We start from the raw sequence: 1,153,433 nt of genomic DNA, 5'->3' as shown, positions 1-1,153,433 counted from the left end.
ACATGCCGAAGGTGGAAGAGCAAGAGAGAGAGAACCCACTCCCTCCCTTTTTATAGTGGCATTAATCTATTCACGGGGGCTCAGCCCTCATGACCTAAACACCTCCCCAAAAGCCTCAAAAACCAATGCTGTTGAATTAGGGATTAAGATTAACTTTCCAACACAGGAATACTGGGGGACACATTCAGACCGTAACATCTATGGATTCAAAACAATTCTAATACCAATTGTTTAGATGATGAAACTGAGGCTTCCATACGTTAAATAACTCCCCCTGGAACACACACAGCTGGTAAGCAGCCCCTCAGGAACTCACTCCAATGCCCACACTTCAAACTGCACTCCCATGTTGCCAGGAATCTGAAGTTTGATGAAAACATATACTTAGTTGCTGCTAGGATGCATTTGGCTGCAAGTAATAGATTACTTGACTGACAGCCTAAAGTGTAATAGTTACTGTTTACTTAATGAAATCACACCCCATAGATACAAGGTCCCTGTCCAAAGTCTCCGAAGGTTGCTCGGCCTCTCTACTGTTATTGAAAAAAAAGGGCCACACTGCAAGTATAACATTCTCACTTAACAGCTCCCATCCCATTTCTCTGTTCCCCTTTACAGCAAGACTCTAAAATAATTTCCCATACCCTCTGTCTCTCCTTCACCTCCTGCCATTTCCCTGGAACCCAATCCAATAAGGCCATTTCCTGCACCACCCCAATGAAATGCTTCTTTGAAAGTCACCAGTGACCTCCACATTGCCTAGTTCAACAGTCAGTTCTCAGCCCTTACTCAACCCATCAACAGCACCTCATAAACAGGATGACCCATCCTTTGAGAAACACCTTCTGACTTTGCTTCCAGGACTCCACTAACTCTTGGTCCCCCTTTCACCTTTATGGTCACTCCATCTCTGTCCTCTCTTCTGGTTTCTCCTCGCTTGTCAACATCCAAATTTTATGTGCCTCATGGCTCAAGATTTAAGCATCATTTTACTGTATTTGCTCCACAACCCCTAGGTAATATTATCCAGGAGAGCTTTAAACACCGTTTATAAACCTATCAAAATGTATTTCTCCAGCATTAAATTTCAAACCTGAATATAAAACTGACTTTTTGACATCTACACTTAGATGTCTCCAAAGTTCACATGTCCCAAACTGAACTTCAAGTTTCACTCCCTTTCCCAAGCCTAATTTGTCCTCAGTCTGACTCTTCTCATTAAACAGCAGCTCTGTTCTTCCAGTTGCTCTGGTCTAAAACACTGGAGTCATCCTTTTTCTTTACCTTTATCAGCCTACATCCATAACATCAGAAAATCCTGTTGGATCTTTGAGATAAATCTAGTATCAGGCCACTTCTTAGTATCTCTCATCCTACTCCTTTAAGATGATGGTCTAAGCCCCCATCATCTCTCACATGAGCTATCAAAATAGCATCTTACTGTTCTCTGTATTTCCACCTTTGCTCCTCGGAGCATATTATTCCCAGAGAATATTACATTCTCTGAATGTTCCTGGAGAATATTACATTCTCTGAAGAGCAATCAGAGTCATTTTTTTAAAATGCAAATCGCTCCTTAACTCTAAATGTTCTAATAGCAATCCTACTTACTCAGCTTGCTTGCAGAATCCAAGAAGCCTGTTCTCTGGCCTCCCATTACCTCTTTGATCTTAATTCCTATCACTCTCACCCAAGCTCGGTATAACTGTGGGATCTGACCTACTAGAATGTTATATAGTCAATTTAGATAGTAATGACCAGGACATTTTAATGAAATAGAATAAAATATAAGAGACACTATCACAGTGCATTACACATAGTAAAGGTGGGTTCTTTTGTGAAACTTTGAATTCAGTGTGTGTGAGGGCATGTGTGTGTGTACTGGGTTAGAATATAAGATTTATTTCTCACTGTGGGTCATGGTCCAAAAGTTTGGCACTAGCTCACCCTGCTCCAGTCACTCAGATACCTTTTTAATTTCTCCAACATGCCAATCATTCTACTGCCTGAAGGACTTTGCCCTTATTACTCTCTCACCTGGAATTTTCTTACACAAGATATCTGCTCCCTCACTTCTTTTCACTCTTTACTCAAGGTTAACCCGATTAAAGAGGTCTTCTCTGATCACATTGTATAGAACAGCACCTCATCGCTATCTCCCCATTCTGCTTAACTTTTCTTCATATTGCTTCTCACCACAACACGTTAATTTTTGAAACTAGATTATCATCTACCTTCCTCCATTATAAGTTCCATTAGGGTAGGGATTTTGTCTGTTCTGTTTACTACTTTTCTAGAGATCCTATTTTAGTTTCTGGCACACAGTGGGAACTCAGTAAGTATTTTTCAAATACATTAATGACACAACCCAATCAAGAAGGAAGGAGGGCAGCTGCAGAAATAATTCTCTAGCCACTGTTTGTTGTCTTTTAACAGGGTAGTCTCCGGCAACTTTCCTCTTTCATCTCGTTGTTCAGAAGTTTATCATATGACTACCCCCAAAGCAGTATCAATCAAAGAGGAAGTCAGTTTCCACTTTTGGCTTAGACCAACCATGACTCATTCTGAGGAGATGGTGGTGAAGCTTCCTACCTGGTGCCTGCACAAAATTGGATTCTATTAGTCAAGGACGACTTGGAGTACAGGAGGAATGGACATTCTAGGTAACTAGTAGGATTTGTCACAAAGACCTCAGAATGTTCAGGCATGCTCAGCAGTGAGGTATAAGACCTATGCCTTCAAAGGCATGCAGTATGCAGGAAGAAGACTCTAGGATGGGCCAAGTGAATTGTCCAAACCCACACAGCCCATAAGTGGTGAAGCTGTAATTCAAACTTGGGTTGTTTTGGCCCAATCTCTACTCTTCTAAGCTTTGAACCTCAATTACTTTGTGTCTGAATTTCAGCTTCCTGAATGTGTAAAAGGGAATGTCATTAGCCACTCAGGAAAATAAGATAACTTCATAGCAGAAAGGACAGACACAATTTATAAATCTTAGAACTATTTTGGTTGTGAGTTATTGAACACAGAATTTTGTCAGGCAGGGCTTTCTCATTCTTTGAAGGGAGAAACTGACCCCCTCCACATATGAGCCATTTGTCTTTCTTGAAACATCTATGAAGTATGTAAAATTATAAAATTCCTGGAATTGGAGCCTAGGCATTTTAGTTTGAATCCTAACTCTAGCTAGACAGCTTTGGGTAAATCACTTAAACTTTCTGAACCTAAGTGCTTTTTTCTGAAAATGGTTATATGTACACTTTTTTCATGAGATTGTTGCAATTACTAAGAAACATATATATGTATAGTGTGTGTTGTAAAATAGGTGAGCAATAGTTGTAATAATATAGCAATTAATCTTCAATGCCCACAATATCCTATCATAATTTTTGGAGGAAAGAAGGGGCTAATTAACTTCTAGTTTCTCTTAACCATGTTATATTCTCTGCAATGAGGAGTCAAATCTCACCAAATGCTCTTCTTTCTAGAGATGAGAATAAGGCATTTCTCCAGGAGAATTGATCTCTCTCATTAGAAGGGGTAGGAGAAGCCTCATTCAAAACGCTGAGTGTACTTCAAGTAGGGAAGGAAGAAGCTAGGGCAGAAACATGAGCTGAAAGCTCCCAGCTTCCCTAAATAAACTGAATTCCTCGCCCAGCAGTCACGAATCCATATTGGGCCCTGTGTGTGGGCATCAGGTTGGAGGCCTCCTTATCTGCCTTCCCCAGCTCCTGGCACAGAGTCAGGACAGGCCCCAACTCCATTTTAAATAGCAGGGAGAGTTTAGTTGCTCCATCTCAGGGGATATCAACAAATTCATATCCAAAAATGTTTAGTGAACATTTTTGTGTGAGGCACTCTTCTAAGCTCTGGGGATAAAACCATGAAAAAGATAGACAAAATATCTGTTTTGATGGAGCTTATGTGGTAATAAATTTCAGAACAATTAAACTAATAAAATAGCTTCAGCTAGATGTGAGTGCTGTGAGGAAAATGAAATAGGGTAATGTGAGAGGGTGGCAGGGCATGAGGACAGAACTCTATTAAATAAGGCAGTTGTGGGAAAACCTTTCTAAGAAGGCATGTTTGAACAGAGACAGGAGAAATTATGGGGTAGGTCTTATTCCTGTTCTGAATACAGGCCGTCCTCATTATACACAGTAATGCAGGGCCATGACCACACACGCTGAAGAAAGCAGTCTTAACCCTGGAAAAAGATATGATTTTATGACCTTTAAAAATGTTTGTCGAAGCATTTCTGTCATTCATAAATGTAAAGAGAGATAAACTAAAACTAATAGTCCAATTTCCCTCCTATGTATATCCTCTCTGTGTGACAGAATTCTGTTTCTGTCCCATTCACATTAGATTTGCTGAAGACAATTGAATATGAGCAGAAATGATGATGTAACCTCTCAGCCAAGTTTTAAGAACTAGCCCTGGGTTTGCCATGTCTTTATTTTCTGTCCTAATTAGGGGCTGCTCCATATGCTGGTAAAGTAAGGATAATGTAGACCACCACATAGTGCTCTTGAAAGGTGAATGAGAAATGCACCTTTACCATCCTAGGTGATGAAATTAGTGCATATCAAAAACACCCAGAAGGCTTGGTAAAGCAGAGATTGATGGGCCCCATCCTTAGAGTTCCTCATCAGTAAGTCTGGGGTGGAGACCAAGACCCTGCATTTCTGACAAGTTCCCAGGTGACACTGTTGCTGCTGTAAGAATTGCTGTTGTAAGCCATGAAAATCTGGGGATTTGATTGTTAGCGCAGTGTAACTTAGCTACACTGACTGCTACAGAGGGGAATAAAGCAGTTATGCACAGATTAAAAAAAAAAAAAAAAAAGAGTAATTCAGGCAGAAGGTACTTCAGGGTTTTGGAATCAGATTTAAGTTAAAATCCCTCCAACTACTTACTGTGTGCCAGGCAGTACGCCAAGATACATGACGCTGAATGAGAATTCCTGCCCTCAGGAAGCTTATACCTTTTGGAATATTTATTCAAGTTAAAAAATGACACCTTAACTACTTCTGTCGCCCAAGAGAGTGACACTTTTGATTCTGCTAAATTACTTTACATTGAATCAAGATGAGTTAATTTGAGTATTTCTTCCAGAGATTTTAAATTTGGTTAAAGATATTCTGGTTACACCTGATCTATTATTGCAGAAAATGTTAACTGAAGATTCTATTGGACGGACATCAACAGCTTCGAATGTGTAATGAGTAGCAAGAAGAAAATAGCCTTCAGTAGAATAGGGAGGAATTCTTCAAAGAAAACTAACATATGAGCTAGGGAGATTGTCCTGATGTCTTTCCAGATCCTGGTTCCAATTCTATCCTAAGGCCCAGCTGTTTTCTTCTTCTTGGGTGGCTTACATGAGATACTTACGTATTTTTATAATGAAATCCCCCAATCCCTGTATCTTTTTTTGCTTTAGCAGACCCCAGTGGATATTTATAACTTACATCCAAAGAATCATAAGAATGAAATTTTAAAACAAATAAATGCAATACACTGTGATAAGCATAGTGCTACTGGTCTATTGAATGCACTGTGAATGACTGACGAGCTGATCATGCTAACAACTCGAGCACATTGTCCTTATGCTCTAAGATTGCAAGATAGATGTAATGACATACTTCTTTGGCAGCACTTAAATATATAATAACTCACTAAGATATTATTTTCAACTGACCAGACACTGCTTTTAGACAGGATATCCTACAGGGAATTGTAGGAGGTGGAGTATTCTGTTTGTACTCAGAGCCAATGACGGCGAAGACTTGAAAGGAAGAGGATTTATGTTAAGGCTTTACTAGGTTTTATTCATTGTCTAGCCCAATGCTAACCCTAGGTCTCAGAAGAGCCCCCTGCTTGGTTCCAGAAACCAACTTCAGCCCTGCTTCCTGCACCAAAGCACTCAAATTCTCATCTTGATCACTGATGTGTGACATTACCTGCTGATGGAAATGTTTCTCATTTTTTGTTTTTTCCTTGAGACGGAGTCTCACTCTGTCACCCAGGCTGGAGTGCAGTGGCATGATCTTGGCTCATTCCAACTTCTGCCTCCTGGGTTCAAGCGAGTCTCCTGCCTCAGCCTCTTGAGAACCTGGGACTACAGGCACCTGCCACCATGTCCGGCTAATTTTTATTTTTTTAGTAGAGATGGGGTTTCACCATGTTGGCCAGGCTGGTCTCGAACTCCTGACCTCATGATCCACCCACCCCAGCCTCCCAAAGTGCCGGGATTACAGGCGTGAGCCACTGCGCCCGGCCTATTCTCATTTTCTAACTGAGGTCTGTTCAGTGCACACACAAGGGGGATGATGAGGCATAACTGCCTCTTAAGGTGCATTCATTCCTTCATTTATTCATCCACCCATCCAATCATGCATTTACTTATTCTTTTTAAATGTAATCATCAGCCATGTATCATGAGTCAGACCTCATGCTGTAGATATACAAATGCAATAGATATAAACAAAAGTAAAATATTATTTCTACCTTCCAAGAATCTGCAGTCTTATCTAGTAGATAAGAGCACTGACTTTGAAGTTTCTTCATCTTTAAAATGACTTGTTTATTATAAATTGGTTTAAATATTCACTGAGATATCACATGTAACTAAAGGATAAAGAACGCTCTGGTACTCCGATAAGTGTTCTGATAGTATGTATTCTTCTATCCTTTTACTTTTAGCTTACCTGCATCTTTATATCTAAGGGATTTATTACAAAAAACAGGTCTTGCTTTTTCATCCAATCTGACCATCTCTGGAGTGTTATACCATTTTGATATAATGTAATTATCAATGTGGTTGGGATTTAAACCACTATATTGAATATTTGTTTTCTTTTTATTCTATCTTTTTATTACTTTTTCCTCTTTTACTACCTTCTTTTGAATTAAGTATATTTTAGCATTTCATTTTGTTTCCAATATTGGCTTAATCATTATACTTTTGTTTTTGTTTTGTTTCTTTTTAGCTGTGGCTCTCAAGTTTACAATGCACAACTTTAATCACAGTCTTCCTTCAAACAACATTATACAACTTCATGAATAGCATAAGCATTATATATCACTGCAATTTCTTTTCCCTCTTCCCATCCCTTGTCCTATTATTGTTTTATAATTTTCTTCTAATGTAATAAACCCCATAATATGTTGTAAACATCTTTGCTTGAAACAGCCAATTAATTTTTAAAGTGATTACAAATCAGGAAAAAAGTATTTCACATTTATTCCAATAGTTACCACTTCTGGTGGTATTTATTCCTTTTTGTAGATTGCAAATCCTATCTGATATCATTTTTCTTATGCCTAAAGAGCCTAAAGTTTCTTGTAATGCAACTTTTTGTAAATTGTCCCAGCTTGTACTTTTCCAAACAGTTTTCTTTTTAATTTTTGAAAAATATTTTCACTGTAGAAACCATATTTTCTGTTCAATCCTTTAAGTATATCACCTCCATATCCTCTAGTCTGCATACACTTTGAGAAGAAGTCTGCTGGGATTGTTAAATTTGTTCCCCTGTATGCGATGTGTCACCTCCCCAGCTGCTTTCATTTTGTCTTTATCTTCAGATCAGTGTTTTCAGATATTTAACTCTGATGTGTATTTACATGATTTTCTTCAAATTTCTCCACTCGCTACTCATGATTCATTGAGTTTTTTGATTCTGTATCATTCTCATCAAATGTGAAAAATTTTTAACCATGACTCCTTCAAATGCTTTTCTAGTTTCCCTCCTTCTGAAATTCTACACATACATCATTTAGACTGTTTTACGCTGTCTCACAGAAGATTTTCTTGCACATGTTATAAAAGATTTGAGTTCCTCAAGCTTGCAGTTCCTAAACCGTGACCCCTCCATGCTGCCCCTGTGCAACTGTGGAGGCAGGGGTAGCTAATGCAGACCTGCAGCTCAGGCTGCCCGCTGCACTGGGAGCAATCAGGTCGCTTTGTCTCTGATTCAGGAGGCTCATGTCACCTGCCAGAATCTGGGAAACTGTAGCAGTAAGGTGAAATCTCAGATACTTCACGGTTCTCAACAGTGGACACCACATCATCCTTCACACCACACAGCATAGGCCAATCGTGATAATTCTATCCCCCCTTAACAGAGATCCACTAGGGTATGAACATTAGCTCTGATTCTAGCCAATGGTATAAGACAGGAAGCTAATATTGTGGTGCTTCTGGACAAACTTTCTGTTTTCTAAGATAGAGAAGAAAGGGCAGAAAGAAGAGGAAGAGGAGGAAGGCAGGGACAGAGGCAGGAGCAGGAGGTGGAGAAGAAAATGGCAGCACAGGCTCTAGCCCTGTTTTTCTCCTGAGTGGCTATTTTTAATCAGTCCAAATCAGTCAAAAGATCCTGAAAATAGAAGAGCACAAAAGAACCTGGGTCCTAGATCATATGGTTGACTTAACAAATCAACTAACCCCGGAAGCTTCCTATATGTGAACTTTTCTTTGCCTGAAATAAATTTTCTTATTGTTTGTACAGTTTGAGTCAGAGTCTCTGTTATTTTAAGCCATTATAACAGATAGAGACAGAGACAGAGAGACACAGAAACCATGAGAGAAACAGGAAAAAAAGAGAGAGAGAAGAAAAAAGGAGAGAGAATAAGAAAGAAAGATATATTCAGAAGATCAATCCTGAGAGCCTGATATAGGCCAAAAAGTTCTTCCACACTCAAAGGCAGTAAAAACCAACCAGACAGAGAAGGAGACACCCCTTGAGATGGAGGACTGGGGACAAGGAGAAAACTGGTCATCAAAAGACAGTTTTGGGGAGGTATTTTCTTTGGAGACAGGGGCCTGCTCTGTCACCCAGGCTAAAGCTCAGTGGCACAATCACTGCTCACTACAGCCTTGATCTCCCGGCCTCAAGTGATCCTCCTACCTCAGCCTCCAGTGTAGCTAAGACCACAAGCATGCACCACCATGCCCAGAGAAAAATTTATTTTTTATGTTTTGTAGAGACAAATTCTGTGTTGCCCAGGTTGGTCTTGAACCCTTGGACTCAAGCAATCCACTTGCCTCAGCCTCCCAAACTGATAGCATTATAGGCATGAGCCACTGAGTTTGGAAAAAGACATGAGTTTTGTGGGGAGCTGGAATACCTTACCCTATATCTGCAGCCTCTTAGAGTCCTTTTGCTTACAGTTATACAGTCCATTCATGATTATTAATTTTACTGTTGTTGTTGTTACTGTAACAAAAGAGCATGAGGGAGAGAGACAAAAGGTGAGAGAACATTGGTCCCACATCAAATAGAGCATGTTCTCAGTTCCAGTCTTCTAAGGGATCCATGAAGGCTGCTGATGAAGATCTCCGGAGAGCACAAAGAGGGGACCAGCAACACCTATGGCCTTCCTCTCCATTTACCGTCTTCTTAGCCCTCTACCACTGTTCACTCATCACCCCATCCCAATCTTAGTCCCCATTCTCCCAGGGCTGGCTCTGGATGTAACTATCTCTGTGATGTTTCAGGGAATATAGGTTAGGCCTTCTGATTCTCAGTTATCATGGGTGTCACAGTGCTTGGCATGTACAGAACTCTCTATTGGATGGATGGATGGATGGATGGATAAATGGGTAAGTGGATGGATGGTAGAATAATAATTAAATATCTGAGTTTCAGAATCAGGCAGAATTGGTTTACAATCCAGTGTCCTTTACTTACTACCTCAGTAATCATGGACAGATGATAGTTTTTCCACAGTACGATTTTCTCATTGGAAAAATATTACCTAAATCATGGAGTAGAATATTCAGTAAATATTAGCTTTTCAGAAGTCATGAGGGAGGAGCCAAGATGGCCGAATAGGAACAGCTCCGGTCTACAGCTCCCAGCGTGAGCAACGCAGAAGACGGGTGATTTCTGCATTTCCATCTGAGGTACTGTGTTCATCTCACTAGGGAGTGCCAGACAGTGGGCGCAGGTCAGTGGGTGAGTGCACCGTGCGCCAGCCGAAGCAGGGGCGAGGCATTGCCTCACTCGGGAAGCGCAAGGGGTCAGGGAGGGAAAACCGGGCCACTCCCACTCGAATACTGTGCTTTTCCGACGGGCTTAGGAAACAGTGCCCCAGGAGAGTATAGCCCGCACCTGGCTCAGAGGGTCCTACGCCCACGGAGTCTCGCTGATCGCTAGCACAGCAGTCTGAGATCAAACAGCAAGTCGGCAGCGAGGCTGGGGGAGGGGCGCCCACCATTGCCGAGGGTCCCTTAGGTAAACAAAGCAGCCAGGAAGCTTGAACTGGGTGGAGCCCACCACAGCTCAAGGAGGCCTGCCTGCCTCTTTAGGCTCCACCTCTAGGGGCAGGGCACAGACAAACAAAAGGACAGCAGTAACCTCTGCAGACTTAAATGTCCCTGTCTGACAGCTTTGAGGAGAGCAGTGGTTCTCCCAGCACGCAGCTGGAGATCTGAGAACTGGCAGACTGCCTCCTCAAGTGGGTCCCTAACCCCTGACCCCCGAGCAGCCTAACTGGGAGGCATCCCCCAGCAGGGGCAGACTGACACCTCACACGGCCGGCCAGGTACTCCAACAGACCTGCAGCTGAGGGTCCTGTCTGTTAGAAGGAAAACTAACAGAAAGGACATCCACACCAAAAACCCATCTGTACATCACCATCATCAAAGACCAAAAGTAGATAAAACCACAAAGATGGGGAAAAAACAGAGCAGAAAAACTGGAAACTCTAAAAACCAGAGTACCTCTCTTCCTCCAAAGGAACGCAGTTCCTCACCAGCAACAGAACAAAGCTGGACGGAGAATGACTTTGATGAGCTGAGAGAAGAAGGCTTCAGACTATCAAATTACTCCGAGCTACGGGAGGATATTCAAACCAAAGGCAAAGAAGTTGAAAACTTTGAAAAAAATTTAGAAGAATATATAACTAGAATAACCAATACAGAGAAGTGCTTAAAGGAGCTGATGGAGCTGAAAACCAAGGCTCGAGAACTATCTGAAGAATGCAGAAGCCTCAGGAGCCGATGCGATCAAATGGAAGAAAGGGTGTCAGCCCTGGAAGATGAAATGAATGAAATGAAGCGAGAAGGGAAGCTTAGAGAAAAAAGAATAAAAAGAAACGAGCAAAGCCTCCAAGAAATGTGGGACTATGTGAAAAGACCAAATCTACGTCTGATTGGTGTACCTGAAAGTGACGGGGAGAATGGAACCAAGTTGGAAAACACTCTGCAAGATATTATCCAGGAGAACTTCCCCAATCTAGCAAGGCAGGCCAACATTCAGATTCAGGAAATACAGAGAACGCCACAAAGATACTCCTCGAGAAGAGCAACTCCAAGACACATAATTGTCAGATTCACCAAAGTTGAAATGAAGGAAAAAATGTTAAGGGCAGCCAGAGAGAAAGGTCGGGTTACCCTCAAAGGGAAGCCCATCAGACTAACAGCTGATCTCTCGGCAGAAACCCTACAAGCCAGAAGAGAGTGGGGGCCAATATTCAACATTCTTAAAGAAAATAATTTTCAACCCAGAATTTCATATCCAGCCAAACTAAGCTTCATAAGTGAAGGAGAAATAAAATACTTTACAGACAAGTAAATGCTGAGAGATTGTGTCACCACCAGGCCTGCCCTAAAAGAGCTCCTGAAGGAAGTGCTAAACATGGAAAGGAACAACCGGTACCAGCCACTGCAATATCATGCCAAAATGTAAAGACCATCGAGACTAGGAAGAGACTGCATCAACTAACGAGCAAAATAACCAGCTAACATCATAATGACAGGATCAAATTCACACATAACAATATTAACTTTAAATGTAAATGGACTAAATGCTCCAATTAAAAGACATAGACTGGCAAATTGGATAAAGACTCAAGACCTATCAGTGTGCTGTATTCAGGAAACCCATCTCACATGCAGAGACACACATAGGCTCAAAATAAAAGGATGGAGGAAGATCTACCAAGCAAATGGAAAACAAAAAAAGGCAGGGGTTGCAATCCTAGTCTCTGATAAAACAGACTTTAAACCAACAAAGATCAAAAGAGACAAAGAAGGCCATTACATAATGGTAAAGGGATTAATTCAACAAGAAGAGCTAACTATCCTAAATATATATGCACCCAATACAGGAGCACCCAGATTCATAAAGCAAGTCCTGAGTGACCTACAAAGAGACTTAGACTCCCACACATTAATAATGGGAGACTTCAACACCCCACTGTCAACATTAGACAGATCAACGAGACAGAAAGTCAACAAGGATACCCAGGAATTGAACTCAGCTCTGCACCAAGCGGACCTAATAGACATCTACAGAACTCTCCACCCCAAATCAACAGAATATACATTTTTTTCAGCACCACACCACACCTATTCCAAAATTGACCACATACTTGGAAGTAAACCTCTCCTCAATAAATGTAAAAGAACAGAAATTATAACAAACTATCTCTCAGATCACAGTGCAATCAAGCTAGAACTCAGGATTAAGAATCTCACTCAAAACCGCTCAACTACATGGAAACTGAACAACCTGCTCCTGAATGACTACTGGGTACATAACGAAATGAAGGCAGAAATAAAGATGTTCTTTGAAACCAACGAGAACCAAGACACAACATACCAGAATCTCTGGAATGCATTCAAAGCAGTGTGTAGAGGGAAATTTATAGCACTAAATGCCCACAAGAGAAAGCAGGAAAGATCCAAAATTGACACCCTAACATCACAATTAAAAGAACTAGAAAAGCAAGAGCAAACACATTCAAAAGCTAGCAGAAGGCAAGAAATAACTAAAATCAGAGCAGAACTGAAGGAAATAGAGACACAAAAAACCCTTCAAAAAATAAATGAATCCAGGAGCTGGTTTTTTGAAAGGATCAACAAAATTGATAGACCGCTAGCAAGATTAATAAAGAAAAAAAGAGAGGAGAATCAAATAGATGCAATAAAAAATGATAAAGGGGATATCACCACCGATCCCACAGAAATACAAACTACCATCAGAGAATATTACAAACACCTCTACGCAAATAAACTAGAAAATCTAGAAGAAATGGATAAATTCCTCAACACATACACCCTCCCAAGACTAAACCAGGAAGAAGTTGAATCTCTGCATAGACCAATAACAGCAGCTGAAATTGTGGCAATAATCAATAGCTTACCAACCAAAAAAAGTCCAGGACCAGATGGGTTCACAGTCGAATTCTACCAGAGGTACAAGGAGGAGCTGGTACCATTCCTTCTGAAACTATTCCAAATCAATAGAAAAAGAGGGAATCCTCCCTAACTCATTTTACGAGGCCAGCATCATCCTGATACCAAAGCCTGGCAGAGACACAACAAAAAAAGAGAATTTTAGACCAATATCCTTGATGAACATTGATGCAAAAATCCTCAATAAAATACTGGCAAACAGAATCCAGCAGCACATCAAAAAGCTTATCCACCATGATCAAGTGGGCTTCATCCCTGGGATGCAAGGCTGGTTCAATATATGCAAATCAATAAATGTAATCCAGCATATAAACAGAACCAAAGACAAAAACCACACGATTATCTCAATAGATGCAGAAAAGGCCTTTGACAAAATTCAACAACCCTTCATGCTAAAAACTCTCAAGAAATTAGGTATTGATGGGATGTATCTCAAAATAATAAGAGCTATCTATGACAAACCCACAGCCAATATCATACTGAATGGGCAAAAACTGGAAGCATTCCCTTTGAAAACTGGCACAAGACAGGGATGCCCTCTCTCACCACTTCTATTCAACATAGTGTTGGAAGTTCTGGCCAGGGCAATTAGGCAGGAGAAGGAAATCAAGGGTATTCAATTAGGAAAAGAGGAAGTCAAATTGTCCCTGTTTGCAGATGACATGATTGTATATCTAGAAAACCCCATTGTCTCAGCCCAAAATCTCCTTAAGCTGATAAGCAATTTCAGCAAAGTCTCAGAATACAAAATCAATGTACAAAAATCACAAGCATTCTTATACATCAATAACAGACAAACAGAGAGCCAAATCATGAGTGAACTCCCATTCACAATTGCTTCAAAGAGAATAAAATACCTAGGAATCCAACTTACAAGGGCTGTGAAGGACCTCTTCAAGGAGAACTACAAACCACTGCTCAAGGAAATAAAAGAGGATACAAACAAATGGAAGAACATTCCATGCTCATGGGTAGGAAGAATCAATATCGTGAAAATGGCCATCCTTCCCAAGGTAATTTACAGATTCAATGCCATCCCCATCAAGCTACCAATGACTTTCTTCACAGAATTGGAAAAAACTACTTTAAAGTTCATATGGAACCAAAAAAGAGCCCGCATCGCCAAGTCAATCCTAAGCCAAAAGAACAAAGCTGGAGGCATCACACTACCTGACTTCAAACTATACTACAAGGCTACAGTAACCAAAACAGCATGGTACTGGTACCAAAACGGAGATATAGATCAATGGAACAGAACAGAGCCGTCAGAAATAATTCCACATATCTACAACTATCTGATCTTTGACAAACCTGAGAAAAACAAGAAATGGGGAAAGGATTCCCTGTTTAATAAATGGTGCTGGGAAAACTGGCTAGCCATATGGAGAAAGCTGAAACTGGATCCCTTCCTTACACCTTATACAAAAATCAATTCAAGATAGATTAAAGACTTAAATGTTAGACCTAAAACCATAAAAACCCTAGAAGAAAACCTAGGTATTACCATTCAGGACATAGGCATGGGCAAGGACTTCATGTCTAAAACACCAAAAGCAATGGCAACAAAAGCCAAAATTGACAAATGGGATCTAATTAAACTAAAGAGCTTCTGCACAGCAAAGGAAACTACCATCAGAGTGAACAGGCAACCTACAAAATGGGAGAAAATTTTCACAACCTACTCATCTGACAAAGGGCTAATATCCAGAATCTACAATGAACTCCAACAAATTTACAAGAAAAAAACAAACAACCCCATCAAAAAGTGGGCGAAGGACATGAACAGACACTTCTCAAAAGAAGACATTTATGCAGCCAAAAAACACATGAAAAAATGCTCACCATCACTGGCCATCAGAGAAATGCAAATCAAAACCACAATGAGATACCATCTCACACCAGTTAGAATGGCAATCATTAAAAAGTCAGGAAACAACAGGTGCTGGAGAGGATGTGGAGAAATAGGAACACTTTTACACTGTTGGTGGGACTGTAAACTAGTTCAACCATTGTGGAAGTCAGTGTGGCGATTCCTCAGGGATCTAGAACTAGAAATTCCATTCGACCCAGCCATCCCATTACTGGGTATATACCCAAAGGACTATAAATCATGCTGCTATAAAGACACATGCACACGTATGTTTATTGTGGCATTATTCACAATAGCAAAGACTTGGAACCAACCCAAATGTTCAACAATGATAGACTGGATTAAGAAAATGTGGCACATATACACCATGGAATACTATGCAGCCATAAAAAATGATGAGTTCATGTCCTTTGTAGGGACCTGGATGAAATTGGAAATCATCATTCTCAGTAAACTATCGCAAGAACAGAAAACCAAACACCGCATATTCTCACTTATAGGTGGGAATTGAACAATGAGAACACATGGACACAGGAAGGGGAACATCACACTTCAGGGACTGTTGTGGGGTGAGGGGAGGGGGGAGGGATAGCATTGGGAGATATACCTAATGCTAGATGACGAGTTAGTGGGTGCAGTGCACCAGCATGGCACATGTATACATATGTAACTTACCTGCACATTGCACACATGTACCATAAAACCTAAAGTACAATAATAATAGTAATAATAAAGAAGTCATTATAGGAGCTAGCTTATTGGATGCTGAAGAACCTTCCTTCAAGATTATTTTGATAATGATGAACAGGATGAGGTAGATGTTGAGGTAGGGAAAGAGAAGGAAAAGTATAAAAGATCAGGTATAAAAGATCATGTAAAATTCAAGAATGAATTAAATGATTCTTGGCATCTGAAGACCAACGCTGAGATAAGTAGATTAAGCAACCAGCTACAGGGATCTCAATGTACATCCAAAAGTAATTTAGAGAGAAGGAAAAGGAAGAGGTATATACTCCACTTTCTCCTTCTGTAAACTTGAGAAAGTGAGTTTGGAAGTGGTTTCAGTTTTCATTGCTGATGTTCTAACTTGGAAAGCCATTGGAAAGTAGTTAACCTTAAAGGCTCTGATGCAAAATTCTTTGTAATTTCTCTCCCCATGGCCGTAACAGGTAGGAGTCACTGCCTTTAGGAGTCTGTCCAGGCCGGGTGTGGTGGCTGAGGCCTGTAATCCCAGCACTTTGGTAGGCCAAGGCAGGCGGATCATGAGGTCAAGAGTTCAAGACCAGCCTGACCAATATCGTGAAACCCTGCCTCTATAAGAATATAAAAATTAGCTGAGCTGAGCCTGTAATCCTAGCTACTCAGGAGGCTGAGGCAGGAGAATCACTTGAACCTGGGGTGCAGAGGTTGCAGTGAGCCAAAATCATGCCACTGCACTCTAGCCTGGGTGACAGGGCAAGGCTCCGTTTTGGAAAAAAAAGAAAAAAAGAAAAAAAAAGAGTCAGTGTCCATACAGGAAGTCAGGAGCCATATTAGGTATTTCAAAAAGAAAAGAGGAAGTATAAAAACTAGTTTTCAACATGCTGCCAAGTCCTGAATACAAAAAGAAGGTGTGATAACATAGTAACACAGAGATGATTAACTGCAGGGAGTAGCGACCACCCCAGGGCTGGAGGAACATGGGATGAGAAATGGCATTAGCAGAGCCCAAAAGTGTACCTGCTACAGCAGGGCTGGGATGCTGCGGGTCAGAGCTGGAGCTGCCCAGGAGAGATGGTCCTAGTCAGTGCTAGAGCCACGCAAGAGGGTGCTACTGGAAGAACTGAAGAGGGGCCACCCTGCTGAGGCTATGTCACCAAAAAGAGAGCAGCTGTGGCTAAAGCTTAGATTATGTAAAAGGGTGCAACCCTTTCTGAAGACACAGCCAAAAGCAGGAAAATGGAACAAATTCAAGACTTTCCTCCCCCTAACAGTGTCTCCTTGTTGGTAAAAGCAAAAAAGAAGCCAGATGGTAGGAGAATTCAGGAAGTGTAATTCACACCGGCTCCCAGCTTTGACATTATAGGAAAAGGTACAGGAAGATCACCTCTACTGGAGAAAAGAGAATAAGCTGCGAGGAAGGAGATGATTACACTGATGATGGCATGACAACGATGATGACTACTACAAAAAAAAATAACAACAGCAACAAATAGCATTTACGACTAGGCACTGTTCTCTAAGCACTTTCCATGTATCGGGAGAGAGAAAGAGGAAAAAGGAGAGGAAACCAGAGGTAAAGAGAGTGAAGGAGGAGGAAACCACAGTGCCAAGAGATTTAGCATTTCATCCCTGAGAAATTTCATTTTGTCCTTCCTCTCAATCACATCCCTCCTTTGTACAGACAAAGGAGGAAAAATTAACATTTATTGGATGACAGCTAGGGGCTAGGCACTGTGCTGAGAAATTTTACTACATTACCATATTCAATTTTCACAAGAATCCTGTTGAAAGGAAAACAGGCTAGAGAGGTTAAATAACTTGCTCACAACCTATGAATAGTTCACAGACAGTAAAATTTAGTTCTGATTCTATCTGTCTGAAGCTCATGTTGCTACAAATTAAATGGAAATAGTAAAAGCGTTCTCACTCAGACACCCAACCAACGCTCATCCCTACTTCTTCTCAGAATACTACTTGAATCTACCAGGAGGCTCTGTGGCCCTGGTGCTGCCTTTTAACTAGGAATGTATGTAGTGAGTTGGAAGCCTCTAGCCTGGAGCAAGCCACTCTGCCCTAAATGGGATGTGCTTTGAGAAAGGGGTTTTGAAGTTGATAATGAAAGTAATTCTTCCCCTAATGGAGCTGAAATAGCAGACCTTGAAAGCCTGTCAAGCAAAGAATAGTTTAAAAGAAAACGAAAAAAGACAGAAAAATTAGAAGTGCCACCATAATCCACTCCCTAAAAAGAGGAATATAATTCAAGAAACAGTAAGCTATCTAAACTGAATAGTAGGAAGAGACCCATCAACTTTCTTGCAAGGAGCTGCAGCCGTGAAGGCTCCCTGGTGTACAGGTGCCTCTGTTGGGAGAGTAGCAACCTGAACTGTAGTCAGTCAAGTACATGTCAAGGTGAACAGGTTTAGTGTCCTTCACTGGGGAGACCACCTTGATAATGGAAGGAGATAGAAGCATTCAGGCCCTAGGGCTCAAAGCAGGAAGGAAAAGGGACCACTGTATTAGTTTTCTATCATTGTTGGTTTATATCACTACAGAACAAATTATGACACACTTAGTGGCTTAGAACAACCCACTTATTATCTCACGGTTTCTGTGCATCAGGAGTCTAGGCATGGCTTAGGGTACTCTGATCAGAGTCTCAAAAGGTGGCTATCAAGTTTTCGGTCAGAGCTGGGTTCTTGTACGAGATCTCCTTTCAACCTCATGTGGCTGTCGGACAACACTCAATTCCTTGTAGCTGCAGGATTTGTGGACCTGCTTCTTCAAAGCCAGCCACAGAGAAAGAACAGGGAAGATTGAGAAAGTCTCAGGTGAGCACACCAGCAAAACATGCCCTTATGCAACATAACGTATCACAGGAGTGATGTCCGTTCACCTTTGATATACTTATTGGTTAGAAGCAATTGATAAGTCCCATTCATAGTGACAGAGAGGGAATACTAGAAGGGCATGAACCCCAAAAGCCCCAGAGGCAGGAGTCAGAGTCTGTCTTCCACAATCACTGAGGCTGCAGACCAGAGTAGTGATAAGATGCTGATAAGAACCTCCCTGGCTTTCTTACCTTCTCTCTCTCTCTCCATCTTATCCTATACACCCACTCTTTTCTCACCTTGCACTCCCACCAACCCCATAGACCATGCAGCAGCTTCTGATCTTTCCACATTTCCCAGGGATCCATTTGCCAGGAAAAAACACCAGAAGACTTTGCTGTTCAGGGCTTTCCTGAGAAGTCCGGGAGAAGGAAAGGCGGCCTTTGGAGGGCTCTGTGTGCATCAGCAGATACATTTCTAGGGCCTCTGCCCCAGGGCGTAGTGTGGGAATGGATTAGCAGGTGATGAGAAGAGGCATGGCTATGTTTAAACCTTCTCACCTATCTAATCTCTTATTGACTGAGAAACATTACAGGGAGGTGTCTGGTAGGAATTAACACTAATTCCTTCCCAACTCTTCAGTGTCTTGGCTCACCCACGGCCTCCTCTGCTGGATGCTCCACATGAGGTATGTCAGTGAGAAAGGATCCTGGGTAACTAACAGACTAACACCCCCCTTTGGAAATACATTATTCCTGATCCCACCAATGCTTCCTTAAATAAAACACAGTAAAAGTAAGATCTGGGGCATCCCAAATGAATTAAGAAAGAAAAATGAAAGTGGGGGTAAACACAGAAACAGCATGGGTTTTATTTAAAGAGGAAAGGAGAAGAGATCAAAGAAAAGAAAAATGAAAGAAAAGGAAAGAAGAGAAAAATAAAAGGACTAATTTTTCTCTTAAAGCTTAATTGTGCTGCTAACGGGATCAGACGAGGCCCCCAGGAAACTGTTCATTCACAGTGCATAGTTAGGCTTGCTAAAGGGTGGGATTCAAGGTAGTGAGGCTGCCAACAGGAGCCACATGGTCAGGGACAGGGTCCTGCTGATTACGAAGGTCCTGGCTCTTGTCTCCCAGGTCCAGATTTCCCAGTACACAGCCTGAGACAGAGGAGATATTCTGGAAATGTTTGTCAAATACATCACTATTTTGTTGTTTATGCCAATCTTGATTAAGTCATTTTCCTCCAAGGCTATGGTTACCCCGTTTTTATGCACATATTATCTATTCATCCATTTATCAGGTATTTATTAAGCGCTATGCTGCTACCTACTCAATGTCAGTCACTGTGATGATAAATAGTGCTCTAATAGTGAATCAGCTGACATGGTTACTTTCCTAATGAGCCCCTGCTGTTGGGCAGAAATCCATACAACCTAAACAGTGTTAAAAGTAATATGTTTTAAGTTAGGCACTTAACCCCAATTTTATGGGATATAGAAAACATTTTGGAGCAAGTTACATCTAAGACCTAGTTGGTGAAAACAGGCAAGATGGCTTGGCACAGGTGTATTTCATTTAAAGGGAAGAGCATGGTCAAATGCCCGGACATCAGAGCAGCTCAGTAGAGAAGGTGAACATTATTTAGAATGACGAGAGCAGGGACAAGTGCAAGCTTCCAAGTACAGGAAGGTGATATAGTTTGGCTGTGTCCCCACCTAAATCTCATCTTGAATTGTCGTTCCCATAATCCCCATGTGTCGTGGGAGGTAATTGAATCATGGGGACAGTTACCTCCATGCTGCTCTCATGATAGTCAGTGAGTTCTCCTGATGGTTTTATAAGGCACTTTTTCCCCTTTTGCTGGGCACTTCTGCTTGCTGCTGCCATGTGAAGAAGGACATGTTTACTTTCCTTTCTGCCATGATTGAAAGTTTCCTGAAGCCTTCCCAGCCCTGTGGAACTGTGAGTCAATTAAACCTCTTTCCTTTATAAATTATCCAGTCTTGGGTATGTCTTTATTAGCAGTGTGAGAACAGTCTAATACAGAAGGTCAGGGGTCCTGAGACACAAGCCTAGAGGAATGAGCAGCGTTAGTCTATGTTTGGTATTTTCTTCTGAGAGAAATGGAGAACCTCCAGAGGACTTTAAGCAGAAAGAACTACATGATCAGACTTGTGTTTAAAAAGCTTTACCCATGGCATGGAGAATAGGTTAAAGGAGATAAAACTGAAAGTAGTCAAACTAGTTAGGAGGCTAAAAGACAACAGTCCAGATCGAGATAAAAGTGACCTGAATATAGGTAGAAGTGGAGGAGATGGGGAGAAATGAAGAGATTTGGTGGGGGTAGCGGGGGGGGGGGAACTGCTAGAATTGAATGGCTAATTGGACTTAGGGGAAGTGTCAGGAATGACTTTCCTCCTGGTATTGGTCTTGTGTAACCGGGTGGAGGGTGGTGCCATTTATTGGAGGCAAGACAGATCATGGGCTCGAATATAGAGGAGCTCAGTTATCTATGGAACTTCCAAGTGGAGACACCCAGTAGGTTTCAGGAGGGAAGCCTGGACTAGAGACCAATATTTGGGCAGCATCAGCATGGGGTGGTAATGAAGGCCACAGCCCAAGTGAGTCTGGGCCAGGAGACATGGATCCTGCAGCCATGCCCCCACCTCTCTACTCATGCATCCTCCCCGGGTCAGATTATTGACTCCCAGCCCACACAAGAAGTGCAGATATGGCTGAGCTCCATTAAAACGAATCTTGCAGCAGTGTTTTGGTCGGGGGACTTCCTTAGCATCAGGTTTGGGCAACAGAAAAGCTTTCTGCTGTTTCTACTGTGATTCCTAGAGCCAGAAATGTGTATTTGGAAAGCCGGCTATTTTTATACTGCCTATATTTGCTGCAATTATTTCCTTTCAGTTTCCCTTAGTGTTTAGTAAAAATCTTTCCAAAAATATCAGCCTGTCTCAGTTGTGTGAAAGGCATAGAAGTAAAGAAAATTTTGTCAAGCTTGGAGCCAACTATTTAAAAGGTGGCTGTGGCTTTAGGTGGCTTGACTTGGTGTCACAGGAGGAACAAGCTGGAAAGAGACCCACAAGGAAAGTAAAACCCTGGAGAACAGAGTTGGGGGTCACTTGTGCAGCCACCCCTTGCCACCTGAAGATAATCTTCCAATCTGGTTCTCTACTACCACTTGTAGTGGAGTGTTGTGGAAAGATAAAAGACACTGGTGTCAGAAATGAATTTGAACCCTAACACAACCACTTAGCAAACTGAGAAACTTTGGGCAAATTACTTAATTATTCTGGGCCTCCATCTTCTCATAGGCAAAATAAAAATAATAATGAACCTTGTGGTGTTTTTAGAATAATGCCTGCAAAACTCAAGGCTTAGAGCAAGAGCTCAGTATACGGTACCTGTTACAATTATTACCCTGTGGGTGGCCATAAGTAATGAAAGCAGCCAAGGACTAGAATTCAGAAATCAAAGATGGCCCTTAAGGAACAGAATCAAGTGGACCAAATGGCAAACATAATGTGGGTTAGCATCTGGTCAAAGCCAGGCAATGTGTTCAAACCCAAGAGGTCTGCAGGAAGCAGAAGGACAGAATAAAGTACATAAGCGCCCCCAACCTTTAAAAGATGGCAGCCTGAGACCATGTCCTGCTCTAGCTTCTTGCATTTCTCTTGCTGGAACAGAGGTCTACTCCTGGGCTCGGTTTCCCTGTGATCTGAGGCTGGTCCAGTAGCCAGAGAGAGCAGATGGCTGGAACATCATGGTTTTTCTGATATGCTGAGGTGCTCTCTCAAATCATTCATGCTGAGTCCTTGCTGCTTGCCAGTGGCTCTGAGTATAGCCCATAAGCTCTATCTTTCCTATCCCCTCTTTCCCACAATCCCTAAGAAATTGAGCAGGATAAAACCTCAACTGCATTTCCACCTGAGCACCTTCCAAAGACTGGGTGAGTGACTACAGAGAGAGCAACTCATGGCCTCCAGCCCATTTCCTCCCCCTTGCCAGTTGTCTCTGTTCCTCTTCCCACCTGCCTCCAGTGGGGGTGGATGGATTATAGTCACTTCCTAGGAATTAGAGCTGGAAAGATGACAAAATTGCTAGGTAGCAGGTGTATCTGGCATGGATTCACTCTTTTTGGTGGGGGGGTAGATATTTACAACACTGGAGCTGAAAGAAATCATGAAAATTACAGAATCCAGGGGCTGCAAACTCAAATGTAGTCGCCTCAATTCCTCACTCCTTTGTCCTTGGGTCAGAAAAGTGCCCTTCCTGAGAGGCCAGCACATGGTGCTCTCCTGGGGGCACAGGTCTTAAGTTGTCAAAAGAGAATGAGCTTCAAGACTTTTATTCAGAGGAAGGGGATGGAAAGTCATGCCCCTGCTCCTGAATGTGAACGGAACCAAGTGGCCCCAGGAGCTGTCAGCATCTAGGATCATTAACACAAGAAGTCAGCCTGAGATCAAAGGAAACCACAAAGCAGGGTAGAACCAAGCGAGCTGGGGGCAAAGCACAGGAGAACAGGGTAGATTGGAGTTGAAGCCACAGATGTATTGTGAGCCCCTAAATGAAGGAAACTCTGAAACCTGCAGTGCTTTGGGAGTTCCTAGCTGGTGTGCCAGTAAGCCAGTGTGAGTCAGATTTTCCATTCCTTGAAATGTCGGAGCTTCTTCCTGATTTACTGAGGAATCCCTACCCTACTCTTCTCCTCCCACTTTAGATCAACATGGGCCCAGTCAAGGAAGCCCTTCTTGCCTTACTTCTTTCTGCACTCTATTTGGAATGCTGGCTGCCCCCTTTGACTCTGGGAAAATTACTTAACCTTTCAGGGTTTCAGGTTTTTTATCAGTGAGGTGGGACAGTAATAGGCCCACCTCATATAATGTACTTAGCCCAGTACATAAGTGCTCAATGGACATTGGTAGTGGTGGTCGTCATTGTAAATAGTAGTAGTAGTAACAGTATTGGTGTTGATATTAGTGATGCTTAATTTCACGTGGTAACTTGACTGGCCACAGGGTGCCTCGATTTAACACTGTTTCTGGGGGTGTCTGTAAAGGCATCGCTACATAAAATTGGCGTTTGAATCAGGATTTGGGCTCAGAAAAGCAGATGGCCCTCCCCAGAGTGGGTGGGCATCACCCAATTCACTGAGGGCCTGGATAGAACAAAAAGGTAGAGGAAGGAGGAATTTGCCTCCCTTTTTTTTTCTCGTGCCTCATTGCTTGAGCTGGGACATGTCATCTCATCTTCTCCAGCAATCATGCTGGAATTTACACTGTCATTTCTTCTGGTTCTCAGGCCTTCAGACCCAGACTGAATTATACCACTGACTTTCCTGGGACTCCAGCCTACAGAGAGCAAGCAGGCTGCAGACTGGGGGACTTCTCAGCACTCATAAACATGTAACACTATATATATATATATATATATATATTTATATGTGTATCTCAACACAGAAATAGAATATACTTATTTCATCCCTTTCCATTAAATATATACATACATTTTATATCTATTTTATATATAGAGAATACATATATGTAGGTATAAGGAGAGAACAAGGGTATATAGTATATAAATTAATCTGTAAATATACGTTTTATAAATGTATATCTATATGTTCATATATACATATATAAACCCTCTCTCTCCATATACCTACATATATATGTATGTGTATATATATTCAATGGAAAAGGATGAAATAGTATATATATATTCTATTGGTTCTGTTTCTTTGAGGAACCCTAATACAGTATTATTACCCAAACCCTAATCCTGAGAAAGTTCTTCCAAATCTGCCATGTGCCCTCCCCCGACCTCCCATCCAATACAGGTCTATTATCTTCGCTGCTCTACAGTCTGGGGTAAGTTACTGGGGTAAGATCAGTTAACTTCATACCTGTTCTTGCACAATCTAGGGAAAAGCACAAGGTTTAAGAAGGCCTGGAAGGGGAGACCTAGCCAGTTGCCAGTTAAGAAGGGTGATGATGTGACCTGGGTGACAGCCAGATCAAGTTGTCTTATCAGAGCAGCTGACAAAGAAAACAGCTGAACAGACTAATCCAAAGCAAAGCCCTTACTGTTACACTGCTAGCCAACCCAGGCATACCCCAAGTCAATTAATAAGCCTAAAGATAAGGAGCAGGGTAAAAATTTGGGTGCAAATTGGAAGACAACTGGAGCAGGGCAGGAGGAAGAACAGATTCCATAGTGATGGTTATTCTGCCCTGTGATCTTTGTTGAACTGAACTACTTTCTCTAGACACTATTGTTACCAAAGGAAATAACATTCTCAGTCTACCTTACTACTCATTGGTTGTGTGGGTCACAGGAATGGGGGTGAGGGACTGGTTTAAAGGATCAGGATCAGGGTGAACAAAAACTACTGAGGCTTCAGTGTCAGTTATCCCAAAGCCCACATGGATTGTGTGATTCTGTAAATCCTAAACTAAATAGGGGCAACCATCTCTGATATTTATTTTGTGCAACTGTCAACCTCAAATGCCATCCTGAATTCTGTATATGACAGTCACCAGCCTGCCTGATACCTCGTTGATCAACTTTTCCCCATGCTACCAAGCCATGCCAGGTGGACAGAACAATTCTCCAGGGAAACCAAAAGCTATCACTTCCTTTTTCTACCTAATACATTTTGTCCCTGATAATCCATTTGTCATATCTGACTTTCTCCTTCCTGCTGGCAGCCAACCAGAGCCTCTCTCATTACACGACTGCCAGGCTTGCTTCAGCCTGAACTGCTACAGAATTAACTTGTCATGTCCGCTCCACCATGGGAACCTGTGGGGAGTCAGAGCCTCAAACAGCTGAAACACTGGAGAGAAAGATGATTTCCTGCCTGTGTCATTTCCATCTACAGCACCATGGTGCACTCATTAAGGCGTGGGTTGGAAGGTGCTATGGACAGATACATGCACTCGGAGGATGGAACCTGCTTTTGAACTTAAAACCATAAAGAAATGTGTTTGTAAGACATTTTGCACCTTTCAAAAACATATTCTCAGATGTGAACAGGCCATGTTCACATGTTCACATGTTGCCATGTTGCAGAGAAATCTCTGAACTCTAAATCAGGAGCATCATTTTAAGTAATGTCTCTGCTACTAACCAATTTATGAATCTATGCAAAGTCACTTAACTTTTCCAATCCGCAGCTTTTCCACCTCCAAAATGAAGGTAATAAAACCAACATTAAAGGCATTTGATTAAATGAAGATAATTTTTAAATGCTTTATAAATTTTGAAGTACTACACACATTGATCCATTACAATGATTATACTATGAAACCACAGCTCAAGCTGCAATGAAGCATCAGAGAAGGTAGGTAGGGCAGTGGGTGCCCAGGAGTTCTGGTCTCTACTCCCTTTTTCTCACTCTGTGGCCTGGGGTGAGTTATTTAACTTTCTTGTGGATCCATTATTTCATTTGTAAAATGGAAAATAATAAAAACTATTTTGAGATTAATTTTGAGAATTACATTAGATAGTGCAGGTAAAGTATTCTAGCACACAGGCTAACATACCATAAACCTTCAATGAACAGTTGGCATCATCATCAGTATTAACTTCTGGTTAACTAAACATCTGGACCAGAATCCATGATTTCTGGTTTAGTGCTGCAGAAGTTTCTGTTAAATTTGATGAACCTGACCTCAAACCACAGAATGTTAGAACTAGGAGCACACGACACCATAGTTACCTTTCTGTTACTACAGACAAGCGATCTGGAGCTTACATAAGAAAGCGAACTGTTCAAGGTCATAGATGGAATAGGAAAAGAGCTCAGACTTCAGCCCAGTTCTGGGCTCTCAGTCCAGTATGCCTTCCACCATCCCATGGAGACAGAGACTCACAGATCTTGGAACCGCAAAGACTGTGAGAGATCACCTAGCTCATTCCATCACCCATGGTGGAAAGAAGTCACAATGCAGAGAAAGAAAATGGCACGGCATGGCATGGTTACACAGGGGCTGGAAGTCATTTCAGTGTATACATATCTTAACACACCATACTGTACACCATGAATATACCCAATTTTTATATGTCAATTATGCTTTAAGCTGGAAGAAAAAGAAAGAATGGAGAAAAAAATATATGATACACTTTGTCCATCTGATTCCAGAGCTTAAGCACATATTTACTCAGTTTCTATTTTTCTCGCTTGTGGAAACTCAGGCTGAGAGAGTGATTTTCCCATGGTTTAACAGTGATGGAGAGAAGAGCTGGCAGGACTGCCTAGTCCTCCCACTCCAAGTTCTCAGAAATTTCCATCAGGTAGTATTTCTCTTATGCAACCTTCATGTGTATACTTTCTGGCCAAGTCTTCCTTGGATTTAACATTCTGGGATTCACATACAAAGGTGTTTGGAACACTGGGACCAGGTCATGGTGGACACGGATTATGCTATTCTGCCTACAAGAGAAGTAAGAGAAGTGTGGAATAGGATTTGGCAGGTGTCAGGCAACTAGACTGTCAAGGGAATGAAAACTACTTCCTTTAAAACTGGTGTAAGGGACTAGCTATGCTTAGCTTGAAGAGTAGAGTCCTACCTTCATGTGGCAAGCCATGAAACTTCTTTACAAATTTTCTGAAAAATGCCAGGTAGAAGAGGAAAGATTAACAAACATGTGTTATTTGGATTCTGGAGTCAGAGAGCCCTGGTTTTGAATTCTGATTTTACTGCTTCATAACCATGAAAGCTTCCTCAAGTGAGTTGGCCTTATGGACCTCAGATTACCTACATCTGCCACACATAATCCAGTATGAATAATGATGCCCTTGTCCAACTGACTCCAGAGTCCACTTGACTGCACTGAGGATTAAAATGACCTAAATCCCAATCCAACGTTCTTTCCACCTCAATGTTCAAAGACCTTACAAGGTCCTAGTCAATTTCCAAAGTAGGAGGTAGGATTACAAAGAATTTCCAAAGCCCTAAATTGTGTGATTATATGTGCCACTTCAATAGACTCAGATATAGAAATAATTTATGTCACATGTCTGTAATATTTGAGGGGGGAATTATGTCATTTAATGTGTATCAGCATCTGTAAATGATACAGGTGCATTTAATTATGTGGGTTCTCCGTAGAATTACTTTGCCCAAGAAGGTCGTCAGCAGTAGTTTTCATGAAACTACTCTATAGTCCCTTTGAGACTTCCTGGTATGCGGAAATAAAAAGAAAAGGCTAACTTCATTATTTTTCAAAAGGAAAGAAAAAAAAAATCCTTACTCAGTAGAGGGAGATTTCCCAGTATTCACAACCTGGTATGCCAATCTAAAACAGGCTCCATTCAGTCAGGTGCAGTGGCTCACGTCTTTAATCCCAGCACTTTGGGAAGCTGAGGTGGGCAGATCACCTGAGGTCAGGAGTTCGATACCAGCCTGGCCAACATGATGAGACCTCCACCTCTACTAAAAATATAAAAATTAGCTGGGTGTGGTGATGCGTACCTGTAGTCTCAACTAGTTTGAGGCTGAGGCAGAAGAATTGCTTGCAGCCAAGAGATGAAGGTTGCAGTGAGCCGAGATCATGCCACTGCACTCCAGCCTGGGTAACAGAGTGAGACTCCATCTCAAAAATTAAAAAAATAAAAAGGCCCCATTCCTTTCTTGGATTCCCCATTCCTTTGCTTCTGGTTTCTTCTCTGGGCTGGCCTATTCAGATTGATGTTTGGGTTAGTTGAACTTCATGATTAGTTTTCAATTTATTCTTTCTTCCTTGATCTGGCTCACTCCTGTGCCAAGCTCAGGTTTTCCCAAATCATCTTCTTCTTGCTGCTGCTGCTACTACTATTACTATCACTCATTCATAGAGAAGTTGCAACTCATTGAGATGGAAATAAAAAATGATTGTATTTTTTCAGGACCTCTCCCCAAACTCTGTTATATATATTTTACTGAAATTGTATGGAAATACATATATACAGAAGCATGCACAAATTACAATAAATTCCACAAAGCGAAAAACATTTGTAACTACGGCACAGGTCAAAAAATAGAGCATTACCAGAAAAACAGGAGCTCCTTTTGAGCTCTCTCATGGGCACTATTTCCTCCTCTTCTCCAAAGCTAACTATTATTTTTACTTCTAACATCAGAAACTATTTCTATATTTTATGAAGATTACTATAATGGAGTATGCATTATTTTGTGTCAAACATTGTTTACTCAACATTACCTAATATCCACTCACATTGTGAATAGCAGTATTTTGCTCATTTTCATGGCTTAATAATACTCTTTTTATGCATATGCCATAAGAGATCAAATCAGTCTTCTGCTGGACATTTAGGTTTCCAGTTTAGAGCTATTATAAATAATGTTGCTATAAAACATCTCCATATTTAATTTGGTGCACATATGTATACTTTTCTGTAAGATATATATCTAGGGGTAGCATCACAGGGTCATAATATCTGCATATATTCTGTTTCAGGAGTTATTGCTAAATAGTTCACCAAATTGGTTGTACTAATTTACACTCCCACCAGCAATGTCTGAGAATATCAATTTCTCCAATTCCATGCTAAAATTTAGTATTGTCAGTCTCTTTAAGTCATGCTGGTGGCTGTGCAGGATTATCTTATTTATCTCATTTTATTTAATTTACATTTTCCCAATGAATAAGGAGACCAAGCACATTTTCATATGCTTCTTGGAATAGTTAAATGTCTTAATTTTTGAGGTCTTTTGAAGTTGGTTTATTGAAATACAGTGACATACAGAAGCATTCGCTTATTTTTCTATTGGTTGTTTTTTTTTTAATTGACTGATAGGAATATACATATATAACATATATATTCTTTTTTGGTTTTTTGAGACAAAGTTTCACTCTTGTTGCCCAGGCCGGAGTGCAATGGCTAAATCTCGGCTCACTGCAACCTCCACCTCCTGGTTCAAGCGAGTCTTCTGCCTCAGCCTCTCAAGTAGCTGGGATTGCAGGTGCCTGCCACCACGCGCAGCTAATTTTTTGTATTTTTAGTAGAGTCAAGGTTTCACCATGTTGGCCAGGCTGGTCTTGAACTTCTAACCTCAGGTGATCCACCCACCTTGACCTCCCAAAATGCGGGGATTACAGGTGTCAGCCACCGCACCCAACCTACATGTATTTTATATATAGATATTCTGAATTAGAATTTTTATGTATACAATATACATATAGCAAATATCTTCATCCACATAATTCTGTCAATGAATATAAATTTCTCAATTTAACATAATCTGATCTAGCAAAATATTGGTGCATTTTGTGTCCTAAGTCTTTGCCTATCTTTCACATTTAAATCTAAAATCTCATCACTGATTCTTGTGAACAGTGTGGCATATGCCATTAACTTTTTAAAATTTAGAAATTCAGTAGAGTCAGAACCAATTATTAAACAGCCTTTTCTATGTTGTAGGCCAGCTTTATCAATACCACACAGTGGCCCTTTAAAATCCCCAGTCATGAGGCTAACACTAACCCTAACTCCTCCTACTCCCTAATCCTTCCCCTTCCTGTTACATCACTGCCTAGAGCTTTACCTCTTTCACTTTGTCCTGCTAAAATTCAATCTCCCCATCTCCTCCCAACATCTCACTCCTGTAGCTTATGTTGGAGGAATAGGAGAAAACAGTTTTCAAAGAATTCTGATATCTGGTGTATTAATCCAGTTGGGCTACAATAACAAAATACAGTAGTTTCCCCTCATCAGCAGGAAATGTTCCAAGACCCCCAGTGGATACCCTGAAACCTTGGACACTACAGAACCGTATATATACTATATATTTTCCTATGCATACATACCTAGGATTGGGTTACATTTATAAATTAGGCATGATACTCTGTTTTGTGGCTATTGAGTAAAATAACGGTTACTTGAATTCAAGCACCACAATACTGTGACAGTCAATCTGGTAATGGATTTGGTTGCAAAGTGACTAACTCAGGTAGCATATACACCATGGATCTACTGGACAAACGGGATGATCCACATTCCAGGGTGGACAGAGTGGGATAGTGCAAGATTTCATTATGCTGCTCAGAACAGCACATAGTCTAAAACTTATGAATTGTTTATTTCTAGATTTTCCCTTTTAATCTTTTCAGACCCCAGTTGACTAAGGATAACTGAAACCATAGAACGCAAAACCTGAAATAAGGGGTGACCACTGTACCATGGGGCGTGGCTTAAACAACAAAAATTTATTCTCTCATAGTTCTGAAGTCTGGGAGGTCCAAGAGCAAGCTGCCACCTGATTTGGTTTCTGGTGAAGAATATATATGCATATTCCTTGTAGATGGCTGCCTTTTCCTTGTATTCTCCCATGGTAGAGAGAAAAAGAGAGCGAGCTTTCTAGTGTCTCTTCTTATAAAGATACTAATCCTACTGTATCACCCACCAATTATGATCACAATTAACCTTAATTACCTCCTTATAGACCCTACTTTCAAGCACAGTCACATTGGCAGTTAGGGATTTAACATACAAATTTAGGGGAAAGACACAGTTTAGTCCATAATATTCTGCCCCAAACCCCTCAAATTCACGTCCTCATCACATGCAAAATACATTCCTTCTATCCCAACTGCCACAAACATCTTAACTCATTCCAGCATCAACTCTGAAGTCTGAAGTCCAAAGTCTCATCTAAATATCATCTAAATCAGATATTAATGACACTTAAGGTATGGTTAATCCTGAGACAAAATTCTTTAGTTTTGAAACTGTGAAACCAGACAAGTGATGTCTTCTGAAGTACAATAGTGGGACAAGTGTTAAGATGACATACCCATTCCAAAAAAACAGAAATAGGAAAGAAGGAAGGGGCGATGGGTCCCTGATATGGTTTGGCTGTGACCTCACCCAAATCTCATCTTGAATTCCTATGTGTTGTGGGAGGGATGCAGTGGGATCTAATTGAATCATGGGGCAAGTCTTTCCCATGCTGTTCTTTTGATAGTGAATAAGTCTCATGAGATCTGGTGGTTTTAAAAAGAGGAATTCACCTGCGAAACTCGCTCTCTTTGCCTGCTACCATCCATGTAAGATCAGAATTGCTCTTCCTTGCCTTCTGCCATGATTGTGAGGCTTCCCCAGCTACCTGGAACTCCAAGTCCAATTAAACCACCTTTTGTAAATTGCCCAGTCTCTGGAATGTCTATCAGCAGCATGAAAATGGACTAATACAGTACATTGGTACAAGTAGAGTGGGGCATTGCTGAAAAGATACCTGAAAATGTGGAAGCAACTTTGGGACTCGGTAACAGTAAGAGGTTGGAACAGTTTGGAAGGCTCAGAAGATGACAGGAAAATGTGGAAAAGTTTGGAACTTCCTAGAGACTTGTTGAATGTCTTTGACAAAAATGCTGATGGTGATATGAACAATAAGGTCCAGGCTGAGGTGGTCTCAGATGGAGATGAGAAACCTTTTGGGAACTGGAGCAAATGTGATTCTTGTTATGTTTTAGTAAAGAGACTGGCAGCATTTTGCCCCTGCCCTAGAGATCTGTGGAACTTTAAACTTGAGAGAGTTGATTTAGAGTATCTGATGGAAGAAATTTCTAAGCAGCAAAGTATTCAAGAGGTAATTTGGGTGCTGTTAAAAGCATTCAGTTTCATAAGGAAAGCAGAGTATAAAAGTTTGGGAAATTTGCAGCCTGACAATGCAATAGAAAAGAAAAATCCCATTTTCTAAGTAGAAATTAAAGCCAGTTGTAGAAATCTGCATAAGTAACAAGGAGCCAAATGTTAATCCCCAAGACAATGGGGAAAATGTCTCCAGGGCATGTCAGAGGTCTTCATGGCAGCCCCTCCCATCACAGGCCCAGAGGCCTAGGAGGAAAAAGTGGTTTTGTGGGCCCAGTCCAGGGTCCCACTGCTGTGTGCAGCCTAGGGATTTGCTGCCCTGCATCCCAGCTGCTCCACATGTGGCTGAAAGGGTCCACTGTAATGCTCAGGCCATGACTTCAGAGGATGCAAGCCTCAAGCCATGGCAACTTCCATGTGGTGTTGAGCCTGTGAGGGCACAGAAGTCAAGAACTAAGGTTTGGGAACCTCTCCCTAGATTTCAGAAGATGTATGGAAACACCTGGATGTCCAGGCAGAAGTTTGCTGCAGGGGTAGGGCTCTCATGAAGAAGCTCTGCTAGGGCAGTGTGGAAGGGAAATGGGTCAGAGACCCCACACAGAGCCCCTACTGGGGCAATGCCTAGTGCAGCTGTGAGAAGAGTGCCACCGTCCTCCAGACCTCAGAACGGTGGATCCACCAACAGCTTGTATCATGCACCTGGAAAAGCTGCAGACACTCTACACCAGCCAGTGAAAGCAACTGCGAGGAAGTCTGTACCCCGCAAAGCCACGGGGGCAGAGCTACCCAAGATCATAGGAACCCACTTCTTGCATCAGCATGACCTGGATGTGAGACATGGAGTCAAAGGAGATCATTTTGGAGCTTTAAGATTAGACTGCCTCGCTGGATTTTGGACTTGCATGGGGCCTGTAGCCCCTTTGTTTTGTTCTGTTTTAGCCAATTCCTCCCTTTTGGAATGGCTGTATTTACCCAATGCCTGTACCCCCACTGTATCTAGGAAGTAATTAACCTGGTTTTGATTTTACAGGCTCATAGGTGGAAGAGACTTGCCTTGTCTCAGATGAGACTTTAGAGTGTGGACTTTTGAGTTAATGCTGAAATGAGTTAAGACTTTGGGGGACTGCTTGGTAGGTATGATTAGTTTTGAAATGTGAGGTTTGGGAGAGGCCAAGGGTGGAATGATATGGGTTGGCTGTGTCCCCACCCAAATCTCATTTTGAATTTCTGTGTGTGTCATGGGAAGGGCCTGGTGGGAGGTAATTGAATCACAGGGCAAGTCTTCCCCATGCTGTTCTCATGATAGTGAATAAGTCTCACAAGATCTGATGGTTTCAAAAAGAGGAGTTCCCCTGCAAAAGCTCTCTTTGTCTGCTGCCATCCATGTAAGACGTGACTTGTTCTTCCTTTCTGCCATGATTGTGACGCATCCCCAGCCATGTAAGTCCAATTAAACCTGTTTTGTAAATTGCCCAGTCTCAGGTATGTCTTTATCAGCAATATGAAAATGGATTAATACAGTCCCAAACAAATCCAAAACCTAGCAAGGCAAATTCCATTAGATATTAAGCCTCACGAATAATACTTGGTTGGCTTGATGTCCCACCTTCCAAACTCACTGGACTGGCAGTATCACCCTCCTGGCTCTGCTGGGCAGCCCTTGTCCTTCTGCTGGGTGCAGCAATCCCCCTGCCCCTTTGTCTTGGCAAGATTTGTCTCTCAGAAGTCACCATCCATAAGGGTTTCTTCAAGGGCTCCCCTCCCAAAACTGAGGAGGAAACATCCTTGTCTCCTGGGCCTGTGTGGGAGTGGCAGCTCTGAAGACCTCTGAATCTCTTTCAGAGTGATTTTCTCTTTTCTTGAATAATAGTGTATGTTTGCAGTCAGATACCTCTATGGTCTAACCTTGTAGATTCCAGGAAGTCCAACAGCTGTCCTTCACTCCATTCCACTTTCTCCTGCCTGCTTTAGTTCAAACTGGCAGTGTCTGCTGGTATCATCCCATCTCTATTCCTGACTTCTATTGAGATGACTGATTAGGTCTACAAGTCATATTCATGATCTCCTTATCAAATGGTTGTTTAGTCTTATATTTAGTGTTCTCTTCAGAACAAGGTTTCTTGTTTTTGTTTTTTTACAATATGGATACTCTGAGAATTTTTCAAGTCTTCAAGTTCTGACTTGGCTTTGCTTAACAATTTCTTATTTAATCCATCCCTCTTCTTTCACAATTTACTATAAGCATTCAGGAGAAAGCAAGCCTCTCCTTCAACACTTAGCTTAGGAAACTCCTCAGACTGAGTCATACAGAAATGAATCCCATGTTGTTGCCCAAAAGTTCCACCTTCTGCAAAACACTAGAACACATTTCAGTCAGGTTCTTTGCCATATTATAACAAGGGTTTTTTCCATTTACAATAACAAATTCCTTATTGCCACCTGAGACCTTACCAGTACCTCCCTTAACATCCACACTTTTACAGTATGCATCTCAGAAACCTTCCAGCCTGTACGTCTGAGTTCCAAAGCCACTTTCACATTTTTTAGGCATTTATTACAGCAGCACCACAGTTCTTAATACCAAAATATGTATTAGACTGCTTGGGCTGCTATAACAAATTATAGATTGGGTAGCTTAAATAACAGAAGATTCCGGCTGATTTAATTTCCATTCAGAGCTCTCTTCCTGGCTTGTAGATGGCCACCTTCTTGCTGTGTCCTCACATGGTGGGGAGGACAAGCTCTCTGGTATCTCTTTCTATAAGGACACTAATCCTTAGTATCAGGGCCCCACCCTTATGACCTCATTTAACTTTAGTTACCTCCTTGTAGGCCTATCTCACACTAGGGGCTAGGGCTTCAACATATGAATTTTGAGAACACAGTTCAGTTCATAGCATCTGTTAATACAAGTCTTACCATTTTATTCTGTTTTATCAAGATTGTCTGGGTGATTCTTGGTCTTTTCAATTATTATATAAAATTTTAGAATCAACTTTTTGATTTTCACAAAAATATTCTAGTAGTATTATTATAATTAACCTGTAGATCAGATTGAAGAGCAGTGATATCTCAAAAATATTTAGTCTTCCAATTTATAAATATGGTCTATCCTTCCATTTATGTTTGGTACTTTTTATTTGTGAATTTCTGTTTATACATTTTGATGTTGCATTGTCTGATACATATTCACAATTGTTGTATCCTATAGGTGTATTAACCTTTTATCATATTTATCTCAAATAATTTTCTATTATAAATTCAACATTCTCTTATATTAATATAGCTTTGATAGACTGTTTCCACTCCTCTAAATACTTTTATTTAAGGAATATCTCAAACGCAGTTGTGGCACTTAATTCAATTTTAAAATCCTAGTCTTTAATTTGAATATTTAATCCATTTACATTTAATGTAACTATTAAATATAAGCCCAAATTTGAGATTATAACTAAAATCTTACTATTTGGTTCTTTTTTTCCTCTATTTTCTTTTTCTCTGATCTCTTGACTTTGAATTTAAAAAAAAAAATCATGTCTCCTACTAGCCTGCCAATTGTATTTTTTTGCTAGTCTTTTAATGGATACAAAAGACATGAAAAATTTATCATTTACTTATCAGAATCTAATAGAAATTATTTTTATGTGACTTCCCAGACAATGCAAAGGTAGAAGTATTTTATATCTATGTAACTCACTTGCATTTTGTATTATTGTTGTCACATATTCTACATAGAGCTTAAGCCCTAAGTATCATTCTATTATTTAATATTATTTTATTGATTTATATGTTTAAATCTTCATTTTTTAATTTACACACATATTTACTTTTTCTGTTGCTTTTCATTTCTTCTTTAATTCTGTGCTATTCTGAAAATATTTTCTCCTACATGAAGATCTTTGGTAATTTCATTTAACATGGGTAAGATGGTAATAAATTCAGCTTTGTTTAATTGAAAATGTCTATTTCACTTTCATTTTTGCTCTGAGCAGAATGTTAAGTTGGCAGTTATTTTAGCACTTTGAAATTTGTCTTCTGAACTCTGTCATTTCTATTGAGACACAAGTTTTCTTACTGATGCTCTTTTGAATGTAATGTCTCTCTTTGCTCTGGCTACCTTAGAAGTTTTCTGTTTGTCTTTGGTTTTCAACTAACTTACTATAATGTACCTACATGTGTTTTCTTTATATTTATTAATCTAGAGATCTGTTAAACACCTATAATCTGTGACTTAAGTTTGTCATTCATCAGTTTAGAGAAATTCTCAGCTTATATATATATATATTTTTTTTTTTTTTTTTTTTTTGAGACAGAGTCTTGCTCTGTCACCCAGGCTGGAGTGCAGTGACGCGATCTGGGCTCTCTACAAGCTCCGCCTCCTGGGTTCATGCCATTCTCCTGCCTCAGCCTCCTGAGTAGCTGGGACTACAGGCGCCCGCTACCACACCTGGCTAATTTTTTTTGTATTTTTAGTAGAGACAGGGTTTCACCATGTTAACCAGGATGGTCTCGATCTCCTGACCTCGTGATCCTCCCGCCTTGGCCTCCCAAAGTGCTGGGATTACAGGCATGAGCCACCACGCCCGGCTGCTAATATCTCTTCAAATATTGTTTCTGCTTTATTCTTTCTCACCTCTATTCTGTGATTTCCCTCATACATGTTAGTCTTTTTTACTCCAGTATTGTATATTTTGCATTTTTTTCTGCATACCCCCATTAATTTTTCTCTTCATGCTCAAGTCTGGATTTTTTTCAAATAGATCATCATTATAGTCTTTCTTTGCTCCCATCTAATCTACAGTTAAACCAAGTAATCAAATTCTAAACTTTAGTTACTGCATTTGTGTATTCCAAAATTTTAATTTGTTATTTGTCTGGTTCCCAGGTCTATGATGAAAATTTCCAATTTATCTAAATCTTTGAGCATGTTAATATTCATAAAGTCCATTTTTAATAACTTTAGTATCTATATCTCCTGTGCGTATCTTTTCATTATTGGTTTTTCTCTTGTTTTGTCTTCCAGTACACTTTGTAATATTTTATCAAATGCTATTTTCCATAATTTTAATGGCAGCTCTGAAAAATATTTATTCTAAAGAGAGGATGTTATTTTATTTGTAACTGGCATCAAGGGTAAAGACAGATCATCTCTGTTCTTATTTTATAAAGGATTTTGTAAAGGCTAGTTTATTTCCAGTTTTCTTTCTAGTAGAAGGCAGCCCCCTTCAGGATTTTTTTTTTTTAAGTCTCACTCTGTCATGTAGGCTAGAGTGCAGTGGCACGATCTTGGCTCACTGCAACCTCTGCCTCCTGGGTTCAAGCAATTCTCCTGCCTCAGCCTCCTGAGTAGCTGGGATTACAGGCACACACCACCACGCCTGGCTAATTTTTTGGCATTTTTAGTAGAGACGGGGTTTCACCATGTTGACCAGGATGGTCTTGATCTCCTGACCTCATGATCCACCCACCTCAGCCTCCCAAAGTGCTGGGATTAGAGGCATGAGCTACCACGCCTGGCCAGGATTCTTGATTAAAATTTATTTGTCTGGTTTCCAGTTCTATGGTGAAAATTTTCAATTCATCTACATTTTTGAGCATGTTAATATTTTTTAAGTCCATTTTTAATAACTGTAGTCTCTTTTTTAAATTAAAAATCCTGAATGGCTGCCTACTACTAGTGTGGTTTCTCCTCAATTAACCCTGAAGTCTAATTATTTTCCCCCTGTATGCCCGTGAGATGGGTGGAAGCTTTGCCTGTCTATGCAGACTTCTAACCACCACTTTTTGCTCAGCCTCTCAAGTCCCTCTTTTGAATCAGCAAATGTTACAGGGAAAAGTAGCACCCAAAGTCAGGTTGACTTCTCTCTGGAATCTTGACCCCTCAAGTCTTAGCTGTCTTGATAGCTCTCCAGTTCCTTCTTATTTTTGTCCAGTTTTTCCTCTTGTTCTTGGAGGGTTCATCTGAACAAGCTAATTCATCTTTGCCAAAAGTAGAAATTTCAACTGTATCACAGGAAGTCCCCTCTCCCCTTAATAGTGTGTTTCTTAATGGCATATTGGCACCAACCCACCACTATTTCACCATTTTAACGTCTAACACTTTGTCTCGTTCAAAGCTCTTCCCTGTTTCAGAGCAGCCTAAGCTACAAGTGGGGTGGTGGGGAGAAATTTTCTATTTTACCTTGCTTCTTCCCCGAGTGTCCTCTGGTGTTAAGCTAGCAGGAGAAACAAGGAGACAGAAGTGTCATTACATGAAGGCATATACCATAGTGAGTTGGCAGGTCTTTTCCTGTCAATAGCCTCTGCTCCTTGACATTGATGGGCTTAAGGATTCTTTGTGTAACAGTCATCAAAATGCTGACTCTTTCATGAAAAACACTTGTTGGTTAATCATGAGCCCTGTGGGTCTCCAAACCCTAAATATATACACCATCTTGGAGAATGAAAGACCTAGATCAAGTTTGTGCTTTCCACCTTCCCAATCCCTAATACCGTTGATATACTACATAAACTTTTTGTTTGTTTGTTTTTTTGAGATAGAGTCTTGCTCTGTCACCCAGGCTGGAGTGCAGTGGTGTAATCTCGGCTCACCGCAACTTCCACATCCCAGGTTTAAGCAATTCTCCTGCCTCAGCCTCCCCAGTAGCTGGGACTACAGTCTGGATTCCCTTCATCTAGACCTCAGTTTTATTGAGCACGAATTTAGCAAAACAGCTCAAGCCCAGTTGTCTTCTGGGATTTCTTTTCAATCCATATGAAACTTATAGACCTTATCCATGCCAAATAGTAGACTATGGAACTGCCTTGTTGGAGGAGAGGATAAGGCTGATTTTAATCAGCTCTGCCATCTCTCTCCTATTTCTTTCTCTTAATCCCAACATTATTAAACATTCTACAGATCCAGCAGCACTATAAAATTTCTAGGAGAGTTGTACAAGACCCCAGGGCAGGGGACAGAGGTGTCAGTATGGATATATCAACACTTTCCTTTGTCCCTCTGGTTTGAGTGGAGAAGTGAAGTAATGAGCAATGGGAAAAAGCCTCTCTTCATAAGCAGTTTTCTCCCAGAGCAGTTTGTCTCATTTGCAGCCCTCATCTAGTATTGACTGTCTGAGGACTCTAGTGGGTGAGAGCTACGGACAGTGTCTAAACTGGTGCCTTGTAGTTAGTCCTCTGAGATGGGGGCTGATATCAACTGACGGCAGTTTTGTTAAGTTGCAATATGTGATACTTATCTTTACTCAGTTTTGGACCTTAGCCAAAATTCTAGAAGAACAGGAAAAACCCTGCTTGACACCCTTAGAATAACAACTGTTATTAATAACACATAGGAAAATACAATACATATTATATTAAGCATGCTTCAAATACTTTGCAGTTCATCCTCTACCTTAATTTAATCTTTATAACCACCCTATGAGGAAGATACTAGAGTAGTCCTCCCTTATCCACAGTTTTACTTTCCATGGTTTACCACCTCTGGTCAACCATACTCCAAAAATATTAAATGGAAAATTCCAGAAATAAACAATTCTTAAGTTTTAAATTGCATGCTGTTCTGGTAGTGTAATGAAATCATAGGCCATCCTGCTTGAGTCATGAATTATCTCAGTTTACAGCATATCTGTGTTGTATACACTACTTGAATTAGCCACTTAATAGCCATCTCAGTTATCAGATTGACTGCCAGGGTATCACACTGTTTGTACTTACATAACCCTTATTTTACTTAATAATGGATATAAAATGCAAGAGTATTCTGCTTAATTTATAATTTAAACTTTATCATGGATATGTATACACAAGAAAAAACAGTAAATATAGGGTTCTAGACTATCCACCTTCAGTCATCCACTGGGAGTCATGGAACCTATTCCCTGCTGATAAGGCTATCCCCAAGTTACTGGTAAGGAAACAACAGGATAGAGAAGAAATTATCCCCAAGATCAACACCATTTGTAAAAATTAGGCTGTGTTCAAATGCAGTCACCCAAGATCTTCAACTCAATGCAGGAAGTTTCCACAGTCTGAAAGAAGTAACAACCTCCCATGCCCAACGAGGTCACCAGCAAGTTGACCAGAGCAGGTGGGGAACGCAGGTGCTATGAACAAATACATCCAGCTCCTCCGAGGACAGTTCCCCTTTCCCTCCACTCCCTATGCCCACAGAGGACAGAAATACATAATGCAAGCTGAAAAACTACTTTTCAAACACCTTAAACTCAACTGATAATCATGAATTATCCGAGGTTCTGTCACTCAACTGCAGGAGCACATTCTTCCCTTCTTCTTGAAAACATTTCTTTAAAAAATCCTGCTACCCATAGATGTTTCAACTCCACCTACTGCAGGTTTCATTTGCATCTCAAAAAGGCAAGGAACCAAATATCCTGTCACCTCCTGAGCACAGAGAAGAAAAATATCCCTCTGCTTCCCTCAGGGAAGCCCACTGTGACCTCAACAGCCCCCTCCCCATGAGGGGCAGAGGATATTGCCTAGAGACAGCCAGAGGCTGGAGCTGGGGACAGAGCCTGTGGAGAGTCTTGATGTAGTCTTGTCCTTGAAATACATTCACGGCTCTGCTGAGATCTCGGGAAAGAGTCTCTTTATAAACATGGGGTTTTGTTTTTTCAAATTTTGGAAAAGTCACCTCTGGTTTTATGATTACTTTCTGCCCCAAACAGATTAGTCACTTTCCAAGAACCATGCTTCTCTCTTTTTCTTCTCCTGTCAGAGTCACCTGGACTCAGATCCCAAAGGATGCTTCTCAGGAGAGGCACACAACAGAGAAGTCAAATTGTTCCCCTAAGGACAAAAGATGTTACAGCTTTATTTCTGTGAAAGTATCTACAAAATCTTAAATTGCAATACACGTATTCTTTGACTGTGTTATTCTACTCTCTTTTAAATAAGAAATATATGAAATGATCTTCATTGCAATACTGTTTATAATAGCAAACAAAGCTATGATCAACCAAATAATGTAGTGATTAAATCCTCTATGATAAACCTAACATATGTAATAAAATATTGTGTAGTCATTAAAGACAATGATATGCAGTAATATAGAAAATGCTCCATGATATAATTTTGGAGGGAAAACAATATACATAACACTATGTAGGTCTTTCAGTTCTGGTACAATGTTGAATTGAGATAATGCAACCATTCCATCTACATTTCTACCACACTTCAGTAAAAGCCATTACAATTTTGAGTAAACTGTAACCCGCCTTTCCCTCATGCCCTCACAAAAATTAATAGCTAAGTTCAAAAGAAGAGATAGTCAGGTACCAAACACGAAGAAATTAGAGACAGTGAGTTAGGTTTCATGCTGTATGAAGGCAGCCTGAAAAGGAAATCAGATTCAGACATATGTCATGACAGCTGGGGGCTGGAATCTTCACGTGCATGCAGAGAGATTTAAGCTGGGACTGAGAACCACACATCTTGAAGAGCTAACCCTCAAAGAACTTAAAAATGGTGCCAATGAAAATAAGAAAATGAATCTTATTTCTGCTTTGATGCTAGAATGGAAAAAGAAAATTTCCTATGAGAACATAAATTCCCAAATCTGAGCTACACATAAATATGAAACCTGAATATATGCCTTTCCAATGGTATAAGGATCTTCAGTTCAAGAAACTGATCTGCAATTGGCCCTATGCTTGTAAATATTTTTGGAGATCACAGAAGAAATTAATGTAAACCCATACTCAGGAGAAACTTCTATAACCCAGGTGTCATCAGACTATCCAAAAAAATTAAAAAATCCCCAAAGATGATGAGCTCACAGAAAAATAACTACAAACCCCTTCAGGTAATAATCCACCATGGAGGTGATTCAGAAGACATAACAAACAGCTTTAGCACCTACAAGAACTTGAGTTAAGAGAACAATCTGTATGAGACCCTAAAACAGTTATGTTTAAAATGACTAGAGAGGTAAAAGTATAGAAACCATATGAAAAGACAGAGCTCTATGAGAAAAAAAAATAAAATGTTTAAATGTACAAAATAAGACTTTCAGAAATTAGGACTCTAGTAATTAAAATTCAAATTACTCTAGTAATTAAGAATTTTAAGTAGCCTTCAGTTTAAATATAGTCCATCTCTATTCCTAAACTTTACCACAGCAATAGTAATTGTCAGGCCTCTGAGCCCAAGCCAAGCCATCGCATCCCCTGTGACTTGCACGTATATACGCCCAGATGGCCTGAAGTAACTGAAGAATCACAAAAGAAGTAAAAAGGCCCTGCCCCGCCTTAACTGATGACATTCCACCACAAAAGAAGTGTAAATGGCCGGTCCTTGCCTTAAGTGATGACATTACCTTGTGAAAGTTCTTTTCCTAGCTCATCCTGGCTCAAAAAGCACCCCCACTGAGCACCTTGTAACTCCTGCTCCTGCCCGCCAGAGAACAAACCCCCTTTGACTGTAATTTTCCTTTACTTACCCAAATCCTATAAAACGACCCCACCCTTATCTCCCTTCGCTGACTCTCTTTTCAGACTCAGCCCACCAGCACCCAGGTGAAATAAACAGCCATGTTGCTCACACAAAGCCTGTTTGGTGGTCTCTTCACAGGGACGCACATGAAAGTAATGTCAGAGGCATTTGAACCAGAGCAACTCCACCTTGAATAAGGGCTGGGTAAAATGAGGCTGAGACCTACTGGGCTGCATTCCCAGGAAGGTTAGGCATTCTAAGTCACAGGATGAGATAGGAGGTCAGCACAAGACAAAGGTCATAAAGACCTTGCTGATAGACTGTGGTAAAGAAGCCGGCCAAAACTAAGATGGTGACCAAAATGACCTCTGGTCATCCTCAATGCTCATTATAATGCATTAGCATGCTAAAAGACACTACCACAGCACCATGACAGTTTACAAATGCCATGGCAACATCAGGAAGTTACCCTATATGGTCGGTCTAAAAAGGGGAGGAACCCTTAATTCCAGGAATTGCCCACCTCTTTCCCAGAAAACTAATGAATAACCCACCCCGTGTTTAGCATATAATCAAGTAATAACTATAAGTTATTATCCTTAGTCCAGCAGCCCACGCTGCTGCTCTACTTATGGAGTAGCCATTCTTTATTTCTTTACTTTCTTTAAAAACTTGCTTTCACTTTACTCTGTGGATTCACCTAGAATTCTTTCTTGTGCAAGATCCAAGAACTCTTTCTTAGGGTCTGGATTGGGACTACTTTCCAGTGTTAGTAAAACATAAAAATGTACACACTCAGAAGGTAAAAAGATCAAGAGAAAAGATAACTTCAGAGGAAAAATGACAGCACAATTTTTCAAAATGGAATCAACTTAACGAACTAAAGAAAGCTGAGACCCAAGATCCTGTAGGAAGGAAAGCCAAATAGAAACAAAAAGCAAACCAAAAACACCACTATGCATTTGCATAACCCCAGGAGAGCTTTAAAAATTGAGGTCCCTGATACCTGGGAAGGTGGGTGGGAACAAAACCAGAATTCCTTGAAACTCTATCTCAAGAGCTTTTGACCCCCAAATTCCTCATTAACTTTACGTAGCCAAGTGACTCCCTCTCCTCCATTTAAGCAGGAGAATGTACGACCTATAAAATTGAAGTAGAGATTCTACCCTGTGACACAGGGCGCAGCAAAAGAGTAATACAAGTGTTGAAACAGGGAAGGTTAAAATATAGATAGATTGGATGGATGGATCAATGGATGGATGGATAGATATATACATACATACATAGAGATAGATAATGATCATGATAAGGTACCCCACTTGGCTCCCAAATGGTATTAGGAAATTAGAGAATTCCTGTCTGGAGAAAGAATTGGCAAACCCAAGAAAAGAGACCTACAAATACTGACATTTGAAAGCAGTCCACTGAATTGTATGGTTCCCTACACAAACACTGTCTGGCAAAGCTCATCAGTCAACAAGTATCACCCAGGAGAGAGCAAGCTCAATGTTAATCAATATTAATTACTTCACACTATTAAAGTGGTAACAGACAGCGAAGAATAATCAGAATCAAACAGACACTCAAGACCTGCACAAAACAAAATCTGCAATTCAGAACTAATTGGATGAGTATAACAGCAGACACAGCATGAGTAAACTCAAAGGCAAATCAATAGGAAATATCTAAATCAAACCACAAAGAGATTAGAAAATAATGCAAAACACAAAGCAGAGCATAAAAGAGCTTTAAGATGTGGTCAAAATGCCTAACATCAATGGAGCTGAAGAACCAGAAGGAAACAAGAGCATTGGGTAGAAGAAATATTGTAAGGAATGATTTCTTAAAGCTTTCCAAATCTGATAAAAGACATCAATACACATAGTCAAGAAAAACAAAACTCAAAAATAATGTCACAGCCAAACTAAACACTAATGAACAGAAAATCTTTAAAAATCCACCTCCCCACCACAAAAAAGAAATTGCCTTTAGAGAAACAAAAATGAGAAATATAACTCAACAGATACTGTGTGTCTTAATCAATTTTCTATTGCTTACATCTGACACTGGGTACTTTTTAGGGAACAGGAATTTATTTCTTATAGTTATGGAGGCTGATAAGTCCAAGGTCAAGGGATTACATCTGGTGAGAGCCTTCTTACAGAAGAGACTCCACAGAGTCCCAGGGCAGTGCAGAGTATCACATGGTTGGGGACTCAGCATGCTAACATGCTATCTCAGGTCTGCCTTCCCCTTCCTATAAAACCATCAGCTCACCTCCCATATAACTCATTTGTCCACAAAAGGATCAATCCATTCATGAGGGCAGAGCCCACATGTTCCAATCACCTTCTAAAGGCCCTACCTCTCAACACTGGCACATTGGGGATTAAGTTTCAACATGAGTTTTGGAGGGGACAAATATTCAAAGCATAGCATTGCAAAAGTCAGAAAACAAAGAAATTGCCTCTTTAAAACTGTGAAGGAAAATGATTGCCAGCCTGGAATTCCATTCCCATAAAAATATTCTTCAAATATGAAGGTAAAATAAAGACCTTCCTGGACAAACAGAAATTGAGAGAATTTGTGACCTGCAGACACACTACAGTAGATGAAGCTTTTCAAAATAAAGTTATTCCAGATGGATTCATGAAAGTACAAGAGGAATTAAAAAGCACTGGATGGGGTAAATATATGGATCACTTTTTAAAATGTATTGACTGCTGAAGGCAAAAACAATGGCAATACCTTGTGAAAACTATACAGTATGTTGAGAGAAATGTGTGGTAATAATAGCAAAAAAAAAAAAAAGAGGGGGGGGAGGGAAGATGTGAGTGGAAATACTGAACAATATGACTACAAAAATCTAGAGGAGATAAAGCAGACTAATAAAAATACATAATAAATACCCAAAAAGTGGTAAAAGGGAGTGATTGAACAAAGAACAGAAAACACAAATAGTGAGATGACACATTTGGTAAACTTAACCAATTATAGTAGTTAAGTACAGTAAATGAAAATAAACACTCCAATTAAAAGATTATCAGCCTGGAGAAAACAAGATCTACCTATGTGCTGATTATAAGAAATGCGTTTTAAACATAAAAGATTAAAAGTGAAATGATGGAAAATATCTATCCTCCAATATACAAACACTAGCAAAAAAAGCATATATGGCTAATATCAGAGAAAGGTGATTTTAAGAAGAGTTGAGAGAAAAGCGTGACATATAACAAAAGAGTCAATTCAACAGGAAGATATACCCACCCTGAAGTTGAAAGTGCTTAATAATATAGCTTTAAAATATGTAGATTTTAAGTAGACAAATGATGAAAGAGCTAGACAAAACTACAGGTGTTGGAACTCTTAACACACATTTCTTGGTGATAGAAAAAATTTAATCAGAAGAAGTTACATGGCCATAGAAGATTTCAGCAATATGATTAACCAATCTAACCAAACTGAATACATCCAACAATGCAAAATGCACATCTAATACAAGTACTCGTGGAACATGTACCAAAACTGACAATACCATAAGCTAAAATTCAAGTCTCAAAAAATGTCCAAAGAAGGAAATAATTTAAAGTGCATACTCTAATAACTGGGAGATTAAATAAGAACTCAGTAACAGAAAGATAACTAGAAAATTTCCAGATGATTGAAAATTAAATAGCACACCTCTAACCCATATATCAAAGTGTAAATCAAAATGAATTTTAGAAAATTTTAGCTGACCATTTCAAATACTAAATGTCTAAATTTATGAGATGAAGCTAAAACAGGTCCGGGAGGGAAAGTAAATATGTGCATCTATCAGAAAAAGAAGAAAAGTTGAAAATTAATAAGTAGGTTACCAATTCATATACTTGAAAAAAAAAACCCACCAAATTAAGCCCAAAGTTAAAGGAAACAAAAATAAAAGCAAAAAAAATTACAAGAGAAAATAGACACACAAGAGGAATTCAATAGAATGAAAAGTTGATTATTTGAAAATATTAATAGATAAAAATATAACAAGACAGAGTAAATACAAATTACAAATATCAGGAGAAAAAAGGACATTGTTACAGAAGTTGCTGACATTTAAAGGATAAGAGCATACTATGAACATCTTTATGCCAATAAAGTTTAAGTACATGAAGTAGACAAATTCTTTGAAAACACAATTTATCAAAACTCATACTAGAAGAAATAGAAAATATGAATAGTCCTGTAACAAAATGGCTTCTCTGGTAGATTTTATTAGACATTCAGGGAATAAATACAAATCTTTTTGAAATTCTCCCAGACAACAGAAAAACAGGAAACACTACCTTCTACTATGAGTTTGCCAAAACCTTATCCTAAAATCTGATAAGAACATTATAACAAAAATAAGGTCAATATCCTTCATGAATACAGAAGCAACAATCCAAAACAAAATCTTAGCAAGTCTAATTCAGTAGCTGATTTTCTTTATTCCAAGAATGCATTAAACAAATAAACAGTACAAGAAACATTATAAATAATTGAAGCCAATCTGTTGTGAAATAATAATAGAAGTTGCGGCAGGGCCAAGAGTGCCAACTAGAAGCAGCAGTGCTCTTGGAGGCTCCTATCGAAGAAAACCATAATAAGTGTGTGAATCCTTCACTGGTAACCAAGGTATCCAGGTTCTCTCATCAAAATTGACTAGAAGGCTGGCATGACCCATGGAGAGAAGGAAGAGCAGTGTGGTGCAACAGCCCACCTGAGAGCCACACAGGGAAGGGGTACACCCTATCCCCAGCCAAGGGAGGCAGTGAGTGAGCACGCTACCCAGCTGGGGAAACCATGCTTTTTCCACAGAACTGTGAAACCCACAGATAGGAAGATCCCACTTGCGAACCCCTGCCACCAGGGCCTTGCATCCCAATCCTGGAAAGTACAGATACTTACAGCCTCTCAGCTGGAATCTGCGTAAACCTACCAAATTCTCAGAAGGGGTGGGGCAGGGGGTGTCCAGCATCCAGCACTGGCCTGCTGTCTAAGCCATTTGAGTTCCTTGTGGGAGGAATAGCAACTAGCACTGTGACTCGCAACTGCCTAACACACTAAGCTCCCTGGGTGAGGGAAGGGCAGCACCCATTTCTACAGCTGCAGGCTGCACTTTTCCCCTGCTGGAGCTAGGGAGACTGGATGGCTTGGTCCCAAGACTTGTCCCCATGGCCCAACACACCAGCTGTGGCAGTCTGCCACCAGAGTGCCTCTTCAGGTCTAACCCTGACCCATATTTCCTCAGTGAGCAGGGTTTCCCTGCAGGATCTCCAATAACTCCAGTCAGAGGCTCAGGGACAGAATTCTGATCTCCCTAGGCCTGATCCCCTAGGTGGAGGTATACCCACAGTCTCTGCAGACTAGCAGACTTAGCCTCTCCTCCCAGTAGTTCTGAGGAATCCAGGCAGCCCAGATGAGTGGGTTTCTCCCCAGCAAAACATACCCTCTCCACCAAGGGACAAAGTGCTTCGTTAAATGGGTCCCGCTCCCCATGCCACCCAACTGGGTGAGATCCTCCAACAGGGGTTGTCAGACACCCAATACAGGAACAATCCTACTAGCATCATGTTGGTGCTCCTTGAGGTCAGAGATCCCAGAAGAAGCAGGCACCCATCTTTGCTGCTCTCTAGCCTCCTTGAGTGACATCTCCAGGCACAGGAGCAAATCAGATGACTAAGGCCTGAAGTGAAGCCCCAGCAAACTGCAGCAGCCCTGAAGAAGAGAGACCTGACTATTGAAAGAAAAACAAGCAGAAAGTGACAAGAACAGCGTCAACAACAACAAGAAAAAGGCCCCCCACAAACACCCCATCTAAGGATCAGCAGCCTCAAAGACAAACTCACAAAGATGAGAAAGAATCAATGAAAAAATGCTGAAAACCCAAAATGTCAGAGTGTCTCTTCTCCTGCAAATGATCACAATATCTCTCCATCAGGGGCACAGAACTGGACACAGGATCAGATGGACAAATTGATAAAAGTAGGCTTCAGAAGATGGGTAATAAAAAACTATGATGAGCTAAAGGAGCATGTTCTAACCCAATGCAAAGAAGGTAAGAACCTTGATAAAAGGTTAAAGGAATTGCTAACTAGAATAACCAGTTTGGAGAGGAACATAAACGACCTGATGGAGCTGAAAAACACAGCATGAGAACTTCGTGAAGCATTCACAAGTATCAACAGCCAAATCGACCAAGTGGAAGAAAGGATATCAGAGTTTGAAGTCCACTTACTGAAATAAGACATGCAGATGACAATGGAGAATAAACAATGAAAAGGAATGAACAAAGCCTTTAAGAAATATGGGACTTCATACAAAGACCAAACCTACGATTCACTGGAGTACCAAAAGGAGATGGGGAGAATGGAAAAAAGCTGGAAAACGCTTCAGGATATTATCCAGGAGAACTTCCCCAACCTAGCAAGACAGGCCAACATGCAAATTCAGGAAATACAGAGGACACGATTAAGATACTCCATGAGAAGATCAACCCCAAGACACAAAATCAGATTCTCCAAGGTCAAAATGAAGGAAAATATGTTAAGGGCAGCCAGAGAGAAAGGCAAGGTCACCTACAAAGGGAATCCCATCAGACTAACAGCGGATCTCTCAACAGAAACTCTACAAGCCAGAAAAGACTGTGGGCTGAAATTTAATATTCTTAAAGAAAATAATTTTTAACTCAGAATTTCATATCCAGCCAAACTAAGCTTCATAAACGAAGGAGAAATAAAATCCTTTCCAGACAAGCAAATGCTGAGGGACTTTGTTACCAGGCCTGCCCTGCAAGAGCTCCTGAAAGAATACATATGGAAAGGAAAAACTGATACCAGTCACTGCAAAAACACACCAAAATATAACGATCAATGACACTACAAAGAAACTGCATCAACTAGTGTGCAAAAAACCCAAATAGCATCATGATGACAGGATCAGATCCACAGGTATTGATACTAACCTTAAATGTAAATGGGCTAAATCCCTCAATTAAAAGATATAGACTGGCAAATTGGATAAGGAGTCAGGACCCACTGGTGTGCTATATTCAGAAGACCCATCTTATTTATGTGCAAAGACACACACAGGCTCAAAATAAAAGGAGGGAGGGAAATTTACAAAGCAAATGGAAAGCAAAAAAAAAAAAAAAAAAAAAAAAAAGGCAGGGGTTGCAAAATCCTAGCCTCTGACAAAACAGACTTTAAACCAACAAAGATCATAAAAGACAAAGAAAGGCATTACATAATGGTAAAGGGAACACTTCAACAAGAAGCACTAACTATCCTGAATATATACGTACCCAATACAGGAGCACCCAGATTCATAAAACAAGTTCTTAGACAACTATAAAGAGACTTAGGCTCCAACTGTCAGTATTAGACAGCTCAACAAGACAGAAAATTAACAAGGATATTCAGGACTTGAACTCAGCTCTGGATCAAGTGGACCTAGGAGACATCTACAGAACTCTCCACCCCAAATCAACAGAATATAAATTCTTCTCAGTACCACATGGCACTTATTCTAAAATCGGCCACATAATTGGAAGCGCTACTCAGCAAATGCAATAGAACTGAAACCATAAACAGTATCTCAGACCACAGTGCAATCAAATTGGAACTCAGGATTAAGAAACTCACTCAAAGCCATACAATTTCATGGAAATTGAACAACCTGCTCCTGAATGACTCCTGGGTAAATAATGAAATTAAGACCGAAATCAAGGAGTTCTTTGAAACCAATGAGAACAAAGACAATGCACTGGAATCTTTGGGATGAAGCTAAAGCAATGTTAAGAGGGAAATTTATAGCACTAAATGCCCACATCAGAAAGCTAGAAAGATCTCAAACTGACACCCTAACATCACAATTAAAAGAGCTAGAGACACAAGAGCAAATGAATCCAAAAGCTAGCAGAAGACTATACATAACTAAGGTCAGAGAAGAGCTGAAGGAAACAGAGACACGAAAAACCCTCCAAAAAAATAAAAAATCAGTGAAGCCAGGAGTTGGTTTTTTGAAAAAATTAACAAAATGGATAGACTGCTAGCTAAACTAATAAAGAAGAGAGCAAAGAATGAAATAGACACAATAAAAAATGATAAGGGATGGATATCACCACTGACCCCACAAAAATACAAACTACCATCAGAGAATAGTACAAACACTTCTACACAAATAAACTAGAAAATCTAGAAGAAATGGATAAATTCCTGGATGCATACGCCCTCCCAGGACTAAACCAGGAAGAAGCTGAATCTGTGAATAGACCAATAACAAGCTCTGAAATTGAGGCAGTAATTAATAGCCTACCAACCAAAAAAAAGCCCAGGACCAGATGGATTCACAGCTGAATTCTACCAGAAATACAAAGAGGAGCTCATACCATTCCTTCCGAAGCTATTCCAAACAATTGAAAAGGAGGGACTCCTTCCTAACTTATTTTATGAAGCCAGTATCATCCTGATATCAACACTGGGAAGAGGCAAACAACAACAAAAACCTTCAGGCCAATATCGCTGATGAACATTGATGTGAAAATCCTCAATAAAATACTGGCAAACTGAATCCAGCAGTACATCAAAAAGTTTATCCACCACAATTAAGTCGGCTTCATCCCTGGGATGCAAGGTTGGTTCAACACACACAAATCAATAAACGTAATACATCACACAAACAGAACCAAAGACAAAAAACACATTATTATCTCAATCGATGCAGAAAAGGCCTTTCATAAAATTCAACATCTCTTCATGTTAAAAACTCTCAATAGACTAGGTGTTGAGGACCATATTTCAAAATAAGAGCTATTTATGACAAACCCACAGCCAATATCATATTCAATGGGCAAAAGATGGAAGCATTCCCTTTGAAAACTGGTACAAGACAAGGATGTCCTCTCTCACCACTTCTATTCAACACAGTATTGGAAGTTCTGGCCAGGTCAATCAGGCAAGAGAAAGAAATAAAAAGTGTTCAAATAGGAAGAGGGGAAGTCAAGTTGTCTGTTTGCAGATGACATGATTTTATATTTAGAACACCCCATCATCTCAGCCCCAAAACTTCTTGACTGATAAGCAACTTCAATAAAGTCTCAGGATACAAAATCAATGTGTAAAAATCACAATCATTCCTTTACACTAACAATAGGCAAGCAGAGTGAGTGTGTGTAAATTGACAAGGTAATTCTAAAATTTATATAAAAGTAGAAAGAACCTCAAGTAGTTAAAAACATCTTTAACAAAATTGAAGCATTTTGACTATCATATTCCTATAATACCTATGAAGTTACAGTAAACATGAGGGTGTGATATTGGTTCAATAGAGAAATAGAACAATGGAAGACAACAGTGATTCAGAAATAGAGACTCACATACACTGTTATTTGATTGATTGCTTGGGCAACTCTGGGGGAAGAATGGTATTTTTTAAATGTGATCTTTAATTTTTTTACATTTTGTTTTTAACTGACAAACAATAATTGTATATATAAAGTACAATGTGATGTTAGGATGTATGTATACACTGTAGAATGATTAAATTAGGCTAATTAACCTATACATCACCTCACATATTTAACATTTCTTTATGGTGTAAATATTCAGAATCTACTCTTTTAGTGATTTAGAAATACACATTATTGAGTGGTGTTTTCAGTATATGATTCTGAAGCATGTGATTTACTCATATGAAAAAATAATGGTATCTTGGCTTCTGTCTCACATCAAAGATTAACTTGAGGTGGAATGAACATGTACCTAAATATAAAACAGAAAAATATAAAGTTTCTGGAAGAGAACATAGGATATCTTTATAAACTTGGGGAATAAAAAAAATTCTTAAGTAGGACACAAAACACTATAAATAAGAAAGATAATTTGCATTTCATTAAAATTAAGAAGTACTTATCAAAAGGAATGATAAGAAAGTGAATAGGGAAGTCTCACACTAGATGAAATTCTCCATGCACGTATTTGACAGGAACTCACATCCAGATCACTTTTTTTTTAAACTTCAACAACCCAATTTTAAAAAAGTAGAGCACTTCACACAAGAGGATATCTAATATATCTGCAAATGGCCAATCAGCACATGTAAAGTTGCTCAATGTTGGGAAACGCAAATTAAAATCACAAAAGAATACTACCACATAATCACCAGAATAGCTAAAACTAATAAGACAATGCCAAATTTTGGCAAGGATATGGAGCTACTGGGTCATAAAGGTCCAAGCAACTCCACTTCTGTGTATGTATGTGTTAGGCTGTTCTTGCACCTCTATAAAGAAATACCTGAGACTGGGTAATTTATAAAGAACAGAGGATTAATTGGCTCACGTTCTGCAGGCTGTACAGAAAGCATGGTGCTGCCATCTGCTCAGCTTTTAGGGAGGCCTCAGGAAGCTCTTACTCATGGCAAAAGGGAAAGTGGGAACAGGCGCTTCACGTGGCAAAAGCAGGAGCAAGAGAGAGGGAGATACCACACACTTATAAACAGCCAGATTTCATAAGAACTCATTATTGTGAGGATAGCACCAAGAGGATGGTGCTAAACCATTCATGAGAAATACACCCCCATGATCCAGTCGCCTCCTACAAAGCCCCACCTCCAATACTGGGGATTACAATGCAACATCAGATTTGGGCAGGGACAAATACATATATCAGTATATACAAGAAATGAATGCACATGTCCAACAAAAGGTGGGATTATCATGGTAATTTATTCATAACAGCCAAATCCTAGAAATGACTCCAATGTCCAACAGAAAAAGAGAAGAAATGTGTATATTTCATATGGAAGACAGCACAGAAATAAAAAAGAATGAACCACCAAAACGTACAACACAAATGAATCTCACGGATATTAGGTTGAATGACAGAAGCCAGTAGTTTTCATCTTCTGTTTGGACCCTGATTGATACAAGTACATACTATATGATAGAAGTTCAAAAATAGACAAATTAACCTATGGTGATAGAAGTCAGAACAGAAATTACCTCTGGGGTTGTGATATTGACTAGAAAAGGATAGGAGGGAGTCTTTTGAGGTGCTGGTGGTATTCTACACATCGGTCAGCTACACAGTTGTACACATATATAAACACTCATTGACCTCTTCACTGTATCCAAGTTAGACTTCAGTAAAAAAGAGAGAAGTTTGAACTGCCCTTTCAAATCTATTTTCCTATTATCTTTTCCTTGTCAAACCATAAGTATATTTTAATGTTATGGTGTATTATTCTGTTTTCACGATGCTAATAAAGACATACCAGAGACGGGGCAATTTACAAAAGAAAAAGGTTTAATCGGACTTACAGTTCCACATGGCCGCGGAGGCCTCAGAATCATGGCGGAAGGCAAGGAGGAGCAAGTCACATCTTACGTGGATGGCAGCAGACAAAAAAGACTTGTGCAGGGCAACTCTCATTTTTAAAACCATCATACCTCGTGAGACCCACTATCACGAGAACAGCACAGGAAAGACCCATCCCCCCACAATTCAATCATCTCCCACCAGGTCCCTCCCACAACATGTGGGAATTATGGGAGCCACAGATGAGATTTGGGTGGGAACACAGAGCCAAACCGTATCATATAGATATTATTTCTTGATCTATTAGAAGTATTACATTTTTCACATCTATTATTTATTAATTTGGTCCATTGGTTATGTTTATGATTTTTTGTCATAGACAGTTGTTAAATTTTATACATACAAATGTGCCTGTATTTTCTTTTATAGCTTCTAGGAAGTAACTACATATACATGAAAGATTTAGATATATAAAAATTAGTGAATAAAAATCTTACAAATGTCCAGGAAATTACACATACAGTCTGTGAGACCTTGTGACCGTGTTAACCATAGCTAACCAAAAGCTATAACAGAAAAGATAATATAATAGGAAAATGGCTTTGAACAGGCAGTTTAAACTTCCCTCTATAGAAATGAAAGCATGAGTACATAAGGATGTGAGTACTAGGGTATTTATTTCAGTATCATTTTAAGTGGCAATGAACTGGAAATAACGTTAATATCCATCAATAAAGAAATGGCTGAGTAAACTGTGAAGCATTTGCACCATGGAATATTATGTAGCCTATTATAGAAAATAAATTAGAGCTATCTGAGGATTTGGAAGAATTTCCAAAAAGGCATCACTGGGTGAGAAAAGTAAGACAGTTGAAAGGTTGTATATTTTAACTCCATTTGTCTAAGTCAAACAGCAACAAACTTTTGATATGTATATGTACATAAATGTCTATATATGATCATATGGATACTAAGAGAAATTTGGAAAAATTCAACCTACATTACTAATATAAGAATACAGTGAGAGCAAGTAGAGAAAAAGAGATTACGTGTTTGTGGGAAAAAAGACAAGCCTAAGAAAAAGGAGGTATAGGGCTGGGCACGTGGCTCACACCTGTAATCCCAGCACTTTGGGAAGCCGATGCAGGCAGATCACTTTAGGTCACGAGTTTGAGACCAGCCTGGCCAACATGGTGAAACCCTGTCTCTACTAAAAGTACAAAAATTAGCCAGGCATGGTGGCAGGCCTGTGATCCCAGCTACTCGGGAGGCTGAGGCAGTAGAATAGTTTGAACCCTGGAGGCAGAGGTTGCAAGGAGCTGAGATCGTGCTACTGCATGTGTAAAATCATGTGTATACAAATTTTTTAAAGTATTTTGACATAAAAGGAGAAATATTAAAAAATTAGTAAACTGAAGTTAAGCACAAGAATTTACAGTAAAAATCTTAGAAAGGATGGAACAATAGATAAAACATCAGAGATTAAAGAAATAGGAAAAAGGGCCAGGTGCGGTGGCTCATGCCTGTAATCCTAGCACTTTGGGAGGCCAAGGAGGGTGGACCATGAGGTCAAGTGTTCGAGACCTGCCTGATCAACATGGTGAAACCCCATCTCTACTAAAAACACAAAGATTAGCCAGGTGTGGTGGTGGGTGCCTGTAATCCCAGCTACTCAGGAAGCTGAGGCAGGAGAATTGCTTGAATCCGAGAGGTGGAGGTTGCAGTGAGCCAAGATTGTGTCACTGTACTCCAGCCTGGGCGACAGAGTAAGACTCTGTCTCAAAAAAAAAAAAAAAAAAAAAAAAGAAAGAAAGAAAAGAAAGAAATAGGTAAAAGAAAGATAAACATGAGTAATAAAATCAAAAAGCTAACTATTTTAAAAGACTATGCTCTGTCTTTAATAAATTCACCAAACCTCTGGGAAGACTGATCAAGGAGAAAGGAAGAGTGACTGCACACACCAGGACAAAGAAACAAAGACACATCTGCCAAATGATGTAACAGATTGTCCTAGGAATCTAAGCTTGGAAGAAGAATTAAACATCACTTGCTGCAACAATTTACACAGTCACTAAAGTCTTGCTCTTCTTAAGAGTATCTATAATCAGACATGTACCTACGTAACTATTGCAACACCACAGTGGTCTTGCAGTCAGAAGATCTGGATTAAAGCAGACATCTGCCACAGCAGGACAAGGAAAAACAAAATCCACTCTCCTAACATTTATTGAAGGTTTACTGTCTGCCAAGCCTTATACTAAAAGCTTTAGATGCATGCTCATTTAATCCTCACAACAACTCTATAAAGTAAGAACTATCATCATTACCATTTTACCCATTTTTGCAGATGAGGAAATTTCAACACGAAGAAGTTAAATTATTTGTTGAGGGTCATGTGGCTAATAAGTCAAAGAGCTGGAATCATCCCAGGTCCTCTGGGCCTTGGTTTCCCATTTATAGAAGGTGGCTGTATCTCAGAGAGGAGGACCTCAAAACAAAGACATAAGGAAGCTGAACGTAAATTGAAGACTATAAAGGGTAGATAAATATTACTTATAGCATAGTAGCATAGTAGCTAAGAATGTGATTTTCAGAGTCAAGCAGACCTGGGTTCAAGTCAGTCTTTGCAGTTAAAAAGTATCCTTGAGAAAGTGATTCTCTCAACCTAAGTTTAAGGGTTGCCAGGGTTAGCAAAATACAAATACAGGAAGATGAGTTAAATTTGAATTTCAGATAAACAATGAATTTTTAGCATAAGTATGTTCCATATAATATCTGGAACGTAATTATACTAAAAAAAACCTGTTCCTCTGCAATTTAAATTTAACTGGGCAGCTTCTATTTTATCTAGCAACCCCTAACCTTAGTTTTCTCATCTGAAAAGATAAGATAAAAATAAATAACTGGTAACATCTCAGTGTCACCAAGTCTTCTACTTTTCTTTAAATATCCATCCTTGTCTTCTCCCTTAGTAACAGAACACTAAATTTTTAGCTGGGCTTGAAGCTACCCAACTAAATGATCACATTTCCTAGCCTCCCTTGCAGAAAGAAATGGCCATGTGACTGAGTTCTGCTCAAAGATGTGATGGAGAATATAGAGTAGAGAGAGAGATTTCTAGAAACTTGCCTTGAAAATAAAAGATTACATCCAGTTTTTGACTTCTTTTCCTTACATGGATATAATGGCTGAAATTCTAACAAATTCTGTTCTAGACCATAAGGATTTGCTGCATGCCCTGAGGGTTGGCAGACACAAGAGCTGAAAAGATTAAGCAGTAATGACCATTGGCCACAGTCCTTACCTTGGCTGCATGTTGGAAATTTCTGGGCACTGTTGAAAACTCCCCATGCCCCAAACAATTAAATGAAAACTTCTGTGGACATCTCTACTTTTTAAATTTTAAAATTAATTGTTTCATTGACATAATTGTACGTATTTACGCGGTACAATCTGATGTTTTGAGACTTATCTATTTTGGATAATGATCTAGTCAAGGTAGTTGGTGTATCCATCGCCCAATGCATTTATTATTTCTTTGTAGTGAGAACATTCAAAAGCCTCTCTTCTAGCTATTTTGTAATATAGAATATCTTATTGTTAAATATTTAAAGCTTCCTAGGGTCACACTGTATGGCAAAGGAGAAAACAACTGCTTTAAATTTTCTTCACTGATTTCCAAATAATACCCTATGAATAACAAGAATTGCTATGGCCATCCAATGGACATTACAACAGGGTAGTTTTCGACTGGGGTCCAGGATTCATGGACTGTTTTTTTAACCAAGCACTCCAGGTGGTGCTTATCTTCAGTCAGGTTTGGGAAGCGCTGTGTCAAGATCAATGAGCATCAGAATCAGAGTCACTTGGAGAGCTCATTTTTTTTAATGAGATATAGTATACATATCACAGAATTCACCAATTTCAAGTGTGTACTTAAAATTCAATGACTTTTAGTAAACGTACTGAGTGGCACCATAAATCACTTTATTTTTATATTTTGTAGCAACAGGCTCTCACTATGTTGCCCAGGTTGGTCTCGAACTCCTGGGCTCAAATGCTCCTCCCACCTCAGCCTCTCAAAGGGCTGGGATTACAGGCCCAAGCCTTTGCACTCGCCCTATAAATCAGTTTCAGAATATTTTCATCCCCCCAGTAAGATCCCTCATGCCCATTTACAGTGAATTCTCATTCCCGCCTCTAGCCCCGGGCAACCACTAATCTATGTTCTGTCATTATAAATTTGCCTTTTCTGGACATTGCATACAAATGGAATCGTATAACATGTGGTCTCATGCCTGGCTTCTTTCACTTAGTGTAATGTTTTTGAAGTTCATTCATGACACAGCATGTGCCAGGAATTTGTTCTTTTTTTGCTAAGTGGTATTTGATAATACCACGCAGCAAAAGTTTGCTGAAACCCAGACCCAGTCCTGGACTCCACCCACTTAGATATTCTTTTTCAGTAGAATTTGCATTTCTAACAAGCTCTCAGCTGGTGCTGATCCACAGACCACACCTTGAGTTGCACTGGTCCAGAAAATGTCAAACCGCAACTGACTCATTTAACACAGTCTACTAAGTACAATTTCCCAACTAGTGACAGAACTTCATCATGAAGTTCATATGAGTTCATCCTAAAGAGACTTATCGCCAGACTTTGCCTTTTATTTTTACATTGTCATCTACTGACAAAGGTGTCACTACACACAGATCCCTGCCAAAAGTTCAAAAGCCATTTAGAAAATTGAAGGAAAATAAGGTCATCAACACTCAGAATCATTACATTTGCCCAACAAATGCAAAGAAAATGTTTTGCTTCATTAACAGTTAGTGAAGTAAAGATAATTTGAAAAGACAAAAATTAAAATTATGCTAATACAGCAAATTGTCAATCATATACTTAAATATCAAATACTGATTGTTAATGAGAGTGCAGTAAAATAAGTGTTCCCATTTACAGCTGGTAGAAGATTAATTGGTAAAACTATCTTGGAGGATAACATCACAGTATTGTCCATACCAAGGTCTTTAAAATGCTCGTGCCTCTTTCTCAGAGTCACAGAACTTATGGTTGTAGCAATGATAGTTGAACCCAGATAGTCTCCAACGTCTGAGTTATTAACCACTACAGGACATTTCCTCTTAAAGGAGTTCAGTCTACTTAGAGAACAGAGATTTCCACAGAGTAAATACAGGAGCAAACTTTTATTTTTATGGAGGAGGGGCATGATAAAAATATAGTATGAATGGCTGGGCACAGTGGCTCATGCCTGTAATCCCAGCATGTTGGGAGGCCAAGGCAAGTGGATCACCTGAGGTCAGGAGTTCGAGACCAGCCTGGCCAACATAGTGAAACCCCGTTTCTACTAAAAATACAAAAATTAGCCAAATGTGGTGGTACACACCTGTAATCCCAGCTACTCAGGAGGCTCAGATGGGAGAATTGCTTAAACCTCGGAGGTGGAGGTTGCAGTGAGCCAAGATTGTGCCACTGTACTCCAATCCGAGTGACAGAGACTCCTTCTCAAAAATAAAAAAATTTAAAAATATAGTATGAATGGAACATGTAACTAACAAGTCTTAAAATTTTCATATTAGAAAATGGATACTTGATTCCAATGGCTTTATGTTACCTGTCTGATAAGGTGGTTAATAGATCACAGATATTTAGAGTTGTATTAGGGAGTTTTCACTCCCCTTTCTAATGGGTAGATCTTCTGGACTGGCTGGACTCAGTGCCTCTCAGCTAGGCTTGCTTGTGTGTTTGTGTTCTGTTCTAAGGTTGTTGAGCACTGGTAGCTTGGCTGGACAGTAGCTAGTGTCAGCTGCCCTCATTCACATGTCTGGAGTTTGCTGGCTAGGAACAATAGGAGTGCCACATGTCTGTCACCATCCAGCAGGCTGCCTCAGGCTTCTTCACAAGGCAGGCTAGCCCAGGCTTATTCAAACAGTGGCAGGTTTCAAGAGAAGCAAGAAAAGGCAAACCCCAGTGTGCAAGTCTTTTGAAGAAGAATCTGTGGCCACCTTTGTAATCTACCACAGTCCACCCTCTGCAAAATTTACATTCCACTCACAGACAAAATATGCTTGTCCCATCTCCAGACCCTCCAAAATATCATCCAATTATAGCATCAGGATTAAGCTCTAGGATTCTATTTTTAAAGATTTCTCCTAATGAAATAATTAAAAATGCACATACATATACAACACTGTTTGAAACAGTGCTGTTGTTCATGTAGAAAAGCCAACTGAAACTTAAATGTTCAACACAGTAGAAAAGGGGCTACACATACTTTAATATTTTCAATATGTTACAGAGGCCAAGAGCCCTGATATTTGGTAAAAGTGATGAGTTCAAATCCCAGTTTTGCCAATTGTGGGCTGCACAACTCTTAATCTTCAAGAGATTAAGGAAATCACTTAATCTCTCTCTGCCTCAGTTTCCTTATATGTAAAATGGAAATAACAACACAACCTATCTCACAATATGGTGATTGCTAAAAATATTAACATAGAATTACCACATGGTTCGGCACATTTCTGAAAGCAAGAACTCAAACAGATATTTGTACACCCATCTTCATAGCAGCATTATTCACGATAGCCAAAAGGTCGAAGTAACCCAAGTGTCCAAGCATAAACAAAATATGGTTTATTTATACAATGCAATATTATTCAGCCTTGAAAAGGGAGGAAATCCCACATGTTACAACATGGATGAGCCCTGAAGACATTATGCTAAGTAAAATGAGCCAGTCACAAACATTGTATCATTCCATTTCATGAGGCACCAAGAGAGCCAAATTCATAGAGACAGAGAGTAGATTGGCAGTTTCCAGGGGCTGGGGGATAGGGAATGGGGACTTGTTTAATGGGTACAGAGTTGCAGTTCAAGATGAAGAACTTCTGGAGATGTATGGTGGTGACTGTTGCACAACACTGTAACTGTACTTAACGCCGCTGTATTGTACACTCAAAAAATAGTTAAATGGTAAATTTTATGTTATGCATATTTTACCACAATAAAAAATGGAAACATAACTGCCTCAGAGTCTGTGTAAGAAATAAATGAGTTAATATATGCAAGCCATTAAAATAGTAGCTGGCACACAGTAAGCATATGAGTGATACATGACAAATGAGATGCAATATACTTTCAAGTATTAACATGTAAAAATACAAGAGAAGGTTAAATAGAAATGCAGAATACATTTTCAGATCATGCAGTGTCAGTAAAAATCCAATTTTGCTTCGAATATATATATATTTTTTATTTTTTATGTTTTTCTGAGATGGAGTTTCACTCTTGTTGCACAGGCTGGAGTACAATGGTACTATCTCGGCTCACTGCAACCTCTGCTTCCCAGGTTCTAAGCGATTCTCCTGCCTCAGACTCCCAAGTAGCTGGGATTATAGGCATGAGTCACCACACCTGGATCATTTTTGTATTTTTAGTAGAGATGCGGTTTCACCACGTTGGCCAGGCTGGCCTCGAACTCCTGACCTCAAGTGATCCACCCACCTCGGCCTCCCAAAGTGCTGGGATCACAGGTGTGAGCCACTGCACCTGGCCTGCTTCAAATATTTTAAAGATCTATGTATATCTACACATAGGAAAGAAAGGATGCAAAATCAAGTGCAACAAAATGTTATCCTGGTTAGTTTTGGGTGATGAGATTATAAGTGATGTTTGTCTTGATATATTTCTGATTTTTTCTCCTTTGAGCAAGAATGTGTGTTATTTTTATAAGCACCACCCCTAATCATACTTTTAGGAGTTTAAGGGAGCTTTTCTGGCCCAATATCCTGTTTATATGTCCTCAATAACTAGAATGTCTTTCCTTTTCCAGAAAAAGACACCAATCACATGCCCTCTCCATGTACTGTCTGTATTCCCTCAAACTTCACCCATGTGCCCAAAACAGATCAGGGGTCCCTCTAATAAAGGCAGTTCTCAGAACATTCATTTCACGTCCTGTACTCAGAGGAATTCTGAGAGGCACCAGAGACAAGGAGACTAGAACTTCAAGGAGACTTTCTTGCCTGACTTTCCTGCCATGGATGCTGTGAACTTTTCACAGCTCATGCTTTTATCTCTGCCTAGAGTTATTCTCCCTATTCCACCTTTGTCAAAATACTTTCCATTTTTCAAGGTCCAAGTGGATTTCCTATCTTTGTGCAGGCTTTCCCAATTCTCCAGGCCGAGAGGAGCTCCCCATCCTGAGTTGCAAAGGCAGTTAGCAAGTACCCAATCAGTTCTCTTGATGTATCTTCCTACACAACTAAAACTATGAGTTTCCTGAGAGCAGGGATGGTACTCACTCAGGTCTGCAGCAGGGACTCAATTAATACATATTAGATACAAGAAGTATTTTGTTTGGTTTTACCTTGGCGATTCCATATACCTAATGGTATCCACAAACTCATATGTTAAATGACAGACTATTCTTGTCAGGTTTGCATGATAAGAGAATGTAAAGATCCAGTAAATTATCTGAGGTGGCGGGGGTCAGACAACAATAAAACGTCTTACTCTAGAAGTGTCACAATTATCCCAAAGAATCATAATAATAAGAATGAGTCTGCCTGAATCCATCTTAGCAAGCTGAGCCCAAAACATTGTCCTGGTCAAGCTTTAATTTATACTGCGAGAAATGGAATTTTTCAATGATATTCACCTGAATAATTGAATGGTTTATTGCTTTGGAGAGGAACAATTGAGTAGTGTACTTCATTGTTTGGAAGAGGACTGACTGAATGTTCCATAACTTGAGAGGGGAACAATGGAGCATGAAACAATTTGGAAGAGAAACAATTAGCATTCCATTGTTTAGGAGAGGAACGATATCCCATTCCTTAAGATAGGAACACTTAAGGATAGACTTCTACCAATTTAGGACACTATTCGACCTAAAAGTTATTTTTCAAGCCACTTATTTATTTGGAACAGACAATATATTTACCTAAAGGAATCATGCTTGTAATTATTTGTGGGATCCAGAGTAGTACCTTCATCACCTCCAAAATCTATTAAGTTTCCATTATACTTGAAGTAGAGCGCCAGTTTCAATTTCATTTACATTATACCACCAATTCTAATGTTGTACCAACAAACAAGTGTATTCCCAAATCTAGCTATGGCTACCAAGAGGTTGCTTTACTGCCTTCACTGCAAACACATGTCCTCTTTCTCCACTGTCCCTGCTGGAAGTGCTTCCCAGGTGGACAGATTAGATACTTAAGTCATTGTAACTCTCAAATATTCTGCATAAAGTAAAACTGACTTGTGTGTATTGGCATAAGAGAAAGTAACTCTCCATGCTAGTCATTCCTTAGGGTGTCCTGAATGGAGCATTGACTCAAATGTTCTATATCCAAAAGTCAGTGAGAAATTTAAGGCTAAATCTCAACATTCTATCACTTTATCTTGTCTCCCAAGAGTACCATCTGCTCAGCCAATGGAACAAGATTTCAAAGCTCTCATTGTCTTCAAGTTTTTGCCACCATTTAGGAACTGAGATGAATTTCTGAAAGTGACAATGTCTTTTGGATAGATTTCAAATAAACCCTTCCACTCTCTTCTATTTTAATGTCTGTGATAGACTGTTTGCAAAACTGGCCACCATAGTTTCCCTCCCCTTAATCACACCCTTGCATAGCCCCCGCATAGCCCCCTACCCCACTGACTCTGAACTTGCCCATATAGCTTCATTAACTGATGGGACAGCAGAAAAGGCAATGCAAACAGAGACTTAAAAAGTGCTTATGCATTGTGGCTTGCTCTATTTTTTGTTGCTTTTTTTCAACTTTTATTTTAAAATCAGAGGATACATGTGCAGGTTACAAAGGTATATTGCATGATGCCGAGGTTTGGAGTATGAATGAATCCATCACTCAGGTAGTACCCAGTAGTTTTTTTCAACACTTACTTTTCTTCTTCCCCCTCTTCTCTTGTATTCCCATGTCTATTGTTTCCATTTTTATGACCATGTGTACTCAATGTTTAGCTCCCACATATAAGTGAGAACATCCAGTATTTTGTTTTCTGTTTCTGCATTTGTTTTCTTGGGATAATGGTTTCCGGCTGCATCCATGTTGCTGCAAAGAACATATTTTTTTCTTTTTAATGGCTACATAGTATTCCACAGTGTATTTATAGCACATTGTCTTTATACAGTCCACCATTGATGGGCACCTGAGTGATTCCATGGTTTTGCTATTTTGAATAACACTGCAATGAACATATGGGTGCATATGTCCTTTTTGGTAGAACAAATTGTTTTCCTTTGGGTATACACCCAGTAGTGGGATTGCTGAGTCAATGGTAGTTAACTCTCAGCTCTTTGAGAATCTCCAAATTGCTCTCCAGAGTGGCTGAACTAATTTACATTTCCACCAACCGTGTTTAACTGTTCCCTTTTCTCCACATCCTATCCAACATCTGTTTTTTATTTTTTCATTTTTTTAACAAAAGCCAGCCTAACTGGTGTGAGATTGTATCTCATTGTGGTTTTGATTTGCATTTCTCTGATGATTAGTGATATAGTTTGGATATGTGTCTCTTCCAAATCTCATGGTGAAATGTGATCTCCGATGCTGGAGGTGGGGCCTAGCAGCAGGTGTTTGGGTCATGAGGCCAGATCCCTCATGAATGGCTTGGTGCTGTCCTCTTGGTTATGAGTGACCCCTCACTCTGAGTTCATGTGAAATCTGCTTATTTAAGAAGAGACTGGCACCTCTTCCCTCCTTCTCTTACTCTTGTCATGTGATACACCTGCCCCCTTTTTGCCTTCTGTCATGATTGTGAGCTTCCTGAGGCCCTCACCAGAAGCCAAGCAGACACTGGTGCCAAGCCTGTATAGTCTGCAGAACTGTGAACCAAAATAAACATTTTCCTTATAGATTACCCTGTCTCCTTTATATTCATGCAAAATTGACTAACATAATGATGGTGAGCATTTTTTCATGTTTGTTGGCCACCTGTGTCTTCTTTTGAAAAATGTCTGATCATGTCCTTTGTCCATTTTTTAATGGGGTTGTTTATTTTTTGCTTAAGTTGTTTAAGTTACTTATGGACTCCGGATGTTAGAATCTTTGTCAGATGCATAGCTTGCAAATATCTTCTCCCGTTCTGTAGGGTGTCTGTTTACTGTGTTGATAGATTTTGTTTTTGGTTTTCACTGTGTAGAAGCTCTTTTTAGGTCTCACTTGTCAATTTTAGTTTTTGTTGCAATTGCTTTTGAGGACTTAGTCACAAATTATTTCCCAAGGCCAATATCCAGAATGGTTTTTATGGTTTTCTTCTAGGATTCTTATAGTTCCAAGTCTTACATTTAAATCTTTAATCCATCTGTAGTTAATTTTTGTATATGGTGCAAGACAGAAGTCCAGTTTCATTTTTCTACATATAGCTTACCAGCTATCCTGTCACTGTTTATTGAATAGGGAGTCCTTTCCCATTGCTTATTTTTGTTGACTTTGTCGAAGATAAGATGGTTGTATGCATGTGGCTTTATTTCTGGATTCTCTATTTTGTTCCACTGGTCTATGTGTCTGTTTTTGTACCAGTACCATGCTGTTTTGGTTACTGTACCCTTGCAGTATAGTTTGGAGTCAGATAATGTGATGCCTACAGTTTTGTTCTTTTTGCTTAGGATTGCTTTGGCTATCCAGGCTCTTGTTTGGTTCCATATGAATTTTAGAATAGTTTTTTTTTTCTAATTCTGTGAAAAATGGTGTTGGTAGTCTGACAGGCATAGCACTGAATCTGTACATTTCTTTGGGCATTATGGCCATTTTAATGATGTTGATTCTTCCAATCCATGAAAACAAGATTTTTTCCATTTATTTATGTCATCTCTGATTTCTTTCAGAAGTGGTTTTGCAATTCTCCTAATAGAGATCATTCACCTCTTGATTAGCAGTATTCCTAAGTATTTTACTCTTTTTGTGACTATTGTAAATATGATTCTGTTCTTGATTTGGCTCTCAAACATTATTGGTGTATATAAGTGCTGCTAATTTTATATATTAATTTTGTATTCTGTAACATTGCTGAAGTTGTTTATCAGCTCTAAGAGCCTTTTGGTGGCATCTTTGGGGTTTTCCAAATACGATTATGATGATATAAATCATATCATCAGTGAAGAGAGATGACTCAACTTCTTGTTTTCCTATTTGGATGCCTTTTATTTCCTTCTCTTGCTTGGTTGCCCTGGCTAGGACTTCCCATGTCTATTTTCAAAACTTTACTATCATGTGAGGAAGCCTGGTCTAGCTTGCTGGATGAGAAACACAGTTGCCCCAACTGACAGTCTGCCAACTGCCAGGTGTATGAGTGAGGTCATGACTATTCAGTCACTGGTTGGTCTGCCAGATGACAGCAGATTCACGTGCAAGCCCAGCAGAGGTCAGCCAAGCTGACTCAAACCAGAGGAACAAGCTGATCACAGAATGAGGAGCAGAATGAACGTCAGTATATTTTGCAGTGGATCATTACACAGCAAAATCTAACTGGTACAGAAACTGCTACCTAAAATTGGGGTGCTACCACAACCAAAATCTAAAACATGTGCATTGTCTTTGGGACCAGCTGATGGAGCTTTGAAAAGAGGCAAGGAAAATGTTAGTGAAGACTAGACAAATGGTGAGCAAGCTGTTAGCAGAAATAGGAAAGTAGTGAGAAAACAGCAATGGAAATATGAAAATGTATTGACATGTGATATATAGGATGGAACAATTAGCAATGCTGCCATCTTCAGCAACTGGGGTGACAGCAAAGGTACTTAAACTTTTAGACATTGGCAAAATTATTTCCATGTATAATGAGGAAAGAGTTGACTGGCTTATTTAGGTGTCTATGATTAGATACAGGAAAAGAAAGAGTAGGTGAAGGAAGAATTGTTCAGTTGTAAGCAGAATTTAGAAGAAATAGAGGAGTCAGGATTTGGTGGATGGTAACATAAGTCTGTTGTTCAATTCCAGGTTTTTGAACCAGTCAAAGATTCTCAGAGCAAGCAATGACCACCAGGAAAAGAAATCAAGGATGTGACTCTAAGACACTTTGTGAAGGCCTCTGAAAGATTTAATGAGCTGCCTATCAGACATTGTTGGCTAGATAAAAGGGTATATAAGAACTTTAGGGTAATTTTCCCAGAGTAGAGACAGGCTTACATGGAGTAGGGTATACTCATAATGGGATACATAAACCCACAAAGTGTTAAGAGACTTGTACCAATAAAATAGCCATGAGTTTTAACTGGATGAGAGTGATATGTGCCTTTATATAGGCACAAATGGGCAAAAAAAGCTAGTCAACTACCAACATGTGTCATTTCCAACAAAAAAAGGATGGGCTGGGTGCAGTGGCTCATGCCTGTAATCTCAGCACTTTGGGAGGCCAAGGCAAGCAGACTGCTTGACATCAGGAGTTTGAGACCAGCCTGGCCAAGATGGCAAAACACTGTCTCTACTTAAAAAATACAAAAATTAGCCAAGTGTGGTGGTGTGTGCCTGTGGTCCCAACTAATTGGGAGGCTGAGGCATGAGAATTGCTTGAACCAGGAGGCAGAGGTTGCAGTGAGCTGAGATCACACCACTACACTCCAGCCTGGGCAACAGAGTGAGATTCTGTCTCAAAAAAAAAAAAAAGTCTCAAGAGGTAGGATCAAAAATCAAGATAATAGACCATTGAAACCAACAGACTTGGAGTCTCTCTCAAAGAATTAAACTGGGTCTTGATCAAGAAAAATTTCCTATCTCCAGAGTACAAGACAGAGCAATATTTGTCTGGCGAGATTTCAGAATTGCTATGGACCACAACTGCTATAAGCCTCCCATCATTTTCATTTTTATGGTTGTCCTTTCCTGTCTTACCATAGTCTGTTGGGTGTGTGGGGGTCAGATATTTCTTTTAGTTTAAGGTCTCCAGATTACTGATACCCACATTCAAAGAACCATACCTAAGAAGCCTCATCTATATCTGGATGTGATGTAGATCAGGAAGTCCTAGATAATCTTAAAATTAATACATAATATAGATGTACATATTTTAGAAATACATGAGATATTTTCATATATTCATATAATGGATAAAGATTAAATAAAGGTAATTGGGATATCCATCATCTTGAATATTTATCTTCTCCCTATGCTAGGAACATTCAAATTATTCTAGCTATTTTGAACTGTACAACAGATTGTTAACTATAGTCATCCTACTGCTCTACTGAACACTAGGTCTTAATTCTTCTATCTAACTGCATATTTGTTAGATATGCATTGATCAACCTCTCTTCATTCCCTCACCCACTTCTACCTTTCCCAGGCTCTGGTAATCACCAATCTACTATCTTCAACAGATCCACTTTTTCAGCTCGCACATATGAATGAGAACACGCAGTATTTGTTTCTCTGTCTTTGGCTTATTTCACTTAACATAATGACCTCCAGCATGTTGCTGCAAATGACAGGATTTCATTCTGTTTTGTGGCTAAACTATATTCCATTTTGTATATATGCCATATTTTTCTTTCTCCATTCATCCATTGAGGGGCACTAAGGTTGAGTTCATATTTTGGTTATTGTGAATAGTGCTTCAATAAACACAGGAGTACAGCTATCCCTTTAATACACCGATTTGCTTTCTTTTGGATATAAACCCAGTGGTGGAATTGTTGGATCATATGGTGGTTCTATTTTTAGGTTTTTGAGGAAACTAGATAGAGTTAGAGTTTTCTGTAGCGGCTGTACTAATTTACATTCTCACCAACAGTGTACAAGAGCTCTCTTTCTCCACATTTTTGCCAGCATCCATTATTCCCTTTTTAATAAAAGCCATTTTCACTGGGATGAGATGATATCTCATTGTAGTTTTGGTTTACAGTTCCCTGATGAATGATGTTGAGCATTTTTTTCATATAACTATTTGCCATTTGTATGTCTTCTTTTGAGAAATGTCTATTCAGATATCTTGCCCACATTTTAACCAGATGCTTTGCTTTTTGTTATTGAGTTGTTTGAGCTTCTTATATACTCTGGTTATTAATCCCTTGTCAGATGGGTAATTTGCAAATATTTTCTCTCATTCTGTGGGTTGTCCTTTCACTTTGTTGATTGTTTCCTTTGCTGTACAGAAGCTTTTTAGCTTAGTGTAATCTGATTTGTCTTTCTGCTGTCATGTGCCAGGGGTACATGTGCAGGTTTGTTACATAAATTGCATGTTGCTACAGCTTGATGTACAAATAATCTCTTCACCCAGGTAGTGAGCATAGCCTTCCAATCCACATCCCCCTCTGCCCCTGCCCCTCAAGCAGTCCCCGGTGTCTGTTGTTTCCATCTTTGTGTCCATTATTTTTCCATGTTTAGCTTCCACTTATAAGTGAGAACAAGCAGTATTTGATTTTCTGTTCCTATGTTAGTTCACTTCGGAACAGCTATTATTAAAAAGTTAAAAAACAGATGCTGGCAAGATTGTAAAGAAAAGAACACTAATACACTGCTGGTGGGAATGTAAATTAATTCAACCACTGTGCATAGAAGTTTGGCGATTTCTCAAAGGACTTAAAATAGAACTACCATTTGACCAGCAATCCCACTACTGGATATATACCCAAAAGAAAATAAATCATTCTACCAAAAAGACACATTCACTTGTGTGTTCATTGAAGCACTATTCACAACAGCAAAGACACGGAATCAACCTAGGTGCCCCAACAGTGGTGGATTGGATAAAGTAACTTTGGTACATGTACATCATGGAATACTATGCAGCCTTATAAATAATGAAATCATATTCTTTGCAGCAACATGGATACAGAACTAGAGGCCATTATCCTAAGGGTTCTTTGCACTCTTTGCTTAAATTCTTTGTAGCTATTATAAATGGATTTCTTGACATCTTTTTCAGATTGCTCACTGTTGGTGTATATAAATGCTACTAAGTTTTGTGTGTTGGGTTTTTTTTTTTTTTACTGGGCAACTTTACTGAATTTATCAGTTCTAAGAGTTATTTGTAGAGTCTTAACAGTTTTCTTAATATAAGATCATGTCATCTGCAAACAGGGATAGTTTGACTTTTTTCTTTTCTAATTTGGATGACCTTTCTTTCTCTTGTGTGATTTATTGCTCTGACCAGGATTTTCAGCATTATGCTCAATAAGAGTAGTAAAAGTGCATGTCCTTATCTTGTTTTAGATCTTAGAGGAAAGTTTTCCCTGGTCAGTACAATGTTAGCTGTGGATTTGTCAGATATTGCCTTTATTATTTTGAGGTATGCTACTTTTATACTCAGTTTGATGAGGTTTTTATCATAAAGGACTGTTGAATTTTATCACGTTTTGTCACCATCTATTCAAATGATCACATGGTTATTTTTCTTGGTTCTGTTGATGTATTTTATGTTGAATCATCCTTGTATCCCTGAGGTAAATTCCACTTGATCATGGTGAATGATCTTTTTAATGTGCTGTTGGTTTGCTAGACTTACGATTTTATGTTTTACAGTGATACTGGCCTGTAGTTTTGTTGTTGTTGTTGTTTTGCTGTGTTCTTCTCTGGTTTTGGTAGTGATGCTGGCCTCATAGAATGAGTTTGGAAGTATTCCCTTCTCTCCAGTTGGTTTGAAGAGATTGAGTAGAATTGGAATCCATCAGGTCATGGACTTTTCTTTGATGGGAGACATTTTACTACAGCTTTGACTATTGGTTTCTTGAGGTTTTCTATTTCTTTGCAGTTTAGCCTTTGTAGGTTGTATGTGTCCAGGAATTTATCCAATATGTTGGCATATAGTTGTTTATAATAGTCCCTAATAATTCTTTGTATTTCTGTGGTCTCAGTTATGTCTCATTTTCATTTATGATTTTTATATTTGGTTCTTTTCTTAGTCTAGCCAAAGGTTTGCCAATTTATCTTTAAAAAAAATTTGTTTCATTGATCTTCTCTATTTTTTAGTCTCAATTTTATTTCTTCTCTGATCTTTGTTTCTTTCCTAATTTTGTTTTTGCTTTGTTTTTCTAGTTCTTTGATGTGCAATATCAGATTATTTGAAGTCTCTCATTTTTTGATGTAGGCATTTATTGCTACAAACCTCCCTCTTAGCACTGCTTGTGCTGCATCCCATAGATTTTGGCACACTATATTTTCATGTTCATTTGTTTCAACATATGTTTCAATTTTATTCTTAATTTCTTCACTGACCCATTGGTTGTTTGGAAACAGGTTGTTTAATTTTCATGTGTTTGTGTAGTTTCCAAGGTTCTTTTTAATATTGATTTCTAGTTTTATTACATTGTGCTCAGAAAATATTTAACATTATTATATATAATATTTTATATAATTTCTATCTTTTTGAGTTTGTTGAGACTTGTTTTCTGGTCTAAGAAATGGTCTATTCTGGAGAATGTTCCATGTGGTGAAGAAAATGTATATTCTGCAGCAGTTGGGTGAGATATTCTGCAAATGTCAGGTCTGTTGGCCTAGTGTGTAGTACAACTCCAATGTTTGCCTATTTTCTGTCTGGATGATCTGTCCATTACTGAGACTGGGATGTTGAAGTCTCCTACTATCATTGTATTTCCGTCTATCTTTCCCTTTAAATCTATTAGTGTTTGCTTTATATTTTTAAATGCTCTAGTGTTGGGTGCATCATAGACTTTAATCTTGATGCTATAATTGGATAATATTTTGGAGAGTTTGGAGATGGGACAAGAATATTTTGCATGTGGGTGAAACGTAAACAATTTTGCAAAGGGAAACCTGTGGCAGATCACAAAGGTGGCCACAGATTCTTCTTCAAAAGACTTGTACACTGGGGTTTGCCCTTTCTCACTTCTCTTGAAAACTGCCACCATTTGAATAAGCCTGGGCTAGCCTGCCATGTAAAGAAGTCTGAGCTGGCCTGCTGGATGATGGCAGACATGTGGCACAGTCACCTTTATTGCTCCTAGCCAGCAAACTACCAGATATATGAAGCCAGCTGGCACTAGCCACCCTCCAGCCAACCTACCAATAACCAACAACCCTACAACTGAATGCAAACACATGAGCAAGCCCAGCTGAGATTCACTGAGTCCAACTAGTTCATATCCACCCAGCAGAAATGGGAGCAAAACTCCCTGATACATTCTAAATATCTACGATCTACTATTAACCGTCTTGTCAGAAAGGTAACAATCCACTGGAATCAATTATACATGTTCTAATATAAAAACTTTAACACTGGTTAGGTACATGCTCCATTAATACTTTATTTTTATGACTCCCTCTCATACATGAAAAAAAAAAAAGTTTGCTCCTTTGTTTACCCTGCATAAAAAGTCTGTCCTCTTCTCTAACTAGACAGTAAACTCCATTAAGAGGAAATGTGTGTAGTGGTTGATAGCTCAGACTTTGGAATAAGACTATTTGGGTTCAAGTATCAATGCCACAAGTTCTATAAATTGGAGCAATTTACTTACCTCACTATGTTTAATTTCCTCAGCACTGAAACAGGTTTAATAATGGTAATCACCTCTAGTACTGTGGAGGATTACAAGAGTCAATACATGTCATCTGCTTACATTGTGTCTAGCATTATTTTAATAGAGAGTGATGTATATTACCATTATTTGATATCAAGATGAGTCTTAGCCAATGCTGGGCACTCCTCACTGTGCTTTGAATGGTAACATATATCTATAAATAAGTAATCAATAGAAGAGTTTGGGAATTCTAGGGTATTAATTAGACCATGAAGCATTGAAGCAGATGTAATATATTCATAAAGTTACCAGTATAAGGTATTTATGTAATACTTTTGAGGATCTGAAGTATGCTCAGTCATTATCTTAACCAGTCCTGCCATCTGCCCTGCAAAGTTTTAAGCCTAAAATGGGTAGATAACTTTTTTCCAACATTGGTGCTTTGCTTTGATACGAGAATCTAATTCTCTGTGCAGGGGGAAAAAAAAACACAGGAAAACAAATGCCCAAGGCTGACAAGAGCACCCCCACTAATGTTTACATCCCATCTTCCTCATAGAATCTGCCATGTGGTCTGTGGCTCTGCTTTTCACAAGACTTTTATCAAATCCTCAATCATTGGACAATCACGCAGTGCAAAATCTTTGAAGGCAGAGCCACAATGGTGTTATTATGGAACAAAACTTGGGAATAAGTTCTTTATAAGCCAGTGCAAGTAAAATTTTCCTAATGAAAGAGGAAGAAATAACGAATTAGCAATTCCATGAAGAAAAGGAAGCTGCCTCAATGCAAAAAGTCATCTTCATCTCCTCAGATGTGAAGTTTGTCAATCTCAAGTCACGTATGGATCCCAGTAGGAACGGGTAACACTGGAAAGTCAGGCATACCCATATAAATACCCATATTGATTTCATCGTTTCCTCTTGCAACCAGATATTTATAAAACGTGATTCTTGACTCTGCATCAGAATCTCCATGGAGTCAACTAAAAATTCTTATGCTGAGCCTCAAGGCAGCCCTACCAAGTCAGTGTACCTAAGGTGGAGATGGCCTGGGAAGTGTCTCTCAACAATCTCCCCAGATGTACCTTGTGCACACTGATATGCAAGGTCAGGTGCTGGCTTGTGCTAGAATGGCAAGGAGCACCATTAAGAGACTTAAGTGAGGAGTCAGAGTGCCCCAAGTGTCCATTCTAAACAATGGCTTGCTGTGTTTCAGATGAGGGAGCTGGAAAAGGGAGAAGAGTGAGACAGAGAAACAGAGAGAGTCAGGGAGACAGAATGTCTATCTAGAACAGTTTTTTTATTTCAAGACATAACACACCACATACTCAAACACATGCACTTACCTGAAACAAAAGTTTCAGGAAAGAATACTTACTGAAACTACCTGACACAATTTGAGTATCTTCTATCCTTTATTATATATTTTAAGAATCCTAGTAACATTCAAGTAAATTGTTTTTTCCACCCACTAATGGATTTCAGAAAGCACTGGTGCAGAGAAATCAAGGGTGGTGGTGGTGGAAATAAAGACAGACAAGAGTTACAAAAGCCTGAGCTTTTTCTACCACAAGAGCCAGTGATAGTTATGAATCAGAAAGAGGATATAACGGTATCTTTGCTCCTCCTGCCTCAGCAGTGACTGCTCCGTCCCTTTCATGAAATGGAAGAATCCCCTAAGATAACTAACAGTCTTGGAGAAAACGAATTAAGAACAGGAATAGTAAGTAGTTAGGTAGACACAAAACACACTAACCTAGGAGCAAATAGTAAAATAAAGATAATTGTAGTTATTTGTAGGGATTCTTTGGTTTATACCAATGTTGCTCCTCATGTGGGGAAAACACTATGCTTAGGTCAACATGAATCTGCCAAGAGGAGAAAGGAAGTTGTGTACCCATAGCCAAAATACCTAGCCTTCCCCAACATTCATTCAACAAATGTTTATTAAATACCTAGTAGAGTTAGAGATACTGCAGTGGACAAAAGATACAAAATTCTCTGCCTTGCTGGAGCTCATATTCCAGTGGGATGAGACAGTTACCTTTTAATGAGTAAAATATATATGTTAGATGCTGGTCAGTGTTAAGGAAACAAGGAGGAAAGTGAGGTGAGGGTGTCAGGGGAGGACCCACAATTTTAGATAGGGGTGACCAGAGAAGGTCTCACTTAAAAATGACTGTAGTAGGTAAACGCCATCCCCCCAAAAGACAATGTTCTACTAGACCTAAGCCTAGGTAGCTGTGAATGTGACCTTATTTGGAAATAGTCTTTACAGTTGTAATCAAATGAAGATGCAGTCATTGGCCCCAAATCCAATGACTGGTGTGTTTTTTTGTTTGTTTGTTTTTTGATGGATTCTCACTCTGTCACCCAGGCTGGAGTGCAGTGGCTCAATCTCAGCTCACTGCAACCTCTGCCTCCCAGGTTCAAGTGATTCTCCTGCCTCAACCTCCTAAATAGCTGGGATTACAGGTGCCTACCAACATGACTGGCTAATTTTTGTATTTTTAGTAGAGACAGGGTTTCACCATGTTGGCCAGGCTGGTCTCAAATTTCTGACCTCAGGTAATCTGCCCACTTCAGCCTCCCAAAGTGCTAGGATTACAGGTAGGAGCCACCAGGTATAAGTTTATTAAGTCATACTTCAGGCACGTGGAGTCAGCAGATATGTTGGCATGAGCCATCACGCCCAGCTTAGTGTTCTTATAAGAAGAGAGAAATTCGAATATAAAGACAGAGGAAAATGCCACCTGAAAACACAGAGAGACCCACAGGAAAAAAGAATGCCCATGTGGCAACAGAGGCTGAGATTGGAGTGATGGAGCTGCAGGCAGAGGAATGCCAAGGATTGCCAACAAACCAGATGCTGGAAGAGGCCAAAAAGGATCCTCCCCTAAAGGCTTCCAAGAGAAACTGGTCCTCACAACAACTTGATTTCAGGTTTCTAAGCTCTGCAATTGTGAAACAACACATTTCCATTGTTTTAGGCCACTCAGTTTATAGTACTCTGTTACAGAAACAAATACAGTGACATTTGAGATTATTTCCGAAGAAGGTGGCCCATGTGCCTACCTGGAGGGAAGCACATCTCAGGACAGGGGACAGCCAGTGCGAAGGCTCTGAGATAGGAGGGTGCCTGCCATGTCCAATGATGAGAAGGAGGCCAGTGGGGCTAAACAAGAGTGAGCAAGGAACAGCAGAAGATGAGTTCAGAGAATGAATGGCGACCAATCAAGTTAGACCCTGGGGTTTGGTAAAAAGTTTGGTTTTTAATTTGAGTGAAAAGGGAAACCATTGCAGAGGTTTGGACAAAAGAGTGACTTGATCAAAAATAAAAATATTCTTTGGGCTTAAACATCATTATGAATACAGATTTAAATATATTTTGTAGTTATTCATTTTGCCAATAAATGCCTCATGAAGGTGGCTTCCATGTCTTCTTGACACATTCCCATAAAGTTATAATGGTTTCCTGGGTTCCAGGAAGATGATTTCAGGTACATCTTATTGTCTTTCCCAGATCTAGAATTAGATATTTCTCTAGAGATTCCTAGTTGCTTTTATTGGGAAAGGTATTTAGAGACCACATTATGATTGCTAGGGGAGTTCACTGTTGCAGGGTTTGTCACTGTATTTAGGCTCTATCAGTGGTTTGGGCTGGAACATAGGTGTGGTTGTCACTGTTGGTTTAAATGGAGAAATTCATTATGAATTGCTTAATGAATTCCAAGTCAAATTCAGGACTATGGAATTTTCACTTAATCTCTTCAATCTGACACTTTTATATCCTTTCCTCTACACTAATAATTCTGGTTCTCAATAATGTAAGTACTTATCTCACAATGTACACAAAAAAGTATCAGAATAATCAACAAGATCAGCAGCACTACATCAACACTAACTACTGCAGATGCTTAAATTTATTTTATAGATATTTTTATCTGCAGAGTATATCCCACTAGAGATGCAGTCAAATTACTTGTTTCAAAATCACTTGAAATAATTCTCTATTTGGTTAGGCCATAATCCCAACATACACAGTTAAGCTTATTTCTTTCACTTTGACTTCAATTTTTACAAATAGCTATTTTGTAAATTTGATTTTGCTTTGTGATTATGTAAAACATCTTCCTGGTTCCAGAGGTGAATCTATAAAGCCAGGCATATTCAGAGATATTTTGCTCCTTCCCCATCCTTCTTACCTTGTTTCTTCACTGACCTTATAGATATGTAATACCTTTTCTATTTGTTTTTGGTTTATCTTCGCATCATAAATATAAATATACATATATAATTTATTTATTCACCCCCACTTTAAGTGATGCATCTTTTTCTCCACTCTGTTTATTTGGTTTAATCCAGAATACAATCTGAAGATCACTCCACAGCTGTTTATAAGCATATTCCTTGTTACAGCCGTGAATATATCAAAGTTTATTTAACTAGTGCCCTATTGATCTACATATACTTTTTTGCACTCTTTCATGCATCTTTTTGTCCAAGAGTATTTTTTGTCTCCTTTAAATTTTATGTAAATGTTAGATCTATAGACTACAGGAATCTCTAAAGACCAGTTTGAAGGCAACAGATGGAGAGAAACATGCTTAGCTTATGTCTCATTTCAACTTAACAAGTGTTATTGATCCCATGCTACATCGAAAGCACTCTGCTACGTTATCATGGGGGACACCAAGATAAAGAGCACCATCCTGCCCTCAAGGGCCCCAAGTGGGTCAAAAAAAACCAGACAATTGTGTAATAAAGGGCAGAATGAGATCAGTGCTATAAAAGAATTAAAACGAGAAAATGAAGAAAATACAAGTAATGACTTATAGCTGGGAAGAATCAGATATTACTTCATAATGAAAGACCAATCCTTTTAAAATTACAAAAACAAATTGATCTAACATATGTAGAGAAGGATGAGCATTCCAGGAAGAATCAAGGGCACAAAGGAGAGGTCTAAGGGATATGCAAGCTCAAAAGTCAAGGAAGGCATTGAGAGGTGACATAAGGATAGAAACAGATAGAAATAACGTTAAGAACAGAGGCTTGGGAATTAAACACTGGAGTCCAAGCCCTGAACCTATCACTTACTCTGTGACCTTCAGCAAGTTCACACAACACGTGTTTATATGTGCTACCCTAGATTAGACATTGTGAGCTATCCCCTGTGCAGCTGAGTCCTAAAATAGAACTCTGCAGTGTCTGACATTGTTGATAACCTCCTTTTTGAAACTCTCCACCTTGGACTTCTGAGTCAACCTCTCCAGTTCCAAAGATACCCTTCCTATTTTCTTCTCCTTTCACTGGCCTTCTTTCTCCTAAGGCCATAGGGAGACGCAACCTCTGCAGAGGAGACCCAGCCTTTGTTCTCAGCACAGAATTCTTCTACCTCAGGTTCCCGCCTCCTCTGCTAGCAAACGTGTTGACTTCTATAGTAACCACCTCTGCTACATACACATCTCTTCCCCCAGACACCTCAAGATAACTTTCCCAAGCTTGGGATGCTGTTTTGCACCTGCAGCATCTCAGCCATCCTATAGATTATGTAAGTTACAGAAGTCTCCCCCATGCTTGTCTTTTCTTACTCCAGCACAACTTACTCTTTGTTGCCATGTCAAACGACTTCAGGTATTACGATGTGAAGCTATGCTTCCTCTTTCCTCAGTAACAATAACAATAGCTGACATTTTAACACATATTCGGTACATATTTAATGAAGATCTATTTTGTGCCTGGCAATGTTCTGGGCACTGAGAATAAACAGTGAACAAAACAGACCAGGTGAGGCTGTTATAAATCACATGAAATATGCCAGAATTCTGCTAAATATTTTATGTGGATCAGATAGTTGAAATAATTTTAACAACCTTCGCAGAAAATTATTTTTGTTAAGCTTATTACGTAGGTAAATAAAATGAATGTTAAGTCAATTAACTAACTTGATAACTGAGTTTGTATCCTTCTTGTCCTCTGACTAGTTGTCTAATTTTAGGCAAGTTTGTTATAACTGCTTTCTGATTCACTTTCCATATCTGGAAAACAGAGATTATAGTAACCACCTTATAGTGTTTCATGAGAAATAAATGAGCTCTTACCTGGAAAGAAAAGTAGAACAGTACCTGGCACATTCAATAAATGTTAGCAAGTATGACTGCATAATTCCACTCTTAGCATGTGATATAATGTTCATCTGTTTAAGCATTTGGCCCATTAGATAGTGAGATTCTAAGGATCTGGATTTTAGTTTTTTCATCTTAAAATTCTCATGTGGAAAACAGGGTTAATTGTACTTACTTTGCAGCTGAGTTACAGGATTAGAGAGAGTGTTTATATAAAGTACTTAGTATAGTTCCTAAGATAGAGTAGGTACTCAATAGATTTTCTACTCTTATTACTATCATCACTTAGTATTATTCTCTAGTGATTAGCACATTTCTAGCAACAAAAAGATTGTTCAAAGAACATTTTGTGGATCACATAGAAATAAATGTGATAGAATTGCCTCAGAAGCACCCCCGTTGTCCTTGGGAGCTGAGAGATTACTATTGCCTCCCTCTGTTTCCTGAGTGGCAGGTCATCACTTGCTTTGGTTAACACTGAGTGGCAAGGGCTCATCCCTGCTAACTACTTAAAAGCTAATATTAGGTTTGCAAAAACTGCTTTTTAATGATCTTTAACGGCCCTCCAGAAAATCTCATTAGCAGGCACCGAATCACTTGGGGCTGTGCAGAGGAAGGTTGGCACACATGGTCGGAGGTCGTCAGCTCCTATTCGGCTCTGATCAAAGGCAGAGCACGTACCATCTATGAGCCACACAGAGGCCCCTCCACTAGGTGTCTGAGAGCCATCTCTTCCCTCACTTTGTCCATCTTGTCTGGAGCCTCAGGCCTTCAGAGAAGAGTACTGCAGTCCCCTGCCAGCTGATCTAACAGATGCCAGTCTCTTCCTGCACAGCCAGATCCTCCCTGGTTTTAACAGCTAGGTATCACTCCTCTGCTCAAACACCCACCATGGCTCCCTTTGCCTCTTCACAAACTCTGAGCTCTTAACCAGGAGCCACTTTCCACCTCCCTCACTTACTCCTTGTGACTCCCCTACAATGAGTGACTATCCAAATCAAGGGAGTCAGGTTGCTCTGTCCCAGACAGAAAGTTTGTACTGTTTCTTCCTGCTTCCGATCGTTTTGCACATATAGTTCCCACTATCTGGATCACCACTACTCACTGCACAGTTGTCCCTGTGGCAATGTAGGGGTGGAGAAACGGTTCAGGACATGGATGCTATAGATACGGATTCTTGTCCTAGCTTTACCCCTAAACAACTCTGAGAGAAGACAAATCACTCTCACCCCCTATTTCTCCTCATTGTTCAAAATATTGCAGTGGTATTTCTAAACCTTGGTGATACTGACATTTAGGGCCAGATCATTCTTTCTTATTGGGATGAGTGTATTAGTCTGTTCTTGCATTGCCATAAACAAATACCTGAGACTGGGTAATTTATAAGAAAACAGGTTTAATTGGCTCACAGTTCTACAGGCTGTACAGGAAGCATGGCACCAGCATCTGCTTCTGGGGAGGCCTCAGGAAGCTTTTTCTCAGAGCAGAAGGCAAAGCACGAGGAGGTACTTCACATGGTGAAAGCAGGAACAAGAGAGAGGGTGGGAGGAGGTGCCACACACTTTTAAATGACCAGATCTCATGAGAACTCGCTCTCACAAAGACAGCACCAAGCTTATCATGAGCTTATGATCTTATGAACCAACCTCACACCAGGCCCCACCTCCAGCATTGGAATTACAATTTAACACGAGATTGGGCAGGGATAAATATCCAAACTCTATCAAGGTGCTACCCTGTTCATTGCAGGATGTTGAGGAGATGTACTTAGCTAATTCACCATCACAAACCCAAAGAAGTGCTTCTATTGTCTCCATTTTAGAGATGAGGAAAATGAGTCACAGAAAAGTTAGATCACTTGCCCAAAGTCATAGGTCGGAATTCACTTCCAGGAAGCCTATCTCCAGATTCCCTCTTCTGAAACCATAATGCCTCTTAGAATAAGCAGGTACTTTGAAATAAGAAAGACTGATATTTATATTTCAGCTTTAGCACCTATGAGCTTCAGCGTTTTGGACAAGCTGCAGCTTTGATTTCTTTAGTCAGTAAAATGGAGATAATAATACCTATGTCGTGAGACTGAAGTTTAAAAATAACACATGTAAAGCTCCTAGGATAGAGTCGACCTATAGAAGATGCTTAATGCAAAGGACTGGTGGTGATGATGATTGAGATAAAAATGAGGGTAGCCGGAGGGAAGAAACTATAAAATCCTTAAAAAAATAGGTCAGCCCACGACTTTTTTCTTCTTTATATTTCCTGGGTTTGGACAGTGCCTTGCATACAGGAGATAGTATATCTGTCTTTTCAGGATCCTATATTATGGCTTACATCCTATACATCTCACAGACCAAGCTGGCCCACCATTTATTTTTGTTAATAAAGCTTTACTGGAACACAGTCATGCCCGTTCATTTATACATTATCTATGGCTGTTTTTGCACTACAATGGCAGAGCCAAGCAGTTGTGATGGAGACTTATGGCCAACAAAGCCAAAACGATTGGCTATTGAGCCCTTTACAAAAAAGGTGTGTCTCCCTTTAAATTATAATTTGGATTGAAACACACCAGATGTGAAAATCTCCAATATCCCCTCCTGGATCAAAAACATTCTGTGATTTTTCTGAGTTCCCAACTCCAAGCTTACGTCTTCCATATTACCTTCTATAATTGACCTCACCCAGCTCAAGCTTCACTGATTATTCTCTCTCATTGCCTCCCTTACACCCCAGATGAAGGCACTGCACTATTAATTTGCACCATCTCTCGTGTTGTCTATTTGAAGGTGTCCCACAATTGCTTTCAGCAGTTGTTTCTGCAGACAAACCCCCAGTGCTTGCTCTAGGCTAGTGCCAAGGGCTGCCGCCTGAAGCTTGCTGACAGCCCAGCTGCTAACCTCCAGGTCAGAGAAATGATACCAACCTCACAATTACAGGGAATAAGACAGAAGACTCAGGTGGGCCCACACTGGGCTCAACCTTTTGCTTCTTGATTTTTCCCCTGTGCTTCCTCATGGTTCCAGACCTGATTGTTAAGTACTACCATGCCTCTCAAATGCTGTCTCTCTTAACCAGATCTGATAGGACAAAGCTATCTTTCAAGAAGAACTCAAAAACTGTAGAGGGGAATAAAACAATTTTTAAAAATAAAGAAAAAAGTTGAGTCAAACTTTTGCTTCCTAGGGACTTTTACTTTATTTCTGAGACAGGGTCTCACTCCGTCACCCAGGCTGGAATGCAGTGGCACGATCTTGGCTCACTGCAACCTCGGCCTCCTGGGCTCAAGCGATCCTACCTCACCCTCCTGAGTAACTGGGACTATAGGTGCACACCACCACTCCGGGGCTAATTTTTTTGTATTTTTGGTAGAGATAGGTTTCGCCATGTTTCCCAGGCTGGTTTCGAACTCCTGGGCTCAAGCAGTCCCCCAACCTCCGCCTCCCAAAGTGCTGGGATTACAGGCAGGAGCCACCGCACCCAACTTAACTTCTAAATTAGCATTCAACTCAGAAATTCCAGTACTCCAAGCATTCACAAAGTAACGGTATTACTCTATTTTCATGCTGCTGATACAGACATACCCGAGACTGGGCAATTTATAAAAGAAAGAGGTTTAATTGGACTTACAGTTCCATGTGGCTGGGGAAGCCTCATAATTATGGCGGCAGGCATGGAAAAGCAGGCAAGAAGGCGGCAAAAAGAGCTTGTGTGGGAAAACTCCACCTTATAAAGCCATCAGATCTCGTGAGACTTATTCACTATCAGGAGAACAGCATGAGCCAGACCTGCCCCCTGATTCAATTATCTCCCACCTGATCCCTCCCACAACACGTGGAAATTATAGGAATGTAATTCAAGATGAGATATGGGTGGGGACACAGCCAAACCATATCAGTAACTGATAATTACAGATACGAGTTTAACAAACCTAGGTCAGGACAACTTACCAGCTGTGTGACACTGAGGCGTCCTAAGTGCTTCTCTCTTCATTAGAGAAGAAATTCTTCCCAGAAACATCCTGAAACTTCTTCTTTAGCCCTACTGGCCTGTGCAGATTTATATGTTCTTGCCATATCTGCAAGGAGAGTCTGGGAAAGCAGGCAGTTATGTTCAGTTTCTGTTGTGAAAGGTGGTCTCTCCCAGAAGAGAGTGAGAAGAATGGAAACTGAGCAGGAGCCATCAGTGCTTGCAGTAGTGAGTTACTACCATCTGAAAATATGTGGCTAGGCGCGAGGACTCATGTCTGTAATCTCAGCATTTTGGGAGGCCGAGGTGGGTGGATCACCTGAGGTCAGGAGTTCGAGACCAGCCTGGCCAACATGGTGAAACCTCGTCTCTACTAAAAATACAAAAATTAGCTGGGCATGGTGGCGGGCACCTGTAATCCCAGCTACTCAGGAGGCTGAGGCAGGAGAATCGTTTGAACCCAGGAGGCAGAGATTGCAGTGAGCTGAGATCACGCCATTGCATTCCAGCCTGGGCAACAAGAGTGAAACTCCATCTAAAAAAAAAAAAAGTAATAAAACATCTTCTTTCTATATACAACAATGTATATTACTGTTTGCAAATGTCAGGTACCCAGAGGGCCCGCCCTTTGAGCCCACTTTCATTTTTTGCTCCAAAGAGGACAGGGGTCTCTTCTTTCTAATGGGTGCTCTCTTACCCTTCAAAAGGCTTGAACTTTCTAACAGATTCCTCAGGTCGCCTCCCCATTGAGTGACGAGAGTAGCATATGCTGGGAATGGGTTAGGAAGGTAAGAAAGGAGGAGGGTAACTGAATACTCACAGTTCCCATGTATCACACACTCTGTAATTCACTTTCCCTGTGAGATTTTATTTCATTCTCATCACAACTCTATGAGGTAGACATAATCATCACCAGTCACTCCTCCACTAGAATGAGGCAGGTGTGATGCCCAAGGCTACACATTTAAGAAACCACTCTTTCTCAGGGCTATGCCTATGGTATCCCTGCACTGATATAACCTAGAGAGTTAGTGCCTCCTTAAATTTTGCTCGCTAGGCTCCTCACTGGCCTGAACCTCATCTGGCTGTGATCATCACCCTTGTATAGTGAGAGGATCAGAGAGGTCGTAGCTTATCCAAAATTATATTTCTGAAAACCGACCGAGCTGTGATTGAAACCTAGTTTGCCTGACTCCAGAGAACTTGCCCTTCAACACTAGGTGATGCTGTTTTGAGTATGAGTGAGGCAGGTACCATGGAAACAGGGAGAGGGTATCACATAGAATCTGTTCAAAGAGCTGGGACCAACTGCTGGACAACATATCTCAGGAAACAGGACCCCACCCCATTGAGTACTCATCCATCATGAGCCACATGTTGACCACAGCTGGTAGAAGGCAGCTGCTTTACTTCCCTGGCTCCCTGTCAGCCCCACCCATGCTCCATCCCCTTTTGCTCCGTTCTTCTTGGGCAGCATTTGCTGTCCCCCCTGGTGGAATACACCACAAGTCTCCCTTCACACTCCTGAATCCTGCTTTCAGATAATTAATTGAGAGTCTAAAATAGATCTTTACCCAACACCTCCCTGGTGTCACTCAGTAAGAGCTCTTCTACCAGCTGGATACCTTGTTGTTTGACACGTCTTAGTTTAGATTTTCTGCATGGCAGGTATTGAGGAAACTGATGTAGGGGCCAAGGGAAAACTTCCCCTTTGCTCTCTGAAGTTTCACTGAAAATCACTGACAAAAGGCAGACTGATAGGAGAAAAGGCATGCATATTTATTTGATCATAGTTTTACATAACATGGGAGACTTCAGAATGAAGACTCAAAGATACAGGGGAAACTTTCCATTTTGTGCTTCGGTTCAACAAAGTATGGACAGCCATGCAGAAATATGACTGGACAAAAGGCAAATGATCGAATGCTAACAGACGGAGTGGAGAAATCCAGAGAGGGCTGTCTGTCTAGATTCTTCTTAGATTCTCTGTGCAATAGTTCTTCCTTCTGGGTATAGGGTAGGGCCCTCTGGAATTAGGGTCTTATGACCTACAACCAAACAAGATAAGCCAGATAATTTCTTTATAGCCAATTTTTACACAGAAAGGTAGAGGGAAGTTATCATATGGCTGGATTTGAGGAAAAATTTCTGGTTTCTATGTCCTGCCTTGGGGAAGAGAGATTCTAGTTTCTATGGGTAGTCTCAGGGAAGAATGAGGAGTCAGAGGCAGGAGGGTGGGAGAAAGTCACAGAAAAATGTTTGCTTCTGAGGCTTTCATTGTGTGGTACTGCTTTTTGAGCCCTACCACTGAGTAGCAGAGTTCTTTATCACATTCAGGTGAATTTCACAGGACAGTTTATCTAGTTGTGCCTGTGTTCTAGTAAATCTTAAGCATACTGAGTATAGATAGAAATTCGTCTGTCTCCTAGAAAAGAGGAAAAGGTTCAAATTGTGTTTAATAAGAGTACTTGTCAATCAAATATTAAATAGAGATGAGGCACTCTGCTAGTTTCCACCAAGGACACAAGGACATAAGTACTGAGCTATTCAGGCTCTGCCCTACCTCTAATTTGTGGTCAATTAATTTCTACTGATAGATCCATTCTATCAAACACTTGGAGACCAAATTTTTTTTTCTTTGAGACTAAGTCTCTCTCTTGTTGCCCAGGCTGGAATGCAATGGTGCAATCTCAGCTCACTGCAACCTCTGCCTCCAAGGTTCAAGCAATTCTCCTGCCTCAGCCTCCTGGGTAGCTGGGTTTACAGGTGCCTGCCACCACACCTGGCTAATTTTTGTATTTTTAGTAGAGACGGGGTTTCTCCATGTTGGCCAGGCTGGTCTGGAACTCCTGACCTCAGGCAATCTGCCCATCTCAGCCCCCCAAAGTGCTAGGATTACAGGCGTGAGCCACCGCACCAGGCTGAGACCAATTTTTACTACCCTCCAAATCTATCCAGGCCCTGACTTCAGCTTTTATTCCCCTGGACTTGCAAGTATATTCTACCGGGGGGACACCAAATGCCACCCAAGATGAATGGAACAAAAGGGGATGGAGCCATGGGTGGGGCTGACAGGGAACCAGGGAGGTAATGCAGCTGCCTTCTACCACCTGTGGTTGACATGTGGCCCTTGATAGATGAGCATTCAATGCAGTGAAGTCTTGTTTCTTGAAGTGTGTTGTCCACCAGTTGGTCCCAGCTCTTTGAACAAATTCCATGTGATACTCTCAGTTTTTATGGTACCTGCCTCAATCAGACTCAAAGCAGTTTCACCCAAAGTTTAAGGGCAAGTTCTCTGGAGTCACGCAAACTGGGTTTCAATCACAGTTCTGTCAGTTTTTAGAAATATAATTTTGGATAAGCTACGACCTCTCTGATCCTCTCACTATACAAGGGTGATGATCACGGTCAGATGAGGCTGAGGCCAGTGAGGAGCCTAGCAAGCAAAATTTAAGGAGGTACTAACTCTCTGGGTTATATCAGTGCAGGGATTCCATGGGCACAACCCAAAAAACAGTGCTTCCTTAAATTTAGCCCTAGGCATCACACTTGGCTCATTATATGAAGTAGAATTTAGCCTTATCATTCAACAATCAAGCCTCTACCTTATGTCTCAAATTTAAGAAGCAGATCTCAGTCTTACCCCACCAAAGCTCACATATTTCCTGACTTAACCCCTCTCCTATCCCTAGGTAGACCTCATGGTGTAATGGAAAGAACCTGGAGTTGGAGGGAGCGAGGTCCACCTGGGAAAGCCTGAGCTGAAACAGAAAGTTTCTTGGTCTAAATATACCCTGTTGATACTAGTTAATGCTCAGATCACACAGATCATATGCCAGGGACTATTCTAAGTGCTTTATGTGGACTGACTCATTGAATCCTCACAGAAGCTCTAAGAGGCAGGCATGGTTATTATGCCTGTCTGATCAATGAAGAGATGTAAGGCACATGGAGGTTAAATTTCTTGTCCAAGGTGTTACAACTAGAGAGTTGTGGAGCCAGGACAGCCTGGAAGTCCAGCTTAAGAGACTGTCCTCATAATGATGATGCTTCACTGCTACTCAGAAGTGTTAAGGGTAATGACAACAAAAATAAAAATGGAGATGTATTTTATCACAATAAAAGATAATTCCAAGGTGCCACAAAGAGTGAATTTAAAGACAAAGAGGTGGCCAGGCGTGGTGGCTCATGCCTGTAATCCCAGCACTTTGGGAGGCTGAGGTGGGCAGATCACAAGGTCAAGAGATCAAGACCAACCTGGCCCACATGTTGAAGCCCCATCTCTGCTAAAACTACAAAAATTAGCTGGGTGTGGCAGCGCATGCCTGTAGTCCCAGCTACTTGGGAGGCCGAGGCAGGAGAATCACTTGAACCCAGGAGGCAGAGGTTGCAGTGAGCTGAGATCATGCCAATGCACTCCAGCCATGGCGACAGAGACTCTGTCTCAAAAAAAAAAAAAAAAAAAGATGAAGAGGTGATCAGGCATTGAGATAAATATCAAAATTGGTATTAGAACAAAAATTGGGCCTTAGGGGCTGGGACCAGTGTTTTGATACCCACCCAGGAGCAGGAACTGAGATCTCAGGCCTGCTTAAGGCAGAACCCTGGAACTACTCTCACTCCATAAAGTGCATAGCCTGACTTGTTGTTCTGTCCATGAGACAGGTGTTAGAAAAACAACCCTGACTTTTATCTCCAGATGAAATAGATGACCACAGAAATCTTTCTGACACAGAATTAATTAAAATTCTGAATAAAATATAAAAACTAAGGAAATCTCCAGAGGTTTGAAAGGAGGGAAAATATAGTTCAGAAGGAAAATTATTATTTTTTTTAAGACTATCTACCAATTTCTGGGGACCTACAACTTAAGATTTAACAAACCATGCACCCGAAAGAATGGTAGACAAAACTTAGGACTTTCTCAGAGGGGACATTGAATTAGGAACCCATAAGTTAAAACAAGATTGTCATAGTGATTTAGGAAAAATATAATAAAACCATAAATCTGCTTTTCAGAAAGCAAGGTTGGAATGTTTGCTTTTTTCTGGATAAAGTAGATTAAGGCCTCCCAAAGAATTTCTACCCACAAGCCCATCTGCACATAAGTTTGGGTCCAGAATTCACATGTGATTATAATCCAAAAAAAATTCCAAACCAAAAATGTAGTTGAAAGTAGTCCAGTGTTTTAGTAGTGCAGAATATAAGTAAAATCCTCTTTTGAGGAACGTACTTTAACTCAGGTCTGTGAGGAATAACATTCCATGAAATATGTACTCACAGTAACAAATTACATAATGTATAGAAGCAAGTCACCATGATTAAGACTAAAAACAAGAATAACAACAAAACCCAGATTGCAGAACTGACTCATAAAGATGATCAGTGTTGGAATTAACATAGGCAAGAAAAAAAATTAGGATAGATAACATATTTAAAGAAATAAGCATTGAAAGTATGAAAAAAGATATCCTCTTTCTCCCCAAAAGAAACTATCAAAATTGGTCAGAAAAAAATGGAAAAAAATCAAATGGAACTTTTAGAAATAATAAATGAATAAATGAGAATTACAAACTATGAACAAATTAGAGGGCATGTTATATAGAGATGATGACAATCTTGATGAACTGGAAGATAGGTTTAATTAATTACCAAGATAGCAGTCAAGAAAGACAGAAAACAACAAATGTGAAAAAGAAGTCAGGAGTCATAAAGTGTAGAGCAAGATGGTCTAAAAATAATTAATTGGTGTTCAAAAGGAGATAATGGAAAGACTAGAGAAAAGGAGGTCATATTTTAAAAGGTCATTATCTGAAAAATTTTCAAAATCACTGAAAGGTATTACTTGGTAGGTACAGAATATAATAAATCCCAGAAATCAAAAATTCATATTACTGTCAAAAGGCCTGTAGACTGACTGCTGACTTCTCATCCCCAAAAATGGAGACAAGAAGATAATGGAATAGTAAGTACTAAAAAAAAATTATCAATCTAGAATATATGTATTCAAAGAAGCCATCTTTCAAGAACAAGGGTTAAATAAATATATTTTTAAAGGAAAACAGAAAATAGTAATATTTAGTGCCAAGAAACCAAAGTTTGTACTTCAAAAAGAAGAAAAACAAGCTTCAAAAGAGGCATGAGATTAAAGGAAGGATAGCAAGGGGAAAAAAGTAAATATGGATAAATATAAACAATCTTAGAATGTGGAAAGGAATAAAATTATGCCTTATTTGTGATGTTAAACAAGAACTAAAATAAACATCATTTTTATCATTTGAGGGCAAGCAGCATAAAACATTCTATAGTTCTTTAATTGTGCAAGAAGATAAACTTTAGATTTGTTTAAAGTTAAATATACATGTTAAAACTTCCAGGATAACTGCTAGAAGAAGAGAAAGTAATACCTTTAATATTAGTCACCAGAAAAATAGAATATGATAAATCCCAATTCACAGATGGCACAAAAGGAGATAAATTCTAGACACAGAAATTTCAAACAAAAATAAAACACATTACCTTTACTTTCTTCTACTTTACTTGGAGAAAGAACAAGGAAACTTGTTGATCACCTGAGGTAGAGGAAGAGAAAGTCATCACTGAGTAATTAGTGCTCCAATCCTGTGCCATGAAGCATGGAATCCAAATTAACACTGTCCATGTTGTTCAGGAACTCCAAACTAGAAAATGTGTGAAGAAGTTGGTCCAGACAGGTAAATTCAATAAGTCCTCCATACAGGCAAATGCTAAACTACTCAATAGGACGTCTCCATAAATCAGGACATATATAATAGAATTTACAAAGGAAAATAAGTGCCACTACAGATGAGCTTGTAGTAAAAAATTACAAACTTCGAAATGACTAAATGTCAGTGAGTGCTGTCAGACATAGCAAATGTTAGAGTCACACCCTGAGAACCATGAATAATAATAATAATAATTAACAGCACTATTTTGTAGATACGGTAACTCAGTGTCAGGGAAATTTATCTGTCTTTCTAGCCGTCAGTATGTTACATTTTACCTAGCATTCTGACATGTTTGGAGCCAAGGATAGATTGGGATGGGCTTTCAAGTTAAGTATGTTTAAAATATTCAAAGAGATGAAGGAAGAAAGAGAGTCAGTAATTTAATAGCACAGTGAAAAAAAAATACCAGCAGATTTGAGGAAGAACCAAATACAAATTGTGGCAATGAAACATATAGTAATAGAATAAATAGATAGGCCAAATGGTAAATTTCTAACTAAATTTCAGTTATACCACCTATTAGCTATCCTTGGGTTGAGTAAGTTTATTTCTCGGAGCCTTAGTTTCCACATTTATAAAATGGTCTCATAATATGTAGCTCATAAAGTTATTGTAGAATTTAAATGAATATACAAAGACTGGCATATAGTTGGTCTTAACCTTGTTCCTTTTTCATACTTCTGCCTGGTGTTTTGTCTTGTTTAAGAATTAATACTTGAATTTTCCACTACTAGACTGTAAGTTCTTTACAAGCAAGGTCTAGTACAAAGTTTGCATATAGAAGATTCCGGAAATACTTTATTTGCATAAAATGCTAAAATGAAAAGCTAACATGTGTGGTATTGATTTGGGTACAGGACAACAGAAGACAAACTTCATAGGAGGCTGGACAATTTGTGGGAAAACTGTTATGGGTGGCTAGAAAAATAACAACTTGTATTACCTAGTAGCCAAAAGATGGGCACGACTGTTACCTGAGATAAAGAAAAAAAATAAATATGTGAACATGTTCAAAAAAAAAAGAAGATTCCAGATAAATACAATTTTATATGATAAAATATTATAAAACATACAGAATATAAGGAAAGTAAAATAGATTTCAAAATAAAAATAAAGAGAAAATCCAGGTGGAAAATGAAATAAATCTAGGAGAAATGTCAGTATCCAAATACACTAACAAATTCTGAACAATTGTCCCAAATTTGGATTTATTGTTCCTGGAATTCAGCTATACCTAGGTAGATCCAGAGTCAACAAGCTTTTTCTGTCAAAGACCAGAGAGTAGATATTTTAGGCTTTGCAGGTAATATAGTCTCTGTTGCAACTACTCAATTCTGCCATTATAGTGCCAAAGCAGGCACAGACAATATGTAAATAAATAAGCATGGCTTTGTTCCAATAAAACTTTATTCATAAAAACAGGCTGCAGACTGGATTCAGCCCACAGGACTTAGTTCGTCCAATTCTAAGATCAGCTACATTTTCTCTATGCTCTTTTGCCATTTAGTCCCCACTTTTATTAGTTCTTATCACATGATATGGATATTAAAAATATACAATGGCCTCCACAATTAGACCATGAATTTCTCCAGATTAGGAACATGAATGATTCATTTTTGCAACCTTAGTAGTAGCAAGCAAAGGCTTGGCATAGAATAGGAAATTTAGAAATATTTGTTGTAGAAATTGATGCTTGAGGGGAGGGTCTAATTGAATCTCTACTGGTCTTAGTGACTTACTTGACAAATAGAATTTGACAGAAATGACATTGGGGAAGCTCTGAAGCTAGGACATAAGAAATCTTATAGCTTCTGCTTGGGTTTCTTGGAAACCCTGAGCAGCTATGTAAGAAGTCAGACTGCTCTGTGGAGAGGCCCTGAGACTACATGGAAAAGGAGAGTCCCTGAGTAAGTCAAGCCTTCCAGCCATCCCCATCAAGGCACCAGGCATGTGAACAAGCCATCTTGTACCCTGCGGCCCAGACCAGCCACCAGGTGAATACCATGAGTGACTCAAGTTGATGCAGTATGGAGTAGAAGAATCATCCAGCTGAGCCCTGTCTCAATCCCTGACCAATGAAGTCATGAGATATCGTAAAATGGTAGTTAGTCTAGGCTACTACATCTTGGGGTACTTATATGGAATCAGATTACTGGAACATTTGGAGATATAAGCACACCATTGAGGTAAGCTCCATTCATGTTTCTGAGCACCACTGTCGAAGGGCATTCTTCAGGCAGTACTCAGAGTTGTCCTGCTCTGCCTTTGTCTTTCTCAGAGGACTTCTGGCTGCTGTTCACCTTTGAAATTTGGGCTTCAGGACCTACACTAATCCCTACTGCTTCCCAGAGGTTTTGTGGACTCTCCCCAGGCCATGGTCAGCACTTTCTTCTCTGCATACCAATAGTATGTGTTTCCTATACCATCCTTTGAAAATTCTGACATGACTGTTGCCTAAAATTGTGTTTAAATCTTACCTGGGCTTTTACATTTTTCTGTTCCTGTATTTGCAGGAGATTGGGCTGTATGATCTCTGAGCTCTCTTCTAGACTCAGCAATTCCAGGATTACATCTAAGATGTGTGAGCGCTTACTCTAATCTGATCTGAATTTCTTTTTGGAGATTTTTCAGGGATAAGGCCTGGGACAATCATCTTTTTAAGAGAGTCTTGCTCAGTCACCCAGGCTGGAGTGCAGTGGCATGATCTCAGCTCACTGCAACCTCTGCCTCCCGGGTTCAAGTGATTCTCATGTCCCAGCCTCCCAAGTAGCTGAGACTATAGGCATGCACCACCATGCATAGCTAATTTTTGTATTTTTAGTAGAGACAGGGTTTTGTCATGTTGGCAAGGCTGGTCTCAAATTTCTGGCCTCAACTGATCCACCCATCTTGGCCTCCCAAAGTGCTGGGATTACAGGTATAAGCCACTGCGCCTGGCCTGTTCTGCCTTTATATGGGATGAGCATGAAAGCGGCCTTGCAGAAAGAAATATACATCTCAGACTCTGGAACCAAGCAGACAAAGCCTAGGTATTTCAAGGTGCTCTGAGGATCACTAGGGATGATCACTTGGAGATCTCCAGCACCTGGAGACCTTGGGCAGTGGAGGTCATGCATAGCCTCTCCTATCAGAAGAGGGTCCCTCAGGCCCAGCTCACAGGTTGCTAGGCAACCTGGAGAGAGCTCAGCAGGGTCACTGGGTCATTCTTGTCTGCACAGGGACAAGAAGGATACGCTTCCTTTCCCTCTCATGTCCACCAAACCTTGGTCTCCTCTATTTTGCCCTATAGTCTAAAACAATCCTAAACCCCCGCCTTTGTCAGGCCCCATCCCCCACCAGCTTTGCCCAATGGAGAACAAACATGCTCTGTGCCTCATCCATGCTGTCAAGAATTTCTTTTTCTCACACTCTGCATCCTTGAGCAGTCCTTCATGAAACCACAGCAGATGTTTCTCAGTCCTTTCACTTTCTTTTTTCAGAGGAATTGTAATCGGCTGCGCTTTAATTAGGATCTCCCCGAGGATACTTCGGCTTTCTTCCACACCCGGGAGTTTGCAGATTCCCTCTTAGTGCACCAGGCTGATTAGATTTCTTAATTCCCTAAAATATGCTGTCTCGAAGCCTAATACCCTTGTAGGGATGAGGTCTGTTTCTCTGCCTCTCCTCTCATTACAGTGCTAAATCCAGGCAGTGGTCTCCCTTACGGCACTGGCTTCTTCCCTGGCTCCGGACCCCTTTTTTGGATGGGTAAGTGGTCTCTTAAGAGCAACCTGTCTTTGCATGAACAGCCTCACGGAAGCTGAAAAGTGCCCTCTGCACAGATTTTTAAAGTCCTCTCCTGGGCACTAGGTTGGCACCAGTCTCCTGAGTTGGATCTAAATTGGGGTGGATACCTAGTATAAGCCTTGTTCAGGTTTAGTTGTAGCTTCTCATTTATTCACAGTCAATTATTGCATGAATTTTTATTGTGCTACTAACGTGCTGTGGCGATATAATGGCTAACATGGTTCCTAATTTCATGGAAATTATAGAGATCAATAAGTGAAAAGATAATTGAATCCCATGTGATGCTGTGAAAGGTGCTTTGCCTAAAGCATGACTCCTTGGCAGGCGTTTAAGTCTTTGAGATATAGAGAAAGATTTCTGGGAAAAGCAACGTCTAAATTGAGACTTGAATAGTAAGTAAGAGTTTTTGGAAGACTGAGAATGGGATGAGAAGGTATGGTAGAAGAGAGGAGAGCATTCTAGGCAAAGGGAAGACCCTAAGGTAAGAGACAGTGAGGCTTGTCCTGGGACCTGCAAAAAACTCTGTTGCTGGAGTGCAATGCAATGAGCAGGGAACTAGGGCTAGAGGGAGCGGAATGAGGAGTGGTGAGAGATGAAGATGGAAAGGTAGGCAGGTGCCAGAGCATGCAGGAACCTGTGAGTCTTGTGAAGTCATTTGTGCTGCATCAGGTAGAGGTGGGTACCCTCCCTTATTTTTTTAATAGTGTGGAGATTAGCACCTGGCACATCCCAGGAACTGGGAAAGCCGCTGAGTACTCACACCGTAGCTAAGTCTGGTCCTGGCAGCAGATGCCACTGAAATATAAAACACACACCATCTCTGCTCTTTGAAGCCTGCAAACCTTCTGACAAAGAAGCAGCCTTGAAAAGACAAAATGGGTCCAGCAGGGAATTAGACAGAAAATATCTACAGACTCGGTGAACCAAGAGCTGGGTGTTCCGGGCTGTTGAAGAAAATGGAGTAATGGGATAGAAGCTGCTTTCAACTTCCTGCTGTCAGTATCACCACCACTACTTCCAAGCACAGTCCAATATCCACCCTAGGTGGATGCTATTGTTTTTTTTTGTTTGTTTTTGCTTTTTGTGTTTTGTGTTTTTTGAGATGGAGTTTCACCCTGTCGCCCATGCTGGAGTGCAATGGTGCAATCTCGGCCCACTGAAACTTCCGCCTCCCGGATTCACATGATTCTCCTGCCTCAGCCTTCTGAGTAGCTGGGATTACAGGCATCCGCCACCACGCCCAGCTAATTTTTTTATTTTTAGTAGAGATGGGGTTTCACCATGTTGGCCAGGCTGGTCTTGAACTCCTGACCTCATGATCCGCCCGCCTCGGCCTCCCAAAGTGCTGGGATTACAGGCATGAGCCACCGCACCCAGCCAGATGCTATTATTAATATGTGCCACAGATATATGGGTTGCCTTTTTTATTTTAGGAAGTTTTAAAAATCCACAGTTTGTCTCAAAATCTTTTTGGGCTAGAAACCAGAAGAATGGAAGGAGGCAGAAAGGGCAGTTGTATTTGTTATTTTTTGTGTGTCCATATTCAGGGTAAAGCAGAAGAATCAAGCTCTCCATTCCTCTCTAGGAGGACCCAAGGCCAGGAAAAAAGAAAATTTTTATATCAGAAATCAGAACAGGCCTGGAGTTAGGGAATAAATTAGGAAAGACACAGACTCAAGCAAAGGAAGACACCAGAAGTAGAGGTTGGCCAAAGGACAAAACTACAAAACACCAATTACAGATTGAATCAAATCATCAGCTACTGGACATTACAACATTTACCATGGAGAGTAACAATAATATGCATTTATCAGAACTTCACTATGTGCCAGGCACAACATTTTATGGAAGATGAACAGGTACATAGACAAACAGATATGAGTACATAGCTAGGTAAGTAGGTAGATAGGTAGCAGGATTCTCTGTCTCCCTATTCCCTCTGGTAAGAAGATAAAAGCTAATGACTTCAAAAGCATAACTGTGCATTCAATATTCATAGAAAAGGTCTATGTGTGGTAGGAAAGAGACACAGGACAGGCATGCTTGTCAATTAAAAGATTACGGTAGTGTGGTAAACTAGCCTTATAAGCCTAGGCGAGGATTATTGGTGCAGTATTAACCCTCACAGGAATGGATACCCGGTTATGTTTTACTACTCCAGGCTGTTGAAGAAAACTGGAATAAAAAGTCAAGGCAGTGGCCAGGTGCAGTGGATTAAACCTGTTATCCCAGCAGTTGGGGAGGCCGAGGTGGGCAGATCACCAGAGGTCAGGAGTTTGAGACCAGCCTGGCCAACATGGTGAAACCCCATCTCTACTAAGAATACAAAAAATTGGCCGGACATTGTGGTGGGTGCCTGTAGTCCCAGCTACTCAGGAGGCTGACGCTGAGGCAGGAGAATCACTTGAACCTGGGAGGCAGAAGTTGCAGTGAGCCGAGATCGCACCATTCCACTCCAGCCTGGGCAACAGAGCGAGACTCCGTCTCAAAAAAAAAAAATTAAGAAGGAACCCAAGGCAGATGGTTCTCAAGTCTTCCCCCTGTGCCACTTTGCCTTTGCAGTTTTCCATCTCCCCCACCCAGCAACAGAAGCAGATGCAGGAATCCTGGGATACAAAAGGAAGCTGAAAACTCGATAATTGCTAGGGAATAATGATAGTCTAAGAAAGAAGGAGAGGAGGAGGGAAGGGGGCTTGGTGAGAAAGATGGGAGTCTGCTCCACATTCTTCCCTGGCTGGGAGATTGTCTGCAAGGGCACCTGGAGGCTGGCAGCTGGTACTATGAGCTGCTATTAAAGCCCTGTTATCCAGAGTGATTAGAAACAGATAGTTGAAAAGATGGTTAGAGAAATCTTTTAAAAATGAAATATATATACCCTAAAGCTTTTGTTTCAACCTAAAACATATGACTGCATATTTGTTTGCCTTTTACCATAGGGCCCACACCATTCTCTGAGCCAGGGCCTGCAAATTGGATATCCCGATCTTCTTTTATGAACCTGCTTTACATTTCAATTCTAGTTTAAAATCTTTCAAAATGGGATGAGGATGTCAAGAAACACATGAAACAATCTGAGTGAACAATCACTTCCCATTTTACCATTGTTTTCCAACTGCTTAGTATTACCTCACGTAATCTGATGGCACAGCATTTTTAAATAACTTAGCTTTTTCAAGCTTCTCCAACTAATTTCACTTAGTTTTTTGGAGACACTGCTCTATTTCCTCGTACATGCACATTTTATCAACTTATATAATATCTAATTAGGTTAAAGTAACAAGAGTAGCAGGATATCAAATAGGACTTTCACTGTTAACCCAGAATTAGCTACTAAAACTCAAAGCAAATGGCAAAGTGGCCTCTAGTCGCCCACATTCTAAAGGAAAATGAGAGTATCAGGAGGCCACACACACCCCCTTCAGGGTATCAAGGGGAGGCTAAAACCCCCAAACCTTCATTCTATATAAGTAGATGAATGACTGGAGGAAGAGATGGAATTCTAGGATATCAGCAGGACAATGACATGTGTGTGGGTCTATTTATTCCCTTCCTCCCCACAATGGGAGCAGAAGGGTCACTCCTCATTTCACGACATGAAAGGAAGACTCTTAGGCATCCCCAGTAGAGACTGGGGGCACGTGTAATGATGATAGTCTAGCACTTTGTTCTTTGGTTGGAGGATGGTTGGACATCATACTTTCTGATCTTCCCCTGCTCCATGCCTATTTGAGCAGAGGGAGAACATTTGGAGAAATGCCAGGGCAAAGAGGAGGAACCAGCAGGAAAAGCTGCACTCCCACAGTTGAGGATGACGAGCTTCTGTGGGTTTGTGGACACTAAAGAATGCAGCCAGGAGCTTGGGACCAGAGCTGGTTACTGGTGAGGGGACATCCTTAGCAAAAGTCTACAAGCTGGAATACAGGCCATGAGCTGAGGGACGCCTATCTTGGACCTATGCATGTGCCTCTGTAGAGAGTCCACAGGGAAGTGCCTACCACACAAAGGGCATCTCTGGGAATCAGTGATGGACACTTGGACTGTAGCATGATTTATTTTTCCCCTTTTCCAGCTTGTACCCCTAGAGTTAAAAAGAACAGATGTTGTAATCATTGTGAAGAGGAAAGGAAGTACTTTTAGAAAGTGTCTGTAAAACACATATAAATATATAGATACCTAACAGTAAAAATAATGATAGCAAATCTTTCTATGGCACCTAATAGGCACTATTCTAAACGCTTTACCTATGTTAATTCATTTCTAAATATTGATGCTTATATTGATATTTAGGAATACATAAGAACATACATAGACATATGTATGCCTTTTAGCCTGTAAAAATGAAACTTATTTATTCAAAAGTGGACACATGAAGCATAGTTAGTTGCTTACTCAGCAGCCCCCTCCACCATTCCTTTTTTTCTAACAGAACTCAATTTTATTCTGGGTAGCCACATGCCCATCCCCAAGTGATGAATCATGATTGTTCTTCTCTTTGCCATATGACCCTGCTTTTTTGAAATAGGTGAAAACTTTTCAGAAAGGTTTTGCTTTCCTGATTAAAGGGACGGATTGCTGGAGATCCTCCTTCGTCCTTCTTTTTCCTTGGACACAGATGTGGCATCTGGAGCTGCAGCAATCATTTTGCATTTATTAGGTAATAAGTATGAATAGGCAAAGCAAGCCTGCTAAGAATATTAGAACAGAAAGATTAAAAGACGCATAGTCTTTGACTGTATTACACAGCAGCTGAACCAACAACATACTTCTAAATGGGAAGGGCAGAAAGTGGGTATTGTTTAAACCTGGGTTACGTTTCATGTTATTCACAAATGAAAACATTCATAATTAATAATATTCATCCCCAAATAGACATATACCTAAATTACAATATAAAATAGATTTAATAGATTTTAAAGCCCCTCTGTTTTATTTAGTTGTATATTTAAGTGTATTATATCAGTGATCCAATGTAAGTGGACAGAACTGTGTCAATTGTGGTGGCGGGCACCTGTAGGTCCCAGCTACTCGGGAGGCTGAGGCAGGAGAATGGCGTGAACCCGGAAGGCAGAGCTTGTAGTGAGCCAAGATTGCGCCACTGCACTCCAACCTGGGCAACAGAGCGAGACCCCACCTCAAAAAAAAAAAGAAGGTCTTTTCAGAATAGTTGAAATGAATTCTTAAGAGTAATATATAAGTAGTACTCTAACTGTGAACACTAACTAATATGTAACTACTATATATATATATACTGTATGTATATATACATACAGTACAACAAATGAAATTTAGCACAACAAATGAAATTATATCTCATTTCTCTAAGCACTTCTGTTCTAATTATAAGAAGATGGTTCTGTTCTAATTATAAGAGATGGTTCTGTTCTAATTATAAGAAGACAAGATTAAAAGTGACACAGTTTTAATTATTGTAGTTTTGTGAAACATTTTGAAATTAGGAAGTATAATGCCTCTAACTTAGTTTTTCTTTCTCAAGATTGTTTTGGCTATGTGGGGTCTTTTGTGACTCCCTGTGAACTTTAGAATTGTTTTTTCTATTTATGTAAAACATGCCATTGTCATTTTTATAAGTATTGCATTGAATCTGTAGATTGCTTTGGGTAGTACGGACATTTTAATAATATTAAGTCTTCCAATCCATTAACCCAGAATATCTTTCCATTCATTTGTGTCTTCTTTAATTTCTTTCATCAATGTTCTATTGTTTTCAATGTACAAATCTTTTACTTCCTTAGTTAAGTTTATTCCTAAGTATTTTATTCTTTTTGATGCTACCATAAGTGGAATTATTTTCTTAATTTCCTTTTTAGGTAGTTTATTGTTAGTGTATAGAAATACAGCTGATTTTTTATGTTGATTCACTGTCCTGCAATTTCACTGAATTTTTTTATTAGTTCTGTTTTGTTTATGTGTATGTGTGAAGTCTTCAGGGCCTTCTAATTATAAGATCATGTCATCTGTAAACAAAAAATTTTACTTCTCCCTTTCCAATTTAGATGCCTTCATTTCTATTTCTTGCCTAATTGCTCTGGCTAGGACTCCCAGTTCTATGTTGAATAGAAATGACTAGAGCAGGCATCCTTGCCTTCTTCCCTATCCTACAGGGAAAGTTTTCAGCTTTTCACCATTCAGTATGATGTTAGCCATGGGCTTTTCACATATGGCCTTCAAATTGGTGAGTTAAAGTCCTTCTCAGTCCTAGTTTGTTGAGAGAATTTTTATCATGAAGCAGTGTTGAATTCAGCAAAATGATTTTTCTGTATCAATTAAGATGATCATATGATGTATTTCCTTCATTCTGTTAATGTGCTGTATCGTTGTATCACATTAATTAATTTTTGTATGTTAGACAATTCATACATTTCAAGGATAAACCCAGCTTGGTTATGGTGTATGATCCTAAAACTACTCGGGAAGCTGAGGCAGGAGGATCACTTGAGCCTAGGAGGTAGAGACTGCAGTAAGTTGTAATTGCACCACTGCACTCCAGCCTGGGCAACAGAGCAAGACCTTGTCTAAAAGAGAGAGAGAGAAAAAAAAGAAAACGGAAAAAGAGAGAGAGAGAGATGACCAATGGAACAGAATGGAAAGCCCAGGAATAAAGCCACGTGTATACAGTTAACAGATCTTTGACAAATGCGCTAAGAATACACAATGGGGAAAGAAAAGATAGTCTCTTCAACAAATGCTGTTGAAAAAACCCTGCTTTTTTCTTACTCCACACACAGGAGTCAACTTAAAATGAATTAAAGACTTAAAGATAAGACCTGAAAGTTCAAAACTCCTGCAAGAAAACATAGGGGAAAAGCTTTATGGCATTGGTCTTCGCAGTGATTTCTTAAACATGATACCAAAAGCACTGGCAACAAAAGCAAAAGTTAACAAGTGGTACTACATCAAACTAAAAAGCTTCTATACAGGAAAGCAAACAATTAATAGAGTGAAAGGCAACCTAAGGGATGGAAGAAAATATTTGCAATGCAAACCATATATCTGCTAAGAAGTTAATTTCCAAAATATGTAAGGAACTTCTATAAATCAATAACAAAAGCAAACAAATAACCCAATTAAAAATGAGCAAAGAGGCTGGGCACAGTGGCTCACACCTGTAATCTCAGCACTTTGGGAGGCCAAGGTGGGTGGACTACCTGAGGTCAGGAGTTTGAGACCAGCCTGGCCAACATGGCGAAACCCCATCTCTACTAAAAATACAAAATATTAGCCAGGCATGGTGGCAGGCACCTGTAATCCCAGCTACTCAGGAGGCTGAGGCAGGAGAATCGCTTGAACGCAGGAAGTGGAGGCTGTAGTGAGCTGAGATTGAGCCACTGCACTCCAGCCTGGGTGACAGAGTGAGACTTCGTCTCAAAAACCAACCAACGAACAAAAAAAGAACAAAGAACTTCAATAGACATTTGTCTAATGACATACAGATGACCAAGAGGTATATGAGAAGATGTTTATCATCACTAACCATCAAGGAAATACAAATCAAAACCATATAAGATATCAACTTACACTTGTTACAGTGGCCATTTTCAAAAAAACAAACAAACAAAAGGTAAAAGGTAGCAAGTGTTGCCAAAGACTTTTTGGCAAGAGAAAAGAGAAATGAGACTTTTGTATATTGTTAGTGGGAATGCAAAATGTTTCAGCTGCTATGGAAAACAGCATGAAGGTTTCTCAAAAAACTAAACATAGAATACCATATTCCAGCAATTCCATTTCTAGGTATTCATCCAAAAGAATTGAAATCAGGTTCTCAAAGAGATGTTTACACTCTCATATTCATTGCAGCATTATTTGCAAGAGCCAAGATGTGGAAACAACCTAAATGCTCATTGATGGATAAAAGATGGATAAAGAACATGTAATATATGTGTGTGTATGTGTGTGTGTGTGTGTGTGTGTGTGTGTGTGGTTTATTTACATATACATATAATGGAATATTGTTCAGCCTTGAAAAAGAAGAAACCCTGCAATATTCATCAATGTGGATGAACCTGGAAGACAATATGCTAAGTGAAATAAGCCAGTCACAGAAGAGCAAATATTGCATTTTTCCACTTATATGAAATATCCAAAATAGTCACATTTATAGTACCATAAAGTAGAATTTTGGTTGCCAGAGTCTAGAAGAAAAAGGAAATAGGTAATTGCTATTCAACAAATTCAGTTTCAGTTTTGCAAGATGACTATGTTCTAGAGATCTGCTGTATAACATCCTGCCTGTAGGTAATGATGTGATCTTGTCCACTTAAAAATTTGTTAAAAGGCTAGATTTCAAGTTAAATGTCCTTACCACAATAATAAAAAGAGTGAAACAGAAGAGGTGTGCATAGTAGCTGGATTTCCTTAAAGCAAAAGAGAGAGAGAGAAAGGGAAAGATTTAGAATTGAAAAAGAATACATGATTTAAAAAAATAAAAAGATTCCTTCAATACTAGTTAGGAATAAATAGTAAGAGAAGTCAAACCGCATGTTGGTCTTCATTAACTTTTGCTACCTCAGCCCTCAGATCAAGCCGTACGGGGTGGCTGATGTTAATTCACATTGTGCTTTATCAAGCACCCTGTGTGTCTGTCTCCATTTTGGTGAAGATTTGCATCCGGCCCCAGGCTGGAAGGTACTCTCAGTAAATATTAACCACTTGGCCCTAATGCACCTGAATGGACCATTCTCGACACAAATTAATCTGCTCTGAGGAAGGATTCATAGAACCTTCAAATTTTGAAAAGTAGAAGCCAGAAAAGTGTCTTGATCAAATCTCTTTTGATTGCAAATAATAGAGCCCATCTCAAGCCAGCATTTAAAAAGGGGTCGAGGAGTGGCTGTTTGTGGTTCATTCAAAGGAAAAGATTTGTATTTAGTTTTAAGTAAGGCTAGATCCAGTTAGTCAGACAATGTTGACAGGATCAGTTTCCATCCATCAACTCTGGTCTTTATTGCATTTGCTTAATTATCAGCCATGTCCTTGCCACACTGGTAGAAGCAGCAGGGCCAGAGTGCAGAAGCTCCTGCAAGCTCCATGCTTACATGATCCAAGCTTCTAGGCAAATGGAAAGAGAACTTCTCTGTTCCAGAAGTCATACAGAAGTTCTATAGCTGTATCTCACTGATTTTCAGATTGGGTTACAGGCCCATCCTGAACCAATTGTGGTAAAAGAGAGATCATGTTATCAGTGACTAAGCTGGGAGTGGGTACCTTTCCCTGGGACTAGGGGTTATATCAGCTACCTATGACACAATGACTGAGTAGGCTGGGAGTGCTTTCCTAAAATATTGGACACCGTAATAAAGAGAAGGGGTATGGGTCCATTGTAGGAAAACTCAGATGTCTTATACAGATAAGGAAAGTTATTGAACCACCATTAACTGAGTGTGTACTATGAGGCTGAGGAAGTTATGAGCATTGAGTCTTTTAATCTACACCACACTTGCAGAGGTAGACATAATTATCCCTATTTTACAGTAGAAGAAACTGGGATGTGGAATATTTAGGAAAAGTTTTCCGGCATCACAAAACTAGTAAGTCAAGTTGCAGAGACTCTAACACACGCATTTCATCCTAATATGTCTACTCTCTGGTGTTTTGCCTTCCATTGCCCCATATATAAACCCACCAATGAGTCAAGCAAGTTCCTGTTCAGTCTGAGATGGGATAAGCCTAGTGCTTATCTTCTGTTCAGCAGGTTATTTCAAAGGCGAGCTGAGAATTAACAGTACCTTGAAGTGGGAACAGAGTTAGTAAATTTAGAAGATACAAACAATTTTGTGAATACTGAATATTCTAAATCCGTAAAAAATGTACCAAAAAAAAAAAGACTGGAATCATAAATCCAAAAAGGATGAGAATAAGGGCTTCAGGGAGTTAAGATTTGAGGAATTATTTTCTTCTTTAGATTTTCCTGATCTTTCCAAACATTCTACCATGAGAGTGATAGGTTGATAAGCTGGAAAAAGCTGTAAAGATCTTGTCAGGTTTCTGTGAATAATTTTTTTTAAAAAAGGAAGCATTGGAGTTAATAGCAAATTCTCTGTGTGAACAGAAGTTAATATTTTCATGCTCTCCAGCACTCAGGGGCCAGCAGCACGCAGTGCATGTATATATATTAACAACCTGGACATGGGTACAAATAGCAAGGTTGAAAAACTTGCTGACTCAAGTTGGTGGAGATGAAGCAAGGACAAACTTGGAGAATTCTTCCTGGAAGATTTCGAACTTTTAGGATTGTAGGCAGAGGAAAAAGTGAGCAATGGATCCAGGGGAAAGAAAGGAAATAGGTTCTTACCCTGGGGTGCAGGGCCGTGAACAATTCTCAGTGAGGAAGGGATCCTAGTTCTCACCTACATTAGTCTGTGTTCTCTAGAGAAGCAGGATAGATAGATAGATAGATAGATAGATAGATAGATAGATAGATAGATAGATAGATAGATGATTGATAGATAGATAGATAATAAATAGATGATAGATGGATGGATGGATAGACAGACAGACAGACAGATATTCTGTCTCTCAAAAACATCAAATTCAAATTGAGAGATATTCTATAAACAACTGCCCTGTAAGAGAGGGAGAGGGAGAGAGAGAGAAAAAGAGAGAGAGAGATTTAGGTATAGTCTAAGGTCTGAGAGCTGGAGAGCTTGCAGATTTAGGTGTAGATTCCAGTCCAAGTCCGAAGGTCTGAGAACCAGGAGGAGCACCAAGGGTAGATCAATGTTCTAGCCAAGCAGTCAGGCAGAGAGAGAAAGAGAGAGACTCCTGCCTTCCATCCTCCTTTTTGTTCTATTCATCCTTTTCCATTCTTTATTTTCTATTCAGACCCTCAGTGGATTGGATAATACCCACCCACACTGGGGAGAGCCATTCGCTTTACTCAGTCTAACGATTTGAATGCTAATTTCTTCTGGAAACAGCCTCACAGACACACTCATAAATAGCATGTAACCAGATACCTGAGCATCCCATGATGCAATCACATTGAAACCAACACAATTAGTTATCATTCTCCTGAAACCCCTTTACCCCGTGAAATCGAGAAATATAATCTTCATCACAATCAGAGCCCCTTGGATTTCTGTTACACATCACAGTTTACAAGCCACTTTCTCATTTGCTAACTCATCTGATTCCTGCCATCTTTTCACTGGGCTAGCATAGCAAGAGGAGCAAATCTTTTAAAGGTTTGGTTGTGACTGTCTCACATCAGAAGATAAAGAAAACAGAAACCTTCAAGCTATGTTTTACATTCATGTTCTGAACTGAAAGTAGTGTTTTAAGAAAGTCAAAGTGGTCTTGGAATTTCTAGCAATGGCTAAACAAACTGTGTGCCTTTCTGCTATTGGTGCTTGTTGTACTAAGAAAAGAAAATGAAGTTAAGTCATTAAGAAAGAAGTCTCCCTCCACTAATGAATAAACCAGTGATCATATGCTGCCCAACAGACAAACTGGGAAGGACACAGCATCATTTTTGTGGTATTCTTGCTGAAAAAAAATCATAACCTCATGAATCTAGTCATCAGGCAAACTCAAATTGAAACGTACTCTATTATAAGCAATTGCCCTATACTCTTCAATAATAATTCATGAATGATAAAGACTGAATAACTATTTCAGATTAAAAGACACTAAAAGGATAGCAAGAATTTAATGTGTCACATGATTCTAGGTGGAATTCTAGACCAGAAATTGCTTTGGCTATAAAGTACATTATTAGGATAATTGGTGAAATTTGAATAAGGTCTGTAGGTTAGATAAGTATCATTAAATCAATGTTAACTTTCTGATTTTGGTCATTGTGCTCTGATTATGTAAGATAATGTCTTTGTTTTAAGGAAATACTTAAGTATTTGGGGTAAAGGGACCTCACGACTGTAACTTGATCTCAAATAATTCAAAAATAAATACATAGGTAGATAGATACATACTTACAGAGTAACGGATATAGAATGGCAAAGCTAATGGGTAAAGAGACAAAGAGACAAAGCTAATGGGTACAGATACATAGATACAGATAGATATAGATATAGATATAGAATGATAATATTCATAATTGGGGAACTGTGAATACAATGGTAGAAGAATTATTTATACTATTTTCTTGCAATTTTATGTAAGTTTTATTACCTGCACATTGTGCACATGTACCATAAAACCTAAAGTATAATAATAATAATAATAATAATAAAAGAAAAAAAAAATGTAAAAAAAAAAAAAAAAAGAAGGGAAAACAAAACAAACAAGCCCTCATTTCTGTGAGGGCAAATTTGGGATGGATCGTAGGTAAAAAGCAAGTCGCCTTCTCATTCTGATTAAAGACGCATGAAGAAGACAGGTGGTTGAATGTGGTCACAGGTGGCACTGATGAGGTGTACATTCTGCTTGTTTGCTTGACTTAACTCTGTTCTTTTCCCCTCACAAAAACCACTGTCTGAGAGCACTCATTATGGTTACATGAGCCTCCAGTCACACCTGCTCCTGGAGAGACACCCTCTAGCCCATGAGACTATCACACCCCAGAACCAAGGATTGGAGATGAGGAGGAATGAGCTACATATGATTCTGTAATAAATGGACATCAGTCTTAAGAGTATGAGTGTTAAAAGCACTCATTTCAACTTGTCCATGTGGATAGGTTGCTAAGGATGGTAACAAGCTGCTTTTGTAACTGAAACAATGGAACTGGCCATTGAGCTGGCTGTGATGTCTAACACTCGAGCTATAGCAAAATGGCCCAACAGAGCCTGAATGATCCTGTCTTCAGCCTAAACAAAATGGATAGACCACAGAAACCCTGCCTCCTATGAGAGGCCAGTGTGGTGCCCAGACTAGGACAACATCTGAGGACACTGGCACACAGAGACTTGTTGAATGACTTGTGAAACTTGTCCAGCTGGGCGTAGTGGCTCATGCCTGTAATCCCAGCACTTTGGGAGGCCGAGGCGGGTGGATCACCTGAGGTCAGAAGTTCGAGACCACCCTGGCCAACATGGTGAAACCCCATCTTTACTAAAAAACACAAAAATTAGCTGGGTGTGGTGGTGGGTGCCTGTAATCCCAGCTACTCAGGAGGCTGAGGCAGGAGAACTGCTTGAACCCAAGAGGCAGAGGTTGCAGTGAGCCGAGATCGTGCCATTGCACTCCAGCCTGGGTGACAAGAGCAAAACTCTGTCTAAAAAAAAAAAGAAAGAAAGGGAATAGAATGAGCTGCAATGCAATGCACTGCGATACAATGTGATGTGATGGAATTATGCAACAGGACAGACACTGTCAAGCAGATAATAGAACATAGGTGACAACTCCTAACATTCATGGCATGAAACAACCTTGACCTGGATAGTGTTCTCCATACTCAAAACTGTAAGTGATTTAGTTCCATCTTCTTCTTCCATATTTTCTTCTCACCTGAGAAGAGAAATTTATAATATAAATATTTGACTTTCCAGTCAGAAAGATCTAGATTTTTCTATCCTGGCTTTACCCTTTGCCAGCTTGAAAACTTTGGGAAATTCATTCATGTCTTTAAATTCCAAACCCCTCAATGGGGAAAATATGCTTGGGTCACAGAGCTTTAAAGAGAAAATCTGAGACATATAGTAAACATCAAAGTGCCCAGAAGAGATGTTGGCACACAGAGGTACAAAATACTTTTTATTCTGACTGTCCATCTTTACTTTCTCAGCATTTGTCTACCGCACACATTGTGTCCCAGAGGGACTAGAGAGTTGGGCCCTCTGGAAGGCCCTCATTTCACCTTTAATCACTAGGTAACCGATCACATGTGGCTTGAGTCTGGGATCATGAATGGATGGGGCTCCTTCTGGAACCTTATCCTCTTACACACCAAGTGAACATTTTGGAAATATTTTTATCCAAATGGATGACAAAAACAGTAGTGAATATAATGGAAAATATCCTGATATGAACCCCTTCCTTTCTTAACTAGGCCACAAAAATGAGGTACCCTTATTCATAATGGGAAGTGATGCTTCATTGCATTTGACAATTTTTGATTTTATATTTATTCTTTTTTTATAGTGTCTGTCTCCCCTTTAGACTGTAGTCACCATGAGGCAGGAATGATATCTCATTCATCAATTCCATAGTGCCTACCACAGTGTTGCCAGTGCATGGTAAATGCTAAATAAATGTATGAATAAATGAATGAATGAATATAATTTTCTAGGTTTGGAAGGGCTTCTTAGAAGTCACTTGGAGCACTCTGTGTCTATTGTCTGGATTACACCCATAGAAATTCCACCTGTCCATTCAATTCTAAAATATTATCCATGAAAAATTTCTAATCTTGCCCAACCTCAGTTCCCTAGGACTAATCATGGAAGGATTTGCCTCCAACCTCCTAGGGTGCAGCCAAGTTGGAAGACATTCTCTGTGTCCTGATTCTCAAAAGAGGAAGATGAGGCTCCATTGGATTGGACCAGGAATTATGTGCTGGGGTGAGGCTGTCACCTCCAGCCTTTTACCTGTGCAATAAAGTGACCAACTAGGAGAGGAACTTGGAAGCCGGAGGAGACCTGAACAGGAAGAGTGAGATGTCAAAATCCGTCTGGAGAAGAGAGTAACATGAGTTCCTACATCCTGACTAAGATAGCTCCAGGGAGGTGAAATTGTGGGTTCTAGAGTCAGATAGACTGGGTCTGAATCCCAGATCCACCAAATGAGTGCTCTGGGACCTCAGAAACACTCCATAAATCACGTGAGCCTCAGTTTCCTTCTCCTTCAAATGGAATGGGACAATATAGTACACAGGATTACCGTAAATGAAGTAATACGGTAAATAAATTAGAACAGAGCCAGATTCATAATAAGCATTCAATCTTTGCTCTTTTTATGGCTATCCAGGGTAAAGAAAAAGCCTGTGTCAACAAGAGACCGAATAAGAAACCCTCAAGGAGGAGACGTGGGAGTTGCCTTCATTGGATAGAGTGCCGCAGGACAGGATGTTCTGAGAGGCCAGCACCACACCCTCTTGACCATGCTGTAGCCAAAAATGTTCCAGAGGCATCCGAGAAAACCACTGCAGAATACACAGCACAGCTGCATTTTGTCTGCTCCACCTACAGCAGGGTTTGCTCTACCCTGCCATATCACAGGCTCCTGAAAAGACCAACTCACAGCACCAACAGGATGTGATTAAGCCTTGGAGAAGATTAATTACCCACTTTCTTAGGAGTCAGTCTCTCCTCCCCACTCACTCAGGTGGCTTTACCCCCCACTAAGCCTCTGAAAGAATCTAACATCATAAACAAGGATCTCATTAGCAACTTGAATTCAGGCTGCAGATCTTTTGTGAAGATTTGGTTACAGATGCTGCTTTAACCTCTGAGGATTATTCTTCAGCATCCAGAGAGACTCCAGTTGCTCTCCTGGGAAATATTCTCTCATTTGAATAACTCATCTGTTCACGCATTGGCATAACTGCTGCCAGTTCCAAGCACCTGCTGGGGAGTGGACCCAGATTAGGCCTCTGGCAGGGCTACAAAGAATGCGTTTCAGTGTTGGACTTCCCATTCCATTTGCATCTTCAGGGGAAATTAGTGTCCCACTCAAGTTTCTCTCTGTTAGGGTGACAGGGAGATGCAGTTCTTCAAACACTGTCCTCAAGTGGAGAGGGAGGCCACAGAGCTCCGACTGGCTTGCCAGCCCATGGAGCCATTTTTTCTTTGGTGGCGGATGCTCTCGGTGTGGCCTCTAGCGCTCCTTTCATGTTCCTTTTCTCTCTCCATTCCCACCGCTCTCCCCTCGGGTGGGTCCACATCGCCTCTGTCCTGGACTGCAGCCTGTCTCCTCTCTGCTAACCAGGGTGTCTTCATTCCTCTGCAGCTTTCACACAGCAGCCAGATTAATGTTCCTTGGTGCAGCTTTGATCACACCACTGTGCCCAAACAAAACCTTTCATGGCCCCCGGCTACCCAGTAACCAAAGTCCAGGGTCCTCACTCCAGCATTAAAGAGCCTCTGTATTGTGGATCCCAAATCATCACATGCCCCACCTCCATCACCCATCTGTTTTGCCCCCACCTACCTCAACCTCAGTTCTAGTCCTTCAAGCTGCAGGCAGCAGCTCATTGAGAAAGTCATGAAATCAATGAAGTATGTGACGAAAGCATTTTAAAATGAAATTTATAGCAAAAGAACAAATATGTATATGGCTTTCTATATAGCAGGCTCCATTCCAAATACTTTGCATAGACTCACATACTTCTCACACTGTCCCTAGGGAAATAAGCACTCTTGCCATCCCTGTTTTACAGATAAGGACACGGACCCAGGGAGGTTAAATAAGTTGCCCAAGGTGATTAATTCTGGCTTGAACCCAGACAGCCTTGTATCAGAAGCCACACTCTGCTATACTCCCCACGATGTACTATATGGAATAAAACTATATTCTAGATTCTGTAAAACCGTACGGAACAGAATAGAAAATTTAGGGCATTCTGTATATACAATGGTAAATGTTTCATGAAGGTCTGTTGGAGATAAATATAAATGTATACACACATGACTACAGTAGAAAATGTGTATTGTGCTGAGTACACAAGGTCAAATGTTTGTCTTACTGTGGCTTGTGGTCAAAAACATGTGAAACCTGTTGTTCTGGCTAAAACCAAGAACCTGCCAATGATGTCTCATGCTTCTTTGCCTCTACATCTTCACCCACACTGATCCCAGCACTGGAAATATCTTTCCCCATCGTTTCTCACCTATATCTCTGGTCCAAACATGTCTTGTCCATGGAGTCTTTCTTAATTCTTCTGTTTATTCTGTCTTCTAAGTTATAAGCTTCTTAGGGCTTAGGTACATACATTTCACAATCAGTTCTTGCTTCCTGACAAAGAAGGAAGCATCTTCCAGGAGGCTTTTACTCCCAACCTACTTTCAATCCCCCATTGGTGTGATGGTTTTCTGATATTCGTCTTCTTTCTGTGATAGTTTGGGACAATGGTTCTCAAAGTGTGGTCCCCAGACCAACAACGTCAGCATCGCCTGGGACTTGTTAGAGATGCATATTCTCAGGCCCCATCCCAGACCTACTGAATCAGATATCTGAGGGTGAACAACAGCAGTGTGTGCTACGACAAGCCTTCCAAGTGATTCTGATCAGTTGGTTCGAGAACCACTGGCTTAAGAAAAAGCCATTCTTATTCAATATGAGAGAAGGGTTTGTTTCATGACTCTGGGCCAGTTGGCTGCATTGTATTGCTTATGAGGACAAGGTCAGGGGATCAACTTCGTGTATCCAAGTCAGTGACATGTCACACCACACACTGAATCCCCCAACCCTAGCTTTTGTGCAATTGCAAGATATTTAGTCCCAAAAGAACTATGGATGTCTCAGTGCCAAAGCTAACTCACCTAAATTACTACTGTCATCGCATTAATGGAGCCAGGCTCACAGCCACGAGCTATCAAGCACCCTGCAGGGGACAGTAAAAGCAGAACCAGGAATGGACAAAGACATTGTTAGAAGTCAAGAGAACATGGACTTTCTAAATACCAAAGCATTTTAGAAGGTATGGCTAAAACAGATTTCAAATGATGACGAAAGGCAGTAAAATTCCAAGTGACTTTAGGATGGAACATTTCAAATTTCATAGGAAATCCAAGGTCACAGAAATAATAAACCAGAATGACCTAGGAGCTAGCACTTGATAGATTCAAGAGCATTTCCATGGACAGACATTTTATATTTGAAGAAACTCGAATCTATATTCCAAGAAGTTAAGAAACAAGATCACACAATGAGGAAATAGCAGAACTAGAATGCAAACCAACGTTTGTTACCCAGGAGTCTCTACTAAAGTTCTGCCTGCCCTGCTGAGGGCACTCCCCTCTCTGTGGTTTCTCTTCTACACTCCTGCCACACTGGCCCCAGTGCTGCCATGTCCACTCCTAGGGCTCTGCACTTACTCTTCCTTTTCCTTTAAGTATTTTTTCACTAGCTGTTCCCAGAGCTGCACCCTCCTCATCCTTTAGGCCTCAACCCAAATGTTACTTACTCAGAGAGGTCTTCCCTGACCACCCAGCCCACACTTCTGTGCCTGTACTAGTTTCCTGGGGCTGCTGAAACAAATGAGTGCAAAGTAAGTGACTTAAAACAACATAAGTTGGCTGGGTGCAGTGGCTCATGCCTGTAATCCCAGGACTTTGGGAGGCCCAGGCGGCCGGATCATGAGGTCAGGAGATCGAGACCATCCTGGCCAACATGATGAAACCTCATCTCAACTAAAATACAAAAAAATTAGCTGGGTATGGTGGTGCGTGCCTGTAGTCCCAGCTGCTCAGGAGGCTGAGGCAGGAGAATCGCTTGAACCCAGGAGGCGGAGATTTAAGTGAGCCGAGATCACACCACTGCATTCCAGCCTGGGCAACAGAGCAAGACTCCATCTCATAAACAAAACAAAGCAAAACAAAAACATAAGTTTATTCACTCACAGTTCTGGAGGCCAAAAATCCAAACTCAAGGTGTCGGCAGGGCCATGTCTCTGAAGGCACTAGGAGAAAACCTGCCCCATGCCCCTCTCTTAGGTTCTGGCGGCTGCCAGCCATTCATGACATTTCTTGACTTGCGGCTGCATGACTTTCAGTGGCACTGTCCTCTCTGTGTCTGTGTCAAATTTCCCTCATAAGAACACCATTCATCGGATTAGGGCACACCCTCACACCATATGGCCTCATCTTAACTTCATTACATCTGCAAAGACCTTATTTCCAAGTAAATCCACATTCATATGCACTGGGCATTAGAACTTTGACACATCCTTTTTGGGGGAGGTGGAGAACAACTCAACCCACACACAGCCACAGACATTTCCTACAATACCCTATTCTATTGTCTCCATATTGCTTCTCAGTATGTGACATTATCCTATTTATTTATAAGTATATGTGCTCATTGCCTGCCCAACCGTCCCCCAACTAGAAAGAAAGCTTCTTATAGCCGTGCACCTCTCTGTCTTGTTCACAGATGAATCTCCAGCACATAGAAGGGGGGCCTGGAACAAAGCACTGTTTTACAAAGATTTACTAACTGCCTGAACTGCCTCTCCCACTGGGGTCTTCCATTACATGGTCCCACCTCACCAACCACAGGGATGAATACGTAACCTAAGCTGACTTATCAGAACCATTTTAAGGACAGACCCTGTGAGAGAGGGAACCATGATGTTTCCTCTGAAATCATTGCTGTGAGGATGATGTCATAGTGTTGCCAGATAAAATACAGAATGTCCAATACTCTTTTAGCGTAAATAAAGATCCCATGCGATATTTAGGACAGTGCAAATATTACTTGGGACCTCCTTCTTCTGAAAAAGGTATTTGTTGTTTATCTGAAATTCAACTTAACAGAGCCTTCTTTACTTTTATTTGCTAAATCTGGAAACTCTATGGTGTCAGTCTCAAACTGCCAGAACCTTGTTGTCCACACAAGGAAGGAACAAAACCTTCCTGAGAATGAAGCCTTTGTAGAAGGAAGCAGAGTCAAGAGATAAAGACTAATTCCTGGTCACATTTCCTAAGCCCCTGCATCCAGCCATGCCAAATGCTTCCTTTACCTCTGAGGCTTCTCAGTAATCTGTGTCAATAAATCCCTCATCCGTCTTATTTTTTTTCTTCCTAAGCTTTTTGAAACTAAGTTTTTGCTACTTGCAAATGAAGTTCTGGTGAATGTAAATCACCTTCCAATCAGTGCCAATTCTTGCCTTCATGATTTCCTAAAATCCATAATCCCTTAGTTTCCCTCCTAGTTTTTCCACTACTTTCCCCAATGATGCCCATTCCACTCTTAGTTAAGAGTAGTCTGATGCAGTCCTTTGTGTTCAGGCCAGAAAGGTCTCCCTCCAATCTGTATCATCAAGTCCATGAAGATGCAGAGGAGAGCCCCAACAAGACACAAACCCTCTGTCTTGCTGATGCTAACCACCCTATAAAGCATAAATGCAATGTCTTATTATGCTAACAGGTCCCCTCTTGATAAGGTGTGAAGAATAAAAGCAAGAAAAAAAGGGGAGAAAAGGGCAGGAAACCCTATCCTACTATAGCCAAAATGTTTCTCCTGAGCCTCGAAAGAAATAGGGCCCATTGCAAGGTCTGGATGATGCAGGTTTCTTGAGCAGCAGAATCCCAACCTTTCAATCTCTTCTCCAGCTTTACTGCAGAGTCTTAAGAGCAGACCCAGTTGGTCATACAAAAGTGACAGCAAAAGAGGTCCACAGAGCTGAGACAGCACCCCAGATGGTATTGCCTGCAGATGACTTGTGCAGTGTTCCTGCTGTCACACATATCCCTTTGGTCCTACATAATAAATCTCCTCTTGTTGATGGGACGGACAGCTAGGATTGCTACTTTTACTTTTGGCAGATCCTGATTTGCTAAAGATCGGCCCTTCCATTCCAAGCAGAAGAGAAGGAACAGGCCAAGTGCTAGGGTGCCAATCCCTTAGCAACTAGGCAGAAGAAAAGAGAGAAAACTCATATCCTTGCCAAGAGATCTGTCAAATGGCCATAGGCAGGGACATGAACCTCCATCCAAATTAAACACTCAGCCTTCTGAGCCCGGTAGTTGCCAAGCATACACTTTGTAAATCAAGACAGCATGTATTCATCCAGCAAATATTTATCAAGATCAGGCAATATGCAAACACTGTGCTAGGCACTTGGGAAAAAAATAATGAGAAAATGTAAACGTGGTTTGCTATGGTTTGAGGGCTTACGGCCCCTCAAACATTTATGTTGTAACTTTTTTTTTTTTTTTTTTTGAGATGGAGTTTCACTCTTGTTGCCCAGGAATGAGTGCGATGGTGCCATCTCAGCTCATTGCAACCTCCGCCTCCCGGGTTCAAGCGATTCTCCTACCTCAGCTTCCCGAGTAGCTGGGATTACACGCATACACCACCACACCCAGCTAATTTTTGTATTTTTAGTAAAGACAGGGTTTCACTATGTTAGCCAGATGGTCTCAATCTCTTGACCTTGTGATCCACCCTCCTCTGCCTCCCAAAGTGCTGGGATTACAAGTGTGAGCCACCGCACCTGGCCTATGTTGAAACTTAATTCCCAATATGAAAGTATTAAGAGGTGAGGCTTTTAAGAAGTGAATAGGTCATGAGCACGTCACAGTCATGCATTGATTAGTCACCTTATGAAAAGGCTGGAGACAACTAGCTAGACCCCTTTTGCCCTCCTGCTCTTCTGCCATGGAAGGACATGATGTTCATCTTCTTCAGAGGACACAGCCACAGGAGTTATCTTGGGAGCAGAGACCAGCCTCTCTCCAGGCACCAAACCTGATGGCACCTTGACCTTAGATTTCCCAGCCACCAGAACTGAGAGAAATGAGTTTCTATCATTCATAAACTATCCAGTCTCCAGTATTTTGTTACTGCAACAGGAATGGAATAGACACTGTCTCTCATCCTTACAACTTCTCTAGTTGGAAAAATAGGCATCAGCCACATAAATGCTTAAGTAAATGAAGACATTATTGTGGTAACACAGAGAAACAGAAAATATGAGAAAAATTACAAAGATTCAACGGACTTCATTCAATGTTCAACAAATATTTGTTGCACCTCTGCTGGGTGCCAGACATTGGTGTGGGTGCTGGGGTGACAACCTCACTTTATTCAACAAAAGTTTGGATTGAATTATTAACTGGAATTATTTACCCACCTGATGTAGAAGCTCATTTCACTCTCAGCTTGTGCAATGAATGTTCCTCCCATCGGGTTGCTGGCTTTCTGGTTATCTTCAGCCCAGAATGTATGCCTGCCATACCTATTAGTCTAAGCTCACAGAAATCAAGGGTCTGCAATCAGTCACTAGGCTCTTGGGAAAGCAGGGCACAAGCAAATGAGAACTTGAATCAGAATGGAGCAGGCTGTTATTTTGTTTTTGGACTCCATCTGTGACACTGGTAGAATTTAGAGAATTACAGAGTAGAATTGATGTAGTATCCAACTGGTTAGCATTCAGGAGCTCTACACTTTGCTGATGATTCATGAGGTGGGAAGTTGGGGTTTTAACTGCTTTACATTAGCATTTGCATCTTAAAAAATATTCCTAGATTCTACGGCTTCTCTCCAAGTTTGATGGTCCTGTGAGAGTTTGACTTCAGATTCACCAACTACAGTCAGCTGAGGAAAACCCAGTGGTTATTTCTTTGCCATGAAAGTGCCCTTGCTCTGCCTACAGAGCATTCTGGCTATTTGCCCAGACTCAAAATTCTCAAAAATGTGTAAACTTAGAAAGCATTCTCCAGCTGCTCTGGACTTCAGCATCTCAGGTTTTGGTTAAGAGTCTTTCAACTGCATGTGAAACAATCCACTTTAAATCAGCTTAAAGGAAAAATTTAAAAGGGGAAGGGAAGGGGTTTATTAGGAGTATACAAGGACATCTCACAGAAGCCAAGGGAGCAGAGACTGGAAGAGTCCCCTGAGGGTCTGGAACCGGAAATTGGAAAAGCCCACAAGAAATAAGGTAACCACAACTCGATCTCCCCTGTGTCCCCAGCAACTCTCATCCCAGCTGAACTCTGCAGCATCTGGTTCATTCTTTTCTCTCTGAAAAAAAAAACATGTCTCTTTGCTCTGTGCACAAGATGGAAAATGGCTACTTTACAGTTCCTGCATTTCCATCCTTTCACCTTCAAGCCACATCAGAGACCAACTAGCTGCCATTTTCCTCTACAATTCTAAAATTCTGCCACTTAGTAATTTAACCACAATTTATGAAGTGCCTACGATGTGCCAGACTCTGCCCTAAGACAGTAGAAATAACCACTCATTGAACTGGCCCCTCAAAAACCTCAATGCATCAATGTTATTAGGATCTTATGATTGGGTCCAAGACATAATATCTTTCCACACCTGTGTACTAAATAAGTTGAGAGACAAGAAGAAGAATATCAGGCCAAAATATAATGTTTATTATTAATAAAGACTAGGTTGGAAGACATGAGTTCTATTCATAGACAGATGAGACCTCTAAGAGTTCTAATCCTAGACAGGTGAGCCCTCTAATTCTGAAATCCAGAATTTAAGTGATTTACCCTCTCAGACACCTATCCCAGCAGGGGAGAGGTTTCAAACCCTTTGCAGACATAAGTCTCACTGCCCCAAGCAGCTGCTTAGAACTCATTTACCCTAAGGGCAGTTCATGTTCAAGGAGAAACAGAAAGAGCTGAGCTGAGCATGATAACTTCACTTTTCCTATTTACCAAATAGAGAAATCACTTCACCTTTCCTAGGGCAAAGTGCCTAAAGAGGCAGAGAGAGGCCAAAGGTGGTAAAACTAACTGAGCTGCTTCCCCATGGAAGAAAACATTAAGAATGAGAAAAGCATTTCCCATCCCCAAACAACCATATTTACTATTATTCTTTGCTTTTATCACTTAAGCTTCTTAAATCTGTCATTCAAAAGTCTGAGTTCCTTTTCTTTCTACAATTGAGTGGACATGTTTTTCTGCTGATATTTTCGAAGGTTTGATCTTTTGGTTGTTATTATTCTAGTGGTTGTCTTTATAACTATTATTCCTTCAATACTTATTCTTCTATTCTCTAGTCCATGCCTGGCAACTCCCTACCATATTCCCCTCTTGTTCCTTACCACCCTATTTTAGTGGATTATTATATGTTTAAATATTACATCTGTGACATGGTATCTTTTAACCTCTGGCTGTGAAGGATTAGAAAGGCAGCATATATAGCAACATCTCTTACCATTCTTTTCCCTCTTCTCCTTTCAGTTTTTCTTAATAAAATCATTTCTACACTGGGAGAGCTTATAAGGTTTTGTTCTGCAATCACAATCTTCAAATTTACTTTAGTCTTGGTCCCACTGTTACACGGAATTTCACACTCACCATAAGTCTTATTTTCATACTTCCAACTTTCATTCTGAAGTTCATCCTCTAGTGGCTTCTCAGGAAATACATTCTCTAAGTTATTGCATGCTCAAGAATATCAGTCTTCTGCCCTTATACACAAGTAACAGTTCTGCTGTGTTTTTTAGAAAGTATCATTTTTTCTTACAGATTTTATAAGCATTGCTTCACTGCTCTCCAGATCTGAATTGCCATGGAGAAGACTGAGAACTTTAACTGACTTGATACTTTCCTCGGTTGCCTAAAGTATCGATTCTTACCTTTGAAGCCTAGTAAACCTAACCAATATATGTCTCAAGGTTTATCATTGTAGGCCAATGTCTCCAGGGTATGTCTGTCACTTCATATATAAATATGCATATATATGTATGTGTGTGTGTGTGTGTGTGTATATATATAATTATTTTTCTGTTTTATTTTAAAGATATATTTTATCACCATGTTAAAACAAACTCCAAAAACAAAATAGAAATGTCCACTACATGTATGTTGTATCTTCTTTATTCATCTTCCATTGCCATCATTTTTTTTCTAATCCATTTTAACCCTCTGTCCTTGTCCATTTTACTTAAATCACTTTTCTTAATCCTCTCCTCTCGGTCACTTATGTTTTCAGCCATGCATTGTCTTTATTTATGTGTCTCTTCCAATAGGAAACCTCATTTTTGTGAGGGTTTTATTTTTATTCCTTTCCTGAGTTCTGCCAGTACATATTTAAACTTTTGTTTTATTTTACCTTATTTTCTATGAACTATTGTACAGCCATTTTACACTCTGATTTTATGAAGGCAATTGTTTCATTGGGGTGTTTTTTAAAACCCAGTAATAAAATTTCTTTTAAAGTTTACCACTTTTATGATAGAATTATAAAGCCATTGAACTTTGCTTGATCTTGAAAAGATCAATGGTTCAACCACTGCCCCCTCAACACACACTCACTTACATACAAAGAAAACATTTCCAACCTCACCACCACAAACTTCCTTGAAAATCCACATCATCCCTATATTCCTATTTATGTCAGATACCACCAGAATTCTAAGATTCTCTGCATATCACCACTTATCATTTGGGCTCTCAATTCCACATGGCAAAATATGTTCTTTAACCACTCACCTATCTTCTTTTCTGGAAAATGTCCTCTGGAACTCATAGTCCATTATCAGCAAAATCTCTTATATTCTCAACATCTCTGAATTATCCCTTCATCTTCCTCCTCTAAGTGAAACCTGGCTACACCTAAGGACAGTTTATCTCCTACAAAGCTTTCCAAAGGTGGCTGATCTTCACCATATTCCTCTATATCATTGAACATGAAGGTATGATGTTTGTCCCTTTTGTTTATTGTTGCTTTTTTTAGACAATTTACACCCCTTCCCCCTTAAAAAAAAAAACTTGGATTTGAAGATTATACTATCAGATTGTATCACTCACTACCTCTCCTTTTTGTAGTCATCTATACAAACCTGGGCCAATCCCCTTCATCCCTCAAGGATTTTAGCCTCAAGGCCATTGCAACTCCCTGCAGTAGTATTCTGAGTGATTTCAATATTCTTTTTTTTTTTTTTAAGACAGAGACTCACTTTGTCGCCCAGGCTGGAGTACAGTGGCACGATCTTGGCTCACTGCAACCTCTGCCTCCTGGGTTCAAGTGATTCTCCTGTCTCAGCCTCCGGAGTAGCTGGGATTACAGGCATGTGCCAACACAACCAGCTAATTTTTGTACTTTTAGTAGAGATGGGGTTTCACTATGTTGGCTAGGCTGGTCTCGAACTCCTGACCTCAGGCAATCCACCCACCTCAGCCTCCCAAAGTGCTGGGATTACAGGCACAAGCCACCACGCCCAGCCATGATTTCAATATTCTTATGTGTGATCTTCCCAGTACCATGGTCTCCAAGGTTCTCTGTCTATTCTATTTCAGTAATTTAATTCTCCACTTAACTTAGTTCCTCATTCTTACAATCACAGGTAGATCTTATTATCAATATTAATTGCACCCACCCCACATTCTTGAACCCAGTTTCAGGCATCTTTAGTCTTACTTTCTTTGAGATTTCCTGCTCATTCATTCTATTATCTCAACATCACTAATTACTTAATTTAATGAGGACTTTCAATGTACTGATTCAACCACCATTTGACTCCCACTTCACACACACACACACACACACACACACACACATGCTGCCTGGGTTCCCTTAAGCCTATCACCCCTAAATTCACATCAGCCTTTTAGAAGCACTCAGTAATCATAACTTTCCTTAGCTCTTTCATTCTCCCGCCCTCCTAGACAATAAGTTTGCCTTTTCTTATTTCTCCGCAAATCTCCCACAACTCTTTCATTACCTTACTCTCAGTTTATAATGATGCTTTCTTTATTTGAAAAATAAGAGCAATGAGAACTCCAACATATTCCTTCCACCACATACATGAAACTATCAGGTTCATTCTCACATACTGTGTTTCCTTCTGTTGCCAAGGATGAACTGCACATGTTCCCATCAAAAGCCAAATCCTTCTCCTGTGCAATGGATCCCATCTTGTCTCACCTCCACGGCACCATGGCTCATGCCTGTAATCCCAACACTTTGGAAGGCCAAGGCGGGCAGATCACTTGAGGTCAGGAGTTCAAGACCAGCCTGACCAACATGGTGAAACCCCTTCTCTACTAAAAATACAAAAATTAGCTGGGCGTGGTAGCACGCACCTGTAGTCCCAGCTACTCGGGAGGCTGAAACAGGAGAATCACTTGAACCTGGGAGGCAGAGGTTGCAGTGAACCTTAATAGCACCATTGCACTCCGGCTTGGGCAACAAGAGTGAAACTCCATCTTAAAAAATAAAAATTTAAAAAAAAGAAAATAGTTTTCATATTTGTCTTCCCTTATTCCTACATTATCAAAATTTCTCCTATAGCTACCATCAGCATACTAACCTGCTTATGCTCCTCAGCCACATCTTCCTGCAGCCACTACCCTATTACTCTGTTCTCCTTTGTAGCAAAACTCATGGTCATCAATCTTGGTTAGGCTCAGCTAACTAGTTCTTCTGCTGCACTTAGCTGGGCTCACTCATTTGTCTAAGGTCTGTTGCTGGTCAGTTTGGCGGCTCTGCTTTTTGAGACTGTGAAACTCATGGGGCACTTCTTCACCTCTCATTCTCTTTTGACCTCATCCAACTGGTTTCCATCTCCACCAATTTTCCACGTCCCAGTAAATGTCATTTCATCCTTCAACTTGCTCAGTCAAAAAAAAAAAAAAAAAAAAAAAAGCCTTGCCTTACGTGCAGACTGTCTTCTGAATTTATGATTCGTCTATGTGAATTTTTTTATTCAGCCCTGTCTTCTCTTTCAGGCCAAACTGGGCCACCAAAGCTCCTGACATCGACCACACAACCATTTCCATTGCTCCATATAAGGGCTTGCTGGGTTTGCCCTCTGGGTGTGCCGGGTATTTAGAGAAATGTGTTTGGCTATATTCTCCTGATATCTGCAGCTGTGAGCATCTTTTCCCTGTGCTTCCTCATCTTATTTGATCTTCACTGCATGTGGCAGCTATTCTCTATATATTGTGGTTTAGGATTATGGATGTCCCTTGGTTTCATCAGAAGTGGAGAGCTCCTTTCTTTCCAGGTTGTCTTTGTTGCTGTGAGAGTGATCTCCAAGAGGACAAAGAAGAAATACTGTCTATATTCGCTATTTTAAAACTAGAAATCGCAAGAAATATGATTAGTAATTTACTTTAAAGAAGATAAATCTGACCACAGTATGTAGCAAGAGGCAGGGTATATTAGTTTATCAGGGTTCTCCAGATAAACAGAACAAATAGAACAGATGAAGGAAGAGAGAGGGGGATGTTAAAGTATTGGCTCTTGTGATTACAGAGGCTGAAAAGCTCCACAATCTGCCCTCTGAAAGCAGGAGACCCACCAGTGATGTAGTTCAAAGGCCTGAGAGCTGGTGAACCAGTGGCATAGATTTCAATCCAGTGCTGGAGGCCTGAGAATAGGAGTGCTGAGAGCAGGAGAAGATTGATGTTCCAACTCAAGCAGTGAGGCAGGTGAGAATTCAGTCTTCCTCCACCTTTTAAAAAATCTATTCAGAGTTCGAGACCAGGCTGGCCAACATGGTGAAAACCCATCTCTAATAAAAATACAAAAATTAGCTGGGCACGGTGGCAGATGGCTGTAATCCCAGCTACTCGGGAGGCTGAGGCAGGAGAATCACTTGAACGTGGGAGACAGAGGTTGCAGTGAGCCAAGATCACGCCGTAGCACTCCAGCCTGGGCAACAGAGTGAGACTGTCACACGCACACACACACACACACAAATCTATTCAGGCCCCCAATGGACTGTTTCATGCCCACCCACCTTGCGGAGGGTAATCTTTACTCAGCCCACCAATTCATATGTTAATCTATCCATAAACTCCCTCACAGAAATAATGTTTTATCAACCATCTAAGCATTTCTTGGCCCAGTCAAATTGACAAATAAAATTAGCCATCACTAATTTTGGGAAAGCCATCTGGTAATAGCAGAAAATCTAAAGGAAGCTATTGGAAGTAGAGTCTGAAGAAGTCAGAGGAGAATTGAGCCAAATGGGAGCCTTCGATTCCTTTAGAGATGTGGCCACTCCAATGTGCCAGTAAGGGCTCAAATGTAGATGACAAAAAAACTAATGCAGTTTAATTTTTTTAAAGGGGGGGGTGTATGTGAGACAGAAAATTAGAAGCTTATGAAATCATTAGAAGGGCTGAAGAAATAAGTTCTAGGTAAGAAATGATTTGGAATGTCTCTAGAAGAGCATCCCAGAACTGACTCGCCAAGAGAAACTCTGCAACAGTGGGGCTGTTAGGGAAACAGAAAGCCAGTGTTCTAAGTACCGCTTCCAGGATCTCATCATGTGAGTCATAATCTAGGCATCTGGGGCCCAATGCCAAACTTATGGGTCCAGGAACGATTCTCCTTAAGGGAAGTTTGGGGTTCAGGATGCTGCCATCAGAATGTTGACCTCTAGAGCCAGAGTAAGTCCAGATCCTGGCAAAATAAACACTTGATTTATTTCTTCTGCCTCCTTCCACTTACATTGGTTGTGAACCCAAGTCTCACATGTATCTGGCTGGGATAATCTTACATCAAAAATTGTACCTTCAACTGAGGAAGCAGTCTTTAGATGCCAAACTGTCAAGTACAGAAAAGCACATAATAAAAAATTTGGAGCAGGTGATGAACAAAACTACCCAAACTGCCCAGCTTTGGTCAAATTTTCTTCTCCTCCCTGCTGAGCTCACTTTGTCAATCCTTTAGCTGCTATAAACACCGATTTCCTCAATCCTCTTTCCCTAACCCACAGTCCTCTCCCACAAATATCTCTGTTACTCTGTATTACATATTGTCATGTTTGCTAGTATTTTTAGCACCCTTTTTGTGAATGAGGATACTGGGGTTCAAAAAAGTGAAATAATGTGTCCAAGGTCACCCAGCCAGTCAATGATGGAATTGAGACTTAACCTCATGATCTGACTATAAATCTCATTTTCTTTCTTCTACCTGTTAAGTCAATGAACGTCTATGACTATGTCTCCTTCTAAACTGAGAAGGAAACCCAAAACCAGCCTCTCCTGGGCAAGCAAAATAAATGGATTTCTTAATCACTCTTTCTTTCTGAGGCCTCTTTAGGCTGAACCCCTCACTGCTCATGCCCAGATGGTTAATGTTGCTGCCAGCCAGGCTGAGGGCTACACGTAATATTACTCTCTTCTTAAAGGGCTGCCATCTTAACATTGTATTTTGCCTGTATGGACCATCAATCAAATTTTCCCTTACTAGTAAAAGTTATTGATGATCACTTGCTCCTGAATATCTAAAAAGAACCTTCTGGTCTTTCCAAGCCACAGGCCTTATTCAGTCAGTAAGCACTGATTAGAGCCTTTCCTGGTCCCAACCTTTCCTGATAACCATAACTTTCTTCTATGAACCTTGTTCATAGAACAAGTTAAACTTCTTATTATTCCTGAACATACCCCTGGTTTCATGCCTTTGCTGATACTAGTCTCTCAGCCTGGATTTTTCTTTTCCTTTTCAATGGCTAGTTTTTAATCCATCGTGCAAGATTTAATCCCTCCCTTTTCCACAATATTTCCCTGGAACTCTATAACAGGTAGAATTGAATTCTTCTACTTTTGAACTATTTTGACATTTCTATCTATATCCCTCTTACAATACCCCTGAATTTCTACTTGTTATTAAATAAACATGATGTAAGTTGAATTGCCGGCCGCAAATGTTTTATATCCCTGTGATAATTAATATTATATAACCACACTTTTGGCATAGCCAGGAGTACTCCGCTTTGGGCTTGAACAGGTGACTTGCTTTGGCCAATAGGATTGTTAGAGAATGCACGATAAGAAGAGGCTTGAAGTGCACTTGCATAGTTGGGCCTGGCCTTTTGCATTTCTGCTCTTTGCCAGGAGAATGTCCTGAGGACAGATGTTGGTCCAAGGAAGATGAGAGGCACTTGAGTGTATCTGCATCCAAACTACAGCATAGAACCAAGCCTAGCCTAATCTAGATCAGCCAAACCCCATCCAATTCAACATATATGTGAGCAAAATATGCAGCAGTAACGGACTAAAATACCCATCAGTGCAATTTTATCTCTTTTACTAGACTGTGCATTCCAAGAAGGCAAGCTTTCTATCTTACTCTTTCTACAGCTTTGTAACAACATCTAAACATTATAGGAAGCTTACTATCCATCATGTGAAAAAACTGAGGACCAGCAAGGTTTAATAAGTTATCTCAGGAAAATGCAAATCAAAACCACAATGGGATCACCTCACACCTGTTAGGATGACCAGTATTACAAAAAAAAAAAAAAAAAGATAACAAGCATTGGCAAGGGTGTGGAGAAAAGGGAACTCTTGTACACTGTCATTTGGAAATGCAGATTGGTGCAGCTATAACAAAAAACAATATAGAGGTTCCTAAAGACATATCATATGACCCATTAATCCCCCTTCTGGGTATAAAGCCCACAGAAATGAAATCGCCATCTTGTCAAGATGTCTGCACTCTAATGTTCATTGCAGCATTATTCACAATAGCCAAGATACGGAAACCACCTAAGTGTTAACAGATGAATGAATAAAGAAAATGTGGTATACACACACACACACACACACACACAATGGAATATTATTCAGCCTTTAAAAGGAAGGAAATCCTGCCACTTGCAACAATATGAATGAAACGATATGCCTAGTAAAACAAGCTAGGTAGAAAGAAAAATGTCACGATCTCAACTACTTGTGGAATCTTACAAAAAAAAAAAAGTAAATACACAGAAACAGAGTAGAGGTCAAGCATGGTGGCTCATGCCTGTAATTCCAACACTTTGGGAATCAGAGGTGGGAGGATCACTTGAAGCCAGTAGTTCAAAACCAGCCTGGGCAACACAGTGAGACTTCATCTCTACAGAGGAAGAAGAAGAGGAAGAAGGAGAAGGAGAAGGAGGAGGAGAAGGGAGGGGGAGGGGGAGGGAGGAGGTAGGAAAAGGAGGGAGGGGGAGGAGGGAGGGAGATGGGGAGGAGGAGGAAGGGGGAGAGGGAGAGTAAGGAAGGAAGGAAACAAAGAAGGAAAGAAGGAAGGGAGGGAGGGAGGGAAGGAAGGGAAGCAGGGAAGGAGGTAAGGAGGATAGGAAGGAAGGGTAGAAAAGTGGTTGCAGAGGCAGGGGAGATTGGGGATACCTAAGCCAAAGAGTGCAAAGTAGCAGTCACATAGGATGAATAAGTCTAGCAATCTAATGAGGACTATAGTTCATATTGTATTCTAGACTGGATATTTGCAAAAAGAGTAGATTTTAGGTACTCTTAGCACAAAGAAAGTAACTATGTGAGATGATTTACATCTTAATTTACTCCACTGCAGCAATCACTTCACTATGTGTGTGTAGGTGTGTAAGTATGTGTGTGTGTGTGATTTTGCACAGCTTAAATATATACAATAAAAAATTATAGTGGTTATCAAAACTGCAATTGTTGAAAATTTTAATCATGTCACTAATAAAATAGTAAATTAAAAATAAAGCATGATGTTTGTAAATAATAAATTCTCATTATTTTAAAAATTTGGTTTTATAATTTGTCTGTTAAATTTAATAACTGAATCACAATTAGAATTAATGTAAAAATTTAATATTTTTCCCAGTTGCAAGCTCTAGGTATAAAAAATATTGCATTGTAATTTGAGTATATCAAGTTAAACTTAATTTTTAAATTTCAAGGCATGCAAACAAAAACATGAGGAATCTGGGGAGAAAATTATTTCAGAACAAAAAATAGATTAAGTAAATGAAGAAATAAACCATAAAAAATAAGTTATCTAAAGTTACATAATGAAGTAGTAACAGAGATGGGGTTCAAATTCCGGCAGCCTGACTCTAGAGGCTTGATGTAATACATCTATCTAAATAAAGGATGTTCAAGAAAATATTTGAGGATGGGAAGGAGAAAGAGACAGAGAAAGGAAGAGCGGAAATACAATAATTTTTTGTTGTATTTTAAAAGAATATTTCTATATTTGCTACTGAGTTTTTTAAAGCATAACTGTCATTATAATTTATACCCCTAAAGATGATACTTATCATTAGACTGTCCAGGAACTTTTTTTTTTTCTGTACAAGCCCCTGACTATCCTTTTTTTTTTTTTTTTTTTTTTTTTTTTTTTTTGACAGAGTCTCGCTCTGTGGCCAGGCTGGAATGCAGTGGTGCGATCTCGGCTCACCACAACATCTGCCTCCTGGGTTCAAGCGATTCTCCTGCCTCAGCCTCCCAAGTAGCTGGGACTACAGGCACATGCCACAACACCCAGCTAATGCACCTGACTATCTTTTAGGGAGCACTTTGACCCACATGTCTTGGAGAGGTATACTCCTGGTAAGACCCTCCCACTGCAGAGCTTCTCTCTCTATATAGAGTCTCCTTCCTCCTACAATAGTATAGCCAAGGGCAGGGCTTGTGACCCAAGCTGACCAACTGGCTGCTCTCTCCAGGACTCAGGTGAGTGATGGAAAGAGGAGATACAATCAATCATCACAGAAATAGTGTGCATGCCAGACTCACTTCATGGGAACCATGGTTGGGGCTCCTGCTGTGAGCTCCCTACCTCCCCCAGCTCCTCCCAATTTCCCTGCCCAGTCCCCCAGCCTCCCTTAGATCTGTGGATTCTCCATATTCTTCCAGTAAATACCCTTTCACTTAAGAAATCCAGCCTTGGTTTCTGTTGCTTGCAACCCACAACCCTGATTGGTTTCATTTCTTTTTCCCAAAACAATCTCTATAGTTTATGAAACTGGATGCTCCATTGGCCTGAACTCAAGAAAAGGCCATGAGAAAGGCTAAATGACCTAGGTTCTAAAAGAAGCAAGTTCATGAGGCAAACTTGCTTGTGAGTTGCTCTTTTGCCACTGTGGTCAGCATGACATCAGCTCCGGGCCCAATACCCCAGGATCTGAATACATCCCATGAATACATGAGACGACAATCAACATGATCTATTTAACATCTTCTGTCACTGATCACAGAATGTTAAAACTAGACAGGATCTTAAAGAACATCTAGTCCACCTCCCTTGTTGAACAAATGAAAATAAATGAGGACCTGTCCAGCATTGAAAACTAAGTGGCAGAGCTGAGACTATCTTGTGGGCCTCTTGATTCTCAGCCAGGTCCCTTTTTGCCCCACCACCTGCTGTGCATCTGCCAGAATGTTTTGCTCTTGAATGTTTTGTTCAAATACTGAACAAGTAGTGTTGTGACTAAGAGCACAATTTATGGGGACAGACCACTGGGCTCATATCTCCGCTAAGCCACTTACCTGGTCTCTGGGAGAATCACTTGCCTGTCTGCACCTCAGTTTACTAATCTATCAAATGGGGATAATGAGAGTATGTACCCCATAAGATTGTTATGAGTAACAAGTACCATAAATAGCTGAGTACTGCACATATAGCAAGTACCCAATGAATATTAGAAATATTTATGATTACTCATAAAATAATTAATCTGGAATATTAAGTATTCTTTATTTGGGCAAAGAGAAAATAAGGTGCAAAGATAAAGGGACCTGACCAAGGTCATATTGTTACCACAAACCCTGATTAAAGATTGTGTGCCCCCCACAAATTCATAGGTTGAAATCTAATCCCGATTGTGATAGTACTTGGAGGTGGGGTCTTTGGGAAGTGAAAACAACTTTGGTATGTGATCAGGTCATGAAGATGGAGCCCTCCTGAATGGGGCTGATGCTTTTATAGAAAAGACCTCATAGGGCTGCCTTGGCCCTTCCACCATGTGAAGACCCAGTGAAAAGATAGCTATCTGTGAACCAAGAAGTGGACCATCACCAGACACTGAATCTGCTGGTGACTTGGTTTTGGACTTCTCAGCCTCCAGAACTGTGAGAAAGAAGTGTTTGTTGTTCAAGCTGCTTAGTCTGTGGTATTTTTCTTATAGCAGCCCGAATGGACTAAGATACCATGCATGTCCCATCCAAGCCTAGAACACTTTCAGGAGCAATTGACAGAAAATCTCAGTCTAACAAAATAATTATTGACTTCTGTAACTGAAAAGGATGCTTGCTGATTTGAGTCATGCTGGGTCCAATTCCTTACATAATTACCTCTCTGTCTCTGTCTGTCTTTCTCTCTCCTTCTACCCCTTTCCCATTTCTTGGCCTTATTTCCCACTGAGCTGGCTTCACCCTTACATCCTTCACTCATGGAGATTCTTGCATCCCCAAGCTTAAATTATCTTTATAGATAATGATCCCTGTGGAAAAAAAAAAGACCTATGGTTTTCAATTATTCCTGAAAAGTTCTGGAATTCATGCCAATTGGGCTAATTAACATGAGGTATTCAAGCATGAACCAATCATGCTGACCAGGGGCACTTCAGTGATTGGACAAGCCTGACTCATGTGCTCATTGCTGGATCTGGGTAGGATGAGGCCACTCCCACTTACATCACATAGACAGAGTGTAGGAAATGGAGCCAATGCCAGAAGAAGAGAGGATGGAAGATGTGTACTGGCAAATGCAACCACCATTGGAAGCCTTACCTTTTGAATCTTCTCCATTTTGGAAAGACCCCAAAGGTACCCTGTTTACCATCAATTCTCTTCCCCTTTTGCTATCTCCATTCTATTCCTCAGTCTGCTTACATCGCCTTCTTAGGACTTAAAAACTCTTAACTCCTCTGTAGATTCCTACAGGATCTCTAGTCCCAAATATGAACTCCAGCCACTAAATACAACTTCCTGCACCAAATACAAATGTAGTAACCAATAAGCACAGTTATTCTCGAAGCAGGTCTGGAGACTTAGCAAAGAGGGTAACTTACTTTTCTTTAGCACCTCAGGTCCCTCCTGGGTCAGAGACTGCTAGCTCCAGCACTGGCCTCACACCCCAGCAGCTGGGATCCTCTAAAGATGAAACAGTGGGGGCTCAGATGTTCTAAGAGCCAGCACAGCTTTGAACACCGCAGGGAAAAGTCAGAGTCATGCTCTCCTACTGAGAATAGCATTTTTAGAGCAAGCACTGCTACTTGCTTATTCAGAAGGCTTGGGGCCACGGGAAGAGGCATATGCTTTGGAGGTGCACATTCTAATAACAGGTCTGCTGGTCTGTAGTCAGGTGACCTTAGGGAGGGCTCCTAGACTCTAAGAAGTCCCAGTATTCTAGTCTGTAAAATAGGAGCATGATACCTACCTTCCAGGGGTAATGGTGATGTAAGCATTAAATGATAAAAATGCATGTGTTGACCTCTAGAGGTTACTCAACATGTTTTGGTCATTACCCCCATTCCTCCCCACCCCGCTTTCCCCAACACACATACCATTTCTGCTCTTTAGAGGTGAGTCAGGATCTAGGAAAAATATCTCCACCCCCCTCAAAAGGAGAGGTGCCAAGCTGGTGAATTAGATTCCAAGGCACAATTGGACTATGGATTCTAAGGTATATATGCACCAGGTCTCTGCTCCTCTTTATCTCTTTAGGGTAAGGCCTGGGGCTGCCTCTGAATTCGAGGCTCTCAATCCAATTCTCTCTCTCCTAACGTCTACTGGTCCAGGTTAGAAAGACTAAGGCTGGCAGCTCCAGGCATTGTAGCTGACGGTTTTCTTCTGTTTCCCAACTTTATATTCTCCAGGGCTGGAGAGAAGCCTCATCTCATTGCAGTGGCATGTTCTGATGCTCTGGTCTGAGCTTAAGAGACATAGCATTTTGCTGCTCCAATTTTGGTTGCTAAGCTGTCTTTACAGAAAGAAACAGAAGCTTCTGCTTCAAGGGTTGGCCCTTGGGTCAAATAGGGCCCAACATGGGTTTTTGGAAATAAAGTTTCATTGGAACACTGCCATACCCATTCATTTACAAATTGTCTACTATGGATACTTCTCTGCTCCAGTGGCAGAGTCAAGTATAACATCTGCAGGAGACCATATGGCCTGCAAGACCACAAATATTTATTATCTTTTCCTTTACTGAAAAATTTTGCTGGCCCCTGACTTACATAACCCAGACCACCCTACTAGACTTCAACTTTAGGGTTTAGGACCAAGCCCCACCAACTAATAAACATCACTTTTCTTTCTTTCTTTGGTCATATCACTTTCCTTATAAGATAATGTAATTGGTCTTAGACAGGATTTGGACATATCTAGGTCTCCAGGCCATAGGGTCTAAATTTATCATCACTTTCAACAATATTAAAATGCTTACTACTTCATTTTCACCAAAATTGACTGTTGTTATTATTTTATTCATTCACAGATTCATGGTAATGGGAGCAAGGGGCTTTCTAGCATGAATGTAGCCCATTGTACCATCTGGAGAATCTCATGTGGCTGAGTTCAGTAGCAGCTCTTCTATTTGGTAGCTATGTGACATTGGGCAAAAACTTAGCCTTTCTTGGCCTCAATGTTCTCTTCCATAAAGTAGAGATGAATAGGAATGGACTTCCAAGTCATTATAAAGATATGTGATATGAGATTACAGATGCCATGCAATTAGCACAGTGCTTGGCATATTATAGATACTAATTGTAAAATTGTAAGTCATTTACCCTTTACTCTAATTACCCTTCTGGTAATATGATGACATGTATCTTTTTTTTTTTTTTTTTTGAGACGGAATCTCTCTCTGTAGCCCAGGCTGGAGTACAGTGGTGTGATCTCAGCTCACTGCAACCTCCGCCTCCCGGGTCCTGATTCAAGCAATTCTCCTCCCTCAGCCTCCTGAGTAGCTGGGATTACAGGCATGCACCACCATGCTCAGCTAATTTTTGTATTTTTAGCAGAGATGGAGTTTCACCATGTTGGCCAGGCTGGTCTTGAACTCCTGACCTCATGATCTGCCTACCCTGGCCTCCCAATTATGTGATTGAATCTTCATCCCAGTTCCATGAAATGGCCACTGCTAAATGTAAGACCTGCCCAGACAGTGCCTAGGGCCCAGAGCCTTCCTTTTGCTCCACTATCACAACGTGTGTGCCAATGTCCTGTCTACTCAGGGCTGTGCTCTCTCATACCAGCCAATAGGATTTTCCGAGAGGCATTTTTTGTATCTCCATGATGACATTCATCCCATCCAGCTTTGTGGTTAGGGGGAAAGAGTGCTAGACTTGCAGCCATGCAGTCTCGACTCTGCTAAGTACTGGCTGTGTGACTTTGAGCATCTCACTGCTTCTCTGCCTATTTTCTTTAGTGAGATGGGGATAATAATACTTTCCTCATTAGAGTATTGTGAGAATCCAATGATGGTTATGGCATAAACCCATATACATATGGGACATTATTTGATACATATTTATGAAAGCGTTTTCTACAAATTTCTCTACTTCTCCTACTACACATAGAATTCCTTAAAGGCAATATATCATTGCATCAATGTATCATTCATTTGAAGGCCCACAATTTCTAGCACAGAAAAGATATCCGATTCATCAAATGATTAAGCGGATTGATGGGGATTCTCTTATAAAATATATTTTAATTTATTTTACTTACAGGGCGAGGAATTTTTCTAATTCATTTCTGCATCCTTATGTCTAGTAGCTATCCAGTAAATATTTTCTAGAAAATAAATGAATAACAGAAAAGTCATATCTTTCTTCTCTCTATTCTTTCTCTTCATTCTCTCTTCCTTGTACATGCATTGGTCATCTAAATTCCATGCCCCTGGTCTACGCAACTTATTTCACACACTAAGAAAGTACGTAATATATACTGCATAATAAAGAGGCAGTACAGTGTAGTTGTTATGATCATGGGCCCTGAACTAAGACTACGTCGGTTTAAATTCCAGAACCACTGCTAATTAACTGTGTGACCTTGGACTGGTTAGTAAACATCTTTAAGATTCAGTCTCTTCACCTATAAAGTAAGAATGAAAGGAATTATATCATACAGCTTTTGTGAGAAGTATGTAAAGCACTTAAAATAGTGTCTGTATATAACTTGTCATAAGTTAAATGGTATCCCTCCAAAAAGTTATATGAACCTAACCCCAAGTATCTGTGGATATGATTTTATTTGGAAATAAGGTCTTTGCAGATGTATTCAAATTAAAATGAAGTCACTGGGGTAGGCCCTAATCTAATATGACTGATGTCCTTATAGGAAAGAGAACTTTGGGCATATATACATACATAGGGAAGATGTTGTGAAGACACAGAACACCGTGTAAGCCAATTGGGAGGGAAAGGTTGGAGCATCTGCAAGGAACCAAGGAGTACCATGGATTGTTGTCAAACACGAGAAGCCAAGGAGCAAGGAAAGAGCCTTTATCAGAGCCTCCAGAAAGAGGGCATGGTCCTATTGACCCCTCGATTCAGACTTCTAGCTTCCAGAGTCATGAGACAATACGTTTCTGTTGTGTTAAGCCACCCAATTGTGGTACCTTGCTATAGCAACCTTAGGAAACTAAGACAATTACCTATCATTACTATTGTGTGGTTTAAATGCTCATTGAATACAAGAATAAATTCATGCATTTTTTATGGAAGGACACCCTCTTTCGGTTTCCAGCATTTTGGGGGAACCAATAATATAAAGAGAATTCAGAGAGTGAACTGGTTTGCAGAATCTTGGGAGATTTTATTGGAACCTTTCTTCTCATGACATCATGGAAACAAGGCCATGAATATCTCCAGCCTGATTCAGTAGGTGAATTTTAACTGAGGCTCACTCAAGTCACAAAAAATTCTGCTCTTTCTCTGACACTTTAGAGTCCTCCTACAGTTGCACCCCCAACACCCATCACCATAATAAGCTATATCCCATGACAAACAACAAGCACATCATACAGAGAGATGAGAAGAGCCAGCCAGGCAGTGCAGCCTCTGTCCCATTTCATCAGAGGTCACATCCTACCTGATTTACTCTCTGCATTTGGTTCTCTTTCCCTGGAGCTCTGAAAGGGTTTCACTTGGAGTCAGATGTCAGTCAAAATCTTTTCATCGTGTATGTGACCTAGAAAATTCCTTCTCATCTTAGGGTATTTTTCCATCATACTTCCTCCACAAAGGTAAGTATCTTCGTGGACTGATGCATACACATAGTAGATACACTTGGCTGCTTCCCTTTGCATCTCTTCCTCCCTAACTGAACAGTAGTTGTGTTCAGGGACCCGCCCCTCCTCTACAAGACATGGGCAATGGGAAACCCAGCCCCCTGAGTTCAGAAATTCATCCTAATTGGTCTAAGTGTGGTCTCAGTTGCCTGGCTAGGGGTTGGTTCAGAAATGGGCACTACCCAATTCAGGCATATAAAACAGGAGGGGAATTCTGCAGGTGGGCTAGTGAAAAAAAAATCTTCACTTCCAATCAAACATGGGGAATACGGGAAGGAGGAGTATAGAGACAGGATAAAAAAAAAAAAAAGAGCACATGAATGAGCAAAGAGGGGGAGTAGTCTCATTTCTCTAGACACCACTGGATCTGGATATGACACCTCCAGCCTAAAGATGAAGACAACCCTGGGGATGGCAGAGAGATTAAGAAGAAGCCTGGATCCTTGATGAAAATGCTGACCAATAAATCAACCAATTTTAGAGCCTGATGTGTTTGGTGATATTGTCTACTATAGGAGCTAATAAATATTATTATTATTTAAGTCAGTTTGAGTCAGGGTCTGTTACTAGCAAAATAAAAGCATATCAATACATAAAATATAATTTTAAAACAGAGCTACAATATAAAAAATAAAGCTTGTTAGCTCACCTTTTCACTTACCAAGAACATTTTCCTATGTCAGTAGATAATTTTATACATTTAATTTTATAGGCACATTATAATATTTTGAAAGTGCATCATAATTTACTTAACTTTTCACATATTCTGAGTAATTTGATTATTTCCATTTTTCACTATTATAGCTAACATTGAGGTCAACAACTATAAACAATTCTATTTAGTTCCTTAAGATAGATTAGAGAAATAGAATTACTTATTTGAAAAAAATCTTTTTGAAGGTTCTTGATATCACCAAATTGCTTTCTAGAAAAATTAAATCAATTTATACCCCTATTAGCAGGTTATGAGAGAACCTATCTCACCACAACATAAATCATATGCAATTTAAGAGAAAAGAATAGTATTCTCATCTTCACTGAAATGTCTTGATTACTAGTGATGCTATGTTTCTTTTTGTTTCACTGGCTACATATATTTTTCTTCAACGAATTGCCCATTCATGGTTCTACTAATTTTTAAATTGAGGTTTTCTTTATATTTCCTGGCAGAGTTGTAGGATTCTAGGACTAAGACTTGCCTAATATATGCAATAAACCTTACATTTATAATTTATCTTAATCATCAAAATAATTTAGCTTGGTAGATTTGATTAAGCTCATCTTACAGAAGAGAAGATGAGGCTGAGAGGCTAAGTAACTTTGTAGTAGCCAAAACTTTGTGTTTCAAGTTCCAATACAGACGCACACACAAATACCGATTTGACATTTGACATTTGGAGTGACTTAGATAACCTCTAACCTCTGCTCTTTTTCCTGCAGGTGAGCCTTTATATGAAGTATCATCTGGTTCTCTATGCAAAAGAGATACTGGCAATTCATTTTAGAAAAATATAAGGGTGTAATTTTTCCACTAGATGTGTTTCCTATTCATTTGATGACACATATAACCTCAACTCTCTGAGAGTGCCCCTATTTATCACCATCAGAATGCCCCCTGAAGTGGCAACTGTAGCAGTAAATCCAGATGTTCCTAATATATGAAATCCAGCCAATAACTGACTGTACCACCTGCTCCTTGCTTGTTAGCAATTGCAGGGATAATTACATCCCAAGCTTGAATTGTCAGACAATACAAGCAGTAGTGGGACACTTTGAGCTCCCATTTTGGTAGAAATTATACACGTAATCCAAAGGAAGAAATCAGTGGGGTTTCTAAGGGTTGGGAACTATAGAGCAGAAGTTTTGAAACTTTATGTAAGAACCACCAGGGAAATTTTTTTAAACCTCAGACTCAGACCGTACCCAGTAACAACTAAATTAGACTCTCCAGGGGTGGGATCCAGGCATCAGTAGTTTCAAAAACTCCCCAGGTGATTCCAATGTGCAACCAAGTTTGAGCACTAGCGCTATAGAATCACACTCTAATTTCCTGTCTTGAAAAGAAACTCCTTATACTTGAGCTCCTGGAAGGCTCCAGGAGACAGAGAGAAGAAAGGAAGTGTTCTGGGAGAGCCCGGTAAGTTGTTAAGACCACGCTGGGGCTATATTCTCTCTGCATGCCTCAGCTTGAGGATGTCTTTTCACTGAAGATGTCTCTGCACTGCCAAGTTCATTGCAGAATTTTCACAACAGCCAAGATATGAAAACAAACTGTCCACACACAAATGAATAAGGAAATTGTGGTGCGCATATATGTGTGTGTGTGTGTGTGTATTTATATATACATATAACAAAATATTATTCGGCCTTATAGAAGAAGGAAATTCTGCCATTTGCAACAACATGGTATAGGGTAAATGCCCCTGATAGCGATAACTTAAGCATAAACTTGGAATGACCCTGTATGGCAGATGCACCTGAATGTGTATTTTGAGCTAAGGAATCTGGAGGGGCCAACCGGGAGATTCATTCCTTGTCCTGAGCAACATCTAAGTCCCCATCCCACCCTGTAGAACACGGGGTGTACAGGGGTTTGAGGCCCTAAGTTTTGAGTTAAGTGAAAGTTGCCAACTGGAGGTTGTTAAGAGAAGGTTGTTAAGTGAAAACGCTCTGTAAACTGCATGCTATTGGCAAGTGGTTGCGGGTTTCCTGCACAGCCCACCACCACTGGGTCCTGTGGTTATCTTCTGCCCACCACCAAGGGGCTGTGGGAAGTCAGCTATGTTGTCCAGCCCATCTCTACTGGACTGTAGGAAGGTGGATATGTGGTCGTGTCTGCTGCCACTGGACTGTATGTAAGGCAGATACGTTGCCCAGCCTGCCACCACTGGACCATAGATAAGGGGATTATGTTGCCCAACCTGCTGCCACTGAACCATAGGAACGCAGATATGTTGCCCAGCCCACTGCCACTGGACTGTAGGAAGGCCAATGTGTTGTCCAGTCTGTTGCCACTGGACTGTATGTAAGGCAGATATGTTGTGCAGCCTGCCACCGCTGGACTATTTTTGTATGTAAGGCAGTTCTCCTGTCCAGCCTGCAACCACTGGACCATAGATAAGGGGATTATGTTGTCCAACCTGCTGCCACTGAACCATAGGAAGGCAGATATGTTGCCCAGCCCACTGCCACTGGACTGTAGGAAGGCCAATGTGTTGTCCAGTCTGTTGCCACTGGACTGTATGTAAGGCAGATATGTTGTCCAGCCTGCCACCGCTGGACCATAGGTAAGGTGATTATGTTGTCCAGCGCACTGCCACTGGACTGTAGGAAGGCAAATGTGTTGTCCAGCCTGCCACCGCTGGACTATTTTTGTATGTAAGGCAGTTCTCCTGTCCAGCCTGCCACCACTGGACTCTCTCCTGCAGGAGGAGTAAGCTCCTGATAAAACCCCATGTCTAGTTTGCTATAATAGCTCTGGGTCTCTTCTTTGGCCTCTTGAACCTGGCTCCTCCCTTGTGGAGGCTCATAGGAGTTTTGCACAACGCATGGATGAAACTGGAGGAGATTATGCAAAGTGAAATGAGCCAGACACAGAAAGACAAATACGCATGATCTCACTTTCATGTGGAATATTAAGGAAAAAAAAAAAGTCAAACTCATAAAGCATGGAGTAGAATGGTGGTTACCAGGGGCTGGAGTGGAGGATAATGAAAAAGAGAGATATTGGTCAAAGGTTACAAATCTTCGGTTATGCAAGGAATAAATTCTAGAGACTTAATGCACAGCATGGAATCTATAGATAATAATACTGTTTTTACACTTAAAATTTGCTAAAAGAGTAGATCTCAAGTGCTGTCACTGTCACAGAAACAAATAGTAACTACACGAGGTGACGGATATGCTAATTTGCTTGATAGGGGTAATCATTTCACAATGTATACATACATCAAAATATCACTATGTGCTCCATAAATATATGCAATTTTTATTTGTCAATCTTACCTCAATAAAGCTGGAGGGAACTAAAACAAAAATAAAGGCATATGCAGTTTTTTAAACAAAGTAAGATACATCCTCTTTCTTAGGTAACAAATGTTGAGATTTTCCCATCAAGCCTTTGGGCAAACTCATGAATTGGAAAAGTCAGCCCATCATCTCAAGAGAAGGTTATGGGTCAAATATTGAAGTAGGTTCTTGGCTTCCGACCAAGTCATAGTTAGGAGATGAGGCTTATTTTCTTTCTTTAAAATCTGTCTTGGGACCATGAAATGGAAACCAAGCTTGAAGGTGAGGAGGGCCCAGGGTCCCTCCTCCATGAGCTTGAGAATGCTACGAGCACTCCCCAAACTCAGTGCTTGTGTCTAACCCTTCTGAGGGATACGGTCTCCCTGGGGTTGAGGAAAACCACGGGAAAGTGTGCCCTCCCTCCACCAAACCAACCAAAGAGAAACGAGCAAACACACTGAAGTAACTACCACCTGCCTCCAAACATGGTGAACTCCCATTCATTCTTGCCCCTCTTGGCTCCCATCCTCCTCCACACTGGGCTTTTCCTACTGCTAATTAAATGGAAGCCATTTATGCACAAATGTGCTTCGACGTTACTGTTGTCCCAGAAAAATCTTTCTCCCACATGATCACAAATCAAACTATTACTTTATCTTCCAGTAAATTCTGTATCTATGGCCATGTGATTCCTACTCTCTTTTTCTTATCACTGAAGGCAACTAGGCTCCAAAAGCTCTCTGGTGCAGAGCAGGCACTACAGTTCCCAATTTACACGTGGAAGAGTCCAGAGGCACGCCTGGGGTCCCAAAGCTACTCAGTGGATGAGCTGAGACATATTGCGTACAGCTGTGGCCAAAAAGCTAGACAGTAGCTCAAAGACAGGCAGAAAGCAGATAGATGTTCAGAGATTCAAAGAAAGAGAAAGGCATGGAGATTCTGAGGGACACAGAGACAGACACAGGAGAGAAAGATTCAGCGTAAAGACTAGAATGGCCTTTATTCAGAGTAAAGAACCTGAAGGCAGGTCTGAGCATCAAAACCCACTGATAGCATGCTGTTGGGCCATTTCCACCTCTCAGTTTCCCCCTGTGCAACTGCTGGGACTAGATCAAGGATGACGAATAAGTTTCATTTTGCGTGCCAACTCCAATCAGTCAGTAGTGACTTAAGCACTGTATTGACAGGATCTGAGGCTACACCTAGGCTTATAGAGAAAGACTATAGTGATGGATTAGCAATGTCTGCCATTGATGTGAGCGAGGAGAATTACAACACACATGCCAGGTGTTGTCTGTCTCTGAAGTAGATTGCCTCTAAATTCAAATTTCAGCTCTGACATTCAATGATTCCATGCCACCATGAAAAAATGCAAGATCTTTTCACTAGACCAAGTTTTTCTCTAAAATTGAGGCTATTACCTGTCATCACTGGGTATGAAGAAAAAATATATGCTACAAGGAATATTTAAAGAGGGAACATTTGTGGTTTTTCTTCTTTTCTCCCAGAGCTTCTAGAAATATGAACATTTTAGAGAGCTGGAGGCTGTTTTTTGCATCCCTTGGAGAGATGGAAGAAGGCAGACAGCTGGAAAAATTTAGGACAGTTGTAAATTATTTAGGACCCTTTGCTTTACTTGTATTTTCCAAAAGAACACAGGCATCAAGCTTTCAGCTGCATTCACCCTGCTCACTCAATAAGAAATATGGAAGCTTAGGCTGTGAAAATGAAATAACCACAGCATGTGCTCGGAAACATCTGAAAGCTGGAGTTTCATGATTTGTGTTTTACAGTACAGGTAATCTGTCCTCCAGGAGCTGAAATCTATGAAGGAAGAGGGATGATTGGCGAGGAGTTCAGACTCATGGTGTTTAGAGGATGGTGGTCTTTGGAAACAGAATTCTCCAGCCTGGAGTTTGGTACAAGTTTGCCTCTAGGGCTCTCACTCTCCTACAATTTATAACAGAGGCAACTCTATAATGAGATGCTCTGGGCTGAAATATTTAGATTCTAAATATTTCAGAAATCTGCTCATTTCTTTCTGCCTCTTTCTGTTCTGGATGAGGTCCTCATCATTTTTCACCTAGATTCCTCCTAAGGTCTCTTATCTCCTTTCTTTATCTCTTCTTTGACTTTCTGTCCTATCAGCATCACTGCAGTCAGAGTGATCTTTTCAAAATGTACACCTGAGTGTTGCTCCTGCTTAAAATTTCTCAAGTACTCCTTCTCCCTCCAGATAAAATCCGAGGTGCTGAAAACATCCTGAGAGATCTGACCCCTACCTATGACTTTAGACCCACACTTAATATGCTGCTAACACCAGCCCAGTTGAGCTTCCTACACACTGTGCTCTTTCTTGTCTTCATTCCTTTGCTCCTGTTGCTTCTCCTGAAATGACTGATCCATGGCTGTCTGCCTGGCTAACTCTTTAGCTCTCCATTTTGCTGCCTTTTGCATACTTCTGCAGTTCCATATATACCTTATTTTGCTATAATCATGGATTTATCTCTCTACTCTTCCATATAGGAGCTCCTTGGGGATGGGAGCCACATTCTAGTCATCTCCAATTTCTGCCATATGATTATGTACCAGGAATCCTCCAAATCTTTGTTGAATAAAATGAGTGGATAAATGAATGAATACAATGAAAGTGCCTACCTCATACAAGGTTCTTATTCTTTAGCAAATTTAACCAGAGGAAGTTCTAGTGTATCTTTAAAGGATTAAAACAAAGTCAACTTGAAATTGAAAATGGGTTATACTGATATCCTACCTATTCCTTCTCTAATCTTCCCATTTTGAGTTATTAGAAGATTCAAAATGTTAGCACTCATTAATAATGATGATTTTCATGGCAGAGAGAGGAGAAAATCTGGAAGCAGAAGCATATTTTGATTCACCAATGATTGATGATAATTTTTAAATGCCGGCCTATCACATTTATTTATTATTATTTAAATTGCCTGCATATCTAAATTTATTTTAAGTTATGGGATCTCAGTCTTTGTCCAGATTTTTTCATTTTGTTATTCCTTGAATATTGTTTAACTACTCTATGTTTGTGTGGCAGATGAGAGAGATTCCCTTGTGTCCCTTTTTGCAAAGGAAATATTGATATTTCATTTGTAGAAGAAATTATATGATTATACAAAGATAATAAATGGATTTATCTGGTTTGAAATGCTACTGGAAAAAAATTGTTTCTGCAGGATTCTTGACATTTTCCTGTTCCAGAAGAAATTCTCACTTAGTCTAATTAGGTTTTCTCTTCTCTACTGGGTCGCCATCACTCAGTTTCCAGCTGGGTGACACATTAGACAGGGTTTTCTAATTACCTCTGTTTTGTAGCCTCCTTACCTGCAAGTGGCTGATGAATGCTTGCCCAAGACGAGTTGCTGATCTCCACTGACCAGTGACCTAAACCTCCAATCTGTTTGTTCTCTCTCTTACCATTAGGGAATAAAGCACAGAGACCCACACCGTACATTGCAAAGAATATCACCAAATATAGGCTGCTTAAAGAATCAACATTCTAGAAGTGAAGAGGTAGGGTTTCATTTTTGAACTTTCTCTTCTCAAAGCCTCTTTGGCACAAGATTTCTCAATCAGGTCATCCCAGCCCACCAGCAGCTCTTCATGCTCCACCTTATAGAACCACTAGCTGACAGCTACTAACTGCTACTCTCTTGAACACATCAGCAGCTCACAGAAATTTTCAACAACTAGAATAAGTGTATAATTTATCATCCAAATTAGGGCACTTTTGGAAGTTGAAGTGGGCACTATTACAATTACAGCAAGAAACCAAGTATAAACCAGGACAGCCCCCATCAATAACCCTATCAATAACTGACCTAAGCAATTTTATATTCCTCTTGTTAACCCCTGTTCATGCTGCTCAAGTGCAGTTGGTAGGCTTTGTGGTCACGTCCCATGAAGCATGACCCAGTTCTTGCTATGACTGTCACTACTTGCTTCTATACCATCCTAGATCCTCTAATCACAGAGGTCTCCTTCATCACAAATTCAGTGTTTTGTGTTCTCCCCTAGACTAAATGTTAGATGACAGCAGAAAGTGGGTCTTTCTTATGTCCCTAGAACCTAGCACACTTCCTAGAATACAGTAGGCCTTTAATAAATACTTGTTTTGTTCTTGAATAGAGAGTACCTATCATGTAACATGGTTCACTCTTGGCTCAATGAAGACCTCTAGATCATGGTGATAAAGATGATGACAATGTACCCATTCATTCATCAATTTATTTTTCCAATCATTTAAATAAATATTTATTGAGCACCTATTATACACCAGCCACTATATCTTCATGTGTGTGTAAACTAAGGGGTATTTGGTGTCTGTAACCTTGTTTTACATTCTCTTCTAAAGTGAATCAGCTGATATCCTGTGTATCTTCTGTCTTTCCATTTCTAAGTTTTCATTTTTCTCTTTGCTGTTTTTGCTGCCTAAAACACTATGCCTATTTTCTAGTTATAAAGGTTACGTATATATTTTAACTGGGTCAGTGGATTTTGATCCTGATACACTACAATGGGATAATATGATAGACTAAACTTAGACAGTCACAATTAATTCCTAAACAGACTTAATTTAATTTCCCTTCTCCAATAAACCCAATTTACCTCAGTGGAGGTGTGACACGTTTGATTAGACACAGTGATGCTGAGAGCAGCCAGCCTTACAGAGAAAGGGCTGTGTGTGCAGAGCGATAAGAGATCAAAGCTGAGTAGATTCCTCAGCTGCATGCTTAGTTGTAATTCTGCAGAACCTCCAGTTCAGTTGTCCCTTGGTTGCTCTTTAATTGGAGAGATAATTACGCTGGGAGGGGGCGGAGAAGAGGAGCCAGGGTCAATCCTTACTTAGCATTGGAATTACAGAGAAAGAAGAGACTAGTTCAAGGAAATAATCTTCCTAATTCTTGAATGCTAAACTCCAAGTCAGAGTGGTCAGAATTCAGTTCCCATGGCGTCCTGCTGCGGAGAAAAGGACGGTGCTTCAAAGGGCCATTTTTCTCAGGAGAAAAGGACGGTGCTTCAAAGGGCCATTTTTCTCAGGAGCGTTTAGACACTGAGCATTGCTAATGCAATTTCGATTTGTAATTGTACTATGCAAATTATTTTCTTAATTGAACAAGTGTTGATTAGGTACCTATATAATACATGGGGCACAGAGGGTTTGACCACAGTTTGGACCTACTCTGGATGTTGAGAGAAGAAAAATTAATAAGCACTCCAGTTATTTGACTCATTCTCAAAAATTTAGGAGGCTGAGGGTCGCAGCTGGATTTTCTCTCTCCAGTCATCATTGGTGAATTTCTTCCAAAAACCTTTAGATATTTGAGCACTTATTCTCTGTGAGGGTATTTTAATCCTTAGTATTTACCCCATGACATGATCAAGACAGCTGACTCTGTATTTTAATTTCTTGCTTCTGCCCTGAGCTATGCAAACTTAGGCAAGCTACTGAACCTCTCTGAGCCTCAGTTATCTGCTCCAGATGAATGAGGATAATGACCTACCAAAAGCAGATCAAATGACACAAGTAACAAAAAGTACCACTTCATATGTACTCAATAGAACATAGTGCCTTTCTTTTCCAGGCATTGCTACAATGGTAACTTGCCAGGCCCTCACGTACTGCCCATGGAACTATTTCAGACAATTTCCAGATTAAGCAAGGAAACATCACAATCAGGGGTCTGAAAATGATAACAGGAAAAAGAAAGAAAGAAAGAAAAAAACACCTCTTAATTATGACTTTGTTGAACAGAACTGAATTTTAATTAAGCAACATGACGGGAGACACCATGCATTTCCGAGCAATTATGGAGGACCACAGGGGGTGCTGTAAAATCCCAGCCTGAAGACTGAGTGGCTTTAGAAGTTTACCAACTCCCACTGAAACACAGAGCCCAGGATGTCTTGTTCCCAACAGGGAGTGTTATTTGTCAATGAAAATAAGAGAGAACCCCGGCGGCAAGACCAAGAGGGTCATCAGGGGGAAAAGTTGGATTCTTTTGTCTGAACAGAATGATCCAGAGCTTTTTCCATCTGGCGCTGAGAAAAAGCTCCTGATCCTGATGGATGGGTTTTAATATCTTGTCTGCAGTCAGCTCCACCCATGTCAGCACCAAGACCAGCAGCAAAAACAGAGCAGGTCGCATGCAAGGAGGGATGGAAGAGCTGGAAAGCTAAGGCTGTCAGTGGCATAGTCAGTTTGCTAGCCTATTCTAAAAGTAACTCCTCCTGCACTTTGTTTCTTGCTACACCTACATCTAACTGTCTGTTTGCTAGAAAATTCCAAAGCCTGGCCGGGCACGGTGGCTCATGCCTATAATTCCAGCATTTTGGGAGGCTGAGGCAGGTGGATCACCTGAGATCAGGAGTTCAAGACCAGCCTGGCTAACATGGTGAAACCCTGTCTCTACTAAAAATACAGAAAATTAGCTGGGTGTGGTGGCAGGCGCCTGTAATCCCAGCTATTTGGGAGGTTGAGGCAGGAGAATCACTTGAACCTGGCAGGCAGAGGTTGCAGTGAGCTGAGATCGCGCCATTGCACTCTACCCTAAGCAACAAAAGCGAAAGTCCATTTCAAAAATAAATAAATAAATAAATAAAAGGAAAATTCCAAAGACCAATCTTAAAACAATCCAGGCATGAAGCAGAGATGACAGCTGCAATTTTCTCCCTTCTGAGAAGAAATCTGTGTGCCGTTAATCCATAACCCAACCCCTGCCAAGATGATGTCAACCAAGCCTCTGGATGGTCCATTACTCAAGGGAGACATCAGGCCAGGCATGATGGCTCACGCCTGTAATCCCAACATTTTGGGAGGCCAAGGTGGATGAATCACTTGAGGTCAGGAGTTTGATACCACCCTGGCCAACATGGCGAAACCCCGTCTCTACTAAAAATACAAAAATAAGCCGGGCATGGCAGCACATGCCTGCAATCCCAGCTACTCAGGAGGCTGAGGTAGGAGAATCGCTTGAACCTGGGAAGTGGAAGTTGCAGTGAGCTGAGATTACGCCACTGCACTCCAGCCTGGGAGACAGAGCGAGACTCCATTTAAAAAAAAAAAAAAAAGAGCCCTCAAAAAAATGACAAGCAAACCTACACCCCATGCCACTCCTGCTGAGAGTTTTCATGCTACATTTCCCCTTAACACCTCTATAGCCAGCCTGAGAATTTGAGACTTGAGTCTGGCCATCTCCCAACCTGCTAACACTTGAATAGTCCAAACTGCTTTCCTTCCACCAAACCCCGTTTCCTGTGTGTCTGGCTGTTCGAGTAGAGAGCAGCCCAATGTGAGTTCAGTTACAAGGCTGTCTGGGAGTCTAGGATAGTGAGTCAGTAAAGATATGGATGGAGCAGAGGAATGGGCAAACCTAGAACGAGTCCAGAATCTGGCAATGGAGGCAAAGTTAGGAACCAGGCATAAGTTCGCGAGTGGGAATGCAGATGACATTTCACTGTCCATTCATCTCCTCAGAGTGATGCCTGCCTATGTGCCACGCATTGTGCCGAGTTCTTTACATAAATAAAATGAAGTGAGGCTCATTATACCCATTTAACAGAAATAGAAACTGAGGCTCAGAGAGAGGAAGTATATCAATTTGTGAATTTCTCCAAAGTTATACAGCTAGTAACTGAAGAGTGAAGATTTCCACCCAAGCGTTTGATTCAAAACCTACAACCATGATCATTGTTATTATGAAATATAATCCATGCCTTCAGTGAAATTCAAAATTCAGAGGAGACTGTTTCAAAAGGAAGGCAAGCTGAGGTCAGAGTGTATACAAAGAGTGAGGATGAAGTTGCCACTTCCATCAGGATCCAAAAAGTATGGCTAAATTTTTAAAGATTGGTTAAATAGCCTTGTAAGGCTAAAGATGGCATTCTGGACCATCTGAATGGTCCAGAATGCTGAAGTGTTGTCTGAGTAGGAGGAGTTAGGATCAGGCAAGGAGACCAACCAGCCAGGAGAAGCTTCACATTGTGTCTACTCTTTGCCTCAGCCTGGGAGTGCTGTATTCTCCCTGCTGAGAAGGAGCCTATCCTCAGGGGTTTTTTTTTTCTTTTTTTTTTTTTTTTTGAGACGGAGTCTTGCTCTATCGCCCAAGCTGGAGTGCAGTGGCTCGATCTCGGCTCACTGCAAACTCCGCCTCCTGGGTTCACACCCTTCTCCTGCCTCAGCCTCCTGAGTAGGTGGGACTACAGGCACCTGCCACCACGCCCAGCTAATTTTTTGTATTTTTAGCAGAGACGGGGTTTCACCGTGTTAGCCAGGATGGTCTCGATCTCTTGACCTCTTGATCTGCCCACCTCAGCCTCCTAAAGTGCTGGGATTACAGGCGTGAGCCACCACGCCCGGCCTCCTCAGGGTTTTTTAACTACTCCCTGGAGTGCTTCTTTGCCTTGTCTATCCAGAGAATTCTTCCTGATTCAAAAGCAGAGATGGAAAACCAGCAACCCACAGCGTCTTGCAGCTGGAATTATTTAGCCAGTACAATGTTCTTTTTTTTTTTTTTTTGAGACAGAGTCTCTCTGTCGCCCAGGCTGGAGTGCAGTGGAGCGACCTTGGTTTACTGCAACCTCCGCCTCCCAGGTTCAAGCAATTCTCCTGCCTCAGCCTCCCAAGTAGCTGGGATTACAGGCTCCTGCCACCACACTGAGCTAATTTTTTGGATTTTTAGTAGAGACAGAGTTTCACCATGTTAGCCAGGATGGTCTCGATCTCCTGACCTCGTGATCCGCCCACCTCGGCCTCCCAAAGTGCTGGGATTACAGGCATGAGCCACTGCGCCCCGCCCCAATGTTCTTTAAAGGTTTAATCTGCATGCCCTTTGGAAAAGACAGGTGTTCTCCAGTTGCATGAGGCATTCCCTTTCCCTATTATCCTGTATCTGATCACTTTAAGTATTCATTTCTCCATCTTGGTTCCTGGAAACATCTAAGTTAGTAAGTCCAGTTTAAGGCACCCCCACCTCCATGAAGGTGCCCGTGATCACCCAATTAGAACCACATGCTGGCCTCTGTGTGCCCCCTGCACTTTGTACTGCACTTTGTCGTAGAGTTCATCCCACGGCCCTTAAGCTTGTAGGTTTGTCTCCCATATTAGACTGTGAGTGTGCAGGACAAGCTCCTAGCCTAGTTTATGTCTCCAGAACTCAGAGTAATTTGTGGAACTCAGAAGTGGCTCACTAAACGTCTGGTCAATGGATGAGTATCTGGGCCTTGGAGAATTTCCCTGCCCACGTGCAAAATTGTGAGACCCAGAGACAGGATGATGTTGGAGATGGCAACTCATTGGCTGTTCTCATAGAAATCTATACAGCCAGTGCTATTTTCAGCCCAAGACTAAGAGTTTGGACCTCAGATAATTGCCCTCTTCCTGTAAATATGCTGCTGATTACAGTAGAGAGTCCATCATTTAGCACAGGTGCTCATGGCTGGAGCCATTGACAATGGCAGACAAGCTGATGGGAGCCAATCTGGAACTTTCTTTATTCCCAGCTTCTTCTCGCAGACTGTGTGTGAGTCCACTAGAGGGGCCAGAACAAAATACCGCAGACTGGGTGGCTAAAGCAACAAAAATTTATTTTCTAACAAATCTGGAAGTTAGATATTTGAGCCCCAGGTGTTAGCAAGTTTGGTTTCTTCAGAGGCCCCTCTCCTTGGCTTGTAGATGTTCACCTTCTCATTGTGTCTTCATATGGGCTTTCTTCTGTGTGTGCACGTGTCTGTGTCCAAATTTTCCCTTCTAATGAAGACGTCAGTTTTTTTGTGTGTTTTTCCTTCCCAATACTACCTTCTTTGAGACATCAGCTATATTGTATTAGGGCTCACTTTAAAGACCTCACTTTAACTTAATTACCTCTTTAAAGAACTTATCTTCAAACATAGTCACATTCTGAGGTACTGGAAATTAGGACTTGAACATATGAATTTTAAGGGTACAAAACTGAGCCCCTAACAGAGTGTGTATTGTTGCTGGCATTCAGCTTACATAAGCCCAGGAGGAAGATCCAGTTATATCACTTGTGTGCACACGGCCACCAGAAAATCATCTAAATTAGATTAATATAGAAGTTGTATGTAGATTAAGTCATCTAAATTAGATTAATAATGGAAACTGTATATGGATTAAATCATCTAAATTAGATTAATATAGAAAGTATGGGCCAAGCATGATGGCTCACACCTATAATCCCAGCAGTTTGGGAGGCCGAATAGGGTGGATCACTTGAGGTCAGGAGTTCGAGACCAGCTTGGAAAATATGGTGAAATCCCATCTCTACTAAAAATACAAAAATTAGCTGGGTGTGGCGGCGCATGCCTGTAATCCCAGCTACTCGGGAGGCTGAGGCGAGAGAATTGCTTGAGCCCAGGAGGCGGAGGTTGCAGTGAGCCAAGATTGCGCTACTGCACTCTGGCCTGGGTGACAGAGTGAGGCTCCGTGAAGAAAGAAAAGAAAGAAAGAAAAGAAAGAGAGAAAGAAAGTAAGAAAGAAAGAGAAAGAAAGAAAGAAAGAAAGAACGAACAAAGGAAGGAAAGAAAGAAAGAGAGAAAGAAAGAAAGAAAGAAAGAAAGAAAGAAAGAAAGAAAGAAAGAAAAGAAAGAAAAGAAAGAAGGGAGGGAGGGAGGGAAAGGAAGAAGGAAAGAGAGAGAAAGAGAGAGAGAAACAGAGAGAGAGAGAAAGGAAGGAAGGAAGAAAGAAAGGAAGAAAGAAAGAAAGAAAGGAGGGAAGGAGGGAGGGAGGGAGGGAAGAAAAGGAAGGAGGAAAGAGAGAGAGAGAAAGAGAGAGAGAAACAGAGAGAGAGAGAAAGAGAGAGAAACAGAGAAAGAGAAACAGAGAAAGAAAGAAAGAAAGAAAAGAAAGAAAGAAAGAGAAAGAAAAGAAAAGAAAAAAAGAAAGAAAATGTGGAAGTTATACATATGGCAGTAAGTGATACAGGTAGGAAGATGTAGTGAAAAGTAACCTTGGGCCAGGTGCAGTGGCTCACACCTGTAACCGCAGTACTTTGGGAGGCTGAGGTGGATTGCCTGAGGTTGGGAGTTCAAGACCAGCCTGAACAACATGGAGAAACTCCATCTCTACTAAAAATACAAAAATTAGCCAGGCATGGTTGTGCATGCCTGTAATCCCAACTACTCAGGAGGCTGAGGCAGGAGAATCCCTTGAACCCGGGAGGTGGAGGTTGCAGTGAGCCAAGATCGTGCCATTGCACTCCAGCCTGGGCAACAGAACAAGACTTCATCTCAAAGAAAAAAAAAAAAAAGTAACCTTGGACGACCAACCAGAACGCTTGAGATTGAGCCCTGGGGTACACAGTAACTGTGTGAACTTTGACATGTTGATTAGCCTCTATGGGATATGTAGTGGGATGGTGAGGGAAAGCCACCAAAGACATAAAGTCCAATTCAAAATAGCAGAAAAAGGGATCTTGTTGACCCATGTCACGGAAAAGAAAAACAGGGGTAAATTGAGCTTCAGATATGCCTTGATTCAAGTTCTTGGGTGGCATCAATAGAAATGTTTCTTTTCATCTGTTGGCTCTGCTTTTCTTGGTGTTGACTTCATTCTCCAATGGGTTCTCTTCAATTGATTGCCCCTAGAAACCCCAGGCTTACATATCCGTGAGCTCAATCCAGCCAAAAAGAGAAGTCCTTCCTCCTCATAGCCCCAGAAGTCGTGAGATTACCTCTGATGCATATTTTGGATTACACAGTTACACCTGGAGCTGGAGGTTAAGTCAGCTCACCTTGAACTTCATGGAGAACCTCTAGGCTTTGTCGTTGGTTTTCTTTGTTCTGTCTTTGTTTGGTTCTCTTTGTTCTGTCTACTAGATTTCATCTAGTCCCACAGCTTTAAATAGCATCGATATCTGGAAGACTCTCAATATATACCTGTAGCTCTGACCTGTCTCCTGAACTCCAGATTTGTGTATGGAACTGTCTTCTACACAAATTTGTGCTTACATGTCTATTATTCATCTCGAATTTTAATTTTTTAAAATGGAATATTTGGTTTGCAGCCCCACTCTTCTCTGAGTCTTCCCCATTTCATTAAATGGCACCACCATCCACCCAATTGTTCAAGGCAAAATCTGAGAGATCACCTTGATGTTTTTCTACCTCTACATTCCAAGTCCAATCCTCCAGCAAGTTCTTTTAGGTCCTCCTTCAAAATACCTCTTACATCTCACTTTGCAGTATCCTCCCAACTGAACTCCTGGCAAAAATCTCCTCTTTTGCTTCCTATAGTTTCTTCCTCACATAGTAGCTTGAGTAATCTTTAAAAAATATAAATCTCCCTGCTATCCAAAACTCTCCAGTGGCATACATGCCAATCAGAATAAGATCCAAATTCCAGCTGGGCACGGTGGCTCACGCCTATAAACCCAGCAATTTGGGAGGCTGAGGTGGGTGGGTCACTTGAGGCCAGGAGTTCAAGACCAGCCCAGCCAACACAGTGAAACCCAGTCTCTACTAAAAATACCAAAAATTAGCCAGGTGTGGTGGTGCACACCTGTAATCCTAGCTACTTGGGAGGCTGAGGCATGAGAATCACTTGAACCTGGGAGGCAGAGGTTACAGTGAGCCAAGATTGAGATCAAACCACTGCACTCCAGCCTGGGCAACAGAGGTAGACTCTGTCCCAAAAGATAAATAAATAAATAAATAAGATCTAAATTCCTTTCTGAGACCCACAAGGTCCTACATGATACAGATCCCTTTTTTTTTTTTTTTTTTGAGATGGAGTCTTGCTCTGTGGCCCAGGCTGGAGTGCAGTGGCACAATCTCCACTCACTGCAAGCTCCACCTCCCAGGTTCATGCCATCCTCCTGCCTCAGCCTCCTCAGTAGCTGGGATTACAGGTGTCCACCACCACACCCAGCTAATTTTTTTTGTATTTTTTAGTAGAGACGGGGTTTCACTGTGTTAGCTAGGATGGTCTTGATCTCCTGACCTCATGTTCTGCCCACCTTGGCTGGGCGTGAGCCACCGCGCCCGGCCCAGATCCCACTTTCATCTCTCTGCTCTCATCTTATTCCACTCACCCTTCTTCATTCTTGCTCAGCAACACTGATCATCTTGCAATTTCTTGAAAATGCCGAGCTTGCTGCCACCACAGGGATTCACACTTGCTTTGCTCTCTACCTGGAATGCTCATCCCTAGAACTATCCCTTACTTTATTCAGTTTTCCAAATCAGTGAATTTCCTCAATGAAAATTCCCTGACACATATTCCTTTTCTCCAGTCTTCCTCAGTCAAATTCTATGCTTTACCTACTTTAATGTTCATGATAAGACTGATCACTTCCATAAATTATATATTTATTTCCTGTCTTCCCCACCATCATAGACTCCATGGAGACAGGGATCTTATCTGTCTGGCTCATACTATATCCCTAATACTGATGATAGTACCAAGCATATCATAGGGCCTCAGCAAACATTTGTTGAAGGAAAGACTGAGGATGAGTAGTTATCTTTTGAAAAAAAAATTATGGTGATTATATTGGAAGAAGGAGAAATGAATGTTAGGGAGATACTGGCCACACTATATCCCTACATAAAAATATCTAATAATCAGGTCAACCCATTTTCTGAGAATTCCCATAACTAAGAGGTACCATATATAATAACACACATAAAAGTTCAGGCTTTTCCTCACTGATCCAAAATACTGGGTTTATTCAATAACTTAAGTTCAGGAAAAACTATTGAGGTTGATTGAGGCTGAGGCTTGGGGTTATACAGACTCTTGGCTAAGAAGTTGAAAAGTGAACTAGGAATTTGTGAAGGAGAAAATGGGAGACACCAGGGGTGAATCTGCCTGCACCACCCTCCATCGTGCGTTTCGTGTTAGCATCAGAATATTTTGATTGGACATTTTGATTTTTTCTTTTCTACACAAGCAGAATGATAGGATGGGTATTTAAGACAGTAAAGAGTCTATCATTCTGAATGGGGCTGAGTTGATTTCGTATATAAAAGTTGAACTACTTAGAATACATGAACTAGATCATTCTCTTCCTATAAATACAACAGAGTAGCCTAACCTATTTTCAGATTATGTGACACCCTTTTTTTCCTCCTGAAGCTTGCATTGAGTCTGACTTTAGGAGCAGGTGATCAACAATGTGGCCTCATTTGCAATGATAAAAGGCTGATTTTTTTTTTTTTTTTTTTGCCTGTTTTCCTTACTCTCTTTCAATCAATTGCCTTGAAATTTTAGAGATAGTTTCATTGATTTCCCAGATCTCTCCATCCACCCTTCTATCAATACTGAGTTGAAAGTTACCGGAGGTACCATTTGTCTTATTGATGTAATTCCTCCTACTTTTACTAGAGTAGCTTTAATCAATTTTCTTAATAATACTACTGGAATCTTTCCACATCCTTCCCCTCCCTTGATTCCCAGCTACACTTCAACTTTAACTCCCCTTAAAATCATTCACTCTTTCTCAGAACATTCTGAAAACCTGCACTCTCAAGAATGAACTGTCTCTTGATTATCCCTGAGCTGAGAGTATTCAACGTTCAATGAGTATTTTTTTTTTACACTATTTAAGAAGGTACAAGCTTAGGGAGTCTTTATTTCCAGTGTTTACATGTTCTTTTCATTGCATTGGTCCTGAAGTCCAATCTCACTTTATTTATCTTTCTACTATGAACAACCATTATTTTTATATATTTTAAATCCCTTTCTCTATTATAAGCTTTTTGACAGTAGATATTATGTTTAGCCACACTGCAAGACAGTGGTAATAAGGAAGTGGTTCTGAGACAGTGGACATTGGCTTACCTGCTTTGCAGATGGATGAGGCATCAACACACCCCATCTCCAACAACTGGCCAAAGCCCTCCACTAGAAGATAAGATAAAGACAAAGAGCACAGTTCTGCAGAAAGGAGCCATTTCATTTTTATTTTATTTTATTATTATTATTATTATTTTTTTTTTTTTTTTGAGACAGAGTCTTGCTCTGTCACCCAGGCTGGAGTGCAGTGGTGCGATCTCGACTCACTGCAAGCTCCGCCTCCTGGGTTCATACCATTCTCCTGCCTCAGCCTCCTGAGTAGCTGGGACTACAGGTGCCCGCCACTGCATCCGGCTAATTTTTTATATTTTTAGTAGAGATGGGGTTTCACCATGTTAGCCATGATGCTCTCCATCTCCTGACCTTGTGATCCGCCCACCTCAGCCTCCCAAAGTGCTGGGATTACAGGCGTGAGCCACCACGTCTGGCCTTTTTTTTTTTTTTTTTTTTTTTTTTTTTTTGAGACAGGGTCTCACTCTGTTGCCCAGACTGGAGTGCAGTGGCGTGATCTTGGCTCACTGCAACCTCTACCATCCAGCTTCAAGTGATTCTCCTGACTCAGCCTCCTGAGTAGCTGGGATGACAGCCATACACAACCATGCTCAGCTAATTTTTGTATTTTTAGTAGAGAAGGGGTTTCACCATGTTGGCCAGACTGATCCTGAACTCCTGGCCTCAAGTGATCCACTCGCCTCAGCCTCCCAAAGTGCTGGGACTACAGGCAAGCCACTGTGCCTGGCCAGAAAGGAGCCGTCTTCTTGTTGAACAGCCCTGGACTGTAGAGAAGGAAGACTCAATTGAGATCTCCCTCCCTCTGACTTTCACCACTGAACCCATTTTGCCCTCTGGAGTGATAGGGAATTTTTTTTTTTAAGTTTCTGACTTCCCTAGGGAGTGCTTCAGACATTTTAAAACCACGATTATATCCTACCTATGTACACTCTTTTTCAAGTTAAATCTATCATGTGTGCACTGCTTTATAGATTATAAAACACTTTCAACATATATTAATATGCTTAACCCTTCCCACAGTCAAATGAGACTAGAATATTTTCTCACTTTGTAGGAGAGGAAACAGTTTCATGGAGGTTAGGTGGATTTCTAGGACAGAGTTTAAATTCAAAGCCAAGAATTTGGAATGCATTTCTACCCCAGCTGAAGGAAGCACATGAAAAATTAGGGGTAGAGACACTTTGTATTAGGAACTGGTAGTTCCCAAGAATCCATTCTCCCCTTCTTCTATAATACTAAACCTTCCAAATTTTAGCTAGGCACATGGCCACCCAAAATAAAAACATTTTCTGGCCTCCTTGGCAACCAATTATAGTGTGTGACTAAGTTCTAGCAAAGAAACATAAGAAAGTAGTGTCTGATTTCTAAAATAAATCCATTCATAAAAAACCGTGCCCTTCTCTTCTCTCTGTCCTTCCTTCTCCTGGTTGAAATGCTGATGGGTTGGCAGGACGTGAACAACCATCATGGAGGCTGTTATTCTAAGTGAAGTAACTCAGGAATGGAAAAACCAAATATTGTATGTTCTCACTTATAAGTGGGAGCTAAGTTATAAGGATGCAAAGGCATAAGAATGATATCATGGATTTGGGGGACTGGGGGGAAAGGATGGGAGTGGGGTGAGGGATAAAAGCCTATTGGGTATACTGGGTACAGTGTACACTGCTTGGGTAATAGGTGAACACTGTTTTGAAATGGTGGATTAACTAGCCAGACAGGAACGGGTCCCTAGTGATCATACAACTGCCTTGTCCTCCTTGGATTAAATATGTTTACATGAGGGAGAAATAAACTTTTATCTATTATCTTTAATTTAATATTATGTCTCAAGGTATCTGTCATTTTCAGCCAAATTGATTTTAACTGATATTGTTTCTAAACTTACAAGGAGACAAAACAGTTCAAAATCTTTCGTTTGAAAGATGCAGGTGGTTTGCCAGAGTCTTGTAAATTGCCAAAAACTGCTTTCACTGCTTGAAAACTGTAAAAATGAGGGGATGTTAAAATCAGAGCTCTACTATGCTATGGAATAGTTATGAAAAGTTAAGATTGTGTTATTAAAGAATTGCTTACATTAATGCTGCAGCATTCTATTTAAGTTTTTCAAAGGTCGAATCATTGCTTATTATAGAGGTTGGTTAGATAATTGGGCTTTGTGTAGTCAGTTTATTTGGTAACAGCTTTATTGAGATACAAATCACATACCATTCAATTCACCCATTTAAAGTGCACAATTCAATGGTTTTCAGTATTGCCACTGAGTTGTGCAACTATCACCATAATCAATTTTATAACATTGTTTTAACCCCAAAAAGAAACCCCATGTCACTCCCTACTCTTCCATCCTCCTCTGCCAGAAGCAATCACTAATTTACTTTTCATCTCCATGGATTTGCATATTCTGGATATTTAATATAAATGGAATCATACAATGTGAACTTTTGTGGCTGACTTCTTTCACTTATCATAATAATTCCAAGGTTCATATATGCTATAGCTTGTATCACTCCTTCCTTTTATGACCTAATAATATTTCATTGTATGAAGACACCACACTGTATTTATCCAGCCATCAGTTGATGGACATGTGGGTTGGTTCCAATTTAAGGGCATGGTAAGTAACTTTCTGCTATGAAGATTCATATATTATTTCATCTTTGAAGACATGTATTAATATTACAAAGTTCTTATTTATAGTAAACCACAGTTTAGCACTAAGTTACAACTATTGGTTTAATGTCATTTCTTGATAATTATTTTAGGGGACAAAATATGTTCTTATTAGTAAACTGGAATTGCAGTCATAGTGCCATGGAAAAAAAAGCAACATGAATGTAGGGTCAAAGAATAAAAACGGCAACTAAGATACTAATAAAAATAATAATAGCAGCAACCCATTACTGAGATTCTTCTATGTGTTTATCACTTTCTATTCATTCAGTTGATGGACCTTAATTTATTTAATAATTCTCCCATTGCTGGTAGATTTTGTTTCCATTTTTATTACATGAAGATAAATATTTCAACAACCATATTCATGGAAGGTTTTTCTTTCTTTCTTCCAGAAATACTTTCTCAGGATAAATTCCCACTACTGGTAAAAACAAAAACAAACAAACAAACAAACAAATGAAGAAAAGGGTAAATACTCTTATGAGCCTTGATGCTAAACTTCCATATTGATTTCTTTTTTTTTTTTTTTTTTTTTTTTGAGATGGAGTCTCACTCTGTTGCCCAGGCTGGAGTGCAGTAGTGCAATCTCCGCTCACTGCAACCTCCACCTCCTGGGTTCAAGCAATTCTCCTGTCTCAGCCTCCAGAGTAGCTGGGACTACAGGTACGTGCCACCACGCCTGGCTAATTTTTGTATTTTTAATAGAGACAGAGTTTCACCATATTGGTCAGGCCAGTTTTGAACTCCTGACCTCAGGTGATCCACCTGCCTCAGCCTCCCAAAATGCTGGGATTACAGGCATAAGGCACCAAGCCAGGCCTGCCATATTGATTTCTAAAAGCACTTAGAAATGTTAATTTCAACACACTTCACCAGCAGCGGGTGCTAACTTTTAAAATGTTTACAAATACTGTCAGTGAAAAACATGAACCCTTCAATAATGTCCTAATTTGCATATCTTTGATTACTAGTGAGATTAAACCTTTTTTATTGTTTTGTTGAAGACTAAAGCTGGATTACCTAATAGAATCTTTAAAAAAAAATTGAATTTAAATGAATACAAACTTGAACTCAATAGCCTCATGAACAACTGACCAAAGGGTGATAACATGTTTGATTTCAAGATGATTACCTGGAATAAGAGCAAGCCTCAGTGGAATTTCCCAGAAATGGCTGCAAAGCTCAATTCCATTGAATGTTTCATCTTCATTAGTGATTTAGGAGGAAAGAGTAAACAGTGCTGAAATTAACTTCCCAGATGGCTCTCAACTGAGAGGATTGTAAAAAGCAATGAATAATGAGAATTACACAGGGACCAGAAAGGTGAGAACTAGCAATATATAAAAACCAATCTATCCTGGAAAACAAGGTTGCTGGGGCAGGGAAACAGAGGCTTACATTCAGAGAGGTACCACACTTCCACACCCAACAGACACTCATTCAGCATCTGCTAGGACCTTTGATTCCCCACTCACAACATGCCATCTCATGGACCTGACCACTCACAAACGCTGTTACCTTTGCCTTCATAGCTTGCTCCCTTTTTCGTACTCAAATGACTCCTTCTGAGGCTCAGTTCAGACAGAATTTATCTCCTGTAGGTACCTTCCTTGACCTCCAAGCCAAACCCTCCCTGCACCCGCTTCTCCACTGACTCTCTCTGCACTTCAACAGCAGCCTGTGTCTAAGTCATTTTAGGACTTCTAAAACCAAGTTTTGCAGTCCTGGAAAGACAGCTACTGACATATGGTAGTTTTTGAATCCCCTCACATAAAAAAAATATATGGAGCAACAAAGAAAGCAAAGCCAAAATTCCACAGACAATATCTACAGCAAAACCAGGTAACAAGATGTCCACACAAACACCAAAATAAGACCCAGAGATGACAAACCACTGCTATTCCTGCTGCATGGCATCAGCACCTGTGTGTAAGGTAGAAGGAAGCAACAGAGTAGCTGACAGACTGAGATGAGAACTACTCCCAAAATAGCATTACATATTCATTAATAAGTGCAATATATCAACTTGACAATAGCGATTGCTATGTGTTTCAATCCATTTTTATGCTGCTGATAAAGACATACTTCAGACTGGGAAGAAAAGGAGGTTTAATTTGACTTACAGTTCTACGTGGCTGGGGAGGTCTCATAATCATGGCAGAGGACAAAAGGCACCTCTTACATTGTGGCAGCAAGAGAGAATGAAGAAGGAGCAAAAGCAGATATCCCTGATAAACCCATCAGATCTCATGAGACTTATCCACTATCACGAGAATATCATGAGAAAGACTAGACCCCATGATTCAATTACCTCCCCTTGAGTCCCTCCCACAACACGTGGGAATTCTGGGAGATACAATTCAAGTTGAGATTTGGTGGGGACACAGCCAAACCATATCATTATGGAAGAATTATTCCTCTATAATATGCGAGTGAATACAAAGTACTTTTTTCATAAAGCACTTTTTTCATAAAGTACTTTTTTCATAAAGCAAAAGTAGTGTGCTTTATGAATGCCCAAAACTAACTGGTCAACATGTGATAAATACCCTTTCAACATCAAGTCTCACACTGGGGAGACATACTAGGAACAGAGTTGAAGTTGAGCAGGACAGAAACAACAGAGACAAAAGGCAAAGAAGTCCAGACTAAAGTAGAAGAAAAGAAGCCACAAGATCTGAGAATTAGTTAAGTCCTTGAATTCCTAACATTTTACAAAAACATCAGAAAAGAGAACTCTAAAGCTCTAATGCTATAAAATCCATCCTGACCTACCTCTTCCTCCAAAAATTGCAGAAAAATAACTTTCATATAAAAATGAGCATCAGAAAATGTTATGCTTAATTCCCATGTATAATTATAAAAACAGTGAATTAAGAGCAAAATAATGTCCTTATATATCATGAAAGCAAGACAAACATTTTTGGAAGGAACAGATGAAACTGTTTATAACCTAATATTTAAAAATAAACAAAAAAGAATTAGAAGCAATAATGGAAGATATTAAAAAATAACATCACATATCAGAATAAAATACACTAAAATGTAGAATGATAAAACTCAGGAAAAAATAAGAAACAACAACAAAAAAAGCTCAGAAATGGCCGGGCACAGTGGCTCATGCCTGTAATCCCAGCACTTTGTGAGGCCGAGGCAGCGGATCACAAGGTCAGGAGTTCAAGACCAGCCTGGTCAACATGGTGAAACCCCATCTCTACTAAAAATACAAAAATTAGCTGGGCGTGGTGGTGGGCACCTGTAATCCCAGCTACTCGGGAGGCTGAGGCAGGAGAATCATTTCAACCCAGGAGGGAGAGGTTGCAGTGAGCCAAGAGTACACCACTGCACTCCAGCCTGGGCAACAGGGTGAGACTACGTCTCGGAAAAAAAAGCTCAGAAATGAAGACTAAAACAGAAGAAACTGAATAGAACAGTAAATAATAGATAGTACTTTTTTTTTTTTTTTTGAGACAGAGTCTTGCTTTGTCACCCAGTCATGCAGTGGCATGATTCCAGCTCACTACAACCTTCACCTCCTGGGTTCAAGCAATTCTCATGCCTCAGCTTCCTGAGAAGCTGGGACTACAAGTGAGCACCACCTTGCTCAACTAAGCTAACTTTTGTATTTTGGGTAGAAACAGGGTTTTACCATGTTGGCCAGGCTGGTCTCCAACTCCTGGCCTCAAGTGAGCTGCCCAACTCAGCCTCCCAAAGTGCTGGGATTACAGGCATGAGTCACTGCACCTGGCCCAGATAGTACCATAAAAGAGACAGAAGATGAACAGAGGAAATTTTTAATTCAAAGAAATAAATAGGAATTCACAAGAGAAAGTGACAAATATAGAAGATAATCAGATAACCCAACACATGCATAGAGTGCTAGAAGAAAAAAGCCAAAGAAAATAAACAAAATAAATCCTAAAACTATAACTCAAAAAACAATTACTTTAAAATGTTGTTTTAAGCTGATTCAAGTAGCACATCAAAAACTTTTCCACCATGATCAAATAGGCTTTGTCTCTGGAATGCAAGGTTGGTTCAACATACACAAATCAATTAACATGATGCATCACACAAACAGATCTAAAGACAAAAACCACATGATTATCCCAATAGATGTAGAAAAGGCTTTCAATAAAATTCAGCACCTCTTCATGTTAAAAACTCTCAATAAACTAGGTATTGAATGAATATACCTCAAAATAATAAGAACCATCTATAACAAACCCACAGCCAACATCATATGGAATGAGTGAAAGCTGGACACATTCCCCTTGAACGCCAACACAAGGTAAGGATGCCCTCTGTCACAAATCCTCATAGTATTGGATGTCCTGGCCTGGGCAATCAGGCAAGAGAAAAAAATAAAGGGCATCCAAATAGGATGAAAGGAAGTCAAACTATCCCTGTTTGCAGACAATATGATCTTGTATCTAGAAAACCCCATAGTCTCAGCCCAAAAGCTTCTTAAGCTGATAAACAACTTCAATAAAATCTCAGGATATAAAATCAATGTTCAAAAACCACTAGCATTCCATTCCAACAACAATCAAGCTGAGAGCCATATCAGGAAAGCAATCCCATTCACAACTGCCACAAAAAGAATAAAATACCTAGAAATACAACTAACCAGGGAGGTGAAATATCTCTACAAGGGGAAATACAAAATACTGCTCAAAGAAATCAGAGATGACACAAACAAATGGAAAAACATTCTGTGCTCACAGATAGGAAAAATCAATATCGAAAAAATGGCCACACTGCCCAAAGCAATTTACAGATTCAGTGTTATTCCTATTAAACTATCATTGAAATTATTCACAGAACTAGAAAAAATTATTTTAAAATTCAAATGGAACCAAAAAAGAGGCCAAATAGCCAAGGCAATCCTAAGCAAAAAGAACAAGCTAGAGGCATCACACTACCCAACTTTAAACCATTCTACAGGGCTACAGTAACCAAAACAGCATAGTAGTGGTACAAAAACAGACCCATAGACCAATGGAACAGAATAGAAAACCCAGAAATAAGGCCATGCACCAAAAACTATTGGATCTTCAACAAATCTGACAAAAACAAGCAATAGGGAAAGGATTCCCTATTCAATAAATGGTGCTGGGATAACTGGCTAGCCATATGCAGAAGAGTGCAACTGGACCCCTTCCTTATACCACACGCAAAAGTCAATTCAAGATGGATTAAAGACTTAAATGTAAAACTTCAAACTACAAAAACCCTGGAAGACAACCTAGGCAATACCATTCAGGATGTAGGAATGGGCAAAGATTTCATGATGAAGACACCAACGCAATTGCAACAAAACCAAAAATTGACAAATGGGATAACTAAGGAGCTTCTATACAGCAAAGGAAGCTATCAATAGAGTGAACAGACAACCTACAGAATGGGAGAAAATATTTGCAAACTATGCATCCAACAAAGATCTAATATCCAGCATCTAAAAGAAACTTAAATATACAAAGAAAAAGCAAACAACTCTATTAAAAGATGGGCAAAGGACATGAACAGATACTTTTCAAAAGAAGACATGCATGCAGCCAACAATTATATAAAGAAAAGCTCAGCATGACTGATCATTAGAGAAATGCAAATCAAAACCACAATGAGATACTACCTCACACCAATCAGAATGGCTATTATTAAAAAGTCAAAAAATAACAGATGCTGGTGAGGTCATAGAGAAAAAGGAAGGCTTACACACTGTTTTTAGGAGTGTACATTAGTCAACCATTGTGGAAGACAGTGTGGCAATTCCTCAAAGAGCTAAGAACAGAAATACCATTTGATACAGCAATCCCATTACTGAGTATATACCCAAAGGAATATGAATCGTTATATTATAAAGACATATGTATGTGTATGTTCATTGCAGCACTATTTACAAGAGCAAAGACATGGAATCAACCTAAATACCCATCAGTGACAGACTGGAGAGAGAAAATGTGGTACATATACACAGTGGAATACTATGCAGCCATAAAAAGGAACAAGATTATGTCCTTTGCAGGGACATGGATGGAGCTGGAGGCCATTATCCTTATCAAACTAACACAGGAACAGAAAACCAAATACTGCATGTTCTCACTTATAAGTGGGAGGTAAATGATAAGAATACATGGACACCCAGAGGGGAAAATACACACTGGGGTCTTCCAGCGGGTGGAAGGTGGGAGGAGGGAGAATATCAGGAAAAATAACTAATGAGTACTAGACTTAATAACTGGGTGATGAAATACTCTGTAAAGCAAACCCCGATGACAATTTACCTATGTATATATAATAACAAACCTGCACATGTACCCCTGAACTTAAAAGTATAAAAATAAAATAAAATAAAATGTTGTTTTAAGTTTGAGACTGTATTTCAAAATGCACATCTTATATCTAGGTATAGTCAACCCAGGCCAAGCAATATAGAGACATACTCTAACAAAATTCCTTTACTTATATAAAAAACAAAGTTTGAAGCATCCCAGTGCAAAGAGTAAGTCATATATAAGGGAAAGAATATCAGATGACCATCAAATTTTTTATAGCAGTACATTATGTCAGAAGACCATAGATAACATATTTAATATACCAAAAGAAAGAAAATAAGTGAGCCAAGGATTTTGTATATAGCTAAGCTAACCTTCAGGTATAAAAACTGACAAATGGGCCAGGCGCAGGGGCTCACATTAGTAATCCCAGCACTTTGGGAGGCCAAGGCAAGAGGACTGCTTGTGGCCAGGAGTTTGAAACCACCCTGAGCAACACAATGAGACTCAGTCTCTACAAAATAAATTTAAAAATATTAGCTGGGTACACTGGCACATTTCTGTAGCTCTAGCTACTCAGGAGGCTGAGGTAGGAGGGTCACTTAAGCTTACGAGTTTAAGGGCAGTGAGCTTTGATCGTGTCACTGCACTCCAACCTCGCTGACAGAGCTAGACACTGCCAAAAACAAAAAGGCAGCTAAACAAATGGTTGTCATCAAAAAAGGACTAAGAGAATATTGTTCTCATGAGCCCTTCTTGGGTTCCCACCACATGAGTGTGAGCTTCAGTTAGCCAAAATCACTGCAGCAAAAGCAACACAAGGACTACATGTGAACGTTAAACACACATACACGTAGAGTAGAATATATCAGGACTCCTTGGAGAAACAACTGATTCCATGTCTGGAGCAGGAAATGGACAGAGAGCCTAACATTTTGCCATACGAGATTCCTAGGAAACGATCAAAGACTACCAAGACTAATGCTGAAAAAATCAGAAGCCAACTTGAAGAGATTCCCATGGGCCAAAAATTAACACTTTGAACAGGAAAGAAAAATAACTTCACTGGATTAAAATACATCAAATGTGTTTTCACTCATGAGTACATAATGATGCCTAAAATTTTAAAAGTAATTGGTCATTATTGGAAGATACTAGAGAATTCAATTTACTATTTAAATACCTGCCTTCTTGGTAACCAAATAGTAGAGGCAATAAGTTGATTTTTCTGGAATCAGTAATTTTATATTGAATCAGAAAGGAGCAATAGAATTAGAATGTTGCCAGTTTGTAACCCCTGATTAATCAACATTGGCAAGGAACACCAATGTCACAAAAAAGAGAGACAGCCAGACTTTACGTGCCTCCTTTGGAAGAGTCTTGCCAAAAAATATCGAAGCTGAATCTGACCACATCTTGAGATCCAAATGCCAATGTATAGGAAATAAAGAGGACAGGGAAACATTTTTAAATATAACATGTGGATATAATCACTCATGGGAAACTATAAAGGACAAAAGAGATAGTTGCAAGGGGAAAAGAGAGAAGGAGAGGAAGGAGGAAAGTATACATTAGATTTTAAGAGCCTTAAAATACATGTCAACCAGTCACAAGGTGTGGACCTTATTCAAACAAATTGTTAAAAAGTGACATTTATGGAAAATGGAAATTTGAATACTACCTTAATATTTGATGACATTAAAGAATTAGGAGTAACTTTTTAAGGTATGGGAATGATAATTTTTTTAAGGAGTCCTTATTTTATAAACATATATACTATACTAATTCAGGGGGCATTTATATAATGTCTCAGATTTGCTTCAAAATAACATGGACAAAATACATCCACATACAAATATAAGAACATAAGTAAAACTGAGAATATATGAATAAAATTGATAGATTGTATCAATGTCAATGTCCTAGTTGTGATATTGTCCACACACAAATATAACAACATAAGTAAAACTGAGAATAATGAATAAAATTGATAGATTATATTAATGTCAATATCCTAGTTGTGATATTGTACTGCATATAGTTTTGCAAGAAGCTAGTGTTGGGGAAAACTGCATGAAGGATACACAGATCTCTGTGTTATTTCCTACAACTTCATGTGAATTTACAATGATCTCAATAAAAATTCCAATTAAAAAACAATAATATGGGGGATACTGGTGGGGATAGAGACAAAGATGATGGCAACGAATTGGTAATTGCTGAAGCTGGATGCCGGTCCAAGGGAGTTCATGATACTAGGTTATTCATACTTGAATATGTTCATAATTTTCTATAATCAAGCTTTTAGTGCACTTATTTGTATATCTCTCCATTTATGAACTTTTTGAGGACAGGTTTTGTGTCTTATGTATCCCTGTAGCCCCAATTACTTACACAAGAATTGGTTGAAAATATGTCGGTTAGATAAACTCGTGGAGAGATGGTTAGAAAAATGGAGCTGTGAATGAGTGCCTAGATCCTAATGGAAAAGTACACACAATTGCTAAAGGATTTCATCCTAGATGTGATGCAAAACCCCAATGGATATCAATTGTTGCCAAGCTAAGGACTTTATATAATAGGAGTATGGCAGACTATCTAAGTGCTTACCAACATCTGATTAAAATTATAATTCCAAATTCCATTGAAATCAGGTTTGTTATAAGACTTGTTTTGGCCAACTAAATACGACAAAAAGTCATTTGTGTTACTTCCAGGAAAATGTTTTAGAAGCAACTCACCATGTTCCCTTTTTTTTTTTTTTTTGTCATAGCCTGTGACATAGAAGGAATGTTCCCTCTCTTTGTTTTTTGTTTTGTTTTGTTGTTTGTTTTTGAGACAGAATCTTGCTTTGTTGCTCAAGCTAGAATGCAGTAGCTTGATCATGGCTCACTGCAGCCTTCACCTCCCAGGCTCAAGTGATCCTCTAGCCTCAGCACCCCTGACCCCCACCCCCTAAGTAGTTGGAACTACAGGCATGCGCCACCACATCCAGCTATCTTTTTTCACGTTTAGTAGAGATGAGGTCTCATTATATGTCCAGGCTGGTCTCGAACTCCTGAACTCAAGCAATCCTCCCTCTCAGCCTCCTAAAGTGCTAGGATTACAGGTGTGAGCCACCATGCCCGGCCCCTTCTCCTTGTCTCAGACAGGAAGACCATCATTATTCCACAAGGTAGCTGCTCCATTCCAGAGTATGGCCTGGAGTAATGTGGAACAGAGAAATACGGCCAACTAGTGAGAAGTGTGCAGTGTGTGTGTGAGAAATAAGCCTTTGTTGCTGAATGCCCTGGGGATTTTGGAGTTCATTGTTTCATTACATATATAAGATAGCATAACCTGACTGATGAGGGAGTCACTTAGGTTTTGCTTTGTTTTATTATAGCAGGGGTGAGACCAGCAAAAGCTGGGCCAGAAAAGAGCTGATGAGAGCATAAAGGAAGCCAGAGGCAGTGGAAAGGGATGGAGCTGAGAGATACTGTAGAAGTAGAATCTATGGTTTGGAAAAAGTGACTAGATCAGGGAGAAAACTATTCAGGGAGGCTTTAGGGGATGGCTGTGTGATTGGTGCTGCTCTTCCTGAGAAAGGGAACCCTGGAAGAGGAGAAGCCTGTGTTAAGAGGAAGATGACAACTTTGGTTCTAACTTAAAAGGGATCATGCAAGACTAAAAACACACTTTGTTTATATCATCCAGCTGCACAGTAAGCAAGCCAGAATCTCAAAACAGACTGTGGGGATCAGAATAGTGAAGATATGAGCAAAGGCCCATCCCAAGGTCATGTACATGGCCCTGCTTTTCAAGCTGGGCTGGGCCTGCAAAATCTCTAACAGATGGGTGAATTTCTGTCTCTCAACCTCGGCCAGGAAACCTCTCCAGGAACCTAGCAGTGTCTAACAAGGCCAGTGGTCAGCAGGTTTTCTTCTTAGTAAGCAGGCAACCTTCACCCCTGGGGTAGATCAACCGCAGAGACTTAATCAATAATCACTCCTACCAAGGCTTTCAAGAATTGCTTCAGAGGTAGGGGTTCCTGGTTTCCTGAAGTCTTTCTGAGCTTCATCCTTGAACAGGCCTCTTTCTAGAAGTCTCTTTTCTTGTCAAAGGTAAAACAAGCCATGAAAGATCTAAGTAATACATCTTTATTTGGTAGCTTCCTACATTAGCCATCTCTTACCAGGAGTAGTTAAAATAAAATGACAATAATAAAAAATTACAATTTATTTAGTACTTTGTTATATGCCAGCTATTGTGTAAAAGGCTTCATATACATTACCTCATTCATTCAGGTAGCCCTCACATCAACAGTAGGAAGTTATAAAAAGTAATGTGATAGAAAACATAGGCATTACTTACTGAGAAAGACAAAATCTGGTGAATACAGGGTTCTCTGTTTGCTGAGCAGGGTGATGGTTGTGGAAGATAAGCTTGGAGGAATCAGAGCTAAATTATTCTAGATCATCAGGAGACAGGGAATGAGAGAGAGTTATGGAAAGGAGGAGAGGAAGAAGGTCTGGGAGTTGGAAGGCACCACCTAGATGTTGGAGCTCTGAGTGGGGTAAAAGAGAAAGAAGAGGCTGGACACAGTGGATCACGCCTGTAATCCCAGCACTTTAGGAGGCTAAGGCAGGTGGATCAGGAGGTCAGGAGATCGAGACCATCCTGGCCAACATGGTGAAACCTTGTCTCTACTAAAATACAAAAAATTAACTGGGAGTGGCAGTGTGCACCTGTAGTCCCAGCTACTCAGGAGTCTGAGTCAGGGGAATTGCTTGAACCCGGGAGGCGGGGGTTGCAGTGAGCCGAGATGGTGCCACTGCACTCCAGTCTGGGTGACAGAGCTAGACTCTGTCTCAAAAAAAAAAAAAAAAAAAAAAAGGGAGGGAGAAAGAAGAACACACACACACACACACACACTTGATGGGGTATTTGGAAATACCAAACAATTTGGTGTTTGCTGCAGAGTGTATAATGTAAAGCCCTTCTGAATTCCCTCTACAAAATCTTGAGCAAAATTTTCATTGCTCACTAATACTTTGAAAAGAGGATTCTTTCCAGGAGTGGATTATAAAGAGGTACTGAGTCCCACTTCAAGGTTAGGGCAAGGCAAAAAACAGGATGATCATGAGGTCTTTACAATAATAATGACAGCAATGTTTTTATCGGGCAGGAAAAAATATGCCAAGTTCTAAATGGATCAACAAATTGTGGCACATCCATACAATAGAACACTACTCAGCTCTAAAAAAAAAAAAAATTAACAAGCTGTTGATTCAACAGCAACATAGATACATCTTAAATGTATTTTGTCAATTGAAAGAAGTCCAGAACCAAAATACTTCATAGCATTCATATCATATGATTCTATTTATATGATATGATAGGAAAGGCGAAGCTTTAGGAACAGAACACAGATCAGTGGTTGCCAAGGGTTGGGAGAAGGGAAGGGGGTGACTACATGAAGTCCACATAAGGGATTTTTCAGGGTTGTGGAACGATTCTCTGTGGCCCTGAAGTGGTGGTTACACAACTCTATGTATTTGTCAAAATTTTTATAGAGTCAATTGTACTGTACACAGTTTTTATAAAAAGCGACTAGGATGTCCAGGGAAACCAGGATGGAATCCAGGCTATGAAAAATAAATCTAGGCCAGGTGCAGTGATTCATGCCTGTAATCTCAGCACTTTGGGAGGCTGAGGCAGGTGGATCACCTGAGGTCCAGAGTTCAAGACCAGCCTGGCCAACATGGCAAGACCCTGTCTCTACTAAAAATACAAAATTAGCCAGGCATGGTGGCAGGCGCCTGTAATCACAGCTATTACTAGAGAGGTTGAGGCATGAGAATCGCTTGAACCTGGGAGGCAGAGGTTGCAGTGAGATGAGATCACGCCACTGCACTCCAGCCTGGGGGACAGAGTGAGACTCTGTCAAAAAAAAAGAAAAAAAGAAAAAGAAAAAGAAATCTAACTGTATTACAAATATACAAATATGTCATATAACCTCACTGATGGGAGTAGAAAAAAAGGGAGTTGACCTAATTAACCTTGAAAAATGGTGTGTTGATTGTATACTGGGATTAACAAATAACTAAATAAATTGTAGATAATGGAAACTACATTTTTTACTGTCACAGAAAAGAAGTTAAAAATAAGCAAAGAGGGGAAGCTAGAATAAACCCTTGAGAGTAGGCTGGACTTACTGACTCATCTCCAAGGATTAAATTATGGAGATGAGAAACATCTCTGACTTATGATATTTTGACTTTAGGATGGTGCAAAAGCAATATGAATTCAGTAGAAACTGTATTTCGAGTACCCATACAGTCATTCTGTTTTTCACTTTCACTATTCAATAAATTACAAGATTTCATGAGATATTTAATTCTTTGTTATAAAGCTGGCTTTGTGTTAGATGATTTTGTCCAACTGTGGGCTAACATAAGTGTTTTGTGCATGTTTGAAGCAGGTTAGGCTAAGCTATCATCTTTGGTAGGTTTGGTGTATTAAGCACATTTTCAATTTATAGCATTTTTAATTTACAATGGGTTTATTAGGATGTAACCCCTCGTAAGTCAAAGAGTATCTGTACTACCCTTAAAGTAGATAAAACTGGCAGATACCACCTTAACCAAGGGATTAAGGTTAACACCAGCAGTGCTAAGTCATGTGGAGTTCATGGACCCTCTACATGAAGCAATAAGAAGCATGCTTTACATCAGTAGTTTTCTTCCTTATAGGATTATATCCTATATTCCCAGTTTCATAATGAGAAAAACATCAGAAAAACTAAAACTGAGGAATATTTTATAAAATATCTGATCAGTTCTCCTTAAAACTGTCAAAGTCATGAAAGAAGAAAAGAATGAGAAACTGTCACAGATTGGAGAAGATTAAGGAAACATGATAACTGAATGCAATATGATATCCTGGATTGGATTCTGGAACATACAAAAAGTATATCAGTGGAAAAACAAGTGCAATCTGAAGTCTGTTGTTTAACAGCAAAGTACCAACATTAATATCTTAGTAATTAACCAATGTGCCATGATTACGCAAGACGCTAACATCCGGGGAAGCTGGGTGAAGGATACATAGGAACTTTCTATACTATCCTTATAACTTTTGTTAGTAAAAAATTTTCCAAAATATTGGTATGGCCCGGGAGTAGATTATGTAACCTCTGCCCACATGCTGTTGGCGAGAACCCAGTCATATATCTCTAACCTACCTGCAGGATAGCTGGGAACTATACTCTGCCTGCATGCACAAGAAGATGAATATTAAACAAGATTTTGTGAATACTTAGCATTGTCTCTACCACCATAGAAGTACAAGCCAGAGAGAGTGGGCAAGAAAAAGTTCACCAGCACAAATTCAAGTAGCATTTTTTCCCCAAATGAAATGTGTTTGACCCTAGTCTTTAGCCATCCACAGAACAGCCAGAAACATTTTGGGAATAGAATCGGGACTTAGCCACAGCTGTGGTGTTGGGAAGTGAGTCTGTACAGCAGCGATGGGAACTAATGCTTTGAGAACCTAAACAGCTTTGTGCTTTAAATATATTGTCCCATTTTATTCTCACAACTACCTGCCAGTTTCAGAAATGTGGAACCTGATGATTAGAGAGATTTGGGGGTTTTTGCCATATGGACTTACTGAAAATCAAGTTATGGATGTTTGATTAAAAAAAAAAAAAAAACTCTACTGGGTCTCCGCCATGGCCTAAATTGTATGTTGAAGCGCTAACTCCCAATACCTCAGCATGTGACTATATTTGGAGACAGTCTTTAAAGAGATAATTAAGTAAAGGCCATGAGAGTGGGCCCTTATCTAATACTACTGCTGTCTTTTTAAGATGAAGAAATATGAACACAGACCTGCACAGAGAAAAGACAAGGTGAAGATTCAGACAGAAGACAGCCATCTGCAAGCTAGGAAGAGACAGGTCTTGAAAGAAACCAACCCTACTGACACCTTGATCTCACACTTCCAGCCTCCAGAACTATGAGAAAATAAACTTTTGTTGTTTAAACTCCCTAGGCTATGGTACTTTATTATGGAAATCTTCGCAAACTAATATAGTCTCTCTGAAGTTATTCCCTGGGCCCTTGAGCTCCATGGGAAAGAGTGGAGAGTGAGTTTCTATTCTCAGCTGGCCTTCTCCAAATGGAAAATGCAACTTCAGTGAAGCAAGGTGCTACTCTCACCCACTTCACCCCATAAAAGAGCAGAAGCTTCATCCTGCCCATCCCCACTGCTGACCCCAATCTCCGTACCAGAGAGGCAGTGTGATCAACTAGGACAAGCCCAGGCTGTTCCACTTAGGAGCTGGGCCACCACAATGAAAAAAATCGGCAATACCTACCCAAGAAGGTGCTTGTTAGGCTAAGGTGGCCTAATGTTTCTGAAAGCACTAAATACCATTCCGGGACACACTCAGTCAAAACATGCTCATAGCATTCCCATCACCACAACTGGGGGACTCAGGGTTATTCTCTCGTGAGTTTGTAGTCAAAAGTCAAAGTTTGTGAATCAGTTACACTTGGGTGGAGATTTTTAGGCCATCATTAGGTGAACTTGGCTAAATCAGCTCTCTGAACTCTGCTCATCTGTTAAACGGGAACAATGGCAGTGGCTCCCTTCTGAGGACTCTTCCCAGGTCCCAAAGAAATCAAAAGTATAAAGATCTCAGCACAGAAGTTGGCCTAGCGTAAGTGTTCATCAACAAGGGCGCTAGAATTTTTGGTTTGGTTTTCAAATGTCTCTTCTTCCATTCCCCCATAATGCATTGGCACAAGCACCAGCTCACCTGGACTCATCCATAGAGACGATGTCTTAATCACCAGACGGGTGGGTCTGAGGAAGCAGAGCTTGCAGCCTCATCACATTATGACAACTCACGGAGAACATGATGTGACCCTGGACTGTGGTTTTAAAATGGTGTTTTCATGTCTTCTGGGGAACAGCTACCTCCTTACAATCTATTTTTCTTCCCCCAGGCTGGAGTGCAATGTTACGATCTCGGCTCACTGCAACCTCCGCCTCCTGGGTTCAAGCAATTCTCCTGCCTCAGCCTCCCGAGTAGCTGGGATTACAGGCGCCCGCCTGGCTAATTTTTTGTATTTTTAATAGGGACGGGGTTTCACTATGTTGGCCAGGCTAGTCTCGATGATCCACAGATCATCACCTCAGATGATCCACCTGCCTCAGATGATCCACCTGCCTCAGCCTCCCAAAGTGCTGAGATTACAGGCGTGAGCCACCACACTCAGCCCACAAATCTTTATTTTAGAGATGACTCTACTTAAAAGGGCAAAAAATGTTTGGGGAAGGAAGATTATATCCTTGTTCTCAAGCATCACTCTGGAAAAGGAACAGAAAGTGCTCCCAGCAGGTCAGCATTAATATAATTCTATATTTAATACTGTGGTTTGCTTTTGTGAATTCCTTTTTAGCTGGTCATTAAGAGCATAATTGCTGATTGGAATCGGTGCACAGGGAGGGATTTACTTGCCGTCTGCTTTTGAATCTTAATTGTAAGGCAGATGGAATGAGTTTGTGTACTGACCTGGGAATGGGCCGGAAGACATCTTCTCAATGGAGTCAAAAACAAACAAACCCAACCCATATGCAGTCAGGCTCAGAACCTGAACAACATGGAAGGCTACAGGGCAGAAAAACTGGACCAACTTCCCTGGGGCTGAACTCTGGCTCCAGCAACAAAGGGAATTAGAAATCTGCATTGGTCACAAGAAAGGACAAAGACTGAACAGGCTCCTCAAATAGATTCGACAAGCTTGTACTGAGCCCCTCGTAAGCATCCCAGCCTGGATGCGCCACCACCCATCAACCACATAAACCTGGAAAAGTTCCTTACTCTCCCTGAGGCTCAGTTTCCTTAGCTGTAGAATGGGAATAATAATGCCTACCTAATAGAATTCCTGTGAGATCTGATGAACTAAACTGGTACACGGTAATTGTTCAGTGTGAATAATAATACTCACAGGTAATATTTAAGTGTTTACTATGTGGCAAGAGTTTTATATGGGATAAATTGTTTAATACTCACAATCTTATAAATAAGTACTATTATTCTTAGTTTTAAAAAGAAAGCCGAAAAAGTGGCTCATGCCTGTAATCCCAGCACTTTGGGAAACTGATAGGAGGATCACTTGAGGCCGGGAGTTCAAGACCAGCCTGGGCAACATAGTGAGACCCCCATCTCTACAAAAAAAAAAAAAAAAAAGTTAGCCGAGTATGATGGCATACACCTGTAGTCTCAGCTACTTGAAAGGATGAGGCAGGAGAATTGTTTGAGTTTAAGAGTTCAAGGCTGCAGTAAGCTAGGATCCCATCATCGGACTTCAGCTTGGGTGACAGAGCAAGACCATATCTCTAAAAAAAAAAAAAGAGAGAGAAGAAAAAAAAGAAGGAAGGAAGGAAAAGAAAAAAGAAAATAAAATGAGGTAAAATTGAGGCTTAAAGAAGTTAAGTAAATTTCTCTGGTCTCAGAGCCAGTAAGTATAGGCTAGAACCGGGTTTTCAGCTCAGGTAATTTGATTCCAAAGTTTTAACTCTTAATTACTATGAAATTATGGTTCATAGCAGAAGCAGGATCATCCAGCTTCATTAATAACAAAATCACAAGCTTGGCCCTCAAACAGCTTGCAAACTAATGGGGGCATAAGACATGTAGACACACAAGTGACCAAACAATATGCTAAGCACTGGAAAAGAGTCATGAACAAAATGCTGCAAATATACAGAGTGGAGAAGAGCTTACCTGCCTGGTGGAGTCAGGCATCACAGTAGAAGTAACATTTAAGCTGAGGAACTCACCAGGCAGAGAAGAAAGGATGAGAATGTTACAAGAAGAACAAAGTCATAAAATCACGGAGGGTCAGGTTTTTGTCGAGGCCATGATGAGAAGCCCAGTGTGCCCTCGACTCCAGAGAGCATTAGAGGGTTCATGAAGGATCTTATGTGTGGTGTGGTGGTTAATATTGGGTGTCAACTTGATTGGATTGAAGGATGCAAAGTATTTTTCCTGGGTGTGTCTGTGAGGGTGTTGCCAAAGGAGATTAACATATGAATCAGTGGACTGGGAGAGGCAGACCCACCCTTAATCTGGGTGGGCACCATCTAATCAGCAGCCAGTGGAGCTAGAATAAAGCAGGAAGAAGAAAGAGGAAAGAGCAGACTTGCTGAGTCTTCCAGCCTTCATCTTTCTCCCGTGCTGGATGCTTCCTGCCCTCGAACATCAGATTCCAAGTTCTTCAGCTTTTGGACTCTTGGACCTACACCAGTGGTTTGCCGGGTGCTCTTGAGCCTTTGGCCACAGACTGAAGTCTCCACTGCCGGCTTCCCTACTTTTGAGGTTTTGACTCAGACTGATCCACCACTGGTTTCCTTGCTCCTCAGCTTGCAGATGGCCTACTGTGGGACTTTACCTTGTGATCCTGTGAGTCAATTCTCCTTAATAAACTCCCTTTCATATATACATATATCGTATTAGTTGTGTCCCTCTAGAGAATCCTACTACATGCGGCAAGTGATGGGGGTATCTTGCAGAAACTAATGGGTTATGGCAGATTAAGCAGGACAATACACTTATCAAATGAGTGTTTTTTAGGAAAACTCCTCTAGCAGCAGTTTGGTATAGTGGAGACAGTCATTGAAAAGGTGAAACAGACTAAAAATTAGATTCAAAGCTGGTAAGTGACAGATACTTTGGGACTATGGAGTCAGCAAACTGTAGCTTATACGCCAGGCAGGATGGGCTCTCTGGCCCAAGAAAGAAGCACATGTCCCCAGCATGGGAAATTCTGTGTGCCTAGAGGTCAGATACAATGATGGAGGAGGCCTTCAGATGAGAAATGAAAGAAGGAAAGAATGCCCAGATCAAACCTTTTACCTGATGAAAACAAACAAATACGCATTCAGACATTCTGCAGATTCTTTTTTTCTTTCTTTTTTTTTTTGAGACGAAGTTTCGTTCTTGTTGCCCAGGCTGGAGTGCAACGGCACCATCTCGGCTCACCGTAACCTCTACCTCCCAGTTCAAGTGATTCTCCTGCCTCAGCCTCCTGAGTAGCTGGGATTAAATTAAAAATTAGCCACCAAGCCCGGCTAATTTTTGTATGTTTTAGTAGAGATGGGGTTTCACCATGTCGATCAGGCTGATTCAAACTCCTGACCTCAGGTGATCACCCGCCTCGACCTCCCAAAGTGCTGGGATTACAGGCATGAGCCACTGTGCCCGGCCCATTCTGCAGATTATTGTTAAGCAGTTAGTGAAACTGTAGGCACTAGGTGGAGGTATAGAACAAATTGTCATAGCTTCTGCCCTCAAGCAGCACACCATCAGTGTGTATAAAGAACATTGAGAGCCTGAGGTTCTGAGGGGCCACTTGGGAAAGCAGAGATGCCCAGTGGGATAACACACTCCAAGAGCATCACACAGTGACTTGGTGAAACAGGATTCAATAAACAACAGCCAGGACATCAGAAAGTATTCCTTTCCCTTCAAAATAAAAAGGATACAGACTCTACAGACAAAAACTGGTGAGAGAGTCACAATGGAGAATATCACTTCTTATAACAATATTATAAGAAGATAAAACAGCTTTACACCATATGAGGAACATGGGATTTGGAGTTTTGCCAACCTAGGTTACACCTCAGATTCTTTCACTGACTCTCACACTGACCTTGGATTGGTTACTTAATCTTTCACCTGCCTCCATGATCTCTTGGCTTGGGAGATGTGGACAATAATACCTCCCACCTGGGTTTGTGGTGAGGGATACATGAGGAGACATTGTAAAATCTCCATTAGAGGGACTGGAATTCAGCAGGTGAATGTTGGCATCTTTGAGGCCACCCAATAAATTTGCTTTTCCTCCCTGCCCAGATTTCTAAACAAGGAGAGAAATAAAACATAAGAATAGAAATGGAAGTCAAATATTAACTTTATTGCTATCTGCTTATCTATTGCTATATGACAAACCACTATAAACTTGAGTGGCTTTTAAAAATATATATTTATTTTGCCCATAAAGCTGCCATTTGGACAGGCCCAGATGGTGGCTGGGGACAGGTCAGTGCTGCTCTACTCTGCATCATTTACAGCAGCTCAAAGTTTGAGAGCTAGAATCATCTGTTCACATACCTGGCAGTTGATGCTGTTGTCAGCTGGGACCCATGGCCAGGACACTGATACCTGTTGTCTCCATATGCTGGCTGGGGTCAAGAGCAAGCAGCCCCAGAGGACAAAGTAGAAGGCATATTGTCTTTTATGACTTAGCCTTGGAAGTCATGTGGCATCATTTCTGCTATTTTCATAGTCCTACCCGGATTTAATGGAAAGGAACATAGACTTCCCACCTCTTGTTGGAGGAGTCTCAGTATCACATTTTAGGGGCACATATGGGATGAGATATAGATTGGTGTAGCCATATTGGGAAAATGCCATCTGTCCCACTGATGGAAGCTAACCAGTCAGGCTAAGTTACAGAGGAGAGTTTAATGAAATGACTGTTTCCAAGGGTGTGGGAAAGGTTTAGGAAAAGCAACCAGACCCAGTTACATTAGAAGCTGTTACTATGCCTGGGAGGGAAGGGACCAGGGGAGGAGTGGTTACTTGATAGAGCCACAGACTCCAGTTAAGAGACTCAGCCGACCAATGGTGACAGGCAGAGAGAGAGAGAGCTGAGGGAATAAATATCCTGACCTTACTCTCCTCCTGCCTTTTAATCTCCTTCCAGAATTCCCCAGTCTGAAACCAGAGGGCAAAGTAGTCTGTTGATGAAGGATGTAGTTTGGAATGCAACAAGAATATAAAAGGGTAGGAAATGAACCTGAAGGGGCAAACAAAAGTCATCTGACACAAAACCCACGTTGGGAGATCTGGGTTCAGGTGGGATTGTTACATGGATCAATTATCTTCTAACCTCCCAATCCAGAACTAGGACCAGCACATCAGCAGGATGTTTGCGTCTGAGGAGCAGAGGCATTTACCCAGGCATTTGTCTTCTGTTGAGCATGTGGAGGAGGAAGGAGAGAGAGATCAAATTAGTCCCCTTTGCTACATTCATCTAAGCAGAAATGTGGTCCCCCAACCGGATCATTCACTCCATCACTCTGGAAGTAGGCGGTGTAAAAGGTCTGGAGGTGCTGTTGAAAGTCCCCATCAAGAAAACAGTGGTAGAAAAAGGACTCCCCTGAGCAGGGTTCAGTCACCTCTTGCTTTTGTCTGCCTGCCCCCTGCCTTTCATGGAAAAGGAAACAGTGACGCCAAGGCCCTGCGAGAGGAGTACAGAGACAGATTTTTGTCTGTATTAAGCCAGCAGCATAATCTATCCATTTCAGATACATGAAACAGACCAATTTAAAACAAAAGACTTTTCATTGGATTTCTGCATCTCCCATGTACACAAATAACATGAAAGGGGCCAGCAATGCCTGGGCATCTCAGTCTTACTCATTCCACAACCTGACATTCTTTGGGGCAACTTTTCAAATAAATAGCCAGGGATGAACAAGAGGCAAATGCTTTGTGCAAACACCAATAATTCTCATTTTAAGCTCTTACATATTGACATGTTCAGGCTATAATATCTCTCTCTCTCTCTCTCTCTGTCTCTCTCTCTCTCTGTCTCTCTGTCTCTCTCTACTTGTCCTTCTTTGGGGGAAGGCAAAGAGGTTAAGAGAGCAATTTCAATAACAGAGAGCTGAAGAGGAAGAAGGGTGGCATTGGAGATACCAGCATGATGGCGGCCTCCTCTGGAACCCACCCCAGATCTCCCCGGCATAGTCGACTTCCTCCTGCTGTGCTCTCCCCACACGATGACCTCCACAACTTATACACAGCATTTCTCTGTGCATGTGTTCACTCTTCCACCCTTCTTAAGGGTAGAGGCAGCTCCTCATTGGTAGAGGTAATGTCCTCCTCACTTCTACATAGCTCACTATACAGCTCATTCAATGTGAGGCATTTAACAATATGGAGTGGGGTCAAGTGGAGTGAACATACCAGCTATGGAAAAAGCTATTTTTTGTACATCTCTTCCATAGGAGATATTGTAACACTCTTCCCCTTCTCCACTTGTAATGCTCAAAGAAATGACACATGTAAAATTGCTGTACAAACTGTAGTTCCTGTAATGCACCACGCTAGTGTAAGTGCTGAGAGGAATAGCAGTCAACTCCCAGAAAGATGGCACAATATTAAGAGAAACACTGCCTCGCTTCAATCCTAGCTCCACCTATTACTAGCTGTGTGATTTTGATCAAGTCACTTACCCTCTCTGTGCCTTGGTTTTATCATTTGTAAAATTGGGAGTACTGTATACTGCGACCTATCTCGTACAGTAGCTTGAGAATTAAATTAGAATCAAATATATATTTTGGAACGGTGCCTGGCATTACCAAGCACTATATTAACATTAGCTACTACAGATAAGCATTCTTATTTTCATTATTCTTAATAACCTGTACCTGGCTACCGTCACAATCTCCTACAGTACTGCAAGTGAAATAAATCTTAGCTGTCCTGCATTCCAACCTCCTGCCACTGCACCCTTGATGAGTAAGTGGCCAGACATAGAAGGAATTAACCTTTCTCAAATACCTGTTATATGCCAAGACACATGGTAGGTGCTTTCTATACATCCTTACACTTTTGGCTCAATGAGGTGGATATTACTATTCTTCTATTTTACGGATGTGGGAAGCAAAGTATAAAGGGAAACTTGCCCCCAGCCACAAAGCTAAGAAATGGTGGAATTTGGATTCCAACTGAGACCTCCATAGCCTCAAATCTTAATGAGCATTTTGTTAGCTGCCATCTTGCTTGGTGCTCCACTGGTTGCATGCAAGCTAGCCTTCTCTCTCCACCCAGACTTGCACATCTGCCACTCACTCCTGCTCATTCCTGTCTACCGACTCTCATTTAATAAGTCTAAAAATACTTTAACTGTTTCATTTCTTTGTAATTTTCTGAACACCACTACATGCCAGTCACTAGCATGTGTGCAGTGAGTACAAAAATGAGTAATACTTAATCCCTGCCCACCAAGTCTAAGGAACTCTGTGTTTCTCCTGCCGGGTAACTATTAGGATGTTTCATTGATTGAGATAGAGGAAGAGATTGAGAACCACAGCAAATGCCTTAGACTGAGTTCCCCTTGGAAAGCAAACCCTGAGTCAAGGACTTGGGTGCAGGCAGTTTGTTTTGGAAAGTGATCCCGGGAGCAGAATGGGAGGCTGTAGATAATGAAACACAGAACAAGGGCATGATGTGCGATATCGAGTTGGTTGCCACAGCGGACAACTGGGGCAGAATTCCCCCAGGACCTTCAGAGGAGAACTGGAGAATGCATCTCAGAATTGTCCACCAACATTTGTTCACCAGCTCATATCCCCTAGGGTTCAAAAGTCTGCCATGCCATGGGGTGCTAATTGCCTTGCACTTCCAGGTAGCACATGTTTGAATGCCAGGCACATTTGCCACAAGCATCCTACAATCCCATGCCACAAATCTAGAGATGCCCCAGGGCAGAAAACATGGCACGGTGCATTCACTGGGCAGTCAGTGCAGGAATGAGGACCAGCAACATCAGTGTCACCTGAGAACTTGTGAGAAATGCAAATTCTCATGCCTCACCCAAGACCTACTGAGTCAGACACCCTGGGGCTCAGCAGTCTGTTTTTTTGTTTTGCTTTGTTTTTGTTTTTGTTTTGAGTCTCACTCTGTGGCCCAGGCTGGAGTGCAGTGGCGCGATCTCGGCTCACTGCAACCTCCCCTTCCCAGGTTCAAGTGATTCTCCTGCCTCAGCCTCCCAAGCAGGTGGGACTGCAGGTGCCCACCACCACGCCTGGCTAATGTTTTTGTATTTTTAGTAGAGATGGGGTTTCACCGTGTTAGCCAGGATAGTGTCCATCTCCTGACCTCATGATCTGCCTGCCTTGGCCTCCCAAAGTGATGGGATTACAGGCATGAGCCACCGTGCCAGGCCAGCAGTCTGTTTTAACAAGCCCTCCAGGTGATTCTCATACATACTCAAATTTGAGAACCCTAGCCTATGTATTATGGAACAGGACACATAGGTGGCTAATATGGCTAACTACTCTTTATCCAGAATTCCAGCAACAGAAAGCTCAAATAACTTTAAGTTAAAAGGTAATCTCAGGGTTACCTTCAACTCTTCCCTTTTTCTCAATTCCCATGTTCAACACAGCCCCTCCCATTCCTAAATCTATTGTCTGTTTCTACTTTCACACAACAGAGACTTCATGGCCCACACACCTAAAATATTTACTATGTAGCCATTTAGGAAGAACTTTGCCAACCCCTAAAATAGAGTCCAGAAATTGATGTGCACAAATATGGTCATCTGGTTTTTGACAAAATGTGAGTAAATTTTTGTGGATTTCTTCAATTCCAGTTTCAAGGGCAATGCAGATAATAGTCTTTTCAACAAATGGAACTGGAACAATTAAGTATCCATATGTAAGAAAATAAACATTGACCTATATCTTTTACTTTATAAAAGGTTAACTCAGGATAGATTATATACATAAATATATATATGAAAGACATAATCATATAAAGCCCCAAAGAAAACATTGTAGCAAACCATCTTGGCCTTTGGTTAGGCAAAACATTTTTAGACACGATAGCAAAAGCATGATCCATAAAATAATAAATTGAAAAATTATACTACATTAAAACTAAAAATTTTTGATCCATTGAAGGCAGTGTTAAGAAATGAAATAATAAGCTGGAGACCAGGAGAAAATATTTGCAAATCATGTATCGTACAAAAAAAGTATTTAGAATATATTTAAAAAACTCTTAAAAACTCACCAAGAGGAAAAAACCCAATTTATGAAAATGAGCAAAAGATTTGAACAAACACTTTGTCAAAGAAGATATTTAGATGGCAAATAAGCACATGAAAAAATGCTCAACAGCCTTGGTCATTAGCAAAATGCAAATTAAAATCATGAGACACACCTACACATTTTGTAGTTTACTTTTGTAAGACCATGAGATTATCCCTACTTATTAACCTGTCGCCCAGGTTTTGAAGATTTTTCACATTCATTTGTTTATACTAGTTTAAGAGACAAAGTCAGTGTCCACGAGAATGGCTAACATAAAACATTTTTTAAAAATTTGACACTACTAAGTGCTGTTGGGGATGTCAGACAATTGGATATTTTGTGCATTGCTCATAGGAATGAAAAATAATATAAGCACTCAGGAAAACATTTTGGCAATTTCTTATAAAGTTGTAAACATATACCACCTCACCAAGAAATCAGCTCTTAATATTTACCCTAAAGAAATGAAAATATGTTCAGCCAAAAACCTGTACATGCATATTTATCGCAGCTTCCTTCAAAATTGCCCAAAACTGGAGACAACAAAAATGTCCTTCACAGAAGAATGAATGAACAAACTGTGGTCCATCGACGCAACAGAACACCAACCAGAACTTAAAAAAAAAAAAACAGTCGCAGTCACAACATTAGATGAACCTCAAAGGCGTTATACTAAGTGAAATAAGCCAATCTGAAAAGGTTCCACTTTATAAGTTTCCATTTATACAACTTTCTGGAAAAAAACAAATTATAGTGGTAATCAAAAACCAGGGGTCACGGAAGGGTGGGACTATGAAGGAACACCATAAGAGAGAATTTTGAGATGATGAGGCAGTTCTGTGTCACAATCGTGAAGGTGGCTATACAAATCTATGTATGTGTTAAAACTCATCAACTGAACAGCAAAATAAAATGAGTTTTAGTGTATACATATTAATATTTAAAACCAGGAAAAAAAAAGAGTAGAAAGCCTAGGAGAAATATTTAATGTAGATGATGGGTTGATGGGTACAGCAAACCACCATGGCATGTGTATACCCATGTAACAAACCTCACATTCTGCACATGTATCCCAGAATTTAAAGTATAATTAAAAAAAAAAAGAAGACCCAAATATACGGAGGAAATTGTCCATTTTTACGCTTAGCTTCAATAACGAATGAATAGCCCTGTAGAAATATGACTGGACAAAAAGGCTATGATCTAATGCAGTAGACTGAGTTGGGGAACCCAGAAAGGCCTGTCTGTCTAGATTCTCTTTGGCTTTGCTGACCATGCATTGCATCTTTCTGGCTACAGGGTAGGGCCTTCCCTGGAATGGGGGTCTTATGTCCTACAATCAGACAAGTAGGTCAGGTAATTTATGAATAGTCTTTGCATAGAAAGGAGGAGGAAAAATTAGAGTAATAATTTTCTATTATATGGCTGGCTTTGGAGAAAAGGGGTTCTGGTTTCTATGACCTGCCTTGGGAAAGAGAGATTCTACTTTCTATGACTAGCCTCAGGGGAAAATGAGATTGAGAACTGGAGGATAGGAGAAGGTCAGAGAAGAATTTTGCTTCTCATGCCTTCATTTTGGGGGTGCCTTCATTTCTGAGCCCCAACATCCCAATCTTACAGATGAGGAGACTGAGGCATAGAAAGGTCATAAAATTCACCCAAGGTCACCAGAGGTAGTAGATGGCAGGGTTCGGCATTGAATCCAAAGGGTTTGACTCCAGAGTCTGTTCTTAATCACGTACTAGACTTCAGTGCCAAACATATATCGTTAAATTGCAATTCTGAACTTTATTCTTTAAAAAACCTTAACTTTATTCTTATTTCATAATGGTAATATCAAAAGGCAGCACACATCACTATTTTCAACCTTCGGATTTAAAATAAAAGTCTTCATCGTGTTTCTTCTTAGTGATTTGGTTGTTCTGTGAGATAAGCAAGTAGATCCTCACTTCCACTGGCTGTATGCAATATCTCAATAAATGAAGTCAAATTAAAAAAAAAATAGTAGAATGTAGGCTCTGGGATCTCTTTGCCTATATTTTGTTCTCCTGCAACACTAATTGGCCGTGTGATCTTGAGCAAGTCACGCAAACCCCTCTTTGCCTCCCTTCCCCAATTTGTAAAATAGGGATAATATTTTCAACTTCATAGAGTTTTTGTGAGGATTCATTAAGAAATCCACATAAAGCACCCAGACAGAGCTTGGCATTTAAAATAAATGTAATAATAATAAATGTTTACTGTCATTATTTAGCCCAGCTGCTACATTGAATGGATTTGATTTTGTTGTCCAAAAACTCACCTCTTCAGTGAGTTTCCAAGATAATTTTCACTTAATTCTGAATATCCTATTTCTCATAGCGACTTTTTCATCTGAACCAGATTCAGAAGGATTTTATATATTTTGTAGTTTACCCTTGTAAGACCATGAGATTATCCCTACATATTAACCTGTCACCCAGGTTTTGAAGATTTTTCAGATTCATTTGTTTAAAATAGTTTAAGAGACAAAGTCAATGCCCAAAATTGGAGTCCAGAAATGGAGTGGTTTCATCTGTTCCAACACTGCACAGTTTGAATTCTTTCCATCTAGTCTTGAATGCCATCACTTTGATGGAGTGAATTGTAATTCTTGACACACAACAACCAATGCCTCACATGCTATTCCTTAACCATGGAATTTACTCAGTTATTCTTTTCTTTCCTGTCCTGTGGTTCTTGAAATAATTCCTCTTTTATATTGCTTCTATCCCTCTGTCCATGGCCTCCCACCAAACCTATCACTCTCAAGTAACAAGATGATGGCCTTTGATATGCCATCAAAGTCTTCTAAAGACTCAGCATCTTCATTCCCCTTCACAAACCATCATTAGCTTTCTTGAGCACATTTTTTCAGAGGAGATAATTGTTGTGACATGTCCTCAATTCCTTTCTAATGAAAATAGAGCGTAACCCAAGGCTTTTCAAAATCTGAACAAAAGAATTTCATCTCAGTCACACATAACACAGTCATAGCCAGCTGTCAGTTCAATGGCTTAACAAATGCAGATTGAACATCATTTGTGTCATGCATGATAGGTACAAACATGGCTAAGACACAGCCCCAGTGGAGCCATAGGGATTCTCATCTACTGGTAAGAGTGTAAATTGGAACAAAACTTGAGAAAACAGCTTGCCACTATTATTGATGCTGAAGATATATGCTTTGACCCAGCAACTCCACTGGGTCAGTATTTATCCCAGGGAAATCCAGCTCATGCACTCCCAGAGAAATGTGTAAAAATGTCACAGAAGCATTGTTCATAACAGCCCCAAACTAGAAACAACCCAAATGCCCATCAACATGTGAATGCATAAGTCTATTGTTATATATTTTTTTCAATGGAATACAAAGGTGATCATCAATTAATGGCAGCTGCAGACAACAATGGTGAATCTCATGAACAATGATGAAAAGAGGCCAGACACAAAAGATTACATAAAGTATGATTTAATTTATATAAAGTTCAAAAAGATATAACTAAATCACACTATGATATGGTATAGGCAGTAAATAAAAGGTAAGTCAGGAAATAGCTACCATAAAATCAGGAGATAATGGTTACTTCTAGCAGACAGGGAGTGAGTTGTCATGGAGGCTTCGGGACTACCATTCATATTTTCTTTCTTAACCTGTGGGGTTGCTTCGCAGTTATCAATTTATACTCACGCAACAATATATTTACACCATGTGTACTTTTCTTATATGTATTATATATAATAATTAAAACGTTTTTAAAGAGGTAAAGTTGAAAGAAAAAAAGATGAAAACAACACATTCCCCCTTTCTCCTTCAACTGAACACAGAATTCATGGAGCAGCTAAAGATTCTGAAAAGTAAATCACAGCAGGTGCATTGGAGAAGACGGGAATTTATACCACCAAACCAAGGTGAGTCTACCATTGCTTTTCCTCCAATATCCCCCCACCTGAATGCAATGCATGTTGAAATTGAGAAGTGAGTATGTGTGTGAACAGACTGAGCTCCAAAAGAGACCTTCTAGTTCCGGCTCCAGGCACAGGAAAGAGAACTGCTCACCCTCAGAGGGAGTGTGGATATCTCCATTTCTTCCTTCTCTCTGTTTGCTCAAACCCAGTCCACAAACCATCCTATAATGTTGGTAACAGAGGCCTCTACAGGAGGTCACAGAAGCCAACATTCTGAGGGAGGGAACCTGTGACTCAACAGATGAGGCCAACACTGATTGCTTTTAAAAAAATTAGAATACTTCTAGATTTACAGAAAAGTTATGGTTTCTAAATATTCCACATCCAGTGTCCCTACTATTAAGAGTCTTACATTAGTCTCCTTTCCTTTGTCCTCCTGCAGTTCAACCCTGGATACAGGCACAGCTAAGTGCATGACAGAGTAAGGTAACTAAAGCCCCAACTTTCCAGCTATAGGAAGAAAAAGAGAGTCTGAGGCAAATGTAAAGTGCCAGAGACATAAAACAGAGGAGCTCAAGAAAGTGACTGCATAAAGTGGTTCATGAATTTCTGTGCTCTTATCCAAGCCGTGCCTGCATGGATTTGATCCTAATCAGCATACTTAATGAACTCAGAACTGAACTAACATACCACACTCCAGGTTCTTAGACTGACCACTGGGTGGTACAGACATCTGGTGTATTTAAATATCACTACCAAAGTTTGAAAACTGAACTGATATTGAAACCACAGTCCACAGAAGGGGGTTTGAAACTTGCTACCTGAAGCTAACCAGATTGATTTCCTGCTGGAAAAAAAAAATTTCTATAGGAGTTAAATGAGGCCCAAAGTTGCACAATATCCTGTTCAAAATGTTCAGATCCAGTCCAAAATTATTCAGCATACCAAGAACCAGAAAATGCTTAACTCCCATGGGGAAAACAATCAACAGATGTCAATGCCCAGATGTCACAGATGTTGGAATTACCTGACAAAGACTTTAAGGTAGTCATTACACAAATGTTCTAACAATTGTAAAAAAGTTTGAAATTAATTTAAAAAAGAAAGCCTCATTAAGAAATAGAAGATATATAAAATAATCACATAGAAATTGAAAAATATAATAATTGAATTTTTTAAGAAAAACTCACTGGATGGACTGCACTGCAGATTGGAGATGACAGAGGGAGTATTCAGTGAACGTGAAGGCACATCAATAGAAATTATCCAATCTGAAAAACAGAGAGAGAAAAAGATTGAAAAAAGAAATAACAAACAGACCCTCAGAGACATGTGGCACTATAGCAAAACAGAATGTATAATATTCATATCATCAGAGTCCAAACAGGAGAAGAGAAAGTGTAATGGTAACAAAATACTTGAAAAAATAAAGGCTAAAAATTTCCCCAAGTGTGGCAAAAGCTAAACCTACCGATTGAAGATGCTCACCAAATCCTAAACAGGATCCATGCAAAGAAATCCACATACAAAGATATATCACACTCAAACTGCTGAAACTGGGCTGGGCACAGTGACTCACACCTATAATCCCAGCACTTTGGGAGGCTGAGGCAGGCAGATCACAAGGTCAGGAGTTCAAGAACAGCCTCACCAACATGGTGAAACTCTGTCTCTACTAAAAATACAAAAATTACCTGGATGTGGTGGCGTGCACCTGTAATCCTAGTTACTCAGGAGGCTGAGGCAGGAGAATTGCTTGAACCCGGGAGGTGGAGGTTGCAGTTAGCTGAGATCACACCACTGCACTCCAGCCTGGGCAACACAGCAAGACTCCGTCTCAAAAAAAAAAAAAAAAAAAAAAACACACACAAACAAACAAAAACTGCTGAAACTGGAGGCAAAGATAAAGATATTGAAAGAAGCCAGAGAAAAACAACATGTTACCTAAAGGGAAACAATAATTCAAATGACTAGGTTTCTTATCAGAAATCATGGAGACCAGAACTATAATAGCACTATTAATGTTGGTACTATAATATTTAGTATTATAATATTAGTACTATAATATTACTACTTATGTAATACTACTAATAGTAGTAGTATGTGGTACTACTAATACAGGAGTAATATATATTTCTGTAGCGTTAGTTCTCTAATATTTTTGAAATGCTGAAAGAGGAGAATTACCAATCTAGAATTCTACAGCTTGTGATCTATACCAAAAATGAAGTGAAAATAAGGCATTCCCAGATGAAGACAAACCAAATTCCTTTATAACACTTTTTGAAAGCAACCTGCTTTAAAGGAATTGTTAATTGGGTTTTTTTTTAACTTTTATTTTAGGTTCAGGAGTACATGTGACGGTTTGTTATTTAGGTAAACTTGTGTCATGGAGGTTTGTAGTATAGATTATTTGTTAAAGGAAATTTGTCAGACAGAAGGGACATGAACCCAGAGAATCTTAGAATATTAAGAATGAAGATGGTAACTTGGTGAGGTTATGGATATGTTAATTAGCTTGATTTAAGTTTTCCACAATGTATCAAATATATAAAAATACGTCAAATATATCTAAATACATCAAAACCTCCCACCATAGCCTATAAATACAATTATTGTATTTATAAATATAATATTTGTAAATATTTAATAAATACATAAATGATAATTCACAAATAAATAAATACAATATTTATAAATACAATTATTGACAAAGAATACAATTATTCTTTGTCAATTAAAAATAAGTGAAAAGGATGGAGGAAGGGCAAAATAAATAGGAAATATCAGGGTAACATAATAGATAATTCTCTCCTTTTGCATTTCAAAAAATGTATTTCAGAGTTGAAAGTAAAACTATATCATTTTTCTGATGAAAATTTTAATAAACTTAGATGTAATATATGAAATAAAATAAAGGTGGGAAGGTAAAGGGACCTATATGATGATAAGTTTCCTACAGTCTGCTTGGAGTGATGAAACTTGATTATAAGTACATTGTGATAGGTTAAGTATGCATATTGTTATCCCTTTTTTGAACATTAACATTGCTATAAAAAGTGATATAGTCAAAATCTACACATAGAAATTAAAATAGAATATTTCAAAATGTTCAAATAACCCAAAAGAGGGCAGGAAAGGGGAAATAGGGGAATAAAAACAAAGGAAACAAAAAATAAAAAATAAAATGACACATCTAAACCAAAACATATCAATTATTACATTCAATGTAAATGGTCTAAATACACTAAATAAAAGACAAGGATTTTCAGAATTTATAAAAACACATGACCCAAGAATATGCTGTACATAAGTAACTCACTTTTTATATAATGATATAGACAGGTTAAAAGTAAAAAAAAAAAAAAACACTAAAAATGACATATCATGCAAACATTAATAAAAAGAAAACTGGCATGGCTATACTAAATGGACTTCGGAGCAAAGAAAATTATCAGGAGTAAACAGGGGCAAAACCTGACGTAAGGGTCAATTCAACACAAAAAATAATAATCCGAAATGTATATGCAAGACAAAAAGTTTCAAAATACATGAAGTACAACTGACAGAATTGGAGATAGAAATAGACAAATGTATAACAATTGTTTGATATTTTAAAACTTCTCTTTGATATGTTAAAACTTCTAGTGATAGAGCTAATAGACAACAACTCAGCAAGAAAGTCAAACAACTGAACAATAACATTAACAACTGGATGTAATTGGTATTTATAGAGCATTCCACCCAAAAACAGTAGAATATGCATTCTATCCAAGCACACATGGAATATTCACCAAGATAGACTACTTTCTAAACCATAAGACAAACCTTAACAAATTAAAAAGACTTGAAATCATATGGGTTATGTTCTTTGACTATAATGAAATTAAACAATAACAGAAAGTCTGGAAAATTCCAACACACCTGCATATTATCAGTACACTTCTAAATAATCAGTAGATCAAAGAGAAAGTGTCAAGAAAAATAGTAAAATAATTTGAACTGAATAAAAATATACTATACCAAATCTGTGAGCGGCAGTTAAAGCATTGCTTAGAGGGAAAATTATAGTATTAAATGTTTACATTAGAAAAGAAGAAAAGACTCAGATGAATAATTTTCACCTTAAAACCTAAAAAAAAAGAAAAGCAAAATGAACCCAAGGCAAGCAAAAGAGAAAAAACAAAGAGCAGAAATCAATAAAATTGAAAAAAAAAATCAGCGAAACCAAAAACTCATTTTGAAAGATTAAGAAACTGATAAGCCTCTAGTGAGACTGATTTTAAGAAAACAAGCCACTGTAATCCCAGCACTTTGGGAGGCTGAGGCGGGTGGATCATGAGGTCAGGAGATGGAGACCATCCTGGCTAACATGGTGAAACCCCATCTCTACTAAAAATACAAAAAAAAAAATTAGCCAGGCATGGTGGTGGGCGCCTGTAGTCCCAGCTATTCGGAAGACTGAGGCAGGAGAATGGGGTGAACCTGGGAGGCGGAGCTTGCAGTGAGCCGAGATTGCGCCACTGCACTCCAGCCTGGGCGACGGAGCGAGACTCCATCTCAAAAAAAAAAAAAAAAAAGAAAAAGAAAAAGAAAAAAAAGAAAACAAGCCACAAATTATCAATATCAGAAATAAAAAACAGAATATCATTGCAGACCCTACAGACATTGAAAGGATTAAAAGGGATTATTATGAACAACTCTACTAAACAACTCATATAAATTTGACTAATCGTCAAAAATGGACCAATTCCTTGGAAAACCACAAACTTCTATAACTCACTCAAGAGGAAATAACCTGAACAGGATTATAACTATTAAAGACATTGAATTCAGAGTTTAAAAAACCTTCCAAAAAAGAAATCTCTATGCCCAGATGGTTTCACTTGCAAATTCTCCCAAGCATTTAAGGAATAAATAATACCAATTCTACACAATCTCTTACAGAAAATATAAGCAAAGGGAACACTTTTCTAACTCGTTTTATGAGACCAGGATTACCCTGATACCAGGAAGAGTTCAGGGCTGGCAGTAAAGAATTGACAGTCAGCAGTGTAGTTAATAGCAAGGTAATGTAAAATGCATGCAATTAGCTGGGATTGCCCAAGGAGCCCATGTCTAGTGAAAGTAACTGGAGGCTATGAGAGAACACTGGGAAACTACCAGGGGCTGCGGCTGGCAGCAGGAAGGAGGTAAATGAAAGAGACCCAGAAGTGGTCACAGTTGAGGCCAAAATAAGCAACAGCTTCAAGAAGAAACAAGAAGTCAGTACCATCAAATGAAGCAGCATGATTCAAGAGAAGAAGAAACATATCTGCAATTGTTACCCAGTTAGGCCTGTAGGCTCCCAAGCCTGCCATTGGGCTCAAATCCTTGCTTCACTATCTAACTCAGTTAACCTTGTTATGCCTCAATTCCTTCCTCTATAAAATGGGACTGATAACATTCCCTAGTTCAAAGGTTGCTATGAAAGAGAAATTAACTAATGGGAGCAAAGGTACTTGGCATAGTTGTCAGGAACAGCAAAAGTGCTCAATGAATATTAGCTGCGAATGTTACCGTGTCCTTCCCAGCAACTTTTCTGGCAAGCGACAGACCTAACAAGTGAAGGCAAAATGAAGTCAGCAACCAACCCCTCACCTCATGTGTTTCCAATGAGACCAGCAGGGGCTGGTCTCATTGAAAACACATCACTCTTGCCCTTGCAAACTCTTCCAAATATAATAAAAAGGCAGTATGGTATTTAATATTTGTACAGGAATGGTAACCTACTTCTCCAAAAATAATGGTCCTAGCCCTTGATTCTGCCACCAATGAGCTGTGTGAACCTGGGCAACTCCATTGACTTTCCGAGCCTAGAGTCCTTCACGGATACTTACGCTTATCCTTCCCATCTCATATAGGAGCTGTGAGGGATTCATCAGCAACTAGTGCAGCCCCTTCCCCTCACTGGATATTTCTGAGAATCACAACGATGTGGTTGTGTCTGAAGTTGCCAGCCTGAGTCTGACCTGGGAGATTTTGAAGATCAGCAGGCCAGTTATGGATGACTGACGCAGTGACTGCTTTACTCCATGGAATTTCAAATTCCCCTGTAACATGCCTTCCAAGACGTCAAGAGGCCATTTAGTCTCTCTGCTTCCATGCTATTCAGCAAGACTAAAACCCAAAAACCCGCTCCACATTGAAACAATGCTCATCCTCCAAAAGTCCTCCTTTAAGAAATGGAAGAAGAAGAATCACCAGCACCAGAGTCAGAAGACCTAGGTGCCAGGCCAAGTCTTAAAAGCTAATGACTTGTGGGATCTTGGACAAGACATTATCTCTCCATGGAACTCTGTTTTCTCATCTGTAAAATAAGTGTATTGTCCTGCCTTATTACACGTTCAGTTCTGGCTATTGGATCCTTCATCCTAAAATGAAAGGAAGAGAGAAGTCTTCCTGAACTTTAATAAGAGGCTCTTGTTGGATGAACCATCTAAAAATGAAACAGCTACAATGTTAACCATCAGTTTTTCAGGGTTTCTGGGAGCCACGTAGGGAGCTAAATAAAAGCAAGGAAGTTTCCACTTAAAATACTTTGTTGATTTTTAACAAGGAATTTTCCTCTCCTTTTCTCTCTCTCTCCCTCTCTCTCTTTCTCTCTGGTTAGCTTTTAATGTTCATGGAAGCATAGGTTTTAAACGTACCATGGCACAAATGCAAGATGACAGTGATGCAAAATGGCACAAGAGGAACTTATTTTCATAACTGCCTCTCATTCAGGGGCACAGAAGGAATCAACACAGCATCATTGCCCAATTATTTCTCCTCCTGAAACTCATTAAGGCTTTCTCAATTCATAATCAATACATTAAAGTCTCTCTGTTTTATAAAACAGTTCATCAATATTTTATGGCTTTAATAATTTATGTTTTATTACAGAAGCAGATGGAACCCTACAGCACACTTAATCTCTAGAGACAACAGGGAAGAAAGAAAACTTGAGTTGCAGATTCCAGACTTAAATAACCAGCTTTGCTGGGTCCCTGCCTCCAATTTGAAGCTTTGTGGGGAGGACTGGTAGCTGGGGGATAGCCCACCTGACCATAAAGTTCATGAAGGGAGGGACAAGTTCCAATTATTTTTTGACCCTCTACCTAGTGTCAAATACAGGCTAAGTACTCAACAGGCATTATGTCATTTAATCTCTCCAAGAGCCATACAAAAACAATATTATTGTCCCCACAGCACAGATGAAGAAACTGAGACTCAGAGTTAGCAAGTATCTTAGCTAAGTCTACACGGCCAGGAAATGGTAGTGCTGGGATTCAGGTTAGGTCATCTCCAGCATCCATGCAGTTAACATCTCTGCTGTAACTATGATCAACATCCCCTCTTTTGGAACTATGTATTTATTGAGCACCAACTTTTGTAAGCACTGGGAACGCACAGATGAACTACATGGGCAGGGAGCTCTGACCTCATGGAGCTAACATATGAGTGGGGTTAGACCATAAACAAGTAATGGTTTTTAAAAATTAAGAGAACTCAGAACTTCCACCAGACCTCATCCAATTCCCCCCTTGCAACAAGGCTCCTGCAGCCCATTTCACTACTCAAGCCATGGCATTCCTTGGCCATCTCAGCTGAGCTCATGTGGCCAAGAGCAAAGACCTAGACTGGAAAGAGGAGAGAAGACTTTCTACCAGACTAGGTTTCAAATAAGTATCCCATCAGGTACGTGTTTTGATGAATACTTTCTCCTGGGATTATGTTTTCCCAATGCACCCATGAGGGCTCTTGTGAGTGTTTATGTTTTCCCAGAGGCTGTTATTCCCAGGGGAGCTGTGGTTTGCCGCAGACCCAGGACAGCAGCTTCTTTCATAAATGCACAAAGAAACTTCAGTCTGGTGGGAGCATTTTGCTTCAGTTTCCAATGTGAAGGCGAATGTACAAAGGCTAATTTCCCTATAGTTTCATAGTCTGCTTATGAATCTGTCTCCCACGTTAATTTCTTAAAACTGAGGCTTATGTTTCAGCCAGTGTTAGACCTCATTCCCTAACACAGTGCTTGACACAGAGTAGGTGCTCCATAAACGTTGCATGAATGAATCGTTGTTTGAGTTCAAAGCCGGGACTGCCCTTTACTTCGTGTGCAAATTTGGGCAAGTTACCCAACCTCTGTGCATCAGTTTCTTCATATGTAAATTGGAGCATAGATAGTACCTACCTCATAGAGCTCTCATGAAGAATAAATAAATTAATAGGTGGGAAACTCTGGGAAGAATGCATGACACATGGTGTATACAAAATAAATGATAGTTTCCTGATTTTTACAGGTACATAGTCAAAGGCTGTTTTCATGATGAACATAATTTTTCTATGCATATTTTCCCCATGGGTATTTGTTCCATTCAGGATATGTTTCTATAGGTATTTTTCATACTAAGTTTATTTTTTTTTTCTGGTAGACATTTTTCTCCGTGCGTCTTTTTTTTCTTTTTTCTTTTCCTTTTTTTTTTTTTGAGACAAAGTCTCGTTCTGTCGCCCACGCTGCAGTGCAGTGGCGTGATCTCGGCTCACTGCAACCTCCGCCTCCCAGGTTCACGCCATTCTCCTGCCTCAGCCTCCCGAGTAGCTGGGACTACAGGCACCCGCCACCATGCCCGGCTAATTTTTTTGTATTTTTAGTAGAAACGAGGATTCACCATGTTAGCCAGGATGGTCTCGATCTGACCTCACAATCCGCCCGCCTCGTGCATCTTTTTTGAGTCGTCATTTCTCCTAGTAAAATTTTTCCTGAAAGCATTTTTCCTATAAAGAATATTTCTCCAGTATGTCATCACCCTCCCTTGCTTTTTTGGCAATGATTTTTCCAATGGATACTTTTCCTATTAAATATTTTCACACTGAACATTTTCATAACGAAAATTCTCCCCAGAGAATATTTTTTTCTTGGGAGGGAGGATTTTTAATTTAAAAAATTTCCAATGTGTATACTTTCCAGTGTGTTTTTGCTGGAAAGTATATGTTTCCATAGGATATTTTTTCCAGAATGAAATTTGTCTTCAGTAGCTGTTTTTTTTTCCCAAATAGACATTTGTCCTACAAGTTATATGTGTTTTCCCCAAGAAATACCATCCATGTTATTACATCGAATTGTGTATCCTCCTCGAAATTTATGTTTTCACATTGGACTTCTAACTCCAATGTGACTGTATTTGGAAATAAGGTCTTTAGGAGGTAGTTAGGGTTAAATTAGGTTGTAAGAGTGAGGCTCTGATTTAATAGGACTGGTGTCCTTATAAGAAGAGAGAGAGAGACACCAGGAGTGCCTGCACAGAGAGGAAAGGCCATGTGAGGACACAGTGAGAAGGTGCCCATCTGCCAGGCATGGGAAAAGGCTTCAGGAGAAACCCATGCTGCCACACCTTGAACTTGGACTCCTAGCCTCCAGAGCTTGGACAAAATTAATTTCTGTTGCTTAAGCCTCCCAGTCTAGTATTGTGTTATGGCAGCCTGAGCCATCTAATACAGTTCCCTGATGTCATATTTTGCAGTCTGGAGCTGAATCAGCAATAACCTCTCTTTTTTAGGCTGCTTTCTGCTGGTCACCCAAAGGCATGCCCTGCTCACCCCACATGGAACACTAAGGGCTAACTCCACAGAAGCAGAAAGTCTATATTGACCTATGGCTCTTTTTTGTGCTGATGAAAGACTATGCTGTCCTTAATCCGATGTATTTTCCAGCTTGCAGCTCTCCATTACTCTAGCCCTGCAAAACCAGCTCAATAATAAGTGTCCTGTTTCCATTAATGCAACCCTGGGGTTGTGCCAAAAAGGATGGCAGAATCGTGGAGATCTCCAGAGTGCAGAGAGGTGGCTTGGGTCTCTTTGCCTGGGTAATCATATTAAGGGAAGGGGTCACATCCGAGGGTTCTCCTCTCCAGGTCCCTTTCAACCTGAGTATGGCTCCCGAGACACAGGTGCGTGTTTCGAGTTTAGATCCTGTCCACTAGAGGGCTTCCAATGGTGACGGTCACAGCAGCGGAGAAGAGGCACCGTACACATTCAAACGGCAGACTCTAGATAAACTTATTGATTCCAGGTGAGCTTAGTGAGAAGTGCCAGTCAAAACCGCCCAGAAAAGCCAGAGCCCAAGACTGGTTGGTAGAGACCACATTTGAAAGAGCTACTTGATCTTTAGCCTCCAGCATCACATTCTCCAGCTCCTGCCTCCACCCAAACCCACCTCCAACACATTGTCTGATGGATTCCATTCCTTCTACACAGCTAAACACTAAAGGTCCTTTTATTCTCTTCTTATCTCCATTAAATTTGTTCTCAACAACAAAAATAATCAAAAATTAATTCATACTGAAATTCAAACAACTGATAACAACAAATAATGTTACTCTCTTTCTCCCTCCCCCATTTCCTTTTTTTTTTCACCCATTTGTTTGAAAGAATCTTATATTAAAGAAATAAATATCTACAGTGTGGAATTTCCAGGATTAGCTAATTGGGGGAGGGATGATTAGCAGGTGGCGAGACATCAGCTGTATGCCTCTCTCTCCCCATCCTGCACCTAGGAAATTAGAGGAGTAAACTTGTATTACGTGGCATTGAACTGGTACCCAGTACAGATTCTTCAGTACTGAAGAAGGCATGAAATACTCTTCCCAGTACCCAAGTCAGCACAAGGCATTTAATAGAGTGAAAACTCTGTGAAAATCAGATTCACCATGTGTAGTAGAAGGAATAACACCGCCCTCCCATACCCGACCAGAAGTCCACGTTCTGATCCCCAGAACCTGTAAATATGCTACCTTACATCACAGCGATGAGATGACCCTGGGTGATCCAGGTCGGCCCAACACAATCACAAGGGTCCTTGTAAGAGGAAGGCAGGAGGGTCAGAGTCAGACAGAATTGCAAGGCCATGCTGCTGGTTTTGAGGCTGGATTAGGAGCCAAGAAATTCAGGTGGCTTCCAGAAGCTGGAAAGGGCAAGGGACTGGATTCTCCTCCAGAGTGTCCAGAAGGAATACAGTCCCGCTAATACCTTGAGTTTAGCTCAGCAAAGCCCATTTCAGACTTCTGACCCCCGGAATTGAAAGAGAATCCATTTGTATTATTTAAGCCACTAAATTCGTGGCAACTTGTTACAGCAGCAATAGGAAATTAACACGCCATGGTCCAAGCCACTGTCATGTGGATGCAGAATTTTTCAATCAGCCCAGAGCTGACCCTTAGATATCCCAGTACAGCGAAGAGTTGATCTTTCAAGATCCAGCTCAGATGCCACCAGCATCATCAGCCTTCTCTGCTTCAACAGGAGGAAGTTATCTCCCATTCCTCCTGGCCAAAGAAAAGAGGACCAACATGCATGGAGCATAAAAACACACCATAGTAGCCTCTTCAGAAATGCTCATTCCATCCCACCACTGCCTGAAGGATATCGCTGTCTGTATTGCACAGGTGTGGAAATAAGCTCAGAGAGGTTACGCAGGTCCAGAAGGCACAGTTAGGGAATGATGCCATTGGAAGTCCACTCATTCTCTCCTGTTCCTCACCTCCGGCTCTCTCCGGAGCACCCTAGCCACCTGTGGCATCTGTCACTTCCACCTCAGCTCTAAGGACAGTCATGCATCACTTAACAATGGGGATACACTCTGAGAAATGCGTCGTTAGGAGATTTCATCATTGTACAAGCATCATAGATTACACTTCCACAAACCCTAAATGGTCTGGCCTACTACACATCGAAGCTATATGGTGTAGCCTATTGCTCCTAGGCTACAAACCTGCAGAGCATGTGACTGCTCTGAATGCTGTAGGCAGTTGTAAGATGATGGTAAGTATTTGTGTATCTAGATATATCTAAACAGAGAAAGGGGATAGTAAAAACACACTATCATGATCTTATGGGATCAAGATACACAGCCTGTCATTGACGAAATATTATTATGCTGTGCATAACTCTATTTGTGTCTACTTCTTGCCTTGAAATGGTAGGTCCTTGAGGGTTCATGCTTGCTTCAACTTGACTCTCCCCAACCCTGGCATCTAGTAGATGCTCACCAGATATCTGTGAAAAGAAAGGGGGTGATAAGCAGAAGGAGCGGGGAAGAAGGAAAGGATAGATGGAGACAGACAGGAAGGAAGGAGAGAGGGAGGGAGGGAGGGGGAAAGGGAAAAGGGAAGAAAGGACAGAATCAAAAGAAGCTTTGGGCATACCCCTTCTTGTCCGTTGTGGCATTTCTCTGGCCTGGCACCGTCATTTAGTGCTTAGTACCCACCAATTCTGGCGGGTATGGCCAGTGCTCACCAGTATCCACGTGCTCTTCAGGGACACACAGCTAGACTATATTTTCCTGTTGTGGCCATGACACTGAGTTCTGCCAGCAGCATGTGAGCAGAAATGATACATGCCACTTCTCTCTCTCTTTTTTTTTGTGACACGGAGTGTTGCTCTCGTCTCCCAGGCTAGAGTGCAATGGTGTGATCTCGGCTCACTGCAACCTCTGCCTCCCAGGTTCAAGCGATTCTCCTGCCTCAGCCTCCTGAGTAGCTGGGATTACAGGCGCCTGCCACCACACCTGGCTAATTTTTTTGTATTTTTAGTAGAGACAGGGTTTCACTATGTTGGCCAGGCTGGTCTTGAACTCCTGACCTCAGGCGATCCGCCCACCCCGGCCTCCCAAAGTGCTGGGATTACAGGCATGAGCCACCATGCCTGGCCGATACATGCCACTTCTAAGTCTGACCCATACAAACCCCTCATGATCCTTACACTTTTTCTCCAGCGAAACTGAGATGTCTCTGAGGACTTGCAGATGGGAGGAGCCAGGACATATAGTAGAAGGAGCCTGGGTTCCTGAGGGACTCTGTGGAACAGAGCCCCTGCCTAGCCACACTGGTCTGTGATGAGAGCAAGAAATAACACTTTATTGCAGGAAGCCACCAAAATCTGGAGGGGGTTCACCACAGCAATTTACTGGCCCTCTCTGAGCCTCAGTTTTAGGATTAGTAAATGAAGGTGATCACGTGATACCTAGGATGCCTTGTCAGTAAAAATTCTGCAGGTCTCTGACTTTCTCCAGAATTTAATCCCAGGTCTTAGGCAACAAAGAAAAACCAAGCGCATTCATCCACCAAGCAGGCTCTTAGTGTTATGTGTGTTACTCTCTGAACAGATCCATTTCTTTTAATAATAGAACAGCAGATCCATCCTTAACTGGCTCATTTTCGAAACAGGGTTTCGATTGACTGGGCCTCAGAGCATTTGAGTTCCATAACGTAAAATCAGTCAGCAATTGACTGAATTTAACTAATTTCCACTTGTGAGATGGCTCCTGATTTAAGGGCCCTTTCTTATCATTTTCTCCATCACCCAGCTTCTTGCCAGCTGTATACCTACATGAATATTCTACATCTTCCAACAGAGCGGGCTCTCCAGGGGACCATCCACCCGGAAGGAACAAACACACATGTCTTGATTTCCTCTGTATGGGAAGTTTGGGGCATACCCAGAGGGAACGGCAACTCTTTCCCCAGGCTAAACCTTTTCATCCACAGTAATGAAATCTTTCTGAGTTCCCAGGATATTGACTACAAGGGAGACCCACCAGAGCAGGAAAGAGAATAAAGGTGGGTTTTGTTTGTTTGATGATGATTGATCTTCCTAATGATCTCCATTTCCCTGCTTGCTCTCTACAGTTTACTCTCAACACATCAGCCAGGGTGCTGCTGTTAAAACACAAGTCAGAACATGTTGCGCCTCTGCTCATAGAAGTCCAAAGAATTATCTTACTCTAAGTAAAACTAAAGTCCTGGCCAGGCGCGGTGGCTCACGTCTGTAATCCCAGCACTGTGGAAGGCCGAGGCGGGCGGATCATGAGGCCAGGAGTTCAAGACCAGCCTGACCAATATGGTGAAACCCCATCTCTAGTAGAAATACAAAAACTAGCCAGGCGTGGTGGCGCGTGCCTGTAGTCCCAACTACTCTGGAGACTGAGGGAGGAGAATTGCTTAAACCCAGGAGGCAAAGGTTGCAGTGAGCCAAGACCGCACCACTGCACTCCAGCCTGGGTGACAGAACGAGATTCCGTCTAAAAAACAAACAAACAAACAAAAACAAACAAACAAACAAAAAAACCTAAAGTCCTTGCAAAGGCACCCAAAGCCATACATTTTCTTGTCCAACCATATTTCCTTCTTGTCTCTCACTGCTCCCTCCATCCCTGCCACAGTTACCTCCTAGCTATGGCGAATCTGACTCCCAACTCAGGGCCTTTGCATTTGTTCTTTCTTCTTCCTGGAATGCTTTTCTCAAGATTATCTTCACATCCTCCCACACTTCCTTCAACCCTTTGTTCTAGTAGCAAGGTCTTCCCTAAAATCCGTATTTGTCATTGCACACTCTCCATCAATGACATTGCCGTTTCCCCTTCCCTGATTTTATTTTTCTCTGTTGTCTTGGCCACCTTATTATTTATGCTCCAGCAGACCTATAACCAGTTATATTGCATTGTCTGCCCACTCCCTCCTGAATGTAAGCCCCCTGAGTAAGTGCTACTGTTCTTTGCTGCCATTCTCCCGGCACCTAGCAGATGGGCTGACACACGGTGAGTGCTCGATAAATATTTGTTGAATTGAATTGAAATTTTGTCCTGCCCTTGTATTTAGCAAATGATATTCTAGGCTCCTTGTAATTACCATACTATATTATGTGCCTTGGACAGGTGTTAATTTTTGTTATTTTTATTGGGTTGGTGCAAAAGTAATTGTGGTTTTGCCATCGATTTTATTGGCAAAATCTACTATTACTTTTGCACCAACCTAATATGGTAATTCTTCTGTAATTCCAGTTGTATCACTGTCACTCAAGGGTAGAAAATGGAATGGCTCTTTGAAAAGCCAGCTTGGGGAGCAAGACGAGTGTGGTGGGAGTTCCTGAATCACTGGGACCCCTTTCGCTTAGCACTGGAGATACTTGGATCATAGCAGAGGTTTCTAACCTAAGATGCATGGACCCCCAAGCTTCAGAGGACCTGGAAGCACCCAGCCAGGACTTTAGTTTTACTTGGAGTAAGATAATTATTTGGACCACCTGAAATCATAGGAAAAAAGATCTCTGTGTGTGTGTGTGTGCGTGTGTGTGTGTGTTAAACATAGATGTATGCTCACTCATTCTTCTCACAATATCTACTAGTGCCAACTCCTTCCTGGGCTCTTGAGCTACAAAAGAAACCCTGTGTAGCTTACATTCTAATGAGAAAAGAAACACTGAACGAATATATATTTCTGTAAATAATAAAACCAAGAGGCTAAAGAATGTCCAGGCTGGCAGGCAGCTTTTTCAGGTAACATGAAACGGAAGCTCTCTTTGAGAAGATGGAATAGGAACAGAGATTCGAATTAAGTAAGGGAATAAACAGTGCAACTAGGAGGCAGAAGGAAGAGCAAATGCAAAGACCCTGAGATGAGAACATTTTGGCAGGTGCAGGAAATAGGAAGAAGTCCAGCGGGGCTGGAGCACAGACAGCCACGGAGAGAACGGCAGGAGAGGAGGGCAGAGAGATTAAGCAGAAGGCAGGTAGCTCCTTGCAGAGCAATGTGTGGACTTTGCATTTGGATTTAATTGCCAGGATGATAGAAGTCCTGCGGAGGGGTTGTGAGTAAAGGTGTAACTTGATCTGCCTTGTGCTTTAAAGGGCTCTCTCAAACTGCTGTGTGCGGAACAGACTGCAGGGGGCAACGTGGAGCAGGCAGATAACTGGGAGCAAGGCGGTGATCCACGGGAGACGGCTAGCCTGGACCAAGCAGTTGGCAATGGATAAGCTGAGACATAGGGCTGCTTGCTAATTGAATGTAGATGTATGGGCATTTAGCTGGAGAAATTCTTCATCGGACACCTGTTTCTCCTGACTGTCTGGCATGCATTCCTGCTTCTTCTGGTGAAAGCATCTCTGCTTCACTTTTAGAACTATGCTGCCGCAATGGACGCAGTATGCATTGAACTGTTCTTCAGAGTTCCCAAACTTCCCCTGGTTGAGGAGTCAGCCCTGGACCTCAGCTAGGTCAGTGAGGCTCTCTTCCCTGGAAAACTGTCTCTTCAGTAGAGCGACATAGGTCTTAAAATGGAAACGTTCACCCTGACAGTTGTCCCCTGAAGGGGCTGCCCATGAGTTCTGCTAGCCAGACCCTGAGGCTGCTTTGATCCTTTCCTTTTCACAAAGAGTCAGTCCATAGCCCCAGGTCAACCCTGTGGCCATTGATGTATCAGAAGCACTGTTTTAAGGTCCATGTGATGTAGGAAAATGCTATCAGACTGGGATTCAGGAAACCTGGGTCCTAGACTTGGTTCTGACACTGACTAGCCACAAGATTTTGACAAATATCTTCTCTTCTAATCCTCCACTTTTTTTTTTTTTTTTTTTTTTTTTAGGTGGAGTCTCACTCTGTCACCCAGGCTGGAGTGCAGTGGTGCAATCTCGGCTCACTGCAACCTCAGCCACCCAGGTTCAAGCGATTCTTCCACCTCAGCCTCCCAAGTAGCTGAGATTACAGGAGCCCACCACCATGCCTGGCTTTTTTTTTTTTTTTTTTTTTTTCTTTGTATTTTTGTAGAGACAGGGTTTCACCATGTTGGCCAGGCTAGTCTCGAACTCCTGACCTCAGGTGATCTGCCCACATCAGCCTCCCAAAGTGCTGGGATTACAGGCGTGAGCCACTGTGCCCAGCCAATCCTCTACTTTTAATTTCCTCACCCCTTGCAAAAAAACAGAGGAGTCAGAGATGTGACCTACTGTATGCTCCTATGCCATATCCATGCACATGGCATAGAACATTATAACCTGTAAAATATCCATCTCTCCCACCGGCCTGGAGATGGACATTCACAGAGAAATAGTTGCTGAGTCTCTTTCATGTGACAGGCACAATGCAATGTTCCAGGATGATTACCTGTGTCTACTCCAGCTCAGCACCAATGCTCAATAAATGTTTTCAAACAAATGATTTGATTTCAGAGTTCCTTTAGAAACTAATTAACACGTTGAATGCATACTATAAGGTGATTCCAAATTGTTGTTATGAGAATTATCTCTTTAGAGATTCCTCTCCAGTTCCTACAGTCTATGAATCTATGAGTCGCTTATATGAAAGGTTAGCAATAATGGATTTTGTCTTCTGAAAATCACAGCTGCTCACTGGATGCTTCTCTTGAAGTGACACCATCAGCAGGTTATTTTGACCCACTCATTAAGACTTCCTTAAAGACAAGGATTAGTAGATAATTCACCTGTCTAGAAAAACAGGTGCTAACTTCCACTTTATGGCTAGGCTGGGGGGTGGGGGGTGGAAATAAAAGCAACCGTTTCCATAGCAACAAAAATGCACAATTTAAAGAACATAGTGTCTTGCTTAAATCTATTTATAAAGAATGTGTAGGAAATACAATTAAAGAAACTAACAGCAGATGAAGTACTTGGGCTCTGGCTTAATTGTCCGTCTTCCATCATTTAGTACTTAAGAAAAATGGGTTGCTAAAAGATGGAGGGGTCAGCGGCACAAGAGGTGGCACAAAGAGGAGGATGTGACTTTCCTGCATCTCTCAGAGAGCCAAGCCCCTTCACAGCCCCTACATTCCCAACCCCAAAGTAGCAGCTCCCAATGCCCCAGCCTAGCCCTGTTCAGACACTTTTCAAGGCCAGCATGAGGTGTGGGCTAGTAGGTCACCACCTTAGAGACCTGATTTAATTGTCCCCTGTGGCTCACTAGACTGCAAAAACCTTTACTGTTGACCTGAAATTTTCACCAGGAGATTCCTAAAGGTGCATTTATAAGCCCTGCTTCATTTCCAGAATTCATCATGTTACCTGGATGCTTTACCAGGACTCTAAACTGAAATCCAAAGTCAGCTCCTCTTCCTGAACAGCTGACTTCTGTCCCTTTACCCCTTCCGGCATTCAGGACCGATACCTCTCACATTCTTCAATCTTGCCCACTTTTTCTTCTCAATTGTCTCTGCAGCCTTTCAACTGTCACAACCCAGGACTACACAAAATGCAGTAGAGATGGTCTCATTCAGGTCTTCCGAGGGAATTTTTTTTTTTTTTTTTTTGAGATGGAGTCTCGCTCTTGTTGCTCAGGCTGGAGTGCAATCAATGGTGCGATCTCGCCTCACTGCAACCTCTACCTCCCGAGTTCAAGTGATTCTCCTGCCTCAGCCTCCGGACTAGCTGGGATTATAGGCATGCGCCACCTTGCCCACCAAATTTTTTGTATTTCTAGTAGAGACGGGGTTTCACAATGTTGGCCAGGCTGGTCTCAAACTCCTGACCTCAGGTGATCCATCTGCCTTGGCCTCCCAAAGTGCTGGGATTACAGGTGTGAGCCACCATGCCTGGCCCTGAGGGACATTTTTTGGCTCCCTTCCTGGGCCTCATTGCTCTCCCACCAGACACTCTTGTCCTGGGCTCCAGACTCTGCAGGATTCCCAAGGGTCTAAGGCCAGTCTGCTAAGCAAAACTTTGACCCTGTGTACTCTTGAACTCCTCGAGGGTAAGATGCTGAATTAGCCACGTGCTGGTGTTGTACCTTGGACAGTTCCATATGATGAGCTCAGCTTTCAACCATTCTGCAGGAGCTGTGGTTCTGCAGCTCCCTGACCAGGGACAGCTTCATCCTGCACAGGACCATGCATGCGGGGTGCGCTCAATCGTCAGTGGTAACTGCTGAACTCCTTCCATCATTCTCACATGCTCCATAGCAACCACAAACACTTGTCTAACCTGGAAAGAGGAAAAGGCCACCCCGGAATAGTCATGCTTCTCTCTCACTGAAGTGAACCAGATATGGCCACATGCAATCAGATGGACTCCTAAACAGAACAAAATGTTACTCTCCTTGTCTCATGGGTTGACATACCCAACACTAAAAAATAAAGAAAAAAATTATAAATACAGCAGTCTCCCCTTATCCATCCGTGGTTTTGATTTTTGAGGTTTTTAGTTACCCTCAGTCAACTTCAATCTGAAAATATTAAATGGGAAATTCCAGAAATATACAATTTTTTTCTTTTTTGTTGTTTTTGTTTTTTTCGAGACGGAGTCTTGCTCTGTCGCTCAGGCTGGAGTGCAGTGGTGCGATCTCAGCACCTGCCACCAAGCCCGACTACTTTTTTTTTTTTTTTTTAGTAGAGATGGGGTTTTGCCATGTTGGTCAGGCTGGTCTCGAACTCCTGACCTCATGATCCATTCACCTCGGCCTCCCAAAGTGCTGGGATTACAGGTGTGAGCCACTGTGCCTGGCCAAAATATACAATTTGTACGTTTTAAATTGTACATTGCTCTGAGTAGCATGAAGAAATCGCCACTCGGTCCTGACCTGATGTGGATCCTCCCTTTGTCCAGCGTATCCACGCTGCAGGTGTTACCGGCCCCAGAGTCACTTAGTAGTCATCTCAGTGATCAATTCAACTCTTGAGGTTTTATAGTGCTTATGTTCAAGTAATCCTATTTTACTTAATTTTTGCTTCACTACTAATAATTATTAGTTATTCTGTTAATGTCTTACTGTGCCTAGTTTATATATAAAACTTTGTCAAAAGTGTGAATATACAGGAAAAACATAGGACAGTATGTATAGGGCTCAGTATTATCAGCAGTTTCAGGCATCTGCTGAGGGTCTTAAAATGCATCTGCCACAGATAAGGGAGAACACTCTAAAAACACAAGAGAAAAACAGTGCCTTGTCCTTTTCTCCAGCACCCTCTTTCCAGAAAGAATCTAATCAGAAGAGTCTTGAATCTTTCTTTCTGCAATGGCTAAGGCTCTGCGATCACAGGTGCTCCTTCTCCTGCCCCAGGCCCATCTGTCTTCCTTTCCTTCCTCAAACAAGCCAGGTACATTCCTTTGGGACACGCCACTCCCTCTATCTGAATCTCCCTGACCTAAATCATTACTTGTTTGGTTCTTTTTTTTTTTTTTTTAGAGGGAATTTCGCTCTGTCACCCAGGCTGCAGTGCGGTGGCATGATCTTGGCTCACTGCAACCTCAGCCTCCCAGGTTCAGACAATTTTCCTGCTTCACCCTCCCGAGTAGCTGGGATTACAGGTACCCACCACCAAGCTCAGCTAATTTTTTTTTTTTTCGTAGAGACGGGTTTCACCATATTGACCAGGCTGGTCTTGAACTCCTGACCTCAGGTGATCCTCCTGCCTCAGCTTCCCAAAGTGCTGGGATTACAGGCATGAGCCACTGTGCCTAGCCACTTGTTTGGTTCTTACCAACCAGTCCCCAGCTCAGAGAAGTCTTCCTGGACCCTGTTGAAAGTAGCCTCTCCCACCAGCCAAGTCTTCGATTTGTTCTATTTCCTCCAAGACATCTATCACTGTCTGCAATTATTTTGTTCACTTAGGGTTCTACTTACTTATTTCTACTTACTTATTTCCACCACCAGCATATAAATTCGTTGAAACAGACACGCTGTCTGTATTGTTCCCCTCTGTATCCCCAGGCTCCAAACAATGCCTGGCATAGAGTAGAAATTCAATAAATATGCATTGCATGAATGACTGCTTGCAGGAATTAATGAATGGTGCTGGTAATACAGCCTCATGGTTAGAACTACAGGCTTCAAAACCTGACATCTTTGAGTATGAATTCTGGATTGAACATTTAGTAGTTACCTGAACACAGGCAAGTCAGTGAACTGCTCAAAGTCTCATTTTCTTCCTTTGTAAAACAGGGTCAAATATAGCATTTATCTTGTAAGGTGGTTATGAGAATTCAATGAGAACAACACTGGCCAAGCATTAAGCACAGTGGCTGGCACATAACCTCAGCAAATGGGCATTACAATTATCCTCCTATTTTCCCCTATTCTGTAATACTCTTCCTACTATTGCCAATTAATGGAAACTACAATTCTTTTTTCTATCTTACCTATAGAAAGTCTTCCTGAGGAGACTCTGGTCTAATTGATTATTTCTCTATTGCCATATTGAAGTTCCATCTGCTTGCAAATTACTGTAGAATAAGAATAGAATGACAATTTAATGAACATCTACTATGCTCAGGCATTTGATTTATACTGCATTATCTCTTTCACCCACATGGAACTCTGCCAGGGGGAGGAGCAGACAGTGGCAATTGTGCCGTGATATCTGTTTGAAATGCTTGTTCTTCAGTGCTGTAAAGAAATAGCACTTGAACATAAATCTCGGCAAGGCTATTTTTATACTTTCTGCAGAAAGGGTACACTCACCAGCAGTTTTGCCATGAGAGTACGCTGAACAAAGGAGACAGGGTCATTTATAACCTGACGCTTCCACCTTACTGCTGTGTCTGGTTTCTACTGGCTGGAATGGGACCTCACATTCTGTATTTGCCTTGATTGGCTAGCAACTTAGAACTTTTTAAAAGAGGCAAAGGCAGAGGAGAACAAAGGAAGGAGGAAGTAACTTGTGGAATGCTGAGAAAAGTAAAAACACCTTCAGATAAGGAAGAGGAACAGGCTATGACTTAATGCTTGCTTGGACTAGTATAAGCATGCCAAGGCAAATATTTAGGCTAAAGTGTGGGAGCTAAGAACATAAAGTACATTGATTTCTTTATTATGGCTAGCAGATATTTAAGAATATTAGCACAGATCTTTGAATAAATTTTGCTTTTAAGGGAAGTTACTATTTATTCCTAATTAGACTGGGAGGAAAGTCTTTGAAGAGGAACCTCTACTTCACTTTTCACATATCCATTCTACCTTCTTTTTTAGTGATAGAGTCATAATTGCTTGGGGAATGAGGAGCAAAGAGAACATTTCTTGGCCTCCCTGGCAGTCAGTTGTGGTCATGAGACTAAGCTGTGGCCAATTAGATAAAAGCAGAAGGAAACTGGTTCAGCAGGAAAACAGGCCTATATTTGTCTTTTCCCCCATCCCACCCACAGTTCCTGCAACCTAGAATGTGGAGGTGGGGGTAGGGGTGGTCCTTAAAGGTAGCTTGAATCTTGAGGTGAACATGAGGATGGATGAACATGACGATGGTGGGGCAGAAAAATAAAAGAAACTTGCACACTAGCCCTAGAATCCCTACCTACACACTATATTTCTGGGAGAAATAAAAACCACATTTCTATTTCATTCAAGTCAGTGGTATCTGAGCTTTTCTATGATAAGTAGCAAACCCTAATCCTAACCTTTACTATAGGCATCATAAGCCCATGGTATTAAGGAAGACTTGGAACTCAGGAAGAGTGAATAATTTGTCTGAGATTACACAGCTAAAAAGCCACTAACCTGGTATTTGAATGTTGATGAACTTCATTCTAATATACAAGTTTTTTCCATTAATCCTGCAAGTTAGGTCTCAATTCAGGGCAGAAAGGATCTCAGAGGGGTTTACCTCCAACCCTCAGGCAATAGGGAATCCTTTCTCCGGCATCCCTGAAGACCACCCCAGCCTCAGGCTTAATGGCCTCTGGGGACATCAAACCCATGACTCACTGTTCAATCCTTTATTATTTATTTATTTATTTATTTATTTATTTATTTATTTATTTTTGAGATGAAGTGTCTCTGTGTTGCCCAGGCTGGAGTGCAGTGGCACGACTTCAGCTCACTGCAACCTCTGCCTCCCAGGTTCAAGCAATTCTCCTGCCTCAGCCTCCTGAATAGCTGGGACTACAGGCACGTGCCACCACACCCGGCTAATTTTTGGATTTTTAGTAGAGACTGGGTTTCACCATATTGGTCAGGCTGCTCTCGCACTCCTGACCTCAGGCAATCCACCCACCTCGGCCTCCAAAAGTGCTGGGATTACAGGCGTGAGCCACCGCGCCCGGCCCTCAATCCTTCATTTTTCAGAAAGCTCTTCTTTGATGTAACAGCTGAAATTTACTTTTTTTGTAATGTCCACGCCGTAATTGTGAACTTTCAAACCAGTAAGACCCTTGTGGTGTCCACTTGGCTCTTCAAACCTTTCAGGACAGCCTTCAGGTGTCTCTTGGTCTTCCGTATGCCAACTACAATGAACGCTCATTCATTCATAACACAGATGTGCTGGCTGACCTCATGGAGTTTGTAGTCTAACAGGGCTGCCTAAAAGGTCATGGTCTCTTTTGGTCCCATTTAAGTGTGTCGATTTCTTTTGGAAGAACAGTTCTTATTAGTAGTGCTTCCAATTATGGGGACATAGACTCATAAACTTAGATTCTTTGTGTCCACCTATCTTAGCCCCTTTATATTTTCTTTTCTTTTATTCTCATCATACTCCCCCTGGAGAACTCAATCGTGCCTGGAATTTCAGTGGTAACCTGAATGCCAACCAATCCCAGGCCTTTATCTCTAAACTCTCTCTTAGGCTCCAGACTCAAATGTAAAGGTCTAATTGTCAACTCCATCTTGATATACCGCAAACCCCTCAAATGCAGTAAGTCCAAAGCTGAATCCATCATCTCTCTCCCTGCCTCCCTTCTGCCTCCAATGCAGCCTCTCCTCCTGCACTCTCTGCTCTGGTTAATGTTACTGTGATCTATGCCATTTTCCAACCTCGCATGATCCCTTCCTCTACTTTACACTCCACTTTCTTCCCTGCCAATCTCTTATAAATTCCTCACATCCCTCCCCACCTCTCCACCTCCACGGCCACTGTTGAGTCCTGCATCATCATTTATCCAAACAATTCCAATAACCCCCCTGGCTAACCTTCCTGTTCCTGATGAAAACCCTGTATGTTTCAATCTAACCTACACACTATCAGCATTGACCTCTTTAAATCAAACACTGGCTATAGCACCTATTACTTAAAAGCCTTCCATGCAACATGCCTGCTTATCAACTGCGAATGCTGTGGCCATAAAATGACCTCACCAATCAGGCTCCAATTTATGTTTCCAGCTTCATCTCTTCCCACTTCCCTGATCCAATTTTTGTTTGTTTGTTTGTTTTTGAGACGGAGTCTCGTGATCTTGGCTCACTGCAACCTCTGCCTCGTGGGTTCAAGTGATTCTCCTGCCTCAGCATCCAGAGTAGCTGGGATTACAGGCACCTCCCATGCCCGGCTAATTTTTGTGTTTTTAGTAGAGACAGGGGTTTCACCATGTTGGCCAGGCTGGTCTTGAACTCGTGACCTCAGGTGACCTACCTGCCTCGGCCTCCCAAAGTGCTGGGATTACAGGCATGAGCCACCGCGCCTGGCCCCCGATCCAAATTCTATACACTGAACCCCAGCTACAGGAAACAGCTCCCTGCTTTCCAACATGCCACATGCTTTTCTGACTCTGTGTCTTCCCTCTTCCTCTTCCTGCTGGTCCCTCTTTGGTAAAATGAAGTCTTCCCCAGTCACCAGGCTGAGCTTTGTTACTGCCTGTGTATTCCCTAGCTGATTGCACAACCTCTTCTAAAATCTTGCCACACGATCATAGAATGCTTGTTATGTGACAGTCTTTGTGACTATAAGGTCATGAGGGGGCAGTGATTACTTCTTACACACCTCTACATGCTCATGATTTACACACATCCTGCACACAATAATGGAGAAATCAGAGATGATTAACCATTAATGAGCCCTAACTTGGCGTCAGGCCCTACCTTGGTCACATCACACACCGTTCACCAGAAGACCATAAGGGGTTCTGGAGGTCAGAAAGTGCAGCATAATAATAGACTTACTGCATAATATTTATTGAACACTTACTGTATACCTGCTGTCAAAATTTAAAAGTGCACTGAGTAAAGTTCAACAGCAAGGCAGTAGCTAGAAATGGAAAATCAAATATCATATATTCTCACTGATATGTGGGAGCTAAGCTATGAGGACACAAAGGCAGAAAAATGATACACTGGACTTTGGGGACTTGAGGGAAAGAGTGGGAGGGGAGTGAGGGATAAAAGACAATAAATATGGGGCAGCGTATATTGCTCGGATGATGGGTGCACCAGGTTCTCACAAATCTCCACTAAAGAACTTACCCACGTAACAAATACCACCTGTACCCCAATAAATTGTGGAAAAATAAATTTAAAATAATAATAATAAAATGTATAAAATGTGGATGGGGAAACACCTGGCTTTTCAGAAGCATCTGCACTGTTATTGGCATGCAACATGGCTTCTATGGTCGATATTAACTGTGTGATATTTTCCAAGTAATTCATTTGCAGTGCCTGTTCTAGAAAACTGGAACAAAACAGAAAAGAAGAAATTCAACTAGGTATATCGATATTTCGAAAAAAAAAAAAAAAAAACCAGAAAGGCAGGCTTTAGTCAAGGCTATTGCAATTGGGAAGAGAGGCCAGAACTCAATCTGAAGTCAACTGCACCGAACCAAAGGGTAGAAGAGGTTGTTTTGTTTTGTTTTGTTTTAGGTTCTGGGGTTCATGTGCAGGATATACCAGTTTGTTACATATGTCAACATGTGCCATAGTGGTTTGCTGCACCTATCAACCCATCACCTAGGTATTAAGCCCTGCATGCATTAGCTATTTTTCCTAATGCTCTCTCTCCCCCTACCCTACCCCCCAACAGGCCCCAGTGTGTATTTTTCCCCTCCCTGTGTCCATATGTTCTCATTGTTCAACCCCGACTTACAAGTGAGAACATGCAGTGTTTGTTTTCTGTTGCTGCATTAGTTTGCTGAGGATAATGGTTTCCAGCTCCAACCATGTCCCTGCAAAGGGCATGATCTCGTTCCTTTTTATGGCTGCATAGTATTCCATGGTATATATGTACCACATTTTCTTTATCCGGTCTATTGTTGATGGGCATCTGGGTTGATTCCATGTCTTTACTATTGTGAATAGTGCTGCAATGAACATACGCATGCATGTATTTTGTAATAGAACGATTTATATTCCTTTGGGTATATACCCAGTAATGGAATTGTTGGGTCAGATGGTATTTCTGGTTCAAGATCTTTGAGGAATCACCATACCATCTTCCACAATGGTTGAACTAATTTACATTCCCACCAACAGTGTAAAAGTGTTCCTATTTCTCTGCAACCATCTGTTGTTTCTTGACTTTTTAATAATGGCCATTCTAACTGGCATGAGATGGTATCTTATTGTGGTTTTGATTTGCATTTCTCTAATGATCATTAATGTTGAGCTTTTTTTTTTTCATGTTTGTTGGCTGCATGAATGTCTTCTTTTGAAGGTGGGGGAGTTTTTAAGAGCCAGGGTGAGTCGGACCATAGGTGACTTGTGCTTGCTAATTGGCCTTACCCAAAGGAAAATAAGCTTTCTTGCATCTTCTTGACAGGAAGAAATTTTACAACACAGAGCAAGGTGCCCACTGAAAGTTAGGCTCCTCCCCTCCCATAGGTAGAGGGATTCTCTTCCATGATGATTACATTTCAAAAGGATGGTTACCAGGTCCTAGAGGAAGACATTCTTGGGTTGTCCACTGGCAAGAGGATTTGTTTTATTTGAAATTCAATTGTTATTAATATAATTGAGCCACATAACACAAATTCATTAACAATATGAGAATTTTTTTTTTTTTTTTTGAGATGGTGTCTTGCTCTGTCACCCAGGCTGGAGTGCAGCGGTGCGATCTAAAAGATTTATGGTCGGGCGCAGTGGCTCACACCTGTAATCCCAGCACTTTGGGAGGCCAAGGTGGGTGGATCACCTGAGGTCAGAGGTTCAAGACCAGCCTGGCCAACATGATGAAACCCTGTCTCTACTAAAAATACAAAAAATTAGCCGGGCGTGGTGGTGGGTACCTGCGATCTCAGCTACCTGGGAAGCTGAGGCAGGAGAATTTCTTGAACCCGGGAGGCAGAGGTTGTGATGAGCCAAGATCATACCACTGCACTCCAGCGTGGGCAACAAGAGTGAAACCTCATCTCAAAAATAAAAATAAAAAGATTTACATCTCAAAGGGGCAGAGAAAGAATTCACAATTATGATTTTCTAAAGAAAATGCTCTAAAAAGGGAAGAGAAGGACCCCAAGTAAGAAAGAAGTCTGTCTAAAGTCAAGTCAAGCCTAGAGGAAAGTTAAGGCCATCTCGGTCACTAGCATTGTGCTGAGCACTTTGCATAAACCATCTTATTTAATAATCCTCACAACGGCCCTCTGTAGAAGAATATCAACTTCATTTCACAGCAAGAAGATGGCAGAGCTGCATGCCATAGCTGACAGCTAATCCATTTCTCCAGCCTCAGTGTGTGATCAGTCTGGCAGATGAAAAGAACTAAGCAAGTCAGTTTGTTGAATGAATAAACGATCTTTGCTTTACACTTCTCTGGTATTTAGTTGACCAAATGATCGTACTGTATGGAAAAGGATGGTAGATCCCATGAGATTCTATGAGATCTCAGTTAGCAACCTGTGGGTCTCTTCCCAAGTACTACAGACCAAGGGCAAGCACATTGCACCTGGGTAAAACAAGCGAGACATAGAAGAATAAGTAATAAAAGTGGGAACAAAATGCTGAAGGAAACTGACAAAGGCATGAAGCACTACAGAAGGTTTCGTTTTAGGCAGCCACCTTGCTATTGAGCAGCTATTGGCAAGTGGCCAATAACATTAGCCATTGCTGTGTGCAAGCCAGTGTAACACGGTGGTTAGGAGTATGAACCCTGAAGTCAGACTACCTGGTTATTACAAGAGTTAATGGATTAGTTTGTTAGGGTTGCCATAACATAGTGCCATAAACCGAGTTACTTCTTTTTTTTTTTTTTTGAGACAGAGTCTCACTCTGTTTCCCAGGCTGGAGTGCAGTGGTGCAGTCTTGGCTCACTGCAACCTCCGCCTCCCAGGTTCAAGAGATTCTCCTGCCTCAGCCTCCCTAGCAGCAGGAATTATAGGTGCATGCCACCACATCAGGCTAATTTTTGTATCTTTTAGTAGAGACAGGGTTTTACCATGTTGGCCAAGCTGGTCTCGACCTCCTGACCTCAAGTGATCTACCCACCTTGGCCTCCCAAAGTGCTAGGATTACAGGTGTGAGCCACCACACGTGGCCTAGACTGAGTAACTTACAAAACAGAAATTTATCTCCTTACAATTCTGGAGGGTAGAAGTCTTAGATCAAGGTGTCAGCAAAACTGGTTTCTTCTAAGGCCTTTATCCTTGGCTTAAGGATAGCCATCTTCTCCCTGCGTTCCCATATAGCCATCCTTCTGTGTGTGTCTGTGTCCTAATCATCTCTTGTTTCTTTTCTTTGAGACAGAATCTCACTCTGTCACCCAGGCCGGGATGCAGTGGCAATCTTGGCTCACTGCAGCCTCAAACTCCTAGGCTCAAGCAATCTTCCCACCTCAGCCTCCTGAGTAGCTGGGACTAGAGGTGCATACAGCCACATCTGGCTAACTATTTAAAAATGTTTTTCATAGACACAGGCATCTTTCTGTGTTGCCCTGGCTGGTCTCAAATTCCTGACCTCAAGGGATCCTCCTGCCTCAGCCTCCTGCAGCGCTGGGATTACAGGCATGAGCCACTATGCCCAGACCTAATCTTTTCTTCTTATAAGGATACTAGCCATAGATTAGAGCCTGCCCTAATGACCTCATTTTAACTTAATCACCTCTTTAAAGGCCCTATCTAGTTCCAAATATAGTTACGTTCTAAGATACTGAGGGTTCAGGCTTCAATATATGATTTTTTTTTTAGGGAGATCCAATTCAGTCTGTAGCATTTAATGAAGTTAATAGATGTAATATATGTAAAATACTTTAATTGATTCCTGCCACACAGTTTGTTCTGTAAGTGTTGTTATTTTAATCATTATCTGTAATTTTAATAAATTTTATTTCCATGTCTTTCCCTGGCACATAGTGTTCAATAAATATGAGTTTTGTTGTTAATTTATTCGAGAAATATGTATTGATCACCTATTGTGTGTTAGCCACTGTTCTAGGTGAAGGGACGGAGCTATGAATGAGATGCATAAGGGGCCTGTCTTCAGGAAGTGTCATTATTGTCATTATTATCATTATTATAGTTATTATATCTTAGGCATTTCATTATCTGCCAATCACAAAACTTTACTTTTAAAGCAAAGTTGTGAGTTTAGCAAGTGTGCATATATGTTAGCTGAAAGTGATTTGTTTTTCTCAAATGTCCATAAACCATCTCTTTGCCGTGTTGGAACTCCGTGGAATTAAAGTTAAGTTCGGTGTGTTATAGTGTTCAGATTCCACTTTATTATAAATGGGGAGGTGGCTGGGTGCAGTGGCTCACGCCTGTAACCCCAGCACTTTGGGAGGCTGAGGCAGGTGGATTACCTGAGGTCAGGAGTTCAAGACCAGCCTGGCCAGCATGGAGAAACCCCATCTCTACTAAAAAGACAAAATTAGCTGGGCGTGGTGGTGCATGCCTGTAATTCCAGCTACTCAGAAGGCTGAGGCAGGAGAACTGCTTGAACCTGGGAGGTGGAGGTTGCAGTGAGCCGAGATCGCACCACTGCACTCCAGCCTGGGCAACAAGAGGGAAACTCCATCTGAAACCTGTGTCTACTAAAAATACAAAAAATTAGCTGGGTGTGGTAGTGTGTGCCTGTAGTCCCAGCGACTCAGGAGGCTGAGGCAGGAGAATTGCGTGAACCCAGGAGGCGGAGGTTGCAGTGAGCCGAGATGGCACTATCTCACTCCCTCCCCAGTGACAGTGCGAGACTCTGTCTCAAAAAACAAACAACAACAACAAAAAAATAATAATAAAAAAATGGGGCAAAACATGCCGATGTTTGTTCTTACACTCCTCGACGTCTTGATCTCTTCTCTAGGATCACTGACTTTGGCTCTGAGACCATCTGACATTCCTTCTAGCATCCTGGGATGCAATCTTTGAGGACTCAGGTTGTCACCTCATATAGAGCAACTGTCTTTCCCCTTCCTCGCCAATGCCACCTGTGATCTCACCTGTACGGGGCTGCACTTCTACCTCCACGCTGCTTATTCACCTTTGTCCGTTCATATCTTGAATTAAGCAGAACCCCTTTCATTTAAAAGCTAAAGAAACCCAGTTTCAAAGCCCAACTAGAAAACAAAAGGATTTTATGGACTAATGTAAATAAAAGCCTAAGGTACTCCAGGAGAACTGTCCAACATCTGTCTCCATCTTTTGGGTCTGTTTTCTTCTCTACTGGCTTCAGTCTCACATGGGCTTGCCTTTGATGGTTACAAGATGGTCCCCAGCAAGCCGTCTTCATTCTATGAGCTTGAACCTCCAGCAGAAAGAGGACTTCTTTTTCCCAATGTTCCAGCAGAACTACAGGGCTTATTCTTATCAGCTAAGTCCGCATCATAAATCTGATCTCAGACTATTCACTTGATTCTGATGGGTCAGATCTGAGCATGAGCTGAAGTCACCTGTAGAGCCTCATGACTGAAGTGATCTCTAGGATCACTGACTTTGGCTCTGAGACCATCTGACATTCCTTCTAGCATCCTGGGATGCAATCTTTGAGGACTCAGGTTGTCACCTCATATAGAGCAACTATGATGGCGTTTCTCCATGTTGGCCAGGTTGGTCTCGAACTCCCGACCTCAGGTGATCCACCCCACCCCTCAGCCTCCCAAAGTGCTGGGATTACAGGCATGAGCCACCGCGCCCGGCCTGACTTAGTGGGTTATTAAGTGATTATGGAAGAGGTTGCCTTGGGAGAATACAGTGAGTTAAGATCTAGAATTACACCTTGAGGAGTCCTGACATTTCAAGTCTATGTAGAGGAGGATATGGCAGGCAAGAAGACTGTGGTGGAGCCTCCAGGGAAGTAGGAGGCAGAGCAGAAGAGTGTGTGCCCCAAGAGCCACAAGAAGGAGGAAGGTCTTCTCAAGAATACTGACAACTGGCCAGGCACGGTGGCTCAAGCCTGTAATCCCAGCACTTTGGGAGGCTGAGGTGGGCGGATCATGAGGTCAGGAGATCGAGACCATCCTGGCTAACACAGTGAAACCCTGTCTCTACTAAAAATACAAAAAAATTAGCCAGGCGAGGTGGCAGGAGCCTGCAGTCCCAACTACTCAGGAGGCTGAGGCAGGAGAACAGTGTGAACCTGGGAGGTGGAGCTTGCAGTGAGCCGATATGTCGCCACTGCACTCCAGCCTGGGCGACAGAGCAAGATACTGTCTCAAAAAAATAAAAAGAATACTAACAACTGCTGCAAGATCAAGCAAGATCAATGTGGAAAAGCGTCCACTGAATTTAGTAATGTCCCTGTCTTAAGAGATCTTCTCATTAGATATTTTAGTAGAGTGGTAAAGACAGATAAGAGTGAGATGCAGATTGGCCAGGCACAGTGGCTCACGCCTGTAATCCCAGCACTTTGGGAGGCTGAGGCGAGTGGATCACTTGATGTCAGGAGTTCAAGACCAGCCTGGCCAACATGGTGAAACCCCGTCTGTATCAGAAAATACCAAAAAAAAAAAAAAACATTAGCCAGGCATGGTGGTGCGCACCTGTAATCCTAGCTACTCAGGAGGCTGAGGTAGGAGAATCGCTTGAACCCAAGAGATGGAGGTTGCAGTGAGCCAAGATGGCACCACTGCACTCCAGCCTGGGCAATAGAGTAAGACACTGTCTCAAAAAAAAAAAAAGATGCAGACTATGTGGGAGGTGAGAAAATGAATGTCTTCTCTGATGAAGAGTGGAAGGAAAATGTGGCGGGAGATGCATCAGCTGCCCCAGATTTTAGCCTTTAGTTCAGGGTCATGCCTAAGTGGCACAGAGAGAGATAAAGGTGCCAACCTTGTTATGGGAGTGTATCAATGGATGAGCTGGAGGTAGTGCTCTGGGCTCCTGTGGGCTGCATCTGTGGCCAAGGGACCATTAATACCTACATGCTCCAGTAGGAGGACTAAGAGTTTCCAAGGGAAACTTCTGCAGAGAAGTAGAAGTCTAAGGATGGAGCAAAGCAAATACAGAAGCAAATAATCAAGATCACAGACTCCAGCACACATATCCACCCATAAAAAACGGAGGCAGCTGAGTGCCAGGGCTCACGCCTGTAATTCCAGGACTTTGGGAGGCCAAGGTGGGCGGATCACAAGGTCAGGAGTTCGAGACCAGCCTGACCAACATGGTGAAACCCCATCTCTACAAAAAATACAAAAATTAGCTGAGCATGATGGTGTGTGCCTGTAATTCCAGCTACTCGGGAGGCTGAGGAAGGAAAATTGCTTGAACCCGGGAGGCGGAGGTTGCAGTGAGCCCAGATCGTGCCACTGCACTCCAGCCTGGGGGACAGAGAAAGACACTGTCTCAAAAAAAAAAAAAAAAAGAAAGAAGAAAAGCTTTGCAAATTCAAACTAATGTTGTGTGATATAACAGATTTGAATAAGCAAGTATATGGTAGCAGAGCCTGCAAGCAGGGAACCAAGGATTGCTAGGGAATACTAGATAAGAAAATACAGCCAGTGGCAGGAAAACCACCACTACAGCCAATGGAGAACTTAAAGAAACACACACACATACTCTGGCCAGGCACGGTGACTCATGCCTGTAATCCCAGCAGTTTTGGAGGCTGAGGCAGGTGGATAATTTGAGGCCAGGAGTTCGAGACCGGCCTGAACAACATGGCAAAACCTCATCTCTATTAAAAATACAAAAATTAGGCTGGGCGCAGTGGCTCACACCTGTAATCTCAGCACTTTGGGAGGCCTAGGCGGGGAGATCATGAGGTCAGAAGATCGAGACCATCCTGGCTAACACAGTGAAACCCCATCTCTATGAAAAATACAAAAAAATTAGCTGGGCGTGGTGGCGTGAGCCTGTAGTCCTGGCTACTCGGGAGGCTGAGGCAGGGGAATCGCTTGAACCGGGGAGGCAGAGGTTGCAGTGAGCCGAGATCACGCTACTGCACTCCAGCCTGTGTCAGAGTGAGACTCTGTCTCAAAAAGAAAAAAAAGAAAAAGAAAAAAGAAATACAAACATTAGCCAGGCATGGTGGCATGTGCCTATAATCTCAGCTACTTGGGAGGCTGAAGCATGAGAATTGTTTGAATCTGGGAGGCAGAGATTTCAGTGAGCCAAGATTGTGCTGCCACACTCCAGTCTGGGCAACAGAGTGGGACTCTGCCTGAGAAAAAAAAAAAAAAGAAAGAAAGAAAAGAAACACATACACATGTTTATACATACACATATTGACACAGATGGAGAAAGAGGCACAACAGGAATAGGATGAGGTCTGAGCAGGCAAGGGTTAGAAACAGCCATCCAAGGAGAAATCAAGCATCATTTCTTCCATCGCCCTAGGAGACTAGGAGAATAGTAAAGACCCTAGGAAGTTGGAGCGTAGTGATCAGGGTATGTGGCTTACAATGTAGAATGGGAGAAACAGAAACAGGTGGGCAGCTCCAGATGAAGGAGGTGAGCACTCACCAGGTGTCTAGGCTCACATACTAACCACACTTAGTGAAAGTGCCATCCACAAAGAAAATTGCTTCCAGGCTTAAAAACCATGGTTCAGTAACCTGCCTGAACCACCACCCTACATTTGGTCTAGGCTAATGGGGATTCCTAGACATACCTTAATATTCTTGAGGAAGGGAGAAACACAAAATTTTGCCAAAGAAAGAAGTGTAAGGAGAAAATGTTTAGTCACTCAACCACTCAACAAGTATTTCCTGAGCAGCTACTATATGCCAGAATAAAGCTGTGAACAGAGCACAAGCATTTGATCTTGCGTTTTTCTTCTCTTCATCTCAATGTGAGTTTCCTCCCTGTCCACCAGAAGCATGCATATTGCCCAGAGATCTAAGATTGTTAGAAAAAGTGAAAGAAAACAAGAAGTTGCAAACAGTAGGAGACTGATGAATAAAAGGATTTCTTCCATCCTGCCCAACGAATAGTCACTCTTAGAGAGTCTGTCCCAAGAATCTGCTTTCCTGAACTCAGAAATATACTTTGACTTAAACTGATGACTTTTTTTGGGTGATCAAACAAGGACTGAACTGAACACATTGGCTGAAAATTCGAGGTCCCACTGAACAGATGTTGGAGCTATTTTCCTTCCCCTACCCTAGTTAGGAGGTTGGTTAACTAGGAAGCCCAAACGAAAGCTGCTTTCATGGTATCTGGAATATAAATTGTCATTCATGATCTGTTCTGCTAACGGCATTAACTTTATAATAGCTCTTAAGTGATTCTAACATATAAGTAGGATTGAGAACCACTGCTATATAGCCCATGGAGAACTTACAGAAACGCACACATATACTTACACGTACACATATTGACACAGATGGAACAAGAGGCACAGGGTAAATTGGATGAGGTCTGACCAGGAAAGGGTTAGAAACAGCCATCCAAGGAGGAATCAAGCATCACTAATTCTATCTCCCTAGGAAACTAGGAAAACAGTAAAAGCCCTACGAAAAGTGTAGTGATTGGGGGTGTTACCAGGAGTGGACAATAAGTTCATCCATTATGCATTTCTTCTAAAAGTAATTGCTCCTACTTTCATTAAATCGTTATTTGAACACTTCCTACCTCCTACGTACACTGCATAGTACAAAAAACGAAGGACAAGCCCCCACCCTCAAGTGGCTCACAATCTAGTGAGGAAGAGAGGCAAATAAATGGTCTGCAGTGGCACAGCTCAATTGAGCTGTGATAAGAGGAATTTGCAGAGAGGGAATGCAGCCGATGTCGAGGGAATTAGGTAAGGCTTTCCAGAAGAATTGACACCTGAACTGAATCTCTTGTCACCTTAATCTTGAAATTTCTCTTCTGTAGAAATGTGAAAAATAAATTTCTGTTGTTTAGGCCACCCTGTCTATGGCATTTTGTTGTAGCAACCCAGACTGACGACTACAGTCTAGCAGCAAAGAGAGGGAATGAACATTCCAAGTAGCAGGAGCAGCACACAGGGATGAGAGGGTACAGGCACAGTAGCAGAGTCCCAGAGGGATGAGAGAGTGTGGCATGTTCTGGAGCTATAAGCACTTTTGATGCCTATAGCAATGATGATGACAATTAGAGAGAACTTCAAGACAACTGATATCCAAGAACTAAACTGCCCAGTACCAACTCTAATCAATATGTGCATTCAAGGAAGGGCAAGGTCAGTGAACACCAAGGGCCAGGGCAGGGGGTGTTTCTTGGAGGGGGTATGGCAGCAGAGAGGCCCACTGTCCAAGGCTGAGAATGGAATCCAATACATTTCCATTTGCCTTCAACTGTAAAGTAAGCATGACTTTCCTCTCGCTTCCCCTTGGGAAGTTTGCTTTCCAGAGGAAGCTGTTTAAGGACATGTATTTGCTTGAGGCAGATTGAAAAGGTGATGGCTGTGGTGAATGTGCATGGAGCTCATTCAAATGGGATGGATTCAAGTACATTTTGGCAAAAGGATTTTCAAATGCCTTTGCCAGGCCGGTTATATAGAGGCAGCTTGACTGATCATCTGACACTCTTTCACGTGTTGGGATATACATCTATAGCAACCTTTTAGGGCACTTACCCAGCAAAAAAGTAAAATTATACATTGAAGTGGAGGCGTGATATGCAAGAGAGAGACAACAGCATCTCTATTAAACCACTTAGCACCACCATCCTCAGCCACTTGGGGCCGGAAAGATGGTCTGTTGAAGAGTGGTGTTTAAAAAAACTCATTCCAGGCATGTACAGAAATAGTTTTTTTCTAACAATTAAGAAACATTTTCAGATATTTTGCTGTGGTGGGGTATTTCAGAAACATTTATGTCTTTAAATGCCAGATTCCTCAGACTGGTTAATGCAGAAGTATTAAAAAGAAATGTATTTTTTAAAAATTTGTTTCAGAATGCACTCAGCAGAAGAGGTTCAGCATGGGGAATTTTTCATTCTTATTCAACCTCTTAATACATCCAGGAGCATCTTGGGACCCACAAGGACCTTCATGATTAATTCTCTACTTACTTCTATATTCTTTTCTTTAGAAACTCTTCAGGTGACCTGCTACATTCAAATACTGTCAAAATGTCAATAATCACCAAATATTTCATGGTGTTGTATGCATTTGTTCTATGCTGTTCCCTCTACCTAGGATGAATTTTTATTACCGTTTGCCTGGTGAACCCCTTTCTAAACCCTTTGAAATAAACAGAAACATGGCTTCCTCCAGACTCCCAAGATAAAAGGTATTAATTTCCTCTCTTCTGCAGCAACCTCTTCAAGTTCAGCCCCCACTCTTGGCCATTCGGGCAGAATGCATGAGCTTCTGCTCCTTTCCTTCCTACCTCATAAAGATGGACTCAGAAACAGCTTCAGAACATGACCCTTCATTCCCATCTACTCCAGACACACACCCTCCTTAGCTCTGCCCGATGCTTATTCCAAAGCTCCATGACCCTTCATTCCCACCTACTCCAGACATACACCCTCCTTAGCTCCGCCCCATGCTTATTCCAAAGCTCCATTATCCTTCATTCCCACCTACTCCAGACACACACCCTCCTTAGCTCTGCCCCATACTCATTCCAAAGCCCCCTCAAACTCAGGTGGGTGTGTTCCTTACCTGGCAAGTGTCACTTCTGTGTATGTTCTCTTGATGGACACATCAGCACAAAGATACCCCTATAAAGATATCTGACAGTTATTGAACACTTCACGCAAAGAGCTTTTCCAAGTTTTCCCTATGTCTTAAAAATTCCACAAAGTGGAATTTTTCTAATTTCCAATATTTATAGGTCTGGGACCACAAGGGCAGGGCAAACCAAAGGATCAGCCTCCTATGGGCCAACTGGCCAAGAGTAAGGACTGAGCTCTAGGCATTCTGATGAGCACTTACTAGAGCTTGCCACAAAGTACTGTGAAAGCACAGAGGATGGTATTGCTCATCTTGCCTGGAGGACAAAGAGGGCTTCACAGAGGAAGTGCCCTGTGCCATCATTAGATTTATGACAATGTATCCCACCTGGCAAAATGAGGCTTAGTTGTGATGTTTGGTAATACATAGATAAACATTTAAGTTTTAAAATGTGTCCATTTAAAGATAATAGATAGTACAGGTGGAATGTGGATCTGACAAAAGTAGAACAATTCAGGTTTATTACAGACCATTCTACTTGCTTCATTGACAAATGGCATTTTGCCTTCACTATGAGAAGGTCATTAATCTAAGTATTTTCAAACACTAATTTATTCGATCCTCATAACAACTCTATGAGGTAGGTATTATACTGTTTTTGGGTCCATAAGACACCAGAGAAAACTAAGTCACAGAAATGTTAAATAACTTACCCAAGGTCATAGAGCTAGCAAGTGGGAGGACTTGAACCCAGGCAGTTTGGGGCTAGTACCTATGCACGTGGACACTATAACATGCTGCCTTCTATGCAGATATGTGTGGAGAAACCATAAACTCAAGAGAACAAGGACACATATCTTTTTCTCTTCACTGTGTATCCAGCCTTTACATTACAGCATGGCTCATAGTTGGAGCTAAATATTAAATGCCTTTGAATAAATGGATGATAGACAATAGAAGAACATTTATTTGGTTATATTGATCACACTATTGTATCTGTGTGTTTACATATCTGTCTTCCCTTCAGACCTTCATTCTTGTCACATAGTATTTGCTCACTAAATTCATTCATTCAAAAGACATTTATTTGTTGCCTTTGTGCTTCAAAAGTATGTATCATGTAATAGAAGATCATAAATGGTACTATAATGCTGCTCTAATAAATCAGGGGAGAATTTTTAAAATCAAAGATGGTTTAGAACCATAGTTGTGTACAGTCATACATCATCACAACAGGGGTACCTCACTTTAAGAAAACCAGATTTTGGCTGGGTGTGGTGGTGCATGCCTGTAATCCTAGCACTTTGGGAGGCCGAGGCGGGCAGATCACCTGAGGTCAGGAGTTCAAGACTAGCTTGACCAACATGGTGAAACCCTGTCTATACTAAAAATACAAAAATTAGCCTGGCATAGTGGCATGTGCCTATAATCCCCGCTACCTGTGAGGCTGAGGCAGGAGAATCGCGGGAACCCAGGAGGCAGAGGGTGCAGTGGGCCAAGATCATGCCACTGCACTCCACCCTGGGTGACAGAGCGAGACTCTGTCTCAAAAAAAAAAAAAAAAAGGAAAGAAAAGAAAAGAAAATCAGATTTTTCATGAAACTGAGGTTGACAGAGCAGTTATATTCCATGTTGATAGAGTTTGGATGTTCTGTCCCTTCCAAATCTCATGTTGAAATGTGACTTCCAATGTTGGAGATGCAGCCTGGTGGGAGATGTTTGGGTCATGGGAGCAGATCCCTCATGAAAGTTTTGGTGTTTTCCTCATGGTAATGAGTGAGTTATTGTTCTGTGAGCTCATATGAGATCTGGTTGTTTAAAAGAGCCTGGAACTTTCTCCTCTCTCTTGCTCCCTCTATCACAGCATGAGAGAAGCTTACACTGAGGCCTGAAAGCTTTGTGAGGCCCTCACCAGAAGCACGCTTCCTGTACCATGCTTCCTGTACAGCCTGAGAATTGTGAGCCAAAGTAAACCTCTTTTCTTTATATTATCCAATCTCAGATATTCCCTTATAGCAACACAAAACAAACTAATACACATACAGTTCCCCCTTTATATTGATTTACAATACATTAGGGTTCCACCTTTATATTGAGTGCACAAAAATGCACTTTCAAGTTATTCTACGTTCAAAACTTTAACTTACACCAGCTTTATCAAGGTCAGCTCAGTGACATAAAGTGAGTGTACCCATAAATCCATCAACTTACATGATGACACATATCTCCCAGTGATGCCCGTTAAGAAAGGACACAGAACATTCATAATTCTTCTGACAAAATTATGTGATGGCTAAGTTTTCATTTATAATTAGTGACAATATCTAATATAGCATGTTACAGAAGAGTTGAAAAAAAATGAACTCTAAAGTTAGCTCCATATGGATTCGAATTCCAGTCCGCTGCTTCTGGTTGTGTGCCCTTGAACGTGTGACTCTGTCTTTCTTTCCTCGCCAAAAAAAAAAAAAAGAAGGAAATCAATAACGCCCATTTGCACAGGGCATTGTAAGATCATGAAAGTCAAGTGCCAGACACACAATAGCTCTGAAATAAAAGTTCATTTCCTTTGCTTCTTTCCCCTGACCCTATACCATTTGACCCAGCAATCCCACTACTGGGTATATACCCAAAGGATTATAAATCATTCTACTATAAAGACACATGCACACATATGTTTATTGTGGTACAGTTTACAATAGCAAAGACTTGGAACCAACCCAAATGCTCATCAATGATAGACTGGATAAAGAAAATGTGGCACATATACACCATGGAATACTACACAGCCATAAAAAAGGATGAGTTTATGTCCTTTGCAGGGAGATGGATGAAGCTGGAAACTGTCACTCTCAGCAAACTAGCACAAGAACAGAAAACCAAACACTGCATGTTCTCACTCATAAGTGGGAGTTGAACAATGAGAACACATGGACACAGGGAGGGGAACATCACACACTGGGGCCTGACAGGGGGTGGGGGGCCAGGGGAGGGAGAGCATTAGGACAAATACCCAATGTAGATGACAGGTTGATGGGTGCAGCAAACCACCATGGCACGTGTATACCTATGTAACAAACCTGTACGTTCAGCACATGAATCCCAGAACTTAAAATACAATAAAAAAAATTCAAAAATTATCAGCTTTATATTATTAATAAGCAACACCAAATGTAGAAAGACATGCCTTGCCAATGTCTTGACCCCTTGAGTCAACCAGACAAGGAGTCTGGTTGCCCAGGAGGAAGCTAAGAGGGAATAGCAATTGAAACAGAAAAATAAGGGGAACTACTCCCAAATACTAGGGCTTACTTGGGTCATTTCAGTGAGTTCCTTAAAAACTCAGCAGGGGATTTTCATCGCACTGTTTCCCGGAGTGGTGGATGCCATCTCCAGTAAACTATAAATAAAATAGGCATGCATGCACATACTGAGTAGTGTGGTGTCATTTACAAGAATGTGCATCCTAGAGCCAGACTGCTTGATTTAAAGCAAGACTTCAACATGTTTTAGTTGTGTGTCCTTAGGAAATGTATTAAACTTCTTTATGACTCAACTTTGTCATTTGTGAAAGGAAGATAAGAATAATATCTACCTTGTAAGGATGTTTGGAGGATCGAATAAAATAATGTACGTACACCACTTAAAATAGAGCTTAACATATTGTAAGTGCCCAATAAATCCAGTACGTTATTAATATACACATTCATAAGTATTAATAGGCTTGTATGAGTGGTGAAATGATGATTGATTCTCATTGCTTTACATTATTCTGTATTTTCCGAATCTATTACAACATTAGTATATTAATTTATAGTCTCATGCACACAAAACCTTAATAGTGCCTCGCATTTTGAAGTGGGATGTTTAAAACATCAGTTCATAGAGTGGGACAGTTGGAGATTCCTATAGAGCCAATGGGTGGATTCCACAAAGAACCAACAATTGATGATTTGGCGATGTAATCTACAGCAATCCAGGGAGTAAGTAGCTACCAAAGCTTTTGCCTGGATGGCCTTAAACCATAGACCAAAGGAGTGAAAATCCTTTAAAGTAGGGGTTCACACTCAATTACCTGCAGGGATTTTTTAGGTAACATGAATGAGTAAAGCTTATCTGATGTAACCAATGGGGAGTGGTGGAACCCGGGACAGCTGGACCACACTCATTCTATTTAAAGAGGGCAACCACCACCAGTTCCTGCTCACTGTGGCCATGCGGTGTTTCCAGATTTTGTAATTTTTAAAGTGAATTCAAAATTCTGGAGTTTCATGTAAAACATCCCATATTTTTAAAAATGTTGTATTTGTACACATATATGAGGTACAAGTGGAAATGTGTTACATGGATAGATTACATAATGGTGAAGCCAAGGCTTTTAGTATATCCATCACCTGAAAAACCAACATTGTACACATGAAGGAATGTCTCATTACCCACCCTTCTCCTGCACCCCTACCCTTCCAAGTCTCCACTATCTGTCATTCTACACTCAGTATCCATGTGTTACGTGTTTCGCTCCTACTTATCACTGAGAATGTGCAATATTTGTTTTTCTGGTGTCTGAATTCTTTTACTTAAGATAATGACCTCCAGTTTCACCTACTTTGCTGCAAAAGACATGATTCTATTCTTTTTCATGGCTGAGTAATATTCTATTATGTATATGTGCCACATCTGCTTTATCCAAGCATCCATTAATGTACACTTAGGCTGATTTTATATTTTTGCTATTGTGAATAGTGCTGCAATAAACATACAAGTGCAGGTATACTTTTGATACAAGCATTTCTTTTCCTTTGGTAGATACTAAGTAGAGGGATTAATGGGTCGAATGGCAGTTTTATTTTCAGTTTTTTGAGGAATCTCCATGCTGTTTTCCATGGAAGTTGTACTAATTTACACTCCCACCAACACTGTATAAACGTTCCCTTTTCTCTGCATCTTTGCCAACATCTGTTATTTTTTGTCTTTCTAATAATAGCCATTCTGGCTGGTGCAAAATTATATCTCATTGTGGTTTTAATTTGCATCTCTCTGATGATTAGTGATGTTGAGCAGTTTTTCATATGCTTTTTAGCCATTTGTATGTCTTCTTTTGAAAAATGTCTATTCATATCCTTTGCTCACTTTTTAATGAGATTGATTTTGTTGTTGTTGAGTTGTCTGAATTCCTTATAAATTCTCAGTATTAGTCCCCTGCTGGTTACATAGTTTGCAAATATTTTTTCCCATTCTGCAGGTTTTCTGTTCACTCTGTTGATTTTTTCATTTGCTGTGTGGAAGCTTTTTAGTTTAATGTTGGAAGCTAACTGAAATTTTTTTAAATATTGAAAGCTAAACACACATGTCATGAAGCCATCAGTTTACAACCAGTGCACTAAAGGCTTATCTTCATCCTAAAAAAATCTGTATGGAAAAAAAGAAGGTTCACATAAATCAACAGGATTCATGGGAAATGTCCAGTGGATAGCGAAATAGGAAGTGGCAGAAGGACCTGGGTTCCTGATGACATTGTTGAGATAAGGAACTAAACTTGGGACTACCTATCTCCTGTCTTGTTAAGAAAACAACAAATGCTTAATGGTGTCATCCACGATCATCCAGGTTTTCTTTTATTTGCAGCCATATGCACGTTTACATATTCAAACTTACATAAAGCGAAAGAAGATCAGGAACAATCTGGAGAAAGAAGATGGTAGTAAGAACGGGCAATTGCCTTTGGAAAAAAAATTGTTCGCTCATTCATTTTACAAATACTTATTCTGTAACCACATCTGCTGAGCTAGACCCAGAGGGTTTCAAAGATAAATCGGACTCAACCTCACGGAGCCCACAATTCAGTTGGCATTTGCAGCTTGTCTAAATCTACTCAGGCTGCTAGAGCAGAATACCACACATTGGATAACATAAATGATACATTTATTTCTCACAGTTCTGGAAGCTAAGAAGTGCAAGATCACAGTGCCAGCAGACTCAGTGTCTGGTGAGGGTCCTCTTTTTGGCTTACATATGGCCACCTTCTTGCTGTATCCTCATTTGGTGGGGAGACAGTGGGCTGCAGTCTCTTCTTCTTTATATAAGGACACTAATCCCATCATTGGGGCTCTAGGGTCATGACCTAATCTAAAACTAATTACCTCCCAAAGGCCCCACCTCCAAATACCATTACACTGGAGATTAGGGCTTTGATATATGAATTCAGGGTTTGTTGGGTGTGTGGGGTGAACACAAACATTCAGTTCGTCACAGGGCTCATCCTTTTAGACAAAAAGGAAAAAAAGAACTGGGTCAAAAACCAGGCAATGTGAATGGGCTGCTCACAGGTACAATCCAGAGGACGATTTCATGCCAGGCGAGGTAAGGAAATAAATCTGTAGACCGGCCTTTGGCTGGCTGCCAAGAACATGGAGCCTGCGTACAGATGTCAAGGACAGAGTGTGCAGGTGGTGGCCCCCCATGCCTTATTTATAACCTGTTTTCATCTGGCTGCTATCTGGAAGGGCCCTGCCTCTCATCTCCTTGCCACCTTCTTGTACCATCCAATTTGACAGCATAATTTATAGTTCTTCCTTCTCAGATACTCCCTGGGCCTGAGGAAATGCAGATAAGAGGAGTGGATGACCAGGGAGAGAACTTAGGGAGGCTGGGGCGTCTGGAAGGAAGAAAAAGCTGGCTGAAAATCACTCTGCCTTGTAGAGATGAGCAGGAAGCTGTTGTTTCTGCCCTCCTGTCAGTATCTCCTCCGTCTAATCTCTCCAACCATGCTCTCTGCATAGACACAAACGCCAGCTATAGGGCAAGATTGAAGCATGTTCAGCAGTCTCAGAAAGCCAAGTGAATTAACAGAAGAGGGCCAAGTGTGTCCAACAGGAAGGAACCTCCCCCTCCCTGTCTCAGAGTCCTGATCCTCAGAAGTGGGGGTGGGCAGGTGGCACAAAGGGCAGAAAAGATCATTTCTTCCATAAAGAGCCCTATTTCCTTCTCCAAACACCCTCTCCAGGTAACCCAAAGGAAGAGATGGTCTTTGTCTTTCTCCCTCAGACCAGCATTTGCCTGAGATGGCTAAGGCTGGGCAGTGGTTAATTCATGAAAGCACAGAGAATACTGTTGTTAAGGCCCCCTCTAAAGTTCAAACATTCACAAAGTCTCTGAATTGGAAGCAAGTTTAAACACTCTCCAGCCTAACCCTGCACCCCATCCACTGCGTCAATTCATTCTGCCAAATCATTCGTTCATCCAGGCATTTCTTGAGCACCTATTTTGTGCTGCGCCAGGTGCTGAAATATACGCAACACAGAGCCATGAACAAAACAGATGAAGAAACTTATCCAAGTGCCAAATGGCTGTCCTACCTTAGTTTGACCTTAGTAAATGAGATCTCATGACCTTCAGAGCCAGAAGACCCCTTCCTGGGTCAGGTCTGACTCCTCCAAGAGTCTTCCTCATTGAGCCCAAATATTCCTCTACTTTCACTCATTCTTCACATGCATTGAGCACTTACATGGGTCCAGGGCACTTCGGGTGAAGCTTTCACCTGCTCATTGTTTCAAGTTTCTCACAATTACTCTGTAAGGAAAATACTATTTCCATCTTCCAGATGGGACCTAAGCCACAGAGAAACAACGTGACTTGGCCAAGACCACCACGCTGGCCATGAAAGAGTCAAAACTGGAATTCAGGTCCTCCAACCTGAGGTCAGATACCTGGTCTGAGGCAGCTCACGACATCCTTGCTGGGTCTTGTCTGTGCAGAGGGGAGAACAACCTCCCTCACTGTGATGGATTCCGGGGGTGAAGGAGGGCTGACCCCCGCCAAGTGCAATTAATTTAAAAAGAGGCAAAGGATCTTTCTCCCATAAATACCCCAGCTTCACTGCTGCCTGGAAGCAATCTCAGCTGTTCACTACAACCACAGAGCTATGCTTCCACTCTGCCTGAAGCTTATCCTAATGACCCCTTGGAGCCCAGAGTTACGCACTTTGCCAGATAATCCTATAGGAATGAATTTCAAACAAGGGTGCCAGCAGGAGGAGAGGAGAGCCAGAAGACAGCGCTCTCCCTGAAACAAGCAGTGACTCACAAAGTGAGGTGAGGAGCTCCCTCCAAAATGCTCAGGCTCTCAGGGAGGGCCCAGAGGCCTTCTTATTGCTGCTCAGTTCATTCCAACAGCCTCTCCCGCAATGCAGGGATTCAGAATCTCAGGAGTGCTTGGGTACAGCTCCCTCATTTGACAGATAAAGAAACTGAGGGTCAGAAGGCAAACCGCAGGCCTACAGTAACAGTCAGTGGGCTGAAGGGTCAGAAGAAGAGGTCAGGAGTTGTGAAGAAAGTCTCAGACATTGTTTGGGCAGATGTCACATCGGGTGAGTCTTTGGTAGCTGCCCAGACCTGGCCCAGGGGAGCAGCAGGGTCTCTGTGGCCATCAGGAGACAAGGCACTGCCCAGAGTGTTCTGAAGTTACCCACTGCTGGAGTGATCTACTAGCTGTATCACCTTGTGAAATTTACTTAATGCCTTTGTTCAGCATCTTTGGCTATAAAAGGTAGATAATAATAATAATAATAATACCTCTGTCATTGAGTTATGCAGATTCACTCGTACAATGGTCTGAATGCTTGTATCCACCCAGTATTCACATGTTGCAACATTATCACCAATGTGATTATATTAGGAGGTGGGGCCTTTGGGAAGTGATTAGGTAATAAAGATGGAACCCTCATGAATAGGATTAATGCCCCTATTAAAAGAGGCCCAGAGAGCTCCCTTCCCCCTTCTGCCATGTGAGGATACAGTGAGAAGACAGCGATCTAGGAACCAGGAAACGGGCCCTTACCAGACACCAAGTCTGCCAGCATCTTGATCTTAAACTTCTAAGCCTCTAGAACTATGAGAAAAAAATTTCTGTGGTTTATAAGCCACCCAGCTGACAGTATTTTGTCAACAGCCTGAACAGACTAAGACAACTGGAAAACTCTAAGTAAAGCACTTAGCACACAGCCTGGCCCATAGTAAGGGCTCTACTAACAGGGGCCATGATCGTAACAACAGCTGCGTGTACTGAGCACCTGTGATATGCTAGACATCACTAGTCATTTTACATGCATTATTTCAGTTCATCCCCTTGCTTCAGTGAAACCAGATGATCTGCTTTATTTCACTACCTGAGAGAAAACTGAGACCCACAGCTTCTCCAGAGGAAACTCTGATTCTAACATCAGACATCCAGTTAGTGTCAGAGGCCAGATTAGAACCTGGGTATGATCAGATTCCAGAGCCTGTGCATGTAACCACCATACCCTTTCTGCCAGTGCTGCAAGGACTCAATTTCCCAGATAAAACACTGGGCTGATGGACTACATCCACGCTAGGCTTTCTGTCCACAAATCTGTCCTTTTCTGGACTACGAACTGCCCAAGAGCACGTTATTGCCTATCTTGTTCACTACTGTATTCCCAGCACCTGGGTGCAACTGACACTGGAGTGCTCAGTGTTTGTGGGATAACTAATTGAAGGAATATAGCATCACAATCACTTGGAAGAAAAGACTGAAGGTAAAGAATGGCTGTTCACATCCACTTCTCCTCTCTCCCTGGAACTCCCTCTCTCTCCCTCTTCTTCCTTTTCATTGCTGGAAATAACATAGAATCAAAGCTTTATGGAAATCTATCTCCTTCTTAATCTTCCCACGTTATTTCTACTTCTGCTATATTTAGTTTTGACCAGTCATTAGGTCTCTTCCATCCCTTTTCACAGCAGTCTTCTAATCATCCTATAAAACCCAACTCAAATGCTGCCTCTTCTAGGAAGTCTTCTCCACTCTATTGAAGGATATAAGTTCTAGCCTTGGGTGCTCCTGCAAGATTTTTGTTGTTGTTGTTGTTGTCCACGGCTCTGTGAACTTGCACTTACCAGGCTGAAACCTCTGCCTGCCACCAGTGGTACATCAGTTGTCCACCCCATAGAAAAAGTTACCTAGGGGTAGCACTGTGTCTTCTTATTTCTGCCTGCAGAATTTATCTGGCACAGTTGCTGGCAGCAAGCAGGCACTCAGGAAATGTACTGAATGAATGAATGAATGATCAGTTCTTTAATAAGGGACTCACTACTTTTAGGTAAGTAGCATTCAGACCTGCAATAGCTATTTCTTAAGTGCCTATTCTGCATTGGGCACACAAGCATTATGCCCAGTGTTGGGCTGAAGCATTAAGCAAAGCAAGAGAGATAAGAAGCAAGTACAGAAATAAAGAAACAGGAGTTGAAGACCAGCTGGCCAATGTGATGAGACCCTGTCTCTACCAAAACTACAAAAATTAGCCAGCCATGGTGGTGCATGCCTGTAATCCCAGCTACTTGGGAGCCTGAGACAGGAGAATCACTTGAACCTGGGAGGCAGAGTTGCAGTGAAACGAGATCATGCCACTACACTCCAGCCTGGGTGACGGAGTGAGACTCCGTCTCAAAAAAAAAAAAAAAGAAAGAAAGAAACAGGATATTTTAGAGAGGGATGAGTGCGATGAAGACAATAATACAGAGATATGAGAGAAAGTCACTGAAGGGCTCTTATAGACAAGAAGTCAGAGCAGCCTCCCTGAGGAGGTGACATTTGAGCTGAGATCCGAATGACAAGAAGCAGCCGGCGGGAAAAGTCAGCAACGCTGGGCTAGGAAGAATGAGCAGCCTGGGGAAGGGCTTTCAGGAGGAGCAAACTTAGGGTGTTGGGGTACAGCAAGGGGATAAAGGGTGGGAGTGAAGAAAGGGTGGAGGAGATGAGCTCAGGGACTATGCAACAGCAGGACTGTTTGGGCCTCCTGGGCCATGGTGAGCACATCAGAGGGTTTTAAGCAGAACAGATGGCCTTATGTTTTGGTGAGATCACTCTGGCTGAGCTGACAAGAATGGGTTTTTGAAGCTATAGCAGGAGTAGATGCAGGAAAACCAGTTAGGAGGCCACTGCATTAGTCCAAGTGTGAGCTGACAGTGGCTGACCAAGATGTACTAATGGTGATAATGGGGCAGAAAATACTTCAGAGGTGGCACCTACAGAACTTACTGGTGTACTGGGTACAGACGGTAAGGAAAAGACAGGAGTCAAGAGTGGTTATTGTATGCTCAGGGTTTCTAAAATAACACATCCCCATTACTCAGACGCCTATAGAGAGGACATGCTTCCATCTCTCCTCCACATCCAGCAGATGGTGCCTGAGTGTGAAATCTATCCAGCACGGCTTGGCTGCCTCTTCCTACTCCCCAACCCACCTTCACTTGAGTGAGCATCTTTTCCTCCTCAAAAGTACTTCCTGAGCCCGAAAGTCATTGCTATTGATTTATCCAGCAAAATGTAATTTGGGAAAAGCTGGTGTCCTTCTTTTTCTGTAAAGAATCATTTGTACCCAAGAAAGCACTATGTAAAGGATGATGGCTTCCATCAGTTGCAGCCCCATTGTGGGGGTGGTAAAGCCATTTATGTGAGTCAACAAAGCCAGAGGAGTGTTAGGAACCAAAACATTTTAATAATGTGCTGATTTTGAAGGAGGTTTGGTGTCTTGGAGGGAAGTGGCCTGAGCCAGCTGCGTGCATTTTTGCCACGTGGTTGCAGGAGCCGTTTGAGAAGGCTGGGAGCCTCATTACCTCAATAGCCTATTGTAGATAGCGCACCATTAAATCCTAAGCTGGGCTGTGAAATTGATTTTTTGCATTTTATTTTCATGCTTTGCTGTGGTTTGAATGCACCCCCCCAAAAAAAAATGTTAAAAACTTAATCTCCAATGCAATAGTGTTGACAAGTGGGGCTTCATGAGAGGCAATTAGGCCATGAGGCAGAAGTGAGTATATTAATGCATTATCATGGAAGTGAGTTCCTTGTAAAAGCATGAGTTTGGTCTCTTTCTCTCTCTTTCTCCCCCCACTTCGTTCTCTCTGTCTCTCTTCCTCCTCTCTCTCTCTCTCTGCCTCTCTCCTTCTCCCTCACTTTTCTCTTCCATTCTTGCATCACGTGAGGAACAGTTTCCCGCAGTGTTCAAGGTACCATCTTGGGAAAAGAGACCAAGCCCTCACCAGACTCCAAACCTGCTGACGCCTTGATCTTGGACTCCCCTGCCTCCAGAACTATAAGAAATAAATCTTTCTTCTTTATAAACTACCCAGTCTCAGGTGTTCTGCTATAGCAGCATGAAACAAAACAAACTAAGACACATTTTAAATGACAGATACGGGAAGGTGGGTGGCTACTTACTTTGAGAAACCAAAATCCAAAGATGGAAAATGCACTCCACCTCCTGATCCCATTCTTTTCTCCCCCACCTGGTACATATTTGGCAGGTTGAGCCCCTCAGCAGGTTGTCAAACCAACTTTGCTCACAACATATACCCAGCGTGTATTAATTTAGTCCTGCAAACAAAATATGTTATTGAATGTCTTCAGATGCTCTGGGATTATAGCCATGAGCAAACAGAGGCAAGGTCCCTACTCTCGTAAAATTCACATTCCAGTAGAGAAGAAGAGAATGAAATAACACATAAGATAATTTCATAGAGTAATGTAATAAAGATCATATAGCTGATTGCTATATAGTAACTCCAGGGCAGGGTCTGGCAAACATGTCTTGTGAAGAGCCAGAGAGTAAATATTTTTGGCTTTGGGGCCACACAGTCTGTTGCAACTACTCAACTCTCCTGTTGTACTATGAAAGCAGCCTTAGACAACAGGAAAAGAATAATAGACAATAGTAAAGGAATAAGGAATAAAACAGAACAGGTGGCAAGCCAATTGCCTTCTCTAGGGGAAAGTGGAAGAAATATTTAGTAGGATGGAGTGAAAAGATGATGATATTTAAGGTGAACTCAGAATGAGGAGAAGAAACCAGCTACATATAGAAGGGAGGCATTTAAGACAAGGGAATGGCAAGTGCAAAGCCTGAGTCAGGACTATTTCAAGAACAGAAATGTCTACTGGTGAGGTGGGGCAAAGAGAAGAGGAAGGAGACACAGCAGTGCAAATTCAGGTCAAGAGGTAGGCAGGAATCAGGTTGCAAAGGGCCTCCTAGTCCATGGTGAGGCCTGGCACATAATAGACCATCCTGCTGTTGCATAACCTCTGAGCTCATCTCCCCCACTGTTTTTCAAACCCTGCTGAAAGAGACAATAAGGAACTAGAGAAGTTTCGAGAAAGAAAGTACAAGACCACGATCCTTTATCCACACACTTGAAATTTTAAAAACTGACAACTGAAGGTTTTTTCCTAAGTTTGGCACAAAATCACTTGGCAGCAAACACCGTCTGAATGTACAGGAGGCTATTTATGGTCTTTATTTATCCCTCTTCGTGTGAATATTCATGTATTTCACTCTTACATGTTTGGGTGCAGGGTACTGCCCATAGTACAATGCCAGACCTACATAATACACTACATCTGGCTTTTCTCCCATCCAAAAGATTCTGAATTTCTGAAAGTCTCAAAGTTTTAGATAAAAGATTATGGACTTCTACCATAATCAGATTCATAGTCTTTAGGAGGAAAACTCTATTTGCAGTTTTAAAGATAAACTGGAGGAAGCAGAGAAGGAAGCTAGTTAAGAAACTACCGGAAAACCGGTGGTGAGAAATATGGAGAGTTGTACCAAGCTGGAGATGCTGGGGATGGAGGAGTTTGGGAGATATGTCCCAGGAGGATCAACATAACTCAGTGCCTGATTGGAGGTGGGAGGTAAGAGAGGAAGGAATCCAGGATGAGTCTCATGCTCCTCGCTTGTAAGAGTGGACAGATGGTGAGCCATCCCCCACAAGAGAAAGCCGAGGATGATTAGAATTAAGAAGAAAAAATGCTAAATGCCAGGTTGGACATGTGTATGTGAGGTTCTTCTGCATCCTATGGTTGCAGACACATGGTAGGGAGTTGGAAATGTGGGTCTGGAGGCCGGAAGAGAAGCTGGTGTCAGAGGTACAGATCTAGGAGGTGTCGCGAGTTAATAGTGTTCCCCAAAATGACATGGCCATGTCCTAACCCCAGTGTCTGTGAATGTGACCTTATGTAAAATTAAAGTCTTTGCAGATGTAACTAAGTTAAAGATTCTTAAAATGAGATCATTCCAGGCTTACAGTGGGCTCTAAATCCAATTATTGTTATCCTTCTAAGAGAAAGGAGAGAGGTTTGAGACAACACAGAGGGAACGCTACGTGAAGGCAGAGGTAGAGATTAGAGTGACGCAGTGCAAGTCAAGAAATGTCAAGAATTGCCCGAGCTACCAGGAGCTAGGAGGGAGGCATGGAATGGATTCTCCCTCAGAGCCTCCAGAAGGAACCAACCCTGCTGACATCTTGCTGTTGAACCTCTGGCCTCTAGAACTGTGGGAGCATACATTTCTGTTGTTTTCAGCCACTCAGTGTGTGGTCATCTGTTATGGCAGCCTCAGGAAACTAACACAAAAAGTTCCAGTCATGCAAGGCATTTTCAGTCTCAGAATATTGTGAGAAACGGCCAGGCACCATGGCTCACGTCTGTAATCCAAGCACTTTGGGAGGCTGAGGCAGGTGGATCACCTGAGGTCAGGAGTTCAAGACCAGCCTGGCCAACATGGCAAAACCCTGCTCTACTAAAAAATACAAAAATTAGCCAGCCGTGATGGTATGCACCTGTAATCCCAGCTACTAGGGAGAGTGGAGCAGGGAGAATTGCTTGAACCCAGGAGGTGGAGGTTGCAGTGAGCAGAGATCGTGCCACTGCACTCCAGCCTGGACAACAGAGAAAGAGTCCATCTCAAAAAAAAAATATATATATATATATATATGGTGAGAGAGGAGAGAGGGACCTAAGGACAGAAGTCAGGCGACCCCAACATTGAGTAAACAACAGAATGGGGACTGAGAAAGGGCAGTGGGAGAGGTAAGATGAGAACTGTGAGAGTGGATGCTCAGAAAGTCATACACTCCAAGCAGGAAGATGTGCTCTACAGTGTAAAATTTTGCAGGGGAGACATACAGAATTAAGGCTGAGAAGGAATGCCAGATTTAGGATGCAGGTCATTAGTGACTTTGAATTGGAGCAATTTCAGTAAGCTAAGGAATAAATAATATGTGGGAAAAGTGAAATCAGTAAAGGATTCTTTCAAGAAGTTCATCAGTAATGAAGGGAAGACAATAGCTTGAAAGGGCTTAGGGTCCGGAGAAATGGTTTTAGGGTGGGAAACATGAGTGTGTCTACAGGCTGTTTGTAGGAACTAGTGCTTGGGCAAGATTGTCAAGGTAGAACAGAGGAAAGGAAGTGAAAGAGCTAGGACTATGTAATAGATATAGTCAACTATCTGTCAACATTTGGGGTGCATAGTACAGAGTGTTTCTTAGTATGAAGCTATTCTTGGGAAGCTGTTACCCAGTGAGAGGCAACTTTCCCCAGCCCCCCTTGTAGCTAGGTAGGTACATGTGATCAGTTCTCACCATAGGAATGGAGCGGAAGTGGTGAAGATCTCCTCTGAGCCAAGGTGGGTGAGAAGTGGATATACCTTCTCCACTCTTTCTTCTCCCATTCGCCAACTGGAGGCAGAGAAATTCATGGTCCTCAGGGATGGCAGCACCACAAAACAAAAGAAGCCTAGGTTCCTAAATCACCACCTAGAGAAAAGTCGGCCATTAATAGGAAAATCAGTGTTATGTGGGTGAGAAATAAACATTGTCTTAAGTCACTGAAATATGGGAGTTTATTTGTTTTAACAGCTGGTGTCACTCTAGTACAGTCTGCATATTACGTATACACTGATCTCATACTGCTGGGCTCCTGCCACCTGCTAGAGAACTCAACTCCTGCCAGACTAACTCATTAATGACCATCTGCCTGGCATCTGTCTCTTTCCAGCTAAAGGTCTTTCATTCATTGAACACAAATGTATTAATCGCCTACAATGTGTAATGCACTTGGAAGGAGGTAGGAATGCAGCCATGTACATGATGAATCTCTACCTTCATGTGACTTATATTCTAATGGGGCAGACAGACAGTAAACACATAAACATAGAATATAATATCAGGTAGGACTATGATATGCTATAAGTAAATAAATAAAGCAGAATGAAAGGATAGAAAGCGGTGGGGAGGGTGTGGTGCAATTGAAAATAAGTTGGTCACAAAGGTCACTTTGAGGATGTAATGTGGATGAAGAGACTTACGTTAAGTCACCAGACAGACAAAGAAAGAGGTAGAGGAAACGTAACTCAGACAGAGGGAGCAGCTCACACAACAGCCCAGAGAAGAGAATATGCTTGGCATCTTTGGAGAGCACCGTGGCCAGCACAAGGTGAGTAACTGATAGGAGGTGAGGCAGAAAAATGATTAAGAGCCAGATTGTAGGGGGCCATGGAAGCACTCTCAATCCTGTCCTAAGAAATAGGGAGCCCCTGACTCTGTTTAGTCTCAGAGGCAGGGAAGGCTTGACTAAGCATTTTCCAAGAGCCTGTTCCTTTCTTGCAGACATGTCCAGTTTCTAGGACTCAGCTCCTGTCCATCTTGTTCACTGCCCAGTTACATGTTCTGAACCCCCACCTCTCCCCAACCTCCAGCACTGACCAGCCAGAGTGCTGGGTGCATTTGCCAAGGATAAGCAAGGTAAAGGTGTTTTTCATGGAGAGGTGACTCTTCTGCAAAGAAAATAAAGCTCATACATAGGCTTACGAGCAGAGAAGCAGCACCCACGAGGCAGTGAGCACTAAGTCTATATTTGATCTGAAAAACATGCAGACAGGCGGGCGGGAGCCCAAACACAACTGCTTATGCCTTATGCGATTGCGAGTGAGTAATTTTGCCTCCTGGAGTTCCAGGAAGTTCCTCCAGCTCTGAAACAGAGCCATCCCTCATACTAGAAGGCTGCAAAAATACATGGAAGGGCTTTGGGGCCTCCACAGGTGGAAACACTTTTAACAATCACAATAACTCGCTTTTGCAAACTGCACTTCACTCATTCCATCTATGTCAACCTCCTGATATCAATCTAAGCGGGTAACTAGCCAATTTTATTTTTTAAATAAGGAAAATCTGACCTAGAAAGGGAAACTAATATGCCTAAGATCACAAAGCCAGGGACTGGGTTATTATTGTGAACCCTAGTTTTAAAATGTAATTATTCCTCCCTGCTTGAAATTGTCCATGGGTATTTAAAATAAAATTTGAACCCTTTCCCGTGTCCTTCAAAGTCTTATGTCAGAAATTAGCAAGCTACAGCCTATAACCTGATCTTTTTTTTTTTTTTTTTTTTTTTTCTTGAAACAGAATCTCACTCCGTCACCCAGGCTGGAGTGCAGTGCCATAATCTCGGCTCACTGCAACCTCCGCCTCCCGGGTTCAAGCGATCCTCCTGCCTCAGCATCCCAAGAAGCTGAGACTACAGGTGAGTGCCACCATACCCAGCTAATTTTCGTATTTTTAGTGGAGACAGAGTTTCACCACGTCGGCCAGGCTAGTCTCAAACTCCTGACCTCAGGCTATCCACCCGCCTCGGCCTCCCAAAGTGCTGGGATGACAGGCGTGAGCCACTGCGCCCGGCCAATGTGATCTTATAAATAAAGTTTTATTGGAACACTGCCATGCCCATGTATTTACATATTGTCTGTGGCTGCTTTGTACCATGGCAGAAGTGCTGAGTAGTTGTGACAGAGGCAGCATGGCCCACAAAGCTGAAAACATTTACGATCTGTCCCTTAACAGAACAAGTTTGCAAACCTCTGATCCCCATGGTCTATTCAGGCCAGTCTTTCCTTTCTGATCTCTTTCGTTCTCCCTTCTACTCAAGAATTTCTAGTCACATTGGTCTTCCTTCTCTTACCCAAACAAACCCAGATTTTTCTACCTTGGGGCCTTTGCACTTGCCATTCTCCCTGCCTGAAATGCCTTCCCTCGCCCTATGCTGGCTGCCTTTCCCTTTCCAACTCTCACACTGCTGACTCTCAGGGAGGCTTCCCATGATCTCCCCATCTAACATGGCCTGGTCCGACGTGAAACTCGCTCTGCTTTTATGTATGTATGTATGTATATATGTATGTATGTATGTATGTATGTATTTATGGCATATATCACCTTTTATCTTATTTGTTTATCTACTTATTGCCAGAGTGTCGCACTAAAATAACATCTCCATGGGAACAGGCACTCTGTCTCAGTCACAATGAAATCCATGATATTACAATAATGCCTGACACATAGAGGGTATTTCATAGCCAGGTGCTCAATGAAAGAACAAATCAAAGAATTAATGAACGCATCATAACTAATCCTTATTCTACACATCAGGCTTTCTCAACCTTGGTACTGTTGACATTGGGACTGGGTAAGTCTTTGTTGTGAGGTTGTCTTCTGCATTCAAGAGTGTTGAGGGGGCATCTCTGGCACCTGCCTATTCGATGCCAGTAGCATCCTTGCAACCCCTCCCCCCTGGAATTGTGATAATGAAAAATGTCTCCCAACATTGCCAATTGTTCCCTGGGGGACTAGGGAGCCAGGAACTGAGCCCTAATTGAGAAACACTGGGCTACATCATGGTTTAAAATTTCCCTTGGAACTTAAAATATAATAGCAAGCTTTTACCCAGGTCCACAAACATTCCAGATTTCTAATTAATTGTAGCCTCACCTATGGGTGACCTCTGCTTTAGGGCCAGCTCCTTGACAAGTTGATGAAATTGCTTCTTTAAGGAAGTATCAGCATTGTTTTGGAAACAAAAGTCCAAGTCAGAAACTACTTTAATGTTTTCAGTAAGGAATGATTAATAATGAGGGAGCCGGAATGTATAGAGCTACAAGTTATTACCCCATTCTTGACTGACATAAATGTAAAGAGATGTTGTTTTGTTGCAGTGAGGATGGTAGAAGGGAGGAGGCAATGTGGACAGAGAGGCCAAGCGGCTGTCTTGAGGATTTGGCCATTTACGGGGGATCAGAATTATTAATGTGAGTGTTTTGTTAAGTCTTTTTCCACGACAAGAAGAAAAATGGATGAGCAGAGATAAAGCAAATGCACGGACTGGCAAGGGCTGCCTGCAATCTCTGGGGTACACAGGCGAAGGGAGGATGTGGAGTCATTTAGTGATCTTGTTTTCTGCAAGGAAAATGCTGAGTGCAGGGAGCCTGCTGGTGCTGCAGCCTGGCTCCTGCCGCTGCTTTGATGCAGGGCTGGTCAACGCATTTTGCTCAGTTCCTGGGGATGGATTCTATTTTGATAGCTCTGGACCCCCTGGGGAGTAGCTTAATGTGCCACCCAATGGATACAGCCATGTCTCTGAAAAGGACAGTTGCCCTTCAGCAGGTGACCCATGAGGAGGAACTCAGGCCAGGAAAGGCTGCCTTGACCCATAAGCAGCATTTTCTGATGAGAGTGAGAGTGGGAGGGGAGATATTGGGTAGCTCAGTCGGTGTCTAAGAACCAGGCCGTTGAAGTAAGTAAATTTCTCCCAGACTGACTCCCCCTGGATCCTTTTTTCCCTTCTGACAGCCTCCGGGGACTAATCCTGCTTCCTGGTCCTCATCACAGCTGCCAGAACTTCCTGTATTTTTCACACTTTGTCTCTCACCAAAGACTAGTTTCAGATCAAGATACAGTCCTGACTCCCAATTTTCACTGAAGAAAACAAGCACACTGTCTTTTTATTCTTGGGGTTTCAGGGCTGAGAAGTAGACAGGAGTGAACGATAATAGTACAAAAAAGAGATAAGTCTTCGTGGAATATGTTGTTTCTAATTGTCTAGCAACCATTCCCCCTTCTAATTGTAACACTCACATTTGGGGGGAATCCACTGCTCCCCAACTCTGAGTCTTTAGGATCTGGTTCTAGCTAGCGTCAGCCACACTAGATTCAGGGGTAGGCACGAGACCCAGGCCTGCACCAATCATGCTATTCCATCCTTCTGTTCGTAGTCATAGGCTCACAGGTGGACAAATGGCCCAGGTCAATCCAATAATTATTAATTTGAGGACTTACCCTGAAGGTAGGGGAAGAGCAATGTTCCTTCTGCCTAAGCTGGGGAGAGAACAGGATGAAGGACAGGAGCTGATGGAAACCATTTTGCCACCACCACTGGGGTGCCTGCCAACGGCTTCAACAGTGAAAAGCAGAAGATGAGGTGGGACAGCATGACTGCATCACAATGACCATGTGGGCCTCTGGGTACAGCCATGCCTGAAGCTATCCCTGGTCCTGAACTTGTCAATTACATAAGACATCAGTTATGTAAAAGGTCTAACTTTTTTAATTGAGCATATTAGGGTTAGATTTTGTATCTCTTACAAAAAAGAACCTTGTATTTTAACTGACAAGTTCCCAGATTCTCATAAATTTCTCAGAGACATGGTCTTTAGTTAATGTTTGTTTACTTTATTCTCTGTGTCTCCTGAGCCCCTTTCTTGAATAGTAGGTAGACAAACCTTCCTGAGAGGACTCCTTCTTTAATCTAAATACTGGAAGCTTCTAAGTGTGTGTTTTTTGAGTACTTCATATGTTCAAGACACTATACTTGGTTCTTTACCTAGGTTTCTTTTTCCCCATTTAACTCAGGTTATAAGAATATGTGGTAGATCTTCTCACCCCATTTAAAGATGAACAAACTGAGATTCAAAACACAAAGTATGTGGTGAATGTCAGACAGCTAATAAGTGGCAAGGTGAGCATTTAAACCCAGATCCCCTCTCCTTAGTCATATAAGCTCCTCTCCCACTGAAGCCTGGAGTTATAATTAGGCAGAGCAACAGTGATGTATGGCTTGATGATTCAGTAACGATAACACAATTCACCATTTGAAGACTAACCATAAGTTAAAGCCTTGGGCTAAGTACATTACCTATAATATCTCTAATATTCACACAACATCGTAAGATAGAAATTATTTTCTTGTCTTCATCCCCATGTTATGGACTGGAGATACTAAGCCTCAAAAAACTTAAAACCACTTGCCCGAAGTTGTACAGTTATTTCAAGGAGAGATGGAATACCAAACCATGGAGACACCAAAGCCAGGGTTCTTCCCAGTAGGCCAAATTTCCTCCCAAGCCTCAAGTGAGAAACTAACCTCTTAAGAGCTTTGCTTTCTCCCTTCCCTATAAATCTCTGCTCCATAAAAGAAAGCTCTTCTTAGGAAATCCCATCATATGCCATCCACTTAAATGCTTGAAACTGAAAAGCTCAACTTCCCAGTCAAAATGAAATGCTTGAAATCTGGGTCCATGACTTACACATCCTCCACACACCCAGAGGCATAGCAGGTGCATCACAAATACTTACTGAACAAATGAGGAAATCCTGCACTCTTTCCTTAAAAACCTATGTCTAGATCTTTTGCCCAAGTGAAGTCCATGGAGATTTCCCTGGAAATCCTGCTGAAAATGCAGATACCCAGATATAAGCCCCAGCCTGCCGGATCAGAACATAAGGAGACAGTACCCAGGAATCTGTGTATTAGCAGGCACCGAAGTGAGAGTGCTGTGCATCAAAGTGTCTCCTAAACAGCAGCCAATCTAAGGGATGAGGCTGTGCCTTACTCTTTCATGTAACACATTTCTTGAGTGTCTTCTTTCCAATTTGTACCTTGCTGACTATTGAGAATAAACTGTAACCAAGGTCCCTGCCCTCAAGGAACCTGGAAGAGGAAAAAGAGAGTAAAGAAACAATGACAAAAGCTATTATTTATTTTCAATTGTGTCAAGTTTCACTGGAACATACAATGGGAGGATTTGACCTTCTCTCCGTTTATACGTTTGTGGAGAGGGAGCACTGTAGGCCTTGTGGGCCAAATTACTTACATGCTAGGCTCTGAAGATTGGGTATTAACTAACCAGATAAAGAGAGATAAAAGTATTGCAGGCATAAGGAATAGCATATGCAAAGGCCTTGAGATGGAAAGATTTAAAAAAAAAGGTTATAGAAACTAAAGGAAAGGGAGAGGGTTTAGCTTGGAAAGACAAGGTAAAAATGCTGCATTGTAATGCTAGTGAAGAGTATCATGGAAGGGTTTGTAGACCACAATCAGATTTCCATTTTTAAAATATCCACCCAGCTGCTTTGTAGAGAAGAGCTAGGAATAGGACAGGAATGGAAGCAGGAAAACCAATGGGGAGGCTATTGTTACCCAAGCAAGAAATAAAAGTGATGTGGATAAGGGTGGTTATGGACAGGGGAGAAACACAATATATATTTGGGAAATAAAAATGGCAAATCTTGGTGATGGATCAGATACCAATGATAAAGGAGAAGAAAGACTTGCAAATGACTTGATGCAAACACACCAGAAGGGAACCAGGGTTCAGTCAGGGACTACGGATGAGCTTGATTTTGGAAATGCTGAATTTAAGTGTATCATAGGCAAGGCTCAATTGCAGGCAACAGAAGCCACTCTAGCTATTTTAAGCAGTAATGGATGTAATTCCCAGAATTACGTGTTCTCTCAGTTATCTTTTACCACATAACAAGCCACTCCAAAACTTTGTGGCCTGTAGTAAGAGCCATTTACTTAGCTCACAGTTCTACAGGCTGTTGATCTGAAATGGGCTTAAATGGTCAGTTCTTCTTGTCTTGGCGGGCCTCACTCTTGTCTATGGTCACTAGTAAATGAGCTAAAGCAGCTCTGCTTCTGGGCATTGACTGGCTACTGGTTGAGGGTGATGAGGATCACTAGGCCGCATCTTTCTCATCACTTGGCAGGCTAGCTTGGGCAATGCACATGACTCCTGGAAGAGCTGCAAAAGAGAAAATGCACACGAGGCCTCTTAAGGTGTAGGCTCAAATGGGCACAATGTCACTTTGTCTCATTCTGTTGGCTAAAGCAAGTTACAAAGCCAGCCCAAATTCTTTTTTTTTTTTTTTTTTTTTTTGAGAAAGAGTCTTGCTCTGTCACCCAGGCTGGAGTGCAATGGTGCAATCCTGGCTCATTGCAATCTCTGTCTTCTGGGTTCAAGCGATTCTCCTGTCTCAGCCTCCTGAGTAGCTGGGACTACAGGCACCCGCCACCATGCCTGGCTAATTTTTGTATTTTTAGTAGAGATAGGTTTTTGCCATGTTTGCCATGTGATCTGCCCACCTCAGCCTCCCAAAGTGCTGGGATTACAAGCGTGAACCACCGTGCCTGGTCATCCAGCCCAAATTCTAAGAGTGGGAAAATAGACTACCTCTTGATGGAATGAGCTGCAAAGCCTCATTGCAAAGAGGCATAGACATGAAGAGGAAGAAGGGATTGTGGCCATTTTTGCAAACAATGTACCCCAGGTACTTAGAAAATCACTGGAAGGACTGAGGAAACACGCCCCATGCTCAGCCTCTAGCAATGAGTGAGAATTTGCCTGCTGGGGGAAATTCTGCCCCTGCCACAATCAGGAACCTGGAAAATCCAGAGGCCACAACCAGGACCACTGACTTTAACAATACGCCATTGTCATTGTGACCCAAGGATCGAGAAGCCACTCTTGCTGCCACTTCAGCAGCAACAGCTTTTCCACATCCTGGAAGGCAGTGAAAGGAGCCTGGAACCCCTAAGAAGAAAAATCTAACATCTCAGCTACTGAAGCAGGAAGATGGCCTTTACCTTCCAAATATCATGAAAAGTGTCTATAATTGGAGGAACCTGATTTTTAACCTGATTTCACTGCAATGCCAGCTGCAAGGGAGTCTGGGAAGTATAAATAATATAATATATTGCTAGCTTTCCAGCCTCACTAGTATAGGAAGTTACTCTAGAAGGAGTTTGGAATGAATGCTGGGTGCCAGACCACCACAAATAGCTCAAGGCAATTGTGAAAAAGCCACACAGAAATGATACAGAAGCAACTGGATAGATGTAACTATGACTCAAGTAGGAAGTCCAGGCTGATTTGATTTGGAACAAAGATCTGAGGAATTTATCATTGCCCACCTAGGACTCATACCAAGACCAAACATCCTAACCATTCTGGAATATAGTTAGCATTCTATCCCATCCTCATTTCACAGTGCTTCTTGCTTTCCTTGAATTACACTAAGGAGGCAGGAGTCTAAGCTTGCTACTCGATAGCTCTGTGAATTTGACAGTCCTCCTCCCTCCCACAGCCTTGGTTTTTTCCAAGTACAGCAAGATGAGGAGCATTTATCTGGATAGATGAATCTTAAAAGTCCCTTTTAACAGTAGATTATATGAGCATTCCTTGCCTCCTTTGCACAGGTACCATTTATCCTCCTGCTCCTGAGTCTCTTTGTCAAATGTATGCTTCCCAGCAGGTGGAAGGGCTTATTCACTTGATACCTGGCAATTACAGCAAGGGAGGTGCCTTGGCTGCCTGCCAGGCTGTCCTGCTCCTCACCCCCTGCTGAGCAGCAGCCATGCCCCCAGGCCTGGGCTCCCTCCTTTCTCTTGCCTCATTTCACCCCTCCCACCTACACATACCAGTACCCATCCAGGACCAGACCTGGCCTCAACCTGGGGCGCAATTATAGGACATAATTCAATTGTCATACAGAGGCAGCTTAGTGGCTGGAATGTCAGTAAACCCCTTATTACTCAGAGGTTACTCAGAGAACAGCCTGGTGACTGGTAAAAATGGGAAACAAAGAGCTTCTTTCTGTTGGAAGTAAAGCTCGGAGTCTCGAAGAAAATGAGTCCTCAAACGAAAGATTTCTCAGCAAGGCAAATTTACTTCTATAGAAGGGTGCTTCTCGCAGGGCTGATTGCCACAAGAGCACTCCAAACAAAGGAGGGAAAGGGTTTTTTTATTCCTAACACAGCTTGTCCCTACTACTGTGTCCTGTCTCCGCTGGCTGGAGTTGGACCGCACAATCTAAACTGAACCCGATTGGCTAACTTGAAAGACAGCTTTGGTGGAAAGAGCCGTTACAGTGGGAGGAGTAAATTATAGAGTGAGTAGCAGATGTGGGCTCTGTAGATAAGGACCATTTGGAGAGTTATTTACTGGAACCAGGAGCAGAGAGGCACAAAGGATAAGGAAGCTGGATCTTGAAAGTAGAGAACAAAGAAACTAAACAAACTAAATCTTTGAAGAGGAACTTCTCTTGGACTATGGACTATAGACTATGCAATGGAACTAAAGGATCAACTGAGGGAGGTAACCAAAGACAGAAAAATCTGAAAATTTAAAAGTTCTATCTCTTTGTCTAATCACAGAATATGAGAAATAATTTGGCCAGGGTAATGCCCCAGACATAAAAATGAGTCACACATATCTCTATATTTGGAGACCACTCTTAGTGCACTTAGCAGAATGGTGGGCATCCAATGTTTTATTGTCCTTATTACGGGTTCCAAATTGCTTCTTATTCCAGGAACTGACATAAAGAGTCCCATCTCCCACCTCTTGTCCCAAATTTTAGTCCTGAACTGATAACTCCCCTATTTTCAGTCATCACCTCCTCTAAACCATCATCCAAGAATTATGAATGATCTTCCTGAAATGCAAACGTAACTGTGTTTTTCTCTGTTGATAAATCTTTGATGACTACCTTTGTTCTCCTTACACTTTCTCTTCTACTGGCCTTTCAGTCTTGTCTCTTTTTACAACTCTCCCCTCCAGGATAAACTCCAGACCTGATGGATGTCCTACAATTTCCTAGAAACACTAGATACTCACTGTCCCATTCCTTCACATGTGCTTCTTCCTCTACCTAGAATAGCTCCCTGCCCACTGCCCCAACCCTGAGTCTGACTCTTTCCAGCTCCTGCCTTGGAACTTTATCCGACTTTCTTCACCACTGTTTCCCAAAAGCTGTCTTCAGAGTGGGTTCTAAACGCAACAACTGGGATTTCCCTATCCTCTTCCTACAGCAGAAGCTTATGAGGGTATATAGTGCCTTAATAGTTCCCAGTGTCTGCCCCAGTAAAGGCACAGAGTAAAGGTTGAATTTTAAAAAGAAAATGACAGAGCGGGTGCAGTGGCTCACTCCTGTAATCCCAGCACCTTGGGAGGCCGAGGCAAATGGATCACCAGAGGTCAGGAGTTTGAGACCAGCCTGGCAAATATGGTGAAACGCCGTCTCTATTAAAAATATGAAAAAATTAGCCAGGTATGGTGACAGGTACCTGTAATCCCAGCCACTTGGGAGGCTGAAGCAAGGGAATTGCTTGAACCTGGGAGGCAGAGGTTGCAGTGAGCTGAGATCACGCCATTGCACTCCAGCCTGGATGACAGAGTGAGACTCTGTCTCAAAAATAAAATTAAATAAATAAAAGAAAAATATATGAATAAATAAAAAGAAAATGATATATATAAAAGGAAAATAAGTAAATCAATGAATTAGAGAAAAAATGGTCTCTGAATATATAAAGTCTTATACTGGGTATAAATGTGTAACAAATTTCAAAACAAGCCTTTGGATAAAATTCACAAACGGTCCCAACAACACTGTTGTTTGTCTTGGTCAGAGATAAGAATCCCTAACATCCACACTAATTCTGATGGTTCAGTCACCAGGGGTACTCAGAGAACAAAAAATATGTATTGTAGCCCCATCATTTCTCCAAATTGGTCAACAAGTACTTACTGAGCAATTGTCATACGTCAGGCATCATTCTAAGTGCTGGAGATTCAAGGGTAAATATGTTTCACAAAGGCTTTGCTATTGTTGGGCATGTTTTCAAGGGAAGAGACAGTCAGTAGACAAGTGAGCATGAAAATGAACAACAAAAAACTAGTGTTAAGAGCTATGGAAAAGCCAAACCCGACAATGGAATGTTGAGTGACTGATAAGGCTGCTCAGAGGTCAAGACACCACTGAGGAAGTGGCAATGAGCTGAGTCCTGCATGGTGAGAAACACTGGCAAAGAAAAATATGAGAGCATCATGGTTTTAGGAAGACAGGATAGCAAGTGCAAAGGCCCTCAGCAGGTGACAAGTTTGGGACATTCAAAGACAGAAGGATAGCCAGTGTGGCTGGAATTCAGTTAGTGAGGGGAAAGTGGTAAGTGCTGAAGTCCAAAAGGTCTGCAGGAACTGGCAATGTGGAGCTTCATGGACCATCCAAGAGTGGTAATTTTATTCTAAGAGCATTGGGAAGTGGTTGGAGGTTTTAAGCATGGGGATGACACAATCTAATTGAAAGATCACTCTGGATGCTACATAAAAAGTAGGTAATAGGAGCAAGAGGAGAAGAATCAGTCAGGAGTCTATTGCAGAAATCCAGGTAAGAGGTGATATTAGGGATGGTGGAGCCTCAGCAGAGGTAGTGGCAGTGGAGATGGTAAACAGTGGTCAGGCTCTGGAGGGAGGGTTAGCCACCAGAATTTGCAGTTGTTGGGGGTTAAGCTCCCTTAAACTGAGAATAAAGGAATTTGGAATGTCTTCCAATTGTTTTGGCTTGAGCTACTGTATGGATGATGCTGACATCTGTTGAAATCGAGATGTCTAGAAGAACAACAAAGCTGGAGAGTAAAGGTGATAACTTTGCTGATGTTACACTTGAGATGTTCATAGGCTGCTGAATTGGTCATGTGAAATAGACAGATGGGTATGGGAATCTGGAACACAGGAAGGTCAGCATCAGAGATAATTTCTGCATTATCACCAAATACATAGTTTACAAAGGCTTGGACTAGATCACTCAAGGAAAGGATACAAACAAGACAGGAAGCCTAACCTAAGCCCAGGGGCAGTCTATTATTTTGAAACCAGTCAGAGAATAATAAGTCAGCAGAGGACAATGAGAAAGCTAGTGAGGTAGGAGTCTAGGCAGGAGAGGATGGTATCCTGAAGCCAAGAGCTTCAGCAGCCAAATAGAAGAGGACAAAGAAGTCCAAATCACCCCTTCTGGAAGGACATTCGATCAGTGATGTCATCTCCACAGAGCAAGGGAAGCACTTGCAGAGGAAACAGTGTTGAGTAAATAACTATATGATAATCAATAATCATATCAGGCAGAAGAACAATTTGGTTCAAACAATAATTATAAGCTAAAATTACAGATCACGGTTTGCATTGAGAGCTTAAGCTGGACAGCCTCAGTCCCTAAAATAGGTAGAAAACAAATGGACAGAAAAACTCACTGTGTACTCAACTTCATTCTTTGGCTAATGTCTCCAAAGTTTCCACTAATTTTTCTAAAAGTCTTAATGTGCAACTTATAATTGTTTTGCAATGCTTTCAACTGTAGCTAATCAGTTGTAATTTAAAGTGAAATGAGATGCTTCTGTTACATGAGGCAGAAGAACACCAGAGAAAGGAGAGGGCTGATTCAGATTGTTCTAGATCCAGCGGTTCTTAACCTAAAAACTTTGGGGAGCTGTGGATAGCACTCAGGGGTCTATGAATTTGGATGGCAAAACATTTGTTTATCATTATTCACTAACCTCTGATATTTGGCATTTCCTTCAGTATCTTTGACTCTGTCACCAAAATCCATCACAAATATCTTTATATCATATTATAGTTGTTGCAGATACCTGGAAATACCATTTACACTCGTCTACTTCAAAGAAGACTTGTAACTAGGTTTTTATTATTTAATGCATTAATAAAGAAACACATACATTATTATATCATAATTTTGGTTTGTTTTCTTTTATAGCTATCTTAATAACTGAATTTGAATATAATTACTTTGTACTCCTTTGTGTTTTATCTTTTTTTTGAGATGGAGTCTCACTCTGTTACCCAGGCTGGAGTGCGGTGGTGTGATCTCGGCTCACTGCAACCTCTGCCTCCTGGGTTCAAGCGATTCCACTGCCTAAGCCTCCTGAGTAGCTGGATTACAGGCATGCGTCACCATGCCCGGCTAATTTTTATATTTTTAGTAGAGATGGGGTTTCACCATGTTGGCCAGGCTGGTCTCGAACTCCTGACCTCAGGTGATCTGCCCACCTTGGCCTCCCAAAGTGCTGGGATTCCAGGTGTAAGCCACTGCGCCCAGCCGTGTTTTATCTTATGCATCTAAAGTAATTATTCTGAGAAGGAGTCCATAGGCTTCACTAGACTGCCAAAGGAATCTATAATATAAAACAGATAAAGAGACAGTGTCTAGAAGAAAGTATGGCCCCAGCAGAAGAGAATTGCTTCAGGAAGACTAGAGATGATAGTGACAGCAGTAGCGAACTTGATCTCAAGGAGAAGAGATGCAAGAGGTGAGATACCACATATGAGAAAAGAGAAACTGTGCCTCAGAAAATCTAGAAAACATCAAGTAGAACTCAAAACATTATACTTCTTCGTACACATGCGTAACAAAAAAAAAGGTGGGGGTGGGGGGTGTTCCTCTTTTTGGAATAGACTGAGGCAGAGAAGTCCAAATCAGCAATTTCATAGTAAAGGTTAAAAAAGACAATAGTGTAAGTGAGGGATTATTATATGAATGTTTCCAAATATAGGGATGCCAGACTTAGCAAACAAAAATATAAGATGACTAGTTGAATTTTGATTCCAGATAAACAAAGGATAATTTTTAGTATAAGTATGTCCCAAATATTGCCCAGGACATACTTATACTACAAAAATTAACAAACAATTTTTAGCATGTGTATTTAAAATGTTGCATGGGGCACACTTATACTAAAAATATATATTCTTCACTTACCTGAAGTTCAGATTCAACTGGTTATCTTGTATTTTCTCTGACAACTCTACCAATGAATCACATCTCCCACTAGTCACACTTTTTCATAGTCCCCTCCCATATTACCTCTGACCATGTGACATGCTTTGGCCAATGAGATATCAGCAAATACGACACAGGGAGAGGCTTGATAAATGCTTGTGCAAAGAAACTAGTCCTCTTGGAATGCTGCTGCCACCGTGTGAGGAAACTGGGTGTAGCCTCTTAGAAGATGAAAGACCCCATAGAGACAGAAGTTCAGCTGGCCCAGCTGATCCAGCCCCCCTGACCCTCCAGCTGAATGTAGCCACAAGAGCCCAGCCCAGCCACAGAAACACTCAGATAGGAAACCCACAGAACCATGAGGAATCACATAATAAAGCATTGTTGTTTTAGGCCACCTCCGCTACCACTACCTCAGCTGAGGCTCCATCAGCTCTGGCATCACCTCTCACCTGGATTGCTGCAATATCCTTCTGATTGATTCCCCTCTTTCTCCTCTTGTCTCCATTATCTACACTTTATATAGCAGCTAGAGTGAACTTTCAATGAGATTTTGCCATTCCCATGCTTAAAACCCTCCAACTGAGTTTTAGAGGTAATTTATTATGTAGCAATAGATAAATGATATAGTACACCTTATTATAATTCACTTAATGAAGATTTCTGGAGCACCCAGTATATGCTAAAATAGGTAGATGAGCTATAATTCCCCAAGTGCTGTGATTCACCTACATTAGAATCATCCACATTTTATTTGTTAAAAATCCATATTCATGGACCAGTCCTATTGAATCAGTACTTTAGAGGTAGGACTGAGTAATTTGCATTTTTAACAAACCTCCCTGGGCATTTTTAATTTTCTTTGGAGTTTGAGGATTACTGTGTTAAAGAGACACAAAAATCTATAGACACTACTGTGCCCTCAAGCTATGCAATCTAGGGAAGGAGAAGAAGGGTACACAGGTACTTATAATACAAGGCAGAAGAAAATGACTGCCAAAAAAAAAGAGGTAAAAGGAAATCCCCACTAGCCAAAAAGACAGGTGAGATTAACTCTGAGGGGGAAATACTGGAAGCCTTTACAGATAAAAGACCTCAGAACTAAGCCTTATAGCCTGAGAATGCATCAACTCAGGGTAATGCAAAAGTGCTGGACTAAGAGCTTGGATTTCTGGGTTTGGGTCTCTGCTAATGATAGCCATCATTTGGGGCACAACTATTCTTTGTAAGGTAATGCACTAGGCTCTCTAGAACCACTCTTTAGAATAACTCTTTACAACAACTCTGCAAGATAAGTACTATTGTCTTGTGTTTCAATAGGAAAAGGGGTTCAGAGAGGCAGGCGTGCTGGCTCAAGCCTGTAATCCCAGCACTTTGGGAGGCCAAGGCAGGTGGATCACGAGGCCAGGAGATCCAGACCATCCTGGCCAACATGGTGAAACCTCATCTCTACTAAAATATAAAAAATTAGCCAGGCGTGGTGGTGCACACCTGTAGTCCCAGCTACTCAGGAGGCTGAGGCAGGGGAATTGCTTGAACCCGGGAGGCAGAGGTTGCAGTAAGCAGAGATCGTGCCACTGCACTTCAGCCTGGCAACAGAGCAAGACTCCATCAAAAAAAAAAAAAAAAAGAAAGAAAGAAAGAAAAAGAAAAGAAAGAAAGAAAGAAAAAGAAAAGAAAAGAGGTTCAGAAAGAGGGTGTCACTTGCCAAAGGACACATAGCTAGGAGTTGCTCGAGCAAGGGTGTAGTGCCTATCTGTCTGACTCTATAGCCCAGGTACTTTCACTGTGTCACACTGCTGACCTCAAGGAGCCAGCTCAACCTTCTGGGCCTCCATTTTTTCATTTCTGGGATGGGACACAGTGCACAAGATGATTTCTGAGGCCCCATTATTGGAGCCAAATCAACTCTACTTTAGATAATAATTGTACTTGCTGGTGAAGAAGGGTAAATGGGTTCAGTAACTAGAAGAATGAAGAATGAACCTCAACCTTAAGGATTTGTTGGTATGTATTCAATCCAGAAAATACCAGTCAAGAGCCACCTGCCTGTCACTTTCAAAAACTGTAGCTCTAAAGACCTTGCCTACCTCTTGCAAGAGAATGAGAATGAGGGGGAAAGGTAGGATGGAGGGAGAGAGGCAGGCTACTGAATATTTGAGTAACTGAAGGAATGATTGAAAGGTTAAAGAAGGTAATGAATGAATGACAGGGAAACAGAGGGTTGAGGAGCTCTGATAAAATGACCTCCAATTCCTCAGTCAAATTAAGAGGAAGGTCATCTGCTTGAGAGTTGGGGAAATACACACTCCAAAGACAAGCAGAGTTTTGCCAGTGTCCATGAAGGCAGGCAGTATGACAAGGTGTGCGCATCTACCTGTGCAGCAAGACTTACCTTTGCAGCTTTGGCTTTTGATGGTCCACAAGGAAAGGTGGAGAAAATTAGAGGGACAGAAGAATCCCAGGAGAAGGTGAAGGGGTCACCTGAGCCCTAGCACAGTGATGGCAACCCCAGACCAGCTGCCTCATAATAAAGGCTGAGTGTAGGGCATGTGACACTCCCTGCCCTATGTTCTGTCCAAAGTGGGTGAGAAGCCACTAATTGATGATGAGATAAACAGAGAGAGTTCAATGCAAAAGGTCAGTGAGGGCATTAAGATGCCTGGGTAGTGAAGCTTTGGGATCATGAGATTCTGAGTCTATGCAGGTTAATGTGATGGTCAAGGATACCAGCCCGTGCTGATAGCCCTCAATTCTGTACCAAATTAAGTCAATTCAGATCACTTAATTATGTTCTGAAGTTTTTTTTCACTTTGAAGAGAATAAAAATACTTCCATTTTATTCTGATTTCTGAGAAAATTAGACTGTACATGTAAGCACTGGAAAAATTAAAAAGTGTTTTTAAAATGCAAGAGGTTGCTGTTGTTAACCAAGGAAATCTTCCAGAGGAGGAGTAAAGAAACAACATTTACATGCCAAGCACTAGGCACTTTATAAACTATGTCGTGTCGTGTAATTGGCACACCCTAAAAGATGTGTTCTTGTCTCCACTTTGCAGGTAAGGAAACTGAGCCCAAAGATCTCTAGCCAATAAGAAGCAGAGCCCTGTACAACGTCTGGCTGGGTGCTTCCCAGGCTGTGATTTGTGTGTCATTGCTTGATTTCCCTTTTCAGGCTGCAATCCAGAGTTCATCTCTTCAAATATTTGCTGTACTACAGCGCCTTTTCCATTGCAAAAAGCCGTCCTATTGATTGAACCCAATTAATAGAATCCAATTAACAAGAATCCAATCTAGCATTTGACTTTTCAATAATGTTTAATACTACTACTTCCTTCTAGTTAAAAGGGTATGAGTTGGAAAGGAGTATTAAATCCGAATAGGCCCCTAATTGAGGCTCTCTTCCAGTGGTAATAATGATCAATTTTATTTACATAGAATGTTATCTAAAAAATTCAAAGCATCACACATTGACTTGCATGTTTGAAACCGAACCTTTTATTTTCTCCCTACACCTCTCCCACCCTTGGTTCCCCTTACCAGTCTTCCTCATCTTAGCTAACATCACTAGCATTTGTTCTACTGCCAGGTCCGATGTTTAGGGGGTATCATTTTCTTTTCCCTCACTTTTTCCTTGTTTCCCATCCAACCCTGGTTCCCACACACATTCGTTTCCCCCATCCTCGCTGCCAGTGCCACACCCCACATCTTTCACTTATTTCTCTGCCCAGGCCTTCTTTCTAACTGGTCCCCCATTGCCAGTCTTAGCCTACTCTGATCATTCTCACACAGTAGCCTAAGCTATCTCCTTAAAACATAAACCAAAGTAAGTCAACTCCCTGCTTAGAATCCTCCAGTGATCTGGAATTACGAGTATTCTGCCAGTGTTAATTTATAGGTTCTGATCAATGTGCCATGGTTAAGTAAGGTATGAACATTAGTGGAAACTGGGGAAAGAGTATCAGAGAAATCTCTGTAGTATCTTTGCAACTCATCTGTAAATATAAAACTATTTCAAAAAAAATTTTTTTTTGAGACGGAATCTCACCCTGTCACCCAGGCTGGAGTACAATGGCTCGATCTCAACTCACTGCAACCTCCACTGACCAGGTTCCAGTGATTCTCCTGCCTCAGCCTCCTATGTAGCTGGGATTACAGGCACGTGCCACCATGCCCAGCTAATTTTTTGTATCTTTAGTAGAGACAGCTGGCCAGGCTGTTCTCGAATTCCTGACCTTGTGATCCGCCCGCCAAAATTTTTAAAAATGTTTTTAGTCCTCCATGCTCCAAAGATGTTCCTTTGACTTGGACTAGGACTGACTCCCTCCCACAGCCTGCTTTATCTATTGATATGAGTTCTTACCACCTTCTCCTTACTCCCTAAACTCCATTCACTGTGGCTTCCTCTCAGTTCCTAGAAAACACCAGGCTTCAAAGTCCTTCCTCACCTCGAGGTTTATTCACATGCTATCTTTTGTCTTGGTAACTTCTTTCTCTGTTTTTCATGTTCCTTCTTTTTGGTTCTCAGGTCTCAGTTTAAAAAGTCCCTGGTCAGAAAGGTCTCTCTGACCCCCCCCTCCCCCATCTAAAGTGGTGGTTTCCTCTTGATCCCTGCAGACACAATTTGTAACTAGTTAGTGTGCTTACCTCTTTCTTGTGTCTTGCACCTCACTATGGGTTCCATGAAGGCAGAGACCTTACCTATCTGTCTCATCACCCTCTTATCCCTAATCTCTAGCACAGTGTCTGGACTGTGGAACATCCCTGAAATGATTCTCCTGTCTCCTCCCCATTGACCTCGAATGCAGTTTCTAGATGGGCATTTGGTGTCTTTAGTGTTCTCTATGTCTGACACTAGGATTTTCTTCATAGGAGCCCAGCCCTCAGGGACCTGGAGAAACATGTCTTCATCAGGGTTATCACGGATATAGATACATTGTAGAATTTACCACCTATATTTTAGAAAATTGACCTCTTGAGCAAGGTTGATTTTTTTTTAATGAGAAAAAACTCTTCCGGCATAGTCTGATTCTTGTCCTATTTTATGCCCTTCCCCAACACAGCCCATTAAAAGGAGCTGGAAAACACAATATTAAGAGATGAAAGAAATCAGCCTGCCACTGAGACCTTTGTCCCTAATTTAGGAAGCCGTGTCTCAGGGGACAACCTTCCATCATCCCCTGAAAGCTTTTGATATCTTGTGACCTTTAGCTCAGCATTTTGGTGCTTGGATTTCTTCCCTTCCCCCGTATTCTAGTTCTATGGATCAGGCAATTATTGAAATTACAAGGATCCTGCATATCATGCATGGGAAGGGGACAGCCTTCAAAATACATCGTGGTTCAGTTTAGTGAATAAGAAAATGTGATACAAATAGCTGCCATTTATTGCACACTTTATTGAATGCAAGGACTGAGCAAAGTGTTTGCCTTATATTAGCTCATTTGATTCTTCACAATGATGTTGTCCCAACATCTAGGATAGGCATATCATAGGTGCTTGATAAATATTTTCCTAATAACAAATGAATAATCCCTCCAACATAGGTATTGTGAATATTCTCATTTTATAAATGAGGATCCTGAGCCTTAGAAGTACCAAGTAATTTGTGAAACATGAAACAAGCAGAAACTAGGAAATCCAGATTGAATCTATCTCGAGTCTTTCCAGTTTTAACAGCTCATCATCACAGCCCTCCAATTTATATTCCAAAACTCACTTTGGATACAGGTTCATAATATTGCCTGCTCCTAAAGGACTTAATACTCCCTCAAATCTAAGGACTGTCATCCTCATACCCAGGACTTCTGTACTGATGTTCCAGGTGATTGCATCTGCATTCTGTTGTAAATGAAAGAACAACCTCATCAAGAGACCTTTCTTCAAAGTAGCATTTGCCCTTTAAATTTGAAAGCCGTCTGACATTGTATTTCATTCATTAGTTCAGGGTTGCTAGATTTCCAGTCACTTTTACAGCCAGTAGATGTATAGGGAATACTCAGAGGTTAGGAAGTCCAGATCAATTTAGCTGAGCAGCCAATGGTAAAAACCCTGGTTTGACTGGTGTTCTCACCAGACTGCTGGTCAGAACCCAGGAGAGCAGAGTCAGCTACCCCTCCTAGCTCACAAGGCATCCAGCCTTCACATGGGGAACAAGAAGCCACAGTGGGGGAAAACCTAGGCAAGGAGGTACATAAGAGAAGCATCTCTTAGAAAATAAAAAACAATGATTGAAGTACTATTTATTGAACAAGACAATCATGTAGGAATCCAATGGGAATGGTGCCCCTGGAGTTGTACAATGCCGCAGACCACTGCACTAAACACCTTATGCAGCTTTTCTCAATTAATTATCACAGCAAACTTTTGTATAAACGATATCTTGAGGAGCAATTTCCATGAGGAAATTGAGTCTCAGAGAGATCAAGCATCTTGCCCAAGGTTACACAGCTACTCTATGAGAGAATTTTACCAACTAATATGAAAATCAGCAAGAATATGGAAAAGGCCTGTGTAGTGGTGAAATGGACTGGTAACATGGTTTGGATCTGTGTCCCCATCCAATCTCATGTTGAATTGTAATCCCCAATGTTAAAGGTGGGGCCTGGAGGAGGTGACTGAATCATGGAGGTAGATTTCTCATGGATGGTTTAAGACTATCCTTTTGGTACTGCCTTAAAATAATGAGTGAGTTCTTGCAAGATCTAATCATTTTAAAGTGTGTGGCACCTCCCACATCTCTCTCTCGCTTCTGCTCCTGCCATGTGAGATGCTTGCTCTCCCTTCACCTTCCATCATGACTGGAAGCTTCCTGAGTAGTCCTCAGAAGGAGATGCCTGTGTTCTGCTTCCTGTACAGCTGCAGAACCGTGAGCCAATTAAACCTCTTTTCTTGTAAAATTACCTGGTCTCAAGTATTTCTTTATAGCAATGCAAAAATGGCCTAACACGACTGGGCTTTGGGAAACCTGGATTTTAGTCCGAGTTTGCGTCTCACTTGGAATGTGTTCATGGGCTGGTCTCTTCCCTGCTCTGAGCCTCAGTCCCCTCATCTGTAAAAGTAGGAGACTGAATCATACTGGGCAATTTTATGGGGGTTTACAGCCTGTGGATAGCTGGTGTTTGGAAAACAGAAGAGTGGAACCTAGAACAAACAGAAAAAGAGGGAAGACATACAAGGATCACAGGAGGTAATATTTGACCTAGGGTTCAAAAGACAAGTAAAAAGCCAGGCACCGCCCAGGCATGGTGGTTCACGCCCGTAATCCCAGCACTTTGGGAGGCAAGGTGGGCGGATCACGAGGTCAAGAGATGGAAACCATCCTGGCTAACATGGTGAAACCCTGTCTCTATTAAAATTCAAAAATTAGCTGGGCATGGTGGCACACGCCTGTAGTCCCAGCTACTCGGGAGGCTGAGGCAGAAGAATTGCTTGAACCCGAGAGGTGGAGGTTGCAGTGAGCCGAGATCACGCCACTGCACTCCAGCCTGGTGACAGAGTGAGACTCCATCTGAAAAAACAAAAATGCTGGGCACCATGGCTCATGCCTATAATCCCAACACTTTGGGAAGCTGAGGCAGGAAAATCTCTTGAGCCCAGATGTTCAAGACCAGTCTGGGTAACATTGGGTGACCCTGTCTCTACAAAAAAATTTAAAATAACATAAAATAATAAAAGACAAAACAAGAGTTTGTTGAATCAGATAAAAAGGGAGATTGGGATTTCAAGCACTGAGGAAAGAATATTCTAAGGGATAGAAGTAGTAAAGTGGTAAGCATAATGATGATGAATACTGGTGGCTCTGAGGTCAGAAAGGCTGAGACACAAATCCAGCTTCACATTTCCCAGCTGGAGAGTTATCTAGTTACCTAGTTATCTCAGTTCTCTCATCTGTAAAAACAGGGAAACAGTAGAACCCACTTTATGAGTATTGAGAATATCAAATGAGATTATCTACATAGTTCCTGGTCTAACATAAGCACCCAATATTAGTAGCTGCCTTTACTATTACTTCCATTATTGTCATTAAAGCCTTGAGCAAATGGCACATTCAGGGAAGGGCAAGTGGGTTGTTGTAGTTGTTCATTCACGAATTCAGCAAACATTTATTGATAGCACATGTGTATCAGATATGTTCTGAATTAACAGGCGGTGGTAGGGATGGGAGGTAGGGACAGTGAAAGGAAATAAAGTTGGTGGAAGAGGTCATAGAGAGCCTACTATGCTAAAAATAGGAAATTACCATTATCTTGCAACTATGGTGAAGCCTAGAAGGATTTTAATCTAGGGAATGACATTGCAGAAGAGCAGATTGACCTTCTGCAGGTTTGACTATTGCAGTATAGTCAAACTGGAGTCAGGGCAATTAGTTGGAATGCAGTGTATGGTCAGGGGAACTGAGATGCTGCCCTGACTTTGGGTAAAGTTGGGAGCTGTAGGTGGGGGCAGTGGTGATGGAGATGAGAGAGTAGATGCAAAATATATTAAAGAGGTGGGAACTACAATATCAAACATAAATGGTTGGATGTTAGAGAGGGAAAGAAAAGAATTTAGGATGTGAATGTATAGATGAATGAATGGATGGATGAATGATAGGTTTAGATGTGAAGCATCTCCGTTGCTTCAGACAAAGTGTTTTTCATATCCCATGAAGAGGCATTTTTCAACTCCTCAATATTCTCCCAAGTAAGTGACCCCAATTTTACAACCAAGGATATTTGTAGTATACATAATCTAAAATACTTTGAGCTTCAGAATTATGCTTCCATTATTTCACATGTCAGCATCTGAAAAGCCCTGTGGGTTGCATTTTGAGAAAAGGATGGTCTACTGCAATGGAAGATGAAAAACCTCCACCTCTGCAGCTTATTAACTGGGAGGGCCTTGGGTGGATTTCTTCTCTTCTCTGCCTCTCTGATGGTGTTTGTTTGTTTTGTTTGTTTGTTTGTTTTTAATCTATGAAATGAAGTAATTGAGTTAGATGTTCTGGGAATTTCTACCCAGCCCTAACATTTCCTATGTAGAATTAGATGTCTTTATGGTATCTGGAACACCAGAAAGTGTGTTTTATTAAATTTATTTACATTAATAAATATGTCAAACATTTACCTAGGTGTATATTCTAATTAGGAAAACTTTCTCGTTAAATGCAATACCTTATTTCAGTTACTAGATTGCCTGGATTTGAACTTGCCCTGGAAATCACTAGCTGTAGAACCTTAAGCCAGTAATGTAGCCTTACTCCATGAATCTATTATTTTTCAGAAGATATTTGTCAGAATAAACAAATGTGTCTCTATTAAAGGTTATAAAACAGGAAAGCTACTGGGTTAGGCTTCAGTTCAATTCTCTCTCTTCAACCTGCTCTTCTGCTCCTATAGCTAGAAAGACTTTGTCTTCAGTTATATTACTAAAATTAGATAAAAAGAATGCCTACATTTTCCCAGCATTACATTCCACCTGGAAACCTGAGGTTGGTTTGGTAGATACACCAGACCTAGCAGGCACTGTCCCTTAGTATTTCACTCTACCCACAGCTGGACTCCAGAAACCTTGGAACTTTATCCTACCATAACCTGAAATAATGATCACTGCATACTTTACAAACATATTTGCATGGTAAATTTGATTCATTAGAAAAACTTTCAACCACCATAGATGGCAGAGTGGCAGAGCCCAATCTTCAACCTATTTTCTTTTTCACAAATCATTCTTCCTCACCTGTCATGCCACCTGAAAGTCTACTATAAACATCTGTTTTAAACAAGTCCTACTATAAACCTTAACTTTTTACCAGCTAATGCCTGGTTACTTTCCAAATCCACAAGAATGATAAACAGACACAAAAATGAATCTTGCTGTGAATTGATCAATTACAGGGAAAGGAGCCAATCAAAGGTAATTCCTACTATGGCACAATTTTCCCAGGGGTTCGGACCAGGCTGAGAAGTGCAGAGAATTGTGTGCACAAATTTGAACTTCACTCTAGAGGTTTTGCTCATCAGAACTTAAATGACTGCAGAAACACAATGCCAAACCAACTCAATAATTAATGTATAAAAATGTCCAAAGACTAAGAATCTGGAATCAGCCATGTGAATCAAGGTCCTTTTTTGTTTGTTTCCTTCCAGCTGCCAAACAATCTCCATGATAATAATGGCAGCCAAAATATAGCACCAACATGGTGTCAGCTATTAAATGTCTCTTCAGGTGCTGAACATTTGCATTGAATACACTGAGATAAAGCAGCAAATAGATCTTCCTCATCACCTTCTCCAAACTTCAACAGACTGAAAAAGAAAGAATATTTTCTATAAAAACTCACTCAGGCTATGGCTTAATAGCCCTTTGTGTCCTGGAAGCTAGAGAGGCACACAACAGTCTTTCAAAGCACAGGGAGGGTGGGTTGGCTGGAAACACTAGCTTGATTAGGGTTAAACTTCAACATAAGAAATAATATTTATCTCCAAGTGTGGGGCAAAATACATCTGAGATGGATTTGGGATACCGCCTTTCTTCAAAAATCCCCAGTACATGCTTCCTACAAAAAGGAATTATCTGCCTCATATCTTGAGGAGTTTCATCTGAATGTTCATTACTTTGGAATTTGGGAAGACGAGAAGGGTTTGAAAGACACAGGATCTAATTCTGTTGGCGAGGAATTTTGACTACATTTCTGTGACTGCAAACTATGAGTCATTCAGATGAATGCTTTCTTCTGACTCAGATATCTCCTCAACCTTGACACCTTATTCACAAACCTGGTTCCATGTGATGTGAAACCCAATAGCAAATCTACTAGGAGCTACTGCTGAAGAGGTTAATGAAAATGCCTATTCCAATAGACATGAACTGAAACTTCAGAGAGAAAATCATGTCACCATTAATAGTTTCTGCTTTGGGTTCGCAGTTAGTAGTTCTATGAATTTGGGCAAATGACTTGGCCTTTCAGAGGCTTCTTTTTCTCATCTGAATAATGGAAATCAGAATATTCTCCCTGAAAGGCAAACATAAGTCTCAAATACCATGATGTCTAGAAAGCACTCAGCGTGGTGCCTTGCATCTTATTAAGTGCACAATGTGCATAAAGTACTGTTGTGAGTGAACAGTGAAGAACAGAAACAGAATAAAGTAGAATTCAGAAAATGGGCATGGCACCAGCTCTGCAGTCCTTTAGACTAGATACAGCCTGAGGCTGTGAACACCCCACCCAAAGTGAAAGAGAGAAAAAGAGAGTAGTTTTCTTTCTTTTTTTTTGAGATGGAGTCTTGCTCTGTCGCCAGGCTGGAGTGCAGTGGCACAATCTCTCCTCACTGCAACCTCTGCCTCCCGGGATTCAAGTGATTCTCCTGCCTCAGCCTCCTGGGCAGGAGTAGCTGGGACTACAGGCGCGTGCCACCACGCCCAGCTAATTTTTGTATTTTTAGTAGAGACAGGGTTTCATCATGTTGGCCAGGATGGTCTCAATCTCTTGACCTCGTGATCCGTCTGCCTCAGCCTCCCAAAGTGCTGAGATTACAGGCGTGAGTCACGGCGCCTGGCCAGGAGAATGGTTATCTATTGAAACTTCATGAGCTTGAGAACAAGACCCCTACTTTCCTATCTCTGTACCATTAATGCCTTGTGCAGGGCTTGGCACATGGCAAATGCTGAATGAATGAATGAATGAATGAATGAATTGAATTGAATGAATAAATGAATGAATGAGCCAGTCAAAAAATCAATGGCATTAAAACTGTGGTGATGATGATGATATTATTTAGTAAACACTATACATTTATTTAGTAAACACATATATAGTGTTGACTATATATGTGTCTAAAACATATAGTGTTGACTATATATGTGTCTAAAACATATATAGTGTTTACTAAATGTCAGGTACCCATAGCAAGCACTTTAAATAGATCAGCTCATTTAATCTTCACATCAGCTCTGTGAAAAATATCTTACTATTATTCTTATCTTAGAGAAGATGAAACTGAGACACAGAGGTGGGTATTAATCTTTCCAAGATCACAAAGCTAATAAGTAGCAAAGCTAGGATTTAAATCTAGGCAGCCTGGCTCTTGAGTCCATGCGCTTAAATCTAAATGTTACCAACCTCGAAAAAGAAATTTACTAATTTTTTAAAAAATCACTTAATTCTGACTTTTGAAAAATGGTAATGTTCAGAATGTTAATCTTTTGGTTTACTTCCTTCTAGGCTTTTTTCTGTCCTTATTTAAACAGGTGCGAGGATGGCTTACAAATTCATATCCTGCTTTTAAATGGATTGGTTACATAATTAACTCTGCCACAAATCTCTTTGTAAAGAATTCTTACAGAGTAAAGACTAAAAGTACATTTATTACTGCTAGCAGTAGTGCCCAACCCAAAAGCTGGAGTTCTTCTCGGACCTTTTGTCAAAGAGTCTGTGATAGCACTTTTCTCTCAGAATTTGAATCTGGACTATGGAAGCTGATGATGTTTAATTGGTACCTACACCCTGATTTTATATGCTCAAGACCATTCCACTACTCCCATCTCTGCATGATTGCCCTCCACAATCTGCTCAATGGCTCCTTCTCCCATTCCCCTCCCCATCTCCCAGGCAGGGGTCTATTTGGACAACTGCTACTAAGCATAGCAGGGGATAGTAAATATTTGTTTTTTCCTTTGAGTTCTTGTTAGTTTATTCCTCTGGGGCCTGTGAGTTACAATTTACAGAAAGTGAGTCTGTACTTCTCAATAGCTGTTCATAAAGTATTACAGCTGAATCCGTGCATCCTTTGCCCATTGCTTCTATCCAAACTCAGCATTTATTAAGCCTACAAAACATAGTGAAAATAATATATCAAGGTACACAAGTTGGAGGCCTTCATTTTCTTCCTGATATTGGCCTGCAATACACAAGAAAGTCCCCTCATTCTAAACATTACTTCACCTAGGAATATATGGGCCAAGACAGTGATTCCAAACTTAGCTGATTGGTAGTATCACCTTGGTACTTTAATTTAAACATAAATTCCTGAATTTTCCCCTTCCCTACTGGATTACTGAATTGGACTTTCCAAAGCTGGGGCCCAAGATGTTATGTTTTGTTTGTGTTTTTGTTTTGAGAAAGAGTCTCACTCCATCACACAGGCTGGAATGCAGTGGTGCAATCTTGGCTCACTGCAACCTCTGTCTCCCAGGTTCAAGCGATTCTCATACCTCAGCCGAGTAGCTGGAATTACAGGTATGTGCCACCACACATGGCTAATTCTTGTATTTTTAGTAGAAACGGAGTATCACCATGTTGGCCAGGCTGGTCTCGAACTCCTGACCTCAAGTGATCCACCTGCCTTGGCCACCCAAAGTGCTGGGATTACAGGCATGAACCACCACACCCCACCCAAGATGTTACGTTTTCAAAACGGTTTTATATCTGATGGTCAGTCATGATGGGAACCACTGACCTAAAGCAAAGTTTAGTAAAAAATATTGGGGAACTGAATTTCAACTGAAATGTTAGCATTAGACACAGCAACTAGCAATCAAGATATAATTCAATAATGAAAAGAGAAAAAACCCAATTAAAAATTGGCAAAGGACCTGAATATACATGTCTCCAAAGAAAATATACAAATGGTGACAATAAACCCATGAAAAGATCTCAACATCCTTAGCAACCAAGGAACTGCAAATTAAAACATAACAAGATAGCCACTAGGATGGCTATAATCAAGAATACAAATAATAACAAGTATTGGTGAGGATGTGAAAAAATTAGAACCTTCATATACTGCTGGTTGGAATGAATTATGGTGCAGCCACTCTGGAATATAATCTGACTGTTCTTCAAAAGATTAAACATGGAGTTACAATATGACTGAACAATTCCACTCTTGGTACATATACAAGAGAAATGAAAATGTATGTTCACACAAAAACTTGTACACAAATGATCACAGCAGCATTAATCATAATAGCCAAAAAGTGAAAGCAACACAAATATTCAAGTGAATAATGAAAAAATAAAACATGTTATATCCATATTATGAAATAGTCTTCAGTAATAAAAATAAGTGAAGTACTGATAGATGCCACAACATGGATGAACATAGCTAAGTATAAGAAGCCAGTCACAAAAGATGACATATTGCATGATTCCATTTATATGCTATTTCCATGTAGGCAAATCTATAGAGGAGAAAATAGATTAGTGTTTGCCTAGGGCTGGGGGAGAAGGTTATGAGAAGTGGGGAGTGATTTCTAATGGGTATGGGGTTTTGCAGGGGAGGGCTATAAAATGTCCTAAAATTGATTGTGGTGATGGTTGCACAACCGTGAATATGCTAAAAACTATTGAATTATACGCTTAAAATAGAGGAATTGTATGGCATGTGAATTATATTTCAATAAAGCTGTTAAAAAAACAGTCAAGACAACAGCTGGCTCAATCAGACAGTTGTTATGATTTCATCATTAAGATGGTCAGACACACCAATCAGACAATTTTGATTCAGCCTTTTCTATTGTCTAGATATGCTAATCATCCTAAAATACAATGTCCTAAAATGCTCAGCATTTATTTAGCTCATAAATTTGTGGGTTTACAGAGTGGTGTTCCTGGGCTGGGCTGGGCTGGGCTGGACTGAACTGGGCTGATCTTGGCTGGGCTGGCTCATGTATCTGCAGTCAGCTGGCCAGTGGCTGACAGTTGGCTGGTCTAGGATGGTATGATTGGAAGTGATTCACCTCCACCTCACATGATTTTTCCTTTAATGCATTACTCTGATTTTGCTCACATGGAGATGATGGGGTTCTAAGAAAACAAATGGAAGCCTGCCAGACTGCTTCAGCTCTAAGCTGAAACTGGAAATTGGCACACAATCACTTCCACCCATTCAACAGGCCAAAGCAGGTCATAAAGCCAGCAAAGGTTCAAGGGCAGGGGTGAGAAGGCTGCTGAATAAAATCACACTGCAAACGGCAAGGATAGAGGAAGGTATAAAGAATTAAAGCGATTTTTATAATCAGCCTATCACATAGTCTTGAGGGCAGTAAGTCTAGCTTTTAATTTCACATTAACCACTCATCTTGCAGGTAGCTTTGGGCACATTTATTGCTTCTTCTTGCAAAAGAGATAAGGCTCACTTGACCTTCAATCAGATATCCTAGTTGAAATTCAATTTAAAACTTCTTTAGGCTACCTATTTCAAAAAAATGTGAGGTGAAATACAAAGAGAGCATTCCATACTTATTAGCAGCAAGTTTTTTATGATCCATGGGTATAAATAAGGTGGAGTTCAAACTATCACATACTAAAGAGATGAGACATTTCTCAGAATTAAACATCTATTTAGGTAATACCTGACTTAGAATGAAAGCAGAATACAGGAAATTTTTACATATCCAGCGTGATTCACCCATTCAATTCATTACAATCCTGTGTAAGACACTAGGGGTACAGGATAAAAAAGACACTATTCATTACTTCTAGGAGCAGATTGAGATAAGAATAGAGAAAAAGAGCTATAGCCTAGAATCCAGACTATGAGAATTTCAAGAAGGATGGAGAGTCAGCAGCAGCAAATGCATCTGAGAAGACCATCAGAGTGACAATGCAAAGGATGCATTGAATTTTGCAGAGCTCCTTCATTCTATGAATGTTAGCTAAGTTATGGACATGGTTAGGCTTTGTGTCCCCACCGAAATCTCATCTTGAATTGTAGTTCCCATAAGCCCCATGTGTTATGGGAGGGACCCAGTGGGAGATAATTAATCATGGGGGGGTACCCCCATGCTGTTCTCGTGATAGTGAGTTCTCACGAGATCTGATTTATAAGGGGCTTTTCCCTCTTCTGCTTGGCACTTCTTCTTGCTGCTGCCATGTGAAGAAGGACGTGTTTGCTTCCCCTTCCACCATGATTGTAAGTTTCCTGAGGCTTCTGAAGCCATGGTGAACTGTGAGGCAGTTAAACTTCTTTCCTTTATAAATTATCCAGTCTTGGGTATGTCTTTATTAGCAGCATGAGAACGGATTGATATGGTTATAATATGCTACAACCTGTGTGGAATTCTGATACACAGAATTAATAAGGCTCCCTGGCCTCACAGAGCAGAAAGTCTAGTGGGAGAGAACAGACATCAAAAACAATATCATGTGAAAAATGTTTACATGGACATGATTGGTCTCCTTGCAAAGTATAAGTTCAGTGAAAAGATAAAACAAAAGAAAGACCACTGCAGGTTGGGTAATGAGTGAGAGATAAAGACAAATCATAGCAATCAAAGAGAAGAAAAAAAATCACCTTCCTCAAGGAGCAGCTTGAGGAAAATGCTGAGTTCCAGAAAAGTTTTTGCTTTCTTTTTGTCTTTCTAAGGAGTTTTTGCTTTCTTTTTATTTTTGTAAGGAGACCACCAAAGTACTATTGGAGGCTAATGAAAGGAGCCAGTAGAAATGAAGAGCTTGAAAATAGAAGAAAACAAGAAATATCATTGTCTCCTGAAAGGAAATCGGAACCAGGACACAGAGGATGGTTTATTTTGGAAAGGAGTGGGGACCACCTCTTCCTCTGAAGTGGTAAGGAAAGCAGTAGACTTGGGCAAGTGCCCACATTTTTCCACTAAATATCTGAACACAAAGCAGTTTGCGTCATTTGGGGTCCAGGATAGGCAATCTAGGGACATTTGCATTCAGTTCAAAAATATTAGCATTTCGAAGGATTTCTAAGGTTTACTGGGAAAATAGGAAAGAATAATTAAAAATGAGAGTTTCCAGGAAAGCTGTGACACGTGCTTACTTAGAAATCTTCTTTGGAGATGGATGTGAGAGAAATTGAACAAAATTATGCTGGCAGGTCTTCATTTTCTTGGTAGGGTTGGACTGAGGTCATCTACTGAGAGTGAGCAAGGTAGGCTGAAGCACAGGACATTATGGAGAGAGGCAATAAGTCTGAGCAATTGACACAAAGATGGGAAAGGGCACTAACCAGGAGTCAGCTCCCAAATTATTGGAAACTACTGCCAAGGGATTTATGTATTTTGGGAGAGATGCTGAAGAGGTCATGCTGGTTTACGGGAAGCCTAATTAGGAAAGTTAATCAAATGCAAAATTATCCCAATGAATTCTATGTATTGCAAAGCCAAACAGGGATGATTCGAGGGTTGCCTGCTGTTTTAGATTTGTATGCTGCCAGCTCTCCTCTGTTACCGCAGATAATTGTGCTGGCTCCATAGAGTGTCTTTCTATAAACATGTGCAGGGCGTGTCACACTTTTTGTGGGTGCTGGTTTTCTCTAGGCGAGCTCATTGCTTTTAAAACAGTAGTAGTATTTGCAGTGGTGCTTGGAAAAAGGACAGAACAGCCAGACACGAAGCCATCACAGCCTTCAACAGTGCGTGAGTGATAAAGGGTGACATCCTAATTCCTGAAAGTATGTACCATCTATCCCCAAAATATCAGCTCTGATACCTCTTATTAAAATTTGCCTTCTTGTTTGCTAGAAGCACAAATGGGTGAGGGAGAGAGCTGACATTTTTATATTTTTCTTTCATACCAGTGCAATTGAAAATAACTGCGCTAAGAAAGAATTACAACTACATTTAGTCATAATCTTGATGTAGTGAAAAAATCATTCCAGCACTGGTTTTGGAGTCAAACAGCTCTAGACTAGAAAACTGTCTCTGTTATCTGGGATCTGTTGAGTTCTCTAAGCTTCAGTTTTGTTCTCTGTATTATTGGGCTAACTATATGTACATAAATATGTGTAGATAGAAAGATAGATGTTTGATAGAGATAGGTAGACAGGTAAATAATAGAGAGTAATGATAATGATTGTGGTGATGATGATGGTGAAGATGAAGGGATGGAGAGAGGGAGAGGCAGTGAGAAGGAGGCAGGAGGAAAAAAGGGAGGGAGGAAGGAAAGAAGGAAAATGGACATGTTATTCATGCTATGCGGCTTAAGAGCACAGGCTCTGGAGTTTGACTGCCTAAATTAAATTCAGGCAAGCAGTTTCAGTTACTAGATGTAGGACCCTGGGCAAGGTGTTCCTTATAGGATTGATTGTGGGATTAAATTTAATAATCCTATAAAATCGCTGGCACATAACCATATTAATAACCAATAGTTATTACACAACTACTCTATGTCGGTTACCCAACTAAGCAATCTATGTGCATTAACCTACCTAACTCTCCCATCGTTGCCATGAGGAAGATGTTTTTCCTATTTTCAGATGAGTTGATGAGGCTTCCAGCAGCCATATACAGCCAGGAGATCCATGCATTGTACAACTCCAGGACTGCCATTCACAAGAACTATATAGGGCTGGGACTTTATGGAAATTTAATAACTTGCTCAAGGTTACATGGAAATCAAAAAGTAGATGAATTACTTAAATTTAGGTGATGTGTATATCTGACACCTAAATATGGGCTTTTAACCCCAGACACATTCTCCCATAAGTATTTATTGTGTTACCCAAATTGGGCTGGTTGAAAAATCAATTAAGTGTTCAAAGAGTTAGAGAAGGAAAAGAAAACTCTTGAAAAGATTAACTTGACAAGTCTCCATCTCTTCTCTGTCCCCTCAGTATCAGGCACTGCATAAATTCCATTAGCAAGCCTATGAAGCCAGCTTACATGGGATTTAAAATTCTTTTGCACATAAACTCTTGTTATTCCCTAATCTTGATTAACTGGGTGTGACATGTTCTTTCCTAATCCATCTGCAAATGCCCCTTATTTTCCAACTAGTGTGCCATCAGCCACTCTTGACTCTTTGTCCATTAGTGTTTGCAGAGGAAACAAAAGCCAATTCAAATCCTAGCCCTAGGAAATCTTAATTAGGAAGTCAATATGCTGTGCTCCTCCTCCCTGCTCTGAAAAATTTCATTGCTGAAGGCCGGGCCTCAGCACAAAGTCAAGAGAATGAAGACGCCCATCAACATTTAGATAACCAGACCTGGAATTGACACCGAGAACACCACGTGCAGGTTCTGCCTCACCAGGAGTTGTCAGCATCCTACCTTTGCCTGCTCTTCTTTCATGATTTTAGCCCACTGTTCTCCTCATCTCCAGATTGGGCTCAAATCTAGCAAGTAAGAACACCATGAGCAAAACAGTTGAGGAACCCCTCTGTCCATGGTTCTGAAAAATTAATGCCTTGGAAGTGTCTTCCTTCCTTTCTTTTAATACAGTGACTTTTGTCCAATCACTGGGAGGAATGAAGAACCAAGTGAGAGAAGAAGTGAATGGAGGGTGGGGGCATGAGAGACAGAGACAGACAGAGAGATAGAGACAGAGACAGAAGCTGCTAGGTGGTAGGGAGGAAGCAGACTATAACCAATAAAGAAAACAAATTGTCAGGGAGAAAAACAGAATTCTAACATCATTTAAAAATAACTAAGTTCCTAAGAAATATTCTTCATTCTCAGAAGTTAGGGGACAATATAGAGCATATAATTTATAATCAGATACATACACAAATATATGAGCCACCCTTCTCACTACTCTGAGTGAGGCCATAAATCCTTTGAGGGTACCCAGTATCAGCATATGCACACCCAATGCCTACCGCTGAAGTCTCAAAGCATCTGCACAACGTCCAAAGCACCTAGGTTAGATCTATTCATTTACTTGCAGACCTTCTGTGTATACTAAGCCCCTTTTAATGCAGTGACTCCTGTCCGGTTGCTGGGAGGAATGCAGAGCCGAGTGAGAGAAGAAGTGAATGGATAAGGGGGGTATTCAAGAGACATAAGCTTCTTGAAGTGAGTGCTCTCTTTGTCTTTCTTCTCTCATGACCTAACAGATTACCAACTACATATTAGAAATTCAATATATTTGTGCCAAATGAATGAATGCGAATTAGGTCAAGCAAATAAGGAACTACAAAACAAAAAGACAACTGTCTTAATTGTTTGTACAGGGGGGACATAAGAGGAAGAGTCTGCCTGGGACGATAGGGTAAGCATCATCAATTAGGTCATGGTTAGGCTAGTACTTGAGGGATGAGTTGGACAGGCTGACTAATGTGTGTGGGTTTTCCAGGAAAGTATGCACAAAAAGACAGTGATGTGGAAAAGCATGATTCCCTAAGGAAACTATAAGTGGTTGGATATTGGTGGAGGATTAAACATGACGGAAGGAGAAGAGGGTGATACTGGACAGAATGGCAGTGGCATGTGGAATAGCAGAGTGGAAATTTATCTTAAATAATTTGGCTACATGGATCCAGAGCTCAGAAGAGAGGTCTGATCTGAAGATAGAGACTTGAGATTTATCAGCAAATATAGGGTATGGATGAGTTTATCAAAGGAAATTAGGTACTAAAAAGAGATGTCTACCATGAACAGAGCCTGTGAAGCAGGCCAGCTTTTAGGAACAAGGCATATGACCATAATGCCAGAATGAGGATGAAAGACATAGCCAGAGGTGGGAAGAATCCCAGGAGAGAGCACTTTCAGGGAAATATGTGGCCTTCAAAGGTGGGTGCACATGCCCCTGGGGATGAAGTCTTTTCAAGAAACGTTTGAACAGGCATAGTTTTCAAGAAATCAATGTCCTGATATTCAACTTCCAAATGTATTCTTTCCTAAAACTGATGTGCCTGAACAGGCTCCTGCAGAGGCTCTCTGTTTCCATGTTCTCTTTCAATCACCTTCTTTGACTTTAAAAGAAAGACATGCCCTTTATTCATCTTGAATTTTACCATGGTGTCTTGTCTAGAGATATGAAAACTTACCAGGCACTAATGGGCCTGATTGAAATACTGGAGTCTGGAAAGCCACACTAAATCACGGGGCTCCACAGGACTGCCTTGCTTTGCCTGTCCTGTAAACATTTCTGACAAGGGCAAAGCTTAGTGTTAGAAATCAATACTTTGACCCATGCCTAACAATATTTAGCTAAGAATGTAAAATATCCTGTTATCCAAAAATAAATTACTCTTGCATATTTTTAATATATGATGGTAAGTTTCTAATTGCTTATAGATACATTTAAGCACAATGTGGCAGTTTTATTTTAAAATGTTACTATTTATAATTCACTGAAAATTACTTCCTTGGCAACTATTTAAACTTAAGATACAAATTGTAGGTGTCAATTCAAAACCTTTTGGGGGACATATTATTGTCCACAATTATTTTTAGATTTAATAAGTAAAAATATTCAAAGACTACTACTAAACCAAAAATAAAAAGAGATACAATAAAGGAAAAAGCTGAAGGTGCAAAACTTTTATTTTTTTTAGGTTTAGTTTTAAGTATCTGCCACTCTCCAGCTGTGACAGCAAGCTTGTTCCTGGTCTGGAGATAACCCACAGGAAAGCACCAGAGGTGGATGATGCTGCATAGAAGCCCACCATGGAGGACAGGCACAAAGCATGGGGCTCTTCATGTGGATGTAACTTCTTCTTAAAGCACAGAATTTACACTCTTCACCTTCACCTCCTCCCTCTAGCCCTCTCTTCCAGGTCTAGACTGTTGGATGCTGCTCTGTAAGACAGGAAAATTTCAAGAAGGAGGAGATTATTTAAAAAGTTTCCTTCACTTACACGCTAACTAACACGTAATTAGCAATAGCCTCTACTCCAGGCATGTTTTGAGTGGTGAGGAAGGCTTCTGTGTAAAAGATCCATTTGAACTGAGACCTAAATGAAACCAAGGAACTAGTGATTGGAAGATCCAGGGAAGAGCATTTCAGACAGGGTGGACAGCAGGAACAAAGGTCCCAAAGGTGGAATTAACTTTAACATCTTTGATGAAGAGAAGGAGGACCAGCGTGGCCAAAATAGAGTGAGTATTAAATAAGGTATGAAAATAAGTTAGAAAGGTAGAAAGGCACCAGACCATGCAGTGTCATGACAAGGAATTTGCATTAATTCTAAGGGTTAAAAGAAGCCACTTGAGATTTTCATCTAGGGGACATAATCTTTTGGGTCACATTTTTAAAAGACCATTCTGATGCCAATGTGAAGATTATAAAAACTCTGGGTAATCACAATGGGTTACACCCATGAGCAGAAAGAGAGAGATGCATGCACACACAATTATTTTCTCTCCCTTGTGTAACTTCATTAAAAATATAGTTAACATGGTTCCTGACTTTTTAATGATCATCATTCTAACTGGCATGAGATGGTATCTCATTATGGTTTTTATTTGCATTTCTCTAATGACCAGTGATGATGAGCTTTTTTTCATATGTTTGTTGGCTGCATAAATGTCTTCTTTTGAGAAGTGTCTGTTCATATTCTTCGCCCACTTTTTGATGGGGTGGTTTGTTTTTTTCTTGTAAGTCAGTTTAAGTTCTTTGTAGATTCTGAATATTAGTCCTTTGTCAGATGGATAGATTGGAAAAATGTTTTCCCATTCTGTAGGTTGCCTGTTCATTCTGGTGATAGTTTCTTTTGCTGTGCGGAAGCTCTTTAGTTTAAGTTTTAAGGCATACACCCAAAATAATGAAAATAAGGGAACAAGAAAATTCTCAAAGTTGGAAGTCACATAAACAAGTGGTAAATGACTTAGCAGATTCTTCTGCTGGAAGTATGGAAAACAGCAACCAACCTGACTTAGATAATGAAATACTCAGAAAGCTCAGAAATCGGTGCCATTAGGTACTTTACAAGCAGGAGAAAAGAATATCAAAGTAAGAAAGATTGTGAAAAATTGTCTTAAGTCCACAGATACACAGATCACCTTTCTCTTGACACAAAGTTGAGTAATTGGTCTCCACTTTGAAAAAGATTTGTTTTTGAAAAGGTTTGTTTCTCTGGAGAGGGTAAAATGAAGGAAGATCTTTAATAACCAACAAGTCAGTGAAGAAATTAAAAGGAAAATTTAAAAATATCTTGAGACAAATTAAAATGGAAACACAACATAAGAAAACCTTTGGGAAGCAGCAAAAGAAGTTGTAAGAGAAAAGTGTTGGGTAATATATGGCAACATTATAAAAAAAGAAGAAAAATCTCGACAATCTGAAATTACATCTCAAGGAACTAGGAAAAGAACAAAATAAACCCAAAGTTAGCAGAATAGATGAAATGAAAAAGATCAAAGCAGAAATAAATCAACTAGAGGATAGAAAAACTATAGCAAAAAAATCAACAACATTAAGAGTTGTTTTTTAAACAAATTAAACAAAATCAACAAGCTCTTAAATGAATTAACTAGGAAAAAAGAGAAATGATTCAAAAAATAAAATCAGAGATGAAAGTGGGGACATTACAATAGACACATCAAAAAACAAAAAGGATAATAAGAGACTATTATGAACAACTATATGCCAAATATTGGATAACCTAGAGGAAATAAATTCCTAGAAACAAACAATCTACCAAGATTGAATAAGAAGAAATAAAAAGCCTGAACAGATTAATAACAAATGAAAAATTGAAGTAGTAATTTAAAACCTTCCAACAAAAAAAAGGTCAGACCAGACAATTTCACAGCTGAGTTCTACCAAACATTTAAAGAAGAATTGATATGAATTCTTCTTAAACTATTCCAAAAACAGAACTAGAGAGAATACTTCCAAACTGATACCAAAGCCAGACAAAGATACTACAACAGAAGAAAACTGTAGGCCAATATCTGTAATGAACATACACGCAAAAATCCTCAATAAAATACTAGCAACCAAACTTAACAACACATCAAAAAAAATACACATCATGACCAAGTGGGTTTTATCCCTGGAATTCAAGGTTAATTTAACATACATGAATCAATTAATGTGATACACCACATTAACAGAATAAAAAATTTAAAAACACATGATCATTTAAATAGATGCATAAAAACACTTGACAGAGTTCCACATCTTTTCCACGATAACAGCTCTCAGCAAATTAGGTATAGAAGGAAATTTTCTCAACAAATTAAAAGCTGTTATGAGAAGCCCACAGCTAACATCAAAATCAATGGGGGAAAATTAAAAGCTCTTCCTCTAAGATCTGGTGCAAAGACAAGGATGCCCACTATCTCTGCTTTTATTCTACACAATCCTGTAATTACTAACAAGAGCAATCAAACAAAAAAAAAGACATCAAAATCAGAAAGGAAGAGGTAAAACTATCCATATTTGCAGATGACTTGGTCCTACATTTAGAAAAAGCCTAAAGACTACACACATACACACATACACACACAACACACATACAACTGTTAGAACTAATAAACAAATTCAATAAAGTTGCAGGATAAAAAATCAACATACAAAAATCAGTTGCATTTCTGTACATCAATGTCCTATCTGAAAAAAATTTTAAAAATTCCATTTATGATAGCATCAAAAAATGAAATACTTAGTAATAAATTCAGTGAAGAAGCTGAAAGATCTGTACACTACATAACTAAGATATTGATGAAAGAAATTGAAGAAGACACAAATAAATTAAAAGATAGCCGATGTTCATGGATTGGAAGAATCAATATTGTTAAAAATGTTTAAAATTCCAAAGTGATGTACAGACTTAACCCAGTCCCTATCAAAATTCCAGTGGCATTTTTCATAGAAATAGAAAAAAATTCTAAGATGTTAAGGAACCACAAAAGATCCTGAATAGCCAAAGCAGTTCTGAGAAAGAAAATCAAAATTGGAGGCATCACACTACCTGATTTCAAATTATATTACAAAATTATCATAATCAAAACAGTATGGTACTGGCATAAAAACTGACACATAGACTAATGGAAAAGCATAAAGAGTCCAAAAATAAATCCATAAATTTACGGTGAATTGATTTTAGACAAAGATATCAAGAACACACAATGAGGAAAAGAAAGTCTCTTTAATAAGTAGTTTCGGGGAAACTGGATATCCACAAATAAAAGAATAAATTTGGACCCTTATCTTAAACCATATATAAAAGTCAACTCACAATGGATTAAAGACCTAAATATAGGACCTAATATTATAAAATTCCTAGAAGACAACATAGGGAGGAATCTCCTTGACATTGGTCTTAGCAATGATTCTTTGGATAGGACACAAAAAGTACAGGCAACAAAAGCAAAAGATAAACAGATGGGACTACAACAAACTAAAAAGCTTCTGTACAACAAAAGAAGCAATCAACAAAATGAAAAGGCAGCTTATGAGTCAGGAGAAAGTATCTGTAAACCCTGCTTCTGCTAAAGGGTTAATTTCTCAAATATATGAGGAACTCACACAATTCAATAGCAAACAAAATAAAACAACAAAAAAACAAATAACTTATTAAAAATGGGCAAAGAACCTGAATAGACATTTCTCCAGAAAATATATAAAAGTAGCCAACATATAAGAAAACGCTCGACATCCCTAATAATCAGAGAAATGCAAATGAAAACCAAACTGAGATATTACCTCACCCCTATTCAAATTGTTATTATATAAAAGACAAGAGATAAGTGTGAGTGAGAGTGTAGATGACATGATCCTATATGTAGAAAATAAAAACGGGAATTTTTGTACACTGTTCATTAAGAATGTAAATTGGTACCACCATTATGGAAAATAGTGTGGATCATCTCTTAAATATTAAAACTAGAACTACTGGCCAGGCACGGTAGCTGATGCCTATAATCCCAGCATTTTGGGAGGCCAAGGAGGGCAGATCACCTGAGGTCAGGAGTTCAAGACTAGACTGGCCAACATGGTGAAACTCTGTCTCTACAAAAATACAAAATTAATCAGGTGTGGTGGTGTGCACCTTCAGACCCAGCTATTCCGGAGGCTGAAGCAGGAGAATCACTTGAACTCAGGAGGCACAGGTTGCAGTGAGCCGAGATTGTGCCACTGCACTTTAGCCTGGGTGACAGAGCAAGACTCCATCAGAAAGAAAGGAGAGGAGAAGAGAGGAGAGGGGAGGAGAGGGGAGGGGAGGGGAGGGGAGGGGAGGGGAGAAAGAAAGGAAGGGAAGGGAAGGGAAGGGCTACCATACGAACCAGCGATGCCTCTTAAGAGTATATATCCAAGTTAATGAAATCAATATACCAAAGAGATATCTGCACTCCCATCTTCACTGCAGCATTATTCACAATAGCCAAGATATGAAAACAACCTAAATGTTCTTATGGATGAAAACATTGGGGTGTATATGTATACAATGGAATATAATTCAGCTTTAAAAGAAGGATATCCTACTATTTGGGACAACATGGATGAAACTGGAAGAGATTATGTTAAGTGAAATAAGCCAGATACAGAAAGAAAAATACTGCATAATATCTCTTATATGTGATTTTTTTTTTTTTTAGAAAAAAGGAAGAAACTCTCCAATACACAGAAAAAAGAAGGTAGATGGTGATTATCAAAGGCAGCTAGGGGTGGAGGGGATAGGGAGTTGCAGGTCTAAGAGTAAAAAGTTGCAGTTATGTAGGATGAGTAAATACAGAGATCTACGGTATTGCATGAGGACTATACTAAAAGAGTAGAATTTAGGTGGCCCTACCACCAAAAAATAAGGTAACTATGTGAGATAATGGATATGTTAAATTGCTCACCTATAGCAATTATTCCACTATACATATGTATATCAAAACATCATGTTGTACACCTTAAATTTATACAACAAAAAATTTTTTAATTGCCAATGTCATCGAAGTCATTTGACAAAGTCATAATTATACCACCATATGTACACATTACATGGCAATGACATGTAATCTTTTAAAAGTCCTGGAAAAGGAGAATAAAAAAAAATTAAAGAGAGGCATCTAAAAATAATTCAAGAATATATAGAAATAGCATAATTTTTCAGATTTGAAAATTTATTAAATGCCCCGCACAAATGGATGAAAATAAACCCATATCAAATGACATAATCATGAAATTTTAGAACACCAAAGATAAAGAGATCCTTTAAGTTCTCAAGACAGAATGCGCAAAAAGAACACATACGAAAGACAAACAATCAAAAAGTCTTCAGGCCAGGCGCAGTGGCTCACCTCCATAATCCCAGCACTTTGGGAGGCTGAGGCAGGTGGATCACGAGGTCAGGAGTTCAAGACTATCTGAAACACTGTCTGTACTAAAAACACAAAAATTATCCAGGCGCAGTGGCAGGTACCTGTAATCCTAGCTACTCAGGAGGCTGAGGCAGAGAATTGCTTGAACCTGGGAGGCAGAGGTTGTAGTGAGCCGAGATCACGCCACCACACTCCAGCCTAGTCAACAAAAGCAAGACTCCTTCTCAAAAAAAAAAAAAAATCTTCAGGCTTCTTAATAACAACACCAGATACTAGAAGGCAGTGGTAATTTAGGAGAACAGAATGTCTTTAAAACTCATTAGAAAATTTATTTTCAAGCTAGCATTCTATACCTAACATATCAGTCAAGAGTCAATAAAGTTAATTATTTTTCAGACATGCAAATCCTTTTTTAAAATTCTAGACTCCTTTCCCAAGAAACTACTAGAAAATATGAACCACAAAGTAGAAAGAGTAACCCACAGAGAAGATACAGGACATTAGAAATAAGAGATAGTCCCCAGGAGACAGGTGAAAAGAATCCCCAGAATGACTGATAAGGAATATTACAAGATGAGATCTGTGCTCTAAGAATAAAAGGGCTAGTAATCTATGGTAGAACAGGCCTGGAGGCTCAGTGTATATTACTCACAAATATTAAATAGGTAGAAAATTACCATAACATCTTTACATCTTGAGAAAAGAAGAAATTTAGACAAATGGAAAAGACTAGATTCAATTACTGATAAGAACATAGAAATTTAAAAGAAAAACAAGACAATCAATAGCTCCAGGGAAAACCAAGTTTACAGGAAAGGAAAAGTAATCATAACGTACCACATTGCTCAGCTGTGAATAGCATGTACACAGTCATGATAATATAAACAAACAATATTGATCTAATCAAAATCATGATGTTGATTAGGAGGATGAAAGTATGGCGAGGATATGCACATCTCGGCCAGGCTTGATGGCTCATGCCTATAATCCCAGCACTATGGGAGGCCAAGGCGAGAGGATCACTTGAGCCTGAGAGTTCAAAACCAGCCTGGGCAACAGAGCAAGACCCTGTCTCTACAATAAATAAATAAATATTCCAGGCATGCTGGCATGTGCCTGTAGTCCCAGGCACTCAGAAGACTGAGGCAGGAAGATCGCTGGACCCCAGAAGGCTGAGGCTGCAGTGAGCCATGATTACAGCATAGCACTCCAGCATGAGAAACAGAGTGAAACTCTGTCTCAAAAAAAAAAAAAGAAAATACACGTCTGGTGGAACCAATTCTTAGATAATGTCTAAAAGTGAAAAATCAACAAGTAGCAATACAAGGTAGTTTTTTAGTTACGGAAAAGTAAACATCAAAATTGTCAATTAAAAATTGTAAGTATTTTTTCTGGGGAAAGGAAAGCTGGACAAAAGGGGCAGAGAACTGGTGTTTTATGCAAGAAAGCTTGTACAACTATTTAACCCTTTAAACAATATGCATGAAGAATAATATTTTACTAGAGCTAAAGATACGAAAGATATGGACACTTGTGTTGAGCCATGTACTATATTAAGCAATCTGCACACATTATACTCATTTAGTTTTACAGCAATTCTACAAGTTTTTCACTATTATTATTTCTACTTTCCAGATGAGACAACTGAGGCTCAGAGGCGTTAAGTAATTACTGTATGATTACAGGGCTCGTAAGCAGCAGAGTTGGAGTATAATCCAGCAGACTGGATCTAGTGTGACCACTCTCAAACACTCTACCAAGGGTTCTTAAAATTTTCTAAGCCTTTACCCTTTGGCATTCTGGTGAAGCCTAGGATCTCCTTTGTTTCAAATGTTGAACATATTAAAAGCCCATAGAATTACAGTAGAAACTGATTATATCTCGATAAGAGTTATCAAAATATTTTAAAATGCAATATGACAATATATGTGCTTCCTTGTTATCACAGTAACAGCAAGTTTCAGTGATAGGTCTACTATCTACCACAATTCCAAAGTAGCCATGAGCAATAACACTAATGGAGTATAAAAATATCAGTTTCTATTTTTGACAAAGTCTCTCAGGTACTGCTAACACAACCATGTATTATTCAGCTGCCTGTATTCAAGAGTAAATTGTGGAGAGACATTAGTGAAAAGAAAAATGCAGTATTTTCCCATCCTAGTTTATAGATCCTGCAAATGCTATTCATGAACCCAAGACCATACACTATGCTATACTCTCTCTCTCAACTTTGATAAAGGTATAACTTCAACTTTAAAAATTAAAACTTTAGGGAAAAAGGAAAATAGCACCTGCTATAGTAAGACAAGAAGGGAAGCAGGGAGACTCATTCAGGTGTGAGTGCCACAGCCATGGGGCATGAAACTCCCGGGTGTTTTCCCGACTCTGCAAATGTCCCTTTCCCACACCAACTATAGTCATTAGCTGTATCGGTTATCTATTGTCACAATAATGCCATGTAACACACAACCACACAACCTCAGTAGCATACAATAATAGCATTTAGCATTTGCACATCTGTCATGTTCAGGTAGGCAGCTCTTCTGACTCTGTCTGGACTCAGCTGTGTGGACTTGCCCACATATGTGAGAGTTGCCTACTTGTCAGCTACTCTAGGATGGTTCTGGTTGGAGTAACTGGACAACCATATTTCTCTCATCTTCCCACAGGCGAGCCCAAGAATGTTCTCATGGTGATAGCCAAGGTGCAAAAGCAGTTCCAATCACATAAACGTTTTTTGAAATTTCAGCCTGAGTCACATTAGCTAACATCCCATTGGTCAAAGCATGTAACATGGCTAAACCGAGCATCAGATTCAGAGTGGGAGCGCACTACGAAGTTACATGGTTACTGTGTGGATATAGGGAGGAGAAAGGAATACAAACCATTAATGCAATTAATCTATCACATTGGGTCTCCTCCCAAGTCTTATTTCATTGCATTCTCCCTCTTGACTTCCACAGAGCTGCCCGCATCACTAATCTAATAACATCAAAGGGCTTGTGCAGTCTTCAGAGCCCATGATGACTTCACCTCAAGGTCATTTTATAACAACCTGAAGTGCAGCTGTGAGTTGAGCATGGTTGAGGAAGTCAATTCCCAAGCTCTTGCAGCTGCTGCCGACCAATCAACAGTAAATTGGAGAAACTTTTCTATCTGGACCTCCCACTTGGTAGCGTATAGTATAAACCAGGAGAGTACAAACAAACTTCTCTTAACTTTTCTTCACCAACATTGGAGATTTACATTTGTTCATCACCAAATAAAAGATAAGTGTGGTACTCTTTTCCCCAGGACACTCACAAAGAAGGGAAAGAGAGAGAGAGAAAAAAGAAGAGGAAGAAGAAGAAGAAGAAGAAGAGGAAGAGGAAGAGGAAGAGGAGGAGGAAGAGGAAGAAGACGAGGAGGAAGAGGAAGAGGAAGAAAACCTTGTCTATTTTGAATTACAGGAATTTCTCATGCATCTATTTCTCTACTACTCTCTTCACTTCTTTTTTTTTTTTTCAAATATATAATTGTATTTATTTATGTAGTAATTTATATTTTACCTTGTTTTATAGAACTCATTCAGGCCTTTCTTCACAGAGTGTTTACTGAGTATAAGTGTGGATACTGAGCAATAAATAGAGAAAGGAACAGACATAGAAACACAAAAATGTCACATAAAATGTAGAATCATATATCCTATATATGGATGTATACTCTTTCTCATTACAAGAAAATAACTTGAATTATCAAAAAGATATGAATTTTGAGTAATATAACAGCATTATCTTTTTCATGTATGAAATACAAACAATGTAAAAAGCACCACTATTTTTGTGCACTCATTTCTGAACTTGTGCAAGTTGGAATAAGGCGTAGACTGGCTGGACTGATTTACATTGGGAAGGACACAGTAACTATAAAAGAAATGACCTTAAGGGGAGAAGGGAGTGATGAGGGAAAGCAAAGTCTGTGTGTTGGACTTGAAATTGAGGGATCATTTGAGAAAGAGATGAAGTGCTTTCTAGGGCAGGTGATACTCGAGCTCTAATGAGGTAAACTTTGGGGAGATAGATGAGTAAAAAGAGAAGTTAGGAAGTATTGGCCCGTGTATGAATGAAATGAAACTCTGGAGAGGATGAATGAAACTCTCGAGAGGACTTTCATTTAAACTCCAAATAAAATTTAAATAGCTGTTCAATCATTTTTGAATATTAGACTGTCATTTCTTTTAAATTGAATGTCAAGTTGAGACAGGTTAGTAGATTAAAGACATCATTTCTTTCTTTTCTGATCAATGAAAATATTTATAAAAGAGAACAAACAATTTGTAAAAATCTAGTAGAAAGAGCACTTAGTTGGGAATTACAAGATATGAGTTCTAGCACGGGTTCAGAAGGAACAATTTTTTTTTCTACCTCTAACCTGCTAAGATTCCATTTTATTTTAGTTGTAAAACAAAAATAAAAGCATATAAAATTATCTATCATCAGGTTGGCCTGATGCTCTTACCACACCCAAACTCAAATTGTTCACAAGGGAATACTGGGTGAGGAAATGTGGAAGATACTTCTAAATAGTAGTGGGTCTTGATTTCAGCAAGTTTCTGGGAATGTAGAACAAAACTTTAAAAGCTCTTGTCTTTTTGTCATGAACACCTCTACAAGTGAACTCATTTTCCAGGCAAATTACCTGGCTCTCTTTGGCAATTCATCTTCTCTCAACTGCCTTGTACACTTCCCAGATCTCTCAAACTGTCTATTGAGCTAAAATCCATCAAGTTGAAATCCAGTAGAACTGGTCTCTGAGATAACTTCAAGGACAGCATGCATTCAGTCTCTTCACTTCTTCTTAAGTGAAAATGATTTGAAATAAATTATTAGCAAGCCAAAGTGCTGTGCTGAGAAAAATCACATAGGGATGTAGCTAAAGCTCATCTCAACAGGTGAAAAACTTGCCAATTGGAAAAACTAGACACTTTCTGCCTAAATGTCAGGAATATATTATTGATTGCACTAATCTGCTTGAATTCTTTAATGGCTCTTTACTGCCTACCAAAATATTTAGCCTGACGTTCAAGACCCTTCACAATCTAGCTTTAACCAACTTTTCTAACTTGATGTAACAAACTTCTCTTTGTATGGTCCGTGCTTTAGCCAAACCAACCAACACACAGTATGTGTTTCTCATATCTGAATTTGCTCAAGAGATCCTCTCTGCCTAAAAAAATTCTTCAAGCCTCTCCTCTACTGTCCAAGCTTACTTGTCCAGATCTAAACCTTCGATCAAGGTCAAGGTCGAATACCACTTCCATGTGTTCAATAAGAAATTATTAAAGGGCTCTTAATTTCCAGACACTTCCTAGAGGGTCAACTAATAGTTCTCACTTAATTTTCAGGAGAGTGTTCTAAAGACTAAGTAGGAGTGAGTTAAACAAATATGGATAGACAAGGAGTGGGCAGATGAGAGTGTTCCAGTCAGAAGCACCAGCATATTCAAACACACAGAGATATGAAAGAAATGGCAGAGTGTGTTCAGAGGACCATGAGTGTTCAATACTGATAGAGGGATACATCATCCCTTCTCCTGAAGTCTTTCAGATGGCGTTTCTCCACCCTTTACTCACTCCATCCCAGGGGAGGTGGACTGACTTATCTGATGGGTAAATTTGGAAAGAATATAAAATAGATCTCTCTTATTTTCTTGGGAGCAAATTACATGCAAAGAGTGGAAGTTCTATGCATGTTCATGTCATGCATTTAATATTTACAGGTTGAAGATTCCCTGAGCCTGCACTGCCTATGGCTGGATGGATAACTTGCCCAGTTCAAGGAATTCAGCTAGTGGGTCCATACTACTCACACAAGCTGTGTCATCTAACTTAGCTCTTATCACCGTGAGAGGTGATATTTTGGTATTCTGATTCCTTTGGGTTGTTTCTCTCAAGGTGTTCAAAACCCAGAAGAGGAAGGATAAATCTGTGCCTGGGCTCCCCAGAGACTCCAAAAGCCACAGCTAGATCTTAGGTAACAAGTGGGAGTCACAGGCAGATACATAACAAGTGGGAGACAGGGGAGAGATTGCCATAGAGAGTGTTATGTCCCATGCTATGAGTTCTGGCTTTGTTCTGAGAGCAATGGAAAGTCCACAATGGGTTTGAAGTAGGAGAGCAACAGAACAAGATTTACATTTCAGAAAAATGTTGTTCTGACAGGAGAATGGATTGGAGAGTGGGAGATGAGGAAGGGGGTAGGCAAGACTAGAAGAAGGAGATGAGAGGGAAGGTTGAGAAAGTGGATGGAGAGATAATGATATGGATAAAATGTCTGTGCCCCCATCCCACATTAGGTTTCATACACTGAAACCTAATCACCAATGTGGTGGTATTAGGAGGTGAGGCCTTTTGTAGGTGATTAGAGTATGAGGGTGCAGCTCTCATGAATGGGATTAGTGCCCCTATAAAAAAGACTCCAGAGAGCTCACTTGCCCCTTTCACCATGTGAGGACACAGCAAGAGGAAGTCCATCTGTGATCCAGGAAGAGGGCCCTCACTGGTCACACAACATGCTCTGGATTTCCAGGCCTCTCGAGCTGTGAGATATAAATTTCTGTTTTTTACAAGCCACCCAGTCTATAGCATTTAGCTACAGCAGCCTGAGTGAACTAAGACAGATAGGTGTCTGTCTCAGTCTGTTCATGCTGCTGTAACAAAATACCTGAGCCTGGGTCATTTATCTTGCTGTGTCTTCACATGGCAGAAGATGGAAGGGGCAAAAAGAATGGGCCAGCCCCTTCAAGCTCTTTTATAAGGACAATAACTCCATCCATGAGGGCCTGTCTTCATGACTTTATCATGTCCTAAAGGCCTCACCTTTTAACACTATCACACTGAAAATCAAATTCCAGCAAATGAATTTTGGAAAACACATTCAGGCCATAGCAGTGACAATTCTAGAGATATTGAAGGAATTTCTTTATGTGGCTTCCACCAACCTTCCTACCAACCCTCCCCATGGCAACTTAGCAAGATCCCATCTCAAATAAGTAAGTAAATAAAAAGTAAACCTGAAAAGAGGGTAGTAGCAGTTAGGTATTGCTACATGAAAAAATACTCTCAAAACTTCTCAGTTTAAGACAGCCATCATTTTTTATTGCTCATGGATTTACAGGTAAAATGGGTGGCCCTGCTAATCTGGGCTGGGCACAGCCTGTATCAACCTCCTCACTCCTGTGTCTGTGGTCATCTTGCAGGTGGCTGAGGACTGATCAATCTAGGATGACTGTCAGCTGGGGTGTGAGGACTCCTGGACCACACCTCTCTCATCATCAGAAGGCTAGCCTGGATTTGTTCTCATGATGGCAGGACAACTTTCCAGGAGAACAAATCAAAGCATGCAAGGCCACTTGAGGTCTAGACTCAGAACTGAAACAATGTCACTTCTTTTGTATTTTCATGGCCAAAGCAAGTCACAAAATCCATCTTCACGAGATAAGTAGAATCCACCCCATAGGAGGAACTGAAAAGTCACACTGTCAAGGGTATTGATATAGGGAGGTGTGGCAAATTGCAGACATTTCTGCGATATCTATCATTGGGAGTTTTCAGACACAATTTTGGCTGGGGCAAAACAATCCCTTTGCCAACAGTGATCAAGATAGAAATCTGCTTGATGTTTATGGATGATGATGATGGTGATGATGATGATGATGATAATTCAGGTAATACATATTGCATCCCTACTGTGTGTTCTTCACAATAAATCTATGGGGTAGATACTGTTGTAATCCCCATTTTAAAGCTATGGAAATTTAGTGTTCACGAGGGGACGTACCTTACCCCAGGTTAGGTAGCTACTAGGTAAACCTAGAAACACACATACAGAGTCACCACCTGGAATGCTGGATGGCTGGCTTGGCCCCAAGCTGAAGAGAAAATCTCCCAGAGGTTTCTATCATTGGCAGGGAGCCACAGAAGGCTTTTCTTTTCATTCGGGTCTCCTTTTCCTATTGTGTCTTTCTCTTTTCATCCCTCTTAATTATCCTTATTCCTGTTAAGTCTATTTTTCAGATTTAGTCCATAATGTTTTATAATAAAAGACTTTTTTCACTGCTTTATATATAGAGAGAGAGGATTAACAGTTAATTTAATGCTTGCAAAAATGCCTTGAGCACCTTGGAATTAAATATGTCATGTGCAAGTAAATAAATAAAGGCTTTAGAGTGTAGAGACATCAGTCTTCCCTGAATCACATGCTCAGAGCATCTAAATGCATGCATACACACAGCCAGCTGGAAATCTACTGGTTCCACTAGATGGGCACCAAGTGACCCTAGAATTTACACTTTCACATGTGGTATTAGAAGGGAGGAAAGATAAAATTCCATCACCCACTACATTTGCTACCTCTCTATGGACAAGATGAAAATCAATACAAATGCCTTCCTTAATGCTCAATAATTCAAGCCTTCCCCACCCTACTCCCCCTTTCACTTGCCCCTTTCCCATCCTTTCCATTCCCTTTTTTCCCTGATCCCACTGTCTCCCCAAATCTACTCCAGTTCTCCAGGATCCAACCAGCTGGCAGATGACTTGGCAATGAAGGGAGAAGAGAAGAATCTGCTTTTAAAAAGAGAGAGCAAGGCCGGGTGCGGTGGCTCACACCTGTAATCCCAGCACTTTGGGAGGCCAAGGCAGGCAGATCACAAGGTCAGGAGTTCAAGATCAGCCTGGCCAACATGGTGAGATGCTGTCTTTACTAAAAATGCAAAAAAATTAGCTGGCCATGGTGGTCCATGCCTGCAGTCCCAGCTACTGGGGAGGCTGAGGCAGGAGAATCGCTTGAACCTGGGAGGCAGAGGTTGCAGTGAGTGGAGATGGCACCACTGCCCTCCAGCCTGGGTAACAGAGCAAGAGTCCATCTCAAAAAAAAAAAAACAGAAGAGAGAGAGAGCAAGAGGGAAAAATAGCAAAACGTTTGAAGCTTATATGGAGATCATCTCTAATATATTCCCATTACTCATTATCATTTTATATTGATAATGAGTTGATCAGCACTACCATCTCTGGCTGTTGCAGAGAGAGCTTCCACTCATGCTACCCAGGGCCAGGTTCTTGAATCTCAGCCTAGTGTCCCCTGATAACTCAATATTCATGGAAGCCTGGGGTTCAGGGAACCTCTAGAACTTATAAGTTAGATGAAATTGCATGTCAACTTCATGTGTCATTGCGGGTCACCCTCAAACCAATTAAAACATCCTCTTTGTGGAGAAACTATTTCAAGTCCTGAACAACTGAAATGTAAGTGGATTTTTAGGATAAAATTTATGGTTGCCAAGGTAAGGTGGACTTAGAATCAGGTGAAGCAAATTACATGAGAAAGAGCCTCCAGTCATCAGGCCAACTCCTCCAACCCCATGTTGCATTTTTGTGAGTTATTTTCCTCCTGAGGCTGCTCTTGATTTTTATTTTGACCAGATTAGAGGAGCAGGCAGAGAACACATCACGTGAGTGGCCCTAACCTCCAACAGCTACAAATGAAACATGGAATGGAACATGGACAAAGAAACCAATGTATGTTGGGTGTCTCTAGGCACTAGTTTTGTTTTTCTGCATTATCTCATCCAATCCCCCATGCCCTTCAATAGTATTATTAGAAGAATATAGAAGGCAGCATTTGCACATCAGAAATATTATTGTGTGCTAAGGCGGGTGGATCACCTGAGGCCAGGAGTTCGAGACCAGCCTGGCCAACGAGGCGAAACCCTGTCTCTACAAAAAAACACAAAAATTAGTTGGACATGGTGGCACATGCCTGTAATCCCAGCTACTCGGGAAGTTGAGGCAGGAGAATCACTTGAACCTGGGAGGCGGAGATTGCAGTGAACCGAGATCGCACCACTGAACTCCAGCCTGGGTGACAAAGTGAGACTCCATCTCAAAAAAAAAAAAAAAAAATTATTATATGCATTTTACACATGAAGTTGGTGAGGTTGACTACCTTGCCCTACACCTCTCACACAGCTCTTAAATAGACCGTGAGCTCCCTAAAGAGAGGGCAGGATCTTACTCCCCTATGCTTCCCAGTACCTAGCATAGGACCTGGCAGAAAATAGGCATTCAGTACACATTTGCTGAAGGAAAATTAAGAACGTGGCAGAAGTGGAAATCAAATCCATTCCTGCCAGTCTTCAAAATCTTTGCATCTTCCTACAGAACCAACTTATCTCTGTGTGTAAGATCACAGAGTTTGTTTTTTTTTTTTTTTAATTTTAAGTTCTGGGATACATGTGCAGGATGTGTAGTTTTGTTACATAGGTAAACGTGTGGCATGGTGGTTTGCTGCACCTATCAACCCATCATCTAGGTATTAAGCCCCACATGCATTAGCTAGACCACAGAGTTTTTGTCTCGGCATAGGAAATGCCCACAACTGAAAATATATTAAGCTATTTGTCTATTCATTCATTCCTTCCTGAAAATGAAATATCACCGGATGCATCTTCTTTGACAGAACAGGTATCCTTTATTCCTCTCATACAGTTGTACTTTCATTTCCTTTTCTTCCTTCCAGAGATGGGTCTTGACCTAGAGCCTCTCTCAATACTGAATTCATTCATTTTTCTAATGGAAAGCTATTTGAATAAGACCCTTGAATTCTTGGCAAACTAACTATTTAGGTATAAAAACTGCATGCAGATGGAAAATTCTTTTTACTAATTAGAGCTTTAGGCCCAATCCCACAGACCTCTGCACAACCTTTATCTCACTCTTCCCTTTACTTTCAGTGCCTAGAACAGTGCCTGAAACTTAATGGAAACTGAATGAATGAGTGAATGGAATCCCCACAGTGCAGATGGCAAACACATGTGCCTTCACTCCTCTCTTCCGTGTTCACTTCAAACCTCACTAGGGATCCTAGTAATCATCCTGTGAGGCCAAGAGAGGGCCTCTGCATCCTTCTACACAGCACCCTGAGCAGCAACTACCCACCTACTGAAGGCAGCATTTGCAAAGAAATTTATTTACACTTTTTTTTTTGTGGTTGTCTACCCTGGGAAACTGAGCTGAGTCACACATCAGTAAGGAAGACCCTCACCTGTCCCTCTGGCTTAAGGCCAAGGCTAGGTGACCTCAGCCACGTGGCCTATTCCTTTGTGGCTTTATTTCTAATGGGTCCACAACCTAGTCATCTGATATGGCCCAGAGATGTACTGGAGCTGGCTTGGATTGGCTCAGGAGAACAGATTGTCCATGTCTCTTCCCACATCCGTATTCAGTAACGTCATGGTTGACAGCTTGAAATCAGCCACAGGTTGGTGTGTTTACACCATGGGAATCAGCAAGGGCTACAAATCAGGGTTTGTGTGTGTATATGTTTTTCTGAGACTCAGTTGTTAAACCAGCACATCATTTCCTTGACTCTCTCAATTCCAGTAACTAAAGGAAATGAAGAAGAACAAGTCCAAAGGGGATGTTTTTTTCCTCACTGAGAATAGAAGTGGCTAAACCACTCATGGGGGGCTTCCTTCCCAGTGGTCCCAGCCTGGTTCCTTTTGTCTTTTTTTTTTTTTTGAGATGGAGCCTTGCTCTGCCTCCAGGCTGGAGTGCAGTGGCGTGATCTTGGCTCACTGCAACCTCTGCCTCCCGGGTTCAAGATATTCTCCTGCCTCAGCCTCCCAAGTAGCTGGGATTACAGGCATGTGCCACCACACCCAGCTAATTTTTGTATTTTTAGTAGAGATGGGGTTTCACCATGTTGGCCAGGCTAGTCTCAGTCTCTTGACTTTGTGATCTACCCGCCTTGGCCTCCCAAAGTGCTAAGATCACAGGCATAAGCCACCACGCCCGGCCTCCAACCTGGTTTCTATTTGGCCTTATAAGGAAAGTAGAGGAAAGGAAGCAGCCTGGGTTACCAAAGAGATAGAGAGAACAGCTTGCTACATGGAAGAAAGAAGTTTTAGCCTCTTTGTTCTTCCTGTGAAAAACCATCCGTACTCCTAAGCAGCTGTGAACATCATGAGAGCCTCTTTTTCCAAGTGGTAAAGTGAGGTTGAGCAGGAAAAGGACCTGGAGAGACTCTTTTTTATACTTTATGCTTTTTGTACTACCTGCATCAGAATCACCTAAGAGGCCTGTTAAAATTTTCATTACCCAGGCAGCACCCCAGATGAGCTGACCAAACCCAGAATATAGGATTTAGAAAAATGCATTCCAATGGACACAACCAAATGACTCTTAGGAGACAAGTGATTCTTAGGCTGGCTCAATTGAAACAGACTTACTCAGGGAGGTCATTTAGAATGCACACGTACCAAGAGATTCTCATCAGCAGGTCTAGAGTGGGCCCCTAAAACCTACGGTTTGATAAAGCTGTCTAGGTGATTTTGATGACAGTTGAAGTTAGACTTTGTAATCAACACATATTTTTCTCTTTTTTTTTTAACAGGGTGAGCTTTTTTTTTTGAAATTCCTGACTTTGCAAAAACAGACTCATTTAATGTAGAAAATCTGGATACCTTCTTTAGATAAACACCACCAAACCCTTATAAAACACCGGCATTAAGCTCTTTGTTTGGATTAGTTTCATTTAATCCACAAAATAAGCCTACAAGATATAGAAATAGATGGTATTATTATTCCCACTTTGCAATCAAGGAAGCCAAGGCTTACAGGCATAGTTATTTGTACAAAACCAAAAAACTAAAAAGAAGCAAGGCAGGAATTCTTACCCAAACAATTTGATACTAGAACTCACACCTTTAATTACATGTACTGCCGCCCAAACGTTTTCATAAATACCAAGATAATAACTTAAAAATCTCACTGAGTGAGCAAAAGGATTAAAAAAAAAAACAACTAATCCTGAAAATTTCTCCAAAATATAAAATTCTACTTTTCTGGATATTCTTCATATAGAAGTCTGAACTGGTTACAGTAGATTTATATGGGTGGAAAGCAATCAGAATAATTGGGTTTGGGTAGAGCAAAGTAACCAATAAATTAGCTTGAACATGACCTTTCAGAGGCACCCTTGTATTTTGTTCCAATTCTCTGGCCCTGTTTCCTCGCACGTTAATTGGTAGTTTGTTCTCTAGTCAGGCTGCCTGTTTCTGACACTGGGTAATGCATTATGAGATAATCTACTTTCCGTGACTTCACACGGTTCCCATGGCAACCATCAATGCCATTTCCCCGCAGGATGGCTGCTTCATTTGTTTCAAATGTGCTGCAGAAATGTAAACATCTTTGATTTAAAAAAAGTCCAGTAAAAGGACAGTCCACACAAAGAATAACATTTATATAATTACAAGAGGGAAACAATCTATAATTATTCCAACTCCTTTCCCCTGGATTAAAAAAAAAAAAGTTGTAGAGTTTTTGGTTTTTGGGGTTTTTTTTTCTATTTTTTTTTTTTTTACCTTTTTGTTTGGGGAAAGAAAATAAGGAAAAGGTTTGCTTAACAAGACATAATTGAAGAGACACAACACTTCCGTGGAAAGACCTTGTTCATTAAAGCTATAGTTCATTAGAGTTAAGGTGGCAACATTTCTGGAAGGAAATAACCATATCCATCAACACAACCACCACAAATACAAGAAACGTGCTTACCTAGAACATCCCCGGAGGTGACCCTGCCATGCTGACATTCAGAATTAATAATCCAAGATTCTCTTGGTCAATGGAGAGAGTTCTTTATATTTAATTCTTGCTGGTTAATTCTTGCTGGTTAGCTATCTGTTTCTTCAAAGTCACATCTCAAGATGTGACCCCATAGTAAAGGAAGTCAGCATATGGATCTTTTTTTAAGTTGTATTGAGGTGTAATTGATATAGTTTAAAAACTGCACATATTTAATGGACACAGTTGGATCTCTTTGGGCATAGCATCTGGATCTTGCTAGCATCTATGCTGTGTTCTTTCTTATTTATTTGCACATGCTGTTCCTTCTGGTTTGCACGCTTTTCCCATCTTATAGGTCAGCTCATTCCACTCATCCTTTGGAATTAAATTCAAGTATTACCTCCTCCAGCAAGCTGTGGTAGGCAGAATTCAAAGACAGTCTCTCAACATTGCAGCCCCCCAGTGCACACACCTTGTAGAACCCCCTCTTCTTGAGTGTAGGTGGTACCTATGACTACAGTGAAACATCTCTCCTGAGATTAGGTTTATCCAAAGGGAGCTTATCCAGAGAGGGCCTGACCTAATCAGGTAAACTCCTTCAAAGGAGTTTAATACTGGGCTACCAGTTTCAGCTCAGACACATAAAGAGCTTAGAAATTGTCCCACCCTTATACTATGAAACAAACTGGACAACCTAAAAATTAATAAAGTTATTGGGCCCATAAGAGAACTAAAGAGGTGGGAAAAACTGCTGTTCTAAAATCTGGAGAGATAGTATTGTCCAGAGAAACACAGATGAGATCTGCTTACTTAGAGCAGAAACCTCTGGAATCATAAACTGGTAGGAAGACTCAAGTGGCAATTTTGGCAAATTGCTGGAGCTTGAGTGTAGACAGCCATGAGTGAGAAACTCCTAGGAGCCACATTCTTACAGGATCTGCCACATTTGTGAACTTTACCTCCAGGAACCTCCCCAAGTTTACGAGATGCAAGAAAGATCCTCTTTCTGGCTCTGGTAGAAGGAGAGGAAGAGTAATCCTTTAGAAATACACCTAGACTAATCTTTTCCATAACAAAGGCTACACTTCAGGAGAAGTTCCAGAGCCATCCACCTGGAGGGAAAAGAATTCTTCCCACTCCAGTCCTCTTCAGCATCTCACCTAAGAGGAAAAGAAGCAAAGTCAGCAGGGCCCGGGCATGGTGGCTCACACCTGTAATCCTAGCACTTTGGGAGGCCGAGGCAGGTGGATTAACTGAGGTCAGGAGTTCAAGACCAGCCTGGCCAACATGGTGAAACCCCATCTCTACTAAAAATACAAAAATTAGCCAGGCATGGTGGTGCATGCCTGTAGTCCCAGTCACTCAGGAGGCTAAGGCAGGAGAATTGGCTTGAACTCGGGAGGCGGAGGTTGCAGTGAGCTGAGATTGCGCCACCTTCACTCCAGCCTGAGTGAAAGAGTGAAACTCTGTCTCAAAAAAAAAAAAGAAAGAAAAGAAAAGAAAAAAGAAGAAAGAAAGTCATCAAAGGTCAGGGCTTCAAAGAAATAGGAACACTGGAGATGTGGCAAAAATAAAAAGCTATATGACTGGAGAAATACTTGTGAAGATCACAGCTCTAAGACACAAGCTCACTGGAAGACAGATTTAATTGGAAGGCTGTAGAACGCTCCCTTTTGCTCATTCCTTGCCACTATACTAACAGGGCTCCAGTAAAATGACAGCGGTTCACAGGTGAAAGACCTGCAACACAGATTCTCTCTGAAGAGAAAAATTCAGTCACAATTAAAGAAGGGAGACACTAGAGATTTTTTAAGCTTCTGAGAGTATAGTGACAGCAAACATTAAACAGAGCTCAACTTCTAGCAAGATTATTTACCCCAAGTCCTGTTACCTCACTCAATATGTCTGGCCTTCGACAAAAAAATGACAAGATATGCCAAAAAGCAAGAAAAAACAGTGAAGAGATAAAACAGTCATCAGAATCAGATTCAGATATGATGTTAGAATGATCTGACAGAGAATTTAAAATAGCCATGATTAATATATTATAGGGTATAATGGGAAAAGGAGACAACATTCAAGAATAGACAGGTAATATAAGCAGAGACTCTAAAACACAATCAATCAAATGAATGCTAAACCCAAAAACACAGTACCAGAAATAAAGAATGACTTCAGTGGGTTCATCAGTAGACTCAACATAGCCAATAAAAGAATCAGGGAACTGGAAGATAAGTCAATAGAAACTTCCCAAAATAAAATACAAAGGGGAAAAACAACAAAATATAGAAACAGAACACGGCATTCAAGAACTGTGGGACAACATCAAAAGGTGTAACATATGTATAATTGGAGTACTATTTCTAAAAAAAGAATAGAGAAGAAAAAATATTTGAAGTAATAATGGCTAAGAACTTTCCATAATTAATGACAACATAAAACCATAGATCCAGAGAATACCAGTAACAGTAAAAACAAAAATATCTAGATGTATCATATTCAAACTGCAGAAAACCAAAGGAAAATAGAATAATCTTGATAGAAGACAAAGGAAAATACACTTTACTTATAGAAAAACAACAAAAAGAATTATAGGAGACTTTGCATCAGAAATTATGCAAGCAAAAAGAGAGTGAAGCAAAATATGTACAGTTGAAAGGAAACAAACTCACTAACATAGAAATATATATCTATGAAAATAAAGAACTAAAGACTTTCTCAGACAAACAAATGGGAAAGATTTTTATCACTAACAGATGTCCCTACAAAAAATGGGAAAGATTTTTATCACTAACAGATGTCACTACAATAAGTGTTAAAATAAGTTCTTCAGGCAGGAGGAAAATCATATAGGTCACAAACATGGATGTGCATAAAGAAAGAACAAAGAACCAGAATAATATATATGATGATTACATCATATGAATAAGTAATAAATAACTGCTATATCATAAGAGATGGAAGGAAGGAATTGGGAATACTCTGTTAAGATACATGTACAACCTGTGAAGTGGTGTAGTGTTATGTGAAAGAGGACTTCAATTATAATTGTCCCTCAGTATCCACAGGGCATTGGTTCCAGGACCCTGTATACCAAAATTCAGAGATGCTTGAGTTTCTTACATAAAATGGCATAGTATAGTTGGCCCTCTGTACCCATGGGTTTCACATCCATAGATTTAAACAACTGCAAACAGAAAATATTTGAAAAAAAGTTGTTCCTGTACTTAACATGCACAAACTTTTTTCTTGTCATTAGTCCATAAACAATACAGTACAACAACTATTTACATAGCATTTAGATAGTATTAGGTATTATAAATAATCGAGATGATTTAAAGTATATGGGAGAATGTGCATAAGGTTACATGTAAATACTATGTCATTTTATCTCAGGGATTTGAGTATCCCAGAATTTTGGTATCCCCGGGTGGTCCTGGAACCAAAATCCCTGCAAGGATACTGAAGGATAACTGTATTTACCTATAACCTATGCACATCCTCCCCATACATTAAATCATGTCTAAATTGCTTATAATACCTAATATAATATAAATGGTATGTAAACAGTTGCTATACCATATTGTTTTTCTAATTTTTATTAATTTTATTGTTTTATTTCCAAATATTTTTGATCCAAGGTTGGTTGAATCTCAGGATGGGGAACCCATGGATACAGAGGGCTGACTGCATTTGTAAATATATATTACAAACTATAAATACAATGTGGCATCCTGGATATAAAAGTTTGCTGCATGAGCCAGGCACGGTGGCTCATGCCTATAATCCCAACAATTTGGGAGACTGAGGTGGGTGGATCACCTGAGGTCAGGAGTTCGAGACCAGCCTTGCCAACATGATGAAACCCCATCTCTACTAAAAATACAAAAATTAGCCAGGCGTGGCAGTGCACACCTGTAATTCCAGCTATTTGGGAGGCTGAGGCAAGAGAATCACTTGAACCCAGGAGACAGAGGTTGCAGTGAACTGAGATCGCACCACTACACTCCAGCCTGGGTGACAGAGTGAGACTCTGTCTCTAAAAAAAAAAAAAAGTTTGCTGCATGAGCAAATGGAGTAATAATGTAAGAAAGATGTAACAATGTAAAAACTGGGAACAGGAAAGGATATTAGGAAAAAGCCTAAGGAAATCTGAATAAAGTATGGATTTTAGTTAATAATAATGCATCAATATTGGTTCATTAATTTTGGAGAATGTACCATACTAATGTGAGACATTAATAATAGAGAAAAGTGGGTATGATATATATGGGAACTCTGTGTTATCTTTTAACTTTCTCATAAATCTCAAACAACTCTAAGTTAAAAGTTTATTTTGGGAAAAAAAGCGATGCTCGGAGAGATTATCCTGCTAATATCAAAGAAGGAAGCAAACAGCTACATTGTGAGATGCCTCTAAAGAAAGGCAGTATCAGGTAGCTGAGACCCTGTCCTACAACCACAGTAACTGATTACAATAATAACCACAGTGAACTTGGAAGAGGACTCTAAGCCCCAGATGAGAACCACAGTGTGGCCAACACCTTCATTGTAGCCTTTTGAGACCTGAGCAGTGAACTCATCTAAGCTGTGCCAGATTCCTGACCCACAAAAACTGCGAGAAAAAGTGTGTTGTTTAAAGCTGCCACATTTGTGGTAACTGCTATGCATGAATAGGAAACTAATACACAGACCTTCCCTGACTATTCTAACCCAAAAGTATGCGTTTCCCCTACGATTCTCCTTCCTTCTATCCATTCATCCAACTTGCACATATTGAGACCTACTATGTGCTGTGTACTGTGATAGACATTGAGTACAGAGTGATGAATGAGCCATACTCTTTGCCTTCTTGGAACTTAGAGTGTGGTAAAAGACACAAACAAACATGTAGATGCTTAATTTACCAACTATGATAAGTTCTATAGGAGGAAAAATTACGATATGTTAGGAGAAGAAATTTTTAAATACTGGAGGCTTAGAGAAGACTTCTCAGAGGAAAGTGTACTAAAGCTGAGACCTGAAAGTTGAGTGTAAATTGACCAGACAGCAAGTGGGAGCAGAGTGGATAGCAGGTGCTAAGATATTGAGAAAGGAACGAGATGGAAGCTTTTGAGGGCTTAAAAACTGCCAGCATGATGACAAATCAAAGACAGAGAAAACCTGGAAGTAAGCATACTGCCTGGGTGACAGGATTATTGGAACCGCAAGCCTCAGCATCACGCAATTTACCCATGTAACAAACCTACACATATACCCTTTAATCTGTAATAAAAGTTGAAATTATTTTATTTTAAAAAAGCACTTTGATGATTCATTCCATACCTTTTGGCTTCCATTGTTTCTGTTTACATGCCAGCCATAATTTTAGGTCCTCTGACAAATTTCTATATTCTTTGTATACATCCTTCTTGGGATTTTTAAGAATCTTTCAATCTGTGTTTTAATTTCTTTTATTAGTTTTAGACATTATCTCTGTATATTGCTTCTTATTATTTTCTTTTGTGAGACTTAAATTATACACATAACAAATAAATGTATAATGTCCCGTTGAAAAGAGGAGAGAGAGAGAAAACCCAAAAGAAGCCAGAGAAAATGGCCAGCACAGCTGCTGTGAAGAGCAAGGGGAGAGAGGCAGGAAGTACTAGTGGAGGGTGGATACAGGTTGTCCATGAGGGTCCCAAAGCCTGCAGTACAGACGTTAGGAGGGTATGTTGAGGATTATAAGACACCTTTGAAAGGTTTAAGTAGGGCCAGGCACGGTGGCTCACGCCTTTAATTCCTTCATTTTGGGAGGCCAAGGCAGGCAGATCACCTGAGGTTGGGAGTTTGAGACCAGCCTGACCAACGTAAGGAAACCCTGTATCTACTAAAGATACAAAATTAGCTGAGCATGGTGGCGCACACCTGTAATCCCAGCTACTCGGAAGGCTGAGGCAGGAGAATCGCTTGAACCCAGGAGGTGGAGGTTGCAGTGAGCCGAGATCGTGCCACTGCACTCCAGCCTGGGCAACAAGAGCGAAACTCTGTCTCAAAAAAAAAAAAAAAAAAAAAAAAAGAAAGAAAAGAAGTAAAGTAAAGTAAAAAAGAAAGATTTAAGCAGGAGAGTGCACAGATTACTGTTAGAAAGTTCACTCTGGCTGATGGAGAATAGATCGGATGGGGCAAAGATGGATTTGAGCAGAGCAGTTAGGAGACTATCCGAGAAGTCTAAGCGGGAGCGTAGCTGGGCAAGCATGGTTCCCATAGACAAGGAAAGAAGGGGAAGTCCTGGCTGGGCGCGGTGGCTCACGCCTGTAATCCCAGCACCTTGGGAGGCCGAGGCGGGCGGATCACGAGGTCAGGAGATCAAGACCATCCTGGCTAACATGGTGAAACCCCGTCTCTACTAAAAATATAAAAAATTAGCCAGGCGTGGTGGCGGGCGCCTGTAGTTTCAGCTACCCAGGAGGCTGAGGCAGGAGAATGGCGTGAACCGAGGAGGCGGAGCTTTCAGTGAGCCGAGATCGCGCCACTGCACTCCAGCCTGGGCGACAGAGGAAGACTCCGTCTCAAAAAAAAAAAAAAGAAGGAGAAGTCCTGAGAGTCCCTTGGAAAATAGTGTGACTGCACATAAGATGTGTTGACAGGGAGTATGAGGAAAGCAACAATGCCCAGGAGGACTCCTCAGTGTCCAACATCCTGGAAAAAAAAGCACCATTGGCCAAGGTGAAAGACTCAGGGAGGAACACACTGTTCTCTTTGAGGAGTACACCTTTGTATTGCTATTTCTTCAGCTTCCCATGCCCATCCCCGCCATCTTGGCCTCACCAACTCCTACTCTACCTTCAGAACCCAGCTCAGGTATCTCTTTTGGGAAACACTGCTTGACCACTCAGCTTTAGTCCTCTTCCCCTGTTGTCCCCAAGCACCTGAAGCATAATTGTCACATGCACAGAGTACTCAGTGGCATAACTCCATGTACGCCCTTGCCCCACAAAACCAGGAGCTCCTTGGGGAAAAAACTGTACTTCAAAACTACTTCCAACTACAGTTATCCTTTGGTATACATGGGGGCTTTGTTCCAGGATCCCTGGGTATAACAAAGTTCCCGCTACCCAAGTCCCGAAGTAGGCCCTCAAGAACCATAGCTACAAAAAGTCAGCCCTCCCTATCAGGACTTTCCCATCCCAAGAATATTGGATTTTCAATCGGCATTTAGTTGAAAAAAAAAAAAAAGTGCGTATATTGGCCGGGTGCAGTGGCTCGTGCCTGTAATCCCAGCACTTTGGGAGGCCAAGGCGGGCGGATCACAAGGTCAGGAGATCAAGACCATCCTGGCTAATACGGTGAAACCCCATCTCTACTTAAAAAAAAAAAAATACAAAAAATTAGCCAGGCATGGTGGTGGGCACCTGTGGTCCCAGCTACTCGGGAGGCTGAGGCAGGAGAATGGCGTGAACCCTGGAGGCACAGGTTGCAGTGAGCCGAGATCACACCACTGCACTCCAGCCTGAGCGACAGAGCGAGACTCCAGCCTGAGCGACAGAGCAAGACTCCATCTCAAAAAAAAAAAAAAAAAGGCATGTAAGTGGACCCTTGCAGTTCGAGGGTCAACTGTAGAACATATTTGGCACACAATAAAGGTTTGCTGCATGAGCAAGTACAGTAGCAATGTAAGAAAGATTAAATATGGAAAGCCAGTCCTCCTCAACACACAGCCACATCTGAGGAATTAACAGAGGCCTCTGAACCACAGAGAAGGTGACGAAGTTCATGCCATCTTCTCCAGCAGGACACCCTGGGCTGAATCAGAGCCAGTTCACTTCAGACACAATTTTTAAAATTCTGACTTATTTCTCAGTTCCCCAAAACAGATGAGATGGGACTTATAGGAGTTGCCACCCTACAATGGGGCACAGAGCAAGAAAATAAAATGCACTTGACTATTGAAATTGGGGTGTCTTGCTGCAAAAAAAGCAATGAGTGGGCGTCGAGTCTGCAGTCTGTAGCAACATAATGATTACAGATTTAAAAACTGGCTTGGCCATCTGCATTGCACTGTCCATATACAAGGTTCATTCAATCTTCTTAACAAATGTATGAGAGATTAAGAAGCTTACTTGCCACCAGGTGCAGTGGCTCACGCCTGTTATCTCAGCACTTTGGAAGCCTGAAGTGGGCGGATCACGAGGTCAGCAGTTCAAGACCAGCCTGGCCAAGATGGTGAAACCCCGTCTCTACCAAAATACAAAAATTAGCCAGACATGGTGGCAGGCACCTGTAATCCCAGCTACTCGGGAAGTTGAGACAGAGAATTACTTGAACCCAGAAGGCAAAGGTTGCAGTGAGCCAAGATCATGCCTCTGCACTCCAGCCTGCCGACAGAGCGAGACTCCATCTCTCAAAAAAAAAAAAAAAAAAAAGCTTACTTGCAAGGAGTGATAAATTTAAACTTCAGCAGGGAGGAGGAGGATGGCACAGAGCAGACAGTGGGGAGGGATAAGAGGAGGAAAGGATTCACAGGTGTCTTCAGAGGTATTGGTGATGATGATCTGGGTGGTTGTACTCAGCTTCTTGTCCTTTATACATTATTACTATATTCTAAATATTTATTTTCGTGTGTGAGTTTATAGCAATTTTTAAGAGTCAGCTTGTTTGCCTAGGGTTACAAAATTAGTCTGTGGCAGAGCTGGCTGGCATTTCAATTCAGACCCTGTGATTCTGAATCTGGTGTCCCTTCCACTATTCGTTGTTGCCGTGGCTGCACAGCAAATGCCACCATGAGTTACGTCATGGGGCATCCAAACCAGCATCTGTATCTGACAGGGTGTCCAGGGAGGAGACATGAATATCTACCCTGGTTAATACCTCAACATTTAATAATAATAATGTTCCTGTTATTATTTCTCTTATAGTCTCTGCAATGCACATTTGTGCATTGCATAATGCTATGTTTGATTTTATATACATATAATTACTCAATTGCATCACAACTGTCCTGCAAGACAAGTTCTACTATTTTCATTATACAGAGAAGGAGATTCAGATTAAGTAATTTACAGACTGCATGAGTGATATGGTTTGGCTCTGTGTCCCCACCCAAATCTTATCTTGTAGCTCCCATAGTTCCCACGTGTTGTGAGAGGGACCCAGTGGGAGATGATTGAATCGTGGGGACGGGTCTTTCCCATACTGTTCTCATGATAGTGGATGGGTCTCATGAGATTTGATGGTTTTAAAAAATGGGAGTTCCTCTGCACAAGCTCTCTTTGCCTGCTGCCATCCATGTACGATGTGACTTGTTCCTCTTTGCTGTCCACCATGATTATGAGGCCTCCCCAGCCATGTGGAACTGCAAGTCAAATTAAACCTCTTTCTTTTGTAAATTGCCCAGTCTCAGGTATGTCTTTATCAGCACTGTGAAAATGGACTAACACAGTAAATTGGTACTAGTAGGCTGGGGCACTGCTGAAAAGATACCCAAAAATGTGGAAGTGACTATGGAACTGGGTAACAAACAGAGGTTGGAACAGTTTGGAGGGATCAGGAGAAGACAGGAAAATATGGGAAAGTTTGGAACTCCCTAGAGACTTGTTGAATGGCTTTGACCAAAATGCTGATGATGATATGGACAATGAAATCCAGGCTGAGGTTGTCTCAGATGGAGTTGAGGAACTTGTTGGGAACTAGAGCAAAGGTGACTCTTGTTATGTTTTAGAAAAGAGACTAGTGGCATTTTGTCTTAGCCCTAGAGATTTGTGGAATTTTGAACTTTAGAGGGGTGATTTAGGGTATCTGGTGGAAGAAATTTCTAAGCAGCAAAGCATTCAAGATATGACTTGGGTGCTGTTAAAAGCATTCAGTTTTGGCCAGGCGTGGTGGCTCACACCTGTAATCCCAGCAATGAGAGAGGCCGAGGTGGGCAGACCATGAGGTCAGGAGATCAAGACCATCCTGGTTAACACGGTGAAACCCCGTCTCTACTAAAAATACAAAAAATTAGCCGGGCGTGGTGGCCGGCACCTGTAGTCCCAGCTACTCATGAGGCTGAGGCAGGAGAATGGCTTGAACCCGGGAAGCGGAGCTTGCAGTGAGCAGAGATCGCACCACTGCACTCCAACCTGGGCGACACAGTGAGACTTTGTCTCCAAAAAAAAAGCATTCAGTTTTTTAAGAGAAGCAGAGCATAAAAGATTGGAAAATTTGCAGCCTGACAATGGACTAGAAAAGAAAAATCCCATTTTCTGAGGAGAAATTCAAGTTGGCTGCAGAAATTTGCATAAGTGATGAGGAGCTGAATGTTAATCTCCAAGACAATGGGGAAAATGTCTCCAGGGCTTGTCAGAGACCTTCACGGCAGACCCTTACAATACAGGCCTGGAGGCCTAGAAGGAAAAAGTGATTTCGTGGGCCCAACCCAGGGTCCTGGTGCTGTATGCAGCCTAGGGACTTGGTGCCCCGCATCCCAGCAGCTCCAGCTGTGGCTGAAAGGGGCTAATGTAGAGCTCGGACTGTGGCTTCAGAGGGTGCTGTTGGGAGCAGGTCCCCCAAATTCTGGCCATAAACTGGCCCCAAAACTGGCCATAAACAAAATCTCTGCAGCACTGTAACATGTTCATAATGGCCCTAACGCCGACACTGGAAGGTTGTGGTTTTACAGGAATGAGGGCAAGGAACACCTGGCCCTCACAGGGCAGAAAACCGCTTAAAGGCATTCTTAAGCCACAAACAATAGCATGAGCGATATGTGCCTTAAGGACATGCTCCTGCTGTAGTTAACTAGCCCAACCTATTCCTTTAATTTGGCCCATCCCTTCATTTCCCATAAGGGATACTTTTAGTTAATTTAATATCTATAGAAACAATGCTAATGACTGGCTTGCTGTTAATAAATACATGGGTAAATCTCTGTCCAGGGCTTTCAGCTCTGAAGGCTGTGAGACCCCTGATTTCCCACTTCACACCTCTATATGTCTGTGTGTGTGTCTTTAATTCCTCTAGCGCCACTGGGTTAGGGTCTCCCTGACTGAGCTGGTCTTGGCAGGGTGCAAGCATCAAGCCTTGGCAGCTTCCATGTGGTATTGAGCCTGTGAGTGCACAGAAGTCAAGAACTGAAGTTTGGGAACCTCTGCCTAGATTTTAGAAGATATATGGAAATAACTGGATGCACAGGCAGAAGTTTGCTGTAGGGTCAGGGTCCTCACAGAACCTCTGCTAGGGCAGTGCAGAAGGGAAATGTGGGGTTGGAGCCCCCACACAGATTCCCTATTGGGGCACTGCCTAGTGGAGCTGTGAGAAGAGGGCCATCATCCTCCAGACCCCAGAATGGTAGATCCACTGACAGCTTGCACTGTGCACCTGGAAAAGCCACAGACATCCAACACTAGCCCATGAAGGCAGCCAGGAGAGGGGCTATATCCTGCAAAGCCACAGAGGAAGAGCTGCCCAAGACTATGGGAATCTACCTCTTGCATCAGCATGATCTGGATGTGAGACATGGAGTCAAAGGAGATCATTTTGGAGCTTTAAGATCTGACTGCCCCACTGGATTTCAGACATGCATAGGGCCTGTGGCCTCTTTATTTTGGCCAATTTCTCCCATTTGGAATGACTGTATTTACCCAATGCCTATACCCCCATTGTATACAAGAAGTAACTAACTTGCTTTTGATTTTACCGGCTCATAGGCAGAAGGGACTTGCTTTGTCTCTGAGGAGACTTTGGACTGTGGACTTTTGAGTTAATGCTGAAATGAGTTGAGACTTTGGAGGACTGTTGGGAAGGCATGATTGGTTTTGAAATGTAAAGATATGAGATTTGGGAGGGGCTGGAGCAGAATGACATGGTTTGGCTTTGTGTCCCCACCCACATCTCATCTTGTAGTTCCCATAATTCCCACATGTTGTGGGAGGGACCCAGTGGAGATGATTGAATCATGAGGTCAGGTCTTTCCTATGCTGTTCTGGCGATAGTGAATAGGTCTCACAAGACCTGATGGTTTTAAACAAATGGAAGTTTCCCTGTACAAGCTCTCTCTCTTTGCCTGCTGCCACTCCACGTAAAATATGACTTGCTCCTCCTTGCCTTCCACCAGGATTATGAGGCCTCCCCAGCCATGTGGAACTATAAATCCAATTAAACCTTTTTCTTTTGTAAATTCCCCAGTCTCAGGTACGTCTTTATCAGCAGCATGAAAATGGAGTAATACAATGAGATTGAACCCATTTCTGCCTGACTCCAAAATGTCATTCAATCCATGAGTCTATTCTTGTAGGATAGGCCTCCATCCTCAGTCTCTTAATCGTGCTTCTTAGCAGTACAGAATTGCTCAGACTCTGGCCCAGAAACCAGCCCCTGTGCTTACACAGGAAGAACAGTTACAGAATAGTTGCCAAGGTTGTGCTTCACCGAGATCTTCCCTTGAGCCTAATACATCACTGCTGTGGAGTGTGTGGCTCAGAGAGAGGCCTGAGTATCCTACTGCCTTCTGACTCCTGGGATGAGCATGCTCAGGCAGGCATGCAGCAAGGAATCAACATACAGACAGAGCCAGAGACACAGAGCCAACTGACTCCTCAAGGGAGCCCCTAAGCCCACCTCCCCACACAGTCTCTTGGATAAGGGTGTGTAGATGTTGGGGTTCATGTCTCTGTGGTCACAGTGACCTTGATTTTGTAGGAAAGCACAGCCCATGGGAGAAATACCTAATGTAGATGACGGGTTGATGGGTGCAGCAAGCCACCATGTCACGTGTATACCTATGTAGCAAACCTGCATGTTCTGCACAGAACTTAAAGTATAACACAAATAAACAAATAAATAATAAATGGAAAAAAAAAATAAAAGAAAAGCACAGCCCAGTGGGTGCCCTGGACCTCAAAAGATGCAAGGAGTAGTAACTTCATACCGTTTTTCCAGGCTTGTGGCCATGCAGGCAGAGCCTGAAACTCGTTCCCAGCAGAAGGGTGTTTACTCAAGAGCAGAATGGTGCCTCCTGTCTTGCTTCCAACACCAGCCTGAATGAGTGCAGACATTGTACTGGCTTCCCTGCCTTCAGCGGCACATGGAGCTGATGCCTCCATGCAATAGCTCTCAGGGGATTCAGAGCTTTTGGGTCACAAATGAAAGGGAAGAACCCTTCCTCGGGGTGCCATGCAGGCTGGCTCCCTCCTGGCTCCTCACCTCACATGAGGCACGGTGACACGTGAGTGTCACACTCAGGCCCTCTCACCAGGACCCTCATCGCCTCCCTGTGGGAACCCTTTGCCTTGCCACATTATTAACTGGAAAAGCTTGGGGTCATTTGCATCCTTAGAGATGCTGTGGAGGGCAATGACAAAAGGACTTAAAAGTTCAAGATCCCTCGTAAATCCTGGGCTTTGTGTCTCCCTCTAGAGAAGGGTAACTGTCGTCAATTTCTGAACATTAGGCTGGTCTCCAGTCTATAAAATATCCCCTCTTATCCATGCCATGCCATGAGTAATTTTTAAATCTACACTTTCATGTGAAACAAATCCCAGCACTCACCAACTGCCATCTCTACTTTTTTTCTTTTTTTCATTTTTATTTTTTGCAGTTCTGATGTTCTTTTTAACATATTCTATTATTTACTCATTTATTGTATTGATAGTCCCTCTCTTCCCACCAGCACTACAATATAAGTCCCTCGAGGAGGCCAGGGCTTTTTGTCTGGGATGTTAATGCTTTATCTCCTGTGTTATGAACAGAGAGGCATACACTTGGTATTTAGTAAATATTTGTTGACTGATTGAAGAAATGAATGAATCAATATTAGAAGAGGAATTTTTTAGGTGCCTAAATGTACCTGGATATTTAGAAGGTGTTTTTCTCCAAAAAACTATGCCTCAAAAATAAAGTCATCTCATATTTAAGTACTTAAAAAATCTCTGGGTCAGGCACGGTGGTTCACCCCTGTAACCCCAGCACTTTGGGAGGCTGAGGCAGGTGGATCACGAGGTCAGGGGTTCAAGACCAGCCTGGTCAATAATGGTGAAACCCTGTCTCTACTAATAATACAAAAATTAGCCTGGCCTGGTAGCATGCACCTGTAGTCCCAGCTACTCAGGAGACTGAGGCAGAAGAATTGCTTGAACTCAGGAGGCAGAGGTTGCAGTGAGCCGAGATCCTGCCACTGCAATCCAGCCTGGGTGACAGAGTGAGACTCCATCTCAAAAAAAAAAAAAAAAATCTCTGAATGAGGCCACTCACTCCAGGATTATTACTTCACATTTACAAATGTTAGATGTGATTCTAAATAAGGCATGCCTGAAGCTAGACCTACCCTTGAACTTCCATGTTGGCCTAAGCCAGGTGGAGTTCAGTTTCTGTCACTTTCAACCAAAATTGCAGAACAACACAGAAGAGGGAAGCACTGGCCCTGTTCAACAAAGATTCCTAGTGAAAACCAGAAAAATAATGTTCATTAATGTTTATACCAGACTACTATAAGCCAACAATGCTCTTCTTTATGATATATATGTATGTGTATGTGTATGTGTATGTGTATGTGTGTGTGTGTGTGTGTGTGTGTGTGTGTGTGTGTATACTCATTTAATTCTCACAACCTCAGGAGCACAGTTGGGGATAAAAACCAGGAAAGAAAAGGAAAACTATAATTGTCAGAAAAGGAAAAGCATAATTGTGTCTGTTCCCTACCTGAAAGTAGAATAAATGTGCTGCAATGGATAAGCATTCTAGAGTCAGCTTCATGAGGTAAGAACTACTTTTTTTTTTTTTTTTTTAGACAGGGTCTCACTCTGTCACCCAGGCTAGAGTACAGTGGTGTCATCATGGTTCACTGCAGTCTGAACCTCCCCAGGGTCAAGTGATCCTCCCACCTCAGCCTCCCAAGTAGCTGGAACTACAGGTGTGCACCACCATGCCCAGATAATTTTTTGTATTTTTTGGAGAGACAGGGTTTCACCATGTTGCCCAGGCTGGCTTCGAACTCCTGGGCTCAAATGAGTCACCTGCCCCAGCCTCCCGAAGTGCTGAGATTACAAATGTGAGTCACCATGCCTGGCTTGTAAGGACTAGTCTTACGCCCATTCTGTAAATGAGAAAACTGAAGTGCTGCAAGATGAATGACCTGCCCAAGTCACATAGCTAGTAAGTTGTAGAATCAGAGTTCAAACACTAACAGGCCTGGCCCAGAGGCCACATTATGCTTTATTGCTCACACCAACTTAAATCTATGTGTGGGGATCAGAGCATTGCTAGAAAAGCCATCCGAATAAGTTGGACTTGCCCTTTTTCCGTGTCCCATGGGACATCTGGAGGCACAGGAGGTCTATGAGGGTAATCTCTGACAGGGCACAGCCAGGCCCCCGAGGGTGTCCAGCTCTGCAGGTGAGTGACCCAGATGCACACACTGACTTGCAGCTGTGGGCATGCAGGAAGCTCAGCGTGCACAAGGCCAGCAGGCTGGACATTCTCACAGTGTCTCTGCCCGATAATCCCCATGGGCTGCACCAGCTGGCTTTGACTTCAAACACAAGATCTTTTTTTGATTGAGATTATGGCCTTTTTTGGCAGCTCCCGAAAAGGAAGAGGATTACTGCCTGATAAAAGAAAGATTCTGACTGAAATGGAGTGAGGCAACTTTGACTTGTAGCAAGCACAGTGTTGGTAAGGCAGGGAGAGTAGATTCCTGAAAGACTCTCAGGAGCACAGCTGGGGATAAAAACCAGGAAAGGTGGTTAATTGTCAGAAAAGGAAAAGCATAATTGTGTCTGTTCCCTGCCTGAAGTAGAATAAATGTGCTGCAATGGATAAGAGTTCTGGAGTCTGAATTGAACATAAGCCCAATAGAAGGAGCAATAATTCACCCCCTCCTAAGCACGGGTTTTTTTATTTGTACAGTACGAAGTTCAAATTCAAGAGCCAACACTCGTTGCATAATGTTAGGCAGGTTACTGAACTACATCAGAGTTGCTGTGAAATCAGTCTGCACTGCACTGCACTTGGCACAGAGTAGGTGCTCCACAGATGCTCTCTTCCATGTCCCCTTGCTTCTGATGCCCTCGAGGGCACAGCAGCAACCACCTCTTCCACACTGCCAGTCTTTCTCCTGACCTGAGATTTCTCAGCATCTGCTTTACACCAACAAATTCTGCATCCTCCCAACATGCTTATTAATAACTATAAAGAATAATGACTCAGGGTTAGAGTTCAGCAGAGAGTGAGGTGACAAAACACTGAGTGGACATATTGTTCTGAAAACACTGAGCACAGTCCAAAAAAACAAGATTAAAAGGCACAGTAAAAGAGAAAGAGAACCAATCCAGAAGAGTCTCATTCTAAGTCTTACCCTAACCAATATGTAGCCTTATGTATATCACTCAACATGCTTGCATCTCAATTTTCTTACCTGCAAAATCAGAGCATAAGAAGGAATTGGTTTTATAATATAGGCGTTTTAAACTGTAAATTCCCCTCTGAGCATTGCTTTAGTGCATCATACAAATTTTGATATGTTATGTGCTTTTTCATTTAATGCAAAGCATTCTATAACTTTTCTTGTGATTTATGTTTTGACTCATTGGATATTTAGAAATATATTATGTACTTTCCAAACACTTGGGTATATCCCAGACAGCTTTGTGTTATTGATTTCTCATTTAATTATCTGTGCTCAGAGAACATATCAGTTTAATTTATGCCAATCTTGGTGAATGTTCCATGTGCACTTGGAAAAATGTATATTTTGCTATTGATGGGTAAAATATTTTGTAAATCCCGATAAGGTCAAGTTGACTGAAATGTTGTTCAGGTCTCTAAATCCTTACTGATTTTCTGTCTACTTGTTCTTTCAATTACTGAGAGAGGAGTGCTGAACTCTCCAATTATAGTTGTGGATTTGTGTATTTTTCTTCTCACTTTCATCAAGTTTTGCTTCGTATATTTTAAACTGTTATTAGGTATGGAAATAATAAGGACTGTTGTGTCTTCTTGATGATTTGACCTTTCTGCCATTATGAAATATGATTCTACATTCTTAATGGTATCATTCCTTCTGAAGTCCACTTAGTCTGATATTAATATAGCTACTCCAGCTTTCTTATGCATAGTGTTCATATGGCATGTCTTTCATCTTTTCACTTTTAACCTATCTCTGAGTTTATATTTAAAGTGAATTTCTTGTAGACAGCATAGATTTGGGTCTTGCTCTTTGTATCCGTTCTGACAATCTCTGCCTTTTTATTGGAGCACTTAGACCCTGTATATTTAGTGTAATTATCAATATGACTATCTTTTAAATCTATGAGTTTGCCATTTTGTTTCTATTTGTCTCATCTGCTTTTTGTTTCCATTTTTCCCTTTCTGTCTTCTTTTGTATTGGGTATTTAGTAGTATTCCATTTTTATCTCCACTGTTGGCTTATTATTATAAATGATTTGTTTGATTGATTTTTTCTGTCATTTCTGTAGATTTTACAACATGAATCTTTAAACTATTATAATTTAACTTCAAATAATATTATATTATTTCACATATAAGAACCTTGCAATTATATAGTTTCATCTGTCCCTCTCATATTTTCTAACAGTTACTAAACATTTTATTTCTACATATGTTATAAACCACAGAATACATTGTTATTACTTTTCCTTGGAATGGTCAGCTATCTCTTAAAGACACTTTTTAAGAGAAGAGAAAAAGTATTTTATATTTACCTACATGGTTATCATTTTTGGAGCTACTTATTACTTTGTGTAGATCTCATCAGTCCTATTTCCTTTTAACCTGAATGGCTTCCTTTAATAAATCTTGTATATATGTTTATTAATGATAAATTCGCTCAGCTTTTGTTCTTCAGAAAATGTCTTTATTCTGTTTTCATATTTGAATAATATTTTCAGTGGGTATGAAATTCTGTATTGGGAGAGTTTGAGATTCGGTGTGTATACTAGCCTGGTTGGGCTGCCATAACAAAATATCATAGATTGTATGGCTTAAACAACAGAAATTTATTTTCTCACAGTTCTGGAGGCTATAAGCCCCAGATCAAGGCCTAGCATGGTCAGTTTCTGGTGAAGGCTCTCTTACTGGCTTACAGACAGCCATTGTCTCATTGTGTTCTTACATGGTAGAGAGAGAAAGAGCGAGCTCTCTGGTATCTCTTCTTACAAAGACACTAATACATCAGAACAGAGCCCTACTCTTAATACGTTGTTTAACCTTAACTGTTTCCTTACTCCAAATACAGCCACACTGGCATTTAAGGCTTCAACATATGATTTGGGGGTGGAGGGGGTGGAGACACACATTCAATGTGTAACAGTAGATTTTAATTTTTTTAGTACATTAAAAATGCAATTCTATTGTCTTCTGGTTTGCTTTCTTTCTGTCAGGATCCTGCAGTCATTCTTATCCCTACTTCCCTGCACATAATGTCTCTCTTTTTTTTTCCTGACTGTTTTTAAGATTGTTTTTTCCCTTATCACTGGTTTTCAGCAATTTGATTTGGATGTACCTTGGGTGTGTTCTTTGTGCTTATACTGCTTAAGGTTTGCTGAACCTCTTGGACCCATGGGTTTATAGTTTTAAACAAGTTTGGAAATTTTCAATTATTACATCTTTAAATATTTTTTCTGATCCTGCTTCTGTCTTCTGGGACTCCATTTCACTCATGCTATACCATTTGATAGTATCTCACAATATCAAGAGCCACATGTCATTGAGACTCTATTCATTTTTTTGTCATTTTTTTCTTTCTTTTGATTTGGGTTAGAAAATTTCAATTGCTATGCCTTCAAGTTCATTTGATGTTTTTCCAGTGCCTAATCTATTGTTAATCCCATCCAGTAAATTTTTCATTTAAGATATTGCATTTTTTTATTTCTAGAAGTTTCATCTGATTCATTTTTATGTCTTACTCTCCTTATTATGTTCATATTTTCCTTTAAATCCATGAGCATATTTATTATAGTTTTTTCATGTCTGTGTCTGATAATTTCATCATCTCTGTCATTTCTAGGTCTATTTCTATTGCTTAATTATTTTTCCTGTTTCTTTGTATGTGAGATTGTCTTTTATTATTGGATTAAATTCTATTGTTTTCCTTTAAAGAATGTGAGATCTTTTCTGGCAGATAGATACATTACTTCAAGTTTACCTTCTGTTTCTTATTTTTTTAAATTTTTCCCCTATTCTTCACAGGTGTTGAATTTTTAAAAATTCAACTTGTGTCAGGCCAGATACATAATAGTCTCCATGGCTACCCCAGCCTACTACTAAGGTATGATCCCTTTGGATCTCTAAGGAATACCCTGAGTGTCCAAAGAGCTCTTCCATTCTGGCTGGTCACAACTCATATATCTCTGGCCCTGCGTGAACTCTGAGAATTCATCAGCTTATAGCTCACTGGCCATTCTATGGCCAGCTTCATGGAGTTTCACCCTACACACATAGCTTAGTATTCACTAACTGACTTGAATAGATCTCTGTGTAGAAGCTCTCTGCATTTCTCCTTCCTCACTGGTTCTGTGTATCATAAACACCAGACATTGCAGCCTCCCTGAACTCCAATCCTAATCTCTATTTCAGCAAGACCACCATACAAGGTGGTCAGGATAGTTCCTCCAAGCAGAAAGCCAAGACCAGGCTGAGACTCACATGTTTGTTTCACGTTTCTTAGGGATCATAACCCTACACTGCCTGCTGCCCAGTGTCTAAAAACAGTTTCATATATTTCGTCTTGTTTTCTAGTAGTTTACAGTGGGAGGACAAGTCCACTTCCAGTTATTCTATCATGACGGAAAACAGGATTCTGGTCCATTTTGAAACAATTTTTAGCAACAAAACTCTCTTTTTAATGAAATCTGTCATATAAATACAATATAGCAGAGGGACAAATGTGAGAAATTCAGGGCTTCACTGAATTTTAATTTATATCGTTGGACATAATTCTTTTATTATTTATGGAACACCTTATGGCATCAAGTTTAAGAATCATTTTCTGGATCAGTTTTCATATCTCTTGATGAAAGAAAGGACAAAACAACCCTGAGGGATGCTAAAAGACAATACTAGACCTTCTCTTTATTTTCAACTCATTTTAATATTTCTATTTCTGGTAAATGTTTTATGATGGAAAATGTATTAGAATGGCAGTACCTTTAAATACTTTGTAAGTAAACAAATATACATATGTAGGTTAAAGGATGTGTTGTGTGTTTAATGTTTTTGCGTGTGCATATCAAAATAGCTTGAAGACCTCTGGACTAGATCAGAGGTCAGCAAACTTTTCCTGTAAAGAGCCACAGAGTAAATATTTTCAGTCTGAAGGTCATACGTTCTCTGTCAAAACTACTCAATTCTGCTGTTATAGTATGAAAACAACTATAGATTATACATAAATGAATGAGCCTGGCTGTGTCCCAAGAGGATTTTATTAACAAAAATAAGAAGCAGGCTGGATTTGGCCCTCAAACCATAGTTTTTCAATCCCTGGCCTAGGTGATTTCTGAAGACCCTTTTGGCAAGAGAATCTTCTGGCTCAACTTCAGCCTGCAAACTATAGAGGTGTAGAATGGAGTATCTGATAGCTCTAGCTCCCTCTCCATTCTTAAAGGGGTCATATAATTTTTTCTTTTTTTTTTGAGATGAAGTCTCCCTCTGTCACCCAGGCTGGAGTGCAATGGCATGATCTCGGCTCATTGCAGCCTCTGCATCCTGAGTTCAAGCGATTCTCCTGCCTCAGCCTCCCAACTAGCTGGGACTATAGGTGTGCACCACCACACCCAGCTAATTTTTATATTTTTAGTAGAGTTGGGGTTTTGCCATGTTGGCCAGGCTGGTCTCAAACTCCTGACCTCAGGTGATCCACCTGCCTCAGCCTCCGAAAGTGCTGGGATTACAGGCGTGAGCCACCATGCCCATCCCACACACTCCTTCTTTAATCTTTTCAAAAATCATACAATGGTTAAAACTCAGACACTGGAATGAAACTGAAGTTAACATCCTAACTCCACTGGGTAGAGCTAGGCTCAGTTTTATTACTTCTCCATTTTCCTACATGTCCATCAAGTGTCAAACAGTAATTCTAATAGCTACCTAGCACATAACTTGACACAAAGTACATGCTCACTAATTGTGGGATTCCTTCCCTAGTCTCCACTCTGGGCCTTTTTTGCCCTTCACAGCAAAAAAAAAAAAAAGTAGTGAGAAAGAAGGGAGGAGTTTTTTTTTATGTCTTTGATTCTTCTCCCCACAGTTTTACTTCTTGTGCTATGAAAAGTATAAAGAGAGGTTCCCCTACAGCTCTTTATGCCTTGCCATGCACCGAAACCCCTTCCTTATGAAATGGGGTGGGGCCAGGAAGGTAGGTGATGGCTGGTACAATCTATACCACATCCTTTAGGTTAGTGATCTCCAAAAGGAAGCATCTACACCAGGGATTTTACAAAATGATCCACTGGGGCACAGGCAAAAAATGTTAGAACTTCTAATCATATTTATTTTCCATTGTATCCTTTAAAAGTTCCCAGTTTGATATGATTTTTCACGTATTTAATATATAATACTATAGTACATGCATGTAAACTATCAATAATTATACAGATGTTAAAAATATGCTAAATATTTTCCTGATTATGGTATATAATAAGGGAGATAAAAAGCTTAGGAGACCTCTGCTCTACCACTCTAGGACTGTAATTCTCAACAGGGATATTCAAACACATTGATGTGTCAGGGAATTTAAAAAGAGGCAGGATAAATTCGGTACCTGCTCTTGGAATATCCATTTTCTTCAGAATTTTTTTTCAGAGGGGGAAAACAGTTAATATTATTAAAACATATATTTTGGAGTTGAATGCTAACTCCACATGATTTTTCCATGACAAGCATTTATTCTAGATCATGCAATATAATCTTCACAACAGTATTATTAGATAGGTGGTATTATCATCCTTTTTCTACAAGGAACTGTGGTGGGTAGAATTCTCAAATCACTGTCAGTGACTCATAATCTTATGTATTAGCCCATTCTCACACTGCTAATAACAACAAATTCAAGACTGGGAAATTTATAAGAAAAAGAGGTTTAATGGACTCATGGTTCCACATGGCTGGGGAGGCCTCACAATCATGGTGGAAGGTAAAGGAGGAGCAAAGGCATGTGTTACTTGGCAGCAGACAACAGGGTGTGTACAGGGGGACTGCCCTTTATAAAACCATCAGATCTCATGAAACTTACCACTATCACACAAACAGCATGGGGAAAACCGACCCCATGATTCAATTACCTCCCACAATATGTGATGATTATGGGAGCTACAATTCAAGATGAAATCTGGGTAGGGACACACCCAAACCACATCATCTTATGTAATCTCCTCCCCTTGGAGTGTGGGCAAGATCTATAGAGACAATGGGTTATCACTCCTGTGGTTGTGTTATATGGCAAAATAAGTTTCTACAGATGTAATTAAGGTTCCTAATCAGCTGAGTTACTCAAAAGGGACATCATCCTGGGTGAGGCTGACCTAATCAGGTGGGTTTTTAATAGGGAAATCCATCAGTTGCAAACTAAAGAAGACAGAGAGACAGGTTGCTGCTGGCCTAGAAGAGAATAAAGAGTTGGCCAGGCGCAGTGGCTCATGCCTGTAATCCCAGCACTTTGGGAGCCTGAGGCGGGTGGATCACGAGGTCAGGAGATCAAGACCATCCTGGCCAACATGGTGAAACCCTGTCTCTACTAAAAATATAAAAATTAGCTGGGCATGGCGGCACATGCCTGTAATCCCAGCTACTCAGGAGGCTGAGGCAAGAGAATAGCTTGAACCAGGGAGTTGGAGGTTGCAGTGAGCCAAGATTGTGCCACTGCACTCCAGCTTGGCAACAGAGCGAGACTCCATCTCAAAAAAAAAAAAAAAAAAGAGTTATGTCGTGAGCTGCCTGCAACAATTACACACTAAGAACTAGAGGCTGAGAATAGCCTATGGCCAAGGGCCACCAGAAAAATGGAATCTCTGTTCTACAATCACAAAAAAATGAATTATGCCAACAACCCGTATGCTTGGAAGAGGACCTCAAACCTTAGATAAGAATTGCAGCTCCAGCTAATTCCTTGATTTCAGCCAGTTGAGACCCTGAGCAGAGGACCCCCTGACCCACACCCAGCTTCCTTACCCATTGTAACTGTGAGACAATACATTTGCATTGTTCTAAGCCACTAAGTTTTGAGTAATTTGTTATGCAGCATAGAAAACTAATACAGGAAGTTCAGAAGCTCATCTGAGCTTCCAGCAAAGAAGTGTTGCCAGAATTCAAACCTAAGCAGTCTTAGTCCATTCATTTACATGGTCATTCGTTCAATACTGTTCCTATTTCTGGGAATATAGCAGTGAATAATAGATGCCCCTGCTCTCATAGAGAGTCTGTCCTAGTGTCACCAGACACCTTGCCTTTCATGCTATACTGCACTGCCTCCTTATAAATTGAGGGGTCTTTAAGACAAAGTCTAGCACAGCCAAACAGAGGAGGAGATTTCAGATCCTTCCCTGCCTCTTTTCAGGATAGGGTAATTTTTCCCAAATAAGAGAATGAGAAATGCAAACCAAGGTGAGACCACCAACCCTGTAGAATTCCCATCTATTCCACTTGGCTGCTTCTTTCTTCTGAGACTCAGTGGGCCTGCTGAGGGGGTCTTTCTCAAATAAACCAAAGAAAGTCAGCATGTGGGGGCTTTGGCTGCAATGTCATCAGTTCTACATTTAATTTTATTTAATCTGGTTTGTTCCTGTGGGGTATTTTTTTTCCCAAAAAATCAGGTTGTGGGTTTGTTTTTTAAAAAATACTCAAGATAGGCCAGGGACGGTGGCTCACACCTGTAATCCCAGCACTTTGGGAGGCCGAGGCGGATAGATCACGAGGTCAAGAGATCAAGACCATCCTGGCCAACATGGTGAAACCCTATCTGTACTAAAAATACAAGAATTAGCTGGGCGTGGTGGCACATGCCTGTAATCCCAGCTACTCAGGAGGCTGAGGCAGGAGAATCGCTTGAATCAGGGAGTCGGAGGTTGCAGTGAGCCGAGATCGTGCCACTGTACTCCAGCAGCCTGGTGACAGAACAAGACTGCATCTCAAAAAAAAAAAAAAAAAAAAAGATACTCAAGATAATTCACAGATCTCTCAAAAGAGTTTTTTTAACGACTCATTACTTTGATGCCAGTGCTTAGAAAGGACCAGAAATCTATCACTACTCTTGGTGGGGCAGAGTTAAGCCATCTCTGGGTGATTAGGATGCACCTGCTGGACGCCAGCACCCAGCAAAATGGTGAAAGAAAAGGAAGTTTATTGCATGGTCATGTCCTCAGAGAAATGGCACAGAAAAGCACATAAATATAAAACCCTAACATTACGTGGCTTCACAAATGCAGACATCAATGGGCACACCCAGGAAAAGTCCATGGGCTTTGGAACCTCCCAGACCTGGGTTCTAATTCCTGCTCTGCCCCTCTCTTCCTTAGGAGATTTCCAGAGTAATAATAATAATAACAATAGCCACAATTTTATTTAATGCTCACAATGCTGAGCCCAATGTATACACAATTGCAATCACTAACTCTCATGAATCTAAGAAGTACAATATAATCTTTATTTTATAGATGAGGACATAAAGCTCAGAAGAGTTAAGCAACTTATGCAACATCACCCAGCTAAATAGTTGGGAAAGTGGTATTTCTCTCCAAGTTTGCTTAATTCCTCAATCTAAACTCTGAGCTTCAGTTTCCTCATTTATAAAATGAGTTTGATAATCCTCACTCCATGAGGTTGCATGGAGGAATAAATGAGATAATGTCTATAATGCATCTGGCCCACGGTAGGGGCCAGACATGTTAGTTTCCCATGCGGAAGCAATCAGTAGTCTGCACAAATCCCATCAGATTTCCTGGAGGAGGTATGACCTGGGAAGAATGGATCAGACTCAGAGGCCATTTTGTTTCAAAGCCTTTAGAGGTGTCTCCAGTTCTTCTGTATGGTCAGGCTGCTGGGCACTATGCAAAAAAGAGAAATGCTGCCTGCTTAATAACAGTAATGCATTATTTCTCTTCTCCAGTAACTCAGTCGGGTAAAGGAGTATGTGATTCTGCTCTTGGTGCAAACGCTCGGTGTTGGGCACACACTGGGATGCCCTGACTTGTCTGCTTTGCAGAACAGCCTCATAAAGAGGTAATGGTGTCTTCCCCGAGAAGTGATAAGTGCTTTTCCATTTGCATTGAAAGAGAAATATTTATCCAGGTTGCAAAAGTCCTCCAGGAGGGCATTACATGAAAAAAAAAAAAATGAAAGAAAAAAAGAAAAAGGAAAGAAATTTCTTGCTGTATTGAAGAATCAGTGCTTCCCTTTTGACATTTCTTAAGGCATAAATTTGATAGCAACAGAAGCCCTAGAGACACACTGTTAGCTAAACTGCCGGTGAAGGTATATTGCTAAGGAACCCAGGGAGTGCTGTGTCCTTGCTGTTCTTATCCTGAGCACAACTCCTGTCTATGGTATCTCTGGCATACCTCTTCCTTCCAAGGTTAACTCATCAGGGACTCCAGTTTACCCTCTTAAAAATGCATGTTTTAATCCCTGTCCCTGCCTCTCTTGCAGAACCCATCCTGGTTAGGCAATGACTCCAGGGTCTGAATTTAAGAAAGTTGGCAGGGCTCTCTGGGGTCTTCCAAGAGCTGGTCCTCATGTTTCTAGATGGCTTTTAAAAGTCACCCCTTTGCTCTTTGGTGAGAGGGAGAATGAGAGCACCTGCTATGGGGGTGGTGATGATAGGAGGAAGAGAAGGTTTAGACAGGATGACACCATTTATTCAGTGCTACCGGCAGCTAATGGTGGGTTTCAATGAAGCATTTGCTGCAGCAGCTTAGAAAAATATTTTTTAAATAATGACTGAGTGGAGTTCAGAAACTGATAATCTCTGAGATAAAATTTAAGGATCTCCTTAGTTACTTAGAGAGGATGTTGGCATGCTGTGGATCTCAGACTTTAGCATACATACAATTTACCTGCTTGTTTTATTTATTATTATTATTTTTTGAGACGGAGTCTCACTCTGTCACCCAGGCTGGAGTGCAATGGCATGATCTCAGCTTACTGCAACCTCCACCTCCCGGGTTCAAGCTATTCTCCTGCCTCAGCCTCCTGAGTAGCTGGGATTACAGGCATGCACCACCACGCCCGACTAATTTTTGTATTTCTAGTAGAAATGGGGTTTCACCATGTTGGTCAGGTTGGTCTCTGTCTCTTGACCTCTTGATCCATCCGCCTTGGCCTCCCAAAGTGCTGGGATTACAGGCGTGAGCCACTGCACCCGGCGTGTTTTATTAAAAATGTAGATTCCTGGCCCCTATCCCACAAAGTTCTGATCAACAGGGGAACCCATGACTCTGCATATAACAAGCCTTAGGTGTGATTTGATGCAATGGCTAGGGAGTCAACCTTTGTTAACCAATTAGATGAAAAGAGATTGGAGTCAGGCAGCAGCATCTGGCTCTGATTCAAATCCCCAATGGGTCATTTACTTGCTGTGTGCCTTACAGCATGTGACTTGACCTCTCTGGGCCTTGGTTTCCTCATCTGTCCAGAGCTGTCACCATTTGGAATCCTAATTTACAGACTCTTTGAACAGAAGAGGAACGAGGGCAGGAACCACTTGATTGAGCCCCTTCTGTGGACCAGCAATGTGATTGCATCCTCTCCAGCACTCTCTTGGCTAAGGATTTCTCCTTGTGAAGTCAAGGAGTACATACTAAGCTGGTTGGGCTTCTGAAAAATGTCTTCTAGGTGGTGGTTTCTGACCCATATTTTAACGTAAGGTAGGTGCAGTGAGTTCACTTTGATAAACACACATTGATTGTTTTATAAAACGAGAGTCTGTTTGCACAGGTTATTTAATGCAACTTGATTCATTCGTTCAGCGAGCATTTATTGAGTTTCTACTGTGTTCTGGGCCCTATGTGAAATGCCAAGGACCAGGATGCCACGGTGAACAGGCACAGTCTGCCCTCTCCAAGCCAGGCACACTGGCATTCCTTGCTGGATGACAGGGTAATTTAATCAGATCAGCTGGAGCAGACACAGCCCCTCTCAGCCCACGTAGTCAAGAGAAAGAGAAAGCTGGGAGCCCACTACACCTGGATCCAGGAGCTGAATCCGAGCTTGGCTGCTCTAAAATGAGAAAGCCTTGGGCCAGGTGAATTCCAAATACCTGCTTAAGATAAGTAGCAAAACAATGATGATGTGATATTTAAAGCCCAGAATTCTTATCAGCTGTGGAGGCTTGTAGGGCGAAGACCAAAACAATGGAAAGGCCACACATACCCGCTTAGACGTGAATACTGAGACATGAACAACCAGCTTTTCTCTAAACACAGTCCTCAGGACACTGACCACACAACCACCTGTGGAGCTTACTTAAAATGCAGGTTGCAGGGCCGGGCGCGGTGGCTCAGGCCTGTAATCACAGCACTTTGGGAGGCCAAGGCGGGTGGATCACGAGATCAGTAGTTTAAGACCAGCCTGACCAACATGGTGGAACTCTGTGTCTACTAAAAATACAAAAATTAGCTGGGCGTGCTGGCGCATGCCTGTAATCCCAGCTACTCAGGAGGCTGAGGCAGGAGAATCGCTTGAACTCGGGAGGTGGAGGTTGCGGTGAGCCAAGATAGCGCCACTGCACTATAGCCTGGGCAACAGAGCGAGACTCTGTCTCAAAAAATAAATAATAAAAATAAATTAAATAATAAATAATAAATAAAATTCAGGTTGCTAGACCAGGCACAGTGGCTCTCACCTATAATCCCAGCACTTTGGGAGGCTGGGGTGGGAGGATCACTGGAGCCACCCAGAAGTTTGAGACCAGTCTGGGCATCATAGTGAGGCCCCCCATTTCAACAACAACAAAAAAATTAGGTGGAAATGGTGGCACATGACTGTAGTCCCAGCTACTCAGGAGGCTGAGGCAGGAGGATTGTTTGAACCCTGGAGGTTTAGGCTGCAATGAGCCATGATTGTGCCATTAAACTCCAGCCTGGGTGACAGAGTGAGGCCTCAATTAAAAAAAAAAAAAATTCAGATTGCTAAGCACCTAACCAAAATTTACTGAGTCAAACCTCAAGGGAGAGGGTGTGCGAAGCATATATACAATGAGAACATCTCCTGCTTCCCTCACCTGGTGAGCCTATTCCATCTAGTCTGAAAAGTGCTGCAACCTGCTATATCTAGTCTACACATCGTTTATAGTACACATGGGCCAGGGCGCATGCCCCTGGCCCAGGAACAAGACGACTTCTCCTTTTGGTAGGAAAGATAATAAAAATAATAATTGATAATATTTACTGAGCACCTTCTATCTTCCAGGGAGTGGTCCAGGCACTTTACATACAACTCATTTTATCTTGGCAATAAACCCATTGTAGTGTTCTTGTTACCCCCACTTTACAGTTGGAGAAACTGAGACACAAAGAGTTCAGCGACTTACCCAAGGTCGTATTCATTAGGAATGCAGCCAAGATGCGAACTCATACCTACAGACGACATAGTAAAGGATCCAGCTTTTGGTAAAGACAAAACAAAATAAAAGCAAGCTGTTGGCCGGGTGCGGTGGCTCATGCCTGTAATCCCAGCACTTTAGGAGGCTGGGCAGGCGGATCACCTGAGGTCAGCCTGGCCAACATGGAGAAACCCCATCTCCACTAAAAATACAAAAATTAGCCGGGCGTGGTGGCACACGCATGGTGCAATCTCGGCTCACTGTAACCTCTGCCTCCCAGGTTCAAGCAATTCTCCTGCCTCAGCCTCCCAAGTAGCTGGGATTACAGGCATGCACCACTACACCCGGCTAATTTTGTATTTTTAGTAGAGACAGGGTTTCACCATGTTGGTCAGACTGGTCTTGAACTCCTGACCTCAAGTGATCCACCTGCCTCGGCCTCCCAAAGTGTTGGGATTACAGGCATGAGCCACCGCGCCCAGCCAGAATATGCATTTTAAGATCCACAGGTGATTCTCATGGAAGCATGGGCTAGAGAATTGGTCTCCAAAAGGAGGAGTGTTAGGGAATAAAAATACTGATCTCCTGGGGCTGTGGGAAGAAAATATTAGAATTTCCATTTATATTTACTTTTAATCTCTTTTTTAAATGTCTGATTTTTTCTGTGTGTTACCATATACTTAGTTGATTAGTACTGAGCACACAATACACAATTTGTAAGTAAACCTTGTCCTGAATGAAGGAGGTCTCAGTCACACGCACTCAGATAATATTAACCCTTTCTTCCCTGCAACACTCCCAGCACCAACTTCCAGGAGCTCTATTATTGGGTGGGAATAGAGCTCCTTTCCCACGCATTCTGTTTTCTTACTTTGAATAAAAGACTCTTGGCTGTGAGCAGTGGTTCACACCTGAAATCCCAGCACTTTGGAAGGATCATCTGAGGTTGGGGGTTAGAGACCAGCCTGACCAACATGGAAAAACTCCATCTCTACTAAAAATACAAAATTAGCTGGGCGTAGTGGTGCATGCCTGTAATCCCAGCTACTTGGGAGGCTGAGGCAGGAGAATTGCTTGAACCAGGAGGTGGAGGTTGTGGTGAGCCAAGATCGCGCCATTGCACTCCAGCCTAGGCAACAAGAGCGGAACTCCATCTAAAAAAAAAAAAAAAAAAAAAAAGACTCTCCATTTTTGAAACACTTGCAATCTCTATCCCCACTAGGAGGGGAAGAAAGATTGAAATCCTTGGAAAATTGGTGGCCCAGCCACTTTCTCTTGCATTCCCTCGGAGAGAATGCATGCATTTCACTCGGCTCTTCCCTGGAGAGTTTTGAAGGGGCGATTCTGCCTCTACACGGGGTGCCTGGCATCACCAGTCCCCTCTTTGCATGTTCTATCAACTCTCTCTTCTGCCCTTCCCCCATTGTGCTAGTCTGGAAAAACCTAAATCCTGGTCAACTTCAACACTCATTCTGCTCAGTGCCTGCCCCAGGAAGTTGTATGTGGCTGAGAAAACACACTCAAGGTAGCTGACAGCCCTCTCCTCAAATTCAGATTGAAATTCAGATGGGCCCTAATCCTGCCTGGCTGACCTGCCATATTTTCCCAATCCTGTCTTCCTCTTTTCTGCCAAATGACTTTCCCACATTCCTCCCTCCCCACCCTCAGCTAAGGACCTTTGTCTCATATGTCACATTGTGAGAAGACACCTGTCCTTTGTCAAGGCTTGTCTTGCCTGGATTTTGTATTTAGATATTTCAGTCCCCTGGAATCAAATCAGATCACCGCTAATTTTGTGCTCTTTCCAGCACACATAGCACCACTGGCTCCCTATCAATGTTGAATACAAACACCACGTTTTTAGAAACTGCCCTTTTTCCAAGCACCTTATTAATCCTCAAAGCATTTGTAAGCTTTAAAAAATTTTTGCTAGCGGCATGTGACATGAGGGACAGGCCACAGCTCACGTTCCCCATTTTCCAGACCAGGAAAACTGGGACACTCGGCTGAGTTCCTGGTCCAGCATCATACGGTGAGTCAAGTCAGAGTTGGAGGGTTTTGTCCCCTCTCTAAAACCCACCACCTCTTTGGGACTGTATTCTAACAAAAGGGAATCAAAAAATGCAAAATACAAAGCCTTCTCCCCTGCCCCCCAAATGAGGCTGAATAATGCAGCTGAAAGTTATCTACAAATGTGGCTGGTTTCAAGGCCCAGAATGTAGGATGGGGGCTAGGGGAACTGGGGAGAGGTCAGTGTTTTTATCCAATGAGACTTTTTGAAATAATGAAAATGACCCAGATCTGGGCTGTCTGCAAAGGGCTTTCAGTTCCTCTAGTGGCTCTCAAATACCAGCCAGGCTGAGCATAAGCTGTGAAGAATTACCTGAGCCTATTAAAAATACATATTTCTAGGCCCTAACTGAGACATACTGAATCAGATTCTCCAGGGTTGGATCAGAAAAATCTTTATTTTTTAACACACTCCTTAGCTGTTCCTGATGCTAGGTTTAGGAACCCCTGAGTACTTGTCATTATGAATCTATTTATAGTATATCCTAAAACGGCAAAACTCTCAGGAGCTTAGAGATAATTTAGTCTCTCACCCCTCATTTTACAGATAAGAAAACTGAGTCTCAGAGAGCAGATGTGACCTGTCCAAGTTCCTGGACCCAGAGTAAGTTAACTGTAGTTCATTTAACTTTGAGTTACAGTCCCAGATCTAATTTTGGGATCAAACTGACATCACTGAAATTCACTTGTATGTTCACTTTTAAATGGCTAAAAAGCAGAGTCAGGTTTCTCATTTAGATTCCTCTCTCCGGTAAAGCAAATCATCTGAGTCAAGAATAGGCTTCCTCACACCCCATAGGATTTATAAAGTGACTTCCATCCTGAACAGGAAATGCATCCCACGGGCCTTCTTATTTTCCTGTGTTGGTCTTTGGGTATTTGGCAGAGTTGGTCCCAAGATCAGGTCTCGGGTCTCAGGAACGTTTTGCTCACCATCTGTCATTGTCCCACTCTGTTGAATCCCTGTAACTGGCTTGAGTCTTCCAAACCCTGAGTGCTCAAGTGACCTCCTTAGTCAGACCCTGAAAGGCACTAACCTGCACCAAACGAAATGCAAATACATTCTGCACACACTTTCTCTCTGTGGCAGGTTCGCAGAGGTTGTATGCACTGGTGACACCCTTAAAAAGAAAAACAGGCTGGGCGCAGTGGCTCATGCCTGTAATCCCAACACTTTGGGAGGCCAAGGCAGGCAGATCGCCTGAGGTTGGGAGTTCGAGACCACCCTGACCAACATGGAGAAACTCTGTCTCTACTAAAAATACAAAATTAGCCAGGCGTGGTGGCACATGCCTGTAACCCCAGCTATTTGGGACGCTGAGGCAGGAGAATCGCTTGAACCCAGGAGGCGGAGGTTGCAGTGAGCCGAGATTGCGCCATTGCACTCCAGCCTGGGCAACAAGAGCGAAACTCCATCTCAAAAAAAGAAAAGAAAGGAAGAAAGTAAAACAAAAAAGCACATGCCCCTGGCCCAGGAACAAGAGTCACTGACGGGAGAATAAACATGCCACCATCTCAGTGGGTGACAGATTGGGAGGACAATTACAGCTAGTACTACTGGGAGTCCCTGGCAAGGTCTCTCCCTCCAAGGATTTGTCCCTAGAGTCTTTGCTTGAGCCTGCCGAACCCTGGCTTGTTTATGTTGCTTCTGGCAAGCCGAGTGCTTCCCCAGATAGCCACCTCCTTAGACTGACCCGTCTCCTGGGAGCACTGAGGCCAGCATGGTGCCTGGCACTTGGGCATTCACAAAAATATCTGTTGAACCTTTGAACTGAACTCACCCTTTCTGAAAACCATATGTTTCTTGGGCAGCTTCCAACCTAACAGCTGATGCCGAAGTGAGTTCAATTGAATTTTTATCCAACAAGCATGGAATGCCTGCTGTTTGCTGTAGCTGTATTAAGATCAATGAAATAGAGGCCCTCCTCACCAAAGGCTGCAATCTAGGGGAAAACGCAGACACACATTCACGTCATCCCTACATAAAGCAGCCTCTGATAAACGTCACTCAAAGAAGTACAAAGAGGCAGGCGGCACAAAGGGAAGACTCCTGCTTGACTTTCTCCTTTATAGTTTATCCAAACACCTCCTAAACCACTGCAGATTACTTATTGCCTTCTTCCCCCACCCCAAATGGTAAGCTCAAGGGTGGAAATCTTTGTTTCTGTTCACTGATCTTACCAACCACCAGAAGAATTCCTGGCACTTAATAGGTAATTCACAAATATTTCTGATTCATTTTTGAATCAGATAGGATCTAGATTCCAATGCTTTTTGCTGTCTATTAGCTACGTAACCTAGGATCACTTTTTTTTTTTTTCTGGCTTCAATTTCCTCCTCAAAGAATCAGGAATACTAGCAGTTGTTGTAAGAATTAAAGTTTATAAAAATGTAGTTCTCAACTGATGGTATTAATGTTGCAATCATCATACTGATCTCAATATTTTTAAAAGGCACAGTATCTTGGGAGAAAGCGTGGTTAATTATGGCTGTGCATGGAGGCTCATGCCTGTAATCCCAGGAGGATCACTTGAGCCCAGGAATTCAAGACAAACCTAGGCAACATAGTGAGATCCTGTCTCTACAAAAATAAATAAATAAGAAAAAAGAAAGGGCTATTAATTGTAACTGGCACACTGATTCTATTTTTCAAGTATCCATTAGGTTTCTGCCGGCCACAGTAGTAACGGGAAAACCAATTCACGGTGGCTTAAACAAATAGGGATCTATTTTTTTCCCATATAACAAAAAATCTGGAAGTACCTTCACAATGTCAGGGCTGGTGTCTCTGCAATTCTCTTGATGGGAAAGGATGGCAAACTATGGCCCACAAGCAAATCCAATGCACTGCAAAGAAAGGTTATTGTGGAACACAGCCACTCTCTCTTGTTTCCATATTGTCTATGGTTTTTGAACTCCAATAGCAAAATTGAGTATTTGCAACTGAGACTCTATAATGCACATAGCCTAAAATATTGGCTAAAATAGTTATTATTTGTCCTTTATGGAAAAAGTTTTACAACCCCTGTTCTTTATGATTGCTTAATCAATGGTCACACCTCCAAGAGCACATCTGCTTTCAAGACAAGAAGAGTGCTAGCAACTCGGAAGGCAGAGGCAGGAGGATCACATGTGCCCAGAAGTTTGAGGCTGCAGGAGTTTGAGCTATGATGGCATCACTGCACTGCCGCCTGAGTGCAGAGTGAAACCGTATCTCTAAAAAGTAACCTCCCCACACAAAAAAAGACACAAAGAAAGACAAGAAGGAAGAGGTGACATAGCCATATTTGTCTTTCTAATCAGGAAAGCAGAAGCTTTTCCAGAAGGCCCAGCTGACCTCCCTTTTCATCTCATTGGTCAGAACTGGGTCACATGTCCACTTCTTGCTGAAGAGGAGTCTGGGAAAGTAGGAAATGGATTGTTACAATTGGCTAGACCTGACCTGGCCAATAAGGGAGCTACTAGCCACAGGTACCTCTTCAGCTCTTGAAATGTGGTTGGTCCAAATAGAGATGTGCTGTAAGCACAAAATACACATCAGATTTCAAAGACAACACAGAAAACAGAATGTAAACTATTTCATTAATTAGTGAAAGAATCTATTTCAAATGAATTATATGTTAAAATGTTAATATTTTGGATATAATGGGTTAAATAAAATACACTATCAAAATCAATTTCAGCCGGGTGCAGTGGTTCACCCCTGTAATTCCAGCACTTTGGGAAGCTGAGGCAGATGGATCACTTGAGGTCAAGAGTTTGAGACCAGCTTGAGCAAAATGGTAAAACTTCATCTCTGTTAAAAAAAAAAAAAAAAAAAAAAAAAATTAGCTGGGCATTGTGGCAGGCAGGCGCCTGTAATCCCGGCTACTCAGGAGGCTAAGGCAGGAGAATTGCTTGGATCCAGGACCCAGGAGGCAAAGGCTGCAATGAGCCAAGATCACACCACTGCCCTCCAGCCTGGGTGACAGAGTGAGACTCTGTCTGAAAAAAAAAAAAAAAAATCAGTTTCACCGGTTCCTACCTACCTACTTTTTCAAAGTGGCTACTAGAAAATTTTAAATTTCATACGTGCCTCACATTTGTGGCTCTCATTATATTTCTATTGGACAGTACTGTACTAGACTAATCATGATCTGTTGCCTGAGGCTGGGAAAATTGCTACCCTCCACTACAGGAACATTCTGTTGGCAAAGAGAAAACGGGAACAGACATTGGATAGTAACTACAGGGTTTGCTGTAATTCATTTATTAAAAAAAGAAAAAGAAAAAGAAATGAGTACCTAGTCCATGCCAAGCACTATGCTAGATGCTTGGAATACAACAGTGAGCAAAACGGATGTGGTCCTTGCCCTCGTGAAATTTAAAAAGTCTTCCCGGAAAAAGTAATATTGGACCTAGACTTTAGAATGGGATGGGTCTTGACAGGCAATGACAGGCAATGTTGGGTGAGATGGGCTGGAGGGCATGGCAGGCTGAGCGAGGGGAAAGGGGAGACATCTGGGGAGTGGAAGGAGGCAGGGTGACGGAGACGGCTTCCACCCAGGCTCACCACCCTCCTCTTCCTGTTCCATCCTAACCCAAGCATATTCATCTTCTCTCTACTTCCCAAACATACCATGTCCTTTTTCACCTTTGAGACATTGCACGTCCCATTCTGCTAACTGGAATGCCCTTCCTCCTCTCTGTCTCCCCCTTAGAGAAAGACTGTTGTACCTTGAGGCTCAGTGAAAGCATCCTCTCTTCTGGGAAAATGTCCTTGGTCCCTGATCCAGAGGTTACGCTCTACTTTCTTTGTGCACTAATAAAAATAATAATAGTAGTATAGCAGTAGTAACCATCTACTGAGCACTTACTATGTATCTGACACTATGCTGAATACTGTATATTAATTAAACTGAGTTTCATGATAACCTTATCAAGTAAATTTTTTTTTTTTTTTTTTTTTGAGACGAAGTCTCGCTCTGCCACCCAGGCTGGAGTGCAGTGGCACAATCTTGGCTCACTGCAAGCTCCGCCTCCCAGGTTCACACCATTCTCCTGCCTCAGCCTCCGAGTAGCTGGGACTACAGGCGCCCACCACCGCACGCGGCTAATTTTTTTGTATTTTTTAGTAGAGACAAGGTTTCACCGTGTTAGCCAGGATGGTCTCCATCTCCTGACCTCGTGATCTGCCCGCCTTGGCCTCCCAAAGTGCTGGGATTACAGGCGTGAGCCACCGCGCCCGGCCATCAGGTAAAATTTTTAGCCCATTTTCCAGATGAAGAAAGTTTAGAAAAATTGACAGTTCCATTTCACATGGCCTAAGCTAAAACTTTGAACAGGAAAAAAAAACTTAGGCGGTTGTGAGGAGTGGGAAAAAGGCATTTTAGAGAGGACATGGTGTTTCTCCAACAGGAGAGGCAGATGGAGCAGGGGTGAGACAGGGGAAGAGGGGAAAGAGCAAGCAAAGAGTAAATGGGGAGGAGTCCACATACCCCACAAAGACGTGTGAATTTCACTCGGCAGATAATTGTATGTCAAAGAAAGAATCTACACAGATGAAGGGTATTACTAAATTTGCATGTTGGAGATGGGAGGACATTTAGAAGGTGACCCTTTCCATCCAGACAAAAGATGATGAGTAGAAGAAGAAGGGCAATGGCAGCAGGAATGGAGATTTGTGAGGGCTTTAGGAGTGCTCTTGGCAGTCTGGTGAATAATCCGCACATTACATTGGGAAGATGAGATTTACTCCCCAGCTTCCAACAGGGCTGTATAACTCATCTCAGTTAACCCCACATCACCCTTCAATTAGGTGCTTGCATTCTTGTTTTACAGATGAGAACACTGAGCCCCAGACAGGATACGTGGCCTGCTTAAGGTCACACCAAGAATATCACAGCAACAGAGTGTGCCTGGCCTTTCCAAAGCCCAAGATCTTGCCACAATTCCATACTGCCTCTAATCGAAAACCGGGACCTGATTCTCTATCCTCAGCAGTTCTTGTTCGTCAGACATTAAATATGGGATGATTTGCTGATCTATCAAGTATTTAAAAGCTTCACTCATCTGCAAAGCATTTTACACTCCTGGGTCTTCACATGACTTTCATTTTATTTCCATTTGGGCAAATACCATGCTGCAGATGGATAATAGGACCTCCATGTACTGCACTCATGCCTCTAATGGTAAAAAGAAGTTACTTACCTTTCCTGACCTTGAACGCCACCCCCACTCCACCCATCCTCCTCCTATTCATCTCCCTCCTTCTCTACCTCAGTCTGTACAGAAGGAATCCCTCCAGAAGGCCACAGAATCTTTCACAAAGTAGGATGTATTGGGAATGTTGTACCTTGGTTCTACTTTAGGGAAGGGTAAAATTTTATTAAAAAAAAAAAAAAAGACTAGGCCGGGCGCGATGGCTCACGCCTGTAATCCCAGCACTTTGGGAGGCCAAGGCAGGTGGATCACGAGGTCGGGAGATCGAGACCATCCTGGCTAACACGGTGAAACCCGTCTCTACTAAAAATACAAAAAAATTAGCCAGGTGTGGTGGCAGGCACCTGTAGTCCCAGCTACTCGGGAAGCTGAGGCAGGAGAATGGCGTGAACCCAGGAGGTGGAGCTTGCAGTAAGCCAAGATCGTGCCACTGCACTCCAGCCTGGGTGACAAAAAAATAAAAAAGACTAAATTAAATGAGTGTACCCCCAAAAGCCTTGGATTTAAACTCAGTTACAGCATTTTTCACCTTCTAATTGGCTTTTGAGTCAGCTGCAGAATGTGGTGCCTCTCACTCTATGGTAGGTGCTTTGTGGTCAGAGCCAGAGTCTTCCCCATCTTGGTATCCACAAAGTTGTCCTCACCCAGTGCCTGGGCAAGTAACTAATGCCTTCGATGTCCACTTTCCTCATCTCAGAATGGGAAGAACAATGCCCAACCAAGCAGGTTGATGTCATTAAATGAGACAAGCATGTGCCCAGCAGATAGAAGCTACTCGATGAATTTTAATTTTCTTAGTTTTTTTGTTTGGTGGTGGTGGGAGACAAGGTCTCTCTCTGTTGCCCAGGCTGTAGTTCAGTGTCATGACCATAGCTCACTGTAACCTCAAACTCCTAGGCTCAAGCAATCCTCCTGCCTCAGCCTCCCAAGTACCTAGGCTTACAGGCACATGTCAGAGGGTCTTACTACGTTGCCCAGGCTGGTATCAGACTCCTGGACTTAAGTGATACTCCCTCCTTCGACTCTCAAACTGAATTTTCTTAGTTCTTAAAAGAATGTGGGAAAAATTAAATACAAGAAGGATAGCTTTATAGTTAAATAAGTTTTACCTGTGTGTTGTGCAAGACTAGCCTTTTTTTTCTTCTGTAAAGGTATTTCACACTTATTCTAAGTATAATTTGTTTATAAAAATATACTTAGTACCTATGGTAGTCTTACCACAATGACAGTGATTATTGCAAGGATGGGAAGGAGAAGGCAATACATATGATAGAAGGAAAAGAGGGACTAACACTTATTGAATAACTACTAATTGTCAGACATTGTTAAGAGCTGAATTTTGCCCCCATCTCAATTCATATGTTGAAGCCCCAACTATCGCGGGATCTGGCCAGCAGCCCGCAATGCAGTGGGGCTCTTTCTTTGTTTCCAAGTGGATCGGCAGGTCGAGAAATAATAGACACATACAAGATAGTGAAAGCTGGGTCCATGGGGGTCACCGCCTTCTGGTCCCATGGTGCCGCCAATGCACTGGATATATCAGCATTTATTATTAAGTTTAGTGAGGGCGGGGGTAGGTTAGTGAGGGATTTAGGGTCATTTGATTATGAGGTGAGATGATCACACGGGGATGAAGTAATTCTTTTTTATTATTATTATTATTATTATTATTATTATTATACTTTAGGTTTTATGGTACATGTGTGCAATGTGCAGGTAAGTTACATATGTATACATGTGCCATGCTGGTGCGCTGCACCCACTAACTCGTCATCTGGCATTAGGTATATCTCCCAATGCTATCCCTCCCCCCTCCCCCCACCCCACAACAGTCCCCGAAGTGTGATGTTCCCCTTCCTGTGTCCGTGTGTTCTCATTATTCAATTCCCACCTATGAGTGAGAATATGCAGTGTTTGGTTTTTTGTTCTTGCGATAGTTTACTGAGAATGATGATTTCCAGTTTCATCCATGTCCCTACAAAGGACATGAACTCATCATTTTTTATGGCTGCATAGTATTCCATGGTGTATATGTGCCACATTTTCTTAATCCAGTCTATCATTGTTGGACATTTTGGTTGGTTCCAAATTATTGCTATTGTGAATAATGCCGCAATAAACATACGTGTGCATGTCTCTTTATAGCAGCATGATTTATAGTCCTTTGGGTAATTCTTTAACATAATATCTATACAACAACCCCCAGTACCACAGAACGTGAATGTACTTAGAGACAAAGTCTTTAAAGAGGTGATTACAGTAAAACGAGGTCAAATGGGTGAATCCTAATCCAATATGATGGTGTCCTTATAAGAAGAGGAGATGAGGACGCAGACGTGCACAAAGGGAAGACCATGTGGGCATGCCACAGAGAAGACAGCCACCTGCAAGCCATGGAGAGAGGCCTCAGAAGAAACGACCCTGCTGGGCTACATGCCGTGGCTCATGCCTGTAATCCCAGCACTTTGGGAGGCAAAGACGGGAGGATTACCTGAGGTCAGGAGTTCAAGACCAGCCTGGCCAACGTGGCGAAACCCCGTCTCTACTAAAAATACAAAAATTAGCTGGGTGTGGTGGTGCATGCCTGTAATCCCAGCTACTCAGGAGGCTGAGGCAGGAGAATCACTTAAACATGGGAGGCGGAGGTTGTGGTGAGCCAAGATTGCGCCATTGCACTCCAGCCTGGGCAACAGAGTGAGACTCTGTCTCAAAAAAAAAAAAAAAAATGTATATATATATATATATATAGGAGAAATAACAGTAAAATGAAAAAGAGAAAGAAACATTTCTCACAGCTAAAGAAAGATGCATGGCTTCCGATTTAAAGGGCACACGAATGCTGAACAGTCTGAATGAGAAAGACATTATTTTGACCTTGTAATTGTGGGTACCTGGCACAAGAGGGACTCAGAGGTAACTGGGTTCCCACCTTTACCCTTCACATTTGATGCTAGGCACATCACTCTATGGAGGTAGCTTCCTTTCTCTCCCATCTTCAACGGGACTTCTCTCTGTTATCTAAGATGAAATAAAAGCATTCATTTAGAATTCATCTTTGATTCTGGGCCAATATTTGTGGTGTATGGAATTGGAAGTGTCCATTTCAGAAGAGGGTTGTGGTGTAATTAGAGTTTATTAGTCTCTACAGTGTGTGTTCATCAGAAGTTCATCCAGTTTGACATAGTGTTGGCCTGTGACAGTCTAAAGTTTTAATCTCTGCCAAGTTAGAGGGGAAACCATGATAAGGAACCATTTTGAGATTTTTTAATTGCAGATAAAACATACAAAATGTTTTTTGAAATCTCATGTAACAATCTGTTTGGATAATATTATTGGAGATGTTGACATTTAAGTGAGAAAATTATTGTGCATAAAGTGAAGCAGAATGAAGATGGTAAGAATCTCTGAGCAGATAGCAAAAATAAAAAGCTACATAAACCAGTTGATTTTTAAAATTAGCACAGCTTTAATCTGAGATGCAAGATATCAATTTTGTAAGTATTATTCAGGGCTGGCACTTGGTGAGGTCGTACGTCTCTGGAGGAGTAAACCGTTCATGGGATTATTTTGTTAATCAACTCTGAGGAGAGAGATTTGGACAAAAACACTTTACTTAGTAAATGAAACATATTTAATTTGCTGTCTCATTCTTTGTCAGTTTGTCATTAGAGGAACCCATATCAAGACTTATAGCAACAGCTTTCCATCAATAATTGTTTGACAGTTACTATGCTACTAGGTGCACCTTTCAAATTTATAATTAGGAAGACTTGGCAGATGAGACATATTGATCAATAACATAGTCAATTTTCTATTATGGAAATAAATTGATATTTCCACTGTAAAAACATTTCTTTCAGTACCTCAGAACAACACTATTTGTTTCCAGCAAGAAGGTAACTAAGAGGAGGCATAAATGTTTGACAAATTATAGTAGGCATTTACCAATTCTTTCAACTACATTCCATTTTCAATATTCCTAGGAGATATCAGGGCTTAGCAACTTTCTTACGGGAAATTATTCTCAGATTTTTGTCTTCAGTGGAGAGAACTGGATCCAATACTTCTCATATAGTTCATCCTATCAGGATCAACATTATCAGAGATGGAATTGGCATTGATGGAGAACTAATACAATGGAATGAGCATAGTTTGAAGAACCAGACAGATATAGACACAGGTCTTGGCTTTGAACTTGAAGACATTGCTAATTCTCTCTGAACCTTAGCTTCCTTGCCTATAAATTGGAATCAACTCAATCTAGATTCAAATTCTGACCCTTTTACTTATACTAGCAAGGTGAACCTAATCAGTTTACTAGGCCTCTCTTAGCTTTGCTTTCCTCAATGAACTGTGGTGAGAGTAAAACAAAATACATATATAAATATCACAGCACCAAGGGCATGCCTAACAAATTTTAGTTCCTCTCCCCTTCCCTATGCTATGTTAGCTGAGTAATGTACAAACAACGCACCAAGGTACAGAAATTTGAGGCACAGTTGTGCAAAGCATTCAGTCTTTTCAGATGTCATTTCCTCTAAGAAGGTGAATTTATATCCAAATATGAAATCACATTAATGTACCAGCTTTGTTATCCATTGTTCATGGCATCTAAATAAGCAAATCAATCTCATATCTTTGTTGAGAAGCAATTATACACAAGGTATGAGAGCAGATGATATGAAGACCATGTCATGACCGCCAATCTCAAGAAGGTTAAATCCAGCAGGGAAGTCTCTGCTCAGTCCAAGAACAAACATAGTTATGACAATGACACTAATGTCTCCCAGGGTGAAGGGGAGCCCAGACTCTCAGGATCTCAGGAATTTTCACCAGTAGCTAACTTCTGCTGAAATATATCAGATCTTCTGTGTTTGGAGTCTCCTGGCTCCTGGGGTATGCCTTTCCCACTATGAATCTAGTCTGCTTGAGAAGGGGGAATGAGTCAGTCCTGCTCTAATTACTGACAGTGTTATCATCGGCACAGTCTACCTCAAGTTGAGATATTATCTACTCTCTCCATTGCAGCCACTTCAATATTGAAGAATGCTCTGAATCAGAATCAAACTTGGCCACTGCCTTGGGACTTGGGTCTTGGAAACCATCTCACGATGGTCAGGATGGACAATGGTACCATTTATAAGGAAGATGAGAAGAAAAAAAATTTAAAAATCCTTGTTTGGGAAGAGAATGAGAATGGAAAGTCAAGAGTTCTATTCTGAATATGTTAAGTTTTACATTCCCACTCAACACCTGTGTGGAGATGTCTAGTAGAATGTTAGATATGTGAGTCAGGAACTCAAAGGAGATGGCTGAAATAGTGAACTGATGTTATAAATTGGAGAACTATTATTACATGGAGCTAAGTAGAGCCAGGAAATTATTAGAGCTCTCCAGAGGCAAGAATGTAGAGAAAGAAAATAAACCAACCCTGGGGAAGATCTCCTGAGGATATGGCACTGAAGAATGAACAAGATTTGGATGAATAAAGAGAGAGGAATGCCTTCAGGTAGTTCAGCGTATGAACAAAGAGCCTGGAGAGCACATTATGGCGTCTTGTTTGGGGCTACTAAAGATACTAACTAACTGAGTTTTTAAACAGTGTCCTATGGAACCCTGGGGTTCCCCAGACCTACTGGGGGCTACTATTTTGGGTCTAAAGAGAGGTCAGCCATGTGGGTCTCTAGTCTCCCATCCCGGCTTCAAACATAACTACTTATTTCTAGTCTCTTTTATGATTTTTCATATAATATTGTCTGTAAAGAGAGAAATTCAATGCTTCTTAAAAATTATATTTTTTTGTTTTTTGTTTCTAGTTGACACATAATAATTGTACATATTATGGAGGACAGTGTGATGTTTTGATACATGTATACATTGTGTACAAATTAAATCAGGGTTTTAGCATACCCATCACCTTACACATTTATTATTTCTTTGTGGTGAGAACATTCAAATTTTGGCCTTCTAGCTACTTGAAATATACAATCCAATATTGTTAACCATAGTCAACAATAGAACACCAGAACTTATTTCTCCTATTTAACTGTAACTTTGTATCTGTTAACCAGTCTCTCTCTACTGCCCTCTTACCCTTCCCAGCCTCTAGTATCCATTATTCTACCCTCAACTTATACAAAATCAATGTAATGTTTAGATTCCACATATGAGTGAAATAGTGTGGTATTTGTCTTTCTGTGCCTGGCTTATTTTCCCTAACATAATGTCCTCCAGGTTCATCCATATTGCTCCAAATGACAGGATTTCATTCTTTTGTTGTGACTGAATAGTATTCCATTGTACATATGGATATATATACAAATATATATATATGTATACATACTTGGATATATACATATATCACATTTTCCTTATCCATTCATCTGTAGTCAGACATTTAAGTTGATTCCATATCTTGGCTATTGTAAACAGTGCTGCAATAGACATGGGGGTGCAGATATCTCTTCGGCACACTGATTTCATTTCCTTTGGCTATACACCCAGTAGTAGGATTGCTGGATCATATGGTAGTTCTATTTTTAATTTTTTGAGTAGCCTCCATACTGTTTTGCATAATTGCTTTGCCATTTTCCTTTCCACCAACAGTGTATAAGAGTTTCTTTCTCCACATCCATGCTGGCATTTGTGTGTGTGTGTCTTTTGATAATAGACATTCTAACTAGAATGAGATGGTATCTTGTTGCACTTTTGATTTGCAGTTCCCTGGTGCTTAGTGATGTTGAACATTTTCTCGTATATCTGTTGGCCATTTGTATGTCTTCTTTTGAGAAATGTCTAAACGGGTCTTTTGCCCATTTTTAAAACAGATTTTTTGGTTTTTTGCTATTGAGTTGTTTGAGTTTCTTATATATCCTAGATATTAACACCTTGTCAGATGCATAGTTTGCAATTATTTTCTCCCATTCCATAGATTGTCTTTTCATTCTGTTGCTTGTTTCCTTTGCTGTGCAGAAGCGTTTAGTTTGATGTAATCCCATTTGTGTATGTTTGCTTTTGTTGTCTGTGCTTTTGAGGTCCTATCCAAAAAACCCTTGCCCAAATCAATGTGATGAAGTCTATGTTTCTTTCTAGTAGTTTCATAGTTTTAGGTCTCACACTTAAGTTTTTAATTCATTTTGATTTGATTTTTGCATATGGTTAGAGATAGGGGGTCTAGCTTTATTCTTCTGCATGTGAATATCCAGTTTTCCCAGACACTTTATTGAAGAGATGTCCTTTCTCTATTGTGTGTTCTTGAAACGTTTGTTTCAAATCAGTTGGTTGTATGTGCAGGGATTTATTTTGGTGTTCCCTACTCTGTTTCATTGATCTATGTGTCTGTTTTTATGCCAGTACCATGCTATTTTGATTATTATAGCTTTGCAGCATATTCAGAAGTCAGGTAATTTGATGCCTCTAGCTTTGGTCTTTCTTCTCAAGATTGCTTTGGCTATTAAGGGTCTTTTGTGATGCCATACAAATTTTAGGATTGTTTTTTCTGTTTCTGTGAAGAATGTCATTTTTATAGATATTGCTGGGTACTATGACATTTTAACAATATCAATTCTTCCAAGTCATGAGCATGGAATATCTTCTCATTTATTTAATGCTTTTAAAAGAAGTAGGTTTTCTTATAATATCACAGGTCCAGGAGTACCAAGAAATGTCTTGTCTTCTAGATTCTGGCACTTATGTCTGTGTGACTTTGATCAAGTTTGCTCTGATATAAAATGAGGCTACTAGCCTTTCCAACTTAGTCAATTAGCTGAGAGAATTAAATAAGAAAATTTGTAAAAGTAATTAACAGAGTGTCTGACATCTAGTAGGTTCTCAACCCTTGCTGGTTTCTTTCCTTTCTTGAATGAGTGCTGACCTGGAAAAATTAATCCCAAGAACATCAGTTTCTAGATTGTCTAGCATTGCTATCCTGATTCCCAAGCCTTTTCATCTCCTTGGGGGTCTTTTTTTCTACTCCCAATCTCAGCAACATACACACACACGCTCATACACAGGCACCTATACACAATTTTATTTTCTTCCTGTTGCCAACAATGTCAAGTTTTCACTTTATTACAGCCTCACCTGTTCAGGCTCCCTCTCACACCCACGAATTCCTACATGGCAGTCCTGCTGGACCAATGTCTCCCCAGGGCCCAGTGAGCTCCCTGGTGCTCCGCACAGCTACCTGGTCCTGTCTGGGAACCTGCTGCAGGGAGGAAACTGCCCAATGGCCCTGCTCCTCTTAGGGGCTGGGCTTGAATGGGAGGCCTTGAGAGTCCATGAACTCACTTTATCCCACTCAGAGCCAGAACTGAAGATGTCTGGGGGGAGAGCTAGGTGCCTGGAGAATGTAAAGAGAGATATTTTAGACATTCGGGACTTCTTGGGTTTTTTTTCTGAGACAGAATGTCACTCTGTTGCTCAGACTGGAGTGCAATGGTGTAATCATGGCTCACTGCAACCTCAAACTCCTGAGCTCAAGCGAGCCTCCCACTTCAGCCTCCTGAGTAGCTAGGACTACAGGCCTGAGCCACCACACACAGCTGATTTTTAAATTTTTGTAGAGACAGGGTCTTCTTGTGTTGCCCATGCTGGTCTTGAACTCTTGGCCTCAAGTCATCCTCCTGCCTCAGCCTCCCAAAGTGCTGGGATTACAAACATGAGCCACTACTCCTGGCTGACGAGAGAGACATTTTAAAGGTCTCTTTAAATGATGGAAAAGTCATAAATTTCTGCTTTCCTCCCTGGGCCAGATTGTATTTTCCAAAGACGGCAGCACCATTTCCATCCCTCAGGCTCTTCTACAATGTGACCCCGACATTCCTCCATCAAGAGGTTGGATCCATTTCTCCTCCTTTTGAAATCTGAGCTGATTGTAGGACTTCCTTGTAACCAGCACAATGCAGCAGAAGTGCTCTGTGACTTCCAGTACTGGGTAAGAAAAGGCCAGGCAGCTCCCACCTGGTTTTCATGGAATGCTCCCTCTGGGGACACTCCCTCTCGGAAATGAGCCTTCATGCCACGTGGAGAGCCCACACAGGGGGCTCTGTTGACAGACCCAGCTGTGCACAGCCTCTGAGTCATCCCAGCCCAAGGACCAGATGATAACATGTGAGTGAAGGAGCCTCCAGATGACTCCAGCTCTCAGTTGTCTGAGTGTCCTCAAGTGAAGCCCCAAACATTGTGGAACAGAGACAAACCATCTCCTTTGTTCCCTGCATGAATTCCCAACCCACATAATCTGTGAGCTTAACAAAATGGGCATTGTTTTACACCACTCAACGTGGGGTGGTTTGTTACACAACATTAGTGACTCAAACACTCCCCCAATGCATAAAATAAGTAAGCATATACACACACACACACACACACGTGCACACACACACGCATCTTCACTCCTGGTGGAGAATGGGACAAACGTTAAAGAAGAAAGATCAACTCACCAGCTCTCTCTACATCCCAGTTTCTTCATCCATCAGGTGATAGGGAAAAAACACTCTGTGCTCCCAAAGGCCCTCCCTGCTCTAACACCCTGCCTCTGTGATCTTCCCCCGCTTCCCTTCAGTTAAGCCTGGTTGAAACCCTTCGTTTTCTCTGAGGTTGACATTGCTGACAACTTCCCTGGACTAGTTGTACTTTAGAAAGCCTCGGAGCCTAAAGGGAAAGGAACAAAGCTTTGATGGTGGAATTTCAGAGCCAGTGGATTTTTATTTTTTTTTCAAGAGATGGGGAGAAGTGGTTATCTTACGTCTTGAAATTAATAGTATCGATGTATCATTATTATATAAATGAATTCTATGATATACAGTGGTTGTTATTGTACACGGAGTGTTACCATGTGTTGACACTCACTTAGGGCTAAGTATTCTTCTAGGTATTGAACATGCATTATCCTATTTAAACCTCACAGCAAGAAATTCCCTCACCCCCTCATGAGCGGTACCTGCCCTGGCACCACGTTAGGGAATATAAAATGTCTGTCAGGTGGAGATGTGAAGATGCCTGAGAATTCTGCACAGAATGTTGGTTTTAAAATTTGCTGCAGCAAAACACGTTCTATACTCTGAATTGAGGTGTTCTCCTGACAAAATTGGATCGTATTAATTTCTTCATTTGCAGGGGAACTATGTTAATGCAGAGGGCTTTCAATTTTCCTCCCATAATTTTCGTTTAAAAATCTTTGATGTCCGCTCCCACTTACTGGTGAAGAAAATCAGTTCTAGCTCAAAGGGAAAGCAAATGTTACAGTAATTATGAGAATGAACTCGAGTTGGACCTAGGTACCAAAACATGAACAAAATGAATCTGCCGTTTACTGGGGCGAGACCTTGGACTTGTCACTTAACTGTTCCAATGCTTAATCCTGTTGTCCGTAATGTGGGGTAATTATAGCTCCTCTCTTACAGGGTTGCCTTGGCATTGAGGAGATTATGTATTCAGCACAATGCCTAACACATGTAAATAGTTCATAAAAGTTTGCTGCTTTTGGCCAGGCACGGTGGCTCACGCCTATAATCCCAGCACTTTGGGAGGCCGAGGCAGGCGGATCACAAGGTCAGGAGATCGAGACCATCCTGGCTAACACTGTGAAACCCCGTCTCTACTAAAAACACAAAAAATTAGCCGGGTGTGGTGGCAGGCACCTGTAGACCCAGCTACTCGGGAGGCTGAGGCAGGAGAATGGCGTGAACCTGGGAGGTGGACCTTGCAGTGAGCCGAGATCGTGCCACTGCACTCCAGCCTGGGCGACAGAGCAAGAAAAAAAAAAAAAAGTTTGCTGCATTTACTAATAATCCACTCCTACATCATGGTAGGCAAATTCAAGAGAGATGGCAATTTCCAAAGTAATTTTGACCTGCTAGAGGAATTTTTAGAAAAAAGGAAAATTGTGTGTGCATGCATGAACATCTGAGTTTTGCAAGCTAGATAACTTCTTCCAGTAATACTTCCATATTGTTCATTAACTTTCCACTTTTCTTTTCTGATATAAAAATACCCTGCAGAAAAGTAATACACTGATTGGGAAAAAACATTTGGAGAACAAAAATAAATTCTAATCCTTAGATAAGTTACTTATCTTCTCTAAACCTTGGTGCAGACATATATAAAGTGCTCAATAAATGTTTGGTGAAGAAAATTCTAAAAATTATTATACTAATATCTTTTTCATTTTAGGATTAAATGAGATATAAAATGAAGGTACTATTCACAGTCACTAGTTGGCAAATGTTAGTTTTATTTTTCTCTGAGCAGCAAAGTAAGACCCCATCTCTACAAAAAAAAAAGAAACTCCAAATTTGATCAGTTCTGTTCATTCCTGATGAATTTTAGTTCTCTGTTTATCATACAGATAACAGTGTTTTAGCTCTCAGAGAAACTGAACAGGCTGCACAGGAATTAACCTAAGAGGTAGCTGTGTCTGCTTTTATCACTGAGACACACACACACACACACACACATACACACACACACACACAGCCCTTGAATATAGTGTCTCATAACCATGAAGTCTGAGATGGTCTTGGAATCATTAGACTCCCTTCCTCTGGAGATAAATTTAGATATCCATATCTTCCTGAAAGAAAATCATTTGTTTCATCTTTAAAATTAAGGAAAGAGGATGAAGATTCCAGTGGTTCTTTTTTAATGCTCAGCAATTTCTACTCTTCCACTTAGAAGCAACTAAATTCCCATCACATGACTCACCTTCCTGGCATAAATCAGGTGATCAGTCTAAAAGCCCCAGTCTGTCAGCCATTTCCTAGGTAACCAACCCCAAGTGACTTTAATGGATGGCCCATAACAGACAGAAATCAGCCAGAGATAGGAAAAACCTGTTGTTTTGAGCGTTTTCTCAATACTTTTAAATAATTAAAAACACCATCAAGAAGCTAATCCATAGAAAAAACGATATATAAAATATGATTGCATGGTGCTTTTCTGCCTTCATTAATTCATTCTAGATGGGAAAGAACCATTTATTCCGAGCTTTACTTGTCCTAGAAGAAATTTCTTCCAACCTTTGATGTGAAGTTAGAATTATCAAACCAGATCTTGTTAAAGGAGTGAGTTTCAAATGAGCCTGAGTTAATTATTTGCAGAAGTAGTGACCTCTAAGTTTCCTTTTAATCTGAAAAGTTAAACTAACTCTTTTGGGGGTGCACATTGGCTTGAATTTAGTAACTCAAGTAAGTTTAAAGGTTAGGGTCATCCATTAGGGAATCAGTCCTCAGTGACTCTTTGGTCCAATAATTATCAGTTGCATGACTTTTGGAAAGGATACATAATCTTTCTGAGACCCTATGTATTCATCTGTAAATAAGAATAATAAAAATTAGTTGTATCCTGTCGCAGTGCTGGGAATCAGGAAATTCAGATAAAGCACAGAATACAATACCAGCCGCATAGTAAACACTTAATAAAGGTTAGAAAAAAGTGAACAAAAGAATAATCATCTTCTTATATGTAAATACTTACTAAATGTCAGACACCAGACTAAAATACTTACACACACGAAAATGCTAGAGCTATAAGAATTAAATGGCTCCTGAATTGAAAGAAAGAAAATAATTAACCCAAGAATATTGGCAGCAGCATCATAAACAGCAAACATACCTTGAGCACCCTCGATTAATAAAACAGTGGAGTAGAAGGAGACAGCATGGGCTTTAGAAAAAGAGAGAAGCACATTTAGATCCTCCTTCTCTCTTACGAGCCATGTGGCCATTACTAAAGTAAATTAAGACAAAGAATAGGCCAGAAGAATCGCTGGGCAGAAAAAGCCAGTTAGGCCTCATAAGTGACCTTAACCTTGCTTGATTTGCAAACATAAGCAAAACTTAACTTCGAGCTATTTCTTTTGCCTGCCTTTATTAAGTAAAACCAGAACTTCAGCTCAACTAACCAGAAGCAGCCAATGATTATAATTAGATGACTAGGAACTTTTTAGGGAGATAGACCAAATAAGGCAACTTTATAACCAATTAAATATTTTCTTTCTATTATTTCTGCATTCACTCTACAAAAGCCTCTTTTGGTTCAGGGCATCCTGATTCATGAACTGCTTTTTGCTCAAATAAACTCTTTTTTTAAAAAAAAAAAAAGTTATTATGGGCCAGGCACGATGTCTCACACCTGTAATCCTAGCACTTTGGGAAGCCAAGGAGGGCTGAATCACCTGAGGTCAGGGGTTCGAGACCAGCCTGGCCAACATGGTGAAACTTCATTTCTACTAAAAACATAAAAATTAGCTGGGCGTGGTGGTGGGTGCCTGTAATTCCAGCTACTCGGGAGGCTAAGACAGGAGAATCACTTGGACCTAAGAGGCAGAGGTTGCAGTGAGCCACAATTGCACAATTGCACTCCAGCCTGGCCAACAGAGCAAGACTCCATCTCAAAAAAAAAAAAAAAAAAAAAAGATATTGTGTCTCTGTTTACCTTTTAACACCATAGAAAAGCAACCTGCCCTCTCATCTTCAAAATGAGTAAGTCCATCAGAGCTCACAGTTGCTATCAACATAAATGATTCAGCAATGTTAACCAAAAAAGCAATTCATTAGAAGTACAATAGATGCTTACAGGGTCAATGAGAAACTGGAAGAAGAACAGTTTGGAAAACTGGTAAAGGTTTGCAAAGACATCAGAGGGTTAGGTGGAAAGAACCATTGAAAAACCACATAGCAGCTGCTGGCATGAATACCACCTCCAACTGGCCCTATGTTCTTGGGTTCCTGGCTCAAAATTCGAGGTTCTCAGTTGTGACTGCTATGTCACTCACAAGCTGCTGCTGTCTCTGCCAGAATAAAGGAGCCCTCTTCAGTCTCCATCATTAGAGATAGATATTACCTCCACCATGACCGTACTGTTGAGCTATTCCAGAAATGTGCAGTTGGGTACCCAAATGGCAAATGCCCACTCTGATAGGAATAATGTTACTAAATCTTTGTTGTGAGAACAAAGGAACTAAGATCTTTGAAATAGATCACAATGCCCAGCATATAGTTGGCACCCAAGTGGAACTGTTAAATTGGAAGCTATTATTATTAGATGTTGAAAGTATATCCTCTGGAACAAAACAAACTTTAATCGACCACTTTTATTCTGTGCCTTGTTCTATGCTAGGCTGAGGATACACTAGTGATAATATAAGTTAATATGGTAATACATCTCCTCACTGTGTAATGAGGATGGCAAATGAGTGAATAATAATAATAACTAGAAATACCTGTGATGAGGACTATAGGTTCTGGGTAGGTGTAAAGTGCTCTGGATGTAAGGAGAAACTATTCATTCTCTCTGTGTATCTGGAGGAAATGGAAAGGAAAAGGAATTCCTCACTGAAATGGTGGCATCTGAGTCTGGAAGACATTCTTTTCTCCAACTATCCTGATGCTTCACATTCTTCAAGATTCTGCTTCTAATGAAACAGATTTGACTCTGAATCCAAAGTGCAGGTTGTAGGATTTGAACAGGGAAAAGCGCTGGAATGAAATCCTCCAGGTGGGCAACAGGTTGTCAACCAAAGGAATTCTTACATGAAATGTTTTTCTTCATTATTTTCCATAGTTACCCCTTCCTCATGCCCAAGGGGACACTTTTTCTCCATTATTCATTATCTGGCCCAAAGGAAAGGTTTTCCTTTCATTATTCATTATTTCAATGGATGGCCAACTTTTACTGAGGAGGTGACCCAGGCAGTATTTCCTAGTGATTAGGCACTGGGTTATGAAATCAAGCAGATCCCAATATAGATCTTACCTTTGCCTTAGTTCTCGGCAACTCATTGAAACTGTTTGACCTTATGTAAACCAAAGATGACCATAGTAAGCACAATCACAGAACTGGTGTGACAGTGCACACATACATCTTTGCAAGATAATAGGTATTCAGTAAATCTTAGCTATATTCTTACTATAATCAGAATTGGGAGAAAGTGCTTTTTATCAGCAAGGAGAAGAGGGGGCTGTAATTTTCAAAGCCTTTGCTAAATAGTAGCAGAGACAGGAAGGAAATAAAGAAAATTCAAGAAATACTACAAAGTTTGACATAATCAAGGGCAGGTTTCTGATTCTTCCACAGCTAGCCCGTTCCATTTCACTGTTTCTTCAGGACCTACGACAGTGGCTGGTACCAACAAGGTGTTCTATCAAAATCTTGTGAATTATTTAATTAATGGCACCTGTTTAATCAGTCAATGAGGTTTACCCCATGACCATCACCTTGTGCCACTCCAGGAGATACCATTTATATATGACACACATAGATGACAACATCGTGCTTCAGAGCAGTGGTTCTCAAAGTTAGCTGGACTTTGAAACCACCTGAGAACATTTCAAAAATCCTAATGCCTAGGTCCCAACCCTAGGGAATTCTGATTTTAATTGATATGTAGCATGGACTAGGCATCAGAATTTTCTAAAGCCTCCAGCAGATGATCATGTGCGGTAAAGTGTGAGCACCGATTCCCCAAGAGGACATTGTATTCTGTGTGAGTTTTCAGCCCTGGTCTGTACAACAGAGTGGTCCACACCGCTCAAGTTCTGTGTTCCCTAAGATATACAGTGAGGGGGGAACATGGGTGATTCTGCTAAAGGTGGCAGTTTATTGTGGTAAAAGAATACAGAATGGACGTTGTTTAAACCTAGGTTTAAGTCTAGGCAAACGTATTACTAAATTGTGTAACCTTGGGCAACTCACCCTGGAGGCCTCAAAATTCAGTGAGCTATAATAGAGTGCCTGGAGGAAGAGCAGGACCTGTATGAAAGATGATTATATCTATGTCTTCCCTGACTGTTCAAGAGTAATCACTTCTGTACCCTTCTCTCACATTCAGAGTCTGCACCAGGGGTTGGAAAAGTGCCTATGTATAGATCAAATCCAACTGGCCACTTGCTTTTGTAGCTAGTTTTACTGGAACACAGTCATGCCTATTCCTTTATGTATTCTCTAAGGCTGTTTTTGCTCTAGAGCATTAGAGTTGAGTATCTACAACAGAGACCATATGGCCCACAAAACCTAAAATATTTACTATCTGGCTCTTTAAAGAAAAAGTGTATTGGTCTCTGGTCCAATCACCAATGAATTACATTTTATATGCTACTTTGGATAATGAAGATGGATTGTTATTTGCAAACCCCCTCCCCCATTAAGATTTTAAGGTCTTTGAAGCTGAACCAACTCCTGCAGTTTTTCCCTAATAGTAGTACTATTTGACATTCACTTCCTGCTTTCCAAAGAACTTTGATGTGTGAGCTATCACTTCCCACAGAGTCTAGTCTAGTGTTGAGCAAACAGAAGACTCAAAAAATATTTGACTGATTGATTGCATTTCTCTGATTTATTTCAAGTTCTAAGCAATTGGGCCAGTGGTTATTTTTGTCATTCATGTGAAGGGTCATAAAAACCATCACAAATCCCTATATCAAGTGGGAATGGAATATTTCAAACCATTGTACAAAATGGCTTTTTGTTACATTTCTGGTTGTCACTAGTTTTTATCCAAACCCTTTATAAGCATTATGTGATTCTTCCCACAAGAGACAGAGCCGTTTCTGTAAAAGAGAACAATGTTTAAAATCAGACTTGAGTTAAGACTCCAGCTTGGCCTTTTCCTAGCTTCAAGGCCTTGGCCATATGGCTCGTCTTAATATCATTTAGAATCTAGACAAGTCAGAAACATGTTCTTCCCTCCACTTGTATGTCTAAGTTTCACTTTTCTACCTATCAGCTCCACAGAAACAATAGTTTAGACTGGGAAATTGCTTTTTATAGTTGTGGATGAGGTTTAGACTGGGAAATTGCTTTTTATAGTTGTAGATGAGGGCACGGACCAATCTAAAGTCAGGTAAACTTGCTAAGAAAAAACAATGATGAGAAGCAAATGTTCAAACATGAAATACTCATGCCTGTCTGTGAAGCTCTGGTGTGATGTGACATGTCTTGTCACTGGTTTGACCTACTTACAGCTCTTCTATGTAATGAATGACAAAGCACGCAATACTGTTAAACATTCTACTTCTGCACAATGCATAGTTAATCTAAATGATGCTATCTAGTTATTTTATGCTTGTTATTATATGAGCCAGGAGGGCCTCTTTTTTTTTTTTTCAATCATTGAGTTAACCAGGGAGATTTCATTATAAACCTAAGCTGAACATGGTCCACTGCTTAATGTTGTGGCTAAGAGTGATCCACGTTGAGATTTTTACATTGGATATTTATGTAATTATTTTTGGTTAATTCTGTCTTTATTCCAGGTATTGGATGCTTCTTTGTTGGAATCTTGTATTTATTTTGTGCTCTATTTGTGTGTTGTTAACAATGTGGATAATTTATAAAGAGGCCCAGACATGGATTATTCTGCAGCTAGAAAACAAGATCAAGTGTGGAATTAAAGAAAAGAAGTTGGAAAAGATGGTTTCCAACTATATAAGGAGATGGTATAGTCACTAGTAGTTCTGTACACTATTGCAGGTAACCAAAGATATGAATTATCTTCTCTACAATCCTAGATGTGGCAGCAGAAATGAATTCTTATATTTATATTTGAATATGGAAGAATATTGTATTAGGAGAAACTCACTTCAAATTAAATAATGAACCATAAGAACTTAAATGTGGGTACTCTTCAGAACCTTAAACATGATAACACTGACTAATAGATAACAATAATCTCTCCTTGGTACCTATCTTACCTCATTTGATCATTACAATAATGTTATAAAGTAGCCATGGCAGGCATGAAAATTTCTATTTTACAGAAAAAGAAACTCTCCTCAAGGAAAGCCAGAGCTTTCCCCACGCATATATACCTGGGTTTTAAGCCCATAGCTGACTTCAGGTCCTTTGAGGTTTCCAACCCTTTATATATGAGCCATCCTCTGCTCCCCAGAAGAGGGGCAAGCCTAGTCCTAACAATTTTTCTATGCTCGCTCTTCCTACTTCATTCCAGGTTCTGACTTTCTTTTTCTTTATTTTTTTTTTTGAGATGGAGTCTTGTTCTGTCTCCAGGCTGGAGTACAGCAACATGATCTCAGCTCACTGCAACCTCCACCTCCCGGGTTCAAGTTATTCTCCTACCTCAGCCTCCCAAATAGCTGGGACTACAGGCGTGCGCCACCACATCCAGCTAATTTTTGTATTTTTAGTAGAGTCGGGGTTTTACCATGTTGGCCAGGATGGTCTCGATCTCCTGACCTCGTGATCCACCTGCCTCGGCCTCCCAAAATGCTGGGATTACATGCGTGAGCCACCGTGCCAAGTCTGGTTCTGACTCTCTTTGGTCTCACAGCTCTAATCTGCACTTTCCCCTTGGGAATCATCACACGGTTTAACTTCCCTCTTTGTGACTAGATTTCTGGCTCCTGATTGAAGGTAACTACCCAGTCCCATGAAACTCTGTTCCTAGACCCAAATCTATTCCTCTTTTTTGTTGTTGTTATGTTTTGTTTTGTTTTTTGAGACAGGGTCTCTCTTTGTCACCCAGGCTGGAGTGCAGTGGCGCTATCTCAGCTCACTGCAAACTTCGCCTCCCGGGTTCAAGTGATTCTCATGCCTCAGCCTCCCGAGCTAGGATTATAGGTATGCGCCACCACACGTAGCTAATTTCTTCTATTTTTAGTAGAGACAGGTTTTCACCATTTTGGCCAGGCTGGTCTCAAACTCCTGACCTCAGGTGATCCACCCGCCTCAACCTCCCGAAGTGCTGGGATTACAGGCATGAGCCACTGTGCCTGACCCTAAATCTATTCCTCTTTACCCTTGGCAAACAGAGCCTGTTCTAAGAATGTATTTGGGTACTGCAAAGAATCTGTGCATGCCATTTACTCTAGGGGCCTCTGTTTAGAGACTAGCGGCAGAGACTAGAGTTCTTGCTAGGGTCTGAGGACAGAAGAGAGGAAGACTATGAAGAGAATGTCCTCCATCTGGCTGGCTACAAGAACTGGTTTTAGATAGGAACAAGACAGACAGGTTTTTTTGTTTGTTTATTTTTTTTATTTTTATTTTTTCCTTGAGATGTGAGCAAAATCAAAGCTACTTTGGGACCTAGGATGGTTATTCATTCAAGAACTATTTAATGAGCAACCACTATGTGCCAGACACTATTAATAGACACTGAAGATACATCAAGAAATGAAACAGAAAAACATTCCTGCCCTCAAAGAGCTTGTGTCCTATGGGGAGATGCAGATAATAAACGTATAAACAAAAACATATAAGTTTGAGAGTGCCAATCCTTGAACATGGTATATGTTTCTATTTATTTTGTTATTTTATGTACTGCAATAATGTTTCACAATTTTAGTGATTATATCTTGACTTTTATTAAATTTAGTTTTAAGTATTTTGTGTTTTTAAAGCAATTATACTTGGAATTTTAAAATTTCATTTTCCAGTTGTTTGCTGCTAATATATAAAAATAGTTCCTTTTTATATTAACATTCTATACAACCTTATCAAATTTATTTATTAGTTTTAGTAGTTGTGGATTCCTTGGACTTTTCTATGTAAATTGCCATGACATCTACAAATAGAGACAATTTTACTTCTTTCTTTCTTGTCTTTATGCCTTTTATTTCCTTATCTTGCCTTATTATAAAGGTTAAGACATCCAGTACAATATAAATAGAATGGTAACAGTGGACATCCTTGTCTTAATCTTAGGGGGAATGATTCAATATTTTACTATTAATTTTGATGTTAGATATATAAGTTCTTTATTATAATGTCCTCTGACAGATTGAGGAAGTTCTCTTCTGTTCCTAGTTTGTAGAGGGATTTTTATCATGACTAGGCATTGACTTATGTTAAATGTGTTTTTGCATCTGTTGAAATAATCATATGGTATCTTAGTCCATTGGTGCTGCTGTAACAATATACTACACACTGAGTAATTTATAAATAATTGAAATGTATTTTTTATGGTTTTGAAGGCTGGGAAGTCCAAGATCAAGGCACCAGCAGAACATGTGATACTTATAAACAATGGAGTACTACTCAGCCATAAAAAAGAATGAGATTCAGTAATCTGCAACAACATGGATGGAACTGGAGGTCATTAGGTTAATTGAAATAAGCCAGGCACAGAAAAACAAACATCACATGTTATCACTTATTTGTGGGATCTAAAAATCAAAACAATTGAACTTGTGGAGATAGAGATTAGAAGGATGGTTCCCAGAGGCTGGGAAGGGTAGTGGGGTGGGTGAGGGGGAGGTAGGTATGGATAATGGATACAAAAATATAGAGTGAAAAAATAAGGCCTAGTATTTGATAGCACAACAGGGTGACTATAATCAGTAATAATTTAATTGTACATTTTAAAATAAATAAAAGAGTATAAATAGATTGTTTGTAATACAAAAGATAAATGCTTGAAGCAATGGATACCCAATCTTCCATGATATGATTATCACACATTGCATACCTGTATTAAAACATCTCATGTATTGCATAAATATATATACCTATTATGTACCCACAAAAATTAAAAATTAAAAAGAAAGACACCAGCAGGATTGGTGTCTGGTGAGCGCTGCTCTCTGCTGCTAAGATGGTGCCATATTGCTACATCCTCTGGAGAGGAGGAACTGTGTCCTCCCATGATGGAAAGGACAGAAGGGCAAGAGAACTCTCTCTCTTCAACCTTGAGCCCTTTTATAAGGGTGCTAATCCCATTCATGAGGGTAGAGCCTCTCAAAGGCCACACCGCTTAATACTGCTGCATTGGAAATTAAGTCTCAACATGAATTTTGGAGGGGACATCATTATTCAAATTATAGCATATGGCTTTTAAAATTTAGTCTGTTAATATATGAATTACACAGAATCTTTAAACACAGATACATTTTAAAAAGTCATAGAATAAATGCAACAAGGAAAACAAACAAGTTAAAGGGAGTAAGAGTAATGAGATGCACTGTTTCAAACAGCGTGGGCAAGGAAGGTCTCTCTGAAGAGAAGACATTTGAGCAGAGACCGAAATAAAGTGAGAGAGCAAGCTATGCAAAAGCCTGAAGGAAAGAGCATTCCAGACACCAAATGATAGAAAATGGCTTTGAAGAGATAACCAGGGGCTGATTATACAAGGCCTTGGTGGCCATGAGACGGAGTTGGGGATTTTATCTTGAGTGTCATGGGAAGTCATGAATAGGTTTTAAGCAACAGAGCTCCATGAACTGATTAATGGTTTTAAAAGAACATTCCACCTATTATGTGGAGAATTGAATGTGGGTGGCAAAAGCGGATGAGAAAACTAACCAAGAGATTATTTTATTATGCCACAGGGATTATAGCATGGTGTGTGCTATAATTAGAAAAGTAACAGATGAAGTCGTCAAAGGTGATCTATATGGGATCAATTTTGAAAGCTGAGTCAATAGGCTTTGCTCTTGCATTGGACCTGGGTTAAGGAAAAGTAAGAATGCAAGAACTCCTTGAGTTTGGAGCCTGAACAACTGGATATATGATGGTGCCATTTACTGAGGAGGGAGAAGAGGATTGGAATAAAGAACCAAGATATGTGCTTCTGAAATTTAGACACTCATCTATTTGGGTGAATCCAAAATAGGCCGGGTGCGGTGGCTCATGCCTGTAATCCCAGCACGCTGGGAGGCCAAGTCGGGCAGATCACGAGGTCAGGAGTTCGAGATCAGCCTGGCCAACATAGTGAAAGCTCAACTTTACCAAAAAATACAAAAAATTAGCCAGGCGTGGTGGCACACGCCTGTAATCCCAGCCACTTGGGAGGCTGAGGCAGGAGAATCACTTGAACTCGGGAGGCGGAGGTTGCAGTGAGCCAAGATCATGCCATTGCACTTCAGCCCAGGCAACAGTATGAGACTCCGTCCCCCTCCTCAAAAAAAAAGATAGCAATCCAAAATAGATGGCTAAGTATACAGTTCTGGAGCTCAGAGAGGAAATGAGTGTATAAAAAAATTGGAGAGTCATAAATGTAATCCCATGGGGCTAAGTGAGTTCACAGAGGAAATGAAAGTAAATAAAACTGTGCACTAGGAAATACCAATGCACAAAGAGTCAGGAAGAAGAGGAAGACCAGCTAAGGAGGTTGAGATGGAGCAGCCAGTGGAAGAAGAGGAAAATTAAAAGAGTTAGGGTGGCGCAAAAGCCAAGTGAAGAAAAAGTGGCAAGAAGAAGAGAGTGGCCAATGTTCCTGAGAGGCCAAGTGAGATAAAGATCACAAAAGCAGCCATGGAATCTGGCTGGAAGACACAGGAACCTGGAAAAGAGCAATTTCAGTGCAGACAGTGTTGTAGGAGTGCTACATAGAGTAAATTACAGAAGAGAGAGATTTGGAGTGGCTTGGTTGAGTGGATTGCAGTCAGCAAGTATAGACAAATTTTTTACAAGTTTCATTTTAAGGGAGAGCAAAGAAATTGCTCAGGCCAGGAATGAGAAACAAAACCTAAGCACGGTTTAATTTTGTGTAAATATCATAGATATTTCTTACATGTATATATATGGTGGGAATGAGTCAGTAGAAAGGGAGAAGTTGATGATGCAAGAAATAGATGGGATAATTGAAGGAGCAGCAAAGTCTGCAAATCGTGGGGGTAGGATAAGGTCCAACGTTCAACAGCCGGGACTGGCCTGATTCAGGAGCTGGACCAATTTGCCCACTGTCACAGCAGGGGAAGCAGGGTATGGGGGAAGCGATGAAGATTGGTGAGTAGATTAGAAAGTGTCAAGATGAGGCAGTTCTCTTCTGCTTGATTCCATCATCACAGCACAATAAGACATGAGGTCATCAGCTGGACTGAAGAGGCTAGAGCAGGGATGGAAGTTGAGAAGAGAGAAGTTATTAAATAGCAGTCTTAAGGGTTAGAGAATGAGTGGATTAGGAAAATCTAGGACTGCCAGACAATGCTAAAGTCCCCCTAGGAGTCATTACCATAATTTGAATTGTGATCCACCAGCTCAGTCCCTATATGCATTTTTCTACCTCCGTGTTCTACCACTTAGGCATAGAAGCAGAGAAGGAGGACAGCAGAGTGTACAGGGTCTAGCATGCTCGTTTGATGGAGGTGAAGGGAGGGAGAAAGAAAGCAGGGTATAGTATGCTGCCGTTATTGCATTGCTCTAAAGAAATACCCTAGGCTGGGGAATTTATAAAGAAAAGAGGTTTAATTGACTCACAGTTCTGCAGGCTGTACAAGCATGGTGCTGGCGTCCACTGGGCTTCTGGGAAGGCCCCAGGGAGCTTTCACCCATGGTGGAAGGTGGAACAGGAGCAGGCAAGTCACATGGCAAGAGCAGAAGCAAGATGGATGGGTGGGGAGGTGTCACCCACTTTTAAACAACCAAATCTTGAGAGAGCTCACTCACTATCTGAGGACAGCACCAAGCCATGAGGGATCCGCCCCCATGACCCAAAAACTTCCCACCAGGTCCCACCTCCAACACTGGGGACTATATTTCAACAGGAGGTTTGGATGGGACAAATATCCAAACAATATCACAGGGTATACACCAGGGATTGATTGCAGGGATGGACAATGTTATCTACACCGAGTAAAGGAGGGAGTGACAGATAGTAAAACACTGTTAGGGTCAATGGAGGCCCCGGTGAGGTTGGAGGAGTGTGTTTGTGGGGATAGAATGGTAGTCAAGTAAATGAGCTGGAAAAACAGGAAGTGGTTATCAAAGCAAATGAGATGTTTAAATGAAGAATTTGAAGATAGCCGAGCTATGGCTAATGACAAGGTCTATGATTTAACCATGTGAAAAGATCCTTGACATTTGGGGGTGGAATGAAATCCTACGAGGTGAGAAGGGTATGAAATGAAGGACCGAGGCCTGGGTGTTGGGCAAATCACTTACCTAAATGTTGCTCTTAAAGTCTTGTATTTACACATCCTTCCCCTCTGATATCTGCACAGCTTACTCCCTATCAACCAGCTTTCTCTTACAGTTCTCACTGCTGTCCATCCCCTGCTCACCCTGCTTTATTGTCTGTGCTATTTATCGCCAGCCAACGTGTTACATGGGCATCTGTTATTTGTCACCATGCCCTACCATGAAGGCAAGGACTTTCTGTGCTTTCGTTCACAGCTGTAGCTTCAGAATGGAGGGACAGTAGGTAGAAGAGACGATGACAATCACTGAGGACACATATCTCACCTCCTAGCCTCCTGGTGACCCTTGTTCAGATACAGAATATCAACGAGCTCTTTTTTTTTTTTTTTTTTTTTTTTGAGACAGAGTCTCTCTCTGTCACCCAGGCTGAAGTGCAGTGGCGTGATCTCGGCTCACTGCAACCTCCACTCCCAGGTTCAAGTGATTCTCCCGCCTCAGCCTCCTGAGTAGCTGGGACCGTAGGCATGCACCACCATGCCCAGACAATTTTTGTATTTTTAGTAGAGATGGGGTTTCACCATTCAACCAGCTCTTGAAAGGGCTGCCAAGGAGGCAGTGCTCTCAGAGGCGTTAGGGTAATGAGGGGAAGGGGATGCAGAGAGAAGGGAGTACAGCTTTAGAATTTGTGAGTGTGTGTCAGAAGACAAGGTAAATGGGTATGAAATTGGGTCAGATTAGTGAATGTGTGGGGTGGTCTAGAGATGTGCCCAGGGGCCAGGGATGGCCAGAGAGGTCTGGGAGTGTGATGGTGACTGAGGTAACAGGGATGGAAGACATCACGGGATCAGTGCTAGTGGTCTTGTAGGGGAAGATGAGTTTGCAATTTTCACTATGGACTCCCTTTAGGGATTGCCCTAGTGAGTAGTTTGTTGTGGGGAGGCAGATGGTCTTACCAGGAGTTCAAAGACTTCTGGGGGTCTCTTTAAAGAGTGTGGTAGGTTACATCATGGGGTGTCTCTCCCCACCTCTGCATAGAACCCCGCACCCAAGAACTGGCAATTTGGAAAGAATTGAGTCACTCCACACTGGCATGGATCTAGGCATCCTCATGACATCACAGCAATGACAGCTACATGTAGGGATCCTTTAAGCAGATGCCAAAGCAGTAGAGGCGAATGAGGAGAGCTGAAGCAGGAGAGGAGATATGGGATGGAGAGCTTCCGAGTCACTGCAATTTGAGAATCAGTGTGAAGTCATCCCAGCCTCTAATAGGTAGATAAGGCCAGAAGTCATAGAAGCGACAGACAACAGTTTTAATATGAAGCCTCTCTACATCACTTTCTCTGTATAACCAAAACCTTTTTTTTTCTTTTTTTTGGAGATGGAGTCTCATTCTGTCACCCAGGCTGGAGTGCAATGGTGCGATCTTGGCTTACCGCAACCTCCGCCTCCCGGGTTCAAGCAATTCTCTTGCCTCAGCCTCATGAATAACTGGAATTACAGGCATGCGCCACCACACCTGGCTAATTTTTGTATTTTTAGTAGAGATGGGGTTTCACCATGTTAGCCAGGCTGGTCTTGAACTTCTGACCTCAGGTGATCTGCCCACTTCAGTCTCCCAAAGTGCTGGGATTACAGGCACGAGCCACCACACCTGGCATCCAAAACCTTTCTCTATATAACTCACTTCTTGCTTTCCCTCTTTAAAAATATGGCAAAATTTGCCTTTTTAAAAGGCTTCCCTAATGCAGAGTTTCTTAAGCACTGAGATTTCAAAGTATATCTCAGTTTGCAGAGTTACCCAGAGTTGAGATGTCAAAAAGTTAGAAAGTCAAGAATCATGGCACTTTCCCCTACAATTGTGCAAGTTATTCTTCACCAGGGCACACTTTACTAATTTCAAGAAACATCCTTTACTAATTTGAACAAAGACATTAGATGGGCAAATGGCAGTCCTGAGTCAATCAATTTGAAAGCAGAATCAGAGCATATGTTGAAGAAGCAACAGAGTACTTTTCATCTGTATAACGTGGGAGGACGTGGATCTCATTTATGGGAGGAGGCATTCAGGTTAAAAGTGGAGAAAGAGACCCAGGGGTTTCTTTCTAAGGAGTCATTGAGAACAGCCTTTTCAGCAAGTCTTCCAAAACACAATGTATGATGTTTTAACGTCAATTCTGCCTGGGGTAGAGGGTCTCTCAAGGTCTCTTCTAGCCCTACCCATATGTTTGCTTTTGTGTTTTCCTTCCTACTCAGAAGGTTAGGATCATAACCTTATTTATCTTTGTGTGTCCAGGACTTGGCCAAGAGTGAACACTCAGAATATTTTTGGGGGGCCTGGTGCGGTGGCTCAGACCTGTAATCCCAGCACTTTCGAGGACGAGGTAGGCGGATCACCTGAGGTCAGGAGTTCCAAACCAGCCTGGCCAACATGGTGAAACCCCATCGCTACTGAAAATACATTAAAAAAAAAAATTAGCCAGGCGTGATGGCAGGTGCCTGTAATCCCAGCTATTCAGGAGGCTAAGGAAGGAGAATTGCTTGAACCTAGGAGGTGGAGGCTGCAGTGAGCCGAGATTGCACCACTAAACTACAGCGTGGGTGACAGTGAGACTCCGTCTCAAAGAAAAAAAAAATATACATATATATATATTTTCTTTTTTTAACTAAATTGTATAAAATGCTGCATGTAATAATGTGAAGTTTCACTTCTCAGGCAATTCTGAGCTCAGAACTTTAAAACCACAAAATCAGAATAGCTACTAAGCCTAACTAATCTTTTTTGAAAGCACTATATGAATTATATTATTTAATACTCATTGCATCACTCATAAGGTATAGTTACCTCCCTTTTACTAATAACAACAATAATAAATGCTTACATAGTACTTAATACATGCCAGCACATGGTTCTAAGTATTTCTACTCAAGTTGGAAGAACACACCTTTGAGGGACGTACCATTATTATCCCCATGAAACTGATAGCAAAACCGAGTTGTAGGAAACACATTTAGTAAGTAGCAAAGCTTATAACCTCTCTGGCTCCAACATCCATGTGATTAACCAATCAATTTTGCTGTCTGCCCAAATTATTTGGTCAAAATAGCAACCATACCAGGATCTTTCACAACATCTAACCAGTATTTCTCTGAACTTTGAATCTGAAAAATCAGTGTTCTTTTTTTTTTTTTTTTTTTTTTTTTTTTGAGACAGAGTCTCACTCTGTCACCCAGGCTGGAGGGCAATGGTGTGATCTCGGCTCACTGCAACCTCTGCCTCCAAGGTTCAAGTGATTCTCCTGCCTCAGCCTCCTAAGTAGCTGGGATTACAGGCACGTGCCACCGCACGCAGCTAATTTTTGTATTTTTGGTAGAGACGGCGTTTCATCACATTAGTCAGGCTGGTTTCGAACTCCTGACTTCATGATCCACCTGCCTCGGCTTCCCAATGTGCTGGGATTACAGGCAGGAGCCACCCAGCCCAGTCAAGATTAGTGTTCTTAAGAGAAGGGAGGGTAACAAGAAATGGGAGAGTGCCTCTATGAATATGTTCAATTCCAACGAAACACTGAAGGAAGAAAAAAATCCCAAGAGTTTAAAAATGTTATTTGAAAGCCTGACGGGACACCTTCAGTGATCAGTATGCCACCCTCACAGCAAGTGGCTCAAGTATAGATTTCCCGTTTGGTCATTAACATCCATTATCTCACTCCCCCTACAGACTTGCCAAATTTACTTTTAACTGCTCTCAGCACTGAGACAGGAGGAGGGCAGGATAATGAGTCTCCACAATGTATAATTATTATAAATGAGCAGAGATAAACTACACCTGTCAAAATAAATGATCAGCATCCGAAATCGCTGGTTTCTCCATTTACTGTTTTGTAAACTTGAGTTATTCACCCTTGCTAATCTCTCCCACTGCTGTTTCCAAGATATTTTTTCCTGATCCGAGTCCCTAGAGTTAGCTCGGAAGGTGCTTGTCACCTCCAAAGTCTTCTGAGGATGAGAGAAAAGCGTGAAGTAAATTGTTCCTGCAGGAAATGAATTACTAAATAACTAGACTTCCCTGAAAGAATGTCAGACATGGGTTGGCTCATTGTGGCTCAAGTCTATCAACAATCAGCCTTTCAATAATACCCCCTTTTTGTTCTTTTCCTACGGTTCTGCCGAGTGACAGAGACAATAGCCACACAGCATAGGAGCCAAAAGCCAATTTTAAGTGTAACTGTATTTAGAAAATGTTCAGCTGACAGTATTTTAGATGCAGAAACACTTATTTCCATACTTATTTCCAATACTTATTTCCAGGAATACTTATTTCTGAAGTTCGGAAGTTCAAATCCAACAGATGAAACTATTGACTGGTTTCCAAGTTTGTCCACGCAGGAGTAAAGTAAAATAATTGTATACGTGGTCTTTAATGATAGTTCACTTACATTTTTTTCCCTGAGAATTTGTTTTCTTATTATCCAGGTGTACCATTCAGAATTCTTAGGATGTGCGCAACAGAAATAAAGAAAGAAGCCTTACTAGAAGGACAATGAAATCACTCAGCAAATCATAGAGCTGAACAGTCAGACGGGAACCAGGGCCACTCCGAGCATGTCAGACACAGGAACACAGTACTTCCTAGGGGTCCCAATCAGGCCAATTTTAGCATCTTCCATTTCCTTTGAGAGAAAATCTGATTGACCTCGATAGGGTTATGCAACTGCAAGGGCGGGTGAGAAGGATACTCTGTGAAAGGTGAGCTAGAACCAGAGAAAGGGTAAACAAACAACAAACAAAAATATAGCTCTCACCGTGGGTTTTGTTTGTGACTTCATACAAGAAACCATTTAGAGACCAGCCTGGGCAACATAGTGAGACCCTGTCTCTATAAGAAAATTTAAAACTTGGCAGGGTGTGGTGCATAGTCCCAGATACTTGGGAGGCTGAGGCAGGAGGATCGCTTAAGCCCAAAAGTTCGAGGCTGCAGTGAGCTGTAATCACGCCACCGCATTCTGGCCTGGGCAACAGAGTGAGACTTTCTCTCCACAAAAAGTTTTAAAATTGGCAGAGTGTGATGCACACCCATAGTCCCAGCTACTTGAGAGACTGAGGCAGGAGGATCGCTTGAGCCCAGGAGGTCGAGGATGCAGTGAGCTGAAATCATGCCACTGCACTCCAGTCTAGGCAACATAGCGAGACTCAGTCTCAAAAAATAAAATAAAATAAAAAGGAAAGAAAAGAAAGAAACTCTCAGCCTTCCAAAATTTAGTCCCTGCTCCAATACACTCTGGCCCAAGACATAAATCCATACTTCTTTGAGTTCCTGGGTGTCAAGCAGCTCTAAGAAAAGAAAGACAAGCAGTGGTCAGTACATGAAGCTGTTTGGACAAGCCTGAGTCCATGGATTTGCTCTTTGTTGGACTGGCCTGGTGTGATAGTTAATACTGAATGTCAACTTGATTGGATTGAAGAATGCAAAGTATTGATCCTGGGTGTGTCTGTAAGGGGGTTGCCAAAGGAGATTAACATTTCAGTCAGTGGGCTGGAAAAGGCAGACCCACCTTCAATCTGGGTGGGCATAATCTAATCAGCTGCCAACACGGCTAGAATAAAAGCAGGCAGAAGAAAGTGGAAAGACTAGACTGGTTTAGTGTTCCAGATTTCATCTTTCTTCTGTGCTGGATGCTTCCTGCCCTCCAACATCGGACTCCAAGTTCTTCAGCTTTGGGACTCGGACTGGCTTCCTTGCTCCTCAGCTTGCAGACAGCTTATTGTGGGACCTCAAGTTGTGATCATGTGAGTCAATACTCCTTAATAATAAACTCCACTTTACATATACATCTATCCTATTAATTCTGTCCCCCTGGAGAACTCTGACTAATACACCTGGATTCAGTGTTAATGAGAGTAAAGATTAGCTGGCCTCTATTTACCAAACACCCCTATATATTAGTCTTTTCCTGAACCACAATAAAGAAATACCTGAAACTGGGTAATGTATTTTAAAAAGAGGTTTAGTTGGCTCATGGTTCTGCAGGCTGTACAGGTAGCATGGCTGGGGAGGACTCAATCAACTTTCCGCTGGGTGAAGTGGCTCACACCTGTAATCCCAGCACTTTGGGAGGCCCAGGTGAGTGGCTCACAAGGTCAAGAGTTTGAGACCATCCTGACCCCAACATGGTGAAACCCCATCTCTACTAAAAATACAAAAATTAGCTGGGCATGGTGGCACACGCCTGTAGTCCCAGCTACTCTGGAGTCTGAGGCAGGAGAATCGCTCAAACCCAGGATTCGGAGGTTGCAGTGAGCCAAGACCGTGCCACTGCACTCCAGCCTGGTGACAGAACAAGACTCTGTCTCCAAAAAAAAAAAAAGAGAAGAAACTTTCAATCTTGGTGGAATGCAAAGGGGAAGAAGGTACATCTTACATGGTGGGAGCAGGAGAGAGAGAAAGGGGAGGTGCTACAGACTTCTAAACCACCAGATCTCATGAGAATTCACTATCACGAGAATAGCAAGGGGGAAGTCCACCCCCATGTCCAATCACCTCCCACCATTCCCCTCTTCCAACACTGGGGATTATAATTCGACATGAGACTTGGGCAGGAATACAAATCCAAACCATATCACCCCATAAGACTACTTACTTAAAGATGTCTCTCAGACACTCCCCATCCACTGGTGATCCTGTGGTTCATTTCACCTTGGGGATGAATCCAAGTGTGATTGATACTCAAAACCTTTAATGATCTGCATGGCAGAGCCTCTTCTACCCCCCAGAATAGGTTCAGCGCCTCCTGTGCCAGCAATTACCCCTTTAGTTGCTGGATCATGGAAAGGTCCAGTTTTCCAGGGGAGAAGCTGGGTGGTCAGGATGGGAGCGGGAGCACTCAGGGGTCTCAGCATCACAGCTGTTTACTCACCAGCACAGAATGTTTCAGTATTTTAACCATCAGTATGCCTGTTTTGTTGTATTTCTGAATATCAGCCTGGTATATAGCCCCCGGAGGACTTAAGCCTGTGGGTCTTTGGACAGATTTAAACAGATTTAAAATCTAGCTAAGAGCAGCCCTAGCCATTGGAAGTTTTGACTGAAGAAGGAGAAACAGAGGGGATTTAAAAAAAAAAAGATTTCCTCGGGAGAGGTGCCTTAACTGCACAACCCCTACTACGCTCCAATTCAGCAGGAAGCAGTTAAGAGTGGCCGTCAGCCAACCTCCCCAACAGCACTTGGGTTTTCCTGTTGAGAGAGGGGACTGAAAGACAGGACTAGCTGGATTTCCTAAGCCTAGCTGGGAAGGTGACCGCACCCGCCTTTAAACACAGGGCTTGCAACTTAGCTCACACCTAACCAATCAGAGAGCTCACTAAAATGCTAATTAGGCAAAAACAGGAGGTAAAGAAATAGCCAATCTTCTATTGCCTAAGAGCACAGCGGGAGGGACAAGGATCGGGATATAAACCCAGGCATTCAAGCCGGCAACGGCAACCCCCTTTAGGTCCCCTCCTTGCATGGGAGCTCTGTTTTCACTCTATTTCACTCTATTAAATCTTGCAACTGCAAAAAAAAAAAAAAAAAAGATATGAGGCAGATAAATCCCAGCACCAACCCAATACTTCCTCATCCTCCCAGGTGAGGTTCCTCTAGTCTTAGGGACCCTGTCCTTTTCCCTGTAGTTGCAGCCTCTTGATACTCACTTATAGCCCAGTTCTCAGGAGCACTCTGGAGCGCTAGTCTGGGACTTGGCATCAAGCACTTTCTCTGCTTATCTGAATCTGATGGGTTGCCCCAGTTGGAAAGTTGGGCTCCAGCCCTATTCAGGAGCTTTAGTGCCCTCTGAGTGACCCAATATACAGAAGCTAATGACACTCTTTGTCCCCTAAGGCCACCGTTTGTCCCTTGTAACTGGCTTCTGTTACAATAATCGGCCTGGTGTCTCCTTCCAGAGCCATGATGGGGGCATGGCCTGCTCTGTATCATTTCCTGCCATTCATTCATTGGGCCACTTATAAACATTCCTTGGGGAGCCGGGCGCAGTGGCTCACACCTGTAATCCCAACACTTTGGGAGGCCGAGGCAGGTGGATCACGAGGTCAGGAGATCAAGACCATCCTGGCTAACACAGTGAAACCCTGTCTCTACTAAAAATACAAAAAAATACAAAAAATTAGCTGGGCATGGTGGTAGGTGCCTGTAGTCCCAGCTACTCCGGAGGCTGAGGCAGGAGAATAGCATGAACCCAGGAGGCGGAGCTTGCAGTGAGCCAAGATTGCGCCACTGCACTCCAACCTGGGTGACAGAGCGAGACTCTGTCTCAAAAAAATAAATAAATAAAACAAAACAAAACAAAGCAAACATTCCCTGGGGATTGCAGGATTAATCTAACACAATCCCTGACCTTGAGGAATCAAAGCTCTACTCTTGAGCACCAGCTTGTGCCTGGAGCTGACTACCTGCCGATGGACCTTTGTGGAAGCAGTAACCTACTTGTATATGTAGACGTCTCTGTGTATGAAATTCCAGAAGATGTTCTTCACCCATTTGTTGGGAAACCTGAACACTGGGGTGGTCACTGGAGACTGGAACACTTGGATATTGGAATGTATCCTTCCTTTGCTACTGTGAGAGGTTCCATTCCCCACAAATGGGATGATTTTGGCCCTCCCATCTCTCTCTCTCACCTTCCCTGGTCTTACTAAGTAACAAGACACATCTAGCAATGGCCCCACATAGCAATCTTTTTTTTTTTTTTGAGACAAAGTCTCGTTCTGTCACCCAGGCTGGAGTGCAGTGGCACGATCTCGGCTCACTGCTCACTGCAACCTCCACCTCCTGGGTTTCAGCAATTCCCCTGCCTCAGCCTCCTGAGTAGCTGGGATTATAGGCGCGCGCCACCACGCCTGGCTAATTTTTGAATTTTTAGTTGAGACGGGGTTTCACCATGTTGGTCAGGATGGTCTCGAACTCCTGACCTCATGATCTGCCTGCCTTGGCATCCCAAAATGCTGGGATTAAAGGTGTGAGCCACCGCACCCAGCCCCCACATAGCAATCTTAAGTTCCTCCTAAATTCTTGGTTTATCGTCATGGAGATTCCTGTGTTCTCCCTGTTTATTGGGAGTTCAAGGCCATGGGCTGTACTAAATGTGAATGTTCCACTTTCCCCAAAGCCTCTGCTTTAAAATAAAAAATATAATATGAGCTTAGAGAGGTCACCATAAAAAAATCATCACTAAAAATAGGTTATTAATTCAGTAGATGCCTGATTTTGAAATGTCCTACTTTGTTACCCTAAATTTCAACCTTTGCAATATCCATGTTTGGCTAACAATTAGCTAGCATAGTGTTTATAGAATACAGGAGATTGGAAGAATTGGCAGAAATGTGTTTGAAGGTATATTTGTCCTTCAGAGAGAAAATAGCCCCCCAAAGCAAAGTGTTGCACATATCAGACAAATTTTTGTTTTATTCTAAAGGCAACCAAGACACATAACTGGTGATAACGAAGCAGGCACAAAATTGTCTTCTGCTGTTAGTTTTGTAGTGAAGCGAAACCTACAAAGGTTAGCAGACAAGGTTGTGTTGGCTGCATGAAAGCACCTTATCAATGTCCTAAGATGTGAAGAAGAACATTTCAAGGTGCAAAAGGCCATTGGTGTTCAGCCCTGCAAGAGCCTGTCTCTCTGATTCATAAACCTGGACTTCAAATACCCAGTGTCACCTGGTCTGACCCTCTTTCCCAGGACCACTCAGCAAATTGCATTCCCACCTGGTCCCAATTCCCCAGACTTCCAATCCCGTTATCCATTTTCTAGCTAACAGCCTTGGTCCATCTTGAGGGCCTAATATTCAGACCTTCGTTCCAAGCAATGACTTTGACTGACATTCAGAAACCCTCTCCAGCTACTCTGCCTCTAGATGCAATGAGTAAATACCACTTCCATAGGGTCTCCATTTAAAGAGAGAGAGAGAGAGAGAGAGAGGATTATTAGCCAAGCACAGTTATTCTCTAGAATAAGCTAACACTTGTCTTTCCCATAAAGATTGGCAATGACATGAGGCCATTCCTTTCAAAAGAAGCTATGAAATCAACTGCCTTTACTTCTATCTGGAATTCATAAGGTTTTGTGCCAAAAAAAAAAACCCCAAAACTAAAATCCCGATTTGCTGCATAAGTGGTAAATTCGGAAGTTATGTGGACTTCATAGCTTGTCTTTGGTTTAAGCAGCAGGATTTCCCAGCTGGTTTCTCTTGGCCCAGCTCTTGAATGTTGACACGATCTCTACAGAGAATACTCACCACTTTTGGCTATTTGGTACACTGTAATAATTCGCTGGCAGTTTACATGATAGATAACAGAGCTTTTAAAAGCAGATTTTTTTCCTGCCCCCCTCGTCAAAAATGCAGGGCTTAATTGTTCTTTCAGAGCATTACTGGGAGAGTTGAGGGAGGGCATGGAAACTAAAACAAAACTGAAGTCTGTGTGATGAATTTTCTGAAAATGTTCCATCATGCACCTGCTTGCTAGGCAGTGAAATTTGTTGAGGAAAACATTTGAAAAGGGGAGGTGACTCCTAGACTTAATGTACTGCCGGATTTCGTTGTTGATCAAAGCAAGGAAGCAAAACCATTCTTTTGGTTCCATTATTTCAAAAATGTAAAAATTATACACCTCAGCCTTACTGTGTAAAGCTCTGTCAAACTATGTTTTAATAGCAAGAATTCTGGACTCTGAATTACAGACCGGATTCTGCCCCCAACACATCGTGTGACCTAGAGCCTGCACTCATTCATTCATTCTTAAATATTTATTGAGTACCTAGTATGTGTCAGACGCTAGGCTGGGAACCAAGTATACTTAAGTAACGCAAACACCCTTCCTACTGAAGAAGTCAAAAATAAGAACTGAGTCCAGACAGGTGGAGGTCAGTGGCAACCTTAGCGAGAGTCATTTTCCTGAAAGTAACAACACCAGAAACTTTACTGGACTGGGTGGAAGAGTAACTGGCAGGAGAACTAGAGATACCAAGGACCAACAAGTGTTTCTAAACTTCTCAAGAAGGCAAACATATGTGAACTGCCCACTCTTACAGCAGAGACCTGATTTGCTGCCTAAGTGGTAAATAGGTACATCAGATCAAGTCCCCTCCCCAGATATAATAAATGGATAGTGCCAAAATTAAGCACTTGATGGGCAATTTCTCTCAATGAACTTTAAATTCAGAATGATTTGGATTATCTTCCACTGGTGCGGAATGATTGTCATCTTAATAAGGCTTAACCAAGGAAGATTTTTCTCTTCTATGCCTACACTTCAGCCCTCAGACACCACTGATTCTCTGTTGTGTCTTTTGGCAACTATAACATGAGTTTGGATTAAGGGCCTGGCTTTTAGAACACAGTTTTGCTTGGAGTAGATGATCCAAGGGCTGAAGACTGACATACCCTTTTTTTTTTTAAGACTGAGTCTGGCTCTTGTCACCCAGGCTGGAGCGCAATGGCATGATCTCGGCTCACTGCAACTTCCACCTCCCGGTTCAAGTGATCCTCTTGCCTCAGCCTCCCAAGCAGCTGGGACTACAGGTGCATGCCACCACACCTGGCTAATTTTTTTATACTTTTAGTAGAGACAGGGTTTTGCCATTTTGGCGAAGCTGATCTCGAACTCCTGACCTCAGGTGATCTGCCCGCCTCGGCCTCCCAAAGTGCTGGGATTACAAGAGTGAGCCACTACGCCCGGCCGACAGACATACTCTTAAATTTTGAGGGTGTTGGGCTGGTGCCAGGAAAATCCTATGAGTACTATTGCTAAAAACCTTCCCTGACCCTCAAGCTACTTCTCTGTTTATCTCTTAACAGGGAAAACTTCTCAAAACATATGATACAAAGCACCTAGAATAATAGTACCTGGAACATAGTAAACATATATAAGTGTTTGTTGTTGTTTCTATTTCTAGGACTTAATTCCTCTGCATCTCTCCAGTTAGGACTTTGATGATGGGTGTTCCATTTTATCAGCTGGTAATTCTTGAGCATTAGGCAGGTGACCACAGAGAGCTATCAAAAATAAACACTTTTATACATAGTAGAGTTTGAAAACCATAAAATTGATCATTACAATTATTGGGCGATTGGAGGACCTAGGTGAATGGCTCTTGAGATACATGTATGAGAATGCGTTCAGCTACAAGTAACAGAAAACATGGACCCACTCAATCTAAACAGTTAAGGAAATTTTAAAATTTCAAATTACGAGCATCCTGGAGGCGAGTGGCTTCAGAGTTGATTAATTCAAGGTCCAGTGACATCATCACGGACCCATATTTCTTCTAATTTTCTTTTTTTGTTTGTTTGTTTTTTGTTGTTGTTGTTTTGTTTTTTTGAGAGAGAATCTCACTCTGTCGCCCAGGCTGGAGTGCAGTGGTGCGATCTCTGATCATGGCAACCTCCGCCTCCTGGGTTGAAGCGATTCTCCTGCCTCAGCCTCCTGAGTAGCTGGGATTACAGGAGTGCACCACCACGCCTGGCTAATTTTTGTATTTTTAGTAGAGACAGGGTTTCACCATGTTGGTCAGGCTGGTCTCGAACTCCTGACCTTGTGATCTGCCCACTTCGGCCTCCCAAAGTGCTGGGATTACAGGCTTGAGCCACTGCGCCCAGCCTCTTCTAATTTTCAACTGTACCACGGTGCTAGCTTTATCACCTTTGTCCTTGGTGAAACTATGCTCACGAGATGGCTGCTGCCATTCCACGCATTGCATGCAAACACTGCAATGTCCAAAGGAAGGAAAGAGCCTATCTCTTCCACTGTCTTTTTTTGTCAGTAGTGAAAACTATATCCTAAAGCTTCAGCATATTTCTCACATCTCATTGGCCAGAACTAAGTCACATTTCTAAACCAGTGTCCGGCAGGGGAGATGTAGATTTACATGGCAGATTTTGGTAGATAGTGAAGCTTGAGACTTTGCCAGCAAGGATGAGGGCAAATGGCCTTGGCAGTGGGCAATGGACACAGTGTGTATGGCAGAATTACTGCCTGGCCAGCACGTGAGCAGTAGGCAAACTGGTTGCTTTGCTTTAAAGAGTAGAGAATAATCAGGCCTCCTGGGACCTTTATCCAGTGCAAAAGTATATTGAGTAGACTAAGAGTGTTTTTTTTTTTGCTTTTTTGTTTTTTTTTTTTTTTTTTGAGATGGAGCCTCGCTCTGTCACCAGGCTGGAGTGCGGTGGCACGATCTCGGCTCACTGCAACCTCCGCCTCCTGGGTTCAAGCGATTCTCCTGCCTCAGCTTCCCAAGTAGCTGGGACTGCAGGCATGCGCCACCACACCCAGCTAATTTTTGTATTTTTAGTAGAGACGAGGTTTCACCATGTTGGTCAGGATGGTCTTGATTTCTCGACCTTGTGATCCACCCGCCTCGGCCTCCCAAAGTGCTGGGATTACAGGCGTGAGCCACCGTGCCCCGCCAACTAAGAGTGTTTTATTAAAAAATATTTAACAAAGGCCTGGTTTTCTGTGCTAAGATTGATAAAGGAACAGTTTTGGAAACACTGCCTGGGGCTATTTCCTGCTGGATATACATTTCTGGCAACTAATCAAAAACTTTCTGTGGACAATGGAAGCTCCAAACTCCTCCTGTGACCCACTGGCTGGAAGCGTCTGTTACACTACAAATTTAGTGAGGCTGGACAGTAAAATGTTTAAAACCTTCATAAAAATAAACCCCAAACAAATGAAACAACCACAACAATAAAAGCCCTGCTTTTCTTTTTCCTAATTGATTCCTTGGGAAATACAGTAGGAAGAGGTTAATGAAAAAGGAGCCCAGATAAATAGTTAAGGCATTCCTGAGATGCAGGAAGGGCTAGAAGGGAGATTAAGAAATAAAGACTCATGGCCAGGCACGGTGGCTCACGCCTGTAATCCCAGCACTTTAGGAGGCAGAGGTGGGTGGATCACCAGAGGTCAGGAGTTCAAAACCAGCCTGGCCAACATGGCGAAACCCTGTCTCTACTAAAAATACAAAAATTAGCTGGGCGCGGTGGTGCATGCCTGTAATCCCAGCTACTCGGGAGGCTGGAGGCTGAGGCAGGAGAATTGCTTGAACCCAGGAGGCGGAGGTTGTAGTGAGCAAAGATCGCCATTGCACTCCAGCCTGGGCGACAGAGACAGACTCCGTCTCTCCAAAAAAAAATAAAATATAAAAATAAAGACTCACAATCAAAAATCTGTGCTTTGCCCTTTAAAACCCCAAGAGAGAATGTATTTCTGTCTCAGCCAGAAACTGTGCTGTGTGACAGCCGCATGTCTGATGAGGCCCGACTGCAGCTTTTTGAAGCTTTTTTAGGGGGAAGTATCATTGTATTAGGCACTTGGCTCAACAGTGTTTTCCATGATGACCACTAAAGTTTTCAAATCTGGTTCTTGTTTACCACAATTTAAGTGATAGTCATTTATCTCCCACCTTTACCAATAATATTTTGTACTTTTAGATCAATCACAACTCTTCTGAGTTAGCTTTCATGAGTTAACTAAGTACATACTCTTCACATAGAAAATAAAATATATAATGTAAAATATATATTACTCTTCAAAGTCTTAATCAAAATCATTTTTAAATTTTTAAGTAGAATTTCTGAATGTTATAGCTAAAGGTAGATCGGCTTATACCATCTGGCCAAAATCTGTAGCCAAAATATCAGTGAGATCACTAGCTGTTTCTGAATAGTCCCGAAACCTCCAATTTTGCTAGTATCACAAACTGACAAAGAAGAGCATGAAGGCTTCTACAAAAAGACAACTAAAATGATAAAGTAGATGGAAAGATCATTCTAATACAAGCTAACAATGATTGTACTTGATAGAATGAGACAGAGGGCTTTGGAGATTAGTTAATAAAATCATAAAGGTTAACAAGAAAAACAATAGTCATTATTTATTGGTCATCTATTACGTGGCAAGCATCATACAGTGAGACTTCTAATGTGCAGGGTTTAGGGTTACAAACAACAGAAACCGTTTCTGGTTAAGCAGAGCAGAAAAGGACATTTTGGGAAAGAAAGGCTGGTAAACTCCATACTGAAAACTGGCAGGAAATAACAGGGCCCAGGAATCTGAGACCACAGGCAAGGACGTATCTTATAGTTAGTCTGTTTAGGACACAACCACATCTGAACCACTGCATGCGCCTCCCTGGGACTCTGTGGCTTTCAGTTGGTCAGCCTCTATTGAGTGTACCATGTCTTAGCTGCCAGAGAAAGGGAACTTCTGCCCTTCCTCAGCTTCCTTATTGAAGGTGGAGTTGTATCTCACCAAGGTCATTCCAAAAGAGAATTTCACCATAATAAGAATGATATTTTCCAGCTTCATCCATGTCCCCACAAAGGACATGAACTCATTCTTTTTTATGGCTGCATAATACTCCATGGTATATATGTGCCACATTTTCTTTATCCAGTCTATCTTTGATGGGCATTTGGGTTGATTCCATGTCTTCGCTATTATAAACAGTGCTGCAATAAACATATACATTGGGGCCTGTTTGCAGGTGGGGAGAAAGGGAAGGGAGAGCATTAGGATAAATACCTAATGCACGCAGAGCTTAAAACCTAGATGACGGGTTGATAGGTGCAGCAAACCACCAAGGCACATGTATACCTGTGTAACAAATCCCCACGTTCAGCACTTGTATCCCAGAACTTAAAGAAAAATAAAATAAAATATATATTTAAAAAGAATTTATATACTGTACATTCTGAGACATTATCCTTAAAGAATTCTGAGCCAGAAAGAAAAAAGAATGATATTCAGGTGCTGGGTAGTCTAACAGATAAATAAATGGTCACTGAGGTCCATAACCCTTCTTCCTATATTTAAAAAAAAAAAAAAGACTTTAAGAGATTGCTCTCCACTAACATAATACCCATGCAGCTATCCTTTTACAACTGAAAATGAGCTATGAAATGTTCTGTTTGAAACACTGCCTATGGTGAGATGGTGCTCCTTCACTCTTCTGCAAGACCACCCATGAGGGCCACCACAGTGCTAGATCTTAGCTTATGTACACAGGGCAGACTCACTGCACACCTAACTCAAAGGTTTCCTCTTCTGTTACTGGAAAATCCCATGATATCATAGATGTGGAATGGCAGCAGAGTAAAAGGCGTAAGTATACTTGGAATCTGAGCAAGGGATGGATGTAATTTATTTGTGTCTTCAAAATCATTTGGGGCCCAGTCTTGTGTGTGTGTGTGTGTGTGTGTGTGTGTGTGTGTGTGTGTGTGTGTGTGTGTGTGTGTGTGTGTGTGTGTGTGTGTGCGCGCGCGTGTGTATACATTTTAGTCAACCAACCAAGCCATCAATTAGAATGACTTGCAGTTGTTTGAGCTAGTACACTGGACTGAGTCTAAAGAATGTGTGCCCAGATCAAAATTATCTTGCAACTGACCCTTTTTCACTAAGACTATGGTTTTTAATTGAACTCCCAGCTCAGAGCATGCTAGCATATGAGTTTATTTATAGGCATGGAGCACATAAATAGAACAAGCTTCTTCTTCAAAGATAATGGCCTTAGGCAAGAGAGTTTTAATACCTTCAAGCAAGAGAAAAAGAGCCTCATCAAACATGAAGACGAACAGCTGCTTCACTTAATTGTAAGTGGGAGAATTACTGAGGGCTGGGAGTGTCCGGTGCTCTGAATCCTCTCATATATCCCTATTCCAACTCTTGAGGGCCTGCTATTTTGTCAACAATAACCTAGTTTATACAATAACCTAGTTAAAAGACATTTGGTGATGCCATGAATTCAACAGACATTGCATTGGCAATCAAGAGAATCAAACTTTGCTTTTGGTTTTCAGCTGTAGTAGATAGGAGATTATTTAACTACAGTCATTCAAAGTTCCTGGTTTCTGAGTTCTGAGCCAACATTTTAGAGATTTGAGGATGTCATTTCATCTCTTTATGTTGTCACCCATAGTCCATGAATTCCTCATGCTCTTGTAGATACAAAACATGACACAAACACGACTCATACCATTCCCTTTCTGCTTTGTCTTTTCCATATTTTAAGTTTTAAAGCTTCTCAACCTGTTTACAATGTAAACAGCTAACAATTAAATCACAGCTAACAATGTGATTTAATTACTAAGCTTAAAGCTGTACCTTCTAACCTCTGATGAAAGAAATCTCAAGAAAAATAAGGAGATAAATGTTCACTCTTTCCCTTCAGCTACAGAAAAGCAGATATGATTTTGTGTGAGGATGCCATACATGTAAGTACATTTTCTCAACAAAGGAGTCTTGTAAAACTCTCAGACATGAGATGGTTTTAGTGGTCTGGAAAAGTTATCTTTAACCTAAAGAAAAAGAGCTGCAATTGTCTGTTATTTTAATTATTTGATGCCTGAATATAATATGTAGAGTGATATCCTCATTTTTATAAAGGCTACAAGTACTTGTGAAGTTTCTTTGATGAACCAGAAGGGTTTTATTAGTACTTCTCTGTTTATACTACATGCATGGATGTAAGAAAATTAAATAAACATTTTCACTCTGTTAGATTTCTTATTTAAACAAAGTATCTCAGACTATTTCAATAACATCCTTTAGATTGTTCTATGACAGCAAACACTCACTATGCCTTTGAGGGGATCAGATGCATTGATTTAATTAACTGTCAGACCACCATATACCTTAGTCTGCCAGATTCTCACAACCCCAATTAGGCTAGAAATGATTACAGATTATTCCCTTTCTCCTAATAGTCTACCATTGTCTGTAACCTACTCACTAGTGGCAATTTATGTACCAATGAGTGTTCTTGGTTGCAAACATCAGACAGAAAATTATTTTATTGGAAGGTTATTGTATAGCTCACAGAATATATGGAAGGAATTGAAATTAAAGCTCAAAACAAATGCAGCATTAAAGAAAGCGAAGACACAAAAACCACAATCAAGGCCATGTCTCTCAGAGAGAATCTGGTTAGGGTGCTACTGTAGGTGCTGTCATCTCTCGAGAGTCACTGTTGCTGCCACAGATTTTTGATTCTTCTCTGTCCACCAGGAACAAACTCTGTATGGCCCTGTATGTTTGTTTTGCTTCCTCAAAAGGGACATTTGATTGGTTCAGCCTAGGTCACATGCTCGTGCTCTCCTTGCAAGCATGTGGAGAGAGGAATCTCTGCCCCATGATAGACATTTGCATACCTATTATCCATGTGTTCTGGCTGCTCAGGACTCTTTGAACATCTCGTAATCTCTAAGTAGTCCATCCTGCCCCAATGGGTCCCATCTTCCCCAGGTAGAAATTTGAAAAATCTCTCCTCCAGGTACCTTTGCAGCTTTGACCCAGACATGTGACCTCAGCTTCACCCATCAGCAGGGAACTACACAAGGAACCCTCTGTGTGGAGCACCCATTTTGTGGGGTTGCTAGATGCAAGGTTGAGTTTGTCATGCAGAAGTGGCATCGAAGCTGTAGCAAGACATTGAGTTCCTAACGGGTGCAAACTCTAGTACTCAGGGGCAGCACAGCAGTTTCCTCAGCAGGCCAGCTCCCCAGCATGGTTTCAGGCATTGTTCCTAGGCTCTTGAGTTTCTTTCTTCATCCCTCCCAATGATGTAAGTTAGCTTTCTTCAGCTTAGTCATCCAGAATCAGTTTGTTTTGATCAAAGTCAGGAGCCCCTGGCTGGTAATGTGTACTCTACTTCAGTTTCCACATCAGAAATTGGGACCCTGGGCTGGGCGCGGTGGCTCACGCCTGTAATCCCAGCACTTTGGGAGGCCGAGGCGGGCAGATCATGAGGTCAGGAGTTCGAGACCAGCCTGACCAACATGGTGAAACCCCATCTTTACTAAAAATACAAAAATTAGCTGGGCGTAGTGTCATGTGCCTGTAGTCCCAGCTACTTGGGAGGCTGAGGCAGGAGAATTGCTTGAACGCTGGAGGCAGAGGTTGCAGTGAGTCGAGATTGAGCCACTGAACTCCAGCCTGGTGACAGAGCAAGACTCCATCTCAAAAAAAAAAAAAAGAAAGAAAGAAATTGGGACCCTACTTCCCACTAAGACCAAAGTAATGAGAAGTTCATCCTGAATAAGAAGGATATTCTGGCTGGGTGCAGTGACTCACACTTGTAATACCAACACTTTGGGAGGCCAAGGTGAGCAATTCACTTCAGCTCAGGAGTTCAAGACCAGCCTGGGCAACATGGCGAAATCCTGTCTCTACAATTTTTTTTTTCTTTTAAATTAGCTGGGTGTGGTGGCATGCCTCTGTGGTCCCAGGTACTCTGGAGGCAGAGGTGGGAGGATCACTTCAACCTGAGAGGTCGAGGATGCAGTGAGTTGTGATCATGCCACTGCACTCCAGCAGCACAACACACACACACACAAACACACACACACACACACAAAGGAGAAAAAAAAAGGGTATTCCAACCTTGGGTAGTCCCCTGACCCCAGAGAAATGACACGCTAATACTACAATAGTATTCTCACATGTATTATCTCCAGCACTTATAGCAATCCTTAAATTTGCTATGACTTTGTCACTTTAGAAATTAAATTAATCAAGGCTCAAAGAGATAAAGCAACTTGTGTAAAGTTACACAAGCATGCAGGTGACGGAGCAGCAACTAAATCCATCAATTTTCGATTCCCAGCACGCATTCTAAGCCAGAACGAATTCCTAACTCTTGTTATTTTCCACTATGACACACTTTTTTATTCACTGAAAGTACTAATAAAAACACAAAACAGTCCAGGCGCGGTAGCTCACGCCTGTAATCCCAGCACTTTGGGAGACCGAGGCGGGTGGATCACTTGAGGTCAGGAGTTCAAGACCAGCCTGTTCAACAGGGCGAAACCCTGTTTCTACTAAAAATACAAAAAATTAGCCGGGCATGGTGGCAGGCACCTGTAATCCCAGCTACTCGGGAGGCTGAGGCAGGAGAATCGCTTGAACCCGAGAGGCGGAGGTAGATCCCGCCACTGCACTCCAGCCTGGCGACAGAGTGAGACTCTGTCTCAAACAAAACGAAACAAAACAAAACACAAAACAAAAACCACAATGTTAACAAAAGGAAACTTTTTCCTCCAAGAAAGCATGTTGTACCTATAGAAAGAATTTTCTGAAAGGAGGTATTATATAAGAACATTCCAGAAGGTGACAGACAATGCCCTCACCAAGGATTCCACAATGAACACAGAGGAGAGGTCCATTCGGTTGATTCTTGGGGCAGTAAAGCCTTCTATCTAAGCACACAGGGACTGAAGCTTCTGCTGTTTGAGCTGTGATGATCCAGAGCAAGTCCTTTAACCTCCTTGAGCTTCATCTTACTTGTCTAATAATAGAGCCATCTCCTTCGTCATAACAGTGGAAAAATAAGATGCATATAAAGCACTCAGGGGGTGCAGTGTCTGACATACATTAAACGCTCAAGAAAGGTTGGCTATTATTATCCTTGGGTGACCTTTGATTAAATGTGGAGGCAGTCCACAGAGAAGCACGTCAGCTGAGGCTCTGAGGGAGGCTATAGTGATGAGGTCGAAGCCTTACATGGGTCCAACTGGATCCTATTCCTCCACTGGAGTAACTCTGGGCTGAGTTTTATTGTTTTTCCCAGAGAAAATAACATCTACCTTCCCTAATTCACAGTCATTAAGTGAACAAAAGAAGATGATGTACTTGCCAAAAAAAAAAAAACAGCACTGGGAAAAAAAGTTAAATGCCATCAAGTTGCAAGGTATGGTTGTCCTTGTGGTTGTTATTATTTCTGGAAAGCTTTTACTCTGGTAAATAATAAGATTTACTCTTGAAAGCCCTTTAAGTACATAGGGCCTAATTATGTGACCTAAAGGGAAAAAAATGATTTCAGGGATTTAAATCAGTCTGGAAAAAGGAAGGTCGAACAGAGTGATTTAATTATTTTTTGTAACTTGAATATTGCCTCCACATGGAGGGTGGTGACCAGATGGTCTGGTTTCTACCAAGGTCTAAAGAATAGGAAATTAGTTTTTGGTGCAAGTGGAGAAGATTAAGTTAACACTGAGAAACACCTCCAGACATTTGGTTGGAAGGATTAAAGATGCCATATGTAAATGCTATCCATGTAACAGGGGCTTTCCTGAATGAGAAGTCAAGGTGGATGCTTGAACCAAAAAAAAAGAGCCAGTGGTTTATAAAATAAGATGATAAATTTTATTCTAAAGGGAAGCTGGGATGGGCCACGAGCTCTCTAAAATGGAAGCTTGGAGCCAAGCAGCTGATAGGAAGTAGTCCCAGCAAATCCATGATTATTATTATTATTTTTGAGATGGAGTCTCGCTCTGCCACCCAGGCTGGAGTGCAGTGGTATGATCTTGGTTCACTGCAACCTCCGCCTCCCGGGTTCAAGCGATTCTCCTGCCTCAGCCTCCCAAGTAACTGGGACTACAGGCATGCGCCACCAAGCCCGGCTAGTTTTTGTATTTTTAGTTGAGACGGTGTTTCACCATCTTGGCCAGGCTTGTCTCAAACTCCTGACCTCGTGATCCACCCTCCTTGGCCTCCCAAAGTGCTGGGATTACAGGCATGAGCCACCACGCCCGGCCAAATCCATGATTATTAAAATGCCATCCTATTCCCACTGGGAGGGAGGTAGAAGGGGGTGGGGTGAGAGAGAATAGCATAAACCAATTCAGTTTTGAGTCAAAGAATCACTGACAGTTTTCAGGTAACCTCCCTGTTGAAGACAGGTTGTTTCCAGAATAGAGTTTAAGATTAGGCTACATGAGGAGGTCAAGTCTGTATTGCAGTGAGAATTAGAGAGATGCAGTTGAGAGCATGACAAAAGTTTGAGCTGGGTTTCCTGCTCGTCCTAGCAGAGGCAAAACTGTAAGACAGAGTGACAGAATATTGTTGGAGAAGATTCCAGAACTGTGCTGACTTGGATCAGCATTAATTCATGCTAAGTGAATTAGTGAAACCCTGTCTCTACTAAAAATACAAAAATTAGTTGGACGTCGTGGTGTGCACCTGTAGTCCCAGTTGCTCGGGAGGCTGAGGCAGGAGAATTGGAAGCTCAAGGTAACTCAAGCCTGAGTTTTCAGTGGGACCACACTGCTACTTGGCAATCCATTTATTCATCTCTTTTGATTCCCCTAAATACCCTCAATAGCTGTTCATGTAGTATTCTTCTCTTCAAGACTCTCCCTCCTACTCACTAAGCTCCAGCTATACTGAGCTTTGTTGAGTTGTTTGGACATGCCAAGTCCTCCTGCCTCATTGCTTTGCACATGCTATACCTCCTACCTGGAACACTTTTTAAACTCACTAATTATCTGAATAACTCCTACTTTGTTTATTTATTTATTTATTTTTAATTTTTTAATTTTTGTTTTTGAGATGGAGTCTTCCTCTGTCGCCCAGGCTGGACTGTAATGGAACGATCTCGGCTCACTGCAACCTCTGCCTCCCAGGTTCAAGCAATTCTCCTGTCTCAGCCTCCCAAGTAGCTGGGATTACAGGCACATGCTGCCACGCCTGGCTAATTTTTTGTATTTTAGTAGAGATGGGTTTCACTGTGTTGCCCAGGCTGGCCTTGAACCCCTGAGCTCAGGCAATCCACCCGCCTCGGCCTCCCAAAGTGCTAAGATTACAGGTGTGAGCCACTGCTCCCGGCCCATTACTCCTACTTTATAACTCAGCCTTAATGTCCCTTCCTCAGAAAGACTGTCTTTTTTTAAATTATTTTACTTTAAGTTCCAGGATACACGTGCAGAATGTGCAGGTTTGTTACCTAGGTATACATGTGCCGTGGTGCTTTGCTGAACCTATCAACCCATTATTGAGGTTTTAATCCCTGCAGGCATTAAGTATTTGTCCTAATGCTCACTCTCCCCTTGCCCCCAGCCAGGCACCGGTGTGTGTTGTTCTTCTCCCTGTGACCACGTGTTCCTGTTGTTCAACTCCCGCTTATGAGTGAGAATATGCGGTGTTTGGTTTTCTGTTCCTGTGTTAGTTTGCTGAGAATGATGGCTTCCAGCTTCATCCATGTCCCCACAAAGGACATGATCTAATTCTTTTTTCATGGTTGCATAGTATTCCATGGTGTATATGTCTCACATTTTCTTTTTCCAATCAATCATTGATGGGCATTTGAATTAGTCCCAAGTCTTTGCTACTGTAAATAGTGCTGCAATAAACATATGTGTGCATGAGTCTTTAGAGTAGAATGATTTATAATCCTTTGGGTATATACCCAGTAATGGGATTGCTGGGTCAAATGGCATTTCTGGTTCTAGATCCTTGGGAGATTGCCACACTGTCAGAAAGACTGTCTTGAACTCTAACTTTGGTTATGTCCCATAGTACCTCTCTCATTTTCTTTGTGGCATTTGCTCCACTTAATAATTATGTATATATTTGTGTTCATTTGCTTAATGTTTGTCTGTCCAACTAGAGAATACCTTCTGTGAGACAAAGAACATGTCTGTTCTGTTGATTACTAGCACCAGTCTAGAACGGTAGGCCCTCAACTAATCCCGGTTGAATGAATTAATGTTCATCAACTCTGATGTCTCCATTAGAGACCTTTTCCACCAGTTTTCAGCATGGACTTTACCTGTCTTTACTGAGTTTTTATTTTCAACTACACAGCTATGGGTGGAGATGGAGAAGCTTTGTCATGAGCTACCTTTATTTGGCCTGTAGAAACTGCAGGAGTCTGGACTTCATAGATGGGCCCTTCAACAGAACTCCAACCACCTGCCATCTATTTGAGAAACTCTAGGTATTGACTCACCAGACTCTGAAAGGTCTAGACACCACAGGAAAAGCAGAATAGGGACACACAGTGAGAGGAAGAGCTGGGAATTGTAGTTTTGCACACTCCACTTGTTCAGAGTATCAGGGAGCCAGCTGGAAGAGAAAGAGAAGTTTTTTTAGTTTTGATTCAGCAAAGCCACATAAGATGTGAGTCAGCCAGGGAGGGGACTTTCAGCCAGGAGCTATTTGTGCATATCAACCTTTTGTCTAGCTGTAGAGCCGAAAAATAGTTCAAAACTACTACTCTGAGAATTGGGCGATGGGAAATCCATCAACCTAGGGTATTAGTAAACACTGGGTGTAGATGGATTTATTCTTACTGGAGGATAAATGAGAAGAAAGCACCAACCACACTAAGTCAGTGGAAAACACTGCACAATAAGAGAAAGGGAAGGAAAGGGAATATCTTAAAGACTTAAAGAAAGAGAAATTGTCTCCAAATGATTTACTATGGGAAATAAAGTAATGCTTTAGAATGTGCTTGACATCGATAAAACTGTAGCAGAAAGGCCAAGATGTCAAGACAAAGAAAATGAAATTAAAAGGGAGACTGGTGACATAAATAAGGATTGTAAGGAGAATGAAAAATGAAACAGAAATGGAAAAATTAAAGTCTACAATGAAGCCGTAAAGAGAAGAATTGAACATATGGAAATGTAAGTCAGTAATATGGAAGATGAACCAGGGTCACCCTCTTAGAAGGCATTTATCAATGATTTGGGTTGAAAATAATGAGATAGTGAATGACACTTAATATTAGATGGCACATACAGACAAAAAATAAATAGAAGGCACTATCCTGAATCTTTATCCACACCCTACCCAGCTCTTTAGTTAAGACTGCGAACAACCAGCCGGGCGCTGTGGCTCACACCTGTAATCCCAGCACTTTGGGAGGCCAAGGCGGGTAGATCACGAGGTCAGGAGTTCAAGGCCAGCCTGGCCAGCACGGTGAAACCCCATCTCTACTAAAAAAATACAAAAACTTAGCTAGGCATGGTGGCACATGTGTGTAATCCCAGCTACTTGGGAGGCTGAGGTAGGAGAAATTGCTTGAACCTGGGAGGCAGAGGTTGCAGTGAGCCAAGATCATGCCACTCTCCAGCCCAGGCAACAAAGTGAGACTCCATCTCAAAAAAAACAAAAAAAACAAAAAAAAACCCAGATTGCTAACAATCAGCTGGGCAAGGTGGCTTACACCTGTAATCCTAGCACTTTGGGAGGTTAAGGCGGGAGGATCACGAGATCAGGAGTTCGAGACCAGCTTGGCCAGCATGGTGAAACCCCATCTCTATTAAAAAATACAAAAAAATTAGCCAGGCATGGTGGCACATGCCTGTAATCCCAGCTACTCGGGAGGCTGAGGTAGGAGAATTGCTTGAACCTGGGAGGCAGAGGTTGCAGTGAGCCGAGATCACGCCACTACACTCCAGCCTGGGCAACAGAGCAAGACTCCATCTCAAAAAAAAAAAAAAAAAAAAAAGATTGCGAACAACCTTCAGAAAGCCCCTGCAGTTTTGCTTCTAGTGGCTCAGAGCTGTCCCTCCAACTTCATGTCTTACCTTTTATTCTGATCTCCTTTTTTTTAAGTACTGACACTTTATAGAGGCAAGGTGGCATGGTGGTTAAGAGCACGCATCTAGAAATAAACTGCCTGTGTTTGGATTCCAGGTCTACTGTTACTGTGTTATCTTTGGTAAGTTATCTGACAGCTTTAGGTCCTAGTTGTCTAATCTGTAAGTGGCCATGATGGTGACAGTAATAGTAACTGTTAACACCTCACAGGGCTTACTATAATTAAATGAGCTAATGCAGGAAGGTGTTTTGAATAGTGCTAGTTGCAAATTGCAACTCCATGGTAATCATTATTCTAATTTTTTACATTGTCCCTGATTTCTTCCTTTCTATTCAACTCAAATTAGTACTTCAGGGGTCATATTTCATTTGAGGCTTTTAAGGGACGCTCTAGACTTTGGGTTCTCTCTTGGTTGTACTTTCTGGAGCCCACGGAGAAATCTTATCCTTACCTCTTGAATGCTACCCTAACCACAGTCTGGGGCTAGTATCCCAGATCCCCACATAGGTAAGTCAAACAAGAATTACTGATATTTTTTTAAAGGAACTAGAATAAGTAAATGGAAGTAAGAAGGCTGGGCACAGTGGCTCACGCCTGTAATCCCAGCACTTTGGGAGGCCCCAGGCACGCAGATCACGAGATCGGGAGATTGAGGCCATCCTGGCTAACACGGTGAAACTCCATCTCTACTAAAAATACAAAAAATTAGCCGGGAGTGGTGGTGGGCACCCGTAGTCCCAGCTACTTGGGAGGCTGAGGCAGGATAATGGCGTGAACCCGGGAGGCGGACCTTGCAGTGAGCCGAGATCGTGCCACTGCACTCCAGCCTGGGGGACAGAGCGAGACTCCGTCTCAAAAAAAAAAAAAAAGTAAGAAATATGCCCAGATTTACTCTGTGGGGGCAATTTGGTTAGCACTTAGGAACTGGGGGACCGGACTGTGGGGGTGGGAGGAAGGCTATATTAGGAGGCTGATGATAGACAAGTGGGTTTTGTGAGATTCCAGGTGAGAGATAGGGTCTGAGTTAAAACAGTAACAGTTTGGATGAAGCAGAGGGAATGGATTTGAAGGATATTCTGAGGGTAGGTTGGACAGGGATTGGTGATTGAGGAAAAACAGTACATGAAGCTCATGAATAGTTAAGAATTTAACTTATTACCTTTTAGTGTTTTATCTCTATCTACTTGACCGTGAGCCACTAAAAGAACAAGAACTGTCCTTATGTTTCTTAAAATCTTCAATGGTCAGCATAGTAACTGACACAAAGCAGGGATGTATTTTCAACTAATCCTGGATCTAACTTAGCTTTTCAGTCTCTGATCTCTTAAACAAATGCTTTACCATAGCAATCGCACCTTCTGCTTAACATCCTTGCTGTTTCTCAAAGCCTGAAACTTCTTCCCTTTACAGATGGCCAAATCTTGACAAATCTTTAAGGTCCAACAAGGGCCTCCTCCTTTTAGAAGTCTTCCGAAGATAAGATGGACCATGGTAGCCTTGCTCTTCCAGATTGACGGCACTGGTTGTCCTCAATGCATCTTTCATGATTACTCAGTGACAGCTCTTCCATTTATCTAATACTTGCAAAGTCATTTAACTCATCAAAGTAAATGCTTTGTTCCATTAATTGGATCTGGAGATTCTCAAATATAGGAACCATATCCACATTTCTTGCAGTATACTTTCCCCACTACTCTCACCCTGTAGAATGCATAGCACTTGAGCATGTGAATAGCAGCTACCCAATAAATCATGGGCCACATAATCACTCAGTTTCCACTCCTAAATACTCAGGTTCCATTTACAATCTTTTTAAGTTAGAAATTCTTTTAAAATATGGTTTAATATAAGAAACTCCTCACTTTCTAGCAGGACTGGATAAAACACTGCCAGACACAGCCCCTCCCTGGCATCCAGACATTCTTTAACCTCCCGAGAGAGAAAACCAATTTGAGGCTTGGATCTGGGAGTTTAACTGGGACACAATTACATGCCCTCTTCTCACAGAGGTCATCAATCCAAATCCCCTGTGAGCACAGTGCACTCAAGTCCAAGCATACAAAAATCAAAGCCGAAGCTCCAAGTGCCAAGGTGAATAAAGGACCTGTTACAGGAACTTTAAATCATCAGCATTTCTCAAGTCAGATTCTTGCCAGAGCATAGATCTACCAAGGTTAAAGCAAGGGTTCTGGAAGCAGACTCCAGGTCCCACGATAGAAATACTAGCAGAAACTACATGGCAGAGGCAAGGATGGTTAAAGGACCAACTGAGCAAGTGGGGTTTCAGAAGGACCAACCAAACAGGTGGGGTCTTAGGATTTGATTGCAGATGCAATAGGAAATTAGAATGATACCCATTCTCCCAGGCAAAAGGAAGGTGTGGCTGAGCAGAACAACCATATGTGATGAGTGTTGGGTGGAGGATGGGAACTTTCTTTCTTCCACAAAAAAGTGGAAGAAAGCAAACCCACTCCCTCATGCTCTTTTATAAGGGCCCTAATCCCTGCCGTCATGACTTAATCACCTACTAAAGGCTTCCCCTCTTAATACAATGATGCATGTGGGACATCTAGGCCTCTGTTCACACCATTATAGAAGAGCAAATAATTTCCAAACTGAATTTCACTCTGGAGGAAAGGGAGCCCCTTGTACTCTTCCAGCATTGGCTATAATTGCATCCAAGAATAGGGTGGATGAGAATTGCTGAGTCTAAATCTTTTGGCAGTAGGTCTTTATTACCTGTATCGGTTAGGATGTTCAAGTAAGAGAAGACTCAATTAAAATTTACACAATAGGTAGATTTTGTTGGCTCACATAAACAAGGAGCTTGGAGTCAGGACAAATGTCAGGGTTGGTTTCATTCAGTGACTTAATGATATCATCAAGGGTCCTAGAGCAGGTAGTTAGTTGGTACCCAAGAGCCACTTCTCCTCCTTTGCTAACAAAATCCAAAAATGTTCCATTTCTAGGTGGCGATTCATGACAAACTGAAGTCAATCACAAGGAGAAGTCTACTAATAAAAGGGAAGCCTCTTTCTACATGCTTTTTACCCCCCTGCTTTTGTTAATGGATGTTGTGAAACCTCAGTTCTTGTCTTCTTAGTTTAAAAGAATTTAAACAAGAGACACACAGCAAAGGAGATGCAGCATAGAGCAATTTATTGCAAAGGAGGAAGAATACTATGAAAGCTAGGTGCAGAATACACAGTACACCCTGAGAAAAGATTCAGGGCAGGCTGCTCCTAAGGATGAGACAGCAAAGACTGGCACTAGGGAGACTCCCTTTATGGGAGTCTTATATGATTATTCATAACGGGGTGGGGGAGAGGTGTTACTAGTAAGCATGTTCTGGGTGGTCCTCTAGAAGCCCATGCGCAGTAGCTGTACATGCTTGTTCATACGTTGCATGTCTCATTAGCATCTTAAATATCCACTCAGGGGTGCTTTTTTTTTTTATCATTACAATGAGCAAAGGGTCAGTCTGAGGACAGGTAAAATAAAAATGCACATGCATTTTGCACAGGGGAAATTCCCAATGGGAGATAGCTTTGCTTGAGTGGGCTTGACTACAGTATGAATGCTGGGGCTTACTGTGTTGATGGTGCAATTAGTACAGTTGCTGCATCCCGAGGACATGGTTACTTCCTTGACTATCCTGCCTCAGTTTGGATGCTGGTTTGGGAACACAATATCTGGAGCTCTCACAGCCATCTTGTGATCATGAGGAAACATGGAATGCTAATATGCTGAGGAGGCAGAATATCAAGACTAGAAGATCTTGAGTCCTTGATGAAATTGTTGAGCGGTTCCACCAAACCTGGACTTACTTTCCTTGAGATTTATCATTACGTGAGATCATTATTATTTAAGGTTAGCTGGGTATTTCTGTTATTTGCAGCTCAAAGCATCGCTAACTGATATGGATTGGGTTTTCTGTCTCTCTGTGCTCTGTTATCCTCAGTGTCAGCTTTATCCTCTGTAGTGGCAAAATGACTGCAGAAATACTAAGCTTTGTATCTGTACATCACATTGGTCCAGAAGGTAAAAACACACTTTTAGTGATCCAGCATACACATAAGAGTTGTGAGATTCACCCTGACTGGACCAGCCTAGGTTATCTACTCAGCTTTGAACCAATGATAGTGGTCAGTGGCATGGAATATATTGATTAGCTTATGCTATTCAGGATCTGCTCCTGGAAATGAGAATAAGAATCAAAATAAAACCAGGATTCTTTTAGCAAATGCTCTCAATGCCTTGGTCATATCCCCTAGGCTCACCCTGGTGATCACCTCCACCTTTGATGGGCAGTTTCCATATACACTAAAGACTTCCGACCTTAAGCACCTGCAACTCTCTGCTGAGGTTACTCTCTGGCCATGGAAGCACAAGTGAAGTCTCAGGTGTTATCAATTCCCAGGAACCACCCTCAACAGATGACGGAGTTTGATGGATAAATATTTCTTTAGGTTTCTTGACCTAGTGAGGTGGTTCTTAAGTTATGTTCTACATTTGTAGTGTCCAACACAATAAGCCAACACATGTGGTTATTACAATTTAAATTAATTGACAACAGATAAAATGAAACATTCAGTTCTCAGTCACAGTGGCCTCATTTCAAGTACACAACAATTGCATGTGGCTAGTGGCTACCATATTGGACAGTGCAGATAGGTCATGCCATTGCACAGAAAGTTCTTTTGGGCAGTGCTATTCTGCACAATCTCTCTGAGCATCCTCTCAGAACTGAGCACATGTTGATCACTTATTAATTCACCTTTCCTTAGCCTTCTTTCCTTACCTATTTTGTTTCCCCACACCTTCACTCTATCTTAGTCCATTTGTGCTGCTATAACAAAATACCTAAGACTGGTAATTTATAAAGAACAAAAATTTATTTTTTACATTTTCGGTGGCTGGGAAGTCCAAGATTATGGCACTGGCGTTTGGTGTCTGGCAAGGGCCTTCCTGCTGTATCTTCACATGACAGAAAAATGGAAGAACACAAACCCACTCCCTCAAGCCCTTTTATAAGGGCCCTAATCCCTGCCCTCATTATTTAATCACCACCTAAAGGCTCCATCTCTGAATACAATCACATTGGTGATTACCTTTCAACATGTGAACTTCAGGAAATACTCAAATCGCAGCACTCTGTTTCCTGGAATCACCTCCCAAATAAGCTTCTTGCCCCAAACTCCTTGTCTCAGGGTTTTGAAGAATCCTGACCAAGGAAATACTCTTGGGAAGAGGAAAGAGAGGGAAGGATGTTGTCGACTACCAACAAATGTCTTCTACATTCTTGCTACTCAAAGCGTGGTCCACGAATGGCAGATTTTTAGAAAAGCAGAGTCTCGCCAGGAGCAGTGGCTCACGCCTATAATCCCAGCACTTTGGGAGGCCGAGGCAGGCGGATCACCTGAGGTCAGGAGTTAGAGACCAGCCTGGCCAACATGGCAAAACCCCGACTATACTAAAAATACAAAAATTAGCTGGGCGTGGTGGCAGGTGCCTGTAATCCCAGCTACTCAAGAGGCTGAAGCAGGAGAATCGCTTAAACCTGGGAGGTGGAGGTTGCAGTGAGCCAAGATTGTGCCACTGCACTCCAGCCCGGGCGACAGAGCGAGACCCCGTCACAAAACAAACAAACAAACCCCTCCCCCCCAAAAAAAAACAAAAGAAAAGCAGAGTCTCAGACCTCACCCTAAACCTACATAACCAGGATCTGCATTTTAACAAGATTCCCCAGGTGATCTGGCTACACAGTAAACTTTGAGATGTTCTGCCTCATAGCTCTTTTAAACAGAGGGAGGAGAAAACAGAAACTGATAAAAACACACCCTTTAAACAGGGCTTCACACTAAAGAGCTCCAAAAGGTATATGTCATAATCTTTCATTTCAGGACTCTGGTGCCTTTACCAATGTTTAAATTTTTTGTTTTCATTTTTGTCTTGAGGATCTTATGGCCCACTAGCCTGAGCTCCCCTTTCCTTGAGAAGAAAAGCTCCCTTTGTCCTTTGAGTTGACCTCTTTGGCACTGATTTTTTCCTTTCTGTCTCTAGAAGGGCTTTGGCTCCCCAGTTCAGCATTTTATCATAAGGTGGTCACAGAGCCAATACCTGACAGAGTCATACTCTGATGGACTTTCACAGCTGGCGAGTGAATAAACCCTCTCTCCTGAAGACAATGGGATTCTCTATCTATAGCCAAATTTGTTCTAATTAGCTGGCTCTCAACTTTGCAGGGGCAAGTCTTCTGGAGGTTAATAATGCTATTTTGAGAATACCTGTATCTCTCCTGTTAATTAATATGATGATGTCAGCATAAAATAGTTTTCATTCCACAAAGAAAGACTTTATCCCCATTCCCTGTCTCATGTCTCCATTCTGGACTTGCTTGTTTTTACTTAAATTATGTTCAAATCACACTTCCATTAGTGTTAATTTGGTGGCTTTTGCAATGATTTTTCATTCTTTACCTAACAGGTGACTTCTTCTTTGCTTAGCCCTGATGGAGGCATTTGTTTTGCTCAGCAATGTCTTTTAATTATTGGCCTAAATAAAAGAGCAATGTTTCACGCCCTGTGCTTAAATTTTTGCTTGAAGTGTGTCGGGACAGAGCATCTTTGGCAGATATTTATCTAGCATTGGTTTAAGGAAAACTAGGCTTTTTCAAACCTGTGCTATCTGAGTGCTGTTTGATTCTTGACCCTCATAAAGGACATCTTAACTTTACCTACTGGTAAGATATGGAAAAAATACTATGTGACTGCTAAGGATGTGGAAGCCATGAGAAAATTTGATTGCTAGTTAAAAATTTTGGGCAGCTTTCTGTAGGATCAGACCCGACATTTAGATGTTTTGACAAATATAACATTAATTAAGATACTGCAATCCTTCCATACTGGCTAAGTAGCCCTTGGAGTAATCACCCCTCCACTACCACTGGCTGCTATTCCCACTATACCCTGTCTCCTCACCCCTGCTGCAGGAACCACTCCTTCCTCCCAACATCAACACCACCATTTCACCAGAACCCAGCACTAAAGAATAAATGTCTGGCCTAGCAGAGGCCTTCAGGACTCAGCTCTAATGCTAGTGCCCCTGTGGCTGGCTTGACTTCAGTTAAGTTGGCAGGTGGGTGCCCTGCTGTACAGGTTGCTTAATCTTTTAAAAATCCTCTTTGTGAGAATTCAGTCTCTTGAAGAATGTGCAAAACATTCAGAAAACAGTCCTCAAATCTTTGAAAGAACGTCCTATTTGGAATGGCAAACAGAATTGTGCTGACTTTGAGACAGTTAAGAGTATATTAGGTAACCCTCCTCTCAAGGATACAATATTTCCTTTCTTGGAGGTGAGAAAAGAGTTGAGAAACTAAATTGACTTAGGAGTCAAAATTGGACTCAGGTCATTTATTACATAAAACTAGATTTGCCTCCAAACTTTGCACTATGTTTTTGTTTGTTTGTTTGTTTTGAGATAGAGTTTCGCTCTTGTCGCCCAGGCTGGAGTGCGATCTCGGCTCACTGCAACCTCCGCCTCCCCGGTTCAAGCAATTCTCCCGGTTCAAGCAATTCTCCTGCCTCAGCCTCCTGAGTAGCTGGGATTACAGGCACCCACCAACACGCCCGGAAAATTTTACCATTTTTAGTAGAGTCGGGGTTTCGCCATGTTGGCCAGGCTGGTCTCTAACTTCTGACTTCATGTGATCCGCCCGCCTCAGCCTCCCAAAGTGCTGGGACTACAGTGCACTGTGTTCTTAACGTGCCTTTAGATTCCCCAGTTCCTAATATCAGGCACACAGAAAAACGGAGGTGAGAGTGTTTCCTGGCTTCCTCTTTGAGATACCTTTGGGGCCCCCTAGTGGCTGTTTTAAGACCTCAGGTTTCTTAGGATTCGGTCTCCATGACCCTAATAAAAAATAAAGAGAGACCTTTCCGAATCTCTTCAGTGACAGGTACAATAAGTGTGTGGAGACAAATAGGTAATAGTTGGTTTAGATAGCTCATTTTTTTTTTCATTTTTCAGTTCTCAGCAAAAGCTGCGCTCATTCTTTACAAATAACAGATACATCACCTTACATATTTTATTCTGCCCATCTCATACTACATCGTAGCGGAAATCCTTTTAAGACTAATCTGTATCTTGGTTTGTGTCAAACGGCTGTAATTCCTAGTAACTACATCCTACTTCAGGGCTTCCATGTATATGTATATATATATATATTTAGTTGCTTGGACTGGGGAGTTGAGGAGCTTTATAATTTTCCAACGTAATACTTTAAACGTGGGGCTTGATGTACTAACCAGAAGGCTCAGTATGTGGCATATTTCAGTCTGACAACAATATCATTTAGAGCATTAGCTATGCCACTGACTGCAGGCACTTGCAACCTTGATTTGATAAAACAAAGCTTTTCCACATTTAAGGTGCTTATTGACCAATGCAAGTACATTTTGTGAAATCCACTAATAAGGCATTATGTCTTCAACGTGCCTTACTGACCAGCGTGAACATTGCTAGCTCCCACACCATGGTCACATTTTTCTTTCTTAGATTCCATCTAGAGAATGTACTACACTTGAGTAATTATAATGGAGATGTTTCTTTCCCGCAAGCTTATCTTCTAGTTTCTGATGTTATTCAATTATTTCTCCTTCGCTTGTAAATTTCAGGTCTTTTCCTTTCCTCAGTCACGTTACCTTTATTAATATGCTAATGTGCTGTAATAATGCATTTTACACCACTAATGAAGTGAAGCAAAGCAAAACGTAAAAAGAAAGTACAAATTCTTACTTTAACTTTACCCGGTTCCGGGGAGGGGGTGGGGGTGAGAGAGGAGGAAGAGAGTAGGAAGGAAGGACATTCGGGCGGCAAAAAAATAAAAATGATCCCCTTGTTTTCAGCGCGTTCTAGAGCAGAGCTGCACGTCAGAGGAAGAACTGAGCAGCCTTCGAGCTAGAAGACTTGGCATTAAACTTTGACACTTTAATGGTCTCTAGGATATTAGATACTATTTTTTCATATAATATCTCCGACACCGTAATGGCATCAAAAACAGATAGAATCTGCTATGCCTGCAACGTGCACGGTGAGGCTCATCCCCGCAGAGATAAGACAGCAGGACCCCAGCTTCGCAGTTAACTTATCCCGAAGCTCCAAAGCAAACGTCTTTTACTTCTTCGCCGGGGACGCTGCTGTACCACCGCTGCCTCCCTTTCGCATTCTGCTGGGCTCGGTCAGCCGCTGAGATTAGGTAAACAGCGCTCTGGAGACGGGGCAAAGCGGGCGCTGCTGCTGCTGGTGGGGGTCGTTGTTTCACGAGGCTAGAGGGAAGGGGGATGGGAGAAGGGTCCCAGCTCGCTCAAGCCAAAGGCCGAGAGTGTGGTTACCCAGGCGGGAGCCAGGTCCGGAGCCGAGCAGGGGCCAAGCCTCGGAAGCCCTTGCCGCCTCACCCCCCACCCCCGCGCCCGACCTCGAGGAGTGGGGTCAGCTCGGCGGCCTTTTCCCGCGCGCCCCCTCCCCAGCCTATCCTTCCCCTGCCCCTTCCAAGAACTAGGGTGGGCTTCCCGCTGCCTCGCCCGAGTCCTGGAGCGCGGAGAGGCGCGCAGAGGGAAGGCAAAGACCCGGCGGCCCGCCCGGCTGGGGAGAGGTGGAGACCCGGGGGGAAGGGGACCCCAGAAGCCCTGGGACCGAGCTGCGGAAAAACCCGGGAGCTGGATCGCGCGCCCGGAGCTCCGGTCTCCGAGTCGGAGTTGTGCAGCTCTCGGCGTCCTCTTTCTCTCCCTGCCTCTCTGCTTTCGCCTCCTCTGGGTCTTCTCTCGAGGGCATCCTCCTTCCATCCATTCTCACACCCCCGCTCCTGCGCCCCGACCCATTTCACCCACTCCTCTTGTGGTTCGGGAGGACTCTCGGCACCCCCACCCTCGTCCCTAGAACTGGGAGGCTGGAAGTCCATTCAAGGGATGTCGCGCGCCGGGTTCTTATGCCAAGAGGGAAAGAGCGAGAATAAAATCAGCAGGGGAGGGGCGTGTTGTGCGTGCATGGGGTGTGTGTTTGGGGTGGGGGAAACAGAAATGTAGTTTCCTCCGAGGAACAGGAAGCCTTGGACAGGATTCTTGGATACTGATCCCAGAAAGATGCCGTCAGAGCCCTTCGGCGGGGCTCCTCACAGACTCCGGCTGCCCCACACCATGCCCACCTCCGAGAGAAGCTGCGACCCGAGGCGGGGAAACTTCCTACTTCTCACGACGGCTGTTTTGTGCAATTTGGGGAGCAGGCTGCATGGTCCTGCAAGCCTGCGAGCCTCTCTACCACGGCAGCTGCGGGCCCGTCCCGCTTCCCTTCCCCCTCTTTCCGCGAGGCACGCCAAGCCCGAGGCGGCCGGGAGCGGCCGGGGTTGGGGGAAGAAGGGCGGGGAGCTCCCAGCTTGCACCCTTTCATCCCGACCCGGCCCGGGATCCCGGCTCCGGGTGTTGCTTCCGCCTGCCTGCCAGCGAGCTGAAGAAGCACCGGGGCGGAGTCTCGCCGGGGGGCGGAGCCTTTGCGGGGGCGAACTCTCGGTCCGCGCGGCTGCGGCGCTTGCCATTGGCCGGCCGCTTGGTCACGGGGTCGGGGGCGGGCGTCGAGGCGGGCGCCGGCCCCGCCCCCGCTCGGAACCCAGTCCCGGCTCGCGGTCCCCCCCGGCTGCACAGACATGACACAGACACACAGTCACTGCAGCTGCTGAGCGAGTCCGGCGCTCTAGGCACGCGGAGGCGGCGGGGCCAGCCCGGAGCCCGGACCCCAGCGCCCGCCCCTGCCGGTCCCCGGGCGGCGGCCCCCTCCTGGCCGGGCGCGGGAGGCGGGGATCGCGCGCCGGCTCCGGCCAGCGGCGCCCGGCTGCCCGCGGCGGCTGCAGCGGCCGCCCAGCTCCGAGCGCCGGGCGCTCCGGGAAGCCGGCGCATCTCGGAGGCGGCGGCGGCCGAGGCCGGCGAGCGCTCCCGGCGGCGGGGGCCGCTCGCCTCGGCTCCCCGCACCCACCGCGCTGTGATCCCTTCGCCGCGCCTCCGCTCCCGTGACCTTCCCGGGGCGCCTCCCATAGCCCCGCGCCCCCGGCCCCGCGCCCCAGGCCGGGGCGAGGCCCTCTCCGGCGCCTCCTTCCCGCGGAGCCGCTGGCGGGCGGCGCAGGCCCTGGGGGAGAGCGCGCCGCGGCCGGCTGCAGCCCCCCCCGCGCCGCCGCGCTCGGCGCCCGGCCCGGCCAGTCTGCTCCTGCCCCGCCGCCGCGCCGGAGCCCGGGCGCCCGAAGCTGGGGGCGCGGCCGCGCTCGCTTCGCCGGGCCGTTCGCGGGCAGGCCCTGCTCTGAAGGGACGAATCGGCTGGGAGCGCGGGAGGTGGAGTCGGCCCCGGCGGTCGCTCCCTGGACCCAACCCGAGGCTGACCCAGGCCCCTGCCCATGCGGGGCGCCCCTGGCTCGGAAGAGTCCCCCGGGCCGGGAGCAGCTCCAGGCAGCGGCCCCGGAGGAAGAGGAAGAAGAGACAGTGCTCAGCTTGGGCGACCCGGACCCTCGCCGCGGCATTTGGAGCCGGGGGCAGTCCCGAACTCTGTGCTTGGCACCGCCGCTTCGAGTAGGGCAGCGCCTGCCGGGACCCTGACCCGGACCCCCTGCACCTCGTAGGCGGCGGCGCCGCCGCGCGACCCCGTTCTTCCGCGTCTCCCTCTGCCTGGCGGCAGTCACTGCCAAGGTAAGAGCCCTGGAGCGCGAGAGTCGCCGCGGGGGCGCCGTGGTGTGTAGCGCCGGACAAGTTCTCCGAACCTGTGGCTGGTACCCCCTGTATTCGGGATGCCGGCGGGGAGGCCGGGCACACCCTCTGCTGCCCCGGCCGGGAGCCCTGGAGAGGCTAGAGGTGGAAGCCCCCAGTCTCCGAAGTCCCCAGGACCCCCCTCAGGGCCTGCTCGGCTTCTGGGCACACAGGCTGCTGGCAGGGAGCCAGGAGGAGTTTCTGGTTAACACCACGAGGGCATGTGACCGATACCCGCAACCCCGGCCCTCTTGTTAGCGGTGAGCACCTGTGGTTTGCGGAGCCTGCAGTGTTTGGAGAGGGCCCTCTTGGGCGGTACGCAACTACCTTTCGTGGTGTGATGCTGTGAATAACTTTTCTTGTTCCTTCTTGCAGACAGTCCTGCGCAATTTGGGGGCGAGCAGCCGCAGCTTGCGAGTCCCTCTTTAGGACAGAGTGGTTGGTTGGCATTGATGTTTGTAGAGGGGAAGCCCAGCCAGCATGTCCTTCCTATTAGGCAAAGCTGCTTGTGAGGAGTGATCAGTGTATAGCTATCCAGACATTCTTGTAAATGTCACTGCTATGAAGTTTTGGAGTGAGGACTCCAAAGTTTGTGTATCCTCAAGTTATTTTGTTCATTGCCTTATCCTCTTTTAAATGTTCCTCTTAAGGAACCTCAGTTGTACAAGCCTATCCTTGCCTGTTTGAAATTTATTAAACCTGTGAGCTTCCCCCAGAACAATCTGATTTTAAATGGGTCACTTCGGAGGGAACAGATTGTCTCTTGCACACTGAATCCATCCCTTGGGTGACCCTGTTTAATGAGGATGGACTTTTTTTTTTTCCGTCTCTGCGCTGATGTGCCTCGGTTGAGCAGGTTTCTGCTGAATTCAGAATCCGTGAATTTTGTCACTCAGTCCATTAAAATGATCTCCTGAGGGAGCAGAATAGCAGCTTACATTTTCCATGAATGTCACTGGAAGTTTTACAGGGTCTTATGTAAGTGCCCAGAGAGAGAGAGAGAGAGAGAAGGGAGTCGGGGGAGATCAGGCTTCTGCTTCCTTCAAGGGGAGAAACGGAGGGGGTGGCAGGTGGGGGCGTCCGCCTCCCTGACATGCAGGTGCCTTTCTTCTCTGACACAGGTGTGGAGACCTGAAGTGCTTATCATTCCGTGGAGGCAGTCACCTCAGGTTAATTTTTCTCCTCACCTCTCCTGTCTTCCCACCTCAGGAGTCAGCTTCGATAGACTTAAGATAAGGAAAGCTTCTAAATTAAGAAGGGAACAAGTGGTGGTGGTTTCTTCTCCCATCTCTCACAAATGGGTGACATGAATGAATTACTCACTGGCACGGTTGGTCCTCACTAGGGGTAAAAATAAAAGAAATAAAAACGCCGGCTTTAAGATTTCACACATCTCTTAGTGTACCTTTATTGTTCAAGAGTACTTTACTTTAGTGAAAATTGCTTGTGGAGAACACATTTATCGAGCCTGTCCCTGTTAATTCCATACCAGGAAGAAAACTCACTCGAACAGAGAGGCAAAAATCACCAAGATTTAGAGGTTAGTGGGTTTTCGAGAGTGGCGAGGAAAGGAATCACATCCCCCTGGCAGGACAGAGAGGTTTTTAACGGGAAGATCTGATTGCTCTGGGGTGAGCAGTAGCTGCTGACAAGTGTGGGCCCTCCTGCTTCACTTAATGAAGTGTGCTGGGGTGTGGATTAACTTTTTGATGTGAGCCAATACAGATTCCTTTGGCTTTTAAACCATACCTGGAAGGGCCTTAGAAATGAAATGAAAGGTTTTTTTCATCTCATCGTAGGTCTCGGAAGCGCTTCCATCTCTTGGGAAGGTTGTGAAGGTTTCCTTTGTTTCTGGGTTCCTGAGCTGCGCTTTAAAGTTGATGCACAGTGCAGGGAGGGTGCGTCCTGTAGTGTCGCCATCCTTCAGCCACCTACAGTAGCAGGACACTAGGGGGGACTAGTTATCTTTTCCACCATCAAAGAAGAAAACACCAGGGCCCATGTTACTGTGATTTATCTTGAGGGTTCATGAGCCTGTGGTTTATATTGAGGGTTCGTGAGACTGTGGTTTATCTTGAGGGTTCCTGAGATGAACTGTTTGGTGTCTAGTACATGCTTGCACTAATGAGTGGATTCTGAGTGCCTAAGGGCTCACATCTAAATTGTCATTTGGACAACTCAGAACCAGTTAACAGCAAAATGTTATGTGACATTCTGAAAAGACTCAGTTACAATCTGTAAGTATTTAAGGACTATACAAAGGCTCTATCCTTTGAATATTAGACCATCCTAACTTTAAGTTCCCTAACAGTTTGTAATCAACACTTTTGGTGTTTGGTTTTTGACTGCATATTCCCTGCAGTCATCATAAAATCACATGGCTTCAAAATATCTCTGCAGTGGATTCCATCTAACTTGAAATTCCCCTTAAAAATACATTCCTTATACTTAGAGGTGTTAACATAACATTTGACAGTGTAGTTGCCCTTCCATCTCAGACGCTGTCTGCACTTTTAATAGTATGAAATCATTAATGTCCACAGTCCTTCCAGCAGAATTGGAAGATAATTCTACTTCTCTGAAGAACACTGACTGCCCCATTGCCTAGGTTTACCCAAGTAGCTAAGTCTTATCACAGCTGATCCCAGAGGTGGGGGCGGAGACAGGAAAGATGCTAGGTAGAGGCCAAGAAGAGCCTGCTCAGTTTAGAATACTGTCACAAAAACAGGCAGATATCACCAAGATGTTGGTCATACTGGATTCTAAAAGGCCCAGTTCAGCATGTAGAGTTAGACTCTGTTTGAAACCTGTGAACCCACCTGAGTTATTACTTTTCCCTTGAACTCTGGGGTCTGGTAGACTGCATTTGTGACCCTTTACCCATACGTGTAGTGCACATTTAGGTAGTTGAAGGGGAGCTATGGTTGTGGTCTAGGAAAAATGGTCAGCAGAAAGCTTTATTTCTAACATTAAGGCTTTATAGATTGATTCTCTTGGGCGCAGTACAGCCAAGGGGTAAGAGATTGGAACAGGAAAATACCATCGCATTTGCCATTGAGCACCAATGATTGAAAACCGATCCTGTGGAGAATATATGCTGTCATCCTAAGACATGAATGAAGTCTTACGAATTTGATGGAAGCCAGATGGCAGAAGTAGAGGCAGGAGGCTGGCCTTCCTTATGGTCTGTGAACAAGATGAAGGTGTTTTTTTGGCTAGAGATTCTCAGAAAGGAGGAGCATACTGCATTGGGGGTGGGGGATATAAGACCCAAAAGGCTGAGAGCTCTAGACACCCTGCCACTGGCACACCTCAGGGATACAGCCACCTTGCGAAATCTGCTTAGTGTTGGTGAGGTCGTGCTACATGAAGTATTTGCCATTGAGAGGTGTTCAGCATTTCTCTGTCACATTGGCATATGGAGAGTAGCAGGCAGCAACCAGTGAAAGGCTTCGTTAAAAGTATTTTATAAGACTTTTCATCTTTTCGTTTAACAAATAATAATAGATCATCTACCCTGTGGCAGGTGCCATGCTCTGTGTGGAGGTTACAAAGTAAGGTTACATTTAGCTTCTAGTCGTTTATGGGAGGCAGACATTCAGCTATTTGTTTGTTTGTTTGTTTTTTCTTTTTTTTTGAGATGGAGTCTTGCTCTGTCAGCCAGGCTAGAGTGCAGTGGCATGATCTTGGCTCACTGCAACCTCCACCTCCCGGGTTCAAGCGATTCTCCTGCCTCAGCCTCCCCAGTAGATGGGATTACAGGCGCCTGCCACCGCGCCCGGCTAATTTTTGTATTTTTAGTAGAGGCGGGGTTTCACCATCTTGGCCAGGCTGGTCTAGAACTCCTGACCTCGTGATCCACCCATCTTGGCCTCCCACAGTGCTGGGATTACAGGTGTGAGCCACCGTGCCCGGCCCAGACATTCAGCTATTATTACCAGGTAAGTACTGTCTTGCAGACTTGTTCAAGGGATGAGTTTGAACTTCCCAGGAGAGTAGGGAGGAAGGGGATCGCAGGCAGAAAGAACATCATGGAAACCCTAAAGTATCTGTTGTGGTGTGTATGGAGAATAGTCATAGTTAGTGTGGCTGGAAGGTGGGATGTGCCCAAAGAGGGAAACACGGTGTTAGAAGAGAAATAATTTAATAGGATTCCATGCTGAGGACTGTGCCTCAGCTTCTTGCTCTGTGTATTCAAATAGTGGCAAGAATGGTTGCGAGATAAAATCTGAGCATGCTAATTGGTTATCCTACATTGTTATTAAAAACAGAAAATTTTCTCTTTTGTCCATTATCATTCTGCATATAGCATTTTGCTTATTCTTTAAAAAGCTATTAGCAATGCAAATAAAGAAAGGGTCCCTTATCAACCCTGAGTCTGCCCTCTTGTGTACATGAATTACACCTGGCACTTTCATTATGTGATTATGCAGCAGTGGGAAAAATGACAATGTTAGTTGACAAATGATATAGTATGAAAAAAAACACTTAGGTGAGAACAAATTCCATTTTGTCAGATTTGCTCTGGGTAGAGTTATGGTTGTGTTTAACACCTGAACAAGATTCTTATATTATAATCATTTCAGTTCTAGTCTAAACTTCCTTTGCTGTTAGAAAAGAAAGAGTTTTGAATATTGAGAATGGGAGGGTAGGTGGGCATGTGTGCATATGTGTGTTTCTTGGAATGAGGAAACTATGGTGAGGAAGAACAAGCAACAGTGTAACTGCCGGGAGGATATTAGATAGAGAATGTGGAAAATCACAGTTGTAACAGCAATCTCCAGGGCCAGGTATATTTAGCGTATTTTTTAGAAACAGCAGCCAGAAGGATAATGGGGATAAAAGTTAGAAGCCTCTGTGTGTGTGTGTGTGTGTGTGTGTGTGTGCATGTGTGTGTGTGTTTGTGTTTGTATGTTTGTCTTGTCTCTATCATCCATCCCTATGTTGATTGGGAGACAGGATGCTTTAATCAAGCCCCAGGGGATCTGGGTTTAGTCTTACATCATCCTGTGCTAACTTGCTGTGTGACCTTAGAATATTTCTTGACATCTCTGGGCTTCAGGCGCTGTCTGTATACATTAGTGTGTTAGTGATCTTGTAAGTAGGAATTTAGAGGCCCAGGGAGGGAAAGGGCTTGCTTCAGTCAGTTAGCTTAGCCTCTACACTGATCACTCTTTAGGTTGTCTAGTTTTCTCCCTCTTAAATGGAAAGAAAGAGGCCTGACCAGTTCATAGGTACACTCTTCTTTGAAATGTAAAGCACTGCAAATACACAAGGCTGAAGAAAAGAATCACAAAGTCTTTGTGATTGGTCATAGCCATTTTCATAGAGCAGCAGCCAGACTTGCCTGCTAACTTCTTACCTATGGTGGAAACCCGTTAGTTCTGAAATGTTACACTGTTCTTTGACCACTATTTGAGAATTAAGTGCTTTGTGATTAAAAACAACAGCAACAATGCTGAATCTTGTAATTACTTCATAATTAAGTAAATAAAAGCTGAGTTGACCTCTCCGGATTTTGCAAAGCCCTGAATGTAACTTGGAAAGGGAAACCCATTCATTTGGCCTGAAAGGGAGATTACCTTGTAGGGGAGCTGTTGGGTGAATATCAAGGGTCTTTTGAAGAAAAATAGAGTAGAAGAGCAATTGGGTAGATAAACAAGTCAGGAAAAATGCAAAGTGACTTAGTTTGATGCCTCCAAATGTGTGAGTTGCTAGAAGGAGGGCTCCTCACTATGGCTGATCTCCTGGGGGTAGAGGAAAGAGGAGATCTGAAGTAAGTGCAGTGTAAATAGAAGGTTTGTTACATTCTTATTTGGGAGTTGAAGCCAAGTGGAGGAGTGCTCTATTTTAGGAGAAGTGGGCATGTAAAATGTGATCTTAAAACTAAATAATTTAAGATAAGTTAATTGCAGTACAAAAAGATTTTTACCTTACTAAAGGGATTCATAGTGAGTCTCCTTTTAATAGCTAATTCCGGTATTATATTTCAAATTATTTGATGAACATAATCATGATAGACCGTTTTGGGAGCCTCACCTGTTATACAAAACCAAGGACTTTTCGTCTGGGCACAGTGGCTCACCCCTGTAATCCCAGCACTTTGGGGAGCCGAGGCAGGTGGATCACGAAGTCAAGAGATTGAGACCATCCTGGCCAACATGGTAAAACCCTGTCTCTACTAAAAATACACACACACAAAAAATTAGCTGGGCATGGTGGCGTGCGCCTGTAGTCCCAGCTACTCGGGAGGCTGAGGCAGGAGAATGGCTTGAACCTGGGAGGCAGAGGTTGCAGTGAGTCGAGATGCCGCCACTGCACTCCAGCCTGGGGAAAGAGCAAGGCTCTGTCTCAAAAACAAAAAACAAACAAACAAAAAAACCACCAAGGACTTTTCAAACATAAACTAGAATGTTTTAACAAATAACCCACTAGGAGCCTAATATTCAACTGTATTGCAGAAAGCAGTACAGTGGTTATATAAACTGTGATTACCGCTAACTTAACACATGGAGTTACATCACTTACTTACTTTTGGCAGATATTTAACTACTGTTCTTCCTGGAGATAACAGTACTCACCTACCCACCTTCATAAGTTCGTTAACCACCCTCACATTCTACCTCTAAGAATATATCAAGAACAGAAGTGGTTTAAAAAGTAAATTAGGTAAGAGTTTCCAGGATTCTGAGTTTTTATAATTGCAGAGACATGGAATTCATTTTGTTCTGCTTGAGTATACAGGAGAGGCGGTGTGTATGAGACATTAAAAAATATCAAAATCAGGCTGGGCGTGTTGTCTCACGCCTGTAATTCCAGAATTTTGGGAGGCCGAGGTGGGGGGATCACCTGAGGTCAGAAGTTCGAGACCAGCCTGGCCAACATTGTGAAACCCTGTCTCTACTAAAAATACAAGAAAATTAGCCGGGCCTGGTGGCGTACGCCTGTAATCCCAGCTACTCGGGAGGCTGAGGCAGGAGAGTCACTTGAACCCCAGAGACGGAGGTTACCGTGAGCCGAAATCATGGCCATTGCATTCCAGCCTGGAAACAGAGTGAGACTTCATCTCAAAAAAAAAAAAAAAAAAAAAAAAAATCAAAATCATGCTTGTCTGCTGATTGTTCCTTCACTGTAACGGAAATATCTAGGGCTTTTTTTTTTTTTCATTGTTGTTCTTCCTTTGTCTGTTATGAAGGTTTCCAAAAAAGATTTTGTTCTAGGAATGGAATAAGATGTAAGGCGTTTAAGGCTTCAGAGGTAATTTTGGGCAACCTGGAGTTGCAGGTAATCACAGGCTGGGGCTGGAATTGAAAATGCAGTCTCACCCATAATTTGAGCCTCTTTTGTCGCATTATGGGGCTGTGCCTTGGACAGGCAGCAGACGCAGATGGAGATGGAACCCTGACTACTGAGAGAGCTTTGCTTTTAACATAGTCCTTTTCTGAATTACCAAGGCCAATTGGGAAGAAAGGACTTGCCATTCTTTCCAGCTCTCCATAGTAGCCATAGAATTTAGGAGGATTTACAGCAGAACATGGGCATCTAGGGATTTCTTTCTTTTTTTTTTTTTCAAATTTTAAATTCAGAAGGTAATCTTGGGCTCTTGAGTGTTATTCTGTGGTTAGGGATTGCTGCATCTGCCTTGGATACATTAAATGCATATTTGTTATTGTTGAGTAAGGTTAACCTTGCTGTGGCTAACTCGAAGCCATCCCCTCCCCTTTTGTTTTTAGAACAGTTGTGTAGATCCTTCATGTGCCAACACTGTTTGTTTAAGAGCCTCCTTGACTGATGTCAGCTCTCATCTGGAAATGGCATTTTGTGGTTGTTTCAGAAGCCAAGGGAGGCATAGAGGCAAGCCAATAGGCCGGTGGGGCTTTACCTTTCTTCAGGAGTGGTGCTGGTGCTTAGTAGGTCTGCAGTTAGTAAGTAGTTGTGTCCACACTGAATTACTTGTTTTGTGAATGAATGGTCATGTTTTCATTACTGGGGTGGAGGTGATGCTGGAGGGAGAGGTGGGTGAGTAACAGTAGACTTAAATGGTGATGAGATAGACTTGAGCTCCTCAAGGCATCTCCTAGCAGTTTTTATTTTAAAAATGTGAAGGATATTTCAGATCAGCAGAATGAATTCTCTGAAGGATCATTGTTGTGGTTCAAACATTGATGGCTTTGTAAAAAGGCAAGGAGAGTACAATACCGAAATGTGTGCTTTCTTTCCTCTGAGTTTGTAGGGATTTTAACTTATCTGGAATGAGAAGAATGGACATGCTGTAAAGCTTGTTCACATTTACATGACAAGGTGCCTTGAAAATGCCTGGAAAGACATTTTCAATACAAGAAACTTTAGGATGGTTGTTGTCCAGCATGGATGACGATGATTATGAAATGATTTAGATGTAGACAGGCGCTCCCATGTCAGGAGGATGAAGTGGACTTGGGAGAATGGAGGGAGGGACTCAGTACTTGGTCCCCAGCAGGAAGAACTCTCCTCGACCATATTGGTGTCTTTACCCATTTCTCAATATGACTACCTCTTTGCTGGGTTTCTCAGTTACACGAGCACTGTCTGATGCTTTCCCTCTGTAAGGCAGAGCTGCTGTATTGAGAGACTACCAAGGCTGGAAGAGACCTTGGAGCCCCACTAGACCTACACCTTCATTTTACATCCGTGGAAACTAAGGCCAGACCTAAGGGAGGTCAAGATGATTATTCAGAGGGGAGGTGGAACCAGAACCTAGGCTCCCTGGTCCTCAGCTCTCCCTTCTCTGCAGCATGCTCTGCTTCCATCCAATCTGCACCCAAAGCACCTAATTCAAGTGTTTCTTTTGTGCCAGGCACTCTCTCATTCGATCATTTTTGTTATTTCATTCTCACAGCAACCCTGGGAGGGGGATGTGCTCACTCTCTCACTTCACAGATGTGGAAACTAACGCTTGTGCAAGGCCCACAGCCATGAAGAAGGAGCCAGGACTCAACTCTCAGCTGTTCAGACTCCTCAGTTTGTTGTTCCAGGACCGACCTTGCCCCTGGCTTCCCTGCCTTTCTGGCCTCGCTGTATTTCCTAGGACTCCTCTCCAGGTTTTCTCTGTTCCTAGCCTATTAGCTTTCACCTAAAAATGCCCCTTGTTTTCCCACTTGAGTGGCCTTGTTACGCTGCTTTTTTTGCTGGATCCAACCCCCCATCCTCTCTCTTGTCTCTGTCTGGCTGAAATCATTCCTGACCGTAGGCTTTGTGGCACTCTGTCTCTTTGTGGGGTTTCCTTCACTTGCTCAGCCAACGTTGATCAAGCTCCTGCTGTGTGCAGGTCCTGGCTTGACAGAGGAACACAGAGGTGCAGAGTCACTCATCGTCCATTCAGGAGCCTCGTCTTGGTGAGGGAGGAAGAGTCTCATAAGGGGATGAGTGAAAGTCAAAGGGCCCAGAGGACAGTGTGTTGGGTAGCATTCTGCTTGAAGAGGTCAAGATGAGAATATTGGATTTGGGTCTTAGTGATTAGGAGATGGGAGGATAGGGTAGGAGGAGGCATCACCAAACAGCAAACCAAATCAAAGGCTGTGCTTGGCCATCTTCAACTAGGCATTGTCAATATCTGCATACTTTAATTCTTATTCCTTCACTTAGGTATTAGAGGCTGTGACTAGGTTACACCCATCCTTGTATCTATGAAAGCACCTTGAGAAGCTCTTAGTAATTACGACTCCTCTGCTCAACATTTATTATATTAAATTCCGAGCCTCCTGTCCCTGCCCTCGAGGGACATAGTTGGAGAGCTTGCAAAAAATGTGTCATAAGTTAAGCAACAATAGAAGATTAAATGAACAGTTACGAGCAACAATAGAAAGGATGTAGCAGTGCAGTGAATGGATGTGTGCATTGTGGAGGCTGAACACGGACGGGAAGTCAGAGGTGGGAGCTTCCTTTAGCTTCTCAAACTCAAAGGAGGGGTGGGACTTGAGTTGGGTCTTTGGATACAAGACAGTTAAAATCTGAATGGAAGGATTAAGGGAGGGTAGTTTGGCAAGCACAAATATATTTTTTGGGTTGGAGAGGAAACCAGCTTGGGTTTCTGTTAGCAGGGAGTTGCAGATGAAGTTGGTGAGTTAGGCTGGGCGTGGTGGCTCATGCCTGTAATCCCAGCACTCTGGGAGGCCAAGGCGGACAGATCATGAGGTCAGGAGATTGAGACCATCCTGACTAACACGGTGAAACCCCGCCTCTACTAAAAATACAAAAAATTAGCTGGGTGTAGTGGTGGGCGCCTGTAGTCCCAGCTACTTGGGAGGCTGAGGCAGGAGAATGGCGTGAACCTGGGAGGCAGAGCTTGCAGTGAGCTGTGATCACGCCACTGCACTCCAGCCTGGGTGACAGAGCGAGACTCCGTCTCAAAGAAAAAAAAAAAGAAGTTGTTGGCGAGTTAGTTATGGGAAGGCAGGGTGGCTTTTCATCAGGAGGATGTGGTGTGCTCAAGGCCCTGGTTTTGGAAGGTGCACCTGCATCATGCCTGGGACAGATTGAAGCGGGGAGAGATGGAGGCTGGGAGACCACTGGACAGGATTTTGTACCAGTTCATATGTGAAGTTCTAAGGTCTACTGGGCTGGAACTGTTATAGGAGGACAGAATCCCAGGGAAGCTTGTGAATTTTTCTCTGTTGAATCACTGGCCCACAAACATTTGCTTGATATGGAAGTCTGAGATGGCTTTCATTGCCCACTGTAATATGGCCTTGTTGGAATAAAGTCCACTCGTGACACAAGCAGCAAGTCTTAAAATAGCACTTTCTCCTTTGGCTTGGCTTGGGGTAGGGCTTTGGTGAAAATACACTTTTCGGGGCCTCTCTTATTGGGGGTTTGTTCAAATGGGCTCAGGGTTATAGAACAACCTTTTTCCTAGCCTTGGATGACACCCAATAACGGGTATAATAGAGAAAATTCTTCTTTTCTTCATGAGTGGCTCCTAAAGCAGCTGCATGGAGCTGAGAGCAAAGTGCTTGGAGCTCTGACATCTGGGTTCTGGATTCACCTTAAAAGTGAAGCCAGTTTCTTTGCTTCCTGTGACAGCTGGTGTTTCTCTGCCTGAGGAGGAGCTTACTTTGAGATTACGGTACACACTTTTCAACATTGTGGGGTAAGCCATTCTGGATAACAGAATTTCTCAAATAGGATAATCCAATCCCTTACAGACAGCAAGTCTTTATTTTTAATCTTTAAGGAATGAGGATTTCTCTAGGATATTCTGTGTACTTACCCTCACTGGCTCACCGTCAGCCCCTGGAAAACATCAGCTGTCATATTGGGACACACAAAGCTTGTTATGAACCAGCCCTGCCTTTCTCTGCAATCTTACCCCCCACCCCTGGCCACCCCCCATTTCATGCATCACCAATCTGTAACTTAATCATTTTCTTCTTTACTGATTTTTTCCCCCTAGATCTGTCAAGCTGTGCACATATCCCTCCTGCCTGGTAAGCTCTTTCCTTCTTTATCTGCCTGGGACACTTGTGTTTTTCCTTCAGAACCTGGCTCAGGTAGTCCTGCCTCTTAAGCTTTTCCTGATACTGAGCACTGAACCGCATCTGCCCCTCAGTCTGACTTCTGCGGCTGCACTTTCTGCGCCATAACCTGGATGTTTTGCTGGAGAGCGGGAGCCTTTCAGTAAAACTGCATCTCAGGGGATCTTCTAGGTTTTACCGTATGCCTGGAACATGCAGTCAATACAATAAATGGTTGCTGTTGTCGTTTTAGATTTCAGTGAATTTGCTGGCCAGGCATAATGTAACCCTTTCTGGCTAAACCTTGAGTGTCATACTGTGCTGCAGGGGTAGGTGGGTTGATGTGAATTAGCCTCTCAAAGTATTCCAGAATCCAAAGAAGACCTTACCCCTCTCACCAATGACCAGAATGGCTATTGGGCATTCCTGGGGCGCACTGATGGCTTCAGGAAATCTGGTGGTGCTGGTGAGGGAGAATGCATCTTAGTCATCACTGCAGACCTAGAAATGCCTTCACACAGGCCGGGTGCAGTGGCTTACACCTATAATCCCAGCACTTTGAGGGGCTGAAGCGGGCGGATCACGAGGTTAGGAGACCATCCTGGCTAACATGGTGAAACCCCGTCTCTACTAAAAATAAAAAAAAAAATTAGCAGCGCGTGGCGGCGGGCACCTGTAGTCCCAGCTACTCAGGAGGCTGAGGCAGGAGAATGGTGTGAACCCAGGAGGCGGAGGTTGCAGTGAGCCGAGATCGCGCCACTGCACTCCAGCCTGGGGGACAGAGCGAGACTCCGTCTCAAAAAAAAGAAATGTCTTCACACAAGCTCTCAAGGGCTGAGTATTGAAGTGGAGGATTAGCAGGTAGGAGGACTTGAAGAACCTTGTACCTTTTATGTTTAATAGCATTCCCCATTCTTTAAAGAGCCAGATGCAGAATGGCAGTCATAATTGATGGAGAAATTATCAGATGGTGATGGGGCTAGGGAGGATCGGATAAATTTGTACAGGAGCTTAGCAGCAGCGCCTAAAGACTCTTCTCCATATAACCGCATGTTTATGTTAGAATATTTAGTATTGCCTCTAGTATTTGTGAGGTCCATTTGGGTTTTTATGGCACTGCCCTTGTAAGCCAGGCGTGAGTGCTGCATGAATAGGTTTGCTTAGCAAATCACAGAGGAGTGACAGAGGAGCCCTGGGCTTATCAGAAGGTTTGTGTGATCCAGGCACTAGCAAAACTTTATGAACTTGCACTTGGCATATGGTGTTGGTTATATGGTTCAGGAAGCCCTGCTGCTTCTCCAGTAGTGGTCTGATTTAATCCATACCAAGGGGTGCTTGCTCTGGGTCTTAGCTTTTGCCATTTTCCTTTTTCTTCTGCTTGGAATTATCCATAACTCCTTTGGAAATACAGCATTTTTGAGCTCATTAAATTTGTTAATGTGTGTATTATGTTGAGAAAGCACTCAGTTATTTAGAGTTGCTTCATTCCCTTTCCCTTCTTCTCTTTGCCTTCCCCACCTTATGGTAATTGTGCTTGGTTAAACCAGAAAACCAAGGGCTCCTAGGGATGAGGAAGAGGCCAGTCTTTCTCTTCTTAGCCCTGTCCATAGATCTCAGAAAATTTGCAGAGGCCCTGAAGGTAAAAGCAAGTGGTTGCCCACTAATCACCTGAGGCAGTTTTTCAGTTTTCTGTCCACCTTGCACTTTTCTCTCATGGGAAATTTGGGCTGTGACAGTTAAGAGAGATGGGAGCCAATGAATGGGATAGGAAAGGCCCCTTCCTTAGCAATTTGTAAGAAAAGGTACTGAGGTGTGCTTTACAAGTATGATGCCTTTGACAGCTCTCTAAACTGAGTAGTTTCATTTTACAGCTAAAGAAACTGAGGCTTGGAGAGGTTATTTGCTCAAGCAATAAAGCCCAGAGACTGGAAATGAATTTTGTTTTCAGAATATTTGCTTTTAATATCTGTCCTATAATCCAACAACCCAGGTGTCCTAATACTGGAAATATACATACCCCTGGGAAATACATGAAGACTTTTCATGGAGTATGCAGATGTGGATAGTTCTAAGAAAATAAATTTTCACATCTCCAGCCTCACATATGTGCCCTTCCCTGAGATTGATCAGCCTGAGACGATCCCTGTCTGGTCCACGGTTCTCCCAATCCCCCTTTCATGGTTATCCTCCCTTGTTTTATTTATTTTTATTTTTATTTAATTAATTAATGTATTTATTTCTGAGACGGAGTCTCGCTCCGTTGCCCAGGCTGGAGTGCAGTGGTGCAATCTCGGCTCACTACAACCTCCGCCTCCCAGGTTTAAGCAATTCTCCTGTCTCAGCCTCCCGAGTAGCCGGGACTGCAGGCACCCGCCACCACGTCTGGCTAATTTTTGTATTTTTAGTAGAGATGGGGTTTCACCTTGTTGGTCAGGCTGGTCTCGAACTCCTGACCTCAGGTGATACACCTTCCTCGGCCTCCCAAACTGCTGGGATTACAGGTATGAGCCACTGCGCCAGGCCCTGTCCTCCCTCATTTTATAAAGGCACATCTCTTAGCCAGAACTAGTCTTATTCTGGCATGTTGCTCTGGGTATGAAAATCTCAAGGGTCACCTAACAAAGGGACCATTTGAAATTGGTATGTTGAGGTCCTTCTAATCACAGCAATGCCACATGGTTGCCTCTTTACCTTTTGTCTTTTATGTGTTGAAACTTGGTGCCAGAAACGGCATTTAAGCCCCTTTCTCATGTGAAAGAATAATATAACATTTGCAGTTCTTAAAAAATAACTTGCTGTTGGATTTTTAAAATGAATGATGGCTATCAGATTGCTAGATTCCATTTAGAACTGTGATGTGAAAGTTTTATTTTAAAATGTTAATGTTTACAATATGCTGAAAATTGTATCCTTAGAAATTGTGTACTTTAGGATGAAAACTTTATGTCAGCCTAAAAATAGGCACGGCAGTACAAGTTTTTCAAATTTCAGAATTCAAGGGCCCAGGCATGGTGGCTCATGCCTGTTATCTCAGCACACTGAGAGGCCAAGGTGGGAGGTTCGCTTGAGCCTAAGAGTTCGAGACCAGCCCTGGCAACATAGCGAAACCCCATCTGTATAAAAAAAGAAGTTAAAAAAAAATTAGCTGGGCATCATGGTGCATGCCTGTGGTGCCATCTACTCGGGAGACTGAGAGGTGGATTCCTTGAGCCCAGGAAGTTGAGGGTGCAGTGAGCCCTGGTCATGCCATTGCACTCCAGCCTGGGTGACAGCAAGATGCTGTCTCAAAAAAAAAAAAAAGGAATTAAAAAAAAAACTTAAATACCTCTGTACTATTCTGTCTCAGATACTGAAGTTTGGAGTGGGTAATTTTTAAGTTGCTTTCTGCCATAGACCCTTGTACACCTGAATATTTTTTTCCATAGAATTTAAAGGACATCAGTATTTCCTAAAGCTCATACATTGCCCTCCTGATTAAGCACACTTGAAATTCTGTGGAGTTTCAGGATAATGTAAACATCCTTTAAATGTTGATGAAACTTTTACACACGTAGCTAGTCATGTGATCGTGTATGCCAGAGTGCCTCAGTGGCTCACTGAGGATTGTTTCAGGTACAAATTATAGAAACCTAACTCATAATGATGTTAAATAACCATTCCACTTTATCTGCTTAAGTAACTGAAGACCCGAGGGCAGCGTCAGGCAGGGCTGGATCTAAGTCCTCAAACAGCGTTACCGACTCTGCTGCCCCATGCCTGGCTCTGCCTTCTTCTGTGTTGGCTTGGTTCTCAGGCGGCCTGTCCCCATGGGATGCCAGGAGCCCTGGGTGCACCTCTGACTCGCCTCACCATCGTAGCTGAGGGAAAGCATCTTTTTCCCAGTACATCTGGCAAAAGTCCTGGTTGTGGCCAGGCGTGGTGGCTCATACCTGTAATCCTAGCACTTTAGGAGGCCGAGGCAGGGGGACCACGAGGTCAGGAGATTGAGACCGACCTGGCCAACATTGTGAAACCCCGTCTCTACTAAAAATACAAAAATTAGCCCCGCCTGGTGGCACACGCCTGTAATCCCAGCTACTCAGGAGGCTGAGGCAGTAGAATCACTTGAACCAGGGAGTCGGAGGTTGCAGTGAGCCCAGCCTGGCGACAGAGTGAGACTCTGTCTCAAAAAAAAGCCCATGTTGTAATCTGGTTGGAAGAACCTCCACCACATCCCCGGAGCTGGTAGGAGGAAGTCAGTCCTATTTGAATTGCTTGAAGAGTGGGGAAGGAGTGGTTCTAGGAGAGAAGCCGGGTAGACAGAATAGCCCAAAATATTCAGTAGGAACATTAATCTGAAGATCTAGAAGTCATACAAAAGAGACCACAGGTCTCTATAAAACCTTTTGACTGTCCTGTGTGTACTTCCCCTACCAGCGCCAGTCAGCACTTTCCCTGGTAGGATACTCATCTGCCCATTGACACAATGGCATCAGTGATACCTTCTGTTCCCTGCATCAGTCATTTCAAGACTTTTTTTGTTTTGTTTTGTTTTTTTGAGACGAAGTCTCGCTCTGTTGCCAGGCTAGAGTGCAGTGGTGTGATCTTGGTTCACTACAACCTCCCCATCCCGGGTTCAAGTGATTCTCCTGCCTCAGCCTCCCGAGTAGCTGGGATTACAGGTGCCTGCCACCGTGCCCAGCTAATTTTTGTATTTTCAGTAGAGACGGGGTTTCACCATGTTGGCCAGGCTGGTTTGCATCTCTTGACTTTGTGATCCGCCTGCCTTGGCCTCCCAAAGTGCTGGGATTACAGGCGTGAGCCACCATGCCCGGCCAATTTCAAGACTTTTAAGGACACGGTAAAGAATCTCTGACAATGTGTTTTGCCATTCTTTTTTTTTTTTTTTTAAACCGTTATGTGATTTTATTTATTTTTTTAAAAAATTCAGAATGATAGAATTCCATCTATTTTAGTTTGCCAGGGCAGCCGTAACAAAGTACCATAGACTATGGAGCTTAAATAATATTAATGTATTTTCTCACTGTCCTAGAGGCTTGAAGTCTGAGATCAGGGTGTTGGCAAAAGCCTCTCCCCTTGGCTTATATGTGGCTGTCTTTTCCTGCTGTTTTCGTATGGTCTTCCCTCTGCGTGTGTCTGTGCTCTAATCTCTTCCTGTTATTAGGACATCAGTCATAGTAGATTAGGGCCCACCCTAATGACCTCATTTTAACTTAATTACCTTTTTATTTTTTGAGATGGAGTTTCGCTCTTGTTGCCCAGGCTGGAGTGCAATGGCTTGATCTCGGCTCAGTGCAACCTCCGCCTCCCGGGTTCAAGCGGTTCTCCTCCCTCAGCCTCCCAAGTAGCTGGGATTACAGGCACTTGCCACTGCGCCCAGCTAATTTTTGTATTTTTAGTAGAGACAAGGTTTCACCATGTTAGCCAGGCTGGTCTTGAACTCCTGACATTAGGTGATTCACCATCCTTGGCCTTCCAAAGTGCTGGGATTACAGACATAAGCCACCTCACCCAGGCTTAATCACCTTTTTAAAGACCCCATCTCTAAATACGGTCACATTTTGAAGTTCTGGGGGTTAGAACTTCAACATACGAAGTTGGGGGAGGGGATACAGTTCAGCCTATAACATCATCTGTGGTTTTAATGCTGTGAATGGGTTGTATTTTGAAAAACATGTACATATCTTGTTTGAAACACAAATTAGTAACAGATTCACCTAGGCAGTGCAGACTGTTTCAGGGATGGTTAAGTTTGATGTAGAGTTTATTATTCGGGTACTGCTTTCCCTTTAATAGGAGTAGAGAGAAGACAAAATGTACAGATGAGAGCTGGTTGTGGGTTTGTGAAAAATGCTTGGGGTTGGATAGTGAGAATCTGGACCTTTCACCTCCCTAGGCTCAGTGCTGCCGTGTTGGAATTGTAGCATTGTCCTTGCAATTGATAGCTTCTCTGCAATACTCTGAGGGTGGACTTGGGTTGTGAAATGAGTTTTATGACTTTTTGGGGAATGGGATGGGTGGCTGCCCTAAGGCAGGACTCTGTCTTTGAGACCAACAGCTCATGCTATTCTTCCCACTGGAGCAGTGGATTGGCCAAGAGCTCTGCTGGGCACGCCAGCACTCCCGTGTGTGAGAGAGTCTTGTCATCTTGTTTTTTTGTGTGTCTTACAGACCAAAGTTTTGAAGTGTGGAGTTTTATGAGTCCATTTGGCCCACGTGGTAAAGGTGCCACTGTTGTGTTGGAATGATTTCTGTTCATTCTCAGAGCTAATCTTTAAGGTTCTGCCTATGACAAACCTGTTCATTGTTCCACTTTGTCAAGAAGTTGTCATTGTTCTCGCTCTTGCACTAATTACTGTTTTAATGTGGCTTGTGTGTTCATTGTCTGGTCTGTCTCTGTTTAGAATGAAACATCACAGCCGAAAAGATGTGGGGAGTAGGTAGCAGCTTTCAAATTGTAGTCTTTTCACATCAGAATCCAAAAATCCGCTTCCCAAATTTTGCTTGCCTGCAAACCAGAAATTTCAGTACAATTTTAGAAAGCCATTTGCTATACGATGTGTTTATGCATATGTTCAGGTTGAGGGCCTGAATAAGTCATCCATGTATCATCACCCCTTTATCTGCCAACATCGATTGTGTTAACTGATTGGAAGATTGTCTTTTCAACATTTTAATTAATTTTTTATAGAGATGATATCTCACTGTGTTGCCCAGGCTGGAGTGCAGTGATGTGATCCTAGCTCACTGCAGCCTTGAACTCCTGGGCTTAAGCGATTCTCCCACCTCAGCCTCTCCAGTAGCTAGGACTGCAGGCATGTGCCACCTCGCCCAACTAATTAGGGGATTGTCTTTATGGAAAACGTCTCACAGTGTCTGAGAGAGTAGGACATAGGATCAAGAAGTTTTGGCAGAACATGGTTTATTGTGATTTTCATGCTAATATTTCCTGGTTCCTGTTGGCTAAGGCGCTTACTTTCTTTGCATTCATTTCCTATGGCAGCCGTAACAATGTACCACATGCTGAATGACCTAAAACGACAGACATTAATTGTCTCACAGTTCTGGAGGCCAGAAGTCCAAAGCCAAGGTGTCTGGAGGAGTCAGCAGGACCACACTGCCTCTCCAGTGGCTCTCGGTGAGAACCCTTCTGGTTCTCACTAGCTTCTGGTGATTGCTGGCAATCTCTGGTGATCTTTGGCTGGTAGACATGTCCCTCCAGTCACATGGCTATTTTCTCCTTGTGTGTCTTCACATTGTCTTCCCTCTGTACGTGTCTCTGTGTGCAAACAACACCCCCCCCCCCCACTTTTTTTTTGAGACAGAGTTTCACTCGTGTCACCCAGGTTGGAGTGCAGTGGTGCAATCTCGGCTCACTGCAACCTCCGTCTCCCGGGTTCAAGTGAGTCTCCTGCCTCAGCCTCCCAAGTAGCTGGGATTACAGGCGTGTGTCACCACGCCCGGCTAATTTTTGTATTTTTAGTAGAGACGGGGTTTCGCCATGTTGGGCAAGCTAGTCTTGAACTCCTCACCTCAGGTGGTCTGCCTGCCTCGGCCTCCCAAAGTGCTGGGATTACAGGCGTGAGCCACTGCGCCCAGCCAACTTCCCCTTTTTATAAGGAGAGCAGTTATATTGGATTAAGGCCCACCTAATGACCTCATTTTAACTTGATTATCTCTGTAAGGGCCCTATTTCCAATGAAGGTCACATTTTAAGGTACCAGGGGTTAGGACTTCCTCATGTCTTTTGGGGGATTATTTCAACCCTTAATACTCTGAGCTTCATTTTTTTCTCCTCTGTGAAACAAGGTCTGTCATCTGTTCTCGCCTTTAATGTAAGGATCAAACACAAGTTCATGAGAAAGCAATCTAGAAATTGTATCCCCTGGGTGATGGCCGGATGCCCGTTGGACATTAGAGGCTCTTCATTCCAAGCACGTGACATCTAATGAGCATTTGGGTCTGACACATGATGTGGTCTGTGAGAATTTTCAGTTGTAAGTCCTTTGGAAGTAAGAATGTTGTACCTGAGCTGTGTGTTTGGTGGAAACGTAGAGTGAGCTGGGGCTGGTCTTGCAAGGGGGGCACCACCCAGGAGCTGAGCTGCATCTTCTTAGACGTCAGGACTGCTGTGTTCCTCCTCGTCCTGACTTGCAGGCCAGTGACTGCTGCCCTGTGGTACAATTTGAGTGTAAATCTCGAGATATCTGTTCCAACTCCTGAATCTTTCATGGAGAGTGTGGGAATGTATTCTGGTTTTATTGGTTTGTTTTCATGAGCTATATTTTGATATTCAACAGAGGTTCACTTGGGGCAGAGGCTAAGAATGTTTTTAGACTGCACTTCTCTTTTGTTTCTTCCTAATAACTTGCAATGGTTAGGGGAAAAAGCTACAAAACAAATAAGCCAAAAACAACCCTCAAAACCCACACACTGACATTTAAAGGATTTGTGCCTTTTACTTGCATTTACTTACAGCATCATACAGATTGCTGTCTGAATGTATACGTCTGGATGTAGTCTTTGAGATGCCCAAAGCACTGCAGAAGTCTCACTTCTTTGTTAAATAGATTTTCATGTTATTCCCATCAATTGGATCAGAGTTTCTGAGGGCTGCTGGTCATCGATGTTGCTCTGCTCAGATTCAATCCTTCATTTGCTGATTCACTGAACACACAGTTGTTGACCTTCTGTTATATGCCAAGCACTGTGCTGGGCACAGTGAGGGGGCGGGTGAGGAGGAGAACAAGACAAAGTCCCAGTCCCTGCTTGCTTGGAACTCTCATTCTGTGTGGCTTGGTTCATTGTGAGCAGATTAGGTTGGCCCCTGGCTGTCATGCTTCCAGGCAAAGCTATCCCTTTTGTCACTTGCCACCTGCAATTCTGGGCTAAAAACTACCATATGTATAACACCTCTTGGTATTTATTGGTTTGTTACATCAAATTTTGCAAAGCCTGATGCATCGTTTGGTAGAAGGAATCCTCTTTATTCCACTCCAAAGAGGCCGCTCAACAGGCTTTGATGATCCGTTAAACCCAATTCCATTTTTGACATGGGAGAGCCTGTAACTTTTTTGCCTGTTTTGATTTTGAGTCCTTCATAGGGTATTTTGAGAGTTGGGCACCATCAGGCAGGTTTGATGTCAGTGCCTCGCAGGTGGGCGATGAAGTTCTGGGATCAATTTTGTTATATGGCCGCCTTGTACAGTGCCACACTGGAAGCTTACATTGCAAGACGTGTTCTTTTCATGGTGAGATTGAGATGCGGTAATTGAAATGGGAATGCCTGAAAGGACTACTGGTGTCTCCATACTGCAGGGAGGGGTCCAAAGCCATCTTGCTGAAGAGCAGCGGGGGTTTGTGGTCCTGTTCACTTCTGATAGGGAGCAGCATAAATAGCACATCCTGTCACTTCCCGATGGATACAGTTGCGTGAGGACTTGTTTATAATGAATGGGCCTGGAAAACAACATGTCATGGAATGAGGAGGCATGAGGGAACATTTCTGCAGGGATAGGAGAAGGAGGAACTGGTAGAAGATGTCTTGGAGAATTGCATAATGGGTTGGTTTTATCTTAAGAATCTTTTTTTTTGTTTGTTTTTGAAATGGAGTTTTGCTCTTGTTGCCCAAGCTGGAGTGCAATGGCACAATCTCGGCTCACCACAACCTCCACCTCCCGGGTTCAAGCGATTCTCCTGCCTCAGTCTCTGGAGTAGCTGGGATTACAGGCATGTGCCACCACACCCAGCTAATTTTATATTTTTAGTAGAGACAGGGTTTCCCCATGTTGGCCAGGCTGGTCTTGAACTCCCGACCTCAGGTGATCCGCCTGCCTCGGCCTCCCAAAGTGCTGGGATTATAGACATTGAGCCACTGCGCTCGGCCAGTCTTAATGAGAATCTTGTAATGATCTTGTGGAAGGAGAGGGGGAAATAAAAGTAGGGTTACCTGGTGTAAAGTGCTTCGCACTCCCTCTGCATCTCATGGAAATGCAGAACTTTTGGGCTCCCAAGAGAGATGTGGACCAATGGGATGCCTTATTTTGTGGATGGGGGGGCGGGGCACTTGGGCCCAGATCAAGGGAACTGTGTAGGCTCACACCAACTTAATGATAAAATTCAGGCCACCTGACTTCCAACCTTTTATTTTCTCCCTCAAGCCCGGGCTGTCTTCTGCATTATTCAGGAGCTCTTTTAAGCCTGGCTCAAGCTTTCTTGGGGCGTGTGGGCCCCCAAAGAAACTGCGTAGTCCTCTTGGTAATTGTTGGGTACCTTTTGGGTGGCTACAGCTGTGGCCACGTGTATGCTGAAAGGAGTGACAGGACTGGGTCTCTTGTTTTTTAAACAGGGTCTCATTGCTACAATCATTGAATATATTTTTTAAAGATGAATATAAAACAGCTACCCTCCCAAGCAAATCGTAAAACAAATTATGCCCTTGCCACCCAGAACTACAGAGAAACAGCAGGCTCTTCGTGGCACAGAGAGTAATGGCTGCAATATTAAAACAATGATGGGAAAACCAGGATCCAATAGCTGAAAGCAGGGAGGAAAACAGCCTCGTAATCCCCCAGGGATAATGGGTCTCACCGACAGGTCTCTGTGATTTATTGTGCTTAATGTACTTATTTTTATTTGTCCCCTTCAACACGGAGCTTTGTCACTGAAGAGATTTGATAATGGCCTGTTTGCAGTCACTTAGACTCTCGTAATAAAGCGCCACATTTTGGCTGTCTGTAGATTCCGCTGGCTTCATTGGCATTCCCCCTCTGATTTCACCTTCACTGGCTGAGCTGGGATAGATCTAGATAAGGGCTGCCTCCCTTGCGTATTCCCGTCATGCTGCCCTGTCCTGACTTCTGCCTGATAGCCAGACTTACTAGGTGGCTGTCCAGGCCCAGCTTGCCTCCTGCATTCGTTTTGTGCTACTTTGGGACCACAGGAAGGAACCCTTTATTCTGCCTGAAATAATAATAGATCCCTGGGACTTTTATCTTCGTAGACCACCAATGAGAGTTTACTGCTTGCAGCTTTTTGGGTGAGCAAAAATAAAAGCGGAGGAGTGGGTATGTGGGGCTTTTGCAAAAGAATGGGCTTGATTTAAAGGCTGTAGTGCCTTCTGAATGTGGTAGCCAGCTGCTTTGCAAAGAAGGGTGTGTGGGATTCAACAGTTGTGAGTGAGTCAACCTGAGGCTTTCATTTCAGCTTCTTCCTGGGCTTTGAGGGAAGGGAGGTACAGGCTCTCCAGGGAGCTCCACAAAGGAGGCATGACTGGCCTCCTTCCGGCAAAACTGTCCCTGATCTGCTAATGTTGGGGTGAAGAAATCCAGGAAGTGAGAGACAGGGGCGATAACCAGAAAAGCAGCTTCAACTCTTTTCCAGGGCAGCACGTGTGTTTCCTCTCTTTGAGGACCTCTCTCTGATATCCCACCATCAGGTCTGGTCGGCGGGGAAGGTGCTGTGCTGGGTCGCATCTGACACTTGGCCCCTGTAGCACAGCTGGGAGAGAGCATTGCTTTCATTCTGAATACTGAGAGAGAACGAGTGAGTATCTAATTACAGAAAACTCAAACAGTGTAACTGAAAAAGACTCCTTTAAAATGCAGGAGCAGCAGCAAAAGTCAAGCACACCAGGGGTGGGAACCAGGAGTGGAAGGGGTCAGTGTTGCTAGGCCTCAGTAGATGGAGGGCTGCGGACACTGTGAAGTTTGAACATTCTAGCAAGGTGACGGCATCATTGAGGGAGAGATGGTGCTAACAATAGGACGTTGCTCTCAGTCACTTGGGCACCCTTTACTTTCCTCTGCCTCTGTCAAAAGTTTTAACAGGCTCCCAAGCCACTGGACCCCAGTACATGGTACACTTTGGCCTCAAATGTGCCCCTGGTACCATAAGATCCAGCAATTCTACTGCTGAGTATATACCCAAAAGAGTTGAAAGCACAGTTCTAAAGAGATATTTGCATACTCATGTTCATAGCAGTGTCATTCACAATAGCCAAAATGTGGAAGCCACCCAGGTGTTCATCAGTGGAAAGGCTAAACACCATGTGGTGTAGACATACAATGGAATATTATTCAGCCTTCAAAAGGAAGGAAGTCCTGTCACATGTGACAACATGGATGAACTTTGAGGACATGTTGCTGAGTTAAATGAGTCAGTCATTAAAAAGTTAAATATTTATCATTCCACTTATGTAAAGTTCCTACAGTAGTCAAATTTGTAGAGACAGAAAGTAAAATGGTGGTTTCCAGGGATTAGGGGAAGGAGAGAATTGGGAGTGAGCTTTTAAGGGGGAGAGAGTTTCAGTTTGGGAAGATGAAACAGTGCTGGAGGTGGGTGTTGGTAATGGTTGCACAAAAATAGGAATGTGTGTGATTCTACCCAACTATTCCCTTAAAAATGGGTAAAATTATAAGTTTTATGTGATGTGTATTTTACTACGGTGAAAGTAAGGTATCTCTGGCAGGCAGACTCTAAGTTGGCCCTCATGATCCTCATCTCCTGATCTGCTCTTGTGTGTTCCCTTTTTCACTTGGGGTGTGCAGGGGACTTGTGACTTGCTTCTAACAAGACCAGAGCAGAGGCGAAGGATGTCACTTCTGTGATTACGTTTCCTTATGTAAGACCCCATCTTCATAGCAGACTTGCCCTGAAGGATTTCCTTCTTGGCTTGATGAAGTTGGCATGTTGGGGGAGCCCACGTGGCAAGGAACTGTGGGTGGGTTTGAGGAGCAGAAGGTGACCCCTGCCAACAGCCAGCAAAAAGGCAAGGACCTCAGGCACAAGGAAATGAATTCTGTCAGCACAGGAGGGAGGTTGCAGGTGGATTCGGCCCCGGAGCCCCCTGGGGACACCTTGGCTGTGTAGCCTTATGAGATTCTTGAACCATAGACACAGCTAAGCCATGCCCAGGCTCACACTGAGCTATAGGAACTGTGAAATAATGAGAATGTGTGCTGTTTTGAGCCATCAACTTTGTGACAGTTTGTTACACAGCAATAGATAACTAATATGTAGCCTCCCAAGAGACCTGCCTGAGTCCATTCCATCCTAGTTTTCTACTCTGGTCACCTCAGGTCTCCATCTCCTCCTCTTGTCCTCTGTGAGTGGGCAGATGGCTTGCTTTTCTGTTTTCTGTTTATGCTCAAATGCATTCATAGTTAGAGCCAATTTGTCCTCCCTGTGCCTTCCTGCTCTCTCTGGTTTCCAGTTTGTGTGTCCCATCCAGAGACTGAGGGTGCCACCTCTGCCCACCTCTGTACAGGTGTACTCTCCTCCCCATCCCCCACAGCACCCCCACTTGCCTCTCCAATATAAGGCTCATGACACAAAATACAGGTGATCGGTGATCAGATTTTCTAGGGTGGCTCTAACTGCAAATATTCTGCCTCATTTGTTACCCCATTAAACCATTAAACTGTCCCAGGCATTCCACTTTGGTATATAAGCTCTTCCTGGACTGGCTCCCATATAACAAATTGAGAAGCGCCACTGCCGTTTTTTGAGCACCTCCTGAATGTCAGATGCTTGATTCATGATTCTCATTGTGTTTTCCCAACAGCCTGATGAGGTGGCTGTCATGGTGCCTGACTTACAGAGGAGCACACTGAGACCAAATGAGGTTCATTTCCTTGTACGAGGTCACACACATGTGTGTGACCTTGCATCAGATATGGGTCCAGACAAGGATGAGAACTCCAAAGCCCTGTCCTAACTTGCCTGGGGCCACTGCCTCGGAAGAGCACAGTAGTGTTTCTGCCAGCTCCCATGTTCCAGTTTTGTTTGAAAAATAGAGTTGCTGCACACAGAGGCTACTTCGAAGTTTCTGTTAATTCATTCTGATGGACAGCAGTGGGACAGTGTCAGGTAGGGGGCACAGCTAAAGCCTCAAATTGAAATAAGAAGAGGAGACAAGGGGGTCAGGAATAAGGTTGCGGCTGGGGTAGCCACCCTAGTGAGTAGAGTAGGGGTCCACAGTGGTTCTCACCTAGGATGTGTACTGGAATCCTCTGGAAAGCTTTAACTGATGCTGATGTCTGGGATCCATCCCTAGAAATAGTGATTTTAATGGTTTGTGATGCATCTTGGGGACCAGGATCAAAAACTCCACAGGTGATCTGCATAGGCAGCCAAGATTTAGAACACTGGGAAGGAGGCCTCCACAGGTTGAGCAGGAAGTAGAGAAGACATAGCCTTAGGATAAGGGTGGGGCCCGGACCAACAGCACAACCTCTCTTCCCATCTAGAGAGAGACCCGGAGTGCTCACAGGGTCAGCCTCTAGATGGGGAGGGGAGTTGACCCTTAGACTTAGAGCATCCAGGTCTGCAGGGCTGGGAGCCCAGTTTGGGGACCCAGTGAGGCCTGCTCATGCTTTTCGTGTGGAATTGATAGATTTCCCGCATCTTCAGTGCCTTCAATGCACTTCCTACTAAACATGTAGTGAAAGGGGAGGAGGTGCCTGTGATACTTGTGACATTCAGCGGGCTGTAATAATAGGCCTGCGTGGACTGCCTTTTGTCATTGCTTAGAGTTAAACGTGGGGCTTGTGGTGTTCCCATGAGACCTGCATACCACTTGATGAGAGGAATTAGATTGCAAACACCTGGTGGGTGGGGACCCCATATTTGTGTCTGCTAGAATGAGTGATATGATGGTTTACCTGTACCACTTAAATTAATGATGGATTTCAATAGCTTTTGAAAGTTGAAGCACAGAAGTCTTAAGGTCACTTCGGAAGGTGAAACACTTGGTGATTTTCACTGTATTTAAATTTGTGGCTCTCCGATAACTCCACCTTTGCCTTCTTTACCCTGCTCTGTTTTTTCCTATAGCATCACCATTTGTTAATATGCTGTGCGTTTACCTGAATGTGAGCTGATGATGGCAGGGTTTCTGTCTTTTTGTGTCTTAGGCCTAGAGGACTCTTCAATAAATATTTGTTGAGTGATTGGAGTACATGGTGGCCTCTACTAGTGTTAGTGGATCCAGAAAGGACGTAGAATAGTTTAAGATTTATTCCTTGGTTGAGTTCCAGGAGGAACTGCAGGATATACTGGGGTGGTAGGAAGAGGAAGGGGGACAGTGCTGTGGATACATTTTGTTTTACCTACCCTTTTGGAGCTGGTGTTTTCTTTCTCAATTAAAATGTATTTTCTTTAGCGGTTACTTTGTAATGGAAAATGACACTTCTGCGGGTTTTAGTCTTTTATGTGTTCTAAACCGAGTCCTTTCCTCCTGCCGTGGCTTCAATAATGCATCGTTTCTAAGTTCACAGAATTTAATGTGCGTCTGCTGAACCCCTAGTCTCAGCTAGACAGTTAAATGAAAATTAACCACTGTAGGTTGTATTCAAAGTCACCTATTCACCTTCTCCCTTTTTAATCCCCTTCCCTCACTCCACGTTTGCAAAGCAGTGTTGCCTTTTTCTTTTTTGAGAAATAGGGTATGATGTGTGCCTGCACACGGGCTCTTGTGTGTGAATGGGAATGTTGATTTGTTTCACAATCAGAGATCCATGAAAAAATAACACTGTGAACATACACATTTTTGAAATGCTGCCTCTTCCACTGAAGTACAGTGGAGTCTAGGGACCTGTAGCAAACTAATATTTAACGAGGGTGCCACTGTTGTACCACCTTTAGAATTCACAGTGGCTGCTAGTGAAACTGGCATGTGTCTTGACAAGGCTGTGAAATGTAGGCAGTCTTCTTTCATTCGTTCATTTGTTCATTTATTCAGAGCCAGATGATCATTTTATATGCATCAAGCACCTGAGTGGTGGATGTGACAGGCTGATTGCATTTGTGGCCTCAAATCTTCACACCTTTCTGAATTCCTGTCCAACTCCTTTGACTTTTGACTTTGAGTTTCACCACGTGACTTGCTTTGGCCTGAAATGTGAGGTGGAGGGGATGGTATGCCAGTTTTAAGCCTATGCCTTAAAAGATCTTGAGCATTTCTGCTTTTTTGTGTCCCTGCCTTTGCCACAAAGAGTGTGCCCTGCCAGCTGCTGGTAAGAAGAGGAGTAGGAGAGGGGAACAGAGCCACGCAACCAATTCATGGGCCCTCAGTGAGAAACCAAGCCCAGTCTAGATCAGCCAAGTCCCAGCTGACCTGCAGGTGCATGACTGGAAATAAGTGATCATTGCCTCAAGACACTGGTTTTGGAATGGCTCCTTAGGTAGCATTATTATGCAACACATGACTGGTATGGTGGGTTACTAACTTGATTCAGACATGAATCCTGTTTGAAAGAAGCTTTGTAGTTTTGTGAGGGTGGTGAGAAGGCCAGGACAAGATTGTGAACTCTCATACATGGTAGAGAAGGTATGAAACGTCTTAAGAAAGGACTCGTGGTGAGACTGGCTTTTGAGAAGGCATTTTTAGGTGATGTTGTCAAAGTCGAGAATAGAAGAGCTATTAGACTAGGATCCTATCAGACTAGGATTGTGAGTTAAAAGTATGTGATATTTCAAAGTTGATTTCGTCACAGCCAATGCATTGATGCCAATTTTCCATTAAATTTCTAATGACTTTGCTTTCAATGAACCCAAACCAGCTCTTACAACTTAAAGCTAAGCTGCTGTCAGAGAACATCTCCTTTTGATAATAGCCAACATTTACAGTGCTTATCACAAAGAATTTTACCCAGCATGTATTTGGTCTGTGTACTGTGTGCCAGGGATGTGTTTGCTAAGCATTTTGTAGGTATGATCTCATGTAATCCTCCTCATCATCTTAAGAGTTGTAGGTACTAATGTTGGGTCAATTTTCCAGGTAAATTAACCAAGCCAGAGAAGGGTAAGTTACTAGCTAAAGTCATGCAGAAACATCATATTCTCATTCTCCTTCTTGCACCTGTCTCTCCTAATAGAATGGCATCCTCTCAATACAGTTGTTGTTGTTTTGTTTTTTTTTTTTATGGCTAGCACATAGCATGGTGCCTTGCACATAGTAGTTGCTCAAAAAGATGTTTTTGTTCAACAAAAAGTGAATACATCTTTTAAAAAGGAATAATGGCTTCATCCATGTCCATATGGAAGTCATAGCCAGTAAGGAAATGAATTTCTGGACTAATTCCTGTAAAACAAAGGGGCAAGTTTAGTGGTGGAGATATTGGAAATTTTTATAGACATTTGGTAGAGCACAGAGGAGAGCCTCTTGATTCAGCCTCGAAAGATAACATTTCTGGAGCTGGTGAACTCCGAAATGACTCTCAGATGAGGGGTCTGAATGAGGCAAGGGGGAAGCAAAGGGCCTGCCTGTTGAGGAGACAAGAGTTCACAGAACCATATGCAGCTTCCCAAATGCACAGAACCATATGGAGCCCAGGGTAGCTTTGGGGACAGGTAGGTGCTCAGTTGTAAATGTTTGTTGTTCTGAGCTGTTGCGTGCCTTGGCGTGAGGGCAGTAAATCTCTGAGCAGCTATGCCCAGTAAAGTCATGAAAACTTGAGTCTCTGTAGTCTCATAACCCCTTGTTTCCACCTGCCTAATGCTTGTTGCTTTAGGGAAACTGAGGCAGCACACCCCCTGCCCCCACCCCAAAATTATGACCTACTCTGTCCTAAGCAACCTGAGGAATTGTTGCCTATGAGGGCTGGCTTATCACGAAGGTCATGGTCCTTTTGAATAGACCTGGGAATTTTGCAGATATAAAATAAATTTGAAATAGCTTGTTGTAGTTTAAACCTTGACAGCATTATGTGCAGTGATTCTTGGTTTTTGAAACAATTTTCTGATGATTCTCAACTTGACTCAGACTCCAGCATGTACCCGTGAGATTTTGGTGAAGTTCTGTTGCAGCATTTTGAGCCTCAGTTTTTTCATTTCTTGCAGCTTTTTGAGCCTCAGTTTTTTCATTTGTGAAACAGAGATAAAATATGCCTCCTAGAATTGCTGTGCGGGTTAATTTGAAAAAAATAAGGAAAAAAGCTCATTTTTTTTAAGCACCAACTACGTGCCAAGCACTCTTTTTAGCCTCTATATGAATGAATTCATTTGACATTTTAAATCCTCACATAAAACCCTAAGATGGAATAAACAGGAGCGTGAGCCCCGCCTTGCATCTGAGGCATTGTGGAGTTTGGTAACTTGCTTAGGGCTACAGGGCTGGGTAGGGGAGAAACTAGGATTTGAACACCAGAATTATGCGCTTAACCCTGAAGCTGTAGTAGCTCTGTTCCTAGAATGTGGCAGGTTCACACGGGTCGCTAGTTCCCCTCTATCTTCTGACCACTGTCATTGTTCTCTCCCAGGCCTGAGGAGCCAGTGGGCCAGCTGGGCTGGGAGGGCTTGGCAGGGCCCTGGCCTGGCTCCCCAATTATGGGGGGCAGAAACCTGGGGCCTCCCTTTCAGCACTGACATGGCTGGTAGTTTGCATTTGCCTATATGTTCCTCATCTGTCTATCCCATGAGGTTTCACACTGCACAAGGGCGCGGGCCATTTCCGTTTTCCTGGTTCACACTGTGTTTCTGGCACCGAGCTTCACATCCTTCCCTCATTGAACACTCAGAAAATTATGAATGAATGAATACATTTTCATTCAGTTCTCCCCTCCCCTATCTTCTGGTCACTCCAGACCACTCTCCCTTCAAGACCCAGTTGAAATGACCCCATCCCCTTGTAGGTGCCTCCATGAGTATTGCTTGCGTCTCCTTTGTTTCCTGCCCATGAGCCCCTCCGGGACCCCCTGCAAACACCAGACCCAGAGCCTGCCTCCCCATGTTGGATGTTCCCAATCAATGGTCTTGGCGTGAGTTGATTGAACAGAGTCCCTATTTGAGAAGAGCCTGACTTGTATCTCTGCTAGGCTTTGGAGGGGACCAAGAATAAAGGGTCTATTTAAGGAAACCATTACACAAAATTTCCAGATACGTATTATTCCAGCTCCAGAATCTCAAACTTATGAATGGATGGGCTCCAAAAAATACACTTTCTTTTCTCTCATTGAAAAAGATGTCATAAATGGCGCTAAGAAATGCTGCCGGTGTGCAAAAGTCTGCCTAGCCCAGGAGGGAGCTTCCTGGACCTTTGCCACGAAAATTGTCAGACATACACTTGCAAACCTGACAATTAAAATGGAAGACAATACAATAGAATAAGAATCTTTTCCATTTCTGTTGAATGAGGGGGCTTGAGAAAAAGCTCACGAAATTAAAAGGAGAATGAAGACACTTCTGAAGGGAGCTCGGTAAGAATTTTAGGGGCAGGTGGCATCTGTTATTTATTGTGCCAGTTTTGACTTCAGATTACAGTATATGCTTTCTTTTGGGGAAGTGAGGTGATATCCTGGTTGAAAGCTCAGGCTTTAGGGTCAGGCAGTTGCTGATTTACATCAGGAACTTAAATGTGTAACTGACTTTAAGTAAGCTACTCAAAAACCACCAGTCTTTTCATCTCTAAAGGGAGTGAAGTATTTTACAAGACTCGTGAGTGTTGTATGAAGATATATTTGTTTTTTGTTTTGTTATTGAGACGGAGTCTTGCCCTGTTGCCCAGGCTGGAGTGCAGTGCTGTGATCTTGGCTCTCTGCAACCTCTGCCTCCTGGGTTCAAGCAATTCTTATGCCTCAGCCTCCCGAGTAGCTGGGATTACAGGCACGCACCACCACGCTTGGCTAATTTTTTGTATTTTTAGAAGAGATGGGGTTTCGCCATGTTGCCCAGGCTGGTTTCTAAGTCCTGATCTCAGGTGATCCGCCCACCTCGGCCTCCCAAAGTGCTGGGATGACAGGAGTGAGCCACCGCACCCAGCCTGTGTGAGGATATATTCGAAGGTGCTTTGTAGGTAGTTGGGGGGCTCCATAAATGTTACCCACTTCCCCGATGTGTGATACAAATCGATTCTTTATCACGAGCTTTATTAGTACAGTTGTCCACCACGTGCACATCATTTCTGGGTTGGAAGGGAAATGGAAGGGCATTTGCAAATGCAGAAGGAAGGGATTTTCGTGAGGTCATTGAAGATGGTGACAAAATGGAAGGGAGGAAGGAGTTTGTTTCTCAAACAGTGTTCCTTCATGGGCTCATAGATGTTCTGTAAGACTTTTTTTTGGTTACTTTTTTTTCATTTAGTTTTTAAAAAATTGACCTTTTGATGTCATCTAAAATTAATATAAGCATCTTCTGGGTCATGAATGTGACTACTTACAACCAAATACTGGCCCTAGGTGAGGCATTGCTTTGGTACAAAGTGGTCCCTCTTCAATTGAAGAAAGAGAATGAAGTGCAGAGGGGCCTAACTGTGGAGCGGGAGCATTGGTGGTTCCACAGGTTGTCCACATTGGGAAGGAATGATGGAATGAGCTCCATGCACATGGTGGGGCCACCATCTTCAGGAGAACCTGGCCAGCCTGAGCAAAGCGGACCATATTCCCTCTGGGAAGTGGTGGTTTAAGTCAGGAATAGAAACAAACATATGTTACGTTCACTGAAACTTGTATTGGCGTTGATCTTCAAGATAAACCTTGTAAGTTTGTTTTGATTTCAAGATTGTTTTAGAGCAAAAATCATAGGCATGAGAACCTTGTCCTAGTCTGTTCAGGCTGCTGAAGTAAAAATACCATCAACTGGGTGATTTTTTTTTTTTCTTGTGAGATAGAGTCTTGCTCTTGTCACCTAGGCTGGAGTGCAATGGCACGATGTCAACTCACCACAACCTCCACCTCCAGGCTCAAGCAGTTCTCCTGCCTCAGTCCCCCGAGTAGCTGGGATTACAGGCACCCACCCACCACGCCTGGCTAATTTTTGTATTTTTGGTAGAGACAGGGTTTCACCATGTTGGTCAGACTGATCTCGAACTCCTGACCTCAGGTTATCCACCTGCCTCGGCCTCCGAAAGTGCTAGGATTACAGCTGTGAGCCACTGTGCCCAGCCGGGTGACTTTTAAATAACACGAGTTTAGGTCTCGCAGTGCTAGAATGTGGGAATTCCAAGATCAAGATACCAGCAGATTCGGCACCTGCTGAGGGCCTGCTGTCTCTTGGCCTTCTTATTGCGTCCTTATGTGAAAGAAGGGGCGAGGGAGCTCTCTAGTGTTTCTGTTTTAAGGGCAGTAATGCCATTCTAGAAGGCTCCACCTTCATGGTGTGAACACCTCCCAAAGGCCCCACCTGCTAATAATACCATCACATTGCGGGTTAGGATTTTGACAAAGCAATTTTTGGGGTGACATAGATATTCAGACCACATCAGACCTCATTCGATGTTCACGTGATGTTCTTTTCACTTGGAATTCTGTTTCCTTCACTTCGCCGCTCTGGCCTCGATAACCCCTGCTCTGACCCAGGTCTCTGCTTAATTACCGCTTTTTCAGCCTACCCTCACCACCTTGCCCAGGCCAAAACTTGCCCTTCTGTATTTGTAAAGCCCTGCGAGGCACTTTTCCCAGGTGACTTTAAAGGCTTTTATGGGATGTTCTGGTTCATTTGTTTTTCCCATTATAAATTATAATGAAATCTAGTGAGTGACACGCATTCAGAGGTCTCACTGCAGGCATAAGCAGCTCAGCTACCCTCCAGGAGATGAAACACCCAACCTACAACTTCCTATTCACCTTCCACTGGAGGCCGAGTTTCTCATGAAAGATCATAAAAGATGTGGCCGGGTATGGTGACTCACACCTGTAATCCTAACACTTTGGGAGGCCGAGACAGGTGGATCACTTAAGGCCAGGAGTTCGAGACCAGCCTGGCCAACATGGCAAAACCCCATCTCTACCAAAAAATACAAAAATTAGCCAGGCATGGTGGCTAATTCCAGTCCCTGCTGGACTGGAAGCTTCACGAGAGCCAGGAGTGTCTTTTTGTCATTTTCCTTGCCACTGTATCCTGCAGTGGTGAGCGCAGTGACTGGTACTTGGTGCTCAATAAACATTTACTATACAAATAATTTTGTAATTTTAATGTCTTACATGTTTTTCTCTTCTCTTCTCTTTTCTTCTCTTTTCCCTCCCTCCCTCCTTCCCTCCCTCCCTTCCTTTTTTTTTTTTTGGCAGAATCTCACTCTGTTGTCCAGGTACATGATCTCGGCTCACTGCAGCCTCCTGAGTTCAAGCCATTCTCCTGCCTCAGACTCCTAAATAGCTGGGATTACAGGCGTGGGCCACCATGCCCTGCTAATTTTTTTATTTTTTGTAGATACAGGGTTTCGTCATGATGGCCAGGCTGGTCTTGAACTCCTGGCTTAAGTGATTCACCTGCCTTGGCCTCCCAAAGTGCTGGGATTACAGGCATGAGCCATTGTGCCCAGCCCACTTTAATGTTTAAATAACATAGGAATAAAAACAATTTAAGCCCAAACTAGATTCTCTGCCAGTTTCTTGCCTCTAAATGTGCCCCCTAGTCACACAAGTCCCAGGAACATCCTGTAGGAGGGCTAGAAGGCCTAAGTCAGAGTGTCTGAGCCCCCAAGTGTAGGAGAGGAAAATGGGAGGTGGGAATTTACTGGGTCCTTACTGAGCACCAGAGAGCAGGATTGCTGTGGGCTGGCTTCCATGGATCTAGCCTGCACCTCAGCTTGGCTGCGTGGTTACCTGAGATGCTCACAGGAGGGAGTTTTAATTCAGTGATACCCTTCCTGGGGCTCACATCTTTTATTTATTTATTTATTGACCAGAGTCTCACTCTGTCATCCAGGCTGGAGTGCCACGGCATGATCTCGGCTCACTGCAATCTCTGCCTCCCAGGTTCAAGCAATTCTCATGCCCCAGCCTCCCCAGTAGCTGGGATTATAGGAACGCCACCACGCCTGGCTAATTTTTGTATTTTTTGGTAGAGACGGGGTTTTGCCATGTTGGCCAGGCTGGTCTCGAACTCCTGGCCTTAAGTGATCCACCTGTCTCGGCCTCCCAAATTGTTAGGATTACAGGTGTGAGTCACCATGCCCGGCCACGTCTTTTATGATCTTTTATGAGAAACTCGGGCTCCAGCGGAAGGTGAATAGGAGGTTGTAGGTTGGGTGTTTCATCTCCTGGAGGGTAGCTGAGCTGCTTATGCCTGCAGTGAGACCTCTGAATGTGTGTCACTCACTAGATTTCATTATAATTTATAACTTTGTTTTAATAGCCTTTCAGAGTTTATAAAGCACATTAACAAGCTTCGTATTGCTCTATCAATATCAGTAGTTCCGTAAGGCTGCCTTATGATGTTGATATGAGATAAACATTCCTATTTTTGTAGATAAACAGACTGAGGCTTAGGGGGATTGGTGTGAACTTGGGGCTCGGGACTTCACGTGTATTTAGCCATCTGGAGTACTGGTGTGTACCCCAATTCTACTCCTGGGATGAAGTCTCAGAGGCTGGATTTGGAGCTGCCCCCTCCGCAGAGGGTCAGCTAAGATATCAGCTTAAAATAAAGTGGCTCAGTAGCAATGTAATTATATTTTCAGCAACTTAAAAAGTGATAGTCACTGGTATTAGGAAGCATGGTATCGCCTGTGGAACACACACCTTTGTGCCCTGTAAACCTAGGTTTGAAAGTGAGGGCTGTCACTTTCTGGCTCATGTGGATTATTTATCAGATGAGCCTTAGTTTCTGCATGGGCAAAATGAGGATGATAATGTTTAATCAGAACATTAGGATGAAGTGAGTTATCATTTGAAAACTGCCTAACTCAGCATTTAAATAAGTTCCAATAATTATTTGTGTTCTTCCTAAGGTTTTACCTGCCCTTTTATTAGTTCCCCGCCCCCCCCCCCCCCCCCCCCCCCCCGCCATGGAAAGCCTCACAAATACATGTGCTGTTGGTGCCATCATGGGCTCAGGGTGACTCCGCCTTTGTGTGCTTGGCAGCATCTCAGAAGCTGCAGAGAGCTTGAGCTTCAGAAAACAGGAGGGGAGGTTGATTTGTGCCATCAGGAAACCTAGGGTTGCTCCTGTCATTGTCCTTTGTAGACAAAGGTTGACTTTTGGAGTAAGTGCATGCATGTCACTAAGAGGGTGATTTGCAGGAGGTGGAGGCTTTCCTTCCCTGGGTAGGCAGATTAAAGTCGGGGTTGCCGGCCCTCCGCAGTGCAAGCCGTGACCTCGAGAATCTGGCAGCTCCGCGGGATGGTGGCATCTGGCCTTTCAGGGCCTCCCCAATCTGGTCTTGCCCGGTCTCCCACAGATTCCCTGCATAGTTGTGACATTCCAGCCAAACTGACAGTCACTTGGATGTGGCACATGCCTTCCCATAGTCAGGCCCCTTGCGTGGGCTGGCACAATATGGGGGCCTCAGAAGAGAAGTGGAGTTTGATAAGTGGGCTGCTTCTTCCACACTGACTCACCCTGAATGATAGCCGTGTGTGAAGAGCACACTCGTTAATGCCATCAGAGGAAAGAGGGTCAACGTACAGTGACCCAGGATAATGTTCCCTGCAAGCGCACAACCGCTTTAAAGTGGTGTGTTCCCAGCAGCTTGGACGGACAGCTGCAGTAATGATTCGTACACGGAGGAAGCTGGCATTGACCGAGGCCAACTGCATGGCCTTGGTTTCTGCCCTGAATGAGCTGACGTTCTTGTTGAAGGTGAGACAGGTGGTGTGGTCAGTGGGCAGAGACCACCTGACTTAGATAGGTTCAAGTCTTTATTTTTCTCATTGATTCATCACACAACTATTTATTGTACACTATTGTATATGAGGCACTGTTCTAAGTACTGTGGGACTGTCAGTAAACAAAGGGACACGAGTCCCTGCCTTCATGGAGTTTGTGTTCTGGCAGAGGGAGATAGACTAACACACAAAACAAGGAAAACATACTGTGTCTCCTGTGGTGGTAAATACTCGGAGAGAAGAAAATACGGAAGGGAGAGAGAGGGAGTGTGGAGTGTGTGTGTTGGCAGGAGTGGGGTAGGGTTTGCGGTTTTAAGGAGGTTGGTCCGGGATGGTTTGCAGAGGTAATTGGAGCAGATGCCTGAAGATGGTGAAGGAGTGAGTCATGGGGCTTTCTGGGGAAAGAGCCAAGGCCCATGCCAGTGCAAAGGCCTTCAGGCCATTTCTTAATTGCTAATAGAGAGACCAGAGAGGGGTCACGTGCCTGGAAGGGCGCAAGCCCCTAGGAAAGTATTGGGAGAGGATGACAGAGAGGAACCCAATTGTTCTGGGTCTCCTGGGCATTGGAAGAGATGCATGAGCTGATTCATGTTCATCAGGATCACAAGGCTACTCCTTGGTTGTGCATTGGCCCCAGGTAGCAAAGGCCGAAACAGGGGGACTGCAGAGGGCTGTACTTCAGGCAGGAGATGAGGGTGACTTGGGCCAGGGAGCAGTACTGGAAGGCTTTGAGAAATATATGGGTCTGAGTCTCTGTTGCTTACATTCTCTATGACCCTGGCTGAGTTACTTTATCTTATTACACTTTAATTTTCTTGACTCTGCAATGGAAATAATAATACCGAAACTTCCTGGGGGAAGCTGCAAGGTGGTAGCCAAGCATCACCCTGCTTGCAAAGCAGCACTCCCCCACACTGTGGGTGCTGGAGGTGTGTGCATGGCCCTTTGCATCATATCTCACCGGAAGGGTCTTAAGCTACTGAGGCTGAAACGTAAAGATAACAGCAGCTTCCTGCCGCACAGACTTCTCCGGCATTGGCATCCGAGGATATCTTTAGAAATCTTCTAACCCATTCTTGGTTATTATTTGCAATCCAGGGCCCAAAGTGATGAGTTTTCCCATTTTCAGCATAATTCATCCGGCTGTGTGTCATGTCTCATGGCCTCTTGGATTTGTGGAGAGATGGGGGTGATTTGTAGACGCACGTGAGGAAAATTGGATTATGGAGTGATTAATTAAAAGAGCGCTCCATCAGTCTATTGAAAACTCCATCATTTGGGGCTCTTGGAGTTCAAGTTAATCGTAGCAAAGGTAGGAGAATGGCAGGAGAAAATTAAAATTCCTGCCCATTTATGTAAGCAGGGGATGCATACCTGTTGTCCTGTGATTGAATCTCACAGGTTTCCTAGACATGCTGAAGTTAGATAATTCAGTGCATCCTATTACTCTGTGGAATGTATGAAACTTTTATTTGCAAAATACCTTATTTGTAGTCTTAGTTGCCTTATATGATAAAGATTAGCCTTGCTGTTCCAGTGTTACTGATGAGAGGCTGAGTTTCATCTTTGGTGTTTTTCCTAAGCTTTAACAATGCCCCCCCTGCTGAGAGGTCTCCTGGCTGGCCTCTGCTTCCCTCACCTGCCCCTTTATCACTGCTGAGGGTGGAACTGGGTTGGGGGGGTGCGTCTTGGTGTGATTTGGATATAGCCTACACTGACTTGAAACACAGGCATTTCATTTGCCCCAGGTTACTGGCCTTTTTTCATTTCATAGAAGGCAAAGAGAATTGGCCGGGCGCGGTGGCTCAAGCCTGTAATCCCAGCACTTTGGGAGGCCGAGGCGAGCAGATCATGAGGTCAGGAGATCGAGACCATCCTGGCTAACACTATGAAACCCCGTCTCTACTAAAAATACAAAAAATTAGCTGGGCGTGGTGGCAGGCGCCTGTAGTCCCAGCTACTTGGGAGGCTGAGGCAGGAGAATGGCGGGAACCCGGGAGGCGGAGCTTGCAGTGAGCCAGGATCCTGCCACTGCACTCCAGCCTGGGTGACAGAGTGAGACTCTGTCTCAAAAAAAAAAAAAAAAAAAAAGCAAAGATAATTGATAGCATTTGCGGGTGTGGCAAGGGTGTTAGTACCTCCTCTCCTCTATTAAAGTGCTATTGGAGACTTTCGTTCAGCCACATTTGGCCTCCTGGTTACGGTACTGCCCTGAGGGCTTTGCAGTGTTAGGCTGATGTCTGGAGAACCTGCCCCATGTGCCACTGTTTTCATGTTCAGGCTCATGAAGATGATCACTCACTTAAGGGTTCCTATTTCCTTAACCCTTTGTAGTGAGACATTGTAACTTGTTTCCTGAAACCCAAAGGCTTAACATGAGTGAAATATACTCTGTAGATGGGTCTTTTTCAAAATAAGGTCCATGGGTCTATATTCTGTATGTTTTATGAGAGGGAACTATTTAAACAAAACTGTTCAAATTGGGGTTTATATTTTGATGAATCTGAAAAACAAGTGGCTGGGATTCTTTGCTGTGATAATTTGCCATGGAAACATATTTTCGTAAGACTCTGTCTTTTAACCACACTTCTCTTCTCCTTTAAAAAGGGTCAAGTTATTACCCACATTTGAGAAACCCAATTATAATTCTTATTTCTTTACCTTTCATTTCTCAAAATCCTTTCCAGGTGATGAGGTTTAGACCAGCCTTCCCACACAGATGCTCACCTTTCCTCTGAGTCCTCCAGCTGCTCATTTGGAGAGCTGGAGGTGACTTCGCCTGGGCAATTTAGTGCAGGGACCTCTGGGGGCACCAGGGCCCGCTACAGGCTTTGAGCAGGTTGCTTGTTGAGCTGGACAGTAAGCCGTGCAGCATGTTGTGTGTGCAGAGCTTCTTTTTCAGCCCCGGGGGGCTCGTAACTGTGTTCTGGAAACCTGGTACACAAGAAGGCATCTGGAACGTCAGACTCTCCGTATGGGAGCCTGTCAGGGAATGTCGTCACGTTTTGGCCTAGCAGTCTCTGTGGCATCTTTATTAAAAGTAAAAAAAAAAAAAATTTAAAAAGCTACTTATTAAGTAGACAAGGACAGTTTGGAAGAGGACAGTTTGTAAGAATAGCATTTATTCTTTGCAATCAGAAGGCTAAAAAGTACATTAACATAAATTCACAGTATATTAAACATAAAATATATTCTAATAAAAAGTACATTCACATATAAAATAATCTCGCTTCCATCCCTCTGCTGCTGGGTTGGCTGTCCACAGAATGGTGCACAGCAAGGCAGGTGTCAGGGAGAAGCATATACTTATGTTAATATGTACGTCAAAAGTAAGAGGAGCAGAAGGAATGAAAATATCCATATGAATTTTTTTTTTCCAGAATTTAAAGCAACACCTAGTTGACAATTCAGATGAAAACATCTCAGTCCCTTATGGCTGGGAGGTTTAGCAAAGCTTTCCCAGAGGAAAGAACACATCATTTGTGTGGGGTGGCTCTGCTTTACTGAAATGACCAGAACGTGGCTGTTAAGCCTGGGAGGATGGGTCAGGCCACAGGATCAGGTAAGAGTGTACTCTTCAGGCCCCACATGGCAGAGACTGCGCATGACTTGTGCACGGATAAGGTCTGGGCCTTATCTCTGTCTCTTCTGGCTCTGGAATATAGTACATTTCTCAATTAAGCCTCAGTTTCCTTATCTGAGTGCTGGCATGGTAATGGCAGTCTTGCAGGATAGTTAAAATGTTCAAATGAGAGAGTATATCATAGTTTGCTCTGCTGTTTGCTCCATAGAAGCTGCGGATGGTTGAGATTTTGGTCAAGACCTTTCTTTCGTCTGATCTGACTTGGGCCCAGATATTTGGAAAAATATGGCAATCATGCTGGGTCCAAAAGCCTGTGGGATTCTCTTACTTCAGCTTAAACCTGTTTTATTGGTTTCCGGAAATGCTTGCAGAAATAAGAGCATGTTAACGTGGGTGGACACAATTTGGAGTGCTTGATTAACTCAGCAATTAATAAAAATGGAGAGGTGACAATTGGTGTTACCAAGCTACGGTTGAAAGCAGTGCACTTGGCCTCTCTCCATGCAAGCAGATTGGTGGAAAAGCCACCCATGGGGAAGAACATCAGAATTCAGAAGAGTGAAGCCGGTTGGGAAAAAGGTACTCAGAACAAAAAACAGGGTGTCAAGATGAGCTGGTTGCTTATTACATTCATTTAATCAGCAGATACTTACTGAGTAATTCCCATATACCTGATACTGTGCCAGGAGCCAAAGATACCTACATGGATTAGGCATAGCCTCTTCTACGAAGAGAGGTTCATGCTGTTGCGGAGGTAACAGACATATAAGCAACACATTCTGATACACTGTGGCGAGTACAGGATAGATGGTGTTGCAAGTTCATGGGTGACCAAAGGAGAGAGTGGTTAATTAATTTTACAAAAAGGGAGAGAACAGTATTGGCTTTAAAGAAAAAGTGGTTTGAGCCAGACCTGGCAGAATAAGTTGATTGGAAAAGACATTCTAGCACAGAGGACAGGAAGAGCAAAGACAGGGAGGCCTAAAATGAAGGGTGGATTTGCAGTTGTTAAATGGGAAGACTAGATATAGACTGGGTTTGAAGTCTACTCTGCCACTTACTAGCTGGGTGGCTGTGGACAAATCAGTAAGCCTTCCTGTGAGTGGTTTCATTTATCTGTCAAATGGGGATGCAGGATCCATGTCTCATGGGGCTGTTGGGAGGATTCCATGTCAGTTTAGTGTGCTTGGGATGTGGTGACCCCTCCTGAACATTACAGCCCTGAGGCATCCCCTGTTCTTTGATGTGCTATATATAAGAAGAAAAGAGACCGGGCGTGGTGGCTCACACCTGCAATCCCAGCACTTTGGGAGGCCGAGGCGGGCAGATCACCTGAGGTCAGGAGTTCGAGACCAGCCTGACCAACATAGAGAAACCCTGTCTCTACTAAAAATGCAAAATTAGCCAGGCATGGTGGTGCATGCCTGTAATCCCAGCTACTCAGGAGGCTGAGGCAGGAGAATCGCTTGAACCCGGGAGGCAGAGGTTGCGGTAGGCTGAGATCACGCCATTGCATTCCAGCCTGGGCTTGGAACTCCACCTAAAAAAAAAAAAAAAAAGGAAGAAGAAGAAGAAAAGAAACTAGGACTAGAAATGTCACTATGGCCAAGTATTGAAAGCATCTGAATATCACGCATCCTGATGATATCTCTGCAAACATTTACCCTCACTCTTTTAAAACCATATCTTAAGCTATCAAACACTCTTATCCTATTAACCACAGCCATCTATCGATGATCCCAGTGACAAGTAATTGAATGTTAGATCTGGAGTCTTTCCTGGGGTGATGGCCTGGAGAAGCCACTCTTTAAGGATTAGATTCAGAGGTAGAGGAAATGAGTGTTGAGCACCAGGAAGAGCTGAGTTCAGCATTGAGTTAGATCTGGGGTCAGATTCTGGCCTTACCTTTGTTAGCCGCTTGACCTCAGGCACATCATCAGGTTCATGTTTAGTTTCTACATCCATGAAGTTAACGTATTTATATATTGAGATGTAACATTTTCTCTGAAGAGCTGGGATTGAAAATTCCTTTGAGAAAGGAATTGCCTTCATTTAGGAAAACAGTTTGATAAGCTAGAACAGCATTTTGTCAGATACAAATACAATATAAGCCGGCTGGGTGTGGTGGCTTATGCCTGTAATCCCAGCACTTTGGGAGGCTGAGGTGGGCGGATCACAGGTTCAGGAGTTTGAGACCAGCCTGGCCAATATGTAGTTGTATACTAAAAATACAAAAATTAGTTGGGCGTGATGGCGAGCGCCTATAGTCCCAGCTACTTGGGAGACTGAAGCAGAAGAATCACTTGAAACCCGAAGGTGGAGGTTGCAATGAGCCAAGTTCATACCATTGCACTCCAGCCTGGGCGACAGAGCAAGGCTCTGTCTCAAAAAAAAAAAAAAGAAATACAATATAAACAACATACGTAATTTTAAAGATTTTAGTAGTCATATTTTTAAAAAGGTAAAAACAAAGAGGTAAAATTAATTTAATAACATGTTGTATTTAGCCCAGCATAACCAAAATATATATATATATAAATTCGTATGTTACATTCTTTATTTCATACTGTCTTTGGACTCTGGTATGTATTTTATTATTTTTATTTTTTATTTTTTGAGACAGAGTCTTGCTCTGTTGCTCAGGCTGGAGTGGAGTGGCGTGGCATGATCTCAGCTCACTGCAGCCTCTGCCTCCCAGGTTCAAGCGATTCTCGTGCCTCAGCCTCCTGAGTAGCTGAGACTGGAGGTGTGCACCATCACGCCTGGCTAATTTTTGTATTTTTGTAGAGACACGGTTTCACCATGTTGGCCAGGCTGGTCTCGAACTCGTGACCTCAAGTGATCCACTCGCCTCAGCCTCCCAAAGTGCTGGGATTACAGGCGTGAGCCACCGCGCCCAGCCTGTATTTTAATTTATAGTACAGCTCACTTCAGAGCAGCCACATTTCAAGTGTTCTGTAGTATTTTCCTGGATCATCGTATTACATCCTTCCAGAATTCTAAGAAGTAATCATTTCTCCCATTTTGAAAACGGGAAAACTGAGGCGTAGAGAGATTAAGAAACTTGCCCAAAGTCATACAATGAAGGTTTGAACCCAGATAATCTGTCCCCAGAGCCCTGCTGTGCTAGTTTCTTACAAAATCTTGGGAAAAAAAAATTTTTTTGGAGGATACTTGGGGCTTTCATTTGGCATAGACTGGGTAGTTTATACCTCAAATGGAGGGATAATCTTGACTAGACTGAACCTCGCAACAGTGTTAACAATAAAATTACACGGCATATGCACCCCCAGGACACCATTATTATACATAGCAGGGCCTCAGTAAATGGTATTCTTTCCCTTCTCTTCAGACCCATAAAATCAGCTTTTTTTTAAAAAAGGGACTTTCTTAGTTTTGTTTACCTCTGGATCCATTCCTGGTACGTAGAAGACGCTCAGTAAATACTTGTGGAAGGCAGAGAAGATGCTCTGGGGTCACTGGATGTGATGATCGCTCACGGTTGTTGGGGCATCTGCAAATACAGTGGTACCATTAGATGGTGGGTTTTATAAATACAGCCCTGGGTGAAGGGGGCTTATGTGGAGAGATGACCAGAGTGTTCAAATCTGGAGTTCTTGCTCTGAGCCGAGGACAGTCACAAAGGCCAGTTTTTGTGTCCCACGCCAATGTTTTTTTTTTTTTTTTTTAGTACATTTTTATTTTATATTTTATTATTTTTTTTAATGTTATTTTAAGTTTTGAGATACATGTGCAGAAAGTGCAGGTTTGTTACATAGGTACACATGTGCCATGGTGGTTTCCTGCACATGTCAACCCGTCATCTAGGTTTTAAGCCCTGCATGCATTAGGTATTTGTCCTAATGCTCTCCCTCCCCTAGCCCCGCACCCTGCCACCCCAACAGGCCCTGTTGTATGTTGTTCTCCTCCCTGTGTCCATGCATTCTCATTGTTCAACTCCCACTTGTGAGTGAGAACAATGCAGTGTTTGGTTTTCTGTTCCTGTGTTAGTTTGCTTTAAATAGAAGTATAGCATATTATACCAGCAGCAAAGCACAGAAAGCATAAGTGTGCAGCTTGGTGAATTTTCACAAAGGTAACACATCTGTATCACCAGCTCCCAGAACAAGAAATAGTACGTTACCAGTGACTCGAGTCACATCCTCCCCCTCTCCCATCACTGCCCCCTGTGTCTCCAAGGGTATCTGCTCTCCTGATTTGTGACTCCGTAAATTACCTTCGTGGGCCCACACTTTTGAGCAAATCCTAATGGTTGGAGTTATTGTGGGGACCAGTATGGGGGTCCAGTTAGTTTCAGTCCTGTTTTATCCCCAGGCCTGGGGTTCTAACCTGGTTCCCATGTTCATGGTATAGATGATAAACTGTGCCCACAGAGGCCCACCCAACTGCTGGGTCTCATGGTGAGAGAATAGATCAGTGATTCAGACACAGAAATTTCATGCTCCAAAGCCTGCATTCTTGACCATCCTGTATGTTTTCTTCTATGACGTTTTGTTCTAAAATCCCAAGATTGGGATATTTAGGTTGAGATCTTTGGACTGAACCCTATCTGGGAGTGGCTGCTGGAAAACTGTGGAGGAGGAACCCATAGCTCTGCATCCCAGAACCCAGATGCAGCACGCTCCTGGCCCCCGGGCACTGAAGGCTGCACCTTACCTACCAGAAGTGACCTGGCTAGGAGAGCCCATCAGGTGAGGCTGCCGGAGGTGTCAGAGTGTGCGACAGGCAGTTTTCTCATTGCCCTGTGTTTCCCGCCTCCACTTGCTGCTGACAAGCACTCTCAGGCACTGGCGAGCGAGGGAAACTTTCAATTAAACAAAATCAGGCGGCTTCCTCCCACCAAAGTGAAAATGCCCTGTGCTGCCAAGTGCGAGCTAAATTCATCGGTCACCTGCTTTGCGGCATGGGACATGGCTGGGGCTGCTGCCTGTTGGTTGCTGTGGATTTTAGCACCAGTCACTGCTCAGGGGATGCAGCAGGCATGGCAGGCTGGAGAGAGCCATCTCTGCTCAGCCTGGAGTCCCCTTGGCATGGTTGGAGATGGGCATGTGTGTTCAGGAGGAGCTTTGCTCTCTCTGTGGCACAGCCCTCTGCCCCCATGGTTCCCCAGTCAAGAGGGACAGGTGGTGGCTGTCATTCTGTAGTTGGCCCTGGCCACAGAGAGATTTGCCAACAATTCTGGGATGGAGACACCCCCAGCTTCTTTGGCCCAGAGACTGCAGCTTGACCCATAAAGCTGCAAGCAGGCAGTTCCCCCAGCCTGCCTTTCTCTCCAGAATGGTGGGGGTGGGGTGTGGGTAGAGATACATATTATTGCACGAGGGTCAGTGCCCTGGCTCTGAAATTTAATTCAAATCCAAAATAAAATTGCCCCTCTGGAGGCAATGTTCTTATAAAAATGAAGCCAGTAATATTTATTACAATCCTAGTGAGTGAGTTGTTGAGCAGCTAATTCTTTGCTGGCCACTGGGCCTAACCTCATAGATGGAGTGGTGTATCTCTGGAGCTAGACTGCCTGGGGTGAATCCTGTATCCTTTGCTTAGTCATGTCATCTTGGACGTTTTTCAACTTCGCTGACCTTCTTTAAAATGGGGATCACAACAGTCCCTACCTTTTAGAGCTGTGTGAATTATTAATCCATGTAAAGCACTTGGAATAGCATCTGACATGTCAGTGGCTCCATACACATGTATATAATGTTGGCAGAGTCAGTTACAGTCCTCTGACTAATTTTCTGTGGTGGGAACTTTATTATTTCATGTTTAACAGACAAGGAAACCGAGGCCCAGACAGGCTAAGTTACTGGCCTGAATTTTCACAGACAGTTAAGTACCAAGGTGGAATTTGAACCCAGGGGGACCTGACTCCACACTTTCCAGCGATCGTTGGGTGGAAATAGTGTCTTGCCCAAGATTTATTACCTAAAAATGAAATATATTTTAAAAAAGATATCCTCAAACTCTAACATTTCTGGTAAAAGCAGGACAAATACTCTTTATTTTATAATCCATTTAAAATAATAAACATAGCTGCAGTTCATTGAGCAAATTGCTCCGTTTCAGCTGCCACATGTTACATTGCCTTTCTGTTTGGGTCATGCCCTGAGACCTTTGTGAAAAAGTTGTGAGGTCAGATCAAAGCGGCGGCCGATGTGCTCCTGGAAGAGGAGGTGTCCTGGGGAGTGAGGACAGTTGCAGTAGCCTCTTAGAGAAGTAAAAACCTGAAGACCAGCTTTCTACCCTTTGTCTGCACGGGGTTTCCTTGAGGTGAGGCATGCCTGTGGCCCTGGCCCGCTGTGTCCCTCTAACCTCAGCATGTCTTAGGTCCTGTCCCCAGATTCAGGCGGGCTGTCACAAAGGACCGAGTTAGCCAGGAAAGAGGTTTTGCATTTGACAGAGGTAGGATGCAAAAAGCGGCCTGTGGAAATAATGTACCATTTTCTTATTTAAGTTCCCTGAGCGGAGGCAGGAGAATAGAGGACAGAAGGAGAAGAATAAAGGAGGAGGGAGGGAGGGGGAGAGAGAGGGAGAGAGAATACAGGTGGGGGGCAGGGGAGGAAGGAAGAAATGTCAGGGTTGGGAGGTGAGAGGAGAAGGGATGCAGCCTCAGTGGAGGAAGAGGAGGAGGAGGGAGGTCAAACCAGTGACTTGTACTTGGCTTCTTGTGACATGGAGTGAGGATAGCAGGGCAGGACCCAAGTGGGAGGCAGATCCTAGGCCTGGTGGAAAGGAGGAGGAGGAAGGATGTGAGGTGGCAGACAGTGGGAGGGTAAAGAATGGCATATGAATCTGAGAAAGGATCATACAAGTTTTAGTGCCAGAATTGGTGATGGGGCATTGTGGATGGGTAAATGGAGGCACGTTGTTGGCCCCTGGTCAGTGGCGGTTTCCCATGTTCTATGGTTGTGACATGCTACCTTCCTGGGTGGGTGAAGAGGCTGGACCCTAGGCAGACGAGTACGCTGAGTGCCACCTGCTCCATGCTTCCACCCGTCCTGTGTTGCCTGCCTACATCTCAGCTTCCCGGAAGGCCCCAGGAGGGACGCAGCCTTCAGGGCTTTCAACCTGGGGCAGGAAGTGCTCCATCCGACAGCATTCAGAACAGACTATACAAATAACTCCACAGCATGTCTCATTAGGCTAGGAACACTCCAGCTAATCGAGGCGTGCCTTTGTCGTGCGCTGCTCATGCCAGGGGGGTTAAAAAAAGAAATATGCCAGATCCCAAGGGCCTTTTGTGGGCAGAGCAGAAATAATAAACCCAAATACAAAGTCAGGCCACCCAGGAATGAGGTGGTGTGCTCTATCGGGGCTGGATTCCCCCAGCTCCAGATCATCTGGCCAAATCTGCACCCTCCTCCCGGGCCTCCCTCTTGCTGGGGGCGGTTCGGGCAGAGGTGAGTGGGCATGCTTTCCGGTAAAAGGATCCAATTTTAATGTAAGAGGCTTGCTTATGTGTTTTCCCAGCTAGGTCACTTCCATGGCTTTATTTATTTATTTTTTTTGAGACAGAATTTTGCTCTTGACACCCAAGCTGGAGTGCAGTGGTGCAATCTTGGTTCACTGTAACCTCCACCTCATGGGTTCAGGCAGTTCTCCTGCCTCAGCCTCTCTAGTAGCTGGGATTACAGGTGTCCGCCACCATGCCCAGCTTATTTTTTTGTGTTTTTAGTAGAGACGGGGTTTTGCTACGTTGGCCAGGCTGGTCTCAAACTCCTGACCTCAGGTCATCCACGCACCTCGGCCTCCCAAAGTGCTGGGATTACAGGCGTGAGCCACCGCGCCTGGCCATGGCTGTTTTCCATGCTCCAAATTCACTCGGTTTCTGGCTCTTCCTGCCAGTGTGCTCCATAAGACCAGCTCCCAGGGAGCCCTACACTTAGTGTTTGGTCTGTAAATTCCATGGGACTTGCTTCATAGCTGTAGAAGTTTAGGTTCAAGGGCGTAAAGGATGTGCCCACAGCTAGTGTGTCGCTGGTGGGGTGGCGGTGTTCGTGGTGATGATGGGGATGGCGATGATGATGGTGGTGATGACGATGGATAGCAGCTGCTGTGTATTTTCTCAGGAGCTGTGTTAAATTCTTTAATGGCAAAGATTGTGCTAGTAATAATAATAATAATATAATAATAATAATAATAATGGATAGCATTTACTGAGTGTCTGCTCTGTGCCATGGAAGGTTCTGAGCACTTCTGGTACACTCGACCTGAGAATGACTCTGTGAAGTGGATGCTGGTGTGCCCATTTCACAGTGCAAACAATGAAGGCAGTGTCACGTCAGAGTCTGCATTCTTACTGCTAAGCCACGCCGCCACATGGCAGTCAAGACAGCATGCTCTGTGTGGAGTGACCAGCCTCTGTGGGTGGCCGAGTGACTGGCTGAAAGGTTGACATCAGGGCATGCTCTATTTTAGGTTCTTCAACTGGAAGGAACCCCCTCCATCACTCCCACCTCCTGCCACCCTAGTTCCTCATTCCTTTCACCAATATTGTTTTCTTTTTTTTTTGCTGATTTAGAAATAGACTTGACTTCCTGGTGCTGAGACTGTTTAGGTCAATTAACACTAATGGCCATTGCTAGTTAGCTATGGACTTTAGTTCTTCAAGGCTCTGACCTTAAATTTTTTTTCTGAAGGTCATCAATTAACTATTTACTTCATTATGGATTAGTAATCATTAGTTAAATGTTGCCATTTGTTCTGTAGGTCACCAGTGTGGTTCATGCAGTGAAAAAAAATCAAGTGTTTCAGTGAAAAGTTGCAGAGAGAAAGAAAAAAGAGAATGAGGGAAGACAGAGGAGTGTGTGTGTGTGTGCGCGCGTGCATGCAAGCGCATGCTTATGTGCCCACAGGGGAAGGAGGTTGGTAGTAGTGGTGTTTAGATTAGCCTTAAAATAAGAAGCTTGAAATTAAGAGTAAAAGTCTGGTACCAGATGCTCTAAAGCCATCTGTTATTTACCTGGACAGATTTTGATACCTCTCTTCTGTCCTCTAATAGCATCTCTGTTCCGACTTCAGTCCTGGTACTTACCTGGATATGTGGTAATTTGGCCATTTCCATGTCCTTCCAGATGGAGCACCTGCCAGGCTGAGTCTGTCTTTTGTTATCCCCCTTACCTGACACAGTGCTGGCACACAATATGTGCTCATTAAATGCTTACTGAAATGACCTAGCACATAAAAGCTTTGTAAGACAGGAGCTTTATTTTACTCTGCCTGCTTTGTACTCTAGACACCCCAGGTATTCCTATTCTGATTTCTGTTGCTGCTATAGACCTGGGTCAGCCTTAAAATGAATATAAATATACATTAATTTGAGCTAATGGGATGTATGGAAACCACTGCCTATCTAATTAATTTATTTGTGCCATGAAATAAATGTTTAGGTGCTCCTGAGTGCAGAGCATTCTATTAGCAGGTGGAATACAAAGTTTTAAAAGAGGCTAGGGATGTGGGCTGTGTCACCAGACCTTCTGAGTTCAATTCTAGATCAGACACTGTTCTGGTTATAGTGGGTCAGAGCACAGATTCTGGATCTGGGATTGAATCCACATTCTACCACATACAAGCCTTGTGCCCTTATGCAAATGATTTAATCTCTGTATGCCTCAGTTTTCCCTCCTTTAAAATGGGACAGGCCGGGTGCGGTGGCTCACACCTATAATCCTAGCACTTTGGGAGGCCGAGGTGAACGGATCACCTGAGGTCAGGAGTTCAAGACAGCCTGGTCAACATGGGGAAACCCTGTCTGTACTAAAAATACAAAAATTTGCCGGGTGTGGTGGTACACACCTGTAATCCCAGCTACTCAGGAGGTTGAGGCAGGAGAATCGCTGGAACCCAGGAGGCAGAGGTTGCAGTGAGCCAAGATTGCACCACTGTACTCCAACCTGGGCAACAGAGCGAGATGGTCTCAAACAACAACAACAACAACACAGTCAGTCATGGGGATGTTGTGGGGTTAGGGTTGCTGTGGGAATAAAATGAGTTTGTCTGTAAAGCACTTGGTACCATGTTGATACCTGTCACTGGTATTTGTTGTTAATGAAGATTTAGTGACTTCATGTGTAAAACCCAACTGTGTCAGTGCTTGTCTTCATAGAATTGTGGTGAGGACTGTATCAGTTTCCGAAGGCTGCCATAACAAACTGGATGGCTCAAAACAACAGAAATGAGACAATAATGTCTCTCAATTCCAGAGACCAGTTTTGTGTTGGCAGGGCCATGCTCTCTGAAACTGTGTCCTTCCTGGCCTCTGCCTAGCTTCTCTTTGGCACTCTGGCTGGTAGATGCATCCCTCTAAGCCCCTGTCATCAGTGGAGCTCTTTCTGTGTGTCTCATCACATGGCCAACATCTTATAAAGACACCAGTCAGACTGGGTTAAGGGCCCACCCTTCTCCAGTATGACCTCATCTTAACTGAATTATATCTGCAGTGAACTTGTTTTCAAATAAGGTCACATTCTGAGTGGGGTTAGGACTTCAACACATCTTTCTGGGGGATACACAATTCAACTCATAACTAAGGTGAAATGCAAGACTCCACATGAAGTATTGAACCCAGAACCCAGAACAAAACAGTGCCTTCAACATCAGCGGTATCTGTTTTTGCTTTCCCGTCCTCCTGATGACAGCCCTTTGTGGGGTGGCTTTGGGCAGTTCTCTGAACATCTTTGACTTTCCGTTTCCCGTCTTTTCACCGTGATGTGGCTCGTCTTCCAGCGACACTGAATTATGTAGTTTTCCTGGTCTGCATTGCCTCATCTCTGAAATGGGGAGAAAGGAGAACCACCTCCCAGAAGGGACCCCCTTCTCAGGATGACATGAGGGTACACACGTATGTGCTGGTGGTCTGGACACGTGAGTGCTTCCCACGGTTGCTACCCCTCCTTTTCTGCCTGGTGTTTTCTCGTCCAGTGAGGACAAATGGCTTTTGTAGTTCCCCTGCAAACCACTGCACAGACCCAAAGGGGCTCCTCTTTTCCTTCCCATGGGGTTGGGAAGCTCAGAGGCGCGTCCAGATGTGAGGAGGCTTCGATTTTCCAGACCCCTGGGTTGCTTTGCAGTCAGAATGGAAAATACATGTTTTTTTTTTTCCACTTGGGAGGGAGCTGAACACATTTGCTACAGAGAAGTCTAGATATCTATGGAAACAGTCCTAATTTTAGCCTTGCCACACTTAATGCCAACTCTGAGAGTGTTGTTTTGGGTCAGGGCCTGGGGAGTAGGGAAGGTGAGTAGGCCTGCAGGGGGTCAGATCAAGCAGGGAGTAGCCAACCGACAGACAAGAGGAGGATGCAGTAGAAATCTTAAGTGGATCCAAAGGGGCTGGCTCCAAGGGTAAGAGAGGGCCGGAATGATGAGCATTGATCAGAAAGTCGGATTTCAAATGAAAGGGTCTCCCTTCTTTCCCCCTTTCGCTCTCCCTGTCTACATTCCGCTCATTTTTGGAGCCTCGTTCATGGCCCTTCTTTCCACATCCCCACGTTTGCAATCAGCCAGTCCTGCCCTGGGTGCCTGGCATCTTAGAATTCTGTTGAAATACTAGTGGCTGCCCATTTAATTTTGCCGTGAATCTGTGTACCTTGCAACCCCCCTTCCATTTAGTTTTGAGCCCCTCAAGGTCAGCCATGGTCATTGTCGAGTCTGTGTGCTGTGCCTGCCATGGGGTAGACATACACAAAATGCATGATGAGTTGGGATTTGACATGATAGGTGATTTCTGGTTGACCAAACCAGGGCGTGGGCAATCACTAGAAAGGAACGTCAAATGAAGGAGTTTAATAAGGGGCACAGAAACGTTTTTGATGGGAGGAATCCGCCTGGTTGTGGGAGTGGAAATTGCCTGTAATTCAATTAAGGACATGTTAGGGAGGGCCATGGGCAAGAGGAGGTCATGGGGTGGCAGATGCTGGCTGGGATGGTGAGGGGAGAAGTGAGGGATAGTAATAGTTTTAGGCCACGTGGGGAGCATCACCTAACCTCATTTCAGCCCTGTCCTCCCCACCAGGTGAACTCCTAGCACGAATCCTTGTAGATCAGACACAGGAAGACTCTTAGACATCATCTCGTCTTGAAGTGTGGTATTCAAGACAGGCATTTTTACATTAAAACTTGGCTCTTTATTTTAGTACATGTATAAAAACCACATATAACTGGCGTTCCAAACCTGGCATTTCTCAGGTGTTTCTGCTTCCGACGAGGCAGGCCGTGGTAGCTCCCCCTCAGTCCCATGGATTACAGGGTGCTGTTCCCACACACCCGTGCACATGTGAGACCTGTAATGAGCAAAGGGCCTGTTGTCACCATTTGGAACTAAGTCTTATGCAGATGGACGAGGTTGCTGGTATGAATTCTTGCACTGAATTTTCGTATGCTTTGTATTCTTTTCAGCAGGATGAAATGCACCGTGGTTGTGGGAAAACGGAGCGGGTAGTGTGCTGCAAGAGATTACAGGGTAGGCTGCTCGGATCCGGTTTGGCCCTCTCCTCTTGAGTGAGGAGGGAATTGGGCAAGCCGCAGGTAGACCAGGTGGCCCCGATAGATAGTGACTGAACTGGTACTTGAGCTGCGTCTCCTCTTCTTGTCTAGCCATCTTGGTGTTCTAGGTAGGACATGAGCTAGGTCTTACCGAAGACTTGGGCACTTTATTTAAGTTCTCTCATGTAATCCTACTAACAATGTTGTGAAGCATGCACTATTTTTACTTACTAAACAAAAAACGAGTGATCGGGACTAGAGGACTTGAAATAACTTTCTGAGGCCCAGCCTGCTGGTGAGAAGTAGATCCAGTGATTCAATGTGGCTCCATCCCATGACATTTAGCTGTCAGGGAGCTGCAAACCTATGAAACAGAGCTTTCAGATTTTGGAAATAGAAACGCAGGCAGCATAGTGCCACTTGCTGCCTCTTGGGAAAGTCCCTTGCCGTGAATAATAGAACCAGCGCTAGAAGGCACGTTGCTCAGGCCGGCAGGTGAGTCCGAGGGCTGGGGAGGGGTTTTCTGGGCAGTGGGACACCTCCCTCTTAGGGGGTTTCATTTGTCCAGGGCCAGTGAAAGGCTGTTTGGTCTCTCCGCTGAGTGAACAGCCCCAGCCCACAGGATGAGTCAGAGCAGAGACCAGAATAGAAGGCAGAGGGCATGTGTGCAAAGGCCGTGTTTATCCCAGGCATTTGGATCTTAAGATTCCTGTTCATAATGATTAAGGTTTTATACATAACACTGTTTACAGACTGCTTTATGATCATTTATGAGTGTCACCTGGCAACAGCTGAGTTAGCCACATCCATCCACCGTGGGGTAATTAACTCTGGGCCCACCCAGAGCCCAGTTCATTGCTTGTGCATTATTGAGCCTTCTCCCTACACCCTCATTCATTCATCTATCCATCTATTCATTCATTAGAGCCCTTTTTGTCAGATGCCACCTTTGTGGGTAGCTTTGTGGTTGGCATTTCATTTTCATTGCTGAGAATATGTAATATGCTGGACATGTTGGTGTTCCTGTTAGTGTAAGCAATAATCAACCCCTTTAGTGAGACTGTAAGCTCCATGAGGGCAAGGCGTTTGTTCATTTCTATGTCTCTGGTGCCTAGAAGAATGCCTACCCATAGTAGGTGCTCTGTGAACATTTATTGAAAAAAAAAGTGAATGGACTGAGTGTCTGCTATGTTTGGGCCTGTGGGAGGTGCTTTCTATAAAAATCTTTCTAATCCTCGCAGCAATCCACCGTGCACCATAAGGGTGTCTGTCCTCCATTCTAGGGCTCCATCTGGTGAGTGTTTACCATTATCATAAGCATTATTGTGAGTGCTTCCAGAGCAGATAATCCTTATTATGACTGAATAATGTAGCTACATTATCCCCATTTTACAAATGAGGAAATGAGGCACAGAGAGGTGAAGTAACTCGCCCAAGGTCACACAGACCCTCAAGCTTCAAGCCACTCCTTCACCTCCATATCAGCACTGTCCCTATAGAACCTTCTGCAGGATGGAACTGCTCTCCATCTGCACCATCTGATGTAGTCACCACTAGACATGGGTAGTTACTGAGTACTTGAAAGGTGGCTAGTGCAACTTAGGAACTGAATTTTTAATTTTATTTAATTGTAATTAAATTTAAATAGGCACATGTGGGTTGTGACTCCCATACTGGGCAAAACAGCCCCCTATATGCTGTCTGTAAAGAACAATAACAGGCTGGGTGCAGTGGCTCATGTCTATAATCCCAGCACTTTGGGAGGCTGAGGCAGATTGCTTTATGGTCATTTATGAGTGTCACCTGGCAACAGCTAAGTTGGCCACATCCATCCACCATGGGGTAGTTAACTCTAGGCCCACCCAGAGCTGAGGCCAGAGGCTGAGGCAGGAGGATTGCTTGAGCCCAGGAGTTGGAGACCAGCCTGGGCAACATGGCGAAACCCTATCTCTACTAAAATTACAAAAATTAGCTGGGCATGGTGGTGTGCATCTGTAGTCCCAGCTACTTGGGAGGCTGAGATGGGAGGATTTCTTGAGCCTGGGAGGCAGAGGTTGCAGTGAATTCAGATCGTGCCACTGGACTCCAACCTGGATGACAGAGCGAGACCCTGCCTAAAAAAAAAGAATAACAGCTAACATTGAATGCTTACTATATACTGAGTATTTTTCAAATGTTTTACATGTAGTAAATGATTCAAATTAATCCTGACAACCACAAATGAATTAACAAGAGTCAGAAGTTAAATATCTCCTTTACTCTCAAGATTTTATAGCAAGATACTAGTGTAGCTGGATTCTCCCCAGAGAGGAATTCTGCCTGGCCCAGAGTTTTCAACTATCACCCTATTTTTCTCCTTATTTTCCCTGTGTACAGCAATGGATATCACCATGGAAAAGATCTCATTGTTCATAATATTTGTCAGCCCCAAACACAATGCTACCTGCCACCCTCCTTGGTAAAGGGGTCAACCTATATGCAGGCTTGCGAACTCACTGTTCCCAACAAATGACTCATTTAGGTTGAAAACATTTATTTGCACAAAGTGGAGTTGTGTCAGTGTCACTTTGAAAAGAAAAAGACGCCAATATTCCCTACCAGGATGTTCTGTCGTGAAAACAAACAGATGAAACAAAATCTACTTCAAGGTCAGAGTGAGAAGAAGAGAAGGTCTGGCTGAAATTATCTGCAGTCTTGCTGGAGGGAACAAATGGTTGCAGCTTGTGGGTATAGTGGCATTTTACTGCTCCCAGCTGTGCCTTCCCTTCTTGAAGATGGGTGAAGGGGAGTAGGTTCTGGGTTGGATTTGGGGCTATGGAGCAAAAGCAGAGGGAGCTTGTCCTGCACAGACGTGGGAGCAGAGGTCACTGAATTCTGTTCCACAGTAGAGGTCAGCAGTACTTTATGATAACAGTGCATCCAAACGTGTTCTGTCTGCTGGGCTGGGCCCGACACCCATGGCTGTGGTTCTTTCAGAAACTGTGAACCAACCTGGGAGTGGGCCAGGGATCCGGGTCAGGAGCAGAAGTGGGTTAAAGGTGATCGAGAGAGACATGTGAGAGAGTGAGTGAGAGAGAGAGGCCTGCAAGATAAGGCCACATCAGGAGTACAGTCCAAATATAGGCAGTGATTGTGAAACCCAGGGACTGTGGGCTGAAACTGCTGTAGATTCTGAAAGTAGGAACAGGGAAAATGTGGCCATGGGCCTCTGGGGAAAGCCCTGTTCTGTGCCACTTAAATCTACGTGTCTTCTGCTGCTGTCTCAAGGCAGTGATGTAGCCCTGACTATCCAATCTGCCCATCTATCCATTCGTCCATCCATCAGTCCAGCATTTGAGTCTCTATTCTATGCATGATATTGGGGATAGTGTGGTAAACAGGGCACCATCCCTACCCTCAAGGAGCTTACAGTCTTGCCTGGTAAAATGTACAGAAGCATGCATTTTTGAAACAAGGAAGAAGACTTAGGCAGTCTCCACTCCAAGGCCACCTGCACCTTGCCTATGTAGCTTTCCCCAGCAACATGAAGCCAGCATTGGTTTCTTAAGTTCCCTTCTTGTCTTTATCATGTATGTACTTAGTATCTGTATTGTGCTTTGGGCTACTTATTTATATCAGCATAGCACTTTATTACATCTTTATTGTAAATAACCTTCCTGAACATAGGGGTCTCCATGTCTTTGCTGGGTCCTAGCTCCATGGTAGGCACTGATGGGGGCTCCAGGATTATTGAAGTAAATGAGAGCCCCTTAAACCTACAAGGAACCTTAATAGTCATCAGTGGTCTGAAGGGTCTTTTTGACCTTCCTTACCTCCCAACTTCCTCATGTCTCTGTCAGGTCAAGACTCTACCTGCCTGGTAGGTTCTGTACAAACCATTGCCAGGCAATGGAAGAAGAAAGAGGAGCTGCACCCCTCATTGGAGATGGAAGTTCTGTGATGCTTGTCATAGCTCTATATGCCTCACATTCACCTGGAAACATGGGAGGCATTAGTTAGGCCAGATTAACAGATCTGGGATGCCACATAATGACTTTGCCTTCAAGTGAAGCTGCAGTCCAGTGGGAGCAGGCCCCAGACATTGGCCTCCTCAAAACCCTGGGTTACTTTTAGTGTCCAGTTCAGGAACCACGATTTTCAATCTCCTTTCATTTCTCTTTTTTTTTTTTTTGAGACAGAGTCTCGCTTTGTCATCCAGGCTGGAGTGCAATGGCACAATGTCGGCTCACTGCAACCTCCGCCTCCTAGGTTCAAGTGATTCTCCTGCCTCAGCCTCCTGAGTAACTGGGATTACAGGCATGCATCACCACGTCTGGCTAAGTTTTGCATTTTTTTTTTTTTTTTTAGTAGAGATGGGGTTTCACCATGTTGGTCAGGCTGGTCTCGAACTCCTGACCTCGTGATCCGCCCGCCTCAGCCTCCTAAAGTGTTGGGATTACAGGCGTAAGCCACCGGGCCCGGCTCCTCCTTTATATTTTTAATAAAGTTTACCTGAGCTTACAAGGTCTCCTAGAAATGGGGATGGGATTGTCTAGGCATTGTCAGCCATCCCCTAGCCCATCGTGAGGCAGGAGACTGTTAGGCAAGCCAAGAGGGCAGGGACCCCACCCTCTTGACTGCTAAAGGAAATAAAGACAAGAGCATTATTGAGCGCTTCTCCGTGGCAAGTGCTTTGCCTCAATTACCTGATGAAGTTGGATTAACCTCCATTTCAGAAATGAGGGAAGTGAGGCTTGCAGAGGTGGCACGCCTGAGATCAAAGAGTGACTGAGTGGCAAAGCTGAGACTTGAACCCTAAACTGTCGGCTCCCGTGTTCTGTCTGCCACGGTGCTGTGTGAGAAGTGGCAATGGTGAGTTCCCTGCTGAGGCTCAGTATGGAGGCAAACCGCTTTCTGCAACACATTCCTATGCTCTTGGACAGCTTAATTGACTTCTGTGCCTCAATTTTCTCATCTGTGAAAGAGTATAATAATAATAATAATAATAATAATAGACTAGAAATTGGCCAGGCCCTTGGTGAGGACTCGGTGCCTGCTACCTCTGATAGATACTAATATATAGGTATAGTAGGAACATCAATCATCAATATTGTTTTGACTGTTTTTACCTCTGGTAAAAATTTTGACTGTGGACTGCCCCTTTTTTGTTAATAGATTTGTTAGGTCAATGAAAACACAGCTCTCACAAGAAGAACTTATGTTTTATAACACCAAGCCCACAAACTAACGTCATGGTGGCCCCCGAGGACACGTGACAGAGCTGGGATTTGAACCCAGGCCTATCTGGCTTCTGTGTCCCCACACTGTTTCTCTTGGGACCCAGGTGTCCGGCTGGCCCTCAGCTTCCTGCGTTCCTGGTGATTCAGCCCTGGCGGTCACAGTGTCAGGTACACCCACTCGGAGTGGATTTATGATACAGTTATGAAGGAGCCCAGGCCTCAAACTGGAAAAGACGAAATTGTAGTGTCGTTCAAGGCCAGGAGCCTCTCTGCTCAGTGACTGCCATCAGTCCTCTTCCCTGAGAAGATCGCCTGTATTGTTCAAGATGTTCAGATATAACCTCCCCCAGGAAGCCTTCCCTGATGACATACACACCTCTGTCGAAGGCTCCCAGGTGGGGTGAATAGAGTCTTCCTTTGCTCCCATGGCAGCTTACAAGATCTTTGGCAGCCTTTTCCATGATGTTTTCTTCCCAGGGGTTTGTGTAGCTTGTCTTCACCACTTGCCATGAGCTCTTGAGGACAGAGGATGTGTCTGTGTTAGAAACATCTGGTTCCTGCCGGGCACGGTGGCTCACGCCTGTAATCCCAGCACTTTGGGAAGCTGAGGCAGGTGGATCATTTGAGGTCAGGAGTTAGAGACCAGCCTGGCCAACATGGTGAGACCCTCTCTCTACTAAAAATACAAAAAAATGAGCCGGGCGTGGTGGCGTGTGCCTGTAATCCCAGCTACTCGGGAGGCTGAGGCATGAGAATTGCTTGAACCCAGGAGATAGAGGTTGCAGTGAGCCGAGATCATGCCACTCCAGCCTGGGTGACAGAGTGAGACCTTGTCTCAAAAAAAAAGAACGTCTGGGTCCCAAAATCCACTTCTCTTCTACTGAGAACATAGGAATGGTCACCTTCCCTGCCCCTTTCTAGGGCCATGTGGCTCATTCTGGCCAAAGGGTGGTGAGCAGAAGTGAGTTGCATAATCCCAGTGAAAGCATTATTTGCGGGTGCAAGAGCTCCTGGGGCTGGCGCGAAGTGCTGGGGGGCAGGACTGAGGAGTGGCACCAAATGCTGCGTAGGAGAGTTCTCCAGATTTGACAGTCAAGGATCCTCATGGCAACATGGAGAGGCCAGGTGTGTCTGCATGGCCATTCTGTGGGTGAGGAGCCTGAGGCCTAGTGAGGTTAATTGCTTGTCCAAGGGATCTTGTGCAAATTCCATGGCTTGTTCTATGGCAATATGCTACCATTCGCTGTTATGATTTCTTGTTGTTGCTGTTAATTGTAGGCTAAGGGGGTGTGTGTGTGTGTGTGCGTGTGTGTAGGTGGGTGAGGAGTGGGAGTGAGGAACAGCTAGCCGAGTTGCAGTGCTTGGTCCTTTTGCAGAATGGGTGTTAGCAAAGGCTGGCATGCTTAGCCCAGGTGGTGGCTGCACTCGGCCACCAAGTTAACGAAGGGAAAAACGAGTTAGCTGTTATCTCCTCGCAGATGTCAGTTTTCCTTTAATGTGGAGCTTTGGAGAGAATACCAAGATGGGGCTGTGCTTACTGACCTTTTCCTTGCCGCACAGATGGGAATAAGGGGGGTGGAAGAAAAGGAGGAAGAAGAGAGGTATTCTAGGCAGAGGCTGCCTGGGCGATGCTGCTTCCTTACCCACTCTCAGCCTAAGGGAGCCTTGCCCACCCTGAGATTTAGGGATGAAATCTCTCTAGCGACAGTGCCCAGGAGTGCAGGCTTCACACTCCAAGGACCTTGCTGAGGGTGCATGGATGTACGGGTGAGGGTCGTGGCTGTGGTGGCAGTGCAGTAGGTCATCAGAAAGGCCTCAGGCTGCCTGGGCCCATGGTGTTCCCCGTGCTGACTCCTGCTTGCAGGCAGATGCACCATTCTAGTTGTTGTGGGCAGCTGGAGTGGAGGACTGGCCCAGGAGGGTCAGGGTAGTGGCCTGGTAGTTTGCACGTGTTGGTCTTGCCCCCGCTTTGCCCTGGTGAGCGCTGAAGTCACGTTTGTGTGGACCAGGCATTCTCCTGATCACGGTTGCATGCCCATCCTCAGAAGAGCCCCCTCTGAGGTGCTGATCCCACCACCACCTTCACAGCTCAGGACGCTGAGTGTCAGAGACGCTGGGTCGCTTTCCTCAGGCCATGCTTGCTGCTGAGTAGAGAATCCAGTGTGGAGCCAGGACACTGTGACCCTGGAGTTCCGAACCACTAGGATTGCCCCTCCAGGCACTTAACTTCTCTGGCCACAACTTTATTTCTTATTCTGAAAACAAAGACAGTGGGAGAAGCAAATATTTATTTGAACATCTATGGTATGCCAGGTGCTATGGGTTAGACTGTGTACATTATTTTATTGAAGTCTTATTTCAAGCCCTGGGGTTAAGTATCAGCTTCTTGATTTAAAAAAATTCAAAAAAGGCCAGGGATCGTGGCTCACGCCTGTAATCCTAACACTTTGGGAAGCCGAAGCGGTAGAATCACTTGAGTCCAGGAGTTCAAGACCAGTCTGGGCAACATAGTGAGACCCTGTCTGTATAAAATTTTTTTTTTTTAATTTAACAAAAAATTTAAAATTTTTAAATTGTAAAATACACATAAGATTGACCATCTTAACTATTTTTGGGTGGACAGTTCAGTAGTATTAAGTATCTTCACATTGTCGTGCAGCCAGTCTCCAGAACTGTTTGGATCTTGCAGAACTGAAATTGTGCATCCTTTGAACAAGAACTCCCTATTCTCCCCTCCTCCCAGCCCCTGGCAAGCAGCATTCTCTATGGGTTTGAGTCCTCCAGGTACTTTATATGAGTGGAATGATACAGTATTTGTTGTTTTGTGACTGGCGTATTTCACTTAGCATGAGGTCCTCAAAGTTTACATCACATGGTGTAGCGTGTCGATGATATTTCCTTCTACTGTATGTATATGCCACATACCTTGGTTTGCCCATTTATCTGTTGCTGGACATGTCCTTGATGAACCATACATGCCATAATGGGTTGCTTCCAGCTCTTGACCACATTTTGTTGATTTCGTTAATCACTCAAGACCAAGAAAACATATCTGGATTTAAGCCCTGGTCTCTGTTTGATACCTGACTTCTGACTGCTTTTTACTTCCAAGGATCCTCCAGCTTTAGGAGTTGAGAAGAATTTTATACTAATGCGGCCTTTGTTAAGCCTGAAACTGCTTTGGGCCTGTTGAAAACTCCCTTTTATTTTCTGAGTCCCTACTCAGACAGCACTTCTTCCAGAAGCCTGGTGGGGACCCAGTTTATACTGCCAGAGGCCACAATGTAAGGTGAAGGCTTTTTGTTTGTATCTGTTGGGTGCCCATTGTTTTCCTAGTGTCATTTCTACCTTTTCCCAAAGCTCGTGCATTTGTTTCCATATTTTAAAAATGACTATGATGAGATGTTATTCTGAAATTAGGAAGTACAGTAATACAACATTATTATCATGATACAGGTTTGCATTTATAAGGTGAGCTCCCTTGGGGCTAGTCATTTTTTATTTTTTTAAATTATACTTTAAGTTCTGGGATACATGTGCAGAACGTGCAGTTTTGTTACATAGGTATATGTGTGCCATGGTGGTTTGCTGCACCCATCAACCCGTCATCTACATTAGGTATTTGTCCTAATATTATCGCTCCCCTAGCCCCCCACCCCCCACAGGCCCCAGTGTGTGATGTTCCCCTCCCCTGTGTCTATGTGTTCTCATTGTTCAACTCCCACCTATGGGAGAGAAGATGCAGTGTTTGGTTTTCTAATCTTGTGTTAGTTTGCTGAGAATGACGGTTTCCAGTTTCACCCATGTCCCTGCAAAAGACATGAACTCATCCTTTTTTATGGTTGCATAGTATTCCATAGTGTATATGTGCCACATTTTCTTTATCTAGTTTATCACTGGCATTTGGATTGGTTCCAAGTCTTTGCTGTTGTGAATAGTGCTGCAATAAACATACGTGTGCATGTGTCTTTATAGTAGAATAATTTATAATCCTTTGGGTATGTACCCAGTAATGGTGAGAGACAGGACTAGCTGGATTTCCTAGGCCAACTAAGAATCCCTAAGCCTAGCTGGGAAGGTGACCACATCCACCTTTAAACACGGGGCTTGCATCTTAGCTCACACCCAACCAATCAGGTAGTAAAGAGAGCTCACTAAAATGCTAATTAGGCAAAAACAGGAAGTAAAGAAATAGCCAATCATCTATCACCTGCAAGCACAGCAGGAGGGACAATGATTGGGATATAAACCCAGGCATTTGAGCCAGCAACGGCTACCCTCTTTGGGTCCCCTCCCTTTGTATGGGAACTCTGTTTTCACTCTGTTAACTCTTGCAACCGCACTCTCTTCTGGTCTGGGTTTGTTATGGCTCGAGCTGAGCTTTTGCTCGCTGTCCACCACTGCTGTTTGCCATAGTCACAGACCCGCCGCTGACTTCCATCCCTCCGGATCTGGCAGGGTATCCACTGTGCTCCTGATCCAGCCAGGCACCCATTGCTGCTCCTGATCAGGCTAAAAGCTTGCTATTGTTCCTGCATAGCTACGTGCCCAGGTTCATCCTAATCGAGTTGAACACTAGTCACTGGGTTCCACGGTTCTCTTCTGTGACCCATGGCTTCTAATAGAGCTATAACACTCACCACATGGCCCAAGGTTCCATTGCTTGGAATCTGTGAGGCCAAGAACCCCAGGTCAGAGAACACGAGGCTTGCCACCATCTTGGAAGCGACCCGCCGCCATTTTGGAAGTGGCCCGCCACCATCTTGGGCGCTCTGGGAGCAAGGAACCCCGGTAACAATGGGATTGCTGGGTCAAATGGTATTTCTGGTTCTAGATCCTTGAGGAATCGCCACACTGTCTTCCACAATGGTTGAACTAATTTACACTCCTACCAACAGTGTAAAAGCGTTCCTATTTCTCCACTTCCTCTCCAGCATCTGTTGTTTCCTGGAGGCTAGTCATTTTTTCTCAAGCCCAGGTCTTAAGCAGATAACTGCCCTGGGTGTGCAGTAATATGGTTTATGGTGTCAAAGGCAAGATCTCTTGTGTGATAGGCCAGAGATTCTCTCTGATGCACTCGATTATCATTTTCTATTTAAAATAGGCATTTTGTTTATCTAGGAGAGCATTAATTACTAATTACTAACATTTACCGATAAACAACTATAAAAAATATTTCAGGAAGTGTTTTGTTAGTATGTTTCCTTGAAAACTTACTGCAAGTGAACATGTAATTTAAGTTGGCCTTTTTCTGATTGCATCATTTCTTGCCATTGCACGTCCAGTGGGAGTATTTATTGAATTCTTGCCCTTTGGGGGCTTCCCAGCTGTCTGGGTATCAAAAGCTGCCAATGGATTTTTTTCTCCTGCCCTTGAGGGGAGTCTGTTCCTTTTGGCTTCCAGCTTAGAATAAAAGAGCCACTAATCTGTCTGCCCCATGAAACTTCACTTAAAGATGTTCTTTTAGGCCGGTCGTGGTGGTTCACTGCTGTAATCCCAACACTTTTGGGAGGCTGAGAAGGGCAGATCCCTCAAGGCCAGGAGTTCGAGACCAGTCTGGCCAACATGGCAAAACCTCGTTTCTACTAAAAATACAAAAATTAGCTAAGCCTGTAATCCCAGCTACTGGGGAGACTGAGGCACAAGAATCACTTGAATCCAGAAGGCAGGGGTTGCAGTGAACTGAGATCACGCCACTGCATTCCAGCCTGGGCAACAGAGCGAGACTCTGTCTCAAAAAAAGAAAAAAAAAAAAAGTTATTTTAGCTTTTTCTGCTTGCTCTTGGAAAAACAAAAATTAGGGAGCGGCGGGGAGACAGAAAAGGATAATGACAGACAGGTTCATCTGACAGCTAGCCTTAAAGGGGCCGTGTCTATTTTTCAGAACCACATTAAGAAACACATTCAGATGCATCAGCCGTTTGGAGGGCACCTGTCGTGAGCCAGGTAAGATGTGTAGCGTTTTCAAAGCTGTTTTATTAAATCCTCACAGAAACCTTTGCAAGTTGCCGTTTTTCAGCAGGGCGATCTGTGCTGAAGTAAGCTACCTTGCTTGGCTCACACGGCTAAAAGTAGAAGCACCAGCCTAGGGCTTGGCGTTGTCCGCCTCTAAGTTTAGGGCCGTAATCTGGTTCTTTCACCAAAGAAGACACAGTGGCTGCCTCACAGGGACCTGGAAACGGTGTCTAATTCCCAGTTCTGGTGGGATTTCCCTTGTGTCTTACTCTCTTGGCTGATGATCAGTAGATCTATTTATCACTCTGAGGAGCTGCGCCTTGAGTCTTCATTTCAGCCTCTTCATATGGACCTCACTGAGGCTCTGAGGGGGAAGTGACTGCTTAGATCCACCACCCACCCACCCAGCTTGTTCTATCAGGAATGGTTCCGACCGACCCTCTTCCATGGAGAGGCATGTGGTTGTCTGGGTAGAGAACATTTCCAGAGGAGCATGGCCCCCTGAGAACTGGTCCAGGTATAGCCACAGTTCAGCACTCTGGTTGGATTCTGCACATGAAACATTTTGGAATCTTTTCAGTGGAAGTTTGGCTCCTGGACAGCTCTCTTCTGCTGTCCCCTAAACCTCCTATTCCTACTGAGATCAGAGGCCATTTGTTGTGCATAGTCATCACCCAGGTGCCAGCATAGGGCTGGGTGCCCGGGAAGCCTCCAGTAAGGAGCGCAGAAGTGCGGGGTGCGTCTCAGGATGCCAAGACTTGGTCCCGACTCCATCATTTATTATTCCTGTTCTCTTAACCTTTTAAGCTTCAGTTTCTTTGTCTTAATAAAAAGGGGGCATGTGTAGAGATGACAGTAGTCCTTCATGGTTTTGCTGTAAGGACTCACTGAGCAAAAAACGTGTAATGAGGGCAGGTATGGGCTTTATTAATTTTTGTATCCTGAAGTTGGTATTCACTACATATTCGTCAGAATGATGACGAAAAAGTAAGGAACCCCCCCCCACTCTAAGTTTCATTTGCTCCACTTTGAAAACTAAGATACTGGTGTTAATCTGTGGTTCCTGGGGGCAGAGGGCTGCTCATCAGAAATTCCTTGAGGGCCTTTCCCAGAAGCACAGGACCAAGCCCCACCCCCGAAATTCTGATTCCTGCCATCTTGGCTGGAATGTGGCACGTGGGTTCTGAAACATGGGTCCTGGGGATTGTGCCACACAGCCCTGGTGAGGCGTGATGGGCCCTCCAGCCCCTGAGGTCTCTCACCTGATCCTTCCTGGGTTGAGCAGGTTGGGGGCACGTGGAGTGGCTAGCAAATGATTAGGGTTCTGACAGTTTCCCACTCCACCCCTCTACTTCCCACCCATTCTTCAAGGCCCACTTTATTTTTATTTATTTATTTTTTTTGAGATGGAGTCCCGCTGTCTTGCCCAGGCTGGAGTGCGGTGCGATCTCGGCTCACTGCAAGTTCCGCCTCCCGGGTTCATGCCATTCTCCTGCCTCAGCCTCCCAAGTAGCTGGGACTACAGGTACCCGCCACCACACCCGGCTAATTTTTTTGTATTTTTAGTAGACACAGGGTTTCACCGTGTTAGCCAGGATGGTCTTGATCTCCTGACCTCGTGATCCATCCGTCTCGGCCTCCCAAAGTGCTGGGATTACAGGCGTGAGCCACCGCGCCCGGCCTAAGGCCCACTTTATATGCTACCTTCTCCAGAATGACTACCTGGGCCTCCTGAGCTGGAAAGTGCTCTCTCTGCTGAATGCCTTGTGGTCCTGCCTCTGGGGTTTTGTAATGCTGCAGTCAGCCATAAGCTTGTGAAGGGCACAGCCTTGCTTGATGCAACGTGGCACCCCACGGCACCTTCACCGGGCTCTTGCATCCAGTTGGCATATCATGTATATTTACATATGTCACCGATACATTTATGAATAACTCTTTCAACAGCCAACTCTTTGGTTTTATAAATCACAACTGCGTCTCCCCAGATTCCTTCTGTTTCTCTTCAGACCGGTAACACAGAATGTCTTTGTTAAATTGGACCTTTTTTTTTTTTTTTAAATAAACTGGAGACACTTGGGGAGAATAAAGTGATGTACTCTTCTTTTGTAATTAGCTGTGTGATGATTAGACTATCTTCTCCATTATGTTTTATTTTTACTTGCTTTGGAATTCATCAAGTGGCCTCTTTTCTATGAAGGTTACCCTTCAAGTGAGTAAGGGAGCTTGATTAGAACACTGGGGGATTTACCTTGTACTTTTTAAAAATAAGACTCATGATGGAGAAGGCTGATGTGAGCCGGTGGTGAAAGGTCAGCCTGGAGCTATAAAAAGGGGTCTCTGAGCTGAGAAACTGAAACCGATGCTCCCAGACCAAGATTTTTTTTTCTGCCATCAACTGCTGAAGTAATTAATAGTCACTTTTATTTTAGAATTTGTTTTATATTTAACAAAGCAGCCCTTCATGGCTTCTCTTCATGCCCAGGGCAAGGTCCTTTCTTTTTTTTTTTTTTTTTTTTTTCCCCTTAAGTGCATTTATAATTACATTGATCAACTCTGACTTTGTGATATGCCAAGTCCTTGAATGTGATACTCATTTGATTTCATGTTTTTGATGCAAATGGATCTTGGAATCCATTCTAGAGTGCTTTGGTAGATTTCTTAATCCACAAGAGGCAATTTATCTTGTTCAGCCTCTACAAGGACTGTCTGGTATGGCCGGTCTGGGCATCTGGCTGGCCACAAGCCTGCCCAGTAGGGACTCAGTTGGGACCTGCTGAGAGCAGTTTCACTTTCGCATTTGCTTCCTCTTGTCCACAGCTGAACTGAGAGGTGTTCTTGGGGATCCCTAGAGTATTGAGAACAAAGAGCAGAAGGAAGAACTTGCATCCTTCTATTTTCCGTCCATTCAGTGAATATTTAGTGCCTGCCCCAAGGCAGGTTCTGAGGATACAGCAGACGGCACAACAGGCAGACATATCCTTGTGGACATGCTCTGGCACCAAGCTGTTTCCAACTCAGCACATGTGGGAAAGGAACTGGCACTTTTTCATATCCTTGCTATCTTCGGCATATGTGGGCATACTTATTTAAGCCTCACAACTCTCTGTGAAGTAGGTATTATTAAGGGTTACGTAGGCCACATGTATCTGTGAACATCATACTGATGTGTGGTGTTTTGCATAATAGAGCTATGAAATTATGCAGCTGGGGTTTGAAAATAAACCCTGCCTTTTGCCATCTAAATGTTGAACAAGGGACTTAAATGCTCGCAGCCTCCTCCTCTTCCCCTGTTTTGAATGAGGCTAAAGGTTGGACTTCTCAGGATCATTTGGTAGTTAACACTTTGCAGGTTGGCATGGATACACACAGGTATTGTAAACCTGTGTGTGCTTGGAAAGCAGCGGCTGTTTTTGCCTGTGATTCTGGAGTTACTTCTGGATTTGATCCTGTACAGAATGCTCTTATATCCTGTTCATTATAGAGAAGGAAGCTTGTGGCATGGAATCTGGAGACCCATGTTCCACCTGGTTCTATCATCAAATTGTGTGGTCTCGGACAATGTCTTAGACCTCTCTAGTTCTCAGTTGTCGCATATCTAAAATGAGACGATGGTGCTGATTTCCCTTTGGATTAATTTCTCCTTGGATTAATTTCCCTTTGGTGGCTTTGTTTGGGCCCCCCCTTCATTTCCATCAAGACTTTCTCATGTTTACATTTCATATGGTAGAGGGCTTGCCTGGCTGCCTCATTGATCACTGTGACCCTCGCCTGGCATTCCCAATCCTCTTTACCCTGTTCTGTTTTTTCTTTATTTTCATAGCACTTATCACTTTCTTTCTTTTTTTTTTTTTTTTTTTTGGAGATGGAGTCTCGCTCTGTTGCCCACGCTGGAGTGCAGTGGCGCAATCTCCACTCACTGTAACCTCCGCCTCCCAGGTTCAAGCAATTCTCCTGCCTCAGCCTCCCAAGTAGCTGGGACTACAGGTGTATGCCGCCACGCCCGGCTAATTTTTTGTGTATATATTTTTTTAGTAGAGACGGGGTTTTACTGTGTTGCCCAGGCTGGTCTCGAACTCCTGAGCTCAGGCAATCTGCCCGCCTTGGACTCTGAAAGTGCTAGGATTACAAGTGTGAGCCACCGTGCTCAGCCTTCATCGTACTTACCACTTTCTAACAGACTGTATGTTTTTTTAAATTTATTGTGTTTATTTTTATAAACAAAAAACACATGTTACCTTTACTGGACTGTAACCTAATTAAGGGGTGAAATCTTTATCGATCTTGTGCCCAGACCACCTTGAAGCCATAAAGGGCTGCTCAGGAGGCTTTGTTAAATATAAAACAAATTCTGAAATAAAAGTGACTATTAATTACTTCCGCAGTTGATGGCAGGAAAAAAAAATCTTGATCTGGGAGCATCGGTTTCAGTCTCTCAGCTCAGAGGCCTCTTTTTGTAGCTCCAGGGCTGACCTTTCAACGTCGGCTCACATCAGCCTTCTCCATCATGAGTCTTATTTTTAAAAAGTACAAAGTAAGTACCACAAACAGGTATTGTGACTTGTGGAACAAGTTGTCGAGAAAATTACAAAGAATAGTTCCTTCTGCTGCTATCTGCTTAGAGCCAGCCTGGCTCTAATAGCTAGGGCCTTTGTGTGTTCTCTTCTTGGGCATAAAGAGTTTCACAGAATACAATATAGAGTGATGGAGTCACTATATATTGGTGATAGAACAAGACAAAAACAAGACCACTCAATCATTAACACTGAGCACAGATAAAAGCAAGATCACTGCAAGGCACAAAAACGACCGAACATTCCCCAGTCTCAGCTCACACAAATGTTTCTTTACCGATTATGGCTTTAGCCTCATTCTGTTCCTCCTGCCTCTTAGATAAAAATTAGGAAGCTGCGTCATCATAAAATTTCTGCTCTGTTGACAGTACCCAATTCAGAGCAAAACTACATTTCCCTGAGCCTACCCCTAAATCACTGAACACAGTCCAAATTGTATAATGAGCTCCTTCTGACATCCTCTTGCTGAGATCTCTGAAATTCTGCCTGGTGTAGTGTCCACCTTGCTGCAGTGAACCAATGAACCCAACTTTGTTTGACTACAGGTATTTTCCTGGTAGTCTTTAACTGGAGCCGGTGGCATAGTCGCTTGGTGAATAAAACCTTGTCCTAGGCATCACTGTAGAAACGTGTAGGTTATTTTACAGCTGAATGGTATTGAATAGACACATACACAGTTTAATTGGAGAGCTGAGTCACTTGATAATTGTGGAAACAGAGCAGGATGTGACAGAAGGAAGAAACGCAAAGGTTGGGTAAGTGTGCCTCGAAGTAAGTGACTTGAGAGAAGGAGAAAGCCTAGAAGGCTGGGGTGGTAGAGAGAAGGTAGGTAGGGTTGGAAGACACAGTGGGGTCTTGAGTAAATCGCTTGTTTAGGAGTCAAGAGACCCAAGGTCTTATCCTGGATTTACTGCATATGAGCTGTTAACAAGTCCAATTGTTAGGTTTTTCATTTGTAAAAAACAGGGTCAGTAATCTCTCCTCCTTATCTCACATGGCAGTTAACTTGTGTGAAACACCTTGTAAAGTGTCTTGTGCTGGAAAAGTGTAAGGCCTGGCTCTAATTGTGGAGAGAATTAAAAAACATGCAGTTTCAAGGTGTTTCACCCATAAGCCAGGTGTCAAATGATCCCTCTCTGTCTTCCACCACCCAAACTTTAGAAATGAGGGTTGCCATAGGAACCTTGTCATTATCATTCAGCAGCTATAGACTTGCTCCGGTGGTGTCTTTGTTTTAAGACCAGTTAGGTTACTTATAGGGTCTTGGGAGCAGGAGTGTGGTGGGAGGGGCATAAGAGAGAGGCAGGGTTAGAATTAGAATAAGAGGGGAGCCAGCAACTCTTCCTCCATCAGATGAGGGGCCTGGGATCCAGCTGCTACCTTTACACCCTCTGCCCTATCCCCCTCCACTCTGAGTCAGACTTGGTTGTTCAAGGATTTAAATGGGAAAATGTGTTAGCCAGATTATCCTTCCAAATAAGGTTATAAAGTCTACCGTATTAAAGAGGGGAAGATTTCCTTCTGTGGAATTTCAGATCTTGATAATAATAATGGTAATAATAATAATACGACTGTTTGTCATTTATTAGGTTAGGTGTTTGTTATATGCCGGACACTGGATTCAGCATTTGTGGGTGTTGCTTCATTTAGTACTTGCAATAAATTCATTGTTACCCTTCTTTGCAAATGAGGAAGCGGAAACTTAGAGGTTAAATTACCCACCCACAGTCACCAGCCAGCTGGCCTCACAGCCCAGAGTTGAACTAGGTCCTTCTGACCTCAAGTGCGGAAGACTTAAGACTCCGCTCCCTGGTTTCCTTGCAGATAATCCTAGGATATGAGACCTATTATCTAAAACACTCGCCTTTTAGATGGGAAAATAGGGGTTAGAAGAGGTGAAATCCCTGTTTGAAGGCCATGTTATTGCTGCTGCTGGTGGTAGGGCCTGGGTGTGGCCCGAGATCTTCTGATCCTCAGTCCAGAGAGTGAACAGGACTTTTCTCCTGATGGGTTTAAATATGAGTGGTTGTGGTCGCTGGCAGTTTCTGCAACAGAAGTATGGTCCTCCTTTTACTTTTCTGTGGAAAAGGCCCTCAAGCTACAGAACCAGATCATTGCACCCCCACCCCCTACCAGCCATCTGACCCTGGGCTCCTCCTTTAATCTCTCTGCCCCTTTGTATTTCCTCGTATGGAAAATTGGGATAACAACTGTACCTATACCTTACTATTGTAATAAGAACTAAAGGAGTCCGGGTGCAGTGGCTCACGCCTGTAATCCCAGTACTTTGGGAGGCAGAGCAGGCGGATCGCCTAAGGTCAGGAGTTTGAGACCAGCCTGGCCAACATGGTGAAACCCCGTCTCTATTTAAAATACAAAAAAATTAGCTGGGCATGGTGGTGCTCATCTGTAATCCCAGCTTCTTGGAAGGCTGAGGCAGGAGAATTGCTTGAACCTGGGAGGTGGAGGTTGCAATGAGCCAAGATCGCACCACTGCACTCCAACCTGAACAACAGAGTGAGACTCTGTCTCAAAAAAAAAAAAAGAGAAAAAAAGAGCTAAAGGGATTAATATGTTGAAAACTTACAGCCTGGTGTCTTCTACCCAGTAGGTTATGAGTGAATACTGCCTGTTAATAATGTATCACATCCGTCATTTGAAGGATGTAGTCCTAATTTGAGTTTTTTTCAGTAGACTGGAGCTTCTGCCCTCACCCTGTAGCATTCGTATCCTCTGAGATACATGGATACTGTTGAAGTTATGGTGAAGATGATGGGGTGCTGGGAGGTGGAGTGGAGAGGGATTGATTGATGAAAAAACGACATTAGCTTGCTAAGGACTCCCAGGTGGTTGAGATGTTCTGCGAAGTGGGCCTGTGTGTCTGCTGGACCTGGAGTTGAGGGGACAGGTTTCTTTTGATGCAGCGTCTTATCCTGGGGTGACTCTGGGAGGCAAAAGCATTAACTATTGATGAGACTGATGACACACTATCATTCCTAGACCAGAAATGGTGCAAGAACAGAGAGGATTTATCCTGCTCTTCTTTCTCTACACGGTCCCTGTGTCAGAGAAGGTGTCTGCTGAGTGGACAGGCCAAGAACTGTTCTCTGGGACTGAGTGCAGATGAAGTAGGGGGTGTAAACCCGTGAAGAACAATGAAGCAGAGGGAGTGAAGCAGGACAGGCTGGGGTGGAGGAGAAAGAATTTGCCTTTATTGTGCAATTAGCCTTTTTGATTCTTTAAAAGCTTTAGGAGATAGTGAATATGGCCCTCCAATCTACAGACCCAAAGAGGCATCTCAGGAAAGTGATTTGCCCAGGGGGACAGATCAAGGACCTGACTCCAGGTCCCTCTCTCTGCCTCAGAGGCCCTCTGGGATCCATTGAAGGGACTTGTCTTGAGTAATTAACTGAATACTGGTTTATTCAGAATGAGGGGTCTTTAATTGGGGGATAGGCATGCCTTTGGTGAAAACACTGGGGTTTTTGGGCCCAGTGTCTGGCAGTGTGCAAGGAGCGTGGGGCATCTTTGTCACAATGTGGCTTCAGGAAGAGCCCTCCTTCCCTTCCTGAGTAAGGCAGAATTTGAGTCAGGCTGGGGTGGGCTCCTGGTGTGGGGACAGGTTATTGTGGGTGCTGGAGGGAATGACTTTTACTCTGAGTCATTCAGTGGCCTGCGGGGGTGCAGGGCTGGGGGTGGAGAGAGAAATAGAGGTGCTGGCCAAAGACTCTCAGTGCCTGCCCTTTCTTACCCCTAGGGCCCATGAGCCTGGTTTAAAAATCACTTATCCACCACCTCGTTTTCATTCTCACACACTGAGTCCTTTAGATGTAAGCCTGTTGGTGAGGAAGACTGTTGTGGTGGCTGAGATGTGCTGGGCGAAAGATTTTCAACTAGTCTTTTCCTAATAAGCTCCTACTTGTTTATATTCTGAGCTTTCACAGCAGCATTCTAGAAAAAAAAATACGGAGGACTCAAAAAAAATACGCTGCCTGATTTAGTTTTGATTGCTCACGTCTCTGGCTTCTTTCATGGAACTATTAATTGACTATAGGGAGTAGCTGCTTTTCGCACAATAAGCTCCTAGTCATGAAGCAAAATGGTGACATTGATCATTTTGGGGTCCCTCAGACTCTGGCAATGTTGAAACAGGCTGTCAATTTTTTTTGTAACCACCAGTTAGCATGAGTGGGGGTGGCAGAAATTACCGGTTTGATTTTTGATCAGGGGCTATGGCTTATACTTAAGCTATTTGGAGGGAGGAGAAAGCGTGAATGAGTGAGTTAAGGCAATAAAAAGATGGAGCCATGCTGGGTTTTTAGGCAGTTGTTTCAAAAACAACACAAAGTGAGAAATGGTGAAAACCAGGAACTGTTTGGTTTTTTCTAGTTTACAATGAGAGAAGAAAGATGTTTGGGGAATTTTTAGAAGACTTGAGTCTTAGTACATCTGGTACTAAGTACTTGTTGTGTAGTACATCTGGTAGAGTCCTTGTACAGGTCAGTTCACAGTATACCACTGCTTAGATGTGGACTGGATTTAATGGGGCTGGCTATTTATTCAGCAACGACTTATTATTCACCTTCTATGTATAAAGCACTACTCTGAATAAATGTCTTCTGAATTGTTAGAATCTAAACTATACTCAATATTGTTACCATGTGAAGCATATCTTATGGAATTATGATTTTTTAAAAAACTATTACTCCTGTGTCATTAAATGAAAAGTTTCAGAACAATGGTAGTTGAATGCAGTTTGGGTAAAACTGTGAATATCTAATGTTCTATATCTGTGTATGCGTGAAACATTTTGGAAGATGGATAAGATGCTGTAAAATAATCAGTCTAATAAAGTCAGTGTTTTAATCCATGGTTGCCAGCATCACCAAAGAGAAACAATCAGATGTCATGTGCCTCTTGATGGAACTTGGATCTGATCAAGACCCTAGATCTAGCTGTGAAGTCACAGGAAATATACAGAGGGCAGAGACATAGGTTAAATTACAAACAGAGACGCTGTCATGAAAATTCAGACAGTGGAAAACTCTATAGAAAAACAACTCTGTTCTTCACCAAGGAAATTGTAAGGGGGAAAAATTTGATGGCGCCAGTGGCTTGTGGATGTTAGATAAAGTTAAGGAATTCATGTCCTTTTCTTAGTATGGTAATGAAATTGAGATTTAAAAATAAAGATTTTGAAACCCTTAGGACCAAGATGATAGTATATTGGGGATTTGCTTCAAAGTAATCGCGGGGTGGGGAGAGAGGGAGTCATGGGAGTGAGTAGGATAGAGAGGAAACAAGACTGTAATTATCATGACTTGATAATTACTGATATTGGGTCATAGATATATAGGGACTCTCTTTTTTTAATGTTTTTAACATTTTTCATAATACAGATGTTAAATGAAATAATGATTTTGTCTATTTCTTAGCCATTTCCTAAAGATAGGCATTATAAGGTCCATTATAGGCCAGGCGCGGTGGCTCACACTTGTAATTCCAGCACTTTGGGAGGCCGAGGCGGCTAGATGATCTGAGGTTGGGAGTTGGGAGACCAGCGTGACCAACATGGAGAAACCCCGTCTCTACTAAAAATACAAAATTAGCTGGGCATGGTGGCGCATGCCTGTAATCTCAGCTACTCAGGAGGCTGAGGCAGGAGAATTGCCTGAACTTGGGAGGCAGAGGTTGCGGTGAGCTGAGATCGCGCCATTACACTCCAGTCTGGGCAATAACAGTAAAACTCTGTCTGAAAAAATAAAAATAAATAAGTAAATAAATAAGATCCATTATAAGTCCCATCCTGGAATTTTTCAACTTGATGTGATGCTAGAAAGATGATCTAGTTCCCTAACATCATTCCATGAACTTCTAGGATTCTGGTTTTCCCAGGGGCTGGGGGAGGTAAGGGAGAGAGACTCAGCTAAGTGGGACTTTAGAATCCTGTAAATACACTTCAGTCACAGATGCGTCACCTGTATGTTTTAGATCTTTGCATTTCCCAGAAGATTTTATTGGGGACAAAAAGGGGGCTTGTTACTTAAAGAAAAGTTTGAGGCCAGGCGCGGTAGCTCACGTCTGTAATCCCAGTACTTGGGGGAGGCCGAGGCGGGTGGATCATGAGGTCAGGAGTTCAAGACCAGCCTAACCAATGTGGAGAAACCCCGTCTCTATTAAAAATACAACATTAGCCGGGCATGGTGGTGCATGCCTGTAATCCCAGCCACTCAGGAGGCTGAGGCAGGAGCATTGCTTGAGCCCGGGAGGCGGAGGTTGCAGTGAGCCGAGATTGCGCCATTGCACTCCAGCCTGGGCAACAAGAGCCAAACTCAGTCTCAAAAAAAAAAAAGTTTGGAAACCACGCTCTTGTTTTATAAACAAGGAAACCAAAGCACACAGAGGGGAGGTGATATACCCAAGTTTGCACGGCAGGCAAGTAGCCAATCCCCAGACTCCATGGCAGCTGTTCTTATGCTCTTCAGTCATGCCGGTCCCCAGTCATTACCCTTTAGACCTCTTGCACAGGGGCCCCAAGGAAGATAGGTCACCTGCCTTCCAGCTTCCAGTGCTGCCTGATCCTCCTAAGTGGAAGCTGTGCTGAAATTGAAATCACTTTCTGCGTTCAAAGCACCGAAAGGAGAGCCCCATTGGAGATGCACTTACTGTATGCTCCCAGCTCCCAGCTTGCTCTTTACTAAACTCCCTGTGCCAGGGAGCATTATGGCAGGAGGAAGACATTGAATTTGGGAAACAAACAGTCTCATTGGGACTCTTCCTGGGCTAGAAAGCCTGTATGTTGAACACTTAATCATTTTTAATGCTTGTTTCATCTGCTGCTCATCTTTATTTGCCCTCAATAAAACCAAGAAACCTTGGACGGTCTCGAGGTATCCTGTCTTTCGGGGTTAGGGACACTGTGGAACACAGTTAGAATCTAGGGTTGCAAGTCTTGTCTGTAAATTGGAGGGTTTTCTTTTTTTTTTTGAGACGGAGTTTCGCTTTTGTCGCCCAGGCTGGAGTGCAGTGGCACCATCTCGGCTCACTGCAACCTCCGCCTCCTGGGTTCAAGCGATTCTCCTGCCTCAGCCTCCTGAGTAGCTGGGATTACAGGTTCCCACCACCATGCCCAGCTAATTTTTTGTATTTTTAGTAGAGACGGAGTTTTAATGTGTTGGGCAGCCTGGTCTCGAACTGCTGACCTCAGGTGATCCGCCCGCCTTGGCCTCCTAGGAAAGAAAGGAGATGAGTAAACTAGAAGTGGGAGGAAGGGCGCCGGGAACAGACTGTGGGAACTGAGTTGCACATATATTCTCTTACGGCCATTTTAGACCAGTGGCCTTTAAACTTCTTTTACTGCACTCAAACCTGCAGGATAAGACTTGTTTTCATCGGTAACATTTTAGTAGAGGTTTGGCCAGGTTGTGGGTACAGGGAGGGCTTGGGGCAGGGGTGGGACCTCTGGAGATGATGGTGGTGGGACCACTAGAGGGTTTGAGTGCAGTTTGAATAAACCCCCATATGCATTTTGGATCTTCCTGCATCCTCACTACTCTTCCCCTGTCTGCCTCTGTTGAGACCTCTTTAATTTTATTTATTTATTTATTTATTTATTTATTTATTTTATTTTTTTTTTTGAGAGGGAATCTCGCTGTATCCCTCAGGCTAGAGTGTAGTGGCACGATCTCGGCTCACTGCAAACTCCGTCTCCCGGGGTCAGGCGATTCTCCTGCCTCCGCCTCCCGAGTAGCTGGGATTACAGGCGTGCTCCACCACGTCCGGCTAATGTTTTCTATTTTTAGTAGAGATGGGGTTTCACCATGTTGGCCAGGCTGATCTTGAACTGCTGACCTCAAGTGATCCACCCACCTCGTTCTCTCAAAGTGCTGGGATTACAGGCATGAGCCACTGAGTCCAGCTGAGACATCTTTTTAGTTTCCTAGTTTGACCTTTAGAGCAAGGCAATTTAGCATTATGGGAAATACTTAGAATTGAGTTCAGGGCTGGCATCCATCCACTGGAGGCATCATTAGTCATTTTAATTTTTAATGAGTACCCACTGTATGCTGTGTTGCTGGGTTTCAGGGATGGCTAAGATCTAGTCTATACTTAAAAGTGCACAGTCTAATAATATAATGAAAAACAATATATAAGAGATTAATGTTATGACATTGCTGCTCCTTGCCAGGTACCCAGGCAAATGTTGTGCTTGTGTTTGGACATTTTCTTAATCTTTGCAACAGCCATCAAGAAGAGTTATCATTAATAACCCCATTTTACAGATGGGACACCAAAGCTTGGAGAGATCGTCTAACTTGCATGAGATCTTAGAGGTAGTAGTAAGTGTTGGAGACAGAATTTAATGCTAGGCAGCCATCTCCAAAGTGCTCATTCTTTTTTTTTTTTTTTTGAGACAGTCTTGCTCTGTTGCCCAGGTTGGAGTGCCATGGCGCGATCTTGGCTCACTGCAACCTCCGCCTCCCGGGTTCAAGCCGATTCTCCTTCCTCAGCCTCCCGAGTAGCTGGGATTACAGGCATGTGCCACCACACCAGGCTGATTTTTGTATTTTTAGTAGATACGGGGTTTCACCATGTTGGCCAGGCTGGTCTTGAACTCCTGACCTCATGTGATCCACCCGCCTCAGCCTCCCAAAGTGCTGGGATTACAGGCATAAGCCACTGTGCCCGGCCCAAAGTGCCAATTCTTATAGCCACCCTCTCTGCCTTCTAGTCTGGAAGGGACATACTCCTGACCCACTGCAGTGTAATCACAGAGATGTTCACATGCACAGGGCATTGGGGAAGGAGAGTTGACCCATTCACAAGCAGGGAAGATAGAATGGAAAATCAAGGACAGCTTCACAGAAGAGATAAAGCCTGGGTTGGGTTGTGAGGATGAAAAGGATGTCTGCCAGCGAGGCTAGGAGTATGGAAATCCAGGGCCACATGAACAACATAGACAGGACCCCAGAGGAACAAAACAGATGTCCTGTTTGGAGAACTGTAGGTGGTTTTTTTTTTGTTGCTGTTGTTTTTTTGGTGTGCTAGAAAGGGAAATGTGAGTGAGAGAGAGCAACAGGTAAAATGCTGGAGACATTCTCAAGGGTAACCTCCCAGCTGCCCTCCAGATCAGTAGCCATTAGCGGCACGTGGCTACTTTAAATGAGTTGAAATGAAATAAGATTAAAAATACAGTTCTTTAGTCTCAATAGCCACATGCAGCTAGCGACCACCATATTTTAGAGCACAGATGTAGAAAATATACATCATGAGCGAAAGTTCTGTTGGGCGGTGCAGGGCTGAATATTTCCTTATTTGGCTCACATCTGTCAAGCTGCACCTGGTGTTTCTTGACACCTGCACGCGTCAGGTTTCAGAGGGTCTTGCTTCGTTTTGGTAGAAGAGCCTGCACTGGCTGCTCAGGGCCACAGTGGATGTGCCAGAGAGATTGAATGTATAGTTAGAAACAATGTACAATTGCTCAAGATATGAATATTAGTAACATTGTTTTTTTTTTCAGTACTGCTCAGATGAATATATAAAAATCCGAAGAAATATGTTATTTCCCCTCTAAGCCAGCAGAGCTACTAGTTTTATTAAACAGACAATGGCAAATCTATTTTTAATTTTATTTTTTATTAAAAAATGCCCTACTGCTTGAGATTCTAATCTCTAGCTGAATAATAAGTGTCATTTTCGAGTTGCGAATCGCCAGAGCAACAGCGTGCGTCGAAGGCACTTAATAAATAGGATTCGGTGCTTTACGTCCATGTAGAGACAAAAATAGGTCAAAAAGCTTTTCGCTTTTACTTCTGAGTACAGTGTTCTGACTTTCTTGATGGTAAGGAACCATTTAGAACTATAAAGGGATTTCGATTTCGATAACAGTAACTGTGTTTAATTTTACAAACTTTCTATTATGTAAGTGGCTTTCTTTGAAGTCCTGTTGGCAGTTTCTTAAATATTTTAGACTGTTATTTGTGACCAAGAGATTCAGTTTGGAGGACTTTTTGTGATTCCCCCGTGTGTTTTAAAATAATTTGCCACTATTTTTGGAGTACTTGGTCCCAGGAGATTTGTGCATGCGTCCTGATTTTGTCTCTTAGTAGCAGTGTGACTCTGGGCAACTCACATAGCCTGTGCTGAGGATCTCTTGGCTTTCTGACTTTGTATTTATTCACCCTGCTCAGTTTTTCCAGGGAGACCCACACTCACACCCACCCTTTAGCCCATGGACTGTGGTGGAGATGATATTGTGCAGGGCTTCAGGGGGAGACATAGGACTCAGATTATTCCTGATACTGGCTTATAGTAATTGGCTTAGAGGTGGTTTCATGACCTAGTTGGAGCCCACAAGATGTTATGAGACTTTTGTTGGGACTGTTGAGAGGTATGTGTGTTCTTTCCCACTGGCCTTGAACTCAGAGGATGGAGCTGCGGATATTGTAGCTACATCCAACCTAGCAAGTGTCTTGCCACTGCATGGCATCTGAGTATGAAGTCCACGTGGACGAGAGCAGAGCTGAGAGGTGGAGTGGGACCAGGCCATCTCCTGGACCCAGATCAAACCTTGCCAGAGGGTAGATTCACCTCTGGACCTTACAGATTGTGAACTATTCAGTCCTTTATTTTGCCTGCATTAGTTTGAGTTGGATTTTCTGTCACTTTCATTGGAAAGCTCCTTCATAAACTCTGAAACTTTTTTTGTACGTTTGTAAGAGGAAAAAATAATGAGAGTAACAGAACAGATGCACCTTGGATTAGCATAGATTGCATCCTGCTAAATCCATCGTGAGTTGAAAATATCAAGTTCAAAATTTGCATTTAATACATTTAACCTACATTACAGCATAGTTCAGCTTAGCCTACCTTAAACATGCTCACTTTCATTGGCCTGTATTTGGGCAAAATCATGCAACCTAAGCCTAGGTATATTGAATACTGTACTGAAAATGAAAAACAGAATGGTTATATGGGTACTCAAGTATAGTTTCTATCGAATGCATATTGCTTTTGCATCATCATAAAGCTGGAAAGTCAGCCAGGTGCGGTGGCTCACACCTGTAATCCCAGCACTTTGGGAGGCTGAGGCGGGTGGATCACTTGAGCCCAGGAGTTCGAGACCAGCCTGGGCAACGTGACGAAACCTTGCCTCTATAAAAACTAGAAAAATTAGATGGGCGTGGTAGCATGTGCCTAGGGAGTTCAGGCTGCAGTGAGCTGTGATCACGCCACTGTGCTCCAGCCTGGGTGACTGAGCGACACCCTTTCCCGGAAAAAAAAAAAGCTGAAAAATCTAAGTCGAATTATCCTAAATCGGGGACTGTCTGTACTTGCCTTATACCTAGGGTTGCTGTAAAGATGAAGGAGGGCAGTAGATCCAACAGCACTTTAAAAGTGGTAAAATACTAGATATTTGCAAGAAAAGATGCTAGAACCTTTCACACCAAATTTTGACTGTGTGAGAAATAAATCAACAATGTAGTTTCACAGCTCCAAGCTAATAGAGATTAAACTATATCACTCTCAGTATTTTGCCAATTTTGGTCTCCAAAAATAGTTTTAAAAGAATATATGTATAAAAAGTTTTTAAAGACAGGAAGTAAAACTGCAACAGGATTTCTTATTCATTTTTATGACCATTTTTGTTTTTTAAAAACTAGGTCCCTTTTTGTGCATGGATTCTATTATTTTTTCTGGATTTTACAGTGAGGGGATGTGCATTTTCTTGAGGGGGTGCCGATTTGGTGTAGTGCTAGCTGTTTTGCATATATTATTAAATCAAATAGTTTTATAATTGAATATGAAGTAGGGCAAAATCCTAAACCTAGTTAGTATGGATGTGCGTTTCCTGCGTATTCATTTTCCTGTACTGGTTTACATAGTTTCTTACCACCTTCAATTCGGAGGCGTTTTAGAGGCATTTTCTCTAATGATCTGGCCCGTAGATCATTTCGTAAGTAAATGGGATCAGCAGAGTTTTATGTCTCCTACAGCAGAAGGTGCCTGGGCTTTAGGGTTGAACACATCTGGGTTTGAAGCCTGAAGCCCCCATGTTCCCTAGGTCCAGGTGATCTTCTCTGGAACAATGAGGGGCATAGTTCCCTGTAGTAGGTATGCATGAAAGTTAGATGAGGTGATGCAAGTCAAAGTGCCTCATACTCCTGGTACGTAGTTAATAATCGCTTTTCTTATTTTTTTAATTCATGTAAACGTGTGATTTGAAGGCAGTCAATCTGTCTCTAGGGAAATTAAGAATTTTAGTAAAGAATCAATTGGTCCCCATAGCATTCATATTTTAACTCTTTAGGCTACTATATCTTATTCTCACTAGTTGTTCTGTTTTTGTGATCTGTACAGGCTGCGGTAGAATGAGAATGTTCTCTATTGGCATGCTAACGTATGGTCACTTATTTGTTCAGTTATTTATTTGTTTGTTCCAACATATGTGTAAATGGGGATCTTCTGTGCCAGGGGTTGAGGAAAACATGCTTTTTTCTCTCTGATATGGTTTGGATGTTTGTCCCCTCCAAGTCTCATGTTGCAGTGAAATCCACAGTGTTGGAGATGGGGCTGGTGGAAGGTAATTAGATCATGGGGGCTGATTCCTCATGAATGGGTTAGCACCATCCCCTTGGGGTTCTCACTCATGAGAAATCTGGTTGTTTAAAATAATCTGGGACCTGCTCCCTCTTTCTTGCTCCCACTTTTGGCATGTGACGTGTCTGTTCCTCTTTCACCTCCCGCCATGATTGTAAGCTTCCTGAGACCCTCTCCAGAAGCCCAGCAGATGTGGGTGCCATGCTTCTTGTACAAGCCTGCAAAACCATGAGCCGGTTAAACCTCTTTTCTTTATAAATTACTCAGCCTCAGGAATTTCTTTCTAGCAATGCAAAAATGAACTAATATATTCTCCTAAATAATTTCTTGAGTTTTTGGTAGGTCTATGGACTGGGCTATTTCTGAACCCACTGTTTAGGTAAAAGCATTGTTTTCTATCAGAAATTCTACATTCACTTCCTCTCCTGGCAAAGATTTTTCTATTATGAGAGTAGTTCATTCCTTTCATTTTTTTCCTCCCTGATATAAACAAAAAACGTGGAGAGCCGTCATGGGTAAGATGGATTGGATTAATTCTGCAGACACAATCAGGGAGACCCAGGAGCCCTTGGGGGAGTGAAGGAGATGAACATCATCTCAGGAAGAACTTTTAACCTCTAGAACTCCCCACCAGTAGGATGGACTGTTCTAGAATGCAGTGGAGATCTAATGCCAAAGATGTTTTATTAGGATAGAAATCGCTAAAGGACAATTATCATATTTATTTATTTATTTATTTATTTATTTATTTATTTATTTTTGTTGGGGCAGGGTGGAGTGCAGTGGCACAATCAGAGCTCACACTGCAGCCTCAAACTCTTGGGCTCAAGTGATCCTCCTGCCTCAGCCTCCCAAGTAGCTGGGACTGCAGGCATGCTCAACAACATCCAGCTAATTTTTAAACTTTTTGTAGAGTTGGGGTCTTGCTCTGTTGCTCAGGCTGGTCTCAAACTCCTGGCCTAAAGGAATCTTCCCATCTTGGCCTCCCAAAGTGCTGGGAATACAGGCATGAGCCATTACACCTGTCCAATTTTTAAAAAAACATTTTTTGAGATCCTAGTGGCTGTATGAGTCACTGAAGATTGAATAGACGAGATTTCAGCAGCCATAGTCCCCACATAGAATGTCAGAAGCTTGAAATTCCATGTTACTAGAGATCGTGTTGGGGTAATTATTGAGAGCAAGAGTCAGCATGCTGTGGGCCAGTCTGTCCTCCTTTAGCCCATGAGCTAAGAATGGCTTTTACATGTTTAAAGTGTCCAAAAAAATCAAAACAAGAGTACTGTTCTGTAGCACGTGAAAATTAAATTTCACTGTCCATAAATTAAGTTTTCTTGGCACACAACCACGCCTGTTTCCTCTTATCTGTGGTTGCTTTCCTACTACAGTGATTGAGTTGAGAGTTGCCAGAAAGATAGTGTGGCATGCAGAGCTTACGTGATTTACTATCTCACCTTACACATAAAAAGTTTGCTGGCCCATGTTCTAAAGTAGAGTATCCCCAACTTTCCCACCCTGAAACTTTGTGGAAAATGATAATGTTTGTTCAGCGTACTGGGATAAGTGGAAGATATCTTGCTGGCCTGGGGCTGAAGGCACCACCTCAGCACACCTGAGGCTCATTTGCTGCAGAGCCTCTAGACGTTCTCATTGAGAGCCGGCTCTGGCCATAGGCTTCAGCCCTACCTGCAGCTGTTTGATACGAACACGCTCACCTGGGTCAGCTCTTCTTCCGAGGCATCCTGAAGATCCCTCATGGACTCAGATGATCACAGTCATCTGTGTAGCTGACTCTCACAAGGGTTTTCACAGTTTACAAATGCTTTTCACTTAGGCTGTTTGCTTTTTCTCTGTTTTCAATGGTTACGTTTGTCTCTCACAATCCTTTTGGTCCTGGTCTCTCTCCACTTGAATTAGTCTTTCTTGAAGATGTTAGGGCATGCATGAAAGTGTTTGTTGTTAAAAAATTCGTAATGTTGCAGGGGGAGACAGGACAGGATATATATACACACACACGTATATATACACACATATATGTATACTATGTGTGTGTATATATCCTGTTCGTATCCATATGTATACGTATGTATGTATGTATGTATAGGTATGTGTGTGTGTGTGTGTGTGTGTGTGTATGTAATACTCTCTACTCCATATATATATATATATGGAGTGGCACATGAAAATTAAATTTCACTGCCCATAAATTAAAAGTATTACAAAATCCCTGTGCCTTTGGCATTTCAATCACAATCATGGATGTAGCAGTGGGACAAGAGGCTGGAGAAAGCAGGGCCAGATCTTATAGAGTTAGCTGGAGGCAAAGCTCACTCTCCCCCACGGAGGTCCCGTGTGCTGCCTGGGTTCTAGCCACATCTTCTATATTGCTTGGTTGTACTACAGTTACTATTCTGGGATTCATGCATGGCCCATCTCCCTTTTCATTCTCAGTATGTTAATGGTAAACTGCTGTTGTCTGAACTGGCTTATTGAGTTTCTGTTTCTTGTGGTCAGGTCATAATGGTAGTTGGTACTTACAGTGTTCCAGGTCTTGTCCTCACACTTTACATGAATTAATTTTTTTTTTCCAGTAAGGTAGATAATGATGGCCATCCCTATTTTACAGATAAAGAATCTGAATCACAGAAGGGTTAAGTTACGGGTCTAGGTCACCCGCTAGGAAATGAGAGGACTGAGGCTTGAACCCAGGTGGCTTGTTGTGGAAGCTCATGCTTTTTCTACCTTGGGCTGCCACTCAAACCCATGGAATGCAGCTGAGATGCCTGGGTGTGGAACTTGGTGGGAACAGAGGGAACACTGAACCTTAAATGGGTGACAAACCTAGATACATGAGATCGGGCCTGGTCTGGTACAGCAGTTGTAGAAGTTGCAGGGTTCTTGGTATGCAGGAAGCAAATGGACAGAAAAATATGACAAGGCTGGTCCTTGGTCCTGCTGGCCAGTTTTCTGGCAGGGACTGTGAATGGGGAGACTAACACAGTTGACACCATTGTGTGCCAGGCACTTGTTCCTGTATTTAATCCTCCTAATAACTCTGCAACTGGTGGTCTTGCTTCCATTTTCCCATTTTACATAGGAGCTATCATGCTCAGAGAGGTAGAGAGCTCCCCTAGGATCAACTAGTGAATAGGGGCCAGAGCCAGAATTTAAACTTTGGAACCATCTGCCTCCGCTGTCTTTCCTTTCCATCACACCAGCTCTGTAGGAAGCAGGCTGAACTAGACTCCACTCTAGTCATTGTCAACCTTTCCTGGTCACGGATCCCTTTGACAGTCTCTTGAAATGTGGCCTCTTCCCCAGAAGTGCTTGTTTGTGTACATGCATGCACACAGAGTTTTGAATGCAAAATCTGGAGCTTTACTGAATCCCATCTATGGGTTCAGAGCTGTTTCTGACCTTGTAAAGTCAAGCTAAACCAGGGATAATACAGTTGGGAGGAAGAGGAATGGAGTGATCACTAACTACTGGCTTCATCTGGATCTTTTTCCCGATTAGCAGTGACTTTGCTCATTCTGGTAGTTAACACCTAATGTGTGTTAGGTTCCAGACCAAGACCTCACATGCTCGATTTTATTTCAGGACCGCTTTAACCGTATGCCGTAATTTCCCCTATTTTAAAGATGATAAAAGGAAGCTTGGAATTTGGACATTTATCCATGCCAGGTGAGCTGGAGAACCTGGCTTCTAACTTAGCTCTTCGTTATAATGACTTTCAAAATAGGCTGCAGTTAGTGCCAGCAAGTCTTTAGCATGAATAAGTGAGTGCTTGAGGATATTGCCAGGCTCTCAAATGTCATTTCTCACCTGCCTCTGTTAGGCAACTCAGATCCACCAGCCTGGGGAATGCTGCTGAATTTCGGGTTTTATCCTGAATGCCATCCGATGCATTAGTTAACATGACTGTGAAAGCACCTCACACTCTTGGAGGGTTATGGAACTAGGAAGTCCTTGCAGCCTCTATTGCAGGCAGCAGTGCAGTTAATCCCTGCTGAGACAGTGCCAAGCTGTCCAGGGGTTTGAAAGTCACAGAAGGTTTGCAGAGACTTGCCTGCCTTTACAGACTACAAAGTGTAGAATTGTAAATGACAGGACACTTAAAGATGCCACGTATTGTGTGAATGCTTCTCTAGCAGTAAAATATTATACCACCATAAAGCCCTTATGAACATGTAATAATAATTTCTGCATAAGCACCAGCAATAAAGTGAAATTCAGCTCCATCCAGTTTTGCAAGAATTTTCCCTGGTGGAGAGTGCTAGCCATTGTGTGAATTCTCATGTGGGTGAAGAGAAACAAAATCCATTTCTCTGAACATGGTTGTTCTTTGAAATAGCTTTGGCCTCAAACTTTAGAGCAAAAATTATCCTGCATGGGAAATGCTAGCTGTATCATTTCTAAAGCTGTAGCTTTGTCGCTGAGGCATATTAACATGATAGAAACTTTTCCTTGGGGCTCATGACTTACCTCTGCCTGATTTTTTTCATAGACTTAAAGACCAGTGAATGGAGTGAGCAGTGCTCTCTTGAAAATTCACTTTTACCATCTGGCTTTTTTAAAAGAAAATTTTGTTTGTCTTAAATGTTTATAATAAAAACTATAGAATGGGATGAGAAAAAAACTTGCTCATATTCCTACCACCCTCCAGTTATTGCTGAAGGTACTTTCACTCGCGTCCGTGTGGAGACCACCACAAACAGGCTTTGTGTGAGCAATAAAGCTTTTTAATCACCTGGGTGCAGGCGGGCTGAGTCAGAAAAGAGAGTCAGCGAAGGGAGATGGGGTGGGGCCGTTTTATAGGATTTGGGTAGGTAGTGGAAAATTACAATCAAAGGGGATTGTTCTCTCGCTGGCAGGGGTGGGGGACACAAGGTGCTCACTGGGGGAGCTTTTGAGCCAGGATGAGCCAGGAGAAGGAATTTCACAAGGTAATGTCATCAGTTAAGGCAGGAACCGGCCATTTTCACTTCTTTTGTGATTCTTCAGTTACTTCAGGCCATTTGGATGTCTAGGTGCAGGTCACAAGGGATATGATGGCTTAGCTTGGGCTCAGAGGCCTGACAGGTGCATATTTTATATTTTCTTGATTATGATTATTTTTCCTCCCTATTTGTCTGAAAGCTCTACTAGAGAAGAAATTTTGTCCGTTTTGGCTGCTGTCCTTAGCACCTTAAAAAGATCTTAGCACATAATAGATGCTAAACAAATATTAGTTGAGTAAGTATTACATTCTTGGTGGTAGAAGGAGTCAGGCTTTATTACCTTGAATCCCAGCTTTCCCACTTAGTGGATGAGTGGCTCCAGTAAGTTATTCAGCTTCTCCAAATTCCAGTGTTCTGCTAAAATGACAATAATTGAGCTGGGCATGGTGGCTCATTGCCCATAGTGAAACCTCGTCTCTACTAAATAGAAAAAATTAGCTGGGCGTGGTGGCGCATGCCTGTAACGCCAGCTACTTGGGAAGCTGAGGCAGGAGAATCGCTTGAACCCAGGAGGCAGAGGTTGCAGTGAGCTGAGATCACGCCATTGCACTCCAGCCTGGGCAACAGGAGTGAAGCTCCATCTGCAAAAACAAAAATAAAAATAAATAAAAATGACAATAATTGTGCACCAAGACTGACCTCACCTAGTGTATTAGTTTGCTAGCCCTATCATAACAAAGTACCACAAACTGGGTGGCTTAAATGATAAAAATATATTCTGTCACAGTTCTGCAGGCTAGAAGTCCAAGATGAAGTTGTTAGCAAGGTTGGTTTCTTCCAGGGCCTCTCTCCTAGGCTTGTGGAAGGCTGTCTTCCTGTGCCTCCATATGGTTTCCCCTCTCTGTGTGTCCGTATCCTTATTTCCTCTTCTTATAAGGACACTGGTCATTCTGGATTAGGGCCCACTCATACATTCCCATCTTACTCTAATTACTTCTTTAAAGATCCTGTCTTCAAATACAATCACATTCTTAGATACTGATGGTTAGAACTTTAACATATGCATTTTAGGGGAGGCACAGTTAAGCCTGTAACCCAGGGTCACTGGTTTGATTAGACTTTATAGTTGGTAATCTGCCATTCAGATGTTTTGGTATTACATTAGTTTCAAATCTGATTGAGGAGATAATATAATTAAAGGTTAACATAAAAGTCAGCTACCTCTACAGGCTGAGACATCATCTGCTTGGTGAGCACAGTGCTCTTGGGGTTCTGGAGTTGACTGCCACCCCTGCACTGGGGCATCCTGCAGTTCTCCCAAAGGAGGAAGGCACAGGTGCCTCTGAGACTTACTGAATCACTGTGGCCTGTGTTTAGCCCCCTGAGGGCAGTCACCACATCTCAGACCAGATGGGCCTGTACTGCCTGCCAGGCCATGTCTGGCCCAGTCCAACAACAGTTATCTAATAACATTTAGCACTTATTGAGTGCTTACTGTATACTGGACATAGATCCTGGGCCTCAGTCCAGAGTTCCAGTTAACTGCCCCAGGAACACACAGCATGTGCCAGAGTCAGTGTCAGGCTCTGTGCTCTCTTGCCTGCTGAACTGGACCGGTTCCCAGGGAAGATATCTTTTTGGTGGCAGCTGGGAGCCCCAGCCAGTAGCAAGTCTGGGGCTGCAGCTTAAACAGCCTATGCACAGTGGGTACAGCCAGCTGATTCCGAGCCCTCTGGGGTTGCCCCATCTTAATCGACCCTTCCTGACTTCCATGCTGTTGAGGCCTGTACTGGAGGGTCCAAGCCACAGCTTGCGTGAAGCCTGGGGGCTCTGGGTCCAGGCTCCCTTGGTCACTGACAGCACTGTATGTTTTAAGGCTCGAGTTTGTTATGGGCCCTCCAGTTGTGTTTTGGACCTCTGTACCTCCACTCCCTCTCAGTTCTGTTCCTGATCCGTCTTGTTCTTTAGACAGAGCTCACAGGGTACCTCAGGCTTGGGCTTTGATGTCTGGGACTTTTCACCGATGAGAATGGGACTCCATACATGAGAGAGGAGGATGGCTGTGTGCTTTCTTCTGGTTCTGGAGCTCAAGCTAAGTGAGCTCTGCATGTCTGAGCTTCCTAGGAATCTGGTCATTATGATTGATAGGTGCCAGGACTCATGCTGAAGGTACTCCAGTAAGAAAAGCACGGTATTATGGGAGCCCAGGAAAGGGGCCACTGACTAGAGGCTTCCAGGGAGATGTTTGATTCCTGAATCTTGAAAGCTGAGTTGGTGTTAGCCGAGTGAAAGGAAGAAGAGAGGGTTTTGCAGCCAGTGGGAACTGCAGGAATAGAAAGGTGAGAAACGTTTGAGGTGTGAAAGAGAGGATTATTTTAGGGCTGTTACTACCCATGTCCAGAAGCTTACGACTTGGAAAGGTGAAGTGGTTGCCTCGGGATTACGCCTGGGCCAGGCTGGGAGGGGCTTTGTGTGCAAGGCCAAGCAGCTTGAACGTTATCCTCTTTGGGAGCTCAAGTCTGTATATGTGTATGTGTGTGTGTGGTGTGTGTGTGTGTGTACATGCATGTGTATGTGTGTGTGGTGTGAGCACCTGACCCTGTAGCTTCCACTGTTCCCTAGTGGTATGTCTATGTCTGAGTTTGCAAACTGCAAGTTCTTGTCCAGTTATCTTTTTTTAAAAACTTAGGAATACTTTTCCAATCCAATCGCTGGTTTTGGGAAGCCACTGTGAGTGGCTTAAGAGTGCTCCTCTGGCCCCAGGGGCCGCTTAGGGACCTGGGCAGGCATCGGTCCTAGGGCAAGAGGAGAAGAGGCAGCTTCTGAAGAGCCTCCCACTCCATCCTCACGGCAGGGCTCCCCGCCCTCTCACCTGACATCTTCCAGCTCTCCAGGCCCTGGCTCCCTGTCTTCAGAGTGTTCTGGAGGAACAGGAAGGCAGAAGCAGAGGGAGGGTGCATGTATTCATCCACATGCAAGATCAGAAGGGACTTTTTACGAATTCTTTTCTTGACACTCCTGTTTTTGTGTCACAACTTTGCCTGTGAACCCTTAGAATCTCTGCTAATGAGCCGGACGCAATGGCTCACGCCTGTAATCCCAGCACTTTGGGAGGCAGAGGCGGGTGGATCACCTGAGGTCAGGAACTGAGATCATGCCACTGCACTCCAGCCTAGGCGACAGAGCGAGACTCCGTCTCAAAAAAAAAAAAAAAGAAAAAAAGAATATCTGCTAATATATGAGCAGTGTCATCGTCATCACCACCATTGCCATCAACATTGCTATGGACCAAATGTTTGTGCCCCTGCAAAATCCATAGGAAACCTAACTTTCAATGTGATGATTTAGGCCTTTAGGTGACATTTAGGTCATGAAGGCAGAGCCCTCATGAATGAGATTAATGCTTTTATATAAAGAGACCTCAGAGAGCTCCCTTACCTCTTCTTCTACGTGAGGGCACAGCAAGAAGACTGCTGTCTGTGAAGCAGCAAGGGTGCCCTCACCAGACACCGAATCTACTGCTTCCTGATCTTAAGCTTCTCAGCCTCCAGAATTGTGAGAAATTGTTTATAAGCCACCCAGTGTATGGTATTCAGTTAAAGCAGCCTGAATGGGCCAAGAGAACAACCACCACCGCCACTGTCATCATCTCCAGCCTCTGTAAGCTTGCTTGTATCAGCATTTGCTTGAGGTGTGTTTAATTCTCACAGTAACCGTAGGAGTGAGATACTTGTTGCATCCTCATTTCACCCTTGAGGAAACTGAGGCAGGGGAAATGTTCAATAAGTTGTCCAAGGTCACACAGCTGATAAGTAGCAGAGCTGGAGTTCAAAGGCAGGCCATCTAGCACAAGAGTCGGCTTTGAACCATTTCCTCCTGCCTCTCGTGGAGGAAATGTATCCCTGACGGTTCCTTCACTTGTGAGCTGGAAGGAAGGAAGAACTTGACAGCAGCCAGCTCCCTTTGCCTTGGCATCTGCGTAGTGTTGGTTTCTTCTTCACTGTAGAGCTCCCCTAAGTTTTATGTTGTAATCAAATGTGGTCAGCATTTGCTTATGGAATTTGATTTAGCTGGACAGGCTTTCTCTGTAAATTTTACAGATGGAGTGTCTCCTGAAGACAGAGTGGCCATGGGTCTCAGGCCTTGGGTGTCACGGTGGGAGCACACATGGTTGCTTTAATAAATGAGCAGAGAGCACAGTTGGCACCCGGCCCAAAGGACCTTGTTGACTGGTGGGCACATGGTATGTTACATCTGTCATTGTGAGAGAATTCCTCATCTTCCCACAGACATTATCTTGCCAAAGCACTTTTGCTTCCATCTCATCCTTTCCTTGGATAAGTCATCTATAATCTCTCAAGCAGGGGCCTTGTCTGCCTCCTGCCTTCACCCTTGCAGGGAATGGTGGTTTCTTCTCAGGATGACTGGGAGCTCCTTGGCTCAGAATGGGTTAAGTCCAATCCAGGCTGCCTCCTGAGGACCTGTCCCCCTGGATCACTGTTGGTTTTAATCTTCATTATCTTGAATGGCAATGCTGTCAGCACCCAGGAGGGGTCCTTGAACAGCCAGATGGTGGCTGGATTTTTCTGCCAGTCATCAGTTTTCATCTGATTGCAGTGCAGGTGCAGGGAGGAGGAGGGGTTTTAGTAGTCCCCATGCCTTCCAGTGTTCAAGCACATTCCTCCAGGAGCCCTTAAAGGAACTATTAAGGCTGGGAGAATTTTTGAGAGGTAATATAGTGGATTCATTCACTTAATAAATATTTATTGAGCACCTACTATGTGCCAGGAACTGTACTAAGCACCGGGGATACAGGAATGAGCGAAGCAAAGCCCTGTCCCAGTGGATCTTATAGTAAACAAACAAATAGGTATGAAATACGTCAGGTGGCATGGAGTGGTGAGAAGGGGAAATACGGCAGGTTAATGGTAGTGGGGTCACAGAGGCTCTCTGGGCCATGCGTGAAGGGTGGGATGATGTTGTTTTAGAAAAAGAGACTACAAGACTGGGCGCGGTGGCTCATGCCTGTAATCCCAGCCCTTTGGGAGACTGAGGTGGGCAGATCACTTGAGGTCAGGAGTTCGAGACCAGCCTGGACAACATGGTGAAACCCCGTCTCTATTAAAAATACAAAAATTAGCCAGACACGGTGGCACGTGCCTGTAATCCCAGCTACTAGGGAGGCTGAGGCAGGAGAATCGGTTGAACGTGGGAGGAGTTGGTTGCAGTGAGCTGAGATCACGCTGCTGCATTCCAGCCTGGGCAACAGAGCAAGACTCTCTCAAAAAAAAAAAAAAGAAAAGAAAAGTAAAAGAGACTGCCCAAAGCATCTCTGAGAAAGTAGCATTTGATCTAGCGCTGAATGAAGTGAGAAAGCGAGCCTCTTAGATAATTGAGGAAGAACATTCCAGCGAGAGGGAATAGCAAGTACAAGGACCTTGATTAGCAAGGAGGCTGTGGTGGCTGAGTAAAGCTAGGGAATGCTACACACCAAATTTATGCGCAAAGAACTTTTTTCCTTCTCTTCTTGTAGCATTATTATGTTTTCTCATTCATGCATCTATGCATGCATTCATTTAGTAATTCTTTACTGAGGCTAACATTGGTGTTGGGCACAACGTTAGGGACTGGGACTTTAGACGTCAGTGTATTCCTTTGGGGAAACTGCAGGGGTGCTGGGTGCTGGCATGGAAGGTACCCTCAGAGTTATCTTTCTCAACGTCGCTTCCTTCTCACTCCTCCTTCATCACTAGGCTTCAAAGAAGAGCCTGTGGCTAAAGTTTTCACTTTCTTAGCTTTGCCACCCAAACCTGGCTTCCTTCCCACAAGCTGCTGCTGTGTGCTGTTGATGACCTAGTTGTCAGATCTAAGCACCTTTCTTCTATCCTCATCTTTTCTGAACTGCAGTGGCACTTCATGCCATTGACCATCTCCTTCTTCATTTAGAAGCCTTTCTGTCTGCCTTCCTTGAAGAGGACTGTCTCAGGATGCCCTGGATTCTTTAAGAACTCCCCCAATCACCTGTGTCAGCATCACTCTTCCTGCCCTTCAAAGGCAGGTCACCTGCAGGTTCTGTGGCTTCTTCTCATGGATCAACTTACTCCCTTGGTATGTGAATTACCCCATCTGTCCTACTGACACCTTTAAACTTAGCATCTTCAGTGCAGAGCTCATCTTCTCCCCTCCTGATAATTCTTCCTTTACACTGCATCTCTTCTGGTGAATACACCTTTGTCCCCTTCTGCCATCTCATTTCTTCTGATCTGCTCAAATCTTAGCAATTTCTGTAATACTTTCTCTGATATCATCTCTTTTATTCTAGTTCTTCTGCTCCCTGGGCTAAGTCTTCCATAGGACAATGGCTTTCAGACTGTGCTTCTCAGCCCTGCAGTACGCATCACCTAGGAACTTGTTGGAAATCCAAATTATCCAATCCCACCCTAGATCTCTAGAATCTGAAACTCTGGGGGAGGAGGTGTTGAGGGGAGGGCAGCAATCTGTTTGAACAAAGCTCTCCAGGTGACAGTGTGATGTTCCTAAAGTTTGGGAACCTCTGAAGTAGACAGTGGAAGTGGCTTCCTTCCCAGTCTCCGTGACAGGCCCACTTGGCTCTACACCATGATGTCAGCTTTTTCTTTTAAAAGAACAGCCCTGATCTGATGCCTCTTCTCATCACACACCCTCTGTGGCTCCTGCATTGGCCACAGTGGGACAGATCTGAGTTCATATTGTCCAGGAGTGAATTCAGGCCAGACATTTTGCACTTATTTCCACTTTTCGGGGCTAACCCAGAATTGCTTTTTAAATGTAAATTATATCCCTCTGTAAAGATGTGTCTCATTTTTTGCAGTCCATGTGCCAAAAGTTTACGTATGATATATTTTTTGGCGGGGGGACAGAGGGCGAGGAGGATAATAGGACATTCTTTTCAGTGAACTCTTTTTTTTGAGACGGGGCTCTTGCTCTGTCACCCAGGCAGGAGCGCAGTGGCGCCATCTCGGCTCACTGCAAGCTCCGCCTGCCGGGTTCACGCCATTCTCCTGCCTCAGCCTCCTGAGTAGCTGGGATTATGGGTGCCCGCCACCACGCCTGGCTAATTTTTTTTTTTTGTATTTTTAATAGAGATGGGGTTTCACCGTGTTAGCCAGGATGGTCTCGATCTCCTAACCTTATGATCTGCCCGCCTCGGCCTCCCAAAGTGCTGGGATTACAGGCGTGAGCCACCGTGCCCGGTCCAGTGAACTCTTAAATGTCTTAGGAGAAACCATTGATAAAAGTAGCTTTTGTTTGGTAGGCTGCATCTTCTGGGTAATCCGGGGTGAATTGCCTCCATCCCAGACCCTTTTCAGGTGGAGGAGGCTGGAGTTAGCTGATTTCTAAGGCTACTTCCAGCTTGGATATTCTAGGGTGAGATGGGTGTTGACTCTCATTTATCTGTTTTAAAGGGTTAAATTTTTTGTTATTTTTTTTTTTTAAATGAGGTAAGATGAGAACTGTTGTAGGCCAATGATAACAGGCTCCAATTCCTGAAACTTGTAGCTGTTCCCTGATTTGGAAATAGGAAAAGACCCTTTGTGGGTGTGGTTAAGTTAGGGATCCTGAGATGAGAGAAGCATGGATTATCCAGGTGGGTACTAAAGGCAATCACATGTCTCCTTATAAGAGGGAGGCAAGGCTGGGCGTGGTGGCTCTTGCCTGTAATCTCAGCACTTTGGGAGGCCGAGGCCAGCAGATCATGAGGTCAGGAGTTTGAGACCAGCCTGGCCAAGATGATGAAATTCTCTCTCTACTAAAAATACAAAAATTAGCCGGGCGCGGTGGTGGGTGCCTGTAATCCCAGCTACTCAGGAGGCTGAGGCAGGAGAATTGCTTGAACCCAGGAGGTGGAGGTTGCGGTGAGCCGAGATTGCGCCATTGTGCTCCAGCCTGTGCGACAGAGCGAGACTCCATCTTAAAAAAAAAAAAAAAAAAAAAAAGTAGGCAAAGGGAGATTGAACACATGGGAGAAGGCAGTGTGACCCTGAGGGTAGAGACTGCAGTCAGGCAGCCACAGGTCAAGGAATGCTGGCAGTTATCAGAAGCTGCAAGAGTCGAGTAATAAATGTGTTTTCCCTGGAGTCCCTGGAGGAAGCACAGCCCTGCAGCACCTTGATTTTGGACTTCTGGCTTCCAAACTTGTGAGAGAGCATGTTTCTGTTGTTTTAAGCCACCAAGTTTGTGCTATCGCATATGTGGAATTTTACCACTGTATTAAAAAAAGAGAGAAATGAACACTCTTGTGTTGAAATGTGATCTGGACAGCGGGTCTTGCTGTCCTTGGCATCGAAGTTCCTGGCAGGATGTATGTCCTCAGCACTGCCCTCCCCAGCTCTGAGCTCTTACTCAGGAGTGGTAGTTTCTGTCTCCCAGCCTTGTCCCCCCATTGTAACGCCTTCCCACATCCACACCTGCTGTTTTGTTTTATTAATTGCAGCTGGGGAATTTAGCAGCTTCCAGTCTCTGTTGGAGTCAGGATTGATGGGTAGTGGGAAAAAGCCACAGTGCTCTGTCACCATCTGATGTGGTTTTGCTGTGTCCCCACCCAAATCTCACCTTGAATTGTAGTTCCTATAATCGCCAGTGTCATGGGAGGGACCCGGTGGGAGGTAATTGAATCAAAGGGGCAGTTACCCCTATGCTGTTGTCCTTGTGTTAGTGGTGACAGTGAGTGAGTTCTCATGAGATCTAATAGTTTTAGAAGGGTCTTTCCCTCCTTTTGCTCAGCATTTCTCCTTGCTGCCACCATGTGAAGAAGGACATGTTTGCTTTGCCTTCCATCATGATTGTAAGTTTCCTGAGGCCTCCCCAGCCACCCTGAACTATGAGTCAATTAAACCTCTTTCCTTTATAATTACCCAGTCTCGGGTATGTCTTTATTAGCAATTACCCAGTCTCGGGTATGTCTTTTATTATAATTTATAAATTACCCAGTCTCAGACATGTCTTTATTAGCAGTGTGAGAACAGACTAATACCCCATCCTGTATTTGGGGATTGGATAAATATCCGTATTCTGAAATGAACAAACTGTTCTCTGGAATATTCCTTTACAAAGGATTTCCTTCATAATGCAAAGTCATTTGGGGCTTCTCCATAGTGCTTTGTAGTAGAAGCCAGCATTCTCTGCAGAGCAAACTGGGGGAATTGTCTGAGATGCTCAGTCTTTAAGTTGCTCATCGACTGATCAGCTGCTGGAATGACAAATCAAAGCATTTTAAGACTGGTCCCTGGAGATGACCAAATTCACTTCCCTCATCTTGCAAATAAGAAAACAAAGACCCAAAGTGTTCCTGGGATGAGCTGTAGTAGAATATAGCATTATACTTGGCCTTTGCTGCCCACCTGTGTCTGTCCCTTCTTCCCCAAAACTGTGCAAAAATGTGTTGCTGGACAATAGCTGTTATTATATTCAGTGTTATAAACTGACATTTATTGAAGCCATATTGTGTACCAGTACTTCTCTTAACACTTTTCTTGTATTAAGTCATTTCATTTTCATTATAGTCCTATGAGTTACATGCTACTATTATTAGAAAATGTTTCGACTTTATAATTGGTCATATTTTAAAATTCTGGAGTCACCATTTTGTGGTTAAATATAAACCTCGTGTGTAGAGTGGGGGTAATGTGGTTCCAGCACAGGTCCTCAATGAATGTCTACAGGTGAAAGGAATAACATGAATGAGTGGGTAAGTGATATGGTTTGGCTCTGTGTACCCACCCAAATCTCTTGTCGAATTGTAATCCCCATGTGTTGGAGGAGGGGCTTGGCGGGAGGTGATTGAATCGTGGGGGTGGACTTCCCCCTTGCTGTTCTCGTGATAGTGAATGAGTTCTCACGAGATCTGATTGTTGAAAAGTGTGTAGCATTTCCCCTTTTGCTCTTTCTCCTGCCACCATGTGAAGGCATGCTTGCTTCCCCTTTGCCTTCTGCCATGATTGTAAGTTTCCTGAGGCTTCTCAGCCATGCTTCCTGTACAGCTTGCAGAACTGAGAGTCAGTTAAACCTCTTCTGCTCATAAATTACCTAGTCTCAGGTAGTTCTTAATAGCAGTGTGAGAATGGACTAATACAGTAAATCATGGACTTGGGGAAATACACATAATGAAGAAATGTTGGTCAGTAAAATGTTAGCAAAACTCAATCGGGCATGTGGCATCAACCTTTTGGGTCTATCGTTTTCTCATCTGTAAAATGAGGATAATGATATCAGCTTTAAAGGATTGTTCTAAGGATGTGATGGGATAATAATATAAGTACCTACCATGATGGCTTGAAGTTACTGAGCACTCAGCTAATGGCAATAATTACTTTTAACTGGTAGACACTTAACAGGGCAAATGAGGAATGAACCATCACTGGGCGGTGGGGTGGTGCTCTCGGGTAACTGTGAAGCCTGGTATCGAGACGTGCCCTTTAAACAGGACAGCATGGAGGAATGAACTGCAGATGACTCAGTTCGAACAAAGATATCCTGACCCCAAAGGGCAGCAGAAAGAGCTCTCTCCATAAATGGGCCTAGCTGGAAAATTCCTCACTATCTATGGGGAAGGCACAATGGGCAGGAGAAGTCATTGGCTGTGTGCAGATGCATCTGTCTACAGCCACACTGTGTATAGGGATGAGTCATTGCTGTGTCCTCAGATGCGGAGGGCAAGGACAGGGACAAATCATGTCATCGGACCTATCTGAGGGGTGTGTGAGGCTCTGTTCTGGAAGTATGGCTGGACCTCATTTCCTTTTCCAGTTACAAGTTCCATGTGAACTTAGATAAGCTGTTGTAATTATTTTTTCCTTCCTGATAGATAGCAAGATGGTTAACTGAGATGAATATTTATTGCCCTCTACTCTGTACCAGGCACTGTATCAGATTCTGGGAAGACAGGATGAAAACATAAGGCTTCTGTCCTTGGGCAGCTTATTACACAGGCAAGGAAGCCAGCATTAACAGGTGTACCATGATGCTGTGAAAGCATTTATTCATGTGTACATACACACACACAGACACACAGCCTTTGGGCAGCCGAGGTATGTGCTATGGTCTGAGTTGAAGCTCATGAATTTTTCTCATGGGAAGGCCTCTTGACTGATGAGTCATAACTTGTTATTCTTTTTTAATACATCATTTATATTTGTCAGGCTGGATTAGGTTGTGCTATTTATATGGACAACCCCGATATCTCTGTGTGGTTGAAATAACAAGGATTTATTTCTTATGCAACACGTTCATCTGTGGTTGGTATATAGGTGGGGGGTTTTATTCTTCGCCAGGTAACTTCTACCCTGGGATGCTGGTGTTTCCACTAGGTGGAGTGTCATAGATCACTGTAGCCAGAGGAAATTGGAACTTGGGGGATCATGTTCTACTTCTGGCTTTTGCTTACAGTTCATTGGCCAAAGCAAGTTACATGGCCACTGCTCACTTCCAGGCACTGAGGAAGATCATTCCTACGTGTGACTGGAAGGATAGAAACCAGAGGATTTCTGGTAGCCTTAATGACTTCCGCTTTGTTCTGACCAGCTTTTTACATTTACATTTCTTTTTTTTAATTCATATTATTTTTTTGAGATGGAACCTTATTCTGTCACCCAGGCTGGAATGCAGTGGCGTGATCTCGGCTCACTGCAACCTCTGCCTGCCGGGCTCAAGTGATTGTCTTGCCTCAGCCTCCCGAGTAGCTGGGATTACAGGCGTCTGCCACCACCCCGGCTAATGGTTGTATTTTTAGTAGAGACGGGGCTTCACCATATTGGCCAGGCTGGTCTCGAACTCCTGACCTCAGGTTATCTTCCTGCCTCAGCCTCCCGAAGTGCTGGGATTACAGGTATGAGCCACTGCACCTAGGCTATATTTGCATTTCTAAGCTATCACTGTGCCTGGACTACATTTGCATTTCTAAGCTATAGGAGATCAGCACAACAGTGCATTTGAAAGGGGAACTTCAGAAGCCGGCCAGAAACATGAGCAAGAAGTGACAATCCGACCTCTAGGAGAAGTATAGGAAAGCCCTGCCTACCAGCTATAAGAACTCAAACTGGGGCAGAATGGAACCATGGCATAGGGTAGGGCTGATTGTCCAGACATGTTTGTAGCTCCCAAGGGCACACATAGTTGGCAGCTTAGTGAGATTTAATGCTACACAGTGCCTATGCCAGGCATCAGGCCAAGGTTGGGAATACATAATGAACCAGGATCATTAAGAAAAATTTAGAATATATTTATTATAGATTACAAGATCAGGGAAGTATCTTTTCACTTAGTTAAAATTAAATGTACCCGCAATAGAAACAGCTCTCTTTTTTTTAAAAAAAAAAAAAAAAAACCTAAAAAAGTCACTTAAATGGAACCTGAGTGATTGGGACATCGCTGTTTATAGTTTTCCATTTCCTTCACATGAAGTTTTTAATGCACTTGGACAGGCTTTTCAGTCTAATTCCTCTGTTCCTGTTTTTTCTTATTCATCATACTTAATGATTGTTGAAGATTTCCAATGATGTATTGAAAATTGAACTCCTTTGATAGCATATACACACACACGTATGTATACATACACACACCTTTCTGCTGGGAAAAATACGGGCTTCAGTGGTCAAAGGGAGTCATTGATTGGGGCTAAAGAGGGTACAAGTCGTCATTGGAGCAGACTTGCCTGTTACCTCCACTCTGTTCCCCTTCTCGGCATGCTCTTAGACGCTCTTTATGCAGGCTGGTGGAGAGAAATCTTTCTAAATACCCTTGGCTCACTTTCTTGGACATCCTTACCATCTCATTAGTCAGACAAACATTTGTCAGATGTGGTTTATATCTGTAAGGCATGGTGGGGAAAGAATGAGAAGTGTAAGTCATGGCCTCTGCACTCTAGGAGTTTATCATTTCAGAATGGGGAGGTAAACTAATATTTGCTTGCTGTGTGTCAGGCACTGTTCCAAGCTTTTTTTTGGCTACACCATCTCCCTTGACCCTACAGTAGCCCTCAGTAGCTGCCATTTTTTTCTAACTTCATAATGATGAAGGCATTGAGACTTGGAGAAAATAACCAACGTCGTCTGTGCTTAGGAAGCAACAGCATTTGTGGGTGAAGCTGGGATTCTCCTAACGCCTTTTCTGCCTTTGTCACGACGTCTGCCAGCCAGGAAGCAACTAGAGATTCTTAAACTGGAGGAGAATCTTGGGAGGACAGAGATATTTGTTTGTTCTCTTCATCACTGTATCCCTGGTGACTAAGCAGAAGTCTGCAATAGATACGGTGGTGATTAAGGAAGATTCTTGCCCTCAAGGAGCTTGCAGTCCAGGGCTGTGAAACGGACAAGTAAATGTATTGTGTTGGTGCAGGGTGTCAGGTACCCTGGAGCAAAGAACCATGTGGGAAGCAGAAGAGGGGGCGGTGCACTTAGCCCAGGAGGAGCCTCTGGAGGTTTCCAGCAGGGGTGTAGCATTGCTGGGGTTGGTTAGACAGCATGTGTCTCCTGAGCGCAGCAGGGACAAGGACCGGGAGAAAAGGGCAAGTGTGGATATAGCAAGCCTGGTTCAGATGCCACGATGAGTGAGAAGGTGGTGAATCAGATGGTAGCATTGGGGTAGAGAGGAAGTATAGGGCCTGGCAATATAATTGGTGTGTGATTAATATTTTTCTTCTTTATTTTATCCTATAGTATTTAGCTCCAACACTTTAAAATGAGAGGCTGTGTGGATGGTGGCTCAAGCCTATAATCCTAGCACTTTGGGAGGCTGATGCGGGAGGATTGCTTGAGGCCAGAAGTTCTAGACCACCTTGGGCAACACCACGAGACCCCCATCTCATCTCTACTAAAAATGAAAAATTAGCCGGGCATGGTGGCATGCGCTTGTAGTCCCAGGTACTCAGGAGGCTAAGGTGGGAGGATCTGTTGAGCCCCCGAGTTTGAGGCTATAGCGAGCTAGGATTGTGCCACTACCCTCCAGCCTGGGTGACAAAGTGAGACCCTGTCTCTAAAAAAATTAATAAACATAAAATGAGAATAGAAGTTATGGCAAAATGCTATAGGAGAAAATAAAGGGAAGAAAAATTAAAAACATCTATTGTCAGGCCTTATGTCAGATCTTATATGGGGGGTTTTGCAAATTTTCATTATTTAATCAGCATAACTATTCCTTTAGGCAGGAAGAATGGTGCATTAGTTAAAGCAGGCTAAATGGACCCCCAAAATGCATAATGACCCAAGATGTTTATTTTGCACTCACAGAGTGAGTAACTATGTGGGGTGAGTGAAAGCAGAGGAGGTGTCTCTGGTCCACACAGTGACCCCGGCTTAAGGAAACACCCTGGACCATCCACATGCAAGCTCTAGACACTGATGTCCAGCCAGCAGAGGGTGTTACCTGCGGGTAGGGCCCACATCACACTGCACATGTCCTACTGGCTAGGACTTGGTCACGTGGTCACACCTCACTCTATGGAGGCTAGGGAGTGTCTCATCCTGTGCCCAGGCTTTGGTGAACAGCTAGCTGTCCACAAATGGCCCAGAGTATAGGAGAAGAAACTGAGTTTCTTAGAAACAAACAAATTTCCTTAGGGTTACAGAGATTTTTTATGGAGTAGGCAAGGTTCAGATTCAGGGCAGTCTTTCACCCCATGGGAAAGTGGAAGGGGTGGTTGAGGAGGTGGGGATTAAATGAGGTGGATTTAGTGGGATTAGGTAATTAATAAAGGTAACTTAATTATTTGAAGTCAAGGCAGTTGACTTCAACCCTTAGATGATGTCAAGGGCTGGAGCTGGTGCTAAGGAGGCTCGGTCGGGAGGTTTGTTGGTATCAGGGAAATTAAGGATTTGGTGAAACAGCCTGTGGATGGATAGCCACAGGCCTGCTGGAGTTGCCCTGGATGGTGGCGTAATTGGCAAGGGGAGAAAAACCTGAGATTGTTAGAGGACAGCAGAGGGATAGAGCTTGTGACCAGAAGGTCTGAACTTTAAAAATGTCATCCAGAGCATTCATGTGTGTGGAATAGCTCATTTTTCAGCTCTGCCATGAACTTTGTAGACTATTAGCGCAATGAAGAGCTTTGTACTCACACACCCATGGGAGGAGACATAATGAGATATGATGATGGGACTGAGAAAAGTTGGCTGTTGTGATCCATACTTTTGGATCACAAAGCCCCCAGGAGCCCATGCGAACACTGAAGTGGTTTGACATCTGGGACTGGGCTGCTGGTGACGTCACTCCATCCAGTCCTCCTCAAACTGGTGGTCTTTGAAGTTGTTTTTGAGCATGATGATAAATCAGCCTGTCAGTCAGTATTTATTGAGCACATACCATGTGCCCAAGTAATTAGGCACCCGTTTTTGGGATGGTGCGGGGAAATAGGAATGTGGTGTAGCCTACAGCCCTAGTCAGAATCTAGTTGTGGAGGGACTGAGAACTTTCAGCCCACCCAAGGGAGACCACTGTGTGCAAAGTTCCTGAAGGTGGGGGAAGTCCTGGACTCTTGCCCTGCTGAGTTCTTACCCTCCCAATTTGCCTTGAAAAGGCCACTGGGCTCCCTGGTCCTTGGGTGTCTAAAGTGTTTAACAACCAACAAAAATCACAGGCAAATCTGCTTTGTTTTCATTGTTCAGTAGGTATTTGCTGTGTATCATTTCTTCAGGTCCATGAAGCACAGAAGGGCAGGATACAGAGAGGCTGCCCTCAAGAAGCAGAAGGAACAAGCTTAATTTATTCAGGAGGGAAAGTCAGGCTTTTACAGGCTATCGACAAATACTGATTGGGAACCTCCCTTTTTCTAGGGCTCTTCTCAGGGCCGCAGTACGCCTTCCTTCTCTCAGGTCAGTTACAATCTAGTGCAGCTGCTGAATGAACTTCCTCCCCTCCTCTTTTCTCCCTCTTATTCTTCCTTCCCTCCCCTGTCCTGTATTTATTCAGAAAATATTCATTGAACACCTACAATTTATCAGGCTGTGGAAAGACATCCCTGAGTGAGTTGATAGGGTTTCTGTCCTTGTAGAGTGTATGTTCTCCTTGCAGCAACAGGAGAGATTTTGGATTTTAACCCATGCCCTGAATCAGCTGAAGACAGCAGGGTTTGGTAAGCGACTTGAGGTGGCACAGCTGGATGGGAAGGTGTGAGTCTCAAGAAGCCCTATGAGAAGGAGCTACCACGTGGCTGGGGGACCAGTGTCTAATCCAAGGGTGGAGACATGAACCATCTCCATTTTTATAAGAGAGAAACTAAAGCATAGAACCTGTCCAAGGTCAAATTAGTTGTGAATCTGGGGTCTGAACCTAGGTCATCTGCCTGTAAAGGCCCTTCCTCTGCAGTGTGACGCTGCCTGCACCACCATGCTACCCTGTTCTTCCTTCCTCCCCTCCCCCTTTCCTCCCTCCTTCAGCTTCTCCATCTATCATGAGTGGATAATGATTTTGTCCTACCTTACCGCTGACCTCCTTGATAATATTGACCTAGCGGGGAAGTTGTAAGGCATAACTAATAAAAAATGACAATGAAGCATTTGCCAATCGAAGGTGTGCTACTGAATGCTAATATCGGTGAGAGCCTGTCTGTGATGCTAGGGCAGATTTATTAAGCAGCTGTTTAGCCAGCATGAGTCTCCCTGCCCCCAACTTCACCAGGCAGCTGAGTCCAGTTCCAGCAGCTCTGTGCTCTAGACTTTTGCTGTTACCTCTCTGTGGTCCATTCTCGTCTGGATGTGCAACAACTCAAACACTCTTTTGTGCAGTGAATTGGGCTTGGTTGTCATGAGAACAATGGATAGCATGCTGGGTATGCAGCCATGAAGGTTGTGGGGTCTGCCCCAAGGGTCCCCTGCGAAAGAGAGAGAGAGAGAGAAACACAAATGAGTGATCTGTCTATGGCTGTAAAATGGGGTGGCAGTACTGATTCACTCATAGAGCTATTTAGAGCATTAAATGAATTTATATATATGCAAAGGGCTTAGAAAGTATCCAATAGACAAGTACTTTAAATACCTCTAAGTGGAGGTGTCAGTACCTGCAAATGTACTGACATTTGACTTTGAAAATATGTGCCTTCAAAGGGGCTAGATGGGAGACAAGGCTGTTGGCAAGCACCAGGTTGTGAAGAAACTTGTGTGCCTGGCAGAGGCGAACCATAGGAAAACTGCTGAGCCTCCAGTGTATATATTTGATTGTATGTATATGCGTATGCATATATGTGTGTCTATATACGTATACACGTGTGTATGTATAGAAACACATATATACACATATAAATGTGTATGTGTGTGTGTATATACATGCCCCCCCCCACACCCCCCAACTTCCCAGGGTCTTAGCTGTAGGGGCAGATTGTGGTGGGTGAGGTCAGGTTGAGGAGAATGACTTGAGTGAGAGAGGCACTTAGAGGAGCAAGTTGACAGTGCATTAGACTCACTTTTCCTGGAGAGCATCCTGGAATTTGAAATGATTGAGAGTGAACACTGTGTTGTGTAAAGGATATTAATTTTGGTGGCCAGATATGCCTGACTTTGAATCTTGGCCCCAAAAACATTGTCTGTATCTGTCTGTCTTTCTGTATCTATTTATCTATCTCTCTATCTATCTATCTATCTACCTACCTATCTATCTCTATCTGTCTGTATCTATCTATCTGTCCGTCCATCGTCCATCTGTACGTCCACCTGCCCTCCCGCCTGCCTGCCTGCTATGGTCTGAATGTTTGTGCCCCCTCAGAATTTGTATGTTGAAATCTATCCTGCTATGTGATAGTATTAAGAGTTGGGCCTTTGAGCAGTGAGGTCTTGAGGGTGGAGCCCTCATGAGTGGGATTAGTGCCCTTAAAAATAGGCACAAGGGAGCCTTTCACCATGTGAGGACATAGCAAGAAGATGGCCGTCTGTGAACAGAAAGCAGACTCTCATCAGACACTGAATCTGCTGTTGTCTTGACCTTGGACTTCCCAGCCTCCAGAACTATGAGAAACAAATGCCTGTTGTTTATAAGCTACCTAGTCGGTGGCATTTTGTTATAACAACTCGAACAATTAAGAGTCTGCCTACCTACCTGGAAGCCAGACTGCTTATAGAGGATGAAACCAAGCATGAAAAACCAGATGCTGTCCTGCCCTGTTCATGGATGAATTTTTGCTCTTCATTTCATCCCCCGCAGCCCACGGAGGTTGCTCTCTGAGTCAGGCCTCAAGTTCCCATCATTCTTAGACCCTTTTTATTTGTGAAAACAGTGTGGGCATCAGAACACCAGGCCATGTCTTTGTTTGCTTATTTAATGACAAAATTGAATGCAAAAGAGGAAAAGTTTGGAGATAATTGGACTCAGGAGGGTTGCCTGTGATTTTGGAGGTGATGAACAGTTGATAGTCTCATGAGTAGTACTTAACGATGATCTGCAAATGGTTCAGCAGCTGAATCTCTTACTTCCACGGCACCTCTCCTCATGATTTTACTCACACCACAAACCCTTTCTGCTTCTCTGCAGATGCATGAGACTGCACACTCACAGGGCTCTGCTTAGCCATCTGCATGGATGTGAATACGTACATGCCTTCTGGTGTGGTTCACAGAAAGACAGAGTTCAGATCCTTGCTACAATTCTCTGCTGAGAATTCATGGCCAGGCAGTCTCATCCCTGAAGTGGCAAGCCCAGGTGTGCGAATCCCTGGGCTGGGTTGATAGACAGATGCTTGTACTTTGCACACCATCAGATTACTAAGAATGGTTCTCGGCTGAAGAGTCCTTTCTGGTTGTAGAAGCCACCATCAAAAGCCAATCCCTCACCCACATATTTTAAAACAGATGAAGGCAACCCAGTGCTTTTTCTCCGATGGCACATTCTCCCGGCATGAGGAAAGGAACATAATTGGAAAATGGGCAATATTCACAGAATAATTACTGTGCCTCTTAATGAGGTTTGCATGAAGGCTTCCAGTGAATTAATGAAGAACAATGATTTTGGCATTCACGTTGAACAGCTGGACAGCAATGATAAGGGTGCAGACTGTGAGGTCTCTGGCTTAGACGAGGTGATGAGGACCGGAGGAAGTTCTAGCTTCTGCTAGCCCCTTCTTCAGTTCTCCTTTGGTCTCACTACTGTCCTGGGAGAAATTGAACATGCTAGGCTGCCAGACAGTGCCTCCCCAACAAAAAGTGAGAAGAACCAGTTTGGCTGGGCTGTGGGCTTGCATCTTCCTTGGACTGTTTTTCTAGATATATTCAGTGGCAGATTATTAAGTCTCCTCCTTTCCTGGGCTATTCTCATTAGGAATTATGGTGACTTTTTAGGGGCAGTGTGTCTTGCAGAAAGCAGCATACCATGTTGAGTTGAAGATATGAGTCTAAATTATGGCCTTGTCATTTAATGTCTGTGTGTTCCTTGGACATGTTATTTAGCTGCAGGCAGGGAGCTGCAGTTTCTTCACTTGAACAAAAGGCGATCATACTTACATAGGTGACCTGTTGTGAGTATCAAATAGCCTGTATGAAATTACATTATGCATATGTTAGTATCAGTCAGGGTTCTCCAGAGAAATGTCCCAATAGGATGGTGTAGTTGTACAAACACACACGCACACACATATACCTTGATTTTAAGGAATTAGCTTATGTGATTGTAGGGCTAAGTCCAAAGTTGTAGGTCACACTGGCAGGCTGGACTCTTGGGCAGAAAATGAAGCTGTGGTCCTGAGGCAGAGGCAGAATTTCTCTTCCAGGAAAACTCAGTTTTTCCTCTGAAGGCCTTCAGCTGATTAGATGAGGCCCATCAATACAATTGAGGATAGAGTCTTTTACTTAAAGTCAACTGTAGATATTAACCACATCTACAAAATAACTACAGGAGCACCTGGACAGTGTTTGATTAAGTAACTGGGGACCATAGCCTAGCCAAGTTGACACATAAAACTAACCATCACAGTCATTATTATTGTTACTGATATGTCAGGAACCAAAGTATTTGACCCTGTTGGGCCCTATTGGGGACTGTTGGAAAAGCATCATTTGCTTGCCTGACATGTGCTCAGTGTCTTAGCTTTAGGGATAGATTTTCAGGGGTGAGGTCAGGTTGAAGAGAATGACTTGAGTGATAGAGGCACTTAGAAGAGATTGACAGTCCATCTGCCTAGCCTTTCTTGGAGAGCATTCTGGAATTTGAAATGGTCGAACAAGAGTGAATACTATGTCATGGAAAGGATATTAATTTTGGAGATGAGATATGATTTACACTTTTGGCCTCAGCATCTCTTTCTTCCTGCATTGAGATAAGTAAGTTAACTTCAGTGATGCTTTTTAAAGTTTTTCCTCTAAAAAGGAAAAATTAATACCTATGTTTTAGGCCTGTTGCAAGAGTGTGGAGTATCTCTGGCATGATTTAAACACTCAGTAAATAATTGTTTCCCTCCTCGCATATTTGTTCAGTGTTCATTGAGTTGTTTTAATGTGACGTTTGTTCTAATGTGGAGATTTTCCTATAAGATATTTAAGGCTGAAGTTGGGAGCATCGCAGAATGCAAGAGTTTGGGAAAAACTGGAGATACCAGTCAAGATGGAGAAAAGGATGGAGTTCAAGTGTACCTGGGCTTCCTGTCTTCACTGTGAAGATGCATTTCACCATGAGATCTTTACTAGGCAGAAAAGATGGAACATCCTACAGTAGTGTTTTGTCGTCAAGCCCACAGCCGAGGTCGAACAGAAGCTGTATGTTGTTCCTCAAAGCTGTATGTTGTGTCCAGATGGGAATGAGTAGACTTCAACATTTCTGAAGATGAATGGCCACCATTCTCAATTCTGTTTTATGTATCTGGTGGGCCGTTGAGCAGAAGAGATCCCAGATGTCAGACACATCTGTCCTCCACCAAGATGTTTGTGTGGGACATTGCTGGAACTGTGTTTTGTTTCTGGTCTTATGGCATTTGACTATCAGAGATGAACAAAAGAATATGCAATCCTGGTATATTTCCACAAGCTTCTTAGGACTAGGGCTTGACAGTCTTGTCTGGGGAAGCTTGTTGCTTCTTAGAGTGGTACTTCTTTTTTTTTTTTCTTGAGACAGAGTTTTGCTCTTGTTGCCCAGGCTGGAGTGTAATGGTGTGATCTTGTATTTTTACTAGAGACGGGATTTTGCCATGTTGGGCAGGCTAGTCTTGAGCTCCTGACCTCAGATGATCCACCTGCCTCAACCTCCCAAAGGAGTTGGGATTACAGGGGTGAGCCACCGTGCCCAGCCTAGAGTGGCACTTCTTAATGCAGTAGATGTACTTCATACCACCATTTAAACCAATACTAAGAGAATAGTCTGTATTCATATGCCAATTTTTTACCACCTAATGGGAGAAAACCAGAAAGCAAACAGTGCTAGTTGCATTAAATATCTCTGTTTTATTTGTCTTTTAACATCTTTGTCTCCTTGAGGAGGCTGTGGACTTCTTGAAGGACAGATGGTTTTCATCTCTGTGCTTCATTGTCCAGCACAGGGCCTGGCGTGTTGTCAGGGCATAGTACATGTTTGTTGGATGAGCAAATAAACTGTGAAGAAACTTCTTGATCTGTGTTGGCCTGGGCAGCTGTTGAGGCTTGACTGTGCTTATGGAATGAAATATCCACACAAAGGGAAACTTGGTAATAGCCCAGAACCCCAAGGGGATCATTGCAAAGGGACTGATAGATGGACAGGATGGCCTGGTGAGGCCTACGCCATCTGTGCTTTCAACCTGGCAGATCAAAGATGAATGTGTAGTTGAGTGAGGCCTCACCAATGACAATGCACCCTGGCTGGAAAATGCACACCAGGAGGCTCTGGTTTGAATCTCAGTTTTCCTAGGAGACTTGAATGAAGAGAAAAGGCACCGCAGTATGCAAAGAGACAGTCATCACTTGTGCATGTGTCTGGGGGAAGTAATGAATAGAAGACATTACATGTCAAAAAGAGCCTCGTCCAAAATGAAGCCAAGTGACTGTCACAAGTTCTGGGCAGGTGAGATGCTATGTCAGAACCGTGAGAAGGCAGGGGAGGCCAGGCACAATTCCCAGTATGTTTTAGAGCATACCTGGAGCTTAGCATAGCCCTAACTTCATGGTCCAGGCCTTTGGGGCATGTGTTCCTGGAACCTTAGATATTAAGTGCCCTTGAGTGGGAAAATAAATGAGTTTTTAATGTCTGTGTGTACAGGTTGTTAATCGTTTTCTGCATTTGCCACCTGGGTTGAACCTGTCAAATTAGTTTCCAGTAGTCCCTTTTAATGCATTGTTATATACCCAAGGTGGAAATCTCAGAGTCATCCTTAGAGACTTTCTCTAGCCAATTTCCCCTTTCCTTGTTCCTCTCTTACTTAGGTCATCCAATTGAGCGCTAAGCCCTGGTCAGCCCATTTCCTGTGTTCTGGTCTTTTTCTTTCCATCTGTCACAGTTCTGGGCTGGGCTCCCATTATCCCTGGCCTGAAGTATTTCACTAGCTGATGCTCCGGCCTCCTCCTTCCTGTGTCTCCTAATCCATCATTCTTATACTGCCAGAATGACTTTTCTAAGGCTCAGAGCAGCTCATGGCATTCCCTGCTTGAGCCTCTTTGATTACTTCTTGCCTCTAGAAAAAGTTTGAACAACTTACCATGACATAATAAAGCTGTTCCCAGTTGGGCTCTGGCCTTCTTTCCTGGTCTTGGGCCCCACCTCCATATACCAAATCATGATTTTACCACTTCCTAAATTCAGCATGCTCTTCCACGTTGCGAATATTTGGGAAATCTTTTTTTCCTTGGAAAGCCTGTTAACTTTTTCTCCCTGTCAGACTCCTAGTAATTCTTCAAGACTCAGGTGTTGTTGGTTGAACTGAAGCTCATGCAAATGATCACTTAAGAGGTGCTGAGATTGGCATACTTCTCCAGAGTGCCTGGCTTTAGTGTAGTGGAAATTCTCTTCAGCCACGAGTGTCCCACAAGGGAGCCTAGTTTGTTCATGTCTTTACTTGCTCTGCTAAATTGTGTTTTATTAACGTGTGTGCTTGTACTGTTGCTCAGGCTACTGTGCTAATGACTGATAATTGCCTTAATGAGCTATTTGTAAGAAATACAGTAATACCAGTAGGGATGAAACCAGACCCCACCGCAGCTGGTGGTCTAATAGCCTTTTGACTGACTTTATGGAGGAGCAGACTGCAGGGTTATTGCAGTTAACATAAGCAAGAGCTCAGAATCACCCACTTTTCCCTCAACACCCAATTTACCCATCTTCCACTCACGCATTAATCATGTTTATATGAGTCGGGGGCAGGTTAGGTTATGCTGCAGTAACAAATCTCGCATAGAACAAAAAAATCACTTTGGTAACAAAAAAATCACTTTGGGAGGCCGAGGCGGGCGGATCACGAGGTCAGGAGATCGAGATCATCCTGGCCAACATGGTGAAACCCTGTCTGTACTAAAAATACAAAAATTAGCTAGGCGTGGTGGTGCACACCTGTAGTCCCAGCTACTTTTTGGGAGACTGAGGCAGGGGAATCGCTTGAACCCAGGAGGCGGAAGTTGCAGTGATCCAAGATCGCGCCATTGCACTCCAGCCTGGGCAACAGAGCGAGACGCCATCTCAAAAAAAAAAAAAAAAATCATCCCACGCCCCGTACTACAAGTCCATCACGGGCTACTCATGGCACTGCTGCATGCTGTCTTCACTCTGGGATCCTGATAGTGAGGCAGTCTCTATCAGGACTGTTGCTAGTCCTTAAGGTAGAGAGAAAAGGGTGTATAATGGTTCTTAAAGCTTCCATTGAGTTGCATGCATTCTTATTTCATTGGGCAGAGTAGGTCCCATGGCTGTTCTGGGGCAGAGAAGTTCTACCTTGATATGCTCAGAGCTGAAGAGCTGATATTTGTGAACAATAGGAGAACCACCGCACCTCGGTAGAATCTTGCATTCATGTGCCTTATGTAATTTGCTTCTGGGGAGTCAAGAGGGAGATTTTATTGCCTTCATCGGAGGTCCATAGAGTACTGTGGGACCAAGAGTATTGGGCTATGGCTTTGGGTTCAGCCAGTCTTTGGTTCAGATCCTGACCAGCACTTACTAGCTATATGATCTTGGTCAGTGTAAACTCTCTCAACCAATTTCTTTACCTGCAAACGTGAAAACAGCAATATCTATTTTATAGGATTCTTACGTATTCCATGAGATAATGGGTTGGAAAGTTTTATAATTTTGTCATAATAAATGTTAGTTCCCTTCCCCTTCCCCATGCTGTGTCTTGTTCAGAGTGAGAGATCTGGTGTCTGTTGCATGCAGACTACTGTAGTTTTTTTTCTGTGCTCTCCTGGGTGGTAGCAACGCCCACCTATAACTATCAAGTGCTTGAAATGTGGCTAGTACCACTGAGGAACTGAACTGCAAATTGTAAAATCTTTATTACATCTAAAAACTGAAGCAGTGTAAAGTTTTTTGTTTTGTTTTTTTTTAACACGAGCTTCTGGTTTTGGAGGGACTATTTCACTTCAGTCACTGAAAATTTAGCACACCAATTGAGATGTACTTAAGTGTAAAATATGCATCTGATTTTGAATAGTATGGAAAACTATAAAATATCTCAGTTATTTTTATATTGATGATATGTTGAAATAATATTTTCATACATTGGAGGAAATAAGATCTATTATTTAAATAATTTCACCTGTTAGCTCTTTTTAAAATGTGGCTACTAGAAAATGAAAAACTACTCATATGGCTAACTAGCATTATATAATATTTCAATTGGAAAGTGCTGGTTTAGACATGCAGAGTGTGAGGCCCACGCCTCACTGGAAATTCAGACTATTTATCCATCTGTCCTTGCATCTAATAATACATATTTATTGACAACTTCCTATGTGCTATGCACAGGTGTTGTGCTAGGCTTTTGGGAACCAGTGCTGGTCAAAACAGGCACATTCTCTGAGCTCACTGCTTAGTGGGGACATGGAACATGTAGTTGTATATGTTCATAAGTATAAATGGTAGTTCCATCTAGAAAAGTGCAGGAGGTTAGGGAAATACATCACACAGGACCTGATCTTTTTTTTTTTTTTTTTTTGAGATGGAGTCTCACTCTGTCACCAGGCTGGAGTGCAGTGGTGCAATCTTGGTTCACCGCAACCTCTGCCTCCTGGGTTCAAGTGATTCTCTTGCCTGAGCCTCCTGAGTAGCTGGGATTACAGGCACCCGCTACCACGCCCAGCTAATTTTTATACTTTTAGTAGAGACGGGGTTTCTCCATGTTGGCCAGGCTGGTCTTGAACTCCTCACCTCAGGTGATCTGCCCACCTTGGCCTCCCAGAGTGCTGGGATTACAGGCGTGGGCCGCTGCGCCTGGCAGGACCTGATCTTTTTAATACATGCGGTGGGTGGGCAGGGTTAGGGAAGGATGTACTGAGTTTCTGAATAAGGAGAGAAGAATGGATGAAGATGGGTCTGGGATTTGAGACCCACCAGGCAGTGTTAAGAGCTTGTGCCCAGGTTCTGAGGCTGAGGGGGATATAGGTTCAATGGTGCTACTGGGTCTGTCTTCAACTACTGCTTTGAAAGTTCACAAACAGTTCATGGGAAAATGCAAAGAGGATAGTCTTTGCATGAAACACTGGTTCCTTTTGCTACATCCTCAAAGAAGTGCAACTCCAGTGTATGCGTCACTGTGAAATTGATTCTGCTCACATGTGGGATGGTGAGCATTGTCAGGGCAGGGGAATACTGGGCTTTATTCTTCTTTACGATCCCAGTGTCATGCAGGGTGCTTCATGCTTTGTAAACATTCCATAAATACTGTTTGATTGATTAATATGCAAATGGTTGCATATTACTGGAGATGACTTACTATCTGGATTCCCCCCCAACCTATTTGTGCCAAGCACCTTGGTGGTAGGGGCAGGGAGGGGCTGCTCTTGTGTTCTTGCTGAGTCTTAGCACTCTGGCAAGGCTTCATCTTTCTTTTCTCCCCACAAGGAGTTGGATGAACATAACAAGAAGAAAACAGCCCAATTTAAAAAGTGGATCAAAGACTTTAACAGATACCTCCCCAAAGAAAATATGCAGATGACAGATAAGCACATGAAAAGATGCTCCATGTCGTATATCATTAGGGAAATGCAAATAAAACAACAGTGACATACTGCTACACACCTATTAGAATGGCCAAAACCTGGAACACTGACACCACCAAATGCTGATGAGGATGTGGAGCAACAGGAACTCTCATCTGTTGCTGTCAGAATGCAAAATGGTATAGCCACTTTGGAAGACAGTTTGGCAATTTCTTATGCAACTAAACATACTCTTAACATACAACCCAGAATCTCACAACTTGGTATTTACCCAAAGAAGCTGAAAACTTATATCCACACAAAAACCTTCACATAGGTGTTTAAAGCAGCTTTATTCATGATTGCCAAAACTTGGAAGCAGCTAAGGTGTCCTTAAGTAGGTGAATGGATAGGTGAATGGATAAATAAACCATAGCACATCCAGGCAATGGAATATTATTCAGCGCTGAAAAGAAATGAGCCGTCAAGCCATGAAAAGACATGGAAGAAATTTAAATACACATGACTAAGTGAAAGAAGCCAATTTGAAAAGGCTACTTACTGTTTTCCAACTGTGACATTCTGAAAAAGGCAAAACTATGGAGATAGTAAAAAGATCAGTGGTTGCCAGGGGTTGGGAAGAGGAAAGGATGAATCAGCAGAGCTCAGACTATTTTTAGCGCAGTAAAGCTACTCTGTATGATATGTGTAGTTACACATTCCTCAAAACCAATAGGATATTTATCAAAAATGAACTGTCATGTAAACAGTGGACTTTAGGCGATAATGATGTATCAATGTAGGCTCACCAGTTGTAAGAAACTTACCACTCTGATGGGGGATGTTGAGATTGGGGGAAGCTGTGCATATGTGGGAGCAGGAGGTATATGGGAAATCTCTCTGTACCTTCCTATCTTGCCGTGATCCTAAAAAATAAAGTCTATTTTTAAAAAACTGAAGACCTGGTTACGAAAGCGAATGCTTATTGAACACCTACTACATGCTGGTTCCTAATCTAAACACTTCGTGTAGATTAATTTATTTAATCCCAAACAGTCCTGTGAGGCAGATAACATGACTGTCCCCCTGATTGTGCAGATAATGAAACTGAGCACAAAGAAGTTAAGAAATTAACTCAAGGTCACATAGCTTGGAGGTGGGAGAGCTGGGATTTGCATACAGACACACTGTCTCTAGGGCTTTGCTTTTAATGACTTGTTGCCTTACCTGCTGGAAACAAACTGCCTATCCAGCTGTCTTTGTGGTAGTCACATGGTTTGAAATTGCAAGGAAGAGGATTTTCTTTTTTGAGACAGAGTCTCACTGTGTCACCAGGCTGGAGTGCAATGGTGAGCTCTCAGCTCACTGCAACCTCCGCCTACCAGGTTTAAGCGATTCTCCTGCCTCAGCCTCCAGAGCAGCTGGGACTACAGGCACTCGCCACCATGCCCAGCTAATTTTTGTATTTTTAGTAGAGATGGGGTTTCACCATGTTGGCCAGGATGGTCTCGATCTCTTGACCTCGTGATCCGCCCGCCTTGGCCTCCCAAAGTGCTGAGATTACAGGCGTGAGCCATCACGCCCGGCCAAGGAAGAGGATTTGAAGTCAGCTCTGAGTCTTATTATCTTCCTTCAAGCAGCACAGCTGGCATCATTGCATCACTGAGAGCCTTCCAAGGCCCGGACACGGCTCTGGGTACCCAGATTCAAAGGTGAATTAGCTCTTGCCTCGTTTTCAAGGAGCTTATAGTTGAGGAGATGTCACATTACAGGTAGTTTCAATGTAATGATACAGCCATGTTCTCGGAAAGTGTTCAAGGAACTATTTGTCCTCTTGCTGTATGTGATTATGTCAAGTGGTGTTCCTGCAGAAGATCCTGTAAACACTGGGGCTGGAAAATGTGCCAGGCTTATTGGTGAGACTCTAGGCTGCCCTGGAGGCCAGACTTTTGGACTGCAGCGTGCTCACGTGTGTCCCTAGCTCCGTTTGCTTCAGCTACCTACTTCTGGTTTTGGTTTCAGTATCTGATCCTCCCAGCACCTCACATGAAGCTTGCAAAACTGTTGCCATAAACTTAATTTCTAGCAAGGGGCAGAGAAAGAAGTCAGATATAAGAGATCGCATATTGTTTGATTCGATTCATAAGATATATCCAGAGTGGGTAAATTTATGGAGACCGACATACATTGGTTATTACCAGGGGCTGGGAGGGAGGGAGAAAGGGCAGAAGCTGCCTGATGGGTGTGGGGTTCTGTTTTGGAATTAATGGAAAAGTTTTGGAATTAGATTGAGGTGGTGGTTGCACAACATTGTGAATGCACTAAATGCCTCTGGGTTGTTTAAAATAGTTCATTTTATTTTATGTGAATGTCACCTTAATAAATTTCAAAAAATAATAATCATAAAATGTAGCAAGGGGAGAGAGGCATTAGACAAAGTTCATAGTGACAGTGAACATTTTTTGAATGGAAGAAAAGAATTGCAAGAGAAGAAATAGGGCATGTTAGGTATAATGATGGTTGTTATTTTATTTTATTATTTATTTATTTATTTATTTTTTGAGACAGAGTCTCGCTCTGTCGCCCAGGCTGGAGTGCAGTGCTGCGATCTGGGCTCATTGCAACCTCTGCCTCCCGGGTTCAAGCAATTCTCCTGCCTCAGCCTCCCCAGTAGCTGGGATTACAGGCACCTGCCATCATGCCCGGCTAATTTTTTGTATTTTTGCAGAGATAGAGTTTCACCATGTTGGCCAGGCTGGTCTCGAGCTCCTGACCTCAGGTGATCCACCCGCTTCAGTCTCCCAAAGTGCTGGGATTACAGGCATGAGCCACCGTACCCGGCCAGGGTCGAGTCTTTATTCTGAATGAAGTTGGGAGCCATTGGAGTGGTTGGGGCAGAGGAAAGAGATTCCTTGGCTTGCTTTTCTAAAAGATCTGCTTGGTTACTGACTTGAGAAGAGCTTGCAGACAAGGGTAGAGGCAGGGAGATCAGTTAGGAAACTAGGACAGTTGTTTCATTCAAGCAGGAGATGCTGGTGGCTTAGACCAAGCGTAGTGGCCAAAGTGTTGGGATATAGTCCGAATCCAGGTGTGTCTTCAAGGTAAATTCAGCAGGATTTTCTGAGATATTGGATATGAGACTAACAGAGGAAGAGGAGTCAAGGGTGTGTCTAGTTTTTTATTTGAGCGGCTAAAGGAAGGAAGTTGGTGGAGTTCGGGAGCTGTCCATATATTCTAATGGGAAGATTGCAAGAGAAACCAGCTTGGCAGAGAACATTAGGAGTTCAGTTTCAGTCTTATTGAATTAGTGGTGCTTTTTCGATATATCCAAATGAATATATTGGGCCAGGCAGTGGGATATGAGCCAGGAGTTCTGGAGCAAGGTTAGGGTGGGAGATACAGATTGGAGGTTGATGGCCTTTACAGGCCATTGAAAGCCATGAACCTGACTGGGATCAGCTAGAAAATGCATGACAGTAGAGAAGAGGAGGCTGAACTTGACTGCACTCTCTTCATGCTCTGGAAAAATAAAACCTGGGTTGCACTGGGGACACTGGGGGCTAGTTCAGTCATTTTTTAGAACAGGGGTTTTGTTGTTGTTGTTTTTGTTTAAGCCAGGCATTTTAGTCTTACTTTCAGGGAAATTCAAAGTAGGTTGCTCAAGGTACCCGAAACACACAGATATGCAGCTGGCTTTCTGCAGAGTGTTCATGGGAAGAGGTGCCAGGTGTGTGCCTGGTAAGTGTGTGTTTTACTGAGCAGCAGGGAGCTGAACTGTGGATCTCTTGCAGCCTCCCTTTTGATATGTGCGTCTCAAGCAGTCAACCTGCAAATTGTTTTGTATTCAGAAGGTGCCAAATACATGTTCCTGGAATGAATGGATAAATGGTCCTTGCCCTTTGTGCCTGAAGACCATGGTAGAAAGGTGCAGTTTATTATTTTATTGTTGACTTCTCGTTTGAACCAAAGAGGTTTTTGCATATGCGTTGGCTATTAGAGATCAAGTCTGCGTTCAGTGTTGGAGATTTCTTATATTTTGGATAGAGAGAAGGCTCTAAAGGCAATTCCCAGAGAAATCCAAAACTATTGTCAACAAAGGCAGCATTAGTGGAATCACTGACTAACTTCCCAAAAAGTTATGTTAAGCAGGCCTTTCTAAGGATGGCAGTCAGGATTGCTATGTTCTCTTCTGTATAGGGAGGAGAGTACAGGATGGCAGCCAGGATTGCTGTGTTAATTCTCTTCTTTATAAACAAGAGAGTACAGAAGACAGTTAACATAACAATCCTGACTGCCATCCTTAGACAGGCCTGCTTAGGAGGTTGGCTTTGGCTGGCATCTGGGGACTTAGATTTTAGGAGGGTTCCCATCATTCTCAGACCCGATAAGACTGGGTCACTGTGCTTAAACTGTTGATGCAAACAATATAGTTTATTGTGAACATCTGTTTTCCTTCTGGGAGTCTACATTTTTGGATGCCTGCCTAACCAGTCCTGGGTGAAAACCCTAGGCACGGAACCTCTAGTGAGCTTCCCTGGTAAACATGTTTTCACATGTGTGGTCACAACTCATTTCTGGAGGAATTAAGTGTGTCCTGTGTGACTCTACTGGGAGAGAACTCTTGAAGCTTGAGCCTGGTTCCCTCCAGACTTTGCCTCATAGACCTTCTTCCTTTGCTGGTTCTACTCTATGTCCTTTTGCTGTGATGAGTCATAGTCATGAGCTGCTGTAAGTCATACCCACATCTACATGCTGAGTCTGGCGAGTCCTCCTAGTGAATTGTTGAACCTCACCTCCTCTGCATTTTTGGTTGTTGGTGTTGTTAAACAGCCAGTCATACCATCTTACGGAGCTATGAATTTCATTAGCATTTACTGAATTCCAGCTATGTACAACATACTTGTAAAACTCCAGTTTGCCTTAGAAACCGAGTCACACCACCAAATGTGTCCAGGAGTAACTCGTTCCCAAGACATTTCCAGATATCAGGCAATATGGAAGCTACAGAGATGATTGAGGTCTAGACCAATGAAGTCTCAATTGAGATAGGAAATGTAAGTTGTATAGAAGCAGAACCCCTAGAACATTGGGGGAAATGAGTGCTCTACCAATTCCATAATGTAATAGTAGCTTTTATTAAGAGGAGGGTCATGGATGCTGTCTTGGGGGAGTTAGAGAAGTGACTTTAAGGCATTGGTGGACGTTGCTGGTGTTGAGAAAGAATATTTTGATCTTCCTTGGTATCTCTCGTCATCTTTTAGCTTTCATTTGTGTGTTGATCTATCCACCCATCTTCCTGTCCATCCAATTGTCTGTCTACCCACTCACCCACCCATCTGTCCAGCCTTGCCAGGCAGCTTGTTACATTCATGAGCTTTGATTATGTGTTAGGCTGTGTTCAAGGCACTGGAGTACTGGGGTGAATTGAGTAGGGTCCCTGCCCTCTTGCGCAAAGGAATGATTTGGTTGGGTGGGAGATGACTAATGAATCCGTACCCTGGTAGTATTGTTTAGGGAGAGGGAGATAGACCTGGGAATAAATATTTATTTCTAGATAGATGTGCACAATTCTTTCTAGGGATACACAGGTACACATGCCCAATTCACCTTGGTGGGTTGAGTGGGGAGAGGGGCAGGGTGACAAATAAGACTTACTTGTCACCTTACCTACTGTATATCTAAGCATATTGTCCATACAAAGAGATCAGTGCAGGAGATGTCCTGTGTCCCTGTCTTCATAACCAGAACGGGGAAGAAAACCTCCTCCTGTGAGTTCCCCGAAGGTTAATTTAAAATATTCTTTTCATTTGGCTTTAAGATTACCCAGAGCCATCTTTAACACACAATTAGAGACATAACCATTCCTAAAGGCAGGTGGCAGCTGCCTTCATTCACCTGCCAATGATAAAGGAAGACTCCCAGCCTGCCTAGTCTGGAACATTCAGCGGGGCCTAAGAGCTCTTCTCTAAGTGATGATGGGACTGAAGCCATCTCTGTAGTGCTTCCCTTGCCATTCTGAGCCATTTGCAATGGGAATAAGTGCTTATGGAGTCAGCAGTTGTGAGTTGGGGGAGGCAAATTATTACTTTTATTTTTGGCTCTGCCTGGGGTCAGAATTTCTTTTGTTTCTGATTTACCTTTTATTTGAGAAACTTGGCATGATACCTGTGTTCAGAGGATTCATTAGTCATCTCCCTCTCAACCAAATCATTCCTTTGCACATATGCTTGTTAACCCCTCTTTTCTTTTTTTCCAGATTTAGTTTTCAGGCATTTTCTCAGAGGACTTTCATAAGGTAGTCTGAACAAACGAAGATATTATTTTCATTAGAGAGTAAAAATAGTAACAGCAAACACTAGGGGTGTCAGACAGTGTTTTAAGTGTTCTACTTTTGATACAACTTATGAAGTAGATGCCATAATTATCTTCCCTGTGTTACATATGAGGAAACTAGTCATTGGGGAAGGGGGGTATCAGGTAATTTGTCCAGGTACCTCATCTGATCTTGGATTTTAAAAGGAGTTGGAACACCAAAAGCACAATTCATAAAACAAAATGGATGAACTGGAATTAATCACAGTTTAACATGTGGCTTTGTAGGAGAATCTGTTAAGAGGGTGAAAAGAGAAGCCACTGACTGGGAGAAATGTGTGTAAATGATACATTTGACAGAGGACTCATATCCTGAATATATAAAAATCTCTCCAGACTCAACATTAGAAACCAAACAATCCAATTAGAAAATGGGCAAAAGACTTAGACATGTCACCAAGGAAAATACACAGATGGGAAATAAGCACATGAAAAGATGCTCAACAACATCAGGGAAATATAAATTAAGACCATAATTAGCTACCATTACACACCTATTAGAATGAATACGATAAAATTTGCTGGCAATATCACATGCTGGTGAGGTTGCAGAGAAACTGTGTCTTTGGTGGGAATGTAATATGGTATGACCATCTGTCAATTTCTTAAAAAGTTAAATATATACCATATGTATTAGTACATTTTCATGTGGCTGATAAAGACATACCCGAGACTGGGAAGAAAAAGAGTTTTAATTGGACTTACAGTACCACATGTCTGGGGAGGCCCCAGAATCATGGTGCAAGGCAAAAGGTACTTCTTACGTGGCAGTGGCAAGAGAGAAATGAGGAAGAAGCAAAAGCAGAAACCCCTGATAAACACATCAGATCTTGTGAGACTTACTCACTATCATGAGAATAGCATGGGAAAGACTGGCCCCCATGACTCAGTTACCTCCCCCTGGGTCCCTCCCACAACACGTGGGAATTCTGGGAGATAAAATTCAAGTTGAGATTTGGGTGGGGACACAGCCAAACCATATTACCGTATGATCCAGAAGTCACACTTCCAGAAAAATGGAAACTTGTGTTTATAGAAATACCTATACACAAATCTTTTTAAGAGCTTTATTTGTAATAGCTCGAAACTTGTAAACTACCTCAAAGTCCTTAACAGGTGAATGAATGAACAAAATGTATATCCTTGCAGTTGAACACTACTCAGCGAGAAAAAGGAATGAACTTGATGCATGCAATAACTGAGATGGGGCTAAAGGCTATTATGCTGAGTGCAAAAAGCCAATCTCAAAAGGTTAGAGACTATATGATTCTGTTAGTATAACCTTCTCCTAATGACAGAATTATACAGCATAGGAAAAGAACAGTGGTTGCCAGGGACTAGGGTGGGGTGTGAGTATAATGGGGTAGCATAATGGAGTTTCTTCAGGATGATAGAATAGTTCCATATCTTGATTATGGTGGTGGTTGCACAAATCTATACATGTGATAATATTTCATAGAACTACACACAAATACAAAAAAGCCTGAATGTATGCAAGAACTAATAAAATCTGAATAAGTCTGTAGTCTAATTAATTGTATCATGCTGATGTTAATTTCCTGATTTTGATAATAATTATAGTTATATAAATTATCACTATTGGGAGGAAACCGGATAAAGGGTACGCAGGACCTCTCTGTACTATTTTTGCAACTTCTTGAAAGTCTGTAATTTCAAAATGGAAATAAATGTAAAGTTAAAAAACACACAGGGAGGTAGGTATTTAGCAGTCAGAGCTTTTGATGTAATCCTTGCTTGCAAGAGGCTTACTATTTGATTGGCAGGGTTTGGTGTACTCACATTAAACTTTTGGAACGGAATGAGTCAGGGGATAGCAAAAAGCTTAGCTTCATAGAGCTAGATGTCTTAAAAATTAAAGCAAGCCATAAGTGCGTGGGACAGCGAGGATCTTCTTCTTCCCTATTTCCTGGCTAAATAGAGCCCACCACATGCACATGTGAGCACACATGGTCTCAGCAAACTCTAGTTCCTACTTCAGATCCTAGCTCTCCTATGACCTTATCTATGGAGAGGTCTGTATTTTCATTCTTCCCTGAACCAAGTATGTCCCCATACCAATACACAAAGTCTTCTTCCTCCATATTACCAAACTCTCCGTTTTCAGTCACGCTTGCTTTTGTTTGTGAGAATGTTCCTTATTGACCAGGCGCGGTGGCTCACTTCTGTAATCCCAGCACTTTGGGAGGCCGAGGCGGGCAGATTGCCCGAGGTTAGAAGTTCGAGACCAGCCTGACCAACATGGAGAAACCCCGTCTCTACTTAAAATTAGCCAGGCGTGGTGGCACATGCCTGTAATCCCAGCTACTTGGGAGGCTGAGGCAGGAGAATCGCTTGAACCCAGGAGGGGGAGGTTGTGGTGAGCCGAGATTGCACCACTGCACTCCAGCCTGTGCAACAAGAGCAAAACAACTTCTCAAAAAAAAAAAAAAAGTTTCTTATCCATATATGTTTACAAAAACAGCCATCCCTTTTTGTTAAGGAGTTAGTTGTAGATTTGTTTGTCCCCACCACATGGATTATGCCTTTGTTTTCTCAGCAGCAGTGCCTGGTCATAGCGTTGCTCCAGAAACACTGCTTAACTGATCAAACAGTGAGCAGTGGTATGCCCTTTTCCAGATGCTTAGTCTAACTTCACGTGGACAGGCTCGCATCCTACCCACGAGATTGCAGGTGTTTGTCTGGCGTGATATTCCACCACTGAGAACATTTTGCAAGGTACCAGGCATATCTCTGGCTCTCCGTCCATGCATGGATCAAGTTGCTATCAGTAACTTTCTGGAGAAAAAGAAAACTCCAGGAATCTGGAAGAATAATACTAGATAAAGTTGTCCAAATCATCCATGCACACCAGAAGCTCAAATTGAGTACTGTAGATGGCCAAGGCCCACAATGCTGTTGTTTTTAATGGGATGCAGTAGTGTTGGGTGGAAAGCTGAAATGCCTGACTTTTAAGGTTCCTTCCAATTCAGAATTTTTATGGCTTTGCTGTAGGATGTATGTGCTCGTGCTCCATTTTAGAGCAGCACGGAAAGCCCTCCTGGAGGATTCCTCCGGATGAAAGATTTAGGGTGGCATCATGGTGTCTGCATTTGCAGCCTGTGTCATGGACCCAATGAAGCTAGCGAGGTACCAATTTTTCTTTGTGCATATTCTTCCAGTGTGTCAAGAAGCTCGGGGTGCAGGGACCTGAATGATTACACCATCCTCTTCAGATTATATCTTTGAAAAACGTGTCAAGGTCCTACATCCAGGGCTTGGAGCAGCAGTGCCAGTGTGGAACACTCCTGTTGTGAAAAAGCCATGTGTGTTGGTAAAGATGGAGAAAAGGAAGGACGTGGTCATCCAGTGAGCACTCCCAGTGGTTGCTCCTTCTGTCAGCTCTCTCTTTCAAGCCGTCGGGATCCCAGAAGCTTTTACTGTGTTCCTTTTCACTTGTACATTTCATCATGTAATATACATGGTTATTTGTAGAAGGAAATGCAGAGTATGTGCATGTGTGTAATACCTATACTCACTATTTCAGACATTGCTAGGTATTTTAATATCTAGGTACTTCATTTTATTGATTGATTGATTGATTGAGAGACAGAGTTTCGCTCTTGTTGCCCAGGCTGGAGTGCAACGGCCAGATCTTGGCTCACTGCAACCTCTGCCTCCCAGGTTCAAGCAATTCTCCTGCCTCAGCCTCCAAGTAGCTGGGCTTACAGGTACCTGCCATCACGCCTGGCTAAATTTTGTATTTTTAGTAGACATGGGTATTTCAGTTGAGACGGGTTTCGCCATGTTGCCGGGCTGGTCTCGAACTCCTGACCTCAGGTGATCCACCTGCCATGGCCTCCCTAAGTACTAGGATTACAGGCGTGAGCCACTGCGCCTGGCCAATATCTAGGTATTTTAATGTGTAGGTACAATAGCATTTATTGCTTTACGTAATTCATGCAACACCTCTGTGCATTAGGATTATGATCCTCATTTTATAGGTGAGCCACATGGGGGTGAGGCAAGGAGGGATAGTTAGGTTACAGTTGTAAATGGCAAAGCTGAGATAAGACTCAAAATCAGTTTATCTTCAGAACCATTTTGCAAGTAAGGGAGGATCCCAGATCTCAAAGCGCCTGTATCAGTTAGGATGCCTTTGTGCCTTTGGTTGTGAGAAGCAGACTCTACAAACTGGCTGACGCAGGTGAGGGAATATACTGGAAGTTTGCCATAACTGAGAACCCCAGAGGCAGAGCCAGCTTAGGGGAGGTTGGTCAGGGCTGTCACTTGTCTCCTGCAGTTTCCTAGGCTCTGTCCTCTTCCATGTGCTTCTCCTCTTCCTTCAACCACCATCGGCTCCTCCATCATTGGAGTAACTCCGGCTCATGCCCATTGAAATCAGTCACTATGGCAAGGGGACTTTGATTATACTGGTTGTGTAGGTTAACACAATGGTTTTAAATTTGAGATGTAAAATTTAAATTTGAGATGTAAAATTTGGGATGGTGGGATACCTCCCCAAACCCAGACTTCTGGGCACCCTAGATCCTTTTGGGAAGAAGAAAGAGGAGAAAATACCTGTCAACAATGCCCAAAGGCAGAGAAAGGTGGAGCTAAGGGCTTGGTGAAGGGGAGCTGAGAAGGGAGGAGGTGCAGGCTAGGGAAGGCGAATAAACTGGCTGGAGGGGTTCCCCCTTCTTGTCTTTTTCCTCTGCTTGCTACTTCTGTGCCGACTTAAATACCTAGCCACTCACGGGTCCATCACCCTCTTCTGTCCCTGATGTTCTTTGCCAAGCTCCCACTCTCTTTAATTAATAACTTTGGAGATGCTTTTAAAAGAGCCCAAGTCTGGCCAGGCATGGTGGCCCACGCCTGTGATCCCAGCACTTTGGGAGGCTGAGGCAGGCGGATCACTTGAGGTCAGGAGTTCAAGACCAGCCTGGCAAACTTGGTGAAACTTTGTGTCTACTAACAATGCAAAAGTTAGCCGGGTGTGGTGGTGTGCCCCTGTAATCCCAGCTGCTCGGGAGGCTAGGGTAGGAGAATTGCTTGAACCAGGGAGGTGGAGGCTGCAGTGAGCTGAGATCTCCAGCCTAGGAAACGGAGCGACATCCCATCCCAGGGGAAAAAAAAAAAAAAAAAAAAAAAAAAAAGCCCAAGTCTTACTGCGTCACCTTTAAGGTAAAAATCTCCGCTCCTCATCCACCTGGCTCTGTTTCTTTGCATTTTCCAAGGTCTTCCACAAGAGGGACTTTGCTGTTTTCTTTCTGCAGTTTCTTTAATGGTGTGTTGGTATGGTGCTTTTGGTGGGATAATTTTACTTGGAAAATAATGTTTCTGACCCATGTCCTTCTTTGATTGATTTTTTTAAAGATTTATATTTTGCTTTTCTTATGAGTCTTCTGGATTATTTTGGGTGTTTCTCTCTTTTTTGTTTTCCCTGGGAATTTGAATCTAGTAGGGGCTCAAAAGAGGTTCATTTCTGTAGTGGCTTTGCCTGGTGTCCTCCCAGTCAGAAGTCCGTGAGGCTGGTCAGTGATGCAGCCTTCCCTCCAAACTCTGTCTGCCTCCTTCTTTTCTGATATTCTGAATCCCTAGCTGCCTATTCTCCACTTCTTGTTGAAACCAACTCTTAGAAAAAGGGCGGATGACATGTTAAATTAGCTACTTTGAGTATGTATGTGTATGGATGTATACCCAAGTAATACTCAAACTCTTAATTTGTTTTAATTATTATACCTTGATTAGGTTATTTAAACTTCAGCACTCCTATGAGGTACATACAAATGCCACATTTTACAGATGAAGAAACTGAGGCTGAGAGATGTCAACTGACTTGCATAAAGTCACACAGTTTAGAAATAGCAAAGGTGGGATTTGAACCTAGGTAGTCTCTGGCTCCACAGCCTATATTCTTTTTTTTTTTTTTAATACTTTAAGTTCTAGGGTACATGTGCACAATGTGCAGGTTTGTTACATATGTACACATGTGCCATGTTGGTGTGCTGCACCTGTTAACTCGTCATCTACATTAGGTATATCTCCTAATGCTATCCCTCCTCCCTCCCCCCACCCCACGACAGGCCCCAGTGTGTGATGTTCCCCACCCTGTGTCCAAGTGTTCTTATTGTTCAGTTCCCACCTGTGAGTGAGAATGTGCAGTGTTTGGTTTTCTGTCCTTGAAATAGTTTGCTGAGAATGATGGTTTCTAGCTTCATCCATGTCCCTGAACGCATCCTTTTTTAGGGCTGCATAGTATTCCATGATGTATATGTGCCACATTTTCTTAATCCAGTCTATCATTGATGGACATTTGGGTTGGTTCCAAGTCTTTGCTATTGTGAATAGTGCCACAGTAAACATACGTGCGCATGTGTCTTTATAGCAGCATGATTTATAGTCCTTTGGGTATATACCCAGTAATGGGGTGGTCCACAGCCTATATTCTTAACCACTATGTCTAGTGTGTTTCTCTCTCTGTCTCTCTCTCTCTTCCTCTCTCTCCCTCTCCCTCCCTCTCCCCCTCCCTCCTAAAACTCCTTATACATAGATCCATTAACGTATATATAGTCATGGTTGCTGCAAGGATCAAGTTAGTTGCGTCTCTGTAAACCTACATATAAGTAAGTAGTGGTAGTAATTATTATGGCTGTTAATGAAATACTTACTGTATACCAGCAATTGTGCTAAGTGCTAAGTACTTAAATTCTCCCATGCTGAGCTTTCAGCAGCCCTACAACTTGTTACTGTATTTATCCTACTCCTACTTTTTAGATGAAATTGAGTTTTAGGATTAATTTATACCAGATTACACAGTTTACAAAGACGGAGACTGAATTCAAAACTCTTTAAAGACTAGTTCTCTTAAAATAGGATCAGCAACAACTCTTACCATTCATTGAGTCCTATGACATGCTAAAGATAAAGGAAAACAATGCTTACGCAGTCTCACTTCAAGCATCCTCTGAGGGAGTTTAGCCTCATTTTATATGAATAGTGTTCCTTTTTACTCTTGAAATTGTCCCATTGTAAGGCCAGGCACGGTGGCTCACGACAGTAATCCCAGCACTTTGGGAGGCGGAGGCGGACGGATCACCTGAGATCAGGAGTTCAAGATCAGCCTGGCCAATATGGTGAAACCTTAACTCTACTAAAAATATAAAAATCAACTGGGTGTGGTGGCATGTGCCTGTAATCCCAGCTACTTGGGAGGCTGAGGCAGGAGAATTGCTTGAACCCGGGAGGCAGAGGTTGCAGTGAGCCGAGATCGTGCCACTGCGCTCCAGCCTAGGCGACAGAGCGAGACTCTGTCTCAAAAAGAAAAGAAAGAAATTTTCCCACTTTGAGGAAATGAGTCTGTGGTTTCTGGATGGATAAGAAAACTGAGTTTAGAGAATTTGTGCCGCTTGTCCAAGACCACACAGCAGTAAAAGGATAGACTGGGGTTGGAACTCTGGTCTGTCTGTCTGAAGAGGCCAGGCTCTTCACCCTGACAGTTGCCTAGCTCCTGGTATTTGCTGCCTTCTTGCTCCTCTTTGAGAGCAGTTCTGGCTTTAAAAACAAGTTCTGTGGGCAGAGGTACTCCATGCCCCAGCCTGAACCCTTGGGGCCCACCTGGGATTGGTGGTGTCTGGGCGATCTCAGGGTTCCCTTCTTTCTTCCCTCCCTCCTGAGAAGAATCAGACTCCGACACCATCTTTTGTAGTCTAGTGTTTGGGAAAAGACAGCTGCACAGTCTCCACCAGCATTTGCAAATTATTCACAAATTGCATGCACAGACATGTGGGGCCCAACTACATACATCGCGGACTTGAATGTGGTCCTGGGAAGCTTTTGGATATGTGAGTTTGGGGGTTGGGCATCCCATCTAGCGTAAACTTACCATCTTCATGCTTGCAGCCTTACAATATACAGGCCCTGTTTTCCCCTCAACATTAATAAACTTTATTTTCCCTGCAGTTGTAGGAGACAGAGGCCCTATGGAAAACTTGCAAATGAAAATATATTCTTTTGGAAAAAAAAATTACGGTTATCAATTCCTTCTTTATTAGTTTTCTTTTATTTTTAGATCCATTTGCATGAAAGCAAGAGATTCTCACACCACCCCCTTTTTGTATGATTATGACAGAGAGGCAATAAGAGGACAGATTCTTATGAAAAAAAAAGTTGGGGGGTGCTTGCCTTATTTGAGAAAGCAGAGATCTGCAGTGATGAAGCTACACATACCACATAGCTTAAGAGAGGAGCTGAAAAAAGTTCTATTTAGGGAGAAGGATTTTTCCTGTGTTCTTGCGGGAGGTAGGAGGGACTCTGGAAGTGACAGTAGCTATCTGTATTCTGGAATAAAAGCTGTTCTCCTGAGAAAAGAAGCAATATTCCTCACTTCTCACAGCCTGTGCCAGGTTTCAGGTTTGGGAGTGGGAATTGGACATTTGAACCTTTTATTTCCTAAATGGATTTGCAATAAATAAAACTACAGTTAAGTCCTAATTTCAGTAAACATGGGGGAGCTGTTGGAAGCTGCTGCTCCTTGTTTCGGAGGATTATCTTCCACTCAGTCCTGGTGGGCATTATGTATGCCAGGTGGGAGCGGAAACTGATTTTGTCCTTCCTTGTTGAAGCCTGGAAAAGTCTAGTATCTTTTATCAGATGTGGGTTGGCTGTTTCCTTTTCTCCTCCAGCCGTGATATTTTTAAAATTGACAGCCCTGTTGTGATCCAGGGTGATGAGAGAGAAACTGACATTTTAAAGTTTCAGAACATGTTTTTCAGCTCTTCTTTGGATTGCTAATGTGAATAATAATGCCACATTGAACACTTACCTGTGCAATGCTGTAGGAGTGTGGTAAACATCTCATAAATCTTCATGGCACTGCTCGCTGCAGCATGGCCAGTCGTGGAACTTCCTGCCTCCGTCTCCTCCTCCGGGCACGCTCAGCGGCTTTCGCTGTTTGGGTGGAAAGCTGTTTGTGGATATTAAAGGAGATGGTACTTGGTCTAGAGGAGGTGCCCAATGTCAGTGTCTTCTTTAGCCCCTCCCCTGGCCCCACCTTCTCCTTTCTTTTTCCCATGGGTGGGGTTTTGGGGAAGTCCCTGAAGACAGTGAGAAAGGGAGTCTGTTTTCTCCTGAGTAATTTGAAAATCTTGGCTAAGAATGGGGGAGAGAAAGGAGGGTGTGGATGCTACTAGGTGAGGGCTTGGGAACGCCTATATTTCCTATGGAGGAAGAGTTTCAAAACTTGTGTTTTTTTGCTTCTGTGCTTTGTTTTTTTGTTTTGAATATGTGACTTGATTATTCTGGTTTGTAACGTTGTCTTTAGGGAATGAAAGATGCCTCATTATTTTCTGATTCCCCAATATCCTGCCCTCTTAGGGGTTTCCTAGTAACAGATTTTCCTGGTTAGACCTTGCCCTCCTGTGTTAGTTCATTCTCACGCTGCTAATAAAGACATACCCCAGACTGTGCAGTTTCTAAAGGAAAGAGGTTTAATTGATTCACAGTTCAGCATCATTGGGGAGGCTTCAGGAAACTTACAGTCATGATGGAAGGGGAAGCAAGCACATCCTTCTTTACATGGCAGGAGCAAGGAGAAGTACCAGCAGGGAAAATGCCAGACACTTGTAAAACCATCAGAACTCCTGAGACACACTCATTATCACGAGAATAGCATGGGGGTAACCACCCCCTGTGATTCGATTACCTCCTAACAGGTCCCTCCCATGACATGTGGGGATTATGGGAACTACAATTCAAGATGAGATTTGAGTGGGGACACAGCCAAAGCCTGTCACTTCCAAACAAGTATAATCCTAAGGTGTCTGTGGCCATAGTGCATTCTGTTTTACAGAATTGACGTCTCTGAGTCTGAACACTGGTTCTGCTGCTAAGTGCTCCTGGACTCTGAGGCTCTGCATTTAGGCTCTCTGGGCATCTATTTCTCACATAGAAAAGGGAACAGATAATAAAAAAGCCTACCCTTTGGGGCTGTTGTGAGTAGTAAACGAGGTAATGTAATCAAGTGCCTATCTTAGCATGCAGTATGCACTTCACAAATAAGACACAAAAAAATTTATTTTTCTCTTGGACGCAAGACTTAGAGTATTCTTCCTAGGATGATGGTGGTAGTTGTGAGTAGTAATATGAGTAGCAGTGGTACTAATGCTGGCAGTAATAGTAGTAGCACTAGTGCTGATGGTAATAGAAGTAGTAAGCCTTTGGCTTGGCTTCCATAATGAAAGTCTATAATGAGTTCTATATAATAATCTCTGCCCTTTAGCAGCATTTTTCCAACAGAAGTTTATCCATAAAATGCCCGATAACCTAATGATAAGGCATTGTTAGCAGTGAGATATTCCATACAAATGAATTTTCAGACGAAGTGGCACTTTTCCCTTTGGGCAGCAACATGTCTAAACACAAAATGAAACCAAAGAGGCATAATGATTTTGTGGAAAATTTTCTAAACTAGTATTTTTCTTCCTTTGCAAACAGAAAAGACTGAAAATAATTAATTTTTTTTTGTAATATGACTCAGTTCCCCTTTGTGCCGTATTGTAATACATGGAAATTACTGAGTTGTGCAGAAAAGTTTACTGCTAGGGTATATGGCCCCAAAGGATCATGCTTTTTTAATTCTTCAGACTGCTCTTTGTTCTTCTTTTTTAATTTTTTTGGCCAGCCATAATGATACTGCGCAGACATGCTCACCGTTCCTAAACTGCCTGGGGAAAGTTTAAAGGTGGCTACAGCCTTTCCAGTGTACAGCACAAAGACATTTTAATTTTAACGATTTATCTCACTCATGAGCTTTTCTCATTTACTTATAAAGTTTTCATTCTTCATTTAGAAGGCTTTTCTTTTTAACTAGTACAAGTTATAAAACAGACCATCTATCCTTTATGTTCTCTTAAGAAATCTGTGTTTGTGGTAGGTAAAATGAAAAGTTACTGCCGTTGTTTTTGGTAGAATTTACCTGGTGTTCACCTTGAAAGGATATGTGCTTGTGGGCCTTTTAAAGCAAAAACAAAATAAAAAGAGGATTGAAACTTCTGAAGTTATCTAAATAAATATTCTGGGTATGTATTGCTGTGAAAACAAAATTCAAAAGAGCTTTTAGATGTCCCTGTCAGTTATATCTTATATTTTGCAGAACTTGAGAAGTTGGCATGTCAGATTAGTAGATGCTCTGGTTGAGGAGTTTTTCAATCTTTGTGACAGGTAAGATACACTTAAACTTTGGTCAGCTTCCGGAGAGGCATAGCCTGGTCTTTCATCATATATCTGAAGGCAAAAAGATAGATGGAAATCTCTGAGCAGTATGAATTGTAAGTATTTCTGTTGAGGTATAAATACCTCAAGGAAAAGAACCATCTTAGTTTTCTTTTATTCACTTAACAAATATATATTGGCTTTTGAAGTAGTTGAGTGTAGAGTTCTAGAGTTAATAATATTTTGGACTTAGAGAAAAAAAATATTGGTTTAAATTCCTGTTGTATCCTTGGATGATTCAGTGTAGGCCAGTTTCCCTTCACAATAGTTATTGAGGGGCTACTGGATGTCAGTTGCTATGCCAGGTGTATTAGCATGTTCTCACGCTGCTAATAAATACATACTGGACAGTGGGTAATTTATAAAGGAAAAAGTTTAATGGACTCACACAGTTCACATGGCTGGGCAGGCCTCACAATCATGGCAGAAGGTGAATGACCAGCAAAGTCATGTCTTACATGGTGGCAGGAAAGAGAGATTGTGCAGGGGAACTCCCATTTATAAAATTCTCAGATCTCATAAGACTTACTCACTACCATGAAAACAGTATGGGGGAAACCCCCATGATTCATTTATCTCCAGCTAGCCCTGCCCTTGACATGTGGGGATTATTACAATTCAAGGGGAGTTTTGGGGACACAGCCAAACCATATCATTCTGCCCTTGGCCCTTCCCAAATCTCGTGTTCTCTCATTTCAAAACCAATTGTGCCTTCCCAACAGTCCCCCAAAGTCTCAACACATTTCAGCATTAACTCAAAAGTCCGCAGTCCAAAGTCTCATCTGAGACAAGGCAAGTCTCTTCCACCTATAAGCCTGTAAAATCAAAACCAAGTTAGTTACTTCCTAGATACAATGCGAGTACAGGGCTTGGGTAAAAATACCCATTCCAAATTGGAGACATTGGCGAAAATGAAGGAACTACAGGCCCTGTGTAAAAATCCTATGGGGCAGTTAAATCTTAAAGCTCCAAAGTGATTTCCTTTCATTCCATGTCTCACATCCTCTAGGTCATGCTGATGCAAGAGGTGGGCTCCCATGGAGTTGGGTAGCTCTGCCCCTGTGGCTTTGCAGGGTACAGCCCTCATCCTGGCTGCTTTCACAGGCTGGTGTTGAGTGCCTGAGGCTTGGTGCAAGCTGTTGCTGGATCTGTCATTCTAGGGTCTAAAGGACAGTGGCCCTCTTCTCACAGCTCCACTAGGCAGTGCCCCAGTGGGCACTCTGTGTGGGGGATCCAACCCCAGATTTCCATTCCACACTGTCCTAGCAGAGCTTCTCTGTGAGGGCTCTGCCCCTGTAGCAGACATCTGCCTGGACATCCAGGCATTTCCATACATCCTCTGAAATCCAGGCAGGGGTTCCCAAATCTCAATTATTGACTTCTCTTTACCCCCAGGCCCAACAGCATGTGGAAGCCACCAAGGCTTCAGCCTTGCACCCTCTGAAGCAATGGCCTGAGCTCTATGTTGGCTCCTCTTAGCCACGGCTGGGACACAGGGCACCAAGTCCTGAGACTGCAGAAAGCAGCAAGGCCCTGGGCCCAACCCACGAAACCATTTTTTCCTCCTAGGCCTCCAAGCCTGTGATGTGAGGGGCTGCTGTGAAGACCTTTGACATGCCCTGGAGACGTTTTCCTCATTGTCTTGACAATTAACATTTGGCTCCTCATTACTTATGCAAGTTTATGCAGCAGGCTTGAATTTCTTCTCAGAAAATGGGTTTTTCTCTTCTATTGCATATCAGGCTGCACATTTTCAAAACTTTTATGCTTTGCTTCTCTTTTAAACGTAAGTTCCAATTCCAAACCATATCTTTGTGAATACTTAAAACTGAATGCTTTTAGCAACACCCAAGTCACCTCTTGAACACTGCTGTTTAGAAATTTCTTCTGCCAGATGCCCTAAATCATCTCTGTCAATCATCTCTCTCAAGTTCGAGTTTCTACAAATCTCTAGGGCAGGGGCAAAATGTCACCAGTCTTTTTGCTAAAACCTAGCAAGAGTCACCTTTATTCCAGTTCCCAAGAAGTTCTTTATCTCCATCTGAGACCACCTCACCCTGGACTTCATTGTCCATATCACTATCAGCATTTTGGTCCAAGCCATGCAACAAGTCTCTAGGAAGTTCAAAACTTTCCCACATCTTCCTGTCCTCTTTTGAGCCCTCCAAACTGTTCCAACCTCTACCTGTTACTCAGTTCCAAAGTTCTTTCCACATTTTTGGGTGTCTTTATTGCAGCACCCCACTTCTGATACCAATTAACTGTATTCATCTGTTCTCACACTGCTAATAAAGATACACCCAAGACTGGGTAATTTATAAGGGAAATAAGTTTAATGGACTCACAATTACACATGGCTGGGAAGGCAAAGGAGAAGCAAAGGCACGTCTTACATGGCAGTGGGCAAGAAAACTTGTGCAGGGGAACACCCTTTTTTATGAAACCATCAGATCTCATGAAACTTATTCACTACCATGAGAACAGTATGGGGAAAACTGACCCCATGATTCAGTTATCTCCACCTGGCCCTGCCTGTGACATGTGGGGATTATTACAATTCAAGGTAAGATTTGGTTGAGGACACAGCCAACAAATAATACCAAGTATGGTGGACATAGCTGAGAACCAGCTGGATGCTTGGTCCCTGGCCTCCTGGACTTTACTGGGCAGGGTTTCATGAACTCTGTCCTGCTCATATCCCTTTATAGTGTTTGGCCACATCTTCTTAAGACCTTGTTATTTACTTAAATACATTTAAGATATTAAGAAGTTTATGTCATTCTCTATAAATAGCAGGGAACCAAAGAAACTAAACCATGTTCAAGTCTAGCTAGATGCTGCTACTAGCCAAAAGCTATCTGAATGGAAACTCTCAGTTCCTTCTTACCAAGTGTTGAAGGGCTGTAAGGACACAGTAACAGTGTATTGAGACTTGCCTGGAATGCATTAGAAGAATTGTCAAGGGAGGGGGTAACTTTCTCACTAAGTCCTTTTGAACTGAGAGATGAAGATTTTTAAGGCTGACTTAAATATTTGATTTTTCTCATTCTGATTGAGCTGAGTGCAACATATTGGGAAGGGCTTCATGCAGGAAGCCTGCGGTGAATGGGGTCTGGAAGAAGACTTTGGAGTTGACTTGGAAGGAAGATAGTTTGGAGGCAGGACTGGTCATAAAATCACCTTTATTTGCTTTTGAAATATTATTTTATATCAGGTGTCAAATGTGGAAATCTGAAATTCTGGAAATTAAAAGCTGTTTCAGAACAATATTGAGATATCACCCATGAAGATCCTGTCTTGTTAGGAGGAGCGTAGGGAAAATGTCCTGATCAGTGCACTCACTTATTGCCATGGACAATAACATCACCACTGGGAATAAGGTCACCAGTCTAACTAGTGCCCCATATTCTGTAAAACTTGCCTCTCCAGTGCTTCTCCAGAGGTTTAGGTTAACCAGCAAATCAGAAGTCTCAAAGATCTTCTCTAGTTCCTGCTTAAAATTGGGTAGAAGATAATACCAGCTGTTAGGTGGAAGTAGAGCATGCCGTTCACTTAACTTGGAATGAAGCAAAACATTCTGAGAGGGAAGACCCATTACAGTGTGTGTGTACCATTATCTTACTTTTTTTTTTTTTTTTGAGATGGAGTCTCGCTCTGTCACCCAGGCTGGAGCACAGTGGCACAATCTCGCCTCACTGCAACCTCCGCTTCCCAGATTCCAGTGATTCTCCTGCCTCAGCCTCCCGAGTAGCTGGGACTACACGCAGGCGCCACGATGCCTGACTAATTTTTGTATTTTTTAGTAGAGACAGAGTTTCACTATATTGGCCATGCTGGTCTCGATCTCCTGACCTGGTGATCCGCCCACCTTGGCCTCCCAAAGTGCTGGGATTACAGGCGTGAGCCACTGTGCCCAGCCTATCTTACTGTTAAGTTGTAATGGTGTTATAAGCAGAACAGGTATTTGGTACTGAGGAAGGCTCTTCGAGGATGTGAGAATTAAGCTGAGTGAGACCTGAGGGAAATGCCAAGGGACCCCCTCAGGAGGGGAGGCTCTGAAGGGAGGAGAATTCTCAGAGACCCTCTGGAGGGAGTAGGGAGAGAGAGAGGTCCCCAGCCTCCTTCTGGGGCACCTCTTTATAAGGTTGGAATATTTTGTACTGTTTCCTATCTCTTGGAGAGAAGAGTCCACCCTTTCCCAGGTAACCTCTCTCAGCTTTGGAGAGGCTGAGATGGAATTCCAGGGACCAAATCTAATTAATTCCTCAAAAGAGAAGTGCCTTTTGGCTGAGAGTAGCAATATTGAATCTCACCTTGATAGCTCCTGGTGGAGCAATTTGGAGAGAATATATTGGGGACGCTTTTTTCCAATTAATATGCTTGAATAAGAACTTAGATGCTCCTTTGCAGTGTAAAATGAATGTATAGTAAAAATAAGAGCCTTTTTCTTCTAACAAGGGCCTTATTAGAACTTTGAAAGCCACCTTCCCTGTCTTCCCAGCACTTGAATACTGTGCCCTACTTATGCCCAAAAGACAATGGACTTCTTGAGGAATTTTTGTAATTTAGAAGCATGTTTTTGCTACCTACAGGATTAAAAAAATAAAAATAATAAAAATGCTGTCAGACTTGGCCTCCAGGCAATTTAGTGCTGCCTATGGCTTCTGATACTGTGCATTTTAAACAGTCCTGCCGCGTCTCCTTTTTATTTTTTTACCACCCTGCCCTGCTTGTGGCAACTTAATACAGCATGTCTAAATATCTACCCCTTGTTTGCACAGAAATAGTGCACAAATTAGATAAAATGGCATTTCCTTTCTCTCTTGACAGCTTGGAATTTTTTTTTTTAAGTGGCTTTGACAAGATTCAGGGCCAAATTATGAAATCACCAGGTGACCCTTTCTGTTCATCAGCTGCTAATGAACTTAGAAAATTGAGATCTCATCTGGCAGACAAACTCATTTTGTTTGACAAACAGCTTAAAAGTATTTGTAAACGAACAAATTATGTTTTTTTCCCGTCCAATTGTCCCTGTGATCACTACACATGGGTTTTACAGTTTTGTTTGTTTCTTTTTTAAACTTGTCAGAGGTCTGTAGAAACCAGGCACTGGGTTTCTTCCTGTCTTGATTCCTTTCATGTTGTGCATTGTTAGCCTAGGGTAGCTGATTCACACTAGCCACTCTGGTATTAATTGGTTAGGGTGTTAGAAAGAGTGCGGGATGTGAAACAGGCAGGCCTGGGGTGAGATACTGTTCACCCGTTACTCATCAAGTAACTTTATGAGTTGTGTAACATCTGAATACTTCAGTTTTCTAATTCGTAAAATGGATGACTAACTTAAGTGGGGTGTGTGTGTGTATATATATACACATATATACGTATATATACACATATGCCCATGTATATATGCATATATACACATGCACATATGCATATATACACATATGTATGTATACACATGCATATACACATACACATATGTATACACGTGTGTGTATACCTATATGTATATACACACATATATAATATACAGTATATATGCTGTACAAATATAGTATAAATATGTACAAATATAAACTGTGTCTATGTGTGTACATTATACACATATGTGTATATACATATGTGTATGTGTGTATGTATATATACTATACAGTATACATACTGTATGAATATACGGTATACGTATTGTTTATGTACAAATATAAACTCTGTGTGTGTATATATAAATAAAGATTCATTTTGTGCATGTTAGTACCTGTAACTGTCTCCTGAAAGCAGGACAGACTTCTTTGAGGGTAGAATGCCACTTTATTTTAACTTTTCAATACATTATTGATCTTGCACTGGAGCACCTAAACTCTGAACTGGTTTAAAAAGTGAATTAGGGCACTAGAAATCCTTACCTTCCATTTTTGCTCCCTCAAATTTAAGCGAGAAGTTAGTAGTTCTTTAGTTAACTTCCAGGAGCTCCCACGCTATACACAGGCCATATGGTGACAAATAAAGACATTCTGGAGTTAGATTGCTGGGTTTATATTTTTGTTCCATCATTTACTGGCTTGTGACTTTGAGCAAATTGCTTTATTTCCTCTTCTATACATTGGGGATAGTATTACCTAATTTACAGGGTTAGATTTTAGTAAGACAACATATGTGAAGCACTCATGTATGTAGAGCTTGGCATTGCAGAAAGATACTGCTCAGTATATGATAGAAAATACTACTGCAAGTCGTAATGTTATTGGTTTATTCATTAGCAGAGAGCAATTGTTGCAGTTGTTAAACAAAACGAAACGAAAAGGCATTCTAATTAAGCAGAGTCTAGTGAGAGCTCAGAGGAGTCCGAGTTGATTTTACCAAAGAGGAGGTCTCTGAAGGATGGATTGGAGGTAATCTTGGATCTGCCATGCACTAAAAGGGGAAAAAGAAGAAAGAGAGAGATTGTCTTAGTGATTCAGAATTGATTGGCTTTACCAACTTGGAAGCTCCTTTTAAACACATAGGTCCTCTTTAGAGCCCATTGGTGAAAGACCACTCTAATCTCCCTCTACCGCCCACTACTTCCAGTAGAGCCTGGTGGTCAATAACCACCAGGGAAGTTAGAGCCTGTTCTGCCTCAGTGATTGTCAGAATCATGCAGTGGCACCAGCACTGCCATTCTCTTGTCCTGAGACCATATCCTTGGCTGGGTTGCAAGCAATTTCTCATATATAGTAGGCCACAATGGATACTTGTTTGATTAAATCAACAACAACAACAATAACAACAAAACACTGCTCTTCTGTCTGGAGAGTACTTTTAGTACACACCTCTTCTTCCTTTCTTGATAACTCTCCATACAAATTTGTGTGTTTTGAGATGGAGTTTCGCTCTGTTGCCCAGGCTGGAGTGAAATAGCATGATCTCAGCTCACTGCAACCTCCGCTTCCGAGGTTCAAGCGATTCTGTTGCCACAGCCTCCCAAGTAGCTGGGATTACAGGCGCCTGCCACCATGCCCAGCTAATTTTTGCATTTTTAGTAGAGATGGGGTTTTGCCACATTGGCCAGGCCGATCTCCAACTCCTGACCTCAGATAATCCACCGCCTCAGCCTCCCAAACAAATTTTTAAATATCTCAGCCTTCTAGTCCCTTTTCCCATGATTTGGCTATAATCTCAAACTGCTCTTGCAATTTTTTTTTTTTTTTTTCTGAAGAAACATAGTGCTCAAAGGGACTCTCATCACTCTGATAAGAGAGAAGCAGATCCAGTGGATTAACATGTTTTGCTAAGTGCTGTGATAGGAGACCTAGAAGACAAGCTTTTGGCCCTTTATATCATCTTGAGGGAATCTCCTGACCTTTTGGATACTTAGTCTTTTCGTCTGTAAATTGAGTACCATAGCATTTGTGTCACAGCATTACAGTGCTGATTAAATCAGGCTGAAGCACTGCAGTGTATGGCCTGACACGCTATGGTCTGGAAATGTCTCAGGAAAAATAAGGGTGTGATGAGTGGAACACTCCCTCTCTCTCTCTTTTTTTTAAACTTGATTCTGTTTTTTGTTTGGTTTTGTTTTTTGGGAGGCGGAGTCTCACTCTGTTGCCAGGCTGGAGTGCAGTGGCGTGATGTTGGCTCACTGCAACCTCCACCTCCCAGGTTCAAGTGATTCTCCTGCCTCAGCCTCCCGAGTAGCTGGGATTACAGGCACGCACCACCGTGCCCAGCTAATTTTTGTATTTTTAGTAGAGATGGGGTTTCACCATGTTAGCCAGGATGGTCTCGATCTCCTGACCTCGTGATGCGCCCGCCTCGGCCTCCCAAAGTGCTGGGATTACATGCATGAGCCACCACGCCCGGCCCAATTTGATTCTTTATTTTGGTAGTGGCTAATCTGTGTGATGAAGCCCTGACTCTTCATTGTTCTTGTGTCACTGATGTAAAAAAACAACAACACATTTAAATGTGTGTTTAAAATGTACAATTCATATAATGTGCAATTCAGTGGTTTTTAGTATTTTCACAAGGTTGTGTGATTGTCACAACTAATTCCAGAACATTTTCCTCACTCCCAAAAGAAACCCCATATGCATTATCAGTCACTGCCACTCTCCTCTTCTCCCAGCTCCTGATAACCATGTTCTGTCTCTGTGGATTTGGACTGGGAGAGACATAAAGGGTAGGGGTTACTCTCCCTCCCGTCTTAAATGCTTCGCAGTCATGAACCTTGCCATATTTTAGTGCTTTCAACATTTTAAAAAATAGTTGATTTGAGAAGGAGGAGGATAAAACAAACAGCAGAACCCAAAACAAGAACTCGACTCCAGACTTAATTCTATCCTTTGCCCTCTGGCTAACTCTGGATATGCCAATTCTTTGTATGAGCCTCATTTTCCCCATGCAGATAATTTACATTGTATTAGAGAACTACCTCCTCCCCAAGCTCTCTTTCAGGCTTAAATTCAGTGATCTTGAGTCTGTCTGTATGTGTGTGTGTGTGTGTGTGTGTGTGTGTATATATATATATATATATATATATACACACACACACACACACACACAGACACACACACACACACACACACACACACACACACACACACACACATTGACTTTCTTTTACCATGTGCCGGTTCTTTCAGTCTCTTGCTGCTTTCTGTTATCCACGGAGCTGGCATTGCTTTCTATTTTTATCAGTGTACTATTTAAATATAGAAATAAATATCTTATGTGTATCTATTTGTGTGTGTGCATAAAGCAGTGGCATTTATGGACTAATGCGGTCACTTACGTAAATTACTTAGCACGGGGTTTGGCACATACTAAGTGCTAGATAAGTATTATTTGCTAGGTGAGTGATGGGTCACCCTGGGGTAGACCAGTTGACATTTGCTCATATGGAACTTGTTCAGTGAATTGTCCTAAGTGATCATAGTTGGAAGCTGCCTTGGTCTTTGGATGGGGCTTCTGCTGTCTGCATTCTTTCCTCTTTGCTTTCACTAGTTTCTGGAACACGTCAGTGTGATTTTTTTTTTAAGGCAGAGTCTCGTTCTGTTGCCCAGGCTGGAATGCAGTGGCGCAATCTTGGCTCACTGCAACCTCCACCTCCCAGGTTCAAGTGATTCTCCTGCCTCACCCTCCCGAATAGCTGGGATTACAGGCACCCACCACCATGCCTGGCTAATTTTTGTATTTTTAGTAGAGATAGGGTTTCACCCCATGTTGGCCAGGCTGGTCTTGAACTCCTGACCTCAGGTGATCTACCCATCTTGGCCTCCCAAAGTGCTGGGATTACAGGCGTGAGCCACTGCACCTGGCCGTCAGTGTGAAATTATAGATTTGGAAAAACAAATGCTGTGAGAAGAGCAATTTACCGTACCTTGCTCTCTTCAAGTGGCATGGGAAATGAAAAACGTCCAAACTAAGACAAATTTATTGGATACCAAAACCACCAAGCTATTGATTCTTAAAGCCAGACAACAAGGTTATGAATTGGGTGATAAAAATGGAAAGCATTTAGCTTGACTTCTAAGACGGGGGCAGCTTTGTGTGCTATCACAGTTATTGGGTTCTACTGACAGCCCCACAACTAATGACCTAGCACTTATTAACCAGAGTGTTTACTCTGTGTGCTACATCTGTCTGATGTGTTGTGTGAGTGAGATGTATTTGAACAATTTGATTTTGTATTGAGGCCGGGATGCCTGAGACTTACTCTGTAACTTTGAAGGTTGCAAGAACATTAGCTAAAAGTTCTTAGCTGCAGCAAGGAAAGCAAGAAATTGTTCTAAGCCCTAAATAGTTTTGCACTGCTGCAGAGGAGGGATTTATGTCTCCTGATGGATTTTGGAATGGATAAGCAGATGTTGTGTGTTAGATGTTAGAGATCAGTTACTGAACCCACAGTTATTTTAATTTGGATGCTGAAATTCAGAGAGGCTGTGTTCATCAGGGTCAGAGTCAGTTGCTGACTGAGATTTCCTAAAGCTTGGCTTCATGCTGCTTCTTTCACACCATTCAGAATGTTGAGGCCTGTGGCAGCTGTCAAGGCTGTGCTGTCCATCCTCCAGTTGCCTGGAGTCAGCCCCGCTGCTCTTCGACAGGGGCTGCTGGGGACTGGGTATCACTGACCCCGTGGAACTGAAATGCCTCTTTTTGACTCTGTCTCACAGTGGTTTACTCATGTCTTTTACTCGATGGTGCAGGTAACTGTTATGGGTTGAATTCTCTCTCCAGAATTCATATGTTGAAGTTCCAACCCTCAGTGCCTCAGAATGTGACCTTATGTGGAAATTGGGTTGTTGCAGATGAAATTAGTTGAGGTCATACTGGAGCCACTTGGGTCCTTAATCCATTATAACCAGTGTCCTTGTAACAGGGGAAGTTTGGACACAGATGTGCACACAGGCAGAATGTCGCGTGAAGGTTGGAGTTGTGTTGCCACAAGCTAAGGTCCTACCAGGAGCTAGGAGAGAGGCCTGGAACAGATCTTTCCCCAGCGCCTTGAGAGTGAGCATGCCCTGTTCACACCATGATCTTGAACTTCTAGCCCACAGAACTGTGAGACAAATTGCTGCTGTTTTAAGCCACCCAATTTGTAGCACTGTTGTTATAGCAGCCCTGGCAAACTGATACAATAGCCCAGTGAGCATTCTATACCCTGAAAGTAGAATTAGGAGAGGAAGATACAGTAGACTGTACCTTCTTACCACCCCCTAGTTCTTTTTTTTTTTTTTTTTTAATTTAATTTTTTTGAGACAGAGTTTTGCTCTTGTTGCCTAGGCCAGAGTGCAGTCACGCGATCTTGGCTCACTGCAACCTCCGCCTCCCGGGTTCAAGTGATTCTGCTGCCTCAGCCTCCCAAGTAACTGGGATTACGGCACATGCCACCACACCTCCACATCTGGCTATTTTTGTATTTTTAGTAGAGATGGGGTATCACTATGTTGGACAGGCTGGTCTCCAACTCTTGACTGCTGGTGATCCACCCACCTCCGCCTCCCAGAGTCCTGAGATTACAGGCATGAGCTACCATGCCTGGCCTTTTGTTTTAAAATGATCAAATTGTCACTAGGAACTTGATTACTTCTCACTGTAGAGCTGCTGGGTGCCAAATTACAAGCTAGGTACTTCCTGGTTCCGCTCCATACTATTGTGTGTAATGTATGGCATATTATTTAACCTACCCTGAGCTGTGGTTGTCTGATGTGTACAATGATGGGTGGAATAATGATAGACAAATATTAGGAGTTTGGGGTGGATTAAGCACCCACCATAGAGCCAGACATATATAATGAAATAACCACCATTCCTTGAGCTCCTTATGTGCTAGGTTCTAGAAATTTAGAATCATTAATAATAACAAAGATAAATCCCATGTATGCAGAGCGAAGAGATTTAGGTAACCTTAAGAAGAGGCATTCTTCTCAAACAAGTACTTACACACAAATGTTTGTAGCAAAACTATTCATGGTGGCCCAAAGTAAAAGCATACCAAACATAGCATCACCTGATGAATGGATAAACAAAATGTGGCCTATCCATGCAATGGACTATTAATCAGCTGTAAAACAGGATGCTAGGCCGGGTGCGGTGGCTCAGGCTGGTAATCCCAGCACTTTGGGGAGGCCAAGGTGGGTGGATCACCTGAGGTCGAGAGTTCGAGACCAGCCTGGCCAACATGGGGAAACCCCATCTCTACTAAAAATACAAAAATCAGCTGGGCGTGGTGGCAGGTGCCTGTAATCCCAGCTACTGGGGAGGCTGAGGCAGGAGAATTGCTTGAACTCAGGAGGCGGAGGGTGCAGTGAGCCGAGATTGCACCACTGCACTCCAGTCTGGGCGACAGAGCGAGACTCTTTCAAAAAAAAAAAAAAAAAAAGGATGCTGTGCTGACATGCGCTACCACACGGATAAACCTTGGGCACATGGTGCTGAGTGAGAGGAACCAGACACAAAAGGCCATATGTTGAATGATCCCACGTACATGGAATATACAGAGCTGCTAACTCTATAGAGGCAGAAAGCAGACGTTGGTTGCCAGGGACGAGGAGTAAGGGAAAATGGGAGGTGACTGGTTTTTTTTTCAGATTGATGGAAATGTTTTAGAATTAGATAAAGGAGTGGTTGCTCAACATCGTGAATGTACTAAATGCCATGAATTGTACTTGTTAAAGTGGTTAATTTTATGTTATGTGTATTTCGCTGCAATAAAAAGAAAAAGCCCATCTCACTACAAGGATATTTATGTGGCTCAAATCGGGGGGTACCTTGAAACAAGGGTTAAAGGGCATTACTGTTGGAAACCATCACACGGTACATTTCAAGGTTCTTGGAATCAAGAGTCCCTGTGCTTTATCCTTATAGAGACTTTTTCTATGACCTGAGGCAACTCATGTTTCCATCTGTCTAAAAGAATTTCTTTCCTGACTCCCTTCCTCCTGTAGTGGCTTTGGTGACACTTTGATGACTTCTCCTTTCATTGCACCTCATAACTAGAACTGTGTCACAGGCCATCCCTGAACCAATTCTGGGCAAAGGAGATGTTGCTCTAAAGCATGAGACCAGTCATGGTTTATCCCCTGCAGCTAGAGGCCCCACTCCTCAGCATAGTGTTACCGTATGTGACTGAATCTGCAATGTGTTAACAAGGAAAGCCCCTCAAAACAGGGGCATGACTGTTGGGAGGGCACCCAGCAGGGCATCTCAGAAGAAAGTTTCACATTGGCCTTTGGGCCTCCACCTAAACAAGGCCTTCTTGTGCTCGGCTTCAAGGTCATTAGTCCTTCCTTCCTCCCTCCCTTCACCTGCCTTCCCTTCGCCTGCCTTCCCTTCCCCTTCCCCTTCCCCTCCCCCTCCCCCTCCCCCTCCCTCCCTCTCTGTTGTCCAGACTGGAGTGCAGTGGTACCATCATGGCTCACTGCAGCCTTGACCTCTTGGGCTCAAGAGATCCTTCCACCTTGGCCTCTCAAGTAGCTGGGACTGCAGGCATGTGGCACCACACCTGGCTAATTTAAAAAATGCTTTTTATGTAGAGATGAGGTCTCATGTTGTAGCCCAGGCTGGTCTTGAACTCCTAGGCTCAAGGGATCATCCAATCTCAGCCTCCCGAAGTGCTGGGATTACAGGTGTGAGCCACGACGCCTGGCCATTGATTGTCTTAAGCACAGATCCCATCATTCCTGCTCGGAAATCTCGAGTGGCTCCCTAGGGGCTGTGGAAGGAAGTTCAAATTCTCCTTCACTGAGCATTCAAGTCCTGTCCCAGTCCCATTATCTGAGTGTTCTCTGTACCTTTTCTTCTGGAAGGAGTGGTTGGTTGCCACACTGTGTGGTTCCAGCCTTTCATTTTTTCTAATGGTTCTTTCTGCCAGGAGTGACTTCTCTCTCCTTCTCACTCTTTTGAAATTGTGCCATCTTCTGGCTCAGCTCATTTTTTCGTGAGAATCATGTGTCCCTGGCTCCCGACTTATGTTCATGTTTGTGGTGTTTGTGTCTGCCTGACTGTCCTGTACACTCTCTTGAGGCCCCTCAAGAGCAGGGGCCCATGTCCTGTCCATCTCTGCATCCCCATTCTCCAGCCCTGGACCTGGCCTAGCATGTACCCCAGTCAGTAGGTGCCTTGTGGACTGTAGTGAATGGCAAAGGGTGGAGAAAAGGTAAAGCAATAGCTGTCTTCCGTCTATCATTTGGCACCAGAGATATTTGTGTGAAATCTCCCTAAGCCTTGGAACTTCGAGGAACAATACACTGCACGTTAGACAAGTCAGGACCCTTCAACACTAAGGAATGCCGAAGTGCATTTCCCAGTATTGGTCCTTGTGAAACGCTTATGTGTATTTGCTTAAGCAGAATGAAAATGTGAGGCCTGCCTGCTTACATCGTCTGTTTCCAGAATGAAAATCAGAACAAAGATCGAAATACTCCAAGGCAGGGCTTCATAGGTAGTCTCATGGATGTGATTAAGGGCTGATTTAACATTCAGAAGAAAAACATAAAAATCAGCCTTCCTGAAGCTGTAGTCTGACCCCGGGAAGAATGTGTATCCTCAGGAAAGATAAATTTGCATTAAAGATCTCTTTGGCAATGCATTGTTGAAAGAGGTTAATATTGTAAGTGGAAAATTTTGATTACTCTCGATTCTTTCCTCCCATTTGCTTCTGTACCTGTATCACCCCAGAGAGATCTCTATGCTAGAAGTAATGTCCACACCACCTGCCTGCCTGTGGCTCAATTAAACTTGAGTTCCTGCCCTTTTAAAGCACAATCCAGATTGTGTGGAACAATACAAAGGGTGGAAATTAAGAAAACTCGTTGGGATGCAGATCAATGCACTTCACTTCCCCAAGCCAAGGGAGATGACTCTGGAGGAAAAGATAAAGATGACCACAGTGAATTTGCAGGTCATCTTTTGTGCATGTGCTTGGTTGAAACATCCTTGGAACCTTTCAGTGAGGGAAGGGTCCTCTCTGAAGAAGTGCTTGCCTTAAACCAGGGTTTCTCAGTCTCAGCCTTATTGTCATTTGGGGCATAATCCTTCTTTGTTGTGGGACTGTCCTGTGCCTTGTAAGATGTTCATTAGCATTCCTGACCTTGACCCACCCGATGCTGGTAGCATCCCACCCTCCCGAGTCTTTTTTTTTTTTTTTTTTTTTTAAGACAGCGACTTGTTCTGTCACCCAGGCTGGAGTGCAGTGGTGTGATCTCGGCTCCCTGCAACCTCCGCCTCCTGGGTTCAAGTGACTCTCCTGCCTCAGCCTCCCGAGTAGCTGGGATTACAGGCACGTGCCACCATACCAGCTAATTTTTGTATTTTTTTAGTAGAGATGGGGTTTCACCGTGTTGGCCAGGCTGGTCTCGAACTCCTGATCTCAGGTGTTCTGCCCACCTCAGCCTTCCAAAGTGCTGGGATTACAGGCATGAGCCACTGCGCCCGGCCAACTCCCCAGTCTTAATAATCAAAATTGTCTCCACATTGCCAAATGTCCCCTGGGGGTAAATTACCCCCTATTGAGAACCACTGACTTAGAGTCTCCCCATGGGGAAAAGCAGAGTTGATGTGGGAAAGTCTAGCAGTTAAAAGAGGCAGCAGGTGGAAAGGCAGAGAAGTGTGAGGCCACATAGCAGCTTTGCCCATGTGGTGTTCCTGGATTAGAAGGTGTGGTTTGGACCATGCCAGGGTATGAAGCTGGAAAGGTGAGGTCGACAGGGATCCGATTTTGGAGGCCTTTGCTACCATATTGAGAGAAGCACATTCAATTTGAAGCCGGAAATCTTGGGGTTATTTCCAGTGCCTCTCTTACAGCTGTGGGACCTAAGCCACTTAACCTCTTTGAACCTCAGTGCCCTTCTCTGTTAAGTGGAGTCTCACAGATGGATTGTAAAAGCTGAGTGAATTAAGGCCATGTGAAGGTGTCAGTATGGTACCTGGGTATCCTAGTTGCCCAATAAATGTGTTCTTCTTTCCTAAGCACTGTCACATCCAGTTAAATCCGGTTCTCTATAGTTCTGCTGCCACTAACTCCTGCTGCTATTTATCCAGCCTGTATTACGGCAAAGCTTCCTGGGCTCTCTGCCTCAACTCCATTCTCAGTCTGATGTAAAGGTTTAGAAAATACTGAAACCTGCACAGTCCAGCACCGTGGCCATTAGCCCATGTGGCTCTTAAGCACTTGAAACATGGCTGCTTCAAACTGAGATGTGCTGTCGATGATAAGATGCACTCTGTATTTGAAGACCGAGATGAGAAAAAGAACTAAATCGTCTCATTAGTAATGCTTTATATTGATTACATGTTAACATGCTAATATATTAAGTATACTAGGTTAAATAAAATATTAAGATTAACATCTGGCTGGGCATGGTGGCTGACACCTGTAATCCGAGCACTTTGGGAGGCTGAGGGGGACGGATCACCTGAGGTCAGGAGTTCAAGACCAGCCTGGCCAACATGGTGAAACCCCATCTCTACTAAAAATACAAAAATTAGCTGGGTGTGGTGGCACGCGCCTGTAATCCCAGCTACTCCGGAGGCTGAGTCAGGAGAATTGCCTGAACCCGGGAGGTGGAGCTTTCAGTGAACCGAGATCGTGCCACTGCACTCCAGCCTGGGCGACAGAGCAAGACTCCATCTCAAAAAAAGAAAGAAAAAAAAAAAAAGATTAATGTCTCCTATTTTTTTTAACCCCTTTTTTAAGTCAACTATGGAGAATAAGGTAAGTTTTGTAAGAGTGGCCATTGTCTTATCCAAGGAAGGCTATTGATTCTTCATGAGAGAATCATTTCCTGGTGCTAAATTTTGAGACATAATTTGTTTCACAGGGGTAATCTCTTTTGAAAAATGGTTATGGTCCCTTCAAGAAGAGCAGTAGCATATTGAATAATGTGTTTGGAGGAGTTTTTTTTCCATTCCCCCCCCACCCGCCCTTCTGGTAGATGTAAGAGTATTCTTTCCTTTTTCAATAGTTCTTCCTTTTCCAAGATACACAGCCTTGAGGCAGAATCAGAGCACATCTTCCCCACCTCACACCTGATTTGTGGTTATCAGAGCAAGCAAACACTAGTGTCTGTACTGTCCTTAGATTTTGATTGGTCGAACAGCTATAGTCAATCAATTTATTTTAGTCCTATTAATACTACATAGCTTCTCATATTGTTTGATAATCGTATTTTGGATTTCATTTGATCTCTTGCAATCCTTGCAACAACGATGAGTGCCTGATATTGCCATGGGCTTTCCCAGAAAAATGATGGGAGGCTCCAGGATAACGAATCAGTTGCCAGCCTCCTGCAGCTTGTATCTGCAGAGCTGATGCTTGAGGCCAGGTTTCCTGACTCCCAGAGCTTTGTAAATGCTGTGAGGCCCATATGAAATGCAGACTGTGCCTTGGAGTTTGCTTGTTATATAACAGAGACAAGATGGGCACAATTCAGGTGACAACTAATGTGTCTTGACTGCAGAGCTGTATGAAAATGGGTGGTTGAGGACTGTGTTGGATGCCTCAGGGGGGCCACTGCCCTGATCTGTGACACCCCAGTGGTTCCGAAAGCAAATGTACATGTTTATCTGCAGCCAGAGAATTTGACTTCACAGCAGGATCAAGACAAACTGAGTTGGCAGGAGTGGACCCTTGTGGTCCTTTCAACATAGTGAACTCAAAGTTTTCAATGTTTGTTTGAGAGCATATTGTATGTGGCTTTTAAATTAGAGTTCACATGATGGATTTTTAATAGTGCCTCCAAGGCCAAGTGCCATTAGGAAGTGCCAGTTTGACAGGCCAGAGGATCACCTTCAGGGAGGAAATTCTACAGAGATGCTCGCGTGGCCCCAGACCCGGAGGGAGGCACCAGTTGCTTCCTGTGTGGTCATTCCCATGCAGCAGGGAGAAGGAGAGAAAGTTACCAAAGTGAACTTTGCAAATGACCTCACATGTACGAGAGGGTGTCTGAGGGGCAGTACCCCATTGCCTCAGGGACCTGTGTGGGATGCTGTGTGGATCCCATTTCTCATGTTACAGATGTTGTACAGTCAGACAGCTAGTTGCTGGACTTTTGTTTTAAAAGGGTTTATTGGAGCAGTACGAGAGTGACTGCAGGCCGCCTGATGATGGCACATTCGTTCATTCATTCATTCATTCATTCATTCATTCAGCAGATACTCACTGAATGCTTCCCATGTGTCTGGATATACCTTGAATATAAAGTAGTCATGGTTTATGCCCAAGTAGAGATTAAAATCTAGTGGGCGCAGCAGCGATTAAGCAAGTAATCAATCAAATAATTGTTTAATTTAGAAATTTGATGAGTACTATGAAGGAAACGACCGCAGCATGATGATAGACAAAGCCTGGGAGGGGGCTACTGAGGCATAGGATTATCTGGGAAGAGTTCTCTGAGTTGACAGCATTCAAGATCCAGTCTAGACGGATAAGGATGCAGTCCAGCAAAGAGCCCAACATAAGGATTTCAGGCACAGAGAGCACACTTGCAAAGACCCTGAGGCATATTCCAGAAGTGAAGGGGTCAGTGTGGCTGGAGTAGAGCAGAGAGAGTGGACAGAGATGAGGTCGGAGAGATCGAGGTCAAGCCAGGTGCTTCTAGGTGGAGCAAAGAGTTTGGATTTAAGAGTTAATAAGAAACACTGAGTAATTTCCTCTTTTTTTTTTTTTTTTCTTTTTGAGACAGAGTCTCGCTGTGCTGCCCAGGCTGGAGTATAGTGGCGTGATCTCAGCTCACTACAGGCTCTGCCTCCTGCATTCACACCATTCTCCTGCCTCAGCTTCCTGAGCAGCTGGGACTACAGGTGCCTGCCACCACACCTGGCTAATTTTTTGTATTTTTAGTAGAGACGGAGTTTCACCATGTTAGCCAGGATGGTCTCGATCTCCTGACCTCGTGATCCACCTGCCTTGGCCTCCCAAAGTGCTGGGATTACAGGCGTGAGCCACCGCGCCCGGCCAACACTGAGTAATTTCAAGTGGAGTTTGAATGAGGCTGCTAATGCAGAAGCCACGGGCATGGGGTGATGGTAGCTTCGATTCGTATAGTGGCAGGTGGAATGGAGAGAGGACGATGTATGCGAGGCGTGGAATAGCAGAAATTTGCCTGAATTGGAGAATGCATGGATTGCCCAAGATGAGTTGTTTGAGTGAGGAATTGAGAATGGCTCCCATATATGTGGCTTCAGCAATGGAGTAAATGATGCTGCCCTTTCTGGAGCAGGTTTGGAGGAGGAAATCAGGAGTTGAGGTCTGAGATGCATGTGGATTTATCCAGTGGGTATATAGGAAGAAGGTCATTGTACACATGGACCTGGAGCTAAGAAGAGAGGCCAGAGCTACAGGGAGGAATATGGGAGTCATCAGCCGGGAGATTGTTTTGCAAGCTGTTGGCATGGGGGTTTTCACCTAGGGAGAAAAAGAAAGTGTGGATCCCACATTGAATCCTGGAATACCCCTAAAATTTATCATTCAGGAAGGAAGAGGTTTGAGGAAAAAAATGTATGAAATAAGTATCTCAGAGGTTGGAGAAGTGAGTTTACTAGAGAAAGGCAGTAGCATTTCTGAGCAGTTGACTGCCCATTTGAAATCAGAAATGATTAACTGAAACATATCTGCCAGCCTGAGAGTGTGATTTCCTACCCCATTTGGCTTCACACATAAAGCTGTGAAGAGCAAGGAGGGTTGCGTTCATCTGAAGCGTTGGATTTTCCCAGGCTACTGCAATCTGAAAAAAAAAAGGGCCAAGGAAGGGGCGAGTACTTACAGAAGGGGATTAACGAACCATGGCAGCATCTACGCTGAACAAGAGAGAATACAAAAAAAAAAAAAAAAAAAAACTAGACCTGGATAGAGAGTATGATAAAGAAGGGCAGTGGATTGGGGATCATGATGACAGTAAAGAATCTGTGCAATTGTAGCCTTGGAGGGCTGGCAACGGGATTGTGGGGGACTGTGGGGGATATTGACATTTGAAACCATGCAGGTTGTGCTGCTTTGGGTGATGACAAGACCTAGAATGTGAACCTCGTTCATGTGAAGTGGCAGATATTTTGGATGGGCATTTTCATCATGGAAGTGAGTGGAGAGGAGGAAGAATGTGAGAATGGTCATGCGGAGATTACAGTTATCAAGAATGGGAGGAGTAAATGACCTCCGGTTTGGATTATGGGTGGTTTCTTGTGTGTGATATGGGGGATTGTATGTACACACATACATGCACACACATACACATATAATTTTTTTTTTAATCTGCAGTAGCAATATAGTATATTGCCTTTCACCTTTTTTGCTTTTTTATTTTCTATTTTTTAGAGATAGGGTCTTACTCTGTTGCCCAGGCTGGAGTGCAGTGGTGTGATTTTTAGTTCACTGCAGCCTCAAACCCTTTGCTCAAGTGATCATCCTCCCTCAGCCTCCGGAGTAGCTGTGACTACAGGCAGATGCCACCATGCCCAGCTAAAGTCTTTACATTTTTTTAGAGACGGTAGGTCTCTCTATGTTGCCCAGGCTGGTCTTGAACTCCTGGCCTCAAGCAATTCTTCCCCCTTTGCCTTCTCAAATGTTGGGATTATAGGCATGAGCCACTGCACCTGGCATGTCTTTCACCTTTTAGGTTCAGGGAACAGTTTCTCCTGGCTACACATACGTTATCAGTGCAATGCTTTATGAAGCTTTAGAAATGAGCTGATGACTTTCATAAATAATGAAATATAAACATGACATTATTTTAGTATCTTCAAACAAATGATCTGAGGATGTGTTACACATTTTAACATCAACACTAAGTTGTAATTTGTACATTTGCATGGGCTATACATGCAAAAAGATTATTAGCTACAATGAGATGGATTCCTTAATATCTATGACGTTCTACCTTGCTAATGCTATAGAATAACTTGCATTTTAAATTACATTTGCACACTTTGCATATTATGTTCTATGATTGCTTTTGGGTTTTCCATACAGATTATTTTTGTTGATATTAAATGGAAATCGTAGGCCTGAAATGCGCTGTTCTTATGTGAAGTAAATTACTATAACCTGTTGGCTTAAAAAAAAGCATGAGAGCTGTGACCAGTAGTTGCCAAGGACAGGGAGGACGATGGCGAGCCACAGTGGAACAGGGGTCTTCATTAGAGAGAGTGGCAGGAGGATCCAGGAGACACAGCTGGAAGCCAGAAGGACAGAGGCCCATTTCTTGTCCCTTAGTTGGGTACATGCATTGCAAGAAGGGAACAGATCTTTCTTTTAGAGGAAGCAGTGATTTAGGGGACAGCTCCACTTTCACATAAAAGCAAGAGGCAGAATGACGTGAGAGGAAGGAGGTTGAACATAAAGAGGAGTTTTCTGATCTCATAGTGTAAGTTCTGCAGCATTCCATAGATGGGCTTGGAGGGGAAGGGCGGGCTGAGGGGTATCGTGTGATTGGAGTAGTTTGTATGATAATATCCTGGGAGACTGCTGCCATGATGGAGACAGTCATTGATCCATTCAATACATATTTATTGATTAGCTTCTTTTCTATATGCTAGATACTGTGCTAGTAATGAACAAGGCAGCAGTGGGCAAAATGGACAAGTCCATGCCCTTGTGACACTGATGGTCTGATAGGGGAGATAGACCGTAAAGGAAACAATACGAGAATTTGCGTGCCAGGATTTCCAACCACTAAGTCAGTGTCTTTAGCCTCTCTTGGCCTCAGTTTTCCCTTTGGTAAAGTGGGTGTAATGAAGTGGGTGGTGCTGGTGCTGTTCAGTCAGTATTCACTTGTGGGGGAAGTTTTTGATGAAAAGTCGGGCACATCATCAGAGCCAACCCTAGTCCGTAGATGTTTTTGTTTAGTTAGAAAAAGGCACGTGTTGAGAAACTCGGCTTTCATCTCTCAGAAAGCTGTTGTAACAAATTTGCAATCAAGGAAGTCTAGGATGTGAACAGTTTGCCCTGCTGCACTGGCGGATTCCTGCCCTGGTGAAGTGAGGAGCGGAGAGGAGAAGGGGCGGCCAGCTCTGTTTATTAACCAGTTATTTACTAAGTGCTTTAGTACAGGCTTCTCAAACATTCGTGTATATATGAATCACCTGAGATCTTGTTAAAATGCCAGTTCTGATTCAGTGGGGCTAGGGTGAGGCCTGAGATTCTGCATATCTGAGAAGATCAGCTGATGCTGATGGCTGTTGGTTCAAGGACCACCCTTTGAGTAGAGGTGGGTTAGTGTAAACATTCCTTGGTCTTAGATGCTGGTCTCAGGGAGAGGCTTAAAACTAACCCTGGAAGACCTAGATCCTTTGCCCAGAAGGGGTTTTAGTCCAATGAAGAGAGATCAAATAATGCACAGGAAATGATTAGAAGATAATTAAGTGATTAGGAGTGTGCTGCTGACTCCTGCTGGAGTTGAGAAGCAAAAAGGGAGAGCCTTCGGGACTAGACTTGACAGAGCAGTCCTATAGAAGCAGTGAAGACTTGATTCTACTGAGGTCCCAGAGAGGAGGAAAGACATCTAGGATACAGTAGGCAGGGCGGGAGTGTGTGTGTGTGTGTGTGTGCGCGCGCACGCACGCGTGCGTGGGAGTGTGGCTTGGGTAAATGTGTACAGTAGGAAAATAATAATGACAGTAATACAAATAATGATAATAAAGCTAACATCTTTCAGTGATCCATCTGCCATAGGACCTGGTTTTTTTTTTTGGAGTGGGACAGAGTCTCGCTTTGTCGCCCAGGCTGTAGTGCAGCGGCACAATCTCTGCTCACTGCAAGCTCCGCCTCCTGGGTTCACACCATTCTCTTTCCTCAGCCTCCTGAGTAGCTGGGACTACAGGCATCTGCCACCACGCCCAGCTAAGTTTTTGTATTTTTGGTAGGGATGGGGTTTCACCGTGTTAGCCAGGATGGTCTCCATCTCCTGACCTCATGATTCGCCCGCCTCAGCCTCCCAAAGTGTTGGGATTACAGGCGTCAGCCACCACGCCCGGCCTATAGGACCTGTTTTGTAACAAAACCTCGGTGATGTCCAGCTCTTTCTCTTTTAGGTGCTGAGACAGCACCTTGTAAGAAAGGTTCACCGAAGACGAGTGACAGTGTGTGAGTGGCAGGATTCAGGCAATCTTCTAGTTAGAATCAGTGGTCCAAATCCTCCCACTGTTATATGCACCTAGGATCAGTTTGGGATCCTAAGCAATTCTGAAGGGTTTGAGCCATTTTGTTCCCCATATATATGTGTGTTTGTGTGTATGTGTGTGTATATATTTTTTTCTTAGATTTTTATTCCTTCTTCATGTGCAGTGTTTCTAGACAATCCACACATCTTGAACACCCAAGAAAAATTATTTCTAACATCCATGATGCTAATTAAAAGACAGCCTCTGGTGCTGATGAGAGATAGCTGGAGCACACGCTTGGAATGTAGGCTTCTGACTGGAGTCTCTCAAATGGTAACCAGCCACCCCTGGAGGGTGTATTCCCAATTAGGACGCAAGAGATGTTAACTCACTGCACTGAGCTTGTAAATTAAAGCTTATATATATATGTGTGTATATATTAAAGCTTATATATATACATATATATACACGCATATGTATGCATATATATTTTATACTGTCTGTGCTGAGGTATTTTGAATTGCAAGCAATATAATTAAGACATAGAGATAAAAACTTTTAAATAACATTTATTTATGAAATGGAGTCTCGCTCTGTCGCCCAGGCTGGAGTGCAGTGGCGAGATCTCAGCTGATTGTAACCTCCGCCTCCCCGGTTCAAGCAATTCTCCTGCCTCAGCCTCTCCAGTAGCTGGGATTACAGGCATGCACCACCACGTCCAGCTGATTTATTTTTATTTTTATTTTTTAGTAGAGACAGGATTTCACCATGTTGCCCAAGCTGGTCTTGAATGCCTGCTGTCAGGTGATCCACCTGCCTCGGCCTCCCAAAGTGCTGAGATTACAGGTGTGAGCCACTGTGCCTGGTCAATTTTTAAATAACTTTTAAATTGTAAAAGCAATGCAGGCTCCTTGTATAAAATTTCAGGAAGTATATATATATATATATATATAAAAATATGTTGAAATTAGTCATATTCTATACCAAAAGATAATTTACAACATTTAAGCCTTTTTTTCTCATATAGGTATATAGGTATTTGTACACATATATAAAATTTATTGCTTTGGACTGAAGGATACTTGTGATCACATTATATAATACATTTAGCTTTGAATCCTGTGTTTGTAGCTTAACAGATCAGCCAGGCATGGTGGCTCATGCTTGTAATCCCAGCACTTTGGGAGGCCGAGGCAGGTGGAGCACCTGAGGTCAGGAGTTTGAGACCAGCCTGGCTAACATGGTGAAACCCTCTCTCTACTAAAAATACAAAAAATAGCTGGACGTGGTGCCTGGCGCCTGTAATCCCAGCTATTCAGGAGGCTAAGGCAGGAGAATGCATGAACCCAGGAGGTGAAGGTTGCAGTGAGCCAAGATCACGGCATTGCACTCCAGCCGGTGCCACAAGAGCGAAACCCTGTCTCAAACAAAAACAAAAACAAACAGATCATGGTGATTTTTTTGGGTTCATACAGTGTTCTTCATAAATGTAAATTTCATTGGTTAAGACAGATGGGAGACGACAGATGGAGTACATGTTTAGGAAGAGGAGTTGACCAGCTTGGCCGAAGAGTTGGATCTTGGAGTTGAGGGAGAGTTATTTAGGGATGACTCTTAGACACCTGGGTTAACAGGTGGGGAGGCCTCCCTCACACCAGGGAGCAGTAGGGAGAGAGCAGGTTAGAGGCTGGTTTTCCCAGTTAGTTTGCCAACATTTGCACATGTTTGTGATGTAATTTCCAGCCCACCTCCTGTTTCTTCCTTCCATTCTTCTTGTGTTGATTTCTGTGTTGACTTCCTGGAGTAACTTCTGATATAGATTGAGATTTTTCTTAAAAATGTGTTTTTAGTACACAGGTGTCATTTAAAAGTGAAATTCATGAAGGAATACTTTTTACCTGCTGGGTTTAATTTCAGATGCCCGTGTTATCATAAAAGGGAAACCACCATAAATTCTGTTTTAAAACTTTGTACAAATTGTATGTGTTGATATTAACTTCTGCAGATGGAGAGAGGAAAAGAGGAAAGTATTCTATTAAAGAGTTTTTTCCCCCAGTGTTATTTGAATATTATTAATGCCAAATGAGTTCAGTTCCTATCCTCCTCCCTTCCTTTAAAAGTTTAAATTTGTCTATAGCTTTTTTTTTTTTTTTTTTGAGATGGAGTTTTGCTCTTGTTGCCTAGGCTGGAGTGCAATGGCATGATCTTGGCTCACTGCAACCTCTGCCTCCCGAGTTCAAACGATTGTCCTGCCTCAGCCTCCCAAGTAGCTGGGATTACAGGCGCCCACCACCATGCCCAGCTAATTTTTTGTATTTTTAGTAGAGACCGGGTTTCACTATGTTAGTCAGGCAGGTTTCGAACTCCTGACCTCAGGTGATCTGCCCGCCTCAGCCTGCCAAAGTGCTGGGATTACAGGTGTGAGGCACTGCACCCAGCCCTTGTCTATAGCTTTTTGATGTCTTTCTATTTTTTCTGGAATGAGAGTTAACAGTTATGATATATTTGACCCTGGGAAAGAAATAATCATAATATTCAATATGAAGGATTTAGGTTAAAGTAAAAGGAAAAACACCCTCTGGCAAGAGTTCTTAGGATCAATTGCTGAGGGAGAGCAGAGCCTGAGGTGTTTTTGCCTCTTACTAGTAGTGTATAATCCTTGGCCAGTTAATTAATCTCTCTAGGCCTTAATTTTCTCATCCGTACAGTGGGGACTGGAAATAGTGTTTATCTCATAGGTTATTTTGAGAATTACATAAGCAGTTATATGTGAAAAAATATAGAAAAGTGCTTGACATATAAGTGCTACTTACTGCTAGTTGCCTTGACTTATTGCTGTAAGTAAACTGTGAAAACAAAAATTGTGATTTTAATGTTGTGATACAGTCAGCCCTTCGTATCTGAGGGTTCCACATTCACAGATTCAACCAACTGTGATTGAAAGTCTTCAGGAAAAAAAACGGAAACTGTACTGAACATGTGCAGACTTTTTTGTCATTCTCTAAACAATACAGTATAATTATTTATGTAGCATTCACATTGCCTTCGGTATTTTTTGGTTAAGTTTTTAAAAAATTTATTATTATTATTACCATTTTGAGATGTAGTCTTGCTCTGTTGCCCAGGCTGGAGGGCAGTGGCACAATCTAGGCTCACTGTAACCTCCACCTCCGGGTTCAAATGATTCTCCTGCCTCAGTGTCCCAAGTAGCTGGGATTACAGGTGCATGCCACCACACCCGGTTAATTCTTGTATTTTTAGTAGAGACAGCATTTCGTCATGTTGGCCAGGCTGGTCTCAAACTCCTGACCTCAGGTGATCCACCCACCTCGGCCTCCCAAAGTGCTGGGATTACAGGCACGAGCCACCTGTAATGCCCGGCCTGCATTAGGTATTATAAGTAATCTAGAGATGATTTAGAGTAAAGTATATAGGAGGATAGGTGTAGGTTATATGGAAATACTATGCCCATTTATATGAGGGACTTGAGCCATCTGTGGATTTTGGTATCTATGGGGGGTCCTGAACCAGCCCCTCACAGATCCCTAGGGAGAATGGTAACTCTCGAAGGAGAATTGAGTAGGTGGATCCTTCAGGTTTAAATCACCTATCTGGCATATTGGGCAATACCTATTTGTTGGGATCTGTTTTCTACTCAATCCTGTGGGGGAAGTGTGGGAATGGAGAGAGAGAAAAACCTCATTAAGGGTCAGGTGCAGTGGCTCACGCCTGTAATCCCAGCACTTTGGGAGGCCGAGGTGGGTGGATCACAAGGTCGAGAGATTGAGACCATCTTGGCCAAGATGGTGAAACCCCATCTCTACTGAAAATACAAAAACTAGCTGGATGTGGTGGCGTGTGCCTGTAATCCCAGCTATTCGGGAGGCTGAGGCAGGAGAATCCCTTGAACACGGGAGGCGGAAGTTGCAGGGAGCCGAGATCGCATCACTGTACTCTAGCCTGGCGACAGAGCAAGTCTCTGTCTCCAAAAAAAAAAAAAAAAAAAAAAACAAGCAAACCAATTAAGGCTGCTTTTCTGCCCTCCAGGAAGGAAGGATCGCCCCTGAAATGTACTTAAAATATCTTTGATAAGCACTTCATCAAGGGCTCTCTCATTTGAGCCTGAAAGCAACCCTCCAAGATAAAGGGTATCATCTTAATTTATAGATGAATAAGGAAGCTTATCCAGAGACAGGGGACTTGTCAAGGTCATAGCCAGTCGAGTGCAGCATCTGGGCTTGAACCCACACCTGTCTAACTGCACAGCCCTCTTTTTCTGCACTTCCTTCTCCTAAGAGCTTCACAGGTCTTGGTGGTTCTCATTCTCTGTGACTGGTGGAATGTGTACGTAGGGTTTGTTTTCAATGCTTTAGACTGAACATTCCCTAGAGGGGACTTTTTTTCAAGTCAACATTCTCTGTTCAAAAGGATTTTGCTTTTTTCAGTTTTACTTTCTAGTCTACACCCTCTAGCCCCGTGGTCTTTCATCTGTTCCAAAAGAATTCCATTTAGAAAATTGTGTCAGAGTGGTTGCAGAAGCAGGCTCAGCCTTGACAGTTGTGATCGGCTCCATTAGGTGTTTATTGTTGGCAACTCACTGAACACAAACTCCTGAAGCTTGAGAGGGTGGCCTTTGGATAGAATCTGATTCCATGTATTCATTTAACAGACAGTTATCAGGCACCTGCAGCTGACAGGCAATATGCTAAGTCTTAAAGAATGCAAGGTGGATCTGATGAGGTGGTTATCTGTCTTCTGGAAATGCTAAGGCTGGTGGGGAAAGGAGTCAGTTCAACCAGACCACTGTCATGGCGGTATAAGGGTTACCCAAGAGGGAAGGATGCATTTAGGAATATGGAAGGGGAGAACTAAGCCAGTTGTTTTATAGACATCTGTTCCTTGGGAATCTGAAGCTTTTTATAGCTGTGTGCAATGGGTAAGTTCCGCTCTGTTAGGGAAGCACCATGTGGGTTTATCTTTCTTTCCACCTATAGTCAGCGTGACGCCTATGTCAGGAGGTGGGTAGAGATGAGGTCTTAGGGTCCATTGGTTTTTTAACTCCTTTGTAGGTTTCATGATTCCCTGGTCAGATAATCAGGTGAAAGATCATGGGCCCTCCACTCTGTCTGCACTGACGTGCTCCCTCTTCCGTTGACACATCACGGCCAGTCTTCTGCCATGGTCTGAGGATATGCCCTCCCCAGGCTATCTGTTTGTTCTTATCCCTTCTCTGCATGTTTTAATGGTTTCTGTGATTCTCTGGACCTCTTCTTCCATATTGAGGGTGGAAGCTATGAAGACAGTCCCTAGTGAGTGTGTTTAGGCTTTCAGCTGTGATTAAGGTACAGTCTATGCAGATGGAGGTGGTGGCCTCTCCCATCTCCTTGCCTTGGCATGTGCTCTTTAGTCGTTACCAGTGCCTTTCTCAGTCTCCTCTGCCCAGAATGCTGGAACTGTTCTGCTATCCTGACCACGCACAGGGCAGTCAGCACCTTTATTTGCCCTTCCAGAGTGGTCCATGCACATCTCAGCTTGGGGTTCTCATAGATCTTTTCTGTTGGTCTCTCTCATTAGACTACACTTTGAATCCATTCTCTGTTCTAGTCTTTTTCTTTTTTTGAGATGGAATCTCGCTCTGACTCCCAGGCTGGAGTGCAGTGGCGCAATCTCAGCTCACTGCAACCTCCACCTCCCAGGTTCAAGTTATTCTCACGCCTCAGCCTCCCATGTAGCTGGGATTGCAGGCGTGCCACCATGCCCTGCTAATTTTTGTATTTTTAGTACAGACGGGGTTTCACCATGTTGGCCAGCTGGGCTTGAACTCCTGATCTCAAGTGATCCACTCATCTCGGCCTCCCAAAGTGCTGAGATTACAGGCGTGAGCCACTGTGCCCAGCCTGTTTTAGTCTTCTTTTGAAACACAGCACATGGTTTGTACATGGTACATAATAGGTGCTAACCAAATGCTCCTTTAAGTATGTTAGTTCAGGTCTCAAAGTTAACCTGTATTATAAAGTGTGCGTGTGTATGTGTGTGTGTGTGTGTTTGTGTGTGTGTGCGTGTGTGTGTGAGAGAGATCTTACAGTTTTTGTTATTTACTTATTTATTTATTGTCTCGGTTTTGAAGACTGCGAGACGGCAGCATCATCTCTTGGGATGAAAGGTTAGCAGGAAGCCTAGATCAGTCGAACCCCTTTCAGGATCTGTGAGATATTTCTCTTCCATAACTTATATCCATCTCCAGTGCTGAGAACTCAGGCCTTCCTCTTTGCTCTTCCTTTCAGAGAGTATTATGAGGGAGGCCGAGGACTTCACGCTCCGGACAGAGAAACGGCGCTGGGATTAGGGATTGCCACTTCTGAGAGGATGCTGGGAATCTGCAGGGGGAGACGGAAATTCTTGGCTGCCTCGTTGAGTCTTCTCTGCATCCCAGCCATCACCTGGATTTACCTGTTTTCTGGGAGCTTCGAAGGTAAGAATGGAAGCCAAAGTGAGAGGGAAGGAGGGAAGAAAGGGAACATTAGCTGTCATAGAACCCTAGAGAAGAAACTCAAAGCCATCTAATAGGAATATGTATTTCCAGTCATGGGAAGTGACTTGTCTAGAGTCACACAGGTAGTTGGCAGCAGTCAACAGTGTGAGGAGAAAAAGGGAAAAACAAGCAAAATAAGGCATGCCTTGATGCAGTGGGAGGGTGGTGGGTACAGAAATGTCAAATCAAGTCAATTACTTTGTCGATAATGGGAGAAAAGGTTGGGCCCTGGAGAAATTACTGAGCTATTCATGGAGCCATATGTTTCAAGAGTTGGTCCATCTTTTCATTCATTTATTCACCCATTCAACATCGTGGTGGTGGTGGTGTTTTTTGTTTGTGTGGTTTTTTTTTTTTTTTTTTTTTTGAGACCGAGTCTCGCTCTGTCACCAGGCTGGAGTGCGGTGGCGTGATCGTGGCTCACTGCAACCCCTGCCTCCCAGGTTCAAGTGATTCTCCTGCCTCAGCCTTCCGAGTAGCTAGGACCATAGGCACCCGCCACCACACCCAGCTAATTCTTGTAATTTTCGTAGAGATGGGGTTTCACTGTGTTGGCCAGGATGGTCTCGATCTCTTGACCTTGTGATCTGCCCACCTCGGCCTCCCAAAGTGCTGGGATTACAAGCGTGAGCCACTGCACCTGGCCGTGTCGTTGTTATTATTGGATGCCTGCACGAAACTTGGTGCTGAGAATATGGAGATAACACATCTGGAGATTCACAGGATAGTGGAGGAGACAGATAGGCTAACAAATGATCGCAGCGCATTGCGATGCGCGTTGTGATGGAGGAAGGCAGGGTGCTGTGGGAGAGGTTTCTTGGAGCTGTCAGGCCTGGGCTGGGGATGAAAGATGATCAGTTACATGACAGGCCGAGCACAGGGAGGCAACAAAGAATTTGCTCTCCCCAAACAAATAAAAACAAATGATGATCCCTGCTACTTTCCAGAAATCAGTGGGAACAGCAAGACTTACCCTTTTTCTAGCCAGCAGTTTCAAATACAGTGCAATGTTTTGCCTATCAAAGATGGTTTTCTAGTCTTCAGAGAGAGAGGGAACGGCAGTGGTGAAGAGCTGACTTTATTTTTATTTACCTCCACACTTGAATTTCAGGAGGAAGATCTCAAATGAAAATCTGTCTCAAGGAAGTCACAACTGTGTTTTTAAACGTTTCCTTTATGCATAATCTTATTGGCAGCTCAAGGCTACCTTTTAATTAGGATCTCCACGTCACTTTCTGAGATTTGCCTTGAGTTAGCTAGACTGAATATAAACAAGGTTGGAACTATGTGCCTGCCTAGCAGGGAGGGCTCAGGATGCTCAGCCCAGTGCTGAGGCCGGGTGACACACCCCTGTCCCTGTTCCTACCGTTTAGGTGCATCCCTGGAGCAGTCAGAACCTTCAGGTAAGCAGGTAGATAGAGCCGGTTATGCCATGGCAGTGGATGGTAAGTTTTTGGAAAAGAGACTAGAGAGAGGAAGGGGAGTTGATGTTGGTCTTGATGTAAGGAAACATTCTCCCAGAGATCATGGAAAAGCCCTTTTTATAAAAGAAGTCAGAGGTACCCCGTGCTAGTATAGGTTTAATAAGTAGAACACTGACTTTTAACTAACTAAGCTGGTAATAATAATAATGGTATAACAATGACAGTGATGACATACACTGTGATTCTGTCATCACAGTGATGACGACAGTACAAACAACTATTATTTTGAGTATTTCTACAGGCCAGGTATTGTTATAAGGACTTTTACATATGTTCACTCTTTCTTCACAATGATTCTTTGTGCCAGGTACATTTAATATACCTATTTTACAGATGGGGAAGATGAGGCAAATAAGCTTCAGTGATCTGCCCATGACCCCAGAGGCGGTCAAGATGAAGCCTGGATTGGACTCAAGAGCTTGAATTTTTAACTGTAATACCATGCTATAGATTGGGGCCTCAGTGAGCGATCAAACTTTGGTCAGGGATTTGACAGGGTGTCACACGATCTGGGTGAGGAAAGTTGTAGAATTTTGATTTGCACTCTTTGGCAGAAAGCCAACCCAAATTGATTTTTGGTGAAAAGGGAATTTGATAGTTAATAGGATTTGTAAGTTCAGAGATAGGGCAGGCTTCAGGCAGAGTTGGATCCAGGGGCTTTGTAGCTAGGTCTCCCTCTATCCCTTTGTTCTATTTTTCTCTGCCTTGGTTTTTCTCAGGGTGACTTTATTTACATAGAGGAAGTTTCAGGCTTGCATCCTGTCCTCACCAACCCCAGTAGAAAGAGGATTTTTTTCCTTTTTCTAATTCCCCAATATTGCCTCTGATTGAATTGCCTGTGGTAACTCCTCCTGAAACCAGTCACTGAGGTTATGGGAGGGTAGTGAGGGAGGCCGGTACTTTTTTGTTAACTTTAAGCCCTGTGCCTATTTCTGGTCACAGGATGATGGAGAGTTGCTTAAAACACATTGGGTGAGATTGGGTGACTGGGATGGCCACCAAAGGCAAATGGCATGGTTTCCCAAAGAGAAGAGATTAGAAGTTGATCTGGATTATGGAGAATTCATAACTGTCTGTGTTTATGTTTAGATGTGTTTATGGTCAATTTGAAGGCAGCTTAGAACCATCGTGGCCGGTGGGGTGACTGTGATCACTAACTTTGAGCAATTTCACCAGACTGGCAGATAGATTATGGGAAACTGGAAAGATCATGAAAATACTTTGAGGCAACATGACAGACTGGGTGTAGGTGCTTTATCTATCAACATGATCCTTCAGAATGAACCCCACGCTTGGGACCAAATCACAAGCTGCATTTAGTAGGGGCTGCGTGATGTGGGCATGTTAACACAGTATTTTAGCTAGGATGACAAAGGCAACAGATTTTTGTTACTGAGTGTCAGTTAGTGTGCATTCGGGCTGCTGCGTTTGTATTTGTGGACTCTATGCTGTAAGGACAATCTAGATGAGGCAGCACGCTTAGGAAAATCCAGGTGAGTGACAGTGCCCATTCAAATCTGGTTATGTAAGAAATGGTGGGAAGAATTGAGGATGTTTACCTTGGAGAAGCAGAGGCTCAGGGTGTACATGCTCAGCTTCAGCAAACAGACAAAGGGCTGTCCCCTGAAAGAAAGGCTGGGATTGCTCTGGTGGCCCCAAACCTATGGAGGGAAGTGGCAAGGAGCCAGATGTCAAGCTCCTCATAATGAGGATCATGCTGACCAGAGCTGGAATGAGCTGCCCAGGAGGTAGTGAAATACCTGGCATGAGAGATGCAGAAACACAAGTCCAGTATCGTGGGAGGGAGCTGAGCGAGACGGGCAGTTACACAAGGTGACCCATCTGACCCTGCCTGACCCAGAGATCCTGAGGCTCTGGGAAAGGCTGAGTATTTATCAGAACACAAAGGGAGTGCCTCCATGAAGCTCCTTGCCGGTTGCCGCAGACATCAGTGCATTTCCCAAAGGGCCCGCAGAGACATTATTTTCTTTGTAATTCCACATCACAACAACGTTACAATCCATTTATTGACACCCTTGAGTTTTTGGTTTCATGGCAGGTGAAGCCATAAATAAGGGGCAGAGTTGCTGCCTGTATTCATGGAAATACTATTCATACTTTATGTGGATTTATTTATTTTTTGACTCTGTTTAATTTCAATGGATCTCCTGAGAGCAGAGCCAAGAACTCCCTCCAAGACGTGGATGCCCTCAGCATAGGGTTTTGGAGTTGGATTACACGCCGCAGCATGGTATATTGAGAGAGCCCTAGAGGGGGTCAGCTGTCTCAGGATCTCAAATCAGCTCAGCCAGAGGAGCTGGGTGATCTGGGGCACACTTGCTCTTCATGCTAGGCCTTCGTTTCTTCCAGCGTGAAATGAAGTTGTCGAGTGCACTTAGCAGGGTGCCGAAATTCTACCTACAAGCTTCTGATTCTAACGTCTGATGTAAGTGAATTGAAAATGACCAGAATCTTCCCCGATTAAGGGGAATTATGACACTAAGAGGGAGTCGGCTTACTGTGATTTGCTCCTGAGCGTGGAAGCAGGAGTAATGCATAAATGTTATGGGGAGGCAGGCATTGTCTCCCTGTAAGAAAGAACACCTGTTCCAGTGACTCAGTTGTCAGGCATGGAGTTCACCATCTGGGAAAGAGATGAGATTCCCATTCCTTGAGACACCTTTTGAAGGCCCAGTGACCGCTGGTGAAGGACGCTCATCAGGTGGTGTTTTTGTTAGTGCGTTAACCCCTTAGTTCTTAAACCCAACTCCTTGCTTTATTTCTTTCCCAGTCCACCTTTCTTTCTCTAACATCTCAGTCAGCATTCCCAGCTCCACGCCATTCAGACCCTAAACTTGGGAGTAATCCTTGACTCCCTTCATTCACTCCGTGTCTTGGTTGCCACCTCCTGTTGAGTCTAAGCTCGGCCTTGTAGCTGCGTCAGTTGTTTCCCATCTTTCACCACTGCTGTTGCCCTGGCTCTGCCACTCCTCCTTTGTGATCAGGACTAAACACAACAGCCCACTTTCTTGCAGGTCTCCTTCGTTCTTCAGAGTCCTCAGAGATAAATCACAGCACCACTCTGCTCCTTGTCAGCCCCTCTGGCCCATTCCCTAATCCCCACCATCGTGCCTCCCATCATCTGGCATCCTCGGCCCAGCCATGCCAGATTTCTTTAAGTCCTGGCGTACATTGCCCTCTGTGGGCTCTTCTCTTCCCACCTGTTCTTTCTGCTCCCTGACACCCTCTATTGCTCTTGCTTCCTTCCTCTTCTTTGTCTGGCTGCCTAGATCCTTCGGTCTCAGCTGAAACACAATTAATTGCTCCTGACCCCTTAACTAGCAGGCTTCCTTGGCTCCCTATTTACCTAACTCCTTGTATGTACCCTTAATACTCAGGGCTGTTTATTTTTCTTGTTTTTATAATCTTTTGTTTTCACAACAGATTTACAAGCTTTGGGAATAGAGGGAGCGGGTCTCTTTAGCTCGGCCTTCCACCTCTAGCACCTACTGCAGTGCCAGGAGAAGATTTGGTCCCCAAATGTTTGTTGAATGAATGAGTGAACGAACACATGTGTCCTCCTCTGACTTTGAGTGCTGGCAGGTCTCATGATTGCCTCCTGGATCCACTGTGGATTCCTTACCATGACTCTGGGGTCTTCCACAATTGTTTTTTTCCCCAACCTATACTGTCTGTCTTCAGGGTATAATACCCTGTTGAACTCCCTGAGAAAACTACTTCTCTGATTCTTAATTTTCACTCTTGTGTTCTTACTGCCCACTATTCAGTTCTTTTTTCTGTAACCCTCCCTCCCAGCCAACACCTTCAATGCCCATAGTCAATGTCATTTTCCCCTAATGCCAGATCCCATGTGGAAACTTCTATGACCAGCACTCACCAAGAGATATTTTGCTTGTTTGGTGTCTTTGTAACCACTTACCTATGAGTTTCTTGAGAGAAGGAAGTGTTTTATTCGTCGTTACACTCCCAGTGTCTAACTGAGCACTCACTCCCAATGTGTCCTTAGTGAATGTTTCCTGGGAAGGACTCTGGTATTGAGGGACGCAGGAACCACTGGTAGGGAAGGGCTCCTGATGCTGTGAGCATCTGTGATTTTTGAGACCTGAGGACATGGCTCCTTTCATTTGGTCGTGATGTTAATTCTGAGACTGGAGTAAATCTGCTCAACTACACCCCATTTGAATTTAGAGCATGCCTGTTATTTTCTATCAGAATCACCTTTTCTCAGAGCCCACTGGGTTTTATTGTGGGATGTGGTTCTTCTTTTCCGCCCATCAAGGAGATGTGTTCGGCTATTAGAGACTTATCAGCATGTGGAAAAAGGGTGCTTTTCAGCCATTCAGAAAACTCTTCACACATGCTGCCCTCTGATAATTCATAACCAGCTCGGTGCAAAGGTTTCCCATTGTCAGGGAGGCAGGCCGGGACAATGTGGGTGTTATTTAAAAGCAAATGTCTTCAGAGGATGCGAAGTCCTGAACACTTAAAACCAGTGTCATGAAAAGGCAGAGGATCTTCACTTCTGAACTGATATCAGCCTGCACCCGTTTTGTCACTCCTAAAGCCTGAGTTCACTGTTGGTTCCGTTTTTAGCAACATGAACCCCCTCTGAAATGAATGTTTTTGAGTGTTGTCACAGTAAATTTCAACAGAAAGAAATGGAGTTCCAATACTGGGCTATTTTGAAGACTTACAGTGAGAATGAAAGAATTGTAAGTTAAAGCTTTTTCTTTACACTATTATTATGGGGGAATCCCAGGGCACTTGTGTGGTGGAATAGGCGAGATGGGGGTGGTGCATTTTATCCAAGGAGGGTTTGTCCAGACATGATTGGTTCCCCAGCCCTGTGTCTGCTCCCCCATCCCTCAGCCCAGAGAGTGTGCCGGAAGGTCTGGGAAGTCAGATTGTGCAAGGTACAGGTGAATAATCTGCTGGAGCTTTCAGTATCCCCCAAGTCTAGGCTACGCAGCAGCTTTGGCAGGAAAGCCTGTTTTTGCTGTCCTGCCAGTTGTCCAAATGTATCATTTAATAAGGATATTATGGAGTATAAGAACATAGGATGCTGAATGCAAAATGAAATGGGACTTATAATACAAAAGTTGTGTTTTTAAAAAAATTGATCAAAAATGAAGAGCTGGCCGGGCGCAGTGGCTCACGCCTGTAATCCCAGCACTTTGGGAGGCTGAGGTGGGCGGATCATGAGGTCAGGAGATGGAGAACATCCTGGCGAACACGGTGAAACCCCGTCTCTACCAAAAATATAAAAAAAATTAGCTAGGCATGGTGGTGGGCGCCTATAGTCCCAGCTACTCGGGAGGCTGGGGCAGGAGAATGGCATGAACCCGGGGGGCAGAGCTTGCAGTGACCCAAGATAGCGCCCTGTACTCCAGCCTGGGCAACAGAGCGAGACTCCCTCAAAAAGAAAAACAAACAAACAAAAAAGAACTTTTCCAGCCAGTGCTTAATAAATGTTAGTGCTGAGCTTGAGCAAAATCCTGCAACGAATGAGAATGTGAGCATGCAAGTGGGCTGCTCTGAATAGTGCCCAGGTGACACATGCATCCCAAAGAATGCCCAGTGCATGTGTCTGTAGTTCTTACCTTGGGACTTAAAAGTCTCTTTAAGGTCTTGGCATCTGAGAGGGCAGTAAAGTCTATCCCAATTATTTGCTTGTGAGATGGTTACAAAGATGACCTCTACTTTCCTTTTACTTTTTTTTGAGATGGAGTCTTGCTCTGTTACCCCGGATGGAGTGCAGTGGCACGATCTCAGCTCATTGCAACCTCCGCCTCCCAGGTTCAAGCAATTCTCCTGCCTCAGCCTCCTGAGTAGCTGGGATTACAGGTGCCTGCCCCCACGCCCAGCTAATTTTTTGTGTTTTTAGTAGAGATAGGGTTTCACCACGTTGGCCAGGCTGGTCTTGAACTCCTGACCTCAGGTGACCCACCCACCTTGGCCTCCCAAAGTACTGGGATTACAGGTATGAGCCACCGCGCCTGACCTGACCTCTACTTTTCTTATACGTAGCCTTTGATCTTAAAATAATATTGGCCATCCTGCTAGGGTGGAAAAAATGACCCTGCTGCATCCGTTGGCTGCATCTCCTTTAAGAGGTCACAGCAAGAGGCCTGGACCAGGAATCAAGAAATGTGGTTGCCATGAATCCCAACATGCAACTTGTATGAGTTTCCTGTGGCTGCTGTAACAAACCACCACAAACTTAGTGGCTTAAAAAAAAACCATACATTTATTATCTTACAGTTCCAGAGGTCAGAAACTCAAAATCATTCTCACTGGGCTAAAGTCAAGGTGTTGGCAAGGCTGGTTCCTTCTGTAGGCTCCAGTGAAGAATCCGTCTCCTGGTCTTTTTAAGCTTCTTGAGCCTGCCCGCTTTCCTTGGCTTGTGACGCCTTCCTCCATCCCCAAGGCCAGCAGTGTGGCATCTTCAAATCTTTCTCTCTGATGCTAACTTCTGCTTCTGTTGTTACATCTCCTTCTCTGACTGTGACTCTCCTACCCCCCTCTTATTAGGACCGTTATAATAATAATAATAATTATTATTATTAATTACTATTTTTTGTGATGGAGTCTCACTCTATCACCAGGCTAGAGTGCGGTGGTGCGATCTCAGTTCACTGCAACCTCCAACTCCCTGGTTCAAGTGATTCTCCTGCCTCAGCCTCCTGAGTAGCTGGGATTACAGGCACGTGCCACCATGCTCAGGTAATTTTTGTAGTTTTATTAGAGACGGGATTTCATCGTGTTGGCCAGGATGGTCTCTATCTCCTGACCTCGTGATCCACCTACCTTGGCCTCCCAAAGTGCTGGGATTACAGGTGTGAGCCACCCTGCCCGGCCGGACCCTTGTAATTATATTGAGCCTACCCAGAAAATCCAAGATAACTCCCCTATCTGAAAATCCTTAATTTAATGGTACTGATGAAGCCCTTTTGGCCATGGAAGATGACATATTCATTGGCCATGGGGATTAGGATGTGGACATCTTTTGGGGCATCATTGTTCTGCCTTCCATACCACTTTCCCACAGTCCCATGCTCCCACATCCTCTCTATCCTCTTCTTGTCCTTTATGGATAGAGCAGAGATGATGTGCCATGCACTTTTCATATGGACATCTTATCCTTCCCTTGGAGTTTTGGGTTCTTGCATTTGAATTTGACATATATGTATCCAACATTTCATTTACAGCTCATGAGAAAGGCACTGTATTTGGATATATTGGTCTGAATTGTCTGAATGATTTAAAACCATAATACTTCATCTATGATAGGTGTTTAATCAGTAACTGGTGATGCATTAAGGTTTTCTGAAAAGATAAGTTCAGAATGTCTGCTCTTTGTTGCAGGTTTCCTGGTTTTAAGTCAATTTTATTTTATTTTATTTCTTGATTTTGGATACCATTTAACAAAAGGAGGGAGGATTTTATTCAGAGGGTCCTTTTGATGTTTGAATAGGTCTCTTAATTTTAAGTAAAAGATAGCCATTTATGTAACTGCTTTGGAAAACTTAACCAAAGTATTACCAAGCAAAGCCAAGCATACCCCATGATCCCTTAGCTCTACCCCTAGCAATACACCCAAGAGAAATGCATGTAGGTGGGAACAAAAGACTAGTACTAGAGTGCTCACATCAGCGTTATTTATAATAGCACCAGACATGAAACTATGAAATGTTCATGAACACTAAAATGAGAATAGTGGGGCTGGGTGTGGTGGCTCACACCTGTAATCCCAGCATTTTGGGAGGCCAAGGCAGGCAGATTACTTGAGGCCAGGAGCTCAAGACCAGCCTGGCCAACATGGCGAACCCCCGTCTCTACTAAAAATACAAAATAGCTGGGCTTGGTAGTAATTAGGTAGTAATTAGCATGCCTGTAGCCCCACCTACTAGGGAGGCTGAGGCAGGAGAATCGCTTGAATCCTGGAGGCGAATGTTCCAGTGAGCCGAGATCATGCCACTGCACTCCAGCCTGGGCAACAGAGCAATACTCTGTCTCAAAAAAAAAAAAAAAAGAATAGTGGCACGTTTATATAGTGAAGTACTATAGAGTGATGAAAATGAAATTACTCTCAGCATTGAGCAAAAGAAGACATACACAAAATAATACATACTATAGGATTCCAATTATACCAAGTTCAAAAACAGGAAAAAATTAATGTAGGCTCTTACCAATCCGGATGGTGGTTAACTCTGGTAGGGAGGTTAGAACAGAGACTGGGGCAGGGCCCAAGGAAGACTTTGGGATGCTGCTAATAATTTAATTTTAATTTTTGTTTGTTTGTTTGTTTTTGTTTTGTTTTTTGAGACAGAGTCTCAATCTGTCACCCAGGCTGGAGTGCAGTGGCACAATCTTTGCTCACTGCAACCTCCGCCCCCACCCCTCCAACCCCGGGTTCAAGGGATTCTCCTGCCTCAGCCTCCCGAGTAGCTGGGATTACAGGCGTGTGCCACCACACCCAGCTAATTTTTGTATTTTTAGTAGAGATGGGGTTTCGCCATGTTAGCCAGGCTGGTCTCGAGCTCCTAACCTCAGGTGATCTGCCTGCCTCGGCCTCCCAAAGTGCCAGGATTACAGGTGTGAGCCACCACGCCCAGCCTTAATTTTAATTTTAACCTGTGTGATGACTATATAGCTGGGCTCACTTTATGATAATTCACTAAGTATTTCACTTAGGACTTGTTCATTTTTCTGAATATGTTATTTTAGTTTTCAAAAAACTATGCAAATCTTGATGGTAGCAGAATTTGAAGTGATTTTGTAGGTTTTGCATTGTTTTTAGATGAGAGGAATTTTCTTAACCTTTGGGATTTATGAATCTATGTCATTGTTGGACTTTGAAGTTCAAATGCTTTTTAAGAATGAAACTTTTCTTTAGAGATCATTGTTTAACAATTCTATGTAACAACATTGGCTTTTTTCCTTTCTGATATACCATTTGGACAGATATTCACCCTATGAGAGTGAATCACAGCACTGACTTCAAGATCTGAAATTTACTCATAAAAACCCTAATCTGTATGAGTGTTTTCATCAGTTGGAAACAACACCAGTGTTCTTACCAGCTCTTGCAATGACACGGCTCTAATTAATATTAAAACAATATTACTGCTTGATATTGACCCCAAGCCACATTAGGTAATATTCTCCTTTGTGTTATTCAACAAACATGCATTTTCATAAAATCCTTATTCCTGGAAATGGAAAAAAAAACCTTTTATTATTGTATTGTGTAAGATATAGAAACACAAGAAGGAAATGTACTATTTAAACTATAACGATAATGGAAACTGTAGCAATCATTTCTATTTATCGCATGTTAAACCAAGATTGGTTGCATCTGGCTTGCACTTGTGTTGGGTTTGGCCCCCCTACTGCTTTTACCATTTTTGAATTTGTTGCTAATGGTTAAACATTGGGAGATTGCACATAAAAAGTCATGATTTTTGGCTTTCCCTAAAAAAAATGAAAAGATCTGCAAAACCAGACCCTCATTTCATCATAGTAGCTACTGGCTGGAGCTGAGTACTGGCTGTCCATGTGCACAGTGCTCGGATGATCCATTTTGTCAGGGTCTCCATCCTTCCTTGTTGATCCCTGTGTCATCCCTTCACTGTTGTTTATGTAGAACAGCATTGAGAGGGAATCTGCTCTGGTATCTGCGTATGGCAGTGGTTGACCCTGTCTGGCTCACTTAGACTTTGAGTTTCCACCTTTTGGCCTGGTGCTGGGCTAGGAATTTTACATGTATTATCTCATTTACTCCCCCAAACAACTTCATCCTTGTCCCATTTTATAGATGAGGAAACTAAGGCTCAGGGACGTTGTACCGTTTGAGCAACGTCACCAAGATAGTAAGCAAGGGAGCCTGTCCTTGTCTAAAAAGGTCCTTTACTCTGCAGTCACTCAAGAACTTGCAGATATAGAAACAACTGGTAGATGACATTTCAAAATCAATATACTCAAGCTTTAGACAAGGACAAGACAAACCCTGAGACAAGTGAAAATGGGGTATCTTGGACAAAAGAGAAGATACACGATCTTCTGTGGCTAGCAGGATTCTTATAAGCCAGTATAATGAAAAAATTCAGTTAATCCTTTAATGCAGTTTGCAGTTTGCATTTTGTTTCTGTCATGGCCTCATACAATTAAGAGAAGGAACAGACATCAGGAGTCATCTAGGCAGACTTACAGCCTAAGCAGATAAAACTTTTGAAAATTACAGAAGGACTTTTTATAGGGCAAATGTTGATGGTTGAAGGAACATAGCCCCCAAGGACAAGTGGATGGGAGTTTGAATTTTAGTAGATACCATTTAAATCACAGAGTAAAACAGACAAGTTACTCAACATCATTGCAGGTCAGTTTCTTCTCCATAAAAAGGAGAGCACAGGGCTGGGCGCTGTGGCTCACACCTGTAATCCTAGCACTTTGGGAGGCCGAGGAGGGCAGATCACCTGAGGTCGGGAGTTCAAGACCAGCCTGACCAACATGGGGAAACCCTGTCTCTACTGAAAATACAAAATTATCCAGGCGTGGTGACACATGCCTGTAATCCCAGCTACTCTGGAGGCTGAGACAGGAGAATCGCTTGAACCTAGGAGGCGGAGGTTGCGGTGAGCCGAGATCGTGCCATTGCACTCCAGCCTGGGCAACAAGAGCGAAACTCCATCTCAAAAAAAAGAGGAGAGCACAACCTATAGCTTACACCGCTGTTATAAAGACTAAATGACCTATTATATCCGACAGTGGTCATTTAACAAATCTCTGTTTTTCCTTTCATTCTCATATTTTTCTAGAATCCTGGAAAGTCTGCTGGGAGGGATGCAAAACGTCACCCACCTGGTCCAGAGAGACCCTTGTTTTACAACTGAGGAACTGAAACCTAGAGAATGGTGATATAATGAAGCTCACGGCCTCAGCAGCCTTCTTTAGGCATTAGAAAGGGGCAGGGAGAGACTCCTAACATACTGTAGCTGTGGTTATAAATGTACTGGCACTTCCTTGTGAATGCATTGGCCATGTTTGGAGAAAATTAAATTATTTCATCAAAATGACCCGTAGTGAGAACTTTAAAGAACAAAGAGGAAAGGGCCATCCACTGATGCAGAGTTTAATCACTTTCCTAACAGATATGTTGGATGGGGCTGTCTAAGTCCCAGTCCTCCTTTTAAATGCTGTGTGTCCACACTGAGTCACTTAACCTCTCTTACTGCAAATTGCCTCTGTGTAAATTGGGGGTTTTCGCGAAGATGAAAATGAGTTCATGGTGCCTAGCATGGATTAGGTTTGCAGAGTCATTTTGTCTCAGCAGCTGCTTTGGATATGTTGACTATACTTCTGGAAGCAAGAGGTCGCTCAAGGAGTCAACAGAGTTGAATGTTTAAAGCTACATGGTGGGAGGTGGAGGTGGAGATGGGTGGATCACGAGGTCAGGAGATCGAGACCATCCTGGCCAACATGGTGAAACCCCGTCTCTACTAAAATACAAAATATTAGCCAGGCGTGATGGTGTGCACCTGTAATCCCAGCTACTCAGGAGGCTGAGGCAGGGGAATCACTTGAACCCGGGAGGTGGAGATTGCAGTGAGCCGAGATCACACCACTGCACTCCAGCCTGGCGACAGAGTGAGACTGTCTAAAAAAAAAACAAAAAAAACCTATATTGATAGGAAGAACCCTGGCCATGCCAAGATTCCTTCTTTCTGGGGTGGAGCCTTAGATAATGGATAGTTGGCTTTTTTTTTTTTTTTTTTTTTTTTTTTTTTTGGCTCCAGCAGAGGGCACTCAGTGCCCCATTTCTGGCGCACAGCCAGTGATGGATGCTTGAGGTGGTGTCCCAGCTGGGAACCCTCTCCATTGCACCTGTTGGTAACAATTATGATTAATTTGCTTGGCCCTCTTGGACATGAGCTTTCTTGATACATTGAAATAATCCCCCCATAACCTAATTAGGGAAGGAGGGTTTACCATTTCAGATGAGGTCACTGAGCGCCAGTGCCATTGGGTGGATCACCAAAGTTATTCATTCATTCCACACACACCGTCAGGCACTGTCTAGGGCACTGGGTATAGAGCCCTGAGCCACATGGGCAAGTCCCCTCTTCTCATGGAGCTTAGTTTTCCCAGTGGATGGAGGGAGATGATGATCGAACAACTTCATGCTCTGCTGAGTGTTGATAAGTGCAACAAAGAAAAATAAAGCAGAGTGAGATGGTAGTGCCAGGGCAATGGGCTTAGTGAGGAGTGAGGAAAGGGAAGTGCTGTGTTAATAGGGTGATCTGGGCAGGCCTCTCTCATAGGTGACATTAAGCAGAACCAGGTGGCGAGGGGAAGGAAAAGCATTTCAGGCAGGGAGAAGAGCAAGAGATGGAGAGTGCTTGGTGCTTTTGCAGGTTGCCAAGGAGGAGTCTGGGCGGCTGGAGAGAAAGAGAAGAGAGGAGAAGCAACATGGTAGATGAGGTCAGGAGGAGAAGCAACATGGTGGATGAGGTCAGGAACGGTAGGCAGGGACCTATCACACAGGCCTGCAAAGTGGATCTTGGCACCTTGGCCTCTGGCTTCTCATTCCTTGCTCTCCTCTCCTCGGGAAGCTTAGTCCTTGCAATCTGGACTTGCCTTTAGCTGCTAATCAAAGTTCAGAGGAACCTGAGAGAGTATTTCCTCTTCTTGCCCATAAGGAGGTCACCTAGATCTCTGGTTCCAGCATTTGCTAGATGCTAAGAATCACCTGGGGCATTTGTTTAACATATAGACTTCCAGTCCACCCCAGGGCACTTAATGAACAAGACAGCCCAGAATCCTGCCCTAGATCTACTAAATGGGGTTCCTCAGGGGAGGTGCCCAGGTGTCTGTATTTTTAACAAGTGCCTCTCTTCTGGCCCACTTGAAAAGTTTGACCTGGATTAAGTGCAGCCTCTGGGTTCCTGGTCTCAGCCCCTGCTCCTCCTCTCCTGGGCTCCAGGACTTGGATTTAATAATAACTAGCATGGTAACGACATCGCTGATGGAGTGCCTACTGTTTGTCTTGCACAACAGCCTCACTCCCTATTTTATCTCCTCTGACTTAAATCTTAGTTTTCACACCAAGTGCCTGGCCAATATATTGTTTGTACTTCTGTTAATCATTTATTATGTTGAATTGCACTTCATTTATATAGCATACTTCCTTTTTAGAACTTTCCTGTGGACTCTAATATCATTGCCTAGAAAAGTGCCCAGCACAAAGCGCCAGTGCCATTGGATGGATCACCAAGGTTATTCATTCATTCCGCTGGCAAAGTCATTGTTATTATTATTTGTTTGGATTTCACACACTTCAGATAGTGAGGACTCACCTTTCCGTAGTCATATCCGAATCCTTAGTCTTTGGCAAAATACCTGAAACAGAGTAGATGCTCAGTGAATCTTGAAGTGCCAGAAATAAAAATAATATTAGTTACTATTTATGGAGCATTTATTGTACATCAAGCACCAAGTCCTTGACTTGTAGTAACTAGTTTCTTCCTCAGAACTGTCCTATGCAGTAGGTGCTAATATTCTTATTTTTTTTTGAGACGGAGTCTTGCTCTGTCACCCAGGCTGGAGTGCAGTGGTGCGATCTCTGCTCACTACAAGCTCCACCTCCCACGTTCATGCCATTCTCCTACCTCAGCCTCCCGAGTAGCTGGGACTACAGGCGCACGCCACCACGCCCGACTAATTTTCGTGCTAATATTCTTATTGTGCAGATGGGGGAACAGAGGCACAGAGAAGTTTGATAATAGGTAAAGCTGAGATTGAACCCAGGCAGGCATGCCTTGTGTGATCTCTCTAAGGTTTCTTTTGTTTCTTAAATGGGTATGATTCTAGATCTCTTTTTTTTCTATGTAAAGCGGCTCCCTCCTGCTTAGTTCTCCATAGGGATTAGGTAGAGTTGGTCCTCTCCCTGTGTATGAATAATGCCTCACAGATCCTAGGAAATGTACTAGGTTGGAACTTCCACCCAGGCTCAGAGGGCTCGGTTGTGTCTTTTATCACTTTTCAAGCCATGCATTTTCTTTGCCTCCTGGGATCATGTGCCAGTTGCCTTGGCTCCTGTGGCTGATGGATGATTGGATCCAGCCTTTCAGGGCAGATTAGGGTCAGCCTGCTCCAAGCAGTAGCAAGAACCGGGCCCTTGCCTTTCCTCTCCTAGAAGCCGTACCTGTGAGTTAATGCTTCTCAAAATGCTGCACTTAGCTCACTTGAGAGCAGTTTGGGGGCAGATTGGTTCTTGGACTCTTCAAATCCCCAATGCAGGCATGAATATAAGCCTTCCGGGTGCTCAGATTGTCAGGGCACACACAGGCACTGGTTCTGAACCAGCACTGAAGGAGACAGGTCTGACAGAGACGAGCACCTCACCCACGGCTTAATTTCATGTTTTGGATAAACACTCAGAGGTGAGTGGCATGAAGGGGCGGATAAGCAAAGATCGCCGAGAGTGAGTATTTACAAAATTTTTTCATTTTGCTCTCACCAGTCTTCTTCCTAGTAGCTCTTGCTGCTCTGATGGCTCTCTGACAAATAGAAAGGAGGCTGTTTTCCCTCTGGTCCACACCTCTGCTCCAAACAGTCCCTGTATTGCATTCCAGATGCTTCAGTGACAGGTAGTCATCAGAAAGAGACCCTTGGATTGCATATTTTCTTGGTTTCTTCGCTTGTTCTGTTCCCTGGGTGAAATCCCTCGGCTCCTTCAGGCTTTGAGGCAATTCCTTCCCTTGGTCCTTAGTGTGGGATAATAGAAATTAACACTTGGTGGGGCTTTGCCGTGTGTGCTGCTCTAAAGCACTTGCATTTATGTTCATGACACATCACCCAGGGAGGCACTAGCATCACCCACCTTTTAGAGGGAAAGGCAGGTGCAGGATGTTGAGAAACTTGCCCTAGGTCCCAACCTGTGAGTGGCAGAGCCACTTGTGTGGCCTGGAGCCCACGTTCTCACCCACCACATACACGGTGCATCTTGCTGCCTGTCTTTCCTTCTCCTCCCTCCTTTCTATGACAATCATTTGGCTGTAGGTAGTTCCTCCCCTGTGCTGAGCACTGTACCAGTCAGTAGGAAACAAGGACAATGAGGTGTTTTCCAGGGCGTGAGCATGGCAGAGCCATCCAGAAGTCCAAGTGTGTCCCCGGTGCGATGAGAACACAGTACATAAGACCTAATAGGGCCCTGTAGGGCCAGAGGTCAGGAGAGGGCATCATGGCAGCAGGCATGCTCTGAGTACCCATGGAAAAGCACGTTGTCATTTAGGAAGACACAGAGGAGCCACATAGCCTGGGCAAGAGGGAGACTAGCAGCTCCCAGGTACGCCAAGCATCCCTATTCCATTCCCATCACAGAGGAGCATCCACCTCCTGGGAGTGGGGATAGTAGGACTGGAGTGGACATGGGCTTTGCAGTCAGAACACTCAGGGTTTGAAACCTGTCTGTTCCACTTAGCAGCTGGGTGACTGTGGGCTTGTCTCTTGCCTTCTGTAAGTTTTCTCATGTGTAAGTGGAAACAACAATACCGTCCTTACAGATGTATTTGAAAGTCTAAGAATGATGAGTTTTGCAGGCAACTGACACATATTAGGTTCTCAGCAAATTGCAGATACTTGTTTTATTTCTTTCGTTTTTGAGGAGATCATGTATTGATAAACTTCAGATCTGTGATTGCAAATAAAATAGGGTATTAAAAAAATCTGTTGCGGCACATAGTTGTTGCTCAGTAAATATAAAGCAAAGGCTTAATTTGCACGCAGTTGGACTGGATTCATAGCCAGCGGGGCATGATGGAAAAAGCACAAAATGAGAACTGAGAGTGGCTAAGTGGATTGCTCAGGGTCACTCAGCTGGTATGTGAAAGAGCTCACTTTCTCATTGAATCTCCACAACAGCCTTGTGAGTCAAGCTGGGCTAACGTTATCTGTCTCTTAGAGAAAATTAAAACCCAGGGAAGGTGAATGTCTTGTGCGAGTCAAATTACTGGATTGTAGAATAATGACCTTCATCACTAAATAGCCATGTGACAAGTCGAGGACTCTCTCTCCTCATCTGTAAAACAGGGGTGGTGATATCTGCCCGGAACACCTCAAAGAGTTGTGGTGGAGGTCAGATCAAAGAGAGATAATAAGCCTGGCTTCTATATAGAGAATGATCTACGGTGGTCAGGAATTTAGGCCAGATCACCAGCTGGGTAGCCAACATAGTTATCCAGATAAGCAGTGAGGTGACCTGAACTTAGATGGTGGCAGTGGCAATGGAGATGAGGCAGAAGTGGCTGCCTGGGGATAGGTTTTGGAGGTAGAGGCTTTAGGCCTTGGTGATGTTTGGGTTGTGAAGGAGAGAGAAAGAAAGAGTCAGTGATGACTCCAGGTTTTGACCTGAGCGAATGGATACTGGCAGAGAGGTCGGTGGGAAGAGCTGTGTGGGACGACTGGTCCATGGCTGGTTCAGGACATATTGATAGCTGATCAAAGATCTGACAGTGAACTTCCAACACGCTCCTACCTGGGTATATTAAGCCATTCTTGCGTTGCTATAAAGAAATACCTAAGGCTGGGTAATTTATAAAGAAAAGAGACTTATTGGATTCACGGTTGTGCAGGCTATACAGTCATGGCACCGGCATCTGCTTGGCTTCTGGGGAGGCCTCAGGGAGCTTACAGTCAGGGCGGAAGGCAGAGTGGGAGCAGGCGTGTTACATAACTGGAGGAGAAGCAGGAGAGAGAGTAAGGGGAGGTGCCATACACTTTTTAAACAACCATATCTCACAAGGATTGCACCAAGAGAATGGTGCTAAGCCATTCATGAGAAATCTGCCCCCATGATCCAAGCCCCTCCCACCAGGATCCACTGCTAACATTGGAGATTAGATTTCAACATGAGATTTGGCGGGGACAAAGATCCAGACTCTATCACTGGGTGTTGGAACTCTTGAACCAGTGACATCCAATAGTGAGGTAAGCTAGAAGCCAGTGTCAACCATCTTTACTAGGAAAACAAAAAAAAAGACATTATTTGGAAAGAAAGATTGGGATGCCTTTTTAAAATTTCCAGTGTAAAAAAGACATTGTACTTTTGTTTTTATTATAAAGAAAAATCTGGTTGAAGTAAAGCTGAAGCGTCTGCGTGGTTTTATTAGGCAGTGCTCTTGCCATTTGGTAGGGTAGGAAGTGCAGGGGTTCTTGTACCAGAAGACCTGGGCCCTGAGTTTGATGCTGCGACTCGCTGGCTACATGGCCTTGGAGGGGTCCCCTGACCTTTCTGAACCTCAGACCAAGTGGGCTCCTAGTCCTTGTTCTAGGGGCTGGTATGCCAAGTAAGGTAACTCATACTACATGACAGGTTCGTTGCACACAATGTGCTCGGTGCAAGAGGGTTGATGAGTGAATGATCGCCTCCTTTATGAGAACAGGATAGGAATGAACAGCTACATCATCACATCAAGAGTAGTCACTGATGCTTGTGGAGCACTTGCTATATGCTAGGTGCTGTTCTCTGTAATTTACTTAGATTAACTCATTCCGTCCTCACAACCACCCCGTAAGGCTGGTCCTATTATCCCTGCTTACAGGCGAAGAAACTGAAGTACACAGAAGTTCAATGACTTTCCCAAAGTCACTCCCCTGGGAAGTAGAGTTGGGGGGACTCCACGGCTCACCATCTTGTCTCCAGGGACCGTGCTTTTGCTTACCACGCTGTATTGTCTCAGCATGTAAAGAGGAACCCTTGTTAGCCCCATCTTACCTATGAGCAAACTGAGGCCCCAAATGGTTAAATGAACTGCAGAAACACAGCCAGTTGGTGACAACTGGTACGTTCTCATTTGTGAGTGGTTAAAAGTGGGGTATCTGAAGCTGGTTCTGCTGGGACCCTCAGCCAAGGAGCAGTTCTTTGCCTGAACAGAGGTTCCATCCATCTGGAGGGTGGGCATGGAACCCACTCACATTCTCTTGCACACCCCTCCTGGCTCTGGGCTTTGGAAAGGTTGGATTTCTTGCAAGGTGATTGCAGGACCACAGAGCTCTTTCTCTCTTCCTGCTGCCGTTCCAGGCACTTGGCCTGTGCTTTCTCAGTGTCTCTGTTTCTGTGCGGTCGCTTTCACGGGGTCCTCCCTTCATCCTGCCTGTGGCATCATGAGAAATTATGGTCATGGGTATTTGCAGGCTGTGTTGGTGCTGCCAGAAACCTGCTCTTCTCGCGACTCCAAGCCCAGCGGTGTTGGGTGCAGTTGTTGGCTCCGCATTTCTGCACTTGGCTCCAGCACACTTGGGTGTGTAGGAGAGTCTCAGCTCCCTCCACCAGAGATGTTTGCAACTAATCCGGGTGACTAATATTTGATGTTTCAGTTGTTGCTCTTTCTATAGATATTTATATTGCTATCAACCTGTGCCTTGAAGGTTAAAACTGGCTTTTGGGCCTCTTTAAACCACCTACTGTGCTTTGCACTTAGTGGGAATGCATTCAGTAGTTGAGGTGGTGTTCCTGTTTCTGACACTTAATTTGCATTTTTAACCTACCCAAGGGAGCTTGTTATTGCATGATCTATCAGGTGAGCTATTGTCAAGACTGTAATCTAATTAAATGCTGGGGTCCAGAAGCCTCAGTGCTTATAATGTTGCAGCGTTTATTCCACACGTGTGGCCTTCATGCTCAGTGTGCTGCTTATCATCCACACAGCAGACATATTTTGACAAAGGCTTGCCTTCTTTTATGAATCCCAAACTAGTAGCCTTCACATTTGCAATTTTCCTTCTATTTAATGAAATGGTTCCAGATCATTCTGTGACAATCGAAGGTAAACATTGCTCTGCACAAGACCTGCTCTTCTGGGATTCTTCCATGCCTCTTTCGCATTTCTCAAACTCTTAGGCCCAAATGTCAGATGGTGTGGGATTTGCAGAGTCGGGAATCCTGAGCATATTTGAGTTGAAAATTCACACAGCTTGAGTGAGTGAGGATGGAGGTGGCAGGGGAGGGCATGAACTGTTTTTGCTTTTATTTAATGGCGCACCTTTGAGAATGATCTTGTGGCTTTTGAGCAGATAAGAGCGGGTTGCAGGACTTCAAGGTCTCCATAGTGGTTTGGTTTGCACCTTTCTTTTTGGATGTGGAGGTTTCCCTTAGGTGGCCAGCTGATTTTTTGGTGCCTCCATTTATGCCCTAACCCCTTGTTTTTCTCTTAGATCATTGCATACAGAGCACATATTTATTAAGTACCAAGTATACCTCTGATACTGGACTAGAGTCCAAGAAAGACACTAAGATTAAGACATAGTTTCTGTCCTGATGAAAATTGTTCTTTTGTTAGTCTTAGGTGATAATGACCTTTCTCCGTGTGGTCATTTTCTGAAGATAATATAGGTCCTCGGAGGAAACCAGGAGATGAGATGATGGAAACACTGATTAATGAGTAAAAAGAGAAATTATAGAAAGGTGGGAAGCAAGAATTTAAGGCTGAGAGCAGTCTTCTTTTGCAGGGAAGGACCCACTATTGGCATTTAGCATACTTGCTATAATAGAAGTATGTGTGCTGGTGTTCAGGAATCCAGAAAAAGGGACACCTAAGTATCTGGGGACATCCAAGAAAGCTTTCGTGGAAGAAGATGCCTCCTGGGCTGAATCTTGAAGCATGACTAGGATTAGGCCAAGGAGAGGAGTCAGAAGACCATGCTTGAGTCCTGCTGTTGTTGGGCTCTCCAGGAAGCGATGGTAAAGGTCAGTGTCCTGAGATCGTATGCCAGATGTGGTATTAGAGATCAGCATGTTTAACCCAATCAGTCAGATGATCCCAGTAGGAAAAGCAACACAGCAAGTCTGAAACACTGTATCATACCACACAGTGCTTCAGCTCTCCAATTTCTCTGTTAGCTTTTGAGCCCTGCAGAAAATCAGCTGTGTCTTTCTACATTCAGGGAGTCCTTCTCTGCTTCTGTGCTCATACCTTGAGGTGCTCTCATCTCATCCCCGGCCTCTTTGCATGTCCTCATCTTTGGCTCTCAGTGATTCTGTATTAATAGCAGCGATTAAACTGCCTCATCTCATCAGGGAGGAGATATTAATCTTCATCAGGCCCAAGGAAGAGCTTAATTTTTTCCTGCTCTTCTCCTCTCCCCAAGCTGCCCCACTGAGCTCAGGCGCTGTCAGCTGCACCACTGTCTGTGGGACATTTAGTGATCTGCTTCTGCAAATGCGTTTCAGTGAGTTCACTTCTCTGACTCCCTCCCTTAGCCTCCCTGCACCCAGAGCTTCACAGGCTGTAATTGAAGACCACTGTCAGGAGAGGGAGAGAAGGGGAAAAATACTCCCTCAAATAGAAATTCCCAACTTCATTGTCTTGCGTGGCTGCAGGGTAAATTAGTCCAGGACAGTACCGCAGCTGGAAGCTGAAGGCTTTTTTGGTTTATGAAATCCTATTCAGCCCTTGGAGAAGTATGCCTTTTTTCATGCTATGATTCTGCGATTAGCTGTGAACTGAGGATGTCAGATGCCCAGGGGCAGGAATAGGAGACAGGGAGGCTCCAGAGTTCATCAGGAAATTAGGATGGAAAAGAGCTCTTCCGGAAGCCAGGCATCCCAGGCTGGTCCTGCCGGTGTGCACCAACAGACAGTGATAACTCAGCACCCATCAAGTTTCTATACGTGCCCAGTGAGCCCAGGGCTGGCACGGTGAAGAACACATGGTATCTCACTTAAACTTGACAAACTTGCCAGGCATGTACTGTTATTCCATTTTTCCAACAAGGAAACTAAGGCCTGAGAGAGTAAGTACCTAGGCTGAGGTTACATGGCTTGCAAATTCTGTCTTAGCTTTCTTCAGTCTTCCTGTCATACTCTGCCCACTGTATCTAGGATGACTGTATAATGTCTTGTCCAAACTGGAAACTGTTAAGAATGCAGGGGGGGGATAGGGACATACATGGGGAGTGGTCCATGGAAACTGGGAAGCATGGTCTCTCTTTTTTTTGAGATGGAGTCTCGCTCTGTCACCCAGGCTGGAGTGCAGTGGCGTGATCTCGGCTCACTGCAAGCTCCGCCTCCCGGGTTCACACCATTCTCAGGCCTCAGCCTCCCGAGTAGCTGGGACTACAGGCGCCTGCCACCGCACTTGGCTAATTTTTTAGTGTGTTTTTAGTAGAGACGGGGTTTCACCGTGGTCTCGATCTCCTGACCCCGTGATCCACCTGCCTCGGCCTCCCAAAGTGCTGGGATTACAGGCGTGAGCCACCGCACCTGGCCCTAGCATTGTCTCTTACTACTACCCAACCTGGAGGCTGAGGGATGCTTCTGTGCTCCTTTGGAAGCAGAGCTAGCCAGATGGACACTATTCCCCCTTCCTCATTTCTCTGCTCTCCTCTCCTCCCATCTGAGTCATCTGAGGCCCCTGAGTGCCCTGCTGGCTTTCCAGATGCCTGATGCTAGAGAGCCTGATTAGTTTGCTTTCACAATGAAGAATCTCAAATAACCACTGCCCCTTTGCCCAGCAAGCAGCCTTCATACCCAGACCACCTCCTAGGATCTATTTAACTCCCTCTCCTCTGTGGGATTGGCCTTTGTTCAGCCTTTGAGCACACCTGGGTTGGGGAAATGGTTCTTTTTCCCAGAATGGGCTTTATTTGCATTCCACCAGCAATCTTCTTACTCGGAGGGATTCCTGGGACATTAAATTAGTAGAAAATGACATTAGCGCTAAGAACCAAATTCGATTACCTGAAATACAAGTATTATTGTAAGAAATAAAACAACCTCATCTCCACCTCCACACCCCCAGATCATACCCTCACACTGAATTGTATTAATGCCAGTTTCCTTTTAGTTGCTAGCTTTGTGTGTGTGCGTGGCAGATTGTCTCAGAGGCACAGAGTGTATAATAATAGTACATGTCCGCACAAGGCGAGCTCTTACAGGGTTTTTCCCCATGTAATTTGCCGGCTCTTTTGGCTGTGGTGTGTGAATGTGAATTCTGGCAGAGGCTTGTACACTCTGCCTTTACACAGCCCCATCTCCCTAGAATCCAGCCACATCACTACTCACTTTTTCTTCAACTTGACAGTTATTTTTAATGCCTTTATTGTTGCCCCACTGTTTGCTTTTTCTCCAGGAAAGATTCTACAGTGAAAGCTCCATCCACTTACCCCTGTACTTGAAGCCTTGCCAGACTCTTCACTCTTTGCTCCTGGAGGCCTCTGCTTATTCCTCTGTTAGCGCTGATCTTTAGGTAGAGTGCTGTGCACACAGTTAGTGTGTGATATATCCTGAAAAATGGAACAGTGATATCACTACCTCGTAACGCTGTTATGGACTTCAGTAATGCACCTAAAGCACAAAAATAGAGCCACGTGTGTAGCAATTAATATTGGCAGTTAACGCTTGTTATGACTAAATGTTGGGAAAGTGTTAAAATGCCAGGACTTAGCGTGTGTTGCTTCCACAAAACTGACAGCTCTGGGAGGGCAGGGCTGTGTCATCTTATTCCATTTTGCGTCCCCAAAACCAAAGACAGAGTACCTGGTAAATGCTCAGTGAGTTCAGCTGAGTGAATGAGACAAAAGCCCATGTGGGGAAGGGAGGCTTTGAAGAAGACATTCTATTCCCTATATACCTGGGGTAGGTTTCGAGGGTGGAATGTAGGGCCTGAGATTCATCAGAAACAGTTATGGGACAAATAAGAAGCAAATGACACAGGGTCATTTCAGACTGCTGCACATCTGAATCTGACTGTTCACATGGGGGTGCCACAGTCTTCTGTGAAGAGAGGGGAGGATCCCTTCTGACCTACACAGCATCCAGGTCTTCGTGCGTGTTGGGGAGGTTTGACCTGTACATCTTTTGTGGGAAGCCAGAGTCATCTGTTGACATTGAGGCAGAGAACTTGCTCTGAGTCCATTGATGCCTGAAACTCCTTTTGTGACCATGGCAAGTTATTTATCTCCTTTCTAGAATCTAAAATATGGTGGCTTGGGGTTGGGGGAGTTAAAACACACTTTTTATGGATTGCTATCCTCTAAAAAGAGTAAAAATGAAAACAAGTAAATCAACCAAAAGATCAGAGCTAAAGCTGTGAGATTCTTAGAAGGAAACATCAGAATAAATCTTTGTGACTTTAGATTAGGCAACGGTTTCTGAGATATGACACTAAAAGCACAACCAACAAAAGAAAAAAATAGATAAATTGAGCTTCATCAAATTAAAATCTTTTGTGTTTCAAAGGGTTCCTTCAAGAAAATTAAAAGACACAAAATAGGAGAAAATATTTGCAGTCATTTATCTGATAAGGGACTTATGTACAGAATAGATGAAGAACTCTTATAACTCAACAATGAAAAGACAGATAACCCAATTAGAAAATTGAGTGATGGATTTGAATAGATATTTCTCCAAAGAAGATACACAGGTTGTCAAAATGCACATGAAAAAATGCTAAGCATCATTAGTTATTGGGGAAATGCAAATCAAAACCACAATGGGGTACCACTTCACACTCACTAGGGTGGCTGTTATCAAAAAGATAGAAAATAACAAGTGTTAGAGAGGATAGGGAGAAATTGGAACCCTTATACATTGCTGGTGGGAATATAAAATGGAACAGCCACTTTGGAAAACAGTTGAGTGATTCCAAAAAAAGTGAAATGTGGAGTTGACGTGTGGCCCAGCAATTCCACTCCAGGTATCTGTGCTCAAAAGAACTGAAAACAGGTTCTCAAACAAAAACGTGTACAAAATTTTTCAAGACAGCATTATTCATGATAACCAAGAAGTGAAAACTACCTGAATGTCTATCAGTTAATAAATGGATAAACAAAATGTGGTCTAGCCATACAATGGAATGTTATTCAGATATTACAAGGGATGAAGTATTGATACATGCTATAACATGAGTGAAATTTGAAAACATGCTAAGTGGAGGAAGCCAGATACCAAAGGCCACATATGTACTTGTGATTCCATTCATATGAAATGTCAGAATGGGCCAGTCCATAGAGATAGAAAATAGATTGGTGGTTTTGAAGGTTTGGGGAAGGAGGGAATATGGGGAGGGTCGGGGTTTGTTTTCTGGATGATTAAAATGCTGTGGAATTAGATAGCAGTGATGGCTGCACAATTCTGAATACCCTAAAAACCACTGAAATGTACACATTAAAAGGGTGACTTATTTGGTATATGAATTATATCTCAGTAAACTTATTATTTAAAGAAGATAAATGGAGCTGCTGAAGGCAAAACAGGACCAGGAGACTTGGATCCCCTCATTCACCAGTTCTTTCAACCCTCCCTTTCCTCCACGGCTGGGGTATTTTCTGAGATACCTTTGTTGGGGAAGAAAAAAATCAATTTTCCCTCTACTCTTAGTTCTTAGCTAGGACAGACCTCTGTAACAAAAGATAGATTAACAGGAGAAAATCAAACAGAAGTTTATTAAGGTGTGCATTTCATGTATGCAAGGGGGACACCCAGGGAGTGCATGGTTCTCAAAGAGGTGGTTTAGAAATCCAGCTTATATTGCATCTTCAACAAAGAACAGTAAGTTTTTCGATAAGTAACAAAACAAAGGAAAAAGGCTTCGAGTCCCTAGCTGCAGTAACTGCAGGAAGGCAAATATCAAATACATGGGAATTTGTTAAGCAGATTCCTCCAGTGCCTTCTCCTGGCTGAGAAAGGCCAAAGCTTCTTTCATGATCAACCTTTGTCCTTCCTGGAAGAAGGAGAGAAGGGACACTGCTACCTTTGTAAACTGATGTCCTGCTTTTAGGCAGGGCAGAGAGCTTTTATTCTGTTTCTTCTCAGTTGTCTCTCATTCAAAATAATGCTTTTGCTAAAGTGACATATTTTGGGCTGGCAGATTCTGATCTCCTACACCTTCCAAGTTCCAGGAACATGTTTTGGAGGACTTCTATGGATCCTTCCAACTTGGATATTATGTGTTTCCAGGAAACAGATGTGAGGCATTCCATGGTAGCCAGAGGTAGCATGGAAGATGTTTCCTTTTGCCTGTGTCTCTGAACCCCTTACTCTGAAGGGGTGTGACCACCGACTCTCCCAGTTTAAATAGAAGTGGGAGAAGGTCTTTGTGATGACTTTCCACTTAGTTTATAGACCAGTCCTATACCAGAGCTGAGGCCAGGATTATTAGGAAAGAGAAGCATGAACCCCAAACTCCTCTCTCTCATTGAAACATGAAAGCTAAACAGGGCTTCCATGCAATTTCCTAAGACAAAGAGAAACAAGCAAGAGAGAAAGCAAAAAGCCCTCCCAGAGATGGATAAAGAGTGTTTCAAAGCACAATACTACTGTTGTTTTAGTTCCTCTCGTAAAACTCTTCAGTGGTCTCTCACTACTAATAGGATGAAGTCCAGCCTCAAGGCCTCTCTCATCACCAGTGTCATCCCTCACCTCTGCACCAGCTCTCCCATCCCATGGTCTCCCATCCTCTGTTCCTTTGACCACATCAGTACCCTCTTCTGCCATCCTTGTAGGCAAGCTCATGTTCCTCTTTCAAGATCCAACACATCACTGTGGTATGGATAGAATTGTGTCTCCCACAAAAGATGTTGAAGTCCTAACCCCCTGGTGCCTGTGAACGTGACCTTATGTGGAAAGAGGGTCTTTGCAGATAATCAAACTAGGATGAGGCCATTAAGGTGGCCGTAATTCAATTTGACTGTGTCCTTGTGCAAAGGGGAAATTTGGACACAGAATGACGTGTACAGAGGATCAGATGATGTGAGACACACGGAGGATGTCATTTACAAGCTGAGGACTCCTGAGGTTATTAGAGCTTGGAGAAAGCCCTAAGCGTATCCCTCCCTCACACCCTTCAGAACCAATCCTGTTGACAGTTTGATCTCAGTCTCCTAGCCTCTAAAACTGTGAGGTAGTACATTGCTATTGTGTAAGCCACCCAGATTGTGATTCTTTGTTTGTTATGGCAGCCTTGGAAAACGAATGCCCACCATCTCCATGAATGCTATGGTCTTTCTGCTTCTCCCCAGCAATCCATTCAACAAGCCGTGTCCCCTAGCACTTTGTCGTTTGATTATTATACTTAATTTACATTATATTCACTGCTGTTTGTCTATCTCCCTAAATACACTGTAATGGCAAGGTTTATTTCTTTGCATTCCCAACAACTAGTGATTTACCTGTCACTTAGGAAAGATGTGGCTGGATGGATGGATAGATGGATAGATGGATGGATGGATGGGTAAAAAAGTAGTCTCTTGATTTCTTCATTCCAAAAGAGAAAAGCCAACTTGTATCAAAGCTCAAAGTTTAAAATGCAGATTAACATGTGAAAGATATATGTGTCATCTCTATTTGAGTCTCTTTGGCAGGCAATCTTAAGTATGCATTTCCCAGTGTAAATAACTCCGGATGTGTTAAAAAGTTCACCAGTGTTTAAGTTCATTAAATTAATGTTGTCATTTTGAGCTGCCGAGTGTGTTGCAGGTTGTAAGCTGTTCATCACATTTCTTTAATTTTGCAGTAGTGTCATCTTCAGGAATGTGGGGTGTATTAAAAATAGAAGAGTTATTTTATATCAAAGAGCCCGGGACCAGGAATTAAATTACTAGAGTCTGCCACTTAATGCTGTGTGGCTTTTATTGATTCTTTCATTCAGGAGCGCAGCTAAAATCTGAGAGCCCACCTTCTGCCATGGACTCTGTCGGGCATGAGAGGTGGTGGCCTAATACTCTGGGGTTGTTGCAAGATTAATGAAGCCAAATTCACGAGCAGCATGATAAGTGATATGGGGGACATTATCATAGGGGGCCATGGAGGCATGGATAGAGGGCACCCGGCTCCAAGTTGGTCATCAGGAAGGGCTTGGTACAGGAGATGACATGAACACAGGAGGTGCTTTGCCTGCCCACAGGTGAGGGGGTGGGTGGTGTTCCAGACTCATAGAAAGGCAAATGCAAAGACCCTGAGGCCCATTCTGGGACTTGAAGGCAAATCCCTAGGAAAAGGGCCGAGGTGAACGGCTGCCACAGGAGAGTGTGCGAGTAGCCTCTGGTGGTGAGTGCTTCGAAGGTGACTGCAATCTTCTGGATGCAGAGATTCCAGGGGGCTTCTGATATGTGCAGTCCTATACATTCAATCTTTTCCCCATTTGCAAAGAATTTGCTTACTTAGCCTTTCATTACTCACCTATTCTTCCATTTCTGGAACACAGACTCTGGTGTCTGGTACTGTGCTCAGCACTGTGCATGTGTCAGTGAATCAACCAAGCCTCCTGGAGTTTCTGTTTGGAGAGGAGGCCTCATATTCTCTGTCAGCTTTCCAAATCTTGTTCACTGTGTTCCTGGATCATAGGCTGGTTCCTTCTACCCACTTCCCATGTGAACTCCTGCCCCAGGGCCTTTGCACTGGATTCTAGTACTGTTCTACTGCCCTTTCAGATCACTCATTCTTCTTCAGGGCATCCACAGGCTTCCTGGCCCCCAGCTTCCTGTTGCAGGTCTCTGGCAGAAGATCAGCCAGAAGGAAAGGAGAGAGGCCAGGGATTCCCCAGCCCCGCCCCCTCCCCAGGCTGCTTCTCTGAGGGCAGAAGGAATGAAGCAATGAAGACCACAGCTCCTGCACACGACCTTTCTGTGCTGTTCTTGTGTATCATTCCTAATCTCCTTTCTGGGACCACTTCAGGCCTAGAGGTGACTATCACTAACCTGGGGCTACCGAAGCTCTTGTTGTTTCCCTAAGCCCTGCTTTTCTTTTTTGTTTCATGAATTTACTGCATAATAGATAAGGTGATTTCAGAAGACATAGTATAGCTGAATAAAAGCAAGGCATTTGAATGCTTAATCATTATTTTCCTGTAGAGAAATATGGTCTGAATACAAGGACTTTTAAGTAGATTAATTATTGATTCAGTGACTATATCTAAAGCTGCCTTGTTTGTTTTTAAAACGACTTTATAGAGGATGAATGACATACAAAAAGCTGTACATATTTAATGTGTACAACTTGATGAGTTTGCAGATAAATGTACACTGGTGAACCCATCACCACAGTCTATAATCCATCACCTCTGTTTCCTCCTGCTCTCTTTATTTACTATTAGTGATAGGACTTAACATAAAATCTACCCTCCCAGCAAACTTCAAAGGCTACGATACAGTATTGTTAACTACAGGCTCTGTGTTTTGCAGTAGCTCTCTAGGACTTACTCATCTTGTATAACTAACATTGTACCCTTTGAATAATACCTCCCATTTCTTCCTCCCCCCAGCCCCAGGAAGCACCATTCTACTCTGTTATTACACACTCTTCAAATTACCCAGTTTGAGTATGGCATCTTTTTCCTGCTACAGCTCTGACGAATACAGTTAGCCATTCCCTTTCCTGAATTTAACAGCTCTGACAAACTAGCTATTCCCTTTCCTGAATTTAACTTCCTCAGATATCCAAGTTTTGCCCCAATATCACTATCTCAATAAGTTCTCTTGGATCATCCTACTTAGAAATGCAGGCCGGGCCAGGCGCAGTGGCTCATGCCTGTAATCCGAGCACTTTGGGAGGCTGAGGCGGACGGATCACGAGGTCAGGAGATCGAGACCATCCTGGCTAACATGGTGAAACCCCGTCTCTACTGAAAATACAAAAAATTAGCCAGGCGTAGTGGTGGGCGCCTATAGTCCCAGCTACTCGGAAGGCTGAGACAGGAGAATGGCGTGAACCTGGGAGGCGGAGCTTGCAGTGAGCCAAGATCACACCACTGCACTCCAGCCTGGGCAACAGAGCAAGACTCCGTCTCAAAAAAAAAAAAAAAAAAAAAATTGCAGGCTGGGTGCAGTGGCTCACGCCTATAATCCCAGCACTTTAGGAGGCCGAGGCAGGTGATCACCCGAGGTCAGGAGTTCCAGACCAGCCTGACCAACATGGTGAAATCCTGTCTCTACTAAATACAAAAAAAATTAGCCGGGCGTGGTGGCGCATGCCTGTAATCCCAGCTACTTGGGAGGCTGAGGCAAAAGAATCACTTGAACCAGGGAGGCGGAGGTTGCAGTGAGCCGAGATAGCACCATTGCACTCCCTCCTGGGCAACAAGAGTAAAACTCCATCTCAAAAAAAATAATATAATAAATAAAAAATTATATAATAAATAAAATAATAAAAATAATGATAATAGTAATAAAATAAAATAGAAATGCAACTCCCTCTCCACTTCTCATCATTCATCCCTACTTAATTTTTCTCCTTACCACTTTTTAATATGTTGTATAATACAGTTATATTACAGTTGACCCTTAAACAACATGGGAACTAGGGGCGCTAACCCCCTGCACAGTCAAAAATTCGTGTCAGCTTTCAAAAACAATTGTATAGATACATAGTAGGTATATAGATTTACAGGGTGCATGAGTTGTTTTGGTACAGGCATGCAATGTGAAATAAGCACATCATGGAGATGCATATAACTTTTGACTTCCTGAACATTTGACTCCTCATAACCTACTGTTCACCAGAAGCTTTAACAGTAACAGTTGATTCACATGTAGTTTGTATGTATGTTATATATTATATTACTCTTCCAGTAAAGTAAACTAGAGAGGAGAAATTGTTATTAAGAACATCAAAAGGAAAATATATTTACTATGTATTAAGTAGAAGCAGATCATCATAGTGGTTTTCATCTTCATCTTCATGTTGAGTAGGCTGAGGAGGAGGAGAGATTGGTCTTGCTGTCTCAGGGGGGGCAGAGGCGAGAGAAAATTTGTGTATTTGTGGACTCATGCACTTTAAACCCGTGTTGTTCAAGGGTTAACTGTATTTTGGTCTCTGTCTCCCTCAACACACACACGCATGCATGCACACACACACATGCTCGCATGCATGCACGCACACACACACTTCATGAGGGCAGGGACTTCTGTCATTTCCATACCTCAACAATGAGACTCATGCCTGGCATCTTATAGGTCATCCATAAATACTCGATGAGGGGAGAACGGGTAAGCATGAGAGCCTCTACATGTGTGTATGCTAACTCATTTGCTTCTCTTGACAGCCCTCCTCAGGAAGCAAAGATAAAGATCTTAGCAACTGTAGGAACCAAGGTTTAGGGAAGGGGCTAGGGCCGTGTCCATCACGTGTTCCTGTTGTTGATCTTCATTGTCCTTGATATCGCCTGTTGTTTGCGAATGGGCTTTGCAGGCCCTTAAATAAGGGCACCCAGCTCTTTGAGGGATTGGTGGCATTTTCAGTGGAAGTAAATGAAAAGCCTCCTAATGTGGCTACTTCAAAGCAGGCCAGAGTCATTAGATGGAGGAAGTCTGGTGGGTTATACCCTAACTGATCATATTATTAGCACATTTATCTCCCATGATATTGAGCACAGCAAGTAAATTTGATTCCTCATCTTCTGGAATGCATTAGTGATAGTTTATATCCCTTGAAAGACTGAAGCTTAACCCATTTCCCATGACATTGTTCAATGTCCCTTCTGTCAAAGGAGAGAGACCTAATTCAACTCATGTCTTTTTCTCTTCCTTCTGAGGCTGCCTTAAAATTGGATGGTTGATTGCAGTCAGTATCTTTGGCTGTGACTTCATGTAATTATTTCCTTCCCAATTCCTTTCCCCATTGCATATTGCCTTTTGCTTAATCTGCACTTTGGTGTTCTATATACATGTGTTTTAATTGTAAGTTAACTCATTTTGGGGGAGGGCAGGAATTAAGGTTCATATTATAAATGAAACAAGAATTCTTATCACTATATCATCGTCAGTTCATCATCTCTATGCATTATTTTATGATGACACTACATAAATTGGTTTCCTTTCTGAAATAAAAGCTTATTCCAAGAATGCCTTTTTTTTTTTTTTTTGTGATGGCAGTTAATACCCTTGAGCTTCTGGATCTTTTTACAAACATTATCAGACAAGTAAAGAAAGCTGGATATTATTTCTTTGGCAAAGTAGAGAAAGCTGAGGCCAACGGTAGGCCAAGGACTCACTCACCTAATACTATATTTACTCCCTTCTATCCATAACTGTGTCTTTGTAGACTTGATAATTATTGAGTGTCTGCCTCATGGGTGTAGACCTATGGGTCCTGCCCTCTAATAGCTAGTGAGGAAGTGGGATGCAGCAGGCCAGTCTAGTATAGCATCCTACCTGCCTAACAGGCATTGCCTCCTGGGAGTGGGTCTGTCATGGAGTGTCAGGGACAACTTCCCACAGGTGGTACTTGGAAGAAATCCCCTGGAAATGTGTCTCTGTTTTTTTTTTTTTTCTTTTTGGTGGTGGGGGTGGAGATGGAGTCTCGCTTTGTTGCCCAGGCTGGAGTGCAGTGGCGTGATCTTGGCTTACTGCAGCCTCCGCCTCCCAGGTTCAAGCGATTCTCCTGCCTCAGCCTCCTGAGTAGCTGGGATTACAGGCATGCACCACTGTGCCTGGCTAATTTTTGTATTTTTAGTAGAGATGGGATTTCACCATGTTGGCCAGGCTGGTCTTGAACTCCTGACCTCAAGTGATCTGCCTGCGTTGGCCTCCCAAAGTGTTGGGATTACAGGAGTGAGCCACCGAGCCTGGTCGTCCTGGAAATTTTTTAATTTGTGGGATAAAGAGTCTGTAGGCTGGAGGAATAACCTGCATGTGTGTATAGGTGTAGATGATGAATATGGGATACTACAAGTGGAGTTCGGGCTACTAAAGTAGAGAGGAGCCAGATCATGTGAATTGAGTAGCACAGTTGATGTGAAGTCATTTCAAGGGCTTTGAGCAAGAGATTGCTGGGTCAGACTTGGGTTTTCTCTCTGTTTATGTGGACACTTGGCCTTTGATATCAGGGCTTGTGAGTGCAGATCCATCTACCTGACCCCTGAATGCCCCTTACCTGTCCTCAGTCCTTTGATCTCACCTCTCCTCCCTGCTGATGTCTTCAATGCTGGCCCTGCTCTGCTCAAATCTCACCTGCCCTGATAAGCTTCCCCTGACCTTTCCAAGCCTCAGGAAGTCCCTGCCTTCCCTGACTGTCTTTGCCTTGGTTTTCTGTGTTAGCCATTTAGAGAGAGGAACTAGTTTCAGGTCCCGCCTTATCAGCCAGTAGATTTGTGATGTCACGTGTATCATGTGATTCTTCTGGGTCTTACTTTCTGCATCTATAAGATGGACATGATAATAATACTTTCCAGACCAAGAAGATAAACAGACATACATTTGTATTCTTCCTCAAGCAAATGTGAATTTGTGCTTGATCACCTTCCTCTTAAACAACATTCCTGGTGGGGATTGAAGCCACAGGGCTCTAGTAAGCTACATCTCTCTCCACGTTCTGTTTTCCATCTTTGCTGACATTGCTGTAGGGTGGTGAGAGAAACAGGGCATTAGATACACTCTTTTACTTTATCTGGTTTAGCAAAATATTAGCACCTTTATGGGTCTTGGTTTCCTCATTGCGATATATACAAGAGTAATACCTACTACCTCCTTTAATGTGAGAATTGAATCAGATGGTGAATGGATCACCCTCTGTTCAGTGCCCCGCCCCAAACAGATGCTAATTAAATGGCTTAATCAAACCAGCTCAGGCTGTTACTGGATGTCATCCCTTGGTACAGTCTGACATTTCTTGATTCTTGTTAACAGCCCTATAACAATATTGTCATAAGAAATAGAAAACATCATTTTCTTTAGGGACCAATTTGGAGCCCATCCATAACTGTCTTCCAGCTCCTCCTGGCTTCCCCATGTCACCTTGACCTTCAGGGAGCCTTGTTTCTGCTGCCGGCCTTGACCCATCCGTGCTAGCCATGACAAACTGATTCTCCCTACCCGGCTTTTCCGAATCTACTCACATCTCATCTCAAAACCTCTTTCTCTCATCCATATTGCCTTGCTTTCTCATTCCTTTGCCATTTAGTAGGTAATGATTTCTATTAAGATGATCATCAGGATTTATTGAGCAGAGAAGTAGATATTGACACTGACTGGGAGGCATGATCCGAGTGGGGAGGGAATTCTGTCCCTGCACCCCAATTCCCCCAGTCTTGCCTGCTGCTTATAAAGTTAGCTGGAGTCCCAGTGTAGTGCCCCATCTGTGCAGGAGGGAAATTGCCCACCTTGGGGCTGGCCAAGTAATAGAAGCTTCACAAATGCACCATATTAAAAAGGACTTTGCACATCTGGCATTAGAATATTTCCAGCCCTGGCTCAGTGCTTGGCACAGGTGGCTGTTCACAGATATTTTTAGAAGCAAGGAAAGGAGGAGGGGAGGAGTATATCATAAGGCATTTGGCATCTCCTGCCTTTGCTGAGTAAAGGGGAAGGAATTTAGGATTTGTATGGTGAATATTACCATGTGTTTACGAGTATTTATATAAAGCTAATATTTCAGCTGCAGGGAAAAACTTGTCCTGAAGATGTTAAAGCTGGAAGTCAGTGATCTTCTACACCTCCTGGAATTTTACAGCTGTGTGCTCTCAGGTTTAGAGTAAGGAGGGGAAGGCCCAGGGCCATGTGTCATTTCTTGGCAGAGCTTGGCTTAGGACTACTTTTCATCCATTCCCTGTTCTTTTCCATATTTCCCAGTTTTCCCATTTTTGTCTCAATCTGTCTGCCTATCTGTTGCACTCTACCCATCTATTTATTTACCTGTCGGCTTCCATTGTTTGTGCTCTAGAATGTTGCCCACTGTGATCTTTTGGGCAAGTTAATGTGTCAGGGCCCAGTTTCCTCGACTGGAAAAAAGAAAAAAGAGTAACTGTGAAGATAAATAGTGATTTATAAGCGCTGGATTTTGGGGGCTGGAAAATACTTTGTTATGGGGGGCAGGGAGGCTGTCTTGTGAACTATATGACGTTTTTGCAGCTTTCCTAACCTACTAGGTACCAGCAGCATCTCTCCCCTGATTTGTGACTCCAAAAGTGTCTCCAGACATTGCCAAATGTCTCCGGGGCAGGGGGGCAAATTGCCCCTGGCTGAAAAGTACTGGCATAGAGTAAGCAATTACTAAATATTGTTTAAAAAAAACACTGTTGTTATGACTATTCTGCAGTTATTTAATTTATCTGAAAAGTGTTCATTTGGTGCTTACTGTATATACTGCAGAGCACTGAGCCCTGAGAGGCAAGTGAAAAATGTAAGCCTGATGTTCTTGCTTTCTAGGAGATTACTATGTGGTTCACAGTCACACACCTGTGAATGGGCTTCCAAGGGGGCTTTGAACGTTTTGTTTCAACCTAAATTTAGCAAAAGGACAATTGTGAGGCTTGAGAGGCATGTTTGCATGCTCCCAGACCTTCTCTTTGGGTTCGTGGTCCTCCCCTACCCTGCCCCTTTTGATTACCAGTGAATGCAGCAATGGCGACAGGTAAATGACCTTGTTGGTTGGTCCTCTAGTTCCTGATGAACCCTTAACTGGGAGGGACTGTCTGTGAATCAGAGCAGCTGGCTCTTTGAAAAGAAAGGCACTATTGCACAGTTGCTGCTGCTGACCGTTGCATTTAGAATACCGCCCGAGGCCAATGGGCAGGTCACCACCCTGTCGCCTCTGTGCTCCTGCCTCCCAGACCACATCCTGGGATTCTTCCCTCGCCCCATGCAGTAGCAGAAGGAAGGGTGTCACTGAGAGACTCTGCTCAGACCCACTATCAGACCTGACTGCTGGCCTTTCCAGAGCTTCCAGATCCACTCAGCCCTGCCCTCCTGGCTCCACCTCCTGCAGCCTCCACCCTTGCGTCTTCTCTTACTCACCTCGCACACAGCCACTCTCCTCACTGTGCGCACTGCCCTGGCCCCCCTTCTGGGAATGCTCTTTCCATGGATCCCTTGTAGCCCCTTTACTTCTTGCAGGTCTTTGTTTCCACTTCACCTTGTAAGAGAGGGCCCTTTATGAAGTCAGAATCAGAACCCTCCTCCTCCCACGCCCCCTTTCCTTCCTTTATTTCCTTCACAACTCTGATCACTGCCTGATGCCTCCGTTGTATTTGCTGGCTGTTGAGACTGTCTCTTTTCTATGTTCTCCCGCTGGACTGTAAACTCCCTGAGGGCAGCTGATTGGTTGGTCATGTTCAGTACACTTAGAAGTGCCCAGCTTGTCCCAGACACTCAATAATAATTGCGGAATGAATGAATGGATGAACAAATGAATGAGCCAAGGGAGGAGAAGTTACCATGGCTGTTAGAAAGTTGATAAGTGCATGCAGAGCCTTTCTTCACCATTTTCTGGGAGAGATGGGTCTCCAGTACCATAGCCTGCGGGCATGGCTGGGTGGAGTTTGGTCTACTTTATATCAACTCTTCCCTTCTCTATCTAGAGATAATTCTCTCCTGGGTAATGAGCCTACTGGAGCATACAGATGAGGGCATGAAGGTGACCCTTATAGAACTGTGGCTGAGAGCCAGAGATTCCCACTTCCATCTCCACCCCCACAGCATCATCAGTCTACTCAAGAAAGACCCGTGGTCTTTGTATTCTGGGACTTAGTCCTTCATTGTCCCTGTGGCTCTGGTTTTCACCCCTGTCTCATGCTCTCCTCCTTCACCCTTCCCATCTAATGCGTGCTGAATTGTTAGGAGAACAGAAAAAATGCATTCCTTTGCTGACGCTTCTCTACCTGTGGTTGTCTTCCACTCTGCATCATGTGCCGTATCCGCCTGTCACCCCGGCACACTCCGTCACCCACGCACCCTCTCGTTCCCTGTGTTTCCTTGCACACTCGTGCTCTGCTGGCCTCTGTCACTCTCACTGGGCGTCCTGCCTGCCTTCCCACCCCCTGCACGTGTCCCTGTTGGCACTTCCCTATTCACACTCTCCTCTCCACCAAGCTTCCTTTGACGCTTCCTCTTTCAAGCTGTGCAGCCTTCTTCAGCTGACGGTTCAGCATCGTTCCATTTCTGAAGCAGAGAATTGGTTTGGTCGGCACTAGCTCCAAGTTTGTCTTTATGGTATTTCTAGCCTCCTTCATTCTCTTTCCTGTTTTGGCTGCAACCAAAGGCTGGGCTCAGTGGTGAATCCCAATTGGGTTGGTGGCCCAGCCGGGGCCCTTCTCAGGCTAAGGGTGGTATAGGGAGCTGTGTGAATGAATGAGGTCCCCCAGAGAGACCATCACACATGGGTAGAGGGGGAAAAAGGGGGGCTCAGAATGCCTGTGTGGATGGCAGTCTCCTGAAATACAGGAGTTTTTCTCTCTAAGGTACACCACAAATTTTATCTTCCAACATTTCTTAGTCATTTTCCAAATTCCATGTCCCTTTTCCCTTTTCCCTTGATTTGTTGATTAACTTCATATGACCCTTACCTAAATCCGCCTGATATCAGTGTGTGTGTCTGTGTGTAAGGTTTTGGAATCAGCAAGCACATTTTTCATTCTTGTTTCCACTCATCACCTTACAGTACCTCACTGGACACAATGGATTTCCAAAGCATCTGTAGACGTGAACTGATTCTAGAATTTCTGTGTACATCACCCACATCCTGGAGCTGTTTCTTGGGAGAAAGAAAGATGGCATGCCTCCCTTTGTCCCTGGACCCTCAAGGCTGTGCTCTTTACACCGTGAACCTAAATCTGGGCTTGGTCTGCAGCCAACCTGGAAATTCACTACTGCATTTTCTTTTTAACGAGAGCTTCATAAAGTTCTTTTAAACTAGAAACTTCTCTTTCTTGTAATTGTCTCTAATGGCTCTCTTGTTCGAACAAGCCTTTGCTAGCTCCTGTCTGACCCCTTTGGCTTTGCTTTTTGCCTCCTTTTATCCTCCAGCCTTTCGTATAGATTCCAGAGGAATCTTCCTCAAAGGCTGTGCCACTCCCTGTTCAAAGGCTGTGCCACTCCCTGTTCAAAGGCTTTCTGTGGCTCCTCATTGCCTAGAAAGCAAATGAGTAAGGCCAGATATTGTTAGTGGCTCACTTACTGCCTTCTAGGATCTTGCTCTAATTTCCCTTTACAACTTCATCAAAACAGCTCACCCCTAAGCTCCGACCTCAACTCCCACTTGCGACCCCAATCAGCAGTCTACCCATGCCGCGGCCACGATGGTTCCCCAAATGCAAGTGTTCCTTTTCTGTCTCTATGAGTTGTTAACTCATGCAGGGTCCACCTCCTTCTTCCCAGACCTACCTCACCTTTTTTGTAGAGTCCCTCTTCACTGTTTCTTCCATTCTATCTTATCAGGATTATTTTTCTGTCTTTGGTCTTGCCATTATACTTCCCTCCATTGGGTGACTTACTATAATGTGCCTTCTGCTGTGACTCTGTTGGATGTTTTTGTGTATTCATTCAATTCTAAGGGCAGGAATGATGTATTTCCCCCATAATGTGCAGCTCGGTTCCATGCACATCATAGGTGCTCAACATGTTTTCATTCACTTGAAGGACTTTTACCATTGTATTTGTCACAATATTTGTTACTGTTATTTTTGTCATCACCACATCATTGTCCTTAGTATCTTGATAATGACTTATGATTGACAAAGTAATTCCCTCCCTTCCTTCTTTCCTTTCCTTCCTTTCATTTCCTCCCTCTCCCTCTCCTTTCCTCCCTCTCCCTCTCCTTTCCTCCCTCTCCCTCTCCCTCTCCCTCCTCTCGCTCTCCCTCCCTTCTTCTCTCCCTCTCTCCCTCCCAGGCTGGAGGGCAGTGGCGTGATCTCGGCTCATTGCAACCTCGGCCTCCCAGGTTCAAGCGATTCTCCTGCCTCAGCCTCCCGAGAAGCTGAGATTACAGATGCCTGCCACCACGCCCAGCTAATTTTTTGTATTTTTAGTAGAGACGGGGTTTCACCATGTTGGCCAGGCTGGTCTTGAACTCCTGACCTCAGGTGATCCGCCTACCTTGGCCTCCCAAACTGCTAGGATTATAGGTATTAGCCACCACGCCCAGCCAACAAAGTAATTTCTTACCCAAAGATCTCCACTGTGGCTCTGACTGCTGCCTATAAAACAATATACCAAAGACAAACATAAAGACACAAACAAAAACAAAGAGTACAAAACAGTATGGGGGTTGTACATAAGGCTTTTGTGTTCCTGCTAAGTACCAAGGAAAAAGATACCACTCAGACCAATCGGGATGCACAGTCCAGAGCTTCTGTGAGAAGTTCTTTGTCCTTCTACGCCACTTAGAGTTTCTCTACGATACCTTTAACCTGCACCATTTAATAAGCTTAAAAGGAGCAGCACATGCATTTACTGTGTGGCTGCTCTGATTCTTTGGCAGATTTATAAGCTGCCCTTCAGTTGGGGGCATGGATTTGCCTTAGAAGATCGTCTTTAAAGACACTTGCTGAGAATATTCACAAGTGTGTTGCCCTTTTATGCTCACAGGTGTGTGTACTTTCTTGTTCTTTGCCTTTCCCTATTTCACCCAGACATTTAAGGTAAATGGGTGAATTTCGATATTGTATGAATTGATAATAGTCCCCTGTGAGTATCAAGCATGGCACCCATAAGAAACTTGCACATTCAAATTCTTACCTAATCGTCATAATACACCTGTGGAAACAGGAATTTTTGTCCATATTCTATGAATGAGACTATTGCCATTCTAAAGGAATGTGTGTTTTGCTCTGATTTAATGTCTTGTTCAAGGTCCTGCCTCTGGAAAGCCAGGATTCCAGGGTAGAACTAGCAAGTCTTAAGTTCAGTCGTCTTCTCCTCCACAACACCTGATTCCAAAGTCACTTCTACCTAGATAACCTCACTAAATATTGTAGCAGCTGCAAATTATAAAGCCCAGTTTTGTTGTTTAGTTGACACCACACTGTTGAATTCCACTTCCTTTGCCTCCATTTCTTTGTTTTCCATCAAGAGGATTTGGTTTACTTTCATGCTCTGAATATCTGGTTTCCTTTCACTCCTCCAGGAATCCCGTAAGCACTAAGGACCCCAAAATTACCCACCCAAAGCAGGTTCTCTTTCCCTGCTTGAGGAGGGCATTCCTGGGAATTGGGCTGTTCTTTTTCCAGCAGCCCTCTGGCCTCAGTTGCCTTATCTTTTCTTAGGAATAATCTCTGCTGTGACACCAGATCAGCAGACCAACCACTACACTCCCTTGCTTAAACCACCCGTGGCTTAAGGCAGTCTGCACTTCTTCAGGCCTACAAGATCTGTGGGATGTAGGCCCTGTCCACTTTGTAGCCAGTTCCTTCTCTGACATTTTCTTTTCCAATCTTATGTAACCACAGGCCACATTCTCTGGCCTCTGGGACTTGGACCTCAAGTGTGTGCTGGTACAGTCACTCTCAGAAAAGAAAACAAATTATTAAAAAGTAATTGTAGTACTTTTGTAATATAGTCATGCCTACAACCGGGATACATTCTGAGAAATGCATTGTTAGGCATTTTTGTTGTTATGTAAATATCATAGAGTGTACACCTAGCCTATATGGTATAGCCCAGGGGTCCTCAGCCCCTGGTACCAGTCCCTGGCCTATTAGGAACATGGCCACACAGCAGGAGGTTAGGGGCTGGCAGCTAGTGAGAGAAGCTTCATCTGTGTTTACAGCCACTCCCCATCACTGTGTTACCCCCTGAGCTCCGCCTCCTGTCAGATCGGCAGTGGCATTAGATTATTGCAAACCCTATTGTGAACTGAGCACAAGAGGGATCTAGGTTGTGGGCTCCTTATAAGAATCTAATGCCTGATGATCTGTCACTGTCTCCCATCATCCCCAGATGGGACTGTCTAATTGCAGGAAGACAAACTCAGGGCTCCCACTGATTTTACACTATGGTGAGTTGTATAATTATTTCATTATATATTACAATGTAATAATAATAGAAATAAAGTACACAATAAATATAATGTATTTGAATCATCCCCAAACCATCCCCTTCCACCAACCTTTGTCTGCAGAAAAATGATCTTCCACAAAACCAGTACCTGGTACCAAAAAGGCTGGGGACTGCTGGTATAGCCTATTGCCTCTAGGCAGCAAACCTGTATAGCATGTGACTGTACTGACTACTGGAGGCAATTGTAACACAATGGTAAGCATTTATGTACCTAAACATGGAAAAGGTGCAGTAAAAATATGGTATAGATGGGCCAGGTGCAGTAGCTCACGTCTGTAATCCCAGTACTTTGGGAGGCCAAGGTGGGCAGATTACAAGGTCAGGAGATCGGGACCATCCTGGCTAATACGGTGAAACCCCATCTCTACTAAAAATAGAAAAAATTAGCCGGGCGTGGTGGCGGGCGCCTGTACTCCCAGCTACTCGGGAGGCTGAGGCAGGAGAATTGCTTGAATGTGGGAGGTGGAGGTTGCAGCGAGACGAGACTGTGCCACTGCACTCCAGCCTGGGTGACAGAGTGAGACTCTTGTCTCAAAAATCAATCAATCAATAAATAAATATGGTATAGATGGCATACCTGTATAGGGCACTTACCATGAATGGAGCTTGTAGAACTGGAAGTTTCTTTCTCTGGGTGAGCCAGTGAGTGAGTGGTGTGTGAACGTGAAGGGCTAGGGCATTACTGTATACCACCATAGACTTTCTAAACACTGCGCACTTACACTACACTAAATTTGTAAAACTGTTTTGCCATCTTTACTCATGCTATGTTAGTTTACTGTAACTTTTTTACTTTATAAACTTTGAAATATTTGTAAGCTTTTTGACTCCTGTCATAACACTCAGCTTCTAACAAACACATTGTATAGCTGTACAAAAATGTTTTATATCCTTACACTGTAAGCTTTTTGCTGTTTTTAAATCTTTTAATTTTTACTTTTTAAACTTTTTTGTTGAAAACAAAGATACATCCGGGTGTGGTGGCTCACAGCTGTAATCCCAGCACTTTGGGAGGCTGAGGTGGGGGCATTACCTGAGCTCAGAAGTTTGAGATGAGTCTGGCCAACATGGTGAAACCCCATCTCTACTAAAAATACAAAAAATAGCTGGATGTGGTGGCGGGCACCTGTAATCCCAGCCACTTAGGAGGCTGAGGCGGGAGAATCGCTTGAACCTGGGAGGCGGAGGTTGCAGTGAGCCAAGATCATGCCACTGCACTCCAGCCTGGTGACCCAGCCTGGGTGACAGAGCGAGACTCCATCTCAGAAAAAAAAGAAAACAAAACAAAGATACAAGTACACTTTATTTTAGCTGAGACCCACACAGGTTCAGGATTATCAGTATCACTGTCTTCCACCTCCACTTCTTGTTTCACTGAGAGGTCTTCAGGGCATGAACGTGCATTGATTGGAGTTAGGATAGGGAAGCCACCTCACCATAAAATAACTGTGGATCAGGATGGGAAGAACTTAGCCCACTGGCCATGTGGCCAGCCAAAAAGCTCATGTTGGTTTCACCCAATAAGAACCTATGTCTATTAAAAATAATCATGGCTTCAGCTTCTGTGACTGCCTCTGAGAGTCCATTCAGCACATTCATTAATTATCCTCAGTATGAACAAATTTCCTCTAAAAAGCCTCCTGTCCTATTTTCTTAGCCTCAGTCTGTGCCTTCCAGTTTGTCCAATCTAGTTTCTCTCATAAATTGGTCACTATCTTGGATTTTTCCCAGCATCTGGTCTGGGTCTCCAAAGTGCTGTCTTTGGTGAGTAGCTGAGGTCCTGATGGGTCACACTTAGCCGGGGGTTCTCCGAGCAGGAGGATGGGCCTCTTCTTTGGTCAGCCTGTTGGTATTGATCCCCAGGTGTTTGTTCTCTGGACATAGTCGATGTGCTAATAAGGGACCCTCAGGTAACAGTAAATAACGGCATATTTGGTGTGCTTGAAGGGAAAGCCTAGATAGTGTTCAGAATTTTCTGCAACCACATGGAAAGGTTGTCTCTACTGCAGTATTGTGATTGAGCCTCTCTTCAAATGGCGTATCTCACGAAGTATGGCAGGAACCTGGAGATTAGAAAGGGAACTTTTAGATCCGAGATGGGAGGAATGAAAACAGAGTGATGACAAATAAAGGGATTGCTCAGGGGCGACATGAGTGGTGACTGGTCTGGGCAGGCCTGGCACAGAGGCCTGGAGTAGGGGTAGACACTCTGGCTCATGGGGACAAAGCAACTTTGGCAGAATGCATTTGAAATGAGATTTCAGGATGGTTAGTTAAGTGGTTTTCTGTATGGTTTTATTAATTTTCATCCTTCATTCCTTGTTTCTTTTTTCTTTTGTCACATCAGAGAAATAGTGCTAGTTGGTTTCTTGAGTACATTCATTAGTGCTTGGGATTGTTCACAAAAGAAGCATCTGTTGGGTCAAAAGCCTTCTCAGATAACTTGTGGCTTCAAGCCCTCGATTCCACTGTGGGGATTTGAGTGTTCTCAAGTGGATTTATTGATCTTTACGGGCTCCTCTGTGGCTTTCTGGATTTCTCCAAGATTATAATCTGACCCCAAGGAAATACTGAGTAGATGAGGAGAAGAACTGGGTCAACAGAGAGTCCAGGAATGTATCAATACTGGAAAAGAAAAGAAAAAGCTCTCATTCTGTGATAGCAGCTGAGAGCAGATTCACAAAATACTCCTCCAAAAGAGGCCCTTGATGGAAAATGTTGGTGATTGGCTCAGAATCAGTCAGAAGCACTCACTGGGATGCCTACTAATAGTTCTAGAGCCTGGTTTCATTGGATAGTATAAGAAAATGAATCAATAAATACATGGTGCACTGTGGGGGTAGATGGATGGATGAATGGGTAGGAAGGTAAGTGAGTGAGTGAATGAGTGCATAAATGAAGAAGATGGAGGGAGGAAAGAAGAGACCCACCAACATGGACCATGTAGAAACAGGTGTTGATGTATTTGGAGAGGGAGAGTACAACATATACAGTGAAGAGGGGTATCCTTTGGGTATCGGTTGGGAATCATTTGTCATTTCCAATAACAACAAAAAACAATTAACTTGTTTAATGGTTTAAACAAGTAAGAACTCATTCATTTGATCTATAACGAGATCTTGGTTGTTGACACTGGTTTTGTGGCTCCATAATGTCTGTGCTCTGAATGGGCATCTCTGCAGGTCTTTTCGCCTTCTCATATTTGCAGGATGGCTGCAGGGTCTCCAACCATGAGCCAACGTAAAATTTATCCCCTTCCCAGGAACCGGCTGTTAAACATTTACTAACACACTCTGGCTGCATGTCTTGTATTTACAGCAAGTGACACATAATAGAGGTTTAGTAAATATTTTGGGGGTGGCCAGGTGTGGTGGCTCATGCCTGTAATCCCAGCACTTTGGGAGGCCGAGGCAGGTGGATTGCTCTTGAATGCATGAGTTCGAGACCAGCCTGGGCAACATGGTGAAAACCTGTCTCTACAAAAAATATGTAAGTTAGCTGGGTGTGGTGGTACTTGCCTATGGTCCCAGCTATTCAGGAGGTGGAAGGATCGCTTGAGCCTGGGAGGTCAAGGCTGCAGTGAGCTGTGATCACACCACTGTTTTTGAGCCTGGGTGACAGACTGAGATTCTGTTTCAAAACAACAGCAACAACAACAAAGAAAACAAAAGCAAACAAAAAAATTTCTGAACAAATGCACAGATGAAGTAGAGTTGCCATATAAAAATGTAGTCCCCTCTGTTAAATTGGAATTTCACATAAACAGTGGCCAATTTTTTTAGTATAAATATATCCTAAATATTGCAGGGCATATGTTTATACAAAAAAATTTATTGTTTATCATAAATTCAAATCTAACGGCCATCCTGTATTTTAATTTCCTAGATTCATCAACCTGAGGATATAGGAATCATTTTATGGCAACAGATTTGAAGGCTTATCACTGTTTCCCAAAGTAAGAGCTACCTGTGACCTGTGTTGATCATACTTAAGTATATGGGGTGAGATGGAAATTTGAGTGTACATTGTGCAAGGAACTGGGACAATTTATTGGGAGGGAAACATGAATTTGGAATTAGTAGTTAGTAATGGGGAATTAACTCAAAATTAAATAAACTTCTGGATGGTTTGTAACTCTTTAGAGAAATTTCTTAGTGCTGGTTTCAGAACAGTGAAAGGAAAGCCATTGTCAGCTGGGATCTGCCGTGTTTCCATGGGGGCCCTTTGCTCAATGATGTCTGTCTGTGATCCTGTGAGTGTGACAACTTTAGCCTAGCCTGTGCGATGCCACTGCAGTTGCAACTGGGGCTCATCTGCTTTCCAATCCTTGCCACGTGTTGTTTGGGGAGCTAGGAGAAGAGAATTTCTGAAGTGGGAACTTGTTTGAAATACAAATGCTTGGACTCTATTTCAGAGGCAGATGCTCGGGGGGTTAGGGCCTGGCGATCCTACATTTAACCCAGCCCTCCAGAGGACCCTGATGCTGGATAAAGTTTAGGAGCCACTGCTGTAGACAGTACAAGGGGATAGGGCTATGGAAGAATGTTTGCTTTGCAGTTTAAAAGGATAGCTGCGTATGCAGTGGAGGGATGAGAGTGCAGCCAGCCAGGAAGACCACTTTGAAAAAGTCACCCAGGTGTTACCCAGTATCCAGTTACCAGCCTGCCCTTAGGAACATTAATTCAAAGAAGCAGGATGACATGGATCTGTTGTACCTCTAAGAAGTATGGGAGGACTCAGTGAGCTTGGAAAAAGACCACCCTATTGGTGATCAAAAGAGATTCATGAGTGATGTTAAGACATGAGAAACGCCTGTGGTGATAGGCAGGTAACTCTGGGTTGTAGGCCTGACCTAGTCAGTAACTTAACTGGGTGATCTCGTACAACTACTTAATTTTCTCTGGACATCCATTTTTGATTGTGTAAAGTGAAGATTTTGAAGGAACGACCCTAATTCTGATTCTTTCTAGCCCAAGCTTCTCATGCAAAGGTAGGAGCCCAAAGATGGTGGAAGTGGAGCCTCCATCAATTGAGCATGGAGTTCAGATATTCCTGCTTCTTAAATAGTCTCTTCTCCTTCCTGATTTCTTTCCACCTCTTGCCAACAAGTCCTTCTGGCAGCATGCCTCCAAAGGATATAAGAGGGGACTGCCTTTGAATTCCAGAGGACAATCTGAAGGGGGTGAGGAATGTGTCCTATGTTCATTACACAAGGTAATCACCTGCCATCTTTCCATAACCTGAGATGGCGTAGATTGGAATTTAGGGTACATGGAGCCGAGTGGGGTTTGAATGGGTCAGAGACCTGCATGTGGTTGCTGTTCTTTCACACAAGTACCTGAGGCCAGTTGGGCCAAGGGAGGCCACAGGCTGAGTGAGAACAAGTTGGGTAGCAACATAGGACCTTGCCACAGTCAGTATTACCTGAGCAGTGAAGATTATCCTGCCAATTTCTTTTGTTTTTCCTTTCTTCAATTGATTTGTTATCAAGGTAAATTTATATTACAGTTCTTAATTTGGCATTTATATGATTAAAGCAGTTATTTTTTGTCATTGTCCCCAATAGATTATGTGTTGTCTTTTATCTCATTTTTGACTTTGGTCGTCTAATTCTACTAAGTGAATATAATTATGTCCCCCAGTTTATAGATGAGGCCTCAGGCTTAGTGAGGATAAGGAACGTCTCCATGGTACACAGCCAGAGAAGCCGAGGGTTGAACCAGCCTTATCTGACTCTAGAGCTGGGGTTTTTTATCGCCACGCTCTTGAATATGAGGCTATTCTCTGAATGAGGGGGTCCTCATTTTTCCAGGCCAAGACCAACTTTTCTCATTTCTTTGGAATTACATGATCACGTGTGTGATGGAAGAGGGGCAACATTTCTGGCCTGCTGGTCACCACAGTGGTAGGAGACTGGGCACTTCAGCTATAGTAGCCAACTTGGTAGGAGGGTAGGAGTCAGTCTGCATGGACCAGTTTCCAGGATGATTCTGGTTTCATTATTGACCACTGGGTACTCGTTTTGTTTTATGTTACGTTACGTCACGTCACGTCACGTCACGTCACGTCACGTCATGTTACGTTATCTTTTTCTTTGAGACAGGGTCTCGCTGTCACCCAGGCTGGAGTGCAGCAGCACCATCCTGGCTCACTGCAGCCTCAACCTCCCAAACTCAAGTGATCCTCTCACCTCAGCCTCCTAAATAGCTGGGAACACAGGCACACACCACCATAGCTGGCTAATATTAAATTTTTTGTAGGCACGGGGTCTCGCCATGTTGCCCATGCTGGTCTTGAACTCCTGGGGTCAAGTGATCCTCTCACCTTGGACACCCAAAGTGCTGTGATTACACATGGGAGCCACTGTGCCCAGCCCTGGGCACTCATTTTAAAATGCTATCAAGGAAGAAGAGTAAACAAATACATAACCTGAAAAAAAAAAGAGCCTACAACAGAACCACCAATTAGGTAATTAAGAGTGCCAACCTGGTTTGCTGTGTCTAGCTGTGTGTGCTGGCTTGTGTGTTTCAAATAAACCACCAGTGACCACGGAATGGATGAATCCTGAGCTGTGATTGACGTGCTTCCCAGTAGCCAGATATGGTTCCCTGCATTTATGTACTAGTGGAATAGCAGGGGGGATTCCTAGCAAAACGCTGTTTAGGGATACATTTTAATGTGGTTCAGAAGGGAGTGGAAACAGCCCTCTCATTTTTCTTTATCTGATCCTGGGGGAGCTGGGACTTTTTTTTAAAACCAACTCTTTCCATTCCTTTAATGATCATCTGAACAGCCAAACCTTCTGGGACTATTATGTATAATCCTTCTCTAAGCTGAATCTATTTTCCCTCATCTGTAGATATATCTATCCCCCTCTTTTTAAAATAAAACTGATTAATTATAAGAAAATAGATATGAAATGAAGCACTGAGCTTCTTCTTAGCACATCTCAGCCCTCAAGTGATAGGATTTTGCTCCCAAGATGGAGAGGTTCCATAAAGGGGCGATTTTTCAGGACAAACACACAACAAATTAGCCACAGGGTAGGCAATTTAGGTACCTTTAAAAGTGTAGCTGTCGTCCTCACCGTTGACAAATACTTATGATATACCTTCTGTGAGTACAAAGGCAATGCAGAGCAAATTCCTAAGGCACAGAGTCCGCACCATGGAAACATAATTTAAATTTCACTCTGGTTGAGGCTGTTGAAGAATGCTGGGGGTCAAGGTTTCTTCCCTGTGTTGTTGCCTCTGCTTTCTTTTTTAGAGACTAGTAGGTTAGTGGCTTTCTGGCCTCAGCAGGGTGCATGCTACCCACATGTAGACACACACACACACACACACACACACACACACACACACACACACACACACACACACACACACACACACACACACACACACACACACACACACACACACACACACACACACACACACACACACACACACACACACACAGTACCCCTCACCCCTCAATTTCTGTGACTCTGATTACTGTTTGTTTCCTCCACTTCTCCACCCATTTCTTTCATCTCTTGACCACTCAGAGTCAAGGAGGGGTTTCCTGATGAATTTCCATTGATGATGGAGTGGACTATGTGACTCACCTAGTTACCTCATGGCTGGACCCACCTCATAGCCAGTGGGTTCCTGGCCTCAGTGAACATGCCCCTCTTGTGCTGGTCTCCTCTAGAAGCCTTCGAGCCTGTGATCCGTCTGCTCATGCCTGCCTGAAGGCTGTTTAGATGCTCAGTGCAGGGCCATTTCTCCCACTGAGGCTGGCATCTTTACTGGCTCAAGGCCATTCATTTCCAGTGTTAGGCCTGCCATCCAGGCTCCAGCTTCCCTGTCCGGGTAGGATTTGCCCCTTTTTTTCCCCCTCCCCAGGGTTCCAGGGTTGTGCCAAATGGGATAGTGGTAGTGGTTAACGCTCTCCAGACTCAAAGTGCCTTGGGTTGAATCTTGGCATTAGCTCTACTTGTTGGGTGGTTTGGTTGGGACAAGTCACTCCACTTCTCTGGATTTCTGCCTTTATAAAATGGCACACCACTCAATATGCAGCACACATTAGCTCTTACCTTTATTTTCTGAAATCTGGAGAAGATAATGTCTGTTTAAAACCCGTATTTCTAGGTCAGGCACGGTGGCTCACGCCTACAATCCCAACACTTTGGGAGGCTGACGCAAGAGGACTACTTGAGGCCGGGAGTTCAAGAGTAACCTATGCAACATAGCAAGACCCCGTCTCTGCAAAAAAAATAAAACAATAAAGATAAAAATTAGACAAGCGTAGTGGTGCTCACTTGTAGTGTCAGCTACCTGAGAGGCTGAAGAAGGAGGATTGCTGGAGTCCAGAAGTTTGAGGCTGCAGTGAGCTATGATCACACCATTGCACTCCAGCCTGGGTGATAAAGTAAGACCCCAACTCTAAAACAAACACAAACAAACTCATTCTTACCTTTTCCCTTCTCTGTGCTCTTTCCTTTTAGTCTGGTCTCAGAGGTGTTTCTGCTCATATCATTTGGCCATAGGTAGCAGTCAGTTTTCCTGTACAGCATCCTATGTATCCGTCAGCTGTGGGCAGCTCACCTAACTTCTCTCCAGTAAGGAGGTCGGCCTCATTCCTGGTTTCCAGGGTATCCTTCAGACTCATGTTCTATTCAGTATTTTAGGACACATTTAAACGAAAGTGTGAAGAATTCTAGATTGAGGCGTGGTGTAGCAGAGGATTTTAACACAGGGGTTAGAACCCTTGAAAGAGACCCATCCATTCTAACCTTCGGATCTCAGTTCTTCCCTATCTCCTATCCTGCTGCAGACCCCCTGGACCCTTCGCTCCAGCAGGTTACAAAACATGGGAGCCTGGTGGCCACCCCTTGCTCTTGCACAGCTCCTGACTTAGCAGGGCTCTTTTCTCTCCTGCCTTGCTTCACCTTGTTCACCTGGGGAAACTGCTGTACCTCTGTGGGATTAAGCTGGAGCTCGGTGTTTGTCATCCTACAACTGCTCCTATAATACTTGGCCGTCTCTTGCTTGCTTGGGGTCTGTATCCAGCACAGTGCCTCGTACACAGTAGAGGCACAATAAATGATGAGTGAATGATTTCTTACATAAAGATTTGGGACAGTTTACTACCGAAGGTCTTTTGCAGCTGTGTGATTTGTTGCTTTGGAAATTTCTAAGTTTTAACTGGTCTTTTGAGAAAAAACATCATACAGCATTTATCTAATGCCCCTTTTTCAAACTAATGACTTCCCATTGAAATGTGCCCCTGGTTTTAAAGAATTTTGCCATTTCCTTCTCTAGTGTGTAGGATGACCCCGTTACACTTGGATCAATGTACCTGCCATTGTGGTGATCTTGATTTATTCTACTCAGATGACAGCAGAGCTGTTGGAATGTTATGAATTCCTTAGGAATTTGCATCATTCTATTCCTCTGCTCAGAAAAATCAAATGAGTGCCTTGTACCCATTGTGTCCAGTCTAAATGCCTCTGATTAAAAGAACCTTTTGTGGTCCTCCAGGAACTCTCTGCACCTGCTGCTGTCATTCCCATTCTCCTTTCTCCAGCCAGCCAGGGACGAGTTGTTCCTTTCCCCTTGACACACAGTATGGCTTCTGAGCCTTCCTTGCCACTGTCTTCCTAACTTGTTCAGCTCCTTGGCTGGTTCATCACCATGATCATCCATTAGACTGTGACCTAGCCATTTTCTGGGGCCAATTCTTCCAGCTCTCATTTTTAATTTGATTCTTTGATTCACTGATTCATTCTCTTCTGAGAAGACGTTAGACTTTAAAACCTTTCCCCAGACTGGTTATTCCTCAAAGGCTTAACACTGAATACAATTTGTATTACATTATTCTGCATTCTTAAGTGTTTTTTTTTTTTTTTTTTTAAATCTCCTTGTGTTGCTTGTAACTGCCTTGCTGTCATGAGCTATTGTCTTCTGCTTCTTTGGAAAGTGCCCAGGGTAGTTCTTTGCTTGTATAGCTACTCAGACAGACATTTGTTGAACGGCAGTAGCATTTTCTAAGTGGGAACATAGACAGCAAGGACAGTGGAATTATACGGTGATGATGAAGTTTTCCTTTTTTTTTGTTTTCTGCCTAGCAAAGATCTGATGAGAGAGGAAAGTACATCAAAGTAACATTGGCCAGCTGGGCATGGTGGCTCACACCTGTAATCCTAGCACTTTGAGAGGCCGAGGCGGGCGGATCACCTGAGGTCAGGAGTTCGAGACCAGCCTGGCTAACATGGCAAAACCCCGTCTGTATGAAAAATATAAAAATTAGCTGGGCTTGGTGGCGCATGCCTGTAATCCCAGCTACTTGGGAGGCTGAGGCACGAGAATCGCTTGAACCTGGGAGTGGAGGTTGCAGTGAGCCAAGATCACGCCACTGCACTCCAGCCTGGGTGACAGAGCATGACTCCATCTCAAAAAAAAAAAAAGTATTGGCATTAATTATAAAGGGAAAGTTTAATTGATTCCCAGAGCTTTCTATCATTTTGTGCCTGGGTAGAGCCCATTATTCTCAAAGACAGCTTCTTATCCCTGCCTTGTTTTGGTTGGTGATTTTGCCCTGACATGCTCGCTTTGTTGGAGGAAGATACACTGAGGAGATCAAAAGTTCTGGTTTAGATCTGATGCAGTGCTCGGCCATGGGGCAGCAATCCCACTGTGTCATCCCCTAGAGCAGAATCATGAAGCTTAAAGCTGGGAAGGGCCTTTTGAGGTTCCTTGGACCACTTTGTCCGTCCATCCATTCATGCATTCAGCAAATATTTATCAGGAAACTACTTAGTACAAGGTTTTATAGTAAGCACCACGGAGAGTCCCCAAGGAAGCATAAAGTACAAATCAGAGAGCCCGTGTCAGTAACGTGGGGACTCACTGAAGGATGCTGTGATCGTATAGTTGAATGGCCTTTAATGAAGGATTTTAAACACCTTTCCTCAGATTTGTAAGTATTAAGAAATTAATTTAAGAATTAAAGAATTAGGCCGGGCGCGGTGGCTCACGCCTGTAATCCCAGCACTTTGGGAGGCTGAGGCGGGCAGATCATGAGGTCAGGAGATCGAGACCATCCTGGCTAACACAGTGAAACCCCATCTCCACTAAAAATACAAAAAATTAGCTGGGTGTGGTGGTGGGCACCTGTAGTCCCAGCTACTCGGGAGGCTGAGGCAGGAGAATGGTGTGAACCCGGGAGGTGGAGCTTGCAGTGAGCTGAGATTGCGCCACTGCACTCCAGCCTGGGCGACAGAGTAAGACTCCATCTCAAAAAAAAAAAAAGAATTAAAGAATTAAAATGGAGAATGGGTACCTCTAAACAACCATGCCACCTGGACCACCCTGAATAGAGGAGAATGAGTTATGAAGGAAGGGCGCTACTGCCTCACCAAGGATGAGTCTCAATCCAAGTGCAGTCTTGGCGTGCATTCAATGCAAATGACTAGTAGGGGTAAAGCTAGATAGACCCTAGATATGAGTCCCAGTGCCACTCTTTTTAGATCTGTGACCCTCTGGTAAGTTCCTTCACCTTCCTCAGCCTCGGCTCTCTGATTTGTGAAACCGGGCCTGACGCCAGCAACCTCACAGGTCTAAGCAGCTTCGTGGCGTGGTGGGATCGTGTTTTCAGGGTCTTGGAGGTCTGGATTTTAATCCTGGCTCTGCTGCAGATGAGTGGGGTGGCTTCTGAGAATCACTTACTTCCTGTGCGTCTCATTTTGCTCAGTGGTATAAAAGTGGTAATGACTGTGATTGGCTGAATTGCGCCCCTCCATGTCCGAAGTTATGTGTTGAAGCCTTAACCCCTGGTACCCAGGAATGTGACTGTTTGGGGATGGGGTCTTTACAGAGGTGATTAAAGTAAAATGAGGTCATTATGGTGGGCCCTAGTCCTATCCGACTGGTGTCCCTATAAGAGGAAGAGATTAGGACACAGATACAGAGGAAAGACCCCATGAAGACACAGGCAGAAGATGGCCAGCTGCAGGCCAAGGAGAGGCCTCAGAAGAAACTAACTCTGGGCTGGGGGCGGTGGCTCACGCCTGTAATCCCAGCACTTTGGGAGGCCGAGGCGGGCGGATCACGAGGTCAGGAGTTGGAGACCAGCCTGACCAACGTCGTGAAACCCCGACTTTACTAAAAATACAAAAATTAGCCGGGTGTGGTAGCACACACCTGCAATCCCAGCTACTCAGGAGGCTGAAGCAGGAGAATCGCTTGAACCAGGGAGGGAGAGGTTGCAGTGAGCCGAGATCGCACCACTGTACTCCAGCCTGGGCGACAGAGCGAGAGTCTGTCTCACACACACAAAAAAGGAGAAACAAACTCTGCCAACACTTTGATATCAGACTTCCAACCTCCAGAACTCTAAGAGAATGAATTCCTGTTGTTTCAGCCCCACAGTCTGGTATTCTGTTACGGCCGCCCTAGCAACATAGTACGATGACAGTCACCTGAAGGGATGAAATGCCTCAGGCAGGCGTGTAATGTCTGTGTTATAGCGAGGGGCACTCAGGAGGGCTTCTGGCCGGGCTGGGTATGAGGATCTCTGTCTACGCATTGGCCACCACAACCCCCTTCCAGAGCGTCTTTTCCCCATAGACAGCCTCAGTGCCCAGTGCACTGTCATATTCCTTACATTTTTCTTTTCTCTTTCCCTCCCTCCCTCCCTCCCTCCAATAGCAGCTCCACATCAGCAACTCCTAACTTCTATTCAGTCCGTGGAGGCTGGACTCACGACAGTGCCAAGCTTGGTTGAAAACACTGTTTTCTCCTCTGGGACAGGTGCTTTCTTAGTCCTGAGCCTGACATTCTACATAGTGGCCAAGGGAATTTTCCCTGAGGGTCCTACTGGGTGATATTTGGGACTGGATCCTTCTCAGCAGCTTGGACATCGTCAGCCTGGTCAAGTGTCATCCTCTCTAAGGTCCTGGCTCATTCCATCCTGTGTGTGTGCACAGATGTCGATATGATGGGTCTCTGCTTGGCAATTCTGCAGACACTTCCAGAGCTAAGCACACTCTGGTTCCCTAGGTTCTATCTCTCTGGCTTTCTCAGATGTGCTTGATATTGTTGATTTTTATGGGGGTTCTCGCCCCCAGGGCCCTCACAGTGCTACTAAAATCATAACAGTGACATCAGCCACTTGGGTGTGTGGGTCGACTGTGGGAGGCAGCTCCATCTGGAAACTAAAAAGAGACACAAAATCCTCTTCTTTTGCTTCCCCCGGACTTATCTGTATCTTTGCAGGTAGACAGGGCCAAATGGAGAATTTACAAATTGACGCTTTTCTAAAGCAGCTTGATATTTTAGAAAGTTCCCTTGATTCCAAAGAACTGAGACCAGGGAGTAAGATTGGCTGCAAAGCCAGAGCAGTTGGAGAAAGGAGGGAGCATGGCGTGTGTGTGCTTGGACAGTCTTGGTTGTTGTGCATCAGAAATGTAGCCATAAACCCCAGCTATAGGATTTTAGGAACCTAATAACCACTTCCAGCTGTTAACACCTTGAGACTTTCTAAGTTACAGTCAAAGAGGATCCCTGGCAAGCTAACGCTGATTTTATAAATTTTGTTATAGGGAGGTTGAATGCTTTTCCTCTTCATCTGGATACTCCCCGTATTTTGCTGATGGACTCACAGTCAAATGATGGGCCTGCTTGTGCCAGGGGGCAGGTGTGGCCCCGGGAGCTCTCCGTTTCTCACCTGACAAATGCATCTAGTGTCAGGGCAGTGAGGGAGGGAAGCCAGCGTGTTTTCCCCATTCCCTCCCACATCTTTAGTAGCCATGATATTATTCAGCTAGAATTGGTCTTGCGTGCCAGTTCTGGATCTACTGAAGATGATATAATTCTTACGCGATGATGGGATGATGGTTGCTTTTTCAGGCTGCTTTCTGGAAGACATTCTGGAAGGCACACCTTAACACATATGTTAGTTTTCTGTTGCTACTATATCAAATCACCATAAACTTAGTGGCTTAAAATAATACAGATTTACTTTTTTATAGTTCTGGAGGTCAGAAGTCCAAAATCAGTCTCACTGGACTAAAGTCAGGGTGTCCATAGGGCTGTTTCATTCTGCAGTGGTTTCAGGATCTGAGATGTCATGGATCAGGAAGAATTTGAGATTGTACCTGCCTGAGGGCAGAAAAGGGCCAATTCACGGGGATTTATGTCTCTCTGTCTTTTGACGAAAAGAACTTCTAAGAAGGTAGGTTAGCGATGCAAATGATCTGTGGCCCAGGTATCTTCTGTCTGGATTTGCTGAATCATTTCCTTTCTTTAAAGCGATTCAGTTTATTTTTACTAGAACCTCTTCCATCCCCTTCCAGGAGGAGAATCTGAAATTACATCAAGTTACTTGTTTAATAATTTTATTAGTTGTCCTGTGGCTTCTTTCCTAGCCTTGAAGCTCACCCCTTATACCAGGATAGTATTGCTGCTTTCTAGGAGCTCCCCCTTCCTGTTTCCTCCTCTGCAGTGCAGATGGTGCCGTGAGAGGGAGCTTTCCCTCTGTTCTCAGGCCCTGATGAGGTCCCTCTTGGCCATTGGAGGCGGTACCCTGGAGGCTTGTGTGGGGGTGTGGGCTGAGCCGTGTGATCCATGTTTGCTATAATGGGAAGCAGCCCCCAGAAGAGAAAGACATGCATTTGTATGCAGCTGGTCTGATGGGGTTGAAATAAACTCAGCACTGATCAAACGACACACAGCCAGCACATTGCAGGGAAGACAAACCAACATGGAATGCTGATTTTTCTCACTGTCATCTTTAGAAACCTTCTTGCTTGTCACCCACCTGGGCAGTTAACTGTTAGGAGCCAGTCCTGTGTTCAAATCTATTTATTGATGGATGTGTTTTCCATTTATCATCTGTGGGACTCTTCGGGGATGTCTCTTTTCCGAGCTCCAATTCTTTCATCTATAAACTGGGCATGTTAATGGTAACTCATAGATTTTTAGAGTTAAAATAATGTAAGTGCCTTACATGATGCCTGCACATATTAAACATTCAGTAGTAGGTAGGTGCTATTATCATCATCAACATTATCATGTTTATTGCCTTATTGACTTGGATGAATGCAATAGTGTATATAATAAAGTAGCCAGTCTAGAACCTGGCCTTATGGTTATCTGTAATAAATGAAAGCTGTTGAAGTAGTGTGGGATAACTCAAAGACCTGAATAATTCAGCAGATACAATGGAGTTGGAAGATTCTAGGGACTTAAATTCTTCTCCCAGCTCTGTCTCAAAATAACTGCATTGCCTTGGACAAGTCGCTTTGCTTTCCATAACTTTACTTTCCTTATCAGTCAAATGGGGCTGAGCATTGTGTGATATTGGAAAATAATAACTGAAGTGCTTAATTCCATGCTGGAATGAAGTAGGGATGTGAACAGTGCTGTCTGATCTGACTTGCTGGTGGGATCAACATCGCTCTTCCTGGAGAGAGCCAGGTCATCACAAGAACCATAAATTGTGCATATCCTTTAACTCCATGATAGACCCTTCAACTCAATGCTTTTATTTTCAGGGAAATGCTGTCTCCAAATATAGATTCTAAAAGAAAATATGGAAGGGGGTGGAATAGACTCTGCAAGAATCTGTTCATGACAACACTGTTGAAAACAGCTCAAAATTGAGGCTTCAGCAGTGCCCAGTGTTGCCAGGTGTGTGTTGTGTTGTGTTGTGTTGTGTTATATTGTGTGTGTTTCCACCACAGAGCCCTCTGTGGCTGTGGGACCTGTCAGATGCATGAGAAGTGTAGCTTTCTAATTTATGGGGTGCACCATGGTGGCAAGTGTTGGTGATGGGCCACACCCTACTGTTTTGATGGAAGGACAGTGACTTGGCCAAGGTTTCACAGCTGTGAAGTGTCTCAGTGAGGAATTGAACTCAGGTTTCTTGTGCCTTGGGTCCTCCTTAGTGTGGGTCTCCGGCTCTGGCAACAGGCAGAGCACTGCTTTAGAGCCTCTGCGTGTCTGGCTGTGGCCTCAGGGGTCTAGCAGCAGTGCTAGAGCAGACCCAGCTTGTCAGATCCGGGGCTGCTTTAGAGGCCACCTAAGCGATTCCTTTGGCAGCAAGCAACATTCGGCCAAGGACATAGCTGGCAGGGGCCCTGACAAGGGGTGTGTGAGTGCATAAAGGTTGGTGTATCAGGAGTAAGTGAGAAGGAGGAGGCTGGCTGGAATTCTACCGTTCAGTGCTTTTCTGTGTGTAGACAGAGATTGGGCAGAGGTAGGTAGGGACCCTGTGTAGGTGGATTATCATCTTTTCCAGTCTTCGCTGATGAGTGTCGTGCCTTGCAACAGCAGTGCTCGGGGAATCAGGCTCAGTTGCAAGAGGCTCCCGGCAGCGGAGGGTACTGCCCAGAAGGATCACAGAGAACTCAATGATGGAATGTTCACAAAGCTTCTGGCCCTAAGAGAGCACTCAGTGAGCATGGGTTGCCTGTCCCGTTCCTGGAGTTGGGGCAGGGTGGGACATTTGAACGAGGCCTTTGTAGCCATACAGCAATCATCAGGCCAGGATTCTGGGGAGAAATCACCAGTTTCCAGTAAGTTCCCCTGTCTGTGACCCAAGCTTGTACTGGGTCACAGCCCTGCAGGTACATGTATGCATCTTCAAGAACATTAGAGTGGAATTTGGAGGGATGACATAGCCTTCCATATTCCATTAGATTATTCCTTTGTTTTATACAGTCATTACAGTCTATAATAAAAGAAATGAGTCAATAAAATGGAGAATTAGACATGTGGTCATTCCTAAGATTTAAGATCTAGAAATTTGACAATTCAGCGCTTTAGTATCCCTCTGCTAAGACGCTTTAGTGGAAGCTCCACATTGAGGATAAAACTTAAACTCAGGCTGGTGCACAGATCCTTCCATGACTTGGCCTGAGCCTGCCTCCTCCAATTCATTTTTCTGATGTTCTTCCTTAACATTCTGGAAGACACACCTTAACACGTATATGTTAGTTTTCTGTTGCTACTATATCAAATCACCATAAACTTAGTGGCTTAAAATAATACAGATTTGCTCTTTTATAGTTCTGGAGGTCAGAAATCCAAAATCAGTCTCACTGGACTAAAGTCAGGGTGTTCACAGGGCTGTTTTCTTCTGGAAGCTCTGAGGGAGAATCCCATCCCCTTGCCCTTTTCAGCTTTTAGCAGCCACCTGCATCCCTTGGCTTGTGGTCCCATCCTCCATCTGCAAAATGAATGACACCACTTTCTGCTTCCATTATCACACCAACATTCCCTCTGATGCTGACTCTTCCTGCATCTCTCTTATAAGGACCTTTGTGCGACTGTAGTCCCAACTACTCGGGAGGCTGAGGCAAGAGAATGGCGTGAACCCTGGAGGTGGAGCTTGCAGTGAACCGAGATAGCACCACTGCACTCCAGCCTGGGCGAAAGAGCGAGACTCCGTCTCACTAAAAAAAAAAAAAAAAAAAAGGACCTTTGTGGTTATATCAGGCCCAGCAGGATAATCTGAGATCATCTTCCACCTCTAGGTCTTTAATCATACCTACAAAGTCCTTTTTTGTTATGTAATGCAATACTCAAAAAATTCAGGAATTATCAAGTGGTAATCTTTGGGGGCATTATTTAGCCTATCATAATGTATCTCTCTAGTCTTTTTTTCTTTACTTTTTTTTTTTTTTTTCACTTTAAGTTCTGGGATACATGTCCTAAACATGCAGGTTTGTTACATAGGTATACATGTGCCACAGTGGTTTGCTGCACCTGTCAGCCTGTCATCTGGGTTTTAAGCCCCACATGCATTAGGTATTTGTCCTAATGCTCTCCCTCCCCTTTTCCTCCACCCCACTGATAGGCCCCAGTGTGTGATGTTCCCCTCCTTGTGTCTGTACGTTCTCATTGTTCAACTCCCATTTATGAGTGAGAACATGCAATGTTTGGTTTTCTTTTCCTGTGTTAGTTTGTTGAGGATGATGGTTTTCAGCTTCATCAATGTCCCTGCAAAGGACATGAACTCATGCACTCTAGTCTTTGTACCTGGTGTTCGCACTTCCTGGAACACCTTTTCCTGCCTTCTTTGCCAGAGTAACTCCTAGTCACCCTTTAGAACGCCGTCTCAGGGTCTTCTGCTCTACAGGAAGACAACTTTGTACCTAATCTTTCTTCTGCTCTATTGTTCTGGCAATCTGCCCTTCTTCCTTGCTTATCTAATATCTTGAGCCTACACATCTAGTAACATTTACCTCACACTGTATTGTAGTTATAGGTTTATTTTTCTTGCCTCTGTAGTCCTTGGGGACAGGAGCTGCTGTAATCACCTTTTTGTCCCTACCACTCAGACCTGTGGCTGCATATGGTAGACACTAATTTGATGGATGCCCAGGAAAACAGGGACCACAGCAGGAACCTCATCTCACACCATAGAGGCATCCCAAGGAGAAGCCCTCTGTCCTGATTTCCACGTAGCCTTCCTTGTTGGCCTGGAATTACATTTCCTCCTAGAAACTGCAGTCCGTTGGGCTTCAGCTTGTCAAGGTCCCGTGTTTTCCTGTCCCTTCGGCTGTCTAATTCCCTGTTTGTTGGTCTGCTGTAGATTAGCCTAAGTAAAAGTGAATAGACAATTTCCTATTAACATTTATATTGCTTTTCTTTTCTATTTCTTGGCAAGACCCTGAAAACTAGGATGGCTGTGGAAAAATGTTCTTTCATCTAAATAATGTCCCTATTGGGGGCTAGATTCTGGCTTTTGGATGGGCCTTGGAGAATGGTAGGTGTGGTGGACACAGGAGCCCCAGGAAAAAATTAAGGCACAGAGGTCAGTCCAGAAGCTGCAGATTACATTCAGCAAATGCATATTGAATGCCTACTATGTGTCTGCACCCATGCTGGGTCTTGGTACATATAATTCATATCTAGCATTTATTAAGCGGTTATTATGTGCCCAGTACATAATATGTGCCAAGCATTGTTCCTAGTGTTTTACCTTGACTTTTTGGAACAACCCTGTGAAATGCAGCCACAGTTAATGGAGGAGATGGCAGTGGAGCTGGCTCTTGCAGATGAGAAGGATTTGGACAGGTTTTTATGACAGAGGAGAGGAACACTCACACTAATGAACTAGCAAAATCGCAAGACACAAGTAGATTCAGACACCCATGAGCACAAGAGGCCGACACTCAAGTATCCCCTAAGAATCTGATTACTTCATTGTGCCCTCCCCTTTTGAGTTGTCACCATGGATTCCCCTTGCAGCAAGGACTGCCATGTTGCCTCCCTATATCCATTGTCCCTTTTCTGTTTAGGAACAGACTTCTGCTTGCATTCAGGAGAGCAAAGCAGCCAAAGAAATGACAGTGTCTCCCTGCCCCTGTGGCAGTTGGGCATGGCTATGGAACTTCAGGGAATCCACTTACAATCACTTTTGCTGTTGAGATGTGTCCCCATTTTTGGCCTTCTCTTCCACTACTTTTAGCTGCCAGCCTACAACAAGGATGTTGATGCTCTAGCATGGTATTGGACACTGAGGGGCCTCAACCTAGAGCTGAGGATGGTAAAGCAGAATGATGGGATCCAGGGAAGTCAATGGCACTGTTAAATCACATTCCACGCTACACTACCAACCTCCTGACTTTCTGGATGTGAGACAGACATAAAAGTCCCTTTGGTTTAAGCCACTGTTATCAGGAATTTATTGTCATGCACTGCCGAGACTAATTGCAGTGGATGCACTGTTCTGTTTCCAGCAACCTCCTTTTCATCTGCAGAACTCCACGTTCCGCCTTCCCTTTATGAAAACTTTTGCCCCCAATTCCCGTTTTCCTTTCCATCTGTTGCCATTCTTCTGAAAACACCATCATGGACCCATCCAATCATGTATCCTGACAGCAACATAAAGGCATCATTTCCAAGCATCTTCACATACTCTCCCTGTAGCACCTGCGTTCCCCTCCAGGCCATCACCACTCTGAGTGTGATCCAGGTACAAAAAGTATCAGCATCACCTGGGAGCTGCTCAAAAAGACACAACTGCAGGCCCATCCCAAGATTATGAATCAGAGCCCGCAGTTTAACAAGATCCCAGGAAATCCATGTTCCTCTTACAGGGTGAGAAACACTGCTGTCAACATCTTTGTCCTCACTGCCAGCTGCTCACCTCAGACCATGGATGTGGAAATCCACTCTTCGGCTACACCCTCCTGTCCCTCCAGGTCTCTCATGCCTTGTCAACCTTTCCGACAAGCTTAAAAGGTACCTAAACTACTGCAGATTGCCACCCACTCTTCCCGGAACAAAATAATTACTTTCGCACTTCCCTGCTTTATTTAGTTTCGTTTTTCCCTCTACTCAGAATGTCCTTGAAGACCTCTGCCTACTTATGGGTTTCCTACTCACTTTTCAAGGCCAGTTCAGACACTGCCTTCAGGCCACCAGCATTTGGGGAAGAGGGACTGTGCCTCTCCATCAATAAGAGCACCACAGTGGGCTCTGAACAGCTTCTTCACCTATAAAATTCAGAGACGAAGTCCACCGGGACTCTTGGATCAGAATCAGTCCTCTATTTCCCTGAACAGAGCATGGTTCTGGCACCCCCGCCAGCCCTCATGTCATCCCATTTTGCATTTTATTTAGTGATTTTCACACATACCACTTTGGATTGTGAGGCAGCATTCAGCCTTCCACATAGTGCCTGGTACACAATTAATTCTCTGGACATTGTAGTTAAACTTCAGTGAGTGGTGACACATGAGTGGTCAAGTTGATGGTAGTTGGTACTGGGTGTTTTTCCTATAGCATCGATTCTCAAACTCCAGCATGCATCAGAATGACCTGGAAGGCTTGTTGGAACCCCTTCTTCTCCCCCAGTGTCCGAGTTAGCAGGTCTTGGGAGGCCTCAGAATGTGCATTTCTAACTACTGTCTAGGTGATGCGGCTGTTCCCAGGACAACCCTTTGAGAACCACTGTCCTTAAGGAATACATAGATTTGTTGCCTTTCCTGGAGGCAACAAATCTCATGCCCCTGTAGAGAAGGCAACAAATCTATGTACTCGTTAAGGACAGTGGTTACATTAGAACCTGCAATGTAAGTCAGTGGTTGCATCAGAACCTGCAGTGTAAATCAGTCTTGAAAATAGACATGGGAATTAAATACAGGGAAATTAGGTCAATGGATGAACCAATAGAGAAGTGTCTGGGGTCAAGAGTGCTTTGGAGTTTTGTTTTTCAATTTTTTTTTCAAACAAATTCACCTAACCTCAGATGCCACTGAGTGTAAGACATGGCATTGTTTTATGTAAAGCCAAGAAATCTTTTAATTAAATCATGGCACAATTTTTTTTTATCTCTTTGAATCTTTCTTTTATGCTTATTGAAAGAACTATTTTACACTTGGGTTTTTGTCATATTTTATTGCTATGCCTACACATAAAGGAAAGTATAGGCAAATATATTGGTTCAGATATTGCAAAAGCTTCTTTGCTTGGAATCTCACTCTTCAGAATCTGTTTTTCAACTCAGTGTCATCTCCTGCATCTGTCTACATCGTGCCGTCCTCTGCATCATCATGAGCATGCAGCATTTCTTATGAAAATCCTGTGAAGACGACACTTAACCCACTTTGCAGCTCTGTGGAGCTGGCCTCCTCCTGGCTCTGCTTCTAGGAATGTTGCTAAACACATCTGGTTCTCCATTTCTTTCTGCCTCTTCCCACAACCATTTGGTTCATAGCGGTTAAAAGAGTGACTCCCTTCATTGTCTCCGGGATTTTCACTGAAGCCTGTGACACCCATTCTGCAAAGAGGTGAAGGCACTAGTGGGAACAGCTGTGTTACCCCTGCTGTGTGGTCTCCAGTGATTGCTCAAACTTTCTCGACTTCAGAGATGTTAGAATGTGAAAAATAGTTTTTCTTAGAAACAGTAAAGCTTGTAAAATGCTCACTACGTGCTGAGCACATGTTTTCACCATCATGGGTTTTCATATAACCAGTCTCAGTTCATATTTACAGTGGTTGTTCGAGGTCAGCTTTGGGAGGTCAGCCTACAGAGGAGGACCCCGAGTCTCTGTCAAACTTGTAGGCAGGCATTCATTCACTCTTGAAAGATTTATGGAGTTCGAGCTATGTGCCAGTCACCAGGGGATACTCAGTGAAGAAATAGGTATATAAGATTGAGTCATTTAAGTGTTATGGGGAAGAAAGTAAGTCAGGGGAGCAGGGTGTTAGGGAAAGCTTTTTGAGCAGACACTAGAGTGAAGTCAGGGTGCACAGCACACAAATATCGAGAGGATGCAGATTCCATCCAGTGGACATTGCAAGTGTGAAGGTCCCGTGGCAGGAGTGTGCTTGTCTTGTTGGAAGATCAGCAAGGAAGCCAGCTGGGCTGGATGAGTGGAAGTTCAGTAAATGGCCCTACCTGGGATGTAGCTGAGCTGAAATGTCCATCCAAATCTTTGAGTTCTAAGCTAAGGGTTTGTTGGCTGGGCGCAGTGGCTCATGTTTATAATCCCATCACTTTGGGAGGCTAAGGTGGGCAGATTGCTTGAGGCTAGGAGTTCAAGCCCAGCCTGGCCAACATGGTGAAATCCCATCTCTACAAAAAGAATACAAAAATTAGCCGAGCATGGTGGTGTGCTCCTATACTCTCAGCTACTCGGGGGGCTGAGGCAAGAGAATCACTTGAAACTTGGATACAGAGGTTGCAGTGAGCAGAGATCGCACCACTGCACTCCAGCCTGGGTGACTGAGTGAGGGTAAGGCGGGCAGATTGCTTGAGGCTAGGAGTTCAAGACCCGCCTGGCCAACATGGTGAAATCCCATCTCTACAAAAAAATACAAAAATTAGCCGAGTGTGGTGGCGTGCTCCTGTACTCTCAGCTACTCAGGGGCCTGAGGCAAGAGAATCGCTTGAACCTCAGAGACAGAGGTTGCAGTGAGCAGAGATCACAGCACTGCACTCCAGCCTGGGTGACAGAGTGAGTGAGACTCCATCTTAAAAAATAAATAAGATAAGCGTCTGTCCATAAGCAATAAATTGTGAGAAGCCACTGCAGATTACATCCTTCTCTGTTTACTGCGGTGAGTTGAATCTTTTAAGAAACAAATGTCTTGATTAATCCAGCCCCAGTAGCAAGGAAAATATGCTTATTGCTGTCACCGTTGTGCTGCCTAAGAAACACCCACAGTGTCTCATTCCTGAGCAGTGGTTTAACTCACCCAGGCAAAGATAACCACACATGTAGGGTGAAAAGGATGTGACAGAGAAATACAAACATTTCATTCCCAGTGTGTGTTCTCAAAATAGAATGTGGGACTTTCAACTCTTTTTTCTTTGAAGAACGTTGTTGAGAGAAAGACTCCGCAGCGCACTGCAGAAGAAAGAACGGAGATCTGAGTTTTGATCCCAGCTCTGCCAGTAATTAGCTGTGGGACTATAACCATTAGAGTTCAGTTACAGACAAGAGGATGCATGAGCTTCAACAGAAAAAGATGTATTTCCTTTTTTTTTTTTTTGAGACAGAGTCTAGCTGTGTCGCCAGGCTGGAGTGCAGTGTTGGTCAGGATGGTCTTAATCTCCTGACCTCGTGATCCACCCGCCTTGGGCTCCCAAAGTGCTGGGATTGTAGGCATGAGCCACTGCGCCCAGCCAATGTATTACCATTCTTAAGTGCCTTGAAGAATCCTAAGAGAGGCTAGAGGCACAGGCGAGAACCATATCGAACCAGACCACCAAGGAAACTGGTTAAGAAGCCACGGGGCGGCTGTTCCCTTATGGACCCTGCTGTATCTGCTGAGATCTGTGTGAGCAGGACAAGAACCATACTTTTTGATACTTGAGAAGTTTGGGACTGGACTCAGAGCTCTAACGACAGCTGCCTCAAAAGGAAAATAACATCCCTTGCTCGTGCTTGCCAGAAAACAGCAGAAGCAGGCCCAAGAGCATCCTCTACTTCCTGGCGTTCATTTTTGCCTCTGTCATGTCACACAGGTGTGTCTGCTTGGTGGAAACTGGGTTTCACAACAGAGTCCAAGATGTAAAGAAGTTTGGAAAACGTCTAATGTGGCTTTTGATATATGTAAGGGAAATATTTAAGGCAATCCTTTTGTAAATGAGAGAGGATAAAGGGATACAATGGGAGTTAAGTGTGCTGCAGGTCACTCGAACTGGTAAAATGTCAGCCCCAGTAGACTTTGATAAATTATGCATATGTAATGTAATACCTAGAGCAACCGTTCAAAAAGCTATACAAAGAGATGCATTAAAAACCACCATAGGTAAATTACAATGGAATTCTAAAAAATGTTCAAGTAACTCACAGGAAGCAGGAAAAACCACAATGAGATGCCATTTCAAACCCACCGGCGTGGCTAAAATTAAAATAAAACAAAACTAACAACATCAGATGTTGGTAAGAATGTGTTGCAGCTGTATCTCTCACACATTACTGGTGGGAATATAAATGGTTCATCCCCTTTAAAGAAAGGTCTAGTGATTTCCTATAAAACTGAATAGACAGGCCTGTAATCCTAGCACTTTGGGAGGCCGAGGGGGGCGGATTGCTTGAGGTCAGGAGCTCGAGACCAGCCAGGCCTACGTAGCAAAACCTTGTCTTTACTAAAAATACAAAAAATTAGCTGGGCGTGGTGGCAAGTGCCTGTAGTCCTAGCTACTCAGGAGGCTGAGGCGGGAGAATTGCTTGAAACCAGGAGGCGGAGGTTGCATTGAGCCAAGATTGCCACTGCACTCCAGCCTAGGCAACAGAGTGAGACTCTGTCTCAAGAAAAAACAAAAACAAAACAGAAAAATACTGAATAGGTGTCTACCCTCTGACCCTTCAGTTGCAGTTGTAGTTATTGCTGGACTATGAAACTGTTATTGCAAAAACAGCCCAGGTATTCATCACTGAGAGAATAGATAAATAATTTCTGTTCTGTTAATATTATGGTATGCCACTCACCAAGCAGTAAGTAAAAACAGATTAGCAATACATGAAACAACTTGAATGAATTGCAAAAACTTGATGTTATGAGAGAAAGCTTACCCAAAGAATATATACTTCAGGATTCCTAATAGATTGAGTTTGGGGACAGGAAGAACCAATCTATAACTAAGCTTAATCAAGAAGGGATTGCCTATGGTGGGAGGATGCAGATACTGTCAGAGAAGGAGCTTGAGGGAACTTCCTCATCACTCCAGAACTTTCTGCATCTTGAAAAGTGTTTGGGTTACATAGGAGTATGCATTGTCAAAATTTTTCCAGTGTATTGTGCATTTCATTGTATGTAACTTTTACCTTGAAGGGGGGGAAAAACCCATAAACATTATTGAATCCTGGTTAATGATATACATATTAAAATGCCTAGGAAGTAATGTGCTGCTGACTGTCTTACTGTTTTGAAATGCATTAAAAAACCAAAGATGTGTTGATGGATGGATAGAAGGATAAATATGATAAAAGCAAATATGATAAGAGGGTCATGGTACATCGCAGGTGCAGCTATATATATGTTCATTGTAGAATTCTTTCAACTTTACTGTGTGTTTGGAATTTTTCATAATAAAATATTAGGGAAAAATCTGAAAATAAAATCATAGGATGTGTGATACCTTCCTTCATCTGCATCAGGTGGCAGTTGTTTGTTAAGAAAATCACGGCCGGGTATCCCAGCACTGGGAGGCCAAGGTGGATGGATCACTTGAGGTCAGGAATTTGAGACCAGCCTGGTCAACATGGTGAAACCCTGTCTCTACTAAAAATAGAAAAATTAGCAGGGTATGGTGGCGTGAGCCTGTAATCCTAGCTACTCGGGAGGCTGAGGCACAAGAATCACTTGAACCTGGGAGGCAGAGGTTGCAGTGAGCTGAGGTCTTGCTGCTGCACTCCAGCCTGGGAGACAGAGCTCAAAAAAAAAAAAAAAAAAGAAAGAAAGAAAAAATTGCTGCAGCTATCTGATCATTGCTTTATGGGACAAGGGTGATTTTTGCTGAATTGAATAGAGAGTACACAAAATTAAAATCTTAGGAGACTGAAATAACTGGGATTGGGGATGTAGCCTGGATATAGTATTCACTAAAGATGCTCAGTAAGCACTTAATTAATTTATTTCTTTTACTTTGTAAAGATAAGCCCAAAGGTTCATTCTCTAATCTCATCCTTGCTCATGCCCCCAAAGTCAGTGCTGGCATGCAAACACGACCACTAGTCATCTCTTAGATAAGGTTCAATGCAAACATTTATAGTTGGAAGAGACTAGGGGGCTACCTGATCCTATTTTTTTCATTCTCCCTACTCCCTCCCTTCCCCCCCCATCTCTCCCCCCGCCCCCACCCCATGTGTGTGTGTGTGTGTGTGTGAATTTACCTATATCAATTTGGTCATGGACAACTCTTAGCTGAATTTGTAGGTAATAGTAGTGGCCAAAAAGTTGAAGATGGTAGAACCTCAAACTAGAACTTCACTAACAAATCGTGATGAAAAAAAAAATTATTCCACCAGATTCTGCCACACAAAGAGACATTTATTGATCAAGCATTCATTAGTAGGCGCACAGTGATTCAACCAACAATAAAGATATGTCTCTACCCTCTGTCCTTTCAGATGCTCTGACCACTCTCTTACAGAAAGGTTCACTAGAGGCAGGTGTGACACTGTGACAGGGACCATTGCTGTCACCCTCATAGTTGGCATTAGGCAAACCGAATTTCTCCTAAGCAGCAGCTGGAAACACAATAGCTATGGATCAACCCTTAGACAGCATCGCTAAGAATGTTGATGTCAGCCTCTCTAGATTTCCTTCTGTGTTATGAAAAGGTGGGGAGTATCTCTAATATACTGTAGCCAGTCCACGTTGTTGGTAGCACTTCATCTTACCAATGAGAACTCTTTCCTAACATCTAACATGTCATTTGACAAGCTGCTAATGTCACCAGGAAAAACTGATTCCAGAATTCACTACTTCCAAGACAGTGGTAACAGAGGGAGCCACCTCAGGACTGTATTGGGCCTCAAATATGTGAGCAGGTACAGCTCCTTCCTCCAGGGTGGGTCCCTGAGTAAAATGGTCACTGGCTACACCTGGGTTGCACTGCAACCTAAGACTTATCATATAAAGTCTACCGTGACACACAGGCACACCCTACAGCGTGCTTCTGGGTTGAGGTTTTCTTTTCTTTTCTCTCTCTCTCTCTCTTTTTTTTTTTTTTTTTTTTTAATAGAGATAGAATCTCGCTCTGTTGCCCAGGCTGGAGTGCAATGGTGTAATCTTGGCTCACTGCAACTTCCACCTCCGGGGTTCAAGTGATTCTCCTGTCTCAGCCTCACGAGCAGCTGGGACCACAGGCGTGTGCCACCATGCCCAGGCAACCTTCTGCATCTTTAGTAAAGATGGGGTTTCACCATGTTGGCCAGGCTGGTCTCCAACTCCTGACCTCGTGATCCGCCCGCCTCGGCCTCCCAAAGGCTGGGATCACAGGCATGAGCCATCGCGTCCAGCCATGGGTTGAGGTTTACATTAGTAGAATGACTCTTGTTTGTTTGTTTTAATTTGGTAAATTATATATAACACAATGAGAGCTCTTTCCTAACATCTCCCTACCTTCCCTCCCTCCCTCCCTCTTTTTAATTTTCTTTTTCATTTCAGTTGCTTTAAGGTTACAGATGGTTTTTGGCTATAAAAATGAATTGTGTAGTGGTTAAGTCTGAGATTTTAGTGGACTTGTCACTCAAGTAGTGTACGTTGTACCCAGCAGGTAGTTTTTTTGGCTCTCAATCCCTCCCAGCCTTCCCGCTTCTGAGTCTCCGGTGTCCATTGTACCGCTCTTTCTGCCTTTGTGAACCATAGTTTAGCTCTCACTTGTAAGTGAAAACGTGTGGTATTTGGTTTTCTGTTCTTATGTCAATTTGCTTAGGATAGTGGCCTCCAGCTCCATCGAGGTTGCTACAGAGGAGGTGATTTCATTCTTTTTTATGGCTGCATAGTATTCCATGGTGTATATGCACCACATTTTCTTTATCTAGTCCACTGTTGATGGACATTTAGGTTGGTTCCATGTCTTTGCTATTGTGAATAGTGCTGCAGTGAACATATGTGTGCATGTGTCTTTATAATAGAATGATGTCTGTTCTTTTGGGTATATACTCAGGAACAGGATTGCAGGTTTGAATGGTAGTTCTCTGCCTTTTTTTTTTAATACCTAAACTTCATAAAAAGTACATATGTCATATTTTTGGAATGATGTTTACATACAGAGAATTTATGCTTACATTGTAAAAATTGATACAGTACTTTTAGCAAAATGAGGTATGTGATAAATATTGAGTTACAGAACTGATAAAACTGGTAGAATGTCAGAATGATATATACACGTTTTGAAAACCTTAAGCATCAGCAAGAGGATAATGAGGGTCTAAAATGGTGCCATTGGCCGAGTGCGGTGGTTCACGCCTGTAATCCCAGCACTGTGGGAGGCCATGGTGGGCGGATCACCTGAGGTCAGGAGTTCATGACCAGCCTGGCCAACGTGGTGAAACCCCATCTGTACTAAAACTACAAAAATTAGCCGGGTGTGATGACTGGTGCCTGTACTCCCATCTACTCAGGAGGCTGAGGCAGGAGAATCACTTGAACCCGGGAGGTGGAGGTTGCAGTGAGCCAAGATTGTGCCATTGCACTCCAGCCTGGGTGACAGAGCAAAACTCCATCTCAAAAAATAAAAATAAAAATAAAATAAATAAATAAATGTTGCTGTTATTGGGGAAGGCCGTGTTACTGCATGCATAGCCCCTGTTGGCTGATGGCTGCATGAATAGCTTTGTGATCAGGAAGCAGTGTTTTAAGCATTTTGCATCCTAACAAGAGAAGTTGTCATTTACATACAACTATCTAATGGTATTTTCTTTTCCATTTTGGACATTGATTGGAAAGGGAAGTGGGCAGTTTGCTTAGCATACAATAAATTTTAATTTTTAATTATGATTTATAATTTTAATTATAATTTGTCGTACTTAAAATAATAGGAGATTGGTTCCATGGTAGCCTTTTGGCACAAAACATTTTATTTTCAGAAACAAATCAGTGACATAATGAGGGAGATGCTTTTCTCTAAGGTCTATTCAAGGTACTGTAACCCTCTTCACTTAGGAGAAAAGAAATATGGGGGTAGAGGGAGGAAGAGAACTGCTCTCCTAGAGTCCAGGGAGCTGCCTAGAGAAGATGGGAGGCCACCCCTCCTAGGCCAAGGCTGCTCTAAGTTCCACATGGGTCTTCCATTGTCTTACTGTGAGACCCATTGAAGGATCTGACCCAGACAGTAGGAGGAGGCTAATTGTTAAGTGGAGTAATGGCCTTTGCAAATGCTTATTAGAAATCAGCCATGATGGTCCAGGACATGCTGGGAATCTTAGATTAATGGGGCTTAGCAGATTTTTATGTCTGAACCTGTGTAGAGATGTATGGATGTGAGCAGAGAGGCATGCGTTTTGCTTGCTGACTGACTTGTTTCCTGCCCCATGAGGAGCAATATTCCAGTCTTGAGCTTGCATAGTTTCTTACGGCACAGTCAATATTTGCTGGTGAGAAATGAGCCCACTGGTACTGGTGCATCTGATCCTCTGCGTGCTTATTCTCTCTGTGATCAATGTTGTGTGCATGGCTTGTGGTGTTAGGGCAGCAACAAATCTATTTTTAATTCCCTCCTCCTTCCCATCTTTTAGAAATGGGTGAAACCATTTCTCCTGACCAGTAAGCCTCTTCTCCTCCTCCCTCCCTCCCTCTCTCCTCCCTCCCTCAAAATGTCAATTGGATTAACATTTTGCAGTTGTGGCTGCCTCCACATCTGCTAACAGAGCGTGGCTGGACTTTGGAAAACAGTTGCCCAGAGCCATTCTGGGGTTTCTATATTTATTTCTTTCAATGACATCCATAGCAAATTTGCACTGCTCTCAAGCCAAAGGATGATTTGTTCCACGGGCTGCCCAGTCAACCTGGGGTCCCCCTGGAGATGAGGACTTGGGGTCTGGTGCCCCGCCAGCTCTGGTGTAGGTTCCTGAGCTAGGAAATAACTGGCAGGCTTGTTGTGGAGGCGCCATGGCAGGGTCCACATGAGCGCCTGCTCTGTGTTGTGGCACTAGTTCAGTGGTACTGGATGAGACCAGGAGGATGATGGATGGAGCCATGGAAGGATGTGGGTGGAGGGATGGACAGGCATGTAGGCAGAACAGCAAGAAGGTGCCAGCCTGCAACATCGAGTGCCAGCCTCATTAGCTAGCGGGGCCCCTAATGTCAGATGGAGACGGCCCCCAAGCCAGCCTCCACCTTGGCTGCCTTTGTCAAGGGGGCCTCAGGATTTCTCTTACCATTCCTCTTTTTTTTCTTTTTCTTCTCTTCTCTGGTCTCTTTGCCTTCTCACTCTGTCTGCCCTCACCCTACAAGGAAAGGTCCTTCTCCCTTTCTTTTCTTCCCTGTTTTCCATACTTCCCTCCCTCTTTTTCCCCAGGTCTCTAGTAGAAGGAGCATGAGGTGCGTTTGAATTCCACCTCCTGTTGATCTTTGGGAGAGTAACTCAGGTCAGGCTTCTTCCAGCCTTACCTGGGGATGTAGATACCTATTTCTGGGGTTGCTGGGAGGGCTGAATGACAAACTTTTATAGCCCTTACATTCACATAGCACTTACTGGTGCTTCATGAGTATACTTAGTTAGTCCTGAGGACAGCCCATGAGATGGGGGCCATTATCTTCAGTTTATAAAGGAGGAAACTGAGGTCTAAGAACATTAACCAGCTTTCTGAAGGTCACGTAGCTGTTACTTCATTTTGCCTAACTTTTCTTTCTTTTTGTCATTTCTACTTTTTGGGTTCTGTATTCCCTCTTCCTGTCTCCATTTCCTTTCTGCCTTTTTCTTTTGCCCCAGGCAACTCAGGGCAGCCTGGCCACAGAGTACCCTCTCTTACCCTTCATACCCTGCGGAGCTTGCCCATGGAAGCAGCTAGCATGAGAGGAATGGAGGACGGACGTCTAGTGATCATGTGGGAGTGAAAGCTCTGTAATGGGTAATGTGAAAGATGTACATTATAAGTATCTACAAGATTAGTTATTCATATCATTTTTCCATCCTTTTTTTTTGAGGCAGAGTCTCGCCCTGTCACCCAGGCTGGAGTGCAATGGCACCGTCTCAGCTCACTGCAACCTCCGCCTCCCAGGTTCAAGCGATTCTCCTGCCTCAGCCTCCCGAGTTGCTGGGATTACAGGCACCCACCACCACGCCTGGATAATTTTTTTTATCTTTAGTAGAGACAGGTTTTCACTGTGTTGGCCAGGCTGGACTCGAACCCCTGACCTCGTGATCCACCCACCTCGGCCTCCCAAAGTGCTGGCATTACAGGTGTGAGCCACCGCACCTGACCTTCTCTCCATTTTAATTCTCCCCCACCCTCCCCTTTTTCTTTACATGTCCTTCTTCTGAGTATTTTGCCTATCTCTTCTTCTTTTTGTCATTTCTACTTTTTGGACTCCTCAATATATTCCTTCTTCTCAGTACCCATTTCCTTTTTGCCTCTTTCTTTTGCGCTCCCCAAATCACTTCTCCCCTAACCATGCTCCTTGCCTGTTTGGTTTTTCCCTTCGGTCACCTCTGTCTGTCTCATCTCTCTGTGTTTTATCTGTCACGATATTGGCCAAACCAAGCCCTAGAAGTGCGCTGAATGCGGCTTCCTGGGCATTCGTCAGGGTGTGCTCTGGAGTTCTTCCTGCTTGAGCAACCATGCAGCACCCACTGCTGCTGAGAATTTAACCTCACCAGAGTCAGGAAAGTTCTGAGATTTTGCACTCCTCATAAACTTAGCCAGCCTGACACACATGTGTACACACACACACACACACACACACACACAGGTGGGGGGAGAGAGAGAGAGAGTAAATTTGTCAGCCCTTGCCTTGCAGTAGCACGCAGTTCTAAATATGGGCATAATAAGAAGAGAGATGGTTACTGTGGGAACTATAACTTTTAATTTACTGGCCTGAAGCTCTAAACCAGGGCTTGATGCTTAATGTAGTGTTTTTACATTTAGATGTGTGCTTAGGAAAGGCATAAAACTTTCAAAGCTAGGGCCAGTGCTGGGGGAGGTCACTGAGGGAGGTTCAGGAGTGGTGGAAAAATTAGGGAGGTGGAGTGGGCCCACTGGGACCAATCAGTGTGCCCTACCAATCAGAAGTGGAAGAAATAGACACATTAGGGGCAGCGCAGTTGGTCAGGATAGGCGGCTTAATGACCAGCCCAGCAAGGGAGGAAGGCTTTATGACCATCCCTCCACTTGCAAAGGAGACCAAGATCTGGAGAGAAAGGATGATACAGCCGGGGGAGGAGGCTGAAGGTGCATGACTTTTGGAAGTCTGAGTTCAAAACAATGCAGGGCCAGGTGTGGTGGCTCACACCTATGATCCCAGCACTTTGGGAGGCCAAGGCAGGCAGATCACCTGAGGTTGGGAGTTCAAGACCAACCTAACCAACATGGAGAAACCCCATCTCTACTAAAAATACAAAATTAGCCACGCATGGTGGCGCATGCCTATAATCCCAGCTACTTGGGAGGCTGAGGCAGGAGAATTGCTTGAACCCAGGAGGCAGAGGTTGTAGTGAGCCGAGATTGCACCATTGCATTCCAGCCTGGGTGACAAGAGCAAAACTCCGTCTCAAAAAAAGAAAGAATAAACAATGCAACCTGCAGGGGATTTGGACTCTGACAATCTGAACTTAAAGTAATGAAGAACACTTAACCTACTGCTTCCTATGGGCTAGCACTGTTTCCAGCAAGTTAGTATTCCCCCATTTAATCTTGACCACAGCTCTGTGAGGGAGGGACTCTTCTCACCTCTACTTTATAGGTGGACATTGAGATAGAGACAGCGTTCGAGTACGATCTCATCCCAAGGAGCCTGGCTTCAGGGTTGGTGCATTTCATTATCTCTGTTTTGTTGCATTTAAATCCTGACATTGTTACTTACTTGCTGTGTTATCTTGGATAAGTTTCTTCACCTCTTTGAGCCTTGACTTTCTTCCCACGAAGATGAGGGCAGGAGTACCTTCCATGTGAGGTTGTGGTGGGTCTAGGGAGGGAATAAGCATATGGAAGTTCTCTATAGGTATGACATTGTATTATGTTTACCATCAAGAGAGAAGGTGGGTGGAGGCTCCGTCAGATAAAGAATAGGACAAATATTAGTATTGGGTATTTTTACTTTTTAAGTGGGTAGCACTCAGGTTGGCATCAGGCCTACCTGGTGAGCAGCAGGTTCTCTTCTCACCTCCCACCTCTTCCGTCTTCCATGTGAGTGGGTGCATCGGTCCCGAGCGCTCCTCTTCCCCTCCCATCTCTCCACACTTTCCCTAGCACGTGACATAACTGAGAAGTCAATAACACCTGCTGGGGTGTGTCAGCCTGGCACAGCTTCTGGCGTGGCTCTCAAGAACATGCGATGCCTCCTGGAACCTTCACTTATTCAACAAATGTCTGCTTCATGCCTACTCTGTGCTCCCTGTTGTTCTCAGCCCTGGGGATATGTTAATAACCAAGGCAGATGCAGTCTTTGCCCTCATAATACTTAGTTTCCAGTAAGAGAAATGGATAAGAACCAAGTTCTATCAGCTGGTAATGAATATTATTAAAAAAAAAAAAAAGCAAGGTAAAGGGATGGAGACTGAGGCATCAGATGGAGAGTAGGATTTTAGAAGATCAGAGAGGACTTCTTTGAAGAGGTCAGCTTGAGGCCATGCATGGTGGCACACGCCTGTAATCCTAACACTTGGACAGGCCAAGGCAGGAGGATTGCCTGAAGCCGGGAGTTTGAGACCAGCCTGGGTAATGTGGCAGAACCCCCCATATCTACCAAAAAAAAAAAAAAAAAAAAAGGAAGAGGTGGTCATCTTGGAGCAGGAAGCCAAGCAAAGATCTGAGGGAAGAATATTCCAGCTGGAAGGAGCAGCCAGTGCAGTGATCCCCAAGACAGAACAAGCTTGGCATGTTCAAGGGACAGCAACGAGGAAGAGATGGGAACAGAGAGTTAGGCCAGCATCCGTGATCGGGGGCCTCACAGAAGCTAGCAAGGAGATTGAGCTTTGTTCCAAGTGCAGTGGGAAGCCTCTGGCATTGGGGTTGCCAGATAAAATAGAAGACAGCCTGTTAAATTTGAATTTCAGATAAACGATGGATAATTGTTTAGTTTGGACATAACTGGACATCCTATATTTTTGTTTGCTAAATCTGGCAACCCTACATTGATGGGCTCAGAGCAGGGATCTGCTGTATGCAGAGAGCATTGGGCTGGAAGGAAAACTACAGTCAGGAGACCAGGAGGGGAAGGGCGCCGTAGTCCCCAAGACCAAAGCATGGCTGGTCTAGGCCATGATAGGCCAAATGGACATGCTGAGAAGTGTTTGGATTTGGGGGTATGTTGTGATACCTGTGCAGCTTGTTAGTTATTCATATCATTTTTCTCTTTTTTTTTTTTTTTTTTTTTTTTTGAGATGGAGTCTTGCCCTGTTGCCTAGGCTGGAGTGCAATGGCACGATCTCGGCTCACTGCAACCTCTGCCTCCCAGGTTCAAGCGATTCTCCTGCCTCAGCCTCCCCAGTAGCTGGGATTACAGGCACGCACCACCACGCCTGGCTAATTTTTTGTATCTTTAGTAGAGACAGGGTTTCACCATGTTGGCCAGTCTGGTCTCGAACCCCTGGTCTTGAACAGGGGTTCGAACCAGGGGTTGTTAGTGTATTGGGTACACCAGGGAAAGAGGGCGGTCAGACAGAACCAATCCTAAGCTCCAGTTCACAGGGAGGGACATTGAGCATCTCAGGGCCCGGTCAGCTGTGCACCAAGTCGCCACTTGTTTGCCTGAGCCCAACCTACATATCTCTAGATGGGTTAGCTTTAGGTGCCCACAAGGAAAGAGAGTTGGCTGATTTAATTTGCCATGGCTTGCTGCATTTTTTTGAACTCTCAGTGAATTTATATGCACTCTGTATAGATAGATGAGTCGATAAATACTACCATAAATGAATTCATCATCTTTTGAGCACTTATCCTGTGCCAGATTCTCTGCTAATTAATTGCTCCGCGTGTTTGTCTCTTGGTTGAGCCTCACAACAGGTGGGGTTGTGCTGTGATGGTCCACATTTTACAGCTAAGAAAATCAAGACTAAGGAGAGTGTGACACACATTCTACTGTATTTGCTTTATAGTGTCATGGTTATTTCTTTCTTTCCTGAAGTTTTGTTGGCACATGTGTCTCCCAGACCCACAGTCAGCTCTCAGTGGGAACATTGTTTAGATGAGGGCACATCTTGGAAAGCTGCCTCAATCCTAAATGCTAGAATTAGAACCCAGTTCTGATTCCAGAACTTTATAGAGCAGTGTTCACAGACTTGAGTGGAAATAAAAAATACCTAGCAAATTTGTTTATAATTCATATGCTTGAGTCTCATGCCTAGGATTCTAGTTCCGTCAGACAGGGAGCGTAACCTAGGAATCTGCATTTTAACAAAACCACAGTTGATTCAGATGCCATTGTTCTTGTATCTGCTTTGGGAAATGCTGTAGGACTTTGCCTTAATTATGCCAAAGAGAAAACCCTGTCCCCCAAATGCTCCCAAGGAATATGACTGGGTTCTATAATTTGGATATTAGGGATGCAAGTTTGACTACAGGTTGATGTCACTCACATTCCTGTTTTTAGGCATTTGCACATGCTTTATTAGATGCCTCCAGGAAGTGCTTTGTTCAGCATTTCAGGCAGGATGGCTGGGATTTCTTTTGTATATTAATACCCTCTGGCATTTGTTCAGCACTTCATCCAGTGCCCAGGGTTTCCAGGTCACCATCACACTACCTCTCTCCACCCTCTTCTCATCTCCAGAGCATATGCCAGCTGCCCCAGTCACTGTCTTGAAGCTCTTGCCCTTTCCTTGTGTGTGTGGTTTAGGATGGGTTCCCATTGGCTGTATTTCCATCCCATCTCATCTCAAGGGAAATCTCTGGTGTGAGGAGCTGGCAGTGCTAGGATTGGTCTGTGCTTGGTGGCTCCACCCCCCATACACCTGAAAATCCTCAGAATGAAACCGATGGTCACGGAGCCTCAGCAGACATCATTCATCACCTTGAAGAAGTGAAATGAAATGTGAACAACCTTGGTTGAAAAAGTGGGGGAACAAGTTGATCTGAATCAACTATGGTTTGTTAAAATGCAGATTCCTAGGCCACAACCCCCTTTTTGATGGAAAAAAGGGAAGGCCATCACTGTAGGAAGCACATGGGGTTGGGTGGCATCCCGGGATGAGCTTTAGAATGAGTTCTCAGCTTCTTAGCTCCACCCTGGCTGGCTTGGCGATATTTTTCTTCATCCTTGCATGTCCTAATGAGGAACTTATCATTATGCACACAGTGGCCTCTGCTGAGCTAGGTTCTCAATTTCGTCAGTTCCTCATGGAGTTACAGGCAACCACCAACTATCCCTAAATGGGCCATCCCTTTGTTAATAGGCAGCACGACTCAGGAGATCAGTGAAATACCAGATTCATTCTCAAAGGAAAGGTTCTCAGGGTGACCTCTATGGGATTTTCTCTTCTATCCATCTTGTTTCTTGGGGGCAGATCAAGGCCTGTGGAAGCCAGGGGTGCGAAGGGTATAAATCACATGGGTAGCCCGAGGCTGAGGCCCTTCTCTAGGTCCTTGCACTCCCATTGGCCTTGATAATTGTGTCATGTTTCTCTTACATAAATTTGTTACCAAGGTGTTGGTGGTGGGGAGCGAGGGCAGAGAAGGGAGTGGATGACATAGAGAAGGGATTCCAGTCGCACAACAGCGTTCCTTCCCCAAACATATTCCACATTCATCGGGTGTACAACCTGCAATGATTTCTGATGTTGCTGACTTAAGAGCAAGCACATTCGGTACTAAATCTTGCCTTGTGTCTTATTAAAGAGCAGCTCACTACAAAACTGTTAGTATCTCAGAATGGTTTACTCTCCACACCTTCCCACCCTCCTGGCTGTCATGCCAAAGGACAGTCTTCCAGCGATGGCCGTCTTGCTGCTATTACTACAGCCACTGGTGATGCTGAGATAGCTGCCATGGACCAGACTCTGGTGGCGCTTTACCTACAGTAAACCCCAAGCTCCATTCTAGTACTTCTGGACCCAGGCTGGGCTTTTCATCAAGGGCTCCAGAGAGAGTATACTCTGTTATCTTGGTGGTGTATAGTCAGCTTGCTGGGAAGAGAAGGCATGGACCCTGACTGGCAGAGTTCAGATAATATCTCTGTCATTTAGTAACTATGTGACTTTGGGTATATTGCCTAACCATTCTATTCCTCAGTTTTCCTCTATCTCCATCTATCTTCTGTCTGTCTATCGTCTGTCTGTCTGTCTGTCTGCCTGCCTGACTGCCTGCCTAACCATTCTGTTCCTCAGTTTTCCTCTATCTCTACCTATCATCTCTCTGTCTGTCTGTCCATCCTTCTGTCTGTCTGTCCATCCATCCATCCTATTGATTCTGTTATATATAATGTGTAAAGAGATTTATTATAAGGAATTGGCTCATTTAATTATGGAGGCTGAGAAGTCCCAAGATCTTCAGTCAGCAAAGCTGGAGACCCAGGAGAGCCAATGATACAGTTCCAGTCTTAAAGCCAACAGACTCAAAACCCACAGCTATATTTCTGTTCAAGTTTAAAGGCAAGAAAAGACCAGTGTCCCAGCTCAGCTGTCAGACAGGCAGTTTCTTTTTACTCAGCCTTTTTATTCTACTCAGATCTTCAGTTGATTGGATGAAGTCCCTCCCCGTTAGGGAGGGCAATCTCCTTTATTCATTCTACCAAATCAAATGTTAATCTCATCCAGAAACACTCTCACAGGCACACCCAGAATAATGTTTGACCAAATGTCTGGGCACCCTGTAGCCCAGTCAAGTCAATTTATTACCATGACAGATTACATCATATATCTTATGGTGTTATAAAATAAAGAGCACAAAATGGCTAGAACAATTCTCATCATATAGGAGACCATCAGTATATGTTACCCATTATCATTTCTATCATCATCTTTGTTGTTGCCATCATCATTGTTTTCATTACTAACCTGAAGTGGGTTGGAGCCAGCAAACTTGGGATGGGACCACTGGCTTTGTTCCCTACCATTGGTATGGCCTTGGGCCTGAGCCTCAGTAAAATAAAACCATATGTCTCTGGTTTTCCTCTGGGTTCAGATAACATAGCAGCAAGCTCACAGCAGAGTGCCTGGCTCACAGTGGGTCATATACTTGCAAACATATTTGTGCCAAGTTTTTACTCTATGCCAGCCACTGTGTGTGTTACTAGAGATCCAGTAATTCAAAGATTCATGGTTCCTGATTTTAGAGTACCTACTATTTCCCAAGAGCTTAGATGTGATGATAAAGGATTTCATACAATGAGAGAGTTGCAGAAGTGGAAGATGGTATGAGGGCAGAGGAACCAGTCAGGAAGTGTTAATGTGCACCAGCAGGAGTCAGGAAGATTTCTCATGGATTTATGATGAGGGGGACTTGAGAGTTGAGTAAGAATTTCGCATTTGGGGGCAATGGCAGCAGCCTGGGTGACAAGGAACAGCCTGGGGTGTCCTGGTGCAGGAGAAGAGGTGGGAAGGGTGGGAGAAGGAGGCCAGGGCCAGACCACAGGTCATTTGGACACAATTTCTTCAGTTTAGTATCTTGCCATCCCAAGGTACAATTTTCATAGACCACTGTGTTAACGTAAATTCTTTTCATTTTAATATTACTTAAATGTGCAATTTGGTGCAACCTCTGTATAGAGAGAGCCTGCATGAACTGGAGGAGTACAACAGATTTATATAATAAATTCTAACAAAACTATAAAACTAACGAAGTTTAAGTTATCAGCATGTTAATGTGTCAGGTGATGCTGTGTTAATAGGGTGTGGATCACATTGGCATGGAATTGCAGTGTCCACGCACCACACCATGGCTCATATTTCTTTCCAACCAGAGAGCACCCAACCACTTTGCGTCAGATTCTTGGTCTTTGCATGGTAGAAGTGCATCATTTAGGTATCTAGCCTTTTCCTGTTATCTTCTGATCAGCCTGGGGCAGTTAAGGTAGTGGGTACAACCTGGGGCTAGCATGAGCATAGACTTAGGTGTAAAAGTGGGCTGTGACATTGGGCTCTGCTAAAAGATGACTGTCCAGATGACCCTGAATGTGCCTCTGTACATTTTTAAAAAGATAATTATCAAAGTAAAAATTCCAAATTAGCAAACGCTTTTAGAAAACACAGAAACCCCAGCCACTATTACATTTGAGATGTAGCGATGATAAAGAGAAATTTTGGAGAGATCTGGTGGATTAAATCAGACTAATATAGAGTAGGAGACTGATTATTGTTATTGTACAAATGATGGTGATCTTTAATAGTATAGGAAATACTTATTCTAGCAAGTGCTTAAATTTTGCTTCCCATGTGCCAGGTACTGTTCTGAGAACTTTATGTATGTTATCTGTTTTAATCTTCACCATACCAGTATGAGGTAGATGTTGTTAGTATTCTATGTAACAGAAGAGGACGATGAGGCCCAGAAATCTTAAGTCATGAACCTAAGGATACAGGGTTAATAAATAGCAGACCTGGGACGTGAACCCTGGTAGTTGGGCCCTTGACTCCTCGCTTCTAACAACTGAAAGTATGAATTAACATTTCAACGCCTGTTTTAATAACTTTCTACACAAATAACTAATGGCCCATTCACATCATCCCCTGCAAATGTTTTGGGGTGACAACTTGTTAAAATTTAATATTCAGAGCAATACGGCCCCAGCTATTTGACAATTTCAGATATAAATCTACCTTAAAGATGTACAAGTACAAATTATGCAATTTGATTTTTAAGTGCTTTTCTAGCAATATAAATAATGAAGTGTGTTGGAACTGGCAGGTATAGTACATTAAATTGAGTGCAATTAAAACACTGTGATATTTTTAAATTAACAAGAAAAAAATAAGTGGCGAAATTAAGAAACCTGAATCTGTCTTTGCAGCCTCCTCCAGCTGATAACTGGGTGGGTGATTGCAGAGGGTATTAGTAACATTTATACTCTGGATTTCAAGTGTGATGGTTGTCACATTTAACACAAAGAGCACTTCAATTTCACTTCTGCATAACAGGCAGATGACATTTCCCACAACATAATCTTTTCAGTTTTTTTTTTTTTCCTAAAGCAGATGATAAGGGGGTATTCTGAGAAGACATCTGAGTTGAAATAATGACTTGCCTTCTGGATAATGTCTCAATGAGACATCTGAAAGTCAAGATTCTCTTTGTTAGACGCAGGAATAATCTGCATCTTTCATACTCATGGGCGGCCTTTACCCTCTCCAAAAGCTAGCAGTCTGTTCATTGGAAACCAGGAAGATGGTGCAACTGTTGAGGTTGTTATTCACGACCTTCCCAAACGTTTGATATGGACAGAGTGAGATCTGCTCTCAGCCAGTAGTTATTGTAAAAATAAAGCCTGATCAATACAGATTTGTACATCAAAGGTCTCTTCTGCACCCCGCCCCATTCTGGATTTAGAAATCTCCCAAAGGTTTGTTATAGATAGAGTGAGATCTGCTCTCTGTCAGTAGTTATTGTAAAAGTAAAGCCTGATCAATACAAATTTGTGCATCAAAGGTCTCTTCTGCACCCGCTCTGAGCCCCATTCTGGAGTTAGAAAAGTTCAGGCATAGACCATGGACTGATTTTGTCATACACACACCTGTACCTCTGCATTTTTTCTGAAGGTGTTTTCCCTGGAATGGACCATCTTGCTTACTTCTCCACTTACTGCCATTACTTAGGGCCCTTCATCAGTGTTCACAGACTCCAAGGGAACTCTGTGTTTAAAACTGGATGCATGACCTGAAGCACATTGTTTTTAGTGGAACAAATCAGGGCCATGAGCCACTTTAGACTGGAATGTAATCCCCTCCATTTGAAGTCCCCACAGCTGCCGTAACAAAGTACCACAAACTGGATGACTGAAACAAAAGAAATTGATTGTGTCACACTTGCGGAGGCTAGAAGTCCAAAATCAAGGTATTGGCTAAACCATACTCCTTCTGGAGATGCTAGGGAAGGATCTGTGCCAGGCCTCTCTCCTAACGTCTTTTTTTGTTTTTTGTTTGTTTGTTTGTTTTTTGAGACAGAGTTTTGCTCTTGTTGTCCAGGCTGGAGTGCAGTGGCACGATCTCGGCTCACTGCAACCTCCGCCTCCCGGGTTCAAGCAATTCTCCTGCCTCAGCCTCCCGAGTAGCTGAGATTACAGGTGCCTGCCATCACACCTGGCTAATTTTTGTACTTTTGGTAGAGACAGGGTTTCATCATGTTGGCCAGGCTGGTCTCGAACTCCTGACCTCATGCGATCCACCTGCCTCGACCTCCCAAAGTTTGGGATTACAGGTGTGAGCCACCATACCTGGCCTTTCTCCTAACTTCTGATAGTTCTTTGGCTTGTGGCAGCATGACTCCAATCTTCACAAGGCATTCTTCGTTTGTGTGTGTGTGTGTGTGTGTGTGTGTGTGTCTGTCCCCAAATTTCCCCTTTATATAAGAACATTGGTTATAATGGATTCGTGGACATTTCTACTCCAGTATGACCTCATCTTAACCAGTTATGTCTTCAACAGCCTTATTTCCAAATAAGGTCACATTCTGAGGTGCTGGGGCTTAGTACTTCAACATACAAATTTTAGGGATGGGACACAATTAAATCCATAACGCTCTGTAAGGAGCAAAGTATCTGGCACATAGATGATTGATTTATACATTCATTGTTCATTGATTGACTATCTGAGTGCTTGAATCAGGCACTGTTCTAGATACTGAGGATAAGGGGATGACCAAAATAGAGAGACTTCCTGATCTTCAGAAGCTTTTATTTTAATGGCAGAGATAGATATTAAACAAAAAATATCATCTGGAGAGTTCTGCAGGTGGCCAGTTCTGGGGTCCCCACCACTACCTGCTGAATTGAGGGGATCTGGGCTTGGTATCTATTTTTTATACGAAGCTCTAAGGTTAATTCTGCTACACACTCAGGGTTAAGCATCGCTGCCCTAATGCATTGGCACTATTTCTGTAGTGATCAATTGTTTCGTTAGATGCGCATCAAGGAAAGTGGATGGGCAATGTACTTCGGTTCCCACCACAGTGTCCTGACCATCGCATGGCAAAACGGTCACAGATGCGCCTCTTCCTCATGGTAGTCATTCAGGGTTCTGTCCCATGGTGCGCTCTGCTCTCATTCGTGGAGGGTGTGTCATCTTACCCACACTCTCCTCAGATCTCCGAATGTCATTAAGAAATGCTGAGAGATCTGGGTCAGCTTGGAGAAGCAGGAAAGAGAGAATTAGCTGCTAGTGCCGGTGCTGAAAATAGAACTTGAGCTGAGATTTATCTTCTTGTCTCCTAAGAACCACTAGAATGGAGAAATTAAAGACAATGAGGCTTCCTATTCTAGCATCTTCCTAGTGCAATTTTATGTAAAGTGAGGAATTCTTTGCAATGTCAGTCACCCCTCCTCCCCCAAATGTTTTGTGTATGCATTTAGGTGGTGGTTTATACTAAGTTGTCTATGTTAATTTAGATATTTCATGGTATCCATTAGCAACCTATATTAGAATATATGGTAAAATTCTTTAAGTCAAAGAGGAGGCCCCAGCTCGAGGTATTGTTCCTTCTCACTCTGTCCTTTATAGGGATAAAAGGCAGCTTTCCGCAGCTGTGGAAATCGTATCCCTTTACGTAAAATAAGAACTCTTTCCACATGCATAATATTGTAGTTTTACGTACTGGATTTCTCATCTATATGACTATCACTCTTATTTGGTGTCTTTTTGAGATCTCCAGATTCTTTCTGAATTGAGTAAATACGTCCCACTTCTTTTACATAAATTTTACAAATGCATTTTTTATTCCAGTTGGTTTCTGTTCCTCTGATCTGTCTGCTGGTTTTCTCATATTGTAGATCTGAGTCGTCCTCTCACTTTTCCTGATATTAGACACATTGAGGTGTGTACCCACCTGTCAAGAATTGACTTTGTCTCTAGCTCCTGCATTCTGAAATATGTCTAGTACTGGAGGACTGCGTTCCATCTTTGGCCATAACTGGACTAAGACTGCACCTATAACCCATGCCTAGCTAACTCTTGTGCTCACATGTGACTAATTGGGTCTTAAGAATTTGGACAGACAAACAGGGTGTAAGCTGTTGGTCTGGACCAGGAGAGGCTGACTCAGGGCAATGGTACCACTTTGGCAGGCATCCTTGTTCCCATGTCGACTGGAGAGGCAGGCACCCTTGGGCAAAAGAATTTATCAGCCGGTAGAAAAAGAGAGAATGCTGCAAACCCCAGATAAAACACAAGTGAGAAACCCTTAGGCTTCTGACTGAGGGCCATGGTGGGGCATAGGGAGAGAAGAGAGAAGGAGAAAGAAGGGGAGAGGAGATAAACAGTGATGGAGAAAAAATATGGAGAGAGTGAGGGAGGGGTAAGGGAGAGATAGATGGAAGAGACAGAGATAAATATGGAGAGATAACTGTCTTAATTTCCAGTAGGTTTCCAGTTCCTGCAAGAATCAGAATACTTTGTTCCTCTACTAGTTCCGTTGTTTATGTGTTTATGTTAAACTGTCCTTTTTCCTTGGGCCAGTTCGAGTGAGTTTTTCTTTTTTTTTTTTTTTAACTTCTGGAAGACTGTGGACTGAATCACACTAGGAGCTGTTACATCTTGAGAATCATTTTATTATCCTCCCCCGTCTTTTTCACTAAGGAATTGTTTCTCATTTATTAAGCAATTAGCTGCAGGGGATGGTGAGAAGAACCTGAGCATTAACACATCAACACACCTGGGTTCTAATCCTGGCCCTGCCACTTGTGAGCTGGCTTGCCCTGTGCAAATGGTCGAAGGTCTCTGAGCCGTCGATTTTTTCTTCTGTAGAATGAGGATAAATGATATTTGCTTTACAACATAGAGTTTTATGAAAAGTAAAACTTTTGGAAACACTTTAATTTTCCTTCTTTTGTGATATTGAAGCTCTATGTTATTGCTTTGAAGAATCTGAGAGGTCTTCTTCTTGACCTTTAAGGACAGGTTGCCAAATTATGGCCTGCAGGTTAAATCTTGCTCTCTACATGTGTCTGTAAATATACTTATATTGAAACAGAACCATGTCTCTATCTCTGGTGGCCACTTTCAAGCTGCAATGGCACCACTGAGTATTTTGGCCCACAAAGTCTAAAATATTTAGTATTTAGACCTTTGTAGGAAAAGTTTGCCAACCCCTGTTCAAGGATCTTACAGTCTTGATGAGAATTAATAAAATGTTTTTCTCATACACATGTTGTTTATTATTGTAGATTTTCTTATTTTTTTGTTGGTGGTATTTTTCTTTTCCTGTACCTGCTGATGGCAGATATTGTAGATTTAGCTTTTTATTTTATTGTATAGATTTCTTGGTCTTTGATATGTATTTTGGCTTTTCACTTAGAAGTCTGGTATGTTTTATGTCATCCTCAGTTAACTATCACTATTGTTATAAAATGCTTTTAGCCAGCCAGCTTTTTTTTTTTTTTTGCCATTGAATCTGTAACATATGATGTGTAGGTTTAACCTGCTGGACGTATTCTCTCATGTGCAAGTAATTTGATGTGGTTGGTGACAGCTCTCAGAGGATTCTCCCACCTGCTGCTGACTGGCTTCTCATTGTCCAGTTTCATCTCCAGAATTTGGTCTCTTTAGGGTAAACTCAAGCTGTGACCTAAGTCTCTGCAGCCAGTGTAGTGAGCAGTGAATCTGCATAAGCCACTTTTTGATGTTTTGTGCAAAAATATCTTTTGTTACTAAAATATCACTCTACAACTTGTACTGCTAGTGCCTTTAATGCATAAAAACATAGAACTCTCTTTGGAACAAGAATTTAAATAAGTACTTAAAAAAAAAAAAAAAAAAACCTCCAGGCTTTATAAGAGCTATGGTTTGGTGAAAATGTCATGGATTTTGGAGACAGATTTTTGTTCACACCTGAGGCCCTTTCACTTACCAGCTGAATGACCTTGGGCCAATTATTTAACTTTCCAGTTATTTAACTTGTCTTACTTTTAATATGCTGTCCTCTAAATTGGAGTGAACACCAACTGTAGAGGCTGTTGAAGGAATTAACTGAGAAGATACCTATAAAGCAGTTTGGGTCATAAACGCCTTTTGTGAGGGGAGTGGTTATTGGAGAGTTATTTAGAGACGGTTCCTTTGGCAGGTGACTCAAAATTGTGGTACCAGGTATAATAGAACTTCCTTGAATCAGAAGTCTTCAGAGAGCACCAATTTGCCATTGTCATTAGGTCAGGCAGCTCATCGCTGGATCTCCTTGTTCACCCTGTTTCACCCACACTGGCCTTTATTTTGTCTTATTTTGTTGTTTTTTGTTTCCCAAGTACATCAACCTCTTTCCTACCCCACGGCTTTTAAACCTGTCCAATCTGAGATATGTGCTCCTCTGCCACAGTCTACGTCCCACTTCCCAGTTATTCTCTTCTTATTCATTCCCTCTTGTTCTTCAGTTCTTGGATCAAATCTCACTTTCTCAGGCATGCCTTTCCTGAACCAGTCTTGGTCAGGTTCTGCTCTTGTGTTCTTTTTTTTTTTTTTTTTTAATGGAGTTTCGCTCTTGTCGCCCAGGCTGGAGGGCAATGGTGCAGTCTTGGCTCACCGCAACCTCTGCCTCCCGGGTTCAAGCGATTCTTCTGCCTCAGCCTCCTGAGTAGCTGGAATTACAGGCATGTGCCGCCATGCCTGGCTAATTTTTTGTATTTTTGGTAGAGGCGGGGTTTCGCCATGTTGGTTAGGATGATCTCGAACTCCCAACCTCAGGTGATCCACCTGCCTCGGCCTCCCAAAGTGCTGGGATTACAGGCGTGAGTCACCGTGCCTGGCCTCTTGTGTTCATTTTTAAGCAAACAAACATTATTTTTTCTGAGCCTCTACTATATGCTGGATGTTGCAGATAGAATGGAAATTTAAAACATACACTCCCTCTCCTCATTTGAAACTTCTGCACTCAGCAGAAGAGAGAGGTATTGCAAGCATGCAAGCATACAGATAGATCTTGATGTCACTGCAGTTGAGCTCCACAGAGGAGAAAGCCATGCTGCCAAGACAGCTCATGAAGTCGACAGATTGAACGTGTTGGGGATTTCAGGGGAGACTTTCCTGAGGTTGAGGACCATGGGCCTTTATCTGAAGGATCAATGGGAGTGCCTAGACAGAGATCCTGGAAGAGTGATCCATGCAGTGGGAATGGCATGCAAAGGCCTGGCAGTGGGAGAGATGAATGAGACAGTTTGCTGTACCTGGGGCACTGAGAGTGGGAGTGCCATGCTGGGAAGTCACTGGCGGCTGAGCATGCATGGCCTTGAGCCATGCAAAAGAGTTTCGTCTTAGTCTTTTGAGAAACGAAAGCTGCATGGAGGGCTGACAAGATCAGATTGGCATTTTGAACAGCTCCCACTGTGCAGAGAATAGATTGGGAGGCAAGAGTGGATTCCAGTTAAGGACATGATAGTAGGTGAAATAAGCCAGTAATAAACGAGTAAATACTATATGATTCTATTTATGTGAGGTTCCTAGAGTTGTCAAAGTCAGAGCAACAGAAAGTAGAATGGTGACCACCAGGGGCTTGGGGAAGGGAGGAATGGGAAGTTGGCCGGGCGTGGTGGCTCACACCTATAATCCCAGCACTTTGGGAGGCCGAGGTGGGTAGATCACATGAGGTCATAAGTTCGAGACCAATATGGCCAACATGGCGAAACCCAATCTCTACTAAAAATTAAAAAAATAATAATAATAAAAAAAATTAGCAGGACGCAGTGGCTCACACCTGTAATCCCAGCATTTTGGGAGGCTGAGGCAGGTGGATCACATGAGGTCAGGAGTTCAAGACCAGCCTGGCCAACATGGCGAAACCACGTCTCTACTAAAAATACACACACAACACACAAAATTAGCTGGGTATGATGGCGTGTAATCTCAACTACCCAGGAGGCTGAGGCAGGAGAGTCCTAGAACCCAGGAGGCAGAGGCTGCAGTGAGCCGAGATTGCGCCACTGCACTCCTGCCTGGGCGACAGAGCAAGATTCTGTCTCAAAATAAAAATAAAAATAAAAAAGAATGATGAGTTATTTCATGGGTCTGGAGTTTCTGTTTTACAAGATGAAAAAGTTCTGGAGATGGATAGTGATGATGGCTGCACGGCAGTGTAAATGTGCTTCATGCCACTGAGCTGTACACTTCAAATGGTAAAGGTGGTCAACTTTATGTTACGTATATTTTGCCACGATTAATAATTTTTTTGACAAGAATGGATGCAAGGGGATCAGCTGGCAGGCTGTTGCAGCAGTCAGACAGAGAGACCTGCTGAGAGTTTGGGATGTGGAGTTGTGGGTGGAGATGGATCTGAGAGGTGAGAGGGGATGGATTAGCTGCGGTGCAGTTGGCAACATGGAAGAGTACGGCGTCAAGGGAGGTTGTGGGTCAGGCTTATTCAACTGGTGGGGCCACTTACCAAAACACAGAATCTTTTTTTGAGACAGAATTTTCACTCTTGTTGTCTAGGCTGGAGTGTGGTGGCATGATCTCTGCTCACTGCAACCTCCGTCTCTCAGGTTCAAGCAATGCTCCTGCTTCAGCCTCCCGAGTAGCTGGGATTACAGGTGCCCGCCACCATGCCCAGCTAATTTTTTTTGTATTTTTAGTAGAGACGGGGTTTCACCATGTTGGCCAGGCTGGTCTCAAACTCCTGACCTCGTGATCTTGCCCGCCTTAGCCTCCCAAAGTGCTGGGATTACAAGTGTGAGCCACTACACCCGACCAACACAGAGCATCTTGATACAATCTCTCAGAGCACCCTGTACTTATCACAGTGTAACTAAATAATTATTTGGGCAATCGATTGTCCTTCTGATGAGCTGTAAAGAACACACAGGTAGAGGCCCTATCTGCCTTCTTCACCAGCTGTCTTCAGCACCTGGCATATTGTCTTGCACATAATAGGTGCCGTATAGATATTTGTGAAATGCGTATGATTTGGGGTATTTTAAATCTACTTCTCTGCCAGCTCCTTTGGTTCTTAAGCTTCTTTCTAGCATTGAGTTTTTACATGTCAGCAATGAGAACAGACTGAGAGACACAGGACCAGGCAGAAAGAGATCAAAATATTACTTTTTGTTCCAACAATTTAGAGAATGTGTCTCAACCAGATAGATTTACTTCCTCACCCAAATTGGTCAGGAGCATAGCGAACAATGTCAAGTTCTCTCCTAGGAACACATGGCACATACTGTCTACAGGCAGACAGACCCTGGAAGAACAGGAGAGCAGGGCTGGCTGAGCATGGAACCGGGAAAGTCTTTCTCACAGACATGGCAATCAGATATCACTCCTCTTCCCTAGGAAGGAAGTGGGGGCAAGAGGTTAGGCTTGTTGCTCTGCTAGAGCTCACTCTTCATTGAAACCTCAGGAATGAGGTGGAAGGGTTAATAGATGGGATAGCTTTTCTTGCTGCAATTTTTGGTTTTTCTGAGGGAGGTGTTGTGAGTGGCCAAAGTCTCTGGTCCTCTGACCATTTTCTGTCTGGTATAAGAAAGAGCGTCAGAGACACGTGGGTACCTGTCTCCTCTTCTATGCTTATCTGGGATAGCCTTTATAACATCTCTCTTCTTAGTTCTTCTTCTTTCTAAAACCCAGGGGTGTACGTGATGATTTTTTTATTACCTAATATATAGCTGTTTCCTAACTTTTGGAACTGCCTGATAAATTGGCTGATAGAGCAAGTGTAGCTTAAGATTGATAAATTTTTTTTATATGTGGTAAGAAATGTCTCCTAAACATAACATTTGAAAGGTAAAACATCTTCATGTAAAATGTTTTAGGAGATCAGTTGTCAGTATTCTTTATTGTCAAGTATATCACACATACAGACAAGAATGGCCACCATTCTTAATCCATTTATGCTGGAGGTTGCAATTTTTTGAATTTTTGCAATCAGACCTTGGCGATGACCTTGAACGGTAGGATATCAATAACTCCCACATGCTTAGTGTTCCAATAATGGAACACTAGGCATAGATGGGTTAAAAATCTTAAACGATGCTTAAGAGAAAGGACAACATAACGTTGATTCTGCATGCTGAACATATTGCATCATGAAGTTAAGCATTTCAGATTTCACCATATAGCTCTTTCTCTTCGTATCCAACTGTTGTGTTAGGGATTAGAGAATGAGTGGTTCTAGCTGTATCTAGCATAAGCTTTGGTAATAATATGGAACCAGGAAAGGAGACATTAACAGCTTGAGGGTTTGAGGCAGGACTCAACTTTGCTGTAGATTGACTAATTGTAGAGTATGAAACACACATACGTGAATGCTAGGTAATAACTTTTCTTCATAAAGCATTTTACACTTTACGTATAGTATTTACTTTGGTTCAGTGTTTAGGTATAATTGCAGGCCGTTCTCTAGACATCTCATGATGGCTTTCATCTCACTCAGTATGGACTCAACAATGTGGTATCTTCATAATAGATGGTGAAATGTAGCCATTCTGGGAACTGGGGAAATCCAGTAAAACTCAGGTGGTGGTGTACCTCCTGCAGCAGGGAGGTTTAGAGAACAACTCTTTTTTAGCTCCCCCTGGCCTCAGGATAAAGTTCCAAGTTTTTTGGTGTGCCTAGAAGGCCCTCTGGAATATGATCCACTTGTCTTTCCAGCATTTTCTTTCACTGGTCCCCACCTCGACCAGGGCTTGAGTCCTATCACAGTATTTTATGTTTACTGGAAGCTCTGCTCCCTCTGATCTCCAACCATAGGATCTCACATTTTCTTATTTTTTGGTGCCTTTGGCATCTCAGTAATTTTTTCACAGCACCCGTAGGTAAAATGAAATACCTATTTTGTTATTAAGTATTTATGTCTAACAACTTAGTAGCTGTCTGAAAAAAAGAATACATATAAATTGAAGGGAAAAATACCATGATTTCACTCTTATCCATGTTTATTTGCTTATGGGATGTATGGACCTGTTGGGCACTGTACAATTTTTCAAACTCTGGAATCAGATTGGACAGGCATTGCACACTGATTTCCATGCACTTATTGCTTTTTATCATAGCAAGTTCTGAAAATTCGACTGGGTTTAAATACAGCCACCAAAGGAATTCGTGCATTCTAATGTTGAAACTGTGAACTACCTCGAGCCAGTAGTTGAGGCTGTGTCCAGCATGTGCTGAGAATAGCTGCACTTCCCTAGAAGTTTTAAAATATCCTGCGGTGCCCCCGTGGGTCCACTTTGGCACCCTGGGGCACCTTGGCACACAGTTTGGGAACCATGGTTCTAGGACGTTGTATATGCCGTTTCCTCTGCTTGAACATGTCTCTCAGTCTAGCGTCTTGGTGCTCACCTTTCCAACCTCAACATGTACATGATGAGTCCTCAAAGTTTTCCCCTTAATCTTTAAGACTGAGCTGGGAGGTGCTTCCAAATGCTACTTCAGCACTCTGTCCTTCACCCTGCTGTTTTTCTCTTTGCAGTGTGATTTTATCTTTTTTCTTCTACTAGGCTTTATAGTGATTGATAGGGAAAGGGACTCTATAGTGACACTGCAGATATTTCATAAATGTATGAATTTAATGAGTGAATGAATGAGTGCATAACTACTACTGGATCTTAATCAGAATGAGCTTGTTGGCTGGAGAAAATCAAATAAACAAACAGGGTTGACAAGTACAGGGCTCCTTTCATTTGTAGGAGAAGAGCTTTTGTAAAATCCTGACCTTGGGGACATGCAGTGTCTCTTGCATCCTGCGACCTCACACCCTCTTTGGTTACACACAACGGCACTCCCTAGTTATAGCAGAAGGCCTCGTGAATTATAATACCAACAACAGTGCAGGTCAATGTGAGCCTTTTGCATTTATTCATGTTGTGAGACATTGACCCATATGCATGTCTCTGTTCAGAAATTGTAGGTATAACTTGCTTCAGATGTATTTGTTCTTTCCTTTAGAGGGAAATATATTAAGTTGCCTGATGGCTCAAACTCCTGGCATATTGCAGCATTACAGAAAATACAGATGTGCTGCAGTAATTTAATCTAGAGGTGATGGAGGCTTGGGGACTCTGATGCAGCTCCGATCACAGGGAGCAGATCTTAGGCTTTACCCCACAGCAGGTGGGAAAGGTCTCCCCAGGCCTCAGCTAGCCGGTATTTCTGTTTCTGGAACTAATAGAACATCAGGAACCTTCTGATACAATGAGTATCAAGGAAGAGGGATGTGCATTTCCTCCTCCAGACCAAAAGAACTCAAGTGGCTTTTCTGAGCTCTGTGGACATTGTTTTGCTTTAGTTTTGCCTTATCCCTATGATAGGAGGATACTAATGCTATAATCTACCACAGATGGCTCTTTTTATTACTAAACTGAAGAGTATGGTGCATGAATGTTGGCCAGTAATAACAGTAATAGTAATCTCAGTGAAGTCCTGTGCATCTCCACTTAAGGAGAACATCATGTCCCATTCCCTTAAGATTTCCTGTTTTCCCTAGGCCTTTCCCATAGACTTAAAAATGCATTTTCAAAACAGCCCTGAAAGATAGATGGAAAGTTATGTTCCCAGTTAATTGAGGCTGAGGGATATAAAATTACTTCCCCAAAGTCAACATCGCTGGTAACTCTTCTGAGTCCTCCTTTGTAATGGCTCAGTTGCTGCAAAGCAAAGGGAACCTTTTCTCCACTCTGCTGCCACTCTATGGGCCTGGGAGATGCCAGTAACATAGCCTGAGGTGTCAAGACTCAAGGTTGGCTGAAATGTTTCATGGGGAGGGACAGAGGTCTGCTGAAGGGTCCTCCTGAGTGCTGCAAATTAACCCTCTCTTGCCCTTTCATTATTGCGAGGGAGGATCTGTTTCTATCCATCTTTTTACGCCATTACATACTTACACTACTTCCAAAGTTAGAAAGGTGAGAAGAAGCAGCGAAATGTGTACTAAAAGCAGGTTCAGGGAATGGGAAATAACAAAAGAGGAAGGATTTGATTCTCTCTGGGGTCCTGCTTTCAGCCTTCCTGTAGATCTTAGGCAAGTGCCTGTGAGTCTCTGGGTCTCACCTGCCTTATGTAGAGTGGGCACAATCACTGTCTCTTCTGTACCTGCATCAATGGACATGAGAAATCAATGCACTAGCACAGCCTCAGATGCTCCAAAATCTGTCTCCAAGTTCCGCCAGTCTAAAGGAGTATTATTTTTCTCAGAAGCATGTGGGAGTTTACTTCAGAGAAGCACTCATACTTTACAGGGAAAGTGACTTAACCAATATAATAAGGTAAATAATAAGTTTTGTCAAGCCCTTATCTCATACTTAGCTGGGACAGCTAAATGCCTCTAGTGCTTCTTCTCATTTTGTCATCTAGTGCTTCATCTCATTTATTCGACAATACCATGAGGTAAGGGCTCAGTGGAAGATCCTTAACTCATCTCCACTGAAGAACACATCCAATAAGCAAGGATTCCTCCATTCCCTCTGGCAAAGGAGTGTTCACTGCCCACTGAATGTGGAGTCTCCAGCTACCAGCTTACTTTCTAGTACCGTTTAGCATTGCTGATCGCACCAGTTAAACTGTGTGCTCAGTTTCATCAAGCTTATTATAGCATATCTTTACCTATAATTAACAAATACAGTTTAATTAATTATTCCATAAAGCAGTGAAATATGAGTGCAGGAAGGAGTGTTTCTGTAAAAAATAATAAGTTGTGTATTTTGGAACAGTAGCCTTAGAGCAAATTGCCTTAAGAAGAGCTGTCAAATAAAATGTTGGCAAGACAACTAAAAAATGGGGGAAAAGATAAAAAATAGGAAAGAAATTCTGCACTCTGATTAGTTTACACATATCTTTTAAGTTTACCCCACACTATAAAAGAAAAAAAAAGATAAAAGTGTGTGGCAATGTCTGTGATTTATGCCAGGAAGGCAATGTAGGGTTTTCAGACAGCGGGCATGTCCTTATAGAAAAGGCCTTTGCCCCCTATCCAAAAATTGTCCAATAAATGCATGTTTGTATGTGATAAACTAAAGTGTTCCTAGTTTATACATGCCTTGATGGTGCTGTGTAAGAGCATGCCCATTTTTACCCCCCTTTAACAGATGACAGTGAGGACCAGGGGATCATGATCTTAACCAATGACGAAGAGACCCAGAATTAATAATTTATATTATTTTTTTAATCCTGTTGTCTGCTTCTGTCTTTCGAATGTTTTAAGTATACTTTTAGGCACCTTTTCTTGGCCCCAGTGGCTTTCTCATTACAATCAGGCTGCAGTGCCTACAGCTGACACTGGTATTTAGACGGCTCTGATTTTTTCAAGCCAGGCTAAGGCCAATGTCCCTGGCTTTTCTCCTGGGAGTGATGGCTTTTCTGTTAAGGCATCCTTTCCTGTAGGAGGAGGAGCTCAGTGACTTCCCTCACAAACTCAGATAAACGTCATGATAGAGATAAGCCATCAGATACTTAGAATTTGATGCTGTTTGCATTTCCTTCTGGCTTGTTGTTTGGGGCTGACGCTTCTTAGTCCACAGGTGCAAAGATGGAAAAAAGTGTCAGGAATATGTGAGAAGGATGGAAGCCTTCTTTCTGGAGAAACTCATATAACACTCCCATCATCCAGCAAAACAACCCAGGTGTGTGTATATGCGAGGGTGTGTGCACGTGGGTGCATGCACCGGGCTGAGTAATTATAACCCTTATAGAGGCTTATTGTGGTGGAGTGCAGCCTTCTGGGATCTGGAGAGAGAGAGGTCTCTTATGTGAGCTCTGGATTTTGACAAATGGCATATTTTGGGATGTGGGGTTTATTTCTGCTGAATATCTGGCTTGATTAGCGTGGAGAAGCACATGCAAAGCAGACTGAAGCCCCACCCACCCAAGCCTCCCCAGTGCTGTACAATCAGGAAGTGCATTCTCACTCCCATTGTGGCTTTGGAGGGAAGTGTGCTTTACATATGCAAATGCAAGCCCCAAGTTTCACTTAATAATTATCAGCTGGAGATTCTATTGATGAGCAGCTGAAGCTACTCATCAGTAGAGAAACTGTGAATTAACCATTTCTAGTTCATCCTGGAGACTGCTGCCTCAGACCAGCCTCTGAATCCACTGACGGTTGCAGAAAAAGATTTCTGATTCCCCCTGTGTGTCACTTCTCCTGTCTGACCTGAGCCTGGCAGCTGAGACCTCCTGACCCCTTTTATTATCATGTGTGCATCTCTTCCCTGCTCCCACCTCCTTTCTGTTTTGTAGGCTACAGAAGGCAGAATAGATCCCTCTCTATTGGCAGTAGCAGGATTGCTTACAGCTCTAGAAATAATGGCCTCATGCACTCTCTGCGGTAGCTCTCCTGCTCAGGCAGCTGCCAGTGTCCTTTTGAAAGGACACAGGACAACCCAGGCAGGGTAGCTAGGGTGTTCAGATTAAGATGTCAGGAAATTGCCTTCTTGCTGATTCTTCTTTCCTTTCTTCTGCATCCATGCTTGCCCTCTGAGTGTAATAATAGTATACTTGGGCTGCTTTATCAGCCTCGCTTGTTCTTGCTGTGCCTTGGTAGAGTTCAGCAGACTGTTAAAAATGGTATGATTTGGATTCTCTTGTTATTCATCTTTCTGCACCAAGTTCCTTACTTTCCTGAATCTTGTTGAAACGAGGCTGCTGCTTCTCTTTCCTGCAAGTGGCATCTTGCAAGAGGGTATCCCCAGCTTGTTGTATAGAAGTACAACCTTTATTTCCTGGAAAGAGATATTTAGATGCAGAAAGTAAAATGAAAATCGAGGGTTTTTTTGGGAGTCAATTTGATCTTTGTTTTTCTAACTTTTTTTTGCAGTAAATCTTGCAAGTTACTTAAGCTTTTCTTAAGCCCAGTGAGCCTCTGTTTCTGCTGCTTTTTTTTTTTTCTTGAGACGGAGTCTCGCTCTGTTGCCCAGGCTGGAGTGCAGTGGCGCGATCTCGGCTCACTGCAAGCTCCACCTCCTAGATTCATGCCATTCTCCTGCCTCAGCCTCCCGAGTAGCTGGGACTACAGGTGCCCACCACCATGCCCGGCTAAGTTTTTGTATTTTTAGTAGAGATGAGGTTTCACCGTGTTAGCCAGGATGGTCTCCATCTCCTGACCTCGTGATCTGCCTGCCTCAGCCTCCCAAAGTGCTGGAATTACAGGTGTGAGCCACCGCGCCCAGCCCTGTTTCTGCTTCTTTAAAATGGGGACAATAAACCTGTTTCAGAGAACTGAAATAACTACACAAGATAATGTATGACATTCATCCAGCCAAAGTGACCGGTCAGTAAGGGAGCCCTAATCGTGATCCTCATTTGAAATCCGATTCTCATCACTGGACTGTTGCAATAGTTGCTTGTATTCACCGCATTCTTGATTTAGTATTCAAGATGTGTCTTTTGAGTGCTTACTATGTGCTTGGTTCCAGACCCTGGAGATACAGTTGTTGAAACAGATCCACAGAAGACTCTGCTACCATTGAACTTGTGTTCATGAGGTGGAGACAGGCAAATAAAAAGGAAACAGATAAGTTTATAGTTGAGGAGAGTGTTATGATGTGTGGAGTGGAGAAGAATAAACCAGGGGACAGAGTGAAAGAAACACTGTGGCCTCAGGGTGGGCAGGGATGGGGTTTTAAAGGCTGGTCTACACATGCTGCTCTGAAGAATGGTATGATATTTAAGCAGATTCCTAATGAACAGGGTGAGAGGCAACAGCAAGTGTAGAGGCCCTGAGTGGGAGAGTGCTTGCTATGTATCCCAGGAGCATCTGCCAGGCCGGCATGGCTGGCGCCCAGGGATCAGAGGAGCATTTTGACGTCAGAAAGATAACTGTGGTTGAGACCTTATGTGTAAGTCACTGTAAGGTATTTGAGTTTTGTTTAAGTTTGATGGGAAGCCCTGGGAAGGCAGGTTCGAAGCCCTGGGTTTGAACAGGATAGACATGTGGTCTGATAACCAGTTTTTTTGTTGTTGTTGCTGTTGTTGTTTTTTTGAGATGGAGTCTCGCTCTGTCACCAGGCTGGAGTGCAGTGGCACAATCTTGGCTCACTGCAACCTCCGCCTCTCAGGTTCAAGCGTTTCTTCTGCCTCAGCCTCCCAAGTAGCTGAGACTACAGGCGCACGCCACCACACCTAGCTAATTTCTGTATTTTAGTAGAGATGGGGTTTCACCATGTTGGCCAGGATGGTCTTGATCTCTTGACCTTGTGATCCGCCCACCTTGGCCTCCCAAAGTGCTGGGATCACAGGCATGAGCCACCGTGCCCGGCCCTGATAACCATTTTTAAAGGCCATCTGGCTGTGAGTGACAAGTAGAATGAGTGAGGCAGAGTGGCCTGTTAGGTGGCTATTGAGTGAGTCCAGGTAAGAGGTCCCAGAACTGGGGTCATAGTGGTGGCGGTTGTGGGGGAGTGTTTGTATCCAGGGTATATTTTAAGATCAAACCAACATTGCAATACATTGCTAATGATGTGCATGTGGGACATGAGGGAAGAAATTCAGGAGTGAGTCCTAGATTTTTGGCCTGTGCAGTGGGGAACAAAAGTGATGACATTTGCTGAGAAAAGAAGCAGAAGGTTTTGGAGGTGGAAATCCAAGGCTGTGGTTTGGATGTGGGGACATGAAAGGACTCCTAAGTCATCATCTCCTTCCACAGTGTTGTGGCTGCGTAAGAATGGCCACTGTGTATACATTGTGCCAGGCACTGGGAAACACAGATGATTCAGCCTGGCTCCTGCCCTGAACAGGTGTTCAGTTGATGTGTTGAGACAACGGAGGTGGCATAAAGAGCTGTTACACATGGAGTGAGAGCCACTACCTTATCTACGTTGTGGAAGGTAGTAGGAAATCCGAGGATGGTGAAAGAAGAGAGGGAGCCAACTCACCCTGGGCAGATTGGAGAAGGGTTCCTAGAAGAGATTATTGAGCCAGGTGTTGGAGGGTCCATGGTAATTCACCAAATGACAAAACATGCGAAGGAAATAATACAACATTCTTAATGCTTATTCCAACTGCCAGCCCTGCATTCAGGAACTTGGCATAGGGCTTGTATACGTAGGGGCTCCTGAAATCCTTGTTGGTGAAGATCGTTGGTCCACTGAGGACTCTTCAGAGCCAGAAGATGGAAGTAGAAAGTGCCGTAGATTTCACCAGCGATTTCAGAAAGTTTAGCAAGGCTTGAATCAGGATCTCCTCTTGGCCGATCAGCCCCGTCATCCCCATTCTGACACTGTCTCTGAGATCAGTCCCTCAGGTGGGCCTCTGTCCTGCAAGGAGCTTTTCTTTTTGGGGTCAGAAATTGGGATCCTGTACTGGAGGCCTCACCATCATAGGCTTCCCCTTGGTCCTCTGTGCCCGTTACTGCTTCCTGCACTCAAGCCCATCCTTCCTCTCAACTTGCAGAGGAAAATCCCGACTTTGCCTTATAGTGGTATTGAGTTGAGGATTCTTAGTTTTATTCTTCTTACTTTTATAAGACTGCTGGAAGCACCTTATAAAAACTCTCCGGTGTAGGACTTGGAAGAAAATACCCGTCCGTCAAAAGTAGAGATGGTGGGTTTTGACCTTAATAAGTATTAGCACAATATTTTACCCAAACATCTATGTTGCTCTTGGTAACATGTTATCTTTGCCAAGTGCCCATCCCGATAAAGCGTTATTTCTGTCAAGCTGAACTCCTGATGAAATCTTCTATCCCCCTCTCTCCCTGATCTGTTTCGATAAAACCTCATTCCTCATTCTGATTTTCTCCTAAGGGATGGTTTGGATTTGTCAGGAAAGGGTGAAAAAAGAGGTGATTTTTTTTTTTTCATTTTCCTCCTCTTATTTCTTTTTCTAATATAGATACTTGTGGGAATTGGAATATAACTTTAATGTAAGTCAAACTGATAAAGGGGGGTTGGACACTACTGTGAAGAAGGAAAAGAAGATAGGAAAAAGGAGGACAGTCACTTATAGGCAAAGGAATGTCCAGCCAGGCTTTTGCTTGTTTTCTCTTGTTTTTAATTTACAGTGGAGCTGAGGAAGATAACAGTGATTTAGGTGAAGGGGCAGTTTACAGCAGAGGGATGCCATTGAAGGAATCAATGACATTCACAAAAGTACTTGCTTCCATTTTTTTTTAGAATGGGTTAGAATATTCTGGATGGCAGCTACTCATGCCGTTGGATGGCTATGTTGCCATTGCTAACTTTAACAATACAGAGTCCCCTTTATCTTTGATAACTAGCACTTTCTATTCCTCTTTTTACCAGCCCCATCATTTCTGTCTCTCATCTGGTTCCACTATCGCAGAGTGAACACTGCAGGCCAGAGTTGGACACTTCTCGTGAAGTGTGGCTTGCATAGCAGGCGGTCTCCATAGAAGGCTGGGCAAGGGGTGGGGAGTTTGGATGAAGGGCGGTGGTTTGTCTCAAAGCCAGTTGACTGTAGAGGAGATGGAGTATGTCAGAGGGCCCCAAGAATATGGTGCAAGTCAAGTCCATCCTCACTGATGCTGGAGCTCCCGAAAAGATGGGGCAGGGGCTTTCTTCCTGTGTTGATCTTGCTTACATGCAGTATAAGGGAAGAGAACTTTTGCTCAGGTTTGGCAGGTGCGCCATTTCAGGTGCAGTGGTCAGATAGGCAAACTGACTACTCTCCCTGACGCATAGCTTAAAGAACACTCTAGAACACTCTCTGGACCAGGCTTATCCCACCTGTGGACAGCTTTGAATGTGGCCCAACACTTTTAAAACACTATGAGATTCTTTTCCTTTTTTTTTTTTTTTTGCTCCTAAGCTGTCCTTAGTGTTAGTGTATTTTATGTGTGGCCCAGGACAATTCTTCTTCCAGTGTGGCCCAGGGAAGCCAAAAGATTGGACACCCCTGCTCTAGACTTTTAGTCATGTTTTACACTCAGTTTTCTTCTTACAGTCCCAAGATATTCATGGAACAACTGTCTTCCAAATACAGAGAAGGATATCAAAGTCTGAGTGGGTTATCTGGTAGTCTCCCTCCCTCCCAGCAGAACACCATAGTTCAATTCTGATGCAGTCCAATTAAACACACACTCATGATGTAAGGTCATCATTCTGTTGGATCCTTTTTGATGAGGGTCCCTAACTCTTCTCTGTAGATCTGAATTTCACTTGGATATTTCACCCCTCAAGTGAAGCAGGAGGGGCACAGAAGCCCAAGGAGCAGGAATGAATGGGGTCAGGGCTTTGCTGATTTGTCTGGCGTCCTCAAATAGCTGCTGTTTGCCATTGAAATCTTTCATCCTCTGTAACCCAAACCAGACATTATTGTCAGTGCTCCTCATTTAAAAAAAAAAAAATCACAGAAATGCCAGGTGCAGAAGCTCACATCTGTAATCCCAGCACTTTGGGAGGCTGAGGCAGATGGATCACTTGAGGTCAGGAGTTCGAGAACAGGCTGGCCAACATGATGAAACCCCGTCTCTACTAAAAATACAAAAATTAGCCGAGCGTGGTGGTGTGCCTGTAATCCCAGCTACTTGGGAGGCTGAGGCAAGTGAATCGCTTGAACCTGGGAGGTGGAGGTTGCAGTGAGCCAAGATTGAGCCCCTGTACTCCAGCCTGGGCAACAGAGCGAGACCCTGGCTCAAAAAAAAAAAAATCACAGAACCTTTTTTGGTAAATAAATATGGCCAACAAGAATGACAGCTTGAGGCTTACAGCAAGTATAGATTCACAAAGTGAGAAAAGGATAGTTTTCAACATACTTAGTATGATGAATGCAAAATAAAATTAAAAATCTTTGATAAAAAATCATCCCATGTGGGTCTTTTGATTTGAACAAGATTTTAGCTACAAAAAAAAAATCAAACCTCATTAAAAATTTTTACTGTAAAATATGATTCTTCTCAGCACGTGTGATTCGCCTCACTCTTGGAACATTTTAGTGGGATTTTATAAGGGCTATGAATATTTCATATCAAATAACACATTTATTGCAAAGGTTTTAAAAAATTAAATCAGTGGAAAAAACACTTATGAAATCTTTCATCTTGAGTGCTGCTAAAGAGAAAATTAAGAAATTCTATAGTATTTCTGCATCTGATTTTATAGTAAATAGCCACATTGAGAACACTCAGTTGATGCTTTGCAAAGGATAAAATCGTTATGGTTGTTTAGCTTTTAGTTTTGATGAATCTACCAACAAAGGGGATTGTGTCCAACTATTGCATGTGTATGAAATAGGACTCAAGAAACTGGGGAAGGAGAAAGGCTGCTTTCTCAGACTCAACCATTGGAGACCGTCACTAATGCTGGTGAGGTCCTTGAGGCTGTGTAAAAAGTGATTGAAGTTTAGGGGCTAACTGGGGGCAGAGGCTCTTCAAAGATGACTGGAATGTGAATTTATTGTGCTCTCACACACAGATCAATTGTCAGGATTTGCAGTGAATATCTATTCACCTTTTCTAGTATACACTGTTATCATTACCCTCCAATGATGGTTTTCTAAACCACCTGGTGATCTAAGAGAAGACCTTCACTCTGCTGTCAAGTCCTTCCATTTTTCTAGGAAACAGAGCACTAAATACATTATCTTTTTTGGCCTTGTTTGGTGACGATTTGAATGCTACTAACAAAGCCCTTTTGTCTATACTCAGACTCCTTGGGTATATGACGGGCCAGTTATAGAAGCAGGAAGACATGGTTGCCCCACCATGGTAACAGCAGTTCAAAGACCAACTGCCTCCAACTTTCAAAACTTAGCATATTTGGCAAACACACACACACACACACACACACACACACAACAAAATGTTTGAAGCTTTGAAATCATTGAACCTGAAGTTTCAAGAGACAAAAACTGGTATCATTGCTCGTTAGAACACACTTCAAGCATTTATAGTCTAAACCCAGGTATAGGTACAGAAAATTGATGCTAAAAATGTCTTCAGTTTCTTGACTTAATGAAGCTCTTTAAGCTAACATTCTTGGAAATGATTTTATGGAAGACAAAAGTCAGATCTCATTCAGCCTATTATGGTGCAGTGAATCCAGGCCTCTTTCCCTGGCACTGTGGTTGCAAATTCTTTTTAGAAGCTAGTGAGGAACTCTCCATTTTTTTTTTTTTTATGAACTGTTCTTCCATCTTTGTCAGAAGATCTGTCTCTAGGGCCTTTGCTGGAACTCAAGTTTGCTTTGGTTGCCAAAGATAACTTCCAGAAAATCACTTAGGGGAATTTTGGGGCAAAACATTCCCTGTGTACCTCATAAAAAGCGAGCAGCCTTTGTGTGTCATCATTGCCATTTTCCTTCCCACAGCAAATCTGATTCCATGCTTTTGAAACTTAAGAAAATGGCTCAGCCTGGACCTGTGTCTTGCTGTGACTTATAAACTGCCTAGAAAAGAAAAGCTGATGACACGTTGGCAGACTGAGCCCTCCTGTGGACATCTCATGATCAAAATTAACTTTTAAGATCAAACTGAGTTTTCTAAATTTTTCTAAAATGACTTTGGCTGCAATATTTAATTTACTTTGAAATATCAAATGATATTAGATATTTGGCATTGAATGAGGGTGTGAAATCTTTATGTTAATTAAAAGGAGGGCATTTTCTAACAAAAATTACAAATTGCTCAATGAATATAGTCTCATATGGAAAATGAAAAATTGAAACATATATTGGAATAAGGTGACCTGTGATTGGTCAAGAGAAGGGAGCCAGAAACCAGGGAAGCTGGATAGTCAGGCAGCTGGGCTAGAAGGGAACTGCTTTTGAAGGAGACTGTCTTCCAGGAAGCAGGGCGATGCCGAGGAGCAAAGCAGGCCCTATGCTTGGAGGAGCTACAATACCAGGAAATCATGTGGGTCTGGGTCACATGATGGGAGCTGCTGAAAGAGTACAGTAGAGGCTTGTGTAAGGGAAATGGAGTGCAGGGTCAGAGCAATACTATAATTAAGTGTGGCAATGCTAAGACTTCCTTTGCATCTAAGTTAGAGAGTCTGGGGAAATGCCTCAGCCAGCATTTCTCAGCCTTGATTACACATGAGAATCCCATGGGAGTGGCTGCTTTTAAAAATGCTGAAAACCCAAAGGAATATAAATCATTCTATTACAAAGATACATGCACACATATGTTTATTGCAGCACTATTCCCAATAGCAAAGACTGGAATCAACCCTGATGCCCATCAGTGATAGATCTGATAAAGAAAATGTGGTACATATACACCATGGAATGCTATGCAGCCATAAAAAGGAATGAGATAATGTCCTTTGCATGGACATGGATGAAGCTGGAAGCCATTATCCTCAGCAGAGTAACACAGGAACAGAAAACCAAATACCGCATGTTCTCACTCATAAGTGGAAGCTGAACAGTGAGCACATGGACACAAGGAGGGGAACAACACACACTGGGGCCTGTTGGGGAGTTGGTGGGGGAGGGAGAGCATCAGGAAGAGTAGCTAATGGATGCTGGGCTTAATACCTAGGTGATGGGTTGATCTGTGCAGCAAACCAATGTGGCACATGTTTACCTATGTAACAAACCTGCACGTCCTGCACATGTATCCCGGAACTTAAAATTAAATTAAAAATTTTTTTAAAATGCTGATAACTCAACCCCCATCTCCAGAGATGCTATATGAATTCATCTAGGTTGGGACCTGTGCACATTCATACTTTTAAGTTTCCCAAGTTTTTTAATGGCAGCCCAGATTGAGAACCACCGGCCTGAAGGACCAGGGAATGAAGCAGAAACAACAACCGCAACCACAAATTAGGCTGGACTTGTTCGGAGAGTGTTGAACAGGAGACATTCCGGTTTGGTGAGGAAAGAGCCATTTATCTGGAACCAGTGAACCTGGGTTCAAGACTCTCCCTCTGCCATTGTTGCTGGGATGACATGGAACTAGTTAAATCATGTGCCTGTTTCTCTCTCTTTTTTTTTTTTTTTTCATTAGTCAAATGGAAATAGTGAGAACACCCACTTCATGACAGCCTTGCATAAATTAAAATGAGATGACGCAGACACAGCACCCAATGACATGTACTCAGGGGGAACTGACCAAGTGTTTGTTGAATTTGATGGATGACCTTGAAGTAGACAGAGTTGTTTTTGTGCATTATCAGACTGCAAACATGGTGGAAGTAGGATTGAAGAATGTTATCCATGGCACCTGCGGGTGAGCTGACAAGAACAGGGAGAAATTGGAGGCAGGGGGACTAGCCCAGGAGACCCACACAATGTTCTAGGACAGGATCCATAATCTATGGCCAAAAAGTATGCCTGATCTGGCCCTCTGCTTGTGTTTGGAAATAAAATTTGACTGGAACACAGCCACAGCCATTTGTTGTGTATTTCTGTGGCCGCTTTTATGCTACAATGGCAGTCGAGTGCTTGAAGCAGAGATAGCATAGCCTGCGAAGTAAAGCACATTGACTCTCTGGATGTTTACAGAAAAAGTTTGATGACCCCTGTTTTAGAATAAGATTAAGAGGCTTGGCTTCGGATGAGATGTTTGAAATCAAATGGGAAGAGCAAGTGCTTCAAACATCAGGAAGAAAGAATTGGCAGGCTTCAGCGACAGATTGTACGTAGGGAGATTTTGCCATATAAAGGTTAGGGATGTAGTGTCTTTATCACGGGCAGGATGATGCAACCGGACAGCTTTCCTGAAATCTGGCACTAAGTGCAAGAGTTTGCTTTCCTAGACTAGAGAGATCTGGGTTTGTCACCCCTGAAAGGGTCTGAGCCCCCTTCATGGGAGGCCCATCCAGACCCTGGCCCTGCCTGCATTAATAAGTCCCAGTCCTATTCATTTCAAAGTGGTGGATCCCACATGCAGTACCAGATGCCAGCACTCTGGAGAGATCCAGAGATACTCAGCACATTCAGATTGATTGAGATCATCACTTAGGACATTTTGGATGGTAAGTCCCTAATCTCTGTCAGTGCACTGCACGGAGGTTGATTTTCAATTTACCTTCTTTGTTCTGAATCTTAGATGTTTTGATTCTTAATTCAGAACATTCATCTCAAGTGGATTCAGAGATTCAGAGTCGATGATAAATTCATGTTTGTTGAGAAGTTTTGCAGAGAGGAGGATGATGTTGTCAGCTTAGTTTTTGAATAATGTCTTGTTTGACATTTTAAGCTGAAAGTGGGCTGAACCGCAGATCAACACACACACGTATTCCGTGATAGAACGATACATCATGTTCATACATAGACTGTGTCTATCTAAAGAGTAGAAACCTGGAAGGAAAGGTAATAGAGAAACAAAGGTAAAGGCACTTACATGCAAGGGATCCTATCCACTTCTGCCTTTATGTGCCCTGCCTGGAGCTTTAGTGGGCTTGGGCTGGGAGAACAGCAGAGAGTTTGAGTATTGATATGGTTTGGCTGTGTCCCCACCCAAATCTCATCTTGAATTATAGCTCCCATAATTCCCACGTGTTGTGGGAGGGATGCAGTGGGAGATAATTGAATCATGGGGATGGTTCCCTTATACTGTTCTCATGATAGTGAATAAGTCTCACAAGATCCGATGGTTTTATAAGGGAAACCCCTTTCGCTTCACTCTCATTCTCTTTTTGCCTGCCACCATCGTAAGATGTGCCTTTGTTCTTCCCTCACCTTCCACCATAATTGTGAGGCCTCCTAAACCATGAGGAACTGTGAGTCCATTAAACCTCTTGTTTGTTATAAATTACCCGGTCTCGGCTATGTCTTTATCAGCAGCGTGAAAATTGACTAATACAAGTATCTACTCTGTGTAAGCCTGATATGAAGTAATATTTGTGTGTGTACACACACACACACACACTCATGCTTATGCTCCCATGTCCCCCATTTTACATAAGACACTGAGTCACAGAAAAGTTAAGTATTTTGCCTAAGTTATTTATTAGTAAGTGGAAGAACCATAATTCAAGCTCAGCTCTTTCTTACTCCAAATCCCATGCTCTTACTAATCTACTTGATTTGTTTGCTTTTCTCAGTTCTCTCTCCCTCTTCCCCAGCATTTAATATTATAATGAGATGTCTTTTAAAATAACTGTCAGTTTATGATGTGCTAGGCATTTTACGCCATTTTTTAACAGAAAGTTCTAGGTGTTAGTTCTTCTTTTTCTCTCTTCCTCAAATGCTTGTTAAGTATAGGGAGCATGCCAGGACCTGGGGATGGAGACTAGAGATTGGGCGGTGCCCCTCAAGGTGTGATCTGCAGGCCGTTGTTCGTCCTTGTATTTGTCAGGGCTCTTTAGAGAAGCAGAACCAATAGAGTGTGCATATACAGCTATGTTTATTGTAAGGAATTGGCTTGCATGATTATGGAAGCTGACAAGTTCCAAGATCTGCAGGTTGAGTCAGCAAGCTGGAGACCCAGGAGAGCCAATGTGTAGTTCTAGTCTGAGTCTGAAAGCCTGAGAACCAGGAGATCTCATGGTGTAGTTCCAGTCCAAATTCCAGCAGGCTCGAGACCCAGGAAGATCTGATGATTCAGTTTGAGTTTGAAGGCAAGAAAAAGATGATGTCCCAATTCAATGGCTGTCAGGCAAGATGAGTTCTCTTGAATTTGGAGGATGGTCAGCATTTTTGTTCTATTCATGCTTTCAACTAATGGGAGGTAGCCAACCCACACCAGGGGAGAACACCTGCTTTACTCTGTCTCCAATTTAAATGTTAACCTCATCCAAAAACACCTTTAAAAAAAAACACCCAAAATGATGTTTGATCACATATTTGGGTACCACCTGGCCCAGTTGAGTTGACACATAAAATTAACATATCCTCAAACTGTTGCTGGTCTGCAACAAGATACATATGGAACTTGAGACTAAGCATTTTAGAAACATCTAGAGCAAATGGACTTTGTGGCCAGCATCAAGTGTATGATCAATAGTCTTGATTAACGTAGTGTAGACCAGTTTGTTTAATTCAAGTGATGAGTTACACATGGGCCAAGCTCTGTTTTACCTTTGAGTTTTAGGGGCAAATTTTTATCCAGGATGGATTGGGGGAGGGAGAAAAACTGGTTCTTCACCCAAGCTTCTTGTGCTTCCATGCCTCTCTTGCTGTCTTCACCACTGGTAGTTTGAGAAATACCAGTATGGGCACAGTTGTTTACATAGCCATAAAATCGTATGTAATGGGCTTTATAACTACAACCTATACACAAAGGTTGAGGAGCGTTCCTGGGAGGGACGAGTGCCTGTAAAGCGTAACAGAGAAACGTAAGGAGGCTGGCTGTTCACTACCCTGACCCCCTCTCCTTCTGCTCCCAGAGAGTCAGGAGAAGCCTGAGCAAAGAGATCAGGAGCCAGAAAAAGGAATAGTCAGGAATAAAAGCAAGAGTCAGGATGAATAAAACAAGAATGAGCTGTGAATCTGGCAAGGCAGCAGGGCCCACTATTCACTCCGATCATGCGGTGTTGGAATCATCTGGACCACACAGCTACGGAGAGTTAGAGCTGAGAAGGGACTGGGAGCACATCTCCAGGGCCCCGCCTTTCAGAAGGTGAAACTGGCTTGAGGAAAAGGAAGGGGCTGGCTCAAGATAATGGACCTTTAAAACAAACAAACCGGAAACGACAATTCTGCCATTAATTGAGCACTTCCTCCATGCCAGGAGTTGGGCACAGCATGAACGTTGCTTTTTTCAACATTGGTTCCTCTGAGACCTGACATTAATTATTTAGTTGTGGCTTCACTGGTGACAAATCTATAGGGCTTTTAAAAGTGGGAAAACCCCTGCACGTCTTTGAGAGTTAAATTTGGTTAAAACCATTTGGGGTCTAAAGCAGGGGAGAAATGGACACAGGATGTCGATAGCATTTCTCTTAAGCCCACAAACAGACAATCATAGTTTACGTAAATGTTTAAAATATGGGACTTTCAGTAGAGGGGCTAGAGAATGTGACCTGGCCTCTTTGGTGAAGCCTGCCTGCCTGCTCCTCCATGTTCTTAAGGATGAACCATGACCCGACTAAGGATGAAGGCAGGAAGCTCAGCAGTGCCTCCCCTCGGAGTGTATCTCAAAGGAAGCCAAGGTCTGTTGACTGCTTATTCCCCTATACAACACACAGAACAACTCTGTGTTCTGAAAATACACCGTGCTTTACACCTTAAATTACATCATCAACTCATCTTACCCATGACATCACCTTCCTTCACTGAGAAAGGGTCACAGGAACTCACTGATGCCAAGCACCTCCCAATAAGGGACACAGTGCTCTGTATTTTGTTATCTTGCTTAAGCCTCCCATCACTCTTACTGGAACATTTTATGTTCCCATTTCACGGAAGAGAAAATCGAAGCTCAGAGCATTGATGTAACTCCTCCAAAGACGAAACTCACAGGTCCCATTTGTTAATTTTCTAGAGACCCTGAGACCCTGTTGAGCTTCCTGCATTTCTGCCCGAATGCTCCAAAATCCTTTCCTGAGAAGGAAGACCCTCTCAGTCTCCAGAGCATCTTTACCTCTAACTTAGCACATAAATGCAGGAGCATAGCTGAGCTCAAAGTCCAGGAGACCTTGTTTACAGTCAAGCTGCAACATAGTAGGAACACGGTTTAAACTTTAGTCTCGGTTTCTGCATCAGTAATAGGGATAACTATTACTACTTCATTGTACTGATAGCAACCTAAGGCATTATCAGCATGAACCACCTAGCGTGGTGCAGATCCATGATAGACACTACAGAAGGTGTAATTCCCGAGGAAGCCAGAGGTTCATCTTTACCCACCCCTGCTCAAAGGGTCGATGTTGGTTGAGAAAACGCAATTATTAATAGCTGCCTATTCTTTTTCATTCTCAGTTGTACCAAACAGGGAGACAGGTTTCAAAAGCTTGGGTTGAAGCTTGTAATTGGCCAGTCGGTGACAATGCAACCCTAATCAACCTGTGATTTCACGTCCCCTACCGATTCTGCGTCGGCCTTTGATTTGTGGTCCCAGGCAGTGCAATTCATTGAGTCATATTTGTTACATTGATAGGAGAAGACCAGGCGCTTAGGCGTTTAACCCTGAGGTGATTAAGAGGGAAAAAAATGAGTCATATTTGTTAAGGTCCAAAGATACATCAGAAAGCCCTGGGCAGAGGCCGACACAAGCACAAGTGAGACCTGCAGGGTGTAATTCATCACATTCTTTGATCCTCAAGTTTGTGAGTCACAGAGACTCTCTGGGACAGTTTTGAAGCTCAGGGGTCTGGGCAGGAAGGAAAAACTTGAAGTATGGAAAAAGAGGAGCGTTTTTTTGACAGGCAGCTGAGAGAGGATGATTTTCTAGAGATACGCTTTTTTTGCTTGGTAACCCCTGAGGTGGCTGTAAATGTCTCTGGAGCCCAGGATTTCTGCAGAGTGGAAACAGAAATAAGTGATAGCTTTGGGTATGCCTTGTGCCACTGGGACTCCTGAACAGTAAGCATGCCTTGAGCACCTACTGTATACAAGGTGATATAAGTATCCTTGGGAGATGGGGTTTTTATACTAATAAGTGTTTTTTTTAATGTTAGCTCTCTGAATAGCCTATAATGAAAGTTTATTGAAGTGGAGAGTGTACAGGCCCAGATATCAGAGAGACCTGGGTGCGAATTCTGGCACCACCATTCTGGTGGCGTCACATTGAGAGACCTGCTTATCCTCTCTGTGCCTCAGTTTTTTGTGTTTTTGTTTTTGTTTTTGTTTTTTGTTTTAAGACAGAGTCTTGCTCTGTCGCCAGGCTGGAATGCAGTGATGCAATCTTGGCTCACTGCAACCCCTTCCTCCAGGGTTCAAGCAATTTCCCTGCCTCAGCCTCACGAGTAGCTAGGACTCTATACAGGTGCATGCCACCATGCCTGGCTAACTTTTTGTATTTTAGTAGAGACGGGGTTTCACCAGCTTGGCCAGGATGGTCTCGATCTCCTGACCTCATGATTTGCCCGCCTTGGCCTCCCAAAATGTTGGGATTACAGGCATGAGCCACCACACCCGGCTGTGCCTCAGTTTTTATTGCAGGGTTGTATGATTGTTACATGGAGTGTTGCTGGCGCTCACTTTAATGGTTAACCTTTTTTTGGGAAAACCGTGAGATGGGTCATGCTTCTACTTCTTTTTTCCTTGTTGCTTTTAATATTTTATTCTTGGCATGGAGCCATGCACCCACCCTTCCAGCATTTCTCAGACCTTGTGACATGTTACCACAAAGACAGGTAAGACCCGCCTTTGCCCACATTGAACTCCCACTCTTCATAGGCAACATTTAGTAAAGCTGTTTACCAAATACAGTATGGCAGATACATGTTTTCATAGCGCTGCATACAAATTATTTTGCAATATGTGGAAGGATATCTTGCCTGCAAATGGAGGAAGGTTTCCCCTGAGAGGTGATGCTTTTAAAACAGGATTTGAAAGATGTATAGGAGTTTGCATAGGAAAAGCTCAATAAACTTAGTCATTATTATTATCTTTTTTCTTTTCTTTCTTTTTTTTTTTTTTTTTTTTTTTTTTTGAGACGGAGTCTCACTCTGTGGCCCAGGCTGGAGTGCAGTGGTGCGATCTTGACTCACTTCAAGCTCCGCCTCCTGGGTTCATGCCATTATCCTGCCTCAGCCTCCTGAGTAGCTGGGACTACAGGCGTGTGCCACCAAGCCCGGCTAATTTTTTTTTTTTTTTTTGTATTTTTGGTAGAGACGGGGTCTCACCGTGCTAGCCAGGATAATCTCGATCTCCTGACCTCGTGATCCGCCCGTCTTGGCCTCCCAAAGTGCTGGGATCACAGGCGTGAGCCACCGCGCCTGGCCTATTAATTTTTCTTTTTACTCTTTCTTTTCCTCTTGCTCTCCTCCAATTCCTGGTACTCCTTCTCCCCTCCCTTGTCTTTCTCCCCAATCCCCCCACTTTGTATTCATAATTCTTTATTGTTAAGAAGCCTACCTAGAAACATGCCAAGTAGGGAGAGGAAGACAGTGCATTTAATTAGAAACAATTTTATTATGATTGCCTTCTCTAAAAGGCATATTAGCTTTTATCGCCATAATAAATTGTTCTGTTCTCAACTTTGTTCCCAGTTCAATCTGGATGCGTTTATTTGTAACTCACTTTCCATCTGTTTTCCTTAAACACGGGATTGTGCAAGGAGCCTCGCCATGTAGTAAGGGATGTCTGGGGAACTTGGAGGGGCTTGAGGCATGGTTCATCCAGGTTAACGCTTCCCTGGTGTTTCGCTCCCCAGATGGAAAGCCCGTGTCTCTGTCTCCGCTGGAGTCCCAGGCACACAGCCCCAGGTACATGGCCTCCAGCCAGCGGGAGCGCGAGAGCCTGGAGGTGCGCATGCGCGAGGTGGAGGCGGAGAACCGCGCCCTCCGCAGGCAGCTCAGCCTGGCCCAGGGCCGAGCCCCAGCCCATCGCCGAGGCAACCACTCCAAGACCTACTCCATGGAGGAGGGCACTGGAGACAGCGAGAACCTTCGGGCTGGCATCGTGGCAGGCAACAGCTCCGAGTGTGGGCAGCAGCCGGTCGTGGAGAAATGCGAGGTAAAGGGCACCTGGAGCCTGGGGAGGAAGTTGTCCAAAGTCCCGATTGCCCTCCCGCCTTGCAAATGCCTCCTGGAAACACAGCCAGATGCCAAGAGCTGGCATTCTTGATTCTAGCCCGGTCTGTAAGTCTGGCTTGCTCATTAACTTTGCTGAATGGCCTGAGAAGTCATTTAGCCTCTCTGAGCCTCCGTTTTCCCATCTGAAAATGGGGATAAGAAGGCGTAATCTACAGATATTAAGAGGAGCTCACTGATGGAACCTACCGCTTGTTTCTGTGTGGTTCATTTTGACATGCGCAGGGTTTCTACACCTAGTTGTCATCCTGTAGGCCCCTGTTTCTTAGACTACAGTGTGAATGGCCCACCTGGAGTTGTGGCCCAGTTGGGCAGTTCTCTTAGACCTCATTATCACTTCACTGTATAAACAGCCTCTCCGATTCAGAACCACAGACTTGTTCCTTATCTAAAGAAGTAATTTGAACTTTTATAGCTTAATAACACTTCTCCCCTTTTAGGGTATGCTTTCTTTCTTAGCAGCTCTTTGGAAATGTGGGATATGTATTGTCCTCTATTTCCTCAAATACCTGCATCCTCGCTGCTATGTGCAGTGAACACACATACACTCATTCCCCACTGTTTCCAGTTCTCATGGTGGAGATGAATTAGAGCATGCCTATTCATAGGAAGGCCTTTTGAGAGATGGGCAAGACTGAATTCATATTCCAGCTTTAGTGATTTATGCAGAGAGTACCCTTGATCCAGTTGCATAACTTCTGTGAACTCCAGGTGTCTCATCAGTAAACTTCAGGAAATAATACCTGCTTCATGGAGTATTTGTGAGAATTAAACAGGATGGCCATATAAAGGCTTGACTAGCACCTAGTACATAGTACATTTTCAAAATTATGGTTAGTTTTTACTATTCTTAGTTAAACATAGATAGGACCTGCTGTTTCTTTATTCCATTTTCTGGAATAAAGAGTGGTTAGACTTCAAAATTCCTAAAGAGAACACTTTGCAAACTGTAGTATGCTATTCTAGTGAATGGGGTTATTAGTAACATTGGTGATACTATCCAATGAGACTATCCAATGTCACTAAAAAATGGCTTCCTCAGTGATATAGACTAAGTTCTTCGGAAGTTCAGTGGTGAGGGAGGAGGACAAGGAGAGCCCCTGAGGATAGGAGCATTTCTCAGGTTTCTCAAGCCTGGTTGAAGAATGGATTGGTGGAGAGGTGGAGAGCATCCGACAGAGGATGTCCAATGAGGAATGTGTCATATGAGTAGGAACGATGTGAAACAAACGTCCATCATAGCAGGATTCGGGATGTCACAAGTTGGTCCTTCAGCCAAGCCCAGAGAACCTGGGCGAGGAGGTGGTTCTACTCCATCATCATCATTCATTCATTTATCCATTCATTCAGCAAACATATTGCACTTGTGTTTTGTATCTCACCGTTTTATGTGTTGGGAAACAGCAGTGAACAACAACAAAAAAGACAGAACCCCCTTCCCTCTGGTTCTTACATTCTGTCATCAGAGGTAGGGGGAGAGATGATAAACAAATAAATAAATAGAAATGTCAGGACGTGATAAGTGCTGCACATTTATTCAGCCCTGACTGTATGCCAGGCCCAGTGCCCTTTAGTCTTTGACAACCACTGTCAGTGGCTTCTGTTACTTAATATCTCTATGTATGAAAACGGGCATTCAGCCACGTTAACAAATTCCTTTGGTCTTGGCTGGTCTGGGGAGGGCCCTGATTTAGGGATCTTCTGTTCTTGCCTTGGTGAAGGCATATTTGATTTCTTTCAGGTTCTCTGCTAGCAGATCACAGCCATGGTGTTGGCTTAGAAAGGGTTAGTTTGGATGGGAACTCTGCTACCCAGGTGAGATGGCCCAAAACGAGCAAATTGTTTCCCCAAGCGTATTTACACTATTATGACGTAGAACCTAAAGAACAAATAAGAATCGAGGAGGGGAAAAATAAAAAAGGAAAAGGGGAAAAGAAGGCATAAAAAAGAGAAAATGAGTTATGTTTGTGGGGACATTTCTCTTCCTTCTGTAATCTCTCTAGCCAGGAGAGTTTCACTCCCCTGCTCAGTCTTCTGAGAAATACTCATTGTAATTTGGGAGTCCCCTGCACAACTGTGTAGACCAAAGACCACTGGCTTTTGAAGCTGGGAGTTGTGAGTCTAAATCCTGGCGCCATTTCTAGTTTAATAGCTATGTGGCTTTGAGCAAGTAAGATCACTTTTCTGTGGCTGTTTCCTCATTTGCAAACTGTGGATTAAAATCAAGTTCTGGGCCCGGCACAGTGGCTCATGCCTGTAACCCCAGCACTTTGGGAGTCTGAGGTGGGTGGATCACAAGGTCAACAGATCGAGACCATCCTGGCCAACATGGTGATACCCCGTCTCTACTAAAAACGGCAAAAATTAGCCGGATGTGGTGGCGCACATCTGTAGTCCCAGCTACTTGGGAGGCTGAGGCAGGAGAATTGTTTAAACCCAGGAAGTGGAGATTGCAGTGAGCCAAGATCGTGCCACCGCACTCCAGCTTGGGCGACAGAGCAAAACTCCGTCTCAAAAGAAAAAAAAAAAATCAAGTTCCTGCCTTGTACTATTTCAGTGGTGACAATGGATATTGGAACTTGAGGGAAATTCTAATGTAGTTAGTTGTATCAGTCTTAGATTTCACTGCAGGTTATCAAAAATCCCAACTAACACTGGCTTAAGCAAGATTTGCATCTTCTTTCTCATTGTGTTTAAGATGTCTGGAGGCCATCAGTGTAGGGATGGCAGTATTGGGGATTTGGGATTTCTTTATCTTCCACCCCAGCCTGCTTGATTGACATTCCCAAGGTCATCTCATGACCTATAATGATTGTCAGAGCTTTAGCTGCATTGTCCACATTCCAGCTGGCAGGAAAGAAGTGTTAAGGTGGGACATATCACTTTCCTTAAAGAACGTATCTTGGAAATTTCACACTTTTGAGATCCTTTTAGATCCTGTTGACACAACTTAGTTACAGGGATACCCTTAGCTGCCACCTAGGTCCAAGAGAGCCTGGAACAGATAGATTTTACTCAAGGAAGCCATGTTTTTCTGGAACATTCTGGAGTTCTGTTACTGTGGTCACAATGAACAATGTCTATCACATGGGTGGTTCTCAAACTTGGCTGTGTGTTAGATTTGCATATCAAAAACGTGTATCCATGAGACCTACCCTAGACCTACTGACTAAGAATCTCTGGGAGTAGCACCTGAGAATATGGATATTTAACAAAAGAGTCTATCCAGATGATTCTAAGATAGGAGAGATTGTTTGGAAACCACTGCTTTAGGCTGGACACAGTGGCTCACGCCTATAATCCCAGCACTTTGGCAGGCCGAGGCGGGTGGATCACCTGAGGTCAGGAGTTTTAGACCAGCCTGGCCAACGTGGTGAAACCCTGTCTCTACTAAAAATACAAAAAAATAGCCTGGTGTGGTAGAGGGTGCCTGAAATCCCAGCTACTTGGGAGGCTGAGGCAGGAGAATCGTTTGAACCTGGGAGGCAGAGGTTGCAGTGAGCTGAGGTCATGCCGTTGCACTCCAGCCTGGGCAACAGAGTGAGACTCCGTCTCAAAAAACAAAACAAAACAAAAAAAGGAAACCACTGCTTTAAGGAGCAGCACATAGGACTGATGAATTTTCTTTATCCGTGTGTTCCTTGAAAAATAAAATAGTCATATAGGAATTCAGACCTTGAACTCGTTGACATTTTTTTTTTTTTAAACTTTAAGTTCTGGAATACATGTGCAGAACGTGCAGGTTTGTTACATAGGTATACATGTGCCATGGTGGTTTACAGTACCTATCAACCCATCATCTAGGTTTTATGCCCCACATATATTAGGTATTTGTCCTAATGCTCTCCCTCCCCTTGCCCCCCACCCCCCGACAGGTCCCAGTGTGTGATGTTCCCCTCCCTGTGTCCATGCTTTCTCATTGTTCAGCTCCCACTTATGAGTGAGAACATGTGGTGTTTGGTTTTCTGTTCCTCTGTTAGTTTGCTGAGAATGATGTTTTCCAGCTTCATTCATGTCCCCACAAAGGACATGAACTCATTGTTTTTTTATGGCTGCATAGTATTCCATGGTGTATATGTGCCACATTTTCTTTATCCAGTCTATCATTGATGGGCATTTGGTTTGGTTCCAAGTCTTTGCTATTGTGAATAGCCCTGCAGTTAACATACATGTGTATGTGTCTTTGTGGTAGAATGATTTATAATCCTTTGGGTATATACCTGGTAGATTGCTGAGTCAAATGGTATTTCTGGTTCTAGATCCTTGAGGAATCACCACATTGTCTTCCACAATGGTTGAACTTATCTACATTCCCACCAACGGTGTAAAAGCGTTCCTATTTCTCCACATCCTTTCCAGCATCTGTTATTTCCTGACTTTTTAATGATTGCCATTCTAACTGGCATGAGATGGTATCTCATTGTGGTTTTGATTTGCATTTCTTTGATGACCAGTGATGCTGAGCTTTTCTTCATATGTTTGTTGGCTGTATAAATGTCTTCTTTTGAGAAGTGTCTCTTCATACCTTCACCACTTTTTAATGGGGTCATTTGTTTTTTACTTGTAAATTTGTTTAAGTTCCTTGTAGATTCTGGATATTAGCCCTTTGTCAGATGGATAGATTGCAAAAATTTTCTCCCATTCTGTAGGTTGCCTGTTTACTCTGATGATAGTTTCTTTTGCTGTGCAGAAGCTCTTTAGTTTAATTAGATCCCATTTGTCAATTTTGGCTTTTGTTGCCACTGCTTTTGGTGTTTCAGTCATGAAGTCTTCGCCCATGACTATATCCTGAATGGTATTGCCTAGGTTTTCTTCTAGGGTTTTTATGGTTTTAGGTCTTATGTTTAAGTCTTTAATCCATCTTGAGTTAATTTTTGTATAAGGTGTAAGGAAGGGGTCCAGTTTCAGTTTTCTGCATATGGCTAGCCAGTTTTCCCAGCACCATTTATTAAATAGGAAATCCTTTCCCCATTTCTTGTTTTTGTCAGGTTTGTCAAAGATCAGGTGGTTGTAAATGTGTGGTTAATTTCTGCAGCTTCTATTCTGTTCCATTGGTCTATATATCTGTTTTAGTACCAGTACCATGCTGTTTTGGTTACTGTAGCCTTGTAGGAGTACCATGCTGCTTTGGTTACTGTAGCCTTGTAGTATAGTTTGAAGTCAGGTAGCATGATGCCTCCAGCTTTGTTCTTTTTGCTTAAGATTGTCTTGGCTATACAGGCTCTTTTTTGGTTCCATATGAAATTTAAAGTAGTTTTTTCTAATTCTTTGAAGAAAGTCAATGGTAGCTTGATGGGAATAACATTGAATATATAAATTACTTTGAGCAGTATGGCCACTTTCACGATATTGATTTTCCTATCCATGAGCATGGAATGTTTTTCCATTTGTTTGGGTCCTCTCTTATTTCCTTGAGCAGTGGTTTGTAGTTCTCCTTGAAGAGGTCTTTCATAACCCTTGTAAGTTGTATTCCTCAGTATTTTATGTTCTTTGTAGCAATTTTGAATGGGAGTTCACTCATGATTTGGCTCTCTGTTTGTCTGTTATTGGTATATAGGAATGCTTGTGATTTTTGCACCTTGGTTTTGTATCCTGAGATTTTGCTGAAGTTGCTTATCAGCTTAAGGAGTTTTGGGCTGAGAAGATGGGGTTTTCTAAATATATAATCATGTCATCTGCAAACAGAGACAATTTCACTTCCTTACTTCCTGTTTGAATACCCTTTAATTCTTTCTCTTGCTTGATTGCCCTGGCCAGAACTTCCAACACTATGTTAAATAGGAGTGATGCGAGAGGGCATCCTTGTCTTGTGCCAGTTTTCAAAGGGAATGCTTCCAGCTTTTGCCCATTCAGTATGATATTGGCTACGGGTTTGTCATAAATAGCTCTTGTTATTTTGAGATTTGTTCCATCAATACCTAGTTTATTGAGTGTTTTTAGCATGAAGGGGTGTTGAATTTTATCGAAGACCTTCTCTGCATCTATTGATATAATCATGTGGTTTTTGTCATTGGTTCTGTTTATGTGATGGATTACATTTATTGATTTGCGTGTGTTGAACCAGCCTTGCATCCCAGGGATGAAGCCAACTTGATAGTGGTGGATAAGCTTTTTAATGTGCTGCTGGATTCGGTTTGCCAGTATTTTATCGAGGATTTTCACATTGATGTTCATCAGGGATATTGGCCTGAAATTTTCTTTTTTTGTTGTGTCTCTGCCAGGTTTTGGTGTCAGGGTGATGCTGACTTCATAAAATGAGTTAGGGAGGAATCCCTCTTTTTTTGTTGTTTGGAATAGTTTCAGAAGAAATGGCACCAGCTCCTCTTTGTACCTCTGGTAAGATTTGGCTGTGAATCTGTCTGGTCCTGGGCTTTTTTTGGTTGGTAGGCTGTTAATTACTGCCTCAATTTCAGAACTTGTTATTGGTCTATTCAGGGATTCGATTTCTTCCTGGTTTAGTCTTGGGAGGGTGTATATGTCCAGGAATTTATCCATTTCTTCTAGATTTCCTAGTTTATTTGTGTAGAGATGTTTACAGTATTCTCTGATGGTAGTTTGTATTTCTGTGGAATCAGTGGTGATATCCCCTTTATCATCTTTTATTGTGTCTATTTGGTTCTTCTCCCTTTTCTTCTTTATTAGTCTAGCTAGTGGCCTATATATTTTGTTAATCTTTTCAAAAGACCAACTCCTGGATTCATTGATTGTTTTGAAGGGTTTTTCGTGTCTCTATCTCCTTCATCCATGAGCATGGAATGTTTTTCCATTTGTTTCTGCTCTGATCTTAGTTATTTCTTGTCTTCTGCTAGTTTTTGAATTTGTTTGCTCTTGCTTCTCTAGTTGTTAGGGTGTCAATTTTAGATCTTTCCTGCTTTCTGTTGTGGGCATTTAGTGCTATACATTTCCCTATAAACACTGCTTTAGCTGTGTTCCAGAGATTCTGGTATGTTGTGTCTTTGTTCTCATTGGTTTCAGAGAACTTATTTATTTCTGCCTTAATTTTGTTATTTACCCAGTAGTCATTCAGGAGCATGTTGTTCAGTTTCCATGTAGTTGTGCAGTTTTGAGTGAGTTTCCTAATCCTGAGTTCTAATTTGATTGCACTGTGGTCTGAGAGACTGTTTGTTACGATTTCTGTTCTTTGCATTTGCTGAGGAGTGTTTTATTTCCAATTATGTGCTCAATTTTAGAATAAGTGCTTTATGGTGCTGGGCAGAATGTATATTCTGTTGATTTGGGGTGGGGAGTTCTGTATGTATCTATTAAGTCCGCTTGGTCCAGAGCTGAGTTCAAGTCCTGAATATTCTTGTTAATTTTCTGCTCATTGATCTGTCTAATATTGACAATGGGGTATTAAAGTCTCCCACTATTATTGTGTGGGAGTCTAAGTCTCTTTGTAGATATCTAAGAACTTAATGAATCTGGGTGCTCCAGTATTGGGTGCATATATATTTAGGATAGTTAGCTCTTCATGTTGCATTGATCCCTTTACCATTATGTAATGCACTTCTTTGTCTCTTTTGATCTTTGTTGATTTAAAGTCTGTTTTATCAGAGACTAGGATTGCATCTCCTGCTTTTCTTTTTTTTTGCTTTCCATTTTCCATTTGCTTGGTAAATATTCCTCCATTTCTTTATTTTGAGCTTATGTGTATCTTTGCACGTGAGATGGGTCTCCTGAATATAGCACACTAATGGGTCTTGACTCTTTATCCAATTTGCCAGTCTGTGTCTTTTAACTGAGGCATTTAGCCCATTTACATTAAGGTTAATATTGTTATGTGTGAATTTGATCCTGTCATCATGATGCTAGCTGGTTATTTTGCACATTAGTTGATGCAGTTTCTCCATAATGTCATTGATCTTTATAATTTGGTATTTTTTGCAGTGGCTGGTGCTAGTTTTTCCTTTCCATATTTAGTGCTTCCTTCAGAAGCTCTTGTAAGGCAGGCCTAGTGGTGACAAAATCCTTCAGGAGGATTTGCTTGTCTGTAAAGGATTTTATTTCTCCTTTGCTTATGAAACACAGTTTGGCTGGATATGAAATTCTGGTTTGAAAATTCTTTTCTTTAAGAATGTTGAATATTGATCCCTATTCTCTTCTGGCTTGTAGGGTTTCGGCATATTGATCTGCTGTTAGTGTGATGGGCTTCCCTTCATAGGTAACCTGACCTTTCTTTCTGGATGCCCTTAACATTATTTCCTTTGTTTCAACCTTGGAGAATCTGATGATTATGTGTCTTGGGGTTGCCTTTCTGGAAGAGTATCTTTGTGGTGTTCTCTGTATTTCCTGAATTTGAATGTTAGCCTGTATTGCTAGGTTGGGGAAGTTCTCCTGGATAATATCCTGAAGAGTGTTTTCCACCTTGGTTCCATTCTCACCGTCACTTTCAGGTACACCAGTCAAATGTAGGTTTGGTCTTTTCACATAGTCCCATATTTCTTGGAGGCTTTGTTCATTACTTTTCATTTTTTTTCCTTTAATCTTGTCTTCACACTTTATTTCATTAAATTGATCTTCAATTTCTGATATCCTTTCTTCTGCTTGATTGATTTGTCTGTCGATACTTGTGTATGCTTCACGAAGTTCTTGTGCTGTGTTTTTCAGCTCCATCAGGTCATTGATGTTCTTCTCTAAACTGGTTATGCTAGTTAGCATTTCCTGTAACCTTTTTTCAGGGTTCTTCACTTCCTTGCATTGGGTTAGAACATGCTCCTTTAGCTCAGAGGAGTTTGTTATTACCCAGCTTCTGAAGCCTACTTCTGTCAATTGGTCAAACTCATTCTCCATCTGGTTTTGTGCCCTTGCTGGAGAGGAGTTGCGATCATTTGGAGAAGAGGCATTCTGGTTTTTGTTATTTTCAGCATTTTTGCAGTGGTTTTTCTTCATCTTTGTAGATTTATCTACCTTTGATCTTGGATGCTGATGGCCTTTTTTGTGGGCACCCTATTTGTTGATGTTGATGTTATTGCTTTATGTTTGTTAGTTTTCCTTCTAACAGGCCCCTCTTCTGCAGGTCTGCTGGAGTTTGGTGGAGGTCCACTCCATACCCTGTTTGCCTGGGTATCACCAGTGGAGGCTTCAGAACAGCAAAGATTGCTGCCTGCTCCTTCCTTTGGAAGCTTTGTCCCAGAGGGGCACCCGCCTGTTGCCAGCCGGAGCTCTCCTGTTTGAGGTGTCTCCCAATCAGGAGGCACGGGAGTCAGGGACCCACTTGAGGAGGTGGAGTCTGTCCCTTAGCAGAGCTTGAGTCCTGTGCTGGGAGATCCACTGCTCTCTTCAGAGCCAGCAGGCAGATGTTTAAGTCCGGTGAAGCTGTGCCCACAGCCACCTTTTGCCCCAGGTGCTCTGTCTCATGGAGATGGGAGTTTTATCTATAAGCCCCTGACTGGAGCTGCTGCCTTTCTTTCAGAGGTGCCCTGCCCAGTGAGGAGGAATCGAGAGAGACAGTCTGGCCCCAGGTGCTTTGCCATGCCGTGGTGAATTCTGCACAGTCAGAGTTAACACTGTGAGGGGAAAACCACATACTCAAGCCTCAGTATGGCGGACGCCCCTTTCTCCACCAAGCTCAATCATCCCAGGTAGACTTCAGACTGCTGTGCTGGTGGGGAGAATTTCAAGCCAGTGGTTCTTAGCTTGCTGGGCTCCGTGGGAGTGAGACCCGCTGAGTGAGACCACTTGGCTCCCTGGCTTCAGCCCCCTTTCCAGGGGAGTGAACAGTTCTGTCTTGCTGGGATTCCAGCTGCCACTGGGGTATGAAAAAAGTCTCCTGCAGCTAGCTGGGTGTCTGCCTGAACTGCCACGTTGACTTTTAGTATAACTTATTTTCTAGTCTTTTGCACCTGAGAATTAGGTTTTGTTTTTCTTCTCTTTCTTTGTGTTTACTGATCATGTTAACTTCTTAGATTCTTAAAACATTATTTTTGGTAGAATTCTTCTGTGAGGAACCCCTGGTCCTGTTGAGAACCTCCAATAGATGCTCTTAAAAGTCTTGGCCTGCTGCAGTCATATTTCAAAGCACACTCTCCGCAAGGTGCTGGCCTCCTACCCGTGAGCAGTGCACTTCCTCTGTCTCCCTCATTTGGTGTCTTTAAGGATTTTAACAAAAAAGCCATAGAGGCAGACAAGAAATGTCAGTCAGTAGAGTCAAAATAGAAACTCCCTTCATCACAGCGCTTTTTGGTTCCAAGTGCTGAAGCTCATCTTGACATGCTGTCACGGTGCAGGGCCACGTAACCAGAGATGCTGCCACCATCTGTGGGTGTTGCGGAAACTTCTCTGGGCTCCGAAAGCATTTCTGAAAACTCCTCTATCAATATGCCGAGGCTGTCAGCTGAGCTATCTGGTGATAGGAACAACGGGCCCTCATCAGTCCCTTTGCCCTCTTATCATTTGGTAATTATGTGTCTTTCAAATAGCTGCCTGTCTTATTCTTGCATATTTCTGTTGCCTGTACAGTGCTGTTTGAGTGATGGCCTGGCCTCTGTGTGCCTCAGAAGTTGGAGCAGAATGATCCCCTTTGATGTTCACTCATGCACATGTGTGTATGGATATGTGTATTTTTCTTGCCTTTCCAGTTCAGGTCTATTCTGGGACTCAGCTATTGTACAGAAGAAAAAACAGTCACTGGAACTGGTACCAGAATTCCTGAACAGGAGACTTTCCTTTGCTACTCATTAGTCTTGTGACCTTAGACAATTCAGTTACCTTTTGGGAGTCTATTTCATCATTATAAAATGAAAATAATAACATGTTCTTCCCAGTGCAATTGTGAGGATGAAATGAGGTGGAGGCAGGGGAAGCTAACTATGTATGAGTGTCACATATACTCATTATAAATATTCAACTTCTCCACTGCTACCTGAAAAATCACCTAACACTTAAATAATTTAAAACAGCACCAATTATTTTATTAGCTCTCATGGTTTCTGTGGGTCAGAGATTTGAGAAGGACTTAGCTGAATGGTTCTGGTATGGGGTCCCTCATTCAGGTGGCATTAGTGTGTGGCTGGAGCTGGAACAGTACAATGCTGGAAGAGTGGGTGCTGACCCAACCTCCCTTTCTTTTAGACTCAGGTCCTCATGTGGTCTCTGCATGGGCTAGTTTGAGCTTCCTCGCAACATGGCAGCTTTAGGCAGTCAGCTGCTTACATGGCAGCTAAAGGCTTTAAGTACAAGTATTCTCGTAAGCGAGGCAGAAAGGAAGCACTTTTCATGACCTGGCCTCAGAAGCCACACAGTGTCACATCTGCTGATAGTGTATTCTGTTAGTTGAAATGGTCACAAAAGCCCACTCAGCACATACCCATCTCTCAATGAGAGTAACGTCTAGGAATTTGTGGATGTACTTAAGAACTGCCACAATGGATATTGTTATTATGGAAAGTGAATGAATGTTATCCTCTGATGTCAGACCACTCCTTAAGGAAGTACCCATTTTTCCTTCTGCTCCTTGCTTTGAACTTCATTTCTCAGTAGTAATATATTATAGTAATAACAGTTAATCAGTCCTTGAAATGTACCAGACATCATGCTAGAGCTTTACATAAAATATCTCATGTAATTCACACAACATACTTATCTTCATTTGAAAGATTAGAAAACTGCTAGGAAAGGTTTCATAATTATTTCAGGGTCACACAGCCAGAAAGAGGTAGAGCTTGGGATTAAACCTAGGCAGTTTGATTCTAGAACCTGTTCTTTGAACCATTGCACTGAAGCTCTGTGAATTAGAGCTTGTGGGACCCAGACTGTCATCAGCTGCTGAGCCCAGATCCTTATTGTGTGCTTCACAGGGGCCTCACCTCTGCAGACTTTAGGGTTACCAGTCATTATATGGGGATCATCTTTCACCTTGGTGGCTTTAGCAGCCCCATGAGGTAATCATTCCTCAGTGAGTTTAGGCAAAGATCTGTCTGTTCTTCTAAAAGAATCTGGAATGTTTTAAATTATTCTCCAGACTATGGATGTATTTATTAGCTTAGCGGGGTGTTTGCATTTTGCTGGAGGCAACATGTTTATAAAACTTAATGCTTCTCACCTGTATATTCTGTGTCCTAACTAACCTTACAGTATTTTAATGCACTTTTTCTTTCTTTTTTTATTGTATCTTCATGGACTTTACATAATAACCCAGCAGTGAAGGGGTTTGCTAGCTATCTTTCCATATCCCACATTGCTGTTGGAGCATACTATCATAGCATTTAGACACACATTTCATTAGCTTCATATGCCTTCTTTGGGGCTTCTTCAAGGATGTAAATCCACAAAAATAAAAATGTCTTCTTTAAATTTCAGGCCCTGAAATTAGGGGATGTTATAGCTGGAAGGAACCTGGTGGTATTGTCACGTGCAGTGATTTTCAGGGTGCCTTAGGTACCCTCCCTGTATATATTAAATACTTATTGCTACACAGCCAGGTACCCTCAAAACTTAACAACTTAAAATGTCAAGCATTTATTATCTCATACAGTTTCTGAAAATTAGGAATCTGGGAGCAGGTTGGTTGGGGATTATGACTCTCAACCTTTAAAGAGATTTCAATTAAGATGACATCAGGGGTTGCAGTCATCTGAAGGTTTGATTGGGGCTGAAAACTCTGTATCCATATAGTTTACTGACATGATTGGCGTTCTCATTTCCTTAGGACTGTTCAAGTGTTCTCATAACATAGCAGCTAGCTTTTCCCAGGGTAAGCAGTTTAAACAGAGAAGAAGTAAAAAGCTACAACGACTTTTATAACCTAGCCTCGGATGTCTTATACCGTTACTTCTGCTGAATTCCATTGGTTATACAGCCCAGCTCTGACACAGTATAGGAGAGGCTACACGGCATGAAAACCAGGGGGAAGGGATCTTTGGAGACTGTCTTGGAGGCTGGCTATCACACCATGGCCAAGGCAAGGGACCATATCTCTGCCAGCCCCCTGTCTGTGCTGGCCTCAGAGTAGCCTTCTCTTGTTGCATATTCTGCTTTTTTGTAAAACTTATTTTAGAAATTGTGCCACTGAGAATAACAACAACAAATAAAGATGCAACTCTCTCATTTTAAAAATGATGAAAGGGTCTTGCCTAAGGTAACAAAGCTGCAGCCACAGCCCAGATGATGAGTCAGGTGTCTCACCTCCTCATTCCTGTGTCTTTTACCCTGTTGTCTGGGGAGAGGTGACAGGCAGTGTCAGCATTTGATGGAACAGAGGGAATTGGGCACCTTGAAGACCTTCCTTTCAATGATGGGAAAAATACTATCCTAACCTTACTTGAAGGTAGAGGAAAGAGTGAGAGAAGAAGAAAATAACTTGATGCCTGACATTTGAGGAAATTTGGGGCTCAGACCTTAGATGTAGAACCTTCAGCTTAGAATAAGCTATAATTGTTATTATTATTGATGATTGCCGATACATACCCATTACTTACAAGGTACCAGGCTCTAAGCCCTTTACACGAGTCATCTCAGTTAATTTGCCCAACAGTTAGTTGACATGGGGCTGGGCATGGTGGCTCATGCCTGTAATCCCAGCACCTTAGGAGGCCGAAGTGGAAGGATTACTTGAGCACAGGAGTTCAAGACCAGCCTGGGCAACATAGAGAGACCCCATCTCTCAAAAAAAAAATTTGGCTGGGCATGGTGGAGAACACCTGTAATCCCAGCTACTTGGGAAGCTGAGGTGAGAGGATCGCTTGAGCCCAGGAATTTGAGGCTGCAGTGAGCCATGATTGTGCCACTGCACTCCAGCCTGGGTGACAGAGCAAGACCCTGAAATAAATAGTTGACACATTTATTACTCATCTTCATAGATGAGGAAACTGGGGTCCCAAGAGGTGGAGTTATGTCTTGAAATGTGGGGAAGAGTTTGATAGGTGAGGTGAAGAGTCAGAGCAATCTAGAATGAAGGCACATTCTAAAAGCAAGAAAGCTTGATGAGTCATCTAGCATGACCATAGCATGGCGCTACACTGATCATTGTTGAGTGATTGTCTGGCTAATGTGTGTGGACTTTTTGGACCAGGCCGGTCTTCCAGAGGCCCGCATGATGGATCAGTATTGGGCTGTTGTTAGATAACCCACCTACCCCAGACATGGGCTCCCTGTATTAATTACACTTCTCTTGACCCATCCCAAACTTGGTCTCATCCTTTAATGTTTTCTGTGTAAAATTTGGGTTTCTGATTTCTCAGGTGGCTATGCTCTTTATAGCACAGGAAAGTCAATCCTAAAGCAGACTGGGATATGCAGGATAGAAAATCCTGGATGGTTCATTCATTCGTCATCCATTTATGTGTCTTGTCCATGGAGGGGACACCAAGAGACTCCTTGTTCTTACACCAGGCCCTGGAACCCATGTGGTCACACCTGTTCCTCACTGAGCCCTGAAGGCTTGGCTTACAAAGCCAGGAGGTGCATCTACTTCTGTTTTCTGCATAGTTGAAATAACTTTGTCTTTGCATCCATGGTTCAGCATTTAGAGTGGACAGATTTAGATCAGTGGTGTCCCAAATCCTGGAGGTTTGTAACATGATTTGAGAGGGTACATTCGCCATATGTTTTAAAAATGTTAATAGGTACATACGTGTTTTATTGAGGCCATTACTGTGGGCTTAAAAGCAGGACCCTCAATTCAACCCATCACTTTGTCACGGACTAGCTGAGCCCTCGGACCTTGGGCAAGTTACTTAACCACTCTATGTCTCACCTTCTTCAGCTTGAATTTGGGAAAAATCTGGATATTAGGAAAATGCTGTATAGAAATTCTAAATCCCTTGTTTGATAGAGGCAGTGGCTGAGGATCTGAGAGGTTAGATAATTTGCCCCAAATCACTTAGCTGGCACAACTGTGTCATACTGGACCCCTGTTGATTCCAATAAGGACCACACCATGTCTGAGAGGTTGAAGAAGAGACTCAGAGCCAGTGAAGGAGACAGGATTTATGGAGAACTTACATAAAGGGGTGGGCCAGTGACCACAGGCTCAACAGCAGAACTGCTACCATTTGTAAAAAGCATGCAGTTGATATATCGTGTTTTCACTTAGCAGTCTCCACCTAGCAACCATCACTTAACCAAAAATAAAGGGCCTCAATCCCCTGTACAGTCTGCATTCCAGGGAATGGGCCAGGGGTTCAGATTCTTTCATAGATAAGGAGTGAATCTCCAGATTGGCCACTCTGGGAATCTTTGGGTTTTTTTTTGGAGGTGGAGTCTTGCTCTGTCACCCAGGCTAGAGTGCAGTGGCGCGATCTCGGCTCACTGCAACCTCCACCTCTTGGGTTCAAGTGATTCTCCTGCCTCAGCTTACCGAATAGCTGGGATTACAGGTGCCCGCCACTGCGCCTGGCTAATTTTTGTTTTTTTTTAGTAGAGACTGGGTTTCACCATGTTGGCCAGGCTGGTCTCAAACTCCTGACCTGTGATCCACCCGCCTCAGCCTCCCAAAGTGCTGGGATTACAGGCGTGAGCCACCGCACTTAGCCCGGGATTCTTAGCTCAGAACTCCAAACACACATCCTTCTTGGACCATAGGGTCATTCTCAGGAACTGCCTAGGTTATTGCTGTCAGGTCTGTCTGCCATTACAAACTGGAACCAGCATCCAGCTCTCTGGATTTCCAGGGCTTTTTTTATTATTATGATTATTAAATTTTTTTTGCAGTAGAAGCCTGTACCCATTCTCATCTCTTTCCATTTTTTCTCACCCTGAAAGAGTAACAAATTCCAAGGCCTTGGGACATGTGGTGGTAGCTGAAAGAAGAACGCAGCCTTTCCTTGTCTTGTCCAAGTGAAGAAAAGTGGTGCTCTCTACTTGAGAGGAATTGGAAATAGATTATTTGCACACCCTCATACTCTCTCAAAATAATCACAGTTAACATCTGTTGAGTTTTTACTATAGTCTCTTCCAAGTGCTTCTGCTAGAGCAATGGTTCTCAAAGTGTGGTTCCTGGGCCGGCAGCAGCAGTGTCGCCTGGATGCAGACTATTCTCAGGCTCCCACTCCAGAAATCCTGGATCAGAAACTGGGGAGGAGCCGGCACTCTGTTTTAACAAGCCCCCCCAAGGTGATTCTGATGCCTACTGGAGTTGGAGAGCCACATACTCCATGTCCTCAACAAGCCCTTTAAGATTGTGTCCTCCATTATACAGATGATGACGTCAAAGCAGAGGACTCTGAACAGTGTCTTGTGCTGTTTATTCATTCAGGAAACATTAATAAGCATTGATTTATTAGGGGCACTTTCTTGCACTCATTTGTTTGATCCTGACACAACCCAATCAGTAGCTGTTTTTGTCTCCATTTTACGGATGAGGCGAGTGAAGCTCAGGGACACTAAATAACTCTTCCAAGCTCATGCGGCCACTTAGCTTTGAGGTTATAGCTCCAATCGAGGTCTCTCTACTCTTGTGGGATTTTCACACTACGTTGCCTCTGCCTCTGACCCTCGCTGCTGCCTGTCTGACCCCAGCTGTTTGCTTCTCCCCAGCTGTCAGAGCATCTGTCCTCTGGGAGGTCTTGCCTGTCCCCCTCAACCCCACCAAAAGTCTGCAGCTGCCATCCAGAATCTGTGCTGAGCCTGTCTTTCCATAGCACACCTGATGCCCAAGTTGAAATGGGTTTCGCCTCTCACTTTCTCAGTCTCTCTGATAGGAGATGCTTAACTGAATCGTGCCCCCAGGCAGAATGGCCTGAAGGGAGCACCAGGCCCTGTGGACAAGAGAAGCAGGGCTGACAGGGTGTTGAAGACTTCTGCCAGGGCTACAGCTTGGCTGGCATCCCTTAGTTTGGTGTGAATTTCTTTTGGGACGATGATTTTTTTCCCCATATTTATCTGTGAAAAAGTGCCCCCTGAGGATTCTTTCCTGCTGGGAGGCAGAGCATGGAGAACTTGATTTTTCAGGTTTTCATGGAGCCTGACAAGCAAAGAGTCACAAGTCCAGGCTGGCCCTATTATCACCGGTTGCTCTTTTGTGGTCACTGAAATGCCTTCTCCTCCAAGATGCTCTCTCTGCATCGTCTCTTATCTGGGTGATGCTGGCCCCTCTGGGATGCAAAGACACCGAGCTTGCCATCGTAGGAGCCCTCTCATTCTCCTGTGGGATCTCCTGGTTAGCTATCGCATTGCCTCTGCACCTGACTTTGGGGAATGGGGATTGTCTTAAAATTTATCTCCAAGCCCAGAACAGTCCTGGAACACTGGCAACTGTAAAAACATCAATGTTATGAATCTTCTCTGCAGATTGTAAGACAAAGGTCATCCCTTGACCCCAGTGGGGTAAGGAATAAACCCAGTTCACCGTTCTGCACTACCTTACCTGTATCATCAAGTACAGCCTGCAGGATTCAAAGTGTGCTGGGCACCATGTCTGGAGTAACAGGAAATTAGTGGAAGCCTTAGCATTGCCTTAGAAAGAGCTTTTATGGTTCATTACTCAAGAGCTTTGTAAAGCTTTTAAAAAGTATAAATAAAATGTATAAATTCTCAAGTTTGTTACATTGGTGCTGTTTCCTTTAGGGATCAGCAAGTATCTATGAATGCCTGAAAGTCTTCTGTGCTTTCTTTCCAGTCAACAGGACAAGTGAGGTGCTGAGGAAAGGTCCTCAGTGTTGGTCAGGTCCAGGCAGGTTACAGCTTGCATGCTCAGGGGCTGAAATGATTCCAGAAGGGGCCAAGAGGTGTGGGCAGGGCTGAGGGGAGGCAACACAGAGGCAGGAAGGTGTTTAGGAACCCAGCAAGGACTGGAACTGTGGGATTGGGCCCCTGACAGGAGCCGACGAAATCTGACCTCTGAGACCCCCACTGGTGCCTCCCAGTGACCAAACTCAACCCGAAATCAGAGGCAAAAGGAGCCTACTTAACCTGGTCTATAAAGTTCAGACTCGGCCAGGCACGGTGGCTCATGCCTGTAATCCCAGCACTTTGGGAGGCCGAGGTGGGCGGATCACATGAGGCCAGGAGTTCAAGACCAGCCTGGGCAACATGGCCAAACCCCATCTCTACTAAAAATACAAAAATTAGCTGGGCATGATGGCCGCATGCCTGTAGTCTCAGCTACTTGAGAGGCTGAGGCAAGAGAACCGCTAGAACCTGGGACGTGGAGGTTTGAGAGAGCTGAGATCATACCACTGCATTCCAGCCTGGGCGATAGATCGAGACTCGGTCTCAAAAAAAACAAACAAACAAAAGGCCAGACTCTCCAGACACAGGACAGTTAGGAGAAGGGTAGAGAGTGAGTTGGAGGGGCAAATGAGAACATCATTCCATCCTACATCTGGACTTTGTGACAGAGAAACATGAGTGTTACATCTATACAGTCACGTGTTGCATAATGACGTATCTGTCAACAGTGGACTGCATATACCACACTGCTCCCATCAGATGATAATGGAGCTAAAAATTCCTATTGCCTAGTGACATCATAGCCATCTTAACATCATGTGCAACACATCACTCATGTGTTTGGTGATGTTGGTGTGAACAAACCTACTGCACTGCCATTTGTATAAAACTATAGCGCAATTATGTACAGTACATGATAATACTAGATAAAAAATGGCTGTGTTACCAGTGTATGTGTTTATCATACTATCATTATTTTAGTGTGTGCCTTCTACTTATTTTTTTTTTTTAAGTTAACTGTTAAAAAGCCTCAGGCAGGTCCTTCAGGAGGTATTTCAGAAGGCATTGCTGTCACAGGAGATGACAGCTCCATGTGTGTTAATGCCCCTGAAGACCTTGCAGTGGGACAAGGTAAGGAGGTGGAAGACAGTGATATTGATGATCCTGACTCCGTGTAGGCCTAGGCTAAGGTGTGTGTTTGTGTCTTAGTTTTTAACAAAAAAGTTTTAAAAGTTAAAAATAAATAATTTTTAAATAGAAAAATGTTTATAGAATAAGAATATAAAGAAAACGTATTTTCATACAGCTGTACAATGTTTGTGTTTCAAACTATGTGTTGTTATAAAAGAGTCAAAAAGTTAAGAGCCAGGCACAGTGGTGTACACTTACAGTCCCAGCTGCTCTGGAAGCTGAGACGGGAAGATTGCTTGAGCCCAGGAGTTCGAGGCTGTCGTGTGCTGTGATCATGTCTGTGAATAACCACTGTACTCTAACCTGGACAATATAGCAAGACCCCATCTCTTTAAAAAAAAGAGATGGTTGGGCGCAGTGGCTCACGCCTGTAATCCCAGCACTTTGGGAGGCTGAGGTGGGTGGATCACGAGATCAGGAGATCAAGACCATACTGGCCAACACGGTGAAACCCTGTCTCTAGTAAAAGTACAAAAAAATCAGCTGGGCATGGTGGCAGGTGCCTGTAGTCCCAGCTACTTGGGAGGCTGAGGCAGGAGAATCGCTTGAACCTGGGAGGCAGAAGTTGCAGTGCACCGAGATCACGCCACTGCACTCCAGCCTGGGCAACAGAGTGAGACTCCATCTCAAAAAAAAAAAAAAAAAAGAGAGATAATTAAAAAAATTTTTAAATTTGTAAAGGAAAAAAGTTCCAGTAAGCTAAGTTTATTATTGAAGAAAAATATTTTTTATAAATTTAATATAGTCTAAGTGTACCATGTTTATAAACTAAGTGTACACAGTAGTGTACTATAATGTCCCAGGCCTTCACATTCTTTGACCACTCACTCACTGACTCACCCAGAGCTACTTCCATTTCTGTGAACTGTAATCATGATGAGTACCCTATACAGGCGTACCATTTTTTTCTCATATTATATTTTTACTTTACCTTTTCTATGTTAAGAGATAGAAATACTCACCATCATGTTACAGTTGTCTACAGGATTCAGTGTAGTATCGTGTATACAGGTTTGTAGCCTAGAAGCAGTAGACTCTACTATATAGCCTATGTGTGTTGTAGGCTATACCATCTAGGGTTGTGTAAGTGGACTCTGAAGTTGCTCGGAAGACAAAGTCACTTAACGATGATAGGCTACTCAGAAGATATCTGTGTTGTTAAGCAAAGCATGACTGTAGGCCCTAGTGCAAGGAACAGTGGTCACTGATCCTGACATTCAGATCCCACCCTTTGGTTTGTTTGTTTGTTGGTTGGTTGGTTTTTGGTTTTTGGGGGGTTTTTTTTGAGATGGAGTTTTGTTCTTGTTGCCCAAGCTGGAGTGCAATGGTGAGATCTCGGCTCACTACAACCTCCGCCTCCCAGGTTCAAGCGATTCTGCTGCCTCAGCCTCCTGAGTAGCTGGGATTATAGGCACATGCCACCACACCTGGCTAATTTTTTGTATTTTTAGTAGAGACGGGGTTTCACCATGTTAGCCAGGCTGGTCTTGAACTCCTGACCTCAGGTGATCCACCGCCTCGGCCTCCCAAAGTGCTGGAATTGCAGGCATGAGTCACCGCACCCAGCAAAATTAGCTTGCAGTGATGGTGTGTGCCACCATGTTGGCCAGGCTGGTCTCGAACTCTTGACCTCAGATGATCCACCCACCTTGGCCTCCCAAAGTGAGCCACAGGCATGAGCCAAGACCCCAACCTTTGATAGAAGGAATGTTGAATAGTCGTGACCATTTTTAATCTACCACACCAAGAAACTCAAAAACTGAACTTAATAGCTTCAAGCCCTAAAGTCACATGACAAAACCATTTTTGTGACCCCATTCTTTCAAGGATCATTTATCTTTCTCCCTACTCTCCCCATTCCCACTCCAACCCCTGCCCCACTCATGGTTCACTTCTGTAACCCCAGATTTTGGAACACCCAAAACTCCTCTAAGAGCATAGTCGATGCCACTGTGATTTTCTGCTTTCCCGGGGAGCAGGGCCTTGCTGCTATGCCTCCAGATGATGCATTTATTCATCGTGGCAGGTGTATTTGATGAAACTAAAGAGATTGGAAAATTATGTAAAATGTTCGAGAATGTGCATGCTTGTGCTTACATTTAATGGGCCCATTTTAAAAAGTCCATGAACCCTGAAGCCAAGACAAAGTTTGATATCTCTGAGGCTGTGTGTTTAAATATTTGTGATTCTGAAGAGCCTGATTCAGCGTGTTTTTTTCCCCATTCTCATCCCCTTCCCAGTTATGTCTTCCATGTGCAGGCGTTTTCCTATTCATTTCCCTCATGATTGAAATGGTGACAGTTACATCTGCATTATAATCTTTCATCCTGAGTCTTTTACAGATATTATCCAGAGATAAGCAATGGTGTCTTTCTTTTACAGGTGGAGAAATTAAAATATGCATAAATTAGCCTGAAAAAAAGGTACCAGAAAACCCAGAGGGATCTGACATCACTTCATTTTGCTTCATTTTGCTCCCTCATCCCTCATACAGGGTTTTCTAACAGCAGTGCTCTTGACCTTTGGGGCAGGATAGGTCTTTGTTTTGGGGCTGTCTTGTGCATTGTGGGATGCTGAGCAGCATCCCTGGACTCTACTCACAGATGCCAGTAGCATCCCCCTGCCCCCAACCCCAGACCCACCAAGTAGTGACAACCAAGACTGTCTCCAGACATTGCAGATGTCCTAAGGGTTGGAGGATAGGGAGGTGAATATGTCCCTGGTTGAGAACTACTGCCTTCCAGTAGAGCATTTGAAGATTCTGGGCATCAGAGACTGTGAATTATTGGTCTGAGGGACGGAGGGCCTGGGGCACAGAGTATATCTTAAAAATCTTTTGAGTGTTTCTGATGTACCACCAGGGTTAAGAATCTGTTCCAGGCGGGGTGCGATGGCTTATACCTGTAATCTCTGCACTTTGGAAGGCCAAGATAAGTGGATCACTTGAGGTCAAGAGTTTGAGACCAGCCTGACCAACATGGTAAAAACCCAGCTCTACTAAAAATACAAAAATTACCTGGGCGTAGTGGTGGGTGCTTGTAATCCTAGCTACTCAGAAGGCTGAAGCAGGAGAATCACTTGAACATGGTGGGCAGAGGTTGCAGTGAGCTGAGATCGCGCCACTTCATTCCAGCCTGGGTGACAGAGTGAGACTCTGTCTCAAAAAAAAAAAAAAAAAAAAAAAAAAAGCAAAAACCATCTGCTGTTCCAGAATTCAAATCCCAATTCTCTAAGCCTGAGTTTCCTGATCTGTGATACTAAAATGATAATACTATACCTGTCTCATACAACTGTGAGCCTGAAATCTGGTAATATTAAGCACAGTGCTGGAATGTCATCATTTGCTCACTACATACTAGCTTTCATGATGCTTCTCATTCCTCTCTTGCATCTCCCCTCCTCTTTCTTCTTGGGAGCAGGTATAAGAGCAGAGGTGGGGACCGTAGCACCCATCTGGGTTGGGGATTTGCATTTTGAGTGTGGGGGTAGGGTGCATACGGGAGCTGAGAGCAGAGTGGGGTGATGGTTCAGATGGGCCCTGGTGGGGGCCAGCATGGAGCCTGACAGTCAAGGGCAAAGGGACCCTCCATAGAGGAAGAGGAGCGGTAGAGTGATGTGAGGCTCTGAGAGTCCTGCTCATGTGGCAAGCCCATAATTGTAGGATTTCTGAGAAAATTAGATTCTATATGAAGCCAAGTTGGTCAAGTTTCTTGTACTGGGATAGGTGTCCAAGGTGGGGTGAAGGTCATTGGGGTTAAATGGGTCATGGATGTGGATTTGAGGGTGTGGGATGGTTCATCCCTGATGGCCAAGCCTCCCGTGCTGATGTAAGAAAGTGGGGTGATGAAGGAAGCCTGGGAACCAGAGGACATTGTCACATCACCCTGTATGGGATGGACCCAGATATCAGAACTGCATTTTGACATGGCTGGTTGGGATAACAAGGTATCTGGAAGCCCATGTCATGGGAGCAAGGGCTGTGAGGAGTTCTGGAAAAGAAAAGGCATCTCTCAGGTGCCCTCCTTTAATGGAGTGCTGGAGGAAACGTCATTGTTCTACAATACGTCCAGGACAGAATGCAACTGGAGTGGGTGTTAAGAGGCAGGTTTCCATTCAAGGAAGGCTGTGCTTCAGTAGAAAGGACAAAATCCAGAAGTGTGAACTCTCCATTCTTCCTGAGGCTGGATAATTATGTTTCATCGGGGATGCCCTAGAGTGGTGCTTTCCGGTCTTTTTCAAGTTGTGCCACACATAGAAAATGATAACTGCTATGATGCAGGAGGAAAATAGAAAAGTTGCCTGAGGATGCCAGCCCTGCCCAGTAGCTTAGAGGGCGTAAACAGATGAGTGTATTTGTCACCTGCAATTCAATCATGGCACACTAAGGTGCCTGGGCACTCCATTTGGGAAGCCCAGCTCTGGAGGACCTTTTTTGGTATCATTGAAATGTAGTGTGGTGGGCAGCATATTCCCCTCTTGGCATTGTTCCCTCACTCCTTAGCACCATCCTGCAAGACACATGTCATGACACTTAAATGGCAGTGAGTTAGTGGACCCTGCATCTCTCCCAGGGTCACCCTGAGTTCAAGGATTCATGTCTGAGGCCCATGCTCCTGGCTGCTTAGTTGAGATAACTCCTTGGGTTCCCTTCAATTCTGCCAGTCTTCCATTCTTTGAACTGTATCCCAGATGGGGTGCGGAGGTGTTCCTGTGTCCCCTTTGGCCCTTTTATTAGGTTGACCCTAACCCAACACATCTTGTGGGAACATTTCACAAACTCTCTGAGCCATAACTTCTTAGTCTGAGATCCCTGATTGTTGGTTCATACTTTCAAGATGTATTTCTTTCCTCTCTGTTTAACCAGTTGTCATTGTCGCTCAGCTTGGGGACGGGAGACTCACTGTTTGCCTATTTGAGCCAATCACCATCTCTCTTGTCCCCAAAATGTAATTGGAAGGAGCCTTAATGGTTTCCAAATGATAATAGCTCCATAAGCCGATTAAAAAGGCCTTAATAAAACTGTCTTGAGTTATTTTCCACAGCTGCAGACAGTGCCCTTTGTTTTCTAATGATGCCAACAAGAAATCAGGGCAATTTTTCTTTCTAGTGTGATCTGAAGCACCAGGAAGGCCTTCTTCCGTCTGTCTGACTGCTCACCCCGTCTTCTTTTCTTCCCAGACAATCCACGTTGCTATTGTCTGCGCCGGATACAATGCCAGCCGGGATGTCGTCACCCTGGTCAAATCCGTCCTGTTCCATAGGTAAGAACAACTTCTGTGCTGTGTGGGCTGAGGTCTGTCACTGCCTGCCTGTGTATTTCCTTGGGGAAGGGTTAAATAAGAGCAAAATTTCATCAATCATTCTAGCTGCCATAAAAATGTAATTTTTGTCTGAAACCCTGAGGAGATGATTGTGTTAACAATGTTTAATGACAGCGATTAGGTGATGTCTTGCCATGTTTAGAATTGTAACTCTCAGACCTAATGCAATCTTAAAGGACACCTCAAATCTGATGCTTCAGTCTCTCTATCAGCTTCCCCTGCCTGGCATTTACCAGATTTCAGTTCTTATACATCCTTGTCGGTAGGTTGTGTTATGGATTGAGTTATGTCCACCACAGTTCTTATGTTGAGGCCCTCATTCCTGGTACCTGAGAATATGACTGTATTTGGAGATAGGGTCTTTAATTAGATTAAAATGGGGTCATTAGAGTAGGCCCTAATCTAATATGACAGGTGTCCTTTAAAAAAAAGAGATTAGGATACAGACATGTGCCAAACACAGACCATGTGAACATACATTGAGAAGGAGGCCATCTGCAAGTCAAGAGAGCGACCTCAAAAGATCTTGGACTTCTAGCCTCATAGATGGTGGGAAAATAAATGTTTCTTGTTTTATCTACCTAGTCGGTGGTATTTTCTTATAGACAGGTTGCTTCCTCTATTCTGGTGTGGGCTGTCCCACTTTTGGGCATTTCTGACTGTAAAAAAGTCCTGCCTTAATTAAACTATTTCCCAACCTGCGGATGATCTCCATTGACTCTCATGGACCCCCCATGGGATCCATCATCCTAAGGATTGGTTCGTCTTCTACCTGGAAGTGATAATGCCTCTGGATGCTCATCGCTTCTCCATGTGACACTTCCAGCATTGGCTTCTGCTTTCTCATGGAAGTTTTCTTCTGTTCCTCACTATTTTGATTGTCATCTAGACATACCCAGGGTCCTATCCAGAATGGCGTTCACGGTTCCAGCCAGTGCCCCTGGCTCTGCTTTAACACTCTTGCCAAGGGTTTGGATGAAGCTTATCCAGAGCTGTAGCCAACAGCATGGAAACCTATGGGATGGATGAGTCAGGATCCAGGAGGCTCTCCATAGTAGGAATAGTGGTGAAAAGTTTGCAGAGGTCAGCTGAACAGAGTTCAGTGTAAAATGCTGCACCTGAATCTGTCAATGGCATAAACAAAGATGGGAGCCATGGTGGGTTTCAAGACCTACCAACCCTGCAAAGAACTGGGATTCGTCATTGGTTCCACCTTCTCTCTGTCTTCCAACAAGCCCATCTGCAGTCAGTGCTTTGCGATTCTCCCTCTGAGATAGTTTTCACTTTCTCCCCATTCTCTCCATCCCCACCGCAACTGATGTCATTCAGGGCCACCTGTCCTCTCACCTTCATGTGTCCTTCCTGCCTCCCCAGTTTCTACTCTTCAGATCATCTGCTGTGATTCCAGAATGACATTTCAGACAGGCACATCTGATTTCTCAAAACCTGTTAGTGGCTTCTTCTTGTCAAGGGATGGAAATCAAACCCTTTTACCATGGCACAAAGACCAGGTTGATCTCCATAGTGCTTTCTGTCTCCTCTTTTTGCTTTGACTTCGCACTCCAGCAGTTCTGACCTGCTTGTAGCTCCCCAGTGCCCCCATAGCGTGTCCGGCCTGTTGTGTCTCGTTATGCTGCTCTGTCTACCCATTTCTCCCTCCTTCTCCATTTCCTCCAACCCTCACCTTGGCAAACTCCCTCTTAGCCTTTAAGACTTTACATAAGCATCTTTTCTAACAGGAAGCCAACCTTCTGCCTGGCTTGGGGTTTCTCGTCTACCAGCCCACAATACCCTGTGCGTCTTTCTGTCATTCGATTTATTACATTATATTTTATATATCTATTCATGACAGGTCTGCTGTAGCAGAATGTGGGCTTTCTGGAAGACAGAACCCATGCCATCATTTTCTGTGTCCCTAGTATCTTAGCAAAGTAGCTGACACGTATTACATGCTCAATAAATGTTTACTTATTTGAGAAGTCAATCTGGGGGAGTTCATTAATAAAGAACGTGAAGATATGTATTCAATCAGTTAATTAATATATCCAGCCCAGACTTAGTTCAGTTCCACATTCATGACACTATATTGCTGAGTGATTGTCAGCAGGTCATTTTACCTCATTTTTATTTTTTATTTATTTATTTATTATTTTTTTTTTTTTGAGATGGAGTTTCGCTCTTGTCGCCAAGGCTGGAGTGCAGTGGCGTGATCTTGGCTCACTGCAACCTCTGCCTCCTGGATTCCAGCGATTCTCCTGCCTCAGCTGCCCAAGTAGCTTGGATTACAGGCGCCCGTCACCTCACCCAGCTAATTTTTGTATTTTTAGTAGAGACAGGGTTTCTCTATGTTGGCCAGGCTGGTCCCGAACTCCTGACCTCAGGTGATCCACCCACCTTGGCCTCCCAAAGTGCTGGGATTACAGGTGTGAGCCACCACCCCCAGCCATTTTAACTCTTTAGACTTTAGGTTTTTTATTTTTTTTTAATCAGTTAACTTTTGCTGTGTGTCAGTTCACCCTAAAACTTAATGGTCTAAAACATTTACTTATTAGTTCAGTTGTTTCTACTGGGCTGACCTGTACGGTTCTTCTGCTGGTCCACTTATGTGCCTGCAGCAAGCTGGCAAGTTAGCAAGCATCAAATTCAGTGCCCACCCTGAATGGAGAAGTGGATAGGAGAAGTAAGCAATCAACAAATAGATAACAGTTCACTGTAGAGGCTGTCAGTTCTTCCTTGTAGCACTGTCCAGTTGGAATTATGATTTCAGTTGTATGTTTGAGGAGGAAGTGGGAACACCAAATAAAGAATGTCCAAATGGGGCTTGACCTACTGTCTTCTGACCTGAGGTGAGATGCCCTTTCCACATTGTTATTGTGTCTCTGCAGTTTTGAAGGCTCCTTTCAGTCCTACGGCCTCCGTCCTGTGGCTTAAAATCAGGCATATTGTACACTAAGCATTGAATTAGGTGAGTGGTCTTCAGCCTTTGATGTATTTACTGCTTGTTGCCATGATGTATCAGGTCCCTCCCTGATTAAAAAAAAGAAAAAAAAAAAGCCCACTTTCTAGAAAAGGGCCTTTGCATGATTACAGGTATTCAATTACACTATTTCTCAATTATGGCAAAGTTAAAGGTCATAAAAACCTCTGGTGTTGTGTATAAATTTTATTCCTATTGCCTTAGCTGCAAATCAAATAATCTAATAGTTGTTGAAATTGTAAGAATCCTGTTGAGTATAAACTTTTACTCCTACAGTAACTGTGCAGCACAAAGATGTTAAATTTAAAAATAGCAGTAGTAGTATTATTAGCTGTTGATGGCATGTCATACTTTTAAGGCGGCATGGGGACTTAAGAAGAAAGCAAATCCTTAGTATGTGCTACGAAAATTCTGCATCCCATTTGTTCTGCTGAGCCCCTGTCTACTCCAGTGGGCGTGGCACCAGGTTCAAGAGGCCAAAGAAGAGACCCAGGGCCAGCAAATGAGACATTGGGTTTAACTGGGGATTTTCATATATGGGGAGAGGTTCCAGTGGCAGTGGGCTGGACAGATCTGCCTTACGTACAGCCCAGTGGCAACAGGCTGGTCAGGAGAACCCCAAGACCCCATGGCAGCAGGCTGGGCAGGAAAACTGCAACTACTTATGAAAGGCATGCAGTTTATATAACATTTTCACTTAGCACCTGTATTAGTCCATTTTCATACTAGTATAAAAAACTGCTTGAGACTGGGTAATTTATCAAGGAAAGGCGTTTAATTGACTCACAGCTTAGCATGTCTGGGGAAGCCTCAGGAAACTTACAGTCATGGCGGAAGGTGAAGGGGAAGTAAGGCACCTTCTTCACAAGACGGCAGGAAGGAGAAGTGCTGAGTGAAGGGGGAAGACTCCCCTTAGAAGGCCATCAGATCTGGTGAGAACTCACTCGCTCATTATCATGAGAACAGCATGGGGGAAACCACCTCCATAAATCAGTAACCTCCACCTGGTCTCTGCCTTGACACAGGGGGATTATGGGGATGATAGGGATTACAATTCGAAACGAGATTTGGGTGGGGACACAAAGCCTAACCATAACAGCACCCTTTCCCTAACAACCTCCAGTGGGGGTGGCACCAGGAGGTTGCCAAGTAGCACCACTTCAATCACCCCAAAACTCAGGGCCTCAATTCCCTGTATGGCCTGTATTCCATGGGGCAGTTTCGGAGCTCAGATGTTTCTTACAGACAAGGAATGAATCTCCAGGTTGGCCTCTCCTGGATTCTCCAGTTCAGAACACACATTCAGGTGCATCTGTCAAACTGGGTCATTCTCAGGGTATGCTTAAGTTATTGCTGTCAGGTGCATTTACCATACACCATTTTAATGACTACTCACCACCTTGGACCAAATTACCACAGAAGTTCCTGTCATCCCTGAAATTATACAAATGGGAATGATTGTGTGAATTGATATGCTGGTGATGAGTTGAGATATCAAGACAAAAGGACTTTTGAAAGACTTTCGGCTCAGAAAGTCCAGCTATAAATAGCTTCATTGCTTCCCAAGCACATTATGGGGATTAACTAATACATGGTTATAAAATATGTTGACAAATGAAGTACCTTACTAATGTTAATAATAATATAATAATAGTGGTGCAGGATGCTTCTTTTGGCTTTTACTGTTAATTACAGTAATTAGATTTATTTTCCAGACAAGATTTTTAGCAAATTTTCATTTAAGGCTTGCTTTGTTACATCAAATCAGTTTTACTTCTGCCATATGCTTGATGACATATTTCAAAAGATAGTAAAAGAGTAATATAGGCACACTTGCACACTAATGCCAACGCTGACAATTGCTGTGACCTGTTGGAGAGAAATTCATACAATGTGGAAAGACCTTGACCCAGTATGACCACCTTAGGGACTCTCCCTTAAAAAGAGAACCCTAACAATAGAAAAACCTTTTATAAAATATTGCTTTATAATTATAAAATTGGATAATACTTAAGAACGGAATAAATAATGGAACATTCTCTTATGGTAAACCATGTACTCAGTTTTGAAAAGTATGGCATACCGTGAAGCAATGCTTATATAAAATAAGTGAAAATATAATTTAAAATGGGATGCATAGTATATATTTCAGTATACACACACATGCGTATATGTGACATGTACACATATACAGGGTCAAAATGCAGACTAGCAGAAAATACATAAGAAATAGGACTTTCGCATGTTGTGTTTGGGTGGTAGAAATAAAGGTAATCTTGTTTTTTTTTGAGACAGAGTCTTGTCCTGTCATCCAGGCTGGAGTGCAGTGGCCTGATCTTGATGCAATCTCAGCTCATTGAAACCTCCACCTCCTGGGTTCAAGCGATTCTCCTGCCTCAGCCTCTTGAGTAGCTGGGACTATAGGCATGCACCACCACGCCCGGCTAATTTTTTTTAGTGGAGATGGGGTTTTACCATGCTAGCCTGACTGGTCTGGAACTCCTGACCTCAGATGATCCACCTGCCTCGGCTTCCCAAAGAGCTGGGGTTACAGGTGTGAGCCACCGTGCCTGGGTGTAATCTTGTTTTTGTTTTCAGTGTTATATATATTTTTGGTTGTGTCACCATACAACCCCTATGGTGAAGAAGAAAGATGGATGAGAAAAATATATACAAATTATAAATGACAAAGGTTTTTTTGTTACCCAGTAGAAAATAGCACCATACATGTCTGTATCACCTAGACGGCAGGATATTCAGCAGAAAATTGGGGGGAATGCCTGTGACTCCATTCCCAGTTGCAAATAAACTGGGAAATATTGCTGCTCTTCAAGGAAACTAAACTCTTAGGGAGCAGAGAAAAGAAATATTTATTTAGCAACTAAGTGTTTACCTCCTGGGCAGGAAAGTGGATCAGCCTGTAAAAATTTAGTATTTGTTTGCTAGCATGATCTACTTACTCTCACACTCCACAGCCTTGTTGGCAGAATGAAGCTGGGTTATTTGCCTTACTTTGCATATCAAGTAGTTGTTTTTGGTTTTGTTTTTTTAAACTTCACTTGTGCCTCTGAAGGACATGGTGAATAAAAGAGCATATTCGTGACCAGTATCTGCCTTTAGTTGTCTTATCCCTTATTCAGGCTTGAATTCATTGTAGAACTGTCTGAGTTGTGCATAGAATTTGAATAAAACAAAGAAGCAGGCCTAGGTTCCGGTTCTGCTCCTACCAGGCCTGAGCTGGGTGACCCTAAGCACGTGCCTCTGCATCTTGGAGCTTTGGCTTGTTTCTTAACCTGCCTTAGAGCCCTGTTTTGAATATGGGAAGATAGGCTCTATGTAATACTTGTCTGTATTTTATTTATTTAACAAATACAAATGTAGCTCTTGCTCTGTATCAGGGTCTGTTCCAAGTGGTTTCCAGATATTAATGCAATGATTCCCCATATGCCTTCAGGAGGTGAGCACTATTATGATGTCCATTTTACTCAGAGTTAAACTAAGGAACAAGATGGTAAGTCATGGCTCAAGGTCTCAGTGAGAAGATGGGCAGAGCCTAGTTGGAAACCAGGCAATCTAGCTTCAGAATCTGAGCTTCTTAACAAAAAGAAGTTATCATTTTTAGTATCATGCTTCTTTTTTCTTTTTTTTTTTTTTTTGAGACAGAGTCTCACTCTGTCACCCAGGCTGAAGTGCAGTGGCACAATCTCGGCTCACTGCAAACTCCGCCTCCCAGGTTCAAGCAGTTCTCCTTCCTCAGCCTCCCAACTATCTGGGATTACAGGTGCCTGCCACCACACCTGGCTAATTTTTGTATTTTTAGTAGAGATGGGGTTTCGCCATGTTGGCCAGGCTGGTCTCGAACTCCTGACTTCAAGTGATCTGCCTGCCTTAGCTTCCCAGAGTGCTGGGATGACAGGTGTGAGCCACTGTGCCTGGTCTCATTATTCTTACTTTTACTTTTAATTTTCATTCTAAGTGATAGTGTAGATGTTGTGATCTCCTTAATCATTTTGATGCAGGATTTTTTGTTCCTTAGCTCAACTAGGTCTGGGTTCTTGTCTCGTGACCAGGAAGAATTAGGCACACGGACACTCAAAGAATGAGCAACATGGGAAGTTTTATTGAGTGATGAAACAGCTTTTAGTGGGGAGAGGATGCGGGGTGGTCCCCCTACTCAAAGGCAGGAGAGTTCCCAATATAGCTGTGCTCAAGACTTCTTATGGGTTCAGAATAGGAAGTGCATGCTGATTAGTTTGTGACTATGCAAAAGAGGTTAAAGCAAAGATACCACACAAAGGTGGGCATGATAGTGTAGAAAACCAATTAGGAAAGGGTAGGTATGTGTAAAATAGGTGAAAGGATGTGGATTAATTAGATGGAAGCACACCAAAGAGGGAGGCAGGTTCTCAATCCAGTTCAAGAATTTACCCAGGACTGTTTCTGGCTTGATGGTTGGATTTCACTGGGGACCTGTTCCTTTCTGCCTAGGCATTTGTCTGCCTTTTGCCTCTATCAATTCTCACCCGTTCCAGGTATGTATTTTTGAGGTGTTAAGTGTAGAATCAATACAGGTTTTAAAGGCCTGGGCATCAGTATTTCTAGTTAAGTCTTAAGAAAATAGCATAGGCAGGTGATATCTTTGAACAGGTAAGAGATCAATGGTATTTGGTCATACCCATAAATATTAAAACCAAAAAGAACTGCTTTTTATAGTGCAGATGTTAAGCTTCACGTGGGCTATTGTATTTGAATGTTATCCTGACCTGGTGCCATTATCCCCATAAACAGATGGGGAAACCAAGGCTCAGGGAAGTTAAATAGTTTGTTCAAGGTCACAGATGAATCAGTCTCCAACCTGGACTCTGCCAGCCCCTACAATCCATGCTGCTTTTACTGCATTACAAGGCCTTTTGATTTTTCTTGAAAGTTGCTTTGTTCTTCTCTTTTGGAAAGCTTTGCTGATATGGCACTGACTTGTCCTTGAATCTTCGCATATCATCAAAGGCACTTGGCCACTCTCAAATGAAGGACTCACTGAAAAACTCTCATTCTGGCTGTGGTGATTTTCTGAAATGAGTCCTATTAAATCTGTAAGTGCAACAGATTCACTGAGAATTCAAGTTGCTGTCACACGCGCTTTCTTTTCCTAAGATTGCCGTTGCATTGTAAACTTAATAATTAAAGATTATTTCAGCTCAAATGTCCTTGTATATTTTAATGGAAACAGGCCCTAGATTGCCTTAGAGGGACCGTGGCACGTTCCTGACAAAATAAGAAAGAAAGGCAGGAAGAAAGCAATGGCTTAATCATCTTTGCCTCTTTGTAGTACCATATTTATTGCACCTCAGCCTGGAACAAGGGAGCAGTTAAGGAAACCAGAGGGAGCAGAAGCGTTGCTCATTAAGAGTGGAGTCTGCAGGCTCTGCTGGAGAGGAAGCACACACTTGCTTCCTTCTTTGGTGTAGAATTGTGGTCTGGTCTGTCTGTGAACCACACTTGATGTCTGCAGCAATATGTGGGTTGCAGTAACCCAGGCATGCTATGTGGGACCACTCTATATTAAGATGTGTACCCAAGCTGGCCTGGCCAGGCAGAAGCTTTTTCTAAGGGGCCTCAGGCAATGCTCGCAAGTGTATTTATAACTGGTAGCTGGCATAAAAGACTATTTTAGATGTTACACAAATATAAAACTAAATAGCCTTGAATCATATATTGAGAAAATTATTCCTCTGAATGAGTTTTTATTATCTGCGGTTGGAGAAATTCTCTTTGGTGTAAATATGTCCTTAACATCTGTCTAACTCTTGCTAATCTCCCTTTGAACAAAAGAGAATAGGATGTAGACTCATAGGCTTTGGCTGATTTTGGAATTTGCAGGGCTCTGTCATTAAAACTATTTCTTACCTTCCTGAGTTAGGAACCAAATGTGAAATAAGGCTCAGAAGTCACACATATAAAGAATGAAATAAGTCTCCTTTATTGCCGTTAGTCTTGAGTATAGGATGTTCTTTCGACTGTGGCCACAAATAGGGCTCTCATTTATGTCTCCATGAATTGGACTTACCTCCCAGTCAGAGGCCAGCCTGGACAATTGCAGGGTTTCCCACATGGGCACACCATTTACTGCTTAGCACATCCCCCTAGGGAAGGAAGCCCAGAAACAGAAGCAGAGCAGGCCTCCTTCCCTCTCCCAAATATGCAGGTCAGACCAACATTCCAATATTTATCTATTACTCTGAGATGAATAAGTAAATAGGATAAAATTTGCTCTTAAAAGTGTACAATGTAGTGGTTGTTTAGTAAATTCACAGAATTGTGCAACTATCCTCAGTATTTAATATCAGAGCATTTTTATAAACTTAAAAAGAAATCCCCAGCCCCAATACTACTCATTTCCTCCTCTTCCCATCCCATACCAACCACTAATCTGCTTTCTGTCTTTTTGGATTTGCCTGTTCTGGACATTTCATGGAAGTGAAATCATACAGTATTTAGTCTTTTGGACTGGCTTTTTTCATTTGGCAGAATGTTGTCAAAGTTCATCCCTGATGTAGCATGTATCAGTTCTTCATTTATTTTAATTACCCAGAAATATTCCATTGTATGAATATACCCCATTGTATTATCCATTCATCAGCTGATGGCCATTTCAGTTTTTTCCACTTCTTTTTTTTTTTTTTTTCTTTTGAGACAGTCTTGCTCCGTTGCCCAGGCTGGAGTGCAATGGTGTGATCTCAGCTCACTGCAACCTCTACCTCTTGGGTTCAAGCAATCCTCCTGCCTCACCCTCCCAAGTAGCTGGAATTACAGGTGCCTGCCACCGTGCCCAGCTAATTTTTTAATTTTTTTTTGTTTTTGTTTTTGGGAGAGACAGGGTTTCGCCATGTTGGCCAGCCTGGTCTTGAACTCCTGACCTCAGGTGATCCACCCACCTCAGCCTCCCAAAGTGCTGGGATTACAGGCGTGAGCCACAGTGCCCGGCCATCCACTTCTTGACTATTATGAACAATTCTGCTAAGAATGTTCTGTATAAGCTTTTGTGTTGACATCTGTTTTCATATTTTTATAGATATTTTTATTTTTATGCTTAATTTTTTGAGAAATTGCCAAACTGTTTCTCCTACCAGCTGCTTCATTTTACAGTTCCACCGGTAACCATTGAGGGTTCCAATATCTGCAAATTCTTAATCACTGTTTGTTATATATCTTTTTTATTTTTGCCATTCTAGTGGGTAAGTGGCTTATTGTGGTTTTGATTTGCATTTCCCTAATGATTAATGATGTTGAATGTCTTTTCGTGTGCTTGTTGGCCATTTGTATATCTTCTTTGAGAAATGGTTATTTAAATCCTTTGCTCAATTTTTATTGGCTTACTTGTCCTTTTATTGTTTGAGCTGTAAAGTATCTTTATATATTGCCGATACAGGTTGCTTATCAAATATATGCTTGAAAATATTATCTCCCACTCTGGTAGTTTTTCACTTTCTTGATCATGTCCTGTGAAGCACAAAATTCCTTCCTTTTTTTTTTTTTTTTTTTTTTTCCTTAACACGAATTTATTTCATATGGTTCTGAAGTTGGGGCAGTCTGAGATCAGGGTGCTGGTCTGAGATCAGGATCTGGTAGGAATGGACCCTCTTCCTGGTTTGCAGATGGCCACCTTCTTTCTGTATCTTCACATGGCAGACAGCAGAAAAAGAGAAAGGGTTTTTTAAAAATTATTTCAGTGAAATCTATTTTTTTCTTTCATTGTTTGTGCTTCAGGGATCATATCTAAGAAACAATTACCTAACCCAATGTTAAAAGATTTGCTCCTACATTTTTTTCTAAGTGCCTCTGTACCTAACTTCCAGGTAATTGTGTCAAGCTGTGGGCATTTGAATCTCTTTGGTAATTGTGTCAAACTGAGGGCATTTGGATCTTTTTGGTAATTATTCATGTGTTCATTTATTCATTCTTTCCTTAAACAATCACTGAGTGTTTCTACCTGTAAGGGGCTGTAAAAAAAAAAAACTAGGGATAAGATTCTTAACAAAATAAAGCACCCATGCTAAGATTCTATCTAGCAGGGAACAAAGAAGTAAATAGTCGATTATTTCAAAGATCTGAACTAAGGTTTGAGCACAGACTCAGCTGGAGCCACTAAGAAGGGCATCCGACACCGTGGAATGGCCTCCTCAGAGCCGTGGTGTCTAACTTGAGAACAGAAGGCCAGACGCAATTAGCGGGGTGAAGTGTAGATGGTCCGGGAAAAGGCAACAGCATGGGCACAAGCCTGCCAGGAGGGCATGCTCAACCCTGGAACTGCACCCGAGACCAGCTAGATGCTCTCTAAGCACTGGGGTTGTAGAGAGAGTAAACAAGAGAGGAGGTACTTTGTGAAGCTGGAGAAGCTCTATCCTCCACAGCTGACAGTCTCATGGAGGGTGGGAGGTAGTCTTGGAGGTTAACATGGAGATTTCCAGTGATAATAAATGCTAGGAAGAAATCTGACAGGACAGTGGGATGGAGAGTGATGGGGGAGATGGGGCTGCGTTGGATGGGGTGACTGTGGAAGGTTTCCCTGGGAATGTGGCTCTTGACTTTATTCCTGAAGGAGGAGCAGGAGCTGGTCACAGGCAGAACTGAGGGAGAAATGGCTGGAGTGCAGGGTTTAAGGAAGTGGTGTGAAGACATGAGCTTTGAGGGACAGACAGGGTAAGATCGTTGAAGGTCTCTTTTGCTCCATGCGAGAGGCTGGGGCTTATATATTGTACAGTGAGCAAGGGGTTGTGTGATTACATTAGAGCAAGCATATGGCTTAGGGGCTAGAGGATATATCAGAGTGAGTAAGAGAGTCAGAAAAACAGTGAATATATTCATGAGAAAAAAGAGTGAATATATTCATGAGATATCCCCAAGGTTGGATAGGATAATGAAGCTAACATTCACTAAGTCCTCACTTCCTGCCAGTCCTTGTTGTAAGTGCTGCATATGTTTTAGCTCAGTCGATCTGACAATAACTATAAGGCAGGAGCTATTATGATCAAGCCCGTTTTGAAGATTTGGAAACTGAGACTCAGAGGTGAAGAAGCTTTCCCAAGGTTCAACATTTGTTCCTGACAGAACCACGTTAAGAAAAGAAACAGGCAGTTTTGCTTTCAAGACCCAGCTCCTAACCATTAAGCTAAGCTGCCTTTCAGGACGTGAGGTTGATTGTGTGTGTGGCATATAGCTGGGGAGGGGGCCCAGGGCATGCCCCCATTTCTAGCTTATGAGGCTGGGTGAATGAGGCACCTTTAACCCGGGCAGGAAATTCAAGGGGAAACCTGTGTAAGGGGCCAGGAGAGGGAAAACTGATTTCTGTTTTGGAAATTGAGGAAGCCACTCATCCATGCAGTCCTCCAGAATAAACCCAAGCCCCTGTTTACCGTGTCAGGCGGTGCTCTGGGAGCTAGGATGCAGCAATGAATGCAAGACCCAGTCTCTGTCCCCAAGGAGCTTACATTCTAAAGAAGAGACAGGTTCCAGACAAACACTCCACAAATCATTAGAAACTTGGTGTGTAGTAGCCGGGCGTGGTGGCACATGTCTGTAATCCCAGCTACTCGGGAGGCTGAGGCAGGAGAATCTCTTGAACCCAGGAGGCGGAGGTTGCGGTGAGCCAAGATCGCGCCATTGCACTTCAGCCTGGGCAAAAAGAGTGAAAACTGTGTTTCCAAAAATAAAAGAAACTTGTGTGTAGTAGCATTGTAATTGGGTGCTTCTTGATTCCCAGGGACCTGTGGGATGTGAAAGTGGGGCCATCTGGTTGACAGTCAGATTTACAGGTTAAAGCTCAGGGGAACTATTTCGGCTTACACAGAAGTTCCAAGAAAGGTGGTCTGGGCGGTATTTTCAGGTGCTTGTGCCATGGCTTGGTGAGCCTAAAAGGAAAAGGCCACTGTCAGGAACTGCAGTCTGGGCCCAAATTCTTACGATGGCACCCAAAGTGGAACATTAATGGAACCCCTCAAGCATGCTGTCTGATAGGAGTCAGACACAAGCTGCTGATAGTTAGCCTGCCTTTGATTGCTGAGACAATATCAGCAAACTGCCAAGGTCTTGGTTGTCACCTGGGCTGAGGGGCTCATGTGTTTTCTGATTAAGCATTTGTATATTCTCAGGGAAGCTAATGAAACCCACTATTCCCTTTGACAATGCAGACACCTAGTATTGCCATAAAGGTGAAGGGTGAGTTTCTTTCTGGATTTACTCTGCCTTCTGGACAGATGCTTTAAATAGACCAGAGGCAGAAGAAGATTGAAGGAGGAAGCCCCATCCTAGCATCTTTCTTTAAGGGCTTGCTCCTCTTACCCCACACTGGTCCACCTTCTGCTCTGCAACCAGGTTAAAACTTCCCAGAATTATAACTTCTATTTGCTGCCTGCCGAGCCTGCAAACCTTGTCTGGCTGTTTCTCTTAGAGAATGAAATTTGCAGTTCCTAGGAACTCACACATTCTAGCCCAGTCTGTCCTGAAGACATGGTCTCTCTTTTTTTCTTTTTATCCTCCCTATTTCTGGCATGAAGTAGGTGTCCAGTAAATGTTGTTTTATGATCCACCCAAATATGACTATTGTTCTTTCACAGACCTGCTCTGTACTTTACCACCTTTGTTCCTTTCTTACTCTATCAGAGTCGTCCCTTGGTATACAGAGGGGATTGGTTCCAGGAAACCCACGTAGCCAGAATCTGCATATATTCAAGTCCTGTAGTTAGCCCTATGTCACCTACCCCTGTTAAACCGTTCTTGTGTTGCTATAAAGAAACACCTGAGGCTGGGTGCTGTGGCTCATGCCTGTAATCCCAGCACTTTGGGAGGCCGAGGCAGGCAGATCTTGAGGTCAAGAGTTCAAGACCAGCCTGGCCAATGTGGTGAAACCCCATCTCTACTAAAAATACAAAAATTAGCCGGGCGTGGTGGCGGGCGTCTGTATTCCCAGCTACATGGGAGGCTGAGGCAGGAGAATAGCTGGAACCCGGGAGGTGGAGGTTGCAGTGAGCCAAGACCATGCCACTGCACTCTAGCCTGGGCAATAAGAGCGAAACTCTTTCACTGGGGGTGGGTGGCGGGAAACTTGAGACTGGGCAATTTAGAAAGAAAAGAGATTTAATTGGCTCACAGTTCTGCAGGCTGCACAAGCATGGTACCAGCATCTGCTTGGCCTCTGGGGAGGCCTCAGGGAGCATTCACTTATGTCAGAAGGGCGAAAAAGGAGCAGGCACATCACATGGTGAAAGTAGGAGCAAGAGAGAGGGTGGGAGGTGCCACAATCTTTAAACAGCCAGCTCACATGAGAACTCACTCAGTATTGTGAGGACAGCACCAAGCCATTAGGGATCCACCCCCATAACCCAGACATCTTCCACCAGGCTCCACCTTCAACGCTGGGGATTACATTTCAACATGAGATTTGAGTGGGGGAAAAATATCCAAACTATATCATTCAGTTCCTGGCCCCCCAAATGTCATGTCCTTCTCACATTTCAAACTACAATCATTGTTTCTCAACAGCCTCCCAAAGTCTTAACTCATTCCATTCTTAACTCAAAAGTCCCAAGTTCAAAGTCCCATCTGGAGATGAGTTCCTTCTACCTATGAGCCTGTAAAATCAAAACGCAGTATTTACTTCCAAGATACAATGGTGGTACAGGCATGAGGTCAACACTCTTATTCCAAAAAGGAGAAACTGGCCAAAAGAAAGGTGCTACAGGCCCCCACACAAGTCTGCAACCCAGCAAGGCAGTCATTAAATCTTGAAGCTCTAAAATAATTCTTGACTCCATGTCCCATACCTAGGGCACACTGGTGCAATGGGCAGGCTCCCAAAGCCTTGGGCAGGAACACTCCTGTGGCTTTGCAGTGTACAGCCCCTGCAGCTGCTCTCATGGGTTGGAGTTGAGTGTCTGTTGCTTTTCCAAGCACAAGGTGCATGTCGCCAGTGGATCTACCATTCTAGAATGGGGACAATAGTGGCCCCCTTCCCACAGCTCCGCTAGGCAGTGTCCCAGAGGGGACTTTGTGTGGGGTCTCCAACCCCACATATACCCTAAGCACTGCCCTAATAGAACATCTCTGGTTGGCTCTGCCCCTGTAGCAGGCTTCTGCATGGGCACCCAGGCTTTCTTATACATTCTCTGAAATCTGGTAGAGGCTGCCAAGCCTCCTTCACTCTTGCACTCTGCGTCCTGACAGGCTTAACACCCCATGGAAGTTGCCAAGGTTTATAGCTTGCACTCTCTGAAGCTGCAGCCTGAGATGTATCTTGGGCCCTTTGGGCTGAGGCTGGAACTGGAGAGGCCACTATGCAAAGAGCAGCCTTTTGGGGTGGTGCAGGGCAATGGTGTCCTGGCCCTGGCCCAGGAAACCATTCTTTCTTCCTAGGCCTCTGGGCGTGTAATGGGAGGGGCAGCCTGAAAGACTTCTGAAATGCCTTCAGGGCCTTTTTCCCATTGTCTTGGCTGTCAGTACCTGGCCCCTTTTTAGTTATGCTAATATCTCTAGCAAGTTGTGGGTTCTTCTCCCCCACCACCCACCACCACCCTAAAAAGCCTTTTCTTTCTTTTCCACATGGTTAGACTACAAAATTTCCAAATTTTTACACCCTGCTTCCCTCTTTAAGTTCCAACTTTTAGATCATTTCTTTGCTCCTCCATCTGGACACTTTGCTGCTTAGAAATGTCCTCTGCCAGATACCCTAGGTTGTCACTCTTAAGTTAAAACTTCCACAGATCTCTAGGGCATGGACACAATACAGTCACGTTCTTTGCTAAGGCACATCAAGGGCGACCTTTAATCAAGTTCCCAATAAGTTCCTCATTCCCATCTGAGAACTTGTCAGACTGGACTTCAATGTCCTTATCACTATCTGCATTTTGGTCACAACCATTAAACCAGTCTATAAGAAGTTCCAGACTTTCCCTCATCTTCCCATCTTCTTCTGAGCCCTCCAAACTCTTTTAGCCCCTGTACGTTACCCAGCTCCAAAGTTGCTTCCATACTTTCATATATTTTATAGTAGTATCTCACTCCTGGTACCAATTTTTCTGTGTTAGGCTGTTCTTGCGTTGCTATAAACACCTATGACTGGATAATTTATAAAGAAAAATGGTTTAATTGGCTTATGATTCTGCAGGCTGTACAAGCATGGCACCAGCATCTGCTTGGCTTCTAGGGACACCTCAAGGAGTGTTTACTTATGGCAGAAGGTGAAGCAGGAACAGGTACATCACATGCAAGAGGAGAGTGGGAGCCAGAGAAAGTGTTTAAAAAAAGAGAAACTCTTTTTTTAAACAACCAGATCTTGAGAAAATTCACATCATGAAGACAGCACCAAGCCATGAGGGATCCGCCCCCATGACCCAAACACTAACCATCAGGCCCCACTTCCAAAACTGGGGATTACGTTTCAAAATAAGATTTGGATGGGGAAAAATATCCAAACTATATCACAGCCTGTGGGAAAAATCAGCCCTCAGTATAGCTGGGTTTCCCATTCCAGGTTTTGTTGAAAAAAATCCATATGTCAGTGGACCCATACAGTTCAACCGCATGTTACTCAACGGTCAACTGCACTTCCCTGCTGAATGCCTCCCTTTCTCCTCCTCTACCCATTTAGAGCTCCGATTTAATTGCCACATAGTTCATGGAAACCTCCCAGAGTCTTCACTACCAAAAAGTCATCTCTTTCACCCTCACCATCATGTAGCTTTTGTGCTCCTCCTTGTAGAGTTGTCATATGTGGTTGTGCAGGTTGTTCTCCATCTAACTCTAAGAGTGTCCTGCATAATATTACTTGTTGGTCTATGTGGAAGGCTCCCTGGGAAGTGGGCCATTCTCAAGCTCTGTGGTTGTATGTGGCAGCCCAGCACAGCGGCGCATCCATGTTCTGACGTTTGTGGAGTGTTTTGTATTCTGTCTTCCTCTGACTCTCCAAGATCATAAGCTGCCTGAAGAGAACACTCGTAGCTCATTCATCACCTGTATCCCTGTTGTAACTTATATGTAGTTATTGCTTAATAGCTCTTTGTTGGATATTCATTCAGCCCGTTTTTTGTCTGTGCTTGGAAGAACTAATTGAAAATACTTCATCAAAAACGCGATGCAGAAGTAGTAGAGAAAAAAAGCAGTATCATAAGTTAATATTGGTAATAGATAACCTGTATTGAAATCTTACCATATATCAGGTAGTACTTTACTAAGCACTTTATGATTATTATGTCATTTTATCCTCACTGTTATCCAATATAATATTCCTTGCTTCCCGTTATCTCATTCCTGCTTTGAAAATGAGGAAATTGAGGCCTTGAGAGATGAAGTGACTTGCTTACAGTCACTCAGTAGGTACTGCAGCCAGGATGCCAAGCCAGGCATTCTAGAACACAGCCCAAACTCCGAACTGTTGATACAGATTGTGCCATCAACTGTTTCTGCCCTCTTATGATGGTGGTTACAGTGATAATACAAGGAGGGGCATTGGCTTTTTGTTGTTGTTACAGGAATATCTATTGAGGACCCATGATTCTCCAGGTTCTTTGCTGGATACTGTGGATGGGGATGAAAAGATGGTTTCTGTCCTCCGTGGTCTCACAGTAGGGACAAGGAGCCAGCAGTTTGAATACGTATCACAATGCCTTGCTACAGATGGCAGATGAGCTTTTCACACAAGGTGCAGAGTTAGCAGGAGAAAGACACAAGGACGTGCTCAAAGAAGGTGTCCAGGAGGAGATACTTACAAAGGGAATTTTGAAGAATGAACAGGAATTCATGGGGCTTCCAAGCAGGGAAGGGCATTCCATGGAGAGGGAACAGCACAAGCAAAGATACAGAAATGTGGAAAGTATGATGCGTTAGAGCAAATATAAGAAGCTTGGTCCATTTATTATTGTCACCCCATGGCTAAAATTAAGCTGCCCCTCTACTGTAGATGAACATGCAACTTGACCACGATATAGGCTTACCTTTATCCATTCTCCGTTAATAAGAATCCATTATGGCAACTATGGCCTTGGGAGACAGTCATGGAAACACTGAGGGCCAAATGGACCATCTGTCTCCCCGGTGACTTTGTCCTGCTGCCTCTGACTTGGCCCTCAGCTAAGCCACTGGCCAATGGGCTAACACAGCATTGTCCCTTCATGCCACCAAGTGTCACCAAGGCCCAGTGGCAGCTTATAGGGCATTTAGGGAAGCTGTAGGGAAGGTATGCCCCTTTCCCCTGAGCATGATGAGCATAGATAACTTTATAGGAAAGTTGCAGTCTTCAGGCAGTGGGTCCCATGGGGAAATTCTGTAGTGCTGACTGCTTTTTGATTCATTTATTCAGTTTATTACCCTTAGGCACCTGTTATGTGTATGGCGGGTTGGCCTTGAGTAATAACTTTCTTCATGTCTAGACCCACCCATTCAGCAGCAGCACTGGCTTTGCCATCCCCGCCTTCAGCTTGGTGTGCCCAATCCCAGACTCACTGTCCTCCTCCAAGGTGCCTTTCTCATTGTATCCCCTGTCCTGGAGCCATTGCCACCCACCCAGGAACCCCAGTGTGGCCTTCTGCTCCTCCCTCTCTCTTTTTTTTCTCATATCTAAGTTCTGTTCTCCTGAAATCCTCTAGATCCAGCTTCCTTGTTGCTCTTCCTGGGATAGACACTTTTTTTTTTTTTTTTTTTTTTTGTTGAGATGCAGGTTTGCTGTTGTTGCCCAGGCTGGAGTGCAATGGTGCGATCTTGGCTCACGGCAACCTCTGCCTCCGAGGTTCAAGTGATGCTCCTGCCTCAGCCTCCCAAGTAGCTGGGATTACAGGCATCCACCACCATGCCCGGCTAATTTTGTATTTTTAGTAGAGACGGGGTTTTGCCGTGTTGGTCAGGCTGGACTCGAACTCCTGACCTCAGGTGATCCGACCACGCTGGCCTCCCAAAGTGCTGGGATTACAGGTATGAGCCACGGCACCTGGCCAACAGTGTCTTAATCAGATTCTCATTTCACATCCACCAAGTCTAATGTTCTCCTAAATGACATGTCTACATCTGTTCCCCTCATCTGTCCACAACTCACCACCCATCTATCCATGCAGTTCATTTATTCAGCTCCTACTCTTTTCTAGGCACTGAGCTGTAGATCATGGGTCTGTTCATTTGAACGTGTCTGATGTGATCTTTGAGCTTGCTGAGACTCACAGGAGGGATGTAGACAAGTAGACAGGCAACCACTACATAAGGATGAGTAGGCTGGTACGTATGGCTGGGATAACAGTTAGGAAGGACCCCTGACCTAGACGTGGGTAGTCAGGAAAGGATCCTAGGAGCAAATGATGGCGGTCCTAAGGCAGACTAAGATATAACCAAGTGCTAAATGTGGAGGTGCAGGGTGGGCAAGACTGTGAGCTCCATGACGGCAGGAACGGTGCGGGTGTGTCTGACTCATCACTGTGTCCCCAGCATCCAGCTCTCCCCTGACAAATAGGGTGTACTCAGTGAGGATTTATTGAATGAGCAACTGCAGGACAGTTCCCTGCAGAGCAAGCTAAATATGATAAGGCCCACGGTGGAGAGAGAGCACAGGGTAGGGGGTGGGAAACTGAGAGATGGTCTGTATGTCTGGAACATAGGACAGGTGTGAGGAGTGACCATGCCGACGGCTGAGAGCTAAAAGGCCAACACCTCCCTGAAGTCCTGCCCCCGACACCTCCCTGAAGACCAGTCTATTTTTATTTTATTTTATTTTATTTATTTATAATTTATTTATTTATTTTATTATTTTATTTATTTATTTATTTATTTATTTATTTATTTATTTTGAGACAGGGTCTTGCTCCGTCGCCCAGGCTGGAATGCAGTCGCGCAATCTTGGCTCACTGCAACCTCCACCACTCAGGTTCAACAATTTTCCTGCCTCAGCCTCCCAAGTAGCTGGGACTAAAGGCATGTGCCACCACACCCAGCTAATTTTTTGTATTTTTAGTAGAGATGGGGTTTCACTGTGTTAGCCAGGATGGTCTCAATCTCCTGATCTCATTATCCGCCTGCCTCAGCCTCCCAAAGTGCTGGGATTACAGGCGTGAGCTGCGGTGTCCGGCCCGAACTGTTTTAAGTAAACTTTCATTGCATTCTCGTGTCCGTCCTTCTCCGCTCCAACCCTGGAGCCCTACTAAGCCCCTCCGCCCCCGACCCCCACTCCTAATACACCCTGGGCCCAGCCTTTGTCTCCTGTTGCTCTCCTCAGATTGCATCCCCTCTGCCGCCTTCTCTTGTCAAAGTCCTGCATTTCCCTTTAGGGCACAGCTTCCCTCTCCTCTTACATATCCTTCTGACCCCGTCAGAATTGGCTGCTGCTCTTACTCCCATGGAACTTTGTGTTCTTTTGTAGTCCTTATCACATTCTGCCCTGTGCTTGTATTTAACTGCGCTTGTCTGTCTCTGAGCAGTATGAGCTCTTTGAGGTCAGCGGGCCAGGTCATTCTCATCTTTGTATTTCCCACAGTGCTTTATTTCTAGTAGGTACTCATTCATGGCGTAACACTTTATGTCATTATTTGTAGTAGCACAATAGTATTTATGCTAGTAGTTCTTGACTGACGTATTGCTTTGTATCTAGCCGGTAGGGCGCATCTGCTATTGATTATTATCCCATGTTTATTTTTGATGTGCCGTATTTTGCACTTCTTATTTTATTTAATCAACACAGCAGCCTGATGAGAAGGTCTTTCTCCACATTTTCCAGAATGTAGAAATAGTGCAGAGGGGTAAGTGACATGCTCAAGATTCCCACTCATACATTTCAGACCTGGGTTTGGAACCCGTTTTCATTTAACTCCGGAAGTTTTGCCCTTGCGTAATGCTCCTTGGTATTTTGGGTGCTGCCTCAGTAAAAGCAACATCAGACATCTCAGCTCCTAACTGAAAGTGTTCAAGGCATAATGAAGTTGTTTGCCACCAGAATCTGATTTTATTATCAAAAGTATTAAAGTAACCACTTTGTTAGCACAGAATCCACTTTGGTCTGAGTTCTGGCCATCAAAGCTTTCAGTAGAGGCTAGAGGCCATTGGCTTAGTGTACAAACCTGAAAGTGGTCTATTTCGGATGAATAAAAGCTATAGAAATATTAAAAGTGAGGACAGGCTGTTATGGGTGATGGGAGCTCCCGATGACCCCATCTTAAAGCCTGGTTTTCTTTTGGAGAGGAACAAGCAGAAGACAGAACTTACACTGTGCTATGGGAGAAGTCTCTTGCCAGCCGCCTGCAGCCAGTCTAAAAAACTTACCCTATGTTGTTGTGTTTCTGTGTTAAGGCTGATAAGTCAGATATAAAGGTTGACCACATTGTTAACACATGCTCTACTTAGGGCTTTCAGAAAAAAATGAATCCTAATAACAGGTATGGCGTTTGGCCTGAATTGGGTGTCAGTAGTGATTGGTGGTTGGTTGTCACTTCTCTGAATCACGGAGGTTAGGTGAGATGCCTTCTCTCCTTTTCAGCTCCTGCAGCCTCACCAGTGAGCACTGGTTTCGTAACATTCCAGATCTACTTTCACAATTGCCGTTAGAAACGTGCCCCGCCATAGGAACTGTGAAGAGTGTGTTTTTGCAGCCGTAATTCAAAGAGCCGTACCTCTCCGCCTGACCCTTCCTTCTCACACTCCCCACAGACGGAACCCTCTGCACTTCCACCTTATTGCTGACTCCATTGCGGAGCAGATCCTGGCCACGCTCTTCCAGACCTGGATGGTGCCCGCCGTGCGTGTGGACTTCTACAATGCAGACGAGCTCAAGGTATGGGCAGGAGGGGAGGCACCTCCGTGATCTCCTCTAGCTGGAAGCGTTATTGCTTGGGGTTGAGTAGACTGTAGCAATGCCAGAAATCTCAGCTCCTCACTGAAAATGTGTAGGGTGTAAGGAGGTTGTTTGCCACCAGAATCTGATTTTATTATCGAAGTATTAAAGTAACCCCTTTGTGTGCACAGAATCCACTTTGGTCTCTGAGTTTTGACCACCAAAGCTTTCTGGAGATGCTGGAGGCCATTGGCCTGGTGTATAATCTGAAAGTGGTCTGTGGTAGCTGTCATCTAGAGAGTTCCATTACCCAATGAAGTAACGGCTGAACTCAGACCCCCATGGGCTGGGGTTTAAATTTGCGTATTGTCACTTACTGATCAAAAGACACAAAGTAAACCACGCATCTCTGCTGGACCTGTTTTCTCATCAGTAGAAAAGGTGGATGAAATACCAAACTCATGGGGATAATTAAGAGGTTCAAATGAGAGAATATATTTGAATGTGCTTTAAAAAGACACTGCTGAATAAATATTAAAGGTTATGTCAGGCTGGAGGGGTTTCAACCAAATGAAACCTTTTTGGTCATCTCATCCCCTTGCAGTTTTTTTTGTAGTGCCATTTTGCTTGCATCATGTTGAGACCCACGGCCCGATTAAGAAGTCCTGTATATTCTGGCTCTTGATTCTACTTCTGGTCTTGTCACTGGCATTCCTGTAAACCTTCGCTATTCCTTTAACTCTAAGTAGCAGAGCACACCTCTGGTTCCCTTTGCCCCCTCTTCTGTGTTTGAGTCTTTGCTTATTCTGTTCCTTCCATCTGATATTTCCTTCCCACCTATCTTGCCACAACTCCTGTTCATCCTTCAGGACTCAGCTGCAGTGCCAACTCCTCTTAAGAAACAGCCTGACTTCCACAGGAAAGAGGAAGACATATTTTGTTCACTTGTCTATCTACTGGACCCTTCTTAATGGGGTAGGAGGAGAGCAGTCGCATCTTATTCTTTTCTGTATTTCTGGTGCGTAGTAGGTACCCGCTAATGCTTGTGGATTTAACAAATTGCTGTGATTAGAGGAACATGTAACTTTGCAGAAATACACTGATGCTCTGTCTCCGATCACCTTGGGAAGGACTCAACACCTAAGCATGAGGCTGACTCTGGCAAATTGCTTGTTCCAAACCTCATAAAGCCATTATCTTTTCATTTTAGAGCCATAGCATTTTTAATAGATCACTGACGTGCTGGCCAGAGTTTCTGATTTTCACATATTTCAGGCTCTGAGGTTGATGGAGATGTTCAGAATTTAGCATTTGGGGATTGTCGTGGTAATTTGCGTGCCATTCCAATCTATTCTGAGCTAAAATTGATTAACACTCTTAAAAAGGGAAAAACAAAATTTAGCAAATTGCTGCGCTAATTAAGGTGAAAGCAAGCCACTCTGTCTCCCAGGGTCTTAGCGCCAACACCATGGGGGAAAAGCAACACGGGAGGAGGAGCAGCAGCTGGTTCCGAAGGATGCCTCTGCCGCTGTGTTCACCATTTGCCTTTCTTTGGGTAGGAGTCCAGTGCCATGTTCCCTGTGAGCCTGCACCCTTTACTTTGTAAGAAGACACCGAAGTGTGCTGGGCGTAGTGGCTCATGCCTGTAATCCCAGCACTTTAGGAGGCTGAGGTGGGGAGGATCGCTTGAGCCCAGGAGTTTGAGACCAGCCTGGGAAACATAGTGAGACCCCCACCTCTACAAAAAAATTTTTAAAATTAGCCAAGTGTGATGGCACACACCTGTAGTCAGTCTAAGCTGCTCTGGAGGCTGAGGCAGGGGGATCACTTGAGCCCAGGAGTTCGAGACCAGCCTGGGAAACACAGTGAGATGCCTGTCTCTACAAAAAACTAGCTGGATGTGGTGACTGCACCTGTAGTCCCAGCTACTCTGGAGGCTGAAAAAGGAAGATCACTTGAGCCCAGGAGTTCAAGACTGCAGTGAGCTATGATCGTACCACTGTATGCCAGCCTGGGTGATAGAGTTGGCATGTGGTACAATTGTAGTGGTTTGCAGTATGATGTGGTACAATCATAGTGGTAAGATCATGGCTACATGACTGTATCATTTTTTTTCCTCAAAAAAAAAAAAAGGAAAAAAGAAAAAGAAAATACAAAGTGATTGAGGAAAAAACTAATTTCAAATCCTGGTTTACCGCTGAAGAATTCTCTAACTGGTTTTGAACCTTGGTTCTCTCAGCTCTCAGATGGCTTGGGACTGAGTCAGCCACAAAGGAAGGGATGAAATAAGATGGCTCAGTGTACACAACATGACAGCTTCTTAAAAATGCTTCATTCCACTTGCAGCCAAGGCCAGAATGACTTAAAATGCACTTGGGTGGTGTGGCCGGTTGTGAAATCCATCAACAGCTAAGAAGTTGAAGGAGTAAGGTACCATGGACTGGAATTCACTCCTGGAAGCCCCTTCCATGAGGTCTCGGATGAGAGGGGAGAAGGGGAGGAAACATTGATGCTCTGACTCTGTCATGCCTACTTTAATCCAGGGAGACCAACTGTCTATTACTTTACGTGCTGGCTTTGTTTTTTATATGTATATACATCCAAAATAAATCCTTCATGGCTTAAAAAATAATAATTAGAAAATACAATCTGATACGTTCAAAAGAATATTGTCTCTAGAGTCCTGTCCTCTAACCGGATCTCTACTATCGAAGACTTCATCAAAGTTTCCTGACACCTGCTTTTTATTCCCCTACCAATTAACCACCTGTCTCTCTCACATTCCTGAATCCCATGAGAGTGTTGTCAGAATCCAGTACAACAGTGAGTATGAAAGTATTTATAAAACGTAATTTTTTCATAATAATAGTAACTATGGTTCATGACAAAGCCAGGATGAAAACCCAGACCTGTCTGACTCCATGATCTATTAGTCTGTCTGTGTTTTAGTTTATATGTAACCCAGATCAACAACCCCAAAGCCATGATCTGCCTACTCCAACAGCCTGACAGCCCCCTCTGCAGTGGTATCAGCATCTGCTTAGTTGCTGATCTGGAACTGAGAGCTCATCTTTGTCCCTTTCTCTTGCCCTGGGTCTAACCACATCACACCCTAGCGTGACTCCACCTCCTCTGCACCAGCCTAGTCCATGCTCTGTGATCTTTCCCCAGCACGATGGCAAGTGTTTTTCACACTAGTCTCTTCTCTCCACTGCTCACCTCTCCTCCCCCGTATCTTTTCTCTCAGTAGCAAAAGTCAGCTTTCCAAAAACAAGCGCAGTCATGCCACTCTTTTCCTCTGGGTAAAACCTTCCCTGGTTTCCTACTGCTCTGAGATAAAGGCCACAGTTTTTGTTTGTTTGTTTGTTTTGCAGACAGAGTCTTGCTCTGTCACCCAGGCTGGAGTGCAGTGGCGTGATCTCGGCTCATTGCAACCTCTACCTCCTGGGTTCAAGCGATTCTCCTGCCTCGGCCTCCTGAGTAGAGTAGCTGGGACCGTAGGCGTGCACCACCAGGCCCAGCTAATTTTTATATTTTTAGTAAAGACGGGGTTTCACCAAGTTGGCCAGGTTGGTCTCGAACTCCTGACCTCAAGTGATCCGTCTACCTCAAGTGATCTGCCTACTTCATTCTCCCAAAGTCCTGGGATTACAGGCATGAGCCACTGCCCCCAGCCGAGGCCACAGTTCTTAACCGAGTCGCATCTCTCTGCAGACGCTGGCTCCTGCCTCCTTCCAAGTTGTTCTTGCAACACTTGCGTCCTTCCTCACCCTCCAGTCCTGCAGATTCACTTTGCTCCTTTCCCACCAGAGCGTGAGCGCCTTTGAACAGGTTATTTCTTCTATTTAGTAAACTGTTCCCCAACCTCCTTTCTTTTCCCCCATTGCTAATGAATAACAAGTTCCTTTGCTAAAGTTACATGTACTCAGGGAAACTTTCCCTGCCTTTATCTTTTTATAGGAGTTGCTTTGTTACATATTCTCCTAGAATCACATACATTTCTTCCATAAACTCAACACAGAGGGTATTCTTTCATGCTTTTGTGTGATGAGCTAATAAATGTCTGTCTGTCTCCTATACTATAAGGTCCCAAATCTGTTTTTCACCACCTTTGTATCCCAAATGCCTGGCGTGAGGCTTTTAAAGATGTTTGCTAAAACATCTTTAAAAGAAGCTTTATAGATGTGTGCTAAAACTTATAAAGATGCTTGCTAAATGACTGGCTTATAAAGATGTTTACTAAATGACTGATACACAATGAATTTAGAGCTGGGTCCCTAAGAATAATAAAACCAATGGCAAAGAGTTTCTTTATCACTGTCAGGCCCAGGAATTCATGTTTCTTTATCACTGTAGAGCCCAGGGTCACCACATTCCTAATGCCTATTTGTGTCCCAGAGGCTTGTGTGGGCAGCCAGGAGTTTGCCCACCAGCCACCCTGAAGTCGCATAGATAAGGCAGCTCCATTTGCACCAGCCCACCTCCTAAGAGCAGCTCTGGGACAGGTGAGTGAGTGTCTTTCCATGACAGGTATGCTAGGAAGGAAACACATTAAAACACCATCCAGTAGATGACCTTAGGGAAGGAGGAAGAACAGGAGAGAAATGGACTTGTGCTGTGTTCCACAGTTGCATTCAGGAAGCATGTCAGATGGTACCCTCAGCAGACACACGTGACGGCCTCCCTTGATATAGCTCCAAGAAATCACTTTGTACAGCTGTTGGAAATGGCATTTCTCAGAAATGTTCCTGTGGGCCCCTTATGATATCTGTTAGTGCTGGAGAATGAAGTAATAGGGAACAGGACATTTGTGAGGGATTGGTGCATGATTAAAAATGAACTGTGGGAAATTCGCAGTGGACTGGTACACTTCTCTCTGTAATGACCAATTAGTGGGGATTTGCAAATAGTGATGGCTCAGCCTGCCTATCTCTGTGGCCTGTGAAATGCTCATTGGTTTTCCCGATGTTTACATGGCCCGTTTGTTTCCGGCCTCCAAGTCCAGGCTACCAGGACTGAAGGTACCTCTGCTCTGAACTCCACTCAAAACATGCAGCTCCTGTCTACAGGAGGAGAACTTATTTTTGCATAGAGCGTTGTCAATGATGCGTGCTGTCACTCATTTCTCATGATGACCCTGGGGGTTGGAAAGATAAGTACGATTACCTCCACCTCACTTAAGTTAAAGTGTGGGGTTGAAGAGCATTTGCTTAAGATTAGGCTGCTAACAAGTGCTGATGCTGATATTCGACTTTTCCCTTCCCAAAAGAAATGATATGAGATAGAGGATTGTATAATTCAGTAGACATGGATGTATTGGAGATCTTAAGGGAATTTGAAAGATAGGGGCCACAGCCCCTGGGGAATGACTGTTGGTTACCACTGTCGAGTTGCACTTGAATTCAAAATTCCTCTTTTCCATGACTTTGGATCCCACAGGCTGTGGTCTAACATCTATTGCTTAAGAATCACTTACTCAACCATTGTGGAAGACAGTGTGGCAATTCCGCAAGAATCTAGAACCAGAACTACCGTTTGACTCAGCAATCCCATTACTGGGTATATACCCAAAGGATTATAAATCATTCTACTATAAAGACACATGCACATGTATGTTTATTGCGGCACTATTCACAATAGCAAAGACTTGGAACCAACCCAAATGCCCATCAATGATAGACTGGATCAAGAAAATGTGGCACATATACACCATGGAATACTATGCGGCCTTTAAAAAGGATGAGTTCATGTCCTTTGTAGGGACATAGATGAAGCTGAAAACCATCATTCTCAGCAAACTAACACAAGAACAGAAAATCAAGCTCTGTATGTTCTCACTCATAAGTGGGAGTTGAACAATGAGAACACATGGACACAGGGAGGGGAACATCACACACTGGGGCCTGTAAGGGGGTGGGGGCCTGGGGGAGGGATAGCATTAGGAGAAATACCTAATGTAGATGATGGGTTGATGGGTGCAGTAAACCACCATAGCACATGTATACCCATGTAACAAAACTGTATGTTCTACACATGTATCCCATAACTTAAAGTATAATAATAAAAAAATAATCATTTACTTCATTTCTCATGTTTTACATGGTTCTCTCATGGTCTGTTTCTCACAACACCTCTATGGACTAGGTCCTGTTATTATTCCCATTGTACATACAAAGGAACTGAGGCATAGGGGAGTTAACTAACTCCAAATCATGTAACCGGTACATGGCAGAGCCAGGATGAATATCCAGAACTGTCTGACTCCAGGATCTGTGCCCTTTCTCCTATGTCCTGTTTCCCTCTCTGCAGCTTATTTCAGCTAAGTTACTGTCATTGTGTCTAGACAAGGACTCTCTGAGCTTTTGGCGGGGTGGGTTCCTTCTCTGGCTGTTCCTGAAGAACCAGTACATTAAGCATGGCCCCTGCATGGAAGGCCTGCTGGGAATGGTACTTCCTGTAGGGGATAAAAGGGAGCCCTTCTAAGGATGCTGCTGAGGATGGGGATGGCCCTGTCACTTCCATTCAAGGATCCTGTTCTAAACTAACAGTCATCACTCTAGACAGTTGCCTTTAAATCAGGGAAACATTTCTTGCCAGTTTTCAGACAAGGCCCTACATGTCTACCAGCCTTTGATCTTGCCCCAGCTGGCCCAGAAAGTCACCCCCATGCCATCACTGGGGTGCGCCTGATCCCGAGCTCAGGAAGGGAAGCGGCAGGGCAGTGGCTGTTTCATGATTCACCTGTCTAGCTGGGAGCCCTAATTTTTCTCCTTTTCTCTTAGACCCAATGCCCGCTTGTTACCAACATCAGAAAGATGATGAAGTGAGATTCAGGACTGTGGCTGCAGAAAATATTGATGGTGGACTCTAAAAATTGGCCTCCTACTCATCCTTAATTGCCTTTGTGCTGGTCTCTATGGAGGATGGCAGAGGTTGTCTTTAGAAAACTGTAATCTTCCAGCCCCCTGCTGTCCTTTAGGAGGCAGACTCATTGTTCCTGTCGTGTAGGGGGTGGGTAAACTGCTGCCTACCCTATCTGTTTCCTGGGAAGCTATGCTTCCTGAATACTGGACATTTTCTTCTGGGAGAGACTGAAGAGAACATGAAATCATAGGATTCTAGGGTGGGAAGGAGGCTTAATACTTACAAGTTTTTTGTTTGTTTGTTTTGTTTTTTCTTTTTCATGAATTAGGCCAAGGAGGGCAACTGAATTGCCCAACAAGAGATCACATACGTTTCTTTCTAACATATAGCTTTTCCCAGAATGGGATCTGGGTTTTCTGGCTGCTGGGCCTGGTTTATAGTTCAGTGGGGACCACACTTAACAATGGTTGAACTTCAGGTGCTGTGACGAAATGCTGTCATGAGGCTGGAGCAGCTCCAGTGAAGCTGGGCCTGCAGATGAAAGACAGAAGACATAGATATGTCTCATGGAAGGGCATTATCTGCTCTAGGATGCCCTGCAGAAACATGAGAAATGAAGTAAGGTGTGTGTGGCCTTCTGAATCCCCCAGTTCACTAATAATGTGTTAATACCCAGAGCAATGGACAGAGGTGAATAAATAGCCTATCAAAATGGGTATTTCTGGCTCTCCTTTATTGGTGAAGGTTGATTGCAGTTAAATGAGGACTTGTAATAGAAAGCAATGCTTGGCACATAATAGGCACTCAACAAATCTTGCTTTCTTCTTTTTGTTCCTAATGTGGCTGTCTTTCATATATTTAAAGATGACTGTAATTAACTTCTTAAATCTTTTCTTTTCTAAGCCCACCATGTCAACCCTTCCTCTTCTCCTCCAACAATGACTGCCGACCTCTCATCAGAGGGTCTACATTTTGGTTTATTTTTCTAGAATAGTTGATGGATGTATGCTCTTGTTCCTTCCTTCCTTTGTGGTCCTGTGTTATTTGGCAGGGTGACAGAGGTTAAATATTATGCGCAGGTCTGGAAAAATTACCACTTTCCCGTTTTCTTTATTGTTTCATTGGTTCTTGGATTATCTGTGTGGTTTCTGAATATGAAGGCTGGTTCTGCAAGGTCAGCAGTGTACCTCTGGCCTCTGTCACGGGCTTTTCTCTCTCACACAATGAGGGCGGGATCACAGAACGGGCATGGAAAAGCATAAAGCACTTGAAAGCATACCTTTGTGTATGTATAAGACTGATGTTTGAAATGTTGGACATGGAAAATTTTAGACAATGAACGCAAACTCTAATCTGCATTATAAAATAATCTTTTTATGTCATTTGTTCAATTCACTTTTTACACAGGCAGATTTTTCTTTATTTAACAGTCTTCTAATGAATGGGTCTTGTCCCCTTTTGAGAAGCATAGAATCTTAATTAGAAAGGAACTTGGCAGTCATCTAGCATAACCTTCCACTTTCTTCTATAATATTCTATACAAATGGTCATTAATCTGCTTTTGAATACTTACAGAGATAAGAGATCATTACCTCCCAAAGGACCCTGTTCCATATTTAGAAACTCTATTAGAAATATTCGCCTTATGCCTTACTGAAATCTTCATCTTTTTCATTCTCCTCATTGGTCCACCTGAGCATTAATGAAGATCAAGCGCAAGCCTATGTACCATTTGTCTGTTCCCTCATCTGCCTTCTCTACTAGACGGAGGGAACCTAGAGGGCAAGGTCTATAACATTTATGTTCATGCCCAGCCTTTGGACAAAATCTGGCCAGTCCTGGCCTTCAACAAATACCTGGCTTCTATGTGTTGAGCTACACAGTGTGCATCAACCAGTTGTTTGAAGACCTGACACATTTACTGAGTCCTCTCTTCTTCTCAGTAATGACTACTCCATTTCTTCAACTGTACCTGAAATGACAGTGCATGGAGCCTACATGATAGTTGACCCTTAAACATGTCTTCTGATCTGCTTGTGGAATAAATGCCTTCCAGGTTGCTGACTTGCTTAAATGTGCTCCCCATTGGGTCTCCATCCCATAGATAGAGACATTCTCTGTGGTTCTGCAAATCACAGCACTTGGTCTAGATCTGCATATGTGACATGCCCCACCTTGAGCTACAGTTGGTCTGAGCTCAGAGTTTTAAACTCATTTAAAAGCAGTGAAGTGTCCCAACTCACCTTTTTTCTCATCTTGAGCATTGTTTCCTTCTCATTCTTATTTATTGTGGTCTTCTCATTCATACTTCCTTTAACTGATAAGGAAATGCTTTATGTGTATCAAAACATCTCTTGTACCCCATAAATATATATACCTACTATGTACCCACAAAAAATAAAATTAAAAATTAAAAAAAAAGAGAGAGAAGTGCTTTCATATACCTACTTTCATTCTGTCCTCCCAAGAACTCCATGCTACAGAGAGGACATGTGTTTTATTGTGTTTTATTTCTAAGGAATTTGCCAAAAGAATTAACCAAATGCTGCTAAAGAGAGCAGCATTTGGATGGAGCAGATGCCAGAATCTCGTTCTTGTGAGCCTTGCCTGCAGTGCTATCTCATGCACCACAAATCTTACCTACCAGAAACTTGTGTTAAGAAACAACTTCAGTGGGGCATGGTGGCTCACGCCTGTAATACCAGCACTTTGGGAGGCTGAGGCAGGCAGACCACCTAAGGTCAGGAGTTTGAGACCAGCCTGGCCAACATGGTGAAACTCTGTCTCTACTAAAAAATACAAAAATTAGCTGGGCATGGTGGTGGGTGCCTGTAATCCCACCTACTTGGGAGGCCAAGGCAGGAGTTTCGCTTGAACCCAGGAGGCGGAGGTTGCAGTGAGCTGAGATTGCGCCATTACACTCCAGGCTGGGCGACAAGAGCAAAACTCAATCTAAAAAACAAAAACAAAAAACTTCATTGATTTAGGAGTGTGGTTATAATGACGGAGTTGGGATCAAAAAAAGAAAGACCAGAGGTGTTTGACAAATGATGAGAAAGCAATGGGCAGGGTAAACTGGAAATTATGATGAGGTTAGGAAATTTGCACTGAGCACAGAGTCTTTGTCCAAATGTTATGAAAGGATAAAAGGCTAGAGTTAAGGAGTGAGATGTTAGAGATTTGGTATTTTCAATGAGGCCCTTTTTGGGGTTCTTTTTTTGGCATGTTAGCCTGGGATTGAGTGGCTGAGGTGTTGTTGGAAAAAGTTAATGAAAACTATGGGCTCTAGATACTGTAAGGGCCAGGGTTTTGGCTGCTTCATCCCTAGGATGATGAAACTCAAGGAAAATTGTCAGGCACCGAAAGGAATTGTATACCTGCAGATCAAAAAGAGCCTCTACAACCAAGGTAAAATCAGTGATAAGTTGCCCACATTAGTGTACATCCTAGAAAATTATTTGAATTGCAAGGATTAAAACAAAATCCTTCTTTTAGGAATAATAATTCTCATTATTAAGAGTTGATTATGTGCCAACCTAATATGCTTAACTTGCATAATCTTCTTTTATCCCTCCTATTTCCTGGTGAGGAAACTGAAGCTTAGGAAAGAGACTTTTTCAGATTACTTCAGCGAATGCGTCGTGGAACCAAAACATACATTTTCGGTAGTCTGACTCTTGAGCAGCACTGTCCGACGGAAATAAAATGGCAGCTCATCTGTGTGATTTTAAATTTTCCAGTAGTCACATTTTGAAAAGCAAAGTAGTGCAATACATTTTAATAATACATCTTATTTAATTTTATTTATCCAAAATAGTATCGTTTCAACCTGAGATCAGTATTTTAAGAATTACTGAGATATTTTACAGATTGTAAATATTAAGTCTTTGAAATCTGGTATATATTTTGAACGTCTCACTTTGGACATGCGTATTTTAAGTGCTCAGTAACATATGGTTGTTGATGGCTGTGGACAAGGTATGGAACTTGGCTTCTAACACTACGTGGTAATACCAGGGCAGAGGGTGGAGACAAGCTTATTATCTTGGAAGAATAAAAATCCCACCTCAGCTTTTGCACTGTAAGAGTAGGTGTCCAAATAAAATGTCTGCAGAGTTTTGAGCAAAATAGACAGAGACCCAAGAATACCAACCAAGTTCTCTCATGTTATAAGGCAACAGAAAAAAAAATGATAGGCTGTGCAGGAACTCAGCAAATATACACCAATAGGCCAGGTGCAGTGGCTCACGCCTGTAATCCCAGCACTTTGGGAGGCTGAGGTGGGTGGATCACTTGAGCCCAGGAGTTCGAGACCAACCTGGGCAGTATGGTGAAACCCCATCTCTACCAAGAAAATACACAAATTAGCCAGTCTCATAACCTGGTCTCAGAATAAATAAATAGATTAAAAAATTTTTTAAAAACAGAAAAAAGTCCGGGCACTGTGGCTCACGCCTGTAATCCCAGCACTTTGGGAGGCCGAGGCAGGCGGATCACAAGGTCAGGAGATTGAGACCATCCTGACTAACACGGTGAAACCCCGTCTCTACTAAAAATACAAAAAATTAGCCAGACGTGGTGGCGGGCACCTCTAGTCCCAGCTACTCGGGAGGCTGAGGCAGGAGAATGGCATGAACCCGGGAGGCAGAGCTTGCAGTGAGCCGAGGTCGCACCACTGCACTCCAGCCTGGGTGACAGAGCAAGACTCCGTCTCAAAAAAAAAAAAAAACAGAAAAAAAGAAAATATATACAAGTGTATTGTTCTTGAAGAAACTATAGCTTCTGTGCAAGCCATCCAAAAAAGTGATCAAAATGAATATTCAGGAATGAAAAGGTATTGTTATAAAGGGGCAGACAGTGTGTACTGAGTTACACATAGAGTGATACGTAAATAATTGTTTTAAGTCAGTTGCAAGGCTGATTGCAAATGCCAAAAAATATTTGTCTTCAGAACATACGCAAATAATAAGCTGATCACAGCCATTTTAAAACACTGGAGAGTATGAGTCGGGTTTAAAAGCTGTTAAATATAGGGGATTTTGTGGGGTAACTTAGGTGGTATCTTTTAACTCTTCACTTTGATTATCCTGGGAAAAAGGGTAAGGTGTTTCTGCAAAGCTCAGACATGACCCCTGATGAAATAAGTAGAATTAGATCTAACTTATTAGTGATGATTATTTCAAATGAAATAAAGCCTAAGTAAGAAGCAAAGAAGATGAGACAGAAAAAATAATTAAAAAAATAAAAAATAATGAACTATTAGATTAGCCGCATGGGAAAAAATTAATCTTGCTCCTCACTTCATACCACATACAAAAATTAACTTGAATCTTAACACCTAAATATAGGAGCTAAATCTGTAGAACTTATAGAGGAAAACAAAGAAAATTATAGGGACTTCAAGTTAGGCAAAGATTTCCTCCCTCCCTCCCTCTGTCCCACTTCCCTCCCCTCCTCTCCCGTCCTCGTCCTCTCCCCTCCCCTCCCCTCCCTTCCCCTCCCTTCTCCTCTCCTCTTTCTTTGTTTCCTTTCTTTTCTTTCTTTCTCTGGGTCTCCCTTTGTCACCCAGGCTGAAGTGCAGTGGCAGAATCATAGCTCACTGCAGCCTCAAATTCCTGGGCTCAAGCAATCCTCCTGCCTCAGCCTCTAGAGTAGCTGGGACTACAGGCACATGCTATCACGCCTGGCTAAGTAAATTAAAAAAAAAAAATTTTTTTTTTTTTGAAGAGACAGGTCTTGCTATATTGCCCATGTTGATCTTGAACTCCTGGCCCAAGCAGTCCTGCTACCTCGGCCTCCCAAAGTGTTGGGATTACAGGTGTGAGCCACCATGCCTGGCAGAGAGATTTCTTAAATAAGACATAAAAAGCACAAACTAAATAAGAAAAAAAAATAGATAAATTGGACTTCATCTAAGTTGAGGATTTTTGTTCTTGCAAAGACATTAATAAGAAACTATAAGGATAAACTACAGACTGAAAGAAAGAATTTGCCAAGCATCTATCTGATGAAAGATTTGTATCTGGGATATATGGAGAGGTCTTACGCCAATAATAAGAAAACAACCCAATTTAGAAATGAGCAACATATTTTAAGAGACATGTCAGCAAAGGAGAGATGGAGTGGCCAATGAAACCCTGAAAAATGCAAATTAATAATGACATCATTAGTCATCAGGGAAATGCAAATTAAAGACCATCCTGAGATACCGCTTCACACCCACTACAATGGCTAAGATTAAAATGACTCACAATACAAAGTGTCAGTGAGGATGTGGAACAGCTGCAACTCTCTGACATCACTGATGGAAGTGAAAAATGGTATACCACTTCAGAAAACAGCTTGGTAGCTTTTTTTTTTTTTTTTTTGAAACAGGGTCTCACTGTGTTGCCCAGGCTGGAGTGCAGTGGCTCCATCTTGGCTCACTGCAACCTCCGTTTCCCGGGTTCAAGCGATTCTTCTGCCTCAGCCTCCCGAATATCTGGAATTGGGGGCACCCACCACCACGCCCAGCTAATTTCTGTATTTTTAGTAGAGAGGGGGTTTCACCATATTGGCCCGGCTGGTCTCAAACTCCTGACCTCGTGATCCACCCGCCTCTGCCTCCCATAGTGCTGTGATTACAGGTGTGAGCCACACGCCCGGCCTTGGCAGCTTTTTAAAACATTAAACATACACTCACAATATGACCTAGTGGTTCCACTCCTAGGTGTTCAACCAAGAGAAATAAAACGTGTGTCCACTGGAAAACTTGTATGTGGATATTCATGGCAGCTTTATTCATAGGACTTCACTGACTGTCAGCTGAAGAATTGGTAAACAGCCGTGGTATATCTTGGCAATGGAAAGGAATGAACTGATGACACATACAGCAATGCCAATGAAAAGGTTTGATGCTGAGTGAAAGAAAGCCAGACCAAAAGACAACATGGTAAATGATTCCATGTATGTAACATTATTGAAAGCAAGACAAAGTTAATAGGAGCCAGAGAGTGGTGTGGTGGGGATTACCCAGAAAGGGGCACTAGGGAATTTTTGAGGATGATCAAATTGTTTTATAAAGTGACTGCTGTGGTTGTTGCAGACTGTATACATTTATTAAATTGAATTGTACATTTAAAGGAGGTGAATTGTGATGACGTAAATTTTTTTTCTCAAAGAATGCATAAAAACACTATTGCAGAAGTAAGATCAAACATCAATTATTTTAATAAATGTAAATGCTTTAAACTCTTCCATTACTGGATAACAACTTTAATTCTTGGTTAAATAGCAATATGGTGTGAGTATGTTAATTTTAGACTAACTCAAATACAATAAAATATATTTAATTAGGTAAAACTAATAATTTTAAATTGGTAAGTTTAATACCCACAAGAGGATAGAATAGCAAAGTTATTTTCCAAATAGAAAACTTCCAGATATACTAAGCAAAAAACAAAAATTGATAGAAATATATGTTGGGAGAGCTTTGGCCACAGAAAAGAAAGATGAATCATCTTGTTAATGACAGAAATGATTTTTAAAACATAATATCAATAGTTGTTGAACTGCCTATCATGTGGAATAAAAATGAGTGAAGTGTTTATCAAAAAAATTACACAAATGATAGATACTATGGCGCAAGAAAACTTCATTAAATTCCATACCATAAAAATTACACAGGCCCTACTCTTGACCACAGTGCAGCAGAACTGCATGTCAGAAACAAACTTTTAAATGGGAAATTCAAACTACTTGGAAACTAGAGGAGGGTAAAGAATTTTCCTAAATGCTATTTAATCCAAAAGGATATAAAAACTAAAATTATAGCCTGTTTTGGTATCAGCAGAAGAGGAACATTTCACAGTAAAGTTTATGGAATGTGCCGAAAGCTGTCACTGGAGATATTTTAATAGCCTCCACTTCTTTCATTATTCAAAAAGGTAATGATAAATGAATCTTACGTTTCATGCGGTAATTGAAATATGAACAATGGTGTGTCCCTAAGGAAAGCCGAAGTGAAGTGGAGTTCACAGCAGAAGTCTGTGAAGTAAGAAAAATAATAAACAGAAAACTAAACAAATATTAATTTTCATTAATTTAAATTAATTAAAATATTAATTTTTAATTAATTAATTTCCATATATAAGAAGATGGCAAACCTCTGGTAAATTTAATAAAACAATGGAGGAAAATTAATAAACAGAACAATGAGTAAGATGGTATACAACTATAAATTTGAAAAATGGTAATCAAAATCAATAATAGCCAACATCTACTTGTCACTTATCATGTATCAGACGTAGTACTAAATATTTAGTGTTGATTATCTCATTGAAATCTCATGACTGATCCTTGAAATTAGTGCTGTGATAATTTTTTACAGAGGAGGAACCTGAGAGTAGAGGCAGCTAGACCAAGACTTCTTAGCTGTGGAGTGGTGGAAACAAGAACTGAGCCCTGAAGCCTAGCCCTGGGCCCTAGCCTTTCCTCCTTACTTACTACAGTTGAACTCCATGGGAAATTCCATGCAGATTTAAGAAAGCCTGGAGGTGTAATGTTGTGTTTGCCTGGAAGAAGATTTGCATTTATTGCGGCCAGTCGCCTGAGGCCCTGTCAGTCCTAATCACTTTGAATTAAATTCTGCATTTCAGGTCTGTCAGATACCAGATAGCTTGAGTCCAGACAACACACCACTGTGTGATCCATCTTGAGGGTGCTGATTCTCAGGGAAGGCCTCCCACCCCCACTTTAGTAGTCATCCAGATAAAAATCAGTGTGTTTTCTGTTCTTCCCTTCTGTTTGGGGGGTGGGGGGTTGTTTCTAAATCACCTTTATACTAAGAGTGTAGGATTTGGGTCCTAACTTTATGCAAAGGTTCTCTCTCTGACTCCCCCTTAAGCCAGGCCATGGGCCTCATCTCCCTCCTGCACCCTCACAGTAGTGAAAGCAGAAGGTCAAGAGCCATTCCCCTCAAAGCAATACTGAGTTTCAGGAATTACTTATATTCTAATTTTCCAACTTGGACTTGCTTTTAATTTTTGTAGTTTTGCTTTGATGCTAACTTAAGTTTTTTTTATATGCGTGCACGCACACACGCACGCATGCACACATATATGTTCCTTGTTAACTTTTCAAAATGTTTTCACTGTGAGGCTTTTGAGGTTATCTAGTTCACTATGTTACCTGAAATAGAAATCTCCCTTCCCCATCTTTCTTCTAGAGCTCAGTTAGCATCTCAAGGAAAGTGTTCTGGGCCTGGCATTCTGTTCAAATTTGGGTTCCCCTTCTATAGGTTATCTTTCCACCTGTTACTTCATTTTTTATGACATTGATCCTCGTGTACTTATTTGTTAAATACCTCTGATGCATCGGTATTGGTGGATGTATGTCTCACTTGGCACTGCAATGTGGAGCCTACGTGGATGGACCCCTCGGCTCTTCTTTCTGCTTCCCAGTTCTTAGCATGTGCTTGCTCATAATTGGCTCTAACCAGGTGTTTGAATGAAGAAGTCTTGGTAAGAATTTTGAGGCTATTTCATTCAGCGCGGAGGATTCCCAGTAACGTTATTTTATCTGCCGTGAACATAAAAAGAGAAGGCCGATAACTTAAGTTCTGGGTATCCATGGTCTCTTGCTCAAGAAAGAATTTCCAACCTGTAGAGAATGAATGGATTTTCCAACAAAAGGCATTAATGTGATTGAGGATTTGGGAAATGATCAAATAGGATATCGCCAGATTAAAAAAATTAATTTTGTATTGATTGAAAGCTTGAATTTAAAAACAGAAACATTAAACAAAACTAGAAGAAAAATATGAAAATGTTGGTCTAAGAATGAGGAAGGTTTCTGTGTGCCTAAGGAAAATGAAAAAAAAAAATCTTAAAGGAAAACTCCAGTAGATTTGATTAATTGCAATGGAAAAAATCAAGGGGAAAATTCTGAATAAACTGAAACAAAATTAAAGGACAAGTGATAAATTGGAAAAATTGTACTTGAAACAGATATAGCATGTAATACATAAAGAGCTGTTGCAGATAGATAGGAAATACAGACCCGCAGAAAAATGGGTAAAGGATAAGAATAAGGGAACTCGCAAAAAAATGCAAATGGTAAAAATATACAAATATATTCAAAGAAAGAAGAAAATAAGATTTTATATCTATATAGGAGTCTTTAAAAATTTTTATTACTTATTAATGGGAAGTATCTATGAGGGCCAACCCTTCTTAAATTGTCTATTGTAAGTCAACATCAGAATACCCTTTTTGGATATTTTGGCTATATCCAGATTCTTAAAAATTATGTACAGGTTCTGTGATGCAGAATTCTTTGCTCCAAGGAAATAAAGGTGGAATCAAAGGATTTTCATCATGGTATTGTTTGTTTGCAGTAGTAAATCTTAGGCACAACCTAAATCCCAACATTCATGAAAGAGTAGGTAAAGTATGGTACATCGTTGCAATAAGACAGTTGAAGCTTTTCCAAATCATTTTTAAATAACATTTTATTGATTTAATAGCAACGTTGAATGTTGCTTCAATAAATGGAAAGGGAAATACTCATGATGTAATATTAAGCTTAAAATAAGGCACAAAACTAGTTCCCTTCAAAGTTTAAAGATGTCTGTGTAGTTATATAATTACTTACAAAGGCAGATCATATGACAGTGTTTAATATGTTACCTCTGGGTACATGTATTCTAGTTTTCTCGTTTTCATTGCATTTTGCAGACTTTCTGTAGTAGCACAATTTTTAAAACTATATTTTTCTCTCGACTGTGAAAGGAGCAGAGGGAGGGAAGGAAAGAGAAGGTAATTAATGACTTCACATAGATAATGGGAATAGTAACCTTGTTGTTCTCGGCCGGGCACGGTGGCTCACGCCTGTAATCCCAGCACTTTGGGAGGCTGAGGCGGACGGATCATGAGGTCAGGAGATCGAGACCATCCTGGCTAACATGGTGAAACCCCGTCTCTACTAAAAATACAAAAAATTAGCCGGGCGTGGTGGTGGGCGCCTGTAGTCCCAGCTACTCGGGAGGCTGAGGCAGGAGAATGGCGTGAACCCAGGAGGCGGAGCTTGCCGTGAGCCGAGATCATGCCACTGCACTCCAGCCTGGGTGACAGAGTGAGACTCCGTCTGAAGAAAAAAAAAAAAAAGAAACCTTGTTTTTCTCCCTGTTTAGGGGCAGCATGGCGTATTCACAGGTGTAAGGGTGCAGCATACCGCGGGGTTTGGCTCACCTGCGTATGACTTGTGACTATCATGGGTGTCATTGTCTCTGTAAGAAGGGCTTGCAAGGGATAATCCAGGTAGAAGAGCACCCACTAACTTACAGAGGCTTTGCGTGCATGCGAGCGCCTACCCTTTTTACTTAGGTCATTTTGGAGGTGTCTTTTGGGAACACGTGAAGAGTAACATCAGGTTTTGCAAGCCAGCTGGTTTCCCTGTGCTACGGAAAAAAATGAAAACTCAACTGGCAGTCTATCCATCTTAATCCCGAAGGAACTGGGACCTTCCCCACGTACTTAACTAGGTGACTCAGAAAATCCTAATGTGATCCAACCCAAACTCCAAACTGGCTAACTTAGAAGTCACAGATGAAAAAGAGAGAGTGGGCTGGGTGCAGTGGCTCACACCTGTAATCCCAGCACTTTGGGAGGCCGAGGCAGGTGGATCGTTTGAGGTTGGGAGTTTGAGACCAGCCTGGCCAACATGGTGAAACCCCATGTCTACTAAAAATACAAAAATTAGCCGGGTGTGGTGAGCATGAAGGAACCTAATGGGGAGAGGTCACAAAAGACTCACTTTACATCCCTTTGTGCAGCTACAGTGATTCCTCCCTGCATTGCCTATGTGATCAGTTCCCTGATTTTTTATGTTGTGATCTAATATATAACCTGAGTAAAGTGCCTTAAAGAATCTACTAATTTTGTGTCAAATATCAAGAAGCCCTTCGATTGGCAGTTCCAAGAGTGGTGGTTATTATCTTGGGAATTTTCATGGGCTCATCATGGTGGAGGGGTGAGAATAAATCCAGAAGTCTGCTGCCTACAGGACTGTAGATGGGAAGAGGGAAGGCAACCTTATTCTCATATGCACTCTCTCTCTCAGTACCAAACAGGGAATCTTCTCCCCCAGATTTCCTAGGAGACTCTGCGTCAGGTACATTGGCCAAGATGGTGTCTCAGGCCCATGACCTGTCTTCAGGGAAGACTGAAAAAGTGATGATTCTTTGTGTCTTTGCCTGTGTGTGTGTTTCTGTGTGTGTGTCTGTGTGTTTTCAGCCTTCTCAGTAGGGAATCTGAAGTGTAGCTCTCTGGATAGGCAACCAAAAGAATCTCCCCTGTTTCCTTTGTAGGTTTGTTGTGAGAAGAAAATGCTCATCTCAGGAGCAGGAATAATTAATATATATAAGTGAGTTTCTCTCTCCTCTCACACTCCTTTTTCTGTGGTGTTTGTTTGTTTGTTTGTTTAGTTTGTTTTTTATTGAGACGAAGTCTTGCTGTGTCACTCAGGCTGGAATGCAGTGGTGCGATCTCAGCTCACTGCAATCTCCACCTCCCAGATGCAAGCTATTCTCGTGCCTCAGCCTCTGGAGTAGCTGGGATTACAGGTGCGCATCACCACGCCCGGCTAATTTTTGTATTTTTAGTAGAGACAGGGTTTCACCATGTTGGCCAGGCTGGTCTCAAACTCCTGAACTCAAGTGATCTGCCAGCCTCAGCCTCCCAAAGTGCTGGGATTTACAGGCATGAGCCAATGCGCCCAGCCCACTTTCTCTTTTTCATCTGTGACTTCTAAGCCAGTTTGGAGTTTGGGTTGGATCATGTTAGGATTTCCCGAGACACCCAGTATGTACATGGGGAAGGTCCCGCTTCCTTCAAGATTAAGATGGATGGACTGCCAGCTGAGTTTTCTTTTTTTTTTTTTCAGTAGCACAGGGAAACCAGCTGGCTTGGAAAATCTGATGTTAACTCTATTTAATAGATAGCTGAATTCTCATCTGATTAGGAGGAAGCAACTCAGGTCTGTACCTAGATACAAATCAGTCAGTGGATAAGGATTTGCCAAATGCACACTGTTCCAGGATTCAGATGAGGAAAAGCTCATGTCTTCTCCAAGAATTTAGTGAATACTAATGAAATAGGGAAGAGTGTAGTACCAATCAGTTACCAGCTGGATAGTCAGGGATGACTTCACAGAAAAAGGGGGACCCTGAGCAGAGCCTTGGGGGGCCACTGTGATTTCCAGGAGTGGGGGGGAAGTGTGGTGTTCCCATGCTAGGTACATCATTATCAAGAACACAGAAGCTTTGAGGAGGAGGTGAAGAGGAGGCGTAAGAGCATTTTATCTTGCTCTTTGAGTTAATGACAGGCTTTCGTTGCCCAAAGAAGAGAATACCTTTTCCCAAGCAAAACTCCTTTACCTGCTTATTATCTGCTCAGCTTAGCTATAAAAGTTAATACTCTTATCATTAAACTTTTTCTATTAGAAAAGAAAGAAATGCACTTCTTTTCTCTGCCCGACACTTCCTCTTTTTCGATTATGAAGGGCATACCTTTTTGATAATTGAGGAAACTAATAAACCAGATCTCAAACTAACATCCAGGACTGGTCAGGATGCCCACAGCGGGGAAAGTTGGGCCAATTTTTATCTCTGAGGTTTCAGTATCAGTATAGTCAGTATGTCCACATTTTGATTAAAAGAAAGCAAATAAATGGAATGCCTAGATAATGTGTCTTGGAAAGTGCTAAGGGAGTTTCCAAGGTAAAATAGTAACTATCTATCACAAAGTATGTTCTTATGGGGGAGATATATGTGTACTGAAGTGTATTACTGAAGGGGTAAACAAGGCGAGGGAAGCACACTTCATACTGGATGGGGGGGAACTAACTGTCCTTATATTTGGAAAATTGAACTTTCATTTTACAGTGTACAGAATCCATTTTAAAATCAATGTTCCTGACCCATTCAGTGGGCTCAGGGGCAGAAGATGGAGCTGAATGGGATAGGCATTGTTAAATTTCTTTCCGAGGTTCTAATTTTCTTATTTATCAGGTAACTTGCAACAGGCTGCCAGCTATATACCTTGTGAGGCATTGATTGCTACTAAGTCCAAAACCCTGACCTTAAGGTTTTTAAGTCCAGTGACCTCGTGACAATATGGATCCTGAGGGCAGGAATCTTGGTAGATGCGTAGAAAATCAAGAGATAAAACTGATTTATTTTCTCTAGACTTAATATTTTGCCCTGTGATGGTTCTCAAAAAGAAGATGTTTTGGTGAAAAAACTACCTCCATGCACTGCCTTCAACCTGTGGAGGTGACTGCATTGAGAGGCAGGTTCATTTTTACAGCTGACTTGACAGGGAGGGTTTGACATGGTGGCTGTCACAGAAAGGTAGATCTGGGATGTGGGGGAGAGGGATTGTGTCTAGCTCCTAGAATTCTGGAACAAGCTGGTGGGTGCATGGTGGTACGAAGATGGAGAAAACTTAGGAAGGATTGAGCTTTAGCAGGAAGAGCAAAAGTCCTATTTGTCATCTAGACAGGGTATAATATATGTGGCTGGAGCTATCCAAGATAGACATGTGCTCATCCTTAAAGTGATTTGTTTCCCCTGAATAATAACATAGTACACTATCAGCAGGGGGCACAAATGCCCATTCTTTAAGCATCCTGCAATGAGATATTCCTGGTTGAAAGCACAGCCAGGTACAGCTTGGAGCTACTATGTAGCAGAAGGAATTCACTCTCTTCTTCTTTTTGTATAAGACAAGCATGAGGGTGCTGTTGACCTAGTGAAGTTAACATTTGGGGCTCAGATGCTGAGAGTCTGAACTTTGGTGGAAGTATTTAGGGGAATGCTAAGTAACATCAGCTGTCCAGCACCTGGAGCTTGGAGCCCTTGGTTCAGTGTGAAGTTGGGTTTAGGATGAGGCATACCTGCTGGATGGACAAAATGCCTAGGTACAGTGGAAAGGTGTAATCCCTCTTGTTGAGAGAATGGCAGCCAATGGCTAGTTCATTGCCTCCAGCCAAGAGAGATGTCCCTGAGTCAGTCATTGGACAATCTTGCTTATTTAAACTTTATATTCTTTCATGTATAAGTCTCATTCAATTCTCTTATATGTAGGGGTTAAAGAGTTGTCACTTTTCTTTCTTTAAGGATTCTGAGGACTTCAAACTCATCTTTTTTCCCCTTTCAAGGTCTTTCCTACTTCCAGATAATGCAGTGTTTTCCATTAGGTCAAAACTTAGACAAAATGTGTACTCTCATGTACCAGGACAAAGACTCTTCATCCACATCCGTTTTTTTCTGAGTTTCAGCTGGTACTTCTGAGCAAGGTGCCTCAACCTTAGCGCTCATGATGTTCTGGGCCAGATAGTTTTTTGTTGTGGGGGCTGTCCTGTCTGAGGATGTTGAGTGGCGTTCCTTGCCTCTGCCCCCCGGATCCAGTAGCACCCCAATGCCCAAGTCATGACAACCAAAAGTGTCTCCAAGTATTGCCAAGAGTCTTTTGGGGGCAAAATTGCCCTTCATATTAGAAACTGACACAATTGGGGTTACTCCACGCTCTAGGCAGATGCTGACTGTGAAGGTGATGGGATAGAAAACGGAAGCACTAAAGTCAGAGGCCAGTCCAATGGATTTGTGTCGTTTTATTCCCAACCATGTGAAGCGTTAAGATGTAGCTATTACTTGGTGACCCCATGGTGATGTCCATTCATTACTCTCTTTCCTCATGTGGGACACTGATGGGTCAGATTATGTCTTTTTTTTTTTGAGACAGAGTCTCACTCTGTCACCCAGGCTGGAGTGCAATGGCACAATCTCGGCTCACTGCAACCTCTGCCTGCCTCCCGGGTTCAAGCGATTCTGCTGTCTCAGCTTCCTGAGTAGCTGGGCTTACAGGCATGTGCCACCACCCCTGGCTAATTTTTGTATTTTTAGTAGAGATGGGGTTTCACCATGTTGGTCAGGCTGATCTCAAGCTTTTGACCTCGTGATCTGCCCGCCTCGGCCTCCCAAAGTGCTGGGATTACAGATTTGAGCCACCGTGCCCAGCCAGATTCTGTCTTCTAACTGAAGCATGGAAAACAAGCCAGGTCAACAAAATAACTTTATTTATTTCTAAACAAAGTTACTTTGGATAGGCAACTTGGAAACATTTCAAGTTTTCATCCCTAGTTGTACCATTTCACCAAGATGATTTTAGGAAAAGGTGCACAAAGGTATCAAAATGTGAACTTTCTTGTTGAGAACAATGCGTGATGCTTCACAGTCTCTTAATTCCATCTGTTTCCCATGATAAAGTTCCAGCATTAGGTGCAGGTGTTAGAAGGACCTCCGCATTATGACAGTGATTTTCCTGAAGGTCAGAAGGGGCAAATTTTAACTCTCCCACTTATTAGCAGTGCAATTTGAGACAATGATGTTTTTAAGTCTTAGTTTCCTATGTGTAAAATAGAGATATGAATCCCTTACTTACTTAATTCACAAACTTATTTCAAGCATCCAATGAAATAATAGATGGAAAATTTCATTGAAAATGAGAAAATGCTGCGCATGCATTCTTATTACTCTTATCGTCATCATCATCATTCCTATTATCATTTTTGAGAGATGGACATCTTACAAACTGACCGGTTATGTATGCTTTTGTATACTCAACTCCCTTGGATAAAAACTCATCTAACTAGAATATTTTCATTGGATTTAACCACTCAGCCAGGCTGAATTCAAGAACCCCAGTGGGTTTTAAATCTGCTCACTACTGGCTAAATAACATGTTTGAAGAGAAAATAGCAAGCAATGATCAACATCTTATTCAGAGGCATAATAGCACTGCTGAAACTCCCCTTTCTCATCCCCTGTTATTATTAATGTGCTGCTATTACTTATTGTACGTTGTGTCCCAGAGTGTGTGTGTTGCCCTTCCATTCTATATATACATAAGTCCCACCCTCCAAAACCAGCCATTATAAAGAAGGAGAGAAAATCACAAATGATGACATGTGGTAAAGGACTAGCGTCTCGAGCTCACTTACTGTGATCAGGCCTTTATTCCACCTGTCACATAATGAAATATTTCTTCCTTCTTGATTCAGAATGAACCAGCAGCTCGATTCTTTCAGGTCCTCTGCTGGGTATTTTCCTGTACATCATCCCATTTTCAGGCTGACAGAGCAATAGGTGGCCTTGTGTCTGCTTTTTTTTTTGGTGACAGAGTTTCACTCTTGTTGCCTAGACTGGAGTGCAATGGTGCGATCTCGACTCACCGCAACCTCCGCCACCTGGGTTCAAGCCATTCTCCTGCCTCAGCCTCCCAAGTAACTGGGATTACAGGCACGGACCACCATGCCTGGCTAATTTTGTATTTTTAGTAGAGATGGGGTTTCTTCATGTTGGTCAGGCTGTTCTCAAACTCCCGACCTCGGGGGATCTGCCCACCTTGGCCTCCCAAAGTGCTGGAATTACAGGCGTGAGCCACTACGCCCGGCCACCTTGTGTCTGCTTTACAGATGCAGAACCTGAAATTCAGAGAAGGGAATTGACCACACTCCAGCTTGTATTGAAGACAGTGCTTGTGCCATCATTCCATGTTGCTTCCAGATCAAGGACGCTGAAATATTCCCAGGGGGTTAAAAAAAATATGTACTATGTAGGAACTCAGCAATTCTGTGCAAACAGAAAATAAAGTTACAGAGCTGTGCTATTAAGTTGGGTCTTGATCTTCCCCAGTTAGAATTAATTGATTGGCTCACTTCCCAATTGTTGTATACCTCAGGCTTGATTGCACATAAGAATCACTTGGTACTGTTGGTAACACAAAACAACACCACCAAAACAATGGTAGGGGCCACTCTGGATGACACTTCAGCATGGCTTGTGTTCCAAACCCAAACAAGCAGCAATGCCAGGCCCTACCACTAGATGTCATAGTTTAGTTTTTCTGGGGCAGGCCCAGTAGTGCGCCCATGTAATTCCAAAGTGTAGCCAGCCCTGGACTAGGGCTGTAGCAGGTCTTTATCAGTGTCCTGAAGGAGGACACCCAGGCTCCACTTGGCTCCTGCTCAGGACCCTCCGTAATGTGCAAATGCTAACCGTTAGTTTTAGAAGGCTGAGACTTTCCTTGGCATACTGTATTAGTCCGTTTTCATGGTGCTGATAAAGATATACCCGAGACTGGGCAGTTTACAAAAGAAAGAGATTTAACTGGACTTAAAATTCCTTGTGGTTGGGGATGCCTCACAATCATGGTGGAAGGCAAGAAGGAGCAAGTCCCATCTTACATGGATGGCAGCAGGCAAAGAGAGAGCTTGTGCAGGGGAACTCCTCTTTTTAAAACCATCAGATCTCATGAGACTTACTCACTGTCACAAGAACAGCATGGGAAAGACTTGCCCCCATGATTCAATTACCTCCCTCCCACCAGGTCCCTCCCACAACACCTGGGAATTCAAGATGAGATTTGGGTGGGGACACAGCCAAACCATATCACACACTCTAAAGTATAGAAGTTAAAGATCCATTGTAACAATCTTCCTGAGTCTGGGCATATGTTTCCAAGCTTCCCTTCCTGCTTTGTATTTTGGTGTTAAAAGCTTTCTCAGCAGAGCGTTACTGGCCACTTGCAGTCCTTTAGAGATTGGAGAAACATTTGTTCTGAGAAGGCCTATATGACTCTATTATAACTGCATTGGAATGTTTGTTTCTGCTAACAGTATGAGTTCAATCTAGTAGTCACCTTCGTCTTTCCTGATTTGACTTCCCGTTTCTGAGTACAATTAATTTTGGTATGTTCTAAGAATGTTGGTAAGAATTTATATACAGATTTCACTGCGTAATAATCATGTGAGTATCATATTTTAATCAGTTTCCAAAAACGATTAAGGTTTTTGGAAAGACGCAAATCTGATTTTTAATCCCAGCTCCTATAATTCATTATAATTGGGTGATTTCCTTGATGTCTGCATCACACACAGTAATAAAGGTTATTGTGTGAATTAAAAGATACTTGTAGATTGCTTTAGTATACTGTCTGTTACATAGTAAGCATTCAACAAAGGTTATTGTTATTATAAACATAATAATATTCTCTGCCATTTAATGGTGATCTTCTAAGAAAGAGGAACATTTTTCATTTACTCCTCTTTCCTTAGTATCTAGTACAGAATTTGGCACACACAATGAATGTTTAGATAAATGACTCACTTTTGGAATTAGGTGATTTTTTTAAAGGGGATTTAGAGCATTAGGAATTCCTTTGATCAGTAGCCAAATCCCCAAGTGGAAGTAAAAGCACAATGGAATTACCTTGTACCATGTACCATCTTCTATAGTACTTTCTACGGGTGACATTTTTCCCTTCTGCATTCTCACGTATGATAAATTCTAAATCTAGACAGGTTAGACAGCCATCCTCACAATCTGGTTGCCTTGACAACCATCATATTAAACAGTAAGGGCCTGTTGGGTAGGGGGCGGTGAATGTCAATATTGCCACGGTCTAAATCTTCTGAAGCAGGGCTTCAAGGTCAAGGTTAAAAATATTCAAAATTGCAATAAGACCTTTGGTTAATGTTTGTTAGATGTATTACAAGAGCTGAGTGAAGCCTTATCTTTTCAGGGTGACCAGTGAAGAGATTCATTTTGGCTGTCAGCCAGAAGAAATTTGGACTGCCATTGACAAGGTTTTCCTTTTACTACACCAGGAGACTTTTGCCTTCTATGTGTGGTGAAAGAAAACAGTTTTTAAACCAACCAGAAATTTAAAAAGGGGCAACTCTGGATCATCCTCCTCAACTCTCTTTGCCTGCTTGTAAGTTGCTGTCCGTGTGTTTAAACTCACCTGCAAGGTGTATCTCCGCAGCTGGCAACAGAGATTGTCACAGGCAAGGGTGTCCCCTACAAAGTGCTAAAGAGCCCTCTGAAAATGAAAAGCAAAGTGCCTCATTAACGTAGAGCAGTGTGCGGCTTCTTTAATTGCAGCCTATGTGGCTTCCCTTTTTAGATGGCTCCATAGGAAGGCGGAGGTAAGAGTGGAAGAAGGAATGGTTGTGAGAGCGAGAGAAATTGCTCCCCGAATATCCAGATGAACTTGACAACAGAGAAGTGTATTTTCTGGTTCAGCTGCCTTCTGATTAAATTCAGAAAGGCAGGAAAGAACTGTTGGATTCAGCAGAGGCTAAGATCAGGGAGCAGGTTTTTGAGATGTGTGTGTGTGCTTTTGCGTACTTCTCTGTTTTGTGGCTATTTTAGTGTTGTATGATCCTGGAGGGTGGTGTTTCTTAACCTCTTTTTAAACATTATCACTCCCCTCTCCTATGTGCCTTTTTATACTTTTTATTTCCGTGATTAAACCTCTAACATGAGATTTTAATACCAAACCATTTGAATATCTGATTTTTTTTTTGATCCCCACAAGAACCAACTTTTGTGTCTGTTAAGAATGCATGCAATAGAGTAAATTTATGGTAACAGAAACGAAGTATTTTTTTCCACTTGTGTTTAATAGCAGAATGATTATCTCTCTTCTTAGCACTTTGAACAGGAATGAAATATAACTAAATACACCACACATACATAATCACCTATCTATATCTGTGGGTTCTGTATTCTTGGGTTCAACCCACCAAGACTTGGCAGTATTCAGGGGAAAAGAATAGATGGGTTACACCTGAGCTGAACATGTGTGGATATTTATTTTCTTTTCAATATTCTCTAAACAATACTGTATAACAGCCATATATATAGTATTTACATTGCATTAGGTATTAATAAGCACTCTAGGGATGATTTAAAGTGTATGGGAGGATATACCTAGGTTATATGCAACTACTACACTATTTTATATCAGGGCACTTGTGCACCTGAGGATTTTGGTATCCTTGAGGGTGCTGGCACCAGTCCTCCACAGATAGAGAGGGTATATATCCACACACATAAGTATCCATGTGCGGTTGCAGTGATATCCATATATATGAGCATATTCACATACATATGAAGACTACAGATAGACAGGTTATGGCATACACTGATAAAGCACCATGTCATCTAAATTAAAAGTAGAACAATAGCACCAAAGCCACCTGGATATCTTCACCATCCCATGCCCCACCTCCCTCACTCCCACCTCCTATCAGGGTAAATCACTACTCTGACAGCTGTGACCATCCTTTTTGAAATTATTTGTTATGTCTCCCCAAACTGCGCTGTTATTTCCTCAAAGCAATGATCTGGCACAGAGCTTTGCACTTAGAAGTCGCTGAAGTGTTTGTTGAATGAATGAATGAACGAATGATGAATGAACGAAGCCGGTCCATCAGTATATCCCCATCAGAAGCAATGGTTCTCAATAAGTGTTGTCTGTGTAAATGCATTGTTTTACTTTTTCAAAACTATTCATTGAGTGCCTTCTATGTGTCAGACACTGTGCTAAGTCTACATACATAAATACATACTGTGCACTGTAATAAGAAGAATTGCAGCTTCTAAAAATATTAAGATCAGGCTACGCAGCAGCTAATGCAATTTTCTCCTCAGTGCATTGAAAAATCTATTAGTTAAGAAGGCAGCTATATTTCAGGAAATTAAACCACTGTAACAGTCCAGTTCACAAATCAGAACTCCCAGTGCTTTGAAATGCTCCATTTCATAACATAAAGTACTGAAGGAGTTCAGGCAATCTGTAAATGCTCCAGTGACCAATCCCCTCAAGCTTCGCAAAGCTAAGTAGAGGATGCTTCTTGCTGGGCGATGAGAGAGGAAGGGGTTTTGTGCCACCGATAGGAGGAGGGATGTGTCTGTAGATCCACGATCACATTCCCCTTGGTTCACTTCTCCTTTGTCATCATTCTGGAGTTATTTATGTTTGCAGAAGATCGTTGCTCAGTAGACTTCTGAATAATGAGCATTTTTAGGTGCAAGCCAGCTAATCTTATTTTGGGCTAGGGTTGTATGTCTGAATAAATGTTCACTGATGCTTATGGGAGATTGCTGTCGCCTGCAAAGAACAGCTTCCAGGCTCTCTCAACATTTCCTTCTAAGTTGCTAATGTAAGAAGACATGAAATATGCAATTCAGTTCTCCTGTTGATGCTGGTTACTAAGAATTTTGCTGTAGCTGACCTAGAGCTGCTTGTATTGAAACAGGACTTCTAAATTTAAAAAGAAGTACAGCCAAGAAGCCTTCCTGGCCTCACTGTCATAAACTGCCTATGAGGTATAGAGATAGCTAAAGAACTGCTGATCTTACATCAACACTTTCTTTTATTAATATTTGAGAAAGGTCTTCTATCCCCATAAATCCAACAAAGTATTAGTTTCAGGTGGGGCACTTAAGCTTGGGGCTGTCTTATGACTTGTTTCTGAACAAATAAGTTGGTTGTTGATCCAGGGTAAATGATTCAGCCAAGAAGACCTTGAGAAATAGCATTTTCTGTGTCTCCTAACTTGGTGTTTCTTAGAGGGTAATCTATGGAGACTTGCTTTTGAATCACCCGGGGTGCTGGTTTTAAAGTACGGATTTCTAGGCCCTACCACAAATCTAGTGAATCATAACCTCTCAGTAGGATCCTGGGAATCTAGATTTTCACCAGGCTTCCTCCAAGGTTCTGATGCCTCTCAGCTGCCTTCTGTTAATCTTTCCTCCGTAAATCATTAGAGTATATTCCAGAAATATAGATGAGATCAGATCTCTTAGCTAATGAAACCCCTTTTGTTTTTCCCACTGTCTCTGGGATATTATCCAGTGCTCTTTTGCATGGCATATGGTCCTGGTCTTCTCCAACATTTGATCCTGTCCTACCTTTCCATATCCATCTCTATCATTTTCAACTCTAAGCTTTTTCATTAAGTGTATCAGACTATAGTTATTTCACACACACACACACACACACACACACACACACACACAATTGTTTATATCTCTGTGCCTTCATTGTCCTGTCATGCTTTTCTCCCAATATTTGAGAATCTCAATTTTCAACCCAGTTTTCAAGACCAAATTTAAGGTTTATTTCCTCCAGACATCTCTCTCTGATTGTTGTCCCTCCTTTCTTATCACTCTCCTTTAATTGTCCTTCTACTGGACCACTGCTATACATATCTCAACCAACCAAGGGCTGAAAACACTTGAAAAATAAAATAGATGGTTGCATCTATGTTGAACATGTACAGACTTTTTTCTTGTATTCCCAAAACAATACAGTATAACAACCATTTACATAATTTTTATATTGTATTGGGTGTTATAAGTAATCTAGAGATGATTTAAAGTATACAAGAGGATGTGCATAGGTTATATGCAATAAGGCACCATTTTATATCAGAGACTTGAGCGTCTTTGGATTTTGATTTCCAAGAGGGTTCGTGTAACCAATACCCCACAGACTCTGAGGATGGCTGTACTTGGAATTTATCACAGTCCAGTTCATACCATTCTGTAATTACAGATGTGGTAGCCAATTTCCAAGATGGCACCCAGTAATTCCCACCTCCTAGCATTCATTCACTCCCGTGTCTAGTGCCTTCCCACATTGCATAAACTTACCTATATAACTGATAAGACATAGCAGGAATGATGCCATGTTACTTCTGAGGCCAAGTCTTCAAGATAACCTTGCCTCCACCTTGCTGTCTTTGGGACCACTGACTTCGGGGGAAGCCAGCTAGCATGTTGTAAAGACTCTCAAGCAGCCTTCTGGAGTGGCAAAAACCTGAGCCTTCTTATTGACAGCTGGCATCAACTGCCAGGCGTGTATGTGGGAGTCAGCATAGAATTAGATCTTACATCCCAGAGCAAGTATTCAGATGACTGCAACCTCATGAGGAATCCTAAGAACCACGCAGTGAATATACTCTGAGATTCCTGACACACAGAAACCATTTGAGTTAATAAATAACTGACACTGTTCTAAGCTGCTGCATTTTGAGGTAACTTGTTGTGCAGTCATGGATACTGAATATCCACTAGACCATGGACTCCTTGAGAACATCAGCTATGTTTCCTTCATCATGGACCCTGGTCCCTTGCCCTCCTCAGTACCTGCCCCATATTAAGGTGTTCCATAAATGTACCATTAAATGATCTCAACTGAGCTAAACTGGAATTTCTCTGTGCTGCCAAGGGTGAATACTCACAAACACAGATGACTTTTTTTGTTTTGTTTTGAGCAGAGTCTCGCTTTGTTGCCCAGGCTGGAGTGCAGTGGCTCGATCTTGGCTCACTGCAACCTCCACCTCCTGGGTTCAAGTGGTTCTCCTGCCTCAGCCTCCCGAGTAGCTGGGATTACAGACACACACCACCACGTCCAGCTAATTTTTGTATTTTTAGTAGAGACGGGGTTTCACCACGTTGGCCAGGCTGGTCTTGAACTCCTGACCTCAGGTGGTCCGTCCGCCTCGGCCTCCCAAAGTGCTGGGATTACAGGCTTGCGACAGCAGATGCCTTTAATAGATGTGAATGTTGTCTTTTGCTCTTAGTATCATCAGTCATAATATTAACAGTTAACAATAGCCATTGCTTAGATATAGCACCAGAATTTTCACAATCCCATGGAGTATGTGCTGTAAGTAGCCCCATTTTACAGATGAAAACTGAGGTACATAGAGGTTTAACTGCTTGCCCAGAATGACCCAGATAGTGAATGATGGAGCCAGTATTCAAACCCAGTCAGTCAGTCTCCAGACTATGTGTTGTTAACCATTTTATTTATTTATTTATTTTTTTATTTAATTTTTTTTTGAGACAAAGTCTCACTCTGTCGCCCAGGCTGGAGTGTAGTGGCACGATCTTGGCTCACTGCAACCTCCACCTCCCGGGCTCAAGTGATTCTCCTGACTCAGCCTCCCAAACAGCTGGGATTGCAGGCATGCGCTACCATGCCTGGCTAATTTTTGCATTTTTAGTAGAGATGGGGTTGTACCATGTTGGCTGGTCTTGAACTCCTGACCCCAAGTGATCCGCCCACCTTGGCCTCCCAAAGTGCTGGGATTAATGGCATGTGTCATTATAAACACTCATACTGAGCCCTGATGTGGCAAGCATTGTGCTAGGCACCTTGACTCTCCTACCTCATTTAGTGCTTTTTCAAACTTCATGCAATGTGTATTGTTTTCTCTATTTTATGGGTGGGGAGATTGAGACTTAGAGGGGTGACTTTGCCAGGCTGGTTGTGGTAGAGTCAGGATTCAGAATTGGGCCAGCCAGACTCCAAAGCTCGTGCTCATTTCACGATCTTCTTCCAAGGCATCTGCCAGTGTCTCTCTCCCAGCATCTCGAGCCCCGCCCCACTTCTGTTTCTTAACAATTATACTCTGAACATATAGGTTGGTTGCCAAGACAACCACTCAGAAACAACATGAAAGGCAAAGGACTTTTCAAACATTCTGCAGCTGGGATGACTTCTTTTTTTTAGTTTTTTAAAATATGTCAAGGTGATTTGTAATCCACAGCAAAATGTTAATATGGGTAAGCAACCTATTTTGAGCAAAAAATATTTCCAATATGGTAGAGGAGAGCTTACAGATTACATATATAGTAACGCCTTAGGAAGGAAGCAGGATATACTACTATTACCCTTTCTACAGGCGAGAAAATTAAGGCCTAGAGAGATTTGGAAGCCTGGAATGCCCAGCTCTAAAGACATTGTACCTAATTGTCTGAAAAACTGCTTGGAGAATGAGAATTTGTCTGGATGGAGGCAGAGGCTCAGTCCTGACCCTGCAGTAAATCAGAAGAGTGAAGAGCACATCTGAATAGGCCAGTTCCAGTGGGAAAGGAGGGGAAGAGAGAAACACATCAGTTCAGAGTAGAGTATCTAGGACTGGGGGACTGAAAGTTGAGGTAAGGAAAAGGACCCCCAAACTTTGGGTACTAAATAATATACAACCCTTAATCTTGGTAAGAGGGGTTTAAATAGGTCGGCCCATATAAAGGTCTTGCCACAATGCCTGACACCTAGTACGTGCTAGGCATATTTTCTATTATTATCTTTACTGGGGTATCTCAATGACTCCTGGAAATCCACATCTTGGAGGAGTGAGCATCATTTCCTGACAAAACCAGCCTCTTTTCCTGTCTTTCCCTTATTTATCAAAGGTCAGAAATGTGTCATCACCATTGAGACATGGCTTTCCTCCATCCCCTGTGTTTTGGGCAGTCACCATTAGAGGTGAGGTGTGTCCACTGTCCAGCTCTCTGCCTCCATGCTCATACTGCTAATCTGGTCAACTTCTTTGTGGACCACCTGGCATCAGATATACCCTAGAATCACTTACACCGCCTCATAGATGCTCCCCTTTGGGTCTACCTGGTAATTGGCAGCTTCTTGAAGAAGGCAGATTTCCCTTTGAGAGCATCCCCAACCCCCCAGTTTACATAAAACCCTTAAAACCTGGGGTTGTCTGTGCTCCCTTTACGTAAGTGAATTAGGCGATAATCTTGGGCATGACTGCATTTTTGCTGATTGAAGTTTAGACCATGCTGCTTAGAATTATTAACAGCCATTGCAAGAATAATGATCTGCCCATTAAAATAAACTAACTCTCATTTTTATTATCATTTTAATTACATGAACCCTTTGGCGTGTTGATAGTGATGAACAACATGGTGGGATATTACTCTCCCAGGTGTTGACTTCTCTATGGGACGCTCTCAGGGAAATTTGCCTGGTGCCCTCCAGGTTTCCTCAGCCTGCCTTTGAGGGCGCTCTTCTCTCCATTGACCCCATGATGTAAGAAGTTCCTGGTTGGACTGAAGTGTGTTGCAGCGTGGAAATGAGATTAATACCAGTGTGGATTGCATGGGGAGACTGCCCCAAAAGGTTGCATGGCTAATCACCCCCACGCACTTTTCCTCCTCCTCAAACCCAAAGTGTGCTGTCCAGTTTTGGAGATCTACCAGAGGGAGGGACTTTGCATTTTCCAGATTTCAGCTTGTGATTTTTTTTTTTTTTGAAATGGAGTCTCACTCTGTTGCCAGGCTGGAGTGCAGTGGCGCTATCTTGGCTCACTGCAACCTCTGCCTCCTGGATTCAAGCGATTCTCCTGCCTCAGCCTCCCGAGTAGCTGGGACTGCAGGAGCACGCCACCACGCCCAACTGATTTTTGTATTTTTAGTAGAGACAGGGTTTCACCATGTTGGCCAGGGTGGTCTCAATATCTTGACCTCATGATCCGCCTGCCTCATTTTTTACAGAAACATAGGACAAGGTGACAAGTGACTTATTTCCCCTGACAAAACCATCTGCATTCCTGACTTCCCCTTTACTTTCAAAGGTACCAGAATTTGCTGCTTTTATCATGTCCCAAATTCTGAGTCATCTGAACTTCAGTATTGCTGACAGGCATTCACTGAGAGAGGAGAAGTGGGCTTAGCGGAGACCTGTTGCTTGCCCAGCATGAGGCTGGATGCTATGCCTTCTCCTGTGAATACTATAACATTGTAGGCCCCCATTTTCCAGATGAGAAAACTAAGACTCCAGGAGGTTAATTGAGTTACCTGAGGTCACACAGCTCATTAAAAGTAGAACCAGTTCTATAGCCCAGGCTTCAGGGCTCAACAAACTATGCCTCTTCCGTTGTTCTGTCCTGACCCTGGATTTTAGCAATCATGAACACTTCTGCTCCTAGGTGAGGAAAATGTCAGAGAAAAATGAACTCAGGCCTGGCTGACTCCATAGTCATGCACATTCATCAAACAGTTTTTGAATAATTACTGTGTTGTTACCGCAGTAAAAAAGACATTGTCCCTGCCTCAAGGAGTGTCAGTCAAGTGCAGGAGAGGGGCATGGAAAATTGAACCCAGCAGGATAACATGCTGTACTAGAGGAAGGGAAACAGCTTGCTTCTTACTTTGGGAGCCCCTAATCCAGCCTTGGGCTGTGGGGGTGGTGGTGGCTGAAAGGCAGTGATTTCTAAGTTGAGACTTGAAGAAGGAGGAGAGTGTGGATGGAGGTGGGGGAAGAGTGTGCTAGATATCATGCCGTCTCTAAGAGGGTGAGCTATTTGTAATAAATGTACCTGCTTCTTACCACATGTTCTTTCCCCACCACCAAATTTCTTAATTTTCCACCTTTTCCTGGGGCTTTCTTTCTGAATACAAACTCATCCCATTGCCTCCTTTACAACTAATTGAACACTTGGACTTAATTGATTATGTATTAAGTTGGGGACTTGGAGTGACATTCAGGACTGGGCTCATGTTGAGATTAATTTATTCCTGTAGTCTTCCTGTTTTGCAGTGTAACTGAGTGCCTCACATGTGTGTTAAAAATAAAACGGAGAGTCAGGGCAATCTAATTAGACAGCTTAACCCATCACTCTGGTGTTCAGTCTTTACCCAGCTCTCCTGCTTTGATGGTAACCAAAATAGATGAATAAGTTAATCAAAGGTCTGATTAAATAGCACAGCTCTGCAGCATGGACTAATGATTGCCAAGCTTCAGTTCAGGCAGATTGTTAGAGGAGAGAGGAAACTGAGCTGAGCTCCAAAGGCCAGGGCTTTCATGAGGAAGATGTTTATAAAGCCCATGGGAGGGAATTCCTCACTGAGTCCTCGGATCTTACGGCGATGGCTCACTCTAAAGGAAGGATAATGTAGTTTGGGGAAAGAACACAAACCATCTCCTGGCAAATTCTGACTCTTAGAGCTTTGCATCTTGCTGGCTGTGGGCCTGTAGACAAATCGCCTGCCTTCCTATGCCTGCCTGCCATCCATCATCCGTCCATCCGTCCATCCATCCATCCATTCATCCATCCATCCATCCATCTGTTCCAGATATGTGTTTTGTACCTATTATTTACAAGGCATTGTGCTTTTTTTTTTTTTTTTTTTTTTTTGAGACTGAGTTTCGCTTTTGTTGCCCAGGCTGGAGTGCAATGGTGCGATCTCTGCTCACTGCAACCTCCGCCTCCCAGGTTCAAGCGATTATCCTGCCTCAGCCTCCCGAGTAGCTGGGATTACAGACGTGCACCACCACACCCGGCTAATTTTGTATTTTTAGTAGAGATGGCATTTCTCCTTGTTGTTCAGGCTGGTCTCGAACTCCCAACCTCAGGTGATCCGCCTGCCTCAGCCTCCTAAAGTTCTGGGATTACAGGCGTGAGCCACCACGCCCAGCCAAGGCATTGTGCTTTGATTTTGTTGTTGTTCATTTAATTTGCCCTTGTGTTAACTGTATGACTCTGTTGGTTGTGTGAGGTTTTTCCTTCTAGGTCCTCTCTTGCGCTAACCCTCACTTTATGCCCCATGAGGCTGATGCATAAAGCATCTCCAATCTCACTTTCGCTCTGGTTTTCGTTAGGGTTGACCAGAGGGCTGCCCTCCCAGGAGACTGGTGGGCAGGAGGAGAGTGAGGTTGAGATGTTTTTTCCTGTTCTGGCTTATGGGTTGCCACAGGTAGGCTGTGTCCCTCTGCTGAAGGTCACTGCCTTAGCCAGGTGGCCTTACTCATACAGCAATTCTCTCTGGATTCCAGCATTTGCTGGCCTAGGCCCTTTTGGCTTTGGGGTGGTAATGGCCCCAAGTACTCTTCCCCTCCTCAAGTAACTGCACAGTTCTTGTTACTGCCTCTAATTCTGCATATACTTAGATTAAATAGTCCCTTTATTAAATCTTCCTTATATTCCCCAGGAGAATGTGCTGTTTCTACCCACACCCTGCCTGATAGGATGAAGTAAGTGTAGCAACATGGATGGAGCTGGAGGCCATTATCCTAAGTGAACTAACTCAGAAGGAGAAAATCAAATATCACATGTTCTCACTTACAGGTGGAAGCTAAACCATGGGCATACATGGATACAAAGTTGGAAATAATAGACACTGGGGTCTCCAAAAGAAGGGAGGGTGAGAGCTGTGTGAGGGGTGAAAAATTGCCTGCTGGATACAGTGTTCAACATTCAGGTAACAGGTATACTGGAAGTCCAGTCTCCATCATTACACAGTGTACCCATGTAACAAAAATGCATGTGTACCCCCAGAATCTAAAATTAAAAATTAAAAAAAAAAAGAAATCATGACCTTTATAAATAGCAGAAACTCAGAAAAGCTGAGCAAACCTGTCCAAGATGACATGGCGATTAAGTGATGATAACTAGAATCTAAATCCAGGCGTGTCTGAATCTACCACCCAGGGTGTTTTGCTCTCCTGCATACATCCTAGAGACGCTTACCTTCATCTGGAAGCACTGAAAGAGGCACTGATAGCTAAATACATGGAATAAGATAGAGGGATCAGGAAGAAGGGCGGGAGCTTATTACTGAGTATATTTTGTGTACCAGGCCCTTGAGTCCTTCAATATCTTTTAATTTTTATACCACTGTGTGAAGTAGGCATCGTCTCCATTTTACCAACTTCTAAAAATGAGCAACTACTCTTAAAAAAAAACTAAGTAACCACATTTTTTTCAAACATATCATAGTCTAGTGATAGTGGCACACAAGAGGCCAATTTAGGGAAGCGATGAGACAGGTTCCCCATGCTGACTCATGAGACCCATTCCATCTCTGAAACATACTCCATTTTACAGGTAAAGAAACCAAGGCTTAGAGAGATCAAATGCTCTGTGTGGGGCTAGAGCCCAGATTTGAACTCCTGTCTTTTTTCCCCTCTTCCATGATGCCTGGGTGTAAGGTGACAGGGACTCATACACAGAGTTGGGGTTGCTTTTTCTTGAAACTGATGAGAGGTGAAGCCAGCTGGACTTCCTGGGTCGAGTGGGGACTTGGAGAACTTTTGTGTCTAGCTAAAGGATTGTAAATGCACCAATCAGCACTCTGTAAAAATGCACCATCAGTGCTCTGTGTCTAGCTAAAGGATTGTAAACACACAGATATCAGCACTTTATAAAATGGACCAATCAGCACTCTGTAAAATGACCAATCAGTGCTCTGTAAAATGGACCAATCAGCAGGATGTGGGCAGGGACAAATAAGGGAATAAAAGCTGGCCACCTCAGCCAGCAGCGGCATCCCTCTCGGGTTACCTTCCAAGCTGTGGAAGCTTTGTTCTTTCGCTCTTCACAGTAAATCTTGCTGCTGCTCACTCTTTGGGTCTGCGCCACCTTTAAGAGCTGTGATACCACCAAGGCCCGCAGCTTTATTCTTGAAGTCAGCGAGACGAAGAACCCACCGGAAGGAACCAACTCCGGACACAGTTTGATGTCTTGCTATTTTTTTTCTTCCTCTGCAAAAATTTGGGTGAATGTGTTTCATTTGGTTTGATTACACGTAGTTGTTCTTAAGTAAAAGCAGTTTTAAAGCTTACTTTTTTCCCCTTTAACATCATATGCAGGTTTTTAGAAATTACATCTTAATGCACATTGCTTTAAACAATTACATAGTATGCTATCAGAAAAAAAAAGAGTATCATGTTTGAATCAATTGTTCCATTTTGGGGCATTTTGGTGGCTATTCTTTGGTAACATGGTGATGAACATCTTTGGGAATAAAACTTTGGTGTCTAAAACAAAATTTTTAAATTTGAATTTTTTTAAGAACGTCTCCTCGACATGGTATTGTAAGGTCAAAGGAGATGAATATTTTTTGGAATCCTGATAAGGTGGCCATATTCCCCATTTTAAAGGGTTCTATTAAAAGTGTTACCCTCTTGAAAATAAGTGTGCTTTGGCACCCATGGAAACTCCCCACAGCGGCTAGGTTGGGGCCTCTGCCCACAATGATCTTCATAAATGACTGTGCGTATATGAGAGCTTTCATCACACTGGTGCTTTTATTTTTATCCTTGCCTTTGGACACAAATTGGCACCCGTGTGTGTACCTCGCTGATGACTCTACCCACCTGCGAGCCATTGATTGTTCCATTATGTTATGTGAGGATCATAATGTCAGTGCTCCATGGGTGATTCATTTCTGTCCTATGTGTGTGTCCTGTATTGCTGTCAGGTGAAGAGTGTTGCGTGATGACTAGGTCCTCCTTGTGAGTTTATCTGAGAATAAAGAGAAGGCAGCAGTAGTAATCTATTCAATTACAGTTTTAAAAGAATAAGCATAAGCTTTAACAATACTATTACCCACTCATCTTTAATGACACATAAATGGAATATGATTTAAAGAAATATACATACATAGGAACAATTTGATACTGGTTGCAAAAGTATATGTAGTGGGATTCAATTTTTGGACCTTTATGTTTTTGCATATCCTTTTTTTCTCTAGTGGATCTATTTAATTTCTATAATAACAAAAGTTTTATTTAAAAATCTCAACATTATTATTTGCAGTAATAATTATTTCATAACTATTACTTTTCCTCTCCCTTAATTCAGATATGTTTTCCTCCAGAAAACTTCACATGTCAAAATGCAAATTATATAAATCTTTAAAAGAAAACTCATTCATTTATTCAACAAATTTTTATTGGATACTTTTTGTGTGCTAGGCATTATTTATAATGTTTAAGCAAAGAATTAATATAGCGATTTTTTTTCCCTTTCTCCAACTCCCTCTCTGCCTTGTTCTGTCTAGTCTGAAGTTTCCTGGATCCCCAATAAACATTACTCTGGGATTTATGGTCTGATGAAGCTTGTCCTGACCAAGACTCTTCCCGCCAACCTGGAGAGAGTCATCGTCCTTGACACGGATATCACCTTTGCCACTGACATTGCAGAGCTGTGGGCTGTGTTCCACAAGTTCAAAGGTAATGGTAGCCCATTTGTTTTTTCCTGATATCCTTGTAAGTATCAGCATGCCAAGAATAGGGGTTGACTCTTTAAAGAAGGTGAGGTCACCTCAAATGAGGTCATGCTAATGCAGTGGGTAAGGAATTACAAATATGGTTCAATATCAACTCTGCTTGGATTTGAAAAATAATAGAGTAAAACAGAAACTTGTTTACATGTCTTTAGTAAATGGAGATGTTTTTAACAGATAAATATCAAATGTGTGTATTTTGTATGCAGATAGTGGAGTGTTCACATACTGGTCGGGACGTGTGTTCATTGGTTTTCTTTTTATCGAAGGATAGTCTAATTGCCAAGAAAGCCTGTGAGGTAGTAGAGATGAGTATTGATTCTAGAATTTTTGAAAATGTTCTTATGGCTTTTGCTTTCATTAACATTGTGGTTTATCATTTTAAGGAGATGTATGTATTTGGCTTTACAAGACATTCTTTCTAGTCTGGTGGGCTTCTTTAAAGCTATTATTGTAACTCTCGTCACGGCCTCAAGGTATATGAGAGTACCTAGTGGGAAATTGTGAGCTCAGCAGGTGTATTAACTGTGGCATGGATATGTGAGAGAAGTGGCAGCTTAGCACAAATCGTAGGCTGTTATTTTAATACCCTTCTCCCAGATGTCTTTTTAAAAATTATATTATTTTAAAAATTCTTCTATACTGGATGAGTACAATGAGAAAGAAATTTGACAGTGAAATTTTTACTTATTAGTATTTTTTTAATTGCACACTGGCCCCTTCTGTGTTTAAAATCCCTTCTGCCATTCCTCTTAGCTCCATATCCTATGAAAGCAAAATACTACTTAATGATTTTAAATCCCAGTATTTTCATAAATCACAGGATATTCCTGTTGGTTTCTGTTTCTATTCATGAACAGAGAGTGAATTTCCTTGCCTGCCCCGGTCACTCCCTGCTTCCTTCTCAGGGCTTCTGAGCTCTGGGATAATTGAGGAAAGTCTTCACCAAATCATGGGAATGACATTTTGATCCCCGGGACTCTTTCCCTTATCAGGATCAAAATTTACTTTTCTTATTCGTGTCAATAATGACACTAACAATGACATCATTTAGGACAGCTTTTGAAACTGAATATGGCACAGCTCTCTAATCTTCATAGAACATGTGGACGTGTCCTTTTGTTTCATAAAGAAAGAAACGGAAGCTTAGAGGGATGCAGGCTTTTCCCAGAGTTGAGATCAGAGTGCCCGTGTCTTGGCTTCCATCCGCTGCTCTTTTCAAGTTCCCCTATCGTGTCTGCTTGTTTTTCTCTTCCTGATCACAGTGAACTCACGAGGGGCAGTTTTTCTATAATTACATGGTGTTTTATTCATTTTCTTATGCTGATGTTGAGTGTTCAGTGATGCATTTCTTCAACCGGCATTTATTGAATCCCTACTGGGTGTCAAGCAGTGTGGCTGGCTCTGCATATGAGGAGATGAGTAATGAGGGGACAGTGAGAGTTGTCACCTCTCCTAGAGGGGATTAGAGAAGGTAGCTGGGAAGGTGTCACGGAGGAGCTCCTAATTGTGCTCTGTCTCATCAGGTGAGAATGGTGGTCATATGCACTAGACCCCCACATTTTCCTTTGGGAATAATGGCCTTGTTACGCCAGCTGCTGGGAGCAGTCCCTGCAGAGGGGGCTCTCAAAAAAGGCATCAGCCCTTTTTGCAGTTGCCTCTGTTGAAGTGAGTGGCCATGCCTCTGGCCATACCCCTTCCTGGGACGCCCCACATCATGGAATGGCTGATGAACATGAGATCCTGCAGGATCATCTGCCGCACTCGGATACTGCCTCACAGGCCAATTTTCCCCTCTGCCTAGTCCTGCTTTCTCCCCTTCCCTTTCATAGGTGCTGTTCTCAAGAGCTCTCTCTAATAAACCTCTTGTATGCTGACATCCATCTCAGGGTCTTTTTCCAAAGAAACTCAACCCGCAGCATGTATTTAGAGCTGTAAGTCTCCGTTGGATAAGTATAACCACCATAGTCACCAGAACAGGTCATCAGAGATTGTAGAGCTGTAGCTAGGAAATCACATTTATTCTCTTGCAGCTTGCAGTGGCTGTAGTGCTAGTGAGGCTCTGTAGCCAATAACAACATGAATTATCATGGTTATTTTAAATACGCTGATATCATCTGTGGAAGGGAAGGCACCAGAGCTCTTGCTGCTCCCGTAGCTGGCCCAAGGACTTGATTTGGAGGACTCTCAGATTCAAGGCAGCTCCTGGGGTTGAGCAGGGTATGTGGGCCAAGGTCAGGACAGGGACAAGGTAAATTTGAATACAAGGAGCTGAGTTAATAGGCTGCATTTTATTTGTTCATTCTTTTGTTGGTTTATTTCTTGCGTTTATTGGGCCCCTACTGTGAAGAGGAATACATTAGATGCTGTTGTTACCTAAAGCTGTTGAGAACACAGCACCTGCCTTCAAGGAACTCAAAAACAAGGCAGAGTGCATTGTGTTTTATCTATCACCAGCAAAGGAGTACAAAACATCAGAGGTTTTCCCATGCCCACCCTAATTTTTCTGGAAAAATACAGAGATGAAAAGAAAATAAGTAAAGCTCATCTCTTCTCCATATGTCCCTATTTTGTATCACTTTTGTATGTGTGTGATTGTTTTTCTAAACCAAACTATTAGAAGCCAGGTCATGGAATAGGAAGAAAGCCTGTTAGGTCAGGCCCAGGCCCATAAATGTAGAATGTTCTGATCCAAGAGAGTGTCCTTCATAAAGGCAATTGTTGTTGACATCCTTCACTGTAAACAGTTGTAGTGATGTGGATACGATGTGGCCTGGCTAGTTTTTCTCTTTTTGAGAACAGCTGGTTGTCTGGGGCTGCAGTGGCTCTTGGTCAGATTGCGCTTGATTCCTTTGTGGCGCTGTGAAAGCCCCTTGTTCCTAAATTCATTACTGGGAGAATTACGAAGAAGCCTTTTTAAGGAGTTAGACCCATCCTCAGCCTCTATCAGAAGAAGCCTCTTAGAGATGTCCCCATCTTCCCTGAGCTTGACTTCAGCTAAGTAGCAGATACCTCCCTCCTATGTCAGTGGTTTGCACCTTTACCCAGCCTGCACCAACAGCTGGAAGATTTTCAGAACCACCAATTCTTAGCAGAAAGAATCAGACATACCATTATTGGCCGGGGTGAGGAGCCACCCCCATTCAGTCAATATTTACTGAGCTCCTTCTAGGTGCCAAATAGCTTACTGTTGGGACTGTTGCAAGAATAAGACTGTTTGTTGAGCCCGTAGCTACACTCTCTAGTACCAGAGTGGCTAGCAGCCCTGTCCTAACAGAACATTCAGGGGAGCTGGACATGGGTATGGTATGCTTCTCACGAGATACTTCTGGTATACCTGGCAGGGGTCCCTCACATGGGAAACTTATTTTTATAGGCAGATGTCCTTGCAGCTCTTGTCTGACCTGTGTTCAGTTTACACCTATCTGACCACCAACTACTCTGCCACTGGGAGCCTGACCTTGTCCTCTCCCTGGCATGCCAGGGAAAATTGGCCTGGGGCAGCCCCTGGTTCTTCAATGGAAGGTGCAAATTCAACACACCATTACAATGGTGGAGCTAGTGAGGAGGCAAGTGGCTAAATGAGTGTTTGTAAAACAGACGAAAAGCTAGCTACCATTTCTTAAGCATGTCTTAGGTTCTAGGCACTGAGCTAGAAGCTTTGCACACTTGAAAGTTAAATAAACTGGTGGCTCATGCCTGTAATCCCAGCACTTTGGGAGGCCGAGCCCGGTGGATCACGAGGTCAGGAGATTGAAACCATCCTGGCTAACATGGTGAAACCCCATCTCTACTAAAAATACAAAAAAATTAGCCGGGCGTGGTGGCGGGCGCCTGTAGTCCCAGCTATTCGGGAGGCTGAGGCAGGAGAATGGCGTGAACCTAGGAGGCGGAGCTTGCAGTGAGCTGAGATCACGCCACTGCGCTCCAGCCTGGGTGACAGAGCAAGACTCAGTCTCAAAAAAAAAAAAAAAAAAAAAGAAAGTTAAATAAACTGGGCTCAAGAGAGGTTAAATTACTTTTCTTGCTCAGAGAGCTATTACATAGCGAAACTGAACCCCAATCCATAGAGCTTTGGAGTCTGTGCTCTGTCCACTGACCCAGGAGGCTGTACTGCACTTAGAACGGGTGTGACTGCTGAGTACATGTTACCTTGGACCCCTGCGTGCCTTAGTTTTTACTGCACAAAACACTGGAAATAATATGTGATTGTCGTCATTTCGGGAGGCTCTTGTGAAGGCATAAATAATAAATACACACCCATAATCTGAAGCTTTTGGAAGAAGGCCGTGCTGAATATTCAAGATAATGATTTCATCCATAAGCACAGATGCCTCCCCTCTAAGAGGATCTTATTGCCACAGAGTAAAATTCTCACCCTACAGCAGGTATGGTCAAACTATCCAGCGTACATGGGCACTGCCTTCCTCACCCTCATGCCACCGCAGATGTGCCATGCCACTGGGTATCATTCAGGGCCTAATAGACTCTGTGTGGTTCCTTACACCTGACATGTTTAAGCACTTAGTCTGTGCCAGCCACTCTGTTAAGGACTTTATGGATAAACTCATTTAATCCTCACAACCCTCCTATGAAGTGATTACTGTTGATGTTCCTATTTTAGAGATTTGGGAGCTGATGCTTAGGGAAGCATAGTTTACCTGGAGCCTTACATTTCTTAAGTCATGAAACCGAGATTTGAACCCAAACAGTCTAACTTTGAATCCAGTCCTCTTTACTCTGCACCCTCCTTTCCCTTGAGGAGTAAGAGAAATCATTGTCATGTGGGTGGAGTTAAGAATGTCTTTGGAGAGATGAAGTTAGATTTGTGAAAGAACTCAAAGTGACCATATACACACCAGTTTGTAGAGGGCGGGCCCAAGGCAATCTAGGCATTCAAAGAACAAAAACAGGGAAGCAAAATTAGCATAGAAAAGTGTAGTTTTCCCAGGATTCGAGAAATAAAATCTCAGTCTCCAGAATTCTGGCCCAGCATGTGACTTCCCAGAACATCATCTTTAAGTAGCTGGAGTTGGGGTCCAAGAGCTCTACCCAGAGACTCAGCATGTCCAGAGAATAAGGCAGGATCACCCTGATGACTCTGTCACCATGGGCAGATGCTGTGGCCTGAAGGTTTATGTCGTCGCAAAGTTCCTATGTTGAAACCTAACCCCCAGTGCAGTGACATTAAGAATGGAGCCTTTAGGAGGTGATTAGCTCATGACAGCTGTATGAATGGGGTTAGTATCTTTATAAAAGAGGCTTGACAGACCTTGTTCATCCCTTATATGTGAGGACACAGTAAAAGGGATACCATCAGCAGGGTGCGGTGGCTCACGTTTGTAATCCCAGCACTTTGGGAGGCCAAGGGGGGTGGATCACCTGAGGTCAGGAGTTCGAGACCAGCCTGGCCAACATGACGAAACTCCGTCTCTACTAAAAATACAAAAATCAGCTGGGCATGGTGGTGTGTGCCTGTAACCCCAGCTACTCAGGAGGCGGAGGCAATAGAATCACTTGAAACCGGGAGGCAGAGGTTGCAGTATGCTGAGATCACACCATTGCACTCCAGCCTGGGCAACAGAGCGAGACTGCATCTCAAGAAAAAGGGTACCATCAATGAAGCAGAGAGTTCTCACCATGCATCTGATCTGCTGGAGCCTTGATCTTGGACTGCCCAGCCTCTGGAACTGCAAGCAATAAATTTCTGTTGCTTATAAATTACCCGGTGTCAGATATTTTGTTATAGCAGCTCAAACTGAATAAGACAGCAGGTTATCTTAGTTGATTTAGGCTCAGAGAAGGAATAATGCCAACGGGGTCTTTGTGAGAATTGTACAAGATAATGTGCATTATTTTTCCACATTCCATTTTCTCTAAGGACTCCTGCCAGAGTGAATGGGATGATGGCGGACATCGTTAATGTGTGTCTGCTCCATTACCTCACAGTTCTGTCCACAGAGCCATTGGGGCTGTACCATAATGTAGAAAAGCTGAACATGAAGAACATTGAAGTATTACTTTTGAAAAGACATTTGTAGAAATTTTATGCTTATAATCAGTTGCCTCGAAGGACTTTTTAATACTCTTTGAAGTTTCTTCAGGTCTTGTCTTTCTTTGTTACCTTGCCGCCCTGCCTGTCTCCTCTGATGGAATTGGTGGAGTCAGAAGAGCTTAGCAAAAAAGAGACCAAGTTTCAAGTCCCTGCTGGTCTGCTTTATCAGCAGGGTGATCTTAAGGAGGTCAATGAACCACTCTTGACCTCGCGTCTGTACCTGTAGAAAGAAGATACTGATATCTGCTCACAGTGGTTGTGTGAAATTTGAAGAGGTGATTCAGTGATCCTGGTGCCTGACAGACACTTGGACCTTGGGTGTTTCTTTCCCCTTTCCTTCCTCCTCTCTCCTGTGGTTAAGTTTGGTATTGTCCCATTGGCCCCTTTTTCTTTGACTTTAAATCACCTTTCCTGCCTTCCCTTATCTCCAAATGAAGTTCAGTGTCCCCCGCCCTGTTAGCCCATAGGAAAGGAATCAAAGAAGACCTTTCAAGACAATCCCATGACCTCATGCCAGTCAGATTTTCCTTATTAAAGCCTTCCCTTCTTGGCTGGCCCAGTGTGCCCCCTTCTAGGGCTCAACATAGACAGATTTCCACGCATCTCACATTCACTCCTGACAGTTCCTAAACTTGAGAGACTATTTTGCCCCGGGGAAGAAAAACAGAAATTTTAAAAGATGAAATTCTCAAAGGGCTTTAAAATGACACCAACAGCTGGTGTCTGTAGAGGTGATGTGCTCCTAGTACAGAAGGCGCTGGAATTCAGCTGGGAAAGAGCGAGGCTGGGCCTGTTCTTGGTTAGCAATCATACAGTTTTGCTAAAAGTCCTGGGCATTTTTTTTTAATCTGTACTGGGCCTTTAGAAGTTCTCCTGGGCCGGGCGCAGTGGCTCGTGCCCATAATCCCAGCACTTTGGGAGGCTAAGGTGGGTGGATCACCTGAGGTCAGGAGTTCAAGACCAGCCTGGGAAACATGGCAAAACCCCATCTCCACTAAAAATATAAAAAATTAGCCAGGCGTGGTGGCAGTCACCTGTAATTCCAGCTACTTGGGAGGCTGAGGCAGGAGAATTTCTTGAACCCTGGAGGCAGAGGTTGCAGTGAGCCAAGATTGCACCACTGCACTCCAGCCTGGGCGACAGAGCGAGACTCTGTCTCAAAAAATAAATAAATAAAAAGTTCTCTTGCACTCCCAGTATTGATAAAGTTCCCTCCTCACTACCAGTTTTCATGGTTTTGTTTAGGTCTTTAACGTCCTCTAGCTCCTAGTTGATTTTCCACTTGGAAAATTTTGATGACCTCTTCCATTATTTCTTCCTTGTACCCTCCTGCTTTCTCCGCCTCTCTTAACCAGCCTCCTTCTACTCAGAATCAGAAACTAGCGCTTTGATTTTCTTGATAGACACTACTGGTTCTTCCATTAGTCCAGCCAAGATGTACACCATTGAAGCAACACCAAGGATTTTTTTCCCTGGTAGAATTGGGTGAAGAGGTTTTCATTATTTTCAGATTAACTTTGAAGCAAATCTGCCTTGTCTTGCTATATTAGAAAGATCATTTAACTTCTCAGAGCCTCGTTTTTGTTGTTGTTCTATAAAAGTGAGGGAATGATACATTAATAACGGCCCCATAGGGTTTGTTTTGGTGATGAAGTCAGGTAATGGCTCTGTATTGCACAATACCTAATAAGTGATAGTTCCCTTCTTTTCTTTCTATGTCTTAGGTTTTTTGTTTGTTTGTTTGTTTGTTTGTTTGTGAAACAGAGTCTCACTCCGTCACCAGGCTGTAGTGCAGTGGCACAATGTCGGCTCACTGCAACCTCTGCCTCCCGGGTTCAAGTGATTCCCCTGCCTCAGCTTCCCGAGTAGCTGGGACTACAGGCGTGCACCACCACACCTGGCTGATTTTTTGTATTTTAGTAGAGACAGGGTTTCACCATGTTGGCCAGGCTGGTCTCAATCTCCTGACCTCATAATCTGTCCACCTCGGCCTCCCAAAGTGCTGGGATTACAGGCGTGAGCCACTGTGGCTAACTTCTTTTTTTTTTTTTTTCTTGTTCTTCACCCTGAAATTTCGGAGAGTTCACAGACCAGAAACCAACCCTAACCTCTCCCTACCTTCCTGAGTTCCTTTCTCCCTCCTTCCCTCCTTCCCTCTTTCCCTGCCTGCCTGCCTGCCTCCCTCCCTCCCTCCCTCCCTCCCTTCCTTCCTTCCTTGCCTGCTGCACCCATTCAGTTATTCATTCTTTCATTAATTTACTACCTTCTGAGCCTCTTGGCCTGCCCTAGGCCCTGGGGGTAAAATATTAACTGAGACAGACCCAGCCCCTACCCTCCTGTTGCTAATATCTATTAAATGGGTTTTATGTGTCATGCCCTGAACCATCTCATTTAGCCTTCATAAACTCTTTTAAGTCTGTTGCCTGAAATCACTAACTACAAGTTAGTGGCAAAACCTGGACTGAAGCCAGACTGATCTCAGAGCCAACACTTAACCACTAGATTCTAGATACATCTGAACACACGGTTACATTCAAGTGTAGAAAGTCTCTTGAAAGGGAAAAGTCAGGGTGAGGTCGAATCACATTTTAGGGAAAGCATTGCTAGTGAGGGAAGTTGGAGGGAGTCAGGAGGGCTTCTAAAGGGAGAGAGGTGGATGCATTGGCCTCTGGTCTCACTTAGAGGGAGCAGCATTTGTGAAGATCTGAGATCCAGAGAGAAATTAGAGAGAGTGATCCAGACAGAAACTGAAATAAACATTCAATGTACACTTTTTTTTTTTTTTTGAGATGGAGTCTCTCTCTCTCTCCACCCACTCTGGAGTGCAGTGGCGTGATCTCCACTCACTGCAACCTCCACCTCCCGGGCTCAGTCAATTCTCCTGTCTCAGCCTCCAGAGTATCTGGGATTACAGGAATGTGCCACCACACCCGGCTAATTTTTTGTAGTTTTAGTAGAGATGGGGTTTCACCATGTTGGCCAGGCTGGTCTCAAAATCCTGACCTCAGTGGATCTGCCTGTCTCGGCCACCCAAAGTGCTGGGATTACAAGCATGAGCCAACACGCCCGGCCCCTCAATCTACTTTTCAAACAGACCAGACAGGCTCCTACCTTTGGCCCTCTGCTCTGATGTTCCCTGTACCCGGAATGCTCCTCCTCCAGATCATTCCCTGTCTTGCTACCATAATGCCCTTCGAGTCTTTGCCCAAACCTCAGCTTCTCAGCAAGGCTTTCCCTGACTGTCCTATTGAATCCTACAGCCTGAGACACCATCCCACTTTTCTCCACTACTCTTTCATTTTTTTTTTTTCAAGAGGACTCATCACCTTCTAATGAATATGTAATTACTTATCAAGAAGGCTGTTCTGCCTCACCCCATAGGCAGCACAGACCCAGGTACCAGGATACAGCTGGCTCCATCTGGTTATTGTGTGTTCTTTCTAGGGACCTCCCATGGATACCAAAATCTGCAGATGCTCAAGTCCCTGATATATAAAAAATTGCATTTGCACATCATCTGTGGACATCCTCCTGTATGCTTTAAATCATCTGTAGATTATTTATAATTCCTAATACAATGTAAATGCTAAGTAAATAGTTGTTAGACTGTATTGTTTAGGGAATAGTAAGAAGACAAAAAAAAATCTGTGTATATTCAGTACAGAGGCAGTTTTCTTTCCAAATATTTTCAGTCCAGGTTGGTTGAATCCACAGATGCAGAACCCATGGGTGTGGTGGGCTAACTCTGTGTAAGCACCAGGAAGGCAGGGATCTTTGTCTGTTTTGTGCCTGATGTGTCCCAGCACCTAGAACAGTGCCTGACACATAGAAGGTGCCCGATAAATATTTGTCAAATGAGCAAGTAAAGCGGATGTTTCTTGGTGAAGTGAGTGGTGGGGAATAAGGTAAGAGAGGTATAAAGGGTCTTATTAAGTGTTAGCTTTGGGTCTTCTCCAAAGGTCATTGAAAGACAGTTTAGAAGATTTGAAAAGATCCCTTTGGCTGACATGTGGGGGTGATCTAAAAAGTGAGACAGGAAAACAGTACTTTCAAAAAGAGTTGGCAGCAGGTAGGAGGCTTCAGTCTCAGCAAAAAGACCACTGTGGCCCATAGCGGGATGTTAGCCTTGGAGTCAGAGCAAGGAATGCATATTAGAGATGAATGGGGACGTAGAGTGAATAGTGCTGGATGGCGAGTTCAGTTTTGGACATGCAGAGATGGGGTAAACAGGTCTAGATCTTACAAGAAGGGTCAGGGCTAGGGGTCTCTTCAGGTGTTTTTTGTTGTTGTTGTTTTTAATAAACTTGAAATAGAGCTTTTTTGGTGTTAAAATAGGTATTCTCACCAGATTGTTACAGTTTCCTTTTCTGGATGGCCAGGTGAGCCCCAGTGTAGAATCCAGTTGGGCAGCCCTGTAGTGCGCAGTCCTGCAGGGACAGCGGAGGGGATTTGATGAATCTAACACAGGGCTCATTGGATGGGAGCAGGATGAAATCAGCAAGCACAAAGAGTGGGCACGGTGTGATTGGCAAGCTGTGATTTGCGAGGAGGAGCAACGGAACGGATGCTGAGCAGAATTCACGAGATGGGATCACTGGACTCCCCTGATTGTGTTCTGAGCTCCTCTTTGTACAGCCCACACACAGTGAGTGATGTTTGCTGCTGCCTTCAGCTGCCACTGCGTTGTAAAGCCAGCCATGCCCTGGGTCTCTGGCTCTGTGCTGCTTGCTGGGTGGGAGTGAGGAGCCTCATGGATCCATCACCAGGATTCCACAGACCTCTCTATCAGTTGTGGGGCTTTCTTAGACACACAGGGCTCAGACTCTCAGGGAGGTGAGCTGGAGGACACTTTTAGGCTCCTCACCAAGGGGAGGAAAGACATCTCTGGAGGTAGATGTGAGATGTTTCTTTCCCCACTCCCTTTCCCAACTCAAGTATTTACTCTAAGGGTGGAGGGACAGATGTGTCAAGGGCCCTTCCTTGGGGTTGCTTTGCATCCTCTTCCCATCTTTGCAACGTCGGGGTGTTGCTCAACTCTAAACCTCTGTTTCCTGTGGGCAAGATGGGGAGAATGATACCCATGGGGTATTGGTGTGAGGGTAACGTGACATGATACATTTCAAAGTCTTAATACTGTACCTGACGCAGTAAGCTCTTGACAGTGTTAGCTTCTGCTGTTATTAATATTAGAGCTATTTTGTTTTGTTTTGTTTTGTTTTTGTGACAGGGTCTTGTTGTGTCACCCAGGCTGGAGTGCAGTCGTGGGATCATAGCTCATTGCCACCTGAAATTCCTGGACTCAAGGGATTCTCCCACCTCAGTTTCCACAGTAGTTGGGACTGTAGGCATGTGCTACCACGCCTGGCTATTTTTTTTTTAATTTTTTATTTTTGCAGACACAGGGTCTCACTTTGTTCCCCAGGCTGGTCTCAAATTCCTGGGCTCAAGCGATCCTCCCGCCTCAGCTTCCCAAAGTGCTGGGATTACAGGCGTGAGCCACTGTGCCCAGCTGAGTCATTTTATTGTAATCACAATAAGATGGCTGTCTACATACCTCTAAACAATTCAGGATGGGAGAGGTTCTTAATATCAGAGGAGACAATACAAGGCCTTGGAGTAAACACATTTCCAAAAATAATCTCTATCAAGATGGGGAAAGAAGCCTGAGAAATGGTTATGTGAAAGCATGGGAGTTGGGGGTTTGCTCCTAATTGGAAAGAGCTGGCCGTGTATCCCAGTGGGGAAAGTACAGGCTGTAGAGTGGGATGATTCCAAGACCTGGGTTTGAGGCCGCACGCTTCTGTGCACTTTACAATTCAGCTTCTCATTCTCAATGAGAATATTATGTTAGGAGCAAAATACGTAATTCACCTAGTATTTTGCAGGCATTTTGTCATATTATCTCAGTTCTGTGATACAGGACTTTGCACATTTTCCCATTTCCGAAACTGAGATGTGACTTACAAAAGCAACTTGACAGATGGTCTTTTTCTCCTGGCAAATGTTTTGATATATTGTACAATCAACAGCCTCTTAGAATCCAGAAAATATGTTGTGATTACTTTTATTAGCAATATCTCTCTAGCTTTTCTTTTTATCTTTGAGTTGTACAGGGGAGAAGGAGGGCGAGTAGGACCATAGACTAAAGAAGAAAGAGCTGAGTCAGTCAAAGAGAGGATTTGGGGGTCTTAGCAGACTCTTCCTTGATTAACATTTATTGTTTGACCACAGGGTCCTGGAGCATCTGCACCATTGCTATTTTTTTTTTTTCTTTTGTAAATATCCTGCTTGTGTCTCCCATGTTGGAATAGGTACCATCTCTTGGTAAGCCCTCCCATGTGGAGACCAACTGTCTGTTTCCTGGAAGCAAGTGTTTGTATAGGTTGGGGGCAAGGAGAGAGGGGAGGTCAAGGGACAGAGTTGTGGTACAAAAACATTTGGGATTTCTTTGAGAATATCAGGAAGAAATATTGAAAAGCAAAACAGCATTAAATCCAGAACTCCAGGAAGCTGCTCTGCCATGATGTCTCTTCTTGCTCATTCAGACATTTATAAATTTATTGAGCAACTACTTGTTATCATATGCACAAGTTATGCTCTTTAATGCTCAGTCCATTAGAAATTCATATGACTGACTTAGCCTTCCTTGAAAAGATCTGATATTTCTAGGAACATTTTAGTATTACCCGTGATTAATGTGAATTTTTTAGCTAGATCACTTTTTTTTTTTTTTTTGAGATGAAGCCTTGCTCTATCGCCCAGGCTGGAGTGCAGTGGCGCAATCTCGGCTCACTGCAAGCTCCGCCTCCCGGGTTCACACCATTCTCCTGCCTTAGCTTCCCAAGTAGCTGGGACTACAGGCACCCAACATCACGCCTGGCTAAATTTTTTTGTATTTTTAGTAGAGATGGGGTTGCTAGATAACTTTTAATATCAGCTGCTTTGAGTTCAAGAGATTTTGATCGTAGACACAGCTATTGTGGATGCATAGAGGGGACAGGGCTTTCCAAGGACATTCTGGACAAAGAGGGTGAGTGAGTAGATTAGGACCTAATAAAGGCAATAAACAAATCCCTTGAGGCAAGAAACAAATGGCTTATTGAATGAATTTATGGGGATAAAGTCCACACCTTTAGAATCATGTGCTAAGAAAAGAAGCCAGTTTCCTTTTTCTTGTTTGTTCTAGATGTATCTTGTCTGGGAATCCTACATGAAAGTCAGGGTTACTCCTACTCTCCATAAGCAACAGGCCAAATTGAATTAATAGCCATGTGAAGGCTAAGCAGCAGCCTCATGATCATTGACAGCTCTGCCTTTTGAACAATAATTCTGAGCCATGAGGAGGAGGATAGCTGAAGTGTTGGAATTACCTGTAGGGTCTTTTCAAATTGCACAGGTTCGTGTCCACTCTTATCCCTCCGCAGTGGCCTGCTTATCACCAGTGACTGGAGAATCTTTTCCTTAGTACAGGGTTTCTCCATGTTGGCACTATTGATATTTTGGGCTGTATATGTCTTTTTGTGTTTTTAACAGTTGTACAAATGTATGAGGTACATATACAATTTTATTACATGTGTAGATTTTGCAGTGGTGAAGTCAGGGCCTTTAGGGTATCTATTATACGAATAATGCACATTATACACATTAATTTCTCATCATCCACCCCCCTCCATCCCTTCACCCTTCCGAGTTTCCATTGTCTGTTTTTCCACTCTCTACCTCCATGTGTACACATTTTTTAGCTCCCATTTATAAATGAGAGCATGTGATATTTGACTTTCCCTGTCTGGCTTGTTTCACTTAGACAGTAACCTCTAGTTCCACCCATGTTGTTTCAGAAGACATGATTTTATTCTTTTTTGTGGCTAAATAGTATTTCGTTGTACCGTGATATACATCTGTATACCACATTTGCATTATCCATTGATGGGCGTGTCGGTTGATTTCATGTCTTTGCTATTGTGAGTAGTGTTGTGATAAACATGAGTGCAGGTGTCTTTCTTATATAATGATTTCTTTTTCCTTTGATTAGATACCCAGTGGTGGGATTGCTGGGTTGAATGGTACTTCTATTGTTAGTTCTTTGAGAAATCTCCATACTGTTTTCTTCTAATTTACATTCCCACCAACAGTGTGTAAGAGTTCCATCTTCTCCACATCCTCACTAATGTCTGTTATTTTTTGTCTTTAATAATGGCCATTCTGACTGAGTTTAAGATGATATCTCATAACTTTTTGTGGTGGAAGGGCTGTCTTTCACACTGTGGGATGTTTAGCAGTATCCCTAGCCTCTTCCCTCTATCCTATGCCCCTCCAGCTATGACACACAAAAATATCTCTAGGCGTTGCCAAATGTACCCTGGGGGAAATGTCTTTCCCTGTTGAGAACCACTTCCTTAATGACCCACTGTTACTGATGGAAATGTGTAGGGTCCTTTAGGAATATGAGTGGACTTGGTAGTTTTAAGTGGTTAATAACGACTGGCCCAAGAAATGAAATCTAAACCTTCCACAATTTCTTTATATATATATATATACACACTTTAAGTTCTAAGGTACAGGTGCACAATGTGCAGGTTTGTTACATATGTATACATGTGCCGTGTTGGTTTGCTGCACCTATTAACTAATCATTTACATTAGGTATTTCTCCTAATGCTATCCTTCCCCCTTCCCCCATCCCCCCACCCCGTGGACTGGAGTAAGAAAATGTGGCACATATACACCATGGAATACTATGCAGCCATAAACAAAGGATGAGTTCATGTCCTTTCTAGCAACATGGATGAAGCGGGAAACCACCATTCTGAGCAAACTATCGCAAGGACGGAAAACCAAACACTGCATGTTCTCACTCATAGGTGGGAACTGAACAATGAGAACACTTGGACACAGGGCGGGGAACACCACAACTTCTTTTTCAGTTCATAACTCATAGTTCACAATCCATGTGCTCTTTGACTTGACTTTTCTTAAACTCCTATTTTATGTGCTTCTGACTTGCTTTCCCTTCTTATTTGTAATCCACACTAGCCTCAAAAGATGCATGAACTGTGAATTTTCACTTCTAGGGCCACAGATAGTTGAACATCTAGTAGTGAATTTCCTCTTTCAGAAGATAAATAAATGTATTCATTCCCCTGGATCTAGAAGGATACACAATACCAAGAGAAAGTGTGATCGAATTAACCAGACTCAAAAGCATTCACATCCACAAAAGGGCACGGATTCAGTTAGGACCCATTAGAATTTACGATCTTCCCTCGAAATTACAAGAGGGAACAACTTGCAGCTCATCTGCCTATCCGTGAAGAGAGGAACCATTCTGTGACTATCAAGAAGACACAACTTTTTTTTTCCTCCTAAATGCATATACATAGATTATTAGAAGCATCTAATATATGACAAAGACATACGTGGCCTGTCAATGAAGACAAATATGCTGGTCTCTTCTCTGCACCATGCACTGGGCTTGCCCATCTGGAAGGATGCAGCAGGCAGAGGTATGTATGCAGGGTCCTTATTGAGATGAATGGAGGGTCCTTATTGAAATGAATGGAGGGGCCTTTTAAAGGAACACTTGTCAACCAGAGTAGGTCCTGGTGGAAATTACCAGCTTCCCTAGAAGCAAAGGGATAGTTTTTTCATTAATAACCACCTCCATCAGAAAAGGAAGGTCTGGCTTTTATTTTCTTATTTGCCTTCTGATGAATTTTAGGGACAAAGAAGGCATGATGATTTTAGGCTTCTCTTCTTTTCTGCTTAGATGTCAAAAATGACCACAGGTCATATTCCATGGCAGCAAAAATTATTATGAGATAAAAGAGAAGATTCCCCAAATCCAGCCAATAATCCTCTTTTTAAATTTTATTTTTGAGACATTGTATACTACAATATAAATAACAAAGGGAGCCTGTATTAGTCTGTTCTCACGCTGCTGTAAAGAAATACCTGAGCTGGGCACGGTGGCTCATGCCTATAATTCCAGCACATTGGGAGGCCGAGACGGGTGGATCACCTGAGGTTGGGAGTTCGAGACCAGCCTGACCAACATGGAGAAACCCCATATCTCCTAAAAATACAAAATTAGCCAGGCATGGTGGCACATGCCTGAAATCCCAGCTACTCGAGAGGCTAAGGCAGGAGAATTGCCTGTACCTGGGAGGTGGAGATTGCAGTGAGCAGAGATTGAGCCATTGCACCCCAGCCTGGACAACAAGAGTGAAAAGTCCATCTCAAAAAAAAAAAACGGAATGCCTGAGACTGGGTAATTTATATGAAAAGAGATTTAATTGGCTCACAGTTCTGCAGGCTGTACAGGAAGCATGGCAGTATCTGTTTCTTGGGAGGCCACAAGGAGCTTACAGTCACGGCAGAAGGCAGAGCGGGGGCAGGCATCTTACATGGCAGAAGCAAAAGCAAAAGAGGGTAGGGGAAGGTGCTACACATTTTTAAAAAAACCAGATCTCATGAGAACTCTATCACCAGAATACCAAGGGATGGTGCTAAACCATTCGTGAAGGATCCACCCCAGTGAACCATTCACTTCCCAGTAGGCCCCACCTCCAACGCTGGGGATCACAATTGAACATGAGATTTGAGTGGGGACACAGAACCAAACCATGTAAGAGTCCTTGAAACACCTGCCTTATATTGGGAGTTGGGGGGTGGGGTAGGGTTGGTCGACAGTAATGGACTTTTTATTTTCTTTATTAAAAATAACTTTTTTATGGCAACAGTTTTAGATTACAGAAAAATTATGAAGATAATACAAAGAGTTCTGATACACCCTATAGCCTGTTCCCCTTATTATTAATATGGTACGTTTTTTAGAGAACCTGCTATTTTTTATTTTATTTATTTATTTATTTATTTTTTTTGAGACGGAGTCTCACTCTGTCGTCCAGGCTGGAGTGCAGTGGCGCGATTTCAGCTCACTGCAACCTCCACCTCCCGGATTCAAGCAATTCTCCTGCCTCAGCCTCCTGAGTAGCTGGAATTACAGGTGTATGCCACCATGCCCAGCTAATTTTTTTTTTTTTTTTAAGTAGAGATGGGGTTTTACCATGTTGGTCAGGCTGGTCTTGAACTCTTGACCTCATGATCCACCTGCCTCAGCCTCCTAAAGTGCTGGGATTACAGGCGTGAGCCATGAGAACCTGCTTTTAATAAGCCTGGTATGGTCTAGACCTGGGGTTCCCAAACCCTGGGCACCAGACCAGTGTGGTCTGTGGCCTGTTAGGAACCAGGCAAGCAAGCATTACAGCCTGACCTTCACCTCCTGTCAGATCAGCGCTGGGATTAGATTCTCATACTAGCGCAAACCCTGTTGTGAACTGCGCATGTGAGGGATCTAGGTTGCATGCACCTTATGAAAATCTAGCTAATGCCTGATTGTCTGATATCTAAGGTGGAACAGTATCTTCCCCAAACCATCCTACCTTCCCCCCCACCACCCTTCATGGAAAATTGTCTTCCATGAAACTGGTCACTGGTGCCAAAAAGGTTGGGGACTGCTGTACATACAGTTTAGGTATCATACATACGTTAGCTTCTTTCATCTTCACAAAAGACCCGGCAGATAACAGTCCAGTCCGCGTTTTAGAAGAGAAAAAAAAAATGCCTAAAAAGGTTAAATAATACTTAATACTAAAATCATCTAATTGGCAAGTGGCAGAGCCAAGATTACAGCCACCTCCACTATTACGAGTTGATTTATTCCACAGGTTTTGAAGCACTATTCCTCATCAATCTCTAAATCAGTACTGAGTTTGTAAGAATGGATAAGATGGGCCAGACGTGGTGGTTCACGCCTGTAATCCCAGCACTTTGGGAGGCCAAGGTGGGCGGATAACCTGAGGTCAGGAGTTCGAGACCAGCCTGGCCAACGTTGTGAAACCCCATCTCTGCTAAAAATACAAAAATTAGCCAGATATGGTGGCACGCACCTGTAGTCCCAGCTACCTGGGAGGCTGAGGCTAAGAATTTCTTGAACACAGGAGGCATAGGTTGCAGTGAGCCGAGATTGCACCATTGCACTCCAGCCTGGATGACAGAGTGAGACTGTGTCTCAAAAAAAATAAAAAAACTTAAAAAAAAGAATGGATATGATGGTTCACCTGCCTTCATGGAGGTCCCGTTCTAACTGAGAATTCAGAAGGGCAGACAAAGATAAAGGACTATGATGAGAGAAAAGGGGTCATGTGCCAAAAATAATGGTGTTGCCATGGAGACACAGTCATTAATTTTGGAACCTGGGAAAGACGTCCCCCATAACCTAAGAGAAATCGGTCCTTGTTGATTGACTGGAGATCTCCACCTGGGAAAAGGGGAACGAATAGGCCATTCCAAACAAAAGGCACAGAAGGGAGCAAAGGCAGGAAGGCATGATAGAGCGTGGTGTGTTCCCTATGTCAGTTGCATTCCCTATGGCTGTAATATTTAGTACAAAGAATCAGTTGGTTGGTGAGAGCGGAGGGTTTGGGAAGGTGATGACAGATAGAAAAGTAGGTAGGAGCTAGGTCATGGAGGATTTAGCATGCTGTGCCATGCCAAGGAGTTTGGCCTTTTCTGGAAGACACTGAAAATCCACTGACAGTCTCATAAGGAGAAGACTGACCAGGTCATACTAATCAGTCCTCAGTGCAGAAAGGTGAGTGTGCGCTTGTCAGAGAAATGGTTTGGAGGAACCACAAACAGAGCATCCAATTAGGAAGCCATGTCAATAATTCATGTAAGGAATGATCATGGCCTGAACTAAGGCAAAGGTTGAGTGCAACAGCAGAATCAAATGCTATTAAAGGGTTAAAATGGGTGTCCAGGGCACCTGCCATTGCTCACGCCTGTAATCCCAGCACTTCGGGAGGCCAAGGCTGGTGGATCCCTTGAGCTCAGGAGTTCGAAACCAGCCTGGGCAACATGGCGAAACCCTGTCCATACAAAACATATAAAAATTAGCTGGGTGTTGGCTGGGTGCAGGGGCTCATGCCTGTAATCCTAGCACTTTGGGAAGCTGAGGCGGACAGATCACTTGAGGTCAGAAGTTCGAGACCAGCCTGGCCAACATGGAGAAACCCTATCTCTGCAAAAAATACAATTAGCCAGGCGTGGTGGTGTGTGCCTGTAGTCCCAGCTACTTGGAAGGCTGAGGCAGGAGAATCACTTAAACCCGGGAGGTGGAGGTTGCAGTGAGCTGAGATCGCGCCACTGCACTCCAGCCTGGGCGACAGAGTGAGACTCCGACTCAAAAGAAATGTGTGTGTGTGTGTGTGTGTGTGTCTATTAGCTGGGTGTAGTGGTGCACACCTGTAGTCCCAGCTACTTGGGAGGCTGAGTTGAACCCAGGAGGTGGAGGCTGCAGTGAGCTGAGATACCACTGCCCTCCAGCCTAGGCAACAGAATGAGACCCTGTCTCTAAAAAAAAAAAAAAGAAAAAAAAAAGAAAAGGAAAGACATAGGTGTTCTGGTCAGGTGTGGTACAAAAGAAAAAAGATTTGTACATGACCTACTTTCCCAGTTTACAAATTAGGTGGGGTATACAAAAGGAAGCGCAGATTTAGAGTGAGAGAGTGAATTTGTCTCTTCTGTGTCTGTGATTTTTCTTTCTGTTGTTGTGGTTTTGATGTTTCAGTATAACACATGCTTCCTCATAATATACTGCGTTTGTGCTCTACTGTGGTAGTTGTGGTGTTCTGTCTGCTCAGCATACATTTCTTCCTTCCAGTAACATTAGCAGAATAGCTGATTCTCTGTTGAAAACCATATCTCTCCTTGCTTGTTTCAGTTGGTTTTTAGTGTGTGTGAGGGGTGTTGATCTCATCCCTGGCTGAAGGGATAAGGACATGACTCAGTCCTGGCCAGCTGCAAGACCACAGACATCTCCCTGGCTATAGCGATTGGTTTAGGGCAGATATGTGACCCAAGCTGAGCCGATCAGAACTAGTAAGCATTACGCCAAGGCTTTTTGCTAAACGCTGTTGGGAAAGGTACTCTTTTTGTTGTTGTTGTTGTTGTTGTTGTTGTTTTGAGACAGGGTCTTGCTCTTTTTGCCCAGGCTGGAGTACAGCAGTGTGATCTCAGCTCACTGCAACCTCCACCTCCAGGGTTCAAGTGATTCTCCTTCTTCAGCCTCCCAAGTAGCTGGGATTACACGCGTACCACTACACCCGGCTAATTTTTGTAATTTTAGTAGAGATGGAGTTTCACCATGTTGGCCAGGCAGGTCTCAAACTCCTTACCTCAGGGGATCTGCCCGCCTCAGCCTCCCAAAGTGCTGGGATTACAGGCGTGAGCCACCGCGCCCAGTAGAAAGGTACTCTTTCTATTTGCTAAACTATGATGAGGCAAAGCTGGAACCACCATTTGTCATTTTGACACCGCCAGGGGTTTCCAAGACCACCCCTAAATTCACTGGTTTGCTAGGAGGACTCACAAGACTCAGTGTATGTCATACTCACAGATATGATATATTACAGCAGAAAGGTATAAGGCAGAATCCACAAAGGAAAGAGGCTCATGGGGTGAAGTCCAGAGGAAACCAGGCTCAAGCTTCAAGAGTCCCCCCCTTCATTGGAGTCACACGGGACATGCCATTTCCCTCAACAATACGTTGTGACAACACACGTGAAATGTTGCCCAAGAGGGAATCTCATGAATGACTCAGCACCCAGGATTTTTATTGGGGGCTGGTCATGTGGACATCATCTAGGAAATACCAAAATCCTAGGCTCCTAGAAGGAAAGCAGGCATTTATCGTAAACCATTTTGTTTGCACAATTTAGACACAGTGAGCTCTTAGAGAATAGCAGGAAGCTTCCCAAAACCCCAATTCTCAGATGCCAGCCAAGGGCCAGTCTTGCAAGCAGTTCATCGTTCTAAGGACAGCAGTGTCAAGCCTGCTGTGTTACCTCTTTCCTACACAGTCACTTTGTCTGAGAGGGCAAACAGATCTGAGAGCTTGAAAAGAGGAGACAGATTTTAGATTACATTGTGTTGGAGTCTCTAGTTCCAGCCATGCCTGAAGCAAAATTTCTCTTTTTAAAAATTGCTTAAGTCTCAGTAAAGTCACTTGCAACCTTAAGAAGCATGCTGGCTGACAGAACCCATGCTAAGTAAATAAAATGTTTTCTTTTGAATTCTTTTCCACTTACTACCATCATCGTTTCCCTTCTTAAATTGTCAGAGCCTCCTTATTGACAAGGCCTTTACCTCCGTAGCCTAGCATAGTACCCAGCTTATCATAGACGTTTGTAAATTTTTGATGCATGAATGAGTTTTCTGTAGCCGTTTAGAGGGTTAATCTGTTTAGATGGAAAAGGTAGTATCTGCAGCCTATTTATCCATGAAAGTGACCTAAATTAAAATTCTGACCAAGCTGAATTATCTCTTTGATCTTCCCTTTTACAAATTCCTCTTCACTGAGAAATTGGCCACCACTCTTATTAAGTAGTACTTCCTACTTGGGCTCACCGTCCTGGGCCTTTTTTTTTTTTTTTTTTTTTCCTTTTTTGGCCTAATTAACTGTGTCACCATTCAAGCCAATTAGGTGTGTGCCTTATTGGGAGATCAATTAAAAAATAAATGAGTGTCAAAGTGGAAAGGGATGTGTTGAAAGATGAATTTTCTTTCCAGTCTTGTACAGAAGCAGTAGGAAACAGCATTTTGTAGCTTTACTGACATGCACACATGTAGGAAAGAAGGACTGGAAGGGATCTTAGAGGTCATGAGTTAGCTCAGTGCCTTTTGTTGCAAAGGTCAAGAAGGTTCTAGGATGGTCTAGGAAGGTCTTTGACTTGGATGATGCAATTTCAAGAGGACTTCGCTTGGATACAAGTCCGTGTTTCATCTTTGCTAGCTGTAGGCGAGTCCCTCTACCTTTCTGATCCTAAGCTATCTGTTCAGTAAGTACTTCACTGAATGACTATAGAAAGCATGATTAGTAAAATAAATGGATTTGAGTAGGTGGGCCCAGTGTCTCTTCAGTTCTATGGATCTGATGCAAATTCACACTGTCAGGGGCAAAGCCAGAACCATATAAATGCGGGCGTCTTTGGTACCTCTCTTGTCCTCATACCCTACATTTATCTTCCAGTAAGTCCTGCTGGCTCTGCCTTCAAGGTTCTATATACCTATCCAAGCCTAATAAATACTAAAATATTAGTTATTGAATAAACAAAATTAGGTCTCTGGCCTCTGGGCTCTTTGGATTCTACGATATATTTTTCTCCCTTCTGTTCCTTTAAAGGAGCAAATAACAGGGACTCTGAAGTCACCAAGGGGCCTTGAGTCACTGAGTTTATATCCAAGCATGAAACACTGTCCAAGGCAGGAATGGAGACACAGAGTGAGGAAGAATGAAGAAATCTGCCCCAAACAGGGTTCCCATGAGAGTTCAACTAATGAACAGTGACTTGTTGGCTCAGCCCAGGGAGAATCTCAAAACATAACATTTGGCTTCCAAATCATGCTAGATTATAGTCTATATCTCTGGAGACAGATCTGGTAGCAGTTACAATAGAAGTGGGATTTTGAATAGCTCTTTTTTTTTTTTTTGAGACAGAGTTTTGCTCTTGTTGCTCAGACTGGAGTGCAGTGGTGCCATCTCGGCTCAATGCGACCTCCACCTCCTGGGTTCCAGGGTTTCTCCTCCTCAGCCTCCTGAGTAGCTGGGATTACAGGCAGCCGCCACCACACCCAGCTAATTTTTGTATTTTAGTAGAGATGGGGTTTCACCATGTTGGCCAGGCTGGTCTCGAACTCTTGACCTCAGGTGATCCACCAGCCTCAGCCTTCCAAAGTGCTGGGATTACAGACATGAGCCACTGTACCCAGCCTTGAATAGCTCTTACTGTTTCTCATAGACACATACAGTAGGGGCTCAACCCCAAATGTTTATTTCCTTGACTTAAGTTTTTAGAGATACCCTGATATCCCATGACATCAGCACTGCCTTTTTTTTTTTTTTTTTTTTTTTAATTTTTGGAAAGAAAATGTGTTTTCCTTGTAGACCAGTAAGACGATGACTCCAGACAGGATGAGGGCAGTCAGCACAAAAAGACCTTCTGGGCCTCATTGTAATAGTGAAGGAAAAAACAAGAATTGACTAGACCTTTTCAAGAATGGATTGCTCTGCTGGAGGCATCATTAAGGTTCTCCAGACTGATCCACTTTATACATGTGTGTCATGAATAAAACAATGCATGTCCATATCAGCACAAAGGTAAAGAATGAAACTCAATTGTGTATATTTCTACTACCTACAGTTAGCTATTGCTAATATTTCAGATGCTTTTCTGTGCATATAGGATGGATTCTTTTATAAAATTGGGATCATAATATAATCCTGTTTGTATACCAGTCTTTTTCGTCTTAACTTTGCATCACAACCATTTTTCCTTGTTATGCTAAAACGTAAAAGTCAAAAAGTCGGCTAGCCCTGTGTTCAGGTCCCAGCCCCGGCTCTGTAATCTTGGTGATCCAATTAACCTCTCCCTGCCATATTTTCTTTTTTTTTTTTTCTTTTTTCCCCCACTTTTTTTTGAGACAGGGTCTTGCTCTGTAGCCGAGGCTGGAGTGCAGTGGCACACTCACGGCTCACTACAGCCTCAACCTCCTGGGCTTGGGTGATTCTCCCACTGCAACCTGCCCACCTCCCCTCCGCCACCCACCACCCCAGCCACCATGAGTAGCTGTAACTACAGGTGTGCACCACCACGCCTGGCTAATTTTTATATATATTTTTTAATAGAGATGGGGTTTTGCCACATTGCCCAAGCTGATCTTGAACTCCTGTGCTCAAGCAGTCCACCTACCTCCGCTTCTCAAAGTGCTGGGATTACTGGTGTGAGCCGCTGTGCCCGTCTACCATATTTTATAGGAAAACTGGGCACCTTCTCTTCTCTGAGTGCAGTTGTTGTCAACACTGCCTTTAAGTTATAATCATCTGGGGAGCACGTGAAGAATGATGCCCAGGTCTACCCCATATCAGCCAAGTCAGAACCTCTGGTATGGGCAGTGGCCTGCCATATTTTTAAAAGCTCCCTACATAATGCTGAAGTGTGGCCAGGGTTGAGATTCACTGCCCTAAGGTTGCTACCCCGGGATCTGCTGGCTACTGCAACAAAAGAGACACTGTGTCTTGGTTGTTTTGCCATGGGGGCAGTGGGGCAGGGTACTGTTTGGGAGGGGTGTTTGGAGACAGGATTAAAATCCTGGCACTTGTGCCTCCCAGGGAAAAGGGTCAACCTGTTTGTTTTGTGTCAAGAGCTCAAACAGTGATCAAAATCCAATCCGACATCATAAATACCAGAAAAGGTCAGGGCTGGGCTGGTCATAGGATCGAGCACACACAGCCGAGCTGAGGTTGGCACTTAGTCAACTCCAAACTCTTCACTGGCAAACAGCACAGGGGGGGACTTGGCAAGGCCCGGCCACTTGGTGCCCCAGTCACAGAATGGAGGTTCACATGGCTCTGTTGTTTTTGTCGAAGGAGGAGAAATGCCATTTTCTCAGCAGTCCTTCTCCTTGACTCATTAGTGTAGTTGGCATGTGGTTATTTTTTAACTTCTCTGCAAATATTCATAGAAAGAGAAGGGGAGTAGAAGGCGGGAGCTGTTAATGTGTACCAAGCTCCTATTTTCTGCAGGCCTCTGCAGCGTAAAAGGGACTGGCCCCCCGTGCACCAGGCCACTGCCAGTGGTGCAGATGGAGGACCTGAGCCCCCGCAGGCATCTGAGGTCACATGGTCAGTAGAGCTGGGAATTTTATCCTGGGTCAGAAGAACTTCAAAGCCCATATTTTTTCTTATTACTACACATCTTAAGAGATTAGAGGGCCAGGCACAGTGGCTCACACGTGTAGTCCCAGCTCTTTGGGAGGGCAAGGCAGGTGGATCATTTGAGCCCAAGAGTTTGAGACCAGCCTGGGCAACATAGCAAGACCTTTTCTACAAAAAAATACAAAAATTAGCCAGGTTTGGTGGCACATGCCTATGGTCCCAGCTACTTGGTAGGCTGAGGTGGGAGGATCACCTGAACCTGGAAAAGTTGAGGCTGCAGTGACCCGTGATCATGTCACTGCACTCCAGCGTGGGCAGTGGAGCGAGACTCTGACTCTGACTCAAAAAAAAAAAAAACAAGGAGTTTGGAGGATTTAATTAGACTGTTTCTGGATATTCTGATCTTGATTGTGACAATCTAAAGGAAATTGCATTGTAGGCTATTTAAAGGAACTTTCCACATAAGTTTGTCAAGCCAGCCTAGCTAATAGAACAGGATGTATTTGAGCAAGTTATTTACCCCATTGGGCCTATGTGGAATCCCACTGGCTCCTTTAATAAAAGGACATCCAGTCCTCAGGGTTGGTGATAGGATGAGTGTGAAGTGCGGATGCCCATGGGCACGGGGAATTTATTTACCAGTTCTTTTGTTAAAAGAGCTGGCGGGATTCTATTACCAGGACTTGCCTTTTTTTTTTCTTTTAATCAGAAAATTTTGACAAAGAATCTATGAAGTGCAGATGTAGGGCCAACAATACTTTTCACACTTTTTTTATTGTATCCTACAGTCAGAAATACATTTTTCATGACAATCCAAAAGACATATGTGTGTATGTATGTTTATACAGGCATATACACACACATATATGCAGATGAGCAATTAAAACAATATTTTCATAAAACAATACTTGACCTTACTATGTTCAGTGAATTTTTATATTTCTTTTCTAATCTATTTAATATATTTTAATTTTTAAAATGCTTGCTCAGATCCACTGAATTATTTTCACAACCCTCAAATGTGTTGCAAACCCTAGTTTCAAAAACACTGGACTGGAAGATATCCTAAAATGCCTTTTAACTCTGTATTAAGCATTCTGAAATTCAGCAAACTTGCCAGCAATCAGAGAGGAGATCAGAAGCTCGTTTTCTAGAACCCATTTGCTGGAAGGGGCAGTGGGTAATCTCATGTAGACGGCTTCCTTCTCCTCCAGTGGCCTTCCCCTTCATTGAGTTACTTTGTGTGGCCGTGCCAAGCATGGTGGCTGCCACGTGGTGGGGGGAGCCTTACATCTCATTTTCCTTACTTCCCAGGCAGGTGCCCTGTTTTATTTATCTCTGTATTCCAAGTATCTAGTATAAGGCTCAACATTGGGCTCAGTAAATTGATGGGGAAACAAAATAAAAAATGTGGCTCCATTTTCGTTTTTCATTAACCTTCAGGGAAGATTGCACAATGTACCTTCATAATGCTATTCATTTTTTAACTAGCTTCAATTCAGCTCAGAAATATGTATGGAAATATGCCTACTATGTGCCAGGTAATGTTTGACAACAGAAGACACTAAAGAATGCGCAAGAAAGAGAAGTGGTTCTTGCTCTGAAGGAAATCCTGTGTAAATGGAGAAGGGGAAGAAAAAAGCAAAAATAACTACAAAGTAATATGGCCATTGCTTGTGCAGAGAGTTTCTGAAAGCACGGTGCAGGCATAGATGAAGGAGAGTTACTTCCACTTGGGGTAGGTGAGGTTGAGGGGAAGAACTACAGCTGGGCTTTAAAGACTAGGCAGCAGTTTGTGAGGGTCCAAATAGCAGGGAATTCCAGGCAAAAACAGCACCTTGGAAAAGGCATGGAGGCATGATCCTGCAGGAGCTGTTTGAGGCACCATGGTCTGTGGATGTGGCTAGAGCTCAGAGTTCACCGGAAGCAGGCCTGCAAGGGGTTGGGCACTCTGCCTCAGAGGCATAGGACTTAGGTTGGAATCGCAGGTCCTCCTCTCTCTACCTGTGATAGGCTGAATAATGTTCCCCAAAGACATCCTCAGCCTAATCCATGCACTAGAACCTGTAAAAAAAATACCCTGTATAGGGCCAGGCATGGTGGCTCACGCCTATAATCCCAGCACTTTGGGAGGCCGAGGCGGGCAGATCACGAGGTCAGGAGTTTGAGACCAGCCTGGCCAATATAGTGAAACCCTGTCTCTACTAAAAAATACAAAAAAAATGTGCCGGGCATGGTGGCGTGCGCCTGTAGTGCCGTCTATTTGGGAGGCTGAGGCAGGAGACTTGCTTGAACCCAGGAGGTGGAGGTTGGAGTGAGCCGAGACTGCGCCATTGCACTGCAGCCTGGGTGACAGATGAGACTCCGTCTCAAAAAAAAAAAAAAAATCCCTGTATAGCAAAAGAGACTTTACATACGCGATTAAGTTAATGGTCTTGAGATGGAGGGAGTATCCTGGACTATAGGACTATACAAGTGACCCCTAAATAGAATGAGTGTTCTTGGAAGAGGGAGGTGGAGGAAGATTTGGCTGCAGAGAGAAGAAGCGATATAATGATAGAAGCAGAGATTGGAGTGATGTACTTGGAAGATGGAGTTAAGGGCCACAAACCAAGGAATACAGATGGCCACTAGAAGCTGAAAACAGCAGGGAATCAAATTCTCCCCAGAGCCTACGCCTGGAACCAGCCCTGCCAACATCTTGACTTTAACCTGCTAAGACTGATTTCAGGCTTTCTGACCTCCAGAACTGTCAGAGAACAAACATGTGATTTCAAGCCACGTCATTTGTAGTGAAATGTGGTACAGAAGGAATAGGAAAACTAACACACTTCTTTAAATGGCCTTTCACTGGGCGCGGTGGCTCACACCTGTAATCCCAGCCCTTTGGGAGGCCGAGGCGGGCAGATAACCCGAGGTCAGGAGTTTGAGACCAGCCTGACCAACATGGTGAAACTCTGTCTCTACTAAAAATACAAAATTAGCCAGGCATGGTGGTGCATGCCTGTAATCCCAGCTACTCAGGAGGCTGAGGCAGGAGAATCGCTTGAACCCAGGAGGCAGAGGTTGTAGTGAGCTGAGATCCCACCATTGCACTCCGGCCTGGGCAACAAGAGTGAAACTCTGTCTCAAAAAATAAGTAAATAAATAAATAAAATAAATGGCCTTTCAACTTTATTCCACCTCTGTAAGCCTCAGTTTCCTCCTGTGTGAAAATGGGGATAGATGGGAATCATTACGCCTGACGTGGCAGCCTCATCGGGTAAACCTCCTTCTGGTAAGGACGGTGTACGTGTCCTGAAACATGGGCCTTAGCCCACTCTGATGCATCATAAGGCCAAATTTATTTATGGAAGTAGATAAAGGTGAAACAGGAGAGATAATTATGTTTTATTGAAAATGCTTGTTGACTTTTCTTTGTTTCTGGCTAAGCTACAAGTGTGGAGTGGAAAGGGCCTTATCTGTCTGGTTTATCACTCTCTCCTCAGTGCATAGCGTTGTGCTCAGCATGTTAAGCCTTCTGTAATTAATTGATAACTGATTAAATGCGTGCTCTGTTGTATTTGGAGATCCCAAATCATGAAACGTACAGAAGGCCATTTGTAGAGAGGGAGAGATTACAGGTAGGGAGGCCAGTGTGGCCACCAAAGTAATCTTCATGAGAGATGATTTTTCATATCTACTTAAAATCCTTCATGTTGCACTTTTCTGCTCATGCCCTTTTGTTCTGTTCTCAGAGCAAGAGAACAGCTGCAGATTGTCCTCAGATAGTCTCGTCTCTACCATTAATTTGTTCTCCAGCCTTCTCTTTCCAAACAAAATGACCCAAATTATTTTGGCTTTCCCTTGTTCAGAGTGCCGTATTGTAATGCCCTGCAGATGTTGCAAGAGGATGGCCCAGAGGACAAAGTGGGCTTGCACATGTGTTTTAAGTGACCATGCGGACTTTTTTGTTTCATGGGAATTATGAAACATGGCAACTTGAACACATGAGCTCATTTCCGTGGTCTCTGAAAGTCCACCAACATGGCAGGAAAGGAATAAAAGAAGGCATAGTTCACAAGGACTAAGGTACTGGAAGAGGAGAATACAGACAAGGGTTGCCAGCAAATTTGAGGAGTGAAAATACAGATGGGACGGGAGAACCGACATCACAGATCAGCAATCCCACTGGGCAACAAGGCAAGGAGTGGGCTGATTGACTTTGCTGATCCCAGACAGGGCTCAGCCATGAGAGGCTCCAGGTATTCCCAAATGCCACATGGAATGGATCCCCAGCCCTATAAGGGGGTCAGTAAATAGTTTGTATAAGAAATAGTTAGAACCCCTACCTCTCCTCCAGCTTATACAGCCAGGGAGATATTCCTCTTTGGTCCCTGCATATTGCTGCATTTTTTTTTCTTTTTTTTTTTTTTTTTTTTTGGAGTTTTACTCTCATCACCCAGGTTGAAGTACAATAGTGCGATCTCAGCTCACTGCTTCCTCCACCTCCCAGGTTCAAGTGATTCTCCTGTCTCAGCCTCCCAAGTAGCTGGGATTACAGGCGCCTGCCACCACATCCAGCAAATTTTCATATTTTCAGTAGAGACAGGTTTTGCCATGTTGGCCAGGCTGATCTCAAACTCCTGACCTCAGGTGATCCACCCACCTCGGCCTCCCAAAGTGCTGGGATTACAGGTATGAGCCACCGTGCCCGGCCTGTTGGAGGTTTTCTCTTGGACCCACAGCATCAGTGTCGCTGTGGACACACACAATTCATTGTGCACAGATAGGGTTGCAGCAGGGTGCTGGAGTGAAACCAAGGAGATGAACAGAAGGCATACACCCTGTCAGGGGAGGCCCCTCAGCCCCTCCTCTACTCAGAAGTCAGAAGGCTTGAGGCCAGTTTTCTGTCCTTCAGACAAGAGATTGTATGGTTCCTCTCTGGGGAAACAGCCCAGCCCAAGATTGTGATACTGATGCTTGGGATATGCCAAGTGCTCGTGTAAAGTCGTATTAAGTTATTACTCTCAGCTTCAACCCACCCTACTGGACCCTGCTCTGAGACAGTTGGGATGGGACTGCATTTCAGCATTGCCAGTATCTTTTGGGGGTTTTACAGATAGAGTGCCATGGTGAGACTGAGTCCAGAGGGGAAGAAGAGACTTGCTCCTGCCTGTCTGCTTCCTGTTTTTTATAAAAATCAGCCCAGCATTGCAACCTCACCTGGTTGTGTTGTTGATTCTAGTTGTAGTCCATCCTCTCCCCAAACCCAGAACCAGCACTGGGGCAGCCCCGCCTCCGAGGCCTGGGTCCCAGCACTGTGGGGCTCCGAATTCTAATAAACCACACTCTTTCTCTGTGTTACCCCAGCCCTAGGATTGCAATTGACACTTGCAGTCACCATTTGTGTGACAGGTCAGCATTCCCCCTTTGCTCTTACAGTTCCCATGCCTGGCTAGCAGCTCTTTATGAAGGTTCCTCTAGCTGGGGTTTCTTGACTGGACCCTCACTCGTGGATACAGTAGAAGTCAGTGAGTGACTTCATCCCTCTTTTTTTTTTTTTTTTTTTTTGAGACAGAGTCTCACTCGGTTTCCCAGGTTGGAGTGCAGTGGCGCAATCTCCGCTCACTGCAAGCTCCGCCTCCTGGGTTCACGCCATTCTCCTGCCTCAGCCTCCCGTGTAGCTGGGACTACAGGCACCCACCACCACGCCCGGCTAATTTTTTGTATTTTTAGTAGAGATGGGGTTTCACCATGTTAGCCAGGATGGTCTCGATCTCCTGACCTCGTGATCCGCCCACCTCGGCCTCCCAAAGTGCTGGGATTACAGGCGTGAGCCACCGCACACAGCCGACTTCATCCCTCTTTAGTGAAGGCCTGCAGTCAAGAAGCCCACCCACACACTCAAAGCTGCCTACCTACTTTTAATGCCTCACTCATCCACATTATGAAGAGTCAGTAGACACTGGAGGAAAAGCTCTGATAAAAAAAGTCAGAGGTTAGTTTTGACAAAATGAAAAAAAAAAAAAAGAAATAGGAAACAGTCAAGGCAGAGAAGAGCGGAAAACGTCCAAAAAAAAAAAAAAAACCTGAAATTAATGTCCTCAGAAAGATGAAACAGCTATTTCACTCATCAAATATGAACAAGGTCCTACATTTTTAAAAAAAGGCAGCTTTGAAAAACAAGGAAGAGCTTTAGGAAATTAAAAGCATGAGTGTTGATATTTTTAAAAATGAGTCAAAAATCAGAAGATGAAGTGGGGCAGTTTACCATCTAGGTTCTTTTAGACGACTTTAGACTCATGAGAAATAAACACAAACATACATTTATTGAGTGCAGTTGCTGGGCTAACGTTTCCCGACTTGATATTAGCCTATTTATTACTGGTAAAAATCCACAAAGTCTGGGCATTTTACATCTGTTGGATTAAACAACTAAGGCTGAGGGAGCCCTACCTGATTTCGCAGTTTCTGTTAGCCTCATCGCCTCTGAGAAAGAGAACTGTATGCCAACCGAGGTAGCCTGCCGTAAAGTTTCCAAGGGGCCGTATGGGGAGACAGCATCTTCATTGTCTAGCTAATTGAAAAAAGGAAGGTGCCCGAATGGAACTCAGCTGATATGAATAGTCCCAAGTGAGGACTCGGTCTTTCAGGCATGGACAGGGCCACCCGGCAGCTGACGACGTTAATAAAATTGTCAGGCAGCTATTAGAATAGCTTAAAATTATTCAGTTTTTATAGGTACCTAAAAAAGCCGAACACTTGTCTTTGCCCATAAAATGAACATCTGTTAGCTCCCGGAAGACTGGTACCCATTGTTAGTGGCTGGCCCTTTGTACATCACTCAGCCCGGGATGCTCATAATATAGTTAGGGTTTTACCCCCTTCTTTAACATGGGCCCTGCAGTAGGCATGCATATCCTTGATGTTTCTTTTTTCTCAATATTGTTTTTACTTTTCTCATTCCTTCCACTGAAAGACCATGAAATCAAACATTTGGATTCAACACGCACCTCTTTGAGCTCTAACCTACCACGTGTCTTGCTCTATACTCGCCCTTTGGGGCACTAGCTCATGCTCTCGGTGGCCATTTCAAGTAAACGACTAACTGGACATCATCAAGCAGCAGGTTCCAGGGCTGTTGCGCCTAACACTGCTTGGCACTCACAAAGGAATGAACACATTCTTGGTGTATGTATAGGGGAAGTGGATATTAGGGCTGAATTCTTTCTCGCATTCTGATAAATCAGCACAGTCTGAATGTTACGTCTTAGAAATGTCAACAGAAGGACCCAAGAAGCCTCAAACTTAAGCATGGTTGATAATGATGATAAGAATAATTTGCAAGCAAGAACTATGCCACCTCTCACCCTGAGTTGGTGACAGCCAGCCTCTGTTAGCCTTAGTTTTTATATCTGTAAAGTGGGGATGAAAATCTCTGCCTTAGAGTGTTGGTGTCTGGATCATTTGAGATAATGTATGTGAAATATATGGATTAGTTTCTGGCACAGAGTTGGGGTTCAGGAAATGGCTGTTCTTTAGTTTCCCCCTTGTCAGGGCTTGCACATCTAGAGATTTCCCTGCTACAGGTACAGACCCAACCGAGATCCTGTGGGGACAGAAACAAGTATAAAACAGAACATTTTTCTTCAAGAAGCTTACTGTATCACACGTTTTAGCCTCCAAAACTTTCTCAAAGATGGTTAGAACAGGTGTTTTAGGTGGGGAGGAAATAAAACATCAAAAGAAATTCTGAAGCCCAAGATTCCTTTGTACAAGGAAACAAAAGCTTGGAGAGATTATTAGAGTTAGCAAGTGGTGGGAATGAAATAAGGGATAGATTTGGTCCTCTTCATCCCTGTTCTGTTCATCCATTTATTTAGCAAATGTTAATTTAATGCTCAGTATATGCTAGGCACATCAGAGTGGTGCACCACTACTGCATCTAAGTTGATTGCAGAAATGTACTAAAACAGCTTTCTAGATCATCTAGACACTCCTGAGGCTTCAAGCGCCTCCTTGCAATCCCCACCTTGCAGGCATGCAGCGTCTTGTATGGAACCACTGGAAGGAAGCTCACCTGGCAAGATAATCTTCTCTTGTTCCTGGCAGCTTAAGCAAACCTTGCATCCTAAACCATTCTTTCTAACTTCCTCTCCCTTCTTTGAGTTTGGTCCTTGAGACCCTACAGCTGAGGCTGATTGGTTGTACTGTGACAGTCCTTCAGGTAATTGAAGTCTACTATCAGAGCCTCCTGAGAGGCTTCTCTCCTCCATGCTGCATTTCTCCAGGTGAAGGATTCCGAGTCATCAGGATCTTTATCTTAGGACAGCAGCACACAATTACAAAACCAGCATCAGTGCAACATATTCTTTTTTCCTTGTGCCATTTTCTAGCTGTGTGATCCTCAGTCAGTAAATTAATCTGCATTAGGCTCCTCAAAAGGAAGTGTGGAGGTCACAGTGGTGTCCACATCCAGGTAGTTGGAGAGATAATTGATATAATTCAAAAGAATGCTGGCCAGGCACGGTGGCTTACGCCTGTAATCCCAGCACTTTGGGAGGCTAAGGCGAGTGGATCACCTGAGGTTAGGAGTTCGAGACCAGCCTGGCCAATGTGATGAAACTCCATCTCTACTAAAAATACAAAAATTAGCTGGGCATGGTGGCGGGTACCTGTAATCCCAGCTACTTGGGAGGCTGAGGCAGGAGAATCACTTGAACCCGGGAGGAGGAGGTTGCAGTGAGCCGAGATCACGCCATTGTGCTCCAGCCTAGGCAAAAAGAGCGAAACTCCGTCTCAAAAAAAAAAAAAAAACAACAAGAATGCTGCCCATGGAGTAGGTGATCCAGTTTGTCTACAAGTATAGTACTACTGGCTTGATGTTGTCAGGTCTCAGGTTATGGATGGAGAGGCCAAAGTACAATTAGGGCAAGTCAGTCACCAAGACTCTCACATCTGTTAGTGTGAAGATGACGGGTGAGACTAGGTATCAGTGCCCTGTCCGCATTGAATGACTGGATAGAGAGTCAGGCTCTGCAATTCCTGGGTCTCTGATGTGTACTCTGTGGTACTTAATGGCCAGTCAATAAGATACTCTTCTTTTAGTAGCAAAGAAAATGACTAGATAACCAAATAATTGCATCGGAGTCCAGGGCGCATCATGTAGGCTGCTATTTCTGAAATTTGAATCTGCATGATAGTTCATCACACAGGGAGCTTTTAGATCCTGGTCCTCATCCCTGGAGACTCAGGCTCTGCAGGGACTGTGTGATAGGCCTTGTACTTGTGAAGGTGATGCATGATCCTCATGGGACATGGTCCTCAGAGTGCAACTATGCCTAGCTTCTAAATGCCTAGATGAGCTGAATCTTGTAAGGCCAGAGAAAACAAGAGTGCTTAAAGGAGAGGGAAGTTTTCTGCCTAGTTGTTTTGTTTTCCTTTTAACTTACCAGGAAAATATAAAAACAGTATCATTAGGAGGCTTATCTGATGGCTAAAGAGAAAAATGCCTCAGCAAGAGTCTTTCCAATAGGCAATGGTGTTTGCTACCTTTCAGTGAGCTTTCCTACGTTTCCAAGTTCTGGGCCAGATGTTATTTATATAATCTCAGTTAGGAGAGCTTTTGGCTGCAAGTAACTGTGCTGTAAGCCATAAGGAGGTAGAGAGTGTTTCCAAGGCCCCTGATTCTTTCCATCCTTTTTCCATTCTTAGCACATTGGATTTTTATCTTCATGCTTTCCGCTTCATGGTTGCAAGATGGCTGCCATAGCCCCAGGTGTCTTGTCTTCAGAGTCCCAAACAGGAAGCAAGAGCAAAGCTAAAATCCCTTCTTCCCGGAAGTCTCTGCCTTTTTATTTAGGATAGGAACCTCCAAAGCAGACTTCTCTTTACATCTCATAGTTAGAAATTAGTTGTAAGCTGAACCCTAGACCCTATCACTGCTCATAGGGAAGGGGATTACCATGTCTGGTTTATACAGATTATGAGTTATTCCCTGAGGATAGGAAGAGGCCCACCTTTCCTGAAATCAGCAGTCTCCCGCTGCTGCCAAAACACAAACACATGGTTCTGTTGGCTGGTGAGAAGGGGGAAGATGGTTGGGTAGATATTAATAACAGTGAGAATCCCTCATGAAGCTCAGAAAGGAGAAATAATCTTCCGAGGACACACAGCCAGCAAAGACAGAGTCAGTCCTCAAATTCGGGTTTGCCTTTGAAGCCCGTATGCTTCCTGTTTTGCCATCCTGCATCTTAGAACATGCAGCCTTCTCATCAACCAGAGATGCTATCTGTGCCAGCAAACCTCAAAAAAAGATCCGATCCCCTGCCTTCGTTTCACAGATGGGAAAATAATGGCCAGCATGGGGGAAGTGATTCACCTAAGTTCACTGGCCTATTTGGCAGGCTGTGAGCCTCGTCATCTTTCCTTTTGGCATTTAGTATTTTCTGACCCGGTTAATAGCTAGGCACATTGGGGCTGCTTTTGTCTTGTGTATACTTTATTGTCTACTGTCATTTTTTGCTTTAGCAGCCCCATTGGTAAGTGCTCTTGCATGGATTCCCAGTAGGTAATGGGCAACCACAGTAAATTAGGAAGGTAATTCGAGCTGTAGCATTTGGTGCACCCCGGTCACAACTATGTTGTGCTGGTTCAACCTGAGGGACACATGAGCAGGAAGGATAGAGAGCTCAGGGCTTGGGCTGCCAAGGCAAGGGGCCATCATCGTCCTCAAAGGCGATGAGCCAGGAATTAAAGAGGGCTCACCATTTCTACTCTTGAAAAAAAAGCAAGGTAACCTTTAAAGTCCCTTCCCAATTCTTTATAGAGTTTCCTTTGGCTAAGGCGTAAGCTGGTAGGAAAGATACTGAGGAAGGACAAAAGAATAATTAGAGAAAAAAAAGTGCTATTCCATGTGTAGGGATAGGGAGTGAGATAAGGGAAGTGGTGAGTTGATGAGTTTCTCTCCTGTAAAAGATGAGGCTGATGACATGAACTGCTTTTCAGGCTTGTTCTAAGAAGAGATGACTCCATACATGCAAAATGCATAGAACAATGCCTGGCATATAGTAGACACTCAATAAATGTTAAGTACTGAGAAATAAAAATAAAATCCTAAGTCCCCCAACCAATCAGACCATCTCTTGGTCAAGGAGACCCCAGAATAACCTTGACAACTAAGTTGTCGGCCATGATGGGATGGGGCTATCAGTGTCAGACATACCTGGTTATGCCCCCTCCCTCGCTAACCACCATTAGGCTTTCTTCTGCAAGGGATTAACAAAAACCAGCCCTCTCAAAAGACTGATATCTACCAACCTGCTGATGCTGCCCCTCCTTTTTCACCTGATCAGAGACCACCCAACACAGAGTGGTTCTGGCCAGTCTATGGAGAATGTGCAATAAGAGTTTTCGTGTCCTTTGCTTCACCTTTTGACATCAGAGGATCAAAACCTCCACCCGTGGATAATGCTAACTCTGCCATTTTTTGTACATGAGACACATGAAGGGCCATGAAGCTCAATTGCGCATGGGCACGTGTCTCCTTTTATAAATATTCGTGACTCCTCCTATAGCTTATTGAATATGTGTATTTGGTCACCCTGATTAGCGTAAATTTCTGTTTCCTTTTTCCCTCTGGTGAAGTGTCTGTTTCTGGTTTCTGGCGGAGTCTACAGTCCCCAGCCTGTTAGAATAGCCACCATGCAGGCTGTGACCCTTTATGAGAAATAAAGCTCTCCTTTCCAAATTTATGTACTTCATCATTCTTTAGCTGACACTACTGTAGTATCCTTAATATTGGACATTTTGCGAGATTTTACCCCGCCCCCCCCACCTCTGCCAGAACCCACAGTTTGAAGAACAAAGTGGGTATGTCTACTCTGTACAAGGATCTGTTGCTAGAATATTTTACTCATATGGGTTTTTTTTCTCATTTAATCTTTCCAACAGCCTGAGAGATCAATATTAATATTCTGATGTTACAGAGCAGAAAATCTGGGGGACCCTGAAAGATTAAGATCTGTCCAAGTCCAGAAAGACACTGGCACCAAAGTTGATCTGCTTTTCCGTACAGGAACTCCACCTCTGCCTACAGCCAGCTGAGTCCTGCTCTAGGAGCAGGTGTGGTTTGTCATTTGGGAACCACTGTTTACAACTCCTCCACTGCCTCCTGGGCCCTTTCTCCCCCTCCCTTCTTTCCTTTTGTTATTATGGTTTGTTCTGGCCAAGCAGCCAGTCACTTTCTCTTTGTGCTGTCACCTTCCTTTAATGGGTTCCGCATCTGGGCAGATGATTCTACCTTCCCTCTAAAGAGGGCGTAGAGGAGCCAGGGAACGTCAGATTCTGGGTGGGGTGGGTGTCACACCAATGCAGGAGCATGTCAAGGAGAAAGACAGCAAGAGGGGTTAAAGTTGGCACTCATCTTTGAGAGAGCCTCTGAACTGATTCCCATCCGAGTGCCACCCACCAATGAAAGAGCCATTCAGAATTTCTGTCCCCTGGGAAGATAAATCCAATCGCCTTGGCTCGGTGTCTCCACCGCATCATCTCACTGGCCCTTTGAGCTCCTTCCGCGTGGTAATGCCGTTATCTTTGTACGTGGACCACCTGCCTCAGAACCATTTGGGGTACCCTTGGGAAAGCAGATTTCCAAATCTAGCTCGTCAGACCTATAGGGGTTTTTATCCTTGGAATTCGCTTTTTTTTTTTTTTTTTTTTTTTTGAGACGGAGTTTTGCTCTTGTTGCCCAGGCTGGAGTGCAATGGCACAATCTTGGCTCACCGCAACCTCCGCCTCCCAGGTTCAAGCAATTCTCCTGCCTCAGCCTCCCGAGTAGCTGGGATTACAGGCATGCGCCACCACGCCTGGCTAATTTTGTATTTTAGTAGAGATGGGATTTCTCCATGTTGGTCAGGCTGGTCTCGAACTCCTGACCTCAGGTGATCCGCCCACCTCGGCCTCCCAAAGTGCTGCGATTACAGGCGTGAGCCACTGCGCCCGGCCGGAATTTCCATTTTTAAGCAACTCCCTTGGTAACGCAGGTGCTGTCTTCAGGCCATGCTTTGAGAAATGCTGTAGTCAACTGTGAGCTGCAGGGGAGCGTATCTGTGACTCTCTCTTTGTATTCACAACCCCTCGCCTTGTGTATTTTTTTAATCAAATGGTGGATTAATTGAGTATTTGATTAATTCGTGTACAAAGAGAACAGAAGGAAGTCCAGGAAATGGAAAGTTTTAGTTTCTCAAGAGTAAAGGAAAACAGAATAAATCAAAGTTACCCTGGAAGATCAGAACGGCCTTTGCAATTGATGGACTTGCTTCCTGTGTTCTCACTCTGAACTCTTCCCAGCGCCTGTCCAGCGTAGGCTGTCTGCTGAGCCATGTGAGAACACACGGATACTGCACTGTCTGAATCTTGTACACTACGGAAGTTTCATCACAAGCAAAACCCTCAGTCCAGGCACCTAGCTGAAATGTGAACAGATGCCCATTCTAGGATTCTTCATCTGATAAATGCCTGCAAAGGCCCCAAGTCCAATATTGAATACTGCCTTTTCTCTGAAGCCTCTTCTCTCCCCTCAAGCCACATAAGGTCCATCTCTCTTTTATTTAAGTGTCATCTGTGGCGAAAACAGGCCTCTTTAAGTCTCTGGCATTGTACCTGTTTGTTCATATGTACGTTTCTTTCATTAGACTAGAAACTCTTCAGACAGGCTCTCCACTAATCCTCTGTAGAACTTTTTTTTCATATAAATATAGTTTTTTTCTCTTACAAATACAGTCGTAAAACATTGTTATCTTTTGTAACTTCTTCCAACCTAACATAATGTTTTCAAGGTTTGTCCATATTGTAGCATGTGTCTGTAGCACATTTTTTATGGCCGAGTTATACTCCGCTTTGTGGATATATACCACATTTTTAATGCTTTCATCAGTTGATAGATATTTGGGGCAGTTTTCACTTTTTGACTACCATGAGTAATGTTGCTATGAATATTTATGTACATAGTTTGTGTGGACATACATTTTCAGTTCTCTTGAGTATATTCCTAGGAGTGGGACTGCCAGGTAGTATGTTGACTCCATGTTTAACATTTCGAGGAATTGCCAAACCATTTTCCAAATGGCTGCACCATTTGCAAGCCTGTATTTTACACTTAGCTGTTCATGTGCTAAGAATACCAATATGCTGTGTCTTCACTGAATGCCAGCTAACCAGACAGGTGAAACACAGGTGATGAATGTGGAGTCGAGACCTGCAGAAGCTTCCCATCCCTATAGCCTCTCTTCCCATCCCTATAGCACTCATTCAGAAATAATGAGTGGATCCAGTATGCTGGGGGGAAACACAGGGGACCCAGGACTTACGGGTCACCTAAGAACAGATAAAGTTGTTTAACCCTGAGCTAAAGGCAGGATGGTATTTAATAGATACATTTTCATGTCTGGGACCTGCATCTTAATTATAGATCAAATATCACTTGCATTTGTTTTTCTTTATTCTCAGTGACATGCAACAGAAGACAGGCTTTATTTGAGAGGCTGTTTCATGCAGCTTTCAGCTTGCTTCAGTCTCTTTGTCTACCTTGCTCAGTAGTCACAATCAAGATTCTGAATACCTCCAATTTCTTCTTGGAGATCATACTTCTTATGCTGCAAATCAAGGCAGTACTATGGTCCTGGGGTGGTAGTGGAATTTGCAGCAGAAGCAGTTTCATTGAAGACATGTTTTCTTGGAGCCTCAATCTTGAAGGATTAAGCTGAGCATATTACTGTCAGAAGGTCAAGGGACCCTCTGTTCTCTGTGGCAGACCTGCAGAGTGGAGTCAGGTTTCATTCTCTTCCTCTTTCCTCTGTGCCCTAATTATCACTTGTCTTGAGTAAGCCATGAGTTCCATCTTGATGACATCAGCACGTTGCCTGATGGAAAGATGCTAAACAAAAGATTAAACATTTACACCTTCCTAAACCAGAAGACCTGTGTGCTAAAGAAATAGTAGTAAACCATCTCAGTGTTTGGCAACCTTATTGGATTTCAGACAATTCTCTGGGATCTCTCTTGCCTGGTTTCTTTACCAAAACAAACTACTTTTGCCATCTGGAGATTAATTCAATAGATAAACACGGGACAGAAAGGACCTTCTTTGCAGTACTTTTTCCCAGTGGGCTGTACTTTGCTTATAGCTTCTGTGGGACTTAGGTTTTTTTGTTTGGTTTGGTTTTGCTTTTTTTTTTTTTTAGCTTTACCTAGAAAGTTTTGGCAGATCAGCCAACCAGGAAGAGTGACGTGGTTTTCTCACACCCTGGGGGAGACTTGTTCCACTTCCTCACACTCATCTTGGAGTGGGAAAAGAAGGCTTACTCCAAACCCTCCAGGAGGAAAATCATTGTCTGGTACCGGATGTAATTTCAGAAAAGGGTGGGTTGGAGCGAATGGGAGAGCATGGGAAAGTGATGAGGGGTGAGACGTTCTGTGGCCCCAGGATTGAGTTGGACATTTCTTTTGCTCAAGTAAACAAATTATGCATCTGATCCTGTACTAAGAAACTTATTAGAGAAGATTTTATAAGATGACAAGAGGGTAAATTAGAAAATAGATTAGAAAAGTGATAATATTGGTGAGTGCCAGGAGTTAGAGATGTGGGGAGCCTGGCAAGGAAATGGGCTTGATTTTATTTTATTTATTTATTTATTTTTTTTTGAGATGGCAACAGAACTCCACTCTGTTGCCCAGGCTGGAGTGCAGTGGCACAATCTCGGCTCACTGCAACCTCTGCCTCCTGGGTTCAAGCAGTTCTCCTGCCTCAGCCTCCTGAGTAGCTGGGATTACAGGTGTGTGCCACCACGCCCTGCTAATTTTTGTATTTTTAGTGGAGACAGGGTTTCACCATGTCAGTCAGGCTGATCTTGAACTCCTGACCTCATGATCTGCCCGCGTCAGCCTCCTAAAGTGCTGGGATTACAGGCGTGAACCACCACACCCGGCTGGGCTTGATTTTTATAGAGGTGTAGATTTAAGGAGATTTTAGTGATGATGGCACAGTTCTCTATTTTGATTGCCATGATGGTTTCTTGAACACATACGATAAAATGGCATAGAACTATACACACACATTGTACCCATGACAGTTTCTTCATTTGGATATTGTACTAGAGTTATCTAAGATATCAACATTGGCAGAAATGGAGTGATAGGTACACAGAACCTCTCTGTGCGTTTTTTGCAATTTCATATGCATCTATTGTTATTTCAAAATAAAGTTATTTTTAAAACCTAGAATGAAGACAGGAAATAGTAACACAAATAGAAAAAAAAAAGAAATGTTATGATGGACAATGCAGATAATGGCATAGCATTAAGCAGGTGAAACCTCTACTGGGCTCCTGACAAATGGTGACATTTAAAACAGGGCAAACACACTGCGTCTAATGTGGTGGCCTTCATTAAGATTTTCCAAGAGGAAAATGTTTGCGACTCATGTCACAGACAATAGGCTAATCTCAAAATTATATACAAAGAACCCCTAGAAATTAGTATTTTAAAAGACAAGTAACCATGGGTACAGAGTATCAACACACAGTTCACAGAGGAGGAAATGCAGATTGTTGGTTTTTAACCACAGAAAGAGAAGCAACTTCTGCCTCACAAAAGTAAAAAGAGAGGAATGCAAATAAAAACAATAGCGAGCGTTGGGCAGGGTGTCTCAGGCCTGTAATCCCAGCACTTTGGGAGGCCAAGGTGGGCAGATCACCTGAAGTCAGGAGTTCGAGACCAGCCTGACCAACATGGTGAAACCCCATCTCTACTAAAAATACAAAATTAGCTGGGTGTGGTGGCACACGCCTGTAATCCCAGCTACTTGGGAGGCTGAGGCAGGAGAATTGCTTGAACCCAGGAGGCAGAGGTTGCAGTGAGCCGAGATTGCGCCATTGAACTCCAGTCTGGGCAACAAGAGTGAAACTCCATTTCAAAAACAAAACAAAAAAAACAGTCACCCAAGCTGAAGTACAGTGACACAGTCTTGGCTCACTGCAGCCTCTACCTCCCAGGTTCAAGCCATCCTCCCACCTCAGACTCCCAAGTAACTGAGACTACAGGTGTGTGTCACCATGCCTGGCTAATTTTTGTTTCTTTTTTTTTTTTTTTTTAATCAGATAGAGTCTTGCTGTTGACCAGGCTGGAGTGCAGTGGCGCAATCTCGGCCCACTGCAACCTCCACCTCTTGGGTTCAAGTGATTCTCCTGCCTCAGCCTCCCAAGTAGCTGGGATTGCAGGTGCATGCCACCACGCCCAGCTAATTTTTGTGTTTTTAGTACAGACGGGATTTCACCACGTTGGCCAGGCTGGTCTTGAACTCCTGACCTCATGATCCACCTGCCTTGACCTCCCAAAGTGCTGGGATTATAGGCGTCAGCCACCGCGCCTGGCCTTTTTTATATTTTTTTTTAGAGACAAAGCCTCCCTATGTTGCCCAGGCTGCTCTGGAACTCCTGAGCTTGAGCGATCCGCCCGCCTCCACCTCCCACAGTGCTGGGATTACAGGCATGTGCCAGAGATACCATTTATTAACTCTCAGATTACTGAAAATCTGTAAGTTTGGTAACAGTCTGTTGGTGATGCTGGTGGGAGTGCAAATGAGCACATTCCCTGTGAACTGCATTTCAGCAACGTCTACAAAATGCCTGTAACAGGTGGCTAACTCTTCACCAACATTTGTCTTGCTTTTCCTCAGTAATACAGTTACAGCTGGGAAGTAGCTCAGCAGCTAAGGACTTGATATAGTTTGGATGTTTATCACCTCCAAATCTCATGTTGAAATGTGATCCTCAGTGTTTCAGGTAAGGCCTGATGGGAAGTGTTTGGGTCATGGGAGTGGATCCCTCATGAATGGCTTGGTGCCATCCCCGTGGTAATGAGTGACTTCTTGCTCCGAGTTCATATGAGAGCTAGTTGTTTAAAGAAGCTGGCACCTGCCCTTTCTCTCTCCCGCTCCTGTTCTTGCCATGTGACTTGCCTGTTCTCCCTTTGCCTTCTGCCATGATTGGAAGCTTCCTGAGGCCCTCACTAGAAATAGATGCAGGCACTATGCTTTGTATATAGTCTGCAAAGCTATGAGCCAAAATAAACCTCTTTTCTTTATAAATTACCCGTTCTCAGGTATTCCTTTATAGCAGTGTGAATGGACTAACACAGGGCTACACTTCTCAGCTTCCCTTGCAGACATTGCTAGTACTCTGCATTAGAAAAAACGTGGTGTATGTATATGTGTTTGCAAAAAATGACACAGGTTTTTCCCCTGCCTACATCGGTTCCTTTCACCAAGACTGTGTAGCTCCTCCCATTAAGAGGAGGCGTCTGTCTCCACTTCCTGAATCTGGGCCAGTCTTGTCGTTTGTTTTGACCAATGAAATGGTATAAGCATGACACAAATAGAGACCTGAAAAGTACTTGAGCACTGGGGCTCCCCCTGCCACTCTGGGAGCCTGTCTGCCCTGTTGTGAACAAACCCGGGCTAGCCTGTTGGAGGATGACAACCCATGTGGAGAGAGGCCCCATCATCTGAGCTATCCTATGCTAGCAGGCAAGGCCACCCTATAGTAGCCAGCCCAGCTGATCCAACAGCTGTACTTATGGCTGCAGAGGCATGAGCACCCTAGCCCAAACCAGAACAGCCCAGCTGTGTCAGGCCAGCTTGCCTACTTGCATTTTAAGCCACTACATTTGAGGATTACCTGTTACACAGCAATGCTGACTGATACAGTGTGCTACTTCTTGGAGAAGGTTTTTAAGAACCACGTATTTCTTCACTGTGTTCTCTTTTTACTGTCCTATAGTCATTCCTGAAATAACCCATAGTTCCCAGCCAGTGGGACATCTCATTTTGCAACCAGGCAACAGTGCCAAAAAACAGTCATCCAGCCTCCTCTTTGGCAAGTGCTGGGGACTGAAAATCAGTGCCCTGGCCTCAAGGAGCTCACCTGCCAGCAAAGACGGACACATGTAAGCAACACAATAAAATTACTACTTATTTTTATTATTAATAGATACATTGATTTCAGGCGCTGATCAATGCAATGAAAATACAGCTAGAAGCTTGTTATGCCTTAAGGAAGTGAGCTTATGGGAATCAGTTCACGGAGCCACTCCACGCTTTCTTTTTACAATGAAGGAAGAGAGGCCCACACAGAAGTCCCAAAACAGCAGCTCGTGTTTTGCACGGAATCCCATGAATTTCTGTCAGATCATGTCTCATACAGCATTACTAAAACCAGGACAGAAAGACGCAGAAAACTTCTGGGAGTCAGGCAGAGCAGACTGGGATTAGGATTCAGATGTGAACAGAAAGCAGCTGCAAGCTGATGTGGCTCAGCTGAATGCCGAGGTGGGCAGTGGGGGCAGGTGTTGATGGGGAAGTGAGTTAGAGATGGCCCAGCTCAGCACCGCGGTGTTCTGCAGAGAGTTCAGAGTCCCCTCCCGTGCTTGTCAGAGAGCAGAAGTTTGCCATCTCCCTGTGGGATTGTGGGATTCGGAGAACAGCCACCCCCATGAATCTCAGGTACAGGATGGTTTAAGAAGCACTGAGGCCAGACACAGTGGCTCCTGTCTGTAATCCCAGCACTTTGGGAGGCTGAGGTGCAAGGACTGATTTAGCCCAGGGTTTCAAAACCAGCCTGGGCAACATAGTGAGACCCCGCCATCAGTACAGAAAATAAAAAATTAGCCAGGCATGGTGGCACACGTCTGTAGTCCCCATTTCAGGAGGCTGAGCGATACAAAAAGTAGAAAATTAGCCAGGCTTGGCAGCACAGACCTGTAGCCCCAGCTGCTTGGGAGGTTGAGGAGGGAGGATTGCTTGAGCTCAGGAGATCGAGGCTGCAGTGAGCTCTGATCACACCACTGCACTCCAGCCTGGGTGACAGAGTGAGACCCTGACTCCAAAAAAAAAAAAAAAAGAAAAGAAAAACCACTGAAACAGACAAAGAGTCTCCTAGCCTCTCAGCAAGAGGAAGCCAGGGAGCACAAACTTTTTAATCTTAAGGAAAAGAAAATTCTGCTACTTCAACTAAATATCAAGAAGAGACAAATTCCCCTGTGCTTAAGAACACGACTTGGAAATGTTCTCTTTTTACCCAGCGTCATAAACAGAATGTGGGCTGGTGATGTGGCCGTGTAGATCAGCCTCTCAAAGAATGAATTGTTTTCTGTCTCTTTTTTTTTCCTTGTTTTTCACTTCTAAAATACTACGTTTCCTCTTTTGGTTAAATGACAGACTTGCTTGAGTAGAACAGTCAAGGATGTAAAAATAGTGATTTCAAAGAAAGCTGGGAGAGAATCATCATTTACGTGTTTTTGTTTTTTCAATTTGGGAATAAACTCCCAGTGTGGGTGGGGAGCGTCTGGAGCCTGAGACGGAACCTGGGTGTCTTCGGGAGCCAATGCAGGGGCTGGTACTTTATTTTATGGGACCTGTGGCCTGAGATGCGTTTTAGAGGTAACAGTGCCCCCTTCTGGTGCAAATGAATAAAGAGTTGAGGTTTTTCTGGTATAACTTAGAAATCTCTGTGGCAGAGTGGAGCTTTTAAACTCTTTGTCTCTGGGGCAGAAATTATGCCTTGGCTGTTCCTCTCCCCCACCCCGGGGACCCCCCCTGGGTCTCCTTTGAGGCAAGCTCCTCTCTGAGGCATATGTGACGCCACACACACACACACACACACACACACACACACACACGTGGGCAGCTCAGGGACCTGCAGAATTGCCAGAGATCATTGCAGTGAGTCAAGATTCCTCTGTCTTGACTTGGATTTTCATTCTTCAGCTTGAGTGTATCCATGAGATTTTTTTTTAATCTGTGGAAAGCCAGAGTGCTCTGTGGAATCAAGCTGCCTGTGAAAGTGTTTCTTTTCTTTTCCTTTGCCTAAAACAAATTCCAACTAGGTAAGTTCTTTTCTTTTCCTTTGCCTAAAACAAATTCCAACTAGGTAAGTTCCAACTAGCTGACTTCTATCTGGTCAGCTAGTTGTACAGTCATATGTGTACACATCCAGGGGCAGGAACATCTAGAATGTTGGTCCCTGGGTGTGTGGGTCCCTGGATATATGTACACATGACCGTCTCTTTTGACGTATGTCAGGATGTGATCAGAATCAACACTTAAACCCCCACGGTCGGTACCACACCCCTTTCTCTGCCCCACTCCAGTCCCCTCAGGGGGTGCAGTTACACTTCCACTCCTGTCCTAGTGAATTCTCCTTGGCCTGGTGACCTGGGAGGGCCTCATTGGGGAACAAGAATATCGGACACTATCATGGTCAACACTAGGAGAGAAGGGCCCAGACTCCAGAGCCAGTCAGCCTGGGTTCAAATCCTGTGCCTGAGGCCAGGCACGGTGGGTCATGCCTGTAATCCCAACACTTTGGGAGGCCGAGGCTGGCGCAACACCTGAGGTCAGAAGTTCGAGATCAGCCTGGCCAACATGGTGAAACCCCATCTCTGCTAAAAATACAAAAATTAGCCAGGCATGGTGGCATGTGCTTGTATTCAGGAGGCTGAGGCATGAGAATCGCCTGAACCTGGGAGGCGGAGGTTGCAGTGAGCGGAGATGGTGTCACTGCACTCCAGCCTAGGTGACAGAGTGAGACTATCTCAAAACAAAAACAAAAACAAATCCTTTGTCTGCCATTTGCTGGCGTGTGACCTTGGGCTGTTGATTTAACCTGTTTGGGATTCGATTTTCTCACATAGGGATGATGATCAAAATATGTAATTCCTGGGATTTATGTGACACACAGATGAGTTCCTCTATGCCACGTGTTTAGAGCAGTGCTCAGCATAAAGGACTTCATGCACATTAACCATTATTCTAGCTTCTTGGCTTAGGGTATGAAGTTGCCAGATCTTCTCGGCTGTATGATTTCCTCAAGTCGAATCCTGGTTCCCATTGCCTTGAGAAGAGAGGGAGCCTCAGATCCCAGAAAAATCTGTAGAAGTTGGAGTGATCTAACGACAGCAAGGAAAGTGAATTTGGGGCGTCACCCATTTCTCCTTATAATCTTCAGGCGAGTCCTGCTCACTGCAGTCTGACTTTGTAGCCTGATTTTTCCAGATGAAGCTGCTCTCGTTGACCCAGATTTCCCCCTTCTTCTTTAAGGTACATCGTATCTGTGGGATGCAGACATAGGGCAGGACTGAGGCCATGCATTCTCCTTCCTAAGAGCTTCTTACTCGGGGTCTGTGGGTTGATTCCAGGGTTTCTCAGACTCTCTCAGAAGTTGTATACAAAATTCTCTGTGCGGCCCGGCACAGTGGCTCACGCCTGTAATCCCGGCACTTTGGGAGGCTGAGGCAGGTGGATCAGAAGGTCAGGAGTTCGAGACCATCCTGGCCCATATGGTGAAACCCCATCTCTACTAAAAATACAAAAATTAGCCGGGCAGGTGCTAGTATTTGCTAATGTTGGTGGCAGGTGCCTGTATTCCCAGCTACTCGGGAGGCTGAGGCAGGAGAATCGCTTGAACCCAGTGAGCCAAGATCGCACCACTGCACTCCAGCCTGGGCGACAGAGCGAGACTGTCTCAAAAAAAGAATTCTTTGTGCATTTTATGTATGTTTTTGTGGCTCTACTCCACCGAGTTCAGCCCTTTTTATTGGACAACTTTCCTAGAGGTTAGAGTGCGTCTTTAGTACTTGTTGGGTGATGATGGGACAGAGAGGGGTGTGGAGGGTTTGAGGGATATAAGTTTGTAGCCACTTTCCAATTTTTCATCCTATCGTAGCTTCTCTTAGTAATCCAGAGTTAGCTTTCTAGTGGCTCAGGTGTATGGCCCTGGAATTATCAGTTAATATGTATTCACAGTTAAGGGGAATTTGTAGGGAAAAAAAATGGCACATGCTGCTTCCCAGAGCTGAGGATTTTCATCAGCTCTTCTGAATTATTCACACTCCTGGTCCCTTTTTTAATGTAGTTAACAAAGAGTTGGTAGCAATATAAGAGTGCATGTTTGCCTTTTAAGGCTATAGTCAACATATAAAAAGAAAATGATGTGTTTCCTTGGGTACTTACTACTCTCTAGTAAACAGGGGACAGAGGTGCTTAAATAGGAGGAAGTGGGCTGGGCGTGGTGGCTCACGCCTGTAATCACAGCACTTTGGGAGGCCGAGGTGGGCGCATCACAAGGTCAAGAGATCGAGACCATCCTGGCCAACATGGTGAGACCCTGTCTCTACTAAAAATAAAGAAATTAGCCAGGCGTGGTGGCGCCTGCCTGTAGTCCCAGCTACTTGGGAGGCTGAGGCAGGAGAATCGCTTGAACCCGGAAGGCGGAGGTTGCAGTGAGCCGAGATGGCGCCACTGCACTCCAGCCGGATGACAGAGGGATACTGTCTCAAAAATAATAATAATAATAGAAAGTCGGGGAGGCTTCCACCCCATCATCTTGGTCTGTCCTCAGTGTTCTGATGGGATGCAGGACCAGCTGTATAATTTGTGAGGCCTGGTGCAAAATGAAAGGTGGGGCTTCCTTTTTTTAAAAAAAAGTGTTAGGAATTTCAAAATGGTGACAGCAAGCCATTAAACCAAGCATAGGGTCTTTGTCAGCACAAGGCCCTTTAGATCCTGTGTCCCTAAAGCTGGCCCTGGTGAGACATAGGGATGTGGGCCTCTCCCCACATCCTCACACAATTTCAGCCCGCTGGATGTCTTGCCTGCCTTCGTCACACCAGGCACACATCTGCCTTGCCTGCTTTGTGCTTACTGTTTCCCTGCCTTTAAGCCTCTCTCCCCAGATAGCCCTAGCACTTGCTCCTTCATTTCCTGCAGGTTTCTGCCCAGAGCTCACCTTAGCAGAGGGACCTCCGCCATCAGTCTTCTCTCAAGCAGCATCCGTCACACCCTCCCTGCATCCTCTGCAACAAACTCTCAGCTTTCACTATGGATTTATCTGTTTATCATTTATTGCTCTTCTCACACTGGTGAAGCGCAAGCTCTTAGAGGGCCTGGACACGGTGGCGTTGCTCACTCCCAGACTCTCTGAGGCTGGCAAGGTGCCAGGCTGGTGCTGTGTGTGTGGAATACACAGGTGGGAGTGCTTTGCTAACTGGGGAAGGCAAGCCAAAGGGTGAGAGGCCAAGGGGAGGGTGAGGGGTGACTCTGGACTCGTCACCTCTCATCCTGATCTTGTCGGGCAGGAACATCACCCTCCTGCCAGTGTTCTTCATTCTGGAAGCCTTTTGTAAGATCCAGGGCGCTGAGCAGGGAACCTTCCATGCACCACCTTTTGGGCAGATTAAGTCCAGGGACTACTGCCTCCCCTGCCTGGGTTCTTCAGTGTATAAAATGAGGGAGTTTCTGGGGTAGCTTTTCTGGCTATTTTCTTGTCGAATGTGTTGTTGATGAGTCCAGAGTTCTTGTTTAGCTCCAGTGTTCTGGAAAAGATCGTCCTGGCTGTTTTCTGCTCCCTGTGAAAATGAGTTCATTCGTTCAACAAATACATATCAAGTGCCAATCATGTGTCAGGTACTCTAACAGGCCCTCAGAATACAGCAGCAACAAACAGCAAGCAGACCCTCTGGAGTTTACCTTTTCATGGATGTGATGTCTGCAGGGATGAACAGTTTGTCACGGATAGATTTGCTGCTGTCTTTCTAGGTCTCTGTGCATCAATTTGCACTGGAAAAGCCACTTGCAATGCTGTAAAAGAAGGAATATTTGGAGCAAAAGTCTAGAGACCTGCATTAAAATCTAGGTTTCTGGGCCTCAGCACCAACAAGGGTGGCTTTGGGGTCAAGAGCTTGCGGTCTGGAGTCGCATCATGCAGCATTCATTCTTTTTTGTTGTTTTTTAATTTTTTTTTTTAACTACACCTGCTGAAATGGGAGAGGTTCATTCTTGGCTCTACTGTTTTCTGAGAACTTGAACAAATAAACTGCTCAATATCAATTTGTTTTTATTTTCAGTAGCAAAATAAAGATAGGAACATTACCTGCCTGCGAGGAGATCCTTTATCTAAAGCACTTAGCACAGTGCCTGGTTCATGCTGTTCACACAGTGCTGTGTGTTCATGTTATTGACAGCCTCAGTGACAGCCTCAGTGAGCTTAGGTCACTGTCTTTGGGCCTTGGCTGTCCCCTTCTATCAAACGAAGTGATTGTTTCACCCCTTTATAGGTCGGTGTTTCTGACTCACTTTAATAGTACTGAAACTCGTGATTGTCTCTCCTCCACATGTAGACTAGCTGACTAAAAGAAGGCTATGTGAGATATATATACACGTAGTTGTCCCTTGATATCCGTAGGCACCTGGTTCCAGGGACCCCGTGGATACCAAAATGTAGCAATGCTCAAGTTCCTTATATTAAATGGGGTCGTATTTACATACAATCTATGCACATCTCCTGCATACTTTAAATCATCTCTAAATTACTTATAATACCTAGCACCATGTAAATAGTTATTATACTGTATTAATTTTAAAATTGTATATTACTTTTGTTTATTTTTATTTTCATTGTTTTTTCTTAGAATATTTTTGATCCACATTTGGATGAAGTCGCAAATGTAGAACCTAGAGATACAGAGGGCTGGCAGTATACACCTGTGATGCATATGTGTGTGCATATATCTATGAATATATATATACACACACATATGCAGGCATAACTGTGCATCATCATGTGTGTGTGTATGTGTGTGTATATGTGTGTGGACACACATAGACTAGCCGACTGAAAGAAGGCTATGTGAGATATATACACACACAGTCATCCCTCAGTATCCACAGGCTGTGCATCATCATGTGTATGTGTATGTGTGTGTGTGTGTGTGTGTGTGTGTGTGTGTATGTGTGTGGACACACATAGACTAGCCGACTGAAAGAAGGCTATGTGAGATATATACGCACACAGTCGTCCCTCAGTATCCACAGGGGACCAGTTCACATAAACATATATGCAGTCTGTGACACTTAATGATGGGGATATGTTCTGGGAAATGCATCATTAGGTGATTGCATCATTGTGCAAACATCATTGAGTGTACTTATACAAACATAGATTGTGTAGCTTCCTACACATCTAGGCTATATGGTATAGCCTGTTGCTTCTAGGCTACAGCCTGGACAGCATGTCACTATACTGAATACTGTAGGCAGTTGTAACAAAATAGTAAGTATTTGTGTATCTCAACATAGAAAAGGGACAGTACAAATACAATGTCATAATCTTATGGGACCACAACACTATACTGTCTGTTGTTGACCAAAACATCATTATGTGGCACATGACTCTGTGTGTGTGTGTGTGTGTGTGTGTGTGTGTGTGTGTGTGTACGTACATCAGCTCTTAAGTCTCTAGAGCTTTCTATATCTGTCGTTGCAGTCTCTCAGCCAGCATTCCAATCCCTGAGAGATGCTGCTTTTTCACATGTGGGAGCATTCCGGGATTAGAAAAGTGAACTCTTGTCTCTTCCAACTCAAGGGTTCTATCAGTCCTGTTCCAATCCAGACAGATTTTACTTAATTTTCTCTCTTGCACATGTTTGTTTTGCTTGTGTATTGGAGAGAGTTGCATCTTGCTGCCTCCTGGATCTGCTTATCAACATTTTTTTCAGGCAGAGTGTGTTCTTGCTTCTGCTGGTCTCCATCATTCTGGAAGCTATTTGTAAGATTCAGGACCCTGGCCATATAACAGTCTGGAACAGGAAGCAAAAAGTGTTTGAGTTGCTGTATGCTCAATAATGCACTGATTTCACAAGGTTTAGCCCATTTAGCTCACAGAGGAATCTCAGCGAAAATTTAGACATGGGCAGCTTTTCTTATTACCTTGAAATTAGTCTCGATTACCCTTAAATTACTGAAGATTGACCACCATGCAAAGTGGTTTCTCCTTTCATTAATCTTACTAACTGGCTGCATTGTTACAAATCTATTTTCCTAGCCAGCACAAGATTCCTTTTCTGCAAAAGGGCTTCTCCCGTGGTGCCTTTCTTTTACATTCCTTACTTCTAGTGGTTTGATTAATGGTCACACCAGTATACATCCTGACAGCCATGCTTCCACTTGTGTCTCACCAGCAAAACCATCTGGGTGGAAGGTTTGCATCTTCTGGGATCCTCGGGCATTAGGCACCTCCTTTTGCATAAACCTGGGTTGGAGTGATGTCACACATCTGGCTCAGGCATTTAAAAAACAATATTAAAAAAAAAACAGTGAATGTGTTTGCTTATTATAGAGTACATTGTGAGCATCACAGGGTACGTTGAAGACAAGAGAAAATTAGGGGAAAAGAGAAGAATCATACATCTCCTACTACCTGAAGATCACCATTATTTTATTTATTTATTTTTGAGATGGAGTTTCACTATTGTCACCTAGGCTGGAGTGTAGTGGTGTAATCTCTGCTCACTGCAACTTCCACCTTCCGGGTTTAAGTGATTCTCCTGCCTCAGCCTCCCGAGTAGCTGAGATTACAGGTGCCCGCCACCACTCCCGGCTAAATTTTTGTATTTTAGTAGAGATGGGGTTTTGCCACGTTGGCCAGGCTGGTCTCGAACTCCTGACCTCAGGTGATCTTCCCGCCTCGGCCTCCCAAAGTGCTGGGATTGCAGGCGTGAGCCACTGCGCCTGGCCCACCATTATTTGATTGGTTACTTGCAATCTACTTTTCTGTATATTTTTAAAGACCATTGTTTTCCTCCTATATGTAATTCTGACTTCTGCCTTTTATTTTCACTTAACATTATCGATCTTCATAACTGTCACTTTCACTGGCTAGGGAATGTTCCATCTAGTGATAAATCATAATTTTTAAAAAGACATTCTCCTATTTTGGGCCAGTTAGGATGTTTCTGGTATTTTGAAGATTTAATTAAAGACTATTGAATTTCTTTGGCATACAACATTCCCTATTTCAGATTCATTTTTAATATAAATTATTAGCATAGTATGATTTCTGGGTCAAAGGATTTGAATTATCTTAATCTACAATGTCAGTTTCCTTCCTAAGAGGCAAATGTCTCTTTATACTGTAACCAAAATGTCAGAGAGAGCCCTGTCAGAGGTAAATTTAATATTTTAGCTCATAATGAAGTTCTATGACATTAGTCTTTTACAGGACTTTTTTAAGAACAAGGAAAAAAATCATGGCTTTACAAAAAACAACTGTATAATCAACCCACAAGTAAACAGTTCCCTTTCCTGGGCCTCAGGTACAATAAAAAGATGAGACAAGATGATATACTACAGTCCTATCCACTTGTAGGGGAGTTAGCCATTGCAGTTAGACAGTTTGACAAAACCCATCTCTGGCTATGGAATCAAAGGAGGAAAGGCTGGGTACTAAGTAGAAAAATGACATTTTGTTTTGTGGAAAACAAGCAACCTTGACATAACTCAGATTTGTCTTACGAGGATGGAGTGAGCAGAAACTGCCTTGCCAGAGACACAGTTCACAATGGAGGTAGTCAGAGATAAGAAGACAGACTAGGGCCGTGCATAGCTGAATGCATTCCTTCTACCAAGTCCTTTTCCAGGGTAAAGCTCTCCATCCCTGTCATAGGGTCTGCAAACATCACAGCTGCTGGGGTGAGGAAGGGTCCATTCTCTAGACTGGATCATGAGATTAACCCCACTGGTTGTACTCCTTAGGTCGCCTAAAATCCATGGAATATTTGGGAACTATGATTACAGAGCTAGACGTGCCCTGGAGTTTATCATGCAAAGCTGAATCCCCCCTCACTCTGAGTAACAACACAGAAAACCTCTTTAAATGCCAGGGAAATATCACCCTTGTTGTCTGTATCAGAGACTTCAAGTATTCTTAACAGTTTAAAGGATACTCAATAAATATTACCACGTGGGGTATTAAGCTTCCAGATTACCCCACCTCAAGGCATACAGCAGTACACATACAGGTACAACTCATGTGGGTGGCATCAGCTACATAAAGAAATAGCAGCAATAAAAGCTGCATGTGAAGATACCTGAGTACAGCTGCCACATGTGGAAACATCTGTCCAAATGGGAGCAAAGTCTGGCTGCCCCAGTTTGGTCTCATCAGTCATTTAATGCCCCATCAGTAAAACAGGAAGAAAATCACTATGTGTGTGATGGATTGCCCGACAATACAGAACTGTATCGGCACCCACCACCTTGAATTGGATTCATTTGTATATATGCTTGTCTTCTCTCAAGAACAGGGACAATTTGCCAGTCATTGGAGAGCCTGGGGCATGTAACACAGACTTCAGAACCAAAAGCTAAGCCAGGCTGGGTGTGGTAGCTCACGCCTGTAATCCCAGCACTTTGGGTGGCCAAGGTGGGCAGATTGCTTGAGCTCAGGAGTTCAAGACCAGCCTGGGCAACAAAGTGAAACTCTGTCTCAACAACAACAAAGAAATACAAAAAATTAGCCAGCCATGGTGGCATGCACCTGTAGTCACAGCTACTCAGGAGGCTGAGGTGAGAGAATCATTTGAGCCTGGGAGGCCAAGGTTGCAGTGAGCCAAGATTGCATAATTGCACCCCAGCCTACCCTCCTGGAGCCAGATCCTGTCTCAAAAACAAAACAGAAAACATCAAGCCAGTTTCTAGCCTCTGTGGGCTTTGGTATTTTCTTATCAGTGAAATGTGGGCTATACCACTTACCAGCAGAGGTGATAGAGTATAGCAGTCATTAGCACATCCTCTGGAGACGGGCAGCCTGGGTTCCAATTTTACCTCCACTTTTTACTAGCACAGAGACACAAGCCAATTGTTAGAGATCTCCTCTCTATGGCTGAATTTCCTCATCTGTAAAGTTCCTAACTCATATAATTATTGATTAAATCAGTAAATATGTATAAAATGCTTAGAGGAGACTTGAGACCTACTAGGCATGTTATTCAAATTTGTTGTCATCACCACTACCCCCTTACAAGGTGGCTGCAGGGATTAAGACTTGCATGTTTAGACTGCTTCATGCATGGTCGGTGCCTAATAAATGTAGTTACTATTATTGTGTTTACATCCTTAACTCCCAGTACATTGCTTGCTTATGGTAGTTTATTAAGTAGAATAATGAGCTCATTTCTCAGGTTTATTCTCTAATCTGTTAGGTAGGTGCTGGAATATTGATTTGGTTTTATTATTGTACTCACACATTCTTGCTCTTTAGGTTTCAAATGTAGATCAAAGCAAGGTCAGAGATGAGGGCTCACAGGGGAGCGGCGAGACTTTTTCCCAAATGCAAAGTTGTCATAGCTCGGTGAGGCCCAGGTAAACATGCACCGCTCACTTTTCCTTCACTGTCTGCGATTCATTTCTGTCTAAATGAAAGCAGACGAGAGAGATTTTAAATTGCCCAATTAGGTTTGGGCAAAACACAGATCATTTATAAAAACACAGAACATTTATAAAATCTTGGGCGCAATGGCACACACCTGTAATCCCAGCACTTTCAGAGGCCAAGGTGGGAGGATCACTTGAGGCCAGGAATTTGAGACCAGATTGGGCAGTATAGCAAGACCCTATCTCTACCAAAAAATTTAAAAATTAGCTGGGTGTGGTGGCATGCACCTGTAGTCCCAACTACTTGGGAGGCTGGGGTGGGAGGATCACTTGAGCCCAGGGCTTTGAGATTGCAGTGAGGTATGATTGTGCTTTGCTCTCCAGGCTGGGCGACAGAGCAAGACCCTGTCTCTCAAAAAAAATAAAAATCCCTCTTTCCATAGAGGTCTGTCTGTTAAACATGACACCATTTCATCCTCGCAATGGAATGTGTGCTTGGGACCTCCAAGACAGTTGTTTTTGTTGCACTGCCTCCATTTTGCAGATGAGACAGATGAGATGGGGAGAGGGTGCCTTTGATCAGGTTGAGGGAGAGTATTGATGAGGCCAGTGGTTCTCAACAGGTAGCCCTGGGACCAGCAGCATCAGCCTCACTTGGGAACTTGTTGGTATTCAGAGTCTTGGGGTGCACCCCAGGCATACTAAATCAGTAATCCTAGGGGTGGGGCCCTCAGTGATTATAACGCATGGGAAAGTTTGAAACCCACTGGGTTAGGCGGATCATTTCAGGCAGGTGATGTCTTTTGGAAGGACAGCCTAAGGCCTGATATACCTGTTCTTTTCCTCACTCCCCAAGCAAATATATACCTGTGACCACACAATCAGAGCGGTAAATTGAAGCCAATTAGCAGCTAAGTAACTGCCAGCACTTGTCACCAGGGTAGTTGTTAGTAATTAGCACTAATGACTCTAGAGAGGAAAACAGTTGTGGTTCAAAGACATCCCCACCATTTGAATTCACTCTGGGTTTTTTCCCACACTTCCCTGCCATATTTTCCTTTTGCATGCAAACACCATTGCAGTTGGATGGATGCTTCTCTGGAGACAAATGTCACGTGAAGTAATAATATGCGATGAGTTTTTTAATGCTTGCCAGGATGAGCTTGTTCTGTTGGGGTATATATGAAAGTTGCCAATCAACCTTTTGGATACACCTGCATAATTCCGATAGGATGTCATAGATGTATGTTGTAACTTTCTCCAGGAAGCAAAAAGTGACTTATAAGCATGACAAATTGTTGGATGAGATCACCACATGAGAGTTCTCTCTGCATTTGGTGAGAGTCTTGCGAGAAAGAAGAGAAACCAAGAAAAGAGAATTTTCACATAGAAAATCAAATATGTACACTTCAGTGTTGAGTTACCAAATGTAGGTTTTAGAAAACCCTTTTAATAAAATGGTAAAGGTGGGAGGGGCACAGTGGCTCACGCCTGTGATCCCAGCACTTTGGGAGGCTGAGGTGGGCAGATCATGAGGTCAGGAGATCGAGACCATCCTAGCTAACACGGTGAAACCCCGTCTCTACTAAAAATACAAAAAATTAGCCAAGTGTGGTGGGGGGCACCTGTAGTCCCAGCTACTCGAGAGGCTGAGGCAAGAGAATGGTGTGAACTTGGGAGGCGGAGATTGCAGTGAGCCGAGATCACACCACTGCACTCCAGCCTGTTGACAGAACGAGACTCCGTCTCAAAAAAAAAAAAAAGGAAAGAAAAAGAAAATTGTAAGGACGTAATTAACATGACCCTCTTACCTGCTTACCCATGAGTATAGTGTGCATTGGAAGAGGAGAAAGGCTGCCTTTGACCCATGTGCTCCTTGAAGTTGGCAGTGATTGTATTTTACTCATTCCCAGTGCCCTGCAGTGGCCCCTGTGCCTTGCCCAGGGTGACACCCACCAGTAGAGTCTTCAGAATGTCAGATTAAATTGAGCAGAGTGGGATCCAGCACCACCTGGTTTTGGCTATGTGAAATTCTCTTGTTCGGTGTAGATCCTGTGTGCTCCACTGTGATCAAAGCTCATCTCTGTGAAAGTTTTTGAGGCTGGCAGATGTTTAGTTGTGCAAGGTCTTGTTAATTAGGAGAGGGAGCACATTATCAAAGGGAAGCGTGGCTGTTTCAGTTCTGTTTCTTTTCTTCCTTCAACCCAAAGGTATAAAATTAGGGAAGTTTGTCAGAAACGCAAGGAGGAGGTAGGAATTGTGCGATTTAAAGGTCCCCGTCTTCCAGGAGGTGATTGCTGTTAAAAGCTGCTAGATTGTTTGTAAAGTGTGAATCCCCAACAGTCCCCGTAGGTATGTAATTCTGACACCACACCAGTGTAGAGCAAGCTGGGGTGCCTAAACTTCCATAGATGAGAAGAGGGTGGTCATGAACGTGTGTCTTCCACCAGAACACCATGCTTCCTGGCATGTTGTTTTCAGAAACATTATTATGGAGAAATATACCTAACAAAATTTTACTATTGTAACCATTTTAAAGTACATAGTTCGGTGGCATTAAGTGCATTCACGTTGTGGTACAGCCATCGCCACCATCCATCTCCAGAACTTTTTCATCATCCTGAACTGAAGCTTTATACCTATTAATATACATAATTATTTTACATTCTCCCCTCCCCCAGCCCCTGGTAGCCACCAGTCTCCTTTCCATCTGAATGACTTTGACTATTCTAGGTATCCCATATAAGTGGAGTCGTATGATGTTTGGGGGTTTTTTTAGTGTATGTCTGGTTTATTTCACTTAGCATGATATCTTCGAGTTTGATCCATATTGTAGCATGTATGAGAATTTCCTTCTCCTGGGCATATACTTCAGGACTGTCAGCATCCTTAGCTCTGCACTCAGAGCCCCTCTCTAGGATTAACTCCCAGCACCAGATGCCCATTCAGACAACCTTGTTTCGTTTGCACCTTTCTGAAGCAAACAGCTTCAGGTCTCTATGCCATTGCAAAAGCTGGTCCCTGTGCCTGGGATGTTCATGTCATCAGCCTGCTGAATCCCAGCTCATTCTTAAGGCTTCCCTTGACTGTCACTGTGACAGGGGTTGGGGGGTGTGCACTTGGATCGCAGCATGTGATACCATCATGACCACTGATTCCCTTACCTCTTCTTCCTACTCCCTCTTCAGCCTGTGAGTACCTTAAAAGCAAACTCTGTCTTGCTTTTGTGTCTCCCAAATAGCTGACTTGAAGTCTGGGGATACAGTCTGCTTTGTTGGCTCTAATAATTCTCCTGAGTTTTTTTGTTTGTTTGAGACAGAGTCTAACTCTGTCACCGAGGCTGGAGTACAATGGCGTGATCTCGGCTCACTGCAACCTCCGCCTCCTGGGTTCAAGCGATTCTCTTGCCTCAGCTTCCCGAGTAGCTGGAACTACAGACATGGACCACGACCACCCGTCTAATTTTTATATTTTTAGTAGAGACGGGGTTTCGCCATGTTGGCCAGGCTGGTCTCGAACTCCTGACCTCAGGTGATCCACCCGCCTCAGCCTCCCAAAGTGCTGGGATTATAGGCGTGAGCCACTGCCCCAGGCCAGTACTCCTGAGTTTTAAGAAGAGGTGGGCAGCCTGCTAGACAAAGGCCAGACAAGACAGAATCCTCCTCCAGTTTTAACTCAAGAAAGAGAACATTTGTGACCGTGCAGAATCATCATCTGGCTCCATGCCCCTTTCTCAGCTCCTCCCCGGGTGGAATTGTACATACTGGGTTCAGCCTATGGGAGGAGGAAGGGTTTCCTGGAGGACACAGGAACAGCATGTCTCTGATGCCAGATCCCTGCTCTGGGGGCGCTGATCTCTGGCCTCAAGAGATGTATGGCTTCTGTGCCTAGTCCAGAGTTGGGGTTGATTGCTCGGTTTAAATGGAAAATTGTTCCAAAAGCAGCAGCTGCCTCTCCAGCCCTGAATAAGAAGAATGTATCTTTCTCTGAGTCCAAAAAAAAAAAATTATATAGCACATACTATGTTCAGGGCATCCTTTGAGGAGAAGGTTTGAAATGAGGCCCCATTCTTCCCTTCAGGGAAGATCTGATCTCAAAGGGAAGCTGGGTAAGTGCAGAGAATTCATGGCTGTGAGTCCCCTAATTGAGTGGCAGTTGTAAAGCCTGGGGAATGCTGCCACTTTGAATTGCACATTGGCACCTACTATGCTTCAGGACTCTGGGGTGTCAGGGATTGGCATGATAATTTTGTCCAATACAAACTGTCCGGTGCTTTGTATAATAGAACAGAACACAGAGCATTCTGAGAGCAAAGTTGTCAGATCCATCATTTATTAAGCATTGGTAAGTGAGAGAAAAGAAGGGAAACTGATTGCAAGTGACAGGAATCAAGAGATGATTCCTGAAATGACACAGTCTCAGCACGACAAGGAATCCTGAAAGCCTGGGATGGCCACTCACCTAACCCAAGTCATCAGGCAGCCTGTGCACAGAGTCCCCAGTGACGGGGAACTCGCTACCTCTCATGACAGCTCGTTGTGTCTACAAAGAGCTCTGGCTTTTGAAAGTTCTTCATATTCAGCCCAAAATCTCCTCTTGTAACTTCTCCCTTTGTTCTGGGTTTTACCCCTCACCATGCAGAATAAATCTCTCTTCCCAGCATCACCCTTCAGATGTGTGAGGCATCTATAATGGGCCCTGTGAGCCTTTTCTTCTTCCAGGGAAACCAGCCCAGTCCCTGCCTCCCTTCTAGGGGTGGGGATGACACATGAGCTGGGCAGAAGATTAGTAAAGCCCATTTGGATCCTCTCATCTCTACGATGATAATGGTATTAGCAGTAGCTCCAGAGAGAAACCTGACTTGCCCCTGCAAACCTGACAGTTCAAAGCCTCAGCTTCACCCAGCCTCTACAGAGGCTACAGGACGGATTTCTGCTCTAGCAGGCCACTCTATTCCACTAATCGTGGTCCTGTCCTGAGCCCAGGTCTCCTCTGCGCACTGCGGGACACAGGGAGAGGACAGGACAGGAGATAGACAAGCTGTTGAAGCTGCGTGCCTGTTCAGTGCTCACGAGACTGTATAATACAGGCTCTTTAGGAATCCTCTGTGTGTGGAGCGGCTTTAATTTTCAGTATTGAGGAGTTAGAGATGTAGTTGCCTCCTCATACCTGATGCCCCCGGCCATGGCTTGAGGTTACCACCTTTGCCACCTGGAGGTTGCCACCTTTGCCCTATCTCTGTATCCAAATAAGGATAGATGCTATACACTTTAGCAATACAGTACTTGCCTGCGAATGTGATTAGTTGTGCTTTTAAATGCCATTTGTGGTTTCCAAAATCATTGTCTATTTAAGGTATTATGTTTTGTTAACTACTCCGTGTATTTTTTTTAAATGTATCTTACAGCAAATGCGAGACTAATGCTTCCTATGAAATATTTCATTTTATAGTTACAGCAGCCCCGTGAGTTGGTGTTACACATCTTGAACCAATGCGGGAACTAAAGCTTAGAGAGAGAAATTCATCTGATCTATTTCACACGGCTTAGTAATGAGTAGAACTGGGATTTGAAACCAGCCTGCCAGTCTCTAATGTTTGAACTTTTAGTCAATATTCTTTTTTAAAAAGTTGTATTTCCGATGGCTCATGCCTGTAATCCCAACACCTTGGGAGGCCGAGGCGGGTGGATCACCTGAGGTCGGGAGTTTGAGACCAGCCTGGCCAACGTGGTGAAACCCTGTCTCTACTGAAAATACAAAAATTAGCTGGGGATGGTGGTGGGCACCTGTAATCCCAGCTACTCGGAAGGCTGAGGCAGGAGAATTGCTTGAACCCGGGAGGCAGAGGTTGCAGTGAGCTGAGATCGCGCCACTGCACTCCAGCCTGGGCAACAGAGCGAGACTCCATCTAAAAATAAATAAATAAAAATTCACCCATTTGTAGTGTATAGTTCATGGGATTTTAGTATATTCAGAGATATGTGAACCTCACCACAATCCAACTTTAAACTTTTCAACTCTCCCTAAAGAAATCCTGCATCCATTAGCAGTCAGTCCCCATTTTCCCATTACCGCTGCCTTAGGCAGCTACTAATCTACTCTCTGTCTGCAGAACTGCCCATTGTAAGCACTTCCTGTAAATGGAATAATATACAACATATGGCCTTTTTCTGTTTGGTGTCTTTGACTTAGCATGACATTTTCAAGGTTTGTCCACATCATACCATGTATGGAATTCCTTTTTATGCCACAATAATATTCCATGGTATGGCTAAACCACATTTTGTTTATCCATTCATCGGTTCGATTGACATTTAGGTAGGTTGTTCTCACGGTTTTTGTTTTGTTTTGTTTTTTGGTTTTTTTGTTTTTGTTGTTTTTTGAGACAGAGTCTTGCTCTGTCGCCCAGGCTAGAGTGCAGTGATGCGATCTCGGCTCACTGCAACCTCCACCTCCTGGGTTCAAGCAATTCTCCTGCCTCAGCCTCCTGAGTAGCTGGGACTACAGGCACCCACCACCGCACCCAGCTAATTTTTGTATTTTTAGTAGAGACGTGGTTTCACCATGTTGGCCAGGCTGGTCTCAAACTCCTGACCTCATGATCCACCCGCCTCGGCCTCCCAAAGTGCTTAATTATTGTGAATAATGCTGCTGTGAACACTCACATAAAAGTTTTTGCATGGATGTATGTTTTCATTCTCGTGGTACATATGTACCTAGAATGGAATTGCTGGTCATATGATGACTCTGTTTAGTATTTTAAGGAACTCCTCGGGTGCCTGTCATCCCAGCTACTCAGGAGGCTGAGGCAGGAAAATTGCTTGAACCCAGAAGGCGGAGGTTGCAGTGAGCCGAGATCACACCACTGCACTCCAACCTGGGCAACAGAACAAGACTCCATCTCAAACAAACAAAAAAAAAAAAAAAAGAGGAACTCCTAAACCATTTTCCAGGCAGCTGGACCATTTCTTGGCCACTGTTCTTCACTGCATTTTTGAGTAAAGGAATCACATCTTTGGTGTTGCGGATAACCCTTCCCACATCCCTTTTATTCTAGTTCAGCAACTCATCTGGTAGGTTTGGACCTCCTTGCACAAAGCAGCCATGCTGTAGAGTTTCTGAAGCATACCTGATTCGAATCTCAACCTGGACTCACCACCTCAGTGACCTTGGATTTTTCAGCTATTCTTTCTTTCTGTATCAGGCAAATGAATGGATGTGATGATTCAATGAGATATGATGTGTAAATGCCTGGTACGAGGCCTAGAGCATAGCAGGGGACTCTTTCATTCATCCAGCACTCTTTCATTCACCCAGCACTCGTGCTTCATTCACCCAGCACTCTTTCATTCACCCAGCACTCGTGCTTCAATTTCTGCTGTCCACTGTAAAAGCATGTGGCTTGGGAGGCTGAGGTGGGCAGATCACAAGGTCAAGAGATCGAGACCATCGTGGTCAAGGTGGTGAAGCCTTGTCTCTACTAAAAACACAAAAATTAGCTGGGCGTGGTGGCAGGCGCCTGTAGTCCCAGCTACTCGGGAGGCTGAAGTGGGAGAATGGCGTGGACCCAGGAGGCGGGTTTGCAGTGTGGCGAGATCACACCACTGCACTCCTGCCTGGGCGACAGAGCAAGACTCTGTCTCAAAAAAAAAAGCATGTGGCAGGATATGCAGGATACACAGAGGTGGGCGGCACCTATACAACATTATATTTGGAGGATGGAGAAAGGCAGTTCTCCATTCCTGCTTGCCTGTTGAACTTCACCTCTCCCCACATGCCTGCTCCGTGGCTCACTTTCTGCAGACACCCTGATGTCCCTTGTTTTCAGAGCAAATAATTCTCCCTTCACCTCAGGCCCTTTACACCTGCTCTTGCTTCGTACTGGAGCTTTCTTTCCTCTGTTTCCTAAGCGACCATCCCACCCTTGCTTGACTAATCTCTGCATGTTTTTCCAGCCTCAGCCCGCTGCCGCTGTCACTGCCTTGGGAGTGTGTCACCTGTCCAGATAGGTTCCTACAATTTTTTTTTTTTTTAAGATGGGGTTTCACTCTGCCATCCAGGCTGGAGTGCAGTGGTGCAATCTCGGCTCACTGCAGCCTCCGCCTCCTGGGTTCGAGCGATTCTCCTGCCTCAGCCTCCTGAGTAGCTGGAACTACAGGCGCCTGCCAGCATACCCAGCTAATTTTTTGTGTTTTTAATAGAGAGATGGGGTTTCACCATGTTGACCAGTCTAGTCTCAAACTCCTGATCTCAGGTGATCTGCCCACCTCAGCCTCCCAAAGTGCTGGGATTACAAGCGTGAGCCATCATGCCCAGCCGGTTTCTCCTACTTTGTACCTCCACAAGCACCGTGTGTTTCCCCTTCATAGCACATGGTTGTCATTTTACACTGAAGTGCATTTGCATGACTGTGTAGCTAACGTCCGTGTCTCCCACTAGACTATAAGCCGTTGAAAATCACTTGCTTTGGGCTCAAAGGAGAGCATCACCCACATCATGCCTGGGTGAGTGGAGAGTCATAGTCCAGGCCGCCTGCCACCCCATCTGGATGCCAGGCCTGGCGTTCAATTCAAACAAGTGTTGATGGACAGCCAGGTGGCAAGCAGGTTGAGATTAAGAACGACTTGGAGCATTTCCTAACAATTCCAAGAAAGAAACCCAGAGCACGTTGAGATCAGAATCGAGGGCTGCCAGTGGGCAGTTTCAGGGAAACCAGCCCATCTCCCACTCTATATTCAGGTTAATTAATCCTCCCTCATCTCCATCCTCCTCTCCCGTGTGGCCACCGCCAGCTACTGATCATCGCAGGTGTAAGCACCCAGATTCATGCCCCCTAGGGCCTGGCTCCTTTTGCAGCAGACACAGAGGTGATCTCCCATCCTCTCCCCAAGTCAGCGTCTTTTGTTTCCTGCTCCTGTTTTTGTGAGGAGCAGCCCCTTTCCCCAGCCCCTCTGCCACTCACTGCCTTTGAAGTATAAGTAATAAACTTTTACAGATGGTGACAAGAAAAGCCTCATTAGCTTCGTCCCTTACTTGGAGAGTGGCTCTAATCCACTCTCCTTCTGAGTATGACTCTTTAATGTACCATTTCAATTCTTTCCCTCTCAAATACAGCCCTGGAGCTTCTTTGAAGTGTCACCCCCTACCCTCCACCTTTGATTCCTCCTTAGGGTGTTCTAGTCGTGGAGGGTCCTAAGCTGTCCAGGAAGCCTTCCATGGGCGCCCCCACCTCCACCCAGTCTCTAAACCCTTTTCACCGGTCTGATAATGATAGTTGTCCTTCTCCCCTGAGCTGGCACCTATGCTGGGAGTGAATGATCTTCTTGTTTCTCCTGGGGCTAGCAATCCTTTCTGTAGTTTAGCTGTGAATTTCCATTAAGCCACTTGTTTGGATGGGCTTCTGTGAAAGCCACTGTTGAAGTAATGATGATAATGATCCATTCCATTTATTGATAATGCCACTCATTAGACTAATGGCTTCCTGTGTACTGCCTTATTTAATTTAATTTCCCAACAATCATGTAAGCAAAGGTGCTTTCATCATCCCCATTTTATGGATGAGGACGCAAAGACTTAGAGAGGTTAAGTAGTTTGCCTGAAGTCAAAGAGTCACCAAGGAGAGATTCTGCAGTTCCAGTCAGGCAGAGGGATGCTCCACTGTGCCCTTACCCACGTTGTAAACCAGGAAGCTATGAGACCTATTTTTCTTTAACAAACTGACTAGAATTTTTACATCCAAATAGTCTCCCCCAGGGGATTCCACACTTTAATGATGTTTTTCTTTTGCTTTAATTGTCAACATCATGGTCCTCAAAGAGTGTTTGTACCTATAATTGGACAGGTAAGATTAGGAGTTTTCGAAGATTGAGATAAAGTAAGTGCCTTGCTAATTCCTTTGCTGCCTGAAGATGTTCCAAAGCTTAAATTGAATGGTCTTTTGAGAAAATCATCTCCCACTTAGCACCTAACTGTTGGCAAAGCAGCATGCTAATCACAGGGGATTCAAAGGTGAATTAGACCCACTTCCTACTTTGAGAAGCTTTTATGTGTAAAAGAAAAAAGAAACATAGAAGCAGACTTACATATTATCTTATAGATATACATGATACATATATTTCAATGTATACATGGTATATTTATGATATAAAATTACATATTTTAGGCCAGGTGTGGTGGCTCACGCCTGTAATCCCAGCACTTCGGGAGGCCAAGGCAGGTGGATCACCTGCGGTCAGGAGTTCGAGACCAGCCTGACCAAAGTGACGAAACCCCTGTCTCTACTAAAAATACAAAATGTAGCCGAACGTGGTGTCCTGCGCCTGTAATCCTAGCTACTCAGGAGATTGAGGCAGGAGAGTCGCTTGAACCCGGGAGGCGGAGGTTGCAGTGAGCCGAGATCGCACCATTGCACTCCAGCCTGGGTGACAGAGTGAGACTTCATCTCAAAAATAACAAAAATAATAATAATAATAAATAAATAAATAAATAAATTACATATTTTATCTTTACATATCTATACCTATTACAACACATAATTGCATAAGGTGATGTAGGAACTGACAGAGGAGCTTAGGACTCCTCATGCCTGTGAGTCAAGAAAATCTCTACCATATTGAGTTAAATAATAAAGGAATGGATTGCTTCATTTAACTGAAAAAACAGAGATAGGACAGGTGTCACGGGACCCTGGCTCACTTCTCCAAGGTTCTCTCATCCGTGTCCCCGGACTGGCTCCCCTTCTGGTAGTGGATGATTTCCATCTGCCCCTGGGGCTGCAGGCTTCCACTTTTCATTTCTCAGAGAGGAAGAGTCCTGAGCTGCACCATGATCATGCCATCTCAGGTCACATGCCCATTCCTTAACCAGTTGTTATAACTAAATAAGTGGATAATTGCCAACTGCCTTAGTTAGACAGGGCCCATATTTTGAACAGGGATGAGGTCAGTCCCATCTAAACTGAACAGCTGCCACAAAATGAGAGAAGAGAATAGGAAATAGGAGGAAGCTGTAAGGACTAGCTGACTACAGGCACCTTCCTTGGGCTAATCCTGTTCAGGGCAGAAAGCCCTGGGCTTGGGTTCCACTCTGACCCTGGAGTCCACCCTGCTACTAAGCACAGCCTCATGGTGTGGAAGGTAGAGGGTAAACTGCAGTATCAAAGAGGGTGCTCCAGATGTCTGTCATCCCAAAAATCGTATACACAATTGCCTTTAAAGCCACAAGAGCCTCTGTTTTATACTGTTTTAGTTAAATTTTTTTTAAATTTTTTATTTATTTATGTATTTATTTTTTGGGGACGGAATCTCCCTCTGTTGCCTAGGCTGGAGTGCAGTGGTGCGATCTCGGCTCACTGCAACCTCCGCCTCCTGGATTTCACACCATTCTCCTGCCTCAGCTTCCCGAGTAGCTGGGACTACAGGTATCCGCCACCACTCCCGGCTAATTTTTTGTATTTTTAGTAGAGATGGGGTTTCACCGTGTTAGCCAGGATGGTCTCGATCTCCTGACCTCATGATCCGCCCGCCTCGGCCTCCCAAAGTGCTGGGATTACAGGTGTGAGCCACCACGCCTGGCCTGTTTTATTTTTTATAAAGAGTATGCCCTACTATCCTCTGTTAGTACTCATCTTATTTACATGATTTGGAAGTGCATGGGATTGTTGGCTTGTTCTGAAAATCAAATCAACTCTGAAAGGGAAAGATATGCCAACCCTTAGGTGTTTAGAAGAGTATGTTTTAGGATCTGAGTGCAGTTCCAAGACACATGGCTGCTGCAGTGGTAATTTTAACAATAGCAGCATCGTTAATATATGTATCCAGCCTCCTTGATGACTGTTCTGGAGAAGAATATGTTCTAATCACAGCTTGCTTTTTCCTACCAAGTCATTCTGAAAAGTTCTAGAGATTATTTTAAGGGAACAGCCCTGCCTGAAGGACTGTTACTTTATTTGATGCTGAAGGAAATCTTGCAATTTGCAAAAAAAGTTAAATCTGAACCCTCCCCTCCACCGTGGGGCCAGGGACAAGGCACAATTCCATTTCCACCCCCCAGCTTTCTTATTTGAATAATAAACGCCCCTCCCAGACACGGCAGCTCACACCTGTAATCCCAGCACTTTGGGAGGCCGAGGTGTATGGATTACTTGAGGCCAGGAATTCCAGACCAGCATAACCAACATGCCAAAACCCCGTCCCTACTAAAAATACAAAAAAAATTAGCTGGGCATGGTGTTACACGTCTGTAATCACAGCTACTCGGGAGGCTGTGGCACAAGAATCGCTTGAACACAGGAGATGGAGGTTGCAGTGAGCCAAGATGATACCACTGCATTCCAGCCTGAGCAACAGAGCAAGACTGTCTCAAAAATAAATAAACAAACAAACAAATAAATAAATGAAAAGTAAGCAATCTGTAACTCTTGCTTTGTATAGTGTAGATGAACTGACATCAAGTACGCAAAGGCTCTTCTAAACCACTAAGATGCCAGTAATATAGAATTGTTATCATTAGCATTAGTTACTTATATGAACTACAGATATTTAGCAGAGTGTTAGTAAAAAGTTAGAAGTAATTAATAGTATATTGATGTCTTATTCTAGAAGAAGAGTTACTGTCCTTTATTGAACATATACTGGACACTTTGTATGTTTTGTCACATCAAAACATTGACAGGAATACAGCACTAAGCTTCTGGCAGTGATCTTATGTGAATCATCTCTACTGAAGCACAAGACTCTTTTTAGACACTCTGCAGAATAATTATGATAGCTGGTATTTACATAGCCTTTACTCTGGACCAGTCACCATAGGGCAGGCATTGTTATTTTTGTCCCTAGTTTATAGTGATGAAACTGAGACATGGAGTGGTCATTTCATTTGCCTAAGAAAATAGCAGGCTGGGTGTGTTGGCTCACACCTGTAATCCCAGCACTTTGGGAGGCCAAGGTGGGTGGATCACTTGAGGTCAGGAGTTTGAGACCAGCCTTGCCAACTTAGTGAAACTCTATCTGTACTAAAAATACAAAAATGAGCTGGGCATAGTGGTGTGCACTTGTAGTCCCAGCTATTTGGGAGGCTGAGACAGGAGGATTGCTTGAACCAGGGAGTCAGAGGTTGCAGTGAGCCAAGATTGCACCACTGTACTCCACACCCTGGGTGACAGAGTGAGACTCCGTCCCCCCCCCAAAAAAAGAAAAGAAAATAGCAGAACTAGTTTTCCAACTTCTCAGTTTTTCCCCTGAGTCTGGAATTTGTGTCCCTACATATACTGCTTTTCCAAGTATCAGATTTCTTCAGAAAGAGCCTATTTTTATGAACAAGATCCCAAACAAAAATAAACAGAAAGCAAAAATAAAATGAAAAAGATAAACCAAACAATGTTGAATTTATTATTTACTTCCTGATAGGCAAGAGAACAGATGCCAATGTAAAAATTTACTGACTGCATCGCAAAGAGAAAAGTTAGGAGTTTTTAAGTGCAGAAGTGGGGTAAAAGAGGTGGAATGAGAGATAAAGTCTGAAAACTGTTTTCTGGGCAGGACAGAATGAGTTCATAGGTTTGTACAAAGTTGTTGAAAACAGTAGTTCATTGTTTCCGGTTCATTGGCCGGAAAAGAAGAGTGTTTCTTTAGTCCTGTCGTAGTCCATTGAGGCTACTAACAACTTAGCATAAACTGAATGGGTCATAAACAAATTTATTTCTCACAGTTCTGGAGGCTGGGAAGTTCAAGTTGCTGGCAGACTCAGGTCGGTGTCTGGTGATTGCCCTTTTCCTGGACAAAGAAGGATTACCCTTCTTGCTGTGTCCTTACTTGGTAGAAGAGGCAGGGTAGCTCTCTGGTGCCTCTTTTATAAGGGCATTAATCTCACTAATGAGGACTCCACCCTCATGACATTATCACTCACTGTGGTGGTTAAGATTGAGTGTCAACTTGATTGGATTGAAGGATGGAAAGTATTGTTCCTGGGTGTGTCTATCAGGGTGTTGCCAAAGGAGCTTAACATTTGAGTCAGTGGACTAGGAAAGACAGACCCACCCTCAATCTGGGTGGGGACAATCTAATCAGCTGCCAGCACAGCCGGAATAAAAGCAGGCAGAAGAACGTGGAAAGACTAGACTAGTTTAGTCTTCTGGCCTCTTTCTCCCGTGCTGGATGCTTCCTGCCCTCCAACATTGGACTCCAAGTTCTTCAGCTTTGGGACTCGGACTGGCTTCCTTGTACCTCAGCTTGTAGATGGCCTATTGTGGGACCTCAACTTGTGATTGTGTGAGTCAATACTCCTTAATAAACTCCCCTTTATAGAAACATCTATCCTATTCGTTCTGTCCCTCTAGAGAATTCTGACTAATACACTTACAGAGGTCCCACCTCCTAATACCACCACGCTGAGGACTAGATTTCAACATAGGAGTTTGGAGGAACACAGACCTTCAGACCACGGCAGATCCAGTTAGTCTGCCGTGATCATGACCCCTTTATGGCTTCAGCTGTTTCAAAGCAGTCGCATTGAAATACAAACTTTAGTTTTTTTGTTTTGTTTTGTTTTTGAGACAGAGTCTCACTCTCACTCGGGCTGGAGTGCAGTGGTGTGATCTCGGCTCACTGCAACCTCCGCCTCCCAGGTTCAAGCAATTCTCCTGCCTCAGCCTCCTGAGTAGCTGGGATTATAGGCGCATGCCACCACGCCCAGCTAATTTATGTATTTTTAGTAGAGACAGGGTTTCACCATGTTGGTCAGGCTGGCCTCGAACCCCTGACCTCGTGATCAGCTGGCCTGGGCCTCCCAAAGTGCTGGGATTACAGGCGTGAGCCACCACGCTCAGCCAGACTTTAGTTTTGCTCTGTCCTGGGCAAGTACTACAGGGGATGGAAAACTTGTTTTTACACTATATAGCATGCACTGCATAAGGCAACCAAGGCAGTCAAGGTCTTGGGAGAGCATAAATAAGCAAGATAATTCAGATAGCGGTCAGTGCTATGAAAGATGTAAGACTGCAACACGATGGAGACTCGAAGGAAAGTTCAAAGGATGAGAAGCTTCCGCCAAGAGAAGATGCTGTGGAAGTGTTCTAAGCAGAGGGAAGGCAGGTACAAAGGAGAGAGCCTGTGATGTTTGATGGAGAGAAAGGAGGCCTCTGTGTGTGTGTGGGTGGGTGGGTGGGGAAGAGAGCGTTAGGCAGTGGAATCATGTTCACGTGGGCCTTGCTGATGAATTGCAGGGAGAGAATAGAGGGAACGAGGAAATCAGCCACAGTTCCAGACTGGGATAGCATTACTGAGTGGAGTGTGGCTCTCCCCTTGAGCCCTAGGGTGCAGTTATCTGCATAGAGGCAGCGCCGAGAGAGTACAGAGACTTGAGGAGAGTTGCCTGCCCTCTCCCAGATTTGCCCTGTGATCCCAGAGAGGCCGATTATCTTTCTTCACTGTGATTTTGCAGAACCTGCAGGCAGTTTGGAAACAGCACTGGCAAAGGAGAAAACGAGACTCAGATTTCTCATCCTAGCTGTGACAGAGATGCCAAGTAACCTAGTGGCTTTGTGCAAGTCCTTTAATCTCACACAACCTCATGTTTCTCATCTGCAAAATGAGTGTAAGATTAGTTAAGCTGCCTACCTGCTAGGGTAGTTGTGAATATCAGTTGAGAAAATTGGTGGGAAAAGAGTTTGGAACCATTTAAAATATACAAATTTGTAAGGAATCAATGCTATGGATCTAACCAATTAAAATAGAATATGGTGGCATGACAGCTAATCTTTTAATGGAATCATTGTCATTTTCTTCTACCATTTTGAGCACTGACTGTGTTAGACACCGTACTGAGCACTTCCACATACGTTAATCTTTGTTGTATTTTAGTAGCAGCTCAGCCACTTTATTCATTTACGTAAGCTGTCAAGTAGCATTTAACCAAGGGAAACGTCCTCGGTTAATCTTCACAACAGCACACACAGGCCATCTCCATTTTATGGGTAGGGAAACTGAGGCACATCAGTTCAATTCATTGCCCAGGACCCAATAACCTATAAGTGGAAAAATTCCAGATCCACACCCAGGGCTTTTTGGCTTCAGAGCTCATCAAAGACCATATGCAAAGCTTTCTCTCAGCAAAGCTTTATACAGCTGTTGAGCATCAATGCTGTCTATAAATTAGTGCTCAAACTTGGCATCTGTGCTGAAGAGCTTAAAAAGTTAATTTCTCGTATTTGTCCTTGGACCTGTGTTAGCCAGAGAGTGGGCATCGCCTTGCACAAAGTAGCACCTTTTAAATGAGAGCCTTCACTAGAGATTGAGCAACTGCTGCGTACTTTTGCAAATAGAAAGTGTCTGTGACTGCCACCCAGTCAGAAGACGGAGAGCCCTTGTCAGCACCTGGGTTTGGAGGGTCTCTTAATTATGTCAGGAGTCTGGGCACACTGATATTTATTAGCTCTATACTATGCAGATGTGGACCACAGAGGCTGGGTACCTGGAGTCGTCGTTTAAAATAAAGGATCTTGAGTGCAGCTGTGTGGCTATGAATCCCAGCCCCAAGGCATCCCAACTAGGTCACCTTGGAAAAGTGGGTCAATCCCTCTGTCTGTAGTTTCCTCATCTGCAAAATGGGTATGATCGTACTGCCTACTTCATAGGGTTGTTGCTGTTGTGGGGGTGGGTGTTGATTTGGAACTATCCACATAAATAAAGCATATTGCCCAGGACTTAGACCAGCACTCAGACTTGGCTGTCATCACCATTAGGTTGAACCATTTTGTCACCTCCACAAATGTCAGATGTAGACATATTAAAAAACTCCATGCTCAGGCCAGGCGCGGTGGCTCACACCTGTAATCCCAGCACTTTGGGAGGCCGAGACAGGAGGATCACCTGAGGTCAGGAGTTCAAGACCAGCCTGGCCAACATGGTGAAACCCCGTCTCTACTAAAAATACAAAAATTAGCTGGGCATAGTGGCGTGCGCCTGTAATCCCAGCTACTAGGGAGGCTGGGGCAGGAGAATCACTTGAACCCAGGAGGTAGAGGTTGCAGCGAGCTGAGATCGCACCACTGCACTCCAGCCTGGGCGACAGAGCAAGACTGTGTCTCAAAAAAAAAAAAAAAAAAAAAAAAAAAAACCACCATGCTTGTAGAGCTATCCATTATCCATTTGGATAGAGATGGTTTTAGCAGGAAGGAATTTGAAAGAGGACCCTCGAGTTATGTGCCAGAGCACTGCTACTCTTCTCACTTACACAGGCATTAAACACAATTTTGAATTTAATGGAATACTCTGATAATTTCTCTTTTGTCCTGAAAATGGATTGTTAAGAGAGGAAGCATCACAGCAGAGTATGTTACCTTTCAAAACAGGGTGCTCATTGGCCACCTCCCGCCCACATTTCCCTCCTCCCTCCCCGTGGAGATTTCGGTTTTTATCAGATACTGTTCAAAGCTCCCAGGACAAGGACAGGACGTCCTTTCATATGAAAGTAATTTAAAACATGTTTTGTTTTGTTTTCAGTTAGCACACAACCATATTATGAGGTAAAATTTAAAATGTGCACAATTGATTAAAAATTGAGACTTCAAAGAAATCGCTCGCTCATTGGCAGGCTAATTTGGGATGTATATTCATTCTCAAGGGCCCTTAGGAATTGTGCAAGTGAAAGAATTTGCAAAGCTCCGGGAGCTGACAGCCTGTACCTTCAGACAGACCAGCGCTGAGTCCCCACTCTGCTTCCTGTTTGCTGTGCAACTGGAGTTTGTTACTTAGAGGCTTAGTTTCCTCTGCTGAAAATCAAGATAGCACTTTCCATTTCAAAGGGTTTGCAGGGACAAAGGAGATTCACAGATGGAGAGTGCGGTGCCCAGGAGGTGGTTTGCACCCAGTGTAATCCCCCCGCTCCTTTGCCTTCACTTGAAAGACGCAAAAGTGTCATTGGCAATGTTCTGCACAGAGCAGACATTAGAGAATCAAGATGGACCTGCTTCCTGCCATGGACTTTGGACCCCAGCCCCAGCTCCTTGCTCTTTGTGCCTCTCAGCTATAGGGGCTTCATCTGGGAGCTTGGAGTGTCGCCATGCCTCCCTTGCATCTCCCTCAGTGATGCATTGGCTCATCTGTCACCTGCCAGTGGCCGACAAGGCCCCATCAGTCTTGCTGTTACCTATATATCTGTCTGCTTTTTCTTCTTTCTGTCATCACTCATTTAGTAATTCAACACTATTCTGTCACCCACTCTGTTCAGAACACTGCCACTGACACTTTTGTATCTTTCTATTTTGAAATATTCCATGAAACTCTTCTTACCATTTATGGAGCCATACGGCCACATCAAGGGGTCGGCCTTTCATCTCAGCAAAAATTTTGCATTTCAGCTGCCTCGGGAATCGTTTTCTTTCCCCCTGACCTTGTCTTTATTTCATAGTAATTTAGCCACATCTTGAATTCCTTGTCTTTTCTGTTTGAGTTTGACAGTTTTATTTTGTTTCAGCTATGCAGCACTAGCCTTCAAGACTGATAAATTCATATTATTCCAAAGCTTTTAGCACCTACCCAATGCTGGGCACAAAAATGGGGCTGTAAGATCGACTTATGATTGAGTTCCAATTTCAGATTAAGTGGCTTATTGTCTAGGCAGAGCCCCTCATGGTTTCTCCTTCATAGGCAAAGAGCTGAGGCTCAGGAGAAATCCAGCCAACCAACATTTTAATTAAAAGGAAGTTTTGAGAAGATTCTTTCGTCTTCAGAATTTTCTCTCACCTTGAAGTGAGCGTCGAGCCTTGTCTTTTAAATTATTGAATCTGGGCTGGGTGGGATAGCTCAGTTGGGGAAATGCATTCATCTTTTTTAACTACTTTTATCAGAGGTTCTGTCTGACCCTCCATGCATGTGGGTATAATGACCCCAGCCTCTTTCTAGCTGTATGCAGTTATATGTAAAACCGCTTTCTGCTCTTTCCTACGTAAAAATTCTTGCATTGCATTTTTACATTATTACATGTAGTGGGTGGCCAGCTATCAGGAAACAGCATTTTAGTGCCCTCGAGCTTTTAGAATGTCCCTAAATTTGGAGGTAGACATAGAACAACAATACTATTAACAATTCCATATACTGTGTACCAACACTGTCATATTAAGAGATGTATATCCCCTCAACTGCCCTCAAAGCAGCTTTGTGTTGTCCTAATTTTACAAGAGAAGATCCTCGTAAACAAAGATGTGTCTAGCTGAGGTGGTCTCACAGCAATTGAAGGGGGATGTTTGGGTCTCAGGCTCAGGTTTGTCTGGCTGGGCTGCTGAAATTCTTGCCACTTTCTCCCAGAGAACTTGTAGGCAACAATAAAGAGAAAAACAGGAGTAAGAGAGAAGAGTGCCCAGGAAATTGGCGACAATGGTAGGAAGAGGTGAACAACAGAGAAAACTCAAGAAGTCAAGCAGCTCTGCAGCTCAGGGTCATGGGCGAAGAGCTGCTAAAGTGTCAGTCCTGTGGGTTTTGCAGACAAAGCATCTCCACCATATTTGAATGTGGAGAGTGTCAGAGATGATGTAAAGAGTCAGTAACTACCTCTAACTTGGGGCAATGCCTTCAAATGTAGAACCTTCTCTTTAGTGAGCCAGGAAGCTGTATGGTATTCCCAGGTACTGTGGCATCCACTATCAGATTGATCTTACTCTAGTTGGAGACTAAAATCAGAAGCATTGCAGCAGTGTACTGGATAATGAATGGAGTGAGGTAGTTAGAAAACAGTTGGCCTACGAATAATTGTATTTAGAGTAGTAATAGTAGTTATAGAAACAACACATATTTACTGAGCCGTTTTCATGTTCTTGGCACTGTGCTAAACACTTTCCATGCACTATTTCATTTAAATAACACCTCAGTCCTTTGTGAGAGATGAATGAGGTGGAAAGAAAATAAGGACAAAATGACAGGGATTCCTCTTTATTCTCTGGTAGGGAAGCGGGGCAAGGTTCATGGTTGGTGTTCCATGGAGCTTCTGGCGTGAATAAATGAAGATGGATGAGACACAGTCCCAGCCCTTTAGTAATGTGAACTTGGTAGGAATAACTTACCCAAATATATAAATATGATGTAATATTGCATGATGCTAGATTAATCAAGTTATTTATAATTTACAATGATCCCGTTGAGGGAGCAAGTAATTATGCCTGAGCAGAGCCCCCCTAGCTCCAGAAGGAAAGTGCTTCTGGAGTCAGGAGTTGGAAAAGGAGGAGGAAGTGGCCAGGAATACAAGGCGGGGAAACCGTGTTCTAGCAAAACAGTAAGATGTGCATGTGAAGTCACTGCCTTCCCCGGGACAAGGACCCTCTTTAGAGACAGCAGCACCACCCAGCCCAGCCCCATCTACGCTTGTTCGTGTCCCCTTAGCAATTCCGTTCATCTGAGCACCTGCGGTGTGGTGTTTGCTTCTTGTTTCTCTCTGCCACTACGATGTCAGCTCCCTCAAGCCAGGGCTTTGTTTTGTTCATTGTTTCTATTAGTTCGTTTTCATGCTGCTGATAACGACACACCCGAGACTGGGTAGTTTATAAAGAAAAAGAGGGTTTAATGGACTCACAGTTCCACAGGGCTGGGGAGGCCTCACAATCATGGTAGAAGGGGAAAGGCACATCTTACATGGCGGCAGACAAGAGAGAATGAGAGCCAACCGAAAGGGGAAACCTGTTATAAAACCATCAGATCTCGTGAGATTTATTCACTACCACAGGAACAGTATGGGAGAAACCACCTCCATGATTCCATAATCTCCCACTGGGTCCCTCCCACAACACATAAGAATTATGGGAGCTACAATTCAAGATGAGATTTGGATGGGGACACAGCCAGACCATATCATTGTCCTCACCCCAGGGCTCAGAACACTGCCCTGCACATAGTAAAGGGTTCGATAAAAATTTCTTGAATGAATGAATGACAGTTTGAAAAGACTTGGGAAGGTAACGTCTAAATATAAAGAAAGTTGCCCTCTTCCCTCTCCTTCCGCCAGCAGGCATTTTGTGATCTTCGTAGCACCTATCACCATTTGGCATTATGTATCTTAAATATTTACTTTTCTGCTGCCTGTTTTCTCCTGCTACAGTATAAGCTCCACAAGCATAGGCACCTGACTTTGCATTGTGTTGTCTTCACCTCTGTAGCCTCAGCACCTAGCATCATATGTAGACATAGAAGCACTTGATAAACATTTGTTGAATGAATGAATGACCAAATGAGACTACTGCTGGCGGATTGAGCAGAGAGGAGGAAGTGGTGAACTACAGTTAGGTTGTGAAGGGGATCCTATGCCAAGACAAGCACTTTGATAGGTACTCCAGGGAAAGGAGTGCTTTGTGAAGTTTTTGAAGTTGGGTGTTGTGATTACATTTGCACTTCACAAGGAGCATTTGGTGTGGCCCCAGGGAGATTTAGAGAGGTAGGTTATGTCTAGAATGATGACAGCTTGCATCTTGGAATATTACAAAGCATTTCCCCAGATCATGATGATTAGCACATGATTTATTATTGGGAAACTCTTCCTTAAGTGCTAGATTATCAGAATTAATATTGTCAGGGCAAATGGTAGTCGGTGAGCCATTTGGCTTAAGGGAATGGATTCTGTATGACTTTTTAATGTCTTTATTTTTATCTTTACTTATTAGTAAAATATAATACTTCTGAATGGTGCTGAACTGTTAGTAACCATAGCTACTAAAGCTGTCCTGTAAAACCATCCAGATACCCCAGAAAGTACTTGTTAAGACAGCCTCAAAATGAGAACAGCCTCACTCTGTTAGCCGTGAAAAATTATTGAAAACATGCCAACATTTTATTTTACAAACCTCCATGGAATTGACTCTCTTGCCCTGTCGTTCACTTTTCTCTTATGTCTCCTCCCATGTCTTATTTTCCGTCCCTAAGCTCTGTCCAATGTAACTTTCTGGACTGATGGAAATGTTTTACATCTGCGCTGTTTGGTATGGTAACCACTACCATGTGGTCACTGAGCACAGGAGATGTGCCTGGCATGAATAAAGAACTGAGTTTTAATTTAATCCGAGCTTGATTAATTATTTAAATTTAAATTGCCACATGTGGCTAGTGACTACTATGTTCAGCAAGCACAATTCTAGACATTTGGCAGTCAACTGTGTTTGAAATTTCACCAGGTCCTTTGGGCACCAGCAAAGTGTTTGACCCCAGAACTATAGAAAGCCTCTTTTCTGGGAAACAAATGGCAAAATTCCTCCCCAGTACTTTTACTCTGAGCGCTAACATGAGTAGTACAATTGAATTAGATAAGATTGTGGTTGATAAGCTGCTTCACACAGTGCCTGGCTTATAGTTAATGCTTAATAAATGATAACAATTATTTAATCTTCATGGTAGGCTTAAAGGGAGATAACATGATCTCCACTTTGCAGATAGGGAAACAGAAACTCAGAGTTTCACATCAAGTGCCCAAGAGGTCTTGCCGTCAGTGAGCAGCAGAACAGAGCTTCCTTGCCCATGTCGGTGTGTGCTTTCTGGTACACCAGGCCAAGAAGCAATCTTATTTTCTAGATTTCAGTGAGTTTTATCCTCTTACTCGGCTAAAGGAGACCATCTCAACAACAGCACAGGCTCTGCATCCTTTGTGGCAGGTTCTTCGTCTTTCTTGATCAATAAGTCTACTGACCCTGCGAGATGGATAGGCACTTTCTCTGATTACCCAGCTTGGCAGCTGGAGGAAATGCCTTTACAACTGAAGGGCTCTCCAAAGGTCCTGCCTTGAGAAATTGATGAGCCAGAAAAGCAAGCAGAGGAGTAGATACTAGGGAGAAGGACCTTAGGCTGCTGTCAAGAAACCCATTAGACTGATGCCAATCAGAACGAGAGGAATTGGTGATTTTCATCACCAACATCGAGTGCAGATCAGGGAATTCAGCAGACCTGTGATGAGGATAGGAGGCAGCTATCCAACTCCTGCTGCTGGTGAATTGCGTCTTTCTCACCAGTTTGAATAGACTGTTTATCCCGATTGCCTGAATCAGTGTCTTGTTGATGGTACAGGCTCAGTAATTATCCATCAGATGGATGAACAGGTGAATGAATGAATAATTTGATAAGCATAAGTTTACTGTTGCCCTGAAGCACACTCCTTCTTAAGGGGGTTGGGAGCGGGGCGGGTGGTGGGAAGCTTGCTCCTGCAAGCTTGCAGCAATCCAGAAGGGCTAGAGAATAGACTTAGGCTACAGTCACTCATCCAGAGCGAGTGTAAAAAGGAATATTTGCGTCCACAATTTGGATCTAGCCTTTTGATAAAAGTCACAGAATTACAATAAGAGCACAGTTATATAACCCAGTAAACAGATTTGATAGAGACCTAGATATATTCTTGTAAATGTGTTGCAGAAGTTTCAGCCTCAGATTTCTGAGGATTCTGCAATCTTCAAGCCAAGTTTGGGGGATGAGAGCCGGAGACACTCATCCAGGTCCCCTCTCTCCATCAGAGGGACAAGGAGAAAGCACCAGGAGTCAATGAAAACGACTACATCAACAGCAGATTGTGTAATTCCCATTGGATTGGTGAAGTGTGACAGTTGCCAAAGGGGTATTTAAATAAGATTTGGATGAATTCTGTGAAAATTAACTCCCCTGCCTTTTGATGCTCTTTTTCTGTCTCTCTCTCTGAAGTTGCAGTTAATTTCCCCAATGGATTTCCTCAGTCTTTCCCTGGTATGCGCTCTCTGTCTCTCTCTCTCTCTCTGTCTCTGTCTCTTCTGTTTAGTCCTGCTGACTCTGCCATGCCATTTTAGGTGCTTTCCATGCTTGATTTTGATGCTCTGTTTGAGATTCCTGTGCTGATTAGCCAATTGATAAACTTAATGAGATAATCTAAGCAAAAGCACTTTGTAAACTGTCAAGTCCTGCACCAGTGGAAGGAGGAATAGGTGATCAGATTCTGCTTTCCATGGCTTTGGGCTAGAGCCCCAGGAACTTCATGCTGTCTTCTCTGTAGAGGCTGTATGATCTCATTGAACAAAGAAATGGAAGCACCTTCAGACACCACCCACACCCAGCCCTCTCATTTCTATCAGTGTGAAACTGAGGCTCAGAGTGGGCAAGCCACATGCCCTGGATCACCCAGAGAGTTAGCAGCAGAGCTGACATGAGAGCCAAGTCTCAGAATATCTTTCCTCTTCTTCCCCTTTGCTGGCAGAAGTGCCAAGGAGCACATCTGCAAGGCCATTGTCCTGAGCGATGGTCCTTGTCTCTAAGAGTTATTTACTGTTGTGAAAGAGAAGCACCTGCTCTTCTTGAGATAATCAGGGCTTATGTATCCCTGGGCCTCAGAGGTATAGCAGCAAACAAAACAGACAAAAATTTCTGCCCACATGGAGCTTATGTTCTCCCCTGGGGAAATACATAAATGTATATATAGTATGTCAGATGGTGATATGAGCCATGGTGGAAAATAAAGCTGAGTGAGTGCGGTTGAGAGTGTGAGGGGAGAGGCGATACTGTGTTAAATAGGGGGTGTGGATCAGAGTAGCCTCATGGATAATGTAGCATTGGAACTGATGGTTGAATTTGGGGGATGATCTCACTTAGAACCTAATTTGGTAGAAATCAGGACAAGAGTTTAAAAAACAACTGAACATGTAAGTGACAGAAAGTCATGGAATATTCACTGAAATGTTAACCATCCCAATCTCTAGTTAATGGGATTACAGTTATTTCTAGTTTGCATATTTTTATTTCCTAAATTTCCTGCAAGGAGTATGTATTCCTTTTTTTATTTAAAAAAATGAACTCCCTAGCACTTTGCGGTGGGCAGATCACCTGAGGTCGGGAGTTCAAGACCACCCTGACCAACATGGTGAAACCCCGTCTCTACTAAAAATACAAAAATTAGCTGGGTGTGGTGGCCCGTGCCTGTAATCCCAGCTACTCAGGAGGCTGGGGCAGGAGAATCGCTTGAACCTGGGAGGCAGAGGTTACAGTGAGCCAAGATCGTGCCACTGCACTCCAGCCTGGGCAACAGAGCAAGACTCTGTCTCAAAAAAAAAAGACTCAGAACGGGCGCTGTGGCTCACGCCTGTAGTCCTAGCACGTTGGGAGGCCAAGGCAGGCAGATTGCCTGAGCTAAGGAGTTCGAGACTAGCCTGGCTAACAGCAAAACCCAGTCTCTACTAAAAATACAAAAAATTAGCCAGGTGTGGTGGTGAGAACCTGTAATCCCAGCTACTCAGGAGGCTGAGGCAGGAGAATCTCTTGAACCCTGAAGTTGGAGGTTGCAGTGAGCCAAGATCGTGCCACTGCATTCCAGCCTGGGCAACAGAGCAAGACTCTGTCTCAAAAAAAAAAAAAACAAACAAAAAAAACCACCTCGTTATTTACTTTGGGTGAGTGGATATCACTCTAGGACAATAAGTGACAATAATGGCAATTGTGGCAATAGTGTCACAAAAATGACAATAAGGAAGAATGGGTAAGAGAGGTCAGAGGATGTGAAGAGGAAGAGAGGCCGAACAGGAATAACCAGATGGGGCGGGGGTGGGGGGGCGGGCATGGCTTTAGTCCTGATGCTGCACCTGTTGACAGATGGGCGTGAAACAGTTTGGAGGAGAGAAAGTAAAAGCAACCATTAATTGACTCTTAAATAAGTCGACAAGGCAGTAGAACCCAGTACTCTCCTGTCGTGGAAGCACCTCTGTCACGGAGGCCAGAACTCCAGTTTTGAAGCTCTTATCTCCAGAAAGAGTCACAGCCCCTCAAAGCCTTCTTGCAAACTCTCCTTTAACATAGCTCTCGCTTTAAGATGCAGAAACTCTAAGAAGACGGGAAAAGAGGAAATTGATCATCCTTTAACATTTGTTTTCCAGAAACATTATTCTCTTTCCAAGTATGATTCACAGTAAGATTTATTGAATAAGTCCTGTTGCTGCATTTAAATCATGATGACACTGGTTTTAGAATAAGAAAGATTCTTATATAATCATTACGTTGAAACTCCTCAAGGTTAGAGACCTGGGTCATTTTTCTTTGAATCATCCATAGCACCTAGCCCCATAAATATGGATTTTATCAGGAAAGATTGTGTGATGAAATGAGAGGAATATTAGAACTGTAGCTAATTTTTTAAACCCAGGAACATCAAACTCTTCCCCAAGGTGTCTGTTATCCCAGGCTCTTTGTGTATTTGGTGAGGTGCAGCTTTAGAAGGTGTCACGTGTACAGCCCAGGTAGATAAATGTATTTGTAGCAATGAGGCCCAGGTCACGGCTTTTCACTGTTCGCACCCCACATGCTCAAGGATTCCCAGAAAGTCTAAACTTCCGGCCGTCAAGGTCACGCATCTCACCTTCCAAAGGATCGTGTTGACCGCCTCTACTGCCAGGCCATGCCCAGCAGCAGGCTGATGAAATGCATGGGGAACAGGGGCCTTGGGGAACAGGATTCTCCACCCTAGCATGCCACTCCTTCCAGATCTCCAATTCTTTCATCCCTGTTTCTGTAGAAAATTCTGAAAGCCAGTGGCCCACTGTCCTGCCTCCATCAGTTTAACAGAGTGAAGATAATTTAATCGTCCTTTAACGAGGCAGGATCTTCAGTGCCTTGTGGGTTATAATTAAGAGCATCCAGCAATCATTACCAGCATCCATTAACGCAGCCCGACCCCTCCTATTTTGTTCCCCTTGGCTACTTCCTTGCCCACACTCACCTGTTTCTTTCCTTAAATGCCTAGAGCTGCTGTTTGACCATCTTTAACCTGCCTCTTCACTGCCCTTACTCTTTTACCTCTGTCCTTTCTGTCCCCATCTGTTCACCATCACCCTCTCAGTCCTCTGGACATGGGAACTCAGTAGCCAGTTTTGCATGACACTACCTCTGCCCCCAATATCAGTGTGTTTCCAAGCTTTGGTGGTTGCAAGGGGAAGCATTTCCATTAATAAAATGAAATCTTGGATCTCCAGAGTGGCTCTGGCAGTAAAAATACCTTCCTCTTTAAGAGAGAGAGCTGGATGAAAGCCCATATTGGGGTCCTCTGAATTTGACCTTCGCTGGTGAGGCCTGTCTGCCGAGCCTCCGGATGATGCCATGTAACCCTTAGTGCTGTCACTCAAGTGTGAACCAAATGGAAGGTGGGCCAGCCAAGACTTTTGAAAAGATTGAAATTTTACAAGTAGAAAGGAGGTGGAAGAAAACGATAATAGTAAACAGAACACAAGACGCATAACAACACCTAATGAAGATACACGGCAGAGGTTTCTGGAGCTACATTGGTTGGTTTGCTTCCAGGCCACATAAGTCCTGTCCATCCCACATGCAATCTCTGCTTTCCTGATTTCCCAGCATCAGGTAGAGAAGGTGCCATTTGTACCCCCACCATCCTGGAGCTGCCTCAAGTGCTCAAACTCTTGGCATTTCCGGGAACTGTGGAGCCAGCTTTCCATTTTGCTTCCCAACACCTCAATAGGGACAAGAGTCTTCTTTTTTAAATAGGGTGCCTACAGTCAATAATAATTTCATTGTACATTTTTAAATAACTGAAAGTATAATTGGATTGTTTGGTGTTTTTTTATTATTATACTTTAAGTTCTGAGGTACATGTGCAGAACATGCAGGTTTGTTACATAGGTATACACGTGCCATGGTGGTTTGCTGCATCCATCAACCCGTCATCTACATTTGGCATTTCACCTAATGCTATCCCTCCCCTAGCCCCCACCACTCGACAGGCACGGGTGTGTGATGCTCTTTTAACTTGCAGTGAGACCCTCCTTTAACACGCAGGAAGTGGTTTGCCAAATCCAGAAACTGTGAGTCCCTTGAGGATCTATTATATTTTGCTCAACCCTGAGCCCCCAGTTGCTGGGACAGGGCTCAGCATAGAACACCATAGGTTAATGCCCGATAAATGTGTGAGAAATACAAAAACAGAAGAAAGGAAAAAGGAAAGAGGAGGAGAAAAGCATGAATAACACCTTGTCTTTGCTAATATAGCCATCACCGACCCGTTGCAAGAGGGATAGAGTCTCCGAGAGGTTTTTCTAGGTTATGACCTTTCTTGCAAGTCACCTTCCAAGACTCCTGCTTTTGACCTGAAACCAAGTAATTCTACCTAATTCCTGATTCAAATTGGTCATAAAATATAGCAATCATTTTGATAACATTTAACAGTTCAGGAAGTGCTTTCGGTTAGATTTGAGAGCTAGTTTGTGGAGTTCAGTAGATACGATGATGATGGTAATGATATCTGATAGGTGGTGAGAAAGCTGAAAATCAAAGAAGTTGACCTAACTGCCTGGTAGGTAGGGAAAGAAGGAAACTCTAATGCAAGTTTCCTCACTGCAGATTCTTGACTCTGTCTGTGACCTGTATGTCACTCAAAATTTTATTGTCCTAAATGTGAGGTAGCCACTGCCTGACTTTTGCTAAGAGAACTGGTGCCAGTCTCTTTACGACCAATTTTTACATCATCTGTCAACCTCTGTTTCGGTTGGCAGTTGCTCTAACGGGCAAGGTTTACCCAGGGAATGTCCACCTTGAATGTTGGCAGTTGTTCTAACGGGCAAGGTTTACCCGGGGAATATCCACCTTGAATGAAATCTCTGCTCATCCAACAGATAAATTAGTGATATACCTGCCGTGAATGGTGGTGTTTCTCTTATCTGCTTTAGTATGGCTTTACCAGGTACTGTTTGACAAGAAGGCAAATGAAAAATTCACAGGGTGCATGAGAAGAGGTAACAAAACACCATTAAATTTTTGTTTGAAACAAACTATTCTAGAAAAAATGTGCGCCATAGATTAAAAATCATGGATCAGTATTTCGATATGTAAAATGTTCCTACAAATCATTTAAAAAAATAATGGCCCACAGACATGAATGTTCTTCACTGAAAAAGTAAACCCAAATAAGTCATTTAACACATAAAAAAAAAAATTCTACTTCACAAAGTAAACAAAAAATTGAAAACCAAAGCAGTAATTAAACACTGGCAGTGCTTAAAAAAAAAAATGTGTGTGTACGTGTGTGTGTGTGTGTGTGTGTGTATCTATAGTGCCAATGATAATAAAGGTATGAAAAATGTAAATACTCCTTGCTGGAAGAAGTATAAATCACTAAAGCATTTTTTTTTTTGCAGGGCAATTTGAAAGTATGTATCAAAGTTTTAAAATATGTATATATTTGACACAGCCGTTTCATTTCCAGAAAATTATAAGAGATGAGAATAGGGAGCTTTTAGTATTATTTATAATGAGGACATTTTGAAAACATAGGCAACTTCCAAAAACAGATAAATTTAGGTTGTTAAATTTTGGTATATACATACAATTGAATAACATGGAAATCATACATAAAATGTGGAGTGTCAACATGAGGAAATGTTAATAATGTATTTACAGAACAGCTGTTAAGAGTAAATAGGTTATATAGTAATTCTACCGTTATCCTGTTTTTGTCAAAATATACCTGTATATCTAAACACGTAGTAAAAGTCTAAGATTGCATTATAAAATTATCTCTAAGTGATAAGATTGCAAGTAACTTTTATTCTTTTTGTGTTTTTTCAAGTGTGCACATTTCATGAAAGGAATTTTTTTTGTTTTATCATCAAAAATAAAGATAAAATGCATCCAAAGTTATTGGAAACATGAAATTTGATTTACTGAGATTTCATTTACATGCAGCCCTTGGAGAATGTATACATTACTTACAGCAGGGCCTGGTTCTCCTCTACTGGAAGAAGGCTGCTTTCTGGAAAATACTCCCTGGGAGGACAGGAACCTCTATGGGGCTCACCTCCCCTCCCTGGGCAGAGAACCAGAGAAATGAGCAGGAGATTTATACCTGCTTGACTTCTCGTTCTTATCCTTTTTGATTAAAAAATACATCAAGACATGAGACGGATGGGAAAACCCATAAAAATTGTTTTACTGCATCATAAAAGGCTTACATTTCTGACATTAGGATCATGAAGGGATTAATTGATACTGTCACTCTCTGCATTTCTAGCAGAACACACTCTAACTGGGATGACACGGCCCTGCTCCGAGGTCTGTGTGAAGCCGTCCAGGGTGCCTGTTCCTTGCGCCTCGGTTGTCATTCACTCTCTGTGTTCAGTTTAGGCACCATTGGTTTGAGTAGCTCCTGGGTGGCAGGGTCAGCGTCTTGATGTAGTCACTGAACTTTGTACATTGCTTGACCGATAAGAGGCGTTCTTGCGGGCGCAGTGGTTCACCCTGTAATCCCAGCACTTTGGGAGGTGGAGACAGTCAGATCACCTGAGGTCAGGAGTTCGAGACCAGCCTGGCCAACATGGTGAAACCCGTCTCTACCAAAAATACAAAAATTAGCTGGGTGTGGTAGTGCACACCTGTAATCCCAGATACTCGAGAGGCTGAGGCATGAGAATTGCTTAAACGCAGGACACAGAGGTTGCAGTGAGCCGAGACCGCACCACTGCACTCCAGCCTGGGCGACAAAGCGAGAATCTGTCTCAAAAAAAAAAAGTCATTACTTTTTGTTAGTATCCCTTGCCCCTCATTTTGATTTACATGAATAATAAAATATTCTAGTAATTGTGGGGAACAAACAGATCAGGAAGTAATCTCAGAGCAATTTGATTTGTTGGTGAGTAGGAATTATTTACCGCTAATTTTCCAAATAGTAGCTTGGCTTATTCAGTCATTCATCCTTTCATTTAAGAAACATTGATTTAGTTTCTGTTATATGCCAGGCACTGTTCTAGTTCTGTTGACTGTAGAAGTAACTGACAAAGTCCCCGTTTCTATGGAGTTTATCTTCCCATGGAATTGAGACCAGATTCTTCCTTCCTTTCTCCCTTCCCTTTCCTTCTTCCTTCTGTTTGTTCATCCAGTAGTCCATCCAGTAATCCATTCATTTTATCCACCCATCATTTGCTGAATGCTCATCAGGTGCCAGGTGCTGTGCTAGGTGTTGGAGGATACCAATAAACAAGACCATGTTCCTGTTCTGAAAGAGCAGAGGGTCTGATGAAGGAATGGGACAATGTCAGGGCTGTCTAGTAAATGCAACATCAGGCATAACCCCAAGGCAGCACCAAGGGGTGCATGGGAGCCCTCTCCCCCAAGTTGGAGAACACCTTTCTCTTGGCCGCAGAGGAAGCTGGCACCTGCTTGCAGGAGGAAAGTTGGCCTCAGGAATTCAGGCTTAAACAAAAAAGGATGCCACTTGCTACCAGGAACACTCATATGAATGGTGAGGTTCCTTGGGGAAAAAGCTGTCGTACAGTAAAATTCCTTAGTATCAACTACATGTTGAGCCACCTGCTCCATTCTGGGGGCTAAATGGAAGGTCTCAGTCCCCCGGTACCCAACATCCATGTTCTAGGAAATCTGTCCACTGGAGAAGATAGTTAGCGATGCCCTGTCACATCTTTTAAGTGCCACATCGGGGACTTGGACTATCCCTGCTACAGGAACACAGTGGAACTAAGAGAAGAAAGAAAGAAATGCTTATTGAGCACCTACTAGATTCCTCCTAGGCATTGTGCCAGATGCTTTCATGTGCTATCTCATTTAATTCACACATAAATCCTGTGACAGTTCATTATGTTTTTACAGATGAAGAAATTGTGGTACAGAGGGGTTAATTAATTTGGCCAAGGTCACAGGTAGCAAATAGCAAAAGGTAAAACTGAGTTCCCAAACAAATCTGTTTGACCTCTTATCTTTCTGCAATTAGGAAAGCAGCATGGAGGAAGTTTCGCCCTTTGGCTCTTTATCTGAAGTTCTCTCGTGGCCATTATTTCATCCTACTTTGCAATGCGGTGTTGTTTCCCAGACTATTTTGCAGAACACAAGATGTTAATAGATGTTCTAGGCAAAAGGGCCTCCATGGCTAAATACACTGGGGAGATTGTGGGTGAAACTGGTTTAAGCCTGGAGCTCCTTTAGCCTTCAGTATACTTCCATGTGTTTTGAAGCTCAAAGAAGAAACTATGGCAGGCACACAGTGGCTCAGGGCGCTGGTGTCCAGTGGAAGCCCGTTTGGAAAGTATTGCTTATTTCCCAAGCATTTGATGAGCTTCTCTGAGAATGGCCCCTGTGGTCCATGTTATTGCTCCCTTTGGACTGGACTGTGAGCAGAGATGGGGCCCTGTCCTCCTCTCTCTCCCAGTGCCCGTTGAACTTGACATAATTAGAGCTTAATCAACCTATGCATGGGTGAGTGAAATAGGGCTCACCTTTAACCCAGAAGAGGTAGAGGAAAGAGCCATTGAGTTAGAGGAGGGCTTCCAGGAAAAGGAAGGAGTTAGACCTGTGACTCAGATGCAAATAGAGATGCTGCCCATTTGAGAAACGTAGAAAGAGTTTTGGTTTTGGCAGAGGGTGAGTATTTTAGATCAGTGACAGTCAGGGATCCTTTATCCAAGCACTTGGGCTATTTTTACTGCAATGAAATGGAATTTGCAGGACATCAAAAGACTGATGGTGACCAAAGGCCTTAATTCTCCATTTGTTACCAATGAATTGCAATGCTTAGTACTTTCCCGGGTCGTAGCCAGACTGGTTCTAACCCATTGCTTGAAGGTGGAATTACTCAGCTGAGCTCTAAGACCTGGAGGAGCTCACTGGCATTTTGTGGCGAACGTGGGGGTGCGTGTGTGCATGGCTGGGGGGAGTTGTGTCTAACCACAGGCAAGCTTTGGGGGTATTCTGAACGCTTTTACTACTTTTCTTGGACATGAAATTAAGGTCCCATGAGGACAGGCAGTTTTCATTTACCTTATTTGGAATACAGATTGACAAATTTTTCCCTGATCTTTTGTTGAACCCAAAAGAACAAGCAAGCATAGTTTCTAAACAAAGAGGGACTTTGACAAAGCATCTTTAGACAGCATAATTATCAAGTATAAACTTTTAACAAAGAGTTCTTTAGAGATTGAAAAATTCCCCATTCCTTATAACTGACAGCAAACCCTTTCTTGGAAGGGACCCGTCGGCCTTGCCTTGCTTTTGCTGCAGCCCCGTAATTATAGTCACTTGATCTCCTGATTCATCTAAGAAGGAAGAAATCTGTACATATGAAGTGTCAGGGTCTCTCACGCCCCAGATGGGGCTTTTTCTGAGAACATTCCTCCCAGAATTTCTTGTCACCAGTGGCACTTTGAAAACTTAACGGTGAGCCACCACGCAGCTCTGAGCTGTTTCTTTTTCATCTCTTTGGAAACTTTTCCCAGGAAAGTTATTTTTGTGACCTGAGAAAAGAGCACTGTGACAGGCTCAGAAGGCTCCCCACTGTCCTTCGATTCCAGCGATTGTCACTGAGCCGAAGAATCGCAGGGCAGCACCTCATGACTCACATCCGAGTCATGTCACCGAAGCTGCATGTTGCGTGCATGAAAAGGTCCTGCGTGCACGTTCTGCTAATGTTAGTTATCCACACTCTGACATCGCCGTTTGAGTTTCTCTGCTTCTGCCCTCCTTGCTTATGATCTGGTCATGAATGTATACCTTTGGAGAGCACCTTTTGGGTGTAATTAATACCCTAGTATTCTTTGGGCTGGGGGGCAGGGGGCGGTGGGATAGGGAAGAGAACCATAAAGGAAATGTTACTTCATTTAAAGGACATATGAACCCAAAGTATCTGAGAGCAGTCTCAATCAATTTAGAAAGTTTATTTTGCCAAGGTTAAGGACATGCCTATGACACAGCCTCAGGAAGTCCTGACAGCATGTGCCCCAGGGTGGTCAGGGGACAGCTTGCTTGTTTACATTTTACAGAGATGTGACACATCAGTCAATATGTATAAGATGTGCATTGGTTTCGTCCAGAAAGGAAGGACAAGTCGAAGTAGTGGGGGGAGCTTCCAGGTCATAGGTAGATAATAGACAAAGGGTTGCATTCTTTGGAGTCTTTGATCATCCATTCACTGAACATACAATTTACAGTGAGAAGAGGGGTGGAGAAATAGTCACTTATGCCTTAGTCTGGCTCAGTTAATCTGCATTTTTACATAAATGGGGCAGAGGAAGCAATCAGATATGTGTTTGTCTCAGGTGAGCAGAGGGTTGACTTTCTGTCCCATATCTGTGAAGATCAGCTAATCAGCTATCAATTTACATTGCCAGGTGAAGTTCAACAGAATTGTTTTAGAATAAAGATATTGAGTTTCACAAGGAATTTCCTTGTGGGCAAATTGTGAGGAAGATATGTAGCTTTTTTTTTTTTTTTTTTTTTAATCTTTGTAGCTATCTTATTTAGGAATAAAATGGGAAGCAGGTTTGCCTGAGGCAGTTCCCAGCAGTTCCCAGCTTGACTTTTATCTTTGGCTTAGTGATTTTGGGGTCCCAAGATTTATTTTCCGTTCACAGACAATATTCTCTAATACCACCTATCCAAATTAGGGGCTCTGGATGGTGTTTGGGCAGCAGACATGGTTAAAAGGAATGGCTGATTGTACAGTATGCTAATTATATCTCAATAAAGTTGTGAAAAAAATAATGACAGGCCAGGCGTGGTGGCTCACTCCTGTAATCCCAACACTTTGGGAGGCAGAGGCGGGGCAGATCACCTGAGCTCGGGAGTTCGAGACCACTCTGACCACTTGGAGAAACCCCGTCTCTACTAAAAATACAAAAAATTAGCCACATGTTGTGGTGCATGCCTGTAATCCCAGCTACTTGGGAGGCTGAGGCAGGAGAATCCCCTGAACCTGGGAGGCGGCGGAGGTTGCAGTAAGCCTAAATCACGCCGTTGCACTCCAGCCTGGGCAACAAGAGCGAAACGCCATCTCAAAATAAATAAATAAATAAATAAAAATAATGACTTACTGATGCTGATTATCAAGTAGGTACTAGGAACTGGACTAAACATTTTCTCTACCTTGGTCTCCCTCAGTTTGTCTTCACAACCATCTCTGTCACATAAATCCTATTATTACCATCCTTATTTAACAAATAAGGAGACCGATTAAGAGATATGCAACTTGCCCTTGACTGGTAAAGTGATGCAAATAGGAAGAGATGAAACAGAGATTCAAACCCTGGTAGTCCCACCCCAGTATTCATCTTCTATATGGGATTAGGCAAGATTCCTGAAAAAGCTTCTAAACCCCTCATATTAAACACAAAAACTCTGTTCCAGTGAGGAGACCATGCCATTCCCTGCCCCCAAATTCAGCCTGGCTCCCCCTCCCTGGTGCACGTCCTGTAGACGGTGGAGTGAAAAGAGGTGCAGTTTGACAAAAGAGGGCATTCCATCTCCGTATCTTCTGATATTACTGTCAGAAACAAGTTCCTGGCCTCTCACTTCGGCTCCCTTCTTTTCAGCCAGTTATCCCCTGAACAGAATTGCCTCAAGATTACAGATGAGCAGCTGTGTTTTGGATGCAGGAGCATTGCCATCTTGCTGACAGCTGAGTTTTCTCTGGGGACATCAGCTAGCCCACAGCACCCCACTCTTTTTCCACACTCCTTATTTTCCTGTAAGCTATGGTCGGTTTTCTCTTGTGACCACAAATGAATCAAAAAGAGAACTGTTTCCCAGTTATTCCTTATTATCTCAAAGCACATGTTCAAGGTGAGGCTCAGGATGACTTACCAAAACTCCACAGGTGATTTGTGTCCTGATAACAGTGAGGTCTCAGACTCACATGTGTGCAGGTGGAAGGCAGGCAGTGTCAATATGCAAAGCGTGCCAGGCGTAAGTGGGTAAGCGCCATGTCTCTACCATTGTCACCAAGCACAGCACCTGTCTAGTTGTATTGCCTTTTAAAAGACAGACTAGGCCGGGCACAGTGGCTCATGTCTCTAATCTCAGTACTTTGGGAGGCCGAGGCAGGTGGATCACCTGAGGTCAGGAGTTCGAGACCAGCTTGACCAAAATGGTGAAACCCCGTTTCTACTAAGAACACAAAATTAGCCAGGCATGGTGGTGCATGCCTATAATCCCAGCTACTTGGCAGGCTGAGGCAGGATAATCACTTGAACCTGGGAGGCGGAGGTTGCAGTGAGCCAAGATTGCACCATTGCACTTCAGCCTAGGCAACGAGAGTGAAACTCCATCTCAAAAAAAAAAATAAATAAATATAAAAGACTAGATACATTGGCCAACAATATATGTTTGAGGCCCTTTGAGTGAAAAAGATTATCCAGATTTAGTGACCTTGAAGTTCCTGTGAAATATGTGATCCTGTGATATCATGATTCCTTTTCAGAGGGCAGGCCAACCTCCTTTCCCCTCCAAAGATGTTTTGGAGAATACTTTGCAGAAAATATAAGAATATGAGATGTCTTCAAACTGTGGGATGGTGAGAAAGTGTGCCTTGGTATCAGCTGCACATTTCTAGAAAGGCACATACTCATAGAACAGAATTAATTTTAGCAACTCTGAGAAAATGGCCTGTTTTTTCTCTCCCTCTTCTCCCATTCATTTAATATTTTTTTCCATCACTTTTCATATGCCCAGCACCTTGTGTATGTAGAAGGTATGAAAAAGCGCTGGGCTCAGTGGCTCACGCCTGTAATCCCAGCACTTTGGAAGGCCAAGGCGGGTGGATCACCTGAGGTCAGGAGTTTGAGATCAGCCTAGCCAACGTAGTGAAACCCCGTCTGTACTAAAAATACAAAAAATTGGTTGGGCATGCTGGATCACGAGGTCAGGAGTTCGAGACCAGCCTGACCAACAGGGTGAAACCTCATCTCTACTAAAAAAATACAAAGATTAGCTGGGCATGGTGGTGGCGTGCACCCCTAATCCCAGCTGCTCAGGAGGCTGAGGCAGGAGAATCGCTTGAACCCAGAGGCAGAAGTTGCAGTGAGCCGAGATAGTGCCACTGCACTCCAGTCTGAGCAACAGAGTGAGACTCTGTCTCAAAAAAATTAAAAAATTAAAAAATAAAAATAAAAAGAATTAGCCGGGCATGGTGGTGGGCGCCTTTAATCCCAGCTACTTGGGAGGCTGAGGCAGGAGAGTCGCTTGAACCTGGGAGCTGGAGGTTGTGGTGAGCCAAGATCGCGCCATTGCGCTTCAGCCTGGGCAATAAGAGCGAAACTCCATCTCAAAGAAAAAAAAAAGAGAGAGATATGAAAAAGTGTAGGTTGTATCATTTTGAAAGTATTATGCATCTCGATATGTTAATACTCAGTAGAGTGGCTCACTCATCCTCATTTGCCTGGAACTTTCCCAATTTTAGCATTAAAAGTTCTACATTCAGGAAACCCCCAGTCCCAGGCAAGCCAAGATATTTGACCACCCCAGTGCTCTAGAAGACAGGATGAAATGATCTTGTGCAGGCATCAACAGAATTCCTTTACACGTGACAGCTACAAATGCAGAAAGTTACAGGTGCGTCATTTGATGACTCAGATGCTGCCAGCAGCACTGCTACTGGTATCATTAAAAAATGACGAGCAGCTCTTGGTAAAATTCCAAACAAAGCGGAGTACGATCTTCCCTCAATTTACACGGTAGATGCTTTGCTAGAAAAGTCAGCATATATTAAAATGTGCAGAAACACTCAGAGTTTAAATGTAAAATGTGGTTTAGATTTTATACATAGCTGCTTATTGATGTCTTTTTCACTGAAATGACTATCTGCTGAGACATTTGAAAGTCATGAGAGGCAAGGGACTATTGTGTGTGGTGTGGAATTTCCCCGTACAGTGCCGAATGTTGATCATCCCTTGACCTCACCTTCTAAATTTAGCCAATGGCATCCTCTAATTATAGCAACAACAAAAAACACCTGCAGAGATTTCCAAAATATCCCGCTTGGAATCAGTCCTGCTCTCATTGGAAACCACTATACTAGATATTTGAAAAGAAAGAAATACTCAAAAAGAGGTAAGCAACAGTAAGATCCTTTCTCTCTCATCCCTTTTTCTTTATCTCCTCTCCTTCTGCATGCCTCTCTCTCTTTTTCTCCTTCATCAGTACAAACTATTGACATTTTCTCCGTGTATAACATCCTGCAAAGTGCTTGGGAAAGTCTGCAGGTAACTACCATCTTTGCCTCCAAAGACCTTAAAGTATGCTTGGAAATATGAAACCAACCAGAAGAATCAACTCAAAGATAACCCATGACACTAAATCAGGATTGCCTGCTCAGCTCCAACTGTAACTGAATTGATTGGATGGTCCTCCCATTGTCTCCCCTGGCTCTCCACTGAGGCTCTAGTCTTTTTTTTTTTTTTGAGTCAGAGTCTCACTGTGTCACCAAGGCTGGAGTGCAATGGTGTGATCTTGGCTCACTGCAACCTCCACCTCCCGGGTTCAAATAATTCTCCTGCCTCAGCCTCCCGAGTAGCTAGGATTACAGGTGCCTGCCACCACGCCCAGCTAATTTTTGTATTTTTTGTAGAGACGGGGTTTCACCATGTTGTCCAGGCTGGTCTCTTGGCCAGGCTGGTCTAGAACTCCTGACCTCGTGATTCGCCCGCCTCGGCCTCCCAAAGTGCTGGGATTACAGGGGTGAGCCACCGTGCCCGGCCTCTCCTACTTGTCTTTTATTGATCATAAGATCAGCCCAGTGCTTTCAGCCTCTTTTTGTACTTTGGCACCTGGGAAGGAGCTAAGGCCTACACCTCTCTGAGTGGAAGAGTTTCCTGGGCAGCCTTGTGTTTGGTCCCAACCAGTTATTCAGCATGGTCCATATTGGCATTCTTTGGGTGGGGCACAGGAGTTGGAAATAAGCAATGAATAAAATAAAATAAATTCATGATGAGAGAGAAGAGACCATAAGAAATTATTGAAGAGCCACATCAGAAAATTGAGCAGATGCTTTGCACATAAAAGTAACAGTTATAATAAGAGGTATTATTATTATAGTTGTTTTTATACTTTATGGGGTTGGTCGGGGCTTTCTAGAATCAATATCTTGTTGTGAGAAGAAAGACTGGGCTGAGCATGGTGGCTCATGCCTGTAATCCTGGCATTTTTGGGAGGCCAAGGTGGGTAGATCACTTGAGGTCGGGGGTTCGAGACCAGCTTGGCCACCATGGTGCTAAAAATCTCTGCTAAAAATATATCTCAACTAAAAATACAAATATGAGCTGGGCATAGTAGCATGTGTCCGTAACCCCAGCTACTTGGAAGGCTGAGGCATGAGAATCGCTTGAACCCAGGTGGCAGAGGTTGCCGTGAGCAGAGATCATGCCACCGCACTCCAGCCTAGGAGTCAAAGCGAGACTCTGTCTCAAAAAAAAAAAAAGAAGAAGAAAGACTATTAAGTTTTGTCAGTCCTACCACATTTATAAGTCATTTTACAAACATTATCATATATGGTCCTCACAACAACCAATTTAATATCCCTATTTGACAGAAGTCTAACCTGAGGCTCAGGGAGACTTAGATTTGGTCAAGGTCCCACGCTGTAAAATAGCTCTCTCAGATTCATGCATGGTGTTTCTATGAGACTACACTGCCTTTTACTCAGAGGAGGCATTTGAACTGAATCTAAATGAAATGTTAGATGGTGTGGGCCAGACCAGAATGGGGACCTGCATTCAGAGAAGCAAGTGCTCCCCACAAAGAGGTCGAGGTCAGTATAGAGGAAGTGGAACTCACAAGGTGAGGAGGGCTTATGGTCGAGAGGAATGAGGGGCCCTTCTGGGGGGGAGGTGAGGGAGAGCATGTGCCCACACGGAGCTGAGAGGCTTCAGTCAAGAGACCAGGCTTGTCAGGACAGCATGCACTGGTGTGTTTTGACAGAGAGGAGAACGTGGAGCAAAGGGAATAGATTCTAAGATCTTTGAGGGCAAAGACTGTTCATTCCTGTTTATTATTCCCGATACCTGAAATAGAGTAAATGCATCATAAATGTTCACTTGAAGGTTGTGTGGCAGGTTGAAGCCAAGCCAAGAAGTTTAGGGTTGAAGCCACAGCAAGAGAGGTCTTATCTGCCTTTTTAGAGTTCAATAATAATGCCATGATGTATTTAACTTTTATTTTGGTTTCAGGGGTACATGTGTAGGTTTGTGATATAGGTAAATTACATGTCATGAGGGTTTGGTGTACAGATTATTTTGTCACCCAAAGAGTAAACATAGTAGGCCAGGCCCGGTGGCTCATGCCTGTAATCCCAGCACTTTGGGAGGCCGAGGCGGGTGGATCACAAGGTCAGGAGATCAAGACCATCCTGGCTAACACGGTGAAACCCCATCTCTACTAAAAAATACAAAATATTAGCCGGCCGTGGTGGCAGGTGCCTGTGGTCCCAGCTACTCGGGAGGCTGAGGCAGGAGAACGGCGTGAACCCGGGAGATGGAGCTTGCAGTGAGCCAAGATTGCATGAATGCACTCCAGCCTGGGCGACAGAGTGAGACTCCATGTCAGGAAAAAAAAAAAAAAGAGTAAACATAGTACCCAATAGATAGTTTTTTGTTTTTTTTTGAAATGGAGTCTTACTCTGTCTCCCAGGCTGGAGTGCAGTGGTGTGATCTTGGCTGACTGCAACCTCCACCTCCCAGGCTCAAGCAATTCCCCTTCCTTAGCCTCTCAAGTAGCTGGAATTACAGGTGCATGCCCTCATGCCCGGCTAATTTCTTTTGTATTTTTAGTGGAGACGGGGTTTCACCACGTTGGCCAGACTGATCTCAATCTCCTGACCTCAAGTGATCCACCCACCTCGGCCTCCTAAAGTGCTGGGATTACAGGCAATAGATAGTTTTTCTATCCTCATTCTCTTCCCACCCTCCACACTCAAGTGGGCCTGGTTTTCTGTTCTCTTCTTTGTGTTCATGTAAACTCAATGTTTGGCTTTCACTTATTGGAGGTAAACATTTTGTGTTCCTGCGTTAGTGTGTTTACGATAATGGCATCCAGCTCCATCCATATTGCTGCAAAGGACATGACCTTGTTCTTTTTTATGACTGCATAGTATTCTATGGTGTGTATGTACAACGTTTTGTTTTTTCAGTCTACTGTTGATGGGCATCTAGGTTGATTCCATGCCTTTGCTATTGTGAATAGTGCTGCAGTGAACCTACGTGTGCATGTGTCTTTATGAGAGAACTGTTTATATTCCTTTGGGTATGTACCCAATAATGAGATTGCTGGGTTGAATGGTAGTTCTAATTTCTTCGAGAAATTGCCCAGCTGCTTTCCACAGTGGCTGAACTAATTTACATTCCCACCAGCAGTGTATAAGCATTCCCTTTTCTCCACAACGTCACCAGCATCTGTTGTTTTTTGACTTTTTAGTAATAGCCTTTTTGACTAATTCTGTGATTTTTAATTAATGAAACTTGCAGCTCCTGAGGTATGGTGAGTGTGGTGTTACAGGAAGATTGACCTGGCAATGGTATAAGTTGGAGAAAAGGTGTAAGTCGGAGGCAGATACTGATGGAGATTTAGTAGTCTGCTGGGGAATATAGGGGGAAGATTCCATGAGACTTTTTGGGAGGCAGCTTTGTGTGATGAAAATAACAGGACTTTGAAGTCAGACAAACCTGGATTTGAATCCTGACTCTACCATATTCTAGCTATGTGCCCTTGGACAAGTAGCTTAAACTGTCAACTTCAGTTTCCTAATCCATACAAATGGGGATTAATATACGTATCTCAGAAAGCCACTGGGAAAAATAAAATAGATGTATGCAGATCTTGTGTTCCTAGGAAATATTCAATAAATGTTTTGATTTTGTATCCTCCTTTTTGCCAAAGGAATTATTGATCAGAAGTTGATAAGTAATGGGATTTGAGGCTCTGGAATGTGCTGCCTAGAGATGGTGACTGTAATAGAAAAATTAGATGTTGGGGTTTGTTTATTTGTGTTTTTAAAAGGAGATGGGAGCTTGCTGTGTTGCCCAGGCTGGCCTTGAATTCCTGAACTCAAGTGATCCTCCTGCCTCAGTCTTCCAAGGGACTGGGACTAGAGGCATCACTGCACCCAGATCAATGGGTTTTTTTTCATGTTAACTTTGAGTGACAGCCTAGTTGAGATGCCTGGGGTAGAATTGGTGATATGGGGCCAAAACTCAGTTGAGGCTTGAGAGGGGTGAATTGTGCAGAGACATTGATTTGGAGAGTCCTCAACAAAGGAATGAATGCTCTGATCAAAGAGTCACAAGATCAGAACAGAGACCAGCCTGTTGGTGTTCCATGTGCTCATCAACGCTGTTGATTAGCATTACCCCATCCTAGGAAACATGACAGGTTGCTTCCAGATGTTACCTTCAAGATCTGCATTCCTTTCAGATTGCTCATCTTCTGCCACAGCTAGCAAGATTTGCCTCAACATTGAGGTCACAGCCTCAAATGAGCCCCTCAAAGCCTCAGAATGACAGGAGAGAAGCTCGGTCAGGCACTCCACTGGCATCTAAGGTAGACTGAGCTCTGCCAATTTCCAAAGACAGATGGAGCTGAAGAGCCAAGTTTTGGTAACTTGGACAAAAACCAAAGCAATTCCAGATGTTAGAGCCAGAGCAGCGAGCGCCTCTGTTGCTTTCCACCCCTGTAGCATTAAAATTAGAGAGCAACCGCCAAGTAATGAAGTCTGGGTCACTCCCCATCTGTCTCACTAAATGCCACTTGGAGCCAGTGCCTTTTCATTTGACAATAAAATCAATGAATGAAATATCACAGGGTTGAAAGCGATGCTGTTCAGAATTCATTATGGGTGATGCTCTATTCCAAAGGATGGAAGACTCAGCCCTCTCTGCACTTTACTTTCCGGTAACATCAACACATCTACTTAATGAAACTTGAACCTTCTGTTAATCCTTCACCTATTTGCTTTTAAACTGAGTCCTTTTGAGGAAAGTCTAAAGGCCTTCTCTTTGGATTCTGCCTCTTAATGAATTAGCTATCACAAAAAGTTGGAAGATGCAGCAGTTTAAGGAAAGAGGGACTAGTTAATTAGGAAAACAGCTCGAGATTGGAGGACTTTTGCCAATAATCACTGGGTCCCTTATCAGCCAACACCATTTCCTTTGAATTGTTCTTTACTGTTGAGAAATGTCTCAACACTGAGCACACCAAGCTGAGGGTCACAATTTATACAAATTCAGATATAGCTACGGGGTGGGAGAGTAAAGAAGGGTGACAAAGAGAAGAGGGAATGTCCTCACTCTTGGAATTAACACCTGCCTCTGGAAAAATGGAAGACACAGTTGAAACAATATCATTCCTTTATAAGTAATAAAAACTAGGATCAACGTGAGAGAACAGACTCTTTTTTTGAGAGAGTTTTGCTCTTGTTGCCCAGGCTGGAGTACAATGGCATGATCTCAGCTCACTGCAACCTCCATCTCCCAGATTCAAGCGATTCTCTCCTGCCTCAGCCTCCCAAGTAGGTGGGATTACAGGCGTGCTCCACCACGCTCAGCTAATTTTTTTTGTTTGTAGTAGAGACTGCATTTCACCATGTTAGTCAGGCTGGTCTTGAACTCCTGACCTCGGGGGATCCATCCTCCTCAGCCTCCCAAAGTGCTGGGATTACAGGCGTGAGCCACCATGGCTTTAGAACAAACTCTTAAGGTGTGTGTTTGTAGTGTGTGTGTAGTGTGTGTGTGTGTGTGTGTGTGTGTGTGTGTGTGTGTGTGTAGAGAGAGAGAGGGGTGAATGAGGCCAGGGCTCATTATCTGCTGCACTTTCTACAACAGAAGTGTTCTTTCCTTGGGATAGTGGGTGTTTGATTTACGTAAGGGTATTAGACAAAAAAAGAAATATCTGGGATGACAGGTAACATTCACAGCTCATCTAAGAAATATCTTCAAATTTAATCCAGCCTTTCTTTTTTTTTTTCTTCAACAAATATTTATTAAGTACTTACTATATTCCTGCTGGGTCCTAGAAATAATAAGTCATAGATTTCCCTCAAGAGCCTGGGTGTTGAAGTATGAGAGAGAGAGAGAGAGAGATTGAGAGAGAGAGAGGCAAGAGAAAAAGCAAGAAAAAAAACAGTGATGGGCATTAGAAGGCAACAAAGAAAGAAACAACAAGAGTAAGGCAGGGCAGGGAAAGCTGCTTCAGGGAGAGGGACATGAAGGAAGGCTTCTCCAAGGAGGAGAAATTCAAGCTGGAAACACAGAAAGGCACTGACCGTGACAAGAGTTGGGGTGAGCATTTCAGCATGTGCGTAGGTGTGAGACAGGACAGAGCTGGTGGTCTTGGAAGGATGGAAAGCCCAGCAGAGCCAGGGTATAGGGAGTGACAGGTGGTATTATTAAGTGAGGATGGAAACGAGTGGGGACATATTGGGTAGGGACGTATAGGCTACCACAGTAAGTTTGGGTTTTTATGTCTAGACTTTTCAAGTAGGGAACTGGATGGGAGAAGACGTCATGGAAGAAAGGTGACCGCTTAGGACCAGGTAAGGAAGTTGGTACAGCAGTATTTGCAGATGGAGGTGGCTAGATCCAAGATATATTTTGGAGTTAGCAAGATAAGGATGCCATTGGTGAGAGAGAGGAGGAATTTGGGCCGACGCAGATTTCTGTTGTGAGCCACACTAGGAGGATGGAGTCACTGTCACTCAGCCTTTTAAGGAATGTTTGTGGCACATCAGCAGTGCACTTTGTCTGTGCCAGGGCTGGAGAAGCAAACAAGTGTAGAATGCAGTTCCTTCCCTCGCTGGGTTCACAGTCAAAATAGGAAGATGGATGTGTGAATAGACACTTAAAGAACACCTTATGGTACTGGCACCCACCTGGAGGTTTTCTGCAGAATGCCTTGCAAAGCCTATTGTTTCGTCATCCACAACCCCCATGTTTGTTTTGTAGCAATCATTATTGTTTTGTTTTTGTTGGTATATGTGAAATCTATGGCATATGTTCTGCTTGGGAAGGAGCATATATAATGTTTACATTCTGTTTAAAGAATAATAAACCTAACATCCATGCACCCACCATCCAGCTTAAGACAAATCCTCACCCAAAGACTTGGAGCTCCATATGGTCTTTGCCCCAGAGCTAACTATTGCACCAAATTTTGAATTTATCACTTCCATGTACTTTGTGGTTATAACAGTCACGATCACAAGCAATATGTATTTCTTTTGCCTCTTTTAACTTTATACAATGGAAGCATTCTATATTAATACTTCTGTGACTTGCTTCTTTTGCTCAGATTATGTTAGTGGGATGCATCAATGACACACCATGTAAACTGAGTTAATTCATTTCACTGATGCATATGAATGAGTCACATTAGATTGATCTATTCTTTTGTCATAAAACATTTGGATGTTTGCCATTTTTGGCTATTCCTAATACTTCTATGAGTACTATTTATATTTCTCCTAGGGTTTTCCTGAGAGGTTACATGTAGGAGTGGGTTAGAGAATGTGTGTGTGTATATGTGTGTGTGTGTGTTTGTATGTGTACGTGTATGTGTGCATGTGTGTGTGCGTGTGTGTGCATGTATGTGTGTGCATGTGTATGTGTGCAGTGTGTGTGTGTAATGTGTGCGTGTGTGTGTATACACAGTCAACTTTATTAGTGACTGCCAGTGATTTTCCAAAATGGTTACTCCAGTTTACACCCTTACCATAGTGATGAAGAATTCTTATTGCCACCCATCTTAACCAGTTCTTATTCATTATTGTTTTACATATTACGATCTTTTCCAATCTAGAAGAATGATACCTGAGATATTAATTTGCGTTTTTTCATCATTAATGAGGTTATACATTTAGTATGTGCATTGGCTGGTTGAATTTCTGAAAAATATTTGTTTATATCTTTTGCCCATTTTTTTTGTTGCTCATCTTTTCTGTATTGACTTGTAGCCGTTCTTTATCTGTTCTGCAAACTAAGCCTTTGCCAATTTTATATGCTGCAAATATCAGCCCTCAGTTTATTGCATGTCTAATTTTTATGATGTCTTACGATGTGCTGAAGTTCTGCACTGAAGTTGAATTTATCAGTCATTTTCTTTACGGTCTTACATGTTTTGGGATTCGACTTATGAAAATAAACCAAAACCTAGGGTCATAAAAATACTCTTCTTACTGTATTCTAAGTTTTTGAAAGGTTTGCCTTTCACATTTAACTCCTTCATTCATATGGGATTGAATACTTTTTGTATGGTAATGATTTGTTCCAAGATTTTTTTCATTACCTTTTCCATGCTTATTTGTCACAGATCAAGTTCCTATATATGAATGAATAAGTTCCATTGGTTGTTTATGTATTCCTAAGTCAGTACTACATTGTGTTTAGATTATTATGCTTTTATAATAATCTTGATAGCTAGTAGTGCTAGTTTTCTTACCTGCTCTCCTCCCTTTTTCATAACTTAAAAATTGAATTATTAAAAACATATATAGAACGAGTACAGTGGCCCACGCCTGTAATCCCAGCACTTTGGGAGGCCAAGGCGGGCAGATCACCTGAGGTCAGGAGCTCAAAACCAGCCTGGCCAACATGGTGAAACTCCATCTCTACTAAAAATACAAAAATTAGCTGAGCATGGTAGCAGGCACCTGTAATCCCAGCTACTAGGGAGGCTGAGGCAGGAGAATCACTTGAACCTGGGAGGCGGAGGTTATGGTGAGCCGAGGTTGCGCCACTGCACTCCAGCCTGGGTGACAGAGTAAGACTCCGTCTCAAAAAAAATATAGTACCAGCTCAATGAATTGTCACACTCTTGGCTGTTCTTAACCATGTATATTTTGAGACAAGTTTGTCAAGTTCTTTACATATGTGCAAATACACACACATTGGGATTTTGATTGCAATTTTATTTCTATCTATAAATCAATTTGATGAGAATTGTTGTATGTGTGATAATGAATCTTCCTATCTATAAACCTGATTTGTTATTATTTGTTCTTTAATATCATCCAATAACATTTTACAATATTCCCCTTAAAGTCTTGTACATCTTGTGTAATTTATCAGTAGACTTCAATTTTTTTATGATGTAAAGAGTACTTCTAGTAATGTGTTTTTTGTCTATTTTGAATACAAATTCATCAGCTTTTTTTTGTATTTGTATTTTCTTTTTATGTCTTCTTCCCTCTTTTTATTTTCAGAGTTTTTCTTTTAAATGATATATAGTTGGATTTATTTAAATTCCCAAATGAAAATCTTTCACCTAAAAAGTAAGAGTCTATTTACTAGATTGCGGCCACCAAGATGGCAGGTGTTATTTCTACCACTTGATATTGTGCTTTCTAGTTGTCATACTTTTTAGATTTTTTCTCCTTTCTAACCTTCTTTAGAATGACTGTAGATTTTTATTTCTCATTCTAATTTTAACCCCCACTAGATTGAAAGTTACATACCAAGAATCTTAACATGAATATTTAACTTCAAGTCTGAAATTAATATCTTCACTCTTCTCCAACACAGTGTGAGACGTTAGAAAGTTTAATCGCCTCCTCCTGAGTTACATGCTTGTTATTTTAAAAGTTTGCTTGTTCTATTTTATTCTTGTTCTAATTTCATTAATTAGATAGCCTTGTTGATTTTTCAATTGGTATATATATTATTTTTATATTTTGAGACAGAGTCTTGCTCTGTCACCCAGGCTGGAGTACAGTGGCATGGTCTTGGCTCACTGCAACCTCCGCCTCCTGGGCTCAAGCAGTTATCCTGCTTCAGCCTCCCGAGTAGCTGGGATTATGGGCACGTGCCACCACACCTGGCTAATTTTTGTATTTTTAATAGAGATAGGGTTTCAGCATGTTTGCCAGGCTAGTCTCAAACTCCTGACCTCGTGATCTGCCCACCTTGGCCTCCCTAAGTGCTGGGATTACAGGCCTGAGCCACCACGCCCAGCCTCAGTTGGTATATTTTAAAATGTTTATCTGTAAAGTTGCTGTTTTCTTTTCTCACTATTCTTCACATTTCAGACCTTCCTTCTGGGATTATTTTTCTTCCTCCTGAAGTATATCTTTTAAAATTTCCCTTCATGTAAGTGCCTGGTACTAGTAGCATCTGTTTTTTATTATCTGAAAAATGTCTTTATTTTGCCATCCTGAAGGGTGTTTTTCCTGGATCTACAATTCTCGGTTGACACTTATTTTCTCTCAGCACACTGAAGATATTCCACTCCCTTAAGGCTTACATTGTCTCTGTTGGTAAGTCAGCTGCCAGTCATTTTTTACTTCTGCAACATTCATTTGGTTCCTTTTCAAATACACATGGTAATTTTTGACAGTTTTCTTGTTCTTTTATCATAAAATTGGATACTCTGTATGGTTATCTATTCATGAATAATAAATTACCATAAAACTTAGTGGCTTAAAATAAGTGGATTTGTTATGTCTCATAGTTTCTGTTAGAAACCCAGGAGGAGCTCAGCTAGAAAACTGTCATTTGGGATCTCTCCTGCAGCTGCAGTCACACATCAGCATGGGATGAATAATTGACTTTTAAGGTGGCTTGCTCAAGTAGCTGGCAAGTTGGTCCCTGCTATAGGCCAGGTGCTTTATTTTTCCTCTATGTGGGCATCTCCATAGGGCATCCTGAGTGTCCCTACAGCATGGAGATTGGCTTCTCCCAAAGAGAGTAAACAATAAGAGACAGAGAGAGAGAATGTGTGCACGCACACCAGGCATGGGTCATAACATTTTTTGTTTTCTAATTTCTCTTTTTTTTTTTCTTTTTTCATTTTTTTGATTATACTTTAAGTTCTAGGGTACATGTGCACAATGTGCAGGTTTGTTACATATGTATACATGTGCCATGTTGGTGTGCTACGTCCATTAACTTGTCATTTACATTAGGTATTTCTCTTAATGCTATCCGTCCCCGCCCCCCCCCCCCCACTACCCCGTGATAGGCCCTGGTATGTGATGGTCCCCACCCTGTGTCCAAGGGTCATAACGTTTTTATTACCTATATTCACATGTCCCATAATATCACTTCTGTCCCATTCTATTTATTAGAAATGAGTCACTGAAACAATTCAGTGGGAGGGAATCTCTGCCTTATAAAGGGAAGAAAGGGAAAGAATTTAGAGACATATTTTATTTGTTTGTTTGTCTGTTTTTTAGAGACAGGGTCTCACTCTGTGGCCCAGGCTGGAGCACGGTGGCACAATCATAGCTCACTGTAACCTCCAACTCCTGGGCTCTAGCAATCCTTGGAGACATATTTTAAAACCACCACCTACTTCCTATTATTTCTTGAAATATATTAAACAGATGTTCCTTATGTTCTGTACCTGATGATTTTATCAGTCTTCTGGGGTTGAATTCATTATTACTTCTGCAGTTTTTGTTTGTTGTCATTGTAAGTTCATGTTCTTGGAAATTTATCTTTAAGGCCAGGTTTTAAAATACAGTCCTCTAGATAGGATTTGTATTTGCTTCTGCCAAGCTACAAGATTGTTGGCTTTCAGACCAACAAGGTAGCAATGATTCTGGCCTCCAAACTCCCTGAGAATGGGCCTAGAATTAAGAATTCTCAGTGGAGATCACTGTCTTTTACCCAGACCCAAGGCCAAGACAGGCAAATTTCCTATAGAACTGGCTCCTTACTTCTTTACCCATCAAAGGTTTGACTTCTGGGGGATCCTGTCTTTATGCTTTGTTCTCTGGGGTGTTTTTATGTAATCCTGCTCTTCATCTCCTTTTCCTGTGTTTGCCCCATTAAAACCAATGCTTAATTCCACTAGGGATAGACAGGCTCCCCAGTTCAGGTACTACCTTCAGATTGCTTAGCTCTCAGGGTCTGTGCTATCTTATCAGTTTCCATTATTGACTCAAGATCTGCCTTATGTTCTTGCCTACTCATCTATTTCTGTTACACACACATAAATGCACATATGTGCATATATACATACATTATTTTTACATAGCATTTTTATGTGTTTTTATGCCAGAGTTTTGTTTTCCATGATTTATTTTTCTCTATGGTATCAGACACCAAACTACCCAGGAAGCTCTTTAGAAATATGAATTTGCTGGCCCAACCCAGAGTTAGGAAATTAACAAATTAGAATCTTCTGAGATGGGTACCAGGTACCTATATGTTTTTTTGAAACCTCCCCAGAGGATGCTGATGCCTGTCACTGTTAAAGATAATTATTATAATGAAGACATGGTCCAGAAGCAGTGGAAGCTTGGCAGGAGAGCTAAATTTGGCCTACAAAACTGAGGAAGGCTTTATAGAGGAGGAAATTGCATTTCGCCTTTTTAAAACATTTCCTCTCATCCTTTGACTGCTACAGTTAGCTTGACGGTGTGTAAGCCCCTTAGCATCATGCCATCTGTTTGAAGACCCCAGGGGAATGTCCAGAGGCAGCCATTGTCTCACTGTGTGTGTAGCAAGGTCGTGGGACTTAGCCACTTTGCAGGATAAGATTCTCTAGCACTTATCAATGCCCATCCACTTATCTGCCCATTGCCTAGGCTCAGAGCCACTATGGACCAGCTTACAGAGCAGGAACTTACCTGCATTGTTCTTGGGTGCTATTGGGGGTATGAATTGGGCTGTCTGGGCTGACGGTGTAATGTAAATATCAGATAAATTGCCTAGGCTCAGAGCCACTATGGACTGGCTTACAGAGCAAGAACTTACCTGCATTGTTTTTGGGTACTACTGGGGGTATGAATTGGGCTGTCTGGGCTGGCAGTGCAATGTAAATATCAGATAAATGTAGCAAGGAGGATTCTATAGAGGCGATAACTCTCAGAAGATTGGATACCATTATTTCACAACCCAGAGCTGTGCCAAACCCTGCAATGTCAAAAAAAAAAAAAAGAGAGAGAGAGAGAGCGCGAGCTTTATTTGACTTTACTGTTCACTGCCCTGTAAAAGACTTTCACCATGGATCATGCTCCTCAATCTATATTGAGAGCAGATGCTAAACACTGCCTGAGGCCTGTGCATTTGGAGGGAAGAAAACCCAGTTTGAATCTCAGCTCTACAACTTTTTAGCAGCATGACAAGGGATTTCACTGCCTCTGAGTTTCAGTTTTCATTCTGTTAAATGGAAGGTAAAAATACCTGTCTTGACATTGAGAACACATAGACACAGAGAGGGGAACAGCACACACCAGGATCTGTTGGGGGCCAAGGGGTGATGGGAGGGAACTTAGAGGACAGAGCAATAGGTGCAGCAAACCACCATGGCACATGTATACCTATGTAACAAACCTGCATGTTCTGCACACCTTTTTTTTTTTAGAAGAAATAAAAAAAAAATACTTGTCTTCTAAGGTTATTGGAAGACTTACGTGAAGCAATGTATTTTAAATGCTCTATACTATACCTGGTATCTAGTGGACATTTCTGTTTATTATTTTTACTGTTGTGATTCTGAAAGACCCTAATGGATAAGTAGGGCAAGGATTATTTTCATGTTCTCGTGTTTAGCATATGTAATGCCTGCTCACCTCTGCATTCAAGTCAACACCAGACTTATGTATCCATAGCTTGAGCCAACTCTTCCCTTCTAGATTTAGTTACTAATAAAAAAAAAAAAAAAAAAAAAAGTAAAAATGGGCCGGACACGGTGGCTCACACCTATAAAATCCCAGCACTTTGGGAGGCCTAGGTGGGCGGATCACCCAAGATCGGGAGTTCAAGACCAGCCTGACCAACATGGAGAAACCCCATCTCTACTAAAAATACGAAAACATTAGCCGGGCATGGTGGCACATGCCTGTAATCCCAGCTACTCAGGAGGCTGGAGAATAGCTTGAACCCGGGAAGCAGAGGTTGCGGTGAGCCGAGATCACACCATTGCACTCCAGCCTGAGCAACAAGAGCAAAACTCTGTCTTAAAAAAATAAAAAAATAAAAAATAACAGTAAAAATAGACATTTTGGGCCGGGCACGGTGGCTCACGCCTGTAATCCCAGCACTTTAGGAGGCCAAGGCGGGCGGATCATGAGTTCAGGAGATCGAGACCATCCTGGCTAACGTGGTGAAACCCCGTCTCCGCTAAAAATACAAAAAATTAGCTGAGCGTGGTGGCAGCGCCTGTAGTCCCAGCTACTGGGAGGCTGAGGCAGGAGAATGGCATGAACCCGGGAGATGGAGCTTGCAGTGAGCCGAGATCGCGCCACTGCACTCCAGCCTGGGCGACAGAGCGAGACTCCATCTCAAAAAAAAAAGAAAAAAATAGACATTTTTAAAATTTATTAAACAAGTCTGAAGTATCTGGCACCAAGTTAGATGCTTTACAGATATGGTCTCTAGTCTTTACAATAAACTTCAGGTAGGTTTTATTAGCCTCATTTGACAAGAGCAAACCAAAGCTCAGAGAGTAAAAGATGCTGAAAGACTATACACTTGGCCAGTGGGTAAGCTGGGATTTGAAACTAAGATTGTGTCGTTTTCCATATACACACACAGCCTCTCCTTCACCTTATACTTCTCTACCACAATTGCTATGCTCAGGGTCTTTCCTCAGCCTGGAAGGCCTTCCACCTCCCACTCTGCCCAATAAACTCTTACTTACTCTTTAAGACCCAGCACAAATGCTGCCTCCCTTGTAAGGCTCTGGCTCCCTCAGGTGCAAAAAAAATTACTCTTTTGCGATATTTTCATGGGATTTTACTTGCATTCCTTTTTTGTACACTTTTTTGTACACTTTTACTTACATTCCATTTTTTGTCTTATGTCTCTTAGGCATATACATGTCTTTTGTACTTATTTGTAGTGTGTTTGAGGTCAGCAGTTAAATCTTTTTTTAATTTAATAAGGACTATCCTTTATACTTCATAAATGTTTATTAAATGTTTATTGAATTAAGATACAAATTAGGCCGGGCTTGGTGGCTTACACCTATAATCCCAGCACTTTGGGAGCCCGATGCGGGCAGATGGATCACTTGAGGTCAGGAGTTCGAGACCAGCCTGGCCAACATGGTGAAACTCCGTCTCTAATAAAAATACAAAAAAAAAAAAAAAAAGCCAGGCGTGGTGGCAGGCACCTGTAATCCCAGCTACTTGGGAGGCTGAGGCACAAGAATCGCTTGAACTTGGGAGGCAGAGGTTTCAGTGAGCCAAGATCACGCCACTGCACTCCATCCACCCTGGGTGACAGAGTAAGATGCCGTCTCAATAAATAAATAAATAAAAATTATGTTCAGAAAGGTTGTTAGACAAATACATTCTTAAGTATGTTTGTCCTTACATCTTCAGTGATGCTATACAAGTGACTACCATCTGTTAGCGGGGGAGAAAGTTGACACACATTTGCCCTAGTGCCTGCCTTTGCCCTTCTCTGTGAAGTTTCCACATTGCAAGTGCACAAGTAAAGGACCTTCTGTCTACCCAAGTTTTATAAGTTGCAGAAGTTTATTTGACTTGATCATATCTCCTGTTCCCAGTCCAGGTCTTTATCTGTGGCCCCTCCAGCTTCTTCATTACCTGGCACATAATTCTACATTTACAGAAGGTCACTGGACCGCATGTTGAGTTCTATTAGCTCAGAGTTGCAGCTGCTCCCATGAACAAGTTCTTAAAATGATTGATCATGAGGAGACCTACACCTAAGTTACTGGGTCACTGTCACTGAAAAATTGCATAAGTGGAATGGAATTAGAATCTCTCAGGAGCTGAAAGGTTGCATTTACAACAGGTTCTGCCATTTCTGTGATGTCTTTCATTCAATGACACTTCAGTAGAAAGTTAATTGAAATGGAAAAGATCAAGCACAAAGGCAAAATTCAAAAAGGACTTTACAAGATGTTTATAGCCTTATTCCATGCTTTGATGAGGCATAGATGTAGAAGCCACAGGCAAGCCAAAAACTTTGTTTCAAAAACTATTAAAACAATAATATGTCCAAAATTGGCCTGTCGCCAAGAAAAATTCACAGTACCCAAAATTGGGGAGTATTGATACAGCAGATACGGTAGGTCAGACTCATTAGATCATTCGGAAGATTCTCTGTACAGATGGGGTTGGTGATTGTGTCTAAGTCTTCAGCGGCTCAACAGCTATGAAATAACTGGCAGCCACAGAATCCTGGACCATCAGAACTCCAAGAACCTTTGTGGGTTGTTCTGTGGAAATATTAATAATCTTATTTTGCAAGAGTGGAAGTCCACGTCTAAGAACAAGTGGGCCTAGCCTGGAACTCAGACCTCTTGTTGCTTGTTTCCAACACTTACCTGTAGTAACTGCTCAGCCAGCCACAAAGCTGGCCATAGCATACGGAGAAAATGTACAGACATATCATTGCTGTGTGATGGGAGAATAGCTGTGGATAGGGATACTTTGGAGTCACAATCTTGTCTCTGAGTGAGGGTCCACCAATTAGAGTTAGGTGTCATGTTTCTTGCAGCCCCGATACCCACAATGCAGTTTTTTCAAATACCAGTTACTTAAAGCAAAGTTAGTATTCAAACTCACTCTTCACGCACAAGAATGCAGACTCCGAGGAGACTTCTACTATCCTTCCCAGTTGTTTAAACCACTAGCAATTTTTTTTTTTTTTTTTTTTTTGTCTGAGACAGAGTTTCACTCAGTCGCCTAGGCTGAAGTGCAGTGGCATGATCTCAGCTCACTGCAACCTCCACCTCCTGGGTTCAAGCGATTCTCCTGCCTCAGCCTCCCGAGTAGCTGGAATTACAGGCGCACACCACCATGCCTGGCTAATTTTTTGTATTTTTAGTAAAGACAGGGTTTCACTATGTTGGCCATGCTGGTCTTGAACTTCTGACCTCAGGTGATCCTCCCGCCTCGGCCTCCCAAAGTGCTGGGATTACAGGCACAAAAGCAATTTTTTTAGCAGCTACCATGGTCTGATCTTTCTAAAGAAATCTATTTTGTTTTCAGAGAAACAACTCTCTTCCCACACTCCTAATTAATAGATGTACATGATACTTACTTAGAGTTCTTAATGGTAAGAACAAGAAATGACATAAATAGGTTTGGGAACAACCACAAGTCACTCTTGGTAAGCACCCAGCCCAGATGGTGGAAACAGCAGTGTGTGGACATACCAGAGTACTGTTTCAAGTGAGCCTTCTGTGTGCCCTGCACATCAGTTACTATAAAAACATTCCTAGCAAAAAGGAAGCATTGGCAACAAGGCCTCAATCTATTGCCATCCATTCCCTCCCTTATGGACCCAGGAAAGAAAGAAAGGTGGCCTGGGTCAAGTCTTAAACACACTGACAGACCTTCTGTCAAACACACATATTAATACATTAATAGCATTTACTAGGAGAGAGTCCTTATCTGTGGATCGCTTTTAGCAGTACGTACCTTGCTATGGTTTGGATCTGTGTCCCCACCCAAATCTCATATCCACTTGTAATCCCCAATGTTAGAGGTACGGCCTGGTAGGAGGTGATTAGATCATATGGGTGGATTCTTCATAAATGGTTTAGCACCATCCCTTTCGTGCTGTTCTCATGATAGAGTTCTCTCGAGATCTGGTCGTTTAAAAGTGGGTAGCACCTCCCCCGATTCTTTCTGCTTCTCCCACCATATGAGACGTGTCTGTTTCTGTTTTGCCTTCCTCCATGACTGTACATTCCCTGAGGCCTCCCCAGAAGCAGAGGCTGCCATGCTTCCTGTACGGCCTGCAGAACCATGAGCCAATTAAACCTCTTTTCTTCTTTTTTTTTTTTTTTTTTAGACGGAGTCTCGCACCAGGCTGAAGTGCAGTGGCTCAATCTCAGTTCACTGCAACCTCCGCCTCCCAGGTTCAAGCAATTCCCCTGCCTCAGCTTCCCAAGTAGCTGGGACTACGGGCGCACACCACCACACCCGACTAATTTTTTGTTTTTTTAGTAGAGGCGGGATTTCACCACGTTGGCCAGGCTGGTCTCAATCTCCTGACCTCGTGATCCACCTGCCTCAGTCTCCCAAAGTGCTGAGATTACAGGTGTGAGCCACTGCGCCCAGCCTAACTGAACTACTTTTCTTATAATTTACCTAGCCTCAGGCATTTTTTTATAGCAATGTGAGAATGGACTAATACATACCTGGACTAGGATTACTATGGGAAACAAATCTGTAATTAATGGGTTTATGGGACGTGCACCCCCTGGAAAATAGCACGGAAACTCTGTAATTGTTGGAATATAAAATTGAGATGTTTCATGACTGACATAGCTCTGTTTAGTGCAAGCAATGATGCACACACAACTCAGAGACCTCGTTTGTTAAATCAGGGCCAGAACACTTTTCCATGTGGCAAGGAATTGGAAAGTGGTATTGGTGGTCCTGGGCTTCTCTCTGCCTTGCCTAATAATTCCTTGACACTAAGGCAATAAGCTCTGATATTTGTGTATCTGATCCTTTGTGTTATCTCAATTGCTTAATTCAGTGTATTGATTAGACATTCAAATAAAACAGCCTCTGATAGATGTTCAAAATGCAGTAGGAAAAAGATAAATAACTGGTTTTTCCATTTTTCAAAGAGATTTTGTTAGAAATCCCTTACGAGAGAACTTTGAGAGTACCCAGATCTCTAGTGGAAGCAAAACCATCATAGAAACTGGAGGTTGGAACAAGTCCATTCCTAGGTGAGTTTAGCAAGAACCAGGTAAAAAAAACCAGGCGCCGGGAAAGAGAGACAGAGGGACACAGACAAAATGAAGATGGACTGCCTCAGACTGCCAGTCAGGTGTACTCCAAATCATGGTGCACGCAGAGGCTTTTCAGTGATGATAAGAGTGAGCCATTATCTCACTGTAGCTGATTCTCTATGCAGGCCTACTCATTCAAGATGATCTGTGATGTGGGAAAAAAGTAAAAACTTTTTCTAGCTAATGTTTTACAAGGAAAAGAAAAGCCACTTTTATTTTTATTTATTTATTTTTTCCATACAATGATTCGAATACGCAGTTTGAGTTATTTTTCAAACTAACTTCCTCTGATACAATTCTTGGTAGCTTTATAAACTCTCACCACCAGTGGTGGTAGTTTTGGTCGCTCCCTGGGAGACCAGACTGAGGTATGTAGCTGTCCAAGGTCAGAGTGAAACAACTTTTTTTTAATTAATTAATTAATTTATTTATTTATTATTATTATTACTATTATTATACTTTAGGTTTTAGGGTACATGTGCACAATGTGCAGGTTAGTTACATATGTATACATGTGCCATGCTGGTACACTGCACCCACTAACTCGTCATCTAGCATTAGGTATATCTCCCAATGCTATCCCTCCCCACTCCCCCCACCCCACAAAAGTCCCCAGAGTGTGATGTTCTCCTTCCTGTGTCCATGTGTTCTCATTGTTCAATTCCCACCTATGAGTGAGAATATGCAGTGTTTGGTTTTTTGTTCTTGCAATAGTTTACCGAGAATGATGATTTCCAATTTCATCCATGTCCCTACAAAGGACATGAACTCATCATTTTTTATGGCTGCATAGTATTCCATGGTGTATATGTGCCACATTTTCTTAATCCAGTCTATCATTGTTGGACATTTGGGTTGGTTCCAAGTCTTTGCTATTGTGAATAATGCCGCAATAAACATACATGTGCATGTGTCTTTATAGCAGCATGATTTATAGTCCTTTGGGTATATCCCCAGTAATGGGATGGCTGGGTCAAATGTAATTTCTAGTTCTAGATCCCTGAGGAATCGCCACACTGACTTCCACAATGGTTGAACTAGTTTACAGTCCCACCAACAGTGTAAAAGTGTTCCTATTTCTCCACATCCTCTCCAGCACCTATTGTTTCCTGACTTTTTAATGATTGCCATTCTAACTGGTGTGAGATGGTATCTCATTGTGGTTTTGATTTGCATTTCTCTGATGGCCAGTGATGGTGAGCATTTTTTCATGTGTGTTTTGGCTGCATAAATGTCTTCTTTTGAGAAGTGTCTGTTCGTGTCCTTCGCCCACTTTTTGATGGGGTTGTTTGTTTTTTTCTTGTAAATTTGTTTGAGTTCATTGTAGATTCTGGATATTAGCCCTTTGTCAGATGAGTAGGTTGTGAAAATTTTCTCCCATTTTGTAGGTTGCCTGTTCACTCTGATGGTAGTTTCTTTTGCTGTGCAGAAGTTCTTTAGTTTCGTTAGATCCCATTTGTCAATTTTGGCTTTTGTTGCCATTGCTTTTGGTGTTTTAGACATGAAGTCCTTGCCCATGCCTATGTCCTGAATGGTAATGCCTAGGTTTTCTTCTAGGGTTTTTATGGTTTTAGGTCTAACATTTAAGTCTTTAATCCATCTTGAATTGATTTTTGTATAAGGTGTAAGGAAGGGATCCAGTTTCAGCTTTCTCCATATGGCTAGCCAGTTTTCCCAGCACCATTTATTAAATAGGGAATCCTTTCCCCATTTCTTGTTTTTCTCAGGTTTGTCAAAGATCAGATAGTTGTAGATATGCGGCATTATTTCTGTGGGCTCTGTTCTGTTCCATTGATCTATATCTCTGTTTTGGTACCAGTACCATGCTGTTTTGGTTACTGTAGCCTTGTAGTGTAGTTTGAAGTCAGGTAGCGTGATGCCTCCAGCTTTGTTCTTTTGGCTTAGGATTGACTTGGCGATGTGGGCTCTTTTTTGGTTCCATATGAACTTTGAAGTAGTTTTTTCCAATTCTGTGAAGAAAGTCATTGGTAGCTTGATGGGGATGGCATTGAATCTGTAAATTACCTTGGGCAGTATGGCCATTTTCATGATATTGATTCTTCCTACCCATGAGCATGGAATGTTCTTCCATTTGTTTATATCCTCTTTTATTTCCTTGAGCAGTGGTTTGTAGTTCTTCTTGAAGAGGTCCTTCATGTCCCTTGTAAGTTGGATTCCTAGGTATTTTATTCTCTTTGAAGCAATTGTGAATGGGAGTTGACTCATGATTTGGCTCTCTGTTTGTCTGTTGTTGGTGTATAAGAATGCTTGTGATTTCTGTACATTGATTTTGTATCCTGAGACTTTGCTGAAGTTGCTTATCAGCTTAAGGAGATTTTGGGCTGAGACGATGGGGTTTTCTAGATATACAATCATGTCGTCTGCAAACGGGACAATTTGACTTCCTCTTTTCCTAATTGAATACCCTTTATTTCCTTCTCCTGCCTAACTGCCCTGGCCAGAACTTCCAACACTATGTTGAATAGGAGTGGTGAGAGAGGGCATCCCTGGCTTATGCCAGTTTTCAAAGGGAATGCTTCCAGTTTTTGCCCTTTTTTTTTTTTTTTTTTTTTTTTTTTTTTGAGACAGAGTCTCGCTCTGTCGCCCAGGCTGGAGTGCAGTCGTGCGATCTTGGCTCACTGCAACCTGTGCCTCCCAGGTTCAAGCGATTCTCCTGCCTCAGCCTCCTGAGTAGCTGGAATTACAGGCGTGCACCACCATGCCCAGCTAATTTTTGTATTTTTAGTAGAGATGGGATTTCACCATATTGGCCAGGCTGGTCTCGAACTTGTGACCTCATAATCCACCCGCCTCGGCCTCCCAAAGTTCTGGGATTACAGGCATGAGCCACCATGCCCGGCCTGAAACAACAACCTTTCAAGTTCTTAGCTTTAGCACTACAAACCTTTCTGTAGAGATGATGAAGCTGACTTGTCTCTGTCTATTCAGTTTTCTTCTGGGAAAGCTGGAGGGCATGGCTTAAGCACACAGCATTCTGTGGTTCCTTGCTGCCTTTCAAACAATCCTCCATCATGGTAATTCCTCTCTACCAGGCCTTTGGCAAGCCATAGAGAGTAGATTGTGCAGGGTTCATTTCTTGAAGTAAAGGAAATGAGCATGTTGTAAGCTATAATATCCATTAATTAAAATTGTAATAATTTTGTGTAAGGAAAAGGATGGAAATGCCTCAGCTATTTTCAAGGGGTCGTATTTAAACATCTAGACCTCTGAGCTAAGGGAGCGTGTTGTTTCTATGCAGTCTCCTTTATGTACCCCAGATGGGCATTCCTGCCAGCACCTTTGATGACACTGAAATGCTGTTCTGACAAATCCACCGTGTGGCCTTCCTCACCGATTCATTCTCAAGTGGCCTTGAGCCCTAAATAAGGAACAGATGTCCCCCCAGGCAGACTTGCCCTGCCACTCGCTACTAAACTAGTGACCTTTTCCAGATTGAGCTTGTGACAACAGCCTCTTTATGTGACCCGCTCACCTGAGACAGGTGTACCAGGCCTGCCATGGGCCCTTTCCTGGAGGAAAAGCCATCACCTCTACCTTTTCTGCCACTCTTTCTTCTTTTGCTGGCATTGCTCTGAGCAAGGGAAATGGCCTTTCTCCTCAAATGTCACCTCAGCTGTGCTTCCCCAAGCCCCTCCTTCTTGTCTTCTACATAGACCACCTGTCCTGTACCCTGCACCCTTGGTGTGTTCCTTTATCTCCTTTCCTTTTTGTAGCATCTCTTGTCACCACTTAGCATTTCATTACATATTTATTTGTGGTCCAGCTCCCGCATTGGAATGAAAGTGCCAATAAGGCAGGAATTTTTTTTTTTTTTTTAACACTCAGAGCCCAGAATAGTGCCTGACATATAATCACCTCTCAATAAATAACTGTTGGGTGAATAAATGTGTGGATGAATAAACAAACAGCTGAATGAACAAATGAGCAGATTCAGGTTGGAATGCAGTCTCTGACTCCTTGTGAAGAGGAACCTGGGTGTAATTGGAGACCATTAGTCTCAGTGAAGTAACTCAAGAGTGGAAAACCAAACATTGTATGTTCTCACTCATAAGTGGGAGCTAAGCTATAAGGATGCAAAGGCATAAGAATGAGAGACTCCCAGCCAGGCGCGGTGGCTTACGCCTATAATCCCAGCACTTTGGGAGGCCGAGGCAGGTGGATCACAAGGTCAGGAGATTGAGACCATTCTGCCCAACATGGTGAAACCCCGTCTCTACTAAAAATACAAAAATTAGCTGGGTGTGGTGGCGCGTGCCTATAATCCCAGCTACTTGGGAGGCTGAGGCGGGAGAATCGCTTGAACCCGGGAGGCAGAGGTTGCAGTGAGCCGAGATCGCGCCACTGCACTCCAGCCTGGTGACATAGCGAGACTCTGTCTCAAAAAAAAAAAAAAAAAAAGAATGAGAGACTCCCATAGAGTGGATTTTGGGGACTCGGGGGGGAAAGGGTTTGAGGGGGTGAGGGATAAAAGACTATACATTGGGTACAGTGTCTACTGCTCGGGTGATGGGTGCACCAAAATCTCGGAAGTCACTGCTAAAGAACTTATTCATGTAACCAAGCACCACCTGTTCCCCAAAAACCTATTGAAATAAAATAAAATAAGAATTTTTTTGGCAGCTGAGCATTCTTTTCTTGGTGGTCACCTACGCGCATATAGACAAATGCGTTCCCTCTCTTGTTCTCTCCCACCGCTGCCCACCCCCATCTCTGAAACTTTGCCAGACGAAGTTGTTTTCTACCCTGAACTTGGATGCCTCCATCGGAAAGGATATCAAAACTATTCAAAGGCAATGTCTTACGCGTTGGGATTGTTGATGATTTAACGCCATGCCAGGAGAAGACCACTAGCTGGCCATTGTAGCTGTGTTGTCCTTGGCTTGCTAAGGGAGAATTCTCTCCGAAGAGGGCAGTGGCAAGAGGGAGATCAGCGGGCTGCATCTGCACTGGCTTTGCTAACAGAGCCCCACTCTGCTTTACCCCATGTTTATGTGGAGTGTGTGCTGTTCAGCATTTGGAGGTGTTGGACGAGAAGGCTCTTGTGTGATGGCCTAAACAAAGCCAGGATCCGTCCAGACACCCCATTCTAGCTATTAATTTCAGCAACCTTCATTTCCAGGCTGATACTGCGTGGCTGATAAGCACAGTTTTGTTAGAAAACAAGAGTTCTAGCCTTTACTCATCTGTGTGATCTTGGGAATATCATTTACCCTCACAGCAAGTCAGTTTCATCAGTTATATGATGAAAAGGTTGGACTAAATGAGTATTAAGGTTTTTTTCCAGGTGTAATATTTTTAACCATATTGAGATATTTATTTATTTATTTATGTATTGAACGGAATCTTGCTTGTTGCCCAGGCAGGAGTGCAGTATCTCGGCTCACTGCAGCCTCTGCCTGCTGGGTTCCAGCGATTCTCCTGCCTCAGCCTCCTGGGTAGCTGGGGCTACAGGCGCCCGCCACCACACCTGGCTAATTTTTTTTTTTTTTTTTGTATTTTTAGTAGAGATGGGGTTTCACCATGTTGGCCAGGCTGGTCTCAAACTCCTGACCTCACGTGATCTGCCCACCTCGGCCTCCCAAGGGATCTCCTCCTTATATTGGAGTTCTCATGTTCTTTTTCTCATCATTCAAATGAGAAGTTTGGTCCAAAATATCCTACAGGCCCTTGCAACTCTGATTCCTGTGCTGTGATGCTACATCAAATTTTGTAAAAGTACAAAAGCCTCAGCCAGGTGCAGTGGCTCACACCTGTAATCCCAGCACTTTGGGAGGTGGAGGAGGATGGATCACTTGAGGTCAGGAGTTCGAGACCAGCCTGGCCAACATGGCAAAACTCCGTCTCTACTAAAAATACAAAAATCAGCCAGGCGTGGTGGCGGGTGCCTGTAGTCCCAGCTACTTGGGAGGCTGAGGCAGTAGAATCACTTGAACCCAAGAGGCGGAGGTTGCAGTGAGCCAAGATCGCACTGCTGCACTCCAGCTTCGGCAACAGAGCAAGACTTCTTCTCAAAAAAAAAAAAAAAAGTATGAAAGCCTCATCCTCAATGCAGGAGTCCCCTTAGACATAGCAGACTGTTTATAAACATGAGGGACGCAGTCTTCTTGATGGGCGGTTTCAGGGCACTGGCAGCCAGGAATGTGGGTTAGGGCTCAACTTTCTTTTGAAAGTGGGCTGGCTTGGCCAGCATATTGTCTCATTGGCAAAAGACTGGCAATTGATTGCTCTCCTCGGAGCATGTGCTTTGAGATGCATCTATACCAGGCAGCCTAACCCAAACTTGATGAGAATCATTGAGAAACCTTGGTTTTTCACTGAGGATGTTAAGGAAGCTAATTGTGAATCTCACCATAGACGGAGCATCTTGTCTTGTGAGTGAAATACAGTTGTAGCTGTAATGAACTGGCAGTACATACCATCTTTGGAGTCAGAGTGCTTGATTGCAAATTTTAGATCTAGAAAATTCTGCTATGTTGATAATCTAAAACCCGCACCTGTGGATTCTCCATTGCCTTCCCTTTATATTAATACAATACCACAAAGTTGACTTCTGCTGTTACCCTGGGGGAGCTCTGCACAGCCCTGCCCAGGGATACTCCTTTTCTGCGTTCTCTTCCTCTTTGCTCAACAGCTAAACAGTGGAGAGCCCCAACACTCTGCCTTGGTCTTTTCTATAAGCATCTCCTTTAAATGAGCTCACATTTTAAAATACTATTCATGTTCCAATGATATGCAAATCTATAGCTTGGATCTCAGGCAGCTTGGATCTCAGGCTTAACTTACGCAAAACAAAGTCTTGATTCCACTCAAATTATGGTATATCCATACTTGGAAATACCACTCAGCAGTAAAGAGGAAGACAGTATTAATACACATAACACTTGGATGGATTTCAAAAGCATCATGCCAAGTACAAGAAGTCAAACAGGAAAAACTACATGCTATATGATTATAATTCTATTTATATGAAATTCTAGAATGAGCTCAACTGTAGTGACAGAAAGAAAATCAGTGGTTGCCTGGAGCGGGTGTGTGGAGAAGTGGATGGACCCAAAAAGAGCACAAGAAGACTTCAGGTCCTTGGAACAGTTCTGTATCTTGATGGTCGTGGTGCACTACCCATGACTGCACCCAGTTACTAACATTTGCTGAACTGCACTTAAAATGGATGAATTCATTGAATTGTATGGTACTTCAATAAAGTTGGGGAGGCAGGGAGGATGACTCCACAGTTTTCTGGCTTAAGGGAGAGAATGGATTGCCGTTGACTGACATGGGGAAGGCTGGGGGAAGAGCAGGTGTGAGAGGAAAAAACAAGGGTTTGGTCTGGGACACCTTAATGTCTGAGATGCTGAGCTGATCAATGGCCCAGAGGGGACAACCAAGACCACAGCGGTGGACAGAGAGCAGCAGAGCTCTGAGGACTGCGTCCTGGAGCCCCAGCATTTGTGGTGAAGATTAAATAGGATAAACTATGTGAGAATATTATCGACATATACCAGGCAATACTTTTCTTTTCTTAATTTATTGTTTAATTAACAAATACAATTGTATATACTAAGGTATACAAGCCGATGTTTTGATATTTGTGTACATTGTGGAATGACCAAATCAAGCTACTTGACATACGCATTACCTCCAAGTATTACTTTCACGTTAGCCTCATCATAATTTTCTATGTAGGTGAAATTCACATACTTCCATGTAGTTAACAGTTTTAAAGTGTGCGATCCAGTGGCATTTAGTGTTTTCACAACGTTGTGCAACCACTTGATGTCTCTAGTTTCAAGATGTCTTTATCACCCCAGGAAAACACTGCGAACCCACCAAATAATCATTCCACACCCCCCTCTCCCTGTCCCCCATTGACCACTAATCTGCTGTCTGTCTCCATGAATGTGGCTATTCTGGATATATCATGTAGAAGAAATCATGCATATGTGATATTTTGTGTCTGGCATCTTTCCCTTGGCATAAGGTTTCCAAGGTTCATCCAGGTGGCAGCATCTGTTAGTACTGTGCTCCTTCTTATGGCTGAATGTGTTGTTATTTTATTATTCCATTCCTTTCCGCACACCAGCTCCAGAGTGTGCATGAGTATACTTAGCTGAGCCCTTCCTCCTTCCACCCACTCTCCCCAGCCTGTCCCTCCTCCTCCTCCCTGTGCTGCACCTGCCTTTGTGTCAGTGGTGCAGCCCACCTGCTCCTGAGGGACTTACCCCATGCCCAGAAGCACCTCTTCTTCATCCCCAAGACACACACCATAGTAATTTCTTGAATTCACCTTCACTGCCTCTTTGGCAGAGCCAGATTGGCTCCTAACACAAGCCAAAGTGTTGCCTTTTGAACGATTCTGTTCAGCAAGCAGGAAGAGAGTGCTAGGAGGCTGTGCATTGGGACGTGCTGGGGTTACCAGAGCTGCAGAGCCCGCTGTGCCTCTTCCTTCCGGGCTCAAGCCCTTATGTAGATCACAGCAGAGACAAGCACTCTCGCCTCCCGGCTCCTGGTTTGGCCCTTGGCCCCTGCATGTCACCTGTACACAAGCGCCTCAGAAGATGTTGCTGACCATGATTCGTGTCTCCAGCCCTTACCTCTCCCCTCATCTCCAGGCTTGTGTATCCATCATGGAGTATATCTAAAAAAAAGAATGAAAAGTAAATGCTTGACTTCCACCCCCTCAAATCGTTCCTGATCCTACTCCACATAGTGGCAAGGATGTTCTCTTCAAAACACAATTCTGGGCCACGTGCAGTGGCTCATGCCTTATAATCCCAGCACTTTGGGAGGCCAAGACGGGTGGATCACTTGAGGTCAGGAGTTCAAGACCAGCCTGGCCACCATGGTGAAACCCCGTCTCTACTAAAAATACAAAAATTAGCTGAGTGCAGTATTGCGCGCCTGTAGTTCCAACTACTTGGGAGGCTGAGGCAGGAGAATCACTTGAATCCAGGAGGCAGAGGTTGCAGTGAGCCGAGATGGTGCCACTGCACTCCAGCCTGGGTGACAGAGCAAGACTCCGTCTCAGAAACGCAAACAAAACCCACAATTCTGACCACATCAGCAGCTACTCTCAACACTGCCGTGTCATTCAATTACAAGGGACACTGTTCACGTTGCCTCTGTGCAGACGGTGCCCTTGTGTCATACAGCAGGATGGTCCTGCCCGCCTGCTCCCTTCAGTGGTTCCCCCTGCTTGTCCTTTGTGGAGAAACCCCCTTACTCTGGCCTTGACCACAAGGCCCCCAAACCAGCCCTCCTGGCTTCAGCCTCCTCTCCCTCACCATCTGCTCCTCCATCTATTTGTCTCAGCCACATTGACCTTGAGTCCCTGCAGAGGTGTTTTTTCCCTCCTGATACAAAGCAATGATCAGATTCTGTGCAGATACCCACTAAGTGTCCTGCAATTCAATTCACTTCTGACCCTAACTCTACCCAGAATTAGTGTCAGGCTGCACAGGCTTAAGAGCTCCTTCCCACAAAACCACCATCACTTCAGATGCCAGCCACACATAGTGGGGCCCCAGGCTGCAAAGTCAGAGGTCTCCATAGCACTCACCTCAGGTTCCATAATCTCTTAGAAGGATACAGAGCTTAGGAAAGTATTTTACTTTCTGTTGCAGGTTTGTTATAAAGGATACAGCCCAGGAACGGCCATATGGAAAAGATGTGAGCTATGGGGGCAGGGCGTGGAGCCCCCATACCTTTTCCAGACATGCCACCCTCCCAGACCTGGATGTGTTTCTACCCAGTGAGCTCTCTGAGCCCTATCATTTAGGGATTTTAATGTTGGTTTCATTACATAGGCATGTTGACTAAGTCAGTAATGATTGGTGATCAATTCAGTCTCCAGCCACTGCCGCCTCCCTGCACGTTGAGGATGAAGTTCAAAGATCCAACCCTCTAATTCTGCCTTGTTATTTCTGTCAGCCAGCCCCTATTCTGAAGCTCTCTAGGGGCCTAGTAAGAGTGGCCCCCTTAGGGCCGGGTGCAGTGGCTCACGCCTATAATCCCAGCACTTTGGGAGGCTGAGGCAGATGGATCACCTGAGGCCAGGAGTTCGAGACCAGCCTGGCCAATATAGTGAAAGTCCATCTCTATTAAAAATACAAAAAGTAGCTGAGCATGGTGGCAGGCGCCTGTAATCCCAGCTACTCAGGAGGCTGAGACAGGAGAATTGGCTTGAACCCGGGAGGTGGAGGTTGCAGTGAGCCAAGATCCCGCCATTGTGCTCCAGTCTGGGTGACAAGAGTGAAACTCTGTCTCAAAAAAAAAAAGTGGCCCCTTAGAACAAAAGGTGTTGCCCCTGTCACCCAGGAAATTCCAAGGGGTTTAAGAGCTCTGTCTCAGTGATCAAGGACGGACAAAGACCAAGTATTTTTCTGAGATACCGCTTTACTCATCCTTGTCAAGCTTCCTGCTCTGAGGTCTTAACACACACTCTTCCTCCTGCCTTCTTCCTCCCTTCCCTATTTCCTTCAGATCTCTATTAAATCCTTATTTCATCAGCAACCTTTCTGGCTAATTTCCCGCCTTTCAGCATTCTGGACCTCTCTATCTCAGCCCTTTCTGAGTCACAGTTCCACAATTGTTGGTGTGACTGTTTAGTGGACCTCGTCCTGGGTCCTGAATTCAGTCCCCCAAAATTCATATGTGGAAGCCCTGACCCCTTGTCACCTCAGAATGTGACCATATTTGGAGATGGGACCTTGAAGGAGGTGATTAAGGTAAAGCTAAGACATGAAGATAGGTCCTAATCCCAGAAGACTGGTGCCCTTGTAAGAAAAGGAGGTGGCGGGGCACAGCAGCTCACGCCTGTAATCCCAGCACTTTGGGAGGCTGTGGCGGACGGATCACCTGAGGTCAGGAGTTCAAGACCAGCCTGACCGACATGGTGAAACCCCATCTCTACTAAAAATACAAAAATGAGCCAGGCATGGTGGTACGCGCCTGTAATCCCAGCTACTTGGGAGGTTGAGGCAGGAGAATCGCTTGAACCTGGGAGACGGAGGTTGCAGTGAGCCAAGATCGCGCCATTGTGCTCCAGCCTGGGCGACAAGAGTAAAACTCTGTCTCAAAAAAAAAAAAGAGTGGCCCCCTTAGAACAAAAGATGTTGCCCCTGTCACCCAGGAAATTCCAAGGGGTTTAAGAGCTCTGTCTCAGCAATCTAGCCTGGGCGACAGAACAAGACAATGTCTCACCGTCTCAAAAAAATTAAAATAAAATAAAATGAACTGTAAGCTCCACTGAGGGAAGGGACCACCTCAGCCCTGCATGGTGCTAGACTCTGATTCTGATATACATGCAATAAATATTTGTTGAATAGATGAATAACTTATGATGTTGACAGAGACCTTTGAAATACGCCTTTCATTAACCTTATACCGAATGATGCCAAGCCAGCATACCTTTATCCTTTTAGTAAGCCCTGGCTTGAATTTCATCCACATTCTTCCTCATTCAACAAGAATTACCACATCATTATAATCTGCCCAAGGATCAGGCTTAAGAATAGAAAGAGATTTTGTGCTTAAGTTTCCTGACCACTTCACCGTGTAAGGAGGACCTCTCATCAGTAGCTTTCACCTCTCAGATTCTGTCTCAGAGAATAACATTTGTGTAAAGGCCAGCCTCTTGGAAAAGTAAAATAGCCGTGAGTAATAATGTAATTTTGGAAATACTATAAGGGGGACTGGGCATGGTGGCTCACGCCTATAATCCTAGTACATTGGGCGACCGAGGCGGGCAGATCACCTGAGGTCAGGATTTTCTGACCAGCCTGGCCAATGTGGTGAAACCTTGTCTCTATTAAAAAATACAAAAATTAGCTGGGCGTGGTGGTGCATGCCTGTAACCCTGGCTACTCGGGAGGCCGAGGCAGGAGAATTGCTGCAACCCAGGAAGTGGAGTTGGAGTGAGCCGAGATCGTGCCACTGCACTCCAGCCTGGGTGACAGAGCGAGACTCCATCTCAAAAAAGAAGAAAGGAATACTATAAGGGGAAAAAAATTAAGCGGTAACTACTCAAAACCCAGAAATTTTTGGTAATAGTGATAATACCTCATCAAAATTGGACAGTTATTTTACAATTTAACAATTCATTTTACAGACAAAACAGTGTTATGATAGAAGTAGGATGAGTTTTACTGTTATCCACTGTTAAAAAAATAAAAATTAAAGTTTGGAAATTAAAATAAAAATAAAAATTAAAGTTGAGTCATTTGACCCAGGTGGCACAGCTAATAATTGAAAAAGCCAGAACTTCAGTGTTGGCCTTATCCTACATAGAAGTGCTTATTCTACAACCCCGCTTTGCAGCATTCTGGAGAAATTAACAAATTAAACAATTTCTCCTAGATACTAGTAATAGTCAAAGGAATGTCTGTAAGTGAAGTATCTAAAAGATGCCACCAAATTCTGTTTTTTAAAAAAGACAAATCCAAAATTTCCATGGATGGAGGTTGTAGCTGGGCTGAGGCCAGCTCTGCCGCCTCGTGGAGGCCTCGTCTGAGAGGTGGTGGCAGCCATGCGTCCTGGGAGTTAGTGTAATAAAAGCAGCCTTGGAAGAGAGCCCAGCAGCTCTGCGTTCCTTTTTTAGTTCTTTCCATTTCCAAAGACCAAAGATCACAGAAGGAAGAAGAGAAAAATCATTATTTCAGATTGAACTGAAGTCTTAAACTGTAAATTAAGTTAGTGTGGGCCTGCTGGGGATATCTTGGGGTTTGGGGAGGGTGGACTTGTTCTTGGATCTTGGCAGAAGAAATCATTATCTGGACCTTTATTGGATTAGATACCTTTTTCTGCATCTTGGGCCTGCCTTCTCTATGCTCCCGAGGTGCCCTGGGTAGGATGTCCTCTCAGCTCAGTGTATTGGGATTAGCGCTGAAGGAAATTAAACTCAGAGCATCCCAGTGGGCACCAGAGGGTTCTGCAGAGGGGCCTGGGCTCCTGCCTGCAACCCCAGGTGGCAGTGCAGACAGGAACAGGTGGGCTGGGCACATACACTTCAACCACCCTTTCTCCCCTTACTCTCTGTGCCCTTTAGAGTCTACCCCATGGTGGTGCCTGCTGTAGCCATTCACTTGGGGAGAGAAATGCTTTGCAGATGGTTCTAACCATGAGTGTAGGTGTGAAAACATGGGCTTTTGTAACTGAGAGGTGGAAATGCAATCCCCTGCTCTGAGATTTCTTGACCTTGACATGTGACTTTATCTCTCTACACCTCAATTTCCCTTCTGAAAGGTAGAAATAAGTACACTGCCCACCTCGTGGTGTCATTGTATCTCTTTGATGATGCATAGAAAGCAATCAATGGCTGGGTGCAGTGGCTCACGTCTGTAATCCCAACACTTTGGGAGGCCGAGGCAGGCGGATCACGAGGTCAAGAGATCGAGACCATCCTGGCTAACACAGTGAAACCCTGTCTCTACTAAAAAATAGAAAAAATTAGCCGGACTTGGTGCGGGCGCCTGTAGTCCTAGCTACTGGGGAGGCTGAGGCAGGAGAATGGCGTGAACCCGGGAGGCAGAGCTTGCAGTGAGCAGAGATAGTGCCACTGCACTCCAGTCTGGGCGGCAGAGCCAGACTCCATCTCAAAAAAAAAAAAAAAAAAAAGCAATCGGTATCCCAGTGCCTGGACCAAGTACTAACTAGAGGGAGCAGCACTGAGAAAAACTGACTCTGCTCATAGGGCAGCTGTCCATACACACATGGATGGCACAAGTAAAAGAAGAACAAGTATGGGGATGTTCTCAATGAGGATGTTGAGAAAACTCATCACTGACATAGCATAAAGAGAGCTCCCAATCAGGCTGGAAGGCAGCTTTGAGGTCTTCAAATCTAGTCTTCTGCTCAGTGCAGAAATCCCCCTTCCCCACAGCATGCCTGGTAGGTGACCACCCCATTTCAGAGGTCCCCAAACCTACCCTGTATCAGAATTAGTGGGGGCCATTGTTGAAAAAGAAATTCCCAGGGCTCAGCCTGGGAGTAGCTGCATCCGTGAGATTTGAGGCAGAGCCTGGCAAATGGTAGCTGGACCATTTGAGAAGCTCTTTGGAAAGATAAAATTCAGAAGGGCTGAGAGCGTGCCTGTTTTCTTCCCTGCTGTGTCTGTAGCAGTTAGCACAGATCCTGGTGCAGAGTTGGGGCTCCATAAATACCTGCTGGATGAGGGCTGAATCATGCAGCCTCTTCCAGAACCATTCCGGTGATCGGAAGCTTCTCCCTAGAAAGGCAGCTCATTTCTGTTTTGATTAACTGATGGCTAGTTATGGTCTTGCTTATAATAAGCAAAATCTTTCTTCCTCTCGTCTTCACTCATTCAGCCTAACTCTTCTTTCAAGAGTGACACAGATTCTATTTCCTCTCAGAAGGGATTATCCCTGAGCCATAGTTCAGTAAGGGTGGAGTATTTTTTCTAAGTGAAATGAGGGCTGAGTGATGAATAAACTGGGTTAGAGGTGCTTCATCAAGAAACTGAAACCCAAGGAATCAAAATGAGTGGCAATGAATTGGAGTACATAGATTGCATCTGAAGGACATGCAATATAAACCTGGGCTCCCCAAACCTGATTAAGAGTCCCAGTGAAGCCCTATGAAATAGATACCATTTTACACATGAGAAAAATGAAGAACTGAGAGTTTACTTAATATTACCTATGAGCTGGGTGTGGTGGCGCATGCCAGCACTATGGGAAGCTGAGGTGGGAAGATCACCTGAGGCCAAGAGTTCAAGACCAGCCTGGGCGACATAGCAAGACCCCCATGTCTACAAAAAAAAATTTAAAGTTAGCTGATGTGGTGGCATACACATGTAGTCCTGTAGCTGCTCAGGAGGCTGGGGCAGGAGGATAGCTTGAGCCCAGGAGTTCAAGGCTGCGCTGAGCCATGATCGTGCCACTGCATTCCAGTCTGGGTGACATAGTGAGACCCTGTCTCTTTATTAAAGAGAGAGAGAGAGAGAAAGAGAGAGATTACCTATTAAATATAGAAAAGCTAGAACTTAAACCAGGTGGAAATTATACTAAAGTTCAAAGAGGCTGGCTGTGGTGGCTCATGTCTGTAATCCCAGCACTTTGGGAGGCCAAGGTGGGCAGATCACCTGAGGTCAGGAGTTCGAGACTAGCCTGGCCAACATGATGAAATCTCGTCTCTACTAAAAATACAAAAATTAGCTGGGCATGGTGGCAAACACCTGTAATCCCAGCTACTCGGAAGGCTGAGGCAGGAGAATCGCTTGAACCAGGAAGTGGAGGTTGCAGTGAGCCGAGATTGTACCATTGCACTCCAGCCTCAGCAACAAAAGCAAAATTCCCTCTCAAAAAAAAAAAAAAAAAAAAAAAAAAAAGTTCAAACAAGCAGCAGCTGAGTTTGAGACACATAGGAAAAAAAAAAAGGAACTTCAAGACAGAGTTTTGGCTCCTGGCTCTTCCATTGACTGTTTCTATAAACACCTTTCGCCCTTGGCGGGCTTCATGTGCAGTAGTAGGTGGTTCCAGAGAAGTCATTAAGACCATTACAGCTCATCTGACTGTCTGTGATCCTAGGGTGCTTTGAGCTGGAGCCGAACTGCAAAGTAGGAGCTGTGAAAATGCAGGTTCAGAAATTCTCCTTTTCAATCTATTCGGGGTTGTTTAAATATCGTTCTGTGTGCATCTTCTCAGGAAATGTTTTCTTATTCTACATTGACTAGCCAGGAACACCTGGGGCTGTATAGCAGCTCTTTCAGGAGGTTTAGTAAATGGTAATATGATATTATATGTTTTCCTACTTATAGACATCCTGTACTCAGACACACATTGAATGGTACTATTAAAGGCTTTTCTATTTTAAAATAGCTTATTAGAATAAATATGAGGTTGGGAGAGCACTATTAGGTTCTCTGCTTATAGTCAGGGCAGCCTCTGGTTTTAACATTTTAATATTCACCTAGTGGTATAAGCACAGCTGGTTTGATCGGCAGCAGTGATTTGCAGACTTCCTGTGTGTGCCCAGGAGGTTTTCTAGGGGTGGAAAAAAGGAGATAGCACTGAAAGCATCCTGCAGATCACAGCTAGAGCCACCTGTTCCGGGTGTTTACCTGGAGAAGTTAACTAGTAGACATCTACTTCCACTCCATTCAGATAGAATTTACCAATTCCAGATGGGCTAGGATCGTGGATTGTGGATAATGTATATTTTTTGTTTATTCACCCGTTCATTCATCCATTCATCCACACACCACAGTATAATGGGCCCCTAGAGCACTTAAGCTTTTTAATCAAGGAAGCAGAATCATCAAATTTGTGCTTTCAAAACATTTCTATGGCTAGGTAGGCAAAATGGAATGGCACAGGGCTACCCTGAGGAAAAGGTGATCAGGTACAAATCTGCTAATCCAGGAGAGAGAGAGAGAGAGAGAGAGAGAGGGGGGAGGAGAGCATGGTAGAGCAAGGGAAGGGATGAATTTGAGAAATACTCCATAGATAAAATCTGTGGGATTTGGGCATGGCAAGGATGTGAGGAATGAGGAGCAGGAGGGTTTAAGGTTGATTAAAAGGCTTCTAGCTTTGGTGACAAGTTTGATCTTGATGCTACCAACCAAGAAAACAGGTAAGGGTCACACCTATTTTGTAGGAGGAGAAGATTGTGGAGTTAGTTTTGGTCAGCTTGTGTTGAAAGTCATTGTGGAACAGCCAAATCACCTAAGAAGATGGTGGGCTGATACACAGATTGAAGAGTAGGGCGCTTTGGAAAGAAGTCTGAGCTAAACACAGAGATTGGTGATCATCTTCCAGTCAATGGTGTCTGAAGCCACCAGAGTAGATCCTATCATCTGTGGATAAAATAGAGAGCAACAAAAGGGGGCCAAGAAGGGGAGTTGGGGAGCACCAGCATGTTAAGGGAGGCAGAGAGAGGGAAGCCCCATGGAGGAGGTAGGGGAAGGATGTTCAGAGGGAGTACATCAGCGAAGGGACAGATGTCACAGACACTAAAGTCTTCAGAAAGGTGGAGTGGGGTGAGAGCCAGAGACAGCAGGGATGGGGTGAGGGGTAATGTAGCCAAGTTTTGCAGAGTCCAGTCTATACAGCTTATGTCAGTGCTTGGGTAGGAAAACCTAGACATTATGAACATTGGTCATCCCAAAAAGGAGGAAGAGAAGTGCCTTTAGTTGAGCATCTGCCATGAGCCAGCACTTTACATATATCATCCTTTTTTTTTTTTTCTTTTGAGATGGAGTCTCACTCTGTCACCTAGGCTGGAGTGCAGTGGCACAGTCTCGGCTCACTGCAGCCTCCGCCTCCCAAGTTCAAGCGATTCTCATGCCTCAGCCTCCCAAGTAGCTGGGATTACAGGTGCATGCCACCACACCCAGCTAATTTTTTTAATATTTTTAGTAGAGGCGGGGTTTCACTGTGTTGGCCAGGCTGGTCTTGAACTCCTGACCTCAAGTGATCCACCCACCTTGGCCTCCCAAAGTGGTGGGATTACAGGTATGAGCCACCGCACCCGGCCTTATATCATCTTAATTTGATCTGAATATCCATTCTTAGAGGTCAGAGATAGATTTTATACTTAACCTTTTATGATGAGGAAACTGAGGCTCAGAGAAGCTATACCTTGGTCAAGTCATACACAGGTGGGGCTAGAACCCTGTTTTGCCAAGTTGTAAAATCCTTTGGCTTCCTAATTTATCATGCTGCCTTCTTTATACCCAATGGACGAATGCTCAGCTCAACCTTTTCATGCCAGATGCAGTGTGTGGAAGAATTGTGGTTCTCTGCTCCTTGGTTCTCACCTCCTGAGCAGCAGGAGCCGGGCCTTGAGCCAAAACCTGCAGAAGGAAGAAGAGAGGGGAGTTCCCTGCCTAGAGCCATCCGTCTGCTGGCTGGTGACACCAACACCAGGGCCCCAGCAGAATAGCAAGCTTGTTCGCTCTTGTCTGACTGTTAGTGGTGATGTATGTGAATAAGCAAAGAAGACAGCTTCATTTTCATAACTTAACTTGTGCCTAGAGTAAGGAAGATGGAGAACAGCACACTTAATCATAACCACAGGCCCAGCTTGGAAAACAATGACAAAGCATTTTCTGTGAGTCAGAGTGTTTTATTACAGTAACTCCTAAGAAGACGAGACAGGCGGTACAGAATGCTGAGCAAGCCAGCACCCTGTGGCCACCTGTGTCATCTTCCCCCAAGGAATCCCCTGGGATTTTATCTCTTCACACGATGACAAGCTGAAGATGTGTTTGCGTCATCAAGGTTACAGCTGTAGACTTGGGCCTCTGGAGACCAGGATTTAGATGCCACCTGGATGATGGGCTGGAATTGCCGGAACTGTCACAGATCACCTGTATCATCCATGCTGTCACCTGGTAGCAGAGGGGACTTCTCTCCTAGAAGGGTGTTACCCGACAGAACCCTTATTGGAAAAGCTTTTGGGGAGGCCTGGCTGCAATGCTGGAAGGGATGTAGTAGGTGACTCGGTGGGAGGGGAGACATCCAACTTGTCTAGCAGGTATCACTCACTTACCCCGCAGAATCAGTTACTCCCTACTTATTATTCCCCCATCTTATCAGTGTTTCTGTCATTGGTAATATCATGCTGCTTCAAAATTGTTTATCTGTCTCCTCTTCTAGCTGCCCCCGGGGCAAGAACTATGTTTTTTTTGTCTTTGATTCCTTAGTATTTTGTGTGGTGTCTGACACAAATCAAACCCTCAATCGATACTAAGCTGAACCAACGTCTCAGCAAACTAAGGGCCATGTCAGCTAAGGACAGGAGGAGATGGCTGAGTGGGAGGTCCAGGCAGATGGAGCAGAGTGTAGGACCAGAGAGTTCTGGGTGCTTCCATAAGAGGAAATGCTTACTGAACACTTTACTATTTTCTCGACGCTTTTAGTGGTAATGTTTGAATAAGCACAAAACACAGCATCATTTTCACAAATTAACTTGTGCTTAGAGGAAAAAAAATTGAATTCAGTGAGGTATATTACTTACTATCTCTATTTTACAAGTGAATGAAGAAGCAAGCACAGAGAGGCTAAGTACCTTGTCCAGGGTCACACAGCTAGTAAGTGGAAGAGCCAGGATTTGAGCCCAGGCGTCTGGCTCTGGTGTTCATTTTCTTCACCATTTTACTGTACTCTGAAAGTATGGCACTGGAGACTACCAATGAATTCTGCTGGTTTATGAGGTGAATGTAGACACCACCTGAGTTTATTATGTGCCAGTCACCCTACAGGTGAAATTTACCCTTGACTAAAGCAGGAACAGAGCTTCCAAACTCCAATCAGTAGTTCTCAAACTTTAATGTGCATCTGAATTACCTGGGGAGTTGGTTTATTTCAATGCAAATTACTAGACCCCATGGCCAGAATTCTTATGCAGAAATATTTGGAGTGAGAGAATTAATATATGATATTATTTCCCCATATGCACCACCACCACCCTGCCAATATTGAACCAACTTAGAGATAAAAGAGGGAGAGCCAGATGTCACCTTATTTTACTGATAAAGGTGAAATTGGAGGACTCAACTTTAGAGTCCTTCAGTATCTGCAATGGCTCTTCCTAGCACCAAAACCCAGAGTTGGAATTGCTCAGCTATCCCAAGAAGTACTAGGCAACCACAGCCTCATTGAGAGGAGGTCTGCTCTATAAAATTTAACAGCATGAAAGAACAGATTCGATGCAGGCTATCTGTCGGCATGCTGGCTCCTGGAAGAAGGGACAGAGGAAAAGGCTAGGCCACATCAACTTGGTTCCCTCTGAAACTCACCTTTCTCTTCCCCATGGATGTGGAAGGAGTTATCTGTCACCAGTCAGATAACTGTCACCAGTCAGTTAACTCCTTTCACATCCATGGGGAAGAGAAAAGGTCTGCTCAAGATGTCAGGAAATCCCTCCTTCTAGAAACAGGAGAAGTAGGGGAAAGCAGCCTCCCACTGATAACTAACTCCTAGGTTGAATGAAGCCCAGGAGCCTGTGCTTTTAGCAAGAACCTCAGGTGTTTCTGAAATAGATAGTCCTCAGACCATAGTTAAAGAGGCAGAGTTCGAGAATGGCCTAATTGTTGTGCTGGATGACCTCCAAAGAAAACCTCATGGATAAGCTTGCTGTCTGTCAGAGGCTTATGGGTAAGGATGGGCAGTGACTATCATATGTGCAGTGCTTAGAGTTCCAGCTTCTGTTCTAAGAACTTATCACAGCAGCTGTAAGAGTTAGATACCAGGCCAGAGATAGGTTAAGCAATTTTTTTCACGGCTACGCGGCTAGAAGGTGGCAGAGCTAGGAACCGGAACCAGGCAGCCTGAGTTCAGTCCACACTCTTTATCTCCAACTATATTGATGTTCATGGTTCCCTCTTCACACAGAAGCTGGGAAAGCACAGCCTGAAAGCAAAACTCAACACCGTTGAGAGGCTAAGCAATATCGCTTACCCTTACTACTGTTTTGATCATTGATGTGGCAGCTAACGAATTTCTTTTAAAAAGCAAAATGAAGTCTCAGTAGCTGTTGATTATTCTGTTTTTTTCTCACCGATGGATATTAAAAGTTCTAACTATCACGTTGCTAATTAAGGAATTTTTTAAGAGGATTGGCATGCGTGAAATGGTTAAGTGGTACTATCAAAAGCCATGCAGCCCAGGTACAAACTGAGAGAAGAGCAATTTGGATATTATTCTTTGGGATAACGTGACTTTAGGTTAACCATGAAAATCGTTCCTTCTCTGGAGATGAAGACCTTGAGTTTAAGCCTTATGTAGAGCACCCCAAGTGGGTGCTGCCTCCCCATCTTTGCAGTTTTCCATACAGGGGAGGCGGGTGCCTGAGTTCCTAGAGCTGGGTGGAAGGTCTGTTAATGTTGGTGACTGCAGAGAGGGTGAAATGATTTGGGAGGACACTAACACACACCCGATCAGGAAAGATTTACCCACTAGATGTCATTTATTTAGCAGACATTTATTAAGCACCTACTGTGTGTTCAGTACTACACCTTGTAGTGTCTTGCCCTTGGAATAATGCAGGAAGTGTATATTTACAAATGAGTTGTGTGTGTGCCTGAATATTACCAATTTCATCCTTTATAGGGTATAAGTCAGCTGATGGCAAAATACCAGTAGGAGCCAGACATGGTGGCTCACACCTGTAATCCTAGCACTTTGGGAGGCTGCAGTGGGAGGATCACCTGAGGTTAGGAGTTCGAGATAAGCCTGGTCAACATGGCGAAACCCTGTCTCTGCTAAAAATACAAAAATTAGCTAGACGTGGTGGGGGGCGCCTGTAATCCCAGCTACTCAGGAGGCTGAGGCAGGAGAATCACTTGAACTCAGGAGGCGAAGGTTGCAGTGAGCCGAGATGGCGCCATTTGCACTCCAGCCTGGGTGACAGAGCAAGACTCCATCTCAAAAAACAAAACAAAGCAAACAAACAAAAAACAGTAGGAAGTACTAAATAGTGATGTCTTCCATCTAATATGGGAATGAAGATAAAGTAATAGTTCAGACTTGGGCTTACTCATAAAAGGCTTCATGCTGGAGACGGACCTTGAAAGGATTGTGGGTGGGGATTGGCAGGGGGGCAAGGGCAATGCCTGCCAAGGGAGAGCTATATTAGCAAGGTAGAAATTAGACCACAGGCAACAAAACTATATATTTTTGTTTGGCAGGAATAAAGTGTAGCTCGTAGAGTATTTGTCTGAAGAAGCAAACAGGCAAAATAAAATGTATGGGATGCCACAATATAAAATTTGGACTTTCAGATATCTGAAGATGACCTTACCTGAAATATAGATGGACACCCTAAATTCAATAAAAGATCATTCCCAGGCTGGGCGCGGTGGCTCACGCTTGTAATCTCAGCACTTTGGGAGGCCGAGGCAGGCAGATCACAAGGTCAGGAGATCGAGACCATCCTGGCCAACATGGTGAAACCCCGTCTCTACTAAAATACAAAAAATTAGCTGGGTATGGTGGTGTGTGCCTATAGTCCTAGCTACTCGGGAGGCTGAGGCAGGGGAGTTACTTGAACCCAGGAGGTGGAGGTTGCAGTGAGCCCAGATTGCGCCACTGCACTCCAGCCTGGCAACAGAGCAAGACTACATCTCAAAAACAAAACAAAGACCCTTGGTACCCACCTGGGGCCTTAGTAATTATCTTAGTAATTAGGTATCACCCCTCTCCCCCAACAATGACACTTCCCATCCTCATTGTGAGGTTATTAAATGAGGTCTCTAGCTGGGTCATAGCATCAGAACAGGACACACAGCTTTCCCAACTAAGGTACCCTGCCTTTCAGATCTAATTGTTCTGCACAAATGTCCTAATCTTGTTGCACATGGGATTGATTGACTCATACTCCCTGAATTGGTGTTATGTTTTTCTGAGGAATTCTACAAGTTTTAGATGTAATCATATACAATGACAAAGTGGGTAGTAGTGTTTTTCCCATGCCTCTAATTTATGTATTTGTGCCCGGGGTGATGATTTAGATAGGAGCTTAATAAAATTGATCAAATAAATTACCCCAAACCCACACACCATCATTTCAGGGAGCTGTCATCATACCAAGGAGATGCTATATCACCCAGCATCGTGTTCCAACAGAACCACTGTGTTTTCTTAAGTGCGGATGGGCTTCCATTTGGTCAGAAAGGTCTTTATTTCTCAAATTGGCCAACAATATAAGAGCGTAAATTCAAAAGGTATTGGTTAGCTGTAGAAGAGAGTCATTGTTAGTTGCGTGACTTTTGCAGGTTATTTAAACTCTCTAAACCTCAATTTCCCTTTTTTTTTTTTTTTTTTTAGACAGAGTCTTGCTCTCTCACCCAGATTGGAGTGCAGTGGCGCGATCTCGGCTCACTGCAAGCTCCACCTTCCGGGTTCATGCCATTCTCCTGCCTCAGCCTCCTGAGTAGCTGTGACTACAGGCGTCCGCCGCCATGCCCGGCTAATTTTTTGTATTTTTAGTAGAGATGGGGTTTCACCGTGTTAGCCAGGATGGTCTCGATCTCCTCACCTCGTGATCCGCCCATCCCAGCCTCCCAAAGTGCTGGGATTACAGGTGTGAGCCACCACGCCCAGCGCTCAATTTCCCTTTCTACAAAACATCGATTGATAATTCCTGCCTAAAATATTTGTTTTTGTAAGGATAAGCAGTAATGCATTGAGACAGTGGGAGGAATCTGTGTTTCAAACAAATGTAGATGTCTATCCTAGCTCCATCTTTAGCTGTCCAAGTCACTGGTCCTTTGTGAGCCTGTTTCCTAGGCTGTGAAGTGGTATTGGTAATAATTGCAAGAGAAGGCCTTCTGCGTGATGGAGTTGTCTAAAGGAGCCAGGTGGATCACGTGTGAAGGCCCAGAGACATGTACGCCCTAAGAGATTGACTACTAGGCTAACTTGCCTAAGTTGCTAAGATGCAGCAGAGACTGAGGCCAACATCAACGCCAGCTCTGGGGACAGAGGAGCAGTTGTTATCTAGACAACACTCTTTTATTGATATGGTATTGACATGATGCTTGTTGACACAAGATAAATATATTTGAGAGGAAGCACTGAGGGTGAGAACAAAAACTCTGTAAGAAGGTGGACAAAGAGTGGCTCTTCTCTTTGGGCTCTCGTCTCAGCAAACAAGGGGGATCCCTCCTCCCTGATGTGAGAAACCAATCCCAGTCCATTCCGAGAAAACGAATAAATTAATGTACAGTGGGAAATACCAGAATGGGAATGTTTGTGAAATAGTATGCCTGTCAATTAATATGTGCTCCATGAGTTAGGAAAGAAATGCATGCATGCATGCATGCATGCATGAATGAATGAATGGTTTTGGATTCTGGCTTTATCAGATTCAGTAGGTGACCTGGGGCAAATCAGTTAACTGTTCTGGGCCTCCATTTCTTCTCTATAAAATGGAAATAATAAAAATGACTGCCTAATGGTGAGAATTAAATATGTTAATTCAAGTTAAGCTCTTAGGTCAGAGGCTGGCACTTCATAAAACCTCTCAGTAAGTGAATACTGTTGTTGTGATGATTTGCCATTACATTGTGTCTTCAATAGTCACTGATCCAGATGGCTTGGCTTCTCCTTTTAAGATGTTTGTATTCTCTGTACTTCACAGGTCAGCAAGTCCTGGGCTTGGTGGAGAACCAGAGTGACTGGTACCTTGGAAACCTGTGGAAAAATCACCGCCCATGGCCAGCCCTTGGAAGGGGCTACAACACAGGTAAATCCTCAGGGTGGCATGGGAAGAGTTGCAGAAGGTGATGTGAGGGCCCAGTGCTTCTTCCTCAGGAGAGGAGATTGCAAAAGCTCAGGAGGAGGCCATCTGATTGCTTGAATTCAGTGGTGGATGGTATGTGAGCAGTTGGCATTCCAGTTCCTTCTTGGTGCTGTAGCCACAGGCAGAGTAACCGCTGGGCTGTGGCAGTCTGTGGCATCTCACCAGAAAGCCCCTCTCCTCACCTCTAATCTAGATCCTGTTGGATATCTTTATCAGTATGACCCATAGGTTCCCTGGCTGTGTTAATACGGACCAGATACCATTCTTCAGTAACAACCCCATTTCAGTTTCTTAATAATGGATATGTATTTTTGCCAATCACATTCCACATCCACTTGAGGTCTTCAGGGATCTGTGTTCACAGTAGGTACTCAGGATTCATCTCCATGCACACTTCCATGTATGTGGTGGGAAAGTAGCAGAAGTCTCTTAAAGTTTTTGTTTAGAAGTGACATAATTTCATATTTCATTGACTAAGCATGTTGTGTGGCCATGCCTCCCTTTAAAGGGTGTGGGCAAGTGCAGTCTACCGTGTGTCTGGCAGGAGAAAAGGCAGAAATATTTGCTGATCTGCACTTTTGAGGACCACATGTGCCTGGCAGGAGAAAATGCAGAAATATTTGGTAATTAGCACTTTTGAGGACCACAGACCTATAACCATGTGTCTAAAATAAAATCCATTATTCTACCTCGTTACTAGCCCCAAACTTGCATCTCCTCTTCAGTTTCTTTCTCTGTTATTGGTGTCCTTCATTCATCCATCAACCCTTCTTGTTCACCAGCTGTCTCTTGAATGCTTACTGTGTACGAGGCCCTATGTTAGCTGCGGCAGACACAGTCCATGACCTCATGGAGTGTATAAGCAATGAAACTAGAGCAGCCTCTTCCTCCTGAGGCTCAATTCCCATCAGTGTCTATCTTTGAAATGCTTCTGGATCCTTCTGCCTCCCTCCTCCATCCTCATTGCCGCTGCTGTGGTATCCCATCCTCATTGCCGCTGCTGTGGTATCCCATTCTCAAAGGATTCAGACTCCTGATCTTTGTCAGACTACAATGTGGAACTCAGGGAACAGTAGGATTAGTGAGACCAAGAAGGGCTGGAACTTGGCATCTGAGACCAGCAAATGAAGTGGGTTGGGACAGGTGTCTGGCTCTGGGGACAGTACCACCTAAAAGTGATAAGTAAAGCCTGCCCTGGAGGCTGAGGCCAGTCTGTAGTGGAATCAGCCAAAAAGAGACCCAAACTCTGAGAGCTGATGGTCAGACTCCAGAAAAGTCAAATGCAAACACAGGGTCCCAGAGAACAAAGGAGAAGGGACACGAGTCAAGCTTCCAGAGATAAGAGTTCACAGATGGGGTCAGAGTGGGGATCAAAGCTAGAGAAGGACAAGGAAAGAAAGTCCAGCATCAATGTCCAGAGGTAGCAGGCAGCCAGGGAGCCCTGTATTGACGGCCATCCTAAGAGACGGGGACATTCCTTAGCTAACATTTGCCTGAGTATTAGATATGCCTTGCTCTATGTAATTTTTTTTTTCCTGTAACGCCTACCAGGCAAACAGAGGTTGCAATTGAAGAATGTCAACCACCAGCCCTTCACAGACTCCAGAGTCCCACCTTGGAGTCTCCCATGCTGTGTTGGGCATTAATCCTTTAGTTGCTGGGTGATGGGGAAGTCTGAGGAGTTTTTGAGAGGGGCCAGATTGGGGAAAGGCAGCTGAGGGCATCAGAGCAGTGGTTCTCTTAGCAGGTCAGGAGGTATGTCACTCTTTCAATAATGGGTAAGGCAGGGCCTCTACATATCAGCTGAGTATTAGCCAGGCACCATGTTAGGTGCTTTATGGTTGTCAGTCTCCTTTGATCCTCACACTCACCCCATGAGGCAGGTGCCGTGCTTATCTCTATACCAGAGGAAACTGAAGATTGGAGCATTGAAGACTGCAACCCTGAAAAGTCAAGGAGCCTGTGGTGTTAACTACCAACCTGCCTTGCTTGAACTTTAATGGCTTCAGGATTAAACACTTTTCAACAATGGAGAATCCTGGGCTCTGCCCTTCAAGAGTCTGATTGACTATGTCTGTGCAGGAGACTGGGATTCTGCCCTATAGGAAGCCTCTAGGATGTTTCTGGGGCAGAATGTCTAAGGACCTGCTCTGATTAAACATGGCACTCTGTTTTCTGTCCCAGGAAGCTCTCTCAGACGCTGTTTTCTCAGTGCATTGGAGACTGGACCCTCCATGAACCCACAGTGGGCCGGGGACGGGGATTCCACGTGCTTTCCTCTGGCAAGCGACTAGTCACCCCGTGTTGATCTTTTGTGCCTGGATTTTCAGACACATTCCCTCCAAGCTTTCATGGAGGTGGAGACACCCATGTTTCTGGGTGGAGAAAGGAAGTCTCAGGAAAACCCTGGTGTATACATTTTGTTTCTGTCTTCCGAAATATATAATAGAAAATGTCACATAGAAATATACTGCAGTGCCTCAGGGATGCTGCATTGAGATCACGGTTACCTGCGTAAAACAAAAGCCGCTGGTCATCAATCTGGGTTTGCAGGGAAAAGAAGAATGTAGCACACTAGGGAATTTATTACGACCAAAATGGCATGTCTCTTCCCACCTGTCCCTATTTGCTATAGAATGTAGCATCAGGAGACACAGGAGCACGTAAACCACCTCCAGTTCCCGCTTGATATGTCAAGGCAGTGAGTTACTTCCCTCCTCGCTAGTACTGAAAGGGCAGAGCAGAAGAGGGAAAGCCCTGTTGAAGTGATGTGTCCATTTAAATAAGCCAGTGACACCAAGTGATTATTATGAAAGGACTTAGGCAACATCAAAATGCATTGGCTTTCACGATGGGGATGTGTCACTTTAAAACCAAGGATTGCGCCACTCAGTGAATGAGTCCTCCAGACATGTAGATTCTCATGGAAACTGAGGACACCCCTGGAGAGAACCTGCCACCCTAAATCCCAGCACATCTGAAGCCTCCAAAAAAGGATATCTCCAGTAGAGCCTCCTGTCTTATGCCTTCAGCTTGATGTTAGGAACTCAGGCACATCTGGGTTAGAGCTGCAGTACAGTCATTTAGTCTTTGTATGCACTTGGCCAAGTCACTTCACTCCTTGAACCTCAGTTCTCTCCCCCCTTTTTTTTGTTTGAGACGGAGTCTCACTCAGTCGCCCAGGCTGGAGTGCAGTGGCGCAATCTCGGCTCACTGCAAGCTCCGCCTCCCGGGTTCACGCCATTCTCCTGCCTCAGCCTCCCAAGTAGCTGGGACTACAGGCGCCCGCCACTACACCCAGCTAATTTTTTTTTTTTTTTTTTTTAAAGTAGAGACGGGGTTTCACCACGTTAGCCAGGATGGTCTCGATCTCCTGACCTCGTGATCCACCCGCCTTGGCCTCCCAAAGTGCTGGGATTACAGGCGTGAGCCACCGCACCCAGCAGTTCTCTCCCTTTTTAAGATAGGACAAGGCCAGGCTCAGTGGCTTACGCCTGTAATCCCAGCACTTTGGGAGGCCGAGGTAGGTGGATCACGAGGTCAGGAGTTGAAGACCAGCCTGGCCAAGATGGTGAAACCCCATCTCTACTAAAAATACAAAAAAATTAGCTGGACATGGTGGTGGGTGCCTGTAATCCCAGCTACTCAGGAGGCTGAGGCAGAGAATTGCTTAACCCAGGAGGCGGAGGTTGCAGTGAGCCGAGATCACGCCACTGCACTCCAGCTGGGTGACAGACTGAGACTCTGTCTCAAAAAAAAAGACATAACAAACCTAGTATGTGAGGATTAGCAATTAATGTTGTAACTTGTTTAATGTTGTAACTTGTTTACAACATAATTAGCAATTAATGTTGTAACTTGTTTAATGAGCCTAGCCTGATTCAGGGCACAAAGTAAGTACTTAGTAAATCTTAGTCTTTCTCCTCTTGCATTTTTCTGCCACTTGCTCTATCAGGGAATGAGATTTACTGACTGGAAAAAGGAGGTTATATGATTGACTGGGGTTTGCTAAGGTCTCCCAAGCCCTTCGGTCAGAAAGAACGAGTAAGTATTTTACTTTCCCCAGGTGTAATCCAGCTACCTAGCAGTTTTTCCTGTATCTCTTTACTATCTGAAAAGGTTAGCTTTTTATATCACATTAGTAAAAAAAAAAAAATTACTATTTAGTTCGAATATCAGCTTCCTCGCTGTGTTTTACTTTGAAAATCCCCAGAAAAAGCATATGAGATGTTTGTGTTGGAAGCTCTACCTTCAAGACCTGGCTTTGTTGCTTTTGAGTTCTGTGCCTTTTAGAAAGCTTACCCAAGCTCAGGGAGCCTTGGGCTTCTCATCTATGAACTGGGGACCTCAGAACCCACTAGGAGGCTCCGTTATGGCGGTGCAGCCACGTGTGCCAGGTAAACCAAAGTACTTTAGGAAGTTGGTTGTGATTTTTATTTATCCTCCTAACCATAGCGCAACTGAATAACTCTTTTCAGCTAATTCAGATTCAACCGCAGACATCAAACATGGCCTCTTCACTACACATTCATTCACTGACTCATTCCACCAGGCATCATACCAGGCACCATAGCGTGCATGGGCTTTGTTAATTCCTTGAATTATCTTATAAACTAGACTTTTCACCTTACAAGAGCCAGTCAGGTTCCCCCGTTCTCTTTGTTTGCTTTTCTTTCCCAGTCTGCTTTTACAAAGCCTACATGGCCACAAAAGATTAGAGAAGATCTTTCCACCATCTCCCATTTATCTCCTTCCCTTCTTACTAGAGCTGTTCTCAACTTGATTCCAGAAGCTACTGAGCCACCGCAGCTTCAGATGGGTAACCAGGCAGATCCTAGCACAAAGCTCTTGCCCATAACTGTTCGGGTGAAATTACAGGCGTCTTTCACAGTCTTGCACAGAAACGGGTCAGTTTCCAGCCACTCTGCCCAGGCATCATCTCCTAGATGCAAGAAGCTGTCATTCACCCAGGATTCAGCTGTGAGCAGGACTTAGAAAACAGCAACAACAAAAATACACCTAGGATTTTGACAGGCTTATTAAGATTCAGCTCTCTTCAGTTCCTAAGCTGATGGATGAATATCTTAAAAACAAACAACAGCAAAGAAAACGGGAAGGAGGGCTAAACATAGCAGGGTATTGGAGAATGAGGTGAGGGAAGGCAGGTCGGTAGAAAGAAGATGGCATGTTTGCAGATAGGTTTATTTGCATGAGATCCCAAAGGCGACTCAAGCGCAAGGTGCATCCTCCACAAGTTGAAGGGCGTAACACTAGCCAGAATATGTGCTTTTTAAAACAATTTAAAAATAAAATGTATCGTGTTTCATTCAGCCCCCAAATTAGGGCAGAGACAGGCAGATGGAGACCTGGCTGTTTAGGGAGGGAGGAAGAATTTCTCTCGGAATCCTTCTCTGTAGGACAACAAAATTGGAATGCTCAAGGACTGGCTCACCTCTGAGGTTGGAGCAAACCGTGGAAGGTGATGGGCAGTAAAGCCAGATACCATGGAAAATTCCGTGGCAGAGATTCAAAAGGAGAAAACATTTGACAATTTGCCAAAGAACTGTTAAATAGCTTTAGTGGGATAAATAGAAATACGCAATCTAGGCTCAACTTACCTCCGCCTCTGACATCCAGCATTCTGGGACCCTGGCTAAGTCCCTTCATTTCTCTGCATCTTAATTGTCTCTGCTGTCAGGAACTAAGATCTCTTCGTGTTCTGAAAGAATACTGTGATTGGGTGATTTCTGTCTGTAATAATTGCATCCAGAGAAGCTATATTTAAATATAATTTATTCATTCATTACATGCTACTGAATACCTATAATACTGGCAAGGGTAGGGTAGAAAACTTTTTTTTTTTTTAAACGGGTGATACCAAGAACCTTCCTTGAAAAAGTTTATCATCTAATAGAGAAGCGTTTGCATATCTGCAAATAAAGTTAATATGACTTGAACCTCTTCCATGATTGAGATCCAGAATTGATCATCAGACCTGCAGTAATAACCCCTAGACTAGTGTTTTCTAGACTAATTCCAGAGGTCACTGCAAGGGATGTGAATATGTGTTTAGAAATTGTGAACAGAGGCCAGGCGCGGTGGCTCACACCTGTAATCCCAGCACTTTAGGAAGCTGAAGCAGGTGGATCACAAGGTCAGGAGATCGAGACCATCCTGGCTAACATGGTGAAACCCCGTCTCTGCTAAAAATACAAAATAAATAAATAAACAAATAAATAAATTAGCCAATCATGGTGGCACACACCTGTAGTCCCAGCTACTCAGGAGGCTGAGGCAGGGGAATTGCTTGAACCTGGAAGGCGGAGGTTGCAGTGAGCCGAGATTGTGCCTGCATACTGTGTCTGCCCTTTGGAGATTCATATGTGCATATTAGAGATCTTATAAAGTCTGGAAGTAAAGAAAGCTATTACACCCAGAAGCATTTCCCAGTTTTACTTGATCCTAGAACTACGGAAACAAATTGGGGACAAACGGCCTGTAGACGGAGTCTGTTAATAATTCCATTGAAAGATGTGTGCTATTCTAAGAACAGTTCTTCTGACATCATGCTCAATAGAAATGTCTACTCCCTACTTTGTTTTGTACTGTAAGTTCTCATTCATCTTTCTGCTGCAAGGATGTAGACACTGTCTTAGGTGCTGTAACAGATGTCCCATAGACTGGGTGGCTTAACTACAAACATTTCTCACAGTTCTGGAGCCTGGGAAGTCTAAGATGAAGGTACCCAGCCATTCTAGTGTCTGGTGAGGACTTACTTTCTTGTTTGCACATGGACACCTTCTCATTGTATCCTGACATGGCAGAGAGCAGGGAAAGGAAATATTCTGTGTCTCCTCTTTTTTGTTGTTTTTGTTTTTATTTTTGTTTTGTTGAGACAGAGTCTTGCTCTGTCACCCAGGCTGAAGTGCAATGGCAATATCTCAGCTCACTGCAAGCTCCACCTCCCGGGTTCAAGCGATTCTCCTGCCTCAGCCTCCTGAGTAGCTGGGATGACAGGTGCACGCCACCACACCTGGCTAATTTTTGTATTTTTAGTAGAGGTGGGGTTTCACCACGTTGGTCAGGCTGGTCTTGAACTCCTAACCTCATGATCCACCCTCCTCAGCCTCTCAAAGTTCTGGGATTACAGGCTTGAGCCACCGCGCCCAGCCTTGTGTCTCTTCTTAAAAGGTCATTAATCACATTAATGAAGTCTCTACCTTTATGACACTAATTACTTCCCAAAGGCCCCACCTTCTAATACTGTCTCATTAGGAATTAGGATTTTAAAGTATTTTATTTTATTTTTTGAGACAGGGTCTTGCTCTGTCAGTCAGGCTGGAGTACAGTGGCGCAGTCACAGCTCGCTGCAGCCTCGACCTCCTAGGCTCAAGCAGACCTCGCAGACTCAAGCGATCCTCTCGCCTCGGCCTCCAGAGTAGCTTGGACTACAGCTGTGCACCCACACCCCGGGCTCATTTTCTTACTTTTTGTATAGACAGTGTCTCACTATGTTACTCAGGCTGGTCTCGAATCCTGAGCTCAAGCGATCCTCCCACCTCCGCTTCCCAAAGTGTTAGGATTACAGGTGTGAGCCACCATGCCTGGATGGGGTTAGGACTTTAATGTGTGAATTTGGGGGAGATATGACATTCAGTCCATTGCAGGTACCATATCATTGCACCTTCTTAATCACTCTGCTGTGTGTCATTGCATAACTGAAGCGAGCATCCTTCCGAAACCTTCTGTCTATATGTAGGAATTCTGTGAGAGATGCCTTCTACCCATTTTCCCATCCTGATTGGTTGACCACCTTTAGGTAGCTCCACTTTTTCTCTTTGGAAGTGACACTCTGACCTGAATGATATGCAGTGGCCATTATCAAACAATTGAAGGTTCACACCTCCACCTGTAAACTTCCGCTCACTGTTCTGAATCACTTAAAATGCCTGTTTAAAATGCCAACTTCAGGGCCCTGCCCCCAGAGAAAGTGACTCTCAATGTCTAGAGATGAGGCTGGGTGACTGTTCTTTTAAACATGCTCCCTACTTGATTCTGACGGTTACTTAAGTTTGAGAACCAGTACCTAGGCCTCCGATGATGTACTTTCACTGCCGCATTGCACTTCTAGCTCAAATTGAACTTGAGTTCAACTGAAAAGCTCCACGAATGACTTTTCAGCCAAATGCTCCCCTTTCTGTACTTCTGTAGTAGCCTTATTGAGCCTAAAGTACAGATTTTGTATTGGTCTAGTGAGTTTTATCTTCTTTGGACCATTCTTTTCATCATTTTATTAGACTTCATTTTAGGGTATCCACAAAAATACTAAAAATGCCTTCTGTTCCTTCACCCAGTGTCCTTGCCCCATATTTGTAACAAATGTTTTGAATGCCTCTTTTATAATCCTGGAATGAAATTCAAGGATTACATCTATATTATATTGCCTACAAGTGTAATTTTTTTTGTTTTGTTTTTGAGACAGAATCTCACTCTGTTGCCCAGGCTGGAGCGCAGTGGCGCAATCTCTGCTCACTGCAACCTTCGTCTCCTGAGTTCAAGCAATTCCCGCGCCTCAGCCTCCTGAGTAGCTGGCATTACAGGCACGCACCACCATGCCCAGCTAATTTATGTATTTTTTTAAATAGAGATGGGTTTTCACCGTGTTGACCAGGCTGGTCTCATACTCCTGACCTCAAGCGATCCGCCCACCTCAGCCTCCCAAAGTGCTGGGATTACAGGTGTGAGCCACTGTGCCCAGCCATAATTATAATTTTTTTAAAAAAAATTAATATAGTGCCCTGGCTTTAATATAAAGAATAAATAAAATAAAATTATTATAAAATAATATTTACTTAAACGTGTAATGCTCAGGCTTGGCTATAGTAAATGACCTAATAAAGTGGTCAGATGCTTCTGTGCCTGTATTTGGGATAGAACTGTCTTCACTGTGACGCCTACGAATGCTGAATGGTACTGATACGTTACCAGCACTCGGCATTTCATGAGTGCGGTTTGCCAAATCTGTGGTACATTTTTCCAAAGTAGTGAACAACTCTTGGTAAAGTATCAGATGACAGGAAGTACCATCTTCGCTTGACTTGTTCTCCAAGTTCAGTGACTGTTCAAACCATGCAAAAAAAAAATGATTTTAAAAAATATCCCATAAGTAGTGTTAGTTCCAGGCTCAAATATTGATAGGGTTTGGATCTGTGTCCCTACCCAAATCTCATGTTGAATTGTAATCCCCAGTGTTGGAGGTGGGGCCTGGTGGGAAGTGATTGGATCATGGGGGTGGATTTCTCATGAATGGTTTAGCACCATCACCTTGGTGCCATTCTCGTGATAGTGAGTGAGTTCTCATGAGATCTGGTTGTTTAAAAGTGTGTAGGGCTGGGTGCAGAGGATCATGAGGTCAGGAGTTCGAGACCAGCCTGGCCAACATGGTGAAACCCTATCTCTACTAAAAATACAAAAAATTAGCCAGGCGTGGTGGCATGCACCTGTGATCCCAATTCCTCAGAAGGCTGAGGCAGGAGAATCTCTTGAACCAAGGAGTTGGAGGTTGCAGTGAGCAGAGATCATGCCATTGCACTCCAGCCTGGGTAACAGAGCAAGATTCCATCTCAAAAAAAAAAAAAGTGTGTAGCACTTCCAAGCTCGTTCTCTGTCTCCTGCTCCTGCTCTGGCCATGTGAGGTACCTGCTCCCCCTTTGCCTTCTGCCATGATTGGAAGCTTCCTGAGGCCTCCCCAGAAGCTGAGCGGATGCCAGCACCATACTTCTTGTAGAGCCTGCAGAACCATGAGCCAATGAAATGACTTTTCTTTATAAATTACCCAGTCTTGGGTATTTCCCTGTAGCAACATGAGAGCAGACTAACACAGATACTTAACAATTATGTGTAATTATAAACATCAACAGCCAGTGGGACCCACGTGCTATGCGGGTGCATTTTTCATTGTGCTGGACACTCCTGGGAAGGGGCACTGCCCTCTTTGAAAGTCATAGGTCAGAGGTGTTGTCAATGTTCAACAGGCTGGCTGGATGCAAAGCTGTGCTGTGTTTAAAATCCTTCCTGAGGTTGGCAGCAATGAGTAAGATAATCCTCCTTGCTCACAGAGAGTAGTCGGCCAGCTGAAAGCCTGCTTGGCAGTGCTGCCATGGACTACTTCTCTCCACTTAACCTTTATCCAAATTCAGTGACCCGACCAAAGCTTATTCACTTTGTATCCTGATCCAGAATCTTCTTTGGCCTCAGGTCTGCCTCCTGGATTCACAGAGAATAAACCTACTCCCTCTTCCACCTGCTTACCCCCAGAAATCTAACTGAAAGAAAGCAGACAATGCCTTCTCATCTTGCCTTCTGCAGTCCTGGCACCCTGGTTTCCTCAGGAATTCCTATATGTCACTTAGTCTCTGAGCACCAGTTTACTCATATGTGAGTTGGGGATGGTTATAGTAAGTACCATAGAAAGGATTGTTGTGAAAAGTAAGTGAGATAATAGAGTACATTTAATGTGATGAGACGAGGTTGAGCACATAGTAAATGCTCAGTAAATGTAGGCATAGTTACCTTGTTTTTTAAGAGGCAGACTGAGGGCCTGCAGTATGTCTGGCCTCTTGCCTTATTGGTTAGCCTGGGATCCTATAGCTCATATTTTATTTTTGCTATTAAGAGACTGTATTGCTTATATTCTGGAGTTGAACAGTCTTTGGTCCAAGTCCCACCTCCACCTGTTACTAGCTCCCTTATTGTGGGGAATGAACAACTTTTTCTTATCAGGATAAAAAGAATTCATATTTCACACAGATGCCTTCAGGAGAAAAGGAGATAATGTTTTTAACGTGCATGGTACAGTGTCTGGGTCAATAAATGTTAGATATTAGTATTTTCCCATTCCTTTATTTATTTATTCTTTTTTTTAATTTAATTTAATTTTTTATTTTTTGAAACAGAGGCTCACTCTGTCACCCAAGGATGGAGTGCAGTGGCGTAATCTCTGCTCACTGCAACCTCCACCTCCTGGGTTCAAGCAACTTTCCTGCCTCAGCCTCCCAAGTACCTGGGACTACAGGCGTGCACCACCACACCTGGCTAATTTTTTGTATTCTTGGTAGAGATGGGGTTTCACCATGTTGGCCGGGCTGGTCTCGAGCTGCTGACCTCAGCTGATTCGCCCACCTCGGCCTCCCAAAGTGCAGGGATTACAGGCATGAGCCACCGCGCCCAGCCTTCCTTTTCCTTTAATACTCGAAGTACGTAAATGGGGAAAGAGGATTACGTCTGTGTCTTTTGACAGTAACTCCGTCTTTTGCCCATGTAAGATATTTGGAGCTGAGCATTCTCCCAGGGCTGACCATCCATGTGTTCATTCATTTGTTGGACAGAAATTAAACATGCATCTACCACATGCCAATGTGCCAAGCTTCTCTGTAGGCCCTGGGGTGCCACAGTGAACAAGACAAATGGGAACCTTGTTTACAGGGAGGTTACTGGTTATTGTGGGGGAGAAACTATCTTCCTTCTTGTGCTTTTTTGATGTCGTTTCCTGCAAGTGTTCCCCGCACTCACTCCACTCCAGCCACTCTGGCTTCCTTGCTGCTCTTTGAATACACCTATTTAAATCTGAGCCTCTCTGCCTCCAAACTACAGCCTCCATGCTATTCAATGGAATAGCACCTTATTCTCCTCCAGCACTTTAAGTACCATCTGACCAACTACAGTTTGGTTCATTTTCTTTTAATTTCCCTGTCTCTTTCCATGAGAATGTAAGTTCCTCAAAGATAGTAATTTTTTTCTGTAAATTTCACTGCTGTCTATGGCCATACTGCCCTGAATGCACCCAATCTCATCTGAATTTCACTGCCTTATCCCCTGTACCTGGAATCATGCCTGGCCTGTATTAGGCACTAAGTATTTGTTGTTGAATAAAATAAATAATTTTGGAAGATAAGTGTTTCGAAGACAGTGATATAGAGCGGCATTTCTCATGGGAGCTCATGGGAAATTTTACAACCCATGGGACACCGGCAGTATCTGGAGACATTTTTCTTATCACAGCCGGGAGGTTCTACGGGCACTTAGTGGGTATGCCACTAGTACACCAGACAGTCCCCCCATAACAAAGATTCATCTGGGCCAGGTGCAGTGGCTCACGCCTATAATCTCAGCATTTTGGGAGGCCAAAGTGGGGGGATCACTTGAGGTCATGAGTTCGAGACCAGCCTGGCCAACATGGTGAAACCCCACCTCCACTATAAACACAAAAATTAGCCGGGCGTGATGGTGGTAGGCGCCTGTAATCCCAGCTATTCGGGAGGCTGAGGCACGAGAATCACTTGGACCCAGGAGGCAGAGGCTGCAGTGAGCCGAGATCGTGCCACTGCACTCCAGCCCGGGCAATAGAGCAAGACTCCGTCTCAAAACAATCAAACAAACAAAAAACAACAACAATAAAAAAAACAAAGATTCATCTGGCCACAAATATCAGTAGTGGAACCCTGACAGAAAAGCATATTTTGAGGGAATTGGATTCTTCTAGAAAGGACTGTTTCTTTGGGTAGAGTCTCTGAGAAGATGACATTTGAGCTAAGACCCGAAGGATGGAAAGGCGGCAGCCATGCTGAGAGCTGGAATGAGCATCCCAGATAGAAAGGACGGCATGCATGGAGGCTGCCGAGCAGGCGTGTACCTGGGTGATCGTGTTGCCCTCTCATGATCATGGCTGTCATCGTTCCTGGCACTGCACCCTCTACTCTTGTCACCTCCATCTAGTAATGCATGAGTGGGTGATATGGTCAGGCCCTGTGTCTCCACCCAGATCTCATCTTGAATTGTAATCCCCATGTGTCAAAGGAGGAACCTGATGGGAGGCGATGGCATTATGGGGGTGGTTCCCCTATGCTATTCTTGTGATAGTGAGTTCTCATGAGATCTCATGTTTTTTAAAGTGGCGATTTTCCCTGTGCTTGCAACTTCACTTCTCTCTTGCCTGCCACCATGTAAGACGTGCCTGCTTCCCTTTCCACCATGATTGTAAGTAAGTTTCCTGAGGCCTCCCCAACCGTGTGGAACTGCGAGTCAATTAAACCTCTTTTCTTTATAAATTACCCAGTCTCGGGTATGTCTTTATAGCAGGGTGAGGACGGACTAATACAATGGGATTCTTCAAGTGTTCAGACCCCAAGTGCCCTCGCTTTCTTCCCTCCATGCCCTCTGGGCTCTCTGACTCATACTAACACACTTTGGAACCATGATGTGGTCCTGTTGACCTGCCTGTGCCCCAAGGTTCCTGAAGATCACCACTAGCCCAGAGTGAATAATGGCAAAATTCAGCCGCATAGGATGGGAGCCAGCCTGAGCTGGCTTTGTCCAGTTGTCCGTATCCATGGCCCCTCCTCTTCCCTGCTCACTCCAGCCGCCTCCCTCCAGCAACTCTGGCCCCCTGGCTGTTGCCCAGGCACATTCTCACCCCTGCAATCTGAGCTCTTTGCCTGGACCGCTCTTCTGCTAGCAGCTCTCTGGTTTATCCCGTTACTTCCTCAGTCCTTGGATCAGGTGTCGTCTCCTCAGAGTGGGCTTCCCTAGCCATCCTATTCAAAGCAGCAGTCTCCATCCCTTCACTCTGATTTATATTTCTTCTTTGCACTTTACATCCATGTTATAAACGATTTTTTTGTTATTATTTGACTGCTGTCCATCATGGTAGGCAGAATCCCCCACCCCCATCCTAGTATCCAGGCTCTAAGCCCTGGAACCTGTGGATATGTTATGTCCCATGGCAAAATAGACTTTGCAGCTATAATTATGGGCTTCAACATAGGGAGTTTATCTTGGATTATCTGGTGGGCCCACTCTAATCACATGAGCCTGTAATCCCAGCACTTTGGGAGGCCAAGGCGGGTGGATCACAAGGTCAGGAGATTGAGACCATCCTGGCTAACACGGTGAAACCCTGTCTGTACTAAAAACACAAACAATTAGCCAGGCGTGGTGGCACATGCCTGTAGTCCCAGCTACTCGGGAGGCTGAGGCAGGAGAATTGCTTGAACCCGGGAGGCGGAGGTTGCAGTGAGCTGAGATTGTGCCAGTGCACTCCAGTCTGCGACAGAGCGAGACTCTGTCTCAAAAAAAAAGCAGAGAATTTCCTCCACCTAGATGTAGAAGAGATACAGTCAAAGGGGAAGTCAGAGAAACTTTAAGAAGGAGGACTCAACCCGCCATTGCTGGTTTGAAATGGGGGAAACAATAGAACAAGGAGTTGCAGATGGTCGTTAGATGCTGAGAGTGGCTCCCATTTGATTGAGAAAGGGTGTAGGGACCTCCATCCTACATAGAACTGAATTCTGCCAACAACCTGGATGAGCTTAGAAGTGGTTTCTCTCCGAGAGCCCTGGTCAAGAGCCCTGGATGGCTGCACCTTGACTTTGGCCTTGCAAGACTCTAATCAGAGGACCCACCTGAGCCCCCAAGATTTCTCACCTACATAACTGTGAAATAATAAGGGTGTGGATTTTAAGTGGCAAAAGTAATTTGTTATGGCTGCAATAGAAAGCTAATATCCCTGTCCTTCCCACAAGAATGAAAGTTCCATGAGGGTAAGATCTTGTTTTCTTTGTTCCTATGTCCCTATCTGGTGCATGAAAAGCTCTCAATAAATATTTGTTGACTGAGTAAATGAATTCTACCCTCCCACCTGCATTTCTCCCCAGAGAGCAGGGAACACACTGGTGATTAGAAATGGAGGAGGGGCTTGAAAAGCCACTGGTGGGAAACATTCCATATTCCTAGGTCCTGCCAGCTGCCCATTTAGTAGGCAGTTGTCCAGCAGATACTAGGTGCCTGGCATCATGATTGGCATTAGGAGTAGACATTAAAAAGAAAGGCTGGGCTCAGTGGCTCATGCCTGTAATCCCAGCACTTTGGGAGGTCGAGGCAGGTGGATCACGAGGGCAAGAGATCGAGACCATCCTGGCCAACATGGTGAAACCCCATCTCTACTAAAAATACAAAAATTAGCTGGGCGTGGTGCCGCATGCCTGTAGTCCCAGCTACTCGGGAGGCTGAAGCAGGAGAATCGCTTGAACCCGGGAGGTGGAGGTTGCAGTGAGCTGAGATCACACCACTGCACTCCAGCCTGGTGACAGAGTGAGACTTTGTCTCAAAAAAAAAAAAAAGTCCTGGCGTGGTGCCTCACACCTGTAATCCCAGCACTTTGGGAGGCCGAGGCCTTGGTAGCAGATCACAAGGTCAGGGGTTCAAGACCAGCCTGACCAACATAGTGAAACCCCATCTCTACTAAAAATACAAAAAATTAGCTGGGCTGGTGGCAGGTGCCTGTAATCCCAGCTACTCAAGAGGCTGAGGTAGGAAAATCACCTGAACCCAGGAGGTGGAGGTTGCAGTGAGCCGAGATCGCACCTTTGTACTCCAGCCTAGGCGACAATGCAAGACTCCGTCTCAAAAAAAAAAAAGAAAATGGGTGTCTGTTTGCACCACCATTGCCTCCCCCACCCCCCAAAAAACCCACAAAACACTAGATGACCCACATAGAGCCAAAAATCAGAAGATTAAGGACAATGAAATGCAATGTGGCCTGCGCTATGATGGAGGGGTCTGTACACAATTCCGAGAGCTAGAGTGGAGGCCCACATGGGTGGGTGGAGAAAAGCTTCAAAGCGGGTAGAACTGGAGGTGGGGGATGGTGGCGTGAACTTTACAGAGCTTGCTGGTCAACAGAGCAGCAAGCCCCCAGCCCAGGTTGGGAGGTGTGGAAATATTTGGGATGGCCAGAGCAGCACACACAGTGGCTTTTAGTTTCACTGAAGGCGCAGCTTGTAGAATATCTGCCCAATGTAGGAGGAGCAAGGAGGAGCTCAAGCTCTGGCTCACCCATGACTAGCTGAATGGTCTTGGGCAAATCCCTTTGTCACATTTTGGGTTTTTATGGTCTGACTTTCCTCACCTAGAAGACGGGAGCATCAGTATAGACTCATGGGATTGGCAGAAAAATGGCATGAATGGGAAATGGCTGGCACAAAGTAAGTGCTCAATAAGTGATAGCTAAGATTCGTGGTGCAGCCACGGGGAGTGTGGGACAAGAGGCTCCTGTCATGTCGAGGCTGGGAGTCAGGGAAGTCTAAGGTCTGAATGGTAACCAGGCAGTTCAGCCTTATCCAGCAAGCTGGAAGGTTTTTAAACAATACAGTTTCCCGCCTGGCCCTCAGGAGAAACCGCCCTCACCCACCATCCTCTTCCCTCTTGATTGTCTCCATTTATGTCTTGACCCTGAGCCAAGTGTTCATCTCTCAGGGCTGTGGCTGCAGCCTGTTGAAACATATGCAGAAGCTCCCATCCACAGGCCCAGGGCACTAAAGTCACCGCAATGCCTTCAGCCCCGCTACATTCTCTGCAGTACCCTAGCAAGGCAGCCAAGCGAGAGCCCCCTCCTATGAGACTTGGTGGGGGCTCTAATTAAACTGAGCAGCTAGAGAGTTTTCCCAGCTGCATCCTGAAAAGATGGCAAGATTTCCCACCGCTTGCCTTGCTGAGCAAAAGCCACTGTTCTAGAAGAGTTACTCTACTATTGCTTCCTCCCCTCCTGGAGCACCAGCCCTCAGAGGAGAGAATATATATGCAATGTAAGGCTTCCAGGATCTGGCCTGAAGTGCAAGAAATCTGTTTCCCTAACTTCTGTCACTCTGAGACTTTTTCTCCTGAGCTATTTTTCTTATGAATGATTCTATTTCCAGGTTAGCTCTGGCAACACCACCTCATGGTTTTCCTCTCTCTTTGCTGATTACGTCACAGAGCTAGTACATGCTGATTAGAAGGAAACTAAAGCAAAAACAAAACAAAAACAAAACTCCTCCACCTGAGCTTGGCCTCCCCTGTAGTTGTCTGTGAACTGGAGCATCTGCCTCTGTCCAGCTGGGCTGTAGGGTGCTGGGTGCTCCTTCTGACTTGCCCTTTATTGCTCATGCATCCTGACCTGAAGGTACTCAAACCACCTCTCCACACCCCAGGATCCTCTCGTTTGAATCGAAAAAAATAACACCATCTTAGTCCATTCTGGCTGCTATAACAAAATAACAACCAGGTGGCTTATAAACAACATAAATGTATTTGTCACAGTTCTGGAGGCTGGGAAGTCCAAGATCAAGGTAGATTTGGTGTCTGCTGAGGAGTCACTTTCTGGTTCATAGATGACACCTTCTAACTGTGCCTTCACATGGTGAAAGGGATGAGCTAGCTCTCTGGGGTCTCTTTTATAAGGGCACAATTCCCATTCTTGAGGGCTCCACACTCATGACCTAGTCACCTCACAAAGACTCCAACTCCCCAATACCATCCTCTTGGAGATTAGGATTTTCAACATATGGATTTTGAGGGGACACAGACACTTAGACCAGAGCACATGCCTGGAAATGGAAGCAATATCCCTCATGATATTGTTGATAAGATAAAAGGGTACAGATGCCATACAGCTATGACATTATCAGCAGCTGCATTTTCTTAGCATCTGAACATGAGTTGCCAATCCTAGTCAACCCCTTTGTTAGCTACGTCCTACCCACTTGCTCTCACCTTATCTTTAGCCATTTCTCATTGTATCTGCAGCCCTCAACCTTTTCTTCCCAAGGCCTATGGCACACACCCTTTTATTGTTGTTGTTATTGTGAACTATAGCAGATTTCCAGTTATATTTTCTGTTATATTTCATATAACAGAAACTTTTACCTATTAAGAAATAATTCATTTATCTCTTCCCCTAGTCCCTGGCAATCATGATTCTATTCTTTGCCTCTATTAGTTTGACCATTTTAAATATCTCATATGAGCAGAATCATACAGTATTTTGTACTTCTGTGAATGGCTCATTTCACTTGGCGTAATGGAACGCTTTAAACACTGTTTTTGGGAATGTATTATAGAATGATGCAGCCACTATGGAAAACAGTATGGTGGTTCCTCCAAAAATTAAAAATAGAATTACCATATGATCCAGCAATCCCACTCCTGGGTATATATCCAAAAGAATTGAGATCAGAGTCTCAAAGCAGTATCTGTACCCCCATGTTTATTCCAACATTATTCACAATAGGCAAGATATTGTAACACCCCACATGTCCATTAATAGAAGAATGGGTAAAGAAAATGTGGTGTATTCATGCAATGGAATATTATTCAGCCTTAAAAAGAAGGAAATCCTGCCCTGTGTGACAACATGGATGGCATGCACCCTTCATGCACGGGGGCTCACTATGCCTTGTGTTCAAGAGGGCAGTGAGCAGTTTTAAAAATCCCCCAGTAGGCCGGGCGCGGTGGGTCACACCTGTAATCCCAGCACTTTGGGAGGCCGAGGTGGGCAGATCACAAGGTCAGGAGTTCAAGACCAGCCTGGCCAGCATGGTGAAACCCCATCTCTACTAAAAATACAAAAAAATTAGCCAGGCATAGTCGCACGCACCTGTAGTCCCAGGTACTCGGGAGGCTGAGGCAGGAGAATTGCTTGAATTGGGCAGGCAGAGGTTGCAGTGAGCCAAGATCTCACCACTGCACTCCAGTCTGAGCGACAGAGCAAGACTCCTTCTAAAAATAATAATAATAATAAAATAAAATAAAAATAAAAAGGCCCCAATAATGATGCCTATGTCAGAGTGTTTCGGGGGAGAGGTAGAGATATCATAAGGCATATATATAAAGTATATGCAGGAAAAATTTGTATTCTGGCATATAGCAGGCACTTAATAAACTGTGGCTCTTTTTGCAGAATGTGCCACACAATAGGTAGGAGTAGAAGTTAAAAATTATTATACCACTGTTTCAGAAAGAGTGGTTCAATTGCTTTAAAACTCCACTAGAGACATTGCCAGTTATTAGTGAATCTATGAGATTCTGATTCTAGATTACTGCCAAAGGATAGGATTTTTTTTTATTTTAGACTATTTTTTAAAAGAATTTTGACAACTCATATTCACATTTGTTATAAAGGACAAAAATAGTCTAGAAATGCAGTGATGTGCTAGGGTCCTAGCTCACATCTGCTAGTGAAAGCCTATTGTTAAATTTTTAGGAAATATGGGATCCAATTGTTAAACATAACCACTATTAAAAATCAAGGCCGGGCACGGTGGCTCATGCCTGTAATCCCAACACTTTGGGAGGCCAAGGCGGGTGGATCACCTGAGGCCGAGAGATCGAGATCAGCCTGGCCAACGTGGTGAAACCCCGTCTCTACTAAAAATGCAAAAATTACCCCAGCGTGGGGTCACGTGCCTATAGTCCCAGCTACTCAGGAGGCTGAAGCAGGAGAATTGCTTGAACCAGGAAGGCAGAGGTTGCAGTGAGCTGAGACCACATCACTGCACTCCAGCCTGGGCGACACAGCAAGACTCCATCTCAAAAATAAATAAATAAATAAAATAAAATAAAAATCAGATTATGTAAACTTACAATAAAAAAGTCATTTGAAAAACAAAGGTAACAAATACTCAAAACTCTTAAAACCTGTTACTTCCTAATCACTTTACTCTCTGTGCTTCTAAGGTTGTTTGCGTCTGCTGTGTCTGTATGGCGGGAATGCCGTGCAATGGGGTCGCGCTGCACATCCCTTCATAACTGTTCAGTAGCATTGCATTGGTAGCTTGAAATCTGCCATGGTGGGACTGTTGCAACCTGGAAATTGGAAAACACTACCATCAGAGGTTTTCTTTCTGAAGAGTCAGTCGTTGAACATTTACCAGCATACTGCTGAAATATAATATAATATATAGATATGACTTTTTTGAGATGGAGTCTCACTCTTGTCCCCCAGGATAGAGTGCAATGGTGCCATCTCGGCTCACTGCAAACTCCGCCTCCCAGGTTCAAGCAATTCTCTTGCCTCAGCCTCCCATGTAGCTGGGACTACAGGCGTGTGCCACCATGCCTGGCTAATTTTTGTACTTTTAGTAGAGACGGGATTTTGCCATGTTGGCCAGGCTGGTCTCGAACTCCTGACCTCAAGTGATCTGCCCGCCTCAGCCTCCCAAAGTGCTGGGATTACAGGCGTGAGCCACCGTGCCCAGCCAATAATATATATTTTTCACATTCCCTGAAAGTAAGTACTATTGACAGTTTGCAGTCTTGACTTCTGCTTTCCACATATGTAATTATCTATTTCTCTGTATATATGCATATTCTTTTCGAATAGACTTGTTTACTTAAAAATAAAATATTGGGTATCTTCTACATTAATACAATGGTGTATTTTCTTTCTTGTTAAGAACTGCATAGTTTTGCCATTTGATGGAGGTGCTATAATTCGTTTATTCCATTTTTTATGAGTTGGTATTTTAGCTGTACCTAGGTTTTCCCCTCAATTATAAACAATACCATACATAGATATTCTCATTACCCATGTTTGTTTGTTTGTTTGCTTATGCAAGTATTGGTACACAATAGCTCCTAAGCTATTCTGGTACTGCTATATTAAATGTTATGGATATTTTAAATTCTGATAGATCAAAATTTAAATTTGCCAAATGCGTCAGTTTACAATCGAGATAAAATTTTAAATTAAACAGATGTGTGCATGTTTATGTATGCATAGGTTTTGCTTGTTTGTTTTCTGTGTTGGGCACACAGTCTGTGTATTTGCAAAGAATCAGTATTTTGCCAAGGAGCTACTTCATAGGAACCCAACTTGAGCTTTTTCAATTTAGGCAGATGATCTCTGACTAAAAGGTCCAGACGTTTGAAGCCATGGATCGTTGACCAGTGGCCAAGTGAAACAGAGACATTTCCTTGCTGTGGCTAACTCTGCCTGGCTCCAGCATTCCAACACCTGGATAAGTGAGTTGACCTGGCTTAGTAGTTACACAGGGGTGGCCGTTCCTGAAAATGTGTCTGCCCTACTCTGCTGACCCATACAAGGTCAGGGGTTTTCTCTGTCACTCACTCAGGTCTTTAGCATTGCAAGAGCTAACAGGAGTTACGACCCAAGTATCCAGACACCTGTATGGTTCAGTGTGCATTAGAAGGGAAAGAAGGAAGGATATGATCCTAAATCTTCCTGACTTAAGGAAAATAATCTGGACATCATTCAGAACATGGTTTCCTTGAAGACACATTTGTGATGGGAAGAGGCACTTGATTTCTTTGGGGCCTCTCAGGTTCACAGTACTAATTGCTTAGATTTGATTCATGCTTTCACGTGCACTAGCTCATGTAATTCCCATTCTACAGAGGAAGCTGATGGAGGCTCAGCAAGGTTCGTTGATTTTGCAAGTTGGCAGAGCCAGTAAATGTCAGAGCCCAGTGCTTAAGCCTACCTTCCAATCTCTTCCTGGGCCTTCAGTGCTTGAGAGTGGTTGGTAGAGCAGTATAGGAGTCCATTCTCACGCTGCTATAAAAAAAAATACCTGAGACTGGGTAATTTATAAAGGAAAGAGGATTAATTGACTCACAGTTCCACATGGCTGGGGAGGCATCAGGAAACTTATAATCATGGTGGGAGATTAAGGGGAAGCAAGGACCTTCTTCACATGGCAGCAGGAGAGAGAAGACTGAGCATCAAAGGGGGGAAGAGCCCCTTATGAAACCATCAGATCTCGTGAGAACTCACTCACTGTCACAAGAACAGCATAGAGGAAACCGCCCCCCGCCCCCATGATTCAGTCACCTCCCATCATATCTCTCCCTAGGCATGTAGGGGTTATGGGGATTACAATTCAAGATGCGATTTGGCTGGGGACACAGCCAAACCATATCAAGCAGTTACTTAGCTCTGGGGATTTTTCTAGCTCCCTCCCCAGTCTATAAGGTTAGAGAGCTATGGACCATCATAACAGCGTCGTGCTGTCTACTAAATTTACAATAGTACTTGCAATGATGGCTGCATGTTGGAATCACCTGAGAGATTTGAAATAATCCTGGCATCCAGGGCTTATCTCAGACCACTTAAATTAGAACCTCTAGGGTGAGACTCCTCCTTCAGTAGTTTCTAAAACCAAGCAGGTGATCCCTATATACTGGACAAGCATGTCCTTGTTTCCTTCCAAAGCCTGCATTATAAAGACACCATTTGTAATGTAGCCACTCTGTACCTGCTTTCCCTCTTCATTACCTATACCCTATTTTTCTAACCATCACTGAACTCCTAGACTCCATAGCTGCTTGAATTTGTGGACATCCAACCAAGATTTCTTATCTTTTTTTTTTTTTTGAGATGGAGTCTCACTCCGTCGCCCAGGCTGGAGTGCAGTGGCACGATCTTGGCTCACTGCAACCTCTGCCTCCCAGGTTCAAGTGATTCTCCTGCCTCAGCCTCCCAAGTAGCTGGGACTACATGCGTGTGCCACCACACCTAGCTAATTTTTTGTATTTTTAGTAGAGATGGGGTTTCATTGTGTTAGCCAGGATAGTCTCGATCTCCTGACCTTGTGATCCACCCACCTCAGCCTCCCCAAGTGGATTTTGTTTTATTATTATTATTAACTGTGCATAATGTCACACCCCATGCTGGACTCTGGGGATGCTTCAGTGGGTAAAAGAATCCTAGCCTCAGACTGCTGACTGTCAAGTAAGAGCTACAGACACAAGCCATTTGGATGCAGAAGTGCCCTGATGGAGAAAGCCCTTAGACAACTGGGAAAAGGGGACAGGCAGTGATGTACCATCAGTGGCTTATTTACATCCCTACTGTTGCCTGGTATTTACATCCCTATTGTTGCCTGGATCCTGACCTGCTATCCTATGCTTTCCCCTGGGGCTGCCAGTGACATCACATAGAGAAAGAGACCAGCCTCCTCCTCCTCCTTCCGTCTCAGGGTAAGCTGTTCCCTGTCATCCACCATTATGCTTCAATAGCCCCTCCTTGTCCCCCTGAGCCCTTGCCTGCCGCATCTCCTTTATTGCATGTTTGACATTTCACCACAGCAGGTCAGATGTATTTGAATCAGAATGGCACACAGAGCCCCTGAACTGGTTGGCAGAGCCCTGTGGGACTGCTCCAAGTGAAGGGAATCTCCACGAAGACAATTATCCAAGAGAAATAGCCCATCTCAGCAGGCCTCGTTCTGCTTTGCTTATTGAGCCAACGTTTATGAAGCATAGACGTCGTACCGAGCTCAATGCAGACTCACCTCTAGCAAGGCTCAAGGGAGGCAACAAAAGAAATAGAAAACACGGCCCTTGTCAACAAACCTAGGATTAAGTTGGAGTGGCCAGGCGAATATACTGAGGAAACATTGGTTTTCTTTTTTAACCCTTTTTGAAGTCTATTTAGTATCTGCCTATTGAATATTTAATTATTAACAACAGGAGTTGACCCCCCTGCCCATTTTTGTATGTCCCAAGCTGGGTTTTTACATTTTCAGATAGTTGAGGCAAAAAAAAAAAAAAAAAAAAAAAAAGATTATTTTGTGGTACATGAAAATCATATGAAATTCTAATTGCAAAGTTTTATGGTCTCACAGCCACAGCATTCATTTTTATTTTGTCTGTGGCTGTATGAAAGTTGTCAGGATCAAGATGGAATCGCTAATATTAGAAAACCCTGATAAATAGGGGAAGGCCACGAAGGCATGATTCTCACACTTATATGCCTGATAATGAAACAGACTCTACAAAAACCACAGCCTTGCACAAAGACCTCACGACCTTACACAAAAACATTTGTGCAAGGACATCTGCCTCTCCAACCTCGGACCAGCGTCATCCTTATCATTGATCTTTGTAGCCAAAGATAATTACTCAAAACAATTATGTACTCCTCCTTATTTTTTCCTTTAAAAATGTTTATCTTTGGCCAGGCTTTGTGGCTCAAGCCTGTAATCCCAGCACTTTGGGAAGCCGAGGCGGGTGGATCACCTGAGGTCAGGAGATCGAGACCATCCTGGCCAATATGGCAAAACCCTGTCTTTGTTAAAAATACAAAAAAAAAAAAATTAGCTGGGCGTGGTGGTGCACCCCTGTAATCCCAGCTACTTAGGAGGCTGAGGCAGGAGAACCTCTTGAACCCAGGAGGCAGAGGTTGCAGTGAGCCGAGATCGCGCCACTGCACTCCAGCCTGGGCGACAGAAAAAGACTCCGTCTCCAAAAAAAAAATAAGTTTATCTTCTTTACCACCCTGAATGCAAGCAGACTTTACTATGAAATGCGTATTCCCATTACAATATTTAATTCCCAAATAAACATATTTTCTTTTACAGAGTGTCTCTCTGCTTGTTATTTAAATTGACAGCTGCTTTGAGGCTGCAAAGACAGAAATTAAGTAGTTGCAACAGAGTCCTTTTCACTTCCAAAGCCAAAGATACATACTTACTGGCCCTTTCAGAAAAAATTTGCTGACCGAGGTCCACAGCATAGCAGAAAGCATGGTCTCGGGAGTCTAGCAGACTTGGGTTAGGATCTTGCCGGCACTAGTTAGCTTTCCACATCTAGTCAATAGGAGTAATAACACGTTCTTAATAGGCTGAGACTGAATAAAGCCACTGTAAAGGAAACATAAACCCCAGTGATTTAGAACTAGTGTTGACACCTAGTAAATATTGGTTACCTTCACCCACCTTAATTATATACAAATATAATTTCCTATATAGGCACCAAAAGAAAGATAGAATTACCTGAGGCTAATCCTACTCTCAACTAGAAAGATATGCACAAGAAATAGAGGGAAAGGGAATGAGACTAATACATTCATTGGATACTTTATCAGATCAGTCTTCTCACTCTTGTTCAATCGTTTATTCCCCAGCAGTTAGAGTTGTCCTGCTGGGCACAGTGGTGCACACCTATAGTTCCCGCTACTTGGGAGGCTGAGTCAAGAGAATCTCTTGAGCCCAAGAGTTCAAAACTGTAGTGTGCGATGATCATGCTTGTGAATAGCCACTGCACTCCAGCCTGCCCAACATAGTAAGACCCAGTCTCTAAAAAAGTAGTAATAGAGTGGTACCTGGCATATGGTATAGGCACAGAGTTCAGTATATATCATATGCATTTTCAGCCAGGTGCGGTGGCTCATGCCTGTAATCCCAGCACTTTGGGAGGCTGAGGTGAGTGGATCACCTGAGGTCAAGAGTTCAAAACCAGCCTGGCCAACATGGTGAAACCCCATCTCTGCTAAAAATATAAAAATTACCTGGGCGTGGTGGCGGGTGCCTGTAATCCCAGCTCCTTGGGAGGCTGAAGCAGGAGAATCGCCTGAACCTGGGAGGTGGAGGTTGCAGTGAGCCAAGATCGTGCCATTGCACTCCAGCCTGGATGACGAAGGCGAAACTCCTTCTCAATAAATAAATAAATAAATAAATGCATTTTCACATTCAGCCCTCTTAATAATTGATATAGTTGTCAAACATTTTACTTATGGAGTCATCATCAGGATGAGGCCCCAGATTCCACTCCTCCACACACAACCACACAGCCTTGGGCATGCCAACTTCTCTGTGCCAGTGTTCACACCTGAAAATGCAGATAATGGGAAAACGTATGGCAGAGGGTCGTCTCGAAGACTGAATGAGATTTAAAGTGTGCCAGATACCTCTGCAACCCAAAAGAGGGAAGGGCAGACAAACAGTGAGGGTGTGTGCATTCAAGTCAAAACATGGATGTTTCATCACACAGGCTTCTTTGAACTCTGTCTCGGTGTGGTAGTAAGCAGGAAATCCTGCAAGGTCTCAAGATGGAGAGGATAGGAGAAAAATCCCAAGATGCAAATCGGGCAGAGGTCATTATTTAAGGAGCAGCTTCGTGGGCCGGATCTCAAGGGATGGGACTGTGCAGAATGTTGGACAGAATGGGGAAGGGAAGACCTGCAGGTGGAGGGGGCACACCAGGCTGTGGAATGAGTGTGGCCAGGCAAGTCTGGGTATACACAGCAGGAAGAGCTGTGGTCATAGAGGAAGCCTTAGTACTGGACTTCAGAGAAGATCAGAGTCACCACTCACTTGCTTTAGGTCTGGAGACCTAATGAGAATGTATCATCAGATTCCCATACCTGTTTCTACCAACCACATATTCAGCCTGGTTTCAAAGTTTATTTCTGGTTTCCAAGTTCTTTGGATTGACTCTATTCTACTGATTGGATGATAAGACTGAGGAAATGTATGTGTTAAGGGAAATGGCAATGCATTCCCATTGCAATTGTTAATCTTTCCGAAGATTCCTGACTCTGATTTTTAATGGTCTTCATTGACTCTAATGAGTTAATGTAACCACAGATTAGTAAACAGGGACTATCGATCTTCACAGAGAGCAAGGAAGGAATTTACACATAGTAAGGGCCCAGTGTTGTACTAAAATCACCACTGACTTACTGACTTTTCATTCAGCATTGACTCTGTACCAGGCCCTGTGCTAAGTGCTTCTCGTGCTTTCTCTCACTTAATGCCCACTACATCGTTTGTAAGGAACGTTACACCATTTATTCAAAATCTCACTATTTGTCGGCAGCAAAGTCAAGACTGGAACATGGAGCGTTCTGTATTGAAAGCAGAAGGCTCCTGCCCCTGTAGTGCTTTAAGTATGTGGTCTGTTGAAATCTTCACTCCCCACATAGAAAAAAAGGAAAAGAGGGAAGAAAGAAATTACACGTAGTAATGTTGATTACTCCCCAAAGTAATTAACCAGGATTGTGTAATGAATGACAACAGAAACAGACCTCTCTGAGGAGGTGACAGTTTAGTCGAGATTTGAAGCATGTCCTGAAGCCAGCCACACACTTGGCCAGAGAACGACAATGTAGCAGCCCTGATGTGGGCTCCAGCTTGGCCTGTTCTGGAACTGACAGGTGGGAGGCTGGAAGGAGGAAATTGAGTTGAGACTGGGGAGGTAGGCTAGAGCTTCCTGGGCCATGATATGATGACACAGAATTTGCATTTTGTTCTGTAACACACTGGCAAAGACGGCACTTGGCTGAGAATATCCATGAGCTTTTGAACAGTAGCAATCATGCATTGTCCTTGTAGGGATCTATTGAATGCAGGAAGATCTTTCTCCCTAGAAAGAAATAAAGAAACAAAGACAAAAATAAAGGACACAGAGCTTAGGACGGTCCCATGACCTTAAACGCCAACAAGAGGACAGCAAACTCCTTTATGCTCCTCTTCCCCACTATCCAATGCAAAGTGCAGGGTCCTTTGAACTGGGAGCCTCTTTTGTGGCTGTGATAAGTAAGAATCACCCTGGATAATTGCTCAGGTATAGCTTTCACCACACTTTCCTTCCCCCCCACTGAACAGAAGCAAAATTCCTTACTAGGGAGAAAGTTCACCCTGTACTCAGTAGATACTGCAAAGTTTGGCTCCAACCCCCTTCCCCCTTACTTTGGGGTTATTGAATACTGGAAAAGTGATCAAGGAAAGTACATTTATCACTCTTGCCTCAAAGCTTGAGCCGGGATAATTTTGCACATTCTGTTTAAACGATTGACATGAGAAAGCTGGATTTAGTTCTCCCTTCTTACTTCCCAGCACTAAATGCACACCTTGCTAATCCAATTTCTAGGAAATCCTCCCTCGTGAGCAGGACAGCCTGTGGGTTTACCCAGATCAGGCTGGCAGAGGGTAGATAGGCTCGTTTGTGAGAGCACGTTCAGACCCCAAGGATTACTATGGCCTTATGGCTGCCAGAGCCACTTTCTGTTAGGTAGGGGCCTTTATGTGCCCCCAGAAATAATGTTAATAGTCCTAGCTAACATTTATTGAGCACTGGTTATGAATGTGGCATTGCAAATGGATCATTATCTTATTTAATTTTCAAAACAGCCTAGGAGGCAGGCACTGCTTGCTGTTTTCCCAATTTATCAGCTGGCTTAAGGGCCTTTGCACTTGTGGCTAATTCTGCCTGAGTTCCTCCTTCTTATCAGCATGGCATGCTACCTCGCCTCCTGCAGACCCTGTCTTAAATATCATCTTCTTGGAAAAGTCTTCGCTGACCACTCATTGAAAATGTCACCACATCTCCCAGCTGAGCTTTCCTTATCTCCCCTCCCTGCTTTTTTTTTATCATACAATAGACTATATGTTTAACCTACTTACTTGTTTATCCCTCTTCTGTTAGCACATAGGCTTCCCGAGGACTAGGATTTCTATTTTCAGATGGGTTCTGGTACATAGGAGACTTGCAGAAGATACTGGTCTAACGAAAAACATAATATCATCATAACTACTTTGCAAACTAGGAAAGAGAAGTTTATAGAAATGAGCTAGTATGGGCCGGACGCGGTGGCTCACGCCTGTAATCCCAACGCTTTGGGAGGTGGGTGGATCACCTGAGGTCAGGAGTTCGAGACAAGCCTGGCCAACATGACAAAACCCCTTCTCTACTAAAAATACAAAAATTAGCCAGGTGTGGTGGCGGGCACTTGTAATCCCAGCTACTCGGGAGGCAGGAGAATCTCTTGAACCCAAGAGGCAGAGGTTGCAGTGAGCCGAGATCGTGCCACTACGCTCCAGCCTGGGTGACAAGGACGAAACTCCGTCTCAAAAAAAAAAAAAAGAAAAGAAAAGATAAGAAATGAGCCGGTATGGTCCAGGTAAGACCGAAAACAAGTAGCAGATCTAGAATTAACCTAGGCCTCAGACCTTCTAAGTGTTTACAACACTGCAGAACCAGCGCGTGGCCAAATACAAAGCCTTCTGTGGAACTGTGGTTGTGCTGGGAAATAAGGAGACACTACTCCCTATTACTCCCGTTAAAATTTTCCTTTGAAATCAACTTCTTAGTCCTTCAGGATGACAGTTACTGATGTTAACAGAAGTGGAATGTTTTAGCCCCTCTTCTGCACTAGGACTCTGCTTGTTGAGATCCAGAGGAAATAAGTTATGGTCTCATCTCTCTGCAAGCTCACTCCAGTTCATTGCCAATGCAGGAGCTTATACTTGTATTGAGTAGACCTACTGTATGGCACGTACTGTGCAGGAAGCTGTGGGTATGAAGTCAGTAACACACACCACTGCCCTCTGGGAGCTCAGAGTTTGGTGTCACAAGGCACCTACAATAACTGCAGCTCTGAAAGGCACAGATGTAGATTGTACTATGTAGTATTTTGTTACTGTTGTTGTTTTGTTTTGTTTTGTTTTTTGCAGCCATAGCCCTGTAAGTCATATTCCACATCACCCCATAGGCATCAGTATTAGAAAAGGCATGGGTTTTGGAACAAGTGAAACTGGATTTGAATCTGGGTTGTCACTTGTTAGTTGTTTACTCAATCTTTCTGTGATGTTATAAGGAATAGAGTTAATAGGCATGCCTAGTGCCTAGGTCCTGGTAAGCTGCTGCCATCACCGTTAGCTCTCAGTATCATCATTATTATTGTTCTGCCTCTGGGTGACAGTGAGTGGTGAATTCAGTGCCTACAGGTCAATAGGAAGAAACTAGTTTGGTTAGAAATATACCCCAGGTAATAACAATAGTCCCTTATTAATAAGACTGACGTGTATTAGTCACTGTGCTATGCTGAGTATTTCATTATCTTATTTGATTCTCCCAACAGTGCTATAAGTTATGATTAATATCCGTTTTGCAGAAGAGTACCCTAAAGCACAGAGCAGTTATTAAGTAACCTGCCCAAGGTCATGCATGCTGTGTGGGTAGATGCTAGGACCCTGACCCTTGATTTTTTTGCTCAGCTGCCCCAGGTCATCCAAGTGTGCACTGGGGAGGTGACTGTATTCTTGCTGTCATTCCCAAATCAGTCAGAGAAGCAGCAAAAAGTACCAAATCTAGCATCAAGAGACTTTTATTCAAGCCTGTATTCTGCCACTGCATAAGCTTCCTGACCTCAGGCTGCTGACCTCACTTCGAAGTCTTGGTTTCCTCATATATAAAATGAAGACATTGACTTAGTGATGCCCAGCCCAGCCCCTGGGCCTCTGGTTCTGGGATATGGCTCTTTCATTCATCACATAGCAGATCTACCAAAGCCAATGTCATCAGAGTTAGAAAGACCTCAGCTGAAACCCCAGCTCTGTCACTCACCAGCTGTATGACCTCTCCGAGCCTCAGTTTCCTTGTTTGTAAAAACAAGCATAAACATACCAATTTCATGGGGCTGTTCCGAGGACTCACTGAAATAACATAGCAATCAGGATCCCATCAAGAAAGACATCTGCCCTTGGGAGTCAACATATTTGAATGAAGGGACTGCATATGGGGGTGAATGGGCAGGATCGAAGGCATCAGCAAGGGATGCTGGGGCACCCAGGGACTAGCCGAAGCTGAGAGCTGGTACCAGTTCTGGGTTGAGAGATGTGTGTTAGTTTGCTAGGGCTGCCATAACAAAATACCACAGACTGGGTGGCTTAAACAACATAGATTTATTTTTTTCTCATAGTTCTAGAAGCTAGAAGTCTGGGACCAAGGTGTTGACAGGGTTGGTTTTATCGCACCCTTCTCTCCTTGGCTTCTATATAGATGCTTCCTCTCCCTACGTCTGTAATCTCACTTCTGCGCATTTCTGCATCCTAATTGCTTCTTCACATGAGGACACCAGTCCTATTGGATTAGCGTGAGACAGCACTGCAGAGCCTCTTCAGGGAGGGTGAAGCCCCACAGGCTATATACCAGCTACTAAAAAAATGACTACCACTTTCTAAACAGAAATCCGATCTGCTGACTGGCTGGTTGGCATGGAGATTTTCTTTTTCTTTTTATTTTTTTTACGAATAATGGGCTGGCCTCTCCCCACCAATCTGGCTAGATGCTTCATGGCACATGAGGATGTCTCATTTGCCTCCCAAGAAGGACGAGATGGTGTGTATGGCCAAGCATTTCTGACCAGTTGATTGGACACTGGTCACCCGTCTGACCTCATTTTAACTTAATTACCTTTTTAAAGACCCTGTTTCCAAATTCAGTCCCATTCTGAAGTTGCTGGGGATTAGAGCTTCAACAGATGAATTTGGAGGAGGACACAATCAACTCATAACAAGATATAAAGGGAAGCAATAATGGTGCCAGAAGCCACTGAAGGCTTGAACCATGGAGATGGCTGCCAAGCAGAGGCTGAAGTGGAGGACACAGCTATTGCTGGGAAAGTTGCCCACCCACATGCGAGAGTGTGCGAGGGAGAAATACACTCTCTTTCCTCCCACCCTCCAAGCTGTTGCCGAAGCTTCCGATCAGGAACCAGCCGCCAGGGATGCCAGGTGATCCCAGGGCACAGAGAAGGGCAGAGTATGGACCTGGGAGTGGAAAAACTGAGAATATGTGTCTGGCACAGAAGGGGCACTCACGAAGTGTTCATCCTTCTCACCTCATAAATGAGGAATTAAAGTAGAGAAGACACCTGTGACCTCTGCACACCTCCCTGAATGTATTTTCAGCGTCTGCTTTTTTTCTGAGCATGTGAATGAGTGAATAATGAAGGCATACTCAGTTGTGCCCTTCCATGCAGACTCACTTTGTTTAAGCTGGAAGTTGCAGAAAGCTTCTTGCCCTTTCGGCTGTTTAGGAGCTCCACATTCCAGCAGGTGCCAGCACATGTTCAACTGGTCAGAGCTGCTCGGCCATCCACGCCATCTCTCCCTTCTGGGGAGGCAAATGAGACATCATCATGTGCCGTGAAGCATCTAGCCAGACTGAGAGAGGCAGATTCATTCTTTGTTAAAAAATTAAAATATCCATACCATCCAACAAACTGGCTGGCAGATCTGACTTCTGTTCAGAGTTGCAGCCATTTTTCAGTAGCTGGTGTATAGCCCACGGGGTGTCAGAACCTCCCATCCCTCCCTCAGATGGCTCTGCAGTGCTGTTCTATGCTACTGCATCTACCCCAGCTCTTCAATTATTGTGTTGTGCTCCGTTTTATTCAGTGGCAATTTTAAGACCAATATCTTGGTACTACTCAGTATATTGTTCCTGCTATACAGCTGCAGAAAATACTTCCTCCTTCCTGAGATAGGCTGGAGAGTTTTTAATAACTACTGTAACTGCAGTGGCCTGGACACAGCCAGAATATCTTCATTCAGTAAATGTTATCTCCTGCATTCTGTTGGACTGCCTGTGAAAGCCTGTCTTGTCTCAGAGCAGGACCTCTAAGGGACTTGACATCTTCATGGATTTCTGAGCGAGAGAAGAGACAACTACAGATGAGTGAGCGTGATTTCTGCCTTGGGTTTTTCTTATCATTTACTGTCTAAAATGTGCAAAATTACTTGCCTTCTGTGATTTAGTGATTAGCTGAAAATCTGTCCAAATCTGGAAAATGACAGTAATATTACTTTCCTGGAACTGCTGTAACAAAGCACCACAAACAGTGGCTTAAAAAAGCAGAAGTTGGCCGGGCGTGGTGGCCCACGCCTGTAATCCCAGCACTTTGGGAGGCCGAGGCGGACAGATCATGAGGTCAGGAGATTGAGACCATCCTGGCTAACACGATGAAACCCCGTTTCTACTAAAAATACAAAAAATTAGCCGGGCGTGGTGGCAGGCGCCTATAGTCCCAGCTACTCAGGAGGCTGAGGCAGGAGAATGGCGTGAACCCGGGAGGTGGAGCTTGCAGTGAGCCGAGATCGCGCCACTGCACTCCAGCCTGGGCAAAAAAAAAAAAGCAGAAGTTTCTGGTTCTAGATCCTTGAAGAATCACCACACTGTCTTCCACAGTGGTTGACCCAGCAATCCCATTACTGGGTATATACCCAAAAGATTACAAATCATTCTACTATAAAGACACAAGCACACGTATGTTTATTGCAGCACTGTTTACAATAGCAAAGACTTAGAATCAACCCAAATGCCCATCAATGACAGACTGGATAAAGAAAAATTTGGCACATAGATACCATGGAATACTATGCAGCCATAAAAAAGAATGAGTTCATGTCCTTTGCAGGGACATGGATGAAGCTGGGAGCCAATATTCTCAGCAACTAACACAGGAAGAGAAAACCAAGCACCACCTGTTCTCACTCAGAAGTGAGAATTGAACAATGAGAACACATGGACACAGGGAGTGGAACATCACACATGGGGGCATCTTGGTGGGGGTGGGTGGGGAAGGGGAGAGAGAGAATTAGGACAAATACCTAATGCATGAAGGGCTTAAAACCTAGATGATGGGTTGATAGGTGCAGCAAACCACCATGCCACAGGTATATCTATGTAACAAACCTGCATGTTCTACACATGTATCCCAGAACTTAAAATAAAATTTTTTTAAAAAAGCAGAAGTTTACTCTTCCACAGTCCTGGAGGCTAGAAGTCCACATGAAGGTGTTAGCCAAACCACGCTCTTTCTGAAGCCTCTAGTGGAAAATTCTTCTGATTCTTCCTTGCCTCTTCCAGCTCTGGTAGCACCAGGCATTCCTTAGGGCATATCTTCAACCCCTACCTCTGTCGGCCCTCTTCCTTTTGTGTCTGTCTCTATCTCTTCTTATAAGGACACTAGCTATTGGATTGGAGTCTACTTTAATCCACTGTGACCTCATGTTGACTTGATTACAACTGCAAAGACATTTTCCAAGAAAAGGGTCACATGCATAGGTATTGGGGGTCAGGACTTGAACATACCTTTTGGAAAGGACATAATTCAACCCATAAGAACACTTTTCCTCAACTTTATATTTGCAAAGCACTCTGTGGTCAAAAGGAACTATCTGTGGAATCTCCTTAGATCTGCAGGGTTGACCAGTTTGGCAAGTGAGTTTGGCAAGTGAGTCTAAACGGACTAAGGAAAGCTGAGATGAGCTTAAACAGATTGATTATAGAGAAGCAGAGAGTTGGAGGAGTCAGAAATAGCTCAGGAGGAAAGGTGGGGGGAGTCTCAGGGACTTAGATCCTTGACCTTTTTTTTTTTTAACTTCGTATTAGTTGTTTTGCTTTGACCAGCCACATAGCCTTTCTGAGCCTCAGTTTCCTGAAGCCATTGGGGATAGAAACGGGGCATGAATTTGATAACCTTCTTTGAGGTTTTTTTTTTTTTTTTTTCTAGCTTAATATAGATTCCAGAAAAGACTAGCAAAGTAGGCAGCACGCATCACCCACCCATGAATGCCCCGCCAGCTTTGAGAAGGGGGTCTCTGTTGGTGCATAGCTGGACACACAAAGCCAGAAATTCACTCATTTCCAGTCAGCTTCGGGACCCACATTCCTTTACTTTAAAAATGGGAAGAAAAGTATATGAAGAACTCGTCCAAACCAGTAAGAAAAAGGGCAGACAACCCAATAGAAAAATGAGCAAAAGAGCAGGCAGTTCCCAAAAGAGGACAAAATGGGCAATTAACATATAAAAAGACTATGAGCCTCATTAGTCATTAAAAAATGCAAATTAAAATCCATACTGCTATACCACTATACAAAGTGTAGACCTACCCGAATGCCTAAAATGCAAAAATTGAGACAATGCCAGTTTTTAGCGGGACTGTGGAGCAATTGAAACCACTTTGCAATATCTACTTAACCCGAGCACATGCACACTCAGTGACCTGGAAATTCCACTTGGAGGTATGTACTCGACAGAAATACATACACATGCCGTCAAAAGACATGTTCAAGAATGTTTATAACAGCCGAAATGTCCATCAATGACATAATGGGTAGAGTAAGATATTCATGTCATAGATTATTACACAGCATTAAGATGAACAAACGACAACAAACGATGAACAAACGACATTAAGATGAACAAACGACAACGACATGCATGGGACGGATGGATTTCACAAACGTATTATTCATACAAAGGGCACATACTGTATGATTCAAAGCATATAAAGCTCAGAAATGGATAAAACTACGCTATTGTGTAAGAAGGCGAGATGAGGGCGGGCACAGTGGCTCATGCCTGTAATCCCAGCACTTTGGGAGGCCAAGGCGGTGGGATCACCTGAGGTCGGGAGTTCGAGACCAGCCTGACCAACATGGAGAAACCCCGTCTCTACTAAAAATACAAAATTAGCTGGGCATAGTGGCACATGCCTGTTATCCCAGCTACTCGGGAGGCTGAGGTAGGAGAATTGCTTGAACCCAGGAGGCAGAGATTGCAGTGAAAAGAGATCGCGCCATCGTACTTCAGCCTGGGCAACAAGAGCGAAACTCCTTCTCAAAAAAAAAAAAAAAGAAAAAAGGTGAGATGATGGCAAGATAGTGGGTAGGTTTTTGAATGTAAGGGGGATTCTGGTCTAGTGATATTCTGTTTCTTGGTCTGGGTTCTAGTTATTCAATTCATGAAAATTCATCAAGCTGTACGGTTATGATCTATGCACTTTTCTGAATGTACATTCCACTCTAATAAAAAGTTTGCTTATAAAAGCAAAAAACAGAAGAACTCTGCAAGTTTTTGTTGAAAGTATTTGCCAGCCACCAAACCCTTTGTGTTCTTAGTTCTATCACAACCTTGGCCAAATGATTTCTGTCCAGTGAGATAAAGAGGAAGGGTGAAGTGTTGTTGTCTAAAAGAACCACTTCCCACAACATGAGATCCAACCACACCCTCCTTTGGGAGCCCACCCTGTCTGCCTAGAACATACCTCTATTTACCCATAACACCTCCAAGCTCTCGAGCAGGGACGACTGTGTTCTTTGTCTCTGTGTTGCTAAAATTTATATTTATTGAATGAATGAGTGAGTGAATGACCACACTCCATTCCATTCACACTTGAGAAAAACCCAGCCAAGTTAGGGAAGTTTTGAGATGGAAGGATTTCCACTTTCTCTCCCACCCCTCCCTCCTTCCCTATCTCTCTCTCTCTCTTTCTCTGTGTCACTCTCACTCTCTGTCTCTCACTCTGTCTTTCTCTCTCAAAAAGCTTTCAGGAAGAAATAATTTAAAAAGCAAAAGCTGGATTACAGAACCTTTTCATTTATATGATCAAAAGTGAGTCCCAGGTAAAATCAGCAGGGGATTTTAAATTAAGTGGTTTTTAATAAACTTACTTTCTTTTGGATTATGAATAAGAAGAGAACTCCAGTGCTTCAAAGCAGAAGGGAGGAAGGTTGCGATTGTGAGGGTGATTTTCATCAGCATTTCTGAGATGAGAGTCTGCGTGCTGCCCAGAGCCTCCTGCTGAGCAGCTGCACTGGGTCCATAGGATTTCACTGGTTCAAACCAGCAAAGCCTCAAAAACCACTGAATGACTAAGGGGCAAATCTTCATTTTCATATAGTGGCTCCTGCATTAGAGGTGGAGAGCTGAGGAAGTGCAGACCGAAGCCAGTGAGGACTCAAAATGAAGGGACAAGCAATATCCTATTAGATTCCTGGGGGAAAAGGGTCAAATCGTTCTGACAATGTTGGAAGCCATAACCACCTTTGAGATTCACTGTGCACACTGATATATCAAAACCTATTTAGCTTTATTTAACCCTAATCAATCATCTCCTACACTTATTTAACTTATTTAGCCCTGCTTCCACAACATTTACCAGCATCCTACAGAATGCTGCATCATACACTGTGAGAAGCACTGAGTTTAGGAATAAAAGGTTTCATCTGAAACTTGCTCTGAACCTCATTGAAAGGAGTCATCCAGGCACTTTGGTCCCTACTTTCTCCTCCTGAGCCAAGGAAGTATGTGGTCTGAATTGACCAACCCAATTCTAGCTACATTCTTGTAGCTGGGCTAAAGAATGAAAACAGGCCAGGGAGGGAATAGTGGCAGAACCTTCTCTTAAACAGTTAGTTTTCATAATGCAAGCTTAAGGCATTCCCCTTTGCTGAAAAAGTTTTAAAGAGTTCTTGCCTGCAAGTAGTCCTGTACATGCTATGAAGTTACTTGGGTAGTTTCAGATGCAGAAAGAAGGGAATGTCCCTAACATGCAGGAGGCAAAGTTGACATAAGTTAGCTCTGACACAGTGTCCTGAGTTGAATATTTCTTGGCTCCATCCAGTTACCCACTATCACTAATCTTGGATCAGGCCCTACCCTAGACCTACAGCTTCCTTTTCACACAGGACTGTCCTCTGGGAAGCCCTAGTTTTCCTGGCTTTTTTTTTTTTTTTTTGAGACAGAGTCTTGCTGTGTCACCCAGGCTGGAGTGCAGTGGCGCGATCTCGGCCCACTGCAAGCTCCGCCTCCCGGGTTCACACCATTCTCCCGCCTCAGCCTCCCAAGTAGCTGGGACTACAGGGGCTCGCCACCACGCCTGGCTAATTTTTTTGTATTTTTAGTAGAGACAGGGTTTCACCGTGTGTTAGCCAGGATGGTCTCGATCTCCTGACCTCGTGATCCACCAGCCTTGGCCTCCCAAAGTGCTGGGATTACAGGCGTGAGCCACCATGCCCAGCCCTTTCCCAGCCTTTTATAATGATTGGGATCCTCCCAGGTTTTCACAGAGGCAGTCTGGTTATGGCCTGTGGTCTTCTCAAAGTCCTTCAAACAGTTACTTACTGCTCCTCCAGGAGCTACTCTTTTGTTTTGGCTTTAGACCCCTGATTCAGCAAAGCCTCACCGTATTTAGTTATGAGCATGTAGATAGACACACACACACACACATACACACTCCCAGGAGGCAACATGGTATGGTTGAGACCACAAATCAAAGAGTGAAATTAATTTTACTACACATTAGCTATATGGAAGCTTTAGTTTCTTCGTCTGTAAAATAGAGATACTTCCATCTACTTTGCAAGTTTGTCATGAGAATCAGAGGTCATCTGGCTGGGTGTGGTGGCTCACACCTGTAATCCCAGGACTTTGGGAGGCCGAGGCAGGCGAATTATGAGGTCAGGAGTCCGAGACCAGCCTGGCCAACATGGTGAAACCCTGTCTCTACTAAAAATAAAAGAATTAGCTGGGTGTGGTGGCGCACGCCTGTAGTCCCAGCTACTCAGGAGGCTGAGGCAGAAGAATCGCTTGAACCCGGGAGGCAGAGGTTGCAGTGAGCCGAGATTGTGCCTGGGTGACAGAGTGAGACTCTGTCTCAACAAAAAAAAAAAAAAAAAAAAAAATTCAGAGGTCATCTAAGGTAAGTTCCTTCTCTCTTCTCTCTAGTATACAGCACTTGCTTGATAAATGGTAGGTATTATCATCATTGTCACCCTTTTTTGCTTCTCTTTTTTTTTTTTTTTGCAGTTGCACTGGCAAAAAATAACGTCTAGCTCATAAAAAAGCATTATTCTCACTTTCCTCTCTGCACAGATACCTACTTTTCTTTCCTTGCCATCTTGATTACTGAGCTGTTGCCAAAAAGAAAACATTGCCCTCTGATCCACAGATGAAAAGCCCTACTACTTGACCAAATGTTCATGAGAGAATCCTTTGATTTTTAATTAATTTATTCATTTATTTATTTAGCATTGGTCTCTGTGCTCCCAGCACAACAGCTGTAGGTAAAGCGCTGCGGGTCACATGCATCCCAGCCAGCTCCCTTGACAGTCCTTGTCAAATTTAAGGCACGTTGCCTCTGTGCAGAGCACTCAGGGGCAAGGGGCTTGCTCCAAGCTCCCAGACCCCGACGACAAGGATGGGAATGGGCGGATCAGGCAGCAGCGAATGCTAGGCAAAGGCCAAAGTCAAGCTTTTTGGCACCACTTCCTCCTGACAGCAGAAAAGCAGGGTCAAAAGTCTGATTTGGGGCATGCGTTCCAAAGCCAAATCCGTGCTGTTTCAGCTTAAAAGGCTCCAGTTTCAAATGGATCCATTTTCATAACTTGAAGCAATATTCACTTAAAAATCCTCTTTCTACTTGGCACGCATGCACATAATTTATATTAAATCCAGTGGGAATTATGCAAGTTCAGTGAGGGATAATTAGACACCTTAATGAGGAAATGTATAGTTTCTGTAACTGTCATTTATTAAGCTTTTATGTACCACTTCATATTTTGAAAGCACTGCACAGCCATTAATTGGGATATTTCCGCAGCCCCATAGGAGCAAGGTCAATAAACAGAGTTCTGTTTCTCTTGGATATGTTATTTCTGAAGTCTTTTATGACCTGAGTGCAAACTCCTAACCTTTGAAGAAACTGGCAGATTCTCTTATAAGCTCATATCAATATGATGATTATATTTAACATCCTAAACAGACTCATTAGCTGCTTAAGAATACAATTTAAGCTCATAATTTTCCATACAGTGGATTTTCTTTCCTTTATTATTTGTTTTCTTCCTGTGGATGTATCTCTTAGCTGCCACTTGGAATAATCTCAAGAGATCTCCTAAGCATGCAGGCTGTGACACTATAAGCCAACTATTTTCAGAACACTGAGAAGGCTATGGGCCTGGAAATGTTTGCAAAATTGCAAATATTTCAAGTTGTCCAGAACATTTCACACTCATGGGAATTTTGAAGATTATTTGAATAATCAGTGGATTACAGAGAAAAATGATTTACTAGGTGTGGGCATTAATTATCCATTAATAATTCCCACTACAGCACTGATGGATACACTTCCGCTGTACCAGATACTTTAAAGATGCCATTTTTCTTGTTTTTGTTGTTGTTGTTGTTGTTTTTAAGACAGATTCTCGCTGTGTCATCCAGGCTGGAGTACAATGGGGCGATCTCGGCTCACCACAACATCCACCTCCCGGGTTCAAGCAATTCTTCTGCCTCAGCCTCCTAAGTAACTGTGATTACAGGCACCCACCACCATGTCCAGCTAATTTTTGTATTTTTAGTAGAAACGGGGTTTTGCCATATTGGCCAGGCTGGTCTCGAACTCCTGACCTCAGGTGATCCACCCTCCTCCGCCTCCCAAAGTGCTGGGATCACAGGCGTGAGCCACCACACCTGGCCCCCATTTTCTTTTTTGTTCCTCATAATCACCTTGGAGTTAATGTGGGGTTGTCACTATATTACAAATAAGGATCTGAGGTTTAGAAACACAGTGACTTTTTTCAAGAATCATGTTGATATTAAGCAGTGATATCAGGACTCAGAGCCAAGAGTGTGTTTTCCAAGTCCACTGCAGTTTTTTCTTTTTCCTTCCCCTTCTGGGATAGCTACAAAAAAAAAAAAAAAAAAAAAAAAAGAAGAAGCTTGTGTTCCCAGAATTCATTCTGCTGTGTCACTCTGAGGATGTGAGGATATCGGTTATAGGAATAACCTGTGGTAGGCTGGGCACGGTGGCTCACGCCTGTAATCGCAACACTTCGGGAGGCCGAGGCGGGTGGATCATGAGGTCAGGAGTTCGAGAGCAGCCTGGCCAACATAGTGAAACCCTGTCTCTACTAAAAATACAAAAAATTAGCTGGATGTGGTGGTGGACACCTATAATCCCAGCTACTCGGGAGGCTGAGGCAGGAGAATCTCTAGAACCCGGGAGGCAGAGGCTGCAGTGAGCTGAGATCACGCCATTGCACTCCTGCCTGAGCAACAGTGCAAGACTCCATCTCAAAAAAAAGAAAACGAAAAAGAAAAGAAATAACCTGTGGTTAATTATAGATTTATGAGCCAAGACAAATGTTTTCACCCATGCTAGACAACTTAATGCAGCGTTTCTAAAATTTTCTTTTTTGGGAGAAGAGGGGGACATGGGTCATTACCTTTTGAGGTCTGCAGTTCAAATGTGGTGGACAGTATTTGCTACCTGCTAGATATTCAGCAACCCATTCCTTTGAAATCACTGTCCTAGAGAGAGAAAGCTGTCTAGTTTGACCTTTGTTCTTCCTGCCTCTCACTTATATAACCTTTTTTATCCTTAAGTTTCAGTATAGACATCATTCATTTCAAGATGCCCTTCCCCTAATGCTTCCCCTGAGACACAGTCAGTTTACCTGTACCCCAGCTCCCATAGTTCTTCCCCACCTCCTATTTATCACAGTGCTTTGCGTTTTTGTGATTACCTGTCTCCCTTCCCTATCAGGCCTTGCTCCCTGAGAACAAGGACTGTGTTTTAAAAACTTCCAAGTCCCCAGTTAACTAATGAATAGAACCAAAGCAGGTGCTCAAATAAAAAAATTTTGAAATGAATCATAGACGAAATGACTTCTGAATGCAAGACCTATGATTAAAAGTAGACAGAGCCAGCTGGGCGCGGTGGCTTACGCCTGTGTTCCCAGCACTTTGGGAGGCCGAGGTGGGCGGATCACTTGAGTTCAGGAGTTCGAGACCAGCCTGGCTAACATGGTGAAACCCCTTCTCTCTTAAAAATACAAAAAACATTAGCCAGGCATGGTGGCACACACCTGTGGTCCTAGTTACTCAGGAGGCTGAGGCACACGAATGGCTTAAACCTGGGGGGCGGAGGTTGCAGGGAGCTGAGATCGTGCCACTCACTGCACTCCAGCCTGGGCAACAGAGTAAGACTCTGTCTCAAAAAAAAAACACACATACAACAAAAGCAGACAGAGTCCCCTCTGGTTTGGCATGCCAAGAGCAGCTTGCCTATGGCCCAGCTGTGGTGTCTGGGAGCCCTGATTCCCAGGAGCCCACATGAGCCTATGTCAGCCGAGCACACATGTGACATTCATGTTTAAGAGGAAGCATGGTCTTTAAAAATATCTAGGTACAAAGAAGAGCCACCCGTGGGCTCTGCTGGCACAGTAAGCACAGGGTCTTTATTAGTTGTAATGTTCTAAGATAAACAGGGCAGTAGGAAGCATTTGCCAGCACTGTGACACTGGAAACATCACCTCCGTCCTCAGCACCTCGGTTCGCACATCGATGCAAACTCAGCAGTAAGGTCTAACCAGCCCCCTTTCTAAGAATGTTGTGAGATTAGAGGAGGCTCAGGAAGCTGAGAGTGAAATTGATAAGCTTTGTGACATGTTTGCTCATGAATGTTTTTGTTTGCTTTGGATTCTGATTCTTGGTTGAATCAGGGTACAGAGAGTGGTATATTTAGTAAACTTTCTGGAATTCCAAAGAGAAAAGCAGCCTGAGAATCAGCTCATCAAGTTCACAGAGGCAGAGGTTGTGGTTGTTTTATGGCAGAGTGCCATTGTGCCAGTTTTCCTGGAAGAAGTGGTCTGATGAAAGAAAAGAAAATTAAATTATGGCGAGAACCAGATGGTCTGGCCACAACCAAGGGGTTATAGCTTGTTCTGAAGACCACCCTGAAATACTGGAGGCCTTTAATCTTGTGAAATGACGGGATAAATGACAGCAACATTTTAGCTTGGTTTTTTTGTTTGTTTGTTTTGTTTGTTTGTTTGGTTGGTTTTTGAGACTGAGTCTCACTCTGTCACCCTGGCTGGAGTGCAGTGGTGCAATCTCGGCTCACTGCAACCTCTGCCTCCCAGGTTCAAGTGATTCTCCTGCCTCAGCCTCCCAAGTAACTGGGACTATAGGCACACACCACCATGCCCGGCTCATTTTTATATTTTTAGTAGAGACAGTGTTTCTCCATGTTGGCCAGGCTGGTCTCAAACTCCTGACCTCAGGTGATCCGCCGGCCTCAGCCTCCCAAAGTGCTGGGATTACAGGCGTGAGCCACCGCGCCCAGCTAGTTTGGCTTTTCTAAAACAGATTCTGTTGGCAGTCACTCTGTTGCCCCACATCCTTGTCTGGCTTTCAGTTGTCCTCAGTGGGACTTCCCAACCACTGTGTCACACATGGGTGACAAGTGCCAACAAAATCATCTCCTCAGCCGTGGGGATACTTTGGTAGGGCCTGGGGCCTCTGAAACCCTTGGATCAGCCTTTCCAGCCATAAGCAGCTTAACTCCCAGTGGGTTTTAAGAATAGCATTTTCTCTGTAGGAAATGGCATAAACATGGTTGGAATGCACCTGTGTTGCATAGATACGAGGCTCTTCCTGATTTATTGCCTGTTCATGTGTTCAGACTTCTGTCCTGGCATTTGCCTAAGCCTGCTATTGAAACCGTCTGGCCACGATACACTCTAGTTCTTGCGTAGCCCAATCTTGTCATGCACCTCCTGCCTCCGTGCCTTTGTCCGTGGTGTTTCCTCAGACAGCTTCCCCAACTGCCTGACCAAGTCCTAGCCCAGGCCATCCAGGCCTCCCTCCTATGAGCTGTCTTCATAAGCACTGCATGATCTCAGTGTTTGCAGTCATCACATTGAATCCTAATGATGTACGTGTCTTATGTGTGTTTCCACAAAAGGGCCTGGCAAAGAATGAATGTTACACCTCTGGTAAATATCCTGAGTTAATATGTTGAATAAAGCCCATGAGATTGGCCAGGCACGGTAGCTAACACCTGTAATCCCAGCATTTTGGGAGGCCGAGGTGGGTGGATCACCTGAGGTCAGGAGTTTGAGACCAGCCTGGCCAACATGGTGAAACCCCGTCTCTACTAAAAATACAAAAAATTAGCCGGGCATGGTGGTGTGTGCTTGTAGTCCCAGTTACTTGGGAGGCTGAGGCAGGAGAATTGCTTGAACCTAGGAGGCAGAGGTTACAGTGAGCCAAGATCATGCCATTGCACTCCAGCCTGGGCGGCAGAGCAAGACTCTGTCTAAAAAAATAAAAAAATTTAAAAAGCCCATGAGATTGGTGAAAGTAGGGAAGCAAAATAAGTACAAGTCTATTTCTATGAATTCACACATAGTAGCTACTCAATAAATGACTGTTGAATGAATGAATAAAAGAAATGTAAAAGGCGTTTTAAATTTAGAATCTGTGGACTCAGTAATGGCTGACTGTAAGAGAAAAGGAAGATGGAGTAGTTGAAGATGTTTCAAGGCAAGGAGTGCCTTCAACACAGCAATCCCGGTCCAACTTCGGAAGCTGTACCCTAGCTAAGCTCTCGAGACATGAATCAAGATTAGGATATTTATTGCAACATTGTTTATAATGGCAAAAGCATAGTAAACAACCAAAATGTCCTTCAGTAGGGGAATGGATAAATAAATTGTGGTATATGCATAAAATGGATGATGTGATTACAGTGACTAAACTAGATAGGAAATACTAACATAGTTAAATCTTCAAGACATAACAGTGGGTGAAAAGGCAAGTTAGAATAGCAAATACGCAATCCAAAACACACTAAAAATACCATGTGTTGTTATTATGTGCATAGAGGATAAAAATATAAAAACAAGCCTAGAAATAAAACACAGACCCCTCGGAATACTGCCTGCCTTTGAGGAAGAGAGGAGGTAGGATGAGATGAACTTTAGATTTATCTGTAATGCTTTAATTTTTTAACAGTAAATGTGGCAATGTATTATAACATCCATTATATCTAGGTGGTGGGTATTCACCCACAACTAAATATATTAGTTTGTGTGCTTTTATATTGTTTTGAAATAGTTCATAATTTTAAAAATCAAAGTCACACAGAAGAAAAGACTGGCTAACAGGGAGAATGATCCTGCATTTCTGCATTTAGTCATCTGTTTTAGACATTCCGACTTTTCAGGCAACCTGGCAAATCACATATGCCACTTAGGACTCGCCAAGTCTCACACCATTTAAAAGCATCACTTCTCAGCTTGGTCACCAGAAACTCATAGATTTATCCTGGACCTCTCTAGAGGCTTCAAAAATGTGCATTAATGTATTTCATCATTGTTTTTAGCTTCCCACCATCCCCCCTCATTTTTTTAATACATTGGAGCATCTATCCAACCTAATTATAATTCATTTTTGTAATAAAATTAATGAAATTCTCTTTCTTTCTTTCTTTCTTTTTCTTTTTTTTTTTTTTTTTTTTTTTTGAGACAGAGTCTCACTCTGTTACCCCCACTGGAGGACAGTGGTGCAATCTCAGCTCACTGCATCCTCCGTCTCCTGGGTTCAAGCTGTTCTTGTGCCTCAGCCTCAGGAGTAGCTGGGACTATAGGCGTGCACCACCACACCCGGCTAGTTTTTTTGTATTTTTAGTAGAGATGGGGTTTTACCATGTTGGCAGGGCTGGTCTTGGACTCCTGACTTCAAATGATCTGTGCACCTTGGCCTCCCAAAGTGCTGGGATTACAGACGTGAGCCACCACGCCTGCCCACCCTTTTTTTTTTTTTGAGATGGAGTCTTGCTCTGTTACCTAGACTGGAGTACAGTGGCATAATCTCGCCTCACTGCAACCTCTGCCTCCTGGGTTCAAGCAATTCTCCTGCCTCAGCCTCCTGAGTAGCTGGGATTACAAGCACACACCACAATGCCTAGCTAATTTTTTTGTATTTTTAGTAGAGACGGGGTTTCACCATGTTGGCCAGGCTGGTCTTGAATTCCTGACCTCAAGTGATCCGCCCACCTTGGCCTCCCAAAGTGCTGGAGTCACAGGTGTGAGCCACCATGCCTGGCTTCATTCATATTTTTGACTGGAATATATTTTCTTAAATCAGTCACCAGTGACTTACATCACTATATTCTCTTGGTTTGTAACTTTGTAAATGTTTCTTTTCTTTCTACCGCCCAACCCCCCACATTGTTTATCTGAGTAAAACAATCAGGTAATACATTTATGGTGAATAATTTCCACTGTGTACCTTCCTCCCCAACTCCATATTCAGTGACATGACATTGCTAGCTTGAAATTAGCCATGATCGGAGTGTTTACACCTTGGCAACTGACAAATGCTACAAATCTGGCCGTTTTTTACCCCCAGAACGCTGAGTGCTCAACAGTTTTCTGAGCTGTGCAGGGCAAGTAGCATTTTTCTCATTTAACACTCATAGAAACTGAGAGTCAACAAAAGACAGGTCTTGACCTGAGTCCCATGGGTCCAAAGTGACATTGCTGGGGCTCTAGTCTATGTGGTTGAGTGGAAGAAGCACTGGCCTTGGAATCACGCAGGTCTGAGTTTGAATCTGACATAGCTACTTTTGAACTGTGAATTGACAAGTGTCCGATTTAGCCCCTCAGTTTCCTCACCTGTAAAATAAGGATAACAAAATCTATCTTGTAAAGATCTCAGGGAGCATTAGGGGAAATGATATGTGATGTGCAAAAAACCTAACAAAGCACAAAGGACCTACGCAGCAGATCTAATTTGTCCTTCAGACTTACAAGTTCAGATCTCTGTGTATTAGCCCATTCTTCCCATAGCCATATAGATACTATTTTTTTTTTCAACTCTACCTGGTCAAACATCTTTCACTAAATGGTGAATATATCTTTTCTCCAAATATGTGCCACTGGAATAAGTAAAGAGGCTTAGAGTTGACATTTGTATGTGATTTGGGGAAATCAGTTTCTTTCCTAGAGTCTTGGAAATGCAGGTGCTAGGTTTCAACTAAGATCATTTTTCAACTGCCTTGAGTCTTCCCCACTGACCATTCTGCTGAGCTAAGCATCCTGAAGAGGATTGATTTGGGGGCCTCTGGGTGCTACGGTTCCACCCACCAAATTGACTGCAGTGGCCTGCAGGGAAATTCTCTCAGCTTTTTGTATTCTGTGCTCAGGGCTTTTTCTGCTTGCTCTAACTGACCTGATGGTAGATAGTTGCTTCTCAGCCATTCAGCTAAGCCTAAATGTATTTTTCTTTTTTAGATTTTAACTGATGTATTTATTTTTTGCCTGAATAATACGTTTAGTTGTTTTAGCTTTTTTTTTTTTTTTTTTTTTTTTTTGAGATGGAGTCCTGCACTGTCGCCCAGGCTGGAGTGCCGTGGCACGATCTCAGCTCACTGCAACCTCCACCTCCCAGGTTCAAGCGATTCTCCTGCCTCAGCCTCCCGAGTAGCTGGGATCACAGGCATGCACCACCACACCCAGCTAATTTTGCATTTTTAGTAGAGACGGGGTTTCACGTGTTGGCCAGGCTAATCTGACCTCAGGTGATCCACCCACCTCCCCTCCCAAAGTGCTGGGTTTGCAGGCATGAACCACCACCCCACCCCGCTGTTGTTTTAGCGTTTTAAAAAATACAAAAGGATATAGACAATGGGAATTTCCCTCCCTAAACAACCCTCCATTCACCCAGGTCCCTCCTGCAGAAAGTAACCAAGAAAAGATATCAAGGAAGAGGAACCACCTCTTATTATTAGTTTCTTATGAGCTCACAGGCTTCTGGAGCTCACCTTAAAGACCCAGCGTGGATGGACCAAAAAGACCCTCTTGAAATCAGGAAGACTGAGACAGGCCCATATGGCTTGTCAGTAATCATCAAGCAAATTGGCAAAGCCATACCCAGAATAAAGTCACAGAGGAGCTGTTTTTGTGTGTACGGATAAATGGTATACATCATACAAATTCCATCTATCAGCTCAACCTAGGTAGGTGGTCATATCTCTGGGGAAAAACACAGGAGAGAACCTAATGTCTGTAAGGAACGTGCTCTGTATCCAGTGCAGAGCTAGAATCTTTTTTTTCATTATTGTGGTGAAATATACATAACATAAATTTACTGTGTTAACCATGTTTAAACATACAGTTGAGTGGCATGAAGTCCATTCACATTGTTGTGTGGCCACTACCACTGTCCATCACCAGACAATGCTAGGCTCTCCCTGCCCTCGTCACTTATTCCTTACAGCAGTCCTTTGAGACCTGTATGACCAGTCTCCATACAACAAGGAGGTCTCAGAGAGATGGTTTCACGTCTCCTGTCGAGTAACTGGCAGGTCCTAGACTTGAACCCAGGTGTATTCATCTCCAGAACAGGTGCCCATACTGTGGAGCCTCATTGGAAGAATTTTTAGAGGGAAGACTCATCTGCAGCAGTGCACAGGCCTCTTGTCTGCATAAGACAATCATGACCGAGAGACTGTGGCTGTGCTGTGAGTAGGCATGCCTAGCTCTCCAGCTTTTTTATTTTTTGATTTTTCTCTTTTATCCTGTGCTGTTGCCCAGGGGTGATCCTGTTACTTCTGGATAAGCTGCGGAAGATGAAATGGGAGCAGATGTGGAGGCTGACCGCAGAGAGGGAGCTCATGGGCATGCTGTCTACATCCTTAGCTGACCAGGTGAGTGGCCAGGTTCGAAGGTGCAGCTATTCCTGAGTGCGCTGGTGCTGTTTCTCAAAGAAACGTAAAAGTAAATCGGTCTGAATGGTTTTCTACGTATTGTGTGACTCTGTGTGCTCTGATACAGCTGCCTTATTCTTGCCAGTCTAAGACAACAGCTCAACTCCTTAGTGCCTTCCCTTTGTTCATTCATTTGTTCATTCGGCAGACTTTCACTGAGTACTATGTATACCAGGAGCCAAGTTCAGAAAAAGGATGACAGAGATAGACGAAGGATGGAGCACTTGCCCTCATAGAGCTTAGCGTCTACTGACACAGACTCCTAAGTAGATGTCGGTGCCCTCTTCATCACCAGGTGGAGTGCACAGGGCCTGCTCTCTGGGACCCCAGAATGCCACAGCATATTTCCCAGGCAAAGTTTCACTGGCCTCCCTGGCAAACCTTTAATCTGAGCCTTTAATCTGAGTCTAACCTTTAATCTGAGCCTTTTGCTTAGATGCTGTACTAGTGTCCCTTTACTCAAGGGAAATGCACTTAAATAGAAAGAATAAACTGCAAGGAAACCACCTTGCTATGCAGGTAGCCTCAGAAACTCCTTGAACTCTACCAAACTGTTAGCAAATATTCATTTTTATTCATTTTTATTATTTTATTTTATTTTTGAGATGGAGTCTCGCTCTGTCACCCAGGCTGGAATGCAGTGGCGCAGTCTCAGCTCACAGCAACCTCCACCTCCTGGGTTCAAGCAATTCTCCTGCTTCAGCCTCCCAAGTAACTGGGATTACAGGTGTGCGGCGCCACACCAGGCTAATTTTTATATTTTTAGTGGAGACGGGGTTTCTCCACATTGGCCAGGCTGGTTTTGAACTCCTGACCTCAGATGATCCACCTGCCTCGGCCTCCCAAAGTGCTGGGATTACAGGCATTAGTCTCTGCACCCAACCAATAAATATTCATTTTTTAAAAACCCATTCCTCATTTTGATGTCCTAGGAAAGGCAGAGGGCTCCAGTCTTTGACTTTGAGTCTACCAGGATCACTCATTTAAATTTTCATCTTCGTGTGGCACTGGTAGCTGTCTTCAGGCATGAAGATGATTTCTCTGAGTTTTCTGCATTTCACCCTTTCCTTTTCATCCAAAGAGCCAGCTCACTCTGCATGTTTTTGTTCAAAGTGCAATTTCCTGGTTCATCAAATGCCTGCAAAGTTTCATAATATGGAGGAAACAAGAAACCCTGCATGATTACTTTACTATGTTTTAAAGTATTATTATTCAGTATTTCCCAAGCAGCCAGAAACTGATTTCCTTTTTCAAACATGAGATAGAGTATAATGAATGAGTTTAAGAAAAAAAATAATACCCAGGTAGCTGTTTTAAACCTGAGGGGAAAATCGTCCACCAGCCTCATATTTCAACTCGGGTCACAGTGACTTGAGCATGTCCCCCAAAGCTAGCAATTGTGTGCCCGTGTCCAGTGAGGATAGTTTATTCAGCCATCTTCTGCCACGAAGGCCCATAATTCACCTCCCGGCGCCACCTGTCAGCAGCTAGTTAATAAGTATGGCCTGGTGCAAGAGCTTGGAGAAGAGCCCAAAAAAGGTAAAACCTCCCTAGACAAGTCAGGGTTGGATTTTGAAACGGAGAGTGCGTATCCTGGGCACCATGGCCTGCAGAGATCCAAGGAGCATCCATCACTGAGTCCACCACAGGCCCCAGGAAGCCTGTGTGCTGAAAGGAAGGATCTGTAATTTGTCTCGGTCCCCGAATGAGTGGGGCTACTTGTCATCATGCAGTTTCCTCTCCAGGAGGCTCAGGATGGATAACACAGGGCTCCTGCCTAGGAGGCCAGAGGGGAAGGAGACTTCATTTTTCATATGCCAGTGAGGGTAGGGAAGACACCCCATGTCTGCACATGTGAGCTCACTGGATAGGGCCTTATGAGACCAGCAGGACTCTGGAGCTTCCAGTCAGCCTGGGGCATTCCCTCGTCTCTATCCAAACATTATTGCTTGGTTCCTAGAGATAACAGGCAAGACAGATGCCCCACAGTGCAAGCCAGCCTGTGTTCAGAGCAGGAGGTTCAAGAGAAGCCCTATCACAGGGGATGCAGTGCCTTGAGAGCCAAAATGGGCAGCTGGACCATCCGACTGTCTTGACTGTGTCTTTGGCTTTCATCCCCCAGGATATTTTCAATGCCGTCATCAAACAAAACCCCTTCCTTGTGTACCAGCTCCCCTGTTTCTGGAATGTGCAGCTGTCGGACCACACCCGCTCCGAGCAGTGCTACAGAGACGTGTCTGATCTAAAGGTAGGATCAACACATGCACATCCCCGGAGGTAGGGTGAGGTGGGCTGAGAGGACCTCCCAGGGGCATGGATGGCTGGGATATTTATGTGCAATGTGGTGATAGAGATAAGGGCACAGGAGAGCGGAATGAGTATGCTTTTCATCTTTGTGGGGTGTTGGTTTTTTTCCACTTTTATTTGGGCTTTCTGGAAAGCCTAAAGCCTCCTGGCGTAAGAACCAGCTTGTGTGGTTATTATTCTTGCCATCTGCTGGTGGGTCTTTTGGTTCATGCCAGCTCCCCAAATCTATTCATTCAACTCAAGCAAAAACATTTATTGAGGGCCTACTCTGTGCCAGGTGCTGTAGATGTGGATGTGAATAACTAACCTGCTTCCAAGTCATGTATGGCTTGGAGGAGGAGAGAAATGTGCAAAGAAGTATAAGTATTTTAAAAAGGACAAGTGCTATGACAGGTGTGGGTGGGTGAGTGGGAGAGATGCAAGCATAAATGTCTCATTCTTCCTCACAGAGGGGGGACAATGACAGAAAAAGCCTTCATCACTACTCTCTAGGTACCAAACACTGTGAATGGACCTGGCTATAGAAAGAGGAAGAAGACAGGGTGTATTAGTCATCTACTGCTATAGATAATGCTGCATAACAAGCTATTCTGATAGTGGCCTAAATCAGCAACCATTTATATAGTTGATGAGTTTGTAGGCTGGTTGGATGGTTCATTTTTTTACTGGTTTAACAGAGTATCTGTGGTCAGCTTCAGATGGGACAGCTGGTGACTGGGGCAACTTGGCTGTCCTCTGGTATGTCCTCTGTCCCCTCAGCAAGCCAGTATGGTGTTTTCTCATGGTGAGGCAGAGGTGGCAGAGGAAGCCCTAATACACGGGAAGAAACCTTGAGTCGTTGTTGCTAATATCCCTCATTGGCCAAAGTAACTGTATGACTAAGCCCATATGATTACTTTGAGTAGGGAGTGTGAGTTAAGGAGTGTGTCAGAATTCCCTCCCTACAGTGGAAGGAGTAAAGACTTGACCACAACTATTCAACAGAACGAAGATTTTAACACAGGCCTGTCTGACAGCAAGGGCTTTTGCCTCTCAGGTTGTATCACAGAGGATTAGATACATGCGTCCTTAAAGAGTTTGTTTCATATAAAGTTTATATCTATTGCAAGTTTTAAAAAGGAAAAAGGATTGCAAAGCTAGCTTTTCTAATAAATTAGTCTTTTGTACTTGGCTTCTGATCCATGTCCCCATGTGGGTATTATGTCTTATTTATAGTCATAATGCATGTTAAATGTGGTTTTCTGCTTTTCATTTGTTTCATATCATAAGCATTTTCTGGGTGAGCCACATGGTGTTAATGAACATCATATCCAATAGTTAGTCTGTTACCTAGCCACTCCCTTGACCTTAGTTGGTTTCAAATTTTCATAAATATAAATTATATCTTAATTAACAGTTTTGTCCATGAAGCCCTTCCATCCATTATTGTTGTAGCTTGCCTTTCCAGGAGTGAAATTATAGCATTAGAAAGAAAGAACTTTTTTTAACTGCATTTGAAATTTATTGCAAAATATTAGAAAGGATTTAAAACAGAGGTTCCTGCAACATTCATTCCTTCCATCAGCATTTATTCAGTTCCTTCTGTATATCATGTGCTTGTTAGAAATAAGGAAAAGAGAAGAAACAGAGAGGAATATTGTCAAAAATATCATGGATTAAAAAGTTTGGAGAGGGGGGCAAAATAAAACCAACCGTGTAAAGAATATGTAAAAATGCTGGATTAAAAAATGTTTTACATGCTTTGAAAGCATAATTGATCGGTTCATAAAGCAAAGGCCAGAAACAATGACAGAGTGAATCCAAGAAGATAAGCAAAGAGCAACTGGATGTCACCTTTGCCCTTGGAAGGGATGATCCCTAGTGGCAGGGAGCCTGGTTTAAAGGTGAGCCTGGTATTATAAGAAATCTATTTAGTCTTTGTCCCTGGTTCCTGGAACAGAGGTCCTAAAACCCTTGAAATTTCCTGCGTGATAAGAACAGCTTTTATTATGTATATGAGCCCCTTTGGGTTATACCTGAGTTTATGCTAATGAGGTGTCTAGAGTAGGGCCTCTAGAGAGCCTCAGGATGGAAAGACCAAGTGATTAGAGGGTTAGAACTTCCCCATTGATCAATTCCCACCTGTGAGTGAGAACATGTGGTGTTTGGTTTTCTGTCCTTGCGATAGTTTGCTCAGAATGATGGTTTCCAGCTTCATCCATGTCCCTACAAAGGACATGAACTTATCCTTTTTTATGGCTGCATAGTATTCCATGGTGTATATGTGCCACATTTTCTTAATCCAGTCTGTCATTGATGGACATTTGGGTTGGTTCCAAGTCTTTGCTATTGTGAATAGTGCCACAATAAACATACGTGTGCATGTGTCTTTATAGCAGAACAATGAGAACACTTGGACACAGGGTGGGGAACATCACACACCGGGGCCTGTCATCGGGTGGGGGAGAGAGGAGGGATAGCATTAGGAGATATACCTAATGTAAATGACAAGTTAATGGGTGCAGCACACCAACATGTCATGTGTATACATATGTAACAAACCTGCACGTTGTGCACATGTACCCTAGAACTTAAAGTATAATAAAAAAAAAAAGAAAAGAAATCACTCAGCAAATATAAAGCTTTGCCTGTGTGACTTCTTTCATAAAATAAAGACTTTACAACACTCAAAAAAAAAAAAAAAAAGAACTTCCCCACTGAAAGTTCCATGGACCTCTGGGAAGGCAGGAGGGTGTGCTAGAAATCAAGCTCTTTAAATGCTCTTGAATAACAAGATTTGATGAACTTCTGGGTGGGTGAACACTATTGTTACTGTAGGGTGGTGTGCCCAGAGAGGGCATGGAAGCTCCATACCCCCTCACCCCACACCCCCATATTTTGCCCTATGTACCTCTTCTCTCTGGCTGTTCCCAAGTTGCATCCTTGATAATAAGCTGGTAATGTGTTTCCCAGAGTTTCAGGAGCCATTCTAGTAAATTATGGAACCCAAGGAGGGGATCATAGGAATCCTTGATTTATAGCAAATCTGTCAGAGGACAGGAGGCTGGGATTTGCAACTGGCATCTGAAGTGGGCAGCCTTGTGGGACTAAGCCACTAACCCATGGAGTCTGATGCTTTTGTCAGGGAGGTAGTGTCACTGTTGTATTAAATTATAGGGACCCAGCTAGTGTTGAAGAACTGGTCATTGTAGGAAAATAACCCCACAATATCTGGCATCAGAAGTCTTCTGTGTGAGAGTATAGAAAAACAGTGGTTTTTCTCAATAGGTAACTGTATAATTTATTGTTCAAACAAGCGAATGCTATCATGGGTTACAGAGGGACAATAGGCCAACAGGCAAAACATATAATTATTCTGTTGAAATACTATACACAGGACCTTAGGCCCACAGGAAGAAAGACCTCACATAAAGGCCTCACATAAAGTCAGGATCCACAAAGAGTATTATCCTCAGTCGATAAACAGTTAATAAAACTCAGAGTGTACAAGAAGACAGTAGAGGTTGTTGTCTGTTTCATCCTTGGTTTTAGGTAGAATAAGGGAGAAATGTTTCCTCTGAGATTTTATTTTAAGCCTATGCCCATATTATTTTGGGGGCTGAAATTACATGTGTGGGAGCAAAAATGGAAAGAAAAAAATTAAAAATTTGCCAGGCACTTGGCAGAAACTAACATAAATCTGATCTAGAAGAATATTCTTAAAAACAAGTCTTCAGAATTTTTTAGGGGAAGTTACAAGGAAAGCAAGGTTCTCAGTTAGGAATCACAAAACACACAAGGAAGTAAGCTACCCTGAGAAAGTGCAAAAACTGAAGACTGGGGTTAAATCTGAAAGACTGCAAATATTGGACTTACCAGATATAAAACATAAGTATTTTTATTACATGTAGAAATAAACAATGAATATTGAAAGTAGGATGAAGGAATAGTAGATTCTCAAAAAATGAATAGCCCTATTTGGATTAAATAGTATTTTTAGAAGTGAAAGATATAATTATTGAAATTAAATGGATATGTTAAGCAGCAGCTTAAACACAGCTGAAGAGAGAATTAGTGAACTGGAAGAGATATAAGAAATTACCCAAAATGCAACACAGAATGAAAAGAGAGAGAAAAACTGAGAAAGAAGCAAAGAAATTGGGATATGTCTCATTGGACTATCAGAAGGAGATAATAGAGAAAATTGGAAGTGAGGCATATCTTAAGTATGCCAAGAAACAATAACAGGTTGTATACCTAGAAGAATAATCTTTCAAGCATAAGATAACAAAGAGAATTTTCTGCAAACATGCAAAGAAACTTCTAAAGTATTGTCAGCCTTAATAACAAAGAGATCCTCTCTAAAAGAAAACTATATTTATTCTGGAATAGTGCGTTGCAATGGGAATATACGTGCCATAGCAAACTATGTGCATACCCAGGGAGATAAAGGAAGATAAAAGTTTTTAAAGGAAAAATGAAGAGGATTTTATAATTGTTCGGAGATAATTATCTTTGGCCAAAGGATCAGTAACAAAGTTGACACCAGTCCAAGACTGGACAGGCAGTTGCTGGGCAGATGTGCCTGCAGAAGTTTTTATTCTGTGTGTGTAAATTTACGATGGCATTTGTGCAAGATTGTGGTTTTCACAGAGTCTTTTGTAATCATTCTTGTTACCAGACACTTGTGGATGAAAAGCCTCTTTCCATGGCCTTCCTGGTTCTATTTGTCAGGGTTTTGTTAACACAAATGACTCCATTTTTATTTTGGCAACATTCATATTTCACCCTTTTGATCAAGATGTTTCTCCAAAAGTGTCACTGTTCAATCATCCTTTAGTTAGGTTTTCATGTCTCTCAGTGCCAGGATGGACCTCTCCCAGGTTTCTGGTCTTGTTTCACGTTGGAGAGAATGAATGGCAGCTAGGAGTCAGTGTCAAAACCTTTTTAACCACATTTGAGCCATAAGGAAGTTTAAGTGGGGTGCTCCTAGTCTGTCTACTTGGAGTCTGTAATTAAGTTCAATTTTGTCTGTTCCATAGGCATATGTTACCGTCTCAAAGTGCTGGGTTAGCATTATACTGTTAGGATTTGTACATCTGTAAAAAATTTGAACAAGTAACAGATACAAAATTAAAGAGGAAAATGCAAAGTAAAATTAATAGTGATGTGACAAGAACAGTTTGCATAAGGACTTTGAGCAATAAACCTAGGCTTTAAAGACAACCAATTGAATAAACAAAATGACCATTATCCTACCATGTGAAAAAGGTAGGCTTTATTATATCATTATGATATAGCGCCTTGTTCTGACATCTTGAAAAAAGCTGTCTACATGAAAACAATCAACTCTCATCCTGGTTTGCAGTTTGAATGTCTCCGGTAATGGCATGGGACAGTTTGGTGAACTTTGTGTGGCCCAGACATCAGGCACAAGACTTGTTTCTTAAAATTCATCTAGTTTCAGCTTATAGGGCTTCCAAAACAGAGAAATTCCCATTTGTGGTAACTGCATAGAAGACAGTAGGATTGTAGAAATCTAGAAGAGTTCTATAGGCAAATAACAAATAGCAAATTGCTCTATAGGCAAATAACAAGAACTTGAAAACAGTACACACAGCTATCATCTAATAACAGGTGTATTCTAGCTTTTCTTTAGAAACATAACTCGTGTCTGCATTTTTTTCTTTAAATCATGGCCATATGGGATATTTTCTGTTTTGTTGTGGTTCTTTTTTATTGATGGTCATGCAGTGAGTGTTTCTTGGAAATGGCCAATTTTTATTAAAATATCTCCGGAAGAAAAAAAAAAAGAAACATAACTTTTTCTTCCTACGGTGATATTGACTTTTCCAAAAATAGAGTAAGACAAATTTGTTTCTAAAATACATTTAGTTTTTATCAAATATTGCCTGCAAGAATAGTGATTTGACCACATAGTAATCTCAGATTTAAAAACCTTTTGAAGCTAAGCTGGTGTCAAGTGCTGTAGTTCTAGCTACTGGGGAGGTTGAGGTGGGAGAATCGCTTCACCCCAGGAGTCTGAGGTTACAGTGAGCTGAGACTGTGCCACTGCACTCCAGCCTGGGTGACAGAGAGAAACCATGTCTCAAAAAAATAAATAAATAAATAATAAACATAAATAAAAATAAAAATTTCTTGAGGTTAATAAGATAACCCAAGACAGACTTTAGGTTATACTTACAGTCCTAATGTTCCTGGACCTGCCAGGAATTGACAATTTTTATTCATCTACTCTAAGGCTGAAAACCCTAGAAGTCAGGCAGTTTATACTTATTCTCAGATATGACATTTCAGTCAAAACCTTGATGATATAACCAATTGTTTCCATTGTATCCTGCTATAAAGAGAGAGTTAATTTTTTTTTTATTTTTAGGAGAGACAGAGTTTCACCATGTATGCCAGGCTGGTCTCAAACTCCTGGCCTCAAGGGGTCTGCCCACCTGTCTTACAGACATGAGCCACTGTGGCAAGCAGAGAGAGCAAATGTTATTGAACTTGTACAAATAACCACATTACCATAAAAAATAAGAATACTCACAAAATCTCTCCAAACTTTGGAGAGATAAAATTGGAAGAAAAAGGAAATCCTTCTACCTTGTTCACAAATATATAGTTTACCGAATTGTTGCGCACTATAGACAGCTTAGGGAAGAAAATTTCCTTAAATCTGGAAAACAAAACATTTAAGTGAAGAACTAACAGTGTTTTCAATAAAAGTCAAAAACATTATCGGTTACTTAATCTCATGCAATTTATTTTTGTGCTGCTTGAGCTTGATTAGTAGTTTCATGAATTCATGTTTCTTCATTGGAGTTCTCAAACATTTGCATTTAGTCCATTGATCTTAAACTTTTTATTAACCTATATCTAAGAGTACTTGTTAGAGTCACTGCCATAAATTTGCTTGCAAATGCCTTTAAAGAAGAATTCAAAACAATAGCTGTGGATAAAAACTTAGAATACCCATGGCTAAAAATCTGATGGGAGTTCATTATAATAAGCAATTAACATGGAAATTTAGTTATTTTTGTGCCACACAACATAATGTCTAGAATTTTAACTAATGTCATATTAGATTTTTAAGAATTTTATATAATTTGGGTACATACCCATAAATGTAATGCAAAGAAGATCTAGTATCACTTATTATTTGACAGCATTTAGCATGCAGTTCACAAAATAAGACTAATCATTTAATATTTCTACAAGATGAGAAATACATTCTTTGAGACTCTCCATAGTCTGGAAAATCCAGAAGTTAATTTCAGGTCAATAAAACTTAAGTTAGAATTTTGATTCAGGGAAACCTGCCAAAGATTTTAAAAGGTTGAAAGCATTTGATGAGAAGTTACTGTGACGTAATAGTCATTCATGTAACCAGAGTGATTATCAAAAGACAATACAGAAACTTACGTGGAACCTTAGTGCTTTCAAAACTCCATTTTCCTAAGTAATCAAATACTGAATAAAGATAACACAGGAAATTATATTGATAACGTATAAAATGTTTGTTTCTTAGGCCAGTTACTGAAAAGGTAAAAAACAACTTCGGCAGGTTGATTGCTTCTCCTTATGAGAAGCCAGTGTATAATAGATAACCAGGTGGTCGACCTGATGAAAACGGTACTTGAATTTAATCTGACATAGAAAGAATGAGTCCAAGGTTATGAGTGTATACCATATTATACAGGAATGTAAACAAGAAAACTAGCATGTTGAGCAGGGGAATACATGGCCCTTAGTAATAGCACGGGAGATTTCTTGGTTACGTGGGATAATTCAGACATGTCAAGAAAAGCCAAGAGTACAAAATCAAGGTATACTGGTGGAAAACATTGCCTTTGTAGGCCTTCAGGATAAACTTTTTTTTTTTTTTTTGAGACGGAGTCTCACTCTGTCCCGAGGCTGGAGTGCAATGGCGTGATTTCGGCTCACTGCAACCTCCACCTCCCGGGTTCAAGTGATTCTCCTGCCTCAGCCACCCAAGTAGCTGGAACTACAGGCGTGTGCCACCACACCCGGCTAATTTGTTGTATTTTTAGTAGAGACAGGGTTTCACCATGTTAGCCAGGATGGTCTTGATCTCCTGACCTCATGATCTGCCCGCCTCAGCCTCCCAAAGTGTTGGGATTACAGGCATAAGCCACCGCACCCAGCCCAAGATAAACATTTAATGGACAAGCCATAATAGCAGAGTTAGAACTGGGGGAAAAAAAACAGTTACAGGAAGGAATGGAAAAAGGAATGGAAAACTTAAAGGAGAGAGTTATCCCAGGCCTTCTCAAGGGTAGAAAGAGGAAGAGCAGAAGGCAGTGATGTATGACCTGAAAATCACATGCAGCAAGATATAGCAAAAGTTGAACTTCTGAGACATGAATCTGAAAAGCTTCCAGAGGAAACCTCTGCCTCAAGAAGTGAAATTACCATTCTAAATGAAGAAGACAGCATTTCTAACCCGAAACTAGGGAAATTAAATGGATCTCAGGAAGAAATTTTGCAGAAATAGAAACTATAGTTCAGAAGATGGCAGTTAAACAGATTTCAGAATTAAAAATTATAATCTCTTATGGTTTTACTAAGAGCAGATCAGTACTTCAAGAAAACCTTGTTGTTCTAACATAGGGGATGAAATTTTTAGTTTTGTTTTAGTGTATTTTTAACAGCAAAGCTCAATCTTTAGGAAGGCTTATAAATAATTCCCTTCTAATTACAGGCAACTTGATCACACCCACAATTTCTTTTATAAATTTATCCTTCATAAACTTTATTGTGACTTACTCAGACCTTTTACAACATGCTTAAACTTTCTGCTTTGTCCTTTACTTTCTCTTTATTAAATAACCTGTCATTTTAAGACAAAAATTTACCACATAAGATTCTTTCTCATAGGAAATGCTCTTTTCTTTTTAACCGTCCTTACCAAAAATACATCCTTATATCCATAACTTTCTTCATATTACTCTCCTACTTACTGGTTCCTGTTTGTCTTGTTTCTATTTCCATTCTAAATATACTTTTCGAGGCAACCTTTAAGTAACCTTTGAACTGGACAAAATTATTCTATTTTCTCAGTAAGAAACATATTTTTTATGCCTTGTAATTTCATTCATCAAAACACATCTTATTTGGTATACTTTGTGATATGATTTGGCTGTGTCCCCACCCAAATCTCATCTTGAATTGTAGCTCCCATAATTAACACATGTTGTGGGAGGGACCTGGTGGGAAATAATTGAATGATGGGAGCAGTTTCCCCCACAAATTTCTCATGGTAGTGAATAGGTCTTACAAGATCTGATGGTTTTATAAGAGGTTTCACCTATTGCTTGGCTCTCACTCTCTCTTGCCTGCTGCCATGTAAGACTTGCCTTTTGCCTTCCACCTTGATTGTGAGGCCTCCTCAGCCACGTGGAACTGTGAGTCCCTTAAACCTCTTTTTCTTTATAAATTACCCAGTCTTGGATATTTCTTTATCAGCAGCATGAAAATGGATTAATACACTTTGTATACAGAATTATATATAAATTAATTAGGATTTTATTCTTAGTAACCTTAATTTCTAGTGAAAACCTAGGAAGCCAAAAATTTTGAATTCTCTGTCACATATCAGCATTTTGTAATGAGAACTATTTTATAATTTTTAGGAACATGTTTTAATAGACTCAAATATATTTAAGAAGCCGAAAACAAGTTATATTTATGTTCAGCAATTTGTTCTTATTTTTATGGAAATGACCCAGACATTTGATGAGTGTTTTTTATTTAATGTAACATAGCATAACCTTATGATTTTAAAGTACATGAAAAGTTATTTTATAAACATTTATTCCACATTCCATTTATTCCAAATGTTTATTTTATAAACTATATATTTTTTTAACTTTTCTTTTTTTTTTTTTTTTTTGAGACGGAGTCTCACTCTGTCACCCAGGCTGGAGTGCAGTGGTGCAATCTCGGCTCACTGCAAGCTCCGCCTCCCAGGTGCACGACATTCTCCTGCCCCAGCCTCCCGAGTAGCTGGGACTACAGGCGCCCGCCACCATGCCCGGCTAATTTTTTGTATTTTTAGTAGAGACGAGGTTTCACCGCATTAGCCAGGGTGCTCTTGATCTCCTGACCTCGTGATCCGCCCACCTCAGCCTCCCAAAGTGCTGGGATTATAGGCGTGAGCCACCACGCCCGGCAAACATTTACTCCATTTACATTTACCTAATTTACTGACTTTTAACAATTCACCTAGATTACTTATGAAAACTGAAATATTACACAAAGCAAATCATCAAGTTATTTTTCTGTTAACCATTTTTGTATTTTGTGAATATCAGGTGTTTGCTTAAGTAAGAACCTGAAAGTAAAATACATAAGTATTTTGCCCACAACTCAGAAGCTACAACTGTTTTTATTAAACCAATAATATTAAATGAGTCCTACTTATCAACGAGTTACACAAAGATTATTCTGTTTTCAAGTTGAGTTCATAGTTTCATGACTTTAAAACATGTAGCAGAAACAAATACAAAACCCAGCCAAAAATGTATGCTGCCAGTTTTGGAGATATTTCTATTTTTATTTTACCAATGATTTAAAAACCATCTTATTTATCAAAGTTTTATTTAAGTCATAGGAACTAAAAGGCTATATTTTATATGTGTGATAATTCATCTAAGCCAATCAAAATAAAATTTCTTAGGAGATTTTTTTTTTGGTCAACTATTTCACATTTTACTATGTAGATACAGCATAACATATATTATATAACATAATACATGTTATTCTATAACATGTATTATTCATATAACATGTTATTCTATAACATGTATTATTCATGTTCTGTTATATGAATATACTATGAATATTATATTTCATTATACATTTTATTTTACATTTCTGAGATTTTACTATGTAGACATAACATAAAATAATAAATGTTATATGTATTATTCATGTTATGTTATATGAATACTATTCATTATGTTATATCATTAATCAATAATTATTGAATATTAATATTAATTTATTAATATTAATATCAATTATTTAATAATTTAACAGTGTTAAATTATTGATATTTAATGATTTGATAATATTAATATTTATAATTCAATAATAATGTTCTATAATATAATATGTATTATTATAACAACTATTCCAGATTTTACTTTGTAAATACAACATATTATATAACATAATACATGTACCTGTTGGTAACCACACCTAAACACATAGACACACATACACAAAGATCTTACTGCTTTTATTTTAGAATTTTAGCCAGGAGATAGTAATACAAACTCACCCATTTATAAACAACGATTGGATTCAAATTATATTTCTCTCAAAATTGGGACCTTTTTACATGGCTAAACTTAATTGCTAATCTAGTGAAGGCTATGGATCAAAGTTTTGGATAAAGCAGTTTAGTTTTTTAAAAAACCTCTTTTACCTTTTTTTGTTTCCTTTCTTCAGCTTCAAATGAGTTTACATTTTAGCTGGGACTGACTGAATTGTATAAGAAAAACAAAATCTCCAGTGGCCTTGAATTAGTAACACATTTATCTTTGTTCGCTGATCCCCAATGCTAGTCAGTGGTTATGGGGAAGCATCTTAACAAGAGTTTTGTTTTCCAGTTATTTATTTTTTTTAATGGCCCCTGTGTGGCAGACACAACAGTTTTTATGCTGGAAAGAGATACCTTATATTACTGCTCTGACCTCGAGATTTTGACCTGAGAGCCTAACCTTCATAATGATTTATCTAATTTTTATTATTTTAAGCTATCAATCCCCTTAGTTAACTGCTCTAGCACCCTAAGCAATTGGTAGCCAGGCAAACCCAAATTTACATTTGCAAAAGATATCTAGGTTGGTTACTTTGGAGCTGTTGTAATATGTAAAGCCATTTATTTAAAAGCCCTTTAAGACTTTTTTTTTTTTTTTTAAATCTTGGCTAGAATGCCATAAGCACTGAATTTTATCTCAACACCAGCAGAAAAGTCAACTGATTTAGACCAGGCGCAGTGGCTCACAACTATAATTCTAGCACTTTGGGAGGCCAAGGCAGGTGGATCACTTGAGTTCAGGAATGCGAGACCAGCTTGGCCAACATGGTGAAACCCCATCTCTACTAAAAATATAAAAATTAGCCAGGTGTGGTGATGTGCACCTGTAATCCCAGCTACTCAGGAGGCTGAGGCAGACGAATTGCTTGAACCCAGGAGGCAGAGGTTGCAGTGAGCCCAGATCGTGCCACTGCACTCCAGTCTGGGCTACAGAGCAAGACTCTTGTCTCAAAAAATAAAAAAGAAAAGAAAAAAAAGTCAATAGATTTAAAGTAGGCAGTAAAAAAAGTAGAGATAGAGAACTAAGAAGGCTCTACAAGTTATCTATGTAATCAGAAACTCTTAATTTGGGGGAAAAAAAAACAAGAAAATAGAAAAAAGAAGCTTGGGGAGTTCAAATAATCTGTGTGGTGGCTGTTGATCCAAAAACATGCATGAGGAAAGCCTTGTAATTAGCTGGAGTCTCTGAAAACCTGGCATGCCTTCATGTTGGAGAATCCCATTCTATTTCTTATCAATCTCTTGAGAGCAAAGAAAATTCCATAAATCCTATCAGAGAATGTCAGGATTTTGGACTTGTGTCTCTTCCTGTGACATTTTGGTAATGTTCATTGTTATTATATCTGATTTAAAATACTACATAAACTTAGCTGATAAAGCAGTGGCAGGATTTGAGAAGATTGGCTCCAATTTTGAAAGAAGTTCTATTGTAGGTAAAAATTATCAAACTGCATCAATTGCTACAGAGAAACTTTTCATGAAAGGAAGAGTCGATCCATGTGGGAAACTTCATTGTTACCTTATTTTAAGAAATTGCCACAACCACCCCAACCTTCAACAACAACCACCACCCTGATTAGTCAGCAGCCATCAACACCAAGACAGGACCCTCCACCAGCAAAAGGATTGTGACTCACTGAAGGCCAGGTGATCATTAACATTTTTTAGAAATAAAGTATTTCTTAATTAAAGTACGTATTTTTTTAGACATAATGCTGTTGTACATTTAACAGACTACAGTGTAGTTTAAACATAGTTTTTATATGCATTGGAAAACCAAAAAATGTGACTCACTTCATGCGGTATTCACTTTATTGCAGTAGTCTGAAACCGAACCCACAATATCTCCAAGTTATGCCTGGATATATATCTGTCCAAATACACACACACACACACACACACACACACAGAGCTCATTAGAACTCCAGGGAGAAATTCATAAGTCCATTTTCATCGTGGAATATTTAACATGTTTTTTTCTTTTTTCTTTTTTTTTTTTTTTTTTTTTTTGAGAAAGAGTCTTGGTCTGTTGCCCAGGCTGTGGTGCAGTGGCATGATCTCAGCTCACTGCAACCTTCACCTCCCATGTTCAAACGATTCTCCTGCCTCAGCCTCCCAAGTAGCTAGGACTACAGGTGCCTGCCACCATGCCTGGCTAATTTTTGCACTTTTGGTAGAGATGAGGTTTCGCCATGTTGGCCAGGCTGGTCTCGAACTCTTGACCTCAGGTGATCGGCCTCCCAAAGTGCTGGGATTACAGGCATGAGCCACCGCACCCAGCCCATATTTTTTTCAAATGTTGAAATATCAAAAGACAAAAATTACTGAGACATAGAAGATTTAAACTACACAGTTAACATGTTGACTTATTGGGCAAATAAGGAACCTTGTACCTAATGATCTGAGAGTATACCCCCTTCTTAGGCTCATATGGAACATTTATTAAAAAGAAACCAAGTACTAGACATCAATACATTTCAAAGAATGATATTATACCATAGTTCTCTGAAGAAAGCAAAATTAAATAAGAAGGCAGTAACAATTAAGATTTTTAAAAATCTATTTGATTACAATTGAAAACATACTTTTACATTCTCATGGTTCTAAACAGAAATCATAATTTAAATTGAAAACTACTTAGAGCCTAAATGAAAATAAAAATAATATGTCAAAATTAGTGGGATAAAATAACATGTAAGGAAATGTATATCCTTAAATGTTTATATTAAAAAGAAGAAAAGTTGAAAATTAATAAGCGAAGTTTGCAACTCAAGATGATATATTAATATAAACAACGTTAGAGTCAGCCGGGCCTGGTGACTCATGCCTGTAATCCCAGCAACTTGGGAGGCTGAGATGGGAGGATCCCTTGAGTTCAGGAGTTTGAGACCAGCCTCAGCAACATAGCAAGACCCCCATCTCTACCAAAAAGTAAATAAATGGGGGGATGGGAGTGGGGCGGTGGTGGTAGCTACTCGAGTCCCAGCTCCTAGGGAGGCTGAGGCAGGATTACTTGAGCCCAGGAGTTCCAGACTGCAGTAAACTGTAATTGCACCACCGTACTACAGCCTGGGTAACAGAATGAGACCCTGTCTCTAAAAACAAAACACAACAAAACAGAACATTAAATTCAAATAAAATAAAATTGAAGTTGGTCAACAAATTGATCAATAAAGTCAAAAGTTTGAAAGGGACCAATAAAATAGACAAAACTATGGCGAGACTCATCAAGAAAAAAGAAAGTGAACTCACCAAGAAATTCCAGGTCCACTTACTCATTCTCTCAATGTTTTTGAGCAAGTGACTTCTGAGTTCTAGATATACGGCAAAGATTAAAGCAAACAGTCTCAGTTGGTGGAGCTTTCAATCAATTAGCAGAATTGAAAAAAAAATAGAATACTGTGAACAACATTATGTGAACAAATTTGAGAATTTTTGTTAAATGGACAAATTCCTAGAAATGTGGTACTTACCAAAACCGATTCAAGAAAAAAGTATAAAGTTTAGATTATCTTCTAGCCATTAAACCTTCTTAAAACAGTACCCCTAGATGGTAAGTAGAAATAACTTCTACTAATTTTTTTAATCCAAGGACATTTCCAATTTTAAATAAACTTTTCTAGAGAATATGAAAAGAGGAACACTTTTTAACCCATTCAGCAAAGCCAGGATATTATCAACACCAAAATCAGACAAAAAAAAGTGTATTAGTCTGTTCTCATGCTGTTAATAAAGACATACTCGAGACTAGGTAATTTATAAAGGAAAGAGGTGTAATTGACTCACAGTTCCACAGGGCTGGGGAGGCCTCACAATCATGGCGGAAGACGAAAGAGGAGGAAAGTCACGTCACAAAGATAGGAAGATTGCAAGCCAGTCTCACTCATGAATATAGATGCAAAAATCTTAAGCAACATATTTAGCAAACCAAATCTAGCCATGTATAAAATAGATAATATATCATGGCCAAGTTGGGTTTATTCCAGGAAAGACAAGAGTGATTTAGCATTGAAAAATTCACAAGTGTCATTCAGCATGTTAATAGATTAAAGGAGAAATACCAAATAATCATATAAACAGATGAAGGAAAGTTATTTGACAAAATTACATGCTCATTCATGATAAAAACTCTCATAAATAGTAACTAGTGAAAACCTACAGTAAACTATTGCTGAGATTTGCTCAGGGCCGTGCAATTAACCAGTTGGAAAGAGGAGAGGGTGCAAGAGCACGCACACATTTATGAAAGTATTTTAGTATATGAAGAGGCGACATACCTGATCATTGAAGAAATGATTACGTTTTCCATAAATGGTGCTGAGACACCTGATTATCCACATGGAAAAAACTTAAGTGGATCCCTGTCTCATACCATGCATAAAATTAATTCCAGATGGATTAGAAACTTAGAAAGTGAAGGGCCAAATTAAACTTTTATTTTTTAAATGAAAAGGGAAACTAGCCTTAAGACTTCAGAATGGAGAAGTATGTATTCAACAAAACATCAAAAACGCATATCATAAATGAATGAATCCGTAAATTTAATCACATTGATATCAATAACTCCATCAAACAGACATTAAAAAGAGAAAAGCAGGCCAGGTGCAGTGGCTCATGCCTGTAATCCCAGCACATTGGGAGGCCAAGGCAGGCGCCTCACTTGAGCTCAGGAGTTCGATACCAGCCTGGCCAATATGTGAAACCCCATCTCTACTAAAAATACAAAAATTAGCCAGGCGTGGTGGCGCACGCCTGTAGTCCCAGCTACTCGGGAGGCTAAGGCAGGAGAATTTCTTGAGCCCGGGAGGTGGAGAGGTTGCAGTGAGCCGAGATTGTGCCACTATACTCCAGCCTAGGCAACAGAGCAAGACTCCATCTCAAAAAAAAAAAAAAAGAGAGAGAGAGAAAAGCAAAAGATACTTCAACACATGTAACTGACAAAAGAGCACTAAACAAAATATATAAACAACTCTTAATAATGAATGATAAATCTGTAAAACATGTAAACAGTCCTTTCACTTGGTTGCCAGGCAAATGGCCAATAAACACATGAAAAGATATATAGCCTCACTGTTCATCAGGGAAGTGAAAATTAAGACCACAAATAATTTTATAGCCACCAAATTGGAAGAGTGATACTATCAAGTCACAGTTGACCAGTGGTCTCTTATGTCACCCATAGGAGTGTGTACGGATACACCAAATTGGAAAACACTTTGGCACTATATTGAAAAATTGAAGTGGAATATACCTTACAATCTAGGTCTTGGATGTAATAGGTCACAAATGGAGAAGTGGATACTTTCTAAAGAAAGTCATGTTCAGCCATCAGTGAGCAAATTACAACAGATAGAACTAGTGCTTTGGAAGGCTTGTGTCCTCCTGATAAATGACATTTCTTGACCAGGCAGGGCACAGGAGACTTCTAAACTCTCAAGTCTTTTTATATCAAAAATAAAAACATAAAAATAAGTACAACTAAAAACTTTGGCAGACCTTGAAAAGGAATAAAATTCTGAAGGCCAGTCACGGTGGTTCATGCCAGTAATCTCAGCACTTTGGGAGGATGAGGCAGGTGGATTGCTTGAGCCCAGGAGTTTGAGACCAGCCTAGGCAACATAGTAAGACCCCCATCTCTACAAAAAAATACAAAAATTAGCCAGCATGGTAGCATGCGCCTGTAGTCCCAGCTACTTGGGTGGCTGCGGTGGGACGTTTGCATGAGCCCAGGAGGCAGAGGATGCAGTGAGCTGTGATTGTGCTACTGCACTCCAACCTAGGCAACAGAGTGAGACCCTGTCTCAAAAACAAAACAAAGCAAAAAATTGACATATGCTGTAACTTGGATGAACTTTGAGGACTTTATGCTAAGTGACCTAAGCCAAACACAAAAGGAGGAATACTGTAGTATTTAACTTAAATGACTTATGTAAAGTGGCATGAAACATGCTACTTCAAATGGCATGCAATTTAAAATATGAATTATTTCTGGAATCTTCCATTTAATATTTTCAGACAGCAGTTGACCGCTGGTAACTGAAGTGGAGAAAAGCAAAACCGCGAGTAAGGAGAGGCTGTTGTACTCCCAAGGGGAGAACATAAAAAACAGCAAACAGGGGGTCCTGCATAAACGGAGAACGGGATTGAAAAAACAAAAGATGGGAGGAAGCAGATAAAAAGAATGAAAATAGGCCAGATGCGGTGGCTCACGCCTGTAATCCCAGGACTTTGGGAGGCCGAGGCGGGCAGATCACGAGGTCAGGAAATTGAGACCATCCTGGCTAAGAAAATGAAACCCCGTCTCTACTAAAAATACAAAGAAAAATTACCCGGGCGTGGTGGCGGGCGCCTGTATTACCAGCTATTCGGGAGGCTGACGCAGGAGAATGGCGTGAACCCAGGGGACGGAGCCTGCAGTGAGCCGAGATTGCGCCACTGCACTCCAGCCTGGGTGACAGAGTGAGACCCCATCTCAAAAAAAAAAGAAAAAAAATAGCAAAGATGCACTTTGACCAGGACTCTGAGACCCAGATTGGCCTAGTGAGACACACGGTGTTCTTGGGTCATCCCTGAGGGCTCCACAGAAATGTCCAGGCATCCCTGAGGGCTCCACAGAAATGTCCAGGCATCCCTGAGGGCTCCACAGAAATGTCCAGGCATCCCTGAGGGCTCCACAGAAATGTCCAGGCACCGAGAGGACCCAGAGGGTCTCACCATCCGGCTCAGTCCCACCTGGGAGGTGAATCATCCCTTCATCCTGCATCTCCATGCTGTCTACACTACTGGCCTATGAATCACTTAGTAGCCGTCTCAGTTATCAGATTGACTCTCTGGGCATCACAATGCTTGTGTTCAAGTCGCCCTAATTGTACTTCGTCATGGCCCCAAAGTGCGAAAGCAGTGGTGCTGACGTATTATAATTATTCAGTTTTATTGTAAGTTATTGTTATTAATCTTTCACTGTGCCTAATTATGAATTAAACTAATCATAAGTATGCATGTATAGGAAAAAACATGGTATGAGGTTAGGTACGTGATACGGTTTGGCTGTATCACCACCCAAACCTCATCTTGAATTGTAACTCCCATAATCCCCATGTGTTGTGGGAGGAACCCAGTGGGAGGTAATTGAATCACATGGGCGATTTTCCCCATACTGTTCTCGTGGTAGTGAGTAAGTCTCACGAGATCTGGTGGTTTTATAAGGGGTTTCCCTTTTCCCTTGGGTCTCATTCTTTCTCTTGCCTGTTGCCAATGTAAGCCATGCCTTTCACATTCCGCCATAATTGTGAGGCCTCCCCAGCCACATGGAACTGTGAGTTCTCCATTAAACCTCTTTTTCTTTATAAATTACCCAGTCTTGGGTATGTCTTTATCAGCAGCGTGAAAACGGACTTATACAGCACTATTGCATGGTTTCAGGCAACCATTCTGGGTCTTGGAATGTGTGCAGATACTACTGTAGACAGGGGGACCCTGCCTCTCCTGGTCTCCCTCAGCTCACACTCTGCTACTCCAAAGGAAAGTCAACCTGAGCAGCCCATCTGTGGGAAATGTGGGGGCCCCATGCTGGGTCAGATGATTGAAAATGTCAGTTAAAGCAAGAATCATAAAAATATTTTAACCTTGATTTGCTTTCTTTTCATCCACAGGCCAGGTTTTTTGGTCTGCTAATTGAGTGCTGTATTATCTTGCATAAACCACCCTCAAGCATCTTCTATGGTTATCAGTGTCCTTTCATTCAAAGTGAAACAAGAACTTAAGGGACCTTCCAAAACAACTGGAGGAGAGTCCTGGGTTAGTTCTATTTTCCCCCCTATTTGGTCTCACCCACACCTAACGCAAAAGCAAATTTGTTTAGGGACTTCTTTTCATTGAGCTGTTGCAAAGCGTTTAGTTTGCCTTTCAGGAAAACAGCAATTCGTTGCAGTTACATACCATAAACTCAAATAATATTTAATTAGATTTCCAATCGCATTAGAAACACAAGATATAAAAACACCTTCGGTAATAATCACAGCTCACTCTTGCTGAGCATAGAGCCCATTTGTAGGAACAGACATCCTCTGACATCCTACTAGCGAGAGGCTTACCAGCTTTGGGCATCTAGTCTGCCCTAGGTGTCCATGGAGAACTTTGTGCTAAGTAGAGGTTGGTTAAGAGAACTTCTAAGGGGAGAGGTGTTTTCACTGAAGAGGCAAAAGTGTATATCCTTTGGGAGCCACGCAATCTTGTAAATTCTGATGACAGTTCTGCTTCTTAACAACTGAGGGACTTGAGTAAATCACTTAACCTCTCCCAGGTTCAGTTACATTATTGAGAAAATTGAGGCCATTATTCTTTGCCCCATTCTCAGCAATGCCCCTTGAGTGCTCCATAGAAATACACTTGACTTTACCTCAGTCTTTTGTGTTTCAGGACCTTCATTTTTATCTCTTTAGTCCTTATGCTTGATGACTCAGCCTTCCCTGGCTGAGTCTTAAATTAAAAAGAGAAGAGAAAGGCCCAAGGGAGCATCTTTTTATCACTTTACCAGTAGCACAAACTCTTAGGAGACCAGAGTGTGTAGTGTGCTGGTTTAGAGAAAGGAGCATGAGAGAAATTCTGTGAAACTTTGCTCTAGTTCTTGAGCCTTTGATGGACCATTAGAGAATGAAGCTCTGGCCAGAATCAGTTGGTAATGACCAGGAAAGGGCAAGCAGAGGGTCTACCAATGGGTCTCTCTAGGGGTTTCTAGAGTCCCAGAGCTGAGTAAGCCATGGTTCCTGCTCTCAGGAAAGTCTCTAGTGAGACCTAATTGGTGAGTAATGGAAAATTCTAATAGAGTCTGCTAGGTGCTGTGATGTAAGGAAGTGAGGGAGCCTAACAGAGCAAGAGGAGGGTCTCTGAGCCAGTTGGGGAGTGTGATGCAGAATCTGAATCTCAAGGAATTCAGATTCAGATAGGAAACCTGAGCTGAATCTTGATATCCAAACTCCCAGACACCTGGACTCTCTTCCTTCCCCATCTGCTGCCCTCACACTACCCCTCAGCCCCAAAATATCCTTGCTGCCCCTCTCCACAGTGCTGTGAAAACTGCTGCTCCTCCCCTGCTCATATCTCCAGAGCAGGGAGTAAGTGCAAGGACTACACGAGAAAGAGTAGAAACCCAAATGCAAGTTAAGAAGAAATAGATGGACACAGCTGGGCCCAGGCCATTGCTTCAAAAATGTTTATGTAGAATGCATTGAGCTCTTTCTGGAATCAACAGGAAGTACATTTCAGAGGAAGTTGTTGTATCAAACCCCTATGAACCTCATTAGGAAAGTCATCAGCTCCAAGAGGCTGAAGAAGAGACCCAGAGACAGCAAACCAGAACCAGGCATGGTATATTTTTATGTATTTATTTATTTATTTTTTGAAACAGAGTCTTGCTCTGTCACCCAGGCTGGAGTGCAATGGCGCATTCTCGGCTCACTGTAACCCCCGCCTCTCGGGTTCAAGCAATCCTGCCTCAGCCTCCGGAGTAGCTGGGATTACAGGCATGGTGGTGCACGCCTGTAATTTTTGTATTTTTAGTAGAGACGGGGATTCACCATGTTGGCCAGGCTGGTCTTGAACTCCTGACCTCGTGATCCGCCCACCTCAGCCTCCCAAAGTACTGAGATTATAGGCGTGAGCCACTGTGCCCAGCCAACATGGGGTTTTATCGGGGGATTACATACAGGGGAGAGAGTCCAGTGGCAGCAGGCTGGACAGGAGAGCTGCCTTATGTACAGAAAGAGTCCAGTGGCAGTGGGCTGGACAAGATATCTGCCTTTGTACAGCCCAGTGGCGGTGGGCTGGGCAGGAAAACTGCAACTATCTGCAAACATCACGCAGTTTATATAGCATTTTCACTTAACACTCTCCCACTAATGACCTTGATAACGGTTTAAATCTGTGTCCCCATCCAAATCTCATGTTGAAATGTAATCCCCGGTGCTGGAAGTGGGGCCTACTGGGAGGTGCTTGGATCATGGGGGTGGTTTCTCATGAATGGTTTAGCACCATCCGCATCGTGTTGTTCTTATGATAGTGTTCTCACAAGATCCGATTGTTTAAAAGTGTATAGCATCTCCTCCCTTTTTCTCTTGCTGCTCTGGCCACATAGGACGTGCTTGCTTCCCCTTCTGCCATGATTGTAAGTTTCCTGAGGCCTCTCCAAAAGCAGATGCCACTATGCTTCCTGTACAGCCCCTGCAGAACCATGAGCCAATTAGACCTCTTTATAAATTACCAGCCCTCAGGGTTTTTTTGTTTTTGTTTTTGGAGACACAGCCTTGCTCTGTTGCCCAGGCTGGAGCGCAGTTGCGTGGTTTTGGCTCAATGCAACCTCCACCTCCCAGGTTCAAGCAGTTCTCCTGCCTGAACCTCCCAAGTAGCTGGGACTACAGGCACATGTCACTACGCCTGGCTAATTTTTGTATTTTTAATAGAAACGAGGTTTCACCATGTTGGCCAGACTGGTCTCAAACTCCTGACCTCAAGTGATCTGCCCACCTCAGCCTCCTAAAGTTCAGGGATTACAGATGTGATTTCTTTATAGCAAGGTGAGAATGGACTAATACAGAACTCTAACTGGCAACCTTCATTTAACCCAAAATTCAGGACTTTGGTCCCATATATGGGCTCAGATGTTTCTTATAGACAAGGAAGGAATCTCTAGGTTGGCCACTCCTAGATTGTCTAGCTCAGAACACACGTTAAGATGAGTCTGCCGGCTGGGCGTGGTGGCTCACATCTGTAATCCCAGCACTTTGGGAGGCCGAGGCGGGCAGATCACAAGGTCAGGATATCGAGACCATCCTGGCTAACACAGTGAAACCCTGTCTCTACTAAAAATACAAAAAAATTAGCCGGGCGTGGTGGTGGGCGCCTGTAGTCCCAGCTACTCGAGAAGCTGAGGCAGGAGAATGGTGTGAACCCGGGAGGCGGAGCTTGCAGTGAGCCAAGATTGCGCCACTGAACTCCAGCCTTGGCGACAGAACAAGACTCCGTCTCAAAAAAAATAAAATAAAAAAATAAGTCTGCCATACAGGATCATTCTAAGGGTTGCGTAAGTTGCTGCTCTCAGATGTGTTTGTCCTACAGAAGTAAGCTGTCACAGCTTCATTGTGGGCCTCAAAAGATGAAAAGGTGTTTTCCAGGATGATTGGGTGGGAATGGTGTTCCAGGCATGACCTCACTTAATCTTCCCAAGTCTCACAAGGTAAATCCTTTTTCATTTTATAAGTCAGAAAATGAAGGATCACACAGGTTAAGTCACTTTTCTTGCCCAGTCACACAGCTAAATATGACAGAGCTGAGATTCCAACTCACATCTGTCTGATTCCAAGTCCGCAGCGTTTTCCTCTGATACAGCAATGAGTTTCTACCTGAAAATATTTTCCAATGAAAACATGATATGTAACATAATGACTGTATAGAACTATTGTATGGGACTGTATACAGTCCTCTTGTGTAGGGCTATTCTGCATGAACTCTGTTTGGATTACATGGATTTTAGAGGGTTAACTCCAGAACAGAGCCCCTTAATAATACTGTATCCTTGAAAGGACATTTGAATTTTTTTTGTTTTTTTTTTAGACGGAGTCTCACTCTGTCGCCCAGGCTGGAGTGCAGTAGTACGATCTCGGCTCACTTCAAGCTCCACCTCCCGGGTTCACACCATTCTCCTGCTTCAGCCTCCCGAGTAGCTGGGACTACAGGTGCCTGCCACCACACCCTGCTAATTTTTTTTTTTTTTGTATTTTAAGTAGAGATGGGATTTCACTGTGTTAGCCAGGGTGGTCTCGAACTCCTGACCTCGTGATCCACCCGGCTCGGCCTCCCAAAGTGCTGTGATTACAGGCGTGAGCCACTGCGCCCGGCCAGAACATTTGAATTTTAAACAACAGACTCAGAGGCTGAATTTTAGACCCCAGTCCATTTATAAATTGGGAATTGAGTACACCTAAAAGAAAAATCCTAAAGCAGAAGAGAATAAAACAAGAGAAAACATGCCAGCCATAGGAGGAAATGATATATCTTCTTAGGGGCAATTTGTAGCATTTGCATAAAAAAAGTAGCCCATAACTCAAGCATTGAAACATTTTATAATAGAGTTGTGTCAGTTTCTACATTTTTGGGGGAAGATGAGGGGCTACCATCTATCAGCATACTGAACATGTCACAGCTAAGCAGACTACAGTGAAAAATGAGGCAGGGAAAACACAGGGAAATAAGAATGATGAATGTTAAGGTTGATTTTGGAGGATTGGGATGGATCAAGGAAGAAAAAAACAGTTGGTTTGGGGGAGAAGATCTAAAATCTCGAATTACTGCCTTCCAGTCAGACTTCTTTTTCACTTCAGGCCAGTGCCGGTTTCATTTCATTGTATGACCTACGTCCAAGGGCTGTCAGTGTTTTATGATCTCTGTGTAAACTGCTGTGACCAGTAAACTCAAGGAGTCCTCAGGATTAAATATGAGGCAGCTGGCTCCTGTTTAAGTAGCCTGTCCTTTGGGACTATTGCCCTGTGGCTTGTACGCTGGGATCTCTCATTCCCCCGGCAGACATGGCAGAGCACCCACTCTGGGCCAGGCTGTCACTGAGTTCTTTAACTCACCCTAACCAAGTCTTTTCATCTGAAAAACTAGGAACTTTTCCTCATGACTTTATAGAAGAGATGGAAAGATTAAAAGGGACAATACATAAAGTAGTACAAGGCTTTGAGACATTCTAGTAAACCTATTATTCTTTTGTGTATAATTTTTTTTTTCTTTTTTGAGACGGAGTTTCATTCTTGTTGCCCAGGCTGGAGTGCAATGGTGCAATCTCGGCTCCCCTCAACCTCCGCCTCCCGGGTTGAAGCGATTCTCCTGCCTCAGCCTCCCAAGGAGCTAGGATTATAGGCATGGGCCACCACGCCTGGCTAATTTTGTATTTTTGGTAGAGATGGGGTTTCTCCATGTTGGTCAGGCTGGTCTCGAACTCCCGAACTCAGGTGATCTGCCTGCCTCAGCCTCCCAAAGTGCTGGGATTACAGGTATGAGCCACTGCGCCAGGCATCTTTTTTGTATAAATTTAAGTGGTACAAGTGCAGTTTTGTTACGTGGATATATTACATAGTGATGAAGTCGGGGCTTTTAGGATAACCATCACCCAAAATAATGTACATTGTACCCATTACGTAATTACTCATCCATCTCCCCTCTCCCACCCTCCCACCCTTCAGAGTCTCCAATGTCTGTTATTCCACACTCTTTGTGCATGTGCCCTCACTATTTAGCTCCCACTTAAAATGAGAACATGTAGTTATTTAGCTTTCTGTTTCTGAGTATTTCACTTAAAATAAGGCCTCCAGTCCCATCCATGTTTTCATTCTTTTTCATGACTGAATAGTATTCATATATATATACCTACACTCCACATTTTCTTTCTCCATTAAGCCATTGATGGACACTTAGGCTGACTCTGTATCTTTGCTATTGTGAATAGTGCTGCAGTGAACACACAAGTATAGCTATCTTATTGTTACAGTGATTTCTTTTCCTTTGGGTAGATACTGAGTAGTAGGATTGTTAGATTGAATGGTGGTTCTGTTTTTAGTTCTTTGAGAAATCTCCATGCTGTTTTCCATAGAGGTACTAATTTGCATTCCCACCAACAGTGTATAAGCATTCTCTGGGAATAGTTTCCATTTGGCTAGTGGGCAGACACATAAAAAGGCACTCTTCCTGCTTCTCTGTTCTGTCTTATTTCTTTTCTTTTCTTTTTTCCTTTTTCTTTTTTTTTTTTTTTTTTTTTTGATATGGAGTCTTGCTCTATTGCACAGGCACAGTGCAATGGCGTGATCCCCGCTCACTGCAGCCTCTGCCTCCCAGGTTCAAGCAGTTCTGCCTCAGCCTCCCGAGTAGCTGGGATTACTGGCACACACCACCACACCAGTTAATTTTTGTATTTTTAGTAGAGATGGGTCTCACCACGTTGGCCAGGCCGGCCTCAAACTCCTGACTTCAAGTGATCTGCCCACCTCAGCCTCCCAAAGTGCCGAGATTACAGGCATGAGCCACCATGCCCGGCCAACTCTCTTATTTCGAAGATGGGAAATAGAGACACGCAAAGGGGAAATGACTTGCCTAAGGTTAAACACCAGTTGGTGGCACAGCTGGGATAGTACCTGACCTTCACATCATGTGTCCTTGGATCATGCCAGAGAATGGCAGGCTAAGCAGACGGGACCTTGGGTGACTTAAGCTTGAGTCTGTTGTCTTCCCTCAGCACTCATCCATTTTTTGCTCCTGGATAATTTTCAGAACTGAACTCTTTTGAGTTTTATTGATTTCAGTTGTCCTTCATTGGCTTTGTTACACATAGCTGATAAACTTCCAATGCAGTTATTGCTAGAAACAACAACAAGATTCCTAGAAGCAAAGTGATGTCTCTGGAAATTTTACCCTACGACAGCATTTTCCAGAGTATATGTCCAAACAGTTCTAAGAGGTGTTAATTGGATTTATTTAAAACGGGGGAACTGGGGAGGAGGATGGGGAGAGCAGAGTTCTATGTACTACATACCAAATACTGTATTAGGAAGTCCTGCAGCCAGAAAATCTGATTGATTTTGTTGATCCCCAGCATTTCCCACATCTATTTTATATCAACACACAGGAAAGACCCCTTTGATTATAGAATGCCTGGTAGGACAAGTTCCTTAGAAGCCCACACTTCCTTACATAAATACTGGCTCTATTAAGAAGGGCACAATTTTGAGCAAAGGAAGCACCATTGTAAAGCAGTATTTGGCGACCATGGACATCAAGCCACTAACTGAGAGCCTCCCATATAGAAGGCTCGGGTGCATGATATTAACACTGGGCCTCAGAAAGCCAGAGGGCTAGGCAGAGAAAGGGTGGTCCAGGAGGAGCTAGAAGATCTACTTTTGAGATTCTGGAAAAGACCATAAATTGAATGAATCATCGGTTCATAGCTTGGCCGTGATCAGAGAAGAGTAACCAAGGTGAGCAAGAGACCAAGGTTTAATTTTCCGGTTATCACGAAGGGGACAGGCAGGTAGCATATCCAGGTGTAAATTTGGAGATCCAAACTATCCTTGAGGAAAGGGCTGCAAAACGCATTTCAGCCTAGCAAGCTACCCAGTACTGAGTGCCCGTTGCATGCAAGGGTTTTAAGACGCTTAGTGAAGTTGAGGATATAGAGACAAGTTCATCATAATTCCTGCCCTGAAAAAGCCTTACAAACGGGAGACAGAAGTTTCAACTGCTAATTTCCACATAATGTGAACAATACTGTGCAATATTGCTTAGAGGTCTCCAGGTCAGAAATGAAGGTGCTACATAAAGAGGGATAGTATGAATGAACACAGGGACCTAAAAGATCATGGTGTCCAGAAATAACAAGGAGATAAGCAGAGAGTTCAGGCTGTGTACGAAGGAGCTTGGAATTTAAACTATGGGTCACAGTACTAAAATATTTCTGATCTGGCGCATTCCAATGCAAACATTTTTATTGTGGTACATGAATACACTATAAAACAGAAAAGTTTCATTTTATTATATGTTTGAGTCATTTTAAGTTAATTTAGTAATAATAAACCCTTTTGCTCTTATGAAAAACATTATTAAGTATTCATATGTTTAAACATAGCAATATTATTGAATGTGCTTCATTATTTTTGAAATGTTGGTTTAGTACTTTGTGACACAGTGATTCATAGTCTTAGTTTTAAGGGCATGTTATACAAATACTTGAATTTAATGGCTATGACTGCAAAAAAAGATCCCTCCTAAAATTCACAGATCCAAATGGAAAAAAAGTACATCATTGGCTGGCTGAATACATTTTATACTCATTGTTTCAGTTTAATCCAAAAGTCATACAAAGATATTTGTAGCATTCAGCTATTATATTTAAGTCTCTCTTGATGACCATCATTTGCTTTTGCTAATTTATTAAATATTCTTTAGCATTTTGATAACACATTCAAAACCCACCGTACAATAAGTCCTCACTTAATGTCATCGATAGGTTCACGGAAACTGTGACTTTTAACTGAAACAACACACTGTGTGCCATAGGAACTTAATTCTTGTTTATATCAACTAACAAGGTAAATTGATTTCTTTATAGTGTATATAATTTCACTTGAAGTTGCAGCCTCCAAGAACTTATTAACCTTAAGTGAAGACTGTAATTTTTTTTATTTGGAAGTTAATTTTCAAAGTTAAATCTATTTTGAAGTTTTCTAAGTATATAGAAATGAGGGCTTTGATAGGTAACATCATTTTTTGGCCTCACAATCCCATAACGGTGGAAACAATTTCAAACATTTATTTTCTAAAAGCTCTATCCTATTTCAGAGCTTCTGTCTGAAAGCACAATATTTACTTTCTCATTTGTCACCTTTCCACTGAAGGGTCAGATTTAAAATGTGTGTGTGTTTTCAAAAGTGTGAGATAGAATACTACCAGCAACCATCCTTTCTTCACATGTGCCATCTCTTACATGTCCTTTGCTTTGAGTTAGCCAGCAAAGCTGGGTGTTACAGATTTTCACTGCCACCTCTCATGTCATTAGAAAGTATTGTACAATTGTAATGCTATTTTTAGTCTTGCCTTTATAAAATTATCTAAATCAATGGCATCTAGCAGCGCTTGTGCCTGCTGGCCTCAGGTACTCTGTTGCAGGCTTGCTTAGCAATGATGGAGTCAAGGAATTCATTGCCTGGTGCTGACTCTGTGACCTTACTCCAGAATCCTTTTGTTATTCCAGTTAAAGCACCGTACCTCTAATGATTCCACGTACTCTCTTTTCATAAAATATTGTTATCATTAAAGTAGGAATTTACTGCTCAGTATATAACTCTGCAGGACAGCTTTCCTTTAGTGCTCACAAAAAAGTCATTCTTTGTGTCTTTCATTCTCTAAACAGAATCTATCACATAGTGTAAGCCTACACACAGTACTCTGTACTTTGATTTAATTCCATAGCAAATCTCCCATGTAATTCAGTCTAATACTAGTTGCTTCCATCCTTCAGCGTGGTTTTCTCTGACTCTTCCTGCAATATTTGCTGACAAAGGAACTTACTTCATTTTGTTACCATATTATCTTTGTATATTTTTACAGCCATTTTTGCCAAGGCAAAAAGAAAAAGAAAAACAAGTATTCTCCTTACTGGACTTTATTATCCTTTACTCTGATGAAAGAAATCACTAAAGAGACTTCTAACCTCTTTTCACAGAGTTCAGTGAAACATTGTCAAGCTTAAGACCGACTTTCACAAGACTTTAAGACCGACTTTCACAAGACTTTAAACATCATCCAGAAATTATGGCAACTTCATCTGCATATTCTGAATGCTTTGTTTTTAAATGTCTTGCTAATCACACATCTTTGTACTAACATTAAGTAATATATCAAGGCGTAATACACAATTTGAAGTTCTTCCTGAAAGATAGTGGTTGTAAATTCATGTTTCAAATAGTCTTGAGAATTTACATTTTTTGCCAATTTTTTGTCAGATCCAATTAGGGAGTCATTTCTCTACTTTGTAATGGAGCTAAGGAAGAGCTTATACTGGGAACAGAAGTGTCAGCTCAGCTGTTTTCTCGCTATTCACATCAGCTTGTCTTATTGGTATTCTCAATCTGTAGCTCCTTTGTAGAACTCCCTTTTTTAATTATAAACTTTTATTTGGAAGGATGTTAGACTTAAAAGTTTAAAAGGTAGCATAAAGAGTTTGTATATATCTGTCATTCGGTTTCAATTTCCCCTCACATTAACATCTTTTTTTTGGTGGGAGGCGGGGAATGGAGTCTTGCTCTGTCGCCCAGGCTGGATGGAGTGCAGTGGTGCGATCTCAGCTCACTGCAACCTCCACCTCCCAGGTTCAAGCAATTCTCTCCCTGCCTCAGTCTCCCAAGTAGCTGGGATTACAGGCGCCTGCTACCACACCTGGCTAATTTTTGTATTTTTTTTTAGTAGAGACGGGTTTCACCATGTTGGCCAGGCTGATCTTAAACTCCTGACCTCAGGTGATCTGCCCACCTCAGCCTCCCAGAGTGCCGGGATTACAGGCATGAGCCACCGTGCCTGGCCAGCATCTTCTAACAGTGGTACATTTATCAAAACTGACAAACCAACATCAATATATTGCTTTTCAAGTAAACTTCAAGCTTTCGTTGTGTTTCACTCAATTTTTCCAATTAAGCTTTATTTCCTTAGTCTCCTTGGGTCTGTCATAATTTCACAGTCTTTCCTGGTTTTTTGTGACTGACCTCAATAGTTTTGTGGAGTACTGGTGAGGTAGTTTCTAAAATGTCCCTTAAGTTGGTTTGTCTAGTATACTTTCTCACGATTACACTGAGAGGATAGGTTTTTGGAAAGACTATCACAGATGTGACGTGCCCTCCTCCTCACATTGTGTCAGGAGGTACATGATGCCCACATACAACATCACTAGGGATGTTAGCCATTCTTATGTAGTAAAGGCAATGTTTGCTAGGTTCCTCCACTATAAAGTTACTAATTTTCGCCAGGGCGTGGGTGCTCACACCTGTAATCCCAGCACTTTGGGAGGCTGAGGCAGGTGGATCATGAACGCAAGAGATCTAGACCATCCTGGCCAACATGGGGAAACCCCATCTCTACTAAAAATACAAAAATTAGCTGGGTGTGGTGGTGCACGTATGTAATCCCAGCTACTCGGGAGGCTGAAGCAGGAGAATCACTCGAACCCGGGAGGCGGCGGTTGCAGTGAGCCAAGATTGCGCCACTGCACACCAGCCTGGGTGACTCTGTCTCAAAAAAAAAAAAAAGTTCCTAATTTTCCCTTTGATACCTTATTTTTTGGAAGTGAGTCATTATATCTACCCTGCAATGGAAGTGGAGGGATTAAGATCCGTCTCCTCGAAAAAGGAGTAGTAGTATCTACATATATTATTAGAATTTCTCTGTAATTAAAGATTGGTCACTTTTTCTCATTTATATTTATTTATTTTAAAAATCATTTATGTCTGTATATACTCATTTATTTTATACTTTGGGTTATAATGCAGGACTCTTCTTTAAGGCGTTATTCATTTTGTGTGGGTTATTTTAATTAAATATTAGTAATTATAAAATAATATTATGAAATGCACTAAAAATAAGTAATAGTATGGTTGGTTGGTAGAAGACTTTGCCAGATTCATTTAAACCCCAGAACACCTCAGTATTTGAGAGCGCCACGCCACCATATCATGCCTTCTGCATTGATGCAGCTACATATGGGTGCTCACATGACTTAGCCTCTCCCCTCTCTCCCTCTCTGCCTTTGCTTTTCTCTGTTATGGCAGGGTGGCTTCCTGAGGCCTCCAGCCAGTAGGTAGAGCTTAGTCATTCAACAGATATTAATTGCACACTTGCTATGAGCTTAGTCATTCAACAGATATTAATTGCACACTTGTTATGAGCTTAGTCATTCAACAGATATTAATTGCACACTTGCTATGAGCTTAGTCATTCAACAGATATTAATTGCACACTTGCTATGAGCTAGACACTGGTTACACAATACTGAACGAGACAGTGCAGGCCTTTGCTCTTCTTGAACTTACATTCTAGTGCAGAATACAGCTATCACACAAGAAAACAAATGATCAATTGTCATTTCAGGAAAAATATGCAATGAAAACATAAAGAAATCTGAGGCTAATGGAAGAGTGACTAGCACTCATGAACCCAAATTGAAGAGAGAAGCCCCTTTTCTCTTAATGTCTCCTCAAAAGGACTCTGTTGACCCTTGATGGGACAGGTATCCATGCAAGAACCCATCTCTGTGTTCTTAGGAATGGTCAGGAATGACTCACTGGTCAGCTGGAGGCCGTGTCTGTGCTTCTGGCTGGTCAGGCATGACTGATAGCCCCATTAGAGTCATGGGAAGAAGGCCTGATCTACTTCTGCAAAGGACGGTGATGCAGGGCAGACAAAAGAGCGATAGTGGGCCTCACGGAAGGTGCCTGCTGGGAACCAGGAAGCACAGCTACCTCTCCCAGGGTTTCCAAGCAGCAAATCCTACGGTGCCCACCCCCAAGGGCATTACTGAAATTCGGCCAAGTTGGCAACATCCCACGGGACTCAAGCCAGCTGCTCCTCCACCTACCTTGGTCAAATTCCTCAGCTAAGGATCCCATGCCAACCTCTAGAGGTGGGATCTGCTTCCTTCTAGCCTGCCTGTCCTCCAATCACACTCCCGAGGAGGACACTGTGGGGAGGCTAAAATGTGAATACAGTCTTAGTAATTAATTCCATAGAGACAGGAAAAATACGGGCTGGTTATCACTCCTGGTCTTGTGTGGGTTGTCTTCAGGGAAGTCGCATAAAGACAGCAGTCATTGAGGACACTTAACGCTGTTTGCATCTTTCTTCATGTCCTGCTATCAAGGCAGCATCAGGAATTCTTTGCATGTAACAGAATCCAGTTCAAATTGGTTTTTACCCCCATTTTACAGCATAAAGGAACCCAGCACATTGAACATGATGAACATTAGAGAAAATACAGCTGAATCATCTCATGGATTCATGACCTTCCCAGCCCTGAGTATTGTGAAAAGTCTTCATTTTCCTGTTGTCCTTTTATCCCCTCCTTAGCCTCTACCTCCTTGGGCAGGGAAAAATAAGAAATATTACAGAGAACAGAATAAGAAATGATAGGATATAAGACAAGGCCTGGGATTCATTCATTGGCCTAAGTGTCTACATTTTCCAAGTGAGAGGACTAAGTCATCAATGAGTTGGGTCTTTTTTCTTTGCCTTTCCTGGATAATGATGTGTTTTTGTCTGGGAAGAAATTTTTCTTTTCCTTTTTGGCTGAGACTCCTAAAAACCAAAAGGCAACAGGAATCTGTGTGACAGGAGCCAAAGAGTTATGAGTACCAGGACCCCAGACTGCACTGTGGCAAAACTTTTGTGGCTGAAAGAGATGTCTTGGTATAAAGGGCACCATTTTTATTTAATTTTTATTTAATAGCAATACCTGATAATTGTCAGGAATTGGAAAGGAAAAGGAAGGGGGATGAAAGGGAAGCTTCAGCAGCTCATCAGGAGCATAAAAAAGCTGAGATACAATCCATGGGGAGTCAACAAACATTGACCAAGCCTCCTTTTGCATGCAAAGTTGGATAGAACACAGCTCTTGCGTTGAAGGATCCAGCAGTCCAGGATGTTGCACAGTGTCACTTTAGCTAGTGCTGAGCCTCCCTCAGAGAGAATCATGTGCTAATGGAGTGTGTATATTCCACAGACTTGATTCACATCACAAGCACTGAGCACGGATCTGCTGCAGGCTCCATGGTGGACACCTATATTAGATTCTCCAGAGAAACAGAACCAATAGGAAATAGAATGTATATCTATCTGAAGATACTAATTATGAGAATTGACCCATGGGTTATGGAGGCAGAGAAGGCCCACCATCTGCCATCTACAAGCTGGATTCCCAGGAAAGCCAGTGATATAATTCAATCTGAGTCTGAAGCCCTGAGAACCAAGGAAGCTGATGGTTAAATCCCTGTATTCATCCATCTTCATACTTCTATGAAGAAATATCTGAGACTGGGTGATTTATAAAGAAAAAGAGGTTTAGTGGACCCACAGTTCCACCTAGCTAGGTGGAGGCCTCACAATCATGGCAGAAGACGAAGGAGGAGCAAAGGCATGACTTACATGGCGGCAGGCAAGAGGGCATGTGCAGGGAAACTGCTGTTTATAAAACCATCAGATCTTGTGAGACTTATTCACGATCAAGAGAACAGCACAGGAAAAACCTGCCCCGATGATTAAATTACCTCCCACCAGGCCCCTCCCACAACACCTGGAGATTATGGGAGCTACAATTCGAGATTAGATTTGGGTGGGGACACAGCCAAACCATATCGGTCCCAGTCTGAAAGGAGGAGAAGACTGAAGTCCCAGCTCAAATAATGAGCCAAAAAATAAAAATAAAAATAAGCAAATTTCTCCTTCCTTGGCTTTTTCTTCTATTCAGGGCCTCAATGGATTGGACCATGGCTCCCCATACTGGGAAGAGCCATTTGCTTTGCTGAGTCCACTGATGATTCAGATGCTAATCTCATCTGCAAACACCCTCACAAACACACCTAGAAATAATTGTTTCACCAAATATCGGGGCACACCATGATCCAGTCAAGTTAACACCTAAAATTACCTACTACAGTGCCATTACAGCTTTTGTTTCATTGGTCCTATGCAGCAGGTATTATTAGTTTTTTTAAGAGGTTGAAAAATAGAAGTTCAAATATAGTAGGTAGTTTGGAGTGACAGAAAAGGCAATGGTAAAATTTGAACCTAAGTCTTACCAGATCAGTGCCTTGCCCCTGCCCAACAGCACTCTTGATCTCTGCCTAGTACTTTTTTATTTGGGGTGGGGGGGGGGCGGGGGGAGGGTGGGGACAGAGTCTTGCTCTGTTGCCCAGGCTGGGGTGCAGTGGTGCAATCTTGGCTCACCGCAACCTCCGCCTCCCATCTGCCCAGTACTTTAAACCCATTTTAAAGTGCCTGTGTTTCAGAATAGTCCCCTTTTCGGGTCAGTCCTTGAAGCCTAGCCAGGAGGACCTGCCCTTGGCCTGGCTTCATCTCTGGGCTGTGTTGTCTGTACCTTCCCTATCCTTACCCCTCAGGTTGTGTGACAATCTGCAGTCCCATATTTAAAATCTTGTTTCTTACTCCTCCTTCCCCCATAGAGGTTCTGTTTTCATCCAGCCTTCTTCATTGGTAAGGTGACTCTTTCATGAAGTCTAAACCAGATGTCTTGAATGAACACATGCAATATACCTTTATCTCCATCATTTCATCAGTCCTGATATTGACCACAACTTTGCAAAGTAGTTGTGGTTACGCCCCTTCTACAGATGAGGGGCTGTCTCTGTGATATTAGGCAACTAGGTGCGGGTTACATAGCAACTAAGTGCAGATCAGAGCTGGAGCTGGTTCTGGCTTGTAGGTTTGTCTGCTCCTCGTTTTCTCTCAAGTGTCATAATCCCAAAGATGACAAGGAAAAGGACTTGTGAAAATATTGTCCTTCTCTTTGAAAATCCCAACAAGGGGATAATAGCAGGAGCTTAAACTCCTTCAAAAAAAAATGACAAGCTGTTTGTCCCTTAGACAAAGAAAAGGGGAATATGTTTCTCCATTCCAAATCCCACATTAGTAGAGCTTTTATCATTGATTTACTGTAGACAGACAGAATGTGAGGATTATTGAGAATGCCATCATCATGATTTCCATTCTTGAACCAAAGGGCAGCTACTGAATACTAACTGCGTGCCAGGCACTGTGGCACTCCAAAAGAATAATAAGTCAAGTTCCCTGCCAGCCTGGAAATTCACATCCCAATGGTGCCAGGTGCAGGCATGTAAATAAATAATTACAAGAAGCATGCGATGAGTTCTCTAATAGAGCTAACTGCAAGAGCCTGTAGAGCACTGAAGAAGGACCTAGCAATTGCCTAGGGTGTTATGTTAGGAATGCTTACAATGAGAATCAGAAAACTCAATTTGCAGTGGCTTAAAATAAAGTAGGGGGTTTGAATTTCTTACCTGAGAACTCTAGAGTAAGCAAACACAGGCACTGGCTCATAGGAGAGCAATGTGTTGACCTCTCATGGTCACAAGACGGCTGTCATGGTTCTAGTCATCACATCTCTGTTTACGATAGAAAGGTGAGTGAAGTGAGAAGAGGACACTAGCCATATGTGAACCTTTTTATTAGGAAATCGAATGCTTCCCTATGTAACTTTTTGGGCATTCCTAGGTCACGTGGCCACCCCTGGCTGCAAGGTAGTCTGGGAAATCAGAGACTTGAATCATCATGATTGGCTTGGATCTTGGGTCACGATCCATTCACAGGGGCGGGAGACATTGCAACTACAAACAAAATTAGTGTTCTGTTAGGAAGAATGGGGTGGAGGGGGAGACACGCAAGGGGGTGTCAATGTGAGTGTTCAGGAAAAGCTTTGCAGAACATGTGCATTTGAGCTCAGCCATGAAGGATGAGCTGGCATTGGTAGAAAAGAAGGTAGGAGGCCAGGCACGGAGGCTCATGCCTGTAATCCCAGCACTTTAGGAGGCCGAGGTGGGCAGATCACCTGAGGTCAGGAGTTTGAGACCAGACTGGCCAACATGGTGAAACCTCGTCTCTACTAAAAATACAAAAATTAGCCACGTGTGGTGGCGCATGCCTGTAGTCCCAGCTACTCAGGGGGCTGAGGCGGGAGAATCGCTTAAACCTGGGAGGTGGAGATTGCAGTGAGCTGAGATCGCATCATTGCACTCCAGCCTGGGTGACAAGAGTGAGACTCTGTCTCAGAAAAAAAAGAGAAAAGAAGGAGGAGGAGGAGGAGGAAAGAAAGAGAGAGAGAGAGAAGAGAGGAAGGAAGGAAAGGAAGGAAGGAAGAGAAAAGAAGGTAGGCATTGTAGAGAGAAAATAAGGACATTCTAGCAAGGGGGAGAGCATATGGAAAGGCACAGCACCATGAGAGACAGGTTTAAGAAATACTAGGAATGCCTTTTAGGCTGGATATAGAGCTGGAATCATAAGTGGGAGGCAGTTTGCATCAGGCCTACCTATCAGGCTAGGTGTTATTCTGTGGATCATAGAAGGTCAGTTGGAGTGTTGAGATGGAGACCCATTTTCTAATGCCTCTTATCCCAGTAACTTGGAAGAGATAAGATCCATGTTCTTATTCACCTGGCCATTTGCACACAGGCTCTGATTTCTTCACTCTTTTGCACCATTAATTATGAACCCTCTGGGGTCTAAGTGCATCAGAAGTGTTGGCTGGACTCTTTCCACAGCCTTGTCCTGGCACTGAGGTCTTGTTTCTGCCTTTGAACTGCTTTCTTCTGTGCCCTTGATGGGTGATAGAGTTTCTCGTGTCTCCTTTAATCACATTGACTTCTGCTGCCTTCCCAGATGATGTTTAAGTTTCCTGGACAGTAATCAATTTCTGTCAATTTTCTCTGGCTCAGTAGAGGCTGACTCCAAGTCTGCACATATACTCAGCCTTTATAGGCATTTCAGATCCAATCAGATCACACCCATGGGGCCCCTGATGCTTGGCAGCTCCTGCAGCCCACCTGGCATGCAACTTCCATGCCTCCCTCTGTCTGCTTCCTGCCAGACTGGAGGCTCCGACTGTGTATCTGGGAAATCCTAAATCACCCTGCAGCCTTAGTATCCCAGGGGTGGGTATTAGAAGGGGAAAGTAAGTTTCATTTCTGATCCTGTCATCTTTTGTCAATCTCATGTTCATTTAATGATGACAGATATGGGAGAAATAAGGGACACAGAATTCTAATTTTTCTATCTGCTTGGGTTCAAATCCTGACTCTCCTACTTTCTAGCTATGTAACTTCAGGCAATGTGCTAAACTTTTCTCACCTGACAGGCAACATAGTAAGAGCATCACTTGTCTCATGGAGTTGTGTAAAGAGTAAATGACCTATCAGAAGCAAAGTTTTCAGAGCAGTGCCTGGCATACAGTAAGTGTCTGATATATGTTAGCTGCTAATAATAATTATTACTGCTTGATAACGTGCCTCAGAAAGTGGAACAAGTTATCACAGATTTTCATCACAATCCTTGTAGATCCACATGCACTTATCAGCTCCTTACAAAAATCTATTTTGAGCGCATTCTCCAGTGTCACTCTGTCTCAGATGTGAAAGCCTGTCAGTAAATGTCTACACCACCAGCTTTTACTGCCCCCAAGCCAGCAATAATGGCCGATTCTTTCCCTCAAGGGACCAGGACAAGACATTCCTTAGTAGTCACCAGCTTGCTGCCCCCAAGCCAGCAATGATGGGTGATTCTTTCCCTCAAGGGACCAAGACGTAACATTTCTTAGTAGTCAGACAAACACTGATAAAAAATATATATATGTATCAGCAACACAGATCCTAAGTCAGATTTTCAGAGTGAGAGATGTGGTTTAGTGGAAAGAGCAGTGGCCCAGGAGACAGAAGCTGGCCTCTACTTCTACCTCTGCTGTGTGACTCTGGGTAAGTCACTTTCCCACTCTGGGTCTTGGTTTCTTTCCACTTAATGTGCCCTTCCCAGGAAAAATCAGCAACAGCCTCTTTAAATGCACGTTATCATACTTGTAGTTTAAAATGGACAGTTTTGTGATACCTTCCTCTCTATCTAAGTTGTAAGTTTCAGGAAGAGAGTATGGTCTCTTTTGTGTATCTCTGCATTCACAGCCCCCAGGTCAGTGTCTGGCACAAAATCAGTGCTCATCTTACTATCTGTTGAATGAATAAATGAGATATAATAGAAAGAAAATCATTTCTGAGTGTGATGGTTAAAACTGAGTGTCAACTTGATTGGATTGAAGGATACAGAGTATTGATCCCAGGTGTGTCTGTGAGGGTATTGCCAAAAGAGATTAACATTTGAGTCAGTGGGCTGGAGAAGGCAGATCCACCCTTAATCTGGTGGGCACCATCTAATCAGCTGCCAGCAAATATAAAGCAGGCAGAAACATGTGAAAAGGAGAGACTGGCCTAGCCTCCCAGCCCACCTCTTTCTCCCGTGCTGGATGCAAGTTCTTCATTTTTGGGACTTGGACTGGCTCTCTTTGCTCCTCAGCTTGCAGACAGCCTATTGTGGGACCTTGTGATCATGTAAGTTAAGACTTAATAAACTCCTTTATATATCTACCCTATTAGTTCCGTCCCTCTAGAGAACCCTGACTAATATACTGAGCAAGACAGATCTGATTTTGTTTTAGGCTTGAGCACGTACTCACTTAGTGACCCTGGGCTAGTCTGACGCTCAGACTCATCCTCTGTAAAATGAAGATAATAATAGAAACCACCATAACAGGTTGTTTTGATTGAATGAGATCCCACAATCACATTTGTGAATTTTGAGGGGGAGTGGGAGACAGTCTATTACATCTAATAAGCTATTCAGCCCCCGCAGGAGAGAGTAAGGACAGTAGGGGGCTATTGAGGGAAAGGTGAGGGCTATTTTGTTTCCTCTATAATCCCTTGATCACATTCAATGTAGAGAAGTAAATAATAGGTATTATGTATTTAATATCCATATATATGTATATGGATACATACATACATAAAAAACCCTGGCCTGGCCAGATGCAGTGGCTCAAAGTGCTGTAATCCTAGCAGTTTGAGAGGCTGAGGCAGGAGGATCGCTTCAGTTTAGGAGTTTGAGACCAGCCTGGGCAACACTACAAAAAATAAACAAAATTAGCTGGGCATGGTGGTGTGTGCCTGTAGTCCCAGCCACTCAGGAGAAGGATCACTTGAGTCTGGGAGATTGAGGCTGCAGTGAGCCCAGATTGCACCACTGTACTCCAGCCTGGGTGATAGAGCATAGACCCTGTCTCTAAAACAACAAACAAACAAACAAAAAACACCAGCCTAATGTCTAGCATATAATGGGTATTAAATACATGATAGCTGTTTAGGTTGGTGCAAAAGTAATTGCAGTTTTTGCAATTTTAATGGCAAAAACCGCAAGTACTTTTTGCACCAAACTAAATATTATTTATTTAGATCCTAGCACAAGGTAATGGAGTATTCTATGTCCTGATGATTAAAAACTCAGGTGCAAAATGTAAATCTGAATATACCTTAATAGATTTTTGAATGGGCTTGCCAATCAGAGGGAGTCGGATTGGAAAGCACTCTTCAGAACCGCCTTTGCTTGCCCATTACCTTGCCATCCACTCCCGCATCTTCCTTCTTATATAACACCAGCACTTGCCTGTAGTGAACACATAAACTAGACAGATGCTGAGCGAGACGAGGCTTGATGAGCTAACAGATGGCTTGGGGTGGGTTGTGGGGCACCAGGAGACCTGGGTCCTAGTCCCAACCCTGACTTGGCACAGACTCACCATGTGATGTTGGGCAGACACATTTCTCTGTAAATTTCACTCTCCTCGTCTGTAAAATGCTCAGCCCTTTAGGACTAGATATGATAGTAGTTAAGAACCTCAGGTTTAGGCTTTAGAGCTGGCTTCCAGTCTCAGCACTGCAACTTGCCAGCTGTGAGATATAGGCAAGTCACATACCATCTCCATAAAGTGGACAATGGGATTCAAATGGGCTTGTTTGGAGGATTTAATGAGACCATGTCTTTTAAGTACCTGGCAGATTTGTGCACAATCCATTAAGCTTTGTTTGCGGGGTCCATAGGCCAGCCCTTCTTTTCACTTAGTTTAAGTTTCTCCCTGTTGAGGAAGCTTACATTTCCTCAGTCAGATCCACATCCATCAACCTTCCTGCTGGTTCAGCACTTGGCAAGCACTGGAATCATTCGCAAAGACGACACGATCCCCCCACTGGGTGTGAGTGACACCAGCCCACGTGCAATTATTTTAATGCATGGCCCAGGATCTTATGCCCAGATCAAATGTGTTCTCAGGGGAGAGTCTCCCTTTTCCTACCCTTCAAAAGGCACAAGAAGAAAAGCACATATTGCACACTCATCCGTCCCTGAAATGTAAGCCTCATCAAATAGTTTCATCCCTGCCAGCCGTCTCTACCCTCCTGAATGCTGAGTGCTTTCTTCCTGACTGATGCCGGCAGGAAGGAGAAAGGAAGGCAGAGCTCCTCCTTCCCTGCCCCATCTTTGAGAGGGAAGGAGACCCACACTTACGGAGCTACTCTAACATGCAAGCACTGAGCTAGACATTTGTTTAACCCTCTTACCTACTTTGTCAGGCTTGCTGATCCCCACCTTGCACTTGAGGAAACAGGTTCCAAGAAGAGAAACGAGTTATTCGAGGACACACACAGCTAAGTAAAGAGCATAGCTGGAATTCAGAACTTGGCTGGTCTGAAGTCCATAGTTCTTACTCTGGCTACTGTATCATTCATTGTTGGTTATGGGAGTTCGTGGGGATGTGGTTTGGACCAAATAGGTTTCCCATAATTCATTGTGCCATGAGAGAGAAAACTGGTCTTCTAGAGCAGTATTTATCCAGCCAGCTTCAATGGGTATTGCTAATGCACATTCCCAAAACAGAGGACAGAGAGAGCTGGGTCTTCCAGTCCTCTCTTCAGATGGCAGGCTCTGGACCCTGCTGCAGACTCTCATAGGTGGAACCCAACCAAAGGAGGGAAGCAGGAAGTAACTGAGCTGTGGATACCCAGTTCCTTCCCTCAGTGTCTTAGTCCAGTCTGGCTGCTTGATGTTTATTTCTCAGTTTCTGGAGGCTGGGAAGTCCAAGGTTAGGGTGCTGGCAGATTTGGTGTCTGGTGAGGGCATGCTTTCCAGTTCATAGTCGGCACCTTTTCCATCTGTCTTCACATGGTGGAAGCGAGCAAGGGAGCACTTTGGGGTCTCTTTTCTAAGGGCACTAATCCGCTCATGAGGGTTCTTCCCTCGTGACCTAATGACTTCTCGAAGATGCCACCTCCTAATGTCATCACCTTGGCGATTAAGCTTTCAACATGTGAATTTTGTGGGGGAATGGGAGACAGTCCATTACATTTGATATACTGTTCAACCCCCGCAGGAGGAGAGAGTAAGGATAGTAGGGGGCTATTGAGGGAAAGGCTATTTCATTTCCTCTATAATCAGACAAAGCATGAAACAGAATGTTTTAAAAGCTTGGCTTCTGTCCTCCACAGTGTATAGGAAAGAACGTGGGCTTGGGAATCAGACCTGCTTGTGTTTGAAGCCTAGCTCCCATGTTTACCAGCCAGGTGGCCATAGGCAGGTCACTTCTTCACTGTTTCTTCCTCTTTACAATTGCATGCCTTGCTAGGGTCATTGTGAGGACTAAAAGAAGCCAATGAATGTAAAACTGCTGGTGAAGTGTTCAACCCATGGGTGAGCCCCCCAGGAGAAGGCTCCCAGCCAAGGGCATGAGCAGTGGCCACTCAGTACAGGCTTCCCTTTCCCATCACAGGTGTCCCATGGAGGGTTCTCTGGGGACTGTGCTCAGGTATTCACGCCATTGCACTGGGCTCAGCCTTGCCTTGGTGTCTGCCAAGGAGCATTGAGAATATGATCATATATGACCAGGGTCACCTCACAGTGCAGACCCCTTGGGGTCTTTCCTTGGCTTAGCTGTTTTTAATGGTGTGTGATTTCCATCACCTGGACTCGACCTGTCCCCTTGGACCCTCTGCCTCCACCCATCATTCAGGGTTCAGCTTATGTGGCTCAAGTGTGAGAGACCATCTGATTGGCCCAGCCATCAGTTTCCTGGGTCCCTGTGTGCTGATCTCAGACACAGTGCAAGCTCAGTAAGTAGTTAAGCAGGTAGACTCTGGAACCAGTTTTCAGAGGTTCCAAGCCTACTTTTCTGTGACCACAGGCAAATTACAGAGTCTTTCTGTACCTCTACTTCCCCATCTGTAAAATGGAGTTAATAATCATGCTGCCCCATAGGCCTGTTATGAGTATTAAATGAACTAATACAAATTATGTCTTGCTGATCATGGTTATTCTATAGTAATAATGAATCATTTTTAATACTAACAATGAATGCCACCAGATATTAATAATAAATTAAGGTGCTTTCTTAAAATAAATTTTAGTACTATTAAATATTCTAGGCCAGGTGTGGTAGCTCACACCTGTAATCCCAGAACTTTGGGAGGCCAAGGTGGGAGGATCACTTGAGTCCAGGAGTTTGAGACCAGCCTGGGCAACATGGCAAAACCCCATCTCTACAAAATACAAAAACTTAGCTGTGCATAGTGGCATGTGCCTGGTCCCAGCTATTCAGAGGGCTGAGGTGGGAGGATCACCTGAACCCAGGAGGTCGAGGCTGCAGTGAACCAAGAGTGCACTTTGTTATGACCATGTCATAAACAAATAAATAAATATTTTATAAATATTTTATTGCTTTTCCCAGATTTTTTTTTGTGTGCATATCTTGTCTCTCCAATCAAACTGTCTGCAAGGCTTTCTGTCTCGGCTGGAAGTTACAGCGGACTCTTAACCATCATCCTAGGCTCTAGTTTTGCATCTCCCATCCTGCGACTTGCATCTTCTTCATTATAAATAGAGTGATCTTTCTGAAACCTGGAGTTATGGATGTTCCTCCTCCTGAAAATCTGCAGTACCTACAGTCTGAGTGCTGACCATGGGCCTCTCAGGTCCAGGGCATGACCCTACGACCCCACTACCAACTACACCTCCCCACATCTTTCTGCCCCTTGTGCTCCAGCTAGAGCACTTGAGTTCTCATGTTCCAAATGAGCCACCCGGCCCCACACAACACATCTTCCCTCTGTCCCAGGCCCTGTCTCCCTCAAGCTCCAGCATAAGCATCTTCTTCTTTGATGCTTCTCTGATCATTCTTCAGCTCTCATTTCTTCTTTTTTTTTTATTTTTTGAGACGGAGTCTCACTTTGTTGCCCAGGCTGGAGTGCAGTGGTGCAATCTTGGCTCACTGCAACCTCCACCTCCTGGGTTCAGGTGATTCTCTTGCCTCAGCCTCCTGAGTAGCTGGGATTACAAGCACCTGCCACCACGCCCAGCTAATTTTTATATTTTTGGTGGAGACAGGGTTTCACCATGTTGGCCAGGCTGGTCTTGAACTCCTGACCTCAGGTGATCTGCCCGTCTCAGCCTCCCAAAGTGCTGGCATTACAGGCATGAGCCACTGCACCCGGCCTCTCATTTCTTCTTGATTGCCTCTCCATCATCACATTCAAATTACCTGTTTGTGGACACTTTTCCCCAACTGACCATGAGTGTGCCAAGGGAGGGACCCAGTGTCCCATGTCTCTGGCTGCTTCCCAGCCCTCTATACTCTAGGCACTCATTAGTCAGAACCAGCATCTATTGAGCACCTACCATGTGCTGGGCATTATTTACATGCTTTATAGGCATGAACTTGTTTATTTTTCAAAAAAGCTTTATGAGACAGTGTATCATTCAATGTCCTGGCTGGAGGCAGAAACCACAGCAATTATTTGAACAGAGAATTTAATCTTTAAAAATAGTTATGAGGCATAAAGTGTTCACTTGGTACGGGAAGCACCACCCTAGAGCTGAAGAAATAGGAGGAGGAGGTAGGAATGATTAAAACCTAGGGCCAGGACCCAGACCTCTAGGATGGCATCACCAGCTGATTCCAGAGGCAGCATCACTGGGCTGAGAAGTAGGGACAACGAAGCATGTTCTGAGTGTGAGAAAAACTGCAGAATGGATGTAGCTGCTGCTAAAGAAAGGAGGTGCCACTGCTGGGCTGAAAAAATGGGACTAGGGTGATGCCCACAGGGACAGGAAGCAACAGGAGGAGCAAGCGCCTTTCTCCCCTTCCAGACCCTTCATGTCCCAGTCATGCTGCCTCTGGGTGGCACCTACAGGCAGCAGGTGGCCAAGCAGAATTTGCAGAGTTGTGGCCTAAGCATCACATCTTAGGGCTGAGAGATGACAATGTAATAACTGGCACAGATTATTCCCATTTCACAGATGAGGAAACTGAGGCACAGAGATTCAGTCACTTGTGTGAGATTAAAGGACTATCTAGAGCAGAGTCAGGGTTTGATCCCAGGTGACCTGGCCCCAGAGCCCTTACCCTTAACCACTCTGCCAAAATGTTGAATGAGTGAACGAGCGGACCCTCAAATAATGCTTAGCCCAGTGCTGAGCCATGGCTTCCTACAGGTGTGAGGGACCCCCACCATACCTGACCACTTCCTTATCTCCCTGCCAGGTCATTCACTGGAACTCCCCCAAGAAGCTCCGGGTGAAGAACAAGCATGTGGAGTTTTTTCGCAACCTCTACCTGACCTTCCTGGAGTATGACGGCAATCTTTTGAGGCGGGAACTGTTTGGCTGCCCCAGTGAGGCTGATGTCAACAGTGAAAACGTAAGTGGCTCACAAGGCTGGACAGGGAAGGGGCGGCTTCTCTGCTCATCCATCAAGGACCTCCCCCATGCCAGGCTCTATGTCAGGCTCATGGCAGGACCTAGATGAGCACAATGCCATCGGTGCCCAGGGTCCACCATCTAGTGGGGGAGAGAGGTACATCAGTGGGTCCTTTGCATGCTCATCACTGTGGATGCAGACAGGGTATGTTTGGTCCAGACGAGGTGAAGTCAGAAGTGAGCTTCCAAGCAGAGAAAACAGAATGAAAAAAACCACCAGTGAAAGGAAAGATCAAGTGTCTCTCATAGCCAGGAAACGCCAGCGTTTTTGTGGACATGATATCCACATGGGAGACCCAGGATTCAGTGTAGTCAGTGCAAGAGGAAACACAAAAAGAGCTTTTCACGAGTAACTGGCTCCTTTAGGGTAAGCATGGGTGAAGACAGTGTTAGGTAGGTACTAAGTCACCGCTATAGCTACAGTCTACTATAGCTATTCCTGTTTCTCTGTTTGTTCACCACTTATAATTTGTTCATATGCTGTATCTCATTTGATGTTCCTAGAAACCCAATTTTTTTTTTTTTTTTTTTTTGACAGAGTTTCACTCTGTCACCCAGGCTGGAGTGCAGTGGCATGATCTCGGCTCACTGCAACCTCTGCCTCCCAGGTTCAAGCGATTCTTCCGCCTCAGCCTCCCAAGTAGTTGGGATTACAGGCATGCACCACCACACCCAGCTAATTTTTTGTATTTTTAGTAGAGACGGGGTGTCACTGTGTTAGCCAGGATGGTCTCAGTCTCCTGACCTCGTGATCCGCCTGCCTCGGCCTCCCGAAGTGCTGGAATTACAGTTGTGAGCCACCACGCCCAGCCGAAACCCACTTTTTAGAGTTGAGTAAATTGAGGCACAGAGAGATTAGGCAGGTTGCCCATGGTCCCACAGGAAACAAGGAGCAACGTTGAGACTGGTTGTGAATTCTTAGGATATAGAGAAGAGGCACTTTAACAGAAAAAGCAGGGCATGGGGAGTCAGGCTGACCTGGGTTTGGCTTTAATTCCTTCCAGTTACTACCTGTGTGATCTCAGATAAGTGACTCAACCTCTGTGCTTCATTTTCTTCAACTGTCAAATGGAGAATAAAAACTTCTGTGGGGCCAGGCACGGTGGCTCACGCCTGTAATCTCAGCACTTTGGGAGACTGAGGTGGGCGGATCACCTGAGGTCAGGAGTTCGAAACCAGCCTGGCTAACATGGTGAAACCCCATCTCTACTAGAAATACAAAAATTAGCTGGGCGTGGTGGCAGGCACCTATAATTCCAGCTACTCGGGAGGCTGAGGTAGGAGAATTGCTTGAATCCGGGAGGCGGAGGTTGCAGTGAGCTGAGATCATGCCACTACGCTCCAGCCTGGGCAACAAAGTTAGACTCTGTCTCAAAAACAACAACAACAAACTTACATGGGATGTTTTGAGAGTAGCTGAAAAGTTGCATGCAAAGCACCTAGCTTGGTGTTGGTCCTGTGTTAGATGCATAGTCAATATTTGCACTCTGCTCTTTCCTTGACCCTTAGTATTAGACACAGAAAGAAGTACCTGGTTCATTCCTTTAGGCAGCAAACATTTACTGAGGACCTTCTACTTATTCTGCACACTGAGTATTCATAGGTGAAAAAGGACTTTGGTTCCTGATCTCATGATATTTATATTCTGGTGGAAGAGACACAGTTAATAACTAAACTCTCAGAAAACAATGATCAGCCAGTGGCAACCGCTACATAGCAATGTATTAGTGAGCAGCTCCGTTGGTTTAAGGATTTCTATGAGGAGGTGACATTTAGTCTAAAACCTAAATGACATGAACGAGCCTCCCATAGAAGAGCGAAGGGAGCACGTTCTAGGTAGAGGAAGTAGCTGGTGCATAGGCCCTGAGGCAGGACAGGTTCGAGGTGTGGAACAGAAGGATGGCCAGTGTGCCCAGGAGCTGGTGGGGAGGGAGGGCTCAGGTAGGCAGGAACCAGATTGGTAGGAGGTTGTATGTTGGGTTTCAGATTCAGAATTTTGATTTATTGTTGTTGTTGTTGTTGCTGTTTTTATAGTTATTTTTTATAGTTATTTTGGATGTAGTGAGAAATCTTTTAGGCTCCCAATGGCAGAGAAGGGCACCTATGGAAGGACCAGAGGCAGGTACTCGCCTGGCCTTTTATCAGGATGACCCTGGTCACAGTGCACCCCTGCTCTCTGTGACTGGGTCCCCAAGTCACAGTGGATCTCCACTGTCTCCGGCCCTTCTCCCCATCACCCTAGAGGCCTTCTCAGCATCTGCCCTCCTTTGCATCTGGTGATAAAGGAAAGAAAACCATTAAGCACTCGAACTCTTTCAGATTCTGGGAAGCACTTAGAGGCTCAACAAACACTGTTCTTTCAGTTTTTCCTTCGGTTCTCTTTGCTCACATCAGTATTTGTCATCATCAAGATTTGAGTGCCCATTCAGCACATTTTTCCAAACGTTAAATAGAAACTGTTCTCCTACCTCGTTTATTTCCCCCCTCCGTGGAGAAGGCTCCCATAAAAAGCCTTGCAGGATGAAGCTGTCAGTTAATCATCTGTATCGGTGCATTCCCGTGCCATGCTGCTGCTCAGTGTCATAAGAAATGAGACTCCTTTTATGAGTGACTCACCAGCTTTTCCTACCATCTCCTTCCCCTGGGGGGATCGTCGAGGTGAAGAAGTCGTCGGTGGTCTTCACGGAATCCGTGACCATATTTATTTGCTCAGGAAGAATGCGTGAATGCTGGCCATCTGCCAGGAGCCATGTAGCTCACGAGGGTTGAACTTAGAGACTGAGCCTGCCCCTGTATGTAAGTGGCCTGCCACTTAACAACTCTTAGAGATGCCAACAGGAAGGGCCGTCCAGCCCCAGGAGGCCCATGAATGAGAGAGCAGCCTGCTCTAAGCAGTCACCGTGGCTGTCATCCCAGTCTGTCTCCCCTCTGTCCCTTGACCACTATGCATGGGCCGGCCTTCTACATTCCGGACTCACCATAGGGCCTTCGTGCTTACTGTTCCCACTGGCAGGAATACCCTGTCCCTCTGTGTTTAAATGTCTCAGCTGTGACATCACAGAAAGTTTCCAGTCCCCTACCCCCACACAAAGTAACCCATTTTAAGTCACTGTCTAGGACATGCTCTGTTTCTGTTTGGTGTTTTTTTTGTTTGTTTTTTTTTTTTTTTGAGACGGAGTCTTGCTCTGTCACCAGGCTAGAGTGCAGTGGCGCGATCTCAGCTCACTGTAACCTCCGCCTCTCCGGTTCAAGCAATTCTCCTGCTTCAGCTTCCTGGGTAGCCGGGGCTACAGGTGCATGCCACCATGCCCAGCTAATTTTTGTATTTTTAGTAGACACGGGGTTTCACCATGTTGGCCAGGATGGTCTTGATCTCTTTCATGATCCACCTGCCTCAGCCTCCCAAAGTGCTGGAATTACAGGCATGAGCCACTGCGCCCGGCTTTTTTTTTTTTTTCAGACGGAATCTCGCCCTGTCGCCCCGGCTGGAGTGCAGTGCCGCGATCTCTGCTCACGGCAACCTCTGCCTCCCAGATTCAAGCAATTCTCCTTGGCTCAGCCTCCCAAGTAGCTGGGATCAGAGGTGCCTGCCACCATGCCCAGCTAACTTTTTTTGTATTTTTAGTAGAGACAGGGTTTCACTGTGTTGGCCAGGCTGGTCTCGAACTCCTGACCTCAGGTGATCCACCCTCATTAGCATCCCAAAGTGCTGGGATTACAGGCATGAGCCACTGCACCCAGCCCCTGTTTTCTTTTTGTCAGAGCATCTACTCCTGTTTACAATTACCTGGTTCATATGTTCGTTTCCTGCGTTTTTTCATAAATGTAATACCAAAACATAAGACTCTTAAAGACTTTGTACTGTTCACCTCTGAGGTTCTCTGTCCTAGCATAGGATAGAACCAAGCACATAATAAGCACCTAATAAATATTTATTGAGTGAAAGTACTAAGTAAATTTAAGAAGTAAGAATGAAGTACCACCAGGTAAAGGGAAGAGCAGATGAAGAAGTGAACTGTTAAAAGAGAACATGCTGGAAGTTCGTGTACCAGAGTACAGGCATGTTGGGGGAATGGCTAGGAACAAAGCTGACCAGGAGGTGCCCTGACTGTGCTGAGAAGCTTGGAGTTTCTCCTCAGGGCAGTGAGGAGCCACTGAAGGGTTTTAGTGATGGGCAGATTTATATTAGAGAAAAATCACTCAAGGTAGAGGATGAAATGAAAAAGACAAAACTGGAGGGACCACTTAAAGGACATTGCCCCGGCCGGGCGCAGTGGCTCATGCCTGTAATCCCAGCATTTTGGGAGGCTGAGGCAGGTGGATCACGAGGTCAGGAGATCGAGACCATCCTGGCTAACACGGTGAAACCCTGTCTCTCTAAAAATACAAAAAAATAGCCGAGCGTGGTGGTGGGCGCCTGTAGTCCCAGCTACTCAGGAGGCTGAGGCAGGAGAATGGCATGAACCCGGGAGGCGGAGCTTGCAGTGAGCCGAGATCATGCCACTGCACTCCAGCCTGGGTGACAGACTGAGACTCCATCTAAAAAAAAAAAAAGGGGACCTTGCCCCATCCCACATCCCAGGCAAAAACATGATGGATGGGGCTCTGATCTCTAGGACGGATGGGGCTCTCATCTCTAGGACAGTTGTGGTGGGAATGGAGAGAGCAGATGGATTGTTTTGTGGGTACTAAGAATATGAGAGCAGGTGCAGCTAGTACTCATAAGTCAAGACAAGCAGGTTCCTGTGCACTGCTCCAGCCCTGTTCCTCTGCTGGCTGGGGCTGGGGCTGGAGCTGGGGCAAAGAGAGAGTCTGTAAACATTGCACTCCCGAACCACAGCTCTGTAGGGAGTTTACCACCTGGTCCTCCGTAGCATGTCAAGTGTTATCTGCAGACACAACCACAGGGAAAGGGTATGATCTTGGATCCAGCCCAAAGCCTATGCTCCCAGCTCTGTGGGAAGAGGTCATTAGAGCTGTGATAAGTGCACAGATGGTGGTGAGTCTGAAAGAAACCAAGTCAGGAACCTCTTCTTTGGACTTGAGATCCTAGATGGGAGCAGGCTCTGATGGCAATGGCTAAGTGACTTAAGGCTCCTTACATCCACTGTATTAGTCCATTTTCACGCTGCTGATAAAGACATACCTGAGACAGGGTAATTTATAAAGGAAAGAAGTTTAATTGACTCACAGTTCCACATGGCTGGGGAGGCCTCACAATCATGGCGGAAGAGCAAGGGACTTCTTACACAGTGGCAGGCAAGAGAGAGAATGAGTACCAAGTGAAAGGGGTTTCCCCTTATAAAACCATCAGATCTCATGAGACTTATTCACTACCATGGGAACAGTATGGGGGGACCCTGCCCCCATGATTCAGTTAACTCCCACTGTGTGCCTCCCACAACATGTAGGAATTATGGGAGCTACAATTCAAGATGAGATTTGGGTGGGGACACAGCCAAACCGTATCATCCACCCAGTTGATAATTCACTTAGTCGCCAGACACAGGGCTAGTGTTCCAGCAGGCAGCATTGCAGATTAAAGCTCGGCTCTTGCAGTGACTGTTGAGTGAGGGATACAGACAAGCAGAGGATTACTAAGTAGTGCGGTTAGTGCCAGAATAGTGGTAGTGCTTTGAGAGCACACAGGAAGGGCATTTTACACAACTAGGGAGAGAAGGTGCATCAAGGAAGACTTCCTGAAGGAGGTGAGATTTAAAGGATGAATAAGTAGGAGTGAAGGAGTCTGAAGGGTAAACTTAGTGGGAGGGAGGGAGGGAGCAACATGAGCACTGGAGACCAGGAGCCAACACAAGCATGATCACTCGAGGACCTGCTGGGAGCTGAGAGTCAAATGAAGTCAGTATGAGAACTATAAAAATGGCTGCACAGGCCAGGTGTGGTGGCTCACGCCAGTAATCCCAGCACTTTGGGAGGCCGAGGCGGGCAGATCACCTGAGGTCAGGAGTTCGAGAACAGCCTGGCTAACATGGTGTAACCCCGTCTCTACTAATAAAGTACAAAAAGTAGCTGGGCATGGTGGCGCGTGTCTGTAATCCCAGCTACTCAGGAGGCTGAGACAGGAGAATCGCTTGAATCTGGGAGGCGGAGGAAGCAGTGAGCCAAAGTCATGCCATCGCACTCCAGCCTGGGCAACAAGAGCAAGACTCCGTCAAAAAAAAAAAAAAAGAGAGAGAGAAAAGAGAAAGAGAAAGAAAGAGCTGCAGAAGTTAATTTTTGCATTATTTTAATTTTTTCACTGGGAAATTGATAATGACAATAAGAGTATGAGCTCTCTGATAATCTGAATCGCTCATTTAATAGACACATGACCTCAGAGAAGTCACCTAAATGCTCTGAGCCTCGAGTTTACCATCTGAGAAACGGGAGCATGACACCATTGCCATGGGGTTTTATGGACAATTGAAGGCCAAAAAAGGACTTGGCACCAGGAACACAGTGGGCCTTGGGATGAGTTTCTTCACAGACCCCAATGCCTGACCCGTGTGATCATAATCCACTGTTCCACACATAGGCTTTAGGTTTTATTAGCAACTCTGGTAAAAAGACGTAGCAGAGTAGGGAACCTGTAGAGTCTCTGAGAAATCTGTCTGTAACGCATGTGAGGGGGTGTCACATTTGCTCTAAGTCAAACAATCCCAAGTATCCCCACTAATTCAGAAACTCAGGGTAGGAAGAAGAGGCTATTTGGTTTGCCTTGCTGCCAGAATAAAAATAAGGACATCTAGTCAGGGATGTAATTCTTCATCAAGGAGCCAAGACGTGAGGGGCAGAGCCCCATTTCAGAGCCACTGGTTGGGCTACTTGCTGTAGGACAAGACAGTTTGATTTGCAAGAGAACAGGCTCCCCCAGTGCTATGGAATGACAGTAGCTAATTGGCCACAGCCACTTGTCTCTCATAGTTTGGGCATCTCTCCGTGGAACTTGTAAATTCTTTATGTAGTGCGGTAAGCATTTGGTAAGCATTGGTTATTATGAGTTGATTGATTGACATAGGGATGGAGGCTAGAATTCTATACCTTAGCATTTCTCTCCCTTTTCCTCAACAACCCAGCCCCTCAAGAATATCCAAGAAATGGCAGGGTGCGGTAGCTCATGCCTGTAATCCTTGCACTTTTGGAGGCAGAGGCACAAGGATTGTTTGAGCCCAGAAGTTGAAGGTTGAAGTGAGCTATGATCGATCCACTGTACTCCAGCCTGTGTGATGGAGCGAAACCCAGTCCCTAAAATTAAATTAAATTAAATTAAATTAAATTAAATTAAATTTATAAAAGAATATCCAAGAAACCCCGGGACTCTCCCAGAACATAGTTGGATAATCAGAGCTATTCTCTACTGTTTTATCTATTCAGAATCCTTCCACAGTATCCCTAATAGGCTTGCATCTGGCTTCTGCTGGAATCCTCCCAAAGACAGGGAGCTCACCACCTTCCAAGGCAGCTTACTCTGCTATTGGAAAGCTCCAGATGCTAAACTGTTCTACCTCATGTTGTGCTGAAATATTCCCCTCTGTAAAGAACCCACTGATCTGAGCCCTGTCCTCTGGAGTCTAGGTTTTGTTCGTTTTTTTTGTTGTTTTTTTTTTTTAATGAAACATAAGGAAATAAGGATCCTTCCACCTCCCTAGTACCTGACAGCCCAGAAGCTAGCATAGAAAGTTTCCATTCAGTTTGCTATTTAGAAACATATGATGCTCCCTAAGTATCGTATTTGTAGGGTGATGCTTTATCATCAAGAGGGTCTTACTCCACCTAAGGGAATTTCCAACTAAAGGAACCTCATCTTTTTAAATGCAAAAACCATTAAAATAGATGGGTTTTAACCAATTTGGACAGGAAACTTGCTGCTAAAGTGTATGCCCTTCCTTTAGTAAGCAAACACTAAACTCATTTTAGTATTAAACTAAGTTTACAATATTTGATGACTACAGTTGCATTGAAAAGGCTGGAGGAGGTGGGGGGGGGTTGGCCAGAGGAGGAAAGACACTGTTTATCATGGCAGAAAATGGCCCCAGACTATTCACTGCTTATTCTGTGGATTCCTTTCTGACAGCTGTCACTTTCTGCTTATCAGCTTCAGAAAAACCCTTTCTGGGCTCGCCTCCTTGTTCCTTCTTTCCAAGGCAGCCAACGCCCCCTTCCCCCCATTAAAAAAAAACCCACAAAGGTATTTAATTTAGAAAAACTGATGGTAAAAGAATGATCTGTTGTTATGTTAAAAGCTAGATTATGAAACATACCAAACATCCACAAACTACAAAAAAAAAAATACACTGGACACCAATGAATTTTTGAGTATATATGGAATTGTAAGTCAACAGCCAGTGTCTCCATCCCCTGCCCACAGCAGACATCACTAATTGATGACTGCATTATTCACCCATGCCCAACTTCTTTATCCTCCTCAAAACAGCACTCTGAGTAGTCAGTATTGGTCTCCTAGCCTCCTAGTGATAGCAGGGAACCAAAGCCCACTGGGTATCCCTACTATAGGTATTAGTCATTCTGGTCTCTACTGCATGAGCACAGCTCTTTGTGCTGTTCTAAGAGCTTTCCCTGCTTGCTTCTAGCTTTTGGGAATTGGAAATTTTCTGCAGGGGAAGAAAGAGAAAGGGAAATACAACTTTAATCTTCACCACAAAGGGAGGGAGTCATTATGAGTCACATTTCACAGACAAGGAAAGGAGGGCTTCAAAGAAATGATTTACTTGTTCAAGGCCACACAACTCCTCAGTGCTGGGGCCGAGATTAGAAACCAGGTCTACCTAACTCTAAAGCCACAAGACAAGGAAGTGCTTCCTAAATGGATGTAGCTATGTATGTCATATTAATGTAATAGTAAGTTACATTATTACATATATCCAGGTTATTCCACAATTCTCCTAGTTGTTATGTGGATACAGTTTTCTTACTCTTTCGCTAACCCTTCAGGGTAGTTCCTGTTATCTCCTTTTTTATTATTTATTTGTTTTATTTTATTATTATTATTATTATTTTGAGACAGAGTCTCGCTCTGTCTCCCAGGCTAGAGTGCAGTGGCGCAATCTCGGCTCACTGCAACCTCCGCCTCCCGGGTTCAAGCAATTCTCTGCCTCAGCCTCCCGAGTAGCTGGGATTACAGGCGCCTGCCACCATGCCTGGCTTATTTTTGTATTTTTAATAGAGATGGGGTTTCACCATCTCGGCCAGGCTGGTCTTGAACTCCTGACCTCGTGATCCACCCACCTCGGCCTCCCTAAGTGCTGGGATTACAGGCGTGAGCCACTGCTGTTATCTCCATTTTATACAGAAGGAAATAGAAGCTCAGAGAGGTGAATCCATAGAACAAGTTAGTGGCAGAGCTGAAGCCGGTATCAAGCCCTGATTCATAGTCGAGTGGTCTCTCTACGACTATTTAAAATACTCCTCTATCTAAAATTGCAGTGCCTGTCCCATACCCCAGCACTCCCTCTCTCCAGGGCTCCTTCATTTTTCTCCATAGTACTTATCACTAATGTATTCATGACTTATTTATTTTTGTTGATTATGTCTCTACCCACTAGAATGTAAGCTCTGTGACTACAGGGCTTTTTATCTGTTTTATTCATCAGTACATCTTCATTAAAGAGTGCCTGGCACCGGATCCATGCTCGATAAGTCTTGTTGAACAAATGAACTATAACAAGTCCTTTTCTTGAAGCATTTGTGGTGTGCCAGAAACATCCCTCCACTTGGACTCAGAAAATTTGGCCCAAGCTGGGCATAATGCCTCATACCTGTAATCCCAGCACTTTGATAGGTTAAGGCAGGAAGATCACTTGAGCCCCAGGAGTTTTAGACCAACCCAGGCACCATAGTGAGACCTCGTCTCTATGAAAAATAAGCAAACCACACATGCCTGTGATCCTAGCTACTCAGGAGGTTGTGGTGGGAGGATCACTTGAGCCTGGGGGGTCGAGGCTGCAGTGAGTCGAGACGGCACCACCACACTCTAGCCTGAGCAACAGAACAAGACCCTGTGGCCCTAGACCAGATCTGTGACTTTAGGCATAACTCTAGCCTTACGTGAACCTCGGTTTTCCCATCTGTAAAATGGTCAGTAAATGCACCCACACCAGGCTATTTGAGGAGAGTTAAAGGGGTTAAAGTGCTGCACCATCTAGGCAGTTATTGTTACGAGTATTTTCCAGAAAGCTTGTCTTGGATACCCACTCTCAACTGCTGGGAGATCACTGCCTCACCTCTGAAATGAAGAAGGCTTCCATGCTTAACTCTCTCACACTATGAAGGTGACAGGCCACTTCCAAGGCCAAGTTCCCTGACACTAAGCCCACTAAGAGGAAAAGACAACAGCATCACCTCAACTAGAAGTTAAAAATAAGACACATATAAACAGATTCTATAACATTTTATGGCATCACCCTGCCAGGCAATGCCAAGAAACAGATGGCTCTGTGGAAACAGCTGTATCTCAGAAAAACCCCGGAGAAAGCCCAGAACGCATTCCTGCTCTCACGTGCGAGCCGCATGTTGCCAACTCTTCAGTCACGCAGCAGGCAGCAGAGCCTAGGATGGACAGACCCAAAACCCTAAGACAGGCTAGGCTACTCAAGGCCAGTCTCCAGGGACCCTCCAGGAAAGTGTTAAGCTCCAGAGAGAGGGGGCGAAGGGAAGAGGAGCTGTGGCATCAAGAGACTCAGTGGATACAAGTCTGGGCCACAGTTTCCCCTTGTGGCCTGGCTGCTTTGATCCTGTTCAGCTGCAACTTACAAAGAGCCGTGTTTGACCCCTCTAGGCACTGGTTGTCATCTCGCTGCACTTGCCAGGTGTTCGGCCCACCCTTGTCTATAAAGCAGCTCCCTCCCTTGCTCTCCTTTCTACCGGATCTCCCTTTCTCAAGTAGCATCTTTTACTTGTACAGTAGGTAAGAAGGCAGCTCTGGAATGAGGCTGCCTCATGTGAAATCCCAGCTGGACTGCCAGCTGTGGGATTCCAGGTGATCTGCTTAAACTCCCTGCACCTCGGTTTTCTCATCTGTGAGATGGAAATCAGTTATTCCTATCTGATAGACTTAAGAGGAATCAATAAGGTAAGACAGGGCCAGGAGCTTAGAACAATGTGGCAGTTGGCAAAGGCCCCCTAAAATTAAGGTTTGTGTTATGATTGCCCTGTTTGTAATTAGTGACTGGCTTCATTGCCTCTCCTCCTAGACCATAGGAATAATATAAGTGCAGAATAAGGAGCTCATTCCCCATTCCTAGCACAAGACTTGGCATAAAATAAGAGCCTATGAATTGTATGTGACGCGTGAATTAATACTGATAACTGGGAGGGAGGAGAGCAAGCCTTTTTCTTATCTCCTCCAAGTCGAGGTCAGGGCTGGGCAGACCCTCTCTGAACCTTCACTCAGCAGTCCTGAATGCAGCCCCCTACCTCCCTGCAAAAGAATGAAAATGGACTCATAGTTTGGTTTCCTTAGTAAAAAATGCTTTGGGTTCCTGGAACTTGTTGATTAATACACACAGCCGGCAACGAGGGAGATTGTGAGCTTTTTCTGCCTGTCTGTGTGGCTTAATATGATGTAACTGCTTTGTAGAAACCCCAGGGACAAGCTCTGGGTTAAGTTTCAGGAAACCAGAGTTGGAGCCCCAGCTTCTCTGAGCACCTTGGGCCCTCATCTGTCAACTGAGGGCCCTAAGGGCAGCCTTGCCTGTCTCATGCAAGCATTGGGGAGGAGTAAAAATGAAATAGTGGATACGAAGCCACCAAAAAGTGAAAGCAAGTTGAAAGTGCAAAGCAATGTGCTTCAGTGGTAATTTCCCCATCAGTGATTTCACTCATTGCCCCAAGACATCAGAAGGAGGGGTGTCACAGGAAGAAAAAAATGGGGCCTCCCAGACTCCTTAATTGGTCTATCGTACTATGTCTCCATCACTTACAGGCTACAAGCATTCAAATGTCCCTGTTAGTCAAGGTAGCACAAGCAGCTGTAATGTGGCTCAACCTGCCGGAAGTTGATTACTTGCAGAAAGTCCAAATGGGTGTTCATGATTGACAGGTAGCTTTTCTGCAGGTTGAAGGACCCAGGCTCCTTTTGTCTTGTGGCTCTGCCCTCCACAGAACCCCAGCCTGCTCTATAGGAGTCTCTTGCTCTGGCTGTCAGCCAAGAAAAGAAGGTGAATAAAATTTGTTCCTGAGCAAGGCTTCAGAGTGGTGCCTGTACTAGCCAGAGCCTTTCCACACTCCAATGGCCAGAGCTGTATCACAGAGTTATTCTTAACTGCAAGGAGGCTGGAGATACAGCCTAGCTCTGTGCCCAGGAAGAGAGGAGAATATGGATATTGGTGAGCACAGGATGTTTCTGCCACCACACGAAATATATGTGTTGAGTCCTCTGCAGTCATAGAATTGTTTAGTGTTAGTACTAGAAAGAAGCCCAGAGGCTGACCAACTAGGCATTCTAGTGACTTGGTTACCTGCAAGAATTCAGAGGAAATACACCTGGGTTTGAATCTCAGCTATTCTGTTCATGCACTGTATAACCTTAAGCAATGGCTAAACCTTTCAGATGATGGATGTCTTCTTCTACTAAAGAGGACTAAGAGTGGTTCCTAATCTATAGAGTTGATGTGAGTCTTACATGAGAAAGAACCTGCAAAGCTCTCCCCACTTTACCTGACCCAGTGAGTGCGTGATCCTTGAGAGTCACTTTAGGAAGCCCAAACCCTTTGTCTTACTAATTCAGAGACATGACTTGCTCAAGGTCACATAGAAAATGAGTGTCAGAGATATCAGGTCTCACTTTTCAGTTATCCCCGTAATCTCACTCCTTAGTTTGCGCAACTGTGAACAGAAGTCTCTAAGGCCAGAGCACAGGATGCACTTGTACTCCCTCTAGATCCTCGGGCATAACCAGCCATCATTTCCAGCAGCTCAAAAGGTCAGTCTAGGCCACTGTCCTTAAAGATGAGGAGAAATAAATGCAAACTGCCTAACGGGCCATTTTCCCTTGAGTCCAAATCTTCCTCTGCCTCAGCTGGCTGCCCAAAGAAGCAATTTAGCAAATGCATTTTATCTCAGGAGAAATCTGTCTTTTGTTTCTGTGCCTCCCTTGTCAGGAGCCCTCTGTTCCCTGTGGCAGTGGCTGGAGAGCAGTGTACAGTAGCATTCAGACCCTGTTAATGAAATACTCCCTCCGGCTCCATGGCTCTCCAGAGAAATTACCCAAACCCTGGGTGAAAAGGAGGCAGGTTTTGTTTTTGGTTTTTTTGTTGTTTGTTTTTTCGGGGGGTTGTTTGTTTTTGGTTTTTTATTGTTTTTGTTTTTGTTTTTTTTGCTTTTTTTTTTTTTTTTTTTTTGAGATGGAGTCTTGGTCTGTTGCCCAGACTGGAGTGCAGTGGCATGATCTCAGCTCACTGCAACCTCCACCTCCTGGGTTCAAGCTGTTCTGCCTCAGCCTCCTGAGTAGCTGGGATTACAGGCACCCACCACCACACCCGGCTAATTTTTGTATTTTTAGTAGAGACGGGGTTTCCCCACGTTGGCCAGGCTGGTCTCGAACTCCCGACCTCAGGTGATCTGCCCGCCTCGTTTTCCCAAAGTATTGGGATTACAGGCGTGAGCCGCCGCATCTGGCCAAGGAGGCAGTTTCTAAACTGCTAGAGTCTCCCCATTGAGATAACATTAGCCACGCAGTCAGGAATAAGCAAGCCTAAATTAGAATTTGAAAAGGTACATAATATAATCATAACCACATTGCTTAGGTTTGGGTAGCACTTTACAGTTCACAAAGCACTTTTACATGCATTAGCTCATTTGAGAAAATTGCAGGGAATTAGTTAACTACAGAAAAGTTTAAGAAGCCAATAAAATTCATCTGTGAATCCACCACTCAGAAAATCTTTGTTAACATTATAATGTGTTCCCTTCTATTTTTGAGTGGGTTTTTCTTTTTCCTTTCGTCTTTTTCCTGCATTGGGACCACAGTTTTTTATGGCCTGCTTCGTTCATGGAACATTGTATCTTCCACCATCTCATTTGATTCTCACCTCCATTCCCTGGGAAGAAGTAATTGTGTTGTGAAATGTCCCTGGTTGGAAGTCCGAAGACTGGATTCCCATCCTGGACTTCTTCTCGCTCACTGAAGCAGATTACTGAAAGCTCCTGAGCCTTAGTTTCCTCCTTTGTACAACAGATATGTGTGCTGAAGGATTAAATTGATGAAGCAATGCACCTGAAAACATTTAGCATTGCGCCAGTCACATAGTAGGTACCCAGTTAGTATTAGCTGGATCAAGGTGCAAAGCACCATGTAGAGGAGAAATGAACATGCAAGTTCAAGGATGACATCTGGTTGGCCCAGAGTCCTGTGGACAGGTATGTCTGACAGCATACCTGACTTTCTTTCTTTCCTGTTTTGTTTTTGTTTTTTGTTGTTGTTGTTGTTGTTGTTGTTGTTGTTGTTTGAGACAGAGCCTCACTCTGTCACCCAGGCTGGAGTGCAATGGCACGATCTCGGCTCACTGCAACCATCCCCTCCCAGGTTCAAACGATTCTCCTGCCTCAGCCTCCCAAGTAGCTGGGATTACAGGCACACGCCACTGCACCCAGCTAATTTTTTGTATTTTTAGTAGAGACGGGGTTTCACCGTGTTAGCCAGGATGGTCTCGATCTCCTGATCTCATGATCCGCCTTCCTTGGCCTCCCAAAGTGCTGGGATTACAGGCATGAGCCATGGTGCCCAGCCACCTGACTTTTTGTCTATAATACCCGCTGTGGTTGGTAAATGACAGTATTCCCTAGATAATATCCTTTAAGCACTGCAGCAAGGGCTGCAAGTGAGCTTGGGATGTGGATGCCAGCGAATCCCATTATTGGTACCATGGAGTTCAGAGCTGGAGGTGGCCTCTTCCCCAGGACTGCCCTAGTCTATCCCACTAGGGCACGGTGTACTTTGGAAGTCCTGGGAGCACCTCTGTTGACCAGTACTCCCTCTCCTGACATGCAGGGGCTGAGCACATCCAACAGAGGCTTGCTGAACATCCAAGATGGATCACATCAGCCACGCAGTCAGCAATAAGCAAGCCTAGATTAGGATTTGAAAAGTACATGATATAATCATAACCACATTGCTTAAGTTTCTACAGCACTTTAGAGTTTACAAAACACTTTACATGCATTAGCTCATTTGAGAAAAATGCAGGGAATTAATTAACTACAGAAAAGTATAAAGAAGCCAATAAAATTCATCTGTGAATCCACCACTCAGAAAATCTTTGTTAACGTTTGATATAGAACCTGGATATTGCTAGGTTCAGATGGTTCAGAAATGAAGGGGATACAGCTCCTGCTGTTAGGAACTCACCATATAGATGCTTTTTAGAAAGTGGTTCCTGGAGCCATTTACCTGGGAATGTCTTTTTCCTCAACTCAAGGGTATGTACCTGTGTGTGAATATAAAGAGGAGAGGCCAGACGCAGTAGCTCATGCCTGTAATCCCAGCACTTTGGGAGGCTGAGGCAGGTGGATCACCTGAGGTCAGGAGTTCAAGACCAGCCTGGCCAATATGGTGAAACTCTGTCTCTACTAAAAATACAAAAATTAGCTGGGCGTGTTGGTGTGCACCTGTAATCCCAGCTACTAGGGAGGCTGAGGCAGGAGAATCACTTGAACCCGGGAGGCAGAGGTTTCAGTGAGCCGAGATCATGCCACTGCACTCCAACCTGGGAGACCAAGTGAGACTCCATCTCAATCAATCAACCAGTCAGTCAATGAAGGGGATGAGAAACCCCCATACACACATGTGTTTCTCATTCTCCACTCACTAATGCCCATTTTCACATGGTGAGGACCAGCTACTTGTCTGAAGCCTCATCAAAGAAGGACCCATTTCTCCACACACATTTGCCTACCCACGCTCATACCCACACATCCACACACATTTCCACTCTCCTCTTCATTGAACTGAAAGCCATTCATTCTTCTGAACATATTAAAACAGAAACCAAAACCAGAGGAAAAAAAAGCCAACCCTGCTCTTGCAAAGAATTTTGTAGGTGTTTAGTCTCCAGTGGAGGATAATTTCTTGTGCTCTTCTGCAGTGTGGGTAAGGGAGTTTAGGAGCATAGCGGTTGGTTACGTTTTCTCTCAGGAGGCAACATTATGGTTTATAGCCAAATTTTAGGCCCTCAAGAGGAAAGCCAGGGGGACTCTCTCTAATATTTATGAATCAGAAGGGCCACCCTGGCTCATCCAGCCCCTGCCATCCCTGCCCACCAGGACCTTGCCATACAGTCTCCTTCAGGTGAGATTTGAGGACAAAAAGTGTCCATGTAGGTGTCTTCAGGGGCCCAGGTGTTTCCCTTTCCTGTGATAATCCCTGTGATAATAGGTGACATCTGTTGAATGTTTTCTTCATTCTGTTGCTGTTTTCTCTTTATGCAGCATCTTTCAGAATCCTTCTATAACCTTCTGGGGTAGTGAGTTTTGTCGTCCTCATTTTACAGTTGAGGACCCTGGAGCTCAGAAAGGTTAGGTCACTCACCCACTTAACTGAGATGATCCAGGCAGGAGTGGGTTAGAACCAGTAACTTTAGCCACTGCGCTGCATCTGCATCTTTACATGAGGCCAAGCAGGCGTCTTTCCTGAAGCAGCAGCATGGTGGTGGAGGGGCACAGACCCAGGTTTGACACCTCTACCCTTCTCAACTATCAGATGAGGCTGCCAGTGACTCACCAGGGGCTCTGGGGAGGAGAGGAAATCACCTGTACCCAGCACCTTACGTGGAGCTTGGCACATGCTTGTTTGCTCTCCAAAAGCTTTTCAGCTGTCACAGACCCTTGGATGCAAATATTGAAGCACACCATGGGCTGAAGAATGGGCTTATTGATCACCTTCTGTGCATATAATTAGAGGACACAAAAGGAAAATTGAAAGGATAGTCTTAACTTCACAGTGATTACAGGTTTTTTGTATACAGCAAATATTTTTCAGGCATGCAACACATGATATTGAGCACCTGTCACAAGCCAGGCATGGTGCTCAGGACAATGGTAAAATGTCACAGTCTCACCGGGAAAGTTGCCCTTAAATAATTTCAGTTCAAGTTGACAAGTGCTTTAATGGAGTTACGAATTGAGTGCTCTTGGAGCGCAGAAAAGAAACGGATCGCTTCTACCCAGCAGGATCTGCAGAGGTATCACAGAGCAGGTGCCATCTCAGCTGAATCTTGAAAGGTAAATGGAAGGTGTTTTAGGTGGAGGAGAGTGGAGTGAAGTGAGGGAGGGCATTCCCGAGAGGGAAGAGCATGGCACGGAACAAAGTCATGGAGGTGTGAGGGAAAGGCAGGTTTGGGGAGCACAGAGACCAATGATGAGGCCACAGAGTGTGGGGGTGATGGGTCAGAGAGAGCAGCCCGTAATTGTCAACAAGGAAATCTGGATTTAATCATACAGGTCAGAAGGAAGCAATGGGGTCATAGATCTTAGACGGAATGAGAATTTCAGCTTCCTTGTCTTTATATTGAACTGTTGGCATGGTGAGAATCTTCAAATAGGCAGGGACAGCAAATTGACTTGAAAAGCTGAATATCCCTAACTGAATCCTTTTAACAGTTAAAAATTTTAGAGATAGCTGACAGTGTCTCACAGATCATTGGATCTCAGCCAGTTTCCCAAGCTGCATTTGGAAATATTCAAGTACATTTGGAGCATCACAGGGCTGTCTGGAGAATGCTGTAAGCATTTGGTGGGCAGGAGCTCGGGAGGTTGATTGTCCTTCAATATGTGGGACAGGTTGCCATAATAAAAAAGTGCTCCCCACAAAATACCAATGGCACTCTATCAGTATCTATTGCTCAAAACCAGTAAGACCTCAGTGGCCTTCAAGAAGAAGTATTTATTGGCCGGGCGCGGTGGCTCATGCCTGTAATCTCAGCACTTTGGGAGGGTTGGGCAGGTGGACTGCCTGAGGTCAGGAGTTCAAGAACAGCCTGGCCAACATGGTGAAGCCCTGTCTCTACTAAAAATACAGAAAGTAGCCGGGTGTGGTGGTGAGCGCCTGTGATCCCAGCTACTCGGGAGGCTGAAGCCAGAGAATTACTTGAACCCAGGATGCAGAGGTTGCAGTGAGCTGAGATCACGTCACTGCACTCCAGCCTGGGCAACAGAGCTAGGCTCTGTCTCAAAAAAAATAAGTAGTTATTTATTGAGGCAGCTGGGCTGGGCTGGCTTGCATGACTTGGGCAGTTGGGGAGGAGCTGCTCTGCCCCAGATGTCTCATCTTCCAGCAAGCTAGCCTCGGCATCTTCTCATGGCATTGGTAGGGGTGCAAGAAACACTTTCTCTTAAGGTCTAGCCTCAAGACTGGGACAATATTACTTCCGCTGCTTTTTGTTAACAAAAGTACGTCATGATTCTAGCTCTTATTCAAGGCTAGAGAAATAAACTGTGCCTCTTTAGTAAGCACCACTGCAAAGGGCAAGGATATCTGGGGTGGCAGGGAGTGGGGGAGAGAGAAGGAACTGGAGCAATTAATGCCATCATCTTCCATAGCACACATCTTGAGAAATAACGCCATCAAGTAATCTGTCAAGGCAATGGTCTTAACAGGTACAAAGCTATACAGAAACAAGTTAATAGATTGTCTTGTCGACTGCTACACTGTTGATTTGGTGATTTAGAAAAGTACACCTTCTTGGAAAAACATTCTATGATATTCAGCTAGGTTGGTAACCCTTGCCATGTAAACTTTTGTCTGTATTCTATAGTGTGATAGACAAGGCTGATTTAACAGAAAAAAAAAAAATGGAACCAGCCCTCCTGTGACCTTTGGCAAATTATCATTTTTTAAAAGTTGATTTTTATGGAAATACAGATTGCCTCCGACAAGTCCTCCTGTTCTTTTTTTTTTTTTTTTTTTTTTTTGAGATGGAGGCTCGCTGTGTCGCCCAGGCTGGCGTACAGTGTCGCAATCTTGGCTCACTGCAACCTCTGCCCCCTGGGTTCAAGCAATTATCTGCCTCAGCCTCCCGAGTAGCTGGGATTAGAGGTGCCCACCACCACGTCCGGCTATTTTTTTGTATTTTTAGTAGGGACAGGGTGTCACCATCTTGGCCAAGCTGGTCTTGAACTCCTGACCTCGTGATCCACCTGCCTCGGCCTCCCAAAGTGCTGGGATTACAGGCATGAGCCACCACGCCTGGCCAAGTCCTCCCATTCTAAGTGCACAGTTTGTTGAATTTTCACGAAAGTGCACATCCATGTACCCATCGCTCCAGTCATGGTGGAGCAGGTTTCTGTCACTCCCAACCCTCTCTTGCCTCTTCCCAGGCGTCACTCCCCCACCCCACATGCCCAGGTCCAATTTTTGTCACTGTGGATTAGCTTTTTGCTAAGTTGTGTCACTTTTTAATTTCAGTTCTTCATCTGTAAAACATACATCATACCTGCCTGGTAGGGGTTCACATGAGACCGTGTCTGTTGGGCAGCTGCAGATTTGCACATCTGTGTATCTGCCTGTGCATATCTGAAATGTTATCTTCTTAGCTCCCTGTCAGCAGGTGTGCCTGCTCTTTTCACAAGTTGGTGAAGGAAGAGAGAAGTACAGCTAGTTAAACAACTTCTACAAGCAGATTAATGAAGTAAGACTTTCAGAGAGTTCAAAGAAAGAAAAGAGAAAAAAGTACGGGTGCCAACATTCTGATTAAACTTAGGTGAAATGAAAGGAAAAGAGTTTCTGTTTTGTTAATGTGCTAGTTTTGTTTTGTTTTGTTGTTTTCCGAGACCTAGTACAAACATCGAAATCAGTACCTTTAGGGAGAGAAAAACATCAGGTCATATGGAGGTCCTTGTCAGTTTTGAGCGTTTTCTTCTTTGGGCATTTTCCTGTGTTATTTTTATTTTTATTTATATTTATTTTATTATTATTATTATTATTATTATTATTATTATTATTATTTGAGATGGAGTCTCTGTCACCCAGGCTGGAGGGCACTGTTGTGATCTCGGCTCACTGCAACCTCTGCCTCCCGGGTTAAAGAGATTCTCCTGCCTCAGCCTCCTGAGTAGGTGGGATTACAGGTGTCTGCCACCATGCCCGTCTAATTTTTGTATTTTTTGTGGAGACCGGGTTTCCCCACATTGGCCAGGGTGGTCTCGAACTCCTGACCTCAGGTGATCCACCCACCTTGGCCTCCCAAAGTGCTGGGATTACAGGCATGAGCCACCGTGCCCAGCCCGTTTTCCCATGTTATTTGAAATTGTTATGCTAAGTTGTCTAGGAAAACATTTCTCATTTGTTTCTAAGGAGTTTATGGTTGGTTATATGTTTTTCAGTGAGCACCACCTTTGTTCTTAGCTAAGAGGGGAGTCATTTCTCAGGTGTTAAAGGCATCCTCTTTTTTTTGTTTTTTTTCTTTGTTTGTTTTTGTTTTGAAACAGGGTTTTGCTCTGTAGCCTAGGCTGGAGTGCAGTGGTGCCATCTCAGCTCACTGCAGCCTCCATGTCCCAGGCTCAGGTGATTCTCCCACGTCAGCCTCCTGAGTAGCACTACAGCCACACACCTCCATGCCCGGCTAATTTTTCTATTTTCAGTAGAGACGGGGTTTTGCCTTGTTGCCCAGGTTGGTCTCGAACTCTCAGGCTCAAGCGATCTGCTCGCCTCGGTCTCCCAAAGTGCTGGCATTACAGGTGTGAGCCACCACACCTGGTCCCCAGGCATCTGATTTTTACCATCACCTTTTTGAAATTAGATTAAGTTGCAGAGGGAAATAAAAGTGGTGATCCCTTCCATGTACGTCAGACCCATCAACAACGTCCTGATGGGTAATAAACTCAGGGGAGGGCAGGGCTCAAGGGGCAAGCTCATGGGCCCCCTGGGACCTCTTCTTCACGTGCCCAAGCCCTCTCTCCTACTCTGCAGCTCCAGAAGCAGCTGTCTGAGCTGGACGAAGACGACCTGTGCTATGAGTTCCGGCGAGAACGCTTCACTGTCCACCGCACCCACCTGTACTTCCTGCACTACGAGTATGAGCCTGCGGCAGACAGCACGGATGTCACCCTGGTCGCTCAGCTGTCCATGGACAGGTATGGCAGACAGCCTCACCCACCCCAGCCTCCTCACCGCGGCTCTTTGCATGGAGGATAGAGAATGGAGAAGGGTGTGCTCGCTTCCGCAGTGCATATGCTAAAATTGGAGGATGGAGCAGGAAGAGGTGGCGCATGGGCTTAGAATATTGAAGCCTGGGCCGGGCGCGGTGGATCACAAGGTCAGGAGTTCGAGACCAGCCTGGCCAACATGGTGAAAGCCCGTCTCTACTAAAAGTACAAAAATTAGCTGAGCATGATGGTGTGCGCCTATAATCCCAGCTACTGGGGAGGCTGAGGCAGGAGAATGGCTTGAACCCAAGAGGCAGGGGTTGCAGTGAGCCAAGATCGTGCCACTGCACTTCAGCCTGGGTGACAGAGCAAGACTCCATCTTAAAAAAAAGAAAAGAAAAAGAGTACTGATCAGGGTGAGCTGTGTCACATCCCTACCACCTCCCTAGCACCGAAAACCAAGGGCTCTTATCTTATCGTTGTCTGAGGATAGATGAAAGGATTGATTCTTAAGAAGTAGAGCCCTACTCGAATTACCTCAGGAAGAGGGACAGTGGGGAGACTGGAGCCACAATTGTGGCTGGAAAGCAACGCTGTTTCTTTTCCTTCTATGTGTATTGATGAAACAAACATCCATCAAGCATTTCCAGGCAGTACTGACATGAGCCCCGCCCTGATGTAGCTTACAGGCCAGTGCACTGCTTCTCAACCTTGTCCAGGGAGATTTAATCACCTCGGGAGTTGTATAACACATTCACGTCCAGGCTCCCTTGCAGAGCAGTTAAGTAAGGACCTTTGTAGGATAGAGCCCTTGGCATTGTTTTGTTTTAAGCTTATAATGTGTAGCCAGGGCTGAGAATATGGAGCTAGTCACATAAACAGCAATACACGCCTCCCGGGTTCATGCCATTCTTCTGCCTCAGCCTCCCGAGTAGCTGGGACTACAGGCATCCGCCACCATGCTCGGCTAATTTTTTGTATTTTTAGTAGAGACGGGGTTTCACCATGTTGGCCTGGATAGTCTTGATCTCCTGACCTCGTGATCCTCCCACCTCAGCCTCCCAAAGTGCTGAGATTACAGGTGTGAGCCACCACACCTGTCCTAATTTGTATATTTTTAAAAACATCTCTGGCTGCCAAGAAGTGAATGGATTTGAAGCCCCAAGGTCACTCAGCCAGTGCTACACGGCTTTTGTATACCTGGCCATTCCAGGTGCCCCTTCCCACCTTGTCTGACTGGCTTCTGCTTCAATTTACACATGGCCCACGGTGGCTGCCCTTGCCCCAACTCCCTCTCGTGTCATCCCCCCTCAGCTCCTACAATTAGGAAGGAAGTTTGATTCCTCATTCTGTCTTTTGAGCCACGTCAGAGATACCTATCCAGCCTGTGGGTGAGATTCCATGGGATTGTTCTAAGGATTAAATGAGCAAATGCCTGTACAGTGCCGAGAACAGTGCCTGGCACATAATAAGTGTTCCATAAATGCCAGGTGTTATTAGTCATGAGTGACTCAAGAACGGACAAACTGATGAAAGAACGAACACCTGGACGCAAAAACGTTTCCATAAAGGCACCTGAGAGCTCCAGGAAGTGAGAGGAACCTGGCGCTGGAGGCAACGTGGAATGATTCATGTTGAGGGTGGCTCAGGGAAGGGGATTCCTTGCTCTGTGAGTCCTGCCACATGCCAGCAAATGACCACACACATAATTCAATGGCTTCAGGGGCTGGCGGTCTCTTGGGGATTCACAGGCTCCAAAAGAACTTGCAGAAAGGCCACTGGGACTCCTGTGCACAGAGAACTTGCAGGTCCTAGCAGGTAACAGGTAAAGACAGCATGGGACAAAAGAGCAAGGGACAAGCATGGAGGCTCTAGCACCAGGTCCATGCTTGACCTGCTGTGAGTGCTGTGAGGGCCCTAGTGAGCCCTGACCCTTCTTGGGGCCACAGTTTTCTCATTGCCACGTCCACATGTTCACTCAGCAAATAAATTGGCTCGCCGTTCTCCACCAGGCACTTAAGGGGAGGGGAATATGTGTTAAAAGACTATCCCTGTCTTCAAGGAGTATGCAGCCTATGTGGGGCTCAGGCAACCCATTCGTTTTCTGTTGTTAGGTGACAAAGTACCACACAGTGAGCAGCTTAAAGAGTACACGTTTGTTACCTGGTGGCCGCTATGGGTCAGGAACCTGGAAGATGTTAGCAGGGCTCTCTGCCCACGGTCTCAGAACTGAAATCTCTAGGGATTATCCAGGGCTGGGATGTCATCTGAGGATTGGCATCCACATCCAGGCTCATTTGGGTTGGAGCAGAATTCAGTTCCAGGATGTAGGTCCCGTTTCATTGCTGGCTGTTGATGGGTGTCCCCCTCAGCTCCTCGAAGCCACGCTCAGTTCCTAGCCATGCAGCCCCCTCCCTGCAGGGCAGCCCGCTTCTTCAAGGCCAGCAGGAGAATCTCTCTGGCCCATGACCCTGGAGTCTTCTCTAACATCACATGATCACAATGTGATATTCACAAGCCCTGCCCACACCCAAGAGGGTGATAACACAGGGCATCCGCCAGCGGGGCGGGAATCTGGGGGGCCCTCATAGAACTCTCTGCCTGCCACTGACAGGTAAACAGGTCTGCAGTAGAATGTTGAGTTCTGAGTGTCGTGCAGGAGGTGCACCAATGTAATGAGAGCCCACAGAGATGGAAAAAGGAAAAGGCAGGGAATGTGTCCAAGGGGAGGTAGCACCTGAGTTGAGTTGAAGGCTGGGTAAACTGACAGTAGAAGGCACAGAAGGAGAGAAGGAGGGCTCCCCGAGGTAGAGCGTGCAGCATGTTCACGGGACAGAGAGGAAGTCAGGCCCAGTGGGGAACACAATAGTGAGGTGTGGTTAGGGCTTAGGGTGTAGGAGGGAGAAAGAGGAGATCAAATACACATGGCCAGGTAGGCAAGGGCTGGATCACAGAGGGCCTCAGGGAAACCAGGGGAGGTGGCCAGCCCTTCCAGCTCAAATCTGGCATCCTGTGTGGCTCCATAGGGACACCCAACTGGTGCCCCAGAGTCATCCCTAAAATTCTCAGGTCCCTTTGGCTTCTCACCCAGATTTCAGTTTGGACACCCAGGCTCCCCACCACTAAGCAGCCACATCAGGAAGCCACCTCACCACACAAGTCCCTCTTTTCACATGTTTGTTTCCTTCTCCTCCATGGCATTTATAGTGAAAAGAAAATTGAATACTCCATATCAGTGCTGAATGATGGTCTAGATTGGTCTCTTTGGACTGCACCTGTCCCCTCCCATGAGCTAACTGAAACTCAGGTACTATAATCCGTGCAAGTGAGAGGGTTTCACTTAAAGCCAGGTGCCCATCTCTCCAACCATCACTGGCTCTCTGTTGCATTCAGGCTTCCTGATAATGCATTCAGATTATCAGCAAAATATTCTGAGTCAAGATTAGTGGCCAGTGGCTACCAAAGAAATCTGATATACTTTCTAATCAAAGTAAAGAGTGGCATAACAGTGAATGACACTTGGTCCCTGGAGTCAGGCACTGTGGGTTCTTTATTGCCCTGTCACTTTGTTTTTGGACAAGTCACTTAACATTTTTTTTTTTTTTTGAGACAGAGTCTTGCTCTGTCGCCAGGCCAGGGTGCAGTGATGCAATCTCGGCTCACTGCAGCCTCCGCCTTCTGGGTTCAAGCGATTCTCCTGCCTCAGCCTCCCAATAGCTGGGACTACAGGCGTGCACCACCACACCCAGCTAACTTTGTATTTTTAGTAGAGACGGGGTTTCACCATGTTGGCCAGCGTGGTCTCAATCTCTTGACTTCGTGATCTGTCTGCCGCGGCCTCCCAAAGTGCATCACTTAACTTCTTTAAGCCTCAGTTTCTTCATCTGTGATCTGAAAGTGATAATTATATCGTTATCCTCATCCCTAAGGTTGTTATAAAGATCAAATGAGAAAAGGCATGCCAGTGCTTAGTCCTGACATACATTCAGAGGCTCCCAGAATAATACAAGTACTGTTGACCAGAATCTTAATATTTGTGATATTGGGTAAAAAGGCACTAGACGGAAGGACAGAGAGCCCCAGGTTCAAATCCCACCAACTCCTTCAATCCTCAGCTGGTGTTCTGGGCAAGTCGCTTAATATCTTTGGGTTTCCGTTTCCTCCTTCTATAAAAGAGGGATAAAATTACTTGCCTCATAGGGTCCTGTTTAGGAGTAAATAAGAGATCCTCTGTAAAAGCCCTGAGCACATATTTGACATCCAGTAAATACTGGCTAAATCTGAACATCCTTACGAAGGCATGTGCACGTGGTAGTTATTTAGGAGAGGTAAAATGATGTAGTAGAAAAGAAAAAGCAAGACTTGGATTCAAAGTACACTTGTGCCACTTCCTAGCTGTGTAAGTTTGAACAACTTACTTAGCCTTTTTTAGCCTCACTTGACTCATCTACGAGATGGTGATAATGTCATATTCACTGATTATTGTCTGGGTTCTACAAAATAAGGTGTAAAGTGCCTATTAAGTAGTTGATGTGAAAAAATATTAATTTCCCTTTTCTTAATGTTTCTCACCTCTCTGCTGGCTATAGAATTTGCTATCTGGAATTTGCAAACAAGTAGAACAAACATGTTTCTAGTTATTAACAGCTCAAACCCATCCTTCTGTATACACTAGTTAGCAAGAAGAGAATACAGACAAAACCGAGTGCCTCCTTCTATTGCCAGTGGGATCCATCCTTCTGGCCTGGGCTGCAGACACAATGCATTTAAAAGAAAGTCCAGGGCCAGGCACGGTGGCTCATGCCTGTAATCCCAGTACTTTGGGAGGCTGAGGTGGGTGGATCGCAAGGTCAGGAGATGGAGATCATCCTGGCTAACACAGTGAAACCCCATCTTTACTAAAAATACAAAAAATTAGCTGGGCGTGGTGGCGGGTGCCTGTAGTCCCAGCTACACGGGAGGCCGAGGCAGGAGAACGGTGTGAACCCGGGAGGCGGAGCTTGCAGTGAGCCAAGATCGTGCCACTGCACTCCAGCCTGGCGACAAAGCGAGACTCGGTCTCAAAAAAAAAAAGTCCAGGCCCCACTCACATCTGCAGCAAACACCAACCATGGCAGTCTTCCCTTCAAAGCATGGAAACATGCTGCTACCAAGCGTAGCAGACACATGATACCCACTCCTGTATTGTGACATGTATCACCATCAGGACAGTGTCTCAAGAGAACCCAAGGGATTCCAAGCCCTAATGAGAGGTGCTTAGCAGGCCGCAATTCAAAATTATAAAGCGGCACTGCAGGCTGATGAAGAATGGTAGAGATTCCTGCAGCCACTTCCACTCTGTCAACACATCCGATTATGATGCGGCACGCTGATTGGTGCCTGTTGGATTGATTTTTAATTTAAGAAACGTTTCAGATGTGTTTGTAAACCTTCGAGTCTGAAGTAGGCCCTACGTGAATGCCACAACGCATTAGGAGAGCCAGCCTTCGCACTCCCATACCCAGCTCCCTCTGGAGTTCCGTTCAGAAAGAATGAACGTTGCAACCGTGGCCGTGAAGCCAGGAGATCTGCTTCTCCTTCAGCAGCTCAGCACCCTTCCCTCCTGTCCTAGCAGAAGACACCAATGGCAAAGGGACAGAGGGAGCTGATCACGAGGGGGTCACCTATCTTCTGACACCTGGCCAGGGAGAGCCTGGTTCTTTAGTGTGTTTTTGACAAAGATGTTAAGTGTTGACTACAGTTGCGGGGCCTCGTGGGGATGACAGGTCACTTCTCTGCTCTCTGTGAGTAAAGGAGAGAGAATGGGCTGGGCTCACAGAGCCCCACTCTTTAGAACAGCGTTGCTTCAAGCCTGCTCCTGGGACCAGCAACACAGCATTGCATGAGAGCTTGTCAGAAATACAGATTCTCAGGCCCCACCCCAGACCTCCTGAACCAGAATCTCTTGGATGGTGCCTGGAAATAGGGGTTTTAAGAAGCCCCCCAGGTGATCTTAAAGAAGCTTACATTTGAAAGCACTGACCGTTCTAGAGAGTGAAAGGTAATTTTTTCTCCATGTAACAGGCAGAGTGATGTTTTAAAAATGTAAATCAGGTCACATCATTAAAACCCTCAGATGACTTCTTGTTACATGTGGAACAGTGTCCCACCCGCCTGCTGTGGTCTTCAAGGCCCATCCAGCCTGGCATCTGTACAACCCCTGACACCTTCATCTGACCCCTGCCCCTCACTGTCCTGTGCTGCACCCACACTGGTCCTGTTTCTTCCTGCTTGAACATGCTGAGCCCGTTGTTACCCCAAGGGCCATCCCCTCTTCTTGGAAAGCTTTCCCCCCAGACTTTTCACAACGCCAGATCCTTCTCATTATCTGCTGTAACAAAATGCCATAAATTATTTGATATATAAACAATGGAAATGTATTTATCACAGTGCTGGAGGCCGGAAGTCTAAGATCAAGGCTTCGGTTGATTTGGTGTCTGGTGAGGGTGAACTTCCTTGCTCACAGAGAGTGCCTCATTACTGTGTCCTCACGTGGTGGAAGGAGCCAGCTAGCTCCCTGGGCCTCTTAAAAGGGCATGAAGGCTAGGTGTGGTGGCTCATACCTGTAATCCCAGCACTTTGGGAGGCCAAGGTGGGCGAATCACCTGAGGTCAGGAGTTCGAGACCAGTCTGGCCAACATGGTGAAATCCCATCTCTGCTAAAAATATAAAACTTAGCCAGGCATGGTGGCGCACACCTGTAATCCCAGCTACTTGGGAGGCTAAGACAGGAAAATCGCTTGAACCTGGGAGGTGGAGGTTGCAGTGAGCCAAGATCGCACCACTGCACTCCAGCCTGGGCAACAGAGTGAGACTCAGTCTCAAAAAAAAAAAAGGCACGAATCTCATTCAAGAGAGTTCCACCCTCATGACCTAATCACCCCCCTAATCAAACCTCTGGTTTGTCGATTGTCTTTTTTCCCCACTAGAATAAAAGCTCCTGAAATGCAGGCGCCTAGGCCCCTTGCCTGTATAGTATACCTGATGCACTGGAAATAACAAATATTTATTAGGTAAAGACATGTTTGAGAGGCAGAAATAGAACCTAAGGAGGAAATTACAGCTATCATATACCGAGTACCTGCTGTATATCTAGCTTTGCACCAGACACTTTGTATCATGATCTCATTTAACCCTCAAATCCAACTACATGTTACTGCTTCACAAACTGCCCTGAGTCTTAGCAGCTTAGTACAAGAACTGAAATGAGCTTTTGATTCTTTGGATTGGCAGTGTGGGCTAGACTCTGCTGGGCTCATTCCTGTGTCTGCCGTAAACTAGGTAGCTTTTTGGGGGTTTGTCTGGCTATCAGCAGGGACCATGGGAACACCAGGGCAAGGTGGTGTAGGGCTAGTTCACATGGCGGCAGGCACAAGCCCATTATCTGACCTCTTCTCATGTCATGTTTGCTAACATCCCATGGACCAAAGCAAGTCATGTGGCCAGGATTCATGTGGGAGATTATTTCCAGAGGGTATGGATAGAAGCAAAGGGATGATTGATAGCTATTTTGTAATCTACCAAAGACATTATTATCCCCAAAATACATATGTGGAAATTGAAGCTCAAAGAGCTGTCACTTGCCCAGGAATACTGACACAGCTCAGAGGACAAATCCAGGCCTGTCTGACCCCAAAACCTACAGTTGCAAACCTACATATGCTATGCAGCCTGCCTCACGGGCAGTGCACCAGATTAGAATGGTCCGCCTTGGTGGGTGGGAGTTCCCCATCCCAGCAGACACTGAGTGGTCACTGCCTGGGCTGCTTAGTCCCACTGATGCTCTAGAATTCCTTCCAGCCCTGGTCTTCTGGGTTTCTGACCTGGCCATCTCCCTACCTGTTCCTTTATGACTACAGAGACTGTGTGAGGCTTCCAGCTTTAATGGGACTCTCTGGAGTAGCCACCACCTGTTTCTAGATCTGCTAGACATTTCTGAGCCTTTGCCCACCCCTCCCTAGATGAAGCAGTGGTGGGCTCCATGGGGAAGTGGGAACCAGCATGGGACAGAGACAGGCCTTCTGGGTTTAGGGTCAGCTCTTCCATGGACTCATCCAGCAAAAGAAAGCCTGGCCACAGAGCTTGGCATCAGCAAGAACTGCACAGGGACGACCCTTACAGAACACATGAGGGGAGAGAACCTGGGAGGTGGAGGTTGCAGTGAGCTGAGATCGCACCACTGCCTCCAGCCTGGGCAACAGAATGAGACTCAGTCTCGAAAACAAAAAAAAAAAGGAAAAGGGCGCAAATCTCATTCATGAGAGTTCCACCCTCATGACCTAATCACCTCCCTAATCAAACCTCTGGTTTGTTGTCTTTTTTCCCCACTAGAATAAAAGCTCCTGAAATGCAGGTGCCCAGGCCCCTTGTCTGTATAGTATATCTGATGCATTGGAAATAACAAATAACAAATAAAAATAGATATTAGGTGAAGACATGTTTGAGAGGCAAAAATAGAACCTAAGGAGAGGGCCGAGGGGATTGTGGAACTTTGAGACAGATACCAAGAGGGACTGAGAAGGGGAAGGAGTGGGGAGGCATTGACACCGGGAGAAGAACACACTCTTACTTGGGGAAACAGGCAGTGAAGCAAAGATATTTGGGAACTTCGTTCTCAGCCTAACCCCAATCCATATTAAATAATGACCTGGATCTGGGCTTTGGGGTGAGGTAGACCCGAATGTGAATCTATGTCCTTCACTTTGTAACTGCGTGACTTGAAAGAAGTTATTTCACCCCCTTAAGCTTCCTTGCCTGTAAGATGGTGATGAGAATCTCAGCGTTATAGTTACTATGAGGATTAAATGTGATAGCCACAGTGTGGCAAAGACATGACAAGCAGCAGGTAAAGGGGGAGATGGATGAGATCATGATCTCACTTTAAATATTACCATCATTATTAGAAACCTCAGTTTGTCACAGTTGTGCAGGTTCTGGCAGAAAAGTTGGTTCTAAGGGACTAAAGATTGGAGGGATTGGGGCTGGGGGGCATAGAAACAGCAGTGCATTGTGTCACCATTCCATCTCGCTTGTGGAGGTTCCACAGAACAACATCCAGCTGTGTTGTCTGTAAAGCTCAACTTATTTTTCATGTGCACAGCACCTTTCTTCTGAGAACCTTGAGTATTTTTTCTCTATTCTTTTTTTGTTTTGTTTTGTTTTTGAGACAGAGTCTCACTCTGGAGTGCAATGGTGCGATCTCAGCTTACTGCAACATCCACCCCCCGGGTTCAAGCGATTCTCCTGCCTCAGCCTCGCAAGTAGCTGGGACTACAGGCGTTCACTACCATGCCTGGCTAATATTTTTGTATTTTTAGTAGAGATGGGGTTTCACCATGTCGGTCAGGCTGGTCTTGAATTCCTGACCTCAATGATACGCCCGCCTTGGCCTCCCAAAGTGCTGGGATTACAGGCATGAGCCACCACTCCTGGCCTCTCTGTTCTTACCCTAAACTCTTGGCTGAGCTTAGGAGAGGGACTGTGGCAGGTCACAGGGCAGGGGAGGGGTTCCTTTTCTTGGAAAACTGAGACACAGAGGCAAAAACCAAGCCAGTGGGAGAATCCTGAGAAGTGGTCCTCTCTTCATGCCCAGCCAAACCTCTCTCCTCCCGTCTCATGTCTACATACTAGAAATTAATCTTGCCTTTTGCTCTCCAATTCTCAGAGGATTTGTACAAATGGCCCTCTCGTGAAGCACAGAGTCCCCCACATTTGCAGAAGGTGAAACAGGTGCAGGAGGCATAATTCAAAATTCCAGATCCTCAGAGCCCAGGAGAGGGCAGGCCCCCACAGCAGAAGCCTAGTACAAAGTTCAGTGCAATGAGGCATCATGGAGAATGCAGTGCCTTTTTAAGAAATGGCTCTGGTCGGCCAGGCGCGGTGGCTCATGCCTGTAATCCCAGCACTTTGGGAGGCCGAGGTAGGCGGATCATGAGGTCAGGAGATCGAGACCATGCTGGGTAAGATGGTGAAACCCATCTGTACTAAAAAATACAAAGAAAAAAATTAACCGGGCGTGGTGGCAGGCGCCTGTAGTCCCAGCTACTCGAGAGGCTGAGGCAGGAGAATGGCGTGAACCTGGGAGGTGGAGCTTGCAGTGAGCTGAGATCACACCACTGCACCAGCCTGGGCGACAGAGCAAGACTCCGTCTCAAAAAAAAAAAGAAATGGCTCTGGTCAATTTGGTTAGCAAACATTATAATGGATGAGAAATGGAGAGCATTTTGCACTAGTTGAATATCTTAATCCTCCCTACTGAACAAGGAAGCAAATCTGGGTAGTGCCACTTTACAGAATTACTGAGAGGAAACTCTGGAAGTCATCAAAAAGGCCATTGAAGCAAGATAGGTGTGCCCATTTCCTTTTGTTTAGAAGCATGGAAATGCATGGAATCGATTTCCTGGTAATCGTCCGAATAAAGTGGGCATTCTGACCAGGAGATTGCTGATTACGTACCTCTTGCTGGGTAAGGAAAAACAATTCAAGTAGGCTTTTGCTGTTTCTTAGCCATAGATTTTATGTACCAGACACTTCTAACGCTTTTGAAAGAAAATATCTTTATAGATTTATCTTCAAACGTCTTTGCAGAACCCTCTCTGTTGCAAACCCCCCCCCCCCCACACCTTTTTTTAAAAATTTTTTCCCTGGGCTCTGTTTTTCCCCCTCTCCCTGGCTCTGCATCTCTGAGGTAGCCTTGCAAAGTTGGCTGGCGCCCTGGGTTAGTAGGGGCTCTGAAGACGAGTGATGCAGACAGCATCACCCCAGGTAGACTTTTGTTTCCAACATTCACATATTTTTCTATTCCCTTTTTTAATGTTATTTTTTTTCTCCTTGACTCCAAGGTCACATCAGGGTACCTGTCTACACATGTCTGGCCTCTAAATGTAAGAGGCAGAGCTGACTGAACATACGGCACGTCCGTTCCTCCATCAGGAAAATGGGGAGAATGACAGCTAGTGCTCGAGGTTATTGAGAGAATTCTGGGAAGATCCTGGCACATTGCAGCACATCTGTAATTATAGTTCTTGTAGCTCTTGTGTTTATTGTTTATTTTACCGTTCCTTGTAACTTAGCGGCCTATAAGTTTGTCTAAGTCCTCTCTGGCTGGTCACCACCTTAGGAGATCAGCAGAGCTTTTTTATACTTTTGCAGAGAGAGAAGTGTAGCACTTTGGGGCTGGAAGGGGATCTTCAGATCGTTTAATCTACTCACCACCTGGCTTTGAAACGAGGAGTCCAAGGCTTATAGTGGGATACAACTTGATATCACATGTTCAATTGGAAGCCGGGAAAGATGAGAACTGAGTGAGTCACGTTGAAAGCAGGGATTTGATCCACAGCTGGTTGATCAAGTGTCACTGGAGGCAGAGCCCCACGACAGGCCTGGCGGATGATGCATGGATGGCCCAAGTCCCGCGGCTCACTCTCCCTGTCTCTTCCAGGCTCCAGATGCTGGAGGCCATCTGCAAGCACTGGGAGGGGCCCATCAGCCTGGCCCTCTACCTGTCAGATGCCGAGGCCCAGCAGTTCCTCCGCTACGCACAGGGCTCCGAGGTGCTTATGAGCCGCCACAACGTGGGCTACCACATCGTGTACAAGGAGGGCCAGTTCTACCCCGTGAACCTGCTGCGCAACGTGGCCATGAAGCACATCAGCACTCCCTACATGTTCCTGTCTGACATTGACTTCCTGCCCATGTATGGGCTCTATGAGTACCTCAGGTAAGGACCTGCAGGGCCCTGGCCATCAGTCCAGAAGGCACATAGGGCCATGCAGTGCCAGGACCAGAAGGCCCTTAGGGTCATCATCTAGTCCCAATAGGTTTCTTTTCCAGATGGGGCAGCGGAGACCCAGAAAGGGGAAGGGACCTGCCCACAGCCACACAGCAATAGAGTTCTCAGTGAACAGACTGAAACCTGAGTTTGCAGAAGGAAATGTTGATGGCAGAGCTTGGTCCAGGGAACATCTCTTTTTGTCTGCCAGTCTATTGCTTTTTCTGTAGCATCTGTGAAAACATACGCCCTCCTCAGGCAGGCACGTGATGGCTCACGCCTGTAATCCCAACACTTTAGGAGGCTGAGGCAGGCAGATCACGAGGTCAGGAGTTCGAGACCATCCTGGCCAACATGGTGAAACCCTCTCTCTACTAAAAATACCAAAAAAATTAGCTGGGCTTGGTGGCATGTGCCTGTAATCCCAGCTACTTGGGAAGCTGAGGCAGGAGAATCGCTTGAACCAGGGAGTCAGAGGTTGCAGTGAGCCAAGATCACTCCACTGCACTCCAGCCTGGCAACAGAGCAAGGCTCCGTCTCAAAAAATAATAATAATAAAGAAAAGAAAGCATACCCTCCTTCTTCTGGTTTTGGACCAGGCAACCTTCATATAACCCAAGAAAGATTATTGTCCAGTCTTTTAGACAAATCTAAGTAATGATGATGCCTAGTGCTTATGGAAGTGTTTGCTGTGCGCCAGGCACTGTTCTGAGTGCTTGAGAGGTAGGATCTCATTTCCTCCCCCAAAGTCCCTGCCATGAGTAGTATTATCACCTTCCTTTTCTAAAGGGGGAACTGTGGGACCGAGACCAGGAGCCGTTGGCCCAGGGTTACTCATCTAGGAAAGGGAAGCTGGGGTCGAAACAGCCACTCTGACTGCAGAGCCAAGTGCATAAGCACCATTGCAACTGCTTCTGTGAATCTCCAGTGTCCCTTTCCAGCTCCCCCCACATGGTGGGATGGGGTGTCAGCAGCTGGAGAAAGCACTCAGCTAATGGAAGGCTTAGATGGCTGTGTGAGGAGTGTGTTTATTACAGAATAGTACACAATTCGGACTGATAGGAGCCACGGAAGTCATATGGCCCAAAGGTCCCATTTCATACATGAGAAACTAAAGCCACACAGTATCATGGTCCAATGACATTTAAAAAAAAAATCCTTTATTTACTGCCATTGGTCAGCATGAATTATGCCTATACCGAGTGAGTGCCTGCCTAGATCCAGGTACCATGAGAGGTGATTTGCATATATCATCCCATTGGTTCTACACATCGAACCCCAGAGGCAGGTATAGCTACCTGCATTCTACAGGGAGGAAGAGTGGGGCCCAGAGAAGCAAAATAACAGTTCAAGTCCAGAGAGCTCATGCCAGGGTGTGAACCAGCGTCTGCAGCCCCAGGTCTGCCAGTCACCCTGCTACACATTGTTGGGCTGCGCTGGGGTTTCTGTTTGTCCCAAACCAGGTAAGGTCTGATTTCTTTCTCTCTCGTTCTCTTGCTCTCCCTCCCTCCCTCTGACTCTGTCTCTCTGTCTCTTGGTATCTTTCTCTTACTGCCTCTTTCTTTCTTAAAAGAGCTTCTAGGAGTCTTTAAACCTTCTGTAGGGAAGCCAAAGCATAGGTTTAGCCTGCGGACCCTCCGTGCCCTGCGCTCTCTGGAGCAAGGTTAGGCAGCCTGTGTTCTCTCTCCAGCTTCTGAGTCCGTGTCCTTCCAGGGACATCTCCAGGTTTCCTAGTGTTAATCCCTCCCCCGGGCCGGCAGGAGTCCCTACCAGACTCTGTTAAAAACAGTAGGGTGAGTGACCCCTAGGCAGCATGACCCTGAATCGGGGATGGGAGGTGCTGTGGTACCCAGCACCATGAGCCTCAACCCCTGACCCGCCAGGCTGCAGAAATGGAGCACGCCCTCCAGCCCCAGCACCTGTGCCAGGGCCTGCTGGGTCTTGGAATCCAGTGTGTGGAGCCAGGGTGCCCCCATGTGGCCAGACGGGGCTTGCAGCCTCTGATGCCTGCAGATTCTGAAACTTGGGCAGCTTCCGGGCTGACAGGCTCCTGAGGGAACAGATAGATGATGGGAGTGAGTGCCACCCTAGACTAAGAAAAGAGGCTTCAGGATTGGACCCCTGCCCACCCTCCACCCCTCTGGGACTCTTCTTCGCTCCAGCCAATTGAAAGTGAGCTGGCCCCGTATGAGTCTATGGTCTCTCCCTGTGCAAGGACTGTTTAATTATTTGACCTCATGGGTATCATGTTTTAAAAAACAATACGTATGAACAGTTTTTTTTCTTTGTCTTTCTATGTTTTGTTAATTAAAGACATCGTTCACTGCTAATCCAGACCCTACTTGAAGTGAGGTAGCTAGTGTGCCCTTCTGCTTATCATTTGCTTAATATAGAGTCACTTGAGGTGGTAGTTGGCCTTAGCTACCTTATCACAAGAAGGTATGTGGTTCCCCTCAGGGGTTTTGAAATATTGCAAATTGCTTTTAAAACTTTATTACTTTCTTCCCAGACTTTTCCCAAGAATGCTGAGTACAATTCAATAGAGAGACCGGAGCCCTGGTCTCAGGGAGCCAGTCATCTCTCCACATAATTGTACAATTATTGCTTTAGGGAGGCAGGGAAGGTTACTAGGTATTCATATTTTTCAAGAGGAGTTGGGAATCTGGATTTTCATATAAAATGTTTTTTAATGTTGGCAACTAATTTTTAAAAATTGTTTTTAGGTGATGATTTGGAGCAAAAAAATCATTTCAAATGCTGTTGAGGCCGACAAAATATGCCTTCAGGCTGCCTTGACCCCTCACACCCCCACCCCAAACTACCAGAGTGTAACCTCTGACCTAGACAATTCCTAGGCACCAAAGTATTTATGAGAATCAATGAGGAATGTCATTCTCTCGGAAGCCCCAAATAAGCAGGCACTGTTCTTTTCATATGAAGTAATGATATCAATTTACCCTTGGCTTCAGGGACATTTTTTCTGGTGAGTAGATGGATTTGTTTCTGACCCAGACGTTACCAGTGGATGCCCCTTGTGCACACCATAGCATCACTGGTGGGAGTTGAGGTTAAGGATGCTGTTTGCTGTGGCAGCTTCACTCCAGTGAAGCCCCCAGACCCTTTTAGAAACTGACTTCCTCAGCACTGATCTCCCACAAAATTCTGTACCCAAGCTCTGTCAAGATATTAATATTGGCCAGATGCAGTGGCTAACACCTGTAACCCAGTATTTTGGGAGGCTGAGGTGGGAGAACTGCTTGAGCCCAGGAATTCGAGACCAGCCTGAGCAATATAGTGAGACCCCATCTCTACAAAAAATTTCAAAAATTGGCCAGGCACGGTGGCTCATGCCTGTAATCCCAGCACTTTGGGAAGCCGAGGCGGGTGGATCACGAGGTCAGAAGATCGAGACCATCCTGGCCAACATGGTGAAACCCCATCTCTACTAAAATACCAAAAATTAGCTGGGCATGGTGGTGCACGCCTGTAGTCCCAGCTACTCGGGAGGCTGAGGCAGGGGAATCGCTTGAACCCCGGAAGGCAGAGGTTGCAGTGAGCCGAGATCGCACCACTGCACTCCAGCCTGGCAACAGAGTGAGACTCCTTCTCCAAAAAAAAGAAAAATAATTGCTGAGCATTGTGGAACACGCCTGTGGTTTCAGCAACTCGGGAGGTTGAGACAGGATGATCTCCTGAGCCCAGGCAGTTGAAGCTAGAGTGAGCCATGATTGTGCCACTGCTCTCCATCCTGAACAGCAGAGCAACACCCTATCTCAAAAAAACACATTTTTTAATTATTAAAAAATGATGACAGTTACAAGTTACTGAGCCCTTACCATGCGCCAGAAACCCTGCCAGCTGCGCTCGGTTGTTACCTCTGTTCTTCACACTGCTCTTTAAGGTAACTGCCATTACAGCTGACCAAACTGAGGCCCCAGAGAGGTTAACTGTTAGCATTAGAGGAGGAGGAAAGCAGCCTTCCTCCATGCCAGCCTGCTCACTCTGTCGAAGGGGCCAGGTTACTCCCAAACCCCCGGGATACCAGAGCAGGCTGACCGGCAGCCCTCGGCTTGTACCCCTAAACACTGGTTTATATCACCTTTTTTGGGGTTCTACTTGGTTACCAAAAAAAGTTCAGCATGTTAGCTCTTTGAGCAGTTGCTTAGCAACCAGCTAATATTACAGCCAAAACAAACAGATCAATTGGAAAATAATGGAATCAGCTGTATGCATGGACAATAGCTGCAGAGTTTCACTAAAATCTCCTTCCAGTCCCTTCATCTACTTTTTCTAAAGAATGAGTTCCTGGATATACAGCTTTCACTCTTGATCTCAGAAATGTCAGGCGAAAGTCAGCGGGGCATGGCAGAAGTTGCGCAGACTTGCCTTTGAAGCCAGGTTCCACAACACTAATCAAATGTGTGACTTGGGCCTGCTTGCTTCATCTCCTCATTCTTTCACTTCCTCAATTAATATAGGAGCTAATGATAGCCTCCTGTGGGGCTATGGCGGGTGCCCAGCAGGAGTTCATTTTCTGCCCCTTGGCCTATTCAGTATTGGACTTCTGTGCTAGGCCCGTGCCCCAACCCAACCCCTGCCATTGCAAACTCTGCCACCTTCTGTGCAGCCGGGGTAGCTTCATGGGACCATCTCAATTTTTTCTCTTTCTGAAAATGAGAAACTATATATTGATACTACTCATTCTTTCAAATACTGTGTAGTGAGCATCTACTATGTGCCAGGCAGTATGCTACATTGTAGGTGATGTTGCTGTCCCTGGGGGTCATTCAGACCTGTGTTTCAGTGCAGAGGACTCTCCCTCCCCTTTCCCTTCCCTCTTTTCCCCTCCCTTCCACTCCTTTCCTTCCCTTCCTTTCTTTCTCTCTTTCTTTCTTTCTCTTTCTCTCTTTTCTCATTTTCTCTCTTTTCTTCCTTTCTTTCCATGCTTCTTCCTCTCTCTCTGTCATTCTGTTGCTTAGGCTGGAGTGGAATGGTGCAATCATGGCTCACTGCAACCTCAACCTCCCTGGGCTCACCCGATTCTCCCACTTTAGCCTCCCCAGTAGCTGGGATTATAGGCATGCGCCACCACACCCGGCAAATTTTTTTTTACCATTTGTAAAGACAAGGTTTCGCTATGTTGCCCAGGCTGGTCTTGAACTCCTAGGCTCAAGTGATCCACCCGCCCAGGCCTCCCAAAGTGCTGGGATTACAGGCAAGAGCCACTGCTTCCAGTGTCTCTCTCTCTCTCTTTCCTTTTTTCTTTCTTTCCATCTTTCCTTTTTATTTTTTTTCCTTTTTTTTTTCTTTTCTTTCTTTTTTCTTTCCTTTACTTCTTTTTAGACACAGGGTCTTGCTCTGTCACCCAGGCTGGAGTGCAATGGTGCGATCATAGCTTACTGCAGCCTCAAACTCCTGGGCTCAAGCAATCTTCCTGCCTCAGCCCCTCAAGTAGCTGGAACTACAGGTGTACACCACCATGCCCAGCTAATTTTTTAATTTCCTTTTAGAAAAATAAACATAACCCAGACCATATTGTCCAGGCTAGTCTCAAACTCCTGGGCTCAAGCAGTCCTCCTGCCTCAGCCTCCCACAGCCCTGGGATTACAGGCGTGAGCCACCGTGACTGATGGATGCTGAGTACTCTTTATTTAGAATTTATTTGACCTTGGGAAAGGCACTTAACCTCTCTAACTTGTTTTATCTGTGAAGTGGGAATCATACTGCTTTTTCCTCTTCCCCAGTTCTTAAGGAACTGAGAAGATTAAAGCTAATAGTATTTGCAAAGCACCCAGGAATGCCCGAAACATTCTTTGTTCTATGCCTCTGCGTGGCCAGGCACTGTTTCAGGTGCTGGGGCTAGAACAGTGAACAAGGGAGACAAAGTTCTGGCCCTCAGGTTTACAGCCTGGTAGTCATTGCAGCTGTATGTGCTATTGCTAGCATCGAGATTCACACAGATAAGAGGCTGAGAGATACAGCAGCTCAAACTAACAAGCGAAATGACCCGATGTGGGTGCACACTGAAGGTCTCTAAATTAGGAGAGAGAAAGACGTGAGACATCGTGGCATTTCCAAGACCTGGACAGCTTCACTCTGCTGAGACTTTCCACATTCATGAGACTGGTACAGGTTTCTGACCCCTTTCACTGACCTTGCAGAATCCTCATCTTTTTTTTTTTTTTTTTTTTTTTTTTTTTGAGACCAAGTCTCACCCTTGTCCCCAGGCTGGAGTGTAATGGCGTGATCTCAGCTCACTGCAACCTCTGCCTCCCGGGTTCAAGTGATTCTCCTGCCTCAGCCTCCTGAGTAGCTAGGATTACAGGCTCCTGCCAGCACGCCTGGCTAATTTTTGTATTTTTAGTAGAGACAGGGTTTCACCATGTTGGCCAGGCTGGTCTTGAACTCCTGACCTCAGGTGATCCGCCCACCTCGGCCTCCCGAAGTGCTGGGATTATAGGCGTGAGGAATCCTCATCTTTAATCCATGCCCAAAGTATAAAGTATCTCTACTGTTCTCACTGCCTTTTGCCTTCTTGGGGACAAACCCTTCTTTTTTTTTTTTTTTTTTTTTGCAACGGAGTCTTATGCCGCCCAGGCTGGAGTGCAGTGGCACGATCTTGGCTCACTGCAACCTCCGCCCCCCAGGTTCAAGCAATTGTCCTGCCTCAGCCTCCCAAGTAGCTGGGATTATAGGCACGTGCCACCACACTTGGCTAATTTTTTTGTATTTTTCAGTAGAGACGGGGTTTTGCCATGTTGGCCAGGCTGGTCTCAAACTCGTGACCTCAAGTGATCCGCCCACCTCTGCCTCTCAAAGTGCTGGGATTACAGATGTGAATCACCACGCCCAGCCCCCTTCTTGAAGACAAATATGCCACACTGGGTAGAGACTGTATTCTGACACTGTGTAGGAATGCCAGATTTCTGTTCGATTCTTTTCTCCCCAGCTTGATATCTAACCACCTACCCCCTTACGTTTTCCCTGGCACATCATGGCTGTTCTATAAATATTTGTTGAATGAGTGCAGACATGTGAACAAAGCCAGGCAGAGGTGGCACCAGGCAAAGCTGACTGGCTGCCTGCCCAGAGACATTACCAGGTGACACTTCCTTGGGCCCATGCATTGTCTTAACTCTGCTGTATCTATAACATTTAACATTTATTGAGCACTTACTATGTGCCAAGCACTGTTGTGAGCCCTTTCACCTGTATTTTACCATTAAGGCTCACCACAATTCATCTTACAAATGAGGATGTTCAGGCTAAGTAACATGCCCAAGGGTACAGCACTAAAAGGATAACTGGCGTGCTGGGTGCAGTGGCTCATACCTGTAGTTCCAGCACTTTGGGAGGCCGAGGTGGGCAGATCACCTGAGGTTGGGAGTTCAAGTCCAGCCTGACCAACATGGAGAAACCCCGTCTCAACTAAAAATACAAAAATTAGCTGGACGTGGTGGTGCATGCCTGTAATCCCAGCTACTCAGGAGGCTGAGGCAGGAAAATCGCTTGAACCTAGGAGGCAGAGATTGCAGTGAGACGAGATCACGCCATTGCACTCCAGCCTGGGAAACGAGAGAAACTCCATCTCAAAAAAAAAAGAAAAGAAAAAAGAAAAAGGATAACTGGCTCATCTTAGGCTTATCCATAGGTGTTCTATGCTTAGCCTGTTTATTGATCCAGTTGCCCGATAGGCCCATTTTATCTTCATCGTGACGGCCATGACCATCATCGTGGCTTGTATTTGCCAAATGTATCCTATACACTAGGGAACTATTTTAATCTTTGCACCAGATCATCCATGTAGTTCTTACAAAGTCACACAGCACAGGTGCTAATACAGTCCCCAGCTCACAGAGGAGAAAACTGTGGCACAAAGATGTAATGTGTTCAAGAGTATGAGCTGGTGAGTGTCCATGCAAGTGGGATCTGAATCCGGGCAGTCTGCTGCACAGCTGCCCTCCTTAGTGCCAGGCCCCCGTGATCCCCAGCCAGCGTTTAACTCTATGCCAGCACATGGCAAGTGCTCTACAATGTTTAGCTATTATTACTAACAGTAAACATCAGGGCAGTGGGGTAATTAAACAGGAATGTTGAGCATTACCTGAGATGATGGAGACAGAGTCTCTAGCACAGAGCCTCACACATGGTCAAGTGCTCAGTAAACTGTGGCAATCGTTACTACTTTTTATTTGTAAAATTTACCCCAAAAGCTCCTTCTTAGCTTCTCTTTCTCACCTGCCCCTCTCTGACTGACAGGTTCTTCCTCTGGAAATGTTAATGCCACCCATTAAGGAGCCACTGGATCTTGCTCATGCCTGTGAGCCCATCTGGCTCTCAGATGACATGCCCATGTCTGACCTCATGTATTATGTGTGTATTCTACAGTGGCAATTTGTGGGCTGCCCTATCTCCCTCATTTGAAAGTCCTTGCTGTTGTCCCCACATAGCTCCTGGAAGCCAGTCTGCCAAGAACTCATTTCCTAGACAACTGGAGTAGAATAGAGCAAACCCTATTCCCTGGCCTCTATGTTTAGGGATGAGACAAGAGGAGGACAGGGCTGTGCTGAGGTGGCCTCCAGAGTGAGCAGCACAGATGACTCCTTCCTTCCTCTCTGCCCATGTATTGTCACCCTGAGGGTAGATTGCTAAATCCTCAGGTGTCATTCACATGATTTCCCATTGTGCTGGTCAAAAGCCGTGCTTACATCTAGCACTATTGAAGCTAGTCAGTTTAAACAGCTATGAGGGACAGCTGGAGACAAGAGGGCTTCTCGTAGTCTCCCAAAGTCACATGGGCACCCACACACATGCACTCACACATGTGTGCCCTTCTTTGCCTCTCACTGGTTGATCACACCTGTGGCTGCACTGGCCTTGCTGCTTCTCACCACACATCAGTAGCTCACTGGTTCATGCCCACACACCTTGCCAGGAATAAGCTAAAATAAGAAAATGATGGTGCATCTCAGACCCGGGCCTCTGCTTTCTCTTTAACCCCCACTGGCTGATCCACTTCTTACGATCGTCCACGAGAATATGAGTGCATGACCGTCGATAAAGGACCCAGGAAGGAAAAAATACTGTTTATAAGTGCCCTCTCTCGTGGCAGGTGCTGTGCTAGGCCCTGGGCAAATGTTATCTTTTTTAGGACAACCTAGTCAAAGATAAGTGCTTTTATTCCCATTATACAAGTGAGATTAAAACACAGAAGGTAACTTTGCCCAAAGGTCATATGTATTTAAGTGGCAGAGCTATCATGTCAACTCAGGTCTTTGTCATTTCCAAAGAGCCCTCTTCACAGTCCCATCCTCTCTACCGCATAGGGCAATTACAAATAGATTCCTCCATTCCGTATACACTTACTGAGCGCCTCCTGTTTGCCTGGCACTGTGCAGGACCTGGAAATGTAACCAGGAACAAAGGCTCAGCCCAGATCTCAAGCCTAGCAGGACTGAGAGGTACGTGCACAGGCAGCCACCACCAGTGAGCGAAACAGTCTAGGATGAACCAGTCCCAAAGAAGATGCAGACCCAACTTGAAGGGGAGCACGAAAGGAGACACATGAAGGCCCATGGAGGTGGGGAAGGGAGGTGCGGGAAGGCCGGTTTTTCTAATTGGCTATGCACCAAGCCTTGAGAGAAATCGATGCTGTTCCAGGGTTTCTGAAACAGATGCATGCTCCAGCACAGGTTTCTTTATCTCCTCCCATCCCCTTTTAATATAACTTTCATAGGAGTCCCTGGGAACTTGTATGAGAACCACATGGATTTCTTACGACTCAGGTTGATTAAACAGTGGGCTCTCTGACATTTGATGCTGCAGAACAGGGCTGTGGAAACCCAGGGCTCTGAGAGCTGACAAGTCTGGTTCTCTCCCAGCATTCTGACAGCAGCCCCAGTGCCTTCAGCCCTGCGATTCCCAATAGTTTGTCACTTGTCAGCATTGGCCTCAGCCATTTATTGCAACACCGCAAATAAGTCAGCACGGGCATTTCTGTTACAGGCGTGGAAACTTGAGCGGCAGAGATGGGGAATTCCCCAACCCCTGCCCGAGGAGTAGGGGCCACAAGAGGTCCCAAATGGTTACCAGCATCCAGTGGGCTGAAAGGCAATCATCCTGGTGAGAAAAGAGAGAGTAGAAAGATGCCTTCAGAATTATGGGATGGGCTTCTTGAAATAAGGCTAGTAGGAGTGGTCATTAGTGCTAAATGCAGAGATAATTCAAACAAGGTGAGAATGGATAAATCTGTTAGACTTGACATAGAGGGGACATTGCTGATTTTGGCCGGATCCACAGAGTCAAAACAGATTATAATAGTTTGAGAGACTCGTGAGTGGTAATGAAAGGAAATAGCCAGTATAGGAGGCTCAGTATAAGCCAGTGACATGTAGGATCAGTACACATGTTCCCAATCTCATAATACTCTTTGTTTTCTGACCTCCACCCCACTTTGCTCCTTCAGGGTGGAATCTGCCATGTGGATGAGATTGCATTTAAGGAGCATCGGTACACGGATTGTAGCCTCCTGCCTGCTCCCTTTTTTCCATTCCTAACCACTCTGCCACCACTGCCTTGACCCATGAACTCAAAGAAGTTCATTGTTCCAGTTGCAAGGTTGAGAAGACAGACTCAATCACTGCATTAACAGACTTGATCCCAGTACATCTTGTGGTGATTGATCTTTCCTGCTTAATTTTAAGCTGGTGCAGACTTCATTAATATCATTACATGATGATGATGATAACTACTAGCTGTGTGGTAGTTACTTGTTAACCTCTCAGAACTTTAATATCTTTATCATTAAACTGAAAATATGAGTATGTAAGTCATAGGTTGCACTGATCAAGAGAAGTAATGCATATAAAGCACTTAGCATGGGGCTTGATACTCAATGCATGTAAGCATTTATTATCATTTATCAACCACCTACAATATACCAGGCAGGTGCTGAGAAATTCAGTTTCTCCAATCCTATATGCTTTCTCGTTATCAGAGCTTTGCAAATAACCTGGAACACCCTTTCCTGACTAACTCCTGCTTCTTGATTGGAACACATCTCAGTGATGAGAAGTCTTCATGACTCTGCACACAGAGAGGAGTATGCTTCTGTCTTCCTCCCTCCCTACACTGTGAGCTATGCATGGACAAAGGTTATATCTGTTCATTTAGCTCTGTGCCCAACGTGTAGGTGTTGGCTTCATTAATATTCATTAATTGATGAATATATCATCTTAGTTCTCTTAATCGCCAAGTCCATAAAGCATTTATTATTATCAAGATAAGGAAACAAAAGCCCGGGGTGTTAAGAAAATGGCCCATGATTGCACAGTTAGTGAGGTGGTGGAATTAACATGGAATCTACATCATCTGGTTAAAAAGATCATGCTCTTTTTTTCTCACTGTTCAGCCTCCCTTAAAACTGGCATGCCATGAGAGGTACCCAGCCCTCAGGTGTGTTGAAGATAATTTCAGTTGGCTCCTCTTGAAATATCAGACTCTGTGGCTCCAATCCCATATGTCAGGCACACAGCTGGAACTGAGGAGCAGCTGGGCGTGGACTCTCCTGTTTATCCCATCCCCTGCTCTCCCGCCTTCCTTTTTTTTTTTTTTTTTAATTATTATTATTATACTTTAGGTTTTAGGGTACATGTGCGCAATGTGCAGGTTAGTTACATATGTATACAAGTGCCGTGCTGGTGCACTGTACCCACTAACTCGTCATCTAGCATTAGGTATATCTCCCAATGCTATCCCTCCCCCCTCCCCCCACCCCACAACAGTCCCCGAAGTGTGATGTTCCCCTTCCTGTGTCCATGTGTTCTCATTGTTCAATTCCCACCTATGAGTGAGAATACGCAGTGTTTGGTTTTTTGTTCTTGCGATAGTTTACTGAGAATGATGATTTCCAATTTCATCCATGTCCCTACAAAGGACATGAATTCATCATTTTTTATGGCTGCATAGTATTCCATGGTGTATATGTGCCACATTTTCTTAATCCAGTCTATCATTGTTGGACATTTGAGTTGGTTCCAAGTCTTTGCTATTGTGAATAATGCCGCAATAAACATACACGTGCATGTGTCTTTATAGCAGCATGATTTATAGTCCTTTGGGTATATCCCCAGTAATGGGATGGCTGGGTCAAATGGAATTTCTAGTTCTAGATCCCTGAAGAATCGCCACACTGACTTCCACAATGGTTGAACTAGTTTACAGTCCCACCAACAGTGTAAAAGTGTTCCTATTTCTCCACATCCTCTCCAGCACCTGTTGTTTCCTGACTTTTTAATGATTGCCATTCTAACTGGTGTGAGATGGTATCTCATTGTGGTTTTGATTTGCATTTTTCTGATGGCCAGTGATGGTGAGCATTTTTTCATGTGTTTTTTGGCTGCATAAATGTCTTCTTTTGAGAAGTGTCTGTTCATGTCCTTCGCCCACTTTTTGATGGGGTTGTTTGTTTTTTTCTTGTAAATTTGTTTGAGTTCATTGTAGATTCTGGATATTAGCCCTTTGTCAGAGGAGTAGGTTGCAAAAATTTTCTCCCATTTTGTAGGTTGCCTGTTCACTCTGATGGTAGTTTCTTTTGCTGTGCAGAAGCTCTTGAGTTTAATTAGATCCCATTTGTCAATTTTGGCTTTTGTTGCCATTGCTTTTGGTGTTTTAGACATGAAGTCCTTGCCCATGCCTATGTCCTGAATGGTAATGCCTAGGTTTTCTTCTAGGGTTTTTATGGTTTTAGGTCTAACGTTTAAGTCTTTAATCCATCTTGAATTGATTTTTGTATAAGGTGTAAGGAAGGGATCCAGTTTCAGCTTTCTACATATGGCTAGCCAGTTTTCCCAGCACCATTTATTAAATAGGAAATCCTTTCCCCATTGCTTGTTTTTCTCAGGTTTGTCAAAGATCAGATAGTTGTAGATATGCGGCGTTATTTCTGAGGGCTCTGTTCTGTTCCATTGATCTATATCTCTGTTTTGGTACCAGTACCATGCTGTTTTGGTTACTGTAGCCTTGTAGTATAGTTTGAAGTTAGGTAGCGTGATGCCTCCAGCTTTGTTCTTTTGGCTTAGGATTGACTTGGCGATGCGGGCTCTTTTTTGGTTCCATATGAACTTTGAAGTAGTTTTTTCCAATTCTGTGAAGAAAGTCATTGGTAGCCTGATGGGGATGGCATTGAATCTGTAAATTACCTTGGGCAGTATGGCCATTTTCACGATATTGATTCTTCCTACCCATGAGCATGGAATGTTCTTCCATTTGTTTATATCCTCTTTTATTTCCTTGAGCAGTGGTTTGTAGTTCTCCTTGAAGAGGTCCTTCACGTCCCTTGTAAGTTGGATTCCTAGGTATTTTATTCTCTTTGAAGCAATTGTGAATGGGAGTTCACTCATGATTTGGCTGTCTGTTTGTCTGTTGTCGGTGTATAAGAATGCTTGTGATTTTTGAACATTGATTTTGTATCCTGAGACTTTGCTGAAGTTGCTTATCAGCTTAAGGAGACTTTGGGCTGAGACAGTGGGGTTTTCTAGATATACAATCATGTCGTCTACAAACAGGGACAATTTGACTTCTTCTTTTCCTAATTGAATACCCTTTATTTCTTTCTCCTGCCTAATTGCCCTGGCCAGAACTTCCAACACTATGTTGAGTAGGAGTGGTGAGAGAGGGCATCCTTGTCTTGTGCCAGTTTTCAAAGCGAGTGCTTCCAGTTTTTGCCCATTCAGTATGATATTGGCTGTGGGTTTGTCATAGATAGCTCTTATTATTTTGAAATACGTCCCATCAATACCTAATTTATTGAGAGTTTTTAGCATGAAGAGTTGTTGAATTTTGTCAAAGGCCTTTTCTGCATCTATTGAGATAATCATGTGGTTTTTGTCTTTGGTTCTGTTTATATGCTGGATTACATTTATTGATTTGCGTATATTGAACCAGCCTTGCATCCCACGGATGAAGCCCACTTGATCATGGTGGATAAGCTTTTTGATGTGCTACTGGATTCGGTTTGCCAGTATTTTATTGAGGATTTTTGCATCAATGTTCATCAAGGATATTGGTCTAAAATTCTCTTTTTTGGTTATGTCTCTGCCCGGCTTTGGTATCAGGATAATGCTGGCCTCATAAAATGAGTTAGGGAGGATTCCCTCTTTTTCTATTGATTGGAATAGTTTCAGAAGGAATGGTACCAGTTCCTCCTTGTACCTCTGGTAGAATTCAGCTGTGAATCCATCTGGTCCTGGACTCTTTTTGGTTGGTAAGCTATTGATTATTGCCACAATTTCAGCTCCTGTTATTGGTCTATTCAGAGATTCAACTTCTTCCTGGTTTAGTCTTGGGAGAGTGTATGTGTCGAGGAATTTATCCATTTCTTCTAGATTTTCTAGTTTATTTGCGTAGAGGTGTTTGTAGTATTCTCTGATGGTAGTTTGTATTACTGTGGGATCGGTGGTGATATCCCCTTTATCATTTTTTATTGCGTCTATTTGATTCTTCTCTCTTTTTTTCTTTATTAGTCTTGCTAGCGTTCTATCAATTTTGTTGATCCTTTCAAAAAACCAGCTCCTGGATTCATTAATTTTTTGAAGGGTTTTTTGTGTCTCTATTTCCTTCAGTTCTGCTCTGATTTTAGTTATTTCTTGCCTTCTGCTAGCTTTTGAATGTGTTTGCTCTTGCTTTTCTAGTTCTTTTAATTGTGATGTTAGGGTGTCAATTTTGGATCTTGCCTGCTTTCTCTTGTGGGCATTTAGTGCTATAAATTTCCCTCTACACACTGCTTTGAATGCATCCCAGAGATTCTGGTATGTTGTATCTTGGTTCTCGTTGGTTTCAAAGAACATCTTTATTTCTGCCTTCATTTCGTTATGTACCCATTAGTCATTCAGGAGCAGGTTTTTCAGTTTCCATGTAGTTGAGCAGTTTTGAGTGAGATTCTTAATCCTGAGTTCTAGCTTAATTGCACTGTGATGAGAGATAGTTTGTTATAATTTCTGTTCTTTTACATTTGCTGAGGAGAGCTTTACTTCCAAGTATGTGGTCAATTTTGGAATAGGTGTGGTGTGGTGCTGAAAAAAATGTATATTCTGTTGATTTGGGGTGGAGAGTTCTGTAGATGTCTATTAGGTCCGCTTGGTGCAGAGCTGAGTTCAATTCTTGGGTATCCTTGTTGACTTTCTGTCTCGTTGATCTGTCTAATATTGACAGTGGGGTGTTAAAGTCTCCCATTATTAATGTGTGGGAGTCTAAGTCTCTTTGTAGGTCACTCAGGACTTGCTTTATGAATCTGGGTGCTCCTGTATTGGGTGCATATATATTTAGGATAGTTAGCTCTTCTTGTTGAATTGATCCCTTTACCATTATGTAATGGCCTTCTTTGTCTCTTTTGATCTTTGTTGGTTTAAAGTCTGTTTTATCAGAGACTAGGATTGCAACCCCTGCCTTTTTTTGCTTTCCATTTGCTTGGTAGATCTTCCTCCATCCTTTTATTTTGAGCCTATGTGTGTCTCTGCACGTGAGATGGGTTTCCTGAATACAGCACACTGATGGGTCTTGACTCTTTATCCAGTTTGCCAGTCTATGTCTTTTAATTGGAGCATTTAGTCCATTTACATTTAAAGTTAATATTGTTATGTGTGAATTTGATCCTGTCATTATGATGTTAGCTGGTTATTTTGCTCGTTAGTTGATGCAGTCTCTTCCTAGTCTCGATGGTCTTTACATTTTGGCATGATTTTGCAGCGGCTGGTACCGGTTGTTCCTTTCCATGTTTAGCGCTTCCTTCAGGAGCTCTTTTAGGGCAGGCCTGGTGGTGACAAAATCTCTCAGCATTTACTTGTCTGTAAAGGATTTTATTTCTCCTTCACTTATGAAGCTTAGTTTGGCTGGATATGAAATTCTGGGTTGAAAATTCTTTTCTTTCAGAATGTTGAATATTGGCCCCCACTCTCTTCTGGTTTGTAGAGTTTCTGCCGAGAGATCCGCTGTTAGTCTGACGGGCTTCCCTTTGAGGGTAACCCGACCTTTCTCTCTGGCTGCCCTTAACATTTTTTCCTTCATTTCAACTTTGGTGAATCTGACAATTATGTGTCTTGGAGTTGCTCTTCTCGAGGAGTATCTTTGTGGCGTTCTCTGTATTTCCTGAATCTGAATGTTGGCCTGCCTTGCTAGATTGGGGAAGTTCTCCTGGATAATATCCTGCAGAGTGTTTTCCAACTTGGTTCCATTCTCCCCGTCACTTTCAGGTACACCAATCAGATGTAGATTTGGTCTTTTCACATAGTCCCATATTTCTTGGAGGCTTTGCTCGTTTCTTTTTATTCTTTTTTTCTCTAAACTTCCCTTCTCGCTTCATTTCATTCATTTCATCTTCCATCGCTGATACCCTTTCTTCCAGTTGATCGCATCGGCTCCTGAGGCTTCTGCATTCTTCAGGTAGTTCTCGAGCCTTGGTTTTCAGCTCCATCAGCTCCTTTAAGCACTTCTCTGTATTGGTTATTCTAGTTATACATTCTTCTAAATTTTTTTCAAAGTTTTCAACTTCTTTGCCTTTGGTTTGAATATCCTCCCATAGCTTGGAGTAATTTGATCGTCTGAAGCCTTCTTCTCTCAGCTCGTCTAAGTCATTCTCCGTCCAGCTTTGTTCCGTTGCTGGTGAGGAACTGCGTTCCTTTGGAGGAAGAGAGGTGCTCTGCTTTTTAGAGTTTCCAGTTTTTCTGCTCTGTTTTTTCCCCATCTTTGTGGTTTTATCTACTTTTGGTCTTTGATGATGGTGATGTACAGATGGGTTTTTGGTGTGGATGTCCTTTCTGTTTGTTAGTTTTCCTTCTAACAGACAGGACCCTCAGCTGCAGGTCTGTTGGAGTACCCGGCCATGTGAGGTGTCAGTCTGCCCCTGCTGGGGGGTGCCTCCCAGTTAGGCTGCTCGGGGGTCAGGGGTCAGGGACCCACTTGAGGAGGCAGTCTGCCTGTTCTCAGATCTCCAGCGGCATGCTGGGAGAACCACTGCTCTCTTCAAAGCTGTCAGACAGGGACATTTAAGTCTGCAGAGGTTACTGCTGTCTTTTTGTTTGTCTGTGCCCTACCCCCAGAGGTGGAGCCTACAGAGGCAGGCAGGCCTCCTTGAGCTGTGGTGGGCTCCACCCAGTTCGAGCTTCCAGGCTGCTTTGTTTACCTAAGCAAGCCTGGGCAATGGCGGGTGCCCCTCCCCCAGCCTCGCTGCCGCCTTGCAGTTTGATCTCAGACTGCTGTGCTAGCAATCAGCGAGACTCCGTGGGCACAGGACCCTCTGAGCCAGGTGCGGGATATAATCTCCTGGTGCGCCGTTTTTTAAGCCCATCGGAAAAGCATAGTATTCGGGTGGGAGTGACCCAATTTTCCAGGTGCCGTCTGTCACCCCTTTCTTTGGCTAGGAAAGGGAACTCCCTGACCCCTTGCGCTTCCCGAGTGAGGCAATGCCTCGCCCATCTTCGGCTCGTGCATGGTGCACGCACCCACTGACCTGCGCCCACTGTCTGGGACTCCCTAGTGAGATGAACCTGGTTCCTCAGATGGAAATGCAGAAGTCACCTGTCTTCTGCGTCGCTCACGCTGGGAGCTGTAGACCGGAGCTGTTCCTATTTGGCCATCTTGGCTCCTCCCCCCACCTCCCTTTTGTCTCCTCGACATGGAAGCCTGGCATCCACTGCCATTGAGCATCCTGCTCTCTCCCCACCAGCCTGCACCATTATCCACATCACTGGCCTGGCCCTGCAGCTGCTTGAGGTTGCCCCCCAAACCCCCCAGTATAGAAAGACACAAAAAAGAGATAATTCCAGAATCCTTTGTCCCTGTTTAAACTTGACTGTGCTCTCTCCTTTTCTTAACCTCAGTGATGGGTTATTTTTCTAATTTTGTTTTCTTGAAGATGACATCAAATTGGGTTTGTAATATGTCCTAGTTCATTGTGTGGTGCTATAACAGAATACTGGAGACTGGGTGATTTTTAAAGAATAGAAATTTATTCCCCATGGTTCTAGAGGCTGGGAAGTCTGAGAACAAACTTGGTGGCAGATCCGTTGTCTGAGAGGCTGCTCTCTGCTGCCAAGATGGTTCTTTGTGGGTTTTGTTTGTTTGTTTGTGTTTGTTTTTGTTTTGAGACAGAGTCTCACTCTGTCACCCAGACTGGAGTGCAGTGGCACGATCTCAGCTCATTGCAACCTCCGCCTCCCTGATTCAAGCGATTCTCCTGCCTTAGCCTCCTGTGTAGCTGAGATTATAGGTGTGCACCACCATGCCTGGCTAATTTTTTGTATTTTTAATAGAGATGGGGTTTCACTATGTTGGCCAAGCTGGTGTCGAACCCCTGACCTTAGGTTATCCCCCCACGTCGGCCTCCCAAAGTGCTGGGATTATAGGTATGAGCCACCACGCCCGGCCCCAAGATGATTTTTTGAACACTGCATCCTGCAGAGGGGAAGAACGCCATGTTCTCATGTGGAAGAAGGTGGAAAGGCGAAAAAAAAATGGGACCAAACTCTCTCTGTCAAGATTTTTTTTTTAATCATAGCATTAATGTATTCATGAGGGTGGGGCCCTCATGACCTAAACACCTCCCATAAGGCCCCACCTCCGCTGCTGCATTGGGATTTAAGCTTCCAACACATGAATGTTGGGGGACACCATAGCACAATACCTAAGCACACACCAGTGAGAGAGGAGGAAGTTATTTCAGGGAATGCTGAATAGAAGAGAATGCATAAGGGTAGACAGACAGGATTTAGGGAGTTCTTCCTTTGGTGGAAACTGGCAAGTAACTGGAATCCCATTTTCGGGCAAGTCCTGACCACTGTGGGACTCCAGGATGGGTCTGATTGGAACACAAGGGTCTCTTCTCCCAGGTCTTCACTCACCGTGCAGGAGTTAGGTGTTGGTCATCGAGTTCTCCTTATATCCTCTCCTCTGGACCAACATAGGTTAATTTTTCTAGACACTTACGATGAAACTAAATTGGCCAGCATTGTGACATGGATCCTTTTCCTGATTAGCAATCCAGCCTTGCCCTGTGTTGACTTATTTTTGCAGAACCAGAGGTGAGGAAGGGAACTTCTTTTTTTTTTTTTTGAGTTGGAGTCTCGCTCTGTTGCCCAGGCTGGAGTGCAGTGGCGCAATCTCAGCTCACTGCAACCTCTGCCTCCCAGGTTCAAACGATTCTCCTGCCTCAGCCTCCTCAGTAGCTGGGATTATAGACACGCACCACCACACCCGGCTAATTTTTGTATTTTTAGTAGAGACAGGGTTTCACCATGTTGGTCAGGCTGGGCTCGAACTCCTGACCTCAGGTGATCCACCCACCTCGGCCTCCCAAAGTGCTGGGATTACAGGTGTGAGCTGCCGCACCTAGCTGGGAAGGGAACTTCTAAACGGCCATGGCCCTCACACCCATCTAATTGACTGGTGCCGTAGATGCTAGCAGTCAGGGAAGATGCCACCAGCAAGCTCCATGTTGCCAAACCCAGCTGCCAGCCCCCAGCTCTCATCCCATTTGTCTTCTCAGCCACCTCCACTACCAGTGACTCCTCCATGGCACACATTTTATTTTCTCCTGGCTTTTAGGTGCTCATCGCAGTCTCCTAGTGGTTCTTCAGTCGTCTTGGTCCCTCCCAGGAATTCCCATTGCTGGCTCCTCTTCTCCTTCTACCTTCACTCCCATTTTATAGATATTCCGTGTTACAGATACGGAAACTGCAGAACCAAGAGGTTAAGTAGTTAGCCAGGATGCAAACCCGAGCAGCCTGCCTCTAGAATGTGAACCACTGTGACTCCGAGGAGGTGAAGTTGTCAGAACTAGGCAGTGCGTGGCGTTTCCTTATGTCTTCCGAGACACTTTCCCATAATCTCTTCATGCCAGGAACCTGGGCTGTTTCCCTGGTTACAGGGACCTGCCTCTAGAGGAAAGGATGGAGTTAAAAAGAGAGAATGAGTTGGAGGGAGGGAGGTGTGTACGTATGTGAAAGAGATGGAGGGAGGGAGGTGTGTATGTATGTGAAAGAGATGGAGGGAGGGAGGTGTGTATGTATGTGAAAGAGATGGAGGGAGGGAGGTGTGTATGTATGTGAAAGAGATCAACAGCCAGGGTCAGGTTGAGGATTGGTAATTCCACGCCACCGTAGCACCAGGGAAACCCATCCAGCTAATACTCTGCCTTTCCATCCATGCTGTTTCTTTGGTTTACGCAGAACCCAAAGATCGATAGAGCTTAAGGGATTGGCTCACACTGTTGTGGGGTTGGCAAGTCTGAAATTCACAGCAGGCCAGCAGGCTGGAAACTGAGGCAGGATTTCTGTGTTACTGTCCAAAGGCAGTATTCCGTCTTTTCTAGGAAAGCACAGTTTTTGTTCTTAAGGCCTTCAACTGATTAGATGAGGCCCACCCACATTATCAAGGGAAATCTACTTTCCTTAAAGGTAACTGATTTTACATGTTAGCTATTAGGTTGGTGCAAAAGTAATTGCTGTTTAACACATCTATGAAACACTTGCACAGCAGTGTCTAGACTAGTATGTGACCAAGTAACTGGGCACCATAGCCTGGGCCATCTGATACAGAAAAGGAACCCTCATAGGCATCATGTACCCCATGCTTAATGTGTGCCAGGCATTGTAGCAAGCCCTTGCACAAGCACTGTGCTTATCCTCATCAACATATTTTACAAGTGCATCAAACCCAGGACTCAAAATAGTGAAAGTGATTTGCCCAAGAAGACAGCCTAGCAGAGTCAGAGCTAGACGCCTGGCCTGATGACCACTACACCTGACTGTCCTCCAAAGCTTCCATCTTAATAATCTCCATTTAGCAATCTAAAGAGTAATGGAGTGACCCAAAGTCACTCAGCTTCTCAGGGTGGGCCGAGAACTCAGGTCTCCTGGCTCTTTGCCCAGCTTTCTCGCTCATCGTCCTGCCCCACTGTTCCTGGAAGACTGCACTCCATCCTCTGCAAGACTCACTTTCCAGAGAACTAATGGCTGCAAATTGTTGACGCCTAGGACAGCAAACCCCATCCAGGGTAAGATGTACTAACAGAACACAGAGCAGAAAGACCCAGGCTGCCGTTACCTTCTCAATAAACAGATGAGTTCAGAGTTTGTACCACGAAGCCTCGTTTATTGCTGAAACAACTTCATAATGAGACCCTTTCAGGGCATCGGTATTGAAACCTCCTTGAACTGACTCTGAAATGGATCTATCTGGTGACAGATTCATCTTTGTGGCAGTTTGTATTTTAGTGAGATGAAAGGGAGTTTGCAGAAAGCACTCTGGAATCTGGTGCTATCTATGCAGAGGGAAATAAGGCTTGCTAGGACTGTAATTGTGAGGCATGCTGCTTACTGAGTCTGTCTGCTTTGGGTCTTCCAGTATATTGGTTAGGGTTGTTTAGTTGCAGGCAACAGAAACTAATACCAGGTAACTTAAGTAAAATAAAAACAAATCAAAGAAAAACAAAGCAGATAATGGATGGGTTATCTTATAGAATCAAACTAGGACTTGGAAAACCAACACATAAGACTGCAATTAACCAGGGCAGCTCTGGCCCCCTCTGCAGCAGTTGAGAAGTCTTTAGAGCATGGTCTATCATCACTGAAAGTCAATTCTATGCTTTCTCAGCCTCTATTTCTATTCAAATTTCCAAGAGTAAGAAACTGATGTGCTCAGCCTGGGTCAAGTATCTAATCCTAAACAACCTGCCCTTGCCAGGGGTGCAGGTAGGGCAGGCAGAGAGCTCTGAGAGCTTGCTTCTATGTATAGGGGCAGGTTGCCCCCGTAGAAAGGGGAATTATTTTCTAGCAGGAATTAATCTCCAAGAAGCAGCTCCTGTAGCAACTGATAATAATAGTAACTTGAGCCTTATATAGATACAAACATCCATGTTTGTAGATCTCTGTATCCATCGTGTATATATGTGTATGTGTCTTTATATTTTGCCCATTCCCTTTATAGTTCTGCCCTCACAGCCTTCTATTCTGTTTCTATAGCATTGTATTCTAAAATAATCAGCTACAGATGCAATATGGGGCCCCAGTTTAGAGAGATTTGTCCTTAGGCTTCTAGCATCTTGAGACGTTTGTATGAATGTAAGCACCATGCAGGCAGAGACTTTGCTTGTTCTTTTCACCCTGTATCTTCAAGTGCCTGGCACATCATAGGTGCTGGGTGATTGCTGAATGGGTAGCAACCACCCACCAATACTGGGACACCTTCCCCCCTGCCCCAGGGATTCCAAGGGCTTTGCTGTCTTGGTCCAAGTATATTCTTTAGATTCATATATCCCACCCCCAAATACCCAGAATCAATAGATAAGGTACCCACCTTTCCAGGGGGAAAGGTAAAGAGCCTAGCTCTTCCCATATCTAATAGAGGATTGATACAAAAGAGAGTGCTAGCTGACACTAGACACCTGGCCACAGAGGAGGAAATCTTGGATGTTTGAAAACTAACATTGTTCAGACAGACAAAGCGGGAGAAGAATCCAGGCCGGGACAGGCTGACTCAAACCTCTGGCCCTCAGGCTGGCTAAGTAGAGCTCACCCACACTCTATATCTTGCTGTCATCCTTTACGAACCTCCTCTGGAATAGTGGTGAGAGAGCTACATATTATTTGGTATATAGTTAACATGAGCACTGTGGTAAAGAGTGAACTGCAAATGATATTCAGAGGGTTCCAAAATGAACTTCCAGCCCATCCCAACCACCCCCTCTCTACTGGGAGCTGGTGAGATCCATTAACCAAGGATGGTTTTAGGGAATTGTCCTTATTCTGACCTGATCCAGGTTCCCCCTCATTATTCAATGATGTGAAGCCCTGCTGATGTCCTGTGTCCTTCTGGGACTGCCACCCTGTTTTGTCCCATTCAGGCCTGGGCTAACTTAGTCACTTCCTTATGGTATGATTCCTCTTTGCACGCCAGCTCTAGTCCCTGCTAATGCACAAGCTCAATGTCTGGTTGAGTGAAGTGACTTTAATAATACAGCAATGGAGGACAGGTTTGGTTTTTTTTTGTTTTTTGGTTTTTTTTTTGAGACAGAGTCTCGCTCTGTCACCCAGGGTGGAACGCAGTGGCACGATCTCAGCTCACTGCAACCTCCGCCTCCCAGGTTCAAGCGATTCTCCTGCCTCAGCCTCCTGAATAGCTGGGACTACCAGCACCCCCCACCACACCCAGCTAATTTTTGTATTTTTAGTAGAGACGGGGTTTCACCGTATTGGCCAGGCTGATCTTGAACTCCTGACCTTGTGATCTGCCTGCCTAAGCCTCCTGAAGGGCTGGGATTACAGGCGTGAGCCACCGTGCCCAGCCTTCAATGGACAGTTTTATGGCCACGGAGGGCTGCTGCTTTCAGTGGTTTTTCAAAATGCCTTATAATGCCTACCTTTTCCCCAGGAAAGGCTGCTTTCTCTATCTCAGAGATGGAAACAGACAGCCATGATGACCTTGAGACCCAAAGGTCAGTGTCCAAGCAGGAGCCAGAATGAATTCCTAGGTCCTGGCCAAGACAGATCACAGAATATCCAAGCCAGGGAGTCGTGATAGCACTGCAGTGTAATAGTGACCACTTGTCACAGCATGCCTGCCCCGGCCAGATGTGCCAAGTGGCAGTATATGATGACCTTGTTCGGTCCACAGGAGGTAGATGTTATTGCCATCATTTTAGGGACGAGGGACCAAAGGTAGTGAGGAGCTAAATCGTTTTCCCAGGATGGCAGGACTCATAAAGTGACCTTGCCAGAGTTCAAATCCAGTCTGTGTTTATTAAAAGCCTCATGCTGGCCGGGCGCAGTGGCGCACACCTGTAATCCCAGCACTTTGGGAGGCTGAGGTGGGCGGATCACGAGGTCAAGAGATCAAGACCATCCTGCCAACATGGTGAAACCCCATCTCTACTAAAAATACAAAAATTAGATGGACGTGGCAGCATGCGCCTGTAGTCCCAGCTACTCGGGAGACTGAGGCAGGAGAATCACTTGAACCCGGGAGGCTGAGGTTGCAGTGAGCCGAGATTGCACCACTGCACTCCAGCCTGGGCAACAGAGCAAGACTCCGTCTCCAAAAAAAAAAAAGCCTCATGCCATATGGCACTAAATGCTTGGCCATGTATGGCTCTCCATGAGCCTTTCTCCCTTTCCAAGTAACCGCCACAGAGCTGAGAAAAGGCAGACAAACCCAGGCATGCAGGATCGGGTCTCAGGAGCAGAGTGGAAGGCCAGGCACTAAGGCAAAACTTTAACCTTCCCCCAAGGGGGATACCAGAGCTCTGTCTCACCAGCACTGGCTGCCTAGGGTGGCTCTGGCTGCTTTAAAGGCTTGGAGTCTGGAGAATTCAAGGAGTTGAGGAGTCACTGAAATGGAACCTGAAAGTGCCCGGTTTGGTGATTCTCTCATCGGCTCTCTGTCCACCTGCTCTTGTGTGGCCAAGGGTGCAGTCGGAGTGATTGACCAGCCCAGGGAACCAAGCAGGCTGGGCTCTAACCCCTGTGGTCCTTTGAAGCCTTCCTTCTGTGCCTGACTCTGGCAGGAGCACACACTGAAAACGTATGGGAGGTTCTCCCAGCCCCTCAGTCTGGTCTGCCCTCTGTTTATTCTCCAGGAAGACCAAGCTCTCTGTCTCGGAGACAGCAGATCCCATTCCACTCTGGGTTCCCCAAGTGTTTAGCAACCTGCTTTGCCTCCCAGGGCTCCCCATCTTTCTTTTCTTTTCTTTTCTTTTCCTTTCTTTTCTTTCTTTCCTTCTTTCTTTCTTTTTCTTTCTTTTCCTTCTTTTTTCTTTCTTTACTTTTTCTTCTCTTTCCTTTCTTTTCTCTTCCTTTCTTTCTTTCTTTTCTTTTTTTCTTTATTTCTCTTTCTTCCCCCCCCCTTTTTTTTTTTGACAGAATCTATCTCTGTCACCCAGGCTGGAGTGCAATGGCATGATCTCAGCTCATTGCAACCTCTGCCTCCTGGGCTCCAGCAACTGTCGTGCCTCAGTATCCCAAGTAGCTGGGACTACAGGTGTGTGCCACCACACCCTGCCAATTTGTTTGTATTTTTAGTGGAGACGGGGTTTCACCATGTTGGCCAGGCTGGTCTCAAACTCCTGAAATCAAGTGATCCTCCTGCCTCGGCCGCTCAAGGGCTGGGATTACAGATGTGAGCCATCGCACCCGGCCCAGTTTCCCCATCTTTAATTGAGAGGATGACCTGAGCTTTCTTTCCCACACTTCCCTGGGCCAATGACCACCCTGCCCTCATGGAGGAAAGACCTTGGCCTGGTGTCACAGGGACTCTGTCTCTCTGCCTGTCCCCTCTTTTCAGGAAGTCTGTCATCCAGCTCGACCTTGCCAACACCAAGAAAGCAATGATTGTCCCCGCGTTCGAGACACTGCGCTACCGGCTGTCCTTCCCCAAATCGAAAGCGGAGTTGTTGTCAATGCTGGACATGGGGACCCTCTTCACGTTCAGGTGAGTGGCTCTAGCTGCTGAACTCTGGGGGTGCTCGAAGGCCTTCTTTCTCCTGGGAAACCCAGATGCCAAAGCTATTGATCCGGAAGTTTGTCGCTCGCCTTAGTCCATTGTGAGGCCAGGAAAGCACCACTTTCTCCAGACAACGCCTTTGTAATCTCCCTCCTCTCCCCATGCCGGTATGTGCCATGTACTTTTTTGTGCATGGATGACAGACGTTATGTGTTCAGATGGAAGGGTAGGCATGTTTGGAGGGTGGAAGGGTAGGAAGGTTTAGCTTATTTCTGTTTGTCGTTTTTTCTAAACTCAGTTTAGGTTCCTGCTCCTGTCTCCTGGCTCCAAGTTCTTTCTTTTGTGTGCTTGTCCATTCATTCATCTGGTAGGTGGGTTTCATTCTATTAGCACCACGGTCGCGGTTTTCCTGTTTCTTTGTGGTATGAGTGGTCTGTTCTCTGAGCCCCTGAGGCCTGGGGGACGTGTAGCCGTTGTGTCAACAACTTCAAGTCATCAAGGTGACCTAGCACATGTGGCAGCCAGCTTTCCTGTTGCCCAAGTGACCGTTGCAAACAGAACCCTGATTTTCCTTTTTTCCCAGGCCCCTGAGTCCTGCAGGAATATTGCAAGGGAGCTCCCCTGTCACCTATCCCCAGTGTCCCAGGAGTCTGTGCCACCGCACAGGTGCGAGCAGGTTCCATGTCCTGGGGACAGGCTGCAGCATTACATGTAGTGATCCAGGGGAAAGTAGGTGGCCTGCTAGGTGCCGTAACTGAGCAGTCTGAAGAAAGGGCTGGTGCTTCTGCCTGCTCCAGGTGTTTGCTTGTGTTTGTTTGTTTGTTTGTTTGTTTTTGAGACAGAGCTTCGCTCTTGTTGCCCTGGCTGGAGTGCAATGGCATGGTCTTGGCTCACTGCGACCTCTGCCTCCTGGGTTCAAGCAATTCTCCTGCCTCAGTCACCTGAGTAGCTGGGATTACAGGCATGTGCCACCATGCCTGGCAAATTTTGTATTTTTTAGTAGAGATGGGGTTTCTCCATATTGGTCAGGCTGGTCTGGAACTCCTGACCTCAGGTGATCTACCCACCTCGGCCTCCCAAAGTGCTGGGATTACAGGCCTAAGCCACTGCGCCTGGCCCTGCTCCAGTTTTAAAGTGAGGCCACCATTGTGAATGATGTCAGAATGGCCAACACTTCCTTGAAGCTAAAAAGCATACCTTTCTAGACCTTCGGAATTTTACTGAAAACTCTATAGTCTTAATAACTTGGGTTTTCATACCACAATTAAGTTTCTAGAAATTTCTCAAGTTTCCTCAAATAAACTTTATCTTGTGAAAATAACTTTATGAGATGGGTGGTTCATTCAACAGTTCAAAGGCTATCATTTTTCACATTTTATACAGATGGAGAAACTGAGAAGTGGAGAGGTCCCAGTAGAGCCAAGACTCAAACTCCAGGCTTCTTCCTCTATCCAGAATTCTGGAAAGTGACCTGGAAGAGTTAGTAAACCCCAACCCAACCCAAGCCTTCCTTCTTTTCTGAAAGAATTAACTACCACTTATTGTGTGCTTAGCATGTGCCAGGCACTGTGATTACGTATTTAATTCTCACAATAAATCTGTGTGACAGATACTATTATCCCCATTGCATGGATAATGAAACTGAGGCTCTGAGAAGTTTAATAACTTGCCCAGTGACACACAGCCAGTAAATAGCAGAGCCTGGATTCATCCCAGGTCTGAGGAACCTGTGTTCTTAGTCAGAATACCATCTGGCTGCTGATTGAGTCCTGGATTTTTTTTTTTTAACCAGTGTTTAAAGATGCAGGGTAAAAACTTGCTCCTCGAAATTGAGACTTTCAGACCAAACCTTAATGTAAGTCTCCCATGAAAGCTAGTCTGATGGCTGAGCACCTGACACATTTCCAAGGCATCCTTCCTGCCATCTTCATACCACGGTGAACCGAGAACTCATTTCACAGCCACATTTGTGGCCACAAGAGCTAGGGTGTGGCCTGCTGTGTCCATGATTGCTGCTCTGGCCAGCAGCTTGCAAACCATCATGCCAAGTGCTAAATTATAGCCCTTGTCTCTGAGAACTTGCTATTGTCACCTGCTCTCCAAATAACAAACTCTTCAGCCTCTGAGCAGGCGAAATCTGCTCCCTACCACACCTGGAATGAGAAAACATCCACGCCCCTACAAGTCCTCTAGGGCGGTGGCTCCAGAATGTGGTCCCTGGACCAGTAGCTTCAGCATCACTTAGGAACTTGTTAGAAATGCAGAGACTCAAGCCTAGCCCAGACCTCCTGCATCAGAAACTCTGGAATTGGAACCAGTCTTCCAGATCATTCTAATGCATTCTCAAGTTTGAGAACCACTGCTTAAAGCAAAGTGCCCCAAATCTCTTCTCCCCAGTAGCATCCTGTAAGGTGTACCTAGGAAACCTCTCTCATCTTCCCATCCCTTTTTTAGCAGGGAAGGAGGCTACCTGGCATTGCTAGTCTCAGACAGCAAGACTCAAAGTCCGGTGTCTACTGGCCTGGCAATAGGTCATTCACAGGCTGGGGCTTGTTTTAATGAGAGGTTCATTGTAACTTGACTGCACCCTGTGCTGCCCAGCCTTTCAGCAGGCTGTCAGTGTCCAGGCTGAACTGATCAAAGCTGCCTCCTCAGCCAGATGACTAGAATTGACCCAGCTGTCCCTACAATGGAGTGCAATGGCGCCGTCTCCCCTGTTGTTTTCCCTTCCTTTTCGCATTGTAATTGTCCAAGAGTTTAGATTCTAAAGATGGATGACCAATAACATGGCTGTCAATATCAATGAGAGCAAGACCACCAGGAATTGACATCATATCTGGGAAGCAAACAAGGAGAAATAATAAAGAGAATTTTCTCTCTCTCCTTTTTTTTTTTTTTTTTTTTTTTGAGGAATTACCATATATCAGAAACTACTCTGAGTACTGTATGTAAATTAAGTCACATAATCATCACAAATCTATGAAGTAGATATTGCTGTGTCCGTTTTGCCAAGAGAAGGAAACAAAGGTGCCAAGTAGTTAATGTACCCATACCTGTTGAATGACAGAATTCGAACCCAGGCAGGCAGCCTCCAGAACCATTGCTTTTAACCACTTTGTTGAACTAGCATTTATTGAATTCCTCTTAGATGCCGATACTGTGCCAGACTCTTTACATTTTCTCATTTAAGCTCTTTGGCAGTTCAACCAGATAGGTATTCTTTTCCCCAGTTGACACAAAAGGAAATTAACGCCTAATTAAAGCATTTTGTTCTGCAAGGCATTCAACTCCTAAGTGGCAGAGGTGGGATTTGAACCCTGGCCTGATGGCTCCATTGTGCTGTGCTTTAAACCTCATACAAGTTCATGGCCATCAGCTGTGCTGTGCCAGTTCTGTCGAAGGCATCAGGTGTTAAGACTGCCCGTTCAGCAAGTTCACAAATGGAAAAGCAACTGCTTCTGGGCCTCATTGTTGGATCATGCCTGAGATTGACATCTCCCGCAATATCCCTTTTCCACACTCCATGAAAATGGCATTGCTTCACCTTTCATTTTTCTTCCATTTAAGTGGCTTTGGTTTTGATGGAAGTTGCTGTGTTGATGGAGTTAAAGTTCAAGTTCCTGCCCTCCCCTAGCCTGGCCGTCTCACCCAACAGCACAACTTGATCCAAGCCCACCCAATGGCCAGTGCCCGTTCAGCCACACTGGCCAGTTCCCTGAGGGTTTGGGGGAGTCCAGCCTCAGTGGTAGAAAAGCAAAAGAAGGAAGCAGCTGCATTCCCTGCCAGAAAGTGCCCCATTGGCCACACGGAACACTCACTCTCACTTAGCGCCTCCCTTGCTTTGGAGAGCCTGCCCGCAGGATGAGATGGAACCCAGACTTCCACTTCCTCTCTCCCTGCAGCTAAGCTCTTGGGTTCCCAACCTTCTGTCTTGTTTTCATTTCATGCAGCTTTTCTTTCCAGCTCTGGATACTCCTTTTCCTCTCTTCTCTTGGGCCCTGTCTACTCCTCTAGACGCCCAGCTTCCTGCCATCTCTCTGTAGCTTCCAGAGGTATATTGCCATCCCACACATGGGCCCGTCTCAGGTGCCTCTCATGTTGTTAGGTTACTCATTCATTCATTCATTCAGTTTAGTGCACAATTGTTCAGTACTTGTTCAACAGGCCAGGAAGTGTGGGGGACAGGGACATATAAGAGAGGTGACCCAGCCGGCCGTGGTGGCTCACGCCTGTAATCCCAGCACTGTGGGAGGCCAAGAACGGGCGGATCATGAGGTCAAGAGACGGAGACCATCCTGGCCAACATAGTGAAACCCCGTGTCTACTAGAAATATAAAAATTAGCCGGGCGTGGTGGTGTGTGCCTGTAGTCCCAGCCACTCGGGAGGCTGAGGCAGGAGAATCACTTGAACCGGGGAGGCAGAGGTTGCAGTGAACCGGGATCGTGCCACTGCACTCCAGCCTGGAGACAGAGCGAGACTCCGTCCCAAAAATTAAAAAAAAAAAAAGAGAGAGAGGTGAAGTGCTTAAGGAGGCTCCTGGCCTTTGAGCGAGGCTTCCCGGGTTTGAGTCGCAAGTCCACCACTGACTACTTGTACTTTGACATTTGGTAAGTTATAAGAATTTAAAACAATATCTGCATGTGTGTGTATGTGTGTATGTGTGTGAGAAAGAGAGATTTAAAATAGTCCCAGTACACAGTAAGTGGTTAACTAATATTAGCTGCTGCTTATTGTGGTTATATGATTGTATTCATTTGCTACTACTGTATAACAAATTACCACAAACATAGCAGCTTGAAACAAATTTGTGATCTCACAGTCTCTAGGGATCAGAGATTCGGGCATGGAATGACTGGATTCTCTGCTTGGGATCTCACTGGGCTGAAATCAAGGAGTCAGCAGACCTGCAGTTCTCCTCTTCCCAGATCACTGGTGGTTAGCAGAATTTCTCTCCTTTCATTCGTAGGCCTAAGGTCCCATTTTCCTGCTAGCTTTTGGCCAGGGACTGCTCTCCTAGAGTCTAGTTAATTTGCCACGTGGCCCCCATAGGCAGCTCCCAACGTAGCTCCTTGCTTTCTTCCAGACCCAGGTCTAAAGGGTCACATGATTCAATCATCTCCCATTTTCACACAAAGTAAAGTGGTGAGTAACCTTATTTATATCTACAACAATCCCTTCTGCCATATAATGTACCATAATCCCAGGAGCGATCACATACATACTCACAGGTTCTGCCCCAAGGGGAGAGCATTGCACAGGGTGAGAGTCATGAGGGACCATCTGAAACTCCTACCACAGTGGCCGCTGGCAGCAATCACTACACAAGCTGACCTGCAGTCAATTCCCAAGAAATGACATGGAGCCCTCCAGGAGTTCCTTTTCATAGTGAGAATCTCCTTGTTAGTGAAGTGTGCAGATAGCAGATGGGATTAGGGTTTCCTGTAGCTGGTGCAGCAAAATACTACAAACTGGATGGCGTAACACAATAGAAATTTATTCTCTCACGATTCTGGAGGCCAGAAGTCCAAGATCAAGCTGTCAGCAGGTCCATGCTTCTTCCCTGAGGTCCTAGGCCTCTTTCTGGTGATTGCCAGCAGTGTTTGGCAATCTTTGATTTATAGATGCGCCCATCATTCCAATCTCTCCCAATGTCTGTACATGGTATTCTTGCTGTGTGTCTCTGTGTCTAAATTTTCCCCTTCTTATAAGGACAACGAATATTGGATTAGTATCCACCCCAATCCACTGTGATCTCATCATAACCTCATTATATCTGCAAAGATCCTGATTCCAAATAGGTCCCATTCACAGGTACTGGGGGTTAGGACTTCAACATAGCTTTTGGGAGGGAGACAATTCAACTCCCCCAGGGACTACATCAGTGTACACCCCTTCTTCCTCCACATCGGCTGCATTTGGAGAGCTTGGCTTCCTTCCCTCCACCCAATGGCTTTTCTCCGTGTGTCTCAGGTACCACGTCTGGACGAAAGGCCACGCACCCACAAACTTCGCCAAGTGGCGGACCGCCACCACGCCTTACCGGGTCGAGTGGGAGGCCGATTTTGAGCCGTATGTTGTCGTGAGACGTGACTGCCCGGAGTACGACCGGAGGTTTGTAGGCTTTGGCTGGAACAAAGTGGCTCATATCATGGAGCTGGATGTGCAGGTGAGAAGCACGGAGCATCCACCTGGTGCGGTCGACGGGGGAGAGGCCTAGATTCTAGAGCTTAAGGGATCCTTGGAGACAAGAAAGCAGAGAGCTAAGAGGGAACAAGATATGCTTGAGGACCAGTGGTAGTACTGATCCTTGGGCTCTTGATCCCAAACCATTGCTCCTTCCTCAACCCTTGGGTGAGAGGTGGGTTCTTGGCCAGGACCCAGGTAAACGTGAGTTTCCTGTGACAAACCATTTCACCTCCTCATCCTCACCCAACCTGATGATGAAGACAAGCAAATGTGACCATTCATCACTTGGGCTTTGAGTCACGTAACAGACACGAAGCATCCTTAGAGTTCCATATACACGACAAAGCATGCCGCTAAGATGCAGCTAATTATTCCACCCTTTACTAAAAGATTTATAGATGCATCCATCATTACTAAAAGAGTGCTGACTTTGAGACTGTGTTTAATCACGAACTCCTTCATTCATCCAACTGATACGTATTGAGCTCCTACTTCAAAGTATGAATCTTCTACAGAATTCTAGTAGGTGAAACCAAGGATCAGCATACTTTTTCTGTAAAGGACCAGATAGTAAGTGTTTTGAGCTTTATGGGACCTACAGGTCTCCTTTTCAACTACTTAACTCTGCCATTGTAGTTCAGTCTTAGTCTTTAAACAAATGGGTGTGGCTGTTTCAATAAAACTTTATTTACAAAAACATGAAATGGACCAGACATGCTCCAGTTTTTCAGCCCCTGTGTTAAACAAACAAAAGCAAAACTGCTCTGGTTAAATTGGAAGAAGGATTCCTTGGTCTCTCCAGCCCCAGCCTTTTTCTTCTTTCTTTCTTTTTTTTTTTTTTTTTTTTTGTATGCTCTTCTCCAAGACCTCTCCTCCTGGTGCACAGTGCAAATATTTTTCAACAAGAGCACCTCCAATTCAGAAAAAGCTAAGGTTGGATACTGAGCGCTGGCCATTCATAAGAATCACCAGGAGAACTTTCCTTCCAATAGTTCCAATATGTTTGAGAGCAGTCCCCAGGTGATTGAGAAGCATTAGGGTTGAGAACCACTGATATAGATAGAAGTATAACCTTCATGTCCATATTTAACAACAGAAAGCAGGGCTGTCAGTATCCATATTTTTTATAATACTTTGAATGAGCAGAGTGCTACTCACAGACAACAGTGTTCAGTCAGCCTCAACTTCTGCTTAAAAGGAATGTATGTTCATGTGTCCAGCAGTGCCGTGAGATGAACTAGTTCAAAGAAAGTTAATTTTTCTAGCCATGAGACCTGGACATTGTTTGTTTTGGATAGTTTTGACAGAATTCTTGAAAATACGTTGCATATTTTTTTTTTTGCGAATAGCATGTCCCAAACATACTCTTAACCTTTTCCATTACCTTAAGGAAATAATGAGTGCACACCAGCCAGGTATTAACACCCACACCCATGGGGCTAGTACGGTTGGTGGGGCTCTTTGTCCCTCCATTAAATGTCCAAGACAGTTCAGCTCTGGGAGATCTTACATTTTTTTTTTTTTTGATGGTTTTTCTCACTCATTCCTCACCAGCAACTGTCTTTTCTTGCTGCTGTTGTATTGTTCTACCTATAACAGCCACCTTTCCCCATCCCAGTTTTCCCTGAGTTTATTCTTATCTGCTCTGAGCTGGGAAACTAGATAACAAAAGCTTATCAGACAATATGTCCAAAATGAGAGTAAATAGATCTGAGTAAAAGTGTGCTGAGTTCTCCTCTAAGCGATATGACCTAAATCTGGGTCACCTGTTTTGGCTGTTCAGAGGCCTTTTATTTTTGGCCTGAGTATTAAGCTGTATTCTGCCAAGTTGAGAATACTGGGTGACAGTGTGACCTGCGATAAGGATGTATCAGGGAGAGGTTTGTTCTTGGTGAGCTTAGGTCCAGCGAAACATTTGTTTTTATTTCATCTGGTCTCTCATTCTTGTTTTGTACCCTCTTTTGCACTCATCTGTTGGGGCTGTCAGATCGCGTCAAGTCCTATGAGGAATCATAAACAGATGTCAGTTAATCGAGCAAGAGAATATCCCATGGCGTGTGTCATCCTAGAGTGTGCATGTGGGTGTGAGCTCACATCTATTTATCAAGAAACCTTTTCAAGGCTGTGAGCTTGGCTCAGCACTGTTTATACAGTATTGGCTTCCCCGTCATGGTGATCATTCAAGGATATTATTACTTTCACCTTATAGATGAGAACATGAAGGCTCAGAGAAGCCATCTTCCTGGTCCAAGGTCGTGGAAACAGCCCTGAATTGCCCCACTCCAAAGCTGTTGTGCTGTCCATGTGCCACCTGCTTGTGGGTGCCATTATCAAGTCGTTCATTCACTAGCTATTCAGTCACTCGCTTGGGCCTTCATCATGCATGACCCCGGGCTCTGGCAGGTTCTCACGCTGCTCTTGTCTTCTTCCAGGAGTATGAGTTCATTGTGCTGCCCAACGCCTACATGATCCACATGCCTCATGCCCCCAGCTTCGACATTACCAAGTTCCGTTCCAACAAGCAATACCGCATCTGTCTCAAAACCCTCAAGGAAGAGTTTCAGCAGGACATGTCCCGCCGCTACGGCTTTGCTGCCCTGAAATATCTCACAGCCGAGAACAACAGCTAGCACCAAGAAGCCCACCACCAGGGGGAGACATGCTGGAGGGGAAGTGCCACTCGTTTGGGGCCCGGCCTTCAAATTCAAAATTGAGCCATGCTTTTTTGGTTTGTTTTTATTTATCTCTTTGGCCCAGCCAAGCTGCCCTCACTACAGAGACCTTGGACAAGAATCCAGCCAGTCCCTCTCTGCCCCACAACCGTGCATTCCCAGAGGTTAGATATGCGGCCCACCTAGATGAGTCTCTTCAAGAATGGGAAATCAAGGGGTGGCAGGGAGTAAAAGGGTTATCATCTTACTGCAAAGCCACAAGATCAAGGCAGGGCTTTAAGATGTTCTGGTTGCTTTTTAATAATTATGCTTCCCATCATAACTGGGGAGAAAGGGAAGTCAGGGTGCTAGGGGTTATTCGTCCCAGGAAATAGAAGCGAAATTGTCTTTATTAAGTGGAAACTTTCCCCTTTGCCCTGCAGTGTAGCTGGGCATTCAAACGGAGGGCAAACCGATGATCTGAACCAACCACTTGGAAAAACCCAATGAGGACATTGTAACCAGAGGGTCCTGGAGGTGGGGTTGATGGGTTTCCTTATCCCCAAAGTCACTCCTGTTTTGTTATTTGTTTTTCTTTGGGGTTTTTGTTTTTTTATTTTTGGGGCTGGCAATCCAAAATAGAAAATCTGATCCTTTGAGGCTCTAAAGGAAAACCAGCTGCCTCTACCAACCACCCTCTATCAGCAGTGGCCCAGGAAGGAGGTCAAGCATCTTCGGCCAATATTTAAACATGAGCAGCTTCCTTCAGGATGATCACCAAGGCTCCCGTGACTTTGAACTCCCTACTCTTCAGAATCCAGGGGCTACGATGGGGACTGTGGAATTACGAGGGCTGACTGTTTTACACCGGTCACATTTTCTACTGGCAGTGACTGATGCATGGGAAAGGGCTTTGAAGGAACTATTTCAGTGCACACGCAAGGTACGAACCTCTCAGGCCTTTAGAAGAACTTTAATAATTCATGCAAGCCCAGTTCTGAAGATTCACGTATCCATCTGGAGACCTACAGGAAGAACGTGATTGGGTTCCTCTGGTTCTTGCCTGCTTCACTGTGGATGGGAAGAGGTGACAACCTCAGTCTCCCTTTGGGACCTGTCCAAGGGTAGGCAACCACCTTCACCTTCACACAGATTGAGGAGACACTGGACTTTTTACCCATTTTCTTTAATCTTCAATATTAATGTTGTGTTTACATTGATGAGAACAAGAGTTAATGCCCTACCCTCTGCTGGGCTGTTTGTATTGAGTTGCAATGTGACCAGCGAAAGCTGCATTTAATAAATGAAAGTACAGACTGTTTCTTCCCCATTCCCCTCCCACTCTTGCAAGAAGCTACTGAGACACACCTTGACATAGAGAGCTAAATTGCAATGGATAAACAGCAACTTCACACTTTCTGTTCCCCCATTCTATTTTTCTCATCATTTGAACTTTAACCTTTTTTTTCCCCTTTTTCCTGAAGTTAGATCCCACTCTGTCTCTAACTCAAACCGTCTTCAAGTTTTCCATTCAGCATCTTTCTCAACACTGGAGCCAGATGTTGTCTTCTACCAGATGTGGACTAGGAGGGTAAATCCTGGTAATCAATTGTAAAGGGAACATCCCATCCTTGGGCCTGGTAGCCATGTGCGACCCTATAGCAGTCGGGTTTGTGAGATCACTCAGGATGTTACATGCTCAAGTGGATGTCACACTGAAATTTATACAAGAATTAGGAAAATTACCATTAGGACTAATTTTTGCATAGATCTAGCTAGGCTTGTGTATGTATGTAAATATATATATAGACAGAGCATACACGTATATAGCCTATATACAGGCATTTATAAATAAAAAGTGACATATATGTATAAAGCAGAACAAAAATTTTCAAAGTACATGTCAAAGTCCAATCTGTTCAGTGGTGTGCCAGGCCAGCTTCTACATGCTCACAAGGCCTTTTGGGGCATATTTCCGGTTTCCATGTTCAGTGATTCCTCTGTCCCCATCCCCAAGAGCTAGTTGTTAAATATTTACCAGCAGCACATCATTGACTTTTTCTCTCCCCTTTGTACACACAGATACACACAGACAGATACACAGATACAGAGGCACTCACTAATCTCTCCTCCTTCCCTAGAGAGGACCACTGTTAGGAGATGTACACATACCGATACAGTTTTTGAATTAATCATTACCGGCTACTTGAGCCAAGTGAATACCTGCTGGTAGCACTGGTTCCTCAATGTTAAAAACCAATTTTTAATTCTCTAAAGCCTTTTTATTTTTAAAATTTTGCTTGGCCCCTGACTCATGCTCAGCCACCTTGCTTTCACTTGCATTTTTATGGGCGTAGCTGGTGACCATATAATTTGTCATCTAAATCGGGTCACTTCTGAGAATGAAAGGTGCTAATTATTTTTACACAATAGGCATAAACTAGAAGATGATGTACCTTCATGTACAGTGAATTTATTAAGGCCAGAAACTGATACTGCACAACAACAGGAGAAAATCCTATTTCCCCAAAGACAGGTGCCTTACACCGTAAGCCAATCTCACTTAAGGCTGGAGCTCGGACATTGGCGCATGCCCAACTTCAACAGAGAGGCTGCCAACCCAATGGAGGCTGAGGTCCGCAGAGCCGGCAGCCTGCATTCCCAGAACTTACACTGGGAGCAGCAGTTCACTGCCAGTCCCAGCTTATGTGTGGGGAGCTGTAGCCATTTGGGCAGAGGTAATTGCAAAAGATGTTGATTCCTTTGCATCAGTTCCCAGGGGGGTAAAACAGGCCTTGAAATGCGTCACACTGATGTTTTCATGCTTAAATAAGCGAATACTAATCTTGGCTTTCAGTTGAGAGGAAGGACAGGGTTCCCTCATTTGGCCCCCTTAACAGTCAGTGTGCAGGGGAACTGAGATGTTTTCAGTAATCACTATGTGCAGAAGCATTTGGCAGGCGTGAGTTCACCGAACCCTTGGAGCAAAACTGCAAAGTGAATATTAACATTTCTACTTGGGGAACCTGAATGCATTCTGTGTAATTAAGTAACTCCCCCAAATTCACATGGTTAATATATGGCAGACCTAGAACTTAAACCAAATCCTACTTCTTTGAATCCAAAGGCACATAACCTGCAATACTACTTCCTTTCCCAGTAAGAAGGAAACAGATATGAAACAGTGACAGACAAGAGAATTTGAACCTATGTAGGAAGATTGTTGGATTTCTAATCTTCTTCCTTCAACATCCATCCAATAACACACACAATCCAGACAGCAATCTCTCCTAAAATATGCCAAATCTTGCTATGCTCATGTACTTCCTGAAAATTCATTTGAAATAGACCTGGGTGATCTATAATCATATTCAGACAGCTGGGTTCCACTCTAGGGGATAGTAATTGATTCTCTGAATGCTTCTCCTGGGTTGTTTCTTAGATTACATGGCTCAGGTAGAGACACTAAGTTTTAAGCTCTCCCTTGTACCCCGACTTAGCATGCTGCTTCAGAGTGATCTCTCTGAATGTGTTGAGCTGATTTACAGAGCACATATTTGCTGAGTTGACTAATAGCCTCTTTGTGCCCCATCATGAAAGGACAGACCCTACTTTAATTCTGTTCCTTTCAAAGACTCTACTGTCTTTGAGTTAAGGCTTCATTTGTGGTCACCAGGCCTTTAGGGAGCTCTGTGTTAGTGAAAGAAATGTGATTCAAATCCCCTCTCAGACACAGCTCCTGCACACTCTTGGTAGAGATAATAAGAACTACCCTTTATTGAACCAAGACTTCTATGGTAGTTGGCAATGATGGATCCTCACAGCTATGTTATAAAATAAGGGAGTTATTATTATCCCCATTATTTAGCTAATAAAACTAGCTCCCAGAGAAATTAATGTGACTTGCCCAAGATCACACAGGCTGCTAATGGAATGCCAGAATTTGAACCAAAATCTGGCTGGCTTCAAAAATCCCTGTCTTTCCACTAAAATGTGCTACTGCCTTCCCATACAATACTGAAATCAGCTTAGCTGCGAGGCTTATACAGTCGTATCTTCGTGTACTTCATATACTTTGTTTTCCTCATTTTTTTTAACCCTAAGGGTTTATTATTCAGCTTAGTGCCATTCAAGTTTATGAAATGTCACTTATCTGCCATATGCATTCTAAGAGGTTTCAGACCCATAGGATCTAATGTCGGATATGCCATGATCCTTGTTTTCATTCATTTAACAAAACTCCTTTTAAGAAGTGTCCTTTAATTTCAAGGAATAACTGGTGATATCCAAAAGGAGGTAATGGGAGTGCCACAACAATGCAGAGTTTCTGATTGTGAATATTTAATAGATTTGGTCATTGGTTTGTTGTAACATATTCATATAGTCTTTTTTTTTTTTTTTTTTTTTTGAGACGGCGTCTTGCTGTGTCACCCAGGCTGGAATGTAGTGGCGTGATCTCGGCTCACTGCAAGCTCTGCCTCTCGGGTTCACGCCGTTCTGCTGCCTCAGCCTCCCGAGTAGCTGGAACTACAGGCGCCCACCACCACGCCCACCTAATTTTTTGTATTTTTAGTAGAGACAGGGTTTCACCGTTTTAGCCAGGATGGTCTCGATCTCCTGACCTCGTGATCCGCCAGCCTCGGCCTCCCAAAGTGCTGGGATGACAGGCGTGAGCCACTGCGCACATTCGTATAGTCTTAAGAGATAATGTCTTCTGGAATGAAAAAATGCCAGGCAGTTCTGGGAAAGCGTTTCCCAAGGTGTGGTACCAAGGCCATCTGATCAATGAGGCCAGGACAATGTCATGAAATGATTGACAGGGCTCACTGAGAGCAAAGCTTTGACAGATTCCTGGGTCAGTAATGCTGCAGTGGTGCTGAAGAAAGAAAATAAGGGCTCTAGTGACATCAGTAATTTCACTGCACTTTTTATCATTTTTTTCTGAATTCCACAAGTAATGTGTTGAGCGTGTACTCATTGGTGGACGTTATGAATGCAACAGTGAACCAGGTACAGTCTACTTTCATGTAAGTGCAATTCACTAGACAGCAGAAAAGTAAACAGATAATGCCAAGGCTGGATTCACCTTAAGACTTTCACATAAACGGTTTTAGTTTTGTTTTATTTTCATTTATTTTTGAAACTGTAAGTTTGAAAACTTACAGGAAAATAGCAAGGATAATACAAAGAACTGTATCCCTTACATTTAGATTAACCATTTGTTAACATTCTGCCACATACTCTTCATAGTTCTTTTCCTCAAACATTTGAAAATGAATTGTAGATACCATGTCCCTTTACATTTAAATACTTTAGCATGTATTTTTTTAAAACATAACATTGTCTTGTATAACCGAAATACAAGGGTTAAATTCAGAAGTTGTTTTGTTAGTTCAGTGTTTTGAATGAAAAAATAAGCATGCATACACAAGGCTATGCATATGTCTGTATGCATATGTAATTTTTTGTTTATTAATATTATATACATATTATGTGACAAAATTTTATGGCAGGTAGTGCTAAAAAGCCAGATTCAGAAGGTTTACCATCCACATGTATACATTTCTGAGATGATTCAATAGGTGGGTCCCTAAGGCAATGTGTACTATAATATGTCACTAACTTAGTTGCCTTATTACCAGACAATGAAAGTGATGATTTTCTACCTGCTTAAAAGTTTTATAACAACTAGACCAGGCGCGATGGCTCGAGCCTGTAATCCCACCACTTTGGGAGGCCGAGGCAGGCGGATCACGAGGTCAGGAGACCGAGACCATCCTGGCTAACATGGTGAAACCCCATCTCTACTAAAAATACAAAAAATTAGCCGGGCGTGGTGGCAGGCGCCAGTAGTCCCAGCTACTTGGGAGGCTGATGTAAGAGAATGGCGTGAACCCTGGGGGACGGAGCTTGCAGTGAGCTGAGATTGCGCCACTGCACTCCAGCCTGGGCAACAGAGCGAGACTCCGTCTCAAAAAATAAAAATAGTTTCACAATAGCTGTTAAGATATATTCATCAGTTTCAGTTGAAATGCTTTTTGTGTTAGAATGCGTGTTTATTATGTGTGGATATAAATGTGAACCTTCATAGTTTTTTTAGTTTCTCAGATATACAAGGAGAAAAGATAACATCAAAACGGTGATGTAAGAATTTTTGACTTTTGGGAGCCAGGCATGGTGGCTCATGCCTGTAATCCCAGCACTTTGGGAGGCTGAGGCAGGCGAATTACTTGAGGCCAGGTGTTCCAGACCAGCCTGGCCAACATGGTGAAACCCCATCTCTACTAAAAATACAAAAATTAGCCAGGCACAGTGGCAGGTGCCTATAATCCCAGCTACTCGGGAGGCTGAGAGGAGAATCGCCTGAGCCCAGAAGGCAGAGGTTGCAGTGAGCCAAGATCGCGCCACTGAACTCCAGCCTGGACAACAGAGCGAGACCCCATCTCAAAAAAAAAAAAAATTCTTGACTTTTCCCATTATGTATGGGCCCACATAATCTAGCTCATTAATATTCCAGCTTTGAATCTTCACCCTCCCCAAAGATTATATAATACTTAGGTAAAACTGAGTGACTTGGTTTCTTTCCCCATGAATGTTAAGATGAACATTTAATTTTGAGAAGATCAGAAACATCTTCTACATAAGTAATAGAAAACTGCGTCACCCTACTGATTCCAATACCAACGCAATGGGAGAGCATAGAGGCCTCTTTATGTGCAGTGGCCTAGCAACCTGGCCTCAAGGCAAAAAGCTCCACTTAGAAGTCTCTAAGAAATGCCTCTGTTTTCTTGGTGGTCCCTGGGTGCTGGGTCACAATCGGCTGATCACTCTCAGGCTCCCGAATCCCAGGAAAACCTACGTAAGTGATGTGTTCTGCAGTCTAGTGCATCTCGTAGTAAGCAAAAGGCAATTCTGAGCTTCACAATTTCATTAACTCTGAGTTATTTGAATATAACCCATGTCTAATTCAGCAGAAAGAAATTGATGGAAGACTTTGATGTAATCCTGTTCTTTGACAACAGATCTGCCTTCAACGTTCTAATATTGTTCAGAGCTGTCTTTAAGCAATCACAGCTACCATTGATGGAGCACTTGGGCACTGGTGTGCTAAATTTGTTGCTTCTGTAGCTTACAGGACTCCCATGAGAGAAGGGATTTTTTGGGGTTTTGTTTGTTTTCTTTTGAGACAGGGTCTCCCTCTGTCGCCCAGGCTGGAGTGCAGTGGCACAATCTCAGCTCACTGCAACCTCTGCCTCCCCGGATTCAGGCAGTTCTTGTGCCTCAGCCTCCTGAGTAGCCGGGATTACAGGCGAACGCCACCACACCCGGCTAATTTTTGTGTTTTTACTAGATAAAGGGTTTTGCCACGTTGGCCAGGCTGGTCTCGAACTCCTGGCCTCAAGTGATCTACCTGCTTCGGACTCCCAAAATGCTAGGATTACAGGCGTGAACCACTGTGACTGGCCATGAGAAGATATTATTTACTAGACAAGGAAACTGAGGCTTGGTGAGATTGAGTAATTGGTGAAGCCACAAATCAAACTCTTTTTTTTTTTCGTCTGACTCCAAGACTGTTCTCAACAGCTTCCTGAATGGGAGTGAAATGAGTGTGAGGTATAAGGACAGGGAGCATGGAGTAAATCAGCAGACAGGAGTCTGTTGGCTGGCCTCATATGATGTTCCCAAACCCGTCATATGTAGACAGCCACACCAGCTGTTCCCCCACCCTTAGCGTCTTAGCCTTTTCATACTCCTGCTGGAGAGTCATGGAGAACAAACGTTTGCTGGACAATATACGTTTTCTTATTTAATCAGCAATGGGAAGCACAACGTAGTATTCTCTATAAAGATAAGGAAACAGAAGCTCAGAGAGGTTTTAAATAAGAGCCCTGGCTGGGCACCGTGGCTCATGCCTGTAATCCCAGCACTTCGGGAGGCCGAGGCAGGTGGACCACCTGAGGTCAGGAGTTCAAGACCATCCTGACCAACATGGTGAAACCCCATCTCTACTAAAAATACAAAAAAATTTAGCCCGGCATGGTGGCGAGTGCCTGTAGTCCCAGCTACTCAGGAGGCTGAGGCAGGAGAATCTCTTGAACTGAGGAGGCGGAGGTTGCAGTGAGCCGAGCTAGCACCATTGCACTCCAGCCTGGGCAACAAGAGCGAAACTCCAACTCAAAAAAAAAAAAAAAAAAAAAGCCCTGAAAATCAAACCTAGGCCCACGTGGCCCCAGTGCTCATGTTTTCTTTTTTTTCCTTATTGAGTTCTTGCTTACTGATTTTTATCCCATCTTATATTCTCATGTTTTCAATTGTCTTGATAGTTTCCCAGGGATTCAGATAAACACAAGATTAAAGAATCTTTGCTTTAGAAAGGACTTTAGTAGTCAGAATATGCCTAGTCCTTGGGGAATTTATCTTTTCTTGGCCTACAGCAGTGCTTCTCAAACTTGAATGTGTATATGAATCGTTTGTGAGGGTCTCAGGAAAGTCTGACTCTGTTGGTGCTGCCTGTGATTCTGCATTTTCTAACGAACCCCCTTGTGATGCAGAGGACCACACATAACACTGTCTCCTTACACCTTTAAGAATCCCCTTATTTCCAGATATTTGTGGAGCCTTAACAGCGTGTCTGGCATTCACCACTAGACACTACAGAAACCCTCCTGTAAACAAGTGATTGGTTCATTTTTTAAAATAGTTGCTGGGGTCCAACAGCTGTGCCAGCTGATAATTATTCAAAAATGAATAAGATACTATCCTTGCCCTCATGGGAGACAGATGGGTGTGTGAGTAGTGACGTACAGGCTGTTAAAGGGAAGTGGTGCCCAGGATGTGATGGGAGCTTGGGAGAAGGGTGCTCACTCCAGGCCGGGGATCATGGAAGGCTTCTAAGACAGATGACACCTAGTAAGGAAAAAATTATTCTGACACCTGTTAAAACGGTAAGTGAGACTTTATTCAGGACTATTGCCACAATAGGTGTCAAGATGAGAGAGCACTTGGATTCAGCTCTGAATACAGCAAGGATAGCTGGAGATGGATAGCCAACCAGTGGAATGAGGGGGTCAGTGGATGCAAAATTATTCAGAGGACACATCAAGGGTTGGTTGGTTCTTGCTAAACTGACTTACCAGGATTATTGCTGGAGGCAGTCCAAGAACTTATGCCCCAAAGGTGGGGTATAAAGAATTTGATCAGGCCAGATACGGTGGTTCACGACTGTAATCCCAGCACTTTGGGAGGCTGAGATGGGCAGATCACCTGAGGTCAGGAGTTTGAGAACAGCCTGACCAACATGGTGAAATCACCCCATCTCTACTAAAAATAAAAAAATTAGTCGGGCATGGTGGCACATGCCTGTAATCCCAGCTACTCAGGAGGCTGAAGCAGGAGCATCACTTGAACCTGGGAAGCAGAGGTTGCAGTGAGCCCAGCCGAGATCGTGCCATTGCACTCCAGCCTGGGCAATAGAGCGAGACTCCATCTCAAAAAAAAAAAAAAAGAATTCGATCAGATGTCAAAGGGGAGAGATTTTCTCTAAAATGACTTAGCAGGATTCTTGCTAAAATTGAACTCAGCAGGCTGAAGACAACAGAGCCCAATGATAAGGTCTAGTTGGAAAGAGAGCTCACAAGAGTTCATCTAATATTTCATCAAGCAGAGAGACTTTGTCACACCAGAAGAAAAAGGCAAAACTAAGGTTTTTTTGTTTTTATCTTTTTTTGTTTTTTTTGACATGGAGTCTCACTCTGTCGCTCAGGCTGGAGTGTAGTGGTGCCATCTCGGCTCACTGCAACCTCCACCTCCGGGTTCAGGTGATTCTTCTGCCTCAGCTTCCCGAGTAGCTGAGACTACAGGTGTGCGCCACCATGCCGGCTAATTTTTGTATTTTTAGTAGAGACAGGGGTTTCACCATGTTAGCCAGGCTGGTCTCCAACTCCTGACCTCAAGTGATCCACCTGCTTTGGCCTCCCAGAATGCTGGGATTACAGGCGTGAGCCACTACAAACCTAATTTAAGTTGTGTGCCTCGTATGGAGAAGCCTGAAACTGCCTTTTTTGATTTAGGCCTGATTTCTTCATGAATGGGTTAGGATGAGACTTTTTATCCTATGGACTCCCAGAGCCTTTACCTTCATGGTTAAATTTAGTTTATGAATCTAGACCTATCCCTCTAGCCTTGTCCCTCTGGCCTTAAACAAGACACTTCATCTCCCTGGAGCTCAGTTTCCATGTCTATAATATGAAGCAGTTGATCTTCTGTGTTTGTAAGCACAAATTCCGTTGATTTGCTAATTATGTTAGCAAGCACTTGCGTAGTCCTTGCTATGCTTCAGTCATAGTTCTAAGTGTTTACATTTAGTAAGTTCAATGGTAAGTTAGTTCAGGTAGAAACCTAAGGTAGATACTTTTACTAGACCCATTTTACAGAGGGGCAGATCGAAGCACAAAGAAGTTAAGTAATTTGCCCAAAGTCATAACAGTAAGTAGCAGAACTGAGATTTGAACCCAGGTAGCTTGACCCCAGAGTTTGTTCTTAACCGCTGTGCTCTTCTGCTTCCCTGATGGGAGATGAAATGGCATCCAAATGTAACAGATCCTTCATTGTGCATTTAATCTCCATGGGGAGTGTATTCGTTTTCCACTGCTGTGTAAGAAATTACCAGATGAAGTAGCTTCAAACAGCATGCATGTATTATCTCATAGTTCCCATGGATCAGGAGTCCAGGTACCAGTTATGGCAGACCTGTGCTCAGGCTCTTGCAAGGCTGCTGAATGCAGATGTCAGCCATGCTGTGGTTCTCCCCTGGGCCTTGACTTCCTTTTCCAAATTCATTGGTTGTTGGAAGAATTCAGTTCCTTGTGGGTTGCAGGACTGAGAGCTCCGCTCTCTAGATGGCTGTTGACCCAGGACTTTTCTCAGCTCCTAGAGAGAACACACCACTCCCTGCAAAGGAGTCCTCTCTGCCACATAGCAGCTCACCTCTTCAAAGCCAGCAAGAGCACTTCTCCCTTCATCCTGCTGAACCTGAGTCTTCTGTAACACAGCATAATCACAGGCGTGATATCCCATCATATTCCCAGGTCCTGCTCATCTTCACAGAGAGATTATATAGGGAGATACACCAGGGCTTGGGAGTCTTGGAGGTCCTCTTACAAGTCTGACACAGAGAGGAATTCTGATAGGAATTTATGGTCAAAGAATGGATGTCGGCCGGGCACAGTGGCTCATGTCTATAATCCCGGCACTTTGGGAGGCCAAGGTGGCGAATCACGAGGTCAGGAGTTTTCGAGACCAGCCCGGCCAACCTGGTAAAACCTTGTCTCGACTAAAAATACAAAAAACTAGCTGGGCGTGGTGGTGCGTGCCTGTAATCCCAGCTACTTGGGAGGCTGAGGCAGGAGAATCACTTGAACCCCCGAGATGGAGGTTTCAGTGAGCTGAGATCAGTCCACTGCAGTCCAACCTGGGCAACAGTGTGAGACTCTGAGAAAGAAAGAAGGGAAGGGGAGGGGAGGGGAGGGGACAGGAGTTGAGGGGAGGAGAGGGAAGAAAGAAAGAAAGAGAAAGAAAGGGAGGGAGGGAAGGAAGGAAGTCAGGAAGGAAAGAAGGAAGGAAAGGGAAGGAAGGAAAGGGAAGGGAAGGAAGGAAAGAAGGAAAGAAGGGATGTCTGCAGAGGGAGCCCACTGCCCCTGAAAGAGAATGAGATCATTGGTTATCATCCTGACTGGCAGGCATAATAGAGTGCTGCAGGAGTGTGGAGGGGCTGCCTGACCAGGCTGGGCATCAGTTAACGGTTCCTAAGGAGGTGACTCTGAGTCCAACGTTGACAGGAAGGTCATTGACTGAAGGTCTTCCAGCAGAAGAAACAGTTCATGGGGAGGCAAGATGGCAAGAGCGGTAGGTGTGCTCAGGAAGAGCAATGGTCCGGGGCCACTGACCGGTACCCGGGACCCTCTCTAGCCTGTGTCCCCTGGCTGCAGGAGGCCCAGTCGTAGCACCAGCAACCACAGTGATGACTGGCTATGGGGCTTTCAGCAGAAAGGAATGGGACTTTCCTAACTGTTCTGTGTACTCCCAGAAAGGGTTTGACTGAAATCAAAGGAGAAGGGACAATTTCCAGGAGTTATTTTAGGAAGTGGTAGGCCTGGGCATGACAGCTCCATTCTTGAAGTCAGATGTGCTAGAACCACTGTATCTACTCACCACTGAACAGCCGGGTGATGGTGAAGCCAGTTTACATCTCTGCCCTTGGTTTGCTCAACTATAAAAAAGGAAGAAATCCTGCCCGTTGTTAAGGCTTTCGTGGAGATCAAAGGCACTAACATGAGTGTTTACGATACTTTGTCGACTCCAAACACTCCATCAATACATGGCATCGTTTGCTAGAGAACTCTTTCTTTATCCATGATTTTCTCTTGTTCAGCCGTAGTGCTTCACTGAGTGGGAAAAGGGAGCCAAGAGTTTGGTTCTTATGACCATTCCTGCAACAGAGATTCCTCTGAGGCATTTATCTTAAGAGCTGAGAGCAAACATCACAGGCAGCACTGCAACTGGTTGCTGTAGTTTGATTCTCTACTGCAGAGAGAATCAATCATTTCAGAGATGAGAAAACAGGCAAAAAGAGCATTATTTTCTAAACTCATTAGCAGAGCAGTCATTGTCTTCTGATTCTGAGTCTCATTTTCTTCACACCTCCCCACACTAACGGAAAGTCAGTATAATTCACCCTCCTCAACTTCTGGAATCAAATACAGGCTTTAGTGCTGGTTTTGGTCTTTTTTTTTTTCTTTTTTGATTTTTGTTTTGTATTATGTCTTGGTTTTTGTTCAATTTATTTTTCTTTTTCATACCTTTTATAAAAGAAACAAGATTTTCACACATGCTATCCTTCTGAGAGACACGTTTGAATTACAATTTGAATTTGGGACACAGAAAAATGGCCCACATGCCTTTGGTAGAAGCAGCATAAGATCGTCTAAGGAGTGAGCATAGGTAAAGAAGAGAGGGGAGCCTGAGACAGGGCCCCAGAGCACTTCCAGAAGCCTCCATTCTCATTGCTCTCTGGAAGTTTAAACATGGCAAAACTTCCATCAAGATAGAATAGATAAACAAAGGGAAACCAGGAGAATGTCAGCTACAGCACTGTGTGGAGAAGCCTCTAGCTGTCACAATAAGTAACCTCCACCACCCTCCTCTCTTCAGGCTAACCTGGGCACTGCCTGAGAGAAAGGACCATGTCTTGTTCACCACTCTGTCCCCACCTTCAGCACACGGGCGAGCACGAAGGGGTGCTGGTACACGCATGCTGAATGAGTGTTGACTGAAATTCCATAATGTTCCGGAGACTGAACCGCTGTTACTTTGGGTCATGCCAGGCATGGTTCTTCCCTTGGGCAATTCATTGGCATTTCATTTTGAAAACCCTGACATTTCCGGGGTGGGGATGTGCCTTTTTCAAATTCTGTGCTCTTTGGAGCACTCTTCAATGAGCCATCAGCAAGAGAGAGCAGCCAGGATGAGTGTTGGGTCCAAACAGTTCATCAAAAGTGTTCTTTGAGAACCTGCCAGAGCCTGCAAGGGGCTTATGAAGGGGAAAATAAAAGGCTCTGGTTGGATGGAGGTTAACAAATAAAGGAAGCAAAGGTTGAAAAGCTTACAATAAATCTTCCACGGGTTTTCTCAAGATTCCTGCGTGACTGAACAATAAAACTGGCAGGCAGAGGCAGACAGCAAAGGAGGCTCTCAGTTCACTGAAGGCAACTAATGTGGGTTAAGCAAACCCCTGTCCCAGGTCCTCTGCTAGATGCATGGCCGGCATTATCTCATTTAATCCCCAGGCAAACCCTATGAAATAGACGCCGTGATCCTCGTTTCTCCAGATGGGTTGAGAAGGTGACATAAGAGACTCACAGTCCAGCAGTTGGAAAGGGGCACAGTGGAGCTATCAGCTCAGGTCAGCCAGACCCCAAAGCCCATGCCTTCCAGCTAGCACATGCCAGGGAGGCCAGAGAGCTTTCAAGTGGGGTTTCTCAGAAGCAAATGAAAGAAGAGAGTGTGAGGACGGTGTTTTTAAATGTTGGTTTTATTATTCAGGGATGCCGTTGAAAAGGTAGTTTGTTACGCACCGTTCCCCAGAGGAGAGGAGGGAGCATGCCACACCTTACAGGGCCACAGGGGAAGCACCAGGGTGGGTCAGGAGGCAAAGCGGGTGGGAAGAAAATGTGGGCAAGAGCCTTTGGGGGGTTTCAGTGGGAAGGAGCAGGTGAGGTAGGGTACACAGGCTTAGGATTGGCTAGTGTGAATAATTTCAGTGGGCTCTTCGGTATAAGGGTGATCTCTAGCTGCTCGGTACCTGGCCCTGGTATGTTTATAGCAAGGGAATAATGGCCCAAAGTGAAACTGCTTGATAATGGGAGTTGAGGGTGGTTACAAGCATGGGCTTGGTTAATTTGCATATGGAAAGCAAATTGGCCAGCCCTGGGAGGGCCAGTCTCTCCAGGGTCAGCAAGACCCCAGATGTCAAAATACCAGACACACATGGTAGATACAGAAGAGCAACATTCAACAAGGCAGGCAGGTTGCAGCACAGACCTTCCAAAGTGGCATAAGAATGGCACTCCTGGGTCTTCTCTAACTTCTGGAAGCAGAGAGTGGAACTTCATCACACCAGGAGAGACCTCACCATTGAATTGTCGTCATTTGGAGAAGCCAGGATGGGCATTATTTTCAGCATCGTGACAGCAAGTAATTGTGGATTCAATGACCCAAGTGGGTAAACTAATTGGAATTTAATGAGATTAATCAGAATAAGCTCTGTAGTTTCCGTATCAGAAATGTCAAGACATCGTTTGCTAAGATGAAGATGTGCATGTAAAGTGTGTGTGTGTGTCCATGCACACACACGTACTGTGCACATACAAATCAGGCTTGCAGAGAAATGAAAGGCAGTTGACCAGCCAGGTTGCTAGAAAACTATGATGTGGCAAAAAAGTGAAGGAATTTTTTCCGAAATGTGTGTGTGTGTGTGTGTGTGCACGTGTGTGTGTGTGTTTGTGTGTGTGTGTACATGTTGCTCTTTGGATTTATCATGGATAGTCATTGAATCTGCCTTCTCTCTCACTTGTCCTTAACATCATTTGTCAGTGTGGTTAAAGGTAAGGAATGGGAACAGGAATCAGATAAACCCTTCAGCATTTCTTAGAATAAAGATAAAGTTGGCCGGGTGTAGTGGCTCACGCCTGTAATCCCAGTATTTTGGGAGGCCAAGGCAGGCAAATCATAAGGTCAGGAGTTCGAGACCATCCTGGCCAACATGGTGAAACCTCGTATCTACTAAAAATACAAAAATATTAGCCAGGTGTGGTGGCGGGTGCCTGTAATCCCAGCTACTTGGGAGGCTGAGGCAGGAGAATTGCTTGAACCTGGGAGGCAGAGGTTGCAGTGAGCCAAGATCGCACCACTGTACTCCAGCCTGGATGACAGAGCAAGACTATGCCTTGGAAAAAAAAAAGAAGAAACGTAAAGTTTATATCAAGGCCTACATGGTGCTGCAGGTTCTGTTCTCTCCTTCTGTTATAGGAAAGGTGTCCCGATCCAGACCCCAAGAGAGGTAAAGGAATCAGGGCGAGTCCACGATACAAAGCAAAAGCAAGTTTTCTTAATTACTATATTAATTACTATATTTTGCAAGAATTGATATTATTATCTTTAAAACAAAATTAGGAATGCCTGTTCTCAAGATGTTGGGATATCAGGACACTCCCAAGTCTGGGTTTGTTTAGTAAACGTATTAATTTGTTCCCTTAACCGTAAACATCTAGAGGCTAGAAATACCGAACTTTCTGGAAATGCAGTCCAGAAAGTCCCAGCCTCATGTTCCTAGTCCTCACTCAAGATGGAGTTGCTCTGATTCAAATGCCTCTGACACTTCTATTTCTCCACATCTAACACCACACTCTATCCAGTTGCCTAAAATGGCCTTTGCTCCTTTACCCAGCAACCTCTCAGGCATTCTTCAGCACTCAGTTCTAGCATCTTTCCCTCAAGAATGCATTGCTTGGCTGAGCGCGGTGGCTAACACCTGTAATCCCAGCACTTTGGGAGGCTGAGGTGGGTGGATCACCTGAAGTCAGGAGTTCAAGACCAGACTGGCCAACATGGTGAAACCCCATTTCTACTAAAAAATACAAAAATTAGCCAGGCATGGTGGTGAATGCCTGTAATCCCAGCTACTTGGGAGGCTGAGGCAGTGAGAATCGTGGTGAACCCAGGAGGTGGAGGTTGCAGTGAGCCAAGATCATATCACTGCACTCCAGCCTGGGGGACAGAGCAAGACTCTGTAGTCTCAAAAAAATATATATATATACATTTCTTGATCCCCCATCCAGGTAAATCCCCCCAACCTATGCTCTCACAACACCAAGTACTTCTTCCTAACACTGGTCACTGCTCAATTTCACATTTGTTTGTGCAGTGATTTGTTTGATGACTACCTCTCCTCAAGGCTGTGACTTCTACATATGGGTAAGAACTGGAACTGTTTTTATTCACCAGAGTAGCTCCAGTTCCTAACATGTAGTAGGTCCTAAATAGATATTTGTTAAATGAATGGGTGGATGAGTGAATGTAGATTCTCTTCCCAAACCCACCTCTCCACAGCTGCTCATTCTTGAGCAAATTATTCCCCTCTCTGAGCTTCCTGTTCCTCGTCCCTAACATGGGAGAGTTGGTTGAGATGATTTCTAAAGCCCTTCCTGCTCCTATCCCATTAAGGGCTGTTTAAAGGCTGTGTCCTGTGGGGAGACGCGTTATCTCCTAGGGAGGTCCACTTCCTCCTCACAGCCAGGAGAAAATGGCTTAAGATTAACTTGGAATTCCAGCTACTCATTCCCTCCCTCCCCTCTGCCTTTTTTGTTTGTTTGTTTTGTTTTGTTTTTTACCTTCCAAGTAGCTAGGACTACAGGTGTGTGCCACCTAGTTTTTGTATTTTTTGTAGCGATGGGATTTCACCATGTTGCCTAGTCTGGTCCCACCCACCTCCACCTCCCAAAGTGCTGGGATTACAGGCATGAGCCACAGTGCCCAGCCTTCACCTGTTTGTTGTTGTTGTTGTTGTTGTTATTGTTGTTTGTTTGTTTTTGAGACGGAGTTTTGCTCTTGTTGCCCAAGCTGGAGTGTAATGGCGCAATCTCACCGCAACCTCCGCCTCCTGGGTTCAATCGATTTTCCTGCCTCAGCCTCCCAAGTAGCTGAGATTACAGGCATGCGCCACCACGCCCGGCTAATTTTGTATTTTTAGTAGAGACTCGTTTTCTCTGTGTTGGTCAGGCTGGTCTCGAACTCCCAACCTCAGGTGATCCATCTGCCTTTGCCTCCCAAAGTGCTGGGATTATAGGTGTGAGCCAGCACACCCGGCCTCACCTCCATTTTTAAGGATCTGTGTGTGATCACCAGCTTTGGAGTAAACCCAGAAATTTGAATTTTGTCTCTGAAATTTACCAGCTCTGAGACTGTGGGTAACTAATCATGTAAACTCTTTGAGTCTTGTCTGCAAAATGAATATATGAACAAAATGAACAGAAATATATGAGTTGATACAGACCACATGAGGCTAGGGTGAAGGTGAAATGAAAATGCATGTGTAACATCCTTAGCATAGTGCCCGGTACCTACTTGGTGCTGAACAGATGCTACTTTTCTTTCTTCTCCTTCCACATGCATGACTGGAACAATAATTAATATGGGAATGGAAGTCTGGCATTGTTCGCAAATTCAGGTCATGGCAATATTATACATCATTATGTTCCCAAGCACTTTACCAGACAATGTTGTGAGCTATCCAGAAAAGAGATTAATTATCCCCATTTTATAGATGAGAAAAGTAAAGCCTAGAAGGTTAAAATGGCTTGCCCAGGATTACAGTGAATTAGTGGCAGAGCAGGAGGTTTAAGTTTCACATTCCTGGTGCCCATTTCTCTCTGTGTTCTTTTCAACTTCTCTCCACCTTTTGGCTTCAGTTTATTTAACAGTCAACCCATTTCAAAGAACGCTGGCTCTGTGAATGGTTTAAATAACACAGACATTCCCCATAGATGTTACTCATACCATGCCTGAGAATCTCTTCTATTGTCCTCCAGATGTGCAAAACCACATTTGAAAGATTGAAGGAGCTATACATCTCTAGGTAGACCAATTCTGCAGGAAGAATTACAGCTGATAAATTCTTGGCTTGTCTCGCTGACAGTTCCCTGCTCGGCTGGCAGAGGAAGCAGCAAGAACTGCCATTCTGGACTTGATTTAGATCAATAAGGGACAACTGACTGGTTGTCTGGAAATGATGAGGAAATGAAAGAAACAGGTCAGCATGGAATCTGCAGGGGGTGAAGGGAGGAAGCCCCAGGCGCTAAACTTTGATAATGCGGCTGTCAAACGGGAAGTGAAATATGAACTTGATCCTGGGAACTGACTCTTCAAAAAAGCAAAACACCTCAAGTTGGATAACAGGACCCTCAAAATGAGTCTGACAATATGATTTAAAACATTCCTAGCCAGAGATAAAAGAAGATAGTTTCAGAAACGAATGTGGCTGCACAGATAGAACCTATGTTTTAGGTAGGGTCCTTTTGGGTGCAAGTAACAAATTCACTTTGAGTTAACTTAAAAAATCAAATAAAGAGGAATGCATTTAAAGGTTTCTGGGACCAATTAAAAAACCCAAGGGCAGCTAAGCCTGTGTAGCTTGTTGTGAATCTCAAGCAACAAACTCAGATATACGAGACTATTGCATGGCTTTCTTTGATTAAAGTCGACTTACATCTGGGTTTGACGCTCTCATTTTGCCAGGCTGGGGGGACACAAAATTTTGATTGTTTTGGAGACATCCTCACCCAACTTCATCCAAGAGGATACCAGAGAGCAGAGGAAGCCTCTCCAGCCTTTGGTCAGCAGTCCAGAGTGTCCACGCGTTGTTCCATTTTTCCTGCTGTTTTAGTCTGCATTTCAGATCTAGCAGCTCTACCCCTTTCCTGCTATATGAGAAAGGATTCTATATTACCGAATGTGAAAGTTAAAATACCAGTGACTCAACTAAGATAGAAGTTTACTTCCCGGGCCAGGCACAGTGGCTCACGCCCGTAATCCCAGCACTTTGGGAGGCCGAGGCAGGCGGATCACTTGAGGTCAAGAGCTCGAGACCAGCCTGACCAACATGGTGAAACCCCATCTCTACTGAAAATACAAAAATTAGCCTGGCGTGGTGGCAGACGCCTGTAATCCCAGTTACTAGGGAGGCTGAGGCAGGAGGATTGCTTGAACCTGGGGGGCGGAGGTTGCAGTGAGCGGAGATCTCGCTGCTGCACTCCAGCTTGGGTGACGGAGTGAGACTCCATCTCAAAAAAAAAAAAAAAAAAAAAAAATCTACAGGTAGACCATGCAGGGCTGGGACACTTACTGTGCAATTATTAGATATGAGCTCCTTTTATGTCACCACCTCCAGCATCAGAATTCTGCTTCAAGGTCCAAGATAGTTTAAGGACCTTGAACTATAGACCAAGTAGAGAAAGAGAAGAAGAATGATACCATCAGTAAACCTAGTAAGTGCTATGGACCAGAGACTGTCCTAAGTGCTTTACATATTATTTCATTACTTCTTCTAGCAACCCAGTGAGGCAGGTTCTATTATTGTCCCATTTAAGAATTGGAAATTGAACCATAGTGAGGTTGGGTGACTTGTTCAAGGTCACACAGCTTATAAGTGGCAGATCTGGAATTTAAACCGAGTCATTCTGGCTCTGGAGTCTATAGCCTTAGCTATCCCTCCTTTGAAAGGAGATGTCCCCACAGTGATATGTAGCACATTTGCTTAGCTCGGAGAAACTGTATATAAAATGGACAGTGGCCAGACCATATCTGACAATGGAACTCTGACCCACAACCTCTGTGGCAACCAACCAAACCACAACCTCTTCAACAATGGGCCTAGTATTGTCAGAGCTTGGTCAAAGACTGCCAGCTGTCCTAGTTTTTGTCCCCTGCTTCCAACACAGGCCCAACGAGGGAAATCCAAACATGCTCCCCAATCCAGTCACACACCATGTCCCATTTCTAGTTAGCCCACCTCCAGCTTCCCCAGGCCAAAAACCTTCAATCAGAGCACTCCTGAAGCCTTCCCTTTTTTCATGATAAGCTTTCCCAGTCTTCAGCCTGCCTTTGAGTCCCTGCCAAATGCACGTGGTGGTGGCTGCTTTCATTGCTGTAGCAAGCTCTGAAGAAACAGTCTGTTTGCTCCCACTTTGGGTAGCTTTCACTTATTCCCACACATCTCATTGGCTAGAACTTGGTCACATAACCAAACCTTGCTAAAAGGAGGCTGGGAAGTGTAGTCTTTTACATAGGTGGCCAGCTAAAGATTTGGCATTCTTTTACTAAAAAAAACAAAGAAGGAAAGAATGAAAATTGGGAAGGAGCTATCAGTGTTGGTCATACCCACCATCCCCTGGGCATAGGGACCTTTGGCAAAGCATGCCAGCCAGGCCCTGCTTTTTCAGACTCAGGAGGCAGCCTTCCCCTCCAAGGTGCAGCCCCGTCCTCAGACACTGCTCTAGAGTGCTGCACGAGGTGCTGCTCTTCCTGCAAAGGAGGAGCTCTGTCGCCCAGGCTGGAGTGCAATGGCGCAATCTTGGCTCACTGCAACCTCTGCCTTCCAGGTTCAAGCGATTCTCCTGCCTCGGCCTCCCGAGTAGCTGAGATTACAGGCGCCCACCACCACACTCAGCTAATGTTTGTATTTTTAGTAGAGACAGGGTTTCACCATGTTGGCCAGACTGGTCTCAAACTCCTGACCTTAAGTGATCCGCCCACCTGGGCCTCCCAAAGTGCTGGAATTACAGGCATGAGCCCTGTAATCTCTGCTCTTTACCTAGTCTGTTTCCTCCCAACATACTTACGGTCTCAGAGGCGTTCCTCCATCTTCTTTCATCCTCTGAGACACATAGTGCTACTCTTTAATTAGTTTAGTGCCTGGGGGAAAAACAAGGGTAATAAAAATGACTTGCACTTATTAGTTCCTTATGATAATTATAATCATGATTATAATTGTTCTAAGAACTTTATGTTTTTAATCAATTTAATGTCACAACAACCCTATAAGATAGACAGCATTATCCCTATTATATCTACGAGCAAACAGAGTGGCTAAGTAGCTTTCTCAGGGTCTTATAGCCTGGTTCGCTGTCTCCACTTCACTTGACACATCTGTTCATTCTCCTTTCAATAATTCTTTTTGTATAATCCAGTTACATTCCACCTCACACCTTCTGAGCTCATAATCTCCCCATTCTAATGGCCAGCCCAGACTAAAATTGCCAATTCAGTCTCAGCTCCAAATTGCTGGGAGAAAGAGTCTGATTCCCCATGTAACCATCCCTTGTCTACCACACTTTGGTCAAAGACCATGATGACGTTACACAAACCCTAACTCTAGCAGTGGGCTCTCAGAAAAAGGCAGTGACCCCAAAGAATGTCTCCTAAACTCTGTTCTTTAAGCATTTGTAAAGAATACGCACATATACACCATGGAATACTATGCAGCCATAAAAAATGATGAGTTCATGTTCTTTGTAGGGACATGGATGAAACTGGAAATCATCATTCTCAGTAAACTATCGCAAGAACAAAAAACCAAACACCACATATTCTCACTCATAGGTGGGAAGTGAACAATGAGAACACATGGACACAGGAAGGGGAACATCACACTCTGGGGACTGTTGTGGGGTGGGGGGAGTGGGGAGGGATAGCATTGGGAGATATACCTAAAGTATAATAATAATAAATAAAAATAAAAAAATAAAAAAAAAGAATACAATGAGTTTCATAGCCAAAAAGAAAAACCAACAAAGAATTATATGAACCCAAAAGAATGTTGCTTGGAAGAGCAGAGGCTGACAAAGTTGTAAATAACACCACCAACAAACAAAGGAAGGCTCACGTCTTTGGGCAAATGTTAGAATGTTAAAACTTAAAAGGCAGAAAAATAAATGACTCAGTTCCTACTTTGCTTCACTGCCAAAGGGAACAATTCCTAACTCTAAATGGTAGAAAAGCTATCTTTAAGAGGACACTTCCCTAAAGATAGAAGATAATAATAAGAGAACGTTTAATATGCTTTAAATGAATTCAAATTCCCGGGACCAGAATAATTACATCTCAGGGCACAGAATGTATTAATAAAATGCATGCATGTTGATGAAGTCAACATTACTACTCATTAAGAAATGATGGAGAAGGAGAGTTAGGCTGGAAGACTAGAGTAAGGTAAATATTGATTTGTTTTACCAACAAGGAAAAAAGGAGGGATTCTAGATATATATTAATGAGTTTTAAATGGGGGGGGGGGGAAATGAAGGAATTATCATTAAAAAGATGGCTTATAAATATTTATAACTTAAAAATAATTATTAGGAGTTAGCAAAGGTTTATTTGATTAATTAACTCATTCATGAAACATTTGTTGAGTATGCAGTATATCCCAGATATAGAGGTAATAAAAAATTTATAAGATTAGCTTTGCCATCCATTTAGTAGCCTTTACTAACAAAAGGTCAGGACAAACTTAGTGTCACTTTCTTTTCTGTTGCTTTTGCCAGCTAAGTAGAACATTGGGATGCATTTAGACTTCAGCAAGCTCTGTGAGATGGACTCTAATAGCTTATGGACCAGATGAAGATATATGGACTGACTGGTAGTTGTTAAATGTTCACTCAACTGGGTAGATCACCATAGACAGAGGTTATTGTCTAATTATCAGTCTTACCATAGTCTGCACTTCTTTATGAGCCAGGCATATTGTTCCCCAAACGGTGAGAAAGATTGAGCTGAAAGACTGTGCAAATTCCCATCACCAAAGTTGGACAGCTGTGGCAGAAACTGATCTGGCAATAGAGGCTTGCAATGGGGTTTGAAAGAAGCTAAATAATAGCACCTCTTTTTCCAGCTTAATTTACCAAAGGGTGAGAGATATAAAAATAATAAGCAAAGGGAAAACCAAAATGCCACCTATATTACCAAGAGTTGCTATTGATAAGCTTAACACATCTTCAGCCCAGGAGAATCTTTAGTACTAGAATTAAGCATATATATCCACCATGTCACAGGAAGTGTTGAATCATATCCAGATTGCCCATGTGACAACAGACCCTATTTCATGTTTGGCATGATCCCAAGAAAAAAACAGAGCAGGAAGTCACTGGCTGATGCATACCCAATTTCTTCTCCAAAAATCACAAATCAGATAAACCAAAATAGTTAAGTACAGGTGTGTTTCACTAGTTGAGCTCCCTCCACAGAGAAAGAGCCATCAGGAGTAAAGAAGAGGCACGTCTTTCTTAACAATGAGCTCCAGAATGGACACATGGGTGTTCCACATCCAAAAGAACACAGTAGTCTACCTTACTGCCAAAGTTGGAAGCAGTTGGCTCTAGGATATCAAATAAGGCCAGTAGTGTAGGGTGTCAAGGGCCCAGGTATTGAGCACAGTAAGAGATAAGATTGACTACCAAACATTTGAAGAAGAAATTGTACCAATTCCCTATAATCTCTTTCAGAGGATAGAAACAGAGGGAATACTTTCTACATCATTCTGTGAGTCAAGCATGACCTTAATACCAAAACCAGAAAAAGCCATTACAAGAAAAGAAAACCATAGACCAATATCTCCCATGAACATAAATGCAAAAATCCTGAACAAAATATTGGCAAATCAAATTCACCAATGCATAAAAAGAATTGTACACCATCAAGTAAGATTTATCCCAGCTGTGCAAGGCTGATTCAACATTTGAAATCAATTAATGTAATCCATTACATCAATAAGCCAGGGAAGAAAAATTACATGATCATATAAGTAGATGAATAACAGGCATTTGACAGAATCCAAAAGTCAATCATGATTAAAAGTCTCAGTAAAGTATGAATAGAGATGAATTTCCTCAACTTCATAAAGAATACAAAAAACCTACAGCTAATATCACATGTAGTGGTAAGAAATTTAAAGCTCTTTCACTAAAATCAGGAAGGATGTCTCCTGTACTACTTTTCAGCATCATACTGACATTACTAGTGAATGTAATAAGACAAGAAAAGGAGAGTACACATATCAAGAAGGAAGAAATAAAGTTGTTTTTGTTCACAGATGACATGATTGTGTAGAAAATCCAAAAGAACTGACAAAAAATTCATGGAACTAATAAGCAATTAGAGCAAGGTTGCAGGATGCCAGGTTAATGTATAAACATCAATTGCTTTCTTGCATATCAGCAATGAGCAAGTGGGATTTTAAATTAAAAACACAAGACTATTCACATTAACACCTTTAAAATGAAATACTTAGGTAAAAATCTAACAAAATATGCATAAGATCTATATAAGGGAAACTATAATGATGAATGACATCAAAGAACTAAATAAATGGAGAGATATGTACATGAATAGGAAGACAATGTTATCAAGATATCAGACCTTCCTAACTTTATCTGTAGATTCAATGCTGTTCAAATTCAAATCCCAGCAAGTTTATTATGTGAATATTGGCAAACTGATTCTAAAGTTTATATGTGGAGCAAAAGACCCAGAATAGCCAACATGATATTGAAAGAGAAAAATGAAGTTGGAAGACTGACACTATCTGACTTGAAGGATTTATTATAAAGTGATAGTAATCAAGACACTGTGGAGTTGGTGAAAGAATGACTATATCAATGGAACAGAATAGAAAGCCCAGAAATAAACACACATAAATATATTCAGCTGATCTTTGACAAAGGAGCAAATACAATACAATGGAGCAAAAATAGTCTTTTCAATAAATGTTACTGAAACAACTGGACATCCACATGCAAAAAATATGTCCAGAGATAGACTTATACCCTTCACAAAAATTAACTCAAAGTGGATCATAGACCTAAATGTAAAACCCAGGACTATGGAGCTCCCAGAAGATAACATAGGAGAAAACCTAGATGATCTTGGGTATAGTAATGACTCTTAGATACGACACCAAGGGCACGATCTGTGGAAGAAATAACTAATAGGCTAGACTTCATTAAAATAGAAGACTTCTGCTCTGTGAAAGACAATATCAAGAGAATGAGAAGACAAGCCACAGACTGGGAGAATATATTTGCAAAAGACACATCTGATAAGAAATGGCTAACCAAAGTATAAAAAGAACACTTAACACTCAGCAATAAGAAAAAAAGCAACCAGCTTAGTAAATGTGCCAAAGACCTTAACAGACATCTCACCAAAGATATGCAGATGGTAAATAAACATATAAAAAGATGCTCTACATCATATGTCATCAGAGAAATGCAAATTAAAACAACAATGATATGCCACAACACAGCTATTAGAATGGCCAAAATCTGGAACATTGGCAAGGATGAGGTGCAATAGGAACTCTCATTTATTGCTGTTGGAATGCAAAATGGTACAGCTACTTTGATTTGACAGTTTGACAGCCTCTTATAAAACTAAACACACTCTTATCATATGATCCAGCAATTACACTCCTTGGTATTTACCCAAGGGAGTTGAAAACTTATGTCCGCACGAAAACCTGCATGTGGATGTTTATAACAGTTTTATTCAAAATTGCCAAAACTTGGAAGCAACCAAGATATCCTTCAGTAGGTAAATGGATACATAAACTGTGGTACATCCTGACAATGGGATATTATTCAGCTCTGAAAAGAAATGAGCTATTAAGCCATGAAAAGGCACGGAGGAACCTTAAATGCACATTTTACTAAGTAAAAGATGCCAGTCTGAAAAGCCTATGCACTGTATGATTCCAACTATATGGCATTCTGGAAAATGCAAAACTGTGGAGATAGTAAAAAGATCAGGGGTTTTCAGGGGTTGGGGAGGGACTGTTGGAAGTTGACCACACAGAGAAATTTTAGAGCAGTGGAAATACTCTGTATGACACTATAATGGTGGATACATGTCATTATACATTTTTTTCCAGACCCACAGAATGGACCACACCAAGAGTGAACTCTAAACTATGCACTTTGGGTGATTATGACACGTTAATGTTGGTTCATCAATTGTAACCAACGGACCACTGTGGTGGGCTGTCCTGATAGAAAGTCTACACGTGGCAGGGAGTGTTGGCTCACGCCTGTAATCCCAGCACTTTGGGAGGTTGAGGTGGGTGGATCATGGTCAGGAGGTCAGGAGTTCAAGACCAGCCTGGCCAAGATGGTGAAACCCCGTCTCTACTAAAAATACACAAAAAAACTAGCTAGGCATGGTGGCACGCACCTGTGGTCCCAGGTACTCAGGAGGCTGAGGCAGGAAAATTGCTTGAACCTGGGAGGCAGATGTTGCAGTGAGCCGAGATTGCGCCACTGCACTTCAGCCTGGGTGACAGAGCAAGACTCCATCTCAAAAAAAAAAAAAAAAAAAAAAAAAAAAAAAGTCTAGACGTGTTGGGGAAGGTGGCATATGGAAACTCTCTGTACTCAATTTCACTGTGAAATTAAAACTGCTCTTAAAAAATAAAGACTTGAAAGAAGAAGAAATCAGATTGAGTCATGGGTCAAACCTCAGTTATGAGGTTCCAATCTTGGCAAAAGGAAATGGCAACAATGAGTACTATTGTTAAATTTGTCAAGAGTCAAATTTATCTGTGATTCAGGGTAAATTCCCTGGTCCAGGGTCGGAAGCTTTCAGAAGAAAGAGAAACCTAGTCAGAATTTCTAGAACAGTGTTTCTCAGTTTCTTAGCATTTCCAGACCAGCTCACGGGCATCTGTTGCAGGCAAGGCACCAGTCAGGTTATCTATGTCTAGCTTGATAATGAATAGCTTGAGATATATGTGCAGGCTCCACGATCATTACACTGCCTTGTTCTTTATCCCATCAATATTGGAAGATTCCCATTCATACTTATAAGAACATTTAGATAATTATTGATATTCAAATGAAACATTGATGCAGAAAGAATAGATTTATCACTGAAGATTATTGTGCATATTTCATTAGACATAAACACAGCACATGCAATGTTTTAGCTTTCAGCTAATCTTTCAACTTGAAAGATGAATATCAATCAATTCTTTGGTTGAATGTGTCTCTGGAAAATATTTTTACGTGATCTGTGGCAGCATGTGGATGTGATTTTTCAAACATCATCAATAATATATCATTAGTTTCTTTCACTGACAAAGGAAGAAAATTATCAGCTGTAATGATTGACAAATTTCTTCACAGCTTGGTCTTCTTAAGACATTCTAATATTGTGTCCTGAATATTATAAATTATACTCCTTTAGCTCTGAAATGATAGATTCAGTTTATTCTAGATACTGACTACAATTTTGAAATGTAGCAATCCATTCTAAGTAATTGAAGTAATTAAATCACAAAGAAATGTTTCCTTTTTATGCCTAACTTTTTTAAAAAAAGAACATTTTGGTGTTTTTTTTTTTAATGAATCACTCTGTGCCAGTATTTTGAAAGTAGAGTTTTATATTCACTGACCTTTTCTTAACATATCACACTGAAAAGATACAACACACACATACACACACACACACACACACACACACACATATACTGGCTGCATTCTCTCATAGTAAAAATTTTCACAGTGTCTTTCAACCTTAGATCAAGATTGTGAGACATATTGTTGGCTACTGATTATTCTCTGTGAATAAAATGCTAGAGAAAATTTATGTGTACTGTTGGCATAGATCCCAGCACATTTTGTGCTGTTCTTCTCGTGGCTCACAAAATCACTTTAATTTTTTTAAAGGCTTTGCTTGTGCCACAGGCTTTCAGTGATAAAAAGTTGTTGACCACACTCTATGTCATATATACATTACACATATTTGAGAAATTGATTCATACTTTGCCTATCAGTGGTTTAATCCAAATGTAAAGCAAAATATGTGCTGGAAATTTATGCTTAATAATTTCTCTTCAGTTTTTAAAAATTGTTATTTATTACTTTTTTAGATGGAATCTCGCTCTGGCACCCAAGCTGGAGTGCAGTGGTGCGATCTCGGCTCACTGCAACCTCCACCTCTTGGGTTCAATCTATTCTCTGGCCCCAATCTCCTGAGAAGCTGGGATTACAGGTGCACACTACCATGCCTGGCTAATTTTTGTATTTTTGGTGGTGACGGGGTTTTGCCATGTTGGCCAGACTGGTCTCGAACTCCTGGCCTCAGGTGATCCACCCCCCTCAGCCTCCCAAAGTGCTAGGATTAAAGGGGCGAGCCACCGTGTCTGGCCACTTTATAAAATCACTGACAGTACATAATACCCCAAAGTGTTACTTGATTAAGGAATTTGGCAAAATTTCCATAAAAGCTTTGACTAGTATGGTGGGGTTTTCAGCAATAGTGTGATTTGTACATGTTTTGAATGATGTCTCTGCAGTTTTGGACTCTTCTACACTTGAACATAAAATTCTCATATCACCCTAAAAAGCATTATTTGGTGGAAGGACTTGAGGAAAGAACTTTACTGGATTTCCAGAGAGGTTGCTATTTTATTTTAAAGTGGGGCATTTCTATGGCCACTGCAGTATTTGCAAGGTTTCAAGATTGACAGTTCCCTGAGTAGCAGAAGCCAATGAATTGCAAGTTCAATAAAATACATTTTCAGATACTTCATAGTATCTTTTTATTGACACTTTTCATTTTTTTGGATGAATTCTGTTTGTTTGTTTGTTTTTGTTTTTGAGATGGAGTCTTGTTCTGTCGCCCAGGCTGGAGTGCAGTGGCGCGATCTCGGCTCACTGCAACCTCCGCCTCCCAGGTTCAAGTGATTCTCCTGCCTCAGTCTCCCAAGTAGCTGGGATTACAGGCGCCCACCACCACGCCCAGCTAATTTTTTTGTATTTTTAGTAGAGATGGGGTTTCACCATCTCGGCCAGGCTGGTCTTGAACTCCTGACCTCGTGATCCATCTGCCTTGGCCTCCCAAAGTGCTGGGATTACAGGCATGAGCCACCACGCCTGGCCAGATGAATATTTTTTACTCTATATTGTAGGAACACTTTTCTACAATTTATACTTACAAGATCATTACTATTTTCATTACTTTTATGCTTTAAATAACTACTTTAAGCCAATGGTACATTTTTTAAAGAACATTTTGGATCATAATATAGCACAATATAGTAAAATGAAAAGTTAATAAAGAAAAGCAACCACACTACTTATATAAATGATGTAGAATGTTATAGGATGGCTTTGTGGTATGCATAAAACTTTCAAGAATGTAATGATTTTAAGAAACATTGAGATTTCTATAAACATTATAACTAATTCTAATTAATTTCAAATATATGAACAAAATTATTTCCTTGCTTTTATTTCTGACACTGCCGAACTACCTGCAAACCACTGACTATTTCACGTGGGGTGTATATTCTCGGCACACAGATGGAAATGATGAGGTAGGGGAAGAGGAGATCAGGACGTGGAATGGGATGTGCCATGCCAGGAGTGGATCAGCATGTCATCTTAGCTCCCTAGTCAGAGGCAGAAGAGAGACCTAAAGGCATAACTGGGCCACCAAATCACAGAGTCTGAGAACAAGACTTAACTATAAGCCTTGCCACTGGCCAGGCACGGTGGCTCACGCCTGTAATCCCAACACTTTGGGAGGCCGAGGAGGGCAGATCACCTGAGGTCAGGAGTTCAAGACCAGCCTGACCAACATGGAGAAACCCCATCCCTACTAAAAATACAAAATTAGCTGGGTGTGGTGGCGCGTGCCTGTAATCCCAGCTACGTGGGAGGCTGAGACAGGAGAATCGCTTGAACCTGGGAGGCAGAGGTTGCGGTGAGCCGAGATCACACCATTGCACTCCAGTCTGGGCAACAAGAGCAAAACTCAGTCTCAAAAAAAAAAAAAAAAAAAAAAAAGCCTGTTGCTAATAAGGGATGGGAGAAGATAAGTGAATCTTGCTTCAGCTTAGATCTTCTCAGGAGCTTGAGAGGGGTGAAAGCTGATGGTGGCTCCAGATTCCTTAACCCAGACTCAGCAGAAGCAAAAGAACTAAAGTAGGTCTATGATCTATTATCAGAACCCCAGATGTATTCACAGAAGGGAACCTTAGCACGCCCACTGGGTAAGATCTAATGGTGAATGACAAAAACAGGACTCAAGATTATCCCAGCAAACTAACACAAGAACAGAAAACCAAACACTGCATGTTCTCACTCATAAGTGGGAGTTGAACAATGAGATCACATAGACACAGGGAGGGGAACATCACACATGGGAGCCTGTCAGGGGGTTGGGGGCTACGGGAGGGATAGCATTAGGAGAAATACTTAATGTAGGTGACGGGTGGATGGGTGCAGCAAACCATCATGGCACGTGTATACCTATGTGACAAACATGCACATTTGGCACATGCATCCCAGAACTTAGAGTATAATTTTAAAAAACATATTAAAAAAGATTATCCCAACAGACTAGAATGATGTGTCTAAATCAACTAAGTAAATTTGCGTCAAATGAAAATGTGTGTGTGTAGGTTCTAAAAAATCAGTTGTGTAAGTGTAGATTGGAAGGAGACCCAAATGGACACAGTTCTTATGAGAACAAAAGGGAGAATATTTGTAGCACCACAAATTCAATTGTGCCAGTTCAGTCTCTAGAGCATTAATGTAACTCTACATTAATGCAGGCGGCATTAATAATCATGTCCAGGCATAGATATGTGATAAAGTAATGATAATAATAATGGCTTATCATTTCACAATACAGTTTTAGCAAAACATTTTCATCCTCTGTGTGTTTTTTCCTATTTCAGTTTGCATTATTTGGTCCAAAGTGTGGAAGTTCTTATTGTCACTTTTTAAAAGATGGTGGCACTTTAAAAGTTGTTTTCTTGAGGTCATCATACAGAAATGAGATTAGATACGAGAAGCCAGCACAGAGCCTGGCACACAGTAAGAAGCTCAGTAAATGAAAGTAGAATCTGAATGAGTTGAATCCATAGGGATAAATGGGAGTATGAGGATAACATTTACCTAAATCATTTTATCCAGTTAAATCTTCCTGATAACTCCAGAAGCTTGGTTTCACATTCTCATCACCTAGCTACTGCTCTATACCCTTAAGGACTTACTTTAGATGTCGCTCCTCCGGGCAAGTGTTCAAAGATTCCCACCCCAATTCCCAAAGTTAGATGTTATATGCAAAATGTTTATTTAGAAACAGAATGCTTGTTCCCCAGTGCTGCAAATAAATAGCACTCAAACATAAATTTAATTCTCTCAGCAAGGCCATTTTTACTTTCTGCAGAAAGGGTGCTCATCGCAGATGGAACAATGGCGAGAGCACACCTAAACAACGGAGAGAAGCAATTTTTATTCCTTGTGCAGTTTGTCCTTGCTACTGTGTCCCGTCTCCATTGGCTGGAGCCAGACCTCAGAATTTAAACTAAAACCCGATTGGCTAACAGTTTAAAACTTTTCTAAATAGGTAAAAGTAATGGAAAGACAAAGGAAAAGAGGAAGTTGCTTATGCCAAATAGGGAAGGGGAATAGGCTGCGAGCTGGAACGTGCCTGTGAGCATATTTAACAGCTACATAGGATAAGGCTTAACAAAGAGTTATTAGCACAAAGCAAGGAGGCTTGAAGGCAGTTAGTCTTTAAAAGAAACTATTATTCCTGCCGGGCGCGGTGGCTCAAGCCTGCAATCCCAGCACTTTGGGAGGCTGAGGAGGGTGGATCAGGAGGTCAGGAGATCGAGACCATCCTGGCTAACACGGTGAAACCCCGTCTCTACTAAAAATACAAAAAATTAGCCGGGCGTGGTGGCAGGCACCTGTAGTCCCAGCTACTCGGGAGGCTGAGCCAGGAGAATGGCGTGAACCCAGGACACAGAGCTTGCAGTGAGCCGAGACTGCGCCACTGCACTCCAGCCTGGGTGACAGAGCAAGACTCCGTCTCAAAAAAATAAATAAATAAATAAATAAATAAATAAATAAAAAGAAACTGTCATTTCTAACACTTAACGATTTATTCTTTAATAAGAAGGGAAACGTTGAAAAGGAACTTTTTACTTTCTACATTAGATAACTCTGTTCCATGCCTCTGTTTAATTCTGTAATTTCCACCGCAGGGCACCTGTCTCAGTTTTGTGTTATACTTGTTTCATTATTATTACTCCCATTGGATTCCATGCTTTATGCAGGTGGCAACTATGTCTCTTTTTCTCCATGTTATTTCCCTAGTACCTTAGACAATGCTTGGTTAAAATAACAGTGCTTAATAAAGATTGTTTAAATGAATGAATTAGTAAAATTGAGATTCAGCGTGTTTGAGACGTTAAAAATCTCATAGTCTGCAAGGGGTAGGTGCCCAGACCAACACTCAAATGGTTTGGGAACTATGTCCTGTGCATTTAGCTTAGGAAAGATCTAAATTTCTTCAAATCCTTGAAAGTCTGTCATGTAGAAGAAGGAGTCGACTTATTCTATAGTACTTCAGTCAACAAATCTGTATCTCATTACCTAAAGAGCAGGGGATTTAAACTCCAAATAGAAATACTTTTTTAAAAAATTGAATGTTACTGTCTAACAATGGCATTTAGTCCATCTGCAGTTAGTCATCATTGGATGCTTTCGAGAAAAATCAAGTAACCACCTGTGAAAAATGCTGGGAAAAGATTTCTGAAGTTGGAGGAAGTAGGGAACCAACAACATAAAAAATTTTTTAATTGTGATAAAATACACATAAAAATTTACCATCTTAACCATTTGTAAACATACAGTTTAGTAGTGCTAAGTGTATTCACGTGTTGTGCAACAGTTCTCCAGAATATTTTCATCTTGCAAAACTGAAACTCTACACCCATTGAACAACTACTCCCTGTTTTAGTCCATGGTAACCATCCTTCTTCCTGTTTCTACAGACACTTCTTATAAATGCTATCATATGGTATTTATCCTTTTGTGACTGGCTTACTTCACTTAGTATAAATGTTCTTGACACCCATCCATATTGTAGCATGTGTCGGAATTTCCTTTCTTTTTAGTACAGAAGGTTATTTCATTATATGTACAGTGTATACTGCATTCTGTTTATCCATTCATCAGTAAACATTTAGATTGCTTCTGCCTTTCAACTATTGTAAATAATACTGCTATTAACGTGGGTGTACAAATATCTCTTTAAGACCCAGGCTGGACACAGTGGCTCACACCTGTAATCCCAGCACTTTGGGAGGCCAAGGCGGGAGGATTACTTGAGGTCATGAGTTTGAGACTAGCCTGCCCAACATGGTAAAAGCCTATCTCTACTAACAATAGAAAAATTAACCAGGCGGTAGTGGTGTGCACCTGTATATCCCAGCTACTTGAGAGTCTGAGGAAGGAGAATCGCTTGAGCCTGGGAGGTGGAGGTTGCGGTGAGCCGAGATCGCACCACTGCACTCCAGTCTAGGCGACAGAGTGAGATCCTATCTCAAAAACAAAAAAACAAAACAAACAAACCATGCTTTCAATTCTTTTGGATATATACCGAGAAGTAGAATTGCCAGATCATATGATAATTATATTTTAAAAATTTTAAGAAATCACTCTTCTGTTTTCCATAGTGGCTGCACCACTTTACATTCCCACAAACAGTGCACAAAGGTTCTAATTCCTTCACTCTTTGCCAATACTTGTTATTTTCATTGTTTTAAATAGTGACCACCCTAATGGGTGTGAGGAAACACATCATTGTGGTTTTGATTTACATTTTCCTAATGATTAGTGCTGTTGAGCGACACCCAATGTAATCACAAGGGCTCTTATAAGTGGAAGAGAGAGGACAAAAATAGTATGTGAGAGTGATGCAATGTGAGAAAAACTAGGTGGGCCTTGCCGACTTTGAAGATAAAAGAGGCCAAAAGCCAAGGAATGTGGGCAGCCTCTAGAAGCTGGAAAAGGCAAAAAATGAATTATCCCTAGAGCCTCCAGAAGGAAATGCAACCCTGCTGACTTTAACTAAGATTGATTTTGGACTTCTGGCCTCCAAAACTAAAAGGTAGTAAGTTTGTATTGTTTTAAGCCACCAAGTTGTGGTCATTTGTTACAGCAGCAATAGGGAACGAATACTGTATAACATTGTTATCCTATTTTAGATATAAGTAAGCTAAAGTTTTAGGAGGTCAAATAAATTCACCAAGATCACATAGCTCATGAGTGATAGAGTTGGAATTCCAACCCTGTTCCGTTCCATTTCAAAACCTAGGTGCTCTGCCACCTCCCTTATTATGATCTGCTGCTTGGGGAGAATTTGATCTTCTACATAGCTAACAGAGTCACTGAAGTTAGCTGAATTATGATGCCATAGGCCTGCAAAATAGGAAATACAAGAGATCTTCAAAAAGTTAATGAATTAATGAAAAATGTGTATTATATAAAATGCATGGGTTTCAATTTTTGCATCAAAATAAACTCATATTAACTTATTATAACATGTCTGAACAGGATCTAGTTTGAGGCACTAAGAAAGGTAAGATGGCCGGGTATGGTGGCTCATGCCTGTAATCCCAGCACTTTGGGAGGCTGAGGTGGCTGGATCACCTGAGGTTGGGAGGTTGAGACCAGCCTGGCCAACATGATGAAACCCTGTCTCTTCTAAAAATACAAAAAATTAGCCAGGCTTGGTAGCAGGAGCCTGTAATCCCAGCTACTTGGGAGGCTGAGGTAGGAGAATCACTTGAACCCAGGAGGCAGAGGTGGCAGTGAGTCGAGATCGCGCCACCACACTCCAGCCTGGACAACAAGAGTGAAACTCCGTCTCAAAAACAAAAAAAAAAAAAAGAAAAGAAAGAAAGATAACACATCAGTTTGAAAAGAGCTCCTATCAAAGCACATGAATTCCACTAGAATGGAAGTAAGAACAAAGATCAAATTGATAGTAAATCTTGGGTGGAAGAATGGCGAAATCATTCATAATTTCAAAAATGTTATGGGGACAATGCCCCAAAGAAATTAGCAGTTTACAGGTGTATAATTTGTTTTACAAAATGAGACTATGTTGAAGATGAAGCCTGCAGTGGCAGAATATCCACATCAATTTGCAAGGAAAAAATGCATTTTGTCGGTGCCCTAATTGAAGAGGACTAATGAATAACAGCAGAAACAATAGCCAATGCCATAGACATCTCAACTTGTTCAGCTTACACAATTCTGTTGGAAAAATTACAATTGAGCAAACTTTCCACTTGATGGGTATCAAAACTGTTGCACAGACAAGATCAGCTGCAGACAAGAGTAGAGCTTTCTTTCTTTTTTTAAAAAAATTTTGAGTGGAGTCTTGCTTTGTTGCCTACAATCTTAGCTCACTGCAACCTCTGCCTCCCGGGTTCAAGCGATTCTTCTGCCTCAGCCTCCCAAGTAGCTGGGACTACAGGCATGCACCACCATGCCTGGCTATTTTTTGTATTTTTCTTATGGAAACAAGGTTTCATCGTGTTAACCAGGCTGGTCTCGAACTCCAGACCTCAGGTGATCTGTGCACCTCAGCCTCCCAAAGTGCTGGGATTATAGGCATGAGCCACCATGCCCGGCCAAGAGCAGAGCTTTCAAAAGACGTTTTAAATAGGATCAAGATCCTGAGGCTTTTTTTAAACTGTAAGGAGATGAAACATGGCTTCACCAGTACAATCCTGAAGACAAAGCACAATCAAACTAATGGCTACCAAGAGGTAGAAATGGTCCAGTAAAAGCAAAAGCAGATCATTCAAGAGCAAATATCTCGGCAACAATTTTTTGGGATGCTCAAAGCACTTTGCTTGTTGAATTTTGGAGGACAAAAGTGTGATCATATCTGCTTATTATGGGAGTGTTTTGAAAAGCCAAAACTCTAGCAGAAAAACACCCAGGAAAGCTCCACGAGAGAGTCCTTCTCCAACACAGCAGTGCTCTTGCTCATTCCTCTCATCAAACAAGGGCAATTTTGCAAGTGTTTCAATGAGAAATCATTAGACAACCACCTTGCTGTCCTGATTTGGCTCCTTCTGACTTCTTTTTGTTTCCTAATCTTAAAAACTCTTTAAAGGGCATTCAGTTTAGTTAATAATGAGAAAAGATGGCATTGACAAGTTAAATTCCCAGGACCCTCAGTTCTCTAGGGATGGACTAAATGGCTGGTATCATTGCTTACACAAGTGTCTTGAACTTGATGGAGCTTATGTTGAGAAATAAAATTTATATTTTTTATTTTTATCTTTTAATTTTATTTTTCCACAAACTTTTGAAAGTCCCCTTGTATGAAGACTTGGTGGGGCATTTTGAGGGCAGGGGCTGTTGTTTTTGCCACTGTTCAAGTTGCTGGAGTTGTTATCCACTTCCCCTCCCCCTCCTTACATACACTCCATGATTAGAAGCATCCTGGTGATCACTAACAGCTCCATCCCTTCAACATCCTTTCTTGTAATTATTTAACGAATGGATCAGATTTTAGACATGATGATTTACGCAATCAGTTGAAGATCCTTAGCTGTGACAGGTCAAGATGATGACAGATGGCATAGTTGATTTCTAACTGCCTACAGAGACTAGTGTATACCTTTTCCTTGAAGACCCGAAAAGCATATCTGGTGCTCACGTTCAAAGGGGCTTAGGTTGTCCTGCAAAGTGCTTCTTCCAGGGACTCCCTTCCACTTTGATCCAAACAAGCTGAATTTTGGATAAAATGGGACTAAAGAATGGAGTTCAGGGAGCATAAAATGATGAGTCAGAGGCTTGGATTCATGTTTCAGCTCTCTTCTAAATAGTTGCTTAGCCTCTTTGAGACTCAGTTTCCTCATCTGCACAATGGGGATGGTCATCTTTGCTTAGCTTTTTAGAATTTGTGACAATAATTGAACTAGACAATGAATATGAACAGACTTTAAAAACTATAGGCCAGGCGCGGTGGTTCATGCCTGTAATCCCAGCACTTTGGGAGGCCGAGGTGGGCGGATCACGAGGTCAGGAGATCGAGACCATCCTGGTTAACACGATGAAACCCCGTCTCTACTAAAAATACAAAAAAAATTAGCTGGGCTTGGTGGTGGGCGCCTGTAGTCCCAGCTACTTGGGAGGCTGAGGCAGGAGAATGGCATGAACCCAGGAGGCGGAGCTTGCAGCGAGCCGAGATCGCACCACTGCACTCCAGCCTGGGCGACAGAGTGAGACTCCATCTCAAAACAAAACAAAACAAAACAAAAAACTATAAACCACCACACAAAGTGAAATGACCACATTATTTACTATTGGAATGATGATACCTACACTTTTGCCTGGAGTGGGTTTCAGGACTTTTATTGAGAATGGGCTCCATGGGTAGTCCCTAACGCCAATGAAGTGCTTGGCTGATTTTACTACTTTCAGAATAAAAAAAAGTGACCTGAAAACTCTTTATGCATGACTCAACACTTTCATGTCTAAATATTTATCCAAAAGAAATAAGAACATATGCCAACAAAAAAATATTAGCACGTGAATGCTCATAGAAGGCCTATTCAGGAAAGCCTGAAACCGGAAACAACCCAACTGTCCAACAACAAATGAATGGATAAAGAAATGTTGGTATATTCATGAAGTGAAATACTACTCAGCAAGAAAAGGAAAAAATTACTGATACACATAAAATGGATGAATCTCACAGGCATTACGTTTACAGAAAAAATGCCTGACACTAAAGACTACAAAGTATATAATTCCAAGGAATATTTGATGTCCTAGAATAGACAAAACTAATAATTGGTGACAGAAATCAAATAAGTGGTTGTCAGAATGGTGACTGGGTTGGGGAATATTAATTAAAAAGAGAAGCAAAGGAACTTTCTGGGGTGATAAAAAATGTTTTATATCTTGATAGTGGTAGAAGTTAAATAGATGTGTACATGCGTCAAAACGCATCAAATTGTACACTTAAAATATATATAAATTATATCTAAATAAAGTTTTACTTAAAAGTATGTTTTGATATAAAGCTTTATTTAAAGTTTTCAATGGTTATTGTTAATTCTGTCTTGTTATGGGTTGAATTAGCTCTACTGCCCCCCATGCAAATTCATATGCTGAAGTCCTAACCCTTTCTACCTCAGAATGTGACTATTTGTAAATGGAGTCATTGCAGATGGAATTAGATGAGTTTAGATGAGGTCATCCTGGAGAAAGGTGAGCACTCAATCCAATGTGACTGATGTCCTTATAGAAAGGGGAAATTCAGACAAATAGAGACACACACAGGGAAAATGCCATGTGGAGAGGAAGGCAGAGATGGAGGTGATGCTTGTACTAGGCAAAAATTTCAAAGACTGCCAGCAAACCACCAGAAGCTGGTGTAGAAACATGGGACAGGCTGTTCTTCACAGTCTTCAAATGGAACCAAACCTATGTGACATCTCAGAATTCTAGGCTCCAGAACTATGAGACAATACTTTTCTGTTGATATGCCACCAGTTGTGGTACTTTGTTACAGCAGCCCTAGCAAACTCATATGTGTCCCTAGAGTTTAGTTCTCACTTTCACTAACTGCTCAACTCAACTATGTTAATTGAGCACCCTCAAGACCCTGTGAGAAAAACATAAATAAAAATTGTCCTCCTTGGATAACATATGTATAAAAAAAAGGAAAGAAAAGCTTAGTTCTGTTAGTTCCCAGCGGGAGTGCTGAGATTGTGTCCATGTGAACCAAAATTATGTAAAAAAGTTTTAAAAAGTACAGAGCCAACATACTCACCTACAGTGTGCAATTCTCAGTCTATCTCGCAATAGACTTAGAATGTATCACTCAGCCAACACATTTCTGTTCCAGCTTAAGAAATCTACTTGGGGAAGTGCATTAAGACTAGAAGATTGATAGGTGCATATAAATTGAATTTGGTTAAGGGATGTTTTTAACAAATTCTGGGAGCAGAATGAATCACCTCTCTCCACCAGAGGTACATAACTGCCCTGAGGTCATTAGTGATTCAGGGTTCGCACCTGCTAAGAGTATTCTATGAGCATACTGACAGTCTACTTACTATTCATTATCTTTAAAATTTTATTTTTAATTGAAAAAATAATATTTTAAATATATTTATGGGGCACAGTGTGATGTTTTGATATATGTTTACAATGTGAAATGATTAAATCAGGCTAGTTAACATATTCACTACCTCACATACTTATTTTTCTATGGTGAAAACATTTAAGATCTACTTTTAGCAATTTTGAATTATGTAATGCATTATTATTTATTATAGTCACCATTCTGTGAAATAGATCACTAAAGCTGATTCCTCTTGTCTAAATGAAACTTTCTATCCTTTGATGGACAGCTCTGCTTTCCCCATCCTCTCCTGTCCCCCAGCCCTTGGTAACCATCATCCTACTCTCTACTTGTAGGAGTTCAACTTGTTTAGATTTTGTGAGTGAGAACATGTGGTATTTGCCTTTAGAGTCCTCTAGGTTTATCCATATTGTGTTAAATGACAGGATTCCCTGCCTTTTTAAGGCTGAATAGTATTTCACTGTAATATATATATATACACACACACATATACACACACACTACATATATATAGATACATATATATGTACATAGATACATATATGTACATATATACACACACATATATATACATATATACACATATATACGTATATATGTACATATATATAACATTTTTTTATTTATCCATTCACTTAATACATATGATGGAGGGCTTTGTATATGCCAGGCTCTGTGATGAATGCTGGAAATTCAATAGTGAGAAAGACTCAGTCTCTGCCTCCAAGAGCATCATGAGCTGGGTGCTGCAACGAGGAATTGCGAACTGTTGTCATGAGAGCACAGAGAAGGGACTCAACCAGCCTTGAAGAATCAGGGGAGGCTTCTAAGCTAATGGTGTGTGCCTGGGGTTCACATTGTTTCAAGTAGCTGTAACAGGATGTGCTCAGGTCCAGATGTGAGAGAGAGAGAGCACATGTCTTCAAGAAACTAACAGTAGCTCCCTAGAGCTGAAGCAGGAGTACAAAATAGTGAGTTTAAGTGATGAGGCGAGAGATATGAAGAAGCTTGACCATGCAGCTACACCCGGCAGCATGCCCTCTGAGACATCTCATGGAAGCTGGAAATGGGAGTGCCTTGATACCAAACCAGAAAGATTATAATACTAAGTAGACAGACTGAGCAGCACTCCCCTGGGAAGAATGAGACAAGCCCTGAATTTGGAGGTAAGTTGTGGATTGGTGATTAGAGGAGAGGTAATAGGCACCAAAGCAAGAAATAGTATTGATGCAAAGCTGAGGTTAATTGGATGACAAAATGAAGAGCATAAGCGGCTCAGACACAGACTGAGCAGAAAACGAGTAGCATCTGAACCTAGATTGAGTTAGTAATGGATGAGAACGAGTTCTTAAAGTTGATGGCCACGGGATCCGTATATAAGAATGTCCAGTCTCCCCAAATTGATCCACGAGTTCAGTGCAATGCCAATCAAAATCCCACTAACAAGTTTATTCTAAAATGTAAATGAAAATATACAATTTTTAAAAAGCAAAGCAATATTGAAAACCCAGGAAAAATTAGGAGGACTTACACGACCTGATTTCAAAACTTACCATTATCAAGACAGTGTTATTGACACAAGGAGAGACAAATAGATAAACGGAATGTGGTAGTCTGGAGATGCACCCACATGTGTGTGGTCAATTGATTTTTGGCCAAGGCGCCAAGTCAATTCAAAGGAGCAAGGAAAGTGGTACAGAAACAACCAAATATTGTTTTGGAAAATAATGACAAAAGGCCTATAACCAGAATATAAGCATATAAATATAATTCTTTCAAATCAATAATAAGAAGGCAAATATCTAATAAAAATGAGCAAAGACTTGAAAAGTCACTTAAAAAGGCTTATTAATTAGAAATATGCAAATGTTATTAGTCTTCAGTGGAATTTAAATTAAACCACAAGGGATGCTATTATATCTTATGCCCACTAGAATAACCAAAGGAAAAAAGACAGACAAAACAAAACGCTGGTGAGGATGTGAAGCAACTGGAACTCTCATACATTATTGGTGGTAATGTAAAATTTATACAACCATTATGAATAAAGGTTTGGCAGTTTCTTACACAGTTGAATGCACTTCTCCACGATGACAAGGCTTTTCACTCGTAGCATCTGGCTCCCTAGAACTGAAAACATATGCTCACAAGAAGACTTGCAAATATATATTCTCCCACGTCAGGAGATATTTGCTATGCGTTTAACTGACATAAGATTAGTGCTAGAGTTTATAATGAGGTTCTTCAAATCTAAAAGAAAACGCAAAGCATATAATAGTAAGGGGTGCAGGCCGGGCGCAGTGGCTCACGTCTGTAATCCCAGCACTTTGGGAGGCCGAGGTGGGCGGATCACAAGGTCAGGAGTTCGAGACCAACCTGGCCAACATAGTGAAACCCTGTCTCTACTAAAAATACAAAAACTAGCCAGGTGTGGTGTCATGTGCCTGTAGTCCAAGCTACTCGGGAGGCTGAGGCAGGAGAATCACTTGAACCCGGGAGGTGGAGGTTGCAGTGAGCTGAGATCGCGCCACTGCACTCCAGCCTAGGTGACAGAGTGAGACTCTGTCTCAAAAAAAAAAAAAAAAAAAAAAGAAAGAAAGAAAGAAAAAAAGAAAAAGAAATAGTAAGGGGTGCAAAAGATGTGAAAAGATAATTCACAGAGGAAACATATGGAAGTATTGTCAGCTTAATAACCAGGAAAGTACAATTAAAACCATTGTGATATACCATTTCACACTTGCTTTGTTTCAAACAACAACAACAAAAATCTGTTGATACTAAATGCTGACCAGCCTGTGTGTAAGTGGGCACTATCTTCCTGATGGGACTGTAAATTACACTAATTACTTTGGAAAGAAGTTGGCAATATGTATTTAAGTAGACTGTGTATATACCCTTTGATGCAGCAGTTTCACTAGGTATGTACCCATCCCCTTAAATTCCAGCATGAACAGAGAAACAATAATGTTTAGCATAGTATTCTATTACGGTTTATAAAATATGCAGGTCTGTTGAGGTTTTTTTTTTTACATTCCTAATAAGGTTAATTTTTGCCTTTGCTCTCCTTTTTGTGATTAATCTTGCCAAAGTTTTAATTTATTTGTTTTTTGAAGATAACTTTGATTTGGTTGATCTTATTTTTTTCTATTTTATTAATTTTGACTCTTACTTTTATTATTGCTTCCATTCTATTCCTTTTGGATTTAATCTGTTATTTCTCTTTGATCTTCTTAAATGTAACCACTTCTTAAATTATTTTCAGTGTTCCTTATTTCTCAATACATGAATTTAAGGCTATACATTTTCCAGGAACCACTACTTCAGTAATATCATAAAGGGTTCTGTATGTACTGGTTTCATTGTTATATGATGCTAAATGTTTGCTAATTCCATTGTAATTTTTCCTTCAAACTATGAATTATAAAGATGTGTATTTTCAGTTACCAAGTGAGTGTGGCTTTATATTCTTGTTATTGATTTCTAATTTTATGGCACTGTAAAATATTTATTATTTGGTACTTGCTGAGATTTTACTTATGGGCTATTCTGTGGTCAATTTTTTCAATAATTTCACATAAGCCAGAAAGCAAATGCATTTTCTTTGGTGGTAAATTTCTCTATTTTGTCCATTAGCTCAAGTTTGCTCATGAGATTGTTTAAATGTTCTAATTCCCACTAATATTTGGTATACTAAATATATCAGTTCCTAGGACAGATGTTGTCAAATCACGCCCTATGATTATAGATATATTACTTTTTCTTTGCAATTCTGTCAGTTTTTGAGGTTCTCTGGCTAGCCACTTACAGGTTCAAGATATATTCCAGACACTCTCATTTTATCCTCTATGTCTCTAACTTCTATTTTATATTTTCTCTTTATCTCTTTTTGTTGCATTCTGGCTACTTTTCCTGGTTTACTCATTCTCTCTCTAGCTGCATCTAATTTGACTTTAACCTAACTGCTGAGATTTAATTAATTGAAGTTATATTTGTTGCTCCTTTAAAAACTCTGAACAGCTTTTTTGGTTGTTGTTTCCAATTTATTATTATTGAAACCAGCAGCTTAGCAGCTGAGCCTCAAACTGCATTTAAAACCTTTTTCTTCTGTCCCCTTTCCTCTTCCCCATCCCAGTCTCAAGATATAACTTTGAGACAAACTACATATATGTTACCTTTCATCTTAAAATACAGCCTCTGAATGTGCTGTGAGCCTCCACTCCCTTTCCTTTACCATACTATACTCCCGTGCCTTATGCACATTTACCTAAGTGCTTGTTAAGCATGGACCATCCTATCTCATCTGGTCATATATTTCCTTAGAAGCTTCAGGAGTCGGATCTTGATGGGGCCAGGCACCTCTGGATATCTCTTTCCAACAAAAGACTACTTCAAGGATGGAACCCACACCTGCCTAAAGAGTGGAATTGCTTTCTGCTCTTCCCCTGCCAGCATGGATAATGAAATCTCACTCCCTTTTATCAGAACTCATTATTATTTTTGACTTTTTTCCACAAGTGGTGAGCAGCCAGACCCTTTTGCCAGTTACAGTATTTCTATTTCTTATTACTTTGTTCATTTTAAATATACTTATAGTTCTTTTAATGTATTAGTTGCAGGGTTTTTTTTCAGGGGGAGTAATTCTTATTACATGACCTCATAAACATTCATTTCCTTAAATATTCTTTTTTTTTCCTGGTAAAGTCAACTTTAGCAGGATTTGCGTGTCTTTTTGGTTTTGGTTTTAGGTTAAGAGGAGAGAACCAGGAAACCACAGAGTTCAATTATCTTGGACTAATTTTACATTTCCTTCCTCAACTTGTGTTTCTTACCATGCATGTTTAAACTTATCAGGGTTTAAATATACCAAGCATCTTTAATTCTTACACTCATGCATGGCAAAGTCATGATATTTTGCTAATAAATTGTCTGGACGGATAGCAAGTTTCCTCACCATTGATGACTGGATCCTTAATATGTTCATATGGCAGTGAGCTCCCTGTCAGTGAAGAAATTCAGGCCAAGTTACATAATCTCCAGAGGGATGTAGTGGAAGGATTTGGTAAGAGTTGGACTAAAACACCATTATGGTCCAGTTCTAACCACCCATGATGATCTCTACTCTCTTATATTTGTTACATTTCAAAGCTTGTCCACATCCACTGTCTTACTTGACAATGAGATGCCAGTGATTCAATGGTCTTTAGGCTTCATGACTTAAATCTCCTATCCTATACAGGCATGTTCAGAAGGCCCAGGACGCTTACTTAAGTCTCTCTTTCCCATGATTGGGACAGACTCCAACTTTTCAGACCCTCAGGTAGCTGCTACATCTACTCAATTCCTGTGGTCTCCTGGTAGGTTTGGGCTAGACTGGCCCTAATGCTTTGTGGGAAGAAGCATGGAGAGGAGCAGCAGCATCCACCAACACCTTCATGATTAATTATGATTCCTTGATCTCAGCCACAGCAGGAGCTCAGAAATTGTCAAAGCTTGAGTTCAGTGTTTACATCCTGCTGAGAAAGTGTTTGAAATTCAGTCTGGCAGAAAAAATCATGAAACTTGCAGGTTGAGGTGTAAGCTGTAATACTAACCCAGGGGAAAATGTTGGTTTGCTCATGTTCCAGCACTTCCCAAAGAAGATTTTGGGAGACTTATCACAAGGAACACATACACACAGTCATGAACAGAAACAGAACATATGAATTTCCAAAGAAAAATGAAACCAAGCTGACAACTACTGAGTCTATTATTGCTTTTGGATATAAACAGTTGTAGCAGATTGTCTTTTCCAAAGATGGCACCACTATCTCTCATCATTGTTTTGTTCTTCTGTAATGCAACCTTAGCACACTCAGCTGGGGTGTTTCTCCACTCATGTATTCATTTCCTAGGGCTGTCAAGCAAACTGGGAGTCTCAAAACTATGGAAATTTATGCTCTCACAGTTCTGGAGGTCAGAAGTTCAAAGTCAAGGTGTCAGCAGAGTTGGTTCCTTCTGGGGGATGTGAGGGGGGATCTGTTCCATGCCTCTCTCCAGCTGTGGTGGTTGCTGGCAACCCTTGGTGTTCCTTGACTTAAAGTTGCATCATTCACATCTGCCTCCATCATCACATGGCTTTCTTCCCTGCATCCCTCTGTGTCTGTATATCTCCTCTTATAAGAATACCAGTCATTGGATTTAGGCCCCACTCTAATCCAGTATGATCTCATCTTAATTATACCTGCAAAGAATCTATAAAATAAAGGCATATCCCAACATTCTGGGCAGATATAAATTTTAGAGGACATTTTCTACCCAGTATAACACCTTTGAATCTGAGCAGGTCTTGTGATTGCTTTGACCACTAGAATATTGTACAAGAGATTCTGTGCCAGTTTCAAGCTAGTTTCTGATTTTCGCCTCCTGGGATGTTTGGTCTTGGACATCTCCTCTTGGAACCAAGCCATCCTGCTATGAGAAGTCCATGCCACCCGGAGAGGCTACATGTAGGGAGAAGGTGTTTAGATGGAGCTTCGGTTAAGCTCCTAGATAACAGCTACCATCACTTGCCAACCATATGCCTAAACCACCTTGGACATTCAGTCTAATGGAGCCTTCATGTGACTACAGCCTCAGCCAACATTTGCAACTACATGAGAGATCCGTTTGTTTGTTAAATGCACCAAGCTTGTCCCAAACTTGGGGCCTTGGAACTAACTCTTCCTTTTGTCCAAATGACTTTTCCCTCAAGCATTCACATGGACAGCTCCTTAACATACAGGTCTGAGGGCAAATATTACCTCCTCAAAATAGCCACTTGAATGTATAACCCCATGTTATTTTCATTATAGAACTTATTGATATCTGAAACTCTCTTGTTTATGTATTTGTCTACTTGGTTTTTATTCCAGATTTCCTACTCTTTCCCTTAAAATTTAAACTGCATGCAGGAGAAACCTTGTCTCTTCCTAGGCAACTTCCTAACAGTGTTGGACAGATAGTTGATTCTCAATAAAGAAATGTTGAATGAATAAACAAATGAGAATATGTGTTTTCAAGTTAGAAGTGAGTCAGGTAGACTGGGGTCAAAATCTTAGCTGTACCATTTATTTGAGTCCTCATGCAAGTTATTTAATTTCTCATAGCTCAGTTTTGTTGTCTGTAAAATGGGAATCAAAATATTCATCTCAAAGTGCTTTTGGAATTATCTGATGAAATAATTTATGTGTAGCATGTACACATTCCAGCTGGGGAACTCAGATTTAAAAAATATATAATTAATGTTATTAGAACTTGCTTTTTTAGGGTGTGGTGGCTCACACCTGTAATCCCAGCAGTTTGGGAGGCCGAGGCAGGTGGATCACTTGAGGTGGGCAGTTCGAGACCAGCCTGGCCAACATGGAGAAAACCCACCTCTACTTAAAATACAAAATTAGCTGGGCGTGGTGGCTCACACCAGTGATCCCAGCTACTCAGGAGGCTGAGGCAGGAGAATCGCTTGAACCCAGGAGGTGGAGGTTGCAGTGAGCCGAGATAGCGCCACTGCACTCCACCCTGGGCAACAAGAGTGAAACTCTGTCTCAAAAACAACAACAACGACAACAAAAAACAAACAAACAAACAAACAAAACTTGCTTTTTTATTATAAATCCACTGTGTCAGAAACATAATCTCAAAACATTTAGGATTCTCAGGTTCTTTTGTCTTGTCACTAAGTGCTAGGTATGTGGGGCAGTCATTAATGCTCATCACCAAACATTTCTACTTTCTTCCTTCTAGACACATGACACATGACAGGTAGGATTGTTCCCTTTGAAGACAGGCATATGCCAATGTGAGTCACATTGGCCAATGAAATATAAGTGGGCATGATATATGTCAATGAAGGAGCATTGACAGTCAGTGTTTAATATGCCACGGTCTCATTCTGCAAGCATTTTCATTGTGCAAGCACATGGTGAGATGATTTGGAGTGATTTGGATGAGCAGAGACTCCTTGTTTTGTTGACACACGCTGGATATGTAACATGAGCAAGACTTTTGTAGATTAATTTGCTGGATGTGAAGGCTGTTACTGCAGCCTATCTTGAATGATGCAATGCATTTCCTAGGGCGAAGGCATTTGGTAGGACATTTTTGTTCATGGGAGACAGTGTAATACAGAAGTATAGGGCAAGATGTGTTCAAAATATTTCATAATTAGTATAACACAGGCACGCCAATCTGAATGGCAGGAAGAACCAATTGAAGATGCAGAGAGAAAACACCATCTACAAGTCAAGGAGAGAGATCTTACAAGAAACTCATCTTGTGAACACCTTGATCTTGGACTTTTAGCCTCCAGAATCATGAGGATATGTATAAATTTCCGTTGGTTACCAGTTTGTGGTACTTTGTTATGGCAGCCCTAAAAAGCAAAGAAGATTATCTCTTAGGGTGCCAAACTACGAGGCCCTTTTCTTAGGGACTTTCACCAACATTGAAGCTAGGTGTTCCCTCTCCCCCATCCCTTGTCTAGGAACTCTTTTTTCATCTGCGCAACCATACCTCTATCCCAGGAAACCTGATCATGCATTCTCCATGGTCTGAGGCCCCCACAGCCTAGACTTTTCAATCCTAGACTAAAAACAAGGAGGAAGGAAGTCAAGTAAAGAAGGAATGGGGCGAAAGCCAGAGACAGGACAAGAGGAAGGAGGAAACATATGACACCTGTAGACATAGGACACGTGTCACATATAAAGGTTCTTAGCACAGGCTTGGCATAAAGTAAATGTTTTACTAGTGGTAGCTGCTATTATTGTATCATCATCGTTGTCATCATCATTATCATCATCATCACTAACACCACCACCACCACCTAGGCTGCTAACAACCTGACTTAGACAACTTCCTATACCCGGAAGTTACCTCTCCTCCACACTCATTCTGTTCTCTCTCTCCCCAGAGTCTACTCGAAATTTCTCCTTGGTACGATGCATGCTCAGATGTCTGTACCCGCTTTAGGAAATAAGCTCCTGATGAGGTTTAGCAGCCCTTGGAAAAATGAGAATTTGCATGAGTTCAAATAATTTAGAATTCAAAGCACATTCAACCTTTGAAGCTTTGCAGAGTTTTCCAGGGTTCGTGAATCCCCCAGGCCAAATGATGAATGGGGCACAGAAATACCACATGAGGCGTAAGCAGAGGCTCCTGCTCCCTGCCCCCAGAAACATGGGTTATATTTGGTGTGCAGTCATTTTCTCATTTTTCTCCATCATTTTGAAGCACTAACTCCAGATTCTAAAAGACTTATGAATCCATAAGTCAAGCACCTTGCAAAATGGCTGCCATTACTCCCCCATTTTTCACCCTGCCTTGAGAATAGGCCTCATTTGTCTGCAGCTTCCATGCTGCACAGCTTTCTTCTCCTCTTTACTGCGTTGCATTTCTGTCAACTAGACTCCAGTGAGACCATCATTTAGGGACACACTTTATCAAAATAATCAGGCCAGGAGCTGAAAGGCAAAAGCCAAAATAAGAAAGCTAAAGGGTCAAGGCTTTCCAAATACCAGAAGGAAGAAAATACTTATCTTAAGCTAATCTTTAGTCCATCCTCTGCCAGATTCCCACCCTGAGGTAGTTTTATCTGGTCACATTTTGCTCCCTTTCTCCTGGAAGATGAGCATGACAGAACTCATCCTTGCCATTGGTTCCCCCCCCACCTCCAGCAGGTCCACATCCATGGACTTGTCACTTGCAGGAAAAATTGCAAATCAGTGGGCGCACTTCACTTTGATGCTGTTATAGTTCTTGGAACAGAGGCATCTGCTGTGTGTAGAAAAAGCCATCGGCCTGTGCTTTTCTAAATCATTAAAACGCCATGGGCGTTTTGACAAATTGGCACAGGTCTTTAGGCTTAGCAACTGGGAGCAATCTGTTTTGCAGGCTGAGAGAAACAGCTGTAAGACTTTGGTGAAAATCTGCTCTATTGTGTTCAAATAACTTTTAGGCAGAGAGGCAGACTGGTAAAGTGAAAATGCATGGTCTTGGGAAGCAGAGGGATCTAGTTTGGAATCCTGACCCCTCTGCTAACTGGCTGTGAATGGTAAGCAAGTGAGTTAACAATTTCCTCATGTGTAAAATGGGGACATACATACAATTCTTTCAGGATTGTTGTGATGATTAGAGATAATACCTTTAAGATGTCTGACAAACATTTTCAAAGTTCTTTTTTTTTTTTTTTTTTTGAGACAGAGTTTTGCTCTGTCACCAGGCTGGAATACAGTGGTGCGATCTCTGCTCACTACAACCTTCACCTCCCAGGTTCAAGCAATTCTCCTGCCTCAGCCTCCCTAGTAGCTGGGACTGCAGGAGCACGCCACCACGCCCAGCTAATTTTTGTATTTTTTTAGTAGAGGTGGAGTTTCACCATGTTGGCCAGGATAGTCTTGATCTCTTGACCTCATAATCCACCTGCCTCAGCCTCCCAAAGTGCTGTGATTACAGGTGTGAGCCACCACGCCTGGCTACCAAAGATCATTTTAAAATTTGCTTTATTTCAAGTCTTCTATCTGCAGTTCTAAGAACTGAAGATTTTAGAAGAAGTAAAGCTGGATCTAAAAGAAAAAGTTTCCACAATGCTTAGCTGCATAAGTAGTGTGCTTGGAGCTATGTATGGGGAAAAAAGGACAATTTGTCACAGTTCTAATTAAAAATGTAAACCTTTGGGCTAGGCACATTCCTATGCAACTTACTTAATGTAATTCTTGCCTGTAGGTTTTCTTGTTCATCCATCATCTATTTGCTCATAGTCAGCAAGGATCTATTTTAAATGCATTCTTCTTTCCCAAAGATAATGATGATGATGACCATAGTAATGCTAATAATGTCAACATATTTCTATTCATTCATTCAACATATATTTATTTAAGTGCTCACTTAAATAAAAGACACCTTAAAGGTGTCTTAAAATAAAAATTTAAAATGATCTTTGGTTCTGTGTATTGGAAAGAGCATATTTTTAAAAGACAGGTTTGGGGTCAAATCTAAGCTTCACCGCTTCCCGTACCTCAGCTTCCCCACTTGTAGAGTGAACAATGGAGAGTTAAACTAGTAGGGCTGTTTTGAAGACTAATTTAGATAATGTAACTGGGGGAGGGAGTTCCATGTCTGAGTCATAGTACTTCTGAACCCCTAATGATGGAAAGGGTGGACACATCATTTCTTCTCTAAGGCCTCACCATTTAAGCTTGGGTTTGTCCTTGGGATTGGCCCTCCCTCTGTGCAGAAGGGAACCATTGCAGAGCAGCATGGTCTCGTAGTCAGGAGCACTAACTACAGAGCCAAATGACCTGCTGTAAACCTTAATCTGCCACTAGCTGTCTGTATGACTTTGGGCAAGGCTCTCTGCACCTCAGTGTCCTTGTCTGTCAAATGGGCATAAAAATAGATGCTATCTTATAAGATAACTATAAAAATTAAATGAGCTAATATTTGGTAGCTGTCACTTAGAAGGTGTTTATGTAAGGATCTGTTAAATAAATAAATAATATAGTCACTCAGAGTTAAAGATGAATGGTGAGTTTCAAATGCATATGCTTTGGACACTTATTTAAAACCTCTACTTAATAATTTAAAAGGTTATCTTCATCATAGGTGGGTGCATCTCTAGTGAGATGTTTTTGTTAAGTTTTTTATTTTGTTGCTTCCTCTTGTCAGGCCCAGAGAATGAGAAGGTGCTGGAATTGTAATTGTAGGACTTTAAAAGGAGGATTCTTGTCTGGGTAGATAAGTGAGGCTGAGCTACTCATGGCTAGAGGTCAGTGGCTTTAGGTCCTGGCGACAGGAGTGGCCTCCTGGGAAGGGACAGGGTGGTTGTGTCCTAGAAGCAATGATGCCTGACATCCAGTCACAGTGTAGTGTCCTCATTTTATGTTTGCACTTTGGCAAAACACATACAACCTGAAGACCTTGTGTTTGCTGTGTATTGGGACTTCGAGAAGAATTTCGGCTCTACTACGGTGGAGAAATAGGTATAGCAATGTGCAAAGTGGCCCTGAGAGGCTGGTGGCAATGCGGAGACATGATTTCAAGGCAAACATGGTGAACGGACTTAAGCTCAGAGAAGCAGCCCAATAGGAGAGGTGACAAGCAGCAAAAAGATTTTTGAAACATAAAGCAGTCTTTGGAAATTCTCAGAATGCCAGTGTGGCAATTCCTCAAAGAACTAAAAACAGAGCTACTATTCAACGTACCAATCCCATCACTGGGTATATACCCAAAGGAATGTAAGTTCTACCATAAAGACTCATGCATGCAAATGTTTATTGCAGCACTATTTACCATAGCAAAGACATGAAATCAACCTAGATGCCCATCAATGGTAGACTGGATAAAGAAAATGTGGTATATATACACCATAGAATACTATGCAGCCATTAAAAAGAATAAGATCATGTCTTTTGCAGGAACATAGATGGAGCTGGAGGCCATTATCCTTAGCAAACTAATTCAGGAACAGAAAACAGAATACCACATGTTATCATGTATAAGTGAGAGCTAAATGATGAGAACACATAGACACATAGAGGGGAACAACAGACAGTGGGGCCTAGTTGAGGGTGGAGGGTGAAGGTCAGAACAAAAATAACTATTGGGTACTATGCTTAGTACCTGGGTGATAAAATGATCTGTACACCAAACTCCCATGACACAAGTTTACCTATATAACAAACCTGGACATGTACCCCTGAACCTAAGATGAAAGTTAAAAGAAGAAAGAAAATAAAGAAAGAAAAAGGAAATAAAGAGAAATGCCAGGAAAATGCCCTGGCCCTCCAGCAAGCGTAGGATGAGTGCTATATTATTTGATTATTTTAAAATAAAGACTTAACTCTGAAAATCTATAGAAGATGGACATCCAATGTTTATTCTTAAAGCAGCTAGCACAGTGCCTAGCACATTGCAGATGCTCAATCATTGATCTCCTTATTTTTCTTTTGTATCCTTTGTGAACTAAGGTCCTCCCAAGGCACCCAGAACTAGTGCCGAGAGGGCAGCGGCTTCCTGCTCCCAGGCCCAGAACAGCCTCAACCACTTTGCCAAGCAGACCGTCCTACCCTGCCTCTCCTAGTTGGTCTCTATCACGCCCAAGGCTGTACCACCCAGGGACACTTCTTCCCTGACATCGGAGTGGATGTGGAAAAGCAGTGTCTTCTGTTGGCATGCTGAGCAGAGGCTTTCTCAATGAACCATTTGACAGCCCTGACAGCTCATGCCAGAGGGACCTTCATTCAGAAAATGTGGAGTATAGAATTACCTGGGTTTCCAGCCAGCGACCTGGCAGGTGCTTGCCTACCCAGCAGGATCTGCCCTCACCTAAGCATTTCCTGCAAAAGAAGAAAAATCAATCTCTTCTCCCTTGTCCTCCAAACAAATGACTTTGAATAATTGTTCTGATTCACTTCCTCTGGCTGACAGGCCTGGCTCTGTCTTATTCTGACAGGGGCTGACATCCTGTGAGCCTGTGGCCTACCTCTCCTTGTTCTTCTAGACACCAGCATCTTTTTGTCCTGTTGCTAACAAGTGTGACACTCTGTGCTGCCTTTGACAAGGCTTGCAGGTTGGGATGAGATGCATTATTCAGCTGGCACCAGGGAGCTTGCTGGATCTCGGTTGAGGTCACGGTGGACCCAAGTCCTTGGCCCACACTACTCAAAGTGTGATATGTGCACAACAGGTAATAGATGACATGGTTTTCCATGGTACGTGGACTGAACACTATACTGTAGTAGAAAGACACCTGTTTTCTCTTAGAATATAGAGCTTCTCCTTAGGTTAGGTTTTTTACTCAAATCACTTGAGGCAAAAAGTGAGTCAATTTAAAGGAGATAATAGCACTGGCAGAATATGGGTATGGAAAAAGTCATGAAAGCAGTCTATGAACGAATACCATGTAGGCAAATTTGACTCAGGGAGGAAGCTGAGCTGTCTTCTCATACAGAGCATTTATTCATCTATCCATTCACCCAGCAGTTTTTGAGCACTTTTTTTTTCTTTTTTCTTTTTCTTTTGAGACCGAGTCTTGCTCTGTCACCCAGGCTGGAGTGCAGTGGCGTGATCTTGGCTCACTGCAAGCTCTGCCTCCCAGGTTCATGCCATTCTCCTGCCTCAGCCTCCCGACTAGCTGGGACTACAGGTGCCCACCACCACGCCTGGCTAGTTTTTTTGTATTTTTTAGTAGAGACGGGGTTTCACCGCATTAGCTAGGATGGTCTCGATCTCCTGATCTCGTGATCCACCTGTCTCGGCCTCCCAAAGTTCTGGGATTACAAGCGTGAGCCACTGTGCCTGTCCTGAGCACTTTCTATGTGCCCCTCACTATCCTAGGCTGTTGCAGAGCTGGAGGCATAGAGGTGGCTGTGAGCATACAAGGATGCCGACCAATGGCGGGGCTGGGTGAGCATTTGTGAATTGTTTGGGATTGACTGACTGTCCTATAGCAAAAACGAGCTGCAGGGCCAGGTGCTTTGTAACTCTAAGAGGAAGGGTCTGGTACCAGACCTAAAGTAAGATAATGTCAAAGGCTGGTCCAGGCAGAACTTGACATTTTAGATAAGTATGTAGCAAGTATGGTTCCTTGAGTCTAAACCAAGTCATGGACATGCAAGCCTAATCCAGTAGGTGACCTTTGAGGGGCTGAATTGCATGAGGGCTGCTTCTATTGAACCAGGGAGGCAGAAGTGTGGCATATGGGTATCACCCTTTTCCCTAATATGGTATAAGAACCATCACTTACTGACCACAGGACAGATTAGGCACCACACAACCCTGGAGGGTGTCATTCTCATCTTAGACATTGCTTGCACCTGAATTGTGGTGATTCCAGGCAGATGAAAGTAAACTCTCTGGTTCTACCCCAATCAGCCTACTATAACCATTTTCTAGTAGATGGAAATAAAGTATCTTGAAGAAAAGGTGCCTATAGCAAATGCACAGGCCAATCCCTGAAATGCCCAAGTGGCACCACGTGAGGTATCATGTTTTTTTTTTTAATCTGGATGTTGCCTACCACCAAATTCTTGGCTCATTTTCTGCTCAAGCTTCTGCCTTGCCCCTTTGACTTATTTCAAGGCTTTAGGAAGCGAACAAATAACAGTCTACCTTCTCCACCTGAGAGGCCAAAGAATCAGGTAGATAGAGATGAAAATACCACCGTTATTACGAATGATACTGGAGTAAAGTGGGTCAGCCTGTTGGAAAGCGATCTTGCTAACTAACCCTGAATAAGGCACGTTTATTCATCCAGCTGCTGGCACAACTTCTTCACACCCATGCGTCTCCCCTGATAGAGGCAGGCTCTTTACAACGTGTAAGCAAGCAGGTGAGAAAAAGTGTGCAGGTAGGCAGACCCCATTTTCTGAAACTCTGTAGTCTAAGTCATGTTGCTTCCTCTGGGGAAAAAGGCCAGGAATGAGGTACCTAGGGCTGTGGTAACAAATTGCCAAAAAACCAGGTGCCAAAACCAACAGGTATTTATTCTGTTGCAGTCTGGAGGCCAAAAGTCCCAAATCAAAGTGTGGGCAAGACTATGCTCCCCTTGAAGGCTCTACTCCTTGCCTCTTCCAGTTTCTGGTGGCTCTAGGGTTCCTGGGCTTGTGGCTGCCTCATTCCAGTTTCTGCCTCTGTCTTCACATGGTCTTCTCCTCCTGTGTGCGAGTCTCCTCTTCCGACTCTTACAACATCACTTGCTATTGGACTGAGAGCTTACCCGGATAATCTAGGATAATGTCATCTTGAGGTCCTTAATTACATTGCAAAGACCTTTTATCCAAAGAAGGTCACATTTGCATATTTTGGGAGTTAGGATGTAGACATATTTTTTTTGGAGGGGGGCACCATTCAACATGCTGCAATATGAAAACATGAAGAATGGAGGATAAATGCTCTCCCCCAAGGCCCTTCTTAGCAGTGCAGACCCCAGGCTCATGCTGGTAAACCTCCCTTCCAGACCCCTCACCCCTAACCCTGGCTGTCTCTCTTGTTGGAGCACTCAGATGCAGCACCCTGGAGGCACAGGAAGGTCCTACGCAGTCTACCTGCATCATCAGTGGTGACCACCAACTTCTCTGCCCTTTTTCTTTTTTCTTAAATGTATTTCAAGTATTGTGTTTGAAATGATTCCTTGGTGAGTCCTTCCCTTGTCACCCATCCCACATGCTGACTAGAACTAAGGCTTTAGTGGAAATAGAGAGAAATTACATTTTAATGCTCCAGAAAGAAGGTAGGAAGGAAAAGAGAGGGAGGGAGAAAAATGGCAAAGAGCCAGCAGAATTAAGTGGAACAAGCTGAGGGGCCAATTAAAATGTTTAGTTGATATGTAGCCCGCCCGTAGATATTTTAAGAAGGGTGAGGACTATGGTGTTCTTATTACTATCATATAAACCTCTTTTCCCTTTTAAAATCTTTAGTAAAGCCTGTAGTGTTCACAGATGATTGGCAGGGCTGGTTCCTATTTGGTGGGTGGAGGTTTCAGGAAGTTTCATATCTGGGTCAACCCAAAGCCCAGAAAAGAGGCAGTCCACAATGAGTCAGTATCCAGGAAGTAGAGGGGGGGAATGGAAAAGGAAGATTCCAAGAATTTTCAAAAACACAAGAAAAGAGCTTTGGACTTCCACAGGCCGTGGATTGGGGAGAGGTATAAGCCAATATAAGTCCATCTTTTGGGAATAAGGAGATATCCATCTAATAGCTGGGTTACACTTTTCTGGTCGTTTTTCCTCAGTTATTGAAATAAATGCAAATTTCTTTTGATTACTCAACATTTGCTTGATTTTTAAATTCCAGAATAGTGACCTTGAAGATATATACCCATTTTTAAATAACTTGCATCTTTTTAATGCTAAGAAGCAGCAAAATTTTTGACTTCAAAACTATGTCCCAACCTTTACTCAGCAGGTGGCCCCTTGCAGAAGAATATCAAGATTGGCAGGGGAGAGAGAATGGAGATACGGGAAAAACCGGCACAGGCATTTCCCCTCGATGTTTGTAATTGACCTTTCTAGAGATGTACACAGCACTAAATTTGTAATCAGAATCGTGTCTGGAAATAGCCTTTTGCTTAATTCCTTTGTATTATTCCCTCTCTCTCTTTTTTTTTTTTTTTTTAACAACGGCAAGGTATTAAGCTGAAGGTAGATGGACCTCATAATTTTATAAGTTTCTTAATGATAGGAGGATGTCTGCTTTTGCTGTCAGGTGTGTCTGGGGAGGGTGTGCTGAGGGGGAAACCCAGGGGTCCCACAGGAATCTTCCCTGACCTTCCAGCTTCTCAGGGCCTCATTCCTGTGGGAGTGAGAAAGAGAGAGAGGAATGGGGAAATCAGAGCCCAGAATCCTTGCTCTAACCATGCGAGGCCGAATCTCTGTCCCCTGCATAGCAAGGGATTACATGCAGCTGTTTATCCGAGAGAGTGAGTATGAAGGATTCAGCTGAAAGCTTTTCCGGGAGATGGTAGAAGAAGGAGGAGGGCAGCCAGCATGGGCTGATAAAGGTACAAGATTCAGAGACTGATTCCTTTTCTGTGCTGCATCCTCTGTTGAACACATCAGACTCCCAGTAGTCAATGGGCAGCTTCAGCGCCATGCTCAGGCAATTTAAAACTTTCTAAGATTATCCCTCAATACCTGTTCCAGGATCAGAGGAGAGAAGAAACAGGGTCACTGACAATTTTTATGGATCAGGAAAGTGAAAAGCTGACGTCCAAGCTTTCTTCAAATGAAAAAGGAGGGAGGTAGAATCTATTTTTTTCCCCTTTCACTCCGCCCTGTTCTTTCATCTGTCTCTATATTTACTCTGCTCTCTCCCCCTCGTACGCTGGCTCTCCATTTCCCTCTCTCTTTAGTCTTTTTGCTTGTTTATTTTTCTGTTCTTCTTTGATTTTTTTCATGTTTTAAACAACTGCTAAAGCAAAAACCAGAGTTGACAAAATAGCAAACATATATTGTTTTATTACCTAGTCTCCGAGCTTCTAACAGTATGAGCATAATATCTCTCCCTAGAGAGATGGTCATTTTGAGAAAATGGCTTGAGCTGGCAGCAAACTCAGTAAATTTCATTCCTCCTGAGCTGTGCGTGACCTCACAAATCCAAAGGTGACCTTTCTTTGTCCTCTTCCATTAAGATAGGTTAGCGGTTCTCACGGGAGCCCTCTGCAGTGGAATTCAGGATTGAATCAAATTCACCATCGGTTGTATGATCCCAGCAGTTATCAGCCCTTGAAGAATGCTACAACAAAAATCAAGGTTAGAGTGGACTTTTATGAGAAAGTATTTTTCTTTTTTTTTCTCTCTCTCTCTTCTCAGGACTAAGGCTGTGTGAGGGGAGGATTCCAGGTCCTTTATGAGAGAGATTGTTGGGAACAAACTGTCCCTTGTGACAGTGGGGGAGTTTGACCTTCACTGTTGCTCTCCATTTCAAACTAATTACCTGCTCCGTGGGCAGGCTGGACAATAAATCCACCAGGCATGGCGTCTGAGTTCTGGCAGCTTCAAAGTGAGCCTTCAGCATCAAGAATAGTAGAGGGTCACTTCTGGCAATGGTTGAACGCCTTTCTGACTCAAGAAGGAATCCTGAGGGATGCTGTCCAATAGGATTTAAGGAATCAGCACTAGATTTAGGATCCAGAAGAGATGAAAAGTTTGGGGTCCCTTTCCACAGAAATGCCCTATTGGCTCACACTTTTGTTCATTCACTTATGCAATGCTATTTGATCCCCTAATTCTCTGTAAAACGCTGTGCTGAATATTAGGAAGGAGACAATATCATTCATAGAAAAGTTTCTCGATATTTAGCATACACCAGGTCCTCCTGGGAAGATTGCTAACAAGGCAGATTTTTGTCACAAATACCAAAGATTTTAATTTGGAAAATCTGGAGTGACGTCCCATGTCTACATCTTTTACAGGCAGCTTTGTAATCCTTGTAGAAAGGACCTTTGACTGACATGATGAGAGACACTGGCTTCTTGGTGAAAAGTGCAGGCTTCTGATCTTATAGATATGGATTCATATCAATCACAGCCTCTAAAATAAGCTTTCCTCAGTCTGAAGCCTAGTTCCACCTCTTATTAGCTGTTTGAATTAATTAACATAATGCCAGCTGCTGTATAAACTCCCCAATTTCAGTGCCTCAATACATTTGTTTCTCATGTAGGTGGTGCTTCCAGGTGGATATTCCTGGTTGATTGGTGTAGTCAGAGAGACTCAAGAGCCTTTCAATACAGTGGGCTCCTTAGAGTTCTCTGCATCCAGATAGCAGATAAAGGCAGAAGTGGGGAAAGGCACAAATACCTTCACTTGGAATGGACACACATCACTTTCACTTGGATTCTATTGCTGAGAACGAGTCACAGGTCCTGCCTGGATGCCAGGTGGCTGGGGAATCGTCATGTTAGGTTCCACTTCCATGCAACCACTCTATATTATGGCAATGAAACAATACATTTTGCCAGACCGTAGCCTTCTCTGCCACATTGTGTAAACTTGGCTGAGTCCCTAAATCTCACTGTCCTTATCTGTAAAATGGAGCTAACACTGCCTACCTCATCAGGTTGATAAAAGGATCATATGAGCAAATAAATGTAATACTATATGTACAGTGCCTGGCACACAGTAGGCACTCAATACATTTTAGCTCTTAGTTATGAATTCTGTCCCAAGGAGATCATGGCATGTACAGACAACAAGGTAGTCAGATGTGAGTACCCCAAAAAAGGAGAAGCTAGAGTGTTATGGGGATTTGGAAAAGGGAAGAGACCACTTGCAAATACTGAAATCAGGGAAGACTTCAAAGAATTGACCTATGAACTGGGTTTTGGAGGATGAATAGTATTTGTGCATGCAAGGTATGAGATAAGGGCATTCCAAGCAAAAACAATGGTATGTATATATGCATGGCAGAGAGAAAGGACAAAAAATATGCAGAGGACGTTTAATATGGTTGGAATATACAGGTGAGTGATGGTGACTTAAATGTCAGGAAAGTGAAGTATTCAAGAAGATAATTAAGAAGTTATGGGGCCCAGCACGGTGGTTCATGCCTGTAATCCCAGCACTTTGGGAGGCCGAGGTGGGAGGATCTCCTGAGGTTAGGAGTTCGAGACAAGCCTGGCCAACATGATGAAATCCCATCTCTACTAAAAATACACAAATTAGCTGGGTGTGGTGGCAGGCACCTGTAATCCCAGCTGCTTGGGAGGCTGAGGCAGGAGAATCAATTGAACTTGGGAGGCAGAGGCTGCAGTGAGCCAAGATTGTACCACTCCACTCCAGCCTGGGCGACAGAGTGAAACTCCGTCTAAAAAAAAAAAAAAAAAGTTATGATGAGGCCAGTTGCAGTGGCTCACACCTGTAATACCAGCACTTTGAAAGGCTAAGTAGGGGAGGATCACTTGAGGCCAGGAGTTCAAGACCAGCCTGGGCAACACAGTGAGATCCTGGTTAAAATGGTAAATTTCATGTTATATGTTTTTTAAACCATTATTCCTATTATAAGGAATAATACAATAAATTATTTAAAGAATACCATATTATCAATATAGTTGAAGTCCCCTGTATACTCCTGCAAACTATATATCCTATTCATTTCCCTCCCAGAGGCAACCATCAGCCTGAACTTGGTATTTATCATTCCCATGCATTTCTGTTTCATTTTACTACTTCACATGTATGCATTCATGGGCAATATAATAATATAGTGAATATTTAAACATTTTCTATAATGGTGTCATATGAATGTATTATCATGCACCCGACTTTCTGCCCCACATTATGTTTGGGAGACTAATCTGTGCTGCCATAGCTCAACTTCAGTGGTTCTCAAACTTTAGTGTGCACTAAAATTGCCTGGAGGGCTTGGTAATACACAGATTGCTGAGCTCAACCCCCAGAGTTTCTGCAGCTGGACTAAGTAAGGACCTGAGAATGAATATTTCTCATAAATTCCTAGACGATGCCAATGCTATCAGTCCTGGAGAACTACTGCTCGTTATTTTTTTTTTTTTTTTTTGCTATTAGATATTGTTAACTACCTATCATAATTTATTTATTCATTCTACTGTTGATAGATATTTAGGTTGCTTCCAGATTCTTTTGTATGATGCTATGAATATTGTGTACATGTGGGAGAGCTTCATTTGCATAGAAAAGGCTTCTCCAGTTCTATTCGTCCTTGTTGATTAGCCTTCATGAAAGAGCCCCCATTGTTCCACATTCTTGCCAACCGTAAGTACTGTCAGACATTTTAACTTTTGCCAGTCTTAGAAGGGTGAAATGCTTATTGTTGTTTTCATCTAGGTTTTCCTATTAACGAGACTGAGCACCTGCAGCAAATACTCCATTTTCCTTGCCTTACCTGAGTTTGCCTCTAGCTCCCACATGTCCAAGCCCTCTGCTGGCTTCCCACTGCAGTCTCCTGCATCTATCTTTCTTCTTTTCTGCCTGAGGGCTTTACCCAGCAGATGGGATAGCTCCTCTGGGGACAGTGTGGGGTCATGTGCCACATGGTATCTCAGAGAGTATCACTGGGGCTTTACTCTGTTGCCCTCCATGGTGAAATGATCATTAATTCTTGTTTGTTTTTGTTTTGCTTTCTACAATCCTTGTCTTACTGTCCCTACTTTCTTTCTCTCTTTTTTTTTTTTTTTTTTTTTTTTTTGAGATGGGGTGTCACTCTATCTCCCAGGCTGGAGTGCAGTGGCGCGATCTCCGCTCACTGCAAGCTCCGCCTCCTGGGTTCACGCCATTCTCCTGCCTCAGCCTCCCGAGTAGCTGGGACTACAGGCGCTCGCCATCACGCCCGGCTAATTTTTTTGTATTTTTAGTAGAGATGGGGTTTCACCGTGTTAGCCAGGATGGACTTGATCTCCTGACCTCGCGATCCACCTGCCTCGGCCTCCCAAAGTGCTGGGATGACAGGCGTGAGCCACCATGCCCAGCCCCCCAAGCCCTTTTTAATCCACTCAAGAGAGTGGGATAGCTCTCATTAGGTCCCACCTCCCAACACTGTTGATTTGGCAGAAGAATTTGGGGGGAGGCACATTCAGACCATAGCATGTGGTATTATTAGTGCAGGAACTGGCAAACAGAACAATGGTGCAGAATAAAGAGAGAACTAGACCCAGGCACATATGGACATTTAGCACGTGACAGAGCTAGTACTGAAGAACAATGCAGGAAGGAAGGAGTATTCTGTAAAAGGCATCGAGACAACTGATTATCCATATGGAAAAAAATAAAATTGGATCCTTTCCTTCCACCAAATAAATACCAATTCCAGCTGAATTAGAAATCTCAATTTTAGAAACAGACGAATAATTTTTTTTTTTTGAGATGGAGTTTCGCTCTTTGAACCAGGCTGCAGTGAAGTGGCACAATCTCAGCTCACTGCAACCTCTGCCTCCCAAATTCAAGTGATTCTCCTGCCTCAGCCTCCTGAGTAGCTGGGATTACAGGAATGCGCCACCACACCTGGCTAATCTTTGTATTTTTAGTAGAGACGGGATTTCGACATGTTGGCCAGGCTGGTCTCAAACTCCTGACCTCAGGTGATCCACTTGTCTCGGCCTCCCAAAGTGCTAGGATTAAAGGCGTGGGCCACCACGCCCGGCCTTAAACAGACGAAGAATATTTCTATGACTTCAAGAATGATGTCTTAAGGGAAAAAAAAGCACACACACAAATCATAAAGGAGATTATTGACAGTTTCTCCTACATTGCATTTGAAATTTCTACTCATCAGGGACACCATTGAAAAATGGAAAGATAATCACAAACTGGGATAAAATATTCTCTCTCTACATAAATAATTAAGGTCAATATTCAGTATATACAATAACTATTACGAGTTAAAAAGGGAAAGATAAACATCCCTATAGGAAAATGGGCAAAAATAGTTGTATTTTTTATAAATGGGCAACCTGTTATAAATAAATAAATGACCTATAAACATAAAGTGATGCTGTTAGTTTGGGTTCCCCCTAAAACTACAACATGAAACAAGACCTCTGGTGCAAGTAGTTTACTTGAAAGGTGACTCCAAGAATCACAAGAAAGTAGGAACTGTAAGGCCAGGCACGGTGGCATTTAGTGCTGTATACCTAGGAATACGACTTACAAGGGATATAAAGAAAGAAGCACATTTTGGAGAGAAAATCAAGGTGTGGTCAATTAACCATTTGGTATGGAGCTTAGTATTGATAGAAGAAAGCCAGGTTCTAGTCATGAAGAAAATGGAAGAATGCCCTTGAAAGTATATCAGAGATTTTTGAGGTTCCCCCTCCCATTATAGGCCCAGAGTAGGGCCTTGGGGGCAGAATGGTTTCCAGGGCACCAGGAGGACCCAGGGTGCTCATGGGACCTTGGGGTTTGCTGTCCAGGGCCACCTCAAGTCTTTACTCCCTGCTTTGACAGCTGAGGCCAGGCTGTAACATAAAGGAATAAAGCCACACTGCAAAGTCAATGCCCCAGACAATTCTAATTCTGCCTTAGGTTGGCGAAAACAGATAATTTCATGTGAAAGACCGGGCTCCCTCGAAAATGGAACCTGAAGGAAAATCCTGCATGCACACACTTCAGTAGGGAGCCATTCTCTCAGCAAAGTAGGTATGAGATCAAAGAGGGAGTGTGGCAAGGAAGGAGGGAGAGCAAATAGAAGAGTGTGCTGGCTACTGGCCACAGCTTTGTAAAGGGCCAGGAGATTCCTTGGTCTCTGAGGTCGTTCTCAGAAGGGCTGCCTCAAATGACTGTGTCTCCAAATACACGATGGGAAGAAGAAAGGAGAGGAATTTTTCTATTTGAGCACCTTTCTCACACTGGCCAAACATGCCTATTATTTATATATTTTGCTCCTCCCAGTCCCCCAAATTTGTATGTTGAAGTAGTAGACAGGACTTTAAAGGGCAATTAAGTTAAGATTAGGCCTTTAGGTTGGGCCCTAATCCAATATTACTTGTGTCCTTATAAGAAGAAGAGACGAGGACGCAGATACACAAAGGGAACCCACATGAAGACACAGGGAGAAGATGGCCATCTACAAGTGAAGAAGAGAGACCCCAGAAGAAATGAACCATGTAAACACCTTGATCTTGGACTTGTAGCCTCCAGAACTGTGAGAAATAAATTTCTACTGTTTAAGCTACTCAGTTTGTGGCATAGGCACACCTTGAAGACATTGGAGATTCCATTCCTGACCATTGCAATAAAGAAGGTGGATCATGAGGTCAGGAAATTGAGACCACCCTGGCTAGTACAGTGAAATGCTGTCTCTACTAAAAATATGAAAAATTAGCCAGGCGTGGTGGTAGGCAGCTGTAGTCCCAGTTCCTCGGGAGGCTGAAGCAGGACAATGGCGTGAATTCGGGAGGCGGAGCTTGCAGTGAGCGGAGATGGCGCCACTGCACTCCAGCCTGAGGGACAGACAGAGTGAGACTCCGTCTCAAAGAAAAAAAAAGAAAAAAAAAAGAAAATATCAGAATAAAGTGAGTCACACAAAGTTTTTGGTTTCCCAGTACATATAAAAGTAATGTTTACACTATACTGCAGTCTGTTTAGTTTGCAATTGCATTATATTTTAAAAACAAAGTATAGACCTTAATTTACATATACTTTAAATTTTTATTGCCCCCAAAATGTTAACAATTATCTGAACCTTCAGTGAATCATTATCTTTTTGCTGGAGGATGATCTTGCCTTGATGTTGATGGCTGCTGACTGACAGGTTGGTGGTTGCTGGAAGCTGGGGTGGCTGTGGCAATTCGTTAAAATAAGACAACAGTGAAGTTTGCCTCATTGATTGACTCTTCCTTTTATGAAAGATTTTCTGCAGCATGAAATGCTCTTTGATAGCATTTTATCCACAGTAGAATTTCCTTCAAAATTGGAGTTGATTTTTTGAAACCCTGCCACTGCTTCATCATTTAGGTTTATGTAATATTCTAAATACCTCGTTGTCATTTTAACAATGTTCACAGCAGCTTCACCATCGGTAGATTTTATCTCAAGAAACCACTTTCTTTGGTGATGCATAAGAAGCAACGCTTTATCCATTCAAGCTTTATTATGAGGCTGCAGCAACTCCATCTCTTCACACGCTACTTCTAATGCTAGTTGTCTTGGTATTTCCACATCAGCAACTCCTTCTTCCACTGAAATCTTGAACCCCTCAAAGTCATCCCTGAGGGTTGGAATAAACTTCTTCCAAACTCCTATTAATGTTGATATTTTGACCTCCTCCCATGAATCACAAATATTTTTTTTTTTTTTTTTTTCAGACAGAGTCTCGCTCTATCGCCCAGGCTGGAGTGCAGTGGCAAGATCTCGGCTCACTGCAGACTCCACCTCCTGGATTCACGCCATTCTCCTGCCTCAGCCTCCCAAGTAGCTGGGATTACAGGTGCCCGCCACCACGCCCAGCTAATTTTTTTGTATTTTTAGTAGAGACGGGGTTTCATTGTGTTAGCCAGGATGGTCTCAATCTCCTGACCTCATGATCCGCCTGTCTCGGCCTCCCAAAGTGCTGGGATTACAGGCGTGAGCCACCGCACCTGGCCCACAAATATTCTTAATAGTATCTAGAACGGTGAATCCTTTCCCGAAGATTTTCAATTTACTTCGCCCAGATTCATCAGAGGAATCACTGTCTATGGCAGCTATAGCCTTATGAAATGTATTTCTTAATCAAGAAGACTTGAAAGTTAAACGTACTTCTTGATTCATGAGCTGCAGAATGGATGTTGTGTTAAAAGACACGAAAGCAACATTAATCTTGTACATCTCCCTCAGAACTGTTGCATGACCAGATGCATTGTGAATGAGCAGTAACATTTTGAAAGAAATATTTTTTCTGAATAATATTTCTCAACACTGGGCTTAAAATATTCAGTAAACCATGCTGTAAATGATATGCTGTTATCTAGGCTTGTTGTTCCATTTATAAAGCACAGACAGAATAGATATGGCATAATTCTAGGGGCCCTAAAGTTTTTGGAATGGTAAATGAGTATTGGCTTCTATTTAAAGTCACCGACTACATTAGCCCCTCACAAGAGAGGCAGCCTGTCCTTTGAAGCTTTGAAGCCAGGCATTGACTTCTCTCTAGCTAAGAAAGTCCTAGATGGCTTTTTTTTTTTTACCTTGAAAATCTATTGTTTAGTGGAGCCACCTTCATCAATGGTCTTAGCTGGATCTTCTGGATAACTTGCTTCAGCTTCTCTATCAGCACTTGCTGCTTCACCTTGCACTTTTGGTGTTATGGAGACAACTTCTTTCTTTAATCCTCATGAACCAATCTCTGCTAGCTTCAAATTCCTTCTGCAGCTTCCTCACCTCTCTCAGCCTTCACAGAATTGAAGAGAGTTAGGGTCTTGCCCTGGATTAGGCTTTGGTTTAAGGGAATGTTATAGCTGGTTTGATCTTTATTCAGATCACTCAAACTTTCTCACTATCAGCAATAAGGCTGTTTGGCTTTCTTATCATGTGTGCATTCACTGGAGTCACAGCACTTTTTTTTCTTTGAGACGGAGTCTCATTCTGTTGCCCAGGCTGGAGTGTAGTGGCGCGATCTCGGCTCACTGCAGCTGCCATCTCCGGGGTTCAAGCGATTCTCGTGCCTCAGCCTCCCGAGTAGCTGGGACTACAGGCGTGTGCCACCACACCCGGCTAATTGTTTGTATTTTTAGTAGAGACGGGATTTCAGCATGTTAGCCAGGCTGATCTCGAACTCCTGACCTCAGGTGATCCACCTGCCTCGGCCTCCCAAAGTGCTGGGATTACAGGTTTGAGCCACCACGCCGTGTCTCACAGCACTTTTAATTCCCTTGAAGAACCTTTCCTTTGTGTTCACAGCTAGGCTGTTTGGGACAAGAGGCCTAGCTTTCAGCCTGTCTCCACTTTCAACATGTCTTCCTCACTAAGTGTAATCATTTCTAGCTTTTGATTTAAAGTGAGAGGTGTGTGTCTTCCTTTCACTTGAGCACTTAGAGCCTTTTAAGTGTAACACTTGTAGCGTTATGAATTGTCCTTATTTCAATACTATTGTGTCTCAGAGAATAGGGAGGCCCAATGAGGAGGAGAGAGATGGGGGAATGACCAGTCAGAACATTTATAGATTAAGTTCTCTGTCTTACATGGTTCATGGAGCCCCGAAACAATTACAAATCACAAATCACAGATCACTGTAACAGATATAATAATAATGAAAAAGTTTGAAATACTTGAGAATTACCAAAATGTGACACAGAGACACGAAGTGAGCACAGGCTGTTGGAAAAATAGCACCGATAGACTTTCAATACAGGGTTGCCACAAACCTTCGATTCGTAAATAACACAACTATCTTCAAAGCTCAATAAAGCAAAGTGCGGGAAAACGGGGTCTGCCTGTACCTTGTTACGGCAGCCAGAGCCAATGAATGCAAGGCCCCTGGGCAATGACTCTCCCACATTTTTGGGGAGCCGCAGAGGCATCCGTGGTGTGAGGCCCAGAGCATAGGGGCAGCCTGGGAACAGGGGAGAGCTGGAGAGGGAAGAGAGGTCCACCATTCACCTACAGCCCAAGGAACCAGGCCAGGTGAGCCCGTGTGCGTGTCAGCGCCCAGTGCTTCTCTATGGCAACAGGGGTGGAAACACGCATGGTGTGGTGGGTCAGGCTTGAGGCAAGGTGCCATCAGGCCATGTCTGCCGGTGATATAAGGGCTGGGAACAGCCCCCATAGCAGTGGGCCTGGTGGCAGGGTAGGCAAAACAGCATGAAGGCTAAGACTGAGTTCAAGGAGGACCTCCCTCTGAGGCCTCCAAGAATGAGGTTCAGCCCTGTAGGCCTCCTAGAGCATCGTCAGTTGCAGAGGACAGGAAACCATGGCTGAGCCAATCCCAGGCGGCACACAGACCAGGTTCCGCCAATGTCGTTCTCTTGCCATTTTTCAGAGAATGGGACCATTAAGACACTAACTTCATTTTTTAAACCACTAGATGTCACCCTTGTGCCACTCCATCTATCTGCCAGGCCGTACTCTTTGGAGGGCAAAGAGGACAAAGATACACGCCCCAAAGGCCTGTGGAGGCTGGGAGGGCGGCTGGTAGGGACCCCTGGGTCAAGGACCAAGGTTGAGAAGGAGCTAATGGAAAGCGACAGCCTCCTGGATCTGGAGAACAGGGCTCCGGATGACTTTCCAATAGTGTTTCTCAACCTTGGCTGCATACCAGGAAAGCTTTAAAAAAAACTGATGCCTGGGTCCCACCCTCAAGAACTTCTGGGTGAATTAGTAGAGGATTGAGGTGGGCACTGAGAGTTTTGAAAAATCCCCCAGTAGTTTTAATGTAGAGCCAAGATTAAGATTGAGAACCACAACCGGGTGTGGTGGCTCATGCCTGTAATACCATTCCTTTGGGAAGCTGAAGTGGGAGGATCCCTTGAGGCCAGGAGTTTGAGACTAGCCCGGGAAAAACAGCCAGACCCCATCTCTACAAAAAAATAAACATACAATTAGCTGGTCTGGTGGTGCACGCCTGTAGTCCCAGCTACTCAGGAAGCTGAGGTGGGAGGATCACTTGAGCCCAGGAAGTCGAGGCTGCAGTGAGCTGTGATTTCACCGTGGCACTCCAGCCTGAGAAACAGAGTGAGACCCTGTCTCTATTATTTAAAAGAAACGATTGAGAACTGCTACTGTAGGCTGTGATTATGAATCCAGATATTGTACGTAGAGCAAATATTTATCAATGGAATTACAGTTGAAACGTACTCTAGGAGTTTGTTTTTATGAGCAAAACTGAATAAAGGAAAGTCAATGGATTTTTTCGAGCAGGGGTCAGAGTGTGGAAATTGAACCCACCACATCATGTGTTCCTATGATTGAATTTAATTTGAAAGGTGTCTAACAAACATACATTTTATGTGGCACCCTGTGTGAGTCTCATAATATACTATCACCGTGAAGAGCTCTAATGTTGGAGGAAAATTACTATAGATCGCATCTGCTACCTCCTACCTTTGCATTTGTTAGTTCTGGAGGGTGAAGGTGGTGGAAAAGAGCTATAGAAAGAAAGTCAGGCACTGAAAGCTGTAAAGGGCTTAATACATAGTTGTTAAAATGTGACTCGTTTAGTTCACAGTACTTTTGTGATGTTTTGTCAACCATTGTGGAAGACAGTGTGGTGATTCCTCAAGGATTTAGAACCAGAAATGCTATTTGACCCAGCAATCCCATTACTGGGTATATACCCAAAGGATTATAAATCATTCTGCTATAAAGACACATGCACATGTATATTTATTGCAGCACTATTCACAATAGCAAAGACTTTGAACCAACCCAAATGCCCATCAATGATAGACTGGATAAAGAAAATGTGGCACATATGCACCATGGAACACTATGCAGCCATAAAAAAGAATCAGTTCAGGTCGTTTGCAGGGACATGGATGAAGCTGGAAACCATCATTCTCAGCAAACTATCACAAGAACAGAAAACCAAACACCACATATTCTCACTCATAAGTGGGAGTTTAACAAGGAGAACACATGGACACAGGGAGGGGAACATCACACACCATGGCCTGTCGGGTGGTGGGGGCTAGAGGAGGGATAGCATTAGGAGAGATACCTAATGTAGATGACGGGTTGATGGGTGCAGCAAACCACCATGGCACGTTTATACCTATGTAACAAACCTGCACATTCTGCACATGTATCCCAGAACTTAAAGTATAATTAAAAAAATGTGACTTGTTTATAAGGTAAGTAAAGAGTCCATTTGAGACTCTTCTTTCTTCTAGAAGGATGCTCATAGACCTCCAATGGCTACTACACTGGGAAAGTTTGGAATGCAGTGACTACAATGAGTGACAATGTTTGATCTTTGTGACATAGTTACCTTGTACTTATCTTGTTGATTGCTAAGAAATCCAAGCAGCTTTGAAGACGACTTGGATTACTTGAAACCTAAAACATCCATGTAAGGTGAAGGGGACTGACATATTCTTAGTTTCTTGGAAGAGAAAACAGAGGGAGATCTTCCAGCCTGTTCTATGTGGCCTATACAATTTTCATACATCTCATTTCCTAGGCCTTCCATTTCTAAAATCCTCACCCTAATTCCTCTCTTTTCTAGAACACCTGCATCTAAACAGGTATAGTAAGATGGTAAATAGACTTGTTGGTGATACTGGAAGCTAGCACCCTGAAACGGAGCACATTGAGCCTTAAGCATCCCACTTTGTAAAATGAAAGCACGGCTTTCCTCTTCAGGCTTATTACAATGAGGTAAAGCTAGTCCTATGGCCAACACTCATCCATACCCTCTCCAGTCTAAAGAAAAGACTAGATGTTTGAAAAGATTGCCTAAACTCAATGGAATTTGTGAAAATATGGAGTAATTGTGCCTTTAGGGGAGAAAAGCTTTATTTTTTCCTCTCCCCTCCCCTCTTAATGGGGCCCGCTCCCCACCCAAGTCAAACTAGGGAGTATTCTGCAAGGACCACTTGCAGAGACCACACATGCCTAAAAGACGGTAGCCTGGTATCCCCTTTGCCCTGCTGGGTACCTGTTGGAGCAGTGGATTTGCCAATCTTCAATCTGTCTGTGTGAGCAAAGGAAAAAGAAAGAAATAGAGCAATGGCTGGGTGGAAAAAGAAGCTTGTAATGGGGTCGCCAGCGCTCTCACTCCGTGGAGGGTGAGGATCATGAGTTTTCAATGGGCCACGTGGAAATTGAGAGTCAGCCAGTATCGAGCTTGTCTTGCCAGTGCTCCTCCCTCCTACCTGCAAGGAATCTGGCCCGCAGGGGAGGAGTACCATAGCAATAAGGTATTTTGGAAAGTATTACCTGGGGGCAGAAGGGGAATAGATATTTGGAGGAAGTCAAGTCAAAAAGTTCTCCCACATAAGAGAATCATGCAGTGAGAAGCCTCAGGGACCTCTGGAAGCACTGAAATAGCTAGGGAAGAAGCGTCAACTGTAGCTGCGAAGTAAAAGTGCTTTTGCCACTTACCCATAATCCTCGCTTTCAGATCTTGATCTTGGAGAACTCCAAAGCATTAGGAGGAAAAGGGAATGGTAATTTAGTTTAGGCAATCTTTTCAAATTTCTAGTCTTTTCTTTGGACTGGAGAGGGCATGGATGAGTGTTGGCCATAGGACTAGCTTTACCTCATTGTAATAAGCCTGAAGAGGAAAACCATGCTTTCATTTTACAAAGTGGGATGCTTAAGGCTCACTGTGCTCCGTTTTGGGGCACTAGCTTCCAGTATCACCAACAAGGCTATTTCCCATAATGAAGGAGAATCAAAAGGGCCTACTTCCCAGTATGCAAGGCAGTTCTGCACTGGAGTGGGGAAATGCTTTGAATTGAATATAAAAATAAAATTTTAAACTGGACTAACTGGGCTGGACATTTTAACACCACTTGTGGGATCTGCCCAATATACCATGGAGGAGCAGGAAAGGAAGGGCCAACAGCATTTGTTTGAAGACTGATAGAAGAAAAACAAAATCATTTTGTCTTATAGTCCACCAAGTACATGATTGTTCAAAAAACTATTTATGAGAGTTTCACACTAGACACAGAATCCAACTTTTCTGAAAGAGAGTTATTATGGAGAAGCAGAGACCCATTGAACTGTCCTATGCTTTCCATATGGTTTCTTTCTGGCTGCAGGCATTGCCAGCCTGCATATGTGTCCTTGGGTGGCTGGTCATTTGTTCTAGACCTTTAGTAAGTTATCTGTCCTAAAGGACTTGTGACTGAAAGTTTCAGCCCTAATGCAAAAAGTCACAGAAAGCATAAACTCCTTTTAAAAAATCTGAATCTGTAGGTAAGTAAGGCAGGAGGGAAGGGAAAACTTGCATGGCAAAATGGAAATAAAAAGTCATGCAATTTGGTCGGTCACGGTGGCTCACGCTTGTAATCCCAACACTTTGGGAGGCTGAGGCAGGTGGATCACATAAGGTCAGGAGTTCAAGACCAGCCTGGCCAACATGGTGAAACCCCATCTCTATTAAAAATACAAAAGTTAGGCCAGGCACAGTGGCTCACGCCTGTAATCCCAGCACTTTGGGAGGCTGAGGCGGGTGGATCACGAGGTCAGGAGATTGAGACTGTCTTGGCTAACGCGGTGAAACCCCGTCTCTATTAAAAATACACAAAAAATTAGCCGGGTGTGGTGGCGGGCGCCTGTAGTCCCAGCTACTCTGGAGGCTGAGGCAGGAGAATGGCGTGAACCCGGGAGGCGGAGCTTGCAGTGAGCAGAGATCACGCCACTGCACTCCAGCCTGGGCAACAGAGCGAGATTCCCTCTCAAAAAAAAAAAAAAAAAAGAATTAGCATGGCATGGTAGTGGGTGCCCGTAATCCCAGCTGCTCAGGAGGCTGGGGCAGGAGAATTGCTTGACTTGGGAGGTGGAGGCTGCAGCGAGCAGAGATCGAGCCATTGCACTTCAGCCTGGGCATCACAGTGAGACTCTGTCGCAGAAAAAAAAAAAACAACAACAAAGTCACACAATTTAATCAGATTTCAATGAATGTTTTCTCCTGTCTTGAGTAGTACTAAATCAATGACTCTCTGCGTGTATCATATGCTAGAGATGAAATGTCCAATTTTTTTGCTGGAAACTTGACAAGAGCCTGTTTCTTTAGTCTTTCTGTTGAGTTTTTGGAGGAATCCTGCTTAATAAATTCTCCTCTTGTGAAACTGAATTCTGCTGGCTACAAATGAGAATGCTGAGGGAAACACTATTACATTACCCAGTTTTATTGTCCTTAAAACACTGAAACTCTCTTTTTATTTATTTGTTTATGTGCTATTTATTATCTGTCTCCATCCACTGAAATATAAGCTTCAAAAGAACAGAGACCTTTTCCGTTTTATTCAACTCTTTGTGCTCAGCATCTGGAACTTTTTAAAAGCTGAATTAGGGGTCTCCCTTACAGACTCAGCTTTGGAAAGAGACCTTCCCTGTGGCTGGCACAGAGCAGTCTCCCAATTTATTTTATGTATTTTTTATTTTTTTAGTGCATGATCTCTCATAAAATTTAGTAAATGATGAGTGTCATGTGAGCATTGCCCAGAAACAAAGGGCTGCATGTTGATTAATTACAGACAGAAGCTTGAAGAGGGTAGCATTTGAGACAGGTCTTAAAGAATGAGTATGATTTTGGGTGGAAATAATGGGACAAGGTGTGACCAGTATATACTGCTGTGATCAGGAGCTACACAGACTGGTAAAGCTATTTTTTTTCAGCCTAATGTGTCCTTCATGCTCGTCCATTCATTTGTTTTCATTTCTTTATTCATTTATTTCATAAATGTGTTCTGAGCACTCTTTTGCTATATTTAATCCATGTGCTAGAACGGAAGACTACAAAGATACTGAAGCTGTATACCTCCTTGATGTTGCTTTCAGACAGTGGGGAGAAGGTTAAGATACTTTCAACAGAACCCTTCTATAGTAATTCCTACAAAAGAGGCTTGAAAAAAATGCTGGAATTAGGGCATGAACACAGTGCAAGGGGAACGCAGTTGAGGAACGGCCACCTTTGCTGTGTGAAAATGGGAAAGGCTCTTCCCAAAGCTAAGTCTGGAACGGAGACCTCTAATTTAGCCTTTTTTAAAAAGGGGATTCAAATATATTCCCAGCAGAGGAAATAGCACATTTCTGCTCGAACGTTTGGAGAAGTGAAAGTGTTTGGAGGTGGCTTAAGGTGTTTAAGAGACATTTCTGGGATAACAGTGCTTGACTTTGATTAATTAGGTGTTGAATCAGGGAGAGTGGAGGTTTACAGAAGTCTTGAAGATATTGATATTGGGAAGCTGATAAGCCCGTTAAATGAGACATTTTCAAGCAAAAAGTCTTACATTTTAGTGAAATGCAAAGTTGGAATCCTCTCTGATGGTTTTAGTGATCTGAGTTGCAACCCTTTTAATAAGCCATTTTATGACTCTTTTGTGCTTCTGAAATAATAACCATTATTATATTAACTCTAGTATTACATAAATAGCTCTTTCTCTGGTGGTGAAATGAGTTATTTTCTACAACTCAGTATAACACTCCCTATCAGTTTTCAGCCCTCTGCAGCCCCTCAATTCTGGTATTTCTTCTCTCAGTTCTGGTATTTCTCCCCCCTCCTAATAACATTGATTTTTCTGCCTTAAAGGCTTTAATCTGATTTTTCCAAATGTTATATGCATACTATTTATTTTGTTCATCCATCCATCCATCCATCCATCCATTCATTCATTCATTCATTTGCTCTCCCAAAGATATTAATGAAAGATCTGCTAAGCCTTGGGGACCTACAGAACAATAAGACAAGTTCAGTCACACTCCAGGGCCTCCAGGGTTCATGGGAGAAAAATAGCCTTTTTTCTTAAAGGACACCCACCTTTAAGTTGTATATGGAAGAGGCGATGATGGGGCAGAATGAAATCCCTGATTCTATCAGGGTAGGGTCCGGGGAGTGGTGATCAGGCAGGGGTTCACAGATAAGGTGATGCTTCAGCCAGATCTCTGAGAGGAGTGGGCTTTCACAAGGCAGAGTCTGTGGGAAAAGCATTCTGGGAAGAGGTAGCAAAGTCACAGAAAACCAAATGCTTGAGTTGCTGGGGAAATCCAGGGCACTTCCTTGTGGGTTTTTCCCTAGCATGCGTTCTATCACCTCTGCTTGCCTCCCTAGCTTCATCTCATGCCCCTCTCCCCTAGCTATAAACAACCTCTCCATCCCCCGGCTGAAAACACTGACAGCTGTGGAAGCCTTCACGCCATCACCAACACATATTGATATTGTGGGCACACCTGGGAATCGACTGAGCAATATGAAGTTGAGGAGCCAGAGGAAAGGATCACCGCTCAGTGGTTCCCAGTATTTGAACACAGGGTGGCAGTGTCCACCCACCAAGGGGAAAGGCTAATTCACAAGCCTGGTTCCCAGCATTCTCCTGGGAGATCAGGCTCTAATTATCCTGCAGGAGGCTGTCTTGCAGTAGCTCAGAATTTTAATGAGGGAGTGGGAAAGCAGATGAGCTTCAAGTGTGACAAATAAAAACCTGGTTTTGTTTGGGGAGGAGAAAGGGTGAATCTGTTTATCTGCACTAGGACCTTGAATCACCAGCCTCTCTCTCTCTGTCTCTCTGTCTGTCTGTCTGTCTCTCTCTCTCTCTCATTCTCTCTTGCACACACACACATACACACACACAGACAGAGAGAGAGTTTAGACTCTATTTTTCTAGTTTCTATCTTGCCTGTCAAACTTCAGAGATACGTTTTTTAAATTTTTTTTTAAAGCCTTATTATATTACTATCCTACAAAAATGAACCATTACTAGCAAAGGGTGGACAAGAACTTGGCTAATTCCTGCTAATGACTTGCTTTCCAGGAGCTTTTCCCTTCCATCCATGCTAACTTTTAGGTGCTGTCTTTTCCACTGTGTCCTTTGGTTCTTCTTTAAGACAGCCATTTTCCCAGAGAAATCAGCAAGTCTCTGGCTCTTGGGCTCAACTAGATTTGAGGGATTGATGTAAACACTGTAGAACTTCATGGGGTTTCTAGGTATCAGTTGCCATCTCTGAAAATGAAGACCTTGGGGAAGTCAAGGCGAATGAGAAAGGGATAGGAAAAATGGCACTATGGTTTATTGAGCAGCTACTGTCAATCTGCACTGTACTAGACAGTAAACTTCAGGTTATTTAGTTCTCAGACACCTTTCCAAAGGCAGAAATATTGTAAGCCCAAGGAAATTATGTGTCGTCCTTTATTGGCCTGGCATAAAACATAATTTAATGTCTTCTTGAAATAAAATGAATGAAATGAATGGCTTCAAGTTCCCTTTAAGATGGCCAAGCTGGCCTATGGTTTAATGCCTGAGAGAGGAAGGACAGTTCTCGTGTAAAAAGATAAGATGGCCATAGTCTGTCCACCCCAGGAAGCACTGAGGTCAAGGAGACCTGCCACTCTTGCTGAACGTGGCACAGACTCTGCTCACAGTATAGAAATGGTGGATCATATTCGCCTGTCAGGGGCTGGTTTCTAAAGTTTGGAGTGGGGAGAGTATCTCTTTCTCTGTTCCAGTGTCCCAGTGCTTCATGTCAAAGTAGACCTAAGCTCTAATGTAATAACAGTTGTTACGTTTCTCAGCATAGCAGCCAGAATGGTTCTCTTTTTTATTTTTTTTATCATGCCGTGATGCAATCTCAGCTCACTGCAACCTCCGCCTCCCTGGTTCAAGTGATTCTCCTGCCTCAGCCTCCCGAGTAACTGGGACTACAAGTGCGTGCCACCACGCCCAGCTAATTTTTGTATTTTTAGTAGAGACGGGGTTTCACTGTGTTAGCCAGGATGGTCTCGATCTCCTGACCTAGTGATCTGCCCACCTCGGCCTCCCAAAGTGCTGGGATTACAGGCGTGAGCCACCAAGCCCGGCCCAGAATGATTCTTTAAATGTAACTTGGATCAGGCTACTTGTTTGCTCAAAACGCTTCAGCAGATCTCCATTTCATTCATGGTAAAAGCTTAAGTTCTGATGATGACCTACAAGACCCAACAGGATCTGGCCCTTATCACTTCTCTGACCTTCAGCTCCCTACACTCTCTTTCTTTACTCAGGCCACACTGGGCTTTTCTTGTTTCCCAAATTCCCTCCCATCCCTCTGCTTTTTCTGGAGTACCTCTCCCAGATGATGACTGGACCATCTCCCATACCTTTTCCAAATTCTTGCTTGAGTGTCCTCTTCTCAGTGAAAATAATTTTGACCACTCCATTTAAAATTACAAGCTCTCTGCCCAATCCATTTCAATTACCCCTTACCTGTTCTATTTTTCCCTTTCTCCCTTCCTTCCTTCCTTCTTTTCTTTCTTTTCTTCCTTCCTACCTTCCTTCCTCTCTCTCTTTCTCTCTCTCTTTCTTTCTCTCTCTCTTTCTCTTTTTTTCTTTTTGAGATGGAGTTTTGCTCTTGTTGCCCAGGCTGGAGTGCAATGTCGCAATCTCAGCTTGCTGTAATCTCTGCCTCCCAAGTTCAAGTGATTCTCCTGCCTCAGCCTCCCAAGTAGCTGGGAATACAGGCAAGCACCGCTATGCCTGACTAATTTTGTATATTTAGCAGAGATGGGATTTCACCATGTTGGTCAGGCTGGTCGCGAACTCCTGACCTCAAGTGATCCCCCTGCCTCAGCCTCCCAAAGTGCTAGGATTACAGGCATGAGCCACTGCACCCGGCCCTATTCTATTTTTCTTTCATTTCATAGTAACCATGACCTTTTAGAAAACATTGAGATAATTCTTATACCAGAAAATCACCTCTTTGATGTATACCATTCAGTGGTTTTTCAGGATATTCACAAAGTTGTGACAATCATCACCACTGTCTAATTCCAGAATATTTTCATCAACCCCCAAAGAATCCCTGAACCCATTAGCACTCCCTCTCCAATGCTTCCTTTGCTCGGCTCTTGAAAACCACTGATTTACTTTCTGTCTTTATGGATCTGACTATTCTGTACATTTTATATAAGTTGAATCACAACATCTGTGGCATTTTGTGCCTGCCTTCCTTCTTAGCATAATGCCTTCAAGTTTCGTCCAGGTTGTAAGATATACCCAGGTTGTATTTTCCAAACAAAAGTCTCCTCTACCAGTATAAATGAAAAGGACTGCTTGGTAAATGGTATTTTTTTGTCAGTTTTGATGATAACAATAATCATATTTGGCATTTTTTGTTGCCCAGGCTGGAGTGCAATAGTACATTCTTGGCTCACTGCAACCTCTGCCTCCCGGGTTTAAGAGAGTCTCCTGCCTCAGCCTCCCGAGTAGCTGGGATTACAGGCATGCACCACCATGCCCGGTTAATTTTTTGTTGTATTTTTAGTACAGACGGGATTTCACCATGTTGGCCAGGCTGGTCTCAGTGAGATACTGTAAAACAATATGTTATAAATCAAGGGGGAAAGGGAGCAAATATAAAACATATAGGAGAGTCAGGGTCAAAGTGAATATGCAAATGCTCATCATAAAGTCCTTCATGTTTGTTGTGAGGGTAAGACACAGAGTTGAATATGAATGTTCTCAGTCACTGTAAAATGAATTCCTGGCAAGTTTAATTACTTGAAGTTATTATTTCAATTAATACATTGATACCTGGACAATAAAATAAAAGCAAATCAGTTGCTAAGGAGAAATACAATTATTCCCCATGGTGTAATAGCATAATATTCTGAGCAACATCCTTTACATAGATAAAGCAGTTGGTTTCTTGGACCTGTTTATGACCATGTTACTCACCCAGGCAAATGTCCTAATCAGAGTACAAATAAGCAAGAGCTATATAGGATGACACCGTGACAGTCCAGTTGTATGGCCACATGGCAGTGAGAGTGTCAGGATACAAATAATTGACTATCTTGAACTACATTTTTTTATTTTAAATGCATGCATTTTTAATATTTAGTTGTATTCTGTGTGATCTCAGTCCTTTATAATTTGTCGACACTTGTTTCATGGTCCAGCATATGGTCTGTTGTGGTGAATGTTCAGTGTCCACTTGAAAAGTAGTATACCATGATCAGCTGGAGCTTACAACAGGCATGCAAGGATGGCTCAATATACACGAATCAATAAACATGATACATCACATAAATAGAGTTAAGGACAAAAACCATATGATCATCTCAATAGATGCAGAAAGAGCATTTAATAAACTTCAGCATCTATTCATGATAAAAATCCTCAACAAGACATAGAAAGAATATACTTCAATATAATAAAGTCTGTATATGACAAACCCACAGCCAACATTGTTCTTAATGGGGAAAAATGGAACAAGACAAGGATGCCCACTTTCACCACTTTTATTGAGCATAGTACTGGAAGTCCTGACCAGAGCAATCAGAAAAAAGAAAAAAATAAAAGGCATCCTTTTATCAAAAAAGAAATAGAAAACAAAGAGGTGAAATTATCCCTGTTTGCTGGTGATATGATCTTATATCTAGAAAACTCTAAAAACTCTACCAAAAAATTCTCAGATTTGATAAATGAATAGGAAAGCTTCAGGATACAAAATTCAGATACAGAAATCAGTAGCATTTCCTTTTTTTAACTTTTATTTTAAGTTCAAGGGTACAAGTGAAGGTTTGTTACATAGGTAAACTTGTGTCGTGGGGGTTTGTTGTACAAATTATTTCATCACCCAGGTATTAAGCCTAGTACCCCTTAGTTATTCTTCCTAATCCTCTCCCTCCTTACACTCTCCACATTCCAAAAGGGAAATGTTGTCGAGTGTGTGTTGTTCCCCTCCATGTGTCCATGTGTTCTCATCATTTAGCTGCCAACTTATAAGTGAGAACATGCTGTATTTGGTTTTCTGTTCCTGTGTTAGTTTGCTAAGGATAATGGCAAGACCTAAAGACAGAAATACTATTCGACCCAGCAATCCCATTATTGGGAATATATGCAAAGGGATATAAATCATTCTATTATGAAAACACAAGCATATGTATGTTTATTGAAGCACTAATGACAATAGCAAAGACATGGAATCAACCTAGATACCCATCAATGATAGACTGGATAAAGAAAATATGGTACATATACACCACTGAATACTATGCAGCCATAAAAATGAATGAGATCCTGTCCTTTGCAGCAACATAAATGGAGCTGGAGGCCATTAACAGTAGCATTTCTATACACCAATAATAATCTAGCTGAGGAACAAATCAAGAAGGCAATCCCATTTACAATAGCTATAAGAAAATACCTAAGAATATATTTAACCAAGGAAGTGAAAGATCTCTATGAGGAGAACTACAAAACACTGATTAAAGAAATCATAGACACAAACAAATGGAAAAACATTCCATGCTCGAGAATTAGAAGAATCAATATTGTTAAAATGACCACACTGCTCAAAACAATCTATAGATTCAATGTAATCTCTATCAAGTTACCAACATCATCTTTAATAGAATTAGAAACAAAACCCCAGAATTCATATGGAACCAAAAAAGAGCCCAAATAGCCAAAGTGATCCTAAGCAAAAAGAACAAAGCTGGAGGCATCACATTACCTGACTTCAAATTGTACTACAAGGCTATGGTAACTGAAACACCATGGTACTGGTATGAAACTAGACACATAGATTAACAGAACAGAATAGAGAACCAAGAAGTAAAGCCACGTACCTACAATCAATTGCTCTTTGACAAAGTCAAAAAAATATATGCTGAGGAAATGATACCCTATTCAATAAATAGTGCTGGGAAAATTGGATAGCCATATGGAGAAGAAAGAAACTGGACTCATAACTCTCACCATATACAAAAATTAACTCAAGATGCATTAAAAACCTAAATGTAAGACCTGAAACTATAAAAATTCTAGAAGAAAACCTAGAAAAAGCTCTTCTGAACATTGGCCTAGGCAAATAATTTATGACTAAGTTCTCAAAAGCAAATGGAGCAAAAACAAAAGCAGATAAATGGGACTTAATTAAACTAAAAATCTTCTGCATAGCAAAATAAACAATCAACAAAGTAAACAGTTAACCTACAGCATGAGAAAAAGTATTTGCAAACTATGCATCCAACACAGGACTAATATCTAGAAACTACAAGGAGCTCAAACAACTCCATAAGAAAAAATAAACCTCAAACAACGCTATTAAAAAGTAAGCAAAGGACACAAAGAGATATTTTTAAAAAGAAGACATACAGGCGGCTGACAAATATATCAAAAAATGCTCAACATCAGGATCATCAGATAAATGCAAATTAATACAACAATGAGATAATGAGATACCATCTCACACCAGTCAGGATGGCTATTATCGGAAAGTCAAAAAACAACATGTTGGCAAAGATGTGGAGAGAAGGGAATATTTATACACTGTTGGTGGGAATGTAACTTAGTATGACCTTTATGGAAAACAACATGGAAATTTTTCAAAGAACTAAAAGTCTATCATTCAATTCAGCAATCCCACTACTGGGATTTACCCAAAGGGATATACCCAAAGGGAAACAAATCATTATATCAAAAAGAGACAGGCACTAGTGTGTTTATCACAGCACTACTCACAATAGTAAAGGCATGGCATTAACCTTAGTGTCCATCTACAGAGGACTAGATAAAGACAATGTTCTATATACATGTATCTCACATTCCATGTAGTATAGTATTTTATATACGTGTGTGTGTGTGTGTGTGTGTGTCACGGTGTATATATATACTACAGAAGTTTGGAGGGTGGGAGGGAGGTGAAGTTTGAAAAATCACCTGCTGGGTATAATATTCACTATTCTGGTGAATATTCTAAAAATTCTGGTGAATCACTAACAGCCCAGACTTCACCACTATGCAATATATGCATGTAAGAAATAGGTACTTATGCCACCTAAATATCTGAAAATAAAAATTTAATAAAAGAGGAGTTTAAGGCTGCAGTGAGGTATGATCATGATACTGCACTCCAGCCCAGGTAGCAGAGTGAGCTTCTGTCTCAAATATATATTTATTTTATGTCATAGCTTGCAGATGTCTTAAAAGTGTCTTTCCTTAAAGATGTCTTTCAAAGAGCAAAGACTCTTAATCTTTATACAATTCAATTCATTAGTATTTTTCTCTTAATACCTCATACTTGTTATATTTTTAAAAATTATTTTCCTAATCAATGTCTTTCTCCTGTTCCCCCCGCCCACCGCACCTCTCTGGAGGTTATATATTTTTGCTTTTACATTTACGTTTATGATCCACTTCAAACTAATTTTTGTATGCATGTGTGGTTTGAGCTGAGGGTCAATGTCAATGTTTCATATAGATATAAAAATTTTCTCTTTTTGTTGCACAGCCTTTTGTTGAAGATCATTTGACCACATTTTAGTGGGTCTGTTTCTGGACTCTATTATGTGGCATTGATCCATATGTCTGTTTATATACCAATTCCATACTGATTTGATTGCTATAGAGTTATAGTCAATTTTGGCCTTTTATATTTACATAACAATTTTAGGATTAGATTATTAGTGTCTCTGAAAAGCCTTTTGAGATTTTGATTGGGAGTGCATTGAATATATAGATTCATTTGAGGAGAATTGACATCTTTACAAAACTGAGACTCCCATTTTAGAAATATTGTATATATCTTCATTTATTTAGAACTTCTTTAAGTTCTCTCAACAGTACTCTGTATATATAGTAGGGCTATTACACTTCTTTTATTAAATTAATCCTAAATAAATTTACATTTATGTTTTTGGTGCTAGTATAAATGAAATTAATTTTTAATTTCGTTTACCATTTTTTTATTTCTAGAAGATAAGACAATTGAGTTTTGTTAACCTTATATTCTGCAAATTTAATAAATTCACTTTTTAACTCTAGTAATTATTTTTATAATGTATTTGAATTTTATATATAAACAATCACATTTTCTGTAAATGAAGACAGTTTTCCTTCCTTTCAAACATTTGTGCTCTTTATTTTATGTATCTTTGCCTTACTGCACTGCTGGAACCTCTTATACAAAGTTGAATACAAGTTATAAGAGCAGGTATCCTTGCTTTGTTTCCACTCTTGTGGGAAATTATTTAATATTTCACCATTAATTATGTTGGCAGTGGGATTTTTGTAGCTCTTCTTTAATAGATTCCTTCTCTTACTATTTTTCTGAGTTTTGTTTCCATGAAAGTGTATTTGCATTTTGTCAAATGTTTTTCTCTGTATCTGTTGAATAATCAAAAGTGCTTTTTTTTCTGTTAATATATTGAATTAATTGATTAATTTTCAAATGTTAATCTAACATGGAATTTCTGGGAAAACCACATCATGGGGAATTATCAGTTTTACACGTTATGCTAGTATGTTGTATGTATGTATTTTTTTACATTATGCTAGTCATGAGTAGTTCATTTTGCTAGTTAAGGACTTTTGAGTGTAAAGCCATGAGGCATAGTGGCCTGTAATTCTCTTTTCTCTTCTTTTTTCACCGTTTCTCACCCTCCTCCCTCTTTTCCTCCTCTTCTTCTTTCTACTTTTTTTATTCCTCCTTCTTATTCTTCGTTTCCTCTCTCCCTCTCTCTTCCTCATCCTTTTGCTCTTTCTTTTCATTTATAATATTCTTATTAGTATTTACTATTATTGTTATGGTGATCTCAAAGTTGAATGAAGTAACTGTTCCCTCTTCCCTATTTTGTGAAAAATTTTATTTAAGGTGAATTTCCTTATTCATTTGCTGTTTGATATAATTTATCAGTGAAGCAATCTGGGCATAATGTTTTCTTAATAAAAATAATTTTTAATTACAAATTTTATTTTAATAGACATATGTTTCTTTAGAATTTCTGTTTCATCTTGCATTGTTTTAGCTAATTGCTTTTAAAAATACATTTCCCCATTTCATCTAACTTACTAAATTTAATGCCATAAAGTTGTTCATGATATTTGCTTCATACGCTTTTGAAGTCTGCAGCATCTTTAGTGATAACTCCGCTTTCTTTCCTATATGTTATATGTACTCTTTTCTCTTTTATTGCCTAGTTTAGCTAGGAATTTATCAATTTTATTGAGCTCTTCAAAGATACAATTTTTGGCTTTCTTATCTTTCTTCATTGTTTCTCTCTTTTTCAGTTTGTTGATACCGGTTTTTATCCTTACGCTTTTTTTTTTTTTTTAATTTACTTTGGGTTTGCTCTGCTTTTCTTTTTCTGGTTTATAAAGGTGGTATGTTAAGAAATTAATTTTAGGCCGGGCGTGGTGGCTCACACCTGTAATCCCAGCACTTTGGGAGACCGAGACGGGCGGATCACGAGGTCAGGAGATCGAGACCATCCTGGCTAACACGGTGAAACCCCGTCTTTACTAAAAATACAAAAACAAAATTAACGGGGCGTGGTGGCGGGTGCCTGTAGTCCCAGCTACTCGGGAGGCTGAGGCAGGAGAATAGTGTGAACCCAGGAGGCAGAGCTTGCAGTGAGCTGAGATCGCGCCACTGCACTCCAGCCTGGGCAACAGAGCGAGACTCCGTCTCAAAAAAAAATTAATTTTAGGCACTACTTCTCTTTTAATAGAAGTGTAGAGTGTCATAAATATTTCTTTAAGCATTGCCTTGGCTGTATCATATAGATTTTGATATATTTGCATTTTCATTTAATTGAAACAGTTTTCTGGTTTCTTTTTTGATTTCTTCTTCGACCCATACATTATTTTAAATCTATAATTTAATGTCAAATATTTGTGGTTTTCTTAGTTACCCTTTTGTTACTTGTGTCTAATTTAATTCTGCTAATGTCAGATAAGTATTCTGGGTAATTTCAATCTTTTAATTTAATAAAACTTATTTTAAGACCCAAAATATAGCCAATATTGATAAATATAAAATCTTAAAATTAATATGTATTCTGCAATTATTGGGTCGAGTTTTCTACAGATACCAATTAGTTCAGAGTAGTTCATAATGTTCAGATCGTTTCTCTGCTTACTAATTTACCAATTGCTGAGTGAGGAATGCCCAAACGTCTTACTCTAATTATGGAGTTGCCAACTTACCCCTTTTGGAGATATATAGTTATTATATTTAGGAGCATCGGTTTGAAAGAAGGGTATTTTTCTATACTAAAAGTAACCAATTTAAATCTTGATTGAGATATGACAGTTCTGATAACTTGATACAGGCACATATACTACACCACTTCCTGATAAATGCTTGAACAAAGATTTTAAAAAATAAATAGTTGGTTAATTTATTCCTTTAATGTATTATCCCCTTAGCAAGCTGAAAAAACTTGGGCAACTTTAGGGTGTTGACAGGGTAGTTAAAATATCAGAGCAATGAGTTGTCTAGAGATTTGGGGAATAGCAGATGGTTAAGACTCTGGGCTGAGAGTCAAGAGAAGCACTCTTTCTATCAACCTAGGTTTAATGCTGACTTGTCTGGCAAAAGTCACTCCTTCACTCTGGCTCTCTATTCCCCTTTCTGTGAGATTATGCAGTTGGAATATGGAAGTTTATGGGCCTTCCAGCACTATCATTCTGTGTCCCTGGCATCTCAAGAATGTGGCCTGCAGGGTGGGGCTTGAGAAGAGGCCAGAGAAGAAGCAACAAACCAAACTTTGTCTACTTCCAAGGCCCAGTTTTGACCCTTAATCTTAGTAGAGACTGCAAGAAGTGGATGGACAGAAGTTCTTAGCATTCAATGTCAACTTCTCTTAATATCTATACTAAAAATATTTCATATAACCCAGACATTAGGCTCAGAAGAGACTAAAATCCAGAATTTAATCAATTGAATAAACTCTCCATCTCTAAACCTTGAAAATCAAATTGACGGGATAGGAAAATGACACCTAAAAAAAACTTGGCAAATGACCTTCTGTCCTTAAGTCTGGATATCTGAGGAATGACTAAGAGTTCATGCCGTGCAATTCTCAGGTAAGTTTATATGTTAAGGACGATTGCAATAAAATAAGCCATTTATCTTGGTTTAGAACTCTTTTCAAAGCACTTTCTTCTGCAATTAATTTATGCCCATAACAACCCCAGGAAACAATTTCACCATAACTTTGGACAAAGAAACAGATTTCATTTAGCTTTACCAATAGATTTTGAAACAGGATGAAGAAGAGAGGGAAGTCAAATTGTGACCAATTCTCTTTTAGTTTTTATGTAAATAACTGTGAATTATAAAAAATAAGTATAAAAATTTATGACATGAATAAAGCAGACAGTATAAAATTTATCATATTTTGTTAAACAATATATTATTTTAATAATGTGACATCTGTTTTTTATATATGTAAAATTATATATAATATATAAACATATAAAACATATAATATATAAAATATATAATATATAAAACATATATAACATATATAATATATAAAACATTATATATAATATATAAAAACAATATATATAAAACATATAAACATATATATATATATATAAATTTTTTTTGATAGTCTCACTGTGTCACCCAGGCTGGAGTGCAATGGCAAGATCTCAGCTCACTGTAACCTCTGCCTTCTGGGTTCAAGCAATTCTCATGCTGCAGCCTCCTGAGTGGCTGGGATTACAGGCATGCACCATCACACCCAGCTGATTTTTATATTTTTAGTAGAGATGGGGTTTCACTATGTTGCCCAGGCTGGTCTCAAACTTCTGGCCTCAAGTGATCTGCCCACCTCATGCCTGACCTCCCAAAGTGCTGGGATTACAGGCATGAGCCACCGTGCCCGGCCGACATCTATATTATATTAACCAGATGTGTAATGCATTGTACAGCACATTAATGCATTCTGATTATCTTCCTGATTTCTTATATCCATCTCTGCTTCTTTCTTTATCACTCTACCCATATGTGATTTGCTGTGATGTTCCTCCTATTTTACCATTTCTTCCTTTGATTTCTTTACTGTCTTTTTGCTTTTCTCAATATTCTTTGGTTTCCTGCCCATTCGTTCCTCAAACTCTCTTGCTTTTTCACTGATTATAATATTTTTAAAAAGTAATAAAATGGGTTGTACTTAGTGATTTAGGTTAAAATATCCAGAAATTAACTAAACTATACTTTTTTCATTCCTTTGTCTACCCACTGTCTTCTCTCTCAGGCTCTCCCTCTTTATTCTTTTTCCTCACTGCATCCAGAGTATTACACACACACATACACATACACACACACATCATAAACAGAATCAGAATAAAGTTATACATGAAAAATAAAAACAAATAAAATGAAAACTAGGACAAATGGAAAAATTAAAATGCAATTTCAAAATGTTAATTTATTAGTTAATTGATCTTCGACAAAGATACCAAGAACACACATTGAGGAAAGTACAATTTCTTCAATAAATGGTGTTGGGAAAACTGATTATCCACTTATGAAGAATGTAACTGGACTCTTATCTCACCCCCCACACAAAAATCAGTTTGGAATTACTTAAGGTCTTAAAGGTAAGACCCGAAACCATAAAACCACTAGAAGAAAACAGAGAAAAAGCCCCTTGACATTAATCTGGGGAAAGATTTTTTGAATATGACCCCAAAAGCACAGGCAACAAAAGCAAAAATAGACAAATAGGGTTTCATCAAACTAAAAAGCTTATGCATAGTAAAGGAAATAAAACAGGGCAAGGAGACAACCCACGGAATGGAAGAAAATATTTGTTAACTGTACATCTGATGAGAGGTTTATATCCAAACTATGTAAGAAATTCATACAATTCAATAGCAAGTAAACAACCAGATTTTGTTTTAAGGGGAAAAGAACTGAAAAGACATTTCTCAAATGAAGACACAAAAATGGCCAAAAGGTTTGCGAAAAAAATGCTCAGCATCACTAATCATCTGGGAAATGCAAATCAAAGCCACAATGAGATGCCACCTCACACCTGGGATGGTGATTATGAAGAAAGTTCTTTTAATAGGCAGTGGTTCCAATAAAGCATCAAGGAGCTTTGAGAGTTGAGTTAACACACAAGTGAGATAGTCATCAAAACACCTCTTGGATGTCTCAGTTCCCTCACCGCTAAAAGGGCAAATAATAATTCCTTTTACTGATGTTACTCCTAATGATATGTAAAACTCTTCCACAAAATTTTGTGTAGTCACTGCACTTATCTTTCATAAACAATAGATACTAAGATTAGTTTTTAAAGTAGTTTTCTTAAAATCAGAAGAGAAAATGAAAAGATTTTTAGTTTGACCCTCAATCCAGGGTTGGAAAATAAGAAATATAGATATGTTTAATATTCAGTTTTCATATAAGAATCTTCAGAAAAATATTTCTGATTATGCTTGAAGTCATATAAGAGCCCAGTTCTAAAAGGTTTAAGGATTCAGTCGGTGTTGATACACTAGTAGGGAAAATCTATGATTAGTGTGCCTAGTGAACACATCATAAGAAATATGCTTGCATGGTTGATTCTATTCAATTTTAAATTTTTATAATTTTAAATATTTTAGTTCCTATAATGTATTTTGGACAAAGAAACATGGACACTGAAAGGGCCACTCACCAATGTCTACATGATCCTTCTAAAAACCCTGTAGATTATGTTGTGGCACTCACAGAGTTACACTCATGTCTGTGCTCACCTTGCCAGCACCACTGGCCAACATTTCAACAGCGCCTGTAACTCTGGGGGCAGAGTGGTATTATGGGGGAAACCATGGACTAGGAATCTGAGGTCTCCTTTTAGTTCTAAATATCTGATCTCACCACGAAGCCCCTTTGAAAACCAATGACATTATTTCAAACACAGGGATTCTTGAACCTGGTTGTGCATCAGACTGACCTATGGGCTTTGCTAAACAGGGACCTCATTAAACATGTCAGTTTCTGGGCGCACCGCTCCAGAGATTCTGATTCAGAAAAGCCAGAGAATAGCCAAGATGTGATTTTGTTTTTACTGTCTCTGTCAATGGTTCTAATAATAAGTAAATTTAGGAACTGCTGTTTAAATTCTTTTTTAGTTGTAGCAGAATGTACTTTTTACATAACTATATCTGTTTCCATCATCATATCCCAATATTCATCTTTAACTATATTTTATGTAATGAAACCCTATGGGCAATTGTGTAAAATAATATTGAAAAAAATCTTATGAATTTATTCAATAATTCATTTAGCAAACATACATAAACTGTCAACTATGCTACACACTGTGAGAGTGCTTAAGATACCACATTGAAGAAAACACAGACTCACAGCCTAGCCAAGGAAACAGGTGTTTAAAAAGAGAAATTACAATTCATAGTGCTAAGGGCTGTGATAAAACTTAGCACAAGGTGCTGCTATTACCAGGGTGCAGAGGAGAGAGCTTTACCAAATATGGGAAAGGCAAAAAAAGACTTCCCAGGATATAAGATGCTTAAGTTGAGCCTTGACTAGGAAAAGAGAAAGTAGAAGTGAAGGAAGAAATACATTGAGTGTAAAATGCATGATTTCAAAGTCATCTATTTCTACCTTCTGCTTATTCTGGAGTCTAGGAGTCCCTGGTTTCTATGGAGAACAAAGGCCAAGAGCAGTAGAAGGAGATATTGAAAAGCGTTCATCCCCACCAAGATCTGCATTTGTGGTGAAACTGATCGGACCCCTCCCAGTGCCCTTCTAGCCCATTGTCTTCAAGGAAGCCCTTTATAATACTCAGTTCCATTTCCATTTCTCTGGTGAAGGATTCACCTGTACCATCCGTAGTGTGTACCACTTTGGTTTTGAATTTGAGCTGTTTCAGAGCTGTGTAAATGTGGGTATTATGAGGAATGGCATCCATATGAGAAATAAACATGCTGTGGCCAAGGATGGCTATGAGCAGGAACCGCCATATTGCAGCTGGAGTGGTATTGCAGCTGCAGAAGGAGCTGTATTGCAGCTGGAGAAGCAGGACATGGTCTGGCTGTAGTCTAAGCCATAGGAATTAAAATCTGAAAAAGGAAATATTCAAACTCTGTTCTTTTTATGTACTCTATGGAAATTAAGAAGGCTGGGAAGTAACAGTACTCTTCCCAATCTCCAAGAAGACCTGGTATTAAGAGCAAATCTTACTTTCCCAATTCTCTACATAATCCCCCCAGCACTATTGAGCTGCTGCTAAAAAAAAAAATGATGTTTTGTTTATACACTGCTATCACTGCAGAGCTGAAAAATACTAACCAAGCTACATATCTATTCTCATTGTTTACTGCTAATTCAAGTCAGTTTTAAATATTAATTATCTCACAAAAGTATTAGCATGGATAATCCCAGTAGTGTAGACAGATGAACTAGCCAGCTATTCCCTAGAGTTGCCCTTTGTCCCTTTGGACAACTTCTTGTGAATTCTGGTGTCAAAAGCTTAGATGCAGCAAGCCTGGCTGTCCTTGCTGTGCCCTCTCCCTGTGATACTGTTAACTCCTCATACTTGTTTACCTTCGACTCCTAACTCTGGATCTGGGGCATATTGCGATGAATATTCCTTGCTTCTGTGAATGTGTGGAAAACTGATGGAACAGTCTGTGCCCTCTCTTCCCAGCTGACCATCTCACCACTCCATTTCCACAATGCTCTTTCCCACATTCCAGCAGCACTGGGGCTTGCCCTCCATCCTTACAACCTCCATCTGGGGAATCATGTGGCAGTCTTCATTATTGGAACCACTCACAAATTTTACAAAGATCTGTTTATCTTGGAGATCCCTTCTCTAGTTAGGGAAGTAGAGGTCATGTGGTTATCCCTTCTTTCCACTAGAAAGCAGCGCAATAAAAAGAGTGAGTATCGTGAGTGTGTGTGTGCTTGTGTGTGTGTGTGTGTGTGAATCAAGAAACTCAGAAAGAAAAAGGCAGAATGTCCAAGATTTTTCCACCATCAGATAATTGAAGATGATTTATAGTCATCCATCACCACCTTGACTAGGGAGTTTAGTGAGTTTGTTGGTCTTGAGGAAAATCCAAGTCATTGTGTACTGGCCAAGCCATTACAATGGGAGCATGGGAGATTTCCTTCTGGGACGACAAAGCCAGCATCGTGTGCATTTGCCTCCTCTTGGCATGGCTGTGCTAATTCTTACCAGGATGTTATCCTGCGAGGCACACCAAAGGCTACTGTAGAAATAAGAAGAAAGGTTAATATTCCCACTCTTTCCAGCTTTGTGGACCTCTTGGGATCTCAGATGCTCTTAAACCGTCAATATGGGGGTTGCCTGACTGGCCTGTATTGCCCAGTCTTTCTGGCTCTGCCCAGGGATCATAACTTTACTGGGCACCCAACCCTGGCTGAGAGTGCCCACACACCTTGTGTCCGCGATCATCGAAGCCCACTGGGTGGACAATGTTGGTGACCACCTTGACATAGCCCATGACTGCGCCTATTTTATAGGTTACTGCTGACAGGCAATAGAGAGATGCCTTTGTCCCACAACCTCCTGCAAGTGCCTTCCTGGGAGTCAAGAAACTCAAAGCAGGCAGATCCCCTCACGTGAGATCCAAATTGGCAGTGGTCCAGCTATCATATAGGGTAGTTCAGAGTATGAGTGTGGGCAATAGGACTCCCGTGAGAATGAGGCCGGCAACTCCTCCCGCTCCAATTGTCATTATATCCAAGCAAGTGATTCAGTGCCTGGTTCCCTTCTGCTGCTTGTATTTAGAGTCCAGATGGCTTTAGTCAACTTCATTGTTCAGCTGTTGAAGGTGCCCTGCAGTGACCCTCACCTTAGTTGTTGCTTTAGCTACTCTTTGTAATGTTCTCTCAGCCCAGCAGCTTGAGGATGATATGAGTCATGCATCATCTATTGGATGCCACAAGAGGCTGCCCATTGTCAAGTAGCATTTGCAGCAGGCCCAGGGTGAGTTTAGTCTTGTGTATCCCATTTCCCCTTAATGATGAACCTGGGTTGTATCCCTTGGTTGGGATAGTATTGACCTGGTTCAAAATGGGCAGATTGGGCCTCAGCAACATGGTGGGTTCGTGAATTATGCATCCTGTCTCCATTAGTGTCCAGTAAGAGTTTCTCCTTAATTTTGTGTCTTAGTCTGTCTGGATTGCTATAACAAAATACCACAGGATGGGTGGCTTATGAACAAGAGTATTTATTTATTTATTATTTAATTATTATCAGCAAAAACATTTTCTTCTTTAGAAAAAAATTTTAGTTAATGCATATAAGTTGAGTACATTTATTATATACAACATGATGTTTTGAAATATATATACATTGTGGAATGGCTAAATCAAGCTAATTAATACAGACATTACTGCACACACTATTTTTTTGTGGGAGAACACTTGAAATCTATCCTCTTACTGATTCTTTTTTTTTTTTTTTTTTGAGAGACGGAGTCTCACTCTGATGCCCAGGAGAGTGCAGTGGTGCGATCTCGGCTCACTGCAAGCTCCACCTCCCGGGTTCACGCCATTCTTCTGCCTCAGCCTCCTGAGTGGCTGGGACTACAGGCGCCCGCCACCACGCCCAGCTAATTTTTTTTTGGTATTTTGTTTAGTAGAGACAGGGTTTCACCGTGTTAGCCAGGATAGTCTCGATCTCCTGACCTCGTGATCTGCCTGCCTTGACCTCCCAAAGTGCTGGGATTATAGGCGTGAGCCATTGCGCCCGGCCTCCTCTTAGTGATTCTTAAGACTACAATGCATCATTATTAATTATAGTCACCATGTTGTACAATGGATCTCTTGAACTTATTTCCCTTATGTAACTAAAATTTGCTATTCTTCTGCTAACATTTCCCCACCCCATCCCACCTCACTCCCATCCCTGAGCACTGGTAACTACAATTCTACTCTCTGCTTCTATGAGTTCAACTTATTTAGATTCCACATATAAGTGAGATCATGCAGTATTTGTCTTTCTATTCCTGGCTTATTTCATTTCACATAATGTTCTCCAAGTTTGCCCATGTCACAAATGACAGGATTTCCTTCTTTTTAAAAGCTGGATAGTGTTTATTATGTACATATACCACATTTTCTTTATTGAGCTTATTCATTGATGTGCACATAGTTTGATTCCGTATCTTGACTACTGTGAGTAATGCTGCAATGAACATGGAGGATCAAATACTTCCTCAACAAATCGATTTCATTTCCTTTGAATTTATACCCAGTCATGGGACTGCTGGATTATAGGGTAGTTCTAATTTTAGTTTTTTTGAGGCACCTCTATACTATTTCTCATAGTGGCTGTACTTTGAATCACATTGGTGCCTTTCAAAAATCAATTGACCATATAAGTGTGCATCTATTTCTGACACTAATGGAGACAGGATACATAATTCATGAACCCACCATGTTGCTGAACTGAAGGCTTTGAACATTTAGAAAATATATAGATACATAAATTTATATATCTAAATATTTCATCACTATATTATGAATTAATTTTCAAAATTTTATTTCTCAATGCTGCCAACATGTAGAGACACAATTGACTTATGTGTTTTGATATTATATCATGTGACCTTGCTAAACTCACATATTAAGTCTAATAGATTTTTACTTTGCTTTTTGATTTCTTAGAGTTTTCAATGTAAACAGTCACATTCTCTTTGATACTTGTGCTTTAATTTATTTATTTTTTACTTTATTCCACTGGCTAGGACTCCCAGTAGAATGCTGAGTAGAGGTAATAAGAGTGGTCATACTTAATTAATTTCAAATCTTTAGGAGAAAGTGTTTAGTATTTCAACATTAAGAATTATGTTAGCTCAAAGATTTTTGTATGTGACTTTTTTTCAGATTGTAGTGGAAGCTTTCTATTCCTATTTTGCTGGGAGGTGCATTATGAATGGGTACTGAATTGTGTCATATACTTTTGCTACGTTAATCAAAATAATTGATTGTCCTTATTCTGTTAATGCAGTAGCTACTTCCCAAATGTTAAGACAAACCTGCATTCATGAGATAAATCTTGTTATGATTTGTCACCTTTTTTATGTATCACTGGATTTGATTTGCTAACATTTGGTGATTTTTTGCATCTATATTCCTGAAAAGTATTGGTTGATATATTACTTTCTTGTTATGTTTTGGTCAAGTTTTGGTATCAGTATTATTCTGGCATTACAAAATGAATTGGAAAATGTTGTTTCTTCCTTATTTTTTGGATTTGTGTGAGATTGATTTTTTTCCCCCATAATTGGTTGATAGACTTCAACAGTGAAACTACGCCTAGAATTTTTTTTTAGGTTTTGATTATAAAGAACTTTTTAAAGTTGAGTTCTTGAATAGCTACAGAGTAATTCAGATTTTCTATTTTATCTTGTGCTAGTTTGATAAGGTAGAAATTCTAGTAATTTTTCGTTGATCAAATTTGTCAAACTTATTGTTATAAATTCTTTATAATAGTCCCTTAATATTCTTTCATGTCAGTAGGATCACTAGTAATAGAGCTTCTTTTGTTCTTAACATTGCTAATTGTGTTTTCTCTCTTATTTTCTTATTAGTCTTCAAAGGGACTTAACAATTTTATGAATTTCTTCAAAGAACAGACTTTCAGTTTTATTAATTTTTGTAAGTAAACTATATTTAGAACAGTTATAGATTCACAGCAAAATTGAGTGGAATTATGGAGAGTTCTCATACACCCCTTCCCCACACACGCACAGCCTCTTCCCTCTCAAGATCTCATGCCATGGTGGTACATTTGCTACAATCAGTAAACCTACATTAACATATCATTATCACCCAAAGCCCATAGTTTACATTAGGGATCACTCTTGGTGTTAAATACTCTACGGGTTTCTATGACTTTATAATGAGTTGGATTCACTGTTATAGTATCATACAACATAGTTTAACTGCCCTAAAAATCCTTCATGTTTCACCAATTCATCCTTCTTACCACCTTAATCCTTGGCAAACACTGATCTTTTTTACTGTCTCCACAATTTTACCTTTTCCAGAATGCCATATAGTTGGAATCATTCAGTATGTAGCTTTTTCAGATTGGCTTCTTTCACTTAGTAATATGCACTTAAATTTTCTCCATGTCTTTTTATGGCTTGATAGCTCATATCTTTGTCACTGAATAATATTCCATTGTCTGGATATATTACAGTTTATTTACCCAGTCACCTACTGAAAAATATCTTGGTTGCTTTCAAGTTTGGACAATTGTGAATACAGCTACTATTAATGTTCATATAAAGGTTTTTGTGTGGCCATAAGTTTTTAATTCACTTAGATAAATACCAGAGAGAGTGATTGCTGGATCATACACTAAATTATGTTTAATTTTATAAGAAACTATCAAACTGTCAAAGTGGCTGTACCATTTTGGATTACCAGAAGCAATAACTAATAGTTCCTGTTGCTTCACATCCTTGTCTGCATTCGATATGGTTAATGTTTTCGATTTTGGCCATAATAATAGGTGTATAGTGATATCATGGCGTTGTTTTAACTTACACTTCCTTAACAAATAATATTGAGCATTTTTAAACATGCTAATTTGCCATCTGTATATCTTCTTTGGTGAAATGTCTGTTCAGGTCTTTTGTCCCTTTTTAGAATTAGGTTGTTCATTTTCTTATTGTTGAGTTTTAAGAGTTATTTGTATAGATATGTTTTTGCAAATATTGTCTCCTATTCTTTAGCTTGTCTTTTCATTCCCATGATTAATTTTTTATTGTTTTCTTTCATTGATTTCTGGTGGACTTCCTCATTTGCTTCCTTTTTATTAATTGTAATTTTAATTTTCTTATCTTTTTCTAACTCCTATGGTGAAGATTTTCATAACTTATTTTAAGCCATTTTTTCTTATTAATACAAAAATTTATAGGTATAAAATTTTGTAAAGAACTACTTTAAATGCTTCTCAATAGTAATGATATGATGTAATTACATTATAATTAAATTTATAATATTTTTTATTCTCTTGTGATTTCTTCTTTGACTGTTGTTTATCTGGAAGTGCAGTATTTAGCTTCCAAATATTTTCAGCTTTTCTAGATATTTTATACTTTGTTTCATTGTAATCCAGTTATTTACTCTACAAGATATCAAGCATTTGAAAATCTTTGGCCTTGTGTCATTGCTCAACATGTGTCTCTCAACATAGTTTCAATTTTTTTATTTTAAAATATTTAATTGACCAATGAAAATTGTATATTTCAAGGTATATAGCATAAAGATATTATATATATATATATAGCATACTGATTACCACAGTCAAATTAATTAACACACCCATCACTACCCATAGCTACCACTGTGTGGAGGGTAGGGGTGGTGAGAACACTTAAAATCTGCTCTCTTATCAAATTTTGAGTAAACAATACAGCATCATTAACTATAGTCACCATTCTGTGCATTCGATCCCCAGAACTTATTCATTTTATAACTGGAAGTTTGTACCCTTTGACCAACATCTCTCCATTTCTTCTACCCCCTAGCCTCTGACAACCACCGTTCTACTCTCTGCTTCTGTCAGTTTGACTTTTTAGTGTCCACATATTATCTGTCTTTCATACAGTAAATATCATCCAGTACTCACCTTTCTGTATCTGGCTTATTTCATTTAGCATAATGGGCTCCAGAGCAATCGATGCCATCACAAATTTCCTTCTTTTTTATGGCTAAATACTGTGTGTGTGTGTGTGTGTGTGTGTGTGTGTGTGTGTGTGTGTGTGTGTGTGTGTGTGTGTGTGTGTGTGCATTTGTGTTTTATCCATCAATAGAGACTTAGGTTGTTTTCAAATCTTGGCTATTGTGAATAATGCTGTGATGAATATAGGGGTACAACTATCTATTTGAGACACTACTGATTTCATTACTTTGGAATATGTACCCAGAAGTAGGATTGCTGGATCATGTGGTATTTCTATTTTTAACTTTTCTGAAGAATTTCCATGTTGCTTTCCATAAAGGTTGTAACAATACACATTCCCAGCAACAGTGTATAAGGGTTTCCTTTTCTTCACACCCCTGCTACCACTTGTTATCTCTTGTCTTGTTGATAATAGCCATCTTAACAAGTGTGAGTCCTATCTCATTGTGGTTTTGATTTACATTTCCCTGATTATCAGTGATGTTGATCATTTTTTCATATATCCATTGGTCATTTATATGTCTTTGAAAAAATGTCTATTCAGTTCCTTTGCCCAGTTTTTCGTTGGGTTATTTAACTTTTCTGCTATTGAGATGAGCTCCTTATATACCTTATATATCATGTATTTATATATGTACACATGATACCTCTTGGCAGATATACGATTTGCAAATATTTTCTCCCATTTTGTAGACTGCCTTTTCATTTTGTCAACTGTTTCCTACACTGTGCAGAAGATTCTTAGTTTGATGTAATCCCACCTGCTTAATTTTGCTTTTGTTGCCTGTGCCCTTGGTATCAGATCCAAAAAATCATTGCTAAGACCAATGTCATGGAGCTTTTCTCCTATGTTTTCTTCTAGGCATTTTATGGTTTCAGGTGTTACACTTAACTCTTTAATCCATTGAGTTGACTTTTGTATACGGTGTGAGATAAGAGTCTAATTTCATTCTTCTGCATGTGGATATCCAATTTTTACAACACAGTTTATTGAAGAAACTGTTGTTCCCTCACTGTGTATTCTGTAATCAGATTAGTAGACAACATAGGCATGGGTTTATTTCTGGACTATCTTCTGTTTTATTGGTCAATTTGTTGTTACATCAGTACCACACTGTTTTGATTACCATAGCTTTGTAATATAATAAAATCACAGAGTGTGATGCCTCCAACTTTGTTCTTTCTCCAGATTGCTTTGGCTATTCAGGGTCTGACACTATTTTTTAAAAGACTATTATTTCCCTATTGAATTGTCTTGGCATCCTTGTTGAAAATCAATCATGAACACAAAACTGAAAGAGATACAGACACACAGACACACACACACACACAATATGAAAGGGAGAAAACAAACAGAAACAGGAAAGAGTAAAAGAGCAAAAAGTTTTGAGTGTTATGTACTAAATTTTGCAGCTGGTCACTTATGCTGTGAGACTGTAGAAACCTAATATATAATAAAAAATTCTAAACTCAAATATTAAACATTTCAAGTCTATTAGACTACTTATATTTTACTTTAATCATTTGTTAGTTTCAATATTTGGTTATTAACTGCAAAATAGTCAAGAGTAATATACCCTGTCAGGTGCGGTGGCTCACGCCTGTAATCCCAGTGCTTTAGGAGGCCAAGGTGGGGAGATTACTTGAGGTCAGTAGTTGGAGACCAGCCTGGCCAAATGGTGAAACCCCATCCCTACTAAAAATACAAAAATTAGCCGGGTGTGGTTGCATCCACCTGTAATCCCAGCTGCTCAGAAGGCTGAGGCAGGAGAATCGCTTGAACCGGGAGGCAGAGGTGGCTGAGATCGTGCCACTGCATTACAGCCTGGGTAAAAGAGCAAGACTCCATGTAAAAAAAAAAAAAAAAAAAAAAAAAACAAAGGCCGGGCACACTGGCTCATGCCTGTAATCCCTGTAATCCCAGCACTTTGAGAGGCTGATGTGGGTGGATCACGAGGTTGGGAGATCCAGACCACCCTGGCCAACACGGTGAAACCCCGTCTCTACTAAAAATACAAAAAATTAGCCGGGTGTGGTGATGGGCGCTTGTAATCCCAGCTACTCGGGAGGCTGAGGCAGGAGAATGGCGTGAACCCAGGAGTCGGAGGTTGCAGTGAGCCAAAATCGCGCCACTGCACTCCAGCCTGGTGACAGAGCAAGACTACGTTTCAAACAAAAAAAAAAAAAAAAAAAAAAAAAAAGTAGTGTAGCTTAATAGCCTAACAATGTGCTCACGTGAGGAATGTCTCAGTTCAAATACTGTTTTGCCACTTCCTACCAGTGTAACTTCAAACTAGTTAGGTAAGTTTAGTTAGCCTCAATAAAAAATCTTTAAAATGGAGATATTATGCTCATCAGTTGATCTGAGATATGGTATAATAATGAAAATACATAAAAAGAGAATATTATCATGTATACAGCAGATACTCCATAAAATCATGTATCTTTAAAGAGTATGTTAATTAAACTGCTGGATTGGACCTCTTCTTCATAAAAATTTTATCCACTGATTTTAGATTCTATTTTAAATTTATAACTCCATTATTCTTTGTGTAGTTTTACATTCTACTATAAAGAAAAACTTCCCCTTCTTTCCTGTTTATGTATTTACATCAGAATAGACTCATGGGCCTTTAAGCAACTTTAGTGAGATATAATTAACAAACCTTATAATTTACCCACTTTCAAGTGTGCAGCTCAATGGTTTTTATATTATAGAGTAGTGAAATGTCACCACGGTCTAATTTTAGAATCACATCCACAAAAGGATTCCGTACCCACTGGCTGTCACTTCTCATGCCCACTCCCAATCCTAGCCCCCAGAAATCACTAAACTACTTTTTGTCTCTCAATTTGCCTATTCTTGGTATTTCATATGAATGAAATCACACACTATGTGCCCTTTTGTAATAGGCTTCTTTCATTTAGAACAATGTTTTCAAGAGTTATCCAGGTTGCAGCATGTACTCATACTACATTCCTTTTAATTGCCAAATAACATTCTGTTGCGAGGATTTATCACATTTTATTTATTCACTCATCAGTTAACGGATATTTAGGTTGTTTCCACCTTTTGGCTGTTATGAATAATGCTGCTATGAATAATTGTGACACATTTTTGTGTGAACATATGTTTCCAATTCTCTTGGCTCTATGCCTAGGAGTGGAATGGCTGGGTTATATGATTACACTATGGTTAACTTTCTGAGGAACTGCCAGTTTTTCACAGTGCCTGCACGGTTTTACATTCCCACTAGCAGGTTCGAGGGTATTAATTTCTCTATGATCTAATCAGCACCTGTTATCTTTTTAAAATCATAACCATTCTTGTGGGCCTAAGTGGTATCTAATTGTGGTTTTGATTTGCATTTTCCTATAGCTAATGATGTTGAGCAACTTTTCATGTGCTCTTTGTATATCATTTACATTTGTTTATTTTATCAACTTTATCAAATTTATACCATTCAAATTTATATCACTCAAGCGTGAAGGGGAGTATCTTAGTCCATTTCTGCTGCTATTACAAAATAACTGATACTGGGTAATTTGTAAAGATCAGAAATGTATTTCTCACAGGTCTGTAGGTTGGGAGTCCAAGATCAAGGTGCTGGCTGGTGAGGGCCCAGTCTCTCCACTACCAAGATGGTACCTTGTTGCTGCATCTTCCAGAGGGGAGGACTGCTGTGTCCTCACATGGCAGAAGGCAGAAGGGCAAGAAAGGCACAATATTGCGTGACTTCCCTTTTAAGAGGGCCTTACTCCCATTCACAAAGGAAGAGCCCTCATGACCTAATCACTTCTTAAAGGCCCCACCTCTTAAGACTATCACAGTAGCCATTAGCTTTCAACACAAATTTTGGAACAGACACCATCATTCAAACCATAGCAGGGGATTAAAGTAGTAAATCAGTAAGGAGGAAATTGTATTTGAAAAACCCTTTGAACCTGCCCACGATTTCCATAATAAGGAGTCTGCTGGCAGTTGCTAGTCTAACTGAATCCAAATAGAAACCCAGCAAATAAATGGACAACCCCCAAAGTACTTAAATAATAGGGAGAACAAATTGTTGGGATATACAGAAGAGTAAAACACTACATTGATTTAAGGAGCTACCAGGATGCCACAATGTAACTTCATAAAGGCAAAACAACAGAAATATTTCCTCACACAGTACCTATGCATCTTGTACTTCTCTGCCCTTCTGTCATGAAACTGGCGTCACAGAAAGCATCATGAAGCCATGTAAATTTTTATGTAATAAAAGCAAAAACTTTATATTTCCCAGGGCTATTTGTGTCATTAACCTCGTCCTTAATTAATTTGGGAAAGATTTTGCTCAAGAAAAGAAAGATCCAGGTATAAGTGTGTAGGGGGCAAAGGGCTTTTCTAGTGCTCCAACCTCATTCTAAATGACAGCTGTCTTCCTCTGTACATGTGGGTGGTTCTGATTTAGAATAGCTCCTTCACAGCTTTTGCCCCGATAGCTGCATGTGTGGATTGCTATGGTTTGAATATGCCTTCCAAATTTCATGTGTTGGAAACTTTATTCAAAATTCATGTGTTGATTGGAGGTGGGATAATGGAGAGGAAATTAGGATTAGATAAGATTCTTCAGGGTGGGGCCCCCATGATGGGACTGGTGGCTTTATAAGAAGAAACATTAAGGCCTGGGCTGACATGCATGCTCTTGCCCTCTTGCCATGTGATGCCCTCCACCCTGTTATGATGCAGCAAGAAGGTCCTCACCAGATGCCAGTGTCATGCTCTTGGAATTCTCAGCTTTCAAAACTGTAAGAAATAAATTTCTTTTCTTTATAAATTACCCAGTCTCAGGTATAGCAATAGAAAATGGAGTAAGACATGGATACATATACATTTTATCATAATTCTGAAAACATGAGATGATGCCAATAGTTTATAGTTGAGCGTTCAAATATAAATTGGTATAATATTTATGGTTTCAGCATTAGCACTAAATTCACATTGGTATACTAGGAATTATTCAACTCTATTATCCCCTTAGGTATATTGAGGAGGAAGAGAATATTCTGTTCTTCAAGTCAGACTTTTTGAAGAAAGGAAAAAATTACTGCTTCTCCGCTTGTTAACTTTCATAAAGCAAAACCCCAAAAAATATAGTTTGAAGAATTCATTTTTCATGTTGTGGGTTCACTTTGGACTCCATCCAAACCCTGTCCCCACTCATCAGCTCTAAGACAGCAGTCCCTGAAACCTGTACATGCCCATTCTAAGCCTCAGCCTCCTTCTGCATAACTTGAGTGCCTTTCTTCATGTGTATCACCTTCACAGGATGCTTGTGTGTTTCAATGTCAAAACAAAACTGGTGGATTCCAGGAACGGCATAAAGACTCCAGTGTTCAGATCAAAGTGGCCTTAATGGTTGTGCAGGATTTCCTTTAAGGCAAGGGGCTGGAAGGGGCCTGGGAGATATCAGCTTCATGACAAAGGAAGACTTTTGTGTGTACGGACACTGCTCAATATCTTTCGGAAACTCTTTTGGCCCTGGTGATCCTAGTGATGCAGGCCTTCCTAAATCATGAAATAAATAAAAGTGGTGTATTAGTCTGTTTTTACACTGCTATAAAGATACTACCTAAGACTGGGTAATTTACAAACAAAAGAGGTTTAAATGACTCACCGTTCCACATGGTTGGGAGGCCTCAGGAAACTCCCAATCATGGCGGAAAGTGAAGGAGAAGCAAGGTACCTTCTTCACAAGGTAGCAGCAGGAGACAGAGAGAGTGAAGCTGGAAGAGCCACACACTTGATCAAGCAACCAGATCTTGTGAGAACTCACTCACTATCACGAGAACAGCATGAAGGAATACCACCCCTACGATCCAATCACCTCCCATCAGGCCCCTCCTTTCACACATGGGAATTACAATTTGAGATGAGATTTGGGTGGGGATGCAGAGTCAAACCATATCAAGTGAGACGGGGTGATTCTGAGTTGATCCTCTTCACACTAAGTGGTTTCCTACACCATCCCATATCCACCTATTCCAAGCAACCTCTCGTCATCTGTTAAGACTCAACTCAAATATTTCTTCTTTATCTACTTGAGACTGAGATTTTTTTTCTTTATCCTCTAAGATATGGGAATCACAGCATTATGTGTAACACTGATCATAGTCCTTGTCGTAGGAATTTTGAACCTTGAATTAATTCTGTATTTTCTCTCTTTTTGTGTTACTTGAGGCAGGAGATACAAAGTCTGCATCTAGATTTAGAGGGTAGATTTTGACATTGAACTGACATGCCATGCATGTTTGTTAAATGAATAGTTAAAAGAATAAATGTTCTCTCTAATATATTAAATATCCATATCTATTGTTTTATTTAATAAGGCACTATAATCTTTCTTCATAAATTATAATTTTTTATTATTATATTTTAAGTTCGGGGGTACATGTGCAGAACGTGCATGTTTGTTACATACGTATACACATGCCATGGGGGTTTGCTGCACCCATCAACCCATCATCTACATTAGGTATTTCTCCTAATGCTATCCCTCCCCTAGTCCCCCAGCCCCGACAGGCCCAGTGTGTGATGTTCCTCTCCCTGTGTCCATGTGTTCTCATTGTTCAACTCCCACTTATGAGTGGAACATGCGGTGATTGGTTTTCTGTCCTTGTGTTAGTTTGCTGAGAATGCCAGTTTCCAGCTTCATCCATGTTCCTGCAAAGGACATGAACTCATCCTTTTTTATGGCTGCATAGTATTCCATGGTGTATGTGTGCCACATTTTCTTTATCCAGTCTATCACTAATGGACATTAGGATTAGTTCCAAATCTTCGTTATTGTGAACAGTACCACAATAAACATACATGTGCATGTGTCTTTATAGTAGAATGATTTATAATCCTTTGGGTACATATCCAGTAATGAGATTGCTGGATCAAATGTTATTTCTAATTCTAGATCCTTGAGGAATCACCACACTGTCATCCACAGTGGTTGAACTAATTTATGTTCCCATCAACAGTGTAAAAGTATTCCTATTTCGCCACATCCTCTCCAGCATCTGTTGTTTCCTGACTTTTTAATGATTGCCATTCTAACTGGAGTGAGATGGTATCTCATTATGATTTTGATTTGCATTTCTCTAATGACCAGTGATGATGAGCACTTTTTCATAAGTTTGTTGGCTGCATAAATGCCTTCTTTTGAAAAGTCTCTATTCATATCCTTTGCCCACTTTTTGATGGGGTTGTTTTTTTTTTCTTGTAAATTTGTTTAAGTTCTTTGCAGATTCTGGATATTATCCCTTTGTCAAATGGATAGAGTGCAAAAATTTTCTCCCATTCTGTAGGTTGCCTGTTCACTCTGATGATAGTTTCTTTTGCTGTGCAGAAGCTCTTTAGTTTCATTAGGTCCCATTTGTTCAATTTTGGCTTTTGTTGCCATTGCTTTTGGTCTTTTGGTCATGAAGTCTTTGCCCATGCCTATGTGCTGAATGGTATTGCCTAGGTTTTCTTCTAGGGTTTTTATGGTTTTAGGTCTTACATTTAAATCTTTCATCCATCTTGAGTTAATTTTTGTATAAGGTGTAAGGAAGGGGTCCAGTTTCAGTTTTATGCATATGACTAGTCAGTTTTCCCAGCATCATTTATTAAATAGGGAATCCTTTCCCATTGCTTGTTTTTGTCAGGTTGGTCAAAGATCAGATGGTTGTAGATGTGTGGTGTTATTTCTGAGGCCTCTGTTCTGTTCCATTGGTCTATATATCTGTTTTGGTACCAGTACCATGCTGTTTTGGTTACTGTAGCCCTATAGTATAGTTTGAAGTCAGATAGCGTGATGCCTCCAGCTTTGTTCTTTTTGCTTAGGATTGTCTTGGCAATGAGGGCTCTTTTTTGGTTTATTTGAAATTTAAAGTACTTTTTTCCAATTCTGTGAAAAAAGTCAATGGTAACTTGATGGGGTTAGCATTGAATCTATATATTACTTTGGGCAGTATGGCCATTTTCACGATATTGATTCTTCCTATCCATGAGCATGGAATGTTCTTCCGTTTGTTTGTATCCTCTTTTATTTTGTTGAGCAGTGGTTTGTAGTTCTCCTTGAAGAGGTCCTTCACATCCCTTTTAAGTTCTGTTCCTAGGAATTTATTCTCTTTGTAGCAATTGTGAATGGGAGTTCACTCATGATTTGGCTCTCTGCTTGTCTGCTATTGGTGTATAGGAATGCTTGTGATTTTTGCACATTGATTTTGTATCCTGAGACTTTGCTGAAGTTGCTTATCAGCTTAAGGAGATTTTGGGCTGAGATGACGGGGTTTTCTAAATATATAATCATGTCATCTGCAAACAGAGACAATTTGAGTTCCTCTTTTCCTATTTGAATACCCTTTATTTCTTTATCTCTCCCTTCCCTCCCTTTCCCTTCCCTTCCCTTTTGCCCTGGCCAGAACTTCCAATACTATATTGAATAGGAGTGGTGAGAGAGGGCATCCTTGTCTTGTGCCAGTTTTCAAAGGGAATGCTTCCAATTTTTGCCCATTCAGTCTGATATTGGCTGTGGATTTGTCATAAATAGCTCTTTTTATTTTGAGATACGTTTCATCAATACCTAGCTTATTGAGAGTTTTTAGCATAAAAGGCTGTTGGATTTTGTCAAAGGCTTTTCTGCATCTATTGAGATAATCATGTGGTTTTTGCCATTGGTTCTGTTTATGTATAAATTATATTTATTGATTTGTGGATGTTGAACCAGCTTTGCATCCCAGGGATGAAGCCAACTTGATCATGGTGGATTAGCTTTTTGATGTGCTGCTGGATTCGGTTTGCCAGTATTTTATTGAGGTTTTTCACATTGATGTTCCTCAGGGATATTGGCCTGAAATTTTCTTTTTTGTTGTGTCTCTGCCAGGTTTTGGTATCAGGATGATGTTGGCCTCATAAAATGAGTTAGGGAAGATTCCCTCTTTTTCTATTGTTTGGAATAGTTTTAGAAGGAATGGTACCAGCTCCTCTTTGTACCTCTGGTAGAATTCGGCTGTGAATCCGGACTTTTTTTGGTTGGTAGGCTATTCATTACGGCCCCAATTTCAGAACTTGCTATTGGTCTATTCAGGGATTCAATTTCTTCCTGGTTTAGTCCTGGGAGGGTGTATGTGTCCAGGAATTTATCCATTTCTCCTAGATTTTGTAGTTTACTGGCGTAGAGGTGTTTATGGTATTCTCTGATGGTAGTTTGTATTTCTGTGGGATCAGTGGTGATATTCCCTTTTTCATTTTTATTGTGTCTATTTGATTCTTCTCTCTTTCCTTCTTTATTAGTCTGGCTGGTGGTCAATCTATTTTGTTGTTGATCTTTTCAAAAAAACAGCTGCTGGATTCGTTGATTTTTTGAAGGGTTTTTCATGCCTCTATCTCCTTCGGTTCTGCTCTGATCTTAATTATTTCTTGTCCTCTGCTAGCTTTTGAATTTGTTTGCTCTTGCTTCTCTAGTTCTTTTAACTGTGATGTTAGGGTGTCGATTTTAGATCTTTCCTGCTCTCTCATGTGGGCATTTAGTGCTATAAATTTCCCTCTACACACTGCTTTAAATGTGTCAGAGATTCTGGTACGTTGTGTCTTTGTTCTCATTGGTTTCAAATAACATCTTTATTTCTGCCTTTATTTCATTGTTTACCCAGTAGTTATTCAAGAGCGTATTGTTCAGTTTTCATGTAGTTGTGCGGTTTTGAGTGAGTTTCTTAATCCTGAGTTCTAATTTGATTGCACTGTGGTCGGAGAGCCTGTTTGTTATGATTTCCGTTCTTTCGCATGTGCTGAGGAGTATTTGACTACCAATTATGTGGTCAATTTTAGAATAAGTGCGATGTGGTGCTGAGAAGAATATATATTCTGTTGATTTTGGGTGGAGAGTTGTCTAGATGTCTATTAGGTCCACTTGGTCAAGAGCTGAGTTCATGTCCTGAATATTCTTGTTAATTTTCTGTCTCATTGATCTGTCTAATATTGACAGTGGGTGTTAAAATCTCCCATTATTATTGTGTGGGAGTCTAAGTCTCTTTGTAGGTCTCTAAGAACTTGCTTTATGAATCTGGGTGCTCTTGCATTGAGTGCATATATATTTAGGGTAGTTAGCTCTTCTTGTTGCATTGATCCCTTTACCATTATGTAATGGCCTTCTGTGTCTCTTTTGATATTTGTTGGTTTAAAGTCTGTTTTATCAGAGACTAGGATTGCAACCCCTGCTTTTTTTTTTTTTCTTTCTATTTGCTTGGTAAATCTTCCTCCTTCCCTTTATTTTAGCTTATATTTGTCTTTGCACGTGAGATGGGTCTCCTGGATACAGCACACTGATGAGGCTTCACTCTTTATTTAATTTGGCCATCTGTGTCTTTTAATTGGGGCATTTAGTCCATTTACATTTAAGGTTAATATTGTTATGTGTGAATTTGATCCTGTCATTGTGATATTTTGCCTGCTAGTTGATGCAGTTTCTTCATAGTGTCGATGATCTTTACAATTTGGTCTGTTTTTGCAGTGGCTGGTACCGGTTATTGCTTTCCATGTTTAGTGCTTCCTTCAGGAGCTCTTGTAAGGCAGGCCTGGTGGTGACAAAATCTCTCAGCATTTGCTTGTCTGTATTTTATTTCTCCTTTGCTTATGAAGCTTAGTTTCCTTCTACATGAAATTCTGGGTTGAAAATTCTTTTCTTTAAGAATGTTGAATATTGGCCCTCACTCTCTTCTGGCTTGTAGGGTTTCTGCAGAGAGATCTGCTGTTAATCTAATGGGCTTCTCTTTGTGGGCAACCCGACCTTTCTTTCTGGGTGCCTTTAACATTTTTTCCTTCATTCCAACCTTGGTGAATCTGATGATTATGTGTCTTGGGGTTGCTCTTCTCGAGGAATATCTTTGTGGTGTTTTCTGTATTTCCTGAATTTGAATGTTGGCCTGTATTGCTAGGTTGGGGAAATTCTCCTGGATAATACCCTGATGTGTGTTTTCCAAGTTGGTTCCATTCTCCCTGTCACTTTCAGGCACACCAATCAAATGTAGATTTGGTCTTTTCACATAGCCCCATATTTCTTGGAGGCTTTGTTCATTTCTTTTTACTCTTTTTTCTCTAATCTTGTCTTCTCACTTTATTTCATTATGATGATCTTCAATCTCTGATATCCTCTCTTCCGCTTGATCAATTTGACTATTGATACTTGTGTATGCTTCATGAAGTTCTCGAATAGAGCACTATAATCTTATCACATGATACTTAGCACATTATTCTTAGGAGGTGAAATATACTAGAGTAATTAGAGTTCCTAGGATGGGGTGGAGAATTCGCATCATAGACAATATCCAGAAAAAATTCTATTGCAGAGAAATTTGGGGAAGCCTCAGGAAACTTACAATCATGAAGGAAGGGGAAGGGGAAGCAAGTACCTTCTTCACAAGGCAGCAGTAGAGAGAGAGAGAGAGCAGGGGAAACTTTCACTTTTTAACCATAATATCTCATGAGAACTTCCTCACTGTCACGAGAACAGCATGGGAGAAACCACCATTTCAAAACCAATCATGCCTTCCCAACAGTCCCTCAAAGTCTTAACTTATTCCAGCATTAACTCAAAAGTCCAAGTCCAAAGTCTCGTCTGAGACAAAGCAAGTCCCTATGAGCCTGTAAAATAAAAAGCAAGTTAGTTGCTTCCAAGATACAATGGGGGTACAGGCATTGGGTAAATACTCCCATTCCAAATTGGAGAAATTGGCCAAAACAAAGGGGCCACAGGCCCCATGCAAGTCTGAAACCCAGCAAGGCATTCATTAAATCTTAGAGCTTCAAAACAATCTCCTTTGACTCTATGTCTCACATCCAGGGCAGGCTGATGCAAGAGGTGGGTTTCCATGATCTTGGGCACCTATGCCCCTGTGGCTCTGCAGGGTACAGCCCCTGTGGATGCTTTCACAGGCTGGCATTGAGTGCCTGTGGTTTTTCCAGGTGTATGGTGCCTCTGTCAGTGGATCTACCTTTCTGGTGTCTGGAGGACAATGGTCCTCTTCTCACTAGGCAGTGCCCCAGTGGGGACTCTGTGTGGGGACTCCAACCCCACATTTCCCTTCCTCACTGCCTAGCAAATGTTCTACATGAGGGCTCTACCCTTGCAGCCAGCTTCTGCCTGGATATCCAGGCATTTCCTTACATCCTCTGAAATCTAGGTGGATATTCCCAAACTGCATCTCTTGTCTTCTGTGCACTCTCAGGCCTATCACCATGTGGAAACTGCCAAGGCTTGGGGCTTGCACCCTCTGAATCAATTGCATGAGCTGTACTTTGGCCCTTTTAGCCACAGCTGGAGCTGGAGTGGCTGGGATGCAGGGCACCAAGTCCCAAGGCTACACAGAGCTGTGGGGCCCTGGGTGCAGCCCACAAAACCACTTTTCCCTCCTAGGCCTCTAGGCCTGTGATGGGAGGGGCTGCTGTGAAGGTCTCTGACATGCCCTGGAGACATTTTCCTCATTGTCTTGGCTATTAACATTCAGGTCCTCATTATTTATGCAAATTTCTGCAGCAGGCTTGAATTTCTCCACAGAAAATGGGTTTTTGTTTTCCACCACATGGGCAGGCTGCAAATTTTCCAAACCTTTATGCTCTACTTCCCTTTTAAACGTAAGTCCCAATTTCAAACCATCTCTTTGTGAACACATATGACTGAATGCCTTCAGAAAAAGCCAGGTCACATCTTGAATGCTTTGCTGCTTAGAAGTTTCTTCTGCCAGACACCCTAAATTATCTCACTCAAGTTTAAAGTTCCACAGATCTCTAGAGCAGGGGCAAAATCCTGCCAGTTTCTTTACTAAAGCATAGCAAGAGTGACCTTTGCTCCAGTTCCCAAAAACTTCCTTATCTCCATCTGAGACCACCTCAGCCTGGACTTTATTGTCCATATCACTATCAGCATTTTGGTCAAGACCATCCAACAAGTCTCTAGGAAGTTCCAAACTTTCCCACATCTTCCTGTCTTCTTCTGAGCCCTCCTAACTGTTCCAACATCTGTCTGTTACCCAGTTCCAAAGTTGCTTCCACATTTTCAGGTTACCTTTATAGCAGTACCCACTTTATAGCAGTACCACTGCTGGTACCAATTCTCTGTATTAGTCCATTCTCATACTGCTATAAAGATACCAAGACGGGGTAATTTTTAAAGGAAAGAGATTTAATTGACTCACTGTTCTGCATGGCTGGGGAGGCCTCAGGAAACTCACACTCACGGCAGAAGGCAAAGGGGAAGCAAGTACCTTCTTCCCAAGGGGGCAGGAGAGAGAGAGTGCAGGGAAAACTACAACTTTTAAACCATCAGATCTTATGATATCTCCCTCATTGTCATGAGAACAGCATTGGGGAAACCAATCCACTAATCCAATCACCTCCCACCAGTCTCTCCTCCGACACGTGGGGGTTACAATTCCAGATGAGATTTGGGTAGGGACACAAGCCAAACCATATCAAGCTAGCTCTATGAGGTCTCCTTTATTTATTTTTATATTTATTTATTTATTTTTGAGACAGAGTCTTGCTTTGTCATCCAGGCCAGAGGGCAGTGGCGTGATCTCGGCTCACTGTAACCTCCATCTCCTAGGTTCAAGCAATTCTCCTGCCTCAGCCTCCTGAGTAGCTGGGATTACAGATGTGCACCACCATGCCCGACTAATTTTTGTATTTTTAGTAGAGATGGGGATTCATCATGTTGGCCAGGCTGGTCTAGAACTCCTGACCTCAAGTGATCTGCCCACCTCGGCCTCCCAGAGTGCTGGCATGTGTCACCAGCCCAGGGCAATAATCTCATTTATGAGGGCTGCCCTCATGATCTAATCACCCCAGAAGACCCCACCTCCTAATACCATCGCGTTGGAGCTTAGGTTTCAACACATATATTTAAGGGGGACACAAATGTTTGGACCATAGCAAGTTCCTTAGCAGTAACTTGAATAGATAGATATCTAGGTATCTAAAGGTTAAAAGGATTTCCCTGGTGTCTCAGTGCTATGCAAAACCTCAGGACTTTTTTTTTTTTTCTTTTTTTGAGACAGAGTCTTGTTCTGTCACCCAGGCTGGAGTTCATTGGCAAGATCTTGGCTCACTGCAACCTCCGCCTCCCAGGTTCAAGCAATTCTCCTGCCTCAGCCTCCCTCGTAGCTGGGACTACAGGCATGTGCCACCACACCCAGCTAATTTTTTGTGTTTTTAGTAGAGGCAGGGTTTCACCATGTTAGCCAGTATGGTCTCAATCTCCTGACCTCATGATCCGCCCACCTCAGCCTCCCAAAGTGCTGGGATTACAGTCGTGAGCCACTGCACCCAGCCTCTCAGGACATTTTTATAACTCTGGGTTATCCATTACTGGGTTCAATTATTCACTTTTGTTCATTAAGTTTTGAAGCTTAAAGGTAAAACTTAGCTGACTAAAACAAGAAAATATATGGTTTATAGCCTGAAAGTCATGTCTGGTATATGCATGTTAATTTGGCTCCCTTCTTTGTGGACTTGACTCTAGTTGCAACCCACATCAAGCACAAATTCTTAGCAAGACTTTCCCATAACAAGAAGCACTGTCTCCAAGCAGAATTTTAGGGCCCACATGGGAAGATGATGAAATGTTTTACTGCCTCATTAAACATAAGATCTAATTCAATCCTTATTTTACCAAGACAATATCTATCATCAATTACATATGACTTTGTAACAGGACAGATTTTTAAAATCTTTGTCATATCTTATACAAAAGCAAATGATAACTGTTTGACACTCCTGCTTTCAAAAATATTCTGGAAATGGAGTCATTGCTTACATGCTCTGGGTTGCTTCCTAGGCATTTATAGTCCAGTGGTGGGTCAAGCAATTTTATTCTTATCTTTGACAATCATCAATGTGCTATTTGGCCTTGCACTGTAGGCCAAGTGCTGGTTTACAGGAAAAGATCCAGGGATTATTTACCATTGAAATATAGTTCTTCTGCTTTACTATGTTCAATGCTGCTCCACTACTCCATCTCAGAATTAAATTCTGATATCTTCTTGTAAAACAGTCTTCTTCTTATACACTTGTATATTTGACGTAGATATTAAAGGAGGCATTTGAACTAGACCTTAGGAAATGGATGAGTTCATCAAAGATCAGGAACATAAGAATTCCAGGCAGAAAGAACAAAATAAGGGTAATGGGAAAAAACTTGGAATGTTGTGTAAATAGTTTGCTTTGTATGAAATATAATATATATTGTAGATATTTTCCTTATAAGGTTGTTAGGAGGATTAAAAGAGATGGCATGCATGTTAAAAAGTAACGAACATTAATTAGCATTTCATGCTTTATGTTTATTAGACCATTTTGAATATGTAGCACTTAATGTTAGTTTCTTCCTGCACATGTTTCTCATTGGAAATTGCCTCCAATTCAAGACTTTTTGATCTGCATTTGACTTCCTGTACTGAAAATGATTTGTGATAACTCGTAACCTGTGGTTCAGCCCAAGGAATACATCTTCAAATAGAAGTCAGGGTAGGAGTTAGGATGGCCTCTTTATTTTGGTCTTATACATACAGCTACTCTGAGAACAGACATGCTGGAAGGAAAATCTAAAAAATGGCCTAGGAATTATAGTCTATAATCCTATCCACGCTGAGATCCAGAGCGAGTAAGAATCGGTGAATCTACCTTGTGGTTAAATATTAATCTTGTTGCTAGCAGCTGGTTGTACCAGGGGTAAATATCTGAAGAGGCAATATTGTACTACGTACTTAAGGCCTTGATAGGGTGATCAGTGATCCAAGACTTAGACCCCACAGCTAGGCATGCCAGAAAGAACTCCTGGAGAAGGTTCACCCACTAAAAGGAAAAAGGCTTTTGTCTTGAGAATGGCTGGTAGGAGGCTGACCCAGGTTGTGGGAGGGGCAGTCTCCTGCTTCAAATATTTGCAGGAGGGTGGGTAGAAAGCATCATTTTGTTAATTGGGGTATGCAGATCCTGGTGCCAACAATTTGTTTTTTCTGACATTATCTCCTGAGGCTACTGCTCTAGGGGAGAGAATGAACAAACAGAGTAAATGCCAGCCAGAGTAAGACTGCTTCTTGTAGGTTGCCGTACTCCAAGACTTAGCTGGAAATGAAAAGCAAAAGCCAAGGGCAGAGCTTGGAGAAATGAGTAAATGACAATTAACTAATCAAAAACACTATGGTTAAGAACTCGGATTCCTGGGAAACCTGGGATTAGAATTCTGTCTCAGGCTTTTAACTAGCAATCTGGTTGGGAATAAGTAGGATTACTTCTTTGAATCTCAAATTATTCATCTGTAAAATGCAACAGGAACCTTACCTGTTAGGAAGAAATTGAAACATACAATGGGTGAATGGACACTTAGTAGGCAACTAATAGGGTCTTATGGGTATTAAGCCATAGAAACTGCTCCTCCAAACCATACCCTTGCCCCTTGCTCTAACAGTGGCCAAAATATGCACTATACATTGAATGCAAAATATGCATTTAATAGTATGTATTCACAACTTCATGTGACTTTGAACAAATTTTCTTCATCTCTCTGGGATATGTGCTTTCCTAGCTGTATTGTAAGTTGTAAAATTGAAGTCATGGAGGGGGCTATAATTAAGACTTTTTTAGTATGGAGAAAAATGTTCAGACATAATCACAAAAAGGAATGAGAACTTTCCTGGTCCCCCCAGTTTCAAGTGGCAAGAGGCTTCCAATTAGATCTGATTTTCTGACATCCTCTCCTGGAAATTCCTAGGATATGGAAGAATACTGGAAATGTGATAGACTTTCAATAAGAAGTTGTTGACCAATTAATGGATTATTAATCTTTACTGCTTTTGGAGTTACATTCACATTGATAAACTGGGTTACTCTTAATGTTATGCATGTAATGATCTTAGGGAAAAATATACTGAAGAAGGGGAAGTTTCGCTCTGAAATTTAGACCCACTTGAGGAATTGAAGTGTGTGGTTACTCTTAGCCAGTATAGTTGCATAGAACAAATAACCACAGAACACACTTTGAATCAACCCTTTCTCGTTCTCTTTTGCTTCTAGCTTGGATTTTAGCCAGACCCTATCTCCCATCATCGGCTGCAAGACGACAGTTCCAAACACATGCCTGTAATTGTCCTCAGCGTTGGCTTCCTTCTCGAGGACTTGGGTACTGTTCTTCATGAGCCCTAATTTTACGGCATGTTGGAACGGCTCAACATTGAAGCCAAAGTGGTACGTGCCAGGTGAACATCCTCACGGTAAGACTGAAGTGGTACATGCCAGGGGAACATCATCCCCGTGGTAAGATTGAAGTAGTACATGCCAGGTGAACATTCCTGTGGTAAGATTGAGGTGGTACATGCAGGTGAACATCCCCTTGGTAAGATTGAAGTGGCCCTGATGACTACTCAACACTTCCTTGAAGACAATGGGCTTGGAGGGGCCTGGGATGGGATCCCTCAGCTTCACTGCAAAGGCAGACTTGAGTGGGGAAGGACTTCTCAATGTCTCCTGGAGTCCCAGGTGGCCCTAGCTATCCTGGATGGCCTGGGAGTCTTAAACACCGAGGTAAACAGAAAGGGGATATTTGAAATTCATGCATTTCACAGTTTATTAATTTCTTTCCACTTTAACCCTCCTTACTAACATTCATTTACCCTTCAAGAATCATCATAAGCATCATTTTCCCAGGAAGTCCTTTCCTCTATGCCATCAGAATAGCAAAATCTAGTGTTTACTCTGGCCACAGCATTTACCACACTGAATAATAATCTCTCCTCTATGTACCTGTTTTGTTTCCTTAAACAGGCCACAGCAGGTATTTTACTTGATTTTGTTCCTGAAGTGCTACCATACAGTGTCCAGCATAGATTTGGTACTCTTGGTGTTTTTCTGAAGCAATGATGGAATAAATAGTTGCTTAGATTTTCAAATTCATCTCATATGTTTGATCATATGATTTTATTATCACAAACTGCAGTTAAGGACTCGAAGGAAACATTGACCCAGGGAAGTCCAGGGATTGTATCATATCAGGGATAAAAGGAATGTTAGAGTGATGTTTTCCCAGCTGGGCTATGTGATACAATCAGCTGTAGAGCCTGTGAATAACCCAGTGTCCTCGCTAATAATGCTGTGACCTTCTAAATCAGAATTTTGGGGGTTTGGATCTAAACCTGCATATTAGTAGAGGTCCCTAGATGATTTTGAAGCACAGCTAGATTTAAAAATCACAGATGAGGAATCAAACCGGTGAGTGGCTTCCCGTGAGGTTCAAATGGCAGAGCAGTTTCTCAGAACCGATGGGAGATCTCCTAATACTGTATCCTAGGTTGTTTTTGGTGACACCAAACTGCAGCAAATCCCTGGACTTGCAGCAAACTCACCAGTGCTCCAGTGTTAACAATGGGTGAGCACAGAGCAACTATGCCACTTTAAAGAGCACACCAATTTTAATGCTATCTCAACTATCATCAAGGTTTTTCCTTAATCATATAAACATCAAATTGTTGCTTCTTCAGGATCTATCCCCGAAGTTCTGGGGTAAAATCGAAGCATCTATTCTTTTTATAATTTAAACTTTTATTTTAGATTCAGTGGTACACGTGCAGATTTGTTACACGGGTATATTGCACGATGCTGATGTTTGGGATACGATTGGTCCCGTCACTCAGGTAGCGAGCATAGTATCCATAGTTAGTTTTTCCACCCTTCCTTCCTCCTGCCTCTAGTTGTCCCCATTGTCTATAGTTGCCATCTTTTTGTCCATGAGTACCCAATGTTTAGCTCCCACCTGTAAATGAGAATGCAGTATTTGGTTTTCTGTTCCTCAGCA

The 1,153,433-nt window shown here is 42.9% G+C and overlaps 1 protein-coding gene, 3 long non-coding RNA genes and 1 other non-coding gene across 26 annotated transcripts; 2 read left to right on the top strand and 3 right to left on the bottom strand.

Annotated features, from left to right (window-relative positions):
- Positions 1–84,304: 84,304 nt before the first annotated feature.
- Positions 84,305–238,772, bottom strand: LOC129052730 (uncharacterized). 11 transcript variants are annotated; one of them, XR_010139511.1, is made up of 13 exons: positions 238,657–238,772; positions 234,136–234,309; positions 218,696–218,754; positions 203,200–203,283; positions 202,699–202,785; positions 183,455–183,535; positions 131,069–131,134; positions 128,407–128,488; positions 114,793–114,905; positions 106,433–106,505; positions 90,241–90,271; positions 89,068–89,228; positions 84,305–84,596 (listed from the first exon to the last, which is right to left on the bottom strand). It is a non-coding gene; the product is annotated as an uncharacterized LOC129052730 (long non-coding RNA). The 11 variants fall into 11 exon arrangements; XR_010139514.1 differs by lacking the exon at positions 90,241–90,271; XR_010139520.1 differs by lacking the exon at positions 90,241–90,271 and having other exon boundaries at positions 89,068–89,120.
- Positions 238,773–383,901: 145,129 nt separating this feature from the next.
- Positions 383,902–1,153,095, top strand: LARGE1 (LARGE xylosyl- and glucuronyltransferase 1). 7 transcript variants are annotated; one of them, XM_063722906.1, is made up of 15 exons: positions 383,902–383,989; positions 544,455–544,642; positions 656,302–656,603; positions 680,657–680,739; positions 702,443–702,566; positions 741,913–742,084; positions 877,740–877,844; positions 925,470–925,582; positions 927,765–927,890; positions 972,028–972,183; positions 993,163–993,326; positions 1,004,818–1,005,096; positions 1,030,477–1,030,623; positions 1,036,607–1,036,802; positions 1,039,255–1,040,794. In XM_063722906.1, the coding sequence occupies exons 2-15, from the start codon at positions 544,537–544,539 to the stop codon at positions 1,039,450–1,039,452; spliced, it is 2,271 nt and encodes a 756-aa protein (XP_063578976.1). In that variant the 5' UTR covers positions 383,902–383,989; positions 544,455–544,536; the 3' UTR covers positions 1,039,453–1,040,794. The 7 variants fall into 7 exon arrangements, with proteins under 7 accessions (XP_063578976.1, XP_009232572.3, XP_063578977.1 ...); XM_009234297.4 differs by lacking the exon at positions 383,902–383,989 and adding an exon at positions 386,350–386,456; XM_063722907.1 differs by lacking the exon at positions 383,902–383,989 and adding an exon at positions 386,484–386,773.
- Positions 554,878–579,925, bottom strand: LOC134761171 (uncharacterized). 6 transcript variants are annotated; one of them, XR_010139466.1, is made up of 8 exons: positions 579,829–579,925; positions 578,393–578,534; positions 568,369–568,488; positions 567,808–567,887; positions 560,726–560,972; positions 559,563–559,605; positions 558,196–558,394; positions 555,286–555,419 (listed from the first exon to the last, which is right to left on the bottom strand). It is a non-coding gene; the product is annotated as an uncharacterized LOC134761171 (long non-coding RNA). The 6 variants fall into 6 exon arrangements; XR_010139467.1 differs by having other exon boundaries at positions 558,196–558,391; XR_010139465.1 differs by lacking the exon at positions 560,726–560,972 and having other exon boundaries at positions 555,288–555,419; positions 558,196–558,391.
- LOC112130701 (small nucleolar RNA SNORA76) lies at positions 601,931–602,066 on the top strand. Its single transcript, XR_002912933.1, has one exon. It is a non-coding gene; the product is annotated as a small nucleolar RNA SNORA76 (small nucleolar RNA).
- On the bottom strand, positions 689,757–698,156 carry LOC129052729 (uncharacterized). Its single transcript, XR_008517872.2, has 4 exons — positions 697,974–698,156; positions 693,617–693,681; positions 693,262–693,445; positions 689,757–691,449 (listed from the first exon to the last, which is right to left on the bottom strand). It is a non-coding gene; the product is annotated as an uncharacterized LOC129052729 (long non-coding RNA).
- Positions 1,153,096–1,153,433: the final 338 nt, after the last annotated feature.

Source organism: Pongo abelii, chromosome 23, assembly GCF_028885655.2.
Source record: "Pongo abelii isolate AG06213 chromosome 23, NHGRI_mPonAbe1-v2.0_pri, whole genome shotgun sequence".
In the NCBI taxonomy this organism is placed as follows: Eukaryota; Metazoa; Chordata; class Mammalia; order Primates; family Hominidae; genus Pongo; species Pongo abelii.
The sequence above is the reverse complement of the archived record's forward strand: the minus strand, read 5'-3'. Positions and strand labels throughout refer to the sequence as shown.

What these genes read in the sequence shown, in the direction of transcription:
- LARGE1 (XM_063722906.1), top strand. Translation starts at nt 544,537, where the DNA reads ATGCTGGGAATCTGCAGGGGGAGACGGAAATTCTTGGCTGCCTCGTTG. An exon ending in CGGTCGTGGAGAAATGCGAG is followed by an intron (nt 656,604 to 680,656) that starts GTAAAGGGCACC and finishes TTTTCTTCCCAG; the next exon opens with ACAATCCACGTTGCTATTGT. An exon ending in GGGCTCTATGAGTACCTCAG is followed by an intron (nt 1,005,097 to 1,030,476) that starts GTAAGGACCTGC and finishes CCCTCTTTTCAG; the next exon opens with GAAGTCTGTCATCCAGCTCG.